The 1,099,441-nt window shown below is 37.9% G+C and overlaps 24 protein-coding genes and 3 long non-coding RNA genes across 67 annotated transcripts; 18 read left to right on the forward strand and 9 right to left on the reverse strand.

The window, feature by feature from the left end:
- Nucleotides 1–937: 937 nt before the first annotated feature.
- ABCB11 (ATP binding cassette subfamily B member 11) lies at nt 938–47,048 on the reverse strand. Its single transcript, XM_062578269.1, has 28 exons — nt 46,973–47,048; nt 41,490–41,511; nt 39,958–40,005; nt 39,815–39,863; nt 37,486–37,727; nt 35,931–36,018; nt 34,715–34,848; nt 32,925–33,096; nt 31,230–31,354; nt 29,585–29,759; nt 27,179–27,292; nt 25,017–25,127; nt 24,773–24,898; nt 23,341–23,544; nt 22,795–22,965; nt 21,236–21,437; nt 20,441–20,519; nt 19,403–19,538; nt 17,713–17,877; nt 12,199–12,303; nt 11,937–12,098; nt 10,389–10,592; nt 7,191–7,432; nt 6,930–7,086; nt 5,694–5,891; nt 4,653–4,859; nt 3,633–3,779; nt 938–2,899 (listed from the first exon to the last, which is right to left on the reverse strand). The coding sequence occupies exons 1-28, from the start codon at nt 47,046–47,048 to the stop codon at nt 2,699–2,701; spliced, it is 4,062 nt and encodes a 1,353-aa protein (XP_062434253.1). The 3' UTR covers nt 938–2,698.
- A 10,814-nt stretch (nt 47,049–57,862) lies between these two features.
- On the forward strand, nt 57,863–61,812 carry DHRS9 (dehydrogenase/reductase 9). The gene is made up of 4 exons (XM_062578683.1): nt 57,863–58,181; nt 59,525–59,783; nt 60,779–60,942; nt 61,696–61,812. The coding sequence occupies exons 1-4, from the start codon at nt 57,863–57,865 to the stop codon at nt 61,740–61,742; spliced, it is 789 nt and encodes a 262-aa protein (XP_062434667.1). The 3' UTR covers nt 61,743–61,812.
- Nucleotides 61,813–64,408: 2,596 nt separating this feature from the next.
- LOC134142128 (retinol dehydrogenase 7-like) lies at nt 64,409–75,970 on the forward strand. Its single transcript, XM_062578905.1, has 6 exons — nt 64,409–64,521; nt 66,253–66,301; nt 70,584–70,914; nt 72,520–72,778; nt 75,066–75,229; nt 75,720–75,970. Exons 1-6 carry the CDS (start codon nt 64,409–64,411, stop codon nt 75,968–75,970), a joined length of 1,167 nt encoding a protein of 388 aa, XP_062434889.1.
- Nucleotides 75,971–79,457: 3,487 nt separating this feature from the next.
- On the reverse strand, nt 79,458–205,305 carry LRP2 (LDL receptor related protein 2). The gene is made up of 79 exons (XM_062578454.1): nt 205,123–205,305; nt 188,195–188,302; nt 185,842–185,964; nt 182,623–182,739; nt 175,194–175,304; nt 174,969–175,082; nt 174,055–174,171; nt 172,927–173,070; nt 171,424–171,543; nt 168,973–169,101; nt 167,011–167,180; nt 164,580–164,803; nt 163,631–163,837; nt 161,644–161,846; nt 160,888–161,028; nt 159,737–159,940; nt 158,359–158,551; nt 157,007–157,132; nt 156,577–156,707; nt 155,956–156,093; nt 154,776–155,057; nt 153,422–153,661; nt 152,713–152,832; nt 152,180–152,296; nt 151,089–151,466; nt 149,874–150,122; nt 148,540–148,751; nt 147,885–148,069; nt 146,714–146,942; nt 145,464–145,641; nt 143,367–143,495; nt 139,610–139,776; nt 136,343–136,486; nt 135,193–135,302; nt 133,896–134,073; nt 133,334–133,547; nt 132,605–132,844; nt 131,923–132,111; nt 129,745–130,665; nt 128,399–128,564; nt 126,633–126,791; nt 123,855–124,144; nt 122,469–122,672; nt 121,839–122,081; nt 120,263–120,388; nt 118,431–118,550; nt 117,188–117,319; nt 116,116–116,317; nt 115,352–115,647; nt 114,340–114,856; nt 112,466–112,618; nt 111,804–111,974; nt 110,683–110,906; nt 110,147–110,324; nt 109,000–109,196; nt 107,140–107,385; nt 106,023–106,151; nt 104,949–105,068; nt 104,350–104,466; nt 103,998–104,114; nt 103,221–103,358; nt 102,306–102,428; nt 101,297–101,425; nt 99,187–99,318; nt 98,056–98,187; nt 95,636–95,779; nt 94,644–94,809; nt 92,345–92,473; nt 91,244–91,464; nt 90,616–90,792; nt 89,843–89,962; nt 87,331–87,421; nt 86,300–86,367; nt 86,019–86,139; nt 84,405–84,534; nt 82,929–83,048; nt 82,730–82,837; nt 80,791–80,862; nt 79,458–79,769 (listed from the first exon to the last, which is right to left on the reverse strand). Exons 1-79 carry the CDS (start codon nt 205,214–205,216, stop codon nt 79,608–79,610), a joined length of 13,986 nt encoding a protein of 4,661 aa, XP_062434438.1. The 5' UTR covers nt 205,217–205,305; the 3' UTR covers nt 79,458–79,607.
- Nucleotides 205,306–234,132: 28,827 nt separating this feature from the next.
- LOC134142289 (collagen alpha-1(XXVIII) chain-like) lies at nt 234,133–269,138 on the forward strand. The gene is made up of 36 exons (XM_062579167.1): nt 234,133–234,289; nt 235,066–235,634; nt 237,260–237,280; nt 238,755–238,814; nt 239,681–239,734; nt 240,027–240,071; nt 241,018–241,044; nt 241,323–241,367; nt 241,992–242,036; nt 242,718–242,771; nt 244,135–244,203; nt 244,867–244,935; nt 246,744–246,812; nt 249,321–249,389; nt 249,823–249,891; nt 249,984–250,052; nt 251,207–251,275; nt 252,523–252,594; nt 253,163–253,231; nt 254,526–254,597; nt 255,473–255,541; nt 255,955–256,023; nt 258,023–258,091; nt 259,151–259,219; nt 259,839–259,907; nt 260,986–261,054; nt 261,783–261,851; nt 262,689–262,769; nt 263,548–263,583; nt 264,756–264,792; nt 264,905–265,462; nt 266,265–266,457; nt 267,070–267,161; nt 267,248–267,340; nt 268,467–268,655; nt 269,062–269,138. Exons 1-36 carry the CDS (start codon nt 234,133–234,135, stop codon nt 269,067–269,069), a joined length of 3,543 nt encoding a protein of 1,180 aa, XP_062435151.1. The 3' UTR covers nt 269,070–269,138.
- Nucleotides 269,139–270,719: 1,581 nt separating this feature from the next.
- Nucleotides 270,720–282,650, forward strand: BBS5 (Bardet-Biedl syndrome 5). Of its 3 annotated transcripts, none has more exons than XM_062578450.1 (13): nt 270,720–270,836; nt 271,828–271,924; nt 272,525–272,565; nt 272,906–272,967; nt 275,041–275,090; nt 275,928–276,055; nt 276,937–277,072; nt 278,067–278,162; nt 278,716–278,778; nt 279,150–279,284; nt 279,395–279,478; nt 281,204–281,227; nt 281,327–282,650. In XM_062578450.1, the coding sequence occupies exons 1-13, from the start codon at nt 270,775–270,777 to the stop codon at nt 281,426–281,428; spliced, it is 1,080 nt and encodes a 359-aa protein (XP_062434434.1). In that variant the 5' UTR covers nt 270,720–270,774; the 3' UTR covers nt 281,429–282,650. The 3 variants fall into 3 exon arrangements, with proteins under 3 accessions (XP_062434434.1, XP_062434435.1, XP_062434437.1); XM_062578453.1 differs by having other exon boundaries at nt 270,748–270,836; nt 271,828–271,910; XM_062578451.1 differs by lacking the exon at nt 272,525–272,565 and having other exon boundaries at nt 271,828–271,910; nt 272,902–272,967.
- Nucleotides 282,651–283,461: 811 nt separating this feature from the next.
- Nucleotides 283,462–291,479, forward strand: KLHL41 (kelch like family member 41). Its single transcript, XM_062578140.1, has 6 exons — nt 283,462–284,662; nt 287,562–287,719; nt 287,811–287,918; nt 289,246–289,431; nt 290,652–290,798; nt 291,347–291,479. The coding sequence occupies exons 1-6, from the start codon at nt 283,553–283,555 to the stop codon at nt 291,456–291,458; spliced, it is 1,821 nt and encodes a 606-aa protein (XP_062434124.1). The 5' UTR covers nt 283,462–283,552; the 3' UTR covers nt 291,459–291,479.
- Nucleotides 291,480–292,870: 1,391 nt separating this feature from the next.
- On the reverse strand, nt 292,871–312,778 carry FASTKD1 (FAST kinase domains 1). 3 transcript variants are annotated; one of them, XM_062578138.1, is made up of 17 exons: nt 312,563–312,778; nt 312,019–312,087; nt 308,954–309,050; nt 307,588–308,050; nt 306,947–307,015; nt 305,857–305,982; nt 304,387–304,785; nt 303,486–303,596; nt 302,125–302,256; nt 300,695–301,181; nt 299,035–299,149; nt 298,202–298,330; nt 297,314–297,445; nt 297,088–297,201; nt 296,664–296,805; nt 296,058–296,172; nt 292,871–295,016 (listed from the first exon to the last, which is right to left on the reverse strand). In XM_062578138.1, exons 4-17 carry the CDS (start codon nt 307,920–307,922, stop codon nt 294,927–294,929), a joined length of 2,496 nt encoding a protein of 831 aa, XP_062434122.1. In that variant the 5' UTR covers nt 307,923–308,050; nt 308,954–309,050; nt 312,019–312,087; nt 312,563–312,778; the 3' UTR covers nt 292,871–294,926. The 3 variants fall into 3 exon arrangements, with proteins under 3 accessions (XP_062434122.1, XP_062434123.1, XP_062434121.1); XM_062578139.1 differs by having other exon boundaries at nt 307,588–307,904; nt 312,525–312,778; XM_062578137.1 differs by having other exon boundaries at nt 312,525–312,778.
- A 253-nt stretch (nt 312,779–313,031) lies between these two features.
- PPIG (peptidylprolyl isomerase G) lies at nt 313,032–344,384 on the forward strand. Of its 7 annotated transcripts, none has more exons than XM_062578559.1 (14): nt 313,032–313,175; nt 314,115–314,166; nt 320,707–320,786; nt 320,891–320,965; nt 323,262–323,369; nt 323,860–323,904; nt 325,892–325,979; nt 327,153–327,182; nt 327,277–327,416; nt 336,321–336,525; nt 337,657–337,824; nt 339,472–339,556; nt 342,661–342,797; nt 343,053–344,384. In XM_062578559.1, the coding sequence occupies exons 3-14, from the start codon at nt 320,726–320,728 to the stop codon at nt 344,227–344,229; spliced, it is 2,319 nt and encodes a 772-aa protein (XP_062434543.1). In that variant the 5' UTR covers nt 313,032–313,175; nt 314,115–314,166; nt 320,707–320,725; the 3' UTR covers nt 344,230–344,384. The 7 variants fall into 7 exon arrangements, with proteins under 7 accessions (XP_062434543.1, XP_062434546.1, XP_062434544.1 ...); XM_062578563.1 differs by having other exon boundaries at nt 313,033–313,175; nt 343,101–344,384; XM_062578562.1 differs by lacking the exon at nt 323,860–323,904.
- Nucleotides 344,385–347,390: 3,006 nt separating this feature from the next.
- On the reverse strand, nt 347,391–354,289 carry LOC134141982 (uncharacterized). 2 transcript variants are annotated; one of them, XR_009958766.1, is made up of 5 exons: nt 354,124–354,289; nt 353,454–353,610; nt 352,176–352,499; nt 351,336–351,443; nt 347,391–347,498 (listed from the first exon to the last, which is right to left on the reverse strand). It is a non-coding gene; the product is annotated as an uncharacterized LOC134141982 (long non-coding RNA). The 2 variants fall into 2 exon arrangements; XR_009958765.1 differs by lacking the exon at nt 347,391–347,498 and having other exon boundaries at nt 348,850–351,443.
- A 1,792-nt stretch (nt 354,290–356,081) lies between these two features.
- On the reverse strand, nt 356,082–363,703 carry CFAP210 (cilia and flagella associated protein 210). Its single transcript, XM_062578506.1, has 9 exons — nt 363,657–363,703; nt 361,891–362,046; nt 361,443–361,616; nt 361,155–361,348; nt 360,046–360,202; nt 359,081–359,220; nt 358,071–358,263; nt 357,378–357,542; nt 356,082–356,617 (listed from the first exon to the last, which is right to left on the reverse strand). Exons 2-9 carry the CDS (start codon nt 361,939–361,941, stop codon nt 356,318–356,320), a joined length of 1,374 nt encoding a protein of 457 aa, XP_062434490.1. The 5' UTR covers nt 361,942–362,046; nt 363,657–363,703; the 3' UTR covers nt 356,082–356,317.
- Nucleotides 363,704–363,708: 5 nt separating this feature from the next.
- Nucleotides 363,709–366,055, forward strand: PHOSPHO2 (phosphatase, orphan 2). Of its 2 annotated transcripts, none has more exons than XM_062578508.1 (2): nt 363,709–363,834; nt 364,787–366,055. In XM_062578508.1, the coding sequence occupies exon 2, from the start codon at nt 364,789–364,791 to the stop codon at nt 365,512–365,514; it is 726 nt and encodes a 241-aa protein (XP_062434492.1). In that variant the 5' UTR covers nt 363,709–363,834; nt 364,787–364,788; the 3' UTR covers nt 365,515–366,055. The 2 variants fall into 2 exon arrangements, with proteins under 2 accessions (XP_062434492.1, XP_062434491.1); XM_062578507.1 differs by having other exon boundaries at nt 363,810–363,989.
- A 3,540-nt stretch (nt 366,056–369,595) lies between these two features.
- On the forward strand, nt 369,596–377,701 carry KLHL23 (kelch like family member 23). Its single transcript, XM_062579166.1, has 3 exons — nt 369,596–370,915; nt 372,484–372,636; nt 373,279–377,701. The coding sequence occupies exons 1-3, from the start codon at nt 369,703–369,705 to the stop codon at nt 373,587–373,589; spliced, it is 1,677 nt and encodes a 558-aa protein (XP_062435150.1). The 5' UTR covers nt 369,596–369,702; the 3' UTR covers nt 373,590–377,701.
- A 256-nt stretch (nt 377,702–377,957) lies between these two features.
- SSB (small RNA binding exonuclease protection factor La) lies at nt 377,958–387,352 on the forward strand. 3 transcript variants are annotated; one of them, XM_062578247.1, is made up of 12 exons: nt 377,958–378,043; nt 381,612–381,686; nt 383,112–383,215; nt 383,381–383,555; nt 383,755–383,862; nt 383,965–384,065; nt 384,312–384,383; nt 384,468–384,510; nt 385,229–385,369; nt 385,732–385,915; nt 386,070–386,198; nt 386,891–387,352. In XM_062578247.1, exons 2-12 carry the CDS (start codon nt 381,621–381,623, stop codon nt 386,986–386,988), a joined length of 1,221 nt encoding a protein of 406 aa, XP_062434231.1. In that variant the 5' UTR covers nt 377,958–378,043; nt 381,612–381,620; the 3' UTR covers nt 386,989–387,352. The 3 variants fall into 3 exon arrangements, with proteins under 3 accessions (XP_062434231.1, XP_062434232.1, XP_062434233.1); XM_062578248.1 differs by lacking the exon at nt 377,958–378,043 and adding an exon at nt 378,577–378,649; XM_062578249.1 differs by lacking the exon at nt 377,958–378,043 and adding an exon at nt 379,301–379,319.
- On the reverse strand, nt 386,989–391,519 carry METTL5 (methyltransferase 5, N6-adenosine). The gene is made up of 8 exons (XM_062578250.1): nt 391,450–391,519; nt 391,080–391,201; nt 390,310–390,424; nt 389,681–389,862; nt 389,164–389,246; nt 388,832–388,883; nt 388,113–388,162; nt 386,989–387,100 (listed from the first exon to the last, which is right to left on the reverse strand). Exons 2-8 carry the CDS (start codon nt 391,186–391,188, stop codon nt 387,026–387,028), a joined length of 666 nt encoding a protein of 221 aa, XP_062434234.1. The 5' UTR covers nt 391,189–391,201; nt 391,450–391,519; the 3' UTR covers nt 386,989–387,025.
- A 1,050-nt stretch (nt 391,520–392,569) lies between these two features.
- On the forward strand, nt 392,570–513,451 carry UBR3 (ubiquitin protein ligase E3 component n-recognin 3). 6 transcript variants are annotated; one of them, XM_062579035.1, is made up of 40 exons: nt 392,570–393,063; nt 408,026–408,165; nt 408,543–408,701; nt 410,389–410,532; nt 411,136–411,185; nt 415,807–415,873; nt 420,065–420,195; nt 425,484–425,712; nt 429,339–429,518; nt 430,291–430,424; nt 431,603–431,689; nt 432,314–432,379; nt 432,471–432,560; nt 433,542–433,670; nt 433,758–433,810; nt 434,877–435,010; nt 435,485–435,569; nt 437,361–437,503; nt 440,609–440,705; nt 442,012–442,153; nt 446,901–447,005; nt 447,839–448,012; nt 448,250–448,279; nt 449,676–450,136; nt 454,727–454,815; nt 460,856–461,005; nt 461,455–461,588; nt 466,205–466,315; nt 468,471–468,683; nt 469,518–469,654; nt 476,532–476,617; nt 487,309–487,414; nt 494,494–494,594; nt 502,453–502,577; nt 505,404–505,511; nt 506,011–506,121; nt 506,898–507,074; nt 508,537–508,746; nt 510,317–510,456; nt 511,046–513,451. In XM_062579035.1, the coding sequence occupies exons 1-40, from the start codon at nt 392,615–392,617 to the stop codon at nt 511,161–511,163; spliced, it is 5,595 nt and encodes a 1,864-aa protein (XP_062435019.1). In that variant the 5' UTR covers nt 392,570–392,614; the 3' UTR covers nt 511,164–513,451. The 6 variants fall into 6 exon arrangements, with proteins under 6 accessions (XP_062435019.1, XP_062435021.1, XP_062435023.1 ...); XM_062579036.1 differs by having other exon boundaries at nt 392,571–393,063; nt 468,471–468,671; XM_062579037.1 differs by lacking the exon at nt 448,250–448,279.
- LOC134142212 (uncharacterized) lies at nt 506,178–523,700 on the reverse strand. 2 transcript variants are annotated; one of them, XR_009958800.1, is made up of 5 exons: nt 523,355–523,700; nt 522,726–522,766; nt 519,849–519,947; nt 511,481–512,172; nt 506,178–508,410 (listed from the first exon to the last, which is right to left on the reverse strand). It is a non-coding gene; the product is annotated as an uncharacterized LOC134142212 (long non-coding RNA). The 2 variants fall into 2 exon arrangements; XR_009958799.1 differs by having other exon boundaries at nt 506,178–508,415.
- On the forward strand, nt 523,521–751,183 carry MYO3B (myosin IIIB). 3 transcript variants are annotated; one of them, XM_062579044.1, is made up of 37 exons: nt 523,521–523,604; nt 525,859–525,957; nt 530,098–530,163; nt 530,392–530,431; nt 554,133–554,316; nt 555,824–555,958; nt 558,392–558,496; nt 558,764–558,863; nt 562,584–562,660; nt 576,300–576,445; nt 603,724–603,789; nt 622,860–623,015; nt 636,598–636,694; nt 637,574–637,690; nt 638,662–638,766; nt 641,653–641,736; nt 642,456–642,658; nt 643,139–643,237; nt 643,856–643,970; nt 644,355–644,481; nt 644,627–644,837; nt 646,372–646,519; nt 646,765–646,918; nt 648,805–648,893; nt 650,552–650,681; nt 667,465–667,544; nt 673,586–673,663; nt 675,453–675,658; nt 682,983–683,094; nt 684,015–684,177; nt 684,908–684,988; nt 694,210–694,330; nt 700,468–700,531; nt 701,406–701,541; nt 742,243–742,343; nt 742,718–742,764; nt 744,069–744,762. In XM_062579044.1, exons 2-37 carry the CDS (start codon nt 525,942–525,944, stop codon nt 744,202–744,204), a joined length of 4,095 nt encoding a protein of 1,364 aa, XP_062435028.1. In that variant the 5' UTR covers nt 523,521–523,604; nt 525,859–525,941; the 3' UTR covers nt 744,205–744,762. The 3 variants fall into 3 exon arrangements, with proteins under 3 accessions (XP_062435028.1, XP_062435026.1, XP_062435027.1); XM_062579042.1 differs by lacking the exons at nt 523,521–523,604; nt 525,859–525,957; nt 530,098–530,163; ... (3 more) ...; nt 558,392–558,496; nt 558,764–558,863 and adding an exon at nt 751,096–751,183 and having other exon boundaries at nt 562,598–562,660; nt 744,069–744,232; XM_062579043.1 differs by lacking the exons at nt 523,521–523,604; nt 525,859–525,957; nt 530,098–530,163; ... (3 more) ...; nt 558,392–558,496; nt 558,764–558,863 and adding an exon at nt 744,857–745,173 and having other exon boundaries at nt 562,598–562,660; nt 744,069–744,232.
- Nucleotides 751,184–763,396: 12,213 nt separating this feature from the next.
- SP5 (Sp5 transcription factor) lies at nt 763,397–766,668 on the forward strand. Its single transcript, XM_062578907.1, has 3 exons — nt 763,397–763,479; nt 764,912–765,377; nt 765,613–766,668. The coding sequence occupies exons 1-3, from the start codon at nt 763,397–763,399 to the stop codon at nt 766,654–766,656; spliced, it is 1,593 nt and encodes a 530-aa protein (XP_062434891.1). The 3' UTR covers nt 766,657–766,668.
- Nucleotides 766,669–778,340: 11,672 nt separating this feature from the next.
- Nucleotides 778,341–798,579, forward strand: ERICH2 (glutamate rich 2). Its single transcript, XM_062578910.1, has 10 exons — nt 778,341–778,439; nt 779,608–779,641; nt 781,728–781,764; nt 784,096–784,145; nt 784,405–784,441; nt 788,305–788,381; nt 792,491–792,690; nt 795,434–795,491; nt 796,645–796,716; nt 798,006–798,579. The coding sequence occupies exons 1-10, from the start codon at nt 778,341–778,343 to the stop codon at nt 798,155–798,157; spliced, it is 816 nt and encodes a 271-aa protein (XP_062434894.1). The 3' UTR covers nt 798,158–798,579.
- Nucleotides 798,580–809,891: 11,312 nt separating this feature from the next.
- GAD1 (glutamate decarboxylase 1) lies at nt 809,892–836,604 on the forward strand. Its single transcript, XM_062578612.1, has 16 exons — nt 809,892–809,976; nt 811,879–811,941; nt 816,975–817,133; nt 817,635–817,877; nt 818,961–819,051; nt 823,699–823,811; nt 825,268–825,383; nt 825,490–825,569; nt 825,761–825,815; nt 826,977–827,093; nt 827,248–827,312; nt 829,816–829,894; nt 831,549–831,698; nt 833,672–833,779; nt 834,579–834,668; nt 836,431–836,604. Exons 1-16 carry the CDS (start codon nt 809,907–809,909, stop codon nt 836,602–836,604), a joined length of 1,773 nt encoding a protein of 590 aa, XP_062434596.1. The 5' UTR covers nt 809,892–809,906.
- Nucleotides 836,605–860,396: 23,792 nt separating this feature from the next.
- Nucleotides 860,397–878,450, forward strand: GORASP2 (golgi reassembly stacking protein 2). 2 transcript variants are annotated; one of them, XM_062578410.1, is made up of 10 exons: nt 860,397–860,543; nt 869,230–869,310; nt 871,589–871,792; nt 872,214–872,300; nt 872,739–872,869; nt 873,476–873,608; nt 873,726–873,849; nt 874,236–874,322; nt 876,506–876,616; nt 877,419–878,450. In XM_062578410.1, the coding sequence occupies exons 1-10, from the start codon at nt 860,481–860,483 to the stop codon at nt 877,736–877,738; spliced, it is 1,341 nt and encodes a 446-aa protein (XP_062434394.1). In that variant the 5' UTR covers nt 860,397–860,480; the 3' UTR covers nt 877,739–878,450. The 2 variants fall into 2 exon arrangements, with proteins under 2 accessions (XP_062434394.1, XP_062434396.1); XM_062578412.1 differs by lacking the exon at nt 860,397–860,543 and adding an exon at nt 861,098–861,172.
- Nucleotides 878,451–897,081: 18,631 nt separating this feature from the next.
- Nucleotides 897,082–975,785, reverse strand: TLK1 (tousled like kinase 1). Of its 3 annotated transcripts, none has more exons than XM_062578855.1 (21): nt 975,582–975,785; nt 946,339–946,457; nt 942,302–942,373; nt 936,009–936,084; nt 933,324–933,370; nt 932,748–932,834; nt 931,550–931,639; nt 930,631–930,723; nt 929,137–929,247; nt 927,214–927,350; nt 925,708–925,896; nt 917,895–917,961; nt 913,480–913,577; nt 908,234–908,315; nt 907,290–907,381; nt 907,114–907,203; nt 906,172–906,341; nt 904,756–904,891; nt 902,249–902,360; nt 901,844–901,951; nt 897,082–898,803 (listed from the first exon to the last, which is right to left on the reverse strand). In XM_062578855.1, the coding sequence occupies exons 1-21, from the start codon at nt 975,739–975,741 to the stop codon at nt 898,627–898,629; spliced, it is 2,313 nt and encodes a 770-aa protein (XP_062434839.1). In that variant the 5' UTR covers nt 975,742–975,785; the 3' UTR covers nt 897,082–898,626. The 3 variants fall into 3 exon arrangements, with proteins under 3 accessions (XP_062434839.1, XP_062434838.1, XP_062434840.1); XM_062578854.1 differs by having other exon boundaries at nt 908,231–908,315; XM_062578856.1 differs by lacking the exon at nt 931,550–931,639 and having other exon boundaries at nt 908,231–908,315.
- A 970-nt stretch (nt 975,786–976,755) lies between these two features.
- Nucleotides 976,756–1,032,887, reverse strand: METTL8 (methyltransferase 8, tRNA N3-cytidine). Of its 12 annotated transcripts, none has more exons than XR_009958777.1 (11): nt 1,032,709–1,032,887; nt 1,025,127–1,025,282; nt 1,020,254–1,020,345; nt 1,014,884–1,015,275; nt 1,014,248–1,014,297; nt 1,011,792–1,011,855; nt 1,011,319–1,011,458; nt 999,792–1,002,177; nt 999,288–999,335; nt 989,783–989,895; nt 976,756–977,489 (listed from the first exon to the last, which is right to left on the reverse strand). XR_009958777.1 is itself a non-coding variant. In XM_062578778.1 (11 exons), exons 2-10 carry the CDS (start codon nt 1,025,267–1,025,269, stop codon nt 1,006,240–1,006,242), a joined length of 1,245 nt encoding a protein of 414 aa, XP_062434762.1. In that variant the 5' UTR covers nt 1,025,270–1,025,282; nt 1,032,709–1,032,887; the 3' UTR covers nt 1,002,092–1,002,177; nt 1,006,204–1,006,239. The 12 variants fall into 12 exon arrangements, 10 of the variants coding, with proteins under 10 accessions (XP_062434768.1, XP_062434767.1, XP_062434762.1 ...); XR_009958776.1 differs by lacking the exons at nt 976,756–977,489; nt 989,783–989,895 and adding exons at nt 991,295–991,508; nt 998,005–998,126; XM_062578778.1 differs by lacking the exons at nt 976,756–977,489; nt 989,783–989,895; nt 999,288–999,335 and adding exons at nt 1,006,204–1,006,430; nt 1,007,938–1,008,003; nt 1,008,092–1,008,198 and having other exon boundaries at nt 1,002,092–1,002,177.
- Nucleotides 976,768–987,587, forward strand: LOC134142051 (uncharacterized). The gene is made up of 3 exons (XR_009958778.1): nt 976,768–976,803; nt 978,608–978,678; nt 987,457–987,587. It is a non-coding gene; the product is annotated as an uncharacterized LOC134142051 (long non-coding RNA).
- A 124-nt stretch (nt 1,032,888–1,033,011) lies between the features above and the next one.
- On the forward strand, nt 1,033,012–1,056,283 carry DCAF17 (DDB1 and CUL4 associated factor 17). 4 transcript variants are annotated; one of them, XM_062579062.1, is made up of 15 exons: nt 1,033,012–1,033,075; nt 1,033,303–1,033,491; nt 1,034,668–1,034,771; nt 1,036,185–1,036,275; nt 1,038,016–1,038,155; nt 1,039,373–1,039,451; nt 1,039,616–1,039,705; nt 1,042,584–1,042,691; nt 1,043,213–1,043,318; nt 1,047,032–1,047,174; nt 1,048,530–1,048,639; nt 1,051,966–1,052,053; nt 1,053,584–1,053,667; nt 1,055,145–1,055,300; nt 1,055,657–1,056,283. In XM_062579062.1, the coding sequence occupies exons 2-15, from the start codon at nt 1,033,354–1,033,356 to the stop codon at nt 1,055,843–1,055,845; spliced, it is 1,626 nt and encodes a 541-aa protein (XP_062435046.1). In that variant the 5' UTR covers nt 1,033,012–1,033,075; nt 1,033,303–1,033,353; the 3' UTR covers nt 1,055,846–1,056,283. The 4 variants fall into 4 exon arrangements, with proteins under 4 accessions (XP_062435046.1, XP_062435045.1, XP_062435047.1 ...); XM_062579061.1 differs by lacking the exon at nt 1,033,012–1,033,075 and having other exon boundaries at nt 1,033,198–1,033,491; XM_062579063.1 differs by lacking the exons at nt 1,033,012–1,033,075; nt 1,047,032–1,047,174 and having other exon boundaries at nt 1,033,198–1,033,491; nt 1,048,597–1,048,639.
- Nucleotides 1,056,284–1,061,465: 5,182 nt separating this feature from the next.
- On the forward strand, nt 1,061,466–1,078,878 carry LOC134141833 (plasma membrane ascorbate-dependent reductase CYBRD1). Of its 2 annotated transcripts, XM_062578333.1 has the most exons (5): nt 1,061,466–1,061,590; nt 1,065,912–1,066,054; nt 1,072,311–1,072,519; nt 1,074,610–1,074,764; nt 1,074,995–1,078,878. In XM_062578333.1, exons 3-5 carry the CDS (start codon nt 1,072,361–1,072,363, stop codon nt 1,075,293–1,075,295), a joined length of 615 nt encoding a protein of 204 aa, XP_062434317.1. In that variant the 5' UTR covers nt 1,061,466–1,061,590; nt 1,065,912–1,066,054; nt 1,072,311–1,072,360; the 3' UTR covers nt 1,075,296–1,078,878. The 2 variants fall into 2 exon arrangements, with proteins under 2 accessions (XP_062434317.1, XP_062434316.1); XM_062578332.1 differs by lacking the exons at nt 1,061,466–1,061,590; nt 1,065,912–1,066,054 and adding an exon at nt 1,067,256–1,067,486.
- Nucleotides 1,078,879–1,099,441: the final 20,563 nt, after the last annotated feature.

Below are 1,099,441 nucleotides of genomic sequence, written 5' to 3' on the forward strand. Positions count from 1 at the left end.
CCAGTACAACGTCATGGCAACATTTATCCAGAGGAGGATGCTTGGTAAAATCAGATAATACAGTGGCCAGGGGACAATGCAAGAAGACCACAGCAGAGCCACCAAACTATGTGGTCAGCTAGAGCTGCCAAGACTGAAAACTTAGGGCTGGCTCTGAAGGCCCTAAGCAAACCCCCTTGATTCTGCTCAGGCTCTTGTTGCCAGGTCCAGGTCCGGGAGCTCCTATCAGTGCCGCAGCTGCAGAGGAAAAGCGAGAGCTCCTGGCAGCCTGTTCTTCAGGCCCTGCCTCAAAATACCTGCCCCTGCCCACACACGTGTAGCTCCCCTTGTAGTTAACTGTCTGTGCACAGGTACGAAAAGACTTTACAGCTGTATAGACATATAGCGCGTAGCTGTGAGGGGACAAGAGCTGGCACAGCTTCTGGTGTGCGCTGTAAGTAAGTGCTTCTGCTATGCAAGTGTAGACATTAGCTCCTGGTATTCACTAGCCCTTCTAAAAACATTTACCTTGTGAAGAAGAGCAGCTTCGGCTTGGCAGTACCCAGCCAGGCCCATGCCAGTGCTTCTGCAAGGAGCTAGCTGGGACCAGCAGGTGCCTTTGCAGGTGCTGCTAGTACAATTGCACTGGCCTTCGCGACAGCTCTGTCCTGTAAAGCAGACCATTGGTACAGACATGACCTAAATACGTACGAGTACTAGGCATCTGTGGGGAGAAATTCAAGTGCTTGTCAGAAGCGTAAGAGATGAAGTATTAAAGCAGAAGAATCAATATAATACAATTTATTCATGTAATTTGGGCCACAAAACTGTAGTCCTTTAGGGAAAAAAAAATAATATAAGCACTCATAATAATTGTAAGTTTTATTAAAATGTGGGGTTTTTTTCCTTTATATCCTTAAATACAAATATAAATTAATAATCATATAGAATTGTATCATAAGCATGTTAAAAATAAAATCACTGAGGTTTTAATCGGTATTTATAGTTTGTTCATCATTTTTATTCCATAGCAATGATTTTTTGTTTTTTGTCATTATCTGAACTATTTTCTACCATTGTTCACAGGAGTGGTAGGTTTGGAAAAAGATGAGGGGAAAATGGAGTTCATGTGATATAATCTTGTTGATAGGTTGTAGTTCCCTTTTAAGCTGTATCTACCATTTGAAAATTAAAGCTTTTTGTCAATAGGTTACTGACTGTCAGTAGTTTCAGTCCTAAACCATCCAAACTAATTATTGCCCTGAATATATAAAAGGCTTGAAAAATTAAAACAGAAGGCCAATAATGCAGCTTCTTTTTTCATTTTCAGTGAAGGATTAAAACACAGAGTTCTTAATTTAAAAGGTGCTTTTTAATGTCAATTACATGAGTTCACTATATTCTAGTGAAGGCATTCTGATGATACTGGAGTTGCACAAAAAATAATACTGCTTTTTATTGCCTAGAATTATTAAGTGGGAGGAAAAAAAAAGAAAAAGAAAAAGAAAACACCCAAGCTGCAGACTGTGGGATGCTGTGAATGCCTTTTCCAAGTAACACTGTGTTGTTCCAAGCCACGATTCAAATTCTGAAACTGTAAGTTTAGATTATCTGTCTGTCTAACTGCTTTGTCTCCGAGATACCAGTCAGTGAAGTTAGAGTTCGGTGGACAACACCCAATAACATACACAGGAGATCAGCGCAGTGGATCCTATAATGAACTGTTACAGATTCAAGCTTCTACCAGAGGAAGATACTTCCTGACCTTTCTCATCATGAGTAAATTGTTGCTCAGTTTATCAACTCTGCTTAACGTAAACAAATAGCTAATCATGGCTAAATCCTTACTTTTATTCTTTCCACCTTTGCAGAATATTTATGATCGTTTTGAAGGATAGTTGTCACTCTTGCCTTCCCCAAAATGAAAACAGGATATTATCCATCACCTTTTCAATAGAAGAAATTCAAATAACAGTGAAGATATTAACTGTAGGAGTTTATATTGAAATAAAGCATTTACTCATATTCAGAAATATTTGACACCTTTGATCAAAGTAATGAGCATAGGGTAAATAAGCCTTACCAGCTTCTGTTTCTCTTGATTGCTTTCCTTACTACTTAGTGGTTTTATCACTGGGTACTGCTACATCAAGCTCTGGGCTCTATAGGGTCAGTGTGTAGGTGCACTCAGGGGAAGGCAGCCCTCCCTGCAGCAGCACAGCTGAAGCAGGCAGGTTGCGAGAGTGGGAAGCGGGAGATCTGCAGCCATATTAACAGTATCTGTTGTAATCATCTGCAGACCAGACCATCAGGAGATACTCGATCCCTTCAGACCATCATTCTTGCCCATATAGCTTACCTAGCAAAGTGGCAGCTTCCGGAACACCACAGCAGAGTCTTCCGTGATGGCTAGTTGACAGGACTGTGCTGCCTGACTGCAGATGGTGGCAATTTCCCCGCTCACCAAAGGTCAGTCCTATTTTCAGGCTTTCTTTCCCTTAGTAGTGAGCTAGGATACCTCCTGGGATGCATCAGCCTATGCTTATTCCCTGCACAGGGCCTGCTAGGCTTTGCTTGATCCAGAAGGTTACAGAAATTTAGGTACCACTGACCTCAGAATGGTGTAGAGCATTTTACATACCAACATACACATACCTACCACAGATTATTTCTTTAGGGAAAAAAAATGTAACTCTTCTAAAGTTAGTATTGCAGTAATTCAGCTAATTGGGGCCCCAGTGGTAACAAGCTTGTAATAAGCTCCTTCCTTGGCCATTAGTTCATCGTGAGTGCCCTTCTCAACGATGATGCCTTGTGACATGACAGCGATGATGTTGGAGTTCTGGATTGTGGACAGGCGGTGGGCGATGACAATGCAGGTACGCCCTTCTCTGGCCTTATCCAGCGCTGCTTGCACAGTCTAAAGGCAACACACACAGCAGAGCGAAAATGCATAAATCAGCTTGGGACTCAGAGCTGGAGAAATCTGATTGTTTCAGATTAATTAACCACAACATGCAATACTTCTAAAAGTGAGGCTAAATCAAACATTATGTCATGGGTCATGAGCTTAGTGTAACACCTGTAGAAGCAAAGAACAGATAAATACATAGCAGTAGAATTTAAACTGTCTTATAGAAGGCCTCTACTCAGCTGACATACTGAATGTAGAATGTTCAGCACAGATATGTTTTTAAATTTCCAGCATTTCTCTAATCTCTGAGTATAACCAAACTAAGCAAATCCTTGCCTGAGTTCTTAGGCCCATTACTGTTGGTTTACTGCATGTTCATGCTCTTCATTCATATGCTTGAATAAACTTCTTTGAGTTTTTTTGATGCGTAGAAGCTATATTTGGGAAACATTCCTACCACAAGCTTTGAAACCCAGGGAATGAGTATGCACAGTACTTCAGAAGTGCCGCCTCTGCATTGGCAGTGAAGGAGCAACTGTAGCTGGCTATTATTTTTATAGTTTTGCTTCTTGGATTTTTCATAAAGATTATTAAAGTTACAGCAGCAAATAAAGAATGTGGAATAATGTTTAGGTCATATCAGTATGTCCTTGTAGGGTAGGGTGCCTCCATAGAATAGAAAAGGGCATTGCAAGCCATTGTGTTAACATCCCCATGGTTCTTTTCACTGCATATTTACCTTTTCACTTTCTGTGTCTAAGGCAGATGTAGCTTCATCCAGTAATAAAATTTTAGGATCTCGTATGATGGCTCTAGCTATAGCAATGCGTTGTTTCTGCCCACGAGACAGCTGGGATCCTTGAGCCCCAACATTAGTTTCATATTTCTGGAAAATATACCAAAGAAGTATTTTATTTAGATGTGAACAAACATATCAATACACAAACTGAAGTGCTAGCAGGAGGCAGGCGTTCTGACCATGGGTGTATCCTTCTCAAAAAAATCTGGCAAGGCAAAAATACTGGTTAAGAGCGATACTAATGTTTGTTTGTGGAGATGTTTTTGAACCTTGACTTGCAGGCCACATGACCTGGGGGCCCAGGCAGCATGATGGTGGGTTTCGAAGAAAAAAAAAAATCATCTCAGATGATGGATAGTTTGTCTGAGGCAAAAGTAGATTTGGGGGAAGAGGCTGAAAGTGACTGAAGAATTGTCTGGATAAGTGTTTTGTTTGGGCATCTAAACTGTAGTTACAAATTTTATGTTCTTATGTATGATTTAAATGCATTTAAGTGCTTCTTAAATGCATGCAAGTTCCCAGCTTCAAATATTTTGGTCTAAGAAGTATCACATCCTACTCACAAGGACAATCTGCCACAGCTGAAAACAGGATTCATACTTCCTGCCTTAGTGTCACACTTTGACCACTAACCTGAGCTTTCTCTTCTTTCTTGGCCATTGCTTTGAAAATCTTTCCTTTTCACCTAGTTGTTCAGAGTTGTAAATATTTGCCTACTGTGTGTAAAACAAACAAAAAACCCCACAAACAATCCACATCCAAACTTTCATGAACACAACAAATGCTCATGTCACCCCCCCCCCCCCCTTGCACCTCTTGTTATACCTGTAAAAATAAGATACCAGGTACATAAGTGTGTAGCTACTTTAATTTGTTTCTGCCCAGCTCCCATCGCATGAATGCTACGCATCCTGCCCAGTGCGTGGCATGGCCCAAATGCAAGGCCTCAGGTGCACTCACCTCGGGCAGCGACATGACGAAGTCGTGCAGCTGAGCCTTCCGGGCTGCTTCTATGACTTTTTCCATTGCCATCTCTTTGGCGTTACTGCCATACTTAATATTATCAGCAATGCTGCAGTCAAATAACACGGGCTCCTGGGACACTACTCCAATTTTTGATCTAAGAAACGGTACATTTACTTTCTTGGTGTCGTGTCCATCTATTAACTACAAGAAAATAGGAGAGAACTTGAAACATCATTCCAGAACAACAGGCTGCAAAACCCAAATAATTTACAGTGAAACTATACAAGCCCTACAGTTTTAAATGTGGCCATATTACCAAAATGCAAACAAGACGGATTTAATTCGAAGCTGCTGCTCATATTTGGCTTATTTATGCATGGCAAATGATTTTTTTTTCTTGGTACAGCTGTGATCCAGCCAAGCACTAAACCATTGGCTTAACCTTCAGCCCTAGTTGAACTATTTAATTGCTTAAATGCAGACACATGCTTTGTTGGATTTCTGGCTTATTAATTGCCACAGCTTTTTTTTCCTAAAGGAAAAGAAATCAAACTGGTTAAGTATGTATACGGGGAAAAGATACAAAAGCTGTTTAAGCTATCCTCAGCGACTGAATAACTAGAAGATGAAGCTAGATAAGTTCAACCTGCAAGGAAGCTATATGTTGAAAATATTTATTTAGGCATGGTCTAGACTCAGTGTTGCTCAAGTCAGGCTTGATTTTTGGCCGTGCTCCCATGATGTCAACCACGTGCTACGTGTTTCATACAGGAACTACCAAGGCGAGTGCCTATGGCCTACATAATACGAGAGGTCACACCTGAGGATTGCAGTGTGTATTCTCAGCTTGCCTGAAAGCAGCTGAGAGAACACTCAGGGAAGTGCCGCAAGAGTCCACATTTGTTTAAGTAGCCAAACCCCCCAGCTGCACAGGTGCCCACCACCACTGCTAGGCTGCGTGGTAGGACACCTTCAGAAGAGGCCTTACAATGTTGCTGAAAACAACAGCCCACAAAGTGCATCCCCTTTGCTTACCACAGCTCCTTTCTCGGGGTCGTAGAAACGCTCCAGAAGCTGGATGCTGGTGCTCTTGCCACATCCGCTGCTTCCAACAAATGCCAGAGTCTGTCCAGGCTTCACAGCTACAGAGAGTCCTTTCAGGACCTGAATGTCAGGCCGAGAAGGGTATGTGAATTTACAATTAAGAAATTCAACGCTTCCCTTGAAGTTATCCTGGTGAAAAAAATGAGAAAGAAGCTACAGTGAGATCAAAACTGAGTTGTAAAGTACAAAACAACTCTTCCTCAAATTCTGTTGTTGCATCTATTATTTAAAATGTGACATTAGTGATCATGAAATTACTTTAGAAAGAGGAATTTAAAAACTTACTGGCATGGCTGTCCCAGAGGTGAAGCCATTAGTCATGACACTGTTGCTCTACTAATACTTTACCTTACTGCACTTGCAATCTGCAACAACTGGACATGGGATTGCCTTGTAAATTCTTTTTTTTTTAAGCACAGACACCACCTAATTCCATATTTGATGGTGGTGCGAAGACATTCATACACAAACTTTTTTCTTAGTTTAAAAAAAGTATTGGATTTTGCAACATGTGAATTAAGACAACCTGTGAATTCAGGTCAATTTTCCAGTTTCCCCAGAATTATATATATATAAAAAAAAAATGCATTCAGAAAACCCTGAGAAGGGATTGAGATGTTCTATTTTCATAGTTTGAAGCAAAATATTTAATGTATTTAATTTGTAGCAATATTTCAAGAATTCCTTTGATTTTGAAAAAGTCTAAAGGAAACATGAGTTATCTGAATTTTATGGTTTTGACTTATCAATTCAATCCAAAATTGAGCATTTTCATTTCATCTGACTCACTCAAAGATGATTCTCCTCCTGAACATCCTCAACTTCTTGATGTTAAACTGAAAAATATCTATTATAAAACTTAGCTGTGATCAGATTTATATAAGACCTGTAGAACAGAAAGAAAAAGCGTACTATTCTGTGAGTCATCCAAATTGGCCCTATTCCAATTCATAGGAGTGCTGTACTGAGAAATTCCTGATAGCTACGCTTCACAATGCTCCTTCTGCCTAGTACAGCACTCACTGCTTCCAAAAGAGCAAAGACACACAACAAGTACACAGCCAGCATAACCTTCCAGCAATCCTCACTGATTTATAAATTGTTACTGCAGCTTCAGGGCTTGTACAGGCTGAGTGACATCTCGGTCATCGCCACTCTTCTTCTTACCCATTTTTCCCCTTCGTCACTGTAAACACTGATTTTAGGAAGCCGATCAACCAACTGAAAGAACCGTGCCGCCGATGTTTTGGCTTTGGCGTAGTTTGGCGTGTAGGAAGACGCTCGTCCCAGGGCAGTTCCGCTGGTCACAATAGCGGAGATCACCCTGCAGGGAAGCGGAAGCGGTCGTCTCGGGAGGCTGCCGGGAAGCGGCCGCTGCCCTGAGAGCGGCCCGTGCTGCCGAGGAGCCTCTTTCCGGCTCTTTCTTACCTGAACACAAAGCTGTAATGGAGTCCTTCGGTGTCAACCAGAAACCCTCCATATCGGTAAGAGGCAGAATTGGCTATAAACACTATACTCTGGGCAAAGCCATAGCAGATTCCATAAACATTTGCTTTTTTGATTGCAGCTCTGTAGGGTTTTTCCAGGTGCTTCTCATAATTGTCAATAAACAGCTTCTCCTTTCCTATCCCAGCTACAGTCCTGATGTTAGTGAGGGCTTCACTGGAAATCTGAAGGAAAAAAAAAAACATGAGTAAAATCTCCTAATTTTTACTTGGGAAAAAAAGCAGAGTACTCTCTTTCACAAACACACAGTTCTTTCACAAATGCATGGCACAAATGCCATACATACATAAATCTTTTCAGATATGGCACAGATTATTCCAAATATCAGCTGCCCTAAAGAGAAACATTTTTGGAAGTGATGATACCTGCTAATATCCTCAATAGTAAAGCTCTGTCTGCTCCTCTAGAACAAGCTAGTGTAAGCACACAGGAAACTAGGCACGGTCTCTCACTTGTGACTTATTTTCACGCAGTGAGACTAAGTGGGGACTTCTACTCCGTGGTAACTGACAGTGGGCTCTGCACGTCCCTCTCAATACAGGGCAATTGGCGTTCTAAAATATATGCAAATATTTCCAAAATTCACAACAATTTCCAGCTGAATGGAATAATACATAATTTAATTTTGTCAACTGGTACTTTTTAAACAAAATTGTTTAGGGACACTTGCTTGCATGTGCCTACTGTTTAAATGTTTATTATATCATGCATTTTACTTACAGTGATAATCAGGGAAAGAGACAGAGGGGATGTTGTGCCCCACTTTCTTTTTGTAAATAAGAAGCACTTGAATTTACTATATATTTCCTCTCTTTCCCACCCTCATCATTGTTTTTCTTGTTAATATCCAGAAAAGCCTGATGAGATGAAGCTCATAAATGGAAGACAACATCTTGATTCCTCTAAGATCAATAACACACACAATTTACAGGATTTTTATCTTGTACATAGACAAAGAACAAACCCATGCCTGCCGATGCACAGAGAAAAATGCAGCACAGGAAACTGAAGCCACATGACCTTTCTCTGGGGTTTGGAAACCTCTCTGGAACCTTAATTAATTGTAGGCTTTACATTAGGTTTTGCTCCTAGTCAGAATTTTGTTCTCCATCCCCAAAACTGGATGCACTTCGGTTTCAGTTTCAAACCTTACCAGTTTGTTTGATTCCGGTTTCACCTGTCTTATTTCATATAATTTTATTCATAAATTGGTCTTGTTTAATTTTAACAATGCTTCCAGTTTGCCTGGACTTTGATGGCTTCACAGTGTGATGCTTTCCTTTGGGTAGCAATAGTCCAGTGCATGAAGATCAATGAATTCTTTCACCATGTAGGAAGAGATGTGAATATAAATATTCTGTTCAATTTTAATTTTTTCTCTGGCCAAAATTAAGGATCAATTTGAGGGAGTGGATAAGTATGTACTGTGAATTGCAGTGTTTTTATGTTTAGCATGGTTGATAAACAACCACCGTGGAGACTCAGAAAAAGCCTTTCGCATTTGGATGCAATGCAAGTAAATTAGAAAATAACATCAGATGATCAGTCAGTGCCAAAACTGCTGAAGCATTGAGTGCCCTTTCCATCCCAGTCTCTGGGTCATTCTAGTGAGTACAGGCTGATGCCTCGACTCATTAGTGAAGTTTCTCCGTTGAAATCTCTATGATGTCAGTTCCAAGATGGTATTTTGATTTATCGTATTTTACAAATAATTAAACAGTTCTGAATATGACTGACTGGTCAGGCCTCAGTTTTTCCTTGACTTTCTAGAGTTGAAGATTGTTCTGCAGAGCAGTCATTAACTGCATTTGTTTGACCAGTGATACCAAAATCATGTAATGTTAATTCAAAGTAATACCGTAGGTCCATTAAAAAAAATCTATGAGTCTGTACGTATAGGCAATCAAAACGAATATAGTTCATTTATTCCTTTACATCAGCTTAAACTCTATGTTTCCATTTGTTCCATTTTCTTTTTTAAATCACACCCAGAAAGAGGAGTTGTAGTTGAAAGAAGCCAAAATAGGGAGGGAGCCGGGGGGGGGCTGCAGCAGGGAGAGGGAAGGAGACAGGCAGTGGACAGAGCACTGAGCAGAGCAAAGGACTCCGCTCCATACACTTGCTGCACAGATTAGGTGCAGAAGGAGGCTAAAGGCACTTGGGTGAGAGCTCAGATGAGTAGAGATGAGGCTCAGATGAGGCAGGGTAGAAGGTGAGATGGGTTAGACTCGGTGGGCAGGACTTTAACAGAGGAATCTATTCTCAGCCCTCGGAGAGGCAGTTCTCAGGGTCCGGCAGCCAACGGGGCACGGGAAGGTGCTAAATGGGAAAATAGAATGAGAGTAGAGTAGAACTAGAGTAACAGGAGGAGGAATTTAGGCAGGGATCACTGAACACAGGGTGCATTGTTTCCAGGGGAAGGGAATTCCTTCCTCGTCTCCCATGCTGGTTGTTTTAATATCCCCACGCACCTGCTTTCTCCCAGCCACCAGGGAGGACATACAAAGCATTATGAGGAAGTGTTACGTCTCTTACACAAAACAACAAAAAGGTCAGTGCTCATCTGTATGAAAAGTGAAGATATATAAGCTGAGAAATTATGACTGATTGATAGAAATTTGACTGCTACCACACAACACAAAAATAAATACAGTAATGCTTGTGATTTAGTAGCAGAAACTGATAGGAAAGCTGCTAGACTACAGGATTTACTGAAGAAACAATTCTATACTCTCTAAAATCAACATACAGCGCTGAAATCTTAGGTGTGGTGATTTCTGAGTGAAAGAGTGCCCCTGCGCTCTGAGAACAGGAGAATCACAAGGAACCACCAAATGGGTGTCCAAACAAAACCCAACAGCAATAAAATGGACTGACCAGAGATCCAGGTTGAGCATTTAGGCCCAACACCTTTCCAAAAGCAAGCCACAGCCCAAGCAGTAAGTGTTTTTGCAGCTAGGGAATTCCTAGTGATGTTTCAATGGCTTTACAAGCTGAAATGTTACAACTTATTTGCAAAATGTTGCCAGTTCTTTTACATTTGAATTACTGATGGTCCCAAATTCCTGACTTTCAGCTCCCTGTGGCTGTAAATATAAATTAGTTTTTAAATAATGTTACCCGTCCAATAGCTTCCAGAGCTTTCTTGTCCTGAGAGGCAAATCCTGTCAGCATTTTGGCTTGCACAGCTCCAGATAATGCCAAAAATGGCAAGAAACACATTATTACTAAACTCAGTTTCCAGCTGAAGTAGAAAGCAATAATGATGGCGACTCCAATGTTGGTGAAGGAACTGACAATCATTCCTATCTGGGCTCCAGTTGCCTTAAAAGAAAAGAAAAGGAAATAACTGACTAGTATGCAAATAGTAACTTCAATAACCTAAAAAAAAAAAAAAAAAAAAAAAAAAAAAAAAAAAAAAAAGTCTTCCCATAAAACTTAGGTAAACTCTAGATGTCATTAAAATATCATAAGACACCAATGGCTGTTGATACCACTGGAATTTAGCCAGTTTAGATGCACTGTTTCCCATTAATTGTACCAAGATAAGGGATGCAAATCTCAGATATTCTTTTGCCAAACTTTCCAAGGAGAATTGAAGCAAATTGTTCCTAATGATACTAACAAAGATAGTTTAACTATTTGAATAAACTCCCTTGGTTCCCTGAGAATTCCATCTGGTCTTTGTTTAGCCCACGCTCGCTTAGGACAAGGATTTCCCTTAGGGGACTCTAAGATTGTTCAGTCAGTATTTTATGAGTCTGCAAGGGCTCTAAGAGGAGCTTTGCAGCGGGTTTCTTAGATTCTTTGGAAACAGCTGATGACAGGACCTTTGGGAACTTTCTCTCATTTTTCTTTTAAATTCTTAAAATCTCTACTAATTATTAATGAGATAATATAGAATAATAATAAGAATCAATAATTTTTAAAAACTCACTCTCATCAGTGAAGCTGAAGCACAACAATTATTAGTAACAAGTCTATATTTCTTTGTTTCCAGAAAATTACTTGTGTTGGAGCCAAGTAAAATGGCTTCTTAACTCACTTTTACCGGTGCCTCAACGCAAATAAGTAACATGTTTATAACTCAGTATGATTTAACTTTCATCTGCTAAGGAACACACCAGACGGGGTTAGCGGTTCACCTTCCCAGACAGTAAGTCACACTAACTGTATGGGTTCTGGCTGGTGCACTATGTAGTAATACACATGATTGATTGTTTTAAAGTGGACTGTCAGTTTAAATTGAAACTGTCACATACAACAAGCACAGTATCATGCTGAAAACTTGAAAACATGATTAGTGATGAATGAAGCTGAAGACTAGTCTGATATGTTTTTGAAATAAATATTAAATATTGTGGTAAAAAGCTAATAAATGCATTTTAAGAAAAAAGAAATTAAAAACTTTGCACTGAATGCTCCTCCCAATTCAACTGCTGGCTCATATTAATTTTATTAATTTTTGTGTATTAATTTCAGTGTATACACTGAAAATAATTTCAAGCTGACAGTCTACAACAGACAGAAAGAGTCTGATTGACTCATGAAGGCTGGATCTATCCTGGTATTGCTATTTGTGTACTAGTCAATTTTGAGGGCAATGTGCCAAAATAGGTGCTCAGTGAGTGCTTTTAGTAAAGCAATTCTTAATACATCTTGTCTTACCCCTTGGACCTGTGATGCATCTGTTGCAAGTCGTGTCGTCAAAGCACCAGGACTGTTCCTCTGGTCATCAAACCAACCAATCTCTTGCCCTAGCATAGCCTGGAAACCAATTTTCCTTAGCCGTCTTGTAAGCAGCTCACCAGACTTGGCAAAAGTGTACCCCTGGAGTGCATAAGAATATATACAATTATTGTTCAGAAAGGTATACACACAGAGTAAAAGAGATAGGAAACAAAATTTACGTATATTGAACTGTTATTACCTGTAGAAATTGCGTGAGAAATGATACAAGCCCAACTAAGACAAAGAGCAAGCAGACACTATTAATCTGTCTTCTTTGTTCGTCTTCATCAAGAATGGAGAAGGTCTTTGGAAAAAAAAATGAGTGGCATAGTATTAGAAGTGTGTAAACATGAGAAATAGAACTTACAAGTTCCGTTAACATCTGCAATGGGACACGACAGAATTTGGTTCCACGCACTTAACTTGTGGGTGGCATTTGCAGGAATTCACAAACTCCGAAGTCCTTCATATAGTTATTGCAGTGGTAGTTTCCCAAGAGCGTGATTCACAACACGCACCGGGATGGACAGGAGGAAATACATGCCAACAAATGAGAGGCACCAAAGAAAAGAGTATGTCTGAAATCCCACCTCCCTCCCAGTCACTGCCACTAAGTGCAGCCTGCAAAGAGGCATCAGGGCAAGCTTGGGATTCCCGTTCTGCAACACCATTCTGGCCTGCAGTGCTTACGTCACTGTTTTGGACATATACACCCCCGATTCACCCCAGATTTTTCTAAATTAAACCTGGGCACAACATAATGCTTTTTACTGCTGTTAAAAACCCAGGTTTATTACACCTGGTGTTTGCACCTGCTACTGTATACTTGCTGCCCATGCCTACTTAATCAATCATCCCTCCACTGTACACAAGATCTGGTCTGAAAGCTGGAGACCAGCAATAAAATAAATAGCACAGAGGCAAAGCAACAATGCAGCAGCACCCTTAACTTCTTTCTAGTCTATGACAATTACTACCTTACTAGGCCACACAAAACAAAGTACTTGTACATGAATACACCATAGGATGACTCTCCTTACACAATAACTGGTGCCATTTTAATTGCTATATATAGATAGGTTTCAGGTGGAACCCACTGTCCTCTGCTGAAGGAGAGTGGATAGGAGCTATTCACTTCCTGCTGGGTACTCGAGAAAAAGCATCACTAGTGCTTAAAGTAGAGCCCTCTCCAGCCTCCCCGCCCAGTCTTCATGGCATTTTCCTCTTCTCTCTTATTCTTTATATCTGTTTTTGTTTTTGTTTTTGTTTTTTACCAACTGGCAGTGTAATTCGCTGATAATGAAGTAATGGTCCAAATCTAAGTAGCCATCCTTTAGCAATTACTTCCACTCACAGCAATTGAAATGTAGGTCCTTTAACCTACCTGAAATTGTTAACCTTCTTTTACTACACACAGGTATAAGCCACAGCTTATGTCTGTACTTCTCCAGTAATCCGTTATCTTTAAGGTGTAGTTAAAAATAACCTGAGCATTTGACCTTTACTTAGATCAAAAACATCCTAAATTCCTTCAGGTAAGTATCTGACAATAGAAAGAGAAGACGGAATTTTCCTTACACCTGCAATATAGAAAAATTCCACAAAAATAAACTCAAGTTCTAGTCTTAAAAGGTCAACGCAAGTTACTTGCAGTTCAAAGTTATCTATACATGAAGGTAATTGGGAGGAATTAGAGCATGAATTTGGGAAAGAGAAATCACTATTCTCTACTGGGAATTCTACTTCAAAGTATTTTCAGCTTTGTACATCAGTACCCTGGGAACAAAATAAATCCTGCAAAGTCCAAAATGATGACACTGAAACAGCATTTGGTGTTTCAAGCTAAGGTCTGCTCCAAATCCATGATCAGTATCAGTAGTAAGGCATATGACTTTTCAGACTAATCTCTGTTTAAAGGAAAATTACTCATATGTTTTGATGCAAATGTCTTATTTTAATCCATAATACGAAGAATATAACATATAATGGCCTGCTCCTGTTCCTATCCCTTTAATGAAATCCATTTGCACCTTCAGTAATTCACATTTGATCTTGAACTGAACTGGCTATGAGTAGCTTTCATCTTTGTAACTTACACAGTTAGAGAAAAATAAACTCTTATTTATTTTTTGGAAGCAATCTAGTTAAATACTTGGACTGCATGAGACACAAGAGGGTGAACTCAGTGGGGTCATGAGAACTGTGTGCTACCAGGATTCTATATCTGAGGATTGCTGGAATGGCATTTTCTCTACCATCATGGTACACAATATTTAAACATGAATGGGAAAAGAGCATGACATAGTAACGTTCATGTCATGTATACAAAAAACTAGCCTAAAACATAACCATGGGAATAACATCTAGTGCATGATGAGTAGTTAATTATAGTACTATGGTACTCCTTCATATGAGGAAACATCATCAAAATCTCTGCCGAAGTGAATAGAAATTTTAATGAATAAGGCTAATAAACATTGTGATAAACACTCTTTGTGATGGATCATAATAAATAGAAAGCTGTGAACTGGGAGGAAAAACACTTCACTCTCCAGAGGTGCCGATGGCTTTTTGCAAGCGATTTGTGCATTCTCTCTGCATAGTTGGAATGGCCCCATACATTCATTGAACTCAATATTTCTTTTTTCCACAGTGTGAAATTTCCTCTCTAATTTAATATAGAAATATCAAATAAATACCAGACCAAACACTGAAGAGAGAGGTAAAGATAAACAAAGGAAGACACTGACCTAGAGTGAGTCCCAGTAAATACTGGTGCTTGTTATAAACAGATTTGAGTTCATTGCTTCTGCACGGCTAGATGGTAGGTGAGATTAAGTAGGAGTCTTCACTTCAAGAAAGTAAAAGGCAGCACTATTCCTAGTTTCAGGGAGGTTGGAACTGGGGTGCTCATGAAAGAGGAGAGTGCAGTGAATCTCCCCTTCTTTAACATTCTGCCTGTATCACCCACATTCAAAGTGGCTCCACTGCTTTTCATTATGCAAGAAAGATGCTGTGAAAGGCCTCCTGCAGTGGCCAGGCTCCCTGTTGCTCCCAGATAAAGGCTGGGAGAACTCCAGCATCTGTGAGACACCCAGAAGATTTCTGGTGAAGCCAGCTGTCAGTCAGTCTGGGACTCTTATCACAAGCCCTAGATTGAAGAAAGCATGCTGGCTCAAGACAAGCAATGGGATGAAGTATATGCTTACACTCACCCTAAACAGAGGGCAAGGGTGCTTTGTTGGATTAGGACCACAGTGCAGGTCCCCTCATCACTGTCCTAAAGAAGCAAAAGTGGGTAATATAGGTTGGGAGGAGATCTCTATATTGTAAACAAAGGACATTTTCCACTGAAAATTTGTCCTGTAAAACTTAACTAGCTGGTTCTGTGGTTATCCTAACGTGCTCGGCTATATTCTTGATCTTCATGATAAAAAAATAACATTGGCTACCTTAGCATGTAGCACGGGCAACAGCATCAAGTCAATAAAAAGAAAGAGCTGGTGCTATATAAACCAGCCTATAAAAATTTCAGCAGTTTTACTTGAGACAGTCTTTTATCTGGGGTCATGGTCTACATGCCCAGTAACAGGCATCTTCCAGTTCAGTTTCACTGGAAAAGGATTCATTTCCTGTGCTCTGAGACTACTCCACCACAGCAACCAAAGTATACTAAGAAGGAACAACTGAGAAACTTGTTCCAAAGATGCACTTCTGAGCTGAACTGAGCTGAAGTGCTAAGACAACATAACCAGTATTGCCCAGTACTTCATTCACTTTTTGGGTTTAATTTCGAAGAACCTTGAAGTCAGACTTCGCTAAACTTTTCCCATTTCATAGCTGTGGGGTTTTATTCCCTTCTCTTCAACTATATTGCTCCCAGAGCACAAGCCCACACATCTGTCACTACTTCACCAAAGATATTCAAACAACACTTGGAAGGCAGATGCATGTTCCATCTGCCTGCCTTGGCACCAGGTAGAACAAAAATTGCTTAAAGTTATGTAAAATAGAACACAGATGTCGAATTTTGCTCATATTTGTTGTTGCCTAGTTTTACTTTGCAAACTCTCCTCCTATAGACCCAGACTTTCAAGAGAGGGAACTTGTCCTTGGCAATGAAGGCATTCAACATCTTGCAGGATGACTTCAGGCCTAAAACTTTAAACGTTTGGCAAACCTAAATCTCAAAGGGGATCAAAGGTTAGAGCCATTACAGAATGGACACAGCAGTGCTTAGTCTGCTAACTAGTGAAAGCTATAGTCATCAGCTTGAGATCGAGTCACCCAAAAAGTGTTCAGAGATGGTAGAGGTGAAGTGCTAAGAGGCCAAGCACTTTGTTCAGGAGCAAAACTGGAATGTTTCTTATCTGCCCATCTCTGGATTTTAGATAGCAAACATCAAGTTGCAAGTAAATGTAATTCATTTTCTACAGAGAAATGTCTAAGCCTTTATTTAAAACAAAACAAACTCCCCAAAACCATCAACAGCATGAAGTCAATCTTTTCTTTAATAGATTGCAGGCACTGTTACTAGGAACATTTTCTCAGCCCTCTTTTAACCTAATCTCAGATGCTACAACATGCATTCATTCTTTCCTGTCTGAAAGGATTTGAAGCTCTGCTTTGCAGAAGAGTGCCTACCTTTTAGGCTACGCATTCTTTGCACACCTATGTGCCTAACCTGACCTAAACAATTAAGTGAGGATCACAACACAACACAAGTTTTACACCACCTCAAATGGCACCCAAACTGCAAAAGCATAGTGTCATTCCCAATTTCTTCCCAGTGTAAGTTATTACTTTCCCCAAATAAAAACAGGTTCAACAGAGAGTAGAGAAAACCCTACTGATTCTTGGAAATTAGGATACTATCCTAGGCATTAGTTAGAGTAATGCTGAATCTCTTCAGGCAGCCCTCCAGTCTCCCACTAACTTGGCCAATGTTTTCACCAAAAGCTACTTTGCAAAATGGGGAAGCATTCCCTCTTTCTGTTTTGGCAGGCTTTTGAAGGAAAACAGTCACAGCTGACCTCTTGAAAAATTTCAAGTAATGCTGTGGATTTAGATGGTAACATATCTATCCTTCAGTGAACTCCAAGGTTAAAAATACATTTCTATTTCCTGTTTGTCTTCCAGGCTTGTTGATGCAGGTATACGTTCTGCTGGCAGCTCTGAATCCTGTTACAATGGTCTACCTCTCTCAAGGCATTTTGTTGAGAGCAGGCAGCAGGACTGCATGTTCCAATAGTTCAATAAACAAAGAGTTTGGTAGTTTTTGGATCTGATCCAAAGCTTTCTCAAAGGCCTGGCCAAGTTTGTAGAATAAAGTCCGGTAGGGAGGGATCTCTGCACATCAGCCTCCTTGCCATACCTGGGTGTGAGGTACATCTTGCCTCATCTAAAATAAACAGCATATGCACATATTGAAACCCACTCTGAATAGTTCCTGGAAGGTGCACAAGAGGGAAAATGAAGCACACATGACAAATACTAATGATTCTACCACCTTAAGGAAGCTGAAAGATACTGTGACGACAGTGATTTACATAACTATACTAAACTGTTTATAGGCAAGAATATTAAGCCCATCTACTAGACAAGGTTAAAAGACTTACACAAAACATATCAAGTTCTGCCTCACATGATCCTTTGTTCCCCTTTGCTTAACCGCAGGAAAAAAAAACCACTTTAAAATATTAGCAAAACATACCCCAAGAATCTGACTGAATAACAAAGCATAGAGTGGATTGACTGCTCCATTCACAGCTGCTCCCAGAGATCCAAGCACCATGTACGGCCATTCTGAAGCATTGTATTTCAAAATCCTGGCAAATGGTACAGGTTTGACATCATCTTCATCCACAACAACAGATTCCTAAAAAGTAGGTTGCATTTATGGAAAAAAATCCAAAATTCTCTGAATAATGTTTTCCCCTTGGCAGTGAGATAAAATAACGAGCACAGGTACTCTGTTAAATGGCTGCCTCCAGTATCAAAACAGCTAGTCTGGCTTTGTATAGGAACAGAATATGATGGGTCTTGCCTACTGTCTTGAATTCTTCTGTAGGATTAGGGAGTCACAAGAGTGTTACATAAATCATTACCTCTATTGTCCCTGGAGAAAAAGGAAAACAGTTATAGCTTGTGTAGCTCTGCTGATTCCAAATGAAGGGGTTATTTATGACCTGCTTAAGACTTCCAGCTACTGAAACTCAGGCTGTTCCCTTTCTGCTACTTCAGATGAGGTGCAATGCAACACTCACTACCAAAATATGATATTCCTTCCTCACAAGGGGATTTTTTATGTCACTCGTGGCATGCTTAAGTATTTTTTTAAAACAGTGTGGGTGAAGGTACTGATCAGACTTTGCATCAAATAGGCACTAAGTAAAATTAGAACAAAGATGACCTGAGAGTGATACTTCAGCGTCATACATGCTAATTATGCCTCCTTTATGTGAAGCATCCTTAGACTATGTGCACAATTCCCATAATTACTTCCAGTAAGTGCAGAGTACTCATCATCAAATTATAACTTACCTTGCCATTTGATTTTGTGCAGAATATTTGTAAAACTGTTCTGAGCCCTGTTCAACTCCCTCAGTTCATATAGCCAAAAATGCCCAGACAAGAAAGACCCTGTGAACACCTACCTGTTGGAAATGTGCAAGGATAAAGGGATGGAAACATTTTAGTTTTTCTTTTCCTTCTGAACTAGTGCCATAGTGACAGCCCTAAAGCCTTCTATTTATCCACAGAATAGGCTTAGCAAGAGCAAGAGCAGTGACTTCTGACAGCTGCTTTCTGCACTGAATATCTATAGCCTTGCAAGTTGGTGCAGATAGCTTCATAAGCACTTTGGAAATCAATACACTGTGCTAAAGAACCGGTCCTATTCCGTATCATTTTAAGGCATACTGTCTTTATTTTCTATATTGCTTGATTGCAAAAGGACACTGATGACAGTCTGCTGAAATCAGTGAAAGGACTCTGGCTCAGGTTGCAGTAGTGTTCTCCCTTTTCTCATACTTCTCCAGATAATTTTGAGAGAGTGAAGTGAATTTACTCTTTACTGAACAGTAGTACTGAACAAAAAGTAGTCATTCAGTGGCTTTTTATAGACTGAACATCTTCATCTACAACATAAATCAATCTATCAATAGTGCATGGTCTGCTAGAAATTTTACATGGACGAGTAAGCCTAACAGCATCAAAATGCAGCCTAGAGCTTACACAGAGGATAAGATCCAAAGCTGTGGATTGGTACAGAAAAAGATCCATCCAAGAAGACATGCCAACAAGTCCTGTAAGAGAAGCACTTATCTACAGATTATCAGTATTGAGTAATATAAAAGATGTCCTGTTTGTTTACAATTTAATAATAAACTATTACACCTGACCTTTTTTGCTGATCCATCACCTTCTCCATAAGAAGACATAAGATACGCAGATTCTGAATGGTCTCCTGCAATGGATAACGGAGGGTCAGGGACTACATTAGAGAGCTGAGATCTGGAGCGCTGCCGAAGTGAAGCTCTATGAGAGAAGACAGAAAACAGTCTGTTCTTCACAGCTCAGAAACACAATATTTGCTTTCAAGGCAGGTGCAGTTTTAATATCACATGAAATCAGGATTCGCTGAACCACAGGAATCCCACTGACTTTTTCTTTCCTTTGCCATCTTCTGTCAACTTCTCAAGAAGAAAAAATCCCACAGTTTTTATTTTCGTAATCACACTCCACCCTTACCACTCAGATGTTGTCTTATTGAGCAAATTCATGGAGTACTCTACACACAGGCTTATTTGCACATGTTCTTAAGAAACCAAGTCAAATCACCATTATCACTACAAATTAGTTTAGTCCTGTAAAACAGGATGCTGAAGCAGTCCACCCATGCCCCCAAAACCATAACCCTATAAACTGGGAGCCACACATTCACTTATACATACTTGACATGGGCTTGCCTGAAAGAAATAATAAATCTCTAGCTACAAGACAGACTGGCTTGTAAAATGCTTTATCTTTCATGAAGTTGAAGTCATAATTAAAAACATTCTTATACGTTAGCATTGATTTCTTAGGTAATTCAACAGCAAGGAAAAGTGTACGAGGTGATATAAACGCATGGCTATATGGTATGGATATTAAAAATGGAACACAAACACAATGGACCAGAATTGGAAAGGAGATACTATGCTTAGAAGGGCAGTAGGATTAAGAGTATTTCTATTTATCCATAGGTCTTCAATCAGCAGCATATCACCCAAGCTCTTCCTTTCCAAGTGGGCTATGTCTTAGTACATGCTTGCAGCCATTTGACTCTTTGCCATGCCATACAGAGCAGTATATAATTAGTACTATTAGTATATTTAGAAAAAGTACAGATATCTGGAAACACATAGAGATTAACACCCATCTTCATTTTTAAGACTTACCGCAAGCTGGCCTGATAGCTTCCTCTGCTAAATGACTGGACTTTCTCAAGATTTGGCTCAAGCAAGTTATTTTCTGCTGCTGTAAAATATAGTATATAAAGCTCTTCAATTTGTGCTAAAATTGAATACAACCTAATTCCTGTGTTGATCTGCAAAAAACTGAAGTATCTCCAAGTCATAGCTGGAATACTTCGTAGAAAGCAAGGGACATAAAACAAATATGTTACTCCACCTGTACACACCACAGGTTTTATATCAGTTTGCATTTGACCCGATCAAGTTAGCAAATTGAATATTAAACCAAGTATCATCTTATTTGGGATGTGACTGCTGAAGGCTATTTCCCTATTCTAGCAATTGGCCTCATCTTTTAAGATAATCATATCCAATGCATGACACTTCACAAAAATACAAGTCATCCTATTAAGCTTCTATTTCCAGAATCTTGGATTCAAATCTGCCTCTAGCAAAACAAATAAAGTGGTTTCAGCATGCTCTGTAGCTTGCCTGTAGTTCAAATGCAGCACAGCAGAACTGTTGGCACTAACCAGAGAAACAAAATGCCAAGGTATTGCAGGTCAGGACTAATGTTCCAGGGCATTCAGTGCATATGCACTAAAACCACTTTGGCCAGGGCTATCAGTGTACTACTTCTAAGGATGCTAAAATTTAGCCCTCAAGGGGAAAAATGGGGTGGGGGGTGGCATAGAAAGGGAAAAAGGATTAGTCGTCAATAAAATAAATACATATACACACTATGTTATATATATTATATAAAAGAAACGAGACACTTACTTCGCACTGGTACTCCAGCAAGTGCCCTGTCTCCTTTGCTTTGTAAGGTCACTAGCATGAAATAAACCCCTTTCCTCTTCAGGAGTTCCTCATGAGTTCCTCTCTCCACAGCCCGTCCGTGCTCAAACCCAACAATGACGTCGGCAGCTTTGATGGTGGACAGGCGGTGAGCTATCGAGATCGCCGTGCGGCCAAGGCGAGCCTGACAGAGAACAACAGCCATGTGGCCAAGACAGCAAACAGAAGCTCTTGGAACCAATGGAGCATAACCTAAAGTTCAGTCATATCAACAGGAGTCTTTCAAGTGGATTTAGCTGACTTTGAATTATCTCCATCCGTAGCCTATATTGTTCATGTATTCTCCACACAGAAAAAGGCAGATATCTTTGAGTCCTTTTGCTAGTGCTCTAAACTGTCTGGAAGCAGGTTTGTTCCAGCATGGAAGCTGTGAAACTGCATTGTTGTGGCCCTAAAAAGTGTTTTAACTTGGACTTAGGACTGTGCTAATACCCCCAGATTATTTTTTCTTGCCACTTCGGTGAACAGATGGAGAAAACACACAACTGCTCAAAACTGTGTTCAGAGAAACAAAACCACAGAATCACATGTCAAAAACTGGAGCTTATCTGCAGTGACTGTTTTTCTTCACTCTTTGCAGAGAAACTCAGACATCTGCAGAGTTACAGAATGGTCATTTAAGTATTAATTCTCTGGCACCAGAGAAGAAGGGTTGTTTCTGACTAAAACTCAAATGTTCCAAATTCATTGCCTTGGCAAGGTCGCTCTTGGATTCATGGAATTAATTCAGAAAAAGAAACAAGATTACAGGTGACACATCTGTACAGATTGTAGATTCTTCAAACTTCTGACTTACTTATTGTCTATATGTAGAGTTACCAATGACATTCATTGCCAGGAATGGCATTAATTTTGCCAAAATTTACACAAGACATAATTCAGGCTAAGCTCCCTTCATATTAAATCTATTTATCTAAAATTGGCACTTCTAGTCTGACTTATTTACTGTAGGATTAGATGAATCCCACTTGGGACTCTATCAATTGCATTGATCAAATCTCTGCTGGTTAAAAGGGGGGCTTAGCATAGCTGTTCTGGGAGCAGACATCTATCTTGCTAATACTTACTTTTAATCAGACAAATCCTACAAATGACATAGAAAAGTTTCCTTCTGGTCATGGACAGAATTGTCAAAATCTTGATAGTCCTGAGCATCTTATTACCTACTTAGCCAAAACCCCTCCTAAGGGATTTGCTGGATCACAACACATGGATCAGATTACAACTCACACAGAAAAAGATGGAGGGCAGTGAATATCCAGAGATGGGAACTATCTCTGAAGAAAGTGAATTATAGATTTTTGTTAATGTTCCAATAAGAAAGAAATATTTCCATGCAATACCAAGGTTCTATTTGTGTATATGAAACAGTTAAGAGAAGTTTCTCAATGCTTTGTCACAATTCAGCAGCATCCTCTACACAGTGCCTTAAAAATTATTTCTACTCTTTTAAATCTGATTTATGCTATATTATAGCAAACCTTATGAAGTGCTTCTTGAACAGTAGCTTCACTTTCATTATCAAGTGCTGAGGTAGCCATATCCAGTAGCAGGATTTTAGGGTTTCGCACAAGGGCTCGAGCAATAGCTATCCTCTGCTTTTGACCTCCACTCATCTGGCTTCCACCCTCTCCAACATGAGTGTCAAATTGCTGGGTGAAGGAAAAAAATTAAAATGAAACACGTAACAAAGGCATCTATCAAGCTTCTGATGAAGTCACTGTAAAATGCCTTTCAGGTTTACACTGGCAGTGGACTTAAAAAAAAAATTATCAACTTTGAAAGACAAAAAAAAAATTGTTACTGCTCCAGACGTTGAGGACAGCTGATGAAAGAATCTCCTTCATAATCAACAATATTAATTATAAGACCTAAATAACTCTTGTTGAATGAAAGGTTGCTACTTACTGTCAATTTTAATCTTCTGCTCTTCCATCTAAACTCAAACAGCTACAAAGGGGGAGGGACAAAGTGATCTTCTATTTTTCCATCAAATTCCACCAAATATTTTAAGAGGCAGAGCATACCTGTGGCAAGTCCATGATAAAGTTGTAAGCATTGGCCTCTTTGGCCGCTTTGATTATTTCTTCCATGGTAGCCTCATCCCGACCATAGCGAATGTTCTCTGCGATTGTGGTAGCAAACAGAACTGGCTCTTGCTCAACAATACCAATCTGCGAGCGTAGCCACTGGATATTAAGGGAGCGAATGTCATGGCCATCCAAGGTAATCTACAGAGTCAATTAAAGCAAGGACAAAACAAAACAAAACAAAGTGATGGACATTCTCTTCCCTAGTTCAGAGATTTTAAAAAAACACACATTGGAAATAAATATCTCTTTTTGTTTGGCTTCACAAATAAAGCCAGGCAGAAAATAGTCAAACTAGTTTTCTGTAAAGGATGTAAATATTCGGACATATAAGGACATATACCTTTTCTACTAGTAAAAGTGAATTAACAGATTCATGGAGAGCCAGGTGGAAGAATTATCCATCCTCTACCATCTATTTGCAGATATTTTTCAAGACAGGGACCTTTTGTTTTGTTTTGTTTTATGTTCCCTAATGGAAGAGATTTCTGTTTTCTAGGCAGATCTAGTCACAAAACCCAAAACTACCTCTGTGTGTCTCATTTACTAGGTCTTTTCAGTTGTGAAAAACAATACTTTTGGTCAAATTTAGTCAATTGTTTCAGAGCTGGTGAGTAGTTAAGGAAGAGAAAGTCTTAATTATAAAATGAACAGGCAAACAAAAATTTACAAAAATTTTCCTCTCAAAAAAAGAAAAGTTGAGAAGGTGTGCTATTATTTTTTCCATGTGTTTTCTAATATTCAAGATTATGAAGCACTTTCAGGTTCTTTAGGAATATTGAAACTTCGGTCTTTTGGCATGAGTACAAAAAGAAATAATAGAAAATGCACTATAAAGTAACCGAATTCTGTATAAATGAGTTTTGTTAAATATATATTTACACTAAATTGATTCTTTGTCTATTTTAGTTTCAAATATATGTTACCATGTATGTGATTTGTGCCAACTAAGAAAACATAAATGAGATGAGAATGTTAATAGATGTAACTTATATTCATAGCCAAATGATTTGGCATATACTAAAACAGTATTATGGGACAACGATTAAATATTCAATATTGTATTTCCCAGAACTGAAAATGAGTTGTCACTCCTGAATTACTGTCTAGATAGGTATAGTTTTTACTCAGATTTAGCACTGAATTTTTATTTCCTCCTAATTTTTTTTTCTCTTTCACATTATTATTATTGATAATACTATTCATCATTCACCTAAAATGGACAAAAAAAAAGGTATTTTGCTCATTTCTTTTTTGGATCTAAAAGGAAAATAATTTAAGAATCTCCCTTTCCACTTTGGAGAAGAAAGCATGTTGCTCTTCAAAGCTTCTAAGACTAGAGAAACCCCTGCTTTAATGGGATACTCACCATGCCATCACTGGGGTCATAGAAACGCTGGATGAGCTGTATTGTTGTACTTTTTCCAGCTCCACTAGCTCCAACAAAAGCTGTTGTCTCCCCTGCTTTAATAACCATATTAAGATTTTCCAAAATCTGGATTAAAAAACACAAAAAGATCCATTTTAATTCTCTGTTACTGCTGGCAAAACCAACATACTTTAACTGCTTACAGTAATTGTATTCACAAGAGGGATGACAAATAATTAATTACCTTTACTTCTGGTCTGGAGGGGTAATAAAATGTTACATTATGAAATTCAATTTCACCTCGCACTTTATCCAGCTTGTAGCCATCTTCTGACATGCAGTCAATGGTAGGTTTCTAGGGTAGAATTTAGTGTGTTATTTAATTGCTGTTAAACAACCAACACTTCTGCAGTAGATAAATACTCCCAATTCCATACAAAGCCATGACAGTTCTAGTTGAACAGCTCTTGGTTGCACTGAAGTAATAGCAGAATCTGCCTCAGAACTAGTACGCAAGAAAACTAGTAGGCAAGAAACATAAAACGAGGGCCAAAGTGACAGAGTGGTTGGCACCAGCGGTTAGCGCAGGCAAGGTGAATACATCCTCTTCTCATCTTCAGCTTACTATGTTTGCCATGGTCATTTTGCTAGTTTTTGCTGGAACAGGATAGGTGAATGCAACAGGCATTTTGACTAAGTTATTTTACCCAGCTTCTCAGGACTAAGATGGTATTACTTTGCTCACATAAACATTCTCTCATATCACTGAACAACCAATTTGTTACTGAAAATCTGCACATTTAATCACTTCTTTGCATTTAAAGCATCCATCCTTACATGGCCACTCTTAAGTGCTGGAATCCTAATTTGAAGTTTTTCCATCAAGTGTATTTGCTCTCACCGACTTTTGGCCAGGCCCTGGGTATCAGGGACTGTTAGACATGAGTGAGGAGAAAAAGAAATCTGAAGAATCCCAAAGAAATCAGATTTTCTAAGGACAGTAAAGCTTATCATAAATCTAAAGATATGAACTGTGGAAATAAGAGAATGAATTAAAACTAAAGCAATACCAATATTTGATAACTGAAACATATATGATCTTTTAGGTAGCCTAACAAATAGAGGGAAAGGAACATACAGAAGGGAATATTCATAATGGAAATGCGTATGTTCTAAGCTGTTAAGAACAGCCGAAGGACTGGTTAGTCTTTAAGATTATGTCTTAATTGAGGTCAGATACTAAGCTATGAAGAAACAAATCCTGCAAATAGGAATCTCAGCATGACCGTTAAGTTAAGTGCCAGAGAAAATCAGTATCAGGACTGAGCTGTGTTTTTACTATCTAGTCACTAATCTACAAATGTGGCAATTGGATGGATCTAATTTTGTCATTCTTTCTCTAGACAGATGAAATCTGTCATTGTAGTTTGTTTTTTTAACCCTAAGGTTATCTTACTCAGCTTTATCTTGATTTTTGTGTCTAGCTCACTGTTGAAAACTCTTCTGCTTTTAAAATTTTTTTGTTAAAACCCACTTCTCTTATTTGTCTCTTCTTCAGCTTATCTTAGAGCAAAACCTTTAACACAACTTACAAGGCATATACATTATTATTACAGAACACTGAAGGTTTACTAAAAGGTCTATTAGCATTACCATAGCTCCTCTAGCCTTTTTTATGTACCTTAAGTGCTCTTTAGAAGACAGCCAGCATTTCAACCTGTTTACACAGCACCTAGCACAATAAAGTCTATCAATGACCAACGATACTAAATACTACTAAGAAATCTACAGTGTTTCTCCAGTCACTAAATGTACCCAAATACAGAAAAGAATCCTCATGAAAAAAATGCCAGCAACTCTCAGACCTTTCTCATACAACTACATTTCATCTATTTATCTCTCCTGAAAATGTTGTAAATAACATTTATGGATGCTGTGGGAACACTGCTTGTGTTCATTTGGTCTCATTTCACACTTAGGGAAGCTTTGGGACAGGTGACAGAGGCCAGTCTTGCCAACTAATGGCAATAGGTCCATGTCTTTTGACACCATCTGGCAGCCTGGAGCTAGATTCATGCTGAAACTTTGGCTGCAAACTGACAGTTACTGCCTGCATGCAGGCCTTCTGAGGGCCAGCACTGATCAGTAGTTGTATCTAAGGAGAAGTGGGAGCCAGAAACAGAAGTAACTGGTGGGAAAAACATCATTATTCAGGCCACTTGGGGAATCTGTTCAACATCCTCTCTGAACATGTGTGCATGCAGCTAGAGCTTTCTATCACACAGTCCATTCTTTAATTACTCTCATTTTATCTCATTTACATTGTGGATAAAAATACTCTTGCTAGAGGGCTATTTAATTATTTTTCTACTATCAAGTGACAGAGCTTAGAAATTTATTACTTACTTTATCTATTGTCTCAAAAATACTTGTTGCAGCCCCACGGCCAGTGGCAAAGGCTTCCAGGCAGGGAGATACTTGGCCAAGATTTAAAGCTCCTACTAAAATGCCAAAGAAAACCTGAAAAAATAGAAGAAGAAATTAACAAAATCTAACAGCACAATTTTATTAGTTTAGAGCTCAGAAAGACAAAAATCAAACTACAGTGGTTTAAATTCCTGTGCATCAATCGAACTGCAGTAATTCACTGCACAAGCATAATCAGCTTACAGCAAAACAAACTAATGTATCTAAGAACAGACTTCCATTGTCTTTCACAACTTTGTTTCCAGGCTGAAATAAATCAAATTATCTCGGGTTTGCCCCAGACTTAGAGTGTCTGCACCCAGACATTTACTGAGGTGCCACAGATAAAACTTTTTTAAGCCATCTCAGTTTGATGGTGCACTTACACCCTCAAAAAAAAAGGGCTGTAATGGAACAACATGGCAAGTAAATCCTTTGGAGATGTCTGTGACCAAGAAGAAAATGAGAATCTATAACAGTTCAAAAGCCTGGAGAAGTTTAAAATACTATATGTGACTGCTATTAGGATGTGATTAAGACAAATCAACATCAAGAAAAAATAGACAACTTTGGCCATAATATCATAGCTATTCTTACATGGACCAACATCTACCAGTAAATAACACTTGCAAAACTTGCTTCTGGAGCATGTACAAGCTACAGAGAATATTTTGGCCTCCTCTTCACACAGAAATGAACTGTAATGGTTGCTATCAACACTGAATATGCCAATATTTGAGTTGAGACTATTCTATTAGTTCTTTATGGTGATATCGGAGAACATTTGCCATCTCCTGATAAATGGCCCAAGGCCTTAAAGTTGACTTTCTGCAGGTAGCAGAAAATACAAAACCTGAGTATTAGGAGGACTAGTATGCAATCTTTTGCTGTAGTTTAACAATGCCTGAGAAGTCTGTTAAGAAAGAATTAAAGAGTCAGCTAGTCTGAATACAACATAGACTGCAGTCAGGACAGATGGCAAGGTGTAGAAGGAAACACTACTGTCCAGGAAGAAAGAAAAGTACACAGGACTCAGCTCTCCCTTATGCCACTGGTATTTGCTGAGAATAGCCCCCAGGGCTGAAGAGAAAGACACATACTACTCTGCATAATGTGCACTGCAAAAATGTATACTGTGATGTATAGATCTTGCCACAAATTCATACTCAGCTTTACTAGAGACTAATTTCCTTGTATGGAAAAGTCCAAAGCAAGTAGATCACATGCATGTCAGATTCTATTATGAACAGGAGGAGAACAGGTCCTGTAGCTCTGACTGGAAATAAAAGGGAAGGCAACTTGTAATTTATCCCAACTCGGTATGGCTCATGCACAACAGTTTTTCAGAGACTGGAAAGAGAATATTTAAATGTTTTTTTAAAATCTATAAACCTCCCCCCCCCCCAAACTCACTAGGAGTGTATGATGGAAAGTGGGAAATAATTTATCAAGTGCCATTAGCAGGAAGTTCTGCACTACATGCTACTATGAGGGTTAGGAGCTGGCATGGTGCACGAGAGAGAGAATGATCAGAAATAGATGTTTCACTAAAACACTAGGGCTTCAGGAAAAGTTTATTCTGGGTCTGACCCAGAGCCTGCCATTTAGACAGTTGTAGCTTAGAGTGGAGAATAAGTGAAATATCTGTAGATCTTGGTTCTATTGCATTTAGATTATAAAGCATCTACTGTGCTAGTAGTGGATGCATAAGACCGCTGCAGGTTAGTATGCTTTTTTTTTTTTTTTTTTTTTCCTGCATAAACTGCAGGAGCTAGTCATGTGTTTTTTGGCCAGCATTGGTCAAAAATATTTATACATTTTCTGTCACCTGGAGAACTGGGTGGGAAATTTGTTTTTTGTCATCTGGAGAGCTGGGTGGAAAATTTGCAACAGAAAATGGTGATTCAACAGAACTGAAACTATTCAAATGAGAGAAATTAGATTTGATAAAACTTTCTTCAGATAGGTTCCTCCTTACTACAGTGGGATTTTTCATCACAAATAAAGCTCTTCAGAAGACCCAATATTCCAGAAAATACAGGCACACTCAGGATACGAGAAAGCTAGTTTCAGGTCTCTGATGGATATGTAGAGACACACAAACGCAAGTGTCATTCTGATCACAGTAGATGGCATGTGAAATCTTTAAAAAGAACATGAGTTTTTTTTTTTCTTATCCAGTTGAGTCATATACTTTATGCATACACTGAGTAATGACCTTTAAGAAAAAAACATATAGAGCTTGTTACCGCTAGGTAGCAGATATCAGAATATTACAAATATGTGTTCTAGAACTAATGTTTTCAGGGACAGTCCACAAAAGTTAGATCAAATTAAAATGAGTACCTGTAGAAGAGTGCCAGGTGAATATTCATCTTCTTCAAGGACAAGTTTAGAACCATACCAAAAAGCTAATGCATAACACAGGAAAATTATAAGCCACATGTAACCAGTGAATAATCCCATTATCATCCCTTTTCGAATTCCCCAGTGCTGAGCAAACACCAGATTCTTATCATATCTGTAGAAAGAGTGGAAAAAATGGATGAAATCAATTTGATAGAAAATTCATAACAGAGACCAAAATGAAGTGCCTTCAATGGTTGACTGTGCTGCAGTGAACTGAGGGTCCACATAACGTTGATACCTGTTACTCTGAAGTGAGAGATCACTGTTGCTTCTGCTGAAACCATCAGTCCTTTCAGTTTAGAAAAGCATTGAATATCCCACTGTAATAAGCACAAGCAATGCCACACTTTCTACAGATACCTGACCAAAGGATTGGGAGTTTTAGCAGTGTGGCACAAGATCTGGCAATTTGGCTAAAGCTTCAGAGAAAGTCCTACAGCCACACTGTGTTTAAAATGAATGTAAGAGATCTGCAACATAATATCATCAAATCATCATATTTTGCTGTGAAGAGGAAAGCAGTGAAGAAAACAATCTATAAATTGTTAAGTCTAATCAGGAGAAACACAAAATTTAGTAGTAATTTGCAATCTTGGCAACAAAGGAGATAAATAGTTTAGATTCAGGTGTCTAAAATTCACCTTGTGCTTATTTTTCTCTATTGAATAAGCACTTCTGAAGACCTAGAGCCAGCTTATCAGAAGTATTTATAAAGCAGACAATTCAGGTAGAGCTGAAACTATCTGTATGTAGATCAAAGGCTCTTTCATTTTTAGGACCCTGTCAAAATGTCTGGTTAAATAGCAGATAGGTCTGCAATAAGATGTGGATGAACAATGACCAACTGTTCATGAACATTCAGGTAACTATGAAAAGAGTTCTGATTGATTTCATACCTGTCAGTATTTCGATTTAATAGTATATATTTTTATCAATAGCTTTATTTATTTACTTTACTGTAACTTATAATGCTCAATAATTTATGATTCTGAAGTACTACTACTGTAACTAGAAGTGTTACTATTATTTCTGACATTATCTAATGAATGACTTCCTCCATTTTTCAGGATCCATGCTGCAATATTTTAATTAAATGAATAAAAGTGATATACCGGTATATTACAATTTATGGACAAAAATGGACAAAATCATGAAAACATTCCTACTAAAGATAAAACTTTCAGAGTGGGCACCATAAATGGAGGTCATCATGGGGGCTATGAGACTCTGGAACTAGTTCTTATTTAGGTTGAAATTTCCCAGACTTTTCAGACGTGCTGCAAAAGTGATTTATCAGAAAGTGCCTGAAGGAAAGTTTGAAAGTAGGAATGACTTGAAGATAGTATTTCTGGTGCTTTAATACACCGATTGACTGAATTCTGTAACTGTTTTTGCATACATAATATCATTTGCAAACTAAATTTCTGTGGTAGGTACATGCATACTCAAAATACTCAAAGCTGAAGGATAGTCACTGTTTCAGAACTGAGAGACTACTTGTCAGGATATCGAAGCATATGACAGCATTATGTTGCTACATAGAAAAGAAATCAGAGACTCTTTACAATTTATCTGAACAAACCTTTCAACTTCTTTCTTTTCCCCACCAAAAGCAGCCACTGTTCTGATGGATGAGAGTACTTCGTCAGCCACAGCCCCAGCTTTTGCATAAGCCTTTAATTCTCGGCCTGTCAGTTTGGCCACAGCCTACAAAACCATAAGAAGTGTTGGTTACACCTAAACTATAGGTGTAGACAAGGATGATGATGAGCACTACTGACCGTCACCCAGCACTACCTTCTCTGCATGAGTTCACCTCTCCTGCTCTGAGCAAACTTTTATTAGGCATGCTGCCTACTCAGAAACTGCCTTCTAATATTAGGGTGTATACTTCTCTGTAGCAAGTACTTTGCACAACAAATTCACCCTCTTGGCCAACCATTCTGCTCCAAATTGCTAGAAAGAGCAGCTGGTGACAACTGCTTCCCCTTCCCTTCTGTTGCCAGTTGAGCTTAAGCAACCTGCAGATGGAGGGTAAGTGCATTTTGGGGAAGAGGAGGTTAAGCAGGAAGGTTAAGCCCTTAGCCACTGCAGCAGAGCCCAGCTTCCAGCAGAACAGGGAATTCCTTCTTCAAATACTCTAGCCTATGCATCTATTAGTCATTTTTGGAGACAGGAAACCAGGCCAGACTGACCTTGGGTTTATCTTCTTTATGGGAGAAAACAGACTTGGAAAGGCTCAGGAGAAGAAAACACCAAACAGTATGTATGTGAAAGGAAAGAGCTGGGCATAGAGGAAGAAGAAAGGAAAGGGAAAAAATTATAAACATAAAGGAGAACAAGCTCAGAGAGAAAGTGCAGATGAAAGAAAGACGCAGGTAGAGTTTGATTTCATTCCCTGGCAAAATGCTGCTCTCCCATTTCACACTGAGTCATTACTCATATCATCTACTTGCAGTCACAGCACAACCTATGAAAGAAGCAGGAAGAAGATAAATTGCCAGAGTTACACTACAGGTTTGACAGTAAAAGGATAATACACTGTTCTCAACATGGAAGAAGGGAAACAGCAAGAGGGTTGAACCTGAGTGAAGAGCACAGGGGATTGTGAAGGAGGAGTAGAAATTGCCCAGCCCTGCTGAGTAAGGGAGTAGAAGTGAAAAATACTGAGAAGCCTGAAATTCCCCTCCTCCATGTGGTTCTTCCACACAGTGAAAGGGAGGTGAAGGGAGTAGGAGAAGTAGAGAGAGGAACAACTGAGAGAGGATGCAGGAGCTGCTGGGAGCATGGACAGCTTGAGGTGAGTCAAATACTTGATTTCAAATATTTTAAAGCTCCTAGACTGGATTCCACCCTAACCTTTGTAAAGAATTCAAGTCCAACACACAGTAACCATTTAAAACAGATCTGCAGGAACAGAGAGACGCTATAGGTCAAGTTCTGACCTCAGCAACAATAATATCCATCCATGGGATCCCACAGAAGGTATGCTTAAGCTCCCATCTTAGAAGCAGGACATATTTTTCCTGGAATCAGAATAAACGAAGAGAGCAACATCCTTCTCTCCCACCCACCCTGTCATGCCCAGGAGTGTTGTAAGGTTCTCAGAAGGAGACAGCTCTCTCCAGGACAGTGTACAGCAGCTGCTGTGATGAGAATCTGCCTCCTTGACTTCTGAGAGGTGCTATAGCCTTCTCTTCCACAAACCCCTCTAGCTCAATGGCATGGTCTTCCCTACTCATCACACCCAGGCATGGACCTCACACAATTCACTTACCAAACCATAGATAGCTGCTCCAATTCCAATCAGAGGACTGACTGCAATGATAACCAAAGTCAGTTTCCAGCCACTGACAAATCCCAGTAGGAATCCACACACAAAGGTGGTAAAGCGTTGGATAAAAACTGCTACTTGATCAGCAATAGCCTCATTAATTTTGTTAATGTCACTGGAAAAAAACACACACACACAAAAAAGAGATGATTGGTGACTATATCTTTTATTTGTGTTACAGTTTTGGCCATATTAAGGTTCATTGCTTTCTCCTGCAGAGGGCCCTGGAGGCCTTCCTCTCCTCTACTCTTATCTTTCTCATCTTTTCTAAAGACCTTGGGCTACAGTGAGGACAGCTGATGCCTTTGCAACGGCATGAGATGTTTAGATATGAACACTTTAGAAAAGATATGGCTTCTCCTGAGAAAAGTCACCCTGCCAGCTGTCTCTTTCACTGTCTACTTCTTAGTACTGTGTCCCTGCTGATTCAAAAGGGGAGGCAGAAACATCATATGTGGATGCAGTTGTATGATAATGGGAAAACAGCATTCTCCCCATCGGATAACACCAAATATGTAACACACAGCTTTGCTGAAGGGGGAGGGAAAGGGAAGAGGGCTGCATCCCTCCTCACAGTTTCACCTTCCAACACCTTCTAGTCCCTCTGTACATCTTTTCAGATAGTTTTTTTCTCCAAATGAGAGGGAATGCAAGAAAGAGGAGGGCTACATTGTTGCTGCAGGCACTAGAAAAACATAGCAGCTCTGTCATATGGGGGGGATGGTGGAGCACTGGTTAACATTTGGTCCTAATGCAGCTGCAGAGTTGTCCATTTTTTTCCTGCTCTTATCCAGTGCAAATACAGGAAAGATTTCCCAAATAAAATAGTCATTATTTTTTTGCTACTCTTGGCTACTACTTCACCCTTGAAATAAGCAAAATTGGGAATTCCCAGACAACACAGGACCAAGTGGCCTTGAGATTTAAAGTGCACATTTGTTAGTTTATTGATATATTAAGAAAAGTCATAGTCCTCTATTGAAAATATGAGTGGTGAATGAAGAATATGTTTATGTTTCTTCCTGAGAATGTTTTTGCAGTCAAGAAGATCAAGGAACTGAATGTTATTTATTTGCAAAATACACATTCAGTTCCTATTTTTTGCCAGAGAAATTCCTCATAACCACATACAGTCGATATTTATTCTTCATAAGCAGAATACAAGTGAAAGTCATAGATACCACTGAACAGTGAGAAAAGACAAAGAAGATCCTGTCAAATTAGGCAGGCACCACAGAGAATGGGGAGCCACCTAGAGTCAGCATATTCGTCATGCAGCTGCCTTCAGACTGTAAACAGGAACCAGTCAGGAAAGCAGCAAGTCTTAAACTCCAGCTGTTTTTGTAAAGGCTGAATGTTTACCCAGGACAATAAGGTTTCTCCATCTACCTTGGATCCTCTTCTAAAGGTAGGTGCTTGTATCCTCTTTCACAGAACTTTAAGCAAGGCTCACTTTTTTCTTTCAAAAGCCAAGTGGAAGCAAGTGTGCCCCTAATGATTTTTCCTTTCCAGGAAGTGAGAGGGGGTTCAAATCCACACCTTCAATCTTAGAGGAGTATACACTGACAGCGAGATTACAGATCATTCTTGAGGAATTTGGCTCAGGAGTGCTCAGGAGTGTTTGGCTAATGCCTAATTATTGGCACTCTGTGTTTGGACTGCTCAGGCATTCATAGCACCTAAGGAAGTGCAAAAATGTTCTCCATAGCATATATTTTTTCTAGATTACTTACTCAGAAATTCGGGTGTTCAGTTCTCCTACAGAGGTACAGTCAAACCAGCCTATATCCATTCTCATCACTTGCCTGAAATAAGCTCTCCTGATTTTCTGTATCTGATGAGCTGCAGCCATAACCCAAAAACAGATCTGTTTTGGAAGAGAATAATGTGGCTGATGAACTGCAGTAAAAGTCTTTCTGCCCCCAAACAAACAGGAAAAATAGTTTGGCTACTGATAAAATTACTAGTTAGATGAAACATATTCTAATTACATAGACATGACAGTTTTATGCCCTTGATCTTTAAATAATCCAACAACTTTTTTTTAGCCTCTGATCAAGCACTTGTCTTAGTTGTGACAGGCTGAGAGAAGACACAAATAAATTACTTGTGATGTTACATTCATGTCATAGAGACAAAAGTTTTTATATCTACAGCTCTATCCCTATAATATAGGGATGACAGCCATCCTACCTCAGCAAAACTTTCAGATATTTTTTTAGGAAGGATAATGACAAGTGAATTTTGTCATTATAAAAGGCTTCAGGACCAGTAGTCTCTTTAGGAGATTCTGCAAGAATCATCCGTGCTTGTGGGTCATCTCAGGCATAAGGTTTGAACCTGAATTACTACAGCACATGTAGGGTGTGATTCTTCTCCAGCACTATGTTTACAGTAGCAACACTCCATAATATCTCTATAATAGAAACACAGGGCTCTACTCAGCTGCCTATACACAGGTTTCTGGCATCATTTGACATGCCAACTAGGAATCTGCTCATTCTTCACAAACGTCTCAGATACCCCAGACTACCTTAAATGGCACTAGATGCTTGTGTATAGGAAACTGAACAAAGCCCAAAGTGTAAATATTACATTTTATGGTACAAAGTTGACTCATTTTCAGTGCCAGTGATGAGGATACCTAGAAACTTGGTTATGTCAGCCATTTTTTTTTCTAACCACACTCAAGCAAACATTTCTTGTGATATGAAAGGAGAAGCATGCATTCATCTCCTTGGGTAAAATGCATCCACGTGAAAAGGTAAGCACAAATACAAGGAGCAACATATTGCAACATTCAGCTCACAGTATTAGAAATTAAAGTGTCTGCTCAAGTATTGAAGTTGACTAAGCAGTTAAAAAGAACACAATTATTATAGACCTAATCATTTACTGAGGCAAATTTTGAAATCAAAATATGGAGTCATAGGAAATCAAAATACTGACTTGGAGGTATCCTAACACGAGTACTGCACAACCAATTCCTGCATAGTAACCTGCAAACTTGGTCATTTCTTGTTCAATGTCCAGCAGCCTGGGGGAAGGAAAAAAAAAGGAAAAAAAAAAAAGATCAATACTTTTTTAATCTTCTGACAAACTGGTGTTTTTTCAAGGTTTACATGGCAAGTTGGCTTGTTTAGCTGACAGATAGACTGTTTCTTAATACTGAGCCTATTCCTAGCAATAGATAGTTTTTTTACTGTCCCTGTTGCAGAGGTGTATGGAACTGGGAGGTATCTGGAAATTCTCTGCTGTCCTGGTGCAGCCCTATAGTCTGTTAGGGCCAGGTGAGAAATGCCACCAGACTGCCTACTGAGAAAAAGCATAAATGAGAGGTTTTTAAAGGGGATAGGTCCAAAAAATGTTCATTATCTATTGAATTAGCTTAGCTATTTTGTAGCAGTACACCAACAAATAACATTCAGATTTAAACAATATTCTACAGAGAGAAAGGGTGGGCTACTAAAATATTCAAATATTATTTTATGCCATTAGAAAGCTCACTAATTTGAACTGAGTATTTCTTTTAGCTCAGGTAGAGTATTAAGTTACTCCTAATACCTGTGAAAGGCATTGAGTCCGAGATTTTCAGACAAAAGGGAACACTATAATCACATAGCCTAAACATAGGAGCCTAAGCATAGATATCTAGTGCCATTTTTAATGCTTTAATGTATTCTGCCTGGTCTCCAGGTGCTGCTACAGAACAGAGGTCTCTAACAAATCCTGAGCTTGATAGCCCCTTCTGGGGGGCCAGCTTGGACAGCCTGGAGGAAATAATTTGGCCTTAGATATCTACATTTAGGAACCTGAATCACTTCTCATATGCTTAGAATACAGAAACAAGTAACTTCTAATTCTAATTATTTAATTTAATATCAGAGATTAGAAAATTCTTAGAATGATATATTGAAAACATAGACTTAGGAAAGGTTACAGGTTCAAGTTTGGCTTTGGCAGATATGTATATCTGAATGCATCATCTTAACGCCATTTATTATAGTTAATGAAAAGAAACAAGCACTCCTATAGGGCAGGCATCTGACCTGCCTTAGACACCTTCCATAGGCTAAGATGAATTGCATCCTAGAAGCACCCATTTCTCTTCAGTGACTAGAAACAGTTTAGTTAACTTCCTCAGAAATCAGCAGGCACTTACAGGTATCCAAGTCCTGCCCAAAACAACCAGAAGTCATTACTATTGAGTGGGTCACCAAAGAAAATGTGTTAGTGATTTCAAATGTGCCACAGATGTGTCTGTTACAAGAACAATCATCACTAAGTCATCCTTGCTGATATTGCTAGCGGAAAGGCCCAGCCTTGCCTTCTACCCCTCCAGGTAGTATCTGCGTCTTAGGAGCAGAACTCTGAAACAAGACTCTTTTCTGCTCTACAGATAGAAAATGTAAGCTTTAAAGGCTGAACTGGACCTTCCCTAGAAATACATTCTCTGCCGAGTCTTAATAACAAATTAAAAGAAACAAACACATCTACTACTTACCCACATCTTTTTAAGGTGTTACTTTCATTTTGATGAGTAGTACTATTGATCCACATTATGGTGTTATTTATACATGCTTTGCCTGGGTCTTTAAGCTCTTGCATTTCAACGTCATATTCAATAAATGTGTCTGCCATTGCACCAAACACAAGCAACATGGCTGGCTGGGCTACTCCATGAAGAATAGCACAGAAACTACCAACTGTCATCATTAAAATTTCCATAGATGAAGCAAATCGAAACTAAAGAGATAGGAAAAAAAAAAAAACCTCTGCTCAGAAGCAGTCTTCACGCTGTCTGTACACTTATGAGTCAATCAGATGAATCAGATACAAAATTATTCTTGAATTTCAGAACTCTCTTCAATATAGAAAGCAGACAAATCTCTCTCTCCTGTTTAACCTAACTGTATCCATGATTACAATCTCCCTTTATGTACCTAAGGACAGTATCTGACCACATGACCGAATGTATTGTCATATAATGCTAATAGCTAAATATCACTCCACATTATTATTGCTCCAGACACTGGTTCAAAGATTAAGAATAGGAAGTTATAATTCATATACATAGTCAGCTTTTCTGATTTCCTGGAGTGAAGTATGGGTCTGGGACTTATGCAGAGTCTTCGAATACAATTAGCCACTTTCTAAAAAGTCTGTGGCACTGTGGTAGAAAGCCACCTAAACAATATGTTGGCAGATATTCAGGCAATTGATTATTGGCTTCTAATCCAGGAGAAATGTATAGAAATATGATAGTAAAAAAGAATTGAGCTAAGCCCTGCATTTGTCGTGGCCTAAGAACACAGAAGCATGCTGATTCAGCTGACGTATTGTAACTTCAGTCACCTTTGCCACAATTGTGTGAAGTCTGATTCTCAGGCTTAAGTCAGGCATAAATACATAGACCAAATTATGCATACAGAGTATCAGTGTAAAATACTAAATATTTACAAGGAGGAGTGCAAAGAGGAACCATAGCCTACTGAAGAACTCATCCAGTCTATAGGTGCTATAATGTGTCAAAGAGAAGGAGTGGGAATGTAGAGCACATATGGAAAAGGAACATTTCGGTGCAGAAAAAGAGAAAAATGCAGAGATTAGATAAAGGGAAAAACAAGTCAGTCAATATAAAAGAAAAATAAAGAAAGAGTCTTTCTACAAAAAAAAAAAGTCAGAAGAAAACCATAGCTTTATCACTGTTTTGCAAATCTTGTTTTTAAGAACTATTAGAATTCCCTTACTGAAAATAAAAGCACTTAGAAAATGCACAGATACATGTGATATCTTAGAACATCTAATGCAATCATACACTGTTTACTGATCACATCTTCCAAGTTAAGTATCTAAGCAAAACAGGTCCCTCTGCTCAACAGATAGCCTTCAAACACAGTCTGGAGAAGAGCTTTTGCAATTTCTACAATTTTAAAGCTCTGTACTTGCTTAGCTCTGTGTAAGCCAGTTCACAGGGAAGGAAAGAATTGTGATTTCTGTTCCAGTAACCATAAGGTAGAAAGCAATACATTTTTTATTTTGTGTCTGTTACCTAACTCTGGGTATATCCAAAGTGGTAAATGTGGACAGGCCTCAGCTCTCTCCAGCTAACTTAACTCTACAACTGTGATACTTAACCAGGTAGAGTACAAGCCACAGGAATGGAGCTGCACTGGCTCAATACTACAGTAAGGACCTTTAGTTTGGACACATTTCAAGCTAATTTTCTAGGTTACATCCAGTACAGAAGTAATTAAACCTCTATGCTGCTTGCTGCTCAGTTGGACATATTTCAGCTGCACTCCTTTCCAAGTTTAGAAATACGCTATGGGTCTCCATGGCCCATCAGATGCATTAGCTAAGGCTAGATACTAGATACCACACAGAGTTGGGTATTTCCCCAATCAGTTACCAAATCTTATAACATCCATGTAGTAACTACAAGGGAGCTAAATCATCTGCCAGAGATCACACAGCAAGTTTCTAGCAGGAAAAAACAAAACAAAACAAAACAAAAAAACTCCAAAAGCCCAAACATCCAAGGTCACCCAATCCCCCCGCTGTGCATCTCTTTTCCCATATCCACCTGTAGGTTTAATATAATGCATTTAATGAGCAATTATGACACAAATATTGATAATCAATACCCAACTGACAAAATGACAAAGCGTTCTATTAAATTTCCATTGATTTTAGCAGCAGGATTTCATGCCAATGGTTTAAACCTTAGAAGTTCAGCTTAGGCACAGCTATTACCCCAAATGACCATATAGATTGTCACTTATTCTGCAGCACAACACATATGAAATATTTATATACATAGCTTTCATTACCAGTTGAAAGAAGCCAACACGAATACTGTTTTCCTTCTTTTCTGATGACCTTTAAGAATAGAAAATGTACAATTATAAACATGTACTTTATTATGTATTTCTATCACACGCAAAGATTCTACACAGAATTGAATTTAACTCACTTTTTGCTTTTCCTCTTTACAGAAGGTTCTTCATTTGCATAGAATTTCCTAGCAAAAAGAAGAAGATTTTACATTAATCCTTTTATTCTCTTGGTTTGTCCTCTGCAATTACATTTTATTTGAGACATTGTATTCAGAATTTGTGAAGAGATAAGTTATTTCTTTAAGACTGCTTTGGAACCAGCGATCTGATGGTTCTTTCAAGTTTTAGACAGGGACTAGGGACTGCTCTAACAGTGGTCAAAATGATCTGAAGGTTTACGCTCTGTTTCATAAGCAACTCCTCAAAATACTGAAGTTGTAATGTGGATAGTGGGTTCTTTGAGGTCAGTTAGAGAAATGCCTGTCATCCAGATTGTTGGCTAGCCCTTGTTTAAGAAAGGGAGGTCCTGTTACCACTCCCTCTTTCTTTGCATATATATTCACACACCAGTAGTGGCAGTGGAATATCTTGCCTAACTTCTCAACCTCTCAGTTTTTCTTTCAGTACCCATATGGTTTTGTTACTCTACACAAACAATTAAAAAACTGAAGATCTCGCTCCACCATTATGGATGGGATCCATATTATAAGAAGCGGCAAACATCAGCTGCACCTATTCAATGATGAATGAATAGAGGATTTTGAGTTTGCTTTTTTTGTTTGTTTGTTTTCTGATTTTTAAACAAAACAATTGCATTCAAGCTAGATTCATCACGGACATCTTTCAGAAACCAGATCTTGGAACACCTGTGGGAAGCTTCATGTATGTATTAGGTAGGGCCACATGTGTGTGTCACTTGAAAGTCCAGCAGAACTTGGGTTTCAAGAAATACACAAGAATCACTGTAGACTCTGTATTCTGAGCTTGTACTCTCCGAGATGGACAATTTGATAAAGACAAAAATTAAGAGACATTCTTGCTTCCCCATTCTGGGACTAGTTCTCAGGCTGCATACACTGTGTCAGAAAGAGCTGGCACAAATTACTGTACCCATGTCCAGTCTGTTACAGAGTTGTCCCAAGATCTAGGAAGAGAAGAGCTCTTCATCTTCCTTTCCATCTCAGATCATAGTTGAAGGTCAAGGTCTCTAAGTCATTTCATCTTTTAACATTTTACATTTAAAATTTAATATCTGAGCTCAAATAATCTGAGCTAATTCTTTTATTTGATAGTCTCACAGCTACATTTTAAAACCTTAAGAGAAAGCAATCAAGGTGGAATAAAATTCCCCAAAAACTCATTCTTCAAACTAAGCCAGAGAGGCTCAAAGCACTGCGGAGTCATAAATCTGAATATCCAGAACATTTGCAGAAGAAAATCCACATTTTGCTGCCATTACCCTGTTCTCAAGAGTAACTCCTTTTGCATCATACTAAGACTGCTTTAGCCTACCTGTGTCAGTTGTATCAGATAAGACAGTTCAACTCCCAGAGAATAGCTTCACATTAAATATAATTTTTACTATAAATGTTTCAATTTAATCTGACGACATTAGCATCATTGAATATTCCTAGAAATATTGATTGTTCTGTTTGTATACATGACTTACTCTGGTTTCTTGAAGGCGTTATCTGTTAGGAAAAATAAATGCACAATCTAGTTAATTATTGTTGAAGTATATAATCTTCTACAGGCATGTGAAAAATAAACCCTAGAACCTCATGGAACCTGGCCATTCCTAGGTTATAAGGAATCTTATTCCCACTGGTATCTCTAGTCAGGGTCAAGAACTGACATGGGTCCAAGAATTCCTTCGTAAGTTAACTTCAAATTATGTTTGTTTTCTCTTAAACATGTAGTCTCATTTTTTCCATCCCCAAGATAAGTAAATGATGTTCACTAAACACATAGTTTAAGACATTTGCCAAAATTAAACTCAATTCTTTGCAAACTGTTTTAGTACCCAAGTCAACTAGTTCAATCCTGCCTCATCAAGCAACGCCCCTCTTCTGTATCTGCTGGAAATCCACATATGCTGCCTGAAACGAGGAGCTGTAGCTCTTCACTCTTGCATTCAGACTACTTACAGATAGCAGATCCTGCTTGAGAGTAACAGCTGTAGTCCTGGGAATAAGATGAATTTGTAACACTATTGTCTATTCCTGGGATACTCTCTAACTGCAGATTACAGAAACTGAATTATACTACACTGTAGAATTGTGCTGTAGGGCAACTCCTTATTTACCACAATAGGTCTCGATTTAGCTCCCTTTCAAGAGAAGTTGTTAAAGATGACATACCTAATGCATAGGCTGTGCTGACAGCAGCCTCAAAGGAGCATTGTCATCACAAGGGTTGATGCGTGAAGTGTTTGCTGTAAGTCACTTGACAGGATAATGCATAAAGAGCTAGTTTCATGTATACAGGACAGTTTGGGGTAATCCAAGCACATTAAATATATGCACCTTGCTAAAGTTTACCATGCACTTGTCAGCTCAGCACCAGGTTCAGAACCATTGTATGCTTTTCAGCCAGTTGCCTTCCTTTCTTCATATCTAGTGGCACAGTCCAGAGGATGGACAAATCTATGTCACAGAACAGAGACACTCTGCCTCACAATTCACAGAGGGCACTAAGTAATCTCTGCAACCACAAATTTTGCCACATTCATTTTCTTATTCAATGGAAAAAGGATTTTCTACTGTTTCCAGGGTGTTGGATTTCCCAAGGGAACAATGTTAGATGAAAGGAATTTATGTTTTGGGCTAGATGCTCAAAAAGCTCTCAGAACATTTAACTTCTAGGCATTTTTGCATTTATTGAAATTTATGGCCCCCAGCTGCTTCCATAGAAGCATAGAAAGAGGTAGGTGTCTTGTAAACCTGTAAGCACAGCTAAGAACTGCTTGGCATTCTCAAAACATTACCTGTACCAGTACTGATAGAAAAATGTATTAAAAGGAACAGAAAGACTAGATTAGTCCCTAAAAGCGTTTTTAAACACAACTTGCAGCAATGCATTGTTTCTGATGGATAAATGAGAGAGTTATATTAATGGTGACCTGGAAAATAAACTGACTTGAAAAAAATACTGAAGGAACAGATGATTATATCCAGCTATTTTCTTCCCTTCTTGGAGTTAATAAGATAACTTTATTTGGCTTTAGCTAACAATGACTCCATTCATTTTATTCTGCTAAGTTTGTTATTCAGGAATAGTAAAATGAAAAAATTCTTTAGATAAAGAGATAGCCATATCCCCCAAACCCCAAACACTTTCCAGGAAAGTTGTATACTTATAAAGTTATGATTGCAAGGAACAATTTGGTGTTAGAAAAGAACTGGTTGTGAAGGGAAAAAGAAAAAAGCGCATCTATTTACCCTCTGTTGAAGTTTGGCAACTAGTAAAAGCTGTAATGCTTTGAAATCATCCTTATTCTCCAGTGTTTATTGGAAAACGTAAGTTTCAGAGGAAGCTTCTTCTGCAGTATGGCAATGCTAAGAAGTGTTTCACAAAAAATGAAGGAAGAATTGGCTGTTAGGAGAAATATTTACAAGGAAGAACAAGAGAGACTGGTGAAATAGCATTCCAGGTAACACTGAGAGTGCAAGATGAGTACGTTACAAAAGATGAAGAGATCCTAACCTACAAATTTGAAGAGGGAAACAGTATTGCAATGCTATTCAATAATGTGAGGAACTGCAGGACAACCATTGTGGGCCAGCAGATTTTGAGCAGGACAAGAACTTGGAATCACATTATTATGCTTAATTAGGAGTAAAGAAACAAGATTAACAGTTCTGATCATTACAAGAGGAAAAGGAGAAAGATGCCAGAGAATAATCTGTTTAGCAAAGAAAAGAATGCAAGGTAAATGAAAGAATTTATTAACGCTAAAGAAAAAAAAGCTGTAGTAATCTTTGAATGTTTAAACAGTGTTGAAAGGGGAATTAAAACATTTAAAGGAAGAAATTTTTCAATGTGAAATAAATGGTCAATGAAAAGCTGCAGAACATTGCAAAGAACTTAATTTTTACTGCTGTTATGAGAACACAGTAAGAAGTAAGCCAAAAGGAAATCAAATACTTGAATCAAGTGACGAGAAGCTGTACTCAAAAAGTAGTAGCCAAAACCTGGCTCTTCACTATGTCTACTACTGTGGTATTGAAGTGTTTGATCCAGAAAGGGTTAATTCTTACAAATATGTATAAAAGATGGATATTGAAACAAACCTCAATGGAGATTACAAAGCAGAAGTTATCAGCCAGCAGAATATCAGCGGGGTTTTAAAGCAATAACGTTTGCTTTGGGAAAGGTGCTCTTAAACTGGTTATGAGTTAGTTAATGAGTCTTCTGCTCATTACACGGAGCAGAAGACTGCTTTTCCAAGGAAACTGAGAAGCCAGAGGCAAACTCACTTTACAGGACAGAAGACCCCTGACTGAAAAGGAGTGTAGGTTTGGTATCGGAAGAAAGTTCTCGGCTAAAAATCCTGTGACAAGTAAAAGCAACAAGTACATTAGACAAGCTACCAAACTGCAGAAAAAAAACAAGGCTCCAAATCAGCTAGACAGATTTGAGTAATGGGAGAAGCTTTAAGTAATCAGCTGAAACAATACGTTTTCTGTGCCAGAAGCAGAAGGGCATTCTCCTTTACCTATTCACCCCCTTTTCCCTTCAATTCCTTCTCCCTCTCCACCAATACTTGAAACATGAATATTATAAAAACATGGAGGGAGGGGATGCAGAGAGGAATGGGGCAGTCTGTCCTGCTTTAGCATGCTGACGGCTGTTCATTCTAGCAGGATGTAGAAAGACATGCTGGGGTAGGAATCTCTGGGAAGAGGGCAGGCTTTCAGAGAAGACTTACATTGGTTTCTGTTGGAGTTACAGGGCTGAGGCTGCTTCTGCCATACTGCAGACTTTGAAATCATCTGCATAATCCAGCATGCCAGCTTTGACTCAAACTGTTAAAGAATGGTTTTCTACCCTGGCTTCTTACTAGGTATAACAATAGTTAAGTTCTTACCAGAAACAAACCTTTGACTCTGTAGATCAGTAGATTAGTTAGTCCAAGAATATGGAACCAAGAATAAACCAAGGAAGCAAAAGGTGTTTCATAACAATAGTCAGGACCAAAGGAACTATCTGACTGGCACAGAGACACAGATGGTGGGAGTGCCTATTTTATGCACATGAACCTCTTGTTCAGTTTCAAAGGTCAGACCAGAAAAAAAGTACATGTATCATCTACTAATAGAATAGCTGCTTTTAGCTTTGCAGATGTTAGTCAGTCTCTACAATGATAACACAATCAATGCTTAGTCCAAGCCCAAACAAAACAAAGATTAGGAGCTAAACTAAAACACTGAATGACATTACTTTTGAAATCCAGGCTTAACATCATTCAGCATTAAAGCATCAGGGCTTTAAAAATAAAGACAGACACCACAGATCAAATTATAGCTGGGACATCATGCTGCCATACCAATATTGAGGGAGAAAGGCTTGAAGAGGGTTCTCCGTTATTAAAATTATTGATGAGGTCTTGCAGTGGTTTAATTATTGGCTGACTGTTCATGATGGTTCAGGTTATGTGAGGAAATCTGCTGCATGCCACAAGTTTTAACCTATAAACTCTAGAAGTATTTTTCATATGCAACTAAAGAGGCTGAGAATGGACTGCCTTAAACCTGAGCTGTCATATATGCACAGAAACAAAGACGTATTCATTGTAACTCAAACAAGTATTCTATTTGTTTTAAATTCTTTTTGTTGATGAAAATCAGTTCTAAGAAAAGGACTGTCTTTGACTATGAGTTTGACTACAGCTCTAGTGGGTAATGTGTCATGAATTAAAAATATTTGAAATGAAATAAAAAAAAATGAACAGTCTTTATCACTATCCAGCTTACTTGCTGTAACAACCTGACAGGTAAAAAGGAAAAAACAAAACAAAACAAAACAAACAATAAAAACCCCCCCTACAACCCCAAGATTAAAAAGCATCCCTCCTCCTCTTCAAGCTGTGTTTTTTTCCAGAGCCCAGTCTGGTCTACTTGAAAACACCTGATTTTGTGAGCAAGCAGGTGAAACAGTGAATGAATGCTGCATTTGTAAATCCCAACAGGGCCAGTGTTTGGAACACAGGCTATTCATGTGTGCTCTGAAACATTTCATTATGTCTTAGAGACTTTTTAAAACCTCCAGAGTTATGCCACAGCTGGCAGTGTTGTTGAAGATATAGATCTTAGACATTTGCTTAGGGAATCTGGTGATATTTGAGTGCTGGAATCCTTCTAAGAACCCTCTTTCTTCAATGTGTAGAGTAGGCACAGATAAACTGTATATAGCTTAATATAGATATACATATCGCAATTTGCTGTCTTCCATTATATGCTACTATTTTACTTTCCTGTGTACCTTACATCTAATATATTAAACAATCCTCCCTTTTTCTGGTTTTACCTAGTCTGATACAGAAGTCTCTAAATGTTTAGCTGTTTTTCTTCATTTTCTCCTCCTTTTCTTGACTCCTAGTGCATTTGGACTGACAAACTTGAAAAAATACACATTGCAAAAAAAAAAAAAAAAAAAAAAAAGGAAAAGAAAAAAAGGAAAAGTAATCTCTGATGGAAGGGATGTAGATCTTTGCATAGCATTGCATTATTATTCTAATGTATTTAGTATAAGCATATTGTAAGTATATTGTATATTTTCATTCAAAGCAATCCTAGAAACCATGGAAAACAGAACTTTCAGCCCAAATCTGTGCTTAATTTTAAAAGGAGGGACATATTTTTCCCAGCAAAGGTCCCTTAATTTTACTCCAAAGTGATGAGTAAAAACCTAAAAATACTGTGAATAGGTAGGCTCAGTAAAGATTGCCCTCTAGCAGGGATTTTTCTACATAGTGTTTACAGAAATGTTGTTTTGCAAACAGTATATCCATAACTTTGCAGAGTAGCAGCAGGTACCACATAACCATGTATTTATTCCACAAGCTATTTGTTTTGTATTGGTTCCACTTTAGCCACTCACTACCTATTTTACATTTTACAAAATTAGAAACTGTCTGAAGAATAAACTTACATTTACCATCTGAGCCAAAAGCATCGTTATCCTCTCCCAATCTCTTGATGCTGCACAGAATAACTGGGTCAGACATGATGATTAGTTCCTTAAATCAGAAGTCCTGAAGACAAAAAAGAAAAAGTATCAGTACAATTTTGTCTTTGAGCATACAACAGTATTTGCATCAAGCTCATGCTCCCTCAGTTTTACCCTCCTTTAAACTACAGAGAAGAAAGGTATCTCAGAGAAGCATGTATGACCCTCTCCAACTAAAGTGCAAGTCCTTAACAAGACTTACATATCTCATAACTCAAGTGAGGCCTGCCTGGCAGGCATTTGTGGCTATGTAACTGTAGCCTACTACAAACAATGCTGGCTCTATTAACAGCCATATTAAAACCAACTATTGCTTGCAAGCTAGTCTGATGCCTAACCTAGCCCTTCTTCTCTTTTTTTAATCATCTTCTCTTGCATCTCATGTATACAGCTTTGCCACATAAGTCACTGAATCATCAATAAATTGGGCTGCAAAGACTATCAGAAGCCACTCTTAATTCTAAATGTCCAAGACAGAATTCAATTATTCCTGTTTAATTTTGGCCAATGTTCATCAAAGGTGCCCGAGGACAGATACTCCATAACTCCCTGAGGAATTCTGATGCTTCACTATTCTGATTGCTAAGATAAGTTTTTCTTAAGGTCTAACCCAAATCTCATGTGTCATAATTTCAGCCCATTACATCTTGTGCAATCCATCACAGATATAGCAATAAGAATTCCCTTCACTTTGCAATATGCTGTATTTCTTTGAAGAATACTAGAAGGGCTCCCTCTCTTTAGATGAGCAAACCAATTCATTCAATCTTCCCTTGCGGGTTGTATTTCCCAAATCTCTGTGAAACTGCTCTCCTCTGGCTTCTGTGATATCTTTTGGGAAGTGATGAGCATAGCAGCATTGCAACTTCAATCTTACCAATGCTGAGCAAAACAGAAGGATTATTTCACATGTCTCACAGGTTATATTCCTGTTTTTTATACAAACCGTCATTACCAATATTTCTAGACAACACAAGAAGCAAGGCAAACTTCTGCAGAACTTAACACATACTTTCATTCTGACATTGATTCATTGATCGCTATTCTATGGATGTATCCTTTCTTGCTTAAAAGACTGATGAGCTGAGAAGATTTGTTAATCCACTAGCCAGTAAATTCTGACACTCTTACTTGAGGAGAGAATTTGGGTCACAGAATGTAAGTGGGTAACGCTGAATCACACCTACATCAGCAAAAAGTCTGGCCAGGACTATGACAGTCTTTTATAATGTAAAATTATACATTTTTTTTTTAATTCACGCTCACATGTGTGAGTGTGAATCGGTGGAATCATAATTTTTCCATTTACTCAGGCAGAATACAAACAAGCCAAACAAGGCTATGACATTCTTTTGGTTAAAGTGTCTCTACGACATAGAGCTTCCCAAAGAGCTTTCTCTCTGCTGTCCAGATAACAAAGAAAACAAGCATCACCAGATTCTGACTAAAAAAAAAGGAAAGCATTGTACAAACCTCTGTTTCACATGGGACCTGATCTGCAGGTCATTAAATTCTACTTCAGCTGGAAATATATGGAAGAGGATTTCACAGGGGCCTTCTTTTCAGATGAGATTATTCAGCTTACATTTAAGCCATGAGCACAAAAATGTAGCGTCCCCAAAAGAGTAAGCATTACACTGTAAGTCACCTGCACTTGTGACTCTGCTTTTCATTAGAAGAAAAAAAAAATATTCACTCACTTCTTCAGGGAAAACACAAAGTTTGTTCTGTTATCTCCCTCCTGCCTTTTGCTGTGGCTGATTAGCTAAAGTAGTCTGAACCAGAAGATCTCAAAAATATGTTTGTTCAGATCACCCTAAAGTTCCAGAATTGTTTTTTTTAATAAAATTTCTCAGTATGCTCACTTTTGACAGTTTTGTCATTGAATATATTATTGAGGTTTCTTTTGGGGGGCAGGTGGAGGGATTTGCTTTAAATTAATCTTCCTGTGACATTTCTAAAATGTGTCAATTCAGTTGCAAGGTTGGAGTAAGAGATCAGAAAGCACAAGCTCTTTTTACAAAATCTGAAAAGTTTGATAGTAATGAGAGACAATGGAACCCTTCAGAGTGAAGTATTTTTAAGGAAATTAAATATAAATATGCAGATAGCCTAAGGCTTGCCAATTTTTTTTAATTATTATTATTTTTAACTCTAAGCAGTTTGAGCAGTTTTAAGGAGGACAGAGTTTTAAAAAAGGTATGAATAAATTTCTAAGAAAGCCATCAGTGTGATAAAAATAATAAGAGCACAGTATTTTGCTCTTTAATAAGGCCTTCCAGATTTTTGGTTCATATTGGTAAGACATTGTTTGCTGAATTAGTAACATCCAGAAGATAAAAACTGCAACTATATAGTCATGTTTTTTTCTGCAAAAGACAGGTAGTTCATCACAATGCTAATTTTACTAGCAACTTGTCCTTAAATATGAAGCCACCGTCTCCTTCTAGATCTGATATTGACTGCTTTGCATTGTTTACTACACATTAATGGAACTGTATAAAGAAAGCTGAGCTAAAAGAGAAACTGTCGATTTTACATTGAAATTACTGTAATTGTAAATATTACCTGGACCATGAAAACCTGTGTCCTGCTGGAGTAAAGATTCAATGTTAGTTCCTATTCTGCTAATAAAATAAATCTACAGTAAGGGTGATATTTGCATGCATATTCCAGCAGCTTTAAAATACATAATAAAATCACAGCAATTACAAAGCTGATTTAAAGTAAGTGATATAAATCTTTGAACCATACTACCGAATCTGGCTCCCAGGTGAAAAAGTGGTTAAAAAATAGGCAAATCAAAACAAAAGAATAAAAACCCTACACAATCCATAAATTGATGAAGAAGGCAAAAGCAGAACAAAGCAAAAGCAAATTCACTCTCCTCTGCCTCATCATCTGTCAGCTATTCATTATTTAACTTCCTTACCTTCATTAAGCAGTTCCTGCTGAGGAAGTCTCATTTCAGTGCTAGCTCTGACAGTGTATTTTAACACTGAAATATATGAAATACATGAAATATATTTCATAACTGATTTTCTCTGATACAGTTTTAAATAATAGAAAAAGTGAAAAAAGAGACAATGTACCGAGATTTTCCTTCTTTGTTTTGCTAGATTTGGATAAAGAGTGTTGCTACTCTGAATAGAGCTAAATTTCCTGGTCTCACTTTTGATGATCTCACTTTACCAATAGCATTGTGAACGCCCTACATTTTTGAATGGAAACACATTTTTCTAAACTTTCTAAAGCTCAACACATCAAATGCTAGCCACACACTATCCTGTCCAGCAGATATATTTTATTAGCTGACTGAAACAGAATGATATAGCAGACTAACATGCTATATTAGAATATTAAAATAGCATGTTCTCAGGGTTAATATGTTTATCTCAGGACCACTTATAATACCTTGCAGAATATTGACACTGATATATATGTTAGGAAAGATTTAGATAATAGAAATCAGAGATAGTAAGAAGTATTAGATCACCACATCTACCCCTGCATTGATACTAGCAACAGTGATTATACATCAGAAATGGCACTGAAGTGAAATTGCATTTTACTCTAGTTGATTAAGGTATGACTGTTAAACTTCTGATAAACAAAAATCTTTAAGGAACTCAAAATCCAGATTTAAAGAGGTAGTACTTAGAAAACATTAACAAAGGTATATACTCTATAGAAGGAAATAATTTTTGGACTTAGTCAAAAGCCCTTTGAAATCTTTAAGGGCTTTTGATCAGATCTTTACATAATATTAAGGAAAAAGCAGTGAGAATTGGCTAAAGAAACATTAGTCTTCTTTTTTTAAATCTAGGTTGCTCAGACATTAATAATAGCAGAAACATACTTTTCTACAAAACAGAGCCTGAATATCTTGTTCCTCAAATAGAACCATTCAAAAAACTAACTGTGCAGAGGCAATTCAGCATTTAGCCTAAAATATTTTGAAGGAAAAATTAAGGCATTTTTCAATTCAGGAAGTTTCATCAGTTAACTTTGAAACACTAAACATGATATATCTGTTACTTACCCATGAATGTGAAAAACTATGTATCATAAAACAAATCACAAGGATCCAGTTCAATTAGTCAGTGATGCATCCAACCATTTCCCACCATGATTTTATTATTGTAACCCATTTGTCAGGACTGATCCTTTAAATTGGGCATTGGTTATTTGCACCTGGGTCAGTAACCATGCGGTCACAACTGCTACAGTTCACTGACATCTAATGGAGAGTTTAAATTTGACTAATGTAATCTCACAATACAAAGTCAGGACACTTGGAAAGCAGTTACATGTGTGGAGACCAAACTATTCCCTATAAATAAATAAATAAAATTGCACACAATAAATGTGTAGGAAGAGATTGTTATAGCACTTTATCAATTATCATATAGAATTACTTTACTAGTAACACAGTGTACACTGCTGTCTCTGCAGTAAATACCAATTTCAGCCTTAATTTGTTCTATTTCAAATATTGTTGAATACCATGCAAATTGGTCCAATGTTAAATTCAGATTAAAAAGAAATAAATTCTCAAAGCTTTTGTTTCCTAACCCACAGGTTTTCCCTGTCCCCATGGCATCTAAAATTTAATCATTGACCCTTAGAAAGGTGAAGATGTTAAAAATTGGCAACTACTGCATGGTAGTGAATGCTCATTAGGGTCAAGCCCGCCATGGATTTTCCAGTGAGGCTGCTTGGTGCAGACAAAATACCATAGGCCCAGCTAACGTCACTCTCAGAGTTTAGAGGGGATTAGAAAATCTGGTTTAGTTCCTCTCCAAAACAAACAGAAAAGACAAGGCCAGTTCTCACTATAAACAGCTCTGCCTATTAAGATAAAACAGAAAAGCAGTATCTTAATCACAGTGACTGTCAACTCTCCTTGCTTTTCCATACTTTCAAACTTTCCATGACAAGGCTCATACACAAAACTCATCAAACATAGCTCATCAGAGCTCTGTTTTCCTTATGGTCATCTCAGCATATACAGTGACAGTGTTATCAAATACAAACCTCATGTCCTCTCTAGTTTTCATAACAAAAAAAAGTCTATGTGTATACCCATATATACAACATAGTTTTGAGAGTAACACTACGAGAGATAACAGAGCTAATTACTTAGTCCAACACATCATATAGCCAGAGGAAAAAAAATAGTCCCTTATAGGACAGGGCCTAGGAACGGAGAGAATGGAAGGGAAAAACATATGGTAGAGCAGAACTCCGCATTCCTCACTGGTAGCTTCTCCTGGAGAGACATGACCAAAGATCAGAAAGTACCCGAACAGAGCTTACACTTGGGATGAAGTGAAGTCCAGCATGTCCAGAAAGCCCAGAAAGGGCTGGGCTTGTCTAACACAGTATATTAACTTTAGCTTTATACAAATTACTTCAGTCTTTTCACTTTAAAGACTTCACCCATCTAAGCATTCAGCATGTGCAGCGCCTGCTTCACTCTGCTAGGGAAGTGGATTAAGACACTGATGAATTGGAGCTGAGACCACAGACTACCCTAACCTCTAAGAGCATATCCAAACCTCCACCGCATTTCTCTCAACTCATCTTCATAGAAAGTCCTGAAATAAATTCTGACCCTGACTTTGTGACATAAACCAGAAAAAGAATAGATGCTGAAAGAGCATCTATGTAAAGTGTAATGAATAATATACAGCACTTGGTTTTGGTCGAACTCCCAGAGCGACCTTCCTGTTTTACAACTGCTAACAGAAAAAACACCAAATTCACTCCATCTCCTCACACTCTCTTACACTTTGTCTTGTTTATTCTGATGTCCTGGGAAACTCAGTTTCTATTGATACATTCAGCCTTAGCAGTGTTTCAGTGAACGCAGAATCTCCCACTGAACTAAAACAATAGAGAGCAGGACTTCAGTAAGTCAGAAGAGACTTAAGATAGATACTCCAATCCCCTTGAATTTTGGTAGGGAATAGATACAATTTAGCTTGTGAAACATGAATAATGCTGTCAGGACAAATTCCCTTCAGTCATGGTCTGAGTTGAAGGGAAACACTTCACTTAGGTCACATCATTTTAATACTTTGTGCAGGAAGAAAGAGATTACAATTCATTGAGCCAAGTACAGTAAAATAAATGCTTCTTCTCTGAATTTGAGTGTCTTTTTATGCCGTTTTATTGCCACTGCAAATGAAGTTCCCTCTTTCCTGGATTTTTTTCCAGTAGTTCATAGGTGAATAAAAATGAATCTTTATTATGCCTGGACAGACCATTTCTCAAAAAATGAAAGCTCTTGTGCTCTGCTGGCATAGGACTCCTCACCTCTAAACTGTAGTCTACAAATTATTAAGCTTTATTAAGCTAAAAGAATTCACATTTCCAGTACTGAACAGAGCTAGTAGCAGTGATCCAATAATGCTGAAAGGCAGACAGAAGCATACCACTGTGTGCACACAGCTATGGAGGAACAGGTGACCACGCTTTTTCATCAAGAGAATCAGACGCAATCTGCCAATACAGACTGAGATTCCAGATGACCAAGTTGTTTCTGTGTTTTGCACTAAAGTCTACCTGCAAGTGCAGCAGTCTAAACTATCCTGCCTGACAGGAGGCACTGAGCAGACAGCTCTTAGGCTTTATTTGTTTTGTTTGTAGCCAGCACTAGCATACAATTTTTTTTCCAGGGTCCCAAAACCAAACACTGCATTTATTACTGGGTATAACCTCCATCTGAATTAGGCCATTTACAGTGATAACATCTCAGTGTGAGAAGTATAAGGTAGGCTTCAATGCTGAATTACACTTCTGCTTCTGCATTATAGTCTATCTTTCTTCCTGTCCTGATCCTTTCTTTTTCTGGGGAGAAGGGGAGGGAAAGGAAAGGAAGCAAAACAATTTGTTCACAGCTTTATTTCTCCAGGTCTTTGGAAGTATTTTTTTTTCCCCCATTTTGCTCCACATGCTATCACTACAATTGTTTCACCCAAATGCTGTGAAGTTGAAAGTAAAGTGTTTTCTGAATATAGCTAGTTACATTGCTCTTTATGTATCTTATAGTAATAGGCATTCGCATTAAAGTAGATACAGTTTGCAGCTTGAATTATTGAGTAGATGACTTCTTTATCTGATTTTGGAGTGTCAGTTGTTAAACTTTTTATAAATGTCATTTGAAAAAAATTATTGCAGTAATAAAAGTATTAGAAGAATCAAACAACAAACCTAGGCTGGAAGGGAACTGATTCTTCTGTAGGACTCTGACCATGGCCAGAGACTGGAGAAGTGGGAAGCTGCATGAAAGGTCAGCACAAACACACAGTTGGTCAAGTTGGCAGGTATCCACATTCATTCTTTCATTGGCACCACAGTAAAATATAAACATTACTTAATATTCACCTTGTAAAACACAAAATAAAATTTACAGTGAGATTGCCAATTTGGGATTTTTACCAGTACAAAAATAAAATTACATCAGTCCCATGGTAATGTATAACATTACCTCCTTCCTTTGACTTTTGAAAAAGTTACTGCATTTCCAAAGATGATCTTCAGCAATTGTTCTACATAGAAACATTATTTTTCCAACTAAGAGGAGGGCAAGACTTTCTCTTTTGATGGTTTGATTTTATCATTTTTGCTGCAAAGTCATTTGTTGATAAGAACTTCCCTTTTTGCAATCTAACTACATTTCTTCATACTGAAACGGAGAATAAGCTAATACTTTCCTTATACTGAAATAAATAAAATACCTCTGAGTATAATGGGGATGTTTCTGTGAATGTGATTTTCTGTAGTTATGGAAAGTATAAGAGTCCAAGTTAGAGACTGTCAGGAGTAGATATCTCAGGTTGGGAGGCTAGCACAGAAAGACACTATACCGAAACAAAAACAAAAACAAAAAAACAAAACAAACAAAAAAAAAGCCTAGAGCTGCTCTGACAAGGGAGCTGGCAGGCAGACAACAAGGGAATTACCACTCTACTTGCCTGGTTTCTATAGTTACTCTCTCAACATCTGTTCTCAAACAGTACCGGAAACAGGATGCTTGCCTAGATATCCCTTTGATCTGATTCAGGTCTGACAGCTGTTAGGACTTTTCTCCTCTCCCATTTCAAATGTTTATGCAAATAAAAATAGTAGATATGGGCCCAATGTTAAAAAAAATAACATGCAAATTTTAATGAAAACACTGATCTTTGATATCAGAATTAAGTGACTCAAAATGTTGAGAGGGAAAAAAAAGTAGTATTTCAAACAGACCTCTCTGAGGCTGCCCATCTCATCATTTGGGCATCCAATTACCCTTAATTACCTCAGTTGTTCTTGTTAGAAGACAGTGCCATACAAGGCTGCCTTGTCTTAGAGACCTCCATGTTGTTGACCAGTTCTGAATGTTGCCAGTCAAAAACCTTTTTGGCTTTTGACCAAGTATCCCTTATTGCTCTGCCTGATGAAAACTAGAGAAAAAACATGATTTTTGTTCATTAGTCTTTTGTTTTCATTCTTTTTTGGTTTATAGCATCAAAAAAAAAAAAAAAAATCCAAAACAAAACATCCCCCCTCCCTCCCCAAACAACAAAACCCCATGGAGGTAGACTCTTTACACTGCAAAGTTAGGCCTACTGAGCGCAGGCTCTGGTATTTCTAACTATTTCTAGATATCTACAATGGTGTAAAGTCCCCACTAGGCCATTAATTAATGACCACAGGGACTGGAGGCTAACCCTAAACAGCACTCCTAATTGTTCAAGTCCATGTTTGTAGACATGCCTGTTACTGTAGCAAAGATAGGAGGTGCGGTAGTCTAGTGTAAGACTTTTTTGAGTCTGTTTCACTTCTGTAAATTTTTTGACAAGATTACAGACCAGGCCAATTTATACCCAGTTTTGTTTATGTTAATTTACTGATTATTTAGTTAATATCTACTTTATATCTGAAGCAGCACTTGACAGAGTGCATGCTGTCTCTTCTTTCTCTGGGTGGTCTCCTTCCAGTTCTCCTCCCCTAGGCCCCATGGGCTTGCCCCAGCAGGCAGGGCTCTGCCAGGGCTTAGCAGAGGAGCCCTGGCTGCACCTGGGGGTTGACAGTGCTGGCTGAGGTGAGAGAGGAGTGGCAGAGAAATACCACCTCCATGCCCAAGGATGAAGGCTAGTAGGCCTAGCAGAGCCCTTCCATGGAGCAAACCTGGCCCTTTGGCTTTGAGAAATAGTTGTCAGGGCCTCATGGCAACCTCATAACAGCAAAAGAGGGTGCAGGCAAAGTAAAGTTGGACTTCATACTAATGCTTTTCTCCTGCGTGTATTCCACAGGAATATAGGAACTCCAAACAGAGGAAAGAATACTATAAAGAGAATGGATTGTTTTCCTAAAGTTATTAAAATAATGATCACACAAGGTGCTGGGTTTGTTATACATGCACACAGATACATGAACGTTCCCTTTTTTTAACAAAGGAACTGTGAAATACTACATAGGGAGAGCAGTTACCTAGTTACTTCATCATACTTTCTTCAAGACTGATGCTGCAGAGGAAGTTAAGCAATGAAAAATAGCATGTCTATATTGAAACTTCCGCACCATCATGTGCGACTTCCAGACAAGAAACTGCATTTACAGCCACCATACATACTTATGTAAGCAAGCAACACAAGCAGCCATGGGACTTGCAATAAAAGTGAGGTGTATTTAACCTCATGTATCAGAGCAGAAAGCAGTTTTACATGCAGAAAATCGAAGTAGTGTTCCTTTCCTATTATGATGCGAGCAGCATGACAAATGTTTGCTATTTGCTTTTAAATTGTGTTTGGACAGGAAAAATTAGGCTGTAGTAAATGTAACTTCAGTGGCTTCTTGCCCTGCAGAAATAGTCTATAAGCAATTTCTTAAGAAAAAAAAAAAGAATAAGAAAAATCTGTATTACTTTGTATTATTTTACACTTATTTAGAAGTTTTGAGTCAATTGCATCAAGTTTCTTGTTTTCTGGGCCATGGGCATTTATGAAGTACAACTGAAATTTTTTTCTTAAAGAAGTAACAATTGATTTTGGATAGAATTCTTATTAAGTTCACTATTATGTCAACTGCAGGATAATCCCCGATATGTAGGTGCTTCCCACCCACATTTTGCAGTATTGAAGTTGTCACACTGCCTGACATTTACCCTGGCAGGGGAAGTGCTCCAACCTGCACCTTCCTGCCCACGCTCAGGGACAGCTATGTTGATGGAAATTTATTTCTTGAGAGACAAAGTGGTAGTACTGTTACCTTCTTTCTTGAGAGTCTGGCACAGAGAGCCAAGGCTTTTAGTGAAATTAAGTATATTATTTTTCCTACCTAACTCTGCTTAAAAACCCATAGTAAAGAGAAAGGTTCCAGCTCATGCTGATCTTGAATGACCTGCTGCTGCTAGCTGTCCCAGTCATACTCTCCAATTTTCTAGGAACAGATACTGTGTTCAGACATTTCAGCTGATTTCCCTGCAGGCCTCTGCAAGTATTTCATCTTCGCTACTCTTCTCCAGACAGTATTTGTCAGATATGTACCACAGGAGCTGAGGCTGCAAACTGGCAGCAGTAACCTAAGATGCATTATTCTATGTAACTGTACTGCAATATAGCCCAAGTTCTCATTTCTGCTCAAGCAAGAATTATTTTTCTGTTGTTTTAGCAGGAGGCAACTTCTCTGAACTGTGCTTGCTCCTCTCAATAGTTGTGGTTAGCAAATTCTTTAAGGAGAGAGAAAAAAAAAGAAACCCTTTTAAAACTAGCAGTTCTTCTTTTTGTTTCAGGAGAAAGCATCCAGAAGACTTCTGTAAAAATGCTTTTCTACATATTAATCTTTCTTGGCATTGTTTCTCTGTGGTGGCACTGGAAGGCAAGAAATGAGCTAAAGGTTACAAATCTCACTGGCAAATATATATTCATCACTGGATGTGACACAGGCTTTGGAAATCTGGCAGCGAAGACTTTTGATAAAAAGGGATTTCGTGTTTTTGCTGGTTGTCTAACTGAAACGGGAGCCAGAGAGCTAGCAGCTGTGACCTCCAAGCAGCTTCAGACAGTGCTGCTGGATGTGAGAGATTCAGACAATGTTAAGAAAGTGGCTGCACAGATCAAAACTGAAGTTCGGTCTGAAGGTTAGTTCCAGGATGTCAGACAATAGCAACAACAAAAAAAAACCCAAACCCAACAACCCCACCTCTATACACTTCCCAGGCTACATTACCAGGGCAGGGAACAAATAAAATAATTTCTGCCCAATAGGATTAAACAATTATTATTTTAAAAATTGAGCACATGTATGACAAACAATCATGTCACAACCAAAAAAAATATAGCTGGAACTTTAGTGTGTAACTCTAACTACTTCAAAATGTTGCTTGCAGACCATCTGAAAAAAAAAAGGAATATCCCTTACTCTTGATCCAACAAGCTGTGCAAGACAAAATACTGCAACTGATGGCAATTGATTTCAGTAGGACCAGTATTGCCATAGAGTTTACAAGGATACAAGACTCTATGGGCTGGATCCCGTTAACCTGGAGCATTAAATCTAGTCTATTATGATCTGCCATGGTATCAGTTATACTTAACACTGAATTCCAATTTCCATTTGACAGTTTCTCTCTTTGTAAAAATGCTTATAAGCTTGTTTGGATTGCTTTTACTTGAAACTGTGCTTGGTTTCAGGTCAAAAATACCCCCACCCATGAAAAACCATGAATAAAGTCAGATCAGCAAAAGTATTCATTCACACAGCTCAAACAACTGATGCAAGAAAAGAGCTGGTTTTAAGCTTGCTTATCTTCCTTCCCACTTCTGAGGGTTCAGAAATGTTTATCAAATGGATTTAGTATTTTTCCCCTGCCCCCACCTCATTTGTGGAGCTGGATGATCATTAAAAATATCTACACAGATAATATAAATAATAAATGGCTTCTTACTATTTCCACTTGAGTGATGTCATTTAATGTAAGATATAAGCTCTTCACCACAACAGAAATGCTGGGGCGGGGGGGGGGGGGGGGAGGAGTAACAGATGAAGCTTTCTTTTTAAAGGTCTGAAAATGCTTTTTAAAAAATTGTTCATTTTTAAAAGAGAAGGCAGAGTTCAGTTTTGTTAACTAGATCTGTTCTGGTCCTGAAGCAGATGACCTTTCTGTTTGTATTTAAAAATAAAAAAATAAAAATAAAAAAACAGACTTGTAAATAGACGAGGTCTATTCCCTGCACAGTTCCTGTCCACCCACGTAACTGCCGTTCCCTTAGCCCTGCAGAGATTGTTAAGGATGATAAAGAACATGGTGATAAAATTCAGACACTGAGAATAAAGCTGTATGCTGCAGTACATTCTCAAGCAATTCCTCTGTGAATCTTGGTAGCCCACTTGGTCCCTCACCCATTCTCCATGAAGTCTCACTCAGTTCAGGCATACCAGGTGAAAATTTGCTTCCTAATTTTCTTCTTTGTTTCCCTGCAGGTCTCTGGGGACTTGTCAATAATGCTGGGATCACTGGGCAATTAGCTCCTACAGACTGGTTGGATATTCAGCACTTCAGAGATCCAATTGAAGTTAATTTAATTGGACTCATAAATGTTACAATAAATATGCTTCCCTTGATAAAGAAAGCAAAGGGAAGGGTAGTAAATGTATCCAGCATTGGAGGTCGCCTAGCATTCAGTGGTGGAGGCTATTTCCCTTCAAAGTTCGGGGTAGAAGCATTTAATGACAGCTTAAGGTACAACTCTCGCTGTGAGGAAAGATCGCTTCCCTAGCCCCCAAGGCTAACAGGCTAACATTAGCAGAGCCAGAATCAGAGCTGATTTACAAGCCAGCAGTTAGGATGGATTTGAAGAACACTATTAACAAATTCTTTTTAAGAGTGCCTTTGCTCAGCATACATTATGCCACTTTTGAAGACTCAGATAGCAGGCCTGCTGGGCACACAGAGTGTCCCAAAGTGTTATCGTGGCATAGCTAGTGCTCTGTAAATTCATAACTAACCTCACTGTTCTCAGGGGCCTAATGCAGAGGCAGCGCAGGTCAAGGAAACTGAGCACCTAGAAACTGTCAGCCCAAGTCCATCCAAAAAAGTACATACTACGAGTTACTGTATGATATTAACTTTAGTTTAAGCTCTGTTTTCAAGTCTCATCTCTTACTTACACTGATCGTTAGAGAGATCTAGAGAACACAGCAGTCTAACCCAGGGGACCACCATGGCTCCCTCCGGTAACACAGGGACCAATTTGTGCGTCTAAATACAGAGCGCCATTTGAGACAGCAGAAGGTATGTGAGGCACTTGCACATGGCTGACAGAAATCATACAGGGCTAGAAAAGAACTGCAATGACATGGAGTACCAGCTGGAGGCCAAGTGGGATCCACTAAGACACATGAAATAGCTCTAGATGCTTCCATTCAGGCAGCCAGTCTCACAGACAAATCCAATATTTAACAAGCTACTGAAAGGCAAGCTAGGATATGAAATAAAATACGCCAGCTATCGCACAGTCACTGCCCATGCATGTGCTCACCCTGTAGAAAAGACAAGATAGCTCATGCCTCTCTCACTTGGGATAACAAACAAGACTGAAAGTTCACATGCTTGCTCATCCCCTAGTATGTATGTGCTGGTGTGCCATGTAAAGACAGAAATAAAGGCAGTAGTATAGGAGAAACAATACTAATTAGAGTATCTAATGTGATGAAATCTTTGGGTTATCTTTGCAGGAGAGATATGAAAGCTTTTGGAGTTAAGGTTTCTTGCATTGAACCCGGACTGTTCAGAACAGCATTATCAAATCCAGCAAAGACTATGAAAGAAAAGGAGGTTATCTGGAATCAGCTTCCTCTCAGTATTAAAAAGCAATATGGAAATGAGTATTTGCAGAAAGGTAAGGCAATTTCCAGCCATTTTAAAAGACCAAAACATTTCTTGCTGAAAAAAAGACTTGAAAAATAGCATCATGTCTTCTGTCATTCTGACTTTTTTTTTTTTTTTTAAGAAATACTGTGGTGTAAAGCGTTATGCTTCAAATGCTTCTGCATGATCACAATATGCCGATCCACACAGAAGGAAAGAATTGTTATTTTATACTCGTGAAACTTTATTCAAATCTCAGTTAAAGATCAATTATTCGTGCTGCCATGTGGCTTTGAGCAAACTTACAAGCAGAAATACTTTTATCTGATGATGCTAGTCTGGACCAATATGGTGTGCTTTTCTGTCATTATCTTGTATTTATTTGATAACCATATAGGGATAAACTCCCTTTGTTTCTACTAGCCCCAGTAGGGATGAGGCCATTAGGAATTGTGCCTATATATCTGCTTCCCTCTGCATCTGACATATTTACATTTATTTTGAGCAATTGCCAAGGCTAATTACCTGTCCTGAGACAATACAGGCCTGGCTTTGCCATGACTATTCCACAACTAAGAGTAACTAGATTGTTCTTGGAGTAAAAATACATCAGAAGGACTTTATGGACGGGGGACTCAATCCTCAGAAACTGCTAGGAATTCTTGGCTAAGGAGAAACAGGAAATACCAGTGCCTTTGTGAAATGGCATGAGTAAGTGTGGAGAGAGGAGTTAAGTGTCCTCGGTGTCACTAAACAATCTTTTTTTTTTTTTTTTTTTTTTGAGTTTTACAGATGCAGCAAAGAAAGAAAAGATGTCCAAGATCTGTCTAAATAGAGACATTTCACTGGTTGTTCAGTGTATGGAACATGCCCTAACGAGCCTCCACCCACGCACCCATTACATTGTTGGGAGGGATGCTAAGGTTTTTTGGAATCCTCTTTCAAAAATGCCCGCAGCTGTACAAGACTTCTTACTTCTCAGAAACAGAGCAGAGCTTGCAGCCTCACATGCAGAGTAAAGTCTCTGCCAATATAATTCCAGATGATAATCCTAGTCCTCATCCAAAAGGAGACTGATTCTATAAGATCTGACATTATTTCAACATGATCCAACTGTACCTGAAATACATTTATGTAAAGGAATGAAGGTGTAGAAAAATAGATATATGTATTTGTACAATATCTGCTACTATTAAAAAAGCCTTCCTTGTTTCATTATTTTGCTTTATTCCTAAAATGTAAACCAGAAAGAACAAAATCATTATTAAACTTTCAGAATTGCTGTGACTTTTCAGGACTTTTCCTCCAATTTTGGGGTGCTCAGTTTGAGAACCATTAAAGGCTTTAGTTTTCAAAGGTCCATAAGTCACTCAAGTATTCCAGGAAACCAGGGAATGTGGCTTTAAGTCCTCAAAAGCAGGAAGAGAAAAACACTTTTCTCAGGCAGAGGAAGGACATGGAAACAGGGCCTTACTCTGGGAGAGCCTTCTGCTGAACTCTTGCAATATAAACTAGCAAGGAGGGCAAAAAATCCTCTTCCTGGGGCTATTTTCTTTAGTAGAGTCACTGATATTCAATTTTGAAACCAAGGAAACTTCCCTAGGTGTAGTCCTAACTGGAGAAGGTGCAAAATAAAGTGCCTACATCCTAGAGATGGCTGAGATTCACACTACTTTCCACCCACATTGTTTTATGGGGGCAGGTCTCTGCTCAGCATGCTAAAATCTTGTAGATCCACCTCTACTTCTGCATGCTAAATGATCCATTGCTTCAATGTTAGATTGTGGATCCCAGTCAAGATAACACTTGCCCAATACCTGCCATTTAGGTACCAAAGAGCTAAGAGGTTTTTCTGTTTTGTTTGTTTGCTTGTTTTTAAATCTGAATCTGCAAGACTTTGTGTATGGAAGTTATTTCTTGGCATAACAAGAATAGCCTTGTTTTTGTGAGTGCTGAGTAATTCCTGCAGGGAGGCTCTATTTCTTGTTAAATTCCTGACAGAAATGCCTTCTAAGATCTAGTTCCATTAGAATTAATCATGACAGAGTGCTTGAGAACTGCAGAGACCTCCATGTCAGGCCTGAAACTGCACATTACTCAGAAAGTCATTTCCTACTGTCATGGAAACTACTTGATGATGGAACAAATGCTTTCTTCACGCAGATGAATTTGCAGTGACACGGTAAGGCTAAACAGCAAGCTACCCAGCAGCTATTTAAACATTGCCAGTTGTAAATTTATTTTCCTTGGAGCTTGCAAAATGTTATTCTATTTTTCTCAGCACAGCTTATGCTTAGGCTTTAGTGTGTTCATTTTATTTTTATCTCAGTTGTCTGAAAAGTTATTCCTTCCTAAGCAGGTTTGAGACGATACTTCTGAACTAGCTACTCCTACTGAAATACTGATGGCACTGCCATTTGAGATTTTATTTTTAAAATTATGTCCACTAAGAAAAGTAACAGAAAAACAAGTTCTCCTATTTAGCATGTAAGTCAGAGGCTACTGTATAGCTGTAATGTTAACTAGCAACTTCCCTGTCAAAATCTATATGACCTATTTGCTTTTCAGACAAGAGATCTATCTGTATCTGTCAATGAAGTTCTTGGTCCCTGTAGAAGAGACAGCATTAGGTGCTAGTACAGCAAGTATTGGCCTTAGCAGAGAGCCTTGATGTCACTTCACATAGAACCTCATTCACCTTCTGGAAGTTAATCATTCTCCCCACCAGAGTTTATTCAGCCCGAAGTGACTAGGGAAAAAGTATGTAAGGATACCATCTAGTCTGATCTTTATCTTTAGAAATTCAAGGTTAGCTGTCAGATCTGAGGCACATCATCATCGACTGTGAGACCCTAGCACTGTGAAGGTTGTCATTTAAAGGAAATTATAAACAGAATTTGGGTCAGGGCAAACTAACTGTAAATAAATTATTTAAATTAGCAAAACAGGAAAAACATCAGCTGCTCAATGTATTCCTTCTCACTGTAAAAACAGCCAGACTCTGCTGGCATTTTCTCTCTTGGAACCAGATGTTTTGTTTACTCAAATACCAACAAAAAGAATTGGTAACTTCCAGAAAGAGTAAATCAGTGTGTTCTGCTATAGCTGTAAAAGTCTGTCCTACTCACAAGGCTTTGTAAGACAGGGATGTATTTCTTACCATCATGTGTAAACATACTGTGTTTTAGAGACTAAAAGCCTCACTCAGATGACGACTGGTGACTTACACAAGGTCAGATAGTAAGTCAGAACATCCTCAGCAACCGCATCCACAAGATCCAACTTCTGTTAGCTTGCTGGAATCAACATACAAAATTGTGCTTTAAAACATCCATTTATGCAGCGGGAATAATGTTAAGTTTTTGGTTTTCCACTTGAGAATCTCATTTCCTTTCCCAGTGTAGTGCTTTAAGCAGGGCCATTTTTCCATGTCCTTTCTAGGACTTGGGGATTTCATTATGAAATTTCATTATTTCATTTCAATATGAAATACGCCTATGGACCCAATGGGAAATCAGACGTTCAAGTGCTGCCTTCTGTACATGGAAGATTGCCCCATGACAAGCTCTCTGCAACAGAAAGCTATATCTGGAGCTCACATTTTGCTTTCGTAATTTCTCTTCTGTTATGTTCCCCTCAAATAACATGCTCCCAGCAAGTCAGAAACCTCTGTGAGAAAGGAAACTTATACCGCGTTTCAGTATTTTCTGAGATGCTAAGTAGAATCCATTCTGCTTTCTGAAGCAATTTTCTACAATTCAAATGCAAGATCCTGAGAATAAAGCCAGCAACAGAGAAAGAAAAATTCCTTTTAGATTTTTCTCTCCTACATTTGTGTGGCAAAGGATTGCTGCCTATCATAACAGATAGTTAATAATAACAGGCTGTTAATAATAATCTTGACTTGACAGGATAACCTAGCCTTAGCCCCAGAGAAGCACGCCACTGGGAAGGGCTTTGCCTGCTTGTAGATTGCTGTTCTGTGGTCACTTCAACCAACCTGTAGAGTTAGATTATCATTCAAATCAATTCAGACATGACTAGCCAGCCCTAACAAGAATGTCTGCTGTATTTGTGCTAGAGAAGAAATCTATGCCAGCCACCTGTTAAAAAGCACACACACCGACCTCAAGCCTCCAGCAAGTTACACATAGCTACTGATCATCTGGAGAGTGCTGCAAGAGTTGTTACAGCCCCCAGTAGAGCTGGGGCTCTGTCAGAAAGTGGTAAAAGAAGCAGGGATTTCCTGAACCACGCTAAAATGAGTGGGGAGAGGAACTGGAAAGGAAAGAGCTGTCTACCAAGTGGAGGATGAACTCTACAGCTCCTAGTGGGGAGTAGCAGGGGTTACCTGCCAGTCTGGGACTGGCTGCAATTGCCACAGTCTGGTCAACTAACTGAACAGGGCCAGATCACTTCCAGCAGTACCCTGCTGATGTCTTGGATGGTATCACTGAAATCCAAGCTCGCTCTCTGGCTGCTCCAGCCCACTTGTTTTTCTAAGTTTAGATTTTCTTCTCATCCAGTTAGTCTTAAGTCAGTTTCATAACAAGCTTATTCATTCATTCCACTATCGGCAGCTGCCTTTGTGCAAGCCTCCCCACCTCCTGCACCACTGCATCTGGGAGCAGGGACCATGCAGTTTTACGAACAGAGGAGAATAAGGAAAAGGAGTTCTGCTTACAAATCTAAAACAACAACAAAAACCCTCAAACATAATTTGCAGATGAATCAGAAGTACCGAGCAAAATCTGGGCCAGGAAACAAACAAACAAGCAGCTTACCAGTCATATGTTAGTCTTTTCCAACGCAAACTCTAGGGCTTTTATTTGCATGTTTGTTGTAACTTGAGCTTTTATTTAAAAAACATTTTTTGGTTACTCAGACAATTGATTTGTTTCAAGTATCATGAAGCAGCCACCTAGACTATTAAAAAGTTCCCAAAACTTGACAATCACAAGGTATAGTCTCCTCAACTTTTGTCTCAAAAAGATCAAATCATGCCAATAATAACTTGCCCATAAACAAGGGAAAAAGGTGGGGGTGTGGAAGACAGCACCAATTCCCTTTAAACCAGTGGAAAGACTTCTGGCAATTTCAACATAAGGAGCAGATCAGTCCTCCCCAGCCGAGTAGATCAGTTCTCCCTAATGAGCCTTGACAGTCCCCAGGCTCTGTAGATTACTATATATAGGCCACCAATGCTTATACAGATAGAGTAGGTAGGCACATAGCATACATGTAAAATTAATACCAATTAAGTTGCTAAGCTAGAGGCATCAGAGCACAAGTCATAATCAACAGCAGGGAAACAGGCCATGCTTGTCAGCTGATGCACAAGGATCACAAAGCACCATCAAACAGAATTTAGTCAGATTTCTCTCAAATCTGTCACTGTGCAGATCTTAGTGAACAAGCTTATGAGTTTGACTCAAGCAGTTTCTCCATTCTGGCACTGGAAGTAACTGTAAAAGGCAACTCCTGAGCACCTGAAAATATACTGAGCTTGCAGATGTCACCCCAGAACATGAGTACCAGCATAAAACGGAGCTCATGTCTAATGTTGTATTGTGTAGTAACAGTTAAATGAATCTGCAGTATAGGTAACAAACTAAGCACCTGTTTAAGTGCATACACAAGAATACAGCTAGTCTCTTTTCTAGAGTGGTTTTAACTAGCTGCTGCTTATTGAAGGGCCCTGGAGCCCTGAATAAAATGCTAACATCTTTCCCATGCAGAACCTTTCTTCGCTTGACTTCTTTATTTCGTTTTACTAGCTCAGTCACCTAAGAGTTTACAGGATTTTACTTTAGCCCTTTGTGTTTTATCATGATGTGGTTGAAAATCCATAGTGTGAGCAATACAAGGGAAGAGACAATCACCATTTATTTTGCCAGGCTCTGCTTTCATCTCCCTGTGGAACAGTGTAGGAGAGTTTGGATACATATCTCTTTTAATGAACACTTAAATGGAGATCTTAAGATCCCTGCTGACCTATCTGAAGTATCACTTCCCTTTTTACACAGCTGATGAGAAATGGGGCCTTTTTTCTGAGACTGAAGTGCAAAGCCCCACATCTACAGGAATAGCTCACATAAGAATGGGAGACGTGATGTGGCTGCTCATATGTTCCACTAAAGAGCCAGGGGGGTTGCATCACTGGCAGGAAGACAGATTTCTAAAATCTGTACATCTTAGAATCTGTAAAGCTTTTAGGGAATCTGCCAGAGCATTTCTGATAAACCTAAACCCTCCAATAACCATTTCATGAACGCTGTTTCAGGAGGAGTCCAGTCCCTAAACTCCCTAGCTAGCAGTCCTTCCTCAGCTTGGCTGGTAGGTCACTCTAACCTATAACAGAGCACTGACTATCCTGTGAGGATAAAAGAATCTATCAAAATATATCCAGACCCTAAATCTCACTCTGAGCTGAAGTGTTTAGCACAACCACTAAAGTAAACTTGTTGAAGAGTAACACTCCCCTCCAATAGGATCTACGTGCTTTGGTTTTCCTTAGCACAGAGAAACAAGGGGTGTTGCATTTTATTTTAATCTAAGGATCTGAAAGTGTGCAGTCACACTGATTTTCTTTAAAACCAATTGCTTTTATAATTGCACTCGTCTAAGCACGAAGAGCCAAGGTCCATCCCAAGGATTCTCAATTTGCCAGATGAATATCAAAGTTTAAATGTAAGGTAGACTTTGCCTTCAGCTATTTACTAGCTATACTAATAATCAGAGTTCAATATTTATGGAACTATGTCAAAAGTCTTTAAATATCAAGCTGACTTTTTCTCTGGAAACATAACACTTTATCACAACACAGCTACTTCAGAACTGATATGCCTCTGGAAGAGAATTTAACTTTTACACAGTTGGCAAACAACAAATAACGTATCTTGCATACCATCTCACATTTGTAGAAAAATTCACAGACAATTTTCTTGGAAGAAAATATTAACTATTTCCTTTTGTTCTCATCCTGGACTCCTTTCAGAGGGTACATCACTGCCTAACAGAATAAACACTTGCAGACAGCTCCAGCAGAGCAAAAACCAGTTTGGTACCCAGCACTGAACTACATGTATTTTTAGAGAAGAAGCACTGGATTCTCAGTGAAAACTACACTGGTAGGGATTAAAGGCTTAAGAATACAAGCCTAGGGCTGATAGGCAAGAGACAAGCAGCAGAGCTTCAGCCATTGCTACTGAAACACAGAGACTGATGCTAACCAGAGCAGTCTGGGCTGTTTCTCTAACAAGTGCCAAGTGGGGAGCCTGACTAGACACTCCAGGGTTTTTTCACTCAGCCCTGGTTTCAGATGTAACCTTATCTCCAGTAGCGCAAGCTCACTGTCTGCCATTTTCCCCTTACAGCACAGCCAAGGGCAGGAAGATGTAATTTACAGCTTCACTTTCCAATTAGATTAATCTTTCCCCTAAATCTCTAACCAGCTCATTTTATTTTGTATTGGGAAAAGGTGAGTTAAGTCCCAAAACGATGCATCACAGCCCTAGCTTGCTGAGTAGCTGCTTGATTTACTGATGTGAGGTTAAAAGAGCCTGCTAGTAGCAGCTTCTCTCTCTGTGTCTAGCTCAGCTCCAAATTCTAAATCAACAGTCACAGGAAATGCCATTGCTGGTCATGTCTTTGCAAATGGATTGAGGTACCTATACTGGCTACTGCAATATCCCATTCTCAGACTGTATTTTATAGGACTGAAGCTTGAAATAGCCAGAGCCCTTTAACAGCTGTTGTAATGGCACTTTATCAGAGCATACACAAGTCCTCTCAGAAAATAAAAGTCTTCAGCTCAGTGAAACATTATGAAGCTGGTTCTAAAGTGCACACGTTCAGGAATACTGCAACCTTTTGTCAGACTTAACAGGCATATTCACGGTAAAAAAAAGCCAAGTATCCAGATAAAGTATCTGAACAAGAGGGCCAATTACGTTAGCCTTGACACAGCATGGAGATAGGTTGCTCAAAGGCGGTGCAGCTCAGGGACAAATCTAACACTCTAAAAATTCAGTGGGAGCCTTTCTATGAATTGCACTGGAAGGGAAAGCAAACTCTTAAAACATTAAGCAAATATAGAAACAGTTAAAACTAGATAAAGTTAACCAGTAGCTCATATATCCATACCCATGGCTATCTAGACATCCAAATGCGTAAAACAAGATCATTAGGTGGGTATGAATGTTGTGTATCAACTTGGACTAATTTCATTAGAGTCTAACATTAATTCACTATCAGATTCTAAGACTATGTCCGTAAAGTCATTCCTGCTTGTGTAGATGATAGTGAAATTGAAAATCAGAGTAAATCCAAATCACTCCAACAACTCAGTAAGAACAAAAACACAAGAAAGGCTCTAGCAACCAGGCCTAATACGCTAGGCTTCCTTTAATACCCAGGTAGCCAGGCTGTTACAGACTTATCAGCCAAACGAATGCTTAAACTCTATAATACTCCAGTTTATGGAAGAATAGGAAAGAAAGGTCTCTTCCTCTGTAATTACGTTTAAATACTGGAAGTTCTTACTAATCCCTTTGTTTTAATGTTATCAATTCATTCTTTTAATACAATCACATTTTAAAGGTCAGATGCCTGCACCTAGACACATATGTAGGCAACCAGAGCTAAAGTCACTCCTTAGCACCTCTGAAAAAGCTTTTTTTTTTTTTAAGCAGAATGTCCAAGTGCTACACTGGAAAGTGCTGACTAGCCTTCCTGGTTGTAATTATTTTGGTTTAGTTCTTGCACAAGCCAAAAGTACAAATCAAAGCCAAGTAATCAATCATGAAGATTTTAGCTTAGTGAGAACTATTCTATGTATAAAGTATATGTATATATATATATATGAAAATAGTAAGCATAAAGTATTCTATGTATAAGTATTCTATGTTATCAACAATTTTGGCAAATAGCAGCATCTAGTAGCAAGCATCTAGTAGCAAACCTCCCCACCAGAGTTTAGAAATCTTGCGTTTCCTCAGTGCTTCTTTTTGAGGGCAACATTTACGCACTTTTCCCCATTTATTTATACAAGCACAGTTCTCCTATTATATATTCTCTTTCACTGTGTATCAGCACTGAACAGGAAATATGGACAGAAAGAGGGAAGCAGAAGACTCCAACACTGACCTAAAGTCCCCTTTGCCTAAGGAGCAGAGAGCAAATAGCTTGCCATCATGCAACACAAATCACACAAGAAATTAGTCAGTAGACCCACTATTAACACTATCAAATAATTGTCCTTCTTCCCAGAAGAATTCCTCTTTTTCCAGTATTAGGATAAATAATCACCAGAGTTGGGGGGGGGAAGGGTGAGCGGGGAGGGCACTACTGTGAGAACTGACTCAGTAATTTCTTTCACTCTGAAAGATTCTGAGAGGATGGAGTAGACTAGGAAGACTGATGAGTAAACCTTGAAAACAGCAGCAATCTATTGAAAAGGAGGTCAAGAGAAGGCTTTGACGAGGCATGCGTTATTCATGGGTACCAATCACATTATGTCAAAGCTTCTACCCTGTAAGGAAGAGGGGACTCTTCCTTACAGCAAACTGGAAAGGTTGGAACCAGAAACAGTGTTGTGTCTAAGAAAGCTGGGGGATTCGCTGTGCACATTTACTTACTTGTATTTCTAGATCACTAACTATTTGCTCATAGCTCTCACTTACAGACTTACTGCATATAGGAATTTTGGTGTCCATACTTTCCCTTATCATTTACTGTCTCATCAGAGACGGTCACAGAGTAAGAGACCTGAGTGGAAAGTACATCTTCATAACAAGCTGTGACACTGAGCTTGGAAACTCACTGGCTAAATGGCTTGACAAAAGGGGGTTTCATGTCATTGCTGCATGTGTCACAGAAAAAGGAAGGCAAGACCTACAGTCCTGCTGCTCACTCTCACTGAGGACAGTGAACCTGAACTTAGCTGACTCCAGCAGCATTTCCAGGGCCGTGCTATTTGTGACAGAAGAGACTGCTGGAAAAGGTAAGTGATAAGGTCAGCGCCCATGAAAAAATGCTTCAGTATAACCAAATGTACCATGGCTAGGAGTTCTGCAGAGGAGGGCTCCTCTTACTGAGGAAGCATGTTCATTCGAGACAGACTCTCCATAATAGTTCAAAAAGACCATCTCCAGCAATGCTTTTGGCCTCACTTTTACCAACCGATTGCCTAAAAACCTAGTTGTTCAAACCAGATCACTACCACATGTGTTTTTCAGGCTTTTTCTGCTGTAGTTTAAGAACTTCACCCGGGAGAGGGTGCTTAATGGTACCCCAAAGAACTCCCTTGATAATAAAACCAGCCAACCAATAGAAAATTGCATTTATTCCTCCTTTAGGAAGGGGAAGGGGGTGTATTTGCAGAACTAAACAAGTCCAATTTTTGCAATGCACACAACAACAATTGCACTGACTGTAACAATTAAAGAGTTGTTATTTCAGTCAGATTTCTTTGAGTTGTTATAGAGGTAGTTCTCAATACTGCTCTCATATACTTCAATCAAAGAGGAAGAGTTTGTCCTTCATTATTTATGAGTGGGGTTAAAAACATAACTTAAGTGTGGTTTTTTAATGTAAAGTGTAATAAAAGGTAAATAAGGGCATCATAAACACATTCAGTTGTGACAATATATGCCTTTCTTTTTCAGCACCCCTAGCTCAGAGTAGGCATTGTTAAGTGCAGCCAAAGCAGCCACAACACTGCAGCTACCTAATGTAATGAACAGCTGTACTAAATACTCAATAAGCTGGTTAACTAATTAATTACTTAAAACAGCAAAACAGTATCTTGCACCAATAGGCTTTTTTTCTCAAAGCTTATAAAACATTTTTTGGCCTCTTCATGCAAGCCCCAGGCAAGGATAAAATAATTATTAGAACTTACCTCTTCAGAAGCTTTACTTCAAGTGGGCTTCTGCTTTCAATTTGTAGGAAGTGGTATCTTCTCAATTCAGGTAACCACCGCTAACACTCTCTCCTTCACATCTTCTTCCTAACAATCTTCAGGAAGACTAAGCCCTGAACCTTCAGCCCCTCCCTCTAGGGACAGGCTGTTCTCAGCAAACTCTTAGAAGGGTCACTATTTATCTAAACCTCCCCAAGTAATTTATAAGGTAGTAAAGCTGTATTATCGCTGTACTGAGTTAAGCTAATATTTTTAGAAGTATTGACTAATTCTGCATGTCCAGTTTAGACTTTAGACTGCAACTCATAAAAGTATTCAGTTTCTTTGCTTCTACGTGTATTATTTGATTTTCACATAGAAAATATGCATAGTAAGAGCCCATATACTTTAGCAGATTGGGATAGTAGAGCCCAATATAATGGCCCATCACTCCACCTGAAATAATTTTTCTTTAATACTTTAACAACTCTCATTTAGAGTCATTACATAAGGCCTTCAATAAAATTTGCCAGGTGTACAGTGTAGAACTAGAAACTTAGAAGCAAATCCCAGTCAGCTGTATTAATCTCACTGAAGTTTTCACGGAGTATGTATGTGCTTGATTCGTAATGCTACGTATGAAATCCTATTCAGCAGATACGATATTGCCACGTACTGAAAGAAATGGTTTTGGACTCCTTTTAGGGCTTTTTGGCCTGGTGAACAATGCTGAAGGAACAACACCTGTGGCACCCACTGACTGGCTGAGGATAGAAGATTTCCAGTCAGTTCTAGATGTCGGTCTAATAGGATTGATTGAAATTACACTCAAGCTTCTACCACTTCTGAAAAAAGCTGAGGGAAGAATAGTCAATCTAATCAATGCTGAAGGTCTTATGGCATTTGTAGGAGGTGGCTACAACCTGTCCAAGTGGGGAATGGAAGCTTTTTCTGACATTTTACGGTGAGTTGTTAGATATGTGTGTGTGAATTCAAGAATGTATTCCAAATACTTTGAAGGAGGGTGACTGTATGTTTGCTTCTTTCTTTTTCTTTCTGGAAATCTTGCCTAAAGGAGGAAATAAAAAGGCAACGATGTTGGTCATCTCTTTGGGATTTCTATCTCCAGGAACATGAACAGAACAACTGGGAAACTGCACTGGGAAATGTTTGTGTATTCTGGACAAATGGCTAGCATGCTGCCATGGGACACACAAACCCACGGCATACATACAAGTGAATCAACAGCGTAGCCTGGACAAACATCCATGGCTTCCTGGGCAAGTTGTACTTACTATTTTCATGCTGCTTAATAAATATTAGACTTTCAGACATATATACATGAGGCAGGAGGATCCTGGACATGTTGCATTGTTGTGTAAGTGTTAGAGAAATGTGCATGTACATACATCTCACTAGTTGAGTTCCATTTCTAAAACACAGAAATAACAAAGTAAAATAATGTCTCTGTTGCTCAACATTGTTAGTGAGGAGGAAAGAAACTGTACTATGTGAAACATACATGTAGTGATCTTAAATGGCTTATATTGACTGTAACAGCTCAAGCATGGCAACAGCAGATATAATTATGTCAGTTATGTTTGTTTAAATTTGGCAGTATGTGACTACAGTTAACTATGGTAACTGGCAGTGGATAACCATAATAAACTTAGCAGCATAAAATCATGGTAATTATTAGCAGCATAGTGTTATGGTTATGACAAACACTCTCAGATTCCTGAGTTCTCTCAACCTGCTAAGGTCTGCAAGGCCTCTTTACTGGCTCTTGCAGTCCACAATCATGGCACAGGGGACCAGGGGTACCAATCATGTTGAGATGGGTTGGAGAAGATGTTTGACTATCAGCAGGGGACGGATTCTCAGACTCTGGGATCTTCAGTGTTTATCCTCTTCTGTTGATCTCATCCTGTAGCCTTTGAGTTATCTTTTTATTCCCCCAAAACTCAGTGAGGGCTTTCTGTACTTCCTCCATTTCTCAGATGGCTTGTCCCTGTTGAATTGGTTCTGAAACTAACTCTAAGATATCCAGTCACTCTGGTCTCATTTTGCAGATGTCTTCCTACTGAGTCAGTTCCAAGTCTGATCCAGACATAACCAGCCACTTTGCACTTGGCCTGCAGTTGCCTTAGCCATGATGCTCTTACATTATCCACCCTACAGTCTATTAATTTGCTAGACATGTTCATGCAGAAATCCAGCAATGGTTGGCTTTTGTCTCACCACATGCACTGCTAAACGTATTTGTGCAGGGTTGGCATTTCAGTTTGCTTTCCACTACTATAGGTCCAAGATCCTGCTGCTGTTAGATTTAAATCTCCTCTTAAAAATGTATTTTTGCAGAGCTATGGTAAGCAGAAAGTTTTATATCTTCACATGAGGTTAAGTAATAGAGCACTCTTTCTTACCATTTAATAAAGTTTTATAATTATTCTATGTGCCCTATACATCATTTCTCTACACAATACCAAAAATACCTGTAGGGACTTCTCCAAAACCAGCTCAAGCTAAAACAAATCTGTGTGCTTACAACAGAACTCTGAAGTGCCTATGCCAAAAATATTCCCCATCTGCTCTATTGCCAGTTTATGACCCACTTTATTTTACTCTAATGTTCCATAACAGTCTGAGGTGGGTGACCACAAGCAGCAATTAGACCATCCTAACTTCAGAAAGGTATACTGAGCAGCCTTCACAGTTGTGTTGCACTGCATTGTGGTAGCTGAGGCCTAGCTAGATAAGTTATGTCTTCATAAGGACTAGAAAAATTGGTTGCAAATTGCAGCAGCATTTAACAGTTTAACTGTAATCATTTAAACATACAATGGAGTATAGAGTTCTAATCCGATTGAATAATTTTGCTCACTTACACTTGTTTCTAGGCTCTTTATAACCTGTTTGTAAACCATGGGTAGCTAGAATGATACAGCAGTATTTGAAATGTTAAAAGTTTCAGTTTGGCAATAGATAGTCGAGATGGAGTTGGCTGTTGCATCCTTTGCACCAGTCCAAAATAAATCACACAGAATACCTGTGAATCTACCTGAGACTGCCTTATTTCTCAGATTTACTTCCATGCTACTTTTTTACAGTGATTGGCAGAATAAAATTATCATGACATAAGAAGATAAAAATGAAGTTCTCAAATATTCATTGATGTGACACTTTCTACTTGCGTTTAATAGTTACGCCAATATTGGATGGTTATCAGTTGGGTTTTTTTTTTTTTCTAGGATAGAGATTCAGCATTTTGGAGTGAAAGTAAGCATTATTGAGCATGGTTTCTTTAAGGCAGGAGCAGCTAGTTCAGATATCATTGAGAGAGACCTCTTAAGACTTTGGAACAGACTGACTCCTGAGATCAGAGATGCCTATGGAGAAAAATACTTTGTTGAATGTAAGTACCAAAAGAACATTTGCTGGACTTAATAAACATTTGATGACTCTTCTGGAATACATGTATGTTAGCTAAGGCCTATGCTACTAATTCCCCTATAAGATCAATGAGATGTGATGTCTTGGTACCATTCTTAGTCTTTACATACTTAGAGGTAAAATGCCCAAAGAGAAATTAATTGTTACATTCATATTTCTAAGGTTATGGCTCACTGATTTCTGAAAAGTTGTGCTGTATTGCGCTGTTGTTACAGTAGGCAACATCTAGCCTACAATACGGGCTAGGGAGGTTTCTCTTTACCTGGTTCTTGACTGTTCTGCAGCCCTTGCTGGTCTCTGCTCTGCTGTAGCTACACTGCTCTCACTTGATCCAATAGTTTAAAGCAAGCCTGAATACATCTACAGAAGCTGCAGCCATACCTTTGAATATAAAGAATCTTTTATCAGAGAATGTTACATAAATGCTTTCAGATTTATTTTCTTCTTTACAGATATAAAAGCTCAAAGATTATCAGTGAGAAGACTGTGTGACTCTGATCTTTCTAAGGTCATGAAATGCATGGAACATGCCCTGATAGCAAAGTACCCCAGAACGCGATACAGAGCTGGATGGGATGCAAAGTTCTTTTGGCTTTTTCTCTCTTATGCACCAACCTGTTTATCTGACATGCTGCTGTGTATGATCTTTCCAACTCCAGCAGCTAGTGGCAAATCAGTTCCTAGAGTTCTAATTAAAATTTAGTATTAAACTAGTGTAAACTCCATGGGAATAACTGTTATTCCTCCCAAAACCAGATGTCTTCTTCTTTACCACTAACTAGACTACTTAAATTCCCTTAAGAAAACATTTTGATTCTCACTTTTTTCCCTGGACTTTCCGAGTTGGGCGACATGTTACAAGGTCTTTTTTCATTCTCCTAAGCACTAATCAATTTTGTATGTGTATATACATTCATACAATATTTAGCTACAATGCTCGTTAATACTATTCACCCAATAAACCATTTAGTGATCTTTTTCTTGGTTAAAAGGAAAAAAAAAACAATAGTTTTTCAAGTAGACTTCATGAACATACACGTTGTTAGTCAATTCAAAATACAGCACTGCTCTTACATACGTCCTCTTACAGGACGTATTTCCTCAAGTCTTTTCACCTGTTTCATGGTGTTTGTTCATTCCATTTTATCAAGGAGTTGCTAAGCTTCACAAGCTTCTGAATACAAGACATCAAATAATAACAAAGCCCAGCTCTCACAACATACTCAGAAAACTACTGTTGCAGTATTTGACCACATCTAATCACCTGATTCTTCAACAGAATAAAGGTGTGACAAGCTATTTTAAAGATGTGCAATTTCAGGGAAAATCAAAACTAAATTGTATTCTATTACTATGCAAATAAAGTAGTATTTACATATTAACATTTTCCTAATATTAGTTTAGTTTGATAAAGATGTAAATTTGTACTATTTTTAATATTTCTTCTGTCCTTGATGTGCTCTGCAAGTTAAAAGCATGATTATTTCACCCATTAGATGAAACAGGTCACTTAGTGTATTTTACAGCTGATTAGTTTGACTGTACAAACAGTCTGTTCAGAATGGTAAAATGCCAACTGAGGTTATTGTGCTTCTTGTAAGCTCTTTCTTTCTGTTAAGCTACTGATCAGAGGCTGACATACTGGTGTTCCTGGCGATACGAAAATTGAAGGGGTAAAGGTTTTATTTGCTGAAGATTTGTCTCGGTGATTAATCATTAATGTGCAATTCATTTTAGCTTACAAAAATACCATGTGCAGGTCATAACTCCAAATGCAAGAAAAGGAGTTTCATCACTGTGTGTGTCTATATGCACATGTTCAAAAAGGGGAGAGAACGTAAAAGTGGTAAAGTACCGTTTAAGTATTTCACTAAGGTTTTATTCTATACTATATGGGTTTGAAAAACAAAATTCATTCTATTTCATCATAAATATCTGTACAGTTATAGTCCTCCCTCGCCTGACTGCTGTAGAGAGATTATAAATGAAAAAACTTTATAATTTATCAGCCCTATAGTGGCAGAGCACAAAGAACTGCTAAAATCTCGAAAAATAGGCCTTCTTTCAAACAACAGAAAGAGTCCAAAATTCAAGAATGCAACCAGTGATTGGCTTCATAAGGAGAAAGGAATAGAACTGGGGAATGAAGTCAAGGAAAAAATCTAAAGCTCCTGTTGAACAGAGTATCAAAACTTAAATTTTACATACTGAGAAGGATACACTGTGGTACACTTGTGAGAGGAAAAGGCCCAGTTAAAGCTTAGGGATTCTTTGCCATCAGGTATGTTATGCATACTCTACTCGACATACTACCTAACTATGCAGTATCCTAGGGACAGTTTTCTTTTACATCTGAAAAGTTAATTCTTTTGAGGAAATAAATCTCTTTGCTATATAGCCAATGCATTTTAGCAATTTTCAGCAAAACTAGGTCCCAACCTTTCTGTCTAAAACGATTTACAAAACTGATATTGTCATTTTTTTGTGGTTTGCAACTTGATGCAAGTCTTTCAGAAATGTTAGCCCTCTACCTTTTCTCTTTAAAATTGTTGAAGGATTGTGAACTATTTCCATAAGAACAGCATCCTGCTTCTTTTAAAAGAAATCCTTCCTCATAGCCTTACAGAGTATGCTGTGTCTCAGGTTCTAAGAAATTTCCTAAATTAAAGCACTGAGACACAAAAGCTTATCAAACTAAGATTTTGATCGATTAAGTTCGGACTATCTCAAAGTTTTCTATAATCACTACTAATAACTTCCTGCCTCAAGGGCTGGTTTATTTAATGTGTGCAAAGTTTTCACACTTACAGTGATAAAACTGCAGTTACATTACCTCAACTACTTCACAAAGTTGTGTGAAGCAGTAAACACTATTCTTATTTGACTTTATCTAAAGTACTGTTTTTTTCCTCTGAGTGCACCACAGTCTCCACACTGAATGACAGAAGTGCATAGTGCCTAGATACAAAAAAATATGGAATTAGAATATGATAAAATAATACCTTTATTAGATTTATTCAGCAGCATCATTTTCCAGTTGTCTTTTCTAATCAAAGTATGTTGCAAAGTAATTACAAGTTTTCTAATAGAAACAGTATGTATTTTGAGAACTTGAGTATAAAACAATCAAGTAGCAGAAGTCTTAATGATTAGAAATTTAGAAATCTTTAAAATATATGAGTAGCTAGCCAGGAATGCTGAATAACATTGTTCCTGAAGTGGTACTCAGACTCTCCTTGAATGGTTCATGTTGTGGAAACTACTTTGGCTAATTAACAGAAAAGCTAGTAAGACATACAGTACATTCTGACAGAAGGTTACGGAAATAACCAGGTAAGTATGAAGACTGCATCAGTAAAAACTGTTTCCCTTTCTATTAATGTCCACCTCAGGAAATAAATAGTCAATAAAATTAAATTTTCACATTAAAAAACCTGAATCACTTCTTAAATGAACCAATATCTCTGTATTTTGCTGTTTGGAAATAAGGCATTATAGAAATCTAGCTATTTCATTTAAAAGTACAAACTACTTCCAGAGACTCCAGCCAACAACAGAGCTATTCCATTAACGAGCAGGAGAAATTCTCATTAAATTATGTATGAAATTACTCATGGCACTAAAATCTAAATATATCAGATCTTCTTAAGAACACTATTAATGGAATATTTTAATTGGAACCTAGAAGAAAAGTAGATGTCTTACAGATTGAGAGGAAATGATTCTATCTCAGTCAGACAAAATATTACAAGAACAATGTTTTGCACAGGTAACTATTCAGCATAACTAAGACTTTTCCAACTTTTGCTTAACACAAGATAAACAGACACACCCATTTTTACATACAGTAGTACATAAAATAGGTGTAGAGATGCACCAGTGCAAGTGTTTGAAGGTGCTGTTATAAATATACATTCTAAAGATCCTGCATATCTGTTACATTCCTATATTTGCCTTGTTTTTTTTTAGTTTAAGCATTTATATAATGAATTCATCTCTAAAGATGCACCCAATTCCATACAGATTTCTACTAGCAGTATCAACAAGATAATCTTTCAAAAATTTACACATGTACAATATACATTACTTTCAGACAGCTTCAGTGCAAAGATATACATATAGTACATCATGATAATTGTTCATAAAAATAGCAGTTGGCATTTGCAAAAAAAACAAACCAAAAGAAAAAAAAAACAAGGCATAGTTTCAACATACATCTCCAGCCACTGGCTGAAAGGTGTATATATTTTTATAAAGCATTTGAATGTGAACCTTCTTCTGTTATAAAAAATATATGTGCAAATGGATGTGTCTAATTTTTCCCTAAATCAGTTACCTACTTATACAACAGAGTCCTCTTTAACAAGATTGGCGGTATCTTTAAACGTATCCTCTGTTGCTGTGTAAGCTAATGCTTGGTCTCTCTTCAGGGTAATCTTAGGAGGCAGTGAAGAAGAAGGGGTAGAAACGTTTTCTGTGTCCTGCTGCTGTTCCTTTTCCATCTGAAACAATAAAATTCAGACTTACCTTCTAATGTACAAAATACCCAGCCTTAACTTTTAGAAGTGCTGAATAAATATTCAAATATTTTGCTGAAGTGTAATGTATACCTTACTTCTGCAAATCAACACTTAAATGCTAATTCCACCTCAGCACAGCTGAGAAAATACATTACTGCAAACTTACTCTGCATGCAGCAACTTTCATTTTAATGTTTCATGTCAGGAGTAACTTCATAGGTCTACATGCAAGTATATGAGTGTGGGTAACAGTGGTAGCTGGTTTGGTTTGTGAGCAGTTAAAACCATTAGTACTGGGAAAATAAACTTTGGCTTACAAACTTTCTCCCTCTCATCTTGTTCAAGCAATAGAAACCTCAGTCTCTGCAAGAGGTAGCTACTATTTGTCATATGACTGTGAGACTAGGGTTCTTCAGTCATTAGGTACTTTGGAAATTTTTAAGATGAGCCAATTAATCCAACCTTTTTCAAGTGAGTAGAAGAACCCAGGAACTTCATACTTGGCCATGGGAGAATTCTTCTATAGCACACACACCACCAGCTGACGTACTGTCTTAAAAGAACCAACTCATGGGCTGGGCTGGATGGAAAAAAAAAAAGTGCTGCCATATGTAGAGCTGTTAAATTCTTGTGAAGTGCTGAAGTAACAACTGAGAAGCACTACTAAGACATTTTACTCTCAGTTGCAATACAAGAGCCTCTCACTTGCCCTGGGACCCTGAGCCATACCAGACTGCACCAGCAAGCTGAAAGCAACATCTGAGATCCAGTGCTTGGGCTGGGAAAACTGAGGTGGGCAATGCAGCAGGGCTTCCTGAGGTGGGCACCTGCTGAGTGCACCACACTGCCTGGGACTTGGTAACTACCTCAGGCCCATCTTGACCTAGGCTTAGGAGCAGAATCTATCCACAATCTTTATCCTTGGAAAGGAAGAACAAAGTCCAGTAGTACATTAGCTGAACAGTACAGGCTGAGAAAAAACATATACAATACGAAACAATACCTCTGCATATATTGGGTTTTCAAAATTAGTGCTTTGTTTCAGTTTTCTCTTGAAGAAACTCCATTTTGATTCCTGAAATACAAAAAATTATTAAAACTTTACACATTTTTCTCACCATTTCTCTGCAAAATGACAGCACTGTTGTTGGAAGTGTTTTCAATTTCACTTGTATTCTGTGCTAACTCAGTGGTTTCAGACAGATGTTCTCATATTGCTATGTTGTACTGCTAATTAGTTAGCTCCTTTAAATATTTCAAGGCCTGCTGTAGTTTTAGGAACCCTTACAATCTTTAGGGTGAAAAACGATATGTTGTTTATTTGAACTGCTTTTGAGACTCATCATGAAAAGCATAGGAAAATCCAAAATCATATTTGAAATGACTGTTTATACCATAATTCTTTAAACAGTTTTTACTCTTTCACTAGTCAATTAGCCTCACGAAGTTATTCAAAAGATGTTTCTGCCAAAGGAGAAAATAAATTAGGTTTTTATTATCAAATTATTGAAGTAAGCTTTAAGCCATCCTATATGAGTTTTTCCAGATTACCTATTTAAACACTGTGCCATGTCATTCAAATTATCTCTCATTTAAACTATTTTATCTTTTACTGTTTATAGCCTTTATTTATTCGTAAGAATATCAAGACTTCATGAGAAATGAGGGCTCCATTATTCAAGGCATCTTCCCCCAAAAATATACATTTTAAAAAAGACAGAGGGTAGGAAGGAAAGAAAGTGGTCATATAATGTGTCCAGGGTAGGCCAATATACATCAGTAACGGTTAAGCATAGGACCCAACTTTCCTCTCTGGTAGACAACCAGTTATGGTTATTTAAGTAGTACCAAAAGGCTAGGTCAAAAGCCAATAAAAGTGACCGTATTTATTCATGAAAGCCTATCATTATACAAACAGGTCAAAGAAGAAAAAAGCTGTCTTGAACACAACACAAGAGAAATTACTGAGGGAGATAGTGGTACAGTGACAGGTTGATGAGAGCTAATATTTCAAAACTCATCAGAGGTGCTATTTCAGTGGGTGATGTATGTGAAAATGCAGTCCTGCAAACAAGCCACTGTCAGATCATTCAGATGGATATACAGATACAAAAAATGTATCTTCCATGAATCACACAAATAGTCTAGATGAGGCAATATTTTTAACTTAATTGTTAAAATATCCTGTAACAATACATAGAACAAATGCCCTAAAAGGACCTGCTAGCAGTTCTAAATATTGAAAAATTACAAATAGAAGGGAAAAAAATGATGACTTTATGCTTGGACTAAATGTCTTATTTGAATTTTCATTACCAAAAAGAAAGGGGTTTTCACTGTTTTAAACCAAAATATAGTTTCTCTCTTTTTTTTCATATTTTACAAAAAATATATTATATTCTGCTGCTTCTATTAAAATACAATTCATTAGGGCTATACGAATGTTTGTTAAAAGTATCATATACCTTGAGTCAAAGTAAACCCTCAGTTACAATCATTCCACTGGGGAGCAATTATAATTTTCAGACTTAATACTTGCCCTCAAAATGAAGCACCTTAAATAGTGAAAGAAAACCTTCTGCTCCACTCTAATCTCTTCAGAATCTTTGGGTGATCCAGGCAGAAGACACATTTGAATCCCTATATACGCTTACAGTGTGCCCTGACCCATTCTGTGCTTGCTCTCCCTTCTTATCTCATCAAAACAACTCTTCCTGACCAGCTCTTACAAACCTTAAGCATGGCCCAGTTAGACTTGAGGCAGATTACCAGCCATTATTTAAAGAGAAGTAAAGTCATATTGCAGCTTCCCTAATAATTCAACTTTCCTGATCTGGAACACAAACAAATAAGGCTGCTCTACAGCATTTCAGACATACACACCAACAAAACAAATAATTAACTAACACTCTTCTGAAAAATTTTAAGTATTATCATATTACCTGAGGTACATCTGAACTCTGAGAAGGTTCCTTCGGACTAGCAGATATTACAGAGGCATACACAGGATTTTCAAAATTTTCATTTTCCTCACTACCAGCTGCTGTTACCTGCAGGAGAAGAAGAAAAATCAGTTGCAAAGAAGGAATGTAAGGTTGTAAGGAAAAGGAAAGGTAAAAAACAAACCCTGGTTTCTCTTACATGTGTTGGTCGAGCCACTGTAGCAGCACTTGCTCCACTGGCTCCACTATCTCTAGTTGCATACATCGGATTTTCAAATGTGATTGGCTGTTTCCCTGACTCCACTGCAAAGTTTTCATTCTGCGAAGGGAGGGAAAAAAAAAAAAAAAAAAAAGAAAGAAAAAAAAGCTAAAAATTACAATTTAGTAAACACCTCCATATTCCCAGGAATAGCTTTCTAGTCTAATTCTTCATTTCAGGAGACAATACGTGTTTACTTTCACATACTTATGCAAAATCTAACAAACAATAAAACAATATGCAAAACCCTTTAAATTCTTTCCCAGTGAACTGTACAATTTTTTGTTCATAGTAAGAATACAAAGGGAGATTCTGTAGAATTAACACTGCTTAGGTAGAACTAGCCTGTATCCAGACCTGACTGTTGTTAGCAATGGAAACAAAAGTACCACTTAGACTTCAGTATATGTCAACATTAGGCCAGAAAATGGAAAGTACCATAAAGTTTTTTATGCATGAAAAAGATCTGAGGTAACATTCAATCCTAAGGCTATTTGCCAGTGTTCACTGAAATGTTCATATGATTGTCTCATCACAAAAGCATTTAGTTTTAACAATGAATGTGTTTCTTTGTCTAGAAAAACGTCACACGTGTATATCATGGGCTTATCTTCTTCACTGGCCATTTTATTTTATATTAACTCATTGCCAGTTAAGTTTGTGATTTAATTTCGAAAAAGTTGAGGGTGTTTCCAGAATGGACTTTGCAGCAGGTGCACATTATTCTAACATATTCTGTGATCTGCTTCCTAGAAGTGAAGATCTTATGTGCATTATACTCATGATGGTAAAGAGGGAAATACTTTTTTCTCTCCCCATAGAACATTACAGCAAACACAAGGCTGTGCTATTTCTCAGATATGCATAACAAAACATGGATAGAGTTGTACATTATGATGCCCCCAAAGCTGACTACTAAATCTGATTTGCTGAAACTTGCTAAATAATAAGCTCACCAAGTTTATAATTCATTGTGCAAAGTAGTTTATCCTGTGCTTAGGTGTGACTTCTACCTCTGAAGTTGCTAACATATACTACACATTCCAACAGTTCCACAGAACACAAAATGCCATCATGAATTTCCTCGTTACAATACTTTAATTTGTCTATTCATTCCCTGTATATTCCCTGAATATTCCCTGAATATCCTGAAATATTACAAGGGAGTAATCGACTCCACTTCTACCACATGAATCTTGAGAAGAGAGAGTCACATTATTTTGGAGAACAGTTTGTGTTTGTTCTTGCTTTCAATTAACAAAAATCCATTTTGGAAAATAATCTACCAATGTTCACTTCTTCTAAAAAACATTTACTACTTCACTGTCTTTCTTACCTAAAAGACTTCCCTCTACCAGCTGACAGTGAAATTAAAAGAAAACATTTTTTAAAAAATATTTCAGAACTAGGCCTTACCATCTGCATTGCTCTGTCTATAGCAGAGTCAGCTCCAAACCCAGCAGCTCCTATGTCCATATTCACATCTGCTCCAGATCGAAAAGTTACTCCATTGCTGTTTTCTTTAGATTTTACAAGACTGCTTAAACTTCAAAAAAAAAAAAAAAAAAAAAAAAAGGAACAGAATATACAGACAGGAAGCTTATAAAACAATTTCTTTACCTAGTTACTGCTTGGAATTTTTGCTGGCTCTAAACAAGCTAGCCCCAGAAGTAGTATTCTTGTATTAGATAGACAGTCCTTCTAGTCTAAATTACCCCATTCAGAATGGGCTCATGTGCCCATGTTGACATCAAATGAACTCAATCAACTACAAATTCAAAAAAAATCTATGTTTTGGCTACCTGTATTTCAATTTTGTTCTACAGACAAATTCATTAATTCACTCAGAAGTCAAAATTCACTGAAACTGATGAAAAATGTGATTGCAATGGCAAACAAATTTGGGAATGTTGTTCCAACAACACAAATACTTAAGTTTTTATGCATGCAAATAATCAAGATACCTAGAAGGTTATGTTTTTTATAACCAGCAAACATTCAGTTTACATCTAAATTTATGGTAACTACAATTGCACATTAGGTTTGTATGAGAAATGTTGGAAATGGACTAGGAGGAAGAACAAGGAGCAGCAAGAGATGGGGTAAGCAGCCAAACACAGGACCAGAAGTACAGAAGTCTGAGCATATGACTCCCCAGAAACAGACAACTACACATTCACTGCAGACCTAACCTTCAAATTAATTTTGCCAGATTAAACTAAACTGAAGGAAGGCAGCAGCACTGAAATAATACTTCTGATTCTACACCCTCATTGGAGCTGGCCTGTGCTAAAATTCTTGTCTTCAGCTGGTGCTTTTTTGGTCTGCATGCTTTACCATCTGGCACCCTAGAAACCAGCTGACACATTTAAAAAGAAATGAGCTGCTACTGTTGCACGTGGATGAGACTCAAGTTAAGAGCAACACCTAAGCTATAACTTAAGTTAACTCTGCAGTAAAAGTAAACATATCAGTTAACAATTTAAAGAGGGATTGAGCAATGGCAGCACTAAGGCATACTCATGGAAGAAGGTTAAAATGTGAATGAAGCCACACAGACAAAAATCTGAAATCTCCATTTCATGTTCACTATTCATGCCTCACATTATTTTTAAACAGATGAATAAAATGTTGCAGAAGAGCTCAGTCTTTCAATGATAAAAAGATCTCTTTGACTCCTAACAAAGTTTTAGAAGCAAATTAAAAAGTATTTAACTGCAGTCTTTTTGTACCCTTTTGAACTGGATTCCCTGATCCAAATCAGTCAGGTAAACAGTCTTCTATATGGTTAATTATTTACAAGTTAATTTGGGATGTAGAACAGTTTGACAATAGTTGTTTGTTACAAGATATGATGCGCTATGATATTGCATGGAATCAAAAATCCTCTAGAATTGCTGCAACACTGCACCTTGTACATTCCAACAGAACTGGCACATGGTAAACAAACTGGATTTTCAGAAATATTTAGGCACAAACACAAATACTTAGCATACAGACATTACAGCTATGACAGCGCCTGAAACATACCTTGGTAGTTTCGGAAAAGCAGGTAAAATGGAGCCTGTTCGTCTGTAGTTAAAAAAGCCTCCAACTGCTAACACTCCAATTATTATGATTAGTATGACTGTCAGCAACACAGCTACTGCTGCTATCAAAGACAGAAGAATAAGCAAAAAATTAAAGCAAGCATAGTTGAGTGTAAAAAAGAGCCCAGAAAATTGGAAGTTTGACCCTGAACAAGCACCACACTGTGGTATTATACATGCCTTAGTTCAAGATATCAATGGTAATATATGTTTGAAGCTTACTTGTTCCAGGAGGCACTCCTTTTGACAATCCTATTTCACAATAATTCCCAGTGTAGCCATAAAAACACCTGTAAACATAAGTAGGATAGCTGACTGATTGTTTTTTATTAAATCTGGGATCCCAGCTTTATTATTATATTCCATAATGTTTACCCACATGACATAAAATTTAACTCTCTGCTTAGTAATTATATGTTTCACTGACTGTAAAAATAACATATCTGCTATCTGCTTAGAATTAAAAGGGGATAATAAAAAGTGCTGAGTTAGAAAACTAAAGTCACTTAGGTCAAAAGATTCTGTTTCAGTGGAGCATTAGTGGCACCTACTGGCCGTTCCAAGCTACATTTATTGAGCATTACTTCTCCATTGCTTTAATTTTATGGTATAGCTTTTACCAGAAACTTCACAGAGGCTTGCCTTTCTGTTTTTCTTCAAACTGAAGCATGTTACATTGCTTATTTGCTGATATTTTATTCTTATATGTTCTTTTCTTTCATTGAATCATAGAATCAGTAAGGTTGGAACGGACCTCTGGAGATCATCTGCTCCAACCTCCTCGCTCAGCAGGGGTACCTAGAGCATGTCAGACAGGGTTGCATCCAGGCAGGCTTTGAATATCTCCAGAGAAGGAGACTCCACAACCTCTCTGGGCAACCTGTTCCAGTGCTCCGTCACTCTCACAGTGAAGAAATTCCCCCTCACATTCAGGCGGAACTGCCTGTGCTTCAATTTCTGCCCATTGCCTCTTGTCCTGTCACATGGGACAACTGAAAAGAGTTTGGCCCCATCCCTTTGACAGCCTCCCTTCAGATATTTATACACGTTGATAAGATCCCCCTTCAGTCTTCTCTTCCCCAGGCTGAAGAGGCCCAGCTCTCGCAGCCATTCCTCATAGGGCAGATGCTATCGCAAAAGGTATAACATCTTTTGAAGGATTTCCAATACTTTTTAAAGAGTTGATTTCTTTTGTGAAACTAAATTAGCACAACCTGACCCAGAACTTTGACTACATCAACATACTGACTTACTTGCATTTTGGAAGACCACTCTCATCTATGTAACACGTTCCTCCATACATGCACCTGCATGCTGGTGGCATTGTCGGAGAGGATTCAATGGCTGCAAAAATTGAAAACCATATATGTGTTATTGTACGTGTTATTAATATGCATACATATACATGTATATGTACATATAAAATATATTATATTAATATTAATAATAGTATATGCGTTATTAAGCCATCTTCAGCAGAACACTACCATAGAGTATTTTGCTCATCTGTGCAAAATTTGCATATACAAAATTACAGGCAGCAGATTTGCTTTAATAGCATATATGTATGTTGCCATTATATTTATTTTTCTGTCAAAATAACTTATTTTAATCCTAGTAAAACCTGTTCTTGCAAAATAATGAGTTATTCAGTAAAAGTATGCAGAGGCAACTATAAAGGTCTATTTTTTCATCATCATCATCTTCTTTTGCCTATAAAGTCCATCACCCATCTCCTTCCTTCTTCAGAGCTCTCCATTCAAAATGCAGCAACACTTTACCTTGTCTGGCCCAAACCCTTCTATCCAGCAAGCTAGCAGTTATTTAGAGAGAGCCAACAAGCTGTGATTTATTTATGAAGAAAATCAGTGGATGAAAATGTGCATCTAAACTCTCAGACATCCTGACAGCAAGAATGACAGAAAACTCCAAAGTTTTCAGAGTTTTCTGTCAGTACAGAGCATAGGCTGACTGACTGGTAAACAACAAGTAGTACTGAAGCCTGTTCATAATCATGCTGGTGCCTCACTGCACTCCAAGAGTTTTGAGGCCACCCATGTGGCCATTCTGCTTGAGCTGGCCCAAATGCATAGCTACAAAGGTTCTGATGTTATCCTAATGCTGAAGCTAATGAAAAACAAATGAAATATCTTGAACATAAATTGCCTTTGGTAAAAGCTCAGAATTTGACATCCAAAAAAGTGTGGTTCACATAAGAAAAGCTCTGGATCTTTGACGTTATTACAGGCTATAAATTAAGAATGCATATTGGTAGTCTCTCTCACACTGACAAGTTAGATCAGAATATTCTTGTTATAATCCTTTTTTTTCTCAAATCAGCCAGAAGCAGAGTAAGTCTGTTTTTATAACATTCCTTATAGGTAAAACTCCTTTCAATTAAATGAGGTCCCAAAAATGGAGACATGGGGGTCTTAGAGCCTGTTTCCTATTGGCTAGAATATGGGGAAATGGCAAAATGAAGTAAGCAAATGCATATTGAAAACTATGTTTGGTCAGCACAGCAGTTACGGTAGCCATATTCCACTGGTTAACATAGAACTAAGGAATTAAAAAAAAAAAAAAAAACGCTTAAAATAAAGTTCAAAAAGGAAGTTCAAAAATAGAGGAAAAATTGAGACCGTATTACATGTACTATTTCGCCTCTCTTCCATTCTCTCAAAATAAATTGCTTTCCTTAATTTCTGGACAGCTTATGTAGATCAGTATCAATGAATAACAACAAATGTAGTTTCCTCAGAGCAATAAACAGCAAATAGTAAGTGCAATCAGTGCGACTGATCTTAAGTTAAGTGTATTGTACACTTCTATTGCCTATTACATCATATTAGTAGTTCCTCTTTCTGCAGCTTACACCTTGTGGCAGTAAGAGCAAGCATCACTAATTATCAAGAATATGTAAGTCAGATGTAAAGCTGTGTGGAAAATTATGAAATTGTGTCATTTGATGCAAAAAGAAGAGGAGAATGCAGAGAAAATTAAGCACAGAAAAGATGCCAGACATAATGCCATAAGGGTTAATTTATTTAAGGTACATTGCAAGGACAAGTACAAGGACATCTGGCTACCACCTACATCACAGTAAGCTGAGGGTGCAGACTAATAAAAATCCTGCAGTAGTATACTCTTTCCTTACAGGTGAAGCTGAGCAACTATTTTCTTGGAGCTACTGGAAGCACTATGGGGGCTCTGCTGCAATGCAATAATCAAGTACTAAATTGCTTAAAAGAATTTCTAATGTAAGCTTATCTGGAAGTTATTAATTTTGTAGAAGTTCTCTGTTCACCCTGTGAGTTATTTAAGCTTTTTGCAGGTTTATACTGTATTCTGTTATATTGATTGCACAGTACCTTGTACATAATTGTAAATACAAGTCACATTTTGTTAAACCACAATTTGTCAGAAATTCCATAGTTCTGAAATGAGTACATTTGGAAAATAAAAATGTAATTTTTTAGAACTTAAAAAGGAAAAAAATAGAAACCTTGATCAATTTCACAGCTGGGTCTGGATTGGTAGGACTAGTATCTCTAAATCCATTTTAAAAATGAGAAATAAAGACATTATATAAGGTGCACTAGGTAACCATAAATCAATGACAGCTGAGAATAAAAGCCAGCTCTCCTAACCTACAAACCTCAACTATATCAGGCAGCTCATACCACCATATTTCTAATCCAGTAAAGCATTTGCATTCCTATAGGAAAGCTTCCATGCTTTCATTTCCTGCCTGACAAATTATTTTACCTGCATCACACACTGTGCTGCTGCCTTCTACAAATCGAGTCCCTTGAGGACAAGCGCAGGTGTACCCCCCTGGTCTCAGCAGGCAGAGATGGCTGCAGACATCTTTACAAGGATTAGGCACTGAAATAAAATGTGATAAAGGCAGCTGAAGAAACAACGCAGCACAATCCTAAGATACAGCAGGAGGATTTCACAGTCAGTAATACACCTCATCCATATCATATATCAAAAAATCTAAACAAATCTAGATCCATTTTCAAAGCAACTGATTACCTGCTGGTGTATTTATATTATTTTTGTCTGCCTTTTCTTATATTCTTCCTAAAGGAGAGATCATGGCTGTTGGGAGCCAGAGGAACACAAGGAGGTGAAGAAACAGAACATTCCCAGTACCTGAGCATCACGGAGCTTTCTGACTCCCAAAGCCATAACTCCTCTAACAAGGAGTATGCTGGAGCAGTTTGTGTTCCTCTGGACATCCCACTATGCTTACTGCTGACATGTGATAGCTGAAACAGTTTCCTCAGAGGCAGTATTAAATGGCCAGTACTTTGTATGTTACCAGTACAGATTCCCATTGTGCCACTTAGCCATAACTCAGTACTAAAAGACTGTAAATAGAGATGTGTAGTACTTCACTTTTGAATTAGTTTTGGGTATGCAGAAAAATACTTGCCAGTCTATTCCATTTTTATACTTTTAGAAAAACATATCATCATATGCTGAAACACTTATTACCAGACTACTAAGCTCTTTGGATGCTGATTACCTACCTGACTGATTGTATCTGTGTTGGTGATAGATGCGCACTTGAGTGAGCCAGGGATTTACAGTCAGCACTTTTACTTTTTCTCCACTTCCAAATTTATCTTTCTTCCAGACTTCTCCCCGTTCTTTAGCTATCCAATATAAGTGGCCTTCAAAGACATCAAGGTTGTATGGACTGCCTACTTCTCAAAGGAAACAAACAGTAGACTATCAGCAAGCAAATCTCTTAACAGAGTAAGAGATTCTTCATCAGCCGAGTATCTCATCTAATAGGTTCATTTTAAGACATTTGTAGCAGTATATACAGTATCACACAACTGACCACTTCATGTGACTGTACCTGCAAATTGCTTAATAATATACATAAAAAGAGCAAGAGTCCAACTTGCCACATCATTCCCAATTGGTCATAAGTTACCCTTGGTGAATCTAGTTCCAACGCACTATGAGCTCTGCACCCGGTGTGCCAGTTACCTCAATATAAAGAAGCAGAAAACACTACCGAGGCTTGTTCTTTAAAAAGCTGCCTTAATGCGAGCTGAAGTCTTACAAATCAGGCTCCAGTTGTGAAGACTGAGTGCTTATTAGCATACATCTTGGTTATTATTACATTAACTGGATAGTAATTCTTACCTCCATGTAACACTGTGGTTCTATCTGTTCCATCAGGTTTCATGGATTCAATAACATTTTCTTTAGAATCACTCCAGTAGATCCTGTCATTGTTCAAATAATCAATAGAAAGACCTGTTGGCCAGCCAAGGTCTTCAGAGACCAGAGTTTGTCTTTGCTGTCCATCCATCCAGGCACATTCAATCTTTGGCTGCCTTCCCCAGTCAGTCCAATACATGAACCTGAAAAAAAAAAAAACAAAAAAAACAAAACCAGAATTCAACATGGCTTGGAATTTGGTCACCAGAATCATGTTCTGGAGTTTCATTGAATGGGTCAGTCATGAAGCAAAAAGCTGTTCAGAAGCTTCTGGTTTGAAAGTGAGATCAAGGAACTTGCAGAGAGTTCACTGAATAATCATGTTTCAAGAATACAACATAAATAACAAAGTTTTTTTTTTTTTTTTTGTCCTGATTTTGGAGAGAGTAATTTCAATGGCAATTTCTCAGGGTGAAAAAAAATTGACTGTGAACACTTTGAGCATTCATCAGTCACTATAAATTTGCAGAGTTAAGGAGCTGCATTAAAGACTTAAGGGGATCTACATGGTGTACTCCAGCTGAGAGAATTACATATCTAATATCTTGTGATCGATCATCTAATGCAAGATATAGCAAACGCATCTACTGAATGTGCCAAAGCATTTACATTACTTTCCACCCAAGGAGGTTGTCTTTATTTCTTGGAGCTGGTAAAGAGAGATTCCCACCAAATTCCCTATTTCATTAGTAATATAGAAATGTGGTGGGTAGAGCATTATAAAAAAGGACATCTTTATTTGGCTTCCCCGGTGTCACAAGCACCTATCTGAGATCTAACCCCAAAATACCTATATAAATAAATAAAATTCCCAGTACACAAGTTTCCTAACATTAGTGAAAAGACAAATTTCTCATTGATGATACTGGAAATTTCCATAAATTTTATCAGGAAGTCACTGCCTTAGTCATTCCAGAAAGTCTACAGTTGTGCGTGTGTGTGGCGGGGGTGGGGGGGGGGGGGGGGGGAAGGCTGGCACTAAATAATACTGAAAACAATTCTGGAAAGTCCTGTAATACTTGCCCAAGCTTTGGATTGACAGCAATAGCTGCTGGTTGATCCAGTAGAGAAAAGATAAGCCATTTTCTGTACCGTCCATCTAACTTTGCCACTTCTATGCGATTAGTCCCTGCATCAGTCCAATAAAGATGCCTGAAGTACAAAAACACAAAATATTTCAAAAGTAATTATCTGATAACCTGGGAGAGGAATAAAAAAATTTTTAAGACAACAAGCTACATCAAAACCACTGCAGCAAGGTAACTGCAAATAATATAAAGAAACTACATTCATTACATCTGAGCATTTTAAATCTGAAACATCCAACTCCTAAATGTAAGTAAGTTCAGGAAATGTAATTCAAAAGCTCACTAGCTTTCACCTCTGCAAAAGTTTCTGTCCAGTTCCTTGTCAAATCATCTTGATTAAAGTGCTACTGAGAACTTTCACTGTTACCTTTAAGCACTAGAGATGGCTAATAAGCACCTTTATAGATTCAGTTTTCCAGGAGAAAAAAGTCACATTCAAAAATTTAATTACCATGGAATTCATCTGGCAAATCTTGAGTGCATACAGTTTGTTAGGCTATAGCTCTTCTCCAGACTTTTGCCTTCTGATAGGTACGTTAATGAATAAATAGTTATTACATTAGATGCAGATGTTTTTAGTCCTTACAAATATGGCACTCAGTCCAGTCTTCCTTGGATTTAGCTTATTTTTACCATCAAGCCTCTATTAGTTTTTCATCTTAGATAATGAATAGCTTTTATAAAATGTGCACATTTAAATATGCTTTTTAAAAAAAAAAAAAAAAACTCTCAGCATTATTCCAGAACCAGTATAGCACTACGTCTGCAGTGCAGGAGATGCTAACCTCACCAAGATGCTGATATACCCTCTATTCTTGCATGATCATACGCATTTGTGAAAAGAAATTTAGCCATGGCCTGAGATCATTTGGGTTTCTGGGTGGCCTGCAGTTCACAAAGCAAACAGAAAAATAATCTGAGGGCTGCAGATTAGTCCAGGCTTTAATACATCTCTCTCCTCTATTAAAAAACTGTTGGAAGCAAAGATAAAATTCTCCCCTTTCTCCAGTGAGTCTGGCTTCATTCTGCTCTAGATGACATACTCCGTGAGCAACTCCCTAGCTATTTCATAATCCACCACAAAGAGCATAAATAGATAATAAAGGCTATAGATCAGGCCTCAACTTGGAAACATAAATCTTTTTCAACTTTTGTCTACTCATCCAATAGCCCATTGAAGCATTAGAAAAAAATCTTTGTTACCATAAATGCAATTTATACCCAAGTGCTACTTAGTCACAGTTCAAATCCTGTAGACCTCCTGGCCACACACTGAGCAAGGACATGAACTATAAACAGTATTAGTCATGTTAATTGATAACCACTTGGTAAGGAGGGCACAAATGGCTAAATTCCTCCTTTTGGTTTTCATTTTATCAGAAAAATCTTGTTTTACTATGATCTTCACACCCTTTTTCACCTTATTGACTATATCACCAGGATTAAAAATAAATAAATAAATAAACAAATAAATGAAAGCAACAGCCTTCAAAAGATTGACTCATCCCTACAACCACAGTCTATCCAGCTTCAAACAGAATTCTGAGTACATTTCATAGTTTCTATCTATAAACACTAAGCCTCTGGTTAGTTAATTTGGTATTAAACAAAATAAACCAGAGCTATGTCTGTCCACCACATCCTTTAACTGTTACATCTCAAAGTGACCTCATGATTTTCAGGATTAAGTAAAAAATGTCTATGTTTTAGCCTAAAAAGAGTCATGGCAATAGGAAGGGTTAGGAGGAAACACTCTTTCATATACAATTACAGCAATGTTATTTCTTGAGTAAATACATTGATTCATCAGATTTCTGAGCTGCTTCTGTTTTGAGAACAGTTTACATAGCAAAAGGCTGGTAAGAAAAGATAAAAGATAAATTCAGTTATGCATTGGGAAGGTATCTTTTCCACCGCAGAGGAAGCTCCTTTCCTGATGCTTACCTGAGTTCTAGAAGGAGTATCCATCTAGCATGAAGGCTAGTGTACTATCACATGAATGGTGCACAAATCTGCTAGTTGCGTAGTAGTGCAGGTTTCCTCAGAGAATACGTGATGCAGTCATCAACACACATTTGATCTAGTTAGCTGCTATCTGGGCAAACTGAAGTATCTTACTACATTTTTCTGACTCAGACAGTTCACAAGGAAAGAAAAAGTGGATTTTGCACTGTCTGGTCAGACGCCTGACACATTCAATGTACAGTATTTTTCTAGCCTTTCAATACACTTACCTTCCAACCCAATCAACAGCTAACCCATCAGGATTAACTATGTATCTGAGATTCAAGTCAACTTCCTTCGTAGGATTATTTCTATTGCTGTCAAATGTGGGCAGGTAGGCACGTTTGATGGATCCAAACTCAGAGCCCTGTCCCAGAATGCTGAAGTACACAATACCTTCCAAAAAAGCATATAGATATTTTTTAAAGTCTAGTTATTCCAGATTTTTGGAAAATTCTAATTTTTGAGGTTCTTATCTCAAGATACTAGATACATTCTTTCTATCCATAAAAACGCAGAGTTGTCTATTCAGTTAAATTACATCATATGAATGCTCAAATTCTGAAGCTATCGAATTCTTAAGCCATGAATACTATGGGTAAGATACACATCTACAATCACATTGACAAAAATGTGTGTACCACATTTTTAAAGAGTAGAGGGTCTTGTTGGGTTTTTTTGTTCTTTTTTTAATACAGGATCTTGTGACTGGTTTAGACTGTCATGACTGAGGAGCAAGTGTGGCCCAGCACAGTGGCCCTGTGAAAAATACAAAGGCTGGAAAGCTAATTAAGAGGCAGTAATATAAGATAATATCAGTATCTACTTATAACTGGCTATTCCTGTTTAGTATAAGGATTAGCTCTTCTAAGATTTGAACCAGGTTTGGGGACTGGCAGAGGTAGGAGAGAAGAAAAGGGCTCATTGTAGCAACCCTCTACTGTCGCTTAATCTCAGAGAGCCATAACTCCACAGCTGAAATCACAGCAAAATAGAAAACAGAATAAAAACTAGCTACGCTAAATTTAACATTAAAAATATTAAAAGGAATCACATTGTTGTGAAGGAATGATAGAAAGAATGGGCACATTCAACCAAGATCTGGCCAGTTAATCTAGCTTGATTTTGATTTCTATTGTAAATTAAAAACATATCTGGTAGAAATGAGTCCTTTTAAACCAACCATTGCATGATTCAGTATTTATGCACCATGTATACTCACTCAGGCCTATGCCTTCAGGGTCCCAGTCATAATCTATAGCTTGGATGCGCTCCTGGTTATCAATATAGTCAGAGTACTGTGCTGATGAGATATTATATCTTCGAATCCTCACATTATCTGGTAGCAGTAACAATGGAGGATTACCTGAAAGATGATCGCAAAGTTTGCTATTGTGTTTAACTCATTTTTAAAAAATGGAAAGTCATTTACAGTCAAAACTAACCCGGGGTTTCACAGGCTCTGTTTGAATAAGAGGTAGAAGGGAAAGAGAGCCAATTCTATAGTTTCAGAGATATTAGAAATTCATGGATTTGCAAAATTGGTGAAAAACTCTGGAAATGCTTAACACTGAGCATAGTATTATCTTCTTCACCAAGGACCATGCACAGCAGTAATCACTAAGGAATAATTTCTCAAAAGGTTATTGGCATCTTGATACCTCACAACTTGGAAATAGAATGCAGCTATATATTATGCAACTCAAAGTTGCTTCCCACTGTGCAGAACACAATATGGGGAACAATTTTGGCAACAATGAATAAATTGTCAGTTACTTGAGCTGGGAGCTGTCTCAGCTCTTTTACCTGAAAGGTTTTAAATCCACATGCCTCCATGTTCAGATGAATGCTCTCCTGCCTGGCCACAGGTTAATTTTGAGTTACCTTTAGTGCTCTAATAACCTAATTGTAGAGGGTATCAGTCCCACCTGGCCTACTGTGCTGGTAAGAAAATTTAATCCTATAGCCCTTTTGTAAAGGGAAGAGTCCAACTGAGAGTCGAGGACCTGGATCCTAGGCCTTCCTTCAGAAAACAAGTCCTCCTACATTAATCGAATCTTCACTGAGCCAATGACAAATGACCCAATGATTAAGGCATTCACTTGGGGAAAGAAAAAATCTCATTCACCAGTCCCTTTTCTAGCTAATAATCCTTAACTTCCTATGAAGTATTCACATGAAGACAGATACCCTTCCCACAAAGCCATGAACAACTAATGGATAAGACAAGTGACTTTCTTCTCTAAAAAAACATACAACTCAGTGGATAAACTGGCAGTATTCCTAGTGCAACAGCATATATATTGGTTGTTAGGACACTCTCGTGGGGGATGGGCTGTTAATTACATACCTATAGAGAAAAGAACTGAATCCAGGTATTGGCTATAGGGAAAAAACACGCATACCTCTTCTCCATAATGTTTTATGGGACCTGAAATTCCATGTGTGTTCTGGAAACACCTACAGATCAGGTGTGCAGCAGACACAGGCAAAGGAACCACTCAGTTATAAGTGCTGTGAGCTTGTACTGTGAAGAGTGACACAGGTCTGGGCGTACACAGAAGCAGAACTCTGGACACAATGAATTTCATGATACTATCGGCTACAATCTTGTTGTCTTCTACCACTTAATCTTGAAAACCTTAGGTATTTAGGTGCTTCCAGAATTAAGCTTGTGAAGAGGTGTTATAAAGAACTAGATTTCTGACAGGGCACAAAGTCAGCCAGGCAGAAATCAGATGCAAATGTGCTTTTGTATTTTTAATCTCATGATCAGCAGTATTTATTTGCTGAATTAGACCTCTGGATTGGAAACCCAGAGACCTGTTTTCCTCATAACATTTCTCAAATCCCAAATATTTTTTAGCTTTTAAAACTCCTGCAGTACACAGTTCTGGTTGTAGGCACTCTATTCTGAACATTCTACTACTTGACTAGATATACTATGCTGCTATCATCTATCTCTTAAAGCTGTTTAAGTGTAAGTACTTTTCCATAAACAGGATTGTCTCAATTTTTATATAATACTGCTGAACTGTCATTTTTTTCCCTTATTTTCTTCAGCTCTTTATTATTACCACCTTCTGAACCAACTCTTTATTTATTCAATGACAGTCACATACTGTAGTCACTGCACTGATTATGATGAAAACCTAATGATTGAAGCTAAGCATGGGCCAAGTCCTTCTGCTTGTGTACTTCGTTCCATGAACAATGAATGGTAATCTGTCATCAAACTGCCTTTAATTTTTACCAGTTTAATGCAAGTTTCTTTGGACGCATTACTTTGGGGACAAAATCTAAAACCTCAGGAACCACGGCTAACAGGCAGCATTAATTTCCTTCTGCTGACAACCATGAGATAAGCAGTCTTTTGTCTGCAGAAAATTTCAGGGGAGAGGAAGGCAGGCACCCAAACCCCTTTCAAGGTATTACTTCTAAGGCTTGCAACTTGAAGCAGAGATGGAGCACTTCTATTCCTGATTATGGAATAGGCAGAATACAAAGATAATCTTACGCAACAGAATAAAGACTTTTCTTCCCATTATCCTCTGCTATAAAAAGAGGATTATATTCATTAAGTTGCTATACTCCACTTGCTCTTTACAGGTAGCAATTAATCTTGTTGTCAAGTTAACATACCATTGGCTGCACACTGTTTCCCTTGTTGATCACCCACAGACCTGAAGCCCTCTGCACAGAAACATTCATAGCTTCCTTTGGAATTCTTGCAGTTCTGGGAGCATGTTCCAAAGACCTCACATTCATTGATATCTACACATAAGTGGAGAAAAGATACCTAGAGTTTATTTTTCCACATGCGAGTCACCTTTGCTACATGAAATGGTAGGTTTCTCTCTTCCTAACACAATTAAAGGATCAATAATCTAGTAAATGCCCTTTAAAATCAGCATCACTTTCATAATGAAACTCCTCATCATTCATCTATTGTTTGACATAAGTCTTAACGACAGATTGCTATTAACTGCATAGCTCCTGTTTATCAGATCACTTTTCAGAGACATAATTTTGATCATGTATTTTTGGGTTAAATCACCAAAGAAAGAAAAAATGTGACGTATGAGTACAAGGAGATAAGAGAAAACCCATCTTGAAATGTTGAAGCAAAGGTACCTATTCCCTCAGAAACAAAGAAAATCACTATTCCAGATGGAAAGAAAGTGAAGAATGGCCTAGAAACATAGTTAATAAAACTACTCAAACCATCCAAAAGAGCTGGGAGCAACAGACCTGCTCCCAGAAGTGGTAAATGCTCTCATCAAAATATACTGAAATGACACTTATGAAGATACTGTACTCCATGACCACCAACACTGACCTTTGGGTAAATGTCTCACTGTATTTTACCTGCATATATTCAAGGTTAAAACTTGGCACAACAAATTTTATGGAAGTCCGTTCTGAAACGGAACTAAACGAGAGTATAAACTTCAGTAAGTTTTCTTTGAATAAGAAAAAAACAGGCAAATTTCTATCCTTCAGGTTGCAAAGGACATGCAACAATGAGAGAGCAACAATGTCTACCTACAGCCACCAAAAGCCTAAAACAGGCCTGAACTTGGGAGCCAGTTCTTTGGTGAATGAGGCCTACATGTTTGAAAACATTATTCAGCAGCATAACATGTCAGAAAACATCTGGTGAATATATAAAAATCCTGTTTTAATGTAAGAATGAGTAGTTACATTAAAATGATGAAGTGACAGGTCACTGAACACTTATCAGTGAGAAGATGTTTAGAAGGTTGAAAATACCATCACAGGAGTTTCGGTTAAGTTCACTGGCCTTGTACCCTGGCCTACAGGAACAGATAAAGCCTCCTTCATTCAGGTCGGTACAATTATGCTCACAAATATTTTCTGCACAAGTTCGTTCTGTACCAGGATCTGGGGAAAAAAAAAAAAAAAAAAAAAAAAAAAAAAAGTAAATTAGACAGTTATAACCAAAAAACCAAAATGATAAAGGTACAGAACTTTGATCATTGTTGTCTATTTGAAAACTACTTTCAAGGATAAAGTTAGTTTCCTTTTCTTCTAAGTGAAACTTTCAACTAATGTGGATGGTTTTTCTTTGTCAAAGGCATAACTAACTGAAAGAGGGTGGTAACTGCTGATCAAGAGAGCTCTCAACTAAGACTGGTTTCATCTGCAGAAGTGAGCATGGTCAGGATAAGGGCCATAAACATTCAAGCTCACCCTCCTTAAGAGAAATGGCATTCAACATTACCACCAATATGAAGCAACTGCAGCAACTCTTTTAAGAGATTTGAGAAGGCCATTATCTCATTTTTGCCCATACCAACCTACCTCTTTCTCAAACTACCAGTCCTTCTTATCACCTAAACAGAAAACATTCTCGATTGCTATCACACATAATACAGACTCCACGTTATTTATAACTAGAAATTAAAGATGACAGCTTGTCCATGCAGCACCCAATCTAAAGCCTACTAAAGCCAATAAGAGTTATCGCACAGAATTCACTGCTTTTTAAAACATGCATATAACAGAAAAGTAAAGTCAGGGGTAATACATCATAATATGTAATAGATAATGAAAATTATACTATTCTCAAAGTACACACAGGATTATACTGAATCTGACACATTCTATTCATATATGGAGCACTGAAACTCAGATCTCCTATTAGTAAGTAGAAATGATTAAAAATGTTTGTTTGTTGACAGAGCATGAAAAAAGATACAGATGTATGGCAAAACGTTTACATTAGGCTGATTATCTGCTTCATACACCTAAATCCCAGTGCTAGTTAAATTAAGTTTAAACACCTCAGTTTTACAGATATGTAGAAGTATAAGTTCTCTGTACACAAACACACATACAGAGTGTCTCTTTTCTCCATAACCCAGGTATTTGATATTGGGAAGGACCTGAATGTTATCATTGGATCTGCATTCACATCTATCCACAAATGGTAGAAAGCTGACTGCCAGAAGGTGTCTTTGATCTGCACTGTCTCATATCCTTCTTTCTACTATCATATTTTCATCAAGTCATTCCACTATGTTCTATTACCTAATGACATTGGGATGGTATGAGAAACTGAGAAAGCAGCTGCTTCAAAATAGACTGCACGATAGGCTTCTGAGTTGTGTGGGCTTTGCAAGCATGCTGGACTGTAAATCACCTGTGCATCATTTGGCATACTTTCACTTAAAGCCATGAAATTACAAGTACATGCTCATATTATCACCCTTTTTTATCAATATATTGATATTTATATCAATATATATTGACATAAAAAGTGTTAGGTTTCTTTTCAGAGATTCTGGTCAGAATATACTCTCTCTCCTCTCAAAGTTCAGATCAAAGCTTTTGTATCCGAATGGCTGCTAACAAATTTATGATGTATGCTTAATAAAAGTTGTGAATGCACAGAGGAACTGAGAGGGCCCTCAGTCTAGGTACTGGGTGTCCTTACAGAACTCTGTGGTCATGTTTGTACACAGAAAAATAGAAGCCTCTCAACATACAATTGGTTTCAACAGGGCTAGAGCAACCTACACTGGTGCAGCCTACACCAGAATAATTCCATAGGTTGCTCTATGGCAATTACAATTTAATGCCTTTGTATTCTAGTCCCTATAATGTAAATCATTTCAAAACAAGGCCAAATCCATTTTTGTGATGCATAAATACTCTGAGCCTAAAATGAATTTCTTAAAGTTTTCCCTGAAGACAACAAACAAAAGATACAATCCTGACTAATAGGATAATTTTAGCACAGACTAATTGAAAATTAATACTTCTTAGTGTTCTATTCAACAGCACATAGGTACCATTTTCAGTTTCAGAAATTCTTATTTCAATAGTACTATAATACTCTATCGGTATTTGTACTTACTGCAGCCCACTTCATCAAAGTGATCTCCACAGTCATCATAATTGTCACACACATAATGTAAAGGAATGCAATTTCCATTAGTGCACTTGAATTCATCAGTTGTACAAGGTCTTGGAGTTGGTTCTCTGCCTACAGTTGAGAAGAGAAACACTTCTATCACAACTTCAGCTACACAGTATCAACAGATAGCAGCACTACATCACATTGCAGATGAGGAAGTCAATGCAAACTGGTAAAATGATGATTACAGTGATTCAGGAAATCTTTCTTTAAAAATAGAAGGTATAGTCTTCTTGTTAAGTACTGCTTAAGCTTTCTTTTAAGAGCGCGAATCAGCTATCATCCTTTAACTCTATACTTCATACATTTACTCCAGACTTCAATAAATGACTTAAGAGCTATTAGCAACCTAAATTTAAAAAAATATTGGGCAATAAAGCCAGCAAATAGTATCAGTAAGCAATCAACAGCATAATTAAAATTGATAAGACGAAAATCAACATAGTGAGAACTTGATAAGGTATCTGAGGGCAGAACTCTATAGAATATTAACAGAGCTTCTGCAGGACTTGGGCCTAAAAAAATAGCAATATTGTTCATACCATACCACTGACAAGAATTCAGAAATAGACATTTCTCTGTTTAAAAAGCACTAGTTATCCATTCCATCCTTATTTCATGATACAACCAAACTCTTTTTTTCTTCATCATTTTAAGTGGAACTCATAATAATAAGTAGGCACAATTTAAGAACTGTTTGTAATAAAATACAATTCAATTTTGAAATCATGCTTCATATTTTTCAGGCAAATGATTGCTAATTTTTGCTACTTATATTGAGAGTTGCAAATATGTAGTACCAATAATGATGGTTCAAATTATTTCATTCTGAGCTCTAATTTTCATATATTTATGCTTAATTTTTACATTTCTGTAGGACTTTGGTATTATCAAACATTAAACACATCAAGATAACTGAATTTGATGGTCAATTTTTATATAAACATACAGTGTTCCTCTTTCTCATCGCTTCCATCTCCACAGTCATCTTCATGGTTGCACAGTTCATGACTGTATACACAGCGATTGTTTTCACATCGGAAGCGGAATGGAGGTTCACAAGCAACATCCACTGAAATCACAGAGATCAAGTTAGTCATACTTCAGCACTTAATGCCATTAAGCCACAAATCATCCTTTTTATCACTTTTGTCCGGTACTATTTATGTTTTTCCTATATTTTAATGTTTTTCCTATATTTTAAAAAGTACTGTGGGGGCATTCTGGCCCACAGGAAGAAAATTATCTCCACATTTCTTTACATGTGGCGCAAACCCTGTGACTGTATGCCAGGCCATTACTTCAGGGATAACTGCATTACCTCAGTAAAATGATGGAAAATCCATTATGCCAATTAAGTTATTTAATGTACAAAAATTAAATAATTAATACTTCTAATATCTCACATTTTTAGAGCTAAAGTCAGGACTCCTCACCCATGTTTAGAAAAATATCCTGTCTCTGCTGAGAGCTTTAAAAGCTCATCACCTTAACAAAAGAAAAAGAAAGAAAAAGAAAAAATCTAAATTATCTTAAATTATCTCTTTAATTGTAAACCAGTGGTCCTTTTTTAGACAAGCTTGAAAATACTGAACAGTGTCCTATGTCTTTTCTGGGTTTCTCCCTACTTTGATAAATACATACACAAACATCTGCAAAGCAATGATAAACTTATAATAGCAAACATAAAGCAAACAAAGGTACATGAAGCAAAATTCTCAGCACTTATCCTGAATGAAGTCTGTGAGAAACTCCAGTGAAAACAAAATATTTAAAAATTACTCTTTGTTCTCTCTATTGTAAGTATTATGCATTGCAAGTATTATGCAATATTGTTCATTTTACTGTAATTATTCCCTCTTACAGCAAAGGTGAAGTTCTTCATCAGAGTCATCTCCACAGTCATTATCACCATCACATTTCCAATATGGCTGGATACACACATGGTTTTTACATTCAAACAGCATGGGTGGACAGTATGTGCCATTAGGATATCGTGTTGCTGAAGAAAATAAATTTATTATGAAATTTTCATTTAGAATGGCAATTCTATTTTTTTTCTGAAAAATATTCAGGCAGACGCTATTGTTATTTTTTCTTTTGATAGTCTCTTCTCCTAAGAAGGAGCCTGAATATGAGGCACTACAAGGACTTACAGTGACAAGAGATTGCAAGGACTGAGAACTTCTTGGTAGCTGCAACACAATTAATTCAGGTTCAAATGAATAATGAAGTAATAGAAGTTACTCCTCAGAGGCTTTGGGAAATAAACTGTCATAAATTTTACAAATTTATTTTGCAGTTGTTACTGATAATATATTTCAGTAATTAAGAAAATAACAGAATGGGCACCAAACCTGAATGACCAAAGAAGTACCTAAGGCATCTAACTACAAATGGAATTATGTCGGTATAGTAGAAAATCTACCCAGATTCTGTAAAAACTGTGAAAAAAATTAACTAGATAAAAAAGAAAACAAATATGACTCTCCTAACAAATGTAAACAAATACTGACATCATTGAGTTGCAGGACTGAGTATTTCTGAGGAGTCATGTCACTTAAACAGAATAATAATAATAATAATAAAATTGTTCTGGAAGCGAGCTCAGTGAGCTCCAGCTGCAAAGCATGAAACTCACGACAAGTTGTTTCATCAGAGAAATCAAGGCAGTCTGCATTTCCATCACATCGGAACCGCTCTGCAACACAGTGTCCACTCTCACACTGGAAATAACCTGGGTGGCAGGTCCTCAGCTCTGAAAAGATTCAGAAGTAACTGTTGAAATGTCTTCTCATTCAAATCCAGCTGAAATGTCTATTTTTCAAAAAGAACGATTTCCTTAAAGACTACAAAATCCCTACTATTAAAATTGTGGTATTCTCTACTTCTGGTAGAGAATTCCTGTAAGAGATCATTTTGCAGAATAATTTATCACATTACAAGCAAAAATGCATACACGCGACAATGTGGCATCCAAAGACAATACGCACCACAGTCACGTTCATCTGAATTGTCTTCACAGTCATCATCATGATCACATATCCACCGGGAAGGAATGCAACGCAAATTGTCACAACGGTATTCGCTTTCTGTGCATTCCCGAGGACCTCCATTTAAAATGAAAGTAAACACTTATGAAAAGTTTCTCAGCTAAAAATTTTAACATCCTCATTAACATGCCTCATTAAAATAGACAAAATTAATACTGGCAGATATTGTGATATAATCATGAAAATTATCTAAATGATATTATAACACCACCCCTGCATAATCTTTACATGATGTTAAACATTTTGTGTAAGATGGCATGCCATTGCAGATGTTTTTTCATCACAAAATTATACAAAAATCCATGCTCATTGCTTAAAGAACCATATATTCCTACATTTGCATGCAGAGCAGAATTCAGATGGTACTTCCTAGTGGAAAATAGGCTTTGCGCAAGTTCAGCTATGAAAATACAGGCTACAGAGTGAAACAATACGATGGTTGCAGTTAAGGGCTATCAATCTGCCCTGTTTTTGTAGGAAATAAGGGGCTAGTTAAGTCAAAAGCTGGACTATATCATGAGAGTCAAGAAAGAACTCACTGCAATTGTGCTCATCAGACCCATCTCCACAGTCATCATCTCCATCACACTTCCAGCGCAGTGGGATACATCGATGATTGTCACAGCGGAAATCTCCAGAAGGATTGCAAGTCATCTCCTCTGCAGCATACACAATTTGCCAACAAAAAAAAATGACAGCAGTACACATTAGCATAGTCTTTGGATAAAATGGAATGCACAGAAGATAAAGGGATAATGGAATTCAACAGAGATTTTCATGACACAAGCCGGGTGAAGTAATAAAAGACTGAAATAATTACATAGAACTGGGATGGAAACACAAAGAAAGAAATCTTGTGCTATCAAAGAATGATTACTGCTCCTTGCAATGCAATTATTCCTGAGTGAGGGCAGCCCTAATAGAACCCGCACCCTCTCTCTATCCACAAAAAGTAACTTCTCACTAATTAGTCCGACACGTGGATTGTATTAGCCTACAGATAGAGTCCTAGGAAAGAAAAGCATTTCTTTCCTGAGTAGAGAAGCATGTTTTTGGTGACTCAGAGAACAACATTCATTTTTATAATTCTACAAGCAGGAAAAAAAGTGACAGGGCACCCTGCCTTCATAGAGTGCTACTCTGGAGTATTCTCTGGTTGTGATATAGTGAACTGGTGCCCTCTAGGCTGTGTGCGCACGTGAATGAGGAGTTTCAAAACAAATGGAACGTTCTGGGAAAAAATTGTCGTATTTCCCATGTTGATGGTCTCAAGAGTATAGGAAGTAAGTTGAGCTACTGTAAAGACTGACAGTTTTAATTGTCTAGAATAAAAGTTTACTTCAGTAGAAATAGTTCCTGTTTTATTTGATGATATACCAGGCAAAATAATAAAATCCTGATCTTCAGGGCTTATAAATGTGTGAGCAGCACAATGAAGTGCTCCACAAATATTTTTTCTGAAGACAAGTAACTACCAATGTAATTAATTGGTATGAAACAAAATATGCCCAGGTACATTATTACTGAGAAGACTTTCAGAAAACCAGGTGTTTACATCCTAGAGAAATATTTTAGGCACAAGGTTACGTTGAAATGACCTTCTCTAGACATACCACAGCCTTGTTCATCACTGCTGTCTCTACAGTCATCGTTCCCATTGCACACTGCCCACAACGGTATGCAACGGTAGTTGGTTCTACAGCTGAATTCTGTGTGGTTGTCACACCGATAGGCAGGGCCCACTGAAACACAAGAGGCAATTGTCAGAGGAAGCTGTATAACTTAGCCAGAAAGCTGCCTTTCTTGCTATATGATTTTGACTTTAAAAATCTGTTCTGTTGCAGAGTCAACTACTTGTACTAAAAAGAGTTATCTGCTAACTTTGTTGTGAAAGAGAAATTGTTAAATTTATCTGGTTTTATTATTCTTTCCTAATCACACTGCTTGCATTTTGCATATGCTATAAATCCATGAGTAGTTCAAACTGTGTTCAGTGTGTTTTTCCCTGAAATATTTAGTGCTGGTAATTGTGACAATAGAAGCCCCAAATCTGGATGTCAGAGGAGGCAGCTTGTACTCAGATGGCACAATTACGTCACAGGTTCTTCCAGATGGCCAGTACCTCAAAGAGACATGTTGGAGCAGATAGGAAAGTCCCAATGATGAGTGAAGACTAGACATTTGCATTTGTTCTCTTTGTAAACTTTTGTTTCTAAAACACGTTCCTACTGCTATGAGAAACTTCAGCTTCAAGAGACAAAACTTACTTTGTTTTCCTAAAAAGTATGACACATGTGAATGCCATTTCACTGATTTTTACCTTGCTCCACATCAAAGTGGAGCAAGGTAAAAATCAGTGAAATGGCATTCACTGCTTCCATATAGGCTTATATCCTTTCTCACCAGATCTTTCTGCAGTCCAAGTAAAGGACCCTGCTAGCCTCAAGGAGGTCAGTGTCCATGGTCAAGGACCATGACAGTTTTTAATAATCTGGCCAGTAGGTTGTAAGCCTCTTCCCTTTCAGAAGTAAGATAGCAGTGAATTATCATATAGCCTCTCTGTCTTTCTAGCACTCTTTACTACATGATAGCAATTAGTTCGCAGAAAATATTCCTTTCCAAGAAATTTCCAATCTCTAGAAAATGAAGTAATGCAGTTTGCTCTGCTTCTGGTGCGCTATAATGTGGGTAACCTGCTACAGCTAAATCTTGCTACAGCTATGTACTTACTGCATTCGTGGAATGGCTCATCAGAGTTATCGCCACAATCATCATCCACATCACACTTCCAGGACTGTGGGATGCAGCGGCCATTGTCACATTTAAATTGGCCTGGAGGACATGTTCTACTGGCACAGTGAGTATTGTCTTCATCCGAGTTGTCACCACAGTCATCCTCTCTATCACACTGCCAGGCTTCTGGGATACATCGTTTATTGGCACACTGCCACTGATGGGTCTCACACTGGTGATTAGCTGAAGGAACACACTGCCTGTTAGAATGCTGAAACGTACAGGAATAGTCTGGTGCTGCAGTTTTATGTCAAATGAGTATGCTTCATGTGGTGTGATTATTTATAATGCTTGCACCAAAAATTAAAAAACCTTGAAAAACTCAAATATCAGTATTTACTTGCCCAGTTAAGGTAGAGATTTCTAATACTCCAGGCCACATTTCCCACACATTTTCAGTCCTGCTCCCTAAATCTCTACCATTCCTGGGAGTCTGATAGGCATGAGCTCCTCCTAAAACAGAGGGGAGCAAAGACCCAGTAGGTCTTTAGGTAGGGGTGCCCAGTCACTTAAAACAAGAACTAATTGACACTGTGGGTTTGGGCCATGCTACAGTTTTAGACATACATTCCCTGATGAACCCGTTCCTCTAAGCTATTTCTGGTGTACAGGCCAGAGAACTTGGTGGAAGACCATTCTAATGTACAGCCTTTACCTCCAAAGGGCAAAGCAGTGCACTATATGCTAATGTTAGCAGTGCTGTCAAACTAGGGGAGCTCTGAAGGCCTATGAAAATGAGAGTCCACCCTGTTCTTGGCCTCCAGACTTACTGTGTCTCACTGGACACTACTTTTCATACACACTGCCAAACTGTTCAAGAGGAGACAATATGATACAATTTTCATACATTTTCTAGATTTTGGGATTCTTTTCTATGCACGAGATGATTAGCAGAAGGAATGATATAAATCTGAACTGAATTTTAGTCTACCTGATGCATTAAAATCAGTGACACATTATGCAGCTGCCACATTTCTACTTATTTAATATTCCCCTGTGCCACACTTAAGAACTCAGCTATTTCAAACTCTGGTAGAACTGACAATTCATTTATTTATGATTTTGTCAGAAACACTTTGCTAACAGAAAGCAATGAAACTATCAATTACATGACCACACTGCTTTGTTTTTCCTATATATTACTAGGCTTGTAAGTGTAAGAACTATATAATTTACAAGAAGAGGAATAAGGCTGTGCTTTTTAAATTAAACATAAGTCTGTGAAAAAAAAGACAGGTTTTTAAGGAAATAACACATTATTTCAAAAGCATGATTAGACTATATTTAGATATATACGTATCTAAAAAGCTGCTGTGACATATAGAACTCCAAAACAACCTTCCTCTATACTTTGAATTATGTGCAATGCAGAATGTCAAATAATTTTTTCCCATCATGCAACACTCTTGAATATGGAGAAAATTAACAAGTCTGATGAGCTCATCTGGGCATTAGGAAGTTTTAGGTTCCTCATATTCAGCATGGCTTTACTCTGGATAAAACAAAGCTGGTCCTATTTCTGGTATTTTATACCTTAGCTTGTAATTTATCAGTGCAAATCTGATTCAAAGGTATAGAAAACATTTGTATTTGCATTCAAGAGTATTTTTGCTCTCCTTTACCCTGATTTTGCACGGAGGTGATTCACTAATAGGTGTAAGGCAATAGAAAACTAGGCCTTGCATCTTTCTAACTCCCCTTTTCATTTGTAAAAGGGGGATAAAGATTCTGAAGTTATATACTGTTTACAGGTTTTGTACAGACCAAATGTGCTTTAGACTATTACTGGTAACATACTGCAAAGTACAGGATCTTCATCTGATCTGTCATGGCAATCCGGCAGGGTATTGCACAGGAAATGTGGACTTGTGCAGTTCCCATCATTACATTGGAACTGACCAACAGGACAGTATCGGTGCGGACAGGTAGGAGACTCATCAGAGCCATCTCGACAATCCCTCTGTCCATCGCATTTCCACCAGACAGGAATACACCTACAAAGATAAAATAATGTTTTCTTTAATGAGGAAGAGTCTCTACAGATATGCAGCCATCCTTTTACAGCATAAAATACAGTCTTTTCTCAGTGTTATCTCCCAAAACATTTAACTTCCAAGACATCTTGAGTCTTCTCGAGATGATATATCTTCTGCTTCATAAATTGTACGTTAACAAAATATGCCAGAAGACTGTCACCAGAAACAGATGATGCTGGTGACCCTCTAGAAGGAAGTTCAAAGCAAATTAGCACAGAAGGACTGAATGTTAAAGTATATTCATGGCAACTGTCACTCATTCTTTTTTATGTCAATCTTCAAATGGATTTTTAACCACATAACATTTTCATGATTCATCTGAACTTTAGCATGACAGTTCTACTAGGGGTACCACTGTAACACTGCTTGAAAACGCCACCCGTTAATCCCATCCGCCTCATATGTCTCTAAGTGATACAGTATCAGCACAGCAGCTCCTAGGCTACCACTCCGCTCCTCCCACCGCAGTCATCTCGAAGAACAGGGTCAGAAATGTACCCCCACATTAGATAACTAGCTTTCCTGGGAGAAAACATACATTTTAACAGCTAAAGACTAACAGCTAAAGACAAAAACCAGTATGTTGCAAGAGATGTACAAAAGTAAGAGAAGGTTCTAGTTTTGTGAATTCAGAAAAAATGGTTTCAAGAGCTAACAACCCAAACTTCATTACATTAGCAATGTCATATAACAGGAACAAAAGGAAAAACATTCCACTTAAACAAGCAGTCTAGAAATATGTTGCCAAAAGTTTTAAATCTCTCTAGTCCTGGCTTTGTCTTTGCCTGCACATCACAGGATACAGGGACACCAGGAGAAAACCCTACTTTCACACCCTTTTGAAAAGCCTAAACTGTAGAATATATCTTTAAAAGACATTGAAGAAAGATGGTGAACAGTGGACTTACCTTTCAGTGTCTGCACAGAGAAACTGGGTGCTAGAGCACATTGGAAGGCAGTGGGCTGTATTGCCAAACTGTACTATCATGAAGTTATCAGGGCATTCACAGGAATAACCCTGACCACCAGCTTTTATTAGACAAAGATGAGAACAACCACCGTTGTTGGTGCCACAAGGATTATTAACTGGTAAAACAGAAGAATAAGTATTATCATACTTTGCAAGCCCCAGGACACAAGCATCTCAATCTAAAATAGTCTTCTCTAGTACTGTACGAAGACTACCGACATCACTTGAAAAACAAAAACTAGATAATTAGGCAATCAGAAAGAGAAATATGTATGAAGCTATATGCCTTACAACTATTGAGTTGTAATGTTTTACAAACTAGTTTGACTGGCTAATGAAGCAAGGACCTAGATCTACTCTGTGCCTTTTATTCCCCTCAGCAAAGGCAAAAGCAGAGTGCACTCAGCACCCTTTACAATTAGACTCCAGAAAAAAGTTGGCTTTCTAAATGTAAATCTAATTCTATTTTCTCACCAAATGGCTGTCTGTATGGATGGTAGACATGGATGTCAAATGGCCTGTGTGTGGTGTTCACAAGAACAATCCTGTCTGCTCCATTGTATTTATTTCCCTTTTCGACAGTTCTTGTGTTCCAATCAGTCCAATATATCGTGTCTTCAAAAATTGTAATTGCAAATGGATGAGGTAAAGTCCCATCATATACCGTGTGACGATGATGTCCATCCAGGTCAGAGAACCTACACAAAGAAAAACATGTGCAAAACACAGTAAAAGCTACATAATCTTCTCATCTTTACTATATATGCTTACAGCATTTCATTGATGACCAGGACCAATGCTTAGTTAATGGCAGGATTACAGCTTCTTTAGTCCCATAATGGAGCACTATCCTCAGTGAATTCATTTAAAGATATGCAGAAAAGTAAAAGAGATTATATTAGGCAGTGAAATGGAACAAAAAAAATCCACTGAAAGGTAGAATCCTCCCACAGAAGTATACCAGTTTTGCATATTTGTTGTCTTACAACAAGTTAATTTTTTCCTTTTTTTGTTTTTTTGTCATACGGGAGAGCAGCCCAGATAATTCAGACTACCAATGATGGGACATTTAAGACAATATGCCTCCTATATTCCGAGGTTAGTGCCCCTTCTGATAAGGTATTTTTAATAGGATTTTGTATTTTTATTATGATCTTACTACAGAGGGAAATTATGAAATATAAGAGACAGAGCGGTAGAGAGAGAGCGAGAGCAGTCCGAAAAGACAGTGATGCAGAGAGAGACCCAGACCAAGAGATTTACAATTCATTAATTAATTTCTACACTTCAGTGTAGAAAAGGCCTGGTTCAGGTTGTGCAACCCAGCATAGATGAAGTGGCATATTCCAGTATAGACTGTGAATTTTATTACTTCCATTTTTCATAAAAATGCAGACTACTTTTAGAGGGGCCTAGGACATATACAGGCATTATGCTACTGCAGCATCTAATGATTCATACCACCCACAGCTCTGGTTTCCTATAAAAAGTCAGTGGAGAGAAGTAAATATGGTGCTCATAGCATCTATAAATGCTACCACTGAAATCCATTATGAACAATTATTCAGTTTTTTAATTCTTCTCTGTGTACGTACTCAATGTAATTTAGATGAGCATCTGCCCAGTAGAGCTTGTCGTTGGTGTAGTCTATAGTGAGTCCATTGGGCCATTCTAACTTGGTAGAGATAATCACCGTCTTGTCTTTGCCATCCATGCCCACTCTTCCAATATAGGCTCGATCCGCCCAGTCTGTCCAGTAAACCTGTCTGTTCAAATGAATGGTTTTAGTTAGGACTGTGCTAAAAATACACTTAAATAAATATTAGAAGATGCATCTTGAATATATGTTTCCCACAGTAAAACTAAAGCAGAGACTGAGGAAGATGAGAAAAAGATTAATATATTTGCATATTACTTTAACTAGTAGCGCAGACAAGTAGTTGTATGCTACCACAATCATCTTCAAAGAATTCAACTGGTAGATGCACTGTCCATCAAACTACATGTATTTCTATCAACCTTTTTAATCTTTCCATCCAAATTTCCTTGGCCCTATGGGACCAAATTCCACTTTCAATGGTGTCCGACAGCCCTGCATATATACCTATGAAAGGCAAGGTGCTGTTTTTCTTAAGTTACAGCTAAGATCTAACACCACACAAATGTAAGTGCAGAGAGCCAACATTTTCTTTAGATTTTCAGAATCATCACAAGATTATTCACAAAAGGAAGAAAAAGTGCTCTTGAAATTTCATACCCATATTTTGGATGAACAACAATTGCTCTGGGGTACTGAAAGCAGAAAGTGTTATTGACATCCACACACCGATCCACCAGTTTTTTCCGGAATCTTCCATCCAGTTCAGCAACATAGAGACAATCTTTGTAGGCATCCACCCAGTACAGTTTTCTGAAATTTGTAGAGTAAGTTTACATACTCCTATTTATTTGGTTTATTTTACTTCAGAGCTTTTTTTTTTTCCTAGAAGCAATATATCCACCATAAAGAACATGCACACTGTTCTGACATCTCTTCTAGACCACGCTCCAACTAGAGCAAAGAGGAAGAGGAAAGCAGATCTGTAGAGCAGTGGATCGTGACCAGGGCTGCAAAGTATTGGAGAGAATCATCATCTCTTCCACGCTGTCTCCTCTCATCAGATCAAACGGGTAAAACAGTTGCCAGGTTCTCCTTTGAAAGCTGCTAACTTTTGAAATTTGATAGCCAAATTTAAGCTTCACTTAGAGTTTTCTAGGATTCCTATTACTTTGCCTAGAATTATCCACAGCTGTAATTAAAGCAAACATGCCAAAACCTGCTGAAAGAGACAATCTCTGCCTAAACTGCCCTGACCAGTGCCTTTCCCACCCGGGGGGAGTGGAAAGGTTGCCTCCCCTAACCTGCAGCTTCTGTCTTCCTTCAGGCCTCCCTCTGTACTGAAAGCGACTGGAACAACTCATCTATCATCATGTATCTTCCTGCAGCCTCTCTGAAACACCTCAACAAAACCTATTTGGAGATATAACTGATGAGAACTGAACTAATTCAGCACCTGTATTAACAGTGGAGCAGTAGGACCACTTGGGCTAAAAATACCTTTTTCTTTCTCACATTTCCATGAATTGCAAACCATTTGGGAATGCTAGGAACTTTAATTAGCATTAGCTTTAGAGACAAAGAGATTCAAAAATAAAAACAACAATAACATAATAATAAATAATAATAATAAAAATGACTATAAAAACAACTATATACACATATTCATACACAGTCTCATATACAGTCCAAATAAGACTTTTTGAGCCAGTCTCATTATTTGGAAAGTCTAATCCATGATGTTTGAACTTTTCATGTTGATAGTAATTTACTCAAAAAAAAAATAAAATAAAATAAAGCAAAACCTTATGAAATGCCACCAAGAACACTCTCAGAAAGGGCACTGCATAAGGATAGAATCTCTGTGGGAATAAATCAAACTACTTTATGACACAGGCAACTAAAAAATGACCAAAATGCAAATGCTTTCCAATTACCTAATCCCTACCCTGCCATCCTTACACAAAGCAAGCTTACAGCAGTCAAAGATCCTTCTTTCAAGAGCAAAAGAAAGATGCTCTTCACATTGGTACAGAAGCTAAATTCCATAACTCTTGTTACCAGCTTCACTAGACTCTAGTTACATGGTGTGGCATACTATTTACATGCAGAGTGAGGCCTGAACCCCAACCCCAGCTAGTGCTACCAGAAGAAGAAAGAGACTAAGCTCAGAATCCCTACCCCACTGTCACAAGCAATCCTCTCATCAGCCTGCTTGGCTAGTCCTAATCAATGACAGTTTCCTAAGAAGTATCTCCCAGGAGTCATATGCACAACATTATCATTGGTCAAACAGTAACTCAGATATAAGCTCTCTATAATAGATATGAGAGCCTTATAACCAGAAGTTTTATACAATGCATTAGAAGCTGATAAACTTTTACAGAGTAGTTCTATACTATTGTACTCACAATCCAAAGCTATTCTAATGCTCTTCAGGAGTTTCATATGAAGGAGGAGAAAGACTCTAAGATAAATTCCCTCACAAATCATTTCCTTAATAGGCCAGAAGGAAAGAAAGAGTATTTTCTTACCTGCCAACCCAGTCAACAGCGATACCTTCCCCGCTGGGCACATCATCACTTATCACTGCCTCCTTATTTGTTCCGTTTAGGAACATTCGTTCAATGACCTTCCTCCCCACATCAATCCAGTACAACCTTTTTTCCACCCTGTCAAAGTCCAGTGCCACCACATTTCTCAGTCCTTGCAAAATGAGAGAGTAAGACTGGCCATCTGCTGTGAGATTTCTCAGATAGTAACGGTTGCTAAAAATAAGGTATGGGGAGATATTACTATTTTGTCGGCAACTTTTTCCATCAGGCTCCCGGATATAGCCTGGGGCACACTTACAGATGTAGGAGCCAGCTGTGTTCTCACAAATCTGGCTACATACTGATGGAGTTTCATTGCACTCATCTATATCATCACAAGTCCGTTTATCAGACATAAGTTTGTATCCAGGATGGCAAGAACAGTAGAAACTTGTCTGGGTGTCTGTGCAGTCATGATCACACCCACTGATTGAAGGGTCACTGCATTCATTTACACCTGCGAAAGAAAAAGGAATTCTGTTCAAGGAATTCGCATACTGAGAAAATAGTAGTGATTACCCAGTGTATTCTCCCTCCCTCTCCTTTCCTCCAAATACAAATCTGGGCGGGATGTAACAGAGGAACATGTCAACCAACCTAAACTATTCCTGCTTCTTTGAGGTCTGCCACCAAACTAACTGAATGCAAAATATACACTTATAAATTGTACATTTTGTAAATGTAAATGTAAAGGTAATACACAACAAGGTATAATATTGTAAATATTTACATTTTATATAATTAACTAGTTTTCATGGCTTGTTAAAATAATATATAATTAATATGATTTAATTAAAATGAAAGATTAGATATATACATTTCTTATAATCCTAAGACACCTTGGATAGAATACGTATCACTATAATTAAGCAATTGTCTTAGAAGTTCTTTTTTAAAAAGCTGCCTAAGTATTTTTAATGGAATAAGACTATCCAAATAAATCTACACATACCACATCCTTTTTCATCGCTATTATCTAAGCAATCATCCAACCGATTGCAGACTTTAACTATTTCAATGCAGTTTCCATTGTCACATTTAAAATGATGGGGAGAGCAAGTTGCTTCTGGTGTACTACAGAGATGTTCCAGTTCATCAGATTCATCACCACAGTCATTATCCCCATCACAGACGTAGGCCTTGGAAACGCAGCGTCCATTCTGACAGGTAAATTGGTGCTGTTGACAAGCTTCATAGATGCATCCCCTTTCATCACTGCTGTCACCACAGTCATTCCGTCTGTCACATCTGAAGAAGAACGAATACTTCATTCGATTTTAAGAAAACAGTGACTATAGGGCAGATTGATACACTCACTCTCCTGGTTTCCAAAGGAGCTCCAGTAGGACAGACTTTCAAAAATCAGGCCTGTATTATACACGGTCTGATCTTGAGTCTTCTGCTTCTATTCCCTGTATCCATTACTGAAAAGAAACCTAATATATCTGCACAATCAATCAGAAAAACTGATCAGAATCACCTCAAGACATGGTACTGGACCCCCCAAAATTATTAAAAGTCAGCAATGAGCACAGAGATAGTAACACACAAAAAGCATTTTCAAGTTAAAACTGACACAGGAACATAAAGCAGACAAATAATATCACATGTAAACCTATTCAACAACTAACTAGTGCAAAAAAACTAAGTTGAATTACTTCCTTTACTTTCAGCAAATTTTGAGGATTTTTTGTAGTAGCTTAAGTATTTACAAACCTGTATGTGTTCCGGATACACAAGCCATTATTACAAGTGAACTCATTTTCTGTACAAGATCTTCGTGTGCAGTTCTGGTGTTCATCAAAAGCATCACTGCAGTCAGCGTCACCGTCACAGACCCATGCCCGAGGAATGCACCTCCTGAGCGGGGGCCGATTATTGGCACACGTGAACTCCGCTGCTGTGCAGTTGCGGTTTGCTGAAACAAGGCATGTTTGCGGAGTCAGCAAGTTGTACTCCACGTATATTACACCTCCCTACCTACACCCCACGCCCAGCCTTAATATCGTATATATCCTCTGCTCCACATGCAGAAACATACACCACTGTACTCTCTCATATACAAAAGTCATACTAATTCTCATTAATATTCAGTCAGGCATTGCTCTTCATGGAAGTTGTCTGTCAGTTAAAACATTTCAGGATTCCTTAGGTAATGCTGGCATGTGCAGAATGCTGGATCTTGTCGGATTCGCAGTATAAGCTTCCAATGTACCAGGCCAGATTTTCTGGCAGCTGAATGGAAATTAGCTCTAGGTTGTCCAGTCACCACTTTCTTTGAAGTATTTTGTGCTTCAAGGAGCAAACAAAGGGAGCACCACTGAACTGAAATAGGACAAAGACTGCAAGTGTATCCAACCACTGTTGAAGGAATAAAGAAGCAAGCCTGATGGCTTGCTGGACCTTCTTTCCTTTGCTCACCCTCTGAACAGCCTTGCTCTTTTGGGATATTAACATGCACAAAAAGTAGCATCTGGTGATTAGTAAACCTCAGACTGCTGAAGGTGCTTTTGTTGCCCAGATCGTACAAACAAAACAGGTTATTTACATTTCCATTCCAACTCATCAATTCAAAGATGAGCACCTAAAAAATTAAAACAGTTTCTCATTTTTTTAAACCAGCAAAATGTAAAATTTTTGTTCAATATAATGAAGCTGAAGACATAGGAAGAGTATACCTCATGTTTAATGTGCACCTTTACGTATACAAAAATTGTCAGAGAATTTAGAGAAAATGCCTGCAGGGTGAGCAGAGAAGATGAAGTATCTATTTGGATTAGACACTTACCACAATTGTGTCTTTGATCCTCATCACTCATATCCCCACAGTCATTATCTCCATCACAGATCCACGTTGCTGGGATACATCTGCCATCATCACACCTGAACTGGTCGCTTGAACAAGTCCGCACTTGAGGCACTTAAAAATGAACACAGTAACTCTGCTTGTTAAATTAACTTGCACTGCCACGATAATCTACTGCGGAAGGTATTTTAGGGAGAAGCTTATGGTACTGAAATGTAGAATGGAAGCTTAAGTGTAAGAGACTGAATGAAATACATGTTGATATACGGAGAACAGCTCCTGTTAATTGCCTAGTCTCCCGCTGGGTCAACTACACTAACAGTCGCTACAAATAGTGTACTGTTTGGATTATCAAGCAGTCAATCTTGTTATACTTCAAAGTAGCTTGCTCAAGAAACCTGAGACCAGAAAACCAAAATATGAAGACAGGATTAAATCTAACATGAATACAACAGTCAGTACATAATGACCCTGATTTAACTATTATTTACAAACTGAGGATCTAAAGTTGATATAAGCTGCAATATATCTTAAGCTAGAAAGTGAAACTCCAGTAATGTACAGAGTGAGCTATCAGTCCTGTTTAAATCATATAAAAAAACGTTTTGCCTTGTGTTATGCCAATTTTTACAGAGAGGAAAACAACGATGTTATAACATCAATTCCCAATGATTTCAGTTAGCCTGTTTTCTCTCTCCATGGAGATTACTCTATTTCTCACTTGTTTCCTTCTTCCTCTGCTTATTACTAGCAGTATTGACCGTGTGTACAGGATTTGCTTACTGTAATCCCGGGATTTCCCATCTCATATTATGTTAAACATGTTCCTCTGCATCCTACATCCCTTTTTTCCTATATGCTATATTGCACCACCACTTCCTGCACAGCATGACATACAGTTTCACCTCCAAAACAGTACCCCAATACTTGCCACTTCTCATCAGTTGATTCACCATTGCTACAGTTTTATAAAGACACAGGAGGTTTTACATCAAGAGTAATCAATTGTGGCAGTTAAAAGGATTCATATTCCACACAGAACCTGTAAGTAAAGTTACTGACTCGGATTACTCAGCAACTTAAATTAAAGTCATTTAATAAACTGCAGAAAAACACTGTAGTTTCCATCTACACTGGATCTAAGCTATTACCTACAAAAGGAACTATTGATTTCCCATAGCCCATTTTGTTTTTCTGCATACACATTTTTTGAGCATACACTTACCACAAGAGACAGGTTCATCAGAGCCATCAGCACAGTCTATTCCTTGATCACAGTACCAATGAGCAGGAATACAACGTCCCGACGTACAGCGAAACTCACTATTTGTGCAAGTCAGTGAGACTGGAAGAAAAAATCTATGTATGACTTCTTTCTTTCTGTTACCCTTCCAACTTGTTTTAAGTTGCTTTTGAATCCATGTTACGCAAAAATATTACAGACCCCAAAAAAGAAAGAGAAAAAAATATGCTAGGAAGGATGTCTTTCCATTGCCTATCTGCAAAGAGCTCTTTGTACAAATTAGCTTGATTTTTCTATGCAACAATGAACCTAATTCTCTTCTTAGTTATATGCATCAACTTATAAGAGGACAGAATTTGCCATGGAAATAAGATTGCACACAGCAATTATAAATATGCTCTACATTTATATTTGAGACTTGTGCACAGGTAACTGAACACAGTCCAGCATCCTCATTTCTCCAGTGTCCTAATCAGGCAGCAGGAGACTTTTTGCTTCAGAAATAATCAAAAGGGAAAAGTAAGTAACATCTCACGGCAGATACTGCTTTCCTTGTTCTCCCACTATTTTTCCTTGACTTGCAGGTAGGAATCTTTTCTTAATGCCAGTGAAGAACAGACTGTAACACTGAATAGTTTCAGCCAAGCACTGTGCAAATACTTCTTGTGCATGCTGGCAGAGCCCTTTGTACCTGGTATGTATACTGGGCTTCATAATTACTTCAGTAATTACTGATATTTTCCTGTACCATGTAATGCTTCCAAGATCCCAAAAAGGACCTAGTCTGGCATCTTGATTGCTCTTATATGTGTCATTAATGATGAACAGTAACATGCTTGCTTAGTAAGATCTTTGGGCTTCCTTCAATCCCCATCCTCCCTTTCTCTCTCTTTCCCTTCACTTCTCAATTTAAGTTTCAGTTATCCCAGTGCTACTAGGGACTTAAACTGTGGAAAGGACAACGTACACCTTTCATGAGTAGCACACGACTCACTATGTATATACAGCAACATTTTCTTTGACACATAGAGGTAAATGCACAAAGTGGCCACATTCAGGTACAAAAAACTGAATTTGTATTTTATAAAGATTATGGCATAGTTACTTCAAGGGAGGTAACTTCAAGAAAATTAGTGCAAGTAAAAGTAATCTGATCAGGCAGCACTAGAAGTAAATCACTGTCTATAAATATCTGTTACATTTTATAAATTGATCCAAGACACTTTCACATGGGACAGGCACTGCCAAAAAAAAAAAAAAAAAAAAAAGAAAAGAAAAAAGGAAAAAAAAAAAAAGCATGCACTAGTAAGGAATGCTATTTTGTAATTAAGACTGATAAGAAAACTAGATGTTTTTGTACACTAATTAGAAGCTACAATGAAAGATGAAATATATGCTATAGTATATATAGCCATATGAAAGAGCTAAAGGAAACTACATTTCAGCGTGTATATAACTTCATTTGATCATAGGAAAAAATAATCTAGTTTTAAACTTCCAGAAACAGCAATTCACAATAACACTTCACACTTCCAATAACCTCATAAAAACATAAAAGGTATAGATCAGAATGAGCAAAAGGAATAATCTCTCAAATAGTAAATAAAAATGCTGCAAAAAATAATGCTTATTTTTAATACATAAAAACATAATTTAGATCAATAAGAGGTAACAGTACAGTGTATATATCTTACAAATTCACAGTATCACCAAAGGGCAGACGTTCTCAGAACACTCAAGGTTATGGTGAAGGCAAGGAGCAGCAGAATAAATGACTGAAGTGCAGGAAGGTAACGAAGGACTTACTAACTTACCACAGTGAGTAGGGCTCTCATCACTCATATCTCCACAGTCATTATCACCATCGCACAAATATGTTCGAGGTATGCAAATGTTTGTGCTTTGACATTTTGTAAAACCAGATTGACAAGTACGCTCCGCTTTAAGAAGGCGGGGAAAAAGGAAAAAAAAAAAAAGCAAAATTTATTAAGAGTTGCTTTTTTAAAAAATATTACTAAGCTGTATCTCATTGAAAGATACATAATACTGTTAACAAGAGTCCCATCTGTTGCAATTCCAATTACATTTTTTAGTCATATATGCTTCAGGTATCCAACTGCCAATGATTCATTGTCAGTTGCACCCAAAGGGGACCAAGAGGCTTTAAAATCTGCAGATGTTCTCCTCCAATTGAAAAAAAAAATGCACATTAAAAGCAAAGTAGAATGCTGTGCGTTTTCCTTGCCATTTCCTCTTCAGCAGTGGATAAACCTGTGTTTCCTTGGAAAATGGAAATGTGAATGAAAATGAAATCCATGAATACATGATGATAATGAAAATGATAATGAAATACAAACCATTTTCCTCTCATTTCTTTTCAAATGCTATAATGTATTCTTATTGTTCATGCTATATGGAAATTGGAATTAGGTAATCACTCTCATTGGCATAAATGCTGACAAAAACATGACTGAAGAAATACATGACAATACTGGGGGGTGAATGAATGTAAACTGACATGTATTCATACTGTAATGCCTGCTTTTGCAACAAACTGGTACTGTGTGAATTGGCAGATCAACTATAAATGACTAAGATGAGGAATTCTACTAATCTGAATTTCACTGAGTATAAAAAAACAAAGTAGTAAATCACAAGTCATAAATATATTTCAAAAAAATCAGTGTGTATACAGAAAATGTAAAAAGTGATCTCTCAAATCATTTTCATCACTACTTCCTTAACTCCAGCTATAAATTTTCCATTGAAGTACTTAATACTGGTGGCAAACACATAATTAGCTTAAGTACATTAGTAATCAATATTGAATTAATCACAGTTTATATTTTTAAGAAAACTAACGTATCTCATGTTTTACTGATAACTTTCAAGATGTAGAGGAATATAACTTAAATGAAACAAAATACAAACTATGTCTGTAAAAGAATCACAGTACTCACTCCTGATGATGAAAATCAACATAATTAATATAGTATGATACAAAATTTACAATAAAAATCCACTGTCAAACTCAAGGCAAATTCTGCAAAAATATAAACTGCACATTGAATTCACCTGAAATAATATTGTTGACGTCAATAGGATTACTCACAATACCTAACATTAAGCACTGCATTAGTACTTGTTGGGTCAAGGCAGGCTATTTAAAGTAATAGTTACTATGTAAAACATCACATTACTCAGGGGTATCTTTTAACAATTTAGTCTGCTTCAAGATAATAGAAAGCCAAATATGTAATGTAAACAAATAACCTTTTATCCTCTTTACTGATTGTGTCATAATTCTTCACAACCCCCCAAAAAATTTGTTGCTTCTTTGGTCTAAGGAGTCTGATTCAAATATACAAGAGCTAATTAGGATGAACTTACGGCAATTTCTCTCATCAGACGTGCCATTATCATAACAGTTGTTTACACCATTGCAGACATACTGTAGAGATATACACCTTCCATTATTGCAAGTAAATTCTGTGTGGGAGTCACAGGTTCGGAACAGGCAGCCAGTCTCATCACTGTTGTCTCCACAGTCATTGTAGTGATCACAGCGGTAATGATAGGGTACACATCGCCCATTGCTACAGGTAAAAGCTGTTGGCTGACATGTATGAAAAGCTGCAGAAGATAAAAAAGCAGCAGCAAATACATAGATAAAAATGTAATTTCAGTTTTCTGACAAAGCAGCAAGCAAAATCACAATACTTCTCTTTTTACCTGCCAGGGTAAACACAGCAGCAAAACGGACTGCATGAAAAGTGAAACACACACTTGAATTAAACAAAGTAGAAATTGGATACGAGTGATAAAGTCAAAACTAAAGCTCTTCTAGATTCTACAACAAATCAGTTGCCATGCAGATGTAAAACAAATTCTGAGAGCAACCAAGGGGTTATTTCTGATCTAAAGCCACATGATGCATGATCATAAAGCCATAAAAAAGATACTGAATATAGTATAGACAGGACAGAAACTACATCACTTTCTCATGTGTTAAATGCTTACCACACACATTCTCTAGTTCATCACTGCCATCACCACAATCATTGTCATTGTCGCATTTCCACCGCTCTGAGATACACTGCCCGTTAAGGCATGTGAAGAAACCAGCATCACACCTGGTACCATTATCCACAATACAGTGCTTGTTATTATTGGCTAAATACCAGCGACCTTCAGAGGGGCATTGACATTCTGCACCAGCTGGACCTAAATTTATGTTTGACAGCAAACAACAGAAAATCCACGCACATTTAATATTGATGCTTTAGATAGGCTCCTATGAAACTGTTCACAGCTATAACACTGAGAAATGCACTGAAATTCTTGTAACTTCTGTAAGATCTACCTGCTTAGATAGAAATATAGGTATTGAGCCAAATTTTTACCTCAGTTAAAGTATATGCAAAGCCCTTAAAATCTAGGAGGGTTACTCCAGAGTCCAATAGAGGAATTGAGATCAGAACTTGGAGCATCTGAACTTTTGCTTGCTATCCAAATACTTCCTGGGTGGCAGACAGACAGCATTTGATGCTTTCAATATCAGAGCTGTATTAGATGAGTCTTTAGCCTCAAAATTAAAAAAAAAATTCAAAACTTCCATGCACTATACTAACTGATCTTCTCAAAGTCAATGAGAAATCAAGTTGTTTTAAGGTGAGATAGGTTTTTAAAGGCATTTAAGACACTAAACATGAAAACAGCTCATGAATGGGATTTTCCAAAGTCAAGGCTCCTAAATCCCAGAAACCCACACCACACTAATCAGCCAGGTGTAGGTATGCTTTTTTGGGGAACACTGCATTCTAGTTTCCTGGTTATCTAGATTAATGACCTGTTGCAACACTTTGTTCCCTCCTTGCAGGTGCACTTAGGTCTTAAGCTACAGAATGGATAATTAGTTCTCACCACAAAGACATAAGTTAGAATCTCAGGAAAAGTATTTTTGTTTAAAATAAAGAAATCCATGATTTTTATTTGTGAAGATTCTCAAATACAACTTCTGGTATGTTGGCCAAAGTACCGTGACCATGAACAGTAATCATTTTCATTGTATTATATTAAACATTAATAAACACTATATCATCAACAATAAGTATGTATTTATATTAACACAACTAGTATAAATACATAATCACTACTAATAATAGCTGTACTATATAGTAAATATTAGAAATATTAACATTTATAATAAATATTAACATTTAATAAAGATAATTATATACATAATAAATATTAAGCACATGTGTGTGTATGTGTGTGTATATATATATATATGTAAAATGTTTTAATAAATATTTCTGCTATGCCCATGTGACTATACACTGTTATACTATGAGTTCTAATACAGGTAACACTAACTGCTTACAGACATCAAGTATAATAGCTTACCTGGTGCACAGATGTGACTGCAACCACCATTGAACTGGTTGCAAGGATTGGTACACTGCTGCTGCTTACTCTTTGCCCAAACATGAATATCCATTGGTCTCTGTGGCAGATTCATGATCATTACAATCTGATCTGAACCATCATACTTATTAGCTCGGTAAATGCTTCGTGTGTTCCAGTCTGTCCAATAAATGTGCTGATCAAACAATGTCATTGCAAATGGATGCAGAGCAGTGCTAACAATTATCTCACGGTTTGTACCAGTAAGTGTGCATCGCTCAATCTTCTGCCTAAAATAATGAAGATATGATGACAAATTTTCCTGTCTTTTAAGAGGACTATTAAAAAGTCTTTTAACTTTTATATAACAATGCCTGATTAGTCAGTAATGTTCATCAGTTTCACAGTGTAGGGTGCTGTTATCCCATACTTGCCAGCAGTAAGGCAAAGCAGCAATTCTGCAATACTGACACAATAATGTACCATAAGTAATCAGTTTATAGACTGAAATGTTTGAACAACTACTTTGAGAGCTAAAATGAATTCTAAATTTCATAAAAGAGTATACTGTTGGAATGGATGTGACATTAATGACTTCTTGTACAGGAGAAAAATAGGCTCATGAAATAGAAAATGTTTTCATCTCATTTTATCTTATGTAGACCCAAATTCACAAAACTAGGAAATACAAGCAAATTCCAGAGATTATAAATATGCACTTTTTGCTAGTTCTCGCATATAAGTACAGAAGAGGGGGGAAGAGTTCTGTAATACATAACATGCTTATATATAATAAACACATATTTCTTCCCAGCTGATCTTCCAGTTCTGATTCTACCTTACAAATAGTATTTGCAATCACAAACAAAACTCCAGGAAACATGGTCTCAAAGCTCTTCAGAAATTCAGGTCTCCAACATCAAGTTCTGTGATAGCCATGTTCCTGATTTGTGTGGCCCACTCTTTACTCGCCACAGACCATGCTACCAACTTAGGATCACCTTGTCACTGGCTGTCCCCTTCAGCCATTACCCTAAGGACCACTTCAGCAAAGGTCGGTGTAGGAACAGAAGATACGCTGACTCTAGGAGACTTAAAGTACAGTTATTTCTGAAAGTTGTTTTTAAGACCACAAGTGTTAGACACTCCTTTTACCCCACAGATTCCTATCAGAGATGGGCAGATGATAAAAGAATTAAGCATGACAGAAGAGAAAATGGAGGTTGTTCAAAGATTATTTGCAATAAGGATAACAAGTGAAGAATTTATCTAGTGATAGATACATTTTTTGAAAGAGAGACAAGGAGCTCTACAGAAAAGAAGCAGGACAAAGTTAAACGCTGAAAGCGAGGTGAAGTACCCATCAGCAAATTGGAGACACTAGAACAATATGAACATGGATAAAGGCTGCTCCTTGACTTCAGATCTCAAAATCTTGCTGATCAGACCAGTCACATTATAATGTTTGCACAGCAAGGCTGCCAACTGCTTACTGACAGAAAGAACAGATTTCAGTTTGTCTCTGCTCCTTCAAGTATGCCATCGTTCAGTTGTCCTGCCCTCAACTTTAAAGAGCAGATAAAGGTAGAGCAGCATGTATCCTTAGGAAGGCATAAAGCCTGAGGTGCTGGGGGTGTTTATGCAGTAACAATGGAATAGAAAAATACTCTAAGAAGTTGTGGTGCCTTTCACATACAAACACCTGAAAAGAAGCTAGTAAGAATCCCAGAACTGCTCTATACAGGATAAGGAAAAGGAAGCTTTGGGACTAAAGATGTCATACCCTGTGGGCTTTGTTTTTTATTTTTTTTTCCTCTTAGCATCTTCTTTCCCTGTTCATCTCAGAACAGCCAATACCTCTCATCTGAGAATTTAGAAATGTCTAACGTTGTTGCTGGACACAAGAGAAAGCTCCATCCCTCAGCTCAAGCCACTGAAGGAGTTCTCACAAAAACTCAGAAACACTCCAACAACAGCATTATCAGTAAGGGGAAAAAAAAGTCACTTGAACTTATTTTATCTATCCTCAAGGCAAATGTTTAAGTCTTTTCTAGAGACAGAATGCAATTATTACCAATTGTATTTCAGACATTACTATCAGTGTGGGCTGAATAAGAAGGAAAACAGCTAATAGAGAGAAAATAATCAGATAAAAAATTTCTTAGTCTGCTGAACAGCTCCCTTCCTATTAGTGATGACTAAGGAGAGAAAAAGCTACAATGCAGATAAGTAGCAGAAGAAGATATAGCAGAACTTTAATAATTACTACAATAAAATAATAATAAGAAAAGGATTTAATGAGAGAGAACAAAAGGTAATTTTCTACCAAGCTGTGCTTCTGCAAAGGAACAGAAGAAATGTGACATAACTTGAAGGTTAGGGTTCTGTCTGGTAGGCAACAGCAAGAATATCAAGGTAGATTCCATAGATGACAGGCATTAACCATGAACAATGAATGAGAAGAGATGTCCGCTGGGAATGTACGCTTATGAAAGTCCTGAGCTCAAAGTAAGTTGCTAGTGGATAGAAATGCCAGAAAGCACTGGACTAAACTTACCTGTAAAGCCACAAAACTTCTTATTCCACAGTAGTTCCACATCAATGTCAATACTACTTAGTGCTTATTTCTTGAAAAAAAGCCATTAAGTAATTTTTAACATTCTATAATACAAAGTATCAAATTATATTGATAAACAGAGGGAAGGGAAAGAAAGGAAAAATAAATAATGGATAAAAAGTAATCTGATATAAATCATCAAGCATGCTATTCGTACATACAGATTTGCATCAGCCCAGTACAGCTGCTGTTCTTCATAGTCCAGGGTAAGTCCATTTGGCCATACCAAATTGGTGCTCACAATAGGTATTCTGAAGTTTCCTCCAAGCGTAGCTCGCTCTATCTTTGCATTGGAACTCCAGTCAGTCCAGTACATGTACCTGCCAATAAGATGATTGCAAAGTTACATTTTTATCGAACAGAGCGCACAAAGCTCCCATCTGCTCCAGCAGGTATCTCCACCCTGGCCTCTCCCTTTGAGGTGAAGAAGGCAAAGGTAGGGGGAAAGAAATTCCTCTATTCTGACCTGATTTCACAAGGCGATTTCTAGCAGGGATAGCTGGACTCCACTAGAGTGAACTTCAGAAAAGTTTTTTAAGTGTATATGTGAGAATCCTGTAAAGTCAATTAATCCTTTTCTTATCTTTCTTAATTTGTAATACAGTGCAGTATCTGCCCACAGTCTCTCAGGGATGTTTTGATACTAAACACATAAATAGTTCTGAGGCATTCAGGAAGTACAAGAACAGAAGAAGGAAAAGATCATGCAAGACTAAACAGACAGATCTCTTTGCCCTGTCATCTGATCATCAAGATGCAATATTTTTGACAAATCCTTGGTTTAAACAAAAAACATTTTTTCTCCTCTAGGTAGCACAGCAAATGGAGGAGGTTACTTGACAAATACCTGCTTTGAAAATCATCTCATTTACCCCTATTATCTGGGTCCAGACTTCACTTAGTAGAGCCTCGCGTACTACACTACACTACACTAGGCCTATCAATTCTAGCTACCTCACACTATTTCAGATTGATTGTATATTTCTAACATACAATTTGTGTGTTGTCTCACATCGCACAAGGGCATAGGAATCAGTAAATCAGATTGTTCTCTCCAACTGCTAACACACTGAGATTTCTAACAGATCTGAGATTTCCAGTAAACCTCCTCTGTTTTTCCTTTAAAAACATTTTAGCACATACTTTAGCCCTGCTGTCTATATGGAAACAGCCCATTCTTCACCCACTTGATAACTTCATTGCCAGAGCTCAATATCAGAGAAACCTATTTTTAGTCTTCTCTGCCCACATTTTTAAACATTACTGTATAAATATTTCTGAAAAAGAGTGTATGGTTGCATTGTCAATCACTTTAGAAACTAAGAAAATGCCAGAATTGCTTGGTTCTAGCCCCTCTGCACCCTGCTCACACAGCTCTGGCACTAAGAGTTAGGGTACTGGTCACTCCTTGGTTCTCTTGCTGATGTCCAGTGCTGCTGGAACTACAACTGCAGAAAAAGTCCTGCAGAGCTGGATGCATGCCCAGCACAGAAAACCATTTCAGTTAACTTGACTGACAAACCAATTCTGTTAACGTCACTGACAAACTTAGGGGCTACTGAGCACATATAAACATGGAGTTTTCTCACAGTTAAACTAGCCACGTTTAAATCTTTTTTTTTAATGGAATAAGCAAATAGGATATCTTTGACAGCTGCTGGCTCAACTCACTAAATTTCAAGCTCTTGCTCCCAAAGGCTTCTAGTCCAAACATCTACACTCATTTAGAAATGCTCTAAAAATCTCAGAAGAAAATTCAAATCTCTGAGGCTCAGATCAACTCAGAAAATTAAGATTTACATCTCAGACAGCTATTTGCAGCTGAAATCTAGGGCTTAGAAAAAGGAAGCACCAGGCAGTCTTAATTAAATCCTAAACTACAGTCTTACCTGCAATCAAAATAAAGTATACAAAGTGCGATACATACCCTCTGCAGGGATCTAACACAACAGCTCTTGGTCGTGGAACCCGGGCAATCACTGTGCGATTAGAGCCATCCACAGCCATTGAGCTGATAGTCTGATTGAGGTAGTCACTGTAGTAAACTCTGTTATTGATCCAGTCAAAGGCTATGCCATCTGGAGTCCCCAGATCTTAGACACACATGCAAATACATACGCAAAAAGGTTCAGTATAGTACGGTTTCCTGAGATACTGTAACACTTTTTTCTCCTATTATAATGTGGCAGCTCCTAAGAGATTCTTCTTGAAGTGCCATTGGTATCAACACAAATTTGCCCATTTAAAATCTAAAGAACTAATACTTTGGACATAGTCAGTTTTGTGTGTGCAGCAGGGTTACAAATGGCCTTTTCCTCACACAGACCTAAGTACTGGTTGATATTCTTCAAGAAATGACACAAATCACCCCTCATTGCACCCCACGCATACAGAAGCACCAAATACAGCAGAGATGGATACAGAAGAGACATTCTCTTGTCCTCCTTTTGTATCTATCCTGGAAGGGGATCCAGCCAGTAGGACAAACAGGCTGTATCCTTGAACATAGTTCAGCAACAGAGAAGACTCAAGACATAGACTGTTCTGAGTTCATCCAGAGAAGGTGCAGTTTCACACTATCCTTAACAGTAAAGTATGCTGAAAGGTAAGGTGTCTATCTGTCCAGTGTACTCATACTATTTAACTAAACAATTATTAAGACCAATTACTGGCTTTCTCAAAACACAGTCTGTTGGTCTTTTCAGTCTCTCTCTCAGCTCTGCTTCACGTCACCTCTGATCCATCACTGAACTGGCTACCTTGCTCTCCTCTCTCATTTCACTCTGTTCTGAAGAGCTGCTCCTCCTGCAACATCCACAGGAATCTGATTGGCATCTAACAGCAATCTCAGGGAAACTGGAGATTGTCCATAATCATAATCATTCAAACATTTTAACAAACTAAAACACTGAAATAGCCAACATATCACAGGCACCCAAATTCTATATTAACACATCTAATTTTTCTTTTTATGCTCATGAAGTCGGAGTATCTTTTTGTATGGTACTTGCTGCAATCTGAGAACTATTGAAAATACTTAATAATATTTAAGTAGTTTTACACTTTCATTTCACTGCAATCAATGTGAAACAAGGATCTCAGAAAAGGAAAAAAAATAAATAGAAGAATAAAAAGAAGTATTTAATCAGATATCTTAATTAAACAGTCTACCTTGACTAATAGAATAAAAATATCTGCTGAGGTAGCAGGTAGGTGCTGCAGTCCAGTTTTCACAATATCCAATTACTTTGAATCATATTTCAGTGCACTTACCTGATGCAACTACTGTTGGAGTGCCAATTCCTGAGTAAATACTAATATAACTGATTTTTCCTGTTCCTGAAGGAGAACTCTGTGTAAAATATATTCGATTGTTTATGCTGTCGAAGTCTAGGGCCACTGCAGTCCTTAAAACATTGACTGTGCGAAAGGGGGGACTGTGATTTTCAGGATCCAGGTGGATGCTTCTGAGGGCATTCTCAAGGGCAAAAATCAAGTAATCATCTGTTGAAATAGAACATCTCTTGCCATCACTGCCTAGCGTTCCAAAGGCACAACCACATTTGGGTGTTTGTAAATCAGGCAGGGCAAAGCACAGATGGTAACAGCCTCCATTGTTCTCCAAACATGGATTGTTGTTGATGTCAAGGGGTGAACGTGACTGAAAATTATTGTTGTAAATGGTAACATCCCTTAGCCAATTTATATTGTCTCGTATAACAGTTGGCTGATCTGTATTGCCTGGCTCCTTGCTGGCTTGGAAGACTTTCTTCAGGTTCCTATCCACCCAGATCATGGAATTTCCAAAGACAGTGATACCATATGGAGTTGGATAGCGACTGCCGTAACGCACAATTTCAACATCACCACCATCAGGATGAATCCTTGCAATCATATCTAAGGAATCATCTACCCAGTAAATGTAACCATTGCTGTGATCTATGGCCAAACCACGAGGTGTGACAATGCCCTCAGACACAAGCACTGTTCTGTTGGTGCAGTCAAGAAACGCACGTTCAATCTTTGGATTCTGTCCATAATCTGCCCAGAACAGATACCTGTTTTTTGGGTCTACTACTATGTGTCTTGGCATGTCTATTGTAGTTTTAAGCAGAACACGTCGGTAAGTTGTGTTTAAACGCAAAACTTCAATGAAAGTCTCTGTCAGGAAAGCATTTGTAAAATAAATATTTCCTATATTTAAAAAGAAAACAACAAAACAAAGCAGAAAAACAAAAGTTAATCAACACCTGAGAAACATGAACTGACAGATTACTGAACATATAGCCATAACAAAATAAATAGCCATAAACATCTCAGTAGTTCAGAGCTTAATGTTCTTGCCTCCACATTCAGGGATTTGAAAAGGAAAAAAAAAAAAAAAAAGGCATTCACAATTAAAAAAATCGAATTAACTTGTAAATCCTCTCTGATTTCCAAGGTGAAAATCAGTCATATATGTTCAAAATTATATTAGTATTTTACATTAGCCATAGAGAGGTATTTTTTAGAATTTTTTAAATCTAAAATATTTAGCATCAATAATTTAGAGCTACCATTAGCATACCCTTCCATACTGCTATCCCTTCACCTTTTACACAGCTCTGAAATACGTATTATTGCACAGCATTGTATACAGTAACTAAACCTGTGCAGTCAGTGAGAAGGTATGAGACTTAGATAATTTTTCTAAAACTCATGTTTATAAGCTTACCAACCGAGGAACTTCTGCAAAATATATACACACATACAGACATATACACACATATTTTGTGTGTGCATGTATATATAAAGGTAGTAATGGCAATGATCAGCTACTAAGAGTTAATGAATAAACACTTTCTGAAGAGTTAGTACTGAATTAATCTATAATTTGTCTGCTTAAATGGGAATAGGAAGTGTAAATAGGAAAATTAAATTTCAAAGACAAAGTATTTCTTCCGTTTTGTTTACTTTTCAGTCTAATTTATAAGATGTCTACACAGTGATCTCAGAGTAGATGAAAGGTCCTTCTTTCATATCAAAAATGTCATCAAACAACTTTTGTGCACTCTTCTCTCCAGTACATGTTTTTCACTAAGTATGGTAGGTATACTGATGCACTCAACAGCTACTTTTAATGCATGGGCAAGAAAAGAACATAACTAAGACATGTATAAAAGCACTATCATGAAAGAAAAAGGCACTATACATGTATTCTGTTTAACATTTTATATCTAGGTCATATATCAAAACATAGACGAACTTTCATTCTTGTATGTACACATAAACTTAAGAGCCATTCATTAATTCCTCTTGTTTTAAAATCATTTCATAGAAGCACAATAAAAGTTAAAATCATATATGATTTCCCTTTGAAATAGTTCCACTTCCACTACAATCTGTTTATATTAATCTAAAAATTTTATAATGTGTAAAGACAAACACTTTCCAAAATTCAACTATGCTTACCTGCTACCCAGTCTATTGCAATGCCACGAATTCCATTTCGTCCTATTCCATTTGTAATAACATTTCTAAAATAAGAACCATCAGGTTTAATTTTACGTATTGCATTCTGAGAAGAAACTGTGCTGCTGAAGTCACACCAGTAGATGAAACCAGAAGGCATGTGAACATCCACGTGAAGTGCATTTCGTCCTACAATGTTTTGAAAAGTAATGGTTAATTATCTTATTAATAAACTAATTCATTAAAAATGTGGTATGTAGGTAAGAAATGACTTGAGATTCTACATATTCACGGTATAAAAATTATCATCAATTTATAATGTCACGGCATTTTCTCCTGTACAAGCATTTTCAGATAAAATTCTAATGGATACCATATTGCAGTGTTATAGCTCTAATGTGTGGTATTTTGAACACTATTAAGCTATTCAAGTTTTGATTTTAGTACACTGTAAAAGCTAAGTATCTACAGCTGTAAAAAAGAGGGTCTGACTTCCAAGAAGATAAGTATCACTAAATGCCACTGGCTTGTACAGATTTGTTACCTATATAGCGTTTACATAGCATTCATCCTATTTATCTTGCAGTGTTAAATACAATGCATTTGATAATTAATCAGCCAAGTATTAGATTGCTAAAAATTAGGAGTGATGAGATATTCTCCCACTATAATATTTGCGTACCTCTTCCTGCCAATGGTACCATGGCTTCAGAATGATCAGATGTCTCTAAACTAAATCCTTTAATTGCAGAAAGCATAGAAACAATTACAAAAGAACTGTACGGGGAACAGGTTCTGTTATCAGGATTTAGCTGAAAACCAGTAGCACAGGCACAGGAGAATAATCCACCAGGCAAAGGCAGGCAAAGCTGCTGACAAACTCCAATATTATTACTGCAGCCATTTGAGGAACCAGCAGAATCTGTGAAAGAAAGACATGGCTACACATAATATTTGATTCGTGTTTATCAGAAACCCTTGCACACATAAAACAAAATTCATATATTTGCATAGTATTATCAACTAAGTGGCAAAAATAAAGATTTTGTTGCACATTTTAGCAACTGTTAGTAATCAATTTGCTGGTTTCTTCTCATCTAAGATTAGCAAAGCCAAAAATAAGATAAAACTCAAACTTGACACTAACAGTAACAGAATTCATTATTCAGTCAATATTACATGGATAATTTTACAGTAAAACCACATATGCCAATAGATGTCTTAACTGAATGGTGGAACAACTCTTTAATAAAACCTGTTAAATACTTCTGATACTTTCTTAAAAGCCTTCCCCTAAAAGCCTTCCCCTATTCAAACAATCTGTTTTGAAACAGCATACATTCTGCCTCTGGTAATAGTTGGAGTTTTCACAAGTTGGATATCTTGAAATTCCTCTTTAGTAAACACTTACTGTCTCTGTAATAAACTCGCAGGCACTTGAGTCTTGGGACATTATCTCTCAGTACTACTTTGTTTGCTCCAGTGGACTTGTCAACTCGTTCAATGACTTCATAGTCTCGATCAGTATAGTATAGAAAGGTATCATACACAGCAATTCCCCACGGATGAGAAAGATGTACCACCAGAGTCACACGATTTGTACCATCCACGTTGCCTTTTTCAATCTAAGGAATCAGTTTAAAGCTCAACATTATATTTATTATAATAAAAGTTCAATGTTATAATACAAAATTAAAATACAGTATCTGGTAATAAAATCTTTTCATGTAAAAGGTTTTTATGTACCTTCCATAGGTAGGAAGGCAAGTATCAGCAGGATGCTAATAATGATTTCTCTTCTTTTATTCAAATTCACCATATATTTTTTCCAGGCAACTGAATGACAATCATCCTGATTTTGCTCAGTCCTGTAACTCTCAGTTATGAGTAAACTGAGGTAACTGAATTAGTCATGATAACCACAGATAGAGATAAACTGGTAACAAAGTAACTATTAAAAAATTAAATCCTACCATTCCTGTGCTTGTGACGGCCCAGTACAACTTTTGCTCCTTAATGTCAATGGTAATGAACTCTACATGATCAAGATTGCCAGTGAAGAGGGTTTGTATGCCTGAGCCATCCATGTTTGCACTGGCAACCTTTGCAGGTACTCCACTGTCAGTCCCCTGGTCTGTCCAATACAGCTTCCTGCAATACACATTGTCACATCTGTTAGCAAAGCTAGTAATGGAGATCAATGGCCCAGAGTCACTTAAGCATGTGCTTAAATTCATCTCCTTCCTCAGTCCAATACTTCAGCACATGCTGAATACAGATTACTTTTGAACAAGGCCCACAATGAAAAACATCTTGTTTTACAAAATCAGTGCTTGTTAAATTAGCTTTAGAAATCTATTTTCTCCCCTGTATGAGCCACAGGGGCTCAGCAGATAAAGGCAACAAAATTTAGGAGCACAATGAGAAAGGAAGAGAGTAATAATTCTTTTCACAGAGGGCTGCAAGATTTCAACAGTAGCTTTTATTCTGATCCAGTGTTAAAACTTCAAGTTTAAAAATTCTATATGAAATAGAGTTCCATTATCTGGCTCTGGGGAATATGCACGTGGCTCTGGCCTGAGCTGCCGAAGAGAAAATACGTATGGCATACAAGAGCTAGAGTCCCAACTAGGGACAAAGAGCAAAGCAAGAAAAAGTCAGGCATCAGCTCATCTGAAAGCCTGTTGAGTTACCAGCACAACTAGCTCCCTACTAGCATGGTCCTACGGAATGCTGTGATTTTGAAAAAAGCATCTTATTGTAATTTTGAGTATTTTTTAAAAAAGCAAACTAGAGCTCTTATAATCCCATTTACAGACTCCTGTATAGGGCTCCCATTTTGAGAGACAGCAGTAAAAATCATATATAGTATTACGCATTCAATATGTGTCACTCTTCCCATGTAGCATGTTCTTCTATCATAGAGAGGCCTCAAGAGAGGCATTCATAAGGTATCAGAAAGATAGACTTCATAAATCTCTTTACTCTGGTTTTCCATTTTACAGAGATTTTTTTTCACAATCACAGTATTCTGAGATCCTTTTTACATTAAAAAATTAATTTTAAAATGTAAGTATACGGTAATTTAAGGAGATTGACCATCTATGGAACTATTTATGTAGTTAATTATTATATAGGACAGAGTATATTAATTCTGCACAAATATGAAAAAAGAATTATGTGAATTCAGACTGGAAGCTGAAGGCCCTAAAAATCAGGGAAAATGTGGAGAGAATATTTGCAAAAACAACAGCAATTTTGGAAATTTACCCTCTTGCTGGATCAACAGTCAAACCAATTGGGTTGCCAGCTCCAACAGAGGTACCATTGTTGGTAATTAGAGTTTTCCTGTACATTACTTCACCATGCAGCTTCAGGACCTAGGCAAGCATTGAAGTCATTTAGAGCATGTAATACAGAACTTAGCATAGATTTTCAAATAAAAAGTAAGGAATCATAAATCTACAAGCAGTTGAAATTGCAGAAAACTCTTTAAAAAGAACACTGCGAAGAAGCAGCACATTGTTCTATACTCTAACAATCTCCTTCAGTAACTCGCCCCCCCCCGAATGAGCTCCCTACAACCCAAAAGCTAACAATGTTAACAATTAAGTATTCTATGTATAAAAATAGCTCATCTTTCAGCTTCCAAAATAACTTAATAGTATTACAGGCTGAATGTGTTGACGAAATAGTGATTTTAAAAGTACTTCATTTTACTTGTTTAAAATTAGTCATCTGTTAATTAATAGAGGATATCATCTTGATATTTTAGGACAGGAAAATTCATGACTAGGCTTATTCACATTCTTCATTGTATTATATCCCGCTTATCCTCTCTTTCCCTACACTAAATGGTATTTTTATCCTTCACATACCATTAGTCTGCTAGTCTCCCAGAAGCAACATATGATATCAAAGCATTTGGTAGTGCTTCTCACTGCAGTTGATGGCAACATTCTTTCAATGTGATTAATTTTGAAAAACTATCAATGTTGTAATTTGAGTTAAAATTAACAGTATTTAACTAAATTAATAGCTAAAGGCATTCTATTGGGATCTCTGATTTCAAGCAAGAATAGTAATAATAATAGTAACTCTAGTGCTTGGAGAATTAGTATGTGTCAAACACCAGGGGCCTACTGACTTGAAGACAAACAAGAGAATCATACACAAACGAAGTTCCAGGAATACACTGCTTTTAAAATCTTTTGCTTGTGTTCAAATTTAGGTATGATTCCTCATATTTCCAGATTACTTTCCTTCAGATTGTTTGCATTTTCTAACATATAGCTTTAAAATAAGCCTAATTTCAGTTTTTCACTAAATAATATTACTGATTTCAAACTGTATATATAGCAGCCAAAAATCTAGGCTCTTATTTTACCACTTTTTTTTTTTTTTTTTTTTTAATAACTACCTCAATTGACTGTGTTCCTGGGTTAGTGTAATAAAGGTTTGCAGATATCCAGTCCAATGCTAGGCCAATAGGCGTACCAATAACAGCTGCTGGAGCAAAAACGGTCCTATTAGTTCCATCTGACTTCACTCTGTGAATTTCTCCCTTGGAAAAAGTGAAAAAAATGTCAAGAGTAGCTTCACAAAGAAAATACTGTTTTATTCTAACTGCTCAAGAATTTATTTTATGCTATACTCTTTTCTAAGTTAAAGGAAATTCCCACAGAGATACAGAAATGTATTTGTGCATGCACAGAGCATAAATATGATTAAAATATTATTGCAAATCATAATTATATGATGTAAAGAAGCATTACAGTTCACCAAGCAAATCAATCTGATTGGCAGGAAAAAATGGCTATATAAGACTAAAATGTATATTTTAAAGTTATATACAGTCACATTAATGTGAGATGCACTTCATTTTTGAAAGATTTTGACCAGGATACCTCAGTTAACCATCCTGAATACACTTGAAACCTAATAAAGGAGAATAAGGAGTGTTCTCTCTAAGCATAAACTGTTAAGGACCAAATCTATTAATAAGCTGTAATAGCAAGAAACTAGACTAGGATTATACATTGAGCCTTCTTTATAAGGGTAACTTCTAAAGTGACAACCTACGACTTGGAAGCTGAATGGTATTAGCTGCAGTGCGTGACACTAAACCATGATATCAACAAGCACTGAACTGAGACAAACTGAGTGAGACCTGATCTGCTGTAGCTGACCTTCTGAGGTTTTCTCAGATTATATCAATTTTACAGGAGTTGTACAGCAGTCAGTGACAGGTATTAACATGTCAATCTCACAACATATACTAAAATTGGAGTACTAGAAGCTATCACAAAAATTACTAAGCCTTTTCAGCATAGGTTCAGTAGAGTTTGGGGAGCTGTGAATGAGGGTTGAAATCTGATTCTTTTTCCTCACCAATTCCTCCTTCTTCCACTAATGAGAGCATGCTGAGGCCTGTCCTGGGAAGATCTCACTTCATGGCAGAGGCACCCAGACTGTGCCCTACCACCACTATCTGTTCTGTTCTGGCACTTTGCTGAAAAGACAAGGGAGCACTGCCAAACAGAATGGGAAAAAACCCTGCAGCCCACTGCTACAGCTCTGAGTTTGCACCACTAGGAGAAAGAAGCTGTGCACCTGAACTATGCCAGTTCAGAAAGGACAGATTGCACATGCAAGGTCAGAACAGAAACAAGCCAGAAATCAGGGTTACGTCAGCACCCAGTGATGACTTGGTCCATGCACACTTTTAATTGCTTTGTTAATGTTATACCAGTATAATGCCTAACAGAAACATCTGAAGGTTTCTGTTCAAAATGGCCGTTGAGAAAGGAAGGTAATTTGTTGGGTTTTTTTACACTGTTCAATTCCTACTTTGAGAGTCTGATGGACATACATACAATTTATTCCTTTAGCCAATGTATAGTATCATAGATATTTCAAAGAGAGTTAGAAGGTCTCCTGCCTAGCATTACAATTTACAATTAAAAACCTAGGAATAAGATAACTGAAGATAAAAATACTTAAGAAGTGTTTTTCAAGTAGAATAGGTAGAACTGATATTTATCTCTACCCTGAGCGTGCTTCAAACAGGCTGAACAAGGTGATGGTTTTTTACCTACAGCTTCAACTGCTGCCAACGCTGGGAATGAAATTACAGCTACAAACTATGCAAGTATAGACAAAACTCAGCGAAACCCAAACATGCAACAGACGGAGGCAAAAGAGGGTGTTAAAAGAAGAGACTTTGTAATGGACAAGCACTATAATGAAGAAAGCAAGCAATACACTCCTGTTATCAGAAACTAGTGACATGTTTTTTAAGAGAAGAAGCCATGACACAGACGCCTCGGCTCTGTTGGGAAGCAACAGCCATCTGAGACCTATGGATCAGGGTTATAGACAGGAGGCAAAGCCCATAACCATGCCTTTGTTAAGCTGCAGCTCAAGACCTAACTAAAATACAGCACTTACTGCACTCAGCCTACAGCTGCACCTGGCATTTAACTTGCCAGTTCTGTTAATGGATGCATCAGCCTGTGACCTCCTACAGAACTCTTCAACCTTTTGTAAATGTCAGCTGTAGCTGCTGGCTGAGATCTGGCAAGAATATGGTTTCAGACTGCACAGAGGATCAAATCAATTCCCAAATACTAGCCTTCTCTCTAGGACAAAGGTTTGCTTAAATAAGTCTATTTAAACAGCTCATGGGAACTAAATATGCTAATGTAATGCACAAGTAAAAATTCATTCATGAGTGACACAGAAAAGGTTTCAAAAATGAGTAATTTTTAAACTTCTTTTTGCATTAAGCCTGAAAAAAGGCAAAATAGTTCAGAAAAGACCAAGCTTAGTTATAGACATTTTCTTATTATGCTTTTCCAGGACTTAGCACTGCACTCTCTCTCTCTCTCTAAGTTTCCAAGAACAGATATACTGCTGAATCAGCAGCTTCATTCCATGTCCATCTCCCAGACTGGCACAGATTTTTTTTTTGTGTGTGTGTGTGTGTGTTTATCCTGTAAAGATTGATATTTTTGTGGCAAAATAATCTTTAGGAGTATACATCATTTATTAGTTCAGCAAGGACTATCATTAAAAAGGCTCAATCAAACAACTATAATCTACTAATAGAAATTAATTCAAATTATTTTTTAGAAGCATAAGCCTCATATGTGCTACCTGGGAATCACTGTGGCTTTGCAGCCACTTTCTCCTATTAAAAAAAAAAAAAAAAAAAAAAAAAAGCCTCTGTACTACTTCACAAGGTACTCAAACTAGAGACTGATCATGCACACATGCAACTTCACTCCAATGATTAGTGCCACTGTGACCAGTGTACTGCTCCCACGGAAAAGTGTTCTCACTGTATGTGGAATTACATCCTAAGTCAAAAGAGAGGAGAAACAGTAGACTATGGCAAAAGGCTGAAAGTATTGTTCTGTAATGTGTTTTCTGCTATTATCTGTTCAGGTCTCTGTCTGAGCCAGAAATAGCATTAATGAAGTATTTCAGTTGAAAAATACAAAAACTAATTCACAAATGAGAACAAGTTTCTTTAAAATAATGTTTTTGTTAAAAATATATTAGCATTGCATGCAACAGTTTTAATGAATATGATTGAAAAGAATGAAAACTTTTTTTCCCCTAGGGTAAGTTAGAGTAGAAAATGTTACTTCAGTGCAAATTTTGAACACAAATACTAACTCACCGGATTTTCAACCCAATAGATCATCTGTTCTGTGTCATCAAAGTCAACATCAACACCATTTTGAACTCCTGCTATTGGAACCATGGCATCATTAGTCTTCTCCTCAGGGTTCAGAGAAATTCCATAAATTATATTATCTCTTACAGCAATAAGAAAAGGATGTTCAACTGTGAAAACATGTAATATAATTCAGAATTACGTTCCCGTATGTTTCATCTGATCAAAAAAGCGGCAATGTGATACGCTCCCCAGAGGCCTGTTCCCTGATACTGGATGGATACCAGTGATATTTTGTAACCATCTATGTTAAGTTTTTTTTTTTTTTTAATCTCATTAGGACTGAGGTAGTCAGCTGTTGTAATCGTTTAAATATTTAAAGTATCAGCACTGTGCTCAATCACAAAAAATATGCAAGCAAATTCTAAGAAGGTGGAAGTAAACAAGGCTGGATCATTCCTTGGTGGCTACAGGAAGAAGTGTATCACTCAATGCAACTATTCTAAGCATTGTTAAATATAATTGCAGTAGTGCATTTTGTTGTTTTATCTTTTGGTAGTCATGCTCCTTTATAGTAAATCAGTTTTTACATAAACACATATCCTTATACTTAAATCATATAAAAAAGGGCATTCAGTCATATGATCTGAGGAAATGCATTAGAGACCTTTACAGCGTAAGCCAGAAACCCAGTTTCTCCTCTGGAGGAAGAGGGAAGAGCATTTTCTGAACACTAACTCCCTTTTTTCTTGCCATTTGCCCTTGGAGGTCAGAACAAGTTCTCTAGCCTCTGTCCGCAGGCATAAGCTATTGGTTGAGAGGGAACTGAGCTATTGTCAAAGGAAAAGCAGCAGTATCTCACTTCTTCTGACGTGAAGTAGAGTTTGGGAAGAAGTTATCACTAGAGCTGTTTTCACAGTTCTATATGTTTTGTAACAGACTGAAGGTTTTGGGGGGCTTCACTGGCTCTTAAACAATACATTTAGCTAAATTTTGCAATGAAAATTAATTTTGACATGAAAATCCACAAACCACAGCATGATTGCACTTTTTCAAAATTCTCCTCCAACCCTTCTCTGGCAGCCAGAACTATTTGGCAAATTTAACAAAAGTTTACGTATTGTTTGTCTCAGCACAAAATCAAAATTTTGGTAAATAACTGTCTGAAGACATTTAGCTAGCTCTAATTCTGAAATTCCTGTCTCTCTTCCACTTTTGTTTTTTCTACTGATGTGGCAGGCCAGTGCCCTCTTACAAAATGTGTCCATGAAACAGCTAAACGCATGTGAAATTGTTTCTATCAACATAAGATAGAACACTGCCATATCCCGTTCAAACACAGATATGCTACTCAAACCAGGCTAAGCAGTGCTCATGCTTCAATAGTCTAGATTAATTTTGATGAGCTATCTAGAACTAAAATCAGTGTAGCGTAATCAGATCCATGTAACATCTTTGGTACAATTGTTACACTTAATATAAATTTACATGACAAATGATAATCTATGTAAAATTAATGTATTATTACATTAATTGTTACAAATATTAGAATACTAATATAACACTCCAGTATCCACAAATTCCTTGTTTGCTACATTACCACCTTTATTATAAAGATCAGAAAAGAGTTTAAAGTAAAATAACTGCAAGAGCAACCTTAAAATAGTAGCATTCTTGGTCTTCTATAAAGCAAGAAATGGTACATTCCTAACATCAGTACTTTTTCCTCAACATGAAGTTAGCAGTACTCAATATGTTAATTAAGTATGCGGAGTCCAGCAATATCATTGTGTTACAGAGAACACTAGGCAACCAAATGCATGTAGCTCAGTTTAATCTTTCTGCTGAAAGTTTGAGCTGGCATACTAAATTAAACAATGACAGCAAGGATTAGGATCATAGAAATTACCAGTAGAAAAATGGCAAATGCCTATTCTTCTGTAATAATTAGCAATAACTGAAGTCTTTTACCATGAAAAGAAGTTTTGTAACAACTTTTGCTGATGAGCTGACCTTCAGCAAATCCGTTATTTAAAAAAATCCCCTCAAATTGCATACATCTTCTACATACTGTTTTAAATGTACACATTTCACCCAGGAATAAAAAGCAAGCCCATACAGTTTAAAAGAACTGTGCTTCACAGGAAGACATTTCTATTTCTTCCCCATATTTTGAACAGTTATGAAACTTATAAGAAGGGTCACAACAGCACTTAATGAGACACATGGAACTTAACACACCACTGCTAGGAAAGAAAGATAAGATCAACAGCTTGATTCACTGGCAGAGAATAGACCTGGGTCCACCACTACATGAGCACGTGCCATGTAGCCATCACTGCCATATTCCTTTACTTCATCATGACCCCTGCAGGCCTGCACATACAAGAAATAGCACAGCATTCTAAAAGAAATCCCATTTGTAGCAGATTAAAAATAAATGTGCATTTCATTTCAGCCTATGTAAATTTCTAATTCTCTTACTGCTTATAAGAAAAAGACAACCACAATATGGCTCTTTAAAGAACACACTGCTAAGTATTAAGCAGGGAGGGAGACTAATTTTGCATTTAACACTGAGACAGTTTTAAAAGAAAAGGATCTTCTGACTGAAACAGATTCCTAGTTAGCTTAGTCCAGAGATAATTTCTACTTAAATTTCAGTGATCTGAAGCTTCCTTATTAGGCAGGCACCAAAGCATATTTCTCATCTGTACAGTTGACAGAAAAATTCATAGTGAATGACAAAATTAATCTGATCAAATTTCTGGTCACAAACTGCCTGCCAGCAATTTGTTACTTTCTTGACTTTTTTTTAAATGAATTGACTGAATCATATGAGGTCTGTGTACTGGTCTAACAAAGTTCTACAGTACTTTTTCACATGGAATACTTGGTTGCAAAGGTTAACTCTGCTGCAGTACACAAACAATACCTGTAGCATCTGTAACGCCTGTAAGGCTGTTTCTTGACCTCCTGCATTTGCATCCCCCCCCCTTTTTTTTTCTTCTTTTTTGGGGAGGGGGGTGGAAAGAGGGGAAGGAGAGCTCCAGTTGTGACATTTTGATCTGCACTAGTTCAGATAGGCAGAAGAGAGTGATAAGGCAGAGCATTTCTTCTGATTAGAGGAAACCAAAAGAGTATGGCTTCCTTCCTAGCAAAATACAGACTGAGAAAGAATGTGATAGTTCTCCTTTCTTCCTAGTATGTATTCCTCTTATATATAAAAAGAGACTATTTATGCTATTTATCCTGAAGGACTATGCCAAAAATGGGAATAAACTGGGGAAAGAGTATATTTCAACTAAAAATCAGAAGCTTTCCAAATACCAGAATTGGGAGGTTCAGTAACAACCTTTTAATTGGAGTTTTAGGAGCAAGAGAACAATTAATCTTAAAATGGAGCTTGTCTGGTGAAAGGGGAACATGATGTAGTAGTCAAGGACAGGAAGGAAACAAACTCAGTGACCAAAACTCTTCTACTTGCATCCTACATTCTTACAAGTGCAACGCTTAAAAACAGCTTGCAGTCTGAATACTCACAAAGAGAAGGACAATGTTCTGCCAGAGTAATCCTTTGTTTTCAATTAATGCTCAAGTCCTCCAGATGTATTCCAACAGCAAAACACATTTTTGTGTTTCTCAGCACATTCAGTCCCTTTTTAAAAAAATCTCTTGGGGTATAGCTCTGATAATCTACCAGGTCTTCCCTCTCTCTCCTCCCCCCCTCGCCTCCAATCTCTCATTATTACAGACCTACCTCTCATGCAGTTTCTGTTATCAGGAGAAAGCATCCATCCTGAAGGACAAGCACAGGAAAAAAAAAGTGGTCCAGATGAAGAAAGCAAGCAGAGGTGGCTACAAGGGGATGATGAACAAGAATTGATATCTGAAAAGAAAAAGAAGATATTGGCAACTAGCAAAATGATAGACTAGGAAGAACATTCAATGTCACTGACACTACTAAAAACAGCCCAGTACTGTATCAGTTTTGATATTTCTTTAAAAAGTAAAATATTTCCAAGAACCACAAGCACACAAATATACTTACAAATGACATCATCTTCCTGCAAAACCAGCACCAATACCCTATTGTCCATTTGTTTTTATTTTGTAAAAATCTTTCAAATTAATTTTCACACCTTTGTCAATTGCACCAGGAGGCCTGCAGGATTCTCAGTCTCTGACTATTCCAACCTTTCTAGAATGGGGGATTTAAACTATTTATTGAAGCTTTTCAGAGAAAACTCAGGGGATAACAGAGTTTCCCAGATCTCATTTAAAGATTGAGAGAGTTTAATGAGTAATTTCTTTGAATCACATTGAAACTTTCAGTCTAAGTTTGTAAACTGTAAATGGGACAGCGAACAAGGTCTCTAATGACTGCCATTACTACTGCACATTAAAATTCAACCATTTAGATTCCACAAACTTGCTGTTAAAGACGATTTTTCAGGATAAGCCATCTTCATAAGAAAATAAAATCATATTTTGAGTATACCTTTAGCAATTGCAACGGGTCTTACTCTAACAAGCTAGTAAGTTCCAGGAAACACTACAATTGGGCCTAACAGAAAAGCTAATAAGTACTGAAAAGAAATTAGCAAGATGGCAGTAAAACAGTGGCATAAACTCACAAACTATCAAAGAATAATTCATCTCATCAGTATAATAAATCTAAAATCTAATGATGTAAATTCTAATGATTTACAAAAAAAGGAAAGAGGAAGACACAGTTTTAACACTGTATTTGAATTTCAGTTATTACATACTTATTTCTTCATTTGTAAACATTAGCACGTTTTGGTATATTGCAAGTGTTTTCATTTCTATTTGGCCATATATAGTAGAACAGAACATTTTTAAAAGAAAAATCATGAAACATACTAATTTAATACAATGAAAACAGTAAATCATTTCCCTATCAGTGTTAGAAAGGTTTTATTACCCCGAATTGTAAAATAAAACCTCTTAATCCAGAACTATGATGTATAAATTAATGGCACCCTTTAGTTACTGAACGATTTCCAATGATGGTGCTAAGTGGCTTTGTTTCTGATCATGACAGAGGTAGGTTTTGCTCTGAAATAGTGTACAGACAATATAGCACTGAAATTGCTCACACTAAGAGCCCACCTCTGTAAGAAAGTTTTCAGAAAAAATAATTTAAGTCATCGTAACACTTATTGATTAAGAACAATACATACACAAGAAATATTGCAGAAATAATGAAACACAATATTTGTGTCCACATATTTGCCACAGTTCAAGTCATGCCTGACAAAGTCTGATTTGGAAGATGACCCTACCTGACAGAGGGAAAAAGTGATTTCCTTGACAGTCATCCACATATAAGAAATCACTTGCATATGATTTCAGAGGGAATTTTAAGTATAATGAAGTGCTTTAGTTTATTATTATTTCATTAAGTGAAATAACGTAAAAATACTTGCAAAGTAAGGTGATGACAGTCATCTTGTCTAGAGCATGATATAATTAACATATAAGGGCCTGAGTCCAATAAGCCACAGGGACAGACTTTACAAACATAAATGCATAAAGGAAAATTCAATTTTCTTAAAAGAAACATTCAAATCAAAGAGCAGAAGAACTGTATGTACCACGTCTCTGTTACTCCTTTTGTCTATTCATTATGCTCATATGTTGCCTAGGTTACTTTCCCTAAACAGCAGGTTATTCAGCAGATTGGACAGGCTGAAATGATCCTCACTTGCAAGTCAACAGTATAATTTATATCTGCTCATTTCAGCCCCATGACCGAATTCAGGAGTACTTATGCATGAGAACGCTGCGCGTTTTGTTTTTGTAATTACCAAAGTTGTTTTGCTCAACTTACCATGAGGTTGCTTTACAGGATGGACTGCCACAAGCCCCAGAGGCTGGTGAATGTTATAAATCATAACTGTTTGGTTTCCTCCATGCCATTTATTGGCCCGAATTACCCGATTAGTGTACCGGTCACTCCAGTATACAAAATCTTCAAAGACAGTTAGAGCATGAGGATGCTGCAATATCTAAAAGGTAAGGATTTTTACCAATTTATTCTGGAGATCAGTATCACCTAAACATTGCACTGAAATAACAACAGAGCTGAGCACAATAAAAAAAATAGAAGTTGTGTCTCAAAAGATATCTTTCATATATTGCCTGAAAACAAGATACTGGTTGTTTTTATGTGGAAATGTATGCTTTTAATGAAAATGCTAAATAGACCCTATAAAACAGCACGAAAAATTAATAAAGCAATCAAACTGCAGAGAGGAATGCAGGGACTCGCTTGTAGATTTTCAAAGGCACAAGAGTAAATGCCTACCGCGAATTATGGACCTGTCAGACCTTCCATCTCTGATAAATTCCCCTGTAATTTTCCAGAGTGTTGCAGAAAGCTATTTATCTAAATTTCAGAAAACTAGGTGTTGGGCAAAAAAGAGTTGAAGATTGCACCAGCTCCTATTTCACAAGATTGTCTGCCTGGTCAAAGACAAACAAGCGCTGAGATGTGACTGTTAAAAATACACATGCAGTTATTTATACCAGCTTATGTGTATCAGCTAAGCATCTGGATTATTGCACTGGTACACATACAGTCTTGCCAACTGATAGCAGCACTTTTTGGGGAGACAGTTTGCAAGACAGACAGTCCTCATGAGGTGCCCAGCATGTAGCAAGTCTGGGCAACACAGAGCCCTTGCTGCTGTCAAGAGCGGCAGCAGCTATCATTCACAGAATATGACAGGGAGAACGTTCCCAGCCTTTTGGAACATGTTTGACTAGAGCAAATGCACCAGCTTTAGCAGCAGTGTCAGATGAGGCCTTTAGATTTCATGCATGTAGAAAGCATTTGAAAATGATCTATGTCACTAAGCCTGCATTCATCTCCAGGTTCTACCAAAGATCCCCTGTGAGACTACGGGGAGGATATGTAATTCTTCATTTTCCAACTGTAACATGCAGCTAAAATATTTCTTCTGCTTCATAGGAATATTTTGAAGATAAACACATCCAAGTCTATGAGAGTGCAAATATGCTGTTAAGTACTATCAGTAAGGACATGGGAAAACAATGAGTTTTTTATTAATGTCTTACCAAATCACTTGCAACCACCTGTCGTCTATTGTTTCCATTGTAATCACAAAAATCAATATAATCAAGGTAGGCATCAGCAAAATATAGCAGCTTATTTGGGTAATCAATTGAGAGTCCATTGGGCCAGTAAATTTTATTGTTAATGATAACTGTTCGCATTTTGCCATCCATGCTAGCTTTTTCAATTCGAGGGTTTTGGCCCCAGTCGCTCCAGAACATCACATGAGCACTGCAAAAAGCACCAGTCAGAAAAAAATTAACTCTTTATTGAAAAATGTTAGACAAAGCCTTGTTACCCAAACAATAGAAACAACATTTTTTAAAAATGCCCTATACAATGATATCAAAATCACCAAGTTTAGGAATATGCTTATTCAAGGTATTACCATAACTTCTGATACAAACATTTTTTAAATACTTCTACTGCTGTTCTCATTTGTAACTGATAACAGCAAATAGAAGCTACTTTGTTTTCACTATTTTCCAGTGTTGATTAGAATCTCATTCTCCAGTGGCTGAACACTAATTTGATACGGGTTTGTGCTTTTACTGGCACGCCTTGATAAAGCTGTCAGTGCTGTAACTGAGAGCCTCACATGGCTGGCAGTACAGATCAAAGTTCTTGACACTAGAGGTCACAAAAAAGTAAAGGTTTGTACATGAACAGTTCAAACCATAATATCCCATTTACATTATGCCACTTGCACTGCAAAATGAAACGGTGATGTTGTAATGATCTTAATATGCCATAAATTATTATTTGAGATTTGTGGCTACAAAAGAGCCTGTTCTTTGCAGGTAGGCATACTATATTATATTGTAGCTAGGTCTGCAATATAACACTGAATGATCATAACATAAGAGTTTCAAATTAAAAGTTCCGATCTACAAAGCAAATGCAGAAAGATCTATTTTAGAATAAGACAAACATCCTACTACAGTCAGAGTAACAGATTAGCAATAAGGACTATATGATGTTAAATAGTCACTTTAAATTAACATTGTAAACACATTATCTTAAAAAAAAAAAAAAAAAAAAAAAAACTCTCTTAAGTTTGTTCTCCCAACTGTCAAAACTTTGGACAAATATAAACTCATTTCTTCTATTTTATCATAATAAAATATACATCTTTCCAAAAAAAAAAAAAAAACAACAAAAAAAAAATCTTACTCAATTCTGGGATCTAACACTAGTCCCCTTGGGTTTGTTATATTTTCGCTAATCAGCACAGTTCTGTGGCTCCCATCCATTTTAGAGACTTCAATTGTTTCCAGAACAAAGTCTGTCCAGTAAAGATTGCGACCTACCCAGTCTACCGCTATACTTTCAGTCACGGTGACACCACTGTCAAATACCTGTTTAAGAAAAAAAAAAAAAAAAAAGAGAGAGAGAGAAAGAGAGAGCACGCAAGACAGAACACACTACTTGACATTAAATTTGTATCCTGTCCACTTCTGTAGGTACAGAAAACAGGGAATCAAATCATTTATAGAGCTGTTATACAAAATGAGCAACGACGCACACATTCAGACAGCTGAGAAAGGGTATACCCTAACATTTTTACAACTTCTGTGGATCTATCAAAGAAATAAGCATCTACTAATAGGAAAATCAGTTTACAATCTGATGTTAAAAAAGGTTTCCTGAAGGGTTTTCTTTTCCAAAAAGCTACATGAAATGTTGTCTTAATACCTACAGAGTTGTTTCTCTGTTATCTCTCTTCTCACTACATTGGGATTTGCCTTTTCCCCTTTATTACCTGCAGATACAGGGTTTTCCCTTTCTCTCCACGATGAAAAGACACAAATAACTCGATGAAACTTACTATTTTTCGGTCTGTCGCATTTTGATAAGCACTCCAAATTTTATCTTGTGTTGTATCAGACCAAAAGATACGATCTGTGATTGAATCAAAATCAATAGCCACAATATTCCTTCCATCTCGAACCAGAGAATAAATACTGTGTGACTGAGAAGTGATGTTGTCTACAACAATTTGGTTACGGCTTGCCACTAGCAAGAGAAGATTTCCAGATTCTATCAAAGAGAAGAAACAAAAATAAACCAGTAAATTATCCACCAGTAATTCTGTAAGATAAGTAACACTGAGTAATTTAACATGGCTTTATAGTGTCAAAGCTACTGTATCTAGATATAAACACCGAAAGCAGAAATTCAAACCAATTCCCAGACCAAGTTATTTTATCATATTCAATCTGTCCATCCTGACTTTGGGATCTACCCTGAGTTTCCTCCATTCTTTCCTCATCATTTACTCTAACAGACCCTCCATCCAGCCTCATTTCTGTGTACCAGGGCCTCTGCCTTCCAGTTTGTACAGTTTGCCTCTGACATCCAGAGGAGATACTATCAATTCCCAGTCCCCAACTCTGACTCTCAAGTTCCTTATCTTACCAGTCACCCTACCCACTCTTTTTCTTTTCAGTCAGGCTGTTCTCCTTTTTTCCCTTCAGACTGCCTGGGGTCCAAGAAGAATAAAGACATTACAGGAAAGACATAGGTTGCTGGGGTTATATTCTCTGCAGAGGCTTACATTGTTAAGTAAATACAAAGCATAACTCTAAAGACAGCAGTCTTTGAGAAACTTCAGATTAGCAAGGGTGTGACCTATTTGGAAGTAAAATGCAAAAGTCTTCCACAACCTGAAGACATTTCTAAACTGAGAAACCTACGGTAACAAACTGTTACAGTTTCTATGTACTACCACTGTATTACAAAAATATGCAGAGCAATGTCAGTGGTGCTAGCTCTTGAGAGATGAGTACAAGGCACAGGCACTAGTTAAGTTTTCTCGAAAGGCTGAGATTTATACATTTTGAGAGCACTGAATTCTAAAATAAAGAGCAGATTTTACCCTATGGGTAAAAGCTTACAGATGCTTGAGATTGCTTTTCTCCAAAACATTATTTTTCACTATCTTAGTGTTAAAAACTCAGTGTGTTAAATTAAAGGTTTTGTTTCAAGAAAGTAATACTTACCAATGAACCCTTCAGCTGTCAGTTTTAATACTCAGATCATCTGCCATGAAATGGCTATTTGCATCTGCTCTTTCAAAAGACAACACTATGAAAATGGCAATGCTGGACGTTTTCCTGACACTGTTGTCAGTCTTCAGGTGTTGATGTCAAAGTTCCTTACCTGCAGCTTTACAAGTCCTCCCATTGGTTTCTAGAATGTATCCATCATCACAGTAGCACCTAAAAGACCCTCTTTCATTGTAACAATGTTGACTACAAAAGCCAGGAGGGTCACATTCATTAATATCTTCACAGGTCTTGGAGTCATTTGCAAGCTGATATCCAAAAGGACAGGTACACTGAGCTCCAAAGGGCCCTTGAATACATTCATGAGTGCAGCCAGCATTATTGTCAGTGCAGCTCTCCTGATCTGAAAGGGGAGTCGGGAAGGAAATAAGCATATATTTAACAAAAGCTTCTGACGCTAAATTTAATACTTTGCAATTGCATTACAAGCCTAAAACTGCTGCCAGAACGTGACTGCACAAGAACCAATTATGCAACATGAGCTTTTATTGGGGCTGATATTTTATGCAAAACACATATATATATAATGCACACAAAGGTATACAATAAGAGTATTTACTGCTAAATCCCAGAAGAATGGTGGGAATCCCAGGGGCTGTCTGCTGAGTGGGAATCCCAGAGGCTGTCTGCTAAGTATTTATAACAAAATTTTCAAACTCAGCTAGAAGTATAAAAATCATTTACTGTATAGTTAAGAACCTAATACTAATACTGATAGACAATAATTTAAAATCACTTATAATCATACCTGGCTGGGGTTCATCTGAGAATGTGCATTGATTAAAGAGAAGAAGGAAGGAAAGAAAGAAAAGAGTTAACTTAAATCAGTTCATAATCAACATAAATACAAATTCTGGCTACACATGAGCTTTTAGATTTTTTTGCATGATTCTTGAAGATAGAAATTTAAAAGAAAATGTTAAAAATTAAATCATATTTAATCTGAACTTAAGGCATAACACATTTAAGTGAATGTGTATAGAAACACAAAACTGATTCCTGCATTGCTATATAAAAACCTCAATATTGAAGCTGGTGAAAGTCGTATATGAATTCAGAGTACAGGACCGGACACAGTTAATGAATTCATCATAAACATCATTGTGGTCTCCTTTCACTGCAAGTCAAATGTAATTTCTTATCCGATCTCTAATTTCAGTGTGCTTTTAATTTCTGTTAGAAATGTTGCTGCACTAAATATAGTAGGCTGAATGCAACCTGGTTGTTGTTCTGATACTCAGCATATTCCATTTCTTTCTGAAGCCACAGCAGATTGTAAGCTATTGTTGATGCTTAAACAGTAACTTACTGCACAACGGAGATTCATCTGCTCCATTAGGACAATCAGCAAAATCATCACATACTTTGCTCAGATTCACACAGATACTGTGACCTGGACATTGCCACTGCCAGCTGGGACACCGGAAGGGCTGTGTAGGACAATCCCTCTCATCACTCATATCTCTGCAGTCATTGTCACCATCACAGATCCATGCTCGATAGACACAGTTGCCATTGTCGCAGCGGAAAAGGGACGGAGGACAGGTCCTGGCAGGACATCTATGATGCTCATCTGAACCATCTGCACAGTCAAGATGGCCGTCACATTCCCAGGTAGCAGGAACACAATTGCCATCTGACTGACACTGGAATTCATTCTGGTGGCACATCCCTGGAGGTCTTGTAGCTAGAAGAATGACATTAAATTTTTTCAGTTTTAGATGGTGGTGCAAAAACGCAAGGTTCATTTCCCCTCTTGCACAAGTGATTTCAATACTATAGAGAACTGTGCTGCTTGTAAATCAGGCCAAAGACCCTCAATCATTCCATTTACATGACATTTCAGAATCAGAAGTAACTTCTACTTTATAATATGATGAACAGGCAGCTTAATTCACCTATTGTTATATTTTGAGTAAGCTCACATTGATGTTTATGCCTGGTACGTGCCCAAAGCAATACGAAAGTATTTGCTGAAACAATAGTTTCCACCTTCCAGTGTTGCAAAATTTTGACTAACTTAAATGTAAGAAGTGATTCAAGGGAAAAGTTCCAACCTAACTCCCATGGATATATGGTTTTCACTTTTCCAACTCTATATACTACTTAATTTTACTTTTGAACCCTGAGAATGAGGTGTCAAGTAACAAAAAACTTTAAATCCAGAAGGAATACAGACTCTACTTTTTGCCAGAAAAATCTAACTCTTTAGTCAGAATTTACTAGGTTTGAAATTTTTGCTCAGAAGAACTATTTATAGATCAGTTTACCTAAAAAGAATTCTGAGGTTATAATCACAACAGTTCGAACTATTTAATAAAGCAACCATAACAGATAAAGGACATTTTTAGAAGCTTTATCTAATAAGTAAAGCTTCTGTTTCAGCATTAATATACTTACGACAATCAGTCTCATCTGAGTGATCATTACAGTCAAAAACACCATCACACCGGTAGTAAGTACTGATACATTGGTCGCCACTTACACACTTAAACTCTGTGGCACTGCAGTTGTATACTATAAAATAAAAGGCATTATGTTAGCTAAATACTTTATTTTACAGGACTAGACTGCAACCAATTTTTTTACAAGTACACAAGTCAGATATGATATACGGAGTCCAAGTTGCACTCAAGACCATGATTTCCCTAGGACACACAAAATACAATGACCTTGAAATCCACAAAAAACCTAGAAGAAAAAGGTCTCAGTCCTCTACAACCACCCTAGAGATCAAAAGGTTTGCTACAAATGTGTAAATAAACATCATAAAAACAGCAGTGTGGGTTTTTTGTTTGTTTGTTTTAACAGATTTGTTTATTATGTATTCTGCTATCTTGGAGTTGTCTCTTATAAGGTCAAACACCCTTCACTTCAGGGGGTGAGCCTGAGGAAACACTAATGAAACGTTCAACAAATGAAGTTATACTTACTGCAGTCATGCTCATCAGCACCATCTACACAGTCTTTGTCTCCATCACAGACATAGTATGGGTCTATACAGCGATGGTCAGGACACTGAAACTGCCTGGGTTCACAGGTACCTGTGAGAGCTGTTAAGAATGATAATAAACATTGCTGTGTTTCTTCTCTCTCTTCTGAAATCAGCATAATGCAGAGAGCACAAAGACACAGTCACTCACTTGCAGCATGCAATACAGCAGTTAGTAATCACAAATTACAAGCACAGATTTCAGTATCAAGTGATTATTTATTCATACACAGGCTGAAAATCACGCAAAATAACCACACAATTCCAATCGGTGAGAAATAATCCCAAAGAAAATATACAGAGAAATTATTTTCTTATTTCACTGCAAAATAATTACAGATACTTCTGTGTAGAAGCTTCGAGATTAGATTAGCTAACTAAACCATTAGTCATCACTAAGATCACTCACCAAGTGTTTAAAACATCTGGGCTTAAATTGCTTGTTGCTATAAAATTTTTTTTTTTTTAGACTCTTCTGCATTTTGCTTGATTCTGACAGTTCAAATTGAGTTTTCCCCATCTTACAAACTACAAAATATTATTCTACTTTAGGTATCGGTTCTCTCTCCTTAATTTCATTTATCATTCTTATACCCATAGAAACAAATATATATGTTTCTTAAAAAAAAAAAAAAAGTTCTGATACTCACTGCAATTTTTTTCATCTGACCCATCACCACAGTCATTATCAGTATCACACAGCCAGATCCTAGGAATACAACGGTTATTGTCACAGGTGAACAGGCTTTCAGGGCATGAAGTGGGTCCTTGTGTAGGACAATGTAATTCATCACTGCCATCAAAACAGTCATTATGTTTATCACAATGCCAGCGACCTGGAATACACTGTCCATTGGCACAGGTAAAGGCTGATGAAGCACAAGAATTGTCTAAACAAAAAACAAAATAGGAAGACACTTCTATAAAGATCTCCAAAACTTCCCTTCCCTGACAGTATATTCAGTACACTTACAGAATATCTAAAACATGCAAATTCTAAAATGCACAGTTCTCAGAGTGAATATATGCCAGTCATACCAACACGTGGCAGAACTGCATTATAACATTTTTTAAATTGCAATCAACAACAAGAAGTTACATTAAGTACTTCAAAACAATTTGAAAAACAAGAAAAATTACTTCAAGTAGCCATTTGTTCTAAACCTTCAATTTTCCCCTCAAAACGTTCTAGGTGTTCTAAAATAACCAACTAATATGAAATATAAATAAGATAATAAAATATATTAGTCATACACATTAAGGGGCAGAATCATATTAATATGTCCTATTTTCTTGTTTGCAACTTAAAAGCAAGAATTAACTCTGAAGAAACATGCATCAACTATGGCATAAAAGCTATTTTGCAATTTACATTTTACAATTACAACTTAAAAAGTGTATTTTACAATGGCCAGGAAATGAACCAATGTGCTTTTAACCTACTTGACTGCAAAAACCAAGAAACACAGAAATAGTTCAGAAGTGTGCACATATAACAACCAGAAAATTTCTTTTCAGATGTTAGATGAAATAAAAGGTGCAGCTCTAATCTTAGAGGAAGGTTAGATAATGCATATGATATTACTACTTTTCTCATGCTATTATTTTTAAAGTCTTTATTTTAGTTTAATACTTTTTTTATCCCCCATGCAAAATATGGCAAGCAAATAATATTCCAGTACTTTAGAAATTTACAAAAACCTAAGAATAAAAGTAATTTTTTCTTGAGAAGGGCCATTCTTCTGACTCAGTCAATTCAATTTTGAGAACTAATTAGATATGGATATTTTTGTGCATTCCTTATGACTCCAGTGTTGATTTCCCTGTTCCTATGTGTTGTCCAATTATTTTCAGAATAACTCATTTCCCAGATAAAAACTTCACAATTTATGTACAAATGCACAGCTAAAAATTTGTATGATTATCCCAAGGAAATGAGACTGAACCATGTAACTTTGAACTTCAAGCAGCAAGTATTAACTGTAAATTACAGGGTTTACTTACTTAAAGAACCACAGTTTTGTTCATCACTGTTATCATGACAATCATCAACACCATCACACTGATAGTATCGAGGCACACATCTTCCATTGCCACAGGAAAATGAGTACGAGCCACACTGCAAAGTTGGTGGCTCATTGGATGGATCTTCAACACATGTCAACTGATTTGAAGCCAGCTTCATGCCATAAGGACAACCACAAACCCTCTGAAAATTAGGTACTGGAAAGCAGAAATGGCTGCAGTCTCCATTGGGGTTTGTTCCTCTATTACAGTAGTTAGAGCCTTAAAAAGTGATAGAATAGATCAACATATACACTACTGATAACAGCTTGAAAACTATTTAAAAAGCACAGTAAATGCAAAAGAATACTTTACAAAAAAAAAAAAAAAAACTGTAACAGACCCTGGTTTTCCTCACACTATAAAACAAGATCAAGTCCACTGACATTAAAAAAAGTCACTGTAGTAGTAATAAGTCATACTCATGTCCCCCATTCTACATGATCTTCAACACCACAAACGTTTAAGGAAGCTAACAACATTCTACTAAGTTTGGTCAAACCCTGGCAGCTGTCTGGAAACAAGTACACTACAACTAATGACATCCTTTGTCTCAGACAGGCTTGGGGATTTTACTTATATATGGCCACCAAAAAAGTAGTGAACCTTAGCACATGGTTTGGTCACTTGTTTGACAAGTGCATTGGATGTTTTACTAAACTAACTACAATATCAAATCCTTGTTTTGGATCATCACAAATCTAGGGTTCAGGTGAGCAAAAAGAATAAAAACAATAAAAATGTAGAGAGTTATGCATGGTGTCTAACTTAAGAATTTCAACAGTGTTTTTTTTAATAAATGTCGCTCAGTTTAACCAGAAAGAGAGAAATACAAGGTTGTAATTGATGATAAAATTACATAGAATATAATGGAATCATAATTTCATTTTACAAAGTTATTAAGTAAAACAACAGACAAAGTGGAGGAAAACTGAATGCAGTCACAAAACATTGAAATACAATCATCAGTGATTACAAGTGTCTATGCTGCCTCCTCAGCATGTCAAAATCATGATTCAGTAAAGTCATCCTTAAAATTGAGAGGAGAAACCTACTGTTCTGACTTTTTATTTCTTATTCCCTATCTCATGTCATTCATGCATGCAACAAAGGAGCTTACCTATTTGGGAATGAGCATCATATGCTTTAACATGCATAACGTTACTAATACCCCTCCTAATAATAGTCATTTCTCCTCCATCAGACTTCCTCACTCGAACTATTCCACCAAGCCTCCAATCAGTGAAATAGACATAACCTGTTTTGAAAAACATTTAACACGTAATAGTTACAGTGCAATACAATCTAAAAGGTCAAATATCATGAGATAAAACTATATGGCTTTTCGTGTAAATTTAGTAATTTTTTATAACTATTTCCTGAAAAATAAGAAAGGACAGCAAAAACCAACTTTTATCATTACAGAGAACTGAATCGTATAGTCAGAGGCAAATCTAATTCAGAACAAAATATGCCATCTCAGATTTCATTTATACTGAGATTTAACAGACCCTAGTGATATTTCAAGTTCTGAGAGAATTTTTAAAATCAAACGATTTAAATTCAAATACACATTAAAGCAAGCAGAACTAAATATATCTTATTATAAAATCTTTCAATAGTGATTTTTTTTTAAATGAGAAAACTCGTATTACAAAAACCATGTTACCTGGTTTCATATATTCACACATCATGACATGAAAAAATTCTGGGATTGTAATAGATCATAGACTAGACTTACCTCCAAAAATAGTAAGGCCAAACGGGTGAGTCATCTGAGTGATACGTTCAAGTGTCCGTCTGTCCAGCCCATCAAAGGTGCTGTGCTCAATTTTATCAAAAAAGGCATCCACCCAGTACAGCCTTAGAGTACTAAAAATAATGAAAATGCTGTATCTCTTCATCTGATTATAACCATTAGGTAGGACTAGCATTTTTTTTAAATAATAATATTAAATTTGTTAGGAGGCTATGGTGGAAGGGACAGGAAGCAGAGAAGGATTTCTGAGAACTGAACTGAATTTTACAGGCTTTTCAACAAATTGAAAAATAAGGTCTTCAACAAGAAAGTGCCATAGTGCCAGAGTACATAATTTGAAACACTTCCTTAATTTTTAATTCCTAACAGTTTAAAGGAAGAAATTCATTCGCTTCCCCCATATCGTTCTTACCCCCAGTCAATGGCTAGGCCATTAGGCCACCCTAGTGTCGTATTCACAATAGGCAAGGCATGGGAACCATCGCTCCAGGCTCTCATGATTTTAGCAGGACGGAACCAATCTGTCCAGAATATATACCTGAAAAGACACGTCAGAAGACACATTAACCTACCAATATAATGTATTTAACACACCAAATGCATGAGCAGCATTAAATGTCTTATTTGTGCCACATTTTCACAGACTTGGAAAAAATACAATTTTGCGTTGGTTCCCTCCTCGACCAGTAGTGGTCCTAACAGATAGCATTTATCCTGTATATAACAACTGGTCTTTGGAAGAGGTTTGTTCCTTCAGACATGCTATGTCCATATCTGTGTTAAAACTGTTATGAATTTAATGTAATTACTGATGAGGACAAAGGACCAAGCAAAAAGATGATACATCCTTCAGGTAATACCTACGAATATGCATTGTTGCTTAATTGCAACAAATTCTACAAAGAATTTTCTCTTGCTCCTTTTGACTTATAACTACAGACAAAGATCTGAGGCTAGTGTTAAGTAACTTTACAAGGCAGTGATCAACAACAACAACAAAAGTTAGGATCCCAAGGAACCAAGATCAACACTATTCTTCTGAGAATATTTTCAAGATAGCGTATTTGGCCATGTGATTGTTACTAAACATGAAAATTAGATATTCAAAAAGTAATTAAGAAATTCTGTGTATGGTGTTAGGAAGCTGAAGCATGCTGCAAAAGAAACTATTTTGGCATGGCCAAATATTAGCCATGCCAAAGTTACACAAGCATTGAAGTTAAGCATTCCCAATTAAAAAAGCAGAGCTTCTTCTTATGCATGCAGAAACATGTATTTTAAGGTCTGTGTCAAATAAAGACAGCATTATCTAATATGTTTCAAAAAAGTAATTCAGATAAAAAATAGACAATTCAAAGTTAGTATTCTGAGAACTGAAAATGTATTAAAGGAAAGTTACGGCACTTTACTTTTAACTACAAGGAACAGCTTATCACCATGATGTAAACAAAGTTCTTTTGACTGTTTATCTACAGACAGAAGTAAAAGACAGAAAACAGGTGATTTTAAAGATAATTCTTCTGAGTACTTCTTTCACGGAGAATCTGTATCACTTTGCCCTTTTCTCTGGATGTTGAATCCTGAGCCAGAAAAAAAAAAAAAAAGGAGAAAAAAGAACACAGAAGAAACAAAAAGAGATGACATTTTGAAAAGGAACACAACTCCTATCAAAAATCCAGAGAGGGACAAATATAACCTCACCAGTTTTGCTTAAACCATAGAATTGTTCATAATGTTTCAAGTGAGAAGCAAAGTTAAACTTACCCAATAATAGGATGAACCACTATTGATCGAGGGTTATTTAAATTCTGAACAATAGCTCGTCTAGATTTATCTGCCAGCCTCATCACACTAATGCTCCTATATCGAGGGTCTGTCCAGTATAGATTCTTTGAGATCCAGTCAAAGGCCAGATCTTCAACACTCTCCACTCTATTAGCCGTCAGAATTTCTCTTCCTAGAATTTACAACAAACATGTAATGACTGTAAATGTTTAGGACCAGAGAAAATAATACGAAGGCATTACTCTGACCACAAAACCATCATTTTCCTTTGGTAAAAAAGCTGCCTCTGTGCTACTACCCTAACATAATGTCCAAGGATAAAGTGTTCCACATGAAGGAGGCATACGATTTATGAGCAGAAACTCAACAGAAGAGAAATAAAGACTAGCCAAAGAAGAGCAGATAAAAATCTGTCACTCAGTTTTCACTGAAGGCAATTTTATGAATGAAAGTCAGTAAGACAGTGTATCTTTTGGCCCCTTAGTTACACCTTCCTCAGCAACCAGATCTACCTACTCTTTACCCAGTGAAGGTCAGCTGCAGTCTACCATTACTCTGATGCAAGGCATCAAGCAAGTTCAGGAAGGCTATATGTTGACTTAATATACATTACTACAAATTAGACAGAAATATTTTTCACATTGCCACAAATAAGACTCTCAAAAATTTCACAGTCATAAGGCTCTTTTTCTGTATTACAGTGTGGGGACACACACTGTGCTCTTCAGACAGAGAAATAAAGAGAAACTAAATTTCACACTACTGAAAGGGAAAATAGTCTGGATGAACTGACTGATGCTGGCAAATGCTTGTGGTGAGAAGTGTTACAAATAGTTCATTTCCAAGCACATTCAGCAGGTTTGTCAAAGAGCAGGAGAAAAAGCCTGTGGATAGCAGAATCACAATAAGATTTATCATTCTACAATATCTGCATCTAAGAAATGCTTAGCAGTCTCAATAAGTGAGGCTTATTACTCATCATTGGGGACATCTATAATGGAAAGATGTGAGACAAAAAGGACAAAGAAATTCATCAGAGCACAAGCTTTGCATAAGTAAGGGCTGGAGCAGTGTACTGCTACTCAGAAGCCTAAGCAAAACTTAAGTCAGCCACTGCAGATGTTTTCAGAAAGTAAGAGGACCTTTGGCAACTTTGTATCTTTTTAAGCTTTTGTAAAAGACACATTTCCTTTTCTTAATGCCCTTAATACAAGCTGAAGGAACAGTTCAACATTTCCCAGATTACTGAAATTTTTCTGCATATCTCAGGATGTGACTTTTTCTATTGTTTTTTAAAAATATATATTCTTCTTGCCTTACCACAATTACTCCACACTTCTTTAGCAATGCTTCTCACCTGAACCATCAGTCTTCTGTTTATAGATTATGTCTTTACTTGTGTCTGAAAAAAATATAGTGTCATCCTGAGCCCAGAAGTCAATTCCAACAAAGTATGAAGGGCTCCCTGTTATGGGGATGATCACATCTTCCTGGGTTGAGAGATTGAATGGGATTCCCCGCACTGCCAGCTGCGATGAAAAGAGAAGGAACTGCTGCACAGCTGCAAAAGGAAAAACAAAAAAAATTTTTTTTTAAAAAAGTCTTTGTTTATTTACAGTATCACACAGGTGAGCATTAACTATAAAGCTTTATTTTCCTTTGGCAATAATAGTATCCTTGAAATAACAAGAATGGGAGAGAATGAAAAAAAAAATGAATTTAAATACATAAGACCTAAAAAACAAACCAAAAGAAAAAAGCCTAACCCAGAATAGTAGGTGACATGACCATGTCTTCCTCTTGCATTATTATTGTGACCCTAATGCTCCCTTACAGAAGACATCATCCTTATGGAAGCAGCAATCTTCTGTGCTGACCTCTTTAAAAATTATCTATACAAAAATAACTTACAGGCTTTGTGGAGCCACCACATAATGACACCATATCTGAGCTGGCAGTAAGTATAGCTACACGGTCAAATAGTAAAGTGCAGAGACAATATGTTCAGCTTAATTTGCCAGCAGATATACATGGTAAACCCTCCATCAGTGACAATTCTGTACACCAACAGGGAGCAGCAGATTGCTGATGGAAGCACACAATCCCAAGACTGAATTTATTATTCTTGCTGAATGCGTTCAACGCAGAAAGACCAAATTACTCTAGCTATTAGTCTTACAAGTGACCAGGGTTTACATGTTCAAAATAACACAAAATCTGCATATTAGCAACTATCCATGGAATCATACAACTATCTAGACACATTGCATGTCTAACTTTTTCAAATGCTCATAGAAGGTGGTGAGTTTGAGGTTGCAGCTTGAAATGAACCATGGCTGAAATGACTATTTTTAAAGCTGTCAACAAGAGAAAGATTGAAGAAAAATGAACTTCTTGGCATACTGAACCCACAATGCTACTGAAGAGAGGAAGGAGGTTCTAGAACTAACTCTTTCCTAAACCTAATGGAATAGTGCTACTTCCAACAACAATAAGGCATTTTCTTACCAACACAGTGCCGTCCATCTACGTGTAGGTCAAAGCCCAGTATACATCTACAGCGATAACCAAGTCCATCATTATCTGTTTTGTGGCTGAGAACACAGATCTGTTCGCATCCCCCATTATTACTTCCACACGGATTTCTTACTGGAAAATAGTACAGATAGGATTAAATCTTCATTTGTTAACCTAATGGCATCATTTTTAAGTTTCATCAGGATTTTTTTCAGCACCCACAATAAATCATACCCACCCTTGTGGGAACTGCATCACACAGAAATCATGGAACACCAGTTCAATCACGGAATGCACTGAAATCCTAGTAGAGCTAAGCAGCATTCTAGGGGTTCAGCACTGTCCAGAGATACTCAGCACATAGTCTGGAGCCTATAGCTGGACTATAATCTTTTTGCATACACACATACTTCATAAACATATCTCACAAACAATACATTCAACTGTTAACCTTTTCCAGCTACTCCCCCACTGTAGCAGGGAGAAAGAAAAGTCTGAAACCGGTTAGTAAGCACAGGTTTGACTCTTCCAAGTATCAATACATTTAGCAAGCCTGGCTTTTAAATGTTGTATTTGACAGTTTCTTAGCTGTAGGAGCTAGATGAAAGCACTGAGTGATTAAAATAATAATAATAATAATATTCATCACAGTTATCATTTCTTTAGAGAAAACGTAACAGACTCATATAGTTTTTACCCAACTTTTAAGATAATTCCTAATTCTCCCTTAACAATCTATTGTCTTACCATACGGCTGCCTGGCAGCATGGTAAACTGTCACTCCATAAGGTCTTAGTGAAGACTGGTAGATCACTTGAGGGTTAGATTCTGAAAACTTGTTAGCTTTCACCACTGCCATTTTGGTCCAATCCGTGAAATAAATACTGTGTTCAAATAAAGTTATTCCATATGGATGAGGAATCAGTGAGCCTCCATGAGCTATTGTTCTCCTGTTATGAAGAAATTTTAAAATTATTTGCAAAATATTATCTAGAAAACAACTTCATTTTGATAACAGAGATTACTACAGATTATTAGAGTTTTATATAGGATTATTCATTCATTCATTAGTTTCTGTTTCTATAGAGATAGAAGCAGCCAAAACACAAATGGAAGAGACCAACTCTAACGAGATAAAGCTACACACACATACAGCAGTGAAAATGGACAGATCAGAAATGTAGGACGTTTCCAAGAAAAAATAGGCCAATAAACAATGAATAAAGATGAGGAATCAAAAACATAGGAAAAGAAAAACAATTCAGTGAGAAAAAATTAGAGAGAGTGCCCAAAGAAAGAAAGAAATCAGACATCTGTAAAAATTCAAAATATTCAAGAAGCCTTGATTGTAAAAAATTTATGGTTGCACCACGTTTAAAAAAACAAAACAAAAATCGTCTGCAGAAACAGAAAAGGATGTATAGAACAAAGAAAATAGAGGCCTAACCCAACTGCCCATGCAAAACAGAAGAAAATCAAATGATAATAAATTGTATCTATTCTACGCAAGAAATTTAAAAAAATATTTTTTGGATGAAAATTAGGAGATAAAGACAGACTTCAAGGAGATAAAACAAGTCCTCAGATAAAACATATCAATACACTACAATATTATTCTCTTGGCATCATGAAGGGAAATCTACAAATAAGTTGAATTCTACACCTCTGACAGCTTCCAGCATGATTAAAGTGCATGCTGCAGGCATCAGAGAAGTGACACAAGGGGACATAAATTCTATTTTAAAATTGTTTGCAGACCATGCCTTTGATTCTTGCATACTTGCACCACTTCAAGGTTAAAGAAAGATTTAGGTTGCAAAACTTGCAATAACTGCTAAATTTTTATCTCCAAGGGCCATAGATTTTTCTAAACATTTGACATTCTTGCAATACTAAACACTGAAAACAGCCTTGAAAAAGACAGAAAATGAGTAAGTTGAAGATACTAGCATTATTTTTATTAAAAAAAAGAAAAAAGAAAAAAGTCTCTTGTAAGTGAAAGAATACATTGATACATTGAGTAATAAATCTCCAGCTGAGCAAAGGACTGTTCTTTCAAGACAATATATAAGAGGTAAGAAAAGAGTAAACAGTTTTTCTCTGTTATTGAGTAACAGACTGTAATCACGGATGCAGAGAAATAAACAGGCTTCTAGCCCCTAATACTTGATGGAGTAGTCTCATAAAAATGCAATAACTCTTTTCCTGAATGCTTTCATATAGAAAGTGAAAGAGTTTCTCTGGCATCACAATAGTGTAAGTGATAACTTAATTTCTAACAGTGAGGATTTATAATGAGGTTTAAAGTGTTATAGAAAGAGCAAAACACTTAATACCCATTACCTAATGGAGTGTTTAGGAGATTAACATCTTAAATAAATTCAAGAAAACAATGTAAAGAAGTGATGCAAGAAAATAACATATAATAAATATAACAAAAAGTGAACACTGTCAAAAATGTATATTACAGTGGTGGGATATATAAAACAGTATCTTTATTAAAAGAAGTGCAATAGGTAAGTAAAGGTAAAAACAGGACAAAAGATAATGGAGGAATTAAGAATTTTTCTAAAAGTAGTATGACACCGTATATATCAACATGCATCATTTTCAGGTTATGTTGTAATTTCGGTCTTTTATGAATCTCATTTCATTAGATAAGTTTTCCTTTGAACTAGATATAGTAAAAACAGGTATACCTGTAAGCAATAACAAGGAATAACATTACTCCTACCTCTGAAGCCCATCATAAGTTACAGTCTCAATGTAGTCAAATCGGCTGTCAACCCAGTAAAGCCTCTTTGATACAATATCCAGTGTTATTCCAGCAGGCCAGCCTAATTTTGTTTTTATCAAGTCCTGTCGGTTTGTGCCATCCATGAAGGCCCTTTCCACTTTAGGATCACCAGAAAGACTATCCCAGTCTGAGAAAAATAAATAACTATAAAGGGGAAAAAAAAAAAAAAAGTCCCACATTTCTTAAGATTTTACAAAAAGCCACATCTAACAAGGAATTCGCAAACTATTTTCTCATTCAAAATCAGAGAACAGAGCTCGATTCTCAGCTAGCATACAGAGAGAATACACTTTACGCTCCCTGCTGAAGTAATGGCCTGCCTTTTCTGTTATAGAACAAATCTAGCAAGAATTATGCTTTCATCCAAAAGACCTCAGAAACTTTAGGTTCTTCATAAAATATAGACCGAAGTCAACTGCCAGAAATAAACCAGTGACAAACACACATCTTGAAAGTAGCATTCTTCACTGCAAACTGCATGAAACTTGCATTCTCTGGGGATCCAAGCTTTCATGGCTCTCATACATTTCTGGAGCTCATATATATTCCTGAAGAATGGAGAAACACTAGCTTCTCAGGCTTTACCCCACCACTTTATCTCGTATAATAGGAGGTCTGTGGATGGTATCACAATGGAAATCTTTCAAGATAACTTCTACTCCTGAGTGCTGTTCCACAGTTCCCCTGTTTTCAAAGGCAGCTTCTCACGCACATACAGCTCTAGTCATAAAACAGAGTCTTAATTCTGGGAATAAAAGCATTGCACAATCCTGCCATAGCAAACAATTTAATGTGCAGAACAGTATATGTAAAAGTGTAAACCATTTTAGACTTATATTGTTTTAGACTTATATATATTTTACCATTATTTCATAGAATTACTTACCCAACAGTTGGATCAAGTGCTATCCCTCTAGGATTTCCCAGATTTTCAGCAATAAGAGTGACACGGTTCGTTCCATCCAAGTTAACCATGTCTATTCTGTTCACGCTGGTCTCAACCACATATAATTTATTGTTAATCCAGTCTACTGCTAAATTTTCAGGTGTGTCCACTGAAACATTTAAAACTTCTTGGATTTCAGAGCCATCAATATTTATGGAAAAAACCTGAAAACAATTCAAATTCACAAGATGTTTTGCTAATCATATGAGTCATGTGGCACCTGTTCTTTATCACACTGAACACAGGTCCACAACTGGCCTTTAAATATGACCAGGCAACCCACTAAGCTATTCCCTAGCTTGCCTTTTTGCAAAAGTTTGGAAACAAATGCAAAAAAAATCTACTATCACTCCTGCAAAATAGACAAGGTAACAGACTAAAACAGCTCTGTGCTTTCACAAACATGGTAAATTGCTGGATTAAAAAAAAAGTAAATATATCTTGCTTTTCTGGAACTTTGTAAAAACCAGCTTTTTTACTATTTTAAAACAAATGAACATGTGTTAGCAAAGCACTCATCTGTGGCCAGAAACAAGAGGGGGAGCTCTTACCACACCAGCTATAAAGGGGAAATTGCAAGGAAAATTTACTTTATAATTTGAAGAAAGGAAAGGAAACTCTCTTTCTTAAAAGAAAGAAGACGATTCAATATTGGTTTTGTTCTCCTTTATTTAAGCCCAATTTCAAAAGCATTATGCTCAAGGAGAAATAGCATTGTTATCTTAAAAGGAAGTTTAGAGCTATACAAAGCAAATACTATAAATGAGATAATTTTATAATATGCAATAATCATGTAATTATGACACTGCATGATATAAGAAATTGGGAATGATTGCCCTTTCTGGAACAATAGTATGAGGTTTAAAATGTATTTAAATAAAATTACCGGTCACTACAAGTAAATATAAGCAAGAAAAGAAGAGCTGAAATAGTCATGTAATTTTTATTACTATCTGGGCCTGAAGAATATTTAGCTAGCAAACTATCTAATCGTCTATTCTGTTCTTTGGAAACCTTGTGACAAAAGAGCTTACAGGCATTAAGTTAGCAGACAGTACACTAAATGAGATAAGGATGATACAGAATGTAACCTGTAACTTACTTCCTTAGTTTACATCTTATTCTTAAAAAAAAAGAGGACAACCAGAAGCATCTTAATAATATACTTAGTATAAGACATAAAGGTGGAGATACTCATCATATACAAATGTTCTTGTTGCTGTTGCTTTGTTTTAGGTGTTCTAATTATGATTGAATTAGATTAATTAACCGTAATTAATTAAATAGGATTTAGCTGCACTGGGGCAGATAAAAAAGCACTCCTAGCCATGTGGGGTACGCAGAGGAAAAATCTGTATTTTTATTTCCATCCTGTCTTCAACGAGACAGTGTAAGTCTCCTTTCTCATGAAAGTTGAGATTTGATCTTGACTTAATTCAACCATTGTCAATGCAATTATAATAATGGGAACCTACTGCAGTAAAAATGAGAGTACCCGAATTGTGGTCAAATCAAAAACTGCGTGGACAAACACTGTCCTACTGGATGGCCACGCAGAATTTTTCCACTAGAATCAACGTGGCTCTGCAGTGGAACTACTAGCTTGCAGTTTATGTATAAGTCCATAAGGACAGTGAAACCAAATTTGTCTCTACATGCTGCCAACAGTAAGCAGGCCATGGCTTCTCCTTTTCTATGTAAGGCAACCAACATAGAGTTTCTGGAGTTTCAGCATTTAACCTGGGACTTCTTTCTGTTTCCCTGTAGTTGTGCAGAAAAAGTTAAATTGAACTTTTCAATGGGTCTCCAGACTGATTTGTTAAAATTACTCTGTTTTACCCTAGTTTGCATCTAAATTATTTCCTCTTTAAAAAGAAAAAAAATATATTCACTCATTACACAAAATACTGTCAATATTTGTTATCCAAGCTCAATTACAGTGCCATTTGGAGTATACGAAGAAATCTGATTTTTATCAGCTTGGAAGGCAGACAGGTTTTACATTTTAAATGATCATGTTTCAAAAAATTACCATGAAAAATTTGTCCAGTTTTGAAAGAATGTCTACTATTTCTCTTAATTAGTCTTTTGGACTCCATCTCAAATAAAATGAAAAGTTGCTCAAGACATTCCCATCTAAAAGCATTCTTTGTTCAATATGTCACATGTAATAGTATAGCTTGAAAAACGCAGTCATTAACATAAAACACTTCAAGGACCTTTTTTGTTAGAAAACAAAAATACAGCCAGGCTCTGCTCTGAAAAATGAAAGGCTATCAACACATTCTGCTCCTGGCTGCTCTCTACTTCCACATACACACACCAAAAAAAAAAAAAAAAAAAAAAAAATCTTCTTGAAATTTCTACCTACCTTATCTTGTACCGTATCAGTCCAAAAGACTCTGTGCAGATAAAAGTGAAAGTCCACTCCAACTGCAACTCCACGATTCCGCGACTGTACCAAAGTACGAAAACTCCTTCCATGAAGATCTCCAATCAATAAATCACGGCCATTGGAAAAAATAATTGATGCAACACCAGCTGAAAGCAAGGATGACAAAGATATAATTACTCTGTAATCAAGCTGTTTTCCAAAGTGCCATTGAAATGTTCACATACTATGTACTGAACACAAAGATTTAAACAGATGCTCAGGCTGTAAGCTATATATATATTTTTTGTGTGTACTTACCTGCTTTGATTTGTCTTGCAAGCTGTGCTAGAGCATTCACCTTTGAAAATCCACTCTCTTAAATACTGAATGTTAATGCTGATTGTCAGTCCAGTCTACAGTCTAAGAGCAAGCCAGGCAGGAATACATATTTAAAACTCTGCTGGGTAAAACTTTTACAAAACCTCTGTGCATTTATTTATACTCCAGAAGACGACTGGACTAGATGATCTCCAGAGGTCCCTTCCAACCTTACTGATTTTATGATTCTATGACTTCTCATTTCCTTCTGTTCCTCCTTGCTCTATCTCCTTTAATCAAAGTATAATATTTTATAAGATTATTCTGCCCTATGAGATTCAGATATTATTTGATTCTAGCATGCAGACCATCTTCCTTATCTTTTTACGTACTCCTTTATCCTATCTTCTTCATTCTCTAATCTTATTCAATCTTTGCTGTATCTTACTGTGGCAAAGAGACTCCAGCAAGTCTTTGAAGGAAAGCTCACTTTCAAAGTAGGTGCCTGTTGACAGGCCTACTGCATGTCTGAGAGGAATATATTAAAGTCCAAATTCTATCCACCTCTCCAATTAAAGTAAAAATGAATCCAGGGGAAATCATTTAGAGAAGCTATAAACGCCACAATATGATAACAAAATCAATCTGCTATAAACATCTCACTGGCTCAAAAGTCACATCAGTTTGACTGGAAAGCTTTACATGAAAGATATGGAGCTTTTCAAGAACCAAAACAATCTTTCCTCACTCTGACATATCTTATGTACGTCTAATACAGTCAAGCATATTTCATTAGCTCCAAAAATCTCATATTTTTGAGGACATACTTAGAAAATTGCAAGATGAAGAGTCCTCTGCAGAAGTGATTGAAGAAAGAGGGAAGTGGAGGGGAACTGGGCAGTTCATGCTTTGCTCAGAAGTAAGACTGCTATTTAGCTATGTCAGGCAGGGACTCCCATTCCCACTGAGTTCCTTCAGGCAGGAACACCTGCCTCACACAAAGCCTGTTAGGCTATTATATCTCCTCAAAGAAGGGCTTCCTAGCACCTGCTGTCAGAATAGAGCATGTGGTGAATAACCAGGACCAGTTGCCTGCTGTTGATGGGGAATCACACGCTGTGTGAGGCAAATGTTCTTGCAGAGTTCACACTCAGGACTAACTGGAAGCCATGGTTTCTCCCACAGGCAAGTGTCTGAGCTCACAATTCAGCAAAACCTTCTTCTTGCATGACACAGTTTCAGGAAAAGTGAGGTTTCCTGACTTCTTGCTCCCACTGAGTTCCCCAGTCAGCAGGCCAGGAAACTGCCTGCCACAGGAGCAAGAATTCCTCTCTATAAAGGGGGGCTCTCGTGAGGAGCACTCAGCTCAGGGGCAGCTGGGAATGTTGAGAGAAGGCTCCCCAAGAGCCACGGTTTTGGGGAGAGGCAGCCCTGCTCAGCCAGCCAGTTCCATCAGCTTGCAGACCCCAGCAAATGCAGAGGCTCTTGTTGGTATCTTGTTGGAATGCTGTTCTGACCACAAGGCCCTAGCAACTAAGTTAAAATCACAGTCATATAGTATAGCCTTGCAAACTGCCCCACCTTCAGTGCTTCCTACTGTAAGTCGAACAGTAAGAGACTCTTGCACTGCCGCACACCAACCTGAAGTGTTGGCTCGACAGTGCCGATGATTCTCTAGGATATAACCTTCCACACAGTGGCACTGGTGATGTCCCACACGATCTTCACACAGCTGATCACAGACACCCCACATTTTGCAGTCATCAAAATCTGTTAAGTGAGTACGGCATATTTATAAATAACACTTTGCATAAAAAAGATGGCATTATACTTGGCAAGCTACAGATCTGTCCTCTCTGCTTGCTTTATATCTGTTTGCAAATGTATGGCAAAGAGAAAGGAGGTTTCTGTAGCTTTCTCACAAACGTTTCAAATTTTTTCTTCTGGAAAAGGAAACAACTAGTATCTGTTGTCCTGTGACCTGCCCAGTAAAAATCAAAACTGTAAGGAAAGAAGGAAAAATCATTTGAGAGAAGGGATGTTGTTGTCTACTTTCCACAACACAGAACATGTCTACGCAGCATTCTTGCCACAGCAGGTGCAAGTACTCTTTGTACACAAACACACCTGGCTGGATTTAAGCCCACTCTGAACCACAGCCATATCTGTATGTTAGTGCAGTACTGAGCCCAAGCTAATAAGCCTGCTAAAAGGCGGTGTTTATTAGCTTGGAGTCAGTTCCGTGCTAACACAGATGTTTGATTTCCAATTAAGAGCTGGCTGCAGACCAGATAGCCCAAAGTAGAAACAAAAGTTCACTTGAGCATACAGAATATCATACAGGTGTAGTCTGCAGCTAGGAGAATCCAGCAAGTTCTCAGAGATGTGCTCTATAAACAATTTCTTGGATTGCTGAAGAATATTTTAGTCCTAAAATTATAAAACATTCAACTAGTCTCCTTTAAAAAAAAGTATTTTTTAAAAACTAACTTAAAAAAGAAACAACTGATCTAAACACTCGGGTATCTCATCTCATCTATGTTTATTTACAACTCGGGAGATATCCAACACTAATTTAGACGTGGTTTTGGCATTAAGAGTTTAAACTCCTTCAGTTGAAAACCTATGAGTACAAATGGTACCACATTACATTGCTAGAAGCTTGAAATCTATTGTTAAGCCAAAAGAGGAGAAAATCAGCTCTCAGATATTCTCCTTACTAGTACTTCTGGTTTTAAACATTTGTTGACATAAATGTGAAAATGAAGTTTTTCATAAACAGCGCATCTTGATACTGAAAAGATGTTATTGTCAATAGCTTTCCAGCTTCCATGTATGTTAAAAACCATCAGTAAACAGTGAGCCAGAAGCAAACAAGGAGAATAAAAATTGAACAGATTATGGTTTTGAAAAGTAATACACTCTGCCAACACTACAGCTTAATTCTTATGGCTTTAAACCAAAAAAAAAATCATTTAAACTAAGATCTGGAAGTATATACTACTGACTGTGAGCCATTCCCTGATGACAAGTCTTTTCCTCCCATTACAGAAATATCCTTAGATTTCTGCAAAACTAAAATACATTGATTTAAATTTTCAAGTCAGACTCAAACAGCTGGGTTAACAGGGCACTGAGGGAAAATAACAAAAGAGTCACTGAAACTGCACCAGGTTAGCAAATGGGTCCTTCTTGCATCAGAGCGAAAGAACAGAGTAAATTCTGGAGGAATTCTGGAGTCAGGACACTGACTCTTCCACTCTTAGAGTGTCCCCAGTGTCACTGCAGCTCATAAAGCACTGGGCCACCTAGTACTCTCAAAAATACGTAAGACTCATGAGAGACTTTGAGCACCTCAAATACTGTTAGTAGCACACACCTCATATGTTTGAAAAACCATTCAAGAAATTAGGTAAGTATCTGTGAGGCAGTACTAACCTCCATGATTCTGAAGTTACTGCATTTTCAGTTACTGAGATAAACTATTCTTACTACCAAAGGTGTGTGCATCTAAGTTGTAGCAGCTATAGAAAAAAAAAATGCAGTACCAGAACACCTCACTTACTTTTACATTCTAGCAAACTGTCTTCATTTTCATGTAAATAATGTGCATACTGATACATTATAGGACATACAGCCATTCCACAGTGCAAACATAAAGCACCCTTTTAATGTGCAATGATTTACAGCCTTCGTATACAGTCACTTTCAAGAAGTGCCAAACACTGATATCATTAACTGATTTTCCAGGCACACAGCAACACACATGCCTGGAGCTAACCACAGAAAGACCTTTAACACACACTTCATAATAAATTAGCCATCCAAGAGTAAATCTTTCTAAATATGATCATGCTCTCACCATGTCTTTAATGGTCTTACTGAGCAAGACCTTTATGACTACTCTGTGACTTGTTTCTATCTCACCATGCTGACATCATATCACACTGACATTCCATTTTTATTCTTTTGCTGATCCTTGAGATTTACCTACTTCTCTGTACATCAAATCACCTAGATTGCTGGAATCCAAAGCTTCCCAATGAGCTGTGGGAAGGTACTGGGTATCTGCAATCACGGTACTTCACTTACCAACACAAGTACGACTGTCATTGCTACTTATTATATATCCTGCAGGGCAGTAACACATCCCTCCCAATGGTGAAGAATGGCAGCGATACTGGCAGCTCAGGGCAGCACAGTGTGATATGTCTAAAAAGGAAATGAAAAAGTTCAGAAATATCATTACACCTTTTACAAGTTGAACCTTTGCCTTACTAATAGCTACAAAGCTATGATCTTTTCTATGATGAATATACAATTTAAGGAACAGCTTCTTAAAACAAATGATAGCTAAAGTACCACAAAATCATGTGTGCTTACATAAATGCAGACAAGGAAATGAAAGAGAGAAGTAAGATTAATGTTAATAACAGATTTTGAGAATGTAGTTAAAGGATAAGAATCAGTTTCATATGAACAACTATAAAGTACCACCACTAGTAAGAATGCCACATAAACAGCTGCAGATAAGAAGCCATCTGCAACACATAGCACATTTCTCTGGTTCCACAAGACCTACTTGTGCACAACACATCCTTGAGCTCCATCTGTTGGAATATAACCTCATCACTTACTTTTCACATAGAAAAAATAACCTACTGCATTATATTAAGATAAATATCTATATTATTCTAACGTATTGGAATATATCGACTGGGCTGTGCCCATGGAGAAACTCTTCTTTACTCTTGTCTATTTTTTCACCACTCCTTCCTTTTCATGTGTTACTACCTAATGAACAGTCAGTGACAGGTGATCATATATGATTATAGAGCTGCTGACTTCCTCCTCCTTCCTTCACATCTTCCTTTTCCCAACACTTTTTCTTGTAAAACACTTCTTTTACAGTCTACATTTGATGTTATAACAATATTACTCAGTAAAGGTAAGAAGTACTTTTCCATAATAACATTTAAATGCCTTTTTTTTTCTTCTCCTACTCCAAAGATTTTTTAATAGGAATATTTCTCTCCATATAATTTGACATTTTAAAATACCCTGGGCCTGATTCTCAGAGGGAATTAACATTCTTAGGAGTGAAATTAACAGGAACTATGCATGCTCATTGCCTCCAACAGAGAAAGACAGTATATGCCAACTGCAGAACCAGATATCAAAGCTGAGAAGAGATTTTTGAAAACTCTAACGTAAGTGACTTGGCCAAGGCCCAGGATATACAAATTCAGTCCTGTGTTCTGACTACCATACAACATTCCTTCTTGCCCATGAAAAGGAAAAAGCACAGATTTTTAAACTAAAAAGGCATAGACACCATTTTCCCCTCCCTTTCTGAATACATTTGGGGATAAAGAAAGGGAATTAAAATCCTTATTTGTGACATTTCATAAACAGATTTCCAAAGGAATGATCTGTTCATAGCAGATATGCCTTTTTCAGGCAATCCAGTCAGAATAGTGCCAATAAAAATAGTGAGCATCAAAATTTTCAATGTTGTTCAGGAAACAAGAGATAAAAACATATTTGGATATATCCGCTATTCCACTCAAGTATGCCATTGATTCTAATACTAACTGCAATGTCTGCCCGCAGTGATGTTAGTTTCATCTTCTCCTGCAGGACAGTCTGCAGTCCCATCACATACTTTCCCAACTGGAATGCAGTGCCCTGACTCAGGGCAGGCCCACTCTCCCGGATAGCATTCATGGCGGCCACTTTCTGTGGAAAAGAGAAACGAGAATAACTGAGGAGCATGCTTCAAATAATACTTCCCTAAAAGCTTCCCAGAGCATCTCTATCCTTTATTATTCCACTTCTGGTTCTTACACACAGCTGGGAAAGACTATACAAGAAATATCCTCTATTCTTCCTTGGTTTTGAAATCTTGTGGTTTCAAAATATGCTATCAAAGGATCTCTGGAAAAAAGCAGAGAATGCTTATCAAAGGAAGGCCAGTGAAAGAAAAAAAAAACACTTTTATTTATTCAAGTTTGTGTTTCTCACATGACAAATTTTGGCAAAAGAAAGAACTTCTTTTCACTCTAAATCAATTTATTTTATTAGAAGCATCATCTCTTTGAAAGGAAAATCTGAAAATTTCCATAGAAAGTAGATAATCTTTTACAAACAATATGTTTGATTTCTGACTAGGCCTAATGCCTATAATTTCTGTTTTCTGAAGGTAAAATATGAATAATTTGCCTAACAAAGGAAGAATCAAATAGTTCAACTATTCTATTACTAGTAACTTCTGAAATAGTTTGTAAACCATTTATTCAAAGTAGTTGCAGAAAAGCCGATTTTGTTAAAGTGAGAATAGTCACAGTAAGAATTATGGCTTTTGTGAGGGCCTTCTATCCACCTATGGAAGTCAATAAAAGAACTTTTCAGTGCTTCATGGGGTGGTATCAAGTCAACCAGGAACAAGCTACTGTTCATATAGGCTAAATTTAATTTGCATTATACTCGGTACCACAGTGGTAACTCTCATATACATAACAATGCAGTAAATACTGCATAAGTAGAAAACAACAGGTAACTGTAATGGTAAATGTAAATGTAAATGTAATGATGTAATTCTAAGGTTTTTATAGAATGAAAATGGATACAAGAGATCTTCATCTGCCAAATTTCATAACAGTAGCTTAATGAGGTCTTTTTCTGACAATGTCATCATTAAAAGAAATAAGAACTATTATATACCACATCCTCTTTCATCTTCATTATCTTCACAATCATCATCTCCATCACATATCCAGCTCTGATGAATGCAGCGACCACTTGGGCAAGTGAAAAAGTTGCCTCTGCAAGTCATGTAAGCTAAGGAGAAAAACACCAGTAAATCAAACTATTCTAAGTGACAAAAGTGCTAAAAATAGTAATAGTTGTCTGAAAGATAACTAGTCATTTATAATCTCCCTTTAAAAAAAGAGCCAGTTCCAAATTTCATATGTATTGTAAACATTGCTGTTTTGCTCTGTTTTTAAGTAGGAGCTTTATTTTAGCTTACTCTAGTTCTTTACAGAAATGAAAAGAAAGGCTACATTTCTCTATTAGTTGTGGAACCAGATGCAGAGCACCTTACTACCAAGGTTCATGACGGTGGGCATAATGAGATGACACTCAAGACATCAGGAGGTAGGGAAATCTCTGCTAGAGAAGTACCCTAGTACTTAGGGAAACAGAGTAAAAAGTATATAACAATAAATGTTGATGTCAAGGCCCTCTACGCTTGGGAGACATTCCCTGACAGGAGTTTAGAAATATTTCTGGATCCTCCAAGGGCCAATCATAGCCACAGAGAAAAGAGGGAAAAAATCATGTTGGTGGAACAACAATCTGCTTTTCTTTCTGTGTGTCAGAAAGCAAACTGTCACTGAATCCAGCATATTCAAATAGCAATCACACATCCAGGCACTTGGCAACAAATTTGATTTGGAAAACATCTGCCAAAATAGCAGTGGTATTTTCATCTTTCCACTAAAAAAGTGTCCATGTAGAATAAGGGCTAGATTTCAATGTCTGTCTAGCCAAGCAATCTACTTTTTTGCTATCTGCTGTACACTTGGACTAGTTCTTCATAAAATAATTATAGAAACCAAATAAAGCCACCATACTGCAAGATTTTTCATCACTTCTGTCTCCACAGTCGTCATCATGGTCACAGATAAAGGCTCGGGGGATACATTCTCCATTAGCACACTGAAACTGCGTACTGGCACATCCATGTGCTGAAAGAGATTTGAGCACGGAAAGAAAGAATCCATCAAAAAGCTACAACGTTTACCTTAAAAAGAGAGTCTATAACGTATATTTGGGATCACTCTCCACATGATACTTACTGCAATTAGCTTCATCAGAAGAATCTCTGCAATCGACTTTGCTATCACATCGCTGGCTTGCATTAAAACACGCTCCATTTGCACAAGATAACTGTTCACATGTTGGGTAGCCTACGTAAGAAATCCTTTCATATTAGCACAAATATTAGACTATAGAGTATAATGATTATTTGGTCACACATATCCATTGTTAACAATTTATCTGAATTTATAGAAAAACAAAAAAGGAATACAGAACTTCCCACACTACTCCAGAAAAACAACCAATTTATCCAGTAACCCATCTCCTCTAGCAGATATGTAAGAATAATGTTTAGATAAATGCTACAAAATTTTGCAAGAAACTTTGGAGAAATGGGATGTTCTCCCTCAGCCCAAAAAGATTTGCAATCCAAACAATTTACAATAGGATAGAAAATGAAGTACTACTAAAGGAGATCAAGCAGCAATCATTTGTTTTCTTTACTTGCATCTCACTTGTATATTTTATTGATCTTAATAAAAGTGCTTAAGTAGAAAGGGAGTTCCTCAAACTTACAGATGCTAGATCCTCTTAGAATTTCATAAGGTCTCAAATTCAGAGACTTCAAGCATTTACAGTCTTGTTCTAATTAAGCCTAGCATGTTAAACTCAAAGTTCAGGAGCCACTATGGGACTTCTAGATTTCATGACTTGTTTTACTCATCCCCAGAACAGCACAAGGATTATTTCAGGCAACTTGAAACTAATTCTGAAAATACTTATGCATACAGTCAGTGAGTTCAGCAGAATCATCCAACAAAGTAAGCATATGCATTGCCAGAGCAGTTAAGTAAGAGAAGCTGAGTTCAGTTTAGCTTGCTGCCTTTTAGAAAAAAGTTGCTTATTACAAGCAAACAACCAGTATAAAGGCAAATAATTGCTTTTAGAAGTGGGATTTACTGAAGTTTTTTCTATGTATAGGTGAATTATGTAGCTAGGTAAATGAATCCAAAATTCAGAATAATGAAATTTCATTTTGCACCTTCTAGTTTTTCAGTCTGAATTTTTATCTCAATTTACTTCCATAAAAGTTATTAAAGTGAATATAGCAGGCTCTTGCTTAGGCACATTTTCATTCATATCACTCAGAATTCAAAACATGGATTATGAATTCACTGAAGTAAACTCAGAAAAGCCATAATTTTTCCAGGCAGTGGCAAAATATTTTGCTTGCTCTTGCTACTCTGTATATCATCACATTCCCACTAAATTTATATATTGAGTAGGCTTACATTATTTTAACTGCTCTTTAGGAAGTTCTTAATATAAGAATATAAACAGCTGTCTTAGGTGTCCACTATGATATATAGTGGATTATACATATTACGGTCTCGCCAGACTCTCCCTCCGATTGATTCATTTCGATTTCATTCATTTTCACTGCATTTAATGTGAGTCAGTAAGTAAGAGGTAAGAACAGTATGTGCCTATTCAGGGAAAGGTAGTTGCAGAGCACAAGGGTTCCAGACACAGAGTTTATACCTGTTGCCTTCTGATACTAGTTCCCAGAACTTCTGTTCTAAAAGCCTGCACGGACAATGCCAACACATGACCTAAATATGATTAGCATCCTTCTGCCCACTTTCCACTCAAACTGCTTTTTAACATAGCCATCTCATTAAGTTTTTGCTTGGGTTGGGCTTATGAACAACAAATTGAAAGCTTCAGAAACAACATGAATTCTGTAGTCTTAACTGTGCTTACAGATGGTAAGCAAGGATCGATTTGGAGCTATGGCTTATTGTTCACTGTGGGATCAATGCTTTCTCCCTGTCTGGAATCAGAGAAGACACCCCTGCAAAGCAACCATCATTGTAACTGTATACTAGGAAATAGGTATTACTGTAACTATTTGTGGGGCACATAAAAGAACAGTAATTGTTTTTACTTGGTAATTGCATTTAAGTCTGCAATGGAAAGGAAGAACTTTTAAGGGGAATTATAAAGGACAAGCTTGTATTTTCCTCATCTTTCTTCATATCCCACAGAAATACCTCCAGTGATGTTCCAAGCTGCTTCTAATGGACTGAATATCAAAGAACAAATAAGAAGTTGGACTCATTGCTCTGCACTCTTTCCTCATGAATGCCCAGACAAACCAAGGACCTTGTCAGCAAACTTTTCTCAAGTATGTATTAAAATCCCTTTGAAAAAGGAAGAACTTGTAGAAGCTTTTTCTCCTGCAGTAAGCCTTGAAAAATCCTCAGCCTGGAAAATCTTTAGTTTATTATACAATCTATAGTATAAATAAAATTGTTACAAAAATACAAATCAGGACAGTAAGTGAAGATGCTTTGAACATATTTTAAAATACACATTTTGCTTATACTGGTGGTTTATTGGAATGAGAACAGATACTTCATTTTCTTTTCAAAACTGCTTGCTGTAAGAATTCTTTACATTTCTTTAAATTTATTTTTATTTTAGTTACAGAAGCAAAAACATTCTGTGAAAGGCCAGATGGAGATGATGAAATAAATTTTAGAACTACCCAGGTAATGCCATTCCTCTTGATAGCTTAAAGATTAAGCTTGGTAAAATGTGTATCTGGTCACAGCTTTCTGACTGATCCGAAACATTTTACATTGCATTGTACATTGTACGTTTTGTACAATACACCTTATTACACGATTTTTTTAGTTATTCGGGTCATTAAGAACTAATTCTCATGAATAATAGCAAAGCTGTGAGTTACACTGAAGGCTGTAGCCAACATACTGCAGTACTCAGGAGAATCTGTGTCATCAGGACAGTTCTGCAATAGTTAGGATAGTAATCAAGACTTTTATGGGAGAAGAAGAAGTAAAGAAAAAGGACTTCAGCAAGAAATGCTGCCTTCTTGGGGGGCCAACCACTACACCGCACTTTCTTAGGAAAGCCAGTAGCTCCTAGCTATCACGGTAGCTAGCATCTATGGAGATCTGCAGTTACAGCTGTAAAACAGCAGAGAATGAAAAGAGAGAGCAGTAGAAGACAATATGGGATTAGGAGAGAAAAGTGAAGGATCTGACACAGAAGTATAAACACTGCATACTTCACCCTGCCTTTAATTACAATGTGCCTCCTTTTCATGATACCATTCTTTCATTTGTCTTTTTTTCCTAAGATCTTATGAACCTTTCACTAATTACATAAAATTGAAAAAGATCGTATTTTCTTAGTGATCACAGTTCCCAGAAGATAATACAAGTTTTGCATCAGAGGAGAATCCAGCTACATCCATTCCAGTGCTCAGGATTAAAGGGAGCTCCTCTCTCCCCCACTTTCTTTCAGGCATTTCTTATTCTTAGTCAAAATACTTTTCTGCAATCTGTCACCCCATGGTATGCCAGCACTTCACTTGCAAAATATGATCAACTGGCAGAGATCAGCACAAACAACAGATGAGGAACGACTTGCAAACCCATTTAAACTGCATCTTTCAATGTACACATACAGAAGATGCTTGAAAGCTATGTCATAGGGATTGCTAAACCTACCATTTTTTGCTCTTTGCCTAACATGTTTGCTCTGCAAGCTCAGCAAGTGGGAAATACATCTATACAAAAACAGTAATAGCAAAAAGTTTTAACTCTGGTACTGGATTCAGCAGGCATTGACCTCTGTCATACAGCCTGGAAGTGTAGCTTTCTTTATCCCTAACCCATATTAAAAGAAGGAGGAAGAAAAAAAAGGGCAATTTCCTACTCTCAGGTATCACTCTTTTATTACAGCAATATTTCAAAACATTTTACAAAATAAAATCGATTAAAACCCTTTGATTCGCTGCCATGAGTCACCATGTCACAGTGGGCATGCCATTGTGCACACAGCCTTAGGCCATCATAGACAACAGAAAGAGGACTTACTGCAAGCACAAGACTCCTATCAACTAAGTGATATCAGGGAGTGTCCATAGCAGTGATATTTTGAGAGCTGGCAGACTGACTTGCCACTCTAGTCTTCAGCTGCTTCATTACTTTGCTCCAGTTTTGCTCGTTCCCTGTTCCAAACCCTCCCTGATGCAGATATTTTCTCCAGCCCAAACTTCTGCCTTGTCCTGTAGCCAATATACACAAATTTTACATCAAGAACATGAGTTCCCTCTCTGATCATGATTTTTCTTCCTGTTTGGACTGCTCCCTAGGCTTTTCTCAGTTCTTGGTCTGTGTTCACCCTCACTGAGGCTGAACCATTCTCCACAAACCCATTCCAGACCTGACTGCCCAATTCCTGCTCAAAACAACTACTTATGACAGGGAACAAGAGGCAGGAATTGACAGGTGAGGCAAGTCACATCCAAACTAGAATTAAAAATCCAGAGTTTGTGGATCTGTACTCAGCCCATCAGCCTCACTAAAACGTCTTTAAAAGACTCCCCCTTTCTCCCTCATGGACTCATAATGCAGTGATCTGCCTCAACTGCCAGAGCTGTATCCAAGAAGTTTATTCTATGAGTCATGGTAGAGCAAAATGGAGATGGTTGGGAGTTTCATTTTTCTACTAAAAACCTGAAGCAGGCAGAGAATTCTACCTTTAATTAAAAAAATAAGTTTATCACATAGAAAAATGACATTGGCTACTTACTACCAAAAAGTATTTGTAACCCCAATAGTCTGTCACTTCATACTGCATTTCTAAGTTTTAAAATGGAAATGTTAAAACATAAATAGCTCCTGACTTTTAAGAAAGTTGGGAAAACAGCCTGACATATGTATTTAATGAAAATAGAAATTACATTAATTTTATGAAATAAAAAAGCTTCAATACTCTAATTACATGACCCGTAGCTGAAACATTGTTCTGATGTTTATCTTACCCTCTGCATGAGTAGTTTTCTCTTGCAGTTAATCCCATTAGGAATAAAATGGACTAAGACTTTCAATCTCCTTGTTCCATTTTATTACATGCTTAACTGCCAAGTCACTTCATATCGGTGACATCTTGCATTTGACTGGTTTCTTAAATAACGTCACTTATTCAGAACCAAAGCTTCATCTTTACAATTTAAGTCTGCATCCAGAAAGATCAATAAGCAAGCAGATGTGACGTTACTGAAGTCTTCCTAAATATTTATATACTTGTGATACTCGGTGAAAATGAAAGAACTATTTTTAAAATACTTTATATTCAACAGTTCCTGAATGTTCCATTTTCACTTATGAAACACTTTAGTGTAAATTAATCTGGTAAGGGAAAGGCCACATAGAGATATTTCTCTTTGTTGTTGTTGTTGTCTGTATAAGTTATTTATTCTGTATTTATTATGTTATGGAAAGAGAAACAAATGGATGGAAATGGTAGGAAAAGTTAACACTCAAGGCAAAGGTTAGAAACTGCTTCAAAACAGTAAAATCTAACACTTAAATTAATCCCTAATTTATAGTTTATGATAAAATCACCAAATGATTCATCTTCTCTTATGAGTTCTGTTTAAAGTTCCAAGTCTTGTAAAGATGGAGGGGCAATAAAATTAACCAGCCTTTCTGGAGGGGTCTCCTTGTTATCATCGTTGTGATTCTCTTATCTTTCAGCACCATCTCATTTCTTTAAATTAGTCCAACAATCCTACTTTTAATGTTCCAAGTCACAGTCATTCTTGTGGCTTAGAGGGACTGTCAACACATTTTCTAATCAACTAGAGTAATGCCTGTTGAACAACATGAGGTAGTACCTCTCCTAGGGGCTAAATATGCTGCCTTCAAAACAGTCCCTGGGCCTACTGGTTGATGCAGCAATGACTGGATCCATGAACAAAATCTGAATTTCCCATACAGCAAAACACTACTGTTAAGGTATTTAGAGATCCTTTTCCAAAGCCCCTTTTTAAGTTATTTGGTTATGAATGTTAAAAGTGAAATTAAATGTGCACTTCAATTTTCAAACATCACTGTGGCTGCTAGTCTGAATAACAAATTCTGAGTATTGACTTTAGGACTCTATTCCCATTCTGCCCTATATTTACTGCATTATTACAATCACATCATTTCATCTGTCTATCCCATACCTTATTCAATGATTACTCACTGATTTCTCAGAGGTGTTGAGAAACTCCTCTTCAGAGATATGCAGATATGCATTTTTTTAAACAAGTATCTTCAGGATTTTTTTTTAAGCTGTCATACATTTGCTAAATCAAGTTACTAATCTGCTTTCTTCCTCTAAACTTCAAGAGGAAAAATGCCAAGCCACAGAAAATATTCTTCCAGAAATTGTAGGCATTTCTTTGCATCTTGGCATTTAGGCATTTGTGTTAGTGAGTTCAGAATTGGCTGTGTCTCTATCACATGGGAAAGTTCCAGGCTTGCTGTCTCAGCAACCTTTTATTCCGAAGTGCCACTTAGTTCTAAATCACTTTTCATTTTACAGAGTGCACTTACTTTTAGCCACTTGTGAGTCAGGGATAAAAGGCACTGGCAGTTGGATGATGCTGGTTTTCCTTTATACAGCATGTACACATGCCCTTTTCTCCACAGTTACAGCCATTAACAGCAATTTATTTCTTGCTCCTTTAACCACTCCTTAGCATCCTCACCTCTTCTTTTTTTCCTAGATTTGTTTCTGAGTAAAGTTTGCAGTCTGGCTTTTTCCCAGAAGCATACTAAGCTCCAACAACAGAAACAGCTTCTGTGTTACATATGACTCATGATGTGTAAAGTTTCTCCTTAATATCAACAATGAACAGACATGTTGTTACATACAGTGATACTTAGGTATTAGGAAAAACATCTCTGAAAAAATATGGCCTCTGTTCTGCGGCCAACAGTCCTTTCCATCGGTATTCAACATAGGCCGGGATTTAGGGAGGCTGTAACCAGACAGGCTGCCTCCAGACAGTCAGGCTGCATTAGCTCTGGGAGTGTTAAGACTGAAAACACTAGCTGTCCATTTGTGTTCTGTGGACATAATAAAAAAATCTTGTCAGAGTACAATACAACCCCCTTTCTTCTCCTTCATGGGAAGCTGCAGTCTAGAATACAAATACTTTTCAAAGGTTTAAAATATCCCCCCAAAAATGATTTGGGAGCAAATTTTGCTTTCCTGTACAGGTTATAGTTACCACTGATCTCAGGAAGGTGCATGCAATGAGAACATGAAAAAATTGTGCAAAATTAGCTTTGAGTCTTCCGACACTTTGAGCCATTTAAACGTGGTGTGCTTTTCCAATCCAGTATTTATTATTTTTAAAATATAGACAAACAAGAAGTGCTGACCCCATGGCAGCAGTTTGCATTTGAGTACTGCAATAGTGAAATTGTATCAGAACATCAGCTCTAATACATAAAAGAATCTGCAATGAAACTGCAATAACAAGAAACATATTGTGGTCATTTTGTCCATCAACAAGCCCTTTAATCTTACAAATTGATTAAAATGCCATGGGGAGATGAAATGAAACCAGATCTAGTGCTAAGAGCTAAGACTTACGGCAGTCTCTTTCATCTGTTCCATCAGTGCAGTCCTTTACTCGATCACACCTGTATGAACTTGGGATACATTGTCCATTCAAACACGTGAACTGCTGACTTGAGCACGTCCTTCCCGCTGCAAAAAACAGGTACTCAATGAAGTTTTCCATCAACCAAGATTTTTTACACAAGAAAACCACTTTTTGTCATCTTCTTTCTTAATTACTCAGTCCTCCTCACAAATATTAACATAGAACTTTCTCCTCCTGTACCTTTGTGTTTTCAGGAAGATTAAAGAATACTTGACAAGTAGATGTCAGACAATATAACTCTATTAGGCCTCCTGTACCCTGCAAGGCCACTGTTCTGCCCCACTACAGGGGCTAAGAAAACCATACAAAGGTCCTGTAGAACTTCCTTTATGCCCTTTTTCAGAGCTCCCCTACCTCTTTTGGACTTAATATAACATAAGGCCTCAATACCAGGCATTATTTCCTCAGTCAATAGACAAGAGGGAAAATCTGATCTAGATCAGGCATGCATTTATGATGGCACTTCTGTTATTTAGCCAGATTATATGACACAGCAATCCTATTGGCTTTATGCTAGCTGTTGGGAGACAAGTAATATATGAAGAAAACATTCTGAACCTAAGCAGATACAATGTGTACACAGTATCAGCACATACTGTCATGTGGTCCTGGCACTTTCAATCAGATGCTAGGAACCCTAAAGCAAATTTTACCATACTGTTCAACAACGGCCTTGGTGGGATTCGAGAGAGAGGAAGCAATGGAGAGAGAGCCTTCCACAAACACCACTGGATCCTCTCACATCCGTGCCTACTACACAGCCTTTACACATACAACGGCAATACAGAATTTTAAATAAGCTTAATGAATTATGAAATCTAAACCCATTTTACACTAACACTGCATTATACTTTTCAGCATTTTTAATAGTGTTATATTGAACTGCAGATACCAGTGAATTTATATTTTGTAGGGTGAAGAAAATAAAGCATATAAACAGATTGCTGCTTTGTTTATGTTTCTTGAATGATTTTTTAGAATCAGGTGCCAGATATTAGGAATATCGAGTAGCAAGACACTATGGGATCTAAAGTTATCAATTCAAGTCTCCCACAAACCACATTTTAGAACAAATGTCCACGTGCAAAAAGTCACTAAATGCTTCCCAGCTCCCTGCAACAATCACTGCCTATGTGAACTTTAGCAAGGACTGTGACAAAGTAGAAGTGGATCTTTAGAATGAGACAACTAGTGCTGAGAATCTAACGTCTAAAAAGAAGCATTTGGGGGAAGTGCTTTGAAATTGTCGTAATGTAGACCTCTAGGTGGAACAACCATTAGTGGTTACAGCACATTAAGCAAGCTCCTTTGAACGTATCTCTTCACTGAGTTTCAGCTGAAAGGATATGAGATTGATTCTGGTTCACTGTTAAAAATATCTTTTAAGGTTTTATCTTCAGTATAGTCTGCTTATTGTTCTACATTCTCCAGGTAGAGAAAAAAGAGGCTATTTATCATCAATAAACACAGTACTGAATCTTATCAAAAAGTAATTTCCTCAGATATCGCCTAGTTTCTAAGAGGAAACTTTCATCCTCTTCCTTATACTAGAATATATTTCACTAAATTAAAAACTAAAATGGAATTCCAATTTTGCCATTAAAATGAAGTTCTATTAGCACTGAAAGTGGAAGCGCCAGGAACAATCATGAGAGATCTAGGAGAAAAATTACCTCTAGGTTAAAAAGTATCTCCTTGTAATTGTTTTGCCTAAAAGATTTAAATTACCAATTCTCAAAGTTTTCTGTATTATTTGCTTGCTGGGACAAAACTATCACAAACTGTAAGTTATTTGGACAACTACCCAAGTATATCACACATTAACAAGAAATCATCTAGATTGCCACGAAGTAAACACAGCTGAGTTGGAGATAAGGCCCTACTTTTCAATACAGCCAGGACCTCAACACACCAACAGGCATATTTTCCATTCATAACTAATAGAGGATGAAGAACTATTTTGTTGGTATCTCTTCCTGTGACAACAGTATCAGTGGAAAACAAAACTGCATAATTCCACTTTGATTCCACTTATTTTATGGAAATTTTGGGTGCATAATTAACATTATGCATTCTAGTCAAGACAAATCAGTTGAGTCTTTAAAGACATAACTGAAGGGTGATTTTGCCACTAACTTTTCCTCCCTTCTGTCATTTGCATTTTTGTTTCTTTCAGACTCATGCTATATCTAAACATCATCCCAGTCTATATGCTGGCACCTGTTCTGCTACTCTGCAAAGGCTCTCTACTCCTTTTGCTGTCAGTGGTGTTCCCAAAGCCCAGTTATTGGGGTACTAGTCTCATTAGGAAAAAAAAAAAAAAAAAGAAAGAAAGAAAGAAAGGGAATAAAGTAAAATATATTTCTCTTCTTTTGCATGCATGAATCTCAGTACCGTCACCCAGCTGGCTCTCAGGAAAAAATTCTAAAATTTCAAAAATGGAAAGCTCTACTAGGATCACCAAGTACAGAGATATAAAAGTCCCTTTAGAAAAAAGGCAAATACCAGCAGATGGCTCAAAAATAGCAGCAGTAGTATGATGCCACTGTGTATTTCCTGAAAGAGGCTTTCCATAACACCCATGATTAATGAATACATGGAGAACTATGGTAAGTTACAACGACCTAGTTCAAAAGTCAACTCAGAGTTGTTGTTCATTTTGCTTTTTATATCTGCAGATTCCTTAGTTAACACATAACCAGTGATTGTGCTGACACTCACTTACAGGAAGAGGGGAACAAAAGGTAATTCACCTTAGTTTCATTTTTCCAACTTCAGTGGAAACAAATACTAAAAAGATCTAAAAGTATACACTTGGTCTGTGAGTGAAGTTCTTCCAAAACTTAAATCTGTGAACCTCCCTGGAATCAAGGGGATTACTTAGATATCTTTTTTTCTATTTTTCTTTAAGTGAGACATCAGTAACTTGATTCCAAGATCTGGAGATGCATACTCAGGTATATACATTATGTTTTATTTATTTCAGATTTCAGAGTATTTCACTTCTAGAAACTATACCTTAAAGAGACTCCTCCGGTAAAAGCTGTACTTACAGCAGGCTTGTTTCTGTATGTTATTAATATGTTGCTGCATGAATAACCTCTTACTTCACAAAGTTGGTATAACATTAGGTCTTAAATACTTACGGCATTGTTGATGCTCATCTGAGCCATCTTCACAGTCTTCCTCATCATCACAAACCCATGACTGCGGGATGCATTCACCATCATTCTGACACTGAAACTGATTTGCCTCGCATGTTGGTTGTGCTAGTATAAGCAAGGGAAAAGATTGTTATTTCACAGCCATTTGGGAAAGGGCTTTCAAAAAAGCTAAAAAGAAAAAGAAAAAAGAGAGAGAGAGAGAGAAGAAGAAGATAAGCCTTAAGGTTCAGGTGTCAACTGCCTAACTTCCACTGAATACATGAAGCATTTGACAAACCAAAGGAAATGGACAGATGGGGGGGGGAGGGAGGGAGAAGGATGACCAAAGGCTAAAGTCAGTTTAGTGAACTCCTAAGTATGAATCTTCAGTTTTGTACTTTACCATGGAAAAAGACAAGGTCCTCTAGAAAGAAGGTCAGAGCAAGAGAAGAATCCTCTAGAAATATCTCTTTTTATTCATATACATATAGATTCAAGCTAGTTTCCCTAGCTTCCCAGTAGTTTGTTCAATTCCCCTCACACCTCCCCAGGTGTTTCATTCCTGGTGTTATTGCTCTTGCACAAAAGACAGGAATAAGATCTTTTAAAACAAGCTCATGATTCTGATCCATGGATTCATGAGGCAGAAGTGAGGGTAAGGTCTGAACAATCTGATGTTATTCCAGCTCTGCTGTGGACTTTTCAAATAGCCTAATGATAGGGAGCCATTAGCCTGAAAGGCCAAAATAAATGCTTGAAACTAACTGTGTTATAGCCTGCTCCATCCCTAGTTAATAATCCTGAGAAGAATCACTAGCACAACACAGTTCAGTAGACAGGACTGTGATCTTAATGATTTTTTTCTCGAGATCATGAATTTGGCCTCTGCTGTGCTGTAAGTCAACTAGAAACACCTTGTGCTCATAGAACAAAATGTGAGCATCAACATAACAACCATCAACATAAACAAAGCTTTCAAAGGAGAAATTAGAAGTGCTTTATAGACTTAAGAGTTGGAAGGAACAAAATTGTATTAGAGGTAAAGCACTTAAAGGGACAAAATGAAACGCATACAACAGATGCACTTCACGCACAATTTGTTGATTCCTTTTTCAAGTATCAAAGAACAATATTGTAATATAATTTTAAACACAGGACACTTTTTAATGGCTAAATCAATCTTCTTAGATATTTACATTCCCCACTCCCTATGGCACATTAATATTTTGTTTTTTAAAAACCAATTAACTGACCAAAACTGAAAAGTTTCATTTTCATCCTCCTAACTGATATCATATATGAAAATGAGAACAACTCAACATCATCATTTGTTAATTACAACAAATGTAGTAAGTGTCAGGTTTTTTAGTTTTCATAGTCAATGGGATATTACTCACTGTTCAAAGCCCTACTCTTTCTTTCTTGTTCCAGTCCAGAATTAACTGAAAGTTATAGAAGTTGTAGGAAACTATTTTTTAATCTGAGTTTAAGGCATTCTTCATCCAGAACTACACTGGTTTGCAGAACTGACTAAACTCTTAAGCAACAAATCAACCTACCAGGCTAAAGGAATGACCTCCAATTTCTGCAGGGGTCAAGCAGAAAAGAAACAATCTAGCATAAGAAGAACCAATATAAATTAGTCTTTTTCACTCCACACAGCTGAGGGGCAAAAACTGGCCATGAATGGCCTGACAGTTACAATAGCCCACAAAACCTCAAAGAACACTGTAATGCAGATAGTAAAATGAAGGCAGATTTCTGAAAACAGACCGTAGATGGAATTTCTTCATTTTCAGAATGTCTTAACATTCAGATTTTGAGAATCTTTGTGAATGGATACTATAACCCATCTGAATGTGACTGCTCTCCCTGAGCTGCTGGCACAGAGGATAACACCACCACTCTAAACAACTAACCAAGGCTCTACATGAGCTGCAGGACGGCTTGTTGTCTGTGGTCTCAAAGACATGAATTTTAGAGCTTAAGTGATACTGGTGGTCACCGTATGAACATCCAATATTCAGCATCACTGCAACAATGATATACAACACGTTTCTAAACCCATTTAGGACCTAGTTCCCTAGCCACCAGAATAAACAGTGTTATTAGACACTCAGACTTTGAAGAGAAGGCTAACAAAGTCATTTAGAAGTTGAGCCCTACTTGATTTCCTAACCACCCAAACCCAATGCTCACAAGAGACATGACTCAAACAGATTCTGCATTCATCTCAAGTAATTAGGATTTTGCTCCCTCTTTCACTTCCTTATTGTACCACAGATGCAGCTGAGCACATTGGGATCTAAGCATTTCTCACATTATACAAAGGTTGCTCTAGAGTTGTTTCACTTACGACAACCAGCTTCATCTGTATCATCTGAGCAGTCTCTGGCCCCATCACACCTCCAGTCTCCTGGAATACAGCGACCATTTCCACAGCGAAACTGCCCACGCTCACATCCTGTGATAAAACACAGTAACAGGCAGGTTAGCAGTGCCAGCATATCAAAACAGGCACTGGAGTGCATTTCTGTCAAATATCTGTAATTTACCTATTACCTTGTCACATGGAAAGGGAGGAAAAAGATATGGTGATAATATATACATACAAAAAACCTATGAAGATAAATATATATATCTATAGAAAAAGCATTGGGCCAAATTATACATTGCTTACATATCTATATACCCAGTCAACCAAAAAAGAAAGACCATCTCCAAATCTTACAGAATAGTCCCCAAAAAACTCTATAAAGTTGCCACTAATTTTAATAGTTATATATTATCTAAAAAAAGGGCAACAGTTAAAAAAAAAACAGTCTCTTTGAGAGACACTTATACAACAGAAACCTATTTATCAGAAATATATCCATTTTAAGTTTACAGACCGTACAGACTTAAATAAAAGTAGGGAATGTTTTTCCTTAAGGGTTAAACATTAGTCTTCCCCAGAGTGTCTGAGGATTTACAAAGAAGAAAAAAAAGGTAATCCCTTCTGCTGATGTAGAAATTCTGTTTTAGCACCCCCATATTGGTGACCTGCTTGAAAGTATGGAAAACTCAGTATGGTTTGGGGGTCTTTTTGTCTTGTTTTGTTTTTTGTTTTTTAATAATTCCTTAGTATATAAGAGTCTCTCCTGTGAAGTAGAGGAAAGCATGTATTGATTCAGTATTTGAATATCAAATAATGTTAAAAGAAATTAAGCTTTCAGACATTTACGGCTAATCAAAGGCCAGCTTGCTGTCATTCCCTCCTGCTTGACCTACAAAGGATTAAGACCTGATAAAGAAGTTTTCATTGCCAGGTGTAAATGCAGCTGGATCACGCCTTTATTAGACACCTCTAATGAAATTCCTAGTCCCATAGGAGAGAGAAAATGCACCATTTACAGTCTTTCATTGTGACTACAGCCTCATAAAAAGGGAGTGAACGGTTTTATGGGTTCCCAAAACAATGAGCTATAGCATAATTAGGTTCAATACAGTTCTGTTTCATGTAATCTCTTGTCAGCACCTCAGAGCAGGGAACACTGAAATAAACTGGGGCTTTGCTACTGCTTAACTCTGAAGAAAAAAAAAATTATTTCCTGTTTTAATTAATAACCATACAATAAAACCATATCTTTCAATTATTCTGAGACTTATCCAGTGAAGATAACCTCAGCATATATAAAGCTCAATCACCTACTTTTGAATTCATGATGACATAAATAACATGCTACCCTAACTTTCATGTAAAATCCAGGCATATCAACACTGTCACATAAACACAGTTAAGTGATATATTCCTAAGGGATATAAGCAAGCTATTTTATGCAAGGAATGTTCAAATCTGATTGTCTGGTAGTGACATCCTGATTTATAATGTATCCTGCAAATGGTCAAAAATTTCACTTGAATAAATGGTGGTACGGAGTGGTACAGGAGTATGTTCACCCAAATACCTTCTATAGACTAATGCATGATGGTGGTTGGTGGTGCAGGTCTGGGGTTGGTGGTGCAGGTCTCTTATCAACTACCTTTGAAACACAACAACCTCCCTTGCAAAAATGCCCTGAAGGAATGTACAAGTTCACTCTGGAATCCCAGGCCTTTTCACTGAATTCTACCCTACAAAGCAACATTTCCATATGAGATTACCAGTTAAAGCTCTAATAAACACAACACATGTAACATCATTTATCAATTGGAATTACTATGTAAAGTAAAAACTAGATCTGTTTACACATTTAATTTAGTAGATTATTGCTTCTCAAAACAACAGGAATACTCATAGCCACTTATTTAAAAAGAAGTTACAATAGAGAATTAAATCAACATCCACAGGATTTAGTTTCTAATGAAAAAGATGTGTCTGAACAAGCAACACGTGAAATAATTACACTATAATTGCTATTATTATTTGCAAATAAGTCAAAAATATTTTTGAACGCTATGTACCACACTATTTTGCCTATCTTATACTAAGTTATTACATTTAAACGTATCATTATAGTATTAAAAAATGAGGTGATAACACTGATAAACTCTTTAGAAAGCATTATAAACATAGAAGCCTTTGTACACTATAAGAAATAACTCAATTTTAACAGAATATCTACAAAGCATCCCATTCTCCTACACTGTAATACTTTCAGAATTACAGCTCAAGTTGGTCAGATCTACATATAGTTAAGTGCTGTATAAATGTCCATATATACAATTCATTGCAGACCTGCTGTATAATTCATTTAATAATGACATTAGTCTTTTCAAATGTAATCTTCCACACTTACTTATAACTGAAGGCAAGAAGCTCTGAAATGCCTTTACAACAAGAACAACAACAACAACAAAAAAAAAAAAAAAAAAAAGATGCTTCATGGATCACTTTTATATTATCTTTAGAACAAAGGAAACTACATAGCAAATAATGATGCTAATTCATTAAAGTAACAATCTTTGAAGCTAAGTAAAATAGAAGAAGTGATCTGCAGTTTCAAAGGCACTTCTCACCAAAGTTTTAATCACCAACTGTGATTGAAAAATAATTCTGACTTCTATAAAGCAGAAAGTAACCAGAGGTAAAATGCATGATTGCAAAATCTATTGCTACATTTACCCAGTAGAAATATGCATAATGAAAGAAAAATAACCAAGTCAGCAGTAACAGCAATAACCATGCTTGTTACTACAGACACCTACAGACATCATTTACTCAAAATGGAAACATACATGTTCTGCTAAAAACAAGTACTACAAACTTACGAGATTTGATGACTTGTGATTTATTTGCTATGAATTTAATTATCCATTTTAAATGGTATTAATTTAAGAAAATATCTTGCAGGCATTACACTGACTAGTACCCACAGAGGCAGAATGAGTCCAAAAGGACTATTGGTATATGCTATGAAACGTGAGCTCGCAGCACCTGGCTTTCAGGAAAAAGAAGGAACTGTCAGAAGACAGTTGTTTATTACTACTACTTGTGTTTATTGCCATTATTTGAAGTCTGGATTCACTGAAGGATTAGTAATTAGAAATCTTATGGAACAATTTGCTTTCAGTAAGTAATTTTTTTTTAAATGGCAAGTAGTTCATGAATCAGTCAGACATTGCCAAAAATTAATACTAATGAGCTAATTTCCGTAGAAATTCTGATTTACTCTGACAGATGCTGATAAAACCAGACACCTCTTTCAGGCAAACAGAATCTTGTTAGCAGGATTCCTGCAGGAAATAACCACTGAGTTTAAAAACAAAACATGAAAAAATTAAAGTTTAATCTTCTCATGTTTAAAATTTGCTAATAGAAAGTATCTAGACGCCTTTTGAAAGTTAAAGAAAAAGAGAGGGTTGATTTTTTGTTTTGCTTTATTTTTACTATAATTCTTTTTTAGTCTTCTATTGTGATGAAAACATCACTAAAATACAGACTAGAAAGATATATGACAGAACCTATGAAACACAGCAGAACATATATAAAAAAGCACTCTCTAGTCATTAACAAAAAAGAATTTTTAATGAAAAACATCTGTTTCAATTGTTCAATATTCAGGAAAACACCAAGGGAAAAAAATAAATTTACAATGTCATCTTTAATATACATCAGACTAGTACTGAAGAATGCAGAACAAATATTAGAATACTCACTGGAAAAATATATCCCAGAGCACTATTCCTAAACTTCTTGCTGTATTTGCTATCTCTTGGCTTTTTGCTAGTTCTGTTACTGCACCTTCTGTGGCTGTATCTAGGATTCTCATGTAAGACACTTCTGAGCGTATGACTAGGTTTCACAGTTTATTTAGGTGAAGTTTACTTAGGTACAAGGCAGCTAATATTACCGGCTCAGATTAAGCTACTTGCACATGGATTATGCCAGGCAGTCATTTTCTACTGCAATAAAGCAACATAAGGTTGATTCTATCAGAGTAAAGACTGAGGAAAAAAAACTAACTAAACAGAATTTTTAGCTTTTAATTTGTTATTAAAAACAAATGCATCTCTTACCAAAGAGGATAATATAACTTCCATGTAATACATGCAGTATTCAATATAATTACCTTGTGTTCCGCAAGACAAGTGCAACTATGTCCGATACTATTTAAATCTGTGTAAACCTGCACAGATTCACTTGTCCTTAATTGTTACAGAAAATTTACACTGGTGTAGTATATGAGAACTATGCCCAATGATCACTGCATGGAATAAAGTATCCTAAATTCAGCTACTGCCAAACTCCACAGCCATCACAGGATGCTAGTCAACTTTCACGTCGCTAATGAATGTCACACTAAGTCATATGGAACATCGTCAGAAGAAAGAGAAGTTAATAGCTTAAGGCATTTCACAGTACAATGATTTTAATTCACAGAGTTGCATTTTACAACAGAAATGCAGTCCATTATGCCCTCTCAATCCTCTCTGTGCTTCACTTGCTCTAATACAGTTGTGTATAAATATTTAGATTGAGTACTAAAGCTTAATTCAATCATCTTATATTAAAAACAAAATTTTGCATTCAGCTCTTAATAGAAATGAATACTGCCTTATTTATTCAGTATATTACTTTAGATTCCTCATATTCAATTTCTCTCTAAACAGTTCTAATCTTTTCAGTTTCCTTTCATACATTTCTCCACCTGCCAATTTAACCTTGAAGTCCTTCATACTTTAACTTTTGATCTCACATCTTTTGAATTAACGTCGTGTCATCCACAGATTTTAAGGGTATCATCACTGTCTATTCTGACCATACAGAACAGGCCAAAAAAAATCATCCAGTACTTTTTTCTCCATGCTTACAACTTCTTTGTGAACTATAAACACTTTTTTAACGGTTAAGGTTGAATGAAAGATTTAGAGTAATGAAGAAATTTTTAAACTCAGGATAGATTTTACCATTCTCAAACTCTCAACTTAAAAATGCAACTTAAACTGTAAATGCTTTGCATTTCAGGAATCACCTCTCAAAACAGACTTTTTACATTTAAAAGGGTAAAGTTCTCCAAGGCAGTGTTTTTTCCACTAAGCAGTTTTACATTTACATTTATACAAAAATCTGCAGTTTTTCAAAGCAAATGCTAATAACTGTACGTTAGAAGCCTCTTCCATATAAATTTCACGTACACAAAAAAGTGACAAATTTTCTTTTCTCTCTTTCTGCCTTCTAACAAAGGGTATTCTTTGTTTCCATCCTGCCTCCAAATAAAACATGCACAAATACAGCCCACTCCAGTGGTTCTGCAGGTAGAATTCCAGAGATATACCTGTGCTTTCGTACACTTTGATGTCATATTTTTTGCCTAGCTTAATTACACTTCAAACAACTTCAGATTTTGGAATGCTCAGGGAGGTGAAGTTGAACCTTTGTAAATTCCATCTCGGTTCCCCCACACATACAAAGAAAGAAGAAAATCCATAATTCAGCAAAGACATTTGCTTATTTTTGTAAAACATCCCGTAATACTGAAAAGTAATATTCTGTTAATAGTAATGACAGAAAAATGCACAAAGATTAATTAAACTATAAAGAAAAATGGAATGGAGTCTGATAGATTTGTGTTAAATTCTACATTTTTACCTTAAGGTAATATTTAATTCTGTAATTTCAGTCTTTCTTTATTCTGCAAACTGCCTGAAAACTTAATACTTAATAGAATCTACAGACTCAGTAGATTATCAGGGACCCTTTGTAACTGTCCCTGTACAAACAGTCTAACAAAAAGAAGGGTCATACCCTGGAGAGTTTGCAGCATAAAAACGGTGGGCACTGGAACTCACCTGGATGCCCCAGTGTCAATAAGCAAAGGCCAAACAGTCTTGCTCCTCCTTTCACCATCACATATTCTACTGGGCTGCAGGAGCACTCCAGGAAGTCCTGGTGCACAAGAGGTACACAGAATTTTGTTGGGGTATTTACTAGGGATATTTATGCGCTGATCCCTCCTATAGAAGAAGGCCCTCCAACCTTTGAGCAATTCATGGTGAAAGCATTCCTAGCCAGTGACTCCATTCACACTGGTATGTTTAACAATAACCACTGCACTATCCTTCACAAACTGGTTTACTCTGATTTTGAATCCATATATACTTTTGAATGCCACAACAGCATGTGGCAACAGGTTGCTTAATTTAATTTTGTGATGTTTGTGGAAAAGCACTTTGTTTTTTTTTAATCTGATTGTTTTATTATGCACTTCCCTAGGTTCCAAGCAAAGATGCAGATACTTAGAAAACTTTCCGGAATACAAATCATACAGATTGTGTTACAGAAAAAAAAAAAAAAGACTGAACTTGAAACATAACAGATTTGGTTCTCCACTGACATTAACTGGGCCAAGAGACTTGGCTTCCAAATGCTAATTACACAACTTCCCCAAAATTCAGTAGAAACCCATTGATGGCAATATTAAAATAGCTGTTTCCCACCAAACTGCAGAAAATGCTGCTTCTAGCCCTGACCCTCTCCCTCGAAATCCACTCATATGTAGAATTTTAAATATCATTGGATTATAAATGGAGATGATATCAGAAGGGTGAGAGGAATGATAATAGAATGAAGAATTAAGTTTTGTCTTTGTTTCTTTCTCCACGCCCATCTGGATATGCAGAAACTATTTCCATCTCAAATAAATGAGCTAAATATTCCACATTCACAGGAGCAGATCTTGTGATTACACCACATCTTGATTTCAGTGGAACAATGGGTATCAGAAGTTGTGCTAAATGGGTCTTGATTGTCAGAGATGATCCCAATACCCTAGTTTTTAAAATTTATACTAATTTATTTTCAATAAGAAATACCTTAAAATTCAATAACAAAATTGAACATATATACTTTCAATTTATCAGCATGATCTTTCAGTATGGACTTAGAAATCCACGCTTTACTGCAACTTCAGATTTTTACAGTTTCTCTTCCAAAACCATTTGCAAAGAAGCAATGTTTACTCAGTGCAAAAAAAAAAGGGAGTCTAATCCTGAAGAAAGGAGTCTCCTCTGATGTAAATCAGAAAAAGTAATAGCACAAAATCCACATGAATACATCTTGGATTCCAAAAGTGTATTTTGCACTTTGTGTCTGTAAATTCTTGGACATACAGATGATACTTACCAACTCAAATCGTTGCTCAACTCAAATCTACTGCACTAGAGCTCATTTTAATAATGCTCACATGCAAACTCCTTCTAAAAAATCTTAAAATTACAGTATTCTATGTTAAACTATTAGGGGGAGGAAGGGTTTTCAGCTGTAATACAGTCATAAAAGGACTATAGATTTGTTTCTGCTAATGCCTCTACATAAATCCAAGAATTAAAGAAATTCAGATTTTAATCCACTGAAACTAAGCAGGAAAGCCTTCCTGCAAAGAAAAAAACGTCCAGGTCTCCTGCAGACATCAAGTTCAAAGGAATGACACTGTAAATGCCTCCTAGCAACGTAAAGATACTCATAATCCTCATCCTCTCTGCCTAACTTTAGCTTTTTTAATTGAAAAAGCAACAAATGCAAGCACCCTGATAAAAACAGAAACAGTTTATAAATTCATTTTTAAAAAATTGACTTAATTTTCTGTTTTTCAAGTATAAAATGAACTAATAATGAAAAGAATAAGCTCCTAATTTTCCAATAGGTCATATATGAGTCTCTTACCAAAAATAAAACTCAAATTTTAAAATATCTTTTTTTTTTCAGTTCTGTATTCAGAACAAAGTCACTGTGGTCTCTACATTATCAATTTAAAAGTGATAACTAGAAAAAATAAAAACTGGAACATCTGTAATGGTATGCAATATACTAAAATTGTTCACACTAACCTTAAATGTAAAAAAGAAATCTTAAATTAAAATCATGACCATTTTTATCATATATACCCACAAATAGCCATATTACGTATTTTTACCATCACACAGGACTGTAGGCAAATTAACAAAAATAACAGTTCCTTTATAAACTTGTTTCAACTCATACACTTTTTAAAAAGCAGCAAGCTTGCTTTTTCTATCTTTTTAGTCCCAAATTAGGACAGAAATAAGAAATAATCCTTTTAAACAAGGGCTAATTCTAACACACAGGTGATATTCCTTTCTAATGATAAAGTAAATGTTCTTTACATTGAACAGGCCATGCTCCCTCTTCCATGTAATTCACTGTCAGATTTCCCATTTTTCAGTGATTCCCAAAATCAGCCATTAATTTGGACACTTTTTTTAATCCCAGTGTATGTAAAATATTTTCCAAGGTGGCTAATAAAAATTACTTGTACTCCTTTCTTACAAACTTTAATAATGTTATATAACAACTGTATGGCCAAATTCAAGCGATTTAATACTTGGAAGTACTTAAATATTACCCTCCACAATATAAAAATATATTTCAGATACATTATATATAAATTGGATAGCATTAACCAGTTGTCTTGACATTAGGTATCTTAATCCACATTAGTCCGTTGTGATTGTGTTAGCTGGATAAGCAAACACTGTGGATCTCTAAGGAAGCATACTTTTCTAAGTGTTTCTTAATCACTCAGGAGTCTCAATTTTTTGAATGGCACATTAAATATGCAAAAATCTGTTCTCATTGACCAAATGACATAAGGAGGAAGAAGAACTTGGAAACACAGAAGTAAAAGACACCCCCAACTACTCACAGAAGGAAGTATCACAGGTATTTTCATAATGAATCTTGCTAATGGTCCCAAAGCTGCTATAGAGTAACAACTGGGGAACAGGGGGAGGAGTGGGGGGAATATAATCAGCTGAGCAAAATTTTAAGAGTTGGAAGTATTTTTTTACTATATAGAGCATGGAAAATGAAAAAAAAAAAAAAAAAAAAAGCAATTAAACAACGTAGCGATGACCTGTACTGTATAGGTAAGAAAGTCTGATAGATGCAGTATCAGATGATAAAACCACCCTCTCAGGAAGCTATTCTCATTTTAAGAGCTGTAATTTTTTTTTTCAATAGCTTTTATACTAGATGTGCTGTTAGCTCTCAAAATTAAACCCCATGCTGAGATGGTGAGCTGCATCCAGCTCAGTCATGCTCTCTAGAAAGCTGATGAGTCACTGCAGCGCCAGGAATCACTCTCTATAAGAGCCTTTCAATCCAGTTTGTGACAGTGGAATCAAGTAAATTTTTTACATCTCTTTTGCATATTTACTGATAGACTGGAAACTACTATGCAACATGTAACTTGCTAATGAAATCATCAGAAGAGGATAAATGAAAGAAATAGACGTAATATTCAAAGTAATTCTTTAGTTGACACTGGCTAGCTATAGCAAGCCCCTCTCCACGCACAGAGGAGCACTGCAGGAAAGAAGGATCTTTCGCTCTGCCCCACCCTTACTGCACCTTTGGGAACACAGGGGCACAGAGGGACTGCGTACTGCATACTTTCTTCAGAAGCTAGTGAACAAAAAGTTAGGATCCCTCCCACGTTACACAGGGGCCAGTCACACACATGTCCATATGAGGAAATGTGTTCCACTGCTCACAGAACTGCAGGCACTGGTTTGCCTACAGATTTGCAACCTTTTAAACTGTAATCCCTACCTCCTAGCAACAGTTTCTGTGAATGTCTTTCAAAATGTCTACTAGCAAGGAGACTGCACCCACATCTGGTACTTTACTAGCCAAACAGTCGGTACCCCACATGGAGTGTACAATGATCAAGTTTTGCCTATCTCTCCCTTAACAGGGCAATAGTTTGTGTGTGTATCTCTAATACTTTATGAAATTGGTAGAGATTTAAGTCTCTGAGAATTTTTGCTATAAGAAATGTTATATAGACTAACAAGTCAAAAATTACTGCATATATAAAAAACAGGAATTGATTGCCAAAGCCTCTTTTCTTCTGGAAACCAAAGAAAAAACAGGGAGGAAGGGTTTTGTGTTACCTAATAAGCAGTAAAATATTAGAATGGATGAAGTAGCTTATTCAGGTTGGAGTTTTTACCTCACTCTTACTTCAAATTATGCTGCTTTTTACTTCACTGAATTTAATTATTTGTCCTTCAGTCTCTGTTTTCCTTGAACAAATTCAAGAGATGCCCACATTTCTAAAGCCCTGCTGTTGACTGATGTGAACTTTACAGCAAACTTCCTTCTTTTGGACAGACCTGGGGAGGCTTATTTATCTATGTATGATGTCCAGTTCTGCAGGCCTTATGTTTCGTCAAACTAAACTAAACTTTCTGTAGTATGTTTATCTGACTTGCTGCAGTGCGTAACAGCTTCAGAATACAAAAATCATTACCCAAGCCCTAAACATGAACATATCAATTCTTTGGATATCTTGCGTATGGTACCAGTTATTTGTAGAGATGCTACAAAACACAGCCAGAACCCCAGTCCTCCTTCACTCACACAAGCATATGCCTACAATCCCCATCAAAAAGGTTCTTATAGGAATGGACCCCCATACTTCAACTCTATTCAGCCTGGTACAGTATTCAGGACCTACTTGTACAAGAAAATAATTGGTCAGACACGCCACTGCTGTAAACAGTGCCCTTCCACTGAGGCTCCGGTTTCTTCAGTGTTAAATAAAGGCAATTTATTCTCGTCAAAACCATAAAATATAACAATTTATAAAGTAAAAAAAATAACTCTTACATGACATTTGATTAATTCAAAACAAAACTTATAACAATGATCCTTAGATCTCTAATCTACTTTAAGCATTGCAAAACAAAGAAAACATTAAAAGCCTTGAAACCAACAGTAAAAGCTGGTGGAATCCTCTAAAGACTATCCATTCCATTAAACATTTCCATGCTTACCCATTAAACTTAATTTTCTTAAACTGTTATAAAAAATGTGCTGAGTTAGGGGAGCAAAAAGCAGTTAATAAAATTAACATTATCATTAGAAAGTGGACTTCAAACTGCATCTCCAACAGTGGTAAGCTATAAAAAGTGATGTTTGCTCTTCACTTCACTGACTGAATCCTGTCTTTCCTTCCCTTAGCTCAGTACAACTTAGGAGGAATTTCTTTGAAATTAACGCAGTTGCATGGGCTAGGAGAGCCAGTTGCACTGGCTGAGGAGAACCCTTGCACTGTCTTCATCCAGAAATGATTATGCATATTTTTAAGAATAAAGTATAATTACTAAATTACATGAAGAACCATATATTTTAGTTTTAAGTAACGTGAAAAACAGCACAAGCCTTTATTTATCAGGTTTAATATAAACTATTAAAAGAAGCTAACTTTCTTAAATGATCTGATTATCATAGCTAATTAGCCAGTGACCCAATCAACAATAAAACATCAACTTCTCTTTATATAAATTATAAATTTCATTAACTATAAGAGACCTCTAATGTTTTTCAACAATATCTTTTAGAAAGCATAGTTTCCTTTAAAACACCCCAAGTGTTACACTGTTCCAGCACTTCTTAAGCAGAACTCTAAAAGGTGAGAAACAATTATCAACTCCTGCTTAAAAAGTGGTACTGCAATGTGGTTCCAAGTTACATGACATTTGTTTATCTGAAGAGTTTTCACAGGCTCTCAGACCTAAAGAAGGTTTGGAAAGAAAACTGAATGGCATTTCATCCAATGCTCACAGAGATAAAAGGAACTCTCTCTAAAACGTGCCTGCATATTGTGCAATTAAACAAAAAAAATATATATTTGGTTAACAGAAAAATCTTGCCAGAAAACCTTCAGGTTTGCTCCTAAATAATGAGAAAATAAAAACAAACACCTGTAGGCTTTGATCTGGCAATAATTTAACAGTGCAAGAAGGCATACAGAGTGGGAGAAGCTCAAAACACAGTGATTGATTTCATGTCAATCCAGGCAGCCCAAATGGAAGAGAATTAAAAGGCTTTAATGAAATTGCATTCTACCTTTCCCCTAAATGAATCTTCGCTCATTTCCTGCAAAACACATGGAAAGTAAATCTGGATTACAGTGGGATTTCATTGCTCAGATTTCCAATCAGCTCAATATATGAAAGAAGGTTTTGGTTTGTCTTACAGGGAAATAGAAGCATTGCATATATCACACAACTATCTTACCTGAAATCTCCTTAGATGGTCTGTCTCTGTCTGTCTTGACTCCTGTAGCTTAATTATTTACTGTAATTCTAGCAGTTGGCAAAGAACCTAAATCTAACCATGTATCATCCAACTACTACTTTCAATTTTTAACTAAAATTTTGGGGGTTGACCCACTCTTCACTTTAGCTGATTACTTAGCAAATTCCTGATATGCTTTGCTTAACAGTATTACAGAACGAGTAAATTATTAAGAAAATTCAAGAGATGCATTAAAAGAGGGCTACTCATTAAAAAGAATCCTACTCTGAAGTAATGGCTGTCAGTTCATAGAAATACGATATTTTTTCTTTAAAATTTAAGAAGATTATGTGTTTCACTGATAAGTATTTTTAATTCTCAAGCCCAGGAAAGAAGGAAGTTTAGAATCAGGTAGACAGACACTGAGTGGGAGTTTTGTGTTTGATATTATTTGAGTACATTACCAACGGAAACCAGGAAAATTACACTAGTGCAGGATCATGATAAACACTGCAGCCCATAGGTTGTGCGCAGTATATATATTATACATATATATATTATATATATTATATATATATATATATATTATATATAGTATATATATTATATATATTATACTGTCAGCAAGGACTGCACTGGTATACTCATTCCCGTTTTCCTTTCTCCCCTCTCATTAGTCCCAAATCCTCTGTCCCTAAGAAAAGCCTCATTCAACATCTTCAAACAGTGGCTCTTCGCAGGGCAGAATCTTTTGGATGGGACTCACAGTCATTTCAACATGTACAGCTCTGCACAAGGGAGTGACTCTGTCTTGTGGCCTACAACAATGTCACTACATATCATCCCATGGACAGATGAAGTAGACTTGAAGGCAGTGTCTGTAAAAAGCACTGTATTATTAATTTGAAAATTGCATTATTGCAATATTTATTGGAAGTGCCTGTTTTTCCATGCCAGTTTGGAAAGAATAATGGCTGCTGTAGCTCTTCTCTACTTGGACTGATCATACCTATTCATTCGCTGGCTTCAGGTCATGCAAACATTCATTGTCATCTCTGATACATGATCTCCTTACATCATGTAGACTCAGTCTTAGAATACCAATCATTCTCAGAGACTAACAGAGACCTTTTAAAGGTAACAAATTTTAGTCCCATTGCCCTCAGTTGGATTTAAACTGATGACTTATAATTGCAGAGATTTAAAATATAAATCAGATTTGATATAACAGCTTCTGTGTTACAGCAAATCTTCTGTTCAAATTATGTTTCACCAGAATGGATGAATCAGCTTCCTTAAAAAAAAAAATCATTTAAAAAAATCTTCTCGTGTTAAGACTACCACAGAAACCTTAAAGTCAGTAGACTATGAGTTACTGAAAAAGGAACAATAAAATAGATATCAGAAATCAACCTAGCTGTCATCTTCTGGCCTCTTAACTCTATGTAGCATACAAAAATTCAAAAAATTAACTATGTATGTAATGAGAAGGAGCATCAACAGAAATGCTTGCACTTCTAGCTGCATTTCCTAGAATTTGGAAGTTTAGACCAAAATTATGATTTATCAACATGCAAAATATACAACCATTGATCACACACAATTTACACCAAACAATCTGTCTTCTTTGATACCATACATGAAGAGTGCTAAAGAAATAAAAAGATCCTCAGAAGCATCTACCAGAAACAGAAAAAAAAAATCAAACAGCAATTTAAATGTTGTTGTAAACTACATAGCACAGGAAGCCCTGGCCTTACAAAAGTAATTTCTTACTTTGCAATTATTTGTAGCAAAGCCCAAAGTCAGTTTAAGTATGTCAAAGCCTGAAAGAAGTGATACTGGCAATACTTTGTAGCTTGTACTAGTTTAATATAATTGCTAATAAAAAACAGTACCAAAATCAAATTATTTAACAATTTATGAAATAATCAGTATTATTTTAATACTAATACATTTGTTTCCTGGAAGATTTACATGAGCTCTACTAAAAGTAGCTCACCAGAGACCTAAGGGACATCAAAAATCAACAGTGGAGGAAAATTTACGTGATCTAAAATATATAGGTTACAGAAATATTAAATATAGTAGTTTTGCAAAGAATGTAGATAATATGTCATGTCTAAAGAGAAGGATTCTTTTTTAGAAAAAAAACCCAAGAGGTTTCTATGAATAATTTTATATTTTTTTTACATATATATATAAAAATTATATATATTATAAAAGTCCCCCTGGCACTGAACCATTAAGAACAAAAAAACTTCAAACACTCCCAGGTGCTAAATCCTCATCACAAACAGTAAAGCAGGCCTTCCATGTTAGATAAAGTAGGCTTATAACAGATGCTACATGGAATACTGTAAGAGTATGCAGATCTGGTAAGCCCTGCCAAACATTAAAGAACTCATTGTTCAACTGCAAAGTTGCCCTATTGATCTCACTTGCCCTCTGCAAACTGCTGAGAGCACAACATCCATCCAGTGCTTATGGTTTATAACTACATTTGAGTGTGAAGTGCTTTGATATTCCTCAAAATAAACATTAACATTAGTCTCATAATGCTTTCCTGATACTACACTTAATTAGGTAGCTTTTTGGATTCCATTTGCAATCTTTTCTGGTAACAGTTAATACATAGGCAACAAGGCCTATAGAGTAAAGATTGCAGAACCAGGTCCTACACTACTGCTAATTACAAGAGCAGTATTTTCACTCAGTTTATAAGTGGTATGTTTAATTTCAGCAAATTTGAGATTAGAGAAATAACATTATAATCATACTAGCATTTGAGCCAGAGCTCAGGTGAAAGAGTACTTCTAGAAACATCCAGCTCATACTGGAATACGCAGACACTGTCAACCTCAGATGTTCAAAAACATTCTGGAAACAGCTTTAAAAATAATGAGGATTAGAAAAGATAATACCATCTCCATCCTTTTTATTTTGACCCTTGAATTTGCGTTCAAGATTCTCTTATTGCCTTTTCTTTTCTTTTTTTTCTTTTTTTTTTTTTTTTTAAGGGAAACAAGAGTCTGGCATGATCTTAAAATTCAAGGAGCTGGAACTTAAAGACATCAAATATTTCAATATAACAATCACAGTGTGGCCAAGACTACCATTCAGAGATTTTACCAGTATCAGTCACCCCATTACTAAAACTATCCTGTTTCATTAGCACAGTTACTCTACTATGGAGGAGAGGGTAGATTGGGAAGAGAGGTGGGGAGAAAGCCAGCAGAGGAAAAGTTTTGCACTTCCACTGCCTACAGATTCTAGTTTAAGTTTTCCTCACCTTATCCTGTCATGTGTTTTGGAGGTGTCCAAAATACTACTTTTAAAACAGTACTGCAGCTTCCACCCAATCCAATGTAAAATAATAGTGCATAGGATTAACTCTCTGCCCCGTGTGACCTCCTTGGCTACAGCTTTTGCAGGGCTCCTGCTGCACATTAGCTATCTCCTATTTCCCAGCTCCTAAGTGGGAGCTGCTAGCAGCAGTTGCTGTATAATTACTTACTTGATTCTGTCTAAGGAGCTTAAACTAAGAGTTGAGCAAAGAAAGCAGATTAACAATTTGAATGCACACGTAAGAGACAGACACACACACACACGCAAATACACAGACACTATCAAGCAGGACTGCCAGGTCAATATGCAGGGCCCTGGAAATGTATTTCAGCCACTCTTACTCCAAAAAGAAAGGTTTCATGCTCACTACATGGCAATTAATTTGTGAAGAGGGGAAGACAGAAAGAGACGGGCTGCTGTTATATGCCAGGGAGAGGGACTGGAGCCACTCCATCCTCAGCAGCCAGATTAGTACCAGAGGAGGCAGCACAGCCACAGCGCTCAGCCTGCTCTGCCAGTCACATGCTCCCAAATGTCGCCTAGCAACAGCAAAGCCCAAAGAAAAAGTTCTCCCTCTCTCAACTTCAAATCTGTGTCTGAGACTGACTGAGGGAAGCTTATTGTGCTACAGACTAAGCATCTGTTTCTTTCTTATAGCCTCCCATAAATGACCGCACATCCAAGATGCGTGCAAACCTGTCCACAGCATATATCCCTACACAAGCAGAACGTGTCTGTACGCAAGTGCTGTAACTTGTGCACACCTAATTAAAAACAGCCTTAGACAGAATTTTAGCAGTTACCAAACTTGCTCTTGGAATACAGGTGAATTCTGGTCTGCAAAATCACATGCACACTTCAGTAGCAAGGAGGGCACAAGGATCCCCAGAAAAAAATGGAAAAAATAGGAAATCTCTGCAGTTATTATTTTGCAGGGTACCTTATCCAGAGATAATAAAGCAGTATTTACCACAAGTAAAGTTGCCCATTTATATCTCTATAAAACTGTCTATGAGTTTAGACCATGGAGCTGCAAAATCTAAGCTGCCCTCCAAATTTAGCAGCATTTATGTCCTGCAGTCTTGTACAACCAGAAAAAAAGTTCGTAGAAAAACATCCTGGGATAATTTAAAACCAAGATGAAGTGAACTTAAAAGACTCAGCCAGGTTTTGTAGTCTTTTTAAAGGCAGTGCTTCCTTTTCCTCAACAGAAATCAACTTCAAATGGCTCCTGTAAAGAGCCAACTCTTTCTCCTTAGTACTGGAAAGAGCCCCTTGAATCAGCTCCCCTATTAACCCTCTACTTTCAGGTACTTTAGTCTTTTTCTCATAGAGGCCCCCAGGACAGGGATGTGCTCCTCACAATGTGAGCAGGTCCCATTCAGGAAAGGTTGGAGCATAGTGCTTACCTTGGCAACTAGCCTGCATTATGCATGCAATGAATAATATAAGCACTTTGCAAGCAGTTGCTGCTCTTCCATCCATCCGATGGTGAGGTCCCATCTGGGCTGGGTTGTTCCAGCTCCTTCAGAAACCTGCTGCTCAACTCTGGGGTGCTGATCTGCACAGCAGCAACACAAGGAGCCTGGTGTCTTTTTCTTATCCTGCTAGTTGCAGAAGAAAGGCGTGTTCGCCTGTTGAGACATCGCGTTTTCTATAAACTCCCACCCTCCAGACATTGCATAAAGCTCTTTATACCCAGCAGCCCCGGAACTAGCATAAGGGAATCAGGCACTGCTCCAGGCCCTGTAGCCACAGGCTGCCTCTGCCCCTCCTTCTACACTTTGCAGGAAAGGCAAGATGCTTCCAAGTCCCTGCACTTCAGTGATTTTACATGAGTCTGCTGGTATACACTTTGTATTTTGAGTAGACTAGGGGAATTTCAAACTGCAAATGAAACACATCCCAAAGGCATGCTTGAACCAAAAAAAAGTGCATTTGAAAACTGAGCCTTACAAGTACTTCACATAAAAAAACTTTTGTATAGCTATAGGATAAAGCTTTGAACTTCCATTTTTTTGTATTCCTCCTACAAATATTGCTAGAGGAAAACTGTTGGGATGAAATTTATTTCTGCACTTCCTCAGGAGATGCAATCAGTTTGATAAAAATGTTTTGGCTACGAATGCTTAAGATACCAGTTGAAGACACCTTACTCTAGTTCTAACCATCCAGCAGTGCATGTAGCACATGTGAAATGTCTGCCTATGTTTTAGGTATTGCTGCCATTTCAGGAATCATATACCTATTAACATGGGTAGAACAGTGCTTAACATCACAGAAGAAAGATAAAGATACCCTGATATTTCAGGTTGGAATGTAGTCTTGAGAAAAGGGAAGGCATTTTGGAGGCTTTGCTTGTAGGATCAGAAGTATCATGCAAACTGTGTGAAGCTACATAATGCTCAGAAATAATTTGCTATGTAAAAAATTTTGTTATGCCAGCTGTTCCTTTCTATGCATGCATGCACACATACATGTTTATGCAAACAATATACATGTTGGTTATAAGAATTATGGGAGAAAGACGGGTCTATTTATTTTGCAAGAAGTTTTGTCAGATTAATTTTAACAAACATTTTAATTTATAAATGCCACATATTATTTCTATTAGTTTCATGCCATAGTCATTACACTGCAATGGTTATTTGCTGACACTGGTGACAAAACTTGACAGGTATTTCCAAGTATTAACTTTTCTTCTTTTTGCAATGGACTGCAGTTTCTAGTAGTGGGTGGAGATGCTTGTGTTACTCTTGCAAAAGTTCTGGAGGAATGTATTGTTGTTTATTACCAGACAGATATTTTTCCCTAGGTCTTGTAGGACGCTAATCCCCCCCTAAACCTTTCCGTAAAGGTTTTCTATCTATCAAGCTAGGAAAGGGGGGGGGGGGGAGTAGAGTGTAGGCTTTTGCAAGGTTGTGATTTATGCAGGTTCAGGGCTGTTTGGTGTAGTGGTACGACACAGCACCGGGGTCAAGCCACAAGAAACACTGGGGGCAGATCAGAATATTCAATTAGCTTCCTGGCACCTCTGAATCACAAAGAGAGGATAAGATCTCTCCATCACAAGATCCAGAGCTGCCGGGCGAGGGGGGGAAACCTGCCCTCTTCAAATCTCTCTCCTCCCTCCCACCCTCTCTCCTTTCACTGTAGGAGAACAGTGCTTGAAACATTCCTTTCTGCACAGAAGGACTTTTCCTATTGTTGTTTTCTTTGTGTTTCAGTGTTGCCAACTTACTGGAATTCTTGTCGTGGTTTCACAGCAAGGCTCAGGCTGACCAAATGGAACCAGCTGCGTTTGTGTATGGGGCCGCTGCTGCTTTAATCCCCCAACAACACCAATGGGGAGAAAAGGAAGGGATCCTCAGAGGGCAGCAAGCAGATCCGTGCAGTACAGATAGGTGCCTGAAAAGCCAACACACAGATTAACCATACTTAATTAGAATGGGAACAGTTTGAACCAGTTCATGTCCCAGCAACAGGCAGAGAGAGCTTGGGAGTTGCACCCCCAGCTGGGAGCAGCATGTACTGTCCTGTCATTGTGTGTTGGGGGTCACTTGAATACAAGCTTTGGGAGGCTGTTCTGCTTCACTCCCACACAGCTGGCATCAAGAAAGGGTGCTCCTACCTCATTCAGCATTAACATTTCTACACACATGCGTTTCCCAGAGGGTGGTAGGTAGAGGGATTCTCTAACAGGAATGAGGGGAGACACTGTCAGTGATGCTGGGAAGTCCTATGCTGAGATGGTAGAAGGGTCCATCCTCCCCACTCATCATTCTTTGCACTTTGATACAAAAGAAATAATCAGCCAAGATGTCTCACTACCAAACAACAGTCAGTAAGGATCCAGCACAGGACAGTGCTGTTCTCAACAGTTTACTTCATCTAAAAACTCTCCCTCTTCCTTTCCTACTGTTTCATATCACCTAACCAAAGAGGCTGTGTCCTGCAGGGCCTATAGGACACCAACAAATGGTACTCCAATGAGACTGAGCTGGAAGAGCAGATCCAAACACCTCAAAGATTTCCCTTATCCACATCTAAAATTACTTGTGTGATTGTAATCTACCTCTCCCTCTCAGCTTCCCTCTTGTCTAAAAAGTCAATAGGTTCTTTTCTGAATGAACTAGATCTATGGGTTTTTAATTGACCTAGATATTGTTTCAGTTTCAAGAGGATACAAACTATATCTCCTAGAATTTTAGAAAGAAAAAACACTAGCAATGCAGTTGTTCACTGAACTCCAATTTTAATTCAAAATCTAGCTTGGGAACTGTGTGCTTGTCTTGTTTTTGCTGTAAGCAAGCAATCAAAAAAGCTGTTAAAGGTGTAATTTAGAATAAACAGCCATGTTGCTTACACATTAAAGATGCATGCTGACCAACAAAGTTAAAAATTAAAGATGTGATTTTTGACCAGAGTTCAGTACTAATTTATGACATCAGAACTCAGCCAATTTTTAATAGCCAGATAGAAACATTAAGGTTGATGTATTACTAGACAAAGACAAAAAGCTGATGGCTAAAAAAAGAATGAGATACATTCACTTGAATAAACAGCAGGTCAGATCTGCACCTGAATGTAAATTTGTCTCTTCTGAACTTTCTCAGGCTTAGGACAATTTGCAGAGGCTAAGAATATGCCCAGTTCATTAACCAGTAAAGCTGTAATTGCCACTGGCATTCAATAATCTTGTGGTCAGTATGTCCTTGGATAAACTCAGGTTTTTCCAAATAGAAAACATTTTATGTTACAATCTGTGTTTCCAATTTCACATGCAATTTTCATCATTAAATCCTATGCCATTAGCATGGAAAGCTCTTTTTTATTATTTTTAAGTCATCCTACAGCAATGCTATGTGCTCATGTTTTGAGAGAATATTGATACAACAAGGCATTCACATCTAAAGTAAAAATGACACAGTCTCTACCCGAAGAGTAGTCTCCAGCAGCAGCATTTCATTCTTTGGATTTCATCCATCTTTGCTGTTCTACCACATAAAGAGTCCCATTTATTAAACAGAACCTCTGCTTTAGAGCAACCTACAAGACATATGTGCATGTTAGAGACTTCCTTTCCTAAAGGGCTATTTATCGCAAAGAGGGGCTCTTGAGGCATTTTCCTTTTACCTTCACCTGAAGCACAATTGATTTTGCACCAAAGCCATCAGATTTCAGGGAGAGTAGACATAGTTCCCTGAAATAATTTGCATAGGGGCCACAGTACTGATGTGTATTTGCACTTTTCAACTTAATCTCTCCAGGAACATGTAGTGTGAGGAGGAATTTCCATAAATAGGAAGGTCAAGTTTTAGGGGAGGGGATGGAATTTATGTAGAGAGCCACTATTGATTTCAACTCCATGACAGAAGGAAGAGAAAAGCAGAAAACAGCACAGAGCTCACCAAGCTTCTTATACATGCCACTTCACATTCACAGTACTTAAAAGCAATGGCAGTTATTTGTCAGGGAGATAACTCTTCAAGCATTTTAAAAATCCACCCAACCTCAAACTCAGGAAAAGAGGGCCTTGGTTGGTGTGGCTCCTAAGCACCTAATGCATCTTCATCATCAGAGACATTTCTAGAAGACAAACACACTGGATCAAAGGCAGATCCCTAGTCCATGTGAATGTGAGAAACATTAAACGCAGGAGAAGTGAATGGTGCCAGAGGAGAAATCGCAACGTGAGGATTGCACAATGCACCTGGCATTGTGGCACAAGTTTCCTCAAGGTCTCCTGGTCAGCAGCACATGACAGCTTCTGTCTTTTAACCCGGAATTGTATCACAGTGACCTGGAACTCAAAAGAAGTGCATGAGAACTGTGCACTCTTTCGGTAACTCTTATTTAACAAGTGAAATTAACAGAGACAGGATCACAAAATGAACTTCCAAACATCCCCTGTGCTTTCACCCTACAGCACTGGGCCTGTGATGGAGTTTAACAACAGTAGTATGGAGATGAGAGAGTTTCCCTACCTGAAGGGTGGAAAGAAGGAGAAAGAGATCAAACAACTCCAAATCCACCCTTGCCACCATCCCTTTGGTTGGCACTGTCTGGTCCAGCCTGCATATCCATATGCCCTATACCGGAGACAAGGTCACAAATCCAGCACAGAGAACTCTTGCCCCTGGCTACATCTCTGGGCACCAAAGTTCTTAGTACTTGCCTTTCTGCCAGTAGATTTCTTTTCCACTGTCTCTCTGAGGAACGGAGCTTCTCATTTTTGCTCCAGTACCCTGGCCCTTCAGTGCCAGCTCTTCCCTGCTAGAAGAAAAAAGATGGAATTTGTAGCTGAAAAGGAATGAGAAGCAAAGAAGCATTTCCAAATGACTTGTTTTCTAAAAACCTGTTAGGATACTCATAACAGAGGATTGGAATAACTCGCAATATCCTTTGCCAGAGAAGTTTTAGCGATGCTGAAGAAAAAGCAAGACTGAAGTCCTCGTCTTCCTGACGTTTTTCCAACAACTTTCCTTCCCACTGCCATCCAAGTCTCAGCAGCATTTCAAATATTTTAACCATAATCTGTGCATCACTTCCTATGCAAAAAACTAGCTGAAGATCTGAGGCACTTTATGGACAAGAGCTAAAAAAAATCCAGAAAAAAATTACCTAATCTCTTCTCAGAGAAAAATCTGAAGGATAAAAGGCAGGGAAAACAAAACAGTACACCATTCACCTTGGCAGTTGCTAGAAGCAAATCCAGAAGTGATGTTATAAAAGATAACATTGAGCAAACCTAGCAAGAGATAAAATTATTATTCCTTAATATATCATTCAAGTTAGCCTATCCCACAAGTTACTTTCATTCTTACTTCACACAGAGTTCAAAAAGTTAATTACCAAAACGGCAACAGTATCTACTATGTGTCATATGTTAAATTATCTATTTTCTTTGGCGTGGGGCAGGAGCTTTGGCTTATTAATACCTTATTAATAGTCAATTTCAGCTGTGTTCAGATTAAATATCTTTCAAAGCGGGACTCTCACATGCTAAGAACTGTTACCTCCTGTTCCTCTAACAGCCAGAATGAAATGCTCCAGAGATCCCAACAGCAGTCCTTCAAAAGCACCTGAGAAAAGATAAATAATAGTCGTTCAGATCAGTGGCATATTAATTCGAATTCCAGGCCAAAAATGAGGTTCTGACATTAAGCAAAAGAAAACATGGTTTAGCAGCAGAGGGTTTGCAGATAATAGAATCTTATAGTTTTGATATATATTTCAGAGCTAGAGATTAACCACTGCCTACTTAATGTAAAAGCTGAAAATATGGTCTTACTGCATGAATTTTGTAAGTCTTTACACTAACTAAAGAAGATGATTAGAAAGCAATAGGCCTATGAAACAAAGTCTTTCTGAGAACAAAGATATTTAGTGCATGACAAAAAATATAGCTGCCCCCCAGGACCTGGTGCATACCAATCATTTAGCTGTATATTGAGATATTTACTGTATGAATGTTTGTTTTGTTTAACTGGCAATTAAATGGAAAAAATAAGAATGAAAAAAAAAAAAACAGAATAGCTTAAGATAAGTCACATTTTAGGATTTCTTTAGGGATCAATAAGGAATAATACTCAAAGTGTTAGCTTTGAAAATAGTACCTGATTCAGCCAACCTGCAAAACTACTCTGACAAGAAGAGACCAAACTCATGAATGCATGAGGTCAAGAGGATTACAATAATTGAAAAAAAACAACCTCTCTCCTCCTTGGGGGACTTGTTCACAGGAATGAGATATAGGACAGTTCAGTGAGCACAGACTTTGGCAAGCAGGGTAACTGACTTGAGAAGTCTGCCCTTCCCCCTTTATCCATCTTCCCTCTGAGCTGCAGCATTGCAATTCACCCTCCCTTTTGTCCCCTCAGTTTTGCAGGTCTTCAAGAAAGAGCTGACTGCTATACCTGACTTAGAGCACCATACCACAAATGGTCTGAGAGAGCTCCAATCAGCAGTAGGTGGGGAGGCAGCATTCTTAAACTGACTTTACTGCTTATGCCAGTATCTCATCAGACTGTACCCTAGCTGAGCTATCACCAGGAGAGCACACAAAGCTATTTTTATAGCTATTTTACAGAATAGAGCATTATGAGATAAAAGTTGGCCATCAAAACACAGTTTAATGGCTGTTTTGTATTGTATTGTTTTGCATTTTGTAAGATACCTAACTGAATTCCTCCTTCTTCTCATTGCTCTTTCTTGCATATAGAAGTTATTATTACTATATAACAACAATAACATTTCCAGAATTTCAGTTTTTCCTGATTAGGCTACTTTTAAAGACCCTAGCATGGTAAAGGGTACCTCCTGCTGTTTTACTCTTTGAAAACAGGGTGATCAACATTGCTCAGGATAAGATCTTAAATTATACGCAACGGGAAAGTTACTTTTATGGTGCTTAACTTAAGAAGCTTCAGATCCACAACACTTCAGTTTCTAGTGCAGCTGTACTACACTGTAACATGAAGTGCACAATCAAGAAACTATTCTTTACCTATTTTACCCACATTTCCGTGGGAACAGCTGTTTGCAAGTTTGAAAAAATGTATAAGAACAGAGCCGTACAACCCAGCCATTGTAATTGCTGCTCTCTTAGAAGGCTTTGAGGGGTTGTTCATTGCTTTTTTTCTTTAAGATAAACAATTGTGCTTAAGTGTCATTGTAAAGTCAGAGTGACAAGCCAATAGAAGTAAATAGCAAGTTACATGCCATATTCTCCTAGATATAAAAAACTTGTTTTGTTCTTTAGGAATGACTGTTTAATGTTTAACTTTTCCAGAAAAACTAGAGCTGTATGTCTGTGCCAGATAGTTTGAGACACTAAAGAAAATGCCTTATGTCCTCATGATCCTTTGTGGATCTTTTGTGTACCTGATTAGGTACAACAGAAGAGCCAATTAATTAATTTGAAGGCTATGAGCTTGAACCCTCATATTGAATTAAAAGTTTTATTTTATTCATATTGTAGTGTTTTAGTCAAAATACTCACCAGAAATAATTAAGAGAACAAGTGTCATATCTTATATCTCTGAATTATTAAGCTGAATACCTAGTTAATTATTGCACAACGGAAAAAGGAAGCAGGGAGTCAACAGTCCTGATATATTAATATTGCCATCTACCTGTGAAAAGTTGATGGGTGATCAAGTACATGCTAATAAATGTGCCTTCCATTCCTAAAATGTTCAGACTAATTCCACAAGTTATAAAGTTTTCTTCTGGATTACAAAAATTCTAAGTTTTGGGACAAAAGGTTAAACTCTGGGTCTCTTACACTAAGGAGGGAAAACTCCAAAGTCCAGCAGTTTCAGCTGACATTTAACAGCAGTAAGTCACCAGCTCCTCTTAGCCGTTACTCAAGCATTACTTAGCGAAATATCAGATGCCCTGATCTATTGCAGGAAGAAAATAAGGTGTTTTTCAAGAGAAGGTGATAAAAAACATGGATGACTTTAGAAAATATATATTTAGTTATCCTAGCAACAAGCAAGAAGTCACTGTAGTCAACGGTTACTTTTCAAGTCAACCTTTCAGGCGATCAGTCTCCTGAATTTTTATTAGCTGCCATTTCTGAATGGTCTTCCAGGCTTGTCAACCTGAAAAGCAACGGCATGTACAGCAATGATAAAGTTCTCATTTAAAAAGCTGTTGTCATCCTACAGGCAAACAGATAAAAAAGCATTATATTCCACTGATGATTCTAATAGCTGCAAAAGAGAAAAACTCTGCTGAGCCATGTTTATCCTTTCCAGTAGAATTAGAGATCTCTCTCTATATGCAGCAATCAAAGAGATCTAGTGAAAATTCAAGACAGACGTGTACATCCTCAATAATTAACACAGGCATCCCATCATCCTTGTATTACGATTTAGTCATATCTGTTCCTTTATGCATGTTACTGCCAATAATCACTGTTGCTTTCATCCTATTTAGGCTTTGGACAGCTCTCACAAACACAATAATACATTAGCTTTAGAGGAACTTTTTCATCTTTTAAATCAGTTCAGGAAAACTAGCTCCAACAAAACTCTTTACAATACATTCAAAATACACAAAACTTTTCTCTTGTTTTACTTACTAGCCAACTCTTCCAAACATCATTAGATTGCAACTATTTCAAAAACTGAAGTATTGACGACCATCAGTAGAGATTCAAAAGAAAATATATAATCTGTTATCACCAGCTCTCTTCTATTCCTGCACCAAATGATTTTTGATGAGATAGAACATTAAAGTTAAATTTTGCCACAACACCAAAAGCCATTTACTGTTCTCTCAAAGTAAATGAGGCTCTTCCCCTCATTTCTGTTGCTATACCCTCACTTATCACAGTATCAGGATTTTTTTTAAACTGCCATTTCCTTCTCTTTCCTTCTTTCCAATCTCTTCTTTGTTTTCCTAATATCGCCTTGCAGACATTAACTTGCTTCTTTAAGGATTAAGTTACAAGAGGCAGCAAACAGGACTGCAAAGAAAAAGATAATGTAATCATAAGTGTAGTAGGTCCTATTACACTTTTTACAGTACAATAGCCATTTCTTACCTAGACTCACATATTAAGTTACAGTACAAGATATAAGGTCAGATTCACAACTATGAAGCACCTGGTTAGAGCTGACTTCTCACTATAAAATCTTCATACAAATCGAATAAAGATTAGGGTCAGCAGAGCAGATCCTACTCCAAACCACACTTAGACTGCATACTAGGCAGAAATAAAGGTACAGCACTATAGTCTCTATATTTTCCTAGTTCCAAATGATCTCTAGACAACTATATATATGATAGAGCAATTTGTTGACTTAGTTAGTATGCCAGAGATATTTAAAGCTTCGTAAACCAGGATTATGAAAGAGCAAAACAGTGGAAGGCTAGGGATTTGGGGATAGCATTCAGTTTTAGTTTGATTTTTAGGTTTTAACAGTCTCATAATCAGGTCATATTAGAAGAAAGCTACTCAATATATCATTTTCTCTTGGATTTGGTTAATGGTTAAAAATATAAGAATAAGAGATTTCCGTATTATAGAATATCTTAAGTCTGCAAAAGAGAAATATTATTTTGGAGATTTAAACCTGTACCATCTGACCATCTCTGAAAGTCGGTAACTGCAGTCAGTGCCCTCAATTATATGCTACAGGAGAGCAGATAACTTTTCATAGCAAAAGAGGGTTCTCTATGGGTCATATTTTCAAACTCAGGCTAAAGAATCTGCTATCATTACTGCTCATGTTGCACTTTTTCTAAATATAGAGGGCATAAGGATATTCCAAGTAACACTTTTCATTAAACTAAGTATCTTTAAGCCTAATCATATTTTTGCAGTGTTCCATCCAATTAACTCTTCATCCTAATTAGACCTTTGGGTGCCACTATCAAATAAGCATGAAAAATTATTCATCACTGTTTTATTCTAAAAACCTGAATAATACCTGCACTAGAAACCAGTATTTTAAGTAGTCTAGACATAAATATACTTTGATTTTTATACATAGGCATGCCCAGATTTTAAATATAAAATGTAAATGTTATCTTGTGCTCTGGAAAACACAATAAAGTATTAACTGATGCTTGCAGTCTACTTAAACAGTAATGATAAATGATTAAACTATTCTGCTACCACAGCAATTGCTGGCTAGAGGTTTCATCCATTTCTGTTCAAGATCTCCAGTGCTACATTTTAAATAACTATTAGCAGGATCTAAAGAGCAAATAAATGTTTGTCAGATAGGAAAATCCATTCAGCACACTAAGACTTAATTCTGGTCTGATTTCACTATTTAAAAACAAGCTCCAGAAATACAAAATATTGTGGAACATTTGCAGGGGTTGAGGGAGTCACACATTCTTTTTCCTTTCCTTCCTTTTGCTACTTCTCTTTAGTGGTATCCTTCCCACCAGCTGCAGGGCAAGACACAATCATCACAAGCACTGCTTACTACGCACATCGTTGCTACAAACAATTCTGGAAGGCAGGAATATTTCATGCAGTTATTCAAAGTTTCCTCCTTGTGTTTGTTCCATTTTTTATTCATCAAGAGAAAGAGGTGGCAAATGTGAGGCTGACTCATTGTACAAGCTAAATTATACTAGTAAGTCATATAGAAAAGATCATAGAACTAATTCAGTATTATTATAGATGATTTGGGGAGGGGAGTCAGGCACTACCTGGTGCATCTTTCACCCTACCATCCACAGTCGACATTCCCAACTGTGTTCAGTCTAAAAATGCTATAGCATGAAAACTCTCATCTGAAGTTCCTAATTAGAAGCTTGCCACTGATTTCACTATCTACAGGAATTCTTTTTGTTACATTTTTGCTATATTGCTCTTATACTTTTGTTTACTGAAGCACAAAATCAGTTGAGAGGGCTCTATCCTTCAGTGCACCAACAGTACAATTCAATATCTTCAGGGACTTGGTCATACATCATTACTCTTCTAGCACCTCAGTAACTCATTGTTCAGTTTAGAATCTATTCATAGAACGAAAAGGCCAAAAGTAAATACCAATAATTATAAACAATTTGATTACACTAAATACTTTTGGTGGTTTTATCACACAATGTTATCAAATATTCCCTTTTTTACTTTAATGCCATTTTCATCTTTATTTTTGCATTCTCCTATTTGTCAAGCAAAGCAGAGATCTTAGGAAAACAGGTGACAGCAAGAAATATAAAAAATATACTTGCCAGGAGGATGAGAGTAAAGATCTGTGAGCAACATTAGCATTTACATTTTCAGACTACCTACATTGGCAATACTAAAAGTTTACTGAATTTGGTTTTAGATTCTTCAAGCAATTTGTCAGAATTCTTTCAGATTTTAGTTGGGATTCTTTAATATTTGGTCTAAACAATTTTCCACAGGGAATGAATGACAAAACAAAGGAGTCTAATGAACCCTTTCTGTGAACTCTTTTGCAGCATCAAAATAAAGCTCAGTTTTGCATGCCGATATGAGCCCTATTTTTCTTGAATTTGGGAATATATCTTGTGAAATGCTGGAAGCTGACTCAAATTCTAAACACACAGTCTGCTCCTTTCCTCAGTAAATTTCTTCAGGTGAAAAAGTAGGAGATGGTAGGAAGGAAGCCTGGTTCTTATAATCTTATCTCAGTCCTCCTGGAAGGAGTTAGAGCTGAATGAAGATAAGGGATGTTGAGTCACATGTCTTTTCTGCCCTAGAGTTCTTATCACGGATGGGGAATGATCCCATTTCTGCGATGCCAATTTTAAGCTACTGCATTTCCAACATCTCTACAAGAGTTGCTCCTGATCTGCACAAATACGAATAGAATCAGAAACAGTCATAACATTTAACTATGACAGTTAAATTAGGGCTGGCACCTACTGCCACTGCAAAGCCAAGTAAAAAAAAATAAAAGCTATGTTTGGCCTTTGAAGTGATCTTTTCTGCAGCTGCCCCTGGCTAAAATGGTTTAGGGGGCGGAGAAGGATTTTTTCCTGATCTCTGAGGTGACATTTAACAGGCCTCAGAAACAGACACGGACTGCTGCAACAGTCTACTCAGGAAGGCCTACAGCTTGAATGACTTCTGAAAGTGCATAAAATTCAGTGCATTTAACACCTCCTTCTCTGACAAAGCACTTCTTCCTTCTTGACTTTATCTTCCTCTTAACGGTAACCACTACCAAAAGAGCTGAGGTGGACCAAATACCTGACACAGTGAAGACTGTAGCAAAGACAGTACACAGTATTTAAAGAATCTTTCATAATAATCTTTATAAGCTTTGCAAATTATTCCTGCTTTTGTTTGGATCAGTAACTGCCTCAATTATGCTACAACATGCTTTATAATATACAACAATCAGAACAAGTTACGTATTTTTAAAAATTCTTCTACTAGAGCTTTGTATGTTTGTATAGAGTGGCAATGGGAAGGCTCCAGCCAATAAAACAGATCAAGAGCATGAGAAAAAGAATAGAGGGAACATATGGCAAGAGCCACTGCCTGCTTCTCAGAAGCTCACAGTTATGGTGGAATCCAAGAGTGATCTGCTGGCCCTTCACCCACAGCAACAGCAGCAGCCACTTGGCTTGATAGTTTTAAATACAGACACTGCCTACTGCCTGTCTGTTCTTCTAGCTACAGCTTTCACCCCACTGTTGTCTCCCCAAAAACCTACACCAGCAACTTTTCTTTCCTAGCCCTATTTGGCTCCATATGGAGGAGTTTCCAAAAGACCAGCCCAGTTTGGGAATCAGTGTAGAAGAGGTTTTCAAGCCAAGGAAGCAAGAAAATTTAAGATTCACAGCTTTGCAGCAAGAGCTTCCAAACTTAGGTTGTTCAGGTACTACAAGTGATTGCTGCTTCTTTGTCTAGGTCAGGCTTCACAAGCATGCAGAAATAACCATATTAACATTCCTTTGGATGCAGCCTCAGTGTATCATCCATCTTTTCCCGATCTCCCCAGCTACAGCCTAGAAGCATCACTGCAGAACTCAAGAACTTATACATGCATGTGGTACTTGCCATTATGTAGTTCAGGGAAGTGAACTTTGAACCACATTCTGTCCTACAGCATTTCGCTCACACAGACACACACGAACACACACACACACACACACCAACATCCCTAATTAATATCTCCACAAAGCAATGTGAAGTGATTAAATATTCTCCATAAAAAACACTTATCTATAAGATATGTACCTGCAATTCACCTATCTGCATAATGAACTGCCTGGTTAGAACATAAAAGATGCAAAGATGATGCTCTGGAATTCTGCTTGCAGAAGGTACTTTGATGTTCTAATATTCAAAAACATGTATCTGAAGTTAACACAGTTCAAAGCATAGTATCAAGAATATAAAAAACACACCATAAGGAAAGTTTCTTTATTTTAACTATGAGGAACATCCCTTCCTACTTATGTCAGCTTTGTCAAGACCACAACCTCACCTATTAGAATGCAAAGTTTCATCAGAAAAAGCCTTCCTGAAAATGAAAGCAAGGAATGAAGATAATTTTAAAAAGTGGGGAAAGGAGCACAGTGTTAGGCTATCACTGGATCTCCAGGAAAACAGGAAAGGTGAGCTTGAAATTTGTTCCTTTTGAAAAACCTCCAAAATTAACTTTGCTTAACTAGTATTGATTGCATGTATTGACTGATATTATTGATAACATTTGATGATTTTTTTTGAAAGTCTTATTATTTTGAGGTTCAAGCTCCTCAGAAAAATGTACAGAAATTAATCAAGTTTAGCCATGAAAACATTACAGAACATTTTTGGATCAGCATTTTAATTTCAGCTGAATCACTAACAGTCTTAGCCCCATTCATTCACAGAACTTGGCAGAACTTACTCACTACTTTTTGATGTTCCCTGAAGTAATTTTTTTAAAAATCTCCTTGGTGACTATGTTTATCTTAGATAAACCCTATCTACATTATCTATAGCCCAGGTGGGGATACAGATAATGGAAGGAAATGTAATATATCTTTAGACATTTATTGTGTATGGAATATACAAAGCTCAATTAAGAATAAGATGCTATGTTTAAAAAATGCTGTATTTTCTACAGTGCAACAGAACAATTGAAGCTTTTCAACTGGTTATCATAAGAGAAGGCTGGAGGTCTGTTACATGAGGGTAATTCAAAAAGGGACCAAGTTCTTACATAAAGGAAGAGTGCATGCAGAGGGTAGTAAATATATGAAACAGACTAACTTAACTAATAAAGCCCACATCGCAGCCATTCCAGGAGGCAATGGTGTTCACACAGATGTCATTCCCCCTTTTGTCTACAGCAAGGGCACCTCAGGCAGCCCACACTTCATACAGATCAATACTTGCTTAGCAGTGATTTATAATAGCATTCCACATGTCAAAAAGGAGGAAAGATCAGCTGTTTCCATCCACATCTTTCTGATCCATAGGTGAAGCATAATTCCTAAACAGAGCACTCAATAGAACGACGACGAAACAATAAAACCACCATATGACTTTTGTGGCTTTCTGAAGTGAGTAAGTGGCATTACAACCATAAAGCTTTTACTCCTGCAAGATAGATCAATTTCCTGAACTAAAAAAAAAAAGAAAGAAAGAAAATGCAGAAGTCTTAGCACTGATATTAATAAACTGGCTCTATCAGTCATTTCAAAGCAACTCTCTGCAGCCTCAGCAATGCACACAATACGTTTGTGCTTGAGTCAAGATTGACACCCAGTGGCCAAATCTTCTAACTGATTTTCTGTACACTAACCTGATTTTTAAGAACTGATATTTCAGAGTTTCTATAGCATAATTTAAATCAGATAAAAATTCACACAGTAGATAAATATAAACTTCTTAGAGGCATTTAAAGAAATGAACAAGTCAGATATTAAGTGCACATGTATAGTGCTGCAAAATAAGTTTTAAAAGCCACAGGCTCTTAAAAATGTGGATAATTTAGTCTTAATTCTGAACTCACCTTGAGTAATCTACAGGATGCTTCATAGTTAATACTAGCTGTACTAAAAGGAGAGGAGGAAGACATTTTGATACTAAAGCACTGTGGTATATGAGCTGCTTCAGAATGGATACCTATTTCCTGCAACTTCCTAGTTATCCTTTTTACAAGAATTATGAATGGTAAGCACTGCATTAAATTCAAATATTAGTGACTGATTAATGACTGATTTCACTTGATGCAGCATAAAATGACAGGTTCTAGATACTCAACTTCAATCTAACTCCAAGAGAAATACTTTGGGGGGGAATAAATAGAATATAGAACACAATTAAAATGAGACTCCTACTTGCAAAAGATGAGTTTACTTTCTCTATCTCTTGCTTCATTTATTTCAATATCATCAAGATAGTAATAGACAAGTCTCTTTTGATTGGGGGAATATCATTCAATCTAACTCAGAGATAGGTAAAACATGCATTTGTTTTGGAAACCCTTTCAGAGAAAGAAGGCTAATTTTTTCCTCCCTCAAAAATGGCCACAGTTATGCCTGCAATCATAAGTTACACCAATTGTTTTATAATCCTTTTCTTTCATCTAAGCATTTCTGATTACAGCTAATTTTTCCTCATACAGAGATTTTCTGTATATTAAGTGAAAACCCTCAGAACATGCTTTACATCCAGCTTCATGCTCAACATTTCCTTCCCTTGCTCCCAACAATTTCTTTTTAATTAAGGAGTAGCATTTACGAGTTGAAAGAACCCATGTATGGCTTTCGTTTCAAGAAGTTCCTGTATTTGAAAATACATTATTTTATAATTACCAGCATTTGCACTTTTCTGTTGGAAACACAGGAGTGAGGGTTGATGAAGAGAGTTTTAGGAAGAAGTATTACAGAAAAAAAAGTTTCAGTTTCTGATATATCAGAACATAAATCATAGCACTAATACATGTCAAGAAACATGAAGACTGTTCGTGCCTAAAGGGAAGATACTAATTGCATTATCTCTAGGACCAAGGATGGAGTTTTAAACAAGACTCAACTGTAACCTGCCCAGACAAAATACTAGCTAGCACATTCTTCAAGTATATAAAGTATCAGCATTAGTTAGTCTAACTCTACACGAAATCTCTTAAAGATGGAACTAGCATACATTCAAAACATTGGCCAACTTTTCTTTGCTCTACTCCTCAGTTAACTTCTGCAAGTGCTTCAGTTCAAACATGGAGAAGTGGAGTACAAATCTAAAGCCAAGACTAACTGATTGCGAAGCAGCGCTTACTTTGTTTCATTAACACAGAGCCAAGTGCTCAACACTGCTCTTTTTCTGGTACAACCAACTCAAGTTTATGCTCCTAAAATACAGTTAAGGTTGAATTCAAAAAAAACCCAAAAACATTATATTGAGTGGAAAAATCCAACACTTTCAAATGGGGTGTTAAATACCTCCATTTGTCATCAATCCTCTCCAGAAATCTAAGTGAACTGTGCTTTTCAAATGCTTATTATATGCTTATATAAGCTGTGACATACAGAAGGAACACAGTTTGAGTTAGAAATCTAGATTTTTTTCAATTCGAAGAGTGGTTTCCTAGTGCATGAAGAGATTCTCACCATCTTGTAAAGTTTTAGTACAATACATGAATGTAAGCTTTTCAGAAAGCTTCTGGGTTTACATCATTATACAAACAGAATCTTTGTATGAGGAAAGATTTTATAGACATCAACTTCTTCAGCAGGACAAATCATGTATAAGGCCTACTGTGGCCAATGGTCATATCCCCCTAACACTGAACAAGAGACTTGTTTTACTCAGAGACTAGCTGTTTGACTATATTGGGTTAAAATACAACTTCAAGTTTATGTGAACTTTGGTAAGTAACTGAAGAATATAGTCTAACATCAGTTAAGATTTAGCATTTTAACAAATACAGTGTTCTTGTACTCCAGTGTAAACCGAGCTAAGGTTACTATTTACCTCAGGATGGTAAGCTGGGTTCTGAGACACTAGCAGTAAGTTCCTTCCTTACCACATGCTCTGTCTTTGGTAAATCCTTAGCAGCAGAACCCTTCAGTATGGTCAGCAAAATACAGCAGAGTGATGCAATTATCACTTGGCTGTCATGGCAAGAAGGAATTATTTCACTAACAATATTGTCAGTGCAGTGAATGAATTCAATCCCTAAGGCAGCACACACCAACAAGTGTCTAACTATGGCTGCACAAGGTTCCAAAGTCTAAGGCAGGAGAGTAGCTTCAGTCCAGCTAAGTCATGTATTACCAGCTAGAACACCAGGTGTAGTATACCCTACAGTCATTTCTTTCAAAGGTACCCTAGTATTTCTAGTTTCCCATTATGACCAGTGAAAACTTCAATAGCCCGGAAGAGCTGAGACAAATATGTCTGGATTTTGAGTTTGAACTAGTTAGTCTTCCTCTGACAGTATATCCATTCCAAGAATAGCAATAATACCTTGAGGGGATCTATAATCCTATTTAGAGAAGATAATGTAAAATAAATATTCTTTCAATACCATGTTTAGATGTTATATCAATGTTGCACACAATGCAAATTATGAAATGCAAGTTGTTTGACATGCTGACATGCAAGCTTCTCATTTGGACAGTAATACAAGAATGTAGATATGGCACAAACAACAGGTTACCTGGAGAAGTTTTTTAAAGGAAAACCCACACCACAATACTATAAGCCTATAGTGCTAGGGTCTGCAACTATCTGTACCTCACGTGGCAATTAGAGTACCTAAAGTCATACTAACCTTCAGGCTTCCTGGTGGCTTGTGTTTCTAATCATGAAAAAGAAAATGTGGGTGAAATCTCTTCTTCAAGTTGTGCTTATATAGATTATTTAATGTTTGGCTTACGTACTGGTAAAGACATGTCATCACATTTTAAATTTCACTTAAACTGACTGAAATATTTTTATGCATTGTTAAAGAAAGAGGATATATCATTTTATCATATGGAAGAGGCTTACTCATTTTTTTCTCCTCTGGCATATGGCACAAACAAGCCTACAGCTTGCTCAAAACATTTATTTGGATTCGGGAGCCTCAGCACTGATAGCTGCAACCCTAATACAAATTTTAAAAAGTTATTACTGAAACAAGAATACTGATGAAGTGAACCCCATCATCATTAGCATCTTGATTTCTACAGCAGTTCTGATATTCAGAAATTAAGGTCTACACAGATTTTTACCTAAATACATAAATACAAAGGATTATAGCATACTTTATTTAAACAATCAGTTGGGTATACAGAAGCATTAATGTTCTTCCATAAGCCTATTCTTACCTGAACAATGCTTTTCTTCACTACAAAAATCCTAGTTATCATAGAATCATAGAATCAGTAAGGTTGGAAGGGACCTCTGGAGATCATCTAGTCCAACCTCCCTGCTCAGCAGGGTCACCTAGAGCATCGTAGACAGGGTTGCATCCAGGCAGGCATTGAAGATCTCCAGAGAAAGAGACTCCACAACCTCTCTGGGCAACCTGTTCCAGTGCTCCGTCACTCTCACAGGGAAGAAATTACCCCTCACATTCAGGCAGAACTTCCTGCGGTTCAACTTCTGCCCATTGCCTCTTGTCCTGTCACACGGGACAACTGAAAAGAGTTTGGCCCCATCCCCTTGACACCCTCCCTTCAGGTACTTGTACACATTGATAAGATCCTCCCTCAGTCTTCTCTTCCTCAGGCTGAAGAGGCCCAGCTCTCGCAGCCGTTCCTCATAGGGCAGATGCTCCAGCCCTCTGATCGTCCTTGTAGCCCTATGTTGGACTCTCTGCAGTAGCTCCATGTCTCTCTTGTCCTGGAGAGCCCAGAACTGGACACAGTACTCGAGATGAGGCCTCCCCAGGGCTGAATGGAGGGGCAGGATCACCTCCCTCGACCTGCTGGCAACACTCTTCCTAATGCACCCCAGGATGCCATTGGCCTTCCTGGCCACAAGGGCACATTGCTGGCTCATAGTCAACTTGTCATCCACAAGCACTCCCAGGTCCTTCTCTGCAGAGCTGCTCTCCAGCAGGTCAGCCCCCAGCCTGTTCTGGTGCCTGGGGTTATTTCTCCCTCCAAGACTCTGCACTTGCCCTTGTTGAACCTCATGAGGTTCCTCTCATGATAGAAGGCTATCAGATTGGTTAAGCAAGACTTCCCCTTGGTGAATCCATGCTGGCTACTCCTGATCACCTTTTCCTCCATATGCTTGGGGAGATGACATCCAGAATGAGGTGTTCCATCACCTTTCCAGGGATGGAGGTGAGGCTGACCAGCCTATAGTTGCCTGGGTCCTCCTTCTTGCCCTTCTTGAAGCCTGGAGTGATACTGGCTTTCTTCCAGTCCTCAGGCACCTCTCCAGTTCTCCAGGACCTTTCAAAGATGATGGAGAGCGGCCTGGCAACAACATCCACCAGCTCCCTCAGCACCTGTGGGTGCATCCCATCTGGGCCCATGGATTTGTGGATGTCTAGCCTGCCCAGAAGGTCTCTAATCCTTTCCTTCTCAACCAAAGGAATGTCTTCCCTTCTCTGGACTTTCTCCCTCACATCCAGGCTGCAGGATTCCTGGGGGCTGCCCTTAGCAGTGAAGACGGAAGCAAAGGCGTCATTCAGTAATTCTGCCTTCTCCGTATCCCTTGTCACCACGGCCCCCATCCCATTCAGCAGCGGGCCCACATTTTCCCTAGTCTTCCTCTTGCTGCTGATGCATTTGGAGAAGCCCTTCCTGTTGTCCTTGGTATCCCTTGCCAGACTCAATTCCAACTGGGCCTTAGCCTTCCTCGCTGCATCTCTGCATACTCTGACTACATTCCTATAATCCTCCCAAGTAGCCTGTCCCCTCTTCCACATTCTGTGTACTTTCTTCTTCTGTCTGAATTTGGCCAAGAGCTCCTTGCTCACCCATGCAGGTCTCCTGCCCCTTTTGCTGCACTTCTCACTCATAGGGATGCACTGCTCTGAAGTGATGCTTGAATAGCAGCCAGCTCTCCTGGACCCCGCTTCCTTCTAGGGCCTTAACCCATGAGATTCCAGCAATTAGGTCTCTGAAGAGCCCAAAATCCACTCTCCTGAAGTCCAGGGTTGCAATCCTGCTTGTTGCCTTACTTCTTTCCTGCAGGATCCTGAACTCCACCATCTCGTGGTCGCTGCAGCCAAGGCTACCTCCAACCTTCACATCTCTAACCAGTCCCTCTCTGTTGGTAAGGACAAGGTCCAGCAGGACACCATTCCTCGTAGGCTCCTCCACCATTATACTTGCACCCAAAGTATTTAATCAGTTTTGTTAATATTCAAGCATTTAAAAACATTGCCTGCCTGCCTGTCTCAACTTCATACTTCAAATTGTATTCCTGTGCTGTTGCAGAGGATTTTGTGGCTTTATCAGATGCCAAAGTAATTTTTTAAGTCAACTCCAGAGTAAGAATCAAGTCCCTACTACAGAAAGCCACTAGCCCTTTTGTCCCGCAAATTAGAGGGTTTATTTTCTCCACTGCTTAGAACACATTCCGATTAAATGGACTTCTGCTTCCTGAAGTTAAGAGGCCTTTCTAGTGACTGCTGAAGAGACAAGCTCCTTGTCCTTGGAAGAGAAGTTCTGTGTATGCAGAGATGCTGCAGCAGTTTCAGCTCTACAGACCAGCTTAGAGGAAAACTGCCTTTGCATTTAATACATCTTTTTTTAATCGCTCCTTTTGAGCAGAGCAGTGAGGCTGCGCCTGCAACCACAGACGCCGAGCACCCCATCCTCCCCGCCGCGCAGGGCGCGCCGAGGAAGGCCCCAGGCCGGCCGCCACGGCCGCCGGGCGGGGGCAAACTCCGCTTCCCGGCGCGCATTGCCTCGAGCACGGCCGCGCCGGGGAGCCGCAAGCCCCCGGCGGCCTCGCGGCGCGCTGCGGCCGCCCCTGCCCGCCGCGGGGGGCGGGCGGAGGCGGCCGCGGCCTTCCGCGCCCGAAACCTCTGTGGGGGATAATTAGCTTTCCAGCGCCAGAAATCAGGTATCCAAAAGATGACAACAAAGAAAATTCTGTAATTTAAGCTTAGGTTCTTATAACTCAGTGTCCCGTACGAAGGCAGCCTCCTGTAAGGCCGCAAGTCTAAACTCCCCCCCTTCCGCTCTTGCAAGGTCTAACCCGATTAAGCAAGTCTCATTTTAACCCTGTGGATCTTACTGATGGGCTGTAATGCCTCCACTGCTTACTGAGAGAACTCTTGCAACATTCAGATACAAAATCAGGTACTGAGATTAAACACTTCTGAAGGCTAAAAAGCAAGATTCAGCTGGCTCAGCACTCCACATATTTAAGAATAGGCAAGATTAAACACTGAAGGCTTCCTACTGCTGTCAGCTGTGTCTGTGCAGTTCTATTTAGTAACTGCTTTTCATTAAGCACTTAACTCACCCAGCAATATTAAAGACTCTCAGCGCAGCTAAAATGTAACTACATGTAGAAACATATCTATGTGCCATGCTGCAGGCACTCCTAAAGAAACAAAAATTAAATTATTTAAAATGGATGAATAGAGAGCAATCATCTTAACACAGTTCCATAAAAACAGTTCTGTATCATTTTTCATTTTCCAAGTTTTCATTTACAAACATGTTTAAATGTTTCCACATGTTTTTAAAAACAAAGAATGAGGTAGAGTTTTGCCAGCTTATAATCAGCTGAAGACCCACCTTCAACTCCAGAAGCCAAATGTTTAATCATAAGCAAACACTGTATAATTAGGCCTCATGAGGCTCTACTTACAAGTATATAACTTTGGCTTAATAGGGCTCATCTAGGGGTTTTTGTTGTTTTTGTTGTTTGCTCCCCATGGCAGCCGGGCCGGGCCTCGCAGCTGGGGCTCGTCCCACCATCCAGCGAGGATATGGGGCTGCCCTGGGCTTTAGGCACCTCTGCGAGGGCAGCAGTCACCCCATGGGTCGGGTCAGGTTACGTCTGGGTTCGAATCAGCAGGACAGAGCTGGAGATGGGCGCTGCTACAGCACCTCTGGGGTGGAGACTGACAGCCCCAAGCTGGGCTGACCTAGGGACGTGGGCGAGGACAAGTGAGGCTGCTCAGGGCCATCAAGGCCTCTTAGGGCACTCAGGATCCTGAGATCTAATCTAGTAGCAAGATTAGTGCTGTGAGCTCAGGGAATCTAATCCATAGTTTTTAAATGCTTAAAAAAATTTGTATATCAAAGATGGAAGTTCTGACATTTATGCAAATTTAAGCATTATACTGGTAAATATGCATAATTGCTCATAAGATAAATGTTTGTCTTGTTATAGTGCTATAAAATATCACCTATCTGAAAGAAAGAATCTATTCCCAATGGTAAAAGGATTACAACTTTAGAACTGTATGGAACTTGACCTTTTCTGCCCAATCTTTATTGTTTTCATTTGCAAAATACTGTATACTATACACAACAATATGCTTTAACTTGCTAAATATACTTCCAGCAAAGTCTAATTCCTTTTCCAATTGTCAGACAATGTCTTCTCCAAATGTGTTAGGTGGGATTAAAGCACCTCCTTTTTACTGCAAGTCTATCATAATGTATAGGCTTCTACTCCTAAAATGTAATTACTATTTTAAATAGTGTAAGAAGAGTCTGATATTGCTAATTACAGTTATCATGCTGTTGAATTTAAGACGGGTAGAAGAAAATAGTTCTGCAAAACATACATTACAATAAGAAGTACCTGGAATGCAACTGCAAATTCAAAATAATTACTTGTCTAAGTATTTTCATTGGTGCCAACATAACAAATCAAATCTTAAGATTTCATTTAGCTTTCATTTTAAAAGTATTCTTGATCTAGTCAAATATTCAGGGTTTTTTTATCAAATGTTCAGTCAAATAGTAAAAATGTATTTGTACTGTTTTATTTAGGATCTTTTATACTCATTAGGCTGAATGCCACAAATACTTTTGAAAATGAAAATTACTCATGTATAGGTGTATTTACATACTGAGATCCTAAGGTAGAAAATAACTCTGAGGGAAACTAAAAATCAAAAGAAAGTTACTATAATTTAAAAAAAGTAAGCATCTTCAAAGCGAAACAAATGCTAATAACACTGATATTACACCTAAGCCTATTATGAAAGTTTACTTACTACCAAAATGCTCAGGATCACCTTTTGGGTGTGCTGTGTAGATAGATACAATGGGATAGTACTGAAGACAGCCTGGTCTCTTGTATCCTCAGAGTTGTAAGTTGAATTCCTGCCAAATGTTTTAGAAGAACAATGCTAAAAAAGGAGAAAATGGAGAGCAAGGTTCATACTAGCTGCAGATGAGGAGGCCACATTAACCACTCTGGTCACAAAACATCTGCTGGGAGTTCCACAAAGAGCAACTTTTTGACATCAAGACCTTGCTTGCAGCGTTTTCTGTGACATTATGTTTAGATGAAAACAAAATAAAGTTGATTTGCTTTGATCAGTTCTTTCAGACTTCACACTCAAGATTTGTACAGAAAAGCAAAGATAAAATCTTGGCCTTATTGGAATCAATAGGAGTTCTGCCACTAACTTCACTTAGGCCAAGAGCTCATGATAGGTTTTTATAGGTATGCACCATTAAGATACCATTTTTCATATAGAATAATCAGCTTTTGTCACAGAACTTATGGCCACATTTAAAAATTTAAAAGCTGCAGCCATAACAGCTGGCAAATAAAAGACAATTTCTCAAGACTTACTGTACTCAGCTGACTATTCAGCCTAAAGTATACTTTGCAGTCAAAAGGTAAAATACACGTTTCCATTTTATCCTTCTTCATAGACAATCTTCAGTGAAGTTAGTTTTGATTTTTTTAAAATTTCTCATTCAATTACTTTGTGTATTACATCAAGTCTTTTTCCTAAAATTCACAGATGTAATACAACGTATGGGACTGTGAATCACATTCTTTAAACGTTGTTTTTTAATACCAGGATTCAAAATATTGTAAAGGGTATACTGTCATTACTTCTTTAGTCCAAGTCATGTGGCTTTTTTTTTCCTTTGGGCATTTTGGTCATTTACTTACATGTATTGTATGATACAAATGCTGCTGAAATACCATACAGCATGATACATACAGGTTAAACAGTCAAGACTGCCCTGAGGCAATGAAACACTAAAGAAGACTTTCTGAAATGTAGGTATTTTTAACAGTTCACAGTAGAGAAGATATGTGTATTATTCATATTGAGGTGGCCAAAAAATTGAAACACGTTTCCATTATATCAAGCTCTTTAGGATTAAAAAGTACTATCAGAGCAGAGGACAATCAGAGGCATGTTCTGTGCTTCATACTGCTCCCAAAACCCAGTATTCCTGATTGTAGATTATTCCTTTAGCATATGGAAATATGTAGATGGTATTTTGCCAACTACACTGGCTCAAGACTACTCCTGCCTGCAGTCCTGTTGCAGACTTGTTGGGCAGCTGAAGAAGGACCAGTCAGGGTACTGTCAGATTCTAATGATGTGATGCCCAGCTAGAAAACATTAGTTAATCCAGTTTAACAGAAATGACCCAGGGTTTCTCAAAAATGTACTGAATTTTGCTAACCTGTGGATTAAACAATCACAGAGCCAGAGCAATCTGTAAGAGATGTACACACAGACAGATGGGTGGGACGGATGAAGGACAGATAGCCAGGAAAATAAGTGTTGAAGAGTCAAGTTTGCTGCTACTTCTGCCCATTAGGAAGTGGTAGTGAGGGCTGCTGCTGCCACAAGTCACCATACTCAACAGCAACTGGCATCTCCAAGCCCCAGCTCTTCCTTCAGTAACCCTTCAAAGTGGCCTTGCAACACCATGTAGCTCTGAAGCCTCCACTAACTATGCAATGGTAATAGCAGCAATGAAGAAGTCTAGTATCACTTTGGTTTCCCTTCTTAATAGTACTTGAACACACTTGAGGATAGAATGTTTCTTTGTTCATGGTGTTTCTCCTCCCAGTTCTAAAATGGTAAGGAATTTCATTTGATTGACACTAGTCTATTTAGCTATGTTTTTAAATATACCTTATATACCTCTTATTCTTTGAAAAAGCTGTTAGGCCTCATTTCACAGCTTGAAATATTGAGATCAGAAAGCTGAGAGCTCTTGGATTTCAAACAGTAATGGAAAAAAAATCAAAAGATATGGATATGCATCAATAATCTCTCTGACCTCAGCCTCAGTGGGTACAAGTGTAACATAACCTTTATATTCATTTCAAGCTTCAGCTCCTGCAGAGATTACCAGTCTTAATGACAGCTACTACCAGTTTGTTGGAAGTATATGTGAGCTGAGGTAGCCGAACACAATTTAGTTGACTAAAATATGCAAGTGTGTAGTGTCATCTCCTAGAGATGTCAAAGATATATAGATACATTTTAATACTAGAGGAATAGGGATGCAATTGCCTGTTTAAGCATCCAAAGTATAGATTCTTCAAGATAAAATATGGGTTTTTTTACAAAAAATAGCTAGATTGAATGCTCAAATTCTAAAAATAACTTTATAACATTTAAATGAGAATATGAATGTTCCTTATAATAGCTTTTAAGATACTTCTTCCATTAAAAAAAAAATCATGTAATATATAGTATAAAATGACATGAAAATGTTAAATACTCACTTGATGTTAATTTATGTTAAACTTTGTAGTAAATGAGGCAAGAAAACTTACTGTTAGCTTTTATTTTTAAGAGTTACCTCAGAAGCATCAATGGCACATACGCCATTGCATCATTGGCATTACTTTGGCATCACTAAGGTTTTGATTAACTGTCATCATCAGCAAAGTGCAAGTATTGAGAACACTGCAACTTCAGAAGCCGGCAAGTCTAGAAGTGTACTGTATGGTATGTCACATACCTGGAATTCTGAGCAGGTTTTTACCATGCATCCTGTGCAGTCAGCTATGAAAATGTGGAGGCCCCACTAAGCTTTCAAAGTTGCACCTGGCCAAAAAAAAAGTTGCCCTAAGGGTGAATATCATTCATTATTAGAAGAAAATACCCTGAAGCCAAGAACTTGCTACAAAGCATGCAAGCAACACAGTTATTTAATTAAGAAATTATTTGCCAGCTATGTTTTAAGGTAGGAATTAGAAATGAAAATGAAAGGATAACAATGTTTTGCTTCTGAAAGGTGCACAATCCCAATCATAGTTAACATGCTTTTTCTTGCTAGAATTACTTTATTTCTCAGTAAGATTTAGGGGCTCTGTGAGATTTATTATATCTATTTCAGTTAAATACTGCATTATTTTATTCCCTAAAGGGCAAAACATTGCATTTTCATTCCTCATCTTAAAGAAAATCTACATATGTCAGTATAAGCACAGGAAAATAAAAGTGGCTGAATAGAAATAATGATCCACTACTACAACCTTGAGCCTTGAAACAGTATTTTTTCTGATGTGTAACTGCGTAGCACAGATAGCTGTATCGGAGCTGGTTTTAGCTTAGGTAAGGAGGAGCAGCCACACACTACAGAGAATTGCACTTCAGTCATTGTAGTTCACCAATTTAGCATTAATTACTGGTGAAGATGAAGACTATAAAACAGAATTAGAACCATAGCAAATGCAGCAGCCCTCTGTCTCATAACAGTCTCTCTCACCTATTTAATTTGGAGCTGTAGCTGCTTCCTCTTCCCAGAATCTTCTCAGTCTCCTTGGCTGTGACTGTCATGTGGGAAGTAGCCTGAGCTTGTGGAAGGAAAGCACAACAGTCGTTAGCAATGGATCCTTTCTGAGTGCATGCAGGTAAAAATGATGGGTCTACAGAATGATGATTTTGTGTTTCTGTAGAAATCTAATTGTTTAATATGCTTGTTCCAATGCAAAAACTTGCTGAGGATATTTGAAAAACTACATGACAAGCTGCTATCACTGATTACTATCAGTGGCCCTCAGGATCCATAGCCACCTAACTTAGATTTCAATGGCATCTTAGGTTTAAGAAGCTTAGCCTATCATTCACCTGTGGAGGAACTTCTGGGACTGAGCACATGCGAAATCAGGTTTTTTGTATGGTATCTGGTAGTGCATAAAATTAATCTAGTCATCATATACGTTAAGAAATCTCTCAAACCTAACTACATAAATCTTGTTACCATTTCATGGCTAGCAATGTGTTCCAGTGTGATCACAGGAATAGACTTCTGCTCTATAATTCTTATGAAGGAAAGGAAAATGGAAATGTGGAAGCTGATCATTCATATGCTGTACAGCAGGAACAAGACTCTTTCATCTTTACTGTGCTGTGTGCCAGAATCCTTGTTTTCTACAACAACTTTTGGAGGGGTGGATGTGACAGTTAGTGAGTCCTGGAGAAACTATGTACTGCTTTCTGACTGGTCTCTCTTAGACCTCTTCATCCTGGGCAATCCCACCAGCAACCAGAATTTCCACTGGCCCAGTTCATGGGACAATAAAAATTTCTCTACTACAGTGATAACAGCAATCCCTCATTACATGGAGATTCATTTAGGTCTGAAAGGCATCCTACACACATGGACCACTATGACAATGTTGAAAACATGACAGCCAGTGTTGAAAGCTGCCTTGCCAAATCATGATAGATGTGCAGAAGGATGGAGGTGAAAGGGAGAGCAGAGTGAACATGACCAGGCAGCGTTTTGGAGTGAGAACAGGACAGTGGTATATATTTGCCAATATGAATGGGGATTTATGTGTAGGGATGGCTGTGCAGAAAGTGGACTGAGGATGCATGTGTGTAGTCTGGAGAGGAGGAGACAAGTGGGTGGGTAGCTAGAAGGGGGAGCAAGAAGCACTGCTCTTCCCCTTTTTCCTTGCCTCTCTCTGCTGGTGCCTCCTGACACTTGACACCAATTCCCACAGGAGCTTGCAGTCCTGTTTCTTCCTCCTTTCCTCACAGAGCAGCCAGCACAAGGAGGACAGCTCTGCTGCCAGTGAGCCCAGGGCAGCATCCTGAATCCCTGCAGAGTCTCTTGCTTCGGAGCAGTGAGGTAAGGACCCCACTGTCCCCTCTTTCCACAGCACTAGAAATCCTGTCCTAAATTAACTGGAGCTAAGAAGCCCTGCAGACATGGCTGTGTTAGGCACTTCTCCAGGAGACATTCAGAGACAGCATGGTTGTGGCAGGTTTGTTCTTGCCACTGAGCTGCCTTTTTGCTACATGCTGTGTCTACCTGGAAATAACTTGCAGGGATAGGACAGTGAAATACAAGCAGGGCAGGACGAACCTGTTGGTATCTGAGCAGCTTGTAATCTCCAGGTGGACCTGGGAGCCCAGGACAATTACTCAGTCCCTGCAGAAGGCACATGTCTTGTCTATAGGGTGCTGCTGAACCTGGGCTGAGCATTCTGTGCCTGCATCCCCAGGGTAGCACAGCAGGTGCATTCATGCCTGGACAGCATGCTCAGGACATGACCGTTCCTATGCAGGATGGCCAAGGATAAGGGCTGTCACGGAGGGGAGAAGTAGGCACATTCCTCAGTCCTCAGGTAGAGGACAACAAGGGAAACAAACTCAGGTCTGCCTCTGTGCTTCCTTCTTCTTTCCTAGCCAGCTGTGGGCAAAGCAGTTTAAAAACAATACCTCTGAGAATTTCTCTTGGGATCCAGCTTCTTCCACATGGGCACAGCCCTAGTTAAGCTGTTTGAAAAGTGCTGATTGTACAAACACTGCCAGAGAGCAAGAAAACTGATAATGTTTGTAAAATAACCTGTCTCTAGTCTGTCATGCACTAGACCTCTATGCACTATACCTGAAAATCACTCCAATATGTCTCTGCTTATTATTTATTACATATTTTGGAGAAGCCCTTACCAAATAAAATAAAAGTAGCTCTTTTTAGGACTTTATTTTAAAATACAGCATATTACACAACCTGTCAAAGAAGTAAAGTTGACCAATGTTTTATTGTCCTTGTACTGCAAAGTCACATATTATTCTATTTTGTGTTGTTTAGGGAACAAAAAAATGTTCTTCAGATTCTGGTGGCTTTTGTGGATACTTGAACACCATGAATTTTTAGCACAAAATCTCAGGGAAGGAAAAAGATACGGATTAGGAAGACCAAAACCTAAACATATTCTGTCAAATACAGTAGAAAAATATCCCAGGCCAAGTGATCAAGGTGAATATTTCTATTTTAAAACAGGTTTGGGTTTTTTTCCTTGATTCATTTATTAAGATTCTGGACTACCTGGCTAACTTGCACTCTAAGATACTGCTTATATTCAACAAGGCTTGCCTCATCCTACATTTTCACTTGCCTTATTTTTGCACTTCTATCTTTTTCCTCTTTTCTTCTCTCTTCCCTCTTTCTGTATTTCAGAATAGTCTTTTATTCCTTGTGGGGGGGTTATTGATTGGTCACCTGTTATTGTCACTGCAATAATAGTAGCCCATATAACTGTACTTGTATGGAAGTAATATCATCAGTAGTTCAAAAATAATGTTCTCCAACGTGTACAAGTTCAGATCCTGCTCTTGGAAATTTCTATGTCACTAGATGTAAGTGTCAGCGCAAGGGACAAAACCTAGCTCTGTCAAATCCCATTCTAGTGTCTTATTCAATAAGACTCATCTTCCTGTAGGTTACTCCTACTTTCACAGTCCCCATTCCAGTAGGATATTCAGTCAAATACCAGGCAAGAGGACAGAATGAATGTATAAATACCATTGTAACATTCCTTATTTCATGAAATCATCTCACCTTCAGGAATCTCTTATTCCCTGGGGCATCTGCTCTGGAAGAAGTTCCTCAGCCTGTGTATGCTCTGCCTTCAGGACAGATTCACACAGATGTTTTCTTAAAACTTCCCACTTTTGAATCCTAAAATATATATAAAGGTAGAATGAGACTTAGTACAAAGTCACTCAACTCACTTACCTAACTATTTATTATAGATGATGACTGCATTCTGGAAATTGCTTTTACACTGGACAGCTCTGAAAGTGCTAAGGACTATAATCATGAACAACAGAAGAAATTTGTATTGGAAACAGTAGACAGAATGAAAGATCTGCAGCTTAGTTCTGGACGTAGTGTCAGCTGGAGGATGGCCTTACTCCAGTACAGCAGCACTGTCTTCATAGAACAAACTTTCCGTGACTGGAAAGGTCCTGAAGCATTCAAATCCCGCATTGCTCCCATTACCTACATAGGTCATGGCACCTACACAACTTACGCTATAACTAACCTCACACAACTCTACATGACTGAAGGGACTCCAGGCAGTGTGAAAGTAACTGTGCTCTTCACTGATGGAGTGGATCATCCAAGAAACCCAGATATCTTTGCAGCTACAGCTGATGCTAAACACCAAGGAATTGTGTTCTTCACAATGGGAATGACCAGAGTGGCTGAAGAGGTTGGCAATGCTGCCAAGCTCCGGCTCCTGGCCAGTGTTCCAGCATCCAGGTTTGTTTTCAACCTCCAGGACAAAGGAACTGTGGAGAAGGTTCTCAAAGAAATGGTACGTATGCAGAAAGGTTTGGAAAATGGTTTAGATGAATATAGGTAAAAAACTGCTTAATTGCAATATTGTTAAATGCTAATGCTGTTAAATACTGAAGTCCACTTGTTAATGAAACCACCGTGATAAAGCACAGGTTTTTTTTCTCTCCCTTTTGCACCATGAAGATCTTCCCAGCCAAAATACTGAAGCTGAGAATTGAATTTGACTCAGATCTGTTGTGAAGTTATTTTTTTATCTGTTTTATTCTTAAAAGAATAAAAGGTATTTTTAAAGCTCCTAAATAAAAAGGTAAAATGAAAAGGTATTTTAAAGGTCCTTTCTTAAATGAACAAACAATTTTTTCACACCCTAGTGCTTCCTTCTGTGGCATGCAATAGGAATAAGGAATGCAGTATTGGCCCTTGTACTAAAAAGTGCAGCTCTTGCAGAAATAAAAATAGATTTGTACACCTTAAAGGACATATGTCTATTTAGATCAAATCTGAACTTGGTCATAGACATATTTAAATTGCCATGGAAAATCTACCACATAATGAGGAAGAAACGTGTAAGCTGAGCTGGAAGTTTTGTGTGTCTCCTTTCAGCCTGTGAGTTTGACTTAAAAAATATTCCCTGCCAAGCAGGAAAAATTGAGCCATCCCGCAGTCTAGGCTACTATAAATCTGGTGATGCAAGTTGTAGATGAAGTCCTGATCTGACCATGCACAGAGAGAAAAGGAGCAAGGCCAGGAGGCTTTTGCAGTGAAACTGACACATGAACCATCTCAAATCTGAGAGCATGCACCTGACCAGGCTGTCCTGTCTGCCTGTCGCTTTGACAGCCTGCTCCGCTACACTGGTTTGGCTGTCTATCAGCCTTCCCATCTTCTCTGGTATTACTATTGCTTTCTGTGTCACAACAACCACCTCTTATGTAACCTCTTATATAACTTTATTTTACCTGTTCCAAACTGACAGCCATCATCAGGTGCTTTCTTTTAAAAATGATGCTGCTATCTGGTTTAAATAGCTGTTTGTAAACTACCATAATTAAATAGATTAGAGAAACATGCATTGCATACAATCCTCAAAGCACTTATGTCCTGTCAAAGACTGCATCAGTTGTGAAAGGCAAGAGGAATACATTGCATGTGGGTTTTTCAGCTGCAAAGGTCTTATTTAAAAAAATTTTAAAAAGGGGAGGAACTAACTTGATGACAATTACTCATGTGATCAAAGGGAAACATGCTCAAAGACAAACCTTTTCTAAGGTATTCTCATTTTGTGTTTGCCTAACAGTACGCGTAAAAGATCATCTGATTTTCTTAAGTGTAAAGTATGTATCATTCACTCCTAAGGGGCTGCTATTATTCAGCACTTTGGAAAAAAGTATTGTTCTTGGGTGTATTATTCCTATCTACTTAGCTATGTTGTTTTAAGTCTGTCTATTTTTTTAGAATGAGGAGATTAGTAGAAGTTTTTTCATAAATTAAAGCTTAATTAATGTTAATTAATATTTTAATTGATGAATTTAATTAACTAGCTGCTGGAACAAATAATTTTAACACCTTTCAGTATTCTTTCTTTAGAGCTGGATCATGACCTTATGTTTCTTATGTTCTTTTTAATATCTATCTTCACAGGAAGATCTGGCTGAGGAAGAGGTAAGTATTTTGGGGGCTAGAGGGAGTACAGATCTCCTGTTTAACATATTCTCATGGACCTAGACTACTCTATGGAAACATAATTCAAGAAAAACGTAGTAATATAGTCAATTCAATGAGATTGTCCACAAGTAAAACTACATGCTGTTGTACTTGCAGGACAGAGCTTTAATTTCATATTCTAATTTCATTTACTTTTCCTCATGATTCTCAAATCTGAAAAAAAAAACAAAGTGAGTAATCATGTTATCAGGAATATGCTGATATGTTTCAGAAAGTCATCCAAGAGACTCGGGACAAGAAAACAAGACACTGAGCTGAATGTGGTGCAGTTCTAGCCTTTAATACTCTTCCTACATAAAAGAGAAAAAAGTTGAGAAAGTGGAACAAAATTCCACACATTCCAGATTCTCCACAATGCATTACCCTTACTGCAGCCATTTTAGGTCTGGCTGCCATTTTGGGGGGATGAAAGTTTTACTCTTCTTTGAGAGAGCTCAGTCCTACTTAAAGTATGATTGCCTCAAGTAGAGGCCATTCTGATGAGCAGCATAAGGAAACTATTAGTAAGTATGAATGTTTGCAGAACTGAACCATTTTGATTTTCACTCATTTCTATTGACATCAGGATTATTTTGACAGAGAAAAAATAGTAAGTTATACGATGTTCAGGGTTATCCATGCAAGACACATTACCAATAATTGGGACATTCAGATACTAGGGATGTTTAAACTCTTCATTTCCAGAATGAAGGTTTACTAAAGAATATAACCAAGTGGAGGTTTACTAAAGAATATAACCAAAAATAAAAGCAACATTCTCCATTCCTCTTCCAAAACAACGCTAGAGCCTGTACAGTCTTTGTATTATGCCATAGTTTTAAAGTTTCAAAAAAATCCTAGTAAAATAGCCTAACAACACAAAATGATGATGTCTTACTGGGGCATGACTGGATAGCTAAAAGAGAAGAAAGATTAGAAACTACTACAATGAACTGCATTAAATATTCATAGAATAATCTATGCATAGAATATTTTGTTTATAGATCACACTAGGCCTAGGCTATGATCTATCCTGCATGCAGTGAAATAAGGTGGAATAAGGATATAAGATGTCTTTCTTACCTCATTGTTCTGGTTATCTTTATAGTGACTAGTAGTAGGATCAGTATTCTACAATCACAGACACACAGAATATAATAAACTGACCTTGTGAGCAGTTTAGAGGTAAAACTACTATCAAAATGATTGAGCTTTCAGGAGTAGGTATGATATGGATTTTTGGATGGAGTATAGGAGGCGACATTCCTTATAAGTGCTAAGCTTACACCAAAAAATAAAAAATAAATAAATAACTGACTTCATGACATTCCCTGATTGTACTTGGAGTAGCCCTACAGGAACTTAAAAGCAGTGTTGATGTTTTCTCTTTCTTCCATTAAAATGTGCTGATTTGAATTATTTTCATTCAAAGTGTCCACAGGCTGCTATATGTAACTGTGAGAAAGGGGAAAGAGGTCTTCCTGGCCCTGCTGTAAGTAACTGTCATTTCTCTTTTTTCATTTTATTGATGATTGATATACAGTGTAAATCAAGATTTATTTCATTGTTGACATTTTTTAGGAAATTACCTGAACTTAAATCTTGAGAAACAAAAGTTAAAGTTTCAGTACATATTCCTCAGTAGTTACATTGCACAGAAATGTCAAATCAATAGGAAATGCACAAAGAGAACTGAAATTGCCATGAAACATTCCTTCTGAAAAAAAGAACAGTGTGATTTATGATCTGGTGAGTCCCTCCCTTTAGTCTTGGCAGTTTAAATAGCAGGAAGGAGCAACTTCCCTGTGTGGAACAGTAATTTACCTGTTACAATCAGGCAACCAGATCAGATGGATCTAACTAGCTCCAACTCAGAAGCATTAATATCTGAAATGCTCTCTGAAAGAGCAAGACATTAGGAACAGTCAATTGAGACAAGAAAGGACTTGTAAAGAGGATAAAATAATCTATTTTCTTTCAGAATAGTCTTACAACTACTACCCCTGAGCAAATCTAAAGGATTACTTCATACAAGGCTCAGTGATATAAACTGCAGAGTTGGTTTCAAAAAGAACTCTTAGAGTTGAACTGTCTGATATTGTATTCCTAATATTAAACTAGGGCACATTTGTCTTACCTTGCACAATACAGCACATTTTTTTTCAGAGGAGACTTTTTTTTTTTTTTTTTTTTTAATAGCAAAATTAAAGAGAAAACTGGTTGCCTATCTGAGCTGGTCCTGTCACTCCCAGAAGTTCTATTTCAAGGTTATGGTAATTGCAGAGTTATAATAAAATTATTTGACTAAAATATAAGGGTTTTTTTTGTGTGTATGTTTTTTTTTCCCTCTATTTCCAGGGTAAGAAAGGTCGCACTGGGGATGATGGAGCTCCAGGCCTGAAAGGAGCAAAGGTGATATAACTTTTCAAGATTTGGGGAAAAGATTCAGTACTTTGTTAATACAGAAAGACTATCCTAATAGTGCCCTTGTATGGGCATCTGTGAATTTCTGAAATTTCATCTTTATCTTTTTGTCGTAGTAAAGATAAAGATGCTTTACGAAGTGAATGCTTATATCTGCCGTATAGATTCATTAGAGTATAAAAAGATGGAACCCTGTATTACATTCAGGTATCTACCAAGATAAAAAGGACCACACTACCTCTTCTTGCTTTGACTGATTTTGATGTTGGATTATTCACAGGGGGAGCCAGGCCTTAATGGAATCCCAGGAAGAGATGGAATAGAGGTAAAAATAAATAAATAAATAAATAAATCTCTTTTTCTCCAATCAACAGTGTTGATTTACTTTAAAGAGAAACATCATATTTTCAAAAAAAAAAATCTTTATAATAGCAAATTATTTTTGTTTCAATTCTAGTTTACCAGGTAATGATTAACACTAGATGAACTGAAAACATCATTGCTTAAAGAAAGAGACTAATTCCTACCTGTAAATGTGATCTAAAAAGTATTCTCTGATAATACACAGCCCATCTAAAAAGTGGGAAAGGTCTGATATGATAATTTAAGAACAATAGAGTAGCTGATACTCTGCCTGCCTTTCTATGGTCAGTTTAATGTTTTTCACTTGACAAATAGAGACTTTATCTACAAACAAGATGTAGCATCATGTTTCCTCATCAGAAAAGAAGTATATAATTCCATTCTGAACTTCAGGGTCCAGTGTGTAATAGTAAACACACAGATGAATGGAATACATATAGGAGATAACTGTAAAACCAGCCTCTCAGTGCCCGATTCTAGACTCATTTCCACATTAATCATTCTACTTCATTTTTTTCTTACTCATTCAGTGTATCCCTTTCAGTTAGTACATCCTTCTTAGTCATCCTTTTATCCTGACACCTTATTTTAGTATGCTTCCCACTAAGAAAAAAATATTAACTGTAGTTTATCTGCTTTACATAATCAAAATCCCAGTCTAAAATGATACTTCCCTAAGATTTGTTTGCACGTGTAACAGCTCTTATCATGACCAGTAACTGTAGCATTTACAATCATACTGCCATGTTTACAAGAATACAGTTTTCTACCTAACTGTGCAGTAGAACCTGAAATGCTGTTTTTCTACAGAGAATATAGAATTACAGCTTGTTTAATAGCATCAATACTCACATGCTTACATCAAGATTATATATCCTTTCAACCTGCTTTGCTTTTTTTTTCCTCAGGGGAAATCTGGATATAAAGGAGAAAAGGTACTACTTTTAGTCAAAACCTGTGCTTACATATTGATACTTCTTGTTATTACTATTAAGAATATTGCTATACATCTAATGAATGCTAGTGATGAACGATGATATCATCTTACCAGGTATTATACAAGCTCTAACTGAAGATAGGAAGTTCCCCAATGAACTTATAGCACCATAGCTACAGTATATCATTTAGGTCACACGTTTCAACAAAAGCACCTAATGAATAGAGATGAAATATTCAATACATCTCATAAATATTTATTAATGTTTCTTTTAAGGGTGAAAGAGGTGAATGTGGAATCCCAGGCATAAAAGGAGACAGAGTAAGTAGCTACAAAGTTGTTACACTTTCAGGAAACACTGTTTAAAATACAGGAAAACTGCAATTGCCTGATAGTAACTATAGTGATAGATTTAAGGCAAATATTATTTCTCAGGATGAAGAAGACAACAGCTCACATTTTTAAAAAATTAAGTGATCAAGGATACCAGCTTCAGTAACTTTATCAGCTCCTTCTGTATTTTAATGGGATTTCTCTTAAGGCCCAAGCCTAAGCTTATTTACACCAATAGCAAAACTCTAGCTGACTTTAGTAGAAGCAGGAGAAGTCTCCAAGTAATGAGCAGAAGGAATGAACAGTGAAAATGAAATGAAGGTTTCTAATTCTAACACTAGTCATCAAGATTTGGTATATAATTGCTGTGAATATTTTAAATGACATGAATATAGAATTTAATTCTGGAGTATCAGTGCTTGATATACCACAGGCCATTTAAAAAATATTTATTCAATACTTGCTGACTGCTGTGCTTCTCTCTCCTCTTTTTTATTTTCTTTTAATTATAAAGTTATTTAAATAACATCCCATGGTAAAAAAAGATAGTAAAAATGGTTTTGACATATTTAAATATACATAAATGCACTCTTTTTTTCACTTACCTTTCAGGGTCCTGAAGGACCAGTTGGCCCCAGAGGAACAAGAGGGCTACAGGTAAAAAAGAAAAAGAAATAAAACAATAAGGGGAAAAAAAACCCCAACATTTCAAGTGTATTTGGTTTCCTGGAGCTTAAAGCTCTGAAATCATATTGGATCACAAGTTTCACGCAGTTCTTAAGCCAGTGAATTCAAGGCATCCAAAACATACCTTCCTAAACTGCAACATTAACAAGAATTTGGAGTCTATACAATTAAATCCTTCTTATAAATCAATTGGCCTCAAAGATCACAGCAAATACAGTTCAATTAAAACCAAAATCATTCGTATCCCATTCACAGTGTTTAACTATCTTCTTTTGTTATCTCACAGAAGGAGTATATAGAAGTACTATCCTCTACTCTCTTTCCATCCCAATATTCTGATCAGAGGCCAAGAAACATAGCCCCTCAGAGCTACGTTTCAGAGCCCCTCAGAATTTTGACTGCACATTATATTTCATTGTATTCAAATAAAGGGAGAGCCAAATTATCTTCCATGATGATCAGACCTTGCTCCAAATGAAGCTGAGTAGCTGGATCTACACAGTCATCTGAAAGCAGAGCTTGAATAATGTTTAGTAGTGTTTGTAACTCAGATTTTCAGGTGTACTACAGCAGATTATAGAGACCGTTTTTCAAACTGCTGCTGTTCTGGAACATGAAAAAGTCTCATTAAAACCACTTCTGTTTTAATAGGGCCAACAAGGACAAACTGGAGAAACAGGGCCTGAAGGCCTGCAAGGATCGAAGGCAAGAACTGCATTATTTCTCTTCCTTTTTAATCTTAGTATAGCTTCCTTAATCATAAGTATAGCTTCCTAACAATAATGCTTTTTTAATACACTATACTCTTCTCCTCGGGAAGGTAGCTGAATGTTATACTGTTTGCAAATCACAGACTTTTACCCTAAGAGATTTCTAAGAAAGTTGTTATTTGTTCTTGGTATTTGGATTCCATTCTTTTTTCATAAACACCTAAAATATGGCAGCATCATAAAATATGATTTAGCAGCATTGTAATATCATATTTGTTCAGTTTTCAATTTAAAATTATTTTTTCCAAAGTGCCAAGCAAAAATTCTGCTTGGGATCTCAAACATAAACTCTTCTCTTAAAACTGTACATTCTCTAGAAGAATCCTAGGGCTGAAAATCAGTAGTTTCACTGTTTACTCATGCTCAGCCAAAGATACCTAAAAGTCACCAGGAGGAATGCAATCATGTCTCCTTTGTAAACATCTTTTTTGGGTTTTTTTTGGTTTTTGGGGTTTTTTTTGTTTGTTTTTGTTTTTGTTTTGTTTGTTTTTTGTTAGTAAAACATATGATTTACATTTAATAAATCCTTAAGCTTTGCTGGGTTTACTTCTCATTTATACCATTGTAAATTCCAGGTATACTAATGGAGATGAGTTGATTCTGTCTGCACACAAGTCTATGCTGCCTTCTCTCTCTATAGTACTAGCTTAACAGGAAATGCAAACATCACTGGATATACTGGGTATTATAGACAATTATGGGAACTGTTAAATTCATTAAGAGCACAATTACATTTTGTTTCTCAGAAGAAAAACTGAAACTGAATAATTCAGCTAATGGGTTCTTCAGCTACCGAAAAGGAATATTGTTGTTGAGAAAATTTCAAAAATGAATGCTACTACCTATTTTAAAATCAAGTATTGCATTAATTGTTAATGCAAAATACAATACTAATTTTAGATGATACCTAAGTTTGCCTCTAATTTGTAAAGGACATTATCTCTTTTGGTGTTGTTGCATTGTATTTAGTGTATGAGAGCTTACTGACCAATAGTGAGGAATAGGCTACAGCAGTTGGGTATGAAAACCTGTCGTATGTCACATGAAACAAGAAAATTTTCCTTTTTTATCTGGTATCACTTTGAACAGGGAATATCTGTGCCCTTAATAAAGGGAATTTTGAAGCATTGAAAGAGGGAACAGGTGACATGCCATGTAAGACAATTCCAGTGGGCTAAAATATTCAGGATATACAAAAAATGAACTTCAAAATCTATTCTTTTTCAACAAAAAAAGTTAAACTGATTTTCCTAAACATCAATTTATAAGCAGATTTGTTTCTTTTATTTTTTGGAAAGGGTGAAAGAGGTCTCCCTGGGCCACCTGGCTTGCCTGGAGAGACTGGAATAGGACTGCCAGGCCCAAAGGTACAAGCAGCTGTCATCTTCTGTTATAAGTATCTCAGGATAAGAACAAAGACTGAAGCAGCTGAGATAATACACGTACATGAGAAACTTCAAAACTCAAAGTGTTGTTTTTATGATACTAGGAAGGTATTTGGGATTTTGGTCAAAACTAAAAAAAAAAGTACATTTTAAAGTATGTACCTTAAATCACTTTTTTACCATAGTTTTTACAGCTGGCATAACTCAATCCAAAGAGTGTGTAGCTGTGTATAAATATATACATAGTCTTAACCAAAAATTGTCCTGTGAAAAACATGTTTCTTGGCTTGGATTACTGGCATAAAGAAAACAAAGACTATGAGGGAAATGCTGATTTCTTGGAAGAGGGCAGTAATTGGTATATCATGTACTTGGAATACACTGAGGACAGTTAATCCTTTAGATTCAACATTTTCTTATCTCACATATAGAAATGATGCTGTCCTAATGCTGTGAAATGGCACCAGTGCAGTGTCTGTTGGATCTTCTGTGCTGCATGAGTCTGAGGATACTAGGATTTTCTCTGCCATTCCTGTATTCTCATACCTTAAATATTCCAAGCAAAGGACGTTTGATGATTTGTTACATGCTGCACACATACAATAACCTAAATTGGAATTTTTCAAAATGCATCTTTGTTTGAAGGGTGACATCGGCTTGACAGGAAGACCAGGCCCTGTTGGCCCACCTGGAGTTGGTGAGCCAGGACTTCTGGTATGTCTTTTTGTTAATTGGTGAGGGGAAAAGTGGGCAAAAAGAGAAACCTCCCAATGTTCCCCCATTAAAAGGGATATATGTGAGTTAAATGATACCATCTCTTTTCTCCCTTCCAGTAATTCTCACTCTTGTATATACAGTTATCTGACTTTCATTTCCTCAACAAATAGGGAACGTTTCCAAATTTTTGTATTTTCTAAGTATTTAGTCTCCAAACTTCTTACGAAAAATGGCATCTTATGCAAAATCTAATAAATATAGAAACAAATTGTCCCCTAACATATTCAAAACTACAACTTCTGACTTCTTAATTGACTGCTTTTCAGCACGCTTACAGTATCTGCATCAGCCTACATTCGAGGGAGAGATTCCATTTCAACCATTGTAACATTACAAACAGTCATAGTTAAACAACCTCCCTGAAGACATTCAGGTTGTGTAAGTGGTCCCAGATGATATAATTTGAGCAGTATTACCTTCTTCTTCATGACAGTTACTCAATATATCTAGACATAATACAGAAAATCAGTATGATAATTTTATGGTCCCTTTTTTCAAAGTGCCAGTCAGTACCTTTTGCTGAGTTACCTACAACACAGCAGACCAAGTTCTCTTCAATTGGACAAAAGAGCCCTAGTGTAACCATGAGGGGAATTCTCTCCATGTTTTTCACAGGTAGCTTTTCACCATTTGCAAGAAAAGTTCTGTGATAATCAAAAGAGATTCTTCCATAATAAACAGAAATGATGGTTTGGTGACAGAAATGACTGATCTCAATCCTGTTTGAAAATACACTACTAGAGAGGAATGAGCTCTTATTGAAGGACTCGCAAAGAAAAGAACATTATTAATTAGACCAGTGATGACAGCATTCAAAATGAGGCAGTGGTGCTTCCTGAGTCTCTTAAATTAATGGCATAGACAAAAGAGCCACTTTGTGGGGAAAAGAAGTACCTGCGATATGCACCTTCATTAGCCACAACAGCTGTACTCTCACATCAAGAGACTATGAATTTTAAAAATTTATTAGCATTTTTTTAATTTACTTTAAATGTGTATTTGCTTCAAAGATGTTTTATTTTTATGGTTGAATCCAGTGCAGTTATCTTTACCTAAGAATGCAGTGTACTTCTAAAGCTGTACACAGGACCATTTTCAAGCATACTTAGGCTCTACAGAGTGAAATCTCCTGCCATTGTGTGATGTGTGTGCAATCTCAAGGAATAGAGCTGAGAAACAAACAAATGCAGAAAAAGACTGTGAAGCAGGCTCAATAGACACAGGTTTTGGACCTGCCTTTAATGCAGAGTTTGGGTTGTATAAATTTCCTTGCGCTCCTATCAGTTGCACTTTCAAAAAAAAAATGGTACGCTATTATTCTCTTCAAGGATTACAGTCAAATTTCTCTACAGCTAGATCTTCCTCAGTACTCCTCTGCATGGCCTTTAATCTGCTTCTCTTATCTCTCATGATTGTACTGATATATTAATAAGGACTAGTAACAATTTGTAAACCAAAGCAGAGTTAGGGAGTGAAGATTTAAAAAGTTAAAGGAAGGGAATTTAAACCATATAATCTCTGATTCGTAAGTAACCAGAAAAGTAATCTTGTATGCCTTGTTATAGCTGCAGGCCAGAATGCTCTTCATTGATTCACTGTGAATATCATATTACTATGTTATTTTTAACAGGTTATAACTACACACCTCAGAGATATGCTTTAAACCAACAATGACAGAGAATATGTTGCTGTTGATTTGAATGATTTAATATATATTCTAGGCCATTTTAAACTTACGTTAACAGGGGCCTCAGGGACCACAAGGTGTTCAAGGAGAAAGAGGTTCACCAGGAGAAGGGCTCCCAGGAGCAAAGGTACAGTAGTAGAAGACCAAGACCAGAGTGTCACCATTAAATAAGTATATACTAAAACAGGTCCATAATAGACAAGTGCATCTGAGAAATTACCTTATAAATTAATACTAAAATTTAGCAGCAATTAGTCCAGTGTAATTTCATGGACATCAGTTGATCTGATGGATCCGAGACTGATTCTGAGGAATCACAAACTTCTAGGCAGAGGTAGTCTTTGGTGCCTGTGAAGCCAGTATTTAACTCCTCTGACACTTAATTTGCAGGACCTAAGCCTGGAAAGAATTCCAGCTTTAATTTTAAAATAGCCTATAGCATGTGACTTTACATAAACAATTGCTGGAGTGATTCTTCTGATAAAAAATGTGTCCTTTTTGTTGTTGTTTTCTAAATGCTTTATACAAGTACCTCTGATCTGATTCAAGACAGGCTTCTAAGCTTCATAAATATCTTGTCCACTGGTTTATGCAGTTCAGCAAAAGTCTGAATTCAGTTTGCAGGAAAAGGAAGCTGTTGTTACTGATTTCTAGATATAGTGGAAAGTAATGATAGTAGCACTCATAACTAGATGGATGGACCCACTAGCTCCTTTTGCTGCCTGCTGAAAACCAACTCCTGGGTTGAGCTGTGACTTTGACCTCTGGTTACAATAATAAAGTGACACAGCATGTACATAAGCTAAGATAATGCCATAAGATAAATGGCATTAGTGACACAATAATCTAGACATGAGATTCAGCAAGAGTCTCCTAATTTCTAGTGTCTGCCGTGAAACAAATTCTCTCCATGGACTTCTATGTAGCTTTTTCTTGATTGACTATCTCGCTGGGGACTGCACTGGATAAGTAGTTACTATGTAAAAAATGATCCTGAAATAATAAAAATCACTAAATTGTACAAAAGCCTCCTAGCAGGCTTCTTAACACCTATACCCTGGCTGTATGTGGTGAATTGTTACCAGACAGAGAGTCCCAGACATAGAACTGGCTTTCTGTGGGACAGAATTAAAGGAACTAAAGAGTTCCTCTCCCACACATCTGTGCAAGGCATTCATTCACTTTTATGCATACACCAAAGCAATTCTGGTTGAGAAAGCAACAAAAAAATGCTTCACAGATGCAGTCATCAACAATTCCTTTACTAAAAATCTTAGGATTTTTGCTTTGCACCATACTTCAGTCAGCTGGGTTTAAATTTAAATGCTGCGAGCAACATGATCACTTCAAGCATCCAGTATATATTTTAGGATGAATTATGCAAGTTATCAAACATCATTGTTGATGATTTGTATTTGCTTAAAGTATCTCAGCCATGGAAACAAAACAAAGGATTTAAAGAAAATACATTTAGAAATAACTCCATTGCCACTGAAATCCCAATACATGTGGGAAGAAATGTGACAGATAGTAAGTAATGCCCAGCAACACTGCACAGTGGGATCACATATAGAAGAACATATAATCTAACTCAAAGTATTGAGCAGTTGAGATAAGTTAAATAAATTAATCAAATTGGAATTCTGCCAGCAGTATTGGAACATTCGATTCTACAAATATGTACTGCTTTTTACTACCAAATCTGACCTGAAGGCAAACATGTATCAACAGAATATACATATATATATATATATGTATATGTATATAAAATTCTATGTATGGCTGTGAAGTATGTCAGCTCTCTCACATATTTAAGAAGGTGATTTGTTAACATAAAACAAATTTTACAGTTGCTTTCTTTTACTACATTGCTTTTTGCTAGCAGCTCAGAGGTCAGTAAAAAGGAAAAGGAAAGCAGTTATTCTACAGCATCAGGGGTAAGAAATGCTATTTTAAACAGAAAGCCACATGATGTATTTCAGTCAAAGTTAAAATGAGGGAATTGGTTACTAGGGAGATAAAACTCCTATGTGGGGCATAGCTTTATCAAGCTGGGTGACTCTGTGACAATTTACACAAGCAAACTATCTGTCCCTACAGGCTTCACTAACAGCAATACAAGAAAGGCCATTTTTTTTTGCGTATCTGTAATCTGCATTTTCCCCAAGACCACTGTTTTTCTGAATAAACATTTAGAAAAACAATGACATTTACAAATACACTTCTACAACAGTATAGGCTTTAATCTGGCAAAGTTCATAGTGAGAGCCAGATCCTGATCGCCGTACTTTAATGAGATTAACCACAGGACTACTGAGCAGAATTCAGCCTTGCTGACATTTAAATTAGTTGTGGTTTTGCCATTGATTTGAGGGGAAGCAGGTCTGGATCTAAAGCACTTGAAGTGGGCAGAAAGATAAAAACAAACTTGTTCAGCTTTCTTTTGTTAGCAGTATCAAACTGCAGAGCAAACTCATTTGAAAACAAGTTCTCTTTGGTATACTGGAAAATAGATGCAGGCACTGCTTTCTTGTTCTTCTGGTTTTGTCTTTTTCATGACAAAGCAAACAACTCTAGTTGCTTCAAAGAGAATAGCTGTGTTTTTTAGTTAACACCATATTATTTTTTCATATAGGGAGATCGTGGTTTTGATGGGCCAAAAGGCCCTCGTGGAATTCCAGGCATCAGCATAAAAGGTGAAAAAGTGAGTAGTAAATATGCTAGAGGATTAACAAAGTGCCAATAAATCTACATACTACAAGGGCTGATATTGACTATAAAAGACATAATGAGGCAAGGCACCCACAATAGGCCCTGGACAATAAGGTATTTTGTGGAGGGATTTATAGCTCCTAAGCTGTTTAACCTATTCTAACATCTCTTCATATTAAAATAGAAAATGTTACAAAAAGCACCTGGTTCTGTGGGAAAGTTAAGGTGTAGATGGGAAAAACAGACTAGCTGTTGTTTGCAACAGCTGAACCAGCAGGGAATAAGTGCATAAATGAAAGATAAAAGGTCAGATCGCCAGCTCTACTGACTTCAGGAGAGGTTAAGTCAACACATACTAATACAGGAGCTGTCCCAGATTGTTTCTGTATCTTTATACAACTAAGCAATTGCATTTTGTTTACCAGGGTGAATTCGGCCCTCCTGGTTTACCTGGGCCAGTTGGACTACCTGGCATTGGAATTCAAGGACAGAAGGTAGAGTTTTCATTTCCCCCTCTCCTCCACAGTTAAATGTGTAATAATGGAGAGTATTTTATTTTTAATCATTAATTAAATAATTGTTTCAGGGAGTGGAGGGCCCAAAAGGACCACCTGGCTCTAGGGGGCTACCAGGACAGGGACTACCTGGACCAAAGGTTAGGTAATTTTCTGAAGTAAAAACTGCCATACTATTTTTACTGTACTGGTTAAGGAATAATCTATCTCATGATTATGCTTGTTAAAATGCTGAAGATCAATCTAAATATTGACTTAGCTACAGGAAATTACTTTCTTTATTAGTATTATTAAACTCCTATTATTAATATCCTACTCCACTGAGAAGGCTTGATAAACCTACACCTCAAACATCTATTTAGGTTTTGGCTTGACTCACCACAGAACCTTCAGAGGTACTAAATATCAGACAGGGAAGCAAGTACTTCAATATGCTGCCATAGCGAGGGCTGTCTGCTTTAGACTTGCAGCATCCTCACATCAGGTGCAGGCCTAGTGAATTGATTCCATTTCACCAGCAAAAAGTATTTGCACTTGACGAAACAGAGTACAAAAATTTCAAGAACATCTTTTATCGTCACTGCATCAAAATTTCAAGAACATCTTTTACCATCACTGCACTGATTCTATTTCAGAAAAATATATACATAAATTACAGATTGGCTGCTTTTCTTCTGCTGTTGCGTGTTGTCTCATCTGATTTTGTGTATTTAGTGTATCTCTCAGGTAACAACAGTCCAAGGTATTAACTAAGATTACCTTTGCTGACAGTAAAATGTCAGAATAATTTATCCTTGACTGCTTTGCACAAGCCAGAACTGTTAATGAAAGAAGTCACCCTTCAAGTGTTTGGAATGGAGATTTAAAGTGATTTTCTGAAAGGAGGTGTCAGATAAAATTCTGAATGCCTGAAAGTTACTAAAGAATAGTAAAGGGAGCTAGAGGTGTAAGTGGATTAGGGATCCTCGTACAAAGAAAGAGGAGGGTGAACTGTCTGTGGATGTTAGATATGCTGCTGAAATGCCAGCTACATTGGTGGGAAACATTCATGGGGACATATTAATTGGAGATTTGCAGTATTAGACATTTCCACCAAAAACTTTCTAGTGATAGCTCAAAATATGGTTAGGGAGGGACCTGGAGATTCTCAACCTTTGTTATGAGGGATTAAACACATCATATTAAAGACAATATCATACTAAATAATCTTTCTTTAAATGTAAGCAACCAATATGCTTTTATGGTGATCATCTTTTTGGTGATAAAGCTCCTAAAAATTTTTTTTCTACTTAAGGGTGAACAAGGCTTACCAGGAGAGACTGGAGTGCCAGGAGAAAGAGGTATTGGAGAACCTGGTTCTAAGGTACATTGTTAATAGAGGAATCATTTTATTTTATTTTATTTTATTTTTGGACTTCAGATTTATTTCTCAAATAGCCTTCCTGTAGGCACTTGGAATGGGTTTTGAAATAGACTTCAGGCTCTTGGTCTTTAAAATTTTCAACACAGACTTGCAATAACCTCCAGAAATAGAATTGTTTAAATACACCAGCTTCATACAAAGGTAGAAAGATTACCATGATGGAATCTTTTGGGATGGCTGGCCCATGCTCAGGTCAGAGATGCATATGAATCATCTCCAAGTCTGTCCACACAATCATCCAAAATATTGAACAGCTGTCAGAACTGGCAGTCCATAGCATAAGCTAAACTATAACCAGAGCTGGTGGAGAAAAAAAAGCACTGAACAATGGTGACTGTGCTGCTCCTTCCCTTTTTGCAAAGAAGGACAGGGTGTAAACAGAGCCACAGCTACACTCTCATACCTTTGTATGGTAAAGCAAGTTATGCTACTAAACAGAAAGCTGTAACCAGATTATCTTTGTGCTAAAGGGACTGAGATATTAAGCAGTTCCTATGCCATTAACAGCCAGAATAACATAAAATATGGGAATGGATGAGATAGCACTTCCATGATAGTGGAAAGGCACAAGGCTGCCCCAGTTTTGCTCCTTTTTATTTCTATTATTTATTTATTTATCATTTAGGGATTTGGGAGGATTGAAAGAGGAAAGAAATTCTTTCTTTCTTTACTTAATTTCACAAAACACGATAATCCTGAGTGAACCGATCGCACCCTAAAAGATCCTATTTCATCTAAACCAAATCAGGGTCTTGAGCCTTATGTAAATAAGCTGAGGTCAATTCCACTATCATTAATGGATTTGCTCTGATTTTCACCAGAAAAATGTGAATCATTATGTCATGGTCAGCTATATCTTGTATAAAATTTAAATACTGCCACTTAATGAAATGATGGCAATATTATTTCTTAAGAATGAGCTGAAGAATTAATAGCTAGTAATATTAATTGCATAGATAAAATGCACAGTTCCAACAATCACAGTGAGATATTTCCAGTCCTTCCCTTTCTGTAATACATGAGAATTATCATCTTTATTAAAAAAAACTGCTAGATTTGGGCTTATATGCATAATTTTTTGCCATCAATATACATTTTAGTAGCCTTTTAAGAATAGATTTCCTTGATTCAAAGAAAGAACAGTACCAAGTCTGCATTTAATAGGACTTACTTTTTATTGATGTCAGGGTGAGCCAGGCTCTTCAGGACTAGCAGGCCTGCCCGGTCTTCCCGGAGAAGATGGAGCCCCTGGACAAAAGGTTTGTTCATTTCTGTCTACAGCCTGCCTCCTTCTCTCCGGGCATTCCTACTGCTTACCCAGGGCTGACGTCTAAACCAAGAAGAGATGGCTTTCAAGGACAAGGGGAAAAGAAGCATAGTTTTTGGTTAAAAATCTTCTTTTCAGGAGTCTTTTAGGAGGGTAGTTGTCTACTATCTTGTTCAAAGTTGTTGGCTTTTTTTCCTTAATCCTCCAAGTTCCCTATAATTCAGAAAGATGAACACTAAAATGTCAACAGGCAACTTTTCATAGCTTTCTGACCTTGGTAATGGTCTAGAACCAAAAACTCCATATATTTGAAGAGTATATACTCAAAGTGTTCAGCAAGCACTTATGGAACATGCTACTTCATGCTTTCCACCCTGAGTTTACAGTAGTTGCTTCTGAATACTGAAAGAAAATCCTGGGCCCTCTAAAGTCAGTGGGAGTTTTGTCATTAACTTAAAAAGGTCTGTGATTTTATTTAGCTTATTCAAGTGAATGCAGAGTTTATCTTGCCTGATGTCTGTATAGGTCTCTGAAGTACTGCTTTAACTTTTCCATTACAGGGTGAACCAGGACTACCTGGTCTTAGAGGTCCTGAAGGTGCTCCAGGAGTGGGAATGCAGGGGGAGAAGGTGAGAATTTCTTAGTAAAGGTGAAATTCAAAATTCTAATGCTCCAAAAATAGGTTTGTCAAGATCTTCCCTTTTTTGGTGGAATATAAATAATGAAAAAATAGACTTTGAAGAATAGGTTAATGAATACTTATGAAAGTGATTAATTGCAGTTTCTTTCAGTCTCAGCCTAAAATGACAACAATAACTCTAATAGTGAAGCTGATAAAAGACCATCCAGGACATCTTTTATAGAAATTCTAAGAAAGGACAGTACAGCAGCTCAGTGGCTCAGAATTCTCAGTACCTGTGACAGTGTCTTGTCCCATAGAGTCAAAGAGTTACTGATTTTTGCTGGAAGTACTGCTTCTCTAAATAGGAATCAACGTTTGGCCAATATCTGGGGTTCTGGCTCTTGTATTGGCCTCACAGAAGGTGAAGTAATTCTGCTTCCAATGTCAGCCTCTTTATCTTCTGGGGAAAAAAAGACATTGGAAGACATCCAAGCCAATATAAAGAGATTAAACATCACAATAGAAGAGAAATAGAGAGATTAAGTACCACAATTGCAGGAAGCTGGAACAGCTTAAAAAAAAAAAAAAAAAGTGAAGAAAGGAAAATGAAGGCATCCGTCCGTTTTCACATTACCTTGTAGACAACACATGCAGATGACATGTTGCAGGAAATAATTACTGTATTGGAACTTTTGCAGAGTGATTCTGCACTCATCTCTTTCATTTTTGTTGTAATGATTACAGTCCAATAATGTACTCAATTAGCAGTTATCTGCTAATAGATAAATATCTGCTAGAAGAAGTTTACAAACTTTATCTATTCTTAGCCTTCTTGCTTGGAAATCTAAGCTGATCAATCAGAGGGTATTGTCATCAGTTGATTGACCTTAAGAGAAGTGACATTTCTAACATATTTGCCTTTGAATACAAAAGATTGCCTTTCAGTGAAGCATTTTTATTATTTCTCTTAAATAATATCTTTTTTCATGCAACTATTCGACTTGATTCCTCAGCTGCAAGGAAGCAATCAACTCCTTTGGGGTATTATTTTTTTCATAATAGTCATTGGTGAGTTACTTAATTGAATTTGAGCTGATTTACCTGGTTTTAAGTGAGCAAATTCAAAACTGGACAAGTACTGACCAGAATTAATTACTTTACCCAAAGAAGGCAATGGGAACATCTCATTTTCGCCAGTTACAAGATAAAATTTTGCTATCTTTCACTGAAATTTACCATTAATTTCAGGTAACACTTTCTAAATATCTTAAATGTGTGACATGTCTTTTCCATTTTGGTAGGGAGATCCAGGTCAGAGAGGAATACGTGGATTAACAGGACCAATAGGAGTGCCTGGGCCTGCAGGAGCTAAAGTATGTTTATTAACACATTGTGTGTGTAAAATAGCCCCTTGAAGTCAAAGTTGTACTTTGTTCTACATCTCAGAAACAATTAGCCCGGTATAAACTTGCTTCTTGAAAAATAATTACAAAAATATATGTTCAGCTAAGGCTTCTCTTGGCAAGATCCACCATAAACTCATACAAACATCTAGGAACATTTTTAAAAACTAGAAAGGGACACTAATATTTGTATTTCTGTGCTAAAATATTTGATAAGGTAGCATGGTATCTGGCATATACATATGTGACAAGACTGTTTTCCTTTATACTAGTTCATGGCTGATATTCTTTTATGGTCTTGAAGTTTCTATTCAAATAGTTACTGGAAGTGAGAGAAGAGCTACTCCTTCCTCGTCATCAGAGGTCCATCCTCTGATTTCTTACACAGTCTTTGCTGTTTACGCACAAAAGGTGGGGGGAGGTAAAGTAGTACACTGAAAAGATTATTTTAAAAAAATCTATTCTAATAGAAAAATATGTTTTCAGTATACCTAGAAAGCTGGGCAGAAAGCCTTGAATGCTGGATATGGTGGACCAAGTCTAGAATACATTAAGAAAAGGATTTCTAATAACATATTTATTCAGTGAGTGAGAAGAACCCCATTTGCATTCATAAATCAGAATTATAGTGGTTAACAGTTCAGTTGCAACAGTTAGGTTTTATTCAAGATAAAGTATTATTAGAATATTAAAAATTTTAATAGACTTTTAATGAAATACTATAAATGTTTTCTAAATAAATGTTATATATGTTATAAATGTTACATAAATATTTTCTCTAAAAGATGTTTTTGCCCACTGGAAGAAAAAAATCCATTGTTTTTGGTCTCATTCCTTCACTGTAGGGAGAGCCTGGTGCACCAGGACGTCTTGGAATGCCAGGCCCTCCTGGAAGAGCTGTGCCTGGACCAAAGGTAACATCCAAACTCCAACTCCTGGTGCTTATAAACACAGTGTGAAACCTATGAAGTAGGCCATGCAATTAATAGAAAGTGTAAATCACTTCAGCCATATGAGGTCACCTAAAGCTTTTTTCTATGAACAGAGTAACAGATTATATCCAGGCTAGTTACCATAATGCTCTGGTGTTAACTAATTGCTGGCTTAAGGCATGGCCTATCTGATATGTCAATTTCTTGGATATCTTTGGACATGAAAATACTTTACCATCTTCTGTTTTTGATGTTTATCTTGAATGTTTTCCAAAAAAAGAAGTATTTTAGCTGTTACATTTAATATATATAAATATACATAACAAACTCTAAAAATCACTCTGCTTGATTTTTAACAAAATACATAAATAAGATTTATATTTTCTTCACTGCAGGGTGATATTGGATTACCTGGTCTTGCTGGGCCAATTGGAGAACCAGGGTTTGGGCTTCCTGGGGCAAAGGTAACTCTTAAATTGGTAAACTACTTTCAGATAGAAGTATAAAGCAAGACAGGATTTCAATGAAACAACAGCAAAGCACTTAGAATGGCAAAATGTTCCATTGTTCTTAGTATATGTATCATGCAATGTTAGCAGAGTATAAAGAGCCATGAGACCATGGGCAATCTTCCAGACTCCATGAGCTACAAAACTTTCACAGGGACAAAAACAGGAAGAAACAGATTTTTTTTTTTAAAGTGATGAGGAGTAAGTATGGAATGAGCATGATTGATATGCTTACAACAGCCTGTCTGTCAAGCAGATGGTAAACAATACTTTCTTTCAACCAGGCTCCTTTTTATTGTTTCATTCCTCAGTATGGCACAGAGTAATACACAGACTTCAAGAAGATCTCAGGACTTGGGCAAACTGGCAGTAGGAGAACAAATCTCTTAAGTAGTAGAAGATGAAAGAGTATATAATTCACAAGGGCTTTCCTTTACTATTGCTCCAGGATTGCCTCAGTACTACCTAGATTCGGATTTTGCAAGCTGCTCTTCGTTCCAGGGCTGATTTTGGCTAGGCACCAAGAAACCTATGACATATGAAGCTATGTTTCTCAAAATAAATTGGAAAAAAAAATGTTTCCTCGGGTTTTGTTTACTTAGTGTACTTGACAGTGGTCTTAGTGTCCCTTGTTCTTTGTGTGAATAGAACACAGGAACAGAAGCATTTTAGAACAATTTCAATCTATTTGATCAGTTAGCTGGTTGCTAAGGTTCTGAAACTTATTTTCATTAGGAGGAGAAGCTGATGATAGAATCAGGTACTTTTCTGGTATAGGAAGTTAAATCACGGGGAATTGCACATAGTCTTGATTTTGGGCATTCCACAGAAATCAACAAAGAGGGAACAGGTCCTTTGCTCAAGCTTGCAAATCTCTTTTCTTCAGGCTTGAGGCCCAAAAGCTCTTTCATATGAGCCATATTCAGTATGTTTCTGTGACAAAGTTCTTGTTGCTGTCTTTGTCAGCATTAGTAGTTTTGCTGTTGCTTGACCCTCAGACAAAAGTCTTCATTAAGCTATATAGAGTAAAATTCCTTTACCAGTCTTGATGTTTTTTTCCATGAGTTTTGTACAGACCTATGCTTAGTGCTGTAATGCAGGCCCATATTTTGGGTAGCTGCAGAGATAAAACATAGTCTTGACCATCCATTCAATTGTGTCCCAAAAGAACTCACTGCACCATTCAATACTACTGGGAAGGTTAAAGTCCTCTTAGTTTCCCTGGTAAATCTGTGCCTGATATACTCCTGGTATTTCAACTGTTTGACTAAGTAAAATGAATTTAATTGTGTATCTCCAATCACAGCTTCTATTACACCCAATAGCTTCAATAATGTTTCACAACACACACACACATCGCTGTAGGAAAATATGATTCTGGAACAACAAAACCAGACAGGAACCTTGTGACAGAAAACTTTTTAATTGGCCACACAAACCACTGGTGTCCCTAGCCCTAAGTCCTCTGTCTCACTACATACACAAACAGCATGTGCAGAAGCAATATAGAGTTTTTCCAATGCTCTGCTGCAGTTTCTGTCTTCAATTAAGAGTATTACCTAAAACAGAGTGATTCAGTTTCTGTTAGTCTTTTGGCTATCTGTCAGGATGGGTTCATCTTTCAAAAGCTGGAGTGACAATAATCATGATAAAAATATGAGGAAAGGGATTTAAGTCATTCTCATATATAGGCTATAAATGGCAACAGATAGAGCTCCTGAAAAAAAATCAAATTAGTGTCTTAGAAGTGAAAGGTCCTGTAAATCCTCAACTATTCAATATCCTAGCTTTAATCTAGGATTAATCATCTACAATAGTCATTGACATAGTAAAATATATAAGGAGATATTCAACTCACAGTACATGCTTCCCAAAGAAATTTCACTTTTGTGTAAAACTTCTTGCCAGCAATTGTACTGGAATTCACCTCAGCTCTTTCTTCTGCCTTCATCAGGGTGACCGTGGCCTTCCAGGACCCCCTGGACCCTTTGGGCCAAAAGGGGACGGTTATCCAGGTCCAACTGTAAGTTTATAGACAATTTTTATATGTCAATTGGGAACAAATATCTACTATACCAAAGTAATTAGCATCCATTCCTTAGCTGTGGAAGTGTGTTATAAGGAAAGGATGAGAATTTCCCTCTGAGACCTTCCAGACCCCTCACTCCTCTTGATTACACAGTGTAACATATTCTAAGTGGGAAATTTTTTTATAGTATCACTGATCTTTCAGTCAGCCCCCTCAACATCTTAATGTAGGATACTGTTATCTGCCCAGCTATACAGAATTTTAGCCCCACAGAGGATATAACCTAGTTAAACAGCTGTATCCGCATACATAGGTATGTATGAACCCAGGGCAGCACACTCTCCCAGAATCACTAAAAAAACAACTGTTTAAAGAGCAAATAGTCCTTCATTCTGCTCATATCTGGCTGTTCAGGGTGGTATAAAGAATTCATCCATCTACTTTACAACCCTTTACACAAGCTTGTACTTGTAGATATGCCCAGTCCCGGCAAAAAGGATACAAAGAGAAAAGGCTTTTTCTCCCTTCTTTTCACATGCATGCAGCACACCCTGCCTGACCTCACATATCCAGTCTGCTCAACAGTGTGCTCCATCAGCCCTGGCAGTTACATGCCTGTGAGCTGACAGAGTCCCAGGAACATTGCTGATTTATCAGTGCTAAAGACAACTATAGTTGTGCATGCAATTACCAAACTGAGGAATAAAAATTAATGAATGTCAAAATAGAATTTAGAATTTGAAGTATTTATAAAGCTTCCTGATATATTTGTTCAATCTGATGCCAAGGCTGCTTTTGCATTTGTCTCTCTACGCCATACTCCTGTGGCTTGAAAAACACAGGCCAGTCTCTTGTGTGACATGCAATACCCATGCAAGTGCCAATGACCCCAGTTCTGGCTAACCAGAGAATAAAATTTAATCAATTACAGTGCACAGTGATTCCACTAACAGACAATGTATTCAAGATACTAGCCATATTAATGTTTACAAATGCACATAGCCAACATAGTTTTAAATGAAATTAATAGCATATTTGTGCATTTAATTTCAGGGCTTGCCAGGCCTTCCTGGGATTCCAGGTGAACAAGGCCCTGATGGAGTTGGACTACCAGGACCTAAGGTATACACCTTAAATTTTAGAAAAGTAAATGCACGTGTATACACTACTACATGCAGATGTAATTCCTACTCTTGGGTCTCAGTAAAAATACTTTTTAAAACTAGCTTTGATTTACTCATGAGTTTATAAAAGGTAGATCCTATAGAAAGTCTTCAAGCTTCACTTCAGGACTGATGCTGATTTAGTAGATTTACTAGATTATTGGATTTATACCAACAGTTGATGGATTGACTAAAACTATTTAAGTATGTTTAATATCTCTTAAAAGGACATCTTTTCTCCACTCTCATCAAACTCCTGTCTGTGACTTTTGTTGGCTTTGGGGAAGTAGAGATCATTTCACAATAAGTGAATTGTAATTCCTAAGTAATTATTGCATAATTGATTTTACAGGCTCAGAAATCATGTCTTGGGTATGTTCAGACCTCTAGCCACTGTTTCTCCCCAATATCTGTCTTGTCCAACCTGCAGTAATTGAGGTTTAGCATCATTTCAACTTATGCTGCGCTCTTCAATGATTCTTTCTCTTTGTCCCATTTGAGTACAAGAGACAGTAGGAATTCTAAAGACAAAATAAACTTTGGTATTCACTACTTATTTTTAAAATATTAAATTTCAGGGTGATCCAGGTAGTAGAGGACCAGTTGGGCTCCCAGGTCCCCCAGGTGAAGGCCTGCCAGGACCAAAAGTAAGCCATTTAAACAATTAAGTCTTCCTTTGTCCATTTTCTAAAACAGCAAACAATATATTATTATAAGTGGTTATATAGACATATCTGCATGTTTTCCCTTCCCTTCACTAGGAACAGCTAATACCACAAATAAGATAGCTAAGGAATACAGTGACTTTTGAATATTTTTATTATCATAATATACATTATGACAATGTCTGAAAATAATTATAACTATAGAAGGCAAATTTTCACTATAAAAAGCTCCAAAAATAGAAGCTCTTACCCTCCCACAGCTCAGCTTTAGAAGCCTATTAAAACAGAAGAACTGTTTTAAAATGTAAAGGTAAAAGAACTAAACAAGGTCAAATGTAAGCATTCTGCAACATAATAATACAATATCTGCATAGCATGGCTTGTTGGTCCCAGAAATTCAGTTCATGTTGACATGAAAGTTAGGCTAAGCAATGTCCCAGGCTGTGCTTGGCTCAGGATCTAGCAAGTACAAACAATCCTTACAAATAAGGAAATCAAGAATTTCATGCAGAGATACTTGAATGGCAATATAGGTATAAAATGAATATTGAACTGTGTGAGTTTGGGTTATTTGCTTATGAATAGCATGAAACTGGAACATTTTCTCTAGTGTTCTTTTAAAAACAAACTTATAACTAAGCAGCACATGCTATTAATTTGCAATGCTATATTAGTGCATAAATCTTACTGTGAAGCTTAGTGGTGATGAAAGATGCTACATCATTTATGAAATAATAATCCACTCTTAAATCGTAATTCAGTCCACAATATCCCACCAATACAACCCATCCTTCAGTGCAGTGCTCATTTCTGTCAGCAAGGTGATTCATACTCAATGACAATTAAGCCCTCAATGAGTCCTCTGAAGTACAAACTGGATTTAAATCATCTGATAAAGGCTTTAAAAAATCTCTTTGTCATATAGATCAATCTTACTGTCACTACTCCTAGAAGGATATTCATGTGGTAGAGGAGCGACAGAAAATTGCATGGTGGTAACAATTTGTTATGCATTTTTATTATAAATATTGTATTTAACATGTATGAGGTTTCTCCCCAGGGAACTATGGGACGCCCAGGGCCACCTGGATCTTTGGGACCTCCTGGTGAAGGTATTCAGGGAACTAAGGTAAAAAGACTCAGCGTCTTCAATGCTTAACCTGTGCTCAGTGGTCAATCTGACCATCACAGTATTAAAGAATTAATGAAGATTTCACGTTATTATTTGATTTTTCTTACATGACAGTCTGCAGTTAAAAAATGAAATGGATAACATGAGACAAAACAAATTACATTCTTTCTCTACTGCTGTAAACAAGCCCAAGGGGGTGTGTGTACTGAGGGAGAAGGGAACAGGAGCAACTTTTGTGAAGGAGATAAACTTACAACATGAACCAAAACGGAAAACATCCTTCCCTCTGCCCCAACCTGTCATGCCCATGGAGACAGTTTAATGTGAATTACCAACTGTGTTCGAGAAAGATTCCCCATCCTGAATCTGTGTGTAATGTTCATTTTCACTTATAATTTGCACTTTTACATAAGCACATATAAAAAGAGAATGACTAAAAAGCAAAAAGAACTGAGGAATAATAAAGAATAAAAAGGGATGGGGAGAGAGAGCACAAGAAGTGGAAAAGACAATGACCTTGTGGTTTTTCAAATATTCTGTATCTTTAGGGCAGACATACTATTGAAGTATGTGAGAAAGACAGTAAAAGTTAGCTGTTGCATTGTCTCAAGTGTCTCAATATACTTGCTAAAATGCAGTGTGAAACACTTTCTTTTTGAACATTCAAAATTAATGCATAATAAATGACTACCAAGGGTTAATATCACTACTTGTATTATCATTAGGGGGAACAAGGAATTCAAGGAATGCCAGGACCCCGAGGGCCTCCTGGAGAAGGACTTTTGGGACAGAAGGTATGATATTTAAATCAGAGATAATGTCTGGGGCCCCAGTCAACATACTGGATGCTCATCTGAAGGCACAGGAATTCTATTAATAGGGAATGGTACATCTACTAGGGTTCATGGGTTTTAGGTTATCCCAAACTATTTGCATGATCAATTTAATATCTCAGAGTAGCAATTTCAGTGTTGCATACTTTAATATCATATGAGGTTTATCTACTTCAATAAAAAGAACTATAGGTATTAGATCTAATATTATTGCCTTTCTTTTACTCACACAGTTATGCAAAATTTGGGGAATAAATCAGTTTTAAAAGAAAAGAGAAATGACTGCTGAAATCAGTTTTTGGATATGATCACATTAACTCTCAAAAAATGTACATAGTCCTATTACCTTAGCTTAGTAGAACTCAAACCAGAAGAAGCTAATTCCTTTCTTTATTATTCCAAAAACCTTTTCTGGCCAAAAGGTTTCACAGGGTGATATTCCCATTATTCATTCTGACTATTTCTTTGTCTGTCTTCTCAATTTCCTGCTGTTACCTTATTTTTCTCAGAAACAGATACTCATTTCCATCATGCAATATCTCTTGAAACCCCTCTGTCTGCATGAACTTGTTTGAGATGATTAATTGTTCAAACTGCTTCAGCTACTTTTTCTATAAAAATGTTTAATCAGTAGTACCAGTCATTCATGAAATTCACAAGCATCAATTGATTTAAATGGTCTCTGGACAAAGAATTCTAAGTTTTGTCAGAAGATGGGGGTAAATTTAACAAAGGCAGCTAGAGAAATATGAAAGGTAACTGACTTAAACTGTCTGATTCACCAACATGGTTTTAAAGGGAGATCGAGGAGCTACAGGTGAAAAGGGGAAAAAAGGAGAAAAAGGCAACTTGGGTGACCCTGGTTTATCTGGAGAACCTGTGAGTAACTTAGATTTATCATGTCTATTTTTTTAAACTACTTAACAATAAAGTGTGTTTTTTTTCTTGCTATTTAAGTACTATGCTTCGGAAATGCTTAAGAAACTGAGACTATGAAAAGCTTTAAAAGTATAAAGAAGACATTTCTGTGCTGAGTACCCCAATTTCTTAGTGAAAATCAATCACAATTTTTTAAGAAAGCAAAACTATGTAATTTTAAACTATGTAAATTTTAACTATAGTTACCAAAAAAATGTAGATCAGACTTCTCAAAGCTGATGAACAGAGGCAAAATGGGAACTTCTGCTGATGGGCAGGTTTGAAAAGCTGGATAGGTTGTGGTGCCCTTCTACTCTGACATTTACATACAATTAAGTAGGGATACATAAATATCATTGTTGTCCTTGCCCTGACACTGACTCAGATTACATCCATATTTGATGAAGTGAAATTCTGATGCTTCCACAGTCTCAGGTAAGTATATGGTCTCGAGAAAGGAAATGAACATAGCATAGTAGATGGGACAGTTGTGCACAAATTCGGCCTTTTTAATACAGACTGAACACCATGATCAGTGGGAGACCTGAAGTCATCCAATTCCCATACAACCTCATCACCTTAGAAGGCTGTAGATACCATATGCACAAGAACACTATATTTTATAGCAAAAGTTCTTATTTGCTAAATACTATTCTAGTAATAGGATTGATGAATTCACATTCTGAATCACAATGTTACTGACTAATTGCAATAGCTAAATTAATGATCACTATTGCAGGGCAAAACTGGACCAAAGGGAGAACAAGGCCTAACAGTAAGCAAATCCTATTATAAATCATATTAAAGTAACATATAAACACAATGAATCCTATTTTCAGTTGAAATGTATCATATGTAAATCATTAGAGAAGGAGTTTTCTGATTAGAAGTGGTCTCAGTAGTAGTACAGAAAGAAGTAATAGTATAGAAAGAGACTGCTCAAAGGCTTTTGACTTTTTCTCATTTACTTTTTCCTGAAATGGAATTTGAAATTCCTGATGATTTGGGTTTCTTTTTTCCCTACACATTTCTTTTGTGATCAAAGGTCCTAGGTGTGCAGCGATCACAGAAAAGTTTTGCCTTTTTTTTTTAAGGTATCTAAGAGTCTAAAGAGCAACACTATACAAATCTGTCATTGTCTTAGGCCTATGACCTAGTTAAACTTCAGCTAAGCCTGAACTGCACTAGATCCTAATTCAGTAAAGCACGTCTATGACTACGTGAATACTCTTGAAGTTTATGGTAAAAGCTGAGCAGCAGTGGCAAAAGATATGTGAAAGACTAACTCAATGCCAATGAGTCCTGGCATGTACTTCTGTAACAAATGCTTGATCTAGTAATGAGGAACACTTTGGCACCTGCATGTCACCAGAGCATCCCTTCTCTGAGCAGAGAGCTGTGAAGGCAGTAACTCTTTTTTTGTTGTTGTTGCCAAAGCTATGTAATACATAGGGCAGGCACACTAAGATTCATATATCCAAATTCCATTCTGTTTTGGCTCTCCCCTTCATATGGTAGCTCACTATTAGCAATACACTTCCTGAAGCTGGGTCTGTTTCACCATTCCCTATATATCTGCCTAACTGCAAAGGGAAATCCATGCTATTTAAATACTGAAATATGAATGGGTTTTGACTTTAAGTTTAATGAAAACCAAATCAGCACAAAACATTCTTTACAATAACAGTAGTTAATTGTTTTAGAAAGAAGTATCATCTCTTTGTCAAGTTACTGGCTCTTATACACCATACCAAATAGTTTACTGTAAAATGTAGGAGAAATTTCAGGCTTACAGGGTCAGGAATGAAAGTTAAACACCAAGATTCTTTTTAAGTCCCTGCAGGTTGCAGATATTTATTATAAATTAAATCTTTGGTAGCATCAGTGTTATACATTATTTAAAAGAGATAAATAAATTGTGAAATATTTTATTTTTTTCTTATCTAGAGAGAAGATATAATTAAATTAATTAAAGAGATTTGTGGTAAGTATTCAGGAAGCCTTTAATTTCAGATTCTGTTTTCCTCCATTTACATTCTTTCCAAAAAGGATACCAAGTAAGTTGTCATGATCCAGTTTTTGTTTTTCCTTTGCAGGTTGTGGAATTAAATGTAAGGAAATTCCTATGGAGCTTGTATTTGTGATTGACAGCTCTGAGAGCGTGGGACCAGAAAATTTTGAGATTATCAAAGACTTTGTTACTGCTTTAGTAGACAGAGTAACTGTTGGCAGAAACGCTACCAGAATTGGCCTTGTACTATACAGTTTAGAAGTTCGGCTAGAATTTGGTCTGAACAAGTATACAACTCAACAGGATGTGAAACAAGCAATTAGAAAAATGCAATACATGGGAGAAGGCACTTACACAGGAACTGCTATTCGTAAAGCAACCCAGGAAGGATTTTTTGGCGCTCGATCAGGCGTGCGAAAAGTAGCTATTGTGCTAACAGATGGTCAAGCAGACAAGAGAGAAGCTGTAAAACTAGATATTGTGGTTCGGGAGGCTCATGCAGCAAACATCGAAATGTATGCAATAGGAATTGTAAATACTTCAGATCCAACACAAGTTGAATTCGTACGTGAACTAAATCTGATTGCTTCAGATCCAGACAGAGAACATATGTATCTCATCGATGACTTTAATACCCTTCCAGGTGCGTTCATCACAGCTTTATTCTGTAAATATTTCTAAGCTCCACACAGCTAGCTGAACTCATCCCATCTAAGCATGGTTTGCTTTTCATGTGACGGGAAGAGATCTGAACTGAATTTTGCATTGTATCTCGTGCTCCTCAGAACAGAGAAAAAGATGCACTATCTCTGGAAATTGGGCTTTGATGATGATGAGGATTAGTTAAGAGAGGCGAAGTAACAGGACCCTGAATGTGCAGATACTCTTCTTTTAATGAGTCATAGTGTAGGCCAATGATGCTCCACACTAATGGAGCATGTCACTACAAGCTAGGAATTTGCACACAGTCATTTAAACTAGCTTTCTAGCTGAGTAAGTGCTCATGCACTATAATATCACTGGATTAGAAAGCTAGACTCTAACCCACTGAGATAAGTCTCATTACTCACTTTCACAGGGAAATAAACCATTTTCATTGGATTATTCACATGAGTAAGGTGAACAGTTATTTTCCTGCTGCCAACTACTGACTGCTATACTTTGGAGACATATGGAAACTCAGATGAACACCCTCATATGGGTACCACATATTCTGAACCACACAGAGGTCTTATAGGCTGACAAGTTTGTGATAAATAAAAATTATTGTCCAGAGAGCCTGAAATTGCTGGAATTATTAACGCACATCTTAAATGTATATAAATAATCTAAATATGCTTTGGATTGCATGTGTATTATTTGTGTGTATAAATATTTAAATATTCCAAATTCAGAAAAATCCATTGAACTTCCAAGTATGACTTTTTTTTTTTTTTTTTTAACAGCTCTGGAGTCTAAATTAGTCAACCAATTTTGTGAAGATGAACATGGTGCCTTAATATATAATCGCAATGGATATGGTGTAAACGTAGCGGGACCATCTAGCCATTCAATGTCCTCAAGATTTTCACATTACTTACTTCAGAAGAACAATGTTAATGAACAATCACTTTTAGCAGAGAGATCTGGAGCATCAACAATAGAAATTCCTCTAAGTCTTGGCAATCTTTCTCAACCATTAGTTCCGGTATGAAAATTCAGCACGCTTTAATGAGCTTTACCTGTATTTTTTTCTCTGTTGCCTGATGCTATATGTAACTGTTTCTCTACTTTTTACAGGTCAGATACTAAAATAGCTCCTTTAACTTAGTACACTGGAGCTGGTAGTTCTGAATAAGAGTTCTGATGTTGCGTGCAGGCAGTTATCTAATAATTCATTCCTCATGCTGTTACAAGGATTATTACTACTGCGTTTAATGCAGTAATATTTGTGCCACAATGTGAAACATAACATTTCTGAAATGCAATTATACTGTAACATTTAACTCTAAAAATAGTTTTAAACTCAATTATAGTCTACACTTTTCAGTTTATATAATAAAATGCTGTTAAAGTCAACTCAGAAAAAAATCCCAGGTATAGGTTTGCCAATTCTTATGGTAGACTAACCTCGTTTAAGTCCTGATCCTTAACATGGTGATTAGAGTAAATGAGAAGGAAAATCATTAGAGAACCTCTAAGTGGTGAGGAACTAATTCATTTTGAGACATTTTACAGTATCTGAAAAGCAAACAAAATCAAATGTTCATTTCAGACCAAAATACCTCCTATGGCAGTTCATGAAGTGTATGAAGAAAACAAGGAGGACGAACAGTCATTCTTGCAATCAGCAGACACCAAAGGTATTTTTATCATCATTCATTTCTTCACCTCCTAATTATTTTGGGCTGATCAAAAATCAATGTCTTTGGTTTCTTTTCACGTGCAGCTGCAGTATCATCATTGCCATCTAAACCATCATCACCATCAGATAAAGTGCTGACATCATCTCTTTCAACTGCAGTGCTCACATCAAGGCCAGGTTATATATCACAACTAATTTTTCATTTTGTTCTCTCTTATCTTGATGCTAACTCTTAAAAAGATTAGTCACTCTTTTAGGCCTATGTATTCTCTGAAGATTTTGAGTCCGTATTATGGAAGAAAAGCCATTTCAAGATTTTACAGCAAATCTAGATGCAGTTCTTGTCTCCCCAAATTCCAAATCCCACTGCCCTCTTACAGCAAAAGTAAGGTCAAATATAAGCTAAGACAGAGCTCTTAAATGGCACCAAAAAAAGCAACATAGTGCCAGCTGAGGCTGGCCAGCAAGCTGGGAATTCCCTAGCATTAATTGAAAAGCCAGGAAGGGTCAGTCTATGGAGATGGACGTCATAAACAGAGAGAAGATAAAGAATGATTTCAGAATCAGACCAAAAAAAAAAAAAAAAAAAAAAAAAGAGATCTCACCTTCTGAAGGGAAACAAGAAAAAATATAAAAATATGTTTATTCATTTGAAGGAAAGTATAGTAATTAGCTGCCTGCTCAAAGGAGTGATTCTTTTCATATAAAATGTCTGAAAGTATTCTTTCCATGATTTAGGGAATTCATGCTTCTGAGTCCCAATAATAGTATATTATGATGGAGCAAGAGAAGAGAGCATCTTTCCTGGAAATATGGGCATGACTATGCCAGAGGTCTAATATTCTGCCCCTCACAATAATTGAATTTTTTTATTTAAGTTTCAAGATATTCGTTGTCAATGCCACTGCAGAATATCAGTGTTACAATATCAAACTTGAAGGGACAATATCTTTTATCTCACAGTATTCTTAAAATAAATGATACTGGATTAACATACCATTGTCCTTTAGTGCATATCTGTAGGAAGTAACAGTCCTTAGACTATCAAGCTTCACATTCAAATTTAACTAGTATACACATAATTACTACCATTATGTATGCAGTACACATCTTTAAAAAGAGTGAAGTTCTATATTTTTGTCACTATTCTAATGCCTCTGCTGCCACAGAGGAAGCACATAGAAAACACAAAGAAAACTATCTTTAGAAACAAAGTGAATCTCAAATTATTGTATAGCATTAGCAGAAAAAAAGAGTTTACAGGATAAAAACATATGTAATACAATTGATTTTTTTTTTTAAGAAAATATCCCAGACCCCCGATGCAAGTTAAGACTGGATCAAGGATCATGCCGTGTTTATATCATAAAATGGTACTATGATAAACAAGCCAATGCTTGTGCTCAGTTCTGGTATGGTGGCTGTGATGGAAATGCAAATCGCTTTGAGAGTGAAGAGGAATGCAGAGAGGCTTGTGTATTTTTTTCTAGAGGTAAGAATTTATATCTCTCTATATATTAATGACTAGCAAGTTGAAGCTATTGACTGTTTGGGTCAGTTATCAAATATCCAGCATGACAAGCAAAACCAAATCCACTAATTAAAAGAATCAAATACTCATAAATGAGAAAAAAGTCTACATACGCAAGCTCACTTCAATTCTTTCTGCATATATTGTATGATGTCCTCCTGTAACAAACTAACAAAATTTCAGTAGTGTTAAGAGTACCCAGATTTGAGTATAGCAGTTGCCACAGTAGCTGCCCTTCCTTCCTCTGGATCTTTAAACATTATCATTATAAAATCAGTAACAATACTCAATTTTCAATTGTAAACATGGCACTGGAAAGCAATCCTTTGTTGCTAAAATTATATAATTTCTTCTCTCTTTGTTACAGAAATCTGATATTTGGCATGGATTTTGCAATGAAGACTTCACTTTTTTAAGCAAGTGTTCTCATAAATCCTATTTTAATATTTCAAGCGTAAAATATCAGTTTCCAAATTACATGCAAAGTGCTACTCAGGGGTTATCAGATAAATACAGCAAATACATCAATTTGTTCTCTACATGCTCACCAGGGAGAAAAGGAGGCAGCTGAGCTTTCAACTTCTTCCAACCACATCCCAGCTGTTTTTGTTGTAAACTTTCCTCAGCTTCCATTAGTTAAAAAGATGTATGATAAATGCAGTTAAAATACATCCACAAATTTACATGAAAGACAATAACAATAGCTGTCATTCCTAAATTATGTTAGGTCAGGTCTAAAGTGTTTCTTCACCATGCTTTTCTCGTTTTAAAGCCAAGCCTGATTTGTAAATGCATTTTAGTATGTTAACCTGTTTCTTAAAAATGCTTTTAATCTTCATTCTAAACATCAACTGCAGTATAGTCCTAACGAAGAGAATTTATTCTGTATTCTGTATTGCCAGTCACTGCCATAGTTTTCTACTTATGTTTGTATACAAATTATTTCTCATTACTCAGATTATATACTTAAAAGCTTGTGTTCTAATAAAACATTTCTGGTTTTGCTGCCAGGAGAGAGTAGATAATGGTACCTTTATGGGACTAAAAACTTATTTTACAGCTAAATTACAACTTACAGTTAACTGTGCTCCTGATGTAACTGGATGTCTGCCAAAGTCTTTAACAAGACTAAACGTCACAGATTAGGCACTCCTGCGTATGAAATAAGATTTAAATGTTTTTTTCTAAACAAATTGTAAAATTAGCATATGAAATTTGTATTTTGCCTCAGGCCTACAGTGTTTAATTTTAACTAGTTTTTCAACAATGAGTTTCATTAAACATGTTCAGACACATATAAAAATTGTCAAAGGTGCTTTAAAGTAAAGTCCCTCCATGAATCCTCTGCTCTTTTCCATCCTACTCCCTCCCTTTGCCTAATGCATTACCCTTCCTGCATCAAGGGCTCCCAGCCCCAGAGAAATCCTGCTCATCTCTGTCAGAGCCAGCCAGGTACCACCTCTCCCACTGTGAGGCAGCTGATAAAGGGAAGCAGGACAGGCATTCTTCCAGAAGTTTTTAAACTCAGTCAAGCTTGTAATGATTTCTCTGTTGGTAGCAAATGGCTCCTCACTAATTCAAAGACCAGCTCCAGAGAAAAAAAAATGGAAAAGGTTAAGTTTCTTAACATACTTCAGACTACACTTATTACATATTTGAAAATAGTAGGATGTTACAACTAAAGGACAACTACAGACAATTTCCAGATTATTCCAAATAAAGAATATTTTGATATATCTTATCTACTTGGAAAAAAAAAAGAAGTGAAGGAAAAGTTACATTCCAACAATTTTAGAGAGGATTTCTGTTTTAATTTTCATCCACAACAATAAAGATGTTACCTTGTATGACCAAAAAAAAACTAAGACGCGACACAACTCCGTTACTACCACAGGCCGCCACGCGCAGCCCCCGCGGCCGCCGCCCGCCACGGAGGAGAGCGGGGGGGGGTGGGGGGGGGAGGGCGGCCCCGCGCCGCAGCCAATCCCGAGCTCTGAGGGAGCGCGAGGCACCGCCCCCGGCTGCCACAGCGGCGCGCGGGCTGGCTGCAGGGAGCCGCTGCTCGCCCCCGCCGCCAGCCATGAGCTCGGTGCTGGACGTGCTCTGGGAGGACAGAGATATCCGCTTCGACATCTCCCAGCAGTGAGTGGCGCTGCGGTCTTGGCCGGGCTCTCCGGAGCAGAGGGCGGGGTGGGGAGCCGTTACGGCGGCTTCGCGGAGGCCGGGCGCTGCGGCCATTAGTGGCGGGGTGCGCGCTGGCAGCGCGTCCCGCTGTGGCGGCGGCGGCTGCCGCGTGACGGCGCGCGGGGCGGGCGCAGGCGGCCGTTGGGGGGCGGACGAGCGGGCGCGCGCGGAGCGGTTTGGTCACGTGGGTCCAGTCGCCATTTGAGATTAAAGCCCCCCCTCCCGGACATGTTGTCTGCGGTAAACTTGGAAACGCGAAATCGTGACTTGAGTGTTTAAACAGTTACTGTCTCCCAGTAGTATCATCCCCTTACTGATACTGGATTTTGTTTGTCATGCCTACGCACCTGAAGGTGTTGTGGCTGCTCTACACAATGCAACTAAAACATAGCAAAACTTGACACTGGGCTTGTTACTATATAGTTAAGGGGTGAGACCAGTTCAGTTGAGAAAATCGTGAAAAACTTTGTGGAAAATCTAGCGGGGTGTTTGACATAAGAACATACATACACTTGCTGTGCTCACATCTATTCTTTCTTAAGCCTGGCTCCATTCCTTAGGACCGAAAAATATGGCAAGAAGGAAGAAACTGTCTTTTAAAGACTATGTGAATATAACTTTTTTGCTCGCTCTTTCACACACTTTCTCCCTATTTTGGGTATAATTTGCTTGAGCACACTTGCTGCATAATTATTTGTGTACTGTTATATCTTAAAAATAAAGGTATTAACATTTTTCATACACTAGATGTAGTAGATAGCTTTCAGCTATATAATGTTGCTTTTTCATGTGTGTATGCATGTGTGGATTTTCTGTACTATGATGCACTGAGCAAAGACAGAAGAAAGGAAAGGGAATGTGGAAATGTGAATGGCTTTCCTTTTGGAAAATAAAAGTGATCTGTCTTTTATTACGTCATTTTTTTTCTTCTTTTCTTTTTTTCTTTTAGGCAAATGAAAATGAGAGCTGGAGAGGTCCTTATAGACTGCTTAGATTCTGTTGAAGATACCAAAGGAAACAATGGAGACAGAGGTAACCATGTACTGGTAACCTTCCTAATATTTAGCCTGTTCAGGTCCATGAAAGCCCAGTTTTCCATTGAACTCAGTATCGACAGTCCACTGCAGAACACAGACTGTGCCTGTTTCACGGATCTTTCTCCTCTGTGGATATTTTCAAGTAGTATAGCTTGTTAAAATTTTTAGTGAGGTGACAGTTTTGGCTCAGAATTTGTTCAGAATTGAAAGCGTCGTAAGAGAAACCAATATATAAACATCACGTGATCTTTTGCTTTAAGCCTGTTTAATGCTTATATAGACTTATCGATGTATAGAAATTTGCTTGTTGCCTTGCAAAGAGTTATTTAAATTTTAAAACGTGAAAGGATTTCTCTTTTCAAGTTTCATGACATTCTTCAGTTGTTTTGATCCTTTTTCCTAAACTAGTTTAAAACAAAGTAGTAAGTATATATATACTCTGTAACGGCATGAACTTGCCAGCTTGCTGAGATGACATTTCCTCATGTTGGCTCTGCTGCTTTGCTGGGTAAAGGAGAGAGGAAATTTGCACTTGACATAGAGGGATGAGGTTATTCTTGAGGACAGCTGTGATAGTTAGCTCATAGCCTTCCCCTTCTCCTCCTACAGAGCTGTTCTGCGCTGATTCTGTCTCTGCATTTTTACCATAGGTGGGTAGATGTGAAATCAGTAACTATCTTTGATTTGTTTTAGAGCAATATTGGTGTACACTAGATGCTGTTTCATTTGTTTTTTTTTGACTGGACTTATTCTTCTAGTGTAAAAAAAAAAAAAAAAAAAGGAAAAGAAAAAAGTATGTAGTGATTTTTCTGCCAGTGTCCTGCATTTTATTTCCCAGCGAGGGGAAGAAATAATTCTGATGTTTCAAAACTGGAGTTAAATATGTACATTATTTGCATATTTACATTTTGTACATCATATTAAATAGACTGTTTAATATGATAGCAGTTACTCAGATTAGAAATAATTGCACTCTTTATTTCCAGGTAGACTCCTTGTGACAAATTTGCGCATTATTTGGCACTCATTGTCATTGCCCAGAGTCAATCTCTGTAAGTATTGTCTCCTCTTAAGTAGAGTATGAAGTTTGTGTTTCCTTTGTGGTGGTGTGCTGTACTTTCACAGTAGTATAGATTATAGTACAGGTTACTGAAATACAGATCTGCTGCTTCTGTGAAATCTGAAATGAACCGTTTCTAATGAGCTTATCAGTAATATAGGAACTATTTTAGTAATTCATAGAAAACTATTAATGTTTAATGTTGATTTCTCAAAAGAGAAGTTGAAGAATACTTTAGACATATTTTTCTTATTTAGCCTATGTGGAATTCTTTCTTTTTTCCAGAAAGAATCAAAATTTGGGGATTTTTTCTCATCTTAGCCATATTTGTATCTCTTGTTCCACCTGTTTATTCATGTTCCGTACTGTTCTACAGTTTTTATTCCCCATGAGCACCTTCCAAATTTACTACTGTGAGCTCCGAATAAGCTTCTAATTTTAAACTATATGAATACCCAGCCTGTCTACTCATATTTAATTAATTTGCTGAAGCAGAGCCAGGATGCACTTACTCAGTACCAAAATTATTTCCAGTGTTCAGTTAGCAATAGTCAGTCAACACTGGCAATCTGTATACTGTTATAACTGATGTAAACTTCATCGACCTGATTGTGTGCTCTTTTGCATTTGCTCTCTATTTCATGCACACACATAAGCACACATATACACACTGCTACTTTTATATGTGTATCTATAAAATAAAATGTTGTTTACTTATGTACATAAGTTTTAGAACAGACCTTTCTAGAACAGTTCATAAAGAAACTTACGGAGTAGTTCAGCCATGTAGAAGACCCAGGGAAATTTAACCTATAGCTTTTAGAATTTTAAAATATTGGGCATTCTCTAGTTTTCAGAGCAATGTATTATTTCTTGCACTTGGGAAGTACAAAGACAAATAGACATTTTACTGAATGCTGATTTTGGCCATTGCCGTTTCTGTTAGTTCTAGATCTAGATGAGGTAATCTGTGAAATAGTCTTTTTCTGGTATTTTTGTATGTATTCATGTTAATCTGTTAAGATTGCACTATAGTCTAGGAAGATTGACTATTCTTATCCATGTAACTACTACTTGATCTGAGCTTCTGGAGATGCAGAATCTCCCTAAAGCAAATTCTCATTCTCATTTGGTATTTTGGAGCCTGACTAGCTACTATTGGTATTGGTAACAGAATTGTCACAGATGTTCAGATTGAACCCCACACAATTGTAGAGGGCTGATTTGTTTTAGGAAGAATGGCTGGGAATAGTTCTCTGTTTTTATTTTGTATCAAAGCACTGCTGTGGAAGAAACAAAATGAAATTTATAACTCTTGTTTCTTTTTCACTTGTACTTTCCATTTTGCTGCTTTTTTTGGTCATTTCCATAGCTATTTTTCTCCTATAAAGCATTATTATTAGTGTAGAAAAATTAGTGTAGAAAAAATAAAAAGGCAACTTCATAGTGAAAGACCTTCTTGGAGATGCATGGTGATAGGTTGAAAGGCAACAGTCAAAGGTTGCAACAAGGGAATCCTACATAGTAAGAGAAAAATGTTCACAAAGAGGATAGTCAAACAGTGGAACAGGCTGCCTAGGGGAGGCTGTGGAATCACTGAATCACAGGATGGTTGAGGCTGGAAGGGACCTCTGGAGATCATCTAGGCCAAGCCCCTGCTCAAGCACGGTCACCTGGAACACGTTTCCAAAGATTGTTCAGATAGCTTTTGAACATCTCCAAGGATGAGGACCTAACAGACTCACTGGACTCCTGTTCGAGTGCTCTGTTACCCATCTTCTTGCTTGGAAATACTCAAAACTTGGCTGGGTACCACCCCAAGCAGTCCAGTTGAATTGGCCCTGCTTTGAGCAAGGCATCAGTCCAGAGGATCTCAAAAGGTCCCTTCAGCTTAAATTAGTGTGATTTTATGACACGGCCTTAGACCACTAACTGTAACAAGGAATTCTCACAAACAACTTCTAAAGCTGTGCTCCAAAATACCATACTGTGCTCTAAAATTTTGAGTATCTTTTTTTTTCTTGCAATCAAAACTGTTCTTTTTTTTTTCTCCGCTAACTTTTAGCTGTTGGTTACAACTGCATCATAAATATAACTACAAGAACTGCCAACTCAGTAAGTTTCAAAAATACTTTTTAAAATAGTGAAAGAAGCTGTAATTTATTATTCACACTTACTGTAGTATATAAATAATCTCAAAGTTTACTATCAAGAACAGTAATAGAATAATTTTGGATTATTTTTAAAAGCTGGGAGAGTTTTACATTTTTAAAGAAGTGGGGTTTTAGACAGTTTCCTAAGGCAGTGAGACTCACATCATCCCACCATTTGGTGACCCTTTTCCCCTCTAGGTAACTCATACACATTTGGCTCATTGCATCTAAATTTATCAATGGCTAGAGAGACACTAAGTTTGTGCAAGAAAGCTACCAAATACATAGCCTGAGTTACATGCAGCTGTGAAGCCATTTCTTTGGCTAGATAGCAGCAGCTAGAGCAGCAAAGAGGTAGCATGATTTTGTACGCTCCCTGGGCAGCCAGGTTGGTGGTATGTGTACTGCTGGCTGCTCAGCATACTCACTCTCTGGGACTAGCACAGCACAGGGTCTGTTGTTCCCAGGCACACCTAGTGGAGATAGGTAAGGGGTATGATGTAGAGCAAGGGTGGAATGGCAAGAGGCAAAGCCAGAAATGCTGTATTTCAGTCATGAAATGCAAATGTGTGAGAGCGAAGCTTCAGTAGTTCTACTGCTGATGGAAGTGCTCATTCCTACTAAAAAAACAGAATGAAAGCCTTGTTCAGTTGAAGAGAGCAGTACATCAGTGGTAGAATCAAGATTACAGCTTCAGTTGTTATACTTAGAACAAGAATTTGAATAATATGTCAAAATTACTATTCCCTGTACAGTCAGCTATCTTGTCAAAACGTAATATCTGAATCTTTCCTTACAGAAATTACGAGGACAGACAGAAGCTCTGTATATATTGACTAAATGTAACAATACACGATTTGAGTTCATATTTACCAATGTCATTCCTGGGAGTCCCAGGCTCTTCACTTCAGTTATTGCTGTGCACAGGTACCAGACTTAAAATAGTGTTTGTTCACTTACAAAATTCAGTGGATCAAATTTATAAGCAGAGTGTGGGATTACTACAGCTGATGGACCCAATATTTAGCTGTCCATATTTAACATCCACACAAAGCTTCTCAATAGAGAAGAACAATCTCTACAAAGAGGAGAGAAAATGCTCACAGATTTTATTGTATAACTGCGTACAATAAAAATACATGTATGTTAATACTGGTAATGGATCAAATCATTCACTATGTGTGAGTAAACCAGTGAATAAATTGAAGTATCGAAGAGCTAATTTCAGTGTTTATTTTCAATCTGTAATTTCTCTCTGTAATCATTTTCTGTAGATGTGGACTGTGTGATAGGAATGAAGAGTTAAATCATAGTCAGAACTCCCACTGACTTGAAAACAGTGGACATTTCACACTTAAAGATGTGTCAAGTCTGTGTCATCTGGATAAATATGTGCATAAAACATTAAGTTATGTTTCAGTTTAAGAACTGTGGAATACTGATTTGCATATATTAGCTATTTATGACTTAACTAAAAAATAAATGATTATTCATGTCCATGCCGTATATACATAGGACCTAGAAGATGTATGCTTTGCAACAGAGGCTGAAAGATTATAATTTTAAGGAAAAGAAGGAAATAACAGTACAGAGGATCAAACAGACGTCAAAAAACACTTTAAAAGTCATGTCAGTAAAGAAAACTGAAATGTGATGATTTACAGTGATGAAATTTTAATGGTACTCATTTTTGTACAACATGGTAGTAAGAAAAGTTGGTAACACACATTTCCTGTTGGTGCTAAAACATAAACTGAAAAAAAAGATAGAGAACACTGAAATGGTAATCTATATTTTCATTTTTATAGAGCTTATGAAACTTCTAAAATGTATCGTGATCTGAAGCTTAGAAGTGCATTGATTCAAAACAAGCAGCTGAGATTATTACCGCAAGAACAAATATATGATAAAATCAATGGAGTATGGAATTTATCAAGTGACCAGGTATAGTGAAAAATCAGACTGTATTCATTCATTTCAGCAAAGCTAAAATGTTTCAGTTTTCATCTTTCCTAGCAACTATGCTATTGTAATTCTGTAACCTCAGATGAATTACTCTTGATTCAGTTTATCAGCTGGTTGCATGTGGAGAAGCTGATCCCATATGTGCTTCTTAGTACAACAAGGTTGTCTTCTTGCCAACCTGAAGTTGCTTGCCTGACTCAGCTTACATGCAAGGAACTAGATACATACCTTCTGTTAAGAAGATATATTTATGAGTCTAAATCTGTACCATCCTGAAAGTGAATCATGCTGTCCCAAAGTGCTCTGCTGAATATTTGTGTTTACTTGCAGCTTTGACTATATTGTAAACCTATGTTGTCTTTTGATTACTAGAAACTGAAAATATTGGAATAGGAATCTATGCCTTGAAAAAGTAGGAAAGGGTTCAAGGAGCAAACAGAAAACATCTATATTATTTTAGTTATTTGTATTTCCCAGAGCCATGAAAAAAAATAGGAACTATTATTTCTGTCAGCATAGTTTTAGTTCAGAATGGAAATGGGATCCATCTTGACAAGCTTAAAACTTCTTTCCTTTACATTCCTTTCGCATGCATCTCCACAATTACCCAAGTTTAACTATATGCCATTATACTTACAATATATTCCATTTCTAGATCTGTACAATTAAGAGCACTCTCAGAAGCTTCATGTATTCCTGTTAGGTTTGCCATGCTGTGATTTCATCCTGCTTTTTAATAGAAACTCCCAGATGTTTTTAACCACTTGGGTGCTGTATCCATTAAAGATTTGATCTTGCTTCCTTGAAATCAGTAGTAACATTTCCACCGGTTTCAATTGGAAAGAATCAGGTCTTTATTGGCTTAAATAAAAAGCTGTGTTATGCTGGTGTTTAAATGGATGTTAATAGTCATTGTGTTTGGAAAGAGAGCTGTGTACCTCCTTGAAGTTCTAACAGACTTTTCCTTTAATAGGGAAATTTGGGAACATTTTTTATTACTAACGTGAGGATAGTGTGGCATGCAAATATGAATGATAGCTTTAACGTCAGCATACCATATCTACAAATTGTAAGTATCTTAAAAGATCACTTTTCAAAATGAAATATCCTGTAACATGGAGTGAGTTCTAGTCTTCAGCTGATGTTCCCAATTCACACCAAAATTAATATTTTCACATCCTGAATTCAGGAAAGAATTTAGTCTTACAGCATCAACTACAACATTTTTTTTTCTGTCCAGATTAATTGGATGCTATATTTTTTTTGTCCAGATTAGTTCATTAGCAGGTCCAGACGTTGAAGAATGGTCTTTATTTTTAATTTTTAAAATATTTTCCATTATGTTGCATGCCAGCTGCATACCCTAAGATTTATGGTCTGTGATCAAGATGTTCAGAGATGAGTTGTTACCACTTCTGATAAAGAAGTGACACTTCTGACACTTTTCCCTGAGGTTTCAGTGATTCAGATTTGTAATGGTAAATGAGAGAGAATGCTAATGTCCAAGCTTCCAGAACCAGTAATGATAATTAATGCTGCTGTGTAAAATGTGTGTGTGTGTGTGTGTGTCAAGCAATTCCGAGGCATTTTTTGATAAATCCTTTTTACCTCTTTACCATTAGCGTTCAATAAAAATACGAGACTCAAAGTTTGGCTTGGCAATGGTGATAGAGAGTTCTCAGCAGGTAAGGAGCTTTAATAGCCTTTTTAGTTGGTTTGATTTATATATATATGTATATATAGAAAATGTTATAATTCTGAAATGTTACAGTGCTACATTTAAACTACCTACAGCGTTCCTTTTCAGTGATCTTTTGAACATAATTTTCCTATATAATGGAATACCAGTTCAAAGCTTATTTATCTTATGGAGAAACATTGCTGCTGTTTTTATTTCACCCTTTGTTTAAATGGCAGAGTGAAAATACAGAAAGATATCGAAGTACAAATAATATTTTTTATCAGCAAATTGAAATTTGCTAGAATTAAACTACAAATCACCATCAAAAAGAACAAGTTATTAATAAATATTTGTCTTTTTTCTTTTATTATATAGAGTGGAGGATATGTACTTGGTTTTAAAATAGACCCTGTGGAGAAATTACAGGAGGCAGTGAAAGAAATTAATTCACTTCACAGAGTTTATTCAGCTAATCCTATTTTTGGAGTGGATTATGAAATGGAAGAAAAGGTAATCCATTTATTCGAAATTAGATACAATATTGCACTAACACCACTTATAAAAACACATTAAATGTGCATTAAATATATTGATTTATTTAATTCAGTGTTTTTTTGCAGCCTCAACCTCTTGAGAACTTAACAGTAGAACAGGTTCAAGATGATGTGGAAATAGAATCTGATGAACAGACAGATGCTTTTGTGGTAAGCTCTCCACAGGAAAAAAATTCTTTCTTGGTTATTCAAATTAAAAAGCTTACAGATCTAAATCTACTGAAGATAAGCAACAACTGAAATTGTGACATTTTAAGTATACCTGTATGTCATTTAATCAATATCCTGGACTACTACAGGAATTTATTCCATTTATGGGATTTTATTTACTGTCTTTAAAACAAATTTTTATCTTAAATAATGGGTAGTGGGTATATATGATAGTAGCTCATGTACTCTCATATGTAGGTTGTCAACTCAGTAAGATCAGGAATAATTTGAAAACCAGCAGTATAGTTTAATTACATTTAAAAACAAGTCTTCCTTCTTTTGGAGCAGACTAACAGGTAGTGGTGTCTATAGGCTTAATAGTCATCTCAGATATAAACTTGAAAGATTTTTAGAAAGGCAGTAGTAATTTTGAGTCACTCTTGACAACTTGCACACTACTGCCAGTACTGCTTTAAAAAACTGTGTTAGTTTTCATCTCTCAGTATTTCCAGAAAACATACTTTTTAAATGCAGTAGATTGTCCATGAGCTTGATCAGCTACCTTCTAAGAATTTCCAAACCTTCTGCACAATCCAGTAAGACCTGATTAATTGTGTGATATGCAGGGACTGCACAAATAGAAGGTTTTTATATGCAAGTCTGACACATTGCCAATTGATGTGGTTTCATAACTCATCTCTGAAGTTAACACAAATATTATATCCACCCTCTTTTCTTCTACTATCATCTATCCGTTCAGATAAGCATTTATCTATCCTTTCTCTTTTCCTTCTTAATTTTTTTTCCCCCCAGAGTTTTATTTCTGTCTTCAGCCTTAAAGGTAGATTTTGTTTGTAATCTTGATGCCTGTCACTTGGATTAAATAACTGTGCTCTGTATACTCTAAAATAAAAACTGGAAGCTGTAAATGATTAGAAGGTGATTGCAACAGGAAACATATCATGCAAGACCCAGTAACTGGCTCCATTCCAATATTCCATGATAGTTGAAGACTCTGATGCTGTTCTGTTAAGTCATGTGTAGCTTGAGATGCAGCTTCCCAGGAAAATGTTTCCCTTTATGTCCTTCCCTAGTCCAGAGGGGCAGGTGAAACAAGATCAGGCTCTTTCTGGTAAATATGATGATCTAGCTCAGAGACTTCCAGAACTGCAGATATTAGTTTGAGTTAATTTTGAGGATGGAAAAGATTGTATTGCTTTTGTAGATCACTGCCTGAGAGTGGAAGAACTTAGTTAACTGTTCAGTTAGTCCATGATCAATTCTTAGATCGGTTATGATGTTAATTGAACTTTGAGATTGCTTACATTTTAATGAGTAGTTTCAAAGTCCTAATTTTTGAAGTTGAATAATAAATGCTGCTGTACATGGAGTAGAAAATACTAGGATGCTATCAGCATGCCTTCATGTCAACATTGTATTCCTTATAAAGTATTTCTCAGTGTAACAAATTTTAACATTTTAGAACTCAGAGATTTAGTATTCTTAGTGAAAATTAATTTAATCACCAGAACCTTTTAGTAAATTATTTCAACCTAGAAAGTACTTTAATCTTGTTTATAAAACAAAAATAAAACCAAATTAACTGGTTTGTTAAAGAAAAGTTACCAGATATGATTTTTAACTCTGTAAGTTATTAGCAGATTTGTTTTTAAACAATTATTTTTTTTCCTCAAGATTGTGAGTTTTTTTGGTTTTGTTTTTCAGGCTTACTTTGCTGATGGTAACAAGGTAAGACCAACTTTTTTGTATTGTCAAATTTATATTGTTGAAACCTGGATAATTAAATTAATACAAAATTATTCTGTTGTATTTTATTTTCTCAAAAAGCAACATGATCGGGAACCTGTGTTTTCAGAAGAACTAGGACTTGCGATAGAGAAATTAAAGGATGGATTCACACTTCAGGGACTCTGGGAAGTAATAAGCTGATTTCTTTCTGGCGACAGCCTAACCAATGAAAGACTTGCTGTTCTTACTGATTTTGTCAAATCTCTAAAACCTAGTTAGAAAAAAAAAATACAAAGGTAACAGAAAGAACATACCAAAATATACAATGTATAGTCAAGATCTGTTATGAAAGAAATATTACTCAAAACCCCTATGTGTGTAAAAGGTTTGTACTTATTATAGTGTTTCTGTTAAAGTGTTAATTTATTTTCATTTATTTATATAAAGTGTTGTACTCTCCTATAATGATTATATCTAAATAATGATTCTATAACTTGTTTCATATTGTGCAACAGAGATGTAACACAGAGAACACTGTATCTAGGCATACTGGTTGTATCATTGTAGCGATGTTGTAGTATTGAAAACTTTTTGACAAAATGCTGTGCTGTTCCAAATACTAGTTTTTGTATCTCTTAATTTTATTAAGTGTTTATCACAGAACATTCCAGGTATTTAATTTTAATCCATATATCCCAGTGCAGTTTTTTATTTTTTGCTTTTTACTAAGAACATTTTTTTCTAATCCTTCCTTTAAAAGAAAGCACGCACACAAATAGCTTTTGCTTCTGACTCATTAGACCTTTATGTTGTTATGTGTTAGAGAGAAATGAGTCATTTATTGTTTGAAGGAAGATGCAGCTGTTACATTTTCTAGTGAGATAAGACCTCTGCACTATCTTCTGTAAGTGGAAAAAGTCAAATGAGCTGTCCTCTCAGCTGTTGTTTTAGCAGCTGACTGTTGTAGTAAAGTAATTGTGATGTGGATATCACTGTTTGTAGGAAAATCTTTCAAAGTATGTATTTTAATGAAATCCTATCCATATTTAAAAGGTTTCAATAAACTTTCGGTTACCTTCAGTAATGTTATACCTCATTGAAGATACTGCTTTCAAACAGTTGGGTTTTGATCCTGTTTGCATTACATTCAAAGAACATTTTACCATATGGGTCAAGGGTGTTTTCTGTATGGGCAAAATGCAGTTCTTCATCAAGGCACTTTATACAACTTCAGATTTTTTCTGCTTCTATATTACTAATGAAAATCTAAATGTTTCCAGTCTAAATTGTGAAACCTTCAACATGTGCATATTTTTTTATAAATCCAAATATTTTTTAAAGTACTTTTTGTTAGATTTTTAGGGAGGATAGTTTAAATTTAGATTTTTTAGTTTTGTTAAATAAAGTGTTCATTAAATAATAATCATATAGTGGATTATTTTGTCCTCTATCTCTTACTCTCTTTAGCTTAGTTTAAATTTAGCTGTTTAGTTTAGCAGCAGTTAACACCATTTCTAATACTGTGGAATTAAAAAGGACTGATAATGACTACAGATTATCTGAAATTAAGAATAATTTAATGCAGGAAAAAGGAAACTCCATTTTAAATTGTTTTTTAAAGTAGAACTTTATCTGAACAATTCATGTTTTAAACAGTGGATTTTTAGTTTCCAATTAAATATAACAGATTGTATATTAAGAAGATCAAAATGAAATTCAAAGTCTTAGCAGTATCTGAGGAATTGCTGATGTGATGTGGGTGTGTTTAAGGAAAAAAATCTTATCACACAGAAAATTTATGCAATGTTTTGGATTTTTCCTAGTACCTCTGTGACTGATACCTTATTAAAATCTGCAACTATGAGTACATTGGCCACTTTTGTGAAACAGTGAAAAGTCGTTGCAACTGACAATTCATAATATTTCTATTTCAGAATATTGTGTAATGTGTTATTTCCAATCTTATTTATAGCTATCTCATTGAGGATCAAATTCTGCTATCCTTACTCATGCCAAGTAATTTCTTATGCTACAAGTAATCTCATTGATTCAGTATGGAGAATGACAGCAAAACCAGGCCATAGTGACTAAAAGTAACAGTTGCTTCTTTTAGTCTTTGACAGCTGCAAGAGCAACTCCTTTTTCCACACCATCCACCCTAAATTCCAACCTGTAAGAGTATGTACCTATATTTAGCTAGCAAGATTAAATTGCAAAGGCTTCAGGCTGAGCAAAGCACATTGATCTGCCTTTTTTACAGACAGACCTTTGTTCGTAGAGCAGCTAAAGCTTTCTGCTCTCCACCTTTTCCAAGATTTTAGCAAAATGGATTCTCAGAGGGAACTCACTGAAGAACTCAGACTTTACCAATCCACCCTTCTTCAGGATGGCCTCAAGGAACTCCTTGAAGAGAAAAAGTTCATAGATTGCTCCCTGAAAGCTGGTGACAGAAGTCTGCCTTGCCACAGATTGATTCTGTCAGCCTGTAGCCCTTATTTTCGTGAGTATTTCTTATCTGAGCAAAATGAAGAGAAAAAGAAGGAGGTAGTTCTAGATAATGTTGACCCCACCGTCCTGGATATGATAGTCCAATACCTTTATTCTGCAAGCATTGATCTTAATGATTCTAATGTGCAAGATATTTTCGCTTTGGCCAGTCGCTTTCAGATCCCTTCTGTATTCACTGTGTGTGTTTCCTACCTTCAGAAGAGGCTTGCTGTTGGTAACTGCCTGGCCATCCTTCGATTAGGTCTTCTACTTGACTGTCCAAGACTTGCGTTTTCTGCTCGTGATTTTGTCTCAGATCATTTTGTGCAGATTTGCAAAGAAGAGGACTTCATGCAGCTTGCCCCCCATGAGCTTATCTCAATTATTACACCTGACAGCTTAAATGTAGAGAAGGAAGAACTGGTATTTGAAGCAGTAATGAGATGGGTCCGGACGGACAAAGAGAACAGAGTAAAGAGCCTGGGAGAAGTTTTTGACTGCATTCGTTTTCGTCTTATGCCAGAAAAATATTTCAAAGAGCATGTTGAGAAGGATGATATAATTAAAAGCAGCTCAGATCTTCAGAAAAAAATAAAGATCATTAAGGATGCTTTTGCTGGAAAACTGCCTGACTCTAGCAAAAGCACAGAAAAGACAAACAAAGGGGAAGTAAATGGTGATGTAGGAGATGAAGATTTACTCCCTGGGTACCTAAATGACCTTCCCAGGCACGGCATGTTTGTCAAAGACCTGATTCTTCTTGTTAATGACACTGCTGCAGTAGCTTATGATCCTCTTGAAAATGAATGCTACCTAGCAGCCCTGGCAGAACAGATCCCCAGAAATCATTCCAGCATAGTTACCAAACAAAATCAAGTCTACATTGTTGGAGGACTGTATGTGGAAGAGGAGAACAAGGATCAGCCTTTCCAGTCGTACTTCTTCCAGGTATAAGCTTGTCATTATTTGTGTGATCATAGGTACTGTAAGGGTTACTGAAAAGTATTTTCAGTCTATTCCAGACACGGTTCAGTGGCAAACTAATTCATTTCAGTCATATGACTTTTCTTTAAATGTATGCTCTCAATTTTCACCTATGCTGGTGCAGTCCATTCAATAGGATTTCTCTGGCATTAATTTTTAATACCTAATTAAGTTAGGTGTATTGTAAGAAGTGGTCAATGGAAGGAAGAATGTCTAGAAAGTTATTCCTATCTCAAAAAGATACGTTGAAACCAGGGGACTTGTATTTTCTCTTTCAAGATCCAAGCTGAGGGTGAGATCTCAGAAAAGACCGATTAGAATATTTTATCTAGGCACCAGCTTTCATAGTTTAGGGCCCAGATTTTTATTGGTAAAGATGTAAGCCTAATAAGACTTTTGTAATCTATTTCATGAATTTCTATTCAGTTCGGTGAAAGTTGACTGCTTAACAGGATGTCTGTTTTTTGAATCTGAAATATTTTTTTATGGCAACAGTAATGTCCATCTTTTAAATGTCACTTTTTTCATTAAAACTCCAGAAGTCTTTCTGTTATATTTTCATTCGACAATCTAAGGCGCTCTAAAATATATTTTATATAAAATATATAAATATTTATATAAAAATATATATTTATATAATACACACAGAGAAGGCTATTTTCTTGGCAAAGTCAATGCCGATACACTAAATACAATGTTTCAACTGAGTGAAACTTTATATCTTCATAAATCTGTATAAATGTAAGGCTTATTAATATGACTGTAACTTCCCATGATACATCTGAGAAAATCAGCAAAAATACAAATTGGTGTAATTATTGCCATGAACTAATTCGGTTGTGGTGTTTTTAATAGCTGGCTACATGCTGCATTCTTGGGTACCTAAACTATCTCATGATGAACTCTTGCAACATGCTCCAGGCTAAGTGCCTGTTTAAGCACATTGGCCTAAAAAGAGTGAAAGTAGGTTCTTTGTGAAATGAAAAAGTGATAAGCAGATGCAGAATTATAAAGCCTTCGGATATTGAACAGTGCAAATATTAAGAGCTATGGCTCAGTCTGATGTTCAGATGCAATAAAAGAGTTGGTTTGATAAATTTGGAATATGCATGAAAGGGAAGTATCACTTTGCTAGAGAGGGATTAGCACTATTTCATTTCCTTAGGTAGGTACAAAACACAAATCACTGAAGTGCAAAAGTTGTTACAGATATTTTCCCAATAGAAATACTGCATTGATGTCAAAATTTATATAATTCAGAACTGAATAATCCAGATCTCAGGCCTTCTAGCATTCTAAATTCTAGGAGGAGGCCTCTGAAATACTAAATCTCCAGGCTGGTACTGGACATACTGTGATACTATTGATACTATAGCATTTTCATAATCCTGTTTTGGATGTTTAAATCCATTTCCTGAAATCCTGCTCTCCAGCCTGTCACCTCTCAAGCCTTTGCTCACTGCTGATACTGCACATTGTAAAACACTTCTCTTCTGCATTACCTGTGTGACTAATGTTTTCTCTGTTAACGTGCCATACAGACTTTCCCCTAATAATTTCCTTTTCTGCACCTGTTTAACATTTTATTTAGTAGCTAGCAATGCAGGACAAAACATGGCTACCACTGACTCAGAAATGTGTGACTAATTGTTTATTGCCCTATCAGAAGCAGAGATGTGTCGGGCCATTTCCAAGACTTGATTCACTAAACGTTCTGTGATCTGTAATGTGTACATTTTGTCCTCATAACCCCACCTCGATTTAGCTACCAAAATGGTCTTCTGTCTGTGAAGTAAATTCCACTGTTGCACTGAAAGTTGTTATTCAGTGAGAATGGTCTATGAAATCTGGGAGATGCATTTTACCACAGAGAGATTGACTGTGGAACATACTTCTGGGAAAAGGTTGTCATTGAGCTAAACCCAGATCTGATTACTTTGAATGAACTTTCTTTCACCTTGACACATTTACACTCATGCAAACTCACATCTCCTCTCTTTCTGTATGTTGTCAAGCAAATTTATATGAAATAGAAGAGAGAAAAAGTTCTTGCTAAATGATAGGGAGCATTCAGGTTCAATTGCAAATTCTCAGAACAAAACAAAAGCTACATTTTATGGATTTTTTTGTTGTTGTTGTCATTCTCCTGCTGCTTTTGTTAGGTGTTTTCAGCATACTGAATGTGAATTGAGACAATCTTGAGAGTACATCATTAGGGAAAACATCAGTATTATGGCCAGTGGAACTATCCTGGCTGCCTTGTTTGCTTAGGAATGAAGTCTTTATTCACTGTGCCTCCAGAGATCTCAGGAGCTTTTTGACAGTCGCGACACCATCTCTTTTGCTCTAAGTGTTGTGGAAGAAACATCGATGGCATTTGAGATGTAACGTTTCTTGATCTTTAAGAGGAAAGGTATGAGAATATCTGACATAACTCTTTATAGCAGTTAGTATAACTTGCTGAAATTATAGGTGTGGAATGGTAGAGGCTTCTGCTCCCTTCAGAGAGGATAAGAACTATCTGTTTTTTACAACATGTGATGGGAAACACCAACCTTGGAGGAACTTTAAGCAAGGAAAAAAGAGTGTAAAAAGGAGATCAAAGAAGCAAACTCTTTGAGGGGAAAGAAATGCAAAGAGAGATGCATGGGATTAGCTCTACCAGGTCTCAGCACCACGAAGCACGGGTGGATGGAAGTTGTTAGTCCTAACCTGCACTGATGGAGGGTAGGTAGTTCAGACAAGCAGATGAGGAGTTGTTCAGACACTGAGTGCATCTAGATTTATTTTGTGGAGTAGTTTTCATTATGTCAGTTTTTACTTTTTGCCTTTCCTAACACTTTCTGTTCTGATGCTCTTTCAGCTGGATAACATTGCTGGTGAGTGGCTTGCCCTTCCTCCACTGCCATCAGCCAGGTGTCTCTTTGGGCTGGGAGAATCAGACAACAAAATCTATGTAATCGCGGGCAAGGACCTTCGCACTGAGGAGTCTCTAGATTCAGTACTGTGCTATGATCCTGTGTATGTTTAATTATTTAATTTTGTCCATTGAGGACATATAAATAATCCATTGTTAGTCAAAAGAGCTAACACTGTGATCTTCCTGTTCCAGGGCAATGAAATGGGGTGAGATTAAAAAGCTTCCCGTCAAAGTATATGGCCATGCTACTATCTCGAATAATGGATTGATATATTCTCTTGGAGGAAAAACTGATGATAAGTGAGTCTCTCAAGTCTTTTCATGACAATTTCTAACATTGATTCATTGGTCCTTTATAGATTGTCTTCACACTCAGAAATCAAGGTCTCCTAAGTTTCCTTTTTTTTATGATACCTATGGGTTAAGGTTGCCAGAGATTGGCAAAAAGGGCAATACATTATGAGATAAGGGACATCACTTTTACAACATTGTAAAATTGAATATACATTGTAATCCCAAATAGTTTAATCACCTAACTTATTTCCAAGGCAAATTTTTACTTGTATTGTACACATACACACTTTAGCCGCAGTTAGCAATGAGGATCCTCGTTAAAGGTATTATCTTCTACCAGATAGAAATGCTTAGGTGCCATGCAATTACTGTGTCAGTTCTTTAATTTTTCTGACCTGTGATGTCCATTATACCTTAACGGATATAACATTAAGGAAAATTAATGTTTTCACTGTTTGAATATGGTGGTAATTTTTCCAGCAAGTGAATGCTTTAAGTCAAGAATTGTGACAAAGGGTTCCAGCAGTAATAAACTTGCAGGAGCAAGGATAAGGTTAGTAAAAGTTCTTTGCTTTCATTAGAATGAGTGTAATAAGGCTAAGAGTCAATGTAAAGCAGTCTCATTTTGAAAAATGATATAAGGCATCCTCTGAGCGTTACCTACCACACACTTACCTAAGCTAATATTTGAAGGCGTTTTCATGTGTCAACTTTTAATATGCCTTCAACTTCACTCTGGTACTGTTCTGCAATGCAAGTGACCCTTCTAAGCCAAGGTCTTCATTTACAGTATATATACTGTACATATACATATTCTCTGTGTATGTGTATACATATATATATATACACATGCATATATGTATATATACACACTCTTAAAAAATACTTAGTAAATCTTCCTACATGCATGTTGAATTAGGCTAAAGATACAAAGCCTCGTATCTTAGTGCTTGGAGGAATTACTATTCAACATTCTTTTTCTTCTGGAAGAACATTCCTCTCTCTACATTCCGCTGATACCTTTCTTCCACAAACCCATCTGAATGATTCATTCTGAGAAGAGGACATTACCTTTTTCCTGTAAGATACGGTGCAAATTACTGCTCTGTGTCAGCGGCATTTAACATTTGATTTTGTTCTATGGACGTAACTAGTTCTTCAGACATGCGTAAGTCTTGTCCTTCCCCAAATTAAAAATGGGAGAGGATCTCATTGAGAGGAATGAGGTAGTATACACAAATCTACACAATCCACTTCAACTAGGTCTCACTTTGAATAAGCAGATGCCAGAAGTCCACTAGAAATGATCACAAGTTTTCTTTTTCCTCCTCAGGAAATGTACTAATAGAGTATTTGTGTACAATTCAAAGAAAGGAGACTGGAGAGATCTGGCTCCAATGAAAGTGGCTCGCTCAATGTTTGGAACAGCTATCCATAAGGGCAAGATTGTGATTGCAGGGGGCGTCACTGAAGAAGGCCTTACTGCATCTGTTGAAGCTTTTGATCTGACCACTAATAAGTGAGTTAAATGTTCTAAGCAAGTATTTTATCATCCAGACTTTTAGGCTCTCTGAGACAGTCGCAAAGGTGTTTAGGTGCCTGTGTTCATACTAAGACAGTTAGTCTACATGCACCTCTCTAGGAACAACAGCAGTTTAAAGAACCCCTATCTCCAAAGACTTTTTCTGCCCCCACACTTCCTTTTTATCCTAGCACAGCTCCTTGTAGAGCTCATTTGGCTAAAATAGCATACCCTCTGGTCTTTTTTTCTTTTTTTTCTCATATGTTTGTTTGTTTTCAGTCTGATTAATTCTCCAATTTATTTGCCCATACAGCCACATAAACAGGTGTGCCGGCATAATGGGAGAGAAGCGGGAGAGACAGGCAAGAGCCGCTTAATCTAGTTTAAACAGTTCTGGCACAAAAAATGAAGCCACAGCGTAAGAAATTAGGTGCCTGGAGAGGACTAGCTGAATGTCCTTTGGGTTCCTGACCTCATAGTGTCTTACTGCTCATTTAATTGCAAATACGATTTACTAGTTAATGAAAGGCAAATAATTCTGCTTATTAATATGAAAGCTTCAAGAAGACTTTCAATTTAAGTACATGCTCTGAACTATTATAAAGAAGTAGTGATGAAAGTCAAAAGCTGGAACCAGCTCACTTGCTCCAAATGCATTCTAATGCTCCTCAGGGCCAGAGCCTTTTGCAGCCAGCATCCCTCAAGTGACTATGATTTTCTCACAGGGTATACCATCAGTATCTCAGTATTTTGTCATCAGTATCTATGTCTCATTTTCTACTTTAGTTTTCCTTTTTGCTTCTTATCCTTCCTCCCAGCTTATTTGCAAACTCATTTAAAATAATGTTAGCAAAGCTTTATTCTAATAGTTCAGATTTTTAAGTAGTAAGAAGTAAGAAATATGCTGTATAAAGCATATTAGTGACGTCAGGGCCAGGAGATCTGTTAGAAGTGGTTTCTGGTAGGGGATATCATCATGGTATAAATCCATCACATTAAGACTTGTATTCACACACAAAGTCCTTGTGGGGATTAAGAAACAGAAAGTCACTGCTGATAAATCTCAGGATATTTTTTTCTTCTACTGAACTGTTTCACTCAAATGGTCCTTGGCACCTGCACTTATGTCAACCAGAGCTGTATTTATGTGCATTTAGTTTCAAATATTGCTCATGTTTGGCTGTGTTTTTTTGTTTGTTTGTTTTTTTTAACTTTAGGTGGGAGATTATGCCAGAATTTCCTCAAGAGAGAAGTTCTATCAGTTTAGTCACCTTAAGTGGATCTTTATATGCTATTGGAGGCTTTGCAATGATTCAGCTTGAATCTAAAGAATTTGCACCCAGTGAAGTCACTGACATATGGAAGTAAGTTTAACTTTGATCATACTTTCTTAGTGGAAATCTCTAACTTATGTACACAGACAGGTTTGTACGTGTTCATATGCATTAATAGTCAAAAACTGTCCTGAGAGAATCAGATACTCATATATCCCAGATTTGTATCTAAATCATGATAGCAGTGTTGGAACATCATGTCAACACTGTGACTGAGGTGAATTTAGGAGATTTAACTGGCAAGAAAGATAGAAAGGATTCCCAGAAGCACATTGTATGTAAGAATTTTCAGGAATTCAGAAGGATACTGAAGAAGGAGACTGTTCTAGGAGCAGTGGAAGCATGATGCGGGCCAGTAATGAGCTATAGGGACAAGGAAACAAGACAACTTAGAGGAGCAAGAACGTCTTTTTGTTCTGTTCTGGAAGACAGTAACATTCTTCAGTGGCACCATGCAGCATGTGGTTGCTGCAGACCTTTGCAACATGTGGATTATCCTCATTTTTATGTATGTATGAGGGAAGTGTCGAAATCGAATTGTAAGAGGCTATGTTTTGACCTTATCTTGTTAAATGCAGGTATGATGATGAGAAGAAGGAATGGAGTGGCATACTGAAAGAGATCCGATATGCTACGGGAGCCTCCTGCCTAGCTACACGCTTAAACCTATTCAAGCTATCAAAACTGTAAATAAAGTGCTGGAAAATATGATATGGTGAGGGAGTTTTGATAGACTGTTCTGATTTTGTTGCATGAAAATGTCCCCAAATTGTACAGTTTTGTAGCAGTATACTAGTTAAATTGTCCCTCTATCCAAGTATTAAGATGGTTACTGATCAACAAAAATTGAATTATTACTGAAGTGTAAAATCCTGAAGAATTCTGATCAACAAATTCAATTCTGAATTTCAGAACAAATGAAGATTTCAGAGAGAACTTGCTTTTCACTCTGAGGAATTGGCGATGAAATCAGTGTTTTACATGCAGCCAATCCAGGATATTGGTGGTTACTCTCCAAACAAATTAAGACGCTCAAGAGTTAATCAATTATTAACTACCTACTAATTGTATTTAACTTAACTTTGTTCTAACTGGATGCTTGTACAGCTCAATTTACCCCTTAAGCTGTATGTGTAAATCCTGCATTCTTTTGCCGTATCTTGAAATTATTTTCATTAGAGCCTTCTAAAACAAAGGTATATTATGTAGCCTAAGAAACATCAACCTCAACTGAAGCTGAACTCAGGGCTCAGCCATGAATGAGAGAAAAATTTACAAGGTTAATAGCTCTGCAAATTCTCTTGCTGTGTTTTGGCTTCTAGTAACAAGTACAAAAGCATTAAAAAAAGGAAAACCCTTATTTCTAAAGCAAATATTTAAGGGAAGTTTTCTCAGAGATCTGAGGCCATTAGCAAAGCATTAATGGAAAGCCTTAGAATAAATGATCCTCAGCAAATACCTATGGCAGAGAAGATTTTCCACTAATAAAGAACTGATGCATTTTGATGTTAAAGCTTTTAACTAGTAACAATTAAACATTGTTTTTAAAGCTATATAAATATCACTTGATGGTGTCATTTTCAGTGATCTGCAGCTTGTTGTCACTATCATAGCGCCAGGATACAGATTTCTAAGTAGAGCCTTTGCCCAAAATGTAACAGAGCATTCAATTTTTTTGAAGTACAGCACACCCACCATTTTTATACAGTACTTCTTTAAAGGATTTCTCCATTGAATAAAGAGGCGAATATCATAAGTCTAAGGCAATATAATTACAACTGACACATAAGGAAAACTGGAAAAGAAACCACTGCTGGCTGAATAGCAATTCCAGCTATTGAATGACCACCTTTGCCTTCCCAGGAGCGAGAGGTAAGCCTAAGCCAAAGGCACAGCCATTATAGCTCGTTTCAGTATGTTACTCTATGTGGATACTTACTCTCTTGAGCTTCTTTACTGTTTTCCCCCTTAATACATACACCACCACCTTCTCATCTGCTCTTAGCATCTTTTCGTTGTCTCCAGTTAAATTACTCACACAGATCACTAGTGATCTGCACTAACACTTGCTGATTTAATTTAGAAAGAAAATGACTGCAAAGTAACAAAAGCAGCACATTTTATTGAAACACTCTTATTTTACATTTGGCTTTTTCAAGATAGATGCACTTTCTGAATCAGCTCGTAGCAAGTTTTAATCCTTCTAGTTGTGAATATTCTCAACTTTATCCATACATAACTTAAACATCTCTGGCTTGGCACAGAGTGTTTGCTCAACACCTCAAAAGCAGCTCAAACACACAACCATCCATCACTGATTACTTCAGCTACAACCACTGCTACCTTCCTTATACTCCACAGTTGCTACTTCAAGCCCATCTGTATAGAAGCAGGATCATGCAGAAACAACTCTGACTTCTCACCCAAGTTCTGAGATCCTAATCTGTGCATGACTGTCTTCACCATTCTACCCAAAATACAATGAGTTTTCTGTGTGCAGTGCGTTCAATGCCGTCTCCTCAAAGCACTCTTCTACAACAGACGACCCTCTTGGAGCGCAAGTCAATTTGATCAGAAGCACCATCACCATAAGAAGATAACCATCCGCTACAACTTTTTCCTAGTCATCCAACAAATGTGAGGACTGCCTTAGCAGGAAATACCCTGCAACTTCTGTTAGTTCTGTCATTTTTTTTCTTCTGGCTTCTCATCAGTGAATCAATTCAGATTCAGTTAATAAAAATATTTTCTATTACTGGCTAGTTTAAAAAAAATCGAAACAAGTAACAACCAGGTGCATGATGGTCAAGTGAGAGATGACTTCTGTGAAGTTTCAAGGCACGTGGCATTTTAAGAAATGCCTGCTGCTTCTACTGAAAGGGCAAGAAACCATTTAGGCATCGTGTGTGTGAAAGACAGCACTGCTAGCAGTCATCATGAGGTAACAGAAACTGTAGTCATAACATGATGACTTCTGAAAGTGGGCCAATTTACCATAGTATACTCTATCAGGAACATTCTCCTGGCTGTTCCACTTCTTCCTTCTATGTTCCTTTATCTTAAGCGTCCTGGTACAAACCCTGGCTCAGCATCATCTCAGGAAGCCCTGCAACTGGGAAATGGTTTCGAGACACGAGAAATAAAACTGGTATTTTTCACCACCATTAACCAAGGCAGTAGTCACCACTCGCAGAAGACTTGTCTTGATTCTTAGTTTCAAATTTCAGCCTAACATTGTTTTTTAGTACACTGTCCTATTTATAGGTACACCAGATTTTTTATTTCTATTGGCAACAGGCTAGTCCAATGCATACTGCTGTACTAGCAAGTTTCATGAAGTATTAGTCTCTATCAGTCAAGCACATATGTCTTACTTCAGATTATTTCTTCCTTGTCTTCTATAAATCCTTCAATTATATAAATCTTTCCCTAGCTGTGTTCTTTTCAAGTTACATTTAATTGGAGTACAGGATGTTTCAAGAGTCAGGGTGGCTGCCGGACGTCTGGGACTAATTTACCTCTAGGGTATGCAGAGGTGTCCAGAAAGCTTCAGCTGTTCCTCCTTTTGCATATGCTACATCACAGGGTAGGAAAAACAAGCACCTGAAGGCTCCTCAAACTCCCCCCTCCCCCAAATCACCCACACTGTTTCTGTTGTGGAAGATGGCAACAGAATGGCTGCAGTAACCATCCTATTCTTAGTAAGCCTGCATTTCAGTTTCTTGTTTTCACAGTACAGAGATACTCTGCTTTGTCCCTATTGCTCATTTTGTCCCATGCTGAAGGACAGATAACAGTGTATCTGCTGCCTTCTCTCCCGCAGCTACAGTATTTTCAACTTTTTGTTTGAATAGGTGTATATCTGGACCAAGTCTCCATGCTATTGATTTTGGACATAATAATGTCATTTTATGGCAACACTGTTGCAGACTCATGCACTTAGTACAATCTCCAGCTAATAAGAGATATTAAGCATCTTTATCACATTTTTATGGCCCATTGTGACCTACCTTTTACAACCCCTAACAAATTTAGGATTGTATCTCTTGATACCTGATGCCCTATGGCAAGCCTTGGTCCAGCTGACTCACAAATAAAGAGATTTTGAAAAGTATATATTTCAGGATTACAAGTTTAACTGATTACATGTTTTCAGCATCACTGTGTTTCATATAGATGCTTTTTCAGATATTCCAGCTTTGCTTCTTTTGATGATAGAACCATAGAATTCCATTCGAAGTATGGAATCTGCAAGACAGTCGTACAAACTTAGTGTTACTATTGTCTGATACAAGGCACATAACACCTTGCAGCTGAGAAAGGGCTCTCTGCTACCTATCATTGCCCACTTTTAAAATATTTTTATCATCTGTGTCCCTTCTAAAAGCTAGACTCTACTACTGAAAAGGATTGTTTCTCTACCCAATTGTTTTTTTTTTTTTATTTATTTATTTAGGTATGGTCAATTTGCTTCCAAAAAGCTGTAATGGTTGCGGAGATGCAAAGCAGATACCCATGCAACACAAGCTGTGACAACCCCATTATACCTTCTCCCATCTGAGGTGCTTTCAAGAGAAAAATCACAGTTCACTACAGCTTGTCCTGATAATCAGGGTATCGGAGTGCAAATAGTCTATCACTAGCATAACATTTACTGTCAGGGAATGTAAGAATGCATGTTTATCCTGTTGAAAAAACAGACTTAGGACTACAGAAGAATTCTAGTTAAAACTACAGTAGGTAACACAGTCACTATATAGGAGAATCTGCATTAATGTGCCTCCATTACCTGGGTGTATCTACACTGGAGGGTACTGGCTACTAAGTGTCTTTCCTGACAGTATTATTGCTTTAGCAGATGGACAGCGTCCATATCCATCTTGCAGCTGCCGGAAAAGGTTCTGCATCAGTAAACATAAGCGTATATGTACCATTTTTTCTAGAGTAGAAACCTTTTGGTGAATTTAACCGAAATTCCAGCTTCCCTCTTTCTCCTTTACTCAGGCAATGAGGAGGTTGCTAGTGTGCTACAGTAAGGTAAGTCTAAGATAGTTTAACTTCAGTTTTGCTGTAGCTGCTTTTAGTGAAGGTAAAAGGTCTATAAAGTGCTTACACCATCTTGAAAACAGCTTGAAATTCCCCTCCACCAACACAAAAATTGTTCTTGCCCAACAGGTGCTTTTAACTACTAGAAGAAAACTATCTTTGAAAAGCTGTTGCAAGGAGAGTGTATCAATTTGCACTGTCCACACAAGTCCGTAAGGATATAGTAAACTGGTGACTCCTCACCTGTACTACACGGTACCCCAACATTTCCAGGTGTCTTTTTTTCACTGCAGTTTCACCTTTCATGTGACGTGAATCCTTGCTAAAGGCTTTTGGATCAAGAAATTCCAAGGCAATTCTACAAACAACAAAATCGTGTTTTACTTTCAAGTTTTCCCTGAATATCAAAAAATGATATTCCTATCTCAGTATTGATAGTTGCAGTAAAACTATTACTAGATACACCTCACAATTCACAGAAAAAGAAAAATTCAACAATTCATTGAAACTAGACAAGGTATTTTCTCCTCACAAGTATCTACACATGCTTGAACTTCACATGGTTTAGAAAAGCACTTCCTCCTTTTATCTGTGTTTAGTTCAAACAGCAAAACCAGCCTAACTGGCATTTTCAAGGCATTCATTTGAAAAGGTGGGAGGAAAAACAGGATTTCCATCTCATAAAACAGATTTCAAGAAGGTCTGTCTGTACTGGGGAGGCTAAACCTCATAAAGGGTTTGGGAAAGGAAAAAAAAAAACAAAAACAGATAGCCTACAGCTTACAACAACTACTTACGACATAAGTGTCAACAATCTGATCTAAACTCAAAAAGCTAACGTGTACTAACCTCTGAGCGCCTGGTGGCAGAGCATTTCTCTCAGCATCCCTCTTGTCATGTCTCAAGTGTATTCCCTCCAAATCATCCAAAAGTATGTTCTGAGCCATACAGGAAAGAGGTCGTTTATTTTTATCCAGAATGCATTCAAAATCTGTGAGAAAACACAACAATCCAGTATGCTCATAAAAAAAGGAAAATGAATGTGATCTGTGTAGTGTTTAATTTTAGAAAAAAAGTAATAACAATAATTAGAGATACCCAGCATTTTTCTGGGTATTTTTAAAACTTTAAAATGCTGTATTTTATACAAATTGCCAAAATTTCTTATTTATGATATCTTGTAGCCTTAGAACCTGCATCCTCAGGGGCATTCTAACCTTAGTGGTAATGGTACCAGAAGTCTCTAACAATCCTTAGAGGGTTAACTGCTCACCTATTTCATAATAGTATGGTGTGAGAACAGATATTCTTGTGTAATGACTTCCTCCTAAGATCTCTGCCAGCATTCCGTGAACATGCTGTCTCAGTGAACTTATCCTTCTACTGCCTACAAAGAGAAAATAAAGAGTTCATATATCAACACTTCCACAGCTGAAGTTTTGAAATAGAAATTTGTGACATTTTTTGACAGCCAGCTTTTTCTCTCCTGAATTACTTACCTTTAAACAAGACTTGCTGGCAGTAGCGTTCATGAAACCAAGGGATGTGAAACTCTGGGCATTCCAGACAGACTGCTCTGTTCAGTTTCATGAGGCACGAGCGGACCTTCTGCTTTGACGTGTCGGATAGGACTGAGTTAAACAAAATAAGGTGTGAGCTGAAACGTGGAAACTCAATACACTGCACAAAATTGCTACCTCTGAATTCTTTACTAGATGCATAGCCACCTCTATACTGTGGTATTTATAAACTTCATGCTGCAGAATCTTAAAAATCATTTCAGAATCCCCTAGGGAAAAGAAAAAAATGCCAGTTTGCTCAATGTTAAGAACAGCAGAAAGTTAGAAGAAAGCAGCAATTTAAACTTCTATCATTTATCTGGCAACAGCACACTGATAGCAAACAACATACAGATGGAGAGGAAGGAAACTAAAATTTGAAATGAATGCTCAGTCTCGTACTTACAGAGAAAGGAGAGTGCTGGGACTCATTTGTTGCAGATAAGAATTCCCCATTATTTCTTGAGCTTTGGACTGTGACTTTTTCTAGTAATATTACTACAGTCAAGTAATTTTATTTCCAATAATAATAGAAGAGTTTTTAAATACTGAGTGAAGTAAATTGACGATAAAATTAATTTTGAATGGGCTTCTCTCATCTGGAAACAACATCTGCAGCATATGTCAGTATTTTTAAATAAAAACTAAGTTTTTGTCCACTGTTTCCCTTTAAGCACTGAAATAATGACTAAGTTATACAGAAGAATCTTTCCTGGAGACTAAACTATTTAAAGATTAATTTTACTTCTCAAGTCACTTATATGTTCACAACTCCATTTTTATGCTAAATACTACATAATCAAATTCATAAGAAAGCTAGATACCTACCTTCAAGCTGAGCATCCAGTTTGCTTAGGAAAGATACATTAAATATCATCTTTATCAGAACTGGAGGAAAATAGCCAACCACTGCCAAAACATGACCAAGCAGCACCAAATGGTGAGTTTCAAAACAACCTTTAAAAACCAAACACAAGTACCTATTAACAAATGATGCGAACCTGGAAGGACTTGCAATGCTTCCCCCACTCCCTGCAACTCATCCAAGTTTCTCTTTTAATGTACTAAATGAACATAAAGAACTTTGGTTTATAGTGTAAAACCAAAGCCAAATGAAGGAGTACCTTCGCACAACTGCACCAAGGTGCACAGTGACCCTTACCAGTTCTTGCAGGAGGAAGTGAGTTAGTCTTAAAAATACTTAAAATATTTCAGTAGCCAATAAATTTTAACACAGTTCTCTGAGGCTGTATCATCGGCCAAGACAATTTTGCATTCTTGTACATCTTACCTCAACATTTCTTTCTGATTGATCTTAAAATTTATGCTGTTTCCAAATAATGATTCCCTGAGAACACCACAACAAATATTTCCAATGACATCATAGCTAATTAATCAGAATTTACTCTTTCTTTATATTACAACTCAGTATACCTTGCTAGTCCTTTATCAACAGCTATTCTAGAGGACAAAATGAATTTTTAAAACCCAACAGAAACATATATTGAATCTTGTAAACCAGTAGTGGTAACATACAAATGCATTTTTTTCCCTTTGCTTAAAAAAACGCCATTCCATTCCCATTTTTGTAAGTACAAATAATACCTTTCAATGATAATCATTTTTTATAGTGTCATCATATCACTGGGCAATGCACTTACTCAAGTTAGAAATAAGGCGTTGGATGCAATTCTCAAAGAACTCTTCATTGGCAGGAGGGTCATAGTTCAAAATAGAGAAAAGGTAGAGAATAAAATATATTTCTAAGGGATGGAGCTGGAAAAAGAAACATTCTAAATTAAGTCACTGCAAAATATTCTAATATTCTAATACAATAGAAAGGGTTTTATAATTCATTCAAAACTGAGAGATTTAACACTAGGTGAGCTATTTTAAAACCTTTTTCTTTTATTTCTCATCTTTTCCTAGACAAAAATATAAAAAGAATTAAATGTAGATATTGCTAATAATTAAAATTTATTTGATGTAGAAGATCCAAGTGTTACTGTATGCTTAGATTTTAACAAGGTTGAGATTTTAACAAGCTCTTAACAGGGTTTCCCATCAAAGGCTCTTAAGGAAACTACATTGTCATCGGTTAAAAGAGAAGGTCTTCTATATAAATAACAGATTAAAAAGGAGGAAAAAAAACCATAAAGAAAATACAGTAATTTTGACTACAGAGACAGACTACAGGGGGAGATCCCCACAAGAATGGGTGCTGTAAAAATATACACTGTGTGATACGACTTTGCTGTACAAAAAATAAAAAATAATTTAAGATGTCCAACTATAAAGCTGAATGCCAAGGATTACGGTTGACCTTCTAACACATCAAATAATAAAATAAGAAAGGAAAATTAAAGAGGATAAAGTAAATGCAAAATAACATACATGAAAGAAAAACAGCCTTGAGCGTACATGGACAGTGATGAACTCCAAATCAGTTACACCGAAGAAAACTCTTGGATAAAAAGACTGTGAATTGTTCTCTGAAACGCATTAATGCTCAGAAGAAACCCCTAGCATTTAGTGTGTGTTTTCATTTATTATGAAAGCAAAAGAGAATAGAAAAAGAAATATCATCATATTATGCTCTGTTTTCACCTTAAAGACATAAAGCTGTAGAGAAGGCAAAAACGTCTTTTCATATAAACTGAAACCCAATGAAATTTTCAGATCGCAGATTAAGAAACAGAAGGAAACACTTTTACACAGATCATGATTACCTTGTAAAAAATCATTGCCACTGCATTGTTTTATGAAGACTTGAAGAAAAAAAGTCAATTAATAAAAAAGACAGAGCAGAGATGCATGAGCAGCTATGCTATTAAACAGGCTTATCCAGAGGCAACCTTTAGTCCATAAAATCTAGCATTCAGGACTGGAACTAGAATGACTTTTGCTCCAACATAGGAGGGCCAGTACAAGCTGTGTCCATCACGGAAAAGTAGGAGACAGCTACAGTGATTTAGACACTGTTCTGCTTCTGAAACTGTAGCCAAGACGAAATCTATACTATAAACAACAGTTTCATTCTATTAATTTAAAATTGCTATATATTATATAAAACTGCTACATGTAAAACTATTACAAGTGAACTGTAAAGGTGACTTATGTATACTATCTACAAAAATAATGTTCCACATCTCAGCAAAATCCTCACTCTCACTTAAAATGGTGGTTTCAAGACAATAAATCCCTCTAGTTAAAAGTATTGAAGTCAATGGACTTCTGGGGTTTGAATCCCATTTCATTCATTCCTAACTTGTCCTTTCTTTGAATAACTTAAATAGTAGATTGAAGAAAAAAACGTAATACCTTGTCTATATTTTGAACAGTCACAGAAGCTATTCGGTCAAGTAACAAAGCACAGCGGTGGTTTGTTTTTATAAGCAAAAAAGAAAACCCTAACACATTTGCCCATGTTATTTGGTCTATCAAGCGCTGACACGTAGCCATAGTTTCCTCAGAGAGGACTTCTTCAAACCATTCTCCGTTCACATATGTAAGTTCTTCCAGCAGAAGATCTAAGTTGTTGGCTTTCTGAAGCCTCTGAAATCCACAGTCATTCAGTTCCTGTAACAGCTTAGCGCATAGCTCCGAAGTGTTTTGCCAGTGCAACTGGTCATAATGATTCCATTTGACAAGAGCCGTAGCAATGCAATTCAAATGAGGGAGCCTGCACTGAGGCAGAACTGCAGCTGCTTTGTTTATAATGATTTCCTCCACTTGAGAGGAAGGAAGCATGGCAAGAACACGAATTATTGCAGCACTATCAGCAGGTATGACACTAGATTTTAAAAAACTGGAAGAGATAAAGAAATAAAAACAGAACATCAGTATTGACAAAGTGCAAATGTTTAGAAAAAGCAAATAAATGATGCACATGAAAAATATATTTTAAAAGTTAAAGCTGCATCTCATCCCAAACTCGTAGGATGTAGAAAATTAATGATACATTCTGCATTCATGTGAACTTTTACTACCAGCCTTTTTTCCTTCTAATTAATTCAAAATTGAAAAGGTAATAGGACAGGCAGCATCTTAGTCAACTGGTGATGCTTCAAATGCTACTGATGAAATACAGAAGTCCCTAACAAGGGAAGATACTGAATCTTTGGGTTTCTAGGACCCAGACAATTTCAGTGACTGAGATCTGGATGCTGCCTGAAGAAGACAAAAAAAATTAACATTCAGCCAAAGGACTGCACTCCTACAAAGGAGCAGTGGAAGCAGTGGTGGCAGATCTATTCTCCTATGACTCCTGAGATGGTTTCCTCTCTAAGTAGCAGCTGTACAAAGCTGAGGCCTAACTAGAAAATTCTTCTGTCAAAAGGAGAGTACTTCTGCTTTGTACTTTCAGTTGTGCTGACCACAGCATCCTTGCTGCACATTCATCATTACTTGTTCTTTCAAACATCAGAGTCATTAATACTGATCTTCCCTCTAAAGTAATGATCAAAATTACCTGTTCATTGTCATTATATTGCAATGGGAAATGAATCTATTTGAAAAAGTATCACACTTATTAGCTGATACTACCAGGTCTACAACAAAGACCATAACCATGTCCTGTCTTCTGATTTATGCTTAATAGAATCAAATTGTTTTAACAGTTTGTTACTTCTTCATATTTTATGAAAAAAATACAATTTAATATCTTGGCTTGTTATTTAAAATATTAAGCACACAACCATTTAATACTTACACTAAACAGGCAATTACTTTTACCAGAAAGACACACTTACCCAAATAGCAACTTTTTTAGCTTGTCAAACAGCTCCAGATTGTGGCAACGCAGCAAAACCAAGTACTGTGCTAACTTTACCAACTGTAATACATGATAGTTATCCAAATGTTTGTGCAGAGTAGAAGCCATTCTGAATACAAACAGAAAAAAAAATGACATTATTATGTGGAAGACATTACAAAGTGCAATACCTCACAGGAAGAAGATGTGTCCTGCAGCACATGGTACCTAAGTGGCTGGTGGAGGGCATGGTACCTAGAGGAGGGCTGCATACACCTCTGCCCCTCCCCATCTCAGTCATTTTGATGGTATTCTGCTTAGACATAGCAGTCTCTCTCTGCTTAGTGAATTGCAGTATTAAAGCCTTCATCACAGCAAAATAGCTACTTCACTCCAATAATTTCTGATGCAGATTTTACAATTAGTTAAATTTATAATTACTTAAACTACTTAAATCATCAGAATGAGTGAAGCAAGACCTTGAATGCAATAAACTAGAACAGCACCACCAGCTTCAGCACAACTACACTCACTTATAAGGTAACAGTGTTGGCCTAAAGCTGCAAGATAGGGCTAGATTTATATGAAGAGGTAATATTTTGTCTTAGACCTTCTTCAGCCAATGAGGTTCAAGGAGAAAAAGCATGAATTCACTTGATCTTCTCATTAATACTACACTGCTGCTTTTTTTCCAAGGATCTGTTTGGTTCATGCAACTACATTTAATCTGGAGTAGTTGCTCACAAACTGCATTTAACTCCGCTGCATCTGTGTCAAATCTGAGGACAGTTTTCAGGCCCAAAACCTCAACTGCTTTTTCTTTCACTGTATCAAAGATACTACCTCTCTCTATAAACCACGCTCAGTTAGCAACTGCACGAAATCTGACCCAAATTCTTACTTAGAGCTGCAATACCCAATTGTTTAAAATAGGGCATGATAACTCCTGAAGAAACAGTAGTCACAGTATTTGTTAGATAGGACACATTCTTTGCGAGCTACTACATTCTCATTTGTCTTATCAGTTAACAACAACAAATTCAGTAAAATATTAGAGGCTGTGTTTATTCAGATAGGATCACATATTTGTAAATAAGCTAAGAACTATATTATACTATCCTGGTCAGATAGAATTGCCCTTCTGCGACGATTCTTGAATCGCCCCAAATACTTTTGGTCAGATGTGGTATTCTATAGTCTGTAATAGCTAATTATCTAGAGAGTTTATGCATTTGTCTATGAGAGACAGAACTACCCATCCCTTCAACCAATTTATTGGATATTATATAGTTTACCATAATAAATGGAAGCAGTTTACCTAGAGAATACAATTTTCTACTAGTATCAAAAAAAAATTACTTTTGGAGTAGATGAGAATTTCTGCATTTCATTTTCTGCATCGTCTTCAGTATTACCAGTACTTGATGACTGCTAAATCCTTCTGCCATGCACACTGCAGTAACCAGCAACCTAAAGAGGAAAAGACACATTCACCAAAGAAAAAAATGTTGAAAATCTGCAGCAAACATTGTAGCAATTTTGTCTAGAAAAGGAGGAAAAGTACCAAGAGAACTACTTCAGAAAATTTGGGAAAATGGATTCCCCCAAACTAGAGACCTTGTTCCATGTACTCTTCTTCTGAACAAGGATTGGTGTGGCAGAGATAAGGAGATGAAAATGCTTAAGATCCATACGTACTGCTCTGATGCTAGAAATGAGTGAGCCGAACACTTCTGCAAGTACACAAAAACCAGAAGGTAGTCTAAGACACCAAATAATTCACCATCAATGAGCAAGCTATACCTAACAGAATCAAACATGAGTTGAACTGGTTCTGGAAAAAATAAGGCTAATGACTTCTTCTGCCTCACATTCACTTTTATTAAAAAAAAGAAAAAAAAATCTAAGAAAAGCTTATGGCCATTTAAGGCAAAACCAATACAGGCTTCCGTAACTGATTGTGCCAGTATATTCAGAGCTTTAAAGGAAAGCTAATGCTTATGAAGAAAAGTCAGAAAATATGACTAATCATAACTACTACAATAAATTCAGCCTAAAACGGCAGACTGCCCCCCAAAATAGCTTTGAAAGGCCCATGAGTAACACCATCCCAGAAGAGGATTTTCTGTGCATTACAGGGAAAAATATGCAGAGCCAGAGCTGCCACTCAGTACTATCCTCTAGTTGTTAACTGAATGCTGAAGAGTTTGCTGCAAGAACAGGTATAAACAAAAATAAATAAAAATGTTACTAAATTTACCTTTCTCTTACCTCGGGTCCTGCCATAGGCCCAAGAATAAAAAATAATTTTGTAAAAGTTTCAGGATCATTATAATCATCTATAGATTCAGACAGCAGCTGTTTAGCAACCAAGCGGAATTCCGTATTGTCTAAACCAAGCTGCTCATACAGTCCAAAAATAAGACTAATATTGTGTATATCAAGATGGCAGGCACTTTTAAGGAAAATCTTGTTGCATTTTTCTAGCAATGGATGATATGCCAGTTTAACGTTTTGAAGAAACAGTGCTATTCTTTTGGCATAGTTGAAGTGGACTTCATCTTCTGCCCCCAAAAGCTGTTCAGCCTTCTGTAGTAATCGATCTCGAAAACTCTGTGAGATAACATCAGATATGCTGATCATCAAAACTGACAAGATCCTAAAAAAAAAAAATCAAAAGATTTCACACTTATGCATCGAATATTTTAAGTATTGGGTTTTAGATTTCTTAAATTAGCCAAAGTGGGAATATTAGTCAGGGTGTTGCTAACTTCTGTCTCAACAGGAATTTTAAGTCCAGTGTAGAAAATATAGCTGAGCAAAAAAATTTGTCCTACCGAAGCCAAAATTCTGCTTTCAGTGAATTTCTAAAGCAATTAGGATTTTTCTACCATTACTTACAAAGTTTTATGTGATGAAAGTGTTTGCCTGAGGCAAGTCCCTGATTTGGATTTGTGAAAAGATCTTTCATGTTCAGTGGAAACTAAAATTAAAGAAAACTCGAACAATTCTCAAGAGACAGAATGGAGAGCAGAATCACCAGAATTCTTGAAGAAAACCTGCCTTCCAATGGGGCCAATAGGGAAAAAGCTGACAAATAGTTTTGCAAAGAAATGCAGTCCCATTTAATGACTATTTCACAAGCAGGTTCCTCAGATACACAGAAAAGACTGTTGGGACTGATGATGCCGTTTAAAGCAGAAAAGGACAGCAACCTTTGCTATAATGGAGGCAAGAAAAAAAAAAAGTTGGACTTTTTGCACTGGGGCCTGGTTTTAATTAATTTTAAAGTACTTTGAAGATAAATAAAAATAACATTGCTTCGATGTTGTTTACTGCTATTCACAGTAGTGAACTAAATCCATGTCGGGGCAGGGAAACTACCAATGTCATGGAATGAAGACATCTTCTGGTGAGTCATTAGCAACTAAATTCTCAGAAAAGCCCACGTAAAACTTAGAATCAGGGCAAAGCAATATCTGATGTTTTTCCCACTTTAAGTAGAACATTATATTTAAACAAGTTCTTCAATTGGTTATACAGAAGTTCTTCCCAAAATAATTGGGGAAACGCATTCACCTGAGCAAACTCATCTATGAAAACCAACACCCTCATACAAATTGCCTCTGTCACACAAACCCCAAGCTGAAGAAAAGCAACATTCAGTTCAGAAAGCAAGGTGTTTAGTGAGCACAGCCCACTAATCATGACACATTGCTTCTACACTTACCTTATATCCTGTATAGAATCCAGTTTCATGTCCACAATATGAGCTATTTTGCCAATTAGGGGACTAAAATGCATGTGCTGCTTGTATAAACACAGTGCAAATTTAGACAGGGCTGGCAGGCTAAGTCTGTTAAGACATCAAATAAAGAAAGACAGAACGCTTACTTTTTAATTTTAGTGAATAACAAAAGTAACAATCTAATATAAGAACTATATAACAGATAAGATTATATTCAAATTACAAAACATGGAAACAAAACATCAAAGCATTGCCCATTTGGTCACACGTAGTGATACTTCAGACTTCACCAAAATAAACTGTAATCGATAAAGTCACCTAGGAATTTTATATTACAGTATATTATATGTACAGAGTTTTGCAAAAAAATAGAAATTTTTAGGTTTAGTCAGATCACTGTAAGGAAATCTATAATGATTATCTTATCGAGCAGTAAATTTCCAAACAGCTAAAATGAATATGAGCAAGTTAATATCTGAAAGTAATTTTGTGTTCAGACTAGACTGAATTTATATACTGGTCAAGATGCCCCAGTTGTTAAGCTAGGACAGGCAATTCTGTGATGCTGATGACAAAACTGACACTAGCTCCTGCCATCAACTGGAGATTAAAGAATTAAAATTAAAATATCAAAAGCAAAAAAAAGTGCAAAGGGAAAATATAAAAAATTTACTAATATTAAGATAAGCCAGGAGTTCTAATTACCATTTAAGAGTAGAACACCAAGCACTACATACTAAGATAAAATTGTAAATGTTAGAACTTCCAGCTTACTTCAAACATATACATCTCTACAGCTAACATATTTCAAAATCTTAATGTGTCAGTCCTCTATTGTTGCACTATGCAAACATCTTCTTGAACATCTGTGCCCCAAATACCATCAATACTCAAAGCATTCATCTTAAAAAAATCCCTCCTAAAACCCTTCAAAAATACAACTGATATTTAAAATACTTACAAAATGTTTAAAACCTCTGGTAAATACTCTGAGAACTCTTGTGCAGCCTCACATAAAGCAACTACGCTTGCAATTTACAGCTTTCAAAAAGGATAGAAGTACTGTACTTACTTTTCTAATCTTTTCCACCCTTCTGAAACAAGCACTTCTGCTAGAGAATCATGGTCTTCAACATTCAGCCTTCAGAACAGCCAAAGATAAAACAATTAAAAAGTTTGCTTTTAAAGTTATAAAGAAACCATGTAAGAGAGGTAAATATCCTGTTATTATTTATCATAGTTTTACATTTCTATCACTCCCTCCATCCAAACATATGTACCTAAAACCAAATTATAATAATTTGTGCATTAATAATCTAATCTCCACTGAGATTGCAAAACATCAGTCATTTTGTATCTGGAAAACAGAGACACAGGAAGCAGGCAAGTTGTCTAGCAAGTTGTCTGTGCCACAGTCAGAGTACAAAGCATGGAGAGGTCAATCTACTTATGGTCTGAATTTTGACTAAAAAGTCATTCTCTTATTCCTTTCAGATATAAAATGTAATGTTGTAAGAGGACTGCTAGTTAGCAGGGGATTTAAGGCTGTAAAGTTTTCTAATCTTAGAAATGCAACATCAATAAAGAAGTTAGCAGAAAAATGTATTTATCAAATATTGCACTGAATAAAAGGTTTTAAACTGTGTATTTTTGAAGTATTTTGTTGGACTGACTTTTGATACATGACGTGGAATTGAACATAATATCGCTTACCTCAGAATACTGTACAGGGTGTCCACCACAACCTCATTTTCCATATATTTTACCTTGTTTTCTGCCAAAACGTGAAGAGTAAGAAACTGGGAGTGATTTCTTACATAGTTGTTAGTCCTTAATGGAAGCGGCCTCTTCTTTTGTAATTGCCACAGCACATTCAGCGCACTTCCCACATGTTTTTCAGAAAGCCTGGCCTTGTTCCTTCCAATGAGACTGAACACTTCATCTTCATGGGTGCAGCTATTTATCTGGCTCAGAAGCAGGTCATTGCTCAGAGTTCGAGCTTGGCAACGTCTTAGTGCAAACAAGCAAACCTGCCTCAAACAAAGCATTTTGTTATGTCTACCAGCTGTCTTTAAGGTGTCCAGAAAGATTCCTCTTTCACTTTTCACAGTAAACTATGTTGTTACGAAGTTGGGCATTTGAAAAACAGAAGCTTAAGAATTCAGTTCTATTGCACCTGTAATGAGATTGAATTAAGACAGTTAAATACAGTCATAACTATTGGCTAAAAATGAGCGTCTCCACTTATAATTCCCTGAGCTAGTGTAAGCTTGAAAAGAACTTAAAATCAAAATTTTTCTCAGAGATGTTCCTAACAATGAAAACTTAAATGCTTAGATGCACTGGGAAAACTTAGTACATTCTGTAAATTTTGAAATTTAGAAACCCTCCTTTAAAAGGCGTATGCGCCATCAAGCTAGTACTGAGAAGACAAAGCTGAGGCAGGCAGTTCATGACCACATCGAGCGAGGCGCTCTCTTTTTGCCAGCGTGGGCTCTGACAACCGCCAGGAAATACAGCTGCTGGCTGTAAAAGGAAGTGATCCAGCAAGTGATGCAGAGCTCCTGAGCTGGCATCCCTGGGCTAATGTGGCCTTATGCATGGGTATAGCCCACAATGACATCAACTGTTCTCCATCTACGAGCTTCTTCTGGAGTTTCCTTTCCAGGCTGCTTTCCTTAGTACACGGCCTATGTCCTGTAAACTCATGTATGGCTTCCAGTCAGGAAGGCTGCCTATCTCTGTAATATTATCAGTCACAACACATCAGCTGAAATCACCCTCTGTGAAAAAGAAAAGCTTCCACTGTAGTGGAAGTCTTATCTACTGAAATCCGGTAAACACTCACTTGTTTTCTTAATACATCCCCCAGTTTCGCATACAGCGCTAACAACAACGTAGTTTACAACCGACAGAATGGGTTCCAAGCTCCAGCAAACAAAACCACTAGTGGTAAATGTCATAGTACAACAAAAAAACTCACCAAAATCCCTTATCACAGAGGTCATGGAAAAAGTGGAAATGGAAAAACTCCTGCTTTAGAGGGTATAATCAGTAAAACCAAAAAATATCAATATACCTTTTTCCCCATCAGCAGACTTCACGGATGCTCTTCAATTGCACACAATTCCATCTGCCTAGCATCAAGACCAGGACAGCAGCATACAGTAGGCCTACTAAGAAAGAAAAATCCTTCTCATTTGAGCTATGTAAGACATTAAACTCATTCCACGAGACTAGATACAAATGGATTGTTTTTGATGTCTGCACATTCAACTTCAAAGAATAAAAAGTTATATGACACTGCACCACATCGCTGTCACTGTTACTGAGGCAGATACAAGGCAGCTAAAATGAAGTAATTTTCATTTATGAACTGTTATAAAATGAAGGGTTTTCTTCCCTATGCGAAGTGAAAGAACATGAAAATAAAAAGATACCTCTTTTCCAGTTATTATACATTAAATAACTTTTTATATAGTGACTTGCTTTCTGCTCCCAATCACAGATCACTTTTATTGCTTCTATGAGTTCTGTACAACAGTTTCTTTTCATGGAATTTATTCTGATTTAGCTCCAGAAAAAGTTACGTGACATTGTTTATTCCATGCAATCTTTATAAAAAGTGTTGTTGCCTTTTCTCTTTGTACACAACTACAGGCTTTCAGAAGTAGTTGAGACTTCTTAATATGTGATTTTTATGATGTGGACTAAAATAATCTAAAGTACAGGTCAACAGTTGATGAAGCCACGGTTAACTCAAAATCTAGTAGTATTCAAGCCTCAAGTACTAAACTGACTACATTTACAAGACCACTTGACAATGTTGATGATTTTACAATTTTTCCAAGTTATTTAAAAACATTTGTTCTGTTCCCGTTTGTTGTATAGCTGCACATGAATGGAGCAAACCATAAACAGTTGTGGCAGTAAAAAGCAGAAATAGCCAACTGTTCCACCAACAGCTTTTAAGCAAAAAAACCAACAGAGACTTGTAAAAATTTTTGAACTATGTAACTACCTAATTTAAAGAGATAAAAGATTGCATTTTATCTCTAAAAACATGACAGTAAAGTACAGCTTCAAAAACAGCACAACTTTTTTAACTTATTGCATGACTATCTTTAGAGTTTTAGTTGCAAATGAACATTTTTCTTATCCTGTTTTAGAGAACAGCTACGGAAGCATCAGGCAAATACCTTTAAAAGAATTCTGACATATTGAAACTTGCTTTTAAGATTTCACATGCTATAATACAAAATATTAAAGCAAAGGCTCTTTATTAGTGTATTTTTGCCCTGTTTAACATCCCTCTGTTTTTATACGTCCATCTGATGGAAGGAAAGCCACAGTATCAATTGACGTTTACTCCCCACAGCACTGGCAAGCTGGGCTGCTATCGACACCAGAAGATACAAAACCTCACGCTCGCACACCTTCCTGTAAGGGCCGGCGCAGGGGGATAACACAGCCACTGCAGAGCCCTCCTACCCCTCATCCTCATCGCTGGGAACTGGGATCTCTGTGGAAAATGACCTGTAGGGCATTTCCAAATATTTCTCTCCCTGGAAGGTATTTAGAAGATACAAATCGTTTCTCAGAAACTTTTATGAGATTTTACGTTGTAATTAATTCTAGGATCGCTTAACAAGAAAGACATTAGGAAACTGCATTTGTTTTGCAACTTAGAGAGGCACAGCTGCGGGCCTGGCAGCTCTGCGCTACGGGCAGGCAGGCACGCGCCGCCGCTGCCGGGCCGCCCCACGGGTCCCCGCACCCAGACCGTGATTCCGGAGCCCTGCAGCAAGCAGTGGAGCCCGGGTGGCCCTGCCATGCCCACAGCCCGGCTGCAACGAGCCCGGCCCCGCTCGCAGCACCCCGGCCCCCACCTACCAGCCCGCCGGCAGCCGCCGTCGCCGGGAGGAGCAGGGCGGCGCTCCCCGGGGCCAGGACCGGGCCCCCACCACGGGCTCCTCCCCGCGCCCGGCGGCAGCGGGAGCCCACCCGGGACCGGGGCTGGGAGGCTGCCGCCGCCCCGGGAGGGCCTCGAGCTGCTGCGAGGCAGGGGACGCCCTCGCCGAAAGCCATGCAGCGCGGCTGTCGCGGAAGGGCAAAGCCTGACACCCGAAACACCCCCAAAAACAAAAGAAACCCACCCCAAAACTAAGGAAACAAGGGAATCAGTGTTGTCCGCACAGCTCTCCACACGTCCTCGCACGCCCCGAATGCAGGCAATGCAGACCCGTGCTTCCCTCGCGCCACGGAGGGATGCTGCTCGCTCAAGCAGAGCGGCGCGGCTGAATCCCTGCAGCCACTGCGTCTCTGCGCTGCTATCTACAGCGCGGGCACCCAGAGACAGAGCACTTCCCAAGAGCTGTCGGGGCACATGGGGAGAAAGGAAAAGTCCAGCAACTTAGATCTTGCGAAGGAAACAAAGGCAAATTATAACACCTGATGTGGTCATATTAATTAAAATAAACACAGAAAACCACTTTTTAGCTCTGGGGGAAATAAAAGTTATCAGTTCAGAAAATACACGAAGGGACTTGCATCTTATTTTTACACTTCTTTTATGTTTTACCAAAGCTTTTTGCTTTACCAAAAAATGTTAAAAATGTGCAAGTTCTGGAACACACATCTAACATATGTTGTAACACATATTTATTGTTTACATAATAGCTCCAGATCATCCTTCTAGGCCTTTTCTCACCACCACTGATAATAACTAAAAATGATTAAAACCAGGAATGGGTCAGTCCAGTAGCAACTGATACAATATGATCACAATGTTGTATTCATCACGCTTATTTATTTCTCCAGCTGTGTGTAATGTAATCTGCGATTGTTATCATTCTATCTAACACCACAACCAACATTATTACTGTGACCAACCTTTTATTGGATTGACTGGCTGTTTTGCAACTGCCTATCAAAAATTTAGCTCCGGCATTTTGTCCATTTTTGATATTCTACGAATACCTCATGTGTATACCTCAAGCTGGCACTTACCTTTTTTAAAGAACCTCAAGCCTTGTGCAAACTCACATAAGACCTCCAAGGAATGTGACTTTTCCTATTTTTAGAGGAAAACTATTCTACATTTGTTTGAAGGAGAATTTTGTAATCTGCGGCTCTTTCACTTACCATAAGATGACTAACTTTTTACTGTTGTCTTGTCAAATACACTTGGATGAAATCTGGAATCAATAATGCCTGAAACAAATAGAAACATTAGTTAAAACTATCTTAAGTAAGTCAGATCTACAGGGAATGAAAACAAGATTTACCAATGCAGCTTGTGCCAAAACCTGTGTGATTTATTTAACACAATTCTGCTCACCAATAGCTTCTGCATTTCAGAGCTCAGAGGCCAGCCCCTTGAGACTGGCTTTTTTGCAGAGATCTGGAAGGAGAAAACTGGCTTGCCTGCTTTCTGGGAGGTTATCTGGCTGGTGAGCAGCGGGTTGCTGAACTCCCCCACCTCCCGCTATGCACGGCTCTACTCACCGCAGTGCTCACCGGTCTGAATTTAAAACTTTCAAAGCAGACTCCTAGGTAAGCCTGGCTTTTTTTTTTTTTTTTTTTTTTTATGTTCACAACTTTATGTCTTATCACGAACGTTAATGTCCCTATTTCTAAAATAAAATTACCTTCGCGTGGTAACACGCGATTACCAGGGTGAAATTACCGGGAACGCTTTCAGAAGTCTTCCCGGCCCGCTCCGGGCTCTCACGTGCCGCTGCAGCAGCCAGCCCGCGGCGCCGGGCGCCTCCCGGAGGCTGCGCTCTTCCCGCCGCCGGCCCCTTTGCCGCGCCGGCTCCGCACGGCGGCACCCGGCGACATCCACCCGCGGGCGCCTTCGGCAGCGAAGCACCCGCCTGTCGGGAGCGGCGCGGCGGGCTGCGGTGCCCGCTGCAGGCCCTCCTGGCGCGGCGCGGCGCGGCGCGGCGCGGCCGGGCCAGGCGGCGGGAGGCGCCGCGCCGCGGCGGGGGGCGGAGCGGCGCTGACGAGCTGGCGGAGGCGGGCAGCCCCCTCCCCCCACGCCGCTTCGGCTCCTTGCGAGCGGCCCCGCCGCCTCCGCGCCGCCGGGCCGGGCCGGGCCGGGCCGGGCTCCACGGCGGCCGGCGATCCCAGCAGGCCCTCACAGGCCGCGGCGCCGTCCGCCGCCGCCGCCGCTCCCGCGCCGCCCCCGGGGTCGGCCCCTCCCGCCCGCTCCTGCGCTGACGCAGTCCGTGCCGCACCAGCTCCCAACATGGCGGCGAGGCGCTGAGGAGCGCGCGGAGACGCGGGCCGCGAGCGCGGTGAGTGCGGGGCCGCCGCCGCCGCCGCGGCGTGCTGAGGCGCGGGCGCCGCCGCCGGGCAGGGCAGAGGGGCGCGGCGGGGCGCTGGGAGCCGCCGCGCTGCGGGGCCCGAGCCTCGCCCCCGGCGGGGTGGGCGGCGCGGCGGCGCCCGGCGGGCAGCGGCGCGGCGAAGCGGCGGCGGTTGCTCGCGGCGGCGCCCGGCCCGGCCGGCGGGGAGGGGAGAGGAGGGGAGAGGAGGGGGCCGCGGTGCGGGAGGGCCGCCCGCGCCCCGCGGAGCGGTGGGGGCGGCCGGCGGGGCAGAGGCGGCCGCCGCGGCCTGAGGGCCGGTGCGGCGGCGGCGGCGGCGGCTGGGCCCGGCAGCGGGGTCGGCGCCGCCGCGGCCTCCGCCCTCCCGCGCGGTGCGGCCCGGCGCGGCGCGGCCCGGCGCGGCGCGGCGCGGGGCGGCGCGGGGGCCTGCGGTGCCGGCCCGGGAGTTTGAATGGAGCCCGCCGCGTGCCGCGGGCGGCGGCGGGCCGGGCCGCTCCCGCCACATGCTGTGCTCCCCGCTGCAGGCCTCTGGCGGGGAGCGGCGCCCAGAGGAGCGATCATGGCTGGCAGCGGGGTCCCTGCGCCGCGGCTACGCCGGGATTTTCTCCCGAGTAACGAGTTTCAGACTCGTTTTGTTGGCAGCCGAAATCAAACTAAAAGCGCTGCGTTTTTGCGATTATACTTCGAGTTGTTGGGAAGAAGGGAAGCTTAGGAAGAAAAGAAAGGTTTATTGAAAAAATACGGCTAAACAGCTTCAGTCACTCTTGTTAATATTTGTCTAGGTTTTGACTAGTTAAACTTCATTATATTCTAATTATCCTCTAATGCTTGTTTTAGGATGAACATGAGACCTTTTATTTTCTCTTATATAAGTTGTATCTGAACTTCTGAAAAATATTATTTATTTTTCAGGTGTCTGTTCCACGTTACCTGCAGAAGAGCCTGTTCTTTGTGCAGGGAAAAGGTTTTTGTATTATCTTTTTACTTGATTTGTTTCACTATTCCCATTCATTCATGCAGTGGAGTCCTGCATGACTTGAGTGCATCATGACTCAAGTTTGTGGGTGCTGCCACAATAAAAACATTAGGAAAATACTGAAATCGCACATACCTTATGAAGCGATAGTTTATCTTAATCTGAAGAGTGTGTAAGTAGCTCCATTTATCAGAGCTTTTTATTTTTTAGGATTTGAAAAATGTCTAGTTTCTACTATATGAAGTGGATGTGAAGGGGACATATGAAGAATAGTAACATCAGCAGTCCTCTGAGAGCACCCTTTGGGACCGTATTTCTTACTAAGGCTTCCCATTTTTACAGTCCCCTTTTGTGAAGCTGAAAAATTGTTTTGAAGTTAGCTAGATGACATCAAACTGTTACCAAAGAAGATTTTTCCTCTTAGGATCTCAGAAAATATTCTGTGGATTATAAGGGTAATTGGCGTGAAGAATATGTGTATTGCAATGGAGGATAGTGCTCTGCTACAGCATGATGTCTTTTATCACCAGATCACTCCTCCATGCCACCTGCGCTTAGCATCAGTCTCCTGTTTGGGAGCGCAGAGTCAGTGAGTGCCAGGGAGCAAAGCTGGCCGTCTTTCCAAATGGAGTGAGGGTTAGATAGGAGACTAAGTTGAGACTGGAAGCAGGACTAGAGATAAAGTAATAGTAAAAGGAGGAGAACACAAGAGTAAAAGATGTTAAACAAGCTTTTTTGGTTATGGCTTGCAAATATGGGTGGCATTAAAAACTCTGTTTCCTACTGTTAGGTGGTCTTGCCTTATTCTAAACTTCAGTAACTAAGAAGAGGAAGGCTTTTCTCTTTGGGAGTTTATTTTGAGGATCCTGTAACTACAAAAGCTTTTACTTGCTCCATTAATTAGATGTTAAAAAAAAAAGTGTGGTTCAGCAAAACTTTTTCACTTGCTATTGGCAGGAGCATGTTTAGATATTTTATCATTTTTCTCGTTCTAGGTTTCTCTGTACTAGGAAAATAAAACAAGAACATGGTTTTGTGGGCAGACTACCTTCTCAGCTAAATATTTTTGTTCTCCTGGCTGGGATTTTGTAACTTGTGTGTGCATTCTTCGTATACTTTGATACAAGAAGATGGAGTTCATGTTAATCATTGTAAAAATTCACACTAAAAGTGATGTAAATGAACTTTACAGTGTAGTGGTGTAGGAGTACATGCCACATATTTAGTTAGGACCTAGCTGATGATCAGATTTACTCAAACTTCAGGCCCTTTTCTTATGTCCGTGGAGGACAATGGTTGATATTGCCAGGTATCTCTTCACTTGATTGGGGAAAACTGGGGTAGAGGGGAGAATACTCAGCAAATCAAAAAGACTTTTAGAAGACCTTCAGCATTATTTTGGAGAAGAAGGTTTGATGGAAAGCAGTGTCAATCACTTTTTTTTTCCCAAAAAATTTTTGAAAGTTGTTGGATTTCTTTTAAAACCACTGGAGGGGCAGCCAACTTTGAAAACCTGTAAAATTTTCTTGGTGATGTTGAGTAGGAAGTCTTGCTACATAAGTTCCATAGACCTGTGTAGAATGTGAATGTTTTATTTAGAAAAAAGGAAAAGTTTCAGGTTCAGGATATTTTCTTCGCGGTCATGTGGACTTAAAACATGTTCAGGTGTAGTACCATATTTGTAAGCCTGCTAGCAACAAAATCCTGTGCTGATAAATCAGTAAAGTGAGAACTAACTTTCTTAGTTGTCATTGCTGCCATTTCAGACTCTTTGATTGCAGAACAGAGAGGAAGAGATGCTGGTGTTTAGGGAAGTGATGGAGGTCAAGGATAGGCTGGTTGGATTTTTGTTGTTCATGTCTTTGGTATCATGCTATCATTTAACAACTATAAATTTATTTCCGGTATAATCCATACTAGAACAAGCATTTAGCATTCTTGGTCTACAGTTTCACTGTCACTTTAACCCAATATGTGCTGCTGCCAAAATGTTTTCTTGCAGGGGAAGTTGAGGGGGTAGTTTTCTTGCAGATCAGTGATCAGTATGAGTTTTATGCAGGTGGATTTATGAGCACTCCAGTCTGGTAGCAGCCCGTGTGTACACTGAATTCAAGTGGTTGTGGAATCACAGCATTAGTCAGCTTGATGGATGTTCATGGCCATCAGCTCTTCTCCAGTGTATGACACATGCTGGTATTGCAGTTGATCCATATCTGTGAGTGCTTCCTAATTCATTTCAATCGAAAGGAGCTAGCTTATATTATGTGGTTACAATATTATATATTTGATAGCATAGGTAATTTTGACAGGAAAAAATCCTCTAGGCATACTTTTAAGCATATCAACAAATATGAGTGATAACCTGCAGCAGAGAGGTGCTTGTAAATAGCTTGCGACAGTTACCTTTTTTCCATCAGCACAGCTCAGTTTGAAAGGGGACAGCTGTCTTCAGCCTGGCCAGAAGTTGGCCAATTTTATCCTACAAATAACTGAACAAAATAATGATGCTGGCACAGGTGTGAAGAGATGTGAACCCTGACTGACACAGCTTGTGATGCATGGGTTCTAGATGTACCTGTTCTGACAAAGCTGTATATTTTTGCTGTATTTGTTTTATGACAGTGTAGATACAGAGTTCAGCTTAGTGTGGATTTGGGTTTATTGACAAGCCTTCTCTTTCAGGTATACTGAAGAAATTTTATTGGCATTGTTTCTACTTAGACTTAGTCAGAGGTTCCTCTAGGTGATGGTTGAGAATGATGAATGGCTTGCACATTTCAGAATATTACTTGGGTTGCAATATCATCCTTTCTCTCAGAGTTTTGGAAAGAAGAATTGAGTTGACTTCCCAGAGTTGCCTTTCTGGATAGCATTTTTGTGTGTACACGCATAGTGGAAGTCTTTGGGTTGACTTCTGGCTGATCAGTTAATGACATGAACGTTCATTTAGTAACTTGATATGATTTATTTATTTTAATTGTAAATAATATGTGTTTATGTGGGATTAACGAGGTAATAGTTGAAAAGAATATGAGTGTGGAAAAAATAGTTGGATTAAGTTAAAGATAGGCCTCATTGACAGGGTTCCTTTTTGGAGAATTGGACTGGAAAAATACAAGAGAAGAAGAAAATGTAGTATAGGACAATTTAAAAACCGAAATGTATCTGACTTTGAAATCAAAGATACACAGTAAACTACAGAAGAGAAAAAGTACTGACTGCAAAGGCTACTTAAGGATATTGAAGGGGAAATGTTCACTTAACTTACAGGTAGTTAGGATAAATGTCATTATCCACTGTATTTATTCCATCAGCTCTCTCCTGCAAGAACACCTAGCTCTCCCTCCCCATCCCTTTCCATTAAGTTTTGATTCTGTCTTATAAATGGTTTCAAGGATGAGATATTCTTGGATTATTTAGGGAGGTATTTACAACAGCTGCTCAAGAGTTAGGTATGTTTATTTGGCCTGATAATTGTTCAGTTAGGGTTTTCATACCAAACACTTGACACAATTGCCATTTAGAACCAAATGCTGTCAGCATTTAGGGAAGATTGGTGGAGGATTTAGGGAAAGTGCAGGGGACACTGGAGGTAATGGGGAAAGTTATATTGGTAGATAGATCTGAATTTATTACCATTTGTGGGATAAGGATTTAGAGCACGTTCTAGGCTTTGTTTGTTCTACTCTTCATGAGAGAATGTAGATGAACTTACCAAATTGAGCAAAAGTTGGTGAGAATGAAAATTCAGGTAGAATTCTCTCTTCCTTCTCTCTTCCACTCTTCTTTATAAAATCAAGTTAAAATTGACTGCTCTAGGTATATTGACATTTATTCATGATTTAGCTTTAATCATTATCAATATTAGTAGTTAAAATTGTGTTACATATTAAGATAGTGTGTATGTCCGCAGATGGGTGTCCTTCAGGCTGCTTTCAGTTCTGAAGTAAGTCTGTCCTCTCCCACCTTCCCACCTCCTTTTTTCCTCACTCATGCTGCCTCCTTCCTTGTGCTGGCTCAGGAGTTTGTGCAGCAGTTTCATGAACTGGTCAGTGTCTGCTAACCTAACAACAGCAAAATTTTCAGCTACATGAGTTTCCCCTATTTGTTTCTCCTTGTGGTTGCAAAACTAGTACTGATAGAGGAGAGGGAGGGGAGTTCCAAGACAGGAGCAAGAGGCCAAGGTAGGGCTGCTGCTTTTGACAAAGGCTCTAGCTTGTGTGAATTAATGTATTCATTAGACAGCTAAGAGGACATCTACTGAGGTTCTGTATGTTTGCGAAGTCTAGTCAGGCTGAATTGCATAAATGATGAGCTGCTGACTGGTGTTTCATTTAAATCAGTCCTGCGTTGTTCTTGGAATTTTCAGTGTATAATCTTGGCAAAATGTTTGGAGTGACATTGTGCACAAGGATATAGACCAACATGATTACATTACAGTCTTTTGATTTCTTATAGCCTCTAGTTCTTAAGCTGAGAGTGACAGATGGCAACAATAGAGTTTTTCTAGGATTTTCAGTGGCACAACTACTAGTTCATTTCTAGAATAGATTATGTATGCAGTATGTCTAAAATACAGATTTTGATAGTGTTTTCTGGCAATAAAATGAAATTTGAACTGAAAATATATAGGTTACATCCCAAATGCTGGAAAAAGTACTCCAGTCTTAACAATCTTTCTGCCATCATCATGTTTGTTTCCTCTCTGAAGAAATTCAGAAAGGTTGGGTCATCAGAAAAGGAAAAGAATATCATACTTGTGCATGATATTGGAGGGCTAGAGTTGCAAATGACACAAAGGGAAGTTACTACTTACTAAAAATAAAGGGATTCATACACTCAAAGATCTGGCAAAAGTTACATCACAGTTCTCAAGATAAATAATCAGTGGCATGAAAAGAGGAGAAACAATACAAAACTGAAGTCAATTCACTTAGCAAAAATTGTAGAAGACCTAAGTCTTTATTTTTTGATGTAGAATGGTCTGAATCCTAATCAGAGCAACTCCTGATACCACAGTGACAGGAGTCCTGGAAACACATTTCTAAGAAATTGAATGCTTAGGCTTAGGTATCAAATTGTAACCACAATCAGATATTTTCACTTTTTGACCATTCCATTTTAATATTTATGGCAAAAAAACTGATGTTTCTGAAAGTACCCCTACTTATATAATTATTGCAAAAAACTTGATGAAAAATTATTATTATTGCTTATTTCTTTACATTCAGGCTCCAAAATATAGCTTACAAAATCAGGAATAGCCTGCCACTTACATGGTTAGGAAGTTTATCACATAAGCTCCATCTGTACTTACTGCTGGGGAATTCTCGTGTTTCCTATCTGAAAGATTGGTGATAACAGACTAAGATAGCCCTGATCAGAGCTGCCTCACTGTGTACACTGTGGGAATTACTTATATGAACAGCTAGAGTTTAACAAGGAAGAAAACCTCCTTTTAAGTAGTGAAGGACACAAATATTTATCGTATACAGAATTTTCCTTTGGTTTGCATTTAGTGTTCTTAATATGTCAACTTTTCAGAACTGTCTAATACTCAGTTTGTGCCCAGTCATGCTTTTGTATGAATTCAGTAGCTTATTCCTTGCACTGAGTTCTTATTTTCCAGTGAGAACTTATTTCTGTGTTGAAGAATTGTCTGTCAGTGTGGGTATTCTTAATTTGCTGCCCCAGTTAGGCACAGAGTGCAGTTGCATGACTGTCAGCTCTGGACTGCACCAGTGCTGCTGTTGCGCTCTTCACTTCAGCCCTGCTTGCGTGGCTCTGCTTCCATCCCCTGCACCACTGCATGTTGCTTGTCTGCCCATGTGGTAAGCTGCTGCAGAAACCTAAGGGTATAGCAGGCTGTTCAGATTTCTTTCTTTTTTTTTTTTTTGTGAACCAGCCCACAGTGATAGCAGGTGAATGCTTGTGTCAGTGAGGCAGGGAAGGTACCATCCCAGGTAGTTGGCTTTTTGTACTTCTGCATGTTACAAGCAGCATGTGCACTCTTGAGCAGGTGTAGTTGTGGTTAAACAGTTCAAAGGCAGTTGCAGTAAGGTGTTCGAGAGCACTTTCTGATCCCAAAGCTGACTCTTGTTTCTGTGATTTGTGTTTTGTTTTGAAGACACTAGAATTCTAGGAACAAATGACTTAAAGCAGTTATCTTACACCATCTAGAGAGCCAGAAGGTTTAAAACTTTATATTTCCTATACATTGTAGTATCTTTTCTTTTTGTATTTCTCAGTTTGAACTATGACACTCAAGCTTAAGTTAAAACTATTGCAGCAAGCAGTAAAAATAAAATCACTCCTTTGGGTCCGCAAAGCAAAACATGAAATTGACTTAAAGTACTTCAGGCTTTCAATCTTTGAAAATATCTTTGTTTGCTATCTGTTTCTTAGGGATTCATTTTCTGATCTACCTTTTGTGCAGTTTTTATTGCCTTTATGAAATCTTTTTGTTTGACTTAAGCATAGTTTGACTACAGAAAAGGAAAAGCTCAATTTTATTTTTATCATTTACAGTATTTAAACTTTTGAAGCCATGGGAGTAAAGGTCCAGAGACCTCGTTGCTTTTTTGACATAGCCATCAACAATGTACCTGGTAAGAAAATTAAAATATGTACTCAATAACATGATACTCATATGAAATATCTAAGAATAATACAAATGCTAGTCAACTTCATAACAAATGTGGCTTTCTTCTAGCTGGAAGAGTGGTCTTTGAATTGTTTTCCGATGTGTGTCCAAAGACATGTGAGAATTTTCGCTGCCTTTGCACAGGTTTGTAGATTTTTAATTTTATTTACAATTTTTAATATAATACCGTGCTAGCTAGTTTGACACCTAAGTTATTTTTGCTGACATTTTCTGACATATAAAAAGAAGCCCACGAAGCATTGGTTCTTGGCATCTGTAGAAATTTAGCAGATTTCGTATATGCATTTGATGCAGAATAAAGTTGTAGTTTTGGCTTAAGATGTTGCAGAGAGCATGTACTATTCAAATTCAAATACTGACTCAATAAGCTGATTTTCTGTTGCTAGAAAACACTGCTTACATAACGAAATGTTATCCAGTCCTGAAATAAGAAGTCAAGCATGCAGACTTCAGTTTTAGTCTTACATTTTGAGGTATTTCAAAGGTATTGCTGGTATTCATTTGTATCTTTGCTTCCTACTTAGCTATCGTTTTAATTTTTCTTTGTAGATGGAGACTGGTGACTTCCATCTCTAGTGAAATTCAAACTAATTCTTGAACAAAATATTTAAAAGTGGTATCTTCCTGTGGACTTCCTACTTTTGTTGCAAATGCTGATAGTTTGCAAGAAATTAATAGTAAAGAATTATACAAGAATAATATTGTGAATATATAGGTCCATATTTTCTGTCTTAAGTGTTTCCTGCTGCCTTTCCCATCTGCTCTGTTCTCTTTTGAATCAAGGCTTCATAGCTGCTCGTATGAATCACTCAGCAGTACTAACTTGATTTGGGTCAGGTGTGAGTGCATGATTAGTTATGTCAAGTTAGCTAGAACATTTTGTGTAACACTATACAAAAAGAGGCATTATCGAATTTGAAATTGGTTTACTTGCACAAAATCAGTGTGCTAAAACTTGTTAATAAATTTGAACCCTGTTGTGTTTTTTTGTTGTTCTTTAAAAGTTTTTTAGTTTGGTGTGATGCAACCGTGGTGTTCTTCATCTAACAAATGCCCAAAAGTCAGATTTATTGCATAAAGGTTTTATTTCCTACTACTGCAGGGAATTTTTTACTTGATGTCTTTAAAAAGCATTTATAGTCAGAAACAAGTATTACTAAGTCCATACTTTCATGTTTGCATTTCACATTCACTTTTAAAATCAAGTTCAGATTAACTATTTCATTGCTTCAGCATATTTAAGAATAATGAGGAAAGTATGTGGTCAAAGTGTTTATGATGGCAGATTATTTCAATTTTTGATTTTATTTCTGTATTTTCATACTTACTTTTTGTCAATTCTGAAAAGAACTCTGCACATAATACAGGATATACGGTCATGGGTCACCACCTCTTTTCTCTTGCCATCTCTGTTAGATGTTTGCCAACCTAGTGGAACAGACAGGGCTACACATTTATCAAAGATTCTGTTAGAAGCACTTTTATAGCTAGTCAGATGCAGACTGGTGCCTCCAAATGCTATAGATAATTTCAGAGGCAGCTACCCTTGATAGAAGTTGTCAGTTTTGCATCTCCAAATGAGACTCTGGGAAGCTGCAGTCAAACCATGTGCTGGCATTGAGAAGAAAAGCTGCTTCTCCTTCCAACACAGTCTCACTGCTTACCTTATTGTCACCTTGAGATTGGCTCTGCCACTTGCAGAGCTTCATCTTGAGCTGTTCATCTTGCAAACTCAGCAGAGAGCAGGAGCTCCAAAATTGGTGTGAGGCAGGAGGGTGGTGGATGCAGTGAGGAGCAGGGTGGGGAACAAAATTACTCCTTTTTGCTCCTCTTTTTTAGCTGTGACCTTTTATGCTACCTTTGCCATGGGATGTTGTAACTGAAGATTTGACTGTTCTTCTTCAGGGCAAAGCGACTTATCTTAAACCTACACTGATTTTTTAATTTAGGTTTATCTACACACAAGAGGCCTGAAAGATTCTGTGAAAGCACTTTGAGTTGTGGGAATAGTAATGTCCTCCTAGCAGTAATAGTAAGATACTGCACCCTTGGCTGTGTAAGCCTCTTCAGCTAGGTGTCATTTTCTGTATCTATTTGAGCTCTTAATTTATGTCATCTTGAATTAATTGTAGCTATTCTGGGGGTGGGGGCAGGAGAAGGTGATTCTTACCTCGTGTGCTCATATCAGTAAGGAGTTCCTCTGATAGAACTGCAGGGGCAGAAGCTAGTTTCTGCTTTGTCTCCTCAAATGTAATAGAAACAGGAAACTGGCAGGTATGGACCTCAGTCTCAAATCTCAAGTTGATTTTTCAGAACTCGATAGATACTTTTGATCCAGCTTTAGGCAGTATTTTTAAATAGTGGAGATTCTACAGGTATAAAGAGTCACTATTTTTTGTTTTCCCTTCCTCTCCTTTAGGTGAAAAGGGTACAGGAAAATCTACCCAAAAGCCATTGCATTACAAAAGTTGTCTATTTCACAGGGTAGTGAAAGATTTCATGATCCAAGGAGGTGACTTCAGTGAAGGTATGCTTTAAACAAAACAAATACTTATATAATAGAATATTGCAAAAGTCCTCTTTAGCATCCTTTACTTACTTGAATTACTCAGTAACTTGACAGCTTTTTTTTTTCTGAGTAAGAAGCTTACATGAAAACGCTTAAAATGTGTACATATATACATAAACATAATTTCTGCTCTGTTACCTTAGTGCTCGGAGTAGGTTTCTATTGAAAGTTTTGTGTGTGATGGTAAAATATTATGTCTACTGCTGGGAAGTAAAGAGAAGAGAGAGAACATTGTAAAACACATGGGAAAACTATCTTTTTTTTCCAAATTTGTTTCTTCCTAAAAGAAATATCAAAGTGTTTATTTCATCATCTTTAGATATCTTCAAGAGTAATGTCAGTGACTTCTATGTAATTGGAGCAATAGTTTGTACTGCAAAATATCTTCAATAAAACGTGACTCTTTGTCACTACTTCAAGTTGTAACTGCCACTTTTCCTTTTTCAAGGAAATGGCAGGGGAGGAGAATCCATTTATGGCGGCTTCTTTGAAGGTAAGAGTTTCATGAGTCCTCTCTTTCAGTGTTAGTGTAAGCAATCACATTTTTATGCTGCAGTCTCAGTTCTGTAATTATCAACTCCATTGTCTTTGTTAGGATTTTGTTTAGTCTTAGAGTCTTTTGTTGCTTTTCACATGAAGCTATTATAATGTGTGTGTGGGAGGAGTTGTTTTTGTGGTTTTCTTTTTGTTTATTTGGGGGTTTCATTTTTAAAGACGTGAACCTTTTTAACTAATGAAAAATTAAAACAAAAATGGAATTCCTTCAGATTTAGGAGCTTTGCTGGATTTACATTTTTATAGCTTTCTAAACGTGGTCTTCTGATTCTGAACATACCTTTTTGGCTAGAGCAGATAGCTGGAAGTTGGGGCTTGGCTTTTTCTCTAGTCAGGTGGAGAAAGTCGTGATGGAGTCAGATTTCCTTGCAAGTTGTCTTTATGTATAAAGCCGTCTTTTCCTGAACTCAAGAGAATTTAAGGATTAAGAGGCCATCTATTTTGTCACTGTGCTGATTCTCTTTTAGTTAGTGTCACCTAAGTTCTTCTCTCCTCAGCCTGTTTCCCAGTCTGTTTGCCCAGAATGTACTGGAGCATCTCTCTATTTCAAGGAGCAGTTTCATATTACAGCTAACCCCATCTGATGGCTAGCTGCCTCCTAAAGGGATGGTTGTAATCCCCCCTTCTCCTTGCCATTTTTCTTTTAATATTGGTACTTGTCTGAGCTTGCAGCAAACAATCAGAAGAATTATTCACTGTTTTGGTAAGTTTAGACTGCATTTTTATATCAGACCTTGGGTTGAATCAACTGTTCATAACTGCCAAAAGAGGGAGATCTTACCTTACACTGACTATAGTTCCCATCAGGTCAAACTAAGCTGAATCAGCTTGCTAAAATGCCAGACAACATGTATAGCAAAAATGTATTTGTTTCCATATTAGTGAGTCGATCCAGTTCAGTAGGTAGTCTTACAAGTATCAGAAGCAACACAAGTAACTAGCTGGGGTTGGAGAAATCTGTAGCTGGGAGAGACAGAAGACGTAGCAAAACTTTTTACCTTCTGGCAGTTGTAAGCTGTTTATTTAGAGCAGCAATAACATGAAACCATAAGGTATTTTTTGCTTATGAGACTCCCTTAACCAGCTCACCACAGAGTTAGATGGCACCTAATGCCATGCAAGACAGCAGTGGTACAGGTGATGGTGGATAGTGAGTGAAACTGTTGCTTTCACTGCCAGTGATTCAGTGTGATGATAGACCACAAACTTACAGGCAATGTACTCTTCCTTTTTATTGATTCTTTCTCTTGCCATATATTTAAATGATAATACTTAAACTTCTTCCATCTGGACAATTTATATACCCCAACAGCCTTTATGCTGTTCTGGGGAAGGAGGATAGGATGATCTGTTAAAAGTTTCTTGAGTGAAGAACGATCATTACATTTCACAGTTTTATTGTGATTTAACCTGAGCTGTTGAAATGATTTCATCATCCAAAGTAAGATTTGTTCCAGTTATTTTCTTAATGGTTAGCTTGATTAAACTCATCTGTGTAGCTGACAAAGTTGTTCGAGATTGTCATCAAGCTGGATCTCCATGTTTGTTTAAAAAATAAGAACACAGCCTGAAAATGAGAGGATTTTATAATGCTTAATGCACCATAATAAACTTGTTGCAGAATAAAAATAGCAACAACTTAAAATGGTCATGTCTCTATTAACAGTGGTAGGAAACATCTCTTGAAGTTTCCATTTCTGTTTTTTTTTTCAGGCTATAAATCATTAATTCATATTTCCATTTCTCATATTGCACTATTCGGAACGAAAGGTGTAATGTATTTTTAAAATAGTACCTATTATTTTGAATGTAATTTGAATGCTGTTTTTACTGAAGTGACTAGGATGAGTTTACTTAGATTATAGCATTTATCTAAGCACGTGTGGTATTTCTGAAATAATTGAAAACTTTTTTTTTTTTTTTAGATGAAAGCTTTGCTGTAAAGCACAACAAAGAATTTCTCCTTTCAATGGCTAACCGAGGGAAAGATACAAATGGTTCACAGTTCTTTATGTAAGTATTGGACTGTTATGAAGTGCATATATGGCTTTCAGTTTGTAAGCCGTAAAGGTAACTTTTAGTTATTGAAGACTGACTCCTAAGCAAACTCAAAGCTGATGTTTTCTCACAAAGTCCAGGGAAGTAGCCATTTTCCTAATGAGCAGTTTGGAAAAATGACTTTTATTTTTTAATCACTTTTGTGTTTAGAGCTTATTGTCTGCACTAAAGAGTGTTTGGTTTTGGTAGGTGTATTCTAACTCAGGCAGTAATGCAAATCTGTTAGATCCCTGCAGAACTTTATCACAGTCTTTGTGGGTATCTATTCTTTATGTATGTATAGAGAACAGGAACAGCACTGGAATTTCTCCAGACTCCAAATAGTAGAGAAATTTTCTGTCACAAAATAACTTTCAAAAGCAGTCTCATTTAGAGTTATATAAAAGTTAAAATTTTTAAAATATTTCTGCAGTAGACTACTGTTAAATCTAATCTAGCTACAGAAAGCATGCTTTAAATTCAGCAGTCTTATATGTTTCATGACCTGAATTAACATGATTGGTTGTGCATGTAACATACCATTAAACCTGTACTTTGGGACTTCTGACAGATAATTAGTGTATTTATCCCAGCTTTTGACTCTTGTCATGGCTGACATCTGTATGCCTTAGTAATCCTAATGTAGTGGGATCTAGAAGCTGTGAACAGTTTGATTGCCTATAGATTAAAAAAACCCAGTCATTTCTGGTTTTGATATCAAATATTTTGTACATGGCTATTTTTCCTTTGCTTTCTGAAAATTTTTTAATATGTAGAAGGTTATTTGCAGTTTCCTTCCTCTGAGACAGTTTGACTTAATTTTTATATCTGTACCTAGAAGTGTTAATATAATTTAATAAAGTACTTACATCCTATACAAAGATGTTGTCTAAAAATTTATTAATCTGTACTTTGGTTTGACTTACGTAAAATGTGTTAGTCAAAGTAAGAAATGAAATGGTAGTTTAATGTACAAAACCTTTAATAGCTGCATGCAAACTTAAAATAATGTGAAGATACGGCTTTTGTCCAATTTTATTAGTTCACTCAACAATTTTCAGCTGATATATAGATACATGACATGCTGACTGCTTTCCACTAAAACTGACATGTTTTTTCTCTTTAAATTACTTCGCTTGGCAACAAAAGAACAACTAAACCTACACCTCACTTAGATGGGTAAATATGTTTATCTTCTTCATACATATTTGTCTGAGAACTATTTTTAAAAAATGTAGTACTAAGAAGTCATACTTCTGTTTAAATTCTTCAGACATCATGTTGTTTTTGGACAAGTCATCTCAGGTCAAGAAGTTGTGAGAGAAATAGAAAACCAGAAAACAGATGCATCTAGTAAACCATATGCTGAAGTACGCATACTGAGTTGTGGAGAGTTAATTCCAAAATCCAAAGGTAAAGTTGAATTATACATTTATATAAATGCAAACTATGAGGCATTTTTGCTCATTTGCTTCTGTATTGGTTACCTGTAAAAATAAATAGAAAAATACTTGTGATATATGGACAATGAGTGAAGAAAGAGCAACATTGCAGTACAGTTTTATCTTCTAAAAAACTTAGAAGGGGCTGATAGAGGAAACTTACTAAAGAAATACCATTTATACTTTCTTCAGATCTTCTCCTGGCTTAGATTTTCTTATACTAGCTCAGCTTACTGTAGTACAAAGCTGGCAAGTTCTTTTCCCATAGAGTGCTCTGTTAAGTATACTGAGTCAGTCTGCCTTTTTTTTTTTTTTTTTTTTTTTTTGATAGCTGCTGTTTTTGTTGAGTGTTGAACTTGCTTTGTTTCAGGTAAATCTTCAGAACAGGCTGTTAGGGTAGAAAGCCTGGAACTGCCATTTAGCTGATATCCTTTTAAAGTTACTATAAACTACATTCATAAGCAAGAGCTGTGACAGAACCTGTCTGTGTTTTGAGGAAGGATGCCCTGCTCTGTTCTTGCAGAGCTAAACATGGTTTTGGAGATTGGATCCTGCTCTTCCTAGAAAATAAAGCTCACTGCTAAGATGCTGCTCTCACTCTGGAGAATCTCTCAGTTGAGATCCAGGATGCATGTTTGGTAGGAACTCCTGACAGGGATCATCAAGCTTTTTCGTTCTTAGCACCTTCTGGTGGTATGTGCTATGAAGGGTTGCTCCAAGGATGCTGAAGTACAAAAAAGGATAATTTTATTCCTTTGGCCTGAGGAAAATACAAGCATTCAAACTTGAGCCTCTTGGTTTTTGGTTTTCCTTCTTGATGGAGGCTTTTCTTTTCTTTGTTCATTTGTTGTGATGTCCAGGAGAATTGCTGTGAAGTCTGACGTGATCTCTTCAATCTCTCAAAATTCTAAACAGAGTTATCTTACGGCTAATGGCTTCAGGAAAACTCTGCAACTGTTTAAATTAATTCATAAGTCATCCTGCATGTTAGGATGTAACTTTTACTGTACAGTACTTAGGCAGTAAATATGTGGGTGGAATAAGTATGAAAATAAACTAAAACAATATACACGTGACATGGATGGAACTAATGGGTGAGACATCCACTTTTTTATGCATCTTTCTTGGTTCACCACACTCCCCTTATAAGGCTATTCTAGAAGGCTGGAAATTGAGTAAATGAAAGTTTTGGTTGGAATTGAACTGTCTGATGGCTTAAAGCCCTTAGGCAGGGCTTTAAAGTAGTCATTGTTAAAAGAGTGAAAAAAATAAATACAAAGTGTCTTTCCTTTAACTTCTGAAAGAGAACAGACTTCTGGAGAGATCTGACTGTGGTACTACCTATTTGTCTGTGTCTTTGTACATCTTCACCTTGGTACTGCTAGGCTCCTGGAGACTACTTGCTGTAGCTGGTCTGGTGTGCCAAGGAGGGAGATTGCTGCTAGGGCAATGGGGAAGGCCATTCAGCTGACCATAAGGCACCGTACTAGGTACTGGTGGGCAGCAGGAGGATTTGGAGAACAAGAGGCTTTAGGCACCAGGAACAGGCAGGTAGAGGGCAGAGCAGAGTGTGGGGAGGAATGGGCCCTAATGGGCATTAACGCAGAGCCAGCCTGGTGAAGGTGCTGCCTGGCAGACCGTGGTGGAGAATCCTGGTGAGTGGAGAGTCCTGCCATTGAAAGGAAAAGGCTCCCTGTAGGATCTGCAAAGTGAAATCCACCACTACCATGAGAAATGATGGTTTGGCTGAACTTGTTTGTTAAATGCACAACATGGAACCGCTGATGAGCTGTGTTGACCTGAGGTGGTTGAAATAAGAGGAACAATTTGTCATCTTGTCAGCAGAAGGAAATTGGCCAAGCTGCAATCCAAAGCTGAGAAATGGAGCAGGAGAGGCCATTGTACCTGCCAGTATAAGGAAGAGGCCAGGGAATGCAGATGTGAGGAACAGTTTCTGGGAGGTGAGCAGTGTCATGGAAGACCAGCAACAGAGAGGCCTCTGAGGTTGGAACTGTTTGTAGCATATACTGTGGGAGGTAGAGGGGAACTGAGGTTGTTAGAGTGAGGCCGTTACTGGAGGCGACTGCTTCTGGGAACTTGTTGTTAAGGCAATGAGATTCCTAGTAAGAGAAGTATAATCACAAGTTTATGTGGGAGGGTACGCTGTGATAGCAGAGGAGGCTAAACCAAAATACTTGTTCCGTATGGGCTTGCCAGTAGGCAACATGAAGAAATTGGGAAAGTCTGTATAGAACAGAAATGAAATCAACACTTCCTAGGTATGGCATGGAAGCGAATGTGGTGTTAGCAGGAATCACTGTAGAGGTTAGGTGCCTGGTTTGAATGTTTATCTTTCAGGTTAAGGTTGAGGAAAGGGGATTGGATTTTAGGGTGTTTTTATGAGTGGATGAAGCACTTTATGGAGGAAACATTTACGTCTTTGTAGCAAATAACTGAATTTAGGGATGAACAAATGATCTCCTCACTGAACTAACTCATTGGATGTTACATAATTTGAGTGGTATGGAGGTCACAACTTACAGTATTGCAGAAGGATAGAACAAAAGCTTTTACTTGGTATTTGACAGTATATTTACCTAGAAAAGTGAGATGTTTGTCTTTTTTTCCCCCACTTTCTTTCATTTATTGTTTTTTTTTATTTGTGACCAAATGGTATAATTTTTAGAAAACCTTAATTCCAGAGAAATGTCAGAACTGTAAAAAATGCTAAAATTATGTCAGTATTTACGAAAATCATTGAGAGACAATTAAGCTAATATTTTCAGGATGAACTGTGGAGCAACTAAAAAAATGTTCATTTTCATAATGAAAAATGGAAGTTTATTTGTAACAAATTAACAAAGTTTTGCAGAAGGGAGTCTACTCAGACAAACCTAGTTTCATTTTTTGAGATTGTGATTTTGGTTTATCAAAGGTTTGTGAGACATTTTTAAGACTGATTTAAAAATTACACCCTGATACAGGGGAAAAAAAAACAAATCTGACTTTTTCTTTCTACCAATTCTTAACAATAGTCTTTAATGGAGTTTTCTTGTGAAAAGAGTATTTTTGGGGGATTCTGCAGAGAACATTGCTAGGCTTGATTTATGATCTTCATTGATGTTTCAGATGTCCCTAAGCAATCCCTGCTGGTAAAAGTGTACTTCAGCAAATGAAACAGATTTTAGCTGCTTTCATAATTCATTAAAGAATAACTTCGTAAATTGTGTCATCCTGCCAATACAATTTCGAATTTTAAAAATATCTATCCATCTATCAATACAAAGTATGAGCTATGCCTCCTGGTTATGTGACTTCACACTCTGTATCAGGCATAAAACACCTACAGAGTAAAGTCAGTGCTAGAAAGCAGTTATTCTGATAAGGCATGTCTTGTCTGCATTTTTGATTCGTGTCTCCTTCCTTTCCTCTTTTCTTGCTCATTCTGCCTCTAGAGTATTTTTCTTCCTGACTGTTGTTATATGTAGTTATTAGCCCCTCTTCCACCAGCTAGCTGCTCTGAACAGTTGTTTTAGACTTTTCTATTCCACAAATGCCAAGTTTTAGCAAGTTGGCCCTTAGGCGCAAGCTGTTTGTTTTGGCTTCAGCCAGATGGTTCCAAGTAAAGCCAGAGAGAGCTCCTCTTCCTCTGCTGGCTGTGGCTGCCTGCAAGCCACTTGTCTACAGAGACAGCTGTTTCCAGAGGCACTTGTGATACAGCACTCCTCACCATAACAACTTCATGGACAAGAGTTATGATAGTGTTCATGAACAGATATTTATGAGGACTTGATTACTATGTATAATTTTCATAGTAAGAAGTGAAAGACATAATAAAAACCCATGACAAATAGCTGAAGCAAAACATAAAAAATAGGAAAAAAAAAACACTAATACTTTGAAAAGCAAGGTCGTTGAACACTGAAACAAATTATCAAAGAAAACATCTGTCTTGTAGTTTCTTGAAGTAAAGGCACACTCTTTTTGGGGAGAGTGCTTTAGTCCATCCCAAGTTACTGGATTTGATACAAGGTAACCGAGACTGACCTTGCTGTGGCTTGCAGCATGAGATCATCTCTTCTGGCCGTTGTTCCTCAGCTAGGCCAGACTGCTTTCTGGCCAGGTGCTTTCTTCGTTTCAAGTCCAGTAGTCTGATATCATAGGACCAACGTAGGAGTTGCTGTATTCCATTAAAAGCTGAGGTGGTGAGAGTGCCTGGCTGTGTCATGCAGCGTGATCGGGTAATTTATGAAGTCTGGCAAATACTATAGGTCCTATAGGTCAGAGCAAATGGAGCGGGAAGCAAAGCCTCTATTTCAGATGCGTTGATAGGTTGAAACCTGATACTGAAGATAACTAAGTGGAGCAGTTTGACTGTAAATAGAAGTCTTTCTCCTTCTCACCGACCTTCATACTACAGGATCGGTTTTGTTTCTTGATGTGGTCTGTAATTGGCTGGAACTAGATCGGTTTCATATTTGAAATAGTATTTGCTTCTGGACAGAGACAGAGGTCGCCAGAAAATAAATCTGAAACCTTTTGCCGAATGTTGTTTGCTATGTAAACAGTTCAGCTATTTTTTGACATGCATCTCTCCCCACCCAAATGCGCATGTGCAGACATGCGCACACACTTCATTTCCCAAATACATTTGCCACTGAAGTTGTTGTCCATCTGTCAAGAATCTCATTCTATCTGTTCAGGCAGTTACATATTAACTTACCTTCACTTCTATTTATTACTTACTCATTATGAAATAGTAACTATAACGTATCTAAAGCTGTTTCAATGATGAAGATAAAACTGTGTCACAGGTAGGCTTTGACCAACTTAAAACAGATGCAGAAGGGAAAACTTCATGAAATAACTGTTTGACTAATTCAGCCGTTTCTGAAACTGAGCTTGGAGCCATCTTGCTTTGGCTGAAGGTATATGAGAACCAATATAATACGTATTTTTGAATGGGCCAAAACCAGAAATGGTAAGTAGTTGAGCAGATAAACATAGGAAAGTATCTTGGGTCTTGGATATCAGTTCACTTGTTTGCTACTTTTTGAGTTTATGATATTTAGAGCTCAGAGATAATTCTTCCATAGGACTGGTTTACTACCAGTCCTATATAGTACTGGGCTCCTTTGATTGAAATCTTTTGGGAACTGTTTGGTTTTCTATTTTAAATACATACTTGTTACATTTTAACAATGTGAATACATTTTAAACAAGTAAAACTTCTATAAAATGTAAATTACGTAGACTTTATTTAATATAGTCCTTTAATAAGGATGTATGAGCAGAGGTTTGAGAAAATAGAACAAGTATTTTGGTCTGGACCAACAGAGGAAGTAAACAGTATTGTAAAAGAAGCCAATCTTCTAAAAATATTTTGCTAGAAGGTCTAAAAAAATTCTGGTAAGAATTTAAGCTGGTTTCAGTTGGTAGGCTGGTATAAAACAAAGTCAGCTGTCATAAATGGCTTGCCACTTCCTAGTTCATATCACAGCCAGAATTTACCATGAGATGGAACTGAGAAGTACAGAGGTCATGTTTCACTTGGTTGTCAGGCTTTCATTAATCTGCATCAGATGAGGCTTATGAATAAATACATAGAAGACATTAGGAAAAAAGTCTTTGGAAGTCATAGGCTTGTATCAGTGATGCTAATCTGAAAGGTTACTGTAGTTAAGTGCAATGGGTTTAAATTCCAGCCACTAAACCAATGTGGGGAACACACAGGAATACTAGAAAGAGAAAAGACATGGCTACAAAAGGGGAGGCCAAGATGCCAGATTTGATGGTTTCTGGAGAGATTTTTCTGCATCTTGTATCTGATTGAGCATTACCTGAACTAAGCCTCAGCTGGCTTGTTGTCATCTAAATCTTATATCTCAGCCAAGTCTCTTGGAAGCAAAAGCTCTGCACCAGTGGAGAAGAAATCTGTCTTTCACCACGAGATACCGGTGTGCCAGAAGCTTGACGTGCTTTCTGAATGGGAGACTTGACAGAATAGAAGGATACTGGGCTACCACAGAAGAGGTGTTGGTTTAGGTGAATAGTCCAATGCTGCCACTTAATATTTTGCTGATGATAAAGAACAGTACTGCTTCAGCTTTGATATTGTTATGAAGACATTAGAACTAACAATACTGAAGGCTGCAGATGGAGCTAGAAAAATAAACATGAACACATTGTAATCTACGGTTGGGAGGCATTCTGGGAGAGGTGTGTGGCTTATTCTAAACACTGCTCAGAAGTAATGTGGGTGAGAAGATGGGCTGACAGGAGTAAAATCTGACAGCTTCATGTATTTGAGGGATGCCTCACTGCTGTATATTCAATAACCTTTTGCAGAAAAACAGTAAGCTAATATTAAGAGATGGTGTTATGATTGAGAGCTGAACAATTGCTTATCTGAGAAATACTGACCTTCTCTTCTGCATTAGAAACTCCCAATTGTCTCTATCTACAATTAGTATAAAATACCTTCATACTTGACTTTGCTGCCCAAGAGCATACCTAGTTACATTCAATTTGCAGGAAACATTCTGAAGTTTGCATGGCGTGTCTATCCTGCAGCGTAAAGAAGCTGGCTGATACTTAACCAGGGTTATGTTGTCATTTGCCAGCTGTGGATCTGTCCTCACCAATTTTATCATTCTATTCCAAATAAGATTTTTTTTTCCTGTTTAAGTTAAAAGTTAGCAGAAAGTACTAGCTTATTACTACAAATAATGCATCCCTGAGTGGAAGCGTAGATTTATTCTCTAACCAGCTTAGTAATTAATTTTATGCAAGCTTTCCTGCTTTTGATCATCCTTGTAAAACTGCTATCTCTCATCTATGTAGTTTTGCAAAAAGGAAATCAAGTTATATTTGAGAATTCCTGTATTAAGCTGTTCAATTTGTACAAAATTGGTGCTCATAAGTAAAAAGCTGGTTAATAGCCTGTAATTCTTTTAAATTTTTGAAATCCTTTTCTTTTACACTTGAGTTCGTGTAACACCTAAGAGGGCATACTTTCCTTCTCTGGAGTAAGGACAATTAAAGATCATCTAATGGCAAAAATACATTAAGATAACGTTCCCCTTTAAAAAGAGTTTTTGTAATTACTTGGCTTAATATTTATTTTTTAACAACTCCTGACACACAACTGTTAGTACAAATTACATTCACTTTCGGGGCACAAAAAAGTGGCGGCCAACAAAGGATGTGCTTCACTAGAATAAATAGATGTTTCTTTGTATTACAGATAATGCAAAAGAAGAAAACTCATCAATTCAGGGAGAAAACTTTTGTTTTCTACTGTGTAAAAGCATCATGTTTACTGTATCTGAATAGTTTTCAGATGCAGATAGATTGCACTATGTTGATACAAGTCACAATCCTCTGTTTCTCTTCCCCTCCTTATTTCCCTGGTTTGTGTGGAGGGGTTTTATTTTTTTTTCCCTTCCCTCAAACTGCTGGGACATTGAATGTAGGTCAGATAAAATCTGTATAAACCATGAATTCTTTGGATAGACCAAGCTAGTAAAAGCTATGTAAAACAGGCTAATAATTTTCAGCCTGTATGAATTCTGTTTCAAAGACTCATTTGCAGCTTTAAAATTCATGTGTTTCCAAAGTATTAACAGATGTTCTAAAATACAGGTTTTCTCTGGCAAGAAAACAAGCTGTTTTGACACCAGCATTTATTTTTTAATATTTTTCTTCTGTTTAATGGTCAAGATTCCTTTTCTTGTTTCTGCAGCTGTATTTTGTCATGCAGTGAATGATGGATTGTCTTTGCAATTTGCAGTGACAAAACAATATTAGATGTTAATTACAGAAGCCAATTTTGATAAGACTAAGTCTGAAAATGACCAATGCTACTTTCATTCTCTTCCTTCTAGATTTCTGGATGTAACTTTTATTAATTTTGTGGGCAATAGCTTGATATGAATATCTTAAGACATTTGGAAATACTCGTACCATTCAACTAATCTACCTAAAGTGTCAGACTTGAAGCCTAGACTGCCTTTCATCAAATTCTAGTACTTTTTTTTAGTATTTTTTTTTCCAAATTAGTGAACTAGTACTTCTTAAAATACTAAAATCACTTTTAGTATTTTAAGAAGGTCTCAGATCAGTTCAGCAGGGCGGGAAGGGAAGGTGAGTGTGTGTTCTTATGGGTTGCTATCAGATTGCCAGTAAATTGCTGATTTGAAGCTCCAACAGGCACACAAGAAATGGTAAAATATGTAGTTATGGAATAGCCTACTCCCTGGCGGGATTCCTTTTTAATACCAGATGGTTAGTAAGTGGTTTGTATCTTTTTGTAGAAAAACATGATGAGCTGTAGGATTAAGGCTGCTCTCAGAGTGTGGTTTCACTAAGCAGGAGGTTTGGTTGTCTGTGAATCTTCTCTTACCTCTTGGACTAACTTAAACAGGTGATCTGATTAGCCTGTGTCAAGCATTTTGTGTTTCAAAACTTTTGCCTTTGTAGTTTGAATAGATTCTATGTGAAGTCAGCTTAAAGCTGAAGGCAAAGAAATTTTTTTCATAAACAACAATTCTTTAATATATTTTAAATGATTCTTTATGTATGGTTGAAATTGCATAAAGTTTCATCTGAAAACATACACAGTTGTATGAATTCTTGACAGTACAAATTTGGTGCTTAAGATCATACTTGTAAATATACCATGTTTGAAATCTCTTCTATGTTTTAAATTTATTCTTTATTTTATTTGAAAGAAACAATGTTTTCCTCTGAATCTCTTTTTTTTTTCCTCTCTCTCTCATAAATAAGCTCATGAAGATACTAGTAAAGTTGTTTGTTCTGGGATTCATTAGAGCTGTTTGTTACCAAAATATGTCTCTGTTATTTTGATTTAAAGCCAAGAAAGAAGAAAGGAAAAGACACAAGTCATCGTCTTCATCCAGTGATTCGGAAAGTTCAAGTGATTCAGACTCTTCTTCTGATTCATCATCGGATTCTGAGAGTGCTTCTGAGGAGAAATCCAAGAAAAGAAAGAAGAAACACAAGAAAAATTCCAAAAAGCATAAGAAAGAAAAGAAAAAGAGAAAGAAAAGCAAGAAAAGGTCAATTTTGAGAATTTTCCTGTTGCTATAAAAGGGATTTTGGAAACATTCTTTGTTTTTACTTTCACACATCGTAAGATTATCACTTTCTTATTCTATAACTACACAAAATAGTATAACTTGTGGAGTAGGTATTTCAAAGTTTGGGAGACAAACAGTTTCCTTGTAGTAGCATGAATTTTTCTAATTTGATAGTAAAGTACAATGTAAGTGTGTGTAGTTGCTGCCACTTACGAAGGAATGGACTGAGACTTTCATATATTGGTCTTGGAAAATTGCAGAAGGACTTGGTTTGACATAGATGTTGACAGGTTGTTTCATGAAATTCACTTCCGTATCCAGTCTAGATTTAAATCATGTGCAGTGTTACTCCAGAGAATGTAGTATGCAGGAATAAAACAAAAAATATATACAAATAAACATACTAAAGACTAGTAAAGTTCTGGCGGATATGCTGGAAGCCTTTCAGTGTCACTAGAAGATAATAAAACTTGTAAGGCGCTCTTGCTTCTGAAAATGTTTTCAGTCTAACAGTTCTGCTCGTGTTTTGTATGAGATAAAGCTGTGTAAGCACAGGTAATATTTTTCCAAGCCAGCACTACAATGTAAGAAATACTCATTTAGGGCAATGCTATTGACCAAATCTACATTCTAAGCATTATTTCTATGGGACTAACCCATTTCAGGCAAGATAATTGCTTATACCAGCTATTTGGAATTAAAATAGTTTGTAGACAGTTCATGCAAATGTTCAATCTGAGCTTGGCTTTACTAATCTTTTTAAGCTGTATCTAAATTTAGAATACATGCATGTTTTGTGCTGCACCATTGGAAATCATAGGTATTGGTCAGGAATCTACTGCACGTACTAGACTTTTTGGAGCAAAGATGACATAGGAAAGAAAGTAGTGTCTGAAGGCTAGGTCTGTTTGTTCCCTAGATTTTTTGTTTCTTTATTGTTACAAAAGAAAAATACTAGTATTGCCTGTAGATTTCATCCTTCTAAATGTGTACATTTTCAGTATAATTTTTCTTGATTGTTGTATATTGAGTCAACATAATTTCTGATTGAAAAGTCTTTCCTCACCCAAATAACTCATTTAAAATGTTATCTTTTGTACAAAAATAAAGCTCGTCTAGTGAAAGCGAAGATGAAAACCCTGAAGCACAGCCATTATCTACTGTCCGTCCTGAAGAAATTCCTCCTGTACCTGAAAACCGGTTCCTGATGCGGAAAAGTCCTCCTAAAGTAGATGAAAAAGAAAAAGAAAGGAAAAGCAGAGAGAAGGAAAGAGAAAGGTAATGTATGTGTTTAATTATGACTATACACTGGTGGTGGTACGGTCATGTGATTGTTTTTTCAAGATTCTAGAGTGAACCAGTATTTCTTTGCCTATTGAGCAGTGGCACATTGTGAGCACTGCTGGAAGAAAATTGGATTTTTCTGTTTAATCGTAACTGTAGTATTTGTCCTAGAACAAAGGCTTAATGTTTAGAAATTGTTTTAGTGAATGAAAAATAACTGATTCAAAAAGGAAATGTGAGCAAAATATTTTGATTTTTCATTTAGAATTTATTACAACTGTCCTATCTGAGTCTGCAACTCTTTCTTTTTTTCAAAATGGAAAAATCTGAAAATCTTGTGAAATATATATATATATATATATATATATATATATACATATATATATATTTTTTTTTACCAAATTTGAAGTTTTCATTAGAAATGTTGGAGGAAGGGGAAAAGTCTAATGGAGACTTAGCACATTTCATCACATGTGCATGTTTAATAGATTTAACCTAAAATAGGTAAGAATAAGTTTGACTAATGTCCATATTACAAAGATTTAATTTGAATGAAACTTAAAAGAAAAAGAATTATGAGAAGAAAATTGGGGAGCTAATTTATAGGTGCAATTTTAATTGGAAATTACTGTCGAGATGGTTGCTTCTGGAAGCTACTTAAAAGGATATTGACATTACCATTTCAGTTGGTTACCTTAGATGAAAGCTTTACATGGAAAGCTAGCCTTGTCTAATAATTACTAATGGGCCCATTTAAAATGTCATAGGTGCTATGAACGTTCACTTTCTGCTGTCCCATGCATCAGTATTTAATCTATTCCAGCTGTTGGTTTAAAAAAAGGTTGGGGGGGGGGATGACAGATATAATTGTTCCATGAAGGATTTCATGATTGCTCATTACTGTAGCTGATTCTGTCTGTATTAGAAGAGTTGAAATGCAGTTAATTAGTATTAAACTTCAGCTCTTGGCTTTCTATCATATGGTAACAATATCTTAACGTGACCGTGCAGGTAAACCTCAGCTTCTCTCACATGAGACAGGTTGAAGTGAACTGATGATCAGAGAAGCGTGCCTTTGTATTGTCACTGCGTGTGCACTACAGTGCCTCTCCCAGCTGTGAGAGGGTGTTCACTTTTCATGCCTGTGAATGAAACCTCCCTCACACAGGCAGTGAATCCATTGCAAATTAATTTCGCCCATAACTTCTGTGCTTTAAAAATGGAAAAAGAAATTAGCTCCTCTCATGAAGAACTCAAGTATAGTCCATGCAAGTTTATGATGTTTCATTTTGTCCTGGCATGTGTGCTAATTGGGTTCCAAAATGTGAAGTTGCTACCAAAAAACCTAAAGAAAAAGCCACTCCTTTTCTAATTGCGAAGAAACTTTTTGCTGTTCTATTATCTTTTTTTTCAATCTGAAATAAACTTTTTACAGTTCTATTAAGGCCTCATACAAAAGCAAAAAATATAATTGTTATTGATTACACCAGTAATAAAGAGTGAAAGTAAATCTCTGTTTTTATTTGGTTTTATTTAATTAATTTAATTTTAAATTATATGAGTTTTTAATCTTTCTTTTCCTTCATTGCAATTTTTAAGATAATGTTACAAAGCAATATCACTTTATTTTTTTATTTTTAGTAATCTATCAAATTCCCAGTCAACTTACCAGAGAAGGCTGTTAGTGACCAGATCTGGAAGGAAAATAAAAGGAAGAGGACCAAGGGTAAATGTTTACAATCTTTTCCCTAAGACAAACATACAAACCCACACGGTGGCACACTCCTACTGCATTTTCATTAAGATGGCCAATTAAAAGAAAGGGGGTCAGGAGGTTTTATTATGTGTCAGAATTGATTTGAGGTCTGAAGCTTCAAGGAAGACAACAAGGAAGATTATATCTCCTATTTTCCAGAGTTACTGTGGTCAAAGGATAATAGTGAGTTATGCTCAAGGTTTTAAAAGAAAGTTATGTAGATTTTGCATACTTAGTTTATTTGAAAATTCAAAAGCCTGACAAGAGGAATGGAATGTTCTGTTAAATTGTAAATCTTATTGGCAAAATCATGGAAAATAATGCTCGGACAACAGAAAGAGTGGAAGGATATGAGAAAACTTCAGCATTGAATAGATAAATAATTTTAGGACAATAGTTGTAAAGTATTCCCTGCTTGGAAACTCATGTCTACAAGCTCTTCTACTGTGTGAGTCAGTTTATATAAGAAATACAAAATTTTATACTCAAATAAGCAAATGGTGATTTGTGTGTGTTTATATGAGTATTCAGGAAAAAAAAACAGTTTTACTTTTCAGGAGTACTATTTTGTAGAAGAGTTCCACTCTATTAGAAGGAAAAAACAAAAGGGGTCACTTCTGAGAGCCACAGTTTTACAAATTACAAATAGCCTAAGGAGGGAAAAAAAAATCTTAAAACATCTGTTTTGTACTTTAGGCTGTATAAGTTTTGACATAACAGATGTAAGCAGTCAGATACTCAGAACATGAATATTTTACAATATCATTCAAAAGAACTAAATTAAAGGACAGTCATTAAATTAATCATGAGAAAATAGAGGGGATAATTAATTGCTTTAACTGAATCATGATGGAAACTTGCTCTGTTCTCATTTATGAATGTGTGTCTAAGAATGGGGAGACTTGAAACATCAGTTCTTGCAAGTCCTCAAGTCAGGGAGATAAAGTGCTCTGAAATACTTGTAAAATATTTGTAAAACAGCTCTACTGAAACAATCGTAAAAACAGGCTACCAAAACTTTGTGAGAAGGTTGTATTACCTAGAATCAACGTAAGTACAGATCAGCCAATTTGTCATTTTTATTTTCTATTTTAGTAGAAATACATACCCATCACTGATCGGTTCAAAATAATACTTAAGATGAAATTAAATACTAAGCGTATTGTTCATATTTTGATGGTTCCGAAGCTTTGGGATATATGCTCTAATGTTGAGTATGAAGGTAGTTTAGAAGTATTTTCCTCTTTGTGTTGTTTAAAGAACTAAATTTTAGTCCAAGCTTCTTGCTTCCTGTTGAAAGGAGCAGGAGACAGCCTTCATAGTGCGTGTGGCTGTTGTGTTCCGATAATTATAATCTTGTTACTGATACGGTGTGTACTGTTACATTTGCAGTACCGTTACTTCTTGGTTGTGGCTGAATTGTCCAAGCTGAGGGTTAGGGGCGCAGCGATCCCTGAGCGCCTTGGGCTGCAGCGTAGTGCTGCCGTTTTGTCCCTAACATGAGAGGAAGTGCCTCTTGCTACTGTTAACATTGTGGGCTGTTATATTTGCAGTACCATCACACCAGACTTTGTTCCTGCATACTTAAAATTGCCTCAGCTCTGACTAGAAACCCATCAGTAAATTTTTCAAAGTAAATTTAATAATTACATTTGTATTGTCCAACTTTCCTATATTCTGTTAGTTGCGTGACAAATTCCTGGAAGCTCTTACACTTCAAGAATGATTCCTGTTTCTTGAGAGAACACAGTCCAGCTACCACCCGTTCCTGGTGGCAGCCTATAACTTACTCATGCAGTTGAAATGGGAACACACTACTTTTGGAGAATGTGTTGAGGACGGGACCTAGGGCACTTGTTGACCTGTTCCTGGTGTCCTTCCTGGGTAGATTAAGCACACTGCTAGATGAGGAATACTTTGCTTTCTGGTTATCTTGAAATTACTTGTAACTCAAGCTCACCCAGTTAACATAAAATGCAAATGAAAATACACAAAGCAGACTCATAATTACAAATCTTTGTGAAAGACAAAGGTGAAGAAATGAAAGAAAAGCTATATACTTTCTCTAAGCTGTACTAAGATGAAAGTATTTCTGTTCCTTTTTTTTTTTTTCCAGGTTACTTACTGAAATCTTTGTTGTCAGTGGCTGTTAAGAGATGCCCATTTTTCAATAAATTTACCCTTCATACTTCATCATAAATGTTCTCTCTAATGTATAAAAACTTTTGCTTCTATTGCCCAATTCTCTTCTGAAGTCTTCTAGAAGATCCAGACAGATTTAACTTACTACTTTAAAATTGTTTGTATTTCATTCTTTTTCAGAGATCGCCTGACCCAATCCCATAACTAGTATAGGCATTTTTTCCATTTGCTTCAGCATTCAAATGCCTCTGTTAAATGAGGTGTTATGTCTTGTGTTTAACTGTTACATTGCATCAGAAAGGAGATAGCTTTCCCGCTCCCCTGGCCTGATAACTGCGCTGCAGCCCTGCAAACAGCTGAGCCAAACAGCTACTGCTGCTGAAAGAGGCAGATTTTGCTTCTGGTGATGCATTCGTGAAAAAAGAGGGGGTCTGGTTGAGCACCAGAAGCAGTGCAGTGTCCGTACTGGGAATGCGTGAAAGTCCCCTTTTTGACGGGGTGAGCTGTTAGATCGATTCTTCTGATCTTGTGCAGCTACATGCTGTACATTTTTTTAATATCAAATGATTTTAGTAATAGAAGCATCATCTTTATACTTTCTTACCAAAGCTAAGAATTTTCTTTGCCAGAAAAGCGAGTTACGTTTGTCCCAGTTAAAAACAACAGGAGAACACTTGCTAGCTTTAAGTACAACAACTTTGAAATAGTCACCTTAAAAATCAATTATTTGATCGCACGTTTGGTATCCGTGATTTAACTGAATGTCAAATATATTTTAACTCAGTAAATTAATAAATTGCCAATGTCCGCTTGGTGTGGAAATCTCAGGTGTCATGTACAATGCAAACTCAACCAGCAGGGATAAAAATCTTGCTTTAGCTATCATAGCATATGAAGTTCCAAGTTATGGCCAACTTTCTTTTCTTTTCAAGCGTTACCGGACACCTTCCAGATCCAGGTCAAGAGATCGATTCAGACGCAGTGAAACTCCTCCACATTGGAGGCAAGAAATGCAAAGAGCTCAAAGAATGAGAGTATCCAGCGGAGAAAGGTGGATAAAAGGCGACAAGTAAGATTGCTTCTTTTCGGAATATATGCATTGAAATTTTTGTGTGTTAAAGTAATACCTCTGTTCTCAGATTTTCTCTTGTATTATAGTAACTTACACAAAAATGTGACTGATTACCCAATTGCCTTATAGCTGTTCTTATTTTTAATCATGCTCGCTTGTGATTATTGTAGATTTAAAATAATTAATATAGCAATCCTAATGCAATTGAAATTTCAGTTGTGAAGTTGTTTCACATCTGACTTCCTTTTGCAGAGTGGAGGGATTCACAATATTTAAAAGCTGTACTTTTCTCTCTCCAAGGAGTGAAATAAATGAAAACAAGAAAGATAATCAAAAAAGCCCAGGAAGAGGAAAGGAGAGAAAAATATCAGACCACAGACAATTTTCTGAAAGTCCAAGCAGAAGAGGGGAAAAGGAGAAGAAAAAAGATCACAAATCAAGCAGTAAAGACAGGGAGACAAGAAGGAATTCAGAAAAAGATGAGAAGCATAACAAAAGCAAGGCCAAGAAAAGAGCTAAATCCAGAAGCCATAGCAAAAGCCGAGAGAAATCAAAAAGTAAAGAAAGAGACTCTAGGCACAGCAGACATGATGAAAAGAGAGCAAGATCAAGAAGCAGAGAGAGGGACCATGAGAAAGGCAGAGAGAGAGAAAAGCGTTACGATTCTAGAGGGAGAGATAAAGAAAGAAGTAGGAGCAAGGAAAGAAGTAGAAGGGGAGGTTCAAGAAGTAATGAACAAGATCATAGTAAGAGCCGAGACAGGGAGAAACATAAGTCAAGAAGCAGAGAGCGTGAACATGCTAGAGGAAAACACAGTTCCAGCAGTAGAACGAGGGAACGAAGCAAAAGCAGGGACAGGGACAGGGGTAGGAGAGGCAGATCTAGAAGCAGAGACAGAGATCGCAGTAGAAGTAAAGAATATTCAAGAAACAGAGATAGAGATAGAGATAGAAGAAGAGGAAGATCAAGAAGCAGAGAAAGGAGAGGTACACCAGAGAGGTATAGAGGAAGAGAAAACAGGAGGAGGAGAGATTCGAGGAGTTCAGAGAGAGAGGATAGTCAAAGCAGAAACAGAGAGAGGTATTCAAACAGAGAAAGCAGAAGCTCATATAAGAGGAATGATACTGAAAGCCAAAGGAAGAGGCGTTCAAAAAGCCGTGAAAGTAGCAGTCCTGAATCCAGTAAAGATAAGAAGTCTAGCAGAGACCGGGATAGAAGTCCAGACTCAAAAAAGAGACCAAGTAGTAAAGAGAGAGAATCAAAAAAATCATATTCACGCAGGAGCAAAGAAAAGGAGAAATCCAGATCCTCAGCAGAAAAGGAAATAAACCAAAAATCAAAGAGTCAGGAAAGAGATCAAGCCCAGAGTAAGGATAAAAAGTCCGATCATGAAACAAGTCCTGGAACAGATGATGACAGACATGGATGAGTTTGTGGACTTAATGTTTCCATTGTCTCAAAGTTTTAGAGACATTTTGGGGAACGCTTTTTTTAAGATGTGGACTTCAGTTTGGTCTTTTGATAATCTAAAACCTGGATCATTTGTACTGCTAAAGTTTTAATAAACTTGAAATGAAAAACACATTCTATGTGTAATATAGCGTGCTGTTTTAAATATTTCATTGTTTTATGTATCCTGGTGTGTTGACAGATAGGAAGGTAACTTCTATGACACATTTATTTTCTACCTGATGAACTTAGAATTTTGTGCAAACAATCACTGCCTGCAAAGAAGCTTGTTTCATGAGTGAAGGAGAAAGCTGCAAATATGCTACACGTCTCTTTAAAGCTCGTAGAATTCTACAAGCTGTCAGTCACTACCATATTGCTATATTCATATTTTAGGATGTAGAAAGCCTAAAGAAATAATGATTTTTGGAGGATTTTTTTTTAATAATCAAAGTGAATTAATATAATTCTTCACTGTTTGTACTTCTGTCACTGTCAACAGTAGAATCCATGACTTGGGCAAGTTGTCTGTGTTTGGGAATTATTTCTTTGTCCTAAATATTTTTGTAAGAAGCAATTTTTATGAAGTGCTCATCTTTTGGTGTAATTTTTTCTGTAACCTTCCTTTTTCTGCTCCCTGCTCTCATGTTTGTCTATTGTGGAAAATTCAGCTTGGATGCTTCAGACTATGTTGCCTCACTGTTGTTGCTGGTAATTGGATGCAAAGGGATGAAACTGATGAGCAGAATTCACTAGGGGTGTCTGCACCCCTCCCTGAGAGACAGCACTCACTGAGCAGAATAAGGAACATTTTTGCTGCTGCTTGGCTGTCTTTGAGAGAACTTTTGCTGCTTTTTTATACTGGGTATTTGAGGCATTTGAAGCAGGATTTCAAGTAATGTTTGAGACAGGGCCTTAAATTTATTATTCTTTCATCTCATACCTCTAGGACCCGTATCTGTGTTTCTTAGCACCACACCTCTGTATAAAAGAGGAGGAAGTTGGTTTATATTGCTGTAGTAGTGTGCCCGCGTGTTTGCTGTTTCCATTGAGCAGATAGTCTGTGGTAGTGTAGTTAGTGGGCTGAGAGGAGGAGGACAGATTGGTGTAAGCCCCAACACTTCATTCAGTATTTGGACTATTTGCACTGAAGCTAAACCTTAACAAAAGTAGATTGACAGGTGAGAAATCTTGTAATTTGTAAAGAAAAGTGACGGGCATTAATGTAAACCTGTGGCAAAGCATAAGAGTGTTTTAGTAGGGTGGGTTTTTTTTTTTTTTTTTTTTTTGCAAATCTATTATTTTTATGACATAACTTGTTCTTACTGCATTTGTAAGTTTGTCAACTTTTTTGCTATGTAATAACCCACTTTCATTAGTGCACATCTACAGCAGATTGGCAGTGTTGAAACTTGATATTGTGATCCGGACAGTTGTTACTCTAAAGAAAAATAACAGTTGTGTTTTAAAAGCAAAATATGTAGGAAGTAGAGAATACTAAGGGAAGACTACTAAAAGCATAAAATTTCAGAGTAATTTGTAGAACTGCTTTGGCTATTCATTTTTTCCCCACGTTTTTGTGCGTGTTTTGCATTACAGTGGCCGTTTTATGCAGAATGTGTAAGATATTTCACGAGCCCATGTGGGTGGACGATACAGCTGTTAATTAAGAGGGATTATAGGAGTAAATGAAAGAAATGAAGCCACTGTGAACTCAGTATGACTTTGGAGAAAATCTAGTCATATTTTCAGAGTCCATATTAAGAAAAAACTGAAGAAGTTAGGCTAAAGGATCATATGACTGCTTAGACAAAGGCTTCCTTCAGTGCATTTATGATCTGCTATGCAGATAATGTACTTCAGAGTCTCATTTAAAAACTCTATTTGCATTATTCTTTTTCTTTAATAGAAGTGCCACAAAATTCCCACACTGTCCTCATTGCTGAAGTGTGCTCGCACTACTGCGATTATTCTTGCTAACACCACAGAAACTTGTATAAGCAAAAAAACAAAAAAAAAAATCAATAAAGTGGTAACTATGTTGGCTCGTGCAGTAGAACTCGGGGGGGGGGGGGAATGCAAGCCGTCAGCAGTAAGACAATCTACAGGAAATAGACTATCCTTTTTTTAATTCTGCAAGTTAAGACATGAATGTATTTATTAAAAATTTCAAACTGGAGATTCTGTCCAACTGCAGTTGACATACAGCTGTGGGGAAGATTTTAGTTCAAAAGGTGCAATTTTTATACCTTCCATATGGATTATCTTCATTGTTACAAGTGGAAATAAATTAGGTATGCATTAAATGAGCTCTCCTTTCACAGCAGTTTTAAATTCGATTAAATGGCACAAAACTCGCTTTTGTTGTTTTTAATGTATTTTGTAAGTTGTTCACTTTCAATCCCACTAATCTGTTGATGCGTATATGCCTGCCTGTAGTGTATTTGATGGTAAATGGTTTTCGTGCTGACCGCTTCTGTTTGTTTACCTTGAAACACAGCAGCCGCAGTCTTGTCAGAGGGAGGATGTGCCAGATTCTCTTGAGTTGTTATCGAATTGGAAATCGAGAATGCTGAGGGGCACTCGGGGGGACTGAAACGCAGTCCCTCAAGAGGCAGCGTGTCCCCAAGCACCAGCAGCCTCTCGCCACCCTGCGAGGCGGCAACGGCCGCTCTGGCTGTGTGTGGAGCCGCTTCTTTCCTCCCTCGCTCCCTGCGGGCCAAGCTGCCGCGGCGCTGGGCTCGCGCGGGCTGCCCTGGGCCGGGCTCAGAGCACCTGGGCACTGTCCTCGGCAGCTACGGCAGAGGCTTTTGGCGTAGAGAGCTGAACCGTAAGCGTGATCGAAAGCATACTTTAGCGTGCTGGAGGTGATGAGAACGATGCTCTTGGCCTTTCCAGGTGGATGGGGAAGGCAGTTACACGTTTAAAGGACAGCTTTTTCTGTCAGTACTCATGACTGTATTCCAGAGTATTTGTGAGCCTGAAGACTTAAGATAAATGAGGGCACAGAGTACTGCTCTGGTACTTTTTAAGAATACCTGTAAGTGCATGTACATACAAAAAATAATTTCCAAAGGTCAGACATGCTTTCTTTGTCATTAGATTTACAGTGGTGATTAACACTGTACTTACCCCATACAGTTTACACACATGCAGAATGCTGTAGAACTTAATACTGGTCATAGCTTTTGCAAACTGTATCACCAAAAGGCCATAATTGATGCTGGGTTTTCTGGGTGCTGCCATCACCTGAGAAGCACAGATTCCCTGTGAGGCTGGGTGGATATATAGAGAAAAGATTGTGTAGAAACTACTGGATGTTAAAGATGTGTTGCAGTTTGCTAATTCTTTGGCTGACACTGTCATGTAGTGTTTCAGTTGAGAAGGGGACGGGGTGGGGGGAAGGCCGTGGTTAAATTTTACCCCTTCATTCTCTGCAGTTGTCAAAATCCTGAAACCTCTCGCTTGCTGTTCAAATCTGACACTATAGACTTCTCTGGTGGCGATCTTTGTCAGATGCCATTTACTGTTACCCCATAACAGTATCTAATTTGTAATAGTATCACTCTAAAAAAGATTCTAGCTTAATGTAAACATAAAGGAAGCAGTGCTTTAGACTTTTTAAGTTTGTTAATTTATTGTTGATTTATTGAAGGGAATACAGTACTTTCGGACATGCCTCCTGGGGCAAAGTAGTGCTTGTGGCTTATCTGATTGGCAAAAATGTGTATTCATGCTTATTGAAACTTTCCTTATATTAGAAAACCTCCGGATAAACATACTGTGCTTTATCATAGACCTTGCTTTAAATCATCTTTGTTTTCTCTCTAATACTTGAAGAATGGTTTTATTAATAAAGGCATTGGTATTTTTCTTCATCAGCCATGAATTAATTTTTACTGTCAACTTACCTGGAGGAATACTAGTGCCAAAGTTAATTTGCATGTTTCTCGAGTCACTGTGATACAAACTTAAAGCAGTTACATACGCTCTTCTTCTTTTGTTGAAAATTGTAAATTTCCTAATGCGGTATTTCACTAAATTATTCAAGAAGTTGCATATCGCAAAATCTGCATTCTGCAAAATTCTAATTCAGTACAATTCTGCAGTCTCCTAGCAAGAAAATACAAGCTTTTTATTTTGTTGCATATATACTTTTAGTGTAATTCTTATTTCTTACCCTTGAACAATTCACATAATTAAGAACAGTGCGCTAACAAAACTTGTGTTCCATAATAAGAGCATAAAATACTATACATATTTTTTCTAAAAAAAGCTACAATACCAAAAATGTTTTCTAATCTTAATATGAAATTTCACAGAAAGAATAACTGTGACAAAATATAATTAAGTGCTGAGTTTAGATAGTAAAACTACATAGAGGTAAAGTCATGTTTGTTTAAAGAATTAAACTACAGTATTCTTTATCATAAAGTCATTGTTCATATGAGACTAGCAAGACAGTTAATGTGAGCAGGTTCAGAAGGCAGATCTTAAGCTGCTAACTATGCCTGACTAGCTCATTGGTTTTAATTCCTTTTTTTTAATTCATTAACGCTCTAATGCTAGCACATTGAACACAGGCTAAATGAACTATGAAGTAATGTGGTGCCATCACGGACTTTGCATTGAAATTTTGCAACATGCAGAGCACAGTTGTAAGGAACCTTGCTATTTTTGGCAGGCAGTTAACCATCTCTATATCCCCTGTACATATGCCTGTAAGTGTATATGGGAAGTATTCAGTGTGGTGATTTAGCCATAGTTGTTAACTCCTGTTTTTTTTGGTATTGTAAATGAGTGTTTGGAAGGATCAAAAAGAATTTAGGCCTCATTAATTTATGATCAGTTGTAAGAGGAACTAGCTAAGAGAACTGTGGTTAATTATGAAAGTAGTGCTGTTTGTATTAAGAAACTAGAATTCAGTGAAGTATTTGGAAAATCTCCATCTTCTGGACATTTTGTAATCTGTAGTTCTCAGCTGGGAAGTTGGCCCAGTTCTCAACTGGGAGAGTGTAAGTTCTTGATATAAAATGTACAATTTATCTATTAAAATACTTTTATGCAATAAATGCTTTTTTCATATTTGTTAGTGTATTCCATATGTCTGCTGTGTGTACTTCCTGCAGTATTACTTAGCATCTTCTGTATGTAATTAAGAGTAGTGTTCTGTTAGTTCATATGGCACAAATGTAAATGTGCAGGGGATTCAGATCTTCAGCCTTTTAAAGAGGTAGTAACAAGCTTGTACAGATTTCTAAAATATGCTGATTTGATGTCAGGACACTGCTGCTTTAAACCAAAATTTATACATTTTTATGGAAGACACGGATAAAGTCAGACTTTTATTTTCAAACTAAATTGGATGACAGTGTTGAATTGTAGAAGGAATTACAGCACTAGGTACAGATTGACAGACAAGTGACAGGAGTGACAGGAGCTCATCATTCACAGAAATGCAGCTCTAATGAAGCTGGTAATAGTGATAAAGGACACTTTGGAATTGTTTTTTTTTTCACTTGTTTCCAACTTCAATCTTGCAACAAAAACAGCCTGCTATTTTTGCCCAAAGCCAATAGTTTTCATCAGCTACTCAGGAAAGTGTTACCTACCTGATGACACCAATTCACAAGTAATGATAGGACAGTTTACAGTCCATTTAGAATGGGATACAAAGGCAAGTTTTGACCCAAGGTCATCTGGACCGGCATCCCAGCCAGCTAGGCCACGGAGGATGGTGGACAGAAAGCAGGGAAGAATGCAAAGGCACTTCTCCTTTCTTGCATGCTCTCACACCAGTCAGCTTAGAAACTTCTAGTGCAAAGTATGTACAGTCTTGCTACACACTCTGTGTTAGCTCCTAAAACCAGTGCTACAATTTTCTCAAGACTGTATTCCTGTCTTGCATGGCATTCTCCATTGTAAAAGAAAGAAAAGTAAGCAGAAAACTGTCAGGAGTAAGAAGTACACTTAGCGCTGATGATCTTACTCTTGTGGACAGCTATTTTTAAAGAGCTTATTCAGTTTTATCTGCTTAGTAATATCTTTTGAAGCCAAAACAAGTTTTAAATAAGCCTTCAGGCCCAGAGATACTGAATATTAGAGAATACAGTACAGGTGACAGCATACATGTTTTCAGTTTACGTTCGGTTGTCATCTCTTGACATTCTAGACAATGAATCTACTGTTTTGATCCATAATAAAGCTAGAGTAATTAAAGGTGTAATTGCTTATTGCAAAGCAGTTGCAAACTATGGCTATAGCTATGGCCTGCCCTTGTTTCCTGAGCTGAAACAGCTCAAGAAAGTTCTGGTGAATATTGTGTCTTGTGTGTCCCAGAGTTGGCTTCTGCAGTTAGGCACTGATGTCTTGCAGGCTTATACAGGTTGTAAGATGATTCTGAAGTGATACCTCTTGGCTCTGTTCTCCTGCAGGCTCTCAGGGGCACATAAGGTGTAAAGTCCCTGCCTTGTTCCTAGCAGGTGCTCAGTCCTTGTGCAAGCTGGGGCTCATGCACATTTGGCAGGAAGAACATGAACAGTGTACATTGCCTTTCCTTTTCTCCCCATTCTAGTTTTTGTAGTTGTGTATGTATACATACTCCCCACTCATGCAGTTGTCTGTTGAGCCTAAACTAATTTTTGACAAATAACCAGCTTGTATTTCATAAAATATGTAGTCAGTTCCCTGCCATCTTTCTCACATGGGCTTCAAGTTACTTTTACAGGATATATTCAACATGGATCACTTCATATTAACTCCTCCCGTAAAATTCAAAAAGGTGGGGCTTTTTTTTTTTTTTTTTTTTTTTTTTTGGCGGGGGGTGGTCTTTGTTTTATCACATGCAAACTACTTCTACCTTTCTTTTCTGGATAGTCTCAGTGTTATTCCCTGGTTTTGTTTCTCAAGCCATAGTACAGCTACTACAAGGTATCTGACTTGGCAATTTTCTATACTGTATTAGAGAGGAAAAGGAGGAATAAAACCTAGATAGGAAGCCCATATCCACATCCTGTTCCTACCTTGGATACTTGGACAGGAGAATAAAGTTTATGGGCAAGTCTTGTCCCAGATTCAATTACTTACTGTCCTTATCTTTGAAATTCTTGCTTCTTAAAAAAAGGCAGCTTCTCTCTGACCATCGTACTCCAAGTCTGCTTGTTTTTCCTTCTGTCTTCTTGCCTGCTTTTCAGCCTGGTGAAGAAAAGGGAATAGCAAAGGTTGGTACTTCCTTCACAGTATAACCATCTATTAAAACATACAGAGGATAAGCTTACAGGAGATCTGAGGTGATGTGAATCATTTTACACTGTTTAGGGAGTGTTTATACTGTGTAGGGAGCTTTTATGCTTCCTATCTTTTGTCCAGCTAGCTTTTTGTTGCAATAATGAGCTGGAACACCCAGGGAGGAGTCCGCCTAGGATCTTGCCATCAGAAAGAAAAAGTTCAGAATGCTTGGTGAGAAACAGGAAGAGAAGGGAACTGCTGGATTGGCTCAGCAATACCACACACTGTTAATAATAATATATTTACTTTTAAATAAGTCAATCACATTTTCTTATCAGGAAAAGTAGGGAAATTAATACAGGTGCCTAGTTAAGAAGTCAGTTATGTTATTTTTCTTGCTCTCAGGGAATCACAGGCCACACACACTGATGAAGAAATTTGCATTTCTGCAGATCTAGGCAGCCTGAAGAGTAGAGATTACTTGCCTGCAAAGCACAAAGTTCTAGTGAAGCTGAGAAAAAGTTCCATATAGGCATTTCTTCTGAACTCAACCTTTTTTTAAAAAAAAAAATTATTTACAGAAAGACTCAGTTACATAACAGTTTTGATTTTGCTGATGTAACAATTCTGAGCAACATCTTTGTCACAGAATTTAATTATTACATTTGAATTTTAGATTTAAAACTCGAGCAATCTCACCTGCTAGTCTCTCCCTCCTTTTCTTAGATCTGCCATCATTTCTTTTCCTTTAATGTGAGCTCTAATCCAATCTTCTTCTTCTTCCTCTTTCTTTTGTTCCTCTTCAGCTTCAATTATTTTCTGTTTAGCGACATGCTCCTCTTTAAAGATCCTTTCATTTTTATGCAGGATGAGATTTTGGAAATCCCAAATGCAAAATAAAAACCTAGCAGAGACCTCGGGCCTTGTCTATTATAATTACAGTTCTTTGGTTATACCAGTGGATGAGGAGGTGCGGAAGACAAACCTGGACAAGAGTTCTCATGACCAAATTGCCACAAATTACTGCAAAAATAAAAGTAACATGCATCTGGTTGTGGCCTGAGGCACAGTATATGTAAATTATATTCTTTCCTCTCTCTTCCCACTACCTCTGCCTTTACTTCCCCCATCTTGTGTGCTATTTGGATGCCACAGGCTCCAAAGGACGGACGGACGGACGGACGGACACACACACACACACACACACACACACACACACACACACACACAAAAAAAAAAAAAAAAGCCTTTGTAGAACCATAATAGTATAAGCCACAAGTATTTTGCAATCTCCCAGCAAGGCAGGTATGAGTACATATTGCTTTCAGCATAGATAAAAGGTTGAAAGCAAACGGAGTAAAATTTATATAATTACAGCCAGAAGATGTACAGGGAAGAAGAAAATTGAGCAAAGACTCACTGGAAATTTTCTCCTTTTATTCTTTCACACACCAGTGATTCAGAGGCCCTTCACTTTAGCCTCTCTGTTCAAGCACTTACTGAGGGGAAACAGCAGCTGTGGTAAGCAGGTCTCCTAATCACCACTAATCATAAAGGGAAGACGCGTTAAAAAGATACTGTCATGTTCACTGGCACAGGTAATCCCTTCTTCCAAACAAAGGAGAATGGGCTCAAAACAGAGGAGCTACATGGAACCTAAATCCAGGCATCAAGTCAAGGAGGATACTCCTTAACGTCCACAGCAGACTTTGTCATCATAGGCCAGTCAAGGCTCAGGCATCACTACAGTACCACTTCAGGCAAGAGAATGGAGCTCTCTCCAAGAGGCCTTCCTGAGAAGCAGGGAGGAAAGAGATGGCCAGCAATTGTCAAGATATGGATATGAGCTCATTACTGAAGCAGTCAGCAAGCCTCCCACTGCTCTCAGGCCAGTTTATTTAGATACATCGGTGCAACTTTCATCCCCCACAGCCAAAGCAAAACCAGCACCAAACTCTCTGCTTTCCTGTTACTTACATGATGCAGCCTCCGGCGTTCAAGTTTTTCCGCCTGCTCCTTCTCCTTTTCTCTCTGAATTTCCAGTTGGTACAACCGAGTCAATCTCTGAATTTCTTCTCCTTCTCTTTTGTCTTCTAGCTTGGCCAGTTCTGCCTGACGCTTGTGCTCCTTTATTCTGAAACAGAGAAAGGAGTTGGAGAAATGGGCTAGGGACTCTGTAAAGCAGGGAAAAGACAAGGATTCTGCATGTCTAGAGGTACCTTAGCACCAAGGAATCTGTACTTTGAAGTGGAGGTGGGTAGACTGTCAGAGGTCAAAAAGAGCATCATCATTTTGAAAGGTAGCCCCTCATCCTCTGGCCAAAGCTCAATTCCAGCCCGAGGGAGAAGTACTTAGGATTCTGCTGGTCTACTCTAGCAAAAGCAAACAAGACCAGCAAATGAACTTGAACTCTAAGCAGCTGGTTTAACTGTTCGCACGCTCGCTGCACCGGTTTGGCCCTTGCCAGCTACTGCTCTCCCAAACAGCGCCAAGGCACTGTCTGGGACATGAAAACGGCCGTCAGCCCACGCCAGGGGGCTGCATGAATGCTGCTGGGATGGGGCAGAGGGAAGGGGAAGAGTTCTGCCTTACCGAGACAAGCCCCTTGCTCTCAGGGGCAGGACACGGATCCCCTCGCTCAACTCACCAGCACTCACGCAGCCCCTGGGAGCGCGGGACCTCCCTGCAGCTGTGGCACCGCGTCAGGGAGGAGCCCGCTGCGGGCTTCCAGCCTGGCCGCCGGCAGATGAAGAGCACACCCAGCGCTTAGAAGGACACAGTTCAGCCCGGCGGAGCCCGCCCCATGCCAGCCGCTTCCGCGGAGGCCTCAGAGGCCGCTGAGCGGCCGCGTGCAGACCGGGGCGGCCGTTGGGGGCGGCCGTTGGGGGCGGCCGTTGGGGCGGCCGTTGGGGGCGGCGCCTCGCCTCGGCCCGTGTGGCGAGCGCTGTCCCCGCCAGCCGGCCGGGCCGCGCCTGCCCGAAACGCGCGTTTCCCTGCAGGGAGTCCGTACCTGGCGAGAGGCTGTAGCTCTTGCCCCGCCTCGCTCCTCCATCTCTGCTCCTGCTCTGAGCTCCGCTGTAAGTTTTTCTTGGCCCTGGTTTGCGCCTGTTGCGCGCAGGCAGCGGGTGTCGGGCGGCAGCCCCGCGGGGCTCTGCGAGGACTGTGTCTCTCTAGGCCTGCCTGCCGTGGGGACTCTCGGAAGCCCCCTGGCCTCTGCTGGGTTACCGGGCCTCGCAGGTGAGCCCCTTTGGCTGCGACGCGACGAGTGGCTAGGTTCGCTTTTCCAAACCCCCCCCCTTTTGGCCTGCGCAAAAGAGAGTCCTAGAGGAAGGAGCTGGTTATTGCCGTCGGGAAAGGAGGAAGCCTGCCCCGCCGCTGGCCGGGTTCACGGGTGCGGGAGGCTGCAGCTACGCAAGTGGGGTGCGCTTGCAGGGACCTCGCCTCTGCTGGTGCTGTGTCTTGCCCAAAAGACTGCTCTGCCAAAGCCTGCTGCTCTCAGAAGCCGGGCTCAGGATGCCTGAAAAGTGGGCTTAGAAATTTAAAAGCAAACCAGAGGACAATTTTTCAAGCAAAAGTATAATCAAGCATCTTTTTATGAAATGCTTCTTATCTTTTAGAACTTGTATCATTTTCCAGTTTGGCCAAGACAGACAGACAGCTCGTGGGGCTGGGTGCAGTAAAGCGAGGCTTTTCGGTTTTTTGGACTTTCTATCCAGTAGACCCCAGAATAGGGGGAATATTCTTTTTATACCCCAGGATATTTGCTGAAGAAGTCATTATATGAAATTCTAACTCTGTCCAAGGCAGGAACATGATGGGAAAATTTCAGCCAAGAAACAAAGCTTAGGGAGTGAGGTGTGTGTGATTTTGGTGTTCAAGAGTAAGCCTAGGAGCAGTTCCATGCTGGCTGCAGAAATCTGAGAAACAGTTTTAGATCTGGATCTATTTGCCACTGATTGAATGTTTGTTAATCTTTTTGAAAGAAGAGTCCAATTATGCTGTCTCTTGTTGCCATGCTATTTTTGTAGTAGTTAATCACAGCTATATTTGGGCCTATTTTCCTGGTAGGTGACACCTTTTATTAGCTGTGATCAAATCACATATATCTTTGCATATAATACCATTTGATTATGCAGTATGTGATACTTGTTTTGCAGACTTAGTTGCAAAATTCTATAAGAACTGCAGGACCATAACTATTTTGACTTTTCAAGGTATTTGGTTGAGCTTTCTTCTGTAGAACCTATAGAGTTTCTTTACTGGGAATATCTAACTGGAAAAGGGCTAGTGAAAGAAGTGACTAATACATATGCAGAAAATAATGGACATTCTATCCTGATAACAAAACAGCATTCTACATGCTGAAGGATACAGGGGAGAGGTAAGACCAAAAGGGCTTTGAAGTAGACTAGCATTATTTGAATGTAGCTACTGTAGAAAAGAATTCCGTGCTGATCCTTCATTGGAAATTTGGCTCACATTCATACGTGGTAGGCCTGAAAAGTAGGGAACTTTTTCAGTGAATTTTTAGAATAATAAATAATAAAATCTTAAGAGAGAAAAAAGAGAGGCGTCAGATGGAATATTTTACACAGAAGTCAATTACTCTGTCTCCAGTTTAACAAACTAACTTTCAAAAAATACAAGCTGGTGATTTCTGAGACTATAGTCAGATCTCTGGCATTTTTTTCAAATGGGCTTCCAGCTTAATAGCATGTATTCAATATGGATCCTTTATAGTTTTAAACTCTTCCCATAAGATTCAAAAAGACATTAAATCTATTTTTTTATCACATGGAAACTACTTTTGGCTTTCCTTGTTGGATAGTCTTAGTGTTATTTCATGTTTTTACTTCTTGAGTTGTAGTACAGATACAACAAGGTAACTGAGTTCCAGGAATGTCCTGTGCTTGATAACTAGGTCCTCTTCCTCTGGAATGTGGCCCATGTACCAGTTCTGTTCCTTCTTTGGATGCTTTGAGAAGAGGATAAAGATTATGTGTGGTCTTGGACTCTGATTCAATTACTTGCTTTGCATAGTTCTGAAATTCACACTCCTTAAAAAATGCAATAGCCTCTCTCTGAGCATCGTAGTCCAAGTCTGCTTGTTTTTCCTGCTGTTTTCTTGCCTGCTTTTCAGCCTAGCGAAGAAAAGGGAATAGCAAAGGTTGGTATTTCCTTCACAGCATAACCATCCATTAAAACATACAGAGGATAAGCTTACAGGAGATCTGAGGTGATGTGAATCCGTTTATACCTGTCAAAATCTTTCTTCTTTTCAAAATTAATTGAATACTGTAGTGAATCTCAACATTAACTGCTGCTCTGTGGTGGCCTATCCAGAAGTTACATGATGGCAGCAGTAATTCACAGTAACAGAGGATAGGGTGTGGTTTGTTATTGTAAACCAGCTTGAACCTGCACAACACTTCAGGGGGAAAGGCTTTGTATTAGTGGCTTCCCAGCAGGGATCATAGAATCACAGAATGGTTGAGGTTGGAGGGGACCTCTGGAGATCATCCTCATCCATCCCCAGAAGGATTTTAGTAGTGAGGTCCTGAGCAGAAAGGAAGCTCATGTGCAGAAAAGGGATGTGAATCCCAGAATGGGGTCTCAAAGTCGTATTTGGAAAGTATTGATCTTTCTGCCGTCGGCACTTTCAGGTAATCTTCTTTGACCAACATGGTCAGAGAGAGTCTCAAAGAGAATGCTGTTCCCCTGCTCTGAAAGGGGGCTGGTCCCCAACACCAGCAGCTGCGGTCGTACAGGTCATACAAACGGGCAAAAAAGCAACATCAAAAAGCTCCCCTTCTCTCTTTCTGTCTGCCAGGATCTAGTCCTGCTGGTTTAGATGCATACTTTTTTCTAAAGGGGCTGAGAGAGTACAGTGCTTCTATTTACCATTTGCTGGACCTGAATTTTCTGGACTTCCATATTTTCATCACGACGTCTTTGTTTCTTGGCTTTTTCCATTTCCAGGTAGATACGATCTGTTTCCATTAAGTCATAAAGTTCTTTTTTACCCTCTGCTTTTTTCTCTTTCTCCCTTTCCATTTTCATCTTCATCTATATTTTACAAAATACACAAAGTTAACCAAGTAGCTAGCCAGCTAAGTTGGAAGTCACGTCTTTCAGCAAAACCACCCCTGTTTCAGAGCTGTGATGAGCATGGTCAGTGTAGTTGGCCAGTGTCCAAGCCCAGGGTTTTCAGCAGAGCTGGTACATATGCACCTAGTGTGGCAGGAGAGGGACAGAGGACCCCAGGAAAGATGGCAGATAACCTGATGAAGCATGCTGAGAGACAGTGCTAAGTATGGAAAATGTTCACACAATTTACCAATGATTATAGAGCCTTCCACCTCTAAGCTCTGGAGGGAGTATCATCACACATACAGCTTGCACATTTCTGAAGAAGTTATTCCTGAACCTCTATATGGTAAATGTAAGAGGTGACTGTTAAGTGAGAACTTGAACATGTGTCTTTCTCCATGAAAACTAAAAAGAAGATACTAAAAACTCTTGTATCTCTTAAAGATATTCAGAAGTTTGGCTGTATTGTAGTGTATTCTTACCCTCCTTCTCCCAGTTTCTTACCACAGTGGCTCTGTGTTCAGCAATAGATTCAATGTCGGCCTTTCTTTTTTCTTCTTTGTCTTTGCGTTCTTTTTCTTGTTCAGCTTCTTTTTTTGCAATATCTCTAGCAACACGACCATCTTCCATCTTAAATGCCTCACTCATCTGTGCAGCTAGGCGGTTAACAATGGTGTCCTGGTGTTCCTGCATTAGCCTGTAGGGGAACATTAACTATCATAATATTACCATGGTACCCACCTGGTCTACTGATTTTTTTCTGCTACCAAAACAAGTAATGCTGCTTCCATTCTTTCCTCCTCTTGTTGCACAGGTCTACTCACCCAACTGTTTGACCTCCTTGCATTCCTCCTTTTCTATTCTTTAAAAATACCCAATTTGGCAAATAATTGTTACCTGTTTTTGTCACGCTAGCTTTTTGTTGCAATAATAAGCTAGATCACTCAGGGAGGAGTCCACTTAGCATCTCACCATCAGGAAGAACTACTGGGAGTATTTGATGAGAAGAGGTAAGAGAAGAAAGCTATTTTGTTAGCTCAGTGATATCTTTATGCTGTATTCTCACTGTTAAATAGATAAACCGTATTTCCTTACTAATACCCCAATGTAATTAATACAGGTGCCTAGTTAAGAAGTCAGATACATTTTTTTTTCTTCATCTGCCTCAGTGAAATATAGCTCATGCTCCAAAACTGCTTTCAGTCATGATCTTAATTGTTTTCAGTTGCTGAGGAGGTGGAGCTTTTGCAGGCCTTATGGAAAATCACTACTCACAACACACTGGTGTGCAGCTTTGCACTTCTGCAACTCTTTGTTTTGAAGAATTGATAGATTCCCCTCACCCCAGCTTTTATTATTGAAGTTGAGAAAGAAATCCCCTTTTCTCCTTAATTCTCTACTTTAGCTATTAGCAGAATTTATTTGCAAAATAACTGCAGTTTTTATTATGTCATCAGTCTGAAAGAATTATGACTAAAGTATATTTTTAAATTGTTATCTAGCTTTGTACCTACCTTTGCATTTCAGCTTCTTTTTCTTTTCTCAGCTTGTCAATAATTTGCTTTGCTTTAAAATGAGCTCTAATCCGATCATCATCTTCCTCTTGTTTTTGTTCCTCTGCTGCTTTGATTATTTTTTGGTCAGCTACATGTTTCTGCATAGATAAAGTGGTTCTGACATATTTATAACAACAGATGAAGTTTAGGAAATCTCGGCCTTGGGTATCAACTTAAAGAACTATTCCCTATTCTATCTCTTCATCTTTCTTTTTAAGAAAGAAGAGAAGGGATTCTCAGTACCTCCACTTACTTCTGCTTCCCTGTTCAAGCATGCATGAAGGGGAGATAGTCTGAGGAAAGAGAAGGGGGATGGAGCACTGAACACAGCCACTTTTCCAACATGTTATATGAAAACACTGATAGGCAGAGGGATAAATGAAGTATGGGCACTGAGGAACACACCCTGTTCAAACATGAGAGGAATGGTAGATGCAGAGTGAGGACACCAAGGAGTGCTCTTTCACCCAGCAGAAAAATGGGGTGTAGTACCACAATGCTACTACACAGTGTTGTGACGATTATTCCTCACTTCCATTCACTCACAAGTTGAGAGGAATGGGAATATGCAGTCCCCACCAACACACACAACTGTGTTGCTCCTGGCCCACCTCATCCAAACCTTCCCCAGTCTAAGAGCTCGATCCCATTACTATCTGAAGAGGGCTGTTCTAGAGTTTCATGTGAAAAATACCATCTTTCACATACTAGTCAAAACCGTTGTGAGGCATTGCTGCTTCACCTGTGGCAAGGTACCTTTGAAGGTAAAGAGGGCAGCAAGTCTGATCAATTTCCTAACCAGGAAAGCAGTCAGCAAGCCTCCGGTTGCTCTCAGGCCTCCTTATTTAGCTACATCAAAGCAACTTTCACCCCCACAGCCAAAGCAAAACCAGCACCAAACTCTTTGCTTTCCTATTACTTACATGATGCAGCCTCCGGCGTTCAAGCTTTTCCGCCTGCTCCTTCTCCTTTTCTCTCTGAATTTCCAGTTGGTACAACCGAGTCAATCTCTGAATTTCTTCTCCTTCTCTTTTGTCTTCTAGCTTGGCCAGTTCTGCCTGACGCTTGTGCTCCTTTATTCTGAAACAGAGAAAGGAGTTGGAGAAATGGGCTAGGGACTCTGTAAAGCAGGGAAAAGACAAGGATTCTGCATGTCTAGAGGTACCTTAGCACCAAAGAATCTGTACTTTGAAGTGGAGGTGGGTAGACTGTCAGAGGTCAAAAAGAGCATCATCGTTTTGAAAGGTAGCCCCTCATCCTCTGGCCAGAAATTAGTTACGCATCATGCACAATCAGATTGCAGTCGACTGGTAACACGTTACTTTTTATCTGAGTGACCCATCAACACCACTCTATTCATGACATTCTAGCCTGTCTGCAGTAGTCTGAGCAACGAGGATTTCCCCAGTGAGTCCCATGATACCTGTGTTTTTCCTCATGCACATGCAGGCCACAGCTTAAACTGGTAGTATTGTGTAGTAAGTTCTGTGTACTAAGTGTATACATTGGACCTGGAATATGTGGGACTGGACTTTGAGCCCTTCCTCTCCATGCAGGAATTTGATTTCATCTGTCAGAGTTCTTGGGCCAGTCCTGTAAACACCACTGGGGAGCCCTCTATGAGGTTTCTGGAAGAGCTGGGAGAAGGAATGGAGATAGCAGAGATGCATTCTCTTGGCATCAGGTTATGGCCAAATGGAAAATCTGGTTTAACCTTTTACTTTTCTGGAAACAAAACTGAGTTAATATGAATTTTCAATAACTATTTCTGAATAGTGAGCTGACAACAAATTGACACTGCCTGCTAGAGGCCATTTTACATGCAGCCTGTTGGCAACCACAAGACACTGCATATCACAGCTTTTCCCTTTTGTGCAAGATCTTTTTTAGAACTCTAGAACTTTCTTCTAAAACATTGCATTTGTGGTGCAAACAATTAATAGGTTTCTCTAAAAGCTTTATAGAACATATTTAGAGAAGAGAGTTTAAATAAAGAAAAAAATAGAATTGCTATTGATGAAATATTACTTACTGTTCCAGCTGAGCTCTGCTAAGTGCCTTTTGTTTCATATAATGTTCATGTGCCTTCTCCTGTTCTCTGAGAATAGCTTTTTTACGTTCATGTTCCAATTCTTCTTCCTTCTTTTTATTAACATCTTGCTTTAACTTTTTAAATTCAACTTGAGCATCTCTTTCTTTAAGGACCTCAGTAAGTAGAAGTGCACTCTACAAGAGAACAATTTAAATAATTTACATGTTCAGAAGTGTCTAAAGAAAATCAGTAAAATTTAAAATTAAAAATAGTAAGTTGTCAACAGACATGTAACCCTTTCACTCTTTCAGTCTTATAGTATTGATAGGTGCTTGCTTGATCGATAGCCTCTTTCCGTCTTGCTGCTTGGAATTGTGCTTCTTCCAAATCAATTAACCTTCTCTCTTCCTCTTCCCTTTCTGCACATAGTTTTTTGGCTTTAAGTTTCCTTTGTGCCAGGCCCTACAACGCAGATATGTATATATATATATATTTTTTTTTGCAGAGCATGCTTTAAAACTGTAGATAAATATATAAAAGTCTGAAGATGATATACTAAATTACTTTTTTATTTCTGAATTTTAGGTTTAATTCAACAATTAAACTATTTAAAAGGAATTTAGTTAAAGTACTTAGTAAAAAGCAAAATTTAAACAAAGCAAGTACAGCTAGAGTATTGCTATGAGTGTTTTTTTGCATGTATGAAGATGACTGCCCCAGTTTATCCTGTACTTACCATAATGGTATTGGGCCAGTCCTTTACAGCTGCCTTGGAGCGTAAGTGCATTTCTTTCCGTTCTTTCCTCTCAGCAAGGATACATGCTGCTTCTCTAGTTGTACTGCCAAGATTGCCCTGAATCCTTTCCCATTCGGCTTTTGGCAATACAATAACCTGATGAAGATCTACATCATTTGGAAGAAAATATCCATCTAGAATATTATTTTCTGCCAAACCATTTAATGCTATGCATAGGGAAGAAAAGATATTGAGGTTACTTGATATCAGAAAATCCTAAATTTAAATCTGTATCAAGATGTTCCTGCACAGTAAGATACTAAGTTATAAGAGTTACTTTCCCTATCCCAGTACCCTAGACCTAAGACAGAGCATCTACATCTGCACAGTAAGCTTGGTTGGGTAGGTACTTGGGCTGCACCACACCGTTGTCTGGGTGAATTAATTATTTGCACGTCCCCTTAACTGTTTGTAGGTATGTATATATGTAGCTTGTGATAGCTAACACTTTTGAGACAGTATTTGGGTGTAATTCTGAGGATAGGAGGGAGCAGGGAGTATTCCCAAAAGGGAAAAGGGGATATTGGTGAAGCTATTCTGCTGAGGGTGGAGGGAGTCAGCCAGAGGGGACAGCAGTATGGCCACAGGCTGTGCCTTACCACCCTTGTCCTGGGCTCTTCGTATTTATTAGAATATGGGTGGTGCACACGTGTATGTGTGAGTGTAGGTTTTCTAGGTGATTGTTAAGTTTTGCAAAATACCCTTCAAATTGATCATCAGTACTTTCAAATGAAATTGAATTTTGATCAAAAAAAGAGATTCTTTTAGAAATTCATGTTCATCTGATTTTCAGAAGATTAACTTATCTAAAACATTAGGAAGCTTCACTTGCAGTGGTACTTATGCTGAAATCAAAATCTGGCTGAAGATCTAGTTATTAATCTATTTGTCTTATTTGGTGACTAGGCCCGATCTTCTGCCTCTTCCCAGATAAAGGCAGCCTTGCCAAAAGTTACCTGGCAGCGACTAATACACAGTTACATTATGTAGATTCTGAATCACCAGAAACCTCCTTGTTTTCTAGCTTCCAGGTTTTTTATGATAGTGCAATTCCACTGCGTTCAGGTTAGTTCTTTCTAGTTAAATTTCAGGCAGGAGCAGGCATGACAGTTCTTGCCTGCAGCGGGGGAGCCGGAGGGAGGTGGCGGGGGAGAGCCCAGCCAGGTGTTATTGCCCGGGTTGTGTTTGGGGTCCCCCTTGCTGCCGCTCCTAGCTGAGCCACCCTGCACACGGCCACGGGGCGCCCGAAGGGCCCGGGCACCTCGTGTGCCGCTCCCGCGCGGTGCTCCGGTGCTGCACGGGCCCTTTCGCGCCGCCACCCGCCGCCGCGAGAGGCGGCCCCACTCACGGGCCAGCTCCCGCCGCCCGCCCCCCCCCCCCCCCCCCGGGACGGCCCCACTCACGGGCCAGCTCCCGCCGCCCCCCACCCCCACCCCCACCCGGGACGGCCCCACTCACGGGCCAGCTCCCGCCGCCCGCCCCCTCCCCCCCGGGGCGGCCCCACTCACGGGCCAGCTCCCGCCGCCCGCCCCCCCCCCCCCCGGGGCGGCCCCACTCACGGGCCAGCTCCCGCCGCCCCCCACCCCCACCCCCACCCGGGACGGCCCCACTCACGGGCCAGCTCCCGCCGCCCGCCCCCCCCCCCCCCGGGACGGCCCCACTCACGGGCCAGCTCCCGCCGCCCGCCCCGGGGCGGCCCCACTCACGGGCCAGCTCCCGCCGCCCGCGCGGGCGCTCGGGCTGAGCCGCCGCCATAGCCCCAAGCCGCGGCGCTGTGTGTACGCGCCGTTGCCGGGCAACCGGGCGGCGCGGGGTCACGTGACGGGCCGGCCGCGAGGCGGTGGCGCTTGCACGAAGGGAAGCCGGAAGCGAAGGGCCGTTGAGGTGGGTCGGCCCGGAGCGCGCACCCCGCCCGGCCCGGCCCGGCCCTCTCTGCCGGCGGTGCTGTCCGCTTCGCCTGGCTTTTCGGTCCGTGGCGGCCGCCCGGCCCAGCCCCTCCGTCGTCCCCCGCGGGGGGCCGCTTTGCTTTTCCCCTCCAGGTTGGGCTGTCGGGCTCGCGGTGGTCGCGTTGCTGCCCCGCGCTCGGGGGCGGCGGGTGCGCCCGGCCCGGCCCGGCCCGGCCCGGCCCGTGCTCTCCGGCGCGGCCTGCGGGCGTGGGCAGCGCCCGAGGGTGGAGGGAGGGCCGTGCTCGGGGCTGCGGCAGCAGATGTGCTTGAGGAGAATGGCGTTAAATACCGGAGGAAGGCGCGGGGGGCTTCTGCCCCAAGGGGTTTCCACAGTCCGGAGATTTTTTTCCTCCGCGATGCAGCAATGGCAGTGTTTGTTGTTGATTGCTTGATTCAGTGTGTCCCATATTTATAAATAATTTGGCTTCAGCTGCTCAGTACTGTTTGCCTCTCTTTGGATGCAGAAAACTTTAAGCTGTTTGACAGAATCCCAGTTCTGTTGCACTGGCAAATGATTACGGAGAAACTGAAAATCGTTGATCAAACTAATAATGTATGAGGAAGGGAAGATTGATTCTGCATCAGTAAATATTAATAACTACACAGTGTGCATCTAGATACATCTAGATTGTCTGTTTTAAATACAGTAAATGGGGCTAGAGTTAAAACTTTGACCTTTACTTTTTTTTTTTTTTTTTAGCTTCAGCACAACTTTTTCCTACAGCTATAGTAGCTATAAATAGTTTACTGTGTTTAGATTTTGTCTTAACTCCTTATTTCCTTGCAGAGTTATTTTTCTCCTGAGTACAAGATCAGGATAGGAATTCAGTACTTTTGCTTATATAAATATTTCTTTTTTTTTGTATGTGTTTTGAAAACTCTTCTGACAGCTATGAAATTTCTGTTGGTTTTTGATTTTGACCATACGATCATAGATGAAAACAGTGATACCTGGATTGTGAAATGTGCTCCTGGGAAAAAGCTTCCTAATGAATTAAGAAACTCCTATCGACCAGGACACTGGACTGAATATATGGGTAAAGTCTTTGCCTACTTGGGAGACAATGGCATCAAAGAAGATGAGATGAGAAGAACTATGACAACAATTCCATTCACTGCGGGGATGGTAGATCTTCTAGGCTTTATTGGCAAGAACAAAGAGTTCTTTGACTGCATAATTATTTCAGATTCTAATACAGTATTTATTGACTGGATTTTAAAAGCTGCTGACTTTCATAAGGTGTTTGATGAAGTGTTTACAAACCCTGCAGCGTTTACTAGTACTGACTATCTTACTGTACAGAATTTCCACACTCACTATTGTGCAAGGTGCCCTAAAAACCTTTGTAAAAGGAAAGTATTAAAAGAATTTCTAGATAAACAATTGGAGCAAGGAGTAAGTTATACACAAATTGTGTATATAGGTGATGGTGGGAATGATCTATGCCCAGTAACTTTTTTGAAGAAGGATGATATTGCTATGCCTAGGAAGGGATATACTTTAGAGAAGAAGATCTCTCAGCTCTCTCAAAATCTCAGTCCTGTAGAATGTTCTGTTCTGGTCTGGTCAACTGGTGGAGAAATAATGTCTTACTTGAAACTGCTTCTTAAGGAATAATTCAAATGATAAAAGGAAATAAATATTGTTATATTTTATCTTCCTATAACTGCATGCACATAAAACCACTAAATTGTAAAGTTGACATGATATTATCTGGACCTGTGGGTTTTTTTAAAATACAATATGAAAGTGTTTATCTTCAATTTTGACAATACAGGGGAAATGATGTTAAAATGACTTTCTAACATACTACGTATTCCAATAAAATGGAGAAGAATGGTTGCAAGGAGAATTGAACATAATCCTTTTTTTTAATTATTATTTTCTAAGCCTTTATCAACTGCATAACTGACTTCTGTTCACATGCATACAGAAGACATAGGATTAGTGCACAAAAGAATGAAGTTCTTGTAAAATGTTAGGTGCTGGGAATAAGGTTCTGGGCTTTGTATACTTTTTTTAAATCAGGATACTTAATGTGTAAATTATTTAGTGTGCTTGTAATTTTGTTTGATTTGAAGGTGCATTTATATTTTAATATACTAAATATTTTACCAAACAGAATTACTTTTTAATGTTTTATATTAAAGTCAATAAAAGCTACCATCACTGACAAAAGGAGAATGCATGATTTGCTTAATATATTCTGCTGGCCTTTGTGTCCTCAGGTCTTGGAGATAGTGAACACAAATGTGGGTGGCAGCTTCAGAAAATCTTTGGATAACACCTTAATTTACTTTCTCAGTCTGACCTCTTCTATTCTTGAGAACGGTAAGAATTTTGCTTTTCTGTCTGAAGAAAAGTAATTCTCCTGACTGTCACCGTAACGGTGTGCTGTTGCACTCTGTGCAGAGCTGGAGCTAGTCTTTCCTGTAGACATCTGGGAGTCAGCAAGGTGTTTTGTTTCTTCCTGCTGGGTTTCTGTGGTAATGTGCAGGCCCACAGAATGCGGGATTTGTATGCATTTTTACACTACTTTCACCTCTTCATTGTTATGAATATAAGAGTATAATCTTCTCTCACAGGATAGGAGGGAACATCTCTGCCCATTTGAAGTTTTTAATGGATTTTTTTTTCTGTTTTTAAAGGAATCATTTGTGAATGGGGACTGTTTGCTTTACCACTTGCACTGATTTTGGTAATGCATATAGAGATGCTAAAAATGTCTCATTAAAGTTAAATAATGTATTTTCATGCCAAATTTTTGCCTTTTTATAGTCCCACAAAATGTCCAAAATGATGATGTAGTCTCTTATTGATTTGATGTGTTTTAGGTTTATTGCCTTAATAGCTGAGAAATTAGTCCAACTTTTCTAGCGCTCATACTTACAGGTGCCTGAGATGGAGCTGCCTGTAACAGCTGTAACTGTCTTGCTCTGCATTTTCAGTGCGGTTTTTTTTTTTTTTTTTTTTTTTTTTTTTGGGGGGGGGGACGGTTTTCATCATTTGCCTTTGATGTTGTCAGTACCTTCTTTGACTTAGCTGAATATTTTTAGGGGTGATTTCTCTTGATTTGAAATTGATGATATATGAATGAAGATTTCCTTTAAAAATTTACTTGTAAAGGTTCAGTTTCAGCCCTATTTTAACTTATTATAGAGGGTTGCTTGGATAGTCTGTTGTCTATTAGTCTCAATATCTTGAGACTAATATAGTTGAGTTTTGGGGTACATTGATTTAAAAATGGATATTTGATAGTGATCTGAGGTCTTTACAATAGAGCTCCTACTCTCTTGTCCTCTACAAGTGCCCAAAGACAGCATGTGAAGAATTTATTAAGTCTCTAGTTGTGACAGTTTTAAGTTTATTTGCATGCCATAAAAAAGAGTGGTAATGGCAATCACATAGTATGCCATTTTGTATTGTGTGGGTGGTTTTTTTTTATTTTTTTTAAAAATCTGCTTCATTCCAGATGTGCTGCTTAATGTTCCAGATACTGTGCTGTTCTCTTTTGTCCTTTTCAGAGCTTAATTGTGGGGCAAATTGCTTTCAATTTATCGACAAATCTTGGGCTACTGCTTGCTTGAAAACAAGCAAACAGGAAAAAAGCTACTATATGAATAATAATTCAGCATTTTCTTCCACTTAGATTAGTTTAAGTAATACTCTTTTACCATTAAAAACCCTACACAATAGTTTGGTGAATTACTAAATCATTAAGTAAGAAACTATCTTCCTTCTCTTTTCTCTCAGAGAGAGCAGTTTTTTATGTTTTGAACTGAGTAGTTCTGAATAGTACTGAAGCAGGAGATGAGACTAGATTAAATAAACTATTTGAAAGACTAGCAGTTCAGGATTACTTTTCTAAAATTTCTGCAAATTTGCAAATTGCCAAGCTTTTCACATTTGGGTATGAGGAATAGGAGATGAGTACCTCCAACTTGCAGCCTTAAACTGGTAAGGCAGCCAAAAGAGAAAGGAAGGCAGAGCAGATCCTTGAAGGGACATGTATTTTGTACCCTTCCTGACCACCAACCTTGTCAGGGGTTTAAGATAACATGCTGTCTGGGATGGAGATGGTCGAAGGACTGAGGAAGCATGATGACTTAGGTAAAGATATTATGAAAATAAATGCGTCCTGGAAGGAAGTGTGTGTGTGTGAAATTTTCAATACAGTAACAGAGCAGAGTGTGTCAGCTGTGACAGAGAGAACTTACTCTTAATACTGTACTCTGACCTTACATGCTGGTAGGCTAGTGAAGAGCTGGGAGAAACTTCTGCCTGTCCATAGGAAGATGATGAAATGGAAAGTGGAAAACAGCAGCAGCAAAACAAAGTTGTTGGCATGGGGATGCATAAACAGATTCAGGGCCATAGAAGGGAATGCTCCGGAGGAGGCAGGGGGGAAGAGAGCGAGGGTAATGTAGCTGTGGGACAGCCCCTTGTCAGAGGCAGCAGGCTGGCCTACTGCTAATTTCTGGATTGCACCACAAAACTATTGAGCGTTCTTGAAAAACAGAAGGCAAAGGTGTGTGAAGGATTTGTTGTCTTTATTTGAAGCAGTCTGTTGAGGTCTTAGGCAACTACATAAAGGAGAAGAGAAGGTTTGCCTCCTGTTCATGTATATGATCTTTTAAAAATTTTGATGTTTTTAGAGCTCATAATTCTTTCTATTGGGTATTGCTGTCACTTAGCGAATAGTAACAGGTAACCACCTCATTTTGGTAAGGGAAACTGTTCCCAGACCTTTCAGCCCCAGGAGCACTGTGGCAGGGCAGGTGAATCTGGCTGAAATGCGGAGAGCTGGCTGATGCGAAGGATCTAAAACCTGCTGCTGGTGAAGGACCGAGCCCAGGCCCTTAGGAGAGAGCAGAGCCCCTTTAACCCCAGAGTACACTGTATTGCAAGCACATTTAGAGGTCTCCGTTACAGAAAATGTTTTGTCAGCAGAGAAGAAAGACTCCTGAAGCTGCACACCTCATTTTCAGCAGTGGTAGCTGTCATATGAATTTCTTTGTGAGTAATTTGCTTGTACTTGCAGTCTGTCAGTGCAGTCTGTGGCAGTCATTTGAGCCTTGCCAGCTCAGATGTCTGAAGTGGCTGTTGCTGTCCCCTCTCAAAGCCTGTCACTGGGTAGCGGGGAGGGGATCCCTCCGGGGAAGCCCTGGACCCTGCTGCCCTTTCTGCTGCCCTTGGCAGTGCCTGGAGCAGGAGCGGGGCGGCCGCGGGCCCCTTCTCTCCCGGCGCCCGAAGCCGCTCCAGGTCGCGCAGGTGGCTGTGGAAGCCGCTCTTGCTTTGTTGCTTGGCCCGGTCCCACCGGGCTGGTGACGCTCCCCAAGCATCTGCCGCTGTCCCCAGAGGGGCCGCCGCCGCGCTAAGCCCTTTGCCCGCGGGCCGGGGAGCTGCAGGCCGCCGCCGCCGCGCCTGAGGCGAGAGGATCGCGCCGCCGGGGCTCGCCGCGCCGCCGGGGCTCGCCGCGCCCGGTGACCTTGAGCGGGGGCCCCGGCGGGCGGCGCCGCCGGGCGCCCGCGGGCAGCGGCTCCGCCGAAGATGGTCAAGGGGCCGCCGGGGCGGGGCGGGGCGCGGCGGGGGCCCGGCGCGGCCCGGCAGCTGCCCCGCTCCCGGGGGAGGGCGCGGACAAAGCCGCTAACGGAGCGCGGCGGGAGCGCGCGCGGCGGTGCTCGGCGGGCGGGAGAGCTGTCGCCCGGCGGCGCGGGGCCGAGAGCGGCGGGGCGGTTTTCGCTGGCGGGCGGCGAGCGCTGTGTGGGAGCGAGGAGCGCCTGCTTTTGTGGGGCGCCGGCAGTGATGGCACTGGCTGGGCAGGAGGACTACGTCTACGTTTACAACGATTTTTCTCACCCGGGGGGTATGCTGGAGGCGTTCCGAACGTTTTACCTGGACGGCTTGTTTACCGACATTACTCTTCAGTGCGCTTCTGGGGTCATCTTCCACTGTCACCGAGCTGTGTTAGCAGCCTGTAGCAATTATTTTAAAGCGATGTTCACGGCCGACATGAAAGAGAAGTCTAAAAAGCAGATCAGACTCCCCGGGCTCAGCCACATCATACTGGAAGCGCTGGTGAATTATGCCTACACAGCACAGATCCACATAACAAAGAGAAACGTTCAGAGCCTGCTGCAGGCTGCGGACCTCCTCCAGTTCGTGTCGGTGAAGACAGCCTGCGAGCAGTTCCTGCTTAGGCACCTAGACACAGACAACTGCATAGGGATGCACTCCTTCGCCGAATACCACCATTGCTCCGAGCTGGAGAAGGAGGCACGGCGGCTGTTGCTGTGGCAGTTTGAGGATGTGTGGAGGCAGGAAGAATTTCTGGACATCAGCAAGGAGAAGCTCTTCTTTATTCTTTCCAGAGAGAACCTCAATGTTTGGCAAGAGAAGACAGCCATCGAAGCTGTCGTTAAGTGGGTTGCACACAACGTAGAAGAGAGAATTGAATACATCTATGAGCTACTTAGCTGTGTCAAAATTGACTTAGATAGCATGTACTTAAGGTCAGCTTTAAGCCTGCAAAAAAAGTGTCGACTAAATGATAATAAGATCAGGTCACTCGTATACAATGCACTAAATCCAAACCCCAAAGGCATTTCCAAAAGACCAACGGCAGCCATGTATGTGATTGGAGGCTATTACTGGCATCCCTTATCAGAAGTGCATGTTTGGGATCCTTTAACCAATGCCTGGGTCCAGGGAACGGACATGCCAGATCACACCAGAGAGAGCTACGGGGTCACTAACTTGGGCCCCAACATTTATGTGACAGGAGGTTATAGAACTGAGAGCATCGAAGCCCTCGACACCGTGTGGATTTATAACAGCGAACGAGACGAGTGGACAGAAGGCTGCCCCATGCTTGATGCAAGATACTATCACTGTGCAGTTTCTTTGGGTGGATGCATCTATGCATTGGGTGGCTACAGAAAGGGAGCTCCGGTGCAAGAAGCCGAGTTCTACGATCCTTTAAAAAAGAAATGGGTTCCTATTGCAAACATGATCAAAGGTACGTAAGCATTCATACAGCTGCTGCTTCCAATGTCTGTCCTTTGCTGGATGCCACTTATAAATGCCACAGGTGTGTTCCAAGTGTGATCCAAGTTCTACTGAAGTCAATAGGAATCTTCCTGTTAATTTTGGTGGGCTTTTGGGTCAGGTCCTCACTAGCCAAACTACTGCAAAGAGCCAGACCCTGTGCTCGGGGCTGGGAGCTGTGTCACAGATGCTGGTGGTCACATCTGAGTAGTATTCTCCGTTTAATTTTGTCCCCTTCCAGAAGTAAAATCTCTGTACAGGTTAGAAAGGAAAAAGAAAAACCTCTGTAATTGATGCCCATTCAGTAGACCTTCAAAGACCACGCTCCAATGAAGAGATTGGATTATTTAATATGGTATAGAATCTAATGACTTAAGTTCCTAATAGAAGGTAAAATTATTTGCTTGAAGCAGGATAATCTGACAGAAACTTCAGTTCAAATTAATAAGGTTTTCAGGGCAGTTATTTACAGATGTGCTTTCTTCATTTAAAGCTTTTCGTAAGTAATTTTCTCATATCTCAGTGTATGATCTGTTCAGGAGCCTAAGTTTTATCTTTAGTGTGAAAATAATGAAAAGTACCCATGTGTAGTTTTAAGCAGCCAAATTAGTGAATTACCACCAACGTACAAATTTGGATCACAGCCCTGTTGAAGTGTATTATTTCATTATAAAATTTAGAAACAATTGTACATTTTATCATATAATTTGTATAACATAATTATTGATAATTAGTTACAAAATATTTTATTAAACTATACTGCAACTTGATACTTTCATATATGAATGAGATTTGTGAGGTGTCTATAATAGGAAAACACTTTTACTCATGTATCAGTTTCTTCAATATTCATATATTTTTCACAAACTCTGCTATTACTCTAATTTAAAAACTAGAAATGCTACACTAATACTCTGAGCACGATTATGCGTTCTGTGCTTGTATTTTGCTGTGTTTCATGTGTGAAGCTTTTTCTCGGAAGCTTAAAAAAATACAGTAGTTTCTTCCTATTTTTTGTCTATTTTACTTTGCAAACCCCTTCTTTAGTTTTCTTTCATTTTCCTGGAGATAAGCATTAACATAGCTCCATTCTGTTTGTGTCCTTGTTTGTACAATAGCACGATTAATTATATGATGGGAAAGGCTAGAACTATCACAAAAGATACTCTGAGACACTGAATAATCTCACTTCTCATTGACTTTTCTCTTGCCAAATAAGGGATGACTTTAAAAGCTTTATTTAATTTGGTAAAATACTGAAAGTAATTCCCTATTCTAAAACATATGTGACTAATAATGTGTGAAATTGTATGGGGCCATATTGTATGCAAGTTAATACATTTTTATTTAATTTCTTCTGATTTATACTGATAAGGTATCTTGACAGTTGTTTAACTGTGTATTCATTTACATGCTTGAAAGCGTCATTTCACCCTAAAATATTAACTAGCAAGTCATTTGAAATGGGATTATTGGTGGAAGAGACAGAGAGTACTTTGGGAGCCTGAAGGTGTGTTGTGACCTTAATGCTGTGTACAGGAGTTGGAAACGCCACCGCCTGTGTCCTGCATGAAATCATCTATGTAACCGGAGGTCACTACGGGTACAGAGGAAGCTGCACCTATGATAAAATCCAGAGATACCATTCAGGTAGCAATGAGTGGAGTATAGTTGCCACAAGTCCGCATCCAGGTAAACACTGATTTCTCTCATGAATGTACAGCTTGATTTTTTTTGCTGCTAGCTTGGAATCTTTAAGCCCTCTTACAGCATTTCTGACATTCTTCTGTTAAAAGGAGCAATGCTTGTAGGGGCAGAAAGGTCCAAAATTGATGTTTGACCCTGTGGGATCATCCCTATTTCCAAGCTTTGAGAAGGGGAAGGGAAGAACTCTCCTCAAACATCTATTCTATAGAAACTACTGTATAAGTATTGTCTTAAGGAAACGCTGCATTCTATTCAATAACATACTAGAGTAATTTTTCATAAAATCTGTCTATTCATAGGCATCTGGCAAAGATCTTTTATATGGATTTTAATAGAGTTTTCTCTACTTTCTGCATTTCATAACAATAAGTTTTTAAGGAGGTTCTCACTAAACACTGGTGATCATGTATATGCCTTCTATAGTGCCTTGGTCTCACTTAGACCCAGTGTAGCAGAAGTTCTGAGACCTCTCGTAAACTCGGTGAAGAAACTCAGCTGACCTCAGTGGGCATTTAAACCAAGACCCCATTTTTTTGCATGTAGCTGCAGTTCTATAAACTGCATAGCATTTCTTGTTTAAGTTACCATTATCATTCTGAGTTGAACTATATTCCTTTCTTCCTGAAGAATATGGATTGTGTTCAATTACATTACAAAACAAGATCTATTTCGTGGGTGGACAGACCACAATCACAGACTGCTATGACCCAGAGCAGAACGAATGGAAGCAGATGGCTCACATGATGGAGAGAAGGATGGAGTGTGGCGCAGTGGTTTTGAATGGATGCATCTATGTAACAGGAGGATATTCCTATTCAAAAGGGACATACCTACAGAGTACTGAGAAATATAACCCTGAACTTAATAAATGGGAAGCAGTAGGTAATCTCCCCAGTCCTATGCGTTCACATGGCTGTGTCTGTGTGTATAATGTCTAAACAGAATTAATTTTTATATTGCTGTCACAAAAAACAGGAGATACAGTATTCATAGTAGTACCAATTACCTCATCAGTGAGATGTCTAACAGAATCCCTTAGGTCATATTCATTAAAGGTTATGTATAACTTGTCTTTATTTTAAATGATTTATAGATAATTCACAGATTCATATTCGTATCGATGCAATGATTCCTAGGTTCATGGATTCAAAGATAAATTCAGTAACAATATTTCCATATATTTTCAGCCCAAACTTTCTCTGTCATAAAAGTTTTTGAATGATTCTCTTGCAATGCTTGGTGTAGCTATATAGGAACGACTGTGGAAACTGGAATTTGTTTTCATTAATACATGAGTGGAACTATAGTTTGGTGCTAAGGTGAGTAAAACGAAACAAAATACACCGCATTTCTGTAGGCTAGTGAGCTTAAGATGAAATCTCTAATACTCAGACGATAGCTATGGAAATTGGTCATTGTCACAAGATAAGCATGTGGTACGTATACAGCAATATCACTTTGAGGACTGGGTTACCACATCTGAAAATATTGGACAGTTATCCTCTATATTTAGTTATTCCTCAAAATCTGTGTTAAAATGCTGAAATGAGAAGAGTACGTGGCAGAAGAAATGACACATGGTAGCCCAGCAGCACAAAGAGAAAGCATGCGTTAGTTTTCCAAAGGCAGAGCAACGTTCTGCAGTATGAGACCATTTGAGAAATGTCATTCTCATACTGAAAGAGCCTTTGAGGAATGAAAAAGAAGTCTTCCCATTGCTTTGCACTGGGCTCTTGGCTGATTCACAGGTATTGTTGACTCTTTTCCTGGAAAAGCCTTTCTTTGATAGCAATTTTTGCAGTCATACTTAAGACGTGTCTTCATGTAGTGGAAGAAGCAAAGGAGACAGACTGGAGTATTCCCCAAATCTTTCCTGAGATACAAACATCTGTGTTTATTTTATTTAATACTATTCTCCCCCCCACACACACACACAAAGTGCTAAATTGTGACTTGGAACAAAGGCAGCAACTGAAGAAACTTGTCAGAACATTATGCGTGTAGCAATTTAACGCTAATTGGTCCACTGGAGTTAGCGTTTCTTTCAAAACATGGTATGAGAGCTTCAAATTCTGTCTAGAGAACAACTTGATGTAGGCAGAAAGATCATCATTTTGTCAGCTCTTTACATGTAGCATGCCAGTGTCAGTGCTGGCAGAAAGCAGAATCCATGTGTCATGTTCAAATACAGAGTATTTGCCTCTGCCAACACCAGTCTTTCTACCAGCCTGTCTTGCATACTGTCATGTGCCAGGTAGTAGCACACATGCATTTGGTTGACTATGAATCATTATTTCTTAGGATTTGTTGCATCCTCATACCTTGTATAGATACTGTAATATGTGGCTTGTTATTATTAGCCTGGTTCCCTATGCAGTAAGATCCAGCTGTGTTGTCTTTCTGTGCACGTGTCAGCTCCCCTCTAAGTTTTGAATTTCATCTGTTTGCAGCAGTGTTTCAGAGAGGTGTAGATCTTAAGAAATTTTTCAGGTTTTATGGAAACTGGTAGCAGGATAGAGAGGAGAGGGAGACTGAAATTAGTGTCGTGTGAACATCAAGCAGAGCTGGGATTGCTGCAGTGCTGCAGAGAGGAAAGAAGGATAAGGTAGAAAATATATCTGTAGGCTGTACGTGTTCCCTGCCTTGTGGAGTGACTGCTGAGATGTCATGAGGATGGGTTTATACAGCCATGTAAATGAAGACACTGTTATGTCACACAGTTACCTGCTCTATGAAGATGTAGTTTCAGCCTGTAAAAACAAAGAAACTTAATTCCTTAATTGCAAGAATGTTCCTCCCTGCTCCTGTAGATCTAGTATCCTACGGTGGGAAGCACCTGCTGATTAGTTCCCTGTGGAGCTGTCAGAGACCTAGCGCTGTAGTTCAGAGAAATACTTGCCCGAACAGGCAAATGGGTTGCATGGAATCTAAAAAATACCCAAATCTTCCTGGTTACTTAGGAGGTAGCTTTGGGGAGCAGGTTAAGTACCTATTGCCCCCTTCTCTTGATCCTGCTGCTGTACTGGGACAGAACAGCTGTTTGGGAGGCCACACTCAGAACAGTGTCGCAGAAGTCATCCAAATAAAGAAGTAACATGTGGGAGCAGAGAGGCTGTTTTAACCCAGATCAGTTCCACCATCCAGCTTGTAAAATGACACCAGAAATAGCTGTCAGACATTGGTATGAGAGAGAGGGAGGGCCAACACAGGGCTGGGATAGGGAGCTGTGGAAACTTTTTACACCAGCACTGCCACTAAAAATGAAAAATTTTACCTTATTGGATTTGTCAGGTATGTTTTAGGAGCTTTCCAAGCTGGTAAGCCCCAAGCTTATAGTATTTCTTTCACTTAATTGTAAACATTTTTATTATCTTTGTTCTTTCACATTTTATACTGTTTCTCACTTGCATTTGACTTCTGGAATGAGGTTGCACTCAACTCTGCATGTTGATGTGAAATTCTATGGTGTGTATATATAGTTCTTGTTTTAATGTCTTTGTGCCTCACCTTAATGTGTCAGAAGCTCAAGTGTGCATGGGTTCAGAGTTTTGCTTAGTTAACAGGTCCACTGAGAGCTATGTAAGGATCAAAGGGAATTTGTTTAAAGACTCTAATATGTAGAGAGGTTGGAGGAGCTGAACTTGAGGCTGCTTGAAATGTGTGGGCCAGGCAGCTAGCAAAAAAAAAAAAAAAAAAAAAAAAAAGTTGGTGCTCTCCACAGCAGAGAGTTTCTAGTATCCAATGGAGAAGTAAAAGGCTACATTGCAATACCATGAAGCTAATCTATGTATTGAACATATCTGCAGTGAACTCAAAGGACATGCTTCATTCTTCAGTGCAAAAATGTATCGATGCAGCAGCTTCATGTTTAAAGAAAACATAGGACCATGGGAACAGCTGCTGTTGGCTTGACCTAAGGCTTGTTTAGCCCAGTGTCCTGTCTCTGGCTGTAGTAGGTAGGTAGAAGAATAAAAGAACAAGGCAAGCACTGTCGTAACCTCCCGGCTTCTGCTCATCTGTTGTCAGAGACTTTCTAGATTTAGATATGTATCTGATTAAAGACAGCAGCAGCGTTTTGGGCTGAGCAGAGGCCTGGGAGAGCAGAGTTCGGTTTCTTGCTCTAGTCACTGTGTTGGCAAGTGCTTTGCTTTTCCCAGCATCAACCGTCCTGTGAAGCAAAAAAAAGCCTTTAATTCTCAGATGCTGGGAGGATGTGTGCTGATCATGCATATACTGAAGTCAGTCAGAATTCTGTCTATGGCTTCAGTAGAAATCAAGTTTTTTTAAGAAATTTTTGAATGCTTTAGAATGAATGGGATGTAAAAGTTCAGAGAGTTACTGTTACACTTTAACTGGTGCTACTTTTTACAATAACATATAATGTCCTTTTAAATCAATGCATGTTTTTAACACATCACAAGCAGGTGTGTAGCAATCAGACTGTTGAGCACGGCCAATAATATGAATTTGATGAAATGAATTGAGTGTTTAGGCTCCCATTAAATAACTTGTGCATCCTACTTCAGGTAGAATGTTCAGGATATTTTTTAGCCATTCACGTGATACATGTTTAATATTAAGAGTTGTGTGTGAATACTAAATTGTGTGGCAATTGAGTGCTATTGTATCTGTTTTATGGTAGGAGTTGTTTTACCATTTCATTTGTGAACTAGAAAAAGACTGAACTAATGTAGAAGTTAAAGCAATTGTTAAGGCAGTACTACTATTTAATAATTTATTAAAATAAAATTATAATTTTATTCATGATACCCAGTTTATAGTACTATGATGTCTAAAACACTTTAGTAAATATAAATGTATTTAAATAAATGTTTGCGCTGTTTAATAAATGTAAATATGACCTAAACTAGCATCCATGTACAAATGTTAACTCTTAAACGCCTCTTTTTCTGCTGAGCTGAAAGAGCAGTGCAGACGCCCGCGCCGCCCGGCGGGTGCGGCGTGGCGGCGGCGATCTCCCCTCTCCGCGCGCGCGAGGCCCGGGCAGACGCGGCTCCTCCCGGGGGGCTCTCGGCACTCGGGATCTTCCGCGCGAAGGGTGAGCGCTGCTCGCGCGTTTCCCCGGTTCCCGGGCTTGGTACCCAAAGCTCCTCCCAAAGTCACCGCGGCCGGCGGCGCCCCTGCCGGCGCTGCGCGTCCCCGCGCGGCCGCTCCGCCGCGGGGCCCGGCGCGCGCCGCCACGCCGGGGGCGGGGCCGCGGGCGGTGGGGGCGGGGCCGCGGGACGCCCCGCCCCGCCCCGCCCCGGAAGGCGGCGCCCACGTGAGGGGCGGGCGGCGGCCGCGGGGGCTGCTGGGCGGCGCGGCGGCCACTGCGGCCTGCAGAGCGGCGCGGCGCAGCGCGGGTGCTCGAGCCGGAGCCGGAGCCGCGCAGGTCGGTGCTCGCGGGGCCCGGCCCTGTCCCCCCCCCCCCGCCCCCCGGCCCGCCGCGGGCCCTCCCGGGCTGGGGCTGGGCCTGGGCCTGGGCCTGGGCCTGGGCCTGGCCGCCGCGGCCGCACGTGGGGCGGCGCTGCCCGGGCTCCGGCGCGGGCCGCGGGCCCCGTGCGATGGCGGCGGGCCCGGGGAGCCGGCGCGGCGCCTTGCGAGCCGCGGCGATCGCCGAGGCCGCCCCCGCCTGGCGGCGGCGCGGGGGCCCGCGCACCGCGCTGCGGCCGGGGCCGGGGCCGGGGCAAGGCGGCCCTGGGCCCGGCGCGGCCGCCCGGGGGCGGGATGGGGCCGCGGCGCGGCGCGGGCGGCCTGGCGGGCCCCGCGGCGGCTTGTGCCGGGCGGGCGGGCGGCGCGGGCGGCGGGGCTGCCTGAGCGCGTCCCCGGGAGCGCCTGTCCTGGTGCTCTGCCGCCCCTCCGGAGAGCTGCACGGCGCGGCGGGGAGCGGGGGCGTTAATACTGCCGCGGAAACGAGTGCGGTTTTCTTCTGTTAACGGTGAAGCGGAGACTCGCATGGAAAGCAGACTGGGAGGCGGGGGCACCGTGAGAGCCGGGTGTAAGAAAGGGTATTCAAGGTTATCAGAAAGCTGAAGGGTTTTGCAGGGCAGACACTGGGTGAAGACTTGAAAAGTGTGTTCTTCCAGTTTCTTCACTGCACTATTTTCAGTACTTCTGGATGATGGTCCTTCAAGTATTCAGAGCTAAAAAGAAGGGGAAAGAAAGGGGGGGAGGGAAGGAAGTGTCCTGCATGTATTTAGTATTTTTAGACTAGTTAGATTAGCTTTAGACTAGCTTCTTTTCCTTTTTTGAGGTAAAGGACACCCAGGTTACCCTACAGAGGTCAAGGGAGAGTTCCTTCCAAATACACAAAACCAAAGTAAAGCAAACAGCTTTACTAAGTGATTCTCTGGTAACTATATTGGTTACCTCAGAAACGTTGCCTCCCAGTAATCCTTGCTTTAACTGTGCTAGAAATGTTGGTGATCTCCCAGCATGCAGCCAAAAGGTCCCACATTTAACTTAAGCAGAACCTGCATTAAGGGACAAGGTCTCCAACGAGTCCACGCGCCGTTTGAAACACTGAAGACAACTGACGGGGCAGGCAGGCAGATACAGCCCAGCTCTCAGAGGCTTCCCTTCCCTGCGGAAGGGTACGGAGCTGCAGCTTCCACTCAGACCTTTCTTAACAGTGTGCTTGAGGCTGCTGGCTGACCAGGTGGAAGCTGGTAAGGGAAGATCTTGCGTTCAGCTGGAGCTGTATTCCACCATGTGCCAGCAGGCTGTCTCCATGCTGAGGTTCTAGAACGTACCATTAATGAATTTTCTCTTAAAACAAGATACATGACTAAAATCATGGGTGTTTTTCCTCAAAACATGCAAGAGGAAGTAGCATTTTTCGTAACTCTTAAATTAATGTTGTCTTTATAATTGAGCTATGCTGTGAAAAGCACCTGTGAGAAAATGGTGCCCTTAAAGCATATTGCCTAGCACTTAAAAAAAAAAAAAAAAAAAAAAAAAAACACACCTGAAGAAGATTTTTTTACAGTGTGAGTTCAGTCACCAAATTAAGGTTCAAGAATATAAAGATTCATATAGCTGCCAGTCTGCTTTTTTTTTTTCTCCTTCTTGAGGATATGGTTTAATGTTAAATGTAACCCAGTACAATTGCTTGCTGCCATAGAAAGGTATTCTGTTTTTTGTTCTCCTCTTTTCCTCCCTGCCTCAACAACACCATCACTTGCATTCCTGCAAGTTGAATGAAGCTAGTGATAAATTTATCTGCTGGAACTATTCACTTTCTTCAGTGGGTTAGCTTTCTGTTGGATCAGGCGTTATGGTAGTACACAATTAGTGCTCAAATAGAGATAAATTAATCCAATAGAAAAAGCTGAGACTGTTCCTCAGACTGCTGATTTACACCAAATTAAGTATAATATAAAATTGAATACCAGCTTCTCAGCAAGTCAAGTTTTGGAGATAGTGCCAGCACCTAAATGTAGTTGTGAACTAATTTAAGTCTTCCCTAGTCAGCATAATTAGTGTGAGACATCTCTAAAGTAACTACAAATGTTAGCCTACATATCACTGCTTGAATTCTTATAGAGCGCTTTATGCACTCTGATCACAGGTGTTAACTAACACTTGCTAAAACCGTATTTTCAAGGGTGTTGCAATGTTTGGGCACAGTGAAGAACAGGATGTGGCCTTCTAAAGGCTGTAAGTGCCCAGATACAAGAATGACAAGCAAGTGAGGGGATGGGGTAGCCTTGAGATTAGGAAGAAGGCGAAGCTGGAATATTGTAGGAGTGCAGCAAGCTGAACAGTGATTGGTGGATTAAACTACTAAAATAAGGAGATAAACAGATGGCCAAGCAACTGTTCTGATGGAGAACATGATTTCCTGGGACAAGAGAGTCTTAGCGGCGTGTTCCTTATGTCCGTATTGCCGTCTTGCTCCTCTGAAAGATGTTACTGCCCTAGGGGTGGCAGAACAGAGTGCGTGTGTCTGAGATCTCGCAGTCAGGCATGAGCGCAAACCCATCTTCACCAGCAGCCTTAATGATCACTCATCTGTGAACTAGGGCATCTGATGGCCAAGAGTCTATTTAATCTTCTGCAGCTGTAGTTACCAAATGTGATGGCATCCAAAGGGAGACAGTGAAAATGTGTGCTGAATTCAAACTGATACCTGCCAGCTTTACAAAGCTGTGTGTTTTTTCTCAATGACTACTCTACTCAGACTATTGCTATCTTAAGAGCAATGAGATGGGCATTTTTTGGTCCCTATTAACTTTTTGGCAACTTACTAGTGTGTGTACTAGGACTATAAGATGAATGCTAGCTAGGGGAAGAAGTTGCTTTAAAATTTAAGGCATCTTACCTCTGTACATGCTTAAGTCAGTATTCATATTGAACTGCACCAAAGACAAGTCTGTAAAGGGGAGAACTGGACATCTTTAGGATTTACTAGTAAATACAGATATTTTTATTCATTAAGTAAGTTCCCCAAACTTTCAGACCAAGATTAGTCAAGAGGTAGGAACTTCAGAAAAATTTCAAATTATACCTATTAGGAGAATAACACAATTTTTGATACTTGTGTTCTGCCTAATGATGAGAAATTGGGTCTATGTTAAAGAATAAATGTTGCTGACTATAGTTGGGTCTTGATTTGTTGCTAGTGAGTACCAATTGAGAATCTGTGCCTAGATGGCTAAGTAACAAATAATGCTGTAAAGTACCAGCAGTTGTTTACCTAACTTGAATGTAGATTGCCAAATACTGGCATACCAACCCATATTTCAGGTGTTTTACTTGTCTCTTAGTTGTTCCATAGTTTCCATTTGAAGTTTTGAAGTCATGTTTAAATTTGACTCAGAAGTATAAATATGTGGCTGTAGAACTTGTCAGTTATTTTGCTTAGCTGAGGCTGTGGTAAAATGCAATGCTTTATGAATGGAATTCTGAAGAAGTTAGAGCAAATGCATAAGTACTGAATACTAAATTCTCTTTAACAGCTAGTGAAAATGGCTGAAAATGGAGATGGTGAAAATATGTCTATCTTGGAAAGCAAAATATGTCAGCAAATTGAGGTATGTTCATTTTATTGTTTGGGATCTGGACTCAGATGTAGTTTTGGAGAAATTAATTGGTAGGGACTTAGCTGACTTGAAGTTATAGTAAGTTAGATTTTTTTTTTTTAAGAATGGAAGATTTTTTTACAGGTGTATAACAGGTATTTAATGCAATAAGATCATTCAAATATAGTGCAAGTTTGAAAGCTACTCTTGTCTAGAGTTGCTTGTGAGATGACTATTTAGAAACAAAAGTTTAACTTGCTAACATTTTAGTTATTACTTTATAGGCGGGCAAGTAAATGTATCATTAAACAATTTATTACCATGTTCATTGGGGTTGTTCCATGTATGCCAAAGGGAAGATGCATTTTAATATTTATATGTCTTAAATTATTGGAAAAAAATTATTAGCACATTGCATAACTTGCTGTTATGATTTACTGCTTTGTAATTTGTTGCTACAAGATGCAACTAAACTTTTGTGCTTGCTTTCGATGAACTACTTCTCACTTGAGAGGCTTAGAGGGTTACCCTCTGATGAAAGATTGAAGATGCCACTTAAAAGGACATCTAGAATAAAGCCTTCTTAACGAAGGATGAAAATACAGCTGTACCTGATGCCATCAGCATATGGAGTAATAGTCATTACTTACAAAATAACAATAGAGATTAAAGGAAAAACAGATCAAAAGGCTAGACCTGAGCTAATGCGAGCCTCAGGTAAACAACAGGGAGAAGTACTGCTATAAAATTTGCACTGACCCTTTATAAAGCACAATAATATTGGTGGAAAGACTTGAATTTATACTGTAGATTAAAGCATTTGACCCTAATTAGATGACTGCTAATAAGCAAAAGAATAATCTGATGAACAAGTCTTGTGTATGAAATGAAATTTCTCATCTGTGCATCATTCTGTTCTTCCCATGCTGGACATAATCAGAATGAGAACACAGTAAATAAAAACTTTTTTTTTTTAATCTTCAAGTAGTTTATTGAATGAGACCTAGAATTCTAGCCTGAACAGATGACTTCTTAGGGTACCAAATACTGTGTTCTTGCCTATACATTTCTTAAGTAAGGACCAGAATTTGAATCTGTTGGTGAGAGGTTTGACTTGTGACTCTGTGGAGCTCAATCAGGTTGATGGATAATTATGTTAGCAGAATACTGCTTCTAGGCAAAGCTGCAATCTAACTCTGCCTTATTACAGTCCCACTAGATGAAGCGTTCTTAATGGCTTTATTGCAACAAACTTTTGGAAAATGTCAAATTAAGGCAGGAAGTAATAATTTCAGCATTTCTAATTGTTTATCAACATCATGAATTTTCATACCTTTCCATCTACTGCAGTAAACTGTCAAATGAAAAAGAACTTTTAAGACTGAATACTTGAAGACAAATCTTTTCTTGTTTTTGCCTGCCTCCTCTCCTCTGCAGTACTACTTCGGTGATCACAATCTACCAAGAGACAAGTTCTTAAAGGAGCAGATCAAACTGGATGATGGCTGGGTGCCTTTAGAAATTATGATCAAATTTAACAGGTAAAACAAAGAACAGCGAAGCTGGATGGGTGGGTAACATCCAGCTATTTACTGCTGTTTTGGGCCAAACATCTCTGGTTTGCATGTACAGCTCCTATTGCTGTCTTAACATTTGACTTCAGCTTAGCCCATGTCATTGACAACCTGTGTCTGCTTACTCAACAGATTAAGTCGTCTTTCAAAAGATTTTGGTGTTATAGTAGAAGCGTTAAAAAAATCCAAGACTGGTCTAATGGAAATAAATGAAGACAAAACTAAAATCAGAAGATCTCCAAACAAACCTCTTCCTGAATTAAATGACCAGTATAAAACTGCAATTAAAAACAGATCAGTATATGTTGTAAGTAAACTTCTCCTTTGCTTTGTGCTGTTCTGCATGACTTTGAAAACCATCTAGCTAAAGTAAAGCTTGAATTAACTTATACTAGATGTTCAGGTTTTCAAGTTGTACTTGTCAGTCACTGAGTATATTAGTAATAAATGTCTGTTGAAATCTCAGCGTCTCTTGCATGTAACTGAAGTCCAATGTTATCTTGCAGAAAGGCTTTCCAGTAGATGCAACTCTTGATGATATCAAAGAATGGCTTGAGGATAAAGGTCCAGTTGAAAACATTCAAATGAGGCGAACGCTGCAGAAAACATTTAAGGTAGCTCTTGTGATGAACAGCTGGACACAGGGCAGGGGTGTCTCCTGGAGAACATCCAATACTCAATTTTTCTAATACTTAATGTCTTTGATCTTTTAACAGGGATCAATATTTGCAGTTTTTGATAGTGTTGAATCTGCTAAAAAGTTCACAGAGATCCCGAATCAGAAGTACAAGGACACAGAGCTGATAGTGCTTTTCAAGTAAGTTCCCTTAACTGATGAGTGAACTAATAATGCTCAGGTGTGCATTTAGACAAAAACCTGGCTTGATCTGAGCAGTAGAAGTTTCTACATTGTTGTACAGGTATCTACAGTTGTACCTTTAGAGATTAGCACCTCAACTTCTAAAGATAGTCTCTGCTGTTTCTTAGCTACTGCAGTCTTCTGAAGTAATTATAATGGAATAGTGTAATAGGTAGCATTAACTTATTTTCTATTCTATTAAAGAGAGGAGTATTGTACAAAGAAGAATGAAGAAAGGAAACAAAACAAAGTAGAAGCTAAAGCAAGAGCTAAACAGTAAGTAATTATCAATGGAAGTGTGTGGATTTATCATCTGGTGACGCTTCAACCAACTCTGAACTGATCTTAAATTTTCTACAGGGAAAAAGAAGAAAAACAGAAACAAGCAGCAGATGCTGAAATGGTATGGATTTCTTAAATCTCTACACGTGAAAACTGTCTAATTAATCTTTCATGGGTTTTCAATCCACAAGTAATTAATACAAACATGCTGCTACAGCATGTTTGTAGACCTGTGGGATATTTAGAGCTTCAAGTTCTAGATTAGAACATTTTTCTTCTACAAAGTCACTTTAGCTTTTACAACTGAACTACAGTAAGACTTCATTGGTCATGGTTACATTTCACTTTCAAGAAACAAATTTTGTTCAAAGGATCATATCTGGAATTGAATTGCTAAGCACATTACCTGTTTAGAAGTGATCCTCAGTGCGTCAAAGGGATGATCTGTGGCATTTCTAGGGTCCAGAAAGGATTAATTTTGTTGTATAGGTTCTTAGCCTGAGGTCGCAGCCTTCAAAAAAAACAGCTGTTTAGCAAAATTGTGGTAGTATAACTATCTTAGGGGAAGGAGTACTAAATTCTGCATAACTGTGTCATAATAAAATTAAGAGAAAAACATGCAGACCTTGAATATAAGCATAAATAAGCTGTGCAGTAAAAATACTTGGCTTACTGACAGTGCTAGAGGGATCCACTTCAGTTGCTTATTAGAACAGTTGCTTATTAGTTGCTTATTAGAACACACTAGTGTGTTCTAATAGTTTTAGGGTTGAGGGGAAAAATCAAATACTCAAGTGTGACTTTCTTTAGCAAATATCTATTTTTTTAATTTTATTTAGAAATCTTTGGAAGAAAAGACAGGATGTCTTCTGAAGTTTTTTGGTGATCTTGATGATCAAACATGCAGAGAAGATCTCCACGCAGTATTTTCTGATCATGGAGAAATCAGATGGATACACTTTGTCAGAGGTGCAAAGGAGGTCAGTAGATTCTTAGACAATGCGTTCAATGTTGGTCTAGAATCTGAAACTGAGTGATTAAAACGCTTGTGCTCTTGCAAGCACTGTAAGGAATTTATTCTTTGAATTGTGGAACTACATGATACTTGAGTGAATTCACTCAAATTCTCTCAGAATCACAGATTGTCTTCTCACTTGATAAGGTCAAAGGAGACTGAGAATATTTGTTAGGACTGTCTCAGATTTTTGCTTCAGCCTTGACAGAGTAATAAATTGCTTGTCAGAGTAATGAATGTGCTGAGGTACCCAACAGGATATGCTGTCCATCATTCTAGCTGAATGTTCTTCCAGTAAGACTCAAATGCAACCTTTTTCTTTTTAAGGGTATTATCCTATTTAAGGATGTTGCAAAAGAAGCTCTGGAAAAAGCCAAAGAAGCGCATAATGGAAACTTACAACTTCGGAACAAGGATGTTACATGGGAAGTGCTAGAAGGAGATGCAGAGAAAGAAGCTCTAAAAAAAATACTGGAAGATCAGCAGGAATTGTTAAAACAGAAAACAAAAGGTCCTCTTAGTGGTTTAAATTTTTAGTGTCCTACTAGTTTCACTGTGTGAAAATAAGTTAAATACTGAAGCATAATGATGACTGCAAAGCTTTTGTTAAAGCTTTCCACTTGAGAAGTGAATGACAAAGTTCCTGACATCTTATGTCCCAACAGGACGCAAGCTTAAAGGAAAAGGACGAGGTGGGAAGATACCTCAAGGTGCACATAAAGGGAAAGTACAGTTTCAAGGCAAGAAAACAAAGTTTGAGAATGATGAAGAAGGTGAAGATAATATTAAAACAGGTAAATCATTTTGTGCACTGGATGCATCATCCTCATTATGTGGGCTACTATGCTGGCCATGTCATGTTTCTTGCGAATATTTCAAGGTTGGTCATATACTGTAGTATTTTGTTCTCTGTCAGTACTGGTATGGGAACTTTAAGGGTCTTCTGCTTTGATTCCTTCTGGCAACTGAAATTCTTGCCCCCAAAATCATGTTAATTACTAGATAACTGTGGCTGTATTATAACTGTTCCAAATATTGTAGCTTGCTGTCAGCAACATTGCACAGCTATGCAAACCCAGTGTCTCTTGAATAGTACCTTTTTGTTTTTGATAAAAGACTGGACATATAGTCCAATAGTTCTGGACAGTGGTGTATGGCTTGAATGATGCAAGAACTAAACTGCTGTTCACTAGATACAGAACCCAGAACTAGTTCCTCTTATCCTCCCTTCTCATCTCTCTTCTGTGAAGCTATTCAGGGAAGAAACTTCAGAGTAGATATCTTGGAACACGTAAAAGTTTTAAGTTGCAATAATGAGTAATCAATCCGCTATCATAACAATAGCTGTGGATAAACTAGAACCCATCCTTGGGCTACATTATAAGAACACTGTTTCAGTATTTCAGTAAGTTTACATTTTAGAAGACTTCAGGTAATATTGAAAGGCTTCCTTTTACCATAAATAACTACTGATTCAATCTTGCAGAACCAGCAAGTCCCAAGAAGAGACCACTAGAGGAAACTGAGAAAGAAGAACCTGCACCAAAACAGCTGAAAACAGAAAATGGAGACGGAGAGCAGTAATACTAAAATAAAAATCATTGTTTTTATTAGTCCATTTTTAATAGGTTTTAAAGCTGTGCCTCAGTTCAGGAGTTTCAACAGGAAATCTAATGAAGTCCACTTCAATGTCAACCTATAATGAGAGGAAAGCTTTATTTTTGTTGGATTACAGCTTTTTTGTTTTGTTTAAGAAGCATGCATACTCTAACATGCCACTCTGGAAAAGTTTTTTATATTTATAGTTTTGTTTATACTGTCAGTCCTCTCAGCTTGTACCTCATTCAAGTGTAAAAGGTTCCATCCTTAAATTGCCTTTGTAATCTCAAAAGTTATATTCACTAGCAGCTGTCAATAAATTGAGAACTTAAACTGTTCACCCCTGAAACTTGACTGTTCATAGAGTATAAAGCTGTGTTAAGTGGCAAAGCTGAAGGACAGACTTCTATCATTAAGTTCAGTTTGTAAAGAAATTGAGTACAGGTGAATAATCAACTTCTGGCCTATGCTACTTTAACATAAATTGAAGCTTCAAATCTTGACCAGTCTGCTCCAGGATTTTCAGTACATATATTAATGGGATAAGTGTTTTGGTATTCTGAACTGGCAAACTCCAAAGTCTTCATACTTTTTTTTGCATCTTGACTCTATCTTCTATAAGGAGATAGAATAAGTACACACCTTCTTCCTGCCCCCTTTAGGATGGTTCTACGAGGAATTTTACTGGCTGCAGCATGCTGAACGCAATGCTGAAGTTGTCCTACTGCTGTAAAATTCTAGCTACTCTGAAGTCTTGATATCTTTATCACTTAATTCAAAGTTCCAGTTGCAGACAGGGTTAAGCAGGTAAGTATTAAATAGAGAGTCAACAGAGCTACTTTTAGCTTTCTTTGCACTTGGTACAGTGTTGGCTTTCATCGTGTCTTGTGCACAGCCTGGACTTGCATTAAAATTACTCTTCTTCCCTACCCCCTTGCCAGCTACTAAATGTACTAATAGCAACAAAACTGAATGCTTTATAGTGCCACCTCAAATTCTGTATCACTGCCCAGTATATCTGACCATAAAAACTTTATTCATTAGACAGGTAAATGAATTCTACTACAAGATAAGAGCTTCTTCTCAGGCAGGCTGGGTTTTACACTTACCGATTTTTTCTTATGAAACTTGTATGAGGCTGGTAGGTCATATTTAAGTTCTGTGAACAGTACAAAGAATACTTTGTTAGAATGATTTATTAATCCCTGCATTCATGTTCTTCTATGCTTTCTATTGCCAGCCTCAAACAGCCCTGGCTGGATAATTGCTTTGACCTCTGAAGAGGTCAAAAACTAAAATTAAAACCAAGTACAGACAGTAAGTGGATGGCTGAGATACAGAATTGCAGTAGTGTCTCAAGTACTTAAGTGTATGACTGTATAAAGCATCCAACCAGTGATATTTAAAAATGAGGCAGAATCTTGAACAGTTATCAGAAATAGTATTTTGGTGACTACAAGGACAGGATCCCTTTTAAATTTGAGAAGTGACCTGTACTCTGGTTTTGCTATTCAGCAACATAATTTTTTGAAGCAGGACTTTACTTCTGCATGAAAGAAAAACCTGGTCTTTCTCAAAGAAGAACAGGAAAAATCCAATTACTTTTGTGCCTCTCTGAGCTTGCTTGCTTATTTATTTATTAAAAAAAATCCTTGCTTCTTGTATCCTAGCAGGTAGCAAGGTTTAAAAGAAAAGGTTAAAACCCACCTATTTCATTTTTTTTCTAATTTTAAACCACATGTTTACTTCTGGATGTCTGGCTCGTAGTGTGTTCCAAAGATTAGCCACTAAGAAAATATTTTTTACTTTAATAACAAGTTAATCTTACCTGCTATAACTTCCATCTTCACTTTCCATTCATCTGCTTTCTTTTGAATATGCTAGAGTATTAAACAGATGCAGTTATGCTTAAAAGCAGATTTATACACTTTTATAATATCTGTACTCTACTACTTTAAGAAGCCCCTATACTTTGTTTTCTGTGTTAAAGCATTGTATTGCCTCATGTGCACCACTGTAAATGTTCTCTGACATGATCAGTGTTAATCCAAAGCAAACCCAGTAAAGACAGGAACAAATCAGTAAAGCTATGGGTTTCCCAATTCAAACCCAACTCCATAATTGGTTAACATCCTCACTCTGCTAGAATTAAGGACTTACTTGCCGTGTTGATGTTTTGTGAAGGGAATATACAGCTGTTTTTGCCATTTGTAAAGCAGTTTTCAGAAAAACCATATCCATTCCTAAAAGAGCATTCAAATTATTGAAATTGTTAAATACAAGCTTAAACTAGTGGCTATTTGAAGATCTACTTTATGCTTCAATGTCTTTGTCTTTTGTAATAGTTTTTCCGAAGATCTCTCTTTCGTGTTAGGCTGCTTAGACATTTAAGACTAGTACTGCACATGTTAAGGCAGGGAAAGTATTTCTGCAGCTTTCGTAATAGCTTTATTAAAAGAGAAAAATAATAAAGGTAAGGAATAGCTAGTATGGTTTATTTTAAACCACTTCATTATTAGCTAGAATGTTGAAATGATTAATCCCTGCTTAGGAAACTGATCCCAGATCAGCAAAACTATGTGGGTCCCACATTGTAAAAGAGAAGGGAGATGTTTTAATAAAAGTATTTAGCTTTGTATTTCATTCCTAATTATTTCTAATTTTTATAATTACCAACCTTTATTGTGCTTGGTACCAAAAGGAGGGTTCATAACAACTGTGTCAAAGGTTTTTGACATGCTGTCAGATAAAGAGCAAACATCACACTGAACCATGTTGATGTTTGTGAGCTCAAATTCTTCAATGTTTCTATTAAATATTTCCAGTGCATCTGCATCTATATCAAACCCCACACATAATCTGTAAAACAAACCCAGAAGTTACACATTACTGTTTATTTTGCATACAAGTGTCTTCAAAATATGATTTAAATACAGCCTCCTCTAAGTTTTTGAGAGGCATTTGTGCACACTTGTTTTCTAACTACAAAATACAACAATCATGCACTATAGAAATTCAGTGCTGATTAAAACAGAAGTGTCAGCAGCTCTGCTGCCTTTTCCAAGTATCTGTTTAAAGTTTTATGAAAGAAACTTCATGTGGTCATTTAACGCTTCAGGGAAAAACGAATATGACGTTCAAATTCAGTGCAATTGCCAATCTTTTCCACTATTTGAATGGTTACTAAACAGTCTGGTTGCGTGCCAAATTAGATACCCAAAATGAGTTTAGTTCAGCATTGCTATAATTTTATTTTCCACTTTCCTCTATATTAGAAGTGACCAGAATCTAGTATTACATACTTACCCTGCTCCTAACATTGCACTTCCTATGCTAAGCATGCCACAGCCACATCCTAAGTCTGCGACTGTTTTGTTTTCAATATCATCAAAGGTATTGTGAATTGTATAAAGCATACATGCTGGGAAAAAAAAAAAAAAAAAAAAAGATTAGCAGTATCAAATATGCATTTGATTAGCTGACTTTGTGCGTTCAGCACTCTGAACTTCACAAAAATTAAAATGATGATCTCATTATCTGTGCTTATCTTTTACACTTAAGTATTACAATGCATCAAAATATTTTTGAGAAGTAGTAAGACTCTAGGTCTTTGGTCTTTTGGAGAATTTTACATAGAACTGTAAATATTGATTTCATGGAAGAACTCTGCCTCAAGTTCTGTTCATAAAAGCAATAGACACCACAAGAACATAAGCAGTGTATGTACGGACCCTCTTCTTTATGTTAATTTCTGATTTTTCCAGTTTTTTATATCCTATAAAACAGTTCAGCTTTCTCATTTACAGATCAACTAGATGTTTTTTTCACTAGGTAACCTTGCAATCAACTTGCTGGGTTTTGCATTGTTTATTAACAATATGCTTCTAATGAAAAAGGTTCACAATTCATTACTAATGGAACACATTCCTGCTGCATATCATTTCTGAGCTACTTCTAGTGTAACAGCTTCGATATAGAGATAATGCAGTAAAAGCATGCATGTAAGTGCAGGTTTTTTAAGAAGTGCTGATGCAAAACTAGTAGAAGACAATTTACGACATATAGTTAACCTCTACCTGCAATGTGAGGTCCTGTTGGATACTGCTCCAGGAGTAATTTGGGACTTTCGAAAGTATCAACTTGTTGAAGACAGCTTTCCAGTTCTTTAAGCTTTAATTTCTTCATGTTTATAGTTCAGCTGAGAAAAATAAACGTGTGATCAGTTGTAATGCTCTAATACACACAAGACGTTGTCTTGAGAAGCCGATTTATACTTAAAATCTCATTTTATTTCTCGGCAGCTCCCAGGGTGTTTTCATGCGGCAGGCAGTAAGGAGGCCTGTGCCGGCGCGGCTGCGGCGGCACCGCGGGGCCCTGCACGCCCGCCCCCCTCCCCCGCCGCGCCGCAGCCAGCGCCAGGCCCCGGCCGCCGCCGCCGCCACTCACCGCGGCCGGGCCGGGCCGGGCCGGGCCGAGCGCCCGCGCACTTCCTCTTCCGGCGCCGGGCCCCGCCCCCAGGCCCCGCCGGGCGCCGCGCAGGCGCAGACGCAGCCCAGCGCGGCCCGGCCCGGCGGGCTGCGCGCAGCTGCGCACCTGCGGCGGTTAAGCGTAAACAAAACCCGCCTTTCCCTTTCCTCCCCCCTTAACAAATGTGAGCTGCGGGTGTCACACGCTACAGCGAGGGTGAAGGCTCGTTAAGGGGTAGCGCTGCGAGCATCTAGCGCTTTGCGATGCTGCTGCGCGGGTCTGTCTCCCCGCGCCGTCTCCGCGCTCCAGGTGACGACAGCCCCGCTAGGAACAGGGAGAAGTCTAACGCGTTTCCACCTGCCCCGGGGAAAGGGCAGTCACTAGAAGGAAACAAAACGAAAACCGACAGAAACCCAGGCGAACTTGTTTTCATCCTCTTCCTTCCCTGGAGCTGCGGCGGCAGGCCGGCCCTCCGCGCCCAGGCGGCGGCGCGGGCGGGCCGGCGGGGGGAGCGCCCGGCCGCCCGCGCTGGTTGTGGTGTTCGTCGGGCAGAAAGCCTGCTTCTTGTTAAGGGGCTTTTTTCTTTATGTTTTGCACTATAGCTGGAAATCTATCCACAGAGATTTAAAAATCTCTATTACAAGCTGACAGTATGTGAGCCTTGGTAATTATATATATATAAAAAAAAAAAACCAACCAACCAACCCAGCCCCTGCGGGCGCCCGCGCTCGCCCTTCCGCCCGCGGCAGAGCGCAGCCCGCCTTCGGAAGCGCCGCTCGGCGGCCGCCCCGTGCCGCCCGCCGGGCGGCCGTTGGCGCAGAAGATGGCGGCCGCGCACTGGCCCCTCGCGCTCCGGGGCTCCTTGCGCCCAGCTTTCACTGCCCGGCCGCGGGACAGGCGGCGACACCTCGCGCGGCGGCGGCGCGGCCCGCGCACCTGCGCGCTGGCGGGGCGGGCAGCGCAGGGAAGGGGCGGGCGGATGGCAGGGGAGGTGCCGGCAGCGGCAGGAGGAGGGGGCGGGCAGGGTGCCGGTTGCCGGCTATCGCGAGAGGGAGGCGCCGCGGGGAGGGGAGGGGAGGCAGGCAGGGCGGCGGGGGGAGCCCCGGAGGCCGGCGCAGCCGTAGCGGCTCCTCAGTGTCCCATCATGGCGGGGGCCGGCGCCAGCGGCCGGGAAAAGCGGGCGACGGCGGCGCGGCTGAAGGCGGCGCTGGGCGGAGAGAGCGGCGCGGTGGCGGCGGGCGAGCTGCGGGCGCTGCTGGAGCGGGTGCTGGCGCCGGCGGCGGGCCCGGGCGGCGGCGGCGAGGCGGCGGCCGAGGCGCTGGAGTGGTGCCGCTGCCTGCTGTCGGGCGGCGAGCCGTGGGACAGCTTCGTGCAAGCCGTGCGGGCCTACGACCCGGCCACGCTGTGCGGCCTGGTGTGGACGGCCAACTTCGTGGCCTACCGGTGCCGGACGTGCGGCATCTCGCCCTGCATGAGCCTGTGCGCCGAGTGCTTCCACCAGGGCGAGCACGCCGGGCACGACTACAACATGTTCCGGAGCCAGGCGGGGGGCGCCTGCGACTGCGGCGACAGCAACGTCATGCGGGAGGCCGGGTGAGCGCCGCGCCGCGCCGCGCCGGGCCGGGCCGGGCCGCCTGCGGGGGGCGGGCACCTGCCGCCCCGGGGGACGCGGCCCCGCCGCGTGTGCGCGGCGCCCTGTCCGCCCGCCGCCTTCCGCCGAGCCGGGGGGGGGGGGGGGGCGGCACCTGCTTCCGCCGAGGCGGCCCGGCGGCGCCGCCCCTCACCGCGGCCCGAGCCGGGGTCAGGCGAGGCAGGCAGCGCGGCTCCCGGCTGGCGGCCTCGGCCCCGCGCCGCTGGCCAGCAGCGCCGCCGGAACAGGTCCGCACCTCGCGCGAGCGCGCAGAGGAGCAGCTGGAGAAAGAGGGAGCCATTTCCGTGCGTCTGCCCCCTCTGCGGGGGTTTGCTTTTGGGTTTAGGTGCTAATAGCCAGTTCAGAATACCAAAACACTTACCCGTTAATATATGTACTGAAAATCCTGGAGCAGACTGGTCAGCGCCTTGTCGGGCGGAGGTGGTAGCTAGCCCGTGACCTTCCAGTTCCACGACTGGGTGTCTGTGGTGGTCACCGTGCTCCCGCTCGTGCAGCGCAGAGCTGAGGGCTGCTCCGGTGGCAGTTCGACGCCCCGGCGTCGGGCTTCTCCTCTGGCCTGCCTTCCAGAACCTTCTCCCCTCGTTCCCTGGTGCTCGGCAAGGCGGTGGCGTCTGTCGTCTCAGCCTTGCTCTGAAAATACTTAGCTGGGGCAGCAAGCAGAAAATCTTTGGAGCGTGTGGAAACCTTGAAACGTTCTCCTTGGTGCTTTTTGTATTTTTAGCACTTCTGGCGCTTAGTTCTGCTTTACGTGCTCTGCACCTTGGTTTTCTTCTGGTTTTGCATTTCGCCTTAGGGATTTCACTAGTTCTGCTTTGCCCTGTTGTTGTTTAAAGATTGTCTCTTCAGTCTGGTTCTTTGGGCCAGTGAGCTCCGTTCTGCTCTGAGCCTCGATGCAGCTTCGCTCTTTGTTTCTTGTCGTGCTTCCCCCTCCTCTCCCCTCTGCTTCTCTCGCTACCTGCCCACCGCTTCTTCCTTCCTTCTTGGAGGAACCTTCCCTTGCTTGTAGACTCCGTCCAATGGAAGTTTTTTTTTTTTTCCTTCTTTCCCTTTCCTTGGTCTTCAGTGGTTTCAGGTCTTCTGCTCCTGAAGAAGTGAGCGATTCCATCTTTGTCAGTTCTTGTTCAACATCAGGGTTTTTTGCTTTCCTCGGCATTACTGAAGTAACAGTTCCCCTTGATTTTGAAAAGTAAGAAAGATATCTTCATGATGTTTCTTCCAGTGCTCTGTATGGGATAGATTTAGGGCTCCTCTTAATGTTAGGATTTTAATAGAGCACACACAGATCAAAGTACTTTTAAATAAATATTTCTTAAAATGGTTTCAGATACTGTTCTCATTCCAGACTTTATAGTTTCACAGTTGTCATTTTCTAGCAAAAACTTTTTTTTAAGGAAGCTGGAAAATAAGTTGCTGTTAAATACACAATCTAAACAGATAGAAAGTCTAAGGGAGTAATATTCTCCCTCATTTCTCTGTTATATTTATTCTGATTATTACTTTTAATAATACGAAGGAAAAGACTTAACTGTCCCTGGGTTTGAGCTAGGTCCCTTCAGTTTAAACACTATGGATAAAGAATTGCATAGTATCAGTTCAGCAACTCTCTTTACCTAAACAGTTGATTTTTCTAGTTTTCCTGGAAATACAGGGAGCAATGCATGATAGTAGCATTGGAAGCCTACTCTCCCTGCATAAAGTTGTTTCATGCTTAAATGAAGAACTGGTGTTAAACTAGTGCAATTAAGTGAACTGGAATCTTTGTCATTTAAGACAACGTAGATTAAGTTTAAACAGATGTGAAAATATTAACGTGCACAGTTTTGCCTGTTGACTTAAATTACTTAAATGCAGTATGGTTAGGTAAGCTGATTTAACTTTGTGTACACAAATCAGTTACATAGTTACAAAGGTAATACTTAACATGTTAAAAGTTAGGAGACCTTTATGTAGCTTCAGGAAATAGCTGTGTGTCTAGTCTGATATAATCTTGGCCGCTACAGCCTAGGCTTCTATAAATAGTAGGGGAATCATATGTGGAACCTACTTATGAACTTTTATCTACCATCTGTCTCCTTAGATAAAATTTTGAGTAGATCCTGTATATGAAGATTGTAGTAACAACAGTTTGTTTCTTCTGGTTCCCGTTATGTGATCTCTCTGTTCCAATTTTTTTTCATTTGATGCACCTTGAAAAATGGTTCTGATGAAGTCTTAGCTAAGTAATCCACTATAAAGGGAATCTGCCCAGTTCACCATGCAAAATATCTTTTCATTTTCTTTAGGATGCCTGCTGTAAACCTAAATATGGTTTGGTGTAAGGGGAAGGGGTTATTCTTTATATACTTGAAACTATAATCTGATTTTTTTTTGTATCTGATACCTTTATAAAAGGAAGCCAACATATAGCATAATAAATGTTTTAGATACCTTGCATAATTCTCATTTATTGTAGAAAACATGGGCTTGTCGCACCTCTTTTGATTCCTATGCAAGTTCCAATGTTTTTGATGCTTATGTTAATAAGTAGCGGGTGAGATGATCTGACTTACTAGAATTTAACTTTGATTTAGAAAATACCTAATTTTGTAAATTTTAAACATGTAGATGCTTGACAGTGAATTAAAAGCTACTAGTTATGGCAAGGTTTCTTAGACTTTTAAGAGCCAGTGGTAAGTCTCCAGGTGAAAATAGTTTGTAGTCTTATCCTATGTGTTGTCTAACCATGGGCAAGTCAAATTTTGCAGCATCATCAGAGGTAATTAAAAATGTTTTGAAGAAGACAGAATCCTCAGTTCTAAAGCATTTATAGTAGATGTGTGTTCATAGTTCAGCAGGTGAGCTCAGCTGTTGGGAAAAAATACAGTTGAACAAGGGAAATTTGAACGGGAATAGTTTTTATTTGGTTCTCTTATTTATTCTCTGAAACTTTGAAACTTTGTAATTTATCACCTTGAAGGAAGTAATATGGCACGTGGTTCTAATAACAGAATAACTAGTTAGTGATCTGCTACTCATGAGTCCGGTCTTGTTTCTGTGGCTGTCTTGTTCTGGTTCCTCTTTAAGTCTGTAGACAATAACCTCATATACTAGAGAGCTTCTACACTTCGGCTGTTTCATTCCCCCGTGTCCTGTTTCTGAGTATGCCTCGCTGTGTGTTAACTTGTATTTGTTAAATTAATCATTTGGGAAGCAGATGTTTTAGTGTTGCATTACAGTACAAAGAGAGTAATATCTCCATCAAGAGTTACATATCCTTAAAGGCAAAAAGCCAAGTTAAGAATTTCATTAAACAGGCTTTTGCACTGATGTTCACTGTGTATTTGATGGTAGTTATGGCAACCATTAACATAGAGCATTGCCTTCTCTTATGACTTATATAAATGTTCTAAGAAATTGTCTATTTCTACTTGCAACAGTGTGCCGTTTCTTACCAGTAAGCACGTGTGAAACCAAAAGAACAGCGGTCATATGAAAGATGACTGTTGTAGCTTAATATCATAGGCCGTGTGTTCAAAAGCACCTTCAGGCACCTAGCTCCAGGTTTTCTGCAGTCCTGTTGCTAATGATCCATACTTGTTTTTCCATTCAGCTCTGCTGTGTTAGGGTATACAACAGTGTAGGTTTTGGGGAGATCCCATCTGATCTGCACATTAGATTCAGACTTCTCTCTTCTTGTTATGCATTGTTGGGTTTACCGTGAAGCTATTGGAAAAGGCTTGAGTCGCCAAAGAATTCTCTTTTGCTTTTTTTTGATACTAAAGAGTGTAAGAAGTATAGTCTTCAGTTTCTAGCCTGCTAATTTTCTCTTAGTTTAGTTTATGTAGAATTAGCTTTGCGTTTTCGGTGCATTAAAATGGTTTGCACCTAGGAGGTGATAGTGAATAGTTAGTTTTCTGTGAATTTCATAGCCTTGGACAGTAGGTAGGTAGTATTGATGACTTGCTACTTTGTCCCCATATTCTTCTTCTGACTTCAATTCCTTATTTTATCCCTCTCTAGAGACTTTTCTGAACAGCAGCTTTTTTTAAAAAAAAATAAATGATCTTGTTGCGTTAGTTGCAAGCTATAGAAAAATATTTGTTATTTCTGTTACCTTCTTTTCCTGAATAAGAGTAAAGGACCTATTTCCTGTTCTAGACTTGAAAAAATTTTCAAAAACAGACAGACAATTAAAAAAGCAAGCTTTCTGACTTGCTGTTCAGAAGTTGCTGTAATAGTGACCTTGGGATATATTTTGACCCTGTTCAACAGGCAGGATCTCTTATATTGTCTTATGTTGTAGCAGCTGTGATCCACTTGAGATCAGAGAGAAAAGATCTGAGGCTGAATACTGGGACCTATAGATAATCACTCTTTTACTCGCATTAGCTAGATTATGTTGTTGTTTTATGGACTTCAAATCACCAGTGAATCAGCCATTTAACATATATTATATGATGCTGCTTCAAGGTTGTCCCTTCCGATGTGGCTATGTTCCTTTTATTCTTCTTTAACAGTAGACAAGAAGGTTTCTGTTCCCCAGGATCTACAGGCTAGGCTTGATGATGCAGCCTTACAGGGCAAAAAGTGCTCTTTTAGACTTTTCTCCAAGAAGCTGCTGATCATGGATGCTTCAGGAACAGGCTGAGACCTTAAGCATTGGCGAGAAGCTTAGCCTCTGAGTTTTGTGAAGCTATGTAGAAAGGTCCTTTTGTTCAGGATTGTTAGCCTGGCACAAGTGGTATTCTTTAGCATGTGTATCAACTCTGTATAACTCTGCTTTTAAAGTCCTTTAGGCTACCAGAGTCTTCTGGGTGAAGGGACTGAGGGGAAGTCTGAGCTGTACTGCCATTGCCTTGGCCTGGGAGTCTGAAGAAACCTATGATTGTAGTGTTCTGTGGTGGGTGCTGCTATTCAACAGAAATAAACTCCATTGCCTAATCTACCACATATAAGGTATAGGAATTTGTATTGCGATTCACACTGACTGCAACATTTCAAAGAGCTACAGTTACCATGCAGTAAGTAACTGTTTCCTTCTGCCTTCCCTCCTAACAACCCCCAGACGTAAAGGTCAGTACTGGGTCTTGCTACTTAGGGTTCTATAATAACATGCACTGCTATTTTGCAGAGCTTCCTTGGAAAGTGAGAAAACTTTCAAATAGCCATGGTGATTAAGTCCATCTTGACACACAACAGCCTCACAAACCTGCCAGTTTTGATTTTCCGTAAGAATGGCTCTAACTGGGGACTACATCAGCCTCTAAATTAGTTGCTGCAATGTTTTCAAAGTAGTTGACAGCCAAGTGATGATTTTGGATTATTGCTTTTATAGCTGTGGCTTGACTAGCGGCTGCCAACTTTATACATGCCTCAGTAGTAACATGCAGATTTTTCAAAGGTATTGATAAGGGTCTGAAGTAAGCTGTCACCTTTTCGAACTCAAATGTATCAATATACTTTAAGTGTTCATAAGCTTGAACTCTTGTTGTTTAAGCCACTGTACAGACTTAGACTAAATGATAGTTTCATTCCCAAAGCTTTTGCTGATAGAGATGGTCTGGTTTGGAGAACAGAACAGCAATCTAAAGATTGATCTCAAAGGATATTACTGTTGTGTACCTTACCTTTTCTGAAATTGATTTATTTCTTGTATGATATTTATATATACTTCATAATATGCCTTGATATGTGTTCAGTTGTAAGAAACACTAGTCTTCTGGAAGTCTGTTAAAAACAGTCTTGTTTAGATTTGAGCTAACCAGTGTTGATTTTCATTCAGCATTTAATATCTCTGGCATGAAATTCATGGACGCTTACTTTCAAGAATAATGGAAATTATATATAAAATTTCCAATGTGCATTGTTTGATGGAGGTCCAACCCAAGCAGAATGTTCAGTTAAAAGTTGACAGTTCTTGTTAAAGTCCAATCAGCTATTAAAATCCTCAAAAATAAAGGTTGTTTTTACATTTGTCCAGCAGTACCCAGTCACTTAGAACTTTGTCAGACTTCAAGTGTTCAGGTGGAAGTTTGTTTGACCAGATGTTTGACTTAAATTTTCTTGAGATGCTTAAGGTTTTTCTTAGCTAGAAAAATATTTTTAAAATAGTATTTTTAAAATTATTTTGGAAACTCTTGCTTTTCTTTTTCTAAATGAAAGATGTAGTGCCCTTATACTTTAAGGTAGGTAGTTGATGGGATTCTGAAAACTGCTGGGCAAGGAGACTGCGTCTGAACTCATGGTTGGGAAGGAAGTGAGGGCAAGCACAGGTGGATCTGATGAGGGATTGGGACCATGTGATCTATCTGCTCATTGCAGATCTGCTTTTGAAGGCAGCTAGGAGTTTTGCACTGAGAGCGCTGCAGAATGCGAGGAACTCCAAAACTCACAGTTGAACTCTAACTGCTCTGAAGTTCTAAAAATTACGAAGTTTAGCATCCAAAACTAGAATATGTATTGTATCTTAATTGCTATCCTCAGTTCCATATTTGAGAAAACAGAGATATCTGTAGTCTCAAAAGCATATCTTAAAAGAATTTCGAACACTGCTGGTTCTCTCGTGGGCTTTTTAAAGCAACCTTCATGAAATTTGTTTTTAAGAGTTGAATTTGAAGATTGTTCTCTTTGCTGCCTTCTTTATTACATTGAAATACTGAATTAACTGCTCATTTAACAAGTATAGTTCATTTATCAACAGAAAAAGCCACAGTTTCTGTTGAAAATATGGTTAGAGACAGTATTCGTACATGCAAATAGATGAATTAAAGTTATGTCAATAACATTAGCAAAGTAACTGGAACTCTTTAAACTTGCCAGAGCTTTGCTTTGCAATCACTGTGATGTTCTGTTTGGTGTAACTTTTCAAAGGGGTATTAGATTTGTAAGTTTACTAGCTGTGTTTCTGTTGTTATATATTTAAAATAATGTGTGAGTTGAGGCTTTTAGAGCAAACTAGGTAGATGCAAGCTGTACTTAAATGCAGTTGCAGGGCTGTAATTATATCCCAGAGCATCCACCCTTTTTAGAAAGAGAATATTTTGCAGCAGAAAGTAGTCTTAGTGTTTAGAGTTACTTGACTTTTTTCAAAATGCTCAAATTCAGCTACTTTTATGGGGTCTGTGACTTGAATGTTAGATGATAAAGGAGGGATTCAGACATAGACTTAGTGACAACTTTACGCGTATTTCTCTCCTGCTCATGCACTGAGTATCTCTAAGGTCTTACCCTTTCTTCTCAGCCCAGCAACACAGATTTGTTACGTTGACCAGCTCCGGTTTCTTTTGACTGATAGTCCAGTCTCTTCTGCTTTCCTCCTGTCCTGAGATAGTGACTGACCTCCCCAATGTCTCATACGTGTTCAATGTTTAATTAAAAATTGTGAATTTTTATTCAACTAGGGTTCAACCTCTGAGGTTGGCTTATCCAGTAAGAATGAAGTTGTACGTTGCATTTTGCTCAGTTTGCAAAAGATAAATGTGAAGTTTCAAATGATAATTAATTGCATGTATGACATTACTCTAAGATACCATAAAATAATTGGAGAATTCTTCCAAGCATTTTCTTAGTGGTAGGTTTTTTACCGCATGAAAGCATGAGGGTGTATGTATCTCTGTTTCTAGCTGTTGTTGCTGTAGCACCATCCAGCCGCATTGCACTACTACCCTTGTTGAAGAGGAACTGAAGAATTCTTCACTTACTCTTGAACTGTTCCATATAGAAGTGTTCTTAGTGTATGTGCTTTATGGAAAAATAAAGGCTGTATTCTGTATGGCTGCATTAACAGACTTCGTAGGTGATGGAAGCTATGCTGGCTGGCTGTTTCAAGCTGAATAACTTGTAGAGAAATTTCATGCATTTTGGAAGCAGTTTGTCTTTAATCGTGTTTCTACATGTTTTAAACAACATCTTCATAAAAAGATTCTTCAGTTTGCTAGCTTTTATGGGCCTTGTAGTTGTTGAAACAGTGATTAAAAGGAGATGGGCAAGATGTTTTGTAATGATATATGCTGTGTACGTGTACTATTACGCAGTTTATAGTGGTATCAAATGAAACCTCTGACAAATGTGTACTAGTATTTTCACTTTAAAAAAATTGGATCATGTTAATCATACTTACTTTTTGAAAGCTTTGTTTTTTGGGTTTTTTTTTTTGTCCCATCTCTCTCTTCCCCTTCTTCTCCCTCTGCTGTGCCCCTGCCCCCCAAGTGTTATGATTCCATTTTTCAGTAACAAGGGATTTATTTCAGGTTATCACAAAAACTGAATTCTTCGTTCTTTTAGCAGAAGTTTTAGACATACTACCCTTTGTGGCTTTAAATTAGCCAGTATAAAACATGGTTTATTTGAGCTATTTCTGTGTGTGTTCTTTTGGGGGAGGATTAAACTTTCTGAGCCATTAATGGAAAACTAGCTGCTATCCCTTTCCTTTATTAGAAATCTGACTTTCTGAATCCTTGTTTTCCTTTGTTCTTTTTGGATATGCGCAATCTAGTTGTGAAATGCTGGGCAGCACTTTGGTATCTTAACATTAAAACTGCTAAATTTCTTGTTTCTGACTGATTGCACCTACTTATACACTAATGAAACTTATTGTGAGTTTATCTGCGTTACCAGCTGTTTCCATGTGCGAACTAATAGGAGTAATAGAAACACTCTTCTGCAGTTACCTTGCTTTTTGTCTTGCTGTTTTGCACTGTTAGGAAGATTTCTGGTGACTTAACATGCCTCTCCTTCTTTTGTGTGAGGATTAGAATAACTTTAAGGAATCTAATCTGTGATTTCTGGCCTTCTAACCTGGCTTTGTCACGAAGCTTAATGTGTGGAGAGATGTCCTTTAAAGGTGTGCTCAAGTTTTCTTTTCTGGGAAGCCGTCAACTCTTCTCCCACGTTTCCTTGTCCTTTTCTGCTGGGTCTCTACTTTGGAGCTTTCCTGATTAGGAGACCAAGACTGACATCTCTCCAGTCAGTTCTGTTTCTTGTCGGTGCCCATAATAGCAGAAAGGCAAATACTTGGGTTTTGTCACTGATCTCCTCCATTACTCACAGCTTTCTTAAAGAGCAGTGTCAGAAGAGCAGTCATTCCGCAGACCTTAAGTCAGTAACGTATTGATTCATTCTTGGAAGTCTGTTTTGCAGGCAAAGTGAAGAAGTGTAACTATTGAAATTTAATTATGGGGGGGGGGGGCACCCAAAACCATAATTCTCAGATAAATAGCTGGTTTATTTCTCTGCATTTTTTCAGAGTTAATATTATGCTTGTTGTTGGTTACTGAAAGTGGATTTACAAGATAACAATGTATCAAAGTTCTTTTGCTTCAAAATAAGCTTCTAATCCTGATATGAGAGGTATATTTTACTCTGAATTCAGCCTGCAAAAATAAGTGACCTGCAAAAGCAGGAAAAGCCCTTTAAACTCTCTACTACAATATAAAGAATAGAAGATGAGTTCACAAGAACTCTGAGAGGCAATTGTGAAATGCAAAATATTTTTGAGTGCTAGTCTACTTTGTAGAAATAGTGTGCATAACCATTTTACTTGCTATTTAGTTTTGTGGTGGGGATAAAATGCATAGTACATGTAGAATTTTTATTTACAAATTTTATTCGTTTTGACTACTTTGTGAAACGTTACATGATTTTTACAGCCATGCAATAAATTTTATGAAATTTAAATGCATGCAACATCTTAAATTAAAAGAAGTCAGTTTAAGTATGACTTGCTATGAATTGAAAAATCCGTTAAGTGTTTACTTCCCACAGGGTTTGAGTTTCAGTAGCTTCCATTTGGATCCTTTCTCTTTAGAAGAGTAATTGTTACCTACGTTCTTGTCCCCCAAAGTTTATATCAGTCAGGTGCTTGTTGTGCAAAGTACTGTACAACATGGGTAAAACCAGGATGACTTCTTCTGACAGCTTGGTAATGTAATTTAAAACAAAGCACTCTTTAGACATGGGAAGGAGGGGGAGAAACAGTGAGAGAAAAGTGTAGGTAAAAATAGCGCCTGTGTGTGTATGTATGAACTTATGTCAAGTTAGTGGAATGCGACTGAAACTTGAGACGTTGTGGGACGCAGTGCAAGGAGGCCTGCGCGACTGTTCAGAAGCTGCAAAGGTGTGGCCTGGCTGCTGAAGTGCTGAAGGCCCTCATCAGCTGCTCTCATAACCGGGGAAGTTTGGAAGTCCGTCTTCTGAAGTGGAGAAGGTGGCTTCTTAGTGAGCTCTGCATCTACCTGATCTGCTGGATGTGGGAAAATAGACAGTGTGTTCCTCCATCGTTGGGTCTTTGTTCTGCATGTTTTGCTCCCCGTCAGATGAACAGGGGAAGGGACGATGATGAGGTGATTCAGGGATTCCAGTGCAATTTCCAAGGAAGCAGGTCAGCCACAGTAGATTTAAGTTGGCTGTGTGAAATTGCACTTTTTTTTAAGAGTAAATAGGTTTTTGCTAGCTTAGCTTCCTGAGCTGGTTTAACACAGGACGAGTTGAGTGCCAGTGCTGGAACACAGAAGAAAGCAGAAGACCGGACTGTGGCAGGACTGGCCTAGATCACCTTCAGCATTTGTGGAACTGTTTTCTAAAACCACAATAATTAACAGGACAAGTGAGAGGGATATTTTACCTGGAGCCAATTTTTAAATGCACTTTGGAAATTCACAGTGGAACTATTAAAGCCTGAAACAAGGCAATAGGGAATGAATCTGCAAAGTCTACAGTGAAGGTTTCTCGTAAAATGATAATACTGATCATGCACAATATTCCTTACTCTTACGTAACTGTCAGTTTTCATAGATGTCTTACATTTGAGATATCAACGCAACATAAGAAATTTCAGGAATTGTATTAGAAATCATGTGGATAAGATTGCTTGTGAAGCTCTTATTTAATTGCAAGTTCCTGTTGTTATCTTCTTCTGCTGAAATTAACTGCATCTTTTTTTGTGGAAAAAACAATTTCCAAAGTAGGAAACTGCATAGAAAACATAAACCTCAATGTATGTTTGAGTTGGAGATAGACATAAGGAAAAAGGATGCTGAATTTGTTGACCTGTATTTCAGAACTCCCAGGTTAGTCCTTCAGTAAGATAGGGCTTGCATATCTCTGGTTAATGGATTGGCATCTTCTCTGACATACTCCTATTCTTAAATATTTTGTTGTGTATCTGTTATACTTACTGAAGTATAATAGTAAAAATATTTATAATAGTAAAAATAAAATACAGCACAAGAGGTATGAAACAATAAATGTTATATGTAAACAATAGGCTTGTCGGAAAAACTTTTTTGCAATATTGAAAAGGTGTGTAATAGAACTAGAGGTGGGGGTGACCTGTTAGTTATCCAGTCAGTTGTCTTCTCCATAGTTTAAATTCTGTAAATATTTTTTCTTTTCAGTTTTTTTTAGATGTAGATTATAAAGGTGGAATATATTTCATCGTATCTGATTTATATCAGCCTTTCTTAAATCCCTGTTTTAAAAGTGAACTTCTTACTTTTGCCTGTTCTAAGTGCTGGAGTTTCCAGACTAAATGTTATCAGGATAGATCTGGAAAATTCCCTCTTTTTTTTTTTTTTTTTTTTTTTTTTTTTCTTTTAGTCTATTAAAACTATTTTGATCATCTTTGGAGCATTTTGAAATGTATATTTATTTGAGTGCACACTTGTGTAACTAAGGTAAGGAGGCTCTTTTAGAAATAAGAACTGATTATGGAATAGCCTTGTCTGCTCTTTGTCCACTGGCTGTGTAAGACATGGGTGAAATTTATTAAAGGTGTCTCCTTCTACCAGAATAAAGTAGTTTCATCTCTTTTCTGCCTTGTCACAGCTTAGGATTCTGGCTCTTCTTTAATTAAAATAGCTGTTGTTTTTGGTTCTGAGAGTCTTTCAATTCATTGTCTAGTAGTTTGATCAATATTTGTAGAAGAATTTGGTAGCACTGTGAACAGTGAGGTGGATGGAGAGCTGGCTGAATGGCAGAGCTCAGAGGGTTGTGATAAGTGGTGCAAAGCCTAGTTGGAGGCCTGTGGTTAGTGGTGTCTGCCAGGGGTCGGTCAGTGCCTTGGATGAAGGGACAGGGTGCCTTTTCAGCAGGTTTGCTGATGATACCAAGCTGGGAGGAGTGGCTGACACACCTGAGGGCTGTGCTGCCATGCAGAGAGACCTGGACAGGCTGGAGAGCTGGGCTGAGAGGAGCCTCACGAGGCTCAACAAAAGCAAGTGCAGGCTCCTGCACCTAGGGAGGAATAACCCCGTGCACCAGGACAGGCTGGGGGCTGACCTGCTGGAAAGCAGTCCTGCAGAGAAGGACCTGGGAGTGTTGGTGGACAAAAAGTTGACCGTGAGCCAGCAATGTGCCCTTGTGGCCAAAAAAGCCAATGGTATCCTGGAGGCATTAGGCAGAGCACTGCCAGCGGGTTGTGGGAGGTGATTCCCCCTCCTCTACTCAGCCCTGTTGAGGCTAGATCTGAGGTGCCATGTCCAGTGCTGGGCTCCCCTGTACAAGAGATGTGGAGCTGCTGGAGCAAGTCCAGCAAAGAGCTACTAAGCTGATGAAGGGACTGGAGCATCTCTGCTCTGAGGGAAGGCTGCGAGAGCTGGGACGGTTCAGCCTGGAGAGGAGAAGAGTGAGGGGGGATCTCACCAACGTGTGCAGGTATCTGAAGGGAGGGCGTCGAGAGGATGGGGCCAGGCTCTTTTCAGTGGTGCCCAGTGACAAGAGGAGAGGCAACGGGCACGAACTGAAACACAGGACGCTCCATCTGAACGTGAGGAAAAGCCTTTTTACTGTGAGGATGACTGAGCACTGGAACAGGTTGCCCCGAGGGGTTGTGGAGTCTCCCCGCTTGGAGATGCTCAGAAGCCGTCTGGACGCAGTCCTGGGCAACGTGCTCTAGGTGACCCTGTTTGAGTGGGGGAGTTGGACCAGGCGATCTCCAGAGGTCCCTTCCAACCGCAGCCATTCTGTGGTTCTCTGATAACATCACGTTTTGTAAGTCAGTAGTGCTTTCTTGGGAATCTTGTGAGAAGACCTGACTCACGTCCTTCAGCTACAGCATGTAACAGATTTGAATAAGTTATCCATAGACTGATCTACATGTGGAACCCTGGAATAGGCTTCTCAGGGAACAAAATTTTGTATTTTCTGTGGAAGCCTTGTACTTGGAAAAAGCTGGGATTCAGAACTGCTTTCCAAATCAATTAATAGATTTTCTTTTGTTATAGGGATCCCTTAGCTTGAGATAATAGCCAGTGAAAATGAGCCTTTTGGCCAAATGCAAAATATTCAGAGGGGACCTGTAAAATACTTTAAAACTGACTGTATAGTAATTCATTCTTAGTGTATCTTTAAGTCTTGTTACTTTTGATTTCACCCTGAAAAGGCAGTGGTGAAAGGGAAACCAAATACCTTAGGTTAATGAAAGAGGTACTATAGTGCGGCACAGAAAAACCAGATTTGTGATTTATGGCAGTTTGGATTTCTGTATGCTGATGAGCTGAAACAAAAGTCGTCTGCTCTCCTCCCCCCCTTTTGTGCATTAAGTAACAGAAAGTTGACAGACTGAATTCAGTTTACTGAATTTTGTGAAATTGTTTTCTCTCAGGCACTTTTTCCCCCAGAGCTGGATAGGCTGTATAGACAAACTGCAAATCATCCAACTAGTACCAGCCTTGTTTACCTTTTCTTAATAAAAAGTGTCACCTGTGCGTATTAAGAGAAACTCTTAGTCTTTAGCCCTGTGAAGCTGCTAGCTGTGTTTTGAAAACAATGGCCTCGTCGAGGTGCTGTCTTAGTCACTGGACTTGCATATTCTTAGAGTTTGTTTGGTTCTAAATTCTTGCTTTCTGAGCTGGGTTTTTGTTTTATTTCCTCCTTCTGTTGAAGGTGATACTTTAATGATCCTCAAGGAAGAAAGGCTTACAGTATAGAAAATTACAGGTTTCTTCTGGAAGATGTGATATAACAAATACAGGGATGGCATGAATAAATTTAGCAAATAATTTTCATATTCAGAGAAAGCCATCTGTCGGAGATACTGCATCCACTTCTGAATTTTTATGTTGAAAAACTAATAGCTAATGGTAAAATATAGTGACTCTTTCCAGTAAAATATGACTGACTTTATTCTTAGGTAGCTTCTTTTCTGACATGGGTAAATAAGTCTTTGATGTTAATAGTTGGCCCTTCTAAAAATAGATTTGGAGCAGGAAAAAATTCAGTGGCTCTTGAATCAGACTCATGTTAAGTCAGTGGGAAATCATTCTGTCTGCTCTGGTGGGGTTTGGCTCAAGCTCATGTCATTGGATATTAGCCAAGACTTAACTACTGTCATACATGAATTCTCCAGAGAATAAATACTTTATTTTTAAGTAAAGTGCTTCAAACTGCTTTTATAGGGTGTTTCTATTATCCTTTTGTAAGTAAATCTTGTTGTTATATGTTTGAAACAGATACTACTCCTGCAAACTCTTATGCTTTTGGAAGTAGTTTTTACTGGTGTCAGAAGACTTCATTCTGTGAATAAGGACTTGAAGAATCAGGGCTGTCTCTGACGATTCCACAGAAGGAAAGAGAGCATTTTAGCTGGATGTTTCCAGCTGGGTTGTTTAGAAATCAGGAGGTACATCTTCTGAAGAGAAATAGTGTGTTCTTCTAATTGTTCTACGGAAGATGCTTTTAACATGTATGGAGAGAAATTGTAATGTTAGATAGCTCTGATGTTGGGAGGGACTAAATTGTCAACCTTAATTGGACTCAGAAGCAAGATGGATTTGAACATAGTAATAGAAATTTCAGAATACTGTCACCATACCACATTTAACATAAAAGTATATATTCTCTGAAAAATGAAAAAGATAATGTTTTTCTTAGTTTATGTTAACTCTGCTGAACTGTGCTTGGCTAATGTTGTCCTTACCTGTTTTTCAGGTTTTGTAAAAGACACAGGATTAAGTCAAATTCAAATGTTCCATGTGTCCCGAAAGACTTGTTGATGATGTCAGAATTAGTTCTTCCACAGTTCATCTTTAGTCTTATTCAGCACTTGAGAGAGGGATATAATGAGCCTGGTATGTTTGAAATTTGCATGCCTCAAATGTATCTTGCTGTGCTTATCATTTGCTTTGCAATCTGTGAAGTCACTGTATGTGAATATAGGAATGCCATCTGTAGTTTGAATGTATATAGCATGAATCTCATGCGTCTTTTCCTAACTAAGTTTCTGTCTGGCTAGAATATTTGATTATACTCTCTGCTGAAGAGTTTTTCTTAACATGAAATATGTTTTAAAGTTACCTAATACTGAATTGAGCTATTCCAGAAAAATGAAATGAGGGTTAATTTAAAACTTGTGTGTGTGTAAATTTTAGAGCATTTGTAAAGCTCTTGAACAAACTATATTACGTTTACACCAGAACTTCTTGTTATGTGATTTTTTTTTCCCCAGCTCTTGATCTGCCATCAGAGAAGGACTTTCAAAAAATCCTTCAGGTTTTAGAGCCTCATGTTTCCTTTCTAGAAGACTTGACCAAAATGGGAGGAGCAATGCGATCAGTTCTTACCCAGGTTTTGACTAGTCAACAGTTCTACAAAGATCTTAGCTCTGGTATGTTTGTGTTATTTTTAATAATTAAATGTTGAAATTATGAAGACTTATGAAAAAGCAAAAGTTATGTTTATCAGTTTAGTATTGCATGTTTTTATATAACTTCTCAAAACCCAAAAGAATATATGTTTTTAAGGATTTTGTTGTTGATTGGGGGAGGGAAGTGGACTACAAGAGCTGCTAGAAAAATTCCTTAAGCCATATGGAACAGAGCTCTTAAGTTGTGTGTCCCAAATAACTTTATAAAGATACATTGTTTCAATAAGAATTTTTATAGTAGATCCATTCTCTTTAAAATTAAGTGAACATGGCCACCTGGTGCTGAAATAAGATGTATTGGGCTTATTCGAAGTGGAACTTGTCTAATTTATTTTAGGATCTGATCTTAAACAAGTTACTGGAGGAGACCTTCTGAATGGCAAAACACTAGTCCGTTCTGCACTTCTGTTCAAATCTTTTTCTTTTTTCTTAAAAGAAAAGCCCCTCTGAAACAATTATTTGTTCCATTCTCTACCCAGTTGCAATGAATCCAAAAATATTGGGCAGTCACACTTAAAAACTGGTATAAATTAACTCTATCTTGTTTTTATGTGATTAGAAGCCCTCATTGTTGAGTCTTGTGCATACTTCCTGTGCATAGGTGTGGAACAAATAGGAGTTAAGATGATTATGAGTTCTGCCTTGGCACCAGTTAGTTGAAGAAGCAATTTTCAAGACAATCATCTTTATTTGAAAGGAGAAATGCTACTGCAGGGACATTCATCTCTGCTATGTTTCCTTTTTGTTTCCCCGTGAAAGCTTTCAGATCCATGTTTAGTAACATTTGAAAGGGAAAAGTTTGATGGCTTCTCTTTCCCTATGTGTGATGGATTTCCTGAGATAGAAAAGTGGGACAGGATGGAAAATAAGACATTCTTACTTGGATTTTTGGAATGGGAAGTATACTTTTCTGAGTAGGTACAAGCAAAAAGGTCATTCTAGAGCAAAACATGTCTAACTTAGTGAAAGGTGCACAGCTGAAACACCTGCAATTATTTACTCTTCTAGAGTGTATTTTATCCTTATAAGAGATTTTTTTTCCCAATCCATTTCATTGTGAAAATTTTATTTTCAAAGTATGCAGTTTGACTTTTAGTCAACAGACAGTTGAAGTGATGAAATCTTTAGAGGTAGTCGTGGCTAATTGCAGCAACCAGAACTTGATCTTTAAAAGGAAAAATAGCAAACAAATCGTTATTGGATTTCCTCTCCCCCGCCTTGGAAATTTAGGTTTCTGTTCCTTAAAATGATTTGTAATTAAATTGATCAATAAGGAGGTTAAACTCAGAAAGTCTAGATCTTATTTTCATTGTTTTGAAGTTTAAAAACAACTCCCATTTTGCTGTAGCATTATGATGGCGGTAAAATATAAATGAAGTGCATCACACAGAAATGAAGAAAAACACATGCTGATCTGGAGGGGAAAATAAAAACATTTCTAGGCTTCTGGATTTCAGTTTTTCAGTTGAAAGCTTTGTACTTTTACTTGTGTAGCTTATTAAAACATTTTGGACCATTTTTAGATTACTTAATGCTATAAAATAAATTTTGAGAGAGTCTTACTACATAGTCTTTTGTATAGAATGTTAAGTACACAAGCCAGTTAGCTGTTGTTATACTTTAATGATGTTTTAAATATATATTCAAGGTGTTGGAGAAAATGCATGTGCAAAGACAAGTCACGAAAAGTACCTCATAGCTTTGAAAGGCTCCGGACTGTCATTTCCTGAGGATAAACTTGCATGTGGTATGCAGGAACAAGGAGCTGGAACTAGTGCATTAGCAGTTCAAGGTTTGTGTAGAAAAATATTTTAAGTAAAGACTTGATTATTTCTATTTTCTAGATAAACTCTTATTTATTTATTTTTTTGAATCCACCCTCAATGAAATGTATGGAATTACTTCTTATTTAGCCTAACACCAAATTCCAGGACAATTTTAGTTCTATCAGCAGAGCTAAACATACTCGCTTTCGGTTGCTGAAATGCTATGTATCATTATCCAGTCATAGGGTTAGTGGAATTTGAGTAGGCAACATGTAATTGCTCCTAGTGGAATTTTGTCACTGCAACTAAGTTAAGCCACCTGTTACTACAATAGTGCTGTGGATTTTTTGATCTCTGAAGGCTGTCAAATATTTTTGCTATTTCTGAAAGACTGTCCCCATTAACTCAGTGCATTAAAGTTCTGCAATGGAACATATTTCTAAATCTCAAATTTTGTATTCTTAATAGTGCCTGGAAATCTTGCTCCAACTTCTCAGTCCAATGCTGTGTATCTTTTAAGAAAGTTAATGCAGTATTTCATTTCGTACTGGTTCATTAAATCTCATAAAATATTCTCTTTTCAGTATAAGACTTATGAAAGGAATCTCTGAATTTTTTTATTTCAAAAGGTTTAGCAGGTGCTACAGCAACATCAGGACAAGGGAATTCTTCAGATGAGGTGAGACTGTTTTTAAAGAATATGATGAACTGCAGCACAATATTAAATGGAGAGAATGCTTGCAGCCAAATACTGCAAACCTTTGCTCTTTTATTTACCAAGTATTCTCTTCATTTTTGACACTTCGAAATAATAGAGGTTTAAAGGAACAGATCCCATGCCTTTGATTGACAAAAGACCTCTTGAAAAATCCTTAATTTTGCTAACATTGTTTCAGTTCAGCTTATATAACCAATACAGAAGAAACTTATTTAGGTAGTTCAAAAGTTGCTATCAAGTAAACTGGTCTTGATTAAAGCAAGCTTAAAGCATGTGGTGCCCGAGAATGGTGCTGGCAGTTTTTGGCACTTGAGAATCCAACTGAGCTGGTGATAGCAGCAGTGAGAATTTCTCTGTAGATAAATTCCCATGTGCGGACTCTATCTTATTTACCAAACATACTGAGTGGGAGTAAAAAGGAGAAAATCTACTTCTAGCATTAGCTATAAAAAAACAAAGGAATAAGGAAAGTTAAAGGCTGGTAGAGTTACCTTATCAGTTTATTCTCATTTTATTGCAGTATTATTTAACAACCTAGCTAGTAGCCTTAGCAGCCATTCAGCTTGACCTTTAGGATATGATAGTATGATAGGGTAGTATAACAAACTTTAACTAATGTAAAATATAATCTTGCATAGGATGTTTGTTTATATTGAATGTTATGTGAACAAGTACTGGAGTAAAAACAATTATTGTTTGTGTATGTCCAGAACAAGTTGTATCACATGTTTGCTTCTGTCACCAGCACAACAGCATCTGTTATGCTCTCAGCAGTGCTATTTATAATTTGGCATTTTTCAAAGTATTGCTTGTTGTTTTTTTTCACCATCACTTGACAACCCCCTCCAAACATTAATAATAAACTGCTAGCAGTGTCGCTGTTAATGCCCATGAATTAAGAAAGTAATTCAAGTTCATCTTAATAATCATAAGTATTATTTTAATTAAAGTTAAAATCACTCAGAGAGCTTGTTTATAATTTGCCACTAGACAAGGCAGAGGGAGGGGAGTAAACTGAAGCTGTTCAGAGTTTGAAGAGAGATTAGGTGGGGGTGACATTTCCTTTGGCAAAGATGTCTAAGGTGGAGGTAGGAGCAGAGATGTACTTCAGGGAGATGGCTATTTTTTTTTTTAACCAGGATAAGTTTCAAGGAAAAGGTATTTTATGAATAAATTAGGAGGCAGCAATTGCACTCTAGCTTGTCAGTTAGGGATGTCTGTTTTCTAGAGAGATTTTTCTTTCTAATCCCCGGGATATAAATATAAATAGCTATATTTAACATGTAGGTTTTTTATTATGTTACCACAGATGTGATTTTTCTAAACTGAGATTCTGCATATACTCATATACTTGGGGTCAATTTTCAAATGTTAATTCATTATTTGGATACAGTGTAACAAAAAAAGAGAGAGACCTTGTTTTGAGATCCTTTTTTAGAAAACTAGAATAAAACAAGAATAAGGAAGTAACATGGCAGCTAAAGCAATAAGTGCTTAGAATGTAGATGCTCTTTATATTTGCATGCCTAAATTTTCCCTTTGATCAAATCAGATTGATACAATATGGGATGCAATTTAAAAATAATGTCAAGAGCTGCTTAATATTCTTTGGGAAATCAAAAAACAAAGAATGAGAGGGTCTTGTGTGTGTGTGGCAGATGAATTCTGCATTGGTAAATCGCAGTTACGAGTGTCTCCAAAAGAGTTTTTTTGTTATTACTGTTTTCTAATCTTGGTCTGCTTGGCCAATATGGGTTGCTGAAAAGAAAGTGTAATCTTTTCATATAAAAGCCAAAAAACACCCTGATCTAGTGGAAGCCTGAAATGCTATTACAGAAATGAGGAAGAAATTTCATTGTTTTATGACTTCTCCTCTCCCCACTCCCATTACCCAGTAAGCAGCGGAGGGCATTTACAGCCTTTCTTAATGTCCTATTATACTCTTATAGGAGTGTAAAACTTGTGAGTAATGTGACAAGGGTATACTCTTAACAGGGTTTTCTTCCTCTGGTATTTAGGATGAATCTGGAAAGACTAATATTCGTGTTTTTAACAGATGAGTCTTAAAGGTTGCATTGTTTCACACATGAAAGCGCTTTACCTAGGCTAGAAATTAAATGTTACTTCTGGAGGAAACTGAATAGCTTGACTAGCATAGTTCAGCATTTAGCTTCATTTTTACAGTAGTAGATGGTTCTAACCAAAAAAGCCCCCAAAACTGAGAGATGAATATAGCCTGGGGTGCATAAGAATGCACCCCAGAATGCACCCCCACACCTGAAGCAGTATGAACTCCTTCCTGCTTTTCTCAAAAGTTTTGTCTTCCGTTTTATGAATAAATTAGGAGGCAGCAATTGCACTCTAGCTTGTCAGTTAGGGATGTCTGTTTTCTAGAGAGATTTTTCTTTCTAATCTCCAGGATATAAATATAAATAGCTATATTTAACATGTAGGTTTTTTATTATGTTACCACAGATGTGATTTTTCTAAACTGAGATTCTGCATATACTCATATAGTTGGAGAGAACTGACCATTGCTTTCCTTTATGAATTCTTTTCCCTCATGTCTGTCTGAGCAAGAGCCAAGAAAGGACAGCTCTAAGTCTGTCCTATTTAAGAAATTACTGTTACAGGTAATCAGTCAGTCCATGAGTATTTTGACCATATTGAAAGATAAGCTTTTTGTATTGTATGTCTCAGTTTGGCTGTTCTTGTAGTTTAGTGAGCACTCAAATTCCTTATTACTTAGTTGTATAAAGTTACTGACTCCAGTTGCTTTTTAATGTATTCGTATTGTAAAAATCAGACCACTCTAGCTATAAAATGGTATATAATTTTTAAATAAAATTTAATATCTGAATTTAGGATGGAAGTAGCTCACTTTAGTCATATTATTAAATAATCTGTTCTGTAAAGTAAATCCAGGTGGCTTTCAGCTGTTATTTAGGTGCATTTACAGAGCATTATCAAATGGGTAAAAATAAGATGTTCCATGTTTGCTTACACATAACCCCTTATTCTTAATCCCTTGGCTTGAGGGATGCAGTGTGATCTATCACTTGCTATCTCATGGCTGTTAAAACTTCTGCACTTGACACTAAATTTTAATCCAAACTTATTGCAGCACTAGAAACTCAACACAATTGAGACTATACTTATCTTTTCTCAAGTCACTCATAGCTTTCCTTTCTTTTGGTGAAATCTGTTCAAAAGTTGCAAGGAAGACCTGCTATATGTTTAAAATTTTCCCCTGCTACAGAAGGGGCCGTGTAGTGTTTTTCAGAGCAAATGCATTACTCAGTTTGTACCTTTCTAGTTAAGTGCCCTTCTGGCAACTGTGGCTTTACTGAAGTCACTGAATTGGTCTAAAGACCTCTAGCTGGCACCTCTCTAGCAACAGGAGTTTAGATTCAGGAGTTCAGATTTGTTTTTCTTCAGGAGACTTTAGGTTGCAGACTCCTGCAGTGTTCACAAAGACCACAGGAGAGCAAGCAGTTCACATGCATGTCTGTCTCAAAAGTGAGTCACAAAATTTTTGTGTAAAGATACTGAAAAGGTGAAGGAAGTTTTAACCATTAACATGATACTTTTGGTCAGTCCTTAGATAAAATATGAATAACCTTTCTCTCTAAGAAAGGAGAATCGCTTTTTGAGTTCCAGGCCCTTAATCATCCTCTTGAAGTTTGGGACTAGAGTACAGGAGGAGGATATTGATTACTTTTGTTTTTAACCGTAGATACCTACCTTATCTCTCACTTCGTTAGGTCCTGTAGGGATTGTTCTTTATTTCACCCTTTCATTAGGAGTGCCATTGTTAGTAAAGATACATGCAGCACTTAATACAGCCCTCCAACGTGGCATTCTGTTCTAACACCCAGTATTGGCTTTTGTGAAGTGGTGGTGATGATGTTTTTAACTTGCAATGCATTTTAGAAGCTTTACTTTCTTGTTTGTAGAGTGCTTTGAGAGCTTCAGATGACAATTGCCTATATAAAGTGCTTCCATTATTCTCTAGGGAACTTTTTATTAGAATTCACCTCCTAAAGCTGTCAAAAAATGACTTAATTCTTTGATTCAAACTACGTTGATTAGAAATTGTGGAGCTAATTTTCTGCGTTGCTGTCTTGATTATTAGCCAATGAGTTGGCAGACTTAAAATACTTTTTTTTTTTTTTTTTTTTTTTTTTTTTTTAAGAAACAAAATCCTACAGATGAATAAAGTGAAACTTTGGATTTGCAACCTTTAGGAATGTTATAGTGATAAACGTTTTTCTAGCAATCAGTTTCCAAAATCAGAACAGTTAACTGACAAAATTAATTAAATAGATGAAGATATCTGAACTTGCAGATGATACTGATGCTGTAGGGATAAGACAGCAATTTAGAAAACTGTTTTTCTAGTGAGTTGCACTGAGTCCATGGTTCCTGTAAACAGCTAAATTATTTTCTGGTAAGAGAACCTATTCAGGGACTTTTTGTTTTAGCTTGATAGTTGAGCCAGAATTTTGAGAGCATTAGTCTCTTAGCAATAAAATTCTAAATATACAGTTATCAATTTTTTTAAACTCTTCCCCTACCCCAGGAGGACCAGGATGGTAGCCAAGGTGTGGGCAAGCGCAAGAGGGTGAAACTAAGCAGCACCACCAAAGGTATTTATAAAGCACTGATCTCAGTTTATCATATTTGCTTTATGTCTATCTTAAGAAGTATCTAGGAGTATTCCTTCATTTCCTAAGCACTGTGGTGCTGCATGCGACACAGGTATTAAACATAGCAAAGTCTGTGAAAAACAGGAAGTGAAATTGCTCTAGCTGGTAACTTTCATTTCACTTGGGAGTTAGTACAGTGGTACTGGGTCTTTCTTTGACCAGTAACTTGTCACCTTTATGTTGCAAGTCAGCCTCTAACAAATGATTCCATTTTCACTGTGGCAAGCAAGATTACAATAAAGCTTGGCAACCAAGTTTTTGACATGTTTATTCCTGAGAATTTTTTTTGATTATGCCATTGTACAATGTAATTGTATTCTTAGCCAGGCAAGAATGCTTCTCTCTGGTTCTGGTTGGTCTTTTCCACTCTGTTCTTCTCGTGACCGTTTATGAAAAAGATACTTGGATGAATTTTCCTTTGAAACCATTCTATTATTTTCCTAGATTAAAATTAGTCCTCCCTGTAATTTCTAGCCCAGCACAATTGGCTCTCACATTGAGGTTAGTGCAAGTTTTAATTGAAGAATGACCATAAGTTAGCAATATGGTAGCCTGATCCTGTGTTTCTTCATAGTATGTTTTTGTGCTAGAAAGGCATTTAATAACATTTAAATTTCTGATATTAAATTTAAAATACCATATTTAAAAAGAGTATGAGGAAACTGACTTAGGTAGCCCAAAGAAATTGGAAACTTTGAGAAAGGAATATTTGTGTGTAAAACAGTGATGAAAGCTGGAATAACTTTTTTGGAAAGGCTTTGAAGTAAGAAGATGTTGTGAGGAGTATGGGAAAGGAGGATTGATTATTTCTAATGTTTTAAGATTGAAGAAAAGAGACTGGGAAGCTAGAGAAGTAGAGAACTAATATTTTGGCAAGCCTGTTGTTAGGAGGTGATCTTACAAATGGTGTGCAAAGGTTTGTGAAGGGCCTGAAGACAGCGGTGCTTTGGCTTCTGTATAGCACAGTCATAAATGTGTGTATGTGTAGGCATAAGAAAGAATGAGAGACACTTAGAATGAACCAGAGCTGTGACAGAGAATAGGAATGCTGTGGAAGAGGTGATAGTTTTGCAGAAATGCAGAAGATTTATTTGCATGCAAAGAAAGTGCTCTCACTTCAATTTTAGAAAGTGTCCACATGCCCAAAATAAGTTAGAGGCAGTGATGCAAGAAAAAAACACAGTTTTTCTGATGCATAGTAACAGATTGTGGGAAGTGGGAGGGAGGAAGCACAGGATTAGAAGCTACCAGGTCTGAAAACCCTTACCAGCAGTGGCATTTCAGGAAAAGTGATTCTTGAATTCAACCTTTCATTTCCCCCCAGGGTTGTAGTCTTCCCCCTCTGAGGCGTCCCAACATGGACTGTGCTCATGATGTTGATAGCTCCCAATAGCTCCTGATTTTCAGCCCCAGAGGAGGGAGTCTGCCAATGGGGGAAGGGTAAGTATCTGTTTTTATTAAATATTGGATAGTTTTCTGAAGTTTTCAGTATTCATATTTTATGTCCAATAGGGTATAAAATAAGAGTATGAAAAGAAAATTTTAGAAAACTGAGTATTGAATAAAAACAGATTTACCCTTTCTGTATAAGCAGACTCCCTATTCTAGATGTTAAGTGTTACTGTGTTCACGGGGCTACTTACACACGGGGGACATCTTGGAATGCTAGGACCAGTATTCCAGAAAGACTTTTAAAACAGACTATCGAATCTTTTGTAGCAATGGGAAAGAATAAAAGGTTTCTTTAAAGAACTGACAGTTTTTGTATTGAGGTGTTGCTCATACGGGTATGGGACTGAGTATTGAGAGACTCTGTTGCTACTCTGGTTTAAAACCTTCATCCATCTAAAATACCCGATGTCTATAAAACCTTCATCCATCTAAAATACCCGATGTCTAAGACAATTTCAAACCACAGGCACTATTTTCTTATTTGTTAACAGAAATTTAAAATCCCATGATGCTTTTCACAAGAGTGGGAGCAATTAGCCCCAGTGTTTTTGACAAATTTTCCAAGTTGGGTAAGAGCATTCTGCCTACTTAAATTCTCTAGCAGGTGTAACTGGATCTGTATTCTGCCCCTACCTGAAACTGCTGTATAAAGAAGTTATTGCACGCTATTTAACTGTGATAGTATGCGTCAGAGGAAGCTGCGGTTCGGTGATGGATAAAGTGTACATCGCTCGTCTTCATGCCTGGTGCTTACGCTCAGTGGCCTTTGGAACGTACCTAAACCTGCGCTGTCTGCTCTGAGGACAGAGGACTTGAGTCTGCATGGCTGCTAATCTTTCATGGGCAGTATATTCATAAACATAATTTCTTATTAAGGGTCAAGGAAGAGAATATGAAAGATCCTCACATCTGCTGTAGTAGATGATGTGTAACTTTTTACAAAACGTTTTAAAATTAGGACATCTTTCATGATTTGGTGAAAGCAATCTGTTTTTATTTCAACAGTTACAGAATATATTGAATAAAATACATTCTTTGTGTGGGTTGTTAGAGTTTATTCTTGAGGAGATTTTTAAATTTTAAATTATTCTCTATTTCTTATGGTATTTAGCAATTCCTAAGATATTTTGGAGTAATTGGTCATTTGACAGTGGAACTCTGGCCCTTGGTAATGGTGGAAAATGAAGGTGATTCCTGCTTTGCCAGCAGGCCCAAAGCCGTCCAGTGCAGTCCCTAAAGCTGTCATACCTTGGCAGAGAAGAGTCTTCAAGGCCAGATGTCCAGATTCAGCATTCTCGAATCTGTGGCAGTTCAGGAGCACTTCATACCTTAGTCCTGTGCCTTCCCTTCACCTTACCTTAATATAAGGTTTTGTTTGCTGAGTGTATCCCCAGGTCTATTTGATTCCTACAGGTAGAGGAGCATTACTATTTTCCATAGTCCTTATACACTGTAGGAGTGAACGAGGCCTGTTGTAGCTTTAAATCAAAAGTCATAAATCTTTTGAAGGATGATGGTGAAGAGGTTATGTATTTTAATAGCTTTTAAGTGGAATTAGCGTAATTTATGTCCTAGCAAGTGATAAATTCATGAACAGTTTAATCTAGCAGAGATCAGTGTGTGTGCAGCTGTGCAGTGAAGCGGGTCAGGACACTGATCCAGTTGAAAATTCAGGTGACAAAAAAGAAAGGAGTTTCCGTTCTTGACTAGGTTCCCCACGTGGATGGACAAGCAATACTGCCAGCGTGAACAAAGGGGCAGTGTGAGTGACCAGGGCTGCATGGGGAAGGATGGGAGCGTCTCTTCGGATACTAGCTAGACCTAGGCTGATACCTGACCATAAGATTATGGTGACTTTTACATTAAAAAAAAGGGGGGGGGGGGAGGAGATACTTTTATCAGTCATTGAACTGAGAGCTGTATATAACTTGAAAAATTAGTGCATACATTGCTTTAAAAATATGAGTAGCTCACACATTATTTATTCTATTTAGCTTGCTTAGGGTTTTGTGAACAGAAAGGCTGATACCTGACCATAAGATTATGGTGACTTTTACATTAAAAAAAAAGGGGGGGGGAGGAGATACTTTTATCAGTCATTGAACTGAGAGCTGTATATAACTTGAAAAATTAGTGCATACATTGCTTTAAAAATATGAGTAGCTCACACATTATTTATTCTATTTAGCTTGCTTAGGGTTTTGTGAACAGAACGTAAATGCTGTTAAATGGTAAAACTCATCACTTACCATAAATTGTATTTTGCTATTTTGCAGTTTTCTTTATTAAATAATGGTCTACGTTATTAATAGTTTTTCTCAGTTGGGTGACTGTGTATATATTTTGTAGATTGTTTCATTAAAATCAGGGGAGATACTACAGTAAGGAGATAAGGTTCAATGCAATTGATGAAGATGGGTTCTGTGTGATAGAATTGTACTGAAAACTCACGTTGGCTTCTCTGGTGCATCCTTTTTTTATTATCAACTCTGACACTGCTCAGTGTTGGCCATGCTTAGTTTCCCAGTGTTTTTGAAAAAATACTATTATTTGTAGAATGCACTGAGGTGTTCCTAAATTTTTGTTATTGAGTCTTATATAAGATACTACACTGCACTATAATTTGTTATTTAAAAGAATTATGACATTACACATCCCTTCCTCCAACTTTTTATACAGATCAATCTATCATGGATGTTTTGAAGCATAAGTGTTTTCTAGAAGAATTATTATTTTGGACAATAAAATACGAATTCCCACAAAAGATGGTGACTTTCTTACTCAACATGCTGCCAGATCAAGATTATAAGGTACTTGTCTGTCTTCACCGAAATGTTAAAATCTTTCCATATTCACATTTTGAGTTTATATTATGATTTTCATGAGACCAATAATACAGATCTCTTACCATGTTTTCAGTGTTTTGTTAGAAAGCCTTAAAGTGTAGAAAGAGTGCAAGAGTATGAAAAGAGATATGGAGAAAACAAGGTTAATGATTTGCGAGCAGCAGTATTAATTTTGTTCAAATGTTTTATTTTCTTCCTTTTTGGCTGTTAGTGAATATTTGGGTAAGTTGGATTTTTTTTTATTTTACTTTGTAAATTGGATTTTTTTTTTCAGTTAAAACATGTGCATCAACACTAAGTAATTCCATGTGATCCATGTGATATGACTGTTAAATTATTGTGGTGACTTCATTCCTGTTGCAGCTGTTCCTAGTAGGCAGTGGTTTCACCAAGTAGGCCATTACGCTGTGGATTTTCTGGCTGCAGCTATGGCCTAGATGATTTTGGCAGCCTTCCAGCTGCCTACTTAGAGTTTTGCACTTGTCCATACCAAATGTCTACAGGTCTGGAGTCATGAAGACTGGATGTCATCTTCCTGTTTTAAATCTTGGTGTGCAGCCCGGTTTGGTTGTTTGCTCTGTGTGTTCGGGGACCTAGCGCATAGCAGTTAGGCTTAACATTTTGCTGTGATCGCATGTCATAACTTTGAGTTGTGCTAATGTCTTGGACCTTCTCATTCCCTGCTGAGAGGCAAAAATCAAGAGACCTTGAAGTCCAGACATGGAGATTTCTGCAAAAATTTCAGTTTATAATGGAGTAGCTATGTATCTGGGCCATCTTAAAACAGTGCGATATCAAAGCAAAAGATATGAAGAAATCTTGCAAGAAATTGAATGATAAAATATGGTTCTTCAGCAATGCTTGGTCCATGTCAAGGCAAGATGGACAGCGTTTTGGTTTGGGATACCAGCATATATTCATCTTGGTCTCCAATTCAGCTAATACATGATGAAGCATGAAGACTTCTTGCTTGATGCTCACTTGCCATGAAGCTAGAATTATTTTCAATATTTGAGACCCACATGGATGTGCAGTTTTCTGGCTCCGTTTTGAGCTAAACTCCTGCTTCTGAACTACCAGCAGCACAGCAGAGGAATCTGGTAAGCATTCCTGTGTTTGCCTTTATACTATATCATTTAATAGCAACCAGTTTTAATGATCTTGGGATCTTTTTTCTTTTAGCTATAAGCCACAATCTCAGGTGGCTTCCTTCACTGGGTTCACAATCTTCCCATATTGTGTGCTCAGAATGGAGACTATAGTATACTTGATTTCTCTGCTGGCAGCCTTCTTTCCTGAAAGCAGTCATCTTCTACCTGCTGTACTGTGTGTTCAGATTAAAATGAAGGATTATTTAAACATTCCTTTTGTTTTGTTAGCAAGTTCATATTACATTTGATTAAACAGTCAGTTCAATTCCTACGTATAAACTTGATTAGCATGGATCCTAGGTATCTGCATTTTTTTTTGAAAAAAATGGCTTTGTTTTGATTGCTGTAACCTTTTGAAAGGTGCTTTGCAGCAGAAGGCAATCTTAGAGTAAGAAATGTACCACAAAACAATACTAGGAAGGCAGCAACACTATTTTGTTTGTACCTATACTTTATTGCAAAGCTGCACGAATGATGTGTTTGAAACACATCTACAAAGGATGTGGCTAATTTACAAGAAGTGGCTCTGCCTTTTGCAGATGCACAGAGAGGAGGTAGAGTTTGGGATGAATAGGAAGATATTTTATCTTTTAAGCCACCACTGAGCCTTTATGAAGTGCTTATACTGTTTAATCATGTCAAACAGTAGGAATGCCTATAGAGATGTAAATTGTTCCACATGATCTTTCTGCTGCTTTCTCCCCTCCCATCTATACCACACATACTGTCTTCTCACTTTTTACTTCCATTGTTTGTGCCAGGTTGTCTGATTCTTGATGAGCTGATTGGGCTTACTAAACTGGCAGAATCTCTTTGCTAGGTTAGTTTTCTGATGGGATGGGTGAACTAACCAGACATGTAGGCACAGAGCTGGCTATCTGTACGATGCTTGGAGTTTGCTGAAATCTCTGGCATCTAGCATAAACATAGTGCAGCAAACTCTCAGTCCACCATGCCCTGATTGATGCAGTGAGTGAGCCACCAGCAATCTGTTACACAGATTTCTTGTTAAAATGGGAAAAAGAAGTTCTCTTTGGGGATTTCTAGTATTGGGAAGAGATGTTAAGAATGATGGGCTGAAACACTGAGCGAGTTCTCATTGCTCCCCTCTACCTCTGCATGTGAAAGAGAAATAACAATAAGCAGCATTGTCTTTGTCTTATAGGATCTGTGCCTGAGCCATCCCTTCAAGCACTCCCCCATAACAAAAGTTTGGAAGACATCCAAGAAAAGACAAAGGAAACAGCAGAGAAACTTGCTGGAGCCTCCAAAAAATTAGGTGTTTTGATGTGGACAGGTTTTCTACAAGAACAAAGACCAGACAAGTAGGGCCTCTGTGTGACCAAGGAGAAAGCAAAGAAGAGGGGTTGGCTGTAACCAGAAGACTGATGGAGAGATGTAAATCATTCAAGAGCAGAGACTTGCTATGGTCTGGAAAAATGGAAGTTAACAGAAATATGCAAAAGCATCTGATAGAGATAATGAATCAACAAACATAATTATCAGAAATGCCATACATCTTCAGTCATGTCCCATAGTGAAGATTGAGATAAGGATTAGAGCAATAGAAGTTCACTAACTCCTGGATATAATGTTCTACAAATTCTGTAGAACATTTTTTTCTTTTGGAAACTTTATTTTAGCACAACTTTCTCCTGACACAACTATCTTTTTCCTTACAATGAAAACATAAACATAGGAGAGGCAAATTCCTCTCTAACTAAAACATAGCGTTGGTGTCAGGTTCCTACAGGATCTGAGATTGTTGTGTGGCCACCAAGAGGAAAGACCAGATGAAAGAGGTGACTTTATTTTGTAGTAGGCTAGAACTTTAGCAACTGCACAATTGCACTTATCTTAGACAGTAAGTTAGTTAAATAAATGGAAAACATCTGCCATATGAAGCTCTTCTTGTAAACGACTGGAGGCTGAGCAAGTATTCAGAAAGACATATCATACCTGTATTCTATATTTTTACCTTTATCTGTCTAGGGACTCATGTACTGGATGCTGGACGGTATGGACTGATCTGACCTGCCCTGGCTGCAGTTTAGACAGAATTTTAGCAGTTATACTTCTGGGATTGAGTTTCATTTCCTCCTCTCAAAATGGGAGAGGGTTGTATTTGTTTAACTTACAAATTAAGGTTTCTAAATGGGTAAAGCGTATGCCTTGTATTTATTTAATCATATTAGAGAATCTATGTTGTAGATTCTATGCTGTATGTTGATAGCAAATCTATATTACTTTCAGAAAATCACTGAGCTGCATGAGTGAGGCACAAAAAACCCCTGATGTTTGTTGATTTAGGGGAAAAATCAAAAATTGTCTTCGGAGAAAGACCATGTTTTCACGATCAGCTCAAATTCAGAGTGCTTTGTAAAACAAATAAAACACAGTACCTACACTGTAGCACTTAACAGTCCTGTTTAAAGAGGAGTGAAGAGGTATTGTGCTGGAAAACGAAAACTGTGAAATTATTTTGTCAAACTACATGTTTTATTTTAATGTTCCTTAAGTCTAGTATTAACATGTTCTAAAATACTACTAGCAAAATTAATGTACTAACTTTTTAAAATATCAAATGTATCGTTTGTTTCTGAAGCTTAACATTAATAGTGTAGATGTTCTGGTGTTTATTATAAATGTCATTGCAGTGACTACAGTTGTATCAAGCTCTGTTTAAGTTAACCAATATATTATGAATACAGTCTTACCAAAGAGGCTGTAGCTGAAAATAATTACCATTATGACAGGTGCTGTACACAGAAGAAATTTTTGTCTGTCATACAAATTTCCATCATCTTGGACTAGCCAAAACAGGGCAACTTAAACAATATTATGCTGTTTTCTACAGTGACCCTTCTTCACCGCTTCTCTCCCTTCCCCTGGTATATATTTGCACATCAGCAGCTTGCTTTATATTTTGAGGATGTTGGCTGGAACAAGCCATTTTTACGACCGACCACAACATCATGGCATCATGATGTTTTGGGGAATATTTTCTAAATAAGAACATGGTAGTGCTGTAATAAAAATATGGGAGTACAGAGTCTGAGGCATTTGGGTAAAACGAGGTAATGATTTGTATACAGTCCACTGAAAACACATATATTTTTAAAGGTGTTTTTAAAATTTAAAATTTTATTTTTAAGAAAGACTTATACTTCCAGAAGGACTAGATACAGGATTTTGGACATTGAGCTGAAAATTCTTTTATCACTGTGAAAGCTTGTATTATCTGTTCTTACTGAGCCGAGCAAGCCCAGATGGTGATAATTCAGAACTTAAAGTACTAAATGAGAAACTATTTAGAAGCTGGCATATACACTCACATGTATATGCAGTGCAGGAGATGGGTTTACAGTGCACTTTAAGGCTAAAAATAGTGTGGTCCAAAAAATTGTACTGAGACTGATATGCATTGATGTATTTAATTAATTAAAAATAATACAAAACAGAAAAACAGTTGTATAATGAATAACATAGTTCAGATTTATTTAGGAGAAAGCACTAAAAGATTCTGAGGATAGCCTCTATTAAAAAGGAATGAGTTGCTATGATAGTAGATGAAATTCAGTGTTGACATGTCATCCTAGCCTGTTGAATGAATGAAAAACTGAGTCAGCGGGTAGGTGATTGCAAGCAATCGAGTTACAACAGCTCTATCAGCCACCGGCGATCTCATTGTTTGTAATATGTCATTTGGGGGCTTCACATTGTTCTAGGATTCAATAAATTTAGGGGGAAGTAATACTAGAACTTTACTCTATTCACAGGTATGCTTTGACCTTATGTTCCTTGTTTCAATGTTTCTGATTGTTTTACTGGAAAATGTGTAGAATGAGAAGACTGGATTTTGAGATCAGGAAATAAAATTTGAGGAATAAGTTACTTCTTTCTATAGAAGGGTCAATGGATATGGACTGCTTCTGAAGCTAGACATGGAGTAGATAGACCACCAATTTTGTTTTGTCGTAGTAACTGATGTTTTAAGGATATGTTGGTTGTACTTTTGTAAAGTAAAACTTAATCATGAAAGAAAACTATATATTTTTTGTGGTTTTTGTTTTAACATGAAATTTTTTTTACTGTTTGCAGATCGCTTTTACCAAAACTTTTGTTCAACATTATGCTTTTATTATGAAAACACTGAAGAAAAGCCATGAATCAGACACTATGTCTAATAGAATAGTGCATATCAGTGTTCAGTTGTTCAGCAACGAAGAACTAGCACGCCAAGTAACAGAAGAATGTCAGCTGCTGGATATTATGGTCACTGTTCTATTATATATGATGGAAAGTTGCCTTATTAAAAGCGAATTGCAAGGTAGGTTGATTTTATTTTTTCCCCCTCATAGATAATTAATAAATGGTTAATCTCTTTGTTAAATTTAGTGTCTCGTCCATCACCCCCCACCCCGAAATGCATAGGGTATAGCGATAGATGGTAGAAACTGAATCTCATGATTTTCTGGAAACATAAAAGATCATTTTCAAGAGTCATACTGATGTTTTCTTGTGTGGTTTGTAATGTTTTCTTTTTTTTTTTGGTAGTAATCTTACCTAGTTTAGAATACTTAGTATTGTGCAGATTTGTTGGATAAAGTGCATATGTGCTAGTTGTGAAGCTCATCTAAATGAGAACTTACATAAATTGAGATTTGTATTTATTTAAGCAAAGTATTTTCAAAGTACTTCATCAGTTGTTTAAAGTACTTGAAATTGGTTTAATTTTTCTCACTTGTAATTGTTTTAATAAAGTTTAATTTAATTAAGGAAGACTGATTTATTCCTTTACAAATGTAATCGTTTGATCAAGCTCTTGGATGACAGAATGGTGATTTGAACTTAAAGTAGTTTACACTGTTTACATTCTTCTAGAGAAGAGGGCAGTCCTGTTTCTACCTTCCTCCCTTTACCTATGCTTATCTGAAGTTTGGTGGCACAACAAATTTTGCTGACTTGTTTTTCATGCTTTCAAGTACTCCAACTGCAGACCTCAGCCCTCTTTATGCTAGTTTGAAGATGCTTTTTCTTGATAGCTAGTCTGCTGCTGCTAAATAAATACTGCCAACTTCAGCATGGAACAGAAACTTTTCTTCCTCTGAAGTGTGCTTTGTCTATGACTCCACTTTATCTGTAGCCTAATACAGAATAACTGCACTGAAATGGAAAATCCTCAGTCCTCTAGCTACAAAGTATGGCCTCATTCAGCCACAATTCAACATGAAGAAACTTTGCCCTGTATATATTGTTTTAAAGGAGTCAAAACTGTTGTGTTCTGACTTGGTCCAGTGCATTGTTGCACCTTTTTTTCTTAAAGGTTTGTGTAGCAAGTGACTTTTGCTAAGCTGACACCATAGTGGTGGAATTTAATTTAAAAGTGTTTTTAAAGCATCTTCAGAGCTTTGCTAGTTGCTGAATAGAGGATGGTGCTAACACAATGGTAAGATTTTATGGTGGATCGTAATTGTAGACAAATAGAAAAAGGCTAAGGCCATGGCTAGGCATCCTCTGAAGAAACTTTGTGGTAATTTAGTATTTAAGCTGGAAATAGTAAGTGAAATATCTTCAGACAGATTTGTGATAGATTTGCAAGAGAACGTTTACCCCTAGAGCAGCTATAACATGGCATGAAGTTACCTATTTCCTTTCCCTAGCGCTAGTGATTTGTCTTGGCTGAGACCCCATCCTAGAATCTATGTGGTGCTTCTTTGCATTTTCACATTCCTCCTCATTGCTTTATATATGTGAGTTTGGGCAAACTGTAAATTGACATAGAAAAATTTTAGTAAAATACTTTATTTCTTCATTGCCTTATTTTGCAGTTCTACAAGCTTGCGTCTTGTGTTTTCTTTAGTTCAGAACGCTTTTTAGGGTGCTGGAAGCAGTAGTAAGAAGTCTGTTAGAAGTTTATGCTGGTAAGATAAGTTAGGAAAAAGAATTCTGTTTGTGCTGTGATGCAAACAAAAGATAGTTCATTTAGTATCTGAAGGAGACAAAGTTTGCTTCTCTCCAGCACATTTTATCCAGCTATCCACTGGCTGGGTTAGCAATCAGGACATGTAGCAGGAATTACATTTGCTAAGGCATGTTTAGTTTGTGTTGCTAGCAAATGTTAATTGTTATTTGGATAGCTGATCTCTGTTAAAAGTATACAGTTCGTTAAAGGTATTTGTGGATGCCAAGTGATACAATACAATGCAAATTGTATTTCTGAAACAGAGCGTTGGCCTAGGAGCTGCATGGGCATCAATTCAAAAGCATTACTTGTTCAGCTTACCTTTCTCTTGCATGTACTGTGAAGGGAGGAAGAGAATATTGGTGCAGAAAATAAAATTAGATCCCTAGAAAGATTTATTCCTGGTTCTTAAAGATTTTTTTTTCTCTCTATTAGCACTTTCCTGAACTTTTCATGAGGGAAGTATTTATACCCTAAGGAGAATGAGCCATCATCAAAACATTCTTAAAGAAAACCGCTTTCTTCCTCTGACTGACCTTACATAACCCTCACTTGCAGAGTACTCTGACGACGAGGAGTTGCTGCTGCCAGTTTAAAAAAACACTGAATCTGTCTGATCTCCGCTGGGGCAGGGGATCAGGGGCATGTAATTGTTGGTTCTTTTCCAGGTACTTTCATGGGTTCAGGCAGAGCTTGTGGAGGTTTTATCCTGTTCTTGGGTAGGCTGTGTGAGCAGGTGGGAACCAGGCAGCCGAACACCAGCCCTAGTTTTCTTTCTTCCCAGATGTACCAGATACCAGGCAAGCGGTTATAGAGTATTGGACAGATGGCAGCAGAGAAGCTTGAAGTTGTGTAGAGCACTCTTCTAGTGCTCCAGTTGAATAGACAGAAGTCAGCTGAAGAACTTGAGTTCTATATTACCTTATTGTAACTGGAAAGTTTCTGTTTACAGCTGCAGTTTGGGCAGCATATTTTTAGGATGAGACTTGATCCATTTCTCTGAGTGTGCCTTGTACCTGAGGACTAAAACTTGTCAAGATCAAAGTACTATGCAATTTCAAATTCAAAAAGCTCTGTTGAAATAGCAGGCAAAACAATATGGTTTTTATCTCTTTACCAATCTGCCAACAAAAATAATACAAACTCAGAGTAAAAATAAAAAAGTATTTTCTTTGGTAGTTAAAGGGGAGAAAAAAAAAGTTGCTTACTTACAAACCCAGGCAGATCCATTCCAGGTACATTTGTGCTGGAGTTTGGAATCTCCTAATACCAGTATCTTTTTGCTCTGGCCATACAGTGCTGCTTGTTTTTGTCATGATGCTTTCACCTGCTTAAAAGGTATCTGTAAGGGTCCCTTGTGCATTTAAACTGGACAACAGCCACCTCCAAGGCTGGTCATCAGATCTGAAGTTTTCTTTCTTCTCTTGGCTTGAGTCATGACAGCGACTGAGAGGTGGATGCAAGAAGTTATTTCGTGTAGATAATGACTCCAGGACCAATCCTGTTTCCCTACTGTTCTTTGTAGGGATCCTTCCTCATAAAAACCAACTTAAGACATTTATTTAATAGGTATAGAGGACATATCTTTGTGATTCAAAGGGAGAGGTGTTTTCTCCCCTGCTGTGATTTCTTCCCTTTTCTCTTTGGAAATCTTCTCCTGTCGTAGGCCTACGGAGATGAAATGAACCCTGTGTCTGTTCTCTATGGAATTTCATTGGGGTAGCGGCTCAAAGGGCACTGCTCTTCAAAGGCTGCGATCATCTTGTTCAAAGTGTGTGTGTCTCCTACTAGGGTGGGATTGACACTGGTGTCCACACCATGAGAAAACAACTTGAGATGCCATCAAGTAAATAAGCTTTTCTGCAGTTTCCTGTGTGCGTTGTCACAAGGTTACAATGAATCCTAACTTTTATTCTTGTGTGATCCTAGACAAAGGTCTAAAAATTAGAACAAGGAAAAAGTTGCATTACTCTCTTTATTTTTTAATCTAGATGAAGAAAATAGTTTACATGTTGTGGTGAACTGTGGGGAAGCACTACTGAAGAATAATACTTACTGGCCCCTGGTTAGTGATTTTATAAATATACTCTCACACCAAAGCGTGGCAAAGAAATTTTTGGAAGATCATGGTCTTTTGGTAACATGGATGAATTTTGTATCATTCTTTCAAGGTATGTGACTTTTATAGTCAGTACTAATACAAGGATCTTGAGACAGCTTTACGTTCACAGTAGCGAAATTGTTACATCCCTGTATATAAGTATGTATTTCATTAATATTCTCGTAAGCAGACATTCCTGGAAAGGACCAGTATATTCTGGAAAACAAATTTGAAAATGATCTTCTAATGGATCTTTGCCTTGTGCAGACCAGGTGAAGAGCAATTACATAATAGTTCAGTGGGATTCACGTCACCAAAATTCTCAAGTTGTACCGATAGTGCAAATCATAACTTGTGCTAGAACTGTTCTAGTGGCAGAGCCTTAAATTTACATATGGGGTAACTTAATCTAATGAATTTATGAGTTTTTCTAAGTGTTACTGTGAAGGAACATGTTTTTATTAAAAGCAAACAAACAAAAACTTACCACAAACTGAAAAATATTTATCTAGCAAGAGATCTAGGTGTTTTCTGTCCAAAAGTTCTGACTGACTAACGTTCAAAGTAAATGGGCTGCAGTCCGTTATTAATGTCACCTGCAAAATAACTGACTGCAATTACTAGCCAAATCATCATTCTTTTCTGATCTGTTTCTGTTCAAATTTTGATGCTCACCCTTGTATTTCATCTATTATCCTACTACTAGATAAGATGCATTTAAACATACCTTCTGTGGGGTTTTTTTTTGTTGATAGATCTGTGACTATGTAACATAAAAGTACTACATTCTAGTTAGTCATAGTTAAATGCTTGGTTGTATAACTCTGCTTAAATCTTTGAAGGTATGAATTTAAATAAACGTGAATTAAATGAGCATGTGGAGTTTGAATCACAGACATACTATGCTGCCTTTGCTGCTGAGCTAGAAGCCTGTGCACAGCCAATGTGGGGTCTTCTGTCACACTGCAAAGTTAGAGTAAGTAATATTTATCTGTCATGTTTTCAAATACAAGCAAAAAGAAATCCTTTTAATGTTCCTCTGTGTAGTCTCAAGGAAATTCAGAAGTGGTTAAAATTATAAACCTTTTTTCCTTATCTCTAATTTTGTTTTTCTTTTGACTGCTTTTTATGTAAGGTATCATGTATAAACATTGTTTTGTTTCCTTTAAGGAATACAGTTATTTGAACAGTGATGCATTTCTTTAAGGATGTTTATAAAGGTGTTAGATACTGGTTAATAGCTTAACTTTTAGATTTGTATTCAGGAAGATTAAAATCAAGCTGAGAAGAGTTTTTGATGGGTTAACGTTTGCCGGGTTGGTTAGTGGAAGCATCCAGGTGTATCATAGCTTATTTCAGGGTTCTCAAATCTGAAATATCAGGCTGTTTTATCTTGAGGAGACTTTTTTCCTGCTGTCTTTGCCTACCAAATATATAATATTGTGATCAGTTATTATTCTGAGTGTGATGAATGTTGAGTTCATGCTCATACTGATCAAGCCAGTCAGCATTTACACACCTGCTGGCTAGCTGAAGCGCTGTTGGCTTTTTCACGTGCAGTGTGCCATAGCTGTCCTAAGAGTGTGAGGGAGGTCTGGAGCTGCTCTGTTTAGGGGGAAGGGAAGATTCATGTAGGCTACTGCTGCACTCCTGGAGGGCAGTGTACACCCCCAGCCTTGAAATATATGATTTAATCTGAAATATATTTTAGTAATAGGACATTATGATACGTAGCATAATTATTGTAAGGATCGTTAAGAACTATTTAGTATTGTGTTATCACTGGATTTCACATTCAGTAAGTTAAACTCTAAAATAACCTTTCAGTGGATAAAAGCTTATATAAGCCAGTATTTTTCAGTTGCTTGAAAAGACATCTTTTCTGCTTTGATTTCTAATTTTCTGATAAATGGAAAATAAATGGATAAATTAAAGTAGACATTAAGAGCAGACAGAAGGGACTTAATTCTTGCCGTTGAAATGATCCTCTTTTAGAATAACAATGAAACTGTACTAATACCATTAGCTTCCATATTATGAAGGCATAAAATGCATAGTAATGTAAAAATAACTGTATTTATTCGTAACAGTGAAACAAGGACACTTACTTAAAACTCTTTTGGTCCGTGTAATACAGCTTTTTTCTTGTTGCAGGAGACACAAGAATACACACGAAATGTTGTTAGATACTGCCTTGAAGCGCTTCAGGACTGGTTTGATGCTATCAACTTTGTAGATGAGGTGTGTATCCTTAATGAATTTAAGCAAAATGCTGTGAAAGTCTGGTTAAACTTAAAAGGTGATACACTTTATTTTCCTCATTACATTAAAACATCATTCTATGCACTGATCTAAAAAGAAAGAATTGCTTTGTTGAGATTAGAAAGTTTGTAGTTAATAGTCACAATATTATTTCCTACAATCCTATATGGCTGTAGTCTAACATTTTAGATTTACTGGTGCAAGTGTAAGCTGTGAGAGTCTTAAAAGCAGAGCCACTGCAGTACTTCCATCTAGTTGAATGGAGAGCTGAAGCAATGACAAGACAGAATAGCAATGATATGGTAGTGAGGAGGCAGCTTTGATAGCTTAGCAAAGGATACTGTCTTCAGGACAAGTTCAAGTGTCATTAACTACTAGGGACTCAGTAAGAGATTAATTGTAGCAGTCTGAACATGGGAAGGTTATGAAGCACTGGTGGTGGGGAATTAAATAATATTAGGTTAGTAGAAAGTAAGTCTGTCAAATGAGGGCATGCAAGATACTGCGCTTGGTGATGGTGACAAAGGCATTCATATATATATATATATATATATATATATATATATAAAATGTGATATTAAAATATCTATGTTTTGTTTTCAGCCAGCTCCTAACCAAGTTACTTTTCATTTGCCACTGCATCGTTACTTTGCTATGTTTTTAAGTAAGGTAAGCAGATGCTTATAGTCACATAAAAGATGGAAATTGCCTGTTGAGTGTAACTGTTCAATAAAATGTATATTTCCTTTCCTCTGCCCAGGCTGTCAAATGCCAAGAGCTAGATCTGGATACTATCTTGCCAGATCAGGAGATGCTGATGAAACTAATGATACACCCACTTCAAATTCAGGTATGGGCAAACTTCTCTGATGCAAATACACAGATGTACAATAAAAGATACTGCTATCTGATGCTTGTCTCTTTAACAAAAATCACTTAAATATGTATTAAGGTAGGTTAGAAGGGTGTGTGTGTCTTAACTGTGGAATATAAAAATAAGAAGTACATAATAAATAGCATATACTGAATAGTTAGGATAAACTTAGGTTTTTTTTCTAATTCCCAAAATTAAATATGGGCCATTAGTTAGGAACATAATTCTGAGAATATAATAATATTCATCATAGCACTTTCAAACAGAATAGCTAAATTTGAATACAGACTTTTGTTCGTGGAATTGCTATTATTGGAGTGCAAACAGAGACTAAATCTCAATCTGAAAACTTGAAATCTTAAATTGAGAATGATTTCAAGAGTGGGTGTACCCTGCAGCATTTTTTATTTATAAGTTTGTATTTATTTGTTTATAAGTGATAGTGAATAATATTTATAATCACTGCTTTTATACCTGACATACTTTTAAGCTGAAAAAGGTCAAAAGAAGCCATTATTTTAACCACTGATGATCTCATGTTTGGAATATTTTTCAAGATGAAAAATGATGTATCGTTTCATTAGCTTTGATCACTTTCATCATCTGAAATACATTCTCAATAAGAAGTCACAAAGTTTTTTATCAAATCATTCAACATACTTTTTTTTATATTATGTCTGATATGCAGATACATTTCTGCCTCAAGAAATGCCATTAGTTGGTACTGGCTACATTTTTTGAAGTATTTTGTTATATATTGAGAATTGACTTGCATCCTGCACTCTTATTTTTGAGACTGAGAATAAATATATGTATAAATATGTGTGTGTATATATACATGTGTATACACGCACAGAGTAGTACAGAGTAATATATTGGTGATCTGTTAACACTGAACCAAACAACTTAATGTCTCTGTTTGCAGACTTTTTTTTTTTTTTTTTTTTAATTGAACAGGCAAGCCTTTCTGAAATTCACAGCAACATGTGGGTGAGGAATGGCCTACAAATTAAAGGACAGGCAATGACTTACGTACAATCTCACTTTTGTAATTCCATGATTGATCCTGACATTTATCTGCTGCAAGTAAGTTATGTTTTCTGAGAATCCAAGCCAATGTTTATTTAAAAAAGAAATCCTAGTGAATACAATGAATTGATTCTCTTTCCGCAGGTCTGTGCCTCTAGACTTGACCCAGATTATTTTATTTCATCAGTTTTTGAAAGGTAAGATCCAAAGAAGAATGCTGCTCTTCAGTATTTTGCCAACTCTTGACTAACTAATGCAATGGGAGAGAAAAGATGCGTATACACCTTTGCATACAGTGATAAACAATTTCAGTGCTATGATTCTGCCTAGCTAAAGCTAATACATACCCCAGGGCTCTACAGTTTAGCTATTTCATGTTCATCATTTCATTCAAGAGTAGCTTTTGAGTTATAGTTAATAGTTCAGATGTCTGTTTTCTGAGCATTTTCAGTTTTTAAAGTACTGTACATTCTCATGTGGAAACATTCAGGATATGCTAGCGTGAACAAGTGGACAAACAGAGCTGCAGTAGTGAGACTTCATAGAATCACAGAATCGGTGAGGTTGGAAGGGACCTCTGGAGATCATCTAGTCCAATCTCCCTGCTCAGGTAGGGTCACCTAGAGCATGGTAGATAGGGTTGCATCCAGGCGGCCCTTGAAGATCTCCAGAGAAGGAGACTCCACCACCTCTCTGGGCAACCTGGTCCAGTGCTCCGTCACTCTCACAGTGAAGAAATTCCTCCTCACGTTCAGGCGGAACCTCCTGCGGTTCAGTTTCTGTCCCATCACATGGGACAACTGAAAAGAGTTTGTCCCCGTCCCCATGACAACCCTCCCTTCAGGTACTTGTACACATTGATAAGATTCCTCCTCAGTCTTCTCTCCTCCAGGCTAAACAGGCCAAGCTCTTGCAGCTGACTTCCAGAAGAAATGCTAGCTTTGCCAGATAAAATAAATCTGTGCCTGTATATATGTGGGTATGAAAGTAGGTTAATTGATATTAGTTTTTATATGTTCGTAAGTGCCAGATGTTTTCACGTGGAGTACATATGACTATAGCACATTCCACACAGGTAGTTAAATAAAAATCTAGCTTCAAAAATAAAAGTTTTTATATCTATTTGCGTATTACTGCATTATATGCATTTTTTTGTATTAATTTAGGTCTGATCTGCATGGTATCCTGAGTTTATCAGTACATTTATCATTACTGTTTTAATGTTGAAGAATGATGTTTCTGACTTTAATATTTGTTATGCAGATTTAAGGTGGTAGATCTGCTAACAATGGCATCGCAGCATCAGAATACGATTCTTGATTCGGAGCATGAAAGGTCCATGTTGGAAGGAGCCTTAACATTTTTAGTCCTTTTATTAAGTCTTCGTTTACATTTAGGTAAGAATCACAGCTTTAGAGATATATCTATCTAAATAATACGGCTTTTAATTTATTTTCACATTTCCAAAACATTTAATAGCTATCATAAAACTGAATAGGCAAAATTAGTAACTGAAAGCATCTAACACTTAGTCTCATCTTCACTGAAATTTTAATCACTTATGAATTAGAAATAGAATACATAGAAATAGAGAAAAATAGCTTTAATGGAAGTAAGTGGCTAAACTGTATTTAATCACCAAATGCCACGTTAAGATTCAGTGTCTTTTTCAGAAAGACAAGCAGTTTTTAGTTTAAATGTCTCCTTATGACTGAGCTTGTCTTTCATAAACTTTGCCCTTTTTATTGCTGTGCTTTTTATAACACTTTAGAATTACTTAATACTAATGTTTGTATTAAGTTATTTTAAGGGTGAAATATGCTGAGTGTTCAGGTTTTTTTAATTATGTTATTCTATTTTTCTTGTTCTAGGAATGACAGATGATGAGATCCTCAGAGCAGAGATGGTAGCTCAACTCTGTATGAATGACAGGACGCACAGTTCATTATTGGATCTCATATCCTTGAAGTATATTAACTAGTGTACGTGAACGCAGGTGACGGGTACCTGGATAGCAGTGAGATTTTGGAGCTTGAACATCATGTTAAATATCTGATTATCTTCAAAAATGTTTTCTCCTGCTTTGTTCTTCCTTATGAAATGTGCAGTGCTTTGTAATGTTTGCTTTTTTATTAATATAGAAGAAAGAACTTTTAAAATTATTTTTAAATACTACAAAAATCCTACAGTTGAGAGGTGAAAAGTCTGTTTTTCAGTAGGATTTCAGAAAGTCTTTCCAAGTGCAACCTTTATCTGGATTTGAGCCTTTGGTTATTGTTTATTATGTGCTAGCATAAAAAGAAGCCACTCTTGCTATTTTTGCTTTTGCTTTTGATATCAAAAGCTGAAAATGCAAATAATAGCATGCTGAATGCAGCTTTGAAAATTAGAGTGAAATGTATCTGTTTTAGTAGGAAAGTATCTTGAAGAATAGCAAATTCTAGGAAATCTTTCCACGCAATGATATGATTCATGTCCCTAAACTGTTCCATACCCAGTTTTACTGGTATCAACATATTAAGCTCCACAGGCAAATTTAACAGATTATGGTGATTGGCTGAAAGAGTTTGCAATCTAGTGACAGGCATCCGGTGAAAATATTACCAATTTATAAAGGTGTAAATGGAGAAGACTGAGAGTTACCAATATACAATAAAAATTATGCAATGAGACTTAGTAACTCATTTGTTTAGGATGCCATATATGCGGTTTACCTTTCATCTTTACTTGTTTATATTTTCAAAACCTGTTTCCCTTTACATTCTTTTCACCTGTCCTCTTTGCTGTATTCACAGTATTTTAAATGTGTGTTCTTGAATTTTTCTTGGGCTATTAGATCCTATTTGCCTTGAGCTCTTGCTCAGGGTGAGATTTTAGGGCTTGTACCTCAGAATAGATGGTTTTCCAAATGTTTGATTGTATACTTAAAACAAGGTCTGTCTATACTTTTCTGTCTGAATTCACCGGTTTTTCCACTTTGTAGGATCTGATGACCTGCTTCTCTTCCTTTATTTCATTCCCATGCCCATTAACCCTCTAAGAACCTTGTGATTTGTGAGGAGGTTTGGGAGATTCCCTTTCCCCCTCTCCCCATACTTATTTACTGTTTAAAACAATATAAAGTTATATGCCTAATGCTTGGAAGTAAAAATAAGTGATTGCTTATTGCTTATGTAAGAAGACCTATTACCACTTGAAAGAAAACCCCTGCTTTGTGGTAAGTGATTGCTTATGTAAGTATTAGTGCTTACTGCTTGTAATTTTGGGAATTGTCAGTAGGCTGATTAAGTATCACTATCAAAAAAATAAGGACTAGTTAGTCCAAGACTGAAAATTATTTAGTATGTCTATAGATCTCCAACCTTTTACTTTCTTTTTCTGCACTTAACCATAAATGCAAAATATTTTTTTTGCTATTAAGAAATCCAATGTGAGAGTAAACAGAGGCTAACACAAAAATTTTATATATGCACTACAGATAGTGGGTTTTAGTTCTTATTTAATACTTACCTCTTGAGCAAGTACGTAATTGGTTTGGTTTAAAGAGTTTAGTGTCCTATATAGGACACTGATTCACTTCAGTAGTAGTTGCTGCTCCAGTGCAGTTGGAGGATACAGCCCTCTTGTGGTTAAAACAGAGCATTGCTGAAATGTGGTTTCTGAAACACGCAAGTGAAAATGTCAGACAGAAGTAAAATGCTGTGTTCTGCAGTTAAGTTAACTTTATTTCCCTTAACACAAACATTACATTCCAGAAAACCCAAATCCTAAAAGTGGTATTATTCCAGGAAGCTTAAGCTTTGAATCAGTGTTGTCAGCAGTTGCTGATTTTAAAGCTCCTGTTTTTGAACCTGGAGGTTCCATGCAACAAGGAATGTATACACCTAAAGGTATGGTGCTCCGTGTCTTCTGTAATGTACTCGCTGGTAAGATGCTTAATCAGAGTTAGACCGAAAAAACCTCAGGGTCTGACTTTGTTGTTGTTGTCTGTTGCTTGTGTTTCTTAACAGCACTGCTCAAGACTGTTCATAGTTTTCTGTAAAGACATTTTGATCTAGAATTAAATTGAACCTCCACTACTAATCAAGAACCTTTAGAAAGCAAGGCGAAAAAGGAGAACTGAATGATCGTGTTGTTTGTATTTTATTGTTCTTCATACTTACATCATTTCTATTTTTAAAATACTGCTGTATGTTCAATAGAATTTATAACTGTCTACACCAGTGGGGTATCAGCTACAAAGAATTTTCTTTGAATTTGTTCACTTTGTGATTATTAAACATGTAGCTACTATTTCCTTTTATATTGCCTAAATTTGTTAATAATCTGTAACAGCTTTCCCAGTCAATAGTGAGGGTCCAGACCTAAGTAGTGTGGTCATAGAATATTGTTTTCTATTTAAATACAATGTATAGAGTGTAAAAATGACAAGCTGCTCCCCCGACCGGCTTGCTGTGTAAATTAGACTCAACACAGTGTTGGTGTACCAGAGGGGAGAGAGGAGGAGTTCAGCACTCGGGGTCCGGGGCCGCTTTCCTGCCGCTGAGCGGGCAGATGAGCCTCGGAGCAACGTGAACCGCTCCGCGGGCCCTGGCTGTGCTGCAGCCCGCAGCAAAGCTGGAGATGGGTGGTGGCTCCTTCCAGCCTCTGGCGTGACTTGAAAACTGGCAGCCTTGGGGTCTGACAGTTTTTAAGCCATTTGGCTTGTAGGTAATGCTCTTTTGTGGATTTTTTTTTTTTAATGTGGAAACTAATATTGCATTAATCTGTTTGCCAGATTTTGTCATGGGAGATTGATGAGTGAGGAAAAACTCTCACTCTGATAGAAATTAACAGCCAGTGAAGTAATTTAGTGAAATCACTGGTTTTGGGAACTGAAAACATTCTGATTTCTTGATGTGTATTAGGCAGTTAACACCTATATATTTAAAATATTGCTCTTTCAGTGTTCTGTAGAACATGTTTCTTTATGTCACGTCTGATTTTTGGACCTTGTGACATGCTGGTCTTCTCAGAACACAGTGTTTAAAAAAAAGAAAAAAAAAAGAAAATAAAAGAATGATAATTATGATAGCACTTTGTATTTGGAGACTCCAATGGTAGATTATAGTATTTATGATATTTTAAAAGATAGCTTGTATTAGTGCTGGAATATATCATTCACCTTAAAGATTTTTAAATATAACATCTCTTACAGCAGTAAATACAGAAGTTATTTGTGACACTCTACGAAATCTCCTCTTTATGTGATAAAAGATTGAAGAAGCTCCTTCCAGAATAAAAGCCAGTGTGGCCTTCTTTTGTGTACTATAGCTTTTAAAAAGCCTACAATCTTTATAAGGCTATGTAGGTCCTCAGAAAGAATGATGGTACTCTGGTGGCTTTTTAGAGCTAAAATCTGTGGCCTGTCACAGTTTAAGCAAGCTCTGTTGAAATCCGTTTCACTGAATCCCTCCTTTTTTCTACAGTTACAGAGAAAAATCTAGTTTGTGATATGCAGAAGTGCCACATCTGGCTTTCATTAAGCACTGATTAAAGAAAACCACTATCTCCAAAAACAGATACAGTTCTGTGTGTTTCCTGGGGATTTGTGTTGCAAAGATGAATTCTGTGTCGGTTCCTACTCTTTACCCTGTGACTCCCTCGCTTAGTCTGTTTTCCTCATTTTGTTCAGCTAGCCAAACCAGGACTGGTCTGTATTTGGGGCTGCAATAGTGAACTCTGTTGTCGAGAAAAAAAGTAGGATTTTTGGAAGCAGGCTACGCTTTTGATGGCTAAAAGGCTACAGTGAGAGCATCTAGGGTGTGAGCACACACTGGAAACCGTGCAAGGTGTTCCCTCTGAATAGCTTATGAGGTGGCTGTAGAACTATTAATATTAGTTAATAGGAATATGGACCACATGCCTGTGGGAAACTAGTCTCGTTGGTGTGATGAAGCCTCCTACGTTGGCCATGAAAACTTTGAAAAATGTTTTAAATATACTAAAAACATAAATCCTTGTTTTTTCTTTGTTGTTCTTGTTATTTTAATATGATCAAGTTGAATCTTATGTTCATACTGCTTTGTTACCAGAGCTAACTACTTCAGCTTACGCGCTGAAGAACTTTTCTGGCTTTAGGTGGGAAACTTTTAGTTTGATCTTTTAATGATGCATAAGCAGAACAAAAAACATGTAGCATTTAAAGGGACATGTTCGTTAATATTCCATTTGAATTTTTCTATTCATGATTGCTCTTTAAAGCCTATATACTATAGACATTGCTTTAGAGCTACTAAATTAAGTAGAGACAACTAAGATTTTAATGCAAAAATAATGCACAAATATTGGTTATAAAGCAGAAGCACATTTTATAAATGATTGATCACAAATGTTGTTTGATAAGAAAGAGTCATTTATTTAGACCAACCCCAAAATCATGATGTTACCATCTGATTCACTGCACTTAAATATCACTTATTTGCTAATTGATCTGCAGTCTTTACGTCCTATTTTCAAAATTGCCTGCTCTTTCCAAGTGAAATATAATTATCACATTTTCTTAAAGATACTTAAAAATTTGTAAAGAGCAAAATAAGATGAATCTGGAAAAGGTGGTTTGGGGACTTTTTTCATATACTTAGAATGGAAGAAACGTTTTTACTTAGATGTAAAAAATAATTTGGAACTGTTCTTTTGAAACTTTTTCTCTCTTTGCATGTGTTTCGGTTGTCTCTTTATCAGAAATGTCTTTTTTCACATTGTAAATTACTATCTAAAACACAAAAAAAATACAAGACACTAAAAGCTAGTTAGTGAAAGAGATTTATTGTCTTAATAGATCTTTATTAATTAAAAAAGTATTATTAATAATAAGTAGTAAAAATTATTGTACTTTGCTGCAAAAGATAATTATCTAATAACAAATTACATAGTTAACGGCTGATTAAGAAGAGAGTCTGATATAAATTATAATGTCTGAAGATAATTTTAACATGACTTCTTTTAAATAATAGCTGAAGTTTGGGATAAGGAATTTGACCCAGTCATGGTAATACTTCGAACAGTTTACCGAAGAGATGTGCAGTCTGCAATGGACAGATACACTGCATTGTAAGTTGGATCCCTTTCAGAAATATGGCAGCATATTATTGTTTCTTGAGCAACAGATTATATATATATATATATATATATATATATATATATATATATGAAATATCATTTATATAATATATGAATGTTTTCACATGCTGGGAGTGTTAATAATACCAATGTTTTCAGGTCCCAAATTTGTCCTTCAATAAATAGTATGGAAATGTACAGACATTGCCAGGATTCTGGTGAATTTAGTCTGTTTCTCTTCCACAGATGTTTAAAAATACATCCAAAGAGTCACAGACAAAGCAGTGAATGTTGTCACGGATCAGATATTTAACTGAAGAGTTGAGTTTAAAAATCATTTACATATTACTTAGTGAAAATAGCCTTGTCTTTTTTTCTTCACATTTATATAAAATGAAGCACAGTATTACAATTTTTTGTGTATTGAGATTGTATTGAAGACAATACAGACTCCTGTCAATTAAATAAATTCTGATTTTAAATAGAAGAATAAAACATGTAGCACACTTCTAAGAAGCAAGAAGATTTGTCCTTAATTCTATGCCTTACTGCATTCTTACTCTTAAAAATCCTTGTCCTTATTGCAACTAATTTTATTTAATTTTCTTTATTTAATACTCTGGGAATAAAAAATAACTTAAAAATACATAAAATGAACTTGGTGAAATAATCCTCTGCCCCATACCAGTTTGCTTGTTCTGTTAAGCCTGAGGGTCATCATAAACATGTGCTGTGATTTTAAGCAAGGTAACAGTCTGTTAAATATTTGCACTGTCTAATGCACCAGATACCAGCTGATTATTAGCAATATGGGTCTACAGTGAAATTAATTTTTAACTTCATAGACATGGTGGTGCTGGTAAAACACTGGTACTTTCAGCATGATGTTTGATGTTTCCCAGTGTTGGATCTTTTTAGCTGCGTATAATCCAATACTACAGATGTGAATTTTCTGTGGTAGATATCTGACTAAACTGGAGACTCTGATGAAATAAAAAGTTTTCAGTCCATTTCATGTGCCTCTTAAAGTGAAAGAGGAATTCTAAAATTCATTGCAGTAATTAACAATTTAGAAGGTATCCAGGACGTTGAAATCACAGGTGGCAGCAGAAAAGATGACTGGATATGGTTTGTATATTTGTTTATGAAATGTTGTTTAATATAAATTAAGTGGCTTAGAAATGGTCATCAATTATAAAGTTTGTCTGAACAAAAAGAACACAGGATAGCTATTTATAATAGTGACAGTTGTCTACGTTACTGCAGTATTTAACATAAGTCTGATTTCTTTCAATAGTTTAAAGCAAAGTGGTAAATTCCCTGGGAACCCGTGGCCACCTTACAAGAAGAGAACACTGCTACATCCAAGTTACAAAGGTCTCATAAAGCTTTTACACTGCAAAACTTTGCATATTGTGCTGTTCACACTTCTTTACAAGGTACATAACTCTCATTAATAAGGCCAGTATTTTACTTCCATTTAATCACAACTTCGTTTACAAATTTGCAATATATATGTTCAAATTATATACTATTTTTATTTTTGTTCTCATGATGAAGTACTTCTGATCAGATTTTATTTTTTTACTAGTTAAACTAAAGACAAGTTATAAGGGGGTAATTTTTCCTTTTTTATTATTTCACGTTCTCTCCATGAATTGGTTGTATGACTTCAGAGATGTGTAGTATTTCATGTTCATTTTATAAGCCTATGATGATCTCCTATGGTTTTCGTTACGCGGTTTGTACACATACCTAGTCAGGCACCCAAGGAGATGAGCAATCCTATTGCGCTTTGAGGAGCGCTGTCAGACTCGTCAGGGCTGCTGTCTGAGTTGTTGTAACGTAAGGGTTTTGGGGAGCTTGCTAATGTGAGTGATGTTCTTTCGGCTCCTACTTACAGCAGATCTGTAAAGCATCCGCAGCAGGGTGAAACGTAGGCAACCTTGGTGGCTCTAGCTCCTAAATGACAAATAAGTCTTACAAGTGCAGTTGGTTCTAATTTCACTTCCCCTGGATATGTTCTGGCTTTTGGTAACATTGTAGCGTTTGTTTTTCAGCACTAATTGATGCCTTTAAATTATTTTTGGTTTTGTCTTTGATAGTAGGCTGCCCCCTTTTAAGAAGTGGTGCTTTCCTTTTGCTGAGTGCATCATCAGAAAATGGTTCAAAGACTCTGAATTGCTCTTTGTGCTTGGAAAGTGCTTTCAAAGCAATGGGCTGCAAAGGCAGCTGAGAGACTATACAACAAGATTTGATTGAGGCACACGAGCGCCTTTGCTGGGCAGATGTTCCTTTTAATGCTCCTTGCTCCTCCATAGCTCTCCAGCTTTTGTTGAATGGAAAATACCTGGTGTTAAAGAGAGTAACAACAATGTGGCATTTAAAGAGGGACATGTTTATTCCTATGAAGTTATGCTAATTGATTTTTTTTTTCCTCTATTGATGTATCATATAAATAAGTTGTCAGTATATCACTAGAAGGGATACAAACTTAAGATTTTACCTGAATTCATTCAATAGATTTTACCTTTATAACAGAATGTTCTTTTTCTCAGAAGTTTTTTTGCTCCTATTTTTCCTTCTCCATGATAGTATGGACCATGTTAATGGAGAAGACAGATGTGCAGAGACTGTTGAATGAAGCCATAGCATTTGGGACTTGGTAATACAACATCTTATTAATGGTCAAGGTTTTCCATTTTCAGATATTTCTTAGTTGCTTATAATCTTGCCAAAATCTAACTAGTCACTGCCATTTTTCAAGGTGGATGAGCATTCTGTCATATTTTTCAACAAACAGGACAAAATACATTCTTTTTTCCCATGTTTTAAACATTCTTTTATCAAGATTCTGAATCTAAATTTAGTCAAACTGTAGACATTGCAAAACTGCATTTTGTACGTGCTTGGTGGGTTATTGTTTTATTCTGTTAAGTGATGAAGTCTCAAACATCAGTCCAGATGGGGCATGCCTCACACCAGAGCTGACTCTGGCTTTGCTGGGAGTGCTGGTACCTCCTTGCCTAGGGATTTCTGTAATTGTGGCCAGAGGCTGGGGGCTGCTGCCCGCTTCGCCCTGGGCAGGGCAGGCCCCGCTGGAGCTGCCGGCAGGAGACTGAGCTCGGAAGTGCTGGGGGAAGCCCAAGGCAGGCGGCTCTTGGGAGCACTGCCCGCTGAGGAAAAGCAGAGTGGTGAGTTTAGGGTGATTCAGATGATGAAACAGGATTTTAATGTAGAACAGATATGGAGAATGTAGGGAAGGAATGCATCATCTTCTTCTGTCTTGCTTATAGTTTTTATTTGTCTTATTCTACTAAGGAGCTTCAAGGACCTAAATCTTGACAGTCGTAAAATTTTCTGGGATACTGTTTTAGCTGGAATATTCAAATACGTTTCTGCTAGGTTTGTGGAAGGTAGAAGTTATGTAGTGATCGAGTCTGTACAGTGGTTTAAATGATCTGCTTTGTGTATATATGTAATTTTGCCAATTTACAACAGCCTTTGTATCTCTTGACCTTTGGGATTACATAAAGAACAACAATAAAACATGTTTGACTATTTTTAGACATGTTATACAGTCTGACTTTTGTTTCTAACTGATCAACTGCACATCATTTTCACATTAATGTAATACTGAATGTGCTTTTATTTTTAATGATCTCTTTAATCTGAGATTTGATTGTGTTTGATTGGATCAACTGTTTGAACATCATTTAGAAAACTCATTGTAAAACAGTATTTGCTTTAAGAACTCTCTCTGTGATGTTCCTGATGGGTGTATCTACTTATTTGATCTATTCAGAATCAACCTGTATTTAAAACTTTGCTGCAATACATTCTGAATTTCTTTAGTAGCCTGTTTGTAATGAAATTTTAAATGTATTTTCTTGTCCACTTTTGTTATAATTTGAAAGTTCTTGTGATTTTCTTCCCTTTGAATCAGAGCATTCTGAAGAGGAAAACTGTCCTGCTTTTTCATTTTAGCAGTGCTGCCTCTCTCCCTTTCAGAGCATTAAAGTTGTATTAAAAGAAAGATATGTGCATCTCTGTGCACATAGGTGTACACACTGGATTCAGAAATTTTGTTTGCCCCTTTCTGTTTGAGAAGCTTTTTGTTTGAATTGTTTTGTATATAATTCTGGCTCTTCTTTAGTTAAAATAGCTGTTGTTTTTGGTTCTAAAGGTCTTCCAGTTCATTGTCTAGTAATTTGATCAATATTTGTAGAAGAATTATGTAGCACTGTGAAAAGGCAGTAGAACTCTGCGTAGAACCAGAAGATCAGTGTTTCAGGGTTATGTAGAAATGTACAGTGGCAGAATTGGTTTTCTAGAAGTTAGGATAAAAATCTCATATGTCAGTATTGCAAATTTGAGTTCAGTAAGGTTTCTTCAGCCTGTGCTGGGCTCCCCAGTACAAGAGAGACGTAGAGCTGCTGGAGCAAGTCCAGCAAAGAGCTACTAAGCTGATGAAGGGACTGGAGCATCTCTGCTCTGAGGGAAGGCTGCGAGAGCTGGGACGGTTCAGCCTGGAGAGGAGAAGAGTGAGGGGGGATCTCACCAATGTGTGCAGGTATCTGAAGGGAGGGCGTCGAGAGGATGGGGCCAGGCTCTTTTCAGTGGTGCCCAGTGACAGGAGGAGAGGCAACGGGCACGAACTGAAACACAGGACGCTCCATCTGAATGTGAGGAAAAGCCTTTTTACTGTGAGAAGGACTGAGCACTGGAACAGGTTGCCCCGAGGGGTTGTGGAGTCTCCCCGCTTGGAGATGCTCAGAAGCCGTCTGGACGCAGTCCTGGGCAACGTGCTCCAGGTGACCCTGTTTGAGTGGGGGAGTTGTACCAGGCGATCTCCAGAGGTCCCTTCCAACCTCAACCATTCTGTAAATCGTTGATAATTTTTGAAGCTTTTTTTTTTTTTTTTTTTAATATGAGACTTGGAAATTTGGTTAGTTAAGATCCTCCTCGTGCTGATATTATTTGGCTTTGCCCATCCCTCTTGGTCTCCTGAAGACATGAGGAATTTCTGAAGTATTTCGTTATTGTTTATGATTTCGAAAAGAAAGTTATGTGGACATGGTCACTCTGGATCGTGACTAATCTCATGCAAAAAGGAGGGCAGGCTCACCGCAGTTCTTTGCGTGTAGCTGACTGTAGTGGTAACTGAGCAAGTTAACCTGGCACTTTTGATTTTAAAATTAACCACAGCTTGAACTAGTGATAATTTTAATTTTGGTTGGAAAGAGACAGTAAAATTAGATCTTGCTTTTGCCATGATGTTCACAGGTTTTTATAAACCTAAAAATTATTTTCTTAAAATATATCAAATAAATTGAGGAGTCTGAAGGGTAGTATCAAGAGCAGGACGCTGTTTTGTGCATTATATATATTGAAGTCATAACAGGCTGAGTGATGTCTTCCTATCATTTAAATGCAACACTTCTGTTGATGCAACCCATCCAAAATGACTTGTCCTGTTTTGTATTAGTATCCTATTACTGTTATATTCATGCTATTACTCTTACTTTTATTGACTTTCTTGCAACTTTCCTTTTAAATTCTATAACATAGTGCCAAATCAGGTGTTCTCCTTGGTTGATCCTTCCAGTCGTAAGAGGACAGTGGTGTTTAAAATGTCTTTGTGGTGCCTCAGAATAAATGTTATAGCAAGCTGAATGGGCAATTCACCACTCTATAAAATAATTTTTTCTAACGATCTCTTCACAAATATGTTAAGACTTTGAAGGCATTACTGTATTACAAAAGAAAAACTTTATTTTAAATTCTAAAATTGGAGATCAGTGTCTCCAGAAAATACTAGGATGGCAAGTATTAATAGTGTTCTGCCTGCCCAGGCTCTTCTGTATAGGAATACTTGGGATATATGTCATAATCTTGAGAAAATATTTTCCTATTATTAAAAAATGTTGAAGGCAAAAATTACGTATGTAGCTCAACAATTTATACCTTTCCTGAAGTGGCTAACCTGGAAAATCATTCTCAGAGACAAAAAGTTTGTAGTACCATGAACTTCTTCACAGGAGACTCCTGATTACTTTCTTTCACTTTCAATTTAGGTTAGAAATGTCATCCAGGTTTTTGGCACTTTTCTTTTTTTATTAGAGATTGCGGGAGTATCAGAGATAAAAGACCTTCTAAGCTGTGAATGTCAATTTCTCTGCCTAGATATTAATGGATCATCAGAATTTGTCAGAACATGTCCTTTGCATGGTTTTGTATTTGATTGAGCTGGGGTTGGAAAATTCTCCAGAACAGGAGTCAGATGAAGAGGTAAGAATAAATATCATTTTTTCATTAAAATATGGAAGTGCTGTCTAATGGAGCAACATTCTCTTAAATTTAACACTTGATGTTTATTAATATAATGATTTTACAGTGGGATTCAGAATAAAACACCATTTTTTATTTATTTAAGCAGGAATCAGCTTAGCAATGAATATTAGAAAACTGCATACAGTTGTGAAAAAGAATTTGACATCTTGCCATGAGTTGCAACAATGTCTTTTAGAGTTGAGACTTCTGTATTTTTAAGCTGACAATATAGATCATGCTATTCTATAAGTTAGTGCTTGAAACTGGTTGCCAAGAAATGAAATGAATTGAATCTAAAACTTTCTTAAGTTACTAGATTTTCAGCTGAAACCATTATCACAGCACATTTTACCACTAAAGTTCTGTGTCCTCTAAAACACAAGATGTGAATTAGCCAAAATTATAACTGTCCTTTTGGTGAGAATTTGAATTTGAATAAAGAATACTTGGTTTCATTACTCCAATTTCGCTTATGGTTTATATGCCTTTCATGATTTTTGCTGGTGCTTAATGTTCCTTATATGACTAGCGATCTGCCACTTTCTTTTCTCCAGAGATTTTGTGAGTATTTTGGATGTTTTGTTATGTTAAGCTTAGTTTGTACATCTTTGTATTACCTTGAGTAATTCCTTTTGCTCTTTTCAGGTAACACAGATTGGGTATATTTCTTTGCTTGTATTCAGTCTGAATGTGTATTATGTCATGAAGAGAGGATGGTCTGTGTATGATTATAAAAGCAGCATGAATTATTGTAATATATAAAAGACCGTACACTAATTTGTTTATTCTAGGAATCTGCAGGTGGACAAGAGCGCTGCCATGACAGTTGGTTTCCAGGTAGTAACTTGGTTTCTAACATGCGTCACTTTATTAACTATGTCCGAGTAAGAGTACCGGAAACTGCTCCAGAAGTGAAGAGAGAACCACCTGCAAGTACCAGTTCAGATGGTTTAACTTCTTCGCAAGTAAGTATATATAGATACCAGTTTTCTTCCTAGAGTAGTTTAAGGTATTGCTTTATTGCATATTTTGTTTTTGTTTGTTTGGATAATTTTTACTGTTTTTATGAATTTCTAAGAAATGTATACTTTCCTCTAGTAATCTTTCCAAAGAATATACTAGCAAGAATAGAAGTTATTTCAAGTCATACCTCCTTCCAAATGACATATTTAATGAATTCTTTTTTGTCCTCAATCTACCAGAGTTCAAGGCGGAAGAGCCTTCAGAGAGAGGTAGATTTGTGTGCAGTTTGTTTTCCTAAGCAATTAACTTGCAATATAGCTTTAATTGTACTCATCTTAACATTCAGTTCATTTTATGAACTTTTTAGCTTTATTTTGCAAGGTTTCATGCTTTCTTCATATTCTTGATTTTAATCTTAAGTGATAGATTTCTTTAAGCAATGAAATAATTTCTTTAATCAATGAAATACCTTTATATGTTTAATACATATATTTTTAAATAAATGCTATTTATCAATTATAAACTGTCTTTTAACTTACTGCTTGAGCTTTGTACTTAGTCCTGTTCTGTCTTGCCAAGGTATTACTAACATTTATAATGTAGAGTAGTCTAGCTTTCTCAAATCTAGGTAAGTTTAACCTTATGTTGCAAGTGCATTTGAAATGATTAATGTCAAAGTAGATCTATTTTGTGAAAACAAAATTAATGTGTACGTGGTGGGATACTGAAAGATTTAGAGCCAATAGATAAAATAATCCCTTCGTCGAGATTGTTTTTGTAGGCAGAGCTTCAGGTTATTTTAAATTAGATGTAAAAAAAGCCTCTGTAGTGAAGTACAGTGGGTATTCCTTTTGCATATTAACAGAAGAAAAATTCAAAACCCTGTTTTTATGTTTATTCTCTCAAATATTTGACATTTGTTGGCTGCTCAGCCTTTTTAGAAGTATTGAGGTATTAAGTTCTGAATTCCATATTCGAGATATTCAGGAAACCTCTCTTCTTTGGGTTCAGGATATGCCTATTGCTCTATATGTGCTTAATCTGGGACTGAAAACAAGGCAGCACACTGCAGAAACATCTGAATGGGCTCTGTAATTCATGTAACTGCACTCGTGGTCATGTGCCCCAAACAGTAAGCTCTGCTCACACATATTGTTTTTTGGTTCTGGATCTCAGCTAATAAATCCACGCAGGATGGGCAATACCTATGGGGACATCTGGGCTCACGTGTGTAGCGGCTCATAAATTATGCTGTGTAGCAGTGCTCAGTAGACCTTATTAAAGACTTTTAAAATGGCCTAAAGATGCTAAAATTATGAATATTCCAGGAAAAAAAAAGACAAAATACTAGTTGGAGAATAGGATCATAAGTGTAGAGCAAAGCTGGATATTTGCTATTATTTTAGCGTAGATAGTATGTTGATTTTGTACTTGGCTTTTTATGTAGCTGTGTATAACAAATCTGTATAAAAGTATGATATACGGGTTTAGTATTTTGGTCCACCATACTTCATTACATTTTTGGAAGAGAAAAGGTAATCTTACTGTTTCAGCTTTTCCTCCTAGTTTAAACAATAATGTCTATAGTTGTATGTATTTTGTTTACACATGTATTTTTAGTTATTAATTATAATTTAATTATAAATTTATTTTTTCCCCTCCAAGAACTCGGGGACAGCTCAAGTGTTCAGTTTGGTTGCAGAACGTAGAAAGAAATTTCAGGAGATCATCAATCGGAACAGCAGTGAAGCAAATCAGGTGGTTCGGCCCAAAACATCAATGAAATGGTCAGCACCTGGTGCAACACCACAGCTAACTACAGCCATTCTAGAAGTCAAGGAAAGTATATTGTCCTTGCTAATTAAATTACACCATAAACTCTCAGGAAAACAAAACTCTTACTATCCTCCATGGTTAGATGATGTGGATGTTTTAATCCACCCAGAAATTCCAAGATATTCTCACGGTGACGGAATGACAGCAGTAGAAAGAATTTTATTGAAAGCTGCCATACAGAGCAGACTGAATAAACGTATAATTGAAGAGATATGCAGAAAGGTTACACCTCCTGTACCGCCAAAAAAGATTACTTCTGCAGAGAAGAAAACTTTGGACAAAGAGGAAAGGTAAGTTTAAAAAAAAAAAAAAAAAAAAAGCAAGGGGTGGTAGAAAGGAATGTGTTTGCATCTCCTGATTGATCTGTTCCTAATTTAATTTAAATCTACAATTCTGATCTTTACTCATTTTGTATACATTTGATGTAAGTGGATAGTAAGGAGAAGTGTCTGCACCTTGCTATTATAAATATTTAAATTTGAAAATTGTTATCTTATATACATGATGACCTTTAATGTTGCCACATAACCCTTTCTTATTTCCTGGGCTTTTTTTTATCCTTGTACTCAATTTATCCTGGGGCAGTAATTCTCAGCTTCTGCGAGCCCAGAGACTTGCAGACTGTATACATTCACGTCTGCAAAGTAAAGAACTTTTAAAATAGAGACTTCTTAAACATCGAGAACAATCAATACAATTTTATTTCCCTCTTTTTTTCTTTTTTTCCCCTCAACCTAGAAGCCTTTGTACTTTTGTATGGGAAGAGTAAAAAGAGAAGTTATGTATTTGGTAAATAGAACATTCAAGCTGCTCAATATTCAATCCATATTGAGCTGGCTTTTCAGCATTTATTTTTCCTGTTACTTCACACTATAATTTTTGATTGGAACATATTGGCACATAACAGAACTTGTCCTGCTTTTCTGTTTTGAGGGCAAGAATTACCAAGGCATAGCAGAGGTAAAACTAGGTGTTAAGAATGTTAAATGGAAAAATAATGAACTCCATAATCACAGTTGCACTTCATATATACAGAGGTGCAGAATTAGGATTTTTGTAACAACTTTGGGGGCTTAACTGTGCAACCTCAAAATAAATTAGAATTTTTTTCATTCATATAGCGTATACATTTGCATACAACTGTGAGTTTTTTTAGGATTATTATGTATGAGTTGGTAGCGCAGCCTTTTTTCTTGTCCAACACATTGTCATTTAAAAAAAATTCTTTCCAATTTCTTATAATTGCATTTGGTTTTTAATTATCATTGTTATTTTCTTATAATATGACCTGAAAATTTGCATGTCGGATGTCTGTCTTGGGATAAAATTTTTGGGGAAAAATCTCAGTTTTGAGACTGAGAAACAGCGAGTCCTGCGAGTGCTCTGAATACTGCACTGGTCAAACTGAAAGCAGAGAGGCGGCTTCTGCTGTGTTGTCAGCAAGTGCAGTGGTGGCAGCAGGGACCAGGAGCAGCCTAAATCAAATGCCTGGAGGACAACTACTGGAGCTGAGAAGCAGAGGTGAAACCTAGGCCTGGCAGGGGCAAAGTGCTGAAGACTGGAACTGGAAGGAAGAACGGTGGGGAGGTACTAGTGGGCGAAGGGAGGATACCAGCTCTGAATAGTTGATGTTGGAAAGCAGAAGCTGGCAACTGGAGATGATGGGGACAACTGTCAGGTTGTCAGGACAGAAGTACTGCAAGATGAGCAGGAGATGGAAGAACCAAATTTGGATGAAAATTTCAGTTGGGAAGATGGTGTGAGAGGTGATAAGAATGGGAAAGTATGGAGCAGGAGTGCAAATGTCTGAGGGCATGGAGACAAGCTGGGATTTGAGGACTGGAAAGAATGGGGCTGGCGAGGGGCGCTTGGAAGAGGCTGGTACCTGTAGTGCAGAAGGGTGGGAGTGAAGAGGTGAGGAGTTGTAATGCCAGGAGGCAGCGGCTAACATTAGCAGGTTGGGGCTTGGCGATTGCGGTGGCCAGGCAGGAGGAGGTGAGAAGGCTGAAGAAGCGTCGGGGGCACAGTTAGGGAGGACACGTGCTGGGGTGCGCAAGCATGCTCTGCAGGGCTCGCCTCTGTGCGGTAGTCTGTAGTATTTATGGCTTATATAACCACACTGCATGTTTATGGTTCTAGAAATCCTGGGGAAACCATACTGCATTCTCATTCAGGTGATCTATGAGTTACTTTTATTTACACATATTTATATATTTTTATTTGTTTGAAAATAAATTTTAAAAATTCTTGATGGATTTAAATATGGTAGTGGGCTCTGAGAATTTTAATACCTGCAAATTCTAGAAAAGTTAAGGAACTTAAAAAAGACTCTTCCAGTATGACTCGTAAACTCTTGGAAACTGGATTGGTTCACAGAAATCAGTCTCTGAGAAAAGTAGCATCTCCTCAAGCGAAAAAGGGGAAAGATCTGTCACATTGTCAGAATTTTTCATTAAATTCTCTCTGCTATATCCAAAAGCTACAGTAGATTAAAGTGAAACTTAAATCTTTAATGCTGAAGATGTATTTCTTTTAAAATAACATAACCCAAAATAGATTTAATGTTTCTATAATTTTTTTTTCATTTTTTGATTTTTCAAGTCCAGGTTGGTATTAATGGCGACGGAGGAGGCTGTGAGCGTTCAGCGCTGACGCTTTTGGGTTACTTCAGCGTGTGATGACAGGCTCGGCGTGACCTCCGCCGTGGGCTGTCACCACAGACACCGAGGCACAGAAGTAGCCGAGAGCCGGAGCTGCTCGCAATATTTTTTCAGTTGTGGTGTCAGAGCCCTGTGGGCTATCATGGAAAATTACTGAGCTGTACCGAATCTGTCAGTGCTAGTTTATGTCCTCTTATTAGAGGCCTCTATTTACGGTCACTCTGCTTTTAGCAAAGGCATATATTGAGAAATTCCCAGGGAGGAATAAATAAAAACAGACCTAATGAAAGCCCTGAGATGGTTCCTAAAATAGTGAGTCCTAGGACTGTGGTACACAGAAGTTATTTTGAGAAATGATGACTGTGCAATGTGACAGATAAATGGGCATTTTGATTTTTTAAGGTGCCTTTAAGAGAACCAGTTTGAAGCTTTGCTGCGGGAACCGGCCTGAGCTGGGTGGCCGCCGCTGCGCCCTGGACAAGCGTACGAGGCAGTCCTGCGGGTGCGAGGGGACTCCCCTCGCAGCGTGAGCAGGCGCCCAGGGAGGCCTTCGAACCCCTTACCAGTTTTCTTGATCATCTCCGACTGAGTAGGAAGAGGAAAGAGCTCGTGGGTCGTTGCTGGAGAAGAGCAGAGTTTGCCGCCCTGGCAGGGCGGCAGCGCCGCATGGCCTCCCGCCGCGTGTGGCTTTGCTCTTCCCGCTTCACCGCTCCCATTTCCACCGTCTGTAAACTCATGTCGCAGTAAAGGTCCCTTCCTGCTTTTGGGACTCAGGAAGAGGAAAATTTGTAATAAATATGCTGCAGGGGATAGAAGAATATTGATGGATTTAAAAAGATCGAGCAGGTGCAAACACTGGGGTCAGGAATAAGGACTGTGCTGAAAGAAAGCTATGTGATGGTGCATCAGACATGTTATTGTAAGAGACAGGTGAATGTTTTCATAAGAACGGTGCGATACCTAAGTGAAGGAGCATGAAAGGTTGCAGTCGATGTGAAGTTGGTAACCAGAGGATAACAGAAATGTGGTTTAATGATGGTCTTAACTGGGGCATTAAGTGTTAAAAGCCATGCTCTAAAAGTAAAAGCTGATGGAAAGCAAACAAAAACAGAAAAATGATGGGATATCACTTTGTTAACATGACAGACTGCAAAGAAAGCAGAGCAAATAGCACAGGTAAGAGAACTTACCCGAGCTGGAGCACCGCGAGGAGGCTGGCCAAGGAGCTTCGCGCGGTGGGAGCGGGAGCCGCAGGTGCCTCGGCGGGTTCGGGTAGCCAGCTGGGGCGGTTGGTCCTCGAGTGAACGTGTGGGGAGCGGTGCCATTGCGGAGAAGAACAATTCCTCGGGTGGAGGGGCAGGGAAGATAGTGGGAGAGCTTCAGTGTTTTTTGATCTGCTAGTTGACAAATTCCTCTGCTGTTTTTTTCACTGAGCCATCAACAGCTGTTGCCATTTTCAAATTCACGTTTGCAAGAAATAAATTATAAAATAGCTGATCATTTAACCCTGGACAGGTCCCTAATACAGTTTAAACGACAGGATAGACAAGAATGGGTCTGCAGCTAATATTGTTGATTTACAGATGGAAGGTAATGTTAAACTATGAAGAAAAAGTCAGTGAAATCAGCTTGGCTCCAGGGAGCCTGAGGACTTCAGGATGGCGGCAGTCTGAAACTCCTGCAAGTCTGTTGCAGCTGTGGCCAGTATGTGGGGTGGAGGTAGGGGAGAAGAAACTGCCATGAAGAGCCTTAGCCGGAAAAGAAAATATTCTTAATTATGTTTCCCTTAGCATCAGACTTGATATCAAAAGTGTAAAGTAGGCCTTTTTATCATGGACTTGTAAATGTTGCTTGTTCACAATAGTTGCTGTTGTATAAAGGCTGAGGTTTCATTTTGCTTTTCTTCCTTTAAGTAGCAGAAAAACAACTTCAAAGAATAATATATTGGTTTTATTTATGGTAATCTGCTAAGAATCCTTTGGATTTTTGGAGGGTTTTTTGGGACAGGGTTCTGTTCCTTTCTTTCAGACTTAAGCAAGCAAACAAAAAAATGCCATCTTCTTGGCAAATACTACTACTAGGGCAGTAGCTTCCTTCTATAGTCTTGAAAGTGAATCTTTTATTTAGAGAAAACTTGAATTTTGAATGAGATTGTTCGAAATAGTGATTGTAATCCTTCATTATAATTGTCTCTTCTTTTTTCCCTCCCATTTCACACAGACGACAGAAGGCTAGAGAAAGGCAACAGAAATTGCTCGCTGAATTTGCTTCGAGGCAAAAAAGTTTCATGGAAACTGCCATGGATGTTGGTAAGCTTTTGGCTGGCTATTTGCTTTTTTAGTTTTATACTAGTTTTGTTTTTAATTAAACAGTTGAACAAAAATGGTACTACCATATCCACTTGCGCACCTGATAATTCTTAAGAGGCTTAAAGTTGTGTTTTCTAGAACAGATTAATACTGAATAGGTAACTGTTAATGAATAAGCTCCATAGTCTTGAAAACATGTTAAAGGGCACACAACTGAAGCATCTAAGCCTACTCTGATTTTTTTTTCTTAATAGAGAGTGAAAAAACTGATTAAATGTGTGATGTGTCAACATATCTTCCTTTTAATATAAAACTTTCCAATGTTGATCTGTTTTTTAAAAAGTACATTTTCTTAAACTGTAGTAATAAATTTTAACACTATTTCTTTGTAGAGAAATTTTCAAATTTTAATAAGGTAAAGGTTTTTGCTTTTTAAATTATGTTTAGAATTGAGAAAAGCATAACCTCTAGATCACCTCAATACTACAGGTGTACAAGATGATAATATATTCTGTGTCAGCTTTCTATTTTAAATACTAACTTTAAAGCAGAATCAGTTCTCATAAGTATGTTTTTCTTAAGGATAAGTTCTTTCAGATTTTGTTATGTTGAAAGCGGTAATCTTGATTAGCTTGTTTTTGTTTAATTAAGAGGTAGATACTCTTCGTCTGGATTGTTCCATTAAACAGCAGCATTTTGAAAACAGGATTCCCCTCCTCCCAGTCAATCAGATAGCCTGCCTTGTGGTTTTAATTTGAACTTAAACAGTGTAGTGGTTAGAAATGAAGTTGGTGCTAATTTCATTTCAGTTAATGGAGTATTGAGAAGATTTAGTCGTTAATATTTATGAAGGTCTTAGGTATGGCAATCCAAAAAAGTTCTTTAGCAAGTAATGACTGTATATATAGTGTTATCTTTGGAGGGTGTGCATACCCAACACTAAAATCACATGCTGAAATGACTTTGAGTAATGCTTATAAAATGGTAGCTATTTCTTTATAGTCTATTTGCCAAAGTAAGGAAGAGGGAGAAAAAGACATGCAATTATGTTGTTAAAACCAAGTCATGTTGTACACAATCATGACTAAAGTTGATTTTAACCGTAATTAAAGTTGATCAAGTTTCCAACTTGATTTTGCGATCCTCTATATTTTGAATGCTTGATATTGCAACTTTTAAAGTTGATGTTTTTGTATATGAATCACATTTATACTTATTTACATGTTACATGGCTCTACGTGTATGTATGTATAAACAGATGTTTCATAAGCTGTATTTAGGGTAATTGGTCTAATTCGTGGATGAAGTGTGGTAGTCAATACACTACATACACTTTACGTAGAGAACTGGGAACACTTAGCTTTTACTTTAACTACACGTGTCAAATATTAAAAAAAACCTTTAATTTCTGTATAGTCGAAACCTAGGCATTTGTGCTTATGCTTGTGCATGAGTCAGTATACTAGGCACATAATGCTCAAAAAATACTTGTCTGTATTTAAGCACTGAATAACTAAGCATTTCTCTTAACATAAAATGTAAGACTTGTTAGTTACACCATGTCATGCGCAGCAGTAGTTAGAATTGTTAAATGGACCACATTTTAACATAGTTTTGCATGAAGACATTTCTTGGAAGCATCTTAGAGTTAGATACTTTGCATTTCTTTAATAGTTTTGTTGTCTCTGAAATGCTTTCTTTTTAAAAAAAGAAAAAAAAAATTCCTTTCTGTGATGTGATTCTTAGCAGAACATCATTCTGTCCTTGAAGCAAATGCTCCATAGCTAGCTAGGTTAAAAAAGTGCACAGTTTGAAAGCAAGGTGACATACATTTCCTAACACTCAATCTTTTGAACCCAGTTAGAAAAATAAATTAGGTACTGATCTCTTGAGAATATATATGCTGGTTGAGGGCAAAAGATATTAGCATGCTAATAGTTGCTTTGATGCTAGGGGACCACTTTGACACATAATGAGTATGGTAGGAAGAATGTTGACTACAGTCAGAGATTGTAAACTGTACTTATTGTGTTTGGACACTTTTACACAGCCCTTTGGCTTTGGGATTTTTGCCAGGTGGGGAAGAAGGGGAGCAAATCATGCCCTTATACTCCAGAGAATTCAAATTTAAATAAAATTCAGGCAGTGGGGCACTGTATACTAACACAGTGTGTTAGATGATAGCACACTGATGACTATATGCTAGGAGGTAGCAAAGGCAAATTTGTAACTTTAGGTCTCTCACCTCTATTGGTACCAAACCAAACCAAGAGCTAAATAATTAAAAGAAAGAGAGAGAGTTTGGTACTATCCTGGATTTCTGTCAAAGTTTAAATGTTTTCATCTTCTTTCAGTGATTTTAACTTTGTTCTATTTAATCTGCAAAGTCAAAGAGAACACACTGTAGGTAGCTAGAAAGTCAGGGAGTTATAGTATCAGACAAATGTTGTAAGAAGAACTTGGTGATTTGATATCAATGCCACTTATCGTTATCTTGTATTTCCCATTTGCTTCTTGACATCATTAAGACAAGTTTTTGTGAAACCGGTTAAGTTAAATCTTTGGAGAATCAGGGCTTGGGGCAGTCTGGCTAGATCAGGTAGCTAGTGAGAGTCTGTTGCTCCACAGAGGCAAAACTGAGGAAGGACACGAAGAACAAGAATGAGAAGGTCACAATTTGCATAGCTTTCTGTAATCTCACTTTCCACATTGCCACTGATACATTTTTATCCCATTATACTGCCAAAATCTACCCTTTCAAACTAACCATAGCCTGAGCCTCATCATCTAAGAAACTAAAAATGTTTTAGTTCTGTTAACTTCTAAATATACCTCCACTACTGATCTTTACAAGATATGCCTTTTCTTTATCTAATGTTGTTTAGTATCCCAGTTTGTTTACAAAACTGTATTCTGGTAAGATTATTGCAAAGTGAAGACAGAATGATGCAATTGGGCAGCAAAAAAGAAAAGGAGGAGGAACAAGGAAAGAAAAATGTACCTTTGAAGTAAAGCTGTGTAATTTAGATTAATTCTGAGATAATTTAAGGCAGTAGTTGAGATTTGTCATAGTCTTTAAAACGACCATTTGTTGGTTGTTTCAGGAAGATTTTGGTCTGTTTACTTCTTTGCTGCTTTAAATGCTTGCCTGTTTCTCTTACCCGTACAATTTGTAGAAGCTGACTTTGCTTTCTTTCATTACTTCCTGGGAAAATTACTTGATTAGGAAGTGGTCTTCGGTGTTAAAGATTTAGCTCCCTTGAAATTTTATTATTGCCAAATTAGCCAAATCTAAACATTTGTAAAGGAAGTGTTCATTGATCACTGAGGTCTGAAATTAAATCAGCTGGATCTTTTTATCCCTGTTTCATATAGGAAATAGAAGTATAAATGGGACATACTGAATTGGACTGAAACCACTTTTGAACTGTGTTTTTTTTTCTGGGGTTTAAAATAAGCAATAAACAGATAGTGTGCTTTAAGTATTAGAAATTAAATGTGATATGCTTACAAATACTGAGCCTTCCAGTGGAGGCTTCTCCCACTGGAAAACTCTAGGACAGTTGACCATGAAAATACACTGGAAAAATGAAGCAAAGTAAAAAGTTAGTTTTCCCAGGAATACAAAGCGTATGGACTGATCTGTTTGGTGTATGTTTATGCTAATCTAACTGAGCAAAGCAGAGCATAAGTAAATCACATACCTATTTTTTTCTTCAGCAATTTTAATTTGCAAATGTTAACACATTCTATTAAGTAGGATATTTCCCTTTTCTAATTATAAATTTTATGTGTAAGAGAATAAATGATGAATGGATAATATTTCATAAATAAAATATTGACTGAGGACTTCTGTTGCACTGTTCAAAATCAGATTGCCGTACTACATTGTCTTACTTCACCTCGTATAAAAAATGTGGAATGGATGCATGTTGCCTGTTTTATTGACAATATTTTAGAAAAAGATAAATAAGGCAAGAACTTCATAGTCATTCTCATATTGCTTGCTTCTGCTAAGCAGATGCCTGTGAGACATTACCAACACAAAGATGAGGGTATATCAGAGATGTTTAATATGAAAAACAGCTTTATTCTTTACTTTCTCTCCACTGCTTTACAATTGCTGCTAGATTTTCTGGTGTTTTGAAGTTTTGTAATAAAAATGCTGTTGATGCATTTTGCTTTTTCATTCGCTGTTCATCTGACTGCCACTAGATGGCGATAAATGTGTGTACAATACTAACAACCGTAGGTCAATGAAGATTGTAATTTATTTTCATATAACCCTCAATAAACTGCTGGAAGAAAGCACTCTTGAAAGTAGTCCTATGTTATGCCCTGTGTCTTGGACTATTTGATTGAGGAGATAAAGGCTATGTTTGAAAGTCAGGAGGAAGTTTTCCTTTGGAAAACTCATCTTCTAGCAAAGAATTGAAACCAAACACTAGATGTTTCTAGACCAAATCTAGATGGAGGGGTGGATTGTATGTATTTCTAAGGAGTTAGGAGAGGATCATCTAGTAGTAAGGTGCTTTTCTTTCAAGCCAATAAAGAATTTCTAAGTTGATTTCTAGGTATCTTCTCTTTAGTGGAGTTGAAAACCTCTCAAGCAGATTTTGGCAAAGCCTACATAATGTTTCATGTAGTCATCTTTAATAGTCATATAAACTGTCTGTAGAAATGATTCTAAACATTCACTGTACTTTCTTCTTTCTCTGCATGAAACTTCACTTGAATTCAGCTTTGTAAACTGGTAACATCTCACAAAATTATTAAGAGAAAAGATTTTATTATTATCTCAAATAAAATTTGCAGGGAGATATTTCTTAAAAGTTGATTCACGTAAAATTTATTAAGACCCTGACTTATTATTTGGAAATCTAAATAATTTATTTGACTTCTAGGAGAAACTGAACAACTCCATACCCTTCGAAAGTAACTAGGTCTTGAGCACATTGGAAAGACTACTTGAGTTGCCTACAACCAGTAGGGAACTTCAGTAGATAACTAAGTACATGGAAGCTCATCCTTAACCCTTGAATGTGTCTTTCTGTGCAATTGGAAACAATAACATGGAACACTTGAAAAAACAAATCTCTGATGCTTCTCTTGTACAGTAAATTTTAAATTATACAGTAAATTTTATCCAGCATAGCAGCAGGTTACTTTTTTCAATGCATTCCTCCACTTTGAAAGTTTTCCAAGTTTCATTTAAAGAGTATTGTGTTTTTCCTCTATTTCCTTAAACTGTATTTATCTTGGAAAATGGCTGCGTTACATACTACTTGTTGATAAAATGTAACTCTCAATTTTGTTAAGATTATATATTTTTTAATGTAATGGAGGGATGTATGTGTGATATAGGCCGAGAGAGAAGTGTCAAACTGATTATAAAAAGCAAATTATATACTTAATATAACTGTCAAAAAATATACTGCATAAGAATCAATTCTTGTGCAACTTACAGTAGCGTAGCCTAAGGGATCTCCATCATTGAAATGGATTGTTGTCCTGAAGCTCACTTGACATATTTACACTTTACTCTGCTAAATTGGCTGTTAGAACTGATGTCTGACTCCATAGATCAGTACTGATAACATTACTTAGCTCATTCTCCTTGTTTCAGCATCTGTAAAATTCTTTTTTGGGGTCTTCAGTTTTACTCTGACAGTAATTTGGGAGACAGTTATGGATAACTGGTTTTAGAGATTCATCTCTGTACATTCAGTGTTTTCAGTACAGAATCTGATAAAGCAGAAGTTATATCAGTTCTATAGAGGTTTTGTACAGATTATTTAATACTAAATTTGAACTTTGCATTTAGTTCTGTTGGCAATAGCCGTAAATATGGGAAAATTTGCATTTCATTGTGTATGTGTCTTTCTGCTGGAAATAGCAGGGTTATCTTCAAGTAACTTTCTGTGTTTCAGTCATAGATTAATTGATCAGAAAAATGACTTTGGAGTTTTTTTTTCTTCATTGCTGATGTAATTAGATTTATTTTCCTCTGTTTAATATCAGTTTTCCTATCCTTTTTCAGAATCACCAGATGCTGATATTGCCATGGAGATAGCTACATCAGAACAGCACGTTTCTGAGGCAATATATGATTGTGTTATTTGTGGACAGAGTGGTCCTTCTACAGAAGATAGACCTACAGGGCTAGTTGTTCTATTACAAGCATCCTCAGGTATGAATGTGTGACTTGCTGGAAAAGCAGTGTCATAAGGAGGCTTATGGAGCCTGGAAAGGTGATGAGAGTTTTATATTTTTGTGGATGGTCCTCCATGAGGCCCATCTATAGGTTTAAGGGTACTGAAACACTTGAAGGTGATTGGGAAAAGGGTAAACAAGGTTTACCTTATTCTGTTCTCACTCCTGTTTGCTTTTGTAAACTCAGCAGAATATAACAGACCTGCAGGAAAATAGTTTTTAAAGAAAAGGATACAGTAAAATAGCCGTGAGTGTGTGTACACGTACATGCTCTATGTATTTCCAGTACAAGAACACTACTTTTTTACTTTTTAATATCGACAAAACCTACCAGTTATAAACCAGGATGTCAAGATATTTATCTTAATTCTTCAACTTATTGTTATCCACTTCATTCTTTTTTTTTTGATTCTTTTCTGTATACAGTCTTGGGACAATGCCGCAATAGCACTGAGCCAAAGAAACTGCCAACCACTGAAGAGGAGCAAATATACCCTTGGGATACCTGTGCAGCACTGCATGATGTGAGGCTTACAACTTTACAGCGATACTTTAAAGATGTAAGTATTTGATTTGAACAGAGCTACCAATTATGAAATGAGTTATGTGAAACAATAAATAGGATCACAAGTTAGTGAGTTTACTCTGCCTAGAAGAGTCTTCCTAGTTTCACTTCTACATTTAGAGAAACAGTTTGTCATGTCGTGATAGTTATAGATGTGAAATGCTTACGCCTGATAAGGTCCTTATTTTTAAAACAGTGTCTAGCTTTCTCTTGCGTATGATTTTGGCATAGTCAGCTAGCATATCTACAGCTATTAATATTAATTAAATAGCCATATAGATTTTCTTTAGAAGTGCTTCACCAGTCAGTGTGACCATGTGAAAGAGATGTGGTTCTGCTGTCTTAAGTACCACTTTCAAAACCAAAGTTTTCTTGTGGTTCATTCCATGAACCAGATCAAGGAATTACACTAGGTTAAATTATTTTGGCAGCAGGAGTAAGAGGAAAGAGTAATTTTAACATGAAAGTTTTCTGGGCCTGTACAAAAAGGGGATCATGAGTAGATGAGAAGGAGGGGCCAGAAGATGACTGCTGTCTGTGTCGCTGTCTGTGTCGCTGTCTGTGTCGCTGTCTGTGTCGCTGTCTGTGTCCTACTGTAGCCTGAATTCCACAGAAAATTGCTGAAGTTCAGTTTTACATTCATTGGAATATTATCGTCTATTTTGGAGGTCTGTTAACTGTTCCAAGCAGAGTTCTGCATTGCTTCGTAAAACCAAAAGCAACATGTTAGCTTTTTATATTATGTTTTGAGAGCCAATTCCTGTTGCTTAACAGGAGTTGGTTAGTGATAGACCTTTATGAAAATACTACTTGTGATTTTCAGTGCTACTATATAAAGCAGTAGTGTAAGACAACATAAGTCTGTTTTGAGAGATCATTCTAGGGGAGAAAGTTATGTATCTCAGGACCCTACATTAGCTCCTGTAGACTATTCTCAGCAGACATATACTGGCTCTTAGGCAGATCTAACTAAATATGCAGCAGAAGATTAAATTTTGGTTTTAAAGAGAAAAATTGCTGCCATTTTTACTCTGATGTCGTTAGTAGCTTTCTCATAATCTCTTATCCACACAAGAAAATTGAAATCTTCTAACTGTAATCAAGTGTGCTTGACTGATGTACAATAGATCAATTTAGAGTAAATTTCATAATTGTTTTGATGTAGTTTTAAAAATCTGGCAATGTTTTCAGAGAAGCAACTTCTCCCTGAGGCAAATAGCATAGATTTCTATGCTAAACAGTAAAACTTTAAAAGATGTAAGCAGAAAATCATTTATGGACAAACAGATATTTTCAGTTCAAAAACAATCTATCGACAAGTTTTCTTTCATTTAGCATTGATGACATTACACAGTGTTTCATGAAACTGTCCTTCAGTTAATCTAGGATACTTCCATTATTTAATATGGGTATTTGGGGAAAAACAAACAAACCCACACTTTATACATTAGGTAGATGTAATTAATAACATATCAGTTTCTCATGCTCAGTAGGAGTATCATGCCTGTGTGCCTCAATAATTTATACCTGTGTTTATTTTCTAGTGTTTCAAATTGTAAAATTAATATTATTCACTACTGAAATGGATAAAAATGTTTAAGTAATACTCTAGCTTTATTTTTACTTGCTTACATACTACAAATGAAAGGTGTGCTATTGAAAAAATAGATGTTATTTACAAACTTCAGCTTGCTGAAGTGCATTTTTCCCTTCCTGTGCGATAACATTAATTGCATTCAAGTCTGAAACATACTGTAATGCAGTGACCAAATGCATCTTGTTTTGAAAAATTCCTGTCATGATTTAAACACTCATTGAACTAGCTATTTCTGCTTTCAAGTTTCCAGGTCACAACTGTGCTTTTTTTAAAAGAAAAAAAAAAAATCTATCTGCATGAAAGAAGTAATCCTTACATTTCTTTTGGCATAGAAATGGAAACATCTGTTAGTGTCTTGAGAGGCTTGTTCAGCTGAGCTAAGCAGTAAGAAGTCCTTTTATTTATCAGCTGTGTGTCCTTCACAGTAAATGTCCTTCCTGTAACAAGAAGTACAGATTTCAGGAGGCAAGAGAATAGTTTTACTTAGTCGTGAACATTTTAAGTTATCAAATATGTTCTAGCTCCTTCTAGTTAAAGAAGAACAAAAAACATTTCAAAAACTAAATGCTAAATACAGACTGGGCAAAATGGGCCATTTTTTTCCATAGAGGAGCTTATCACCCTTTCTTGGCCAAAATGTGATGCGTGTGTAGTCAGAAAACAGTGTTTTTGCCCATTAAAAGAACAATCACTGAAAGTTGCTGTTTTTAAAATGAAAAGATTTGACTAAGGATTAGTAGATAAAACTTCATATACTAGATGGATTGGACCATTTTCAGAATTGCACAGTACTCTTGTAACCAGTAACTTAAGATGGGCATTTTCCTCCCAGCCATGTGACTTGCTTCTGAGTCTCCTCTAGTTCTGAATTAAGTAGTAATGATGGAAACCTTTCTGCAAAGACTGGGGATTTTTTTTTTTTTTTTTTTTTTTGAGGTACAGATCCATTTATTAATGTTCCAAATGTCACCTGTAGAGCCAGCCTTAGCTGCTTAAACTCCTTATATTGGATTCCCCAGCACAGTGGCTGAAGCCTGTGCAAGTCAGTGCAGCACCAAATCTAAGATACGGCTGTTCTTAACGTTACTGTGAGTGTTACTCTTAGAAAGGAGAGGGCAGCTGGAAAAGCAAGAATTTTTGAACAGTTTGGAGAAAAGCAAAATTATTGATAGCTAGGAAAGAGAAAGGGAGCAATTCTGTTGCCCTTTTCCTCAGGCTAATTAATTAACAGGAGATAGACAAACCTGCTCAGAGACACAGACATGAACTTTTTTCCCATTTTATGTATCTCCAGTTGCAGAAAAGGGATAAAGCATTTTTAAGCATGGAGTCTCGTTTCTCCCTTTTCCCTTCTATACTGTTGAAGTCTCCAGCCTTCTCTTCCTGTCCCATGCTCTAGTCTCTCTCTGCACATTTCTAGATACAAAATATTCACCATACAGCTATTCCACTAAGGGTCAGGCAATCCAAATTTCACCCAAGTTTGAGTCTGTTAGGTTAGTATCTCAGAAGATGCATTAAAATTCTGGTTGTTCAAATATGATCTTAAACAAGCAATGCTATCAACTAGCCTCATTATATACATGGCTTTTCCTGAATGAAACAATTGCCTTGTGGGGCTTATGGAGATACATTATATGACCATGCCTTAGTAACAGTGCAGTCTGCCCACTAAATCATGCAGGAACCAGCAAAAAGCAGAAAACTTCTCTTGTCACTAAAGTAAATAGGAGCATGTAGCCTACCTGAAATTTGTAGTATCAGCTCATATGCAGGAAAAGGCAAGCTGCTAGGGCATCCTCAGAACAGATAATCATCAGAGTTGGTTATTTATAATATCCTATTTTTGCATCATGCATTAAGTCTATTTTAGGGCAAGTCTATGCTAACAGTTGTTTTCTGTTTTTAGTTGCCATACCTCTTTTTCTGTTCTTTTTATGTAGAATATGCATTTTAATGTACGTATAAAATTATTTTTTGAGAAATGAAGTTTCAGTAGTTAGAGTGACTATAGCTAGATATTCTGCTTGCGTATTAACTAGAATTCGTTATCATAAGTTTGTCACGTTGATTTTTTTTCTTTTTTTTTGGCTCATTGTTTCCTGAGGAATAATAGCTGAGTAAATACTCAGTTTAGATATGTGCCAGTAAATTCTACAATGACACTAGCTTGGTGTTTGAATAAATCCAATGTTTTCATAGGCTCCCCAACATAAAACTTAATCCAGTAAACGGTTATTTGTTGTATTTTTCCTTTATGATGTGTACTTGACAATAAGTTGAACAACTTAAAAAAAAAAAAAAAAAAAAAAGAGAGAGGGAGGGGGGGGGAGAGAGAGAGAGAGAAACCCAGCTGTTTACACTGAATTTTAATAACAGACTGGGGTTTAATTATAAAACTGTGATCTCCTTATTAAATTGATCTGTTAAAAGCAATACTGAATGAAATGTATTGGAGTAGCATGTTGCCACTGTACATGGGAAAGGTAAGCTTATGTTACTGGAAAATATGGTGCAGTTTATAGCCTTCCTCATTCTGTAATACGAGAAATTCTTTAAAGAAGTTATTTGCTGTAGTACTGATGTAATATGTTACTTCAGGTAGTGGAATGACTGTACAGTAGACTGTACAGTAGCTGAATTGAAAGAATTGTGACACCATATAAGGCAAATGTCAAAATAAAGTGAGTATTTACTAAATATACATTCTATTGCTTTCTAATTTTATCATTATCTTAAGTGGAAAAAAAATGCAGAAATACAACTTAAGTGATTGGCACTTTGGAGGAAAGAATAGTGTAATGGCATATGTGTAAGCCAGTATACAGATATACATTATAAAAATAAAAGCTTGCTTTATTTTCACAGTGTGTATTTTTGTATCACCTGACTGCAAGTAAAAATTTGATTTTTTTTTTTTTTTTAATCTCAAAAGGAATTGTGGTAAATATCTGAACCTTATATATATGTACAGTTTTTTTCTTACTGTTTTTGTTTGGGGGGATTGTTTTTAGAGTTCCTGTCTGCAAGCAGTGTCAATAGGCTGGGAAGGAGGTGTTTATGTACAAACATGTGGTCATACTCTACACATAGATTGTCATAAATCTTACATGGAATCTTTGCGGGTAAGTAAGACTAAAGATATATATATATATATATATATATACTTTTTTAGCTTTTGAATCTGAACTGTTCTCAGTAAGGTGGATGGATTTGTGCTGTTCGATTCAGAAGATTGGGTACTTCTGATGTTTTAAATAAATATGCATGATGTTTTTATTATCTTTCCAATTCTGCAGATACTCAATCTCTCTTACTATATCTCAACATTGTTAACAACAGTACTTTATTCTCAGATGTTCTGATGTATTGGGAAAAGTATTTTACTAAATTAATCCCATTCTTTAAAAATGCAGTCATGATTTTTGCTGGTAAGCTCATTCAGGTAAAACATTTCTTGCACTTCACATTTCTGTTTCACAAATTCCTATTTTGATTGTTTAATATGCATTAGAAATGATGGAGAAATTTAAGAAAAAATAGTAGAGGAATTTGACTAATATAAATTTATGTACCTGATTATGTTGTAATATGAAAATTCAGTCGTGGAAAGTTGGACTATTATTTCTAGTTACATATGATATATGTTGTTTTTATACATGAAGTTTAGAGAAATGAGTTCAAGTAATCTAACTTGTGAATTACGTATTTCTTCTCCCTGGAAAATACTGTTGGGAAACTATGTATGGTTTTAAAATAAAGTTTGATCATACGTTGAAAGTTGTTGGCTCGAAGGGACACCCTTATATTTGCATGGTCTAAATAGACAGGGTAGTGTTTCCATTGGTGTTGCTGGCCTGCTTGGTTCTGCCTTTCTCTTTTTGCAACAGAATTGCAGATTCTCTGAAAGGCCCTGTAGATTGTTACCACAAGTGGTAGCAGTAATCACGTTTTAAGGTATCTTTTCTTGCTCAATTATTTAGTGTAACAAAATAAAGGCTAAATGATTACTTCTTGTTGCATATGAATCTGCTTTTTAACTTTGTGATTTATTTTAGTTTTATTTGTTCTAAGTTTTGTTGCCATTAGGGCAAAAATGATGAGCAGTGCTTTGTAGTTATAGTATCAACATTGCTCATACTGTGGAATTTGCTTTCAGAGGAATACGAAGCTGTGCCACCTTTACTGCGTCCCTTGGTGGTTTTTTCTTTTCCATGTGACTGTAAAGAAACTTTAAGGGATAATTATGTCATCTAGATAATTAAGTAAAATCTGGACTTTCATGGTAGAATCTTACTTTACAGAATCTCGAAAGAGTAACGTTTTGCATTGTATAGGCACAGAATTCCCTTTTATGGTGCATTCTGACTTCAAATAAACTATTATTCTGTTTTGTGGTATTCTTGAAGGCTTTTAGATTAAGGGAGCTTCTGTTCTAATATGTGTTATTAGTGCCTGAATTAGTGGATAGTAATTGCCGATTTCTAGCATTCTTAATACCAAAATAATTTGTATAGACTCATGTTTATGTTGATAAAACATATTTATGTAATGCAATCAGAAATCAGCATCCAGAAAAGTATGTAACTGGTTTACCACAAGGCCTCAGGGATCAGGGCTGATGGTTTGAAGTTTAAATTACAGCCAGTGCTAACTTAGCAGTTCTCTTTTCCCAGGAGTGGGAAACTGCTGAGGCAGTTCATGAAGCTGAAGCGAAGTTGCTTGCCAGTGACAGGAGCACTCCGACAGCGTGTCCCCCCCTTGCTTCCCAGAGATACTTCTGTGTCCGTTTTTCAGTCTTTCATGATAATGCAGGGTTTTCAGCGTGCTGCTCTCCAGGGGATGGATGATCAGGTTTTCCACTTGTGCTTTTCTGAGAAATATCTTCAAATACTTCTCATGACTGGAAAAAAATGCCTTTTGCCAAACGAGAAGACTTTTTTAAGGAGCGTCAAACTTCATTGGAAGTGATAGACAGTACAAGCAGATTGTTCAGAATATCCCGTTCAAGTATTTTCTTGTTTATTATGGGATAACTATTGGCAAGGAAGAATACTTGAAAATTAGGTTGCTTGGACCATTTGTAATACAGTCAGTGGTAGTTGCTAGAGCTCTTTTACTAAACAGGGGAGCCATTCCTATTATTATTTCTTTACAGTTGTTGATTTTAGAGATTTTTTTTATCTATTGATCTTTTTGCCTGAAATATCAAAGAACAAGTTTTAATCTTCAGCAAATTTAATTTACACTTGTTTTTGTTTTGTTTTGTTTTCCTTTTAGAATGACCAGGTCCTCCAGGGTTTTTCAGTGGAAAAAGGAGAATTTACCTGTCCCCTCTGTAGGCAGTTTGCTAACAGTGTTCTTCCTTGTTATCCGGGAAACAATGTTGAAAGAAGCCTTTGGCAAAGTCATAGTAACAAATGTATGCGAGATCTTGTACAAGAGGTGGAAGATCTTCAAGAACAGCTGGGAACTTTCCCAGTAAGCATCAGTGTAAGGCAGAAAGATCCTTGTTAATTTGTCTCTACCTCTCAGTTTTACATTGTGTTGCATTTTGTGACCTTTTAGAAACTCTGCAGTCTGGGAAACTTCATTTCTTCTTCTTTTTACTTGGTAGATAGCATGCTGTTTTTAAAATGAATCAAAATATTTGGAATGTTTATAGCTTTTATTACATTACCTTTTAAAAATAAAGATATCTATGACAAAAGTGTAATTCATCTAAATTTATGTGAAGTACACTTGCAGTTCACGCCATAGTAATTTACATTGAATTGAGACACACAAAACCTGTTTGTGATTTCTTTACAATGTAAAAACATCAATATCCTTCTAAGTGGAAGCTATTTGAAGATTGTCTATTAAAAATATTTTAAAGTATGAATTAATTGTTTTACAGAGAGAGCAGTTTGCATCCACTCATGTATTAAAAAGCTTCATGAGGTCTTTCAGAATGATATAATTAATTCTCTTAAATTCTGCTAGCCTTCCAGTGTCAGTGGAGACTTTTGTTCCAGAAATATTTCAAATTAATACTTCTTTTTATTAGAGATTGGTGCTTTGTGTTATTTTCATGTATTTGTGCAATGCAAATATATGCTAAAATAAAGCAAGCTGAAGAATCTTGAATTCAAGTTATGGAAAAAATCTGGAGCTGCTTTATTCTGAATAACTTTTAGAATACTATGAAATATCTGAGGCAGAGGCTATTTGCTTCTAATACACGTTTTTTTCATTTTTATAAATACGAAAGTATTACACTTTGTGATCAGCTATTGCATTTCTTCAGGTAAAATTAACTAATCTTTTTCATGTCTTTGTTCATAGTCTGAAACCAATCTCAGTAAAGAAATGGAATCTGTAATGAAAGATATAAAAAGTACTACACAGAAGAAGTATACAGATTATAGCAAGAGTCCTGGATCACCTGACAATGATTTTCTATTTATGTATTCTGTAGCCAGGTGAGTATGTTGTTCTTTTTCTGTTGTTTCTTTTGAGTTGATAACTAACAGTATTACTCACCAGATAATACTTATTTATTTATTTATTTATTTAATATGTCCAAATTTCTTCCCCCAAAAAACTCCTTTTGGAACATTTAGTATATCAAGGTTATATTTTCTGATTCTCATATATAGGAGTATGAAAGAGAGTGATTTCTCAGACATTTCATTTTTAGCATTTTCAAGTGGCACAGAACCTGGAGGACATCTAGTTTGCTGCTTATTTGGTTTTCCTTATTCAAGGTTTTGGGTTCTGATTTTAAAATTTTATGTTGCATTTCTCTTTCAACCTTCCTTTCCCAAACAATTGAATCTTCTCTACTGTTATCCAGCAGAATGAGATCACTTCTATGTTGCGGCCATATTGGTGGGTTTTAAATCACTGGGTGTTTTTAATCCCTCCATCAGGCATTAATTTTATTTACTTACTTGGTGATCACAGAATGACACTATTCTGCATCGACAACCAAGGATCTCTCCTCAGATGAATAAGACAGCTTCTAAAAGCACCAAAGCTATCAGCATCTTCACTGTATTATTAGTTTCCAGTTGTATTGCTGTCAGTGTTGCAGACACCATCTCCAAGAAAGGCAAACACTCCCTCCCTCAGTCCATACCATTGATTTCAAGGTGCACTGAATGGTTAATATGTTCAGATTTACTGTAACGCAGGATTTTCCCATAAGGAAAAGTTGAAATATTCATTAAGCAAATATCTTACAAACCCTTTGTTATTAAGGCCTGCAGGGAAGGAGCTGACTGCAGAGAAAGTGCAAGAGTGCAAGCAATATCATCCAGTAGTGTTTTTGACAACAGTTTCATAAACTCTAATTGCTGAGGATCTGTAGATTATTTAGGTATTATATTACTTGCAGAATACAGATATTTAAATTAGTATTTTTATGTTAGTATATTTATTTTCAATATACTTTATAACATGATATTCTCTACTATCTAGTTATGATATATATAAATTAAATGTCATTTACATATGGCAGATGTAACTGACAATAATTTTGATTGTTTCATGAGTAATCTCACAATAGAAGTGTAAGTACAATTCTTTTCAGTTACATTGATTCTACTTCATAGGTATTTACATATAAGGTATTTTACTACAAATAAATAAGAGTATACATTTGGCTATAAGCTAAAGTACTTTCTGATAATATCTTCATGGTGTACCTTGTTCTTTGTACCAGATAGTTATCATTTACTAGTTGAATCCAAGCAAATACTTGTGCCCACATAAAATGTACCTGCAGTATCTGAACATATCTGTATAACAGTTATACAACAGAGGCCAGTGATAGTATTTTAAAACAGAAATAGTGTTTTAGGTGTGTCATTGTTCCTAAAAAGTGGTATGTAGAAAACAGAATCAAGATCATGATGGAAAAAAAGGCTTCAAAGCCTTGAGGCTTTATCTTGTGATAAAATACGCATTTCTTCCTGTCTGATACAGATAATACTTGAGGTCCTGTGGTATAGTTTGGGGGAGCAGATACTTGTCCCAGCCCAATATCTTTCTCACAGAGCTCTTGAAGATGCCCAGAAAAGCTGCTGCATAGGATTTTTCTTGCGTAAGAGTTAAACATGTTGTAGAGAGCCAGTTTATCAGTCCTCAGTCCACTAATTTGGGGATATTTGTGATCTTCCCTTCTTTATGGGTAGTGTACCTAGGCTTAGTGCTGTCAGACCCTACATGGCCAGGCTGTAGTGTTTCTGTGGGTTGATGAACTCTGATACCGTTAAGCAAAATTCTTGATTTTGCAGTGAAACGTGGTAGATGAATACCTTGCAGTTAACTAGAGTAGCAACCATAAATTTTTCTTTGAAAGAAACTTAGTTTTAAATGTAGCTTCAAGTATTACATGGAAAATAGAAAATTAATATCATCCTTTAACGAAGCACTGTGCTGATATTAGTTTTCATTTTCATCTTCTGTACTGATTACATTTTTAAGTCCAAATATTAAACCTCCATGCTAATATTTTCTTAATTCGTACAATTTCATTTCAAATAGGTATCTACAATTTTGTCATGTCTTCTGTAAAGCAGCAAAGCTAACAATAATTGCTAAAATTCTTCTTTGTGAGAACAATTAAATATCTGAATGGGTTGCCCAGAAAAATGATGATATCTTCCTCCCTGGAACTATCCAAGGCATGACTTCACAGGGCTCTGGATAGCTGAATCTAAGGCTCTACTTTTGACAGAAGGTTGGACCAGATAATCTCCAGAGGTCCCTTCCAATCTAGATGATCGTATGATTCTGTTAATAGAAACATCATTTATAGTCTTTGAGTAACTTAATTGTGCCTTGATTAAGAAAAACAATTAAATTTTTTTGCATAGTAAAGTAGAAGATTATTCCATATTAGCATAAGTGGCATATTCTATACAAGAATAAATATTGTAGAAATTTTTGGTGATGATGTAGTTGGTCAATACAATTTAATATCCTTTAAAAAAAAATACAAGATTCAAAATGGATATTTTCTATATAAAAGTATGATTGCTTATAATAATAATCTGACATGCTATTTATGGTATACAAATCCAGTTTATGATATATTTCTGTATAAAGTTGTATAATATTAAAAATGCTAACTATACATATTTTAAAAACAGATTTATTTCATTATTTTTACACTAACATTTAATTCCAAGATTCATGTTTTTCTTCCAATAATTAAAAATACCTCAATCATGAACAGCGCTTCATTTCTTCTTTCACTGCATGAGTGGTCACTAAGACCAGGATACATCACCCACACCCGCTGGTGACCTCTTCTTGCTAGGTTAGACTAGTGTCTGGTATTTTCTGTTTGTCTATGCATACAGGATTTCAGATTTTGAATCCAACCTTCCATACTGTTACCATAAATCATAAGATCACTTAAGAGGATCCTTGGCAGATCTTTTACAAAACAATTTCTCTTTCTTGAATTCAGCAATCCAGTTTGCAGACTTCTACTACTTGATAACTGCATGAGAACTACAGGTTTAAAAATCTTAAACATTCTTTTTTGTCATTTTAATGTAACCTTACAATTTGCATTTGTGAGTGCGCTGTTCATCTCCCAGGCTGAAACCTTTTTTACCATGTTTTTGATATAAACTATTGGCACCATTAAGTTACAGATTTAAATTTGTTTTCTAGAAGTTATTCCTGTGATTCAGCCTGATGTTTCTTCATTATTTCCGTCCTCATTCTTTCTGTGGTGGTGATGATATCTGCCTGTTCCCTGCTAGCCGATTACCTTTGGACATTTGTCTCTTGTATTCTGACGCATTTCTGTGGTTTTCATCAGATCATCCATAGCTGTTATTTGTCTTTTTCTGATATTTAATCTGATACACAGATAAAATGGTCAAGGTGATAAGTAGCCCCTATCTAAACAACCATTTCAAGTTAACCTAATGATATTTTTAATTCACTTGCTGATTGCAGGGGTCAATTAATGTTAAATACCATTAATCATCTTCTATTAATAGAAGCTGTGTTCCATTTTCAATCAGAAAATGACATGATCTGTGGTCTTCTCAAAAGATGCTGGTTTACAGCTGGTGGCAAGTTTCGAGGTGGAATTTTGCAAGTTGAAATAGGAGCACTACTGATAAAACAGTAAGGAGTCGCTTGCAGCAGCTTATTCTTTCTGCCTCAGGAAAATGGGAACTTGCTCCTCTTAGTTCACTTTTGCTGCTCAGACAGATGTCATAGGTAGCAGAGGAAAGAAATTAGCCAGTGGGAGAGCTAGCCTCCATCTTCTTTCCTAGCAAAAAAAAAAAAGTCATTCAGGGTCCTTGCATCCCGATTTGTGTGCACAGCTGGAAGAGCAGCTATTTAGCTAACTCCCCCTTTTCCTAGCCTCCTACCTTGTTAAATTTGTACCTTTTTCCTCCTTGTCTTTGCTGACACTTACAGGATAAGCAGCATGTCATTAACAAATCATGTGTGCCTAGCTTTAATTCTAATAGCTCCACATTTAGAGTATTGATGACTGTCATTTGTAGCAGTGTCTCTTGGAGGACTGTTTCTACAGTGTATAGTAATAGATCTCTTGCTTTAGAGGGCTGTGTAAACAAAGCCTTTGATTTTGCTGTCAGCTGTGTATAGCCTAATACGAAAATACTGTGTTCTTCTCTCCCAGTCTGTCTCTCAGTATCTGTTTTTCCATGTATATGCTGTCTTTGTAAAATGAAGTGAAAAAGAGAGTGTTTAACTTTTATTCTGCCGTCCTTCCGGAATGAGGAGGCCCTTCCAAATATCTTCTCCCCCTGGAAAGGGCATTACTGTTTTACTTACTCCCATGCTGTTCTGGTATGAATTCTGATAAACATGCCTAACTTTGTCTTTCCAGATATGTTCTTTCTTTAATGAAAGCCAATGAAAGTAAGCTGAAACAGGTCTGGTTTTGGATCAGGAGTCTGTACAACTGAGCACAATTCATCCTTTCTTCTCTGTCTTCTTTTTGTGGATGAGGAAGATGAAGACAGGTGACACTGTATGATACAAATCTTTTTGCTCCAGTGAATGGCGCAAAGAAGACGTATAGATAGTGCAAACAGTCACTCCTAAATTGATTTTCATTCCTTCATTTTCAGGGAAGGGTACTTTCAGAGACCACTCTGTGTTCTGCTTTCCTATCAGATGTCCCTATTTTTCTTTCAGCAAGGAGAGAACAGGCACGGAGAACTATGCTTTTCTTTTGTTCGGCAGGGGTGGGTGAAGTTTTAATTGGAGCCTTAAGGCAGAGGGGAGCTTGAATAGGGAGGAGATACGCTTTCAAAAATGATTTAGAGAGGCATCTGATGTAGAACATGCTCATTATAAAGAAGTGTTCCAGTTTCCAGGAGATACTTCCCACTGTGCACTACCACACCAAAGTTTAAGTATGTTTTGAAGATGTCAGGAGAAGATTAATATTTATATTTTCAAGAAAGCCAAGCTATAAGCTTCTGTCTTGGAGGAGCTTTGGGGCAATATGGAAGTGTGGGAGGGGAGTATGAGTGTGCAATATGTGATGGAATATGTTACCAGAAGACTCTCTTCTTTCCTTCCCTATAGTGATAAGTAATACTGTATACCACTTTATAGGCATCAAGAATTTTGTTGAATTGTCCTTGAGTTTTGTTTTGCAAAATTATATACATATCTTGAAAGGGAAATTGAAAATTTTAGATCTAAAATTGCTCATAGAAATTCAGGTAGTCATTTTGATTAAATCTTAATTCTCTTAGTTTTAATAAAAGATTGCCATTAATTTTGTTCTACAAATTAGTTATCAGAAGCTTTGTAAAAGTAAAACACGTTCGTTTCATTTATATTCCCAAGATGAACTAGCACATGCTGATCTACAGTTGCTATTTTGTCCACTAATATGAAATCCCTGTCCCTGCTTCCTTGCTGGTAGATTTTTAGAAGTTCAGTGAGCACTGCAAATCGCCTGAAGAGTGGAAAATTCCCCTGTCACACAGATGCCCTTATCAGCAGCAACCAGATGGAGCTCTGAGCAGGCACATTATCAATGTTAAATTGCCTTTTTTCTGAGTAGAGAGGATTAAAGCGTTCCTTCAGAAATGGGTGGCATAAGCTGCAAACTTAGGGATAGTAATATTCTGAAATGTTACTATTTTAGAAGCATATGAAAGTATCTTAAACACTGCATATCAAAACCCAAGTATTCTCTCAAAACGATGGAGCAGAAATCTTTTAACAATATTTTATTTTTAATAAAATAGTCATCCTGTAGTTTCATCTTCAATATGTATGTATGTGTACCATCTTCAATATGTATGTATGTGTACCATCTTCAATATGTATGTATGTGTATATGCATGTGTACTTGTCTTAGATGCAATGTATGTCTAAAACTCTAGAGTAGATTTTAATAAATACTCAGTCACGTTATGTTGAGACTAGCATTGGTTGATTTTTAAGTAAAGGATAAAATATGTACAAGACTGAGCTTTGCAGTTTGGAAGAAATTAACAAAATAACATTTCCAAATAACAGCTTTTTATTCCTTCATCTTAATTACAGGAGTGTTTGTTGACTTTTTAAAACGAACTCTCAGGGAGAATAATATAAGTTGTTTGTTCCAAGTCCTAGGGGTAAGCGATAATATAGTACTGAAACATTCAGTTCCAGAATCAAACAAAGCTATTGAATTTGGCCTAAACAGTTGGTATCTAAATATCCACTTACAATAATACTAAGAAATAAAACATCAATGTGGTATGCAGAGATTTAAAGAAACAGCTTCTGTTTCATACTAATGAGCTGCAGTGAACACCAGTGTTCATTCAGAACTTACCTCCAAGGCTTCTATTAGCTAACCTATCAATACAGGTCAATGCTTCCAGAGTAATTTAAAATATCTTCATATTTAGTTACTTGATGGCCTGTCCATTGTACTGCCTGTTTGAGTAAAGCAAGACAATATCCCTGTCATTAAAGAGAACATTTTTAAATAGTCCCAACTGATCAAAATTTAGCCATTTTGTATGTTTTCTTTTCAGATTTGCACATAAATTCCCTTATTTTTGAGGAGTTGTGTGTGCATATAGAGAAAAGCCTCAGAACTGACATTTATTTATACTTCAATTGCAACTGTAGCAGTTCTCTTATGCAATGCTTACTAGTCAAATCATTTTAAATCACAAATGGCAGTATCTCAGTAATGTCACAGTTTGGCAGTATCTAACACAAACAATTGGTTCACAGTATTCTTTCCTTTAGTATGTGTTGGGAGTTTGTGGTGGCTCTCTAATATCTACAGAAACTTGAATAATGCTGTTCCATTCAACACTTATGTTTTTCATGCAGAACAAACTTGGAACTTGAGCTGGTCCATCGAGGAGGCAATTTATGTTCAGGAGGTGCAAGCACAGCTGGGAAAAGATCATGTTTAAGTAAGTTTTCTGTTATTAAAAGCAATATAAATTATTAGGTGATTGAGTGAAGATGTCTTTTTCTTCCTAAAATTTCCTAAATAATCTCAACCTTTTTTCTTTTAAGGACCTTTCTTTTGTCATAGTGTATCTTCATTTTCGTTATAATTTGAGAAATTTGACATTAATTTGTGCAAATTATTCAGGGGAACTATTCATATATTGTGATTATAAATCTGTTTAGAAAGCAAGTGTCATACTATACATATAATATTTTTTAATAACTTCAAATTTTTATGAGCAGAACTGTAAGTATTTTAAGGGTAAAACATTTTTTTTCCCAAAAACTGAGAAAATTTTGTTTCACCCTGGTTACTACTAGTAAAGAAATTTGTTTCTCAGGGTTCTAATGAAACTCATGTTAGCTGCATATTTTTAAGCCTGGGATCTCTTGATGATGCGTATTTTTAATATGCCTAGATTTTTCTGACAGGAGGGTTTTGCAACTTTTTTCAATAGAAATTCTCAGATCTTCATTGTTCACTGCAAACCCTGAATATTTGGCAAATAATGCACTTTTGATTGACAGAATAGCTATTTGTTAACATAAAATCTTTTAATTTTTTGGAATTATAAGCTGTTATGCATGTTGAAATCAAGTTTACATTGCAGTAGCAGATTCTGTACTAAAAATGTTACAAAGCCTGCAGCCGATCTACCTTTCGGTACGTGATCTGTGGGAGATGCTTTCCCCATCATTTGAGGTGATGAGCTACCAAATAAATCCCATCGCTTGCTGTGCTGTCCGTGTCCTCTCTGGCGTAGGAGCCTTCTGTTGCTGCCAACAAATGTGGTTCAACTGACTTCATTCAGTTGTTTGTGATTTGTGAAGGGTAGTTTAAATCCCTGCTGAGTATTATCTCCCTCCATCATTGTTAGTTCTCTCCTCCCAGCAAAACAAAATTAATACTTGAAAATTATCAAAATTATTCAAAATTATCTGCAGAGTTTTAATTTTGTCTCTTGCATTATGCCATGTTTTGAGTTGTATGATCACCTAGAAAATGATTATTTTCTTACTGCATTTTAGCTGCTTACTGGATGCATCACACAGCTGCAGGAGTGTTATAATTTTAACATGACAAAATATTTGGAGAAGACTATGATGAAAAACCTAGGGCAGAGATTTCATCTTAAAGTTAGAAAGCATTTGAAAATTTTTGAGTGCAAACAATTTATAATGACATTTCTTTGGAAGTAAATTACCCCTGTCTTCACATGGTTTGAATAGCCATACAAGATCTATACATGTTTTAATATTTTGAAATGTTGGTAGTGTGTGTGGAGAGGGGAGTAGAAGTGGCCTGTAATCTGTAAGGTAGTGTTTTTATCTTTTATCTTTGAAAACCTATAAATAAATTCCAGCTTCTCTGTATGAATTTTTTATTTTTAAAAGTGAAATGAAATATATTAATTACATCTTAAAACCCTGTGAAGTGTTTGACATTATAACAGTATCAAATTTGCTGCATCTGTCTATTTAAAAGCTTAATGTGTATATGATAACTTTTTCTTTCAATGCTTTACCACAGCTAGTATCTGTAAGTGCAGGAATTTTGACTTTCCAAAGAAAGGTTGCACTGCCAGAATACTGGGCAGCTTCCTTGGGCTCTAGCTGTATGGCTTTGTTGTTTCTGTTCGAGCCCTGTCAGCTGAAACCAAGATAGGAACCATTTTAAAGCTTAAAAAAAGGGGGGGGGGGGGGGGGAATCCATGAAGCTGGGGCCTTGGTAGCTGACTCTATAGTAAGTTATTGAAATGATCAGTCAGGATTTTTAATAGACTTCCCTCAAGTCTTCTAATGAACGGAGATTATGTTAATCATTGGAGAAATTTCTTGGGAATTACCAAATTTGAAATGATGTATGGAGAATGTGTCACCACTGGAGAATTGCATTATGCTGGATCATGACTTTAAAAAGACAAGGCAGACCTACGATGTTCTGCTTAAATTCATGTATCATACTTAACTATTTTTCCAGTACTTTTACTATTTTGTCAGTAACTAGGTTCACAGAGAGTGAACCACTGTGTCTGTTCCTCAAAATAAGTAGCTGGAACAAGGTGATCTTACAGAAAGTTAAAGATAGATATTTTTCACACTTGAAAAGTATGGAAATTACTTTCTTGAGAGAAGCTTTAAGATTATATGAACTATTGCTTTTAAAAGTATTTGTTTATGAAATATACGATTCTCCAATGGTGTGTGGAAGAATTTATGCAATTTATTATAGGCTCTCTCTCTTTTGCAAAAAGAGGGCTTAAAGGAATTTTACTGGTTACTTTTGATTAAGTGCTGGCCTCTTTAAAATCTGACTTCACAGATTTAAATACTTTGTGTTGTTATAATGTAAGTCACCTTTTGACCTTAGTAATTCCATTATTGTAACTGTGCATTATTTATATATGTAAAGAGGAAAATAGCACGGTAAGAAGAACTTTCTTTTAATCCTTGTTTTCAGATTTTGTGTATATTTAGACAGAAGTAATCTTTTTTTCCCTATGATGCGATTTGTGCTTTTTCATATACTTAGGGCTCAGTTTGCAATTCTTAGACTATTTCAGTATAACTCAAAATTATGTCAATCATTTTTTTGAAAATGTGATAACATTGCTTAATTATATTTTCACTTATAATATACTGAGTTCTGTTTTTTTAATATAGTAGCTTTCTGTTCCTTTCTTAGACTGTTGTATAATTTTGTTTACTGAATGTGCTGATTATAGAACTTGTTTTTTCCTGATGCAGTTATATTATTTCAAGGATTCTAATGAATATTTCTGATAAAAGAGTAGGGAAAGGATTTCAAAATCATGTACCTGCTCTTTGACACACTGCTGAGTAGAGTGATAAATTTTCTAATTGAGATCTAAATCAGTCATGTTGTTATTTTTAATTCTAACTTGCACTTTAGAAAAATTTAAGAAAGCCTTTAAAGCTTTTGGATAACAGGCAGTAGGTACATGAATGTGTTGTTGCTTTAAACTGTCTGGAGACATAAATGTCGTCTAATCACTGCTGGAACATTCACTTGCTATGTATACTTTATTAGCATTTTTTGTGTTAAGGTTGAATAACAGTCCAACTAGTTGCATTTAATCTTGCTGTAAATAGGCTAATTTTTAATATAAGGTAATGAGAGGTCCTTCTAGAACAGGTCTGACAGACCCTTCTTCTATTGAGTATTAGTGTATTTAGTTTTGGGCAGTAAGCTAATTATGACTGATGGTAGTAGAGTTACTTTTCCTTATATAGCAGGTTTATTTAATTGGTTATATAACTAAATGCGCTTATTCTTTCATTACTACGTCTATGTATATTTAGATTTATTTATAGAAAAAGATTGTGATTCATTCGGTATTTCTTGTATAATAGATTTTACCTTTCCATACTCATTTTCTTGGTTTTGCAGTTTGACTTAACAAAGAGACTGATGTTATATTTTATCTAATGCAGTAAGGAGTGAATGATTTAAAAATTCATACATTCTCTAGGACATGATATACTATTTTCTTGATGTCTTATTTGTACCACATTAAACTATTTTTATTTTTTACACATGATTCTTTCAGGTACAGCAGAATTAATCTAAGCCACTCCCCATTTTTTTCTTATATATGAGATAATGAAATGTCTCTCTTGTGATTAAGCACACCACTCTGTAGGAATTTTGTAACAACTGTTAAGTTTGGTGGCTAGATACTGCAGAAAATGGAATATGTTGTCCCAGGTGAGCTGCTACAGCAGCGAGCGTCAGTGAAGATGGTCGGAACAAGTAGGTCAAGAGCTGCGTGAGTAGACTGCACCAGGAGGGCAGCTGCTCTGGGCAAGGAAAATTAAGAATGATTAATGTAGCTGTTAGCGTCAGTGACTGAGTCTGTGTGACAAGAATGATGAAGAAAATTTGGCTGTAAAATAGCCATTTTAAGGTTTAAAGTTTTGTGTGTCTATGTGTACGAGTAAGTGTTACTATACAGTATGCCATGTAAAAGTGCAAACAGATCCCTATGGATCCCTATATTACCTATTTACTTAAAAATTGAGTCCTGTTTTAAGGGTCACATGAGTTTTAGAGTCTAAGGCCTCGAAGTTCTCGTGTTTCCAGATAATAATTATGACAGCTAGCAATTGCACGGGTTTTATTTTTCTGTTTTATACATTTTAAGAGATCTGACGTTTTGTTTTGTTTTTGTTGTTCAGTGTTTATAGAGATGCTTCGGAAGACAGTCTTAAGGTGGAACAACTAGTATTGCTCTGTACCATTTGTAGACATTTGTCTCTTCAATATGGGTATATGTGCTTTTCTGTGTAATGATGACTCTGCTAACTGTGCAATAGCGCATTAACAATTCCACAGGATTTAAGAATTTTCTATAAATGAATTTATAGTGCATATATGTGCAAAGACAACAGCATGAGTTTTTTCCCTTAAACTTTTTATTAATAATTCTTTTTTTTAGTTGCTTTCTTTTCTTTTTTTCCTTTTTCTTCTTGTCATAGATATAGCTTTTTTTAAAGGAAGAATTACATACTCTGGCACTTTGTCCTCTTACTTCAGTTTCCCTGCACAGGAGCTTCATATCCTTGCACTTCTCTTGATTAGTAGCATCTGGCCTTTTAGCATCAATTGTATTAATTGGAAAAGACTTAGACTTTCATTTACAAGAAGACATCCAAAAGTACTAGAGACTCATGTAAGCTGCCCTTAAATAAAGTATCCAGTGCCTTCATAACCTTCTGTAGTGGCGCAAAACACCACTGTATCATTAGACTGTGTTTTGGGTTTTTTTTTTTTGTCCTCTTGTTCATTTGGAACCTCTGTATTTTGCATTTGTAGGTGGCTTAGTGGTCATTCATCATGAATATGCTTTTAGCATCAGTTTAGTCAGTGCTTTACTATTTTCTTGAGGACAGAAAGTCTTATTGACATGAAGTATTTCTTAAGCTGTTCATGCTGTTGTCTTTGCACGTATATGCACCTTCTGTATCAATTTTTCCAACCACACTGATGGTTATGGTTGCTTCCATTTTATCCTTATAGATGATATTTGGAACTGTTAAGTATGGTTGATTCCTGTGGGAAGAAAAAGCTAATTCTTTCATGAATTACTCAATGCAACCACGTCTTTCCTGTAATCTTCTAATACGAGTATAGCTTCAAAGGTTACTAACTAGTTTTCTGTCTCTGCTGAAGGAAAATAGAGGTTACTGTTCTTTAATAATGAGTTTTTCCTTTCATACAGTGGGTTTTGTGAAAGTACTTGCAGATGTTTGCATTGTCGTTGGTCATTCTTAGTCTAGGGAGGTGTCTGCCTCTCCTGCTCTTTTTTTTTTCAGTTAGGAGCTGGCAATCTGCAGATCTTTTGTGGCATCCATTTATCCTAACTTTGAAAAAGCAATCTTTCTCAACAGCAGAGGATCCAAACTGTTTCCTAAGAAGCTTGATATGCCGTTCATACCTAAGGATGCAAAAAAAAAAAAAAAAAAAAAAAAAAAAAAAAAAAGATGGGGGGGAGGGGAGGAATACATAGTCCTTAAAGAAAAGGAGAATTTCAAGATGTTCTCTTGTATTGGCAAGTTTGGTGCAGAAGATAATTTGCTTCATCAGCAATGAAGACTGAAGATTTTATGAAGATTATTCATCTTTTAATGCCTTAATAAGCTTTTCCTAGCCTTCAGAATTTTTTTTTAAGCTTATTCTCATCAACTGGGTCAGTGATGAATGGGAAGATGCTGTAAGCAAGTCCTTGTAGCTGCTATTGCTAAGTATACTATAAAAGCCCTATAAGAACAAAAGATTCCTGAATCTCCTAATTTAAAAAAAAGCAGTTTCCATCTGTTTGTTTCAAATGGTTCTTGTTATGATCTACTTTCTTCCTCACAGCTCCAGCAGACTTTGAGAGAAAAAGGGAATACTGCCTCTCATGTGGTAAGACCCTTATGCAGCAGGTGAAACAAGGTTTTCCATTCCACTGGCAGTGAACTGCTATGTCACTATACTTTGTGATGTTCTTGACGTTGTAACTATGAACACTAATTTCCTGATTGAGAAAATGGAAGACTGGATCAAAATAGCCAAAAAGAAGACTAGTCTTCATAGGCTGGACCACAAGATTTTCATGGCAGTGGTTTTGTGCTTCTAAAATACAAATATGAGAAAGACTGGGAACAAGAGTATCATCTGGACTTTTGCAAGCAATGTAAGAGAGTCGACTAACCCGTTAGTATTCTTTGTCATCATTATTGCAGCACATTGTTATACACTATGTAAGTGGAAAGAGTTATAAAAAAAAATCTGATTTCAACTTCAGTAATTTTTAATTTTTCTTTATAGTCAAGAGACAAAAAAAAAGGGAAGCAAATATCTTATAGAAATGCAAGACTGCTGCTCTAGAAAAGAGCAGATCAAGTTTACAAGTGAGATCAGCTGCATATAAGTTCTTGAATTACTCATTTTGTAAGGTCAGCACAGTTTGATTAAATTTTGCCATTCACCTATCAAATTCCTATCTGGTCATCTTTCTGAATTAGTTTTCTTTTGTCCTGTGCATACTGTCATAGATGTGAAAGCTGTGAAATCACTTTTAATGCTCCTGCTTTATGCACTTTGGGATAGCAGGATGTTAAGTGCTTTATTGACATCTATATAAAAGTAAAGAATACAACTAGAGTTGTTAGTGCAGATAGTGTGGATATATAGACAAAATACCCATTATCCTTGCTTGTTACGAGAGAGGAAGTGCTGGAACACTTCCTCTTACTGCTTCAATCCCAGTGGAAAGGTGATGTCTTATCCTTTCAGCTGCTTTTTTGAAAGTACCAATTCCAGTTCAGTGCTCCTCTTTCACAGCTGGAGAACCCTGAAAGCAGAGCTGCTCTAGGAGCAGTAGGAAGGAATATACCAGGAGCCAGTTGTGTTGTATGGAATGATAGACATTAGCTTTAACTTTGATTCATAGTAGGTTTCTCCAATTCCATTTCCAAAAACACCAATATAAATCTAACTGGTGAAGCTGTAGGAAGCTATTAAGCATTTTTTAGAATGTAAGCTTTACGTGTATTCTGTGAAAGCAGAAGCCATCTAAGTTGCTTCAGTAGGTAATATTTGAGTCATACGAGCATGTATTAAAACCCAATAATACTCTGGTGCACTTCAGTGTCTGAATTTTGGAATCAAAAATTTTGCCAGACTTTGACTTGCAGTACTAAGCTGTATTCAAATTTTGAGATTTTATTTTTATTCAGTTTAACTGGATGCAGCCTGTCTCTAATAATACGAAATTATTAGCAGAAATAGGAGGACTCAATTAAAATTCTTTTCACTGTTCATGTATAATGATTAGTTATCAATAAATCTGTAATTTTGATGCTGCTATGTATTTTTTTTTCCAATGAATAGACTTCTACCAAATTTCAGTTAACAGTATTATTTTGGAGACTCTAAGGTACGCGTCCTACCTTTCTCATGTATAAAGGTGTTACCTTTGAGGCAATTGCCTGTAAGATGCACTGTGAGCTGTGGAGCGGTTTGGAAAGCCTAGCGAGTCACGACCTGCCTTTTCTTTCTGCCCAAGACTAGGCAGAGTTATGGTTCACTGTCAAGTTAATGTGTTGTTACTATTTGTTAAAAGGCAGATGTGTATTTTAAAGCTTCTAAATAATGTATAGGAGGAGATTCTGTTATTTTATGTTTACTTTTCAGAATGGTACATTCTCATGGGATACACCATGTTTCCAGTTAAATAAGTAAATAAATAATAATTTAAAAAAAAGACAAAGGAGGATCATGCAGTGTGATCTATCACATTCTTGATTTTCCTTGCCCAGAGCAGCTGCCCTCCTGGTGCAGTCTACTCACGCAGCTCTTGACCTACTTGTTCCGACCATCTTCACTGACGCTCGCTGCTGTTGCAGCTCACCTGGGACAACATATTCCATTTTCTGCAGTATCTAACCACCAAACTTAACAGTTGTTACAAGATTCCTACAGAGTGGTGTGCTTAATCACAAGAGAGACATTTCATTATCTCATATATAAGAAAAAAATGGGGAGTGGCTCAGATTAATTCTGCTGTACCTGAAAGAATCGTGTAAAAAAAATGCAGCATTTACCTGGTGCAAACCATGATATTAACATGTAAACTTCTCTGTGAAAACTCACTTGTCCTGTTACAGTGTTACTGAGGTGTTAAAAAAAAAAAAAAAAAAAAAAAAAAGGGGGGGGGTTATCATGAAGAAATAATCTTATATCTTTCTCTGGAAGATTTCTTCCTTTTTCTGTAATTATTAGCAATTGTCTCACAGTACCAAAGTAATAAAAAAATCACAATTTAATTTTACTAACTTTGAAGGTTATCACTATCAGGCAGCTTTTTGCTACTGTGTTCCCATTAGGGGGCAATGTTATTCCTTCATTACTCAGGGTCTAGAAACACTGCATGCATGACTGCTGCATCAATTTAAAAATATCTTAATATTTTAAAATTGGTTGTGAGAAGTGTTTTATAAAAGGTCAATGTAACCACATCTTATTACCTATTTCCAAGCTTTACGTTTATGTGCTATCAACGTATTTAGTTCTAAAGCACAAAGATTGCTGTCTTCATAACACACAGAAAAGATGATTGTCTTACAAGATTGCTAAACTAAATTTTTGTGATCAAATTCAAACAGTGTTAGAATGTGTCCTGACTCTACAAATGTTATGTAGCTGGAGATCACAAATAAATTCTCTAGTGCTAGAATTTGGTACTTGGCTGCTTAATTTTGTAGTAGTAAGTAAAAGCTCAGGAAAATAGCTATTAAAAGAACAGAGGGTTAATTAATTATGCTAAGCATTTTTTGCATATTTTCCCTTTTTTGAAAGAAGGAACAGTTTGGAAAAGACTGACATTTCTTTTAGTAGCAGAAAAACAAGAGGGAAGGAATTAATACTTTGAAGGCTTTCATTTAAATTAAAAAAAAAAAGCAATATAGTTTTATGAAAAATCAATCAGCATATTTTCAGGGTTCTAAAGTCCGTCAGCAAAGCAATGTTTTGTTAGAATCTCTTGCTAGGGGGAAAAGATGACTTATTTTGTCCTCATTGACTGTTTTTATTCAGAAAGCAGGTGACAGCAATCAATTCCAATGCCATCTACATCTTCAATTATTTTACAAACCCCAGGAGCTAATTACAGCCCTCAGGCTCTGGCAGTCAGCTGACTTCATCATGCGACTTTTTTGGCCACTGCATACCTCTGAGTAATTGTCTATTTATGGAAAATAAATTAATAGCTGCTATTTCTACTTAAAACGGAGGACCTGTAAGTGAGATTGTAGGTTGAGTGAGTGGGCTGTAAAGAGAAAGGAGAGAGATTAAGCAAGTATGAAGCAAAGGGATCAGCTGAGAGAATAAATGAGTAAAAAGAGGAGATGGCAAGATATTAAGCGGAAACGTTAAAATAAAAAGTGGGTAAAAAAGGAAAGAGTCTCCCAGAAGAATTGAACTGGGGAAACAAACTTGGCAGCAAAAAGCAAGACAGATGATGGGAGGAAAAAAAAGAGCAAGTTCATGTATCATAATGTTTTAAAATATGTTTTTAATATGAATATATGAAGATGTTATGTTATTTTATGTTTACTTTTCAGAATGGTGCATTCTCATGGGATACACCATGTTTACGTTTTTGCCTAAACTGTAACTGCACAATAAGCACAGAATACGTGAAGTATACGTGAAGTACGTATTCCACATACATCTCTGAAGAGGATGTGAACATAGATTGTGCCTGCCTTCTTGGCGTACTTTAGGAGAGGAGAGAGAGACTAGATGTTATCTATATTTGTGCTGATTGTATGATTCACAGAAAAAAAACAGTGTGTTTTTAGTATATGATACTGTAGTAATTTGCATGAATAGTAAACTTAGCATCCTTTTGTCAAAAATTTTGAAAATATTTTATAAATTAAATCCTTTTGACGCAATGGATGTACAGATGCTTCTGGATTGATGAGTATTAGCAAACTTTGCCCGCAGATTACGTAGATAAAACTGCCATTTGGAAGACCATTTCTGCTTTGGTATTGTTGTGGTGTAGTCAGAAAATCTGTTCTTTTCTCTTCCCCCAAAATTACCTACAAAATAGCCCTCTCAAGGTAAAAGGAAAATCCTTTGAAGAATAAGGGGCTGAAGTGGTCCTGCTGTAGAACAGAACTTCTAGCAACTTCAGTTTACAAGCAGTCAGACTCCAGACCAGATACTTAGCAAAACAAGACTTCTTGCACAGACTAGAAAGGGAAGGAAGGTTGGCCTGGACCAACCTGGACCCTTAGCAATGTAACAGCATATGAAACAGTATGGTTAAAAAGACCTGTAATTAAATATATGAATCTGGTGTTTTACCAGCATTAAAATACCACAGATCTGTTCATAGCTTTCTAAACAGCCTTTCTCTCTCCCAAAATTTCGTTCGAGGAAAAAATAGTCATTCTTCGTGTACATGCATATATTTACTGGCTTCTCTTCAAAACATTTTAAAAAAATGTTGTTAGGTACCAGCCTATTTGGAACTAGAAGACTTTGCAGAATCTTAGAGAACAGATGTTGGTGAGCTGATGCAAAATACTCTGTTGTGTGCAATAATTACCAGGTTTCTTCTCTACCTTTCAGATCAGCTGTTTCACGTGTTGGCCATGCACATGCGTCTCTACAGTATTGACTCTGCATACAATCCCTGGAGAAAACTAACCCAGCTGATGCAGGATAAAAATTCAGAGCAAGTATTTTAATTTACCAAATAACAGTTTTACCTTGTGAATGAAACATCTTTACAGAGGGATTTTGAGTAACTTTCTACCTTAATTTAAATTCTCTGTGAGGTGGGCTGCAAAACTTAACCTCTAAAAATTGCGTCTATATTTTTAAAAATAAATTTTCCTTTATCTTTTACAAAAACTATTCTTCTTTTGAGCTAAAGCTTAAATACACTAAGCTTCAGTGCATGCAGATTTCGTAGTATTAGATAAGTGGTTTAGTGCATTTCTGTTCTTGGTACGGATGATAGACAGAGCTTGCATCAAGATTAAATCCATAAATTTAATTTATTGAACATTGGTAAATGATGAATAGCTGTTACAGAAATGACATACATATGTTTAATTATACGTGAGAAATAATTCTAATTTAAGCTAAATATTTCATCATGTTTGTTGTTTTAGACATGCTATTTACCCGAGTTTGCTTTTACAGCATTAACAGTGACACCTACACAAAGATAAGCAAGGAAATAAATGGAGCCATGTATTTCTATTTTGCAAGGACTCATCTTCGTAGTTTTCTCAAGATGTTTCATTTTTCAGATTCTGCCTCGACAGGGGTCATGTCACTATCTCTCTTTTTTTAAATTATTATTATTTCTTGGTACCTTGAGCATGTTCTTCATAGCTAAGCTCTCGACTTTGTAGCTTGAACTTATGTTGAAGATTCTGCCTTTCAAGTGCTTATCCAGCTGCATATTCGTCAGTGTATTTCTAGGAGCCTAAGGATGAAAGCATCATGGGATTTCAAAATTTGATCTGGGATAGTGATACCATGGTCACAATCTGCAAATTAGGAAAAATTAGTGAAATGTTTGTGCATGCTTCAAGTTTGAGATTTTGCTGTTTGTCTTCTTGGACCCAGGTCTTTGTTTGCCATCAGTGTGAGACTATTGCAATAATTAGATTATAATAATGGATTAGTTTATAAATTGTTAGCAGAGCAAATAGTCAAGAATTTTGTAACCGAAAAACCTTATTTATTGTGCATTCAAATCTCTTTGAGAGCATGTGAACTATGCAGCCTTCAAATGCTGATGATACTGTGTCTTCATGTGATTCTGCCTTGACCTAGATTGAGCTAGTGGAACAAGATAAATACATTTGGAATGTGGTTGACTGAGAGTTATACCAAGCAAAATTAAAATCACGTTCATGGGTTGTTGACAGTTAGAAATGGTTACAGGACTGATCTTGCACTTACTGTTTTGGATATTTGTATAAATCATACTGGGTTTGGAAGCAACTCCCTTTTCTGCATGTTTTGCCAAGCCCAGCAACCTTTTCTTACCATCGCAGACTTGATGGAATAAACCATGCATTTGTTGCATCAAGGTTTGGTTGTTGCAAGTGAGATTTGATTTGGCTGTATTTTGAACCACTTGGAAACTAATGGAAGTGCAGAATCTAACAGCTGGCTTTGCAAGAGGCATTGCACAGAGCCTTTTGAGAAATTCAGAATAGTATATTTTTCTAGGCACAGTAAAGAGCACTCAGAGTAATGTAAAGGTGACAGTGATGTAAATTGAAGAAGGTTAAGAGGTTGGTAGAGAAATACTACTGGAAGTTTAGGGTGTGAATTGCACTCTGCAATTTTGAGACTAATGAAGCAACCTAAATCATTATCCTGACCAGTAAATGAAATTCTCACTAAAGGCTGGTAGAAATGAATGTCAACGAGAGAAAAAGATCTGTATGACCTAACTATATTATTGTGACTCCAGACAGTGCAGCATCAGCAAAGTTGCAGGAGCAAAATGTCTTTAAACTGAGCATTGTTAATTTACTTACTTGTTGCTTGTAAACTTCACATAAAACCTCCATTATCAAGGAGAAAAATACTCTTTATCCAAGATCTTTAGACTTACTGGGGGAAAGGAGGGGGAGAAAAAAACTTCTCACCAACATGCTCAATTTTTCTATTTCATTTTTATGTAGTTGTTCAGTTAAAAGCAGCTTGCTGAAGAGATAATTTCATTATTTTTCTTTTTTTTTTAACTTTAGATACTATCTATGGTATATAGACACTATACACACTTTATGTTTGTATCCTTATTTAATTGTAATCATTTTATTTAAATACATTAATATTTAGAATTTAAATTACCCTGATGTAGAGCTCACAGTTTCTGGCTTGATTTTCTTCAACCCAGCTGTCACTATTTCCCAGAATTACTCTGGTATACCTCCCAAAATCTCTATTCTATCCAGCATCTTCCTCCATAGCTGTACCTAGGTCATTCTGCAGTTGAAAATAACTGCTAAAGAAAGATAGGAGTCGTGCAATGACTCCAAGGTAAAGTAGAAATAAGGAAATTTTGAGCAAGAAGATACCCTATCTAAAGAGACTTAAATAATGTGAATTATTTGAAGGAAGAAAAGGAAAAGGTGAAGCTAAATCAGATGAACTGTGAAACTCTTGAGAGTAAGTGGAGTTAGTACAGGGTATTTTATACAAGAGTATCATAGATTCTTTCTTATATGCATTTCTTTTAGTCAAATTAACATACATTTGGTTCCACAGGCTGTGGTTAAACAAATTGTTCTACAAGGGACGGATCTGGTTTCAATGGTGATCAGATAAGCGATTATTGTGGTGTAAGTGGGGAATAATCACTTCTGGCAGGGGGCAGAGAGGGAGCAGCTGGAAGCAATAATTATTAGACTCAGATGTGAATGTAATGAAATATTCCAATATCCAGAGCTTCAGGATGAGCAAATCTGAAATAAAAGGATGTACATTTTGTTAATTTAAGTCTCTGTGAAGGCTGAATTTTGGGGGGATTCTGCATTAACAGACAAAATGTGATGGCAAAGAAGGATTGGGTAAAGCATTAAGGATCTTTAAGGTAGAAGCCCCTCCCGGGAGGAGGCAGGAGGGCAGAACTGCAATTTAGGCTGAAATGCTGAAATGTTCTGTTACTTTTACCAAAGTGTTTTGCTTTTGGTTTGTTCCCAAGCTAAATCGCTTCAGTGGTTGTTTATAGTGTTACACAGGCTACAAACTGCAGCTCCGGGATGCGAATGAGCGAATGCGCTGTGTGGCGTGTGTTGGTCTGCTGTTGCTGTTTGTGATCCTGTCTGCAACAGGACTTACATGACCTATTCAAAAAAACAAGAAGACCTAATTGAACCACCAATGTCTCAGGATGTTTTTCATGATACAGAGGTTTGGCAGCACCTGCAGCTTCAGGAGTACCTGCTCCTGGCCTTTGATTTCTTCCCGTATACCTATCTCACCATCTCTTCCAGCTGTGCTGATTCAGTGGTGAACAGGCTGCATGATGAACAAGGGCAAAGAACTAACCCAGCTTTTTGAAAAGATTTTTAATATGGTTGGAAGTGGGTAGCAAGGGAGAGCTGGGGTTGTAGTTGTGAAAGGGAGAGTGTTTGTGCTGTCGGTGAAATCCCTGGGTTATGTAAGGAGAACTGACCTGCTTCAAATCTGCTGTGACTCAGTGAAGAAGAGAGAGGAAATTTTGGTTATATCCTAGCGTGTAGCCAGAATAATAGATAGTGTGGTTCTACTTTCTAATGATGAGCAGCAGTAATCAGGTATTACCCTGACCTTTCTGCAGGCTGGGATTCATGGACTGTCTTTCTTATCCTACAAATCATAGAGAAAATGTAAATTTGCCCTCGTGAATTAAGCTTTTGTGTATAGCCTTTTGTCTCAGATTTTTTCTGATGGTTCTAAGAGGCCTGATGTTCAAAATTTCCACTTTATTTATTCAATTTCTAACTTTATAAGTAGCTGGAGTTAGCATGAGACAAAAATTTTAAGCTTCTCTAGCTGAGAGAAGAGGGGAAGGAGAGGATATACATAAAGACAGGCCAAAAGCAGATGCCTCGTTTCAAAGTAAACAGAACTTGCCATTTATCTGCATCTTTTTCCAAAGAAGAAGTAAGTCCCAGGTAACCTCACAGGAGAAGGATGCTGAATGCAGAGGCGATGTTGCCAAGCTGCCATGTCAGCTGATAGATGGCTCTGGTATTGGCACAGAAAGCAGTGCAGCCCAGTTACCTTGGAGAGGTCAGTCCCACAGAGAAAATCAAGCAATGCCTTTTTATTTTGGCATGTGTTTATATTGCATTGTATATATTCTACCCATTTTTTTAATGGGTACACAAATAAAATACATTTGATTCCTATTGTATTACTTCAGTTGTATCTGAAATTGTGCTAGCTTTCTTTGTGCCACATAAGCAGCAAATAAAATCTTTTGTAAAGTCAGATTTATTAAGTTTTCACATATGCCCTGGGGATTACAGGATGGGTAATTTCCATACCCTAAACACTTTATAAATTCAATTTCAGTGTCATAGTGAAGAAGTTGCTTAGGCTCTTAGCAAATGACAGAGCAGTTTTTAAGTGCTTGATGTGCTACACTGCTTGATGTAAACCGAAGCAGCTTATCTAAAACCTTGACATTTAATATAGCTTTACTTTTTCAGTTCATATGGAATGAAAAAATGAAACAAATAGTTCACCTGTTTCTGTATTTGAGAAATGGGCACATTTATTTGTGATGTCACCAGTCGATCATTGGGTATGTAAGAACATTTGCTAATTTTGTCAGAATTGGTATTTGACTGAATTGTTAAATCCCTATTAAAGAATTTAAGCTGTAAGAAAGCTGTTCATGTAAATGAGATGAAAAGGAGTTAATATGCATTTTTATCCTAACCTTCTTCCAAGTTAATTTTTTTCCATCATTTGTATATGAATAAAAAAAAATAAAGCGAAAAGTAATTTGTTAGATTTGTCCATGGTTTAAAAATCATTACATTATGAGGGCTATTTGATGTAGTTTTAAAAATCTGTGTCATAATCATGAAATAAAACTGACCATAGGTAAAAGTAACTAGGAGTCTCCCTCCCAAAGCAGCCCCAGAAGACTGGATTCCCAAAGCTATTAGAAGGCACTAAGGGTCCTCTCGAGGCACCCACCATGGTGCACCACGCGTGGTTACCTTTTCTCATTACATGTGCAGAGGGGCTCAGTTTGCCTGCTGAGTGTGGTAGATGGCACCAAGGAGAGCTGGTGCCTTCTTACACAGACAGGCTAAGGTGATGAAGTAGCTAGTGCAGCTGAGGTGGAGCAGGGGAAGAGGTTGTTGCTTGTGGAAGAGACAGTAGTTGGATCCAGCAGGTCCTGCTCTGAAAGGGTAGAGGTGAGGCAGAACAGTGCTGGAATTCCTTGTCTTTCTGTTGCTTTCCTGGATCTCATTCTACTTGTACAGAAATTTGGACAATTGCTCTAGGGCTTAAAAACCCTCACTGGGAATCTCTAGGGTCCTGCAGTGCAATCAGTAGGAGGAGAGTGAGACTGTTCTTTTGAGGATTGATCTTAATAAGGATTTTTTTTTTTTTTTTTTAATAAAGCTATCTGGCATCCTCATCAGTTATCCTTTACTTGTAAGACAGTTAGGATTGCTGTAAAAAAGCATGAAACTAACCTTGAAATTGTAGCAGGTGGATGTATTTTGGTTTCAGATGTTTTCTTATAGAGTGGGGCCTAGTGAGGTAAAACATGGTAGAGACCAATAGCTGTCCTAAGCAAGCAAAGCTCCCACCAGGAGAGAGAGAACTCTTTTCTATGCATTTTTCTGACAAATGAGAAGAATGACAAAAGAGGAGAAACATGAAAAGGGATGAGGACTAATAGGAGTAATTTTCAGGAGAAAATTCCCTTCCAGGAAGAAAAAGAGCATTTCAAGCACATGGCAATTGGAAGAAACTCAGAAGTGGGTGATAGATATTTTCCTTCGCAGCATTTGCATCTGTTTGTATCTGTTGTGAGAAGCTATTGAGGACTCTGTTTTCCATGAGAGATTCAGTTATGCCAGGGCATCACAGTATGGCTTCTGCAGCAGTAATAATAGAGAGAAATATGTCAAAAAAAAAAAAAAAACAAACCCACAAATAAACAAGAAAACAATCAAACAACCCCCTCCCCCCCCAACTCCTTCCTGTTACCCCTACGGCATTTAACAGCCAATCCTCCACTGTGACGGCAGAAGAGACCGATCTAGGATGGTCTCAGTTTCTGAGTGTCGCATTCAGAAGTGGTGTCTTTGCACCGCTTTCTCCTAATGTGGGGAATGGGAATAAGAATCAAACCAGCGCTTTCTTCTGTGCATGTCACAGAAGGGAAAGGGTGACAGTGGAGGATGCATACGGCATTGCACCAGTTGCTTGTGCTTGAGATCTCCTGCACACTTCCACATCAGTTAGAGGGGAAAACTGTTCTTGCAATTTTGATATTTTGCAATTTTTACTCAGCTGTAGGAACTTGTAAAATGTGCCCTACAGGATGTTGTTTGTATTTGAAGTGTTACACCAGGTTAGAAAAATGCTGCCTCCTTTCTGCTAACATACTCTTCTTTAAAGCATAAAACTGTGAAGTAATATTATATCATAGAGTAAATCTGAATAGTTTAAAAGTTTGCAGCATCTCTTTGTGCTTGTTCTCTGCCTTTCTAGCTTTTTTCTCTTTTAAACAAATTGTGTAAGATTGCATTTTCCCACGTATCGTGACTGTTTGCCTTCATTCCTGTACATGAAGAATGGAAATAACCTTCTGAAGGGCTCAGTGTTTTCCAGTAGGAATAATCCCAGTAATATTAATGTAATTAGAGTATTCATTGTTGTAATACCACACTCGGAGAAGCCCATTAAATTACTGTCCTACTAGGTAGTATGTATATTTTATTGTTTTGGAACACAATACTGAATGTTAATTGAGTCTGTATATAGAAGTAAATAGTTTAGGCAGTCTGGAAATTTTTTAAGTATTGTAATTAGAATCAGATACCCAAATGGTAACTTCTTCATGAGTATTACAATCCATTAGTAACATTAAGTGATTTTAAAATCAAGGCTCCTTAGAGATTTGTGAAGTATTTGACTTCTAGAAGCTTGATATCAAATGTAATACTATTTACAGTACAATGCAAAATAAAATATGAAAATGGAAAATGGGTTTTAATGTCAAAAGTGATTTTCTTTGGGCTTTTTTTTTTTTTTTTCCTCCAGGCTGATAGGTGAAGAACTACCGGAAGTTCCTGTACTTTACAGAGATGTCTCATCCCTTTTGCTTATCCAGATTTTAACCATGCCTCAACCATTGCACAAGGGTATGTTACAAAAATATGTATACTTAGATGATTGTTCATGTGAACATGCATTCATGATGGTTTCCAGAAAAACAAATCCTAGTTTGTCTACTGTGTAGTCTCAAATAACGTTTCTGCCTTATCTACAGAAGATGGCACTGAACAGAATTTTTTGTTGTGGTTTGACAGGCTTATCGGTGTCTCCTGTCTTCTCACCTCATCAGTCAGCCTATTCAGTGAAGATGCAAGAGCTGAGCAAAAACTATTACGTTCCTTTACTGAAAGGAAAAGTGTCCTTTGTTTGACCTTCATCTCTTAGCTCGGACAGGCAGCTCAATACTTCAAGTTGAACTGGGTGCCCAAGGGTGAAAGATTATAATTTAGTTTGAATTTAAGAGTTTAAACTGCAGCAGTATCATATAATAGGAGGAAATGTAGAAAGACAATAACTGTTATAGTGCAGCAGCCACAACAGAGACAGCATATAGTATAATTTGGAATAAATATTTAATAGATATTTATGAACTATATTTTTCATTACTAATGTCAAAATTATTTTAAAACTTTTTTTTTAAATATGAAAAGAGCAGCTGCACGTGACCTATCTTGCTACTAAACAGTGTTTGTTCCAGAACATGGTAGTTCAGTCCCTCTGATTTCTAGTTGGATTATCTGTAGTTATACCTTTATTAAAAAAAAAAAAAAAAAAAGGAGGAGAGGGAAGCAAACAATCCTTATAATTTCACTGACAATGAACAGAGTATCTGTAGTGGAGTGTGTGTGGCAATTTTGATATCTGCTGAGTTTTGTTAATTTTTTTGGTAGATAAAAAGGGAAACTCTTTGCTTTTGACTCGTATTAACTTATGGTAAGCGTAGCAGAAACTTTGTTTCCGCTGAAGAGGTGTTCAGTCCTAACTACTGAATGCTCTAATTCAGTTCAGGTCAGTTTGTATGTATTTGTTTACTTTGTGGGTTAGTATTTTTGATTCAACGTGCATGTTTATGTATTAAATATGCTCAGTAAATTATTAAAGTATGAAAAGACTGAGAGAATAAAATATATTTGGAGTAGGAAACTATACATTTTTACTGCAATTTTATGTAACAACTTTTATCAGGTGGTCTTAGAGGGGTAATTTAATGAAACTAACTTCATCTGAAATACAGGAAAGGGAGTGGCGAAGCCAAAGTGCAAACAATAGTCCTTTTGTAGTTCATACTTAAGCATTAAAGAACACTCTTTATGAAAGCATACCTTTTTACTAGGAAGAACAATATTCAGTTAATAGTAAACCTGCAGAGAATTCTGTGAAGGTCTGCACATCAGCTGCATGTTTTTCTTTTACTTAGATAAAGTCTTAATTCTTTTATTTAGTATATGTTGCAGCTGAAAGGGGAAAGGCAAGTGGCAGGAAGAAGATGAATATAACCACTTCAAATCTATGAAGTATTAAATTGGAAATAAATTGCCGTTTATCTTTCTAATTCTTGCTTCATCAAATTGGTTAGGCAGGATAAAAAGCAAGTTTTTCATAATTCTCTGTCCTGAAGTGTAGAGTGCAGTTCAGAAAAGCAGGTAGTAACAAGTTTGTTGAGAACCTTGCAATGGCTGTGTAGATGACAAATTTGGATGTCGCCAGCAGTAATTCTTGGCGCAGAGCTGAGGCATAAAATAGTGATGGGGCTTGTCCGAAGTCACGTGGCAGCTCAGTGATACGGGTGAACAAAATCCACCGAAGGTCCTGCTGCTACCTGCACTTTCTCTGTTGCTTTGGAGTGATTGCAGTTGTAGACTGGTTGGATACGGATATTCAGACACAAGGACTGATGCCTGTGCGCTCTGACAGATGATTTTCAGTACCTTCCTTTAACATTTGACTTAATTACTTTGCAGGAGTAGTGGTGCCACAGTATGGTGCAGAATCCCCTGGCAGGGTATTAGAACGGTAATACTGAACAGAAAATCCAGTTTCCTTGCTATTTTAGAATGGATGCTATCCTCTAGTAGTACTGATCCTGCAGTGTAATTTATTGGATATGCTGACATATTTAGAGGTACTGTATTTGTATAATGACAGCAAACTAAAAGAATTCAAGTATTAAATCTCCTTTTTCCTTGTACTCAAAATCCCTTTCTTTTTACAGGATGTTTCTTTTCAAAAAGCATGAGCCCTCTGTAAGGAGGATCCAAAATTCCTGTTTTGTCCTTCAGATATAGCACTGAGAATTGCCTTAACTACTTGATTAACTGTTGATAGGTGCTGGTATCTTTTTCAATGTGACATTGATGAAGGCAATATAAGTGCCATTAGACTGTTCAGCCTCTTCATTCAGAGAAGAAAATTGATCTGAACCCATCACAAAGAAAGAACACTACAAATTAAATCCTTTATTACAGGAAAAGCTTTGTGGTGGAGGTCAGAGCGTTTTTTTAATCTTGGGTTTAAATCTATGTCAGTTGTGATGCATAGGGTGGACAGTTCATGGTGACTTGAATTGGGACTGTGTACTAAAGGAGGACTTAGTTTGTAGGACCTTTGTTTCTTTTATTACAGAAGTAAGAAATAGTGTTGTGTATGAAGCATGATACGGAGAGACACTGGTATGTTGTTAACACAACTTACTCTGTCCTTGTGAAGTGGTTTCTTCCTTCTTTTCCCCCTGTTCTGCAACACAGTTTGACAGAGCAAGTCATTTAATTCAAACTGGCCGCTCTTTGTTGTTGCCTTTCATTGCAAGTGTTTAATTTTTGTCGGTGCCTGACTTGAGACCCCTGTGGTCAGATCTGCTGAAGCAGAGAGTCGTCAGAGCCGCCAGTGAGTCCAGGTGCTCTGGTGCTTAAAGCACAAAAAAGTAGCTTAAAATCTAGTATTTTTAAAGTATTTAATAGTATTTTGGGCGAGCGCGGGTCTGGTGGGTGCGCAGGCCGGCGCGGCGGCGGGGTTTGGCGGGGCGGCCGCGCGGCAGCCTGCGCTGCCCCGGCCGGCACCGCCGTGCCGCTCTTGCCTGGCGAGTGATGGCCTTGTTTGAGCGCGAACGCCGCTCTTGAGGGCTTAGCTCAATTTCTGTACACTGTGGGAAAGTTTTTTTCTTTTTTGCTGTGTGATACCTAAATGTAGCCCCTGGTTGCAACTCTCTCAAGGCTCAGATGCTGAGGAGTCTGACCTGGATGTTCTGATGCATCTTTTTTAAAAGAAAATTTCAATGACATGCAACAAAAATGTAACAGGCAGCGTTGAGCTGAATACTAAAATTTTTCTTTCATAATTGGATAAGGATCTTGACTAAATATAGAATGAATGTAATCAACTTGAATATATCCAATTTCAGCATAGAAGCTGAAATATTTATCTGTATGCTGGGACTTCAATGTACCTTGCATGAATTATCAGAAGTTCAGTGCTGACTCTTTTTTCCTAAAGTTTGTGTTCAAGTAACTGAGTTTTAGATCAAGAAAAATATTTTAAAAGGTTATTTATACAAACATGCCCTTTTGAATCCACTGAAAAGAGTAAAGGATTTATCATTTTGCATTTATTTGCTCTGTGAATTCTTTCCTGCAGTTGTTGCCTGCCAGTGTATATCACCTCATTTGGAAATTAGATTAAAAGATAAGTTGTTTGTATTATACTCTTTCTCCATTGCATTTCTTGCACTAATGTTAAAATAGCTCTCTAGCAGTATTTTCTATATCAACTTTATTTTAAAGAGGATTAAGTAATTCATTTAATGGGTTGTTAATGTGGGCTGTAAATTGGGATGTTCTGTTTAAGAAAAAAAAATTAAATAGGACCATAAAAGCATTTCTTGATATTGTTCAAAAATAAGTACAAAGATTCAGTTTTAACATTTATCTTGATTATAATGACCTGGTCATATCAATATAACTTTTAGACTATCAGAGTAATATCAGATTTGTCTATTTGGGTGCAAACGCTTAAGCCCAAATAAGACTGCATTTAGTGCAGTGTGTTGTGCAGTGTATTATGTACAACAAAAGGAACAGACATCTGAGCAGTTTCATACAACAGCATACACAGCATACAACTGTGCTAGTAACCTCCAGCATTGTAAAATTAAAAAGGCGTCCTACTATGAAACACACAACCCCCACTGGGGGGCTTTAGGAGGACGCCACTCAGCTCCCTTGCTCGTGGGAGAAAGGCAAAGAAAATAGCTCTTTGCAGTAGGCAAGAGCGTAACTGCTTTAACATCCTGAATACCTGAAATTGTCAGTTATTTTGCATTTTAGAAATTAGAGATACCACATAATAATCTAATAATAATTGAGTCCTCTGTCTAGTTGTTTTTAGTTTGTCTCTTGTGGGATGTTTTGAGATTGAGATGCTTGTTTTCAAAGCCTGGGCTCTCATTACGCAAAATGCTGCCTCTGGGCTGTTCCTTTGATGTTTTCCTAAAAAAAAAATAGATGAAGTATGAGTGGAAGTCAGTCTTCTTAGAGGTGGCCCAGATAGATGACATCTCTCCTCTGTTAGTTCTGGGAGGGTACTTTTTTTTTTTTTTTTTCCCAATTCCATGTATTCTCCAAAAACGATATGTAATTCAGTGTAATTTGTACATTGTGTACATGTAAGTAAATGTAACAATTTATTTTTAAAAACATATTATACACTAGACAAAATTTCTACAGAATTTAACAAGTAGTAATAAGGTAAGGATAAGGACAAGGAATTATTTAATAAAAATCAATTTTCTTAAAATATAATAATTTTAGAGTGTGCTAAGATGCACAGCGTTGAGCACTGTATAACAACCTCAGCATAACCAAATGAGAATTAGAAGGTGAAATGGACTGTGGCGAATTGGTGAATGTTGACTACTGGTCTAATTTTGCTGCTTAATTGCAAAAAAATCAAAGCAGTTATAAATACCAAGAAGCAAATTTGATTTTTTTAAAGTACAGTCTGTTGCTACTGATACAAATATTTTTGATATAACCTTAATCTTTGTAATATCTCTTTAGAGAAAAATACCTCAGTCTCCACCAAGATCTACTTCTACACACTTACTATTGTTAGATGAAGAATGTTCCCTCACCCGCTCATAATTACACGCTGTCTTCCAGTACAGCTGGCAAACATAACTTTCCTAGTTATGTTTTTAAACCCAGCAAAGCCTACCATTATCAAGGGAAAAATTAAAGGAGGGGAACATTTGACGTACGCTCGTCACTCTCTCTTCTTTCCAGGTCCTGCTTGAGAACTTTACTGGTCTTTTTAGATCTAACTGAGAGAATTCTTTGGATGGAAGATTGCAAGCGTGCATCCACGCTGCCCGCCTGCAGCCCTTTACTTAGTTAGGGTACCTACAGTTTGGGGCATTTTTGTTGTGCCTTTAGATCTTTAAAATTAAAACATTAGAGATATAAATCAATGTTTTAAATTATATTAATGAAGATGTAATATATGTATATGGTATTCTGTTTTTTTAACTTTTGTGCCTGAAATATCTAATCAGTGCAATCTTCACAACGATTTGTATATACAAATATATATAGTTGGAGAGGAACAAAAGTACATGTGAAGATTAGTATTTTATCTCTAATGATTATTAATAAAGTATTTTGTGGGAAACTTGGGTGAATTGTCTGCTACAAGAATGCCAGTGTTTTAAGAATCTTATTTTTTTTTAGCTAGCGCTTAGTAAGTAAAGCAACAAAATAAAAAATTTAAATTTGAACAGTTACAGGATCTAAAAAAAAAAAAAGTAAAGCCAAAGGTGCAAGGCTGTTACAGCTGATCCATATTGGTATCTTTGCCAAATTTTCTGTTGTCAGTTTGCTTCACCAAAGTTCTTGTAGCCCCATATGAGCTCAGGGCTCATATAAAATAGACATTGTCCAAAAGAAATTGTGGTAAGATAAGAGGTTGGGAAGACAAGTGACATTTCTAGGATATATGTATGCCATCTCTCTTGTCTGTGTTCTCTTTAACTCCATGTATTTTTTTCTTTAAAGGGGGAGTAATTGCAAGTGCCTGTATAATTTTGCAGAAGCTACAGCTGGCTTCTGCATGAAGCTTGTCTCCTGAAAGTAGGGGGCTACTAAGTTTGAAGTAGTAGTTTCTTATTTTTATCTCAATCACTGATGTTTGCAAAAAAATTATGGAGTTGACTCTTTCATTCTTGCTTTCGCCATGTAAAATTGATCTTTGGTGCTTGCACCTGCCACTGAAGGAGACAGAGCTCAGTACTTGAGTTCATTTCTAGCTGGGATTGTAGATTGTAGTTCAGGCTGAAGAGGCAATTTGTACAACTCGGAGTGGCTCTAGTTTAATCTGTGGGTCCTGAGAGATCTGCAGAAAGCTGCTCGCCTGTTACTGCTCAGGAGAAGAGTTGCTAAGGAACTAGAGGCTCTAGCAGAGGAAGAAAGTAGGGCCTGGAGATCTGATGGGATCAGATTTTCCTTCTGGAGAAATACGGTGAGGAAAATTGTCATTGCGCTACCTGCTGTAATCTGGGGTGGGTAAAGTATACCAGTGTTCTTTGTCATGGTTAAACTAAGCTACTTATGAAGGTAATACAGAAACATACGTTTTTAAATATATAGTTGCAAGTGATCATTTAGATGTAAATTGTGCTTACCAGATGTATGCAGTTGACAGTAAAAAGTATCAAAATCAAAGTGTTTCTGTCTGCATTGAGTTGCAAATATTTGTTAAGTAAAAAAGTAATAATTAGGTCACAAATTTAATTTATGTAGTCAGGCGTTTAGTTTAGAGCCTGTGGTAGTCTTTGATATTGAGTATAAGAAAGGAGAAATGAAGAGTTTCATTTCTCTTGCCTCCTTTTCATTTTCTTGTACAAAGCTCATTCAAATCCTCTAGAAAAAAAGGAGGAGTTTAACCCAATTTTTATGAGGTATTTATGTAAATAAATTTGGTTTTTTTACCTTCAAAATCTGAGCAGACCTTTTAAAAGCTTAATTTTTCTGTACATTATTTTAGGTATGTGTTTTAGTTAGAATTGTGCTTAAGGAATGGTAGAGGTGATATGGAACTTCTTTGATCTATGTAGGTCTTAAAAACACAGGTTATTTGGGAAGGAAAATACCCTCTAATGTGAGAGGACAAAAAGAGACTGTTACCATATTTTAATTTCCAGGAAGCATCACATTCACCTTTTTTCCAATTTTAGGAAGTCTTATTTTGCCTCTGTTGCCAGCTTCTCCCAAGAGATGTTGGAGCCTTTCTCCTGCAACCTATATGTAGGAAATCCTTTAAATATTATGGAAAACTCTTAAAAAAAAAAAAAAAAAAAAAAAAAAAAAAAAAAAAAGCCCAACACTTTTTAAAAATGAGGTTCAGTAATCAGGTACTTGTTAAAGAATGATCTGCAGCAAATCTTGTATGACTGGGTCCATATCTGGAAGTTGAGGGATAGAAAGTGAAGTATGCCATATGTCTCTCTCACTATGATTTCTTTGAGAGTTCACCAACTTTTCCAGTATTTGTATGAACTTAGCTTAATGCACATGGTTTAATTATGACCAGAAGACATGATGGGATGTGCATTTGCCTGCATCTACAGCACTCAATCAGTTGTAGCTATCAGTAATCAGTAGCTTGAATTGATGCAACCTTTGGACAAAACAAAGGTCCCGTAGGAAGAAGTCCCTGCTGAGCAGAATTAACAGGAACATATGGAGCGGTGGAAGAATACTTGTCCTGTACTTGCTCAGTTCTTGAGGACTGCCAGATCATTGTTTTTAAAAGCTGGTAAATATAGTTGTGGTGTTTTGCATTTTTGTATAGAATTTGCTTTTTGTTTGAAAAGCAAAGCAAAAAGAAAAGACTCTGTAATTAGAATATTTGCTAAAAATATTAAGTGTTTAAAAAATGACTTTGCTTATCTTACAGAACACTTTACCTGCATTGTAAAGGTGCTGTTCACTTTGTTGTATACTCAAGCCTTGGCAGCGCTTTCTGTTAAATGCAGTGCTGAAGATAGGATGGCATGGAAAGAGTCAGGAGCTTTCAAAAAGGTTAGTTAATTTATTAAAACATTTTGTGAAATTATGGTTATGCATTTCTAGAAGGAATGTAACATATTTCTGCTTTGCATATAATTTTATGCTTCTGCTTCACAAAAATCCTGTTTTTTTTCTGTATGTGCAATTTTTTTGCAGGTTTTCATACATGAGTGAGACTTCAAAGCTTAAAAGTGAATACATCATTCCAGAGCTGAATTTCAGAGTGCAGATGATGTCTCTATGGTTTCACTCTGAGTTAGTTGCATTAGGATAGAGTAAATGCAGTGTTCCTTGCTGTCTTACTGAAACTCTCCATGGGCTGATCTGATACCATCCCTTCAGGAAAGGCAGGCAAGCTCTTTGGTGGAAGAGAACTTGCTCTTTTCCATGTTTGTTCATGCTGTCCATGGCTAGGTGTACGCATTTCTCTCAAACTGTAGTCTAGAGCACTCCCGTGATGAAGAGGCAGAGAAGGAATTTAGGAAATTTGTAGACTAGGCATGTAAGTGTTTCCTTATTGTTTCCTTTCCTCTTGATAGCATTTATGAGTAAAGTGAAGGCACGTTTTGCTATGTCAGCTTAGCTGATTGAATGCCAGCTCCTTCCGAAATAGAGAGTTCCCTGAGCCAGGCCTCACACTCCCATCTGCTTTTGTGCACTGGCTTTGCCACTCATTTGATCCTTCAGATAGTTTTCTGCTCCATGGGTTGATTCCCCAGAAAGTCGGATTAGTGCCAGTGCAAGATGGGAACGGATGGAAGTGTTGGGGCCAGGAGAGGAAATGGGACCAGGAATACCCTGCCAGACAACAGCCAGGCATTACATTATGTTGGCTGTAACATGAAATGCATGCTGAGAAATGTGACCTGTTCTCACATGTAAGCAGATTTGTCACACCAGTCTGTTACTATGCCATGATATTAAGGACAAATTATCTGCTGGCTTAACTGCTACTGCACAAGATTTTTTATTATTATTATTTTGTTTACTGAACTTGCATTAAGTATTTGAGGTCACAGGGCAGTAGAATGGATGCTGTATTTTGTTAGTTCCCTCCCTCCTTGTTTCAGTATATTGTCATATTATTAGAATTTCAAGACCATGTGCTTGAGATTGTTGGCAATGATTTTGGTTCCATTTTTCTGTTTACTTAATGGGTAAGAAGTAATGAATAATTTTGTAGTTTTAAGTTTATGGCAGAAAGCATATAAATAAATAAATGTGTTATCAGCTTATATTCCTTCATAGTCCATATGATAAATATAGACTGACTTTTTGTTAGTAGCATAGGTTGAGATTAATCTGAACATATGTTTACAATGCTTAAATTTTGTCCACAGTGAGATACTTTATTGTATGAAAACAGATTTAGGGCATGTGATAGGTAGGCTTGCTATATATTAATACCAAGATGTTTTCCTATAGAAGCGTAAAAGCATTTACAACATATAAGGCAATTTAAGCTTGCAAGTCCTTTAGGCTTGCAAATTATTATAATAGCTCAGATAATGGATTTATGAAGTAGCCATGTCTTTTGATATTAAAGATAGTCCATTTTAGTGCAATTTCCACTAGCACACTTGTCTTTGGATATTATGGCTGAGTGAAAAATACTAGCACATTAAACAATATGTTACTGTGAATGTATGTTGTGATTTTTAGTGTGTCCAAACACCCCAACAGATTAAATTCTGCAAGTTTGGGAATTTTGACTTTTCTCCTGTGAAGCCCATTGAAGGCTGACAGTGTTCCAGGTGGAAGAGCAAAGACATAGGGGATAGATACGAGATGCTGCTCCTTGCTGCATACGTGCTGTAACAGCTATATTGAAAGCATCTCTCACTGTCCCTTGAAAACATCCTGCTTTTCCCTTGTGCTTGTCTTGTGAGGTTCATCAGTGTACAAAGGTCCAAGTCCAGGTAGCAGCAGGTAGTGCGCGCTTAGCTGAGATCTGCGTTATCTTCATGCCTTTGGGGACCCCCACATTGCTTCCTCCTTGGTTCTTCCACCCCACCCAAGTGAGAAACCACCCCAAGCACAGAGGGGATCTGTGAAGGTCCCAGACTTGAGTTTGCCCTTGCTCAGATGTCTTTCCAGGTCCTCTCTCTCCTCCCCCTGCTCCTACTGCTGCTCCTTTTCTTCCTCTTCCTCCTCCTGCATGAAGTTCCTGCCTGGAGCCCAGCTGTGTGCAAGACCTGTATCGAATAATGTTTTCCCTGCATAAAGTTTGACTTAAATATTTATGGAAATACTGCTTTTTATTTCTGATGTCTTTCTATAATTGTTGCCTTTAAGCATAAATGCTATGGTACAGAGCTGAGTGATTATTTATTCTTTCCACCGTATAATTTTTTTCCCATCTGTAGTAAATATTTTTCATTCCAAACACAGCTTTCCATTTTCTGAGATAGACTCTTTTAACTTAACAATAGATGGGCAAGTCTTTTGTCACTGATTCTAGTTGGTACATTTTGGAAAATTACTTTTAATTAATGGTATTAGAATTCACATTTTACTGAAACAGAATAAGTAATAATGTGATTATTCTTAACTTTAAGCATTTTTATACTTGCACAGAAAACATGGGAAACGCAACATTATAAAATGTCTTTCTATAACACAGTTTATAACATACGTAATTGAAGATAAGTGACAATTCAGATTTCACTGTATAAGCTAAAAACATTCTCTTTATGTAACTTTTTTTAAACACGTGTCTCTACAAGTCAAAGTTTGTGTATTGATTAAAAGGAAATGCGCTTCCTCATTGTTATTTTTACAGAAGCCTTTTCTCCTTTTGTAATCGATGCATTTAGGATTTCTCTTTTTTATTTGCAGAATACACCCAGTGGAGAAAAATCTTGGGAAGTATTGCTGGGTCATGTAGTTAGTGAGCTGTCTAAGGGGAAGATATATGAAGAAAGAGAAACTGAAGAATTAACAGTGGTACTGGCAGATCTCTTGAGAGTTTTTCCAATGTATCCTCTTTCTGTCTCTCATTTACGTTTTTCAGCCTGGTTGTTGTAATGGATTTTCTCTGATCTTGCTAAAGACTGCAGTACAAGTCTATTTTCTAGATCAAAGCACAACCCTTTGGGACAGTTTGCCTGTGCAAATCTTTCTCTTACTAATGTCATATATGTATAGTTCTGCATTGAGAAACCTATTTACAGATTATTTTTTATGATTATACTTTTTAATCATATGTATAAAAACTGTCAGAAATCTAAAAATCTGAATAATTAATTAGAGAAGACATCTGTTTGCAAAGTAAACAAGAGTTCTTTCAAATTATTAATGAAATGCTAGCCTTTGCAATATATGGTGTTTGATGCACTGTGTTTTATAATATACTTAAATAACATTTTGGTTAATGTTCAGTTTCTTAGATAGGAAACAACTTACCCAGGACAGAATTTAGTAAATGCATTTTCTCCTGTTGTAGGTAAATCCTGATTCTGTAGAGTGTTATCTGCAGCAGTTCTGCTTACCTTTCCTCAGGATCACCAGCCTTCTTCAACACCATCTTTTTGGAGGGGATTTACCCAGTTGTCAGGTACAGATTGGGAGGGGCACCTTCAAAGGCTTCCATTTAAAAGCTTATGATCAAAAAAAATGTAAGGTCCCCCCCCCACCACCACCATGGTACATATTTTCTCTCATAAGGTTTTTCTTAGTTGTATATTGCAGCATTGTTTCTCTTCTATACATTTATTTTCAGGGCAACTGCCCTGAAAAAATGATAAGACATTCTTAAAACACAGCAAATACATGCTTGCTTTATCAGGTCACTGCTAGTTGTCTGCTTGTCTCATAAAATGTCAACATAGTTTTAAAACTTGTCCTGCATTTGTGGAGATGATATAATTCCCACACAGACTGGACTTCAGTCTTGAGTTTGCTTAATTTCCATTAACATATGGGCTTTACTCTCAGAGATATTGTATCAGCAGAAAATTACATCAAGTTCCATGGTGTTTTCAGCTGCTTTAAGCTCATGCAGCTGCAGCCCAGCTCACCGACCAGCTTGCATCAAAATTGGCTCTTCGATAGTATAGCTATGAGCCAGTTTGGGAGACTCAGCAGGAAGCTAAGCAGGATTTTTATTTTTATTTTGTTTGTTTTTCTCTCCAGTTTTCTGCTGTTTTGAGGATCCAACTTGCTATGCTTTGGAAAAACAGAAGCTTTTCTTTGTCTGTGAACATACTTTAACATCATTTTGTTAGGCTATCTGTGTTGTTGTTATCAGAATAGACACATTTTAAAATAAAAGATATTAAGAATTCCAAGCATAGGTACTAATCTGAAACTCTCTGGTTTCATATCTAAAAGGAAGATGAGGAATTCACAGTTCTTGCAAGCTGCCTGGGTCTCTTACCATCTTTTCAGTCATCCGATCAGTTCACTAGTGCCTCTTGCCTCGATTGGCCAGTGCCAGCATTTGACATGATATCACAGTGGTGCTCAGAATTGGCTTCCTTTGCAGACAGACATCCAGATCAAGTAAAGGTACGTAACCAAACTATTCCCTCCAAATAGCACTGATGTGGAAGCACCTATTTACACCTTGTTTCACTGTGTACATACACTATTGTTTTACATTACAATCTGAAAACCTGACTTGTAAATTAGAAACAATCAGAAATATTAGTGGATGTGGATGGGACTGGTTAAAATAGGAACAAGAAAACTTAATTGTTTTCAATATGGTGGCTGGGGAGAGAAAATCAAAATGCTACCTTTACACAGTAGTGAGTATATCCATATCTTCTGCACCTAAAGCCTGCTAAGGGCACACAAAAAAAACCTCATCTTTCAAGAAAATATTTCGTGTAAGTTTGCCCTTTTTATTAGATGTTACTGATATTTTGAGTATTTTCAGTTGCTATACTAAGTAAGATCAATAGGATAAAAGCTGTTTAATATTTCAATTATAACAAATAATTGAAGTGCACCTATCCCCTAAGTTTATTGAGTCAAAAAGGCAGATCAGATGCATCTCTGCATCTGCCTTTGTGTGTTGTGCAGGCATATATTGGGCTATTGCAAGTGAAAATTTGAATACTTAGGTTAATCTCAAAATACTGTTGCTGACAGGCAACTGCATAGGCATTTGAGAAGACAGATTTCAGTGAAACTGGTTATGTTGTTTTCATGATTGAAAAGGAACAGGCAAAATAGCATAATTGAAAAGGAAAACAGCACAATTGTGGCTTTATTTTGTTTTCTAAGTTAGGTTTTTAAACCTTACGTTCTTTAAAAAAAAAAATTAACATTTTATACATGGTGAGAAAGATTTCATTTGACTCCTGTGCAGACTGATTTTAAATCCAGTAAAAGTAAGTAGATTGAAACAGAACACTTTGGTGTCCTCAAAAAAATTGTGAGTAGTGATCAGTTCCTCATGACCTCAAAGAAAACACAATTCTGAAAATGAGGCAGACATCTCCAAATGTCACTTACAGAGCCTAACTTTCCTCTGTTCTTGAAAGTTTTAGTCCAAAGTCCAGAGACAGATTTCATAGTCAGTGCTGGGAGTTGGCTACAGTGTGTTGCTGAGATTAACTTTTGATGGGGCATAGTGAATGGGAGGCTTCACTTTAGATCGCTCTTGATCCCCTTGTTTTAGCTACGAAGGCGTTTACATTCGGTATCACATTTAGAAAACATCTTGTGAAAAGGCTAGTATTCATTTAGCATCCTTTACAAAAGATGCAGTGCGCCCATGTCGACCTCCTCAGGGGAAGGAGACTCTTCCTGTGAAGCGCTCTCAGGGTGAGGTCTTACTGCGGAGCAGCTGGCTTCGCAAGCAGCCCAGTCTGTGCTGCTCAGCCAGGTGCAGTTTCTGAACTTGTGAAATAAAGAAAAAGTGAAGGATTTTAAAGTGCATGTTTCCTTTCTTTAGTATTTTCTTTTCTTAGTTCCGACTAAGCGGATGTACAAAACTGATTTATTTTTATCATCTTTGTAGGCTTTGCTTATCCAGGAGCCTAAGTGGGACTTGCCACGCCTCCTTCAATTGCCTGAGAATTATAATACCATTTTTCAGTATTATCACAGAAAGACTTGCACTGTTTGTACCAAGGTCCCTAAAGATCCTGCTGTTTGTCTAGTTTGTGGTACTTTTGTATGCTTGAAAGGACTATGCTGCAAACAACAGAGTTACTGTGAATGTGTACTGGTAAGAGAGAGTGAATTCCACTTCTATAATAATCAATTCTCAAACGAATGGACTGTTTTTAACTCACTCTTTGGTTTTGATGATTTTCTTTCTAAAATATGCTCATATAATACTTAGTGCTTATTTCTGACATGTGGACCTAGCCTGGATCCTTGAGAGCAATTTTATTAATTTTTTAAACCTGCTTTAAAAAATAGCCTACTTCATTTGTTTGAAAAACTCCAGAAACCATTGTGTGTAATGTTGGTACGTGGTTTTCATTTATAACCAAGGGAAGTTTCTCTACATTCTGAATGTTCATGTATTTTTTTTTTCGTGTTTTGCTTCCTTGCATTCTGTATACGTAAGAATATGAATGTGTGGGTTTTTTTTGTTTTTTCTTTAATGGTGCACTTTCTGATACCCAGCGACCTACCAGTGGTCTATGGACCATAGTTAGAGAAGCATCATTTTAAAACCTTTGACTTTAATTCAGCAGTAAAGTTTTCTAATCAGTGTGTGCTTTCAGGAATAATATTTTCCCTCCTTAGTTGAACAGCTTCTAGTAGAATTTTCCTGCCTATAATGAAGGTTTGCTTTGAGAGCTGTTCTCACTAAACACATCAGTTTCTAGAAGACTGTCTACATTTGTTGTCTGCATTGCAAATACACAAACTTTTGTAATACACTAGAACTACTTAGGCTTCAGTAAACTGTGAGGGGAATTTTTTGAGGGAGGGACACACAAAACAAAACAAAAAAAATTTATAGGGTTTTTGGACCTCTGAAAACTGAGTTCTCAGTCTGCTCAGAGAACTCTTAATTTCTTTCTCTCAGTGCTAGTATAGTGGGGGAAACAAGATGGAGCAAAATTCAACATAGAATTAACAGTTACGTTTAAGAGGTAAGCTTCATGAAAACATGAAGTTTTTTTTTAAAAAAGGACTGAAAATCTATATAGTATATTACATTTGATTTTTAACCTGTGGTGTTATAGCCTCCCATTGTAATAAAACTGTATCTAAAAGCACATTTGTAATTGCCAAAATGAATTGATGAGTTAATACAGATCATGCCATTTATGGTAATGAATGACATACTGTTTTAAGCAGGATACTACGTTTGTGAAACTGTACACTAGATCTCTGAATGTGGATAGCGAAAGCAAATGTTCAGCAGTACAGTCCACTGTAGAAGGGGAAACAAGAATTTTTTTCTGAATACTTTTCTTATTCTTGCTATCTGTGAAAAATATTTGCTCACACTATACAGCTTGCTATTGATAAAAAAAAATATTGTAGAGAATATTTTTGCTCTTTTTTCTCAAGTAACTCTTTTTACTGTCTAATGGATAGCTTCCCTTTTTTGAGCATGGAACCAAAAGTTATGGCAGCACAAGACATAGGTTTCTTGTTTGCTTGGAGAATTTTGGAGTAGGCTACATTTTGTCAAACTGTTCCTTAGTAAATAGTACCAGTTTATGGTACTTTAAGCAAAAACTAATTACAATTTTTAACTTCTTTGTAATAAAGTTGTCAGACACTAATAGGATCTTTGTACTCTTCCCTTCTTTCATCCTGTAATATTACAGCATTCTCAAAACTGTGGAGCTGGGACAGGAATATTTCTTCTGATTAATGCCTCTGTAATCATCATCATACGAGGCCATCGTTTCTGCCTTTGGGGTTCTGTTTATCTGGATGCACATGGTGAAGAAGACCGAGATCTTAGGTAATGTTTTAGTAGTAAGCGTGTTTCAGTGGTGTTGCCCTGTGTAGATCTACTTTATATAATGCACTACATCCAGTAGCAAGATAGCAAACTCTACCTTCCTCCAAGCAAAAATTCCCATTTTGTGCAAATTAGATTGATCTGGAGGAATTTTTTTTCTAGATCCAAAGATGGTGTAATCACGAACACTGAGTAAGACATACTAGGCACTCAGCAAAGTTCCCAGTGATGATCATTCTGAGCGCTGCAGAGAGGCATTTTTCTCCCAAATGTTGTTGTTATTTGGTCTTTAATGGCAAGGCACGTGGTTTCCAGTGAGGGGAAGGAGAACAGCTTAAGCTATGTGTGCCTGAATGAACAACAGATGCTTGCGGGATTCTGCTGTTCAAGAGGGAGGAGGGGAAGCCCCCGGTAGTTAGCGAACCTCCCAGCCCCATCCCCATCAATAAAAATGCCCACTTCCCCTGGAAAAAAATTATATGAATACCAAATGTTGCTTATATTACTGACAATGAAGTAATTTTCCATTTATTTGGCATATTAACAAGGAGGGATTTTTGTTTCTGTTTGTTATTTTTTTGTCCTGCAGGCGTGGTAAACCTCTCTACATATGCAAGGAAAGATACAAAGTGCTCGAGCAGCAGTGGGTGTCTCATACTTTTGATCATATCAATAAAAGATGGGGGCCTCATTATAATGGCTTGTAAATCATCATCCATCTTCACCTGGTATCATCACTGTTACCATGAATGAATGCATCTTGACTGACAATAGCTTTAAATGAATGGGAGTTTAGGTGTTCTGCTTGGGATGGAGTGGGATGTGGGCATAAAAGGGAAATGAACTTTGTCAACATGTGAAACTTCTGTGTAATTAGCTGCTGTTGCTACTAAAATAATGATAAAATAATTTGAAATTAAAACAAATCCTCTAAATGGTGTGAGCAATCTGATTGCACTCAGTAGTCCATTTTTCTTTTGTTTTTTAAAGCCCATTACTGTTAAGAAGCACAAGTTTTACTTACCGTTGTTTAGAGGCTCCAGGGATAGCTGTCACATTTTTATTTTTCTCTGCGTGGGGTTGAGTTTTTAGCAATTTTTGCTGAAACACTGTATATGTGTACTTCATCTACTAAATATATTGGATAAATATTCTTTGCCTTTTTTGTGTGTTGGTTTGCGATTTTTGCTTGATATGCATTTGTAATTATATAGGAATTGTAAAATGATTTGAGACTGCATGGCAATGTTTGGTCTGAAAGTTGAACTTTAAAGAAAATTTTACGTATCACGAGAAGTCTATTGAAATATTTCAGGCATTACTGAAAACTTACATGTTCTCAGGAATTTCATAGATTTTGTTTTCTCCATAAATAAGTGAAATAGCTGTAAATTGATAGCTTATTGCTGTTAATGTAATCCAGAACACACATTCTTTTTTCTGTTCCAGAAATGAGATTTTTTTCCTATCAGTTGAATAAACTGTTAGTGATAACACATACAGAAATTGCTGTATGTGAAGAATTTGTATGGCACCCAATGTAGCAGATCCCAATTATAAGCATAAGCCTGCCTGTCATTGCAGACCAGATGTATGTTTCAGAATGATTGGATTGGAAATATGCAGACTCTTCCACAAATGAAACGTAATGTTGTATCTGTCGGGTGGTTCCTCTATATGGTATTTGTTTAATCAGTGCTTTTTCTGCTTGGTTTCCTAAAAAGAAAAAAAAATGGATAGAGATAGACTGAGTGAACAACCAATGCATGTGCATCCTTTTTGCAAGAAAGCCAAAACAGTTTATGTTTAGAGGGCTTAAAAATTGATGAGAACAGATATGACTGGGCTAAGCTCCACACTGTAAGTAGGTAGGAAAGGTTATAGATAAAATACTGGCATGTAATGTATTGCTACTAATGTTTCTCACAGGTGTTGGACATTGGTTGGCTATTTCATACAGTACTACCAAGCACTTCCTGGTAGTTTTGACTTTCATAGCTTGTGTGTAAAATAAAATTTGTATGTGTAAAATAAAAACACCTGCTGATAAAACCATATACACAATGAAAAGAGCTCCCCAGTGGAAGTCATTATCTAATGAAAAGTATATAGGGGAAATAAAATGACTGTATAGCTGTCAAGGAGAATGGACAGAAGGAAGAGTAAATAATATGATGAGTTTTTCTGGATACCCACAATTCAAAAAAAATTCAATAACGGATGCTGGTTTTTATATGTACATATAAATATATATATATATATTTCAAAGTATTACAGTACTTCCTGTAAGATTAGAATTACTCTATTTCACCAAATAAATAGCTTTGTCTTTTCCAAAATATTACTTTTTTGATACTGTATTATAAGTTCTGCCTGTAATATTTTTGCATTGCTCATTATGAATATCAGGCCATTTTGTAAGCGTGGTTGAAGAGCAAAAAGATTTTTTACATCTTCAGCATAACATTTGTTACAGGGCTCATGAACTCGAGTAATCTGTAGTTTGAAACTCCAATGCTGTATTTAAATGAGATAAGGTATCCAGAATTTGATTACTGTGTTTGATTTAAACTGGAATGTTCTCTGGTTGTGCGTATGGATGTGAAGTAAAACGATTCGCCTTAACATTGGGGTATCTCATAGTGTTTATTTTGGTACTGGTGAATTAGTTACCAGTCAATTCAAAAAGGAAAAAAAGCACCTAGCTGAAAATTGTACTTGAATATCCTTGCATGCTGCTAAACAAGAATTTTGCTTTCCCCCATAACTTTTTAAATCCTACTTTATTACGCTTACCTTGAAAAATAACAGGTCCAAACTAGAGTGGGGTGTGTGTGTATTACGCAAATGTTCTGGTGTGATATCCTGTATGAACGATCATTTAAGTACAGTACATTACTGTAGAATCTAAATCTTTATAACACATCAGAAGAGTACAAAACTAGGAATACAGTAATCGACGTTGTAAGATATGTTAATAAAAGTCTACTATCAATTTGTGTGTTAATGAACTTCTTTTTTCTCTTCATCCTAATCATCCAAAATGTAATTATTATTGAATTCCATTCAAATAGCCAGGGAGTTATTTGTATGCTAAAAGTAAATGCATGCAAAATACTTTGCACAGAGAGTAATCCTGGTATGTTTTTTCCTTTTTGTTACTTACATACTGTGCTGTATTTTTAATAATTTGGATTATTTGATTTTACTCCAAACTATACCACTTAAAATTGTTCTTTATTTTATGCCTACTATTACAGTGTTGCTACTGCAAACTGCTATAATTAAAATGCTGGTTTAAGAGCCTGTATGCCTGGGAAAAACTACGCTTGGTCTTCTATCAAATTTGTTTCTGGAAAAACTACCATTTGGTTTTATTGAATGTATATATTTATGTATTATGTATTCCTTTTCCTTTGACCATTGAGAAATGTTGTGAAACAAATTTGATCGTTACAACTTTTGTATAGTAGCCCCCCCCCCCTTTTTTTTTTTAGGAGTGGCCTCAAATTTGCAGTGGTTGTTACCTTCATCATCTCTACAGTAGCAATCTTGCATTAATCCAGCAAATGACTCCTTTCCTTTTAAAAAGAGCTGCTTTTGCTGTAACATCAAAGAAATGTTTATTCTTTACTTTAGAATCCCATGAGATTTTGCAGAATTTGATTTTCTCTCATTCTCAGTTTATGCTATATGTATAGCTGCCAGAGGAGGCAGTGAGTTAGTGTGGAGAACTCAATATGATTTAGAACTCATTTTCATCTAACCCAGATTCTGCAGTCTTGCTTTTCACTTGTTTTTTTTCAGAGGTGGGGTAATGATGAATGGAGTCTATCTGAGCATTAGCCTCGATAAGAATGAAATGATGCTGTTTGCTAAATAGGAAAACTGCAGGAATGGGCTGACCCAGTATATGGAGGTTCACAGCTCTCAATTTTATCAACTGCTGGCTGTGACTGAGTGCGTGTAATCTAAGGAAGTTGGCTGTGTGATAATTTCTCTGTTATGTGGATGACTGCAGTGAGATCCAAACTCACTCACTGCAGCGTGGACTTTTGGTAGGGCCTAGTACCCTGAGCACCTGCTCTCAAATTTTCTCAGCTAGATGCTTGTTTGCCTACAAGTGCTCATGCAGTGAGAAGAGCCCCGAATGCTGTATGTCTGGCCTTCTTGCCTCTTCTGCCAATATAATGTCCTGTCGTTGCAGCTGTAATCTTCCGAGGTTGTCCTAGCTATTAATTCCTGGAAATGAATGTGCTGAAGTAGGAAAAGCATATTCTTAGTAAAGTCAAATACTTCATGAATTCTTACCTAGGATAATTGGCTAGTGTGTTTTAGTGATTTAAAATTTCTTTTTAATTGGCATTTCTGGTTTTAGATTTTCTGCACTTTCTTATCACTAGCACTACTCGAGACATCTAATGCCACATGCTTCAAAGCAAAATTGAATCTTGTTAAATAAATGACAGTTTCAAAAAGCATGATTTTCATGATGTTTGCTTTTGTATGGTACAGGAAAAGGTGAAAATAAAGTGCTGTTTTGAAAAGCATTTTAAATTCATCTGCAAGTCCCAATTAAGATATTTCAGAATGAGCCTTTATAAAAGTACTACTGTTGAAAAGCCATTTCCTGAAATTCTGTCACTTGATGTAGCACAGGCTGGTCTCTTAATTTGAACCTGATTTCATATAACCACTTCCATAATTGAATGATTTACTACCCAATGAACAACTTACTATTCCTTTTGTGTTTCATTCCTTGTATGTAACCAATGTAGATAGTAAACCTTTCCCACTCACTAGGTATAAAAAATGTTTTGAGTACTGGGCTGAAATTTTTTTCTTGTTATCTACCCTCATGGAGCAGGAATTTCCTCAGGAAACTGTTCCAAAAAACCTGAATTCCCTCAGTGAATTCCTTATGCTGTCCATAATGTGTGTGCATTTTAGCTAGTGGAATTGCTTATAGCTCTTAATATCTAATACATTTCCCATTGTAGGACTGCTTTCAACTCTTACGACTGCAACTTTTAATCATTTTGACTGAAAATGATTACACTGAGCTTATTTGTCATGATTGGATTTTTTTAATTAAGGTTGCAACAAAAAGCAGAATGTCTTCAGAGAATATGACTGAAGAAACAAATATATCCTTCATTTTAAAAATAATTTTTCCAAGAGTTGAACATCTTCAGTGTCTCAGTGTTTTGGCCTTAAAATGTGGTAGCTGAATTTGTAAGGATCCTGTATGACAATAGAATAGGTTTGTTTACTGAACCACTGTCCATCAAATTGGAACAGCCTATTCTCTGGGATCCCATGCATGTACTGGCAAATACCTAAAGCAGATAATCAGCTTCTCTGTTTTTGAGGTTTCAGGGAATAATTTACTCTGCACCTGCAGCTTGAAGACGCTAATAAAGTTGGCTGCAAAATGTGTCATTTTTCCTTCTGGATGATTAAAAAGGTGGGGTTCTCTCCATGTAATGCAGATGTTTTTTTCATGCTTTTGTTACCTTCATATTGTATATGCAGTTTTTCTATTTGTGTGGTATTCTACAACAAACAAACCCTAAAATAAAATTCTAGGGGCCACAGCAATTATGTAATAGTATTTGGCAAATAAGATTACATTCTCTAAGAATGGTTTATGCAGGGATAGCCAGGCGGACAGTTTGGAAACTAGTTTGTAGAGGCTGTGGCTGCTCACTTGCTCTGTAGTGTTAGTCATTTTAAGGATATTGTATTACATCAGCATTGAAAACTTAAGTCACTGCATTTTTTGATGCTGTTCCTGTGGTCCCTAAAAGATACCACCTGTGTTCTAGGACAACCTCCCACTGCTCTCAAGGGAGTCTAGTATGGAGCTGCCGTTTTCATTTCTGAGAATTCTGTAACAAGATAATCAGAATTGGTGAGAACTGCTGATACATATGCACCCTATAAGCTACAGACCTGCAGGTTTTGTTAAATTAAGGGAGATTTTGAGGGAAGGTAAAAGGACTCTTAAGTCTTGTTTCCTTATAGTCTTCTAGCTGTTTGCTTCAGCCTGTTGTTTTTGTCTGACACTTAGGTTGTGAGCTCCTAAGTGCCCTTTAGGATAAGGGAGCATCTCTCATTCTGTATTGTACAGTAAGTAAATCGAAGGAGCACTGATCTCTGATGGCAGAACAACTGGTGTTGCAGCAATCCAAATGGTAAGATCTGCCATCATCTATGGAATACAAATGTTCATATAGGACTTGAATGAGATGGAGCCCTTCGTGTTTCATTTTACTCTTAATGCTTTTTGCATGTTTTCCTGCCTCCGGCCTCAAATGCTGTGCCTTCCCATGCAGGCATTCTGGCAATAATCAAAATCACCAGGAAGTTAACATTGGTCTGCTTCCCATAACCAACCATGACTGGCCTTTATTATGCAGCTTAGATGCCTCTGCATCACTTTTTTTTCCTGCCAGAAGCTGCTATCACAATAAACAAACAGAAATTCTGAGAGTTGAAGATGTTTACTGCCTTTCATGAGTTGGTGCTGTATTTGTACTATTGATGCTTCCCAGCAGGTGGCTGATACCATTCAAATACCCTTCAGATACCTGGCTATTCTAAAATGGCTCACACTTTATTGCTACTCTGGTTACATGTTAGTCACATACCTGATAACAGCAAGACTTCATATTAAAAATAGCTACTTCGTATAAGGAAAAGAACATTTAAAAAAAAGAATAATAGAGAAATTAAATGAGCGTTATTTCTTATTTCATTGAATGAGACTAATTTTTGTGGGTAAATTTTGTAGGAAACAATATATATATATATTTTATATATGTATATATAAAAATATAATTTTTATCTATCTAAAGAAAAAATCCAAAACAATCTCAAGCTAAGGTACTTGAACTCTTTTCCTCTGCATGACTGTATTTGCAGGGATGCTGAAATATATTTTTTCACTGAATGCTGCACATGTGTGTTGTATCTGGTCCTAAGAAATACATGTCAAAAGACATGTTACACTGATGAATACCAACAAGGTGGTTCCCCTGGCAACAATAAATAGAAGAAAGCTCAGCCCATTCAAGTGATTTACCATGGTAAGTGTGTGGCTGGAAAGACAGATTTGAACATTAAGGAAGCTGTCATAAAGATATTGTGCTGTAAGAAGAAATGAGGCAAATAGAGAATCATGCATTTCCATTACCCAGCATTGTTGGCTACTTGAATCATACAGAGAATAATTATGTAGAATTTGTGTAGGATATTTATAAGAGAAAAATAACTGTCCTGCTAATTTTTACTAGTTAACATAAAATGACATTATCTAATTTTATTTTCCAATTGTGCAGCTTTTAATTTTCTGAACTAAGGAAAAAATACATATGCTGTATGTGGAAGAGGAAAGGAGAAAGTACTCTGAAAAAGGAAACAGTTATTTAGATAATTGCACCTTCCAAAACTATTAATAATGTTTCACATACTGATTTCAGCCTAGTATTTAAGTGACATGGACCATGGAGTGTGACTCAAACATTTATCCACTAAAGGTAAATTCAGGGACTTAATTATCTCAAGTAACCACAAGAGGTTGAAATGGCACTCCCAATCGTATTGCTGCTGTGTGTGTGAACAATGCTATATAAAACAGTTTGTTCCTACAGATTAGAGGGTTAGTCTTGGGGACATCACTCAAATTCTGCTGAAGCAACATAGGATAACTTTATGGAATTTGGGTAACCTGACTTGTATTGTGGAAGGGCCATTCAGATACTAATTGTGGTACAAATTGCTCTCTACAATCTGTGTAGATCCTTGACACTTGATATCTAGAATTCATAGCGTGCAGGATCTTTTTCTGTTGGTTTTAAGTCCTCTGAGTCACCTTTCCTCTGGAGTTTAGAGCTGGGAATTAATCCAATATAATTCTAACTCACTATAATTTAGCAGTGCTATTTACATTTCAGTGGTGTCTTAGCATCAGGCATTTCATCACCTCATTTCTGTTTCCAGGCTTCTGTCTTATATCTGCAGTTTGTGGTTATGATTTGTAAGGGCTGGACAATGGTTATGTAGCTTGCACTTCAGTCTTGTCTAGTACTGTTACTTCATTGAACTGCTACTTCTGCTGTTTCTCAATACAAGTGTAATTACTCTTTAATGCCATGCTGATACCTACATAGTTTTGCCTAACTTGTATAGTCCTTATCTGACCCAGCTACTGCTCTGCAGCCACTGGCTTCTAGCTTAAATCATCTTCAAAGATATGTATAAAGCTCCAATATTGTTCTCACTAGAACTGATGTGAAAATTTCCATTAATTCCCAGGGCAGTAGAATCCAGTCTTACATTAATATTGCTAGTATTTCATTTCCTTCATTGCTGAAGAACTTTCTAATGAAGTCCCCTCTGCTGTTTCTGTGCTTCCAGTCCATATTGTAAAACTCCTCTGTTTCTTTGCCCTTGCTGTCCTGTGTATTCAGGTAGAGCAAATCAAGCAATTCTGTATTCAGACTTTTACTTCTACTGGTGCTACTGAGAACAAAGTTAGATGCCTTGGCTAGAGCATACATCCTTGTATGTGAGTATACACAGACACATTAAAGCTAGGAGCTGCCATTTCAAATACATGCCTAAATGAAAGCCTGTAACTGCAAAAGAACTTGGGTTCAACTTTCTGTATCTAGTCCTGGGCATGTTTTGCTTTTCCTCTCAGGAGGCAAGGGGAACGGGGGATGGAAGGGCTGTGAGATGAAACTATGATTTAGAAATAAGAACTCTGGACTGAAACATTTCGAATGCTCCAGGACAGAGTGGATTAAGGGTATCTGGGTTTTGGCTCAGCAGGTTAAGCTGGCAGCTTTGTTTCCTTCAAGGGCCCTGACCCGTGTTCCTATTGCCAGAATGCTGACTTGGGATAAGGGATGGGCTCTGGGACTTCTATGGGAAGCTACCAGAAAAGACAGGAACACTATTGTCTCTGCACACCTTATCCTTCCCTGTATCTTATCCTTTGCTGCTAGAAATAATGGCAACCCTACTGTCACACAGAAACCCGTATGAGAAAAGTAGCAGGTTGGATGTTTCTGTGTGAACAGAACAGGATGTGCTCTGGAAGAGAAGACAAGGACTGACTGAGAGAAATCTTACTTTGAGTTCTCCTTATTATCAAAGCAGAAGACTGGTGAACTACTGAGGTAAGACCATGTAAAGAAATAGACCATGTGAAGAATTAGTTAAGCCATACAAAATTTTATGTGTTTTCCCCAAGATAATTGCAATCTTTGAATGAGATGTGCTTGCATTTATTCAAAAGCTATGAAGGGAAAACCAAAGTAGAACCCAGGCGACCTGGTAGGAAAGATAATATAAGCACCTTACAAATTTACTTGGATACTTACAATTCCACAGAGCCAGAATTCCAAATTGCCTCAAGATTTTTCTGAAGTAGCATGTTTCAGCAGTGTCCTTCAAGTCTTCAGCAATGTTTTTTTTTCCCCCTTCAAGCAAATATGTTTTACATTATTACTTTAAATTTTGATTCACCAGTGTTTATGATGTATGTAGGTTAACACATTCTGTTTATAATCACAAGTACATATCTGGGCAAAGAAAAATGCACAGAAATGAGCAGTTATTTAAAAAAGCATGAAGTCCTCCTGAAAGACCTTGAAAGAGCTTTACTTTAGCAAACAATGTTTGTGCATATCCACTTAAGGAGATTTTAAGATTATAAACCAGGGCAAAGCAGCGCATGTCAGCTTTTATTTACAGGAGGAGTAGGCTTCATTATAATATGTTTTATGATTAAAATATATTTGAGAATGTTCCTTTGTGGTCAATTTATAATTTGTCAGTTACATGATTGACTACTAGTCAATCTGTCATTTAAATATTAACAGATTTACATAAAAAATACTAACTACTAAGCAATGTTGGTACACCAACTAAATGCTTTAGTAGAATACATTCTGGTAAAGTTCATCAGTTAAATACTGTATACTATTTATTAAGAAAAGTTCCATATTCATTCAATTCTTGAGATGTTAGTACTTTAGAACGTTTCATTTAATAATAGCTTTTCACCTTTTGGCATCTAACCATGGCCATACAAAAGAGAAAATACTTAATTTTCAATTACACTCTAAAGAAAAGCTAGGAATGACTCCATCTCCCGCCGATCTTGCATTAGTGGAGCCACTGCATAATGGGTCAATCATGACTGCGTATGTAACCAGAAATATGGTAACAGTTAAGGGTTGTTCTTTCCTACTAGAGATCTGCAAGCAAGAAAGAAAATAATTGCTGTAATTAAATGTGGCTTGTTTCAGTTTGGCATCAGGATGAGCAACAATCATTAGGTAAATTTTAATTTAGGCTGGACAACTCTTCCTATTAGTGCAAACAGTAACATTGATATTTTGACTGCTAACAAAGGCAATAGGAAGTGAAGGTGCCAGTAAAGAATATGAATAAAAATAAATCTATTCCTTTAACCTGTGTAATATTACAAAAAAAATTGGTAGAGTTATGTGATCTGAAATTTATGCCTGTCAAAATGGCCAAGCTAGAATTAAAGGGTTTTTTTGTAATTTCATATTTTTTATTAGCCTTTTTAAATTCCACACTGAGGTATTTCCATGAATCATTCATGATTCTATTGGCAAGTTGTTAAATTTTACAAAGCCACTGAAATAAAAATCGCTGCATCATGGAAAACCTTTGTCTGTTTGGAAATCTACCATGTCATATGAAGTCTAAAAGCACACCATCGTGATTGTACTCTGACAGGAAACAAGTATGTTGAAAAAGTTGCAGTGTTCGGAATAGTTACACTAGCTGGCTTGCAGGTAACTAGTAAAAATGAGACTAAACATGAGACTTACTCATAGAAAACAGCAGCAATTAGAAAAAAGTAAAGTACGGAGAAACATAAATTGAAAGGGAGTCAAGTGGGAAAGAAAAGTGAAATTAAGACAAAGGTGAGCTTTTTTTTAACAGTGATCACGAAGATGTCACTTGAACCAGCAAAAGTGGTAAGATGAGAAGCTGCTGTGGTTCAAAAACCAACCTATGAGCTGTAGGAGAAATCTGGGAATTCCCAGTGCTCCTAAATTTCTTATCACAGGATTCTTGAGAATGCAGAAGAAACATCTACAGAACAGCACATGCAGATGTTATTTTGATTGAATCTATGTACTTTTCATATAACTTGATGAAGAACAATGATGTTCTGAACCTTAGGCACAGTCAAAAAGAATGTTTTAAAGTGTATTATAACTTCTGAAAACAGAAGATGTAGGATGAAAGATATGGATCCCCTCTGGACAAGCCTGTTGAGTATCCAATGGCGTGAGTTTGAACAGATATATGATCTCTCCATATTATTGTTTATTTTACTGTTTGTATAAACCAACAGGTTTTTTCCAATCATAGCCAGCCAGAGAAAATAATGGCTTGTGATGAAAGCTATGTATACTCTAAGCATACTTAAATGAAACAAAGCAATATTACTACGAAATGAAACACTGTCCAGCAAAACTTCTGGAAACTCTCAGACCACCTCAGTTTCTTTCTAATATTGCCACGGGCTAAATTCAGAGAAAAAAAAAATGATGATCTCCATTACCTACGGACTATGTGAATCAAGGTTTGGCTTCTATTACTTTTACTTTTGACGATAAATTTATCCTGAAGCAATTTAGTAGAATGTAGATGCTAGCAAAAAGTGTATATATAGGATTACATCCACTTCTCAAGAGAAGGATAAAAACATTACTGTACTTAAGTTAGAATGATGGTGATTCACCATTTAAAATATTTGCCTTGTTACAATAAAAATGCTAGAGCAGTGAAGAAAGGTAGTACAGGAAGAAATATGTGGAGAAATGTAATTTCTCAGTCTTTGTAGTTTGCATCTTAAATAATTATGAAGAGATATGTGGATATAATAAAATAAATCATGAGGAGAGTTTTATTAAGATTAGTTACAGACTATCTGTTAGTACAGAGAAAGAGTTAAGAACTGATCTAGAGTTTTCACATTTTATTTAAAGTGGTACTGGATACTGTGGAGAAGGTCAGATCTTACTTAAGTTGATCAATATAGTAGTTGCTCTTTACTTGCAATACATGTAGACTACAATTATTTTTTTTCCCTTTTGAATGATAGGAACTGTCATGCATACCACAGACCCTGGTAAGAGTGACCAGAACTGAATTATGTGTTTGTTTCACTGAATCATGTGTTTTATTGCCAAAGAAAGAAGTGTGCTTACCTCACAGATCTGCACGTGTATGAGATAAATGTAACAAAAGCCTGCAGAAAAAACAGAGGGCAGTCATAATTAGCCAGTAAAATGCCGGTAGTAAGATTGTAACAGAAAGCTGAGAGAAAAAAAGCCTTCTGTGTAACACGTTGGCTTGACAAGGAGCAGTAGCACATGGAGCAAGGGAACGGCCTCCTGTTTACTTCTCTGAGCAGAGTAAGGATAAGAATTTTGCTTTTTTTTTTTTTTCTCTCTTGTAAACAAAGTTGTACCAAAGAAGTATCTATCTGAATTTCTCCTGATCAGAGAACTGGAAACACCTGAAATTGGTTAATGCCTGAGGTCAAATAAAGACCAAGCAGCCAGAAAAAAAATGAATCCCAAAGGAGAGGGAGTAATTTTCCCTTTTATAGAATCATTTTCTTTAGAAGGAAAGGTTTTTCAAAAGGCAGATACAGCTGCCATCTCAAATCATGGTTCTGGACAATGCAGCGTACAGAGGAATAATTAAAGCATTGAGTATGCCTCAGTGGAAGTAATTTCATGCTAATTACACTTTTTCCCCCTCTCTCTTGTAGCAACTATTCCTTTAAAACTCTGTCATAAACACTACTCCTCTGTTACGGTGTTTGACCGACCTTTTCCGCGAGACCCAGAGCCCTTTTCCGCAGGGCGCTCCGCGGCGCTTCCCGCCGCCCCCGGCGGGGGAGCCCAAGCCCGCGCCGAGGTAACGGTCGCGCCGCTGCCGCTGCCGCCGCCTCAGCGCTCGCGCCGCGCCGGGTGGGGCGGAGCCGCGCCCCAACCGCCAGGTGCCGGCAAATGGCGCCCGCTGCCGTGGCTTGTCGCTGCCGCCGGGCGCCTGTCGTCTTGCCGCCTGCACGCGGAGAGGTCTGCTCTCAGCCCCCGAGGCTGCCGGGGGGAGGCGGGGGGCGGCGGCCTCTGCCCCGCCGGGCGGCTGGCCCGCGGCGCCGCGTCCCCTGGCAGCGCGGAGGTGGGGAGCCCGGGCCGGGGCGGGGGCCTGTGCGTGTGACGCAGCGGGAATTGCTGCTGCTGGGGCCGTGGAGGCACCCGCCTTTCAGGGGCCGGTCTGTGGCAGTCAGTTTAATCATTTCCCAGATGACATGTGTAAACAATACCTTGAAAAAATCCCACTATGATTAAACGATTAGAATAGAGGAGGAGTTACTACACGGCAAGAATTGAGTAGATATGACACAGCTGATTCGGGCAAATCAGAGCAAAGCCAGTGAAAAAACACTATATTCACAAATTTCCTAAATACTGGAATAAACCTGGCTCTAGCACATAATACTCCTGTAAGATACCTAGGTGAATAGCTAGTGAACCATAATTTAAATAGCAAATATCTGATAAATTCCTTTAAACAAATATGTGTGCCCTCTTCTCCCTCCCTCCCTGGTACATACAGATACGCAATGACTTGTTAACAGAAAAGTTTTAGGTAATATAATCTATAGATGACTTGAGAAATCAAGAAGAAATTAAGAGGTTAACTCAAAGTGTTTCTTTAATTGCTTCTTTAAAGCAATGTATTCACTTCTATATAAATATGAAATACTTCATTCTTATATTTCAAAGGTATTTATTTTTTACTTTGTTTTTTCTCTCAATCTGCTGTCTGAAATTTCAGTTTCATTACACTAAAAAAAAAGGGTCACTGCTTTATGTAGATGTATTTTGAAGTGATGGAGTAGGAGATGAAGTTTAGCTTTTGTATAGCAGTTTTCATTAACATGAGAAAATCAAATAATATTGGTTCAGTGCTAGTAAATCGGATATAGCTAGCAGATTCTTCTGGCAAAAGCAGTAAGGGGTTGTGTCTTTATAGAATATAACGTACTGCAGAATATGTTGGTGTGTGTTCTACCAATTAAATTCTTTTATTCCTTAACCAATGTTAAATTCCTTTTTTTAGATCTCTTTTGTACTCCAAAATGAAGTCTAGCTCAATTCTTAATCTATGATTTGAAGTTTTAAAAATAGATATTGAAATGTTGAGTATCAGTAATAAATTTATTTTTCCAACATTGTTATCTTTTAATTCTCCAATGTTTATCCAAGTTGATGCAAATAATTGATGTTCTAGCACATTGTATAAAATTAGAATAGTTCTCCCAATTTTTATTCCAAAAGTAAAAGGTGAGCTGAACCAGATGGAAATGTCTTGCTCCTGAGCAGAATTCTTCAAGTGGTAGTCTGGCTATAGAAGGCAAGGTGATAGGAACTGCTAAAAGCCAATGCAGCCTCTTCTAAAACTGAAAGTCATTTGAAGTGTAGTTAGGTAAGCTTGAAAACAGGAAAATAGAACTCATTTGCTCTCTTGTGCTGCTATTTGCACTGTGCACAGTGCTTCGTAATTAGGAGCTTGCAGGAACATAATTTGCCGTAATACAGTGGTGCACTTTGGAGAGCAAGGACAATTGTGATTCCTTTCTGACTTATTTTCTGCTCTTTCGATCTGTGTGCGGAGTGAGTGAATTATCCAGTACCATCCAAAATCCTTGCTTAGAAAAAAATGTTGTATCAGTATTACTGACTTTCTGACTACAGGGAAAAGGAGCTTTAGTGATCAGCAGAGTGGCTGTTTAGTTGCATGAAGGGTTGCCAGGACCAGTTTTGCAGTGTTTTTGCCAAATGCACTCAGTATAAAAAGCTCATTGGACAAAGACAATGATTCTTGCTGTGCTAATGCCTGGAGAGGCTCACTAACAAGAGACACTTGAGTGCAGGCTTGTCTGAGGAAGAAAAACATTCTGTACTGCAGAAACAGAAGTTACTATCTTAACTGGCCTTCTGTCACTAAGGAAGTGGAGAAGAGAATAATGAACAAAGTGCTCATAGACTGTGCAGTGCTATGAGGTTACTTGAAAGTACATTGGTGTTCAGGAAGGTGTTTTGAAGTACAGAAAATTCTGGTATAGATTTTGCTTTTGTTCTGCATAAAAAGTTGGCCAGTGATTTTTTTTTCCCCCATGGCCCTAATTTCAGACAGTAAGTACTGTCTGAATAGCACTTACTGTGATCCATTGTGCAGCTGTAGGTTCTCTCTTCTGTTAGTTTGTACAAATTTCCCTTTTCTTTATTCCTAGAGGTGAATTCCAGTGAATTTTTCTCTCTACAGGAGAGGAGAAAGTGAGATGAGAAGAGAGCCTATGGATCAGCAAGAAAAAAGGAGAAGGGGGATAAAAGCATCATACAAACCATATGCATAACCAGCCAGGTGAGCACTAAACTTTTTACCAATCTATTCTAGAGCTGAACTTCAGTAATACAGAACTAGAGAATGGAAAGGCACCTTTGGACTCATTGCTTCAGGGAAGTTAGGAATACTCAGCACCTACAGGAATAATCAGTCATTTTGTTTGGTGGGAATGAGCTTTTCTGGACTTCTTTTTTTTTCTTTCTATCTCCTTTTCATGAAGTTAAATTGAGCTGTACTGCATTTGGGCAGAATAAGCAAGCTGCAATGTACCTGGCAATCACGCAGAACAAAAGGTCAGAGTGGGCATTTTTAGTAGACTCCTGTATTACAGGGTAGAATACGGAGCCACATGCCTCATTGCTGAGAGGAGGAGTGAAACGTGTGGACTTCCTTGCCATGATGGATGATTACTGTGCAGATTGATAAAGCTGTGTAGCTCCTAAACTAGGCAGGGAAGATGAAAGAAGGGAGCTGCAGCAGGAGGATCTAAAGCACAGAAGGATGCACAGTGAAGGTAGTGGTCACCCAAGAACCTACAGCAAGGAGCAGAACTGTGCAGCTGAGGAAGGCACTTGTCCAGTGCTTGGGGAGGGTGGGAGTATACTCTGCAGGTAGAAGCACAGAGATCGTAACTCTCTAATACACCGAGTCCTTCTCTTGCTGGTACCCTTCTAGCTCATCCTGCCTTCCGTGCTACTGCTTCTTTTGCCTCTTTGCATATCTATGTGCTTACTTCTCATTTAGAGGCTGGAAAAGAGGAATACATAGTGGGGAAAAAAAGTGGTTTCACTGAAGCAATGACATGTGACTGATTTGTACGCTACAAAGAAAAGCCCGTAACGGCCTGACAATGTATTAAAAAACATGACCCTGGGACTGACTTGCCACAGCAGATAAGTGACACATACCTTGAGAAACTACTGCTGTTTAATTGTGCAAAGCTTCCTTGAAGAATTTTTTCCTCTCTGGAGAAGAGTAGTTTTGTGAATGATGCATTGTGTAAGGCCATACACGCTTTCCTTGTGCCAAAGCTGGACAGCTGCAGCTAGAATGCCATTGCTCTGGGATGAACTTCTGACAGTGTAAGGCTGCACTTTCCCATCTGAATACTTCACAGCAGGCAAGAGGCTGAACATGATTCTGCTGAGCATAGCTGATGCTGCCTGTGGTGGTGCCACATGAGGGAGAGGGAAGAAATATGATTTTTTTTTTCATCCTTGCTGCTACTTTGTAAGGAGCACGGTATGTCAGGAGCCTCTTGCTGTCTGATCCTCTTTTTCTCCACCTCTCGTCCGGTTGTTTCTTCCTCTAGCAGTCCCCAGTTCATGGGGAGGGGAGCACTGATAATACAAACAGCTCTTTGTCTGCTATTTCTGCTTAGAGAACTACACATTTGAAAACACTGGACTTCGGAATTAACTTCTAAATGTTTCTTATGGAATAGATGAAAGTTAAGAAAATGAAATCCATCTCCTGACATAGCACAGTAGGAATTAATAATGGAATAGCTTTTAGCAGTAGGATGTGCACGAGATACAAACATCCTGGAATAAGGGAAGAGTTAAAGCTGGTCTATGTCCTTTTGCATCTTTTATTGCTCCTCTTGGCCATATAGCAGCTACTTTCTAGGTCAGCATGAGAAAAATGCACAGCTGTGGAAAACAGATTTTTGTTCACTTGCTTATCCTGAGGGTGCTATGGATGCTGTCAATTAAAGTGACTGGAATCTATTCACAGTCAATTTTCTTTTCCTTTTTGTTGTGCTGATGATACTGTATTGATTACAGGGGGAGCTGTGATTGGTATCCCAGTGAAAATGCTCAGTTAGCCTGCCTGGGATAATGGCATAATTACTTGAATCACCCAGTTCAGGCAAACATTTGCCTAACTTTCTGTGCGGAAGCTGTATTTTTGGCTTAGCCAAAAATTTCTATTACTCACACAATTTCCATTACTCACAAGAAAATCCCCTTCCCTTTAGTCTCCTGGTCACATACTGCACATCACTACTTCGGTAGAAAGTATTGGGAATTGAATTCACCTACAATTCACAGAGCAACGCTTACACTAACCCCTAGAGAAACATTCTAAGAGGATGTAATTTTCAGGAGATCTGTGCTCATGACTGAAACCATAAACAGTGTATCAAGCTGGGCATTTTATTGAGAAAATTTCTGTTTATATTTAATCGGCATTGAGTTGTCATCCTCACATTGCGTGTAAAGATTAAATATTAGGTATGCAATAGCAAGGTCAAATCAGTAAAGCATGTAGCACCTATATTAATAAATATAGGTTTCAAGTCTTACATTTAGCATGGTTTTACTGCTAGAAGATAGGAACTCATTGTCCATTTTCCATCTGTTTAAAAGTGAGAGCCATTCATTTGACTCCAGGCTGCCTGGGGTTAATTTTGTCTCCTGTCTCTTTGTTCCTATATACTGATCCCTTTTCCCACTCCTGCTGCTTTTTTTCCAGAACGCTTCCTCAGTCTGAATTTTGCTTGTTATACCTAGAACAGAATATTCGGTATTTGTTTAATTTTTTTGATTGCTGTATTCCAATTTGAGCTTCCCCTTCTGAATTTCTGAATGTACTTTCCTCCTATTGTTAATAACATATCTGCTTTATTTGGTTTGATTGTGTAATTCCATCTAACATATTCTCACACTTTATTCCCACTATATAAAGTGTCTGTTAACAGTGTCTGTAATGCTGCACATATTTCCACTCCTTCCTAGTTTACTTTGCCCATTTTCATGTTTTTTCTCTCCAGTATTGCCAGTCTTGTTCACCCACAATTACTGTTTTCCTTTTTGTTTGAAGTGTTATACAGACTCCCTAAACTCACCCACAAGACTTTACTCACCAGTTCCTTTTAAATATAAACATTTAATGTTGTACTGATCAAATACGTGTTAGAAAAGCACTTTGTCTTACGCTGGCCTCTATTTTTGTTCTTACACTTTGGGTGGAATAGATTTTTTGTAAAAACACTGATGAAGCATTAAAATATACCAGCTCAGGAGAGAGTTCGGGGCAAGGTATAAGAAAGAGAAGTGAATTCCAAGTGGGGGAAAGTACCTATGTGCAGTAAGCAAGTTCAGGCAAGGCTCTCAATCCCCTTTTCACTGAGGGGAAATTGCACTGATTCACTCATGGAACTGGTGAAACAAGACTTTCAGATATGTCCCTTTCCTTAATGTTCCCCATCTCTTGGCTCCACATAGTTGTCCTACTTTCTGATTGTTTGAATTTCAGACTAGATGTCCAACTTCCACATCAATGCTCACATTTGCATACTTAGCATGAATCCTGTGTTTCTCACCCTCAGAATTATGAACCTAGCATTTAGGTGGAGCAATGTGAAGTTTCCAAATAAATAAGATCATTTGCTGAATGCTGTCCTGATTGTTAGCGTATGCTGCATGGTACTGCATTTATTAATAAGAATTCTGCAGAACAGAATACAGAGGAACTAGAAAATTCTCTCTTGAGAGGAAAAAGTAATGTCAACTTTCCTTTCATCCTGGCAGTATTTCTTATGTTGGTTGATAGTTTCTAATTGCTATCAGCAGTATCAAAAGACACAAAGTCATGTTAAAGAAGTTTCAGTCTTTGCCCAGAAATCTGTAGATTTCATTCCTGCTGTGCTGTACCATATTCAAAATTAATTGGATGACCCAATTTTAAACCTGAAATACTGTATGAACTTAGAGACTGTATCAGTGCAATTATAAGTCACTCAAAAAGCACATCTATACTTTTCCACACAAAAAAGCTAGAGGCCAAAACACAGCATTGGAAGCACATTAGCTATTAATGACTGGAAGGAGGAGAGGTGACCAGCAGAATGGGAGCATGTGCAAAGGCCATGATAAAAGCCAGACATGTCCATGTTAGTCAAATTCTGCTTGTAAGAGATTGATATGAAGATGATTTAAGACCCTCAGCATTGCAATAGAGCATCATCCTGCTTTTTTGCATGTGTCGTTGTGTTTTTGAAATAGGTCAGTTGAGCCAGAATTCAGGGAAAGTCTCTAAATTTCCTTTACAATCTGAATTGGCTATGTAAGTTTTGGGTTTCTGCATTTCATTCATCGTGTGCCTGAGACCTCCTCATGTTCTTGTTAATAATTCAGTCTTTACCTCTTCCAGATGTATTGTTCAGAGAGACAGTACCTATTGCTGAGTCCAGTATATGGCCAACAAGAACTATGTCAGGTAAGGAATGCAACCCCCCCCCCCCCTTTTTTTTTTTTCTTTTAACCTTACTCTCCTTTGCTGTTAATCAGCTTTGGAGTGAAACTATAATACATACAGTCAAGTTTATGTATTTCAACAACTGTTAGCTTGGGTGGCTTGTTGTTTTGAAACAGTTGCAGATGTGCCAAAGATCTCAAGTGACCTGAAGGCTGTCAAGCTTTTGTTTTTTCATGTTTGTTGTTGCAGCAGCTGAGAACACAGCAAGTCCTGAACCAAACTGGATTAGGTAAGATTGACTCTTTAAACTTCATCTACTATGGCACCTTGGAGAAAGCTGCAAGAAAATGAATATGTTGTGTCGCTCTGTCTCCCTTCCTGCAAAATAAAAAAGCCCTTTTCCTGTTCTACTAACCCATAATAATTATCTCCCGCATAGGCAGCTAACAGCAACACTTCAAAGCTCTGCTTGCAGCTCTATTCCTTAACCTGTTTCTTTTTTGCTTTCTGAAATAATGAAATTAAAACTATTAAACTAGGTGAAACAACTGGCTCTTGAGTTCATCATAAGCCCAACTATATAGTGAAAGAACCAATGAGTTTATAATTGAGAACACGTATTTAAATATGTATTTAAACACAGTCTTGCTGTTGCTTTTTAATGTGCCCCTTGTGCACTTGTAGCAGTACAAGTGTATTTGATGCAGGTTGGACTGGAAGCATTAATTCTGTTCACAAGCATTCCCTAAGGATAGAACTGCCCTTGCAATCGTGTGCTTGTTCAGCCACTTCTCTTTCTATTCCTGTTCAGAATTTACTTTTTAGAGAGAGAATTCCAAACTGTCAGTATGATGCATGGCAGGAGGAAATACAGATCTCTGTGGCTGATAAAATGCTTGGTTGTATTTGTCAGAGAACTCTTTCCTTCAGCCTCATCTCTGAAAGAAAATACAGTGTTTGATTTCTACAGGCTGTATTTGTTAGCTTCCTTCAAAGGAATTACTGTCATAAATGGTAACTTAAAAGCTGCTGGTCTTGAGTTACGAGTTTATAGTGTTGATGGTATTGCTGATGAGCAGTGCCCACAGTATTAGAAGAGAAATAAGCTTTTACAACCTTGATACTGTAAGGAAGAGTGGATTGTTAGGAATGCAGCCTGTACTGCTTTCATTATAATGCCTGTCTGAAGAATTGACTTATGGTGTACTTTTTCCTACTTGAGATTTTTCACCCAAAAAATAAAATGGTAGCTCATTCTCCTGTCAGGTTTTGTGGCTACGTGAGTGTCAACTTATAATGAAATAAAACTCATGGATTCATGATAGAAAAAATCTTTAAAAGAAAAATAACTTCACTGAGAATATTAATGCTGTAGGCAACACAGGTTCCAGCTAAGGATTTATATATGTAAGCGTTATCCCTTTCCCTTTAAAAAGGAAGTGCTGTTGCATGGGATCTGTATGTATGTATGTGATAACAAGACTAGTTTTTCTTGAGATACTGTAATGGAGCTAATAAGACAGTTGGCACTGTTGCGGTATGGTGAGCTTTACTCTTGCAAGACAAAATACAGTTAGATTAGCACATTTTTGCAGGGTAGGCAGTCATCCATGTATATGAAAGCTTTAACTTCTGTTAGCCAGCAGATGCCTGTGTCCTTGACAAAGCTGTCTTTGCAAGACAGATATATTTATAGAATGCACAACGACCTGTCCTATGTGCTGTTGTTCCCACTCTGAAATGCTTTGCGGCATGCAAACATATCAGTGTTTTGGGGACGAGGTGGAGGATCTTGAAGTGTCGCGATGATGTTTACGCTGATCAGGCTGGCCTAAGGTCTATATGTATCAGATTGCGCTAGTATTAAATAAACCCTTTACTTTATCCTTGATGTACTTCCAGATCTATCCTGAAGGCTCTGTTGAACTTACTGGTATACATTTGAATCTTTTTCTGCCTTATCAGCTTGTCCTCTTCCTTGTGGTTAGACCCAATGTGCAGGCCTCAAGTAACAGTCCAATAACTGCAATCCTACATATCCTTGTTCTAGATAACCTGTTTTCTGCTTCTGCCTATCAGGAGGGAGAAGTTTGCAGAATAATTCCTTAAAAGGATTCAGTGTCACTAATAATCAGAACACAGTAAACACTTTGATGAATCCTTTCTGGTATCTTGCAATGGGAGAGATACCCTGCAAAAGGCAAGGGCACTTGTTGTACCATGGGCTGCTTCAGTTCAGCCACGAGGCTGGACCTAAATATCAATGAATCTGTATGCATCTAGACTTCAGATGCATATAGAAATGATGTGTGTTCTTTGAAGAAACGGATGGAGCTCTTAATTAAATGTAACAAGAAAAAGGTACTTCCGTAGTATGTAGACTAGCAGTATTTTATGGATGACAGAGGAAAAGATACTGATTTTTAGGGAAAATCTTCCTACTGTTGAAATCTGAAACAGTAGAAAATATTATTTAAACTACCTGAAAGAGTGCTAGCTCTGCTCTTTTTAATTTCCAAGGTATGTCCAGAAATGCAGTGCTGATTCCAAGAGCAATTTGGTCTTATGTTTGACTACTACTTGGAAAAAGAAAAATCTTATCCTAGCATCTATTAAACATTCCCACGAGCAAAGAGTGTTTTACTAAACTCTACCACGTGGAGAGCTTCCTGAAATGATATTCTCTACTACTTCTGTTCTCAGCTTAGGCATTGAGTAAATGTCAAGGAAAGAGAGCAATAGTTCATGATAGTTCAGCTGTGAGAATAATTTGTTTGGCTGCTGCTTGGTGACCAGAACTCTTGCCAGTTCTCATCTCTTCACTTCTCCTTTACTCTGTTATCAAACACTCTATGGCATGAAAGGTAGAAAGGGCCTGTAGTAAATGTGGGCCTGAAAGACAGGCAAGACTAGAGGTTCTAGAAACACTTCTTCACCATCTCTTCTATCTTTTTTCCTTGGATAAATGTATCTGAATTTATCCAATTAGCAGTAAGTTTTAACACAAAGCAAAAATTAGCATAAACAGAGGGAAGATGGTGAAGATGGTGAACACATTTTCACTTCTCAATAGCCAAAGTGTATAAAGCCTTATTGGATGTGTTAGAGGAAGAAAATAAGCAATGTTTCTGCTTATAGTAGTCCCTTCTCTGACTGCCCTTCAGCAAATCTAGCAGGCAAAGAGCAACCTCCGGCTGTGTTCATATATCCGTTTTAAAGATTGCCCCTCCATCTCCCCTGATCCACTGCTGACACCTCTGCTATTCCAGACAGTTTTCTTTTGTTACCTGCGAATGTAATAGTACCTAAGTCCTGTTTCCTTCAAGGACTTTTCTGGGTCTGAACAATTCATAACTGCACAACTGAGTGCAATAGCATTATGAAGTTTTGTTTGTTTGTTTGCAAGGGTTTTTTAATACTTAGGTTCTCTCCCTTTTAATGGAAATGTAAAGTCCTGATCCTTGAGTGCCTGTTCTCCTGCCTACTCACACACCAAATTTTTCTATGGAGTCCCCTCCCCTTACTCTTCAGAGTATCCTGACTATAACCCATGTCAGTGTGCATTCTATTTCAAATGCAGAAATTTGCTTCATGGTGGCGTGGTTACTCAGTAGGGGAAACACCATTCTGATAAGAAATAGCTTATTCTGCTGCAATAATTCCTAGAGAAAGTTTAACACCTTAGAGGTAAGAAGGCGCAAGAGTCAGTCTACTGAACATAGATGCTCCGACTGGTAGAAAATAGTTTGCTTTCAGATGCTCAGCAGTTTACACCAGCTTCTGCAGGATCTGTTGTCTCATCAATGCCTTTGTTTTAAATCCATTTTTTAACAGTTTTCTTTTAACTAAAAAACTGAGAAATTATGGGAAAGTTCCCTGTACCAATTATTGTGTGCTTTGTAATACATGAACTTGGAGAAGGTTAGCCCCAAAACTGAGCAGAAGCTGTTCTCGTTCAGGTTTCTGATCTCTAAATATGTCAACCAGGTATTGCGTATGTGATCCCGATCTAGTTATTTCACCTCTGCAATGATGCAATCCTGACATGTTTGTAGCGTTTCCAAAACAACCTGTCACTGAGTTGTTTGTTACTAGATTATATTTTACTCTAAAGAATGGGTATCAAACCTGTTCTAAAAAGGAAAAGAGATAACAATTAAAAAGCCTTGATTTCCGATATTGCAAGTATGTAAATATTTCTGTAACAAGAATTTTTCCTGCATGTGGGGAAAGAGCTCAGAGTGAGTGTGTTAACTGGGAGGAGTAATAACAAGGAAAGAGTTGAATTGCAGCTTTCTTATCTCCTTCTACATTTTTCAGACTATATTTTAAGCTTCCTAGAGGGCTGAATGGTAGACATGATTAATTCCATCTCATTTACAAGAAGACAGCAGGTTTGGTGCACATCTTGTTGTCTTCACTTGTTCTCTTGTCGTTTCTGTCAATAGTTACATGGATGATCTTTATGTGCAGCCTGTGAAGTGGGTGTAAAGACCTGTCAGACTCCTTTTATAATACATTTTCTTCTGAGGAAACAAACCTAACATAAATGTCACCTGGAGTATGAGAAACCATGGCAAATGGAGCATTGATTTAATGGCTGTATTGAGAGGCGAGATAGGAAAGACCATGGAGTGAGATAAATATGCTAGATTTGGTAACTGATTCAAAACGTTTTCTGTGATTAAAAACAAGTTCAAGAAAGAGCAATGTATTCTCATACAGGAATGGAATATTAGCAAAAGCACCTGTCTTCATAATCCAAAGTTAGTTCAGCAAGATGCAGCCAACCAACCTTTCCTTTCCTTTCTGTTGTATTCCCCTTGGAAACAAGGGGAATAAATTCTGTTAACTAACTTAATCATTTAAGGTCTTGATTGAGAAACACATGTTCTGCAGTCATACTAACTTCAGAGAACCTTAAATGTGTATTAAATTCATTTCAGATAGGGTTGGGTTAGTCATAGGCTGAAAATGAAATGAGTTTTTAATGGTATGGACATACAGTAGAAAGTAATTTGACTTACTGAAACTTGGCCTCCACCTTTAACAAACTGTGGCTAAAAGCATATATAAGTTACTGCAGCTCAGCTGATTAGAGGAGTGCTGTAGAGCTGACTTTCTTCAGCTGTGAATATATTTTAAGTGTTATTTTGAAGCAGGACTTCAGTGGCTAATTTATTTTCTTACGGGGATTCTCTTCGTAGCGACCTCCTCTTTGGATTTTATTTATTTATTTTTGTCTTTCATCATGCTTTAAAAGTTTAGGCTTAGTTTGTTTTTCTTTTGGAAAAGTATTTAAGAAATGATTTGTAATTACATTTATGGGGAAAACCCCTAATGCTTTTAATTAAAATGTAGTTTTTCAGCTAAGTAGCTACCAGAATCTATTGAGTTCATTCATGCCTTCTTCTAAGAAATGTAGCTCTTCTGTTTTTTTGCAACAAATATTTTGAATGTGTTGAAAGGTAGTGAATTTGCTTATAAAATTTATGTTGTATGATGCTTCATGTTTTGTAGCAAGATTACTGTGTCAGTGAAAAATTATTATGAAATTAAGCTGACTACTGTACTACAGGTTGCATATAGTGTCATCAAGTGGTAGAGGAAGGACTTGAGTTTAGCTACTGATCACTAAATAAAAGATCATGTTAGTGCAGCTTCCCTGCTGGTATTCCTTTCTTAGGCCCAGAGAACTGAGGCAGTTTATGCTGACAGAAGGTTTGGAGGGTCTGCAAAAATCAGCTAATAATAAAATATAGGAGACTGTCAATGACTCGTATAGGCAGGGTATGTTTCAGACTTCTTTTCACTAGTGGTAGTTAAGCCTCCAAGGTAGTTTGGACTCTTTACAGTTTCAGCAGTGAGGGACTATCATGGCTGACAGCAATCCTGCATGGGTCACAATACTCAGAAACTATCTGGTTTAATAGGTTGACAAAAGACATTTGTGGTAGCATAAGATTGCTCAGTTGAGAGCTTCACTGGCTTCAGCAGCGCTGCAAGAGACATTGTGCTTAGTTTCACAGTCCTCATAGTAGCTAACTAGCTGCTGTGAAATAAATACCTTCTTTTGGTCAATCTGTGAAAAGGAATTTGGAACAGAGAATTTATCTGCATTCTTGGCTGTAAGGTGAATGCTCTTTGTGGCAGCCTAGAAGACTGATGGTATAACACGCACAAGAATTGCTTAAGACTCTGCAAATCAGAAAAGTTATTAAATGAGGTCATTTCTTTTTGGCTGTAAATAGTTGTGGTAAAGAGCGTGCACCCCTGCCTCCTTCCCCCATCCCCCATTTTTCTTCATAATTTAGAGTGAGCCTTTCCACATGTAAAAGTCTGTATCCAAAGGCACATCTGCAAACTGATTAGCTCCAGCAACAGTCAAAGTGGAAAAACAGTATTGTAGCCTTCAGGGCTCCAGTGTGGACAAAGGGTTGCAATACTGCTGCTTTCTCAGGCTACTGTTCTTGGTACGGCTATCTCAAGGCTTCCTCAGATTTGCCTCCACATGCTGCCGTCATTGCTCCCTGATTCCTGGCAAGATGTTTGGAAGCAGGAAATCATGGGGTGTCCTTAGCTGCCAAATACTGGTGAGTACTAATTTTCAGAGTTCCCTGGAGAGTGTTGGTCAGAGTTTCTCTTTTGATTGGCAGTATCAGCTTGCTCTGTCGTCTGATTGTCCTGTTCTTGCTGCTGATAACACATGCGTACACAAAGTCAGGTATTGCAGCAGTTTCTGTTAACTGTATTTGCATTCTACTGTGACTTGACTGAAAGCACATAAAGAGAATACTAACCACTTGGGATGGAAGAATAGCAAGCAGCTCGTCAGGGAGCAGTGATGGATGGAAGCTCTAATAACACATGCAGGAGGCAGGAAACCAGTAGCGTGATCTAAAGGTGCAGTGAGATTGGGAACCCTGGGAGCAAGAGCCAGCAATGAGCACTGCACAGTAAAGCAGCAAGAGGGCTGCAAATGAGATGTTTGAAAATCAGGAAACTGGCAGTAGAGTGAGACTTGCTGAAGTAGCTGAGAAGAAACCAAGTGATCAGCACCATATAAGAAAGTAGTGAGGGTTCAGTGAATTATTATTTTTTTTAACATGATGGGGCTCAGAATTAAATGTTTGCCTTAATTACTGCAGTCTCTCAGAGGTGCAGAGAGAAAGAATTTACTGCACATGAATGTATTTCTAGGTCTCTAGAGAGTCCTGCTATAGTTCAGTTTCTTCTGCTGAATCGGATTTATTTCCATGTTCCCCCCCGCCAATAGCAAGCTCTTACAGTAACATACCATGCCTGAGGCTTTAACCTTTCCTTTCATTGTCCAGTTGGTGCCTGTCTCCGTGCTCAGTGTCTTTTATAGAAAGACACTATGATATTATTGTTGGTTTTTTTCTCCTACATATGCACCTGCTCTTTGTGCTGTTGAAGGGAGTTGGGGAGCAAGTTGCCTGAACTCAGAAACAGTGTTTTTGTATGCCTGTGTTTTCATTGCATTCTGGGATGATTTTCTTCCCTGCACATTTTGCTCAGATAGTGAAAATTATCAGAGGAAAGATTTTCTTAAGAAAGAACTAAAAATAAAAATTCATAATTTTTAAGCTATTTTCCTCATTTCATGTGTTTAGGTTCATGCTTTTCAGATGGCTGGGACTGGCATTGTTGTTCTGGTGGACAACAAGTTGGCCACAGGCCAGCAATGTGCCCTGTGGCCAGGAAGGCCAGTGGTATCCTGGGCTTACATTAGGAAGAGCATACCCAGGAGGTTGATGGAGGTAATCCCTCACCTCTGGGGAGGCTGTACCTGGAGTGTTGTGTCCCGTGCTGGTCACTCCTCAGTGCAAGAAAGACATGGAATGAATCCAGTGAAGGGCCATGATGATAATTAAGGGACTGGGGCATCTCTCATGAGGAGAGACTCAGAGCTGGGACTGTTCAGCCTGGAGAAGACTGAGGGGGGATCTTACTAATGTATTTAAGTATCTGAAAGGAGAAAGTAGAAGGAGTCTCCATCTTGGGAGATACTCAGAAGCCATTTGGACAGGCTCCTGGGCAGCCTGGTCTATGTGACCCTGCTTGAGCAGGAGGGCTGGACTAGATGACTTTTAAAGATTGCTTCCAGCCTCAACTGTTCTGTGAGTCTGTGGCAGCTGCATTGTCTAAGTTGGCCCTGAGTCCAAAGAGCCAAACCTGTGGAAGAGGGGGAAGGCCCTTAGGGCCTTGACATTGCTAGCTTGTGAAATGATGTAATCTACTGCACTTCTTGCATCTTTTCTCATATGTTGGGCATTAAACTGTGCTGGTTCTTACAGTGGATATGCAGTTTTACATGCTGATCTTGCTCTTGCTTGTGTCTGAGCTTACATGCTTGTCTGCTGAAGGTCTCTCTCTCTCTCTCTCTCTCTCTCTTTCTCTCTCTTTTTTGGTAATATTTTGGATTCCTGAACTTCTTTATTGTGTTGGAGTGCAGTCCATTCAAGATGAGATTCATTCTGGATTGGATATCTTCAGTTGCTGACAAACTATTAATTGCCTTGTCAAGGATTAATTCTGGATTTTGCAGTAGATTCTTTCTGAATGATCATGATAAGATCTTTTATCTTATCATCTTTTATCTTACTTAACTCCTAAACTTGCATGTTTGGCTGCTTGCTTTTTGATAACCACAATTTTTCACTATCTTTTTGGTACAGACAGAGAAAAATAAACCTCTAATAGGTTTCATTTTTACATGCAGTACAACATTCCTTCTATTTTTAGAATATTGCACTGTCCTTTCTTTCTACATCTGAATTAGCAGAAAACTGTAAATACATCAGCTGTGTCAGACTGCTGTCATTTGACTTTTTCTTTCTTTTTTCTTTTTCTTTTTTTTTTACTGGCATGCAGTAATAGAAGATACAGAGTGAACTGTGGTTTATAGCTCCTCATGTTTACACTGCTGTTATTTTTCTTCCTCTTTTTGTTCCTGGAACCCAGGAAGCCAGTGAATCACTTCTGAAATTCCTTTAGATTTGAGGTCATTGAAAGACAAAGTCATTGTTCAGAAAACAAATTCAACAGAACATGGCTCAACAGAACATGGCTTTTTGTAGCCTGTCTCTGTCAGAAAAATCTTTTTTTTTCTGAAGCTAGGACATACAAATTTGTTGTTTTAAAAGAGCAAGTCCCTATACAGACTTTTTTTTCCAGCTGACCTTTCTCAGCAGTGAGAATTTTCCATGTTTTGAGAGAAAAGCAGTGTTCATATTTTGTAACATTATTTCCTAGTGTTCGTAGTTGATCCTCTGCTTTCAGACTCAGGAGAACAGTGTTTTCCCTGTGTTTTGGCCTGAGCTTGATAAGGGATCTGTAGTCTTACCTTGAAATTGCTTTGTTGTAGCACTCTGCAAAAATAATACTGTATGCTAGATCAGTAACTGTAACTCCAGTAACATTTGTTACTATCATATACAGCTTCCATTAAAAGGCTCAGTTAAATGAGACAAGCACCTTGATCCCATTTATGTGTTTACATGAACTATCATTGTTTTAAAATTTACAAGATAATTTATAGAGAAATATAAATGTTAATGTATAGAGAGGCTTTGTCTCTAAGGTTTGACCATTTTCCAGCTGATGTCATTCTTCAAAATGAACTAACACCTTGTGAAGGGTTTAGCCGAATGTGTGAATAATCATTAAAGTGTGTTAAAGGCAGGTGAGACTACTCATGTCAAGCCTAAGGCCATCAGCCTTTCCAGAAGGTGGTAAGCAATAGTTTCATGGAAGGAACAGATTACTGTATTTTTGGGTCAATAAGTAGTGGGTGTTGGTTTACAGGAGAGTGCAAAGAGGAGATGTGCTGATGATATGACTGGATTGTAGAGCGAAAGTGGTTGCTAAAGTAAGATTCCTCCTGTGGGGAGATGTAGGTTGAAAAAGAGCTGTGGGTTTATTAGATAAGAAGGAACTTTAAAGTTAATCTAAGTTCTAGGTAGATGTAGTCTTGTTTATTTTAATGTCTGTTCTGTTGTGACTTTATAAACCTTGATAGACTGCATCATTTAATCCTTTGATTAGCAATTCACTTTGACCTAGCTTTATTGAGGGATGATACGGCTGGCTAGATTTGAGGAATTTGTGTCCATAGGCTCATGCAATTCCTATGTGATACTCAACTAGTCTCCAGCAGTCGACACCCCAAAATGTTTCTTAGAGGTTAGAAAGGGCAATGACATTGCACAGGCCAATGTAAGGGATGATAATTCAGTATCTAAGAAGAAGAGGAGCTTCCAGTACTGAAGGGAAAATCTCTCTGAAAAGCTGCTGAGGAGCCCAAAGATTGCAAAGGAGTGCAAGGGTAGAGATTGTTATCTCTATAATTTTACAGATTGAGAAATTAGGGGTAGCGTGATACGTTTCTAGGATAATCACAAAATTCTTCCATGCTGATACCTGAATCCATTCCTAAGCCCTATTCTCAAGATTAGATTTCTTACAGCGCTTGTTAGTTGCTTCCCTTATGGTAGCTGGCTTCACTAATATAAAGGTTGACCAGAATGTTAGGTCAGTGTACCTCTGAGATAACATCCCATTTTTAGAATTAGTTCAGTTTTCATTAGTGAATTAACTGGACGTATAAATATTTATGACTATCTCAGATGTCTGATTACAACAAGAAATAAATAATTCATTATTAGAAAATTACCTTTATGCAATTGATACGACAAGGACATAAATCAGATATGGCAATTTCCAAAAAGCAACACAATACATTGTTTTTGCTGAAGCACCCTGAAGTGACTGTCTTCTCAGTGCAGCCATTACTGTTCTAAGCTAGGTAACAAACCTTCCATTTTGTAAATAGTAGTGGTATGAGAAAGTTTGTTTACAGAAACGTGCATATAGCACAAGTATATTGATGTAACAATTTAGGGAATGTATATATACAATACATGATTTCTGTTTGATAGTCTCTAAGTCTATCAAGACTACAAATGTTTTCATTAGGGGTATATTTGATTTGTCCTTTTTTTTTTCTGTAGGTTATTTTGCACTTGACATAAGACTAACAAAAAAAGAAAAATTAGATTTTGATGATGGTGTCTTTCAGTGAGCAGCATTAGATAAAAGCTTTGCTATACCACATGACAAACCAGTTATCAATCTTTAAACTTAAAATGTGAGACTAGATGTCAGTGGGAAGCTTTGGTCACAGTAGCGTTGTAGAACCACCCTGTAACAGGGAAGACTGGAAGATTAAGGAGTCCAGGATTGTTGTTAGCCTTCCATCCCACAAAAAGGGTGCCTGCTGCAAAGGTCAGAAGGAGGGACTAACAAAAGAAGAGCAACTGTGTTTCAGAGTAAATAGCACAAGCTTGAAAGAAAAGACTGAGGACTCCTAAATATATTGGTTTAAGCTGAAAGAGCTAAAGAGATGAGAGGAAACTGGGGTACGGAAGTCTTACAACAAGATGCTTATTGTTTTGACTATTACATTTTTTTTTTAATAGCTAAAGGATTTTCAGAACCCCTATTAAGTGTGTGTATATTGTTTCACCTAGCACATATCTTTAAAATGAGGTGTATGCCAAAATAGCCTTATCCTGGAGCTCTGAGAGAGGGCAGCAGGGAAAGAACTGCTTCGCACTGCTCTACTAAATGAATTAGTCCAGAAAGTCACTTTTGCATGACATGAGCAGAGGCCTATATGCACAGACTCTGAGCCTCAAGGGACACTTATAAACACAGTGGTCCACAGGGTTACCTCTTTGTGCTGTTACCTGCTGACAGCCCAATAGGACGTGAGGGCTGTTTCAGCAGAAGTTATGATGTGATGTTCAGAGAGATGTAGCTCGAGATGCCTACATAGGAAGCACCTTTCAGTACGCATCTGAGTCAGGCAGGTACTCATTTGTCCAATTTGTACATGGAAAACCTGCAGCATGTAGAAATTAAGATCTCTGTGCTACAGGAAATGAGTTACAGTCAATAGCATCTCTGACTTCTCCTGACTCCCAGGATTGTACTTGAAATGTTGACTCCAAAGTAAGGCACCAAAATCCTTATACCACATCACTCTATCATGTGAAGACATCTTTATTATCCTTTCTTGAATGGATAGTGTCAGTTGCTGTTTTGCTCATCATGATTTTACTCTTCAAGTTTTAGTCTTTTAGTAGGTACTTGCTTGAACAGAGATAAGAACTGAGGTTACGTGCAGTGAGCATCCTCGCTGAGGAAGTACTACCCATTGCTATATGGCATGTGATAGTACTTAATGTCTGTAAATTGAAGCATTGTTAAAGACTTGATGCAAGCATAGTGCTGTAGAGCCTGCTGTATATTGTATATTCAGTCTAATTTATTTAATTTTACAGTGAAAGCTGTAACTGATTTCCCAGTTCTATGTCACCACAAGCAGCAGTGGAGAATATTACCCATTCTCTGTCTCTCGTTTGTTGAATGATACCCCAAAATGTTTTTGTGTTTCATGTTCCAGAAGCCTACAGTATTGAATGCAGAGCTATTTGATAAACTAAAGAGTATGTAAGAGAAAATTTGAATGGCTTGTAATGAACTATAGGCTCTTATTCTCAAGACTTTATTCTAGGTCGTAGTTATTGTAACCAGTCTATAGGCTACTGTTGCTACCTGTCTTGTTTTTACTTTATAAATCAAATTTGGCCATTCTCCTAATTTTCTTCAGGAGCATCTGCAGCAGCCCAAGAGTTAATCTGAGAAAAGAGGGCAGTTTGTTCCTTTGGTCTGTGTTAAGTTCTAGTGTGGAGGTTCATGGAGGATTTGTTGTTGTTGTTACTATGTTGTCTCTTCAAGATCACAGCTTTCCAGGTGTTAATCTCCCTCGAATCTCTTGAATCAGGAGGAACTGAAATTGGTTGGTGTTTCTCAGTGTGGAATGCCTGGCAAGAGCAAGGTCTGAGTTTTTGCTCATGTCCGTAATGGCTTTGTATCTTGTTTCTCCTGAGTTGCTTGTAATTTTTCCATCAGTGGGATTGCTGAGGACTTTGGTAATGTGTTTTTGTGTTAGTGGAGATTAGGCCCATATGTATATTGTGTAGGTGTGCAGGTGTCTTCCCGTGTACTGTAAAGAGAAAGTGGATTTTTTTTTTATTATATCAGAACTCATAACAATGTGCATCTAGGTCTAAATTCCCCTTTGAAATCACAAAGCCAGACTTTTTACTGTATGAGTATCTGAGAGAAACACAGTGCTGCAGCCATGTTGTTTGCTATGCAAGTGAGGATATACAAATGCGTAAGTCATGAAGATAAGAAAAGATCCATCAGTTGTTATATTATACCGTGGAAAGCTATTTTCATTTTTTTCTGAAGCTAGCTTCCCGTCAGAGTTTACTAACACATTAATCTTTCTACTTGCCTAAAATATTAGTGTATAGTAATGTCTTGGTTGGGTTCAGATCAGCAAAAACTAAAGGTTTTTGTGTCCCTTTCTGCAGGTTAAAGCACTGTTAAATAGTTTATACAGGTATAACAGCACTGAGCAGAGCCTATGCATATCATTATTTTTCCCCACTTGTTTACTTTTACCGTAAAATCCTTTTTACCCCAAAATCTAGTTCAATAACCACTGTGAGCAGCAGTGGACATCAACGTTGTCGTGCCACTTTTTATCTGTCTCTTTTTTTGGAAAGACCTGGAGCAAATTGCTTGTGGACTTGCCTTGGTCTCTGTTACTGAATTTGACTTAGTTATAGGCCCAGATGGGATAACCCGAATAATACATTTATAATTTATTAAATTTAATTCTTTAAAGGTTCTTTTGATAACTGCTTCATAAAGATAACTGCTGAAGGAAGTTTAAAATTAATAGATTCTATCTCATATGCCTATTATTGTTTTTGAAGCCTGTTAGAGAAGAGAAATTATGCAAATTGGTGTCACACTAGGCTACTGCACACATGCTGGTAATGCATAACAACTAGCTTACTGATGAAAATACTTCATCTTAAGCAGGAGTCATTGTCAGTACTAAGAGCTGTTCTTTGTATCATGGTTAAAACAGTTTGTTATTATTTTTCTTATGCATAAAGGATAGTGTCTGTTTTTATTAAAAATCCTCGTTAGACTAAAACTGCTGTAAAAGTAATACTCGAGTACTCTTGTGATGAATAATGATTGATTACATTATACAATTAAAGTGTATTTTGAAAAAAATAGGAAGATCCCTTTGGAAAGTTAAGCATTGTTATTCACGTTTTGTGAATGACTGAATGGCTTTAATTCTTCAGCTCCCACATGTGAAAGACTTGATAAGTAGATCAGGCTCAAATCAATTAATGTCACAGAGATCTTTAGTATTAACGAAGTGAAGCTGCTAGGATTGAACCAGTTTCTCTGTACCCCCCATGACAGACATCTTAAGCTAGCATGCACTTGCGTTGTCTAGTACAGGACACAGGAACCAGTACGCAGGGGACACTGTTCTGTGCAGCACTGACAGACGCATGCGCTCCCTGTGAAGAAAATATCCTAGTTCTGAAGAATTCTAATATCCTTAGCAGGAGAAAAATTCAATATAAAGTAAGGAGGTTTCAGAAAATAGGTCACTAATGTAAGTTTATGGTTTCTTTCTTTCCAGCTTTCTCTTAAATTTGTCTTAGATTTCTTTTTCCACAGCTATACACAAAGCAGCCCAAGCTTTTGTGATTAGACTGCAGTGAAGAGGCTGGTTGTGATTTAAGGGTCGTTTTTCTGTTCATAGCCCTTCATCCCTCCATTTTACCACTAACACATGCGTTTTGTTCGCCCTGTTAAATTGCTGTCAGAGGAGGTGGAGAAAACCTTCTCAGGTATTGATTTTCACACATGGGGACTGTAGCTTATAGTCACCTGATTTGCCACCCGCAGTTTAAAACTGAACGTGCTCATGGGATTATAAACTTCGTTTTAGCACTACATTCCCACCTTGAGGTGAAGTTGATGTGGGTTAGCTGTTAGTCGTTTGTTTTAATGTGTTTTGCTAACTGGAATTCTAGTTAGATGGGTAATATAAATAATAATTTTATAATAGAAATGCCATTGATCAGAACTTCCTATTTGAGTTGTTGATTGTATCTGGCTTTCAGGTAACTAGCGTTTATATCTAATCTTGCATAATCTTTTCTGCTTAATATTTTGTAGGTCTATCTGTTGTTCATATGTTTCTAATGTAATATTAATTGTATTATGGTAACTGATCAGGACAACATTTGGTGATTAGAGTTGCAGAAATGGAACTGATTAATTTAACACTGAAACAAAATGTATTGTAGTCCGTCATGAATGGTCAGGGGCTTTATTTTCGGTGGTACTGATCAACAGAAGTTCCTACTGATTTCCATGTTTGGGGCAAGGTACTGCTTACCTCACAAGATAAGATAGCTCTGCAAACATACCTGGTGTACTATGCTCAGGGAATGATCTTTTTGCAAACTGAACGCAGCTTTGTTTTGGACTCAGCTTATCTTATGTTTTCCTAAATATACAGTCCTTCCCAGAAACCTTGGCAATGTTATTTTTCATTAGTAATTCGTTTTGCTGATTTTGTGAAAATGAAAGAAAAATCTGTTTTTTGCATGTCTGAGAGAAGTGCAGGTTTGCTTCTATTAGACATCTCTGGGAATTATGCAATCTTATGCCTTGGCTAAACTATTTGTTTTCAAATTTCTACTCTCAGGACCAATCTTATGATATTTATGTTGAATCTTTGTGAGACAGTCTTTGAAGTTTTGTGAGAAAGTCCTTTCTCGTAGAAGATTGTATCCAAATTTGATAAATTTCCTAAAATTTTGGTGAAAATCTGCATCTGACTAGAGAAATAACACAAGCAATGTGCCCTCTAAGGTAGGCATGTCCTGAATTTTGTCCCTTAAGTGTTCTCCTTGGTTGGTCCCATCCTTATGCTAACAGTTCCAGCTTAGCTACAGCAGATGTTGTCTTTGGGCACATATCAAAGGAAAGAATGATAATTGTTATGATGGTGGAAAATTAAAAAGACATAGATTTATAGAATTCACTAGTTTCTTTGTTCATGAAAAAGTTGTTTAGTAACTTTCTTAGCTTTCTGAATTATCTTTTCATTCCAGCTACATCTCAGCTTTTGTGTGTATTCAACTGGAGAAGTTCAGTTGTAATAAGACTAGAATATAGCAGGTTAGATCTATGTAATCCTATGAAAATGAGTGGAACTGAATGATTTTAACAGAAAGGAATTTGATTCGTAATACGGTACTGTTGACATCAGTGAAGATTAGATAGAAGAATCAAAGCCCTGAGAAATTTTCTGAAGTGCTAATGATCATTTTTATTTAAAAAATGGACTTGGCTTGAGTTCACCCTGATCTTTGAGACCTCACTATTCTACAAAATCCTAGTGATTGCCTGCTCTATGCTTGATTATGTATAGATTGAGAAGAAGAAACATTTACTTAAACGTAAATTACAAGGCCTCACTGCGCGTGAGAAGCAGCTCTCTTCAGGGCTCATACTACATTGTTTGCCAGTCCCATTCAGCAGGAGAAGGCCTGAGGTGGAGCAAACTGGTATGACTGTTATAGACAGCCGATCACATGAGGCCATGGGTAAGAGAGAAGCAACCTTGGAGAGAATTCCTGGGAAGCAACAGAAACTTGATTTTCTAGGGCGCTTACTGTGTTGAAGAATACTTGAGATGACAGTAGTGTAACATGGAGTGCATGAAAGATGAAAATTATTTCAAGAGCATTGTGGTGGTTGAGAGTAGCAAGGTAAGATAATAGTTCTGAAATAAAATAAGTTCTTTGTGTCCCTCTGACAGTCAACAGTGTGTCCTGAGGGGAGACAGGGTTCCAGAAAAGACTGAAAATATACTCCCAGTAGGAAAAGGATAAGATTTATGGAGAAGCTGGTCAGGGGAATGAACAATACAGTAATGAGCGCAATCATTATTGGACAAAGATTAATGTTTTATTCATAAATATCATACAATAAGAATTACTTATTAAAGTTGATAATGCAACAGATTATGATGCAATGAATGTAATGAAAATATGCTGCTGGATGGTCTGGGCAAGGCACATACATCTTTCTTACCATGCACTTCACGGAGAGTTTTCTGGTTTTGACTCATGTATTGGCTCCAATAATTTGGCTTAATATTATATTTTTAAAAGTGCTTGTGTTTCAGAACTGATTTAGGAGTGGGGATGTGAAACTTCTACCATCTGACTAAAATGCTGAAAAATTTAAGAGCCGCCGTAATCATGTTGTAAATTTCTTCTGTATTTGTAGATGAAGTCTGCAGGGAAAGGAATTGTTCAAAATGTCAGAAAGAAGTGATGTAAGGAACATCCTTAAACCAAAATGAGTTTAGTCTAGAACTTCTTCTCTGTAGGAAAAGGGACTGAAATAGAGAGTCTTAAGTATAGCTATACTACGAAGAGAGGAAGAAAAAAGATCACTAGAGCTTCGCTTGGAAAACCTAAGAAAACATTAACAGACAGTGCTTTATAAAATAATGTTTTACAGATAGTAAAACCAGATACTCGGATACTAATGTGCAGACCTGAAAACTATTTTTGTTAGTTTAACATTTTCAGAATCATATTGCAGGGTGGAATATTTTTCTGTATTATTTAGGGAATGACTTGCATTTCAGCAGGTGGAATTTTAAAATTTGTATTTAGTCTTTGTTTGTCATGGAACAAGGCACAATGGGAATAGCTGTTACTATGCTATTGCAGATTTTACTGAAATGTCAGTTTTATTCTATTCATGTAGTGGACTGCCACACATCTTTGCAAGTTGGATAGTAAATGCCCATTTACACACATCTATGTTTGCATCATGGATTCAGACTTTTTTTTAATGGCAAAAATATCCATCTTGGAAGATTTGGGAGTATATTGTGTTACAAGGACCCTGAAATGGAAGGAGATAACATAGTTACCAATTAACCAGGTTGTTTTTTTTCCTTTATTTCTGGACCAACATAACTGTATGAAGTAGGGGACGTTTGGATTTCTTTGCCGTGATGTCACTTGCTGTTTTGTGAACAGTTTGCTGTTAATCCCAAGAATGAGGTTAACGTTTCGTGCTGCGATGACTTGGAAGCATAGAAACAAGCTCAGCAAAGACCAGGGAAGAAAGCAAACATTCATGACACCTTCTTCTGAACTAGAGTCTGGAAACAATCTGTTGCCACTGGTTGTCGTGCTCTAACCTGGCCTTGTGGCTGATTTTATAAGCCTAAATGGTTAGGTTACCTAGTCCATACATAAAAATGATGCAGAGCAAGAGGACATGACACAGATATTCCTGAACTTAGAGGACTGTGTGTAGAGAGAGAAAATGTATGTGAACACAATTTGTAAGAAGGTTAAAAAGTTTACGGTGGATTATGGGAAAGGAGGACATGTTTTCCAATTTCTTTTCTTCCCTCCTTCCCCATATTGGACAATTCCAAAGTCTGTTTAATGGTTTCTGTATTCAGGAGATGTTTTTTCTGTGAAATGAATTTAGCAGGAATGTTTTCAGGGATCTACCTTTCATTCATAAATAATAGCAGTTGTTTTGCTGATTGTTCTGTTTTTTCCCTTATATTGGCCTAATGAAACAGTATGATCTGTTAAAAGTGTGGCTTTTTTTGTTCACCAGTTGTATAGCATCAATAACAGCTTTTGAGTATGCTTTTGTCCCTCTCCTTCATCTCCTTCACTGTCTGACCTTCATTCCCCAGAGAACTGTATACATCACTTTTGCAGTCTCTCTTTCTGAGACCAAATGAGAGCAGTTACAGGTTGGTGAGCTGATATATTCTTTTGTATTTTTTGCTTCAAGATATTGACATTCTCTTTGTTTAAACCTAGCCAGTGAGAAGCAGTAGGAGGAGTCAGAGTAGTGGAGGAAGCTCTTTGGACTATTGATTTTCTTGTGCCTTTCAGTGGTTCATTAATTCCTGTAACAATTGCTTCTGAGGTAGCTGGCTGGTTGAGACCATCAGAAACCAACAGAGTAGAGCTGGTCATGGCTGATAACGTCAGCTTTGCCTTCTGAAGTTCTCTCCCTATAGGTCATTCATTTAGTATGGAAACAATATTGAGCTCCCTAAAAATATAGAATACCCTCATGTTGAATATGATATTCTGGTTCTTCTATAGTTTAGGTAGATACCAGAAAAGTGTGAGCCAGCTGTTTCACAGGAGAGACAAAAGATGGTAAGACAAGCAAATAGAGCACTGCAGAAATTAGCACTTGCAGGAATTGTTAATACGGAAACAGGATGCTCAATTCTGTTTCACTGCTGTTGGATGGAATTGCTATTATGTCTCTACCAGATATAATTAGAATTCAAAAATGTCTAGTTCTGTATACTGTGGTTGATATAAAGCAGCAGGCTGGAATGAGGCTCTTACTAATTTCAAAACCTGTACGGATACCTCATTTTTCAGTGAACTAGAGAAAGAATGCCTGTCGGAAGACAATAGGCAAGTCATTATGGTAAAAAAGTTCAGTAGGGCAGTACTGAAAATGGAAGAGTAATTCTAAAGCTGTATCTGGCACAATTTTTCTTTCTTACGAGTCTGTCTTGTCCCTGTCATTTCTGAGATAGCTAGCTGTGAAATAATAAACATGACAGAAAAAGTAGTCTGACTTTATTCCAGAAGTAGTAACGACAATATAAAATCTACATACGGTTATTCTGTTTAGCTTCTTTAAATTTTCCAGTGTAGTGTGTGTGAATCAGAGTGCTACAGCAGAGAAGGATCACAGTAGATCTTTCATAACACCACATAATATTCCAGAAAGCTGTTTATAGCTATTGAGTATAATCTGGAAGATTGTTGCCAAGGGAATAATGACTTGTGGAGTGTCCATAACCCATCTTTATTTTATGTTATCTTTTTTATCAGACAATCTTTGTAGTCCTTTTGGCTTATGGATGCTGTTAAGGGATGATAATACACAATTAATGATTCTCACATCAATCTTATGGAGAAATATTTTCTTTAAATACAAGTGAAAGTTATTTGCATATATGCTGAAGTATCATCTGAAATTTTAGTCTGTTGTGCCTGTTCTGACTGTTAAAGGGTCTCAAAATAGGAAAATCCAGATGGTATTACCAAGAAACCCATGAAATTTACTTTCTTGATGGAGAATGTCTTTTTTGATGTCTTTGAATAAACAGAACTGTGTCAATGGCTGAAGCGTGTTAGTAGTTTTTTGTCTTACCCTTTGTGATTTGGTTGGCCAATTTTTACAGGGTTAACTTCAAGATTATAATATTATCTATCCTTTAAAAAAATCGTAAATTTGCCCCCTTTAGCCTGGCAGCAGCTTGGCCAGACTGCATCAAGTTGTCCTTACTTTTGCTTTGCATTTTGCCTCTTCTATAGTATGCAAAATAGGATTCAGTACAGTGCTATGGGCTTGTTGATAGCATCTAGTCATTTCTCAAATAGCCTAAGTGCATGCGGTCGCAAATAGCTTTGTGTAAGATGTTCCCCATCCAGTAGAGTTAATTGCCAAAGTGTAATTTTTCAGCATCTGGTGTGGGCTATTTTACTTGCCTGTTTGGAACAGACTTAACCACTGAGAAGTTTTCACCAGCTGGTGGCAGAACTCATGAAATTCTTGTAATCAATAGGTCTCTAATGGGTTGAGGATTCCTCTGGGAGGGCAGTTGGAATTCTGCAAAGTTTTTCACAGCTAGAAGCTGCACTTTATGTATCATTTTAAAGCCCGGAAGACATGAGCCATGACATGGGGGAGGAGTGAAAGGAGAAAGTTCTCCCTAAAGAAATATTCCAACTTCAGCATTTTAGTGTTAGAGTATTCTGGGAATGGGGTTGTTATAAATACATTTGCATTTATATGTAACTTTTCACAGTGTAAATGTATATAATAAATGGCAGTCTCTAGTTCAGGGCACTTTTTTTTCGGGAAATAGAAAAAGATAAGCACAAATTCAACTTAATCATTAAAGGAGAAATTGAAGTTGTACATTTCATTTTTAAAAAAGAATCCAGATACAATACAATTACAATATTGATAATTTCTGATATTCCTCCTTTGCTTTTTGGACTGTAAAACATTCACATCTTTGATAGCAGTGTTGTAATAGGTACTATATTGTGTGCAATGGGCACTTTATACTGATGGCGGATGAATGTATTGTTTTAATTGAAGAAGAAGTTACTTTGGTTTAAGCAGAGGAGATCTATGATGCGTATTTGGGAAATTCTGATTCCGTGTCATGCGTAGACATGCCACCTCTAAATGCTAACTTGTTATCACAGTGCATAGAAGTGATCTTTTATTAAAGTCTGTGTTCACTGTCCTCCATCAGGACTTAATCTGTAATAATTTTGCTTTAGATTTTTTTTTTCAATGTTATCTTCTGGTATATGGACTTGAAATGTATTTAGAGAATTTGGAGATACCATTTTATAATTGTTTATTAATCAGAGCAGAAGCAGGAAGTGGCACTGGCTTTTTTGTTTCTATGGAAAAACACATTTATCCAAAATGGCTGCTCCAGGAGGAGCCATCATAGTAAATGTTATGTTGGTGCAAAGAGTGCCGTGCATCATTTTCTGGACATTGTGTGTGGTAGGCTAGTTGTTATAGTGACAGTGAAATATCAACCCTTTTTGGTAAGATTGCATTGAAAATTTGCAGTCTGGAGTGTTTTTTTCTGTTTATTTTTGCACATGAACTTCTGTACCATTTCTTCTAAAGCTTTAAAATCACACATCACACTATGTTCAAAATAGGTTTGATTTTTGTTTACTTTTTTAACCTCAGATGCAACTGTTCCTCCTAATGTTTGTACTCATACCCAGGAAAAAGAAAAGCAAACTGTGTTCTTAACGTTGACTTTTCAGGAGCTACATCTCTGTGGCTGCTGTCTTGCATAGCTTGTGGTACACTCTGTTCACTGATTTCAGAGAAATGTTTTCACCTGAGCTGCTTCTCTATCTAGGTGCTGACTGCATGTGTTCAGAATTCTGTTCTTTATTCCCAGCATGCTGTACTGGACAGTACAAGTATTACAAACAGTGAGAAACTGTCCTGTTAAATTACTGACCCACAATAAATGGAATTGACTCTAGCTTTGTCTCCTTCCTCCTTCCATTCCCTTCTTTTCCTTGCTTTTTTCAGTAAAGCAAGAGACCAAGCAATTTCATATATTATTTGCCTCCATCTTTGGTGCAAATACAGTTTTTGCCAAGGAAGGAAGAGTTTTTTTAAAATGTACCCTATGTGCTTACCATTGTTTTAGAAAGATTATGCTTCTTTAACCTGACTTTGGGAACAAGCCATCTTTTGTAACCTCTACATGGTAAATTATTTTAACAACATGCAAACATTTTTCCGTACAATCTAAATGATTAAAAAAAGAAATTCTCTTCTGGAAAAGAACGTAACATACAAATAAGTTTATAAATATAATTTCATTCTTAATATTGCTATAGGGATCTTCACTCAGTATGAATTTACAAGTTATTTTCTTCTCTATCATGAACAGAAAATGTTTCTTTAGGTAAATTTAAGAACTGCTTCTTCACTCCCTATTACTTGTTCTGTTTCCTCAGTTAGGCGCACATTTCTTTTCAGCTTCAGTTCTCATACCAGGTAGTTGTCACTGATACTGGAAATGGTGTAGAGGTAAATAGGACATTAGCTTTTAAAAATTAATATAATTATTATTCCAAGCAGGAATGCAGATGTCAGGCATGCTTAGAAGGAAATGGCTCAAGCCTTAAAACTCGAGTTTGTGTTTGAGGTTGTTTGGAATGAGGGAAGAGTTGACTCACCTCCAAAAACAAACAGCTTCTGTAGTCAGTTACGGTGTTCTCTTCAGTTACTTTTGAAAGATCACTTTTTCATTGGTTTGTTCATTGATCTCAGAATTCATGTTTTTTAGTTGAGTGTAAAAACAGCTGAAGACCTACGTATGGCCAACTGGCCAAACAGTGCCCTTTCTCTAAGAAACTGTAAACAAGTAAGCTTTCCTAATGGGGAGTTATTTAAGAAGATTAAATTAATCTCTTCTTTTACTTTGTTTTCCCTTTCTCTATTTCTGGTTTAGAGACAAGAATTAAGTTCTAACTACTTGTAGGTGTAGGTTTTATGATTCCATAGAAATACGAAATCCTAAAAAAAAGTATTGTCATGTTCATAATCACCAGAACTTGCTATCTGTATAATTCCAAGGATGGCAAGGACCCCTCTTTGCAAGCTGCAATACATCACTCTGGGATGTGTGAGGAAACTACTTATTTGGTTGGGAGACCTCCTGAAGGTGGAGGTGCACTCAGCTGACTGTAACACCCTGACTTCAAGTGAAATATGGAGACAGAGACTACTGGACTTACTGAGCCACATCTCCAGTGATGTATCCTACCTCAGGGACATCTACTGTCTATTATCAAGTCATTCTGCATATTATACCAGCCAGCCCAGTCTTAACTTTAAATAAATTAGTTGTACTTAGCCCTGTTGTGGGTATGTCACATAGGATGAGGCGTTATGTCTCCTGAATACCTAGCCTGGCAATCATCTGCAGGACGTTAGACAAAATATCTTAGATGCGTTGTATGCATCTTTTTAATGAACAAGAACTAGAGTCTGATTTTGTGAGCTGTGTGCAATAAATATGCCCATTAAAAGAGCGTGCTTTAGAGGAAAGGACAAGATTTTGTCACAGCTTGTTGAAGTGGATTCAGAATGGTGCAGTGTATGGGGGCAGTATTTGAAGTGAATAGTTAGTACATGCAGCAGAGCAAATTAATAAAATAAACCATCCCCAATGATTCCTTTCTCCTTCTTTACTTGGTGATCTTATCTTTCTGTCCATTTTCCATTTGTCATTCTGTTTGTGTCTCTTCTCAAGTTGGGACAATACCATTTTTTTGTTGTTGTTGTGAAACTCCCTCTTTGGTAGAGAGTTGCTTAGTCCTTCCCACATCATGTGTTTTTGCTTTGTTTTCCAGGAAGCCGTTATATGGATTATTTCAATATAATTCCAATATGATTGGACTAGAATCATTAGAAGATCCCTCAGATACCTGGGAGATTATAGAGACTATTGGAAAAGGCACTTATGGTAAAGTCTATAAGGTTGCCCATAAGAAAGATGGCAGCCTGGCAGCAGTCAAGATTCTGGATCCTATCAGTGTAAGTAAAAATATTTAACTTCATTGTTAATTTAAGAGTTCTCAAACAGATTTGAAATGCAGATTAAACAATTGATGGAACAACTTTATAGAATACATATGTGAAAGTAAACAGGATTTGGTACTGTTTCTAGTATTGGGTTTGGCACTGGAAAGGTTTCAATGTCCTGTATGTTATCTGAAGATTTGCCTATTTTCATTTGTAGCTCTATATAATTTTTCTGATAAAAATACTAGATAGCTGTACTTGAAGCATGCATCTGATTGGAGGACACAGAGGCATTGTTCTAAGGGCCTACAATAGCAGAAAATGCTAGATGCTGTTAATTTTAAATGTTCTTGTTTTAATGTATGTACTCCATGAAAGAATGACTTTTCCTATCACAGAAGTACCATCAAATTTAGAATATTGTATAGCAACCTTTTAAAAGTGTACAGTACTGCTGAGCAATAGTTAGAGTAAATATAGAAGAAGAGTACCAGCCCAAATTCTCTGAGGTAGTTGTGTGACAGCTCTAGTTTTAGTGGGGTTTAACTTCCCTGAGAATCAAGACTCTCATTTTCAGTGGAAGATTTAATTGATAGCTGTACAGGTGGATCAAGCTGGAGTTTGATCACAGTAGTTGGGCTAAAATATTAAAAGTTGCTTTTTTGTCATCTACTACTACAGAAATTCATCTTGATCTTCTCTGGTATAAATTAAAAGAAGGTACTAAACAGTAAGATAACCCTTTTAGCAAAGTATTATACATATTCGTGTTTTTTGTAGGTGCTTAAATTTTCTGACAGTCAGTCCGTACAGAAATGAGGAAAGATTCAGGGCTTAAGTACTTTGCTGCATTTTGGCCTGTATGTTGATGATATCAGTCAATATTCTGTAACTGACACACAAGTGTGTCACTGACAAATATTCAGTAATGTTTGCTAGTTTTATGGATTTTTATGTGCCTCTATTTAATGGTTTCTGGTGTGTGTTTTTCTTGACAGGCTTACAAGATGTCCTCTTAAGGATGTTTTTATTTTTACTGATGTTCCCTTTAAAGTTTTCTGAAATTGTTTTCTAAATTAGTCCCACCTTATGTCTTTAGAATGAAGAATGAAACACATATGAATGAATTCATATATTTACTCTTAGCTCACACATTAAAATATATGCGTGTTTAAAAAACAGATTAGAAAATAATACATGTGCAAATCTCTTATTTAGAGAACTGAGCAAAATTAAGCATAACTTACTTTTTCTGATGACATATATTACGCATAAGAGGTAGCTTTGAAAATGAACTGCTTGCTTTACATGCAGTTCACGTTTCTGTATGTAAAAAAAAGCAAAAGTGGCGTGATTTGATTTGGATTAAATTTGTAATAACAACTGAGTACTTTCAGCTGCATCAAAATAAAAGGATTTTAAACAATTCAAAGATTGTTCTTGTTATCCATGAGAGTTTGTTCTTGGTTTGTACAGACATACTGTGTTTATATATTCTGTATCTGTTTTTTCTATTTAGGATGTAGATGAAGAAATTGAAGCAGAATATAATATTTTGCAGTTTCTTCCCAGTCATCCTAATGTTGTTAAATTTTATGGGATGTTTTACAAAGCAGATCAGTATGTGGGAGGACAGCTCTGGCTAGTACTCGAGGTAAAAATATTTTGGTAATATTATACCTTAACAAGGAAATGTAGGTTGGTCTGCTCTGTAGTGACAGAAGAGTCACAGACTTCCATGATTCCTTGATTGGGGCCATTAATCAAAGGACTGGTGATAGGTGATCTGTGTCCATTGCTGAAAATAACATATATACTTGAAGCTTGTTTAACAGAAAATATTTTTGTGTTTTATTTCTATTCAAGTTACTACTTTCCGCCTCCAGAAACAATGTAATCTTTTGATAAGAATGATCTATGTGAAAGCAGCTTGATTTTTTATTTTTATCAAACTGGAGAAGGTGTAATTAAAACATTTCTCTAAAAACACCCAATCTTTTGGGAATCCAAAGTATTTAAAAAAATATTTAGATGTGTGTCTTATACTAAATTTCAGTAATTATTAAAAAAAAAAGGGGGGGGGAACTTTAGAGTTTTTTGCTTTTTTTAATGCATGCCTACTTTCTGATTTTATATTGACTCATGCACCCACGGGTACTGAGGGAGCTGGCGGATGTTGTTGCCAGGCCGCTCTCCATCATCTTTGAAAGGTCCTGGAGAACTGGAGAGGTGCCTGAGGACTGGAAGAAAGCCAGTATCACTCCAGGCTTCAAAAAGGGCAAGGAGGAGGGCCCAGGCAGCTATAGGCCAGTCAGCCTCACCTCCATCCCTAGAAAGGTGATGGAACACCTCATTCTGGATGTCATCTCCCCAAGCATATGGAGGAAAAAGTGATCAGGAGTAGCCAGCATGGATTCACCAAGGGGAAGTCTTGCTTAACCAATCTGATCGCCTTCTCTGATGGAATGACTGGCTGGGTAGATAAGGGGAGAGCAGTGGACGTGGTGTACGTGCCTTGACTTCAGCAAGGCTTTTGACACTCTCTCCCACAACATCCTCCTACATAAGCTCAGGAAGTGTGGGTTAGACGAGCGGACAGTGAGGTGGATTGAGAACTGGCTGAAAGGCAGAGCTCAGAGGGTCGTCATCAGTGGTGAAAGCCAATGGTATCCTGGGGTGCATTAGGAAGAGTGTTGCCAGTAGGTCAAGGGAGATGATCCTGCCCCTCTACTCAGCCCTGGTGAGGCCACATCTTGAGTATGTGTCCAGATGAATTTTTTCTATGAGTATTTTTGCTCAGTACTGGTTTGAATGCTCCCATGCAGTTAAATTTTAAAAATGTCCCTACAAAAAAATTTAGAAGGAAATTCAAATTTCTGTATGAATCACCAATGCTATCATTGATAAAATTTTACTTCAGGAACTTATTTGCATAAAGGATATCTTGTGTATCATGTAATCTGGACCTTCCCATGAACTAAAATTTTTAGTAAAAATTTTTGATGCGAGGAGATTTAGTAATGAATGAGGGAAAATATCCGCATATCACAGAAATTGCAGTGTTGGAACTGATAGGCAATTGGTAAAGTTTATCTATGAAATGTAAAACTCAAAGTATTTGTAGAGCTTTTGGTTTTATACCATTCTTCTGATTTATGCTGTAAAACTTGATGCTTAATATTGACAATGTAAAATGAACTCATGTTGAAGTACATGTAATTTCTGTATGGCAGAAAAGTTGATAAGGGAGCATGCTACAGAAACAGATCTAGAACGTAAAATTTGATGAAAAACAGTTAATTTTCCCATCATCTTAATGTCAAACAATTGTAAATATTTAAGAAAAAGAGAAAGAATGGGAAGGAAAGAGAGGAATTGCTACTAAAAAGCATAGACAATGAATTAAAGATGTGGGTGGAAACATATATACAAAGATTTTAATTCTACTTTTTCTCCTCCTCCTCCTTTGAGGTATGGCAGCCATTAATGGAATGCTTGCAAGAAACTGCTTTTCTGGATCAGAATGTTTCTTCTCAGTTGTTGGCAGCACATGCCATCAAGTCTGAGTATAGAGATATGGCTTCTGTCTGTTTTATATTGCCTGCTAGCAGGAGCATTGATGGAGTGAAAGTTTGAAATGAAAGTAATTTTTTGCCTTCCAGTTATCAAGAGCATCAGTCTTGTCTTTCTGTCCTTTTCTTTGCACAAACCAGTTTCTCAAAAGGACAATGCACTCCTTATTGTGAAAATACTCAAATAAGTTAAATTGTATTTACAAATCCTCTTTTAGCAACAAGATGCACTTCAGTTGTTAAAATATTTTTTTTAGTTACATTTTATAATCTTCAGTTTCAGCTTTCCTCCCCACACTCAGATCACTGTGATTTGTTATCAACATTGCTAACCAAATGCATTCTATGACAGGGAGGACAACATAAATAATTGCAGGTAAAAGTCCAGTTGTTCCCACTCTTTTATTGTAGTGCATCTTTGCACGGTACACATTCACAGCCTAAACAAGCATGTTGAGTAACTGAGGTCTTGTCTTGCTTCTTTCCCCCTTGTGCCACCCTCCTCCCCTTCACAGCTGTGCAATGGAGGTTCTGTCACAGAGCTTGTCAAAGGCCTGCTGAAGTGTGGTCAACGGTTGGATGAAGCTATAATCTCATACATCTTATATAGTGCTCTCCTGGTAAGGATGTTCGTTCACTGGGCTTTTAATGACTGCAAAGGGTGCAATTTACTCATGTCATACATACATTTTCCTTTTATAACGTATGATAATGTTGACAATATTGTATGGGCTATTATAGCAACAGGGGTTGTATCAAGCGTGTAATCCAGTGGACAGATGTTTCTATAGAGTACGTACAGATTGTCTTCATTACATTCCCTAATAGTAGGGTAATTGTTTTTAAATAAGGGAGTAAATTTATTTTTTGTTCCTGCTGGCATATAGGGCCTTCAGCATTTGCACAATAACCGGGTCATTCATCGTGATGTCAAAGGAAACAACATTCTCCTGACAACAGAAGGTGGAGTCAAGCTCGTTGACTTTGGTAATGACTACTTCCCATTTGTTTTCCTGATATATGCAGTTTAGCCAAAGGCATCTGTTTACTTTCCGCTGGGAATGCTATAGTGAAGAGACTTTTCCAGGAGGATGTTCAGGATTAATTTAGGAGGAGAAAGGGAAAAGCAGCCTGATACAGCAAGAGTGAAAAATCTAACCAAAAATCAGTAATAGACTTTTAACTTGAAAACTTAAGCATAGTAATTTAATGATTTAAAGATAGTTCCAGGGGTGCCATTTTATTTACAGAACTCTTTTGCATTTCTCAAGGAATGTCAGTTTCAGGGCAGTTGTCCTTCTAATTTGAATTTAAATATTCCATCTTTTGCATATGAAAAGAAATCATTCTTCTCTCTCAAATGACTTTTACTAGCCTGGAGCACATTTATTCCCCCTGAGCAGAAGGCGAAATGGTCCCCTGGGTCCAGAAAACAACATCCATTTAATTTGTGATTATTGCTGCTAGATATGGACAGGGCTACTCTGGAAACATCAGTAAAACAGGAGGGAGAGAGAGAGAAAGAGAGAAAAAGATAAATAGAAAGATAGAAAGGGACTTGGCAATACAATTAAATTCAGATCAACATTTTTTGTCTATGTGCTTGGAGAAATAAAGAGATGCTGTAGTCCCTTACATGACTATGTAGTGGAACAAATAATTTTATTAACAGTAGCGGGAAAAAAGATTAATAGTGTATGATTTCTTAGTGAAACCATATAATACATCAGGTAATCATCATTGAAAATGGTATTGTTTGAATAACAGTTGTTTGCTTAACAGTACGTGAAGGTAAATAAAAACATTTACAAAATGAGAGTAGCATAAAATTGCATTCCAGAAATCCTGTAAGTAGTAATATTACAAAAAAATCCAAAAACATGAAATGCATGCAGTGGAAAACAAATTTAATCCTGACGATGTCATAGTATTATAAATTTAATGAAAAAATATGCTGAAGATTATAAAATAAGTTAGAAAACAGGTGTCTCCTAGCACCTCCTAGGATCAGAAATTCATTGTGTTGAATGGTAGAGGCAACAATTAAAATAGTGTTGAGAGAAAGATGTGGCCTCAAGCAAAACGTGCAATGAATCTTGGGCTGGTAGGGGGGAAAAAAATCACTTTTCATCAGGGGGAGTTTTACCAGTATGATTTATTCATAACTACTCTTTTCTGGGGAGAAAAAAGAAAAAAAAATGCTTATCAGGAATATCAGAGGCATTATCTGCAGCTGAAGCTCAGTTTTGGGGCTGTTGTTTTCAAGGGCAAGTGTGTGTGCAGCAAATCCAAGTGGCAGATTCTAGGAAACTGAGAATTTCAACCTCTTGATATTCTATGGGGGAATATCGGTGGAGGTTTCTGGTTCCATATTTAGTTTTTTTTTTTTTTGTTTGTTTGTTTTTTTTTTGTTTTTTTTTTGGTCTGGTTTTAAGCTAAAACAATAAAAACTCTACAAAATTATAACAAATAACTATCCCAAAAAAGACATAAGCTAATTGCTGAACAGTCAGGAAACGTCAAGATGCCCAGATATCTGTGTGCTACCATCTGAAGAAGCACCATGCTACATTCTTTCATTTAGGTGGTATTTCTACCTGCACTCCACTGCCTCAGTCAGAGAGAGGACTCTAGGAATGGATTAGGACAGAGTCACAGAGGAAATTGTTGTCTATAGAACTGTTTTTCCCATTTGTTGAAGAAACTGGGGGATGTATAGTAAAAGATGCAAGGAGTTCAGGAAGAGAAAAGTCTCACCTGAGTGATATCAAACTGGAATCTGTTCTTGCTTCTGCCACAGATGATTTTGGCAGGTCACTTATATCAAACTTTTTGGAAGTCGCCACCGTGTGCTCCTCATTTTCCTGGTATCTGGTCTGAAACATCTTGTCTTCTTTTGCGGAAGAGCTAAGTGTTCTTGAACTGCAGCTGAGAACTATTATAGCTCTACTTGAAGTATGTAGAGTGCCTGAAAACTGAAGTATCTCAGATAGAGTATCCAAAAATGGTGGATGCATTTGATAATTTTAGGTTAATTTCTGGGGTTAATAATCCTCTCCTATTTCACAAGAATGTTAAGGAGATTTATTGTGTGATAAGGAAGGAAGGAAACATGTTAAAAGCAAAGTAAGAATTTTAGCTTTAGCATAGTATTTAGTATAGTAAATAATGGACTGGAACTCAAATTGACAGGAATAAAAGGAAATACTCCATAGCTACCCATTCACTGAGCAGTATCCATGGAATGAGGCAGAATCCTGTGGTTTAAAAAAAAAGATCATAACTAAAGGCTGTATGTATGGCTGTTTGGTCACAGATAACGTTACACAGGTATTATTAATTGAGGTGTTTCTTTATCTTTATTGCATGACTTTGCAACTTGATTTTTCAATGTAATACACATTTTCCCCTTCATCTTCATCTGCTCTCAGCAGCATGATATACTTAAATAAACGTTGGTCATGGTATAAGCTGACCTGAAATGTCTGCAGCATTCATTCATGTTGTCTTGCAGTCTCTTAGCTCTCTCAGCTCTTTGGTATTCTGTATTGTTTTGGAGTGTCCATAGATAGCAGCAACAAATTAGGCTAGCTGGAGAGAAATCAGACTTAAATGCACAGAGGCTTGCTGTAAGTTCCAGCCCTTAACTGTTTCACAGTGGTGACCTGGAAATGACTGAAGGGTTGCAATCACACTGAAATGAAAAACAAATACAGTACTGAATCTTGAAGCAGGCAGTTTAATTATTTGACTTAGAAATTATAACTGAGTCTGAATTTCTTTGACTTTCTTATTTATTGGCAGCAAATACAATTCTATTGTACATGTTTCTACCCATTTTTCTTTGTCTGCGGGTAATACCATAGCAGCAGACCACTGAGTTGCTGTTTTTTTTAAACAGTGTTCACATGAAGTATTTTTAAAGTTAATATTATTTTGTGTCAGCTAGTTGGAATGCTCCTGAGCTCTACAATTCAATTATATTTTGGCCAGAAAGCAGAAGAAGATTTATTGTGGAAGTTCATTCAGATTTGTTTGATTTTACTGCAGTTCCTTCCTTCCTTCCTTTTTTTCAGTTGTGCTGCAGTAGTCCAGCCCCAGTCAGAACTGAAGCACAGGCTTTGTTTTAAGAGTGTGCTTAACTCTGTAAGTACAAGCCTCAATGTGAGCATAAGCTTGTGCTTTTTCTTGGTAGGGAAAGACTTAAGCAAGTGCACAAATGTTTTGTTGAACTGTGGCCTCTGCAAACCCAGTGATCAAATTTCCTGCCAGCAATGTTAAAGGAGTGAATTTTGTCTGGACTTCGGGCAGTATTTCTGGAACAGAAGTTTTAAGTCATGTGGTGATTAGGACATTTCTAGTTTATATTCATGAAAAGAGTAGAAAGACATGTCTCTGATTTAGGTTGCCAGTTAAGTACTTTGAATTTGGATGAAAGTGCTTCAGACTAAGAGTCATTCACAAAAAGCAATTCTGAAAGGAAACAGCAAGCTGTGATCTGCCTGGGACAAGCTATAATTAAAGTAAAAAATGAAATTAATCAAGTAAATAATTCAGTACAAATGATGCATCTACTTTGGTCAGGCATTCTGCAGCTGTGCAGGCTTTTTTTTTTTTTTTTTTTTTTTTTTTTTTTTGACACTTGAAATAAATTGACTGAAATGATATAATGAATTTGAAACCAAGTTTGGATCTGTTTTATTGTAGGTGTTTCAGCCCAGCTCACAAGCACACGTCTGCGTAGAAACACCTCAGTGGGAACACCCTTTTGGATGGCACCTGAGGTAGGCAAACGTTTTCTTAATCCTATTTGTGTTGTCTCTGTTCACTGTGATGCACACTTTGTTGCCAGTTCCACATAGTCTGAAAAAAAAAAACAACAAAAAACCACTTTTCTATCCCTGCTATGGCTGTATTTTTACTTCCCTTTACATCTGTGGCCCATGTTCAGTAAGATGAACATAGTGTTAGAATATACAAAATGGATTCCTTTAATAGTAATTGTGAAAGTTATCTTCTCTGTAATGTTTCCAGAGAAGTATAAACTGAGGGTTTTCTTGCAGATTTTGAGACTTTCCAGTCAAATACTATATTTTAGCTCTGTGCAATTCTGTAGATCAGTTTCTTAGGTGAAGAGTTCCAATATGGCATATTAAGGGAAGCCTTTCACAGAATTTTCGGGTATGTAGTAGATAGGTGTCTACAGCTGAGACCCTGGGGGTGGTGGTAGGTTTCTGTGTCTGCCATGCTGTAGCCTCCTGGTATTCCACAGAAATAGGGACTGATCCCCTGCCAGTCTTAAGGTTTCTGACACAAATCTGATCTTGGATGTTCTTACACAGTATGAATGACATCAGAGATCAGCGTCTGTGTACGTTTCATGATTTCCCTTACATACGATAAGGTTTCTGGTCTGAGAAAATACATGCAGTTTTCCTACAGTTGGCTAATTGATCTATTTTGTTGACCCATTTGCTCACTTATAACAACAGATATTACTCTGTTGCGGCTTCACTGAGCCTGAGAAGGATACATTAAAGAAATGGTAGTTAATATGCTGCTATGTAGTGCTTGTAGGAGCTAAAACCTTTAACACTCTTCCTGATCTATTGCTATATTGACTTAATCTCCATATTTAACAGAAAGGTTACATTAATGAGGTTGTAATGTCTATTGAACTGTGTTATGTCAGACATTCAAAATGTCCTGCAGATTTTACTTCAGATGAGTATGTTTTGGTGCGTTTGTGGAAAGGACAAGCAGGGAAAAGAGGAATTCCCATACTCCAGTCTTGCTATAGAACTCTGCAAAACCCTGACCCAGCCATGTTTTATTTAACTTTAGTAACAGACTGTCTCGTGAATTATATTGGCCAAAAGAAGTTGTAATAAATTGTTTTTCAAGGGCACAAGTTAGGCACAACATTGCCACGTTCAGAGTAGTCATATACATGCTGACATCATGGAATCAGTCATAGTACGAAGATAAATATTGAAATGAAAATAATTGTTTAGTAAGAAAGAGTAACAGTTTTCACATGTAGTCAGTCTGCTGCAATACATACTGCTCCTCCCGCATATTTCAAAAGCTGTAGAGGAAGAGCAGTAACTAATGAAAAAAGATGAAAAAGAGCATCAGAAAACTGAACCTTTGAGGCTGAAAAAAAAAACACCACTACTGAACAGTTATAGATGGCAAGGTGAAAAAGCAACTTATGCATATTCTAGTAAAATTTCATCAAGAATTTATTCTCACAGAATTAAAAAGAAATCAGTACAGTAATTTTAATCCACGTTTTGATTATTGTTTCTTTCTTTAGCAAGATTTATTTCAAAAACAAAATTACACTGGTAACTGATTTTCTTGTTTCTACTGTCTCATTACTCGTTTCTGATTATTGTTCTGTACTAACCAAAAGACTTGCATGTTAACATGCCGTTGGTATTTGTTCTAGGTTTGACTAGTTTGATCTTGGTTTATATTAGAGCCTTTGGCGTGTTTTAACTGTTTTTACTATCCATGGTCACTATCCATGTTTCCTGTGGCTGCAGGTTTTAGAGTATTTTTATTGAAAAATTGAAGTCTTTTAACCAGCTTCCTCCTTGCCTATATCTAGGCTGCTGACATCTGCTTAGCTATGGCATGCTGTCATCAGTGGAAGTTCCCAGGTAGCATACTGAGAGCATAAAAAAAATCACACAGGGAAAAACAAGAGGAAGAAGCTTTATTGTAACAACTTGAGTACTGTGGAACTGTGAATTAGGTAGATGGGATGAATGCTAGGAAGGTGCAGCAGGAGAAGAGCATGAGTTGGGACAGACCAAAGTTATAGTGGTTTGAGTTTGGGCTGTACGCGTGGCCTCCTGTGTTTGTAAGTAGCAAAACCTATGGATCAGAATGCTTTCACTGGCTCAGGACATGCACACTAAGACTCTTGAACTAGTGTAGTTTAAAAATGGAGAAAAATAATCTTCAGAGGACCTAGCCAAGTATCTGAGACCATGTTTTTATATTGGCCTCCCCAGACATAACCATTTTCCTTCCATTTCATGAAGTTTAGAAAGTTTTAGCACACTGTTAAATAAAAGCCGTGTATGCACTGCCCCTAAATTTGGGGTAGAAGATGAACGTTAGTCTTGACCCTTCTTCTTTAAGAAGCAACAAATATTTTCATGAAGTATAATTAAAAAAAATAAAAACTAGGGAATGAAATAAAAGAAGTCTGCTTCTTTGTAAATTGTTAAATCTAAATAACAGTAGTTGCCCTCAACAGAAATGAGGCTATTAGATTTATTTGAGTTTTGGGGAATTTGAGATAGTTCTTACAGTTTGCATCTGTTAAACACATACAAATCCTTCTGTATAGCAAACAGTTTAAAGTATCATACAAACATTTATTTATTTTAAAATGTGTTATATTCCCATCTGCTCCTTTTTCTTTTGCTAAGGAAGGCTGATTACAGCTGAGCAGAGAAATGAAACTGCTGTAACAGATCCAAAATTGATCTCATACAGTCTCACACAGAATGGTTGATATTTTACCATCTCCATAACAACCAGTGTACGTCACAAAGGAGACACGATACTGTAGTAACTACTGTGTCAGTGTTATTTATGAAATCACCTTGGTCAGAGACGCCTTTATAAAAAACATACTCATTTAGACAGCGACGGGTATATTCTGAAATGTTTTATTAAACTCAATTTATAAAAAGTATTTTTACAGTACTGTTTTGCTTGAATAATTGTAATCAAAGGCGGTAAAAAATTTATTGAAATTTATTATTCGTCTTGCTCGAAAATATTCGTTCTTGAAGTACAAAGCCAAAGAAATGAGTGGACACTTTGAGATAATTTAAATCTGAAAATACAACACACCTGTAAGCAATGTATGTTATGAGCATAGCACATCAGAGGAAATGCAAGGGTAGCTTTTAAACACTACCTGTTTTGAGAATATTTTTATAAATTACCAACACAGTACCATAATCATAGTGACTCATGTGGCGTGTAGGAGCCACACTGGTCAGGCTTCATGGATATAGTAATCTGCAAAACAGCTGCAAGATGCTTGGATACCCATTATGCTGAACTAGCTTTTGAATGACAAGTTGTGTAATACTTCTGCTTGAGTCATTACAGTTGTTTGCTTTGTGTTCATATGAATGACATACTGACATGTGAGATGCAGTTTGCCTTGGTTTTGGGGAAGCCTTTCTGGTATTTTTAAAACATGCAGGCAAATTCTTATGTGAAAAATGAAAATTTAGGACTACAATAGATTGAAAACCCCTGTCTGGGTAGCAGCTCTTTAAGAGCAATGATTTTTAGATGAGACTGTGGCAAAATCGGTGAAGGCTAGAAAAACCCTAAACAGTTGCAAAAATCTTGTTGCCTGAAGATTTTAAAGTAGAATATAATCTATATAGAAGCCAAAAATCCTTAAAGTAGGTGGACAGAAGGAAAAGTTATTACTCAGGCAAACTGAAAGCATGAAGACTAGGATTTTTTTTAACTGGACTTCTATTATCTGTCTGTGAAACATGGGAGCCTCAATCAGTGCATAAGGCAGTTGTGAGACCTCATGTCATCCAAGTGGAAGAAAGGTGAACTTAATCTGAGGGGGAATAGAGCAGGCAGATGAAAAGCCAGCCTTGCAGGAAAAGACTACAGGAGTGTTTTAGTGAAATGAACCTTGTGAAATGAACCTGATAGAGAATATGATTGCTGTATAGAAATACATTATGGGTAAATCCCGGGAAAATAAAACCTGGAGAAGAAGAATGCAAAAATTATTCAAGATAACAGCTACCAATAACTGGATATAAGCAGGACACAACTATGCAGGAAACTAGATCATCCTGGACTGGGAACAGCCTGCATAGCGAGGAAAACCAGCATATTTTAAGATGAAACTTCCAAAATATATGAAAGGGATAATATGACATGGTACTTGCAACAGCAGAAGATCATAGGAAATAGCAATGACTCAGGGTGGTATAAAGTCTCCTGTTCAGCTCTGTTCTTGCTAGTCAGCGTGAAAAGCAGCAGCTTAACAATTTTGAGTGACTGGGACATCCTAGAAGGCTCTTTTTTTCTGAAAACTGTGAGATTCAAGTAGCAACAGCAGGACAAATTTTGTCCTTGAGCATTTGTTTTGAGCAAAGCATAGGATTAACGGAAATGTTGTTGAAAAATGAAAATGCAAGGGAAAAGGTAGGTATGTTGAAACAAATGAAGAACTGAGAAAGGAGAAGGGAAGTCAATTTAAGAGGGAAGCTTTAAAGTACACTCACTGAAAATCAATCATTACTGTTTAACCTAATTAGTATTGTCTCACACTTACAACACAGACATGCAGAACCAGGAACACTGAATACAGGCAGTCTTAAAAAAGATAGCTAAAGCAAGCTAGTTTAAATTCTGGGGTGGTTTTATAGCTGCCTATTGCCAAAGCATTATGTTACCTAAAATCTGCTTCTATCTTCCTGAAATTGTATTGAATGCTGGCAGGGATAATCGGATTTTTGAGCTTGAACTGCCTTTACATCTTTAGTTCTAAATCTTAACATTTCTGCTTTCAACCTCCAGTGCAGAATTGGACAAAAGGTAGTTAAGAATAGGATTGTAGTTTTTCTGTTTCTTTTTGCCAAATAACTGAAATATCACGAAAGCACACAGCCATATGTGCATTCTGATAGTCTGAATTTTACACTTCATGTTTTAATTTCATAGTATTATCGTGTCTTGCTGGAAACTTGGCTCTTGAAACAAGCTCATTTAGTATCAGTACATTTTTTTGACCCAAATCAAGTTTTAGAATCACAAATCGAAGAAGATACTATCAGATAGAAAAATACTGGAGAGATGCTGAAGGTGTTCAAAACCATGTGGAGTGAGCTGTTATATTTTATTGATAACCATTAGAAAATGACAGTGGTGCTTACGTATTTATGGCTTAAGAGGAATGTAATGTAAACAGTTAATCCTTTGCAGAATTAGGTGTAGAAATGTGACATACAACAATAAGAAAGGCTGATACATTGGTAAAGGTATCATGAGTTCTGAAATAATGAGTTTGTGAAGGATAAAATCCTGGCTTTGTTTTGCTATTGATTTCAGAGGAATTTTGATGTCATATTTGTTTTCATCTTGCCAAAATAAAGTAATGATCAGTAAGAGTATCCTAGAAACAACAGATTGTTTTCCTTTGTATTGCTGAATCAAGATGTATTTCCTTGGATGATATTCAGTTCATCTGAGCATCAGAAAAAAAATTCTGAAGTGTTAGAACAATAGGTTTCCAGCCTAAATAATCTTAATCTGACCGTACGCTGTGAAATAGGTCAAATCCTTAAACAATGGATAGTATTTGCAGTGTCATATTTTCATATTTTTGATATGAAGCCATGTCTCTACATCATCTAATGAAAAACTGAACAATTAAACTAGTAAAGGAAAAAAAAGGTCATTTGCATTAACATAGTTTAAAAATGTGTAAAGGAAAGAACAGATATTACAAAAACTCAGCAATTTTTCCACTGAAGTCAATATTCATTATAGTAAGGCCTGTCTTCAGGCCTTAGAGTTTGGTTAGAAAACATAGCTTTCTTTTACTAAATTAGAGCAGATTTATCTTATTTATTTTTCTCTTATAGGAGATAAGAAAATCAAATTTGAAAAAAAGCCATTTAATAGTAAATATATCACATGTTTAGTTGAATGAGAAGTTGGAAAAACAGTGTAGAAAAGGTAACACCATCACAGTCCTGGGCTTATGTTTTTAATTAACTCTAGATAAATATGTACAGTAGATCTATTTCCCTAAAACTATTGCGTATATTCTCCTTTTGATACACTCAACTGACATTATTTTCCAGCTCTTTGCTTACTCAAGAGACTGAAGGTCAGCCTCCTGTTAATAGCTTTAGGTCTCTTTTACTTTAATTCCTTGTTAGCTAAAATTAGTTCTTCTGATATGCATATATTCACTATGCCTTTAGATGCCAACTGAGTACGGAATTTCTGTAAGTGTTGATTTGTAATGATCTGTAGGAATCCATAGCTTTGGTAGTATAAATAGGATAGACTTCAGGAATACATATTCACATATTTTTCTGCCTGAGAGCCAATAAAAGCAGTTGTACAGTGAAACAGTACATGTATTTTGTGATAAAGAAAAGTGAGGAACAGTGTATGTTCTTTAACTGTAATAAGGAAAATTCTGAAAATATTTCCTTATCATATCTTCATGGAAGATGTTCTAACAGTTTTCATACAGCTTATTTTCATAAGACATATTACTGAATTAGCTCTTTTTAAAGGTTATTTTTCCTCAAGAGTTGCACTAGATAAGATTAGATAGAAAACATGAAAGGATATGCGTTAAAAAAACTTATAAAAAGACAGGTTTTCTTTAGGAAGAAACTGAACAGACAAAGAAAATTTTTGCTGCTTCTACAGAGTTTGTGTTTATCATGTCATCATGATTAATGAATAGTGAAATCCCACAAATTTAGTGGGAGAAAATAAAGCCAATAAATCAAGAATGGTAGCATTAAACCATTCATAAAGTTGACTTTTGTTACATAGTAATTTGAACAAATGTTTGTTACTTAATATTGCAATATCTGTGACAGTTGTTGAGCTTAGGGTGTAAAGGAATTACCTATTTGGCATATGCTTTGAAAGCACATCCCTGTTCTCAGGAAATAGAAGTAATGGGACACAGTCACGTGTTAGGAATTATTTTAGGGAACTACTAGCTGTCGTCTTTAAGTGCAGAATTGATTTAAGTGTGGTCCTGTGGTGAGGAGGGTAAATAAGTATTGGTATACCAGAGAGAAACTACTCTAAGTAGCAGAGAAACTACAGCCTTAAGTGTAGGAAAGCCAAAATCAAAACAAAATGAAAGAATGGGAATTATTGCTCTGAATAGATAGAGCAGGACTAGATGGCAAATCCGAGGGACACAAAAGTGAATTGACTTGTTCAAGGTCATATAGCAGGTCAGTGGCAGAATGGGAGCTGGAATTAGATCCTAAAAGGTCACATATGACTAAAATGCCTGTGACTCCTGGATGTCACCTTCTGAGGGTTGACTGGCATGACTTAAAGTTGTCTTTCTCAGAACACAGCAGGACATGCATAAAGAAATAGATGAAATATCAGTTTTTGTCTTAGTTATTTTTTCTTCTTACATAATTTTCTATGGCTCTCAAACTCTAACAAGTTGTGGTAGTAACAAGGGAGTTGTATTGAGGCTGCTTAAAATACAGAAGTGAAGCAGTAGAATTCAGAAAGCTGGATTTTGAAATTTAGAGAGGTTTCTTTAAAGGTGAAGCTTAGCTATCAATATGGCAGAGAGAGGCAGAGAACATAGTAGTGCAGAGAGCATTTGCTGGTAAAATACATCGCCTCCTCCTCTGTCTGCAGGAGAGCTGGCTTCCTTGTTGGGTAGCAGGGCAGGAGGGGTTTGAAAAAGGAGGTGGCAGAGGGAGGGAAGCTCAGTATGCTGGCAGTTACTTTGGTAACATAGACATAATCTTGTGGGATCGCAGATGCTGCTGTTTTTTTTTCTAGCTGAAACAGCAGCTATGGAGGGTTTGCTAAACTTCTTTTTTCTTTCCTTAAGCACATTACATAGAAATAGAGAAAAATATTGCACTACCACTGTGCCTTGAGCCTAGGTCTCTCTATTAAGCGTGTATACTTAAGAGGCTGGAGTTGGTCTGTGTTTTCAGTTCCTTCATGAAACACTGTTCACAAATGTGAGTGTGGTGTCAAGTATATATATTTATTGCTGAAGAATAAATCTATGGGTCAGAAATGAATCGTGTCAATTACATTAGTACTACAGTACTACATGACAGTCTCATAGAATATAGCAAAATAGATTTTTGTGCTTGAAAGCTCATAAGTTTTCTCACTGCAGAGCAGTTTAATGGTCTCAGGGCCATTTCACTTTAGAGAGTTAAAAAAATTGATCACTTGCAGCTCTCAGAGCACAAGTATGCATACATACTATGTTTTTAAAATATTCAATACTTGTTACATTGGCAACATTTCTAACAATATAATCATCTTCTGATATACCATAGAAAGGTTTTTGGAATAAGGGAAGGTCATGAATAAGGAACTGAAATTCAAATAAGAAAAATGGGAATATGGAATCAATATCAGCCACAAATTTGTTCTTGTATGCATTAATTGTGCAAATGCATTTGAGGAGAAATGCAGAGAGAGGGAGAAAGAGAGGGAGAGAGAGCGCTGCATGGAGAGAGTCTGTTTAGTCTGGATAATTCAGTATCTCAGATGCTGCTAAATGCTATAATGAAAGACTTGTTTTTTGAGTGCATAAGACTTTTGAGAATATTTAATTTTATTTTTGTCACCTGAATAAATAGAGTTGCATGATGTTCAGGTGGGGCACAGAAATTCAGTTGGTTTATTTTGTTCATCTTGCACAGTTAGCAGTTTTGTTCTCCTTGCAAGGGTAACAGTTTTGTGCCACATTCATTTTTCATACACAGTCCTTTGCTTTCAGCGTTGTGCTCATACACCTCATAAGCTACTTAGCTAGCTACATCAGCTGAGTACAGCACCACCTTTCTTCAGGAGCCATCAACCCTTTTAACGCCAGACTCCTTCCTGCTGGTGGATCACCTGCTAATTTTGTAGCAATTGTCTCCAGGTACCACATTTGTACTACTATAAGCAATCTACTGTATTCTGTGTGCCTACAGCTATACTGTGTATGTGTACTATCTATACTGAGGCAAAATGAAAGTATATTTCAGGTAAACTTCAAAAGGTTTGAGATACTGCTTCAGCTGTATACTACTCTATGTGTAGTGCTCTCTGCCCCAAAATCAGTATGACCACAGTACAGACAGCTAGCTCTCCATATTATCTTTTTTCTCTCTTTTATATCCACCTGTGATCTATTTATGGGCTTGCTGAAGTTCAAAAAAAAGTTTGCACTAATTTCAAAACATGCAGAATTCTACCCTTGAATATAAAACCTTATTGTCAGGGAGTGAATTGTCTTGTATACATCGGAAATGTAGCGTTTCTGTAAAAGGGATAAATTACCCAGAATGCCTAATCACCATTCTCTAAATTCCCTCCAGTTAGTGAGAGTTACTTGTTTTTGTGCTGTCTTTGCCAACCCACTGAATCCCCCCACGCTGTCCCACTGGGACCCTCAAAGCAATCAGTGAATATTTTGCTGCCACTACTGTCACGTTGTCTGTTTCTCTGTGTGATGTTCAGGTGTTTTCCATCATACTGCAACATGGCAGGGCATGAAGTCATGATGAAATTACAGGTAGTACAAAAGGTGGCAGCCTGTCTCCTTAGCAACCTGGGCTGCTGAGTGCACATCACCAATCTGTGTAAGCTACCATGCCAAAGCGAAAGGCTCTGTGCTTATGTGGCATTCACTGGCCAGTCTAAAGGTTAACTACATCTTCTCCTGAAGCTTTAGGATAAACATGGTGTTTGGCAGCTCCAGCAAAGCAAACTACATCCTCCCATCCTACCAGAGGATTTTACTGTGTATAAAATAGTACATATTTGATGATGTCTTTGCACAAAGTAGAGAAAGGAAGTGGCGTGTTCTCTAGTTTCAGATCATTTCTCCTGGGATCACTGCCTTCATGCCCCACTGGGCTGAACAGGAAGGCAGTGCCTCAGAAACTGAGATGTACTCTCAGCTCCAGAACTCTGAGAGACAAGGACAGATGTTTCCAAACACACAAGTATCTCCTGAGTTCCCCGAAGAGACAGGAAAATAGTAAAAGATAAGTAAATGGGATTTTCCCTTTTTTGTTCTGATTTTAGAGATAATTGCTCTGCAGAGAGTTGCATTGATTTTTTTCAAGGCAGAAATCAGATATTCCTTGGGACTTAGCTTAAACTGTGACCAAGAGAACTGGTTTTGCTTCTTTAGATTCCAAGGTATAGCGTTGTCTACTAGCCAATATGTCAAACAAATTGACAATGTGCATCTTTTGTCAAGGAAGAATTTATAACAGCAGTTTCTTACTTGAAACTACTGCATTTGTCTTTCTCTGAGTAGCTAAATGGAACATAAAATGGTAAGGTTCTAATAAGTTCCAAAGAAAGCTGAAAATTCTTTTCAATTCAAAGCGATCATTAAATTGGTATACATATTGCATACTCATCATCAGAATAGCTTTTAATTTCTACATTTTCTGTGAGGCTGATCTCACTGTAGGCACTGAAACACACTTGGTTGCATGTTTCACTGGCTGAATTTTGGGAACAAAAGTAATGCAGAGTAAGGGGAATATTTTTTTGAATGAGCCACTTCAGGCTCTCATGTTAGAATGATGGAGAATTGCATAGTGTTTAATGCCCTTTGGTTAGAGTGCCTATATTTTTTCATAATACCATTTTACGAGCACGTACCATTTTTACTGGAGGTGTAACTGTTAGCTGTGAAGCAGGCAGCATCTCAAGAGATTTTATACATTCCTTCCTCTTCATTCTGTAGGAAATACGCTATCTGTGAAGCTGAGAAAAGCTCAAAGACTCTGTTGTTGTTTTATTAAGCAACAGTGCCACTATCCCTTCTCTTCACCATCCATCACAAATGCAAGTTTCTGTGATGCTTATATTATTTTGGCATGGCTTGCAAATAAGCTCTCTAAGAATACTGAGGTATTTAGCCAGTTTTGCCAGTGTATTATGGGCCTACACTTAGAAGCAGTTGTGATATGCTTACAGAGGAAGCACTGGTGCTGTCTTTTAATGCAAAAGACCACAATTCTGTTCCTGGCACTGCCATAGATGTCCAATGTGACCTTGAGTAGGTGCTTATTTTCCTTCCCTTAAAAATAAAAATATATTTCTCTGCCTCATAAAGTTTGAGGACAAAAAACAAACTGTGAAGGACTCAGCACAATGATGAGAACCAAACAAGTTGAGATGGTCCCTTCTAGCAGATGGGCTCTAGTGGTTTTTCAAACAGCAGATAAATATTTTTGATATGTTAGAAAAAAGGAAGGGAGTAATAACAATGCTTTTAATTAGTCACATGTGAATAAGCTCCTTGCAGCTGCTTCTGAGTCGCAGCCTTGGAAGCTGACTTGCATATTTTTTAATTTTTATTTATTTATTTATTAAGGAATGTCCTTGAGAATACAGGTGATTTTGAGGATTGTGTAAATAAACAAACGTAATCAAGAACTACAAGCTTCCTTTTCTATCTCTGAGCAAAACTGCAGTTAAGAATTACAAAGGAAACATTGGTCAAAACCAAGTGTGACCTCTTCAAAATGAAATATTTTAAGCATATCTGATGGATTTGCACACTGACTTTCTTATAAATTATCACAGCAAATTTCAGTTCCGGTCCTTCTCTTTCAGGCATGGTGTAAGGAAATTAAATTATCATGTAGACCTCTCAGTCTAGACAAGAGTGTCTCTTTGAAATGCGTAGAATCTGACTACTGCATAGTAAAACTTACTTTGTAAGAGAAAGAGAGATCTCTCGGATGAGATGAAGAATATAATAAACTCAGGAACTAAGAAATATCTCAGAGCTTTCATTCAAAACATTTTGTTGAGGAGAAAGGAGAGGGGGAAATGATCCTTCTGTCAGTGATGAGAAGTGCTCTGCCTTTTCAAGCTGACGACCCTCCTCCACGTCCTGAATCTTCTTGTACACTGTTTACTTTTATTTTTCCTTCTTCTGTTTATTTGATGGTGAGTGTAGAGAAATGTGTGTTTTTGTTTTTCTTGGATAGTTTGCAACCATGATGCTGACACCCACCTTATGTGTTAAAGCTCACTGATGTTCCTCAGGTACTGATTGAGAAACACTGGTCCAATACTCTATGAGAAGATTCTTTGACATTACAGCTGTAAAAGGGGAAGTACCATTGTCAGTATGAGGAAAGAATCTCTTTAGCATGCTAACATTGAGGAGGAAGAGCTATTTCAACATTTGTTTTTAATATTGATAGAAAATTTAAGAAAGCTCTTAACTTTTCTAAACTGATTTGCTCTAGGAAAAGAGCAGTAGTACATAGCAAAGGAATTAACTAACAATCAGTTGTTATTGCAAAAAAAATTTAACTTACATTGCTCTGTTATCTTAACCAGCATGTTTAATATGTTCGTTTCTGAAAAACATAATGAGTGCTGTGCAATGGGGCCATGACTTCCAGACAGGTCCTGTGGGCCCATTGGACAGAACCTCAGCTAGGGGCAGGAGCACCTCTGTGAGGTGCAGCTCGTGGAGAAAGTAGTAGAGAGGGTAACCTGGAATAAGCATCAGGAAAGGTTTTTCCTATAGCAGATGGTGAGTGGCTCTCTTTATTCCCTGCAACTCTGCCAGCTGCTACGTGGGGTGCTGACTTGCATGTTGCATCTCTGCAAGGCAGTGTCCCAAACTGAAACCCTAAGATGGAACTCAACCCAGTGAAAAAAATCTCCCCTCTATGAACGTAGATCTGGATACCCTGGGACACACTATCAGAAATTCTACTTGCCTTAAGTACAAATTAGTAACAATATTTAAAGCAGTGAGAAAAATCGTGGAAATAGATACAAGCAAAGTGTAGTGATCTGACAAATTTTCCGAGTAGTTATTTTAAGTGATGAGATTTGAGAAGATGAGCTTGAGCCAGGGTTTCAAATCATGATAGAATAAAAGGCAGTGAAACTAAGATTTTGCTTTATCCCTTTGGGAAGACAAGGGCTAAATTTAAACTTGATTTTGAACCTCATGTTCAGATGCAGAATATTTTCCAGCTTCTAACAGTGATTTTAATTGGCAGCAGGCATCAAGTTTGTGGTACAAAAGTCTTCGGATGTCCGAGAAAATACTCCCTTTAACTTCAATTTTCATTAGACAAGGCACATGGTGCATTGATTAATATTTTTTTAATACGCCAATCTAGCAGTGACAGTCTAAAAAAAACTTTAGAAATGAGTGATGGAATACACTTATCTAAAAAATACAGCTATGCAAATCAGTCTGTCTTCATGAATAGTCATAGAAGTAAAAAAGAATGACATCAGTAAGATTCTTTGCTACTGTAGTTGGTTTCTCTAGGAATTGCTTTCAGAAGCAGAATTTGGTAGAGTGGTGTTTTTAACTATAGACATTTGGAACCTCCCATGGAGCTTTATACTAAAAAAAAAAAAAAAAAAAAAAAAAAGAGAGAGAGAGGAGAGAGAGAGAGTTAAAGAAAACAAGCATAAGATAAGTTCTAATTTATTGTTATGTTATGTTGGATTTTTCCTAACTGAGAAATACAGGCAATAACATGAATTTGAAAGCTGCTTAGGCTTTTAGTCATGACTCACAAAAGTACTTTTGTGTCACAGTAGGATGGCATGAATTGTTCATTGAGTTAATGCATTATTTTTTCCTCTTTTTTATGATAGGTCATTGCTTGTGAACAGCAGTATGATTACTCTTATGATGCTCGATGTGATGTATGGTCCCTGGGAATAACAGCTATTGAGCTGGGGGATGGAGACCCTCCTTTATTTGACATGCATCCTGTGAAAACCCTTTTTAAAATTCCAAGGTATGGCACTAGATGGCTCTCTTGACTCACTAGTTTGTTTAAAGGTAATCTAGGCAGAAGTAAAAGAAATATTTGGTAAAGATTTTTGCTTCAAATCCTGAGAATCTGTTTTGGGAAAATACATTTGAAAGGTGCAGTGTTAAAAGGACTTTGTTCAGCCTGGCTTCTGCGATAATTTGTGCTTAGGATCACTTGAAATGATAAATAATTACATACTTATTTTATTCTTATCTTAGAATATAAATGCATATACTATCCAGTTACCTTTCTTCAAAAGTGTATATCTTAGCTACTGTTGATACAAACATTTGTTTCAAAAAAGGAAGAAGGTAACATTTGAAACTGTAGAATAATGTTTTTTAAATGTTATCCTCCTAGAGTCTTAGGCTTGTTTTGCTGTGGAAGAAAAACACAGTTTTGATAGTGCTGTGTCTTATCAGTTTCAGCAATCTGTATTCATTATTTATTTTTTTACTTACCAAAGATGCTAAGATGTGAAGATTTAGATCTTCATACATAGAAACGAAAGAGGGATTGAAATTTCCTCCATGTATGTTCATGTAGATTAACTGTGTTACTTCACGCAGTCTGTTTTTGGTTTCATTTTGTCTTCATTTCGTTTTCATTACTTATTCTCCTGAACAAGTTAAGATTAGATTGACAGGGTAAAACAGGGTTTAACAACAGAACAGTTCCAATAATAAGAGAAATGTATCAAAAATTTGTCCAGCACTGATTACAGACTAGCCTATACTTGTCTTTTCCACATTTTGCTGGTACAGAAAGAATCGCCACTGGCAGATAACAGTTTAAAAGCTTCAACAATGCAAGTGTTTGACCTTTTGTTATCTGCACAGTTATCACAGGCTTTTAAAATTTCTTCTGATTGCAATTTGCATTTCTGATTAGGTCTATTTATATGCAGATACTGTTGTGTTAGGTTCTGCCTCATATAGTTATCTCCTTCTACCCAGCCTGGGCATGAACCGCCACCACTATTTATGGAATTATTCAGACTAAAGCAGCAGTTCATCTCGTTGCCTTTGTGCAAGTGTAAAACAGATCATGACCATTAAGGTAGTAAGGGAGGTTTCATATTTCTAAACCAATATCTAAAAATTTTATCAGAGCTCAAAACCATTTGAAAAGATAGCTGTCAATAGTATAAAGTAACATCAAGCAATAGAAAGGTATATAGAATAGGACATGTGGAGGCTTTGAGTTGTGCATAGTTTATCTCCTTCTCTACTGACTATTGCATCTCTGTATCAGGCAGTATCAAGGTGAAGTATCTATTTTGAGTAAATAAATAAGGGATGACTTTACTAGATAGAATATAAATTGGTAGGAGTATCTTAATTTTTAAGTCAAGTGATTTCCCTCTGCTTTGAATTTTATGAGCTATAACTCTAATATTGATAACTGTACATTCATAAATAGACTATAATGAATGCTGGATGGCTTAAAGACCTGGGCAGTGGGAAACAGATCTCTCCCGGTGGTGATCTGAAGTCAATCCAGAGGGATGAGAAATATGACCAAAAGAAGCATTCCTCTCTTGCAGTTGTTAGACAGTTTAGAAGTAATATTAATCCGGTTCCTGATGTCTGTGCTGCAATTCATGCCTTTTTAACAGTGTTTTCAACAACAGCGTTGAGACGCTTCCCATAGTGAAAATGGTTCTTCCAGGCTGTGGTTAGAGTGCTCAAGTAGCAACATATAGAAGAGAAGCTTTGCAATTGATCAGTTACCACTGTTGAATCCAAAATCTTCTTAGTTTAAGGATCTGCCATCTTTATACTTTCTATTTTCGTGATAGTATGTATGTCAGGCTGTAACACGCAAATATTAACCCAAAAGTGTTTTTAAGTAGTTGGTTTCCCTCAGTGGATTTCTTACCTCTGAGTTTATCCTATCTTCCAGGGAGCTCATACAAATTCTTATTTTGTATAACGTCTTGTAGCAAAGTTGTCTATCTTTACCTAGATTTTATTGTCAGAACTCCTTCCCTTTTACTTCAATGTGTCACTCACTAGCTGTATTTGATACCCTTTAGCTGCCATGTGAGAAGTGTAAGACTCCTGTGGCTTTTTCTTTTGGCCAAGCCACAGATTCTTACTTCTCAGGTTCTTGTCCGAAACTTTCTCTGCATCATGTATTTGATCCAAAGTTCATCCCTGGTTTTTGGCCTTGTGCATGTATGCACACTCTAGTTTCTGACAGAGACATACAACATTTAATTTCTTGATAACAGCTCTTTCAGTTGTGGTTTCTTGTGGTTTGAGAACAAACTAGCAAATCAGGTTTCAGTTATTGGTAAATGTAGTACTAATGTACTAAATGTTATGATGCAAAATGACACCAAACTGTGTTGCAGCACGTGTGTCTCATGACTGTGGTACCCTCTAGTCAAGCTTTGTTTTATCTGGAAATGAAAAAAGCCATTGAGAAGGATGAAGAATAAATACAATGATTTGTTGACATACTGCACATATCAAATTTCTTTGTGTTCTCCCTGGGTAATTTCTGTTGGTTGAACCGATGTGACTTTAGTTTGGAGAAGAAAAGGCTGAAGTTGCTGTTCACAGTGAACAACACTTGGACATAACGCAGCCACAGAGTTACCTGAAATTGTGTCCTTTTTCCCCTTACAAACTTGAATACAGTTGATCCGTATCTTTCTGTTTACAGCACTGTCTGTGTGCTAGACTGGTCCGTTCTGTGTGCTGCCTATTTCTTTACATTAGCAGAGAAATCTGTGGTAGTTTTCAAGTTTTGTTGTCAAGGAGTTCTCATGAATGTACTTCAAAATGTTTATAATATTGAAATTGTCTAAGCTAGATACATAAATCTGTGCATACATTTCCACATAATTCTTCCATTTGCAGATAAGGAAATAAAATAGTTAAGATTCTATATCAATTCGGTTGTTTTTTTTGAGGCAGCCAAAAATTGTGCTATTAGCCTTTGCATTGAGTTCTAGACACTTGTTAGCAGCAAACTGAAATGAGACTGTGTATTTGTTTGCTCTCAGTGTTATTGGATAGTTCTGTCTCCTGCTTGGGTAAAGTGACTGTTCTTTTAGCTCTGTTGCTGTACGAAGTGATGCAAAACTTATACAAGATAACAGATCAGGCTATAAAGAGCAACAAAAATGATAATGAGGATGGAAGAACTGACTTCTGGAGAGAAAAAAAAAACAGGCTAAATATGTGTATCTTAGGTATGCAGTGATTGTGGTAAAAATTACAGTAATACTGATATTTGAATAATGTACTACCAAAGAGGAGGGTAATATAATGCGGTGCTGGGGTTATTGGAAGAAAATTTAAGAAAGGGAATAGCATGGGTGGAAAGTCAGATTCTTTGGAATTTTTAAAACCAGTCTGGACAAAACAACAGCAAACAAATTTCTCTTGCACTGACTGCAAAATGATATGTTTGTTAGGATGGATCCTTCCTGTCTGACATTTTAATAACATAATTCAACTTAATGAGGTATAGATAGAGGCCTTAGCCTTAAATGGGTTGCATTGAGATCAGTGAGTCTTCACTATGGCTTTATAGGGTTTGAATTGACCACTGAATGAATGATTTTTATAGTCTCAGCCACAGCTTACATACCGTCAAGAGCTTTGGAGATGCATTCTGCATAGAACTCATGTTAGCAGGTGATACAGGATTAGGCTCTTACTGCTTTCATATGCTGATTTAAGCATGAAAATGGGAAAAGGTAACAGCAGTCAAACATTCTACACTTCTTGTACTCTCTAAGCAAGAAGCAAGTAAAGTATTAATTTAAACTGGTACAATTTACAAAGCCAAAGTGTTCTTCCAGCAAGTAACAAATTGCAGTTCTTTCCCTACAGCAGATGTAACCATGGAATAGGAGGTCAGTGGCACAACTGAAATGTTGAGGAAAGTTAAAATTTCAATCATCAGGAAACTTTTTTAGTGCACTCAAATCTTTATTCCATGATTAAGGCTCCTGTTTAACTCATCACCTTCAACTAGCAGAGATCTACACCTAAATTCCGTAACCTGAACCACACAAGGACAAATCTCCAGTTTGAAAGGATTAGAGATCTGCAAATAAATGTGGCTGTGGATACATCATGAGTTCCCAAAAATGCGTTGGTCATGTGGCATCGCTGGGAGAGGATGCCCCTTATGCCCATCTAAATCCAAACCTACTTTGACATGATTTCTGTTTGAAACATTTTGCATCCTTCTCTGAGGAGGACATTATTAGAAAACAGTGTATCTTACAATAAAATATTCCAGCTTCCAGTAAAACATTCTCCCCTCTCCCCATTCCGGAGATATACCTTATTGAAAGAATCTTAAAATTTATGATTTTCCCAATATTACTTCTTAGTGCAAGCTAGAATCTGCATAGAAATGACAGGAGCTCATTGAGTGACAGCCCTGTGAGCTGCCAAATCATATTGGAGGCAGATCTATAACACAGCGGTTTGTAATAAGGAAAGTTCTGAACTGAAACTAAGATGTTTGATTTTTGTATTTTTGGTCATTGCTCTGAGGTTCCTAGCTCTATAGTTTTATTACTGTTTTTCTTTGACAGTCTTCACATCTGTCCTCTACCTTTAGCTGTAGGGAGACTCAGATACTTCAGTCTCTGATTACAGTCCCATTTGCTGAAAGTTTTTCATTTGATTGAAGATGTCCTTACCGCACATAGTAGATAACAAGGTCTCAGTCATTCTCTCTCTCTCTCTCTCAGACTTGCTCTCTGTTTCCTCAACCTAAGCAGCAACTGTCTTGTCTGATTGCCTTGCCTTTCTAAAAAAAAAAAAAAAAAAGAACATGACTTCTGCTTTCTTATTTTGCACAGTTCTTCCTTCTTCCCCAACCCCCATCCTCTTCAGGGTAAGGACTTTCTTGCAAGAATTCTAGTGAAATGCTTCTATTAGAGGAACAATAGTACTTGAAAGACTGCAAACAGATGTGTTATTCCCTATTCTCCATTTTTAGTGTGTCTTAAGCTGTAACTGCTAGCTGCCTACAGTACAAAATGGGTGACGTATGCGCACTGATGAACTAACGTTGTTTCTTGGCCAAAATCAGACAAAAATATGATGTTTCTTATATCAAGATTTCAGTCTTGCTGCTACCAGATGGCTTTTTGAGAACAGATCAATGAAAAAGTTTCCTTTCATTGAGTCCAACAGTATAAAAATATCATTAGAGATTAAATTTATCTCAGCAAGGTGCTCAAATTTCAGGGGGCAGATGAGCACTCAGAATTTGTGAGTGTCTCAAGCTGGGCATGAAAAATAGGTGACTCTACTGCACTACACTCTTCTGGAAATCTGACCAGGAATTTCACAGTAGGAGATGCTGAATGCTGAGCACTTCTGAAAATACTGATTTTTTGTGTGTGTCTAAGTACAAACATTTTTGATTGTATGGTCTGAACTGTGGATGATGCCTAAAAACCTTGCAGTGGTTAACCACTTCTCTTGCACTAAAAAGAATGTGGTGCCTGCAGCAAATAGCTGATAGTCAAAAGGAGAGAAGAAGAAATGGCAGCTAAATTTTAAGTTGGATGTTTCATTAAACACTAGCCTTTTAAGGCCTAATTTTTGTCTGTATTACATAGGTTTGGAAGAGGAAAGGGTACAAGTGCATGGACTAATGAATATTTTAAAACACCTCTTTCATTCATGAACATTTATATGAATGCGCAGTGCCATGGAAGCAATTTTGATACCACATGAATGAGTGTTAATCTTAAATGAGAAGAAAGCGTTATGTTAGAGCAAATGTTAATGTTCTGTTTTTCAATGATGCACACATTCTACCTCATCAAAATGAATTCTTGGACCAAACTCATAAATCTCCAGAAGAGGGACCTCCAGTGCCTATAGATAGAGATAAATCATGCTGAGAAGACACTGAACCGTGAAATGATTCTGTTAACATGTCATCTGTCCCGAGTATATTTTCAAATCTCCAACAGAAGGGTCTAAATTATGAAGGGAAGGTGGCCTAGTGAAGTTGGTAATCTGGGACTTGGTATTTTTAACCTCTTCCGTCTGCTGCCGCAACTTAGGATGTGTCTGTTTTGGCTAAATACTACAAAGTGAAATATTGTCAAATGCTGACTACCATTAGACCTAAGCTTTTAAAAATAAAACAGGCCCGTAAATTCCTCTACCCTGTTATCTCATGACAAGTGTTACATTGTATCAGTACTATCTCTGTTAGCAGTGATTTGTAATTTTGAAAATAAAAGTGATGGCTATGATAATAATCTGGCAAACAAGGTAAATATTGTATTCTATAGTCTGGAAAGTGTTGGTGTGTAAACCCGTGCAACATAGAATTCAGACCAAGTTGTATACATCCTCTGTTTCAGGATCTGTTTTTTCACTTTCTGTTTATAGGTGGTAAATTAAGAACAGTATTCTAGACCACACTGATAGCTGACACTAAAGAATCTGAACCAAATTCCCCTCTCATGGACATATCAATCAAGTTTTGCTCTTCTGAAGGCAGTAGAAAGCACCTGTTTTAAAACTGACTGTTGATAAGAAATGGATATTTAATTTTCTTACCCACAAAAAAATATTTTTTTTACACTTCATTAATTCATGTTAAATAGCCAGGAGCGGGGTGGAGTGGAGCTACTGAGTACCCCATTGGATAGTGTAGAGCTTTACCTGCCTACTGTGCTGGGACCTGAAGTTCTTGGGAGTGTCTGTTGGCTTGGGCTTAGTGAAGCTGGACTGCTTCAGGAGACAACCTGGATCTAGCCAAAACCAACTCAAGTATCTCCACTTCCTACCGGATTAGCCCTTCAACTTCCAGGCAGTTCACCAGTAGGCAATCTGAATACTTTTGTACTCTCCATGCAAACATTCACTTCATCATTAATATTACTGGTAATGCTCTCTGAGGAGGTTCTGTTAGACTGCGTAGTTATTGTCATTTTTAAGATATGGTAACGTGAGGAGACAGAATAGACCTGTTTTCTTTTAATAGATGGTGTGACTGTAGGTCTGTCATTTGAGTTAGAGGTGCCAAAGTATTTGTGCCTTTTCTTTGCCTTGTTGTATATGATGTGAAGCACCTGGCGTACTAAGGGTAGTTTCTCCCATTTGAACAGGTGAAAACAGTTAAGGGGACACTAGTCCTTGGGATTAACATTATATTAACAGTTTCCAAAATAACTTTTCATATTGCAGGTGGCTGTACCAACCTTGTTTGCAATTTTGCCGTCTGTTAATACTGATGTATCATGTAGTCTACACTTTGACTCCTGTTACATGAACAGTAAAGAAATACTACATATAGTAGTATTTCTACTATAGTATATGTGTATAGTGTATGCATATATATACACACATATATACATATATATAGTATATATGTAGTATACTACATATCGTATGTCTACAAAGGACAATAAAGCTTAGAGTTGATTGCTTTTGTGAAACAAAAGCCCAAAGAATTAATAGAATTGTAGTTAATTAAAATGAATTGTCTGAAATAATTAAAGAAATACACTTAATATAGTCTTATGATGAATAATTTGGCAGCAGGTATAAGTTTCATAGCACATTGTGTCCTAATGGGTATATGAAATGCAGTTAAAGCAGTGTTACTGAATTACTTCAAAGGACCAGATTCTGCCCATGGGTATAGACAGGGCATTGTAATTTCAGTAAAAGTTGTGTATATAGGTCTGAGGAATAGTTTTTTCTTTACACATCATTTTGTTGTTTGATACATTGGATTTTCATTTACTTGTGGTTGTATTTTTACAGAAAATACCAAATTACAAGAATGTGAGGTGATATGTCACATACAATGTCCTCATGGTCCTTCCTGGTTGGTATACAAATAGCAAAGAGATTCAAGAATAGAAAGTCTTGCTATAGGCATAAAAGAATACAGATCTGAGATTGAGGGTTAGAGAAACCCCTACAATTTCTTCAGTGGGTCTTATATAACCTTGGAAAAGCCAAACATGAATAGATTTTCAAAATTTATTTTGGTGCTTTGCTGTGCTACTAGGTAGATAGTAGAATTTTCCAAGAACACTTACATGTTTCACTTTCTTTGAAACTCTTTATATCACTGTTGTGTGTTTCATTGTTCTGAAAAGTTCAGGATCACTGATTTCAGAGAAGGTGAGACACTGAGGTATTTTTGAAAATCTTGATAAATGCTTATATTCAGCTATGTAGTCTTTACTGCAGCATTTTAGAGGTTCTTGGCAAAACTTTTCTAAAGCTTTTATACCCTTTCTTGATACTTTCTTGGTGGAAAAGATCCCATTGCATGCATCCCAAGTGAGGTGGGTGAATGTCCTGGCCTTTTGTGTAATCTGGCAAAGCCTGTATTCCATAGAAAAAGTTTTGTGCTATGAGGACAAGATATTTTCATGTTATTGTCACATTGTATCACAGTTTGCAGCATTCCAAAAACATGCCATATTAGAGACTCCATCCTTATAAAGATGCATAGGAAATTATTCTTTAAAGGCCGTATCAAACAGCTATATGAAAAGGTAAAAGTCAAATACATCCTTGGTTTAAATATCAGAATTAAATAGATTTACACCAGGGTTGAACTGAGTAGTGAGTTGCTGGTAGTAGAGTTATCTTCATTACACCATCTGTGTCTTAAAAGCAAGAAGAGCTATTTATGTCTAAGCCCGTATCAAACATATTTATGGGTAATTGCTCTTTTAAGTCTGGCAGTGGATCTAAAAATGGAAGTATATGCAGTCATATCATAGCAAAATGATGTCTGTTTCCCATGCCTTGTGCCATTATACCTTATGTCATTGTAATATATTTGAAAAAGTGGTAACATAGTATAAACACTTTTTGTAGAGTACATGAGGCAGTAGAGAATCAGCCCTAAAATTAAACCTTACAGTTTTCCTCCTCTTTCCTTGCTTCAGTTATCACATCAACAGTTATACAGTAAGTATTTCTTCATGAGTTTTCTCTCTCTATTCCTTTTCATAAATTACATATGAATAGATTTTGATTTTAAAGATGCCTTCTTTATTCAGATGTATTCACAGCATAATTTCAGCAAGCAGCAAGTAATTCATGCTTCATGGCTTGTTCCTGAGTAGTCTGTTGTAAGAATTTAGTATTTCAGCTATTAGGATAGACTTGGCCTGCACAGTATTTTGCTGCTACTTGATTGGTTAAGATGCTCTCTTCCAAACGGGTTTCTAGCAAATACATGCAATTCCAAAAGTAAGAGTATTGTTTTATATATGTATTCTGCAATGTTTATATAAAACAGTCTATTTTAGCAAACATTCCTGACAGTTTTGTTGCTAGAACATTCATGGGGATTACTTACGAAAGAGATAAATTGTATGCAACTTGAATGAATTCATTGAGAAACTCAAATAAATAATCATGAAAATAAACATGCCAGGATATCAGCCATTTTCTGGATAAACAGAAAAAAAAATCACCTCTGATATTCTATTTTGTTCTCTGCGCTGCACTTTAACCTTCTCAGAACTCTAGGTAGAGGCTGAAATGCCTGACAGATGTTTTTAGAGACTCCATTTGCAGTTCATTTTATGCATTAAATTCATATAAACTATTTTAGTCAACTGGTTTCTGGAGTAAATTATTACTTTTCAAAATCCATTGCATAAGTAATAGCAGACTGCTGAGATACAGTAAGTGCTATTTTGTTTTACTCTGGTGGAAAATTTCATGCTGACAAGGTCAAGCCCTGCAGAGAGCAGTCAAGTGATGAAAGGCATATCCAGCACAAGGAGAAGTGGTAGATGGACATCTACTAACTGTTGTCTTCTTGGAGACAAATGAGGATTTGAGATGTGGCTTAGTTAAATTCAAGGCATTGAGCTGAGCTGCAAAATCTTGCTTTTATAAATGAAGAGTTGTATTGCTTTTAATATGTTTTCAGAATTGCCCATCTTTTCATGACAATTCATATGAAACTATGGTAATTAACAGCATTGTCAGCCGTTGTCCTCAGGGAGTAAAATACTCTGAGGGCCACAGAATAGTCATTACCTACAGTAATTACTAATTTTAAGGAGATTCTTACTATGGTGCATGGTAAACGAGAAGCTGTGATGGAGAACATGGAGCATGACTGATTTTTGTGTGTGTGTGTGCAGGAAAATACTTGTACTTTGCATTTAAAATGAGTTTGAAGACAGGGTGGGAAAATCAGTCAGTTATAAATAGTTAACAGCCAATTTTCCACCATTCAGCCAAGAGAACAGCTTTTTTCCAGGTAAATAATTCACTTGTAATACTGCTTTACAGTAAGATATTTGCTGGTCAGATATTTTTGTATGATGGATTAATATATTTTGTTATGGAAATAGATTCCTAGGATCTAGGATAATAGGATAAAAATAATTGAGATAATCTAGGAGTCAAATTGCTCAGTGAAGAACTAGATAGCTACATTTTCAACATATAAATCTACATCATTACCAGAGCTTGCTGAGAGACTGCTGATGCCTTATTAGATAAGGTTTAGATAGATTACTTGCAGCACTAAACAATTTACTGAGAACAGAAAATGGGCTTCCAATATAGTCTAGAAATGAAACATCACAATTATTTGAGATACTCTGTAACCTTGGAAACAATTGGGAGCAGTGACATCAGCAACAATTATGTGCAATTTTTATCTTTAGTTTATCACCAAGGTAACCAGAGCAGGTTTCCATACTTGAAATTTTAAGAATGTCTTGGTTCAGTAGAAAATGAGCATGCATGAAGCAGGCATTTAGAATTTGCTAAAATTGCACTCTGTTTCACTTTTGAAATGCTCCATCAGGATTTAAATTGTGTAAACTCATCCTTTTTTTTTCCCCTGAAACAGCTGCAGGCAAATGAAGCCTTAGTTATTGTGCTAAATTCTCTGAATACTGGAAAGAAGGGAAACATTGAATTTCTTTTGCTGGCCACAAATATTGCCTTGGGGTTTTATTTCCATTGTTTAAAAATCTAAACCCCAAGCAACTATCCACAGAGGCTGCAAATTGCTCTACAGTGCTTTGGGACTCGGCCACTTTGGGGACTTGGTCACAGTTGGGAACACTACCTGTCCTCACATCTAACTTCCTTTAGGGAAGCTTTGCAATAAAGTCTGGGTTCACAAGCGACTTGCAGACAATGCTGCCTGAGGAGTACACTGGACCAGTGATTCCCCTAGGTTCTTTGGCCACAAGACCTCCTTAGCAAGTCTGCGTTGTGGCTGTGCCAGTCAAGAATGGCCTGGCATAGTATCTGTCTTCATACCTGCTCCAGAAAGACTTCTTTCTGCACTGGGCCTTGAAGAAGGTACTGCTTGAATTGAAGCTTGTTGCATAGTAGAAAAGCCTGTAGTCTCCTTCATCATTGCTACATGAGAGGAACGATATGTGTGGTGAGAGCCATAATGCGGAGAGGGGGAATGCTGAGATTAAAACATCTCTCATCTGTGCCTGGCTCAATTTTAGAGGGAAGCATTTCAATAGTAAAAAGTGATAATCCATATCTGTCATGTAGGAACGTGAAAGGGGATATACAAAGGAGTGGGGGTTTTTTTGTTTGTTTAACTCTGAAACAAAATCTCAAGTTACAGTCACATTACTTAGCAACTTAAGAACGTATATACGGATTTAGGTTCCTAAATCTTGTAGATTTTAGCTGTGATGTCAGCTTTGTCAAACACTAGTCACTTTTTTGTATACACGTTTACCAGTAAATTGCTACATACATAAAGTGCACCCTTCTGTTCTAGTGCTTTACTGTGCACTCAGCTTATGAGTTTGCAGGACAATTGATGTACAGGCAGCTTTCTGTCCTTATTCCTTGCAGACGCAAGTTAAAACATCAAGTTTTAAATATTTGTTCTTGTAGTGAATGCAGTCCTAAAGAAGTGAAACTATGTTTTAAACTGTTAGCCCTGTGGGTTTCCAAAACATACTTCATAGTGTGTGGCTGATATTGGGGTTCAGTAGTCCACGGCACATGGAATGAATTGACCAAGAAAATTAAATTTGATTTTTGTCTGAAAAAAGCTAATCCACTCACATACTTAAGGATTGCAGAGAGAATAAGATGCCATTTCACACTACTAAAGCCTTTCGTGAGATGTAATCAAAAAGCAGATGCCTGTCTCAAGAAATAGAATATTGATGTTCACATTTGTAAAGGCATTAATTTACTGACTGATAGAAGCAGGAGAAAGTGAAAAACAAACTTTTTAGATACTAGTCACGTTCTAACAAGATTGTAATTATCTTTAAGATTGTAGTGAATGCGCATACATTATTTTATTTTCATAATAAATAGTCCCTAAATGCCTATGTGCTTTGACCTCTGAGGTAATTTTCAGAAATATGCAATAACAAACAATTATGATATTTGCAAACATATTTGGTGAAAAGGAGCTGTACCTTGAAAGGTATAGATTTGCTTGCTGCAGTTATCAGTTTGATTAATGTTAAAATTCTGTGCAGTATATTTAATCATTACTCACGATTAGTGCAGTAATAATGCACTGGGCATATCTACACATTTACTATTAATAATTAATATCTTATATTTCTTTCCTATCACAGGTGTAATCATAAGTTAGAACTCATAAAAAATTTTTAAAGAAAAATTTATTGGTGTAGACATTGGTTATAAATCTTGTTAATTGCAGTATTCAGGGAGTTAATAAGGAGTTCAGTGGGTTTATTTTAGGATAATGAAAGCCCTAGTGCATTTAGATTACAGTTGTGTTGCATCTACTCTCAAGAATCGTTTCAGGAGATGCAGGTTTTCATCGCTGTTGTAGGGTCAAGAATTCCTAGGTAAGACAGCAGATACTGCATTCTGCATTGGGAGACCAAATTTTGCATACAAACAAACAGAAGTGTGGTCAGAGTAAATGATGGTGGATTGACAAAGGTTCGTTAGTGTTATATGAGGAAGAATGACCTAAGAATCTCTGCTGATAATTGACTGAAAATGAATTCCCTCTAACTGGATAAACAACCTTGAACAACCTGGTCTGAACTCATAGCTGACCCTCCTGTGACCAGGAGTTTCGGCTAGAGACCTCCTGCAGTCCTTTCCAGCCTGCATTAGTCTGCGATTATTCTGTGCTGTGATGAAAAGATTCGCTTCATCCATGCAGGTGTACAAGGGAGATTCAAGTAATACACAGGTTATTTCACTTATCTATCTGGTCTTAATGACAACAGTTGCTAGACTAACTTATCTGGTGTTGTGGTAACCCTTTAAAAAATGGCATTGAATGACTGGGGAAGGCTCGTACAAAAGATTTTGTATCATAAATCGAACATTAAGTAAGTTCACAAAATGCTCTTCCATCAGTCAGAATCTATTGGGTATAATTCAAAAATACTAGGTGCGTAGCCTGGTGCAAAATAGATCAAACTGTAATTTCATGGTGGTGGTGGTCCATTTTAGCCTTAGAACTCTGTACAGGGAAGCAGGAAAAATGCAAAATGCCATACACTGCAACAAAAAACAAAAGTAGAGAACTAACTTGATGAAAGTGTAATTTTCTTTTATTTTTAGCTACGTGTTATTTAAAATCGAGTGCTCATGTCATGTCAATATATATGTGTATCTATCTATCTATATATAATCTCCTCTTAGTTCCTGTTAATTACTGAGAGAAAATTCAGGAAGGAAGACATGTTTGTGTTTCATATTATTTAGTGTATTTTTAATACTGTAACTGTATTTTACTTCTCAGATGGCTTATTTCAAAGTTGGTTTTTTTTTTTTTAATTCTTTGGTTTGTGTATTGGATATTCAACTCTTGCTGAACCTATTATGAATTTAAAAAAACCTCCACAGGTGCAAGTAATGCCCACTTAACTCATACATATGGTAAATGGTATTTGTGAGAGCTCCCTTTGAAGAAAATTAAACTTGATCTGTTCACTCGGGAGGATTACAGGAGAGCTGTATCAGAACTCCTGTAAGAAAAAGAAGGGAAGACAGGACTGTGTGTATAGTTTTGTTATTATTAGACAATATAAAATTTCAAACTTTCCAAAAGGACACAAACTCATCTTTTTCTCAGATTTGTTGAGGAAACAGAATGCACAATTGTAGGTAGCACCTGACCGTATTTGGAACACAAATAGCCAATGTTTTCTAATGTGTTAAAGATAAAACAGTTCTGTAATTCAGGCTCTTGTTCAACAGGTTAATATTTACTATAGCAAAAGGTATCAAAAAGACATTTGGGTATTCTTAATGCTTGCTGCTATTGCATTGTATTGTTTGTATTATGGTTTTGATTACTGTCTGTGGAAGATGAAATCCTTTCCTAGTTGAAGTCAATGGCAAAAATCTATTGATTTTTTTTTCTTTTAGGGCACCCAGTTTTGCTTTGAACAACATGCTTTTCCCATAGCTGCTGCTTCAGTCTAATGTATCCCTCTTGCCCATTCTTGCACCTTTAGCTGCCCTGCAGTTATCCATTTTCTGTGACAGCACAGTCTGTCATGTGGTAATCTAGCTTGTGGGGTAGTCACAGTCCATCTTCAAAATGTACCTTCTTACCGATCTGTATTTTCCTTCTTTCTGTTTCCTAGATTATATTTTTGGTTATTTTATTGTTTCATCTCTACAGGCCAAGTGTCCATGCTTTCATACCTGTACCAAATAACTTAAATCAGGTCTCTTCTCTATGCCAAACATGCTTTATCACTATGCTGTTTTAACTATTTTAATCATCTCCCCTCTCAACTTCTTGCTTTCTCACTTCTGTCCTTTTCAGTCCACTTTAAATGTTTAGTGAAGGTGCTTGTGGTTTTGTTCTGAGAGAGTATCTTATGTTTGCCTTTTTGGGTTTAGTTTTACTTGCTTTCATTGTCTTTTTGTCTATTGTTTTCACCTTTTGGTCTTCTCACTTTGTTTCTCCTTTGAGATTTTTCCCTTGGCATCATCTTTTCTTTCTTTCTGCCAGGACATTGCCTCCTGACATTCGGAACATTTCCTTTTCATGTCTGTCGTTTACTATTGCTCCTTTCAACTCTTCTTTTTCCTGTCATGGAACTGTGGATGTTAACAGTTCCACATCCTGGAACTGTTAACATCCACAGTTCCATGACAGGGATTTCATGTTGTAGTATTTCAGCATTTTTTTTTTTTTTTTTTTTTTTTTTTTTTTTTTTTTGTCTGTCATTGCAACAGTAACTGCTTTGCTACACTTTCTCCCCCACCCGTAGTGTTTTCTGTCATAAATATATTTTAGGTACCTTTTTCACTTCCTAGACTCTCTAGTTCTTGTGAGTCAATATTTTTCCCACATTATTTTCCGCTGCCTGCTCAGTTGTTTCAGGAGAAGGTCAGTTTTAAACTAGCTTCTTACAGGCTTATTGGGATACTGTTTTTTAGCTATCTATGTTATTTAGTTCTGCCTAAAAGAAAAGATTTATTTGAATTGCTGTCATGAGATGCTCTTTCATAAGGAATAAAGTCTTCATACGTGTTGTATTGTGTTTAATACTTTTCACTCCAGTCGTAATCTAGAGGGATTCCTATGTAATAACATTAAAAAAAAAAAAAAAAAAAAAAAAGGTCAAAAATTCAAGTATTTTTTTGAAAAAGTTTGTTTGAAGGAATAGTAGAGAGAGAATTCCATTCTGCATTCAGTCATCATGCTCAGAAGGCATTACCTTTAAAGATAATTCCTTTTTTAAAAAAATGTATTTTTACACATCCTGTATGTTTCTTTATGCTTCAGCATTTAGTCCAGCAAGCACTCAGCCTATTATTTCAGAATTTTTATTATACTGCTCCTAATGGTCCATCATTAACTAATATATTACTTTTGTAATTATTTATTTCAGAACCAGACTGGTCTGGCTGTCAGAATAATATTTGTAACTTGTTGCCACTATTCTTAAAATGAGAGTAAGGGAAGTTTGAGTCATAAAAAAGTATTAATAAAGAGTAATCCCTGTTTCCTGATGAAAGTGCAGAGTCTAGGCATTAGTTTCTATCAACTCTAATAACGGAATTCCATATTTTGTAACGATTATATCAAGCATGTATTAATAAGAATATTTTATAGGGTTGCTGTTCTGTTTACTTGTATTTCTGAAGACTGTCAACTAAGAAAAGGTTCCGTAGTGTGAAATGATAGGATGAAAAACTGTCGTCTTGTTGGAAATGAGAGCTAAATTGATCAGACAAAGAAGTGGAGGTGAAGCAGCAAAAAAAAATTGCCCAATATTTCATAGCAGTTTACTAGCAGAGCTAGTCAGAACAGAAGATGTTTTTTCTGACTCCTTATTTAGTATCCAATTGAAGCTGCCTTGCCAGGATGGAAATGGTGCTTCTGGATTGTGTTTTTGGTCTCTGAAATCAGAGAAGCAAATAACCCCCGGTCAGACTGGTCTTAATTCTATTTTACCATATCCTTAATTGTTCTCAACATTTCTTGCTTCTTCCCCTTGCATTTTCCTGTTAACTGTACCTTACTATTGTTGTATTAACTACTTTTCTGTAATATCAAAGGCCTTTTGCTTATGGTAGTCATAAGAGTCCTGTCAAATTTAGTCTTCCTGGACACAAATATGTTGCTGTTCCTGCAATTAACTCTCAACAGATCAACAAATTCTGAGTCGGGGTACTGAGATTAGTTCGGTATTTGTAAACTATTGCAAAATATGCATCAGTTCTCAAAAACAAGATGAAGGATCTCAGATTTCTGATGTTGTTTCTACTGTCTTGCCAAAAATTCTTGGCTGATGGCTTCTCGTAAGTCCACCAAGATACCTTTGAGGCCTGATGAGCCTGAGATAAGCCCAACCCTTATTAGGTTCTGGAAGACACCACAGGAGATGACTTATGTTTCAATGTGTTTCAACTTGCCCCTTTTGGTGTTGGTTAGTCTGACAGTCAGGACAGTCTGACAGAATTCAGACCATCCAAGGGCATAAAATTCCTATTTCGTACGGCTTTTACTAAAAGAACACTGAAAAGAGGAGGATCCTGGTCCACTCTACTAACTTTCAGTTCATCCTTTATTTTCCTGCATAACGACCAAACTGTCCGAAAGCTGATGGCAGGCAGTGTAATTGCACATCATTTTTTCTGTATTTGCAAAATCTCTTTTTAACAGTTAAAAAAGCTTAGGAAAATATTAAAACAGATTACTAAATCCTCTGAGAAGCTGAAATGTCATGGTTTTGAAATAAAATACACAGGTAGGATAATTAAAACTATCACAGTAATGCTGTATACAGATCAGAGCAACAGGAATTTTTATCAACAGCCTTACAAGAACCTTTACTTAATCAAGGATTGGTTGTTTTCTTTGGTGCATTGAAGCATGGGTTTAATGTGATATTTTTGGATGATTTTTTTTAAACTACAAATTGGCAGTGTAGGATAATAAGTACTACTAAACGTGTTAAATGATGTCAGCTTTGCATGAAAGGTTCTTCTGTGGAAGGAACCTGAGTCCAAGCTTCTGCTCTCCATCTTTTCTTTGCTTCTCTAAAGAAACAGAAATATTTCTGTGGCAAAGTAGAAATTGATTGGTTGACACTCGTCACAGTTTTGCCAGTGCTTTTGAAAGGGAGAAAGAAAGGATGTTTGGCTGGTCATGTAGTGAAATGAACAATAAGTTACTGTGTTCCTGTAAGGAACCTGTTCTAGTTGACCTGGCTTGGAGCAAGGCTGCAAGACTGGATGGCTAGAGTAGATGATCTCCAGAGGTGCCTTCCAACCTCAGCTGTTCTGTGATTCTGTGAACAATTTCCTTTTTCATGGAAATAAGTCAGTGAAAATACTAGACTCTTAGTGGGGAAAAAAGGGCCCTGAAAAGCATGTCTCAGCCTATTGGAAGATCAGAAGGACCCTGTGTTACCTCGTGTGTCCAGCAGTGAAAAGCTTGTTGGCAGACTGATCATGGTACTGATGGGGCCTTGCCTCATGTATGGGGCTGCAGGAGGACAGAACTATGGGACCTGGGCAGGTTGTGTATAAGACTCCAAATTGTTCAGTTTTTCCGTTGTTAATCCTGTCTTCCTCCTCTTAGGAGATGATTTGTAGCATTCCTGTTAGCTTTCCTCTCACTAAGTCAACTTTAGTCAGCTTTCCAAGAATGTATCTGCTCCACGGGGCAGTCTTCAGCCAGGTGGCCTGCTTCACGCCTCTTGCTGCCTGATGGGCATTGGGAGTCTGTAACACGTAGAGTGCAGGAGGACTTGCCCTTAGGAATTTTCCTGTGGGATTTTTCACTTTTGCATCCTAACAGATATTTTAGTTTCTAATACAGTCTACAAATACGCAGTGTAATTGCAATATTTTAATATTCTAACTGCAGAAGTGCAATGTCTAGACAACACCGTATGTATTTCAGTCAGGCATGGAAGTATTACTGTCACATTTTTCTCTGGTAGTTGATGTTCCCCTGCTTTCCAAATTCACAGAGCCATGATTTTAATAGAAAAGCAAAATACTACATTGCAGTAAAGATGTGAACTGATTATAAATAAAAATCTCTACCAGTATTTCCTCTATTTCAATTAATTACTGCTGTTAATTTCAGATCCCTCCTTAACTCTGAAACTTTTGTGAACAAATGAAATGAGAAAGCATAATTATAATTGGATTATCCTAAATATCTTTTTTGAAGCTTGACCATTGGAAAGCAAAACTGTATGTTTTCACTTGCATTCAAAAGTATTTATCAAATAAAATACTTGTTTCTATCTCAGTGAAGCCAGAAACTGAAACTGGAAACTGAAGAGTAAATGACAGAAATAAACGATGCATTTTCAAGTACTGAAAAAGGCTAATGAAACTTTGTAGCTGCCAAATCTGACTGAAAGCAGTGGCCTGTGAATTGCAATGTTCAAGAGAAAAAGTCAAAGATAATCCAGATATTCCCAAGTAGGGCAGGTTGCAATACTTTGTCACCCATTTTCTTTCGGTCTATGTGAACTAAAAATAATTAAAAAAGATGGTTTTTAATATAAGGGTTATTATTTGACCTTGAGAATAGTTTAATGTATGAACATATTATTTGTATCCATGCTCATTTGTTTGAAGGTGACTGTTTTTCACATGTATATCATTTTGAAACACAGGGTTGTTCATGTGAAGGAGGTTTCTTCTGACAGCCTCTTTATATTCTTCCTGAAGTGCTTTCCTTTTGGCAATGCGTAAAGTGAATCTGGAAAATCAAAATGAGATTTGTGCATAATTCGGGAACTGACAACGTTTTACTATTGATTTTTTGCTCCTTATTATGCTAGTTGATGAAATATTCCAGGCTGGAGACATGTGAATAAATCTTGATTAAATGTATTTTAAAGAAGCAGTTGATGTTTTGTGCTTTTGTGGATTTTTATTTGTTTTACAGCTAGGCCAGAATCTCATTTTAATCTACTAATTTACCTATTTAGGGGCAATAGAATAAATAAATGGTCATGTAAAATCACAAGCAAACTGGGGCAAATGTGGCTTAGTGTAACAAAATTCCTGTTAGTAAGAGCCATTGTTTTCTTCTAGGAAAGAACGAAAATAGGTGTCCAGTTTGTATTTTTTTTGATTAGCACCCTATATTACCCCTCCCCCTCAAAAAAAAGCTTTAAAAATGCATTTTTCCTCTAGATGCTTTCAAGCAATTAAGACCTTACGATCTCTTCATTGTATTTGTCTTTTTAATGTTCAGCTTGCTCGCTATAGTTATATCATACACTGTTGGATTCGGTCCCAACTTTTTGCACTCTGTACACACGATGGAAAAATATAGAGTATCCGTTCCAGTGATGGAGAAAATAGCTGATAACTTTGTAATGAAAAGAAACTAAAATACTTAAGCAAGAAGCATATTTCTCTTTCAGCAGTGAAACAGTAATGACTGGTGTCCTACTTCCTCTTAACTGATTCTGTTCCCTCACTAGGTTTTGATCTTGGTTTAAAGCAGCATATCCTTGTTAGAATTAAGGCAGTTGCACATTGTTTGAGTGGTTACAACTTTGATATTTGAGTGGATAAGAATTGGAGTTGTATGTTGACAGTTTTGAACTCGGTATTTACAAGAGGGACGGTAGTCCCTTCAGAGAAAAGGGAGGAGGAGTGGAAAAGGATGAACTATTCAGCAGTTAATCAGTTGCCGGAGAGAAGGCTGGAGAGTGAATTTGGCAGGAGCTTACTTTCACTTTCCCTTCCCTCTGCCAGTGTGGGAGACGAGTGGGGACAAAAGGTAGGCTCTGTGTGGAAGGAAATAGAGCTGCAGTGAGCAGCAGGATAGAGAGCACTTGTCTTCTCTCCTTTAGATTTTATGCCTCTGGATGTTGATCATTTATGTCTGTAATTGAGGTCTCCAGACTGTTGAGCTGAATTCTGCTCAGTGTTTTGGATCATAGTTCAAGGGAGTGCTTATATAGCAGAGTGAAATAAAAATACATGAGCTAGCTTGGCTACTGCATTAAGCCAGAACAGCACAAACGTGTGAACGTCATTGGCTCTTTCTACTATATATCATGGACATATAGCTGCTTAGGAACAAATAGCACTATTGCCTTTCTGAAGTTGGGAACGTTTCTAAAATATCTGTGTAGATCACACCAAATGTACCTTACTGCCAGTATATGAGCCACATTGTCATTGTGGTCTTTTGGTGGCCAATCTATAATACAGAAATCAAAGCTGTGGCCTTTTCAGATTTCACGGGTCTAAGAGAGTGGAGTAAGAAGGCTTGCAATTTGAGGCCTTAGAAGACTGCCGATTTACCTACTCAAAGTCTCCACTCAATCCAGTTATCTGAATACATGAATGCTCTCAGGTGAGAATAGTAACAGGATGTTATGGAGCATACCTGCTCCTCACTTTTGGATGTTGTGTTGTTTAGTGCTTATCTGAGTAAGGCATCTTGGGTACAATGCCTAGATAAAAGTGCATCAGTACAGGATCCATAGCAGCCAATATACCTAGTGGGAAATATTTAAGCTAGTTTATAGGAAATGCTGAAGATGTTTGATACCAGTATTGCTCCTTGCAGGGACATAAATACCTTTGGGATTGACATGTTGAATCTTTTTCTGGGATATACTGTACCCTTCTTTCTCACAGAAAAAAAAGATTAGCTACCCCCCTCTTAGCCTGCGCTTGGGTAGTTAGAGCACTAGGATCTGGGATTAGTCTTTTCCCTGCTGTAGAGAGCTAGGTAGAGAGGTAAGTATGACTGTGCTACACCCTAAGAAGCGGGATAAAGAGGATGTGAGGAACTATGACTTTTCCAGCTGTGCCTCACATATTGTGTTTTGGTACATGTAGTCTCTGAACATGCAGTTCATACCTTGTAGGCTGGATAGGAGTGGGAATGCTTAGCTTATATGTCTGGTTAAGATTTAAGTGAGATTGATACCTGGTATTGTCAAGACTCACACAATTCTAGGCATTTTAGGATAAGGAAGTTCAGTTGCCTTTGGAGCCCCTCAGACCTACTTAGTGGACAGATACTGCTTTGGACCTGGGGCCATTTTGCCCAGATCCCACACTTACAATGTTGCTTCCAATTTTGTCATAGATGCTATATTCTTTCTGGTCTTCTGGCCTCTTGAGGAACAGAGGCAATGCGCTGCTGTGGCTCCCAGCCACGGAGGCTTCATGCAGCAATATCCAGATTAATGACACCTTTCCACTTACCTGAATGGCAACTTCAAAGGCCTGCCTCCAAATACAGGGAGGTTTCACACTGATCACTGCTGCTGACCCAAAACTCTACAGTTTTCTCCCTGACCTGACAGAGCTGAAGCCAGTACCCTGCTTCTTACGGAGAGAACTTTGGTGAAATATGTTAGTAGAGGTCAGTAAAACTTCAGTAGCCTTAAGTAAGAGGCAGATGAATGGGAGGCTGTTTAGGACGTGAATTTTTCAGTCAGATCAGCGGAAGGCTCTGGTTGATTTGAATGGGCTGTGAATGGAGTACATTAGGAAACCTTCTGAGCCCTGCTGAGAATCCTGTGGTTAGATTCAGAGGATTACTCATCAGCTCTTGATGCTTTGCATGGGCAGCACTTGATGTGCTGTGATTGTGTGAGAATTTTTCAGGTATAAAGGCAAATATTCATCAATTTTTATGTAAACTATATATTTTCTGTAATCTTTTGTAATAAAATCTCATAATTACATGTGGTTAGCTTTAGAAAGTAGACGTTTCTGGTTTATTTCACATAAAATCTGGCTCTGTATAAACCTAGGCAAGTGTCAACATAACTGTTGCATCTGGTTACCTTTCTTCAAACTGCTCAAAAAATTTCGTAGCATGCATGTACATGTGATTGCCAGAGCCTGTTCATGAAATATCCACAGGCGTTGGGTCGTCATCTGCTAATTCCTCCATTTCAAACAATGTGTTAGGCTGATGATAAAATCTGATCATTGGAGAACCTATCTTGATTTATTTTTATAAAATATTTGGCTAAATTTGCCAGAATAGTGTAAAAAAATAGTTAAGTATGTTTTCAATTTTTTTAGTTTGTCAGAGAAGCATTTTAAGATGAAAGGATTTACTTTCTCTTTTGTCCATAAAAATGTATTGGTAATTAGGCTTGTGGCATAATGTAAAGGACAAACGGTGCTCGCTGAACTGCATCATTGGCCTTATTGTGGTAAAATGACCCATTTGATTTTGCCGGCTGTGACTTTGGAGGCAGGGTGAATGACAGAAAACACATAAAGCTCGACAGATTAAAATATTTCCAGAACATAACTGTACACATATCATTCAGAATTCAGCAGCAGTTCTTCCTTGTTAATGTTCTTAGGTTCTAAGGAGCACTGTGCTTTTGTAGGGGGTCTCTTGCACAGGCTGAATCCTGCTGTCCTTACTGATGCAAAACTCCCTGTGAAAGACAGCATCAGCGTGACCATGGAAGGCACAGAACACACCAGGGTAGGCAAACTCCTCACAAGAGCATGTATCTGCCTAAGGAAATAGAACATGTAGTTCTCTGACTAATTATAAATTATAGAAGGAACTAAAGGACATGACGTTGAGAAATAAATGGTTGGTTACTCATCTTGCATCAAAGGAGGATGTTTTCAAAAAACAAGCCCAATTATACTCACTTTTGCAATAATTTTCCTATCTGCTTCTTTTAATTTCCATCGCTTATCCTAGAAAATAAGAGGACTTTGTCCTTCAGCTTCTCATATATGTGGTAAAGATAATTAAAATGTTACATGCGGATTATTCTAATTTTTCAAGTGGAAAATAGGAGAGTAAGTTATGTCAGCAAGTTAATAAGAGATAGCTTTTGAGTTTTTCTTGAATGTATTTTAAGTACTGCAGAAGCTACCAGATGCTCATGAAGTTCAGTGTTGTCAACTGATGCAAGGATATAAAAGTGATAGAACTCCCTGTGTTGGATTTAATGTAATCTAGCGTCACAAATGGCCCTGGTTAGATCTTTGAGCCAAAGTGATGAAGCAAGTGTTGTGTTTCTCTGTGATTTAGCATCTGATAATGTTGTGACTTGTTTTACCTTTTTATTTAGTAAGTGATATGAATCACAATTGTGTTAATGAATTTTTACTGCAGAAGACCTAATGTGCTCACAAAAAAAGTTTAAGCTCTTAAATACTGAGTTACCCTTCCATATTTGCCTTTTTGTGTAGGCCTAAAACTCGAATTTATGTCCTATTGCAGGAGTCAGCCTGTGAAAATGCCATGGAAGCAATAGTATTTTCTGCCATCACTGTGGAACGCCGTCTCTGGTGTCTTAGGCAGAGAGCAGGTAGAAAGCTAAACTGACACTCCTATGCCCTTATCGAGAAACTCTTTTAGGACAGGATGCTGAAAAAGGGTGACCTGTTTTGGGCTACCTCCTATCTGAGCACAGATTGTGAGCTATACAGTTGTTTGGGCAACTAACGGTGAAGAGCCAATGTTAGTCGGTGTTGCTGAGCTGAGACAGATGTCTGGCTATATGATTACCCTTCCTATTCTATCTTACTTCAGTACAGTGTCAAAGAGGTTAGCCCCAAAAGAGTGTCCAAGATTTACACCTGGAGGGATTATAATAAGCTTCCACAGCAGACACACTTTTAATCTTGGGAGCACTGGGTACAGAATTTATTGGGAAAGCATATGGTAGTTGCTGCTCTGCAACTGATGGTGAAGGTGCAGTGACAGTAGCAGTGAGTGACTTTCGTTCCTCCAGATGTGGATTCGAAGTGAAGTGCACGTTTATCTCGGTGTCAAAGCTGATACTCTCTACCCCATGTACACATCCTCTGACTCACTTTTAACACATGCACCTAATTACATCCTAACTTGCAAAGAAAAGCAGCAGATCCAAGACATGAAGTGCAAACGTCTTAGGTTTTATGCACCACAGCCCTTTCCCAGGTTATCTGATCCATTGAACAGGATGTGTCCCTTGTAGTGCTACTATTACAGCACGAGCTGTGTGCACAGGCACTGAGCTGCGTTTGCCCAAGTTGATGGTTAGGTTTTGCATTTTACCTTGCTCCCTGTTCTACCCTGAATTCATTGTTACTTTTGTCATTTTTGAGCCAGGTAGAAGTTGTAGTCGTACTTAAGATTGCACAGTAAAGATGTCCTGAAAGAAGCTAGATTAGAGAGAAACAAAGCAGCTTAGGACTGTGGCACTGAGGAATACCAGAGGGCCTGACATGCTGACTTATGGGAAGAACCACAAGGCATGACATAAGGATGCCTAAAGTTAAGATGCTTACTGGGGAGAAAAATGATGAAGAACAAAAATCAACTCTTCTATGAGAATTTCCATGTGGGAAGGACTTGTCATTAAGTTTGGGGGTCCTGAAGCACTGAAGAGTTGCATCCACAAGTTTTAATTGGAATGATTGCATTTTTTTAATTAATTATCATTGGATATTCTTTCTCCTTGTTCAAAATGACTCTCAAAGAACTATGTTATATGATCTGGCCTTTACTAGACTTTAATATGTTGTCATATTTGTTTTTGACTACATGAATGCTTCTTAGCTGATGCCAGATGTTGATTTTGTGTAGCTCTAATAATGGGAACATTTATACCTCATGCCTTTGTAGTTGGCTGTGAGGGTATTACTGTTTCCAGAGAATCACCTGGTGCAAGCTAAGTGGAGGAGCATAATGTTAACTTGAAGCAAGAGAAGAGAAATGACTTTCTTGCAAAATCAAGTGAATTGACTTTGTTTTTGCACTAGCGAATGTAAAGAATGTGCAGTTCCAAACTGACTATATGCTTGCTCAATATTGTCATTTTAAATCAGACCTTAGGGATTTTTCATTATTATTTCACTCCATATCATCCTGATAGGCATATTGTGTAGTGTGCCAAGTGTTAATGTTTTACCTTCTAGAGAAAATAAAGAGTAAAATCATATATAAATAATAATACTTATATTTAGATAAGAACTTTCATCAAAGGACCCCAGTGTCTTTACAGATACTAAGGAACTAAGGCTTTGGTCAGGTTTATCAGACTGATTCTATAGATGGGGTACTTGAAGCATCAATTTCATGATTTTTTCAAGTACAAAGGACTACCAGTTCTATGATTTTACTACAAAAGCATCTTACTAATACAAGTTAGAAGGTACTAGGAATGACATACCATCTTACCATCTTGCATCAAAAAATACAAAAGTATGAAGTGCAAGGAAACATCTACACAGTTCCAATTTCCTTGGTTATGTGTGTGTCCATAATTCATGATTTGGTTCATAGCATACTCAGGCACCTCTAAAAGAGTTCCCAGTAGCTGCCAGTGAGAGTAGTACTTTAGTAGTTTAGTGATTTAGTGGGAATAGTATGTTCTGTGTAGTTAAAAAGGTGCCTCAATCTGTCATTAACTCACAAATGACTGAATATATTTTCTGAACATCTGCTCTGCTTTTCTGTTCTGCCATGATAAAATCCCACCTGCTTCTCTCATAATGTCTGTGTATACTTACTTCTTTTTCCAGTAGGTTCTCCATGAGATTAATAATAATAGTGCCTCCAAACAATATAATTTTTAAGCACCACTGTTATCATCTTGGAAAGACTTTGAGAACATTGGAAATATTAAAACCAAAACTACTTATTTCATGAATGGCAACTGAGCTTTGAAAAAAGCAAACTGATTTGCAGTGAAATTCAAAAATTCACTGCAAATACTGAGTAGGTAGTGCTGGTATTGTTCTAAAAAGAAATACACTGTACTTCCAGGCAGTACAGTAAAATCTGCTATTATCAAAACCCAGATTATCAGATGGAGTTCCATTTCTGCAAAATAAAAACTAAAACAATACCTGATACTATCCCCAGTTTAGAGTCTCTCAAAACTGTTTGCAAAGTCCATGAACATGAGGGATGCAGACTGATAACCATTTTCATTAGAGAGAATGAAGTTTTTAAAATTTACCTCTCCTTGATACAGAGCTTTTTCTTAGAGAAGCTCTTGAAATCCTCTGCTGTATTTTGTAATCTCATGCATAGCCACAGATTCTGTAATGTGCATGAAGATACAAAACTGGTAAATGGAAGACAAGGCTGAAACATTACTATTGCTGAAAATAATCCATAGTATTTTCTCCTATAACTTTGGCAAATGATGCACATCTCAAAATTTCTAGGTTTCTTCATTTCATGAAGAAAATTGCACTCCCTGAATCTTTTGTAACAAAAGAGAAAAGTAATAAGACCTTAATATATTGTGTAACAAATAGTTTGTTAAATGTCACTTTAAAAATAACATCTATTTTTAATAGTTTATGTAGCTGTCAGTTTGTAGTGTAGAAACTTTATCCTTTAGGTCATCCAGGCTGAAGACAAACTGAAATTTTGACAAAAATCCCACAGATTGTTGACAGCGTGATAGTTCTTATTGTGAAGATGTCCATACTTACAGAAGTCATGGTCAGAGTCAGTGGTCCGGGGTCAAGGGCTAAAGGGGTGTAATGACTAGGTTAGTCTTCCAATCTCAGCTGATCCTTCCTGAGTCAGGCTGAGTTGAAAGGGAAATGCTGGGAAGCCCTGTGTGCACTGTTCTGATTGCCAACTTCAAAGGCGTTGAAACAAAAGGAGGAGGACATGAAAAGAGCAGAACTGTCAGTTAAGGAAACAGCGCCAGGAAAAGGCCAACAGGCCTCTGAAGAACACGGACAGTTTGGGCATTACTTTTTGCATCATTATTTTCTCCACTGTGTAACCAGTATCATGTCTGTTGTCTGTCTGTAAAAAAGTTCCAGTAAAAGTTAACATTTAAACTCCCAAACTCATTTTTTTTCCAGAAATCCTCCTCCTACTTTGCTACATCCTGAAAAATGGTGCAGAGGATTCAACCATTTCATTTCACAGTGAGTTTTTTTTTTTTTTTTTTTTTTTTTTTTTTTGCCTTTAAGGTTAGCTTATTCAGTATGTACTGTGTGCGACTGACTGCAAGTAGAATTTGTTTTATGGAGTTGTTGTTTTTACAGCAGGTTTTAATTTCAAATTTATTTTTCATAAATTAGACTGTTCTTCAGTTTCTGAAATCTGTACAGCACAGTTTGATCTTTTCATGTAATTTGCTTCACAGCTTCTCTGAGCTCCTTAGTTGATTAACTTCTTGACTTTTGATGGACCCAGGGCAGGTTTATTAACGTACCTGATTTGCCTGATGGCTTTGCAGTGAAGTTTTGTGTCATAAGAAGAAAGTGTTAGTGGAAATGACTGCTTGTCAATTTAAAGTAACAGTTTAAAAAAGAGGAAAAAATTAGTTGTATTTTTCCTCTTAAGTTTGCTGATATACAGTATGTAATATATTAAGCTAATCTATTAACTGAATATGATTGCAGTAGATTATCTAGATGCTATAGACTTTGTGGATGTGGCTGTCATTGAGTTAAAGTATGTCTTTTAAAAAAAAATAATAGTAAAAAATTAGTGATTATTAGCATTATATCCAAAAATCTTAAAGAAAATTTTTAAGTGGTTTTTAGGGTTCATTAGGATTTCATTGTGACCTAAGATGTCCTAAATTGTATAATGCGGGGAATAATATTACCAAACCGGAGTGAACTTTATATTGTTCAAATTACTAATGTTTTGAACACCATTCCTCAGTACTACCATTTGAACATATGTTTGAAACCCTAAAAAAGTCTATTTTCATAGAATCATAGAATTAGTGAGGTTGGAAGGGACTTCTGGAGATCATCTAGTACAACCCTCCTGCTCAGCAGGATCACCTAGAGCATATTAGACAGGGTTGCATCCAGGCGGGCTTTGAATATCTCCAGAGAAGGAGACTCCACAACCTCTCTGGGCAACCTGTTCCAGTGCTCTGTCACTCTCACAGTGAAGAAATTCCTCTTCCTCACATTCAGGTGGAACTTCCTGTGCTTCAGTTTCTGCCCGTTGCCTCTTGTCCTGTCACATGGGACAACTGAAAAGAGTTTGTGCCCATCCCTTTGACAGCCTCCCTTCAGATATTTATACACATAGATGAGATCCCCTCTCAGTCTTCTCTTCCCCAGGCTGAAGAGGCCCAGCTCTCGCAGCCGTTCCTCACAGGGCAGGTGCTGCAGCTCTCTGATCATCCTCATAGCCCTACGCTGGACTCTCTGCAGTAGCTCCGTGTCTCTCTTGTACTGGGGAGCCCAGAACTGGACACATACTTGAGATGTGGCCTCACCAGGGCTGAGTAGAGTGACAGCATCCCCTCCCTCGACCTGCTGGCAACACTCTTCCTAATGCACCCCAGGATACCATTGGCTTTCTTGGCCACCAGGGCACATTGCTGGCTTATGGTCAGCTTGTTCACCAAGACTCCCAGGTCCTTCTCTGCAGAGCTGCTCTCCAGCAGGTCAGCCCGCAGCCTGTTCTGGTGCCTGGGGTTATTTCTCCCTACGTGCAGGACTCTGCACTTGCCCTTGTTGAACTTCATGAGGTTCCTCTCCGCCCAGCTCTCCAGCCTGTCCAGGTCTCTCTGCATGGCAGCACAGCCCTCAGGTGTATCAGCCACTCCTCCCAGCTTGGCATCATCAGCAAACTTGCTGAGGAGGCACTCTGTCCCCTCATCCAGGTCATAGATGGAAGAAAAGTTGAACAGGATGGGACCCAGTCCTGAGCCCTGGGGGACGCCGCTAGCCACAGGCCTCCAGCTAGACTCCACGCCACTGATGACGACCCTCTGAGCTCTGCCTTTCAGCCAGTTCTCAATCCACCTCACTGTCCGCTCGTCTAACCCACACTTGCTGAGCTTATGTAGGAGGATGTTGTGGGAGAGAGTGTCAAAAGCCTTGCTGAAGTCAAGGCACGTACACCACGTCCACTGCTCTCCCCTCATCTACCCAGCCAGTCATTCCATCAGAGAAGGCGATCAGATTGGTTAAGCAAGACTTCCCCTTGGTGAATCCATGCTGGCTACTCCTGATCACCTTCTTTTCCTCCATATGCTTGGGGAGATGACATCCAGAATGAGGTGTTCCATCACCTTTCCAGGGATGGAGGTGAGGCTGACTGGCCTATAGCTGCCTGGGCCCTCCTCCTTGCCCTTTTTGAAGCCTGGAGTGATACTGGCTTTCTTCCAGTCCTCAGCACCTCTCCAGTTCTCCAGGACCTTTCAAAGATGATGGAGAGCGGCCTGGCAACAACATCCACCAGCTCCCTCAGTACCTGTGGGTGCATCCCATCCGGGCCCATGGATTTGTGGATGTCTGGCCTGCCCAGAAGATCTCTAATCCTATCCTCCTCAACCAGCAGAAAGTCTTCTTTTCTCCAGACTTCCTCCCTCACATCCAGGCTGCAGGATTCCTGGGGGCTGCCCTTAGCAGTGAAGACGGAAGCAAAGGCGGCGTTCAGTAATTCTGCCTTCTCTGCATCCCTTGTCACCAGGGCCCCCGCCCGATTCAGTAGCGGGCCCACATTTTCCCTAGTCCTCCTCTTGCTGCTGATGTATATGAAGAATCTCTTCTTGTTGTCCTTGACATCCCTTGCCAGACTTATCTCCAACTGGGCCTTAGCCTTCCTTGCTGCATCTCTGCATACTTTGACAGCATTCCTATAATCCTCCCAAGTAGCCTGTCCCCTCTTCCACATTCTGTGTACTTTCTTCTTCTGTCTGAATTTGGCCAAGAGCTCCTTGCTCACCCATGCAGGTCTCCTGCCCCCTTTGCTGCACTTCTTTGTCCTTGGGATGCACCCCTCTGAGCTTGGAGGAAGTGATGCTTGAATAGCAGCCAGCTCTCCTGGACCCCGCTTCCTTCTAGGGCCTTAACCCATTAGATTCTACCAGTTAGGTCTATGAAGAGCCAAAGTCCGCTCTCCTGAAGTCCGGGGTTGAATCTATCTCTTTAGAATCTATCTGTTCCAAACCATATCTACCGTTACTTGTGCAGGAGTACAGTATCCCTACTTGAGTCTGATTCCTTTAAAGTAGGTTGTGTAGCTTTTTCCTATTTCATGATAAATTAAAAATAACAAGGTTAATGCAATGCCTGTTAGTAGTCCAGGAAAAGTCTTATTTACTACACTAGTCTTTAATCAAGCGGGAAGGTAAGGTGGACTGTATTGGCTGGCTTACAGATGAAGGCTGTTACTATCATTACTGAAATGTAGCTCAGAGTCTCTTTCAGTGTAAGTAGTAGAAATATGTGGGTTTTTTAGGCAAGATGAACCCAAGATTTATTTCTTCATAATGCTTTTCCATATTTACACAGCGGTGTACATTATAAACTATTATCAGAATCAGTGGTTAATTATAGAAGTTAGTAAGTGCTAAATGAATTCCATTCCATTGTACAGAAAGCTTGTTTTTGTAGTGTTTAGGGATAGTAGTGAATATCACTGCTATCCCTACTCACCACTATCACTGGTGAGTTTATGTTCCACTCATGCTTTAGAGAGTCAAAGCAGCTGGTAAATACGAAGATTATATTCCTTTCTCAGAAACATTATACTTCTGCCTTATCATTCTTTTTTTCTCTTGGTATCTTTATTTTTAGAAGCCGTTGTTGAGCTTGAGAGTAATACAAAAAATTGAGTTTAATATTCCTTAACATGCCTTTAATTCAGCACGCACTGCTCATAAAAGAGGTCAGGCTTCTGTATTATGTAGCTATACTTGGTTTTAATCTTCTCCCTTGGGTTTTTGATATCTTCAGATTATATATTTTTAGTCAAATTGATTTTTAATTACTTTTACTTAACTACTTCCTCTCCCCAGCAACATCTGCAGATTCTCAGATCTTGTTTTTCATTTTTATGGTAGCATGTGCAATGAAGTAAGGAATGTACTTATAGGCAGTCTCTTAACACAAAGAGTGCAACAATTGTAATAAAATTGCTAGTTTTGTAGCTACCTGTAAGAGAACACTGGAATAGGATTCTATGTGACATTGCTCCATTCTTGTGCATGTGTTAGTAAGGTTATGGTGCTAAGGTTATTAAATATTTATATGAAGGTTTGAATTAATGTTAGTGAATTTTCCAGAAAAAAAAGTAAATAGTGAAACATTGGATCATACAGCTGCAATTGTACAGCACATTGGATCGTACAGCTACCTTTTAGCCATTACTGATAATTGACTCATTTATATGCATTAGTTATGCGTTTGTTGATGTCTACCTTGTGACAGCTTAGTTATGATAAATTAAAAGCGGTGATTGTATAAATTCCATACTGCCTTTTATCCATATGTTAGGACCTTGCCTGATGTTTCTGTCACCCTTGTGATGAGTAGTTAGCCTTAGAGTAATTTCATTATCTTCCTCCTTCCTGATGACTAACTGCATTTGCATAACAAGCTTATCTGGAACAAGTTGTCTGCCAGACCTGTGTACTGACAGAATAGGAGTATGCAGCTTGGTCTAAGCATACTATTGACTTGGGTTCTGTTGACACAGTATTTTCATCTGTACTGGGATTGCCAAAGCTCATCACTGTAGCTTTTCCTCCCTATTTTTTTCATGCCTTGAAATACCAGAATGCTTTTTACTGTCTTAATAGGTATTTCTATTAAAACTGTTCACTCATATATTATGGTGATTTTTCAGGCCACGCTGGAAATTTCAATGCACCTTCTTAAATAACTCCTTAGACTATTAAAACAAAAATCATATATATTTTTTCAAAAGTAAAGTCCATATTTTTGCTATGGTTTCCTTGCCCCCAGAAGTATGGTTTTGCAGCAGCGTAATTAAGTCAGGTACATATTTGCAAAATCCAAATTGAGAGAGGGCCAAGATCATTCTTAGCTTGGTGAATTTATCTTTCTATTCCGAGTGCTATTGACCTTGACTTGAGAAGAAGACTGCAATGTATTGTCCTCCAAAAGATTTTTAGAATAAAATAGTTCATCTGAGTTAAGTGTTTTGTTGTAAAAAACAGAGGAGACACAACTTCAGCCACACCACTTCTGGCAGAAGTCTACTTCCGTAGTAGGTATGTACTGAGATAGATATAGCACATACATACTTTTAAATAGGTCAGTAAAATTCCTTGCATGTCTGTCTGTCTTTACTACTATAAATGTCCATGAAGAACCTGGCTGCTGTGCTCATAATATGAGAGACATTTTTCTGTTTGTTTTTAACTACATATTGATAGTGCTTACCTTTCCTGTAAGGCTATGTACACAGCTACATTAGTTGTTGGAAGAATGGCTCCTAAAAATGGTGCTTGTGTTCATTTCTGTGTTCAGAATCAGGTTTGAAGAGATCACTCCCTTCTTTGGCCATGAATGCTTATGAAGCTTTTTTTTTTTTTTTGGTAATTACAGCATAGATGTCCTTGTCCACTCTCTTAAGATAAAAATTTGTGTCCACTACCATTTTACACATAAAGTGTTTCAGAATTCCTTCATAAATTAATCAGATTATACATTAAAATGAATAAAAAACTTAGTTCACTAAAATTAGCTCATATGCTGCAAATAATTTCCTTGGCAATTTAAATCTTGAATTATCTCTAGAGGTGGTTAGAAAAGTTAATATGCAGTTGGAGCAGGAGGATACAATAACCTTTATTTACATTACATCACAAAATGGTAATTTTAATTAAAATGAACAATGGTCTCTTCAGGATATTTTAAATATATTTAATCAATGATTAGCTATTATGTTTTTTTGAATTAATTAGTCTTTCCCAAGCTAAAGGGAATTAAAGAATTAAGAAATTCAGGAAGTAGTAAAGTCAAAATTTGAAGTTACAGGATTTGTGGTCACATACATTTATCATTGTAATGTATCTTTTGTTTTTTTAGCAATGAGACGTTGTAAATACAATGCATATTTAATTTTCAGACTTGATAAATTTTTGTATTCACCTTTAAACACAACCTTGCAAACTGAATTTCACATTGATGAGACTTCATCAGTTAGAGTAACTTAATTAATAGATGATATAGATTGTATATGCTTTGAGTGCTTTATTTAGAGTTTGCTTTTCTGAATTCTAGGTGACCCTACTGAGCAGGGGGGTTGGACTAGATGATCTCCAGAGGTCCCTGCAACCTTACTGATTCTATGATTCTATGAATGCAGATCATTTTTCACAATCTAAACTGTTATTCTGTGACATTCTCTTCATATTACTATTTCTGCATCTGAGAATGTGGTGTGCAATTGATAAAACTCATTGATTTCATAGTGTCTAGGAAGACAAAGAGGTTTGCAAATGTGAAAAGATACAGATTATGATATTACAGGTTTCCATCAAATCTGTAAGTTTTCCCATTTTATTAATTGCTTTAGACATTGAAAACCTGTCTACAGCTGAACTAGAAACAGTAATTTGATAGAGATTCGCCATCACTTTTGAGTGTTGCACATGCATTTATACAGATGAATGGATATATATATAATGATACCGTTATCTTCAGCTTCCTAATAAGCAGTTGTATTAAAAAAATGCAGCTATTGGTAGGGGTGAAAAATTCCCATTCAAGTTTGAAGACCTGGACCTTTAAAGAATCATACTAGATTTTAAAGATCTCATAATATCAAGAACATCTTTCACTCAGTAAAGAACACTGTCAGATTCCTTAATGTTAGTGATAAGCAGCAACTGTTCCCTTGATTTATGGAGTAATTGTCTATAAAGACCAACAGTACTGTGGTAGTATGCTAAGAAAGGTGGATATCCCTGGTGGAGTGACAAGAAATCTATCTGGGAAGCGTTAGCAATATTAGGAATAGCAAGCTGTGTAGTAGATTATAGTCAGAGAGAGTATGATTACAGTTAGAGAAAGAGAGAGTTGTATCTGATGAAACAAAATTTCTTTACTCTCTTATTAAGATCTTATTGTCATCATGTTGCTCTTTCCCTGGGATGCTTTTTAAAAAACTCAAAGCTTAGATGCTTCTGATGCTTTTAAGTAAAGGCTTTTGTAGTAGCCGACATTTGCCATTCGTGCTTTACTTGAAAGGGAGTGTAAAGGCAGCGAGCTACCATGTTACTTCATGGTTCTGATTTCTGTGATACTTGATTAAGTAAAATCTCAACATGACAAAGACTGAGACGGTAAAGCAGAAGTGCTAGTCATGAAAGGAACACTAAGATGCAGGGAGAGAGATGACAGGAACAAATATTTCAGCAGATGCTCTTAGGAGTTTAGTTTCTTCTGCTTCCAGAAATCTTTATGATATTGTCTCTTTCTGAATTCTCCCCTAAACTGGGAATGAGACATTACAGTTACTCTTCATTCAGTTATCTGGAGCTGTGTATAGCTATTTGTTCGCTGTCTGTACCCCAAATGTACATTTTCCTTCAGAAAACACGAAGAACATTGCAAGGAGAATCCCACTATTGTTTAGCAGCATCTCAGGGAATTTGCGTCTCTAATGCACCAGCCTTTTCTTTTGTCATCCTAGAAGGACAGCACTCCCATCCAATGCAACCTGGCCACCTCTCAGCTTCTAACTACTTTGCTGTTAGAAGCTTGGTTTCTAGCCACTCTTGTGTTGCCATTTGTCTGTGATCCTGAAAGGGTCGCAATGCTTTTTTTTTTTTTTTTTTTTTTTTTTTTTTTTGCTTCTACCTGATACTTTCTGTCATACTCCTTTCTCAAGATACTTAAACTGTTAGCCCAGACTTAAACTTAAGCTGTTCCAGTTTGTGGTTTTTGGCAGATTCCAATGAGAAGGAGAAGTGGAGTATGTGTATGCTAATCTTGTGACACTTTTTTTTTTTTTTTTTTTTTTGGGGGGGGGGTATTATTTTAAGTTGAATTATTCTGGTTCTCAAGAAAGGTTTCAACATATGTTCCAGATGGCTCAGGTTTATTTGGAATATATTTTTGATGGCATGAAAGGCAGAAGGATGGAAATATGATAAATAGTAAAAGTTGGTGTTGTAGAAAAATATAAAACATATCTGCCAGATACAGTATCTTTTCATTAGACCAATTGAATAGCACTATAATTGTTAATAATTCCTGATTCCTACTGGTAGTTTTTGAAGTTGGGCATACTTGTAGCATAGAGAAAATAACTTAATTCCTTGTTCTGCAATTGGAGAAACTGAGGAAAAGGAAATTTTGCTTGAAGTCACCCACAGATCAACAGTGGAACTGGAAATGAAGCAATTCAACATACTTTTAGATTAAGGAAAGCTCCAGGGAGCACAGATCTGTCTGCTTTTCTCTTGTAAGCCATGGCATAGAAGCCAGGTTTGGCATAGTAATGGGAAGAATATTGTTATTGCCTGTTGACTCCCAACTAGCAGATCTAACTTGACTTCATCTGCCCAAGTGTTTGTGAATTAGTACGTATGGAGATGTCGTAGCACAGCCAGATATGGCTGCGGCAGTGGGCATGAGGCAGGCAGTTTAATGGTGTGCTGTATTTTTTCCTAACTGCCCTGTGATTATGACATAGTACGATCCCAGTGGATCTAAGATGACATTTTTAGTGGCTGTCCTCATTTACTGGAATATAGGAAAGAACTCACTAAACACTAACGGAGAGAAAAAAAAATGTCTCTGGTCATAGCCTTCTTTCCAGCTTGGCATAAGGCACAACAGACATATATTGTCAGCATCAGAGTATGCTTTCCTTACCTCCTGCCTTCTAGGTACTCCAACCATCTCAGATAAGCTGCAGGCTGTAGTGACAAAAGGGGATGGTATCTAAGGGGGGAGAAGAAGGAAGGAAGAGGAAGCTGTGATAGGTGCCATTCCTTACCAGTTTCTGTTGTTTGTTCTCTGAAACATGTTTATGTGTCAGCTGTGTTTGTTCAGCCCAAGTTAGATTGGGAAAGCTGTAGAAGAAGTAAAACTATTTGCTACACCTAATTTTACAATTTCAGTTTGAATGAAACTATCTTGACTTTCAAATGTGTCTCGTAAATTACACTATGTAATTCTTGATGTTAAAAATCCAGCGGAAAGAAGATTTATTAAGAAAACAGATGCTGATGACATTTCAATATTAGAGTATTTCTGTCATTGTTAAGGAAGATTAGTAATTTATGGCATTTACTATCAAAAGGCGGATCAATATAGATATAAATGTGTTCTGCACATCAGATTTTATATTACGCACATGATAATTGACTACTTTGTCATAAATTCAATCCTTCATCCTGGTATCGGGTTGTAGCAGAAGGAACAGTAAAATGCATGTTGTTTATCAGGGAATTCTTGTTTGAGGCAAGAGACGTATTTAACCTATTATATACCGTCAGTGTCAACTTTTACTTTTTCCAAAGGGGCAACTGCATATAGTTCTGTAGCTAAGATTGTTTGCATCCTATATGTCTTGCTGAATTAGGACTGAAAACAGAAATGCTGTTGGCAAAGCTACCACAGTGGGGGTTTTTTGTTTGTTTTTTTGTTTTTTTGCAAACAGTAGTCACCTGCGACAGTGGTTAATAGGCAGGCCTGGAAATGGGAAGCAGGGAAGCTTCAGGGAAGCAGACAAATCTTTGGATCGTTATTACAAATGTGGTGCCTTGTGAACTGCCTTTTCCTCTCCACCGTTGTGCTGCATGTGACGAACCACTGTCTACCACAGCTCCATGTAACACAGAGGCATGGAAGAACAGAGTAGTGGATATTGCATGTCAACACAAAGAAACAGAGCATTTTAATCAGTTAGAAATGATCTCAGAGAGAGAATATTCTTCCTTCCTTGATCTTTTACCATTCCTTTAAATGTGATGACATTTGTTCAGGGTATTACTGACTCGATCAGAAAATTTCTTATGAGTACAATGCAGATAAAAGAGAGCTGCAGTTCAATTTTTTTCCATAAAGGATTAAGCATCTCAGAAGAGACTGATTTGTGATATAATGCACTATTGTAGTGATAAGTGAATGCTAAACTATTCCTGAACACTCATTTTTTTTAAGAAAGTAAATAACTTAGGGCTTTACAGTCCATGACAAATGCAAAATTTGATGAACAGCACTGAGGAATGGAGTCTGTTGTATACATAGGTAAGAACATGCTTCATCACAACAATATGCCATTGTTTATGCCTGCATAAATAGGGGTGGAGGTCCCTGAGGGCTAGGCATCATTGTTTGAACACAGAATGATGGGCTGTGCATTTTCTCTAAGAGGACAGCTATGAACAGGTATTAAAAAACAGCTATCAAGGCCAAATATACTGTCAAAGCTTAAGGAAAAAACAATAATATGATACCAGTCAGCATGCAAAACTGCTGCTTAAATGCTCAACAGTTATCAAAGACAGGCTAGCTCTGATGATAGTTTTGTTTTGTCTTACTTTGTCCACCAGGAACTGTGCCTGATACTCTATTTCATTCATGGAGGGGTCCTTAGAAGCAAAAAAAATGTGGTCATTTTCTCTACTGACTTAGCTCTCATCTAATTGTGCTACCTTTGTCCTGGAGAGACCCCAACAAAACAATAACCACTTTGATTAGAATTTTATTTTCTAAAAATTGAGTTTGATACAGTTCTACTGAACCTATTTTATAGTGAAACATCTTAGCAGGAGTTAGGAAATTCTGTAGTGTGAGGGGAACAAATACTGCCAGTATGCTGGTCTTTCAGGCTCAGTAGTAGATATATTTGCAGTTCTTTTTATAATGCCAAGGCAAAGAAATATGTAGCCTGAATGTGGAGGGTGGAAATGGGAAATAAAAAAGACTCACTCTTTTCCTTCCAATTGCCACTGGAAAAAGCAAATTCCTGAATCACTACCCCACCACACCCCAATTTGTGAAAAGTGGCATTGAAGTGAGTTGGCAAAGTGCCTTCAAATGGATAGAAGCAAACTTGCACTTCACATTTTATGCATTGAAGGTGAATCTACATCATGAATGATTTCTTTAGAAAAAACTTTGAATTTGCCTTTTTTCTTAAACAACGGGCACAAATTCATAAAGGAAGAAAATACATTGAGAAGAAAGTGAGAAATTTCTATCTTAGTATCTCTGAGATAAATTGGTTAGTTCAGAAAACCTTTGTACCAGTCAAATGATTGGAAAGTTTCAGACCTAATATACCTGTGTTATGTGATCTTACGTGTTTTCTAAGCAGAAGGGCAACCCACTGGGGTCATGCTCTTGATTACAATAATCTTCCCCCGTGGAACAGCCTTGTGATAGAAGTAGCAGGGAAATTTTGAGGAAGAATAGAAAAATTTCACAACCTAGAGACCATCATCTGCCCTGCCTCAGGTTAGAGAGAGGATCAAGAAAATGTGACATCATTCTCTCAGCTTTTCCTTGTGGGAAATCTCTCTAGATACCTCACTGAAGAGTTATCTCTGCTTTCAGGGCAATCTGATAATTCATTGTTTTGTGGTTTTGGGAGGAGAGGGATTCTGCCCCTCAGGAAGACCTCAAGTCCTGTTCAAGACCCTGGATTGGACTAGATGATCTCCAGAGGTCCCTTCCAACCTCAACCCTTCTGTGATTCTGTGAAAACTCTCCTTTTTGGTGAGAAGCTTGTAGAGGGCAGGGCATGGCAAGTGTAGAGCTGCTGGAGGAAGGGATGGTGGGAGAGAGCACTGTGGTGAGCCTGGACCTGACAGAGAGGGACCAGAGCAGTGGCAGTGAGCAGTTTGTTACCATTTTTTGAACAGATTGGAGACTTTCTCTGTCTAGCCCAGATGCTGTGGACTCCCTAGTTTAATATTGTGTGTGATACACAGTTGTTATTTCTTCCAGTTAATAAGCTATACTCCTTCTGTGCATGCAGATGATGAGTAGTGACTCGATGTCTGGTTGGATGTTCAATTTATGAAACAAAATAGATTCCAAGAGTTCATTGCCAGTAGATCAACGATTGTCAGAAAATCTAACAGTCTTAAAATTAAACAATTGAAGAAAACAAAATGCTGGAGGTGAATTATAATGTACCTAAGCTATAAGAGTTGGAGTGGCTTGCTTTATTTATTTTTAAAGAAAGTGTTTGTGGCCAAAAGGTTCATAATGGATCTGATGAAAGAGAATTTCTAAAAGAAATATTGCTGCTGCTCAACTTAGGTTTGGCTGCAATAATGAATTACATTAGTAATTGTTTTCTGTTTCTGAACACACAGGAGATTTAGACCACCATTGCGGTTCTTATGAAATCTTTTTCTTTTCATTTATTCATTAGTAAATATTAGCTCATGAATGCTGATAAATAGCTCCTCTTTCAGTCATCTGATTTGCTGCTTGCAAAATGGCAGTTTACATTGTTGAGACATAGCATTTCCAACAATGTTATCATCCAAGTGCAAGCAGCCAGTGAAATTTTAGAGGCTGTCTCAGACAGGCCTGTGTGTATGGAAGTCTGTTCCTATTTCCTTCTAATAAATGCCTCATCTTTGCCTGTAATTGTGACAGAATGGAAATGGTGCTTAGGAGCTTAGCTGTGAGACTGCAGCAAATGGCTGCAACCTATGTTTAATGTAGTGACACTAATGAATTCTGAGAATTAATTTTCAGCTAAGAAAGCACGATGAAAGATACTAGAATTTCAAATTAGTCATTGGATTGACTTTCATCAAGGCCAACATGTAAAATGTTTGTTTCCTTTTCATTCTCTGCTTGCTTAGCGTTCACATTTTAGATCCAAAAAATAACAGACCAAATAGGACCATATTTTCATCGTACCTCATGTAGTAGATCTTTTAGTCAAACTGATAAGTGCAAGACAAGCTCATAACTTAAGTTATTTTTACATATTTTCTGTAGGCCGAACAATTTGGCTTAATTTGCAGGTGCACTACATTTGTTATTTTTATATATAATTACAGCATAGTTGATGTTTGACTGTCTATTTTAACTGTCCAAGTTGGTCTTAAATGAGTGTTTAGGTGAGCATCTGAAGATATTTTAGTTTTCTCCTTTCCTCATCCTTCAGTGACGTAACGTTGCAGTATCTTTTTACTTGCACAACATATTTTAATTTGTTTGCCACAATGAGTACTTTCTAGTAAGTGACATTACAAGCACTATCTTGCTACTCTACTCTTCTTCTTTTAAATATTATATCACTGGATTTCAAAGACATATGTTACTGCTTCTTCATATTTTGTTTTGTTCTTTTCCCCTGGACTTTATGTTTAATACATCTCTTCCTGGAATATGCTGGTTTGGTATGGCAGTTTTGGGCTCAGATATCCTTACTGTTTATTTTTTCACATACTATTTTCCTATTTCAAACTGCAGAAAAAAAAAAAAAAAAACTGTAACAGTTCCCACCTCCATGCAGGCTTTAGCACCTTAACAGGAAGTGAATCTCCACTGAAAATCAATAAAGTCAGCTTTGATTGGGTGAGCGTGCTCTCCTGCTGCTCTGCCTGGGTTGAACATTGATACTCTATATTAAATTTGCTTTTGCCGAAGAACAATATAGTGTCAGCACTGCTCCCAATGTAAAAGATGATACCTTACTGAACATCTGAAGTGATACTGGCAGCCTGATACTTCCTTTCTTCACTAGCACATGGGTAGTAGTCCAAGAGTTGTTGTTTTACACGTAATAAGTTAGCTAAGAACAGCAGCATGCATTCAATGTGGAATTAAGAGCAGAACAGTTCAGTTGAAGTGGCCATGTGTACAAGCAGAGTATTCCTCAGAATACTTGCCTAGATTCAGAAGAAATAGGACAAAGGAGTATGTACCAAAAGAAGAAACATAAGGACTACATTTCTAGTACCACATGACAGAGCTCTCCATCCTGCACTCAGTCTCAGAAGACCTGCTGATACACCAAACTGATGTTGAATGTCTAAATGTATGCTGAGCCCAGAGACAGTTAGTTAAGTATTACGACTAAACTAGGAGCTGGTGAGTGGCCCTGAGACGTAACAAGGAGGAATTTCTGTAACTGACTGTGCCAACACTTCTGTTTTGTTTCAGGGCAAAAAAGATAGTGTGAATCACTGGGATTCCCTATGATCTGCTTTATCTTTCTGCTGCTGTGTTCCTAATGTGCTAGGATATTGCTATTTAATTGGATGGATTAAACTAACTTCAGTGGAGATTTACATTTCTCTGTCAGTCTCATCCCTGAAATGGAGTAGACATGCTCACACAAGAAGCTGCAGATGGGAATTTAAGAAGCTGTTCCTGACTCTTTCTCAGTTGTTAGTTGCTGGCTCTCTTCTGTGTTATGGCATCTGACTACCTATCTGAAATGGCTCAGTTCTTCAGGTACAGGTAAAAACTTGGCATGATAGCAGTTAGACTCTTTAGCTAGGAACTGAGAGTTTGATCACAGAACAGTGTGGATGTCTTGTGTATCATTAGCTTTATTGTCTAAACACAGAATCACAGAATGGGTAAAGTTGGAAGGGACCTCTGGAGATCATCTAGTACAACCTCCCTGCTCAAGTAGGGTCACCTAAAGCATATTAGACAGGGTTGCATCCAGGCAGGCTTTGAATATCTCCAGAGAAGGAGACTCCACAACCTCTCTGGGCAACCTGTTCCAGTGCTCTGTCACTCTCACAGTGAAGAAATTCCTCTTCCTCACATTCAGGTGGAACTTCCTGTGCTTCAGTTTCTGCCCGTTGCCTCTTGTCCTGTCACATGGGACAACTGAAAAGAGTTTGTGCCCATCCCTTTGACAGCCTCCCTTCAGATATTTATACACATAGATGAGATCCCCTCTCAGTCTTCTCTTCCCCAGGCTGAAGAGGCCCAGCTCTCGCAGCCGTTCCTCACAGGGCAGGTGCTGCAGCTCTCTGATCATCCTCATAGCCCTACGCTGGACTCTCTGCAGTAGCTCCGTGTCTCTCTTGTACTGGGGAGCCCAGAACTGGACACATACTTGAGATGTGGCCTCACCAGGGCTGAGTAGAGTGACAGCATCCCCTCCCTCGACCTGCTGGCAACACTCTTCCTAATGCACCCCAGGATACCATTGGCTTTCTTGGCCACCAGGGCACATTGCTGGCTTATGGTCAGCTTGTTCACCAAGACTCCCAGGTCCTTCTCTGCAGAGCTGCTCTCCAGCAGGTCAGCCCGCAGCCTGTTCTGGTGCCTGGGGTTATTTCTCCCTACGTGCAGGACTCTGCACTTGCCCTTGTTGAACTTCATGAGGTTCCTCTCCGCCCAGCTCTCCAGCCTGTCCAGGTCTCTCTGCATGGCAGCACAGCCCTCAGGTGTATCAGCCACTCCTCCCAGCTTGGCATCATCAGCAAACTTGCTGAGGAGGCACTCTGTCCCCTCATCCAGGTCATAGATGGAAGAAAAGTTGAACAGGATGGGACCCAGTCCTGAGCCCTGGGGGACGCCGCTAGCCACAGGCCTCCAGCTAGACTCCACGCCACTGATGACGACCCTCTGAGCTCTGCCTTTCAGCCAGTTCTCAATCCACCTCACTGTCCGCTCGTCTAACCCACACTTGCTGAGCTTATGTAGGAGGATGTTGTGGGAGAGAGTGTCAAAAGCCTTGCTGAAGTCAAGGCACGTACACCACGTCCACTGCTCTCCCCTCATCTACCCAGCCAGTCATTCCATCAGAGAAGGCGATCAGATTGGTTAAGCAAGACTTCCCCTTGGTGAATCCATGCTGGCTACTCCTGATCACCTTCTTTTCCTCCATATGCTTGGGGAGATGACATCCAGAATGAGGTGTTCCATCACCTTTCCAGGGATGGAGGTGAGGCTGACTGGCCTATAGCTGCCTAGGCCCTCCTCCTTGCCCTTTTTGAAGCCTGGAGTGATACTGGCTTTCTTCCAGTCCTCAGCACCTCTCCAGTTCTCCAGGACCTTTCAAAGATGATGGAGAGCGGCCTGGCAACAACATCCACCAGCTCCCTCAGTACCTGTGGGTGCATCCCATTCGGGCCCATGATTTGTGGATGTCTGGCCTGCCCAGAAGATCTCTAATCCTATCCTCCTCAACCCCTCAACCAGCAGAAAGTCTTCTTTTCTCCAGACTTCCTCCCTCACATCCAGGCTGCAGGATTCCTGGGGGCTGCCCTTAGCAGTGAAGACGGAAGCAAAGGCGGCGTTCAGTAATTCTGCCTTCTCTGCATCCCTTGTCACCAGGGCCCCCGCCCGATTCAGTAGCGGGCCCACATTTTCCCTAGTCCTCCTCTTGCTGCTGATGTATATGAAGAATCTCTTCTTGTTGTCCTTGACATCCCTTGCCAGACTTATCTCCAACTGGGCCTTAGCCTTCCTTGCTGCATCTCTGCATACTTTGACAGCATTCCTATAATCCTCCCAAGTAGCCTGTCCCCTCTTCCACATTCTGTGTACTTTCTTCTTCTGTCTGAATTTGGCCAAGAGCTCCTTGCTCACCCATGCAGGTCTCCTGCCCCCTTTGCTGCACTTCTTTGTCCTTGGGATGCACCCCTCTGAGCTTGGAGGAAGTGATGCTTGAATACTACTAGCCAGCTCTATTCATGAAGTTTTACTTGCGTGTCACTTGTGTTTCAACTGAACTCCTAAATGACAGGTTCACAGGCTGAGAAGATACCTTATTGCCTGAGAAGAAACGATACTTATGGATGAAATGATACATAAACTGCTTCAGGAGTTGCAAAGCTGAGGAGAAGCATGCAGGGGAAGTGAATAAACAGCGGGGGATTGGCAAGAGTAAGCAGCAGAAGGGAATCCTCAGGCAGCCTTCTCCCTGAGAAAACTTAACTGTGGCTGTTAAAATACAGGCTAGTCCCAAACAGCTTGCATTTCAGCCCATAGTGGAGAAGCCAGAAGAATGTTTTCCCTAAAAAGTGATCCTTCCTTTTCTTCTTGTCAGATTTTCTCCATGACATCAGAATGCTGGACATCTCAGAGTTTCACCTATACAACATCTATGTATAAAAATATATCTGTTGCAACTTCTGGATCTTGTCAATAGAGTATCTTTGGTGGTTCACTAGTCCTCCAAATTGATTTTAATATTTACATACCACAGGATAAAAGATTTTCATGTGATTAGCACTTTAGGTAGACACTGGCTATACTGTGTGGAACTGTCATTTCTTGTAGAGATTCCATTCAAAACCTTATGTTTTTATGATCTAAAAAATAGCTGGCATGACACATCTTCATTTGGATTCAATTACATTACTATACTATCCCAAATGTATTCAAATGTAAGAGAAATAGTTATATATTAACAATATAGCATGCACAATATAGATTTGTAATTACTATTAAAGTGGTAAAAATCATGTGTTATAAGCTTTTCAGAATGAAATCTCCTCTTGAGACACTTGCCGTTTGTATACTGCAGAGGTTTTTATTTTTTTCCTCTCCCTTTCAGATTAATGGATTGATGGTCTCTCTCCTTTTACATGCTTTTTTTTTTTTTTTTTTTTTTTTAAAGGAACATAAATACAACCATGATTGGCATGGATCATAATGTCTGTGTGGGTGTACTGACTTTTTAAAAACATGGATAACGAAACAAAAAGAGAGGAGGCTCAGAATCTGCTAAAGGCTAATGATGAATTTCTTTTCATTGGAGGGCAGGAGTGGTATTTATAGCCTTTCGCTCACAGCAGTGCAGGTTCTGTTAGTTTAGTTTTTCTGTCAGAAGGCTCTAGTTCTAACTGATAGCAAAATTCACCGTAATAGTTATAAAACCAACAGCACATTTTACCGACAGTCCTTTCTGGATGTGATGTAGCAAGAAGAGGCTGGGAAAATGGTTTTCAAGAACCTAAAGTATTAAAGTTATGTCCAAAGGCATCGCAGGATCATTTTAAGACCAGACTATAGCCTTCAGTTAAGTATTAGAGGTGAGCCTGAGCTTTAATTGTTGCTGTAATTTTTGAAATAAATGAATGTATATGATACTTCAGATATAATTTGAAGTTTGCAAGTTGCTATTGATACTGCCAGTACATCAGTTACTCTAAAAGACAGTGAAGTTTTACTCAACTTTGAGATAAAAGGATAATCTTGTTTTGTGATATGTCTCCCATCTTTAGGAAGTCCTCTATGTATGTGCACACAACTGCTGTGTCACTTAATATCAGTAAATACGAAATGTGATTGTGAAATATGCTAATATGAATGCTTCTCATCATATATATACTCATGTTGGGCTGTAAAATGAAGGGAGGTGTATACTGAATTGCACCTTTTCTTTTTCACATTCTTAAATGTCAATATTATTCTCTGAGTAAGATAAAATAATTTAATATAAGGAGGAATTGGAGGACACTCTAAAGAGTTTTGATCCCATTAAATCACTTCTTTATTTGGACTGTATTATTTCTGCTTTATTGTACAGAAAATAATTATACTTTAATCTTGTTTTCCTCAATTTTAAATCTTGATCATATAAGTTAGCCTGACACTTTATTTTAGGCTAATAAATAGGATGTATCTCTTTGTTCATTATTAGATCACCTGTTCCAATTGCAGACAAAACTTTGTTACCTTGGCAAGCATTTAAATCTGACTCATTTAGTTCTGTTCCTGTCTAAATTATGTGGGCTTGCAGAGTTTTCTGTGATTCTTATACTGCCACTTATCATCACAGTATATAAGAACTAGCTGAAATATTCATATTAAAACAGAACAAAGCTGTTTCAAATTGCTCTAGCTAGTGCTGGATCACAGATTTCACTTGTGTTTTTCATTAGGCTGTATCTTACAGTTCTTGTTCAAAATGCTCATTGGAGAATCACTGGAAAATTAGAGTGGATGACATACTGCCTGTTGGTCTTAGGCTATGGTTAATGTGTATTATCTGTACAGCAGTTAGAAGATAAAATGTCATTTTTTATAGTAAACTAGTTCGAGTTTAAAAAAAATTTTGAAATAAGTTGACTGGGCTCAAATTCGTAAACTTTATACTAATATATTTGTAGAGTGAATTCACTTAGTTAAGTACCTTGTGCCAGATTTATTGCACTGGAAAAGTAGGTGTAGTCTCTTTGCATACTCGGGGAACTCAAAAAAGAAAAAGAAACACCTGTACAATAATAACCGTACAGTAAGCTAGCTCAAATCATGCCATAATGAAATAACATCATTGCTATGAGACTACTCTTTCTCTGTCATAGGTGTCTTATTAAGGATTTTGAAAAGCGTCCCTCAGTCACTCACCTTTTGGAACATCCGTTTATTAAACAAGTACATGGTAAAGATATGTCTCTGCAAAAACAGCTGGCTAAGCTCATTCAAGGACAGCAACAGCTAGGCTCTGTAGCCAAAACAAGGTACTGTACAACATATATTCTTCAGCCTTTCCTTCCTACGCTTACCCTGGAAGCACAATTTGCAATTTGGAATGCACAGATATTTACTATTTCATATGATTATATTGAAGCATTGATTAGCAATTTTATTAGTAGTATGTGCTGCATGCCATGTTGCAAGGAACTCCCACTCATGTCTTTTAAAGTTAATTTGATCAACCATAACACAACCTTCTTCTCCTTCTTTCTCCCGCTGATCTCTATTTCATATATATCACTTCTGGCTTAATCACAAAGATGCTAATAATTCCAGAATGTGCTGTTCTTTGGAAGTACCTTTTTAGTCTTATTGGCAGGACAAGAAACTTTATCCTGTTTTGGTAGCAGACCTTAAAAATGCAACTATGAACAATGAAGTGACTGTTAGAAAAGACTAAGAACACAACACTTTAAAGTTTGCTGCTTGTTTAAATACTACTAGTATCTAATACGTTTTAAGTAAAGTATTAATATAAAGAGGCTATTCAATACTTAAAATAATTGTTTTCTCTGAAGTTTAATAAGAACCGCTGTTTTTCATGCAGCCTAATAATTAATTTCAAAACTACTTAAAAAGTAGTGATTGTTCAAAAGCAGCAGAAGGTATTTTTCATTCTAGAGGCCGATTGTAAATATGTTTTATTCTAGTTTTTGACCAGGGGGTGGCAGAATTTCACTGCTTTGAAAGAGAATTAAATGCAAACGAACATACCTTCGCAAGCCCAGCAATCATTCTGTGATACAGAATATTCTGAGATAGAAATCTTTCTAGTGCAAGATAAGCTCTGGCTCATTATTATAAACAAACACCTACTAATGTTAATGAAGAAAATTAAATGTCATGATTCATAAATCATAACATGTATATATTATATGCCTTAAGATTCTGTAGCTTAAATGCTAAAAGCCCTCTGCAGAATGTGCAAGTTAAATATAGGAACCGCTGTAAGCACGGTTTCAAGGTGAAGAATATTTCTCTGATTTTTTATTTTTATTCTTTTAACTGGAAAAACATACTGAGAATGCTTTCTGTGGATGAAGGAGCTAAAAATGTCCAAGTTACACTGGAAGATTTTGCTGTATCTTGTCTTCTAAGCAGATCTCTCCCATGTAGCACCTCACAGATCAGGTTGTATACTGCTGTGGGTTGGATGGGGAGAAAGGTATCTTGCGTTCTCCCAGTTGTTGTCCATATGGAAAACCTAGACAGAGTGAAATGATCCTTGTGCTGAGGAGCTCTGAAGTGCATTCCTCATGGTATTCCAATAAATTCTTCAGGTATCTGTCTCCGTAATGTGGGGTGAGCAGGAGTCAAGACCAAGCCTACATTTCTTTCCTCAGTCCTTTCTATAAAGTACCTGGGAGTCCAGTGATAGGCAGGCTGCTGTACCCATGCTTATGCATGCCTGGAACAAGGGGAGGGATTTTGTTTCCCAGCATCCCCAGTATGAGTCAGTGCTTATCTAAAGGAGGCTAAATCTCTGTCCATCCTGTCACCACTTAACTTCTCTTACCTACTATTCCTTGCCAAGGGTGATTATTTGCAATGTGCGTACAATATCATCTGCTTGTAGTTTTGAAGAAAACTCTGTTGTAATAGCTTATCTTCCCTCTCTAGTCTAGAGTTCTGTTATTGTCTGTGATTCGGGCCAAGTAGCCCTGAATTACTTTTCTCAGCTCCTTATTTTTCTCAGCTCCTTATCTGACCTTTCAGTCTCTGTTCATGCTCATTCTCTTTGTCCATAAGGCCTTGTTCTCCTTCTAGATCCAGGTTGTTCTTTCTTCTACCTCTGGCACTCCAATAGCTTCTGTTTCTAGTCTCCCTCTTTTCAGCAAGCTTCTTCTCTTTTTCAAGCCATTTATCTGTTCCTCACTAGGTATATTGCTCCCAGAACACTTTTTTTTTCACCACTGAGTTTACCCTTCTGTTTCACTTGGTATTTGAGTCACGGACTCATCAAACAGCCAGACTTTGTCTTCCTTCCGAGTCCTAGGTCAGGTCTGTGGAGCCTTTCGCTTCCGGTTCTGTTGCGGTTTCTCTTATACTCTTAAAGCCTTACTGTCATCAGACACTTTGTCCCAGGGTCTTTCTTTCCTGAACTCTTTATATTGCTCTTGGTCCTCTTTTCTGATTTCTGATTCCTGTAGCCTTTACTACAGTATCCTCAATTGTTCTTGGAAGCAGCAGCCCAGTTTGATCAGAGCTAAGAGTGTGCTCAGAGAAGACAAAAATTTCACCAATGAGATCTACAAAGATTTTTAACTTAATCAAATTTGGACAGACTTTAATGAGATGGCAAAGTCTATGTGCCAAACAAAAGTTTGTTGTAGGAAACATCTCTAAACATTTCCTAAGGTAATCTTTCGTTCTTTATTGACTCAGCATTTGCATGTTCTTTATAGGGTTCTTTTCCCAGTGTGAACCATCCCACTTCTGTCTATTTTGGGCAATTAGTCAAGATCATTGTGCTTGAGAACAAGTCTGCAGGATAGAAATTTAGTTCTGCTGACTTAGAGATGTTATGGGACTGTACTTGCATATGATTCATATTGTTACTCAGCAATCTACTAGACAGAAACTGGGAACAGGCAGGTTGAAGGAAAAGAGGAAGATACTAATTGGTGCTAGATTATTGGTACTGGTTACACTATTTGTCTGCTAGCGTTGTGAGCTAGTCAGGCTCAGGAAGGGGAAGGAATGCATAGTAGGAACAAAAGGGACTGAACCTTTCAGTTAGATTGGTGTGATCCATCTTTTTTAACCATACCTTTACTTGGAAGAAAAGCTCAGAGGAGGTAAGGTATACCATCACTTTGCCCCTGTTAGGTGATACATACATTGAGGCTGTTTTAAACAGCAGTTATTTTTGTGACCTGGCTACACTATATGGAAAGGCTGATTGCAGATTGTGAAGCAGTATGACTTAGTCTAAGCTAAGCATCCAGTCATTTATCCAGTGTTGACAGAATTAGCCTTGCTTTGTATCAGTGAAGTATACTCAGACCTGTTTAAATTTATTCACAGATTAACTTTCTGTTATTGTTAAGATTGTAAGGGTGCTACTGGGGAAAAATGGACTGTACACACCAACATAAGTATCTTCTTTTATATATATATTTAAATAACACATGCAAAATGGGCTAAGCCAGCTGTTGAACACAAGTTCTAGCTAGTGCAGTGAAGGGAGTTTAGAGATATCTCAAAGGCACTTTTCCAGCTTCCAGTTTCCTAAGCAATTTCTGATCAGATTTATTCCTACCAGTCCCACATCCACAGAGTGCACTGGCAGTCAGATCACTGGAGTGACATTTCAGACATACCCATTTATCCTAGAAGTTCTGCATAACCTTATGCTTATCTCAAAGATTTTGGATATATTAGCTGTATCATGGATCTGCTATCGTTTGACTCTCAGTGCAGGCTTACTCAGTTTTATTTAAAATAGCACAGAATCACAGAATGGTTGAGGTTGGAAGGAACCTCTGGAGATCATCTAGTCCAACTCCCCTGCTCAAGCACATTGTCCAGGATTGTGTCCAGATGGCTTCTGAATATCTCCAGAGAGGGAAACTCCACAACCTCTCTGGGCAACCTGTACCAGTGCTCTGTCATCTCACAGTAAAGAAGTTTCTCCCGTGTTCAAATGAAGCTCCCTGTGTTTGAGTTTCTGCCTATAGCCTCTTTTCCTGTCGCTGGACACCACTGAAAAGAGTCTGACCCCATCCTCTTTACACTCTCCTTTTAGTTGCTTATGCACGTTGATAAGATCCCCTCTCAGTTTTCTCCTCTCCAGGCTAAGCAGGCGCAGCTCTTGCAGCTGTTCCTCATAAGAGATGCTCCAGTCCTCTGATCATCTTTGTAGTCCTACGCTGGACTCTTTCCAGTAGTTCCATGTCTCTCTTGTACTGGGGAGCCCAGCACTGGACACATACTTGAGATGTGGCCTCGCCAGGGCTAAGTAGAGTGACAAGATCCCCTCCCTCAACCTACTGGCAATGCTCTTCCTAGTACACCCCAGGATACCATTGGCCTTCTTAGCCACCAGGGCAGCTTGCTGGCTTATGGTCAACTTCTTGTCCACCAAGACTCCCATGTCCTTCTCCACAGAGCTGCTTTCCAGCAGGTCAGCCCCCAGCCTGTCGTGGTGCATGGGGTTTTTCTTCCCTATGTGCAGGACGTTTTGCCGCTTGCCTTTGTTGAACTTCATGAGGTTCCTCTTTGCCCATCTCGCCAACCTGTGGAGGTCTCTCACAGCCCTCAGGTGTATCAGCCACTCCTCCCAGTTTTGTATCACCAGCAAACCTGCTGAGAAGGCACTCCTCTAAAAATATAATTTATGTGTAGCAGACAGTTCAGTGTACTCTGAGGGCACCTACATCAAAACTGTGGATTTATTTTAGTTGCTTTGTGACACTGTGGGGCAAAGATCTGGCCTGAAATGTTAGTGATTTGACCTCAAAGTAAGGGTGCAGTTCCAAAAGTGAGCTCAGCACACAGTCAAGTCTCACTTTCCCCACCCCACATCTTGCTTCACTGGCTCTGAGGCTTGTCTGGCCTCCTGAGGAGCTGACTGAGTTCACTGAACCAGCAGAAAGCCAACTTGGTGAAACCAAAGAAACGAGAGGACTGTTTTTCTCCTGGTTTACTGAGCATAGCTGATTCACTGTGGGGTCACTCAAGTGATGGAGCTAGTTCAAGAGAGGAGGGAAAGCCACAGAGCTGGAAGAGGGGAGCAGAATCCCTTTCTTTGGCAATGAGAGCTACATCACAGCTCAACCTTCTTCTTAAAGCATATTCTGAGACTAATGGAGAGAAATGAAGAGCTGATCTAGCAGTTCACTGCTGCTGATAGGAGAGATTTTGCTTCTTTCTTTCATTTTCCCACAGCTCCCAAGAACAAGCTCACGATGCTGTTTTTATTTTGGCTCCAGTGATTGTCAACACTTCCTGCACTAGAATTTCTAAAACAGCAGAAAAAATAAGCCTGCAGAAGAGGACATGGTGCAGGGAGGGATGCCTCAACTAATACAGCTGTATGGTAGAAGAGGGAATACCTCGCATGACCAGGAGCAATGGATGGGAAGGGGAGAAAGAAGCAAGCTGTTCCCTTTCGGCAGAATCCTCTGGGCTGACCTCAGGAGTTACAGTCTGAAACCTCTCCTCAGTTCAGGTTCTTTCATTCTTTGTTTATAAACTTGTTTGTGTCCAGTATAGCTAGGCTTAACTTCAGCACAGTTCTTCACACTACAAAGCTTTAATGGGCACTTAGCTGTCTTTGCTGAGCTGATAAGAGCCTGCTAACACACACCTCTATTGCTATCAACAATTTGTCAATAACAAGCATACTATTGTCCCTCTATCATGAGATAACTTTCTGCTCTGTTATTTCCACTAGATGAGAAATTAATAAAAATAAGATTTATGCTAATAAAAAATAGAACTTTTAAAATGAGAAAGGGCATTAACCTCCTGCTTATTTTACTGAAAAGGATGCAGTTTGAAAATATTCCACTAACTCTAAATTACTCCCCCTAAAATATTTTTAACAGTAGGATACAGATACATCCATGTACAAATAGATTATTTCAGTTTCAGAAAACCCAGCTAAGACGCTTCACTCTCCACACCTGTAATGAGGAAGTAGCTTCATTTTTTTTCCATCTGTTGACATCCTTTAGAATTAAAGCCTTGAGTTTTGGCATTGACTTAAGTGAAGTTGAAATCTCGGGTTCAGCATTCCTTTGACAGTTCCTTGTGATCTCAGGGGGGGAACCCTTGCAACAGGATCCCACGTCACAGCTACATTAGGATGAGCTTACCGGTATTACCTTTATCTCTTCTCCCTCATAATCCCTTTCATGAGCTATCGGTTACTGTGTGTTTGTTTTGTCTGATTTCTAACAATATCAGAACATAAACGCTAATTAATGACAATATAGTTTTCATTACTAGCTTTGCCATAGCAACAGTTACATAAAAAACTTTAAACTTTAACTTAAAAAAGTGTATCCAATGTTAAATAGCCAATTAATTCTTACAGAAGTTCCTAAAGGTAAGGAGATGTTAAAAGAAAAGTATAATCAGTGTAGAACCTTGCTTTTCACTGATATCCTCCAGGAAGGCTGAATTTTTCTTTCCTATCTCTTGTAAAGTCAAATACATCATTGCTTTTTAACACATGGGTATGGATTTGCAGCTCATCTTGAGAGCCAGAGTGCTCTTACTCCCTTCAATATGTAGGTGCCTCTGGGCAGGAAGCATTTTTTGAAGTCAGAGAGGATGGCTCTATCAATTTCTCTATCTCCCTCTCTCTCTCTCTCTCTCTTTTTTTTTTTTTTTTTTTTTTTTCCTATTTATTTACCAGTCCTGGACTCACACAAGGATTTCAGATTTATAGGTATATTTATAGGTATACAGGTATATATCTATACAAATAGTGGCCTTATGCATAAAAATGTTGAGAGAATGAGAAATGTAATTTGTTCCTAAAAACTTGTACCTCATATAGCATTAAAATGAGGAACTGAAAGAAAGTAGGAATCTAAGTTACAGTAAGGTGTAGACAACAGAACATGCAAGTATTTATCAGGAGTGATAAGCAGAATTATAATAATATTTATTATATAATAATAAATGAGTGTTATTAAAGATTTTGTGGCTAATTCTCTGTTCTCTAAGTAAAGAAGGGTATACAAGTTACATGGTTAGTAATCTTACTATATTTCAGGGTTAAATTCTTCAAGATAGAGATTCATGCAATTGCCTATCAGTAAAATACTAAGAATGTTTAGAGATCGTCTGAATAATAATACAGAAATAGGGTGGAGGAATAATTGTTTTACTCCTCATTCTCTGTCTGAATTACTGTGTAACTGCTGTTTTTTCTCTTACCTCCATGGGTCTCTGTTTCTTCACTTGTGAAATGACTTTAATGCCCTTTCTTGATTCATTAGGCCTACAAAAATAGACAACAGTTCTCAGAGACAGAACTTTGTGTTTACTTGTTCTGTAAAGCACCTGCTGTACTTTTGGTTGTTGTAAACCCATTCATGAGGAGAAAAATATGTAACATCTGAATCTCTAGCCATTTTTTGTGTCATTCTTTCTATTCTAAAGTCTAGAAAGACTCTAGGTCAAGATGTATTGCAGTGATGGATATTGTTAATTCTCACTTAACATTAAACATTTGGTTTGTTTGTGTAGATAATAGTTCTGTCAAATTGTGCTTGGGTATGTTGGATAATCCATGAAGAGAGATTACAAAAGAGAGCTGTTCAATTTCCAAATACATTTTTCAATCTCTTAAACTCATTTTTGTGGTCAGTTGCCTTTTTGATTCATAGTACAAGAGATTCTAGCATCCAGGCTGATTGCCAGCCTGCTGAAGAAAGAAGTCATATGGGGCTTAGTCTGTATCCTAATATTCCTAAATGTTAAATGACTCTTTGTGCTGACTGTATTGGCAAAGTTTACTGGAAAAAGTGGGCAGGTTCTCTGGAGTTTATTTATAAACCCAGTTGAATATTATCCCCATCTTTTTATGCTTGTCAGGACTTAATCCAAACTTGGCAAAGCTGGCAACTGGCTCAGTGGTTAAGCAGTGGAAAAAAACATATATCCAAACTTCCAAAGTCCTTTAAGGTAGGCTGTATATTAAGTTCCATAGGAACTGTTTAAAGAGGTCATGGAGCTTATCATGGAAACATTTAAAAGAGAAAATCAAATTTGGAACCCAAGTAGTCTGGCTGTTCTTCTAGTCCTCCTGTGCATAAATTATGATAATAAAATCTTGCATCCTTCTGGAAGACTTACCCAAAAATGTAAGCATTCTGTTTTATTCCACCAGAAACAGACAAAACATGTGTAAGCCACTTCCAGAGGCTTGTGAGTAGGATTAATGGAAAAATGAAGAATTTTTAATGTGTTACTAAAAGTTTGAAAAATATCAGCACTCAATAAAAGGGAAGGAAATAAATGGAGATGTTCTGTAAAGTTTTTACTTGAATGTGCAACAATTAAGAAATCATCAATTTATGAACAACCATAAAATAGTAAATCCCTGTATTCAGTAGAGCAATCAGGAGAACATCTAAAAAAACCAAAGTTACAGTAGTGTGTGAGATGGAGAAATTCAAATGTAATAGCAGATCTATTTCTATCTTTGGAGTGTGGAGGAGAAGCAGAATGTCAGGAAGGAAAATACACCATTAAAAGCTAAGAATTTAGAAGCGTGGGAGAAAAGTCTTTGTGGTATGTGTGCTAAAAATGTTGCCTTGGTGACATTCTTACAAGATACCTTTGAAAATTTTAGATACTCTTGTGATTGAAAACTATCTCATGATGGTCCAAATACAAAGTATCTAATGAGAACTTTAGTGTATCTATTGTAGAATTTTTCTGATATTAGAAGATGAAAAAATGAAAAAATGTTGGATATCATTTCTAGCATAGGTATGAATTATATTTCATTTATAGGTTCCTATGTGACATTCAGCTCTTTTAGGGGTAGTTAATGTGAGTAAGCTGTGCCAAATGCAGTAGATAAGTCTGTAATAATTGTAATATAACAAAGAGATGATAATAATGATCAGTTGACATCTGCTTTTATTTTTGTATTCTTGTCTATCAAGTATCACCATAGCTTAAGTTGAGCAAAACTATAACCTTCCATATTTCCTAAAGGGGTTAATAACTCCTGGGATAAAATTGCTGTAATTGACCTGGTGTTTTAAAGTTAATGTTGATCAAATCTCAAATGGTTTTGGTTATATGGTTCAAAGTAGCTGTTTCACAGTTATCAGCAGCTTTGAAGAGGTCAACTCCAGACATGGCTTGTTCTTCTCTGAGGTTTCCCTACAGTCTGGGTCGCTTATGTTCCTCTCTATAAATAGGCTTCTTCTTAGGAATCAGCCAGGAAAGCTCTTCTACTAACCACTGTTTTTAATTTTTAAAGGAATGGGAGAACTTCCAGTGTTTGGGTTAATATATTTGTAAACAAGTTTACTATATATAGTAAAAAGTTGAGAGTTTACTTTTCTGGGCCATCCTGGGCCAATGTACCACTGCTGGTCACCATTTAGAAGTTTGTTTCTGTAATGGGGAACAGACCGTGTAAGACTTACTACATTCAGGCTACCTTGTGAGATACCAGGAGGAGGCTATGGTGGCTTGGCAGCCATCCCCTTCGCATTAGCCAGCTGGATTACAGCAGTAGTCTGTCCAAGGAAGTAATTCTTACAAACGGATATCCAGCTTCTTTGCCAGATCACATTTAGTTATGAAGCAGTTAATTGCAAGGAGCTTGATTGCATCCAACCAGTAATTTCCTTTGGACTCGGAGATAATAACAGAAACAGAAATAGTCCTCTGATTGTAAAATGCTGTATGCTGAGGATTTAATGTAGGCTAAATGCAGTTCTTCTAGCAATCATCTGTGTGAATATGAGGGGACTGAGTTTAAAATCTGAAAAAAACCTCAAAGCTACTGCAGTCCCCAAAACGTTTTCTTTGTCTTATTACAGTGGACATGTTTTTACTGGAGGTTACACAGATTTTTATCATGGTTGCAGCATTTATATTGTTGCAATGACGGTTGTGTCAGTGTTTCTGTTATGATCTTGCTTTAAAATTTTACTCCAGGCTGAAATGTGATGTATAGGAGCAAGATACTCACCATTTGCAATGCACAGGAAAGAAACCAAGCTTCTCTGATATAAGTCAGTAGCACATTTTCCACTAATTTTTCTTGTGTTGCATATTTTCTTGTGAATGTTGATTTGGGTGCAATGCTCTCTCCCTCTAAAAATCGGTAATAATGTAAAGGAGAACCAGTACAAAGACAGTTTTTTTTTTCTTTATGAGTCCTAGAAAAAAAAAACAGTAAACATCAAGTACATCTTAGTTGCACCAAGAAACCAAACCAAAGTAAAGGCACCATACTAGAAGAATGTTAGGAGTGGAAGGGAGATTGCTCAGGGAGGAGACTTCCCAATGAGCATAAACTACTTGTTTTACGTTGCTTTATTCCTCAGGTTAGACCTGCCGGCAAGGTGACTTTTCAGTGTAGAAGTGCATATGGTGCATTTAGATTTTCTTTCTCCAGAAGTCAACTAATGCTTCCTAAGTACTGCTGATGCTACCATGTGGGTTCAGAGCACTTCGTTCCTTTTGCCATGTTACAGGCTACCCCACTGCTGCCTGTCTGAGCAGACAGAGGACTTCATGTAGAGATTAGGAAAATGTGGTGGTCAAAATGAAGATATGACCAAACTTTGTCAAGTAAATGCAAAGTGCAGTGTCTATTGCTTGACAGCAGGGTCGGAGGAAGTGGTAGGGTGGAAAGTTGTGAAGTATACAGGGAAGAAGTGGAAGTGATGAAGGAAAAAAAATGGAGTATGTATTTCAGCACTTGATGCGTACAGCTGTTGGCAAGGCACCTTCATTGCTATGGCTGGCATCCAGTTAAAAAGTTATTTTATTTCAAACTGTCTGTTCTCCACAAACAGAACAAATTAATGCTGCCCTCTTCCTGAAGTTCTTATCCTGAGGGAGAAATGCACCTCTTCTCTTGCTTCTCCTCCAAAATCCAAGAAAATTCTGTCCCTGCTAACTATTCCTGCTAGGTAAAAAGGTAAAGGGAAGGTGCTCAGGAGGACAAAGCCTTTCTCAACAGATAGTGCTCGTCACCGGAGTTCTACAATAAGTCTAATATTACTCTTTAGTTTTTATAACATTAGATACCTTGACTGACTGGCCCTTTATGCCAATTCTTCTGTCAGTGGAGAGACTACATCTTTCAGGAGATGATTCAGAATATTACTAGAAAGGCAAATAACCTAACATATTCAGTTTTCCTTTTGCCTAGAATAAGGATTCTTTTATATGTTATCACAAAGAGAAGGGTAATTGTTAAAGGCTGACAATTCTACTTTTTATGCAAAAAAATATACTGACAGTTATTTCCTCAATTAAGAACGTTTGATTCTGCTTTTAAAAAAATAATTCTTATTGAAAATATTTTAAAAGCAAGAGCATATTTGTGATGTAAAACTGTGAAAATAATTAAGCATGAATTATCTATATTCTTCCTACCCACTCTGTCAACATATCTGCAGGACATAGGGTCAATAGAAAACTGATGAGGCCAGCAGGAGATTTGAAGCTAATGTGATGTTATGTTCCTAATATCCTCTTCCTAATCATGTACTTAGGAAAATAAGTTAAGCGCAAGAAAATATATACACAAAGGTATCTATGTTTTACGTATATCTGACTAAGACTGGTTTCCTTAATTACATATTTATGCAGGGTAAATAACATTTTTCAATAACAAAATTGATTCTTTATCACCTAAGGAGAACAAACAGCAGGAGTTTAATACACAATCAGATAACAGATTAGTTTACAAAGCCATTCTGCAATTAGAGATGCTTAAGTTTGAATGTGCCCACTTCCCCCTCCTCCCTGCACCTCTGGTAGATACATCCATACTTGCAGCTTATGACAATTTAATATTGTACTTGTGATGGTTTGGTTGAGGAAGAAATAGCTTCTACAGATGAGTATATTAGTTATAATGTCTTGCCATAGCTGTGTTAGTACATCTCCATGAGTTAAAGCAACTATTAAAATATTTGCTTCCTTTATGGACGGATGGGTGTTCCCATCTACAAAAACATTCCTCTCTGCAGTTAAGTAAGAGATTGAATTCTGATTTAAACCAGAAACAACTATTAGAAGGAAAGTAGTATGTTATGCCATTTACACAGTTTTATACTGCCCAAGGTTCTGGCTTGTCAGCAAAGAGCAATGTTTCTGAATACAGCTACTGGTTGAAAAAAAAAAAAAAAAAAGCACCTAAGCACCTAAACCAAAATCTTAAAGTGGAAAATTTAATTGATGAAACTTTGACCAAAATCTTAAAATAGAAAATTTAATTGACGAAACTTTGAACAAATTCACATTATCTCTATGCTCCCCACTGGAAATAATACCCGCTGTAATAATTTTTCTTCCATTGCTTTCTATTTGCATTCTTTAATTTCTTTGTATGTACAACATCAAAGAAACAACCATTTCTGTTTGGAAATGCAGGATGTAAAATATAAGTAGACCTGTCAGCAAAACCGGGTATGTTATCTGTATTTTATTTCCTAGCTGACAAAACAGTTTGCAGTTTAATTACAGTTCAGTGTAAGCTGTACAGAATAGTTTTCCAGAACTCATACCATAGGCAAAAGTAAACTAGGAAAATGAATAAAAATAGACATCAAGAATGAGGATCTTTTAATATAATTTACAATTATCAGTAAAGGTCTAGTCATAGTTGACACTATTCTCCTCTTTCTTCTTTGTTAGAGGCTTTCTGAGCAATAGTTTTTCTTTACATGATGATATAATTGCTGTTGAATAGGAAAATTTTCTCTTTTTTGAATGAAATCTGACTGGGTTGTAATGTAGAACTACACAAAAAGGAGGAAAAAAGAAGAGTTCCGGTGCTTATTTTTGAAACAGGCTTCCAGGAGTATAGGAAGTTATGATCAGAGAAAGGGGAAAAAAAATCTGCTACATCTTCATGTTAACCTTCTCATTATAGATTAACAGTATAATTCTAATGTTGCTTGACATAATATTTATTGTTGGTTCTGGATGTATAGTCATGTGATTCCGACTTTCTACATGGCAACCAGTGCAGAAACAAGCTGTCAGGGACTGTCACTGAGGATCAATGCTAAATGTTACTCAGCAGGATGCAGGCTGTATCTCGGTGGGTGTCCTCCTACTATGCTTTGATTATGTTTGTTGTGAAGAAAAGCATAGTTGTGCTTAGAGCCTTCAAATTTCACCCCCTCCGTGGAAGACTCTCTATACCCTTTTGATTTGTCCCTGTTTCTTCCTGAAACAAGATATGTTATTTAAAAACATATACACAGCATTTTCAAAGATTCCTTCAGTATAATCTGATTATAAAGGGGTTATGTGACAGTTTGTCTCTGCTGCTTATTGTGTGGATTAAATCTCTGAGGACAAGCTGACTGAACGTCCTTACAATTTAGAGTCTGATGGCAGTCATGGTTCAGAAATGTTGTTTTGGACCAGATCTAGGGTCATCTGAGGAGACGCTTTGGCATGCACCAAGGTAACGAGAGGATTTTATACTACTTATTACTTATTGTAACCTCAGTAATGACAATACTAAAGGGTTGGGGGAATTTAATTACACAAAGTGGTACTTTATTAACTTGCATTGATGAGGGGAGGGGAAATGGGAAGATTTTTTTCTGTATTAGTGGGGAATAGCAAGTCTACAGGTAAATTTTCATCTCTGAACATTGATAGATCAGAATTATGTATTGTGAAAGAGAAAACAAGATATTACACTGAACAACGAGCTCACATACTGATTTTATAAAAGGATGTTTCAAACAAGACTATATATTTCAGAGAGTGTGCCTGTGTTTTCTGCACGAAGAAGGCACCCACTAAAGTCTTCTCATTGCCTCTTACTGTTTGCGTTCTTCAAGGCAGTTTTATAACACTGATTGTCTATTAACAAATTTCCAGGCATGAACGAATACATACTAGAAGACCTTACCATGTGGATGGAGCTGACAAGTATTCACTAGATGATGATCTGGTAAATCTAGAGGTTCTAGATGAGGTACTGTACCATTTAAGTTAGTTTCTGTCAATTAATGCCTCACATTTTGTCTGTTTCTGCCTTTTAGGCTCTTTTAACAGAGCGAGAAGAGTTTCTTCTTGCAAAGCTCATGTCTAAGCATGTGAAAGGAACTGTCATGTGCCTGATCTGCTATTATCTCTTCATTAATATTCTATACAGTCGCATAAAATCAGTAGCCAAAATTCTTATTATGTGGAAGATTTTAATTAGGAGTAATATCAGTTTAAATTATTCTGTGAGTTTTGCTAAAATTTGAAGTTTAGTCTTGAAGATCTAGATACAAATACAAATCATAAGGTAAGATGGCATCTACAACTTTTGAATAAAAACAATGATAAAACAATAAATATCTTTTTCATGTTTCAGTATATCACCTGTGTGCAGAGTATCTAAACTTTTGATCTGAGGATCTTTTAAATTGCATTCCAGCAAGAAAAAGACATGATACAAAATTGTGTAAGCTTCCTGTTTAGAAATCTCTTACTATCATTTTAAAATTAATCCTTGAAAAATTGTGATCCGTGTTTCGTGAGTTGATAAAAAAAAAATAAATTGAAATGTACAATGAAGTACAGTAGTAATCTGTATGGACATTTTCTCTTTGGGAAGCTTTCTTCTCTGGCCAGTATGACAAAATACATACTAATTTGGAAATAGGATGTGAAATTTAACTTAGTTTTACAGCATTAGTAAGATTTTTGAAAAGATTTGTTTTGTTTTGTAATGTCCGCGTTTGACAAATAATTAGTAACCCTTTAAAAAATTACTTATTAATTGGTGTCCTCAGCATACTTGCAAAAAATCTCGCAATTTGGAAGAATATTGCTTAACTATCAAACTTTTTTGTAATCTTCTTAGGATACAATTATCCATCAACTACAGCAACGCTATGCCGACTTACAAATTTATACTTATGTTGGAGACATTTTAATAGCCTTAAACCCCTTTCAGAATCTCAGCATTTATTCTCCACAGGTAAGAGAGACTCCAAGATGTGAATAATACTTGCCTTACATTTTATATTAAGACAACAGGCTGAAATACTTAACTGGTATTGGGAGCTGGGAGCAGGAACTAAAACCTAGCTTTTACTTCTTCCAGACAAGCCTAGCTACAAATCATATTCCTTCTGCCTCCCATCCCCATTTGGTCTCATTTTATCTCATTCCTTTCTTCTTGGTAGCATGAATTCCACAGGAGGGGGTGAAGATTGTCCCAGCTGCAGCTGTGCCTCTTTTCTGGCATCTAGGGCTTTCTTCTGGGAAACAGAAGATGGTTATATGAACCACACTGTGCGGAGACCATTGCTTCCTGAAGAGTTGCTATGACAATTGGGTTATCGTATGTCCTCTGCCATCAGCTTCTACTTAAAAAAAAGAAAGGATTGAAACAAATGCTTTACAGATAGAGGCAATTTAATTCCTGAGGAATAAGAAGGGAAGTGGAGCCGTAAATCTTAGTCTCCCATGGGTGCTTAATTCAGTGTTGCAGGCAGAGGGACTAGATTTCAGATTCGCTGCTATCTTTCCAGTTTCCTTTTGTCTAGCTTGGTATTTTCCTGTTTCAATGTTCTATTTGCAATCCTACTGTTTGTGATACAGTTCTTCGCACAATCTTGTGCATGAAAATTTGGGATGCCTTTTAGGTTTCATGATTTGTGTTTGGAAATCAAGCAATGCCAAGAATTGCCACTCTTTAGAGAGGTGATTCAGTGGAAATTCTGTGGTAGAACAAGCAGCTATCTTCTGCTTAACAAGCAGAAGTTATTTCCATTGTACTGTTCTCCTCGGTTCTTAATTACACATAAGTTGGGTATTCTGACTTTCTTCTTCTCTTCTTCTTCTCTTCTTCTCTTCTTCTTCTCTTCTTTTTCTCTTCTTCTTCTCTTCTTTTTCTCTTCTTCTTCTCTTCTTCTTCTCTTCTTCTTCTCTTCTTAACTTATTTAGTTCTCCAAGCTTTATCATGGTGTGAAGCGTTCATCTAATCCCCCGCACATATTTGCCTCTGCGGATGCTGCCTACCAAAGTATGGTTACATCCAGCAAAGATCAGGTAAGAATCCATTCACTTCTTTTATAATTCACATTAATCATGGTGCCATTGTGCTGTGGAAATGTGGCTAATGTTCAGTGTTACATTGTACTTGGGGAAGTTTTTTTTCCTAAGTCTTTTACTCCTATATCAGAAAAAAAGAAAAACAGATTAAAAATCCACTAAAAATCCAGTCATGTTTGGGAATTCTTAAGAGGACAGAGTGACATAGAGATTACAAAGCCAAATGCTATGCAAGGTTTACTTGGCATAATTTCCTGGATGTGCATGAAGTGCTGGCAGCTAACGCCAGCTGCAGGTGGTTGCTATTCACTCTGATACTAGCCTGTCTTGTACTAGGTACTGTGATCATTTGCTCCTGTATGGAATAGGGGGTCTCAATGCTGTTGCAGATTAACAGAGTTTCAGCCCCTCTTTTGCATAAAGACCTTAGCAAGCGATGGATAATCAGTTCTTCTGACTGCAAGTCACAGAAGATATAAACCATTAACTCTGTGATCGTTCATTTTTGTGGTAAAATATATTAAGGATAGTTCTAATATAAAGTTAAATGGAAGTTAAAGATGAAGGAAAGGGAAAGGGGTTCTACTGAGTTTGCGGAAGTACACTGGTCTGAGGTATGCCTAGTACATATATAATGTCTTATATAGTCTTTGGTGGAGGCATTAAACAAAACAAATACTCGTGTAGTATAAATTACATGAGAACTTGTTATCTGGGGAAAAGATCAGTTTTGACATCAGCGCTTCAGGCTGATTTTGTAAATTTTTAATATTGTATATCCTTCATACCTGTTTAGGAATTAATTTGCACTGAGGTCTCTGTGCAGAGGCAGCTAATTACTTGCAGGCATTCAGGTATGCCTGTCAGCATATACAACTTGCTACTTTATGTTTCTGAAAGATTACAGTAGCATGTTTATCTCTGTTAACTGGGCAGTTCTATATTTGTTCTTCAGGTAAAGATGCTCTCAATGCACACTGTAGCCAAATCAAAATGTTTTTATTCTGCTTACTTTATCCATTCTGCTTTCCTTGTATTTTCCTGTGAAAGCCTGATATTTGATTCCAGGCCTAACGTTTTTGCTAAAGCTGAAGTCAGGTTCTGGCTATTATGAGTTCTACGAGAACTCTTAGAGTTTTTGAATTTAAACTGTTGTATTTGACTTTTTCGGTCACACAAACACAATTAAATTAGGTATCACAACCCTGTAAATCCATCCCTAGATACCTGTTTCCAATAAAAACAAAAACACCTAGCAAGAAGTAAATAAATGAACTGTAAATCCATATTGCACCTATCCTGTTAGAGTCTCTTTCTGTACCTGCTATCATACACTAGAAGTTGCCTGATGCCCAAGAATGTTGCACAGCAATATTCATCGTGGGGCACAGAGTACAGCAGTATCTAATGTACCCAGTAATTATTCCATATACTTCATGGTGTTTCTTATAACTTACCTTCCCACCGGTGTGCCCTGCGGTTCATGGAAGAGCGAAAGTTGCTCTTGGAAGGAAACTTGACAATGAGGAATGGTAAATAAAAAAGATGAAATATCTGAAGGTATTGCAGGCTGGGGAGGAAAGAATGGATAATCTCTCTTTTGGTCAAACAAAGTTATTAGAAATGCTACTTCTTTCAGATATTTTCACAAAACTCAGTTCTGTAACCTCACTTGGAAAATATGTTTTATATACTTAAATTTACTGATTAATTGATATGATCTGTCTGTTCTCCAGAAACAGTACTTTTTATTTTTCACTGTTGTTTTTATATGACAGTACACCCCCCCACACACACTTTCTGTGTAGTCTCTGCAAGTCTCTGTAACTTGCATTAAGTGTTTTAGAACCTTGTCTTTTCTTCTCCTTGCACAGAATCTTGTATGTTCACCACGTCTAAATAACTCAGGTGTTGCACAGAAACGCAAATCTGTGCAGCTGCTCAGCATTAACATTTTAATTAGATGTCAGTTCATACTGTATTTTATACTGGCTAATATTTCTACTGGTGATCTATAGAACACCTGAAAATCAAGAAAATAACAATGGTGTTAGAATTCTTGCTGTGCCCTGAAGTGTTCGAAAGCTGATATACTGCTGGCCTTCTTCTATCTCCTTCATGAAATGCAAGAGCAGTGAGGAGAACACTGAGCAATTTGAACGCTTCCTGCTAATCCCTGAGTCTGAAAGCAGCTTGGAGAACCTATAAAAATATCATGTGATACAGACTGCCAACTCAGAAAGAATACGGATCTGTTCTTCCAGAATCATCCCATGAACAGATGCCTATTCTTCTGAAATGTTTAGATGCCAGCTTGCTGCGTTAGCTTGAATATTAGCATCACCTAAAGGATAATCTCCCTACACAGCAGCAGGTCTTAATGATTGTTTTTAAAACCTGGACCAGGCTTTTACACAGTATTTTAAATACAGCTTTATCCTGTACTTCGTGTTAATTCATACGAAGTCATTGCAATGAGCTCAGACAGAGCGTTGAATTACATTGAATCAGCTGAGCTATGGCAGTTCTCTGAGATTCAAGCATTTACTGCAAGCTGCGTATGTGCATGGCACATGTTAGCTTTTAGACATAGTCATTCAATTATGTGTTTTAGACCTTAGAATTTCAGTCACTCCTTCACACATATGCACACTGCTGTCAGGCATTGTGAGACACATTTTAGTAAACTAGGGAATAAAAGAATGATTACACTGAGCCCCTGCTAATCTTTTCTTTCAAAAGGGATTTGAGGGAGTTGACCCTGAGGGTATTTTGCAGTCTTGGTACTAAACATTAGATAGCAGATAGAAACAGTAATAGCTGAAAACCTATTTATCAACCATGTAGTGAGCTGCGTACTTACTGCTTTATTTTGTGTGTCAGTGCATTATCATCAGCGGGGAAAGTGGTGCTGGAAAGACGGAAAGTGCCCATCTGATCGTCCAGCATTTGACCTTCTTGGGAAAGGTATTTCTAGCCAATCATGTAAAACTACAATCAGTCCTCCCCACCCACCCCACCCCAAATACTTCTACGTTAGCTCATCTTTAAGCTTAAATCTAGTCCTGTGAACTGCCCCCTTTGAGTCAGGGACAAAGTAATTATGCATTTTAAGTACTGAATCAAACCATTAGACTATAGTGCTGCTTCATGTCACTCGATATTTTTAAAGGAAAAATGTAAAATCCTGAGTGTTCAGTGTGTATCATTATCTACACTGTTTATGGTGTACCCCCTTGTTCATTTGTATAAAAAAGAATGACATATCTTGCTACAGGTCTGATAGAAACTTCATTTAAATGTTATAAGGAATGCTACTGGTGCAAATGATGGGAGAGTCAAGTGTGTAAGGTTAACCATAAGTACGTATGTTAGTATTGTTGTTGATCTTAGTTAACTTCTTGTTTAGTTTTTGATGTTTTTAGCAGTTTAATTAAAGTATATGACGCCTGGCAGGCAGAACAATTGCAGAGAATTAAAAATCCAGATTTTCATACTTGTGAGAGAATTTCCCCTTCAGTGTATGGCCCTCTTGTTGTATGAGTAGGTAGTTTAACTCCAGTTAAAAAGTATCTAGCACCATGTGAACCTAATAACAGATACTATGCTTCTGATGCAGGAAGTTGATTGTGAGTAAGTCATATATACTTTTAATGGTCCTTCTGATCTGTATCTGTTCTGTCAAGGCCAATAACCGTGCTTTGCGTGAGAAAATTCTTCAGGTGAATCCTCTGGTTGAAGCATTTGGGAATGCCTGCACTGCCATCAATGATAACTCAAGTCGCTTTGGAAAATACCTGGAAATGATGTTTACGCCCACAGGAGCTGTAATGGGAGCAAAGATTTCTGAATATCTACTTGAAAAATCAAGGGTCATAAAACAGGCTGTGTAGGTGTATTAATCATCTGTCCTTTCACATTTATATCATGCTGGGATTTTGTTTAGTTTTCCATATTTTAAATGCTTTCAGTAGTGTCTTGTACTAAAGCAATAATCCTATGTACAGTGCTATGACTACCAGAATAGTCAGTCAGTTCTTTTGGAGTGGAAGTCAGTGCTGCTCTATTCTTTGGGGAGGTATTCCCTACGGAAAATAAGCATTGCAGCACAACTGTGTGCAGCTTCCAGGATCCTAAAAAGGAGGAGACCCTGATCTTGGACTTGTGATTGGCTAGGTTTTCTGTGTTTCACAGATGCAATACTTGCTTCTGGTCTTTCACCACTACTGGCTCTGATCCAACACCATTAAAACCAGTGAGAGTTTTGTTAGCTGCTTCAGTGAGCTTGCAATAAGGACTTCTACTTTTACCTTTTACAAAGTACCACAAGAATAAAATGTGTGCTTTATAACAATACTTTTTATTCCAGAGGGGAGAAAAATTTCCATATATTTTATTATATTTATGCTGGCCTTTATCATCAGAAGAAACTTCCTGAATACAGGCTTCCAGAAAAGAAGCCTCCTAGGTAACTATCACTCATTTGTATTAACTGCTTGTTGTAATTAGCTATTGATCAGCTCTTGCTTTCAGTATGATGCCTTAAAATCTCTCTTAATCCTTCTCCATCCCTTAAGGATCTTTTTTAATCCTTCAAAGCAGAGAAGAGGATGGACAATAAGGAATTACATTATTTGTGTTTGTTTGAGAACTTGAACTATTTAAAGAGGAGGAAGAAAAAACAAACTTCTTACTATGTAGATAGTCTGTCTTACTTTCAAATCAGGGCAATTGCCAGAAGTGACTAATTTTACTTTCATACTATAATACATCAATAAGAACCCAGAGTATGTTTTGGGCTTCTGTTTTTTTAACTGTCATTTGTACTTTGGGAGCATCTGATCTGTATTGTGGAGTGAGGACTAGGGGTGAAAGGTTGGTAACACTGTGAACAAATATTAACAAAGAAGAAGAAAAGTTAATGTAACAGAAACAGTGAGTCCCTATGAACTAGCAGCAACGTATTTAATTAAAAGCTACTCAAACAAATGTTCCTTGCAGTTACTGATGTAGTTGTGTTAAAGTCATTGAAAGTTGTGCTAGCATATCTGCTAGTATGGCGCTTTATTTCTCCCACTCTGTTTAGATATATTGATAATGAAACTGGAAGAGTAATGCAGGATATTATTGCTAATGATTCCTATGGAAGACAATTCGAAGCCATTCAGCATTGCTTTAGAATTATAGGATTCACTGACGAGGTAAGAGATCCAGTTGCTAATCCATTATTGCACTTTCTTCTAAAAAACTTTCTTCTAAAAGCCTGTGCATAGGCTGTTGTTTTCTTTCATGAATACACACTTGTGCCACAGTCTCTCTTATGACAGAAATGACCTGTGAAAGTAAAACCACATACCTGGGAGCCAGGACCAGTCTGAGATTTTGGTCTTTACCCAGGCAAGTTCCATTCACAGTTCTGTATCACACTGTTTTCTGTCAGTAGGAACTTACTAGTAGGACTTGGCCTCACAACAATCTACAAGCTTTAACACCTCTTCCAGTGCCCGCCTTTTTCCTTCACAGACTAAATTGGGTCAATACATCTAACTGGGTTTCTTAAAAGTGCTTTTTGTCATCTTTTACAGGAAGTGTATTCAGTGTATAGAATTCTGAGTGGGATCCTAAATACTGGAAACATTGAGTTTGCCGCCATTTCTTCACAACACCAAACAGATAAAAGTGAGGTTCCCAATCCAGAAGCCTTAGATAATGGTAACTACATTTTAATGTTGTCAGTTCTATAGATGCAATTTGATTGTATTTGTGAGGATCTCTAACTTTTGGTGACAGTTAGGCAATGCTAGCCATTTCCACTGCACAATCGTAGTCGTATATCTTTTCTCCATTGTCTTTTCAGCTGCTGCACTGCTAAGCATTGGGTCAGAAGAACTTCAAGAGGCCCTAACCTCCCACTGTGTTGTAACACGAGGAGAGACTATTATCCGAACAAACACTGTGGACAAAGCAGCTGATGTGCGAGATGCCATGTCCAAAGCGCTTTATGGTCGGCTCTTCAGCTGGATCGTAAATCGTATCAATACGCTGCTGCAGCCAGATAAAAACATATGGTAAGTTACACATCACTGAATCATGTGTATTTACTGTGCATGTATCTTTGACAGTTCATCCATTTATATATTTTTGATTGTGCGGGAGGGGTGCTGTGTTCATTTTGGCTAAGGCTTCAGGATGGCTTCCATGCTGTGATGCTGAATTCTGTTTCCAAGACATTAACCCCAGCATTTTCAAAGTGGAATTTAGATACTGAGGTCAATAGAAATTGAGTGGTTAAAACCTATACAATTCATTAAAGAGATGCTTCGTATGTAATGAACATTAAAATCATACAAAAAGCTGGTAAATAATTGGAGTGCACTGAAAACCTTAGTATGTTTTGACAGTCTTTCCAGTTCTTCAGCAGTGTTAAGCTCATAATAAGTGTAGGTCCCAGGTTATTATTGTTCTGCTACTTGAGATATTTTTTGACATTTTTGAAATTCTGATAATTACAGAAACATTTTCATAGCACCTTTATATGTTTTTTTTGACAAGTACTGATCTGGCTACTTTGCTCTTTTCAAGCAACTGTAGAGATTCCTAGAAATAAAAGAACATTTCAGGTGATGGGAAAGTGACTGTGTTGGCCACAAGGGCCCTGCTGAGAGACTAGAGAGGGCATGGAGGGACTAGCACTGTAGTAGCACACAGAACCTGTGGAATGATTATAGCCAGCATAGCTTAAAGATGACAGTTATGAATTTTACCAGAACTGTTTCATTCCTCCTTGATAGTGCCAGTATAGCAAAAGGTGTCTTAGAATTGTCATACTGTCAACTGACATTCACTGAATATAAAATGTTGATGCTTTTGAATATAATCTGAATCTGTCTGTTTTATGCAAAAGCCAAGGTGAGGACTGTTCCTCCTTTCAGAGCATGTCTACATGTCACCCAATGTGTTGTTATGCTCAGACAGAAAACGTATAAGTAAACTTAGTCAGGTACTGGAAGCAGAGCAGGCATGTTAATCTAATGCTCTGCCTAGGCCCCTTGTTAATATGCTGTATTATTTCTGGTCTTAGAGGTAGCTTGGACTTCTCTAGTTGACACCTCACTGCGTCATGTAAACATGTCCTCAACCACATTTGCAGTTCCAGTGGTGACTGTGGTGTAAATATACTTGAGCTAGCACATACGCTTTTACCAGTCCAGCTGTAGCAGCAACAGACTTGGCAATTACTCTGCTGTCTGAGTGCAGTGAAAACATGCTATAAGAGCTTGGCCCCATTTGTCCACCTGGAGGAAATGTCAATGTATTTGGTTTGGAATCCACTTGCTGAAACCACTCATTTTACTACAGTTCGAGAGAATCTGTTATTATGTACCCATGATTCTCCTGCCTTCTTCATGGCAAAATTTGCATAATGAAAGTACAGGGAAAAGTGTTAATAATGCTGAAAAAAATGCACAAGTTGTCATGAGTTTGCACAAGCGTTTTCTCCTGTCTTTGCAGCAGATTGAGTATGCAGTCTTAGTTACCATGTGTATTTTGATTTTTCCTTGGTGTCCTCCATAATGAATATTGTTTGTCTTTTCTATGCAGCAGTGTTGAAAATGGGATGAATGTTGGGATACTAGATATTTTTGGATTTGAGAACTTCACAAGAAATTCGTTTGAACAGCTGTGCATAAATATTGCTAATGAACAGATCCAGTTTTATTTCAATCAACATATTTTTGCACTTGAGCAGGTAAATGCAACTCTGATGAATCTGTGTGAATCATCAATCCTGACCTGTAGAACGTGTTCAGGACCACATTATAAACCATAAAATGTGTATGTGATATTAATGCAAGATAAGGACCACATCTTTCAGTGCAATTGTTATGATTTTGTAAGTAATGTGGTTGGGGCAGAACTTGTGTATCATGAATCTCCTAATGATGCTGTTGCTCTTACTGCTTCAGTTTTAAAACTGTGCTGGTAACTTTGTAGATGGAGTACGAAAATGAGGGAATTGATGCTACTGCAGTGGAGTATGAGGACAATCGTCCACTTCTAGATATGTTCCTCCAGAAGCCCGTGGGTCTCCTTTCTCTACTAGATGAAGAAAGTCGATTTCCTCAGGCTACAGACTTAACTTTAGTTGGTATGAACAAACAAAAATCCATGGGAATGACTAATATATTTTGAGAATGAGGAATGACATCTTTTCGTTAGTTTTACTAGCCCAGTTATCCCATTAAGGCTTTGCCAGTTTGCTTGGCATATTAAGAATACTTTTCGTTGTGCTTCATCATTCTTCTATGCCTTGTTTTCTGTTTTTGTATTGTAAAAGTTGTTTTAAATACCTGATGTCAAGGGTTTTATTGTTTCCTCAGTGTTTTAAGAAAATAACCTGTGTGGTGCGCCTGTATGCAAGGTACATCAAGTGTTTTTTATTCCCATTTACTGAAGAGAAGGCAAAGACACAGAAAAACCTTGTGTCCAGGACCACCTTGTGAGTTAGCATCAGTGTTGAGAGTAAAATTTAGATCTCTCAGGCTCCTAGGCCCATATTTATCCAATTAGAAAATACTACTTCAGTCCAGATTATCTTATCCTAAATAAAAAGTGTTATTTCTGGTGTGCCATCTGGTGGAATATTTCCCTCCCTTCATGCATATTTTATATATAAAAAAAATCTTGCTGTCAACTTTAAAATGTGCAGTGCATGCCATCCTTTAAACTGTTATTCTGTTTTTATTTACTAGAGATGCATTTTTCCCTGTGCTATGTAAGAGATAGTTCCAGTTCCTTCAATGGAATGTGCAGCAGGGAATAACATATGTTAAATCATATAATACATATACAATATTTTTTACTTCTGCAGGGTTGAGTTGAAACTTGAATTTAGGTCAAAGATAAAATGAATGCTATGATTTCATTCCAATCCTCATTTGTATACTAAAGCGGTATGCCTGCCTGTGGGTCCTATAAATCAGCTAATACTGAATATTGAACTTATATTTTCACGGAGGCACTCTCCATGCTGCAGTGCTGATCAGTCTTATTACTGATGTCTTATGAACACCAAGGGCCATCAAGATGACAGCAAACTGGGATATTTTGCCCACTCCAGATGTGTGAGAGAAGCATTAATTAAAAATAAAAAATTCAAGACTAATTCTCTTTGCTTTAAATACAAGGATACTGAAGTTTGATTAAACACCAGTAGAAAGAAAATACTAAGACAAAAAACTAATGGATTCTAACATTAGAAAAGACCATTTTAATAATCTCATCTGACCTCCTATATAACGTGACAGAGAATTTTATCAACTGATTCCTTCCTCAGTCCTCCAGTTGGTTGATCAGATAAAAAAAAATAAAATAACGACTTTCAATGTATCAGCTCTAATTTCATTACAAAATCTTACAGAGCATGCAAAATATCATAGAGTGTAAAAGGCCGTTTTCTTAACAAGCAGTGTTTCTTTTTCTGTCAGCTTTCTAGAGGTATGTCACAGAAAACAGAAAGCCCTTTGGACAGAAGACATTTTTTATGTAGAAGCCTAAAGGCAAATTAGAGGTAGTGCCAACCTGAAGATGTTAACATATACTTAAAACATGATGTGCAAGGCTAGATGAATGGGGAAAGGAGGATGAGGAAAACAGAAATAAAAGCTGTCATTTAGACTGGTCAGATATGTGTACATCTTTGAATCTACATAATTGAAGAAAAAACATATAAGCAAATTCATAGGAAAGTAAAAGAAGTTCCCACACCACCTCATTGGCTGCCATTATTTGATAATTTTTCATACATAAAACTCTGAAAAAAGTTTTATGAAAGGCAGCTTGGAAGAAAGCACAGAGAAACTGGCATACAACTGTTACTGAGCAATTTGATAATGTCCAAGTTTGATGTTTAGGAAGTCAGAATTACTATAAACTATCTCTAATTAGGAGGGAGATTTTACTTAATTTGTAATTCATTGTAGCTGTAACTGTAAAAACTGTCATTTTTATCAATATCACTTCTCAAATGTCTAGATAAATTTGAAGATAATTTACGATGCAAATACTTCTGGAGACCAAAAGGAGTAGAATTGTCATTTGGTATTCAGCACTATGCTGGAAAGGTAAGGTTATGTGATTTTTATTTAATTCAAGTAACATTGGTGTGGTCATTCTATCCACAGTGATTGCTTTAAGTTATTTTTTCCACATTTTAGTAGAAAAATTACAAGGTTTATAGAAATGTAGAATCTGTGATAAAATTTTCTGTGCAAAGTAGTCCATTTTAGTACTTATCCTTACAGCTCTTCCATAAATTGTGTAAAAAGTAAACCCCTTTTATCCTGAAAGAAATTTATTTGACCCAGAAACAACATTACAACGTTTTTTTTAAAAAGAGCAACTCACTGAAGCCAGAAGTTACAAAATTGTAAACTGTAAACTTCAGTTTACTGAACTAAACTGTAAAGTTCAGTTTTCAGGCTGTAAACTTCACCTGAGTGCAACAGTAGTTCTGTGTGTGTGTGTGTGTGTATGTGTATGTAAACGAAATCAGGTTATAGTGAAAAATATGCAGTATAAAATAGTATCTCCAATAGTACTTAAGCTCCTATAGAGAACACTGGAAATAAGGGAGCAATTTTCTGCTAGCTAGTAATTTCCCAAATTCTGTAGCACACATCTTTTATTCTTAGCAATTCACATATTATTTTGTATGGGGAATTAGGGTCCAGTTGTTTCATGTAAAATGAGTTCTGCTTGTGATTTCAGGTCCAAATCACTGTTTATAAACAAAATTAAAATGAAATTGCCATTTTAGATATTTATGAATAAAGTTTCAACTCTGACTTATTTTAAGACTCCAGAATTTTAAGATCTGTTCTAGTAAATTTAGTCCAGCTTTCTGACTTCTTAAGAGTAGCTGTAAAATTTTACATAGGTTTAGTAAATTCTGTGCTACACAAGTGGTGAGGTATAAAAACTGCTGGCTGGTTCACCATTGCAGGACAACGTTCAGTTTCTGTGTAAAAGTCATATTTGCAAATTAGGCTAGAGAGGAATATTGCTAGTGTTTATTAAACCTATATAAAAATTACTGTATTTTTTAAAAAATAAAAGGTTAAGCAAAATGAATGCATTCTTGTATGCCTATAAAGAACTAGACATTCATTTCTGGTAAATATGATAATAATTTAAAAAGCTATTTTGCCTACTGAAGCTTTAGAGAATAAAGAATCAAAAGCAATGTGGCCTACCAGAGAGGAAGAGGGAATCCCTAAAAGAATGTTTTCTTTTCCTACTATCATTTTGGAAACAGTGTGAAATCATTTTAATATACTTCAGTGTGTCCTGGATATAAAACTGGCTCCTATTTCTCCAACAAGTCTATTTGCAGATCCCAAATTTGTTGCAGACGATAAATAGATGATGACTATCTGAGAATCATTTTGTACTTCTGTAAACTCTCAATCTTTAGTGTGATTCTCTATATTGCATCATGCACACCATAGTTTGATGTAACACACCATAATACAACATGACTCAACTTAAGCCATTTAAACCAATCTGATGTGTAGTGACATGCTGTGAATGTAGATGCTGTTCATTTCTTCAGATTTTGCATTCTGAAGACAATTTGAAATCCTTCTCAAATAATTCCCTGGCTTGTCAGAGCCAAACTAACTGGTTTACTCAGTCATCTTGACTATTCATGCTTTAAAGAAAGTGGTGGCTTTGGGGTGATCCTTTCTGATGTTGTGTTTGATTCTGTTTTTCACCCTAGGTATTATATGATGCTTCTGCATTCCTTGAGAAGAACAGAGACACTCTTCCTGCTGACATAGTGGTGGTATTGCGAACATCAGAGAACAAACTTCTTCAGCAGCTGTTCTCCAGCCCATTAACCAAAACAGGTATTTTTTGCACAGCCTTGCACAATCTGCTGACACTACAGCCTCTTCAGCTATCTCATTCCCTAAAATTCTTAATCCAGTAGACCCAGAAGGCAAGACTCCTTCCTCCATTACAGAGAAAGGGAGGTTTTCTGATGTGCAAGGCCAGAGCTTATTGTCAGAGAAGGATGAAAATATGGAAGTTGGTTCTTCCTTTGCCATTTGCCATTCCTTTGCTGAGATCAGTTCTCAGCTGATAGATTCTTGTGTCATGCATCGTAGAGTTCATAAATCTTCACAGAGTGGTTGAGATTGGAAGGGATCTCTAGAGATCATCTTGGCCAACCCCCCTGCTCAAGTAGGGTCACCCAGAGCATGTTGCACAGGATCACATCCAGACAGGCTTTGAGTAGCTCCAGAGAAGGAGACTCGACAACCTCTCTGGGTAACCTGTTCCAGTGTTCAGTCACTCTCACAGTAAAAAAGTTTTCCCCATGTTCAAATGGAGCTCCCTGTGTTTGAGTTTCTGCCCGTTGCTTCTTGTCCTGTCACGTGGCACCACTGAAAAGAGTCCAGCCACATCCTCTTCACACTCTCCATTTAGTTACTTATATGCATTGATAAGATCCCCTCTTGGTCTTATCCTTTCCAGGCTAAACAGGCCCAGCTCTTGCAGCCGTTCCTTATAGGACAAATGCTCCAGTCCTCTAGTCATCTTTGTAGTCCTACGCTGGACTCTTTCCAGTAGTTCCATGTCTCTCTTGTACTGGGGAGCCCAGCATTGGACACATACTCGAGATGTGGCCTCACCAGGGCTGAGTAGAGTAACAGGATCCCCTGCCTCAACCCGCTGGCAATGCTCTTCCTAGTACACCCCAGGATACCATTGGCCACCGGGGCAGCTTGCTGGCTTATGGTCAACTTGTTGTCCACCAGGACTCCCATGTCCTTCTCCACAGAGCTGCTTTCCAGCAGGTCAGCCCCCAGCCTGTCGTGGTGCATGGGGTTTTTCTTCCCTATGTGCAGGACGTTTTGCCGCTTGCCTTTGTTGAACTTCATGAGGTTCCTCTCTGCCCATCTCTCCAACCTGTGGAGGTCTCTCTGAATGGCAGCACGGCCCTCAGGTGTATCAGCCACTCCTCCCAGTTTTGTATCACCAGCAAGCTTTCTGAGGAGGCACTCTGTTCCTTCATCTAAGTCACTGATGAATAAGTTGAACAGAACAGGACCCAGTACAGACCCCTGGTGGACACCATTGGCTATAGACCTCCAACTAGACTGTGCCACTGATCACAACCCTCTGAGATCTGCCTTTCAGCCAGTTCTCAGTCCACCTCACTGTCCACTCGTCTAACCCACACCTCCTGAGCTTACGTGTTATGGTAGACAGTGTCGAAAGCATTCTTGAAGTCAAGGTAGACAACATCCACTGCTCTCCTCTCATCTACTCAGCCAGTCTATGCTATCATAGAAGGCTCTCAGACTGATGAAGCATGATTTCCCCTTGGTGAATCCATGCTGACTACTCCTGATCATCTTCTTTTCCTCCACATGCTTTGAGATGGCATCCAGGATGAGCTGTTTGGACACCTTTTTAGGGATGGAGGTGGGGCTGACTGGCCTGTAATTTCCTGAGTCCTTCTTTTCCTTTTTGAAGGGTATATCATATATGTCTTACTTAGATAAAGTTAGTTTGTAGGTAATACCTATCTGTTTAGATGCATCAATGCAATATGTGAAAAAGTTTCTTACAAATTATAAACAACATCCTAATCTGCTGGAATTAATTACTTCAGTTGAGTTAATGCTCGTTGATGTTGACTTACATGAAAGTGCATATACCCATGGCTAAAACAGTAGGAGGAAGTTTGATTACTCCATGGATAAGCTGCCAAGTAGCAATAACCTGTGCAAGTGATAGTTCCACAGTATACATGCCAAGAAGCCAACAAATGTAAATGTAGAAAATGTCTGCCAATACTTCATGTGTTTTCAAAGTTTCTTTTTTGTAGAGGGTAGGAAAAAGATGTAATAAACAGGAATAATCCAAATAGGATGGATTGTATTAGATTGCAAAGTTCTTTTGGTCTGATATGACATTTATTTCTGTGAGTAAAGAGACTTCCAGTAGTTACCTTGTGGCTCTGTAGTTGTTAGTGGATGGAGTTTTGCGATGAAAAGATAGTACTGTTGATTTTAAATAGAAAAATGTAATGTGATCATAGTTTGATGTCATGGTCTTGTACTGTCCAGGAAATGCGTATGCTAATCTATGTTATACGGGTAAAAAATGTTGAAATGGGCATGAAGGATATCTTTCAAAGTGATGCAGTCAGGCATTCAAACTGTTAAACACACCTTGGACTGAATTCTGTTGAGTAATCATTGCTGCTAGTGGCTTTGCAAAAGAGGTCATTGTATTTCTCTCCAAAATATCCTGGATAGAAATAAGTGTCCATGCATTGAGTAGTGGTGTGTAGACTGGCTTTATATGGGCTGTTAATTTGATTCTGTGCTTGTACAGTGACTCTGACTAGGATTTCTGAATCCTCAGTAACCCAGTCACAGTCTCTGGCTTTATCCTTAATCCCTCCTATGTAGAAAAAGAACATCTGGAGAAACTCAGCCATTTCTGCACATGTTTAACTGAGAGCAAACTGTCTCTGTGTTCTACGTAGGAGAGATTTCTGTTACCTGTCCCTGTTCTTTTCCTGTAATTAGAAGACTCTGGATTACCATCCTCCAAATTATACTTTAGGAGGGTCCCTGAGAGGTGAGGAGCAAATGAGGAATCAGCTTCGCATTTCAGCTATGAGTCGCATAGGTGGGGAGGAAGGTATAGTTGAAGCTGGAGTAGGATTGTTTTGTGCCTAAGAGGGAACAAAGAATTTTTATATCTACTTCTGTCATCTGAGTCCTTGTTTGACTGGAAAAAGAGATTTTTAGTCATGCTGGATGTATTAGGCGGGGGGAAAAGAAAGCTTATATCTGGTCAAATGTTCAAGGCTGTGTCACCATATGCCTCTCTGTCAGTGATTTTGTACCTTGAAGCTATTGTCAAAATGAAGCAAATCAGGTGCTCTCTCTCACTTACGAGTCCCAATTATTATAAAGATCATGTTTTTAATTTATTACTAATTTTTAATTTGCTGATAAACAAGGCAACCAAACCATGTATATTCAGCTGATTCTGGAGTTTTTTAGAGATAGTTAGAGATGTATTTTTTTAGAGGTGGCAGCAGCAGTGAACTGAGTGTTTTGCATGAGATGTATAAAAGATTCAGTAAGAGGATACTTCTTGTTGCGGTATTGGTCTGTTTCCACTTTTTCCTTGGATCTTAAATTCCTTACTTGTTTCCTATTTATATGGATTGAATGGGTTCTGACTCCCATTATAAAACATTTACCTCTTCCTGAAATACCCACAGCAATATTTTCTGTCAAGTCAGTACAGGACATCCTGTTAAAAATTATTTTGCAAATACTCCTATGCATGGTGTATAAAAAAGTCGTAAAACACACACATAATTTCTGGTTTTTTAAAAAGTCTTCATTTTTTTGCTCGATTTTTTCCAGCTGTCTAATATAATTGGCACCCACATCCTGTGCTGGGGCCTCTGTGTTCTCAAATCAGATTGTTGCCAGGTTTACTTTTGGCAGCTTGCAAGATAAATGAAAGATTTGGCTGAGAACAGAAGGTATAGCTGGCAGTGCTCCTTTATCTCTGCTTAGTGAAGAAAGATGATGCTATTCTCTTAACTTTGTAGAAAGGCACTTCTTTAAAATAGTAGTGATTGCATAAATGTGGCATCACACTCTCTCCTTGCCTCTTAGAACTTTTCCCCTCGCTCAACATGGGCTTCATTCCTACAGCAAACCAGAAAAAATACGAGTTAAAATTCATAATCTTGATATAATTTTCTTCACCTTTTTGTGGATTACTGACGGACGCAAAAGTTAATAATTTACGTGGAAGCCTTATTGCATCTCACCAGGTAATCCTGATTCTAAATGAGCCTTCTGCCAGTATCTCTGGTGTTTTGTTTGAAGATGAGTGACAGCACATTCTTACATCTGCTTACAACTAGCTCTGGAATTTGCAACGTACATGTCTTACGCCAAGCAGCTCTCTCCAATATGTGTAATAGTCACTAGGTGGTGCTATCCCAGAAGCAAGAGTGAATTTGAAAGTAGTAACATGGGTTTGACAATTACTGAAAACGCATTTCTTAAATACCAGTAAGAACAAAAAGATGCCTTTCCCACCCTGAGAGGATTCTCTGTTTGAAGTATGTTTATATAAGTGTCATAACACAGTCTTCCACTGTCAAAAACTGAGCAGCAGCAAGAAAATAAATATTAAGAAAACTAAATTCTTTTCCTAATTTAAGATCATATTAATCCTGGTAATTTATCAAATGTATTTATCCCCTCTTAACAAATGCTTCTATTTCACAGTAGCAGACTGTGTAGTTTAAAGGGTCAGAAAATATCAGCAGGACATTAAATACACATTTATAATAATAGTTTATGATTAAAAGAGTGCACAATTACTGATACAAGACACCAGAACTAAAACCAAACATACTCATTTGGTAGGGTATAAAGGATTGAGCGTCTTCTTTCAGTGGAAACTTGGGCACCTTCAGCACATTTTGGAGTCTGTTTGCACTTTCTAGGGACCTTTAACCTCAAAATTGAACGAACACATTCTGGTTTAACCTACTTCTTCCATACTTGTCACTTGTTCTACAGACACAGCTTTTCATGATGAGAATTCTTTATATTCTGAAATTTTTGCTCCAAATACAAGAGAGAAATAGGATATACTATTTTTTTTTTTTTTAAGGCCCAAACTGCCACTACTTTAGTTGAATATACACATTTCCATCAGATCTAATACATTCTTGTTTGTGGTTTTGGTGCATCACGGTCACAGCTAACGCATCACAGACAAAGGGATTGTGTGATCTAGGAAACAGAGTCCCCTTGTAAAAGAAGTGGTCTTAACTGAAAAGATTCTTGTAAGGGAAAACCTTGATACATTAACTTGTGGGATCAGTGAGACTATTTGACTCACTGTCCTGATACTCAAGAAATTTTGCAGTATCGCCACTCAGTAGTGGTACCGGTAGACCTCTTGGGCAAGGAAACAGTCTTTTTCAAGACTGTATCTCTTTCTTCTCTTTTCCTCTCTTTTACCTTATGCTCCTCTGCTGGATCCTGACGGGGGGAAAAAGGGAGGTGTGCCAGAGGGCTTTCACCTTCTGGAAGAAGCTGCAGCACAACATGTTCCTCTACTCTAGCAAAACAATCTCTGCAAACTCTTTCCCTTTCTAAGACTCACAGACCTTTAGAGCTTATGTCACGGCCACTCTGCTCAGCCCTAGATCCTTGCTGCGGAGAGCACGGAGAGTTGCCACTTGGAGGGAGGAAAAGGAGACTCCTGCAGTCCCCTACCGCCAGAGCAGGGAGGCTGCACAAGCATTGCTGCCCTGACTCCAAGGATCTGTTGGATCTGGGCTTGTGCTGGGCTTGGCCACGTAGAATAGTACAGAGCTGAGCAATGAATGTAACGTCTAATAAATTTGGTACCAGTTGGCATTGCTCACATATTCAGAATGACATGGTATCAGTATATCACCCACTGCAGAATGATAGGATAACCTATTGCTAATAAATACTCCTTGTCGATGTCATCTTGATGTTTCAGCATAATCTATCAGTTAGAACTGAGGTGGAAGTTTTTGCAGCCTTCATTGGAGAATTAGGATGGTGATACTTTAATAAGGGAAATTTTTGTCCAAAGTATGAGGAAAATAGATATTTTTCTAAAGCAAATGAACTATAATCAGTGTGCCTAAAGATTATTTCCTATCCATTTTTAGTCTGCTTTCTTTGTACTAACCTAGTGCCATTGGGTCCCTAGCCATACTTACAGCCTCAGACAAAAAAAACCCAAAAAATCCCAAACCAACCATGTGCTGAGAAAAAATGTCAAGAAGAAATGTTCAAGGTTTTCTTTATGGATGCTAAAGAATACAGTAACTAGGACCTTTTGCAGAATCATTTAAATTATTTTTCACTGATCCTTGGCAATTTCCCACTATAATGAGTACTATTTCAATATTAATTTATCTGTAAGTTTGATAGGAAATGGTACCTCATGAAGAATCAGAAACAGAGGGAAACAAATGATTTTTTTTTGCATTTAAGTCCTGCAAGCTGATACTACTGGGCATAGAGTGAAATTGTGACCCATTAAAATCTGTAGGTGTTTTGCCATTGTTTTCAGAGGAATCATTATTTTATCTGTTGTGTTAGTTACTGTGCACAAGCACTTTCTCTAGTGATAAGTATTGGCAGAATAGGTCTTTCAGCTTTTTGTACTTATTCACTGAAATAAAGTACGCTTCCATTTGAACTTAACTGACTTTTAATTACACAGATCACAATAGAGTAAAAGACTCAAATACACCTCAGATTTTACTAATTTATCCTACAATAAAATCATTTTATAATGATTTTGTATGATAATGATTTATATGTACTTTTGTGTTACATATTTTCTAAAAGATAACTACATGTACTCTATATCAAACGAATCAGAAATAAACCGTTGTAATTATAAGCTCTCTACTTAAAGATGAATCAGAATTTACATTTTGTAAGAATTTGGGTCAAATGATGGAAGCTAAATATTTTCTCTCAGAACATAGAGGTTTTCCTACATGTAACTGGCCCATATGTTAGAAACATATAAAAATTAATTGGTTTTGCTTTGCTGCCAGTGTGTTGTGTGCAAAGAGAGGCTTTAAACCACAGCTGTGCAATGTAACAATTGTGAACTTTATTGGATTGCAGATGTGGGGCATCAGTAAACTAAACTAAATGTAGCTTACCTGATTTTGAGTGGTAGGGTGTTTAATTACATTTTATTTCATTTTTCAGTTTAGCACTTTACAGTTCGGTATCCTACATTTTTTTTTTCATGGAGCAAATAGAGTACGCATACTCACAAGGTTTGCTAAAAGTAGGATCCAGAATGCCCTAAAACGGCCCTTAAAATGGAGCTCATCTAGAAACAGAATCATCTGTCAAATCGAAGCTAAAACATAACAAGTATTTGCTGTTGAGATTAACTCTGTAGCTCCTCAATTAATCCTATAAATAAAGAGTGACAGTGAATCTCTGGAATTGCACGTGGTAGTAAGCACAAAGGCCACAACAGCTGAGAAGGGTCAAGTTAGAATTATCATGCTTATGTTCAGTAAAAGGTGTTACTCAAGCAGAAGTCCATTGTTTTTATTATGCATCTCTGCGGATTAAACTGTATTGAAAATGGGCAAATGGTGTAGCTTTTGTCTCCAAGTGCTTGCAAATTGAACTCCCCTCAAAAAGTGCAAGTGAATACATTTAATTACAGATCTTAATGGTTTTAGTGATGTGATTCATAATAGGCCGTTCCTGCAGATCAAATTTTGAGAATAGTTTTTCTTTTCAGAAGAGAGCAGATGATAGCTTTTCAGTTTTCATGCTTCTAACATAATTTCTTAGTTCTTCAATGAGCATTATCTCACACTAGTGAACAATGATTAATCTTAACACTTCATTGAATACTAAATAAATTTAAAATGTGTTGATATTGAGAAAGCAGCAGATACATTATATAGAACATATTACTGTTTTTAATAACTAATAGAATGTTGACTCTCAGTGTGCAGCATGTACAAATTTTAAATAGAGAAATATTTAGTGAACACTAATTGTTTTAACGAGTAATTTACTAGCTAGTTTCATCAGGCTGAATGTACTATGAGGTCAAAGTGGGTCAAAGATGCTCAGCACATCATAGGAGGTATTCAGCATCTCACATGATCAGATCCTGGAGGAGCCATTAGTTATTTTAAAATTTGCCAGTGAGTTTGTAGAGCAGATAAATGTGATAACCTGAACATCCATAATGTTTTGTGGATGTGTTCCTTACAAAGAAGGTGCTTATGTTTTCCAAAATTTCAAAATAATCAAATTAGGGGTTAGTTGTTTCCAAGAGATCATGTGGTTGGTGGAAAAGTAACTTTTGAATATGTGCTGGATTTTGTCTGTTTGTTTCTGCCTGTATTTCATATTCCAAGGGCACTTTTTTTCTTTGATTTTGTCGCTTGTTTTAACACAGTCCATTTTCTTTTCTTCACCCTACAGCAAACTGCAAAAGTCAGTGCTTTTCTACACCGACATCATCTTCCTTCTTACTATTTAATTCTGTGTGATAATTTAACTTATTCTACCCTGACTTAGCTTGATTTATGAGCGCTTACAACTGAACTGCCTAAACAATAGGTCATAGCATGTGTCAAAGACAGATATGTATTTGTGAATATTTATATGAATAGGAATTTGTTTCATTAAGTGTAGGGATACACATACAAATCAGAATAATGTGTTGAAGTATCACAAAAATGCTTGATATTGTGCTATTTTTGTTAAGTTACTATGTGGAAGTGCTGAGAAACAAAGGAACATTCAGTTGAGAAACCTGTGAGACCTGATTAAATAAGAATAAGCAGTTAACACTATTAATGCTTACATTTTGAAAGTGGGAGGCCTGGTACTTTCATAAAGTTCTGTAGTCATGTTTCATTGTAAGTTATAGTCATGTTTCATTGTAAGTTAAGACTTCTGAAAGACAGCTCTTCTGTTGAAATGTAAGAGCCTTTTCTGGACTATATTTTTACTTTATCTAGCTTGGAATCTTACCACAATGAGAAGATGGATAGTCATACTGAAATCAGAGAAAACTTTACCCCATTTTATTCTCTGTGCTTTCAGTGCATTTTATACCTGAATCTTTACCACTGAATTCATAGGGAATCTTGCATTGACTTTAGTAGAGTCTAGATCAGGCTCTCTGCTGCCCCACAGAAAATTCTATGCTAATTCTTTACCTGGAATCCAGTTGTAGCTCTGTATATACACAGATTTTTCTACAATTGACTTTGTTCTGCCTGTTTCAAGAATGTATCCAGATATATTCCTGTTCCAAATGCATGCCTGATTTTTTGAACTTGTGAAGTCAAATGGAATCCTGCTCTGCTTAAAGGTAGATGTCCTTATAGTTCATTTTCCATCAGTTAATTCAGGGTATTATGTGCAATATGCTATGAGTATTAGTTAACATGTATTGAACACTTTAATCCTCAGAACATTTTTAGAAGTCTGTTCAAGTCAATCTGTCCATCGAAATATTTTCATGTGCAGTTGACACTTTTTAACAAAGCTAGTTGGAAAATTGTTGACAAAAATGCTTTTAAGACTATAATATCATTTTAAACAATATATTTCATGGACACATTTTATTTTTTATTTTAACTTCAATGTTAACTGAAATATTGTATGTAATACCTGGAACTTTTTAATGTATTCTAAGTTTTACTGTTATCAAAATGAAACATTTTTCAAATTCTGAATTTAAATATTGATAATTTCGGTTATATGGTTATGTGGTTTCTGTTCCAGGATCCTTTATTAAGTTACATAGGCTCTACATTAATTGGGCCAAGACAGTGTTAGTGTTAGCAGTCTTTCATGACTGCTGCTGTCCATTGTTGGTATTCTTTTGATTTTGGAGTCTTAAAGGAAAGGTGAAGTGTAGATTCTTGTAATTTCTAAACAGATTACTTGGGGAAGTGCCTGAAGAAATTAGTATAAGCCAGAATTGTATTAAGACCCAATGGTTTACAGCATTTCCATATATTCTTTATCAATTGGAACATGTAACCACAGAGTTGAATACATCAGAACACTGAAAAGTATGATCCTTGTAACTACCATAGTATTGCACGTAGCGAGTAGAGGTGTAGTGTTTCAATAACGCTGACTTCAGAGTTCTCGCAGCTTCAAAGGGAGCTCCATGTATGGAGCAGCTTCAGCAGCAGATCCTAAATAATGCAATATATACCATAAAATGTGTTATAACGTATATTGTGTGAGGAAGGAGTGTGCTCTGGTAATACAAAGAATGGGCTGGAAATCGTAGTTCATGATTTGTGATTCTGGGTTTCCTGTTTATTCACTATTGTTTTAGACAATTATTTTGGCCTCAGTTTAACCTTTAGGGTTTTTTTTAATGAAAGTTTTAAAAATTTGTGATGTATAAAAAAGTGCCTCAGAGACAAACTTTGACATGGAATAGCACAGCTCAGGAGAACCAGCTGTTTCTAAACCAAGTGACTGACAAGATTCCTTCCCCTTTTACTGCCTGTTATTCCAAACTTTAATACTCAACTTCTTTCTCCAGATGCCTCTAGAAGAAGAAATAGCTTTGTTGTGTGTCCTGAATAGGGGTCATTTGAAATAAAGGATTTTTTCTGGCTAATGGGGAAAATTAACTGAGAATTCTTCACAATGAGTCTTCACAGAAAATGCGTTTCCATAGTTCCTTCTAATCTCAGGTACAGAAACCAGCACAGTCTCCTGTGGCGATGGTCAGTCTCCTGTTGGTGGTGAGGAAGTTTGCTGACCAAGTAGACTGCTGCGTTTTGGACTGTCTGCTGTTCCCCAGGTATCTTGAGGTTTGGTGCCCTCTGTACGCTGCATACAACAGCATCAAATCTTACGTTGCTGAACATGTGGATGGAAGTTGTTACGGCCCATATCTGAAAGAAATGGCCAATGGCTCCTGGCAGTGTATAAATGATAAAAAGCTGAGCTACTTTGTTCTGTAATGCTGCAGCTGAGAAATTGAAGAGATCTGGCTAAAGAAAATGTTGGGTATCAGGCTGTAGAAGACTTCAACATTGTTTACACTGTATCTCCTAATTGTTTTTTTCCAGCCAATTTCCATTCTTTCAGTTTTGTCTAGTTGCAGCCTTGGAAAGTAAGCTCTTAGCTGTATTGGTATATTCAGGTGATCACTTCTATCATTAATGTAGCGTTTGGAAAGAAGTGCCCAACCTATGCCCACCTCACTGTAACCAGATAAACAGTTTCTCCAGCACACAATCCACTCCCTCCTTGCTGCTGTCTTTTCCAGGACCGTTTAGCCTCTTCCTTCACGTCCTGTGTCGTGCTAATGTGGGAAGTGACCAATGAAGTGTCTGCAATGTGTGCAGTGTGCCATAGGAGAGAACGCAGCACTGAATTTACATTCAGGTTCTTTTCTCCCAGTCTAGCAGCTTTTCAGAAACTGTACATATAATCTGTGCCTGCTGAATGCTACCAGTAAGACAAAAGAAACCTTTAGTCTAATTGAGAATCAAGATCAGAAATTGTCGATTCAGAATGGCACAGACTTTTCCTTTTGGATAACCTGAGTCAAAAAAGTGCATCTTTTTTCCTCCTGAGGTGATTGCTCATAATTAGGTTGTTCTCAGATGGGCCTCACTATTACTAGGTTTTCATGGTTATTAGATTCTGTTTTGTAATGCGGACATGATTTTGGAAATACTATTTCTCTTTTCTCATTTTCTTGTTCTGATTAGGAAGTAATTTTTTCCTCTTTTCAGAATAATTTTGGATGCAGCAGGTCAAGTGTGTATGTATTGATAGCTATATTCTACAGATAATATTTTATAAATATATTCTTGTGTAAAATGTGTAATTTATGAGAAAATTGGATTCTTAGCTTTTTATTGCACCAGATTAGCTTAAATGAATTTAGTGACTCAAAAGAGTTTTGATAGTCAGTGACCAGATTCAAATTAGTACTCAATAAAAAATTACATGTATTCATTTATAGTCAAGCTAAGAAAAGCCTAGTCTTACAGTAGCAGAAGATGAAAATGCATTATGTAGATAAGCAGTTGACTTCCTTAGGCTACATAAAATGTACTGAAAGGAAAGACAGAGAAGAATCTGTGTATGTCAAAGACATTGTCTGATGCTACCTCTTCTGGAATGCAAGTGATTAGCTGTGATTAGTAGTGTCAATGAAATATGAATGTACTGTAACATTCCTGACCGTATTATACTGATATATATTATATCTACATGGTATTTCAAGTAACCCCTGAGTATCTGAGCCTGAAAGAAATTAATAAAATATATGAGGACAAGGAAAGAGCTTGTACTGTGCCCTCTATATAATAGTAATATCCCTCATACAGCTTGTACAGGAAGATGACATTGTCATTAGGCTTTTTCTCTGCAGGTCAATTGAACTTCACAAATTAAATGTTACGTCAAAGCATAATGTAGTTCCTACCTGGCATGTTCTTATTTTGGGAGGGAGGAGTAGTGATCTGTTGCAGACATTAAAAAATATTATGGTGCTAATATTACTAATTTTTACTTGATAGTGCTTACAGAACCCATCACCTAAGAACAATGACATACCGAGAAACCTTAAGTAATACCAGAACCTCCAGCCAGAGAGTGAACTTTCCATAGTTAGTGTGGAAAGTCAACAGCTGGCCAAATCCTTAATTCAGCCAGATCACACAATAAGAGTGCCAGGGCTGCAAGTTAGAAGCCAGGAATGTTGACTTCTCCTTTCTGAGATCTAGAGAATACTTCCAAAAACCAACCTGAAAAAAAGGACATACTATTTCTATTTCTGTGCTGTGAAAATACTTCAAATACTTTCAGAGCCTCTCCTGGTTGGTTTTGCATGACAGAAGAGGTATTGTACTTTGATAGTACTCTCTTTCTCGCCTTTCTCATCTGGTAATTTTCTCTTTTTTGCCTGGAATGAGGCATCAATGAAGAATATGTTTGCAGAGGCGTTAGACCTCTATAGAGCTTCATGACAAAAGGAAATTTGCTGTGCATGGGCACAGTGAGCTGAGCGAGTGACTGCATAGACTTTGGCAATGCTACTTTTTCTGTCAGAAGCTCTCAGGGCATTTAAGAAAAATTAATAACGGAAACTTATCAACACATTAATAGCATTCCTAGCTTTATTACATTATTACTATTTCTTTATTACAAAGAAAAAAGAGATACAGTGAGCCTGATGGACTTCCCCAGTGACACAAATCAGCCCAGAGACTTTAGTTCCCAATCCTGCAGACACATAGGTAGGAGCCTAAATTTTTCAGATGAGTAGTCCATTGAACTGAAAAGGACATGCAGGTGAGTGAAGTTAAACATGTACATGTTTGAAAGATTAGCCCTTATTTTAACCATTAGCTTCTGTCTGCTCCTTTATGAATTGCTTTGCCAGAAAACTCAGAAAGTTTTGATGGTTTTCAAATCACTAGATTTGACCAATTTACAGGGTTGAATTTAATACAGGTTGTATTTTATTTAACTCTGCCTGTGTGTCACCTGTGTTGTTTCTGAGATGTTGACATTTAATATGCGTAAAGCTAGAATTCTAAAAGGCACAGTGTGATCTTTTAACCTTTAACCAGTTTAACCTTTCAAGGAACCCTGGCAGTTTTAACTGGCTGTGATATTATCTAAAAACATTTGTTCTTCAAATATTGATGTTCTTCACAAAGTGGAATAACGTTTAATTATTTTTAGTGTGTAAAGTAGTAAATGACCTTGTAAATGAAAATCGAATACAGGGACAAGTACTCCAAATGTTTACTGACTACGGAATAAACACCATGCTAACTCAGGTGAAACATTGCTTATTATACAGACTGATTTTCAAAGCACATTTGTTCTGTTTGTTAATCTTAATGGCTTAGACATGTTACAGTTAGGTAGTTATTTTCCTGAAAAAATGAACTCCTTGAGATGAGTAATTTACTAACTTTTATATAAGAATCATTTTGTGTTTGAACTGGAAAAGAAAACCCTAATAAAATCTTTCTGTGCTTTCTGACTGGAGCTACAATTCACTAGGTAGCAATAGCAGAGGAGTTCATTTGATGTATGAAATAAGAACTGATAAGAATCCATAATGAAAAAGTGCTTTTATTCTTAGTTTAATCTCTGTTTTTGCCAATAAGAAAAATAAAATCAGTAGTGTAAAAGAGACAGCAGATCATTGTTCATGAATGTAATTTTGCTTTCCTGTGTAGTAAATTGTAGTCATGTTCAGTTAAGCAGTTTCCTCCTTTGACCATACTGTATTTAGGCAGGAAGATGCATATTGGGCATAGTATATGATAAATACATGGGTAATAATCATCAGATAATACAGTATTGTGGAAAGGCATATTAATGCCCAGGTTAAGGCAGATAGTATGAGGAGACATAGTGAGCATCTAGCACTTCCAGACCTATTGAAAAAGAATGCAAATGAATGCAGTCTTAAGCGGCGAATGAACACCGGCTTTACTGTATTTATTCCAAAACAATCAATCAAACATCTTTTAAATGTAGAAGTGTCTGTCAGACAAGAGATTCATCGTTTGTGTTAGACTTCACATACAGGCTTCACGTTTAGGTATATTGCGCGCTATTGCTCTGAATTGGCTTAACAGTCTAATTGGCAAATACCAAACTGAAATACCCAGTAAAAAGTATGTTCATATCGGGACGCCAGGGAAAGGCTTCTAAGTAACAGTAAGAAAATCAGGAACTCTCCATTCCAGAAAAACTTCTTCCTTAGAGCAAAAAACAAGAAAGATACCCAAAGCTGTTCTCAGATGGAAAGTGCCGTATCACTGGAATTCTTTTTTTATAGGAACTGACCACTTTGGGGTTTTCTTCTGGTGTATGAAAATAATTTTTTTTTTTGATTAATAAAAAGATGTATTTATTTACTTATTTTGCCAGATCAGAAATATTTAGTTTTATTTTGCTTGAGGAACCTAAGAAGGCCTCAGAGATATTAATTGTGAAGCCTTGAAACCTAGTGCCAGGTGCAAGTATGGTGAACCTTAACCAATTGTATTATCTTTCTAAATACTGCTTGGTTATTGGAGTTTTGTAATTTATCATGGAAAGAGGCAAAATCTAAGCAATTTTAAACACTCTGATTCTATTTTGTTTCTTTTCCAAACTCCCTGATTTTACCCTTTATTGTGTCATGAGTTCTTTCAAGCCTAAAGAAGACTTGAATTGCTAATCTGAAGGCTAGCCAAAAATAACCTCACCATGCTTTCAGCCCTCTTTTAGCTGAAAAGGACACAAAGAAGCAATCTCTAACATACAAAAATATCAGAAGTACACCTAAGAGAAAAATAAATTCGTCAATTACTTGCTCATTGAAAGCCCCATTTTAACCTTAGACGTACATACCTGTATTTCCCACACACACACACACACAAAATATAAATATGAAAATATTTATAAATATATAAAATATTTATGTAAATACTTACAAGTTTATATAAAATACTTATATATTTTTATTTTATATACTAGTTTTTCAAAACAGATTTACAGCTTTCATTAACCTAAACACTATCTCCTAAAGCAGTCTCCAAAAACATGGACATACCTTGTGTTCTGCACTGTGATTTGGACTCTGAGGTAGCATACCCTGGTTTGGAAATAATGTACTAGTTTTGCAGCATTCTGTCAAGCCTAATGCCAGTAACTTAAAAGAGGGATGTTTTGAAAATGAATACAGAATGTCTGAATTGCTCCAAAAAATGTCATCACCATATTTCTGAGTGCCAGCTCCCTGACTGTTTGCAGGAGATTGGTATTTTCTTTGTTAGGAGGGACTTAAGAGCAAAAGATCTTTTCAGCCTTACATAGACCCTGTTTGCTCTGCTCCCTTATAGCATAACTAGCAGGTTTTTGTTTTGCCTGTCTTAAAGTTACGTAATATATAGTTCAGCAAAACTCTGAGGACTGTTCAGAGTTGCTGGATTTCTCTAAAGCAAATAGCTAAACACTGGAGTTGATGCAAACAAGGCACTTAGCATCTGAAAGAAGTGTTAACACTTTATTTACATTTAAATTAAAATGGACACTTATTTATGTGTTCTGGTTCTGAAAGGTGTGTGGTACATCTGCAGAGGCCTATTGTTTATTCATGCTGTAAATCCTTTGAAATGTGTTAAAATGCTTCCCACTCATTATAAAAATCCTGCCACCCATGGATTAGGGCTTTGATGTCACCAATCCTGCTTCAAAGGGTTCTTTCAATGCTATTAATCACAGTTTAGCCTCTGAAGATATAGCCAGAGAAAACATTTGGACATCTTGTGCTAGACTTGCTAAAACTTTGAAATATACAGTGTGTCTTGCATATGCACAGTCCCGTATCACTTCCTCTCTATTCTGTGAGCCTTTATTCTGAAAAGCTATTTTATGATGACTCTGCCTTCCTGGAAATAAAGCAGAAGTTTAGAACACATCATACTGTACATTAAAAAAAGGCAATGATGTCTTTCAAAAACACAATATGTTTTTGACTGAAGAATTGAATCAGTCTTTAAAAAGCCCAAGGGACATGAAGATCTGGGATTAAGCAGGCCTATGTGTCAAAAGGTCAAAAAAGATACAGTCTTATCAGTTTCTCATCTCTTCCATTACTTTGTGAACTTAAGATGCTGTCTTAAACACTTCAGGATCCACGCAATTTCATAGAAACAAGATTCTGCTCTCTTTTTTCTCTCTTAAATCTGAGCAAGTCACAGAGAAATTGATTACTGGTGATTGAGCTGTATGCCTTTGTGCTGGCATCCTTTTCATCAGCTCAGTAGCTAAGGTCAGTGACATGCCATCTTATCACTGACTTTTTCCTCCCTTTAAATCAACACTGCACTCTGTCATGCCAGTACTGAATGCTCTGCAAGGCACAATTGGTAATGAGCTGGGTGTGGAAGAAGTGTGTTTGGTGGTGGTGCTATTTTTGCTAGGGTTGTGCAAGCTGATTTCCCACCATATAGATTTTTCCCTGCTAAGCTTTTAAAACCATTTTTGCAGTGTGTGTTTCTTTCTCTTTAAACAGGTAACTTGGCACAGGCAAGAGCCAGAGTGACAGCAGCATCTAGGTCTTTGCCTCCACAGCTTAGTGCTGGGCGTATCAAGGTTAGTAGTGTTCCCTTTGAAGATAGACAATTGTTCATAAAATATTACAGTGAGAATATGGATATGATGATTAGCTGATGTAAGTGCATTGGGAGCCTCTTACACAAATGGAAGTCTAGCTTCATGTCAGAAAATATGTACCTCAGTTGGGAGCACTGTTCTTTCCAGTTCTGGTGAGCATCCTACTGTAGAATCCGGGGAAGAATCAATTTATTACTGATTAATCTTTAGGATTTTGGAGTGAAACTTCAGTTTTGTTGATAAAAGCACCAATATTCCTCTTGGTTTCAGTGGAGTCAAAAATTTTCTCTGACAATTTTGACCTAAAAAGAGATTTAATTAGGTAAAATTTAATTAATGTATTTAACAATATGAAAGGCAAAATACAAAAAGGATCTGTTCCTCTTTTACTCAATCTACACATCAGAAACCAGGGGATATATGTGACTGGTGGATGACTAAAGAACCACTGAGCAAAACCACTATTCTTCATGGTGTCCAAAGAAGAACAGTGGAATTTAAATGCTGCTGAATTTCACCATAGAAGTCCATGGCATAATTGTAAATGGATGGGATAGTTTTATGGCAGTTAACAGCCATAGGAATAATATCAATATTGATATTATAATAGCCATAGGAATAATATCAATATTGATATTATAATAGTTAATAGCTAACTGAGTTTGTTTAATCAGGGAGGAAAATTCTTGTGTCTCAGGTTGAGAGCATATACTCACCTTCAGAGGTAGTCCTAATACAGTATGACTGTGGTGAGTTGGATTTTTTTTTTTTTTTTGCCTTCAAAGCATATAAAAATATTAAAAAAAAAAAAAAACAGTGGTACTAGCAACTGATCAAAAGTCTATGTTTAGGGTTCTTATTTCATCTTTACATTCTTTTCTGTTACTGGGAGCTCACATTCAAATACAGATAAAGTATTTCATACATCCATCGTTCAGATGGCTGTATCCTTCAGTGTACCTGTATATACCGACTTAGATTTTAGAGCTGTATTTCTTCTCTGATATAAACAATTTCAGTGCTGCAGGACAGATAATGGCCTGCCCAATTTTCTTGTACTTATGTGCGCATTGTCTTTCACATCCAGCTATACTCCAGCTATACTCAGTGTAAACTTTCTAAGCATACATTTTGTTGATACGGCTGAATAGAATAGAGCAGTTCTCTTTAGAGCTTTAACATAAACACAGTCCGTTACACAAAGTAGTGTTCAAATAGTTTTTATTGACCCTTCATATTTTTAAAGAAGGAACTAAAAGGCATGCATAAGAGTTGCTGCTGGGTAGCACTGTTTAGAAAATGTTAAATGAAATAGTTTTTGGCTGGAAAAAAAAGGCTTTCTTTTAATTAGAAGTTTTATGAAATTGTAACAACTTTAGGAAAAAATATATTAAATGACTATTTTATATTTTGTAAAAAAAAAAAAAAGCCATCAGATGACTTTTTAACTTAGAAACTTTTAAAGATTTAACTTAGGGGCTTTTTTGCTTAATGTATGTGTCAGTCTTACAGTATTTTATAGTCTACCAGCAGCAGATTGGGTTATACGTGAAAGTAATAATTTCCAGTGACCTCATAAGATGATATTATGTCATACATAATTCTTTTAATACTATTTAAAAACTATTATGACCTTTTTGTCTTTTTTTAGTGATGGAGCATTTCGTCCTTTAGAAATCAAGCTGTGTTTTTCATTTTGGTCATAATCATATAAATGTGTATTATACATCACTACTACTAACAAACAGAGATGTGATATAACAATTGAAATCAGCTACTGATTTAAAACATAAGATTATATCATGACAGTCTTCTTATGTCCTGTCATTTTCTGACAAGTCCGTTGTGATAAAGTCTATGTTATTATTGTCCTCTTGTAAAACTGCATAATTCCATATACACAATATTATAAACTAACTAGAGACAAAACTTTGGAAAATTTTACAGCAAAATTTCCCTGGCTTCAGTGTTTATCATAACATTTCTATTGGAAATCTCAAATATTTCTATTCAAAAAGATTTTGAAATGCATCGTGGTTCATACAGCTCTTACAACTGAATTCACTATTCCATCCATAGAAAGAGAAATCTCATGATGCTGGTTTTAGCCTGGTTTTCTGAGATAAAGTCTATTACCTCCTCCTCTTTGAGTATGTGTCTTACTATCTATCTCTCTGTATGTCCCCTTCCTCCCCCCCCCCAAACTTTTTGAACTCAGTAGTCCATAGCAAAGCATATTTGACAGAACAGCAGTCTCAGAGATTCTACAAGCTCTTTGAAAATAGGCAGATGGGCAAAGGAGGGACATAGTGTATTGTATTGTCCAAAAGGTAGTAGCGTAAGCTCACCCTTTACTGGGCAGCAGTGGTTCCAAATGTGCCTGAGAAGTCATCAGTGCTGAAATTCCAAGAAAAATTTCACTTGGAGCCTATACATTCCTACACAGCCAAGAATCCAATTTAGAAGCTCAAAGTCATGAGCAACTGGGCTTCAGTATTGTATTCTATTCGTTTTGCATTTAATTTGGTGTTCTTAGTGACTAAGTTGTCTGTCTGCTAACGCTGAATGTTACCCATCCTTCTGAGCTTACTGTTGCCACTCTTATTTCAGGGGTGTAAGACTGTTTTTTTCAACTTTCTTCTTAAGAGATATAAGATGAAACAAAAACACCACTTTCGTACTGGGATGTGATGTTTACACAATGGTTTGCACTAAGATGTTTCACTTCTCCAAATTCAAACCTTAATATATTGAAAACCTGTGCCATTTCGCTTGTGTAGCTGGATATACTGGAGGGGGGGGGCCTTTTTTCTCTGGCTTTGATCGGCCAGTAGTGTGGTTACTTGTGGGTTCTTTTCTAGCTAGAATAGAAAACTTCAAAGTTGTCCCTTCCTCAGTCATTACGGGCCTTAAATGTGATTTTCATTTACAGATGCACTGTAATGTCCTCTTAAAAGCTCTCTACTGGATCGTGGTGTGTCTGTCCAACCACTGTGTTTGTCTAATGACATACATTAGCATCTTTGAGCCATCCAGAAGCCTAGTTCATCGGTATGATTTGTCTTGACTCCTACTGAAATGCAGTGCATTTCCAGACCTCTGTATAGGAAAGCCAGTCATTGACAAAGTCTCCCTATCCTCTTTACGAACTGTCAGTATTCAGTGATATGATCCTGTTTTCCACCTGACTTCTGCCAGAAGTTTAGATATCAGCACTCAGAAAGTCTTGCCAAGATAATTTTGAAACATTACTTCCCCATGGACATCCCTGCTGTTCTGGTTAGGTCATTGATGTCATTGAGGTTATGTGTCATCTCAAAACGTTTGAGACATCTGCACTGATAAGGCATTTTTTGTGGGATGTATTACAGAGTTTTCTGTGTCTTTAAAACTGAAATCAAACTGTGTCTTTTTTTTCCTCATGTATTAGTTTGAGATGCACACTAATGCCTGTACACCACTTCTGGCAAGAACATTATAGATTACAAAACTATACTGGAATTTTTATGGTTACCCTTATTGAAATCTGTCTGCTTTTGCACTGTTTATATGCTGAATCTTTTCTTCCCAAGTTTTTTATTTTAACTTCTTTCCCAATTCAAAATCCGTTTTCTTGATATGATACTACTTAGTACTTCATTTCCTTTATATTTCACATGCAGTCTCCTAAATATCTCCTGAAGGTAAGAGACACAATTACTTTGTTGAGAAAGGTAATCTTTTAGCAATTGCATATAGTGTTTGGAAGAGTGGTCTTAACTCACTGAGCTTTAGAAATGATCATACAAAGCAAAGTCCAGGAAGTGTAGTACAGATGCTGACAACAGCGTTATCTGGTTTATAAAATACCACTTGGTCGGAGCAGATGCTAAACTGCCACATAGCAAGTGAATGCTAAAATGTTGTTAATGGCTTCATGCAAACCGGATGCTGGTTGATATTTCTCTAATTTTGTTGAGCAGTAATACAACAATACAATCTGCTTGTGATTGGTAACCATGGTTATACTCATTCATAAATTCTAGTTTCGTTTTGATAAGAACAGCTGTACTGATAATAAAACAAAAATATACAAGGAGCAGTATGGTCGCTGGCCATGTGTATCCTCTAAAAATAACTCTGTGATCTATGAAAAATGCTGAGAAAGTGATATCTGAAGCTATGGCAGTTTAGCAGAATGAGACTACTGAAATTCTCAGCATCGAAGTGGTAATTTAGAGTACTTAATGGTGACCACAACAGCAGATAGGAAAAGTCATGCATTCTGAAAACTGTATATTATGTACTCTGTCACTTGTTACCTGTTGGCTTGTTGCTGAAATGAGACAGCTTTTTTGATAATTTACAAAAATGATAACTCTTCTTATACTGAAAATAAGACCTGATGGAATTCATTGTAGTGGAGACAAGAGGAATGCTTTTTAGAAGTCAGCTCATGAGGTACAGCATCTTCACAGCTGTTTCATTGGCCTTATACTGTCCTATAATAAAAGTGTGAAATTACCCCCAACCTGATCAGAAGAGCCTCGCAGTCTACGAAGATCTAGTAAATGAATGCAGTAACAGGAGTATAACATGTAGGAAGACACAGATAAAGTAATGTTTCTTATTTTGAGGAGTTTGGGAGATCAAGCTATTTAGACAGCTATTGCTACATGGGTCATAGAAATGTCAGTCCAACTTCAAAAGGCCAAGTGGGACTCTAGAAATTGCCTCTGTGTTTATATCCTGTGTCACTAGCTACCTTACATAATAGTTGCACTGACTAACGTATCCTCTTGAGTGGCTGGAATAAATGCAATATTAAACAGAATAACAGATTAACATTACTGATTCCTTGCTGAAATGCTAATTGAGGCATGTAAATTTATAGAGAAAAAAGGGCATGGCATGCCGTTTTTTATGGAGAATTGTTACTACCTGACCTATCTCAGAGCACATTATGAAATGAAAAAAGTGATACTGCTGACCATGACAGCCATGATAGGCTCACAGACATCTTTACACTGAAGAGTAAATGCTAATGAAAGAAGTGCTGCAGGCTGGGTGACTCAGTTTGTACTGTACATTTCCCAAAGATGCGAGGAAATCTTCAACAATGGAAAAGCCATTTGGCAGACTAGGGCAGAAAGAACTGTTTCCCATAGATGCCACAGATGAGTTGCTTCCTAAGGTGAGGGAAATGCCTTGGTATACAGTATGGAACTTAATAATGAATTTCATCAGTTCTTATTACCTTCTCTCAAAACTTTTACCAGAAGGGTTCTTTGTGTGTGTATGGCTGTTCAATTCTTGTTTACAAAACGAAAAGAAATAATTGATGGATACAGAAGACATATGAATTGTTAATTGGTGAATGAATTTTTGTTACTGCATTCTTTCATTTTTACTCTCTTTATTAATAATATGATAATAGGCCAGTTCTGTTCTAAGTCGGAAAGCAGGGCTCACATGAGAGATGCTAGCAAAGGTCAAAGAAGCAGCCAAAATGCATTTCATGTGCTCACTCTCTTGTCTGAAAGTACAGAAGACATAAGAGGTTTAGTTTAGTTTAGTAAATCCAAATTGAGAGAATCTGTGAATCTTGGCAACATTAACCTGCTAACATTTGAGAGATTCAGATCAAAAGTCTTACAGCTGGGTCTCTAAATGCAGACCAGGCTGGTGTGGTACAAAAACAAGCACAACACAGAGCTGATTCATATCCAAATCCTCTACATCAGAAGCATCAGTACTAGGAGGGGCAAAGTTAGTGATTTTGAAACTTCCCTGCCAAGAAGACCATTACTGAAATTTTGTAGCTTTTGAAGTTTTTAGAGCACTTACAGCTCGCACTGAAACCAGCATATATCATGCACCTCTTAAAAAGCTGGCCTTCCTACCTGTGGTGAAGTACTGCTGAAGTACTCACACCTGAAGGAATGATCATAATTAAAATTGAACCCAACTTTCAGGCCTGGGAGTGGGGATGGTCAATAGTTTTGGTGGGATAGCTCTGACACCTGAGTTTTGTCTTCCAGGTTGACACAATGGAGGTGATGCGACACCCCGAGGAAACAACTAACATGAAGCGGCAAACTATGGCTTCCTATTTTAGGGTATAAAACTTACATTGCAAACAAGCATTTTGGTGATTAGAACACTAGATATATCTAAAATATTTGTGGGATAGTGAGATCAAAGAAAATAGAGAATATCTTCCTTCTGAGACTTCTGTGGACTGTAAGATTTCTTTCTTTCCTACTCTGTGTATCCTAATACTGGTACTTTTCTAGTGGCAAAAGTACACTGGTAACAGGATCTAGAGCATAGACTATTTTCACCTGAAATACTAGCAGTCTAGAAATAGGCCTTTTATGAACAGAGAACTGATTTTGTGCAAATAAAATAACTGCAGTTGCGAAGGCCTCACAAGTTCAGGCGTACCTACTTTAGAAGACTAAGAATCATCATTTGTGATAATAAGTAAAAACAATCTATCTTTGCAAGCACTATTATAAATCAGAGACATCATTCTATCAGTAGTAATTCTGTGCTACGATAATATATATTGTGCATATATGTTTAAATCAAACAGCTGTGGAAAAGGTATTGAAACTGTTGAAACTGGTAGATTAGAGTCAGGGCACCCGCATGCCAATCCAAGGCTCTTTGTTATTGCTTTTTCATTATAGAACAGAAAAATTAATTTGATCCTTAGCCTGCAATAATACCATGCAGAATGGAGGCAGTGCACAGTGCTGTGCCGGCCAGTGTGGGTCAAAGCTTCATGTCATGTTTTCTTGAGAACTAATGTAAGGAAGAGCATGGAGGCAGCAGCTGCGACTTGTGCTTGCAAAGAGTTACACAGATATAACTTGGGTAGGAATTAAAAAAAAATTTTCTTTGAATACAAGAGGGAGGTGAGTCTGAAAGTACAACATATAGCCAGACACTACAACTGTGTAATCATACCCACATCCAGTCAGCTTAGAATTGTGTGTGATTTTGAGATTGAGTGTATTTGCAACAGATACTGATCATACAGGAGCGTTGTGAGGTGAAGATGGAGCAGAAATACTAATATTTAGAGGAGTCGCTGGAAAAGAAGTTATAAGATACTTAGAGGAGTCACTGGAGAAGCAGACCTAATCATACTGTTTTTGTTTTAGTGCAAAATGGAAGGGAATAAATTGTTTTCCATGTCCAGAGGTCGATGGGCAAGAAATAATGGGCCTGCTTTTCAGCAGAAAGATGTAGTTTAGATGTTAAGAACATTATGAATAGCCATGATAGAATGGCACTGCAGTAGGCTGTCTAGGGAGATTATACAGTCTATGATTCTGAGAAACAGGTTAGACAGAGGCATGCCTGAAATGGTACAGATACATCCACTGCTCTCTTTGGGGAGAGGACTGAACTGATGACTTCTTGTGACCTCTTCCCTGTGAGTTTCTCTGGTTGTTTGATTAACTGTAAAGCTTGATTTCCTTCTGGGGGTATTGTTTGGCCAAATGTGCCTAGAGTAGATATTTAGTTAGGACATTTGCAATTGAAAACTTTTTAATTTGGGCCATTCTTTACAATGGAAAAATGATGTGAGGATAGGGGAGGGGAGAGAGGGAAGAAATAACAACTGGAAGCCTTTTTTTTTTTTTGGACAATTAAAAACTTTTAATAAATTCTGGTTTTAGGCAAAGCTTAAAAAGCTTAAAAAGTATCATGTCGGTGCAGATTAAAAATTACATAGTTAAAATAATAGAAAAATGAAGCGTTTTAGAATGTATCTTTAGGATACATTCAAGCATTACATGCTATTCACAAATAGGCCTTTCCTGGTTAAATAGTTGTATTTCAATTCTTGTGTCAAGTCTGTGTATCTGTGTATCTTTTTTTTTTTTTTTCTAGTATTCCCTCATGGATCTTTTATCCAGAATGGTTGTTGGACAGCCTCACTTTATCCGCTGCATTAAACCTAATGATGATCGAGAAGCACTGACATTTTCTTACGAGAGAGTTCTAGTGCAGCTAAGATACACAGGAATTCTAGAAACTGTCAAAATACGTCAAAAAGGGTATTCTCATCGCATCGTCTTCGAAGAGTTTGTGAAAAGGTAAGACTGTTCTCTTCTGAAACATGACTGTCATTTTAAAACTCCTTCAATAAAATCTATTATATACTTAGATACAGAAAGTTCTACAAACATTGGTCATTTTACATGTATGGCCTGACTGTCCTAACAAGAGCAGTGACTATCAGAGGTAAGTGTTGCAGGCGTTATCAGAGCTCTGATGGAGAAAAGTCAGTGTGAAACCAGAGTGAGTGCTTAGTTTTCAGTAGCAAGTCTCTCCCCGTGGTGTATGTTGATAGAGGCAACATATGGAAATATGCACCATGCTTAGGTAATATAAGGACTTGAAAGGTCGGTGAAGAATATACATGTAATTGGAAATGAACTTATACAAAAGCTTTGTAAAAAAAAATCTGAGAATGTTAAACTAGAGAACTTTAATTAGATCAGAGAAGAAAGCAGCAATATCTAAGAAAGAAATTCATCAATATTGATTTCCGACATAGCACATTGTAAAAAATGATTTAAAATGTATTTGTGAATAGGGCATCAAATTTGATTTGTTACAGACTTCAGTGTGTAGAAAAGCCATACTAATAAAATCTAAGGTATGAATTCAAAACTGTATTGTTGTGTCAGCATGATTCCATATGCAGACTCTTCATATAAAAATGTTTGCCTTCCTACTTTTTCTTCTCTTTTTTTCCCTTTCTATTCCTCTTTTCCCCCCTGTTTCCACCGCCTTTTCCCTCATTCTTGCCCATTAACCCCCTGTTTCCAGCTGACCAGCTGGAGAGCAGCTTTGCAGAGAAGGACCTAGGGGCCCTTAGTGGACACCAAGTTGACTGCATGCCCAGCAATGTGCCTCATGGCCAAGGCGGCCAGTGGTATCCTGGGCTGCATCAGAAGAAGTGTTGCCAGCAGGTCGAGGGAGGTGGTCCTCCCTCTCTGCTCAGCCCTGGTGAGCACCTCTGGAGTGCTGTGTCCAGTGCTGGGCTCCGCAGTACAAGGGAGACATGGATGCGCTGGAGCAAGTCCAGTGAAGGAGCACTAAGATGATGAAGGGACTGGAGCATCTCTTATATGAGGAGAGGTTGAGAGAGCTTTGACTGTTCAGCCTGGAGAGAGAAGGCTCAGAGGGATCTTATCAATGTTTATATCTGATGGGAGGGTGTGAAGAAGACAGGGCCAGACTCTTTTTCAGTGGTGCCTAGCAATAGGACAAATTCCATCTGAACGTACAAAGACGCTTGTTTGTTGTGAGGGTGGCTGAGCTTTGGAACAAATTGCCCAGGGAGGCTTTGGAATCTACATCCGTGGAGATATTCAGAATGTGACAGGATGGAGTCCTGGGCAATGTGCTGTAAGTGACCCTGACTGAGTAGGGGCGTTGAACCAGATGATCTCCAGAGGTCCCTTCCAAACTCAGTCAGTCTGTGATTCTGTGAAGTTACAAATTTGATTAAAGAAATGCTGTGGTCCATATGATGCCAGTTTGTAGAGTAAATTCAGAGCAGATTAGGCCTTCTCTTGTCAATAGATTCTTTTCATATAAGAGTACACTGGGTTAGAGTGTAACCTTGAAAAGTAATGGTAATAAAAGCAGTGCTGACTGTAGCTTTCTATCCTTGCAGATAAAGGCAGGTTGTGTTTAATGTCTTGTTGGGTATTCCCCAAGTTTTTAGTCCAACCTGATACAATTATTTCAGAAAATATAGTAAACATCAAAAAGGAAGGGATAAGAGAGGAATTTAGCAATTTGCCCAGCAACATAGAAGACTTCCAGGCTGAGTTCAGAACATGAATGGAAGGGAGAAGGGGCTTGTTGTTCATACTTTATTTTAAACAGCTTCTGTTCTGTTTTTCTCTTGAAAAAAATCATGAACAATGTTTAAAATAAGTGGAGTAGGAAACATTTGCCTTCAGTTTACAGCCATGACTAGTCAAGTGTTTTTAGACACTAAGCAGTTTGAATACATAAAAATGTTTGAGAAAACAGGTCAAATGCTAAACAGATTGGCACTTCTTTGTTCATAATCAAAAAGACATTAGGCAAGTATGAACAAGAGTTTCAAAATGTCAGTAAATCTGTGGATATCAAAGATTTTCTAAGCTAGCAAGTTAATTGGTATTTTGATCCTTTTGAGTAACTTAACAGCAAAATGGATGAGCCAGCACTTTTTCTCCCTTGATGTTATTAAACAAATAGGTGTGCTTCTTATCTGTGTGTTCAATGATGCTGTTTTGTAAACTCTTAGAAGGAAATATGAGGACAAAACAATCAAAGGCAGGGAGCAGAACCATTCAGGGTTTATCAGGTGGGAGGTAAACAAAAGATAAAGCTCTGACTCTTCAGTGTTACTCTTCACTGTCTTCTGTTTTCATGTAGAACAGATTATTTCACAGTGTTGCAAACCTGAAAGTTAGTTAAGAAACAGATGGTCAGGAGAGGACTTAATTGTAACTCATTTCCACACTGTTTCTTTAATCAAGGATTCAACCATCTGTTTTCTATATATTTTTGTAAATTTTATATACTTATGCATACAAACCCATATACATATACACACATATATATACATTGTGTGTGTGTGTGTGTGTGTGTATTAAGTAAGGAAAGGTACTGTGCCTGTAACTCTTATCAAGTGTGTAGCCCTATCAAGTCTCAGGCACTTTGTCTCGCACTCCTGTTTTAATATGTTTGCTGTGAAGCAATGTGGCCCCTTTCCCCAGAGGCTGGGATCTGAGGTTTCAGATACAGCTTATTAACCTGACCTGGCAACCAGCCTGTTCAGCATGTGAGGCCATGTAGTGACCATGCACTGTGCAGCAGCTAAGGGAAGTGTGCTTTCTGCTGGGGACTTACTCTAAAAGCCCATTAGATGGGGCACTCCATATTATATCCAAGTGTCCAGGCCCCTTGAACCTCACATGATATGATGTGGTGTGCAGGTGTGCCCTCATCTCTGATCCCAGATGTAAATGCTTCTTATATAATCTGGTATATGCTGTGTCACATGTTGAAAGAGAAGAGATTTGAGAGTCTGGTGATTCCTAGATGTCATCAGGATTCAGGTACCTCACAAGCATGCAGGAATCTATCGAGAAATTTTGTACAATAAGTTTCATAAAAGGATTGTCATTTCCCTTCCTTTTTTCTTTTTACCTCTTCTCTGCCAGCCTGTGTTCTGCGTTAAAGTTTTGTTCTGCAGTAGTGGCAGGATTCACTTTTTCTATGGACACTATGTCCCCTGCAATAGCCTGATGGTGCTATTCTGATTGTACATTGATGGCAAAACCAGTGGTGATGATATAATGGTGACCCTAAGTGAGGTGGGTCTGCTTCTTTAATTCTATGGTGTAAATTTGCGTAAAAACGCTGTTGGACACTTAAAGTTTATTCTCTAAACCCTCAGTGTTACAATTCTTATTAGCCATATAAAGCCTCATTGATTTAATGAATCACATCCTGTGTTGAGTGGACCTAGGATCGGACTGGTGAGATATTGCAAAACCTGGGAAACATGTTAGCTCAGATCATGCTTTCTTCTAATCCCCCAAATTTAGTGGTAATAGACTTGTTTTTTATTCAAAATCAATAGATACTGATGAGATACTGAATTATATTATAAGTCAACAAATTGGTCACAGAGAAGAGGAGATGCTTACTCTTAAATTAATGATTCTTAATGCATACTTAATTCTAGCACTGAACTGTACCAACGTCCCCAAGTGATTTACAGGAACAAAATTTTGACATTCCTCAATACTAAAATCATAGTGTAACCCATGGAAACGGTTGCTACTTGTTTCAGTAGGTTTAAGATTTAACCAGATCAGTATAATGCTCCTGTAGACTTTAAATATAAACTACTGTGTCTTCCACATCTACTTTCTAGACTCTTGTCAGTCACATAACACTGGTAAACAGTTGCAGGATGGAGAAGCCAGTTCTGGAGCACAAGTAAGCAAAAGGCAATTGTCAGTCTCATGGTCCTTATTTCTGATAAGTAGTGTCCCTTCTGCCCTCGTATTTGACACCATAACTGAAAAGGAGCAGGAAGACTTCATGTTGAGAATCTAACACACAAGCGTATTTAACAAGTTATAGGAATCTTCTGTGCAGTGGTTGAATCAATGAAAAAGTTAGGAAGAATGCAATTTAGAGGAAGTTTTTATGAAATATTGGAAGACAACGTGATTACATACAGAAAATGAAGTTACTCCCATGCTTTGTAAAAGTCATTGTCATTCTAAGTAGGCTTTTATTTTTTTTTTACAAGACATAAATCTAAATTTAGTCAAAACAAGATTTGGTAAAATAGGATTTGATGAGATAAAAGAGCATTATTTTATTTACAGATTTTTTTTTCTAAATTTCAAAAGCAAGTAATTCTAGATAGTGAAAGACAGGTAATGGTGGAGTGGATACTAGATTTGAAAGTTATTGAAGTTTGTCATAAACTAAACTCAAGTATATAAATTCACAGCTCAAAATTCTTTGTAGTCAGGTATTGTCACAAATAAGAAGTCAGCTTCTCAATCATGTGCATGTCATTGCTAAAATGCTGAAATTCAAAAATTGTGAGATCCTTCTTACCTATTTTTTTGCAACAGTGCTTTCTAAAAACTGTTCTACAATTTTAAATATCCTAAGGTGTGCATTAAAAGATACATGAACAATCAGAAAATTCATATTAGCATTCGCTTTAATACTTACTTCCTTCTAAGAAAGGAAAAAAAGAGCTTAGGTTACACACGTGTAAATGACATGAGTATCTGAACTAACTCTTGAAACATGCACCAATTTATTATTGGTGCAACTTCCCTGAAGTATATGTCAAGTGTGTGTTGAAATTACACTCTACAACAAATTGTTTGGCTTATGTATATTTTAAATTTGCATTTTATTATAGCAACTCAGAATGCTTTTTGTCTTCTAAAAGCTGTCATCATTAAGGTTTGTAGTAATAAAGCAGAGGGAAATCCTTTTTTTTTTTTTCTTTTAAATACACCATGTTTCTCCATACCTGCTAAATGCCATGACAAGTATTTTGAAAGACTTGGGTAAAAAATTTGCAGTATCATGTTACTGAGAAAATCACTGCATTAAAAACCTTAACTCAATAATACCTTATCTTCTATCGTTATTTGGAGTAGGCAGTGTCTTTAGCTGCTGAATGAACGTCTCTGGTCAAGGACTGATTCCAGTGCTTCTGCCTTCAGACATCATTTTGTTCCCCTTTGATCTTTATTGACTATTTTACTGGTTCTTTTTTCTTTCTTGTGACAACTGGAGCTAATCTCTAGAGATTAACTGGAGCTAATATTTGAAAATCATATTCTGGTTTTAAAAAATGCTGCACTATTTCATTCTTTGTAATTGCTTTTACATAGTTCCTTCAGTGCGGGGTAGGATTTTTTCTTGCCTGCATGTGGCTACAGAGGAATAAATCTTTGAGGCTCACCGGTCACATTCCTCTCTCTGTATTTTAAGGAACATCTGATGCTTCTTCCCCATGTTAATGATTAAAGAACAGTTTGCTGAACCTGCCAATTCCCCTCAAACACAGTATAAATAGAATTGTTCCTGTAGAAGTATAACTTCATACAGAAGATAAACAGCTTATAAATGAGAGTTGAGGTGGCAGTTGCTACCTAGTAGTATACCTGTGATAAAATAACACTAAATTTGTAAACTGATTGGCACATGTTGTGCTATTATTGATTTAATACAATAGCTTCTGTGTAGAGTTACTTAAATACTATAAATCCATGAACACACAGTGGCTTTGCAGACCATAGGTGCATTCATTCTGAATGTCTGTTTAGTTCAAACATATTTGCATCCCCTTTTCATTAAATATTTGCACAGTAATTTTACTTCACATAATTTTTTGGGGCTGTTCTTTGCATGTAAACAAGGAAACCTGGACAAAACAAAAGTTACATTGTTTACTATGGGCCTGATCCAAAAGCCATTAAATCAATCATAATCTTCTCAATTACCCCAATTAAACAGAAGAAAAACACCATGCCTGATGCCTTACATACCTAATCACAATGACAGAAATCCTAGTGAATAAAGCAAATAGTTAAATTAATGAGAGGAGTAATTCACTATTTTTTTTCTTTAAAAAAGTTTCAAGCTCAAGTTTCATCATCAAAGCTGATAAAATCTTTACAGATAATATAGGCAATGCCAAATATTTCAATTATGCACATACATGACCTTTTCTGGAGGTAGGAAACACAGATAGACATTCATGCAGTCTAAGTGTCCTGCTCTCTGTAAATTAAGATTGATATGAGAGTCGTTTTTACTATAAACTGATCTTTATTCCTCACACACAGTGGCATCCTTTCAGCTTCTATTTTCAGTCAGTGTCATTAATACAGATGGTGAGCTGTAAACACTCTACTGTAAACCATGGCTTTATCTCACTGATTAAATATCTGCAATCTTTTTATTAGACAGATTGAAAGTGGAAAGATCCCTTGAGTTCCGCTGATGGGAATGGGCTTGTTAGAAGCTTAAGAGCCTTTGGATTTCTTGTGTGGATTTACCTTTCCCAAAGAATGGCAAGACTGCTTACATATCTTTGCAAAAAATGACCAAATACAAATGACTAACATGTTGAAAGATCCTAAGGATGAAATAGCCTTTCCTTGCATTTCTGGTATGAGAAATAGCCATAAGGTCATGATGCTTTCAGTAGCCTTCTCCTTCTTTGGTTTGACTTAGTTTTAGTTTTGACTTTTCTTCCACTTGAGAACATGTTGGCGTCCATTGGATGGTAGGCAGTCTCTGCAGAACCTGCAGGTTCAACAGAACTTACAGGCTTTTTGTGATGTATAACTGTGCAGAAGTGTGTTATACGACTGTGTAGATGGCGTATTTATTTTATGTAAAATGTTATTTTAAGTAATCTTGTGTTATTTTATGTAAAAGGTTACACACTGCATAAAAGGTTTATATCTTTGCACTCCTGTTATTCTGATTTGTATCAATTTTCCTTCTTCTTCCTGTCATTCATTCACTTGTTCTCCTGAAAAATTCAGAGTAACCTTGGGTATTTTCTAAGTTGCATTGGTTTGCAAAAGAACTCTATAAATAATTACACTGACTGGAGATTGCTAGAATGCAGCAGATTCTTGTCACCGCTACAGTACCACTTATCCCCGATGTCAAGTGTGTTCTCAAATACCATCTCAGGACAGGTTTGTCTTCCTCATTTATGAAAAGAGGACTGAATGTAAGTGAGGGTTTGCCCAAGAGTTTTAGAGATGCAAATATACAGAGAAGAGCAGTGGAAGTACATTTTTATTGACTGGTTAATTCTTCCTTTGTCATTTGGCTTTGCAGGTATTACTACCTTGCTTTCAAGGCACGTGAGACTCCTCTTGGTAGCAGAGAAAATTGTCTTGCCATTTTGGAGAAATCTAAACTAGACAACTGTATTCTTGGGAAAACCAAGGTAGAGCATGCTAATGTCTTCTCAAGGGTAGTGCCTCTCTTTAGCAAAACAAGTCTAATAGAGGTTACTGTATACATGAAAAAAAGAGCAAGAAGCCTGCTCGACTTAGTCTCCCAGGTTTTGGAGGTGTCCTCTTAAGCCAGGTGAGTGTGTCCTGCAAGAGGAAGGATGCCTTGAGTACCTCTCCAAGTGCACTCCCCACACGACTGCTTCGGTATGGACAGTGCAGTTGTCAGTGCGTGCTGTGGTAGTTCCCTCCTTAAGTTCCTCCTGCTATTAATCATACCATGACTGAAACTTCATGCTCTGGCTGATCTGTCAGCCTGATCAATACATTATCTGTCTGTGGAGTTTTAGGTGAGATCCTATGGCTGTTATATCAAGACGTGGTTTGTTCCTGGTTTAAAATGGGGGTGGCTGACTTCAGCAAAAAAAAGGTTATGCTATATCCTGAGTTATTCTACACAGTGCTCAAAAGAAAAGCAAGGAGAGTTTTCCTGCATGAGACCCAGAAAAAGTGTGTATAAGGACCCACATGATTTGCCTCCTGAAGTGTAGTGTGGTTGAACAATATTCTGAGTAACAACAAATTCACCCCAGGATTTATCCTCTCACTGTCAAGAAAGGTGATATTATAAAATTATTGATGCCTGAAAATGTCCCCCTGACCAATTTACTTTGTACAGGGATAAATGTGTGGCTTATTTGACAAAGGAGTGATTATAATCAGTGGAATAATAAAATTCCACAAGCAGACTGAGACCAAGATTGACAGAATTGCTAGAATACCATTAACTTTATTGTAGCAGTTTTCCCTTACAATGCCATGAAATAGGTTGAACTGAGACTAACCAAAAAGCAGCATTCAAGAACTTACGCTATTACCAGCATGTAATACTGAATTTATTGTTCCATTTCAGGTTTTTCTAAAGTATTACCATATAGAGCAGTTAAATTTGTTCCTGCGAGAAGTTATAGGAAGGGTTGTAGTCATGCAAGCCTATATCAAGGGATGGCTTGGAGCAAGGAGGTACAAGAAAGTCAAAGAGAAAAGAGAAAATAGTGCTGTTGCCATACAGTCAGGTAAATGTTCACATTCTGTATCTCACTGTGTATCTTGGCATTTCAAGTTGTTAAATTGCATGTACATTATTTATTCATTCATAATAATGTGTCGTGAAATCAAAATAACCGGAGGTACTTTTCTCTTCAGTTAATTGCTGCAAATATTGTTGATTTACTTCTAAGGTGTCATCTTAGTAATCAGTAATGTCTTTATTTTAATATTTTAGATGGAATGCCTATGTCCAAAATGGAAATATTGTTAGCTGTTCCTACACTAGCATGCAGCACATAGAAGAAATGCAGTAGATTATCCCTCTCTCCTCCCTCCCCCATTCCTCATGTGTACCAGAACTTGAGATAATGTGAATCATTGGGTGGGCCTGAGAGGCTGATTATCAGTAATTTAGCATGCTTCCTTATATTGAATTTGGGGGAGATGTATTAGAAGGGTAGTTCTTGTACTGCTCATTAATGTCCAATGATCGCACACCTTTGTCTTTTGAATTACAACATCAATGAGCACATGCTAACAATTAAAATTTGGATGAGTGAAGCAATGTTTGAAGTTGTGGGGCTGCAAATACTATAGTCGCGAACCCAGAGTTCAACATGTGGGTGGGTGAGGAAGAAGTACAGGGGTGGGGGTGGAGTGGTTATAACAGGAGGGATGAAAGTTCCAGTACGTCTCTGACTGTGTAGCACTTCCCTAAATAAATGTAATTTCCAGCACATGGTTTTGTATTTTTAGCCTGGAGAGGATATGAAGCTCGCAGGAAGTACAAGGAAATAAGGAACAGAAGAACTGATGCTGCTATACATATTCAAGCAGGTAATTAAAACATTATTTCATTTGCCAACACTTACTTTGCTGTGAGTAGTTTCACGTGTCAGTGTTTGTAGCTGAGAGAAATATATGCAGTCCAAACAAAAGTGATCATAAACATTATTTCTGATCATTGGGTCTTCAGTACCAGTTGACATCCATGACAGGTATCAGGCACTTTGGGTTACTTATAAATACCTCTCTGAAAGTGAAACATACTGCCAAAAGCTATTGAGCTAATTCTTTAAGATTCTGAGCAGAGAGTCGATATGATTTAACCATGTATAGAGTTGGTGTGTGGCACTGGATTTGTTTGACTGGAAGCATGGATGGAAGGCACTGGACTTGCATTTCTCTGTCTTTGTGTCAAGCCCTGATCTTGGGAGGTTGCCAGGTTTTCATTTCAACAGCTTGCTGAGTTTGCCAGCTTTGGCTGTTCCTCTGACTCTCTGCCAGACTCCTATGCAGCCTTATCAATATGAATTTGAATAAACTTTAAAAAGATTATTGGAGAAACAGGCCCATGGGGCTGTGTAGGTCTCTAGTAAAGAGCTGGGTACCATATGGCAGAGAAATCTAAGAACGAGTGCCATGAAGTCAGTGCTGATTTCACATGCTGCCAGTATGAAGCAGCTTCCATATAATTCAGCCTACTACACCTTCCTTATCCAACTTCAGGTGAAAGACTACTGCAGCAATCAAAAATGAGTTGTAGCAAATGTGATTATAGATAACCAAAGTACCACCGTTGTCCTACAAGCTGCCTATGCTGTAATTTCATGAGCTTTGTCACCTGTCCTTTCTATATCATGTCATGTATAAATCGGAAAAGATCTGTTCTGAATATTCTTTCACTTTCCCTGTTCTCAAGCCATTTCCCATAAATCCAACTTTTTTTTACTTTTATCTAAGATTGCTACTCTGAAACTAAGCATCACTGTGACTTTCATCAGAAAGCCAAGTACCACTAATCCGGTTACAGAAAGGAACAAAGTACTATTAGGATAAAATAGCAATTTATAGCTATGTTTGCATACTGTTCCATATAACCATAAACTACAGCTCTAGGGTCAAATGCAGAATATTATTTTAAATAGAGAACTGTTGTGGAGAAAAATACTTTTTTTTTTTTTTAACCATTAAAATAAGCACTGAAGATTGCATGAACATGCTCTTCTTCTCTTACCCTCCCTTGTGGTGTCATGTATTGTTTTCATGGTAGCATAGGTTGCAGTTCTTCAGATAGGGCTCCTAAATGTACTGTAAGGTACCACATTCAGCTATTTTCTGCAGTATTTGTTACATTTACAATTGACCATACCTAGGCTGTAATTTCTTATTTTTATAGTTCATTGCAGTAGAAAGTAAAGTGAAACAGTTGGCCTCTCATATTCCCCTTATTATCAGTTCCTTAAAATGAGTTATCTTGTAGATTCACTAGTAAGCCGGTGTGTAGCAGTATCACTCTGGGAGGCTGTTGGGAACATTCTGCCCTAGAGTTTTTATCCATCCAGCGTTTCTGGGCATGTAGGAGCTGCATACACATCAACTTTTTAGAGAAAGCAACTGATCTATACTGATGTTTGCACACATGGGAGAGACTGAGAGCTGTGTTCCTTCCTGTCATCTTTGAGATACTGTGTTGAACATGGCAGAGAAGAGATAGTGGGAATGTGCCTGCACCCTTGAGTGTGGTCACTTCTTTCGGGCACTCGCCAGCTAACGCTGGAGGAATGCCGAGAGCATTCTCCCCACCGACACACACACTGGGCTCCTTTGTAACCTGCCACTTGACAGTTTCAGTGATCAGACCAGCTGAACGAGCGTTAGGACTATAGAGCTAAGAGTGACACAGTGTGCCTTTGTTTGTAATAATTAGGCTGGCTACACCTCCTACTTTCGGCACTGTAATAGATGAGATATAATCATCATCATCTTCAGCACATTATCCTCAGACTTTGTATCAAACTTGTATCTAGGACTTCTTAATTGAAAATTCTTTTTGTGCACATTTGTTCTTCTGTACATGCTAATCATTCTGTGTTTCAAAAAAAATTTTTTTTTGGTGGTTGCAAATAGTGGCCATTTTCTAGATTTTAAAATACTCTGTCTTTCTGTTGTTTACATTACACTGCCCAAGTGTCTAGTGACAAGGAGACAAATGAAAGCCTAAATCTATCTCCTTCCTTCACATCTTATAATGTAAGTGTGTAGTTAAAGGAGGCTTTTCAATAAGGAGTATGATCACCTTTGTAATTTTTTTAAAAAAACAGTTGCAGGCAGTGAGATAAATTGTTTGCATTTGTCACCCAGACATTAGCAAAACCATATAATTAAAATATATGTATTTCCCTCTACTTTCCCTCCTTCTTGCCCCCCCCCCAATGAAAGCAGGCCTTGAAATTTAGGAAGCATTTGGCTTACATGTTTCTACAGAACAGCGCATATTGAAATTTGTTTTCCTTTCATCTCTTTCCCAATAAAAGCAGCCGCTCGGCTTATCCCTTTAGCTTCCTCAGAACTTCCTTTCAGAATTCCCGATCTATTACAGCACATTCACATACCAGAAACAAGATGCCTTTTCATGCTGTCAACCTTTTTCATCTGAAATGTAAATTAATTCTTGCTGGTACGCTTTGACAGAGATCAAAGTAGGGGTATTAACCTTATTGGGCCTTCTCTTCATCAGAATCAGTTCCAAAGACTGCAAGGGTAGTGTTAGGAGGCCAGTCTTCACTGTTATCTATGGCCCTCCTCCAGGCAGTCCTCTGTCTACAAGTCAGCATTTCAAAGGCGCTGATTTCTTTTGTAAATGACCTTATCATTACTTTAAACAGTGTGAAAAATGATTTGCCTGAATAATTCTTGCAGGATTATCCTGCTCATTTTAATTGTGGGGGGACTTCATTCAAATTCCAGGATATTGTTTAAGTGGTTTTGACAGCAAGTGATCATAGACTGATATAAAGGAGGAACACGGCTCCTGATTGGAAACCTCTTGACTTGTTCAGATTGTTCATTTCTTGCAAGTCAGTCTTTGAGGTAGCTGCATTTGCATTTTAAAAATAAACAGATGCCTTTCAAATACATGAGCTGGTGGTCTGGAGATCTCTGTGGGCCCAGCAGTTCACTATCCATTGATGAAATGTTGGAAGAAAAAACAAACTTAAAAAAAAAAAAAAACATCACAACATACATGAGGATACATTTCCTAAGTGTATAATATTAAATCAAAATAAGTCATTATTGTAGATGGGAGAAAACATCCTTGCTAGGAAACAAAATGTTCGTGAATTTAAATTAGGTAGGGAAAAAAAGCTACCCTACTTCAGCGTATCAACATTACAGGTTCTCAGATACACAGATGTTACTAGACTCATGGCTAAAATCTTCAGGGTATACAAGATCTTACTTCTTCAAGACAGTTTATCAACTGTGAAAGTTAGATGATAATATTTTACTTAGAAATTTTTTACTTTACTTACATTGTGAAGAATGATTTTGTGTGTTCACTTTAATGATACTGTGCATTTCTGTACAAGTATTTCCTTACAATTAGGATTTGTATTGTTTTTGTTTTAAGTCTACATAAAAGGAAAAAGATTTTGTTAAAATAATTTTTCAACTTATGTTGCCAGAGTCACAGCTGGTTTAAATAAGGATATATCCACTGAATCATGTGACTGAAATGTCACTACACTGATTTACCTCACATGCAAGTCTCATTTAATATTTCTTTGTATTAGGATAATGCATTAATTAGAATTTTTAAAAAGAGAAAATACAATTATAGAAGTACATTTTCTTGTTATGATAGCATGTATTTCCATGTAGAGCGACTGTTCTCTCCAAAAACTTAAGGGAGGACTTTAATCTGTTTATTTCATTTGTGAGCTGACATTGCCAAAATGCCAAATGAGTGGTGCATGCGATTCACTTAGATCCAAGGTGACATCACTGCATTCATTTTAATTAGCCCCACTTTAGCCATCTGGAATATACTGTGCAACTCTGATCAGGACTGAGTTTAACTATGCTTCCAGAGGTGAAAGGCAAATGACTAATCCATTGAGCCACCATCTCCTCCTCCAACACGTGCTCACACACTCACCATATGTCACATTGTATTGGACAATTCTTATCAAGAACTCAAGATTTGGGCTCTTCCTTTTAACAAAAAGTGAAGGATGTTCAGGCAGAAACCAGAGGAGTCATCTCTTTGTAAAATCCTGTAACTTCTGCCAATTCAGTGTTGCTTACTATTTACATATCTCTAACATATGGCAAAATTTACTCTAGAAGAGTAAAAAAAAAAAAGATTTCAGGAAAACAGCTGTAGTTCACTATTTTACATTTATAACAAATACAAGCTTTTAATTTTAGTGGTACCTTTGGGATTTTCAATAGCAAATACTTAATGCTGACTTCAATGACAGACAGAGGTATTTCTTGAAAACTCTGAAAACTCTGTATTTATCTGTGTATTTATATCAGTATGTATCTACGTATGTGTACATACATGTATTCAGCTAATACAGTTGTATAGATCTATGAATTACCTGAGTAAAATGTCCTCAAAACTTCCAAGCACTTTCTAAATATATCCAAAAGAGAAAATCTTTTTATTAGAATTTTCCTGGAAGTACAGACATTAAGTAGCAAGTCTAATTTTACTTTTTTGTGTCATTCATTTTAGTCCTTTTAAACAACATTGTCAATATAAGAACCACTGAAGAGATATATGTGTTTCTCTTAATTATAGCTAAGCTGACTCATTATATTATCTTGATTTCACATTCAGGCCAAATCAAACTTTTTTGTACAGGCTTCACAGCTTTGGTTGACTTTATTAAAAGCCTGCTGCTCGTATGCAGGGAATGCGTTAGGAAAAGTGAGAAGGTCTTACGGTTTTGAAGTACGAGATCCTATGTTCTCTTCCCATGTCTGAGGAAGGCTCCATCCCCGTGAATACATCGATATTTTCTTCTGCTTTTCTCTCCCATTTCTGAGGAGATGAAATGGAGACCACTGTAAATCCATGATGGAAACTATGCTTATTGGGTTTCATGCCCTTGATAAAATCAGGAAAGGACAAGAAGCCTTGGAAAACTTACTCCTTTCCCCTGCTGATACTGACAGAGGCTTTCAGATTCATCTGCCCTTTTTTTCCTGTGACCAAAGCCCAAAACCAGAGCTTTTTACTGTAGTGCACGGTAATTCAAATGTCATGTGGAAGTGGCGATGTGCATCGGTGACACCAGTCCTGATGGCAGCCTTGGTGAATCTTCCTAATAGTCACTGCTTGGTGCTCAGATACTTCTCAGTTGTATGTAAGAACTTGTGACTTGCTTTCTCCTAATAATCCTACCAGAGCAAGTGAGACAAGATTTGCTTTCTGTGCTACTAAATACACATCTTCCAAGACATATCCTGAATGAAGGTGAAAAAAGGGAGACACCCATGGGACCGTAGTAAAGGACGTGACTCTCCTTCCTTTGTACCATTCATTAGAATTAATTTGGCATTGAGCAAAGAAGGAAATTAATGGGCTCCAAAGCCTCTCAGATGTTGGTAGTTAAGCAGCTGAATGCTCATTTAACTAGGCAAATTAAGAAAGACCTATGCTGTTTGTAGGAAACAGATTTGAAATTTTTTATTACAACCTACCATGCTACTATGATACCTTCTCTTCAGCAAGTATGAGCTTTCATTTCCAAGTTGTTGCATGTTATTTTAGGTGGTATTATAGTTTTAGAATGTTTATCTGTGTAGCAGGTTTTTGTTTAACATAGTCTTTTATGACTGAGAATGAATCTGTTTGCTGTTTTAAAATTCTTCATCTCCTTTCTAGGTACTTCTTGTATAGACTTGTGATTATTTAGCTTTGATCTTTTACATTGCGCTTCACAATTCACTCTGTCACTATATATTTCCTATGGGAATCAGAGGGAAAATGCCTGGACTTTTGCTAACTGCAGTTGTGCAACTTTGTGTGTAATGTATGTGCCTTAGTACTTAGACATTGGACAGAAAATACCGCACTTCAGTGTCTCCGAGGTAGATATATTCTCAGTTTGCTACCCGCTGGAGCTGACTGAAAACTCAGTCTGTGTGAGAATCAGTCATTCTAAGAAGTAAAAATTTATGTCCTGAATTGTGGCACATATAATATTTAGCACTGAGTGACTAATAATAAGAGTGCTAGAATTTGGTTCATATCCCATGTTGTTTTGAGTTCATATCCTGTCATCATTAGCTAGGTAAAGGTCAGGATTAAAGATACTGCTGCTGTAAAGTTTGGAGTATAGAATACATAAGGTGAAAATGAGGTGACAGCTGGTAATCATTCTTCTTCAATGATGCAGTGATTGTTCATGGAGCACTAGCAACATGAGTCTGCTAATTTCACACTCTTTGAGCCAAGTGCTTAGTGTCAAAACCAGCACCAGTCAGTAATGCAAATTGCTGTGATGGAGCAGCTTCCCAACCTCTCAGACTCCCCCAGTAGAATTCTCTGCATGTGCATTTCTTTTGAAACATTATAGATCCAATTAATAAATGCTGAAAAGATGCAGTCCTGCTGCATGAAGCTTTTGAGAGACATGCTTGTTTATTCTGCTGCTTCAGTTATCCCATGAGTCAAAGACAAGGTAGGAAAAATACAGCCATTACTTGTCAGATTCATGGTGTTCTAGAAGAGTGTTAGAAACCAGCTTATGCAAAGGTTATGTTGAAGAGGAATTGATTTTGAAAATATTGATGGAATAACAGGCAAAGTGAAATATGTTTATGAAATCAGACATAGTGAGTTATATGTGCTGAATGAGAGGAAGATCAAAATGGTTATATTGCCATTAGTAGAGTTTCTAAGGAAAAAAAAAGAATCATAGTATTTATCACACACACACACACACACACACACACTCACTCACAAAGCATTGCTGAGCAGCAAGAAGTTTTTAAGAAGAAAACTTAATTTTATATTATTCACTTATTTCAGTGCTTCTTTATCTTTACGGTAGTACATAGACTGACTGATACTCAGCATGCATCAGCTGCAGAGAGATGGCTGCTGGCCAGTTGTCTTTGCTGCCAATATCAGAGTAGGCTTCTTGTCTGGTCAGTAGGGGATAGTTAAGGATTGGAAGCCTGATCGCATGAGGCAGGGGAACGTTTGCCTCATCTCTGCCAGATAGGTAGACTTTTTCAGTCTGATTATTAAGGGTGGAAAGTTCCTCAGCCTCATGATACCTGAGCTCTGTGTTCAGTATGATACGTCAGCAAGCCCAGCTTCTATTATGCCTTCTGTAAAGTGAATGGTTATTCATTTCAGTGACCTTGCATTTAAAGCTAATTTTGCTGCTTTTTGCCCTCGAAACCTCAGTAGCACTGAAATGCTTAGATTGTAATAGTGCATTGCATTGCCACTGCTTGAACTGTTAAAATGGTTTTAGTTTTTTTATATTGCACAGGTAAGTGCAACAACAAAGATTTTAGGAGAGTTGTGGCTGAAAAGAAGTCATTTAACACTGTACAAGAATTAAAATAGAAAAGAAGGGATCGGTTTTAGCCCTTTTCTGAGAGAAAGAGAAAAAAATTATCAGAGTAGCTTTATGTTGTTTCCTCCATCATCTTTTTATTATGCAAAAACATGAATGGGAAGCTAAATTTAAAAGAGCAGTTAAATGGAGCAAAAAGAAAATTAATGAATTATCCTGTAAGTTTGGTAATAATTGAGAAACAGCAAATTATATAGAGTCTTTATTCTCTCATCTTTTAGGTAATGCCTGCTTCAATAGGGAATTCCATTTAAACATTCTGTTTTCGTTAAATTACAGGCATGGGATATGGGGAAAACTTCTTAATCTTCCAATCAGCTTTTCTGTCGACCAATTTATTCTGCCTCCTGCTTTCCCTGTGTAATCTACAATCTTATCTTGGCCCACATCCTACGTGAGGTTGGCCTATACCACACTCCATCACATTGACGTCACTCTGATATTTAACCCTAGATTCTGAGAACTCCAGTGAGAGGGCTCTCCTCCTCTTCCTTGCGGTGAGCAGTCCCCAAACTGACTCTGTGCTTTTGCATATATTTGGTATTCTTACAAGCTTTTCCTGGACAGAGATTTTTTTCCTTCAAAGTCATAATATCTCCTGATGTTATCTCCAGTTTGCTTTTATGTATTGTCTCACTGTTTCTAAGCAGCATTCTTGTTAAACTAACATACAGCTCCTCTCCCTTACTATTTCAGCCTTCTTGTTCAGCAACTTCTTGTTGTACATTTAGACTGTGGTGTTGATACTGTATTTAGCTTCTTTGACATTCAGCTGTTTCTGCCCTTTCATCAAGGTTTTACTTAGAATAATGCTTGATACAAACCGTTATTTTTTTTTAATTTATAATTTCATTTATACACTGCAATACTTTCTAAAGTCTTTGTCCTAAATGTAGTGTATATCATTATGTGTGATTTGTACTAGAGTTTTATTACCAGCTGCTCACAAGTACCAGGATTTCAAACAAATTCACATCAGATAAAAGTCTAAAAATACTTAGTTATTTAGGTACTGAAATCCAGAAACACTACATGAAATTAAAGATGTAGGTATCTTCTGCTTCATTCAGTGTTTCCAGTGGCTACTTCATTCTGCTCTCTTTTTTTATGAATAAATCTTACAAATTCCAAGCTGTGTATTTTTTTCCCTAAGTATTTATATGAATGACATTTTAAATGTTACATTATGGTTACAGTTAATTGAAAAATAGGAGATGAGATTATGACTTTTTTCAGTTGTCACTGAATTTTTCTCCTCCTGCTTCCCCACCCCCACAGAAAAGCAGGTAAAATTTGTCATTTTGTAAATTTCTGACTAACTAAAATCGTGGGAGTTGTGGTTAAATAGTGTTTTGGGAGCATTTTTCTACTATATATTTTAATACATTCTAAGCTAAATTCCTATTTAAATTAGATATGTTCTCATTTCAAGAACTCTTTTCCATGTCTTGGCTATGCCTGGTGGTCACTGTAAGAGTGAGAATAAGATCCTGTGTAATTTCCAACTATTGCAAACGTTAGTCTTGCTCCCATGAAGTGCTATGTGCTCTTTCTCTTGCTAATTCAGTAAGAGTTGAAGGCATTCGTCTCTGGACTTCAGATCCTATTGTCAGTCTGTGTTTCAGACTCTGTAAAGTTGTACTTTGATTTATAACTGTGTTTGTTTAGCTTTCAGGGGATATATTGTTCGTAAAAACTGCACAAGATTGAAAAACAGGACAGGTTGTGTAGCAAATCCTCAACACATGAGCAGCTGCTTTACTTCTGATTTTGACTGTGAAGAGCGCTGGTGAGTTGAATTCTATGCTGTCCATTGTCTAAAAGAAGGCATTTTCCACACAATAAGAAATCTGAAAAGAGTACTCCGAAATGACTACTCATTTTGTCATGATTCAGCCAACTCTTTGGGAACCTAACCATTTTTTGAGGATGAGCCCTGTGACTAGGTTAGTCACTCCACCAGTTTAGTCGTCTGAATGTTCTCCCAGTTAGGAGAGTTGGATCTATTTGCTGAACGTTTTTTCCTGGGTTGCTGTCCTGTTCCTATGCACTTCTCAGAAGTACTCAGAATACTGCTGCCTGCTGACAGAATTGCAAGTGCTCAGTGTTTCAGAATTGACTGCAGTGCATTTTACTAAATTCTCAAGAACAGAAAGTAAAGCTCCGTACAGACCAGCAATGAAATAGAAAAAAGCTGTAAAAAGCAGATGGACTAGTCACTGACAGAAAACGTAGAAGTACTATAAACCTTGATAGTGGTGCACACCTCCTTGTAGACGAAGGATATTTTAACCTTCCTTACCAAGGGAGTCACTCCAGCCAAATGTCCCCCTGACATTTCCTTTGGTGGGAGAAGCAAGAGGAAACTGCTACATCTTTTGCTGTTGTCCAAGTCTGTTTTTCCAGCAGTGTTCCCGCAGAGGTGGTTGATTTTCATTAACAGGTGACTGCGAGTCATGAGACCATCCTGCTGCAGGATGGTCAGAACAGACTTCTTAATACCTTTTGTAGTTCTTATTTCTATGATTTTAAATGCTTTTTATATAGCATATAAATGCAGGTCCTGTTACATCTCTGAGTTCTCTGAGAAAATGAATGACTGACTTGACTGTAACTAGATGCAATTATTCCATTGAGAAAGATTTTTTGGAATAACCTTTAACTTCTCAAAAAAAATGGTATTTTTGCTTTCTCTGATTAACATTCAGATATGTTAACTTCTGTGCTGACTTTGGTTGGTTTGGATTCAATAGAGTCTGCTAAATCCTCTGGTGCATTATTACGGGATTTTGTTCAGGTGCAGCCACCTGCATCCTTCCAAGCTAATAGTGCTCCAGAATCTCTCCTGTGCAGCAATCTGGTTTCAGCAAGAAAGTGATTCAGACCAGTGAATAAGGACATAAAAAAGGAACAAAAATAATAGAGGCTTTTTGTATTAATGCTCAGAGAAAAGAGTGAGCACACTTCCGTTCACCATCATGGCTCTATCTTCAGGTTGCCTCACTGCTCATTGGGACAATGAGTTTTCTAAATTATGATTCCCTCCATGTTCATGCAGCTCCCCTTGTTTTTTAAATACTCAAGGGGATATATACTGTGATCATTTTAGAACTCTTGATAATGGCTTGGTAATCTCTTCTGTAGTCTGCACTGGCTCTTGAAAGCAAGAGCTAATAATTTATTATCAGTCCATTTGGCATCCCAAATATTTACATTATTTACAATGTAAACAGGCATTTTATCTTCTTTTTATTGTTCTAGAGCTTTCACTCAGGCTTGTTCGGAGGCACACTGTCTCTTTAAACTTTTCTTTCATCCAGTTTTTGTGTGTAGCCAGGAATGGTTTCCTTCCCTTTTGCACTAGGCTGCTTTTGGAATCCCTCATTGCTTTCCAAATAGATGTATTTTTCTGAATTAAGAACAGTTTGCATAATTGTACATCCTGTGAGACTCATGAACATTTTATGGATCAGTAGTTGTTGAGGCAAATTTGGTCTCTATGGAGCACAAAGGTACAGATTTTTAAAGATATTCAGGCACCAAACTTCCTTTCCAATGTCTAAATGTCTTTAAATATCTGGTCTGAAGGTGCTCATGTAAAGTACCTTGCCTATTGAACTCTTGCACACAGTCCTGATTGCTATACACGTTAAGATAGATAATAAAATTCATAGCCTCTTTTGTCTGGAGTTGCTAAACTGTTATTATTGCTGGCCATTCTCAAGTTTAACCCCAAAATATGTAGGAGGCTATTTGCCTAATAATGTACATTTCTCAGCAGTGGCCTCAGGTTCCAGTGATGTCAGTGAGACTTGAAAATGTTCAGCATTTCACAGGTGATGTTCCAAATCTTAGCACTAAATGTGATAACTTACTTCCCATAAAGCAAGCCTCCCTTCTACATGTAGCATTACTGGGCTGTTGTGTCTTAAGTGTGTGGCTGTTCAGTGATACAGGAAACATGTTGGAAATGGAAGACTGATGAATAATAGTGCAGATGTTTAACACAGAGGCTTGTAATATGTCCCTAGAGAAGGCAGCCTCACTGTGATTTCACGTAGCATTGAATTAAAGTGTAGAATAATAAAACACTTTTCTGTTCTATTTTCTTCTGTTCTGTTCTTTCTGGCCGTTTTGGAAAATGAAAAGTGATCTGAGAAGTACTCAGGGTCAGAAAGCAAAATCATACAGAGATCTGCTTCGTTGTATACACAGGAAGATAACTATGCATATAAACGTATGACAATCTGCTGCTTTTTCTAAAATGTGTAAGGAAAAATTCCAGTATTATAATATATATAAAGCACTCAGTTTTACTATCTAATGAGTTTCAAATTATTCAGAAAAAATAGGCATGGGGATAGGCACTTTAAAAAAATTAAATTCCCTCAAGGAAATTGAATCTCTACACTTAGTCCACACTCTTCAGTTAGTGAATGAAGAATGTAAGCAAACTCAAGCTAATAAATTACATAAAATGCTAATTAAATGCACACATTTGTTATTATTATTGCATGTTAAATATTTCCTGCATTTGTATGCCTAATTTGAAAACAAGTATTAGCTGTACTCAAATGCAGAAGTCTTTCTGATATGAAGTTCAATAGCTTCATATAAGATACAAATATCTAATTACATATTAAGAATTAGAAAATATCTATAATAGGAATAGAAATAGATATAGAAAAATAATGTAAACATTAGCAGGAAAATGGCTTTATCTCATCGAAACAATGTTTTTCCATTCAGTTCCATAGAACTGTGGAGTTGCCCATGACTCTTTCTTTCCAAAAGGGTTGTGGGAATAAATGTATGCCTGGGAGACTGACACTATGACCATACTCCTGCCAGAAACTAATATGTGCATGTGACTTTTGTCAAACCTTTCCCAGACATCATCAATCACTTCAGGGAATCCGCAGGCCTGAGTGGGACAAAGTGACAAATCCCAAAGTGACCAGCTCACTGACTGCTAAAATCATGGTGGATGGGCTAGCCCTATGCACACTCTCAGTGGCTATAACTATGCAGTGGCTTGTTGAAATATGATGTCTCTGTGCCAGAGCATTGGCTTTGGCATTACAAGTCAGCCACTTTATGGCATCCTAGCACCAGCAGCTGCATCTGTGTAGGAAATCAGTATAAAAAGTGTTGTAGAGGAGTTCTCCTTGTGTCAGCTTTGCTTGGAGCAGCATTGTTGCTGTGCCTGAAAAAAAAAATCAGAGAGGGAAGAGGATTGTGTTGGGATGATCAGTAATTGTTGCAGCATCTGAGGACAGTGAAGAGTATGGATCTGGGAAGACCTGTAGGGTCTGCCAGTGTGAGATCTTCCCTAGTTATATGGCCAATGCTATTGAGAATTTACCACCCTGATTACCGCCTTCTGATAGTTACCCAGTCTCATGTGAATAAACTGGTAATACACGGTGCTGCAATGGAGGTGTGAGCCTCTGCTTAGGAGGTGTAAGTCCTTAAAGCTCCCGCTGACACCCGAACTTAAGAAAGGAGAAGACACAAAAGGGGGGATGAGGGCTCCTGACAGAATCAAGATCTTAATTCCAGAGGCTATTTATGTTAGCTTCAGGTGTGTAGAAGGCAAGCTACTGAATATTACCTTCATGTTTTGAACATTTGGACAATGTTCCAGCCCTGTTAAAGCGCTGGCAAAACCATACTGAATTTTAGATTCTTTATGGTGAGTAAGGATTAATTCAAGCTGTGGATTTAGATGCACATCCAAAACACTCCAAAATCTGATCACTTACATTTAGATTATGATTCAGTACCACTGTAGGCTATTATCAGCATTCTGATCCAACGGCAGATTTTGATTTTGCTATCTCCCTTAGCTATATTTGAGGATTATTCATATTTTTAGCTCAGATTAGATCTGTTTTTTGCAATAAGGGCAAAGGAAATGAGTCATGTCAAAAAATGCTTGAGTACTTTTTGAGAAAAATGGCAAGTTATCCAAGTAATCCCACTAAATAAATATTTATGTAACTAAATATATATATGAGAGAAATTGCAGACTTACAGACAACACAGTACATACACAAATGCATTGTTGAGTGAAGTCCTAGACATACTCTATACTTTCCTATAGGAGAAGTGTTCAAGTACAAAATGAGAATTCTTTTTAAAAAATGAATCCCCATATTTTCTTAAAGGAAAACACTTTTTAAAATGGAAATCACAACTCAGGCAAGATATTTTGTATCTCCTTCTTAGAGACAAACAATAAAGGGAAAAAAAAATCACCAAACCTAACTAGCAAATCTAAACTGTAGTCACAAAATTGAGTCATTTCAGAAAAATCGGAAGTTTGACTTGTCATGAATGCTTTGTTTTATTCTCACACCCAGAGATAGTGTATTGACAGTGGTCATACCATCATTATTGTTCTAGATTGAAACAACTGAAGTCAACTCCTTCGAATTGGGTAATACATTCAGACAAACTTAATTAACATAGAACCGCATTGCAGTATAAGGCTTGAAATGTTTTATCAGCCTCTGTGGATAGGATAGAACAAATGTATTATCTACAACTATCAAATTTTAATAGATAATAGTTTAAAATGTTTCAAGTCCTTGAGTAGTGTTATTTTAATTTGAAGTATTTTTAAAAGGTACATTTTAAAGGTGCATTTTAAAAGGTATAGTACACATGTAGCCAGACACTCTTTTAAAGTCCAGCATTTTGTTCCATTGTTACATGAGGCATTTCTATTTAATGTAGCTGACTGAAACATAGGAAATGGGTAGGAAACTTAGGGTAACATATGCTGTATTTTTTGTTAATTAGTAGAGCAATTTTTGTCCTTTGTGTTTCCACTTCCCACTGTGAATGAAAGGGCTAAAATGCATTTCTTGGAATAACAGGAATATAACTGAAAAAGCTACTTAATGCCTTAAAAAGCGATTTGCCATCTATGGAAAAGCTAGGATGTATATTATAAACGTATATTATAAATGTATAACTGAAACTTAGATTTAAGATGTTTTCATCAACAGGTAGAAATGCAAGTGCCATTAACAGCAGTTTCAGAAAGGTTGTGAGAGGCTGGAAGTTACAGTGAGATGGGTGAGGCATGTTCTGACAAACAGAAAATCTTGGGTTTAATTCCAGTCTTAGGACCGTGGGCATACCAGATAATCTTTGGACCTCCTTTTTTCATCTGTCAAGTGAAGTTCATAGCATCTTTTTTGGCTTTGCAAAACTAGAGAGGCTGGAGCAAATTCTGTTTATGTGAACTTTATTATTGAAGGGAGCCATTGACTTCAAAAGGCTGCCAGCAAGGATAAGGGCCTGCGGAAGGTTTTTATGGTACTTTGTTTAGCTTTAGTGAGGGCAGGAGCCGGTCTGTGATGTTTGTATGGTGACATGACATGTGAGGGTAAAATAGCAAAAGGGGTAGAGGCAGACAAGGAATACAAGAGCTTGTTCTTCCTTGCTCTGTGCTTAACTCCACATGTCTTTGGGAGAACACAAAGCCATGTGTTTCACCTCTTCTTCCTCTGTCGTATTTTCTAAGTGCCCAGATTTGAATTTTTCTGTGAAAACAGCTTTTCACAGCCTCTAGAGGAAAAAATGTTTCATGTAAAATCTTGTCAAATTAATTTTAATAAATGACTTCAATTTCTAGAATTCTCATGAACTTATTTTGCACATGTGCACTTATCCACAAATTTTTAATGATGAATTCATTGCTCGTAGCCAGTTACTGTGTTTAATAACATGCACTTCCTTATAAGAGGAAATGGAACTGGTCTGTGTTTTCTCTGAATGGATCGTATGTGCATATTGAGAAATTGGGGGAGGGGAAAAGGAGAAATCAACAAAAAATGTGTATGGCAGTAAACCTTTTGTAAGAATGAAGAAATTACAACGTTTAAACTACATTTTATATTTCTTTGTTTTTAGGCAGCAAGCCAGTAGCCAGTCTTCTCCTGTGGTGCCTGATTTTCTTGACAAGCAAACAAAAAAGGTACTACTAAGTTTAGATTCTAAAATAACATTACATTATAACTTCAAATTCCTGAGTCCACAGTTTTGCAATGTGTTCGTGGCTGCTTGGCGTAGCCATCTGAACATGAAACCGTTAGTGATGTTTTGAAGTCTTTGAGACAAAAGCCTGCTTGCTAAGAACTTTAGTTCTGTAGAAAGACAGGGAGGTACAGTGAATAAGAGAATCAAAAGGCTGGAAATTTGCTGCTGAGAATAAATGCTAGCTGCTCCCTGAGGTGATTTGTCTGTGCACTTCACTTTCTACAGATGTTAGAGCCTCTTTTTTAGTAAGGACCTGAGGTTCTTTGGTAGCACTTTGATATCCTGCTCGAATTCAATATGTGAAATGGAGGAGTCGCTCTGTGACTTGGAGCACAGCATAGTCTTTGAAGTCTGATCCAATTTTTGCTGCTTACCATTTGATGTTGAAAGGATGAAATGGAGAAAATGTACAGTTTTTGCCAGTAACTCTGCTGAGCATATGTAAGATTAAAAAAACAAAATCCCTTGGATGATGTACTTAGAAATGTTAAGCAGATTAATACCTTCCTATAGCTTTTTTCTAAAGATACAAATTAACTATGAGAGGAAATCAGCATATAGTGCATGCTATGATTAACTGCATGAGGAAAGGGGATAAATAAGTTAAATGGAAAAGTAAATAAATGTTTGTGACACAGGCAGTAAGTCAGTGTTGCTGATCTTGTGTAACTTTAATCTAGCATTAGACATTTCACAAAGAGTTGTAGAAAATGTACAGTTGCTCTCTGTGAGATCACAACTAAATGTTATTGTGGCAGAGTGTAATCAATACACCACTTATGTTCCTAAACCAATATTCTTTATTCCAAAAGGATTTGAGTGAGACTCCTGCTTCTTCATTTATTCAAAAACATTCGTTTGGAATGAATGATCCACAGTCAATTAGCCAGTGCCAGTCAGTTCCAGACCATCAGTTGTCAAGTCCCTTGAGATCCCATAAAAAAGAAGGTAAGAAATGTATTAAAGAAACAGAGATCTTTCGTTTACTATTTATAAGGTACTTGTTATCAGCATGTAATTTGCTTTATATACTAATGATCTCTTTTAACAATCCCTTGGAAGGCAGGAAACATAAAGGAACTAACTTTATTCCACTTATTTTCATCTCTGAGTACCTAACTACAGAGGCAGAACTATAGAGATTTTTAAAATAAATTTTCTACTAAAAACATGGTTAATAATCTTGAAATATCTTTTTAATGAAATCAAGTTGGCTTTCAAGAGCTTTAGCTTTCCTTCACCTTCTAGCCTCAAAAGTGAAATTCAGTCAGGAGGCCCTCACAGTTGGCAGAATGAAAGACAACTTGTTTGTTTACACTCACAAAGGTTCAGGCTGCAAAACAAGAAAGTCTGCAATAATACTAAAATCTATGCAATGTGTTCTTTATTCTGTTTGCTGATAGGTTATTTTTGCCGTAGTCAAATATCAGCCTAAAAACTTGAAGTAAAGCATTATGTAGTTTGTTTGCTTCTTTTGCGTTTTATCTGATTTATCTTTCAATGTTCCAGGAAATCATTACCTATCAAAATATTTTTCTCCTTTATTGTAATTATTCTGTGTTTGAAAATCCCTAAATATAAACTTCCATTCTGGGTTATAAAATACCTTCCACAGTTTAAGATGAAGTAGGTTGATAATACGATACCTATAATTAGAGCCAAAATATAAAAGATAATACATTAATTTCCAGGTTATTCCAGAAAATGAAATGTTTATGATTTTGTGTCATACCTTAACATTTCTATTTATATATTTAATGGGACTTTGGTCTTGTAAGACTACAAATCTTTATCTCAATACTTGAGCCTTAATCCTGCGATTTCCAAGTTTAAACTTAAAAGAGAGTCCCTTTAAACAATTTACAATGTAACATTAAGAAGACAGGTATATTTAGGAGCAGATCCTTCTGTTATGGGAAATACCGCAAATTCAATGTTTTCGAATTTTTATACAGGCATAGTATGTTTTCTGTTCTAAAGACAGAACTGTATATAAACACAACAGGTTGAGAAATCAATTTTATTGTCTTCATGCAGGTCAGTCCTTATGGGTTTTGAATCCATGGTGTGGGACTGTAGAGAATGTGTAATTACTCTTTTAAATTAATACTTACTAAATAATAAACCTGCGAAAAGAAAATACCTTCCTTGCAACAAACCCTCTTGAGGAAAGCAATCAGGATCCAAATCTGTCATCCTTACTCTCACTGGGTATTGTATGTTACCCTGTAACTAGTTTCGTTGAAATCAGTGAAACCACATCCGAAGTAAACTCCTTAGAGAGGGTAAATTGGTAGAACTCCACATTTAGCAAGCCTGTGATTCAGAATCATTACCCAGTAATTCAGGGAGACTTCAAAAATGTGATGTGATAGAAGAATACCAATAAAAGAAGAGATAAATGCAACAGTAGTCTGGGCTATTTAGGAAATATACAGGTATAAAAAAAGTAAGTGTGCAGACATAAAAAAGTAAGAAATTTCTCAATAAAGCATGATGATGCTCTGTTAAGGAAGTAAACTTGCTGAAGAATAACTTCCTTGGGTGCTTTTAAAAGCACAGCTTGCACTGTGAAATTCAAATTCTTTCACACCCTGCTGAGTCTCTATTCACTGTTACTGTACAAGGTGTATTTTTAAGCACGGAATATAGTTAGACCTATTATGAAAACTGAGTGAAATAGCAAGCATTGAACTTTACCTTTGGAAGAAGAACACTGTAAAATACATGTTTTTAATAATGTAGGACTATTCTATGTAAGCTGATATTCAGGAAAATCTTTCCACTGGGTGGTCCAAAGAATACAGGGACTGGTTTTTTTTGTTTGTTTGTTTGTTTGTTTTTTCATAATGAAGCATTACTCTAAAATGTTATGCACTGATTTTGGATCCTCCATAAGCTACGTTGCAGATACACCCTGTCCATCAGTCTAGGTAGTGCTGGGGAATTAGAATGCAGAGACCAGCAGGGAGAGGAGTGTAATAGGGTTCTGCACTGATCTGTGATCCAGTTTTGAAGGAGTGTTGATGTTTGCTGAAGGAGGCACTCCTAATGTCCCAAAGTGGAGGATAAGTTGCTTATTTGCCTTGAAGTCCCAGTAGGGTGGGGGCTTATAGCTCTAATGTGGTTGAGAGGAGCTAAACACAAAAGGGAGAAAATTGTTGATACGAGTTTGAATGTTTTTGTGAAAATATATTGATGTATTTATAATGCAGACTAGTCAGTTATATCTTATTATCCAGCAACTTAATTTTTCAAGGTGCTGGCTCACACTATTAGAATGGCAAAGGAAAAATAGAGCAGGAAATTTTGCACACAGATCCAGCAAAGACTGTTCTCAGTGAAGAAATGAAAGACTCTTGTTCACTTCAACAGGCTTTAGACTGAGTCATAAAAAGACTGAGAAGTATGACCAAACTGTGTGTACTGCACTTAAGTTTGTGCGTGTGATATGGGTGGCATAAAGTTTAAGGAACTGGCTCTACACTGCCCAGGATTTCCCCTTGGCACTGCCAAAGTGGAAGGGAAGGGCTAGTAGCAAAGCCAAGGATCCCTTCCCATGCTTTCTGTGTGACACAGTCTGCCTGATATTCTTTCTTTTTAGGATGGAGAAGAAAGTCCAGTCAGTGTTAACCGTTAAGCAAGAAATTAATCATTTCAGTTGCCAAGTAACACTGAAAGAAACAAAATAATGTAAACATAATCTCCAGAGGCCAAGTTGTGGTATTGGCTTAGAAGAAACAGCTAGTGAGAATGTTTAAAATGATTAAGTGCCTCATAGAAATTGTCTAATGTAACTTTGGCTCAAAGTATATATTACTGAGATTTACCTAGACAAAAAGGAAATAAGTTTAAAAAAGGAAAGCTAGTATTATTTGTGCACTGGCCAGAGAGTAAGATAACTCTTAATGCTAACACAGATATTTCAAACAAGCCAGAACATAAGAGAAGAGTCTCTGGACACAGAGACTCCTACTCATGTAGGAGAACAGGATATGTCCTCTGATTATGTTTAATTTATGCTTTGCACCTCACATGATACTGAAACTTCGTGACAGATGCAGAAATTTGCCAGGGTTCTGAGATACTGTGAATTATGAGATCTGTAATGTCTTAAGCCACATTTTGAGACTGAGGTAGTAAATCTTGCACTATAGTTGCAAAAGTTAAAATTTGTAATATGACCTTTGATTTCAGATTCCTTAATCTTTCATACTCTCAAAATTAATGGAAATTAGGGCTTACTGTGCTTCAAGTTGGACTCCTTATAGTAAGTGGCCTATTTTGAATATTTTCCTTGGTGGTATTTATTTTTATTTTCATTTTCATGCCGGTCTTTTTTTCCCCTCTTCCCTTTTGGTAAACTGAACATAATATGTGATTTGGTTGAAGACAGCTGAGTTGGATTTGGAAAACATATGAAGGTAATCACTGTTTGTTACACTGATGGAAGGCAAGTATATAATGAAATCTATTAAGTTTCTGCTTGATGGGGAAGAAGGCAGCTGCTGTCCAGCTCAAGCAGTACTGCAGACAGTATGGTAGAGGACATTGTGGGCATGGAAACATTGTTCCTGAAACGTTGCACCCAAAAACTTACTTAGTAGCTGTCATCATAAAAGTGATGTTTATAGGTTCATCATCCTAGACAGGAAATTTAAAATAGTATGTTCATTAGCTGTTAGGGCTTAACTCCAGTTTTAAAGATGGTGATAAAACTTTATTCTTTCGTAGCCACAATCTTGTTGAAACCATCCATGAAGCATTTTCAGAAAATGCCCCCTACTTCATCTTGTTTGCCTGAACAGTTTTTCTGTGTATCGTACCTATAAAGAAGATTAAGAGGCAAATAAGTCTGGGGAGGTGGCAGGGGTCTTTGAAATAGATAAAGTTCTTTTTTCCTTTGAAAGTCCTTTACTGCTTTACTTAATTTAAAATGAGTTGTCTAAATTGAGAATGTCTAATTTTCTCTTTGTATACCAACACAAGCCTTGATTTATTCTGATAGCTAACAGACCCACTGGAGAGAAAATACAGTCCTTACTTATTGGGCATGATCATATTCTCAAAAGCAGATAGAATTGTGTTAGTTGATTCTGCAAATTCCTTTTTGAAAGCAGACAAATTCTCCTAAGCAGAGTCCAAAAGATGAGGGCACAAAAAGTCCTCTCTCCCTTGAGTTGTTTGAAATGAAGGAAACCTCCTGCAACATTTTATAAGACAGTTTTTAGGTTTTTTGCACCAAAACAGGTTTTGGTGATTTAGAATACTGGATGTAATCAAATTTAATTTTGTTTTACCACTTTTTATTCAGTTTAGTATTCAAATAACTAAAAAAGCTTGAGAAGTAAACCATCTCAAGGTTCTTGAACCATGTATTTAACTGTATTCTGTGAGAACAGCAGGGCAAGTGAAAAGTAAAATTAAGAGTAATGGAAAGATAAATATATAATTTTGGTCAAAACCAACCAAACAGAACTTCTGTAGTGCTTCTGCTCATAGGTAAAGCCCCCATCTTAAAGTTTTTGCAGATTGTTTAAAACTGTCAAGTTACTTAGCTTTAATTAACACGTTGTTAGCTGTTCTGGGTAGAAAACAACTGTCATTTCAATTGTGTTTGCCATTTCTGATTAACTAGTAGTGTCCATGCTGTGGTTAACCAAAGTAGCCCTTGTCTTGGCTATGCGCCATCACGTGCTCCCTCGTACTTGGTAACACACTTTAAAATCATAATCTTAATGTGAGCAGTTGCTATAGCTCATTGCATTTTTGCACTAATTTGCAAGAGGCACTGATGCAATGTTTTCAAGAGCTCTATTCTGCTAACACCGACAGTACATTTCATAGAATTTAGCTGCATGCTTAAGATAGGTAGGTAAATGCTTTCCTGAATCATTGTCTATGAAATCTTAAATGTGAAGAAACTGATTAAATCGGTGTTTAAGCATTTTGCAAAGACCTTGCTTAGCATTGCTTACCACATCGATTTCAGATATTGTCTTTCTGAGAAGAATATGGTATTGTTAAATTCTGGTATTAAATCTAAGCAGATTCCTAAAAAGGTGTAAATGAAAACATATTTCCATGGAAAACACCTTGAACATATTTATACTTAGCAAAATGACTTATGCAGCCAATTACTCTGTATTTGCATATTTTAAAAGTTGTATCTATTGGAAAATGTACATAATAGTGTTCATTAACTTATAAACACTGATTCAGGTATTCATTCTTCAGTCTTTAGAATCACAGCAAAACAGTGTTAGTACTCAAGTTATACTGATTATAGTTACATGCACATCTTTTATAGCTATGGTATTACAGTGCTCAGAAAGAATTACAAAATCTCTCTCAAGCCACAGAGAATATATTTGGGCAATTAATTTTTGCTTCAGAGTAAAATTTTATTAGAGTCGGTCATTATTACTGAAAATAGTCTTTTAGCTGCCTCAGTCTCAGCCCTAGAGTGCAGTCTTGAATTTGTCTTCCACTTGCAAGTCAAGGATACTTAAGCATAGGGAAGTGTCCTACTCTGTGATAGTTTAATATTGTAGGACAATTTAACTCTCATCTCTTTTATTTTCTGTTTGCACATTGTTTTAAAAAAGACAACAGCTAGGGCATTAGCAGCTTCGTAGCCATTAGTAATTTGGTAAGAGCATTCTTCTGTCCTTTGGTTCGCAGAAAGTCAGTATTTCCGCATAACTTTAATAGGTGTTATGGTAAAGAATAGGCAGTATTTCACACAAGACGTAGTATCAAGATCTGCATGTCTTGTAATCAAAGATACCACTTTACTTCCTGCAAATGAGAGATCAACCCCAGGCCTTCAGCTGTTTCTCTGTGTAACCCAGCTTCCTATATGCTTCCACTATAGCAAACCTTCTTATTAAAATGATAAAATTGCTATTATATAGTATGATGTGAAATGTTGCCTGGACTTTTGGCTAGATGTCATTGGCAGATGAAATGATAATGACACATGGAGGGCATTAATTTTAGAAAGCTATCATTTAGGATTTTAAGTGAAAGAATTTATAGTCTATTTAGAATTGTTTTTGGTTGTTTAATCAGGAGCTTCATTTCATCATTTTTAAATCCCTCAGTGAGACTAATTTTACACTGAAGGAGTGTAACTCCTGAAAAGCTTGACTGTAGTCAGTAGAATCACACTAGTGAGCAGAATTGGGTCTATTCATTATAATAAACTGACGTGAAAAATTTCTTGCATACCTGGAGTTTGGGGGGGGAGGGGAGAGGGTTCTGAGTGTGTCAGGTGTGGGTTGATCATCCTTTTGCAAATAAAATAATAGCAAGATCATGGGACACTCTGCACATTAGAGGCAATGCTGGAAGGGCCAAGGTGGCATTATATAGCATAATCTGATCCCACTGAGGATGCTGTAGTTATGTATCATATCAAAAGAGGCCTGTAAGATCTCCATAGTGTTCTCCTAGTAGAGTGTCCTATGTATCAGATTATGGTTAAGTAGTTACTACTATTAGCCTTGTTTCAGTTGAAGCCTCGGGCAGTGGAGTTGTTGATGTGGTACGCTGTGTAATGAATTTCCCTTGAAAGGATCCTGCCACAGTAGTGTTTTACTGCTTTTGATTGGGCATGAGTAGGAGAAAAAGCGGCTTTTTCTTTTTCCCTTAAAAGTTTAAGTATTGCAGGATTACTGACCTCTTCAGTCCTTGGGATAAATGCTGAGCTTTGGACATGGTAAACAGAAATCATGTTTCCAAATCGTTCACCTTAGAAATGGATGAGTAGAAACTGGAGGGAGGAAAAACATGGCAAGATGTTTTTTAGGATTTTTCTCTTGAGAAAATAAGCTGAAAATAGAACTATATCTTAAAACAATCATTATTGTTTCTATCGTTGTAAGAAATGATAAAGCCTTCCAGAGTTATGAGGCTGCATGATTATGCAGCTGGATTGTGTTGGTCCAAGCAAGCCATTGCTGTGCAGTGCATTGCATGTGGTGGGACCTGCAGGGGCCCCCGAGGGACCATCACCTGCCCATCCCAGGAAAATCCTGAGTTTCATCTCTCTGGATTCAGGCTGAGCAGAAGCCTGTCAGGTTCATTGGCCACTAGAGTGAGAAACACAGCGCCTCTGTGTTTCTCTGTGTCTACACCTTTAATGTGTAGTTCCAGTGTGGATGCAGAATATCTGTCTGCAAAATGGAAATGAAGTTAGTTGAACTTCTCTTAGCCTTACGTAAAGTTTTCACTGTGACTTGCTTGACAGTGTTTGTATTCTGAATTGGTTCAGTTATACATGCTCTTTATTAAATCTGTTGCTACTGTGTGATGGCATGATTTGCAGACTGCATTTTGCCAAAGGTAACAATCAACAAATTTGAAAAAGAGGTCAGGCTGTTCTTAAGTTTTTCTTTACCTCTTAGCTTCTTAATTGTCCCCCCCTCCAACAGACAAAGACACAAACAGTGACAAGTGATAAATACAAGCTTTGATTTGTTAAACGCATTAGCTCCATGTGTAGCCCTAGGCAGTGAATTTCATTATAGGCTGGTTTACTTGTGGATTGGTTATTGTGATTACTTCTGATGAAAAAAAAAATTTTAACCTGCTATCGCAACTGATCAAAGGTGTGAGATAAAATAGGATGCAAGTAACCTACACACACAAACTGCAAAAAGTTCTCCAGAGACAGCTGCTTTCATTGCTCATTCTGTAATACGATGGGGTTCACCTCATACTGGCTGCATTGGATTAAAAATAGAATGCCTATATTTCTCATTGAAATATCGCAAATTAATAGTAAGAAATGTGAGAAATAAATTTAATGAAAACAAAATATGTTACAATGCTATACCATAAAAATAAATCTTAGCAGGGGTTCAGTTTCTCCTCCTTACACATAGTATCATTGTATTTCTGACCCATGCTGCAGTTTACTTGCTTTTTCTGTCTTCAATACAGTTTTGTCTAAGTGCTTTTTTTTTGCCATTTCTTTGTTGGTAGTTAAGCTTTTTCTTATCCAGTACTTCACTGTTTTGTTATTATTGCTCAAAGTTTCTCTAAGTAGTCTCCAGCAGCTTTATTTGTATTATTTAGCCACAGCTACCAGTGCTCTGAACAGCAGTGTGTCTCAGATGACTGTTCGAGGCGGGCAGATAGTGTGGTTCCCATTTTTTTGTGCTTCTGTTTCTAAATGATTTTCTAAAGCTTTCTATTGCTGTAAGAAGTATGAAGATTATATTGTGACTTTTCTCTGTTTAGTTACTTTATCTCTGAGATTATTTAATCATAATTGACATTATTTTCATATTATTTTACCCAGTCTGCAATTGGTAGTTGTGAATGATCCATGGCAGTATTGTATTTTATGATTATTTTCATCAAGTCTACTAAATACAGAAATTTAATTTCCTGACTTTCCTGAATTTCCTGACTTTTTCCTTCCTGAAATTTAATTTACTTAAGCATACTTTTTGTTAATTATTAGCACAAAATACTTAGGTGGTTGATTGGTGCAAAATATAACAATATCTTATCCAAGTAAGATTTGAGTAATTACAGTAAGTACAGAGCTTTGAGAATGCACACCAAGTTCTCTCTTAAAAGAATAACTGTAAGAATATTTTCACAAATTACATTTTGTTTTGCAGAGAGACATTTCAGACTTTCTAAACTCTTTAGGCACCATCAGAAAGCTATTGTCTTGATTTCAAATTACTTTATAAGAAAAGAAAGTTTAAGACAGTTAGAACTAAAATTTCATCTGCTACCAGTAAGTTACCAAATCATTTGTGATTCTTCACTGATGTTTGAAAATATGAATTCACTAGACCTGAACCCTTTGCAACTAAATTGTAAAAGACAGATATCAGATCTTTCTTTCTAGAAGATGCTGTGTGTTTTCCTGAATTATTTACATTTTACAATTCTCTGTGGACACTATTAAGAAAAAAACATAGTGGTAAAATAGTGACATTAATGTAATGATGACAGAATGGATCATTAAATATAGGAGCTTAGAAAGTACTTAAATTTGTTTTTGAATAATTTTTAGGTTTCAAAATCTTAATTTTTTTGCATGTTTTTAGGTTTTTTTTTCCTGCATTCTTGTCTGAGTAATTATTCCAGTGAACTGTGGTTAACTACTAAAAATCATATATACCAACCATAGTATATAGTTTACATGGTCAGTCAATACAAATGAATAAAATATTGCTTCTGACATATAAAGGATAAATACTCAGGACAAAATAATTGCAACCAGACGTGAATATCTTAAAATAATAAGGATATCTTAAAATAAAAAGAAATAATAAGTTAGTACTTGATAAATAGATATTCAATTCAATAAATCATGAACTGGCTGTGAATACTTAATTGAGGGGAGAGAAATTACCTTAAATCAGTTATTCATTCTAAGTCAGTCACTCGGCTGTGCCAATGGCAATGACTCTGTTCTGTTACTGTCCATCATTACTTACCTTTGTCTCTCTGGTCACTAAAAGTGTTTCACATTTCAGTTCTCTCAGTTAAACCCAGTAGATTTTAATAGTTAAGCTGAATTTAACAAGAGCAAATACTACTACCTTGTAGAGCTCTCTTCTGGCCCCAGGCAAGGGTAATCTTTCTCAAGAATCTTCCGTGCATATGGGCAGAATTGTTTGGTGCCAGCTGTGCTCAGGTATTGGCATTGGCAGTACACCAGAATAATAAGGGCACTCTCCCATCTTCCCTACTTATAACACCTTCCCCCCATGGGGAGGTAAGAGTATCAAAATCACAGGCAGTATTGCTATTGCTGCCAGTATGGGAAGGAGAAGCTGCTTTCCTACATGTGCTCAGTCAGACAATAAGCATATCTTAGTCATAACACAAGGTATATGAGAGAAAATTTGTATGAATTCTAATATTTCTTTCCCTGAAAACATTTTTGTACTGAAAATAGCTCCTCCAAGTCCAATTCTTTAATATTCATCCTGCCTCGTATCATCAGAGTATTTTCTGTAGAAGCACAAGCAAAAGCAGCGAACAGTGTGAAAGAGAAGGCAAGAAACAACCATGTAATGGTTGAGTAGTACCTCTTACTCGCCCTCTTAATCTGGCCTAGCAGCTGGGCTACATGTAAAGGGAAGAGTGCAGAGACAGCTAAATAGCTGAACAGCACCAAGAATAGCAGTGGAAGACTCAGACATATTATACACGTCCTTCCCCATCTGGTTCCCTTACATTTTGTAAGGAAGCATACAGAATGCCTCTGCTTTGTTAGTGTTTAGGTTGGAGAGCTATACCAATGCTATACATTCAGTTGCAGCTAGCTGTTGTCTCTACAGGCTAGGAAGTATGTCCCTTTAAGTGTTGTGTTATCCGTGTCAGGGGCACTTCAGTTCTTTGGGTGGGTCTTTGTGGATGCAGTGCTATTCTGGGGACTCCCTCTCACCAGTCTACTTATGCTCCCCTCATGCACATGCCCAGAAGTCACATTTAGAATGAAGAAAGAAATACTGCATTTTTCCAGCCTCTTTTTCTAGTACTGGAGTTTGCAAACACCAAAAATGCCCTCCAGTGAAGTAGTGCAGTTGCTTTTTTTACATTCTTTTAATGCTGTTCTTTACTGCATATTCTTAGTTATGATAAAGAGCATGACTATCGAATGAATAGCAGTAAGCTGTTGGGATTTGAAAGGCTTATTTGCCAAAAAGAAAAGTTTGCTGCAGGTCTACAAAAAAAAACCTCTGAACTAATTTGAATGCCAGCATCTATGGATGTAGTTTTAAAAAATCAAAATAACCAGCTTAAACCCTAGATTGAAATAGGTAAAAGGGATATTTGTGTAACAAAAACTTTTGAGCTGTCATTCGTTTTCAGGGATAGGTGAACATAATATAGCAAGTTCACTCCACATCTAATCTCCCTTGATGTCCCAAAAGTACATAGATACAAAATTCCAGTTTGGGCTCATGCCTCATATTTTGCTCAGCAGGCTTAGAGACACATGATATCAGTTCTTTTCATCTGTTGTTGTCCGTGTATTTCCAATTAATTTTTAGTTCATAAAGTGTTACATTGGTAGTAATACTGTTCTTGAGGCAACCTCCTTATGAAGTTTTGCCTCTTACAGTGGTATTCAGAGCTTCTGGTATGTAGGGTCTATAGTATGTATCAGTTTTCTGTCTACAGTATTAAGGCTCATGCTTTGTGCCTTTTGATCATTGATTTAGGGCCCAAGCAGAATGAATTCCTCACCCTTATATCTAAAGAAACTAACTTCTTTAGAAAAATGAAATCTTACATGAGTAGACAGTGTATTTTTCCATTTGCAAACAGTAGTCTATTTTGAAACATTCATGAGTAAGAGTTCACCATAGCAGCCACTGGCAGATATGTCTCAGGGCATTGCAAATGAAGTAGGATTTTCATTATCATATTTCATCCTCGTAAGGAACTTGTGGCCTTAAAATTTTAATCTAAAGAATATGTACATGGTTGTACAGCACAATGCAAGATAATTATGCCTCATGATGAAGAAAATCAGTCTTAGTTCACAAAACTCCTTCTCCTCTTCCCACACACTAAATAAACATGCAAAATCAGAAGAGCAATAAGTATCAGCAACTTTGCAGCTTAAATTCTGCAACTTGCTTGTAAAATTGTAGTGGTTTGTGGTGTGACTTGCAAGGATGGCAAGTCACAAGATGATGACTCCTTCAGCTTGATTCCTACTGCTTGTTTTCAAAGAAAGTCTTATGCAAGACTTAGGTACCTTGGAAAGAGCACATAGAGAAGACATAAGCTTCTATTGGAGAAGTGTATCAGTAGGACAGAAAACAATGTGCATGAAAGGTAAAACCATACAGAAGTTCACCTGTAGGGGAAAAGGGAGAGACAGATGGCCTTGAGACAAAAACAAGCCAGAAATACGTTAGGATCATCAGAGTGGAGGAAAAACATACCATCAAAGGACAAAAAAAAAATCCCTGTAGAGAAGCAGGAAAGAGAAGGAGGAAAGAAGAACATGAAGTGAAAAGTAATGGGGGGGAAAAAAAAGAAAAAGAGAAGAGAGAATTTAGTCACTAGTTTCAATAATGGCAGAACACTTGGTACCTTAGCAGTGAAGTATGTTACTACTTTAGCATAACTTTTGTCATGTGCAGTTGCTGGAATTTTCAGAGAAAGGTTTCATTCTAGCTTTAGAGCATTTGAAAGGAGTTTATCACTCCATTGCTATAGGAGAGATAAGCTTCATGTTCTGTTTTGAAAGAGAAAAGCTTGTTGAAGGGTAATACTTATTAAGTTATTTCCTTTGCAGTAGTGCCAATATCAATGCATCATTATTTTGCGGCATTTTACATCATTATGTGCAACAGTTATTCATTGTGCTTAGGAAGTGCCTGTCTCTGAAAGGCTGGAGCATTAATTGATCCAAAATCTTTGAAGAGAAAGAACAGACTAGATGAAGTAAGACTTGAGTTTCCCTTGTGGAAGGCAACCTTTCCTTCAGTCGCTCTTTTTTATTTCTTATTTATTAATTTTGGAGGCAATCCAAACAAATAAACAAACAAACAAAAAAGGAAAATATGTCCATACATAATGTCATATCAAGAGAAGAGATAAAATACTGGACTCGAAACAGTGCAGTCAGTTAAGCAGTTCACTCAGCTTTTTAACAGCATTCTGAAAGTTACCTGATGCATGAGAAGTTAAGATTACCCCCACTGGACCTCTAGCATGTACATTCTTTTATACTATCAATATCTGCAGTCTCATTCAGTACAGCCATACAAGTATAATGCCTTCTACCTTTTAGAAATTATAGTTCTTCAAAATTTTGATGATCTCAGCAAGATCTAAATAAATCACTCTAAAACTGCTAATGCATGCTGTGTCAAATTCTGCCATAATTTTCCTCATAGATTATTTAAAATGTCACTGAGAGCTTAAGTTAGAAGACTCAAGCTTAGCTTTCAGGCAGTTTTAGTTTTTGAAAATGTCTTCTATCCTTTTCTGAAATTCTATTTCCTAGCAGTTTTTTTCCTCTGTTTTCATCCATCTTCTTATTCAAGATTGGACTTAAGCAAGAGTATAATTTTCTGTAATTTAGGGGTGTTCAAAGTCAGGCCTGAATTCATTAACCTAGGACTATTTCTGGATCTTATCTACCTTTCCAAATGTGTTGGGTTTTAGTAAGAGTTTTGAGTCAAGTTCTCACTCTTCTAAAACCTCTTGTGTCTAGTTATCTCTTCACAAATTCTGAGGGTTATGCAGGATCATTGGAAGTAGAACAAAATGTGGCTATGCTTTCTGGACATGAACCTTAAAAATAACGAAACACTTTCTACCAGAATTGATAGTTGCTTCAAAGAACTAGGGCCATATCTACTCTGCAGCTGACAGACTATTCAACATCAGTATTTGAGGTCAGTCTTTATCATTGGGTTATCAAGATCTGAGCTATTGGAAGTACAGTGCTTTTATCCCTTGTTGATGAAAGACAAGATGTGTTCCGGATTGTCTGGTCCCTAGTTATTGCCTGCAGCTAATGAAGAAATAGCATGAGAAGGTTTGGAAGTAACTGTACTTCTGTGTTCTTTCCTATGCCCCTGTAAATTCCTTTCTAAAAAATGGCAGACAGATAACATGCATATTCCCTTAATATGCAGCAATCAAGATCTGTTGGTACAGGGCAAATGCCTCTTGAAATCTCTAAAGAGGAATAGCAAGGTAAGATGTTCCTGTATCGACAGAATTTTCCTACATTGATGGCTGAATCTGGGAAAAAGAGGATATCAAGGAAGAGATTTCTGTCTCTTTTACAGCAGCCTTTTATCCCTATGGCTTGTGTTGAGGTTTGTACTACCCTGCCTTAGTATGATTCCTATCCCAGGAGGAGTACGAATGAAGACACAGAGCTGGGTCTGAATGCAGCAAAAAAGGCCTTCCATGCTGGTGATGTTCTCCAGAAAGGCCTCAGGGCAACTGTAAATTAAGCCTATTATGCTTAGCTTCATCATCCATCCTCATCCTACACCATGGGTGAGCATGGCTGGTCGGTAAATTTAGCCCATTGTGTCTGGATTAGATTAGTTAAACTAATGCTTGGATTTTTGTTTGGCTTTATGCATACCATCATCAGAACATTGAGTAAGAACAACAAATCAGAAACAAAGAAAAAACGTTTAAAAATATTGCTCCTGCAGATTGGAGCCCCAAGTGTGTTTTCTATAAACAATTTGAATAAATGTAGCTGGATTTTTGGCTAGATTCTTTTCCCTAAAGGACCTTTTGAAACAAAAACAAACTGAGCAAAACAAGTTTCGGTGGGATGGGCCTATGCCTATTTTCATGTAAACTGATGACAAAACTCAGAGCAGAAAGGCAGCAGCACGCTGGCATCTGGGGTACATTGTGTTCTGCTTGTTCCAAGCTGATTTGCCAAGAGTGATCTAGAACTGAACAAGGCCCCCTTTTTACTAGGACACAGGAAAAGAAGTCATAGCTAATCTAAAACAGTTCAGCCACTTGAAAACAATAAACTTAGTCAAATTGTTATCCTCATTGTGCCCGATTCTCATATGAATGTGCGGCCTATGTCGCTGGGTCAGGAGGCAAGACGTTTTGAGAACTGTCCTTTCTCTTGTGTGGCCTGTGAAAGTAGTCCATATTCTACAGTACCATTTTCCTCCTTCCCTGTGGGTTTATAATATCACAGGTGAGATGTGGAGGTGTTTTGCTCCAGCTCTCAACTACCAGGAGAACTAACCAGTTACAGGAGTCTGAAATAAGTTATATCTCACGCAAGTATTCAGCATACCTCCACCATCAGAAAGTCTGCAGAACTTAGCTGACACTTGTGAAGGTGCTTGTGGAGATTTTTTTTTGAGTGGGAAGATCCAAAATGATTCTCATGTGCATGTGCCAAGTGTCATGGGATTGCAGGGAGGGAAGCAGGATTTTCCAAATCCCACTGTTAAAAAAATCAAAGGTAAAGCAAAATTTTACTCACAATAGCTACTTGAATTTACTTTAATGGAGTCACTCATGAAATACTGTGATGCAGTTTCTGTAGGTGCTATATCGTTGAATAAAGTAAGTAATCTACCTGAAACACTGCTGAAAATGAACTTCAGTCCAAATGTAGAGCATTAAGCTAAAGTTTCAGGAAAGGAAACTGGGTAAAAGTGATACAAATTATTAAGAGTATTGCTTGTCAGGCTTTTTATTTAGCCTCATATTTGAAAGCTATTCCTTTATTTCTAAACCTTCACATTTGCATTTCTTTGATATGAAATACTTGTGAACTAACTAGAGAACAGAGCTGTGAGTTCAGAAGCCAAGAGATCCTTGATTTATTAACATAGAGTTTCACAGGCTTGTTTGCAACATCTCCTCCTACTGAGTGTAACAAGTGCAGTAGTCAGAAGCAGAGGTTCGTGATGAAGGGCCCAATTCTTCAAGCTGCAGTAGCGGTTATTCACACGTGTCTTGTTAAAGTCCATGGCATTCATTGACTAAATATGAAAAAAGATGCAAATGATGATCCTAACTGATTGCTTAAAATCAGAAATTGAAGACATTAAGAATAAATTGGGTTGAAGAATATAAGCAAATGCATGGCTGTGAATAGACTTTCCTAAAAACTATTTGACACACTTCATGTTTAACACAAAGATAATATAAAATCTGTGTGGTGAACTAGTAATGAGCAATAATTGTGATGTAAGTACACAAAGCATTAAGATACGATAACTAAGTGCTTATTTCTGCATTGTCCCCTATAGTGTCATTAAGACATTTAAAAGCAAAATTCAAATTGCTAAAGACATTCTGTCACTTTGTTATTCTAAACACAGTTGTGGATGTACAATTAACTATTTAGATAAGTAATACTTTCCTAATGATACCTTTGCAAATAACTGTTTATGGGTAAGCATTTTAATATAATTACATAGGAATTTCAGAGTAATATTTATAATGCTTATTAGATTTCTGGAAGTCTAAGGGCACTTGTGTACTTCTTTTCGTCTATGTAGATGATTACAGCCTGCAGATTTCTGTGAAACAAATGTGTTAAATGTGTTTTTACTCTAGTGCTAGACCAGGGGCATCTGAAAAAAAAACCTGCTTTTGTTCAGCAGAGTTAAGCAGTCTCCTCACTGAAGAAACTACCATGTATATAACTGGCCAGTTAGACTGTGTCTGCAGTTAGAAGGCTTTGAAAATGTAACTGTACTGCAGATGTGTGCCAGCAAACCTCCTTGCTGGAAAGGTATCTCATCACAGTAAAGCAGTTCTTAAGCAGTTTGCCAGATGGAATGAATTGTTCCAGTCAAAAAATAGCAATACTTCTGGTTGAGGACTTTTATCAACCCCATTGATGGTAAGAAATAAATGCGTTGATAGAATTTGCTGATGCAGACTAGGCCTTAAACAAAATTGTTGTTCAGAGTAAAGGCCAAATTTCCATTTCTTTTGCTCACAAAACTTTAATTGCCTTTTCTGGAAGCAAGCTGTGGATCTTCTCCTCGATGCGTCCATGGTGTTTACCCCGCCATTGTACCATAGGTTTAGTGAGCTCAGGCTCAGGTTTTCATTAGCACGAACCCTACTGAACGGGCCTGTTGTGATCAAATTTAAGGAATCATTTCCTCTTCTCTAGATGAACATTTGGATAAACACCAGTTTTCAGTCCTTTAGATTCTTAAGATAAAAGCAAAGTACTGGAAAAACAGCAGGCTGCCAGCCTGTATTCGAAGCTTGGTCAAGACAATGGAGAAGGTTCCAGGGACTTCAGTGGGTTTTAGATCAGGTCAGAAAAAATGAAAACAGAAAGAGGGACTAAATGTACTCTGCAGTTCCCAGTTTCCCTGAAAATGCCTGTCTGATACTGAAGAGATTTTTTTTTTAAACCAGAATGTTCGTTTTATGTGGCATATTCAGATACTGTGGGTAGGCACAGTGCACATGCTCTGGGACAAGGGATGTGGATGCAGCTACACGCTCTTCTCCCTTCACCTCCCAGTATGGCAGGAGCCAACCCTGTTTTTTGCAGCTGTGTTTTCTTAATTTCTTCTGAAAACTCTCAAACATAAACTTAAGCAGTATAATATAGGCAGAGATTTAACAGGCCTAGCTACAAATATGTTATTATACATTATAGGAAGAGAAGATATAAAATGACCAGGATAGGCTTTTGTTTTCAGACTGGCATATTCATTAACACAACCCAACTGACATGTTCATTCAGTGCTAAATTCAAATCCTTCCTCCGTCATCAGAGATTCCTTACTGTCAGTCCTGTGTATCCTCTTTGCCTATTCTTTATATTGATGTGTCCCATAAATTTCTTCTCTCCCCAGATTAAAATACATGCCCATGCAAGTCTGTCACCTATCATCTATGAAATGAACAGGATATTATTGTGTTGGAAAAATACAAGATGAATTAGAATAACATTATCTTCTGTAAACATGAAAAAAAAAATTTTAGTATTAGAGATTAAAGGTAAATTTAGAAAAGAATTATAGTATTCTGCTAAGTTTCCTAAGGTGTAAGGTTTCTGCTAAGGTGTTGCATCTGGAATTAGCTCAATCTGTGAACATTCTTCTCCTTCCAGAAATGAACTAATTTGATGCTTTTAAAATGTTTGTTCCGTAGTGGTCTTTGGATACTTATAATGCCATTTTTAGGTACATCTGAATCTAAAAGACTACTTTTTTTAACTTGTTTTTTACTTAATTTGTCTAAATTGATCAGTTAAATATCTGATTTTTCAAGATTTCATCACAATTCTGGAATTTTAGCAATGCAGATATTTTCCTGTTGCCCAAGGCAATAGTGGATGTGGTATGCAAACACTGCTTTAAAGAGGGTGTCTGTCTGCTGATTTACATATTTTAAAAGTATTAAGATCAAAAGTAATGAGAATTTAATCCATATGGCATGTAAAAGATAAATAGGAATATTAATACTGTATCAAATACTAATTAAGGGAAACACCAGTCCTATTTTTAAAATCTTGCATGCAGATGAAAAAGAAGTCATTGCAAAGTTAAGATCTGATTCTCAAAAGAAATTAAGAATTAACAATTTTCAACTGTAGATTCTAAATATGAACCTCTGAGTTCATATCATAGGCCAAATTCTGGACTCAGTACTTTGCAGTATCACTGCAATATCACTTTCTGTCAAAACATCTCAGATCACTCTAAAATTTAAAACTCCCTACCACCATCTTTTAAGGTGGAGATTCCTTTTGATTAACCAAGAAACTGTAATACAGATGGTTTGCAAGTTGCCTAAGTATATGTGCCTATAACAGTGTTCGGCCATAAAATAGACCCATTCATGAGAATGCTGATAGATTTTGATCAACCTTCATAGACAAATCGGAACAGTGGCTGAAAAATGTCACTTTCTGCTTCATAGAAAACGTCTTCTCTGGGCAAGAATAGTCATGATAGTTCATGAGTTTGTCAAGTCTCTGAGCCAGGCTAGATTTTGGTAATTCACTGTTCTGGAATTTATAGATGAAAAATCTTTGTGATACACATTACCTGCAGTATAGCAAATACTCTCCAACTGGCTCTGGATGAACTGGAACTAGAAGCTGTAGTGCAGTGCCAGCTGAACACTCTGTGCAGTCAGATTAGCCTGACAAGACGTACAAGGTGCATCATGATCTCTAAGGCTATAGACCTTAGGTCCTCCTGAGTCTCTGTCATAAATATTAAAGGATAGTGTGTACTATTAGCAGAGGAGGAGCAAGCTTGCAGTGAAAAGTTACCTTTGAAGGATGAGAAAATAAAAAGCTTAAAACAAATTTGCTAGTATTGCAGGGTCTTGAAAGTGAGAGAATAAGCTGTCTGGTTTACTGGCGCAGGCTAAAGAAAGACTTGAGAATATTTGAAGGAATTATTTTCCCTCGTTTGTACCTGGAAGGGCACATATCACCAGAACTGCCTTGAGATGCAGTGGTACCTGCCAGAGAGGAGAGGAAGGTCTAAAATACTGTTCCTTGCTCAGAGTCTTGCAAACTACTCAAACTCTAATTCTACATGTAGGTCTATAGTTCCTAGCTCTTCCTGTGGTAACTACAGGAAGTAGTCACCACCAAAAAGCAAATGTTGTACTCTACACATTGACAAAATGAACTCTAATCTGTTGCAAGTAGTGTACTGTCTTCTCAGTTAAGGTGGTGGTACAATTCTAAAAGCAGTAGAATAATCTGAAGACTGGATAAGCCTCCAGTGTTGCCGTTGTGCTCATGTCTGCCAAGTCAGCGTGGTCAGGACAGGGTTGCTTGGTTAGTGCATCAACAGACTACAGTTGTTCTGCAAACTTCCATCCATTTTTTATAGTGCTACTCCTTTCTAATGCAAATGGTGCAGTGATACATCAAACCAGTACCAGTCTTTCCACACATACATGGTACAAAGTTATCCAGGAACTGCTCTTTCAATGTAAAAGGAAATTTGATGTAAGGAAGGGCAGTCACTTGAGAAAGAATGTGAATGAGGTTTCTGTAAAACCTTCTCAGCTGCATCTAAAGACAGTTTAGCTGGTCAGCCAGATGATGAGTGGGGTCCTCTTCCAGGAAATACTGGGTAAATGCAGTATACTGCTGCATTTACTAATGCTGCATACTGTGCCCCTTGTTTACAGTCAGTGTAAGGATGATTCACACAAGAACCACACCCAGTCCATCTAGAAGATGAGCTTTGTCCTGAGTGAGTTCATGCTTTTTTTCCAATCATCCTTTTAAATATCTGGCTAGAGTACATTGGATCTCTGCTTTTTGTTGGGAAAGGCCTCCCTGGGATAGAAGGAGGTGGTTACTCTCACCGGAGTTGTTCCATGGACTGCTGAGTAGCTGCAGGGCCTTGTATTCCAGGCATATTTGTTTCCGTTCCGTTTCCTCCAGAACAGCCCAGGTAGTGTTTGATAGTTCTGGGTATTTTGTAAAAGACCCTTTAAATATTAAAGAGAATTTCATTTTCCAGATGGAAAATTAAAACATAGAAGCATTTCGTCGAATCCTTCATCCAATCTTGAAACAATTTTGAAATGCTAACTGAAAAAATTTATCTGCCTTGGAGCATTTTTACATCAAACATTCTGTGAAAATATTTTCCTTAAACCCTTAAGTATTTCCAAATATTAAACAAGGAGAGACATGACTTTTCCAAGTGTTGATGATGGTCTAAAGCAGCTAATGTCAAGTTCAGATTTTTTTTTTTTTAAGTGATGCAAATGTTACACTGGGGGAAGACTATCAGGCATCACTCTTATCATTAGCCGAGGCTGACAGAGTGCTGATGTTGATTCACGTTCTGACAGAGGTGCCATAGGCCCTAAGCAAGCAGATAGTCTCTGTCCCTAAGTATGTTGACCTTCAGAGACAAGTTGCAAAGAGACAAAGGTGAATAGTTACTCACCTATTTGTCTTTTTTAGTTTTTTTCTGGATAACTCTCGTGCCTGTTCTCCAGATGAAGAAGTTTATGCAAGTACTTCTTAAACTTTCTTACAGATTTGAAAGATATCTCCTGCTTTTAGTGGAGGAATCAGAGATCTGAAGCCACTATCCATCTAATCTGTCTCAAAGTTCATGGCAGTTGCACAAATGACTGTCTTCCAGGAAAAAGAAAGCTTTCTCGTGGGCTTCCCCTGCCCAAAGTTGAACCCAAATGAGTAGAGCTAGATTGAATAGATGCTCATTCTAGACTTACACACTATGATTGTGTCTTTCCTTAGAGTTACAGTTTCCAGCTTAGATGTGAGATGAGGTGTCTCTTTTCTGGCAGTCTCCCAGCAGCTCCTCCTCCATCTGAAGAAGCATCTCTTTGTAGCAGGAACTCCTTCTGGAGGCCTGGGTTGGGCAGCACCTAAAGCTTAGCAGTCTGCATGCTAGGCTTCAGTATTTGCTGTCAGCTGGGTGACTAAGGTGGTGAAGCAGAATCTGAGAATCAACTCAGATAATACTCAGGTACAACAAGTAATTCATTGAGGTACCAGATTTGGGACAAAGGATATTCTACCTTTATACCTATTTCATAGCAAGATTTCTACTGAATGAACCTTTTTAGGGAGCTGATTATCTTATTCCCTGTCTGCAATGTTATTGTATCTTTCTGTGCTATCAGTCTTGAACATACTTTCTGAATCTCCTTCCTGTCGGTGAAATTCAGCTAAGCTAAGAATCTCGACATCGTTTCATAGACCATTTTTCAATGAGAGTATCAACTACTGCAGTTTTACTCCCTCCAGTACTCATAGGTAGTTCCTGTTACTGCCAGCAAATCTGGGTAAAACACAAAATCATCATTATTATTTTATTCTAGGTTATATTTCATCCAGATCAGCTTCCTGATCTAGTTTAAACCGGAGGAGGAAAATCAGTAGCAGACAGCATGAACTGCTGACATTGGCTGAATGTGTGAAGATGGTCTTAGTAGACTGTAGAGATACATGTTTACAAAACAAATAGATACAGGTAACTACTGGCCCTGAAACAGACTAGACATGGTGGCAAGCAAGCAAATTCAAGCAAGCAAGCTGACTGCACTTTAATGACAAGGCAGAACTGCAAACAGTAGTGTGTGTCTTCTTTGTAGTGCCTGAGATTTGGAGCATCCCATGAATAAGGACTGTGAAAACAAAAGTTATGAGAGAAGCTTCCCTTTTTTTTATGTGAACAGATTTGTAGTGGAATATTAGCTTCGTAAGGGTTAGTGATGAAAACTGCCGGTGAGCGTCTTAATTATAGGTGGCAACAGGACAAGGCTGCCTGGCTTTCTGGAGCTCTGGCAAAGTCAACAGGACTGTGGCCATTTTGGTACCTCGAACAGTTTGTTAACATAGGGAGTTGTCCACTTTGTGCCATGAGCTTATTCTGTGATAAGTGCAGCCATCCAAAAGGTGACAAGATTACAATAATAACAATACATCACAATTGAGTTCAGAGCATGTACAGATGAGACACTTTCATTGCTGGATGGATATTTGGCCACCTATGCTCAGCACACTTATAAAATCTGAACTCTTACTGCTGCTGCTGGATTTTAGAGGTCATTTCCTTTCCCAATCCCTCATCCAAGAATTGATGAACTCCACAAGAGCAGGAATTATTAGAGTGGAAAACATGTATCTCAAAAACCTAAGCACAGTAGAGGCATCACATGAAAATGTTGTAGAACATAACTGTCCCAGAGCCCTGGGTATGTATGCCTTATGGGAACCACCATGCAGATTTCTATGTGCAAAACAGCATCTCCAGCTATTCTATTGTCATACCATGGTTTAGAAAGCTGAGCACATGCCATCTGCACCAGGGAACACTTTGCAGCGAAAGCATTCCTCCTGGCAGACTGGGCCGGGGAGAAGAGATGAGGATGTGCCTATGGATCATCAGTTATAAATACCCACAAAGAGCTGGAAAGAATCTACCAGTGCTGCTCCAATAAAGAGGTAAATGGCAGCTGCAGAGAAGCTGCTTTACAGCCCTGTGGCCTGTCTGTTTATGAAGGGTAGATTTTATTCTCTCCTTCAGTCCTCTTCAAATTTGCTCAGGATAGGGGTGAATTTTACCCTGAAGGAATTAGGAAGCAGTATAGATTCGACATACAGGACCATATGTCATTGTATTGTTTCCAAATGTTTCTTTTTGAGCTTTCTCATTGCGTTGCTTATTTCACCATGCATTGTCTAGTAAAGAAGGGAGTTTAGTATTCCCATTTCTTTCATTAAGCCGCTATTAAGGCTATATCAATTTCATAATGCTCTTTTTCACCATTATTTCATTCCTTGTTTCGAATACACACACCATAAATTTGGTTTGAGGCACATGCTTTGAATATGTTGTTCAGGCACTGTCAAAGTCAATGGCAGGAGTGAGAGTACAAGCAGAGATGTCCTAATCCATTCCTAACCCAAAATACTCTGCTTAGTTATAAGGCTATTCAAAATTAAACCAAGCGTTTTAGTGAGTCTTAATAGAAAGAAGCCAGCCCTGATGTAAGTCTGAGTAAACTAAAATTGGGAATGAGTGGATTCTGTCCTCTCTTTTCTATTCAGATCAATATCCTCATGTAAGGTAGCTGGAGCTGCTCTGTATCTCCCTTTTCTGCTGTAATTTTCTATCCCAACCCTGGAGAAGTGCATTGGTGTCCAGTGACATCTGTTCTAAATCATGCTTTGGAAAAAATGTAAATACAGAAAACTTGAGGTCAGGCCCAGATGGAGCACTGGGCTGTCTCCCAAGGCTCCCTCTGTCTGGGATTGTTTAATATAGGGGGGGGCCTTCTACAATCAGAGCCATCAGTGAGGGTGGTGAAAAAGACTCTTGAGTTTGGGTTTTCTATGGATTTGTTAAGAGACATTGTAAGTATTAAAGTCTTCGCTGAGCTCCCCGTCTGCAGAATCTGTGTTTGGATCATACTGGCCTTCTCTTTTCCTTGTGGCTCCTCTGAAAACAGGGTGTGGAGGACTGAGGAGTACAGAGGCTTCACACTACTCGAGAGTGGAGATGAGTCCTCCATGACCTTTAGAGATGTACTGGGGTAGATGGCTCCAACCCCAACCACTCCCACATTCATCAGGTTTTTTATAATTTATTTTTCTTTGTGTCTAATTTCAGCAGTGTCAGAGTGTGTCTGCTCCAGCCACAGGCCTGTTTGGTTCCTAGACCTTCTTCTGTATCTGAATCTGCCAGATTTGACTCAATCAAAAATTCTTTGCACAGTGATACATTCATGTAGGACTATTTGAAGGCTAAAACAACATTGCAGGAACAAGTGCTAAAGGCTGCATTTGTAAAGCGGTTGAAGTGCCTGAAAGAATGTACTGAAGTGTTGAACAGTTGGCTTCAGCAGGCCTTAGATTCACAGGTACATTAGAAAATCCCCCTAGCTAGATAGAGAGATCTTTAGTTTCTGTAAGCTTGGTAAAGCTGGTCCTTTGTTTTCACACACTCTAGAGCCTAAGATCCTTTGGCACTGTTCTGAGCGCTATTGTTTCTCTAAGACCAAAACCCATGAAAATGAAGCTCTCTTGGAAAAGCAATTGAGAGCCAGAAACATTTCAAGTAGAAACTAGTTTTAAATTGTGGAGTTGGCATGTATTTTACGTTTTTATCAAGTCTGTGTTTACCAATTAGTCAGCAGCCTGAGCCAGTGGATTTAATGATCTTCATGTGATTTATGCATAGCTTTTATTAATTGTGCCAGTAGGGATAAACACTGGATACAAATAGATGCAGATGTGTCACTTCTTTCTCCTTTAAGTAGTACTATTTTAAACTACTTTAATTTTAACCATTCTGCACATTGGGAAATGATATTTTCTTACCTTTCATAGTACTATCCTTCCGAAGGTAAGGTCAACAGTTTCACCTACCCATATTTACACTGGCCTGGGCTATGCCCACGGCAGATACAGAAGCTAGGAGAAGAAAGCATTTTCTCCTCTCCGCTTTCTCCCATCAGTAGAATGCACATTAAATAGTAAGTAGGCCACAGAAACAGAAAGCGTGTGATTGACTTGAGATCATGGTAATTTGAGCAGTCAAAGGAAAAGGGGGCCAGCACCTGGCTTTCAGTCTCTGTTTCAATGAATATTTAACTACTTTATGCAAAGTGGGACACTTTCAACAAATGAGGCAGAGAACTCCATCTAAGAATATTTTCTAGTCCAGCAGCTAAGTTACTCTCCTGAGAAGCATGATGTTTGAGTTCAGGTCCCTCTACCAAATCAGTTAAAGAAGGTGTTTGAAGCTACATCTTTCACAACCTAAGAACATGGCCTAATCACTGAGTTTTTGGATATCAGCGGTGGCAGCACTACCTCCTCTGTTTTGGAAAAGGAGTCCCCTTGTGACAAAATCAAAATGTTTTGTTTTTGAGATGCCAAAATGAATTGTTTCAACATCTCTGAAGTTTTTTCATGTTATTTCAGCTGAAACTATTTGCTAATATGACCTGAATTCACAAAAAAAAGTTTCTGTTGCCCTAAAATTCCACTATTAGTGAAGAAATTATTTACTAAAAAAGAAACACAGCTAACTTCTAACTCTACTACAGTTACGGTTGTTGAGCCTTGACACTTTCTGAAGAAGGTCTGTTAGTGCCTGCATGTTGTCATTCTCATTGGCACTCTTCTCTTCCATGTGGATGAAGTCTAAGTGGAAATCCTTCCCCTTTAGAAATAAGGGGGGGGGGGGTGCAATTTGAGTACCCAGAGCTGAAAGCAGACTTGAATTTTGCTGGTATGACATGCTGATGGCAAAGAAGTAGAAACACCTTTTAGATATCTTTAAACACTTTCATCCACTAAACTTCATGTGGACTTTATGCAGCTAAACACTAGGCTATTTTTAAAGAGAAAACCCCTTATGCATATTGGCAAGGCTAGTGAGATCATTTTATTGACTTTGAGCTCTACCTCAATAGTGTCCCATGTTCAGATGCCAGTGGTCTAGAAGAGGCTTTCTGATACATCAAAAACAGCTGAGACACTTCACTGTAATGTCACTGGGTTTTTTTTTCATTTAGTGCCAAAATTGTCACTAAGTGTCACATTTAGCAACAAAATCACAGTTTTCTGATAGATACAAAATTGAACTGTCATAGTCCTAGATTTACTGGATTTTAGAAATACTGCTTGCTGCCAGCTTGGTTACAGTTGGCAACAGCAGAGCATTTCTTATCCACAGGTTGCCATGAGCTATACACAGTGGGTAAGAAATATTAAGCTGTCTGGAAGGTGAGAACCAGTGTCACTTGCTACCCATTCAGTGGTAATGAAAGCTGAACATGTCTTGCTGAGTTAGTATACAGGTCTCTGCTTAAATATCAGTAACTACAGAAATACCTGAGATTCTTTAAAAGGATGAGAAGAGTCCATTTGCAGGCAGAATTACTAGTTTTATTCCTTTGTTTTTTACATGAACTACAAGCTTTTGCCTCCTCTTCAGTGATGTGATACAAGAGAGGACACCAGACATTTACTTCTGACTATTTTCATCATCTACAAATCAAATCAGAAAAGGTAATCAGGTGTGCTCTCTCTGCTCCTTGGTCCCCTTGGCTCCTTGGCTTCTCTCCTACCATGATGTTTCATTGCAGGGATGAAATCTGATGGGTTCAGCCTCCTTCCTGTGGACTCAGATTCATAGCTAGTGCTTGGGCCTCATGTCTTTCTTGAATAATGGCACAAAGTTACTACTGTTTCTTGCGTAAGAGGGCAAATAAATCACACAGCGCTTCCTAATATGATTGACTGTCTCTCTCCATATGTGCCTTGAGCTCCAATGAAATAAGTAATGATAGTGTTTAAAATATCGTTGTTAGACATCCGAATTTAACACTTCAGCAGAGGTGATTGGGAAATTAATTCTTCTCAAGGCTAATGTTGCAAGTTCTCTGTACGTTCAAACTGATATAATAGTCCTGGCTGCCTGCAGCCACGAGGAAAAGAGAAAGAAGAATGGGTGGGGTGAGACCATTAGTTCCTCGCTGGTGCTGTCTGGTGTTGTAGACGCCTTTTTGTCACGGGAGACTGTAGCTGTGCAGCCTGACTGCTTGCGTCCTACCCTGTAAGGCTCTATTTCAAAACAGTTACTAGAGTCGTCTTTCTCTCTCTCTAAAAAGTAAATTCGCAAGATACGTAAAGCTGAGACTTCACATTTGCAAACAGCTATCTAAGGAGAGTGTCAATGCTTTAGATCTCTGCAAAAACTTTCTAGATCAAGTACTATAGCAGAGACACACACAGAATGTGAAAAAGTATGTGCAGTTAATTTGTAATATATGTTTCAGTAATAAAATTAAGTAATTATGATTCAGTCTATGTAAGTAATGTTCTTTTTATATCACGGTTTCTTCTGAACAAAATGATGTCAACATAATGATGAAAGAACAGTAATTTGTTTCAAACAAATATAGGTAATTTGTTGATAGTAATAAAAAGAAATATAGCTTTATATATTATGTTTTATTTTTAAAAATATTGGTCCAATTCTGCAAGCCCACACATGGTCCATCATTATGCAGGAGCATAACACATTGACTTCACATAGATTGCTGGCATGTGTGTTTGCAGTAAAAACTGAAAATCTTGTTTTGCAGTATGTGGTGTTATAGACATTTTTTTTCAAGAAAATTGCATTTTCAGAGAAAAAAAATCTTTGGCACTTCATATTTTTGTGGCTGCTTTTTGAAGTTCCAAATAATGCAAAGTCACCTAATCAAAAATGAAATGCGTGACGAGAAGGAGATAATTTCCTGCCACTCTACCTTGTGAAAGCAAACAATGAACTGTAGTGTAAGGTCCACAAGTCATATTTCTTTGCTTTTTGCTGTATTATAATTGAAATATTTTTTGAAAATGATAATTTAATAGGCCGCTTTGAAGTGACTTGTTTTGTACATTACTTGAAAACATAAATTTTGCCTATTATCTTCAGTTTATCTCTGTCCACCCACGAGCTTCATGTTCACTTAATTTAGCTGATGCTGAGCAACTGCATGTGGAATTGATACTTTTCATAAAAGCAAAAATTAATCATGCACTTGTTTTATTGAAGAACCTAACATCAGAATTTTTCATCAAAGATTAGCCCAAGTACTCCTACATGTTAATGTGTGGTTACCGAAAGTGAATGGCCTTCTGTCATCTCTGAATTAAAACTGCTTCATGAGTTAGTTCAAGTATTGTGTGGGTAGAAAGGGTGTTGGAATTTTTTAGATTCATTATGTTTTCTACAAATTAAGAGAAGTGCTTATTTCTCTCTGCCCCTAGCCTTTTACTTTTTAGGACCTTTTAGTAATTGAAATAATTAAGATAGTCCTCTCTAAATAGAGGAGTTTAAAATTCTATTATACATTTCCATTTTAATCGTGTTTTTCTAAATCTCGTTAATATCAGTGTGCTTTTTCCCAGGTGTTCATATGCTTAGTGTTGTGGCTGGCTTCAGAAGCTAATTCTAGTAGTGAAGTTACGCATCAATGTTAACATTTTCAAGACATGAGTCTTACTGCTGAGGACAGGATATTGTCATTATTATTATGGCATTATTTCAGTACCAGAATAAGATGAATCTGTTCATAGTGGTAAAGAAGATTGTTATTTTTTTTCTCCATGGGAAAGTTAGTATATAAAGTTATGATATAAATTTATGATACAGCTGCTCATCTCATGCCAGTGCTTTGCAAAAGTGCTCAAGCTAGATATGAATCAGTCCCTGGAGGCAGTATAGCTCAGTAAGTGCAGTGCTGTGCCTAAGCTAATTAGTCCTACTAAAAAGCAGAGTGGGTTATGGAAGAGAATTATATTAGTATGGTCATACTGCTCTGGTAGCCAAGACAGACAAATCAGAACTGGCTTGGATATCTTTGCATGACATTGCATGGCAACAGGTACACTTGTAAAGCATTAATTTATTCATGCTGTGACTCTGTGTGGTCTTTTGTAGCAACTGACACAGGGAATTGGTGCACAGTAACTAGTAAAGTGATAAGTCACAACTTTGTTTGCTCTGCAGTACCCACAAACGCAAGTATAGAATTATGGACACAAACAGAATTTGATGTGGCCACATCACTGTTCTATAGGGGTATATTATTCTATTACCAACTGAGAATACAGTTCAGAGTTGTGAGAGAGGATCTGAAAAAAATCGCAGACCTATAAAAGTTAAGAGGTGGAAAACCTGCCCAAGTCAATTCTTCAAACAAATTTCCTAGGTCTGTGTTTTCTGGAGTGGCAGGAAATTTTGTGTGCCTATGCTGAGACTCCAAAAAGGAAACTGGTTTCCCAGAAAGGGTGAGCTGTAACATTGTAAAAATCAGGCCCTCCTTGTGCCTCACTTTGAACCCTAAAATTGCCACTCGTTTTGGTAAAGGAGCTCTGAAGAATAAAATGTCATCATAGCCACCAGAATTAGTCACCCATTTATGAGAAAACTATAAACTCCAACTAATTATGTAGCATTTAACAAAGTAAATGACACACAAGTGCAAAGGCCACATTCAGAGTGGAATACAGTAGAGTGAGCTGACATGCTAAGCCAAGCTGTGCCCTGTCAAAAAATTGAATTTCGGAGACAAAGTATTGTCACATAAGCAAGTCACTGTAGTATCAGAAAGTCAACTCACTTTATTTGTACATGCACACATGAGTATATATGTCCTTCTGCCCCTGTGAACTAAAGTTTTTTGCCTAGTGCTTCTTTAAATGCTTTTGGGAAGCACTGAATGAAATATACAGACACTCTATGTCCTTTGCACTCCCTAAATTCCTACTGCAGATGATAGGAGTAGATATCATGAAATACACAGCCTAAAATTCCTTTATTAAGTTTGAACTGTCCACAGCTCCCTCAGTTTTCTTTAAATACCTCTTCTGCATTTTCTAAATATGCTTTCCTGCCACTGGAAGCTCCCATCTACCTTTACATCTTAACAAGATTAAAGTTAATGATCTAATCTCAGTGCTCCCAACTCTTGAAATAATGACCTCTTATTTTTATACTTGTTCAGCATTCTCTCCTGTGATTCATAGCATAAGTTACCAATAAATAGTTTCTGATTTAGATTTGGAAAGAGAAGGACATCTAGGTGCTCTTTCGCAGGACACATCCATCTTTAAAGTCTGAAGGTGTTTTCCAGTCCTACCTGTTTTTCTAACTCTTTGTCACTGGCTGAATAGTTTGCTTATGCTTCTTCAATTTCTCTTTCAAGATATTCCCTGGGAATTTACAGGCCTGTGTTTGATTTATAGTCAGCTGTGAACCATCACTAATGTTAGGGCTAATATGTTAGAAGTCCCAGAGGCAATTAGCACCCCCTTAAAGGAATGGATCACTAGCACTTAACATGCATAGGTCTGCAGCATTAGTCTCCTTTATCTGGTCAAGATACCATACTTCCAACATTTACAAATGTCAGACCAAATCACTGTAGCAACATTGGGAAGCACGTACTTAACTAGTGGCATTTTTGCTGCTTTCAGTCAACCTTTCTTGAATATTTACTTTAAAAGTTACTGCTGCCAACTACCTTGAATTCAGGAAAAAAACCTTCTTTCTTAATGAAGAAATCTATTGAGAGTTTCATCTTGGGCTTCTACCATTTATTCTTTGAAATATATGCTGAATCTGCTACACTCAAATTTGAGATACTGGTTGTATCAATATGGACCCATGGTTTCAAGCCTTTAGATATGCAAATTATGTTTCTGTAACGAACAAAACCTTAGAGACCATGCTGTTGTGGTTCCACAGAGCTTTTATTGCGCTTCATCATTATGCTAAATTAATACAAATTTCCAGTGTGTCCAGAATTCAAAGTCAATCAAGTGGCTTAATCTCTGAGGATATGGGATAAAAATGCTATTATTACAGTTTGGAAGAAGGTGAGGGATTGCCTTTAAAAGAATCTAGGCAGTATGCTAGGACAGCAACTCTGAAACACATACTCATTATGAGCCACATCTGAACTGAGTGTGAACTTACAGAGCGCCTCCATCCTGCTTTGGGTTGTGCAGACCAACTCCCTCCGTCATACAAATGTATGATGCATTTTTGGCAACTTTGGCAGTTGGCTCGGTAGAGAAGCAGTATTAGAGAGGTATTTGTGATTTGTTACTGCTCTCTAATGCAGTAAATGTTTTGACTTTTTATTTTTAAAAGTTAATCGCAGTGTTTACTTTTTCTGTTTGTTTCATCTTTTTCCCCATATGCTTTGCTTTTTAGCTAGAATCCACAAGATGAGCCAGTGCCAAGTGTCCAGTGAGTTTTCTGAAGCATGTTAGCACAGGATGTGCAGAAATCCACAGTCTGCAGTTTAAAAACTTCTGCTTTAGCAGGTCCGAATATATTCTAGATAATATCTCTGAAATTGATGATATTGTCATGATAGATAGGGTTCATGTTTTAAATTTCCAAAGCTATTTAACCAGTCAGATTTTTTGAATAAATTGTCAATCTAAGTCTTCTTTGAAGGAATAGTCATTGTCTTATTGCACAGAAATAGTGAGTCATTCCATTGTTGATGTTGTATTTGTGAGGAATTTCTTTAATATCTCTGTTTCTGAGTAATTTTAATTTCCCATACCTCTAACATGAGATATGATTTTATTTTGGAAAAGGGGGAAGGGCAATATAGTCACTTGAGATCCTTTCTCATCATATTCTCTTAACTTAGCTAAACAAATAAACTGCCCCAGCAACCCAAGTCCTGACTGTGACATAATGCTGTCGGGCTGAGCGTGCATCCTGGTAAGCCACTGGGTGCACAAGGCTTGTGTAGGTGTCCCAGCGTTTCTAATACCTCAGACTAATACCCATACAGAAGGGAAAATGGGGCCTGTCCTTAAAAATGAAGATTCATGGCTTATGTATATATTGCTCTCTGCAAGGGATTTCTACTTCTGCCTTCCAGAAGCTCAAGCTGATCTGGTGCAGTGCACCAGAAAAGACATTCTACTGGGAGTAGTCAAAGTTGGCCCTGAAATCATCTTTGCATTCAAGGCACTTACGTGGACCTTATAAGGAGTTACCTTATCCTCAGGTTCAGATGTCTGTCTCTTGAGGTTTGCACTGCTTGAATTTATTTTCAGTGGATTTCTTTCCTAGTCACCGAATGTATGTAACCTCGCATAAAACAAAAAAGAACATTTCCAGTCCAATCCAAGTCTATCTAGCCAAACTTCTTCTCTGTGAAAATAATCAAGAGGAAAAGCCCAGAGCACAGTACAGAAGTTGGACAAGCAAGCAGAGATATTTGCCCAGAACACTCTCCAGCCTAGCATGGTTTGCAGCTCAGGGGTTTCCTGATCTGGAAGTGATCTCTTTGTATTTAATTGCTGTCGTTGGGTTTTTCTTCTGTGAATTTCTCTAGTTGCTCGTATTGATTATACAGCATTGCTCGAACAGCAAAGAAGACATCAGTTACCTCACATGATAATGTAAAATAGCTATTTCTTATCATCCAGCAGTTACCTGTTCAACAGTGGCCACCTAGTTTGAGAAGAGGACCACATCTAGTTGGATGGCTGTTGGGTCAGGCAGATCTCCTAGAACCTGAAAACACGCTATGAGATATTGTCATTCCAGCATACCTGAAATGGTCTATTTTTCATCAATAACCATCTCCTCTGAAAAGGTCTCAAGAATTAACAAAAAAGCAGCATCCACAACAGCCTTAGGCCAAATGTAAGAACAAGAAGAAAAATAATTATTAGTTATTGTCCAGAAATAGTTTCTGCTGTCCAGAATAGTTTGACATGAAATTATTCTTGAAGTTCTAGTTTTAAACTTCTTTGTCTAGTTAGTTGACAAATTACCACACCTCTGGAATACACTATAAACATTACAGGCAGGGCACGTGAGGGGGAGGCGTATATTCAATGTGTATAGGAATATGTGTTCAGAACCATATTTGTAGGCTCATGCTATTTGCTGACAGGTTTGAATCTTATCAGTGTTAGTCACTGACAGTTTAGTTTTTCAGTATGCTTTGTTTAATCTCTGCCTTTTCCCTCTACAGTTAAATCATTCACAACAAAAACTGAAAGAACTGACAAATACTGAAATACCAGAATTGTGCTGGATGGGAAGAAATAACAAAAGCCAAGATTCTAACTATTTATGGATCTTGTTTCCCAACAAAGTGTATCTAAAAGCCATTGTCTCAAGGTTCAGAGACAGCTAAATGATTGATTTCACATAAAATGTTTGTTGTTCTGATTACGGTATCATCTGGGTCTTTGGCAACAAACAGATGCAAAAACAGCCTTTACATACCATCTTGAAAAACTTAGGATTTACTTAGTATGCTTTATAATCTAAAGCATGTGTCTTTACATAGAACTGCAGTATCCAAAATGAAGCCATAAGTAACGAATCACTGGGTGGAAGAAAATGCATTGCTTCTGTTACGAGTTCTTTCAGTGTGTGTATTCAAATGGTTCTGTTTAGGGTTATAAACAAAAGGCTGTGCTCACAGTTTTAGCAGTGTGTTACAGATTCTGGGATGCACATGACATCAAAGAAGCTACACTAATTTTTCTAGCAGTCTATGGCTCTTGGCAGTATGAGCACACTCCATCTGAATAAACAGAATTCTAGTTCACCACAATTGTGTGGAGGATCTGAGGTGATCACCCAGCTTGATTTAAATCTTTCCATTATAGGACTTCTTACCCTTAAAATGCTATGTGTTTCCAGTGAATCCAGTAACAACATTTGAAACTACAGACTTAGATTGCAAAGCACATGATACTGAAAATAATGAAATCTAACTCATTTTTCTTAGGTACTGAATCCCAGTAAAAGCCTTGAGTACATGAGAATTGCAGGCTGTGTTTAAGGTTAGTCACTCTTTCTAAGCATTATTTTTTTTTCCAAAATTAATTAGGTTCTTTTCCTTTAGAAACATTTTTGTCGTACTCCAATAAGACATTTTTTGAAGGAAAACAAGGGCTAAGGCCTTCTTACTCTTCAAAGAACATCTAATTTAATGTTCTTTCCATACTTGCATGTCACTAGCATCATGAGGAGCAGCAGCCCCTGTATCTTCCAAGGCACTCCTCTGTAGAGAAAGAAAGTGAAGGAATTTAGTGGCAAGAGTGGTTCTCAGTTGTATTTTATCTCATATCAACAGAGTGGATCACCTTAATGAAGGTTTGCAGAGCTCTGAAGTTACTGCTATGTAAGCGTGAAGTATCCTGGAGAGAATTACGATTGTTAACACTACTAAATGTGCCAGTTTGCCTCCTGATGTCACTAGATTAATAAAATCCTTGATGCCAGAACTTAGTTAGGTTCTTCTGCTGCTCCATAAGTGATGATTTATTCCCTTTTCTTCGTAGAATCACCCATTTTTAGTTTCTCAGTATCTTACTTAATTGTTTCATTTTTCTTCTTTTTTCTCTTTACCATTTCCTCTTCCTATAGTTTGTTCTTTCCCCTTCTATTAACCTCAGAAGGAAAAAGAAGAGGATACTAGAGACATGCCTGATTGCTTAAGTCACCAATTAACCTTGCTTTTTGCTCTTTGCTGCCCCATGTTGTTGTCTCTTGGTGTGGTTTTGCCCACATTGAGATATAAAATCTTTTGGAGATGGCGTCTTTGTTTTCCCTCAGGCTGCCACAAGCTTGTGAAACTCCCGTAACACAGCTAATGCTTCTGGGGTACAGTATAGGTCTGGCCACATTCATTGTTCCCAAATGAGGCTGCCGGATCAGTCTGCAGTACTTGTTCTGGGAAGTTTACTACAGCTGTTATCTTATCCCTGTTTCTGATGCTTTTATAGCTGGTAACACATAACAGGCAGTGATATGGGCCTGGTGTCTCTTAATGTGTGCTTTGTACTGCAGTCCTAGTGATCACAGCTTGGTAGAGAGGTAGTGCAAGGTAGTACTGCGCTCACTGGCTTGGCTATGGCAGTCCAGCAGGCGCAGCAGGAGCGCAGCAGGGTCTAACTGCCTGACTGCTCAATCTGCTTTTCAGGCAAGCTTTTCATTTTACTCCCATTTTGCATTTATGGTGTGATGTAAATGTGTGCAAATAGTGGAGAATCATGGGAATGAGAGAGGAAGGAAAACATATTTGTACGAACATGCATGGTCTGACAGCAGGATGTGCCCTTTATAAATCTCTCTCTTTAAAGTAAAGTTGGAATAATTAATATCATAAAGCCTGATTCATTTACAGCTTTCGTTACCACATAAATGAAGTTCAGTCACTCCCATTTAACACTGATATGAGTGGGATCAGAATCACTAGCCCCTCGAGTCATCTGTTTGAATAGACTTGTACTGCACAGAAGAGAATATAACTATTCCTTGAAGTCAACATGCTGCACATAATTATCCATTTAGCATCCAGTCCAGGAGGAGGATGTACATTATCATTGTCTGTGAGGTCATTTCTGCATTTGCCCAAGACTTCAAGAGGAAAAGTGAAGTTAGCTTGCTGCCTTGAAAAATGATTCAAAGCTGGAAAAGCTTGAAAATATCAGAATACATACAAATTATCAAAGGAGAACAAAGACAAGTTTTTCCACAAAAGTCTTCTCCCCAGGCTATAACAATGCTTTACATAGGCATGATCAATATATCCAGGCTTGAGAACTAAAGTATTTTACAGTAAATTAAACTGGCAGGAAAAGAAACAAACAAAGAACAAATTAACATGATTTTAAACATTGCTTAAATTTTCATGAATGTAGACCTTGAGATGTTATGATGAGATCCCATGAGTCTGTGCTAATATTTGCTTATAATTAAGGGCTCCACTTTCATGTTTCATCTGATATTATAGATTGGAAATCAGCCACATACTTACTATTTTTCTTGGTCATGCCGATAAATCTACTTTATTTACTTGCTCCGTTCGTAAAAAATATGACCCCTAAATGGCCTCATTACCTTTCCTTTGCCAGGCTGCCCCTTCTGCTCGTATTATAGATCTCCCAAAGTCTAGGTAATTAGACAAGGAGTATCCTTTCTTGTGATACCATGTTTGTGTTCACCTGTAACAGGAAAGAGACAAGATTAATCCCTTCCCAACCTGCTTTGCGTAAGTGGCTTCAGAAAGAAAATGAGAGTACCCTGCTCCACTCTTGGATACATGCTGTAGTGGAAGGGAGTCGCTCCAGGAAGGCAGCCTATCTTGTGGCACTGCTGTGTTGGCAAAGATGCCCTCTGTGTGTTCCTGCTGAGAGTAAGAACGGCCTAGTGCTGCCTCTGCACTGCACCAGGCTTAAATCGAACTGACTCAGTCAATGGCAGCTACAAGTTAAAAATGCAACTGTAGATGCCTCATGACCATTTTCTCTGCAGAAGTCCCTGTGTAGAAAGAATTAGCAATGTTTGGCAAAGTTATCAGTATCAAGGGGTTTCTGAAGCAAGGTCTTAGTCATGAACAGTTTATGAATATGTCAGCTTCATTTCAGAGAACAAGATCTGATGATTCGCTGTCCTTCTCAAGAGTGATTCCAATGCCTGTCCACAAGTTTTTAATACCGTGATGAGCAGGGCAAACTGGACATCTAACATGAGATCATCACTGAGGATCACAGTGAAGTTGTCCTCCTCATGGCAAATCATTAGAAATACACATTCTTGCAGGTACTATTTTGCAAGTATTGGTTTGGGCCCAACTCCTAGATGTAGGAGTCCTTGTGTGAGTGATAAAGAGCTTTTAAAGTCTTTCATTAAACCTTACTGTTTCAGAAGCTTGTGGAGTTCTGAGAGAGTGCTTTGCAGTTTATTGAAAGGATGGATTTTTAACTAAAAGAATCATCTAGGTAAGATATGGCATATGAAATTGGCTAATCATCTGCAAGCCAAGAGATGTCATGAAAAGTGTCAGTATAATGGACATAATGGTTAATACAAGAAAAATATTGCTAGCAGCCATAATAAAGCAAAGAAGAGATGTGTGGAAATTCAAAGGTGAAAGTGTATCTCAGAAATCAAAAGATCAATAAAAAAGTCTTCTGCAGATTGAGATTCTTGGTAAAAATCACACTAGAGAAAATAATTCATATTAAGCCAGAAGTTGACCTATCCCATATTTTGAATAACAGGTCTTTGACTTTCACTTGACTCAAAACAGACCTTTTCTAAGAGCTTCCAATCTTGATTTGAGTTTCCATCATATTGCTAAATATTTTTTTCTTCTGATTGCTTTCCTTATGTTCCATATTTCTGGTCTGAATTTCTCTTTCACTTCTAACCATTAGACACTTCAGACCTTTGTTTTCTAAGGTGAAAAGCCACCCACCATCAGAAAACTTCCTTCTCTACAGGGATTTAGAATTGCTTTACATCATCTCTTACCTTTCTTTTGAATAAATTAAAAAGATCAGTCTTCCTTAATTTCTCCCTCTATAGTAGGTTTTCCAGTTCTTGGATTATTTTTGCTCTCAAAACATTCTGAGAGTGTTTCCAGCACCCTCTTTAAAATAACTTTGCACTTAACAGTAACATCATTTTTCTATTTCTGTTGAGTAGTCCTCTGCTTTGCACCCAGTCTACTTCATATTCAGCAGAATGTCCATGATGATTTCCAAGTCTCTCTTGGAGGCACTATTTTCTAGTTAAGTAATTTCCTTTTCTGAAAACTGTAACTCAGAGGTTTGACTTTGCATTTAGCTGAGAACACACATATTTTCAATCCGGCTGAGCACTGCAAGGTACTGGTCTGTTGGCTTGGGCTCTTATGTACCAGAGGAATAAAAAAGATGACCAATAGTGGTAATAGAGGAGTAACTGAAAACCCCATCAGTGTTTGTTTACTTATAAATATTTCATAGTCTGTCAGATCCAACCATTTGCCAGGCTCTAACCTCCTTCATGGCGAGCAGCATCAGTGTTGGGTTAGCTTCAGGGAGCCTCCACGTCAGCCAGCTCACCCATGTTTGTCAGCACTGCCATCATCTGCTTTGCCTCTCTGGGTTCAAGTGCAGAAAGGAGGAGGATGTCACAACCTCAGTTTACCCTGTGCTTGCCAGGTCAGCTGGTCTCATGCACTTGGCACAAAGAATCGTGCCTTCCTTATGTTATTTCTGCACTGTAGCAAGGAATTTATCAATAAAATTTGTAACCTAAGGAATTTCTGCTCTTGGTGTTACACAGGAAAAGCTCTTTTCCTGACAAAAGGAAGGCAAATACAGTTGCTGAAGGACGACCTGAGGGAAGTGTATGTGCTTACTCTCTGATCTGGTCTCTAAGTTTGTAGCAAAGGTGGGAGTTTTGGTGTAGCAGAGGTGCTTGGCATGATTTGAGTGCAATATAAACAATACTGTATTCATGATAGTGGTGCTGCTGCTGTTGTTACTAAAATGACAAGTGATTTATTTTTTCCCCATTGGTGGCCTTAAGTTTGTCATCAAAGCAAAATATTCTAGCACACCATTTAGAACTCCTATTCAATTGCTGAGTGTTGAGCACATGTTAATACAGTTTTCTCCAGATTTGGTAGTTTATGATAAATGTTACCAGATTTTGTACTGTTCCTGTTGTATGCTACTAAGCACTAAGACAAATGCACCCACTGGAAGAGTACTTCCTTTGGAGGACATTAGCTGCAGACCACACGTGGAATATACAGAAATAATTAAGTGTCAGGATAAAAAGCTAGAGAAAAATGTTAATGTCTCAGAATACCAATGAATAAAAGATATTTTAAAAACAAAGAATACCCATATAGATGTTTTGCAAAATAACATGAAGGCCACAACAGCCTTCGGGGGGAAAGGAGAAAAGAATACCCCATCATACTACAATACTTTAAATATTGGTGTTCTGTGTATTTATTTTTAGCAACCTACAGAAGTGTGTGAGGAAGCATGCAGAACGCTGAAGGCCTCATTCTTTATTCACACCAGCCTCTTAATAGAACAACGAAGAAAATAATTTGGGGGGGTTGCTCCACAGTTTCATTGCTGTAAAAAGGAACTTTTTACACTGGGGCCTCAAGACTGAAGTCGTTGCTGGCAGAAGTGGGAGACCCTGCTGTCCTGAGACAGAGAACTCTAGGACCTATCTGAATAATTTTTAGAGCGCGCATATAGGAAGTAGAAGGTGGTTAGGCAAGTCTTTGGCAAAACTTACAGAGGGAACAAAATTTCACCTATATCCTATCTCAATATTATGGAAAAAAAAAGTTTTTAAAGATGCAGGTATTACTTGAGCACCCAGTTTCCCCAGACTGTCAAGAAATATTTTCTGAAACAGCTTCTGCCTTGCCTGGTTGTGTACCATACAGGTAAGTAGCAGAGGTTCAGGCTCAGCTGTCACAATCTCTTAAGCAAAAAAAAAAAAAAAAAAAAAAAAAAAAACAGAGGTTTACTTTACTGAGCTTGAGAAGTATAGAGAACTGAAACTTAGGAGATCATAACTGGCAAACAATGTGAGCATATGAGTTAAAAGTTGTTTTGTTTTACTGAAAAAAATGTCTCTTTTCTCTATAAAATTATTTTTGAATTTTAGACTCAGTTCCCTGGTGACCGTTTAACCCATCGTTCCTCCCAGGTGCTGTGAGGGACCGTGGTGGTCGGTGCGAGACAGGCGCTCTCCTCCCACACGGGCACTGCCATCCCACGCTGAGAGGAAACTGGGACCCTTCACATTTTGCTGCAGAGGGGGAGAAAAGAACAGTGAAAGAGAGGAATCTCCCAGACAGACACTCACTTGGCTGAAAAGGCCCAAGTGAAACCGCCTTCTCTACTTTACTCCGTAACAGTGGAAAAGTACAGTAGCTGCAGCCTGTGAACCTGAGTGTACAATAAACCTCCGCTGCAATATTGCCTCCTCCTTAAGGCCAGATCTTAAAAATGGATTTGTGAGACTAGAGCGCTGCTTCCTCCCGAGCTGTGTTAACTTTGATTTGGAAGTGCTTAAAGGAACTCATGTGCCGCTTGAGCTTTGTGCTGCTCCTTTGTTACCGGAGCAGCATGGGATGCAAATGTAATCAAATGTATATTTTTTCGTCAGTGCTGCAAAAACCTCTTTTTTTCATACTATCATTAAAATAATTTTTATTTTTAACCTGAAGTTACCACAAAAGTCAAAGACATTGGGGGAATTATTACCCCCACACTGTCATTTAGTAATACAGTGTTTCTGATTTACCCTGAAAATAGTCATTTCATTCTGGTAATCTAGAGGATGTGCCACAGAAAATACATGGTAAAATAGGATATAGCACAGTGCAGTATCTTTTTTCCTTAATACAAAAGATGATAGGCAAATGAAAATAAAAAGGCTGTTAGTTCTTTTCAGAAGGCGGTTTCACTTAGGCCTTTTCAGCCAAGTGAGTGTCTGTCTGGGAGATTCCTCTCTTTCACTGTTCTTTTCTCCCCCTCTGCAGCAAAATGTGAAGGGTCCCAGTTTCCTCTCAGCGTGGGATGGCAGTGCCCGTGTGGGAGGAGAGCGCCTGTCTCGCACCGACCACCACGGTCCCTCACAGCACCTGGGAGGAACGATGCGTTAAACGGTCACCAGGGAACTGAGTCTAAAATTCAAAAATAATTTTATAGAGAATCCACCCCTTCTAAAATAGTTCCTTCATCTTTAAACTCTACTTTCGAGATGATTTAAGCAACTTCTGGTCTGCAGCACATCACAAATTGTATTAAGAAGGCATAATTCCAAACTGGTCCAATTACTCCAATTAAACAGAGACCCGTGTCAAGAAAGTAACCTTTTTATATAATAAAAATGATGATAATAGGCTAAGTCTCTTCAGTCAAAGGGCTTTATTACTGTCCACTGTTAGAAAAACGGTTTGGCTGCTCATGGATGATATATCCCTAGCTAGTCACAGTATACCTCATTTCCTGCTTAGATAACAGAAGATACTAAAGTAAAGAGTGAAAGGAATAAGGAACTATGTGATATAGATACATGGAAGAATAAAAGACATTATGAAAGTGAAAATGAAGTTCTGATTGACAACTCTTATTGGAACCAAGTTTCAAAACAGAAAACAAAGATCCTCAAGTTTGTGTGCGCTTAGTTTGGATACAACAGATTTGCTAATAAATCCAGGACCAAACAGGACAGAAGAAAGGACTGCTTACAGACTAAAATACACTAAGACATTCACTGCACCTGGCACAGCTTAAAACTAAATTGTGTTTTCTTACTGTAATTTCAGAAAACTGCCTTGCACAGAAGCTGAGAACACCTCGTCGACGATGTCAGCAGCCCAAAATGCTGAATAGCCCTGAGGACAACATGTACTATAACCAGTTAAATGTGAGTTCAAAGTGGCAATAAAGCTGTTTTACTGGCTTTGTTTCCAGTTAATAATTCTGTTATTAATACCTGTTTCAGCCCCTCCAGCCCCACCCCCACGTTCTTCTGCTCTCGTCTTGAACATGTGCTTATGCTCTTTATCTGTTGCTTTCATGTCAGGATGTCTGCCTTCACGGTGAATAATTGATGTGGTTTATCAAAGACGAGCAAGATGCATGCTTCATCAGGCTCACTTGAGCCCTTTGATCAAAAAAATTATGCTGTGACTTCTGATATTATCAGCATCTGCTTGCATTCAACACAAAATCACTTTGAATTAAAAATTAACGACTTGCTGCTTTGCTTTGACTGTGTGTTCTTGGCCCTCTCCACAGGGAACTCTAGAATATCAAGGGAGCAAGAGGAAGCCAAGAAAACTTGGGTAAATATCTATCTTCTTAGTTCTAAGCAACTGTAAACAGAAGAAGTCCTTTGTGATATTACAGAATATGCAAAACTTTCTAGAGAGGTTTCTAAAAATAAACAATTAACATATCTCTGTGCATTGACATTGGACATTTTCTACAGAAGCAAATATAAAATTTGTGTGTACTGCTGTCTGCAGACACTAGAACTGATTCTAACAAAATCTGCTCCCCAGCTCTCTCAAAATACTCCTACAAAAACAAAATTAGCCTTCTTTATGTTTTTAAATGTATTTAGCCTAAGTGATAGGTGCCAGATGAAGGGTTTTCAAACCTGATATCTTCTCACCTAGAACGTGAACAGAAGCCCTGCAAGCTCTCCAGCGCCTCGCTGGCAGTGTGCTTCAGTCCTCCTCAGGGAGCACGTTCTAGGAGCTGACAGAGGAGCTGCTCTGCCCCAGCAGGAGTTGCTGCTTCTCCGTTTGGCTGAGGCCAGCAGTCAGTTCCCATTTTCACATAACAAGTTATCTCTTGTAAATAGGTAGAAATCGCTGAATACAATTCACAAAAGCTAAACTGGCTACTCTACAGTCACCAAACTATTTCATTGAATGATGACCTGGGCCAGAGAGAACTGATGGATGCTGGGTCTCGCAAAAGTATTTATTCCAATTATATACAAGAATTTTCTGTATTACATTCCTTGTTTTTTGTTCATCTTCTGAAGATTGAAGTAGTGAATAGCAGGTCTTTGGGTCAAGATTCAAGCCCCAAATTTTGCATGACTGTACAGAGTTTTATTTATTTGATTCCCCTCCTGTAATATACAAAAGTTTGTATTTCATTTAGGGAACAGAAACACTAGCATGGGACTGCCGTGCTCACCATGCATCATAGAAAAATGAAGGCCCCCCTCCATTTGATGTCTATAAGGTTTTACCAAAAACTGATGGTGTGATCTTTGGCTCATACTCACAGCAACCCATCCATCAAAGTCAAACCCTACTTCTGGAACATAGATAAAAAAGCTACATTGCTCAGCTGAAATACCCATTTGATGCAAATATTTGGTCTGTCTTTCAGTCATCCTAAAAAAGACAGACTGTATTGCCTTTCACAGATCCTCAGAAAACCATTTGAATTATTACCATAAGAAAATAGAAGTAAAGAACATGTATAAAAGCTACATCTTTCTAGTCAAATCATCACATCTTTTTTTTCCTTTTGTTAGCACTTTTCATTCACACAGAAGTTTCTGTTTCGTAAGATACTGACAGAATTCAGTTTTAAAATTAATAAATGTTGTTTGTTTTCTTTCAAGCCAAATCAAAGTGCTTGATGGAGAGGATGAGTACTACAGGTCATTGTCAGTTGTTGAATCTATACCTGAAGAAGACAGTTCCCTCAATTCCCCATCTCCTTCTCCTTCAAGAGGAGTGTCTTTTGCTCAGAGCTGAATTTCATTTATTCTATTGTCTAATGCTGGTAAGAGTATTTTCATGCTGGTAATCTCTTCCAATTAACTTTGTGCGTGTGTGTGTTTACATAATGTATTTAAAAAAATAATCCCAGATACTAGCTTCCTTTCACTGCAAAAATTACCTGGTTTTTGCAGATGTAAATTGTCCCATTTAGCTAAATTTCTGTAAGCAATTCCAGTAAAGGGGAGCAGCGCAATCTATATATGTTGATACTGATCACTTCGGCAGCAAAGTTAGCTCATACAATTCGGGCTCCTTATCCCCACTCCTCCCAGCTGCTGTTCCCACCCTGTGTCATCCCTTCTGTTGTGCTGGCACAACTGTTGGTAGAGCTGTGTGGAAAATAAGATCAAGGAATTGATCTGGATTAAAAGAACTCTGCACTAAAAAGCATCATATGGGGTCACAGTGAAAATGTTTTATATTTCATTAGACTGATTTTTAAATGTTCTGTTATAACTTCCTGTGCTTTGTATGGCTTTTAATACCACAAAAATGTAGCGAGTAAAGTAATCTCAAATGATGAAAGTGTGATTCAGAATTTACCTCGTAACTGTTTTTCTTATAAAGCATTAGTTTGCCATAAGAATCATAACAGTTTAAGAGATGACATTAGATGTTTTCACAGATCGCTTCATAGAGCCCTTGTGACTAAACCATTATGACTGGATGTTCTTGTTGTCCCTGCAAGTATTTCATTTCTTTCTTAACTGGTATCTCTGTGCTTCATTGATTTCTGCATGTCCACAGCCCTCTTGTATGTAGCAGGAAAAACTGTCACCTGCAAATTTTTCAATGCACTTTTGCTATTTTCCAAATCCGTAATGAAACAGTATCTAAATTTCTGTTAAATTCTGAGATGCTTTGCTGGGAACTTTTTCCATGACAAAAATTGGCTACTTCGTCATACCCTTTACTTTCTGTTTCTGAGCTACAATTTTTATATGTGACAATTCTTTGTTTCTTTTCCATACAAACTCTTGTTAAAAAGTTTTGGAAATCAAATTTTCCTAGATGAACCACATTATCAATTATCTCAAAATGATTTTTTGAACCATGCTGATTAAATTTGACCATGCGTAATACAGACCTAAGTGCTATGCTAGGTTTAGTCTTTCCTCAAGCAGGTTTAACCAGATCTGTGCTAACAAACCTTCTTCCTTGTGGAGATGCAGTTCACACTTGTTCCTTGAGGTACAGCATTTCTTACTATCAGAGTTCACTGACAGTGTCTTTTTGATCACAGGACAAGAAAATGGCATAGGAGATGAGAGGCAAGCATAGTCCAAGCATCCCTAAGTCAGAATAGGGTTTTGGAACTAGAAGAGGGAAGGAAATGGATAGTCCAGCAAAAGCTTTATCACTGCTAGTAAAAACAGCATTGAAAGCAGGCAGATGAGGTACAAGAGGTGGATTCAGCTGTTCCAAAAAGAACAGTCCTTCACTCATTTTCCACCTAATGTATGATGAGATCAAAACTAAAAATCCTGTAAGGGACAAAAGTTTTTCAGTCATTCTGCACAGCTACCCATGCAAGCATGGGCTTTAGAGCCTTTACAATTTAAGGACTCCTTAAACAAGGGATACTTGGTGAATAGCTGCAGATGGGTTAATGATATTAGAAAACTGTACAGATATGAGTGGCAACAGATACAGATGCATGCATGCAATCAGTTTCTTTACATTTCATCAAAATGTAACAAGAATGAGTGGATATGCTGTATCCATGAAAAATGCAACTTTTCTTTCTTTCTTAGAGTCCATAAAGTCTCCTAGTCAATTGATTTGCAGTATATCTGAATGGAAAATAACATTATCTTGAAAGAAGTCAGATGACTTCGTGTATTCTTATACTGACATAGGTCACTGGGAGCTCTAATGATGTGGATGCTTTGTGGTTCCATTCCCCCTTTTCGAAAACTATTTGGGAAAATAAAGTTTTCTTGTTAGTGCAATGCACATCATTATTATGTGAGTTTATCAAGTTTGTCTGCTAGATGGTAGGGATGCTTCCGGTGAGGTATTATGTTACCTGTCCAAAAGCCAAAAGCATCAAAATGCAGTTTGAGTACCTTACACTGAGTAATACATTACTCTGAGTAGTTTTATTAATTGGATGTAGAAGTAATGCGAAATGAAAAAACATATATAATTCAGTGACATACTTAAGCCAAAGCCTAAGTCCCACTGAAATCAATAGAATTTCAGCACATGATTAAATGCTTTGCTGAAAGGGGGCCCAAGTTAACAAGAGCAGCTTCAGAACCTTAAATAGTAAAGCACAAGGAAAATGCAAACACTCCTTACATATCTTTTTTTCTTCTTCCCAATTGTTAAGTTTGCATTAATCTCAGTCATCAGAAATGAATTTTAAAGAGATTTTGTATCATATTTTGAGCACTCTTTAATTGTATAGGAAGGGTAAAATACAATGTTCTCCTTGTTACATGCAGCACCACTATCTACAGCTGGTAAAATTTTTCAGATTACTTTAATGTCACTAATTTTTTTATACTACAATTACTGTCTAAAACCTGCTTTTGAGTTGTGTGTTCTGATTCCTGCTACTTTTTGACTAAGAACTATGCAAAAGCCAATCTGTGCATTATATTACTTCACAGCCTGTCTCCTCTTCCTCGTTTGTTTTTTGACCCCATTCAGTTGACCCTCACCAGATAATCCTTGTGAGGTGGCCTTTTCACAACCTCATTTTAGAGTGCATATATGCCTTTCTTTCAGAGAAGTCTTATTATTAAATGCAGTATCATCAGCTTGCTGCAGATCAATTCAGCCACACTAATATTGACTGAAGAAATGAACTTTTGTTGCCACGTTGGTAGATACATTTGCTTGGGTTGATTGATTTGTACATGAATAGGGAGATGGCTCAAATGTATTGAAATTTAAAGTGCTTCTTTCAAAATTCCGATGTGCATTATTCCTGTGGTACTCTAGGAGATGCTTTCTCTAAAATGTGGCCTAACCAGAGTCAAATCCAGCGGGAAGGGATAAGTATGCTCTGCAGCATACTTAAAGTGTGGAGATGTGGTATCTTGAGATGCTGTCATTCCCTGCTGGCTGCATCTCTGAGTTCTTCCCATGCTTAGCACTGCAAGAAAGGATATCTCCGTCTTCCTGGCTGAACCTGCTCTTACTGAGCAACTGTGCTGGAGGCATCATGAATGTTTGGCCATCAGTGCTGGATGATCTGTTACAGCAGTAATTGTATTTAACTCAGCTGGAGACAGTGTTTGTGCTGTAAAAGTAGAGTTGTTCAGTAAAGATAGTATTTTGTGAGGCAGCCTGTTCAACAGCCTTTGCAAGAATTCAGTGAGACCAAAGAGCTGCTACTTAGCAGGGAGGAAAGGTTCCTTGCCACAGCAGTAAGAACTGTCTCCATTTGGCAGTGCAATAGCAGCTGGGGGCCATGCACGAGTGCACCATACAGAGTATGTGGTGGAGGTAGAGAGCCTTAGACCGAGGAGCAAAGGATGAGCAGCAATTTTTCTCTGCATAGAGTAATAAAAAGCTTCACACTGGCCCTGAGTAAAGCATTGTGCTGCTCGTGGCTAGTTGATGGAACGCGTAACGGTTAAAGATGCAAACACATAATGGATTTTAAAAAGATAAATCCAAGAATAGATGAGTAGCATGCCATAAGAAACAGGGAGGAGTACAGGAGACATGTCAGTTTGATTACCATGTCAGTAGGAGCCTATCAGCATGAACTGTTTAGATTTTCTTACTTGGTTTTGATACTACTGAAACATTGTTCTGATTTATTTATTTTCACTTATATTATCCTGAAATATTAATGTATTTAATGCATTTAATTGTTCATAACATATCCTGTTCTTAATATTTTATAAAAGTGAAGCACGTAAGTCATATTTTGAACTAACTACACAGAAGGAAACTTATTAGATAGTGCGTAATAAATTAAACACTTTTCAGCAAATAGGAGAGAAAAGGATGAAGCTTAACAAGGTGTTTCAGTAGATTTCTCCTATAGACCTTAATGGTATTAGGAACAGTCCTAGGAATTGACCTGCTGAGGACAATTTCTGCTTTTCAGTTATGGTAGCATAAAAACTCGTCTCTGTGCGAAAATGAATCAGGCGGGGAGCTTTTGGAGATTAGCCCTTTTAATTTGGTAATTTTAAACTTGCTTCTCACTTAAACGTTTACGTCACTCTTGTAACATAAAGGGGCCTTAGAGTGTGAGAAAATTGCAGTTATCTTAAATTTTCCCCCACTGCAACATGCCTCACCCATATACGTTCGGAGTGGTGGAAAGACTTTTGGCTACTGAAGGTCTTTTAAGTGGCCCCCATCATGCCATCCAAGGAGTCATTGCTACTTTGGAGCGTAAACAAATTGACTATAAATTATATGAAACTGTAGAGTTTGCTAAGTACAATTAAATCAAAGGTTATTTTTCTCTTTGATGAAAACAATATCAGAACCAAGTTTTTCAGAGGCAGATACAAAAAGTAACCCACACTGGATGCTTCCATGATTATCTTCCTAGAAGTAAAATTGCATCCTAATTCTAGGCAACTGCTGGTTATTTTGTGTCATTCAGCATAGTTGCTAATATAAGCATAATACTTATATGATTATATTACTTACTTATATGATATTTTAATGTATTTTGTTTAACTGTAAGTGTCTATGCTTCCAAGAAAATGTCTCATTGTATTTTAATTCCAGTAAGTTCCTAACTTTTCTGATGTGTTGTGGTGGTAAGGTTTACACACTAGCACGTATGCTCTTCTTTCTCATCCCTAAAATTTTTTCTCTAAATGGAAGGAAAATTCTAGGAGACAAACAATTTCTGTCATTTTTAAATATCTTCTGGTTAATCAAATACATAATAGTACATACGGTTAAGAGTAATGCCAAATGGTACAAAAGTATCATCCCATAAGGAACAGTTAAGTAACTTTAGCATATGTGCAAGACATGGCATGTGATAAACATATACATCCTTCTTTTAACTCTGACAACAAAATATTAGAAATTGTGTCAGATTTTGTTGTTAGCACTGGAAACAGGTTTTGTTACTGTGCCTTGGCTTTAAGACTGTTCAACATGGGAGGAGTTGTAGCAGATTATTCAGTTAAGAGAAAACGTCTCTACTTAATAGCAAAGCAGGACTCCCAGACTGACAAACGTGGCACAGGAGGCTGGGCAGGCCCGAGGCTGCGAGCCGTCCTCCGGGCCAGGGCTGGCGGTGGCGCGGGCCAGGGCAGGCTCTGCGTCTCCCGGGCGCTGGCCGCGGGAACTGGTAAGGGAGGAGGCCGACAATTCGTAGTAATGGCGCTCTGTGCCTTCAAACACCGGCTGCTGCTCTGGCTCTTTCTAGTGGATTTCTCAAGAATTATTGGAAAATATTTTATTACATGTATCAGTCAGAACAATAAATATATACATAGTCTGTGTTATCAGGGGCAAATTTATTGTAGCACTCATACACTGTAATGCTGAAGGCCGTAGGAGCAGATAGGTGGGAAAAACATCTTGGAGTTGTTTCCAGAAACAGGAAAATGTTCCAGAAACATGTTATTGATCAGGCCAGTAAAAGATTAAATTCCTTTATTCTTCTAGACAGGCCTATTTTTTTAATTAAATTGCAGAGAGAGATTATTTGTCCACAATTTAAGTATTATTTTATAAGACAGTTGGCAAATGGGGATGGAAAGTAGGTAGGCCAACTTGTCTGCATATTCCAGCAAAAGACCCAAGCCCCTATTTGTGACCCATCACCAGTGAAAATTAAGCTTAAAAGTGTGTTCTCAGTCTCTCAGTGGAGCTCACGTGGCCACAACAAGGAGTGCATGCTGTCCCCTGGGCTGGGGTGGAGTGCCGGGAAGGAGGGAGGACTCCCTGGCCTCTGTCCCAGACTGACGGTATTCCGGACCCTAGCAAGCCTCCACAGCCGGAAATCGGAGTAGCAGGACTGGGGCCTGCTGCCGGGGGCGCGGGGGCGGCCAGGACGAGGGCAGCAGGGTGCTGGGATGCTCTTGCGGCTCAGTGCTGTGCGTCTAGGACGAGGCAGGATGCAAAGGCTGCTCTGCAGTGCCGCAGCCAGGCAAGAGGGATGTAGAAGTGGCACTTTCAGTGTTGTATGACATACTTTATTCAGGGTCTTTTTTTTGTTACTGCTGCTCCCTGTCATAAGCAACAAGTGTACACAATTAATGCACCTGGAGAGATTATACAGAGCCTTCTATGAGAGCATTTCTCTTTCTGAGATCACAACATCTTTGAAACAGAAACTTTTAGATCTGTAATTTCTACCACCCCAGGAATGAGCACTCCTCGGTGTTGCCACAGGACAAACAATTAAAAAAAAATCTATTAATTTGAATGAATGATAATATAAAATCCCTAATTCCTGTACAAATTTCTAAGACTGCTGCATGCCGTAGATGAAACTGAGAAGCGGTTCAATCTATCACCTCATACAGATGAAACTTGGGACAAGACAATATATTAACTACACTGTTACTAGTTTGTCTTTATGCCTCAAGATAAAAATAAGCTGTAAAAGAAAAAAGGTATGAAATTAGTTGCTGTTCTTTATATTGCTGATATATAAAATTAGTGTGATGGAAATGTACATTTGAGTCCAAAGATATGTGTTTTACTAAATGGAGGCAGAGAGTTAATTTATGTGATTAAATTGATCTATTATAAATAGTGTTTTGAAATAAAAACAAAATGAGAAATCTTATAAAGCTCATATCTTTTGATAACTTATATTACAGTCATCTCCAGCATTCTGAACTCAGTGTAGATTTACAACTGAGTTGCAATTGGAAATTGGTATTGATTGATTATGTTACTCGTTTAACATTCCAGCATGCTGCAACAATAATGCAACAGACTGTGATAAAATGGGATGTGATCTAACAGGACATGACCGATGGGACGAGAGGAAAATGCTGGGTCTGCTGGTAGTGCTGTGCAGTAGTTCAGACTGGCATCTTCTGCGCCTTGATTGTTCATTTCATTTTACTGTCATCCTACTGAGCTCAACATTTTTTAAAAGACACAGCGTTTTTCCATCTGTAAGTCACGGAAAGACAGATGGATGTGGAGAAACTGCACCTACAGCGCCTTGACTGAATGCCATTGCCCACTTAGTGGTAGAGAAATCCTTTCTGGAAAATTAAAGTGTCCTTAAATATATTATATTCTGAGCAGCTTTTTAATATAGGAACTTACTGATCTTTTACAACTGAATTATGTGTAATTCCTTTTTTAATGAGTGCAAGTGAAACAAACTGTTTCTTATGAACAGAGCAGCTATATTCTGACCACCACTTCTATTACACTGAAGTTAATACGTAGTCCTGCTACAAGAAACTCATCCTTATTAAATTAACATTAAGAGCTTCGTTTTATTGATCTGCTCCTTTCACTTAATGATAGGAACTTACTGATGTTTTAATAATAACCTTGCAAGCTTTATCTCATTTTACTTCACTGTGTGTTACAGAAAGATGCTATGGAAGCTAACTTAGCATAAACATTTTGCAGATGTCTTTAAAGGTTAGGGAAAAAAGATTTAGTTGCACTGCATGTTAGCAAAGATGGCTGAAGAACTACAAGATAAAAGAGAGCCTCGAGTATGAACATCAAAGAATTGTTAATGACGAGAAATACCATTAGGGTTAGCATCCCTTTTGTTTCAGCCCCCTCACACCTGCAGTGGGTTGCAGATTCTGTCTTTGTTGGCACATCTGAATTACTTCCATTAGCATTTATAGAAAGGTGGCTGCAAAACAACAGAAATGTACCCCTGGTTTTCTCTGTTGCTTCAGAAATTCAGATATTAGGTTCTCTGTGGGTTTCCTTCAAGGTACAGTATCTTATTGTAAAGGAGACTATAGAGCCAGGATTCCGCTGATTGCAAATGAGCTTGCTGAAAGGAGAGGGTCGCTTTTGTTACTGCAGCAGAAGTACTATAAGCAACTACGAGAAGCGCACATAAGAAGCTCAGACATTAGCAATAGCAAAATCAGAGCGTGAAATTCAGATTAGCCCTCCACAGGCTGTGAGAGGGAGGGGGTATTGGAAGACTTGGCATGGCTAAAGGTGTAACCTGTTTCATTTGGCCCCTGAAAATTTTTAACAGATGGTGGGACCAGCTGTCTTTTTCAGCCATTTAATAAACTCTTCGGTGGTAACAGTTTGGGAAGTGGGGGGTTTTGAGTTTTAGGCCAGAGGAAAAAATAAAGAAATCTGTCCCGATTGTCTTTGCCAAATAGTGAAGTCTGGAAACATTATGAAAAGTTAAAGTGAAAAATCTAATTGATGATACTGTTCTGATTATCCATTCCAACAGAAGAGGAAAAAGAACTCTATGCCCAAGTGGACCAGTGCATGAAAAATGCCTATTATGTTGTTATCTTTATCTGTCACTTTAATTTCAGCTCTTGCGAAGGAGGCACATAATGAGAAATTTTAAATGAGCTGCAGAGTGAGAAATTGTCATAATTTTTGAGATACAATAATATGTCAAAGTAACAGGCAAAATGGCCTGTTATATTAAAAACAAAACCGAAGAATACGTCTGTAATAAGATAAAGTTCACACAATCTGCCCAGGTGAATACAGCAGTCAGTGAACTTATCTTAACTTCCATGACGCAATGATCTAAAAAGATGATAAACTGCCATTTTAGGAACATACAATGTTCAGGCTCTAATAAAAACCGTAGCGAAATGTAGGGTTTTGCTTATTATGGTATGCGAGTTGACAAAATTACCCTACAACTCTACTCCTTCAGTTAAATTAATTTATTTTTAAATGAACATTTCCAGCACAACACTTAAATGGCAACTCTCAATTATATGAGATGTTTTATTTAAAAAGCATGTCTAGTTTCTTTGAACGGAACAGTTCTTTTTGCACATTTACATGCTACCCAGCTGAGCAGCCAACCCTTCCATTTGACAAGGGCTTTGTTCTGCCTACAGGCCCATTCTAAGCCCGAGAGTGTTTGCCCTTAATAAATTGCAACAGTAAGACAGAAACCTCTTGCAAGCGAAGAGAAATAAAACGCATTGCCTACATAGCAAAGCATATGATGTTAAATAATGATAACAGAAGCATACCTTCTAAATCTTTGCTTTGCTCCCAGATCATTGCGGTTAAGATAGCCCAGAAAGGTTAGCATCCTTCCACACATGGGACAAAAGATTAGAGAGAACAACAGTGGGACAAAACTCTGGCTACAGATCTTTTTTTTTTTTTTTTCTCAATATAAAACCATACTGGATGCTATACAGCCAGTGTAGCTGGAGCTAAACCTGAAAAAAACACGAACATGATTAAATGTGGAGCAGAAAAATGTTTTTAATTTAAATGAAACATGGTTTCATATTAGTGAGAGGAAGAAAAAAGAGTAGGAATTATTTAAATTAAAGAATTTATACTATGCTCCAGTGTATTGGTGTGTGTCAGCTTGTGTGTGCCTTTCAGGCCCTCCGCTGAATCACAAAGACCTACCAATTTTGCTTTTATAGCAGCTAATGGACATTCTTTTGTGGCTCAAGTGTTGAGAACTTGTGATCTCAAACAAAATTGTTGAGCCCTGTTTATGAGGCCCCATTTGTAACATTCAGCTGTCAGCTGCAGTGTTTGTGTTCGCCAGAGACTGTTAAAAACTGCTACCTTTGTTGAACTCCCATCTTCTGCATATTTTTCACTTAAGCTGGAAATTCCTAATGATTTTCAGAGTACATCTGCAATTATGAAGAAAACAGAAAATAAAATGCAAAAGGGACAGCCAGTTTGGGCCCACTTTGCAACAGTAAAGTTTAAGAGAGTGAGTGCACCCATCATGAAGCCACTACGTGTAAGCAACTTGAAAGTGCTGTCTCTATTAGAAACTTGTTAGTAGCTCAATTTGGTGTTTTCAGAAAGAAATTCCAGTTGCTGATTCACTTAGAGCTTGCATTCTGAAGATGGTTATTTTTCATTTGCAGATGGAAGTCCTGAGGATATAAATGTTTCTTTGCTTTGATAATAAGAGAAATACACTGAGTACTTGAAAATGTTGCTGACAAGCTAAAAGCACGGTGATACAGATTTTTAAAGGAAATGTAGTGTTTATGACAGGTATTGATTCGACTATGTTAAAGGCTACTTTTCCTTATTTTGAAGTATTTTTGAACTACAGACTGATGCTCTGAAGACTATTAGGTATTCTTTTGGGAATATTCAGCATTGCAGATACCGCCATGCTTTTGTTCTGTGCTCTGTTCAGCCACAACATGCTGGGAGCATCCCTGTCATCGTGCTCTCGCTGGAAGGGAGAACTGAAGATCGAAGAGGCTATGGTTTTTCTCTCTCCTGTCTTCTTTTCTGTCATGAAGTATTAGAGGTGGGTACTTCATGGTCTCTGCCGCTGTGCAGTGAGAAGGTGCCAGCTTCACTGCTTCTTCCAACTGCTCCACAGAACCAACCAGAGAGCACGTAATTTGTAATTTCTGAGAGGGCAAACCCTTCATGTTCTGTCCCGCGGCTTCCTACAGTGCTAATCTGTGTTGTATCCAATTTCTGAGGTAACACTTGGAGGAGGAATTTTGAAGGATAGATGTGAACGGAGAAGTAGTGATGATCTTTCATGAAGGAAAAAATTAATGGACTCAGTGACTATGGAGTATAAAACTATGGTGAGAGACAATAAAAAGAAAGGAGAGGAAACTACTTGAGAGAATAAAAGAAATAAACCATTGGGCTTCATGAAGGAGACAACCTTGAGTAAGTTTTGAAGGTTATCCTCATCCTGTGCTGTGATAAAGCCTTAAATCATCTTGCATAGTCTCTAAGAGGTTAGATAACCTCTCTGAGATGCTTGGGAAGCTTTTGGAAGAGGCAAATGGTACAGTTAATCTGAATCCAAATATTTTTAGAATGTAAATTGTGAATGGACTGGTAACTGGAATTCCCAAAACAAAGATAATTTTTTTCAGATGCAGAACTCTCAGATATTGGCTTTTCTGTAACAGAAAACTACCATGACATTAAAATCCAATATCTGGGGATGTAGCTGCCCTGATGGAAATCATAGAAAAATCAAGAAAAATCATTTCTTTTTTTGATGGTTCAAGGTAAAATTTATTTTTTCCTAGGCCTGCAGTACTACAAGGAATCAGGCTTTAACACATTAGAATCATTGCCATTGTTATCTTTTAAAAATTTACTATAACCCTAGGAAAGAATATTTCCTCTCAGGCGTCTGTTTGAGTTTGCAGAAGATACCAACACTAGAAGAATAAGAAGAAACATTTCTGCAGTTATTTAATTTTCAAAAATAATAATTGTTCCATATGTTAGAAATTTAGTAGCTGGAACCCTAGTCAGGTAGCCTACTGAATAGGTGGTAAAAATCATAGGTAGGTGAGAAATAGTATATTTAATTAGCAAATCCTTTTCCAAAAACAGATATTAACTCCACAGATATACTATTAGATAGCTTATTGTAAATGGATTTAACCTTCATATTTCTGAACATATTTGAGCAAATATAGTTGTAAACATTCGTCTGAGGAAGATGTTTTCTTCTGTTTAAAAACTTACTTTCTAAAGATTAAAAACTTCCTTTCCTCTTTTTTTGGCTGGAGTTCATTATGCAACAACAAGTGGTTTGCTTTTTCAAACAAATTACAAACAGAGATGGATCTCTTTGTATATCTCCAGTGTGTTTATCTTTTCACCTTCAGATTATATTGATGAAGAGATTTCAGATATCAAGATATCAAAATATATCACTTTGAATTTTCCAGCTCAGTCTTGTAAAAAACCCAAGCTTCACTCAAATATCTAAATATGAATTTGTTTATTTTCTCTATTTTTAAAGATTTCAGATGTTTATAGCCCATTTACAAATAATCTCTCCTCGGGCAGACTAAATCTGGGTACTTCTGTTAAAATCAAATACTTTGCCTTTTTGATAAAACGATCGGTAGTTGGAAAATCGGGTGTAACAGCAGCTCACGGGCACTCTGCGGGGTAGCTTTGCAGGCTTGCTCTCAGTATTCTAGGAATCTTCATCTAGCCAGTTGTGTATCTATGTATAACTGTAAATAACAACAAAAATGGATTAAACTGGGCACACAGGGTAGCATCTTAATAAGGGTTAGATAGGAATGATCTTCTGTGTCTTTGCGGTTGGTCTGAATGGCTAGGAATGAAATGCTGCTCAACCTCTTGCCGCTCGTTGGAACTCTTCAGCCGTCCATGCTGCGAGCTTGCCGGCTGTGCTGTAGATAGTTTTGCTGTAGATAAAGATCGTTTGAAGGAAACCGTCAAACATGGGTCAGATAGTAGCTGGTAAAACAGAGAGTCCCCAAATTTGCCTAATACAGACTTAAGGTTATGCGGTGATGTGCCACGCACAGCGTCGGGTTCCTGACAGCCAGAAAACAAAACTGGTGGTCCCAAAGGCATTCATTTTTTTAAAAAAACAAAAACCTGGAAGTTGTGTTACACACAGTGCTGCTGTACCTCTGCCATTCTGGCACTGGAATTTATCCACACACCATACAGCTACCTTCACTGTGTTCAGTCACATTTGTGGTGGCAGGAGGCTTCACTAGAAGAGGTCAGTGGAACTCTGATTAAGATGGAAAGAAAGTTTTAGGAGAGAAGGGATCTACTTAGGGTGGAAGAAAATCAGCCCTTCTCACTGCCTCCCTGTGTGGGTGATCAAAGAAATGGGCATGGTCTTGCTACTGAATTCCACAGGTTGTGTCAGCAGAGGAGCATACAGGTGTTCCTACAGTGGAGGCTGTCAGCTCTAAGAGCGAGTCTGTCGATGACTGCCAAGTGAACGTAGAGCCTTAGATCCCTGTAGTGAAGTTTACCAGAGCAGAGGAAGGATAGGCTGTAAAAGTTAGCAAGTATCTAGTTGTTTCTGCTCAGTAAGCTCACTGTCTAAGCTGTGGATGTATGTTTGGCTGTTCAGGACAGCTCACCTGATACACATTTTGCCTTTGTAAAGCAAAGGTATTAGACTCTCTTCTTCAGTGATCATATGCGCTAATCACAGTCTACTAGGCAGAGTAGAAATGTGTGTATTGTGGACTTGTTGGTGTATTGCTTTACTTGCATAGGCTGCATGTTTTTCTGCTAACTGCTGGTGCATGGTCTCATTGCCACCTCTCTGTCTGCCCAGGTTTGTCTGGTCTTTTTACTCCTCGGTCATCTTTCCCACAGAAAGATAGATACCTGCTCATGATCCCAAGCTGATGAGACAGTGTACAAGTGTCAGAAGAGACTGACATGAAGTGGGAGGAGAAGGGGGTTAGAAGGCAGTACTGATACTTTGAAGGGAATGAGGTGGAACATCTTATGATACAGTCCCATAACCTTGGACCCTCTGCTCTTCATTAGGGTTAATATGTGACATGGGACAAGGTAAGTGGTCACACTATGTTTCCATTGGTAAAAATAGAATATTAACATACTTCTTCACAGAGGAATTGTGAAGATAAATACTTGAAAGATGATGTGTTCAGCACTGCAGTCATAGGGACCACAGTATTGACTAAAGCCCCTCCCAATAACCCCCTGCACACTTTGACTTTCTTTCTACTCAAGGCTGTTCCAAGATTCTCCTCATTGCTCCAATTCCCAAATTTCCCCCCATTCCACTCCTGCTCCTTAGGAAAAAAAAATGTCCTGAATGATATCCACTACCTTGACATCCCCCCAAAAGCCACTACACTGAGGCACCCCCGCTCCCATGTGCCATTCTCTTTCCTTACCTACTCTGGCTGTCTTAAGCTCAGCAGGTTTACAAAGAGAGGAAGAGTATACTGTGAAAAATATTTGTGTTAGTGGCTGTAAACAGGAAAGAACGGGAAATTGGAAATGTAAATTTTCCACCCCTTATCTATGTTGAATATATATATATATATATATGGGTTGAGTTTCACAAGAAACCGTATGTGCCTGTGTAGGAGACTTCTGAGTGAGATGCTATTTTAGCTGAATAAGAACACCCCACAGAGATGAAAACAGCTTCAATCAATCACTGAGAGCAGAGTGAACTGCTCCATTCATCTTGGTATTCTCATTACCAGCGACCCCAGCATCACTGTATGTGAGTCCATGCTTCTGAGCATCTCTTGGCAGTCTCAGCATCAGCACGGGGCCTGCTCTGAGGTTACCTGTTGCTGGCTCACCACCTAAAGGGTTAGCCTTCTGCCTCTACCCCCTCCTGGAGTCCTGGCTTGCGCAGCGAAAGGAGATTAAACTTACACACCCTATAACACACACAAGTAGGAGCTCAGATCTTGGTCAACCAAGAGGCTGCAGGAATGCTGGCAGAGTTAAAGTTCTGCTGTAATTTAACGAGAAAGTCCTAATCTCCAAGCTGCTCCCACACATTTGTCCAGTAATACTAGTTCAGAGTCCGTACAGCTGTGTTTCCCACTTCCTACCTCCCTCCTTCTCTGCTGCTTTCCAGTTTTTAATGCTATACTTTGAGCACTGCAAACTATGTAAGTAATGGTGGGGCCAAAGGACCAAAGGAATGAACAAGCCTGATGAGATTGTCATATTTCTAGGTATGTAGGAGAAAATACTGATCAGCTGGGGCTTATCTGACTGATAGAGCAGCAGTAAACAGAGGAAGTGGTTAGTTTTATAGACACTGATCAAAATCTCTGCAAGGGCTATAAAATACAGAGCAGGAACTGAATTGATGACCAATGAGACATATGGTATCTAAATTAACAGGGAACATAGGATCTCCCAGGAGGAGGTCATCAGGGTATCAGAAAGCTGAGGCAAAAAGTTCCTTTCGTTTTCCCCTACATTAAATTCCTGAGATAAGGTAATGCTATACTAATACGGAAAACCAGATAAAACTGGAAATGTAATGCTTTGTTTTGAATCTTTGCTGTAGAGTTTAATGGATGAGGCTATGATTTTCCAGAATTACGTCTTTTTCTGTTAAGGGAATTTGGGAAGAACTACCTCTTACCTGACTGTGTATTTCTAAATCTTGGTTTAAGGGGGATTTTGATTACTCTGTCCTCTAGAATACAAATGATCTTACCCTTAATTTAGAGCTAAGTAAACGAGAACAGACAGGAGAAATTCATAAATCAACTGGTAACTATATCTCATTAAAGAGGATCATTGACACTATAGAACAGCTTTTTTCTGAATCTTTCAACGTGCCAAATACACTTAGCATGTGTAGCAGTGGTAGTGAAAAAAGTAGCAAATCATGAGCCCTGTTCTGTTTTTATAGGCAGCTATTCCACTGAATTCAGTAAGAATTTGGACTAAAAAAAACATAGTTGTTCAGCTCTATATTCTAATGTGTTGATAAGACTTGCAGAATTTTATAAAGTTAATCTGATAACAATGAAAAAAATGCATGATTTTGTTATTAATTTTTTTCTCCAGACTTTCTTACTTTAGGATGAAAAATGTGGGAAATGGCTCTTTATGATTTACTATGACCTCTTGAGAAGCAGTCAGTTCTTGTCCATCACAAATTTCTTCTTGTTCCCATTACTTGGTTTTATAAGTGGCTCACGTGATGGGTATGTACCATCTGGGCATTGGAGTCCTGGCACTGCAACATCAAAGTATCTCTCTCATTTCCCAGAATAAGGAACAAGAAATTTAGACTAAGAATGCATTTTCATTTTATTGCATTCTCTGTTCTTCTCCTTAGACAGTTCTGTCCCTTGTATTTAATATATGATTCCCTCTACTCAATGCTGGTAGACTATGGGGGCTTCCTGCATGTAGGAGGAAAAATAAGGATTTGAGATTTACCAAGAGGGAGAAGCCAAAAAGAGTAGCACTTTGAAGGTCATTTCTTCCTGACCTTCATCTCGGAGGTCTTAGAAGAGTGAGAAAACTTACGCTAGCCATTCGACTGGAGCAGGAGCCTTGGCCCCGCCAACCCCCTTCTCTTTGTGAAGGACCTGCTTTTTCCTCCTCTTCTCCTGGGCTCTAACATCTGGTCAAGCTGCTTGGTCCTGATTGATAGGATCTGATTGAAGAGTGAAATGTGATTTATTGCCAGATTAGAATTGTTTGCTTTGGTTTGGCATGAGCAGCCAGCAAGCGGGGGCTGCCCGCCTTGGCCGGTGCTGCCTGTGCATTGCTGCTTCATTTGGGAGCTCTGAGTTTTGAGTGGAGCTGGGGTAACTTTGGGAAATGGTCTGTGAAGAGCAGCCTGGTAATCCGTGGACAGGACTAAGAGGCAGGGAGTTGTTCTTCCCAAGTCGGAAGCAGTTGTGTGTGTGGCCACAACTGTTCTCTCGGTAAAGCAGGGGAAGGAAGCTGCCCCGACTGCGTAAGAGGATGGCGAGAATTACTTGGTACAGAAAGGCTGGAAGGCATAACATAAGCCCAGTATGCAGTTGAAATTATAGTGTATTTACTTTCAACATCATTATTATTTTAGCAAATCTGTATTTGAATAGTTGCTCATCATTTATGTAGTTACCTATCCATGTATTATCCTGCAAGACTAAGGCATCAAGGTAGGAAGTGGCACAGAAGACACACCATGCACTGCATTTCTGAAAAGACTTTGCTGCCGGTCTGCCAGGGCGGCTTTTAAATGTCTTTCCCAGCTACAGTGGAATTGTTGAAGATTTGTATAGGGCACTTGTAGTTTGTAAGGAAGGCCATGGAATTGTTTTATGCTCTTATTCAGTAGTCCTTGAAGAACAGGTTATTTTAATAGTGGTTCTGTTAACAAATACTGCTATTAGAAAAATAATCTCTTCTATATCAAAATATTCCAAGGTTACAACAGAAGGTCATTAAGTACCAGGTGTATTTTTACAGTGTTGGATTAATCAGTTCAGTCAAACTGATAACAGTGACAGCCATGTAATCAGCCAGTATTACAGTGTAGACTGAACAGTGATCTTGCAGTCTAAACTTTGTGCTGTTTGCAGTTTTAACGCTGTATAGACATAGACAGCTGTTTAATTTGTCAATAAATGTACTAAATAACATGGTAATTAAGACCCAGTTCTTAGATAGTACACTCTCTCTAGTTAAGAAGATGCAAATAACAGTTTAATTACCTTTTCATTACATCATGAATAATTACAAAGTAAGAAAGTAGTGTGTGTATGTGTATCTGTACTCATTAAAAAAAGATCCCATTCAGTCTTCCCCAAACAAATGTATTTGACCAAACATACACAAGCCTTTTTACCTAGTGCTTCCCAAAATGAGAGGAGAAGCAGGGTGCACAAAGCAGATCCTTTCCCGCTGCTCTCCAGATCTTGGCTTGCTTTCCGTGTTACAGGCGTCCGGTTCTAGCTCCTAGGGTTGTGAAGAAGATCAGCAGTGAATGCCGGAGGCAGAGAAGAGTTTCCGGAGAGTTTGAATGGAAAGGTGTCCCAGGCGTTCCCGGGGTGCCAGTAATAACACTTTCATAATGATACAGTTACGACTCCGACTTCTCTTTAAAGTATGGAGGCCAGGGGAGGAAGTACATCCAGAAATGTTCACGGCGATTCCCCAATCAGGAGGAGGAGTCACAACGGGCCGGCCAGGGACAGAGCAGAGATGAATACATTAGGAAATTTAAACCTTTTAACAACGGGCAATAAAACTATAGTGGGGCATAAAATCTGTTTTACTTTTCTTGAAGGGCAGCCCAGCTTTCAGAAGTTTGGGAAATCCTGTATTAATCTTCCTGAAATCCAAACCTAGGCTGGGAATGGTTGAGGCATGCTGTTAAATCCTAAACATGCCTTTGCCCGTGCCTGCCTTGCCTACATTTTTGTGTTTTTCCTTCACATGTGCAAAGACAGGAGACTTCATAGAAAATTTTAATCTTTCTTTTGTTTTCATTTCCTAATGAGGTTCAAATTAAGCTCCGTTAAAACTTTGGAGGTACAATTGCATCAGAACTTTTGGTAATCTGAAGCCAGGAAACAAGCCGTGTACGGTGGCGTGCCGAAGGTGTGAACCCCTGACTCCTCCATTACGTTTCTGTCACACGTGTGGCCTAGCATGAAAACGTGGAAATGCTTAAGGGAATTACTAATGGCACCAGACAGCGCTTGAGGCAATCTGCCCGCACATGCCTGGGGCTGTAGATAGGCGAGTTTACCTTGCTTCACGTGAAACTTTGGGGCGTTCATGGGAGGATCTGGAGGGTCCATAGGTGACTGTAGCAGCGTTGGGGCAGGAAGATGCCCTGGGGAGCACCAGCCCATGAGGCAGACGTACGGAGAAGGCCAGGAAGGGTCTGTGCCGGCGCCTCTGCTCAGCGCGTCGCCCCTCAGCTGGAGCGGAGCCGCCTCCGCCTGCGCGGGGCCGTGCGCCCCCGGAGCCCCCCGAGCCGGGCCGCCCACGGCTGTGGCCCGTGGTGCTCCTCGTCCCTGACGTCCTTTGGCTTTATGCGAGGATGTAGCAGCAGCCCACTTCTCCTGGAAATAGCACGTTGTGTAACTGAACTGACGTTCGGCCTTGATACCTGTATCTCCTGGTAACTGCAACAAATTTGTGGAGTAAATGTGGCACTTTGATCTTCCAGCCCTGCATTTTTAATGGCAGTGCTGAACATCACTTCATTAAGAGTAAATTTCAAGAGACTGAAATGCTCCAAGTTTGAACACTAATTGTTTGTACAGAAAATTATGAGTGCAGTGTTTCATTATTCAGCCCATTGGTTTCTTCCAGAGATGAGACATGATTCTCAATTTCTAAGTAATATGCTTTCTCAGATGCAGATTTATGGCATCCGTACTGTCACATGCGGACAGAAACTTGCCCAGTTTTCCACTAACTCTATTGTAACATGACAGATCATGTTGGTTATTCGAGGTATCTGGGGAAAAAACGTCCATTAAAGGTGGGGGAGAACCTCGGGGCGCTGGGTGTCGTCAGAGCTCCTGTGCACCGCCGTTGTGTTTAAGGCTCCCGGTCAGTCACATCCTCCGGGCAAATTCTGTATGAAACGGATTAGCAGGTGCCGAGGTGGGAATTGAATCGGGCTTCGCGCAGGAGCCTGGGGCTGGCGCAGGCTGCGGGCTGCAGAGCCTTAGCGATGGCACAAGATGAAGTGTCACAGCTTCACTCGCATGCTCGTGTATGATTTCTTCAGGGAACACGGGTGCGTGGGGTCTCGTCCCTCAGCTGTGCGTGTATGAGTGTGTATGTGCGTGTGCGTGTGCGTGTACACTTGCGGGTGTGTGTGCGCGTGCACACGCGGGCGTGTTGCCGACGCGGGTAAGCACCGGAGAGGAGCTTGAAGTGGCTCCTGCGAGCGGGGTCGAGCTGTTACCTCTCCCCAGGACTCAATGCGGAGCCGTGGGAGAGGACTTGGCACTTTAATCCCTTCAAAGAAACCGACCTAATTCAAGCCCTGCAACTCTTGGAAGTCTTTGAGCGGACGGTGATTGTTTCCACAGGAAAAGCCAGATAAAGATCTCTGTGTGCTGGCGTTTAAAAGGACTGCAGTGGCGGTGTGAATACAATTGAACCCAGCCGCTGCTGGGAGGCTCCGGTTACCTGGGCAAGCAGCTCCGCAGGCCAGCGCGGGCCCGGCCTGTCCGCGGCGCAGCCGAGCGTCCCCCGCCGTCCGTGCCCGCGGAGCCGGCGGGGCAGCGGCGAGGAGCGGAGCGCGCCTGCGGGGCCCGCGGCGGGGGGTGCGGGGCCCCCCGCGGGCGTGCGGAGCCCCGCGGGGGTGGGGCGGGGAGGAGCCCGCCTGCCCCCGGCTGCCCGCGGCTCGGCCCGCGCTGAGCGCGGCCGCGGGGGAAGAGCGCCCGTGCGCGTGGGACGGGGCGGCGCGCGGGGCTGCGGCGCCCGTGCGTGCGCGCGGATGCGCAGCCGAAGGCGCAGGGCGAGGGCGCAGGGCCCGAGCCGCGGCCCCGGGCAGCGCCCCGCGCACGCAGCTTCTGCCGCCCCGCAGCGGGTGCCCGGCGGCGCCGAGAGGAGCCGGCCCGCTGCGTGCGCGCGTCCCGCCTCGGAGGAACACCGCCGAGGGAGGCTCCTGCCTTCCTGTACAGAAATCAGGCTGTTCACACGCGGCTCCCGCTAGGGAAGAGGAAACTTTTCCGCTCCGTGCCCGCGCTGCCCTGCCCGCTGGTTTGCCGGAGTTTCTCGTGCTGGGGGCACCGAGCCGTCCCTGCCCCAGCCCGGCCTCGGCGCCCTCGCCGTGCCCCGGGCCGGGCGGTAACACGGGTCAGCCCCCACAGAGCAAGTGAAACCAGATCCAGTTTCCAGAGGGAGCAGTGTGCCGTGGTCTGCGGAGTCACAGCGAGGGCACTCCGCTCGGCCTCGGGGCAGGCGCGGGGGAGGAACCACTGCCGGTTACTGCGGGGAAGTTTCACAACTGGGATCCACCGGCCCCGGTCAGCTGAACTCGCTGTGCTCCCGAGAGTGCTTTGAGCCGTCCAACACTACCGGCGGGATCCGGAGGCAGATTTCTTGGGCGATAACAAAGACACATAGGCACTTTAGGGCTCTGCCACGAATCCTTAATTGCAAAAAAAAAAAAATAAATAAAAATAGAGGGAGAGAGAGAGAAAGAGAAAGGAAAAAGAAAAGAAAGAAGGGGGGGATCCAGTGTCTTGCACATCCAATGCGAGGGTCTCCAGGCGGTAAGGGGTCCTTTGATCAAGAAAATCCAATTATTTGTGTATATACATTTCCCACATAGTGATTACTTCATTAATTGTCCCGCCTTTATCTCCTCCCTTCCCATCCCCCCTAATAATCAGTTCTTTTATCCAGACCAACAAACACACCATAGGAGCTTTGTGGATTCAAAGGATTTGCTTTCGCTTCTGAAAGAGCCGCTATTCTTTGATGATTGGGTAGCGGCAAACTTCAAAGCCATAAATCTTCCCTCTGACTGGCTGGCGGCCCAGCAAAGTCCTTATCAAATTCTTGGAGGTGATCCCGGCGCAGGCAGTCCGCGGAGATCGCCGCGGCCGCGGCGGCAGCGCTCCGGGCCGGGCCGCGCCGCGCCGCGCCGGGCCGGGCCGAGGCGAGGCGAGCGCGGCCGCTGCCCGGGCGCCCGGCGCCTCCATGCCGCGCCGCTGCCCCGCCGCCGCGCCCCGCCGCCGGTAGCCATGGCCGCCGTGGCCGTCCTGCGCAACGACTCCCTGCAGGCTTTCCTCCAGGTCGGTGCCGGGGCCGGGGCCGGGGCCGGGGCGGGCGGCGGGGCCGGGGCCGGGCCGGGCGGCGGGGCAGAGCTCCAGCAGGCTCCCGGCGGCGCCGCTTCGCGCCGGGCGCTGGCTGCGGGGCCGGGGCCGCCCCGCCGCCGCCTCCCGCTTGCGGGCAGCGCGGAGGCGGCGCGGGGCGCGGGCGCTTGCCGCGGGCGCGAGTAACCGGCTCTCCGCGCTGCCTCCCGCGCAGGACCGCACGCCCAGCGCTTCGCCGGACGTGGCCAAGCACTCGCCGCTGGCGCTGCTGGCCGCCACCTGCAGCCGCATCGGACAGCCGGGCGCAGCCCCCGCCGACTTCCTGCAGGTCTCCTACGACCCGGCGCTGGGATCCCCCTCCAGGATTTTCCACCCGTGGAGCAGCGAGATGCCGGCGCACTCGCCGGGGGCGCTGCCGCCGCCGCCCAGCCTGGGGCTGACGCCGCAGAAGAGCCACCTGCCGCCCTCCTTCGGGGGGGCGCACGAGCTGCCGCTCACCCCCCCCGCCGACCCCTCCTACCCCTACGAGTTCTCGCCCGTCAAGGTGCTGCCCTCCTCCATGGCGGCGCTGCCGCCCGCCTGCGCCCCCGCCTACGTCCCCTACGCCGCGCAGGCCGCGCTGCCGCCCGGCTACTCCAACCTGCTGCCGCCGGCGCAGCCCTGCCGCCAGCTCTCGCCCAACCCGCCGCCCGACGACATCCCCTGGTGGAGCATCCCGCAGGCGGGCGGCGCCGGCGGCTGCGGGCACCGCTTCCCCGCCGCCCTGCAGCGCGGGCTCGTGCTGGGCCACTCGGACTTCGCGCAGTACCAGACGCAGATCGCCGCCCTCCTGCAGACCAAGTCTCCCCTGGCGGCCACGGCCAGGAGGTGCCGCCGCTGCCGCTGCCCCAACTGCCAGTCGGCGGCGGGCAGCGCCCCGGAGGCGGAGCCGGGCAAGAAGAAGCAGCACATCTGCCACGTCCCCGGCTGCGGCAAGGTCTACGGCAAGACGTCGCACCTGAAGGCGCACCTGCGCTGGCACACGGGCGAGCGCCCCTTCGTCTGCAACTGGCTCTTCTGCGGCAAGAGCTTCACCCGCTCCGACGAGCTGCAGCGGCACCTGCGGACTCACACGGGCGAGAAGCGCTTCGTGTGCCCCGAGTGCGGCAAGCGCTTCATGCGCAGCGACCACCTCGCCAAGCACGTCAAGACCCACCAGAACAAGAAGCTCAAGGCGGCGGCGGACGGCGTCAAGCGGGAGGACGGGCGCGACCTGTGACCGCCGCCCGGGGCCGGGGCCGAGGCCGGGGCCGGGCGGGCATCGCGCCCACTCGGCCGGCCCCGGCGGGCGGGAGCCCGGCCGCGGGCGGGGCGGTGGCGCCGGCGGCCGCCGCGGCCCCAGCCCGGGACGGGGCGCTGGCCGGGGCGCGGCCGCCCCGCGCCCTCGCCGCGGCACAGGCGCTGCCCGCCCCTTCGCGGCGCGGCGCGGCGCGGGGGCCGCGGCCGGGGCGGGAGCGGCCGCGGGCGGAGGGGCCGGAGCGGCCGCGGGCGGGTTGGGTTGGCGGCGGCGGCAGCGTCCGGCCGGCCGGCCCGGCGGCCCGGTCCTCGCTACTTTCAGGGGAAAAGACTGAACTTTTCTGTACAGGTTATTTAATAGTTTTGTTTGAATACAAGTGTTTTTTTTCCCTTGTCCGTGGCTCCATGCGGGGGCTCCAGCATGAGATGTTTCTGTAAAGCGACCTGCAACTGCAGCGTGAAAATAAATACGTTAACACTGAGGGTCACGTTGGGAAGACCCCACTGAGTCGGTCTCATTTGATCTTTTCTTCTTCCCGAAGGCTTTACAGCGCGCCCCGGCTGAGCAGCCACTTTCTGGGTTATTGAGCGCGGACGGAGGCGGCGGCGAGGCGGGAGCGGCGCGCGCGGCGCCTTCCCGCCGTTTCCCGCCCGCGGCCGTTGGGCGCTGAGGGGCGGCCGTTGGGCGCTGAGGGGCGGCCGTTGGGCGCTGAGGGGCGCCCCGCCTGAACGGGGCGCATCGCCCGCTGACCCGGGAGAGCCGCGTGGGAGCTGCACTTGGTAAACGTCTTTAAAATCGCTAGCGCTGCTGGACTGGTGTGGAGCTGGAATTTTATTTATTTTTCTGTTTCGCATAAGCGTAAAAGAGGAACATATGAGGCAAGTACTGGAAATCGTTTTGCAGCTGAATTGCTACAAACTCGGTTCTATATTTGAGTAAAGGTTGGCGGTAGTCGAAGTTAAGAGCCCTTCTGAAAAGAAATCCAGGGCAGCGTGATCCAGGGGCCTGCTACTGCTAGCCCTTTGCTGCCTGATGGTGTTTATGGCATAGTCCAACCAAAACACACTTCATGTATGTTGTTTTTTCTGTAACCCTTACAGAATTTTAGAGATAAGATAGATAAAAAGCTTGTTATTCCTCGCTTACAGCATGCCAAAATGGTAGGTGTTCCCCTGCATCCATGAAGATACTTAGCACAAAACTATTTAAAAATATTCAGTACACTGTTCTAGCTTTTATTTTTGGAGATCATGTAAGTATAAATTTAGTCATATATTACTTCTGGGAAATGAAGATAATAGCTATATTTACTGTAGCAAGTTCCTGTCTTTTTTTTTTTTTCTTAATGGAAAAATGTATAAACCAAACATATGAGGAATGTGATTGATCATTTGCTAAATTTTAGTTGTTAGCATAGAGAATATATTATTAGTTCTTTGTATTTTTACCAAGTCAGTTTTCTTCACTGGTTATATAGTGAGACAGACAAATAAAAAATGCTGTCTGAAACTTCACTCAGACTAATTTGGAACCAGTCAGCCTCACATGGGTTCCTCTGGTGGTGCTTGTAAAACAAGCTTTGCCACAACCGTAATTCTAGAGATACTCTTTGCCATAAAATTTTGAATCAAGAAACACAGCAGCTGTATAAATGTTTATAATGATAGAACATGTAAAGCTGATGTATTTATATATTTGTCAAATTCTGGAAAGAACGCATTCTGTCTGGAAATAATGAGATGCAACAATACCAGCAGAACCTCAGCATCTGAAATAACAAGCAGTGAATGTACCGTTAGCATGGTATTCAACAATATTTTAATGTTTATGATCCTGAATTAATTTCTGACACCATATTCTTAGGGTCAGCTTATCAAATTAATAACCGAGCAGTTATCTTCTTTACTATTAAAGACTCTTCTATAACCTATTATATTGCAGAATGCCTTATGAGAAATACCTTTGGTTTTATTAGTTAGAATTCTTTTGCTAAAAACTAGAAACATGTTGTTGAGGAATAGAAGTAGAAAATACCTTTACTGTTACAGAATGAGTGACAACAATGGAGGAAATAGCAGATGGACCCTATCCAGAGGTCCTCACTCGAAGAAGTCTTGAGACAACGTCATGTCTCATTTAATACTGATGTTTAAATATGTCAGTGAAAATGTTTCTAGTTTTTAAAATGTTCCCTGCTTTGCAGTGGAATCTGCTCCTCCCACCTTTCTTCAGAATGAAGTTACTTAAGTGTGTAAGAGGATGAATGACTGGCCAACAATATGTAGAAAAGAGTCTTTGAATTCAAGGCTGCTTTAAAAAATAGTTTGTTGCATTAAACAGTCTTTGAATTCTATATACCATTCAGACCTACCATACTGGACAGCTATAGGGAGTACTTTTTTTGATAGCTGCAGAGAGGAAATGACAGTCTCCTATAATATGAAAGATCCACTTAGAGTAAGAATAGTGGACTTCGATGTTGCCACGAGATAATGGCCTTTTCACTGCTAAGTAAGTGCCAAGATCAAGACGAAGTATTAATGTGAGGTGAAGGAGTATATTGGCTGGGTTTTGGCACACATGTAGTCTGAGTAGGAACCAGAGGACAGAACTGTTCATGGTGCTCATTAAAATGACTTTGCCCTGTTGCAGCAGCTGTAACTAGTGTAAAATAGCTTGATGATTGTAGACATGGTGATTTCTAAGCTAGACTGCTACATAAAGAGCCTTCTTCATTCAGGTGACAAACTGAATTTACCCAGCCTCTATATTGTCTTCTCTAGCCAGACTATTTTGTGTTCTTTTTCATTCCTTATGACAGAACTTGTACAGAAATACTGAAAGTTTTACTACTGACTTAATTACTTGCAGGATCACACTTCACGATTTAAGCAAAAGAACATAGCCCAGACAGGGCCAACACCATGTCAAAGGTGTGTGTGGAGGGGGGTCTGATTTAAAAAAAATAATAGTAATTAAAAAAAAAAAGCTTACTGATTCTATGGTTCTATGAAAAGCAATGGTATGTTGTAGCTAATACTTCATGTATCATATCTACTTTTAAAGCATGAAAGCGCACAGGTTAGAAATATATACAACTGAGAGAGACAAATGCATTTAAAAGCGAAAACCCATGATGATGTCAAATGCTAATGAAAATCTTAGTATCTGAGACGAGCACACACACTCAGCCCAAATCCCGCCCCCCCCCCAAAAAAAGGCAGAAAATTAGGAACACAGGTAAGCAAAAGTAACAATTTAGAATATAAAAAAATAATGAAATATTATTTCTCTCTGAAGCTTTTAAATAGCTAGCTCATTGGAAAAAGAGGGCATATCCATCACTACTGTTTCAGATTCATCTCTAAATAGCTAAATCATATGATAGTTTTTCAACTGAAATCATGGAACTTTTATAGTAATACAGCATTTAAATATACATATGACCTTTCTGATGTATGGGTAGAGTGTTACAAAAATATATTGCTTACATTTCAAGAATTTATTTCTAGTTGGCAAATTGCACTCTATAATAAAATTAACTTTTAATTTTGCATTAGCAAAATACATTTTAAACTTTTAGCTGTTTCCAATCAACTAGAACAGCTGTTCATTTTATAAAATTAAATGATTAATATTCTTTTTAATTATAAATTTTGAGTGCATATGCTGCTCAAGGTCAGTTCAGTTCTGAATTTTAAATCTTAAATGTCATTGGTATAATAGACACATCATATAAGCTAATTCACTTAATAGTTAATTCTAATTATTTTTTACAAAACAGTTGTGATATGATTTAAAAACTGAAGGTTTGGCATATTTTCTGTGTTGAAAAGTGACTTTCACACTTGGGCAAACTTGTAAGAGGAGTATATTTAAAAACAAACAAGCAAACATATTTTTCCTCAGATTATTTTTAGTTAAAGTCCAAATCATGTAAACCTAATTTGGGTCTTCCTCTCATAAAAGTGTTCGTATTGGCTTGAATAAGACTTTCACGAGAGAGTGTTGCAGCTTTTAGTCCTCACTGCCCAGATACTGATTGCAGTAATCCAACACAAGAATAAACTCATATTTCATAACTCCTCAACTACTCTTATTGAAATAAGTATGGTAACAGAAATTTAGCTGCCAAAAATTCCCTTTCTAGATGCATTAGAAGATAAACTAAAGATGCCTCTCCTGTAAGGTAAATCAAAGCGACAAAGGTTGGGATTGGCTTGCTGGTTTTGTTTAAAGAAAGACAAAATGTTTTTTTATCTGATTTTTTTTATGACATCATAAAACTGCTGGCTTTAGCTGGAAAAGTAGCTCTTGGTCTACTAGTTACAATACTGAGAAATTCACTTTAATAAGAAATGGGAAATTTTGCACAAAACTGATATCAGAATATGGGCCTGTGTTCTAAACTATCTTAAACCATTTTTTTACATTGTTTTGGATGGATCCTGTTTTAGGAGTGCTCCTGTTTTGTTATCTGGATACCATATTTTTTCAGCTTCCTTTATTTCCTATTGTAAATTTCTGTTTGTTCAATATATGCTATAAGTCCTTTGTGCATTTCAGCTGAACCAGATATATTGCATGTCAGCAGTGCTTTCAAACTACTTTAGGTGACATATCTATCCTAAAACCATCGCTGTGTGATTCTTCTTTCCATGAGAATGAATTAGAGATGCTATTTGAAAGAAATATTTCATCTAAAACTATTTACAGCTTTTGAGAGATTGCATTAAATTTTAAAGTCATTAGAACTTAACTATTTCAAATTGTAAACTCTCATTTATATCTGATGTTAGTTATGAATACTGAAGAAAAAGGGAATATAAAATACTGTTAGCTTGATACATTTTATCAGATAAGCGATACATTTGCTATTCTTCAGTGATATTTCAAGGTTTTTGGCATACCATTCATTTCATAAATAGGGTAAGATGATCACTGTGCTCACTGTGCTAGTAGCTGCACAATATTTGGGCACTTCTAAATGAGTCTTGTTACATTTTATAGGTCTTGTCACATTATCCCTGTACTTCTGAGTGAATGGTGAGAAACAAAAGTAGTAATATCTAGTTTATTGTCATAAAATCCTATGTTTCAGTATAGAACCTTTTTTGTTTGTTTGTTTCTACAATTATTTTATACTTTTTATGAGATTCTTGTGAATGCTTTGGTAAAGATGTGGGGTCTGTTAATCTGGTACAAGATGAAGTCAATTCAAAGCATCTCTTAGATTTTCCTGCCAAAATTCTAAGAAGTATTTATCACACAGGCTTCCTAAGACTTTGAGACTAATGATCTTCAAAGCAAGGCTTCCTTCCAAAAGGTTGTCCTAGCACATATATTTAATTACTTTGCATTTAAACAGCATCCAGGTCACCAAAGGCCTGCAAGTGTGCAGCAACCATTGAGACTCACGACTGTCAGGTGAGTGCTTTGTGCATCATAGAGGAGAAGGATCCAAGGCCAGGGCTAGCTGAATGAGCAATCTGGGTCATAGCAAATCAGCAGAAGTGCATGCAATTTAAAGGTTGTTTTAACTAAGTTTGCTGGGTTTATTCCTTGTTAATATTTACTCCAAACTGTTTTGAAGTCATATGGGTGTTTCATTAGGGATAATGAAAACCAAAGAAAACATGTATTTTGACCTCTGATTGGTAAGTCAGTGGGAGTCTATAGATAGTGAGATTTGGCCTTTAACCTGGAGACCATCGATCCTGTTTTTCTTCTCACAATCTCAGAACACAGACTTTCTGTGGTTTTGATTGAGTTGTTCTCTCTAGTCTTAACAGTGTTATACAACCTCTGCCCTAAGGCCTCCCTTCATAGCCTCCCTCTAGTTCATTATCTTAATCCCCCCTCTCTAGGGCAGCCGTCACTAGCTTTGCCAGCCATTGATGCCAAGTAACTCACTTCAGGCAACAGCATATTTTTCCTCTTTCCAGTTAATCACAAACTTCTTCCATGACACTGACTGAGATGTCATGAACTGAATATCATATCACCATAGAATTTAGTATGGGAGGAAAGATACAATGTAAGAGAAAAATACCCGTAGGTGATTTTTTTTGAGAGAGAAAACGAGAAAGAGTAAGAAAAAAAATACATGAATGTGGTAAATCATAATTTTTCCTAAATTAAATATTTCCAATTACAAATAGCCGTATCACCAGCTCCATGCAGAAACAATAATTTGTGCTAATAGTATTTTTGTATCCTTAAAAGATAGACTTGTCTGTAAAAACAATATATTCCTGTCATCTGTAAATCCCTATTCTTTACAGCACTACTGAGTTGCTTAAACAAAGTTCCAGTATTGATCTATATACTACTCAAACACATTTTTAATTTTCCTTTTTAACATGAACCAGCCATCAGAGAGCACACTTCTTAAAACAAGCTCTAATTACAAAGCAGGTAAAAATTTTATTAGATCAAAACTTGTATCTTCACTTGGGGTCATCATACCCCACATGCTTTACTCAGGATCAGATGGTGTGTCAGTGATCTCCACATGCAGCTCCTTCATCTGCATGCAAAGGAGATGTGAGACATACTGCTACGCTCCCCCTTATTTAGGCAGCTCTCCACAAGCCTAGGACGTATATGTGAAAAACAGAAATGAAAATCCCCACTATTCACGCATTAAAGATTACACAGGAAAGATAACACAGACTGAGAAAGTCGGTTGTTCTCAGCCACCGTATGTTAATCCTAAAAGAATTTGGAAATGGCTTTGTTTCTTCCGTTCAGGTCTAAATAATTTGCTTTCCAGAATAACCAGGAATAATGGCAGTGCTTTGCCATTTCAGAGCCCTGAAAGGACCAACCAAACACTTGACATCTACATACTTTACACGTTATAAAGATCATGTATTCACCTTCTAGCTAAATATAGAAGGTCCTTTCTTCTCAGCATTGCGTGATCCTTTAGTTGTGTGGCTTCACTGACTCTTACAGTTCATTTGCTCTGAAAGAACTCAAAGAAATAGTTTCAAACAAGCAAAGATTGCACTTTTATATTTTCCAAAATATTAACCAAATCTTCTTATCTCCGTATGTGAGACCTTAGGCTATGTCTGAGCTTCTTAATAAAATTCTTGAATAAATAGTATGATGACATTGAAAAGCTATTTGCAAAGTACTGTGATCAAAAGTATGTTCAGTGCTTGAAAAGTTAGAAAGAGATAACGATAGTGAGCCGTCTTGTCAGGGGAAGTATGTTCTCTGCAATACTATGTTAAACTGGTCAGAGCAACTCAGTTAACTCATGTAAACACTGAAACTGTAACTTTGCTGCCCAATGGGATCTCAAATACAAAGAATGACAATGCTGAACATGTTCCACACATCCCGGCATTCCTCAGGGATGTGGGTTCTCTTCTCTTTGGAAGAAGGGCTTGTACAAGTCATAACCACAAAGGAGAAAAATGGTTCATGGATCTGAATATCATTGATCTTCTATTAATCATCAGGAGGGTGAGGCAACAGAAGACAAAACAGCTAGAGAACCTTCTTTTAAAAAAACAGGCCACATTTCCTACCATTTGCTGGGTCAGATGGGGCAAATAAGAAGAACCCTCTGCTCATACTCACAAATATCAACATGAAATATCAACTCATAACAACATATCAGCTCCCAGTTCCCTTCTCTGTTCCTTCCTGAATGCAGAGAGGAGAAAATGACCCAAGAATTCCTAGAAAAGTTTAGCTGATTCACTCCTCCCTTTTTCCCACAGAGTCCAAGAGAGTTCATTTTACAGCCTCAAACTTCAATGTAATAAAGAATTCCAGTACACAGCTGTTACACTGCCTTCATGGTGTTTGTGCCCTCCCTTTTCCCCCAAACAAAAATCATTGTGCAGTTAGGCTATTTTAGAATACCTAGGTACAAATGAAGAAAAAAGTTTCCTAAGCTAAACGCAGTGCTAACAGAATCCTGAAACCACTAAGATTTATATGGTGGCATTACCACTTAGTTTTAACATTCTATTATTTTTCTCGTTAGAACCACAGTTTTAATCAGCTACAAAATATTAAATGCTAAACAGTTGGTAAAGCAAACAGTTGGTAAGTAGTATGTTACGTTAAAATCATTCTTTATAAAGTACCTAAGTATATTAGAAGCTCATTTCTCTTTTCATTATATGCATTCATTCATCCTTTACTTTAAAATAGGTGATAGGCATTAGCAATGCTACTCAGATTTGGATTCTGATCTAGATACTAAAACATCTGCCACTTTGTTCAGGGAAGGGAAAGGAGGAGGCATATTTTTAATAAGCTACAGCAATTAGATATTTTGAATACTCAGAATGATGTATTAGAGTTATACAATTATTTGGTTTGTTCAGTTTCTTTTAAATACACTTGAGAACCAGCTCCTAATTAAGATACACACACTATCAAAGATGCAAAACTTAGATGTTGGTAAAAACAATTAGAATGATGATATAGGCTTAGAATCCCTATGGTTTTTGTACAGATCTGCAAGACAGATTAGAATGTGGGAATGTGGAATTCTCTTTCGGAACGACTGCAGTACTTGTGTGCCCTGCAGGGACATGAGCCACCCCAGAGCAGGTGGGAGGCTCCGGGACGTGGTTCTGTTTTCTCAAAAAATCGTCCTGAGCTGACTGCATACTCTGACAAAAAGAGCCTTTTTACCTTAAAGGGAATTTCTCTGTATACGCTTTGCCACTGGGTAAGAAATTATTCCTCTGAATGCATAATTCCTTCTGGGGAGCAATAGTCTGGGGATGCTGCAGGCCTCATCTTGCTCGCATGGCCAGACTGTTAAATCGTATTAGAGCTATTTTAGTTTCTATCTATCAAACATGTACCAATTGCATGATAATTATTTGTTCTTTTAATTTAAATAATGTTACTTCCTGTTTAAAAGGTTTGAGAGGAAAGCACAGCGTATAGCAAAGTCAGTTTTATTAAGCAGAATAAGATAAATGATCCAAACAAAATTTCCTCCAATTGCAGACATGCTTCACACCTTCAATGCTAGTAGATTGTCATATATCATCCTTGCTAAGTCCTGAATGTATTGTTCTTGATCTCAAAATCAGAGCAGTCTGTCTCATGAAATCCTGTAATTGAAATGGCCGAGTTTGTACCATCTCAATGCCACATGAAAAGCCTTTATCAAAGCAACGAAACCTCTTGACTTGTTGCTGATTCTACAGCACTTTTTTTATAGAGTGATACCACTTTTATCTGTCACCATTTATTCAAAAAGATAAATCAAAGTAGTCTCATCTTACTTTTTGCTTGCAGGATATGTCCTTCTCATTGGTTAAGCCATAAAGTCTTACTTCAGTCGGAGACAAGCTGAGTGGCCATCCTGACTCTGTGTTCTCCTTTTTCTATGTATGAAAGTTGCCTATGTGCACCTTACTACACAGTACCAAAGCCAGAATTTTGAAAAAGAAGAGATTTATCTTAAACAACTCTGTGGAGACAAAGCAGCACATCCACTTTTCAGAAAGTTGCAACATTTTTAACTGCTGATCAGAAAGCCAATCTATTAATAGTAAGTATCCATAACTACTACTAAGCTATTAATTTATCTGTTAATACTATTAATTTATTAATACTAACCAAGTAATCTGAATATATCATTAATGCCTCTTAGTGTGGAATGTATCTAATGCTGCTGAGAAGATTAATACTAAGGATTTTTAAAATTTGAACTCTACAAATAAACTTCAATTATATTTGTGGGTGTAAGGTCACTGTTTTCTAAGATTTTCCAAAATGTTTCTCTCTAATCATATTCCAGAGCATAAATATTGTATGACAGCAAGATGTTATAAACCTTGACGCTCAGGTCAGAAGAGATAAAAAAGGGAATTCTCTGGGGATGTGAGCATTTAGAAAAGCAGCATACTTGTTTATAGTAATAATAAAAGCTCTGCAAATATTTACATGTATTAAATGGAATAAGCAGCAGCAGAATGTGAAGGGAGGGGGTATTTATGCTGAGAATATTTATTTTATTAAGTGCCACTGCTAGTATATAGGTTATGCAAGATGCAGTGTATCTCACTATAACAAAGCACAGGATCAGAACATGTTATGTTCATAAACACAGTGAGTGGAAATGATGTTTTATCGGCACAGTTTAACTCCCAGTGTCATTTCAAATCAGTGTAGTTAAAACTCTAAAATTCTTTCAGTGAATGCTCCTCCTTTGCTTAAATCAAACATACTTCAGTTTAAAATAAGTAATTAAGAAATCAGTTCAAACTAGACTGCAATAAGCAACAGTTCAACTTAAAACATTCACAAAAAGATTGGGTCTGCTCTAAAGAGCTGCCCAGGGATAGGTGGTGCGTTGGTTAACATAGTTAAAGCCCATAAGGTTTTGTTGCCTGTGACAGCAAAACAGTGTAGTTAGGACCACACTTTGCCAGTGACAGCTTCCAGGTCTAAAAGTGATTAAGTTCTTTTTTACAACTGTACCATCAAGATGCAGCTTTTGCTAACTTTATAGCAAGGCTCTGATTCATCCCTCTGGAGTCAGAGACAGTTATTTTATCCACTCCACTGAAAAGGTTTAACGCCATTGCAACCACATCTGTTTAAAATTTTTTCGGTTAAAATGATATGACTTTGGGGAGAGGTAAGACCTGAAGGAAGCAGCAGAACAGCATATGCCCCAGGAACCACCAAATAATAATTGAAGAACCTCAGATTTCAGAAGTTCTTGCTAGACTCGGCTTCATGTAGGGAACAGGGATGGAGGAGCTTGAACTGGTTTTCTCAGAGGAAATGGTAAACATAACGGGGATGCACAGCTAGCACGAGCCAGACCAAAGGTCTGTTTAACCTGGGAGTCTGTTTTCCAGTAACAGATGCATAAGGAAAATGGATTAAAAACAAGGCATATATGAAACAGGTATTACCCTTGGCAAGGCCTCCCAGCTTCTGGGGAGCAGCGCTTCAGAAACTTCCAGAGCTAGAATTGCATTTGGTTTGTTGTGTTTAACAGTCAGAAATAGCTCAGTCCTTCATCAATTTGTGTTGTCCCTTTATGAATGGATTTATACACTGCAGCCCCACAGCTTCTGATAGCTATTTGCACTGCTGAATGATACACTGTGTGAAAAGTAATGTTGGTTTCACATCCGTTTCAGTTTTTGCTGGATGCCCCTTAGCACTGTGGAATTGTGAATAATGATGCCTTTTTGCATTCTCCAGGCCAGTCACGACTCAGTGGAGCTCTGCACACCCCTCAGAGCAGGTCGTCGCAGGTGGCCACGGCCCGCTCTGGTTCGCCTCTCCGGCCAGCTGCGCAGTGCCAGCAGCCCTCTGCCGCAGGGCTCACTGTATCCTTCCCCAGGGCAGCGGGCTGGCACTGGGGGCCGGGCACCTGCTCTATTTGGGCCCCAAACCCTCCCATAAGACCCACTTTGGCCCCAGGCTCTCTCCTGTACATCCCTCTGGCAGGCGCTGGCCGCCAGCTGCGCCCCGTCCTTCCCCAGCGGGGCCCAGCCCAGCCCGCGCCGGGGGGCAGCGGCGGCGGCAGCACCGGCACCGCCTGGCCCCCGCCGCCCTCGCACGGGTGCCGCCGGGGCCCGCCGGGCCCTTTGGCTGCGCGCGGCGTTGCGAGCCGGCCCGCTTTCCCCGCCGGCCCGGCCCGGCCCGCCGTCGCCATGGCCGCGCGGGGCCGCCCCGGCTGCCCGCTCCTTCGGGCGCCGCCACCTCGGGCCCGCGCAGCGCCGCCGGGGCCGCCTGCGCCGGGGCCCCGCGAGGTGAGAGATCCCCGGGCTGCTCCCGCCGCCGGGGCGCCTCGGCCCCCGGCTTAGGGTTAGCAGCGTTCCGGCAGCTGCGGCTGGGCGTTTGTAACGGGAACCATGGTGTCAAGCCGAGCTGTTGGCTGTTCCATTGCCCGAAGTGCTAAAAGCGTGCTGATTTCAGATCAGCTCTCCCCTTTTCTGCGGATACGGTCTGCTCTTGGGTAGACAGGAGTTTTCAAGACCTAGCAGCAGAAATCTGATGGAAATGTTGGGCATATTGCAGTTCGCTTTGCAGCAAATAGAAACTCATTCAACTGAATTGTATATCCAAGTCCGGGTAGTTATAGATACCCGTACAGAAGCTGCTAATCAGCTATGCTGTGCTGCCATCATTATATCAGTGGCCTCTCCCATGCATTGTCAGAAGAGTAAATAGTATAATGTCTGGGGTCAGTAAGTCTAAATTTCTGCCACTTCCTCAGCTGGTAGCACGGGCATTCTTCTCCCCCTGCCTGGGTTTTGCTTGTCACATTACTCAACTGTAAGATCCATGTTATTGATGAAACTTGCTACTCAAGATCTATTTCTGCTCCTAATTAAGTCAAAGGAAAAACTTTCTCTGACTCTTAAGGGAGCGGGGGCTGGCCCTTCCGTGGAATTCAAACATAAAATATCATGCTTCCCTGACAGCTGTGTGCCTTCTGTAGGAAAGGCCAAAGCCCAGCAACTGAAATATAGCTTGCTGTGACTGCTTCAAAGTGAGATAGCAGAATGGAGAAAACATTTACAAATGCCAACTCTGGCAAGGAGAGCAAGGAGACATTGGTCTGTTGCTTTCAAGGATGCACGGCTACTGCATGTTGAGGAATTCTCCTTTTTGTTGTTGAGCTTCTGATCTGTATGCTATAGGAAAAATATATGTATCCTTAATACCAGTCACAAAACAGATAGATTTATTTTTGACCCAGAGAAGTTGCAGATCTTTCTGTTGAATGTTCTTAACTTTTTTGGCATATGGAAACTGTGTCATAGCCTAAGATTAAAGAAAAACCAAATGATTCCACTTACAGGAGCTGTCAGATAACTCTGCAGTAGATATTAGAGTGAATGTAGACACTAAATTTGTTTAAAAAATTAGATACTTAATTATTTGTTATTGTTGTTTTTTTAATTATTTTTTCAGGTTTTTGGAATGCCAGAAGTGATCATTCCAGAAGGTATCTTCTTATGAGCTCTCTGTGACTACAGATAACTTCATTTTTTAATGTGAAGAGTTTATAGTTTCCAAGCCTTTTCTTAAGATAGTGGCAAGTATGTTCATTATTAAGATTATTATGACAGCCTAAGTGTGCATATTTTAGTATCTAATATTTTATTTTTTATCTTAGGAGTCTGTTCAGCTTTTTAAGAAGTACTAATATTTATACCTTGTCTTTTGTGTGACCAAGCACACTCTGTTTTAAACTAATAATGACATTGTAGTGTAAATCTGTCTCTCTGTTTTTACTGCGTAGACTGTGTCGTTGACATCTCCACTTGTGAAAAATTGCACTGACAGTAGTTCCCTACTTGAAATCTCTGTCAGGAGAACAAGTGTGTGTTCCCTCTCATGTCCCAAATGAAAACTGAAGTTTTTTCAACACCTCTTTCCAAAACCTCTCTCCTATGTTAAAAATATAAACAACAGTTTTAAAACTTTAAAAGTATTTTGCATGGTTTATTTCTTCTTAAATTATGCGGCTATATACAGTATATATAGCATATTTTAAACATTCATTATTTAACAAAAAAAAAAGTTTTTTTCCGTTCACTAGTCTAAAGTTTATAATAGCTTGTCTGTGTTTGTTTACAAAATTATCACTTTTTAAATTAAGAAAACTTATCCATATACTACGTAAAAAAAAAAAAAAAAAAATCCCTGCCTTAGCAATTCAGCGTGCACTAGATACTCAGTAGTACACATCTTCTTACATTGTCCTCTATACAGCTGTCATGTACTGCAAGCCATTCATGGTTAGTGATTCTAGTTAGTATTCTTATGGAGATGTCTCTCCACAGTACTACAGTGAGTAGGTTAGAGTATCTAAACTACTTGTTTCTCCGTCAGTTTTTAAATTTGATTTACTTACAAGGAGAATGTTAGCTAGCTAATAGTCCAAACTCCTGGAAAAATGTAGACCTTCCAGATTTTAGCAGGCTAATATAATTCTCATTTGTCTATCCTGCTGTATATTAAATCTTATATACCTTAAAATTATTATTTCAAGGACATCTGATTACGTAGTTCTTTTTTGTTTTTAGTAGCTTAAGTTTTCAGATGTTCCAAGATTCCAAAATAGCTTTTTATTTTTTATTCATTCCTTACTTTATAACAAGGAAACATCATAACTGTTGGATTCTCTGCAAAGATTCTACTTATCTTCTTGTCCTACTAAGAAAAAGAATATTAACCAACGTATGAGCTTTATCTTTTGGCTTTGGAATGGGACAATGGGTTCTTTAAATTTCCATCTAGAAAGCTGTGAGATATCAACAATATGACTCTTGGCTTAAATGTCTCATTAAAGGGAGTAATAACATCAAGCAATATTTCATTGTATATTCTTCTATACTTCAGTGAGAATTAGCTCTGATTTTTGTAAGAAACTTGGACTTAACATTTGCTCCAAAGAGGAATGTTACTGAATGAACTGAACAGAATACTGTGGGATTTTTTGAAAGGAAGAAGAGTAGGAATGGAATACCACTTAAAGCTTTTAAACTACAATTTACTATAGCTATGCAAGGCTGTGTGAACATGTAAAGATTGTCATAGTTGCACATTAGCCTTTTGCATTCTTATATGTTATTTTTACCAACCCTACTCTATATAAATGGGCCTGAATGCTCACACAAACACATATGTAGACTATTCTAAAATTTTTAAACATGATTTTGTATTAAATGCAGTGTGCAACAGGGATCTTTACTGAACATCTAACAATGCTAGGAATAAAATCACATGATAATGTTTCTAATACATTTTAAAGTATGATGTCTTAGCATGTGACAATTGGGGTGGTGATTCAGTTTTTTACTACCATTTCAGGTGGGTTTTTTTGTCTTACACAGTATTTTTATATGATCTAGAATTATCTTAAAGCCCAATCTATTTTTAAATAGATGAAAACTTTAACAGCTAAGCTTCTTGTGATAAAGAAGCTTTACTAAGCTTCTTGTGATAAACTACTTAAAAATGAAAATTGTAAGAAAATATGATCTATTATTTGTGATAGTGCTAACTATACCATGTTTGCTGTTTAGATGGACTTACCCTAGAGACCTCCATAACAATATCAAGGTAAGAAAAGAAAGATTCATCTTGATGCCAGAAGTTCCTTCTAGAGAAGGCTTTTGTGCAATGAAACTGTAAGAAGACATCAGTTATACTGACCTGGGGATGCCTGGTGGTGGATGAAGTTAAGGGATATTTTAATGGCCACTACAGTCACTGTTTGTTGGTAGATTTTTTTCCCCCCTGATTTTGTGTTAGGAAGTTATTGAAATGAGTTTTCACATAGTGATATGCAGCAATATATTATCTTTGAGGTAAAAATGTTCCTGCTTTAGGTTTTGGTAATTCATGTCTAAAACCTAGAGCATATAAAATAAATTGTTTTATTTGTTTACTGTGATTTGCAGGGATACTGCTTAATGACAAGGTTACATTGACCTATCATTTCATGCATCAGTGCTTCTTCTATTGCACTGATTTGATCAAGCCTAGTGGATAAAAGAGGAGCAATCCTCCCAGTGGATCAAATTAGAATTATAATAAAAAGTGCACATACTGAAGGGCAGGATAAGTTAAGTATGTTACTTAATGGTGTTTGACATTGTATTTTGCAAACCAAATAAATTTTCTAGCAACTTTCTTTGTAAATATTTGTTCAAACTTCATATTCAAATTTTGTATTTGATTTTATGTAGGTGTATTAGTGATGCTGTAATTACAGTTGAGGGAAAAATGTAATATTTCAGCTAGTGGAGGCTTTTTTAGGTTAGGTACTTATCAAAGTGCAATAAACCATTTGGCTTTGAATTCACAAAAACTTCCTCTCTTTGCAGTACAACTTCAGAGACTGCCATCGCTCCTTAAACTGAAGAACTTCCTATTTTTCCATTGTCATAAAATGTCACATAATTCACAAAATTACAAAATCCTAGCGTCACTGGAGCTGGAAGGGACCACTGGAGATCATCTGGTCCAATACCCCTGCTCAAGCAGATTCACCTGGATCAGGTTGCCCAGGACTGTGTTGGATTTTGAATATCTCTAAGGGTGGAGACCCCACAACATTTCTGGGCAACCTATTCCAGTGCAATTCATCATAGCTGCCTTGTCTGGGACCAGTCAGTCAGAGAAGGGACTGCATGGCCTATAGCCTGCTTGTACTTCTAGAGCACTCTTGTTCCCACTTCTCCCTGAATGGCAAAAACACTTCAGTGAATGAGGAGCTGTACACTCTCTATGTGCTCCTAGATGAATTTTACACTGCTCTTACCTAAGGTATGGGCCACGTTACCTGCCTTATGTAAAGCATGAAATAACTATTGTAGACTAAAACATGTGGTTTTAATAAGATGCAGAAAATATCTGTAAATGGCTCAAGAGTGGGATATGTGGAAATTACAAAAGAGAAGCTTAATTTTGTGTTTCTTTAGTGATGAAAAGAAGAATATGCATTAGACACATTAAGTCATTTTATGTTTGTTCTGAGTTGCTCTGTTGTGGTGATCCATTAGTACTACATAATCAGTCTGTACTGATGAAGGTTTGCTGATACTGGAAAGTGGAGGCTCTCGGAAACACTAATTAGGAATTCTAGCACCTTGTAAATACTACAGAGAGTAATAGCAGCATTCATTTGGCTTGCTTACTAAAGAATCCACTGAGAAATATATTTATGCACATATTTAAGTTTCAGTGATCTCAATAGGATGTAAGAATGTGCCACAGTTCTTTACATAAAAGAGTAAAAAGTAAGCACGTGCTGAAATGATTTGCAGGACAGTTTTCTTCTAATGGAGATGAAGGCCTAGGGAAGAAGCCTAAATCAAGAGCTTATACAAACACTAGGAAATTCCTGATTCACTTTCTTTATTCTTTTAAGTTTTTTGAGTTAGCTATTAAGTCTTGATTAATAAATTGCTTCAGTAACTGTAGATAAGCAAAAATATGGAGTTAAATATTATATTAAAAAATTAAGAGATTAACAAAAATTTATTTTCTATTTATTTTGATGTTTCATGTCTACCTGTACAAACTGTGGTAGCCTAGTGTTCAGAAAGTTATTTATGCAGTGAATTTTTATTATCTATTAGGCACAATTGTTTAAAAAGGACAGCCGCCAAGAAGGTAAGCATCAACTTACTCTAGGATTAAATATACACGTCCTTTATGGACAATAAATTTGTTAATTTCTTATTTAGCTATTGTGCTGGATGATGTTTTAAATCCCATTGCTCTGAATATTCATACAGATGATAAAATGATGCCAAAGTTTCAGTTTGTATCTTTGTGTGAATTTGTGTTGAAATTACTGCAAATTTTCACTGCCTTAGGAATTTTGCTAATACAGTATGATTAATAGAAAATCAATGCTTTTTAAAGTTGTTGTTTCTATTTTAGGAACAAAGAGATAGACAAAATGGAAAATTACATATTTGGAAGGCCAAAAGGTAAATTATTTAACAAATTCTAACCTTTGAAACAACACTTGCTTTAAAATACTTAAAATAATCAAGAAAATTTAAGTAAGCACATATCTGAGCAATTTGGTAATACTTATTTGAGATATGACTTTTTGTATTGTAAATAAAATGTAGATGGGGGGAGTAGATCATACCTCTTCAAGTGAAAGAAATCTTAGAGATGAGGAACAAAATTTGCATCAGGTGAACCAAAATGCAAAACAGATGTTTTGTATTTGTTTTCTAGAAGAAGCGGTAATTGAACCAATCCAAGCAGTACCACGGTAAGAGGATGTCTTTGGTTTTGCAGCTGATCTATTACATGCCTTTTTAAGCAATTAGAGTTCAATAATGCAATCATTTGTCACCCAATTAATTTTGAAAGACTGAAAATACATGGATTAACACTTTAACCTGTGGTTCACTTGTCACCATTGTTATTTAGATCCAATAAAAAATAACTGTTAACAATATGGTGCAAGATGCATTATAGAAACTTGAGTATCTTTATGCTCTGTGATATTGACTGCTCATTTGATTTTTTTTGTTTTCATTTATAACTACTACTAAGGATAAATAATAGCAATGTGGTTTTTGTTTTGTGTAGGATTCATGAGTACATTATGATTAGAAACATTAATTGAGAAAATTATTGGTACAGTGTTTTTCCAGGACTTATCCTATGCCCCTGATGTTAACAGAAACTTTGCCGTGATCTTTAATGTGTGCGAGTTCTAGCTCTACAATATCTTCACAGTTTTGAAAACCATGAGCACTGAAACTAAAGTTCTCACAAGTTTAAGAGAAAGCTATGGATTTACCAAAATAAACAAATTGCTATACTTTTTTGTAGCACTGATCTTGAAGTCATGAAATACTGTTATTTCAATGGTTCAAAATCATGATTTGTGACTAGATTCTATTCACAGGGAGAGGCAGTATAAAGGCAATTGCAATATGGAAAGTGTACTGAGAGCTTATTTCTAGAATTTCTAATCTGAATATATAAACATAGTACATGCTAACTCCCTCTGGAAGTCATGTTGCCCAAAGTCCTACTCAAAGTACATTTCTCAGGGCCTCATCCAGTTGAGTACTGAATATCTCCAAGGACTGAGATTTTGCAGCTTCATTGAGCAACCTGTTCTGATGTTTGGCTGCCTTCATGGCAAAATTCTTGCCCCTTTTTTTGGCAACCAAAATACCTAACCAACTGAAATACTTTTATTATTATTATTATTGAGTTTATCTGAAATTTTGGTCCTTCATGCTTCTCCATAACTCTCATAATACGGTATTTTGCATTTATATGTTGTATTCATAAACTCAGCTTTAGTTACCAGGTTGGAAACTCATTTGTGCTAATGTAAACTTGAAATAAGGCTAAGGGCTTCAGTGGTATACATCTAGTATAATGCTAATAATAAATGTGACTGTTCGGCCACCTCCTAAAGGGAAGCCTCTTTGTTTCTGTATGGGTGTGTGTATATATATATATATAATATATATGTATTTGTGTGTGTATGTGTATATAGGTATAGTCGCAGAATTCAATGTATATACATGCATAATTGATTAAAAAGTAGGAATATTAGCTCTAGAAAAGCAAGAAGTATATTCTTTATCATTCAGCTGTGGTACAGGAAGATTACTCAATTGTAGTGTTTACTAAATTAACACATATTCCAATCTCAAGTAATTATTTCGTTGCCTCTCTGTTTGTTGAAGTTTAAACTTGCTTACTCAAGCAAGGAATTTCTGTGTCCCTTAAGACTGCAGACCTAAAATATAGGAACATCCTTCCTGCAATCCAGGTGCAGTAGTAAGTAATACTTCACTATTAAAACAGAAGGGTGCATAGTGAATACGATATCATGCAGCCCACTACTATTGAATATATTCATTAATACTGCATAGAGTAAAGAGCTGGCTATTACATTCGTGTGGCTTTTCAGGCAAGTTTAAAACTCTAGTGAGTTTTAAGCATATTCTGGACCAAAAAATATAGTTTGCCTATTGTGTAATGTGAAGCAATGCAAGTGCTTTACTAAAGCTGTGACATATGCTGCCTTTCTGTCCACAAGCCCTGCTACCTTGCACTGTTTGGGTGCTGCTCAAGGGGTCCCAAACTTGAGTTTGCTCAGGTACTACACTGAAGAATGGGCTGAAAGATGTTAAACATGTAACAAAGCAGCACAAAGAAATGTGTCCAGGAGAAAGCAAACCTGCAGTACCATTTTTTTCTCTTACATGTAGCCAACAGTAGCAGCAGTTCTGCTCTGGGCTGTAGGTGGCACCAAAGGAAACTTTCAACTATACAGGCAACTCCTCTTCCAGAGATAAAACTGTGATTCAAATGTTTTTGCGTGCCACTTTGAAATAGCATACGCTTGTGGGGTGGGCACTATTACGCAAAAACTCTGAGGTGGTTATTAAACTCTTAACATATTTACTTCTGTCTGTATGATTTGTTCACGCTGCTGATGATTTGATGTTTGTGGAACCTACTGAGGATAGTGATCCATTTGTAATCCAGTGATAAATGAGGGAATTTAAGGCTCAATATACAGAAGAAGTGTTCCTTATACTTTAACATAGTATCTGTATATACTCAGTGTTTGAAAAGTAATTTCAATTTCAATGATTTAAATATGTTTCGGTGTCATTCTCGACTATCAAAAAGAAAAGGCAAATATCTGTGAGTTATAAACAAGAAAGTTTAAGAAAGCCAATTAAACTGCTGAGAGCTGCACAATCAATAAGTGTGATTCCCACTGTTTTCACCAGTTAATATGCATCAAGGAATAGGATGACCCCACAACAGCAGAGGGGTACTTACTGTGTGAGAGAGAAATTTGACCTGGCTTTCTGTGTCACAAACTATATTTATGTGAAAAAAAAATGCAACATTGTCTTGGGACTCATGCTCGAATCATAACCTTTTTTTTGCCATGGGACAGAGTGGCAGCTCGCTAACTTTGTTCAGTAAAAGCTGAAGAACATTGTATTTTTATTGTAAGGTTATAATTGCATTAGGCAGAATACATTTTCTCTTTGTGGAAAATTGTTACTTTGAAGGTGTACTGTTAAGGTGAGTTGGGATTTGGACCTGAAGTGGTAAACAATGGTGTCTCCCCTACAAAACAAGTCTCTGAAATATCCATTGAAAAAATAGGTCTAATTTCATCCCTCTGTGTATTTTTGATAAAAGTACTCTGTAAGTATTACCATTAAGCTTTTTAAATAGGTCTTTAATCCTTTGAACAATCTTGGCAGTGGCCAGTTCCTTTCCATGGTTAGTCAGTGGGAGGTCTGTCAACAGGAGATTGGTTTTGACCATTGGGAGGCACCGACTTTTGTGGCCTCCTTCAGCAGTTCACAACTACAGTCTTGAACTGCAAGCTGCCAGGATGTGTGAGGAACTAAATATTATCCCAGCTTGACTTTCTGATACGTGGTGGATGCCCCAAAGAGACCAGTAGCATAGATCAGGCAGCTGCAGTCAGCATGATCTGCCGTTGCCTAGGGAGAACACAAACAGAATGGGGGAAAAGAGAATCTTGGGCAGCCAGAGAAAACAAGTTTCAAGCTGTATGGTTTTGTCTCCTGGATATGACTTCAAAAATAAAGGCACTCTAAAATTTGGAGATATTGTAAAACCTTTATTTTTTTCTCAGTGAGGCCAACTTTGATCTGAGTTGTCACCGAATTAATGAGGAAGAAAAAAATTGTTTCATCATATTCTTTGTAGCACTTGCGTAATGGCAGAAAACATATTAAAATGTGAGATAAAGTTTATTTTTCTGCGTAGAAAACAGGAAGGAGAGTGATAGCAGGCTATATGACTGCTCCTTTCTGGTACTTTGTATAGTGAGTTACTAATGCATCACATAATGTCTAGAATGACTGTTTTGTCCTTCAGTAAGTATTTGTTTATTTTTCAAGCAACCCATTCTTCTTTGAAGAATTTATGTTTAGTATATGGTTATCACCAGTCAGTATATTACTTTGCTGGCTGTAAAACCTCATTAGAGATCAGTTCACTCTGGTGAAACATGCTGTCATTTTTATAATTTCTGATATTTACATGCTTGTTTGTTTTTTCTATTATTTTTCTCACTACTGGAAATATTTATGCATTATGTAGATGGGATGTTTCATCTAAAATTGAGAAAAATAAGAATTTGTCCAGCAGTCTTCCCCAGACTGCACAAGGAACTACAGGTAAGATTTGTATTTGCTTCAAGTTATCAATAGTTTGTGGTATGGCTGATTGAGTAAGACTGTTATGATTTAGTTGGTTTATCTTAGGTTTCATAAGCAACTTGTTGCGCAGATCAGTTGTGCAAAAGAAATTCTTCTCCTAAGGTCCAAATTTGCTGACTTGGTACTTGTTTGTGTTTGGTTTTATTGAGAAATCTTCATACCTGGGATCAGTGCTTATCTTTGTAAAGCATTTGCCTGTATACACGCTTCAAAATATGGGAATAATGTTTTTCAGTTCTGTTATCTCCTGAATTTAGTTCTGTAGAAAACATTTGATTATACTAATGAAAAAAACCCGCTAGTTTTTACCAGTGTATTACGGAATTCTGTGAATACATGGTTGATGCCCTCTAGTCAAATTGAAATGGGACTAACAACCGATGGCTGGAATGTTACAGGATAACTTCTGCCAAAATAAAGTTCTTGCCTTCTGAAGCTGCAGAGTCTGAAATTCTGGTTGCATAAATAACCTTGTGTGGCAGACAAGAAAATTGGACAAGTGTAAAGAAACGCTGCAGAGGAATGTAGTCAAAGCCTTATTTATATCTAAACAGGCTATAGAAATAAATTACAGGTGTGGGTTTTTTTGTCCCCCCACCCCCCGTTGGAATGTATATGTCTATGTATAGAACCAGCCTGGGTCGTTTTGTCTCCTTCTGGTTTTTATTTTTGACAGAAATGTAAAGATCAGTTATTAAAACCATCCTATGTTAAGAAATGAAAAGTCAGGGAACCTAGACATCAATGACTGTTTGAAGCGAAATATACTCTGAATTCTTGTTAATTCTCCATGCAAGTGTCTTTTTAAAGAGTTTACTTGTTCTTTCTTTCTTTTTCTTTTTATTTCCCCCCCAAATTTTTCATTTTGACATTAATGACAGATAAATAGCCACACTGGTAGTGGTGCTTAGGTAGACTTAGATTCCTAAAGAGGGTCCCTTGTAATTCAACATGCTGAGCTAGGAAGCCCCCTAAGCTAGCACACTGGAAATATGGATTTGGTAGACATAATTTAAGTATCCTCAAAAGAGTTTCCATTCTGAGCCTTTTCCAACAGCTAGGCACCCAGCTTTCTCTCATCACAGCGGAAAAAAATTGAATAAGGGTGTTATTTCCCCTTTCCCTGAAATCTGAGTAGTTACACTGACTGAGGTTTTCAGAAACTCCAGTTCAGTACTCTTGCCTGTGAGTATTTAAACCCCAGTTTCCACTGCTTGAAAAAATACGCTCTCATCACCAAATTGTATGCTGTTATGAGTAGAGGCTCTATTGGATGATTTTGCTGCATTTGTTCCTTTTTCCATGGTGTTATTAAATATTCATCATGCCAGGAAGGAAAGAACAAGTGAGAGAACAACTCTTGCAATAGCGTTTTGGTATTGGAATGAGTTAAAGATGTAGGTAAGGTCTGATGAAGGTGGTAATATCTTTCATTGGACCAACCTCTCTAATTGATAAAAGTAGACAAATACTAGATACAGAAGCACTTCTTTGGGACTAAAAATAGAAACAGAAGACTTCAGAGCTGAATATAAATTAAGAAGAGCAATTCTTATGATGGTCTGAGTTTAATTTGATATCTATTAGTTGGACTGTGAGAAAAGATAGTTGATACTTCTGAAATAGAGGGGATATTAGTAATAGGCATTAGTAAGGAGTAGTAAGGTGATTATCTCCTAAGGACAAGATAGAGATAGATCATTTACAGTTTGTTGAAGATGAAGAGCTTAGTGTGTACCTGTTTAAATGTGTATTGGAAGAGCATTAGGCTTTTCTTAAAACAAAAATAATTAATTTTTTGAAGTTAGTAAGAATAAAGAATAAAGTGAGTTTAAATTAAAAAAATGTAGCCTGAAGAGCTTTCATAGGTTTTCTGTACAAGGTAGAGAGGTAGGAACAATTCTTAAAATTTTATGTTTGCGGTTTTTTGGGTTTTGTTTTGTTTTGTTTTGTTTTGTTTTTTCCTCTCTCAATTAAAAGCCTGTCTTCTGTACTGAGCTTTTCTCCTTCTGTTTTATCTTTTTCCTGGACAGGTCTGTTGAGCGAGGCAGCCTTTGTATTCTAGATAGCTGTCATACTTCCTTTCCTCAGGTGTCTCCGATCCCCCATATATTAGTAATGTCTTTGATGTTTTACACGTTAGCCTGTTCATCGGTCACAGACTTCTAAAGAAATATGTTTACACAGATGTCTTTTGATGGCATGTAACACTTTCTTTTAGAATACCCCATATGTATTTAGACATTAACCATTGTAGTAATTTCCCTGGGTAACTATTTTGCTTGTTTCACTTCTTTTTGTAACTCTTCCTTTGGAAGTCCATAAGGTTGTTGACTTTCAAGATACGAAGTAACTGTAAAGAAAGAGAATGCAAATCTTAAAAATGTCTGAAGGCAATGTGCTGAGTTATAGCATATGAAACTCCTGTGAGAAGATAAACCTAGAGGATGTCTGAGACCTGCGAAGATGTTCTCTTACTGCTTGTGGCTTCTGTTTGGGTAGAGGTTACTGCACCAGCAGTCTTGCAGCAGAAGGGATACTTGCCAAAGAAAGTCAGTAGATGAGTTCAGGCTACCTTTGTGATTTTTTCCTGAAGGTATTTAGAGAATACTTGCACAACACATCACATAGCCAGCAGTAACAGAAAGCTGAGGAGAGCTGCATCTTCAACTAGGACAGCTTTATAGGGGAAGGTCTATCAGTCTTCTCCACACACAAGGAGGGAAGAGCATTTGTGTCATCACACCCTGCCTCCACCCCTCCCCCCCCCCAGTCTGCTGATAGAAAACTAGTTTTTGGCGTAAAGTTTAGTCGCCTGACCAAAAAAAGCCTCACCTTTAAAAAAGGTCACCCTGAGCCTCTCAAAGTTCATAGACTTCATACGGTTATTTTTACCAGCATTTGTATTGTGCAGTTGTGCACAATACACAGAAAGAAAAAGAAGAGAAAAAAGAAAAAGGAAAAAAAAGGGAAAAAGAAAAAAGAAAAATAAAAAAAGAAAAAGAAAGGAAAGAAAGATAGAGATACAAGTTTACCCACAAGATTGCAATGAATACAATCTATCCTAGAAGTCTGAAACAACTGCATTGTTATGTTAGGAACAAAGAAAGTCCTAAGTATATTTTATACAAAGTTTCTTCTTCCATTTTCAACATCGTATTACCTTCAGAATTAGTCAATATATTTTTGCATGTTCTGAAAATGGATTAGAGAATTGAGAAAGAATAATGTTATTTTTGGACCATATACTTTCTTTACCTAAAGTGAAGAAGTCAAATCTCTCCTTTAAGCTCATCATTAACACTGGAACTGCAACTGATATTTCCATAAAGGGGTTCTAGTCTACATAAATTGTGTCAATTCTTTCAACATTATTTTATAATATAGACTTTTTTTCACTTCTTTTTCTTTCTTTGACGCATGCTTTTATGCAGATTTCTCTGCAACCAAATCTTATAGAACAAAAGTGTGTAATTAGTATCACTGAAACTGAATTGAGACCAGTAATATGATTCTCTTTTGTGGCCTAAGAATTACCTTTAAACTCTAAAATTTAATCACTGATGAACCCATTCACTTCAACATTTTGTAGTAAGTGTCAAGAGGAGCACTGGGTTTAACTCATTTGTGTTTAAATTTCCTACCATTGTTTGAACAACATGTGTTTATTTGAATGCCCAGTAAAATAGAATTCATTCTATTCATGTGAGTCAAATAGGTGTTGAAACAAGACGTTCAGATAGCTGTCATTTGGGTTTTTTTTTTTTTTTTTTTTCAAGTAGTTAGCCCTGTAATGGAGTATTGCATTGCAGTCTTGCAGGAAGAGAGTTTTTTTGTTAATTATAATAATAGTATCTTTAAAGCTCAGAAAACCTTCTAAGTAAATTTTTAAAATGCAATCTTCTTGATACAATTGTTAAATGGGAAATATTTTAAACTATGTGCAAAAAGACCTTTTCATGATCATCATAAATGAATAAATATTTGGGGGTTATTCTGAACGTAAAGAACAGTCTTCAAGTGCTATAGTTTGCCATATTGTCATTAATGCTTCTTTTTTAATTTAGGTGAAAATGAAAAAGAATCCAGGAACATTAAGAAAGCACCTGAGAAAGAACTTTGTGCTCAAATTCAGGCAAACGGTATCAAAAATCATAATAATGATGAGCTACTGACAGAAATATCAGATGACAATAATGAAATTAGCAATGAACAAAGTGAAAATGAGGATGGGAAATTTAGTGCACCACTAGAATTACTGGCAGAGGTAAATTTTCCTTTATTGAAACTGTCTTAATATAAGTCAGTATTGTGTACTCAGGTAAGCTGTGGTACCAATTCTACACTGAATATTTTATAATTCTTCTCAAGACTTGTTAGCATTATTAATTACCGAGATAACCATGAAAAATCTTTTATTCCCAGACCTAAATTTCCATGTGATTTTGGTCTCATTGATAAAAATGATGTATCATGACAATTATTCCCATGATTGTTTCAGCAACAACTCTTTGATAACAGATACATTTACACAGTTTGCTGTATTTGCCAAGTAGGACAGATTTGGAGACCTCACTAGTTACAAGTTTGTCTGGGTTACAGTTGTTACTCTCTCGTACAGAAATCCAGAGCACAACTCTGCAGAAAATTCAAAGCTGGAATTCTAAGGGCTGCGCATAAAAATAATATGTTTACAATTATAGTGATTGGCTTGGTGAAAATGAATCTTCCATACATTTACTATGTAAGCAAGGTTCTTGCTCACATTTTCAAAAACAAGATTTCTGAAAAAGAACTTTATTAAAGTTTATAGGCTAAATAAATAGAAACCGCATCTGACAAATCTCCTGTGCTGCAGACAGTTGGTGGCCAGTAAAGTCCTTGAGAAAGTAACCTGTGTGCCTGCCCTATTATACTCTTCCCTAGGCATGTTTTGGGTATCTCAGGCAGATATTAAACTAAGTGAATAGTAGCCTGGCCCAATACTGCCCTTTTTATGTATTTATTTTTATATTTATTATTGTTTGTTGAAGTGCAAAGGTATTTGTTTGCCTTGCATTGCAGTTGCTGTTGTGGATACTACAAATTGTAAGCACTGTAAGCATTCCTTCTGGGGTATTTATAGTCCATAGTTATAAGAGCATGTGTGTTTGTATCTGGAAGAGGATCATTTTTACCTCCTTGTTAATAGCTTATAGTGTCATAACTCTGAATGTTGAACTGTTTGGTGAGTAGTATTCAATATGATAATTCCATTAACTAGGTGTATTCATTTAATAATCAGCACCTCTTCAGATTTGAAATGAGCAGAGAACCGCACTCCATTTAGACAGTTCATTGCTGTTCCACAGATTTTTATTCCAAACTTCTGTCGTCTTTCTTTTAATGGAACTTTAACAAACTCTTGAAGATGAGGGTGGGCTTTCACTATAAATCTAATATACTATAGACAAAACAGAAATATAAGAAGAGCAATTTGGATTCAGGCTTTTAATTTTTCCAGGGAAAAAAAGCTTACATTCACTTCTTAAAAAGTTAAATTACTTACACACAAGCTGACACAGTCATGTTGGTATTATATAAAAAACATGGTGAATGGAAAATGAAAGAAGAGTTCCATCAAAATACTTTAAAACAGGCAAACTGAAGGAAAACTTGAAAGTATTGGGGAATTTTCTTTGCATTTTCTACTCTAACAAAAAATAGGAGATTAATGGACTGCATGTCTTAGAATCTACAAAGTAAAATATATCTTTACACTGGGAAGACAAAGAAGGAGCAGTGAAAGATGAAACCTTATAACCGGATTTTCTTATGGTGAGGGAACTATGTCTGCTGACAAACAGCAAGGTTTAGCCTTTGTCATTTATGAACTGTTTTGAGTGTTGAAAGACACCTGCTAAGTTTAGCAGCTCTCAAACTTTCTGTTTGGTTTCAAATAAAAGTGAAATTTAAGTGTCCACGATTAAAAACAACAATACTCCCCAGCTAATAGTTACTGGATGTTGCTTTGTGAGATTTTCAGTTTCTTTAACTGAAGGAAAAATGATGGTACCTTAGGTATTATGATGTAGTTATTTTTGACACTTTAGTGATGATCATATTTTCTTTAGTAATTTGTTTAACATTCTTACTTTAACTGAATAAGGAGTTTATAGAGCTGGTTTTAGCCTTTGTCTCACCAGTCCGATAATCAAACAGTTAACCAGGACCACATTTGTTAGATTAATATTATTAGTTTTTGCTTTTTGAAATGTTTTATGATTTACATTTGTGGGTTTAGATTGATGAGGAAAAGATTGGAAAAAAATATATATACATGGAAAAATTCTGAATCTCAGATATTCTAATTATAGAAGTGGACTTGTAAGCCTGAAAGCATTGTGGGATTTTAATCAACTTCTGGTATTTTTCAATGTGTAATAATGGCAGCAAGGATCCTTATATCTGACTCTTGCCAGATATATATTTTAAGGCTATTAATTGTATTTAGTTGTGTAAGAACAGCAGAGGGCTAGGACAGTTATGTTTTCCTATTTAAAAATATCACCATTCTAACAAATTTAAGCTTCATTCCTGCAGACTTTTAGTCTGAGTTGATTCACTGCTTCCACTGAAGCAAGTTGGACTTCATGTTTGTATGATTGTTCTCATTCTTAAGTGCTTCCGTAATAGCTTGAATTTGTGCCATGAATACTTAGATGTCCAGACTTTAAATGGTCATAGTTAGAATGCAAATTAAGCAAGTTCTGGTAAAACTGTCAGACTTGTCTGGATCTCTCTAGTACAATGGTGCAACAGTGCAATTCTCCATTACTTGGGGAAAACTGTTAGAATCTCATCAAATATATCTTTCATGTAAAAATAGGCAAAACTTGGAATTAATTGAGTTTTAATATCAGCACTTATTTATATTAATTTCATACAAGATTACATTTCTGTGAAAATATATATAGGTATATACATACATATAGATTTATATGTTTTATTTATTTATTTATTTATTTTAGTTCCTGAAAGCAATTATGAATGGAAACTACAATCTTGCAAAAAACCTTTGTCAGATGAGTAAGTACTACCTCAGGGGTGATTATATTTTAATTGAGGTAATCAGACTGACTTTCTGCATAGACATTACAATTTCATTCATAACAGTGGCTATTTTCAGTCACTCAGCATTTATTTTTTGTGTTGAAGCATCCTAACCAGAGTTAAAAGTATCACCTTCATGTGGCAAAATTGTTTATAATCTAATTCCCCAGTTTGAAATGCTATTATATAATGCATTGTCTGTATGTTTAGCAAAATGCTTTAAATTTTAGAATACTCTAGCATGATAGAGTATTCTATAGAGAGGAAAAATAAGGTATAATTTAGTTATTATAAGCTTAATGTGATATAATATTTAATGATATCACGTACTTTATTTCTTCTTTACCTTTTTAAATGAGTGAATTTTATGTCTAAGGGATTACATGCGAAGAGTACTAGTAAGTCACTAAAGTAAACCGAGAGCTAGTGAATAAACCATTACCTTTTTTTTTAACTTTGAAATATTCTGCAATGATCAGCAGTTGATTAAAATCTGAGTATTTTACTGTATTTTTTTTATTCCAGAATAACTCATTTGATTTTTTTTCATTAAATTATTTTCCCTCAGTTTATGGCATTTATATATATATGTAATATGGAAAATAATAACAAAGCTTTTTCAGGCCCTACTATTTCTAGATTTTTCCCATGGGTATTTCTAGGGTTTATTCAAGTTTAACTTGTTTTCTGAATTTTCTGCATATATTACGCATGTTTCCAATATAGCTAATATACTTTATAATCCTATTACTTGTAAATAGCATACATCTTCTTTCCATCCTAATTCTAGGATGAAAAATTTAAAGAAAAAATAAAGTTTGTTCTGAAATTAATAATGTAGTTAACTGAAAAGTCATTATTTACATTTCTAATTGCTTAATCCAAACTATGACATTAACCAAAGCATAGACTGTAACAATAGGCTTGAAATTCTTCAGGTTATGAATATCCATTTTTGATGTGTGTATAGATATATGTGAAGTCTTTTAGAGGTATAGTTGCACTTTAGTGGACCATAAATGGTCAGTCCTATTTCAGATTTTCTATTTTGTCATTGTATACGTACAATACATTATGTATAACGTATATATATGTTACGTCAGTAATACGTTATGTTGTCAAATTGCAGTTCTGATCTATGAACCAGAAAATGCTGAGGCTAAGCAGTTTTTTCCACTTCTTGAAGAAAAGTTGTTGATGGGTAAGTTTGAGAATTGTAGCCACAATATTTTATTACAGAGATATTCTTGCTTTTCACAGATAAACAGTGGAGTTATTGTACCAATAGGAATCTGACCTTATTTTAAAAAACACCCCAAAAAATATTTATACTATTTCTGGGTTTTCTACATCTTAAATAGGCTACTTGGGCTATAAAATGAGGGAGTAAACATTTTCTGGTTGTTAATGTTCAGTTGCAAGGGTTCATTTTACAGTATATTAAGAGAAGAAGGAATGAGTCGGAAGTCTTATTTAGGAACCATCTCTTAAACTCAGAACTGGTAGAATGGACCAGGTGAGCTCCCGTCATCTGTCTCAGTATTCCAAAGCATCAATAAAGACCTTAAACTAATCTGTCTAAAGCTGCACTGAAGTGAAAGAGAAGTGCTCAAGAAAACCCGTTTAGTGCTCAGGCAGGAAACTTCCAGGAGAGAGACCTAACAAGCCGTAAAGGAACTTGTTTTTTAAACTACCCTAGAGAATTTCATCAAAAAACACCTGATGATGCTCTGACACATTACCTGGGATCCAGGCAATTGAGTCATGCCAAAATGTAGACCATGTTTGTCACAAAGTAGATATTAGGCTGAAAGATGTTAACCTGAAGAGAAAGTCCTTCTACTGAATTCTGTAATCTAGTACAATGACAAGGAAAGAATGGCAAAGATTCAATAACTTTAATCCTTCTTTGGAAACTCTCTGGACTAGTTTAAATGGGCATTATGTTTTCCCTACTATGTTAACTTTAGCTTACATCAGTAACTCATGGTCAAGAATTCCTAATCTGATATCTGTTAGGGTATAAAGACAGCTGAGGAGGAGGAAAAAAGTCTTTTCCCCTTCTACAGCCACTATGTAGCTACAGGAAAACGGAACAACAAAGAAGCTTAAACAGTGGCTAAGTTCATCTGAGCATTCCTCCATAAATGAGGGATTCTCTGGTTACCAGCTGTGCTTGTTTTAGAGCTATGTTGAGCCAATTTCAGGAACAAAGTGGTCACAGCACATTTCAGGATATAAGCTAACATCGTAGTTTTAACTCTGCATTCTGACATTCTGACATAGTCTTTGCAGGCTTTTCTTCCTTCACTAGAAAAGATTTATAAGTATTTAATCATTTAATTAAAGCCAGGTAAAACTAATTGCTTACTTCCTTAAAAAAAAAAAAAAAAAGAAGAAGAAAAAAAAGAAAAGAAAAAGAAAAGAGAAAAACTTCCTGTAACATAAAACAAATTCAGTAATGAATGATCTTGTGTATTTCAATGGCAGAAACGGCACAGAAACTTGCTGAAGGGGACAGCAAAGATGAAGAAACCATTGATGGAAGCAGTGATGACAACAAGGAGAGTACTAGTTGTTCAAATAGTGGTGATGAAGAAAGTGAAGGAAGTTCTGATTCTGATGAATCTGCGGAAAATTAGTTTGGAAATTCATCTGCAATATTTTGTTTGATGATTCTGGTTTTCCAAAAGGCATGTTAAAGTGTACTGTTCAATCACAATTCCTTTCCTGTACTTCAGTAGTCCTTTTTGTGTATGTATTATTTTCAAACTTATATCTGCAAAATTTACCTTGATCTACAACTTAGTGACACATACAAATTTGATATATGCGGAAGCAATTGGTAAAATATTTTCCCCCTGGAGCTGCAGGTCATATGGAAACTATGGTGTAGATTGTTAGTTGAGCAAATGCATTGTATTCTAGGAGCATTATGCTTGCCATATTCCTTTTCATCATTTGAAAAGGGGAAAACTGATCTTCCCAGATGATTACATAAACTCTGTTTTGCGAAGTGATGATGATATTTTGAGTGACAGAAATGCCATCCTAAAATATAAATACAGCTAGCTGAAATTTTTTTTGCTTGTTATAGTTTTGACATTAATGAAATAGCTATTAAAAATATTTCGATTAAAAATCCTTACTTGATGTCTTTGTAAAAATATATAACTTCAGTGAATGTCTTTTGTCCAGATTTGGAGATAAACCCTATAGCATGGTTGAATAAATGCCGGTTGTTAAATTGACCAGAAAATCTACATAACTGGTAAGATTGTGCAACATTTACCATTTTAACATTCAGTTATTGTTAGCATTAATAAGGCTTATACACTGAAACGGCATGAATCACAGTAGAGGTGGTAGATATCATCCACCCTGATGGAAAAAAAAAAAAAAAGAGAGAGAGAGAGAGAGAGAATTAATACTCACCTGAGGAAGTATGAATTCATGCTCCCAGTGAGTCTGGTCTTCATAAAGGGATTATAGAATTGAGCCTCTTATGTAAATTTACCACAGAAATTTAGGTGTTTTTCAGGCTGCAACTAGTCTATAGAAATAACAAAAGTTTAGTTTGTAGGAGAAGTGGATAAGAGAGAGGTAAGACAGCTACTTTCCTGAGAGAAGCTGAGCATCTCTCCTCTCACTTAAATTGAAGGGAATGAATATGGTCACCCCCTTTGAGATTTTGATTCCTAAGTTACTAATACTAGTTTTAGTGTCTACATCATTCAACTCCTATGGCATGATTTTCATTTGGAAATTTTTTCTAAGAAAGAACCATTTGTCAGGTCCTAAATTAATTCATCGTAATGCTTTTAAAAGGGATACAAAAAAATCATAGACTGGGAATCCTACTTTATAAATCTGCTAATTTTTCTGGACTGACGTGAAAACTTGAAAATTATGTGGATATATTCTGAAGAGACAAATTCCCTTTCTAGCAGTATATCTCAAGAATAGATCGGAAATATGAACTCAAGATGGTTTACATTTTGTGCTAATATCTTGTGCCATTTTTAATGCAGATGTCTATGTGGGATGTCTGCCATATGTATGATCTCGAATCAGTTGGTGTCCACATGGTAAAGATAAGTGAATGAGGTTACAATGCTGAAAGAAACAGATAATGAATGAAGTGGTTTTTAATGTTTGGTTATGAAACGAGTGGCATACCTGTAAAAGTATAGGCATCTAGCTGCACAGACAGTGCAACTCTTTTGCTTAAAATGATGAAAAAATACCTTGATTAAACCATGCTATTGTAGGAAAGGCTTTGTGTGGAAAAGTGTGGAGGAATTTCAAGGAGATAGATGAAGGAAGCTAGCCAAACCGTTCCGTGAGAAAAGGAGCATCAACAGGGCATGTTGACCCATAGATCACTCAACTGGGCCAGTGCCAGGGTGGTGCTACACCTGGGCTTTGAATCGAGATTAGCGATGAGCTCAATACGTGTACTGTGCATGTGTAGTACATAAAACCTCTTATAGTGCCCCCTCAGCATTCCTCGCCATGGACTGACACTCAGTGGTGCCTTGGATTATCCCACGCCTTTATTGCCTCAATTGGGAAACTTCTGGCAACCCCTGCTCAGACGCAGAGGTAATAAACGCTCAGCATGGACCATAGTGTGCCTTGTGTTTGTGAATCTGTCCCTGCTGGGGGTCAAGTGGTGTCCCCACCTCACCCTTACAGGCTTGTAGCTGATTCTTACTGTATTCACAGTTTATTTTTCAAAATACTAAGAATTTTATTATACAAAATGTTAAGTTATACAGGGATACAGAATTGGACTGAGTGTAATCACGTTCAGTGAAGTCTACTAATGAGAACCAGACATAGCTAACATAATCTGGGATAGATAGAAGAAAAGTTACAATGAACATTTTATTAAATATGTGAGTACATTAAAGTTTAGTATTACTTTTCACTGCAGAAGTTCTAAGGTGTGATATTAATGTTTGAAATTACGTAGTAGCATTTTTGTGCTATAATTTTAAGGATATTACCTTTACCTCAGCTTAAAAAAAATGTTTACCATGATATGTCTAAATGTTATTGAATAAATGCTTTACTTGTTCATTTTCATATGAAAAACAAATGCTCAAACAATAATGTGTCCCTCTAAGTCCATATAAGTCTTTGAGATTAAGAAATTGGTTAATTTATTCAAGCTTAGATAGACATACATATATCAAATAATTTCCTTTGGTTTCTTAGATATGAGTGAGTTTACACTATTGCCTTTAGCTGCTCTGTGTTATGTAATTTTTCTTTCAGTAATTCTTAATGAAGATCTGTTTGGATAATTAAGACAGAGCAGATGGTTATCAAATGCTTTTGACTCTTACAGGGCTGAGCTTTCCAGTGTCTGTTTCTTTGTTTAACCACAGCAGTCTAAAGGACCTGAAATCCCAGAATGAAAACTTTGGGAGAATTTATTTTCCTTGAAGAGATCTTCCTGTATTGTAAAGGTGCCTTTGCAGATCTCCAATACTTGGTACAAGGTACAAAGTGCAATGGAGAGGATGTCTCTTTATCTTGGTGGCCTCTACAGGTCGCTTCTGAAGTCCCTCTTTTCACTAGCATGTTAGTGTTTTTCATGTTTCTTGTATAGAATTACTGTAAAGAGTAAGACAAGAATAACTGTTCTTCTTCAAATTACTTTTAAAATCTGTGTGTCATCTGCTTTTACAGACCCATACTCATGAAAAGACAAGGTGTGTGTCAAAGTAGTCAGAAGGTGTCAGTCTGGTAAGGGGGAATGCTTAGGTTGCTCTTGAAGTTGGACTCGTTGCCACAGCTACTCTGTTACTGTTCTGCAGGGCCCATAAATGAAACCAGGAAAAATTCACCTACTTTTATGGAGGAATTGTTCAGAAAAGGGGGAGCAAACACAAAAGGACTGACTGGAGGGTCTCTGAAAGGCTTGGAAGCTTTGCTTAAACTCATTCTGTCTGGTTGATCAAATGTAGGGACCTGTAGGGGCAATCAACCTAGTAACTCAGAAAATGATAGAGGTTCAAGTAACTAAAACTGCACATAAATACAAACTCTAGTAAAAGGATTTGTACCCCTTGAACTGAAAACCTCAGAGGTTTTTTATGATGCTTCTCAGGTCTGTTCGTAGCTTCCCAAGTCTCGGAAAAGTCAGACTTTTTTTGAACTAATTTGTCTTTAACTACATTTTGAAGAAAATGATTTAGATAAATATCTTTATTATACTTACATAATAAAGACAAGTTATTTTTAAAATGTATATAACATGTATATAACTGACTATAAAACACAAAGCTAGTTTTCACTCTGAATGTGATTAAAAAAAATTGTTAATAAATAATGCTTCTCCATCTTTTGAGTGATTGGCATTATTCAAATAATTTCCAAAAGAGCTTTGTATTTTCTGTATTCTTTTTTGACTAAAATTTACATTTTCAAAATGTGGTTTTTATCTAAAATACATTTTAAAACTATGGATCAATCTGCTGCTGTTTGGACAAGAATTACTTAAAGCTCTTGACAGTTATCTTTCATTCACCTGGACTCCATGTTAAATATGCCTTGAAGATCCTATTCATTTATTGATGGATACATTTTTTTAATGAGTTAAAAATAGTAACCAGAGTTTAGTAGTACCAGTCTTTTTTCTACAGATTACAAACTGTTGCAATGCTTATATAGCCTATCTTTGGCTAGCAGTGGGTGTGTTAATATTGGAAGGCACTGAGGGCAATTTCACATCAATACATATGCTGAATTCCAGGTCTAACATTTCAGATACTGGAAGGGGAAATTCTGGACTCTTTTTACTTCCTAGAAAACCTGCTCATTGGTCATTTTGCAGCCTTAGTATTGCTAGAGCCTTTGTACAGAATTTCTGTGAAGGAAATAGTGAATCAACTTCTCTAATTTCAAGCTTTTCTATGTGACATGAATAGCATGAATTCTAATCTCTCTCAGATGTTTCAGAATTTTGCTAGCTCACCTTACTTTCAATTTGGTTTAGTTTCAGTTTAGACTTCTGTTTAAAGGGATTATTAATCTGTGAAGAGAAAAGATAATTTGTATGACTGATAGGAGAATGCTAAGGAATGAAGTCCCAAGTTGGTGTTCTGTCCTCAGAGTCAGGCGAGAGTGAAGCTAGGCATTGTTATCTGCTTTGCAGAGAACTCGGCTGTCAGAGTTATCAGAGCACTATCCATTGTACACTCCCAAATCCCTTCCCAGACATTTCCTTTAAACCTTGTAAGCATTACGTCTCTCTTAAGATAGATTACCCTTAAAGTGGGTATTGACCGTAATGAGGTAGGTTATGCTTGATTCATTGTTCAAAGCAGTGCTGCTCTTATCTGATGTGCATAAGCTTTAAAACTTTGTTCTGGCTCAATATGAACTGTTGAAGATAGCAAGGCTAAATTATGTCTCTTGTTCTAGTACTGAGTAGCTAACATCCACCTAGATGGCATGATTCTTCTCTTTCATGTTTGTCTCCTTCCAGCGCTGCTACCAAAATGCCAGTAAGAGGAATCAGGAGCTTTAGGTAAATGAGAGTTTGCAGAGAAGTTTTGAAGGGCTAAAGTAGGAGATGAGAATCTATTATTTGAAAAGATGTGAATATGTGTCATAACATGTGCAACACTGATAATCTGATTTTCTCTTTCAGATCGATATCTTCAATTTGAATCACTTCTCTTTCTTGATTTAGGATTTCTTCCCTGAAATTACTCTTTAGTATTGTTGTATGATCTCCCATACTAAATACTGAAAAGAAAAGCATGTGTAACAGCTGATGGATTTGCTTAAAACCTATACTCTCCTCCTCCTTCAAAACAGCATGATTCTGTTATGGTAAGAATGCTAATATGAGATTCCTTCAGATTAGGGAGTAATTAGTTGTTCTTTCAAGTAGAGAGAAGGAAGTTTTTCCTACCTGCACATCAACTTTCTCTGATGGAAAATTTAGTATCTAACATGACTGCTCAGGGTACTATGTTCTGATTGCCTTTTTTTTTGTACCTGCTTATATTGTTCTGTTTCCAAAATGTGTTTCTATGCTATATTTTCAACTTTATTATAAATGTTAGTTAAGTATTGTGTTCTTCTGAAAACCACTTTCATTTCAATCAAGTGCATTTAACTTTCCTTTTGAAAGAGTATTTTAATTTCTGTAATATTGTAACTAAAAAAATACCAGAAGGATTAAAGTTTTTAGGTGTGATGTTGCGAAAGGCCTATTGAAAGCCTATTATTCTACTGGCTACCAATTACTATTTAGGGTAAACTGCCAAACCCATCAAGCTAAAACCTGACTTGACCATCACAGGAGAAAAAAAAAGTGCACAATTACAATGATCCTGAAAACTTGAGAATAGTTTAGGAAAGTCCGTACCAGATAAGAGTGCAGTTATGGCGTGAGAAGTGGTTTTTTTAAAGTAGCAGGAAGACATGTTCCCATCTCCTGAAGATTCTTTATCAACTATGCACAGATTCCAGCTCTCAAAATTAATTCTGAGATTGATGAGCTGAGCTGCATTTTGTCTTGCAGCAACATTACTTAAATTATTGATTGTTATAAATATAAACTGATGCCCTGGTATGGGATAAAAAGATATAGTCAGTGAGACAAGTAACAATTATGACAACATATCACAAGGGGAAAATCCAAACATTAGTTCTAATGACTCTACAGAGCTAGAGAGAGAGGCTGGGAATAACATTTATGACAGTCACAAGGTAGATAGTTACAGTTTCCTAAAACTGATGGAGAGCAGACTTACTGCTATCATTTCTATTATTTTTCGTGCTACAATCACAATTCCATGACCTAAATAGTTGTATTTTATTTATATGATCCATCTAGATAAATAAGGTTTTCTGTTGGTTTTTACTTTGTTTTAGTTTGGAAGTAGGGTTTGGATTTTTTTATTTTTTTATTTTATTTTATTTTATTTTTGCTTGCTTCTATGTTTGCTTGGTAGTGCTGACAGTGGGGATTTGCTGCTGCTATTATTTGGGGATGTGGGTTGTTCTTTGTATTGTTTTTTAGATGAAGCAGATCAAAATGGACAGTGACAAGTGTTAGCATGAATAAGGAAGGGAATATCCTGCAAAAAGAAGCCACAAAGTACGTAAAACAATGTGTATCAGATTAAAGTTCTCTAAATGCCCTTCCTCACAGCAGTGCAGAATGTTTTAGCTAGCGCTTATCTTTTGAAATTCAGGCAATGGGCATGACCTTAAAAATGGGATGCTTGGATAGATCGGTGACTGATCAGTCATAAACCCAAAGCAAATATATCTCTTACCTTCAAAAAGTTTTTATCAAGTGACATAAAAGGGATAGACCAAGTTTTCTCTAGAATAGAGTATAAATCCATAGTTTTCACATGATTTCCACTTGCAGATTTTTTTGGACAGGGACAAATAATTAGAGCAGTCCATTCAAGTCCATTAATTTTTCTTGCTGTGTTCATTTTTTGTTACAGACAAATACAGTAGTTTGTATTTTTTAGCACCGCAAGTGAGAACCAAGCAAATTCTGAATTACTTAGTTTTTAAGTGTTTTCTGACTTTTGTTCATGAAGATTTAGGGAAATTTCTCATTTGAATCTATTGAATTCTAATGAAGTTGTAGGTAAATAAAATGTTGGGTACCAGAAAAGGTGGAAAGGGATTAATTAATAAATTAATATAGTTTGTAATAACATTCAGCATAATGGGTTACAAACAATTATAACTGTGTGATTTTAAAAAAGAATCACAGGCTGTGAAGATAAAAATTCAAAAACATGATTTCAGGAACCTCTCTGATGTTCAGTGTCTGTCATGTTGAGTAAGCTTTTAAGAAAAGAAAATGCCTGATCCCTACCACTTAAAGTATTCACAGTGTTGGGGAGAAAAAAGAAAAAAAAAAAAGAAAGAAAGAAAGAAAAAAATGAAAGGAAAGGACATTTCAAATTTAGAAGGCAACAGTGATGAGAACTTTCATGGAGAAAAACAACTATCATAAAAATCACCAAAAGGCCAATTTACTTCCCTCGCTGTAGATAAATGTGTATATAACATGATTATAGTTTAGAATATGAGAAAGAAAATAAGTATTAAGATAGAATGCCTTTCCCAAATGCTTTTAAATTGCCACATAGGTACATTTTGAACTCCTAAGTTCAAAAGTGTAGGCAAAAGACCCTCCTCTCACTTTAAAATATTGTATACAGCTCCTGGCCTGTTCGAACCTATAGACTGCCATACAAACAAACAATATTTTTCTGCTCAGTGCTCATTTTTATGTGCCCATAGTTATAACCATTGTATAATCATTGACCATTCTTTGTCGCTAAATATATTTATTATATTGCTTTTATTTATTTATTTTCCCTCCCAAGGTACTCAAGATCCATATTTTAGTGTATTCAGTTGATGAACAGAGGTGAACTGGAAGAGACCCTGCAGCTTTTGTAAGTAATGTCTAGGTATTGGATGCAAGCTCCAAGCAAAGGAATCTCTGCACCCTGCTATCTTGCTGGTGCTGTGGATTGGTATCTTTTCCTGTGCATATTTCACAAGCTCAGTAACTGTCAGGGGTAATAGGCAAAGGCCAGGCCTTCTGGGGCTCTAACCTGCATCGGGCACAATACCCAGTGTTCTCCATAACCCGTGCTTATGGTGCACTCCAGCACCAGCAACAGAAAAACAGCCAACACACTGAAGAGGAAAACAGCAGAGGGGGGTGAGCAAACAACCCCGGGCAGCACGGTTTGATGGGGAGGCGGCGAACTCCCACTGAAACTGCACCCGCTCTGCGCCGCCCCTGCCTTCTAGGCACGTTCAGCCGGCGGGTGCTCCAAAGGCCCCGGCTGGGCACGGGGCGCGCGCGGCGCCGCCCCGCCGTTTGCCCTGGCTCCGTCCCGCCCCGCTCGCCGTCGCGGGGGCCGGGGCCGGGGCCGGGGCCGGGGAGGCCGCGCCGCGCGGCGGCGGCTTCGCGGCGGCGCCGCGCTGGAGGTGCGGCGCCACCTAGCGGGGACGCGGGTTTGCTTCGGCCTCGCCGCCGGGCGGTGCTGCCGGGCCGGCGCCCGGCGCCTCCGCGGCCCCGGGCCCCGCCGCGCCCCGGCGCTGTCCGCGGTGCTGAGCGGAGCCCTGCTGCCCGGCCGGTCTGCATCCCTCCCCGGCGGGCCCGGCTCTCCCCGAGGGTGCGCGTGTCTGTACCAAAATGCATATATTTGCTTCAGGACACACAGTGGGAGGGCCAAAAGGGAAAGAATGGGCGCCCGCGACGTGTGCCTGCCCCGGCGCTCACAGGCTGAGCCTGGTCGCGCCTCCTGCCTTCGGGGATCTTGGCAGGTTCATTTTTCACATTCTGTACTGCAGTCCTGCCACGATTTCCCATAGTCATATATGTTTATATATGAATAATTATAGAGACAAATAGTCGTAATTATTATTTCTCATGCTCTGCAGGGGATATTTTGCCCGGTTGATTGCAACTGCCTTTAAAACCATAGGAAATACATGGCAAAGGGACCCATTTGGAGAGCGGACTGACTGACTGAGAGCATTAAGTAGCCAAGACGATTGTTTTGCAGTGCAGACCCGGCACTAATAGCTGGAGATATTAGTACCTCTACACCTATATTTAAAGCTGTTTTTTCTGCTCTCAGTGTTTTCATTATTCCTCCAATTCCTGGGTGGTAGGTGTGCACGGCAAAACGATCGTCTTGGCTACTTAATGCTGTCAGCCGGTCAGTCTCCTATCCAAAAAAAGGCTTTTAACTTTTTGCTTTTCCCTTCAAGTCCTTGAAGAAGGACGTGTCCCTGCTGCTCGTTACAGTGTCAGCAGTCCTGGCTGCGCAGCATTCCCCTGCACGGGGTGAAATCCTCCGTCTTCGTCAGCCTGTTTTCCCTCCTCCATTCGCCTTGTAGGTACCTCCCAGCCCCTTGCGTGTCATCTTGGCGAGTAGGGTTTGTTTTAGCCATTTGTGTAGCTACCTCGACATGTTGAAATGTAACACTGCGGTCACCATTGCCAATTATTAGAAAGCATCTTTGGGGGATGGGGTGGGGAAACAGAATGAGATTTTGAGTTGTCGGGGGTAGAAAAAAATGATTGTCTTAATGTTTCTATTTTTAGCAAAAGGCTGTCTGGTATAAAGCCGTAATCTAACGAAAGCATTGAAGGTAAGTCACAGAAAACCAGATGTTCCCTTGTCGCTGGGAGAGACAAAAAGAGTCTCCGGTCTTTGAGTCTCTGCCACCCCCTGGCGGAGAGTTGGGCGGAGGGAGCTGGTCCTAGTTGGGAGGTTTTGTGAAGGGGAATAAATGAATGGGGCACATAACATTCTTATCACAGTGAAGGGAGGGGGATGTTTTTGCTAAGGTACATTTAACACGGACCCCGCCTGACTCATTTCTCGGCCAGCACAGTGTACAGGGGCGTGCAGCGCTGAAGTGGGAACAAAGGCAGCTAAAGGGGCGCTCCAAGCTGAAGATCAGATGGTTTTTGCTTTAAGCAGATGTTCTAAGAAAGCAAGTGCCTGTTAGCTTCGAGTAAAGTAAATGCAACCGAGGGGCAGCCCGCCGGCGTCGCTTGCAGCGCTCCGCGGGGCACGGGGGCAGGCAGCAGGGGTGGCAGGGGGAAGACCCCGCGAGGGTGTCCGGCCCGGCCCTGCCCCCACGGGCCGCTCCTCTCCGCACCGGCTGCGCTGCCCGGGGCCGCCCGGCCCGCGCCCCGCCGCGGCGGGACCCGGCGGCCGCCGGCGCCGAGCGCCGCCCCCGCCCCCGAGCCGGGGGGCGCAGCGGCTGCGGGCGGCGCGGCGCGGCGCGGGGGGGCGGCGGCGGCCCTGTGACTCATGCCTGCGTCGAAGCAGATCAACCAGAGATTCACGCTTTAAAAAAGCAAATCCGAGTACTCGGGGAAAAAAAGGTCATCTCGCATTAAATTCCGTGGCGCGATTGGTATTCCGACGTCGTTTCTGGCGGAGTTTATAAGCGGCGAGTCGCTCCCCGGCTGGAGTCGCCCTGCCTGCTTGGACTCTGGGAGTGAGAGTGGTCCGCTTGTCCCCTCGGTAAGTCTCCTCTAAACTACATATTATTTCTCAAGCCTTTGGGAGAATCTTTCTGAGGATCTGGATTTTTTTTTTCCTTAAAACCGATTATGCTCTGCCATACCCACAGAGGAATAACGGGTATTTTGAGGCAGCCAGCGCCTAGACATGGTGCTAACCTGTTACTTCTCTTCCAGGCATTGTCTAGCGAATCTCTACTGCCTTAGGATTACTTTTCTTTCTTTCTCTCTCAAAGAAGTAAGATACCTGTTTCCCATTGAAATCATTGATCCGTTACTTTTACATGCGGGCGTGTAAATCCACCCAGCAACGAAAATGAATGAGTAGTTACCGATTTTTAAAAAGCAGCTAACAAAGAACATATTCATTCATTACTGCGACCTTGACTTTCTTCACAAGGCGAATAAAATAAATCTCAGGTAGCCATAGGGACAAAGAGGTGAGCGGAACATTGACTCGACGGTTTTCGATCAACTACCAATTTTGGTTATCGAAGTACCGTGTCCGCCAGGAAAGAACTGAACATCTAGCGAGGAGCAAGGGCTAGTCCAGCATCTTCCACCAGACATGCTTTCTCCTGCCATTGGTGCCATTAAGGCTAACGCTTGTCTAGGAGAGCCCTGGTTTGCGTTTGAACAGCTGATTTGCTGCACACATGTGTGTGTAAATGCATATGTGTGTGACGCATATAATCGGACTTGGGCAGAAACGCACCTTTGTTGTGGCATTGGTTTATATATCGGTCTTTCCTCGATGTTGTTAAGCCTGGCGTGTATTTCAGGGATTGGATGATAAGGCACAGAAATGGGCTCATTTTGGGATTGTAGGTCGCTCGGGCTGGTAATTTCAAAACCTGCTTTGTAAATTGGTTTTAATTTGACGCGAGGCGCATAATTGCCCTGCTCGTTGATATAATTGCGATAGACTTCACGGTCTGCTAAATCCGCCACTGCGCGCAGGAGGCAGCGCCTCGGCATCCAGCGGGGGCTTGTTTTGCTCTTCAGCCTGTCCCGGCATCTCCCTGCCGCCACTGCCGCCCCGCGGGCCGGGCCGGGCCGGGCCGGGCGCGGCCGCCCGGGCTCCCCAGGCTGCAGCCCCGCGGGCGGCGCCCCGCCACCGCCGCTGCCACCTCGCCGGGACTTTAACTGCTTATTGCTGGCTGCAGCCTCCTGCCCTCTAGCATCTGAGCAGGACTCCTTGTGGTCCTCCAGGAGACCAGACCCCTAAAGCCACCTCTTCTCCCTTCCAGTGAATTTTTTCCTGCCCATCCCTCAGAGGAATATTGGAGGAAAAACCGGGCTCCGAGGACCGAGACTTTTCTGAACGGATGGCTTCCTCCGCTCCTTCGTCCTCCAACGACGCTCCGGACCCCACCCCAACTAATTTGCGACCCACAAGTAGGTTTTTTTTCTTTCGCTCGTTTAAAACCTCTTGGCGGCTTTCTCCATCTAGGCTTGGAAATAGCGATTTCGGAACGAAACGATAAATCTGTGAGACCCTGTTCCGTGCCGCTGAGCAAGGTGCGGAAAGTGCTCTACACAAAGGAACCATCTTCCCGCTGTTAGCAGGAGAGGTGGGTCTGTAACATAGCAAAAATAAGACACAGGGAGGAAAAGCCCCCCTCAGCAGCCAGCCCTGGGTTTATCTTACACCATATCGGAGGGATTTAAACAATAAACCGAAGCCCCCAGATGGTCAAAAATCAGTGTGTTGAATGTGAAGAAAATGAATCAGTTAAAGGGCGAAGTTATACCAGTGGGTCGAGGAGGGTGTCCCCCCAGCCTTGCATTTTATAAATGCTAATGCTACTGCTTCCTTTCAGCGTACGCTGAAGCCTGTAATCAAGTGAAATTTGGATGCTAATTGTAGCTTTTAAAGCCTTGTATTCCTAATTGCTCTGAATTTGCCTTGAGTTATTGAGGTGTGAGTGGGAAGCAGAGGCTGCTGCAGGTGGATAGAGAATCGGTTTATAGCCCTGGCTAGGCAATTCAGACAGTCATCTACCAAAAATAAATAAATAAAGAGACTCGATACTATAAAGCATCAGAGACAAAGAGAGGGAAACAGTAAGAAATGAAAGGTTGTCAGGCACAGCAAAGTGGGGAATAGCTTTTACCCTGAAAGCGCTGCCAGGGCTGTGAGGCATGAACATCGGAGTCATTATTGTGATTATTCTGCAACGGGGAAAAAAAAAGAGCGGGGGAGGGGGGAAAGGCTGACAGGCAGCACCATGTCGAAAAACAGCTCTTTTTTTCAGATGAAGGTAATAGGCTGTTGCCTTTTACTGAGACGTTAGACGTAAAAATCGAATTAACGGGCAGCACAGTTAAAAATTAAGTAACCTTCGCCAGAAGCGAAAAGCAGCGCCTTTTGCCTCTGCCTTTGCCCTTGAAGGCCTCTGCCTTTGTCGGGAGCGCGGCGGCGGGCGGCTGCCCCTGCGCGGCCGTCCGGGTGCGGCCCTCGCGGCTCGGCGCTGCCGGCGGCTCCAGGCTCTCGCGGCCGGCGCTGCCCCGCCGAGTCCGGCGAGCGCTTCACCCGCTTGTCCTCCCTCCTGCGGGGCAGCCGGCGCCCTCTCCGCCCGCGGCGGCCCCGGCCGCCCCCTCGGGGCTGCGCCGCGCTCCCGCCCCGCCGCCCCGCGCTCCCTCTCCGCGGCGCTGCGCTGGGCGGTCTCCGCTCGGGTGCTGCCGGCCCGCTGCGCGCCGGCAGCGCTGGGGACGGCCGGGGCAGACCGCAGGTGCCGCGGGAAGAGCCGCCGCGAGCGGACGGGCGGGGGCCCGCGGCCCTGTGCGGGCAGCGCCGGCGGGCGACCGCGCCGCCGCTGAACCTGGCGCTCCGCGGGCCGCCTGCGGCTTAGTCATGCGGGTCCCATCATCTAGTCAAATACTATTTTTCACCCAATTAATTCCTGAAGTGTTCGGCGACCCCATTTCATGCCAGTTTATTTTAAGCTGCCACTTCCCTGGATTCTCGCCAGTAAATTATTAGACCTTCAGGTCCCAGGTGCCTTTCCCTTTCTTCTTGACGGGCCAACGTGTCACTTCGGTGTCACTAAAGAGACAAAGCGCCACAGCTGACCTGAGTAAGCCAAGTCCTGACCCGAGATCAGGGGCCCTTTGGAAAGCAGTGATTTCTTCTGAAACTCCCTAAGCAGCCCTCGAGGCCAGTGAGCGGCGGGGGGAACCAAGGAAATACGGAGAAATACAGGGGAGCGTGCACGTGAGTTGCTCTAGGGTCTTCTCTCTTGCACCCTCCCGTGTGCGGACACGGCGTCAGCTGAATGTCTCTGTCCTTTCTTTCAGCTTACGACACGTGGTGCGGCGTGGCCCACGGGTGCACCCGGAAAATCGGCCTCAAGATATGCGGTAAGTCCGCCCCGCGCCCGCGGAGTGCTGCGCGCCACCGCCGCCGCTCGCCTCGCGCCTCTGCCCCGCCACGGGCGCCCCCTGCCGCCCGCTCCCGGGCCTCTCCGGCCGGGGGGGCCCGTCGAGCCCCGGGGCCGGGGCCCGCCGCCCCCCGAGCTGGCGGCGGCGAGAATCGAGCCGGGATTTTGGACGACGGCTCGCGCTCCGAAATTTTTCAACCTTATCGGGCTAGAAAACATGGATCTCCTGGGGGGGAAAGATTAACGCGAGCCTTATTAAAGGGCAATTCGTCAGCTTGCTGGGTTCGTGAGATAGCGCCGGCAGCCAGTCAGCGCCAGGCACACGAGGGGGAAATGCGAGGGGAAGCAAATACACAGTCCGATCGCAACGTTACAGCAAGAGATTCATTTGCAGATAACAAGCTGTCTTCCTTCTCCAGATTTCGCTGTAGCGCCTTCGCTTTGGGAGACAAACAACCAAATCGTTATTTTCTGATGAGAGAATCGTTCGGCTTAGCCTGCGCTCCTTATGAATAGAAATTATTTCCCGTTTTTCCCCGTTAGCTCTTATTGGTAGTGGGCGGGGGGTTATTTCGTGGGAGAAGTGAATGTTTTATCAAAGCACAGGAGACATTTAAACCTCTTCCCGCCTTAGTCGAAACACATTCGTTTATTCGTCTTGTTACAAGGAAGTTTGGACGGAGAAAGAATCAGGTTGCAAAATATTTTAATCCTGAGCCTATTAGAGATTTCATTGGTGTCCGCAGGCGACATTAATGAGCAGTTGCTAGTTCTATAAATAGCTCCTGATCTGGGTTTAATGGACCGTTTCCCTACCAGTCCCTTCAGTGGCTGGAGCGATGAGCTTTTTCATCATCATTTTAATTTAGCCCGGCAAGCAGAACTGATAAAGTAACGCACCGCTGGGCTTGTTCCGTGTTGCTAGACTACCAGGGTGACGGGGGGACAGCACAGCTTCCTCAACCTAGGTGTTTCATGAAATACACTGAAAATGAAACATCCCACCATTTTGGATTTGAGAAAGGAGAAAAAAAAAAGAGTTTATTTCTCGGGGCATTATGAAGGGAATTCAAAACGGGCAATATTATTGTGTTGTTAGGTTTCTTTTTGTGTTCGGTTTTCATTTTCTCCTTTTTTTTTTTTCTTTATGAAATATATATACCTTAAATAGTATCGGTATTTCGGAATACTCGATTTTGCTCAGCACTCGCTGTACAAGCTCCCCCCTCCCCCCCGCTTGTATCTAACACCTTCACAATGACAGGAATGGGAGTTACCTTTGGCAAATAGAGTGAAGTATGAAACTGACAGGAATAATTTTTAATTACAGATGCTAAACAAGTCGACGTTTAACTATCGTAATCGGTACCTCTCATCCTTTCATTACTCCAGACCCTAAATATCCTGGAGTTACAAAGCTGTAGTAAACCAGACGCCTCAGAATCGTTTTTTTTGTGTGTGTGTGTGTCTGTGTGTGTGACACACATAAATCAATTAATTTTGAATGCCAGCTTTAACTAAGGATTCAGCTCAGAGAAAAGGCAGATCTTGAACAACAGGTGTGTTCTTCTGTCTGCTCTTTTATATTGTGTGTTTGACATTTTTAGTAATTATCTATCCAAGATTTATGTGTCATTTCTTCCTAAACAACTGGCCGATTTAAGGATTAGCTACTTTCTTCTCTGGCCGAAAGCTACCGCCTGAGAAGAGCGTTGCCGCTGCCAAACCCGCGCACCCGCTGTGACTGCACAACCCACTTACAGAAAGAGAACAGGTCTTAAAATGGTTTAATGGACTGTCACGGTGCGCAAAGCATGGGCAGATTTTGCTCCATGCGTGGAGTCTCACGCTACGTCTTTCACCCGATCTCGGCATTTCGCTGCTAGGCCCGATTCTGCTGTCGCTTCGCACCCGTGGGAACAGCGGACGTGGCAAAACGGCTCAGGAGCGTCCGCAGCCGCTCGCTCCCCCCAGCTCACGCTTCCCGGCCCAGCAAGCGGCACCGCAGAGCGAATTTTGCAAAAGCACCCGAGTAAGGCAGAAACTCAACTCTACCCGAAGTCAGTGGGATTTCTGCGGCTAACTCTCGCAGGCGATTGTCGAGCACCCCCTGCCCGCTGCCGGAGCTCCTGCAGCCGCACTGACGGGCATCGACACGCGGGAAAAGCACAGGGTCGGGCTCGGCGGATCTGTCCCTGCTTCTGAGGCAGGTGAGCTGGAGTCTGGAAGGGCTGCGAAGTGGGAGACGGTTGTTAACACACCTTCCTCGCGTTAAGTCTTTTGGTCCCCGATGTGCCAATGCTGCCTCTCCTAACGCTGGATTTGTGGTTCTCGCATCACCCTGCTTTTAAAAGCTCTACGGCTTTTAATGTAAATCGATGAAAATACCTTGCAGCAGGAAGCACCTGCGGGACGTCGCTAGTGCTGGGAAAGGCCGCACTGCCCTTCGCAGCGGGACCAGCTTGACCATATTCTCTGCTACTTGCTGGATCTCTCCTGCGCTGTTCTTATTTGAAGTTTTTACAGTGGATACAGCTAAAAGTTTGATAGTCATGCGCTTTCCCTCGGGCGAGGGAGAGGCTCTCGACAAAAGCCTACCCCGCTTTCCCGCAGCCCGAGGGCCTCGTCGGCACAGGAGCCAGCGCCGAGGGAGGAAACGGCAGAGCCAGGACGCGGCCGGCCCCTGCGCCGCGCAGCCAGCCGGCTCCCGAGGGGCTCACGCGTGGCAGCGCCGCGACCGCGGGCCCTTCGCGAGCGACGCCGCAGGTGCAACTGAAAAAAAAAAAAGAAAAAAGAAACGATTCCGGGCAAGCAGCAAGTTTCTCGATTTTTTTTCCCCCCACCGCTCCCCTCCCAGCTGCCCCCGCAGCGGTGCGAGGTGCGGAGCAGAGCAGCCGAGCTCATGCCAAGCTAATGTCGGTGGCTGTCGCCCGCTGTCGGGTCAGGCGCGGGGAGAGAGGAGCGAGCGCCGGGGGCGCTTCCCGAGGCGACGCGCGGCCGCTAACGAGCTTGGAGAGGGTCGTGGCCGCCGCCAGGCCGCGCAGCGCCGCGGGAGCGGAGCCGCTGGAGCTGCAGCCCTTCCCGCGGCCGCGCTCCGCCCCGCCGCCCCCGCCGCCCCCTCCCGGCCGGCGCGGCGGGAGCTGCGCAGCGGCGGCGTGGCTCCTGCCCGCACGGAATGCACCTCCTTTACGTGACTTTTCCCACCGAGTATCGCTCCCGAGAGCCTCGAGGAAAGACAAGTCGGAAATAAAAGGGAAAAAAAAGCGAAGTGAAGCCATAGGGCCCGGGCAGCGGGGATCGCTGGGGGTGGGTGCCTAGTCCGCTCCCACTCCGGTGCCAGCTGCTGCCCCAATGAGCGGGCAAGTGACGCTTGCCAGCAGGAACTGGGAATTTGCTGCAAGAACCATTAAAAGCAACTACAACGAAAGGAAAAAAAAAAGTATCACACTTGAATGGCTACTCCTAATTTGTGCAAGAAGAGAGATTCACTTAAAATAATTTTCTAGACTGGCAACTCATATTCCTAAAAGCATCCTAGGGAGAAATTATTTAGTAGAAAGTTATTACTATGGAACAGCAGAGTGGGAAAGGTGCGCTGAAAAGCCTTGATGAGGTTGACAAGCCTGTCTGCTCGCCAGCAAGCCCCTCCTGGGAACTAGCATGGCTCCTCAACGGATGTAGGAAAGATGTTGCTGGTTGGGGGGCTCGTTGGACGCCTGGCTTGGGGCTCCCCGAGACGGCTGGCACGGCGGGACGGCAGCCTGGTGCCCGGCCCGGCTGCGGCTCTGGCCGGGGAGCGGCGTGCGGGGGCCACGCAGGAGCAGCGGCCTCGGCGAGAAGCGGTGCGCACGGTTACAGCGCTGCCTTGCTCGCTCCCCAGTCTTCCTCTCTAGCGCGTATCCCCCGTCACAGCGAGACCTAGTTTTATTCGATTAAACAGAAGCAGCAGCAAAGGGTACGGCCCCGCCTCCGAGGGAGGCGCTCTCAGCACGCGGCGGCGTTAGCCCGGCTTAGTCCCGGTCCCAGGGAGCGGGGCCGCTCGGCCGCGCCGCTGCCAAGGCCCGTGGTCCAGGCGAAGCAAGGGCAGCGGCGCTGCCTCGTCCAAACTGCAAGGCAAGCTCACTGCAACCTGGGAGATCAAATCCATTAGCTTGCCTGAAAACGGAAAGGCAAACACTATCTGTGGTTTAGCGGGCATGGGTTTAATGAAAGAAATCATGAAAAATCATTGTCACTTCTGCGCTGTTAAAGTAGACGGCCCTTATTCACCGAGGGCTCTGCGTGGGGCCCACTGCAGTAATTCCCGGGGCAGGTGGATTTATTATTGCTGTTATGCACAGTGTTATTATTTTGGGTCTTCTGTGCTAGAGTTGTGGCCTCCAGGAAGAGCGCAATTGCTGGGGACGCCAGGAGATGAGTGCTGTTAGCATCAGAGTGGCTTTTCCGGTGGAAAACCAACATCTATTGGAGGCGTGCTGGTACATACAGCGCCCTCCTGACAAGAGGAAGGTGGGTCTGATGAGTGCTACCGCTGCCGTTAGAGCACCGAAGAGGAATGCTCCGGAACAGCTGGTTATTCTCGTACCTTTTGTGCGTGAGAGCACCAGAAAGAAGTGAAAGTGGCCCTGATTTTAATCATACATCATTGCCCCTGTCTGCTGGGTCCATAAACTTCGCCTACAGGCTGAAATAGCATTGACTTATCCTGAACTCTCTTTCAGTGGCTGATTACTGAAGTGGAATCTGTCTGATCGACTTAATAAGAATTTACCACTGCACTAAATGACGAAAATTTGGTTTTTTGCATGGCTGGGTTTTTGCAGTTGATGGTATTTTGAGCTCTCCCTCCTGGAGGCAAATAATCTCCATAAATACTCTTATTCCTGACCTTATTAGCTAGATCCAGAGCAAACACCACTTTTGCACTGTTGTCTAGAGAGCTGCTGTAGACATTTCAAAGCATGTTGGGAAGTGAGAAAGCTCTGACCTGTGCTCCTTGCAATAACAATGTAGGCTTCCTGCAGAGGACCAACAGCCTGGAAGACAAGGGTCGGATCGTGAGCTCTCTGAAGGAAAGGCAGTCCTCCAAGAGCCTGCTGGCCTGCGAGAACAGCGAGAGGGAAGCCAGGTTCAGGCGGACAGAGACGGACTTCTCCAATCTGTATGCTAGAGGTAAGCGCACTTTACAGCGGCTGCCTCCTCCATCTCAGGCACATCCCTCAATGAAGCCTGCCTTCGTGCCCTTTGGAAATGCAGCCACGTTCACACCTTGCTTTTGCTTGGTTGATTTTTAAGGAAACTGTGCGTGCATGTTTGCTGAGGGCCGCACTGAAGATGCTGACAAGTCTTAAAATTTTATATACGTTGGGCTAATCCTCTCCAACTCAGCTGCAGCGGTTCCTCTGGTCACTCGAGATCTAGCCTCCAGGAGGAAAATAATTTTGTATTTTATTTCCTTCTTAGTAAATTAGCAATGAACCCGGATTGCTAGTATGGGGCTGCTGACGAGGAGGTGGGGAAGAGAAGTGAGCTTTCTCGGGGAAGAGAGGGAGCGTTGTGGGAGAAGGGGTTTTGTGCCTTTTGCTGCGGTCTCCCGTGACCTGTCCCTGCCGGGGCTGCTCTCTCTGCGCCTCACGCTGCAAACAACCGCTAACGGCTCCGTTTTGCCTGCAGATTTGCTGCCAGCCAAGAATGGCGAGGAGCAGACCATGCAGTTCCTGCTGGAGGTCGTCGACATTCTCCTCAACTACGTGAGGAAGACATTTGACAGGTCCACCAAAGTGCTGGACTTCCACCACCCGCACCAGCTGCTGGAGGGCATGGAGGGCTTCAACCTGGAGCTCTCGGACAACCCCGAGTCTCTGGAGCAGATCCTGGTGGACTGCCGGGACACGCTCAAGTACGGCGTGAGGACAGGTAGGTCCAGGCCACAGGGCGCCCGCAATGCTGCCGGCGCGGCCCGGCCCCTGCGCGGCCGCTTCCCAGCCAGGGCGAGGCGAGCGGGACGAGCCGCTGCCCCGGGAGCTCCGCTCCGGGGCTCTTCCCGGCGCTGGGCAATGCCGGGCACTGATGCTGCCTCCGTCCCCGCAGGGACAGGGCTCGGGGCCGCTGGCAGAGCCCAGGCACAAGTGTGCAAGACGTAATCTCCTTCACTTGATGAAATGCGAGCCGTCTGTATCTCCAGGGAGCAATATCATTAGGTAAATGAGGGCATAAATGACACTGAATTTGCAGTTTTTCTTCCTTATGTTCACCAGTCGTTTAATGAAAAAGAGACTGAAATCCTAGGAATCGTCAGTAAAGGAACCCTGTGGATTTCAGCCCTCTGCCCGGGAGCCCCGGCTGTCCAGGACCTCGTGAAAGGGACGGAAATGCCCGTTCACACTAACTTCTCCTCTCACCTGGCGAGCTCCAGGCAGCCTCTGATCCTTGCGGTGGCTCGGCCGCAATGTCCGCCCCGGTGCTGGGCCGGCAGCAGCGCCGGGCTCCTGGCTGCGCCCTGCGCGCCCCGGCGCGGCCGCGGGCGAAGCCCCGTGCAGGGCGAGCGCTGCAGCCGGCGCGGCCGCGGTGCCGCCGGGGGCCCGTGTGGCTGCAGCGCGCCAGCTCCGAGAGGGAAGTTCAGCAAACCCGCCCCTACCCATCCGGGCCGGCTGCAGGCGGGGAAGCCTTCCTCGCTTTTTCCCTTCACATGCGAACGTAGCCCAGACACTGGGCTACCCAGCACGGTGCCCCGTGAGCCCGGCGGGGCCCCGCGGAGCGCTGCGCAGCCCCCTGCGCGAGCCCTGGAGCGGGCCAAGGCGCCCCGGGCAAAGCGGCTTTCCGGCTTGCAGCAGGACAGGTACATGAACGAGGGGGCTCCGCACAGCGAGGAACTGCTCTCAAAAAGTTTCTGAAAGCGTGCTGGGTTCAACGGTTTGTGCCACAGCAGCTGGAGGAGTTCAAACTGCAGCCTGAGAGTGGGCAGTGAAGCTGTGCTGAGCCGCTCTCATCGCCTTCCAGGTCACCCCCGCTTCTTCAACCAGCTCTCCACGGGACTGGATATCATCGGCCTGGCTGGCGAGTGGCTGACATCAACGGCCAACACCAACATGTAAGCAGCGTGTCCTTGTCCGCTCCTGCCTTTAGCATTTAGAGGGGTTGCAGCTATCGTGGTAGGCGTGTATTGCGATAGACGTCTGTTATTTTCTTATTTAAATTTGATTTCTGAAAGCCTCTTCAATAAAAGTGTCTGACAATTTTTCTTAATGTGGCAACGAAATAGTTATATAAAGCTAAACGCTTCTTAGAAGGAATTTTTACTTCGTTAATACATACAAATGTAAATATCCTGGTGCTCATGGTAAGTGAAACATATTCGTTCTAGTATAATAATATGAAATATTTTCTCTTTTCTTGGACCAGTACTCATATTTTTCAGATTTTTTTTTAAGGATTTGTCTTTAGACAGTAATTATGTCTAAAGAATTGAGTAATTCTGCAGTTATCCATTTATTTACACTAGAGTGCAAAATATTTAAAACTTTATGCTGTCTTTCCTCCTATTGACTTCAGAGGTAATGGGCTTGGGGCCTCCTCATCTCCAGTTCATCTCCTGGCAAAGTTGTTGTTTCTGAGTGGCTCCAAATGCATGGAGTCCAAATGGACTAAAAATGCAGCACTGAAAATTATTTTTATGATAATGAAGGATTTAACCTAAAATTTATTAAAATTTTGTGTAAAAGAAATCCAAATACATAAAAGAGAAAACATTTCCTTTTTATTAACCTCAAAAATAATTAAAATTACAGGTAAGTGTAAATCTGAACTTTTGTAACAAAGAGTAAAATTCAGGGTAAAAAACCCAACTTTTATGCAACTTTTTTGTTTGTATACTGATTCGTATATGCTCCAGTATGTGCTGGGAATCCAAATAATTGGCAGGTAATGGCTGCTTTCTGGTGTAGCCCTATACTGGGGATCTAGTTTGGGAGAATGGATTCAATATTGCTAATTAGTAGAGCACAAGAAATGTATCTGCAAATTGAAAAATGAACACAATTTTTACTGGTCCTTCAATGAGTCAATGGTTCATTAAGTACAGCTGATTATTAGCGGCTCTATGTAGATTACAAGCTGTTTTGTGACATTAGCGACAAAGAAAACTACATAAGGCACTTCAGCCAAAACCAGCCTGCTCCTTGCAGTAATTGTCTTCTTAATTAGTTCTCTCTTAATCTATATGAGACATTCAGATGTAAAAATTGACTGGGAAAAAAACTCAATAACATACATTTAAATTTTAAAGCAAATATTGCAAGGTGCTTCTCTCTCTCTCTCTTTTTTTTACAACATCACACTTAAAGGTGAAAATATATTTCATTACTTAAACAAAGTTTTCCTTTAGAAATGTATTGTTTCCATATGTGAGAAAAGCATATTCCATTGCTGTAGATACAGACTGCCAGTCTTATAAGCCATATTTATTTTGACTAACATCTTAGCTATCCTTTTGTGATTAGGGAAATTGCACAAATACAATACAGCAAAATGGAATTTAGCTCTATAGGAGAATGTGATAATTTTGGAAGTATTACCATCATTATTAAGAACATGAAACTCACTTACTTCATTCCAAAAGGTAATCCTTTCTTTATGGGGTTGCTTTACTTTTCCTTGATTGATTTTAAGAGTATATTGTTAAATAGCTAGTTCTACAAAGTGTATGGCGCATTTATACTTCAAGCAAGAACATATGTTGAAAATGGTTTTCTACGAGCATGAAATTTCAGTATCTATTCTTTTGTATGGGGTTTACCAAATGGAAAATAACATATTCCACACACTCTTCTTTTTCCCCCTCCTCCCAGCAAACCAAGGTCGATATGATATATTTTAAAATAACACAGCAACTACAAATACAGTTAAAGCAGGATGTTTGTTAAATATAATTCAAAGAATTGACAGAGAAGGTTATTTGAAATAGCCAGATCAACTCTTTGTGCTCTGGGGACTGTATTATTTGTTTTGAGCAGTGTTTCAGCTCAGAAGAGCAGATTCTGACCTTTATCTAGAAATTGTTCAAACCTGCTAGACAAGTATGTAATGTGACAGTAGCACTAGACTGTGATAGGGAATTTGTTTTCCATTTGCCATTTTTCTTTTATACATATAAACAATACTTAAAATATTTGTGAACAATTAAAAAACAAGTATTTTCTTTCCCAAGTGAGTTTTGAGTAATCAAAACATCAGTGGCTCTTAATATTTTAAATTCTCATTATGAAATGTCATTTAAATGTCATGCAAATATTTCAAATCAAATATAATAAGCTTCTCATATAGGCTTAGAAATGTATCAGTGTGGCATTCACAGCTGAATCACTAGCATAAGACTTTCAGGGAAATTTTCAGGTGGAATTTTCAGAAGTTGCTGTTGTTCAAGCAGCTGCAGGGATCTGCAGCGTGAGGTGCTTGCCCTGGCCAGGCAGCAGCTGGCTGACCTTACAAAGGGGACAGCAGTATCCAGAAATCCTCTCTGCGCCCTGTTAGCCTGATGAAAAGATTATACTGATAGTATCAGTATAATGTATTTATATTTATGCAAACATAACATGCACGAATTATGCAAAGTACTTTATGTTTGTTCCTTTTACATACTGGCAAACAGGGGAACAAGAAGATAAAATAATTTGTCCTGATAAAAATGCTACTGCCTTTAGGTGAGAGCAAAATTAAGCCAGCCCTAGGCACGACCAAAAAACCCATTCATATATTGCATTAGTAAAGAGTTGAGACTTGTGTTCATTTTATTTAATTCTTAGAAGTACCTGTAAAGTTTGTAACTGTATGGAAAACCTAATCAGCACTTTTCATCAGGAGACTGGTTCTGAAGTAGGAGAGTTTCTGCCATGCCAAATGCATTTTCTATGTTTTACTGAAATTTTCAAAATCATTTAAATTTAAAACAAATAATTTCACCAAAATGCTATTTAGAAAACCATTGCCTTCATTTAACATAGCTGCATTGGCCTTATCATTTATAATCATTCACAATCTTCTTCTACTGGACTGTCAGTCTTTGGAGACTCTAGAAAATAATTACATAATAAAATAATAAGCATTATTTTATTTGGTTTTAAGTATATTCAACATTTTGTCTGTGAACACGTTTTATTTACTTTTTTTTTAAAAAAAAACTTACTGACAGTTGTATGCTTTTCATATAAGCCTCTAAATCTTCCAGGAAACATGTAGGCATCAGCATGCATGTTCTCTGGACAAAATTCAAAATGCATTTAAACTGATGTAAAAAATCACATTGACTTAAACTTTTCTTGTATTAGGTTAGAATGGCTTATGTGCTGCTGAGTTCATACTAACTTCAGCTGGTCATTCTGCCCGAATAAAAGTTGGAAAATATGCTAGACTTACAATGGGGAAAAAAGAAAACAGTTTACTATTATGATTTTGCTACTAAGAAGATATGCTACTGAGAGATCAGACACAAATGTTTTAATAATTTTATCTTTATGTAATTTTTTGCAACACCTGAATTCCAGATCACTGTTGAAATGGCTGTACCTGACAATTCTGATCCCGATAAAAGCAAAATAAATAGTATTTTGGCCTTTCAAAACTAGAAATAGCAACAATTAGAAAGAAATACCATTGAATCTTAAATGTTTTACAAATAGTAGTGTCATATCTGTGATAGGCTAAGGACATCGGCAAGGTTTGTAGAAAAAGCTGTTAAATTGTTTTAGACTAACCAGTGTAGATATAAATAGCAGATAATCTTTTAGCCACACGTTACCTTCTTCAGACAACTTACCTCCTAAAAATTGCCGTACCTATTCTCAAAATGTCATTTTAGTATTAGTAGAGAGACAGCACATAGACCTGATCCAGATTATTCAAATGAAAGAATTAAAGAATCAGTCAGATCCAAAGTACTTGGGTGTCTTATTCTTGCAGATCCCTTCAGAAATTCCCAGCTGATTGTTTAGTTTCTTTCTGCCCCCAAAAAATTTTTTTAATAGGGCAAGCAGAGCTTATTTGCAGCAGTAGTAGTTTATCCATGTACTTTGATCACCAAAAATGGTTGTATGGCTGTCACTTTCCATCCATATATCTGTCCATGACATCATGGCGTATTAGACCATACAGTGTGTTTGCCCTCATTAAGTGGATACAACAGTTGACTGCTGTCTTGTATTTCGTGAATGTTAATTAGAAATTCATCATTTATAATTACTCTTGACAGTTATTGATCATATGGTATTGTAGAAATAAGTTGTCCTTGGAGATCAACAGAATAAATCCACATAATTAATTGTATTTAGACTTTGAAGCCTAGCTCAGTATCTCTGATTTTTGCTTGAAGTTAGCCGGGTGAAGTTCACTGTTTTCATTTTGTTTTGGCAATATGTTATTCCAAAAGTGTGAAATTGGTTCTCTGGCAAACAAGTAGGTTACAGTCCAATTTTGCCTAACTGTGACCAGCACTATGATAGTGAGCACAAATCTCATGTTGGCTATAGAAGAAAGTTGCTAAAGAGGGGATATTGTAGGGTTTTTTGACCAATATTGTCTTCCTGGGGATTTTTTGCTTGAGTACAGATTGCAATATCAGATCCTCAATTTATGGGAAAATTTTTAGGAATCTTAAGCATTTCTACCAAGAATCATAGCCCAGGAATTAATTATATGTTTTGGAATCTGTATTTAATTTTTTGTTGTTGTTTTCTTATCCATGCAGGTTTACGTATGAAATTGCCCCTGTTTTTGTCCTCATGGAGCAAATAACACTTCGGAAGATGAGAGAGATTATTGGATGGTCAAACAAAGATGGTGATGGAATATTCTCACCTGGTGGGTTGCACTTCACTCTTGGTAGTTTGACCAAAGCTTCAAAATTAAAAATGAACATAAGTTGTGACTGAATGCCCACATTCTTCATGAAATATCTGCAACACAAAACAGCATGTCAGAATTTTAGAAGTAGGAATTTCCCACCTGAAGTATATATTTTGTTCAAACATAGCACAAAAAATTGAAGAAAATGATCTTTATCTTTTGGTATTATATGTATCATGGCTAAATTGAAAGCTGTCTAACATTTTAAAACTTGATTATGTGTTCTGGTACATAGTAAGGCATTTAAACAGCCTTATTCTTATGCCTCATTCCTGGAAATGCTGAGCAACCACAAGACCTGCTGACAAACAGCTCTTGAGAATCACATATTGACTTCTTTGATGATTAATGAGGATTTGGGCACACAGCTGAATAAAGCATGACTGAGTGTTGATCATATCCCATGGTATCATTTTTCCAGAAATCTGACTGCGTTCTCAGTATGATTTTGAAGAGCAGGCCAAAGTGTCACCCCATGAAGGCAGTATAAGGGCTGTCAGCAGTGGCAGAAAAGACTGGGAAACCACATGGAAGCCCCAAGGCCTGTGTTCAGACAACACGGGCCCCTAAAAGAGCTTCAGATTTCTGGGTTTGTGGGGGCGAAACATGCAGTTTCAGAGGATGAAGGACAAATTCCACCTCCTTTTGCAATAATCAGCCTAAAATCCGTAAATACAGGCTTACTTGATTGCTGGTCCCATCTGCAAGAAAAATATGGAAGATCTTTCCCACTGTTCTTGTTGGTGAAGACATATTAGAGGAACAAGTTCTCTTAGACTTAATGGATGAGCTCAGTTTTATTAAATCTTGATGTCTGCATTATACAACTGAGCTAGTTATCCTGGGATCTTTTTTGTAAGTAAATCAAGAGAAATAGATGCTTTCCCTCAATTAACCTTCAAAAATAAATATCAAAAATAGGTTAGCTAAGTTATAGCCTACAAAGTACCTCTTTTTATTAACTGACTGCAAAAGGAGCTTAGGACAACTAGCTCAGATGTAGAAATCTACGTTTTAGACATTCATCTCTACATCTATGATAAGATAGGATAAATCCACCCAGCATGTGACATTTATTCAGTCCCAGTCAATTTGATAAATTTCTGCTACTCTTGCTAACAGGAAGCTGTCATGCAAAGGCAACATAACAAAAATGTATGCCTTTAGGAATGTGTTACAAAAATATTAGCAATTGGAAGAGACAATAGATAGGAAATTCTGACCATCAGTGTGACCTTCCAGAGAATTTGTCCATATCCTGTTTAGATGGCTAACAATGCATTTCAGAGATTTATTCTTTCATAGTTCACTGCCACTTTTACTGCATAACACAAAAGACACTTCTTTGTCTTTGGTCTAATATGTGTTTTTTTTTCTTATAGTCACTATTTTATTATTAATTCATTCACAGGAGGAGCTATCTCCAATATGTACAGCATAATGGCTGCACGCTACAAGTATTTCCCTGAAGTCAAAACCAAAGGCATGGCTGCAGTCCCTAAACTGGTTCTCTTTACCTCAGAACATGTGAGCTTAATATACTGCTAATTGTTCATTTATTGATATATATTTTGAAGATGTTTTGCCATTAAATAACTGCTCTGCTATTAAACATGCGTATGTTTTGCTGTAGAGTCACTACTCTATAAAGAAAGCTGGAGCTGCACTTGGGTTTGGAACAGACAATGTGATTTTGATAAAATGTAATGAAAGGTATGTTTTAATATATTAAATGTGTTCATCCGTTTAATTTGTTTTATTGTGCTTAAAGACTGGTTCAGTACAGTGTGTCAAGTTGCTAATGACCTGTTGAGAAAATCCTATTAAATTATTTCAACTGTAACTAGTATTTCTATGTGCAGTCTTTAATTTTCTTTGTCTTTCTGTTTCTGCAATAATTACAGAGGCAAAATAATACCAGCTGATTTAGAGGCCAAAATTTTGGAAGCAAAACAAAAGGTTTGTGATTCTAAAAATTAGTGCTTTAATGCTTGTGTTAATAAAATGTGTAATCTCTCCCTTTGAAGGCTGAGTGTTAACATTAACCAAGAATGTTATATTTTCATCTGCTTAATTATACATTAATGCATTTTTCAGGGAATCATCTTTATATCTTGCTAAGATTTTCATTTACTCTTTAAATAACCTATTTTTTAAATTCTTGACCCACATCTGTGTTTTTTGATTTCTTTTTCTTCAGTTGGATTGAAGATATTAGTTGGATTGAAAATATGTATTGGAAATATCTGAAGTATCTGGAAATTTCTCTTTGGGAATATTGGAAGTAAACTTACTGCTTGGAAAAAAAGATTACTAAAATGTAAAACTAAAACTTATTTTAGTCAAACTTTTAAGTTTAGCCAAAACTACTGAAAATTCAAGTTGAGGTTAGTCCTAAAAATTCCCATAGAACTCCAGTGTGAATTTGCAGGATCAGTAACTGTAGTCAGTAGGTATTTTTTTTTATTTGAGGCATTCATTATTATTTTTTGAATCTATGTAATGAAAAATCTGTTGATGTTGTATAGAGCTACTAAAATTAGAGCACTTAAGATTTTTTTTTATAACTTCTTTACATTTGGGCATTCCTTAAAGTTGCAGTTCACATTTATTTCATTTAATTCAACATAGACTTGCTTTGATCTGATAGTTCCAAATTTATTGCTTTTGTTTTAGGTTGTTTTATTCTACTTTGTTCTTTTTATGGTAGATAGTCAAAACGAACGACTTCAGATTTTTGAATCACAACTTACAAATCATATTCAATTAATTTGCATTTATACTTTCGTAAGAGTCTCTTAGCTTTACTTGACTATTGCTAGTTTGTTACTGGAATATCTCAATCTCCTAACTGAAGAGGAAAACTGAAAGACAAAATGCTACTCTATCTTCTGATAATTGATTTTGTGAGGTTACCGTACAATAAACACAGCTGGTTTGTTCCTACCATCTCTCCAGTTTGTTAGTTTCTACTGTTGGTTGCGTGTCTTTCACATGGGAAGAAAAACAAACATTTTAAGACAAGGAAATGAGACAGCAACATTTCTAAAGTGATTTTCACATCTTTTTCTGAACGAGGTTGGATTTTGTATTTAATTAATATTTTTATTTATATTATAGGGATACGTTCCTCTTTTTGTAAATGCAACTGCAGGCACAACAGTATATGGAGCCTTTGATCCAATACAGGAGATTGCAGATATATGTGAAAAATATAACCTCTGGCTCCACGTAGATGTAAGTAGCTGAACAAAGTACTATTACTGAGGCAAAAGATTCTTGTGTACACATTTCATCTTGAATTAAAACATTTATTGTTAGATCCAGAGTAATTAAAATATGTTAAGCTTTTCCAGGCAAAAGAGTGACTCTTTTTTTTTCTCTCTTCCAGGCTGCTTGGGGAGGTGGACTCTTAATGTCCCGAAAGCACCGTCATAAACTGAACGGAATAGAAAGGTACTGCATAATGCTTATTAGTATTATTGTTATTGAAGCAGATTTATAGGGGTACATGACTACAGGGGCTGGAAGTGAGAACAAAGCGAGAGCATGGCCCTCACCTCAGCCCTTACAGTTCAAGCGTCAGGAGGGGTACATGTCTTATGAGTAGCCCTTTGCACACATGTTGTCACACCTAGTGATAACAAAGCCTTAGTCTTTGCTTTCATGTAGAAGTCACGTAGGAGATGCTATGTCTATAACCCTATGGGTGTTTTAGTTTCTAGATTTCCCTTGAGGCTGCCCCTCTGAATAAAAATCAGAAAAGCACTGAAGAACCAGAAAAGCAGGACCTTTACTATCACTGCAGATATCTCAGCTTCTGTGAGAAGCAAAGAAGATTTGGAAAAACCTTCTATCCATGTACCCTCAAATTAACATCACATTGCTTCCTTGAGCCACCTGTGCTGAATGCGGGCACTATGTAAAGATATGGAATGAGAACAGTGAGCAAAGCTCTTCCTTAAGGGAAGCTAACTTTCCCCATTGTGGGTGTCTCATACAGTAAGTGAAGAAAAAGTATAGGATAAAGAATGATATGAGTTGGGGAGCACAGAAGGATTAAACCAAAACCAAGGAAGAAGAAAACGACATGGACCCTTCTAGCACAGGGAAAGCAGTGTATGGTGCCATGGTAGCTCTGAGGTAGCAGAACCATATAAACCTCTGCCCAGTCTGACCTGCCAGTCACTCATGTGATGGCAACATGTATAATACAGAATCAATAGTAAAAAATGTTTTCCTTAACCTATGCAGGTTTGGTCAAAATGATTTGGCACGCTTCTGGCCTGAGGTCAGTCCAAAGGTGCTAATTAAGACCACAAACTCAAGCAATGACTGGAAACAGCAGACTGTGAAGCATGATGTTATTTCTTTTCTAATCAGTTGCAATGATTTACAAACACTAGATGAGGCCCATACACGCTGCACAGTTGTTTGTCACAGGCCCAGGCTGTAATCTGCTGCCAGCACTCAGGCTGGACTTGGCCTGCCCAGAAATATGGATGTATAGGGCCTGACACACAGCCATGTGTACGGAGCTTGAATTGCCTATGCTAGAACAGCCTCTGGCAGGTTGTGCAGGACAGAGAATGATGTCTTTATTTTAAAATAGATCAAATGTTCCCAGGGAAAACTACTTCAAACTGCCTTTGTTTGGAACTTTGAAATTAAATAAATATGCTCAGCTGAGACCATAGCTCTCGTTTAAAAGAAAATGAACTGTTACATAAATATCTGTTTCTTGCCTACTCCCTGTGAACTACTATTTAAATTTTTGAAAAGAAAATGACTTCTTAAGCCTGTTCCTAACTAGGCACCAACTGAGCTAGGTACCTGCTGACCTGCACTACCCACGTAGATGTTAGAGGGATGGTGAGCTCCTGAGGTGTGGCACTGGCTGCACCATTATCGTGGCTGAGGCACGCTGCTGTCAAACCTCATGCAGGTAGAGGCTGGAACCACATCCGGACCCTTTGCGAGATTAGTGAGCCTCAGGCTCTGAGGCAAAGGAGTCACTGTGTTGCCCTGGATAGAAGAACTGTGGCTCTGGCTGTGCCCCTGAGAGCAGTGTGTAGGAAAGGAGGAAATCTCTCTGAATTTTCCTTGAAACATACTGTATGAACCCATGCAAAGTCTATGAAATATATAACTATGGACTTCTCTTCTCTGGAAAGCACAGGGGACATTTGGTAATTAATGACCTAGAATGAAGAGGTCCATAGATGTGTAAAGTTGGGACATTTGTTTTAGCATCGCCATTGAACTGTTTAGGATAGTGTGTTAAAATTACAGAATATCTCATCTGGCCAGTAAATTAAGTGATCTTGGGCATCCACTTGTGCTTACACATAAAAAGTTTTAAAATTTATATACAGAAGAGTAGGCATGTGCTAGAAAGTTTTATAGTCTTTTAACAAACCATGGGTTTGACAACATAATACAGAAAAGGTCTCATATGGCTCTAACTGGAAAAGTGAATACACATTAGGAATGTCTTTTCCTTTCCCTTGTACTCTTCCAGCAGCTACTCAAGGAGGAATTGTATTTTCCTGGTGCTTCAGACTGTTCCCTTAATTCTCTGCCCCTTCCAGTCAGTAGCCTGAACTGATATAAGCTGTCAAGCTGTTTTTGTTAGTTTTGTTAATGTTGTTTCTAGACATGGAGTCTTCTGGGGATGAAGTTACAATATTAGCTAATCAGTATAGTCTGACACTAATTAGCTGTTGTTATTAATAATATGAACTAATCAGAAGTCTGACATGGCAATACTAATCCAGGAAAATTCCTTTCCTGGACAATGCAGTTTGGGAAGAAGACGTCTGAGACAGTAATAAACTCCATAGTGAAAACAACTGGTCAAAGCTCCATACATATCCAGCTGAAAGCAGAAATTAAAGATAGTTACTCCAGGTTAACCTTTTGTTTCCCAGATTTATCTGAATGTGTAATTCTTTTGCAGAGCAAACTCGGTCACTTGGAATCCACACAAGATGATGGGAGTGTTGTTACAATGTTCTGCCATTCTTATCCGGGAGAAGGTTGGCATTGTATTTAATAATTAAGCAGTTAAATAGGAAATTATAAATATCAACCCCTACTTTTTAAGGGAGCAGTGCAAAATCTATTTCACTTCATAAGTTTCTTTTGGAAGGAATAATTGTGTGGATTTATATCATGTTTAGTTAGGGAAGAAGGAAGTCCTTTCTTTTTCTGGTTTTGGTCAAAGCTCTGTGGGTGAGATCTTCAGCTGGTGTATTTTTGCATATTCTAATAACAACACTAGATATATGCTAATATACTTCATCTGAGCATCTGCCCCTTTGTTCCTATGACCTTCTGAATATATGCCCTTGGTCATGGTAATCGTGTGCTGTTTAATAATTGTATTAATTAATTAATTAAATTAACAATTTAATAATTGTATGCCCTTAAGTAAGTGCCAGTTATTTTACCTTAACACAGTGGTTTAGAAGTTTTATAGTTCAGCTGAAAAGAAGCCACATTGCTTTTATTAGGAGTCCACATGTATTTTTAGGGCTTTATTCTTTGAATTAAATGTTTTGAATTTCTTCACTGAAAGCAAGGCTGGTGCCTAATTCTTTTAATATCTTTATTTTCTCTGATAATCAAAAAGGTTGCATTGTCTGTAGATAGAACTGTTTCTGTTGTTTGCTAATTGCTGGCATGTTATTCGCTCCTCGGTGAGGTTAGTTGCAGAGGAAACGGTGCCTGTACGTAGAGCTGGGATGCAGGATTTCGGGGCTCCAGCCCTGTCTCTGCCACTGGTCTGCCTGGCGACCCATCTCTAAACTGAGGACTACAATATTTACTCTCCTTTGTAAAATATTTCAAGATCTATTGGGGGGAAGCACTAGCCATTTTTCAGTAGCATGCCTGTTTACCATGCTTACCATGTAGGATTTTGGCAAAATCATTCTCTATATGACAACTTTGGATGATCTTTGTATTTATCAGATATAACAGTGGTTATTGAGCTTCTTCAGTGAGCCACAAAGATATTCTAGGGGAGATGCAACCCTCTTTAGAAATGTCATATATGTAAGATTTCTTTGTAGAATATAGGATTTTGTTTTTTTGACTTTCCCTTGTAGATCCCTCAGAAGTAATGCACAAGTTTCCATCGGTCTGTGGACTATCATTTTAAAAGAAGCTATCGTAACGCAAGACCCTGAGGAGGGCTAATTGCTTATTTTTAAATATTTTTAAGCAAAAAAGTCCAGTTTAGCTCATTTATGCATACAGTGTTACTAATGTAAAATGGCATAAAACTGGACAATATATGAAGTTGAGGCTTTCAACTTTTTTTTTTCATATTCTGTAGTTACATAATGAATTGAGGGACAATAAATTTATTCTAGTATATAATTTAACACATCAAAAATTTGCCAAAGGCCTTACAAAGTAAAGTGGACAAAGTTAGTATGGAAAACTCAGAATCCAAATTCATTTGAGGATATTTTACTACTCAGGGTCTTTTAAGTGAACCACCAGAGATTATGAGATTGTGGATCAGGTTCTCAAAACTAGGTCAGTATTTCATAACCTGGCCCTTTAAAGAACAATTCTATATATTTGACATGCAATCCTTTTATGTTATTAACGCATATAGTTTCAGATGAACATGTGCCATGTAAGTTTCATATACATGAAAATACATGTTTTTTATAATAGGGTATACTTCAAGGTTGCAATCAAATGTGTGCAGGATATCTTTTCCAGCAAGATAAACAGTACGATATATCCTATGACACTGGAGATAAGGCAATACAATGTGGGCGACACGTGGACATTTTCAAATTCTGGTTGATGTGGAAGGCAAAGGTAAACAATAAAAGTTCAGTTCTAATGTCAGAAATGTATTTGTTTCATCTGTAAGTCTCATATAACAATACTTTAACACAGTGTGTGTTTGATTACGAAACACAGAGGCAGCCAAGTATCAAGTCAGGAAAGAGCTGTTCAAGCTGTAGAACAATGTTGGCCATCAGTTAATTCAGCTGGAAATTGGAAGAGAGCATTAAGTCACTAGATGAGTGCAGTTCAAGGACAGTCCTGCAGTAAAAGCAGCCAGGGCAGGACATCAAAACAGTCTTTTGTTGTGATTCTGTGCATTGGTATTTTATGGCAGGTTACTTTTAGTAGCAGCAGAGTAGATTTGATGCTTTAAGAGAATCCTTCCAGCCCTGTATTTCTATATGTGGATTTGATTGACAACTTTGAAAACAAAACCTGTTTTTTAGGGAATTGCCTATCGAATGATTTAACAATTGATTCCCTGGCACAACTGTGATTTGCTTGGATGGCTGAAGTTAAGCACAGGCATACATGTTTACAAAATGATGGTTCACACATTCAAGAGAACACATCTCATTTTTATTTATCTGCAGTTATCATTACTGTTATTCTTACTGTTCTTCTGACAAAATGAGAATCCAGCTGGGTAACCTGACAGCAGTCTAATCATTTTTTTATAAAATTGAGATTAAATCCAATGACAAAATGTAGAGTCATAAGATGGTTTTGACTTTGAATGAGAATAAGACAATGATAGTAAATAACGTGTGATGATAAAAGATGTCTTCCTGCAGATTTCCTCATTATCGAAGACTGAGGGAAGTAAATAACAGAAATGTAGATATACAATTACTTTTAAACAGACTGATTTTGGAGTTGTTACTGTGCATTTAAAAATGCTTTAGAAAGAGAAACACAGAACTTTAGTATCCAGATACACAAAATATATGTAACGATTAATTACTTCAGTGATCAGCACAAGTTTGGTAACAAGGCTAAGTACATTTCAATTAGGACTCAGTTCTTTCTCCAATATAAATAATTTTGGTACTGTAATCCAGCCATGTGACTCCACCTATGACAAATTAGTAATGGACTGTGACTTTTAACTTTGAAATACATAATTTATGGTTCTAATCATCATGTGCTGACTGCAGACACTATCAAACACAAGTAGATATGCTGTTCTTCTAAATACCATCATTAACCACCATGAAAGATCATACTCTTGTCTTCATAACAGAGAATACAGCTTAAGCCCAAAAGTTATCTTATAACTTTATTTTCAGATATTTCATTCAATACAATAAAGCTTGTCCCAAATATGCAATAATTTAATAGTTGTACCCATCTTTTTTACTTCTTCATTCATGTACAAAAGCATTCCTTTTTTAAAAAAAACTTTGTTTTTCTGATTTTATTATTTTTTACAAGAGAAACATCAACATACATCTACTTTTTCTGGGACTGTGATTTTACAAAAAACATATATTATTAAAGATCAGGTAGGTGGGCAAATGACTTTAACAAACTTATTGCAGGCTTTTATTTGCTTACTTTTTTAATGCAAAAATCTTGCAAACTCTTTAGTGAAAATAAGGTGTTTCCCCACTCTGATCTATTCAAGTTAGTTTCCATTCAATGCTCACAGCAGTTCAGCAAAAACTGGGGCTAATGTTCTTGATATTTTTGGAAGCTGGAAAAAACAGAGCTAAAAATAATCCATTAAAAATATCAAAAGCCCTTTTAATTATTGCAAGAAATTCTCTTAAAAATTGAACAAAACCAAAATAGTGATTATAGTTAGGACAGATGTAGTCACTTATGTAGTGACTGATTAACTGTATTTTTAAATTGGAAAATAATAATCCTGCTAAAGGTTTCACTTTATGGCCGAATCTGTTCACATGTGAAGCTTATCTGAAAAGATGATTGCATCAGAAGAGGAAAAATAGCTCCATAGTTAATGCTTTTAACATTAACTTTATTTTTTACCATAGGGTACAGTAGGATTTGAAAACCAGATCAACAAATGCTTGGAACTGGCAGAATATCTCTTTACTAAAATCAAAAACAGAGAAGAATTTGAGATGGTTTTTGAAGGAGAGGTAAGTTTTCTTTCATTTAATCTGTGAGTAGGAGTCAAATCTATGGAATTCTGAAAACAGTCTTGACACTTCTTAGAGTTTTTCAACCCAGCTGTGTTGAGTTGCTGCTCTTATTTTCCAAAGAATAACGTGGCTATTGACCTCTGGGCAGTCTTCAGGCCACACACCCAGGGTTTTGTATCAGGCTGATCTCTCTCCTTCTCTCTCTTTCTCTCTCTTTCTCTCTCTCTCTTTCTTTCTCTCTCTCTCTCTCTCTCTCTCTCCCTCCCTCCTTCCCTCCTACCCCCCCTTTCTTCTTCCCTTCCCCCGCAAGGACTTCTCAGTTTAGAGCATGAAGACTACCTTGATACAATCTACTCGTGCTGGGATGCCAGCTGCTGCCACATACATAACTAAACCTGCTATTTCTGCTATATCCTCAGTTGCTAGTGCCACTGCATAAACTCTTGGCTGATGGAATAATAAATATATTCTCTCTCTTTATTTATAAGAAAAGGAAAAATGTGTTTCTCTTCCTGTGATCCTGGAAAGCAGCCCCTCTTAAAACTGCATGAAAGTGAAAAGCATTTGCACCCTAAAACTTTGTAAATGGGACAACTAGTTTGGTATCTAAGATGACAGATATGAATAGCAGTAATTGTAGTGCATTTATTTTGTTCTATCATACAGAACTAGCAAAGTTAATCCTATGTTTGGGCTGTCGTATCTGTGCTAAGATACGCTGCTTTTGGGGTACTAGTGTGAGTGATTTGTATTATTGTGTTTATTGATGGATGTGTTTGGTTATTCTTTTTTGCAGCCTGAGCACACAAATGTATGTTTTTGGTATATTCCGCCAAGTCTCAGGGGCATGCCAGACTGCGAGGAGAGAAGAGAAAAGTTACACAGGGTATGAGGCTTACATTAAATGCAAAAATACAATCTACTATTTCAACACCAAATACTCCATTTATCAAAAATAATTTATCAATGTGTGTTGACACATGTTGCAGGTTCTGCTATGTCAGTTCAATTGCTGGTTATGACCTCGATACCTGCTCCCCTTTCTCTCCTATTTATATTGTGGTGGAAGTCATGTTTCCCCTATAGAACCGGATACAAAACATAATTATTGTTTGTTATGCATTACTTATATGGTTCAGGAAGTGTACGTGAATTTAAAAAGTAGCTAGGGATAAAGCAGTCCATGCCCAAGACAGCATATCAGCAAAGGAAAGGGAAGACAAGTTGTGTGAAAATTCTAGAATAGATACAGGACATGGAAACCCGTACATTCTTAAGTCTTTATTTTTATTTTAAATGTTCTGGTTTGTCATGGGTGATTTCACTATATTTGGCTAATTAATGAATTTCAGAGAAAAATAATATCCTTTGGAGGACTTTGGGATAAATTTCTGTTAAGGAATGATGCAGTGAGTAAAGGGAGGACATAGTAGAAGCAGAGCCAGGAAAAGTTTTCATGATATTTAGGACTTGAGGGAACTGAAACACATTAATTTTGTAGTAGCATTTTAGACAGAAGTGAAGTAAATTCAGGAGACAAAAGAATGAAATCATAGTTGTCAAAAAGAGTTGGAAAATCTTTGTATGTGGGAAGGGAGAAGAATAGGTAGGCTTGGGAGGTTTTGTAGAGGATTTTGTGGCTGCATCAGGCTAGGGAAGGACAACAGAAGACAACTGCAATTGCTGGGTGACACTGGTGACATGTTAGGTAAAGAAAGTGCCAAAAGTGAGAGAGAAAAGAGGAAGATGGATAAGACTGGGCAAAAGGACAAAATGTTTGACTTCATCCTCTTAAATGCTAGAAGGTATTATAAAGCGTCCTACAAAACAATAAAAGAGCCAGAGATATGACCTTGTCTGGCAGAGAGTAAAGCAGGACAAAGAAGTTCTGGATGGCAAAACTGAGCTCATTTGGCACGAAATATTAAGATTGTTGGAACATTATTCCTTATAAACTGAAGTAAGAACATGAAATTGAGGTAAAGAGACTCCAGAACTACTGGAAGGTTGCCACAGCTCATACTAATAGAAAATATTATTTATGAAATTGATCTTGTTGAAAATTTTCCATTTTTTTTCCAGCAAATTGGCTTTGGGAATATGTAATATTCTCATGGAAAGCATCTGTGGTCCTTGAGAATTGATTCTGGAGTAGATTTTCAAAAAAGGAGAGAAAAATCTTTCTTTATTATAAGATCTTTCATATCTTTTTTTTCCAAATGTTCTAGTAGAATTGTGCACTTTTAATATGTCACCCAAATATTGCAGCACTGAATGTTGAAAGTGCAGCTATAAATGTTGAAAACAACATTTTCTTTGTTCTAAACTGTAAGAATAATTAATCAGCACATAGAAATGATATGTACATTTGATATCTATAAGTATTACATACATAATGCTCTAAGGTGCCATTAGTCCTTTAATCAAAAAAAGATTTCTTAAAAGATGGATTTCATTGTTGTTAATTCTCCTTTACATATGCAGTCCTTTCCAAGCTTTTTCATTTACTGATTTCTTTAATATAAACTTTGCCTTTCTGATTTGTCTGTTTCTTTTTGCTTTTTTAAATTCAGAAATGCTGTGATAGAAAAAGAGAGGAAAAACTTCTGAATTACCTTCTCTCTCTCTCTTTTTCTTTAATTGTGTAGGTGGCACCGAAAATCAAAGCACTGATGATGGAGTCAGGTACTACCATGGTTGGATATCAGCCTCAGGGAGATAAAGTCAACTTCTTCCGAATGGTCATCTCAAACCCAGCAGCAACTAAGTCTGACATTGACTTCCTCATTGAGGAAATAGAGAGACTGGGGCAGGAGCTGTAGTACAGTGGTCAAATTATTTATTTCTCTAATTCACTGTTTTCCAGCACTGGCTATTTTTTTATCCAGTTCTGCAGAACATGTTTTAAGGAAATTCTCTTTCTGTAAGCTCCAATCTCCTGAGACATCTTTAAACAAAAGATCTATAGGCTACTGAAACATATATGTATTGGTAGATAATATTACTGAGGGAAAATGTATTATCTTGAAGTTGAAGTACTATTGACTCTTACATTGGTCTTGCTTATTATAGATAGCAGGAAATTAATAAGTACTAAAATAGTGAATTAAGAACTCTACACAGTATATATGTACAGTATAAATAAATATATATAAATATATATATATATACATATATATACATACATATATATATAAATAAATGTAAGTGGTTATGAACTTAGATCGAGGCCACAGCATGTTTTCCACTTTAAGAGAAATAACTTTTCCTTCAACAACTAATGACGTGGATAATGTGCTACAGACTTTTCTGCCAGGTAAAAATAGATATATAGGAATATTTCTAAAATATAGATTTTAGGGGCTAAAGAAAATGTTTAACAGTATTAAATCTTATTGTTGGTGCTTCTTTCACATACAAAACAGCAATCTCTAAGAGCACCTTTGAGTAAACTAGTTGTACTTCCCCTTTAGTGTCACATCTGGGGATAATAGTAGCAGAGTCATTGTAACAGGTATATTATTGCTGTATTTTTAGAAGTTAATTTGTGTAGATTGTGTATATTATTGTTAAATGACTTTGTGTAAAATGATTTAAATGTAATAGTTTTACAGCAAGATAACTGTTCAATTGTAGGTATATGAAATATTTGCTTATTTATATGCAGAGATTTACCATGCTAAAGAGTTGTCTTGTATTTTCTTCCATTTGTAATGTATCCTATTTATATATTACTGAAGTTCTAAATAATGTTTATGGTATTTTAGTGTATTTGTGAACCAAAGAAAAAATACAAAAATATTAGTTGACATTTTCATTTAAATATTAATGCCCTTAAAATAACAACTTACAGATAATTTTATTGATTATAAGGAGTTCTAACATTGTATATAGAATGTCAAATAATGAAATCCCTTTAATTTAATAGAATTTTCAGTTTTATTAATTGTAATGTCTGTTCAGTGTTCTGAATGCTTTTCTGGTGAATACTAGCTGCTAACCAAGGCCCCTGTTATTGTGTTGTATTTCAGAACTAATCTCTATGAATTTTGTTTAACTAAATTCTATGGCAAGATTCCTGAAGGTCTATAGCATTTCTGTGAGCATCCTAACTAGCATCGTTGTTTCAGTGAAATGGAATTGACTATACATTTTGGAGCTTATAGAATAAACAAAACCAAAAGTCATCTCAGAATCTTTAAATACAGCTGGCTTGTCACAACCAAGCATGTTAAACAGGCCACGCTTTTCAAAATACAGACACCAGAGTCATCGGCAGCTTGTTCTGCTTTAATGATTAGGTAATCAATACTACCAAGTGGAAAACTCCGTACTGGAGGCAGAGCAGTGGAACAAAATGAAGGTTCAATAATCCTTGTCCACAGAACGATTATCATGGCAATAAATGGGACGTGCTAAGTCCAGATCTCTTCATACACGATTCTATGGCTCTCGTCCATGGAAGTCAGTAATTAGTTGATTCTTTTCCCCTCAAATCAACACTAAAATTAACTTCAGAAATAGTCAACGGAAGAATTGTAAAGAATCACATTTTGATTTAGGACTGTAGTGACAGCCTGTTCACCACCTTTGAGACTTTTCTGTATGTGCCAGGAGAGCAGTGCAGCCCCCGTCACTCCTGGAGAAGGGCACCAATGGCCAGCAGGGATTTCTGTTCTCCCAGTCTCACCGGTTGCTTCCGAGGATGCTGTCTCACAGCTCTGGCTCATCAGAAGGGGCAGAAGGAAGAAACTGTGATGGTAATTGCCAGGCCATATGGCACAGCCTTCCCAGCTTTTCTTAGGGCTCTTGTTCATTCCTTTTCCACAACCCTCTATAAAACTTCTTGTTGAAATCATTTGAGTTAAATCTAAAAATGATTCTAAGTTTTCACTCTCTTTTGGCTTTCTGATCATGACTTTCAGCAGATTGTCTACATCATTACTCTTATGCCATGAAATCCCCAGTAATCTCAGCAGTTCAGTGTTCCTTTTAAAAGATTATTTTTCTCAAGACAGAGCTGTTCATTTCTTGCTTTCTGAGTCTTAAACCTTACTATTCCTTGTCTGGTATCTTGTTATGTCTTCAATATTTAACATTTTTTATGTAAAATTCAATATAGAAGCAGACAGCATGAATTTTGGCTACAGTAGCAGCTTCCATGATATTAAATGCCATTCTTTATAGATACAAGCTACTCATCAAAACTAGAGGGCTCCTCATCAGAAGCTGTTTTGAGGAGTAGGAGAGGAATTCTGAAGAGGACATGTATTGCACATTTTGAATCACAGGCTTCTGCTTGAAGTCTGGTCTCTGTCACAGTTTTACTTTATCAAAAGACCAGCTACAAAAGATCTCAGTCTTTGCTGTTTACGTGAAACAATATGAACTGGAATAACAAAGGCAAAGACATCTAACTACTGACCTAGCTTCAGTGAGGGATTTTGCTTCTTCTACAGAAGCAACACTATGATCCTTGAGATTTCCTCAGTCACTTCTTAGGTGAAAATTTCTAACTTCCTCCACCTCCTTGGTCATGGTATTTCAACAACATTATTACTAAACTTCTAAGATCCCAACTTATCCTTAGTCCTTTAACCTTAATATCCTAACTGCATGGCTTGTGTATCCAGATCATCTTAATATAATATAACTTCTAGTATATGAGACTTTATACCGCTAGAAGCTTATAAATCAGGTAAAGAGAACTAGTCTCATGCAACTCGCTATAGGAAAAAGCGTAATATAATTTATCCAAGGTCACACAGCAAGCCTTGGACAGTCCTGTGATGCAACTGGAAACAGAACTTAGTTCTCTTCTGCACATGTAAAGTGTTTTTCTCACTAAACCTTTTGCTTCTGCATTTAGTGGAGTATCTTGCTTTTAGGAGGTCAGACACATCAGGGGTTGTAGCCATTGCCACTAGTGGTTTGCAGCTAGACAGGAACGACAGGGACTCTCCTGCCTGTGTCAGAAGTGAGACAGATAGTACAGAGGTGCTGCCTCTAAAGACAGAGGCTTTAAATTTATCTCCCTACACACTGCATTTTCTCTTACATTTCTGCAATTTTACATCTGAAGGCAGATGATACCCACAAGTAGTTATTTTGTGAAGTTTTTAATTCTAACATCAGCCTCTGGATTTCCCCATTATGTCTACCTGCTTCCTTCCACAGGCATAGGGCTCACGTTAACTTTCAGCTTGGATAGATTATTTTAAAAGAGCAGCCAAGTTCATCAATGAGAAAACTCATCTGTATTTTCTTCTCAGTAGGTAATTTTCATCTGAGTAATATGTTACAGCTTCTCAGACAAAAGCTTACCTGGAATTTTCCTGTGCTTTAATCTATACACTACTGAGTGAAAGATCAGAAAGACTGGCTATGTGGAAGTGGTGACTAATTCAAAGCATTGCAATTACAGGTGAGTAACTTTCTTTTTTCTGGGGTTTAAAATACACTCTAAGGTAGTGACTTTTATCTTTAAAATCACACTGACAATCAATATAATTTTGGGTGGGTGAATTCAGATCAAATAAACAATAAGCAAGCTGTTAGCTGAATGTGCGGTGCTCATTAGTAGACATAATTTATTTGGAAAAGACTGATCATTGGATAAAAAGCAACAGCAGCTACTGCTTTTGAATAAGAAAAAGTCTGGTTGCATTATCAAAGGTCCTTTTTTTAAAGAACATAGTTGGATACTACCATTCATGGCTGACAGGCAGAACCAGGGACCTTGAGAATAGCCTAGGATTTTAAAATCATCATTTATTCAGTCCATAACCTGTTTTTTGAATGGTGACAAATATGAAGAGATTTTTTAAAGAGAATCTCTGTTTTGTGGTTAAAGAAATGTCAAAATTGTAAAGAAGATATGCAATCCGGTTTTAATTTTTCAATAAAAGTTTATCTTAAAACTGCCTCATTTGTCTCTCATAATTTGTGAGTTCTTTTGTTTCCTTAAGAGGATGAGACAAAAGCCATACAACATTAGCCCTCACGTTAAAAACAGTAAGGAAAATCCTAAGGCCACTATTTAGTTTTAGCTGTGAATTGAACGAGAATTTGCACAGGCTTAGGAAGAAAGTCAAACGCTGAACCTCAATTGGTTTGAGTAGTATTATCAAAATATTTGTACTGTGTAGAAGTGCTGAAAAGTAGAGAACCTAAAAACCTGTCTGTATGGTTTCTGAAAGCTGCATCTAACTTATTCATACAGAGGTCCCAAGAAAAGACACAGGAATTTTGGAATGCGCAAAAGGAACAAGATCAAGCCCTTCTGATAAAAAAAAAAAAAAGATGCTATTTAATGCATCATTAAATGCAAATTTTATTTAATGGATATATTTATAAAACTAATGTTCTTGTAATGCAGCTCTTAATCCCAGGAGGATTTGCACATATCGCTTAACTTTGCATACTTTGCAATGCCACTGGTTGATCTCAGTACTTGTTAATTAAGCACATTTGAATCTTTGTGTGATCAGAACTCTATTACCTTTGTGCAATCAAAAATACATTGACTGAAAAAATACTTCTCTTTATATAAAAAATATATGACAGGACTAGGCTGAAAGATGCTTTGAGTAATTTGAGTAGTGCTATGTTTCAGCACTTCTGCCCACGTCTGGCAAGAAATGGTGCAGAGACGACAGGACAAGCCTGCATAGTCTATGACAAGGTTCTGTGGAATCAGTACCAGATCCTGTGCGCTTGGCTGAAAAGGTGTTTCAAGTTTGTGTAGCAGGAAATCTGTGAGTGTGCTTATCAGAGTAGAACACTACAATCAGAACTGGATTTTCTTCTGAAAGAGGGTTCAGCGACCTTCATAGTAAGTATTACAATGTAGTCTTTTATAGCAAAAATGTCTCCTTGAAACACAAATAAATAAGATCAGAAATTTTAAGATTTTTGTAAGACTCACCTTGTAGAAGTGTACGAGGGAGGCCTAATCCTGCTGCCACAGAAGTCAATGGCAGTCTTGTTACGGATTGCATGAATCTTTCTCATTCTTGGAAATGAAAGACCATGTTCTGACATGACAACAAGAGAAAAGATTCTAAGTCTGAGGTACGAAAAAAGTACTGACATTCTTGAATTCTGAAAAAAAAAGGCTATGCATAATGCAGTGACATCAAATAAATTCAATGTATTTAAACAGAGGTGTAGATAAGTTAAAGTAGAGCAGAAATTAAGTTTGAACATAAAATAGTTGTAATGCAAAGTTTAGAAGAAAGCCATAACATTAGGGAAAGACGTTTTTTCCTAACCATACTTGAATTAAGCATAGTAAGTTCAAAATACAAGTCTTTCCCCATGTAAAAACTATATGAATGTAAAATTCTTGTGGCAAAGCTTTTGGTGTTTTACATACATGTATTATATATATACATATACACACATACACACATTCACACACATAAACAAGTAACATCAAGAGATGACTCAGAAGTTTGGGGTCTAGACCATGTCCTGCAGTAAACTGCCATTGTTATGACAAGCAACATACGTTTAATTCTTTGCTCATATACCAAATATACTGGAAAAATAAGAATATATTTTGAATTTCACATAGCAGTAAAAATATTTTTTTCATGATATAGACAAATATTGATGAATAATTGTTTTATGATCTATTCATAGAACTGTCATTGATTTTAATAATATGAAACACAGATTTGATTTTGATTGTTTAGGGTAGAATGAGCATCGGTCAGGTAGGATGAAGTTTCTAAAGACCCATTCATTTTCGCAGTTACAGAATTTTATACAGCAAACTATGCATGAGAAAAATCAATGCTGCAAAGAAACTTACTAAGTTCATCCTCTTAATGTAGTATGTATACATTGTGATCTAAAGGACCACATAAAATTGTGGAAGATTATTGCATCATATATGTGATTATTAAGGTTTGTTTGGCTTATGTAATGTCTGTCTAACCAATACAATCTTAGGACCACAGTGAGCTCACTGAGGTCACTATAATGGTATCTGCCTGAATATTTTCTTTAGTGTTTTGCAATCTGCAATTGCAACAACCGTGTTTAGGGTAATTTTACATGAATTTGGAGTACTACTCACTCAAGAACTGCAAGTAAGCTGGTGAAGATGAAATGAAAAGATCCAGTACCAACAGAAAACAGAGGTTAAAAGAATGGCTGCTCAGCTTGGAACAATTTGGGCTTCATTAGAGCATCTGGCAGAATCAGACATCTGAAAAAAGCAAAGTTAAAATTACAGTTGGAAGAAAAGACAAGATGTAAGCCAAAGTTTTGAGTAGAACCAGTAAAGAATGATGAACTTTCTGGTTCTCTGTTTTAGCAGATCCACCCACTGAAGAAAGGTGGTGTGTGGTTTCATAATGAGTCATAGAAAGGTTTGAACATAAAACATTACATACTGTATTTCTGCTATTTATTAGGTAATTTGTTCCACATCTGAAAATAATAACTGATGAAGTACACCATGAGTTCTTATGTGTATTTGTTAGTTTTTTAACGTTTTTGATAAAACATACAAGGACATGTGCACATGCATACTGTGTGTGTATCAGAAAAAGAATTAATTGTATTGCATGATGTTGACCATTTTGAGTAGGACTTTTCCGAACTTTTCAGAACAATCTGCAAAGATTCTTGAGGTATAACTTGAACAAGTATATCATTAAGGAAGAAGTAAATTATCTTTTCTTACCTATGAAAGCCTGTGGGTGTGCTGTGCATCTATATTGATGATTCTATCTCTATCACGTGGAACTCCTAAGCGTGTTTACCTTTCTGCAGGGTATCATTCTAGTTCATGTGAGAACTGATGGTCCCACCGTCTGCTCCCTGCGAGCGCAGGCAGCGGTGGCAGCCGGAGGAAGGAGCGTAACCGGTCCCTGGTGTGCGGGGCCCCATGTCAGGCTCTGCCTGTGCTCCCTGCCAGCCATGGGGGTTTGGAGCCTTCTGCAAGTTACAGCCGCCTCCTCTTGCTCTGATCTCCAGAGCCGCTGGAGGACAGACCTGCCGAATCCAGGACCAAACTGACAGGCTCAGAGCCTACAGCTGCTGTAGCTGACTGCTGTGACCTCCAGGTCTAGCAGAAACAGGCTTTACCGCTGCACAGTCCTAGATCTGCTCAGCTCTTGGTTTTGTTGTATTGAGCACTTGACATCTCCAAAAAACTGACTGCTTACTAATAACTGTTGGATTAAAGTGTTGTTAATTTTTCTTAATAATAGTAGTTCACACAGTCCTTTGCTATTTTAGACCCATTTGTCTTGGCTTTAACTATGACTTTTAAAAATATATTGTTTTAATTTGGCAGTAGGTAAGCTCCTCCAATAATTTGGTGCATTCATTTATGTTGGTTGCATTTTTTTCTACTTCTACTTCATTGTGTTATATTTCAGGGCCATTATATTTCTTTATACTCTTTTGCATCCTTATAGATCTTCAATTATTCTAATGTATTTTTCAAGAGAGAGACTTTATTAACTTGAAAAGAACCAGGTTTATTTTCCTTGCTGTAAACACTGAAAATAAAAATCCTAGGGAGTTTTTAAGTTGTTTTTAGTCTAGTGAAATGTGAGTACTCTATATGTTTAAAATCATTTAATTTAAATTTTATTTAAATTAAATTTATTTAGATTTATTTATTTAAATTTATTTAAAGTTTAAATTTATTACTGGCCTTGTCATCATATAGCATAATGCAATGCATATTCTCTTGACTTCCAAAGGGTATCGTGCCTGCCTTTTTGCAAGATGTGATCAGAAGTCAGATTGCTAATTTGTGCTTGACCTGGCTCCCTAGCTGTGAGAACTGTAATTGCCATCAGGCAGCTCCCTCTGTTTTATTAAGTGAGTACACACCACATTTGGATTGCAGCCTTGGAACCAGTGCTGCAGTCGTGTCCCATGCTGAGAGTAAACTCAGAATTTCCAACAAAATTTCTTCCCTTTGACTACATCAGCATTACTTTAAAAAGAGCTACCAGGCTCATAATTGCTACAATTTGTCTTCCCTAAAAGTCTAATTTTACGTTGTCTTTTTCTCCCAGAAAGTCTCTGACAGTAATGTCAATGATTATGCTTAGCTATCGCTGAACGACTTCAGATCTCATGTTCCTTGTCCGTACACAGCAGTGCCGTAACCATACAGCTACTGGTGTGCTGGAAGCACTCCAGAGGTGGAATGGATGCTCTCTAGGGGTTTTGGAGACTCTTTCATTTACTCTGCAGCTCAGTCCAGAGCTGTTTCCAGTAAGCTGCAAAAGTGACCAAAAGAAGGAACTGAAATCAGTGAGTATGCCATAGAGACTTGGCTGGATGCTCAGAAAAATGTACATGACTTGAACTTACAGGAATGCCTCTTCCTGTCTCATTTTTTAGTAAAAAAAAACCCAATCAAATAGAATAGCTCCAATATGCAAGTGATCCCTATGTAGGAACACATCCTCAATTTGGGGTTTATAGGGTGAACTACTAATTCATGTATATACCTAGCTAGCTAACCTCTGTGTGGGCATAATTCACATACATGTCTACATCTCTAGGGGTAGCAACATCAAATTATTCTTCACTTACAGGACACCCAAAAATTTTTTTAAAGGTAAATTATGCTTTGTATATCTGTCTTCCTAGCACTGTATATTCCTGGCACTTCCACTCAAAGGAACAGTAGACCCACTCAAGCGTGTGTGTGTGCGCACGTGTGTGCATGTGCGTATGCGCACGCTTGCACATGTGTGCACGTGTGTGCGAGAGAGAGGTAGAAAACAGGAATGTTCCTCTGTGAGGCTACAAGACCAGTCTTTTACCTCTGTGTTTGACTGGGAGGAACTCCTGTCGAAAAAAAATAAAATCAGTTTAGACACCCTTACAGTGGCGGGCACCTCGGGCACGAATGAAAGGGAAAGAGAGATGAACTGGTTGGTGGTGTGCCAAGGGAGAGCTGTACAGGGACAATTCAAACCCAGTAAAATTGCCCAGCCAGCAAAAAGCAAACAAAGAGCATGCTGAAGAGTGAGCCATTTACAAAGCAGTAAAGAATCGAAAGAAACCAAGATACTACTTGACAGCAGAATTTAAGTGACATTCACTATATATAACCTGAACTAGGTTCCTGCTTACAATATGCTATTTTGTAGGAATACATTTAATGGGGAAGTATATTTAAATATTTACCTGCCCATAACTGTTTATTTCTATAGTTTTAAATACATAGGATTTTTCTAGTAGTATGTTCACATTACATCTATAGGTACTGGAAATACTTTTTTAATGTTTACTAGCATATATTACCTCTCTAAATAGTGATTTGTGCAAATATTACTATCTACATTGCCCAGTGAAAGATATAGAGAGGAATTATTTAGAGAGGTTAATCTTTGTTTCACCCATTTTATTCCTTAATATTTAGCTATCTTAAATAAGGATCACTTTCTAATAGTGTGGACAATTTATAACTGTTATAGAATGTTAAAACAATATATAAAATGTTGTAAAATCTTGATTTTAATATCTTTTGCTGTATACCACATGGTGCAAATAACTTTTTAATGACCTTAAACATTGAAGATATTTGTTATGTGATCCACAGGTACCCATGCTCTGTATGCCACCTTGTAATTGCAGCTAGCATTATGAGGGCTGTATTATTTGTTGGTCTCTGGGCTTGATTTTAGAAGATGCAGCTGTTGAATTGATGGTTCAGTAACGGTTGCTATTACTTTGCAGTTGACCAATTCCTGGGATTTAGTGGGATTGCCCTTAAAGAAAAAGAGCAACAAAATAAGCCATTAATAGATTACAACATTACTAATTTATACAGTTAGGGTGTAATCTGATGATGGCCTCTCTTAACAGCATAAATAAGGAGGTAATTTGGAATCTAACTTAAAACCAAAAGGGCGAGTTCACTCTGGTGTATGTCTATTGACATCTAGTGGAATTACACAAAGGAAAACCGAGGCCAAAGGTATTACACTAGAATGAGCTGTGATCCTCTGCTACAAGGAACGTCGCCACAGTAAGGGCAACAGAGTGGGCTGGCATAGGATTAGCCAGAGGTAGCGTGAGGAAGAGCATGGCTGGAGGGACCCCAAAAACCCTCTGCACCCTTTGCTCTGCCCTCACCCGGGGGGCCAGCATCATGGGTCATACGACATTAGGGTCATATTTTGTGGCCAAACATCCGACAGCTTTTAAACTGCCAGACTTTGCTGCTGTGATACAGCTGCCCCTAACGGTATGAGAAGGGGGGGATGCCACAGTCCCCTGTGGAGGTAGATGATCCTGACAGCTGCTGCCTCTGTTTTCCTTTTATGCGCAAGGGAGAAATATTAACACCTACTGCTGGGTGGGAACAGCTTATTCCACGCGGGATGGGGAGGAAGACCTGGTTGATAATGTTTAAACAGACATATACAGAAAGCAGAAACACAGTAGACAGGGATGAGTCAAAATGAGACATAGTTCCATTCCCTTCCAAAACATAGAAGAGCCAATAAAATGGGATCATAAATATTTAGCACTATTAACGATTTGTATTTGCTTGGCCTGAACAGATACAGTATTAAACATGCTGGAAATATTTCACCAGTGCCAAAGAATTGCACTGTGTATTTATAATGGAGAAATAAGGGTATTCCCCCAGTCATCTTAATGTTCTTACGGGTGTTAATCCTTGGAAAAGTCTCATATTGAGTCAGAGAAGCTATAAAAGAGATAGGGAGATGGGGGTCCTCAATGACTGATGTGCTTGGACAACCTGATGAATGACTGTCATTGATTAAGGCTTTTTAAATTGCATTGTCATTTTACAAGATTTTTAAAATTATTTGTTTCAGTAACTTTATTGGTATTCTAAACACTTCGCAAATCCTAACTTTTTGAGGGAACTAGAAACTAATTTTTGTTTTAAGCTGAGTGGGGTTTTGCAAACTGTTACCATACTACAGTAATTATTACAAAAGCTCTTTGACAGTTATTCCATTTCTGATTGTGCTGGAGTTTGGCTAATAAGTTGTGTAAAAGGGATGAAACAACTCTTGGTTTTGCAGTTCTACCTGAAAAATACTCAGTAACAAGTCAGAGCCACTTTTCTGATCTCCAAGATGTCTGTGTAGCTGTTTTTTCATCCTGACTGCAATTTGCACTGCTCCAGTTTTGAGACTGTCACTTTCCAGATCTCATTTTCCCTCTGTCTGAGGGACATTTCAAAGGAAAGCCAGAGCAAAAGACAGTAGCCAGTTTTACCAGGGAGAATGCAAGGAACAGATCTTAAACTTAATAAATCAGGAATGTATATCTTACAATATATTTTTAACAGACAAAACCAGCCTATATGAACCTAAGATTTGTAAAGGAAATAGTCCACCTGCCTTTGATATTTTGATATGAAAAATGCAACTCCTTAAAGTCTGCCTATGGCACTGGGCTTTCAGTAGGCATTGAAGAGGGGCACCAACTGGAGGGAAGGCCACGGAGAGGAAAGCGGTGCGCGCCCAGGGGTCTAGGCGAGGGCAGCGCTCGCATCCAGACCCGCGCCCCACGCTGCTCCCAGTGCCACGGGGCAGCCTGCCCTCCTCCACCCCTGCTGGGCCAGGCCCTCGGCCTGCAGTCTCTGACTCTTTCTTACAGCTCTCCCTGTTCCGCCTCCGGGCAGTTCTGTGGCTTCCCTTTAAACCAGCGGGTAAACTGCCTTTCGCCCGCTAGTTTCCTGGCCGCAAGAATTTCTTCTGCACTACTGTCTATGGTGGCAGCCTTTTCCCCTTCATGCTGTCTTAATCTCCAAAGATTATCTGTTTTTTTTTTTTCTGTTTTCTTCAGTCATTTAGCTCTTTCTGTATTTGATATTGCTCTGCAATATCTTCCTGAGCAGCTTCTCAGCCCAGATCCCTGTCCCAGCAGTGCTCGGGGTTAGGATGTTGATATTTGTGATGAGTTTTAAAAGCCATGTAAAACATCTCTCAGGTGACTGGGTCTGAGACCATGACAAGACAAGACCCTCAGAGAAGTACACTTGGTAGGTGGTGGCTGTCTCTTTGAAAATATTACTAAGATCTTCCAGAAATATCTTTGAAAGTCCTAGTAAATGCTTTGCTCATCAGTTCTCTCTGACATACTACAAAATGCTACTCCTGCAAGTAGGAAGGAAGAAGCCCTCTAATGGCTGAGAGTCAATCATTATCATTACGAATAACACCACACCCTTTGCACTGTGCTCTAACCTTAAAGCTGCTCACTGCGCTCGGAGAGTTACTCTCATCCTTGCAGAAATCAACCCTTGTGCTCTGCTGATGACCTGGCTAAACCGGCAAGCGACAGCAGGCACGAAAGGGAAGCCTCAGAAATTGGCTGCATTTTCCCAGCTAGTACATTAAGTCATCAGATCTGTTGACTGCATCAAAACCTACAAATTTAATCTCAGACTAAATAAAATATCTTCTAGCACATCCCAGTGGGACCCAGCTGGGCTTGCCAGCTCATATCTCCCAAAGTTCATGCTTGCTGGGGAAAGCACGGCAGCAGGTTGCGTTAGTGAGGCCCACTGAATCATTCTTGTCAGTAGCATGGAAAAGTGTTATTGCCCTGTGTCACTGGGCTTTCCCTGCAGGCATTTCAGATGACAAACTGCTCATTTGATTCTTAAGCTCAACACATGGGTGACATCCTTTGCTGCTGTCTTCAGTACATAGCAGAAAGCAGAGCATTTCATTGGCCTGCAGTGAAATGGAAAACCAGCTGAATAAATGCTTATTCAGGGATGCTGCATCTTGTGATTAATTTTATGTTAATTCAGTTTAACATATCTAGATTGCTGTGTAAGTAAGTTCTGGCATATTTTCTCTTCCTAAAACTCATTGGTTTTGCTAACTCACGCAGGAAATGCTGTAGCATTTCCTCGTTGTGAATGGTGCCAAGAGCACTCAGACACCCAATGAAGGAAGGACTAACCCCAGCTCCAGCCTCTGGCTACGCGAATTAGTACCTGAGAGAGAGAGCACTTAGTCAACTTCCTGAGGAAAGAGAGAGGATATTTCCTTGGGATGACACTGCTTTATGGTCAGGCTCACAGGATTGGATTAAATCCCCAGCTTTCTCTTTCTCCTTAGCAAATTTATTTCCTCCAGTAATTACTCTGTAAGAGAAAAGCCCTGACTGTAGTGAACTCTATCTGCAGTGTAATTCTATCAGATGGCATTCCTATTCGGATTTTACAGGGGTTATTTCAGGAGCGTTAGAATAGGGATTGTTTCTCCCAGTGCATACATTACATTATGTTGCCACTTGGTTTGATTGCATTCAAATCTCTGAATCTAATCGCAGAATAAATAAAGTGTGTTCACAAGGTCCCAGCAGGGCCATCATTCTGTCCCACTGATGTGACAAATAACACTGAACACTACGATGATCCTCCTTTTGCTTAAAAAAAGATATACTTCCTTGTTGTGGAAGATAAAAGAATCCTTCTTCTTGAGGCCTGAAGGAAAAGAAGTTATCAGCCACTGGGGCAGAAGAGAATAAATCATGAAAGACTTCTCAGGGCAAAAAAAGATAAAGGAGCAGGAGTTAAGAGATTCTTTTCTTCTTTTCTCTCTTTTTTTTTTTTCTTTTTTTTTTTTTCTGAAGGCAGATTAGAAATAGCTTAAGAAATACACAGCATGGAAGCTTTCATAGCACATGTCAGGGATGAAAATAACTCAAAATATAACAAAGACTAAAAAGATCCTTTCCTGCGGCTAAAGCAGATTGCCTTCTCCGAGCTAGTAATGTATTGTTTCAAGCATGGCTGGAAAGAGGCTAATGGTGTTTAGTTTGTAGCTGTCCAGAAGATGAAGGGATGTGCTCTTCTGTAACTAATGAGCGCCCATCGACGGGCTGCCTGAGAGCTGCAGCTCCACAAGCTGGAAAGAGGAGTCTTTGTGAGTAACACATGTAACCCATGGGTTCAATTCATCCCTGTGTTGGAGTCCAAGTGTGGTATTTATCCTGTATATCTCAAGCTCCCCATGATAATGTCTGTTTATTCCTTCTCTCTGTAAAGAAGGACTTTCCATGACTTTTATATTTCCTCTTCTCTCACCCCATTCATCTGTCCCAGGCAAGACAAAACAGCAGAAGCCCAATGACAGCACATCTGCAGCATACCAGAGCATTTATATAGCGGCTGTGGTGGGCAATGCCAGTTTCAGAGGGTCACTGTCCTGTACGTAGGGAAACAGAAGACGATGCCAGGCTTTCCAGCGGAGGCAACTCTCTGCGTGATACATCTGCAGGGCCTGCTTCCAAGGGCTTTAGGGCTGCCTCTGTGCTCTAGGAGGGCACTGAGGCCGAGTCTAGGAAGGGAAATATCAGAGATATTGTCACAGGGGTGTGTTTTACCCCTGATATTCAAGAATTATGGTTTGTCAGTCCTGTCTAATCAAGCCTGTAAAGCCAAGAGCAATTTCTTCTCTCAACATTCAGTGTGTCTGCAATAACTCTGTAGGGCCAGAAACATTCTGGACTTCCTGCCAAGAAGAGTCAAACATCTGACCTGTGTGACAGGAACAGTAAACGGGGCACTGTTCAGGATGGAAAACTACAGGCTGTAATGTATGACCCACTTCTAAATTGAGCTCTCTTTAGCAAGAGCCTTGCTCCAGCACTGTTTTCTTCTAGGAAAGATTTCGTAAATAGCTGTTCTACATTTCTCTCAGCAGAACCCAGCAATTTAATAATTCAGTCGAGGTGCAGGTTTGCTTTTCTGCCCTACTGCTGTTTTATCTTGGAGCATAAATGCTGAGTCGGGAAATTCACAGACAGACCTTTTTGTTGCTTTGTTTTGTTTAGGCGTATTGAAACCTGGAGTTTTTGTTTCAGATTCACCTCTAGACTGTCATAAGCACACTGTAGCCAACTTCTTCATCAAAGATAAAGGAATTTAAAGCCTTATACAACCGCAACAGATATAGTACATATCGCTGTACAAATTACTGAACACCCAAGCACACTACAGAAGGGATTCTGTGAACCAAAAAACTTTTCTTGTTTGATTTATGATGTGCAGGAAACCAGGATTTAGCATGTCCTTGTTAAATAAAAAGGACTGTAGCAACAACCCCCAGACTATCACCCTGGTCTCTTATTGTAAGCGTTTTCTAAAACCTCAAATTTTTGGCTAACCACTTGGGTAAAAAAATGACTGACAACACATGTAAGTGTCTTGTAATGAAGTGGTTGAAAATTACTTCATTTATCCTCCATTATAAACCCTTTTCCTGGAACATCTCTAGCTACAATACTTTCAAAGCCAGCTGCTATCTACAGCAGACTAGTAGCAGGCCTATTAAGCCTCTTAAGTATTTGCATTCTAATTCCTAAATGAGGTGGCCAGACCTTACTCTGTGCAAGTGCTTTTATAATTAAGATTCTATCAGTGTTCCTATTATGAACTTTGTTTTCAGCCCAGTGTAATTTAAGGAGATTTCTTTTTCATAGTGAAGCAAACCTATTGTCTGTGCTTTTGTGTGCATTGTGTTATTTCCCAGTTAAAAATCTTTGAAACATTCTGACATTTGTCATTAACTCTGTGCTCTTTCTTAACCATTCATCAAGGCATCTTTATTGTATGTGAATTTATTCTCCTCGTTTGTGCTTGCTCTTCATCATACATTCTGTAAAAATGCTTAACACTGTCCTTCAGGCCAGAAATCAGGGTCTACTGGCTATAGGAAATGGCACAATGAGGTTGCAAGTTGAGAGTCATAACTTCTGGAAGCAGAGGACATTCATTTCACTAAACCCTTTCAAAAAATAAGGCCCACATTTTCAAAGCTTTGTGGGAGTAAATGATGTCTATGTTGGAGTTTCATCTATGGTCTTTTGTCTCAGGTAAAATCACTGGGGCCACACAAAGCACTTAAAGATCATCAGGTATAAAAAGGTATTCTGTCAGGAACCTACCACTAAACAATTGTCAAACCTGTGCTCCTTACAGATTTGTTTGAAAACTATTAGTCAGTGCCTAACTCTAAGAGAACTACTCGGCCTTCAACATCTGTGGGAAAACAGGCAGAGTTCACCCATGTCACAGCCAAATTGATCACTTCTACAAGTTAAAGCTGAAAATTTATGAAACCTTTAGTTAATTGCCTATGTATTCCATTAATAGCACTTCCACAAATTAGTTTTGCTGAATTTGAATATTTTGTCTTTGAGATAAAAATACTGATTCTGATCTCAACTTACTTGGGGAAGAGGGCTGTAGATTACCTTTCTAGTCCCTCACCCTCTGACCTGTTGGTGGCACCTGCAGTCCTCTGCACAGATGAGAGCAGTCGGAGGAACTGTTCCTGATAATAACCAGAGCATGAAAACCCCGATGACATCTCTAATGCGTGCTCTACGCTGAGAGCTGGAGAAAAGCCTAGAGCAATTCTGATGGCTAGCTGTCACCTGTGCATCCCCCTTAACAGAGATGTGCTCTGCCAGGTCTGGTCCTGTGACACTGAGGCCTTTCCCTTGCACTGGTGTAACGAGCTGGTGCATGCCGCAGTGTCCCCAACATAGAGGTTTTAGTTGAAGCCCTATTAGCTTCAGCTGTTTCTCTGCTGAATATTTCTAATTATCTCACAGGACCTGCTCACCCCCACCCTCTTGTACCTTGGTGTGAATCAGTGATAATGCAATGGAAATTGATGGCATTTTATAGCAGTAAATGTTAATAGTTCAAGACTAGGCTTTCTGCGTTTGAATGGTCTCTTGGTGCCCTGCTGAGCAAAGGGGAGAGTCAGCCCTGCAGCAGTCACTGGAAAGACTCTGCCTGAGAGGAAGCTGTCCAACTAATGCCTTTCACTTACATTTTATTCCCTTCTTAGCTGCATAGCAACTAATGACCATAAAAACAGCTTTAAAAAGCCCTACATTATTCCTGTATTTAATTAACTTTTAGAGCATCAGACCATAGTATCTTACCACAGCTGCCTTGTTTCAGGTGGTTATTTGGTTTGAGACTCACTAATGCTTGGCTTCCATTCAAAGTGATTTACAGTTACTTCTCTTTACATTTCACACATGATCTGAGACCCAGAAAAAATATGGCCTTTTTGTGGCTGTCATCAGCAGCAGACCAAGAACAGGTTCTTCAGCCTCGTACCTGTCACACATGCTGACCATTCATAGTTTATTAGGCAACCTCAGCCCTGAAATGCCTTGCCTTCCTAAATTAAGACTGAGGCAAGTGTATGTGAGTACTACCAATGGATGAGTGCAAGATTTCTCTGTGTCTGCAGACTTTTACCCACCATTTGCACAAGCTAGAGATAGCTTGGGTAGAACAGGAGGTTCTGTGCTTTATGTCCTCTGCTAATGTGAAATCTGAAGTGTTCAGGGTGCACAGCTGGGTGGATGCCTTCCAGGTAGCCCTAGTTTGCTCCCTGTGCACTTGCAAGGGAGATTAAATCCCCTTGGACACCACTTACAGATGAGCTGTTCTTAGACATACATCAGACAAGACACAACAAGGAGAGCTTCCAGCCTGCAGTTCCTCAAGCTGGTCAATACATTACAGCAGGAATGAATGAGGTCACACATTGATTAAGGGACAAAAGACGTTAAGACCAAGAGCTTATGACCCATCCTCTTAACCACTGAACACTGCTGCTCCATTTCTGCCTAAAACTATTGCCTTAGTGTTCGCTCACTGGGACAATTCCTTTTACCCCCTTATCCGCTGGGGACACAGACCTTCACATACCTATAGCAGTATTCATTTAATTTTAAAGACACCTGTTAATCAAAATGGGTCTATTTACTGATTCTTAATAATCCCCAAAAAGGCTTTGTTCTAGCATGTTTGTCTGTGTTTGACTCTAGGGCCATTTCTACAATAAATCACTGTTTTCTGCCTGTCTTAGCTTCTAAATGCTTTAGGTCAAACAGGTCGGTCTGTACACCATGTTTCGATAGCTCCATTCCTGCTGCACATGATTTGGTTTCTCCGTCCATCTCTATTCCTATTTGCCCAGCATCAATAACACGGGAGAGATTAAGGAGGGCCAAGGAGCCGCTTTTCTTCAACAACTGTATTTTCTGCTCTGCGGAGGGATGCAGGCGTGCACTGAAAGCATCTGCAGCATATTCTGTTCAAAGGTCAGATGTGGCTGTTTCAACTGTTGTGAATTGGATTTTAGCCAAGCCCCTTCACTGACAATTTCAAGAAGGCCTCTTCCACATTCATCTTACTCAGACAATTGTATGCAGTCTTCAAACTAATAATTCATTATTTGCACCTACGTGTGGCTTCTATTCCATTATTTTATTAACATATTAGAAGGGCCCTGATTTATTTAGGGAATTCATTACTACTCTTATCAAATGATGACATGTTGTTATCCAGGAAGATGCACTTGCTATTTCACAACTAATTATGCCAATTAAGTTTTCACGATTCTACCACAAAGCGCAGCTCATTAACTTTAATTACTTTTGAAATGCAGCTGCTGAGATACGCACAGAAAGGAACAGGTAGGTTATATTTGTTAGTTAATTTCTGCAAATGCAGTTTGTTGTCATTAGGTCTTAAGAGATACTTTCAGGCAATTCTGTTCCATATTTCCCATGCAAGTTTTGTGTGCTTTTCACTAAAGAGGGTTTTAAATGCTTCTCTTTCTTTATAGACTAGCTTTCATCTCTAGAATTTTGGAACAAGTTCAAAGATACTTTCTCAGATAAATCTGGTGTTTTAGTTCAGCCCTTAACGGAAATCGATGGACATCTACAGTGAACATCCTTCATCACCTAGGTGGAACCAGCCCAAAAGGAGTTAATGTGAATACTGCATTTTGACTGGAAGCTAAGATGCTATGGTAAGGCTAATTTTACTGAGAAAAACCATCTCAGGTCTGTAACGCACGCAGCTGATGATGCCAGAGAGGTGCCTGGTTAATATTTCTCTGGAAGGATTGTCCTGTATGATTAAGATGGACATAATATGGCAGATCATTTCTAGGCTCACCATATGGAGGCAAGGAATAGCAGTCATGAAGCTCTTTTACAGGTCTCCTGAAGAACAGGGAAATAGAATTTATTTGGCTTTGCCAAAGGTGATTAGGGACAAGCTGACAACTAAAGAACAGTACTGACCACTCTCAGAGGAGGTAGAGTCTGAGCTGATTCATGGAGCTGAAAAATCTGTTGCCATGCTTCCCCACTAGCATCTTTTGGAAACATGAAGAGCATTGCTCCTCTCAAAAACACATCATTATTGGAAAAACAGTCAGAACACATATAATCCGTACTCCCTTTTAGAAACAGTCGGATGCAACAGCTGCTTTGAAGTGCCAGAATGCTTCTCCTTCCACCTCCTCAGCCTCTCGCACAGCTCTCAATGGTCACAGGGCCACAATTCAGCCACAGCAGTGCCACTGCCCCTGAGTCTCTCTCTCTTCACCTTCTACTTTGTATGTGGTAGTTTGGGCTTTGCCATCTACTGGAAACTAGGTAGTTTGGTTACCCTCATAAAAACTGCACTGAGCTATTTGGCCAGTTCCAGCTTTAAAGCTTTTTACAGGCTTGGAGGTTAGATTGAAGTGTGTGAAAGATTAGTATTGATATTGTGAATTTTCACCAGAATGGCAACTTTTCAAGGGCAAAACGTTGTTTTTCTTTTTGGTTCTGGTGGTGATAGACAGAAGTATTAAGCTTGGGATAATAGATACGCATCTATTTTTACAGAGAAAGCCAAGAAGTTCAGATCTTTAATTTAACATCTTTAATGACATGGCAAAGGGCCTCTAAGAGGTATTTTACAGTGTGTTGCACTGTAATGTAGTGCTAAAATTATAGTAACCTCTGCTGAGGGATAGCTTTTTAAGGATGAGCTGTGCAACACTCTGAAGTGAGGATTTAATGTCTTCAATAAAGCACATTAACCATTATTACTTCTGACCCAGCATAAACTCCAAGAAGGAAATGCCTGCCATTAACGAACTGTTTAGTAGCTCTGGAGCCATTCACCTCTTTTATAATCTCTGGGTCAGATAGAATAGTCGCCAAAATTCACTGTATGATCTAAAAATGCTCTAGAATTTATGGAGGAGAATTTATGGAGGCTGAGGAAAGAAGCATCCTACTACAATGTTTGCTTGGGATTTTTTTTGACACAGCAGCTGCAGCAACAGTAATTCCAGGGTCTTCAATTTCAAAGGCAAAGTAATGAAACTGAATATACCCCAGCAAAGCCTTCAACAAATGAAAGTTTTAACTCAGATTCTTTTTCTTTGTTGACATCCCAATAAGCAGTTCTTTCTGCTGGAGGTCTGCAACTCCCAGGCATGGACTTACAGTGCAAAAAACCTGAAAGGCCATATGTAGAGATGTAGCTAAGGTTAAACCTGGTATTAGTAAACTGAGATGGAGAATGCTTTCATATACAGCTAAAACAGGCAGCGATCTCCTGCCTAAAGTAGACATCATGCACTTTCTCCTTCTCTTTGCCCCAGCACTGACCCTACAACATAGCAGCTGGGGGCACTAAGCCAACCAAAAGCTACTCTTTTGTTTTTTCATCAGTTTTGCACACTGGATCAGGTCTCTATAAGCTTGCACAGATTCCAGCAGAAAGGAAACAGCAGGTGTGTGCACCACGGGCACAAGCGGAGGAGGAGGAGAATGGCAGGTTGTCCAGAAGCGGCCTCAGCTGGGACATGAAACCACAGGCTGAGGGGACGAGTACCTTCCTGCACGGTCAGCACCAACAAGAAGACTGATGTGCACACAATGAATGTACAGGCCTGAGCAGGGAGTCTCACAGGGAAAATATCTTCCTATCTGCTCCTGCTGTCTAGAAAGAAGCAGGAGCAGAGTAGAGTTGGAAAGTGTCCAGAGGCTGTGTGTATGTGGAGGGGTCCTCTGAGGAAGGCAGGGGAACATCCTGGGAGCAAAATATCTTGTTATGGCTCTTCAGCCCAGCTTCTTACATTGCCTAAGGCCCTAAGGTTTCTCTTGATGACACTGCACCCATTGCAGTTGTGTGGACTCAATTCTTAATAATATAGCACCATATGCTTTTAAAGTTTGGTATATCTGTGCTGAGAACCCCAAATGAACAGGCCTAGATGGGAAAGACTGACGCAAATCTAGAAGGAAATGTGCTGTTTGTCTTGCAGTGAAAAGGTGGAGGCATCACGAACCACTAAATTCTAAAGCCAGCACATGAAACATCAGCTAAGTCAAAGTTTAAAATAACCTAGAAGATCCACAGCTTGACTATTCTGGAAGATATATGTCAGAGCCAGAAGTTTTGTGCATGGGAGATCCAAAATTCATCTGAGATTCCTCTATGAAAATGGCTTTGTTACTTGGGGACCCCTGAGTTTCTCTGTGTAGTGCGAGTGTGACATGGTGAAATGAATCTCCAAGCAATCAGTGTCACAGCATGGCTGAGTGACAAATTCATCCTGGGCAGGGAAGCAGCAGCAGGAGGCAGTAATAAAGTCTGAGAGAAAAGGGAGCTGAAGCCTGGGCCCTTAACGTGGAAATGCAGAATTTTACTACGCTATGGATAAAAGTAACTGCCAGAGCTGGCAGGCACATCCAGCAGGAGAGGAGGATGCCAGCAGGCATGGCTAGTCTCTGCTGCGTATGAGACAGCGGCTATCCGCTAACTGACCATGGGGGCAACGCAGGAGGGGGCTGGCAGCAGAGAGCCAGCCAACCAGGAGGACAACTTCTGTCCTGCATCTGCCTCATGGCCACAGAAAACCTACAGGCAACCCACAAAACTGATAGCACCATCTAGTAACGTAAGGAGAGATGTTATGCAGGAACCAGTCTCCCATGAAGATAGCAAAAGAATGACAGTGGGCGGCAGTCTGTCTCCAGTCATGGATTCTATAGGAGGTTTTAGATAAAGGGCAGAAAAACACAGTGGCTGTCTCTATATCTCTGTGTTTTGCTGCTGTCCATAGCGAAGCTTTAAAAACAAAAGAGAGATGGTTATGAACTTTCTCCAAAATCTAAATGGTATGTGCACTGAGGCATAGGATTTGCTTAAGCAGGTATAGTTTTTAGCCTTATCTGTGTGACGTATTTCACCCAATCACATATATCTTGAGAGTATACTGTAATAAATTTTTGGCATTAAGAACACAGGAACTCTTGCAACATACATTTTGAATATGTATGATTCACTTTGCTTTCTCACTTTGCACTGCTGCCTCTCAGTGTCCCAGAGCTGATTCCTTCTTGGAATAAGGAGAGACATTACTGTAGGTCATGTAAGTATGACTGGCGTGGCACGCAGACACAACCCAGCGCTGATCGTGCCTGATGAGAGCACCTACAGAAACACTGTCTGTCTGTCCAGGTAGCAACACGTGGGCACAGGGAGGTGTGGAGGGGGATATACCAAACTTCCACAAATAGGAAGGGCTCTCTCTGGAGACTTGTAATAGCAGGACCAGGAGACACTGGTTTGCATGAACACGATGTGCAAAGCTAAACCTGGGGCCTTGCATACAAAAGGGGCACTCTCAGAGACACTGAGATTGTCTGAATTTTAGACTGACAATACACCACGAAGAACCACCCACCAACCTCCTCCAGCTACACGATGAATTTGCGTCAGGACAGGATTTTAATGCTAGCTGTGTGGCACACTTCATGAGCCAGCAAGTAGCCCTGTACAAACAAGCGTGAGAGCAGATTTCTCTGTGTTGTGTGTCATGATACGCCATGCATCTGAAATTAAAATATATGCTGTTATCTTGTTTATGTCCGCAAGGTGATGCATTCCTTGAAACAGGTTAATTCAAAATGCCACTCTTGGTCAGCATTTCTCATCCAGATTGGTCTATACCAGCAAATTAATCCTTTCACTTCAGCTCTTGACACCAGATAAACTGACACTGTTCAGGCAATCACGACGCTTCCTTACTCACTTCAACACACCCGATCAGCTCTGTTCCAAGGACAAGAACATTCAGACCTTCCTAATTTTCGCTTTTCTCTTGAACTCCAGAGACAGCTGCAAGATTAGAGAAGACAACAGAAGGTAGGACCTGTCCAAGATTTCCAATTTCCTATGTTGCATATCTCTTTATTATACTTTATAAATGAACTATTAATACCTAGCCAGTTTCCCAGTTGTACTACTATCCATGTTCCACTGCAGCTGAAAAACGTACTCAGTGATTTTTGGGCAAAGGTGATGTAAACTGACAGGTTGGTAAATCTTCACCATCTACTGCAAATTTCCAAACTGAGTTTTATTTTCAGTGCAGCTTTCACATAGCCATTTACAGAGAAACCTCGGCCTGAGAGGTGCCAGTGACCGGGCCGCCGCTGACTTCAGCGGGAGCAGCCTTTCGCCCACCGCCCGCTCCGCGCTGCAGCAGCGATCGCGCCCGCTACCGCACGCAGCGGCCCCGCGCCACGTTCCCCAGCGCCCCCCTCCGCCCCCCGCCAGCCGCCGAGCGGCTGCGCCCTGTCCCACGGCGGCCACCGTACGCCTCGCCCCCCTCCCCACCCCGCGCGCGCGCGCGCCGCGAGGTGGTGACGCGCTTTCCGGCGGCGGCGGGCGGGCGGCGGCAGGGGGCGCTGCGCGGCGGCTTCCCGGCATGCGCCGCGCGCGGCCCCCGCCCCTGCCGAGCCGGGCGGGCGGCAGTGCCACGTCCGAGGGGCGTGGGGCCTGGTGCGGAGCCGCCGCGCCGCCGCCGCCGCCATGGGCGCCTCGCAGAGCGTCGAGATCCCCGGCGGGGGCACCGAGGGCTACCACGTCTTGCGGGTGAGCGCGGCGGGGGGCGGCCGCGGGCCGGCGGCGGCCGTTGGGCGCGGTGGGGCGGGGCGAGGGCAGCGGCGCCCCCGGGCCCTGAGGGCGAGCGGGCCCGGGGCCGCGCGGCGGCTCCCCGAGCCCGCAGGGGCGGCGGGGGCGGGCTGCGAGCCGCCGCGCCGCCGCCCGCGGAGGGCGGGGGTCCCGGCCCCCGCCTGGGCCGCGCCGGGCGCGGGGCCTGCGCCGTGTCCCGCTCCCGGGAGCAGCTCCCGCCCCGCCGCGGGGTCCCGCCGCCTCCGGCGGGGGGAGCGTCGCGGCCCCGGCGGGCCCCCCGCGTCCGCGGCGCCGCTCTCCGGGGCTGCTTGTGCTCTGGAGAAACGCGCCCGGCCTGCCAGCCCGCACGTGCTCGCGCGGCGGGTTAACGGCTGCGGCACGTCGGGTGGCGCAGTCGGATCGCGCGTTGCCCTGCCAAGGTTTGTTTTGGTTGCTGCACCGTGACCTGAGCTGTGGTTCGTCTCGGTGGTGGTTCCAGGGGTGTCAGATCAAGCTACTTAAGTGACAGACCTTGTGCTGCCTGAGTTGCTGGCCAGTGCTTCTTGGGTGTGAAGGTGGCGGTTTCTGATAGCTGCATCGCTTCTGTTCAGGTGAGGGCCAGTCAGCACGACCTGCGCTTGTGCTCTCGCTGAAGGCTGGACTGTGACAAAGATAGGAAATCTTTTCTAAGGGTCTCTTATGGAAGATCAGACTCCAAAATGTGGTGTATTATTTCCTGACAACTTGCAACCTGTCAATCTGTATTTTTTAAATATAAGAGATACCTTTTATGCACCTTCAGAAATGAATTTGTGATGAGTAGTTATCCTTGATTAGAATCAATATCTTTCAAGAGAAGAAATGATCTTTAGCCTCTACAGAGAATAAGTGATAAATGAATGTAACATATTTTGGATACCATAATGTTTCATGCAGCCTAAACATGAAGGACTAATATAGAGATATGGTTTATCTATCAAGCATTTAATGAACGTGGTGAATGGAGAGAAATAATTAGTTGTATTAAGCAGGTGGGAGAATTTTTGACACAGTGCAATACCAAGCAGTTAAATCTCACAGCATTCAAAATACTGAAATATTTGGCTTCTTTTAGACAAGCTGCTCACTCCATCAAGTTATTGTGCTGTATTAAGCTTCACCAGCATAGTTTATTTGGAATTGTTGTGGTAGAGAGACACCAGCTAGTAATGTGAGACCATATATTGAATGTTTTCTGTACATAAAGGAGTAAAAGTCAGGACAGAGATGGGAGCTTAAGTATTCTTAGGGCTTGTGTAGCTTGACTAGAATGAGGGATGGGTCTTGAGTAAGTACACCTAAAGTTAGGAGTAAGACCACGTGTTATAAGGCTAGATGAGTATGGTAACTCCATCTTGACAGACCAGAGGAAAAAATGTGAGTAATATTATATAGGAATTCTTTGTATTTTTTCCTCAAAGACTGTAATTGCAAGTTCAATAAATGACCATTAGTGGTGAGAGTAAATACTTTCCATTTCTAAGAGGATGTTTAAATAAAAATGTGATTGTATTCAACATTTAAGTTGTATGCTGACAGCTAGTTAAGGTGGTAGTAGTATTGTGATTCATGGATTTATAAAATATGTAGCAGAATAATACATATTTTAAAATGTTGCCTTATTGTTTTCATCTCAGGAGATCAACTGAAATTAATAGACTTGAGACATTTTTGCATTAGAAATTCTGAAGCAATACAGGAGTTGCATGATTTGTAGTTTCTGGGTGGTTAGAAAGATTCTAGAGGATGCAATATACTTCCGAAGGCAGACAAGACTAGACGGCTGATGCTTGTTGCTGTATTCTGGCCATTCGTCTGGCCTTTCAGACAGAAACTTTAGTTTGCAAATGACTTCTAAACCACTGCAGTTTTGAACCCAGCATATTACAATATACTCACTCTGATCTTTGCTTGGTTTGTTCTACCTTAGTGCATCAGGCTCAAAACTAGAGATTTCCTGAAATGTTGTCTTGAATGCTCTGTAAAATTACTTACAGTGCAATAGCTTTGTTTGTCAGATAGTGTACAAAAAAACTTTGGTAGGCTATGTTGAAGGTCCTGTGAGGTGCCTTTTGGAAGTCTCTTCTCTAGCATCTGTTCTGCCTGCAGTGAGCAGAACGGTACCTGGGTATTTCCCTTGAATTTGATGCACTAGGCAGCGCCGTAACTTCGCTAGGGTTAGTTTGCCCTTGTCTCCACCATGCGTTTATGGCATTGTAGCCAGAGCATGAAGACCTCTACTGTAGACATGACACCAGAGGAATTTTCTGTTGGCATCTGGCATTCTCAGATGAGCTGACTAGAATTAATCTCACTTATTAATTGTCCCAAGATGCTTTTGATAAGGGAATGTTGATATTCTGATCAAATCTGAACATGCAAATGTAATTGGCAGGTGCACATTAAAGAATTTGATTTCTAAAGAAACAGCTCTGTTTACATTAAATACAAGAAAGGGCTCGCACGTTGTCCTAAGCAGACTGATGTCTCTGCCTTTCACCTTATCTTCATGATGATGTCTTCAGGTGGCACAACAAAGAGCAACTCCTTTTTCTTTTCTTTTTTTTTTTTTCCTCATGGGTATGCACCTTAAATTACATCATGAGCCAAGTCTAATATGAACTAGGTCACGCTTTTATGTAGCTGGGAATGTGCATTCACAATTCTAATTTTGAATGTTTATGTTGAAATGTATGTGATATACAAACGACTAGAATTTTCTTCTTTAATTTTTTCCAAAATTAATTTTACAGTCTGTATTCTGCAGTGAGTTCATTACAGACAGGTGCATTCAGCTCACATTGATAGAGAGCTCTGTACAAATGCTTTGTCTGGACCAATATTTTCTAGAACTTCATCCACAAATAATATTATTTTCTTTAAATTCATACTGAAGTAGACTTTTATTCTGATTAAAATACTGAGTGCAGAAGAAAAGAGAATGGTAAAAGGAGAAACTGTAGTAGTCTTCCTGTGTTAGACATCTAACTCAGATAAAGTCAGATTTCCTTGATAAAATCAAGCTTCTATAAAGCATATGTTGTGATGGTTCTTTAAGGTTTCATTAGTTTTTGGAAGAACTGGAACAAATTCAGAAAATATTTTAAATTATGAGAAGAATTTATTAAGTTAAAATGAACAAATCTTTGAGTAGGGAGATAAATGGAAAATGAGTGTTAGAAGGCCACAAAATAGATGAAGTATCTTGTTAGAATGACCCTAGGAGCCAAGAAGTAGTTGACAGAGCAGATCAGCCAACTGAGACTCAAGTTTCAAGTAACAGCTTTCTCAAAATGAGACTTTTAGATTGTACAAACTGTTTCCCTACCAGAAAGATTTTTGGTTTTTTTGGTTATGTTTTGTTTTGGGGAGTGTTTTTTTTTTTTTAGATGGAGGTAAAAAAATTTTAATGAGTAATAAGAATGCATACAAATTGACATTGAAACAGGGTTACAAACTCTGTTTTGTTGCTCTTGTCTCTTGGTAGGTAGATCTGATAAGTCATTTTTTGAAACAATTTGTTTTTGGAATACATTTTATTCATTATACATGCTTTTCCAGTTAGACTGTCATTTACTGATTCATTTTTTGTGCCGATAAATCTTTTTAGCTGGTACCTCTCAGGCTATGTGCTGTGTGGCTGATCAGGGCAATTGTTTGCCTCTACATATTGCTCATCAAAACAGAATAAGTTGAACTTTTAAATAACTTTCTTGTTTAGCAATGCAAAACTACTGAAGTTTGCACGGGCTATTGTAATGAATTTCTTCAAGAAACCAATGACTTAAGTGTCTTTATCCGCAAGAGATGTGTATGTCACTGTGTTATGTGCTCATCTGCCTAAAAAAGTACATAACAGCAGAGCAAGGTTTAAATTTCTAACTTTTACTTGAACGCTTCTCTTTGTTACAGTAGATATGCAAACATGTGGCCATAAAGAGAGTTCTTCTTTTATAAAGGAAAACTTGCTTTTTTAAAAACTCAATGTGAATGCTCTGTGCTAAAATGAAATTCCATGCTGTGTGTCCCTACAAAAAGCTTATAAAGCTTTTTCTCTGGGAAATAGGGTGTTTCATGAAGAAATACAATATAGCCATACAGTTTAATGTATTAAAATAGCTGACTGAAATAAAATCAATACTATTGGACCTTGTGGATGAATTGCTTATAGACAATGTATAATGAAGTTTTATTACCCATTCCAAATTGTGTAGAAGACCTATAATTTTTTTCCAGCATTTTGTTGCTAATAACATAAATACTATTTAGGAAAGATTTCTTATTTAGAAAAAAAAAATGCTTCAAAGCTGCTGCTCCCAGGAAGTGGTGTATTTAGTACACCAGCAGGAATGTCTTCATTTGGATACAAATTTTCAAGTTTGCATGCTTGTAGTTAAGCTTCTGAAAGCCTAAGCGGACACTTGTGTAAGATATGTGACTTTCAAAGGTGGTGAGAGCCTTCATCTGCCATAGATGTCGGTGATACTGATGAGGATTTAGAGCCTCTGAAAATAAGGGTTTACACGTCTAATTCCATATGCCAGAATGCCGCTCTTGCTTAGGACTTAAAACTGTGACCATCATGTTGCTGAGCAGCCTTGTTATCATGTGGAATAGGTAGCCCTAGAGGGGTTTTGTGGGAATTGCGCTCAGCAAAGAGACACTTTATTTATTTATTACCAAAAATGAGTCTTTTTAATAATGCAGTAATGGATGAGAATTAAAGCATCTTGACCTTGAAACTTTTCCCCTGTTGAATTCTTAAAAGTGAATTAACACTCAAACTGAGTAAGCAAGCTGTGTGCTCAGCTGCCTTGCTGTCTGACTCAGTGTTACCTCAGTGAGAAACTGAAATCCTGCAGGATTATGTAAGACTGAAAGGGTCATAGAGCCATTTTCTCCTTGCTGAAATTCAGGATCAATTGTACATAAACTATTCTTCATAAAGTTCTTTTTTGTTTGCTCTTAAAAGCCTCTGGTGGTGGCGACAGATCCACAGCTTCTCTTTGTAGTCTATTCCACTGTTTTTCTTTTCCATTAGAAACTCATGGCATTTACTGACTGGTGGCTGTAACTCAAATGTCTGAAATAACAGCTGGCTTTGAGAGAATGAGATTTCCCAAGTCACCATCAGCGATCTCTCACCTGCATTTGTTGTGAACTATATTACTTGATTGTTTTTCAGTCCTTATTCAGTTATAAAGGCAAGCTAGGGGGGAAATGCAGAAAAGCTGCACAAAACTAGATTGCCTGAGAGACCTAGAATTTACATATGGATAAATGGAATCTTTATTTCTGTCATTAACAAGGTCTTTGGGCCCAAAGATTCCTGGTTACTCTTCACTGCTGCATTTCTTGGGAGAGCTATATTGTATGTTTGGCACCGCATGACAGCAGAGAGCTGTGCAGTTAGCTGGCTGAAAATAAGATGGTATAACATAAAAACTGCATGGTGTCAGTGTCGTTATCGTGCAGGTGTGAGCATGTCACACCTTTTAGGGAGAAATTTCATGTAGAATGAACTCAGCTCTTCTGGTTTGCATCTCTGGGACTGGCAAACCCAAAAACCTTTTTTATCAGTGAAGCTGGGCCTAGACAAGGTAGGGAAGTACAAAACTTTGTGACTGAACCTGTGCATCACAGGATGAGAAACTGTGATAACAACAAGCACGCAGCTCCATGCTTTTGAGGTGCATTTATTGATTTTTGTCATTTATGCAACTGTAAGAGCTTCATTATTTTCGGGAGCAGCTCCCTGGCAGCCCGTACATGCCTGCTTACAAATAGGCCAAGGGAAGTTGTATCGGATTCTGATGGATGTGGGGGAAGGTGTTGAACATCTGAAGAAACTTCTTCAAACTAATCATTAGAACTTAGAAACTCTTATAATTACTTAATCACTTTTGGACAGATTGTAAAAATTGTATTTAGAATACCACATCCCATCTTGGGAGTCAGTGGGCATGCTGTGAATGAATGCTGAGCATATATAATTCTTGCTAATCATAGGTGCCCCTTTTAATTTTAGAAGATTACCTTACTGAATACCAATCACTCTTGGTTTATACTGTTCAGGGTGTGATCTGTCCTGTGTCAGGTGGGGGGGAGGCATATTGTGGCAGGGAGATGTGGGGAGTTTTTTGCTTGTTCATTTAGAACTGGAGGAAAATCTCGGAATACACACTGGTCCATGTCAGCACTACTTTTGCAGCTGAAGTCTGTCTTTTCATAATTTCAAGGCCACAAGATACATCTGTGTTTAACAATCTGATGCTAGCTGAATAAACGTATCAGTTTGCTAGTTCTGTTCATCTTTAATGAAATAAGGTTTGTCAGGACATGTTTTATGTTTACAATTCTTGTTCTCACAATAACTACTTAAACTGTTTAGCAGCCTCATTTAGGTGTAAAGTCTTTGTTGTGTTCGTTAAAAACACAAAAGTTCCTATAAGTAACCTGAAGTAGTCGTGGAGAGAGACACAGACTCCATTAGGTATTTCACATCAGCTCGCGGCACTGAGGGGAAGGCGACAAACGGCACAAGCTCATCCTTTATTAGGTCCTAGAGAAGCCACATCAGAGGAGATGCCTCAGTCGCTTGATTGCAAGAGAAGCTTCAAGCCTAAGAAAACAGTTACGGAACGTGTCCATAGGAAAATGGTGGTCCTTAATTCTGCTGTCATGAAACCATTTATTTAGTGGCAGGAAAACCTCCAACACCCAACTTAGTGCTGTCTACGTTTGAGTAAAATTACGTACGTAGTGTCTTTAGCCTTGGTTTGGCTCTTTTTGTAAGCTAAAGCTGCTTGCAGAGACTGTTCTGAGGGTAGCTCTACATTATTGAATGTTTTAATATGTAATGTTTAATTAGCTCTGGGTACAGCCCACTAGAGTCAAAGCAAGGTCTACAGTGTGCCAGCACTCTCACACAGCTGGTGTCAGAGGGACTGCTACGTGGAGCTTAGCTCCTCCTCTGACCCTGATGCCTCGTACACAGCTTGCTAGCTTCTCTCCAGTTATTCTTGGCTAGAGATGTCTTGTGTCAACAGGCTGAATTAGTAATGTAGAGGAGGCAGTTACTTTGGATTTAGTTAGCTGGACTGCAAGTTGCTTTGGTGACTGACGCTGTGGGTAGATTGAGAGCAGTTAATACTTGATACCTGGGGTATCAGTATATCTTCAAGCATAGACAGTTATTTCCAAGGAGCATACAGGCATCTTGAAGACTCACTTCTGTAGACACACTCGGGCTCTGGTTAGAAGTGATCAGTGGGGGGGTTGTGATGTTATTGCTGCCTATGGTGTGTGTTATGGACCAGGAAAATTAATGTTAATTTCATAGTTTTTGCTGCTTTACAAAACTTTGTCAGTTTTGTAGTCATGCGACTGCAGAACTAATCTGGTTCCAGATTATCCTTTAATGAATGCTGAGGTCGTCACACTAATATTCTAGGCATCCGTTATAGAAAACTCCCTTTCAGGAGTGGATTTTTTTCTAGACTCTGATTTTGTGAATATGTTAGGCAGAGATAAACACTCTTAGACTTGACAAATATAAAACCTTCCTCTTACTTTTGTGGATATTAGAATATTTTGTTCTAGACAAGTCATATTAAGAAAAGTCAGTTTCTGCAGAATCAGACTGGCATTGAACAAACCAGCTGTTTTGTACTAGTAATGTCAGACTAGAATAATACAAAAATTAAAAACAACACTGTAAAGGATTAAGCTGCAGACCTTTTGGAAGGTGAAAGTAACATGAAAAGGAAAAAGCCAGTGGGTAAAATGAACCATCTGACAAGTAAAGGAAGCTCTATTCTTTTCTCCGGAGGCTATAGGAAAAGATTGATTGAACTTGTGTTGAAGTTACTGTTGGAAATGCATATAATAGTGAAAAAACAATACTGGCAAAATACCCTTCTGAGTTACTCTATTTGGAATTGAAAGCAGACCTGAAGCTTCTGGGAGCAGTGAATATCCACTACTTGGGCTCTGTCCTGGTGGAGTAGTTGGATTGCTATTTGAGCTGCCGTGGCTACAAAATTGCATGTGCCCTTTTCCTTGCAGCTTGTTGGTGTTTTAATGAATCCTAGCTTGTACAATGTCCTCTGTTTCTCAAGAATGTCAGCAGGTGATGTTTGTTCGTGAGATGACAACCAGTGCTTATGCAGATGTGACTCTGCATTTCCTCTAATAAGAGTAAGGTAAAAAGCAAGGTCCAGTGTTGGCACCTTTCTGGGAAGATTTTGCTTTTTGACTGTCTTTTCCAGAATTCATTAAGCTTGCACTTTGACTATAATCACCTTAATTGAAATAAATATCTACAATTTCTGTGGTGCAGTTGTAGAAACAGTGCTTATCCCAGTGAGTAGAGACTGTTGTTTCATTACTCAGTAAATTAATGGTCTTAAAAACAAACAAACAAACAAAATAAATTACCTCCCCCCCCCTTACACTCCATTTAAGGAAGGGGCTTTTGGTCCAAAGTATTATATTTGAACATTAGAAATCATATGTACAAACATCAGTAGCTTCTAGAACTATAAATTTGCACAAACAGAAATGAAGTTCTAACCTAGAAATCAGCATTGGTATACTTTTGCTAAATCCTTGTTTAACTTTCTGACAGGTACAAGAAAACTCACCGGGGCATAGAGCTGGACTGGAGCCCTTTTTTGATTTTATCGTATCTATTAATGGTTCAAGATTGGTAAGTGTATTGCTTTTTTTATAATGCTGAATGAATACAAGCAAGGTGTTAAGAATCTACTTTTAAAGATAAACTAATGCATTTGTTTTATTTAAATGTGTATAAAATATTTTTCTTAATCTAAAATGGGAAATTCTAATTGCATAAGAAAACAATTTCCTTCACCCCGTAGTTACACTTCTATAAAAAAAAAACTTAAGGTGGAGAATAAGGATGCAGGCAGATTCTCTGCACACATCTGCACCAAGAGAAGATGATACTACTACTTGTCCACCTCTAGCTGCTTCTGTTAGTTACCCCCTTGTTCTGTCTGTAAAACTGTGTGAGCGCTTGTGAACTCATTTATTGCAGTTGAAACAGGTTGGTTGAAATACCTGTTGCTGAAGCTGGTAGTTGGGGAGGAACCACATGAGAAAGTTGCTGAGCAGAGCTGTAGTGAGATGGAAAAACTCTTAGAGCGGTGAGAAAGGACGGCTGTGGGTCGGCTCTTCTACCAGTACAGTTGGATTCAGGAGGGCCTCTAAAACCTGTGAGGCAGGCCTAGGAGAATGTGGAAGGAGCTAAGGATGTGATAGCTTAGGCTCGTTCCTACAGAGGAAATACCCACTCTCCTTGAAAAATTAAGGCTTTAGGAGGCATATGAAGTAGGCCCAATAGTTGCTTTAAAGTACCTTCTGTCACTGGAGTTGGTCAAAGTGGAAGAATAAAGCCTACTTGTACTCACCTGAGCTTTGATCATAGTTTCTTTTGCCCTGCCAAAGACAGACATAGGTCTAGGAAATAGAAATATTTTGTTTTTCTGGCACAGTTCTCACAGATCTGAAATTTTGACTCACGAATCAAAGCAGAGAATTTGTCACTGAAGAAGTCAGATTAGCCCTGAATTCCTTTGATTTTTTTTTCCTTTTTTCCCTGTTGTTTATGATCTGCTGTTACTGCTATAGGGGATGAGGCTACTGAAAGTAAAGTTTCCATTAACAGTGTTTATCTTGTTGCCCAGTATTTGTAACGTGATGGTGAGATAATATTTACATGGGCTTTCAACTGAGATTTTCAAGCATGAAAGAATATGTGAGCACTTATGCTTGTGGTGGTATTCCTTTCTTTTTTGGGGGAGGGGAGGGGAGGAAATGAGTTAAAGTATATGCATTTGAAGTCATTAGCATCAGAAACTCATTTTAAGACAGACGTTTTAAAAGTAATTGTCAATGCTTTATAGCCTGCAAAATTGTACCATAGGCTAGTCCCTCTTTCAGTTCTCCAGAGCTGAAAGTGCTGGGGTTTGACTGAAGTCCTACTGCCAAAGCTCTGTTGCTATCCAAGAAATAATAATTTTTTTTTAAACTTATTATTTCAGTTTGCTAGCATTTTAATAATAAAGAATTTACTTAACAAGTAAGGATTTGGATTACACTTAGATGTCCTATGTGGCTTTTAAATGAACAGGTCCATGTCTAAATGCATAAGGCATCACTGCATTAGAATTGTTAAGCTAAATCAGAGCAACGTGTTATATCCATGTGTGAAATGTGATGCTTTCATAAGAGAGAACTAGGAGCCTGAAAGTGGTGTAACTGGGCCTGCAACCGAGATGCCTCTGGGCAGCACAGCTTAGCTTTGGTCCCTTGTGGGGCTGATGTGCTGCTTCCAGGTACAGTGCTAGCTCCTTCAGAGATGGCTCCACCTCTGTCCTCTGCTCCCTTCTGCAGTACAGCCGGCCCCAATATCTGCTGACAAACACAGTTTTATATGGTATGATTGACTGGTCTTGTTTTCACTTTTTTTGGTAATTCCAAAAGGTGCTGTTACTCTACATTTTGAGTAACAAAAAAGCATGTTACTGTGATTAGTTAGTGTGTAAGTACATTAATCCTATCATAAATTACTTAAATGTAAGGAACGTTTACTGCTTCGGATATCAACTTTGTTACAGGTACTGAGTACCTGAGGTACATAAAGAGTATGTCTTTATTTAAATGTCGGTTTCCTGCACATCATGTCATAGATCTAATTGTGTTCATCATTAATCAATTAAATGATTTTTTTATATATTTGGAAAGCAAGGCTTGTTGCTGTGAAGTTGAAGGCTTTCTCTAAAGTTGTATTTTAGAATTGCAAAGGGACTGAAAGGTTGCTATGAAATAGCTGTAGAGATATATTCTGATAATGCATAATGTTTATGGGGTCTTTAAAATACAAAAGTGGTGCTATAAAGTTGGTGCTATAAAATGACTGTGTTGAAACACTCTAAACCAAGCCTTTGTTTGAACATTTGCAGAATAAAGACAATGACACTCTCAAGGACCTATTGAAAGCGAATGTTGAAAAACCTGTAAAAATGCTCGTGTATAGTAGCAAAACACTGGAACTAAGAGAAACATCGGTGACCCCCAGCAACATGTGGGGTGGACAGGGCCTGCTGGGAGTGAGCATTCGCTTCTGCAGCTTTGATGGTGCCAACGAAAATGTATGGCATGTATTGGTGCGTATGAACAATCAAATAATTTTCTTACACAAAATGTATTGCTTACTGTTCAAGTCTTTGTCTTTTTACTGAAAAAATAACTTGCATGGGTGTACATAAGCCTTGAGGTCAAATTGGTCTGTTTTCTGACTTTGTTTTCAGAAAGACTTTTAAAATAGAACTGTATGCCTGTGAGTATATTATCAAATCTTGCACTGAAATCAGTGGTGTCATACAATATTCAGAATTTCTGTAACAGTAGCTAAAGAGACTGTCATGAAGTTACTCTGTTACTAGTTCAGTGACTGTCTTACTAATTGCATCAAAAACCTGATGGGTCTGTATGTCTGAATCAGAACATCTGTGAGGTGCACGTGTAACTGCTTTGCTATATCCTGACAGTAATATAATGTTCTGTAACTGTCCATCTTAAAACTAGGAAGTGGAACCAAACTCTCCTGCTGCATTAGCTGGGCTGAGACCTCATAGTGACTATATCATTGGAGCAGATACTGTCATGAATGAGGTATGTATATATACACATAAGATTTTGAGATTTTTAAACTAAAAGGCGATACCAGGGTAGTTGGAAAGATCCCAAATTCTGCTTCTGTTCAGTGCTAATGGAAGTAACGTAATGCAGAAGGGAAGGAGCTTTGGCATGGTGCAGTTCTGGAAATAAAACTCTTAAATATCTTTACGTAGTCAGAACTTTTGTTTTTTTGTACTTCACATTAAAATTTCAAGCAAGAGATTTAAAATCTGGGTTGCAGCTTGTGTCTTCTGAGTTGTTAGCACAACACAGTGTTGAAGTTATCCTTACGATAATGTGACAGCACTGCAACAAATACTTAGCAGTTAGCAGGCTCTGTTACAGAAGATTAGGACTAGGAAGATGATCATTCACATATCAGATGCTAAAATGAGGAGGAAAAAGCCCTTACGCATTGTTATTCTTTTGCAGTCTGAAGATCTCTTCTCCCTTATTGAAACACATGAAGCAAAGCCATTAAAACTTTATGTGTACAATACAGACACAGATAACTGTCGGGAAGTGGTGATTACTCCAAATTCTGCCTGGGGTGGAGAAGGCAGGTAAGGAAACTGTATCATATATAGGTGGGAAAAAAGGCTGCTTTGTACAACAGTAGTCTAAAATCTGCTAGATTAAGTTCTCTATAAAGACAGAAAAAGACAGTTATATGGCAAAATATATACTTGCAATTTAGATTTAGTTACTAATGCAGTGGAGGTCAGGGGCCGTATTTACTCAGTAAATTAGCCAGTTCAGAAACGTGTGAAGTGCAGTAACTGCTTTCAGCAGCAGACTTTAGGTAGCTGTTAGACTGTAGTATATTCTTAAAGTATTGTGCAGTAGCCAGAACAGAGGACTGCAAATCATAGGCCACATTGAATTCTAAGCTGTATAGCTGCTTGGCCCAAATAACAATAAAGTTTGTTTGTTTGTTTGTTTTTTTCTACATGGTTGTTGCTGATAACTGAAAGGAAATTCTGTAGCTATCTACTACAGATTATTTCTCTATAGAAAATAAGGCAATATTTGTCTTTTTCTGTACAATGCAGTTGTGTAGAACATATGTTTAAACTTGTTGGCATATTGAGTTATTCATGCATTGCTTGCTGTAGAGTCCACACTACTTAAGTAGTTTCACTGACTTTCAAATGTTCATATTTTAAAAGCCTCGGATGTGGCATTGGCTATGGATATTTACATAGGATACCTACACGGCCATTTGAAGAGGGAAAGAAAATTTCTCTCCCAGGACAGTTGCCCACTGCATCGCTCAGTCCCCTCAAAGATGGCTTTACAGAGGTACACTGTAATCTGTTCTTTGGCTTGGTAAAATGGATTGTTACGTTGTTTTTCTGCTTTTATTGGTTCTGTGGAAACAAATCCCCTAATGATGTACCTTTTTTTCCTTTAACTAAGGTTCAGCTGTCATCAGTTAATCCCTCACCCACATTACCTCCTGGTTCAGCAGGACTTGAACAGAGCCTTTCAGGACTTTCTATTAGTTCACCCTCAACTACTGTCAGTAATGTCCTCAGTACAGGTTAGTATGGAAGTAGTTGACTTCTGAAATGCATGGGCATTTTAATTTTCTGGGCTTCAAAAAAGGTTCCTGTCAATTTAATAGAAGATGGTGTTTGTAGAATAAACTTCTCTCTTCCCCAAACTTCCCAACAGCTAAGGCCTAGAGCACTATAGTGTGCCCGGCTTGCTCACAAAAGAATTCCAAGCAACTTCTATTGGAAATATGAATATATATTATTTGAAATACTGTTTTTACTGGTTTTCATCAACACTTTATGATTGTTTAAGGCAAATATTAATTCTCCTGTAAGCTAGTATGTATTTATTTTCACTCCCTTGAGGAAGGGAACTGAAGTGTTACATACTTGAATTGAATGGTGGTTGTTTTCCTGTATACTCTACCAGGTGTTCCAACAGTTCCATTATTACCACCACAAGTAAGTCAATCCCTTGCTTCTGTGCCACCAGTTAACCCAGCAACTACGTTACCAGGTGAGTAGGTAAAATTCTTAAAACGTTTCTAAAACCAAATAAAAAACTTCAGGGAAAAATGGAAGAGGCCTGTCTCTTCCACTGGCTTTTTTTTTTTTTTTTTTTTTTTTTTTTTTTTACAACTTCATAATACTGTATGCATTTCATGTTAAAAGTCATGACACACCTTTACAACTTTAAGGATTTTTCTAGAGTATGAGCACATCCTATCTATAACACAGATGACTGAGTTGGCATCAGAGTTTATAATCAATTACCTTTTATGTCCCCCTGCACAATAGAGGAGGTGTTTGGGATTTCTCTAGAAAGTATTAGCTATCTTATTTGAAACACTTGTTGTGTTGATACATGGTTTGTTGCCATATTTCATGAATTTTATGCTGTAAAATATACAAATAGCTTTACAGTTCCTGGTTGTCCTTGATAATCAGACATCATGATAGAAGAAAGATCTAAGAAGGTGTGTCTTGACTAGTTTTGCCTTGTTTTTGCCAATAAAAACTCCATTTTAGGAGATTCCTTTTTAATACACTGCTTGATCATTTTTTCTAGTGTTAATAGAGGGCTAAAAATATAAAACCCTGTGTTGCAGTCATTTGTTTTTGCTTTAGAATTGTATTTAAAGTTATTAATCTATTTAGGTAAACTGTTAAAATGTCATACAGCTCTCAGCATTCTGCCATAACATTTTAATGTGAATTCTACTATCACTGAACTATTCTTTAAATTAAAGTATCTTAACAAAAATGAGAGTCTGTCTACAAAGTAGTGTTGGATTATTTCTTGATAATAGTATTTTGACCGCTAATAATCCAGAATTATTTGCAGTGGGTAAGATGAGGTTTGTACAGGATTTTGGCATTTAATCAGTGCACTGGTGCGGGACTCAATTTAGTGTTCAAAACACTAAAGGAATTGTATTTTATATTTTGTATGCTAATGAGATAATAGATACAGATGTGTCTAAAGTTTTTAAATAATGCCTGCAGGTATGCTCTCTATCACAGAAATAACATATAGTAGAGCTAAATGCATGTACAACTTTATTCTTGTACTGCTTAGGTAAAATGGCAAACCATTAAGTTGAGTTTTTGTTAATGTTCTCTTCCCCCTACCCCACCAAAAACTCCAAGCCTGCCTGTACTTATTTTCCTTCCACCTTGTTCTCTGAATAGTATGATTGCCATTTTGAAAGCTTTTGGGCTCTTGCTTACCGTGTGCATGTCCATACTAGTGAAACTGTAAATCTTAAATACGCAGTCTGTTTAATGAGTGCATTTGTGTGCATTGCAGTTCAGGTTTTTTTCAGTGTTAAAAAGACTACTTAAAGTTGGCCTGTAGCTGAGCTGCAAGCTCTTTGAGTCATATGAAGGTCTATCTTTAGGGCTAATAAATTCACAGGAAAGTAAGTAAAAGACTTTTTTAAATCAAAATCTTTGTATAGTGGCCTTGCTGAAGACTTTCCACTTCTCCCTCTTATTACTGTAGTATTAGGACTTTATTTTGGAATTAGTTTTCCCTGAACTAAACACAAAGTAGGAAGAGAGCCACTGTCACAGAAATACAGCTCTTGTAAGACAGGAAAACCAAGGGAGGAAAGATGTTTCACAGCAAACACATTGTTGGAAGGATTGTTACGCTCATTCTGTGTTTCTGTTGTATTTTCAGTCCTTCCTAACTTTGAAAGTTACTTTGTCTTACCTTTTTCATATATTTTTGTATCTAACTTCTAGTTATAAACTGAATAGAAAAGACTAATAGCAGTATTTCTGATCTTTAATACGTCTGTCTTTTTAGCGATTTCATCCTGTTATGTTCTGCTGCGATTCAAATTAGGAATAGGGGGCTTTCCGTATGGTGCTGCAGCACCATAACTACCATTTTTTAAAAGCTGAGCTTTGAATTCAGAACTTCATTCCTTGAAGTACAATTTTACTTTCCTCAGAGAAAAATATAAAAGGTTGGGAGTAGGCATTTTCTAATCTTGACTTCCAGCAATAGGCAACTTGTTGTCATTGTGTGATTTGAAGGTTCAGACTCAGGTTAATTTGCATTTTTATCTGTAAATATGCTATTCAGATGTAGTGCAATATAAAATAACTTTAAATGGTCAATAAGATCTGAGAAATAGTTGAAAAAGCAATTTTGACAAGTTTTCTACTGTAACTTTTCTGTTCTTTTAGGTCTGATGCCATTGCCAGCAGGGCTTCCCAACCTGACTGATCTGTCCAAACTTAATTTACCTGCACCACACATCATTCCTGGAGCAGATATACCAGAAATCATACAGCCTGGTATGGGCTCCTACAACTGGAAACGTTGCAATGCTCCTTGGTGATCTCTGATACACTAATTTAAAGCTAGCTCTGATCTTTGTTATCTGATGGACTCCTGAAGGAGATAAATTGAATGTTTCCCTGAGACAGAAGTTGGCAGTAGTGCTCAGATTGGGTAGAGAAGGAATATTTTTCAGTATAATCTAATATTAAATCTATGCCTGTGTTTAGTTGGTTCATCTTATATGACCTGATTTATGATCTAAGAGGAGATTGTGCAGTGTTAAAAATAAAAATATATAGTTCTATGGGGAGAAGAAAATATGTGGTGTTTGCTAGCCAAGGAGATCGAAGCATCCTGATTGAATGCCAGAAAGTACCAGCTAATACTAGATTTATGGTACTGAATAAAACCAAACTGCTGAAGATGCACATGGAGCAAGCAAAAAAGAACTGGAAGCTTACCTGGAATAAAATTCTTGTTCTTGTATCTGGTAGTTTAAATGCATGCCAGAAAAATCTAGTCATCAGGATGAACATGTTAAAGACATAGTTATCTGGAGAGAGGGAACATCTGTATGTACAGGGAAGTGAACTTGAGTTTTATTCGAATTCTTCAATTCTGAAATCCAAAAAGTAACCGGCTTTGAAAGTAGCTTACTAAATCAGCAGATATATCATGCTCACATTGAATTTAAAAGGCTATCTCCCCTCCAAGAATAAATGGGGGATTAGAGAAGGAAAAAAATTAAACACAGAATCTATCTGTACCTATCTGTGGTATGCAGTGGCTCACTGCTTTTTTCTTTTTCTTTTCTAGGTTTGCCTTCCCTTCCTTCCTTGCCACCTCTGAATCTGATGGGAATAACGCCTCTGTCGATGCCGCCCAAATGCGTTCCTCTGCTTCCTTTGGTCACAGAGGTATCTACAGTGCCTGCAGATTTGCTTCCCTCCGTGTCTCAAGCTGGAAGCTTTTCTATTGACCCTGGCGCTACTGTAAATGTAGAACAGACCTCTGCGCTCGCCTTGGATAGCGCTACCCCAGCTTCTAAGGCAACTATTGTTGATAGATCCAGTGAGTCCTCTACAGTTAATGAGAAAGCACCTGGGATCACAGATATAAAAGCTTCTGAATCATAACTCCAGATGGCTCTATTGGATTGGCTTGGTATTTATTTAGCCATGGGATACATATTTGAAGAGCAAGCTATCATTAATTTCATACTAGTTTGTACTTAATCTTTAGGAGTTCTGTAAATAATATGGAGGTATAATAAAAATAAAGGGGATTTATAAATCTTGGTGGGAGGGGAGGAAGAGTACTTGTACTTAACCAAAAAAAGGTGGTAAATAGAATTCCACTGCCAAACTTGGAGGTATATGTTTTTAATATAGGCTGACAGCTTTAGTCTGCTAGGCCTCTACTTACTTGCTTATAATTACCAACTTTTGCTTCTGATAGAAATGAAGCAGTTCTTGCGTGTGACATTTACGTACCATAGTTCCTGTTCTTTGCAAGTATCTTGTTGCTACAGTGGGGATGAAAACGTTCAGAGTTGTAAATTTTAACTTTGCAAAACTTCCACCTAAAGATATTAAAGTTGCTGAGTGACCTGTTACTTGACATCTCTTTATTCAGCTTGTATACAAATCTTTATTTTTAAGCTCATGAGAGATGCTCAAGCCTTATTTTGTGACTGCTGCTGTGTTGCTTCACGCACCCACTGTAAAATGGCATTTGGAAGAGAATATAGGAAATGTTAAATGTAGCACACAATTTGGCACTTCATGACTACTGTAAGACAGATTAATGGATAAAGCATAAATACAGCAATAAATTCCTGGAATTTTATCCTTTGAATAGCACATTTCTTTAATGCATAAACTCTCATCTAGCTATATTTAATTCAGCTCTTTGGCACAGAGAAGTGAAAGGGCTTCTCCAAGAGAGGAATGTCAGACTTTATAATGGCAGGCAAGGTCAGCACTAGGAGTTAAGGCCCAGTGCAGCAATGGGTCATGAAATACACCTGCGTATGATGCATACTTGGCTTTTTAAATTGATGTTCAGAAAGAAAATTGTAGGTTAAGATTGCATTTCCCATTGCTTTAGTGAAGCTATCCCCTTCATACAGCAGAGCTACCCCTGTATAAACTGGTGTGTGCCTGTTCCTATAGCCTTAGGTCTTAATATTAGGTACAGCTTCCTTATTTTGCAGTTCATGTGGAAGACTTCCATACTAGTCCAGTCCCTCTACACTGCTAGGATTTCATTTATACCTGTTTGTTTGTTGCAAGTATGTGCAAACTTGTGCCAGATCCATCAGCAAGTTGGAGCGCCAGTCAGTCTCAACAGCCACGTGCTAATGCAGTGTGCCTGATGATTAGTGTCTGGAGTAGTATTTGTATCTTACTGCTGACTGTAACACCTCAAAGAAGTAGTATAACTAAGTGCAAACCTTATCCAGTGCCTGCTGTCGTGTCTCATCTCTGTTATGTAGGTATTTGTCATTCCTCTGGCCCATTAATGCACATTTCCTCATCACATGTTAGGCCGTTAAATGCTTGTGTCAAAGATAGACCCAGAACACTTCTCTGTTTCACACTGTACAGTTTCTTTTCTCAACTGCTTGGAGCCTGCAGTCCCTCTGTCTTTGGTAAGTAAGTAAGTAAGGCATTTGCTGTTCTCAGAATGCATTTTTGAGACACCTCTGTGTTGCCAGCATCACACTCCTCAGAATTAAACCTTGGAAGGAGAATAAGGATGTTGCTTCTTTTCCTTGCTGTGTACAGACAGACTGTTGGTATTGTGGGCCATAAATTCTCACACTTCTAACAGTCTTTCCCCTAACTAACTTCTTTCTTTATACCTGTCCCTGGCTAGGACCTTCATCATAATTCTCTTCCTTCTCTAACTCAAGAGCGGTAGCAATAACATCCTGTCACATTAGTTTAGAGTAACTCTTACCGGGATGCTGAGTGCAACAGGATGCCTTGAAGCAGTGTCCGTGGGTAGCTCTTTCATTGTTGCAGGATGGTGTGATGTCCCTTGATGTAATGGCCGAAGATAACGGGCGCTTTTTTTTTTTTTTTTTTTTTTTTAATGCTTTCTGTTAAAATGTCTGCAGGCTGTTGTAGCTGTTGTACAATTGTTCCTAGTTGGGGGCGGGGGGGAGGGGAGGTGAGAGAGAAAGAAGGAAAAAAAAGTTAGCTGGAAGTCAGGCAAAGTTTTCAGCTGCCAAGAGTGGACCATAAAGTAGCTTTATGTATGTATCTAGCATTTGGAGGGGTAGGAAAGTGGTGGAAACACATCAGTGTTTAAATGTAGTCATCAGCAGACTTTTATTTAAAGAACTCTCAGTCACACCTTGGTAAGAGAGTCTTTTAATAACTTTTCCCCTGAAAAGAGCACGGAGAGATGAGGATGTCAGATGCACGAAGGGACTGAGAGCCAATCTAGCCCTGTTTCAATGAGTTTTGTGTGTTCAGGTTTTAATGAGCAGTTACGAATAGGCATATATTTGTTTTAAACATTAACACAGGAAATTGTAAAGAAAGAATGCTGGTGGGAGACACTAAGCCAGGCACCCACCACAGCCCTGCGTGTGATTAGGCGCAAGTACTGTAGACGCGAAAAGCCAGCGCTTAAGGCTTAGTACTTACAACTTGTTACAGCTGAGCGGGCGAGTTTCCTGTTCAGCATAGGACAGCTCCGGTGTTCCCACCGTGAGTAGGGAGAGGGCTGGGAGCGCCTGCCGGGTCCCTGGGGCTCTGCTTGAGGCCCCAGCCGCCGCTGCCACGGGGGGCTGGGCTGCAGTGCCCACAGGCAGGCTATTTTTTAAGCCTGTGACGGCCATTTTTTCCATTAATCCTGTCAAACATTAAACCTCGCAGTCGCACTTGAGCAGTCGATGTTTGTTCCTGGAAAACAGCTGTGCAGTGCCACACGGTGGCGCGCTGTAATTTCCTTTTGCTGAATTTGCACAGTTATGCCCAGCAACAACAGCATTAGGTCCCGTCCCCCCCCCCCCGCCGCCAAGCAATGCTAGTCACACGGCTGCTCGCAGATAACCATAAGACCAAACACTCTGAAGGCAGGAATGGGCTGAGCTTAAGCTATTTCTAAATTCCAGAATTTTGCTGGCAGTTTGCTGACTTACGTCGAGCTGTTGGTGGGGCAGGGTCAAAGTTGGTCTCAACACAAGCAAATCCTGACAGGCAGCGACTCAGTTGGAGGATGATCAAGCTCTGCCTGAGGGGCCGGGCTGTGCCTGGCAGCCCCTCAGTGAGCTGAGCGAGCGATGTGTATGGCATTAAGTTGAAGGGGGCAGGATGAGGCTCAGTAATGGTTGTGAGAGATACGGTTTGTCTTCCTCAATTACATGCCAGGCTATGTCTGCACTAGTCAAATAAATGTGTTTGGCCTCGCTCTCTACCATGGAGGCCCCACATTCATACTATGACATTCTTTTTAAATCAAAAAATATATTTAAAACATAGAAATAAATAAAATTTTAAAAGGTTGGCTGCAGCTAAATTGTCCCTGCACTGGTTTGAACCTAACCTGAGAGTGCTGCTTGGGTAAGACCAGAGCCAGACCAGGGACTGGTCTATTTACTTAATAGCGTAGCAACGAAGTGCCCATGCACTGTTCAGTAATGTTTCTAACTGCAGATTAATTGCTTAGCCTTTCCTCCCCCCAGCTATAGCCAGTTGGGGGAGAAGAGGGGCAATTTAAGAAATCACTTACTTACCTGCGTGCTCAGTCCTGCTTCCTCACCCGCCTGGTTTCCCAGCACGGCCCGTTGTGCGGCTGCACCCCACCACATCAGCGGGGGGATCTGCAGAGGGAACGAGAGAGGCTGCCAGAAGGCAAAGCAAACAGAACTGGTGGACGCTTTTCACATGCTAACCAGGGCTGGGAATAGTCCCCAGGATGCAGGAAACCAGGATTCATCTCAAGGACTTGACACCTCCCCCACTAGGTTTTTCTCCCTCAGACCCTTTGGCTCATCATTTGGAATTATGCATCTAGAATCAGCCTAATTTTATGTTTTTCAAATCCTGTAGTGTACCTAGGCAAAAATCAGACTGCAAAAGTGCCTGTTTCTTCACATGTGAACATCTATAGTTCTCATGTAACTCATGATTTATAATCTTGCTGTATATGTTTTTCAGGGCAGTGGCAATGCCTAATGCATATTTGTACAGCCCGGCACACTAGGGCCTTTGCACTGGGACTTTTGGTACAAGCCTTAGTCTAGAAAGCAAAATATTTTTAAAAAGGGATGTGTGTACCACAAAGCTTATAGTAGAAATTTCTTTCTTGGCTGTAGGTTAATGAGAGGCCAACACCTTACATAGCACAAAAAAAGAGGGGAAAGGGGAAAGGAACAAAACTTCATTTAGCTCAGCTGATTCTCCAAAAGTGTCATTTTTTTTCCCTCCTCCCAACCTACCCTATAGAACTGTAAAAGTTGAAACATCGTAATTTGATGTCTTTTACAATGTAAGTGAGAGCCTGGCAGACACTGGCTAGGGAGGTAACAGACATCATAGCAAGCAACAAACTCATCCCTTTGCCAGAAGCGTCCATTCATGTTTATCCTTTTGTCTTGTGAGCAAGTGCAGCCAGCAAACCTGAATTTCCCTTCGGGGGATGATGTTCATTTCTCAGGAACAGTTAGTTCATTTGCAAGTTAGTACCAGAGTTCTGATTTTGTGATATGTACTAGGCATGAGAAACTGCATCAAGGCTCAGAGCTAGATTTCAAATGCCACAGAACAGCCCAGATCAGTTCTGGCATGAGATCTCCTCTGGCTTCATGGTTTTGTTACCATACTCAGTTTCTGCAGGAACTGAGGTCACTTACTGCATCTGTAAAGGTAGAATTTTGCCCAAAGGGGGGGGGGGGGTTGCAAACATGATTACAGAAAAGCTGAGTACACCTCTACCAAATAATTACATCCTCAGCTTCAGAACTTTTATCCTATAGGAGCAGAAGTTGTGTTTTTTCTTAGTTTTGCAATGTAATATTCTTTCTCAGAAGTGTTTCCTGTGGTTGTTAGTTTCACAGCTAAACCTTCTTAAAAGCTGCATTCCAGCATTGCCCAGCTTACCCACAGGAGAGAGCTTCAGCGAGACCACAGAGGTTGGGCTCACCTTGGGCAACCCATGGAAACAGTGAAAGCCACTTTTGCCAATAAAACAATCCATTTTAATAGCAGCCCTCTTGTCAGAAAGCTGTTTTCTCTTTGCAGGCAAGTGTTTGCACATGCAAGTATTTTCTTCAGGAACTTGCAGCTTAGATTAGCTATTGAACTCAAGCTGGTTGATATATGGTTGATATAGGCTATGGTTGATATAGGCTCGCTACCTACATAAGAAAATCCTACAGTGGAACATAAATCAGCGTTTCACTCAACGGGCTCCTCGCCAGTAGCATTGTTAGCAACAGCAGTGCAGACCTACCTTTGTCCAGTGGTGCTGAGCACAGTGAGTCACCGAGGGCTGACTTGTGCTGGCCGCTGGCCGTGCTGAAAGTCCATCACAGCACAGCCCAGGTCCTGCTCCCTGAAGACGTCTCCTCCTAATCCTTGTCTTTCATCAGTCGTCCTTCTCCGCCAACACCTTCCACGAAACAAATGGCTCATTTCAGTTATCTTGCTCCTAACTAAGCATTTAGCCACCAATAACCGAGTGTCTTAAACCAACACCACTTACATTCTCCCTGGTATTAGAAGGCATCTTCCACTTGAATTCCACACTGCAATGTGAGTGTGCAGACAGTTCAGTAGCTGAGATTTGACAGTCTCTTGCTACATCTCTCCTTTAGTCGTCAGGCTGATTTCATAAGCATGATCCTAAAAATACAGAGATGGGTCATATGAATACCCAGCTCACATTTCCTTTGAATTCTGTAAGAAGAAAGAATAACAGTCTGGCCCAAGAATCATATGATTCCTTGAAATGGAATTTCCTCAGAAATTTAAACCTTCAAAATAGTCATCTTTAAAAGCAAACCAAACCTCCTATCCAGGAATTTCTAAGCACCCATTGTATGGGCTTTAAGATGTGCAGTAACACTGATATTGGTATCTAGCATCAAGCAACACTTGCATAGTTTAAAGGAAGGATCTGGGAAACCAAATTAATTTAGAGGAATACAGCAACCCCCAAAACAGTTCCAGTTTCAGGAAACAGATTGATTAACTGTGATGCTATAAACTGGAACTGCATGACAAGAGATGAGAAGTTATATTTCATAACACTGTTTAGGTCCTCAGGTGAGTTTGCATTCAAATGAAACAGGGAACAGAGCAAACATGGTCTCAGGCAGTAACATTGCTTTATAGGGCTTAGAAGTCTGACATTAAGAAATGGTTTTGTACATATAAACAGTGCTCGAATAAAACCCTCTTAGAGAGCAATTGCAACTGCTAAGAAAATAGAAACCAACTGGAAGCCTTTGCATTGCCAAATGACGCACTGGAAATGGCTGAATTTGTATAACAATTACCTTTTCTTTGAAGTTTATGTTTTTATTTGAAACAGATTTCTGACCCATCTTACCACTAACACCTATTCAGAGAGAGGGAGAAAATGCACACGCTCTCTTTGGCCACTAGTTTTTTAATAATGAAAAGGAAGTTACTGTTCCTAAAGTGTTTCTTGTCTATTTTCATTCCTAGCTTCAAACAAGTAGCAAAAATACATTCTTCCGGATTACACTGTGCTTCCATAAAGTTTGACATTTCTGGCTTAAAATTACATGCCCTAAAGAAGTAGGTAGATTTTTATGGAATTTTGGGTGACATATCTATAACTTTGAAGAACTGAACCACATACAATTTATGGACATACGTCACTCACCTGGAAGCACGTGAATTTGAATCCTTACTCGGCAGAATCACATTGCTGGAGTTCAGTGCAAGCGTAGTCTCCTCCAGAGCCTCTTGCCAACTAGCAGAAGTCCTTACTTTAGCCTACAAACAACCTTAAATTATTTTCACTTTCTTTCCCCCCTCAAAGTATCCTCCCTCCCAAATAATGCTCCAAGGTCAACCCTTGCAAGCACATTCTCCCATAAAGTCCTAAGAGCTGCAGCTTTGTCTGCTCGCATAGTTCTCTGCTCACATAAAGAGGAGCCGCCGCATGCCAAAGGCCGAGAGGAGAGAGCAGGTACCTCGCTCCAGGGGCCTTCCCCGCCACCTCGCAGGTGCTGCAGCAGCTCTGCTGGGGAGCAGCTGGGCTCTGCCCCCGCTGCCTCCTGACCCCCTGGCAGCGTGAGGGTGCTGCTGGCCACGGAGCACCAGCCCCACCGGTCCCACCGAGAGCAGCGCTGGGCACGGGCTGCCCCCCGCGGTGCTGGGCAGGAAGGCCTAGGTGCTAGTGAGAAGTAGGTGTCTGCCCTCGCGGTTGTTACGAGCCTGAAGTTGGCTGTCAAGATTCACTTGGCAGTTGTGTGCACAGCCTCACATGACGAGGAATAACATATTCTCCGATCCTGTAGTTTCCAGGTTTCTTAAGGGATCGGGTCCTCTTTTGGGAGCTCCTACACCTACCGCACACTCAAAGCCAGTCCTTGCCACGCTTAGGTGTCCAGCCTAGGAGATTCCGTTCAGACCAGTTGCTGCCACTGTATCCCGTGCTACGGAGGTAATATTTTAGGATAAGGCCTGAGGGCATCTCAGGCTCCATTTGAGGTGTGGAGGTTTAGCCTCCACGGAAAGGAGCCTAAAGCCAACCAAAGATGACTGAAAAGCAAAGCAGGACTTCAATAAACTAAACTTTGCCTATCGCATCACTTCTCTACTGGCTTTGGGTAGGCCAAACAACACATCTGACCCCCGGCTGCTGGAGGGAGCTGCTGTCCTTTAACCAGTAATGAAACTGGTTATTAGCGAGAAGCTACAGCAGAGGCTGCTGCTCTGGGCATAGGCTGAGAGGAACCAAGGCCAGGAAACACCAGTACGGTCTCCTGCTCCAGCCCTGCAGCCTGCCAGCCACAGACTGGCCCCACGGAGCTGCGGCATGTTTTGAGAGGGGATTCACATCTCGGTTGAGAGTTGTAGACCACTATGAAAACTCATCCTGTGATCTTTTCCTCCTCATTATGGGCTCTGTAACGCAGCATAAAACAGGTTTTTTCAGGGGTACACTCACTACTTGCGTGACTGTTGACCATACATTCGCCAGTGGTTTTGCTGTCATTTATGCTATCAAGAAAGCTGCATCCCTTAAAAGGCTTCCAGCTGAATTTAAGCTCCAGGCCAGGTACTTTCTCTGCAGGGTAACTTTTATCATCAAGTCTCACTGGAACAAGAAGGCTTTAAAACTAGGAAAAAATGAATGAGGAAATCAGTGATACCAATTATACGCCAAATGAAGATAAGCCCCTGTCTCATTAGTACTGTTTAATTATGCTTGGATTTAGATTCTAAATATAGGTCATAAGAATTCACAAGCACAAATGTTTTCTTCCACTGTTGTAATCCTCTCCATACCTAATACTTCTCTCTCCTATAAGGCCAACAGTTTTAAGGACCTACCTGCTTGAATCATAAATAAATAAGATGCTGGCACTCCACTCCCTGCTTAGAAGTGAAAAGGGTTGGTTAAGCAATGGCTTATGTTTGATATTTGCATTGCAGTGAGAGTCCAGAGGCCGCAGCCGAGCTTCAGCTTTCCGCGCTGGGTCCCTATGAATACGTGGGGAGGGGTCCCTGCCCCAGAGTCCTGCACGCTGGACGAGGCAGCGTATTTTCATTACGCACATGTGTGGGGGTGTGGGTGCATGCACATACGCATATAACACGCACACACACACACATATATAGCTTCAAACATAAAGCACCAAGAGACAATGAGATTTGCCTCTGCTTTTACAGGAATTTGAGTCATATCTCCTCACTCTCAGTCCATCCCTCTCTGAGATTAACTTTAACCTCTTTACCAGTTTATCCCTACAAGCCTGACAACAGATATTATTTCTAATATTATTTGCCTCTGTCCAGTTACTAGTAGATTGCTGCAGGATTCTAAAAAGCCACTGTAAGTCTGGATCTTCCCCCAAAGGGGTTCAGCTGAGAAAATGAGAAAACTCAGTCCTTTATTCCCCGGATAAAACAACCCCAGGGCCAGTTTCCTGCTCTCCTTAGGCCAGGTGCGTTGTACCTGTTCAACACATAAATGAAGTAACGCCAGTTTAAGGAAAGAAGCTTTAAACAAGCATTTTTGCAGCAGCCAATGCTGAAAGGAGAGAACATGACAGGAAGCAAACAGCCTTTTCCTCCTCCAAGCCTAGTTAGGACTTCACCACCCCAAGAAGCCCCATCCAAAGAGCCAAATTATTTACAGCAAACATGCTGGCACTAGCATGGCATCGGTCTTTGCTAGTCCTTTATCAGTGGTTTCATATGACTCAAATACTATTAATCAGTGTAACCACGTATTAAGATTATTGATTGAGAGAATTTTACTGCCCTCAATACTGCAAGTCTATTGCAGTTATGAAAACGTTTTACATTGGCATCCTGGATTGATACGGATCTGCTAGGAGCAGCTGTCATTGCTTAGCCACAGTGCGCAAAGGCGTTTGATGCTCAGTATAGGCGCAGCTTTGGACATCCGAAGGAAAGCGAACGGAGATGCATCATTAGAGGTGAGCTTGGGATGCCTGAATTCAGGCAGGAGCTGCAGGAATAATCACTCCCTTGGTCCATAGGACATGGGAGATGAGAACACCACGTTCTTCCTACATTCATTTAGTGAGGGAGCAGCTCCTACTCTCTGGAAGTAATTGTCACAAATAGCTCTGAACACTTACATGCTTGTAGTGGCCAGATCACTGCAGTGGCTGTTGTGATCTTTGTCGCTTCTTGGAAATTTTGGCTCTTTGCAGTTCTTCAGCATATCGCACAGACCAGCATGGGCTGTGCTCTAGTTCTCTCTCATGTGCTGGAAAGGGTTGGCTTGGTCATGCATTTGTGTGGCAGCACAAAGGAAACACTAAAATACCCAACCACGCAGAGCAACTGCAGGACATGGCTCGACTCTCGGGCGCTGTTTCTCCTGCCTCTCCTCCAGCCTTCCCCTGCTCTCTCAGAACATCTCTGCTCTGTCTCCTGCTTGACAGACAGCAAAATCTCTCCCCACCCCCTAGCACTCCTCTTAACACAGCTGACTTTGGTCAATGAACCAGACTATTGCGCTTCTGGCAAGCGTAGGATTAACAGCTGTCACGCAGAGCAACTGTCTTTGCTCCCAGCCCTGGCTGAAGAGTTTCCCTCCGTCAAACAGAGCAGCGACCTGCAGACAACACTAACAGACAACTCTAATCTCAGGCAGTTTAGAGGGATGCAACGCAAACCTGAAAGAACATAACTGCTGGATACAACTTGTTTCTTTAACGAGAACATGCCCTTGAGGTTTAGGACAAACAAATTCCAGTTGCTGTAATACACTGTGTCTGAAATTCCCCCTGTGGCTTCAGCCGGATACAACACGCTGTGGGACCACGATTGGAGAGGGAAGTTATTTGTGCAACTGCGGATGGAAGGGAAGGGGGCGCAGGAGAAGACATCTGTCAAGATGTCCATGCAATGACAACATCGCTGAGGGCTGGCCTTGCAGCTGGGCACGCGGAGCAGACGCCTTCCCGGATGGCAAGCTCCCAGCCTACATCCTGCTCTGTGACTGCCGAGGCCCGTTCGGGTTCACGCTCGCTGTGGCCACGTGCCCAAGCTGCCACCCAGCGCAGGACGCTGGGGACAGCCTGGGGGCCACCTGCCACACGGCTCCGCGCTGCCCGAAACCCCCTCCGCACCCCTGCCGGGGACGAGTAAGGCAGCAGGCTGCGCGGACGCGAGCAGAGCTCTGTGCCGGAGCAAGCTCTCAGCGCCCGGCGAGGCGGCTGAAGCCGGGGGGACGCAGAGCCGAAGCCCGGCTCCGAGCCCTCGCAAAGCTCCTGGTCCGCAGGGCCTCCAGCGGGAGCCCGGCCGGCCGGCGGGCAGCCCGAGGCCGGGTGCGCTCACGGGCCTGCTGAGGAGCAGCCCGACGAAGAGCCCCGGCCCCGCGGGCCGGGCGCCCGGCCGCCCGCCCGCTGCCAAGGCCCCGGCCGCGGCCGGGAGTCGGGCGCCGGGCGTCCCGCGCAACAACGGGTGTTTCACCTCCAACCGCACCGATGAGCACAGAACAGTGTTTTTAACTATCGAAATGGAAACTACCAATGCACAGCCACAAAGCAACAGAATTAACTGATGTGAAGCACTCACATAATGTTCACGTTAACTATTTATCTTGGGTCAAAAATACAACAAAAATCTTTAACTGTAAAAAGATATTAAATTGCCTTAAAATGCAATAGTTATGCTATTAAGATTATTAATTACACTGTAACTTTTTAAGACAAAAATTCTCTTGCTTAGCGTATCGTGTCATTGCTATTGCTATTTCTTTCACCATATTACGAATTAATTTACCACTGTCTCATATCATTAATTCACTTTTATCACAAGTGTCCTACAAGTAGCATGCTAGAGATGGTAGTAGTGACCATCAAAGTGACCTGAAAATGATAAATGGGATATTTTAAAAGGCTTCTGAGCTGTGATAGGGCTATTTCAAATAACAAGATGGCAGTAGTAAGAATAAAGTCCAGAGCAGAAAACAGCTGAATTACAGTATTTCTGGCCTTTTTCAGTTACAAATACATTCTGTGAATCTTGCTTCAAGCCATTAGGTATGAGTGGATGCATTTTACAGAACCACCACTCTGGTATCTGAGTACCTAAAAGTCCAAAGTTTCTTCGTGACAGGCTAAGGCTTAACAAAAAATTGGGGAGACAAACTCAGAATTTAGTGTGAAGTTCTTTCAAAGATCATCTTATCAAACACTACAACTCCATATGACTCTGAACACCGAGCAGAAGTTAAGCTTCAGGAACGAAGCTTTAATTCTTATTTAAATAAGATTCTTGTTCCAAATCAGAGGATTATATAAGGCAAGTTTTTCCTCACCTTTTGTTACACAGTTTTGCTCCGCTCTTTACACAAGCTATGAAGGAAATAGCTTTCCGTTGCTGAATCACTGGGCAGCCAAGCCCAGCAGAGTGCCGGAGGGTACTGATCCCCCATGCCAGCTTCCAGGAAAATCAGTGGGTCGTCAGTATTTAAAGCCCTTGCCTGGGGGCGAGGAAGCTGCGCTCCGAGATCCCAAGGGAAGGAGCAGTCCGGACTGCTCAGTCACCAAACCCGCTGCTTGGCTGTTCCGGTGGCCGATATTCCCGCAGGTGCGGAGCGCGGACGGTAAACGAAGAGCAGGCTTTGAGCCAGCCTGAGCACCGCAACCTGCTTTGCCACCTAGCGGGCACCGGGAAAACGCGTCCTGCCTCCTCCGCCTGGGCTCGTGCCAGCCGCATTTGATGCGGGTCTCCAGCGGAGACCGAACCGGGTTCGGATGTGCCTCCTAGTCTGCCCAGATTTGGGACTGGGGTTTGGTATGGCCGACGCTGGTTTATGAGCAGCAGAGTGCTGCTCATGAAGTCGTGATGGCTCAGGCACCACTGCTTTTCCCCTTGTGCCCTGAGCTTGCCTTGTGTCTATCCGCACACGAAACGCAACGCAGTGTTTTGCTGCTCGCTATCGTAGCGATCCCCCCGACGTCCACCCAGCACGCGGTGGCCGAGTTTGAAGGTGTCCTGCACATTCTGGTGAGCACAGCTGAAGTGAATCAGCTGCAGCACCCACCTGCAGCTTTGCCCAGCTGACTCCTGCTTGCTTTTCTCCCACTTCAAGCAGGAATGGCTCATACTGGCTTTTCTCCATGATCTCTGTACCTATTCTCTATTGCTCCCTAGCACGAAACCAGCAAAATCTCTTGCAACCTGAGTAATCATTCGCAAAACCCAAAAGGGAAAAGAACGCTACGACTTGACTCACAGAAGCCTTCACATTGCTGCCTGATGTTAACAGCACAAAACAGCGCACCCCAAAATAGAAAAGCTGTAACAACAGAATTGAGCTGAGTATCTCACAGTGGTCTCTGAGATAAAGGAAAAAAAAACTATCCTTATAGTTGGCACCATTAGGAACACACTGGTTTTGTATAATATGCTATCTATATATGAAGGCTTTAGGAACTGCACAACTATAAGCAGAAAAGGATGAGCTTCATAAAAAAACTTAGGAATTTTGATAGATAGTAAAAGATGTAAGCAGAATGGTTCTATTTAATCTGTTTGGGTTTTGTTAATTGGGTGATAGAGCAATAACCTTTACGTCACGCTCATGCGTGTGGGATGCAGTTAGGCTCAGTAATAAAACCGTCTATGGTTTTACGTAAATCCAACACGTCTAAGACGGCAACTTTTGGGGGTGAGACTCAGCATCTGATATATCCTCATGTCACTCTACTTACAACGTGAGGACTGAATACTGCTGTGATGTAAATGTATGTGAACCAAGATTTATCCAATGGAATAAGATGCTCTGAATTCACTGTGGCCAAGTGCTCACGTGTCGTTTGCCAATAGACACGTTACTTAACTGGTTTTGGTAAAAGGGCCTGCAGGGGAGGTTCTTCAGCACCCGAATCAGTGGCGAGAGTGCCCACGTCTGCAAGCCAGAGAAGGGTCATTTGCGCACTTGTGTGTTAAGGTGACTGTTTTGGCCATGAAGGAAGCCTTCCACGGTGCAAATGTTGGCTGTGCAGAGGGACAAACCTGACTGCTAAACGAGAACGAAAAAAGCTGCACCTGCTTTCCAAGTCAGCCCCATGCATCTGACCACCTGGCAGGTCCAATTCCTCTACCATGCCCAGTCCAAGGGCAGAGGCGGTAGATTTGGGAGCATGGGGGAACACACGCTGGCTGCGTTGCTCAGATTCTCTGAATCCTTTACATCCTTGCTAGTCCCACTGCTTCTAGTAGTAACTGCTATTCTACCAACGATGGCAAGCAAAGATGAACCGAGTCTGCTCACACATGCAGTGCAGTGTGAACAGAACACACTGCAGCGCAGTTCCCAGTGCTGCGTCCTGCACAGCTCTCATTACTTCTAATAAGGAATCAGTCCCCTCTTCCAGGTTTCCTTCCTGGCTTCAGGCGGCTGTCCCAACAAGGTAAGACACCAGAGAGCATCTATCTTTGCCCTGCATTCATGCCTTTGAGAACTCTTTTCTGGAAACATTACAGAAAAGATCTCTTCTTGCAAAATATATCCCTCTGTACTCAAATAGTATTTCTCAAGGCCTGGCATCCATTTTCCCTCTGTTACGTTGATTCTTATGGGGGAAAAAATGCTTTGCTATCCATCCAGTTGAAAATCACTGTACGTTTCAGGAATTCATCCTTGATAGACACCAAAACATGACTGCAGAGCAACGTGGTGGAGCACTCCCGGACACAGCACCACACCAGCTGTCCTAAAGTCACCAGGCTGATGCTTGAGAGCTGGAAGTGGATCTCTTGATATGCCCGAGACTGAGGTCTAGCATAGCCTACACTCTCTCTCACTTGTGTCCAGGTTGGGGGTAGAGGCCCAATTGTAGCACAGCTGACAGCTGTGGAAAATCAGGTACTTGCCTTCCTTGTGGAGGGGCAAAAGGCCCACGTGCTGCCCAGGGAGGGGAGGAGGGCACCAGGCTGGCCACCGGCACCGTTCCCAGGGGCTCAGAGACAGCAGCCTGCCCAGCGGCGCGGGAAGGGAAGCCGCCAGGAGGGTGTAGATACGACTTCAGCGTACACGCTCTATAACTAAGGAAATGGGACTCTCTGCTTCTGGTTACACACACGGACCGCAGCAGAGGACATGAGACGGTCCTTTGAAGCAAGGACTTCCAACACGCTCGTGGATTAACGGGGCAAACAGCACAGGGTGATGGGGTTTAGGGAGATGGTGGAAGGCTGCAGGGCACGGAAGAAGAAAGGTACCCTGTCCTCATTCCCGTACACACACAAAAATACCCAAAACTGTAATGTCTATGTGATGAAGCAGCTGAGATATAGACCGAAGGAAAAGTTACAGATGTGCTTGGTCAGCAGCCGCGCACCCGCAGGGACGGGACCGGAGGACGCTCGGGGAGCTGGCGGAGGCGCTCAGCTCCGCGCGACCAAGCCGCAAATCTGCCGACAAACACCAACGCGGGAACAGCTACAGCCGCGTTAACTGGCCAGAAAACCCTGCAAAGGCGCCTAGCGAGCGCTCTGCCCCCGGCCCGCTGCCGGGCACCCCGCTCCCGGGCAGCAGCGCTGCCTCCCCGGGCCCGGCCCGGCGGCGAGGCCTGCTCGCGCTCGCGCTCCCGCCGGCGGCCCCGCAACCCGGCCCCAACCGAGACGCTTCACTTCCCTGCGCGCTGCAGCCGCGGAAGGGGCCCCGGCCCCGGCCCCGGCCGGGCGCTGCCACGCGGGCCGAGCGCGGCGGCGGCCGCCTGCTCGCTCCGCAGGCCCCGGCCGCGCAGCAGAGCCGCATCACGCCCTGACGAGGGCCGGGGCCGGCTGCGGGAGCTACCGCTTCCATCCCTTCGCCTAGATCCATCAGAAAAAGAGAAAATCCTACGCTTGCATGTCAAGTAGGTGTCATTAATATACTATACTATATTTCTAAGAGCCCCTTATACATACATATATATATATATATATATATATATACACACACGCTTTTTTAAACTACCACAGTTTTCTCTTAGGGAACAGTATTAAAATAAGGAACAGTCTAGTTTGGGAACGTGTAATTCTTTCTGTCCTGACCTATCCATTTTTCAGGATTTCAACACGGAGCAAACGCCCGGGCGGCCGGTGGCGCAAGGCGCCTTCGCCGGCCCGAGCTGTGGCCTCGCGCGGGTCTCCCGCAGCCACCGAGGCTGCCGAGCGCCTCGCTCGCAGCGCCGGGGCGACGAGTGGTCACGTTACCCCTCGTCTGGCACGCCAGAAAGCGTCCGGAAGCCCCCAACGCCGGCAGGGCTCCTCAGCCCACCAAGCAGGAGGTTTCCCGCGGTTTACGGCAACCCCCAGGGTGATGCGCAGGGTCCGCCAAGGGGCGGCGGGCTGGGCTGGGGGCGCGGGACCCCGGGGGCGGCGGAGGCGCGCGCCGCTTCGCGCCGGGGCGGGAAAGCACCTCGCTTTTCCAGCGGAGCCGCGCGTCTGAAGGTGGCACGTCCCCCGAGGAAGCAGCGCGTGGAGCTTCGATCTCCAGGCAGAAAGCCCGCGTGCGCGTTTCAGTGGCGAACACAAGAGGGTGCCCACAAATTTGCATGAGTGGATTATGCAGTTTAAACATCACGTAATTTCTTAACGATACCCGATTAGCTCTAGAGACGTTAGACACAAAACGAGGTTTCTAAAGAGGATGGTTATTCCTTGATCTGTGCTCAGAACTCCACTGGCTCAGGAAGCGCAGCACAGTAAAACCTCACAGGATAACTCGCTACATTGCTCACAAGTAGAGTAATAGAGATAGAGAAAACATGTTCAGTAGCAAGAGTTTCCCTGACACTCTTTTAGGAGTTGAACGTCTGAAACAAATAATGCAAGAACCTCACGTGTTCAGGAGATGATAATCTCAACTCCAAAGGACACTCAAGAAACCTTCATCAAGTGAAATGGAAATATGGAGGTTACACAGAAAACAAGGTCCACGTTCTACACAGACTCCAGGTCTTTTAATCCAGAGAAAAGCAGAACAAGAGGATTTACTCAGATATAATAAATTTGTGCACACAAAAACACTGCACCTTCAGAAGTTACTTCAAGGACCCTAGATATTAAAACTATGGAAGTTTTAAGCCACTCTTTGGTGATCAAGACTGACCTAAAAATTAACTCTCAATTACAGCTTTCCTGATCCCTCAAACAAAAGTTTCATTTGGGGCCATTTCTCTCACTTAGCCACCACCAGTGAAGCAAAGCAACCTGCTGCAGGATTAGAGCACCTCTGAGCTGGGCACAAGGGCTAAAAATCCAGCTTCATGGTGCATCTTTCTCTTGATGCACCACAGTCATTTCACTGGACAGCACAGGAGGACAAACATCAGGAAATGAACTCGCTTGAAGTTTTACTTTTTTTTTTTTTTTTTTTTCCCAAGCGCCTCTCGGAAAATGCTGGCAGTCTTGCTGACCACGTCTTACCTCTCCGCGGGAGGCGGCGGTCCCCACCGGGCTGGGTCCTGGAGGCGACGTGCGGCGTGGGCCAGGGCGCTGGGGACGAGGGAGTGCGGCCGCCGGGCGAGCAGGCAGAGCGGGGTGGGCAGCGGGGCCCGCGACCCCGACGTGCTGGCCCGGCCCGGCGCCACCTCGGAGAACCTGGGTTCCTGCTGCTGACAAAAGGTGGTTTGCAGGAAAAGAGAAAAAACAGAGCAAACGAAAGAAAAAACAAACAAAAAAACCCAACAAAACCCAGCCCCCACCCAAAAAACCCCAAACAACCCAAATCTCTGCAAAAGTGAAGACAAAGGATCTCCCATCTAAGCCTCGCTTATCCCTCTGCCCCTGCAGCTGCACCTCCCCGGCCGTGCGTGCCCTGCTCGAGCCAGCCCTGCCGCGGCCGGGGCGCAGCGGGAGCCGCCGAGCCGCCGGCCCTGCTGCCGCCGGCCCCCCGCGCCGGTCTCAGGTCCCAGAGCGCCTTTTCCGCCCCAGGGTTCTTCGCTGTAAAACACCCCGCCTCAGCCGGCGACCTCCGCGGGCTCCACGGCAGCTCCCCGCGGGCCGGCCCAGGCCCCTCTGCGGCGCAGCGGCCTGCTGGCAGCCGTCCTGCCCTCGGGCAGCGGGCCGGCCGCGCTGCCGGCGCCTCGCTGCTTGCGCAGCGTGGAGACGTTAGCCAGCCTCCCCGCGCGCGGCCTCCACCGGCCCACGCTAAGGGCGAGGAGCGGGCCGCGCTGCCATCTCCACAACGCCGGTAACAAACCTGAAAACCAAAATAAACTCCGAAATGAAAAAGGTGCCACAACACGGCTGGCTTTCAGAAACGCGTTGAACACGAAACGCGTTGTTAACTGGCTGAAATAACCTTGAAATAATAACAACCTCCAAAATGCACTGAAGTGTGTGAAGGCACCAACGACCTGTAGCACAGTTAAAAACACACAACTTCTCTTACAGTCACTTCCATTTCATACGTAGGTTTTCAGGTAGCAATGTAGTATTTTAGTATCTTCTAGCAAATGTAGAAATTTTAAAGTATTTGATAAACTTTTTAAAATAAGCCTTTATTTCCAAGGCTCATTAAGAACACCCTGATGAAGTCTAACTTCATTCCTTACGTCTAGCTGCTGCTAAAACAGAGTAAATTAGGAGCTTAGAAAATTTAGCAATGGATGATGCGTGATGAAATTACTGAAGTGCGCATGGAATATTCACAGACTAAAAACCAGATGCCCAAATTACCTAGATTTGGATCAACATTCCTTGACAAGCTGCCGTAATCCAGGCTTCTCAGCCCAGCGGCAAGGGTGCTTCTACCCCAGGCACGAATTCCAGCACACCAGGCACCACCGACCCTAGCTCAGATGTCTTCTTGGGATCACGGGAAGACTCCCCATGGGGACGCAAAACTCGGCGACAGTGTTAAAAGAGGCTAACGCAGACAGCTGTGCACTGGAGGCGAGAATCCTGTAACCTTGCTTTGAAGGATGAGACAGTGAGTCTCCTCTCCTTGCATGTATTTTCAAATGCCCATCCAGCAGCTTTGCCTCTTCATCTATACAGAATGAGTGTTTGGATTTCAGAAATGTGTATTTTCAAAGCTAGAACAAGTGTCATCTATTCAGCCACAACAACCTATCTTCACAGACGTCAACAGCAGGAAAAAATAAGATCATGCATAATTAGTACAATGCCTAAAACTTCTCATTTTAAGGTAACTGCAGTTATAAAATTGTATGTTACTTAGTGAGGAGTTTTCTAATATATTACCAAATTTCAATGTACTAGGGATAATCATAATACATTCCAGGTTAATATATAAATGTATAGTTAACACAATCCTGCATCTTTTCCTTAGCCAAAATCTTCTTTAATTTGTGATATTGACACATGTGAAGAAAAGTACAACATCTAATGTAGTTAGATGTAATGTAGCTTCGGCACATCCTTCTTGAACTCTGCACTCTTAACAGCGCAATATAAGACGCCTTGGTTTCACATTACAGGTGGTGCAGTGAAAAGGATGCAGTCCCCACACTTTGGGGTATGTATAAGGCAGATACGCTCATTGTTTGATTCTAACTTTATTCTATGAGCTAATTGTATTCTATGATTAAAAAGTTTTAGAAAGACCTGTTGAAATAATTGTAATTCTTTCTGAGAGCTCTATTCACCACAGGTAAGTTTTATGGAACCCCATCCTTTCACCTCAAATGTTACTTACATTAATTCCATTATTGGTCTTTTGTTTGTAATTGAAGAGAGTTTGTTTTAAACAGCTAAATGTAGCTTATTGATATGGCCAGGCCGATTTGCCCTTTAAAGGCAAAAGTGTCATTAAAACATTGAAATTTCAACTGTCATTGTTTATTACTGTTTTGGCTACATTCTCTACAATTTCAGCAGCATCTTAAAGAGACAGTTATGTTTCTTTATATACAATGAAAACAAAATGGCTTGCAACATCAGAAACAAGAGCAACAGTTTAACTGTACAATACTAAATGAAAACCTGTGATAATACAGCCTCCTTTTTCTGCAACATGGACAAAATTACATATAGGTATTCAGCATCATAAAAGGGACACTAAAAAGAATAATGAATGGGAGAGAGATACATTGTTCTGAAAAATAAGTTTCTACCATACAAGGCAGTTAGAAAATGTTTCACATTTTAAAATATCTGTACAAGCCACAAGAAACATCTCCTTGTTGATAGGAACTCCCAGAAATAGAGAACAGCCATGAGCAACTTCTACATCTAGCATCAATGCGCTCTACAGGTTGAGAGCGCAATAAACTGACTTAAAGAACTGTACTGTATATTGCCAACACAGATCTGTTTTACATGCCTTGATTGTTAATGAATTACCTACTCTTAATCTCTCTATAACGTACAGTTGACTTGCACCTTAAGGAGGTCATTTGATTCTTTTGCAAAAGTAAAAGCAACATCATTTAGCAGCAATTAAAAGCGCCTTGAGGGAGACTTAAAAAAAATACAATATCCAATTAGAAAAAGCCATACTTTAAACATTTGTACAGGAATAAGTTGCTGAAATTTAACTGAAAATATGACATCTGTACAACAATTTACAATAGAGTTAGAAGGGAATTTATCATTATTCCTGCATAGAACACAATACATGACCTGTTTGCATTTGGTTTCAAACTGCTGCTAGCTTTTATCAGAAGCCTGGAAAGTTTTACAAGTTTCAACACCACAGCAAGTATATTGTTTTTAGAAAATTGAGCCAATTTCAAAATTTGCTCAAGTATCAGGAATTCCCTATCACCCTGGCAATTTAAATTCACTGAAAAACACATTTTTGGAGGCACAAGCCTGAATTGCCACATAAAATACCAAATTTCATCTGAGAAATCTGATACAGAACTTGCATTTCTTTCTTTGCTTTCAAAAGATTAACTTCGTGGAAAGATGGCAGTTTATGTAGTTTATTACCAGGCGCTGAATTTTTCCTGTGTTTTCAGATTTGTTCACTACCTTTCTTATATAAATAATGAAAAATTACCCTTCATGTTAGAACTTTCCAGTATCAACCAAATGTACTTAAAGTATTAAAAAGATTATTTACAATGTTCCCCAGAAAAAAACTAAAAACCTTTTCTTCAGTCCTAAACACAGTATACCTGTTAGAGTGCAACAGGCAGTGTCATCCTTCAATGTTTAAAGGTTATTCTCAGAAGGGTACATTTATTCACAGTCCATGATCCATTCCAATCATACAAATGACACTATGTAGGAGGACTTCAGTCTGAAAACATAGTTATCAAACTTGTCCTGTGTAAAAACACTCAAATGCTTTCAAACTAAAGTCTGCATCTGGAAACTACACAAAGGTATCATGCCATTCCTCAGTCGGAGAAATTTCAGTATGAAATAATGCTTGAAGTAGGTGGTGTAGGTGATGCTGCTAGCCCAGTCATGTGCAAGTTTCCTGAAGAATTTGATCTCCTCATATGAGGGAGGAGATAAGGATCATTAGCCAGCTGATGGACATCAAATCTGTCCTCTTTTCGGTATGCTAAACAGCGTCTGATAAAGGCCTGAAAAGAAAAAAGAAGATAAAAAGTTACAACAGCCTTCCAAATAATGTCTGCTTACAAGCAAATAAACACTTCCTTCCAGATAAAACTATTCCTAAATACATTCTTATCCTCATATAATTCAATTAAGAACTGCTGTAATTTTTACTAGAGTTCAATGAAAGATGCAACTTGTGTCATAGTAGGAAAAAATCATCTGTAACAGCAAATCTAACTTAACTTAAAGTGATCATACTTTGAAACGTATACCCATGTACAGACAACAAAGTAGGAACTACATTTACAAGCAGAAACATTAGCATCTCATACAATCAGCACTTTGCATGTGTTATTTCTGACTGGTTTAGTAACAACTAGAAGCAAACATCAGAGGATTGAAAGAATAGAGAGGAACTCCAAGGAGCTTGTAAAAGCATTCAGTTGTGAAGAAGATGAAGAGTAAGCAGAAAATCCAGTAACAGAATTTCAGCATCTTAGCTGGCCTTTGAAAACAGGTATTACCACATGTGTCATAACAAAACCATTTTGACAATGGTGGTTGCCACATTCATTAGGCATTAAATAACTAAACAGGCTATTAAAAAAAAAAAAAAAAACCTACCTGGAACTCCTTTCCCAGAAAAAGCAATCCCATCTGTTTAAAAATATCTGACCAAATGAAAAAAAAAATCTCTATCTAGCTTCAGATCTGTTAAACCTTGAGACACTATGCTGTCATACGTTTAGGTCCACATGGTGCGTGTCAGTCATTTCAGACTGCAAGTTTCTGCCAAGTCTTATGTCTAGCACACACAGAACACTCTCCAGTCTCCTGGGAGCTCGAACTTCAACATTTAATGATAGAAAATCCTTATTATTCCTACGGAACTGATCAGCACATCATTACTTAATAATGTAGGATTTAATTTAAAAGAATTACCGATCTTTTCTTTGATAAATCTGTTCAGCTGATTGTTCTCTGCTCCAATTAAAAACCGGAGATTAAAGGAAAAATCTGATACAAATTTCAGAGACCCTTGTTACAATTTACTTACATATTCAGCATGAATAAAGTACAAAATAAAATAACATGCATCTGTTAATATATATTCACATGTTCTTGGACATTCTGGATTTTAATCAAATTCTTCATAATAAATCCTTCATAACAAATGAGCTGCTAAGCTTTTTTTTTTTGAAAGTTCCTCAGAACAATCATTTGTTTCTAAAATCTTTGTAAAACACTTCATGCTTCTGGGGCATTTAGACACATTACCATAATGCAAAGCAGAATATTGCACAAAACAGAAAAAAGTGACAAAGATCAAAGCACAGTTACATTCTGAAAACTAACTAACAATCTCATTTCAGGTTCCATATTTATTTCCATTTCCATGTTTTCCAAATCAAAATTTCAGTTTACAAGCTGTTTTTTCCAATTGCCAAGTCTATAAATCTGAAAGACAATTTGGCTTCCACATAGTCATCTCAAACTGTCTGAATTTACAAGTTAGTTTGCAATTGTTTTATGGTGCTTCCACCATGGAGTAAGTTTTCTCTCTCTTTCCCTCCATCTGTCTCTCAGCTATCGTGACAATGTTAATAACAGTAGAGAATAATAAAGGTTTATTTTAATCTTTCAAACAAACAGAATGTGGAATACATAGAGAACATAAAACTACTGTTAAATAAGTTGCCAATTTTACATCAGAACCATGCTGAATTGTCTATTGTCTCCCCATACTCTCTATAAAAACACTATTAGTCATCAAGAGAAATGTGAAGTTAAAGGATAAGGATGCAAACTACAAAAATGTGATGTTACCAGTTACATGACTGGTATTTACCAGCTGCACTCCAGGGACAAATTTTTTTCCAAATTGGAATAAAAATACAGGACAAATTATAATTCTTGAACCAGCTACTAAATTTTCACAAACCCAACTGCAACTCATTCTGTAAAGTGACTTCTAAAAAATGTAACCAACAGAAGCATACCACAAATTGTAATAACAGGTTCATGTAGCAAAAGGACATCTATTTCCCTGGGAAGCTACAACCTCTAGAACTCTATTTCCTTTCCTTTTAATCTTCAGAAGCTGAATCTTCTCTTGTCTAAATATCCTCTCATTTTTTGCAGCTTGTGTCCCAAAACTAAATATTTTTATTTAGCTGCTGAAACCAAAAGAAGCGTTATACTATTTTGGCATTGTTTTCAACAAGGACTCCTCTTGTATCTAGCCGTACAAATCTATTTCAGGTATCACGATAGTTTTACAAACAAGTAACCCATATATAATGTTTTCCTCCTTTTTCACAGAATTGGAATAAATGTTATAGATGCTCATAGCAGCAATCATTTCCAGAAACCACCTTAATCTGTTCTCTGAACAGCTGATACAGATGAGCTTGATACTACTGTTTAAAAATAGAGTTTCAAATACAGGAAACCATTGCCATGCACACTTTCATGGCAGCTCAACTGTTTTGTCAATCTTGTTTCCTGAACTAGCATCAGCATCTTTTAATCTTGATTTTAAGAACATGTGTTTTTAAACTCTGCTTTGAACTAATGCACACATAATATGATCTTTCAAGGGAAGAGTGATAACAGGCACATTTTCCAGGTATTCTGTAGTCAAATAGTTCTTTAAGCCAAAAAGGCTGGATAGAATAAGTGTTCACTATTTTCAGAAAGAGTTTGTTACTGTTTGCAGAAGTATTTCATAAGAACATGTAGTGAGACAGCCTAGGTGAAACAGTTAAGATCTTTCTGGAAAAAGCAAAGCAGACTATTTTTGAGAAGGTCTACTTTGAAACCACTTGCAAATTTTTTGGAATAGACAGTCTTGTTTTCAAGCATATGATTTTGAGAAGTCCCAAAACAAATTTGCTGTACAAATAAAAACATCAAAATACTAATCCTCCATTATGTTTTCCTACAAATGTTTAGTTACTACATCCCACAGTATCATTAAGATAACGGTGATTTTATAGTGGAATACTTAAAACTAAATGATGTAAGTTTTAACTGTTACTCAAAAATCATATGAAAAGTTACCTTAGCTTCATTGCTTACAACAGGTTTAACAGGGAATTGAACTTCTGTGGCTTTTAATATTGTGTTTTCTTGTAAGATGTCTTGCTGCGACTGATTGTGGCCAAATGGCTGAAAAATAAGCACACGATTATTACTGAGAGCAATCCAACTGTTTTGATTTCATAAATTCTCCAGGCTTTAATTTATGCTATAGGAAATTGTTTCAATGCTAATACAAATTTCTAACCATTCCTTAAAGACAGTTTTAGTCAAGATTTTCTACATTACTTGCAATAATCAATGCACAGAAAAAAAAAAAGCCAAGTTAATTTCCTCATAGATTCACATCTTTATGACTATAGTTCAACGTCTACTGGAAAACAGGCATTTACACCAAAGCTCTGAGATTTTCAAAGTTTTCCATACCTTTCTACCATAAAGACACTGGAAAAAGATGACTCCAACAGACCATACATCAACCTTATTAGAAATCTTTGGTGGTTCTTTGCCAACTACAAAACACTCAGGAGGCAAATACCTGGAAAACAAAACATGCATCTCTGTCTCTGCAAGTAGGTCTATGGAATCACTAGAACTTGCTCTACATCAGGTTATTCAAACACTTCATATACAGATCTCTGATTTTCTGACAACTGCACAGTTACATTATGATCCTCACTCCAATACCTTGTATACCCATCAAAATCAACATTACAATTTTTCAAATAGAGGATATATTTCATACAAGGCCAAACACTAAAACTCTTTGCCAAAATCACTAATTTTCATTAATTTTTCAAGTACTGGGATCCAAGGTTAAATATATATCTTTTCTCTCTAACAGAACAAGAAAAGATAAAAGCCATACAGGGCATTTTATAGCAATGCTTGATCAGTGATTGAGGATAATGCAGATACGGCTTGAAGACTTTATCTAATTTTTCAATACAAAAGTTGCCATTAACCAGAGAGGCGGATGGTGGGCTAAGGTGATAGCTATTTACATTCCCATAACCTGTATGGAAGCCATACTTATAAAACTGGAAGTTGAGAAACAGCTTATACCCAAATTATAAAGAACTGATGAAATGGAATTGTCATTAAAAAACCAAAGAAAAGCAAATTTATCAATATGGGGGCAGCTAAGTATTACCAGCTGCAGTACCTAAATTAAAAAGGGGATAAAATTATCAAAACAGCTACAGACCAGACCTTCTTTCATCAAAAGTATATAAGGTTTTAGAAAAGATTTTGAAGAAACACTTATGGAAATGGAAGTAAGCGCAAAGTGAGATAAGAACACAACGTGAGTACGAATTTTGCACAGCATCACACAATCTTTTCAGGAACACCGTTGTACAATTTTGTCTACCATTTGCAAGAAAGATGACCATAAACTGATGCAAGTGCAAAGAAAAGCAATTAGGATGGTCAGAAGAATGGAGAGTCTACAATTCAAAAAAGAAATATGAAGGCTATAAACACAAGGGAGCAAGCACCAGGAAGGAGAACAACCTATTTCAGAGGAGAACAGTGTTGGCACAGGAACAAGCAAGTATAAACTGCCCACAAATAAATACAGTCTGTAAATTAGAAGATTAGGTTTCTAATGATCAGAGAAGTGAGGTTATGGAACAGACTTCAAATCAGATTACTGGGGACAAAACCACCACCTAAATTTAATACAAATGGTAAGTTTACAGAAGAGATTATACGACCTAACTGCTCTGAAAAGGGGGTAACTGGGCCCAGTCACTGAGGAAATCCCTTCCAGTGCTATGTTCTTGGGAATCCGTGTGATTTGCCCTACACAGACACATCCCCACCTCAAACTCTTTCAAAATATTTTCTTTCCTTCATGAAGATTTTAGTATCAGAGAAAGCATTCATTAAAAACACAGAACTTCATTATGAATTTAATATGGTCAAAGACCTTTTTCAGTCTTACTTTATAGCATCACTAGTGTATATGGCATTTTAGATGAAATGCAATGGTCAAATTTTTTTGATGTATATTCCTGAAATTGCATATTTAAATCCATGTTTAAATATATAAAGCACTGGTAAGAATAGCAGAAGCCTAACACTTATAAAATGCTTCAACTTGTATAATTGTCTTTCCATGGCATGTACACATTGGTGTTCGCGCAAGAGTATTTGTGCTTTCTTTTTTAAAAGTTCTCAAGCAACATACTGGCCTCTCTGTTTAGAGTTAGGTTTGAGCTCCTGGCTTTGATCTTGCTAGAGGCAGAACAAGAAAAGGAGAAAAAGAGCAAATGAATTGACAAGTAATAACCTGGGCAATATAGGCACTCTACTACTCTATACACCCACACATAGACACCATCAGCTATTATGCCAAGAATAAGCTCCATTATTAACGAATGAATTCTAGAAACACCATTTCTGTAAGTATTGAAAATTTTCTTGTCACTTTGTTCTGTAGCCAACTCTATAATTTTAGGTGCAAGCGCACACAGAAAATAAGTCAGAGCTGCGGAGCTGTCATTAACCTTTAGGACAGAGGAGTAAATACTCTTTTGTCCTAAGGACATTACCTTCTGGTAATCCCTGCTCTAGGATTTCCAAGGACTAAGCACCCATACTTAATCATCACAGCTCTGTCAAATGTCTTCAATCACCTGCAGCCAAAGATTAAACACCTGCTTCTTCTGGAAACTGTGTTTCTAAAAATTGTGAAGTACAGCATGATGAACATCTCTGCATTATTTACACTGTTATCTTGCTTCAGTTATGTGACTGTTCTGTAATGTTTGGCAATATTAAGATCCAGAGTGTTGCACAAAAAACTTTATCATCCTTTTCAATATTTTTAATCTGAGCTATATTTCCAAAACTGGTTTTAAAAGAGTATTTTTGAAATCCAAACAAGAGACTCAGAGCTTAAACAACAAATTCAAACCAAGCATTACCAGTAAGTTCCTGCTCCCTGTGAAGTTAAGTCCATTCCATCCACACCGTAGCTATCATCATCCATTATTTTGGACAGGCCAAAATCAGTAATTTTTATTTCTCCACATGCTGTTCCATCTACAAGAAGTATATTACCTAACCAGAGGGGGAGGGGGAAAAAAAAAGAAAGAAAAAGAAAAAGAAGATTTTGTACCTCAAAAAAGCTAAGAGAACACTTAAATGTTCAAAATCAGCTTCAATCTTCAGAAACATCTTACTTAATGAAGGGTCAGTGACAACTTTACATCACCTTTATATCATCAACTCTAGAGCAATTTGACTATAACAAATTTTAGTGCAGTCTCAGTCATCTGAAATGGTTCCCTCAGGAGCTGCTGGACAGCGAGGAAACACCAAAATATAGTCATATACCATTCACAATGAAATTTCATACTTTTCTAGGCCAAAAAGCCTACAGGCTTCAGGGCCTGTGTACGCTGAAACATGAAGAATCTAACCCATACACATAACATAACATAAAAATATTTGATTAAGCTCCTCTAAATAGGAACAATAGGACTATTGTATAGAATACATTCTGTACAATTCCATAACATGATAAAAATTTATAAGAGCAATTTACTACACAGCAGCAAGCAAACACCCTAGCACTGAGACTTACATCAAAAACTCTACCATATATACTTTGAAGTATTACAGATTGAAGTACCTAAAGAATACAAGTATCATACATATGAGGCAGTAATGAAAGCTATGGATTCAAAACAGAATAACTAACTTATGACAATGCTCATTATTTTTATTACTGGAAGCCTTGATCAAGGTTTAGGGAGAGATCTAAAAAAGGCAGTATTTACTTTAGTTTCTCAAGAAAAGCAAAACTGTTCCAGATAAGGAGAAGGCACAAAAAGAGCATAATCACAAAAATACACATTTGGAGTTAGTTAGGAAGATGATTTACAGTATAGAAAAGTTCTGTAAAGTCCTAGTTTGAAGCTATTGAACTGAGATGCAGAGCGTGATAGACTACTTCAATCCTTTACCAGCTACAAAATACAAAAGGGAAAAAATTATTTACAAATCAGCATTCCACAATGTTCAGACAGGACTGAGCCAACTAATGATCTTATCTATTTTCATTGTTAAGTGATAATATATGCATCTATTTGCCCCAGAAATTTCTCTCACAAACTAAAACCAAAATAATTCATAGTAGAAAAGTTACAGCAGACAGTTCCAAAGACAGACAAATGATTTTGGCATTGAAACTAGAAAGAAAAGTATGCATTTTTTTCAGATGTTTAAAATAAACCTGACATACAGAAGATAATTTTGTTATTTCAGGTATGAATTACAAATAAAACAATGGAGAAAAAAGAATATTCACATTTTCAATTTTAACTTTCTTCATTTACCTGGTTTAAGATCATAGTGTATAATAGGGGGCTTGATCTCATTGAGATACCGTAGTGCATTTACTATTTGCATTACAATGGATCTTGCTTCCTTTTCTGACATTAATTTATGTTGCTTGAGATAGAAATCCAAGTCATTGCCTTCACAGTATTCTAACACCGTGCAAAACCTAGGGCAGAATTCAGAGATACAACATTAAATAATGTATCAAACCGTACAATCACAAAGGGAGATATGACAACCTAGTTTGATCCCAACAAGTTTAACAGCAGCTGCCTGAATACTGAACTATATGAATTAAATAGTTAATAAAACACACGGTACAGTAATATAGCAATTCGCTTAGAGGAACTTGACATCAGTTGGAGCATTCATATTTACCAAAAAAGAAACTGCATACATACTGAAGTGACATTAAGTTAAATAAACAAAAAAAAACTACCCAAAAACCCCACACCATTATTTATGTGAGCTAGTTTACTGATGAAAAAATACATTTGCTAGCCCTTAGAGATGTGACACAATTTTACACAAAAAGGTGCAGCCTAGCAACCATGGGATACACTTAGACTAGCGGTGCAGCTGACATTATTTAGTCTTGGAAATTTGTCTGTGCTACAGCGGCCTTTTCAACCTGCCCTACAGCAGCCCTTGCTCTGCCTAAAAACACTACAGCAGCACATGCATGTTTTGCCCTCAGGATATCTCACAGGACTTGCTGGTCAGTTGTTACAATCAGGGTTTTCAAACATTTTATTCAATGCTTGCAATATTTATCAGAGACACTGATAAATATTAGAAACACTAAACCTTTTGGGTGAAGATTGGAGCATACTCTTTACGTTCACATATTCTTTAAGTTTGGGGGCTTTTTTAAATCTAATTTTCAACACTAAAAATCATTAGTGAGTTCTAGAATACGTATCATTCTATGTACTTACGTATCTGTATCCAGGGAGAAGTAGTCATATAGTTTAACTATCCTGGGGTGATCCAGTTCTTTGTGTATTCTATACTCTCTGCACGCATGTCTAAAAGAAGATGGATGTGTTAACTTTATATAATCAATAAAATACTATTCAATCTAACATATGAAGCATAAGTCATGAATATTTACTTGTGATAGTTTTCTTTCTTTTCATCTCTCCAGCTTTTGTTAAGCTGGTGAATCTTCACAGCAGCGTATCTTTGTTCATAAAGATCAAAAGCCTAAAAACAAAACAAGAAGCACCCCACAAATATGGGAAAGTTATAACCAAAGATGATAAAAAGAGAGAATAAAGAGAGAAAAAATGGCATATAATTCACAAGTCTATTCACTATTAATATTTTTAACTGTTTTTTAAAAAAAATCTATAGAGGTATTCAAAGTTCCATTTATGTTACATTTTATGTACCAAACACTTCAGGGACATGAGCAGCAGGTTAACTTGAAATATACTAACTTTATTTTACAAATCTTTCAGTTCTTGCAGTTTCACTTTAAAGAGCCATAGTGTTTCATTAGATAAATCACCATAATATATATTTTTTTCAAATAATCTCCTTTTCAAATTCTCCTCTCTGCTCTTCCTATCCAGAATACTTCTGCTAATTTGGAAAATCCCCCAACATAAAACCATGAAGTTGTAAGTTTGTTAGTATGACTAGTTTCTTGAGATATGTAAGAGGTCAAGTTACCTGAGGTCCTAAAAGCAAGTGCTCTTTTCTACAGCTGTGGACATGTCTCAGAAGAACTAAATTTTTTTTGTTTTTAAATAGTTTTCTACAGCAAGGTCTAGTTTTTAACGGTTTTCATTCTTCTTGGAATACATGTAAGCAACCACGAAGTCACAGCCTGGCTTCCTCCCTGTCAGTAGAACGGCTTTTGTTATATAGCTTTGAAGCCTTGCAATGCTAACTCTCTCCATGAGTTAATCAAGGAGTTTGCTCAACCAGCGTTCAAAGAGTATACGACATTAAAATCTGCCTGCCTATTTAGCACCTTTCCAACCCCTCAAAATTAAATATACAAACATGCATGACTCAAACATTAGATTTAATAGATCCAACACACACTACCTTGTATACTTCACTGAAGCCACCTCGGCCAAGTAAATGGAGTAACAAATACCGTTCATTCAACGTGGGGTGATCTTTAAACCTTGAAGGAAAAGACAATTTCAGCTAATTCTGTTCAAAACATGCAAGTATATTTAGACCTCTTAACGTTATTTCTCAAATATAACTTCCTTTTTACTAGAGACACCCAATCTGCTAAATGGTATTTCACCATGTGTGACTTTGTGAATTACACAACATGGCTGATTTGGGTCTCTTAACTATTTAGCATACCACTGCTATCACACCATCACCATCATCAAATCACTCAATTTGCTAACTTTTGGTCATGTTTTTCTATTTTGTGAAGATAAGAAAAGCACTTCAGTCTTAATATGACACCTTGCCAACTCACTATAAACACTATGCTCATGATAATAGGAAAATACTACTTTGTTTGGTCCTAATTTTAATTTTGAAATGAAAGCACTGATTGTCAGCAGCAGCAACCGCTGACAGCAGCGGCAGTAAGAGCAGTAACAGCAGGGTCGCCTTGCGTTCTGTAACGCCAGTGCAGCTTCTAGACTGCTTGAAAAGCCAGAAGCGAACGCAGCATTTCAGAATGCTTTCACCCTTCCCTCCTGTTCATCTAGCCTTTATTTGTAACAGCATCTAGAAGCCATCCAGCAGCAATACTCCAGAGGGAGGTGAATACTCCTTCGCAATCCGTACTACTGGCGAGCTGCTGCTCTTTCCCTCTTGAGCTCGCAGCAGGCACCTTGCGGAAATCACCAACCTTTCCTTCCTACACAGGCTAAGGAGATGGGGTAAGGCAGCCTGTCTCCCTCCCCTGTGCCAAATTTCAGCAAAAATCCCAAACCTATTCTTCAGCTTTCCCGACAGACTAGGAGGAGATACTTCCAACTTCACACAAACCACTGTCAAACCTGTAATGTATACCTGCCCCTTTTTAACAAAATGGGTCTTACATAACACTAAGTTTACAAATAACAAACAGCGATGAGGGGAAAATAAAAAAAAAAAAGGCCTGAGCATCTGCTTGCCCTCTAATCAAAAACAAGATGGAAACACTCCTTCCAAACTCAAACTGGTGTCACAGGGTAGAGAGAAGCACTAAGCTCCCTCCTGAAATATGCAGGAGACAAAACGCCTCCTTCCACCCAACCAGCCGGTGCCAGAGCCCGGCTGCCCGCGCTTTGGGGGAAACCAGGGGGAGAGCAGGGTAGCAAGGATGCACAGAGAGCAGATAAAATGCCTGGCCCTCCTCTGGGGTTTTTTTTTTTTTCTTTCAGACTAAAATACATTTCTTGTCACCCTCCAAACTCCTTGTAAGCTGAGCTGATCCAATTTGATCACCTTTCTGCCAACAAATGGGATTTCTCAGTTTACCCTTGAACTACACATTTTTAATACAGTCTTCAGAGACAGAGAAATTAGGTAATAGAAGAACCCTGATAGTAAATGACATCTGAACAAAACCTATGAAGTTTCCACATCTGTCACTCATAATGACAGGTGACTGCACTGGGTATTCCTGCATCAGTTTAGAATCACCAAGGAAAAGGTATTTCCAGAATCCATACTAAAGAGAAAACCAGCTTGTTTGTTCATGACTTTACAGTGCCAAACGCCCTTAATCCAAGCATAATTCAAAACTGGAAGTTCCCCTTCTACTTTACTTTGAAAGAGAACACACACAGTATTAGGTATTCTGAAGCTGCATTGAAGAGTCCAAGACTAGAGATACACCTGTTATCTTCTATACAAGAACTGCATTATCTCTCATTTTTGCCCATACCTATCACGGGGCAGGGGGAGGTGAATGAATACTCATTGCTTTTCTACCCCAGTGAGGAGACACCTATGCTCACCTCTTGCTCACCAATCTAGGGCCCGCTGCCAGTCACATGCCATAGAAAACTTTAAGGAGGGGTTATGTGCTACAGTCTGCCAACAGGTCACCCCATCTCTCAGTATGTTGTTATTTGTTGCCATAAAGTATGATTTTGGAGGCATGGCCACAGATACTCAAGTGTCTGAGGGCAGATGCATATTCTTACTTACTATGGCCTCCTTTTAAAGATAACTTTCATTTTCACCACTATAAAACACATATCTGAATGTTCAAAAAAGAATTATCATAAATATCATGCAATGTACTCAGTGTAGAAAAAACCCAAAGATTTAGAGACAGTATCCTTAGGACATCAACATTATGTAATCAGCAGTATGATCTTAAATATCATACTAACATTTTAGAGTCGTATTTTCTTGGTCTTTCTACTACATCTATGCCCCTAGTAGGGCTCAACCTTGTAATGCTACCACCTTTCCTCTCCACTGCTACTTTTGCTACTCCAGGCAGCTCTCTATCCCTCAAAATCTGCAGTTTGCAGATAACTCCAGTATCATGTGGACTCTAAAGTCAGACAGGGAAAGCCTAACTCATACTCTCAAGCACTGTTATCTCAGTGCAGTTATAAAGAACAAATGCAGACATACAAGTTTACCCAGCTCTAATCTGGCAATACAAAATTTCCTATTTCACATTGCTAAGCATGGATCACCTAACATGCAAGTTTGTAGTCTATTTTAATACTGTACCACTGCTTTATGCATTTTGGGAGCGGAGGGAGGGAGTGCACAAGTAGAAAGATGGGGAGGGGAACGTTGCTAGAACAAGAAAGGGAGCTTGGCATTGATGCAGAGTCAGAAGTTGAAATCCCAACAGGATTTACATGTCAGGACCCACGGCCAGCTCTGCTTCAGAATGAGACCTCTACCTATTCAAACAACGGCATCACCAAGACATGTTAGCAAAGACCATGCATGCCACAAAGCTAAACCGCTGTTCAATTGCTTATCCATTCTATATTATCTTTGTAAGCTGCAGCTTGTCCATCTGGTAAATACCTAAGTCTAAACCCGCACAAGAATATAAACATGCAAGATAGAGTTTTTCGTTTTCCTTAAAAAAAAAAAAAAAAAAAAAAAAGTGTCAGCACCCACTGCAGAAAATGAGCAGTGAAGCTGCAGAATTCTGTTGATCCATGTAATGTAATTCCATTTTCAACGGGGACTGTAATTTGGACATTCTTTGCCCCATATATACAATATTTTCACAGTCACAGAATCATAGAATGGGTAAGGTTGGAAGGGACCTACGGAGATCAGCTAGTCCAACCCTCCTGCTCAGCAGGGTCACTTAGAGCATGGCAGACAGAGTTGCATCCAGGCGGGCCTTGAAGATCTCCAGAGAAGGAGACTCCACAACCTCTCTGGGCAACCTGGTCCAGTGCTCCGTCACTCTCACAGGGAAGAAATGCCCCCTCACGTTCAGGCGGAACTTCCTGCGGTTCAATTTCTGCCCATTGCCTCTTGTCCTGTCACACAGGACAACTGGAAAGAGTTTGTCCCTGTCCCCTTGACACCCCCCTGCCTTAAGGTATTTGTATGCGTTGATAAGATCCCCCCTAGTCTTCTCTTCCCCAGGTTGAAGAGGCCCAGCTCTCGCAGCCATTCCTCATAGGGCAGATGCTCCAGCCCTCTGATCATCTTTGTAGCCCTATGCTGGACTCTCTCCAGTAGCTTCATGTCTCTCTTGTTCTGGGGAGCCCAGAACTGGACACAGTACTTGAGATGAGGCCTCCCCAGGGCTGAGTAGAGGGGCAGGATCACCTCCCTCCACCTGCTGGCAACGCTCTTCCTAATGCACCCCAGGAGACCATTGGTTTTCTTAGCCACAAGGGCACATTGCTGGCTCATGGTCAACCTGTCATCCACCAGCACTCCCAGGTCCGTCACTGCAGAGCTGCTCTCCAGAAGGTCAGCCTCCAGCCTGTTCTGGTGCCTAGGGTTATTCTTCCCTAGGTGCAGGACTCTGCACTTGCCCTTGCTGAACCTCATGAGGTTCCTCTCCACCCAGCTCTCCAGCCTGTCCAGGTCTCTCTGAATGGCAGCACAGCCCTCAGGTGTGTCAGCCACTCCTCCCACCTTAGTATTGTCAGCAAACTTGCTGAGGAGGCACTCTGTCCCCTCATCCAGGTCATTGATGAAAAAGTTGAACAGGATGGGAGCCAGTACTGAGCCCTGGGGGACAGTCAAAGCCTGTCATTTTTAAATGTGGCATTTATTACTTCTTGTTGAAAAATCCCGTTCATTTTTTCTTAATTCAAACAATTAAGATAAAAAAAAAAGTTATCATTTAACCTGCAAAGAACTGCTTGTTCATTTGCTGTAGCACTTTTGTCTGCTTAAAAGAAAATATCCTGCCACTGAATAGTAAGTATGAGCACCCACTATTTTTCATGTCCAAAACAATGACACAATATTGGGGTTTTTTTTTAATAAAGATCAAAACCCAGGAGGAAAAAAACAAAAACAACAACATAAAGAAGAGTCTAACTGGTGAAATTTAACTTGGATTGACTTCCAGCATCTGTTCACTAGGGAAATGCCATGGCTGGCATGTGCAAAAGAACAGTGCAAGGGCATAATCAAGCAGTCAGGCCCAGGCAGAGTCAGTTTCTTTCGAGCAACAGAGCCAGTTTAAGGTGCTGGTGAAACTGGCATTCAAACCCATATTCTCCATCACAGAAAACAGACTAATTTTATTAGTTACATAATTATTACTTTGGAATCTATAGAATTATAGCTAATTTTAAATGCCAATTTAATATTATGATATATTACTGTTTAAGTTCAGGTAGAGAGTAAGATTTACCGTAACACAGAAGACTTCGCATTTGCATTTTTCCTTTTGGATACTTGTGGTAAATGTAAATTACAGTGTAATAAAACCAAAACTAATTTTACAGCACCATAAAATTGCTCCTGCTACACAAAACCTCCCCACTGTTTTCTTATGTATTCAATGTATTATTGTCAGGTAAGTGCTTGTGTTAGGCTTCCTAACAAATATTTTTTAATCTAGTAACATGGCCTAGCAAGTTTCAGCTCTCCTGCATTATCAGTTCTGCATGTGTGTGTATGTATGTGTGTGTTCATGCGCATCTTATCTATATTTAACTTCTTTCTGGCATACTCGATAAAAATATTAAATTCAGTAAGTCATCATTTTTAAATTTAAATAAGTCTGTACTTAAAATAAGAACTTTAAAATATATACATAAGCAAAGAGAATCAAAGAAAAATTTACCAACCAGCCTATCTCTTGAAGACAAAATGTGTTTTTAAAGCATTGTTTTAAATGCAGACATGCAAAATTAAGATAGTAAGTCTCTTACTGTGAATTGTCTTCATTATTTATTCTTTTCAGTTCTCTTATGTGAAGATTCCTAACTCTTTCCAAACGTTCAAGTTCTGCTTGTATTTCAGCTTCCTCCTGCAAATGAAAAGAATGAACTATTAAAGCTCATTTACTCCCTGTTTGAAAAGGATATTTTTACCCCTGCATCAATACTAGTGGTGATGGAGGAACATTACATTAAAAAACTATGGAACCAGAGAAAGGCAGTGCTTTTCTCTTAAAGTCTGAAAAAATCAGAGAGATAAGGCAAAAGCCTGTTTCAAGGAACCTTTCTGTTCATGAACACACAGGTAATGGGATGTTCACAGTTTTGTTCTGCACTGTAGGGATGCTATTGGAAATGAGAAGCAGCTGGGTTTTGTACCTCAGCCAAGGAGAGAGATTATCTGGGAAGCGGTCTGAAATTGATGTACAATGAAGAAAAGACTGAGATATGTGCAGTTATAGATTTTGTACAAACCAACAAATTAAGGAAAGATGCTTAAAACATTTTGAGGTGAAAGTGCAAACAAAAAAAAAAAAGAATACATCATTGTAATAGAAGTGTTCTTTAGGTGTTGATATAAAACATAAAAACGAAGCTAACTTCAAAAGATTTTTCTATTTATATCTTACCAAAATTACAAATGCAGAATGTGTGTTACCTAAGATTTCAAGAGCAATTTTAAAAGCAGTATGTCAAGTATGCACACACTCCTTAAATAATCTAAGCACTTAAAATTATCTCATCTTTATGCTACATATTTGAGAACACTGGAATCAGTTCAAATCCAGCTCTCTGATCCAGTTTATATTGTGATTGTACAATCTGGTGGTACTGGTAAAACAGAGGGCAGTAAGTCATGGTATAAAAGGTTGGGGGCAGAAATCAGAAGATGGGCAGAAAAATTGCCTTAAGTTGGTACTTCCAAATACTGTGTATCATAAAACTACACCCTGAAACAAAATATATTTATATCATTTACACCACACATTAAATGAGCACATTTCCAACAAGTTTAAGAACTCAAACCAGAGAATTTCAGTGGATATTCTGAATTCCTCCCTATGACAAGCTAAGGAAAAAGAGCAACAAAAAACCTCCCCCAGTTAGATGAACCTTCATTCAGAAAAATAGCATCAAATCTCTAGTAATTTAAAAGCTGCACTAGTTAGCATTAAACTGCTAGCAAAGCTATGCGGACCATTTATTCTTCCTAATACATATTAACATTGTGTATATAGAACAAAAATGATAAGTTCCTTTTTCATATATAGATTTATCCTTGCAGTTCTCAGTTAAATATCCTGAAATGATATGCAGTTCCTCATAAACCATTAGTTCTCTTTAAAGATTTCTAGCCCTTCTGCTCTATGCCAAAAAGGCCACACACTTATACACACACAATTGCCTATGTTCTTCCAAAAGGCTGACCAAAAAAAAAAAAAAAAAAAAAAAAAATCAGTTATGCTTCTTTTGGGCTTTTTTGTTCATATATTATGCAATTCAGTGGTTCTCAAGATGTGGTTCACAGGCCAATGTTAGTCCAAAGAGAACTGGCTGGTTGCATTGTTTCCAGCTGTTATTTAGGACGCTCAGGCTGTGAATACCTTTAAGCAAGAATGAACCAGCTTAGCTGCCTCAGGTCACTGCGATATAAAAGGAAGTGAGAAAACAAGAGCCTCTCTCCAGGACCAAAGCTGCTAGCTGGAAAAGAATTTCCTGGGGAGCAGAAGGAAAAGAGAACTGGTGGTGGCAGCATGTACAGGGCACCAAAAATAAGAGAGCACCAGGAAAGCATTTTGAGAGTGAAAAGAAAGAGAAGTAGACAGCAAAACAGCATATACAGAAGGAAAGAGAAATAAATATAGCCAGCAGAGAAACATTAGCACAGAAATACAGAAATGTAAAGGTAACAAAATCACTTTTGCTAGTTAAGGACAACATCTGTACCACACATAAGAATTAAAACACAAGTATGTATTTTTATTACTACTTTTCAATATATTCAGACATCATAAAATAGCATTTGGCTTCCCTCTAGCATTTAGTCAAGTAAGTTCCTTCTTAAACAGAGTACTATAGCAATGACGCTCAAGGTGAAAATCAAATTTGAGTATTAAACAGCTTTATAACATCTTCCTTCAGATGTCACTTGAAATTTCCATTAGACTTCAAACATGTTAAAGCATGGAAAAAGTCAAGCACTTTCATAACAATTTCATATGAAGCAGATGCTATTTCTAAAGCATTAACAACGAAGATCTACTCCTACACAGCCTGCCCCACCAGTGCCAAAAAGTTTATACATCCCTATCACAGATTCTAGTAATTCCTTGTTATATTCTTTAAAAATAGTACTACTGATCTCAACAGGCCCAGTTTGGTTTATGATAGTAGGATTTACAATAGGTGACTTGTATATTTGAGGAGAACCGGCTAGAAATAGACTCTCACAACATTTAAAGGGAAAGAATGCAATGACCTGTTTTGATGACCATCTCAAGAACTACTGCTCAGAAGATAAAACATCTGCCTACTAAATACGTAGCACTGCTACAGTGTTTCACTTAGATTTACAATTTAGTGGTATTTTCTTTCACACTTACTGAGGTATTTCTGCCTGCTTCAACTGTCACTCCCTTTTCACAAGTGATTCCACAAACACTTTGCTTGAACATGCAACACTTAAGATTTATTAGGGTGATGGCCATAAGGAAAAAGCATGGCTGGATTTTTTCAAAAGTCAAAGACTGGAGTAAAATATCTGAGAGCAAAAATAATTTAAAAGAATTCCATAAAATTAAGAAAATTTTTAATCAAAATGTTTCTCCCTTGCTATATGCAGTTACATGCAACTGATGACTGAAATGGATACTGTATAGCATCAAAACATGGTATTCATTCAAAAAAGCAGTATTCTGTGAACTGGATTTTTCTTTAAAGTCAAAAGCTAACGTAAGAAAAGCAAATACCAAGTTTGGCTTCGCTTCTTCAGCCATGAAACAAGAGCAGCAGTGGTGGTGCTTGGGACTCACATAGCCCTAGTATACTTTGCTGATAATACCATTTTTTCCTACCTTCTTATAACTGTTGTTATCTTCAGCTATTTTTTCCATTAATAAAGAACTGTGTTTTCAAATCAAGCGTATTCTAGTTTTTGTTTGAAACAGCAGTTAAAGTGTTGAAACTAAACAAAAGCAAAGGAAGAATGACAATTATGAATTGATTTTTTTTCAATTCATAGTATTTGTAATTCCCCAAACTAATGCATTCTTAGATATTTACCCAATTAGGAAGAAATCCATAAAGATTCATAAAAAGGCAAGATCTGAGGTTAGTCTCAATCCCTTAGACATTTCCTTTTTTTTTAAATGAGAAACATAACCAGAAAATTTTCTTATTATGAGTACTTCAAAGAAATTGAACAATAAAAATATCCAGGAGATATTCAGTTTTCAGACACTAATTCAAATTCTACTTCTGCTTTATAATCTGTTGTTAAAAAAAATATATATTCTCTCCAGGATAGGATAAATAAGTGCAAGGTTTTTTGCACCATGACTAAGGAATTTCCAGCACAGTGTATTAACCCCACTGTACTGTTTCTTCTACACACAAAATTGTGCGAAACCAGCTATTATGTTCAGTTTCCTATATCCTTCTGTCAAAACACCCTAAGTTTCCCAATCAGAACATATGCTGACATAAATCAATAACAACAGGAATTTGTCATCTTGAAACATGCCAGTTCAAGAAACAGACATAGACAGGAAGAGAGAAAGAACAAATGCTGTTTAGTTTGTGTAAAACAATCCTCATTAAAGCCACTCTACTCTGATGCAGTAAGAGTGTGAGACTTCTACCCAAACTGAGAAGTAATATATCTTATTTCTAAACAATTCAATTCCACAGGAAGGACAAAGGTGAGCCTAGGCCACACGATGGAAAGCAGCGAGCAGTTTGCAGAACGTGACCTCCTCGTGTTCCAGCTGCCTCATCTGAGGAGCTTTTGGAAGTGGGGCAATACACATTATGACTAATAACATATAATAATCGCATATGAAGCAGAGTATTAACGACAACACAGCACTAAAACCACCACTATCTTTCAAGTTTATAGTCAACTTTTAGTCAATAACCTAAGAGCAGTATCACTGTTACAAGGATTCAGTGAATCAGTACAGAGTTGGCTTCACTACTACATTCCTGTACTCCCAATGTTTACGTCAAATTGCATCAAAAGAAAGAAAATTAACTATTAGGTACAAAATTGTATACTACTTTTGTTACGTTTTGTAATCAGATAGCTCTAAAAAAAGCTCTCTTTACTTTGATAACACTGTTTTTTACAGTTTGGGGCATGTCAGAGACAAAACAAGGCACCTTAGAATAAAAGACCATATACATACCTTTTTGAGATGTCCTAATCGAAGTTTGAATATTTCTTCCTGTTCATGATATTCTGCTAGAGTCAAACTGCAAAAAAAAAAAAAAAAAAAAAAAAAAAAAAAATTATAGCTTTGCTATAATGGTAAACAAAAGCCTTCATATTTAAATAGTATAGTAAATATTGCATCCTATGTTCATGATTTACAACCACAAAAAACATCTGAACATCCCAGTTTTTAATTTCAGGGTCAGAATTTATTTATAGAAGGCCTCTGTCTGGCATTCTGGAACATTAACTGCTTCTCCCACTGGACTGTTCCTGTTCTTTCCGATAGCCTGTAAGATTATTTGCTTGTCTCTTAAATCAACCCATCATCTCAGTGCTTTAGCTGACGATGCTCCACTAGTTTGTTCCTGAATGCATCACTAAGTGCACCAAGAGATGGAGAATGAGAGATTAACTGGACAAGATCAGTAACATCAAATTCTTGATCTGCAACTTAAAAAAGAAAAAAAGTGCAAACCTACACATTTTGAGTTTATTTACACACTATACTTTGCATGAGACCATAAGTTCAGTTTTGGACACATAACTATTTTGCTTTTTCTCTTTCTATCTTTCTTTGAAACAAGGCTCTGGGTTATAATTAATTCCAGGGTCCCTCACTGTCTGAAAACCTCCCAGGACAGAAAGGGAATTATGACCCCAAGCATCCATACCGTTTATATGGACTAGTAATGAAGAAATGCACAAACTGACTGGGGTCAATAAACATATGACAAACAAACAGAAAACACAGAAATGAACCTCTTAAAAACCACCAGAGAAAGGATGGGGGGGGTGGGGAGAGTGAGGGGCTGGGGGCGTGGAAAGGAAGGAAGGATTACAGTCTTCTTGAAAACACTCACACAAATCCCTAAAAATACACTAAAATGGTGAAAAAAACTAAGGCTGCATGGTGCACACATTTTACTGTTTTGTCTAGATCTATTATTTCTTGCACGATGCAAAGCTAAAAGTAACAGCATAGTATATTTTTACAAAGTCTGTATTTTACTGGCTTCAATTATCAGCTGTCCCAGCAAGGTAAGTTATGCAAAGTGCTTCAAAGGCAATTCATACCCTTTATTGCAAGTTTAAGGAGTGTCTTAGGAATCACCAGTAGTTCACCCCAAAGATGAAAGACACTAGTCATCTCTTATGCCAGATACCAACTTTCATAAAGTTTGCAGAAATTGAATCATTTTTAAGACGTCTAATCTCTCTTTTAAAGGTGGATGAACAATGTCTTAGTTTTCAAAATTTAAACCCTATGTACTTTATTAGCTCTCAAAAGTTGCTAATAAAAGAGCGCATCTTTTCAGGATGAAACTTAGTGGAGCTTTCAGAGGCCCCTTTCCCATTTCTGACTGCAGAAATGATGAATTTCGCTGCCTTTTCTCTGACTTGGCCAGAAGATTGAGTCAACCAGATACTTTCCATGAATATTAATGACATTGCTGGGTTCTTTTTCGATCACAGCATCTGAATTTCCAAAAACCTGTTACAGCTTCCCAAGACACTTGTTATTTCATCAACTTTCTGGTCTATGACATACAGAAAACACTCAAAATCAGGTAACAAAAACCACCTATGACCACATCCTTGTGGAAATTTCAGAAGGAAGCAATCCTTTCTTTTAAGAAGCATCATGCAAAACTGCCTTGCATCTTTTTCCGTACTGGAATGAAAAGCAGTCTTGTATTCCAGTCACAAAATCCACAAGTATACTAAAGGCAACAGGCATAAAAAACTGAGAGGCAAAAAGGTCCCTGGTATCAAATCTTGGGACTAAATACTGCATCATTCTCTTGAGAGAACCTCCCCTGAGTATAGACAATTTACGCTACATCTTAAAAGAAAAGTTAATGCAAATGTGAAGTGGGGTGTCTTGCTCTAATGCATCTGCCAGATCAATCAAAGAAAACCCAGACCATTCACAGCAGCAGCTCTGACATTTTTCAGTAAGTCTACTCAAAGAGCAAGCTACTCTAACAGGGATTAAATTCTCAATCAAAAAGGTAAAGAATCCATGCCAATGTGGGTGAAGTTAAATATTTTTCCCAGATTCTTGTTTGCAGTATAAATTATAAGTTTGTGCATCTATTTCCAGAAACACAGACAGTAAACTTGGCTTTTCTCAGCCTGCCAGGGAGAAGAATCTCTAGGGGGCTTAGCAAAGATGAGCCACAGGTAAAATGCACTGAAAATACAGAGTTTGTAATATGAGACCTTCCAAAATTTTCACTGAACACAGACAGCCCTGAAACCATACATCTCCTGGAAAGCTAACATAATACAGGAAACCTATTTTTTTGTTTTTTTGTTTTTTAATAACCTCAGCTATCCATGCAGAGAACTATGACAAAGTGCGCAGCTGACTCTAACAAGCACTGCCTTCCAAAAGGCTCTTGAACAATCCTGATGAGCACAGAGCACAAGACCAGTTAAACATCACATTGCAAACACTGAGATTCAAAGTCACTCTTTCCGTATTTCCATGCTATATCCCAATAAGTGACTGTTTTCCTTCATTCTCTTTCCTCACCAATCTAACTCCACGATTCAAAGCAGCTTGACACTGTCGTTACTGACCATCGCGTCTTGAAGGCAGACACACAACGCACCGAACCACACACAGACACAGCTACTTCCATTTTCTTAATTTGTTTACAAAAAGCTTTATTCCCTCCTATTTGGAAACATTTACTTCCTTAAAAAGCAGGCGTTTATTACTTTTCCTCTATAAATACACCACAATTCACGCATACGTTGTTCAAATAGCGTACAACGAGGAAGAGCACAACAAAAGGCCGGCGGCGCGCTTGCCGGCGGTGCTCTACCAGCCACGGCCGACGTCCTGCAGGGCTGCTCGCCGCCCCGCGGCTGCCGGCCTCGCCTCTGAGCGGCGGTCGCCGGGAAGGCGCAGCTTCGAGCGCGTGGAGTTGCTCCTCCGCCACCTGAGAAACGCGCGAGGAGGCAGAAAGGCTGAGGAGCGCGTGGGAGGGATGCCAGCCACAAACGGGCTGCCACCACCCGCTAAACGAATTTGAAGCCAGATAGTCAGGCTCGAGGCTAATCCAAGGAGCGTTTGGGCAAGACGGTAGCTGGGAACAGGTTGCCTGTGTTACTCTGATAAAAGTAGCCTGATCCTGACCATGGTCTTGGCCACTTATTATTGGTGCAATAACACTGCGATTAACTCTACATCCAAATGAACTATCATGCACATGCAATAAATCTCAGAAACTACAAAGAAAGCACTGGACACACTCTGGGCACGCAGTATAATTTCTCTGTGAAGTGCAGGGCCACGGTGTGCAACCTTCACTCGTCACTGCGAGAAACTAGACACCCTGGCCAGCCACAAAGGCTGGCTATCCCTGATTTAAACACTTCTTTTACTAACAAGATGAGCCCACCAGCATGTTAATAGTGTTTTCGTAACAAGATTTCAAAAGCTTTGACACAGTATGCATGGATAGACCTAACTGACCACCTCACCGAAGTTTAGACAAAAATCTTTTTTTTTTTTTTTGGCAGGAGGGGGGTGGTTAATCAAAGCATATGAACTAGTGGGTACAGAGCAGGAAAAAAAAACAAAAAAACAAAAAAAATCCATCACCACACAAACCCAAAACAAAACGGCAATGCATTTCTCAGTTGTCATGACCATTAGGCCTGCTACTTTTACACCAATCTTTACCCCCACCTTTTCCCAATGGAGAAAGCACGGCTGGATATGCACAAGCGAACGCTGCCATGCCCAAAGACAACAATACACATGGGCAACACTTTGTGGTCATATCTTAGAGAAACTGAACAAGTTTGTTGGTTATGACTTTCGAAGTGCTCCTTCCCTGGTCCCAATTTATTCTCATTCAAGTTGCTAGTATTTCTGCAAAGAGGGGCAAACACCGAACGGTCAAACAGCCTCAAATGCTCTGATTCAAGTTTTCCATGCGATCTTTCGCCACGTCTCACTGCCATTGTTTCCAAGCTTGCCTTAGAACGAGAACGCCTCGGGAAAGGAGCCGTCTCTACTCGTCCGGGAAAGCCCAGACACATTGCTGGCGCTGAAAAAGTTTCTCAAAATATTTTTATTTGTTCCATACAGAACGGAACACTCCCTCCAAATGATGCATTTGTTCTGCAACATTAGCAAACTCTGCCAGCTCTCTCTATCCCATTTTAAATTATATTCAGGCACAAGGATGCATGCAGAGTCTTGTGGAGCAACTGGGGAAAAAAAAAGGAAGAAACAACTGGGAATTTAATACAATCAAAGTAGCTGAAACTGGAGAAGAAGGGCTATACTACCTAAACTAAATAAAATCCTCTTTCTAGAAATTGTCTAATGAAATAGGAACTGCTTTGAAAAAGTGAGGCCAATCATTGCGCACACGATCTCTAAAGTCAACAAAGAATTTGGAACAGATTTTGAAATATTTTTCCATGGCTAAGAAGTCTACATCAATTTCAAGTAAAGGTTTTTCCCTTAAATACATTTCAATTTATTCACTCCTTTCATGCAAGATTAATAAAATGACTTTATTCAGTAGAAAAGTGATCTCTTGCAGTTGCCCATGCCAGGATAGCGTTTAGATTCATCTAATAAATCTATTTAAACGCCAGCACCACCGTTCACTCGGAGAACACTGACTGATGGTCACTTCTGTGCTGTTAACTTTAGTAAAATTTTTGCTTTTATCTCAGAGGATCTCAGAGGACATAGCATATTCAACTACACTAGAAGAATATGTATCAAGAATACCTCAGGCAACACCTTCAATTGGTTTCCAAACAGTTAAACACTGTTTTCAGAATTGGTTTCCATAATATTGCTTGTTATAAAGCCATAGATTACTTCGTCTCATCACACATGCAGTTAAAGCTATTTTCTAAAACCAAATAGTGCAGCAATAGAGATACTTGTTGCTAACAACTGTTAAACTAAAAAAGAAAAAATTCATTATTTTAAGAACTAAATCATTTACATGTACGCAGCACTGATTTACTACTGGCTTAGCTCATTAATCTCAGCAACTCTGCATTCCCCCTCTAGCCACATATAAACAGAACTTCTTCTATTTGCCTATACTAATTAAGATTGCTACTTTCAAAGTAACAGAGGAATAGCAATAAGCCTAACGTAATAGCAGAAAATCACATACAATAGATGACAAATGAACTCTTAAATGGAAAAGCACAATTAATAGTTGCTTAGGTATACAAAAACATATATTTAGTTCCGTACTGGGAAGACGAGAGGAGACAATAAATATATCACAAAAAATTATAAATCACAAATACAGTATTTTTTAAAAAACCTTTTCAATTAAAGACACAAAGGTATAATGGGGCTTAAAGAGTCTGTGATCCCAGGGATCTGTGATCCCTTCCCAAAGGTCTGAAACAAAATTTATAAACTTACAGTATACAGAAACAGTCTAGAAACAAATTAGGATTCTTGAAGGCAAACTAGTTTTGATTCAGTAAAAGTTTAAGTATGCACTAGTATCACATACAGAAGTGCACTTACGATTGCTCTCTGGCAATTACGTAACCAGTAAGCATGTTCATGTGCCATTTAACACGTAACTGGTTAAGTCAATTTAAATGTGAATTTGAAATTATAGTCATTTGAAAATTATATAAAACTGTAACACCAGAAACTTAAAAAGCTTTATCAGGAATTCACCTTGTCCTACATACTAATTGGAACATATCTTCAGTATTGTTTTCCAAATGTATGCTTTACCATCTCCTAAAATAGCAATAAGATTATCAAAATTTAACAGAATAGACACAAAGGCACTGGTCAGGTATACTAATAAATAATATTAAATAGGAATAATTGTTAAGTTTTCAAAATTATTCTTTCAAAAATAATTTGCATGCTGATGATGAGTAATAAAAGCCATACAGAGAGCTCCTCTGAACAAATAAAAGAAATAGGAATTCTAAACTTCCTACAGCCATTACTTCAATATTTATGTTTATTTCTGTTTTACAGTGAATGCAAAGTTATGCATTGTCAAATCATGGAAATAAACATCACCTACTGTCACCTGGGGAGCACATTCTCAAAAAGAATCATTCTGGTTTGTGTATTTCAAAGAGATTTTAAAAATAAATTTGGAAGGTAACACTATAAAAACTCTCATGTCCCACATACAATCTGGAACAAAAGTATCAGCTCAGTGTAACCATAAAAATACTAGTATCTCATTGGTACGGTAAATGTTCAAGGCAAAGTGTTTTTTTTTTTTTTTTTTTTTTTTTTTTTTTTTTGATTATTTTCAAACTAAGAATTGGCTAGAGCCATGTTAACTCAAGCATTATGCAAATATTACTTGGATCTCTATGCTAATAATTTTCAATTTTAGTATCAACTTAAAAAAATCCCTCTGTTATTATGGAATAGAGAGATTCATATAAAAACACAGATTATGTAAGAAAAGTGATTTATGCATATAGAAAAATAATGTGCTATCAAAATGAGAAGCAAATTAAAAGTTCTATACTTTTCCAAGTCTTTCCATTAATTTTTATTTTTAATAGCATGAGGTTTTAATAACATTCAAACAAAAAGGTATTTTTAACATGATGGAGTCCTCTTCCCTGCTATTCAGAATATTAATTATGTTTTAAGAAGATGAAACATAGGCACTAAGTATTACTAAGAAATCAGAGTGATGACTCTTCAGCTCTCTACCTGTAACACTATTTAAGACTTGTTTAAAATGGCCAGTCTTACTACCCTGTTTTCCTATTTTTGTCACAGCCAAATTCACAATGTGAACTTGAAGAATGATGCTTTATATAAAATGTATGCAGCCGTCTTCAAACTGATGGTACCAAAGGATGCATTTTGTAGATCAAACTAGTCATGTATAAAGTGACGTCCACACATACCCAGGTATAAATTACTACATACGCAAGGGAAAAATGATAGTCGACTACGTGGGTCATACTTAGCCTACTTCAACAAACAGAACAAATTAGTCAGTCTTTTTAAACCTACCTGTTTACTTTTTATTTAAACTGACTAGGCACAGATACACCATCAGCTGCAGCCTCTTAGCATCAAGGGCAATAACTGGGAGTAGCAATTTTTTATAATACTCAAATTCAACTATCAAGAACACACCTGTCTCTGCCCTGAATGGTACCATTTCTGTCTGCAAGAAAAAATGTCACATGGAAAATGGAAAACTCTTTGATGGCACTCAATTATTATGTTTATATGACAGAAGATTTTTACATTCTCAATAAGCAAAACGGGATCAGCAACTCCTGACAGTTGCTCTCAGGATCTATATTTAGAAATAAAAAAAAGATATTTTCCCTGCATTTGTAGATAAATGTCTTCAAATCCTAAAGGTTGAAAAAAATATTTTCATGTCAGCTAAAGACTGTTACATGAAAAATGAAGTGATTTCTCTCTAAAGAGGTTCCTGAACCAATGTAGATCAAGAATAGATCCACAGACATCAATGACATTACAAGAGTAAAACTAAAATAAAGACTTCCCTAGATTAGGAGAATAGAAGGAACACTGCATAAACACAGAACTAGCCTTTTTCTGGTGACTTTACCAAAAATAAATTGGGCAATTGTACGGCATCTTCATAGGCAGCGGTGAAAATTCCCCTACCATCAGCAAGTCCTCAGTGAGAAGATATTTGCTGAATATACTGAGTGTCTTTTTATGCTGTTATTTGAATAGAAACTCACACAGACAATATCTGAGAATTTATGTAAAAGACTGATTGAAATGTTAAACTTACAGCTGTGGTAAATTGGGTCTAACAAAGGGATCATTTTCTGCCCCATTCACAGCTTTATTTTTCCTCTGCTTGGGTTCAGAATTGGCAGATGGTGCCTGAGAATTATTTGTAGTTGGAGGCTTTCGCTTGGCCAGGAGCTTTCTTTGCCTTTCAATGTCTTCCCTTTGTTGATTCACCCATTCTTGCTGCCTGTAAATCCAAAAAAGCTTTATTAAAATTTCACAGTTTTGTATTTTTTTTAAAAGGATGATTTTTCAAACTGATACAGCTTTTTTTTTTTTTTTTTTTTTTTTTTTTTTTTTTTTTTTTTTTAAGACTTCCTATTCAAGTGAAAATGTTTCCTAGGAAAAAGAACAGCAATATTCTTCATGAGGTGGAAAAATTTTCACAAAGTTTTAGTACAAGTTATTTTTCACGTGTGTTTTTTGAAAATGTTGCACAGTGTATCTACAGTGGAAAAAATACACATCTGAGCTGGTGGATACCTTGGTTTACCTCATTAAAAAAAAAAAAAAAAAAAAAAAGCAATAGAGTCTGTAGGGAATACCTGATTGTTAATATGCCAAATACTGGATTTGAGCTGGCTGCTCCTAAATAAACCATCAAGTTGGTTGGATGACAAAAATTTACAGCTTCTGTGCAAACCACATACACAGGAACGGTTGTAAGAAACAAAAATCATGAGATATTAACTATGCAAGGGATACTCAAACCTGTAACATGGACCTGTTTTTTTTTTAAGATTGTCTTCACAAACCAATGGCCTAGGCAATCACATAATGCTAAAGAGTACATATCCCCTTCCAGAAAACTAAAATCTTGATGAATTACATGCGTATGTACAACCAAAGATTGAGTTGGATTAAACAAAAACAAACAAACCAAAAAACCCTCACTCAAATCACTGCACAATTACTTTTACCACCATCACTGACTGTCTCCCAGGCCCCCTCTCTGCTAAGGTACCTGTTCAAGCAGCTCTTTTCCTGATGGCTGCTTTCCCCCATCCACTTGCACTAGACCCTAGCCAGGGGTTTGTCCCTCCTCCGCACTCCTCCTTCACTGCGATGAAAGGCTGTGTCTGTAGAAGCTGCTACAACGAAGGATGCACAGGGAGCACCTATGTGACCAACAAGAACTCCATGGATCTCATTTGCCCCAATGCACAGTTAGGTATTTGAAAAAAAATCACTGATCTAGTTTTGTTGCTCTTCCTACCAGCTGAGCTGAATAATTATGTGTTGTTCATTCAGTACATTCACCCTTTTTCTAAGGATAGTTAAAATCAAGTGAAGCCTAATCATTTTTCTAAGACATTCAGCCTTAGGATTCTGTCAGTTTAATAAGGGAGTTCTGTACTGTATTCTCAGACTTCAAAAAGCAAAGTAAAATACAAAGTATGAAAAGCAGCTCCAATTCTAAAATCTCTTAGTAATAATAATAAAAAAAATCCACTAGAGGGAACTAACAATTACTGAGAATTTTAAGAACATAACATTGACTAACTTCACAAGATTCTGAAATGCAAAACCATCTGTCCACTGTTCAGTAAATGAAGCACCATGACGAACTGTTGTAAAATGCCCCAGGCGTAATCTGTCTTGCATGCTCTTCTCTCTGCTTGCCAGCTTTTCTTGTGTGCTCTAAGAAAGCCAAAAATACTCACATTTAGTAATATTAAAGTGTTTAAAAAGTCAATAAAATACTCAGGCCTCTTCCTCCAGCAACTTTCTACAGGAAGAGTAAAAGGAGAGTTAATGAAAATATCTTTTTATTATTTTTATTCTGATTTCTGCAGAAGTGAAACATCTGCAGTTGTCAGAATTGGTACTTACAGTGATGATGATGATGATTCATGCACCAGAATATCTGAGATTGACTCAGATCCCGTATGACGTTAACTGATCATCATAGTTAACAAAAACATTTTATTTGTAAACACAGCAAATTTGATAGGGCATCAATATCATACAAACACATAATTAAGATTATGTCTATACATGTATATTATGCACGAGGCATATAGTTCTAAATAAGCCTGCTTAGCTGCTAAAAGAAGTGCATCTGGTCTACTTACCCAGAAACTCACTTGCCCAAAACTGAATTACTACTTCTACCAAACTGACCTGGTTCTGGAATCTCTACAAGGAAAGGCACTTCATCAGGTAGACAAAAATGCAGTCAGACATTCACTTGCAGTATTATAAGCAGCTGCTTGTCTCAGAACTGTTCACTGCTACCACCAGTATCCCCGGGATGTGATAAATGACTGAGCCCACCTAGTATGTTTCCGTACAAAAAGATGCTTTGCACTGCGAAGACTGCTGATAAGACTTCTTAGATGTTTTCTTAAGAAATGCTTATGACTGATCACAAAAAGTGAGGAAGAAGCTGATGGAATTAGGGATCTTTGTGCAGTCAGACTTCTAGACTGAATAGGAGATCTACATGGGCTTGAAGGAAAAATTGCCTGTGGGATACTATCCAGCCAAAAACTGTCTACCTAGCATCACGCTGAACACACTGGATGCATCTTTTCTCAGTATTCCCATCATGCTGGAACTTACAGAGGAATGCAGTTCACTTATTTACAACATGCTAGTGAGGAACTCTCCCTAATCCTCTTACAAATCAGTTCAAGACTCTGTATTTGACAGCAGCATATAGCAGCTAGTATTAGGAACCAACTTGGTTGTTCACCTTATACTTTTTTGTAGTGTAATTTGTAATAAACTGATTTTCTATTCATTTTTTCTTAAATAAAATTATTTGAAAGAAGAGGGGAAAGAAACAAGATATCCTTAGCTTTTAAGGAAAAGTGCTGCCAGTTTAAATATAATTGGCATTAAATTTGAAACTGACATCTCTTTTAAAGGAACAGGAAAGCAAGTCGCCCAATTACTGCACTTACATTCTTTAATTTGGAGCTAACATATCATTTTTTCACTTCTACATCAAAATTATCCCCAGTCACTTAGGTATCTCAAAGAGATTCTTTTTTTTTTTTTTTTTTTGTCTCCTTTCCACGATGGATTATGTTGAGATGTTTTTTCATCTCTTTTAATCTTATTTTTAAAGTTTGTCCAGAAGATTAGATGCACTCCAAATTCCTACATTTTATACTCTGTTATACTGAATTACTCATCATGGGGGATGAAGAGGAAAAGAAAATCTTTACATTCAAAAACACACATTTTCCACAACCTGAATGAAGCCCAACACTTTACTTTGCCAACTCAGGCTTAAAAAACAAAATAAAATAGAAAGACAAACAAAAAAATCCCATCTTACTTCCAGAAGTCATACATTTCAGGCTCAAAGACAAATTTGAAAAAGTTATGAAAAAACAAAAAGGCAGAATCATAAAAGAGTTTTATAATATGCTCGCATAGTTTTTAGCCACAAGCACTTTAAAAACAGCAAACTTACCTTTTCAATCAGAAGCTTCTTGCTCATTGAAATACATTTGTTTAACCTTTCTTTATATTTTTCAAGTAGCTTTTGTTGTTCATCTATTTGTCTTCTAAGATCACAGTTAGCCTTATTAATACAAAAAAGAAATGTTTACTGGAAGAATTACCAAATCACTATTTTTATCAGCTATCATAGAAAATACAGGTATCTAACTTCAACGCATATCTTTTCATGTGACTAAAATAAGGAATATATATAACATGTATATAGATACATAAACGTACTTTATATATATATATATATATATATATATATAAATAAAAAATACATATACTTGTTATATATACATACACACACAAACATATGCATACCTCTAAGTATAGGCAAACAAATCTCATTTCACAGGTCTAACTCAACCTATAAAAGGATGTCTTTATTCCTTTTTTAAAATAAAAGGAATGAACTTGAATGAAACTGCATTCATGTTCATTATTTCCTTTACACTGAGCTACATTTCATATTATAGCCTAAAATACAGAAGCACTGTATTAGTCACTCTGAGTCTTCCAGCATTAAACCGAAAGAAATTAAATTTCAGCTCCAGAACCTTTACTTCTGATTACCTAAGTCACGTAAAATTTGATCATATCTGAGTAAAAAAATAACAACAATTTCCCTATGTTTCATTTATATTTTCTTACTATCTTAGAAAAACAGAGTTATATTGTCTTGGCTAAAATAAAGTGGAATTCAAAAAAAAAAAAAAATTTAGCTTTGTCCATTCCATATTGTTGAACATTTGCTAAAACAGACATCCAAGAAGTCTATACATACAATTTTATACTGTATGGCTGTATAGGTAAATATGCACTTCTCCACATATAAATGCTAAATTAAACAAGATTTGTGACTTAGAATAGTGTTTTTTGTTTCACTAGTGTATGGCTTAAATTTTTCTTATTTCTGTATAGCATGTCTCTGATCGCACACATTCAGAAGCACAGGCATAAAACTCCTTTATCTGAAGACAGATCTTAGCATATCATATAACACAGGTTTCTTATTAAAGGTAGTTGTTTACTGCTCAAGACAATTTCTGTCACAATGACTTCCATTCTGAAACTGCTGGCAGTTACTGCACTGATGACTGCTATTTACAATTAAAACAAAAAATCTATTATGTGAAATTACAAGAACTGCATGAATTAATCAACTGCCCACAAAACAGTATCAACTTTCTTTGTACCCTCAGAAAGCCTATAAATATATTTAAACATTAATAAGTCGTAGTACAGAAACAGAAAAATAAGCCTTATATATTTAATTTTGCACACTTCCCATTTGTCATAAAAAAGTATTTACAAAAATTAGAAAATATTTCCACCTTTTTACACAGATATTATCTCCAGGCTAATTTTCTAAAACAAGAATTATTTAATTTTTAAAAATATTTGCTACAGATTCACTGCCTGGTGTTCTGCCTGGTGTTATCCCATGTTTAACACTTACCCTGAGTAAGTCATCTATACGACCTTCTTTCTTTTCCAAATCTTGATTTTTATTACTTTCTAGTGCAGCTAGTTTCAGCATTGTGAGATCAGTCTGAAAAGAATATTTTAAAATATTTAATCCTGTTCTTTAATAATTGCAGCACTCACTTTTGTTACATAGGGAAATGAACTATTTAAGAACATTAAAAAAGACCAGCACATTTCATTTTTATGCATTTTGAAAGTGTCAGGAAGGTTCTCAAAATTGATTTCTCTCTTCAGAGAGACTGGATACAGTTGGGATGAACCACTATCAGTTTAAAAGATTTCATCACTAATTCAGAATTAATTGTTCACAAATAAGCAGACACAGCAGGGCAGTAATATAAATGCCAACTAATTACTGTATGTCCTCCGCATTTGCTCAACAGGTAAAGTAACCTTGCTCTAATTGTGAAAGACAGAAGAACAGATCACATTAAAAATGGCAGAGAGGCTACAACAACTGCTTTTGGCTTTCAAAAGTCATGACAGATCTAACTATATCATATTTTAATTACCATCTAATTTTTCTTCTTCAAGGTTATACTCAAACTGTAATCTGACAACACTAGCTGTCATCTCAAATACTGCCGGAAAGAGAAACCTCCTAAGATCACATGGCAGTTAAAACCTTAAGCAAAAGCATACTGCCTCCATCGTAAGCTGACTACTCATGATGGGCAACACCGGAAGCAGAGCAAGTACAAAACCCAAAACTAATCAGAAGTTATTTCAGTTTTGAACTGCTGAACTTCAAAATACTTTGGCAAATTGTAAAAAGCAAAGCTTTCAAAAGCCTTTAAGAGTTCAGAAATAGCTAAAAGCCAAATAAAAACCCCATATCTATCAGTTTTAGTTTGAAATTATATGACGTAACTCTATGCAAATGCGCTTACCTGAGTAATTTTAAAAGATAACTGCTTTGGTTGTGTGATAGGGTGGTCCCCAAAAGCTAATGAAGTAGGAGAAGGACTATTCTGTCGAACCTAGAATGCATGAAACCAAAGGATCTTGGATACAACTTTAATACTCAACTACGAATGTAACTTGTTTACAAGTCTTGGCAGAAAAATAATATAGCATGGAGAAAGATGATGTTTTTATTGTAGAAGATGACAAAACGCTCCATTTGGAATATCACATCAAGAACTATCACTATGGGTTAAATATCACTTGTATTCTGAAAATGATACAATACAGTCTGAGAAAACTAGGACTGTCATTTTTCAGGAACAGACCAAAAGATTTAAGACAACACAAGACTGACATAAGGCATCTCCAAGTCTTACACAGACTCATTTTTCTAATCCTAAGCTTTCATAACTCAAAAACAAACTAAGGTGAGTTATTTTCTTCCTGATGGGAGAACCAGGAAGGGGAAGCCAGTGTAGATCAGAACACAAATCCCTTTACTGAAACTTCCCCCAAACCACAAGCCAGAGTGAATGACATCGTTTTCAAGTAAACTTTCTTACTCTCTATACTGCTAGTAAGAAAGTTGAAAGCACATAGAATAAAGTTGAAGTCCACCAGTAGAGGAAACAAATCCTTTCAAAAGATTGGCAGAATCTGTCTTGGCATTTAAAATCACACATGGGAATTCCTATTGAATTGTGCACATAAGGGAAAAAAAAATAAATTGTAACTAATGAAGAAAATTATAAAAGGATATAGAAAAGTTAGGCATCAACTACTAAAAAATTTCTGGTTTATCAAAATCTTAGCTTTTTATGTCCCGAACTAGAGGTTCGTTTTCTTCATAAACAACAAAAATAAGAGCACTTTTTTTGTGTGAGGCTTGTGAATAGATGTCATTAGTCTTTTAATATTTACACAACACGTTCAAACCAACTTTCTGCTTTCCTTTGTACTTAAAAAATACATTTTAGAAAAAAAGTCCCAGTGTTAAAAATTGCTTCTAGAAAATTTTAGTTTTAATATTTAAGTTGATCCTTTTTTGCTCTTGAAAAAAAATAAATTCCTTCCCAGAATTCCTTACTTTGAGTATCTTCCCCTGTAAAGAGATGGTTTTCAATTCACACCACTTTTCAAGTACGCAGATATCCGCAGCAGTTATGAAGTTCAGTGACTTACAGAAGAAGGGGCGGAATGTGAATTCTGAGGAGATCGGATTGCAGGAGGTACACCTCGCACTGGGCTAGAGCCGTTCCCACCTTGATACTGAAGAGAAGATACAGGGCTCAAATTAGTCAAACTTCTTATCAAAATACATGATACTTTTGTTGAATGATACAGTCCACATATACATAATTTTATAATTTAGTCTGTATTGTTTGTATTACTGTAGTTGCTGGCTATCTGAAGAAAAGGGGGAAAGAAAATGTTCTTCATATTTTAGCTCAGATTGCACCAAGAGATTACCACATCTTTACTTTAAAAGTTTGTAACTCTGAAATCATATTAAAAAATAGCACCCTCTCAGGACCTGACCATTACAAGTAAAAATTCTGTAACATCCAAAAAAAAATTGCTAGACCATAATATATACAGTATTTTCACATGTAACTCGATATACGACAAGTTAAGTTCAAACAGAGTCTGTATTATCACTGCAGTCTGGTACCCCTAGTAAGTTCACAAGTACCTTCTAAAATTGCTTTCAGAATTGAAAAGAAGCAGTAGTAAATTTATAAACAACAAAAAATTTACCTCAAAATAGTCACTAATCTTGTGACCACGTCCCCCTATATTCTTTCCTGAAACAAATAATTAATACATTAGAATTGATTTAAAAATAATTTTTATAGATATGTATTATACTTTTACATGTACAGTTATTTTATGTATTATATATTATTATTTTATTATATATAATTATAGCAGTCTTATCACCTGTTAATTGATTTTTACTGATGTGCTAATATAGGATCTCCCTATGCAGATAATTAAGCGATTATATCCCCACCGCTGCAGCCACAACAAAGAGGTTTGCATATTCCATTCATTGAAGAATCAAACTAAATCAGACTTCAGTTCCAAAATCCCACAGATTTTGTACAGATTTGGCAACAAGTCTATGCTGCTTCTAGATAACAGGAAACTCATCCCTCATCTGAGGGATCAAACATCTAGTGCTAAGTCTCTCCCCTTTTCAAGCACTGTCAAAAAGTTCATGCACTTTCAAAGTATCAAATTAACCTAGTCTATTAGCTCTAGAGAGCCCAGATGTTCAGCCCAAGGATTTCCCCAAGCATCGGTAGAGCGTGGGCATGGAGGATGACCAATAGTTCCATTCTTCCCAGTCTGATTACTAACCAGCGAATGTGCAGGGTTAACCAGGACGGTAAACAGAGCAGAGCGAGAAAACTGCCTTTCTCTCCTCTCGGCTGGTAGCAGGACTGCAGGAGCACCAGTCTGAATTGATCTTTCTTCAGCATGAGTGACCAGAACCGTATGCAGCAGAGATCTCCCCAGTGCCTGGTCCAATAGCATTAATGCTACCTTCTTCTCTGCTGTAAATCGGCTGATAAATCTTAACACTGTGTCTTTTGCTCCTGTCATACTAACTATTCAGCGACTTCTCAAAAACAGACCACTGTTCAAAACTGGGTTCTTTATAGACAGGAATTTCTGGAACACATTAGAAGACCTTTAGCCACAGTCCAAAGTTATACCTTTGCGCTTTTTACCAAAGACTTTCCTGCTTTTCTATTGCTTCAACCTTCAAGAATTCTTTCTCGTCCCTCTGTACTGGCATTGCTGTATAACCTTCTTACCCACAAATACAATGAAGAAATATGCAATAAGCCTTTGTGTATCAAGACTTTTAACAGATTCTTTTTTAGATAAAATAATTCAAAGACCTGGAACAATATCACTAGCCCCTCCAACAGATAGTTTTCCATTCTGTGTGCATATCGTTGCTGCTGTCTTCTAGCTTTTTTTTTTTTTTTTTTTTTTTTTTTAAATCCAGTGCATAACTGCACTAACAATTTCTGTCTTCTTCATACTTAATTCTTGTACATTACCTATTAAATACTTTTCTATCACCTGGAGAAATTAGACAATTTACTTCTTTTTGGTCTAGAGCATCTATTCTATGTCATGTTACATAATTCTTCATAAAAGGAATACATCAAATTATTTAGGCGCAGTCAATCATGAATACATTCACATGGATTTTATCCTCCTATCCAACCTCATCCATCTTCTAAACAATACTTTTTTTCAAAATGAATTGATTGCTTTACCTATGATGGAAATAAAAATTCTAGGTAGGCAGTATACAAGAATTGAATCTCTTGTTCCCCCTCTTCTACTATAATAGCTGTATTTGCTGTGCTTATACCACACTGTCCCATTCCAATATGTTGCAGTTCCTATACAAGTTGTTAGAATACTATTGTGCAAAATACTTGATTGCACTGCTGCTGACAGTGAAACAGCAAGTTTAAGACATCAGAATCATGTTATCTATGCCAAAAAGTTCCTAAAATGTCTATCATCTCCAATTTCAATTCCTATTGGTAGCAAGAAGGATGGGCCACCAGAACAACGGAAAAAAAATTTTTTTTCAAGCTCTTTGAACTAACCAGGTCTCTGTGAAACACCTTTTACAAAGAAATTAATTTTAGTCAAACTAAGTAATTCTTCAACGAGTAGCATGTTGCATCATCAAGATTTCTGGATACGCAGTGTACAGGTAAACATCTGAAGTGGTTTCCTAGCTCAGTTAGGAAACAAAAATGCTAATACAGAGGTTATCAAAACTATTTTCCTCCCTTTTGAGGAATATTACCTAGAAATTTAATTTCTACCATTTCTCCCAAAGAAGATTAAAGAGAGGAACAATAAAAATTACATTTTGTAAATGCTGAATTGGAATTAACTATCTCATCCTGATGCCCCCCATCCTTCTAAGTCCTCTAGCCTATAAAACAGCCCATAGAGAAGGAAGAAGAAAATTCAGTTATTTTTAAATAGACAAGAAGAACGAGCAATTACACATGACAATCAGCAATCCTTTTTTTCTCTTGCTTACTGAAAAGAAATACAAAATACAGAGGTATTCTGGATGAGAAAAGCTGCTATAATTCTTAAGAGGTACACAGAATGCTATCACAACTGCAAGCTATACATGCAGAAGCACACAATTCTTATAAGCAGTTACTAGCCAAATTCAAGTTTTACTTGATGGTCCCTTCCAGCGATTGATGGAAGATTAGGGGGGAAGGTTATGGGGAAGCAGAAGCATGGCCTTTTTTTTGTTTGTTTTTGTTTTTGTTTTTTTTTGTTTTTGTTTTTTGGGTTTTTTTTCTAAGGCTAACAGTCAAAACTTTTTGTATGTATCATTTTAACCACATAACTATCTAATTTAGGTACATTTTAGTTTACCTTGGCTACTTTCACTCTGGGTGTCTGCTTTTCTTTTTCGTCCTCTAGAAGGTTCTGACTGTTTCTTCTCTGGAGTCTACAGGAAAAAAAAAGAAAAGAAAGAAAGAAAAAAGAATATGATCCAACAACAACTCTATCATCGTTGCATTATTGTGAAATAAGGTGAACTCGTTATTCATAAAACATAATTTCACAATTTAGCAGACGTATCATTTCAGATCTTAGCCGAATTAGATAATATTATCCTTGGCCAATCAGATAAATATAAACTAAAAAAGATTCTTAAGAAAGTGAAAAATAGTTCTTAAATAGTTTTCCCAAGGGTGAATCTGCATATTAATTGCAAAATCATTACATCTTTTCATCCTTTCCAGATTTTATGAACACAATTTTATTTGAATTATCGCTACATTTCACCAAGATCTTGTGGTTATAGTTGTGAGCACCTTTGCATTTTTTTCCTCATTATATTTGTATCTAAAAAAATGCCAGAGAAAACTTGTTAAGTTTTTCTTAAAAGTGCTCAAGTGTGGACTTGTTAATTAACAATTTATTTTACAAAAAATATATATAGTTGCCAAAAACTATAATCAAGAGCATGCAACACATAAGAGAGGGCTGTTGCTCTCCATTGATCCTAGGATTTGAATCTCCCCTGCTTAAGTGACTTCTACAAGCTGCTCTGGTTCACGGAAAAGACACTGTTACGTATTCAGCTGCCGGGGGACCCCATACCAGTAACTGGAAAAAGCACAGAAGCTATTAAACCAGCTGTTTTACAATCATGAAATCAGTGGTCCCAAATACCTTGGAGTAATTTTGAGGAAAGTGGTAAGATGTTTCATCATTTTATGCTTTCACCATTTTTGTCACTTTGGGTTCAGATTATTCTTTTTGAACATAGCAAACATCACTAAAATTCAAATTTCAACCCATCACTAGAAACATTTCAAGGATGTTTCAGTTCCAAAATCTTCACATGGATATCTTCAAATATAAAGTTACAACAAAAATCCTAAAATAATTATACTGGCAAAGGATCACTTAAAGTTACTTGATTTCTGTAGAAAATTATCAGTCTACAAAAGAAAGGAAGACAACAACCTGTCTTGTCCTTATTTATCTATACTATACTGTTCATATGCCTTAACTCTGTTGAGAGCTACACAAATATACCTTTAGTTTTACAATTGTAACTGTTGTATCAGGCTGCAAATGAAGTACAAATTAGCTATACATACTAAATTTTATTTTAAATTGGATTACAAACTCTTCCAAACAAAAATCTGTATCTTTTACAGTGCTATTATACATTATCCAACTGAATATCTCACAATTCTGAAAATGAAGCTATATGATTATAAAAGCAAAAAACATAGCTTACAAATAATTTTATATTTCAAATAATCAAATTTAAATAATTTGCAATTACTGTAACAGTAAACAGCTAACATTAAACCATCTAAAAACTAAACTGAAAATATTTAACTAAGCACTTTCATCTTATTCTTTATTAATTTCCTACAACTAATGTTCTAGTTATGATTACAATATAGCCACAGTTTTACCTACCATATTAAGGCAGCAAAAAGTTGTATTTACAAACTAATTAACATCTAAACATTTAAAATTTCCCAAGATAAATTAGTTTCTAATCACAGAGTGACTAATTTTCTAGTTAAAAAAAAAAGACTTTAAAGAAGTTTATATATTTAAAATTGAAACTCAAATAGCTTCTAAATAAATATCTATTTCCTTAAGCTCTTCTCAGTTCTTTCACTGCTAATTTAACCTTCTGAAGTAAAAAGTACTAGCACGCTAATGAGGTTTCTAAGATTACCTGACAAGGTCATTGCCACTTTTTCCGAGTACTGCGTTCCCCTGGCAGTGTGCAGTGCACATCAGTCGCTATAAAAGCGTCTCCAAAATGCTTCCTAACGAAGGGAGCCGCGAGCTTGGGAGGCTCCGATCCCCCTGCTAAACCAAGAGTCAACCTGCTGCCGGAGATTCACTTCAGAAGATTTACATGCAGCCGACATTTAGATTCAAATCCTACTACTTTATGAGCAAAACAAGATGTTTTTGAGGTTATCCAAACTTAACTTTTAAAGCTATTGGAGAGTTACCCATGGCTTGGTGCATTAGCAGCGCCTTATACGTCATGGTTTGGATAATGCTTTACCCCTGTACATTTAACGTGGTTCCCCTAAGCCTTTTCTTCGTATTTACAGTTTTTAATCTTGGCTTTTAACATTCCCTTTATAAAACAAACATTTGTAAGTACCAACTCTCAACTAACTCACCTCCTTTTCAAAAATATTTAGATTAGTATTTCTAGACATACATGCAGAGTTAAATATTTATTCACATTATTATAGTACTGGCAATAGCATAATTTGGCAAGGTATTGTATTTCTTTGTGATAAAATCACTTTTTTTTTTTTTCTGGTCTCTCAACACCTGAATCTCCAGTATGCTTAATGGTTGTGATTTTTTTCAATTATTAACATTTTTCATCTGCATAATAAATACATTGATAGTCTTATGTAAGTATTTTCTTATAAATTCATGCCCTCCCCCAACAAAGCTTCACAGCTACTGCAAACAAATACATCAGCGCTGTTTTCCTCAGCAACACATGATAAATTCCAATTAGATTAAACCTTCAGCTACTTTTGAAATTACATTTATAATGAGGGTTCTGTATCGTTGTGAACCGCAGCAACTAAACAGCTACAAGCAAGCAGAGCAGAACATTTAAATAACTAATGAAACTGGACAAATCGAGCCACGCTCTAGGTTTTCCTACTTTAAATAATTCTTCATCTATAGAATAGAAAATAGTAGCTATAATTAAGAGAATATATTTGTAATCCAAAGTGGATTAATCTATGTTAAAGGTGAATAGTAGAGTAGGCCAAAACATTGGAAGACGTCCAGAAACAATTTGTTCATAATTTGAGGTACTCAATTTAGGATTTATCTTAACTCCAAAGAGACAATGAAATACTCAGATCAAGAGCTATGTACCACAGCTACAAAGCATTTAATAAAATAAAAACAAAGTATAGATTTAGAAAGAAACTGAAATACAGGTCTGGATATTAAGATCAAACATCCAATAAATGTTTATCACTCATGATGCCAAACTGAATCAACAACGAAAGCAGGTTTCAAGCTACTTTGCAGATCAAAGTTTAACTTGTAAAGCATCTCGGTTAGAACTACTACTCAAATAAGATGGCCCTCTCAATGCAGCCATTAGACACTAGAAAACACTACAATTCTAATAGATTTATCTTCTTCAATCCCATGTGCAAAAAATAAGAGATGAAAAATTACACATGCGGAGAAGGGGCATGTGCATAGGGGAAGCCTGTCTTGTTTTGAAAAACAAACGTCAAGGACTTTTTTTTTCTTCCTTTTTTTACGTTCACTTCACGATTCAAGCACAGAATGACTAGCTACATAAATTCATTTCAACACGACTGAGATTTGCATTTCTACTATTCTCCCAAAATCTATTGTAATACAGTAGTTCTTTCTTCACATGAAATGATAGCACTGCTTTCCCACATGAGTAAGTCTTTGTATTTCTACCCTACCTTCCACATGAGGAATTTTCTATTATTACCAAGTCTTCATTGTCACATCATTAAAAAAAACTTGTTTGTAATATTTAATGTGTACTTTTTATAAGAGTACAGAATATAAGAAACTAGATGTTATTTCAAGAATGAAACTTAAAAAAAAATATTAATACATTTGGTATTACAATTATAATTTCATTTAAATAAACACAACTGAACTTTTGAAAATGAGTCAAGAGAGTGTATTTCCTTATTCAATGTCACCAAGTTTCATCTTTCAGAAAACAAAGGAGGAATTTGGAGCAACGAATGGCTCTGTCAAGGGACATCTAAAAAAATGTATTTCTATTTAGAATCCAAATATTAGAATATAAAACAAAAAAGACCGTACCCAAAATATAGCTTGAGATTAAAGCACTGTGCTGTTGAACAACATTGTTCAACCCCACTGTAGACGTGGGTTGAACCTTCAGTTTTACGTGCCTTGGGAAAACCATTTTGCCTCTACATTTCATTTGCCCAATTGTAAAATGAAATTTTTCTACATCAAAAACTTTTAACAGGAATATTCAGTGTTCTGAATATTTGCAGACACATTTTTCTGTTAAAGAATTACAATAATACAGTGTAACCTGCAGGCTACCGCAGCACAGAGAACTGTACTACTGCAACATTGTCCAAAGTATTTTGAGGAGCATCCACTCATTTCTTTAATATTAGCAGTTCCTTGAGCACTACTATTTAATAAGTTTGTTAGACATATACAGAAATTCCAGAAATTAATTTAGCATTACTACTTATAAATTATCATTTAGGCAATTCTTATGCAATAATTAAATTATTGAAAATGTAAATGTGACTTCTATTTGAAAAATGTAAGAGTAACCATATAGATCATGCTCTTGCATTTCACATAAAATTACCTTCAAAGTCCACTTACACCAAGAAAAGCTATTTAGAACCGCTTTCCAATGAGCCAAAATACTTCCTGTATATCACTCATTTATTTGTTCTCTTCACGTTGTTACTACTTTTTATTCTTTATAGCTACAGGAAGGTAGACTGAATTATTTTAACTTGTGAGTAAATCAACAGAACTTTTAATTAAGTTTCAATTTTGTATTGCAGTTGAATGTTAAATCAAGTCAGCACTATTCAATGACAGACAGCATCCCAAAGACTCCTCAGCCACAGCACATGTCAGAAAAGACAGTCACCTCTCCAGTCGAATGCACTACTATGAAAGGAAAGAAAATCTCTATTTGCAGGCTGAACAAATGTCATCTCAAGGGACAGAGGCTTCAGACTTATCCTAGTTTATCTAAAATTTTATTTTTAAAAAGGTTTTTCTCTTGATTTAAGATTACCCGAATCAGTAGAACAAGTTCTTTTTTCTCACCAGACCCCTATAAATAAAGGGATCTGATTGTTCAGAGCGATACGCTAACTTTATGTAACCTCATTCCCTGAAAATACTTCTTTTCTCTTCTCTTTTGCAAAAATCATGGAAAACATCTTTAGACAATTAAGGACTTTCAATTAAATCGATTTCCATTGTACAATGAGCAGGAAAATGGTTCCAGTGTTATAGAAAGCCATGAAGAAAACTAGTGGCAGTCACAATCAAGACAAGACACTCAAGATCAAGAGAGCCTACATAGAATCGAAAGGAAAATTCAATCAGGAAAGACGAGGGTGGGGAGGAAGAGTTTTTTTGAAACATGAAAACATACAATGAAACACAGTTTTGCTTTTACAATAACAGACCTGGGAAGCAAATAATTTCATTTGCTGGTCAACACAGTATAAAAATAAACATCAGATAGTGTTTCATAATGAACACACAATTAAGTTCAAAAATAAGACTTTAACATGTGAAAATAATGTTAAATACAGATTCCAGCAAACTATCATTCCAGCACAAAACATACTCAAAAATATGAAAACATGCTCCCATGATTATAGCCATATTGATGCAATTTGTGACGTACACAGGCAAAACTGTTAAAGTTTTACTCTTCTTCAAATAGGTAAGCTCTTAATTAAAATTTGCATTAATGCAACTATGTCAATTTTGGCAGCTAATACAGAATTCTTCTAGTCCAAGGAAGTCTGCACTTACACTGACACCTAGTAAGGGTATGAACTCTTTTTTCAGATTATGAAGTGGTTATTAGGCAAGAAAACAAACAGTAAGAACTGCAGCTTTTAGAAATGTGGATGATAGCTATTGTCTGACCTAGGAGTAAATCCGTATTGTCTGACCTAGGAGTAAATCTGTATTTTTAAAGAAACTATAGCAAATGAAATTAGCTTCTAGAGTATTTTTACAGATGCAGCTAAATACTAGTCAAAGTTTATCTGTGCTTTATTACTTAGAATAAAAAAAGTTAGCAAACTATTTTTAGCTTCAAAGTTAAATTTATCATCACAGTGCAACTATATATACAATAAAGATCTAGAACACACTAGTAAATAAAAACTCAATTCATGACCAAAATCCAAAGAAACACTCATGAAGCCATGTCTCCACCTTCAAGAGACGGTAACTTAGTAATACAGGCATTTTTTCGATCTTGCTGTATAGAAAGGAAACTTCATATTCTATTTTAAAAGTTTCTATATGAAATAAAACATCAAAGCAGACTATAAAATTATGATGTGTTTGTAGGAGGTAATAATGAGTTTACCCAACATACATACCTCTGATTCTTTATCACTTAAAGATCCCAAGCTTCCGAAACTGTGATTTGAACTTTCATTATTCGTTGAGGCCTACCAAGACAAATAATATACTAAATATTACATATAGATTAATAAAACAGCTAATTCATTGTTACCAGTCACAGAGCAAGTAACAGTAATCAAGTTTCATGTTTTATGAAAAACTGACCAACTATAGAGACCTGCTGATTTGCAAAGGGATACCGAGTTTAATAGATATATACATGGACATGGCACCATAAATTTTGTTTTAATTGCCTTTAAATTGCACAAATATTTCAAGACTTGAAAAAGAATAATTTGAATATCCTACCAGAAAAATATACCTCAGAAACAGCTTATAGGACAAAGGAGACTTCCTAGAGAATAAAAAAAATGCACATATAGAGCTCAAGAAGCTGTATAACTGATTAAGAAATAAGGAACACAAAGCACTTCAGAAAATATCAAGTCTTCTTGATGAACAATTGTAAAAGCAACAGTAAAAGCCTAGAACATCCCAAAACATTTCAGTCTTATTTGGGAGTAGCAAAACATCCAGTGAAATAACCCTTAGAGAACAATTCCTCAGAATGCGCTTACACAGCCAACATTGCTGAAAGAGTTTAAAAATGAAACTTGCTAGTAGTTTTCAAAAAGAAATGGGTTCTTAAATTTCCCCAAAATAAACACTAGGCTATTGCAGAGATTTTTTTATCCATTCAACCACAGAAAAATCATGAGTTATTGACAATATTATTCTTCATTCTTAGAATGGAAACCATGTTACCCAATACAAAAAGTGTAGTCGGGTTAGAAAAAAAATGAGAAGAACGTGTGAAATAGTCTTTACAGTATTTATTTAGAAAACTTCTAAGGCCAATTTTTTTTCAGAGATCTTTTTGACAGAATGGCAATGTGGACTTTTTACTGAAAGTCTGTGGTACATTCAGATAAACTGCTTGAACCAGTTCAGGTTCTTTTTAATAAAAGAAAAAAAAATCTTATATTGCTGGATTATTCTTTTCTTCCATATAGGAAGGCTGAAAAATATTGTGAAATAAAACAACAACTATTTCCAAGGTAAAAACCCAACTTATTTCAAAGTATTAAATTCCTACACTACACAAGTTTGTAGGGCAATATGAACCTGTGATATCTTCTAATAAACACAATATCTCTAAATTAACATTGCTATAGAAATTTAACTAAACACACACAATTTCTAGCTTCCCCCCCCCCAGTAATCAGTTACAAAAACAGGTCTTTCATATGATAACATACAATAATTTGATCTATTTATCTTTCAGTATCTGATCGGGGAGTCAGCTACAACAATTTCAGTAACCTATACAGACATTTCCAACATTACTTACTGAAAAAAGCCCATTAAAATGTTGGGAATTTTTTTTCAGTTGTTCAAAACTCTTCAGTAAAAAGTAGATAGGGGTAGCCTTTCACAAATAATAATCCCCATAATTAAGAGACCAAATAAATTTAGTTATTAGAAGAATAAAGTCCTAGAACATTTCAGAAAATAACCAATACATATGGCTACAACTTCTGCATTGTTTTGCTAGGTTAAGAAAATGAGAATCTGGCATGTGTGGATTTTTGGTACATACATCTCATTTTTGTCTTCAAAGCAAAACCAGACCAGTGGAGATCCTATTTATATATCCCCCTTTTCCAGTTACTCTGCACATCAAACCAAAAAAGGTTTTATCGCTTTTATAAAAGTCATGTAATTCTGCTGCAATGCCTTCTACCAGAAATAGAGAATATAATAATAATAATAAAAATTATATTCTAAACACAGCCGAGATTAGCCACCACACTTCATTTATCTGCAAACAGTAAGATATCAGGAGTGCAAGAAAATAAAATAAAAAATAAAACTGACATAATTGCCATTATACTGATGGTAGGAGAAATCACAGGACTAGATATTGGTATTCTCCATCCATTCCCATCCCCCCAAAAAGGCAAGCAGAAAAAAGAAGAGCTAGTGCACTGTATACTGAAGCTCATTTGTGGAGTACTTGTGCTTAAAAATAAGGAAAAGAACAAAATAGGGTCTTACATGATGGTCCATACCTATCAGAAGACAATGGTAGCAATATCTTTTGCAAGCAATTATCAAAGCATTTGGCAGTATTAGAAAGCTTTACCAAACTATCCATTTGGAAACCAATTGGATGGGACAGAATTATCTGTTTAAATAGATCTTGGAAAGCGTCAGGGAAAAGTACTTTGTGTTTAACACAGTGACGTTAAAAAAGAATTTAGCCTTTTTAAAATTCATTTTTTTCTAGTTAATTAGGATGAACAAACAGAGAACCTGAAAGTGGAATCTAATTTGGATAAAAGTGAAATCAGCTGAACAACAGAAAACAAATGACTTGAACAGATTCATGGAACTGGTAAGCAGTGACTCAGAGGGAATTAAAGTTTGAAGAACCCCAAGAAACTTGTAACTAGTTTTAAAGAAAATATAGTAAACGCACAGCAGTGAATAATCCTGAGGAATAAAAACTAGCAATACAGTCAGAGACCAATATAGCTGCTTCAAAAATTAATAGAAGGGTTTATAAATACAGAAGTAGTTAAATGAAATCAGAAGAAGGAACAAATCTAGTTGTTAAAGAAATAGGACATATAGTCATTTGAATCATGAACAATTACCTGAGCAATTATCAAGAGCAAATAAATTAACAGAGTAAGTAGCACTAGTGAACTGAAGGAAAAATGATGAGCCAGAAGGTTTGTCTCAATCTAATTTTAATCACAAGATAATGGCAAAGTATACGTTCTTTGAAGTCATATGTTGAAGACAATTAAATTAAAAAGAACAATGCATAAGCCATCATTGGTGTCAAACCAATCTAATTCCTCCCCTTGACCAGTTAGCTCACTTGTTGGGTAAGACGGTAGCAACTGAAACAGCATGTCACCTTTTAAAAGCTTTTTGCTAGTGACCTTCACGTCACATGCAAAAACAAACGAATAAGGCATGATGTGATATCTCTATGCACGAATTTCACTCTACTACAGTCCACTAATAAAAAATTGATCAATAACACATCCCAAATTTACAGAAATTTCACCAAGATCTGTTTTGATGCAATATTTTGTTCTGTTATCTAGACTGTTAATAAAGATGTTGAATAAAAAGTGGAGATTACTAACAAAGCTTGCATTAAATCCTTAAAAATATGAGGGTGCTGCAAACAATTTAGAAGCAGATTTCAAAGTGACTTTGGTCATCAGGGAAAGTGTTCCAAAAATTTATAAAGCGAATTAAAAACACATAATATGAAGTACTGCATTTGGAGAAGCAAATTGAAATGCATATACAAAAAATGAAATACCTCTAGCTAGACAACACTATCACAGAACAGTCTTAGAAGTTGAAGGAAATAATTTGAACAGGATTTGTAATAAGCACGTATTTATTTTCCAGATATATTAACTGAAAGGTAATATATGACATATGGAAGGTAATCAAGCCACGCTATTCAATGTTCATACGTTTTTTTCCTAAAGTGTTTGACACTAATGGACACACTGCAGAGAATCTATGAGAGTAGGTAAAATTTGTATAAACGTCAGGAAGAATTGAAAAAATTGTGTTTTCTCAATCTAGATGTATTAGTCTTCAAATAAGCTTAATCATAAAAGCAGAGATCACACCAAACTCCCTATGTCTATTTCAACTGGAGAAGTAAGAAGTTGGCTATTTGCAGAAGAGATGACTAAATACTGGGAAATTTTTCCATCTCTGATAAAATGCACACTAAAACAAAACCACAAGAGAACATGTGTAAGCTCAGTGGTTTTTTCCTTCTTTAAAGGACAATTCAGTGTGCATATGCCATCGATCTATCTCAGCAAAATAATGGACTAACAAAGATTTTGCTGACAGCCTCTTCTAGCTCAGTACTTTGTAAGTAAGTAGTATGGGCAACATACAGGTGAGACAGGATAAGACAATATTTCAAAGATAAGAGATGTGGATGACCACTCTTACAACTTACTTTAGCTCCAACACTGCAACTTCCAGTACTCCCAGTGCTGCCACTTACTACTCCTGTAAATCTTGCCTCTAACAATTCTTGTCTTCTTGGGTCCAGGCTATGAAGCTCATCCATTGCTCCTAAAATAAATAAATAAATTAATTAATTAATTATATTCCTTAAAAAGCCTGCTTGCAGTGGAATGTTTTATAAACATTTTAAACAAACCACTGGCCCAAGCAAAGAAAGGATTTACACTCAACTTGACTACATTTTACCCTTTGTTAGTCAGTAATGAGTAAATTCAGTGAAATTACAGAAATTTTTGGAAAAGCTCTGAGTACCAGAAGAGCCTTTTTAACTGGTGAAAACCACCTGTTAAAGGGGTTCAACAGACCTGGAACCAGTAGCATGTGATATGCCAACCAGATAATTGTTTATAGATCAAAAAAACAGACTGACAGGAGCAAAATACTTTTCAACATAGTATCTCCTATTGCAGCAATCCCCTTGCTCTCAATATTAGTTACACTGTTTAGCCTATCAAAGTATTGTACTCAGACAAACAAATAAAAACTGCAGCAAAAGGGGAAATGAGAGCATACACCATGGTCCCCAACACATGCAAAGGGGATGCCAAGCTGGCTTGCAGGGCAGCGGAGCAGGACCTGGGCTCACCCATACGAGAGGAGCAAAGAGCAACGGAGACACCGGCTAGAGATGGGGCCTCCTATAGACCCCAGCTACCAGGGAAGAAGCAGTCCTCGGCACCAGGAGAGAAAGTCACGTAGCTTAGAGGAAAACAGAGGAAGAGAAGGAGTTTCTGATGAGCTCAGTTAAACTCAGCTTACATAAGCAGGCTACAACATGATGTGCAGCTTTCTAATTTGTATTTATATCACTTATGGCTGTTTAATCCATCTGAAAGATGACCTAAACAGATAGTCTTCTACGTTTACACAAACCTTGTTCTTCATTTTTCATCTTTTTGACTACTTGAACATTCAGTTTATCTTCAAAGTGGAAATGTTTCAGTTATTTTATTTTAAAAATATTACTTAATGCAAAAGACTTTATGCAGCATTTTTAGTAACACATCCCTCAAATACCATAGGAAATGATATGGCTGCATTTTTTAAACTAAGATACGTCTCATTTGCGTTTTTCAATCCACGAGGTCAATACAGTATTTCAGAAATAACTAACGTAATAATTATCTATATTTATGCAGTATTATTTTAAAAAGTTTTTGAACTCCCTTTTCATGGAAGCTAGAATTTGCAAAGTTTAAGTGCTCCTAATAACTTTTGCCTATCAGGTAAGCATCCTGACAATCAAGGCATCAGCAAAACTTTCTTCCCTGTTAATACGGCACAAAGAGACTTTTTTACATTACTCAAATATCACACACGAACCTTTAGCATTCAAAAACTAAAGGGACATTTCTGTACTGCACATTTTGGCCATTCAAAGCCCACTCAGGACACATCACAGCATGAAGTCACAGCTGACTTTCCTGGCGAGGAAAGCACTGGCTCAAGTATTTTGCTAATTCAAGCTGCCTTAGCCTCTTCCTCAGTGTTCTCCCCCTTTTTCCGGAGGGAAGATGGGTAGTGAACAGGGCGCCGGTGCTCCTTTCCTGCAGATTCCTGCACCAGGAACTCCTCTGATGAAAGCAAGAAGCTGCACCAAGGGAAAAACGGTCAGGAAGGAGACATTCGGGAAACGTGTTGTCAGCAGAGCCTTCTAAAACACAGCAGCATTTGGGAAATCAGCCCGCAAGCGGCTGGTTGAGAATTTTTGTTTTTTGAGGCAGGGGAGTGTAACCAAGCACAGCCACACACGGAGCTGCAGCTCCTTTTCCAGCGACGCAGCGGAACTGCCCAGTCCGAAACTGCAGCTGGCTTATTAGCAGTCACAATGTTGCTTCTAGAGCCTGGCTATTAAACCTTCCTCCAGCCTCTACAGATTTTAGATTGTAAACTCTCCAGGGTAAAAACTGTTTTACTATGTGCACACACAGTGTAGATCTGGTAACACCCAGGAATCCTCTTTAAATACCTTCCTCCTAAATATTCTTTTCTTGTGCACTGTTTCCAAGAGTTTCAAAAACAAATTGTAGACTTTCCAAATACATAAAAAAATCCTTTAAATTTACACATTATACGATGACTTTTTTAAAAGCAGATGTAAATACACCTTTCTGGCACGTATGTAATCTATACATTACTAGAAAAGTATTAACCTAAAAAAGTAAAGTTAAGAAACAGAATATACTAGATTTTTCAGGCAGGTTTAAATGATTGCTGGTTTTATTCATCACAGTAAAAATGCTTTAAGGGACTGAAGAAGGGACCAATTTTAGTTTTGCCAAGTAACCCACTTAATGAAGTAAGACTAGCAGTATTTTGATTCACAAACCTCGACAGTCACAGCCCATAGAAGTTTAGAGCTTACCTATACTACAATATTAAGGCAATTCTCACAATTACCAACCACTGTACATATTACAAAAACAGATACTATGATACCCTATATTGTTTATTTTATTTAATGAGGGAAGCTCTGTGGATAACTAAAGCTCACTAGATGTAGTGCAGGGTAAAACTACTACTACAGGTCTCACACTATTTTATGTAGTATGTATTTAAATAACGTACTAAATAGATGAGTACACCTGGGTTACCTTAACAGTCAAAAAGGTAACTCAGGTGGGTGGCCATACCAGGTGAAGTGCAGTCTTTCCTTTTTCCTGCTCAGATTTTAGAGCCTTTATGATAGTTAATAAAGGCACCGTATTCACTCATTATTTTGCTAACTTTTTTTTGTTAAATATCCAAACCCAGAAAGCAACACACAATTAAACATGCATACTCTTCCGTCCTTGGGATCTGAAGGACAAGACAGAAAAACCGGATTCAGATCCGCTTTAAACATGAGCCAGTCCTAGATAGTTTAATAAAACTATATTCCTCTTTAATACTCTATTTAAAAACAGAATATTCACTTCCAACTTTTTTTCCCCAGAGAATCTACTTTTCTGTAGCTCTTGTAATAATTTCAGATTTTTCAAAGATGTTTCTTGTCTTTTTTTTTTTTAATGTAACCAACACAATCTACTTTTTACCTGTGACTAAAGATGACAAAGAAAGAACATGGTGATGTTCACAGTGAGGCACAGTGTAACTACTACATATAACAACTAGCCCACAAAAATCAGCATCTTCTCTATTATTTATTTTAGTATCTTATATAGGCTTTCCTCTAAGAAACAGTACAAAATATCTACTTTTGATGTCCTGAAAAGCACACTTGTCAGCAAGAACTACTCAAAAGAATTCCAAAATTCTCCTGAATATTCGTTTAGCTATGGGTTATGTGGAAAATCAAAGTTATAAATTCAGAGAAACAATTTATAACCTTTTCCATGGCATCCAATATAATCAGACCATATTTCTACCCAAGAAAAATAAGGATATAAGAAGTCAGAGAATTCTCCACATTAGTTTGAATTTTTCAGAACTGGTGACTGGAAAGTAAAGTGCATCTGCCCCTCCACCCCAGGCCCAACCTCCAAATACAGGAATACTTGCAAAAGATTCAAGTATTTGACCAAGTATTTGCTCAGAACTCAGTAAAATTGACATTTTAGGAGAAAAAGTCTAGCAGAAAGCTGCAAATATATGTCTTCATCTCCTAAAAACTTAGTTTTGAGATACGCACATGCTGTGATTTCTGTCTTGAACGATGCTAAACTACAGAGGACTGCTGCAGAACCAAACTCAAAGGTTCGACAAATCCGACTTCTTTCTTTTTTTCTCCCCACTACGTATGGAATCAAGTCCCAGGACTCCACTTTTATCTTTATGTCCGTTATTACCCTGAATGGACTCTTATTTTCTGGCAATCAATTACAGCTTAAAGATGAAGAAAGATAACTGCTTCACATACTGTCAGCTTCCTACAACGAAGGTGAAGTTCATCATGCGAAAGTAAGACTCTTCTCAGAGCAACCCTCACAGTCAGATCGAGCCTCGCCGTCGCTGCCTTCAGGGCCCGCACAAACCACCTTTCAGCTCAGTGAAAGGCATCCTGGTTTGGTCTGGTTTCTTTAGCAGACCTATATGCCTTTAACTTTTAATGCCAGAACAAAATACCTCAACGCAGAGGCTTACCCACGGAAGAGGAAGAGAAGACAACGGTTCAACCACAGCTCAAATGCAAATCAAATTTTCTAATGTGCTCTTAGCAGGCACTCAGATATGGTAATGCACATGGTATACATGGGATAAGAATTACGTGCAACACGTTTTATTGGAGCGCTGATGTTAGCATTTATTATATTACCACCACATACTCCCACCACTGACAGTAGGTCAATAAATCAATAAGGTCAATAAATCTAACTTAGTTTCAGATTAGGAAAAAAGTATACATCTGGAATGGTAGGAAAACCAGCCTGGAAAGCAGCCGCTTTTTTAAATTTTTAATCAAAACTCCTTTACAGGTATCAAACAATCTCTGAAATTAATGAACACTAGCCTATGGTAACCATCCTAGGTATAGAAACCACTAATTAACAGCATTGCAATATAATCCCTAAAGCCTTTAAGTAACTATTTATTTCAATTTGTAATATCCTAAAAATACTTACCTATGTTGCTGCTCTAAAAATTTAAATTCATAACAATTGAATATGACAGCTCTTGTCATTCCAGAATATATAAGTACCAGTCAAAAAACTGAAAGTTTTAAAATATCAAAAGCAAAGCACATCACAGAAAATTAATAAAAATGCAGATTTTAAGATCTTAAGCAGTCTCCTAAAATACCTTAATATCCCACAAAACTACTTTGCTTGGAAATCTCACCAACATGAAGATACATCTCATCTCTGTATCTTCATGTATTTCCTTTTAAGAGTGAGCTTCACTTTTGTCTCATCCAAAAAACTAACAAAACAAAAAACCCTCTCCTCCTCCTCTCCTATCCTTCCGAAACTCTCGACGTTCCTTACTGCAGAACCAACCAGAAAGGACTTTCTGATGCTCCAGAAATATAAGGTAGTGAAGCCAATGTTTCTACCTCAGAGAAAACTATCTATCTGGTACAGTGGTTTAGTAAATGCTACCAAGTAACAAGACATGTTTGTCAAGCACACTTTCTATTAATATAAGCTTTAACAGATATTAACCTTTATACTTTATGTATCCTTAGTACTTTATTAAACCAATGGAGAATGAAGCAACCCAGAACTAGTAGTCACTGAAAGAACATGCAGAGCTTTAAAATATAAGTCCAGGCAAATGAAGAAGCCAGACAAAACACATTATAGCAAAACATCAAACGATATAGAGTGAACATCTATTTTTCTTAATTTATAAATTAGAGGGGGGGGAAGTGAAACCTGTTCCAATTAAAATAGACCGCTTGGGCAGTAGGATTGAGAACTGAATCAAAACACCACAAAGTTGACCTGTGCTCCTAAACCAGGCCTTGAATAACCTTTCCTCTATGGCATGTTTTGGGGAACGACAGAAAGCAGATTTGGAAATAGCCTTGAAAATTCCTCGTGTGCTGAGAAAACAAGTGGATGTTAGTTGGATGTTATTAGGTAAGCAGCAGTAATTCAAGAAGGAAAAATTCAATTCCAAGATAACTGCACAAATGCAGCCCGCCCTTAGCGGGAGGCTCTGAAGTGCACCAGTCTCAAGGCCACAATTATTCAGTACTGGGGCCTCAGGTGTCAAAAAGATCCTACTTGACCTTTTGATTAGCAGTCAAGTGGGCAGACAGCGAGATACAATCTCTAGATTTAAAACAAACAAACAAACAAAAAAGATGAGAATCACCCCAGCCCCAACCTATATCCACCTCCTACCAAAAGTGAGGTAACCAAAGCCTTTACCAAAGCCCCAGGGTTTGAGCTCTTCCAAATACCTAACCGAGCAAGAACAAATGGCTACTGGTTACCCATGACTGCTTAGCCTGGGAATTTTAAAATGCTTATAATCACGGGTTTTCCAAACAAAAGGGGGAAAAAGAAAACGTCTTCTACGCAGGATAGCTATTACCACCTCCAAACAGCAGGTGACACAAAAAAGTACAAAATAGTACTACACTTGAGTTAAAAGCCTTCACAGTAGTTGAAACCAAACACACCGATGCAGTAAAAAAAATGTATCTTGATGTCCCAGTGAAACCAGCTCTTTGAAAAGATCTTAAGTGATAAGAAATTCCTAATGAGATATATACCTAAGAAAATACAGATTATATTTCATTAATCAAGAGTGTTTAAAATGCACAGTGAAAACACTTCTTGGTCCCTGAGCTAGTCACATTAAAGTAAACTTCGGGGGGGGGGGGGGGGGAAGGGGGGAGAGGGGGAACAACTCCCAAAACCACAATCTCCATAAAACTAATACTTCTTACTCAGGTCAGCTATTCTATTTAGGTACTTTGCTTACTAACAAAAACACTTCCCACCACTGTTAGGATGCTCAGGCGAACTACATACAATGCTTTTCTTAATATTCTAAGGATAATTTTTATTCCACAAACTGGTTCTCTCAAGAAGAGGGAGAGAGAGAGGCTGCTTTTGAAAGAGCAACTGAAGTACTACGTAAGGCATGACTTCAGTAAGAGAACTTCTACTTGCCTCACATCTCAAGTTGTTTTACGTCATTCGCCTCTGGAACCCATGCGGAAAAAGCGATCCAAGAGTAACAGCCTGAATTAGAAGATCATCCCTGAAGAAAAGCAAAAGTAAACAAACCTTCAACTCCTCCAGAACCATTCAGCCTAACTTTCAGACAGCTCCCCCGCCTTGCCAAATTCAGAATTAGAAGCAAGTTCCCCAGAGATACAAAATACTCCAGCCAGAGCTACGCTGTGCCTGAGCAAGAAATGTAGCGTTTGCTCACGCGTCTCCAGTAGTACCTCTAGGACAGAGCCATCATCAGCACCTCCTGCCCGTCTCCTCATCCCGCCACCACGACGACAAAATGTCAGTATACGCAGAAGACGGCCTCACTACTGGCTTCAGCAACAGTTGAAAACTTAAGGAGGAAAACTTTTGGTATAGAAAGCTGCCAGTTTCTGCCTTCTTAAAGGGGATAACAGTCAATAAGAATCATCAACTGTTTTGCAAATTGCTGCATGAGCTGTGTTATTTTGTGTGTCAAATCTGAGTAAACAAAAAAAAACCCTCTTATGTTGATGAAATCTGCAGGACTTGCAGGAAACTTTCTCTTGCAGGAGAACAGTAGACAGCAGATGCTTTATTATAAAGGTCATTTAAGACTGCAACAGTGAGGAAATAATTTTCTTTAAAGACATGAAAATTGCATAATGTTACCTCTATAACATTTAATACACTACTGACTGGTACTTAATTTATTAGATTAACTTGGATCATACTGCATTCCATTTAGATCCAACAGCATAAAGCCACAATTTTGCCTGAAAAATATTTACATATTGTTTTCACAGTATTCTTAGAAGCACTGCTTGGAAATGCAACTGAAATTTAAATGAAGCAATGTTTTTGTCTGTTTCCTTTATGCATTTACAGTAAACTTCAAAACAAATTTCACAGCTTTTCCTTTATTGCCTAGTTCTTCACCTAGCCAGATGATTTCAAAGCTACCCTGGTATTTTAAAACTGGGGAAGTGTCCAAAAGAATGGGCAGAGGTGCACAAGCAAATGAAAGGTGACTACCACACAGGGAAGGCTGAGGGGAGAAGGAAAACAGTTGGAAGGAATTCCTGAATTCAGAGGACACCAGTAAGAGAATTGAACTCAAAAGAGGAAAACAAATAAATAAAAGCTCAAATTAGACATAAATCCCTCAAATCTGACAATCGACCAGAATAACTAGACAGAAAAGAAAAATAATAATCACCAACCAATGACCAATTCCTGCCTACCCACTATAATGAATTCAAATATAACAGAAAGAAACCAAGCATCTAACAAAGTGAGACAACAATAAAGCAGTGGTTTGAACACTGCAGGTAAATTCCACTCTCAGTTACACTAACAGCCTCAAAAAATATTCCTTGCAATAAAATCAGATTGAAACTAGGACAGGGCATAGATGGGATTTTGCTAGATTCTCTTTAACCTAAGGATAAAACTAGTAAAATGGACAAGTTTTATACCATTCTTTCTTTTTGTATCTATGCAAGAACACAACTTCTTTCTGAAAGCTAGACATTTAAGAGCTGAAAAGTCTACCTGTTCTTTAAAAGCACCACTAGTAGCCCAGGAAAACAAAAGAACACCGTTTCAAGACTTATTCTTACTAAATAGAAAGGATTCTTGCCTTGAAAAAAAAAAAAAAAAGAAAAGAAAAAGAAAGAAAGAAAAAGAAAAAGATCTGAATTTTTACCCCAGACTGCTATGTAATATGCAGCTCCAACATGAGCATCCATTGAACCAATCATGCACATAGCAGTTTCAAGATCTCTTTCCAAATAAAACTACTTCAGCTGACGCATTCTACCCCAAAAGGCTCAACTTTCTCTTGAATTATTTCTATTGTCCTTTAGTCTCTAAACATTTAAGGAATTCAGGGGAAAAGCTGGATAATTAACAGGCAGACAGATCAGGCCTTCAATCTACATAAAACCTATGGCCTCAGAAAGTCTACCTATCATAAAATTAAGAAATCACAAGAAAAAGAATCTTCCTTAGAAACATCACAAGATAGCAATTTTCTTCAACAATGTGATTTGAAAATCCACTTGCAAATTGCTTTTATGAAATTTCTGTCTGTTGAATACAGCTATATGATGGTGTATTTAACAAGCTTGCATCCAAAAGTAAAGAAAATGCTTTTATGAAGAGGAGACAAAAGCCCCACAACTTCTGAACGATTTACCATGAACTACAGAGTTCAGTACTTAACAGCATTTGGTTAGGTTGTTGGTAACCTGGATTCTACAGTTCAATATTAATTTTCCTGCTGCTGAAAGAGTAGAAAAATACTGAGTCCTTCTGCTCCTCCCTCCAAGATACATTCCATTTTCTTTTTAAGTCTTTTTCTAAAGTCTTTTCAAGTGACTAAAGATCAGGGTTTTAAATGCTGTTTGGAGGTTGTTTATTTCACTTTCTCAACAGTTTAATGAGTCCAGAAATTTAATCTAAATCAAAGAAAACTTTGGATGCTGGATAGAGAAGTTATTTTTTTTGCAAATCATTCTACAACAGAAATTAAATCTTTAATGATAAAAAATCCTAATGAACTTTAGACTTCACCTGTATGTGGCCAGTTTTCAGATTTCAATTGTCTGGCCAACCAGCCAGAAAGGAAAAGTGAATTAAACAGAAATACGTTTGTGAGAGATCCTCCACTAACATCCTGAAGAAAGAATTATGAATAAAGCAATTGGCCCAATTCTAGATCAGTCAGGAGACAGTTCTAGGTAACAATTTAATGATTTTTAATTCTTCCCTCCTTTCAGCTATTCTCAGGGTACCTTCACTATTATATGGCTCATCCAATGGCCGTAGACAGCAGAGGCAGAGATGAATACACAAGCTGCCCACCAATGCCTTCTTTTTGCTACTAACTGGTGATGTATACACATGCACAGGTATGCCACAAGGGGGAAAATCAGCTCATACAAAGCTCAGGGAATGATTCCTACAACAGAGAGGACAACAGCTCCCCAGGGGTCTATTCTGCTGTGAATGGCACTGAAGTGGCCATGCAACTATGGTCAAGACAAGCCAGTGATGCCTCACGTCTGAGGAGGCCTTCTACTAAACCTATCCCTTGCAAGTGCAACTTGAATCACCTGTAAACCAAACATGGCTTGGGAGCAATGTACTGGCCTCCTAGAGCAACCAAAAGCTCTTATGTCTAAGTGACAGCATTTTCCTGACATACTGCATGAAAGTAATCACACTTTTCTTTATCGCCACAGGCAACAAACCTATTGCACAGGTTTAAGCACAACCTGTTTGAGGTGCAGCACAGTACCTATGAAAGATAAGCACTAACGTAGGCAATAGAAACACTTGAAAAGAAGAAAATCTGATTGAGTATCTTTAAAATTATGTTCCAATCCTGTAAATTGATAATGTGCATGTCTATGACAGCTTTCAAGACCGAGTCTGACTAACAATTAATGGTGCTGATGGCCCTGAAAGCTACTGAACTCCTTTTGCAACATTCACTGAAACAAAGGCATGTTGTGTCTCACTTCAAAGTTTTCATTACTCAGAAAACAAGTGTCAGTATTTAGCTTTATTTGGCATACGTCCTTATAACAGGTCAGTGTTTAGCCAGACTTTTCTCTATACTAGCTTTCCTGCAGGAATTCTTCACAGAACAATTTTTTCCTATCTTGTCTCAGAAATTACCATGCCAACTCCTTTGCAATGTTTTTTCCCATCTTGATAATAGGAGTTGACAAGTATAAAATAGTAAGTGGAAAACAAGATACAGCACAGGACACTCAATACTGGAGCTACCTGTCCATTTCCCAAACTTGTAACCCTATTTGCACCATGTACAGGAAGCGTTAGCATAGCAAATAATGCTATGAGCAACAGAACCACGACAAGGTCCTTCCTGAGTCTGTTGAATAAGTTCAGCTTGATGAATGAAGGGGAAAAGACAAAGGAAAGAAGAGAACAGCAGTCTACCAATGTCTTGCAAGCTTCTATCTTGGAATTGTCACCCCACAACAGCATTAAGGAGGCTGCACTTTGATGACTGGTATCTTTGTATTTGCTGCTCTCCTCCACACTTAACTAGAATAAAACTGAATTCAACAGATCAGTTCATGGATGCAGTAACAGAAGTATCTGCAGTGCCCAAAATAAGAGCACAGTCTACTAGGAAGAATAATTCCCTATGTTCCCAGTCTTTCTCTGCATCCAGTAACTCCTTCTAGGCTCTTAAAAACAATATTGAGTTAAGATTCAAGTGTACTTCCTATATTGAAATCCCAAACTGTAGTATCTTTCACCATCATAAGAACCTCCTAATCAATCAAACAGAAAAGCCCCTAAAAAAGATAATCGCACAATAAAGTAGCATCAACGAGAAGTATCCTTTCTGAAAGGCTTATACTGAACTCACACAGCTGAGAGCTTAAATAATAAAATATTTACTAAAAATATATTTCCTGAAATTTTGGCTAAAATACTGTGGAAACCCTGACAAAGTCAACACTGAACATTTATAAGCTATATGGATAGTACTCTGAACACATTCGTTACAAGCAATGGTACCTGTTCTTCTTTTGAAAGTTATCATTAATTAATCATGCGTGTCATATTTTCCTGCTATTTCTTTTAATCTAGACTAGATTGTAAGATCTCATAATGGTTCTTTGGATTATTTCTAACTGCCAAGAAAAAGCCAGCCAGGTGATCAAATAGCAGGTTCTGATTCAGCAGAAAGATTTTGGTGGGTTTAACACTACCATCTTTTACTACTTAATAACGAACTAGCAGAGCCATAGCATACTAGCAGAAACAAATATGCTTTGTTTTTACATTACATATCATCATTAACACAATCTTCATTGACTATTTCCACTTTCCAGAGTTAAAGATAACCAATATCTGCAAACAAGTTAACAGACTGATGAACTATCTAATGTACTAAATTTTGTCTATTCCAAATAAACATATATAGATGCTGCAAAACAGACATATCTTCTATAAAATTCCTCTTTTTTAATGATAGCATCTGATTTCAACATCTGCTACAATGACAGAATATCCAGAGGTACAAAGCACTTATTAAAGGTGTTTTTAATTAAATTTTGTTCAAAACAATTGTCAGTTCTGGTAGCAACTCAGTAGCCAATTAATACGTCCTCCTGACGTTTCGGGTCATCTCTGACCACTGCAAACTCTGCCTGTGTCACTGTGGTATCACACTCTCTGAGCTCTCCTTTAAAGCCTTAAGCAATCAGATCTAGGTTCCATGCCGCTTTCTCCTGTGGAGAAAAGATTCATTACACAATTTTAAGGTCAAAAGCAATTAACTTTCCTTTCTTTAGAGTTAAGAACACCACTCAGGTTAGGGAAAAACTATATCAAATGAATTGTTTCTGATCTTACTGTATCAAGTCAGAAGATGGATTAGCAAGAGGTGTGACAGCATACCTTTGGGGTTTCTTTTGCCTGCTGGGAATCCTCAGTGAATCAGAAAGTAAAAATATCCCTGTTAGTGTCTCATAGGATAGTAAAGCAGAATTGCTACATCACACTGTGCTACATAAGTACATAAAAGAACAAATTTACAATATGCAGACAAGAAGTTTATGTTTATAACCTCCCTATAAGGTAGGAAAAGCATAGCTGCATTTTACAGAATGCAGCAAAGGACTTGGCCAAGGATCATCAAAAAGTCTGGCAGAAACACTAAAAAGAGGCCGTCTTCCCAAGCAACACACATCCGCCTTGATCACAACGTTATGTCAAGAGAGATAAAAACTGATATAGCTGAGGCCACACATATGACGCATCACCTGCCTATCTCTACATGCTCCCTTTTCATCTCCTGTAGAGGAATCCACAGCAATTACTGGTGCTTCCAGACAGTTCTACAAAAGGTATCCAAACAGAAAGAGGGAAGCAAAATTTGCCTGTTTCAGCTTCATCCGGCTCCCTGATCCCTTTGGGAGTAGGCAGAAAGCTGGTGGACACACTGCAAGTTTACGGGTCACTTGTTGACAACACTAACAGGTCATAGTATCATATCACAAGTTTTGTGATACACCAAAAAAGTACAGCATCACATCCTCAACAAAACTCTCTGCTTTCCATTCCTCTATCTATTTCTATGCTGAAAACCATCAAAAGCCTAGAGCAATCCTGGTGGTACAAGAAACACATACATAGAGGAATACTAGAAGACACAGTAAATTGCATTTGCTGCATCAAGTTATAAGGAGACAAACTATGCATTCTCACGGTTCAAGTGCATGAAATGGCTGTTCTGCAAAAATTTAAAATGGCACAGGCCTTTTGTATATATCTAAAATAAACAGCAGTTTCTGCTATCTAAGAAAGGAGTGAAAAGGAAGTTAAAAGCAGAGGTCACCTACCAAGCAGCAAGAGTCTAATGCCTTCCCCCAGCTTCATTTTTCTGTTTCTTTCATTCACTTCTCAGAAAAAGTAAATTGTGAAGGAACAAATACAGATTGTACATCTTCTCCCCACTTAGAATACGTATGGAAGTTATTTACAGGGTAGAGCAGCAGTTAAAAAAAAATTCATAGAATAAATACATATTTTTCTGAGTAATACTAGTCATTCGGTATTTGAAGGTTAAATTTGTGGTGATAGGAGTATGTTTCCATTATTAATTCCCTGGACTTCCTAATCTCCTTACTCCTATAGTTCCTACTGCCATTTCTCATCTTCAAAATCTCTCTCCAGCACAGACAACCCACTTACCCTTGAGGCAGAGATAAACACCCTGCTCCCTGGAGTGACGTGGTACACAATCAATTCCGGATCACACTACGCACTTCTAACCTGTGCTGTTCTTACCATGTGATGGTGAGAAACATGCCACAAACAAGCAGTTGAACAAAAAATCCGAGCTATTTCCAAATATATTAATCTACTTCTTCTATAACGTCGTAACTCTCACTTCAATCCCCCTATACTTTTTAAAGGGGCCACAGTTTAACATCATTACACACTTATACACACAAAATTATTATACCTTTAGGATTAATTGGCACTGCAACCACAAGACTAATGAACTGTTTTGGTTTTTGAACTACATCATTTTAAGGCAAGGGAGTACTGACACTGTTGATTTGAGGTTAATTTCTTCCTTTCAAAATATCCGCTTAGCACACACAAAATACCAGAAGTTGAAACAAGAAGATTTACATTAAGAGTTTTAGACTGCAGAATTACAAGCTCATTGTGAAAATATCATGAATAAGATAGCCTATGCAACCTTAATTTTGTCCCCTTGCATTGAGTAAGGCTACCCTAATGGCATGATTGCTTGCTATTTTTGTCTTGTAGGTACCCTCTCTCATTGACTCTGCAGGCTAGGTGGTGGTCAAAGAAACAGGCAACTAAATACTGGGTGTGTGTGGGGGTGTTTCTGCAGGGTTTGGGGGGAGTTTATTTTAAAAAATAAAATAAAATAAAATAAAAAACTTTCCTATTCATCAGCAGTATTTTAGCTGACAACAGAATCCAAGCTTCACCAAGTATGGAATTCATTTCCTTACAACTCCCTGTAAGGAGAGTCTCAGAATGCAGCTCTGAATAGAAAAACTACACACACACACACACACACAGGTGAAATATTAATGACTACACCTACATTTTCCCAGGCTCTTGCAGCATTGCTCCTATTCTACACATAGGGTAAAATATGACACTTGTCTGAATTCACACATGAATTGGTGAAAAAAAAATCAAGTACAGAGCTGAGGAAAAAATTATTTTAAACTCTGCACTCATTCTTCTAAATTACATCATGGCTAACAACCTGTCGGTACCAACAGCATACATTAAATTGCAACTTTGAGCGCTCAACATTCCTAAAAATGCAGTGCACACTCAGCTCACACACAAAGAAGCATCATACGTAACCATCTGTCAAAATTTTGGTTTTAGTGTTGCTCAGCATCATCGTTAAAGGAATCTGCATTACAGCTGTTTCTTCTATCCAGTATTCATATCCTAATTTTAAACTCTGCTTTCTTTTCTGCTATATTGTCATCTCACTTTCATTCATTTATATTTCACAATAAAGAAAGGATACTTCTTCATCAGCTAACACAGTGCTTTGCTAAGGCCTCACCCCTTGCAGGCTTCGTGAAGGAGAGATCATTAGTGGCTCATGGTCATTAGTGGCTGATACCCCAGAGGGCTGTGCTGCCATTCAGAGTGATCTGCATAGGCTGGAGAGCTGGGCAGAGAGGAACCTCACGAGGCTCAACAAGGGCACGTGCAGGATCCTGCACCTACGGAGGAATAATCCCACTCCCCAGGACAGCCGGGGGGGCTGACCTGCTGCAAAGCAGCTCTGCAGAGAAGGACCTGGGAATGCTGGTGGACAAGTTGATTACGAGCCAGCAATGTGCCCTTGTGGCCAGGAAGGCCAATGGTATCCCGGGATGCATTAGGAAGAGTGTTGCCAGTGGGTTGAGGGAGGTGATCCTTTCCCTCTGCTCAGCCCTGGGGAGGCTGCATCTTGAGTACTGCATCCAGTTTTGGACTCCCCAATACAAGAGAGACATGGAGCTACTGAAGAGAGTCCAGCGTAGGGCTACAAAGATGATCAGAGAACTGGAGCATCTCTCTTACAAGGAAAGGCTGCAAGAGCTGGGCCTGCTTAGCCTGGAGAAGAGAAGGCTGAGAGGGGATCTTATCAACGCATACAAATACCTTAAGGCAGGGGGTGTGTCAAGGAGATGGGGCAGAGCTCTTCTCAGTAGCACCATGCAACAAAACAAGAGGCAACGGGCACAAACAGAACTGCAGGAAGTTCCACCTGAGTATGAGGAGGAATTTCTTTATTCTGAGAATGACAGAGCACTGGAACAGGTTGCCCAGAGAGGTTGTGGAGTCTCCTTCTCTGGAGATATTCAACACCCACCTGGATGCAACCCTGTCTAACATGCTCTACGTGACCATGCTTGAGCAGGGAGGTTGGACCAGATGATCTCCAGAGGTTCCTTCCAACTTCAACCATTCTGCAATTCTGTAAACCTCACAGATCAGACTGTGATCATGTGATTGAAGTCTTCCAATATACATACGGTTATGGTCCTGAGAGCAACCAGAGATTTAGAAAGGGCAGATCTAAAAACATATTTTCAAGTATATATTCAAAATATATTTTAAGGCACCAGTAAATAAGTATGGGCCAACTAACATCACCCACTGCACAGCAACAGCGGACTCTGAAAATTCAGCACCATAGTACTTGTTGCACTACTAAGCTAACCATATTAATTTTTAGCAAAAGAATAAGGGCATTATATTGGCTTTGAGGAGCACTGAGGACCATCACACCCATACTTTTAGTCAAAATAAGCTTGATCCAAGCTCTCTTCACTAATGGAAAAGAGATAGAGTGCAAGTTCTCCTTTTATATAGCTCATGTAAGAGGTGAGGGTGGGCCGTGCAAGCCCACAGGTGACTGAAGCAAGCTTAGCATAGCCTGCTTCTTATGGATATTTTGACAGAAGCAAAACAGTAAGTGCTATTGGGAGGCAAAAGCATAAAGTTCAAATAGGTGACAAAGTGGGATGCATTTCACCCAGCATACATTAAACACTACTGGCTCCGCATTTCTGGCTTGTGGGGAGAGACTACTATTTCAAAACACCAAGGTAACAGCATTGAAAATTTTCTGAAAATTTTCCAAAGTCAGAAGAAATCTGGTGTCTGTAACGGATTCCAAGAGGATCCAGATCTGACCCAGATTTACCTCCATAAATTTGGAAACAGTCCAAGAGGCCAGTCCTTGTACAATCAGATAAGGTCAAAACCCTAAAACGCCACCTGATTTTTTCCAGACTCCTGGGGCTGGCTGTCACAGGCATCACACTCCCTCACACCAGCATATGTGGATCCACCGGTTCCAGAGGCTACTTCAGAGACAGAAATAAGCTTAAACAACTGAAATCTAAGAACTAGTAGGAAGAAGTGAATAAAACACCAGGAAAGAGGAAGTTTCACCATGAGCAGCTCCCAGGGAAAGAGGGGGGCAGGCAGAGGTACCCCCTCATCATCCTGCCCTTCCAAGCCCCACGCTAGCTTGTGTGCTACTGTATCCACAACAATGAGAAAGACGCAGCCAACTGAAAGAGGAAAAAGACAGATTTCAGTACCTATTTACCTCCATCCTCTGCACATGAAATTTTGCAAACAAGGATAACGGAAAGCCCTGTTAGGTTTCCTCCTTAATGAACCACTTGGTTACTACTACAGTTCTGTCACAGGAAGGACATGTCACAGCAAGGTTAAACAAACACTACATGTCCCTTAGACATACGAACTATTGCTGTTGCAGATACTACTCTACCAAAATGAATATGCACATATGACAAAAATCAACAAACAGAAAATTTTCCAAGTATGAAGCAGCATGCACACAAAGTACACTATAAAGGGTTTTGTATAATTGTTTTAAAAAAATCATTTTAGTCTGAGTTGTTAGTCACCTGAATTGCAAATTCACTTTTTTTCATTTACTGCTTTCATATAACAAAATATTTTCTAAAGGTACTACAGGCTAACATGACTTATTGAACTAGAGACCTCATACTAAAGTGTTTTATTTTCCTAGGAATAATCTCTCCCATTCAGTATCTTTGAATTATTTATACAACAAAACCAATGGATTCAATAACTTAATGCACATAACAAAAAGCAATGGTAATGGCCTGTCTTAACTTAAAGTCTAAGGAAAAAGGGAATTTCCATTACTAAAAAGACTGAAAAACACCAAAAAAAACCCCCAAAATCTTATTTCCAGAAAGCCCTTATTTGGACCTTTATCCACTACAATCTTAAAATTGGATTTTATCTTTTCTCAAGCAGTAGCTGGTGATAAAGCAGAATTTTTTGACATACAAGACAAAATAACATTCCACTTCAATCTTTCTAGACACAAACATCCAACATCTGTGGCTGCAAGCTACCAATTACACAAATTACTCACTGTTGCTACTACTATGGGGCAAGAGAGCTTTCCGCTGTTGACAAGCCACAGAAGAAACTCCCAGAAACATCCTTCCAACAGCCTGCCACCGAGCTGACCGCCGGCCAAGCTCTGCTATTTTATGCCTGAGCAGCTGAGGAGGTTTGTGCCTCCACCGCATCCACCTTCTGCCCTTAACAAAGATAACCGTCCTGCCTGCAACAGAGCAGGCAGCGGCTGCTCCTCAGTCATTACACTTTATGGTGCAGAAACGAATGCTGAGTATAGGGACCTCAATTTGAGGCAGAAAATGAATGTTTATAGAAGCTCAGAGGAAGCAGAGGAGTTCGATGGCACCTGAGGTCACAGCTGTGCCCAAACACTGGTACAAAAGGGAAACTGGTGGTGGGAAGACAGAGGTTTAGGGACCTAGTTTAGGAAAGGGTGCACACATCCTGTCCAAGAAGCTCGAATTTGATACTGCTGGTGATACTCAGCTAAATTTTACAGTCTCTGACAAGGAATCACCAGTATTATTGTCTGTCCTCTTGCTTCAAAAGAGAGTGCCAAAGGTGCAGCAACAACAACTTGCTGGTTCTCTCTCTCTCTCTCTCTTTTTTTTTTTTTTTTTTTTTTTTTTTTTGTTAATATAAATAGGTTTGAAGAAAAAGAAAGACTTCAGGAAAACACCAGGAGGTGGTGTCAGCCACTGGCAGAGACTTGTGGCTGTTGTGTGCACTTTCCTAGAAGAGAGAAAACAAGTGAAAGGCCCGGAGAGAACAGCATGCTGCGACTCAGCCAGGAGAACAAATCAGGTCAACTTTCAATCACACATGACAAGTTAAAAAAACACTATTAAGGTCATTTTACTGGATGGAAACTATTTTGTCGCCTTAGCATCAATATTTTATTTCCAAATTAAGATATATGCTGCAAGCATAATGAATGTGGAGGAAAAGCCAAGAAAAATAAGTCTAATGTAATACAAAACCAAATTACACTGTTTTGTGACCTAGAGATGTCTCTAGTCCTCTGTTTAAAAGAAAATACCAATACAAAAAGCTAAAATTTGAAATATGACTAATGTACCTCAAAACCGGCCATATTAATCAAGCAGCCAAATTTCGTATCATCTGTATTATTCACCAGTAGATTTGTGACAAAACTGACGTATCTGAAGAAAATGAAAACGAACTACTTTTTAAGAAGGATGCAGTCAGAGACAATGTGTGGTTAGAATGTTTTGAATTCAAAAGTGACTGAAGTTTTTGTATAAGCTTAGCATGCATATGAGACTACTACTCAGAGGGTCGCTTCACATGCAAATTTTAATGTATATATGTAGATATTATATATAAACATAAAAATTGTGTGTGTTTGTATTAGACATATGATTTTTTTAAATAATACATACACAAGCATATGATATAAATTAACCTTTTAGATGTTCTGGGTATGATTGGGTAAATCAAAAAAGAGACTAAAAAATATGAATTCAGAATACACAATGCCATCTGACGAGCTAGCTAAGGTGATGATATTTGCTTTTGATAGTTTGACTACCGGTGTTACCCCTCTTACACATTATTGGTATTACAATTATTCAATAATACAATTTAATTAGAAAAAGGTTACATCACTAAGAGCATTGATATAATATGTAATTTGATATAGATAAGTTAAATAGACAACAAACCTCACAAAAAGCAATCATATTTTGATTTTGATCTACAAAAAAAAAGTGCTTTTTTGTAGCTCATTTAAAAATTCTAGAGCTGTAGTACCAGGAATTGTTTTTATTTATACCCTATACTAACTTTAAAATACAAAAATCCCATTCCTCATAATAGCCCTTCATAACACCAAATACAATCGGAACTACAATAAGAATTACTCTACATTATTCAAAATTAAATTTTGTAGCAAACTTGCAAGATATTTTTTTAATACGGTTAAGTGTATTGTGACCAAAACTACTTAAACTAAAATGAAACACTAACAACTAAAAAGTTTTTAAAATATTTAACAAAGATGACAACCACTCCAAACAACACCCAGCTCAATCAGTAACTGACTTAAAGAACAAAAACAAACCCTAGTAACTAGTACAGATAAATCTATTATTCATAATTTAATCTACAAGCACCACAAGCAAAACTAAACCCAAAAAACTACTTAATGAAGAGAATTCCACTGGCTAATGTAATACCTCCCTTTTTACAGGATTGTAAGGTCTCGCCTCACCCAATAGTCTGGGAGGAAAGTGGGAAAGAAAAGGAAGACACTTTACCTTAAAAAATATTAAAGCATGAAGAAAGGATTCTGCCATGAGAAAATAATCAAATAAAATCCCAAAGATGACAAAGATGAATTTTATAGCGTATATGTTTTTTCTCTACCATATAGTCTACCTTTCCAACGTCTGCTAATGACCTGCAATAAATCAGGACATGTCTTGAGAAAATACTGAGCAGATGATTCTTGTGTTAAATTCGACTAAATACACACACAAACATACTTAATCCCTTCTCCTCATTTTTAGCCTTCTAGAATGGCCAACTTCAGTTGAAGAAGCACTATTCTGACATTCTAGAAATGCCTGTTTTCTTACTGCACACACAAAGAAAGCTGAGTTGACAGTTTACAATGTTAAAGCTCTTCCACTCCTCCTTGCTATTTACTTTTTATGAAAGGCTAAGGTTTGGAGTTTGTTTTCAATTTTCAATAAAAATACAGAAAATAGAAATCAACACATAGGAAAGTAAGTAAGATTTAGGATAGAGGAATTAAATTGTTTTCTTTCTCTAAGACCAATTTGGTCTTTAAAAAACACTAGTATATGACTAGAAGATCAATGTTTACTGGTTATAAAGGTAATTTAAAGAATGCGCTAGTAACAAAATCATGTTATGTCACAAATACATTAACATATTTCAATTGATTTCAGCACATTTTAAATCAATTCATTTCCAATACATTTATTTTCTCCTTAAAAATTGTATTTCACAGTTCTTGCAAGCACTACAGGTAAGCTGGAATTTTCTATGTTTTCTTACTCAATTCATTCTCAGTAACCAACGCACAGAAGGTATCAGATGATCAGAAAACCTAAATCAAGATTGTACACTCCTGATGAATGATCACAGACACATCACTACGGAAAATGTATTATAAGTAAGTTACAAAGGGCATTAATACATGTGATATTTTGATATGATTATTCCAATAAATAGTTGCCCCGAAGAATGGGCATCATATCATGACATCAGATTGCAATATGCACAAGGCTGAAACTAAAGAAGGGGAGCTTGAAACATGTATTTCTTCTTTGAAGTACATATAATATTTAATGTAGTATCTTCTAAACATGATATTTGAAGTAAAACACAGTATGATCATTTTCTACAGACTATAAATTCTAGTTCGAAGAACAACAAATTTGCTTTGCTCTCATCAAAAATTTTTGGCATTCCTTTTCAGGTAAGAACAGTCATTTTAAAAGGAAGGCAAAAAGAGATAAAGAGGAACATGAAGAAAGATAACACCAAGGACTTTTTACTTTGAAATATTTCAAAACTTCCGGTACACCAACTGTTAAAAATCTTTTGTGGGATAAAAGTTTTACCTTTTCAATAAAACTTTTAACAGAACCATCAAAAACAGATCATTACTCATCAAGTCTAAAAGATCCTGCTTATAAAGAAAGACTTCCAGCATAATATCCACAAAATGTTCTTCTATTCAAAAAAAATAGCATTTGCAAAAGATACAACCCTGAAGCTTTTTCAAAGTTACTGTATCTTTCACCCTTAACAAGCCTACAGCAGTTTTATTAAGAGAACTCATTTCACTACCATCTTATGTGCAAATACACCCTTCACAATGATATCACCTAAGACAATAAAACTTCAGACTCTAAGTTACCAGTGTCAACCAAAATATCGATTCTCCAGTCTAAATAAACAAATATCCTTTTAGCTAGAGTTCTCTAAATAGGTATAGGTATGGTAAAAAAGTACAGCCACTAATATTAAAGAGAGTACTATTAATAATGTGGGCATTTTATTTTCATTTGCTTTATAATAAAAATACTAATTTATTATAGGGCATCTTCTCTCCCACCATTTTTACTAGGAATGAGGTGAACAAATAAAAAGACAGCAATCTCCCTGAGGACCCAAACAGCTAAAAAGAGGGTATTAGGGCACAAGAAACCACTGAAAATTGTTTGAAGCACAGCTCCAAAAGTTAGGTCAAAACTGTGGAACCACTGAGAAATCAGTATTAAGCAGAAAAAGCAATATTTATCAAATATAGCTAAACAGTTTACAGGCTTGATCAGCCTAAGCCACGGGAGTGAAAGCAATAAGCCTACTTGTAGCATCCTGTCTGTTTGCCTCCCCAGATTCAAGAGCTTCTCAGGAGTTCAGTGGTGAAGATAAATGGGAAGGATGCCTGCTGTTAAAACCAGGAGATCCCAGGGGCATCGAAAATTCAACAAGGTGAATTCCAAGACCAAGATCTAAATTAAGTTCTTTCAGACATATATGGGCTATGAAAACAACCAAAATATTCACTTGTACACTTAACATAATTTTCCACTAGGTTGCCCATACATACACAGTTTAAAAACTCTCTTTTAGTAACTTTCTTCAAGGCATGTATTAAGTATACATATATTTTTTAGCCATGCCCAATAAATATTTCTCTGTTACTCACAAAAGAAAAAACAACAAAGCACCAGGAGCTACAGTTGCAGGACACAGTGCGTGAAGCATTTATATGCTTTGAGCTCAAAGTACAGCCATATAATTAGTAAATATCTAAAAGCTTGGCTGTAGGTGACATCACACAACAGAGGTCTCAAAGCATTAAGATTTCCTGTTATGCCTCAGAGAAGGAGAACAAATATTTATTCTCCCACAGGTATAGCTGTAGAAGTCTAGAGAAAAGAGAATCCAGCACTTGCACATCTCCAAGAGATCCTGATCAGGCTTCATTTCCTCCAAAAGGCATTCCGGCATTTTGTTACTCTCATGCTGATCTCTAAAGCAATGAAGGACCGAGTACTTTTTTCATAAGGTAGTGCGCTTTAAGTTTCCACCTAGCTAAAGCTGTGCAGATATGATAAGACAAAACATATTCCTTATCACATCTGCTGCTACCTCTCAAGAAGTGGGGACAGTACCAAGGAATATTAATCTTCTCAAAAGACCTTCTTGTTCTTTCACAGTGAAGGTCCAAAGGATGAAATTCTCTACTCCATGTCTACTAGAGTCCTTTCACAGGTAATCATCTAACAGCCTTTAAATTTCACTTTCTGATTTTTTTGGAGGACACTTCTGAGCCTCAGAGGCTTGTTAAACTCCTAAGCTAGAGAGGCCTTTAATAAAGTAGATAATTTCTCTTGTTTGGGTTACACTTTAGTGTTAAATGTTTAAGCTGAATTTGAAAGGATGAGGTTTAAAGTTTATGACCTATTGAACTTATACTAGTGAAAAATACGTTCAACCAATATAAGTTTTAATGTCCAAACAACAGCAAAACTATCAAATAGATGGAAGTCCCTGGCAAGCAGCTGGAACCAGAGTTCTGAAGCACTAAGCCAACTTTTGACAGTGATTTCTTCTTCTTTTTAGTCTGTTCCACCAGTTCAATTCAACAATTAGTTCATTCAACACTGAAAGAACAACTGAAATTTAGAAAGTAGGAAAGTCTGATTTTCTTTTCCAAATGACGAACAAGAAGGACTGGTGACTGGATTTTATCAATTAATTCTCAGAATTGAAAGGCACAGTGAACAGAAATAACTGACTCAGTTTATAAACTACAGACAAGTCTACTTCTATACAATCTGTTCTAAATGCAAAACATATTTGGATATATTTATTCCTTCTTACATATCTAGCACAATTAGGATTCATTTTATTTAGCTAATAAACTCAGCTAAAAGCTGTCTATAAGATGGGGAATTGTTTCTTAAACATTAAGAATCTAAGCTGCGTAACTACTTAAATGCATATAGATGCATACCCTCCTGCCTCGCAAGAAGTATGATCAAATTAGACCAATTAGAATCAACTTTTCTTTAGGAAAAATAATTAAGCACAAATGCAAAATAAAATTAAAAACAATTATTTAATCAGGATTTCCTGCTCCCTGATTTAAGTCATGATTAAAATTAGTAATATAATCACTCTGATTTCAGTCAATTTTTCCAGCACGGACCCACCCCCAAAAGGCTCCTAACAGTAACCTTCCCCCTCTCCATCAGTCCTTGGCAGCCCACCATCACTTAAATCCTTCTGCTCCTGTGTTGTGGAATGATGTTTGACTAAGCCCTGCTAAAGCTTGCAGGCACCCCTCGTCCCACCACCCACTGCATCCTCCCCAAGGACAGGCTGGGTGCCAGGATTTTTCTCTGGCATATCTCGAGCTCTGTGCAGGAGCTTAGGACAGGATTAAGTCCTCAGGACATGGAGTGTCCAAAAGGGACGCAGACCCTTAGTTTTTCCTCCTAAGCAGAGCACCTCAGAGCCAAACCCTTACTGGAAGAGTGATACAAGATCCAGAAACCCTTCCCCAGCTCTCCAACTCTCTTCTCTTGTTACCGAACTCTGTTGTTAAATACTGAGTGTGGAGTACTCGACCCTCACAGTCTTTAATGACGTATAACGAGTTTTCAACTCACAAGCCCACCCTAGGAACTAGACTGCATTTTGGGGGTCTACTTTTGCAAGGAGCTTTTTTTAAGTTTTAACTGTTATCCAGCAACTATAACACTACACACCATAGAACTATCCTTTAACGCTAATGTTCTAAACAGTAAAGTTAACTAATTTTCTTCTCTAACTCAACGTTTTTAATTCCCATTTAAAGCAGTCCAACAAACCAAATTTCCCCTTTTCCACTTTCACAGCTAAAACAAACCAAACCAAACAAAAAAGAAGCTCATAAAGTGAGGCCAAAGCTTTCTTTTTCCCCTTACATATTTTAAGAGAGTTACAGTTCAAGAAATATTCCACTTCACAAACATACCTGGCTTACTAAATTTAATTCCAACATTTATTTCTGTGAAATAAAGTGTTGGGGTAAGAAGTCTAGCATGGGAGTAATCTAGACTAGGAACAAATACTACTTCAAAACACTAAATTATATCAAGAACATAAAAAGTATAAAGGATTATTTAAACCTGAGTTATTTTCCATATCTCGCATTCTTTCTTCAGGTGGCAAAGTTTTACAGATCTAACCTTGACCATGACACATGGATATACAATAGTGTTTCCTAGGAGTGTTTACAACAGTATTTTGCAAGTAGTTAGAGTTACCAAGCTCTAAGAGAATCCAAAGTAATGTCAACACTAATTGCAGAACTGTTATTACAGTGAAACAAGTTTATTTCAATTTATGCTGAGAGAAAAATCAAACAAGAAAAAATTACAGAAAACAGAGAAATAATATACTTGTTATTTGAATGGAGATGATAATAAATAAATACAGCCTATCCTAAAAAATACTGATTCTTTCTCCACTTAAAATGGAACAGGTTAATGGGAAGTTCCATTCTAGGCAAGTTAAAACAGAATTAAAACAAAACAATTACCCAACTTGAATTTGCTCTATTCTCTGCAGCACTCATCTTCTGGAAAACTGGATTCAAAGAAAAGAAGGACAGGCCTACATTAAAAAAAAAAAAAAAAGAAAAAAAGGTATTCTTTTCCTTTTTTTTTTTTTTTCATTTGGTCATACTATAAAATCTCGTAAGAATTTCTCATACGCATCAGCTCACTCTAGAAAACACATCTGCAACAAAAACAGCAATAGCACAAGCTAGACTCTGTGCATATCAGAAGAATAACATTAAGCCTTACACAACACCTGCTCATGCTATAGTTGGCCTAAATAATCTTTTATGATCACTACGTTCATTCTAAGTAAAAATACACTATCATCTTCAACCGCGAAGTGTTCCCATATTACTTTGCTCCCACACAAACCGGCCAAATCCAAAAAAATCCTCAGAGCTCTGTATCTACAGTTAAATGATAAGAAACAACAATAAACAAACTTACTGAAAACTTACTAGTTAAGAAAATAAAACTTGAGTTTTTTGCTACAAATTAACAACAGAGAAAAAATTGGAAGTTTTAATAAAACAAGGCAGCTTTCATGTTTGTATACTAATATATTGCATGTAGCATGCATGACACATGAATACCATTAAACCTGAAATTCACATTCCTATCATAGTAGTTCAGCATTGTATTTGGCATTACGTTTTGCTCTTCCTAAAACGTTTAAAGCCAGCAGCAGACACAAATAACAGCCTGCTAAGCACCATGCTTGACCACAGACACTGCGGCACTGCCACCCCTACCCCTCACCTCAAAAAAAGAAGCCATTCCAAGATATTCATATGTATACATCTCAAAATCTCTTCTCTCTGCTTTGTCTGCAATAATCTGAACATTTACAAAACAACACTTTCCAACTACGTCCTTTGGTTGTTTTAGTCACACACATAAATCTGTCAAAAGTTAAAAAATTTCAAACATGAAGTCGCATGACTGCCTCATCTGAGCTGCAGCACAAGGTTTAGCTACACAGTCACATACTGTTATCTAATGCTACGTAACAGCTCTATCTATATTCTTGATAGCATAATTTGCAGGGCTCTTGAATAAATGACCAAATATCCCACAGGTAGGTTATTTTCATATAAAATAACTAAGAGTACTGTATGTTATGCAAGAATATCTGAGGAGCTAGAAAAGTTGTAACAGATTATATATTATTCAAAAGCAGTATGTGGTAACTTAGAAACTATACTGAAATGCAAACAAGAAGTATAATAACAAATGCGTTCAGATACAACTGTGCTTAGGTTCCCCCCTAAACTTTTTATTTTAAAACCCTAAAACAAAATTTCAAATCCACAGAGTTAAGCCACGATACTCCAAAGGTAAAGCTATAAGAATATTATGAAAATGTTAGTGCAACCTGTAGTGCATTTCAAAAAAGATTAATTCTTTTCTTCAATTTCATCGTGTTTTCTAAGTAGTCCTTTTTCAATACTGAGATGGTATTATTATTAACAATTTTGGGCGATAACTATAAACCAAAGCTTTTCTTTTTGCTTTCTCTACATTAAGGCTTCAGAGAATTTTTAGGTCTTCCTCAGTCAGGGTACTGGGGGTTTGTAGTCCTAATAAATTAGAATCTTTAAAAGCTAGTGAGAGGGATGTGGCATACGCCAAACTTTCAAAACGAGTCACGTGTAAGGTTAGCTAAACTGCAGCACACACGACACGCTCCGCGAAGGCCTGCGCGCTGGAAGGCACCACAGCCATAACCGCCGCGGAAGTCAATGGATGGGATTCGATACAACAAATCAAAGGGCAAAATTAGGCCACAAGCTTGACCCAGTGTCGAATGCATCGTATCTGGAAGAACCACCCACTCAAAAATGGTATAGGCACTAATGCACAACAGCAAATGCAACTGTCTCTCCGATCTAATGTGGGCCTACATCCTCACGCACTGCTTCAAACAAGCTAATAACCTCTACTAACATTACAAGGTCTTACAAGTTAAGGATCAATTGGAGCACAAACTCCTGTAAATACACTGCATTTCAAATATTTCAAACTGATTAGTTTAGCAGTGATCTGACACAATTCTTTCACATAAATAGGCCTGTGTCTACGGACATGTTAACAGCATGGTTATACTTCAGGCTCTACTGCTTTCATGCAAAATACTTTATCACAAAAGGTACACATACAAAGGTGTGCCACTAACACTCTGTAAGTATAAATGCAAAATATGAATACAAGCTTTGCTAATAACTTACACTGATTTTCAAACAGAATTGCCTCGTGAGATTGTATAATTATCACAACACAGAAACACTATGCAAATACAGTAAATTATAATACCAAGCACATATCAGGGTTTTTGTGATTACTCTGTAACCTCTGTATCTACGTTAGACAATGTAAATTACAGTACCCAGAAAAATCTAGGAGCCTGAGTCAGAAGGGGAAAAAAAATGCAAAAAACATCACCACCACCACTTTAAAAATTGATTTTACAAAAATATTTTTCCATGCCTAAACAGACACATTCAAGGAGCATTGCTTATCTTTAAAATAAAATATATATTGAAGTTGTGCTGCAATAAACATATCATGCTTGTAAGCTAGGTACTAAAAATGCATCCAAAAATACCTTGCATTGCCTCTATATGATTATATTCACACATATTCATAACAAGTGTTGCAGTGAAGAAACCTACGCTCAATAAACTTAAAATAAACTCTATATTTAGCTGGTTTTGTTGTTGTTGAAGAGCTTCAGTTTTTATGAGAACATGAGCACAAAATGCCTGCCACTTCACTCAGCATCTTTAACATACGCTGTAATCCCTTTCCAGGTATTTTCTGGAGCATTTCATGCCAATCTACCCGGAGGAGCGTGTGCAAAAGTGACAAAGAGCGATACAAGTCTGACAACTACTGGCACAGAAAACGAGAGGAACTGGTACTTCCTTTTACAATTTCAGGATATGGAATTCTTGTTGTCAAGTCCTAAAATTACTTAAAAACTAAGCGGGGAAAAAGCTGCAAAAGGACTGTAAATACAAAGCCTCCCTATTTCCTGTATTATTTTCATTTTAAGTTAGAAAGTTTTCTGCTTGGCCAACAATGCTTTGCACCTCGGTAGAAAAACTACAAGGTATTCATTAAACCGGGGCAAATCAAGTAAAACGAGACAAGCGTTTAGGATGCCTGTATCTGTGTATAAAAGTTCTCCTCTATCCCCAACTGCCATTCGGCAAGTAGTTATTTTGGCTAAAAGCACCAAGCAATCCGCTCGCTGTATAACTGCTACATCTTGTGGCAACGCATTTCAATGCAAGGAGGAAAAAACAGACAATAACAGAAACGGGATTAACAAAAAAAAAAGGGGTGAAAAAAAGGAAAAGAAAGGACTTGTTTGCTCATAACCTTCATACAGATATTCCCTGCAAACACCCACAACACCCCGCTCTCGCCGTCGGTGTAACACAAGAGGGGAGGAGCAGGGGAGGGAGGAGAAAAATATTATCATCTCGGGCGTGATGGAGGAAAGGCGAAAGTTGCAGTCATTCCGCGGCGGCTGCACGGCGCCCTGTCACTTGGGGCTGCGATCCCGGCCGCTCCCCGCGGCGCCTCCCCGAGAGCGGCGAATCCCGCCGCTTCGGCTCCTTCTCCTCCTCCTCCTCCCCCTCCTCCTCCGCGGCGCCCGCCGCCGAGCCCGGGGCACGGCGCCTTCCGGGCAGGGCCGCCGCGGCGGGCGGGAAGCGAGCGGGCCGCCGCGCACGGCCCCGCCGCCGCCTCCCGGCCCGGCCCGGCCCGGCCCGGCCCGGCGGGGCGCGGGGCGCCGCCGCCCGCCCCCTCCCCCCCGCGCGGCTCCCTGCCCCCCCCGGCGCGGCGCGGCCGGCCCCGCGGCTCACCCCGCGCCGCCGCCGCCGCTCCCGCCGGCCCGGGACCGGCCTCCGGCCGCCGGGCCCCTCCCCGAGGGCCGGGCCCCCCGCGCAGCAGCCCCGCGGCGCGGCCGTTACCTTCCTTGGGCGGCTTGCCGGGCGGCGCGCCGGGGAGCGGGGAGGCCGCCGCCGCCGCCGAGGCGGCCGCCGAGCAGCCCTGCAGGCTCGGTGGGGACGTGGAGAGCCGGGACCAAGATGGCGGCCCCTCCAAACTTCCACTGCTACTTTGGACACTCATCAAGCTACTTTCCTGGAGCCCGGCAGCCGCCGGGGGCGGCGGGGGAGGCGGCGCGGCGGGGGGACACCCAGCGCCGCGCTCATGGCCGGGCGGCCGGCCCGACACCGGCGAGAGGAGGCCGCCGGCGGCGAGAGGGCTCCGGAGGCAGGCGGGGCGCGGGAGAGACGGGGCGCGGGGCCGGCGCAACCTGCCCGCACCTCTGCACTGCGTCGCCGCCGAGCAGCCGCCTGTGTGCGAGGCCGAGCGCCGCCGCCGCCGCCGGGGAGGGGACGGCAGGGGAGGGGACGGCAGGGGAGGAGGGAGGGCGCAGGCGGGGAGGGGTCATGCGCAAACACCACCGCGAGCCCGGCGAGCGCCGCGCTCCGCCGGCGCCCGGCCCGGCCCGGCGCGGCCCCGCTGCGCCCGCACCTGCCGCCGCCGCCGCCCGGCGCCTCGCAGGCCGCGGCCGCCGCTACGGGGGAGCCGCGCGGTGACCCCCGCCCGCCCCCGCCCTGCGCGTCTGGCGGCGGCGGCCGCAGAGCCGAGCGGGCGGCTCTCCGCGCGGCGCCAGCGCCGTCCTCGCCGCTTCTCCGCCGCGGGACCGCCGGGCTGCGCCGCCGGCGGGGCTCGGCCGGAGCCGGCTGCTCTGGGGCGCCCGCAGCGCCCCGCGGCGACGGGCGCTGCCCGGGGCCGCGACCTGCCCGCGCCCCGCGCCGCGCCGCGCCGCCCGCGGCTGCCCCGGCTCCGTCCCCGCCCGCAGACGGAGGCTCCCCGCTGCGCGGCGGCCGCGGCCCTGCGTCTGGGGCGAGGCGAAACGCCCCGCTGCGCCCCGGGGAGCGCCGAGGGCGCTCGACATGCCTCGAGTTACACTAAAATGCAAGTACAGCTGCATTTAAACCCAGTTTCCACCTGCTCAACCCCTCAGAGCGACCATAGTCTTTCCGACTATGAACACGAGACGCGTGGTAAAGTCGGTTCTAGAACAAAGCCTTTTTATTTAGAAATGCAACTGAGCGATGGCAAGAGCTTTGGTTACTTGCAAAATACCATGGCTTGCAGATTTATGGGATTTTGCATACACAAGTAAGTATCCTCATCAGCCTGGTGTGGAAGTCATTTTGTAGTTGCTGTGTGGAGACATCCTGGCCATCTACTAACCTATTTTCCTCTGAATTTGAGAATGGCAGGAATAAATTACTGATTTGGGGTTGGAGATCTGTACATAACATGGATATTAGCAGTTCTTTCTTCCTTTTTAAGTGACATCTGTCAGATTATCTAAGATCTTCGCCTCCCACAAGTATACAGCATAGCTGCAAGTTTCTTAGCAATCAGGTATTAACCCGAAGAAAAATTAATGTGCTTACTTGCTAACTAGATCTGTTACAGACTATATATTTAGTAACAGATAAACTTTTTTTTTTTTTTTTTTTTTTTTTGGCATAGAGAAGTATTCTGATGTTTTGACCAAGATATTTTTGTTTTTTAAGGGTTTGATCATAGAGAAGATTTTTCAGGCTTTACAGCAAAGAAATTACAGGCAAACTACAGCAAGAAATGACTAGTATTCAGACATGAAATGAAACAGTACTAGTTCACTCTGTGAATATTAATGTGCAGTATTCATATTTAGCAGCTGGTATAGAAACTTCTTGCAAGGTTAAAAATAAAACAAACTCATAATCCCACAATCCACACCATAGCATAAGTGAACATGTTCCTCCTGAACATGTTTCCTGATGAGCGTATCCTCCTGCAGCAGGCTGTTCCTAAAATATGCCAAGTAACAAGCAACACATTAAAGATATTCAGTGTCTCTGTTTATGCTCATTTGCATTCACTTAAGACAAACCCCTGCTACCCTCACAAGAACATACATAAATGAGTTTTGTTTGTGCCATTTTTGCTTATACATATAATACTGTTGTCTACAAGTTACTCCACCGAAATTGTTGGGACCCCTTGTTTAATAAAGTAGCGCTTGCCTTGAGCAGGGAGATAACATATGAAGAAAAAGATCATTTTAATTACTTCTTCTATTAGATATGCAGTTTAAATATTCTAAACATTCTGAGATTTCTTGCAAGCTGCCATAAATTAACACTAAGAAAACTAAGCAGGTCTTAGAACATCTCAGATGGTGTGTTAGAAGGGGAATTACTGGCGGAACAGGAAGTGAACGTATGCGTACTGCAGGATTCCCCACTAGAGGGCTCATTAAACAACATCTGCTAGCTGACAGAAATGGGTACTTCTTTGCAAAATACAGTTTAGGGTCTAGAGGGTTCTGGAGATTCTCAGTCTACTTTTCATAATACAGCAGCAGAACCGTATCTCTTGTTTGTGTGAACTGTTGATGCACTTTGAAAGCAGTGTGAATTATATCCTCACGCCAGATGAGACAGTCTATATAGCTTTTAGAAGTATGAAATATTCATATTTCGTAGAAAACCCACTTTTAAAATGTTTTAGAGCTGACACTGATATATAGTATCCCTTCATTTGAAGAGCCACATTGCTTCAGTTTTATCAGTTTAATGGTATCATGGTAGGAGAGAAGAAAAGCTTCATTAACACATTTTCAAAATTTTCACATGTACTCTAAAAGACTTACCTTATTTATTACAGGGCTTCATAAATGTGAATAATGCTTTTCAGAGTCACTGACAATGTCCTGCCCTCATTTTGCACTAAAACTTTATGGTCCAGTAGCCAGATGGGTATCCTCTTATTCACAGTGGTGAGGAGTTAGCTCAGTGTTATCCACACAAAATGTTAAAAACTAAATCCAATTCTTAAATAGTATTGAAGAAGTATTAGTCATTCTTTTATAATTTCTTTTAAATAATAAACACTACTTTTTTTTTCTCGGCCTTCTGGTTTCCAGGAGAAGAACAGTCTGCTACCAAGATTTCCTGTGCAATCACCAGATACCATCATCATCAGCCATCACTGGAGGTAATAGATATGGGGAAATCCAATTTCAGTGGGGTGGCACTGGACGATAAAGAAGTAGGTGCTACCACATACCTACATACAAGGGAATCTTAATTCCAAGGTAAGCCAGAGAAAGCTCATTTAGTTTTGCTAACTGCTAAGGCAGAGGATCTCAAAATACAAATCAGAACAGGAAGGAGTAAAATGCCTATATGCTATTTCTCACATTAGAGTATGTCAAATGGAAGTTATCAAAGGTTCATCACAGCATCAATCCTCAAACCAAGGATGCTTAAAGAGCAGAAGAGTGTTAAGAAATTTTATTGTTCTAAAGACAAAAAATAAAGCCAAACAACAAAAATTCTGAAACCAAATTGCATGAGCTGTCAGCTTTCCCAATGGAATTAACTCTGTGACTAACTCTCATCACAGTAAGTTCACAATCTACCTATAAATCTTACAGAAAGTAAAAGAAGATAACTAGGAGATAGTGAAGGTAAAGGGTTTAAGGAAGGGACTGACAGGCTGCATAGGGAAAATAAGTAAGACTACTGCAGGAGTTCTAATCTCTAGAGACATTCACATTGCATCTATAGAGGAAACGGTGCAGTCAAGTCAAATATAATTTTCAAAACTTTTAAATACATTCTTTACAGAAAAAGAGATATAATTTCAAACATTAAATATGGTAAAATCCAAACTTTATCCCAAATGTTCTTGAGGAAGAATAGTCTATGTTCTTGAGACCAATTACAGAGGAATATTTTTCCCTGTTCCTAGTCCTTCACCGCTCTCACATACCAAATAGAACTTGGTTTTGTCATGAGAAATAGTACTTTCTTAATGTCACATCTTCACTGGATTAAATTTTAGGCCAGCAACAATTTCAGACACTGAAATATCTGAGGGTGGAGTCTGATCAGTCATGTAGCAGATTACATGAGTAATGTCTATTTACATATAGTTTTTAAATTAGAACATCTTTTAATTATGCCAGTAATTAGAAGAGAGGCCTCAAGTTCTTCGGACAAACAGGAGAAGTAGGGATAAAGAGGAACTTGATTGAGCCAGCTTGTATTTTTTCTAGGAATGCAAGTCAGAATTTAGAGAGTTATGATTAATGATAATGTCACTGGAAAAGCTATATGCTTCAGAACTTATTCAGCCTCTTGACTGAGTAGAGTTCAGGGAAATGTCAGGGACTGGAGATCATTAGGGTCTCTCCTTTGGATATTTCTGAGAGTTAGTTCCTTCACCTGCTTCTTTTGATTAAGAGTTCTATAATAAATCTGCCAATGGCATTGAATCTCTTCTTTTTATCCTTTTGTATCTTTACCCAGAAATATTCAATATGTAGCTTGCTTTCCTCTTCCTGGACTCAGAGCAACTTATCTTCTTTGCTAGACAGTAGAGCACCCTTGCCTCGTTTCTGTCCTATCTCTCTTGAACAAGCAATACTGTTCTGTAACTGATATTCAAGTCCTTTGATTTATCCCATCAGTTATTTGTGATTGCAGTGAAACTGAGGTTTTGTTTGTTAAGAAGACTTCAAATTCTCTCCATTAATTCCCTGTCATCCTGGCACTTCTGGAAACACCTGTCAGATGTTTGAGCAGGTTGCCTCCTTTGTTTCTCTTTACTTCTCCGCAACCCTTATGCTTTTTTTTTTTTTTTTTTTTTTTTTTTGAGTATAGCCCTTTATGCTGTTATAAAGGTGCTTTATTTCTACAGAAGTATTTCCTTAAAGGAGAAGCATATGCTATTCCATTATGCTATGCTGATATACCAGTATATATGCCAGTGTAGACCAATTTTATACATATGTATAGGTATAAATGTATGTATATACACACATATACACATACACTCACATACCACGTACATAGAAGGATATACACACACACCATTACTATGCCCACACCAGCAGCCAAACTGTAATTTCATGGTAGAAAAAATATTCTCTGAAAACAAACATATTGGTGCAGCAACTTGAATAGAAAATGCCTAAATCATTTCATCATTAAAATGATGTGGTTTTGACAGTTCTAGGTTAGATTGAACATAGTATTCTGGAAAAGCATAATTTGGCAGAAGAAAATATTGTTTTCTGTTCTGGGGAATGCTGGAAGTTTGTAGCTCAAACGCTGTGTCCTTCCCATTCCTGATACAGCTGAGCACCCATAAGGACCCTCCCCTTATCGCACCAACATGCTCCTGCCCAGTCATGGCTAAATCACAGCTAGAATCTTCCAGGCTGTGTCCTCGCGTTCAGAAGACTAAAAATGCAGATTTGGCAGGAATACAAGGTAAAATGCCAAATGACTTGTGACAGCAAATACATTACTGTGATAGAACACTGTCTCAGATTGTTAATACCCCTTGCACCTGATTCTCACACTAGATTTCTATTTATGAGAAAATACTGTGCTAACCATAATTTTTAGATTTAGTTCAAGTTTTCTAAAACATTCAAAACAATGATATTTTTATAAGGAGAAGTTATTCAGGTCTTCATTAAATCAATTTTGAGGCTCAGTGAATTAGAGCTGTCTCCCTGAACCACATAATCCTGCACTACATGCTTTATGTATTTTTTTAATATAGCAGTTGATAGGCAACTCTGAGTTAAAAGGCAACAAAAATATACACAAATAATATACCACCAGAACTGTCTTCTCTAAATATACCAGTATATCAAGATAAAGAGAAGCCAAAATAAAAAAAATGGTATCACATTAAGCCTACTTGGAAGAAACAGACACAAGCAGCATGTAAGCAAAGACCTATTTTTATCAGTTGTGCAATTGTCATAAACTATATTTATCATCTACCTTTCATATCATCACCAGCAGTCAGATCCAGTGATCCACCTCTGCTATGATTATTCCTACACCAAATCTCTAAGAAGCCTGCAGATAGCTTCCCTTCAAACCAAACCAAACATAAAAATTAAACTTCTTTTCTTCTTACCATAGAAATGTTCCTCTTAATTCCAGTCTCCCTGCTCTTACCCCGAAAAAAAGGACACTTTTACAAACCTTTCTTGTGTGTCATTTTAATAAAAAATAATTTGGTTTTAAATGTTCCCTGGTGAAGAAATGAAAAATCCAGTCCTGATGGATGCTACATACAATTTTTTTTTCTCCCACCTGTCTGTTTTCATTTTCTCCTATTGCTTTTCTTCCTGTATCCCTTGCAATCCATTTGTCTGCTACTCCCTCCAATTTTTTTCTCTGCACTCAGACTATTCCTTCTATAATGCTGCTCTCAGGTAAACAGTCCCCTCTTATCTGTCAGGCTTCCTCCCCATCTTTTCTTAGGCTCATACTTTTCCATACATCTTTCATACTCGTGCCTCACTCTTTACACCTTGTATCTTCTTTCCTGAAGTATCTGTCTTGCCTGGGGCTTATTTTGTTGCCTTTGATTTTAAGCCATTAGAGATGGACAATGTTTGTAGAGAACTATGCCAGTATGTGGCTTCTAATAGTAATGGACCATGTCTTAATGCTTTATTCAGACAAAAGTCATATTGATTTAGGGTCTTTTTTTTTTTCTAATTGTTAAGGACTTCAAATTTTGGCCAGATAACATCAATGATAACCCTGACAGATAACAAAATATTAGATATTAAAATGACAGTATTATAATTTACAGATTCAGCCTCTCTGTTTCCTTCCAGATCTAGGTGAGCTGGTCTGCCATGTCTTTCAGGATGCCTCGTGCCAGCAGTAGGGGAACTGCTGTGCTAGATCTGATCTGACAGCCACGTAGGCCAGTGTGCTGTCCTTGATTCTGTCCAGAGATGTCGTATCTCTCTCCAAAAAAAAAAAAAAAAAAAAAAAAAAGATAGCCCCATAGTCAGCAAATTTGGGACAACCTTTCTTCCTCTACCCTCCCCCTCACAAGGTCCTGGAAAATAACAGGGCAGGAGACAAGCTGCCATGGAAATATCTGAAGGTACTGAAAACAACTTGTTATTTCAGACAGTTGAAGAGGTGATATGGGAAAATGCTGGTTTATATATTTTCTGGCTTAATCAGAAAGTATTAACAGATAAGATGAAGGTGGAAGGTTGTATGTTTAACTGATCAAAAAACAGTAAAATTAATGATGCTAAAGAAGGCATGGAATAGCAGAAAGATGGGACTTCAAAAAGCAGATTTTAGTTGGCTTAGGGAATGAATGGGTGGGTAGATCTTTTGGAAGAAATTCAGATGGAAAAAGGAGCATAAGAGAGCTGACAGTTACTAAAAGAGGCATATTAAAGGCACAACAGCAGACTATCCTGATGCAAAGGAAGCACCAAGAGAGAGCAATATGGCTTCATCAGGAGCTCTTTAACTATCTAAAAAACAAGAATGAATCACACAAAAAAGTGGAAACAAGAACAGATGACTAAGGGCAAATTTAAAGGAATAGTCACATGGGGATCAAATCAGGAAGGCTAAGGGACAAAATGAGTTAAACTAGGAAAGGACATAAAAGCCAATAAAAGGTTATATACGTACAGACACACACACACAGAGCAGACGTAAGAGGGAGACAATGGAAGGTTCGTATCTATTACCTAGCAAGGAAGATAGCAAGTAGCAGGTGTCACAGAGAAGACTAAAATATTCAATGCTCTTTTCTGCGTAATGTGTCTACAAAAAAATCTTATCGGATATGCAAAGCAGTTACTTTTAACAAAGGTCAAGAAGCACAAACCAGAAAAGGGAGGGAATGGGTTAAATGATATTAAGAAATGACAGGCAGTTTCAGATCCTGCTGACTAGAAGGTGTAGTTGAGATAAAGTGTAGCTGTGGATAAAGTCTGCTTCCCTGTAGCCTTGGGTCTCCTGCTCGGATTAGCCCATAGTGAAAGCTCCAACTGAAATTTATATGGAATATTCGTAACAAGGTTCTTCTGTGTGAATTTTCCAGTATCTAATATCACGGTTTAATTCACACCGAATTCTTTCCTGCCATGGAGGACTCTCTATATACATGCTTATTTTCACAAAAACTGTAGAAATGCGATACCTTTGAGACCCCTACTGTCTAGTCCAATGTGGCTGAAAAGTGACTAACAAGTTCAGAAGTTATGGTGCAGCCTGACAAGCACATATACAGTGTGATCACATAAACTGTGTTGCCATTGGAAAACAGGCTAAAAATTCCCCTGGAGTGCTTAAAAAGAAAAAAAAAATATCTCTGCATGATGATTCATGCTTTTTGAGAACTCACAGAATACAAGAGAGATCCTAGACGACTGAAAAGGGTGAAAATACGGCGTATCTTTGGAGTTAAGAGTGCAGTTGACCTAACCTTCATATATAATTCATCTATCTCTGAAAGACATTATCATAGCTTATTAGGCAGTTAAGTGTGTAGGCATGATGCAGATAACAATATGATAGAAAACAATTAAGCAATAAGACGTTAAGATATAATCTTGGGATCATTATTGCATCAAACCAACCTAATTTCCTTCTTAGGCTAACAGGCTAGTGAATAAGAAAGAAGCAGAAAATACAATATCTGTACTTTAGCAGAGCTTTTGGGTTGGGTCTCTCTAATTTTGCCTGCAATAAAATAGAAAAAAAATGATGTAGATGAAATCAAGTAAGTTGACACCCAAGTAGTTAAATATTTCTCCCAAGAGATATTTATCAACGGTTTCCCGATAAATCAGGATGGTACCGCAGTTAACATCTCCAGGGGTTTCTCATGGATCCTATTCTGTTCAATCTTTCATTCAACAGCTGGTTAATAGAACAGGGAGTAAACTTGTTTAAAACTGCAGAAAATCTGGGAAGATTTTGCAGAAACACTGGAAAACAGATCAGAATTCAAGATATTTAGATAACTAAAAAAAACAGTCTAACTTTAACATGGTCAAACTACAGATAGCAAGTCCTACCCATGACAAAAATAAAACAGAATATATCAACATAGTAGGGTGACAGTTTAATAGGGCTACAGGATTGCAGAAAAGGATATGAAAGTTAGAGTGGATATCAAACTAAATATGAGTCAACAACATGATGATGTTGCAAAAAGCAATTTCTCATTCCAGGATATATTAAGAAGTCCTACAGCATGTGAGATGCAGGACCTAATTATTTTGCAATCTACAGTGCTGCTAAGGCCTCAGCTAGAGCATTCTGAGAAATTTTGGGCAATGCACTCCAAGAAAAATTTAAACAATTTGGATGGAGTTGAAATGAAATCAGCAAGAATGATAAGTTGTTTTGAAAATACAATTTATGAGCAGAGGTTGAAGAAATGGGACATGGTTACTTCAGAAAAAAAGACTGAGAGGAGAACACGTATTTTAGAAGGAATCACATAGAAGGCAATGATCAACGGTTCTTTGTACCCACCTGAAATATAACATGTAATTGACTTAGTTTGCAGAAAAGAAGAGTAGACTAGATGAAAAAAAGAAAAACAAAAATCTCTTTCAACCTTAAGTCTAGATTAGATGGAATGGGTTTATGGGAGTTGTGGAATCCCCTCCATTTGTGGTTTTTAGCAGCAGCCTACACAAATATCAGTCAGAGATGACCTAGTTACCCATTTCCTGCCTCAGAACATGGATGGACTAGATGATCATTTAGGTTTGTTTCTGCCCATCTACTTTATTTATTTATTTATTTGCCTGTAACAATTTCAGTACTAGAGGACCTGTTTACTAGTTGGCTGCTATAGAAAAAGCAGTACAACTGTTGCTTGCAGCCCAGGCCTTAGTAAAACAAACCAAACCTCTATTTAAAATAAGAATAATCAGGAAAATGGAAAAAAAAACCCACCGAGCTAACACTCAGTTTAGCAATTTTAAAACATAAACATGACAGAAAACAAATAGGAACAGATAAACTGGATTTTTTAATGCTATTAACAATTAAATTAATTAAATGCTATTAACAATTTTTCGCCAGCTTGCACTTAGGTATCTTTGCAAATCCTTCATCTCATACTTACTGTGTTCTGTTAATAGTGATGACAGAGCTGATTACCATGTTGACCAGTACAAACAACGACACAGCAGAAATCACAGTGCTGTTAAATTTAACTAAATAAAACTCTGTTCTTGATCGATTACTTATTTATTAAAATATAGGTCTATTGGCCAAAACATTCATTCAATAACTGTGAAATCTTCAAATAAGATTTTGAATTCTTTTAGAATAACCGAGGTAGTAACAGGTATTTTGTTTTTAATTATTAATTTTAATCTGGGTTTATTTAAACAGAAAAATTGTTTCTGTTTCTTAACAGCAAATAGAAATGGTACATGAAATACAGAAAAACAGCTCACAGGAAAACTGTGAATGAAGCTCTGTCAGCACCTAAGGTTATGATGATGCTATTAACCACACGAGAGCTTTTCTCCTGTGCTTAAGATGCTGTCATCAGAAACCTTCAATGTTTATCCATGGTAGCCTCAGGTAGCGCTGTTACCAGTACTTAGATAATATCAAGCTATGCACATGCACGGAAGTACAAAGTGTCAAGATATAGTTACAGTTGAGCTGATGACACTTGCTTCCTGAGAGCTAATGCAAACTCTTTTAAACAAAAATATCATTCAAGTTGAAGTCTTCTTGCCTACTGTTAAACTACTAAATGATTTCTAAGAGTTAATTTAAAAATAATCTTTTTTATTGTTTTTTTTCCGTTTTTTCTAAATGCCAAGAGGGCCTCTTCTAATTATCCAGCCATGAAAGATTCTGTTCCAGTTACATTTTAAAATATTTATTGAAAATGACTTTCCTTGAACTCTATAATGGCTATGTTTTGAAACCAAGCTTGTAGTTTACAAAATATACCATAGCATAATAGTTTTTGATGTGTTGCAACCAATGGAAAAAACAAAAGAATCCAATTCCTAGTACTTGGGCTTTATCCTATACTTGTCTAAAGCTGGGTAAAAGGAAATAAATTAGTAAAACACAGACATCTAGTTCAAAATATGAAATGTGTGGCCACAGGCTATACATAATATGCCCCATATTGCCAAGATCCCCATCAAAAAAATCTGATAAACCATTTGAAAATATTGTGAATTATTAGAACCAAATTAAATTGTAATTTATCCAAGTTCAATGTAGTTCTTATGTTTGGCTCTCCCATTTCTGTAGACATATTTAATTCTTTATATGTTTTCTGGATGCTGCTAGCTGAGGACAACTTAAGAAGTAACTTAGTAAAGTAGCAAGACAAGAAAGCAATGTGCCCACTGCTTCAGTTGGGATGTGATATTTGTAAGGTAGCTGAGAAAGTTACTAGTTTTAATTTCCAGTTTTAACACACAATTGGAGGCAGGATTTTTACAATGCAGAAATGTGGGTATTACAGGAACACTGACACATATCAGCTTATTCCTTCTCATTTGCTGGACTGGATTTTTGATTGTCCTGCATGCCAAAATGTATGCCTTTATTTTTTTCTCTCAACCTTGTTTAAAGCATATGGAAGAGTTATAAACTGTCTAATGTCAGAATTTATGTAATTATTTGGGAAATATTGAGAAGAAAGCACAATAATCGTGCCTGTAAAAATAAGTTCTTATGCATGCAAAAAACAAACATATACAACAAACTTTTCAGATTGTACTTACAAAATGAAAGTATGCTTTTGTGGGGATGGTGTATGTAGAACTGCTTCTTTTAAAAACAGCTCAAATTGAAATGGAATTTTAGGCTTTCCTATCTTTCCACCTCTCTGAGATGATGCTGCATATAGAATGAATGGCTTCGTAAGGGAATTTATTTGTATCTCATCTCTTTATTCACCAAATTGTATTCCCAGACTGTTCCCAGCAGCTGTTCATCTAATTCATCAGCAAGAACCATAGAATATATTCAACAAGATTATACTGCTTCATTCTGCCCCTTCAGAGAAACAGAGGAAAAGTAGAGAAGTAGGAGAGGTAAGAACGCAATACATGAGCATATAGGAAAATGCAAAATTCCCACAGTCCTGCAACTCAGCTAAACCTTAGTTATAGGCAAAGTCCCACAAGCTGCCCTTTGATGTGTTAATTGAAATCTAGCTTTCTACATGGTTCCATTTTCTTCTCAACACAAGGGACACTTGCTGCTCTTGAAAAAGAAAAAAATTAAATGCTTGTCATATAGTTTTTCCTTGCTTACTTCAAGAACAAAGAATCAAGACAGGCATTGAGAAAGCATCCGAGAGGGTATATAAAACCTAAAGATTAGATAAACAAATAAAAATGCTCATATATCTGCATATGATGATAAGACAATTCCTTGACATCTTTCCCTCTCCTGTGCTCCAGCACGGACAAAAGATAGTGTCAAGCCTGTTAGGCCTCCTCCCTCTCTTTCTATTGCAGCGTTCTGTGAGCATAAAGCTTGTTAGTATCACAGCAAACAAGGACTTTGTAGTTCAAGTGAATCCACTCTTCTGGAGTATAATCAAAGGCTAAATCAAATCAGGTCATAAGTTAAGGACTCAAACTGCAAACCAACCCAGACAGCAACAGCAGATATTAAAACATGCTACATTATGCAGAAATGACATTGACTTTTACCAGCACTTTAGGAAAGAGGCACAAAGATCAAACCAGAGCCATTCATCTCTTGCTTGTAATCTACTCAATGGTTGTCCAGCAGTGTTTCACAGAAGTATTATCATAAAAACTAGAGATGGAAAAGGATTCTGTGCATCCTTTAGTCTATGCAGATATTTTGTTTTATAATATCTGATGCTTTGTTCAGTATCAAGCAATGTTGGTTTTCAGTAAGTGAATCTGCAGCCCAGTAGTTCTTAGTACACTACAGCATTCTTCTTTATGATCTAACAGTGTTAGCTTTCGTCTGTTTTTCTAGAGGCCAGAAATATTTATTTATTTATTTATTTATTTTGCTGCACTCTCATTAGCTTCCTAATTCTCCAGTTATTGTCCACTAATAATAAATACCTGTATTTGCAGAATTGTTTTCTTGTCCCTACTACCTCTTTAGGGTAAGCAGGTGCTGACTTGGCACATCCTTAAAGCCAGTTTACAGTTTTTAATTTTATTCCATAATTCTTAGTAAAATTCTAAAGTTCTGCAGATTTACTCCATTCATGTAACCAAAGAAAGTTATATCTTGACCCAAAGCTGTTCTTTTCACAAACAATTCATATTTCTTGCATATTTGTAAAAGTGACTCTCAGTATGTAGATACTGTGGAATATCCTGAGTACGCCCTGTTGCTGTCTGCATAGATGTGCAATTTGAGTCCTTCGTTATGACCTTATTTTAAAATATTCTCTATTTCCCATCTATGTTATATTTCAATCCCCTTTTTTAGATGGTCTCCAATCTGTTAGCCCCATTCTGGTATGGAAGTGTCTATAACTGAATTTTTTTCAGTCTAGTCTGACAGATGCATGTCAGGATGAATTTGGTATCATAGTTCATGTATAAGAGAATAAGATTGAAAATGCATCCTCAGCAAGACTGATTAAGGGACAGCTTGAATCCATAAAGCATTTCACAGCATATTGCTAAAGAAACCACCTGTAAGAACAGGAAAATTGAATCTATTGTACATCTTATAAAAAGCCAAATACTGGAGATATTTGGCACACTAGCTTGAAAAGCACTAACATAAAATGAGGCAATGAAGTGGTCAATGTACCAAGCTGAATATCTGTGGATGGTGACCTCTAATATCTTAGTGAAGAACTTTGCCCAGTCTTAAGCAAAACTTCTGCTTTGCTTTCAGACTCTTAAAGGACTCTGTCACCTCACGCTACTGTCTTGCTTGTTTGTGTTTTGATAGACATCTTTTTTTTTCATTTTATATTGGAAAGTTATTCAATAAACACCTCTTTCTTCCTTTCTTAAGTTCTTTCTACCATGTGCACACACACCTTCAAGAGTTTTCCTATTTGCACTCAGGTTTTCCAGGGTGGATCATTACGAAGAAACTCCAAGGCCAGTTTTAGTACAAGTCTTATTTTACCATTTACAATGAGAAGAATTCACTAATGTAGACAACAGCCACAAACAAAGTACCATGTGATCTGAGAGACAGCTGATTTTAAGCATAAAGCTTAAAGCTTGATAAGCAATCAAATACAGGCCAGGAAAAAAATAAGACTGATGTGTCAGACCCACCTTTAAAAGATTGCACAGTGCACTGAAGCTCCCATTATAGCTGTTATTGCCACATGTATGTTCAAGTTCAGCAGAAGGTGATCTCTGTTGCTTTGGCAGGAGGGACCCAGACACTATTCAGAAAAAGCACAAGTGCTTCCATGTCATTAATCCAGTTGAATCCAGCTGAGAGAAGCAATCACAAAAAATAAAATAGAGATCCAATTTCTTAGGGAGAGGCTGAATTAAATTTTGGACTTCGCTAAACAAGTATCTAGGGAGCTGCAGGAAATTACTATGTAAAACAATTTTATCTACAGGATACCTTCTCATGCAAACATGTCAAGGAGTTATTTTCTTAGCTGATATCTAAACAGCCCTATCAAAAAGAGAGTACGTTAGTCTTACCTGGAAGAGATAGAGCTACAGTCTCCAAATCAGAAAAATCAAATAAAGTGTACCACGTCAGACATTCTTAGCTGAGTTTCAAAAAAAGTGCAAAAATATAAGTTCTAGCACAGTTCTGCAAAGAACTCCAATTCATCCTGAGTCTATCTCATCCAGGTATGAAGAAAATAATATTATACAAACCCAGAAAACTTGTGACAAAATTAATACACTGCTCTACAGGATGCTTGAAGCAGCTATTATTGGCTATAGATGCCATTCAGTGTTATCCTCTTTCTATGCCATTGCATTGATGATGTGCTGGCAAAGGCTGTATTTTATACATTAGTTTTCCCAGGAAAGCACAGCTGCACTTTAGGGGTAAAATTCTGATCCTACTGAAGTCAGCGTCAAAGCTCTCATCATTATAAATAGGGCTAGAAGTTCACATTAGGAGTTACTGTATGGAGAGATGTACTAATCCTTTCCTCCTCATCTCTCTCACTAGGGAAAACTTATTCTCACTTTTGCGAAATCTTCTGTAATGCTCAATGCAGACACATAAAAGACCATACCTATCTGACCTGACCACTAAAAGGCAATGCCTCTCATTTTTTGCCTTCCAAAGACAGCTTCACTGTTCACATTCAACTGTCACAGAAACAAGTCAAAGCAATGCCTATCTTAAGTGATAGGATTCAGTCCAGGTTTAAGCAACCTAGGGAAGCCAAGAGAACATAGCATGCTATCAGATACATCAAATGTATGGTGGTATTTGTTATTCATATATTTAATAAAGCTCATGAGCTTAATAAAGCTCAGCAGCAGCAAAATTATTTGTTACACTGCAATCAAAACTTAACTTTAAACCACTAAAATCAGTCATAAGACCTGCTTATACAATTTTGTATACCATTTCATTTTTTTCATTAAAACTACTACCCAATTTTACTACCAGACAGTTCCACTTCTAGTAGTAAGTGCGTAACAGCAGAGAGGGCTCCTTTGGCCCTGCCAGCATTTTAAAAACTAATGTAATGTGCCTAACTTTTTATTTTAAAAGAGACTACCTGCATACTATAATAATGGTCCTTCATGAGATGACATCTCCCATCATGACTTGTATGATACCTACCTATGATAACTTCCCAATGGAAGTTGCAATCTTGATAATAAATGCAACTTACTTGTTCCATATAGATTTCTGCTAGTTCTTCCCTTATTCTAGTCACTATTCTGGTCTTCTTTTTGGTGATAGTGCCATAGTTCAATCATATGACAAGTTATTATAAAGTAAAAAAAACTCCCCAGAAGTTGTAAAATCCTCTGTATACTTCGTTCCAAATCCAGTTTTTAGATCCTCAGTGATAAAGGATAATGTATGGTCACATATATATTCACATATTCATTTATTTATAACATTATTTGTAGAAAAACAAAATACTGTCAAGGCAACTTTAAAGAAATGTCCCTTTTCTGTAGCTTCTAAGACAGAGTTGAACCATTCCTAAAGAAAACTCTGCTCTCACACAGTCAGGCTTTGCTTTTACCGTGGAAGGATCCATTGTTTTACATGATACATGTTTTATTTCTGAGTTTTGGTAGATCTCTTAGATACTCCCAAGTCTCAGTCTTGGGGCACCTACAGAAAATGGACTGAGATACTGATGATGATGATTATTCTCTGAAAAGGCACAGCAAAGAACAGAAGACAAATGGGCAGTATCCTCCATCTCTGAGAATATGCAGCATTGGTCTACATTAGCTGAGAGTCTTAAGTACCAGAGTTAGTGCTATGCATGTTATCATATTGCCCTAACCCAGCCATGAGCTGATAAAAATGTGATTGAGATGAGATTATGATTCACCAGATGGGACAATTTCTTAGTCAGGCTCACATCCAATTACAGTTAAGTGGCTGTAGTGAACTCCAGGATTACACACATATCCTTTTGCTGATATGACAAGTACAAAATGTCCAGGTTGTTTGAGAATCCTCTATTTATGCATGGTTTTAATGGTCCTTTGTGATGGTAGTTATCCATGGCTGTTGGTGCTGATGCTCAGGAATGATATATATTTGCTGGATAGCTTCTTGGGGTGGGATTCAGCAATTTGAAAGCAAAATTTACAGGGGCTTGGGGGGGGGGAATGTATGTGTTCTTTATAGTAGCCTTCACTTTTCAGTACTGTCATTCTGAACTCTAGCCCTTTTCTGTTCACCTGGTAAAGGATGAAAAGAACCTTTTCAGCAAGGAGATCTGCTGGGTCATGGAAGAAAGAGCCAATTGAGGACCTGGAGGCCAGTGATTGAGGCTAGCATATGTTCAGAATAACTTGAGAGATGCTGGGCTCTGGCTCAAAAGACCAATTGCACTGATATTGCAAAGTTCCCATAAAGAGAGAGCAAGTGTAGAGTTTACAAAAAATTAGCTTTTTACTGCTTTTCAGGATCACAGCTTAACTGTCATCTTCCCTTAATACAAGCAAGCAGTTATTGCTATGAATAAATGCAAAAATGCTACTTACAATCTGATGCATCTAATGCTGGATATATTTAAAAGAATATTAAAGCCCTACTTGCTGTTAGTGATTATGGGTATTTTCCCACAAAGCACTTCCCAAATATAATCACAAGCTAGAATCATGTCTGATTTCAGTAGGATCTTGCTTTTGTACAAAAATCACAAACAAATCTTAAAACATTACAGGTCTCAAGCACCTTGTTAGATACTATCTTGTCCGTAAAGACTTTGTGTAAGATATTTAAGATCTACACAGAAACACTGAAACTCAAAGGAACTGAAATAGGCATATTATATATAGGTCCCACATTCACAGCTAGATTTCTCTTACACTTTGGATAGATACATAATTTTCTGTGTGACCTGCATGGCAAAACTCCTTATGACCACTATCTACAAGAAGAATTTACTGTCAACAGATACTGTACACCAGAGGGAAAAAATGAGCACAGGCCACATTCACACCAACCTCCTTGGCTCCTCAACACACTCATTTTCAAAATATGTTTGTTCAGCAACATGAGCTTTGTTTCAAGTTTATGACAGGTCAGTAGAATCAAAATGAGGGGAGGCTTGCTAACTACTCCAAGCACTTGCCTTCTTTTTAATTTCTCAAGGGAATGAAAAGTGTATTGAGTTTTTTCTGCATTGCCATCATCCTCTGCTCTCATAGAAGATTACTAAAACACAAATTTACGAAGGCTGTTTCAAGCAGAAGCATGTTCCTGTGTATAGGAATGGTGTTAATTCCTGTCACTCCTAACATCCAAGTGGAATTGTTGTTAAAGCCGCCTCTAAAGGACTGGGGAATTTGTGTCATTTAGCTCAAAGACTCATCGCCTCTATGAGACTATGTAATATAGCCAAGCCAGATTCCAAAGGTTAGTCTTTCATTTAGGCAAAGTACTGGAGATGCTAAAGCTGTATAGCATTTACAGAAATCTAACACAGATTCAATAAACCAATTGAACAGGAAAGAAACATCCTTTCTAAATGCAAATTATTCAGGTGCGATTTGAGTTCCTTAAAGGTTATTCTTCAGTCCCCTTTCTCTGTCTAATAAATGAGAACACAGAACAACTTAGCTTCCTTTTTCAGAATTCTTTGTATTAAGTCATCCTGCTGCTTCTATTATAGACCTTTTCTATAAGGAGCAGATACAAGCTCTGGAGTGCTTCTGTCCTGTGATTGCTGAACACCAACATTAATCTTCTACTAAAGCACCTCTGAGAAGAACTAAAAAACTAATTTTAAAAAGTGGGTCTGACGATGTAGCAAAGTACAGACAAGCTGCAGGATTTTCTCTTTCCATTTAGCCAAAATATTTCATATTGTCCCATCTGAAAGAGTAAAATCACAAATACCAAGAAGTTCCAGAAAATGTGGGCCAACAATACACTGTATTAAACTGGTCAAAGTGTCAACAGAACTACCTGAACAGGTGTACACAACAGCTGCAGACCCGATTATTACATTTCTTTATGATGAAGCCTTGCCTCAAGTGAAGTTGGTGGCAGAACTTTCACTGAGTTCATCCAAACTAGAGTAATATTTGCTGTATCTTGAGCTGGGGTATTAGAAATCATGGAAAAGAAAGCTATTATATTTTAAACACGTCATACTAGAGATGCTCTACAAGAGGGACTACGTTTGTGCATATTGGAAAAGCTCCATAATAGCCGCCACTGACTGGGAAGCTGTTGTCCTTTTTGCCATTTTTTGTGCAATTTTATGTAATGTCTTTTTTTGCCACTGGCACATTCACTAGAGAAATCACAAATACATTTCATACAAATAGCTTGCATTTGCTATGTAAATCTAGTTTCACCACAGCTCATAAAGCAGCAGCATTAGAATTAATAGAGATAACTGAGATTTTGGAGCTTTCAGACTTAAAAAACATCAAAAGAAAATGGCAATAAATTCCAAAAGAAAACAAAAATCAAATGATATTATTGGGAATTCTTGCTGTTACTTGATTGGGGATATCTTACTGTTAATGGTAAGGCAGAGAAACCACTCCCACAGCAGAAAAGAAGCATTAGCAGTTTAATAGATGCAGAAAATATTTTGCATTTTCCATCTTTTTTTTTCATATAAGTATGAAACATAGCAACTAATCACAATTAAATTTTAGGCCTGAATCATGGCTACATTTTAGACACTCACTAAGTCAGATTCCATATCTACATCTCACCTCAGCTGCATTCTGTCTCTCAGATGCATTCTGTCATATAAGGTCCATATTATATCCATAATATACTAATGGTAGCTTACATGAAATAGCTAGTGTTTTAAAAGTTGTGGGTGTAAAATAGACAAATAACAGTATGAAGTTCAATTAGAAAAACAGATACGCTCTTTTTGACCTTGTGCAAAGCTAGCAGGAGAAATAGAATAAATAAGGAGAATTACAATAAAGACTGAGAGTGGCAATAAAGTCCCAAATCAACACCTTCAGCATATCTGAAGAACATGTCAGAAAGTCCTACTATAAAGGGCTGGATAACATAGTATTTACTCAGTTTTCTCCTAGTGGAAGAAATCAGGACTACTACTCCTTTCTGAGATAGCCCTTTATATCTATCAAGTATTAGGCATTTGCCTTTTGAAGCCCAGGGATCTTGACTCCATCTACATGCTGCTGAGATGCTCTCTGAGTTTAGCTGGTGTTACAGAAGTGAACAGACTAGAAGTGTATGGCTGGGGCAGATTATGTGCATTTTAAGCCAAGTGTCTGTGCAGTCATCTGCCTTAGTTTAATCAGAGAGAGAATGTGGTAATCACCCTCCTGTAATATTGACAAGAAATCCTTGTTTATTGTAGAACTGTCTGTCTTAAGTCTCACACCAGTGGAAGGAAACCGATCAGATTGGTTTTGAGTTAGAAGCAAATAAAAAATACCCATTTCAAATTTTAACATGTTTCTAACTTGTTGTGGTTTTGTAACTCACACATGCCTGGTAACTTCTAAAACCACAAACTTTGCATGTTGTAAGTTCTCATGGAAAATGAGGGCACAGTTTCATTTTGAAGCTCACATGTCGTATTAAGAGAAATGACTTCTCTTCTGGCTAACCAGTCAGCTGCAGGTGAACTGCCACAGTACAAAAACACCATAGGGGTGATGTAATGGCTAGTCCTTCAAAGTTTAACATGCCAACCTGCTTTCTTCATCCCATTAGAACTTCTATCTACAGCTATTTTCCTTAGAAAAAGTAGCTCTTGAAACACAATGTGGATAACTCAGAATTCAAGTTTGACAGAATGTTTTTAGAAAAAATTATCTTCCCTCAGAACAGTCTTTCCCCCTGCTGCTATTCAGTTGCTGGATAGCCTTCCCTTAATGCAAAACCACCTTGAGTTTTGCTTGTGGAGTCTCCTTCTCTGGAGATCTTCAAGGCCCACCTGGATGCAACCCTGTCTACCATGCTCTAAGTGACTGCTGAGCAGAGGAGTTGGACTAGATGATCTCCAGAGGTCCCTTCCAACCTTACCGATTCTATGATTACCTGGACCATAATCAGCCTAAATAATGAAGTACTTCCTTAGCTTAGGCATGTCCCTGGGCTGTCTGTGCCAGCACAACCCACCAGACCTCACAGCTTGTTCAAGGCCTCACTTTCCTGGGTGACCTTGATACCTGAGTGGGGAGCAGGCACCTGCAATGCCCACACTCTGCAGCAGATGCATGCAGCATGCATTGCAGCCCTGTGCACGTGCAGCTCAGCAACCCAGCGCACACGCAGTGGTTGAGAGGCCTGCCCCAGCACAGAGGTGGTTTCCCACTTGCTGTAACATATCCATTTAGTCACAATGCCATAACTAACCAAACAGGGTTCCTCCCTTCTCCATGTCTCCCCTCTTTTCTTCTGGGGAAATACTTAGAAAACATTCCTTGATCTAGGATTCACACAGAAGGTGCAGAATGTTGCAATAACAAAGCACTGAATCACCAATGTAAAACTTTGCTCTTTACAAAGAAACTCTTACTGAAAAACACTAAATTATACAAATTTATCCACAGTGAAAGCAAAAATAGCAGAATTTTCTTTTTTGTAATTCTGATTTTCTGTCATGGCATTTTAAGTGGCAAATAAGGTCCTATTTTAGCAAAGTTTCTAGTTGTGTGCAGAAGTTTATCAGATATAGAAAAAAAACACTAAACCATTGTACTGGATTTTGCTATAATTTATCAACTGCAAAAATAAAGTTAATAAAAGCTTTCTCTGATAATACTTATTCAGAGAACTGATAATCTCCATGCAGCCTGCCACAAACTGAGACCCCCTGAAGTCAACAGCTAAAAGTGAAATAATCCCAATCAAGTAGTTAAAATTCACCCCTTCTAAGGCTTAACTTTTTCAGGAAATAAATCTAAGTCTTCTTCCTTAACTCAGATACTCCTCTGTTCCCTCCCTAAAGGTCTATTTGTTCCATCTCTTTTGTACAAGCTATCCTACAAGAGTTTTGACGCTTGCTAAGAGACTGAAACCAGCCACTTTCCTATCATTTTTCTTTTCTTCATTTTTATTATACTTAAATAATATTTATCATTGAAGCCATGATTTTCAAGAGTACATGTAATATAGGCACAGGTAAGGTTATGATAGGAGCAGTGCTGAGAATGAAATAATTCAGGTCACCAAAGCTTTCCATGAGTGCTCACTGTTCCCAGATTGGGGTTTTAAATGTTCACCTGTATAATTATAAATCTAAAACCAAATAGCCAACTTTCTTGATGACTCAACACCCACACTGACTGCAGAAGAATCCGGATCCTCAGCAAGCCCTTTATATAAAAGTGCTTACAACCAATCATGAAAGTTATGGCTTATGCTATTTTCCAGACCAAAATCTGAAAGTCCATTAATGAGCTTTACTTCTCATGCCATAGTATTATTGGTTTTAGGAAGAACTTGTAGGCATAGAACCTTTCTCTTTTAACTTCTGTTAAATACTTCTTTACAGAATTTCTTTTTTCTCATGCCTGGACTTTCCTTTAATTGGATGCCTGCCAATTTTACCTCCCAGACTGAGGATGTTCCTTATGCTCTTATTTATATATATATATACATATATTTTTTTTATATATATATATATATATATATATATATATATGTTTATCTAAGCCCTTTGGGCTTCTCTCTTTGGCAAGAACTGTTTACAAAAATTCAAGGAGCACTGAAATATTTGGCAGTAGTCTCATATAGATAAAAAAGGTCGCTCCAGGCTCCCCTGGGGAAAGTTTGCAAGTTCATTGCTGATCTCGCCTAGTAAGCTGTGGATGAAAAGCAAGAAGCCTGAAGCTGTCATTGTTCATGTACTTACATGTGGAGATTTATGTTAAACTTTGCATTTATTCACTTTATGAATCCGAAGAGTAATACTTAGCACATTCCACTTGAGAATCTCCAAAAGCTTTATTAATGCAACCCCAAACATAAGGGTAGCTGGAAACAAAAATGATATGAAGTATCACAAACATACATAGACTATACTTCTACTAAAAAAAAAAATGTTTGTAACATACTAGATAGACTGTACCATTCTTGATCTCACAGATGGAAGGAAAATCCATTGGATTGTTTTTGGATTTTTTTTTTAATCTAATATACTGATTAACGAAAAGGAGAATAAACAATTAGGAAAAAATGGGAGCCCAAAGCATACGGTAAATTTAAATTCTACTGCTTTACTGGTATTCCCTTGGAAACACATACCAATTTGCAAAGTCTCCTGGTAATGGAACAACATAGATTTCTACAAAATCTGAAAACATGGGGAAAAACAAATATGCATTTTCACTTCTTGAGAATGTATTTTAAAAGCCATTTTTTTCCCCTCATTGTTGATTCTCATCTTCTCAAATTTTTTCTTCTGCTCCTCAAAGGACTGTTAAGTTTAGGCATAGCCGTATTTTCTCACCAGTGCCTTCTCATGTATTTGAGTGAGAGATACATAGGAAAACGAACATATTAAATAATTTTATTATAACCACTTATCTTAATCAGTTGTGTTTATTTGGTTGACTGTCAGGTTTAATAATAATAATAATAATACCCAAAAGAGCATGTTATAGGATAAAAAAGTCTGACTATCCTACACTAAAATATAAACACAAAAATATAAGCATCTTAAAAACAAAATGAATTTCAGCCCTTAAAGCAAAATAACAAAAATAGTGAACAAAGCTATTATCTCTGTACAAGAGAAATGAAATTTTTAATGAGATTAATGTAGATGGTCTTACTGATAGCCTTTTTTTTTTTTTTACCCATTATATTTGCATTTTTCGTGTTATAAGGAATATTGGGTACCTGTTAATCTGGATTCTGATTGCAAGCAATTAGTCTACATCTTAAAGCAGCTCTATAGACTTCAACGAGTCTTCTGAACTTACTTTGACATAAATGATACAAGAATCTGGGTCAAAAGATTCAAAGATTTTTCTTTCAGATTTAACCTTGAGTCCCTTTACTAAACATGAATTGCTTCAAAGCAAAATAAATATTTACTGTTGCTGATACCCTGTCTCAAGCCAATTGATGCAAGAAGAAAAGAGCATGCTTTTGTAGTTTGTTAAATATCTTAAAAGACGTAATAATACTTACATGCTTTGCAGACTGTCTGCCATGTAGTTTCCTTTCTCATCTGCTCCCCTTTGTTATTAAAATAAGCACAAGCAAAATAAAAAGAAACTAAAAACAAGGTTCTTGTTGAATGTATCAATTGATCCCTTTTAACCATCAGTAAAATAAAATACAGACTTATTGTCAGTGTGAGTTTGTTTTTCTCTCTTTGTATAAGCAAGCTTAGGCTGTTTCCAACTTAAAAATAGACCTTACTTCACAGTTTGGGAACTACTATTGAGTGTTTATTCAGCTCACTAATATTTGCACTTAAATGAACAGATGAAGTATTTGATTTATCTAGAGTAAGTACATTAGCGTGTTTGTGACAATTTTTATTTCAAAACAAATCACATTCAGTGACAATCACAGCTCTGGCACACTGTCTTTTATTAACACATGCTTCTTTAGTTGTTAGATCACAAACATTTAGAAAGAATTAAATGATTGACTTTGAACAGCATTGCATATTATCTTTGAGCTTACCTCAGCACCTGTGTAAACAGGCTTTTCATTGGTATTATTGAGAATTACACCCATTTATGCCAGGGATTAATATGCCAGGGTCTCTCTCTGTGAAATCACAGTTAAAGACACAGTTTCTAGCTACTATTATTTTCTCCTTAAGTAAATGCATGTTTAGCTAAAAGCTGCACGGGTAGTTTGCGAGGATGGAGATTAAATCTGAAGTGAATGTAGAAGATTCAGCCCTGCTCCACTTAAAGTAAAAATTGTTTTGCAGAGGGATTGTCACCCACATGCAAGTGCTGGAGGGTAAACCTCCCCCTGGAAATGCCTCACACTGTCTTTTTCACTTCTCCTCCCACCATTCTTCTCGTTGTCTCACTGGGGAGCGTAGTAAGTGTCACTGGAAAATAAGCTGCCCGATTCCTCAGAATGACATCCGACTACTGCGCTTAAAAGAGCGTGTAGCAAGCAGAGCCATTAAAAGTGGCAACGCTTTTCCTACTGTTGAATAAAAACTAGTGGTAGGTTCAGATTCCCTAAGCCCATCTGCTGAATCCTGCACTGCACAACCACCCTTTTATTCAAGTTCAAAGATGCAGCTCCTCCATTTAAAGAGCACTTGTTATTTGGGAGGAAATGGAGGCCAGAGCATGCCTGACACTAAAGAAAGAGAAAATGCATGTTGGCTCTGCAGCAGAGCCCTCCAACAGAGCCAACCTGACCTAAGCATAATTAATCAATTGCATATTCTTTTAGCAAACCAATTCTTTTTATTCTTTAGCTTTTAGCTAGTCCAAATACCTATTTACAGTGATACTGTCATAAGTGACAGGGAAGTGTGCTAAGACTGATGTCTCTCCCTGTCTCTCAGGTACTGTACTGAATTTGTCATTCTCTATGATATACTGACTTCTGTCTGACTGTTGCAGATTGTTACATGTTGTGACACCAATTAGTATGCTCCCTTTTAACTTTTTTCTCCAATTTCTACCTTAGTTCAGTAAAATTTGTCTACCAGACTGATTCTGTGCTCAGCTTTATTCTCCAGCTCTGCTACTGAGCAATGTTAGAACCTCAGAAAAGGTGGAGAAAGGCATTTTAAAATCTTACACAGTAAATATGAGATTTCCCTCTCACACATATACGTATAAAAATAAAAATGGAAAATCTCACATAACCAATTTTTAAGAACTCACCAATCCTTTAGCCTCATGAATATTGTGATTCCTTGGATAATTTATAGGTTATACATTAAATATTACTTTTATCAGTGTAAGCTTGTTACCTGCTAACTTGACTAACTTACTTGGCCTGTTATATTGCATAAAGGGAGAAGGTGGACCTTCTAAATACTAGCATGTACTGTTATATACCATTGTCACATTGTCTATCATTCGTTTGCCTAACCTGCCTTCATACAGTTTTTTCTTGTCTTAGGAACTTTCACCATGTACTTTTATTACATATTTTTCTAATTGAATGGGACACACTACAGAGAAGATTATACATTGAATTTATGCAATAGCTATACAGTATTCTCACTTTTTTACATCATATTTACACCTTTTAACACTGAGGTTGTTTTTATAACTACCAGTATACACCAATGTTGTGTTTTTATTGAAGTCAAAAATTGATTTAGTATCAATACACATGAATACTCATATTATCTTTGAATATTTATTAACTTGTGTATGTGAGCAGTGGGTTGTAGCTGCTATTAAAGTAATTCACCTGCTTTCCTGGATCTTTCAGATTCCCTTCAAATTTGTAGCAACCTGATTAACAGGGTATCATCTGAAACTGTGTCTATCTCATTGCTCACTGCTTCTTCGTAGTAGCAATAGGCAAGGTTCCTTTGGCTAACATGAGAAGTACAAAGCTTTGTCATGCAGATACTAGATTTAGTATTCTTGATGCAATACATTATACCTTGAAGAATAACCTAGATTTTCAGGCCTTTGGATGAGTGCTCCTCTACAACTCAGATTTTGGGGCTGTCTGTTGTTTTAAAATAATAAAAATATTAAAGAGATTCCTAATTTAAACTGTTGTAGTCCCAGATAAAGCCTACAGACTGTTCAGCTGTGTTTTCCTTTTAAGCTGTATTTCTAGTTTATAAAAATTCACTTAAATTCTGTTGAACAGATGCAAGTATAACAAACTGAGATTGGGAAGCACTTCAAGGTGATAATCTGCAGATATGGTCTTGATTTAAATGGGAAAATGTCAGAACATATGGAGTAAATTTAATTGTCCTACCTTGACTGCATACAGAGTGCAGAGATTTCCTTTTTTTTTTTTTTTTTTTAATATATTTTTTGTATTTGCTTCCCAGGAGGTTAGGATTGTAGTTCCTGTTACTTTAGAGTTTTGCTTGAAGGACGGTAAAAAACATTTTTCCCTAAGGAAAAAGCAAAAGCAGGTATATCATAAACCCATCTGCACTGTAGCAAACACACATGCATATCATATACAAACTACAACAAATGGAACATTCCATCTTCGTAATAAATTGAAATACATTGTGCACATATGGATGAAAGATAAAGCCTACAATGTTCCACTAAGATACAAAGGTATGGTAGCACTTGGGAGAAATAGCTTTTGAAGATGGATCTTTCCATCTCAAATCCTTACCTTGATTCGTTCGCCCAGGTTTCACCCTGTTTGTAACAGATCAGTCCCTCTTTCCCTCTTTTGCTCCATTTCACTGATTCCTAGGCCCAGTGTGCTCCCCATGTCACATCGTCCCTCTTTACACATCTTTTCCCTAGGTTGCCCCTGATGTCCTGTTCCTAATTTACCTTTTCAGTTCTGCATCTCATTCTCTTTGCTTTGTCAGTCTGTCCAAACAACCAAATGTCTAATCTTTGGTCCAAACATAGAGAAAATCTATTCAAAAAGTGACCTGTATTACTAACAATTAAAATATTTATATAATGTGTATATATGGTTTCTTTCCAAACCACCCATTATGAAGGTGCCTTAAAAGAAGGAACGGTTGATACAGAAAATGTCTACTATTATCACTGCTTTTACCCATCTCATACCTTAACGTATATTGGATTTAAAATAATAAAAAATGGCCAATACCACTATATTGATTGAGCATTTATACAATTCATTGCAATCATTCAAAAAGGAAAAACAATGTTCTATACAGAAGGAAATAAAAATGCCTTCTACAAAAAAATCTAGCCAGCTATCTTTACTGCAAATGTTTGTGTATATAGTGGAAACTGCTTACTTTTCCATTGTGCATAGAAAAAGGGGGCAATGAGAGTTCTCTTAGTATATCACAGAGTTCACCACAGCAGTGGATAAAGATCTCACCACAAATCAAACTAAAGTAGCCAAATCTATGTTGAGTGATTTCTGTTGATGCTTAATACAGATTTCAAGATTGTTCCATATTTTTATTCATTATTAAACTGGAGAATCTGGAGATTAGCCAAGTCACATTCAAAAAATAACATACAAATACAGTGATTTCTAAGACAACAAGAAACTTTTCCCTTGTGTCACTGGAGCTCCTACTGTCTCCCTGTTTGCCCTACATTTTTTTTTGTCCTTTTGAGAGTCAATGGATTTGCAGGTATTCCACAAGTAATCAGCTTGGTTTTGCTAGAAGAAAAAATTTTTACATGAGTAGATACTTCAGAATTAGTATAAGAAAGAAGGTTGGTCACTTTGTTTACTGTAAAACTGTGTTTTGTACATACTTTAAAACTCTATGAGACAGATGAATCCTTGGTCTGAACCAGTAAGACCATTCTCTTGTATCCCTATACATAAATGCAATGCAATAACTGTGGACATGAGCAAGAAGTATACATTATTGATAAAAGCAAGTCAAAGCCAGTGAAGACAAAACTCAATTTTAACATGATTATTTTTCTGCAATTGGTACTTTTAACCACAAGTCTGCTTTACGAGCATAGGAAGTCATGCTGAAACAAAAAACCTGTTTCCTGCTTCCATTCAAGAGTCCAGGCATATACTTGATAAAAAAGTAATTCCAGCTTTCATAAGTAAAACTTAACATTTTTTTTTTAAACAGGCATATTTTGCTTGCAATATCCTAATTTTTCTTTTCACATAAATTAATTAGCAGTAAGCCATTTTAAAAACTGAATTTCCAATATAATTGTCTGAAGTGCTTTTCTTATTTCAATAATTCTACTGGCCTTTCTTTTGGCTATAACATAGCACTAGTTTTCCCAAGTAGCACAAATTAAAATATTTTTAAATAAAAAACATACCCTCAATTAAGCTTTTTGAAAAAATGCAATTTCACAAAGCTAAAAAGAGAGAAAATCCAATCCAGTTTCAAGTTCTTACTCAGAAATAAAATATCTTGTTATATTTGCCCTTTTATCAACTTTACAACATTTTAGATTAGTTACAATTCACTTTACAGTGGATACTCTACAGTCCTACAAATAGTAGTTGATCTTATTACTTCTAAAACGGGCACTATTTAGACAACATTTAAGCTGCAAGGTTTGGAACAGAAAGCATCGATTTTGTTTAAGTCTGTAAGGGAACAGGTTTCTTCTGATGTCATATTTTTGTTTAATTAACATATTAAAATCCTGCCAGAAACAACATATCAGTTTGAGAGTCAAAGCAAATAGGGTTTTATTCTGTTAAAATCTACATCACACATATGGGTAAGATTTTATGATACTCCAGAGCTTATCTCCACCATCAACCCCTGGCAAAACTATACAAATGAAAATGCTTTGTATTAGACTCAGAGCTATGCATACCAAAAAGCATACTCAATAGCACAGGGCAGTGATTTCCTTAAAATACAAGCAGATATTTATATACATTTCCAACTCAGACTCTACAGTATCCTAAAACTTAGGGCTTGAAAAAACACCGTGATATTTTAACCTTTAATGTGATTTATACTACAAAGCTTCCTAAGATATTTAATTCATAGAACAGTATCTTACTCTAGTGGAAGTTTAGAAAATACAAGAAGCATACAATCAGATCCTACCTTCAAGGAGCCCTTATTGCACCTGCATTTGTGAAAGGTATTCGATTTTATGGAAAAAAAAGCAGGCCTTTCATTCTGTTAAAGGTGACAAAGATATTTAGGCATTCAAATATAATTTTTTTCTTTCTCGAAGACAACCAGTTTATACTTAGCTCAGCAGCTAACAACTGGCAAAAATATGGGTTGTCAATTGTGACATGCTTACCCTTCAGATTAAAAGTGATTGAGAGTGTCACCACACGAATGACACTCAAAACTGCATGTTCTAAATTGTATGTGTTCTATACCTTTGTTAAAGTAACACAGACATCTGTTTCTTGTCCTCTTTTTCTTGAGGTTAAGTGACTGCAAAATTACATTTAAATAAGCACATACAGCATGGATTGCAAACACTTTTGAAAACAGTGTTTGCATTCTTGTTTTCTCTTTAAAAGCACTTGAAATACTAATGCATTCTTAACTTTTTGCTGTCTCTCCAGAGCATCAATAGAAGGTCATGGTGTCTCGTTTCTAAAACTCAGGCCCTAAGAAACTCACTTCTCTCTCTAAACACCAAAAATATCTCAGCTCCTATGTACACAGGCCTTTTAGTGTTGATTACAGTATGCCGTAACAAGACTAGTAAATTCACTGGATTACCGTTTTTGATCCTCCCTCTAGTGTCTCTGATATGTATCATAAAAATATTTCTGTTTATTTAGGCACTGTTGGCATTTTGGTTATCCTTTCCTACATGATAATGATGTTCAGCTGGCAACTTAGGGTACTTTAAACATAATACATGTGTTAGCTGTTAAAAAGCCTTGAGTTTGGCAGGTTTGTGTTGAGTATGTTGATGGAAGAGGAGACTTCAGAGAAATAAGGCAGTCACAGTGAAGAATGGCAATCGCTGACTGATCTGGTACCTCTGAACCACACATATACCATATGCAGTTAGTATGAAATAATCACTTTCATGCAAATCAGAAAGTGATTCTGTCAGAACCTTCTTCTGACGAATGTTAGAGGTAGTGATTTGCTGTTTATGTACCAAAAATTTTCCTCCAAAAGAGAAAATACTCAGAAATTAAGGCAGCAGGCCTTGTAGTGCCAGTGAAAATAGATATTCTTATTCTTTAAATCTCTGAAAAAATTCTGTTCAGTCCAATACTTTTTAACATACTATGAATTTCAACAGGAACTGGATACATGTTAATATTTATTGAGTATTCACATTCAAGGAAGTAAAACAGTTCAAGGTCACAGTTATGAATAGATTAATGCATATTCCTTTACTATATATAAAGTAGAATTTAGGCAAATTTTTCCAGATCATTTTCAAATATATAAGTTTACAAAACATCAAGGAAAGGTTTTCAGTTCAATATTTGTCTCCTTTTCAGAGGCTAACATGAGATTTATAGGTAATATACGTACTCAATCTTGCTTCAGTTTCTGGAGTTTATGGTATATTCAGCCATAAGGGTGCCTTTTGGTTGTTTCTTCAGGATTACTCAGAGATAGCAGGAATGGTTTTTGGAACTTGCTCTGTATCCAGACTCGCTGCATTTTGACTTTTTTCTTCCTGTTGACTTGTAATCGCCGATCAACTAAATTCTGTACTTCAGTTAATCCAGCCAAGTTGAACATGTTCCATACCTCATCTGTTTTCTCATATGAAGAATTATTATAATTTTAGAAAGACATTTGTAGAATGTAGTGATTAACAATCTGCAGTTCATTCAAAGATGGAATTAATTCTATTTTGTTATTTGAAAGATCATGGAAATTGCCTGCAAAAAGTCTTCTGTTAAGAGATTCATTTTCCCAGTTTTCAATTTATATTACAGAAGAAATGTCATGCTGAGACCCAAAGCACGTAGGTTATTACTTATGGCATTCAGAAATCCCCTTTCTTAGAGGGATTCAGATACAATAGAGCTGAGGAAAGCAAATATATATGACTTGGTCACTGTTTCCATGGTATTGATTTAAAGCTATTTCATCTGCCAATCCAAACATCTATGACAATGTCATTATCTCCTTCTTGTTGACAGTCACAAATGAACAACTTAAGCTTCTTTTTCATGAGTAAGCACAAAAGTTTCAAAAATTGTGAAGCCTCTTGGAATTCAAGCCATTTCCCAAACATGTCCTAGATTCTCTTTCTCACCTCTAAAATTACCCTAGCTGTGAGAAATCCTGATCCATTTGAATTATTTACAGTCTAGGCTGTAGAGAAGAGAAGTAGTTTAATGTTCTCTTTTACAGTTTCCAGCTACTGGGCAGTAGCATGTCAGACTAAGCTGATTGCCAACAGAACCAGGTAAATGGAAGAGAAAAGGGAAATGGTCATTCAGTCAAGAATTTCAGCTTAGCCCTGGAGAAAAAGCAGCCATATAGCCCGGATTCACCAATATGGCAGAACAAAATACCAGACCCTGAACAGCTGCTCATTTTTCAAGGCATGTTTATCTGAATTTTAAGAATACATCAAGTCATCTTTAAATAACAGTATTAAGCATTCTGTATCTAGTGAGATTCTCAAAAAAAAAAAAAGAGAAATTCCAGCTATAGCTGTAAGCAATCTTGTAGATCCTTGGATCCAACAAGCAGAGGTAAGACTTTTCATGGAGTGTGTGTCGTTAACAAAAAAGTTATTAACAAGAAGCTTTTTATAGACTGGACTTGGGTCTCATGGTCACCTTAATCATGAGATGGCAACATGCAAGACAGAACTGCACCTGGTGAACCTGAAGATAAACAAAATTCCACTCTAAATCATTTAATACTAATGTAGGTTTGGTGTTGCTTACGGGGGCGGGGGGGCGGAATCAAATACAGATTTATCTCCTACAAAAAATGATTTATTCTGAGAATTTAGAATAAAAGTAGACATATTTTATTGGTCAAACAGATTTTGTGCTCTCTGTGGCTCTGTTACTGTAATTTTCTAAGCTCACAGATCTGATCCGATGATGTTGCTATAAAGAAAACATGTCTTGCCACATAGAGAGAGACACATAGTGGCTAAATAAAAATTAAAAGCAGAGAAAGGAAAAAGAAAGAAAGAAAGAAAAGCTTTAAAATTTTGTTTTAAGATAAGCTTTTGTAATCCAAATCTTCCTGAGAGACACACAACACTTTCTATAAAACTAAATCATTTCATACCTTTGGTAAAGAAATAAACTCTGGTTCCATCTCCTCGTACATAAAAATTTTCTGACAAGCAATGGCCTAGGAAATTAAAACAATAAAGAGAAAATCCGTATAACTGTTTTCAAAGACAGTTCAAAATAAACAGTAAAATATGTTTGTTAGTTACCTTTTTTAAAACGAAGTTGAGATGTATCATATCTTCCATAGTCTCGAAATAACAACATTCCTCCAGGTTTCAGTAGTTTAGCCAACCTATTTACAACCCTTTGCATCCTTAGAAAATAGATGGAATACTAGTGAAATTTCCCAAGATTTTTTTTTCTAGATGCTTGGACTGTACATAGATTTCTGAAACTAGAGAGAGATGTGTCTATATTTACTATGGAAAGGCCAGACACCAGCAAACAGGAAGAACTCTTTACAAATAAAGTCTAGGACAAATATTTATAAGGAACTGTTATTACAGAATACAAACCAGAGAGAAAAAAGGAGGAGTCCTTTTCCTTCCCTTAAACAGAATCTCAAGGACAGATTAAAACACAGTTTTTGAGTATATGGGTCATATGAACCAGGTAGATATATGACAAACAAGGAATGAACAGTTAGCTATGTTCATTGGTGAGCTAGGTTCAGCCCTCTCTCTGTACACAGCAAAATCAAGGGCTTGGAAGGCAGACAAAAACTGATCTAACTTGTTTATGGAGGTAATTATCACACAAACAAAGTCAGCACCTGAATACCTAACTGCGCAGAATGGAAGAGGAGTCTCAGTAGTACCTGAAGAAAGAAATCTTGTAGAATTAAATCTGGAGATATTGGCAGTTAAGGGAGGAATGTCCACATCCTCCAAAATGTTGAAGTGTTTGTGCATCTTGACCATATCTAACATCACTTCTTCTTTATCAAGACCACACCACCAGCCATGTGTATTCTAGAAATAAGTATCATACTTCATACTTTTTCCCATGCTCTACCCCAGAGCATCTTCCTTCTCACTACTTAGGTTTAACTTGGTGCTTCTCATAAATACATTTGCATTATTCTGCAAAGTACCTTACTAACCAATAAAGCTTAACTCTCTCAAAACAACATACAGGACTCCAGCTTCTCCACATTCACTAAAGACCACAAAAGGCCATATATGCCTGGCAGGCAGCAAGGTAGAAGATACTGCAAGTCTAATTTAATCCTTCCTCTCTCAGGGAAGTGGATAGGCAGTGTGGGAGACGTGGAACAGAGGGAGGGTAATTTAATGGATAGGAAAGACAGGGTGCTATATCTGAAAAGAACTAGAAAAAAGAAGGTACTCCTTGCATATGCAAGATCAGCATACCATTACTGCAGAGCAAAAGAATATCCTTACATTGCCCCTGCATCTTGGTCAGCTTTCTCCTATATGCTCCTTATCTAACAGCAGTTTAGACATCCTGTCTTGATTTTTAAGGGGCTAAATTAGGAGATAATTCAGCAGAAAATAACAGCATACCTGCCCGCTCCCCCCCCCAAAAAAAAAAGAAAAAAAAGAAAAAAAAGAAAAAAAAAGAAAAAAAAGAAAAAAAAGAAAAAAAAGAAAAAAAAGAAAAGGAGCATACACTTGTTAAACATGGGATTTCCTCAGAGGAAGCCAAGTGCTTTGAAAGTTCTCATTTTTCATGCATGATATCGGCAACAAAATAGAAAAAGGTAGATCACATAAGAATAAGAGACTGCTCAAGAAAGGTAGTTATGCATAGAGCTATACACATTGCCTACATAAGTGTAAGTTTTGTGCACAGAAACATGTACATGCACAGAAAGTGAAAGTGCTGTGAGAAACCTGCTCTTTTAGGACTAGACCACATTAATCACATAGCATGAGGAAAGTTTAGTATCTTTCAAATTCTGAGGCTAACTTTAAGAGGGGACTGCTAGCAGAAGTAGTGTGTTACCTTTTAGGTACAAGAGTAGCAACTGTCAGAAATAAGAGCCTAAAAAGAAACCATTCGGTAACAATGGTGCTGAATACAACTACATATCTCTCACGCATGTTTTCCAGGTCTCCTAAGCACATATATCTGAAGTTCTACACCATCCCTCTCTTGGTTTTCTTTTCCAATCTCCCTCATTTCAAAATTTTGATATTTGTATACTAAGCAACAAGGGGCTGGATTATATTTGTCTTTATAGAGTCATTTCAATTCTAGACGATGAGTGTAATGACTCAAAAACCTTTGGAAACTGGCTTTTATCACACAAATAATTAAAACAGGTATCTTTACATACATACACATATACTTGCAAAAAAACCCCTATCAGCCTTTGGCAGCTAACGTAGGGAGAAAGATAAACACATTTATTCTCGAATGATTAACAGAAAAAAACCCACAGAAGTTTTGACAGAACATTTGATTACTGCTTCTACAGGCAAAGTGATTCAGTGAATGTGTCTCTATTGTCCAATTTCCTCCTGGCTGCATCACTGCAGTTACAGAAATCTGAAATCTACTGCTTGAATTGTTTTTGAAATCTGGACCCAGGCATTGCATGACTCATACACTCATCTCTGAACAAACAGGAAGGAGCAATATCCTATATGGGAAATATTTTTCTGTAAAGCTAATCATTAATAACTTAGGCAGGCAGGCAGGGAACCAGGCCACAGATTTAGGCAAATGTTGTTCTGTTTGCCAAGCCCATTTTAATGACACTCTTAAAGCAATAACTGTCCTATCACACAGAGCACACATTTCCCTTCATATGGTCTAGCTAAAAGAAGAGTCAAGTAGTTTAACTTACATGCACTTTTTTGTACTCGTTCCATTAAAAAGTGCATTTTCAAAATTAGCCGGCTTTAACAGTCATGAAGTTTGGTTCATTAGACACTGAGAGGCATCAGTAATAAGGCTAATAGCTCTCAACATAATACCATGCATACAAATTAGATTAAGTTTTCCTAATCCAAACAAGCTACACATTTCTGAATGCGTTTTAAGAAGCCAGTTGACATCTGTGTGTGGGGAAATCAGCAACCTAAATCTTTATTGATATATTGTAAGATGTTAAATCAAGAATGCTTGCTTTTGATCACCAAGAATCATTTCCTTTTGAAAGACTAGCAGTCTGCTTCTCAATTTGTAAATTTCTTGAAGAACCGAGAGTTTTAATAGGGATGTATTTTGTTAGAAACTCATTTTATTTTGATGCAGACAGGAGGCTCACTAATGAAACAGTCTGACCAGCCTCTCTTTCTAAGCTGAAAATGGGAAACAGCATTTAAAATACTTTGTTTTATATATATACCATAGCTTACTAAATAATAAATTAAAGATTCATCATCTTCCTTTGATATTCCTGAAAACCTCTAGTGACAAAAGAGATTCAATCCATTTGCTTTGCCCTTCAGTCTTCATTTACCTGTCAGGATGAATAGCAGAGAGCACAAAGACAAGGAGAATGACATCCAGTATCTCATCAGGAAAAGGGTAGGGTAAAGCATCATCACACACATCATGAACAAAGGCAAAACACCAAGCTGAATTGTAGGACGAATGTGACTGTTACGAAAAAGATGAAAAGAAACACAGAGAGAACAGTAGTAGTTAATACGTTTACTATGACTCAAAAAACTTTTTTTCTTCAATTATTCAGTACTGTAAAACATTTCATATAAAAGCCTATTCTGTCTGGTATCTTACTCAAGCTGAGAAGCAAGCTCACTGATGATATTCATTCCTCTCTTGTACAGAGTAAGACTTTGTTCTTTGGAATACTGAAAACTTCAGTTAAAAATTGTCAAAGCCATAATGTTTCTTTTCATGAAGATGGCTTCCTGTCAGCCTCCTGAGTTACAGGCTTATAAGGTACTCTAAAGTGAGCATATGAATTACCTTTACCAGCTCCACTGCTCCTGAAGCAAAATCACAACAGTACAGAAAGGTACCAGGTGTATTGCTAGGAAAACAAAACCAAAATCAGTTAAAGAACTATCATTGTAAAAGATAAAAGTCTACATCACTGATCTTGGAAGTACACACGGCCCTTTGGGGTTCTCTGCAGGTTTGATCAAGCATGCCTTATTAATGTCTAGCACATGGAAAGCCACATAGCTTGTAATGAACCAACAGGGCAGACAGATTCATAAGAATACCAACAGGCAGTTAGTATAAAAAGAAGAATTATAGCCTTGTCAGGAAAGAAATGGAAAGGAAAAGAAAGAAGGTCACAGAGGGCTGTCATGATTGATGGCAATGTACTAGTGCTGTGTTACATAAATACACATGAATAGGTCACATTTTCTTAGAGAAGCATTGAACCAAATCTCTATCATTAGCCCATGTAAACAGGCTAATTAGTGATACGATCTTTTTTTTCATAGCCACAAAAGTCATACACAGTTCTGAAGAGGTTTGGGTTCCCAAGTGCCATCTGCTGTGCTTTTGATTAAATTAAGCAGTACTGGTTGCTTCCCTCCACCATCCTCTCTGTTTTATAACCAAGGTGAATAGAAGTTTCCTGTAACACTGTTTTTTCTTCCTCCCATTCACGACAAAGTCAGCTGCAAATTTCCTTATATTGTGCATCAGATATTAGTAACTCCGTTGAGAAGGTTTTTTTACCTCCTGAAAAAACAATCTGAAAGTAAGCACAGCCCTGAAGACCCAACTGGGGGACAATCTCATGATCAATTCTTGACCAGATACTCTCTCCTAAAATACTGGAGACTTTAGATAGAGGGTTACTTCAGAAAAGAATCTGGAGAAATACAGCAGTGCTGTATATACATAACTAAGTGACCTGTCTCTGAGAGCTCATCAGGTTGTGGATCAAAATTTATTCCCATCTTTATTCATCAGGTCTGTGACCATCATGAGATCAGATCTCTACCACGGTTGAGGGCATGCAGCTAGGCTTTGAACCCAGTCAGTCACTTGGGAAAGGTTAAGCTACTTACCCTGACTCGTTAGGGTGTAGGTTCATTTTTTTTAAATGTAGAATAGGAGCTCTGTGGAAGGTCAATTTAAAACAAAGATACAGCTTGACCTAGATGGTTATTTTATGATGCTTTGTATTAAAAAGTAGTGACTTAATTTTTATGGATGGGGGGGCAGTTATAAAATTATGTTACAAATCAACATAGAATTTTTTTGTAGCCATAGTGTAATCATACTTGACTCTAGCTTCTTTTCATGTACTTACTAAAGGCATTTTTTATGTTATTAAATACAGAGTAGAAACAACTGTGCTATAAAGCTATTTAAGAGGTAAGAGATGCTTCCATCATCTCATATACAAGACAAATGTTCAATTCACTGATCTGATCAGTTGAAGGATTTGCATAAGAATGGAGATCTCAAGCAAAAACACCAAATGAATGGATCCTTAATCAAAAATGCTAACCCATGACTAATGCTTCCTGTGAGGAAAACACAAAAGTTTCTCTCTTCTTTTTCAAAAGAGACACTTAGGATCCTTCCCCTATGTAGCATTATTTCTCCAGCTTTTCATGTGACACAGGGCTTGCCTTTCCTTTTATGTGTCTGAAGCAAAGCATCTGTTTTGGGATGAAGGTGCACTGCTAACATTGTAATAGTTTTCATGCATGACCATAGCACACCACTTACATTCTCCCAGTCTCTGTTCCTGTACCCACAAAGCAGAGTACTTTCACATAGTGGTGGTCAGAACTGGTTTACAGAACAGTAAGAACTGTGCTGTATATAGTCTCTTGGAGGTATGTACATAAAGAAATCCAAGCTCCCTTGATACATACATAACCTTCCAATAAAACCTGCCTGCCTATAGCTTCTGTTTTTAGAAAAAGGTGTTAAGTGGATTAGGTGTCTCAGGGAATTAAGAATGCAATATAGGACTTGTGCTTTCCTTGCCATTAAAACCTGAAGCAATATGACAAAGTGTATCAGCCAAATTTGGAATAATACAATTTCTAGTCAGTAGATCATGCGCCATTATTTACTGTCTTTGATTTTGGCCCTTTGAAGAGATAATTGTCTGGTAGCTGTATGGAGACATATGAGACAAGGGGTGAGAAAATTTAATCTGCCTGAGACTAATTACAAAAAGTCAGTCTGAATGCATTTGAAAACAAGCCTACCTCCTTGTCAGCACACATGGTCCCATCAAGACTAAAGCTGAATAGTGTAAGGAATATATTGTAATGGCACTACCAACATTTTTAGCGGTCCAGAAGCAATCAGAAACTCAGGGAATTTCTAATTCTCTATCAAAGCAACCTTTCTTGAGGCACTGGTCTAGCATCAAAATTTGAAGAAAATACAGAAGACGAGAATGCAACTTTTGTATTTAAAAATCTGACACTACATACCATAGAACTTTCAAAATAGGAAAGACACTGTTTCCAGCACCACAACCAACCTAGAATCGAGAGAGAAACAAAAAGTTAAAACAAATAAGTGAATAAAACCCTGTACTTTAGGACTTTTATCTTAAGCTAGTTGGTAGGCAGGAACCATAAGACTTGAAGATATGTTGGATAGAAAAAGAATAAATTGCTTACAAAAAACTCCCTTACCACTTCTCCTATCACCAGGTTTCTCCTTAGTATCTTTCCAATGCTAAGAAAGAACACAACTCTCAGAAACAACTGCATAGGAAAATGCAATATTCTTGGGTAATTTCACCATTTGGGAAGAATGTGTTGACTACAGAGAACAAAGCATTTTAACAGCGAATTTTCTTTAGGAAATTAGAAACTCAATTTCAAGTGACTTTCAATGGAATCTGGCCATCTAGCCCCAGATCCTACTCTGGGAGAAACTTTCAAGAAGAAACAAAGCCCAGACCCTAGGTTCTTCTGAAAAGTATTGCCTTAAGTGAACATAGTACTTTAACTTCTGAACATTTACTTTCTTGATAGTTATTTTAGCATCTTTATCCATCCATACTTTTGAGCAATTACGTAGAGTGGTAAATCATGGGTGGAATGTTTGCAGTGCATTACCTCTAATACTCTGTAAGCAGCACCACTACCAGGGAAGGATTCTAGCTTGCCAAGTTGTTCTCTACAGTTTTCATCCTGAGAATTGTCAGTAACAGATTTTGCTTGGTTTTTGTTACATATTTGTCCTAATACAGAAGTAGAGTCTTCCCCATAATTACTCTTCCAGTATTCTTTTCCTTCCTCAAACATTCCATGAAAATCCTGGTGAGGAAAACTGCTGGTACTCTTAATGAGTTCTGAAGATTTTTCCTCTGTTTTCAACTGTTCTCTCTTCTCTTCTGGAAGAATTTCTGGGAACTCCAGAAACAGCCAATTGCGATCCTTAAAAAAGTTATTTTTATGAGTCTTATAAAATTCATTCCAATAATTACTGGCTTCTCTCTCATACTTGTCTGAAATAAAAACAAAACAAAAACAAAAACTGGGTGAACATGAGCTTAACTGCATAATAATGTAAAACAACACAGAATTAGGACCCCAAATCTACCATTTAAGAAATATGCTTCCTATATTGTGCATCTTTAAATAAAACACACAGATTCTGGTTCTCAATTTGGTTTCACAAGAAACTCCATGACAGTTTAATTAGATTTTATGTCACTTAGGATGAGACAGACAAACTTTCTGCATCATCAATTTTTTCTTTTATACAGTGACATAATTTGGCAGCATCACTAAAATATGGAGTCATGAGCTTCTTGGACAAATTTTCACATCCCAAATTATAAAACCAATGCCTCTTCTCAATTAAATATTTTCCACACCTTTTCCCATTTAAGAAATACTGAATGGATACTAATTCCATGATTTATGAAACTCTGAACAATTGAAAATTTATCGGCAGTGACCGTCATCTCTCTAGAAAATATCAATTAGAAATCCAGTTCCATGAATTGATCAATGCTATTGCATAGCCAATAGAAAAAAATCATTCATACCCATTCAACAATGCAGTTTTGACAGAAAATAACATTCAGGAGCAATAGAATGGTTTTCTTGCTTTGAAAACACTTCACAAAGTTTTACAATAGACCTTTCTGTAAAATTATGTCATAAAACATATTCCTATGGAATCAAAGCACAGCACTGGGAAGGACTTGACCAAGTTGGAAAATTCACAGTCCTTTCACACAGAAGTTTAACTTGTTCTTAAACTCCTCCACTGATGTAGCTTAGACAACTTTCTTCATCATCTATACTGTTAGAAACTTTTTTCACTACCCAATCTGAAATTTCTTTATTACAATTCAGTTCCAGTAATTCTTGTCCCATTAACAAAGGAGGCAGAGAACAGATTAATGCTTTCTCTTGGTAAAGCTATTTATTTATTTGAAGCCTTTTACTATGCCTCCCCTAAACAATCTCTTTTCTAGATTTTATAAGTCTTTTTTTCCACAAAAGTCATGATTTTTAGCCTGTTAATCATTTTAACTTTTTCTTCTCTGCACTCTAATTGATCTACTTCTTTTTGGTGCTTTACATCAGGAAAAGACCTTACCAACACAATGCAAAAGCAGTATTGTACGAGTCTTACAGGCTGTAATCCTTTTTATACATCTTGGCTTGCCATTTTGTAACAGCATGACACTGCTGATTCAGCTGGTGATTCAGCACAACCCTCAGATCTTCTTCTGCAAAATTACTACCTAATCAATTGTTCCAGAACCCAGTATTTTTTCCAGGAGATTACTCCTATCCGAAGTATTTTGCACTTATCTTCAGCAAATTTAACTCCATTTCTTTGAGATCATTATTCCAATTTGTCAAGATCTTTCTCAGTTCGAATACTCTCTTTCATCATATTTGAAACACGTCCTCACTTGTTATCATCTTCAAGTTTCCCGTTCTTGAAATCACTAATGGAAACACCAAGCAGTACTGGAGGCAGAACAAAATGGTGCTCTGCCCAGTACAAACTCCCATTCTGAAAGGAACTCTCTAAGTGTTCATTCACCCAGAAGCAGTTTCATTAGATCCTTCTCATCTAACTTGCTTAGGAGATGCTTATGAGACATAAAACACAGTCGAAAGCCTAATTAAGGACAAGTTTTAGGACATCTGCTGTTTTTTCCTTATCTCCAGGGCTCACAACCTTCTCCAAGAATGAAATTAGTCTGATTTTGTATCACTTATTCTTGAAAAATATTTGTTGGCCAGTATTCCTCTCCTTGTTCTTCCAGACCCAAGTGTCTGCAAGCACTTGATTATTTCTTCCAGTATTTTTCCAGGAATTAAAACTGTAAACCTCTGACTCTTCTCTCCCCACCTTCTTTTTTAAAAAAGTAAAATTTCTTTCCTGCTTTTCTGGTCATCCATATACTCTATGGATGTGCTCTGTAACCTGTTCCTTTTCAGTACTAGAACAAGTAGTCTTCTTACTAGTACTAATTGTGCTAGCCACTAGACTGCAGCTAATCCTTTCAAAGGAAGGCTGATAAAAAAAGATAAGAATTTCAGCTTTTTCAACATCTCTTTTTTGATGATATTTCCTTCTTTATCTCTTCTGCTAAGTACTGAACCAAATCTTTTTCTTGTTTTTCCCTCATTCTGAAAGCATTTACAGAATTGTCTCTTGTTACCCTTGACATCTCTTGCTAACGTTACATCATATAACGCATTTTTTTCAATTCTGTCCCTACCCACTCACATTACCTGTTTATTTACTTTCTACAATATAGTACTGAGTACATACGTGGTGCACTTCACCTACTACACTTGTTTAAATCTTAACATACTATTTCCTAAATTGTTACAGCTTTTTAAAGATAAACAAAGCTAAGAATATTATTAGACACACAGACAAGAAGTGGGAAGCAGTAAGGAGGTGGCAGAATGCCTTGTCCTAAAAATCTGCATAATTTTAAAAATTTAACATTCAATACATCCAATTGTATTATTAAAGGACAAAACTCAGCCATGTTGAATTGTACAGTTTTTTTTTTACAATTTAAGTGCAGCATTAACTGATGTCTTATATATCTGATTTCAATAGTCTTAAATTGCACATTCATAGAGATTGCTCAACTCAAAGATAAAAACAAATCTTCTACTCAAAAGACTCATAAATCATCGCCATCCTTTGTTATAGTTACTATTTTTCTACAGGTTTGCTCAGAACCTCTGTGTTTAAATTCCCAGCAAGTTTTCTAGATTTCAGAATGTATTTAATAAAGGAAAGTAATGACTAAAGTCAACCTTTCAAATTGTATTAGTATGGTATTAATCGGTTCAAGTGAAACGACACTATACTTTCCACTCCTGCTCCACCGTGTAATAGCCACTCATGCAATATTCATATAAATTTTTTTTCACAGATGTTACTGAAACCATAATTATTGTATCAACTCTACTAACAGTTATTTTCTGAATTTATTATAAGATAACACTAAATATTACTTGTCGAATTCAACAACTCTGTACTCTTAACTTTATTTTGTTAATCTCTGAAAGTTTCCTAAAACAGAGTGGGCAGTCATCCTCTCAGCTTACCTGAGATTTGTTGAGGGAGAGGGGAGGTTTGCTCATTTTATTTTAAATAGCTGCCCGACTACTGTATTATCTAAAGATCATAAAATCATAGAACAAATGAATGTGTAAGCTTCTGAAACAAAAACAATCTTTTACTCGGTCAATTTGCTTCTTTCTTCTTAATAGAATCTGTTACGACATGTATCTGATACTACAGCATTGGTCATGTCTGAGAAGAAACTGGACACACTAAGTATATCAAATATGTAAAACTAATACCAAAAGTTCATTAAGTTTTACTTCTCCTGTTTTACTGAGGCTCACCAGAACTATTCTGTTTTAGTGATATCATAATATTATAGAAATATGTCTTTTCTTTCCCCTCTTTTTGTAATTTCCAAGGCCCCAAAATAACCTGCTCATTAGCTTCAGTCTAGTTCATTGTTAACACAAATAGACCAAAATGTACTTCCAATAGCAGAACAGAGCTGAAGCTTTTTGAAGGAACAGTATCAGCAATGCTTACCTATTCAAGTTTTAAACAGAGAGGCATTCATGGGAAATGTCTTTGGATTCTTGTATTTCTTGGCAATAGGCAAATGCCCGATTTTTTCATTTCTAAGAAGCACAAACTACGTTCTAATTGGTTAAACAGCTTACTTTTCAACCATGAGCTCATTTTCAACAGTTTCATACAAAAACAATGAAAATATTATATGTCAATTTGAAAAACAAATGATATCCTCCCGGATTTAGACAATGAATGTGTGAAGCAAGAACAGAAAAGGGCAGGATGACAGGAAAGTCCAGAATAGGGTCAGTTTCAACTTAGTATGCAAAGACTCCTTCCCATCAACTATCATCAAAAACGAATGCCTATTCTCTTTATTAAAACACAAAAAAGTAAGCACTGGAAAAAAAGAGGCCTCAGTTCCAGAGCATTCAAAGTGATAAAGGGCATACAATCTAATATACATTCACAGGTAATTCAAATACAGTCCAGCATGCACCCTAGTTGTATTAATTAAACTGAGAATAAGGTCATAAAAACACTATCTAATTCGACAGCTTCAAGACACACTAAGTTAACTGACACCCAGACCACACACACAATAATTGTTTTCAGAATATCTACCTAAGAACAGAACAAAATAAAATGCAGTCTTCTATGTTACAATCAACTTAGCATTCCAGCTTTGGCATACAAAAACTATCAAAAAGTTTGGTCTGGAGTTTAATTTGCCAGTTTGAACATAAAGCTATCATTCTTCAGAAATGAAGACTACATAAGCTTTCCCTCTAAAGACAAGCATGAAATTCCTTCATCCTTTATAGAGTAGACTCTGCATGATGCATGGGAACACCTTCCACATGAAGTGAGCACATTGCTTCCTGAAGCACTTCCAGCTGCCCAAGGCACGAAGCTGGAACCAGTAACATAACTGAAATACAGTGCTATGTAGAAACTCCAGCCCTCTAAACAATGCACAAATCATTACAAAGGATTTGAATATTGTACATGGGAACTTTAGACTTCAGTACTCCAGCTGGCTGCGAATTCATTCCATTCTGTGAAGGTAACAGTCTGTGTGGTGGAAGTTTTACCCTGAAGCACCGCAAAAGGAGTGACAGAACTGGCAATTGCAACATGATGAATTCACCGTTTTACGTAAAACCTGCAGCCCCAGAAAAAAGGCAAAATTGCTCCAATAAGTAACTGAACTGTGAGCAAAATGCACTTTGGGACAATCTTTTGAGGCAACAAATGAAAACAAACAAAAGATAGATTTAGTAAGGAAAATTTTAAAATGAAAGGAATATTCTTGAATTCTTTAAGCATCTGTAATGTTTTAATACATGGTATTAAAATAGTAGTTTTAAAGTTATTACGCAATTTGTTACCTTGGTCTTCCAGTCGGACTTTCACAAGTGAGTTTTCTGCTGCTTTGTTCTTGGCACGCTCTTCCTCTTCTTGCGACCACTGCACGTGATCCCTGCAAAATGGTAGTTGAAGAATCTGCCTTTAAACATGATTTTGCATAATATTTTGGGAGAGAAAGGGGCAGTCACAAATTAGCTACATTGTTTATTCCAGTATTACAGAAATATATTTTGATGCAAGAGGCTCATTCATTTGTACCCAAAGAAATCTGGAACTCCAGCAGCTCTGGATTTTTTTTCCCCCTCCCCACACTTTCCTCTAAGCCACTATCCTGACAGATAGTACTATGCTCTCTCCTAGGCAATGATCTTAGCAGCTGATTATTTTCATTAACTCTGTTGCACACTATCTTTTTGATCTTTCTGTGAGATACTCTCTAGACTTCCCTTTGCTCAATAATTTGCCACATTAATGGTGACAAAAGTTGTAGTGTTGCTTCCTGGTCTTATCATGCCAGCCTTCATTTACCTAAGCTACCCTGTATGAAACAAATTCCTTTTCTTCAAGTAATGTACTACGTATTACATTCCAGCAAAAACAGTGCATCATCTAAGCTTTTCCACTATGAGCTGACAGCTACATCATTTGGCACCTGATAACCTGAAATGTGTCAAACAGAATCGTTCTTCCTAGGAACCCACTCAACAGTTTCATGGTAAGCAAGGGTTTAGGGAGATGCTTTGCAGTATGCTTGTTTATATTATATTTCAATGGAATCAGCATCTTGGGAAACAGTGCTAGAGTATAAACAGTGTAAAAGTTTCAGTGTGTTATACATAAAAATTAATTACACAATAAAACTCAAGTGAGATGATTAAGAAAAACTTTCCAGCCATAAATGCACTGAACTGGTAGGCACTTCTTTCTTAAGAATGGAATTAACATACAGGACATAGGGTTTATAGGAGTGTATTTCAAATGTCCCATTCAACTTGTATTTGACTTTGATATAGACCTATCAGCAAAGACCCTGATGCAAGAAGCCTCTCATACTACTACTGTTTATGATGGGAGGAACAAAGGTCAGTTAGCTAAGTAATCAGCTGTTCACGAAACAGGGAACATACTCTATCTATTCAAGCAGAATTTAGTGGAATTGCTGGAACAAGATTTTACCTATTCAGGGAACAGAGACAGGAAACACTTAAAAGGGGAGAATAAAACATCTGTAAGAAAAGACAAGCAGCATTATGATGGTTCCAGAATCCATGTTATTTATATTTGCATGAAGTGGTTCACCTAATGTTACACTAATCCATTAAATGTACACAGAACCAAACCACGACCTGACCCTGACGACTCAGCTTCTGCATTCCCTGCAGATTCTGTGTTTGAATCAGGCCACAGTGGGGACAGCCCAAAAATGTCCTGGCAGCTTTTCAAAATAAAGAAGCTGTTCCACTAAACCTTTCAATCTAAAGACAATTTTAGAAGTACTATTAAATTAGGCAATAGAATTTAAGTGATCTAAACCTACTGAAATCAGTTAACTGAAAGCCTACGACTAAAATTCCATTGCTTACAGTGGGAGAATGAAGAACGCATCAACTTGAAAGGGGCTGACTGTCTCTACAATCTGTCTAGCATCCTCCTGTCCTATACTTGATGACATATAGGTAGTTTAGGCCTTGAGTGTTCCTCTTTGTTAACTGTGGGAGACTAACTGGCATGTATTTGTCTGCTTGCCTCAGACTTCCTCATGTTTGCCTCAGATTTCCTCATGTCTACTGAAAGATTTCTCACTGTTATCCCCTACAGGTTGCCTCTCCCCTTTCCATATTTGTTCATATAAAAAGTATTCCTGTTCAGTCTCAAAGATGTCTCTGAAAGATGTACTGTAGTAGAACAAAACTGAACCACTGAGGCATTACCAGCCAGCCAGCCTCTTGGAAAGACTTGCTTCCCTCATTGCTTTTTTTGGCCTTGCCTAGTCTAGCAAGCTAAAACCAAGGACTATTCAGATGGCAATAGTAACTGTCAGAAGAGCTGACTGTATGGCTCACTTGTATGATTCATCAATTTTAACACATATGTGTGTTAGACCCCTTATGTACTCAACATACAGTATTGTATGTGTCTGAGGTTCTCCGTCTTCATTGACGGTTCTTTTTTCCTTTTGTCTCTCCTTTTTTTCCCCTCAAGCTGAAGAAATCGCTTGTCTCTTTTCCTAGAACCATCTGTATGAAAGACATCATACACAACAATGGGACAGCAGCAGCAACACGTCTTGACCAAAATCTGTGAGAAACTGGAAACAGTATAGCTCTCATGTAAACTATTTAACTAGTTTCAATATTTAAAATGAAAGAGCTCCTTCAGCATTGTAAGCTAGCATAAACACAGAATATAGAATACTTTTAAGTACAGGAGTGTTTAAATTCAGAAGTGTTTTAAGCTGAACTTCAACAGTGGCAAGGCAAGGTCTCCATTTTAACCACATCAGGAACAGTAAACACGAGTAAATCTGATGAAAGATCAGGCAATGCTACTTTCAGTTCAGCTTGCTCAACTTCAACAATCCTTTTTCCATTAACTTATTTGACAACATAGGGTCTAATTGTCTCTGAACCTCTAACATGTGAAAACTAATCTAATTACTAACATGAATGGAAGATGAAGATTTTTGCTCTAATGTTCAGCATTATTCAGTACTCCTCTCTCTAAATAACAGAAAAGTACCACAGCAAATATCTAAAGCATTACTGCATAAATTTAATTTGCTTAGTATTCTTCGCACCAATGGTGACAGCTCTTGTCTCCCTGTCAATTCACATAAACAAGCAAAAAGATGGGTGCCATTTTATAAACTTCCTAACAAGAAGAATGGAAAGCAAGAGGACATACGAATCCTTATACATAATTCTGGGGAAGATCTGTCCTTTATGCCCACTCTATATGATCTATTCAGCTTAATCACTGCTCATCTTGATACCCCTTATCTCCCTAAGGAGAACCCTGCTGATCCAGCCAGCTTCAGATCCAAGTAGTCGTCCTCCCTTTCCCCCCCAAAAAAATGATTTCACAGCCAGGTTCTTGATTTATCAGACTTTCGTGGAATCCATGCAATCTCGACGCCAACTCCCTCTGTTGCATCTGTTCTCCCTTGGGTGCCATAGGGATTCATACACAGATCCACTGCCTGAACACCATTCTTCCTAACAGGTCTTTGCACCTCCCATCCTCACACCTATCTTCACAACCAACCACAAGTATCATAGTTTGAGAACTCTGTATTAGACTGCCATTGAAAGCAAGAAAAACTGAAGCTATACATGATCAACTATTTGGAAGGAAATTAAAAAAATGAAACAAGACTGAGTCTTGCCTAGGCACAATGTTACAGAAAAGGAGTGTCTTTTTTCTTAAAATTTATTCCAACCTAGATAGACTATATAGCCTACATTTGAATTATCTTTCACACAAACAAAGGATTTTTTTCACCTAACAGGACGAACTGAGTTTGGAGGATGCTTAGAAACTATACTACATATAGATTTACAGAATAAAATAGAGACTTTACACTCAAAATAATTACCAGCCAGCTTCCTTGAACTCAGAGAAGTATAGAAAACTCCAAATTTGGCCTTGAGGTGGTATGTGTACCATGGCTTGTGGACCTCTATAGTTCAGAAAAGAATGATAATATATAGGAATCACAGAATGTTTGAGGTTGGAAGGGACCTCTGGAGATCATCTAGTCCAACCTCCCTGCTCAAGCAGGGTCACGTAGAGCATGTTAGACAGGGTTGCATCCAGGCAGGCTTTGAATATCTCCAGAGAAGGAGACTCCACAACCTCTCTGGGCAACCTGTTCCAGTGCTCTGTCACTCTCTCAGTAAAGAGATTCTCGTCATATTCAGGTGGAACTTCCTGTGCTTCAGTTTGTGCCTGTTGCCTCTTGTCCTATTGCTGGGCACCACTGAAAAGAGTCTGGCCCCATCCTCTTGACACCTCCATTCAGATACTTATACATATTGATAAGATCCCCCCTCAGTGTTCTCTTCTCTTCTCCAGGCTGAACAGGCCCAGCTCTTGCAGCCTTTCCTCATATGAGATTCTCCAGTCCCCTAATCATCTCAATAGCCCTTTGCTGGACCAATTCCAGGACCTCCATGTGTCTCTTGTTCTGGGGAGCCCAGAACTGGACACAGCACCCCAGATGCAGCCTCACCAGGACTGAGTAGAGGGGGAGAATCACCTCCCTCAACCTGCTGACAATGCTTTTCCTAATGCACCCCAGGATACCGTTGGCCCTCTTGGCCATAAGGGCACATTGCTGGCTCATGGTCAACTTGTTGTCCACCAGCACTCCCAGGTCCTTCTCTGCAAGACTGCTTTCCAGCAGGTCAGCCCCCAGCCTGTACTGGTTCATGGGGTTATTCTTCCTTTTTTTTTTTTTTTTTTTTTTTTTTTGAACATAATGTTCCTCTTTGCCCATCTTTTCAGCCTGTCGAGGTGCCTCTGAATGGCAGCACAGACTTCTGGTGTATCAGCCATTTCTCCTACTTTGGTATTATCAGCAAACGTGCTGAGGAGGCACCCTGCCCCTTCATCCAGGTCACTGACGAGTAAGTTAAACAATGTTGGACTCTGTATTGATTCCTGGGGGACACTGCCAGTTACAGGCCTCCAACTACACTTTGCATCACTCATCACAAGTTACTGAGAGCTTCTTAAATGTTCAGGTTAGTTCTGACAGTCTAAAGTTCTCTCTAGCACTACCTTTTGACATATATTCTGTTAGCCCATCATTAGACATACAAAGATACCATGAATCATCATTAAAAAAAAAAGAAAAAAAAAAAGAAAGTTAACCTTGAAGAGACATCTCACCACATGTTATGCTCAAAAATCTTAGCAGGATCAGTCAAAATCCGTGATCCAAGTGGAACAGCTGGTCGTCTGCTACTCAGGTACCTCTGTTGCATCTTGCTTTTCCTCAGACATAAAGCAGAAAACCTTGTAATGAAATTCATTTTGTTCAGAGACCTACAAAACACAATTAACTCAAATTACAGTTTTGCTGTAACTTAATTGTTTATGTCACTTAGACGAGAAACTGGTCAAATAGTCAAGCACCAATATCAACTTTAATAATAATCTTTAACTGTAATATCAATTTAAATGCTTTTTTTTAAAAAAATAGCAACGTCCCTTGAGCATGCTGAAAGCTCAAATTAGCCAAAAGTAGGCTACCACAGTAAAAGTGGCTTAAAGATAAATCATTTGGTGTAGTTTCAAAGTCCTATCAGGCAGTGAAAAAAATACACAATAAAACAATAAAACAAGTTTGACATTGTACCTTTAAAAAGACAAGCAAAAAGCAATCAGTAAAGAAACCACTTGTTCTAGTGGGAACATGCTGTCATTGGGCTTGACATTTTTCACTCCACTCACTAGATTACAGTCTTCAAAAGATTTAATTCTAGGGCTGTTACTGTGGTTTTATGCTTTCATATAGAAAATGAAAGATAAAAAAAAGCATTTGTAAACATTATGCATGAGAAATGATTCCAAAATTTCTACTGAGTATTGTCATAATATCTGTTCAATGCCTCCTTTGAAATGAATGGTTGAAAACATTAAATTCATATTCAAAAGAATTACAAAGTGCTTGAGATTTTTCTATTACATGTATAATTCTTTCTTACATTGCTGTATTTTGAGTCTCTTCATACAGTATTAATAATGAACAATAACAACTGTGTAGATCTAGTACCAGCATTTTGTCTTGTAGGTTTTTCGACATATTCCCATTAATGTAGGCTTTCTAGGAGATGAGTAAAATAAACTACTCCACCTACTACTTTTACCCTGATGTGCCTTTGTTCTTTTTTCCTCCAAGTGCTCTGCATAAGACTTTTTAAAAAAGAAAAAAAAAAGTGGGGGGAGTACTAAAAATCATTTTTAGACTGCTTCCTCTCTATAAAGCATATATACAAATATAATGTACTGGAAATACAAAATATAGTTACAAAGAAACAGGAAAAGTTTAAATATAGATATTATTAAAAAACATTCTGTGCAAACTGGCTACAAAATGAAGATTTTTATCTTGAGGAAAATAGCATTATTTGATCACAAGTCTTGTACTGTGAATAAAAAAGATTAATCTGTACACATCAATACAAAACCTGGCAAAGGAATCACTCAATTAACTGAACAATTCCTCATTCAAGGTGTACTTTTGAATGAGTCATGTTTTTTAAAAGGCCATTGTTTATTCATTTTAAGCACACAAAAAAAGAGAGAGATTAAAAAAATAACAACTTTTCTCTCTATTTATCAAAGACTAAATAAAATGGTTTTTTGCCTTTTGACTGTCAATGCTAAATATAAATCCTATCGATTTTGGCTGCTGGGAATGCATAGTATTACCAGGCATGAGGCTTTGCACTATAGTGAAAATGTAGCACTTACTCCTATTAAAAAAAATTAAAACCACTTCTAATTTTAACAAGTTTATTATGGCTCTTTTTTTTTAATGAAGTTGAACAACTAAGATGATACCAGTTTACACGTAAATTATATTATTACAAACCATCCATGCTCTCTTTCTGAATACATACACACACTATTCATAAAGTAATGAATAATTATTAGTGTATCTGTAATACTATAAAGTAATAGCTATGAGGCATAAAAATTAATACAACTAGGCATTTTCTGCAAAATGTATGATTTATATAAAGGCAAAATGAACATTCGCAAACATAAGAACAGAAAACACCAAAACCATCAAATAAAAAAACTGAAAACACCAAAACCACCATCATCAAAAATTATTATTAAATTATAAAAATGCCTGGATAAAAAAAATGATTACATTGCAAACTATTTAAAAGTCCACTTCCTCCTTTGATCACTCAAAAAGACATGAGTTAACATCCCGCATCTTCCGTGCCAGCATTGATATTCAACATAAAATGCAATGATTCAGCTGCTAGGGTAGTCACATAATTTTGCTTGGCTTTCTAAATATCTCAGTAAGAACATAAAAAGATGCACAGATGGGAAATATAGTCAGATGACTAAAATGATCTGACATCAGTAAGAATCCAAAGACAGAGCTCTTTTTCTGACAATATGACCCCTTCAATGATGACTGCACAAGTTTAGTTGACAAATCCCGATACATCAAGACAAGGCAAGCGGAGCAGGTAGGGGAGTTAAGCTTACTGTTGCATCCACTGTTTATTGTGAGGGATCTCCTTGGAGACATGCACACACCCCTCAGAGCCAGAGAAATCCACAGATCATGAGATTAGTGGGCAGCCTGGCTACTACAAGTTCCAAAAGCACTTTAGCAACTTGAAAGCCTAAACTACATTTTCAGATGTGAGTCATTGTTCCATAATTTTGTTAGTAAAACAAGTAATCACCTTTTCTCTTTGTCAGATTAGATGAGCATACCTTGAAGCAATGACAAGGAATATTGTTGCCCAAAAGAATTAGAATTATTTCCTTCTTTGGAGTCATAGTCAGGAAAGAAGGTGGCTTTAAGTCTGATTATTAATTAAAACAATTCAGCCTTCACCTTTAAAGAAATTATAATGAAATTGAATTATATTAAAAAATGCCTTTAGTTTGTACAAGCATAACCATTTTTCATGGGGAAAAAGAAAACATTCACTAGCCATGCTCAAAATTAAAACAGAAGATATTTTTCTTCCCTGTGGAGCACTGCATTTTAACCTTTTGCATTTTTTCATTTTTTACAAATACAGATCACATTCTCGCTTTAGTTGAGAATCTGAGAGAAAACAACTTTAAAAAAAATCTCCCCTCCCCTAACAATCTAGGTCAGCAGCATTAGTACAGTTTTTAAAGGTGGACACAAAAGGAAGGTATACATGTTAATTGCCAGATAGACCAGAAATAATGCATTTTAACTGATGTAAATATTGAAACCTTTGAGGGATCATCTCCATAGAGGAAAAACTAGAGATACAGGAGAAAAGAACTGTTCTAATCTTGTTTTTAAGTAGTAAATTATGCACCAAAACATACTGTAAACCACTTCATTGCTGAGTAAAAAGGCTTGAGAAGTATCAGTTCTGAAACAGATGTCAGAAAAAAACTTTCATTTTTGTCTGAAAATCTAGTTCCAGTAAACTTACTGGGTGAAAATATTTCGACATTTGATGGATTTCTGACTACAAAGCAATTACTCCTTCCATCTGCAGCAATTAAGCCTAACTCTAAGAGTTGTTATTACAAAAAGAAAAATTAGACTATATTAGGAGTAGTATGTGCTGTTTATGCTACACTTCTAGACAGGGAAATATTCTGAAAGCAATGAACTTCATGTAATCAGTTCCTCTACTTGGCACTAAGAAGCTTATCTACACAACATTTAATCCCCAACGCTCTCCTGTAAAGCATATATTGACTGATTTTATTACCATTGAATACTACCAAAGCTCAGCATGCCTTAGTTACAAAAAACAGATGCAAGTGCTACAACAGCAGTTGTGAACACAAAGTGAAAAATACCTTAAGGAAATGATAACATAGAAGAGATGACTATGAATTATCAGTGTGTATTTTTAAAATACACATTGCTAATATTTGATATCTGGATATAATCCAAGAATAGCCCAAATGAAGTAAAAAAAATAAATGATATAGCAGACTTACTGTCAGACAGACTTATTTATATAGCCTTGTGAAGTACAAAGAGAAGAATACAAGCCCTTTCTGCGCTTCTCTCATAGAACAGACAACTGAAAGAAGTCTTTAAATACTTTAGAAAATATAGATGAAAATTTCTCCGCAGAATTGATATATGATACAGCTGGATAATAGTAAAGAAAACCAAGTAAAGAAACTAGAAGATAAAACAGATGATCTGGAATTAAATCAAGGGCTTTGCATCTTACTCAATAAAGTAACACTGGAATTTGGAAGAAGAAAGTGGAAACAGTAGAAAACCATGAGAGGAAGCATATGAATTCTGGGAAACTTTAGAGGTAAGATGGAAGTAGGCTAGAAGGAGCTTGAGAGGAAAGTCCTCTTTGAGAAGATCTAACAACATTTACTCATACAACTGTTTTCTGTTATCCCTGGAAAAGGCCTCAGAGGCTAAGAAAAAAAAAGAAAAGGCGTTACTACAAAAAGAGAAACTGAAGGCTTACAATGCTATTACACTTTACAAAGTGACTAAACACACCCTCTTGGGGCTTCATGATTAGTCTTTCAATTATGTTGTTTCAAAAGTATACACTTTTTTTTGAACTATAAGTTAGTTCACAACTTTTCAAACCCAGAAAATCTAAAACCCAAAACTGTTTTTCCTTTTCATGCATCATCACTGGGAATGATGTAGGCCTGCTTGTGGGCACGCAGTGACCTTAGTAAAACTTAATTACACAGCTCTGCCTACCAAGGGAGAAAGAAAAAAATACATATATACATATATATTTTGGATGAATAAGTGCTACCAGAGTATTTTATTATTCTGACTCCTGTAGAAGGAATACAGTTAACATCAGTTAAAAAGCAACTTTTTTGTTGAATATACAAAAGCAACAAATATGATTCTAAACTCATACAGAAACATTGAGTAAGAACATTCTGCTCTAACACCACTTTTCAGGTAGCCCATTACAAAAACTCCAGGAGAGAGGAAATATTTTATGAGGAGAAAAAAAAATTTTTCTTTTGACCATACCTTTCAAACAAGAAGTACTGGAAGGAAGGAAATATATCCTATAAAACAGCCCATTTACTGAAAACATCTACTGCAATTACATAGGCAGATCAGCAGCTGAACTTTAAGAAATATTATTTTGGACAAAATAATAGATACTATATAATCACTTCTGAAAGCAAAAAAGCAAACAGAATGCTACTATAGATAATTATTACTATTTATTTTCCTAATGTGGTATTCATGGAAAACTTTCTCTCAATACTCCCATTATATTCTCCTATATAAATCATTTTTGCAATATCTTATAAAACTGTAAGATTTAAAAGACTAAAGTGGATTTTTATTCCTTTATTTTTAAGAAGCAATTGCTAAACTGTTCCAAAAAAAGAGAGGAAAACATGTTCTTCCATGAGATTACGAAATGCAATATTAATTCACATTGGCATATGTATCTATTTATCTGGGAAGACAGTAGGAACAAGGAAGTTTTCTGCCCAGTACTGTTGGAATGAACAATGCTAGTTAATACATTTTTTAAGCTAATGTAAAAATAGTTTTTAAAAAATGCAACTAAAGAGAAAATAATGACAGCTGCAAGATCAAGGAGACAAGAATGGCTAAAAAGGAAAGAAGGAAGGAACAAGTCCCTCTGAAATAAAGACATATTAATTGATTAAAGATTCAGTAAATAACCTATAAGTGTTGTAAGCATGAAGCAACTAACAAAAGCATTTCATTTAAATCATTTTAAAGATAAAATTATGCAGTTCAGTTGCTATAAGTAACTAACATAATTTGTTCCATCTTGAACTAACCTGAACTCCTATTTCTTTTTTCACTTACAAAAAGAGCTCATAGAACATTCTGACAGAAGCTTGTCAGAAAATACTGACTGAATAAAATCAAAATGTTTTTCAGAAATGCACTGATTTTGTTGACACTTTATTATAATGGAATATTTTTATTATTTCTCTGAATGTTGAAAGATTTTGTTTTGACTAGGTCAAATATTTTGCTGAAATTTTATTGTTTCAATTTATAGAGATGTTTTGACTTTACTATCAAAGAGTATTTTGATTTTATAATGAAGTTTCAGTACAATATTTTAACCAAATTCAAAACATTCAACTTGTGAAAAAATACCATGATTTCAGCTTCCATTCCAACTAAAGTTAAAACCATATTTTGATAGCCTAGACTCTTTCTTAGAATGGAATTTGCACTTTTGTTCTGGATCTATTTGTAATAGCATTCTCAGTGTTAATTGTTCACTTACTAATGGTACATTCAGAAACCACAATTATAAATATTACGACTAAAAGAATCTGAAAATAGAAATTAGGAAGATACTGGTCACTTTGTACAAAACCCTTAAATATCACACATTAATGTAGAGAGGGAAATTCACAGATAATGCTTTAGGTCACAATCCTGCAAACATCTATGTGTTTGTTTAACTTTGCAGACAAATTGTCTCCTTACATAGCAATGAGCATTTGATGGATATAAAATTTAAATAAATAAAAATTCTGCCCAACCCACCCAAAATAAAAGGAATTTTTAATCCTCCCCCCACACACATTTTACTCCCTTTTTTTCCCATGAGGCAACTAGGCAACTCACTTCCCTTTCACAGAATGTAACACGGAACTGACTCAACAAAATAATCTGTGTGCCAGTTCAGCATCAAGAGGAAGCCATCAATGATCAACATAGCTCAGGAATGAGGTTTCCTAGTTAACCTGTACACCCTCTGCTGGCTGGTGCTTCAGCATGAAAAAAAAAGAAAAAAAAAAAGTTGAATTTATGCATTTACACAGTGAAGATAAGTTTAAATCTCCAAATAGATCTTTCAGTCACTTTCAGCCACCACCTTTGCATTTAGCTCACTTCATTAAAATAATTGTACAGCATCAGGACATTGCAGTTTAGGACGTTGTTATAGCATCAACTAAGACCACAGGTTCCCCTCGGGGATCTACAAGAATAGTCCTGGAAACATGTAACACCAGCAGCTCCCAAGTAGCCCCATTTGAGAGCCTTGCCACTGGCTGGCAAGTGGGATCAGTTTTTTGCATTCAATGTTCAGTTTCTCTGTGGGCAAGTGCTGTCAATGGTGGTGACTTCTGTGATGTAGCTCTAAAAATACACAACCAAAGTATCACACATCTCAAGAAACTGCTGCTGAGATCCTGAACCTAAGACCTAAATAATTTTAAATAAATTATTTAAAAATCCCCCACACAAACGCATACACAGTCAGCCTAACCCAGCAGTACCCAGAATCACTACTGGTTGATGCCAGCATTTATAACTTCAAATTCAGGTTTTTACATGAAAGAATCACCAGTGGAGAAACAAATCAATTTTCTGACATGCGGTGCTATCCCCGCCCTGCCCCAAAACCCACGGCGAAATCCGGCAGCCCCCGGGCGCTCTCCGCGGAGGCCGCCGCGCGGCCCAACGGCCGCGGCCCAACGGCCGCCCGCGCGCCCGGCGCCGCCCCTCGGCGCCGCCCCTCAGCGTCGCTCCCCGCCCCGCCCCGCCCCGCTCCGCGGCAGCTGCTCCGTCTCCGCGGCGGAGTTTCAAATCCCCTCTCGCAGCTGAGAGGCGCTTTACTCTTCATCGGGAAAAAAAATGAAAACAGACGAGGAACTAAATTCCCATTTAATATTTTTTTAAAAAACTAAACTATCTGTAACAACTAGTAGCTGATGACTTTCCCGCTTTTACGGGGTGAACCCAGCGTAAAATACTTACGCTTTCCCAGCGCGCAGCGTGTCCCCTTAGTCGCTCCCTCCGCGCAGTTCGCAAGGGCAGCGCAGCCGCGCGGCGCGGGCCGCTCTCGCACACCTCCTCGCGCCACGACAGCCTCCTGACAGCGTCCCGCTACCAACTAACCGCAAGAAAACCGCGCGCGGCCGAGCGCGCCCCCGCCGCGCCGGGCTCGCGGGCAGCCAGGCGGCCGCGGCGCCTCCCCCGCCGGCCCGGCCCCGGGGCGGAGCGGGGGACGTCGTCTGGGCGCGCCGGGAAAACTACGGTTCCCGGCGGGCCGCGGGGCGAGGCGGCCGCGGCGCCGCCGCCGGTTGCTCGCTGCGGCCTGTGCGGTAAATGGCGGCCGTTGGAGGTAGGGGGAGGTGCGGGGCACTGGGGCGGCCTGCTCGGCCCTTCACAGAGGCGCGGAGGGGCGCCCCGGCCCGGGCGGGCGGCCGCGGCGGGGCGCCCTGAGGAGGCGGCGGAGGGCGCGGGAGGGGCGCTGGCGCCACCGGCTCGCGGGCTTCGCGCCCGACAGGGTTGATGCGCGAGGGCGGGCGGCGGCCGGGCCGTGTAACGGCGCCTCTCTCTGCGCCACAGCCGGAGGCCTCGGGGCGAGCCGGGGAGCCGCGCGCTTCTGCGGAGCCAGGCATGTGCCCCGCCGGCAGGGCGCCGGAGGCTCGCCACGTCTGCCGCCTCCTCGGCCGGAGGGCTCACGGATTTTATGCGAGAGATGCTGGTGTCGCCCACAGAACGAACATGCGGCTCCTCAGAGAGATAATATGTCAGGTAATAGCGGCTGATGTTTCCCGGCGCCCGCCGTACGGCTGCCTGTGCCGCCGGCCCGGGCGCTCGGAGCTGCCGCGGGCGCCGCGGGAATCTCTGGGTCGCCCTGACGGAGGGGAGGTCGGGCAGCGAAAAGCTAGAACTTTGCTGGAGAGAGTTGGAAGTGCTTACATTTATTTCATGAAACTCAGGCCCAGAGATGTGGAGTACTACACGAAGAAGCCCCAGAAGCACTTCTAACTTGAAGTTAGAAATAGTCTTTTTTGAGATTTCTATATCACTTGTACTTCCTCCCTTAAGGTGGCTTAATATATAATATTAAATTCATATTTCTGAGGGGGGAGCATCCACATTAAACTAGGATGAAGTTCAGTGCGCTTCTTACAATAAAATAATTAGCAAGTGTCTTAAAATGAACATATCCCTAACATGACAGTGAAGTTTGTTACTTAAAACTTGAAATTAAACTAGTGAACTGCGTTTTGTATCCAAATGGTAACTGTTCCCAAGCAGTAATTGACAGAAGCACACTGAAGAAAGTGAGTTTGTAGAAGTGAATTGAAGATAGCAATTGCATTATATCACAAAACATGTTTATTATATGTCAGCTGAAGTGTGAGTCCCACTTACACAATTAGATACGTGCAGACACCAGCTTATTGAAATAAAACCCCATCTGATTCTGACTTAAACAAATACTTTCTTCTCCAATTGGAACTTTTGTTGTGCAGAGGTCTTGATTTCTCTAACAAACACAAGTAACTTTATCTTTGTGAGTAGTTTATCCCATTAACGTTTCAGGATCTTATTGCAGATAACTCTGTAACACCCTTCTTACCTTTCACACAAAACACTAACAGCAGGATGGGGCGAAACATTCAGTAAATTTTATAAGTTACATTTGTAACAGAATTATGTGCCTATTTACGTAATGGATATTTTTTCCTTAATTTTAAATGTTGCCATTAAAATTCAGTTGCCAGCTTTAATTTTATTGCAGGTAAGATTAAAAAAAAGAGAAAAATGCTCTTTTAATTTCATTTTTTAAAAAATCCCTTGTGTATTCAACAGCGTAAGTTCAACTAAGTAAGTTATCAAGATGCAGAAGCCAAGTGAAATATTTTCTGAAAGCATGGTTTGTTATAAAGCCTTCACTGTTACAGTCACTATCTGTTTCAGGAAAGTACTAAATTCAAGCATGTTTGGACAACTCATTCTGCATCTCCTATTGCTTATGAAAGAGGAAGAATTTACTTTGACAATTACCGGTGCTGTATCAGCAGGTAAACAACTAAAAGTTACCTGGACTTACAGTTTAACACTGAGATTCTGATCTAGACATGTGGCTAACTTTACTTGTCTGAATAGCCCTATGAGTTGAATTGAGGTTCTCCCATGTGAATCAGAAAATAACCAGATGTTACGGTTACCAGATATAACCAAGCCTATATTAAATTACACTCAGATGCTTTTGTTCTTTGATGTGAAAAAACCAAAGACAATAGAATCACCATAGTGGTTTTTGGTGAAGAAAAGCCTAATCTTACTCATGTTCCATAACGTCAGCTTTCAAAACACTGGTTTTGTATCATGAGCATTGTAGAATTTTTCACTAACAGACAGACTGAACAGCAGTTCCCTCCTTTGTGATCTAGTAACTAGCCAAGTACTGAAGAATGTGTCACAAAATCAGCCTACGTAGCAAGGTTAGTATGTTGTCTATAAATCCTGCCTTAAAGTAAATTATTGTTTACTTAAAGGTACAGTTGGCTGACTACTTGCACATCTTTGTTACTGTGTGTTATTTGCAAATCAGTTCTGTGATCTGTTGCACTTCCCTGTTCCACAAACAGCTGCAAAGGCAAAGCTTAGGGGGCAGCACAGGGCAGGGTAATGGATGGGAAGCAGGGCAGGGTAATGGATGGGAAGTCCTGCTCAAACCAGTTATTGTCCCTATCTCTGGTGAGGCAAGAAGCAGGAACGGAGGGAACTATGTTGCTGAATAAGTTGTGGTCAGAACTGCATTGATACAATATAAAACAATATGCAAACGACAAAATACTCCATCAGTGGAACCACTGAGAGATAAGTTAATTTAGATTTATGCAAGTGTTATCAAGAAGGATCAGGCCCAAAAGACATGGTACAAAGCCAGCGGTTTCTTATCATTTGCAGCAGAGTTCTAAATCTATACAAGGCTTACCCATACTTCATTCCTACACTGTCTGCATTAACTTGTATAATATCTTATAGGTTTATCTTTGTCTCATCTTCTCCCTAAGGGGGAAATTGTGCACACTATGAAGCTTTTATTCTATTAGTACTTTTTCTAAAAATATCAAATATCATCAAATGTATGTGATGCTATTTTTTTTATATTATGAAAGACAACATTGGAAGAACTCAAAAGGAAGATTCCAGAATGGTTCTGAAGTTCTAGATTTACATATATACACATATCACTAAAGTAATTCTGTGTGAAAAGTTTAGTTTTTAAATATTATTTTATACAAACTATTGTTTATTCTACCATATTTTGAGAGCAATTTTAGGTGATACTTACAAAGATTAAACAAGCTGTTTAGAGTTGTGACCAGCCTGAAGAGAAGATGAGATTTACAAAAGTGTATGAAATGATTTGCTGACAGAAAGTAGTTTATAAAGTAGACTAATGATTAGCAATCATTTTCCTCCAGCATTGCACAAGAACCAAGAATTCTTTACCAAAAGCCAAAGTCTCCTAAATCAGAAAAAATAGAAGATGCTTTATTATTGGAATGCGCACTGGTAAGATTACTTTTTATTAGAGAATTGTTCTATAAATGAAAATTATTATCTTCCAGTAAAACAAATTTAGAATAGAGCATTCTTTCCCTGTGAATTATTTTTCAACAATTTAGTGGTGTTGGGTCATTTAAGGTTTGCAATGTGTGCTTATTTATTTTGACTGACTAATTAGAGGTATACTCTCCTGCTGATACATGTTTCACTTCTCTAAATTTCTCAATAGTATATTTGAATGCTTTTACATGATGTTTTGTGGAAGATTTTAAAAATAGTGCCTTGTGCTTGTGCAACTCAATTCTAATTCCTTGCAACATAAATTCTGAGGTTTTTTTAATTTGTTTTTGAATTAGCAAGAGCTGTAGATGGGAGTCTTAGTTTTTACCAGACCTGTTGATCTAGAAAAAGCAGATAAACTATTTTATAAAGACCCACTGAAGCAACTCTGTGCCAAAGCTGTTCTGCTGTTTCTAACTAACAGATCATATCATTTCTCTCCTTTCTTCTCTTATGTTCATGACAGCCATGGCTACAGCACTGTTGATGCAGTTTTTAGAGAGAGGCTTGTTCTGCTTTGTCTCAAGCAAAGCTGAATTTTAGGAGAAGTTTGACAAAACTCATGTATCCATTTTCAGTAGAGTGGCATAAAGAGAAGAAGGAAAACTATTTTTTCATTCATGGAATGTTATGTTTGTTTTAATTCACCTAGTGAAATTCTAAACAATAATATTTTGCATTTGATAGCGCCTTGAATGTAGTCTGAAATATTTGACGAAGGAGAAATAAAAAAATGCAAATAGGAAGTCTGTAGTATTTCTCTGTTCTTTTTAGTGCCTATGATGCACTAATATTGTGCAATTTCAGTATCTTTTAGTCTAAGTTGAAAAACTCTGTTCATCCCTATTGCAAATTGATCCATTTAGCTTCAGACTGACAATCTTTTTCCCATCTGCAGATTTGGTTTTGACACATGATACCAAGCAACTAATTCTTCTAAGTCTTAAGTCTTCATAGGATAAATTGTCCAGCATAGCTATTCTGAAATAACTAGTAATTCTAATACAATTTGAATATTTCATAAGATCTTTATGTATGCTCCTATGGATACTTTCATAGCGTTGTTTTAGAAATCTAGTTCTGAGTGCACAGGTTAAGAGGTTGGTCTCCTTAGACTCTGAGTATAGACAACTCCAGAGAATGACTTGGAACAGGAGTCTAGTCCCCCTTCTTGAGAAGTTTTTCTCACATGCACTATCAATGGAGCCTAGGAATATTAGTCCCATAGTTTAGGTGCCTAAAAATAAGCAATGGGAATAGAATCATCTGCAACTATTCTAGAATTCAGTCAATTTTATTCCAGAGCAAGCTGCACAGCCTGGGCACTTACTGTTGAGTGATTTTATTCTGTACTACTTACATAGACAATTTTCTCATGAAGACTGGTATCAGTTAGATCCATAAGTAGTTATACTTCTAATTATTCATGCAAGGAAAGGAAATTTTAAAAGGTATCTTTTCTTTAAAAAGAAAAAATAGCTGCCTTGCGAAAAGTGTGATGACAGATGTTTTGTGGTACTCAGATAATCACTTAGCACAGACATGAGCTTAGAGATCCCTTAGCAGGCTGCTTTCCATCTCTAGTTTTTGAGAAACATGTGTTCTCTTTGATTTCTTGTTACTGTGTTAAAATGTTATATATGGTCCTGGTATAAACTTTTTTTCTGATAAACTTTTGTTATGTAGGGGGAGACACTACCAAGTTCATCTGACTATAAATCTTCTTTGGTAGTCTTAACAGCTCAGAACTGGCTTCTACGTCTTTCTGCTGATAGTGGGGAAATTTTAGAAAAAATATATCTTGCTGGTTCCTGTTGCAAATTCAGGTATTAAACATTGACTTTATATACCTAACAATTGTCAGCATCCTACTATAGGATACTGGAGAAAGCAAATCTTATTTATTTTGCAATATATTAAGCTATTCAACTTCTGTGCATTCAGAAAGTTTTATGTTGTTGATAATATATTCCTTTGGAAAGGTAACATCTATATTGTCTGACCAGAAAAATAAATTTTTATTGGTAGAAATTTGCCTCAAGTACAGGGCAGGAAAAGGATGAAACCCCAAATTCCTCAGCAAGCTTCATGCTTTTCCCAGATTCTTCAGAGTAGGCAGCAATTGAATACTGTTGAAATACGTTTCCTTCAGAACACTCCCTCCAGATTTGAGGAACCTTAGTTTTTGGAGCAGTTAAAGAAAGCTCAAAACACTTTAGGTTCCTGGTCAGTACATACACTATGGCTGACTGCGGTCTGTCAGTCTAGCCCCTCTTCCAGAGTACTGTTCCTGCACACTGTTTTCCTTAGAAGAATTTCAGCAGCTTAAGTATTTCGGTCTCATATTTGCCATCAAGTTCCAGTAAGCATCTGGAAAGCCACAAAAACTAGGCTACTACTGACTTTCCTCTGACAGTTTTACAACCTTTAATATTGCAGTAGCAATATACTGGGAGAGGACCTTTTAGAGCTATAACATAAGAAACATAAGAACATAAGAAAAATACTGTTAGCAGTTTAGGAGTAAGCAATTTTTAACTTAGGAGCATTCTTCTCCAGAGTATCCATTTTGCTCTTTGAAAGTAGAGCAGTTGCTGCTTCTGGTGAACTGTGTGTTTTTTGTTTTTTGGTTTTTTTTCACTCTTCAGAAGGAATGATCTCCTCTTACGCTGAAGGATTAATATATATATATATATATATATATACACACACACACACACACATATATATAGTGATTTATGAAAGCAAGGAGAAAAATTCAACAGTTAATGTATTCAGAATTTTTCTCACAATCATGTATGGAATAAGCCATTTCTGTTTTTTTTTATTTATATTTATTTTTATTATCTAGTTCCATTGCTTTTGCATAATTGTAAACACAGAACATCTTGGGCACTTACCTGAAATCAGATACTGGATAGAGTTTGCCTGGAAACTGGAATCTGCACCATTCTAACAGATTATATTTTATGTGAAATACTGTATTTATTAATAGATGATTTTACAATGACTAAGATTTGTGCTTCCGTCTTGTCACAAATAGGTACCTGAGCTGGGATACTCCTCAAGAGGTAATGGTTATAAAGTCAGCTCAGAATAAGCTCCCTGCAGCAGCACGGCAGGTAGGTTTGTTGAAAAAAATCTATTGTCGTTTAATATTTACAAAATTAATCAAAAAATTTTCAGGAATGGAGATACTGTGCTTTGTTATTATGCTAGAAGATGAAGATAGTCTACTATTAATAAATGCCTAATAACTATATTCAGTGTTGTTGTTCCTTCCCAGGCAGGCATCCAACAGTCTGTATTGTTCTATCTTGCTGTATTCCAAGTTTTACCTCTTTCATTTATTGGAATGCTAGAAATAAACAAAAAGGTAAGTTAATTCCTCTGTTAATCATGGTCTTTACTATATTGTGTGATAACTATAGCTTAGGCAAGTGTCCCAGTATTGCAGGGGTTATTCATAAGCTTAAAAAGGCATAGTGTCCTGAAACGTTAGAGAGCAGTAGTGTTCCTTCTGTGTCTGACTGGCAGGGAGGAACAGTCTTAATTGAAAGGGCCAAAACAAAATTATATATGCGTTCTGTTATTGGGTTGCTTCTTGACATACAGAAGGACTTTAACTAGCTTTTACTTACAGGAATCATAAGAATCGGGGAACTATAAAAATTAGAGAACCATTAAGTTTGCAGATTTTTTTTCCTCTTAAAGATAGATATGCTTCTGTATCTACTTCTAGTAATGGTCTATGAATTTTGTATACAGTGACAAATCATTGTATGGAAAAATAAAATAAAAGGTAAATAAGTGTCTTTCTTTATCAATCAAGCAAAACTTTCTAAACCTTTCTAAGTTTGTTTTGTGACCTGTAAATAAGAGAATGCACATTAGGAGACCTCAAGCCAGATGGCAAGTTTTAGTGTTCCAGTAAGTCAAGAGAGTTCTGGATGCAACTTATAAATGGAATAGTACAAACGTTCAGGCTCTGTCTGGGCTGATGGCGTCAAAGCTCTGAGAGCTACAGTCTCATTTGGGATCCAGAGCTGTCAGTGGGTTTTAGCTGGTGCTGCATTGGGTGGAGGCTGTAACTGAGAATGGACTGGCAAGTAAAGGACCAGGGCTACCAATTTTTCATTTAGGCCCGTAAGAATTTTGGTGTCTTTGTATTGGTTTGTTCGAGATTATTGTTTAGGATTGGAAAACAATTTTACCAGTATCAAATGTATTCTCAGTCTGATTGAGTGGAATGCCAAATTCATCGGGGATGTAGTACAGGCCATGTATAAAAGTATATTTTCGTTTGGGCCTGTACTGATCACCAGAGTTACTATCTGCTGGGGATACTCTCAAAATTCCAAATTCCAAAATCTATTGTAATTTCATTGTAATTGAAATTTACAATTTCAATTGGGAGTAAGAAAGGATTCTGTAATAAAGAAAAACAACACTGGAACCAGTGAACCAGATGGGGTGGAGACAATTTAGTTCCAGTTAAGGTCCCAGCCATGTATTTTTGTATCAGGCCTGCACTGATCTTGGGGCTCTGGCTGGTATTCCAATTAAATCGGAGTTAAATGCAGTTTACTTTCCAGTTGAAGAGGGTTAGGTGGTGTCCTGGAGAGCTTAGTCATTTAAGAAAGAAAAAAAAATTTGAAACGGAACTACCAGACTTAAGTGTTGGACTTGGACTACATCAGTTCTTAGTAATACTTTTGTTTTTCCCATTCTTATTATTGAGCTCTGATTTATGTTAGCCCTGTGGTTAGGGTTAGAGTTCAAAACTGGAAAATGAGAACATCCAGAGTCTTCATTTTAACCTGATGAGGCTGTCAGACCAAGGATTGGGAAAGGATCAGGTAAAGACTCAAGGTTAAATGTAAGTTTTGGTCCTACACATGTCTATGCTGCTAAATGAGTTCAGGGCAAATGTTTAGAATTGGGTAAATTCAGCCCCTGAGCTTACAGATTTCTTGAGAAGAGGCTGCATATATGTGTTATACCAATGAGATCTTCAACAAACATTAATATTTTGGGCTCAGAATGATTACTGTACTATGAACAGGGTTATGGTTAGGACTTAGCTTGAAAACGTCTTACTGAGACAAGACTGCTAGCTTAACAAAAAGCTAAGCTCTCAAGTTTACATTTACGTTTTTGTCCTTAACCATTCCTGGGATGTAACTGTTGATGTTCAAGTTTGTATTAGGTTTGCCATTCAGGATTGCAGAATGCACCTATGCAACAGCTCTATTGAGATGATGTACAATAAATATTAAGCTGACAATAACTAAGTTCTCAAGGGCAGAGTTTGAGATTAGAAGACTGTTAGCCTTTGGGTTTGAAAGATACCAGTACCTAAACTAACAAGTGTATTGAAAAAGAGGCACAAGACTAAATAAAAGGTCAGAGTTTCAGGAATACATTTTTATCTTTCAAGACCAAACTGATCACAGGATTGTTGATAGTGCTAAGATTTAGGAATATTTCAGCTTTTTGTTTGTTTTACATCCTTTAACCTTGTTTTAATTACATTTTTGCATAATAATTCCAATTAAGAAATGAAAACTCTGTTCTTCCAAACTTCTTTATAAAAAGAACTGTTATCATCTTCATGTGTTATTCATTAAATATTAAAATGGCTTTGTTGGATTTTTTTTCAGTGGAGATGTGTTAAGCACTAGCAAAAATGAATACTGCATAATCATTAAAAGGAGTAGTCAGCTTCTCATGCCTATGTCTAATTTGGATTCAGCAGTGGATTCTGTATTCTGACAGCTGGGTAATGTAATTTTATTACAGCTGTGCACAGTCATAGAGCCATGATTAGAGTTTTATTTTCCCCTAGTGATGAAGAAAGAACGGAAAAGGTGAAATCAGTTTTTTTCGATTGAACTGTTAGCTTTGCTGTTGACTTTCTGTGGGATGCTGGGTAATATCATCTATTCATGTATTGTAATAACTGGGTAACATGATTTGGAGACATACTGAGAATTAATTAGAGAATGAATGTGCTTATAGGGTATGATTAATCTAACCCTTGGTGTTACTGCAGTGCAAAGTATTATAGAAACGCAGAAGAATATAGATGAGCTATAAAACGTTCTTCCACTAAAATATTAATCATCAGTTATGATCATGGTCAAAAAATGAAAGTGATAGCAAAATCAAGAAGGTAATCAGTAAAACAGTATTTTGCATTACCTCTCAATTATTTCTTCTCTAATATAATATTTTCCTTTTCCTTTCTCCAGATATTTGGTAAAAGTGTGACAGATGTTGCTGTTTCTAATGGAGTCCTGATTGTAATGTATAGTATGGGTCTGGTCAGGCTCTATAATTTCCAGGCTATCTCTGAAAAGGTAATGAAACATGAAATTTTTCATACAATCCACATTATTTTGGGGCAACAGGTCATTAATATTGATGTCCGTGTAGGTATATGGGAAATGTGTCAAAGGATAGTATGTTTGCCCAGGTGTATTTACAGTCTGCAGATGCAAATGGATGCGTTATCAGAACGTTCTACCCAACACCAGTCGCAGGTGGCAAAATGCAAGAGGAGCAGGGTTGGAGGGGTACTTAAATGCTTGTATAGAGTACCCAGGTAAATACCAAAGCAGGATGTACTGGTCTTTACTCACCTACTCTGTAATTACAGGAGAAAGAGTTAAGGTTAGAAACTGACAAGATTTTTTTTTTGACTTGAAACAGAACTGCAGTGAGACTGAGTTCGTATTTTTCCAATAAAAAGCTGGTATTAATTCAAAAGTAAAACTTCAAGAGGAAATTAATGAGATAGAGTGCAGTAACAATGGAGCAGTAAAACCGAACAGTACGTAAATGCGCTTCAATAAAACTAAATTGTTCTGCGTTATTATAGTTCATGGAAGAGCCATTTGATTTGGGATATGAATTCAACTGGAATGGTCAAGTGGGAATTGTAGGAAAGTATCCATTTGGTCTTCCGTGTAACATTAAAATAACAGGTATTTATGATCTTCTTTTATCCTGGCTAGTGGCTTATATGGTTTATTTATGACTACTTCACACCAAGGAGCATTAAAATTATGATATTCTTAAATTGTTTTGTGATTCTACTTCTGGTTTTACATTATAATAAAAATGTACTTTGCTTTACTTCTAATTACCATAATTAATTATATGGGACTTGCCTAGAAAATGGGAACAGAAACTAGGGTATTTGAAAAACTTTATAAGCAGTGCATGAAGCAGAATCCCCTTGCTTGTTCCTGAGACACTGCTGCTCTGGTGGGAGGGAGAGGACTAGGACAGCTGTTATATAATACTAAGAAAATGCATATGGTACATAAGCACAAGACATGAGATTGACTGTTTTATCTGATGTAACCTGCAGAAGGAATTCAAAGAGACAGAATATAATTTGTCCAAGTTGCATTTTGATCATTCTAGTTGTTGGAAATATGCAGATTCAATAAATTTAATTTTTGAGATTGTCTCTGAAAATAATTTATGCCTCAAATAATCAACTGACGAATGTTCTCCATTATGACTTTAATTTCTCTGAAACCAAATACTCATTTTTGTTGGTGCACTTTAGAATTTGGTGCTGAGAATCTTAATGGTTGGCCAAAGACTGAGACTCTCTGTGAAACTTTTTTCCTTTAAAATAAATATTCTTGCAAATTTATACTTATGTACTTTAATAAACAGTAGGTTTCACCAATATCAAGTATGCATACTTTTTTTTATTTAATTTCAATCCTTGGATGTCATTGTATTAAATGGTTTTTACAAGCAAATGTCTGCATAAAAATGATTTTGATCTTTGTGTTCAGAGTCAGATAGTAGCAGACAAACCAAACCAGATTTTCATTAAACTGAGCGTACACAAAATACAGACTTAGACAGTTAATGCTTTCTGTTATTATGTGATACTTTATCAAAACAAAGTGAGAGGGTGAGGGTGCTATGATCTGTGTCTCAGGTTCTGCAAAGGGGTATTTCTGTTCATTTTCCTCTCTGGTCTTAGTCTGCTAAACCACAGTTTAGTGTTAGGAGCCCTGTGGAAACATGCTATGGCAACTTTAAAAGGCAACTGACACCAGGTATTCTTTCTTGTCTTACAGATTGTTGTAATTTTTAGACTTGTGATTAAAATCAAAGCATTAGGGAGGAATGTTTTTGATCTTGAATTCTACTGAAGAATTTGTAGTTAGAAAGTTTTGAACTTAATGACAAACACTTTCCGTAGCTGCTGTTTTCTGATAGTTGCATTCCTGTGGTTTTTGAGCTGTTTTCTTTTAAGAATGAGATGGCTGACTGAATGTTCAATGTAACGTAACTCTTTCAGTGAGGGAGCTTTTAACAATTGCAGAGTTCAGCCTTGCCCTTACTGTAATTTAGGTGTTTGTAATCTTCCTGCTTATTTAGTCTTTGCCTCCCTACAGAAATTGCCAGAAAGGGTGCCAGTTATTATAGTGCTAGTCTTATGATGTGATAGGCACCCAACAGGAAACGTATAGTGATCAAAACATGTAGGCTCCTAAACAGCTCTTGACTGGTAAGGAATTTCAGGTATTACTGACTCTGATTTTGGTCACAGTCGAAAAAATGAAAAAGGTACCTATAAATCTTCATTATGTCACTTTCTGAAAGGTCAATAACTTAAAATTGTTGTTATTAGAAGATTCGGTTTCATAAAAAATGAAGAGGAACATATTTTGCTCATTTTTTCACATTTAGAACACATGCCAGTTAGTACTGCCAGGAGCAACTTGGCTTTATGTTTAGATGAGACTGGAGAGTTTTAAGGAAATTAACAGAGAGATTCAAAACTGGCATTGCTAGGGTCTTAGGAATAATGACAGTTTTAAATGACCTGTTGAGCAACAAGAACAAGTGACACACAACAGGAAAGAGGGAATTTTGGCAGCAGGGTTGTGGCTATCACAGTGGTTTAGGTAGCTATGACCTTGCAAATATTTGTCAAATTACTATAAAAAGAAAGGCATATCTTTTGATCAGTCTGTAGTATATAACGATTGAGGTATCATTGAAAGGGATATAAAATCCATCGTTTAGTCCATGTGCCAGAATTTTTAAGGGTCTTTGCTATATATTCTTTACTTTAAAAGCCCGTAGGCTGAAATGTTAACAGAATTGCCTGATTCATTTTTCACCAAATTTAACAACTGCAGATCCTTTGCTAATGCTTTCATCCTCAGCATTCTCCAGATTTTCTGCAGATACTTTGGTTTTCATAAACCATACTTTGTTACATCTTGCATACTCTTTCCTATGTGTTAGTCCAAAAGAGAACTAGAAGACAGACATATTCCAGCAGTTTGCCAGTAGGCAAACTGATTCATTTCAATCTTAACTGGCTAAAATCTTCGAAATAAGAATGAAGGTAAAGAGAGAAGTACTGTGTAAACATAAGTTCTGATATCATGTATAACACCATCAGTTAGGGTCTGATTAATTGAATAAGCAGGACAAGAACAAATCAAAACTAAAACCTCCAGGAAAGATCAAGATACTTCATAGGAGTGATACAGGCTATTCAATAAGTAATATTCAGTTAACCTCCTAGGAAAAGTATGACTGTAAGTGTAATCTTTAGAATACATAAAATTTAAGTCAGACTTAATTCTAGCAATTATAAACATAGAAGACCAGATGATAATCCTGTCCTCTATACAATACTCTCGCTTGGGTATTTATGTTCTGCCTGTTTAAATACCTCTAGTAATTGCAGATTTTCTCCACATTTTGCCTTTTTTTTTTCTCAGCACTTCTCTGCACTGCTAAAGAAAAGCTGATTTTCAGTCTAAAATTGACTCGGTCATAGAAGCTGTAGAAATTATTTCTGTTTAGCTAGTTGGGAAAAGTTGTGAAGCTCTGAGGAGTTAATTTTGTTCAAAGATGCTTCTCTCGTTCAGTACACAAAAGATTTGTAGGAATGGCATGTTACCTCTGTATTTTTCCCATTTGAACTGAAAAGAGAAATAGATTCCTTTTACCATTAATTACAAAAAAAAATCCTTAACTCCAATTTATTTTTATGAACACCTCTACAGATTTCTTTGATAATGATCCATGCTGTTTGTTGCATTAAGCAAAAAAGGAAGGGTACTCAGAGTCAGACATCTTTCTGCATTTAATTCTGTTACTTTCTTCTAATATATTTTCTATGTGTGTGTGAATTCCCATGTCAGTAATGACATGTAATGTTTGGTCTCATACTCTTTTTCACTTGCAACCATGCCAGCTTTTGAAGAGATTGCCGCTGTTAGCCAGTTTCTGTTTATCGCTTCTTTTCCCAAGAGCCCAATGACCCTTTAGATACATTGTTTGATCTGCTCATGTAAATTCCCTTCTCCTGTTTCATTCAAATGAGCTGGATTAGGTTAGTCATGTTTACTAAGTCTTTGCTTATTCAGCTCATGTAGAATGACATAAGTCAAAGACCTCAGAAGAGAAGTTCAGCATGAAGATCTGAGAGGGCAGTAACCTTCCTTTGGGCAATACAGATGTACCCCTGTATGCCAGGTGAGAGTAGTGTAGCTGGTGCTAGAAAAATGATTGCTACCTCTGTGTTTTGATCAGCCTTCAAAAGTTCTGAAGAATTAGTTATACTGGAATTGAGAATTGTAAGGATCAATGAAATGATGAATGTTCTGCTGCTAATGCTCTTAACATTACCCAATATTTGCAGATACTCCGCCTTTGCTATTTGAAGTATCTTCTCTGGAGAATGCATTTCAAATCGGAGGTTACCCTTGGCATTATATCATCACACCTAACAAGAAAAAACATAAAGGAGTCTTCCATATTTGTTCCCTGAAAGACAAGGCTTTGGTAATATATTCTGTTAGCAGCTTCTCTGAAATGATATGCATCTTGTTTGTCCTCATCTCTCCCTTCTGAATGTTGCTTGAAGAATCAGTGTCCTTTTTCCAGTGTGGTGCTCTCATAGGAATCATTCTGCAGTGCTGTATCTGCTACCCAGTGGAGTCATGTGTGAAATATTTTATTTTGATTTAGTATTGCTTCTGATACTTCATTCCAGCATAGTCCTAGCATTGCCAGTGCTACCTAGCACAGGACTTCCAGCTTAAAATTAGAAGTTCAAGCAGATTTTTGTATCTTGATTCCTCACATGGTAACATCTTAATGCACTTCTGACTGGTCAGCCTACCAAATGAAGTGACTGAGGGAACATTCTGAGTTGAAAGAAACTGCAGAATAAGCTTCTTTTATTTGTGTGCGTTATCTTTGATTTGAATCTTCTTTCTTGAAAGATTTTATTACTTTAATCTAGTGTCTTTTTTAATTATTATTCATCATATATTCTTTTGTGTCAGCTGTTCATTTCAGCTTTTATTTTGGGTCAGCTTTTGACCTAAAGATTTCTGAAATAAAGTTGGCTCCAAGGTCTGTCAGTTCAGTATTCCTCACAAAAAAACTTACCATTTGTGATTGTCCTCATCTCTTACTAGCCTGATCAAATCAGTGATTTCCCTCTCGTCTTTTATCTTAAAACAGATTTTCACAGTTATAGCTGAAGTTTGATTCAAAGGGACTTGTGCAGTCTTTTCTCACTTAGCTTTTTTTTGTTTGTTTGTTTGTTTTTTGTATGGGTTCATGCACTTGAAAATTTGAATGATCAGGGTCAGATGAATTCAACAACAACAACAACAACAACAACAAATCACTACCAAAAGCTTGATTTTAAGCTTTAGCAGCCAAAATCACAAACTGTCACAGGCTTGCATATGGCACAAATATTTGCAGAAAAGAGGCTGAGCCTGATGTTTGAAGGACAACTAAAAGTTTGTATAAATGTTTTTCTTGCAGCTTGACAAAACTCAGATTGCTAGAGTTAAGTATTTGCAGAGTCTAAGCTAAATCTTCATTTTGCCATCATTTTAGGAGAGGCAAGAGGAGAGGTATAATCATGGTATTACTCATTTTGTTTATTATATAATAAAAAAATGTTGAAACTTTGTTCCATGGAATATCCTTGAGAATTGGAATTGTCCAAGTTTTTGTTTTTCTCATTATTGTTCCACTGCCATCTTTTCTGGTCAAGTTTGTCAGTAATCTTTATAACCCTTCAAATACTTGTGGAGAGGAGCTGAGCACTTCCTCTTTAATTACATCTGTGAGACTTTCAGAATATTAATATTCTTAGCTTTCCCTTCTTTCTTCAGGCAAAAAATGGCATACAGGATATGAAATGCTGTTCACTGGAACCTGATTGGATATATTTCCATCCAGATATGTCAGGTAGAATAATCCACGTTGGACCAAATTTGATAAAGTATGAGCATTTTTTTCCTCAAATTTTATTTTTGTTAGAAAGTTGGGTAACTTGTAATAAGCATTTTTATTTTAGAATATTACATAAGAGTTACACTACAGTCACAGTAGCACTGCCATTGCTGGTGTGTGCTGGGTCAGGGAAATGTCTTTATATTAAGAAAAAATAGCATAGCTTCATATAAAATCTGTTCTGGCACAGTTTTGTGAACTTACACAGCTGATAGTTATGTACATGCCCAAGCATAGATTTATATAAGAGTGAGCTGGAACCATGGATGATGCAAAAGTCAGAATAGGTTCCAACTTACTGTCTACAAGTATATGTAAATGTATATGTGTGAGAAAATAAGTTTTTAACTGTGCAAGTTTTATCCTGATTAGCCTATTGGAAAATCTTTAGGGAATTAAAAAAGCTGAGCTGCCAGAAAGACTGAACTATCTAAATTTGGATTTCCTATGAAATAATTGTATAAATGGACAATTACTGTGAGTCACCTGGTGGGTAACTCATGGTTGTTGACTCATAATTCAGAAGATGTTCACAAGATTGACCCCCCTAATGTGAAAACAGGGTATTTTCTGTAACACTAACAGTCTGAAGCATATTTGTGTAAAAATGGCCCTCTCTATCTCAACATGTGTTCTTCACATGCTTGTATATTATAATAGTGTATTTTGTTGACTACTTTTAACAATGGATATTAAATACAATTATGGAAGAACAGGTTAAATTTTTTACATCTGTGGCATCACTCAGCTTGTTCCATTCCATTTGTAGAGTTTTTACTACTCGTAATGAATGATTTGTGGAATTAAGAGTTTAATTTTGAAACTTGTGTTCAGGCTGGAACACTCTGAGGGCTGTGTGTCATAAGAAAAATATGTTGAATAATTTTTTTAATAAAGAGTAGCATCTAGGCAATGATTTTTACTTCTGAAAATCTCATATGTGCAAAAGCTTCAGTGAAAATAATTGTCTTGTTGCTTATATACTAGTGTTTTGGATTTTTTATTTTTTTTAACAGAATTCTAGATTTCTTTATCAAAAGTTTACTCAAGCCCACTTTTGAAACCTTATCTCTTTTATAAGTCTGGACTTTGAACCATTGTTGTATATTTTCTAATTCTTTCATACAGGTTTATTCTGGTGAATTATGAAGTCATATTGCGTAATATTAACAATTAATTTTTCTTATGGTCCTAGATAGCCATTATTACTTGGTAACATATTTAACTGTCCACTAACACTTTATTATATTTGAGGCTCTGTATTTTCTGTGTCTTAGCACTAAAATACATCTTTTAAAGTAAGCAGAAAATTAACACCAAGAATTTCGGCCTTTTTTCTTTCTTTTTTTCTTTTTTTTTTTTCTTTTTTTTTTTTTTTTCTTTTTTCCCCCCTCCATTATCATTAGAAAGAAGCAAAACTGCCTGTCTTCTTTCTGTGTTCAGACAATATAGAAGGAAGGCCAGCACACTTGTCTGGTCTTGGTTTTTACTTCACTTTTCTTCTTGCTTTGAAGGTTGACATCTTCAACAGTACAAAATGAAAAAAAGTCAGTTTGAATTAAATTCTTCATTTAAATGAACAGCCCACCAGTGACAAACAAATGTGGTTTTCATTCTACCCCCCAAAATAAATTTGTCTTTTTCTTCTTAGTAATGACAGTGTAGAATCTCTGAATGTACTTGTCCCATGAGTCGTCCATAGAATGGGAAACCTTAATTCCATAAAGACAGAGGATTTTACACTTTGAGATCCCAAGGTCAGATTTGTAAGCTAAGATAGGGAGAAATGAGGATGGAAAGAGGATGATAGTTTTCTGTTAACAACAACTGTTATTATATAACCACAACTGTGACAGTCATCTTATTCCATATGTATTTTTTAAATACTATTTTCAAACAGCAGAGATATTGACATCAGTTGAACACTCAACTTCAGCTGCTAATTTTGTAGTGAATGAATTTATACAACAAAGCGTAAGAGGTTTTTTATTTCTTTCCTGAAGTGGATAAAGGTTAAATATATTTTAATTTTTCTTCTTTCTTCCACCGAAGTTTTTATTGTTTCCCATTGTGTTATACTTGAAAATAATTCATTCTAAGGCTAAAGCTGGGCTTATTTATTCAAAAATCTACTCTTTAAAAAATAATGACATGCATATATTTGATGTCAGTGAATGCGCAGGGGCTGCAAATTATACTTGTCTGACACTTGGATGCATGACAACAAAGAGTAATTCTACTCCAAAGAACTACTTTGTCCAAAGCCTAAGTTGTCATATATTCCTTTTTATCAAAGACTTCTCAGTTGGGCCAAAGTTTGGAAGCTTTGGAAGATGCCCAAACCAAAAGCTTCCTATAAGAAATCAAAGTTGAATTCCAACATTGTAGTTCAGTCCCGTTTCTATTCTAAATGGAGCTTTGATCATAGAGATTTATAAAACTGAAAAAATGAATGTGGAACAGTTATTCACTGTCTCACAAGGCAGTGATTTGGAAGGAATGTAATTTTCAGTCAGCAAGTTTAAAAACAAAGATCTTTCTCATGTAATATTGTAAGTTGTGAATTCCTTGTTCAGAGGATGACGTAGAGGCAAAAATGGAAAATAGGTTTAAAAACGGTTTGAGCAAGTAAGTATCAATGCATGTAGAAATTTCCAGAATAGATCTTTTGGTGGGTGGCTACTAAACAAGCTGTCTGGATGTAATCTCTGGCTTAAGAAGTCATTAGACCACAGACTATAAGAAACTAGAGTGAGAAACAGGAGCGATTTGTTCGGCACATGTATCATTCTATACTCTTTTGCTAAACATCTGTAAATAATCTCTGTCAGAGACAGGTTATGGGCCCAGTAATATGTTCTTACGTTCCATTAATATATTCTTACTGAAAAATTTGCATATTATGCAGTATGAATATGTATCCATCACAGAATATTGAAGCTTGGGAAAGACAGTTCCTGGACAGAACTGCATAAATTCAGCAGTTTGAAGATCTGCAGGCCAAAGCTCTGTCATTGAGCCCTAGAGACTGGAAAATTTATGACTTTGTCAGAATCAGGAATTCTAGTAAAAACATCTACAGATTTCTCCATGGTAAATGTAGATACTGTCAGGCAACGCTAGATTTTGATAGGAAAAATATTCTAGGACCGCTGTGCTAAAATGTCATAAATTATTTTTGTAACTTACATTTATTTCAAATGTATTTATTTCTGATATTTTAATATATCTGATTTTTTTTAATCATAAATATAGGCATATTGTAGTAGGTGGATTGGAATACGACTCTTTTTGTATCTTCTGTTTCTTTTGCAGAGTCTTGAAGATTAAGGAGATTGAAAATAATGTAACTCAGATGGAAATTGCAGAAGATTTTTTGATTGTGGCCAACAGAGAAAACAGTGTGAGTTTATAGCAACATTTTCTAATGTCCAACACCACAATGTATGATTTTTGAGCAGTAAACGGGGGGTTGTACATATGAGTTTTATGGGCCTAATCCAAAGGTTATTGAAAGACATTCGTTGTCTTAATTGGACTTCCATTAAGCTGATATGAAAGAAATTTTGAAAATGAACTGCATTTTCAGGATAGCTTTCTGAAGCCTTCAGTCTTATATTAAGTTCTCAGAATTCACTGTGGTGTACAGAATAACAGTGTATTCACTGATGTTTTCAAAATATACTCAGAAGATGGTGACAGATTTCTTTCAACAGAAGGTGCCACCAAGAGATAATTGTGTGCATCCCTGGTACTTTGAAGTCATTAAATTGATCGTAGAAATAGCTGAAATGTTTCAAGTCTCTCACAGCTTAGGTGTAAATTTATAAGACAACCAAGACAACACATCACTGCTGCCGAAAGTATGATTCTTCTGACCTGTCACTCCCCTGTGGCAGATTTGGTACTCATCTAATCCTTGGTGGGCCAATTTAGCGCACTAAAATAGTAGAAGAGGAATCCAGCAAAAAAAGGTGAGTACTCAGCTACTGTCTTGGTGAGCTGAACTGGAGCTGACAGGACCAAGTGGCAAAGGGATAATCTGAACTTTGTGGTAGAAATGAGCTGTTAAATCACCGCAGTTGTCATGAAATGTTTTCTAGTAGAAAATCAAACAAAGAATTAAATAACAGAAAAGGTTAAACAGCAGACTTGCAAAGAAAAATTTTTGACTGTGCCTAGAACTGTTTTGTTTCAGCATACAAAGTCACATTTTTACACAAAAGCAACTGCTTTATAGTTTGGGTACTAGTCAGTGATACTAATTTTGAAATTACCTTAGAAGAAAAGTATGTGTATTAAAAATCTGTACTAACTTAGGAATAAAACTTCTGTTGAACTTAGAGTAAGCTTTGTCACCTAATGACTTTGTGTTTTTGTTATGATTTGTTTCAGAAAGATAATTTTTTGTTGGAATAATAGCTAAGAAGTACAAGTTCTAATGGTATCTGTGCTGTAGCTTTTCCTTGTGACCTCTGTTAAGACACTGATAACTCCTGTTTTGAATGTTCCCAGTGTTAGTGATGTCCAGTAGAAATAACTGTAGTGGTTTAAGATACTACTTTCCCCATCTTCTGGAAGAGTTTTAAGAAGCAAATTGGTGATGCCACAGCTGTCTTAATTACTATTCCAGCATCTCGGCTTCGGCCACTTCCATTTTTCTAAAAATCAACAACAGCTGAGAAGCTGGCACCTTTTACACATTTGTAAAGCTGAGAATCTGAGTAAAAGTAGACAGTGGTAATATCTTACTTAAAGCCAGCAAGTTCATCAGCTCTCCTAAGGAGGAGATAGGAGCAACAGAGCTATGCATAGCCAGACGTGAATAAAACAAGATAAGGGAGATTTTCATGAAACAGATGCATTGTCAAATAGATACTAACAATCTGTAATACTCTGTGGTCCAAAGTCACTCTTCTCTTTTTCTTCAAAGGTGAACAGCTCTGTTACTGTAACTGCTTCTGGTCGAGTGGTGAAAAAACGTTTTAACTTGCTGGATGATGATCCAGAGCAAGAGGTAACTGTTACGTAGTCAGCAAAAGTGGATCATGGATTATTTAAGAATTTTGGCTAGCCAGAAGTCATTCTTGCTTGAGGTGCAATGGCTGTGACCATTAGCTGTGTTAATCTTTGAATTCTTTATCCTGCTTCTTTGGCTGTGTTTTTCTTCATAACTCCTAACTACTTCTTTTCTTTCTTATCACTTTCCTCTTTTCTCCTTGGCTGGCATTTGTGCTTTTGATCTCTTTCTTGCAAGAATTGAGCTTATGCCCCATGAAATCACTGTCATAATTGCATTTAACTTCAGTGGCACAGAATTTAAATGTTATTCTTCTGTCCATTCAAACATCTCCTTGAAATGTTTCTTCCAAGGCATTTCACAAACTAGTGAAATAAACTTTTTTCTTCTCTGCTTTAGCTTTATCTAGTGGTTGAAATAATGTCTCTAAACTATCTTTTTTTCCCAATTACTCTGATTAGATTACAGGAGAGGTATTTTCTTTTAAGTGACTGTTTCTTGAGAATGAAAATACATAAGCGCTACACATACGACCGCCAGAAACTGATGAATTATTTCTTTTTTTGTTTCTGTAGAAATAAATTTAACTATGGTAAAAATACAGTTAAGTCCAGTCTAATCCTTAAGTTCTGTAGTTCATTTCTATTTGCTCTTTTCGGCATAATAAAAATTATGGACTGTATCTGCAGACTTTATTTTCTTCTACTGTTATACTTTATTTGTGATGCTATTAGATATTTTTTCCATTATGGAAGAAAAGACTTGCTTGAAGAGGAGAAAAACAATATACTGTTTAGTCAACAGAATGAGTATGTTGCAAGGTTTATGACAATGAGATACAGTCAATTAAGGCAGTTATCATTCAGCTTTTGGTCTCCACTCTTCTCTGTCATATACTCTGAGTGCCCTGCACAGTTTTGAGCAGTCCATATTTCTCTGGAACTGCTGTTTGTATATACATTTAGAGAGATAAAGAGAGAGAAGCACACAGAGCTCTGGCAAGAGGATATACGTGTTTCTGTGACTTGAGTTACCCTAATGTGCTCATCCTCTCAAAACTATTTGGTAATAGTTTTAAACCATACTCTAATACATATGCTTCAGGAGAGAGCATGGAGTCTAAATGATACATTTCTTCCATAATTTTCAAAGTACTTTCAGTGTGATTTTTCTTGTATTTCCTGTATGTTATATATAAAATGCATGTTTTCACACATTAGGACTGTTCAGAATATCATTTTCTTCTCTCCCTATCTTAAGGAATTTTGCTTCAATACACTGAACAGTTTGTGTTTGGAAAGATACCTGCTGGGTTTGGGGTTGGCAAGGTGTGTGATGTTAGAAGATTTGAACTACATTTTCTTTCCATTTTCTAATTCTTCTTTCATCTGAAAGAAAAGAGCTATACAATTTAGGGAGAATGAAAAATAACTTTATGTTTGATGTGTACATTTGAGGTTTTGTTTTTCCTAAGACTTTTAAAATTGTGGACTACGAAGATGAATTGGATTTGTTATCCATTGTAGCAGTTACTCAAATAGGCGCTGACGGAAGAGCTCATCTTGATTTTCACTGTAATGAACATGGGATTCTACTTAAGAGTATTCCACTACTGGAATCCTGGGATGTGGTGAGTAGAACTAGTACTTTATTAATGCTAATGCATTGCCATACCGACTTACATATTGTTTCACATTAATTTAAAGCAAATGTATAAATTGTGTTAGCAAGTGTTATGGATAAGATTTTTATAATATAGTAATTATGACTTAAATTTCTAAGTATTCCATCAGACAGTAGTTCATTTATCTATGAACTAACCTTAATGGTCTGAATTGTACCCTGTGGCACCTCTTTTATCATTGATTTTATAGGCAACTTAGGATCTGAATTTAGCTCAGATGCTCTGAATTGTTTTATGGGTAAGGGACTCTTCACAAGTTGTGGAAATGGAGACTATAATCAAAATTGTTCTTCTCATTTCAGACTTACAGTCATGAAGTTTATTTTGACAGAGACATTGTATTACATATAGAACAAAAGCCTAACAGGAGGTTCAGTTGTTATGTTTACCAAATGGTCTGCAATACTGCGCAAGAAGAGGAATGTTCAAGCCATGAAAGAACAGAAAGAGTTTCTTGTAAAAAAGGAGGGAGAATTTTTGAATATACTTAAGATATAAACAACACTGCAGAGACTTCAATGTGGATGTTATTAAAGGACTTCATATATATGAATTAGTCAACTCCTGTCTTTCATCCAGTCTTTGATCTTAGCATTTTATGCCATTACAAGAGGTTTATTACTTCTCTGTTATAACATGCTATACTTACCTCTAGTCCATAATTTCCTTTTCAGATACTCACCGCTTCATCATTACTACTGAGGTATAGCATTTATTGCTCCTCTTAGCAACTGGATTGAAATACTGCGTAGCAAAAAGAAAGATTTGGACCTATTGATAATCAACCTACTGTGTTCTGTCTTGATTAGTTTTACCCTTGCAACTTTAATGCAGACTGTTAATTAAAATAAGTAAAACTGTATAGGATAAATTTTATATATAATATGAAAATGGCAGAATTACCATTAAACCACCTAGACAAAATGTAATCCTATCCTTTTTGTTTTGTGTGACATATAAAACAACTTAGGTTTTCTGGCTGTGTTTGCTTTGGCTTTAAGAAGTATTAATTTATTCATATTTACTGAGATACAGACACACACACACACGCACACACACACAAGCAGTTCTCTGATTCTTTTCGTGTCATGTTCAGGAATTGTTCAGTTTGAGCCAAAGATACCAAACACCCAGACTGATCACTGAGTGCAGCCTATATAATGCATGAGAGTCCCATGTGGTATATTCAGATTCTGCAGAATGCAAGCCTTCATTAAAAAAAAAATGGGGGGGGGGGGGTCGTGGACCTCCCCAAGAATATTTTGAAATGCAAGCCAAAAGTGGCTTTAGTTGAATAGCTCTTGGAGGGGAGGACCAGTGTTTGTTCTCTCTCTCCTGTTCATCTTACAAATGTAGTAATAAACTCAAATACTTATCTTTTTACTGTAAGCCTTACTAATCAACTGATCATACTTATGCAGAAATTTCTATTCTGAGTGTGCATTGGTTAGATATTTGTAGATAGCTTCCTTTCACTAAGAAGCTGTCACCTCTGTCAGTTAAGACAAATCTAAACTACTTTACTATGAGAAAGAAAACATTACAGCCTAACTGAAGAAGTAAGGTTACAAAGGGGAAGAGTACTTTTCTCCGACAGTTAAAAGACCAGCAATAAAGGAAAGTAGAAGTGCATCAGTACTTAAAACAGAGAAAAGATTTCCGCTTCTCTATTTTTTTTCCCTCCTTGTTCTTGGCATAGCACAGGTCTCTTGTTTCTGCACTTTCCTCTCTCCTTTCCCTGTCCTCTTTCAAACAACTTATGACCAGTGAGTGCTTTAGAGAAAAATATGCTACATTTTTTTCATAATTCTCGTTTATCTTCTATTATTTTTGATGTATGCAAATTACTTTCTATAGCTATGAACACAGCAATTTATTGTTTAAAGTCAGATATCAGAATCTTTATTAAGAGCTATTAAATGAAAATAGGCTGATGAGATTAAAAGTATCCTTTTAAGGGAAAAGTCCAGCTCATGAATCTTCCATTTGTGGCCAGAGTAGACAGGGAAATAGGCATACTGAGGCTACTGAATAGTCCTTTTTTTTTTTTTATTATTTTTTTTTTTATAACCAAAAAGGTACAATAACCATTTTGCTGCTCTTCAGAAGTATCATCATTATAAATATGTTCCATCCTGGAAGGTCATGCACAGGTATTTTCATTCAGAAATAGGAGAGATGTAATTGTTTAATTTAAAAAACTCCAAAAGCTATTAAAGCATAGTGAATTCAGAATGACTAGCCCTGAATACTTTTCTGGATATACTCATAATCCTATTTATAAAACAGCCAGGACATACTAGAGAATTGGTCAGTAAATGGTTATGGGTTGTGCTTTTCAAGTTGTGAACTATGTTGACTTCTGTACCTATTATAGCCCCACAAAATTTCAAAAATAAATTTTTATTTAAAAGGGAATAAAATCTTGACTACAGCTTGTAGTATTTACATTTCAAAAATACCCTATACCTGAACCAAACAAATTTCTGCATGCTTGATTGCAGGCTACTTGAGTCAACAACTTTTATTTCAAGTTAAATTTTGAAACACAAACCTCAACCACTAGACATAGGTACTAGTTTACTTTGCCAGTAGATTTCGTATGTAAGGCACTTAAGCAATTTTTGGTTGCTGGTGCTGGTAGAGCAGCTGTACATTTTTCATAGTGTAAATTAGATACTTGGAAAGCTCTTACACAATCTGAGTAATTCAGTATGCTAAAGAGTATTTGTAAAGTGGAGAAATTCTGAGAATGCTCACATGGTTCCCATTAAGGGGGGGGGGAAATATTTCTGTGCACATGGTCAGCATAATCATTTCAAAAAAAAAAAGGACTAACTTATTCACATGTATTTTACTTCCAATTTATGAATTTGAAAAGATGAACAAAATGAGACAAAAATATTTTTTACTCTTCACAGACGGTAACTAAGTGCTTTGTGATCAGCAAATCCATTTACTGATAGTTCCCTGTTTTACAGAAAATTGGACTAAGGAACTATTTCTGTGAAATTCTGAGTTATGTTACGTAGGAATTTTGGTTGGTACTTACCACTAAGGTCCTGTTTTCCAGAGTCTGCAGATAAAGCCTCAAGTAATCAGGCTTTAAATGCATACTTTATATTATAGATAGAAGTTTAAAAGCCCATTCTTCCATTGTTTTTGCTGGCACTAAATGCCCAAGAAAAAAATACGTAAGTGTACCTAAAATATATATATATATATGACCTGTTAATACTTTCAAGTGTATATTACAAACATAAAATTGAAGGGATCTTAGCTATTCTTGCCAACATTCTCAGTTAGATGACATCACGCAAACTTTCTACACTGTTTTTTTAATTTTTTTTTCTTCCGGATATGTCCTGTCACTTAAGCAGCAGTTTCTTGCTTATTTTACTCTCATTTTGTCTTTTGTTTTCTTATTATTATTCAGAAAAATACCATTTATTTTACTTAACTGTAGTTGAAAGCGGCCCAAAAAGTCACCAGAAACAACAAAAATATATATATTTTTCCTTATGGAACTGTGCCACATATCCCAAACGTTGGAATAGCTAATGAACAAATTAATTTGTTTCCCAGTTAAGATACAGGTTGCTATTAGGAATACCTGGTAGATTGTTGTCACAGTCTTAGATACTCAGAGAGGGCTACTTGAAGCTCTCTTGTTGCTAGATTTGGCATTTACGCAATTAGAATTCTAACTCTTATTTCTGCTTTAGTGAAGTTACAAAATGATGACTTAACCTTCAAGAGCAGCAAAAAGACTTCTGTCAATTCATTCTGCTGCTTACAGATAAGTACATTCAAAGTAGTACAACTGCTTGCTTTGAATACAAGAAATTACAAACTGCAAAAACAGGGTGTTTAAAATAATAAAAGAAACTAGATATGCCTGTAACAGCAAGTAGATACAATGATGCAATTACAAGAACTGTTCTTGTTGGCATAGCCTAACAACTTAATAAATGGGGAGTAGAAATTCCTTATTCCTGGATGAATGGGAGGAGGAATATTACATTCTTAGGAATATTACATTCTGAATAAATGCCTATTTTTTCTCAAGAACAGGAAAAAGGAAGCATGAAAGGGGAAACTAAAATTTACTAGAATTATTCCAGAAAGCGGCTCAAGACCTCTGGCTTACCTGAGATACTGTTTGGAGGAAGGAGAAGCAATGCACTTCATGCATGTTCTGGATCCACAGTTATTCTTAACTTCGGGCTATGCAGTGTTACCTGCCTCTAACACGCAATTTGCAGCACAACTGCTGCACGGCTGCATGGTCTAGAGCATAGATCTAGTAAAGTCCCAGCTGTTGACACAGTACTTCTCCTATTCTAGTGCTTCATAACACCACTGCCCCTTCCTTCTACTGGTTGAAAGCTGGCTTGATGTTTATAACTGTCTCATAAATAGTTGTTTTGTGGACTATAGCGGCATGCTTCCAGCACTTTTACTTCTGCAAAATCACTATTTTTTTCCACTTCATCATGACTTCTTCATGATCAGCAATCTAGACAGAGAAGCAAACCCACATCCCAGAAGTGCTATTCAATCTTTGTTCAGCTTTTATTAATGTAGAAGGAACTTTCTACTCAATGCTTAGGGACTGAAAAATTAGGAAGGACTGGCTTCTCTTGCTAAGGTTTGCTTTGATTTAAAGCAAAAAGCATATAGAGAGTGTGCATCCTGTCTTTCTCTAGTACATCTTCACTGACAGGCTGCTAGGCAGTGGGGAAGAAAATAAGAAAGCACAGGCCAAACAAAAAGTGCAAGCAATAAAACTTTACAATCGTGCTTTCACAGTACCAACTACTGCCCGTTGTCCCACGATTTTCAGAAATTGTTACGAAAGACTTTATTAGAAAAATATTTTAAAAGTTCTAGAAGGAAAATGCCTATGGATTAAAGCACAATAATGATTTTCACTGTAGAGGTAATAATGACTGGCCTATAAAACAATGCAGAATTTTGGACAAAAGCTTGCACTATCTGCCTTATTCTATCTCAGCAAAAGTTCTCCTAAGGGTGGGAAGTAAGTGAAGACTATTTTTTGCAAGCGTCCCATTCACTAGTCACAATTCTTGCAAAGCTAAACTAGCAAGGTCCTCAATAGCAAAAGTGAAATTATTCTGCCTCTTTGACATGGAGTTCAGTGCCAAAAGAATAAAAGGACTGTTCCAGTTTGTTAGTGCCATTCAAACACAAATTAATTAAACTCCCTTGTCAATATTATTCCTGGTAAGTCCTTTTCACAACAATCAGTTAGTTAGCTGCTAGGACAAACCTGGCTGAACTATCTCAGCAGTTTTGTTTGTTTATATGAACAGCCATCCGGCCTCTGAAAGCTTCTCCAAATGTTTTGAGGGAGACTGTAACTAGTTTGGAATGTCCTGTTCTAAGTTTTGAACAATGACTTGTCCAGCATGGAAAAACAGAGATAAAGTTGTAGCTGGTGAAAGAGACTCTAACCTCATTCTAGCTATAGCTCTGACAAGTCAGCTGCTGATCACTGGAAATTAGAAGTATTTCCTATATTTAAAATGTTACCTCAAAAGCACAAAATAATTAGTTCTGATGATATGATGTGTTGCTTAGATAAATGTCCATGTACTATCTCTAAGCTGCTGCTCTCAAACTATGTGAATGATGTAGCAACAGTGATAGAAGTTGTAGAGTAGCTGTCTACCGGAAGAGTAACATGGGAAGGAGTCCTTTTCTGCCTCATCAAAGTAAGTCATGAACAGTCTGTTTGTGCATGTGTTTTATGGGGTCTTCCAAGTCTGAAGTCACAGTTATCCTAGTGCTATACCTGACAGTGCAGTGACAGAAAGAAATCATATTGGATGATGTCCTCAAAAAAAACACTAAGAGAGTATCAAGCTGATAGAATTGTTGCTGTACTGGAAAAGCATTAATATGCTCTAGGAGAGGAAGGCTCTGGAAAAGAAGAGAGATCACGAACTGCTGTGGCACCTACCCACAGCAATGCAAATTCAGTAATCCAAGTGTCTTGATACCTTCCCATACAAACTAGTCTAATTTTTTTGCTAGTAGGGGTTCATGTCCCAAACAGATTACTAAGTTCATAAATCATGCCTCAGCTGTCACACACAAACACACACACTGCACAATGCAGAGTTCCCACCCCCACGTAAACATGCAATCCCATCTGACTTCATATCTGTATCAAATAGGCAAAAAGAGGTGGACGGAAACAAGAAATGCAGGTAGGATTTACTAATTGTGCTGCCTGAAATCTTTTTCTGTATTACAGATTTTCCATAAAGTACACTTCATTTTGCTTGATCTAATTCGTTTATTTGCTCTTTGTTCTGGTTTGGTTTATTTAACACTTTGTTTGTAAGCTTTAAAGTTCCTTCAGTTCCATTTTAAAAACAAAAAATTTGTTCATGCTTAGCTCATAAAACTCTTCTCTTGCTGTTCATATTTCAGTTCAATAAAAGTCTATGTTTGTTCTTGTTATTGACTGCTCTAAGCATTTTGCAATTTGGACGATTAGGTTTAGGGAAGTAAAGTTAGCTTAAAAGAAATATTTATTTTATGTGAGTTTGTAGGTTGTAGGGAGACAAAATGCATTTTATTAGACCAGCTCATACAACTGGAAAGAATAGACAAGTTTTGAGGCCTAAAAATCCTTTTGTGAAATTATATGTAATAATTTTGTAATTCTATGCGTGGAACTAACAAGCATATTAAACTGATACTTTGAGATCTGTAACATTTCAACATAAATCTGGAAGCTTCAAAGATATTCTTTAACTAAACAGCAATTTTTGAAAATACAACAAGAGATATTTGTTTAAAAGATAATGAGTAAAGGATTGAAGAGAACTACAGAAAAAGTGATTTTGACAAGCATGTAAAAATGTCCCAGTATGTATTATGTATAAGTACTGTGTCACATAACATTTTTGGGGCTTAAGGGTGCAGATTGAAGATTTTATTATGTGTTGGTTTGGAAATAAAGAATATATACATTAATTTCATTTAAACAAACTACAGAAAACTTTGTAAACTTTTAATGAACATAAATTTGAGATGACCTGCTTCTCTCATGAATTAGTGATAACCAGGCAATCTTGGAAGGTTATACATGAGTGCTTTTACCAGCAAGAAAACTGAGTGTTTAGAGTTTCACCTTCTCTTACATGCTTTGACTTATAAAACTTAACAATATTGATGTTTCAGTTATCATTGTCACTAGAATGAATAACCACTTAAATCCTGAGAGCAGGTCACATCAAATCCCCCAAATTAATGCAAATCATGATTGTACAAATGATGCTCAAGATTTTTCTTTATAGTGTCAGAGTGCAGTGTCTGCCTTTAGAATAAGCAGAGATTAGGAAGAAGCTTGGGCCTTCTACCTTTACATAGATATTTCTAACATTTTAGTCAGTAGTCGGTTTGAATTGTCAGATACTTTACTGAAACTATTTTCAGTTCCATAAAACTGTTTTATTTATTTTTCAAGTCTCAGCTGGAATATGAGATCTATCAGCTCAAAGACTATGACCAGCTAGAACAAACAACATTTTTTCTCTGAATCATTTAATGAATTTCTAATTCATATATATTTTAAGACCATATATATTTTAAGAGCAAACTAATCAAATACCAAAAAAGCAGAGTGTTGAATATATATATGTTTGGACATAACCTACTATATTTGACAAGCTTTAGAGCCAGCTGAATATTCTACAAAAAAGAAAAAAGCTACTGAATAATGATTTGACAGAACTGGTCTAAACTATCAAGTTATGTATCTGGTTAGCTTTACCTATTGTCTCTTTTGCAATTCTGTTTTTTGGGGGGTTGGGATTTTTTTTTTTTTTTTCATTTCCCTCTCTTACTTTCCTGCAATAGGAGGATATGCCTGTTTTTGGAATTGTCTTAAGGTTTGTGTGCTTGCTTTCTCAGTTAGTGGACATTTAAGATATTTAATCCTACTGCCAGCTCTGGAATTGTCTACCCCAAGCATTTAGTAGTCATAATGAATTGAGACCTAAATAACCAGCAGATTTGCCACAGAGTCACATTTAAAAAGAAAACTGGATTCCTGGCCTTTTTATTTGCATTACAATTTCTCATTTATTAAGTGTATTTGGTGCCTATCTTCATGCTTTTGTCTGCAAGCACAATGGCTAGAAACAAAAGGGAGAGGAGAGGGTTGGACAGAAGAGGAGCTTACTTTCTTATATAATTTATTGACTGGGATTCCAAGCAAGACACTAAGCACCCTAAGAATGCCCAGCAGAAATGATTTTGATCAGCTAATCAGATCTCAGGTATAATGTATGTACATCAGTCAGGAAATTTCTCTGAATTCATACCTGTTTACATAGGAGAAAATCTTTTGAAAAGTAGGTTTGAAAAAGTGCAGTAAGGAAAAAACTATTCTAATTTTATTCAATTTATTAAAATGTGTGCCTTAATTGTTAATTGCTCTATTTCCAATTTGCTGCCACTGATTTTTTTTCCTACACTGAAGGACTCGATATTATCAAAATTCTCTTCCCCCTCTAGCTATTCCCACAATGTAAAAAAAGGTCATTCCTTCAGACAACACAACAAACATAAATCTGTCCTTGAAGTAAGTATAGCAATGCATTTTTTTAGTTCCAGCTCTTACCTTATCATGATGACTAAATATAGTGGAAAAGCAGAACATGGTTTATTATAATTTCTTTAACAGCAAAATAAAAAGCAGTGTAAAAACAACTTGACAGGAACTGGATGTGAGACGCTTCTGGCTGAGTCAGATTAGTAGGTGGAGAGTAAATGAGAATATCAAGGTCACAGCATAAATTTAATTTATGGTTGCTATGATAACAAACTATATGCACTGAATGTAAGATAGTGATGTGATACAGCACAGTGAAAAATTTCTGCTGGCATAAGCTTACTATAACTCCATTACTATGAGAGGAGAAAATGTAAATGTCATGATAAATGAGCTTCACAAAACTTTTATATTACAGTACACTATCCAGTAATATATTTTAATGTAAAAACGGTGGTTTTAAAAACTCTTAGGTCATTTTAAGAAAATACTCAAGTATCACCTCATAGGCATCCGGAAATTTCAGTTAAATAAGTTGCTGAATTAAGACTTCTTCCAGCAGCAACAATTTGAGCTATTGCTCCACAACCACAAACATTATCAGCTAGCTCCATAGAGCAGTATAAGAACTGTCAATTCTAATCTAATTAACTGGAACGCAAGGGAGCAAGAACTGGTTTGCTGACCCCAAAACAGCAAAAATACACCCCAAATGCCCATTCTTTAGTGGCAGTAAAATAGTGACACCATGGGAAAAAACATGAGTTCTACGGTGTCTTAAGAGGACATCCCCCATCCCTAGTGGGATGACTGTCAGGAGTGAGGCAATTAACGTGTTAGTAAGTGTCTGATTCTACTTACATTATGTCCTCTAGCAGTGTTGTCTGGAAAACAGTAACAAAAACTTTACGAACTAAAACATGAATGAAACGCCACCCCGCAACCCTGCCCTGGCATTCCGTAAATGGTACACTATAACACAGCTATTAGGATTAGTAACTGAGCTTAGTATCTTCACTAAGAAATGATATTGTTGTGACTGCCAATTCTTGATCTTCCAGATATTGTCCAATGTACTAACATAGGTGATCAATCTCATGGCTTCAGTAACAGTTGTTATGTATTACATAAATCTATGCATATGACTATTCTCAGAAAAAATAGCCCTAACACATTATTTGGATGAATGAAAAGGGAACAGTCAGTTTTTATAAACACAAGCTGATACTTACAGATAAGCAAAGATACATGTTACTCTGCCTGGAACTGAAAGGCCTAAAGTAAGATTACTATGCATTTTGCTCGTGTAAGTATATTTGCCAAGGGCCCAGTGAAATGTAATCTCTGCCTGACATGATTTCTTGTGAGAATGTGTTATCTTTACTTTAGTAATGATACTAGTAATGATGAAGAATATAGGGATTGAAATGAAGGCGTTTTCTTAACAAAAGTTATGTCCAAGCTTTGCTCGAAATACGGTGGTGTAACAGAATATTCTTATACTATTATAGTGTCATACATATGGTAATATATTACCATATAAACACTTTCTTAGATGCCTTTTACTGAATGTACAGTTTAGATACATTGGTAAACCCTCCCTATATCAAACAACAAAAATACAGCAGATAATAATGTGGACAATACCATTTTAATCTCCTAGAATACTGATACTAAAATAAATCATTAAAAGTATTGTAATCTTACCATTCCTGTGTGTACTAGATCAGTAGTTTCTTCAGAAGGATTGAGGGAAACTCCCCTATTACTACCCCCTCCTTTGACGTCAGGTTGGAAAGGCAGATGCATGTAGGGAGAAATGCTTGGTCAGGGAGAAACAGCCCATGAGAGAGGCTTCAGTGCAAAGCAGTGGCAGGAGTGCTGGGACCTTTTCTCCGTGTCTCAGGTGAAGGTGCAAAACATCCACCCCACAACAACGCTTTCTTCGCTCCTCCTCCTGCCAGGATCCATGGGCCTCACGTGACCTCTCAACACAGCAGCTTTAGTGCATTGCTGGGGAAAGGAAGAGCCTCGTCTGCCTTCATCGCTTTGGTTTGCTTCTGGCAGGACAGAGAGACTGTGCAGACAGCCTTAGGGCTGCAGAAAGGTAAAACTAGGCAAGACGAGCACCAATGGGGCACAACGGGACTTGCCTGAGATATCCTAAACTCGGCCATGTTACATTGCGTAAGGCAGCCAAGGCACTGTTAACATTTAATGTTTTGGTCTGACTGATGTCACATGGTTTTAAGTCACAACAGTCCCAGGACAGACGATCCTTGACGGGCATATATGTACACAACAAGCGACACAAGCTGTCACACAGCCATGACAGGCCCCAGAATGCAGGCTGCCATGCTCACACCTCACTTCTACGCCAGTCCCAAGCAAAGCAAGGGCTGCTGCGGAGTTTTCCTCATTTCCCCTCCGTTCTGTTTGTGGTGTGGTTTGGGGAGTCAAGGGTGTATCATTCCCACTTCTGCCTGCATGCAGCATTGCCCGTGGCCTTTCTTCTCCCTCAGGCAGCCAGCTTCCTGTTTCTGGTCTCTCACGTAACTGAACCGCCTAACTTTGGTAGGCCTTGCAACGCTGAGCAGCACAGTGCCCAAATACTTCTACGTATCTGGGCCAGAGTCCATACAGGAAACTGGATAATGTCTGTTTTACATTTACAACACTCAGTGAATCCAATGGGAGATAAAGCGGATCATTACCACAGCAAGCATGCCCCGAGCGCACTGGCACGCGTCTCAACATCAGGCGTTTCTCATTTAAGCATGCGGCTAGCCTGCCTCTTCTGTGCACTGTCTCTATCACGCCACTGTTCCTGGTTTCTCTCTAAGTTTGTGGCCACTTTGGTTTTATCTTTATAGCAGGTCTGTCACCACAACCACCAAGCCCCGCCAGCACCCAAAACCTTCAAACGCAAACGGCCTCATGCCAAGCTGGGCAGGGAGCCCGCAGCCAGGCCTGGGGCAGGGCCCCTCGCAGCCGCGGGTGGGCACAGAGGAGCCAGTTGTAACTCGGAACGGGAAAGAAAAACTTGTCGCGTTTGTAAAAAAATTTGTTAAGAAAGAAAGAAAAACCGCCCCGGGCGGCCGGAGCCCCGCAGAAGGGCGCGCGAGGCGGGCGGCACCGCGCCAGGCAGCGGCCGTTGGGCCGCGGCCGCAGTAACGGCCGCGCGGCGGCACGCGCTCCCGCCGCCGCGCCTGGCGGGCTGGGCGCCGCCCCCGAGCCGCCCCGCGCCGCCCCGCCCGCGGCCCTGCCGGCCCGCGGCCGCCCCCGCCCCCGCCCCGGCGCGGGGGGAGGCGGTCAGCGCGGCGCGCGCCCTGCCGTGCACGGGGCACCGGAGATGGAGGACTACGGGCGGTTCTTGGCGCTGTTGGTCTCGGCGCTGCTCGTCGGCTTCGTGTCCGTCATCTTCGCCCTCGTCTGGGTCTTCCACTACCGCGAGGGGCTCAGCTGGGACGGGGGCGCGGCGGAGTTCAACTGGCACCCGGTGCTCATCGTCACCGGCTTCGTCTTCATCCAGGGCATCGGTGGGTGCGCGCGGGGCCGGCGGCGCGGGGCGGAGGGCTGCGGGGCTGCGCGCCGCGGCCGCGGGGCAGCGGGGCGGCGGCGGAGCCCGTGGGGGCGGCCGGCGCCTCCCCCGGGAGCAGGAGGGACAAAGGGCCCGTTGTAAGAAGCCGAAGCTGCTGCATGCGCTTTTCTCCGCAACCACTTGTTTACCCTGGCCCGGGCTTTCCTTGCGCTTGCGAGGTGTTTTTCCTAGTCAGCACGAATTTATGCAAGCTGAGAACCCACATGCCAGAAATGCTGCCTCGGGAAGATTTCTCCCTTCTTCCCTTCTCCCTTCTGGCTCACTCTCCCAAGTCCCACGAGGAGAAAGGAGAGTTCAGCACCGCTGAAGCTAGTCCGGAAAAGGGTTTCGAGCCAGGGAAAGTGCAGCCGCATCACCATCATCGTAAAACAGTTATCTGCCCAGATTCAGTGTAAATAAGTTTGTAAAATGTACTTTTAAAATTCATTTTCAGTCTACTGTTTGTGTAACGTAAAATGGTTATGATGAGTGGGGGCAGGAACTTTTGATTGCTTACTGTTTAGACTTAGACCAACTTTTAAATGCTTCCTATTATATTTACAACATTATCATTTTTTCCATCACATGCATGTGATGCAATGTTAGGTTGTTATGTCTTAAGTGCAAGGGTTGCTGCTTGGGGCTGATAGGAATGTTGATGTTTGAACAATCTATTTGGTATCAGTGTTATTGGCTGATTCCACAAAAACAGAACAACAGTTGACATGGTGTAATTCATGAATAATTTCACTTTAGGAAAGAAGAAAAATACTCTTTGTAAAGTTTAAAAAACAGAAAACAATAGCAGGACACAGAGATGCTTCAAGTAGGTTTAAACTACAGCTAAACATTGCAAAAATAAGGGCACTGGAACAGTACCTTAAGAATCTTGAAATTTAGAGGTGAAAATGCATTAAAACAGCTGAGGGGAACCAACAGATACCAACTCCAGCAATAATTTCCCATAAAGCCAGTGAAAAAATACTTGTTAATTTCAATGTGAAGAGAATTAAGTGAAACATTACTAATGTCTCCAAGCAGGGCAAACAAATATTGCAGAGAACAGTGGAAGTCCTCATAGTTTTACCACTGATTTTTTGTGGGAGAGGTGAGGGGAAGATTTCACTATTCTTAAGTAATGAAGAATGGCTAGAGACTTAGAGTATAAATGTAAACAGCAGTACTTTTTCTTTGTAATAGGAGGAGTTAACAACTTCATTTTTAATAACCTTATTTACATTTGCTTCACTGGTGTATGATACACTGCATTCATCCAGCCAGGAAACTTGTCCAGCACATCTGGACATTCATTCCAGTGGAACGTGTTGTTTGGAAAGCATGTGCGCTCACTCTTCAGCAGCAGCTCTGCAGTTTGAGGCTGGAACGTGCACAAGGAGTGCGGGCTCTCTAGTTTTGCATTATGTTGGGGAAATTTTGTGATTTGAACATACACAACAAATCTAATTTTTTCAGTTTTTCAAGTGTCATCTCTTGGAGTAGGTTATAATGGCTGATGAGCTAGCTTTACAAGTTACCCAAGATGATGGAGCAGTTCAAGAAGAGCAGAAGATCTTCAGTGTTAAATGCAATTTTCTTAATGTGTTTTCTTGTATCATTTTATTGCAATCCTTTTTCAATAATGCAAATCTGTTGAAGTAAACATTTTTTCATCTTTAAATCACATCTGAGGATAATGCTTGCTCTGAGTTATCTGACAAACATTGTGATTACCTCTTTTTTGAATATAACACAACGTCTGTTCAAAGGAAAAACAGCAAACTCCTGAAGTTTATATCAGCTGATGGGCTGTAGAATTTTCAAGAATCTGAGGGGAAAGCAACTGCTGAGCTGCCAGGGTCTCATCATAGGCAAGCTGTGAAAAGACTGCTCTCATGATGAGCTTAGTTTGAGCCTTGCTGAAATCATAAATGGACACTTTTTTATTGGGTTCATTTTGTCCATTTTAGTGTTAAAGTGGTTCTCAAAATAAGCAAGCAGGCGTCCAGAACTGGCAGAAAGCAAGCAACAGGAACATCCATGAAGGAGCAGGAGAGGAAATGGGAGGAGTGAACAGTAATATTCTCCTTCTGGCAGCTGTAAGCTGTTGTTAGCGCATGCAGACTCAGGGAGCCAAGCTGTGGACTTTAGTGGGGAGGAAGGGGTCTCATGAGCAATCCTTTACACCTCCCCACAGCACACGGCAGCCAGAAGTCCTAGAGAGCTAGCTTCAGATTTTTGCTGTGTATGTTTGGTGAGGAACAGATGTTTCACACCAAATACAAGATATTGCAAGATCGCTCCATCCTACTTGACATCCTTTAAAATCATCCGTTAAAATCAGAGCTCATAACAGGAGTGAGATCACACTAAAGAGCTTGTGTCTGAGGATACGTGATCTTAAATAACTCGGATCTTTTTAAGAGTAGAGGTGCTGTACTAAAGAAAGTTCTTCGTAGGACTAATTTAGCATGTCATCTGAACAGATACAAATGCGGTAAACACATATGTACTTTTACCCCTTGCTCTTTAAGAGCTTGCACGACTGCAAGTGGAAGGTCCCTTCTCCCATCAGTTCTTCTCTCCCCTATGTGCCCCAACGTCTTGCTCCCTCCTGCCTGTCAGACACACATTGGTTGGGACAGAGGGGGAGAGCACAGTCAGACAGAGAGCAAAGGTGGTGGTAGGGAAGTGACATTGTCTCTTCTGACAGTGGTAGACCATAAGATTTGCTCAAGTCGCAGGGTATAACTTCACACATAGCCTTCAGTGAAAGGAGGTTAAACCAAAGCATACTGCTATGCATTTTGTCTGGGCTATGGCATATAACATGCTAATGGATAGTATTGTTAACGAGTGTCCAAGCCCTCAGTCTGTATTCATTGCTTTTCTGTCATACAGCTTCCGATACCTTCATGAGATACTGAGGCTTGACTGGGGCTTTGTGGCATACATGCTATACAAAAACAGTAATTATAATTACTAGTATTAAATTAATTGATAATAGTGGTCTGTTGCAGGCAATTATTTCAATATTAACAAGATAAAACATTATCTGTATAACTTTTTGAGAACTGTTGGAGGTGATCATAAGCTTGATATGCTGAATCTCAGAAATCAATCTATGTCTTACAGCTTGATTACTGTAAAGCTGTTTTGACAGTAGGCTTCCTTACTTTGATTTACTAGTTCCACTTTTTAAAAATAGAAAGCTGAGAACTACCTAAGTGTTAAATATTTTTAAATATTGTAAAGTCACTTTCATTCCAGTATTACATGTGTGAAAGCATATATTGATTTTAAATCCACTTATAGTGTGGAAATTCCACTTGCAAACAGAGTTCTCTTTGTGAATTGTGTAGTAAAATACTACATTTTCTGGCATGCATCCAAGTAAAAATATGTGTAAATAGAACTTTAATTTGTTATTTGTTAGTATTCAGCACAACATACAGAATAAATAAAATAAAAAACTAAGGTTACAGAGAAGTAATAGGAAAGCATGAGAACTACTTATATAAATTCTTCATCCTTGTATTTATCAGGTAATACATATTTTTCTTATCTGGTGTGCATAGTAATGTGTTTCTGAATGTTTGGAATAGAAACATTTTTAAACCTGCACACATTCTATTCTTTGATTTTAGTATAACTAACTATGTAGAGCAATTTGAATGTAATTTCATAATCAGAAACATTAAATGAGTAGTTGATGAACCAGATGAATAAAGCTCGCTCTCTCTCTTTTTTCTTTTTTTTTTTTTTTTTTTAACTCAGTAAGGACATTATGAGTGTGAGCACTGGTCTTTTTTTGGCAAGGGACCGAGGATGCACATAAATATTTGTCCCCTAGTACCTTAATACGCTTGCTTGTTGTTGCGTATTTGGAAGTACTATTGATTTGTAGTAAGATGTACCCAGCGCTTCAGTTGCACAGTCTGATCTGTATGTTCCCCTGTAGAAAGCAGCTGAGGCTGGGGCATGTGACAGGCAGTTGTGGAAGGGACGGGGCAGTGGGGAACTGTCTAAGTTGTCCTCATGGGCAATTTGGAGTTAGATCACTGTTTAAAAATTGTTGTTTTGTTCAGGCTGGACAAAACATACTAGAATTATATATGATAATATAGGCAAAATGCTTACATTCATCTAAGATTAGGTTGAAGTGTTTTATTTGCCAAATCCTTTTGTTTTCAAGAGTCAGACTATAATTCCCTTAAACTCAACAAGTAGCATTTTCCCCTTTAAAGTAATCCTATTAATATTTATGTAACAGATAAGTCATATAAAATCTATGTAATTACTTGATAACAGCATTCAAAACTGGCAAAGAAAATGAATATAAAAACATTCTTACATACTTCCCTAATAAATGATCTTCTGGATAAAAGATTTGGGCCCTATACGTCCAATCTGACTAGTAGAAAAGTCAAACTCCTATGCAGAATCCCATTTAGATCCGTTTAAGGAATTGGGACTTAATTGGGAATGGACAGTGCTGTTGTTTGCTGTTTTTTTTTTTTTTTTTTTTTTTTGAATATACCTAAATTTTTCAAAAATTAGGAAGAAATCTCCCTAAAAAACTGTATTTAAGCCTCAGTTGTATATTTGGAACATGTTATGTGTTAGGTTGTATAGGAGACAAATCTTTTTAACAGACTTTTTTTGGAGGACTAAAGGTTTGATCTTCCTGTAATTTCTATTGGATTGATTTGCATGATGCACAATTATTAAAATCTTAGAGAAGTTATCCTGTAAGGCACAAATCTTGTTTGTTTTCTTTCCTCAGCCATTATTGTATACAGATTGCCCTGGACCTGGAAATGCAGCAAACTCCTGATGAAGTTCATCCATGCTGGGTTAAATACCATAGCTATGATTCTTGTAATTGTTTCTATGGTAGCCGTGTTTGAGTACCACAATGCCAGGAACATTCCTAACATGTACAGTCTGCACAGCTGGATTGGGCTGGCTGCTGTTATATTTTATTCTCTCCAGGTCAGAATTTAACTTTATTTATAACCAGGTTGTAAAGTTTAAAAATGTATTGAATAATTTAGTTACTGTAGGCTCTCACTAATGTGCTCTAGCTATTGGGATACTCAATTTACATTCTGTGATTTGACAAATTAGCATGTAAATGTCCAAATACTGGACCTTTGATTTCAAAGAAAAATGTACTTTAAAGCATGTTTTGTTTATCTGCCAGGATAATTGCAGTTTATTTACTATTCAGGTTTACAGTATTGTGTTTTTAAGCTCTATAAACTGCTGAAGTTAAAGCAAAATTGCCATATGTCTCTTATTTTGGTGATACCAGATGAAAACTGTTGGATCTGTGGACTAGTATTGTGGTTAGTTATCACTTCTTGGCTACAAGATAGAACAAATGCAATAGGGGGCAATGCAGATCTAAAGGATTAGACGTGTGAATGAGCTACTGCTGGGTCTGCTGGTCTTCAATCTGCTTCTTGTTTTGCTACTATGAACATGATCAATGTCACTCAAAGCCTTGGCTGCCTTGTCCATAGAACTGTGGTATTCCTTCTTCCAAACTGGGATGTAAGTATTCAGTCAGAGACTTCATAGGAGTTTATAAAGTGCTTGAGAACTAGTACTAGAAAAGATTAATAAAGTAGTATTTCTGTTAATAGACAGGACACTTTGCATTTGCCAGAAGTGGTGTGTTGATCTAAGAATTAATGTGCAAACATGACAACAGTAAAACAATTGAATATTTTCCCTCCACTATTCAGACTAGAAAAATAGTAATTCTTAGTGGTATTCTTGAGGAGATGCTCATATAATAATATACCTGCAGGAACAGAAGTGTAAATATATTGTACTGAAGCCAAAAGTATGTTAATACAGTATAGCACAAAGTTACACATTTAAGAATAGGGCAAAAATTAAAAATGGAGACTGTCTTTTGGAAGGCAATGTCTTCTGAAAAGAAGTATTCAAAGTGGACTCAAAATGAGTTCTCATGATGCTGTGACAATAGGAAAAATAAATCTGTTTATAAGAGACTATTTTTACCTCTACATATTGCATTAGTGAGACCAATATGGAATACTATGGAATATAGAATGCATTTTTGTAAATGTTAAAAAAAATTAAAAAGTGCAAAGAAAAGCTGAAAAAGTAATATGAGAGCTGGAAAAAAATATCTTCCAGTGAAAGACTTAAAAATCCCCAGCTGTTCAGATCTAAAAGAAGATTAAGAGATGACTTGATTACAGTGTATTAAAAGCTTCCTAGGGAGAAAATACTATGCTCTTTAATCCAGCATGGGAAGACAGAAGAAGGACTAAGGCTGGAAGTTAAAGCAAGATGAATTTAAAAATTCATGCACTTATTTCTAATTTAGCAGCAGGAGTAAGTAAAGATGGGATGCAGCCTTAATGTGATTGGGCAAGTCTGTGACTGAAAACACGTGATGTGATGGGTTATCATCCACCGCACAGTGAGCGCTTGGCCCCTGAACAACTTCCCCCCCAGCCCTATGCACCTTCACTCTGTAAACACCACCTGACTGATACATATATATCAGATATAGACCAGTGCCTTTCTAGGGGCATGTAGCAATATAACCAAAGTTGTAACAAGGTGAAATTCCACTGAAGTCCACTGAAGACAGAAGGTTAAACTACCTTTTGATGTCCATTTATGTGTAAATCTATAATAAAAGGGGAGAAGAGAAATTGAAATTGAAGAGAAATTGAAGGGACTCTTAAAATGTAGCTTCTCACACTTTTGAAGTATTGCTAAATTAGTGACATTGAAATTTCGTTTCTCCAGTACTCTGTTTTTGGTTTTATCATTACCACTCAGTTGAACATTGGTATTAGTTGAACACTGGATTATTTCTAAAATATTTCATGTTTGTTTCCAAGGTTCTAATCTAGGATTATTGTTTTGGTCTGAGTATTGAAGGCAAACACACTGAAAAATAAAAATTGCGATTCATATTATATTTGTACCTGAAGATATCTCAAAATGGAATTTTTACGATGATTTTGAATCTGCTTGAAAAGTGAAGCTTGTATCCCATTAATTTTTATCTCTGTATCTTTTTTCATGTTTAGCTTTTCCTGGGTTTTGTTGTCTTTCTGCTCCCTTTTGCTCCACTTCGGCTTCGAGCAGCTCTCATGCCAATACATATTTATTCGGGCCTCCTCATCTTTGCAACAGTGATTGCATCAGCTCTTATGGGAATCACAGAAAAGCTTATATTTTCACTGTAAGTATTATTTTTTTCATTTATTAAATTTATTCATTGCAAACTATATTCTCTTTTGCACAAAATAATAGCAGTCTAGTACTGAGTCATTGTTTCGTTTTGTTTTAAATAGACATCTTGCCTAGCAAGGGACTGCTGGTTTTAGATCAGAATTGCCATTAAATAATTTGTCTTTTTTAACTCCTCCCACTCCCTTTTTTAACCTTTTTTATTTTTTTTTTTTTTAACAGGACAAATCCTGCATATAGTGCATCTCCACCAGAAGCAATTTTTGTCAACTGTCTTGGCCTTTTGATTGTAATATTTGGTGCACTTATTCTGTGGATGGCAAGCAGGCCCCACTGGAAACGCCCACCAGAAGAGCTTGCTAAAGTTCTACGGCCTGATGGAGGGAGTCCCGAAGGCACAGAAGCAGAATCCACGATGACAGATTGTATTAACGCTGATAAATCTGATGTGGGCTTCAATAGTGAAGCAGCCAGAAAACGAAACCTCAAACTTGATGAAGCAGGCCAACGATCAACAATGTAAAAAAAAATATACAGTATAACATAACAACTATTACGTTGCCAAAAAATACTCCTCCTGATTCGGTTACATTGATATAGAAATAGGTTTGGGGTTTTATTTTTAGTCAGGCTGGCTCAAAGGTATTCAGATTTTCTGTGTATGAATTTAAATTCCAGTAAGTCCCAAATACATTATATTGGTTCATGTTTAATCCTCATTAAATACATGAGAGCTGGAATGAAAAACATGCCAACTTTAATGCCTTTTAAAATAGATCTAATGGGAAAATGTTTTCTACATCTTTTTTTAAATTTAATGTCTGTATCTCTTACAGTTATGAAAAGTTGTTGAGTACTTTTTTTTCTGAACTATCTTATAGGTATGAGTGAGAATGGTAAATGTATATCAGAACAGAATTTAGCACATAACTTTTCTGAAAATGTTCACTTTCTAAAAGGCCTCATTTCTTATTATGATGAACCCTCTCACTAGCTGCTAAAATCTGTAGGATTTGAGGTCACTCAGCACTTTGCAGAGTTGCACTGTAAAAATTTCTGGCCTCAGATTTTGAATTCAGATAAAGAAATGAAACAGTTTGCCTGAAATTTTCATGAAACATCATGTTGCTTTTAAAAACATTTTTTTGTCAGATTTTAAATTGTTGACTTCTGTTTAACCAATTCTACTAAGCATGTTGTATAGAGACAGCAAGCATTTAGCTTTGGATACTGAGATCTAAGGAAATGATGAGATAGTGAAGGCAGAGTTATTTGGACAGCTACAGATACACACTTAAAATATATGTATCATTTAAGTCTTCCTTTGATCCCAGAAGTTGGTATTTACTATCTCGATTTGACTGTACATTTTCTCTTGATTTATGGCACTAGACTAGAAATTAGGAAGTTGGAAACCAGAGTAGACTGGTGAGCAGTATCACAGAAGAGGGGAGCTTTAAGTGAGAAATGTTTTCTCCCAAGAAAGAGGGGTGCTTTGCTGATGTCACAAAAATGTTACCAGCTAACTGAAAGCCAGCTTTGATATCTCCATACTGGTGTCACAATTATTTTTGTTGCAGGGGTGAAGAAAAACTTCAGTCTATAATCAAAACATTTAAACTTTTCTTACTTAAAAATTAAGATGTTAAATAATGCTATTTGAGTCTGTAGTAGCACTTTACTTTTATAGCTCATTTTAATAATTGGAGTATTAATGTATTACTCATTTTTTCACAAATATAAACAGTGCTTTTATTATTTACTATGATTGAAGAATAATTATAACAGATTATTTTGATTGCACATGCCCAAAGTGATGAGCCTTTCTATTATGATCTCTTACAAAAGCTGCAGAGCCCATTAAAGTAATCTTGATAACTGCAATAGCTGTTCCAAATTTACCACTAATTATGATGCAAAGAACTCTGCATGGTTCAAACAGCATACCATTTCCTACTTTTTTAAAGACTACATTGATTTTCATTTAGTTCAGCTTTTTAAAACATTCAAACACATTAAACTTTGTTGTGTTGTGTTAGTATAAACAATTTTGGTTATACATTATTTTGGACCTCCTTTGACAAAGTGCATCTCAGGTCCTGTTATTTGATTTGTAATAACATTTAATTATTTGGTAAGTACAGTGTAGAAGGATAACATAGTGAATTATTAGAAAAACTTTTCTGCTGTACTATTTGGTACTAAACTCTATTTCTATGTCATCACTTACATATGTGTGTGGATGACTGAGAACCATTTAGCATTCATATAATGTTTGAGAAAATACCTGCTATTAAATGCTTGCATGTAGAATTCAGATATGACTATACTATCCTATTGTGTGAGCACTCCTCCAGTCTCACTGTGTACAATGGATTGGACTGCTTTTCCCTGTTTTTCAAACATGTGTTTTTCAAGTTCCACAAAATTACGTCTTTCAGAAAATTGTTCTCAGCAGCTTCTACATAAAATCCAAGTAGTATTGATAATGACTTTTTGAGAGGAAATTGAGAGTGCTCTTTTTACATGAAATTAGTGTTCAGTTGACACGACATTATTATGTTACACGTCCTACTATAAATTTATATATTGCCAGTTAAGTAGGAAGAGGAAGAGCTCATTTATTCACTTCACCACAGGTGCAACACAGGCAACAGCATTTTAAGTTGGCATGTATTGCCCTGTTACTGTGTCTCATCCACCTGTGAAAATGAGTTCATTCAATCCTTGCATGGCACTAACTCATCTAATAACTGTGTGTTTGTGTGCAAGATAGTCACATGTACAGGGATTATTCTGAAGGAAACTATCCATACCATAAACTGGAAAAAACACAAAATCTGTGATTTCTTTTTTACATCAGTGAATTGGATGTATTGAAATGAAAAGCTTATAGGTGAATAGTTCTATATGCTGTTAGAATTATGCCATAGTAATAATTATGCCTAAGAATAATTATGCCCAGGAGTAATGATACTTCAAAAAAAGAATAGTGGCATTTCTTCTATGTCTATTCTGATGATACAAAATTCTTTGCAAAGCAAGGATTAGCAACCTTTCAAGGGTAGTCTACCAGGCTGCATTTTTCTTTTTCAAATTTGAGGTTAAACACTGGTAAAAACTCACAGGGAGGTCTGAGATTCCATTCTGGGAAATTATGGTATCACACAGATAATCAGTAATATCTGATGCACGTGAAACAGGGGATGGTAGCTCCTTTGGACCTTGGAAGGTCTCTCCAAGATGTAGTAGCACCCGAAGCTTTTGCGACCTTGGAGTGTGCAATTTAAAATAGACTTGCATGCTGTAGTCTTTTGGTTTCTGTTCCAACCAGATTTAAAAAAAATCTTTGTAAGTATCCTTAGTTCGAGTTATTTCAAATGCTAAATAAAATAAGGACTTTAGAGAGTCATCTTTTTAGAAAAAAACAGATATCCTAAATCTGTTTCTCAAAGTGGCCTTCCATCAGCTTTTGATCCATAGAACTTGCAGTTATGTGTAGGAGTAGCAACATGGAAACTAAAAAAGTATATTTTCAAATATATAAATGGAAGTTAAAACTCTAGCTTTTTTATCAGCATTTTTATGGATGTTCTGGAATCTTCTACATTGTTATGTTTTTACAGGGACATGATTATGCAGCTTACATTCCAAGTTTGGGTTTCTATAAAAACATAGGAGGTTACAAAACCTAATATAAATAATACTATTTTTATAAGATGTCTGAAAAACAAATTATTTTTTAATGTATTTACATGCTGCCTTGCAGCACTGAGCACAGAAGCGGAATCATGTTTTGTTCCAATATTATTGAACCTGAGAAATAGTGGTACGAACTAGATTTTAAAATTGAATGTACAGTTATTACATGTACACTTCTTACTACATATAATCAAGAGGATTACATATGATATTGTAAATATGGATTACTTGTATACATGGAAATTTTAGTGAAAGGCTAAAAGATATTGCCAAATAATTTTCTATTTCAGAAGATTTTGTTTCCATTTTACAAAATTATTTCCTCTGTTTCTGCCTGTTCACAAGGACTTAAAGAATTATTTTATTATTTTGTTACTTACAATACGTATTTGTAGATGAAAACAAATGTTTAATTACAATGTCTATATTCCTTATTCTTTTTTGTATATTATTAAAAATGATTTTTCAAGCTTATACTACTGAGTACAGAATTATGTTACTAAATTACAACTTCTAAAATTTGGTAAAAGATCAAATTATTATCTTGACTAGTTTCTTTGAAAACAGATAAGAATATTATTAAAGTATTTTGAGCATTCCTGATAATATTTATGATGAAGCTCAATTATAAACATACTTGGAACTGGGGACTCAAAATTTTGGTAGGAGGCTGGCATTTGTGTTGAGAAATGTTTTTTGCAAATTCTTGATGGAACCCTTGTAACTTTTGAACTGCTTTCTGCATTGTATGACAGTATGATGAACACTTTGATCTCTGCAAACCTAGTGGGCAGTTACGGTAAATTACTATACAGGAAAGGACTGGAGTCCAGGTCAACCAAATGGATGCTAACCATTGCAAGTAATGCAGCTACTAGAAGGGAGGTGGTAAATGAGAAAATTCCACTGTTAAACACACACACACACATGCACACACACACACACAGCCATAGCTAGTTCTGACAGAAGAAGTAGAAAAATTGGCATAAATTTCAATGAGCTCGCTCACACTTGGCAAATGTGGTCATCATAGACTCGTCTACATGTCTCAGCTTCATCTTGAGGCTTGAGCTTACAGTTGGGTCCAAACTCCCTGGTTATGTGTACGGACTACTCGTTGGCTATCACCCTGCCTCTGCCAGGAGTGAGCTAACTGGCTCTTCAGGCATGGAAATGATTGCAATTTTCCTTTCAGTTTTCACTAGTATTTCATTCCAACAAATATTTGCCATCTAGTTGTACTCAAAAATTTGCAGGATATTTATTTAATAATGTGATTAATCAGATTTTGTGGAGGATGGTCCTTTTCATTATATACATACACAATTACTGATCCACTAGGTGGCAAGCACTAGCAAAACTGCTTCTGTCAGATGCCAATCACTGCTTTAAATCATACAATATGACTTCTGTGCCTTTAAATAAATAAAAAGATTAGTAGACATAAAATGTAGTCATGTTAGAATGTATATATTTAGGTCTACTTTCTTTTAAAAGGGATGCTTTATTACAGGTTTCATCTCTCTGACTGGAAATTGTTCTTTATAAGAACAATTGTTCAATATACAATTGTTCTTTGTGCTCTACCTCAGACTTCTTAAACTGCTCTTTGCAACTTAGCTTAGTTAGAAGGAATAAAGAGGATATGAGAACATGTAAGTTTAGGGATAAGCTCAGGTACAGGATAGAAAAGTAGCAAGAATTAGGAGAGAAAGGAACTTTAGCACTTTTGCCATATGATCTTGCAATCTTACACAAAATTTGTCTCTTTAAAGTTGTCACTTCGAAAAAGTGAGCATTTGTGCCAATTTCAAATAATCAAAAACTTAAATTCTCACCTCTGACCTATGCTAAGTTTCTATTCCTAATTTATTCTATTTGTGGAACTGACACTGTAAGCATGTTTGCTGACATGTACTAGTTCAAACCACTGAAAGTTACTCTGTACATGGTGCATTGGTGCTACTCTTGAGCTGACTTGCTTACCTGTCCTCTGAGATATTTTGTCCCCTACATCTAACCAATGGCACTGATTTTATGATAACAGAGAGATGCTAATATAGTCAGAGTATTGTGGTTTTTTTCACAGAATTAATGATTCATGTTTAGGTCAGTGAAGTGGTAAAATTAATTGGAATTCTGATTCTCCTGTACCTTGCTCTCACTATTGCTACCACTACGGGATCTGGTAAAAATACTGTGTTAAAAGATCCCCGCTGTAGATATAATCCTAGCATAACAGCCTGAGCAGTGATCTATTTGTTAAAAACATCAAATGCTATTGCAGGAAAGGATTAGTTCATGGATCGCTGTGGCAATGGAAGCATGAACACTGACTGCCTACTGTTTCTGAGCAGATGTAGAGGAAAGGAGTAAAAATGTAAGATCTACAGGAGTTTTCACTACTGTTATTACTGCATCTGTTACGAGGAACTTCAACAAACATTCAGTTAGACACAGCCCCCGATATCACGTTACCTTGTCCCAAATGAATGTCTTCTAATGAATAATAATATATATAATGTTACAATTGTCAGGGCTGTCAATGCACTAAAAGGCCTTAATGGCTCTGAGTAGTCTCACCTGGGACCCCCATCCCCATTGCTGCCCATAGACCCTGGAGCCCAGTTTCAGCTGGTTTCATACCCTGCCTGAGCTACACTGTAAGAGCACTGGTCTCCAATTCAGCCACACCTGCGCTGGCCTGGCTATGAGCCCTGCTGATCTGGATCTTGTCACTCAATCTGTACAGCATTCATTGCGCTGTGTCTGACCCCAGTTACCCTCACTGGATTTGATCCTGGCCTGTGGACTGGTGTTCTGGCCTGACCTCAGAGCTGCCCCATCACCATGAACTTGCCTGATGATCTGGCTGGCATCTCTGGGCCTGCCCTGCTCCCTTGCTTGGGTGCTGTGGGATTGGGCCCTGGCTAGTGAGGAAACGCTTTGCTTAAGAGGTGAAAAAAGTGGGGGGGTTTTGTTTGTTTCTTTTTGTTTATTTTTGTTTGTTTGTTTTTTGTTTTTTTGGTTTGTTTTTTTTTTTTGCTTTTACAAAGTGATACCAAATGATACTGTCACTCTCCAGTTTTCCATACCTAACAAGAATAGCAACCAGAAATGTGACAGAATGCTTTTTTTGTAGCATGTAGCACTGTACAGGGACAAATCCTGCCCTCACTTTGTTGCATACTGTGAGCAGAAATTGAAAGGGCCCTGCAAAATGTAACTGCAGCAGCTTTCAAAATGCAGCAGTAGAGGCAACCTACCAATAAACCTCTGCATTTTTCTTGATGTCTCTTTCCTCTGCATTGACAGATATAGAACTAGTGACTACAAATAATGACTAATGCACAAATCTCCCACTGCCCAGCAAAGAAGGAGCCATAATACAAGTATCAAAACAAACTGTTCTCCACTTCCATGCAGCAGAACCATGTCAACGGCACTGCAGGCAGGAACTTCAGTAACCACAAAAGATTAATAAGAACTTGCCCATCTATGATACTCTAAGTATATAACAGAAAACAGTATTTGGCTCATAGAGCTGGCATATGGACCTAAACCCTACTATCCTATCTTCAAATAAATGAGAGAAAGCTCACAGGCAATACAGGCAGCCAGCTATTCCCAAAGCATTACAGGCATTCAAAGCCCTCACATTGGTGCTACTCATTTTGAACATAACCATAGGTAAGAATTACTTTAAGAGTTGTTAAGGGACTTCAGAGACAGTAAAGTGTTATTCAAATCTCCGACTTTTATTTGTACCTAATTTGACTATAAAGTAAAATATCCTAATACAAAAGTAAACACAGTGCTCATTTTTTGCATTTGATTTCTTCCTTCACAAGCCCACATGAGTCATCGGGGAGTACTGTGCACTCCACTTTAGCCTCTTCAGAATTTTAAGTTGTTACCAACTTAGCAATAAATACAGCAACCTCCGTCAGCAGATTTGACTACACTTCCATGTGCTTTGAGCTGTTCACAACAACGCCCAGGTCTCCTTAATAAGTTAACCATTACAATCCTGTGAGAAGCTCAGACATTTCAAGTTTGACCTACAAATTACATTATTTTGCTCTTATTAATACGAGGCTTTCCAGGCACTGAAGGTGCTCCATTGGCCAAGTTATATCTCATATTCCAAGTTTCCCTCCCCAGTTCTTTATTCCTAACTCTGTATTTCCTGAACCTCTCCCGTGTATTATTGCAAACAAAATCTTTATATCTCTGAGTATATTTTCTTTGTTTTATAATCCCTGTAACCATTCTCTCATTTTGGAGAGGGCAAGTCAGTTTAGTATGAGTAAGATAGTTCCTATTGTCTTAAAGGACTCATTCACTCTGATGTAAGCTCTTTCAAAATGTAATAACTGGAGAGAAAGACATTTTGCACATCAGTGCAACAGGTAAAAATTCGGATTATTTTTAAAAATACACTTTTAAAAAATGACAACTTATACGTTGTCAATATGTTTTTATGATAGTTTTAATTTGTATCATATTTACTCTTCCTTTCTATACCTCTAAACATTAAAAAAAATAATTAATTTGCAAGTACAATATTTGGATATGTAGGACTCCCATAATAAATAATACCTTGGCTGTTTGATCAAACCTATTGAATTTTGAATTAAAAATATTTCTGCGGCTTTAGAGTCTATCTTTGTGCAAAATATGTAATATCCATCTCAACAGCCTACAACCAATACTTTTTAGTTACTTTATATCTAGAACTTGAGGTCTGACCCATTTTGAGAGAATACAGCTTGTGCAGCCTACATGCAAAACTCTAGGAAAATCAGAAACTTCAGTTCGTTCCCTTACAGACTTGTTTATTCAGAAAGGCTGAAATGAAAGGCTGGCAAGCTTGCTGAACAATGAGTTGTTATTCTTTGAAGGCATATTATCTTTAAAAATCCCAAGAATATCTGAGAGTTTTTATCTTTGACAGAATATAAATGGAAGAGTCTGAGAGGATATTTTCTGTTGTTTTTCTCCTGTTACAGTTGCCTGTTGCTCTCATGTGGAAGTTTCCTGCTGATTTGACTTTTTATTCTGTTGTGACACTTATGCCAAGATTTACATGATTGCCATGGAGAGCAACTGGATTTAGCATGAGAAGAAATAACTGCTTTCCCCTAGGGAGAGACAGATAAAGGAAAGACTGAGTGGGGCACATAGACAATATTATCTGCAGCTATATTCCTAGTCAATTATTTTATTCAGTCTCTATTTTTAATTCTGCTGCAACTAATAAAAGGCAGGAAAGCTACTGGCCTCAAGCCAGCAGTTCAGATTATCAAAGAAATTATTTGTGTTTTAATATAAATACCTATCTCTAATGGAAACAATATATTGTTTTTCTACAGAGCTGACCATGCCTCATCATGTAATGTAAATAAGAAACACTGTCATTAGAATTTGCCAGGTGGAGCTTTGCCTTATATGCAGGGTTCTTCCACATAGAGAAAAGAGTCACTGTAGAACTGCGCATCATTACAGTCATTTTAGCAATTCATTGTTCATATAGTCTTTTGTATATTCTTCCATTTTGGATTACATGTCCTGAACGTTAACACAGTGGATACAATTTTTGCCTATAAGGCAGACCTGTGCAACATCAAATCATACACAGCCAAGTTTCAGGTTCTTGTCTTTTGTTAATCTTGCAAGACCTATGGAAAATACAACATTTTGAGATACTGAAGTATGTCTGTATCACAATGAAAGGTACTTTATGAGCAAAGCAAGACTCCAGAGTAAGAAGACAATAAATACTGACAGAAGAAGGCAGTTTGGGCAAATTTAGCACTGAGAAGATGTAGGTTTCCAAATGTAACCACTGACACTAAATTAAAGAAAATCAAAACACATAATTAAGTAGTAAGTTAATAAACCAGAAACAAATATTATCTACTTAGTCTCAGAATTTAAATCCAGTAATTATGGGAGGCAGAAGACAGTCTCATATTAAGTAAATATTTTGGAGTTCCTGAACTAGACAAATACAATAGAAAAATAGGTAAGAATTTCCATCATTCTCCTCTTCTTCACAGTTCAAGGCTGGCCTTCTTGTTGCTAGTTCTGACTGTCACTATATTAACATGAGATTCTAGCAGGCATAGTGCAGACACAGAGCAAGCTCATACTTTTTCCTGCAAAATATACCATAAAAGCATCCTATATATGATAAATGTGGCTGTAGGATTTCTTTGAGATATATGTGCATGAGCATTTCCACTGAAATTTTCACGATTTCATCTGAAAAAATAGAGCTTTTTCTAGTTTATTATAAAGATTTACTGACTTTTGTAACAGGGTAACAAGTCTCCTTCTTTCCAGTAGTTCTTTTGGTCATTTTCATTGCTTCATTCCTTTTTTACACTTGCAGCAAAAGTCAAGGAGGTAGCATTACGAAGATAAAAGACAATTCACCAAGTCATCAGACTTCCACCCAACATGGAAAGTTGAACAAATGAAATTTTTTGAAAGCAACCAACCAGCCATGATCAGAGTTAGCAATGTAACAAGGAGAACCTTTATGAAAGGAAAATTCCTAATAAAAAGAGAACTGTATATGTAACTGTGTATGTATATATACAGTTGTATATGTGTATATATACTACATCTATGGAAACTAGATAGAAATATAATAAAATACTTTCCCTTAAATGAGTTACAAGCATTTCAAAACTCTAAATATGTGTACAAATGGGATTTCAAGTAGAAACTTGGAAGTCTTACTGGCAGTTTCCCAGCCTTCCAGACTGCCATTGCATTAATTAACTGAGTCCTATTGGGCTATATTTGCAAAAGGACTAGCATATTACCTCTATGCTTGGTAAGAAAATATAAACAAATATATGCTGTAAGGATATATTCAAGAATATTATTCTGTGTTATTTTACACAAGGTAAAAAATACTTAGAAGGTAAACATGAGTTTCTTACAGTATATAATACCTTCTTCCACTGTCACTGTCACCCACATCAATCTGACTACAAATTTAGAGATGTCAAATTGTGCTATATTAATTAATTATGTAAATGTCAATGGTTAACCAGATCACGCTACATTAGTTTAAGGGCACTCAGTTTTGCTTTGTATGACCTATCTATTCTTTCTTTGGCAAAGAGATGGTTTCTTTTGATGGCTCATTAAGCAGCTCTTGATTATTAGACTGTCTCATCCTCCTCTTCCTCTGCCTTCTTTTTTTTTGTTTCATTTTTTTTTCTCTAGGAAAAGTGTTCTGCTAGCAGCTCAAGGTTTTTCTGCTGCCAGGTTAGACTGAGTGTTGGGATCCGGACTGAGGAGCTAGTCCTGTTTATGGTAGACACGGAAAATGGGTAACAAAGATAAACCATTTTGGTTTGTGGTTCCTGCATACATGTTCCCCGACATATTTGATTTTAGTGCTTTCTTCCGTATTTGGAACATAAAGAATTCTGTACAACAAAAAAAGATAATGATGTTAGACAGTCTTGAAGTATGTTACTAATTTTTCATGCTTCTCGACTCAAAGACAACATGGATATCCTCCCAGAACAAGCTTATCTGCTCGCTGTGATGTCTTAGAGGATTTTTAACAGTTTTGCAATTAAAAAGATTCACATCTGAGGTACCTGCACAATATTCAATCCTGTTTGTATAGGCAGGTGGTCTCTGGATAATTCAGAATGACACGGAGGAACACTGAAGAAAAGCGAACAGGTAGACCAGTTCCACAGTTGTTCTGTTTCTCAGACTGCTACACTCCTGGATAAATACTGCTTTGGAGTGCCATGATCACTTAATAATCCCAAAGGAAACTGATGATCAATACTTGTAGAAAAGTCTTTCAGAGTAAGTAGGTGTGCTATAGGAAATTAGAAGAAAGATGCAGAGAACAAGGAAGGTACTACCTTTTAGACTGACATTTGAGAACCATTAAGATTCTTCTTCAAGTGGAGTTTTAATGACAGTAAGTTATATTAGTTCACAGAAACTACAATTACAAAAACTCTGCCAACATTACAATTATCTCATCCTCTAATATAAAATTCAGGCACCCAAAAAGGCAGAAATAGAAGTTTTCTTGAACATGCCTTGAGGTGATAATTTCTGAAGGCTTATTAAGCTGCTGCATGTAGGGTAATGCTACTTGGAAAAACTAATAAACTTAGTAAAACAAGTTCTAGTCACACTACCTCTAAATTCTCTACAAACCCATTGCCATTGTTCTGTTTGCACTGATGGAACTGGCTTTTCATTCTTCTAAATGGAAGGCATTTGCTGCCCTAAAGGTATAATAAAATCCAGCTAATACTCCTGTAAGGATGTATCTGCACTGAGAAATACTGCATAAAGAGATATGATAGAAGTCAAATATATACATGCTACTCTACACAACCACCCTCTAGGTGTTAGAGTGCAGTTAAGAGTTAGCTTCTGCTAGTCTGAGAGCAGGCATCCTTGTATTCTACTTGCAATAAAAGCAAAAAGCCCTAGACAGAATATAGATACACATTTGTCATCATCTTAGTGTTGCTTACCAGTAGACTTGTCACAACATAATAAACTGTTATGTAAGTTATTAGGATCCATTTTTGCCAGCTTTCTGGAGCTCCTCCATTAAAACTCTCTGTTCCAAGATGCTTACCAAAACTTGACAGTGGTTAAGTCACTGATAAACAAATATACTGAAATCATCTTCTATTATATTGGGCAGTACTGTCTAACTGTCTTCTCAAACTCACCTGCCTACTCTGTCAAACAGTTTGATACTTGACTTACAAGATCATTGAAAGAAGAACTATTCTTTTTGCTTTGTATTCATACAACAGCTGGTACAGCAAATCCTTGTTCCTAATTAGAGCCTCTATTTATGTAAATACTATAAATAAAAATAATAAGAAAAAAGCTTGTAATTCTATTTGGTCACCCAAAATCAGCATCACTTTTAGATAAATACCCATTTCATGTTTTTACCCTCACTTACTATATCCTAATTCTTTGACTACTTTTAAATATATATATATATATATATATATATATATATATATATATATTTAATTGTTAGTATTATTAGTCTCAGAGCTTCAAATATAAAGCTTTATTGTGGCAGGCATTACACATTTGATTAACAGATTGTCTTTGACTCAGGCAGTTAACAATCTTGGTAAGAGCATCCATTTTTTCATTATCTTATTCAGCAGTTCCTTCTATTTTCTATACCATAATCATGAAGTTATATGAAAATCTTTTCTCTCTCTTCAATTTGTTATACATGGATATAATTCCTTTGCTCTGGAGTGTTCTAGAATGGTGTTCTGGAATTTGTTTGAAACATACAGTATATTAGGATGTTCCTGTGTCAACATATTCCAGCACCAGCATTTTGGCAGGTCCTTCAATACAAAATCAGTCCTAATTTATAACTAATACCTTTATTCTGAGGCCTCAGAAATCTGTTACTCCACAATTTTCCAGTCTCCGGACACCTAGTTTCACAGGTCTTGTTGTCTTTCTGTTACTTGCATTTGACAGCCTCTCACCAGTTCAAGCATAAGCATATAATAATAAAGTATTTCTTTAAAGTATACAATAATGAAGTATTTTCCCTTAAATGCTTTCTCTTCTCATGTTGATCCTGTTACTATTGCAAGCTTGCAAATCTGTGACATTTTTGAACTTTCTATTGTCCTTCCAAGCCACTTCAGAATATCACAATATTTTTTTTCTTCTTTTATAACATTTAGAAAATCAGACCTTTTTTTGATGCAAAGCAACAGTTAGAAAACCTAGGCAATATACTTTTTGAAACTCAGAAGACCAGGGTCTATTTAGTATTTTTAAAGAAGTCCACTGAGTAAAGGGGAAGTTTGGGAATGTGTGCTTTCATGCACTACAGTACAGTGCAGAGATCTTTGGCCTACTGTTGGCAGAATCTGCAGATTCCCTTTTAGCTCTCTAAGGAGTCCCACTGATTTCAGATGCTAAAGCCCAGAGTTCAATTTCTTGCTGGAATGGATTCTTCACAAGTAGGGATAAGCTTTCATTTGATGTTTACTCACTTGGATACATTTCTGTATTCTGTTCTGACCATATTAGGCTTTGCAATTCTTATTTATTCTTGCCAGAATGAACTTCTGTATTAGTTGATTTTATTACAGTTATATGGTTGAAATAGCACTTTTATTCTATGACCGTGTTTTCAGTAGCTTAAATTAGCTTTCCCAAACAATTACCTCTAGGTCAATATTCCTCATGCTTGTCCTCAAACTAAAGGTCAAATTTTATTTTTTTTTTGTGTGTTTGAAGATAATGTATTCAGTAGTTTTTGAGGATGAAGCTGTAAAATATACATTGTGTTTTAAAAATATATTTACTGATACACAGTATTTCCTTATTTACTTTCAAATTTGTGATTCTTTCCTGTTTTTTTCCTCATAATTACAAATAAGCAATACAGAATAACTCCTCATATACCACTTTAGAAGAATTTTTTGTTCTGAAACTCTTCATGAAGCTTGTTTGCTCTCTGGTTCTGTTAAAATTATAAGGCATTGGGAGTATGTTGTAACTGGATTCACAATCTGAATTTATTAAATAAATAATAACCTTAATATACCAATTATATAAATAATCATGCATAAGCATTTTATATGTATCATATGCGCATATTGCTATATCTACATTATATAAACATATTTCATATAGTATTCTATATAATCTTATGTACTTATTTTGTTATATCTCAAATATGTAAATACATCTTAATTATATAAATTAGATGTTAAAGTTGTAATTTTAAATCTATAGAAACAATATAACTAGCTAAGATTTCAAAAGCAGATACTATTCCCTTTGTAAATGTGGCACAGTATAGCATAATATATAACACAACGCTATATGATGTCATAGTCAATATAATGTTTAACAATAACGCAATTTAATGACTCAGATTATTGGGCCAGAAATGCAGTAGGCCAAGATTGGAGAAATGGAAAAGTAAGCTTTATGCAAACCTTATAGCATAGGACCTGCCAGCTTGTATCATGTACTTCTCAGCCACCACTGAATCATCTGTGAACAATGGAAGATTCAAATAGATCCAAATCAGAATAAGCCACAATTTTTACAGTGAAAAGTGCTTAGTCTTACTTTATGATTACATTTTAAGTATTTCACAATTACTATACTGGCAAATTGACTACAGGTTATGAAATATTTAAACGCATTTCCAGCATTTTCTTAACAGACACTGAATCAGAATTTTCAGTTGCCACAATTAAAAAAAAAAATCTATTTTAAACATATTTCAGGCCAATGCCTAACATTGCAATTTCTCATCTCTCAGCTTCCTAGCATTAGCATGATTCCTCACAGCACAGAAACAATTTAAATACAGGAAGAGCCATATCAACATTCTGTGGAGTCTTAGATGTTGCATCAAATAAAACACTGGTATTTGTCAACCCTAGATATGACTTAGCCTTTTTAAGTAAATAAAAACACAGTAAATTAAAGACATTTCCTTTAATTTTACACAATACTATGGAATTTATTTTAATAAGATGAACTCCCGTATCTAACGGATTGATTTCCAACAGTGATTTACGGAGAGATTTTCAATGGCATGAAAGACTACCAGGAACATACTTCTAAGTGACTTGATCCTGCCTTCACCGCAGTCAGCAGTGAAATTTCCATTGGTTTAAATAGAAACAGGATCAAATCTGCACAGGTGCTGTTTATGCCTTTCACATTATCCGTTCTATAGCCAGAGCCCCCCCTCCTTTTTTTTTTTTTTTTTTTTGCGTAAATAATACATACACTCGATGTGAAATGAAAATGCTAATAGCATGTTTTCATGTCAGAACAAAAGAGGAAAAAATGTTGCTTTTGTACACACGCTCAGTGTTATTTACCTTACAGTATCAAAAATAACAGGCTACATATGCAAAGAAATGTAGTGCAAGCTTTAACACTGAAGATGAGTTAGTACATTGCAACTGCCATTCAGCTTTATTGTGCCTCTCTTAACTGAAGTCAGTGGCATTATTTATGAGCAAAATAACCAAACATTGAATATATATTTTAGAGTTAATTTCTAGGTATTCAGAATTAAACAAGTTTAGATAAACGAGTTTGAGCAAATATTCATAGACGTTTCATGCTGCAAAACTTAGGAAAATGTTATCAGATGATCAAATATATCATTGATCTATCAAGTGCTGTGATCTTATTCTGTTTAATTTAGTTAAGAAATGCAACTGAATACTTAAAGCATATTACTATCCAGGGAATAACTGGCTTTTAAGAGAACTGTCACACTGATATTGGTTGCCATTTTATAGGTATATCCACAGATCAAAACTTGATGGTAGTGTTTAGTATTCAAAATTCATCTAGATGAAACAATAAGATAATTACATGTAAAAATTCACAGTCTAATTTTCAACACAGTAAAGGATTAATTTCATCCAAAAGCAAGTGGAGTGTACACCATACTATCTGATCTAAAGTAGTGACAGTCTTGATTCAAATGCAAAATGCCTATTCCTCTTGCAGATGAAATTCAGCAGGATAAAATGTTCAACAGAAAGATTACATTTCCAGTGGGGCAGAAAGATACCCGCCAGTGTCTCATTACAGCTTTGATACAAACATCTTGGATTTCAATTAGCTTTGAGATAGAATGGTAATAATCCAGAAGTGAGACTACAGCCAAAGCTTTGTTTCTTCCAGTATATACATGATTTTTTTTTTCATTTGCAATAAGATGTTGCAAGATTTTCAAACGAAAATAAATAGAAGGAAATAATATTCCAATCATTTTAATGTCAGATATATGATGCACTTAGGTATGTGTGTCTGATAACTTTGCACCAGGAGGTGAGGGTAACATCATTTACACTTTTTCCAGCATAAATGAAAAGTGCTGAATTCCTTGAACCGTAAGTGTCCCATCAATTCTTGTACCCTCACTGTCCCACCTCCCATCATTAACATGGCATACCCACTCTGATGCATCTGATCCTTTCCTCCAAAAAGAAATTTGCCTTTTCAATGGAAATATATGAAATTTGCCTTAGCAGATTTCACAAGTTCAAACAATGGCCCACAGAAATTTTCAACCTGAAAGAGGTCATCTTTTAACAATAAAATCTTTGACTTTTTAAGTCACTTAAAATGTTTACTTCTAAAAATTATTTGATATGTAAGAAAACTAGTATGTTCTTTTGAGTTGATTGTAGAACTAAGAATTGGAAGATCACTTTTTAACTGCCACTTGAACACCTCTATCACTCTGATTTGAAGTTAACTCCTTTAAAACTCTGGATAAGATTTGTCGTCCTTACTTCAAACCTGTGTCATGAGGCTAACTCAGTCAGCTTATGAAAGGTTGCAGGAAGAAAAGCTCAGAAATCATTTGATTATGATTCAGATCGTGAATTCTTTGTCAGGAAAAAAGTTACAATCTATGCCATGCAGATATGATTTTAATAACAATTACATATGGTACCTCACATTGAAAAAGCCTCCAAATCCTTTCAAATATAAATTTAGCTTTAACTGTAACAAACATTATTATTGTAATAAATATGATTAATTTTATACATTGAAAAACTGTGACTAAGAGAAAATAAATAATACGAGTCTGTCAAATAGAAATCAGTAGCAAACACTAGTCGTGGCAAAACCTCCTTTTAAACTTTGATTTCAAAGTGAGGAAGATACGATTTAAGTAACTTCCACCCAAAAAGAATTGCAGAGTCAGGACAAGAGCTGGAATAATGGTCCATTTTAAAATGAATTGTTCTATTTACTAACCACAAGATTTTCTTTCTTTCAAAGAAACAAAATCTGTAAAATACTTGATTTATCAGTAAACATAAAATTATAAAATCCAATGGATCTGCATTTGTTACTTCTTTATCTTGAACTTTAAATGGCTGTTGCAAATATATCACAGTAGTTAACCAGTACCTGTCCCTGAACAGGTTAGACTCAACTCTGTGTAGATAATGCAGAATAAAAACTTCCATATTAGACATGCAGATTTTTTTGAAATACTTCGTTTGGAAGAATATCTAAATATATCCCACTTCCTAAAAATTAATGGACTTCTCATGGCTACAAACATATATTTTCACGGTTATTCCATAAATTGAAATAAACACACGTATTCTTCCTCAGGCAACTGAACCCAGGACAGTTGTTAATTTGCTTTTTACCAGAAAAAGGCTCCTTATCTCTACCATGCACTCAAGCAGCACATGAAAAAACACTGAAATAAGAGTATAAATAAGGTGTCCTTTTAAAAGCCTGACAATCCTTACCATGCTGAATTCTTAGATCCCATTCAAGGGACAGACATTGCACTAAAACATGTATTTTTTCTGACTAGTAGAAATTTCTGTTAAAAACATCCTTCCATATCTGCAAATGTATTAAGTTTGCAACAAAAACAGCTGAAGCTCAGTAAACTACAACTTTAAGCAATATATGACACAGTAACATAAATATTTTAAAATATTAAAATCAAAGCAGATATGTAAAAAATGAAAAGAATATATTAGAGTATGTTATAATGGGTATAGGTCAGGATTTTTTTGCTTCATTTCCTTGAATTGTGATATGGAACTTTATCTGTACTTACATCACTTTAAATTCCAGTTTATTAAAAACTTAGTGTGAAAGAGTAGAAGTGTTAATGAATAACAAGGAGTCAAATTCCTCATTACAGAAGTGTAAAGTAAATTACTAATTTTTCATTAAATTATCTATGCAATATTTATTTGTAATATTTAGTAGCCTTTTGAGAAAATAAATAGCTGTTTAACCCATTTATTTCAGCACAGAATATATATTTATAACTGTTATTTCAGGCCTCCTCTTAAACCAAAATAGTGATCTCTCTAAGATTCAATATTCTGAATCTTAGCTCCAGGTTGTATATGCATATTAACAGTAGTGAGAAGTCATGATTCTGCTCATAATAAGGATTTTATGTCACAGTGTAACAGAACAGGGCTATGAGGTGAAAGATGTGGCTGCATGGGCAAGGGCCTGTCCGGTTCACTGTGCACTTGGATCTATATTTAGGGATAGCATAAGTTCAAGATCTCGCCCCTGACTCATTGCTCTTCCTGAAATACATGAAGACCTATCCAGAAAGCACAGATCAACTCATGAAATAGCCAGTCTCCCCCTTTCGCATATTCCACCTGCAGGATCTTGAAGGGTTCTGGTCCTGTAAATATTGTAAAACAAGAATAGCATGATACAGACTAGCAGCATCTTCCTTCACATTTTGAAGAGAATCTGGGAAGACACAATATTTTTCTCTGTCTCAGAAGTATCAGTTGAAACTTTAACCAAAGGTCTAACTGGTAGAGTGGTAAGAAAACTGCTAGAAAGAGGAAAGAATATGAGATCTATAGATGGTATGAGAGCTCAGGACTGATTCTACCAATTCCTGTAGACTTGCAAACTTGAGAGTGAATCTCAACCTTTTGCACCAGGCAGAAGCAAGAAGTTAAAGAAACAACATAGGGTTGCATAAGCAGGTTCCTTGTAGTTCATAATAATTTTTGCTATCTTCAAATAATTCACATAAAGGAGCTGAATTTTTCAGTTTTGCTTATCAGATTTGGATCAATTTTCCACACCCAGTATACAGTATTTTCTTGTATAGTCTCTGCAGTAAAATATTCTATACAGTTGTAAGTGAATTTTACAGGATATACAGTCTGTATGTGTGCACTAATGCATCTAGTAGCAGTAGTTTTATTTAGTATTTTATTAAAATTAAATGAAATTTACATTTTATAGTAATATTTTTCTGCAAGTGTAATGTAGCTGAAGGGTAGAACTTTGAAAAAAAATTTGTGGAGAAGCAGAGTTTTAACTGTAAAATACTAAAGCTGCACAGGATCTCGAATTGCTGTTTCATGAAAAGGTGCTGCATGAGAATTACATTATCAGGGTTTTTTTCCTCCTGTACTCAAAGCACCCTGGAAGTACAGACTTGGAAATGACATCCAGAGATCATCTAGTCCAACTCACTTCAGCAGATTCCAACATACGTTAACTTACAATGTCTGTCTAGCCTCCTGTTAAAAATCTGTAAAAGAGGAGATTCCACTACTAATTCTAACAAAACAAAAACAGAAACTGCTTTCTCTGAGACAAACATGCTTGTGCCTTGTAACACTTGTCCTGACAAAAAGGACAGATTTGACTCCACAGGAATTTGAACACTGAGAGCCATCAAAACCCGTGGAGATGACACCTATGGTTAAAAGCATTTATTGGATAAAAATTTGCCAGCAGTAGAGTATCCACTTCTACATACACATACATATCCACATACATAGCAGCAAAATACACCTTATTAGCAGGAAATTGCACACTTCTCTCAGCCTTTAAAAAACTAAAAGCAGTATTTGTTTAAATTTCTAACATTAGAATGATGTGTGCTTTTCATTGTCTTATGGTTTGCTAAAGTCTTAAAATCATGTGTCATGGGATTGATGTAAACTTACCTAACTCTATACAAGCTCACATATATACATTTCGTTGCAAAGCCTTATAGAAAGCCTTTTTAGAATATTCTATCTTTTCTGTCCTAGCACAGATGCTTTAATGTAATCAAAGGCATTGAATGATGTACCATTCAAATATAACCAGATGGTTTTTGTTCAAAAAGTTTTTTTTAACAACAAATAATTTGTACAGACCACACTATTTCACAAGAAAAGGTAACCCAAAACACTGGTCAAACAGATTAAATTAAATGATAGAATATTAGTATGGTCAATTTTTGTTCAAGTAAAATAGAAAGATAATATTTATACCGTTCTTTCTTTTTAAAGGAGACAAAGACCATATAATGTGTTCGCCTAGGAAACAGACTATAAATGAGACAAAGGTAATCCTGTTTGCTTGAAATATACAAAATTAAACTAACATTAGCCCTGGACTACCAAGCAGATGGATTAGTTATCCAAACCATGTTTCCCATCTGTAATGTGAAAAATTCTTCCTCCCTCCTGAATGATACATTCAAACCGATTATAGTGTATAACCTTTTTCTGTGAGTGGGCATTGTTTTTCATAACAATGCCCACTGATTTTGCAATTTGTCAGTGACTGATGCTAACATTTTTGAAATGTAACAAAAAATCAGAATCAAATTAAAATACATTTTATCTGCAACATTCTTCAACGACAGCCAAACATATTTTCAAAACATATGTTTCATTGCATACAAAAATTTGCAAGAGCTGCAGGAAACCCCCTTACAGACGTTCTAAATGACATAAGGCCTAAAGGCCACTGTTAGTATGCCTATCTCTGTGAAGAAGAAAGATTAAGTCCTATCAAAGTGTAGTAAACAATCAGTCAGAGAATATTAAGAATATTCAGCCAGAGAATATTAAGGACTGCCTTCAGTTTGGGCCAAGGCTGTATACATTTGTCTAGACATGGAATATATCCCTGATATTTTGTCCTTTCTCACCGTGTTTGATCTGCCATTTGTGATATATTCCAACAAGCTAGTTATTGAAAATCAGATGGGTGCCGTAATTGTTATGTGAGATTTACTGTATCATATCCTTTCCGCTCAGATGTTTTATAAGCAAGACCTAAGGGCCTGGGTTCTGCTATAAATAGATATATTTTCAACTATTTAAGGCCTTGCGACTTACATCAAAAGTACAAATTTATTGAAGGTAAAAAGTAGAAGACATTCTGAGTAATATTTTATATTGAAAACTGCTGTTTACATATTTGCTCTACAGTTTAATTCAATATATTTTTTCTGCCCTTGTTCATGTTAGCAAGTTTTTTTCTTAAAGACTCAAAAATGGACCAAAATGACTCTGTGTCAGTTTGGCTTGAACAGAACTTAATGATGCTGTGAGTCAGTGACTCAACTAATTCCCAAAATTATGTGAAATGATGGGAAGTTAACTAGAAATCATCTTTTTTTTTTTAATCTCCAAAGCAGAAAAATAGGTATTACTTTGTGGTAAGAATAGAAGACTGGAAGCCAGGAATCCTGAATTCTAATCTCTGCGGTCTTGTTACTTGGTCTTTTTAACTCTATTATTTCATTTGTAAATAATTATGAACTGTGTAAGAGTAATTTAACATTTCCACAGTGAAATAGTTTGATGTTATTGGATGAAAAATAGCATTCACTTTTAGTAAATCTCAGTATTTTAGTGTGCTTTTATTCACGTTTAGTCTACTCTAAAACATACTTTAAAATTATTAGATACTCGTTTTCCTTACATGCAGAAAACTATTTGAACTCCTAAAGTTAAAAAAAAAACACTGAAAAAGTGAACATTTCATTATTATATTACATCCTATCTATCCTATCAGCTTTTTGGTTAATAACACAATACATGCAAAAGTAACTCTTTTAGAATCTTAATAAATATTCAGATATACTCTCCCTTTGATGAATGCACATAACTTCCATAACGGTTAATGGAAGTTAGGTGCACAAATTGAGGATAGGATATAGCCTAGCATACAACATATGTGAAAATAGTTCCTTTTAGCTGAACTCCTACCAATGTTTTCATTCTCTCTCTTAAAACCATTAGAACTAGTACACATTTTGGTGCATTACAGGATCCCTTAAGAGGCTCTCATTATCTCCTCTCTTCTTAACCACATAATAGAAAAAAATGAGAGTATTGTACACACACCACACTGACGAAAGAGAACTTGCCTTGAAATTTTTCAACTAGTAAACTTATTTTCTATAATGCTTCACAGTGAATCACTCTTAAGTGCTGGACCATTCACTAGTGTACATACTCTGTGCCAAAGGTTACCAGATTGCAAAAGTGTTCTCATTTCAGAAAGGACCCATAAATCACCATCAACTTATTTTGACACAACAGGAAAAAAAAATGTACATCTAACAGGAATAGTAAAGGGAGGAGGAGGATAGAAAGGAAATTGTATTAACAATGTAACAAATTTCCTGAAGGGAAAACCACAGACTATTATAAGGATAATAGAAAAGTAATATTTTTATATTATGGGATGAGACTTTCCTGACAATTTTGACTGCACTAAGTCTGTAAAATGGACTTTCAATTTTCCTGAAATATGAGGAGAAAAAAATTAAAATGGTGCCTGGCTTACTCAGTGCAGAAAAGCAGGCCGGCTGCCTTTCCCAAGTCTCTGCTAAAGAGGGCATCACAACAGTGGCTGTTACTGCAGGTGGGAGCTGCCCTCTCCCTTAGAGCTCCTGGGCTCATGCTTCAGAACAAATCACAATTGTCTCCTCTTCTCCAGTAGCCTAAGAAGGTGACTATGCAAGGTGAGAGCCCATTTGCCTTTGCCCATCTGCCAATTCAGGCAGTACAGAAGTCTCATGTTCTCCAAAAGAGAAAAGCAGAGCTCTTCTGAACTGACTGATGTCTTCTTGTTTGTAGTCTGGATTCCTGCCTGTCTGCAGGAGAAGCCAGATTTGTCTTTATTAATCCTTTATATGGATTAAAATAACTTCTTAGAAATACACTAATTCCTTTTACTTGGGTACACAATAGATGTTAAGGCAGATGTTCAGGTCTCAACCCAGCTGTGCTCATCCCAGATCCAGGGTATAGGATATGTGAATTAAAACCACTACACACCACTATTTTTCCATCCATAGAGACAGAAAGAGGTCCCTTTATGGTATAACTTTCCAATTTCTTAGAGATCATTATAAAATTGGGATTCACTGTACCAAAAGATATTGTCACCATGAAGCAGAGGCTAGGAGACAACACTCGTCAACATCCACAACCTGTATGCTTTCTCAAACCTGTCCTCCCACCATATAGCCTCCCAGCTGAAGAAAAAATTATCAGTTTATTTAATCTGTTATTACCTGTGAAATCAATGACTGGTAGCAGACCACAGACGTATTTGTATAGTTAGCATTTTATCAAAATCTGTGTCACTGCCAAACTGACCCAGATAGAGCTATTTGAAAACTACTGTGAGCATTTACAAAGAAAAAAAAAGGAATGTCAACACTGCAAAAGATAGCTATTGTACACAGTGTGTTTTCTAAAACATAAGACTAATGTAAAAGATAATAACACGAACCTCAGCAGATATAATTAATTTGTATAGGTAGGTTCAAGACCAAGAAATATATTTCACTGCTGAAGATCAATTACCAAAATACAATTGGCTAAACTCATCACAGACATGAAATATATGATTTTTACATTCATAATTTTAAATGCAAATTTGAAAAAATAGTACTAGAAAGCTTCAAATACAAAATGAATATTATATGGCCAAAGAAGAAGCATAAATAGAAAACAGAAACAAAACACACATTCCTGTTCTCAGGGGCATCAGGGGCAAATACATTCAAAGACATAGCTGAAGTTCATTACTGTCATCCTCATATTTCCATCAATGAGGAAAGATATAAACCCTTTTCTTGCACATCATACAATTTTCCTTGACAGTTTCACTGATAAGCATTTATAGTTTCTCTGCATTCTCTTATGAAATGTACTGGGAGTTATTTAATGATCAGAAGCTGTTTAGACAACAGAATTTTCTTCCAATTTTAGTTAAGATATAGTATGAACTCTGACTCAGATGGAAGACTACTGAGTAGTGAATAATCAACACTGATTCCTACTGATTTCTCCTAGAAATTATCCCAGCAAAGTACCAACCTATTTGTTTATGATACATAACAGGATCTCTTCCTGACACAGCCTGCAAGTTCAGTCCTTTTCCAGTGTTTCCTGAGAATAAAAGCAAGTCAGTAAGAGTTCAGGATATATCCTTACCAGACATAAATGTTCACAGATCACTGATTTTAAATAAATTATTACGATTTATAATAGCAGAAAATTTAGCCTTCTCTGGAGCTGATACAGTTACTGCCTCTACAGACTTCATTTCACTAAGTGTTGTGAACACATGCTCCAC

This window comes from Rhea pennata, chromosome 6 (genome assembly GCF_028389875.1).
Source record: "Rhea pennata isolate bPtePen1 chromosome 6, bPtePen1.pri, whole genome shotgun sequence".
Lineage (NCBI taxonomy): Eukaryota > Metazoa > Chordata > Aves > Rheiformes > Rheidae > Rhea > Rhea pennata.

Bases quoted from the DNA above. Each gene is read 5' to 3' on its own strand.
- ABCB11 (XM_062578269.1), bottom strand. From the start codon at position 47,048: ATGTCTGACCCAGTTATTCTGTGCAGCATCAAGAGATTGGGAGAGGAT. The intron at 20,520-21,235 runs GTAAGTGTCTCG...TATATTTTACAG, and splicing joins TGCTGGAGTACCAGTGCGAA to CAGCAGAAAATAACTTGCTT. The intron at 12,099-12,198 runs GTAATAACAGTT...TATGCACTCCAG, and splicing joins TTCTCACGCAATTTCTACAG to GGGTACACTTTTGCCAAGTC.
- DHRS9 (XM_062578683.1), top strand. From the start codon at position 57,863: ATGCTTTTCTACATATTAATCTTTCTTGGCATTGTTTCTCTGTGGTGG. The intron at 58,182-59,524 runs GTTAGTTCCAGG...GTTTCCCTGCAG, and splicing joins AACTGAAGTTCGGTCTGAAG to GTCTCTGGGGACTTGTCAAT. The intron at 60,943-61,695 runs GTAAGGCAATTT...TTTTTTTTTGAG, and splicing joins AAATGAGTATTTGCAGAAAG to TTTTACAGATGCAGCAAAGA.
- LOC134142128 (XM_062578905.1), top strand. From the start codon at position 64,409: ATGGACCCAATGGGAAATCAGACGTTCAAGTGCTGCCTTCTGTACATG. The intron at 64,522-66,252 runs GTAATTTCTCTT...CTGATGCACAAG, and splicing joins GGAGCTCACATTTTGCTTTC to GATCACAAAGCACCATCAAA. The intron at 66,302-70,583 runs GTCACTGTGCAG...ATTTGCTCATAG, and splicing joins GTCAGATTTCTCTCAAATCT to CTCTCACTTACAGACTTACT.
- LRP2 (XM_062578454.1), bottom strand. From the start codon at position 205,216: ATGGGACCTCACCATCGGATGGATGGAAGAGCAGCAACTGCTTGCAAA. The intron at 130,666-131,922 runs GTAAGCATAGTT...TTTTAAATATAG, and splicing joins TGCAATAGACTGGGTAGCAG to GAAATATTTATTTTACAAAT. The intron at 86,140-86,299 runs GTAAGCTTCAAA...TGTCTTTGATAG, and splicing joins AGGAGTGCCTCCTGGAACAA to CAGCAGTAGCTGTGTTGCTG.
- LOC134142289 (XM_062579167.1), top strand. From the start codon at position 234,133: ATGTTCTTCAGATTCTGGTGGCTTTTGTGGATACTTGAACACCATGAA. The intron at 259,220-259,838 runs GTATACACCTTA...ATTAAATTTCAG, and splicing joins TTGGACTACCAGGACCTAAG to GGTGATCCAGGTAGTAGAGG. The intron at 264,793-264,904 runs GTAAGTATTCAG...TTTCCTTTGCAG, and splicing joins ATTAATTAAAGAGATTTGTG to GTTGTGGAATTAAATGTAAG.
- BBS5 (XM_062578450.1), top strand. From the start codon at position 270,775: ATGAGCTCGGTGCTGGACGTGCTCTGGGAGGACAGAGATATCCGCTTC. The intron at 270,837-271,827 runs GTGAGTGGCGCT...TTTTTCTTTTAG, and splicing joins CGCTTCGACATCTCCCAGCA to GCAAATGAAAATGAGAGCTG. The intron at 277,073-278,066 runs GTATAGTGAAAA...TTCCTTTAATAG, and splicing joins GGAATTTATCAAGTGACCAG to GGAAATTTGGGAACATTTTT.
- KLHL41 (XM_062578140.1), top strand. From the start codon at position 283,553: ATGGATTCTCAGAGGGAACTCACTGAAGAACTCAGACTTTACCAATCC. The intron at 287,720-287,810 runs GTATGTTTAATT...TTCCTGTTCCAG, and splicing joins GTACTGTGCTATGATCCTGT to GGCAATGAAATGGGGTGAGA. The intron at 287,919-289,245 runs GTGAGTCTCTCA...TTTCCTCCTCAG, and splicing joins GGAGGAAAAACTGATGATAA to GAAATGTACTAATAGAGTAT.
- FASTKD1 (XM_062578138.1), bottom strand. From the start codon at position 307,922: ATGCTTTGTTTGAGGCAGGTTTGCTTGTTTGCACTAAGACGTTGCCAA. The intron at 307,016-307,587 runs GTAAGCGATATT...GCTGTTCTGAAG, and splicing joins ACCCTGTACAGTATTCTGAG to GCTGAATGTTGAAGACCATG. The intron at 299,150-300,694 runs GTATTACGTTTT...TTCTTTTTCCAG, and splicing joins CTGTTCAAAATATAGACAAG to CTCCATCCCTTAGAAATATA.
- PPIG (XM_062578559.1), top strand. From the start codon at position 320,726: ATGGGAGTAAAGGTCCAGAGACCTCGTTGCTTTTTTGACATAGCCATC. The intron at 325,980-327,152 runs GTAAGTATTGGA...TGGCAACAAAAG, and splicing joins AATGGTTCACAGTTCTTTAT to AACAACTAAACCTACACCTC. The intron at 337,825-339,471 runs GTAATGTATGTG...TTTTATTTTTAG, and splicing joins AGAGAGAAGGAAAGAGAAAG to TAATCTATCAAATTCCCAGT.
- CFAP210 (XM_062578506.1), bottom strand. From the start codon at position 361,941: ATGCACTTACGCTCCAAGGCAGCTGTAAAGGACTGGCCCAATACCATT. The intron at 360,203-361,154 runs GTAAGTAATATT...TCTCTGTTTCAG, and splicing joins AGCAGAGCTCAGCTGGAACA to AATAAAGGAGCACAAGCGTC. The intron at 359,221-360,045 runs GTAAGTAATAGG...TTATCTATGCAG, and splicing joins AACGCCGGAGGCTGCATCAT to AAACATGTAGCTGACCAAAA.
- PHOSPHO2 (XM_062578508.1), top strand. From the start codon at position 364,789: ATGAAATTTCTGTTGGTTTTTGATTTTGACCATACGATCATAGATGAA.
- KLHL23 (XM_062579166.1), top strand. From the start codon at position 369,703: ATGGCACTGGCTGGGCAGGAGGACTACGTCTACGTTTACAACGATTTT. The intron at 370,916-372,483 runs GTACGTAAGCAT...TGCTGTGTACAG, and splicing joins TATTGCAAACATGATCAAAG to GAGTTGGAAACGCCACCGCC. The intron at 372,637-373,278 runs GTAAACACTGAT...TTCTTCCTGAAG, and splicing joins TGCCACAAGTCCGCATCCAG to AATATGGATTGTGTTCAATT.
- SSB (XM_062578247.1), top strand. From the start codon at position 381,621: ATGGCTGAAAATGGAGATGGTGAAAATATGTCTATCTTGGAAAGCAAA. The intron at 381,687-383,111 runs GTATGTTCATTT...TCTCCTCTGCAG, and splicing joins AAATATGTCAGCAAATTGAG to TACTACTTCGGTGATCACAA. The intron at 385,916-386,069 runs GTCCTCTTAGTG...ATGTCCCAACAG, and splicing joins GTTAAAACAGAAAACAAAAG to GACGCAAGCTTAAAGGAAAA.
- METTL5 (XM_062578250.1), bottom strand. From the start codon at position 391,188: ATGAAGAAATTAAAGCTTAAAGAACTGGAAAGCTGTCTTCAACAAGTT. The intron at 388,163-388,831 runs GTAAGATTAACT...TACTGTTCACAG, and splicing joins GAAGATGGAAGTTATAGCAG to AACTTAAATATGACCTACCA. The intron at 387,101-388,112 runs GTAAGTGTAAAA...CTCTCATTATAG, and splicing joins AGTTTCATAAGAAAAAATCG to GTTGACATTGAAGTGGACTT.
- UBR3 (XM_062579035.1), top strand. From the start codon at position 392,615: ATGGCGGGGGCCGGCGCCAGCGGCCGGGAAAAGCGGGCGACGGCGGCG. The intron at 425,713-429,338 runs GTAGGTTGATTT...TTTTTAATCTAG, and splicing joins TATTAAAAGCGAATTGCAAG to ATGAAGAAAATAGTTTACAT. The intron at 437,504-440,608 runs GTATGGTGCTCC...TTTAAATAATAG, and splicing joins AGGAATGTATACACCTAAAG to CTGAAGTTTGGGATAAGGAA.
- MYO3B (XM_062579044.1), top strand. The intron at 644,482-644,626 runs GTAACTACATTT...TTGTCTTTTCAG, and splicing joins TCCAGAAGCCTTAGATAATG to CTGCTGCACTGCTAAGCATT. The intron at 646,520-646,764 runs GTAAATGCAACT...GTAACTTTGTAG, and splicing joins ATATTTTTGCACTTGAGCAG to ATGGAGTACGAAAATGAGGG.
- SP5 (XM_062578907.1), top strand. From the start codon at position 763,397: ATGAGTGTGTATGTGCGTGTGCGTGTGCGTGTACACTTGCGGGTGTGT. The intron at 763,480-764,911 runs GTAAGCACCGGA...TTTCCCACATAG, and splicing joins CGGGCGTGTTGCCGACGCGG to TGATTACTTCATTAATTGTC. The intron at 765,378-765,612 runs GTCGGTGCCGGG...CCTCCCGCGCAG, and splicing joins CCCTGCAGGCTTTCCTCCAG to GACCGCACGCCCAGCGCTTC.
- ERICH2 (XM_062578910.1), top strand. From the start codon at position 778,341: ATGGCCGCGCGGGGCCGCCCCGGCTGCCCGCTCCTTCGGGCGCCGCCA. The intron at 781,765-784,095 runs GTAAGAAAAGAA...TTTCTATTTTAG, and splicing joins ACCTCCATAACAATATCAAG to GAACAAAGAGATAGACAAAA. The intron at 792,691-795,433 runs GTAAATTTTCCT...TATTTATTTTAG, and splicing joins CACTAGAATTACTGGCAGAG to TTCCTGAAAGCAATTATGAA.
- GAD1 (XM_062578612.1), top strand. From the start codon at position 809,907: ATGGCTTCCTCCGCTCCTTCGTCCTCCAACGACGCTCCGGACCCCACC. The intron at 817,134-817,634 runs GTAAGCGCACTT...TTTTGCCTGCAG, and splicing joins CTCCAATCTGTATGCTAGAG to ATTTGCTGCCAGCCAAGAAT. The intron at 823,812-825,267 runs GTGGGTTGCACT...ATTCATTCACAG, and splicing joins TGATGGAATATTCTCACCTG to GAGGAGCTATCTCCAATATG.
- GORASP2 (XM_062578410.1), top strand. From the start codon at position 860,481: ATGGGCGCCTCGCAGAGCGTCGAGATCCCCGGCGGGGGCACCGAGGGC. The intron at 873,609-873,725 runs GTACACTGTAAT...CCTTTAACTAAG, and splicing joins TCAAAGATGGCTTTACAGAG to GTTCAGCTGTCATCAGTTAA. The intron at 874,323-876,505 runs GTGAGTAGGTAA...CTGTTCTTTTAG, and splicing joins CCCAGCAACTACGTTACCAG to GTCTGATGCCATTGCCAGCA.
- TLK1 (XM_062578854.1), bottom strand. From the start codon at position 975,741: ATGAGTGTCCAAAGTAGCAGTGGAAGTTTGGAGGGGCCGCCATCTTGG. The intron at 946,458-975,581 runs GTAACGGCCGCG...TATTTATTTTAG, and splicing joins CGGCAAGCCGCCCAAGGAAG to GAGCAATGGATGAGCTTCAT. The intron at 904,892-906,171 runs GTAAATGAAGAA...CCCTCTGGTTAG, and splicing joins ACACTATGATCTTAAACCAG to GTAATATACTTCTTGTAGAT.
- METTL8 (XM_062578778.1), bottom strand. From the start codon at position 1,025,269: ATGAATTTCATTACAAGGTTTTCTGCTTTATGTCTGAGGAAAAGCAAG. The intron at 1,020,346-1,025,126 runs GTGAGATGTCTC...ACCATTTTGCAG, and splicing joins ATTTTTGAGCATAACATGTG to GGATCACGTGCAGTGGTCGC. The intron at 1,008,004-1,008,091 runs GTAACTAACAAA...TTAATTTCCTAG, and splicing joins TCAACTTCGTTTTAAAAAAG to GCCATTGCTTGTCAGAAAAT.
- DCAF17 (XM_062579061.1), top strand. From the start codon at position 1,033,246: ATGCGCGAGGGCGGGCGGCGGCCGGGCCGTGTAACGGCGCCTCTCTCT. The intron at 1,034,772-1,036,184 runs GTAAACAACTAA...ATTTTCCTCCAG, and splicing joins TACCGGTGCTGTATCAGCAG to CATTGCACAAGAACCAAGAA. The intron at 1,042,692-1,043,212 runs GTAATGAAACAT...GCGTTATTATAG, and splicing joins TCCAGGCTATCTCTGAAAAG to TTCATGGAAGAGCCATTTGA.
- LOC134141833 (XM_062578332.1), top strand. From the start codon at position 1,067,300: ATGGAGGACTACGGGCGGTTCTTGGCGCTGTTGGTCTCGGCGCTGCTC. The intron at 1,067,487-1,072,310 runs GTGGGTGCGCGC...TTCTTTCCTCAG, and splicing joins CGTCTTCATCCAGGGCATCG to CCATTATTGTATACAGATTG. The intron at 1,072,520-1,074,609 runs GTCAGAATTTAA...TTTCATGTTTAG, and splicing joins TTATATTTTATTCTCTCCAG to CTTTTCCTGGGTTTTGTTGT.